General features: G+C 37.8%; 9 protein-coding genes, 5 long non-coding RNA genes and 1 other non-coding gene across 33 annotated transcripts in view; 4 read left to right on the forward strand and 11 right to left on the reverse strand.

Moving 5' to 3' along the window:
- LOC124168680 (E3 ubiquitin-protein ligase mib1-like) overlaps nt 1–35,154 on the reverse strand; it is a 288,747-nt gene extending 253,593 nt beyond the window's left edge. The window contains exons 1-10 of the mRNA XM_046546947.1: nt 34,990–35,154; nt 34,562–34,703; nt 34,041–34,212; nt 31,386–31,620; nt 28,661–28,780; nt 20,635–20,789; nt 14,286–14,655; nt 11,357–11,504; nt 5,529–5,770; nt 3,697–3,894 (exon numbers count right to left, since the gene is read on the reverse strand). Coding sequence (XP_046402903.1) covers nt 3,697–3,894; nt 5,529–5,770; nt 11,357–11,504; nt 14,286–14,655; nt 20,635–20,789; nt 28,661–28,780; nt 31,386–31,620; nt 34,041–34,212; nt 34,562–34,703; nt 34,990–35,091 — 1,884 coding nt within the window. The 5' untranslated portion in view covers nt 35,092–35,154. The remainder of the gene's footprint in view (nt 1–3,696; nt 3,895–5,528; nt 5,771–11,356; nt 11,505–14,285; nt 14,656–20,634; nt 20,790–28,660; nt 28,781–31,385; nt 31,621–34,040; nt 34,213–34,561; nt 34,704–34,989) is intronic.
- A 199-nt stretch (nt 35,155–35,353) lies between these two features.
- On the forward strand, nt 35,354–117,680 carry LOC124168758 (CDK5 and ABL1 enzyme substrate 2). 3 transcript variants are annotated; one of them, XM_046547029.1, is made up of 11 exons: nt 35,354–35,797; nt 92,525–92,712; nt 96,841–97,069; nt 99,561–99,687; nt 100,893–101,068; nt 104,590–104,625; nt 106,800–106,882; nt 109,001–109,143; nt 110,357–110,463; nt 112,299–112,503; nt 113,977–117,680. In XM_046547029.1, the coding sequence occupies exons 1-11, from the start codon at nt 35,376–35,378 to the stop codon at nt 114,115–114,117; spliced, it is 1,857 nt and encodes a 618-aa protein (XP_046402985.1). In that variant the 5' UTR covers nt 35,354–35,375; the 3' UTR covers nt 114,118–117,680. The 3 variants fall into 3 exon arrangements, with proteins under 3 accessions (XP_046402985.1, XP_046402986.1, XP_046402987.1); XM_046547030.1 differs by having other exon boundaries at nt 96,841–97,060; XM_046547031.1 differs by lacking the exon at nt 104,590–104,625.
- Trnai-uau lies at nt 60,527–60,616 on the reverse strand. Its single transcript is given in 2 exon segments — nt 60,527–60,562; nt 60,579–60,616. It is a non-coding gene; the product is annotated as a tRNA-Ile (tRNA).
- Nucleotides 117,681–182,994: 65,314 nt separating the features above from the next.
- LOC124169586 lies at nt 182,995–235,205 on the forward strand. The gene is made up of 5 exons (XM_046548225.1): nt 182,995–183,424; nt 222,025–222,336; nt 225,700–226,074; nt 228,441–228,561; nt 234,677–235,205. Exons 2-5 carry the CDS (start codon nt 222,111–222,113, stop codon nt 234,696–234,698), a joined length of 744 nt encoding a protein of 247 aa, XP_046404181.1. The 5' UTR covers nt 182,995–183,424; nt 222,025–222,110; the 3' UTR covers nt 234,699–235,205.
- Nucleotides 235,206–246,318: 11,113 nt separating this feature from the next.
- LOC124169607 lies at nt 246,319–248,871 on the reverse strand. Its single transcript, XR_006867169.1, has 3 exons — nt 248,500–248,871; nt 247,644–247,850; nt 246,319–246,519 (listed from the first exon to the last, which is right to left on the reverse strand). It is a non-coding gene; the product is annotated as an uncharacterized LOC124169607 (long non-coding RNA).
- A 5,076-nt stretch (nt 248,872–253,947) lies between these two features.
- LOC124169608 lies at nt 253,948–256,456 on the reverse strand. 4 transcript variants are annotated; one of them, XR_006867172.1, is made up of 4 exons: nt 256,164–256,456; nt 255,908–256,069; nt 255,309–255,514; nt 253,948–254,146 (listed from the first exon to the last, which is right to left on the reverse strand). It is a non-coding gene; the product is annotated as an uncharacterized LOC124169608 (long non-coding RNA). The 4 variants fall into 4 exon arrangements; XR_006867171.1 differs by having other exon boundaries at nt 255,923–256,076; XR_006867170.1 differs by having other exon boundaries at nt 255,908–256,076.
- Nucleotides 256,457–264,010: 7,554 nt separating this feature from the next.
- LOC124169606 lies at nt 264,011–266,812 on the reverse strand. Of its 6 annotated transcripts, XR_006867166.1 has the most exons (5): nt 266,733–266,812; nt 266,477–266,639; nt 266,235–266,382; nt 265,650–265,856; nt 264,011–264,211 (listed from the first exon to the last, which is right to left on the reverse strand). It is a non-coding gene; the product is annotated as an uncharacterized LOC124169606 (long non-coding RNA). The 6 variants fall into 6 exon arrangements; XR_006867164.1 differs by having other exon boundaries at nt 266,235–266,389; nt 266,477–266,802; XR_006867165.1 differs by having other exon boundaries at nt 266,532–266,801.
- Nucleotides 266,813–283,415: 16,603 nt separating this feature from the next.
- On the reverse strand, nt 283,416–286,401 carry LOC124169246. 2 transcript variants are annotated; one of them, XR_006867063.1, is made up of 4 exons: nt 286,110–286,401; nt 285,847–286,016; nt 285,605–285,752; nt 283,416–283,619 (listed from the first exon to the last, which is right to left on the reverse strand). It is a non-coding gene; the product is annotated as an uncharacterized LOC124169246 (long non-coding RNA). The 2 variants fall into 2 exon arrangements; XR_006867062.1 differs by having other exon boundaries at nt 285,847–286,398.
- Nucleotides 286,402–288,873: 2,472 nt separating this feature from the next.
- On the reverse strand, nt 288,874–334,002 carry LOC124169795. Its single transcript, XM_046548545.1, has 7 exons — nt 333,942–334,002; nt 324,552–324,743; nt 308,334–308,556; nt 304,801–305,034; nt 302,663–303,380; nt 292,592–293,314; nt 288,874–289,347 (listed from the first exon to the last, which is right to left on the reverse strand). The coding sequence occupies exons 3-7, from the start codon at nt 308,520–308,522 to the stop codon at nt 289,304–289,306; spliced, it is 1,908 nt and encodes a 635-aa protein (XP_046404501.1). The 5' UTR covers nt 308,523–308,556; nt 324,552–324,743; nt 333,942–334,002; the 3' UTR covers nt 288,874–289,303.
- Nucleotides 323,361–324,470, reverse strand: LOC124168681 (peptidyl-prolyl cis-trans isomerase D-like). The gene has a single exon (XM_046546948.1). It carries the CDS (start codon nt 324,468–324,470, stop codon nt 323,361–323,363), a length of 1,110 nt encoding a protein of 369 aa, XP_046402904.1.
- On the reverse strand, nt 324,993–333,966 carry LOC124169794 (presequence protease, mitochondrial). The gene is made up of 2 exons (XM_046548544.1): nt 333,723–333,966; nt 324,993–328,453 (listed from the first exon to the last, which is right to left on the reverse strand). The coding sequence occupies exon 2, from the start codon at nt 328,439–328,441 to the stop codon at nt 325,217–325,219; it is 3,225 nt and encodes a 1,074-aa protein (XP_046404500.1). The 5' UTR covers nt 328,442–328,453; nt 333,723–333,966; the 3' UTR covers nt 324,993–325,216.
- Nucleotides 334,003–338,828: 4,826 nt separating the features above from the next.
- On the forward strand, nt 338,829–341,498 carry LOC124169419 (proteasome subunit beta type-4). The gene is made up of 5 exons (XM_046548014.1): nt 338,829–339,016; nt 339,130–339,336; nt 339,432–339,578; nt 340,579–340,875; nt 341,419–341,498. Exons 1-5 carry the CDS (start codon nt 338,886–338,888, stop codon nt 341,429–341,431), a joined length of 795 nt encoding a protein of 264 aa, XP_046403970.1. The 5' UTR covers nt 338,829–338,885; the 3' UTR covers nt 341,432–341,498.
- A 5,936-nt stretch (nt 341,499–347,434) lies between these two features.
- LOC124168729 (alpha-1,3-mannosyl-glycoprotein 2-beta-N-acetylglucosaminyltransferase-like) lies at nt 347,435–374,970 on the reverse strand. 3 transcript variants are annotated; one of them, XM_046546997.1, is made up of 11 exons: nt 374,843–374,970; nt 374,456–374,584; nt 374,266–374,380; nt 374,069–374,175; nt 367,532–367,810; nt 365,347–365,485; nt 356,521–356,749; nt 356,157–356,261; nt 355,965–356,055; nt 355,614–355,784; nt 347,435–353,236 (listed from the first exon to the last, which is right to left on the reverse strand). In XM_046546997.1, exons 2-11 carry the CDS (start codon nt 374,561–374,563, stop codon nt 353,123–353,125), a joined length of 1,458 nt encoding a protein of 485 aa, XP_046402953.1. In that variant the 5' UTR covers nt 374,564–374,584; nt 374,843–374,970; the 3' UTR covers nt 347,435–353,122. The 3 variants fall into 3 exon arrangements, with proteins under 3 accessions (XP_046402953.1, XP_046402951.1, XP_046402952.1); XM_046546995.1 differs by having other exon boundaries at nt 374,069–374,178; XM_046546996.1 differs by lacking the exon at nt 374,843–374,970 and adding an exon at nt 374,688–374,822 and having other exon boundaries at nt 374,069–374,178.
- Nucleotides 374,971–375,090: 120 nt separating this feature from the next.
- Nucleotides 375,091–806,073, reverse strand: LOC124169616 (trithorax group protein osa-like). 6 transcript variants are annotated; one of them, XR_006867176.1, is made up of 24 exons: nt 805,969–806,073; nt 799,805–799,972; nt 576,922–577,140; nt 427,111–427,212; nt 422,910–423,130; nt 420,200–420,538; nt 418,185–418,473; nt 415,079–415,250; nt 412,794–413,054; nt 411,523–411,664; nt 409,514–409,615; nt 408,261–408,454; nt 404,840–405,069; nt 403,311–403,642; nt 401,960–402,154; nt 398,895–399,392; nt 396,571–396,915; nt 395,224–395,755; nt 393,905–394,272; nt 392,945–393,295; nt 388,404–388,704; nt 380,100–380,432; nt 377,808–377,903; nt 377,019–377,107 (listed from the first exon to the last, which is right to left on the reverse strand). XR_006867176.1 is itself a non-coding variant. In XM_046548261.1 (23 exons), exons 4-23 carry the CDS (start codon nt 427,133–427,135, stop codon nt 376,758–376,760), a joined length of 5,442 nt encoding a protein of 1,813 aa, XP_046404217.1. In that variant the 5' UTR covers nt 427,136–427,212; nt 576,922–577,140; nt 799,805–799,972; nt 805,969–806,073; the 3' UTR covers nt 375,091–376,757. The 6 variants fall into 6 exon arrangements, 5 of the variants coding, with proteins under 5 accessions (XP_046404217.1, XP_046404215.1, XP_046404216.1 ...); XM_046548261.1 differs by lacking the exon at nt 377,808–377,903 and having other exon boundaries at nt 375,091–377,107; nt 393,905–394,134; XM_046548259.1 differs by lacking the exon at nt 377,808–377,903 and having other exon boundaries at nt 375,091–377,107.
- On the forward strand, nt 440,210–442,664 carry LOC124169618. The gene is made up of 3 exons (XR_006867177.1): nt 440,210–440,483; nt 440,577–440,721; nt 442,466–442,664. It is a non-coding gene; the product is annotated as an uncharacterized LOC124169618 (long non-coding RNA).
- Nucleotides 806,074–813,552: the final 7,479 nt, after the last annotated feature.

Genomic DNA, 813,552 nt, shown 5'->3' on the forward strand with positions numbered 1-813,552 from the left:
GGTACGGAGGTAAAAAGGTTGGAAACATCAAATGATACCAGTTTTCCATTAGGGGGGGGGGGTTATTAAGGAAAGACGTTTTGCTAGCTCAGAGGAATTTCCAATGCTGTGCGTAGGCTTGAACCCCGAGAGGGTCCGTATGAGTGTATTTAGCTTTGAAGAAAGGAGGTGGGAGGGAGCAGAAAAATGGGAAACCACAGGGCGTATGGGCACGTTAGACTTGTGGGTTTTGGATAAGCCGTACATTTTCGGTGGCAATGGATTCATTTTAATAAGATGTCTCCTTTCTCGAGGTGAGAGTAAGGAAGTGCATCTGTTCACTATGGATTTAAGTTGACCTTGAAAAAGGGGGGTGGGGTCTTTGTTTAGCAGTTCGAACTCATTGGTCGATATAAAGTCATAGCACTTCGTTAGGTAATCACTTTTGTTGAGGATAACGATACTAGAACCTTTGTCAGCTTTGGTGAAGATGAGATCGTGGTTTGTGGCGGCCGACTTAATAGATTTTAACAAGTGGGAGGAAGAGGCAGGCAAAGCATTTGGGATTCTAGTGAGGTTTTTAGAAATATGTTCAGCGATTTGGTGCTTTTTGCCGGGAGGTTCACTACGAAGGGCTACTTCACAATCAACCAAGAAATTACAAGCAGCCTTCTTGCTGATGGGTTGGGAAAGTGAGTATTTGTAACCCTTGCTAAGGAAGTTGACTTCTTGGTCCGTAAAGTTGTGGTCAGAAAGGTTGATGACCCGTGGAGGGAAGGATCTGGGGGCACGATTAGCACACAGTGGAGGGGTGGTTGGTCGTTGTGAAATACGAAGAAAGTACAGTTTTTTGCAGATCACCTTACGTTTCTTGAAGGCGATGCGGCTGCTCAGATCCTTGACGTGGTCTTGGAAAGAACTCCACTGGCACCAGTGCAGACGATGTCCCAGCTCCAGGTGAAGGTAGTAGAGATAGTGGGATAGGGAATCCCTCTTCATGAACCAGCTTTTCAGTTCCTCTCGGATCCATGTCCTCTGGGCTTGAGCGATACTCAATTCCCTCCCCATACGCCCTGTGGTTTCCCATTTTTCTGCTCCCTCCCACCTCCTTTCTTCAAAGCTAAATACACTCATACGGACCCTCTCGGGGTTTAAGCCTACGCACAGCATTGGAAATTCCTCTGAGCTAGCAAAACGTCTTTCCTTAATAACCCCCCCCCCTAATGGAAAACTGGTATCATTTGATGTTTCCAACCTTTTTACCTCCGTACCTGCTAAAGAAGCCATAGATATAACTCTAGATTTGCTCAGAAAATCATCCGTCAATGACGACTTAGTGAGTGACTTCAAAAAACTATTATCAGTGTGCATGGACCAAAATTATTTTCAATTCAATCACCAATTTTATAGACAAAACCACGGCCTCTCTATGGGCTCTCCCCTCTCGCCTATCCTAGCTGATATCTTTATGGATAACCTTGAAAGTAAACTGTTCAGCTCTCATCACCCTCTTTTAAAAAACTTGTGCTACTACTTTAGATATGTGGATGATATTATTTGCTTATGGACCGGTAGCAAGAGACAACTGACCTCCTTCCTTGGGCTACTCAATTCCCTCCACCGATCCATAAATTTTACAACTGAACTCGGAGGTGACTCAATCCACTTCCTAGATCTTACGATTTCCCTCATAGAAGGCAAACATGACTTCTCAATCTACCGGAAAAGTACCTTTACGGATGTACTTATCCCCGCAGACTCAAACCATCCTTACTCCCACAAGATTGCAGGCATCAACTCTATGCTTAACAGACTCCTTTGTATACCAATGACTGCTTCAAGTTTCAACCAGGAACTTAATGTTATTAAATCGATATGTTCTAATAACGGCTATCATGATGACCTCATCCTTAAATTACTGGCCAAAAAAACCCGAATAAGAGTATCGCCCACCCTAACCAGTTTGCTGCCGGTCCCCAAAGCAGAACCTAAACGGTGGTGCAAATTACCTTTCCTTGGCCCCCTGTCTTACAGTGTTCACAACCTCATACCCAAAGACAAATACAGAGTGTGTTTTTACTCCCCGACCTCCCTTGGTAAAGTGATTTTTAACTCCAAGGACAAAGTGAACCCTGAAGACAAAAGTGGTGTCTATGCCCTGACATGCGACGAGTGCAACGGTGTGTACGTTGGTCAAACGGGCCGCAAGTTTAAAACTCGTGTCGATGAACACAAAAGAAGTGCTCGTTTGAAAGACTCCATTTCCCATTTTTCTAAACACCTGTTCGAATCCGGCCACAACAGTGATTTTAATATTAAAATCTTACATGTACATGACAAAAGTGTAAAACTGGATATTTTAGAAATTTTAGAAATCACCAAATGCACTCTTGCACGTAACATCGAAATTTTTAATGATATGACTGTATTCAAATGTTCTAACTTTTTATCTACTGTTTTAAAATCTGACTTCTTCCTTGACAATCCTTCCTCCTCCCCTTCTCATTAACCTCGTTACCACCTGACTTTTATCTGCCTGCCCCCACCCCACCTCCCCAAGCTTTTATACTTTTTGTTTTGAACCTCCCATCCAACCAACAATGCCCAACCAACAATGCTCAATGCTGCTCCTCATTTAGTTCCTCCCCCCTCCCTCTTCCCTCACACTATTGTTGGATAAATAAGGCTGGATGTTGTATGCTTCTCTCAGTTAGTCTTGATAATGACGTTGTAACGTTGAAACTAGTAGACTCCAAATATATAAGGTTGTGGAATAGTACTGTGTTTTTTTATTTAACCATGAGTACATATAATGATTGTAGATAACATTTTTTGTCAAGTACAATTTGTTTACGATTCAACTATCTTCTAAAATTACTGTTTTTATTCGCGCTACTGATCATCATCTGCATTGCTAGATCGGACGTCCAAGTAAACTTGAAACATTCTTGTGAGCAAGTTAATAAAATAATTCCATTTTTTGACAGGAATTCTAATGGAAATAATGAGCCCTGTTTGGCCATGCATTAAAATTCAATTCATGCATTAAACAAAGATCTAGGAAAACATCGAAGGAGTATGAATTCATGCATGGATAATCCGCAATACAGGTGAGCCGCACCCCGATAATTGGGAGCTGTATTTGCAAAGGCAATGTGAGTGAAAAGTGGCTTGGCTAGATTTTTTTCTGACCATTCCATCTATTCTACATTCATTACATCCCAGCATTCGGTTTATCTTCTCATGTGATTTGCTTGGTGCTATCAATCCATTTGAAACTTAGCATCCAAGGGTGCACCCAGGATGAAAACTAGGGGGGACAAGCCACGGTTGTTCAAGTTGTAAATAAGATTTAAGCATGGAAAAATAGAATGAAATCACCATTATAAGGAAACTGCAACAGCTCTCTATTAGTATTTAAAATTATTTGCTTGAAAAAATATTATTTTCCTTAAAAGACAATTGCCATTTTTGTTTCTGGGGGGGGGGGGGAGCAGCTGCCCCCTCCAGCCCCTTACTGGGTACATCCATGCTAGGATCCACACTGTATTTTCACAGTTAATGAAATGCAATCATTAATACTTCTTTGCACTTTCTTCAACCTCACATTTCATCAATAGTAAGAAGGTTCTTCTTCCACTAACAAATCATGCCATGCATCATGGATTTCCTACTACCTATAACAAGGATCATATTTAGAAAATCAAAAACACCTACCTGTAGACTTGGATGGCATCCGAGTTCCAGAAGGCTGCGTACGACTCCCACGTGCCCCTTGTTGACAGCAATGTGAAGAGCAGTTTGTCGTCGTTTATTGCGTGCATTCAGGTCAGCTCCAACATGGGCCAGCAGCTCCATTACACCTGGTTCATCACCAAAAGCTGCATGGTGAACAGCTCTGTCACCATCCTTATCCTGGAAACATTTGAGAAGAGGGGTATATAAACAGGTTGCTCCATTACAAGAAGTACAAACAGCTATGCCATTTTCATGTAAATTGATTACATGTACTTATATCTGTACTTCACTGACTGACAGCCAACAAAAAACAGGATTTCCATACCACATTTTTTGGAAATAGTACTCGAAAATCAAAAAAATTACCAAAGTTACCACAAATTCAGAATCTGATCTTTCCCTTAGTGTTCGCAGATTTTCCAATCAATTTATTGGCAAACAAGAAAATTTTTGAGGGAAACTAATATTCAGCTATTATCAAAAAACAAATGCTATAGCCTACAGTCCCCCTCAGGTATCCCATTTCCACAAAATAAAATGGTAATTTTGTTCGAATCCCCACTACTATGTACTTGGAGGTTATCCCCAAGCCCCCCTAACCTCGCCCCTATCCTGGTTTTGTCACTGTGACAACAGGAAAAGTTGTTGATTCATTTTTATCCTGTATCATCCTGAGATGAAAGAAACTTACCTTCACAAGCAAGTTACTCCAATTAAATGATTAAATTCAACGCACCACCTATAAAACTTCAGCTCACATATGAACTCATGAGGAAAAAACAGCTAGGACATTATCTCAATATCCTGACTTTATCAAATAATACCATGGCTGGCATGCTTTATAACCTCATTCAACAGAAATTTACACCTGGCTTATAATTATTTTTATATCAAATCATCATCGTTAACATCACCATGCATTGAACACCCTGGAAGACCTATAAATGAAGACAAGCACACTAAAAGTTCTGCAGTCTAGTATCCAAATATGAGCATTAAGTGAATAAGGGAAGAATATCAAGTAAGCAACTATCCTAAGACATTTAGATTTCAAGGATAATTGGAAGAGAAAAACTAGTAAAAATTTTTAGTCCATGCATTGCTTAGGGTGGGTCTCAAGAATTCAATGCACTGGACTAGTTTTTGCTAAAACTGCATGCAACAAAAGCATATTTTCTGGTACACTACCTGACTTTTCTTAGATGTCTTTATCTTTATTCATCCATGGCGAGGATTGGCCCTCGCAGATGTTGTCAAGTTATCGTATACAACACATTTATAAAAACATTCAATACAACGAAACATACAAAACATGTACATTGGATCAAAACATTAGAAACACATGCATTACAAAGATTACATTTATAATAATAGAGAAGATAAGTCCAGCTCAAAATATTCATGAATTGAGTACAGTGGATAAATGCACAGCCACTTTTCCAGCACATTTTTCAGTCTAGTGATGTCCAGGTTAACAGACATCTTGACATCACAAGGAGTGGAAATGGTCACTAAAATGCATTTTTTATATGTACATATAAATTCTTTTTTGTATAAAATTAATGCATTTTCAAAGGAAAAATTTACAACATCTTTCTGTGTCAAAGATGCAAGCTCGCAGCCAGCCGGTAGAACAGTGAGTCTTTCAGATCCCAAATCATGACATAAATTTTCCCTCATTAGCATTATTCCCCCAACCTGTAACAATCCTAAATGAAGGTCATGCTATTAACTATCCCATGGAATTAATTAAGATTGAAAAGCAGGAGTCTCAAACGCTAGCAAAAACAAAATATAGATAAGTGTCTTACCTCAATCTCTACATCTGCCTGATGTCTCAGTAGACAGCGTATCACCTCGAGATGACCATTCTGAGAGGCTGCTTGAAGAGCAGTGTGGCCAGCAAAGACACCATTGACGTCAGCATCGGTGCGAGATAAACATTCATCAACTCGCTGGACATCACCATTTGCAGCACCCTTCACTAGCTCTTCATTAACATCTCCAGAAACATGGGTCTCAAAGAGTTTCTTCAGCAATGCAGACAGTCTCTCTGTAAAAATTTAATGGAAATATAAATGGTAGAAACACAATAAGTAATTCTTAGAATGCAAACATTGCAATGATTAAGTTTAACTTTGAGCCAAAAAAAAAACAGGAAAAAAACTGTCCAGGTTTAAATAATGTATACAAATGTATGCCCCAGAATGTTTTCAGATTTCTGACTTTTGGTGTTGAAAATTCGGTTAGGTATGTTTTTTCAGCCTAGTTATCATAAAATTAAAGGAAAATTATTTGTTAACTTAAATTTTATACCACTGACTGCCACAACTCATTTGTAAAACAATTTTCTGAGGGCTCTTAACAAAATCTCTGAAAGCACTGTAGGCAATCACATCAAAAACTAAATGACTATTACAATGCCAATCAACACACTGGAGAAAAAGATTTTCTTAAAAAAATACAGTAAAACCTCTATGTAGTGAAACTCTTTACATCATAAACCTCCATACTTCATATCATCCCCACGGTCCCATCAGATTTAATGTAAACTTATAGGTAAACCTCTTTGTAATGAGCCACTTTATCTCGTAAAACCTTCACTTATCATACCAAGGAGACACCCCCGAGACAGCCTAACTACCTCCTCAAATCGTACCGAGACTACTAGAGACCATTAATGCAGCTGTGATTATGTACATGGAATGACATTTTCAGTGATAGATGTTTTACCCGTATTTTTTTTCTTATGCACCTTTTTATGTTGTAATTTTCTCGTTATTCATTTGTTATGGCCATTTTTTCCATATGAGAGCATACCTAACAGTAAATAAGAAAAAAGTTATCCAACTATCCTAATCATTTTAGTGACTGTTGAATTAAGAGAGATAACATCGTTTTATCTCGAATCATGGCAAAAATCATGCGATAGTGCTCGCTTTCTGTAATTATTAAATAATAAATACATGTTCACCAATGCATGCATGTTTGTTTAAACACATAAATATAATGGTTTAAAAGACAGTGGTGCCTTCATTTCCGAAGAATAAGAAAAAATGGTGCCTATCAATGAAACCTCTCTATAGTGAACCTCAATACATCAAATTGCCCAAATTTTGGTCCTCTCCATTACAATGTAAAGAGGTTTTACTGAATTTACATAAAATGGATAATTGTGAAGTACTGAAGTTTATATCCTATTTTAGCCCAAAGCTTAGTAAGTATTCAGGCATCCAAGCTCCATACCATGATCAGTGAAATGAAATTATTTAAAATGCATTTATAGTGGCAGCTGAATGTGGCACAGGTCACAACCACAAAGCCATATGTGTTTAGTATTCTTTCTTGAAAAGTTTTGTCATAAGTGCATCAAAATTAAATTAAAATAGCACAAACTGGACACTCCTTTTCACTACAATGCTCAACTGTGGCTCCAATGTGGTATATGTACAGATACGAGCAGAAGAAAGAGGGATGGAAGAATCTTGAACCATCACGAAGGCTACACAAGCTACCTCCATTCATTCTAAAGCCATAACTTGAATTCAGGCATTCAAATCTCTCTTAATGTGCACCTTAACACATTATGGTCCGCACACGTGTTTTTACGTGTTTCCGCCGCCAGCGCTTATGTGCCGATCACGCGTTTTTACGTTTTCATGCAGTGCAGTCTCCTGCTGACCTCTACGGATTTATTTGGAATTATTTCGACCTAGTTCTGGTTTGTGCGTCTTCAGGTAGCTTTACTGTTTGTTTTTGTGAAATTTTTTCTTATTGACGTCTTTTTTATCGACGTTATAATAGTTTGAACATATATTGAGGCCTATGGCATAAAATATGACCGGCCCCAATGGCTAGTCTAGTTTAAAGGGTGCCGGACCAAGATGTGTTAAGCTCTGTAGTATTCCCATATACTAGATGAAGTCTTAAGGCCTCTCACACACCTATTGAGACATCTTGCAGAGGGCTGACTACTGGGAGTTTCAAAATAAGGGTTTAAAAGAACAAGACACATTTTCTAATTCATGGAAAGGAATCAATGCAAAAGACTTACATGGCTTATTTTTATATTTAACTCTGAAATTTCATAGATGGAATCATAACATTGATTCAAGCGATAACATAAAATTATAAATAATTTAATGAAGGAAACCTTTCCTTTTTTCCACTCCATTATATATATTTATAATTACATTAGAAATTAGAGAGAGGGCTGTTCCAATTGATAGGAAAAAATATTTTTTAATAACTCCATGCAATGAGTATTTGGAGTCCATTTACGAAGAGACTTCTAATTTCTACATATATAAGACATTTTAACGACAAGAAAAATTAGCTGAAAAGATGGTTTGCCAAAACTTGACTCATGTAAAATATGATATTGAAAATAAAAACTTGTAAAATACCGTATATCTCTGAATATAGTCCCCCCCCTAATTTTGAGGCTTCAGTTTCGGGAAAAGTTAAATAAATGCGTTTGAATATAGTCCCCCCCCTTTACTTTTACGACAGGCATTTTTGGAAAAAAAGGGGGGACTATATTCAGACATATACGGTATTGCCCCAAAAAAAAATCTTGAAATTCTTACCACCCAAATACATAACAACAAGAAATGAAAAAAAAATCCATTTAGTTGTTCACAACTGCCAAATTGGGTTGCTGATAGGGATGGTCGGATCGGATACCTTGGATCCAAATATCCGCGGATATTGCCCTTCAGCGGATACATCAGATCCAAAGTCGCGGAAGACATCGGATCTGGATCCGAAATTTTAAATAATAGCTTCAGTGAATGCAATGCCCCATAAGGGTGGAAAGAGTTCCGATTCTCTATTCAAATGCGCCGTCCTATGCGATTCTTGCCCTACTCATGAACCGTTTTGTTTGAAAGCTCTCGCAGAGGTTACGTAGCAGAATTTCAGCCGTGGAAAATAAAAAAGGCAAAATATGAGTGGCACATAGTGTGACTCTTCCCAAGAGATTGAGCAATCATTGGGGGAATCACAGCATCGTAGGATAATAACCACGTCAAAAGTAACTACATCGCAGATTTCAGTAAACCACCCTCGGCCGTCCATCAGCCCATCGTCTTATTGTTTTTTTTTTGTTTCCGAAATCACATGGACGGTAAATCATTGTCTTCTAAGGAAAATATCAAATTACACGAGAACAATAGGGTGGTTTCCTGTTATTTTTTTATTGCTTTAATCGAAAGATTATTACTCCTGGAGTACGTATTTCACGCTTTTAGATTTTTAAATGACAACATCTATTTTTCGCGATTAAATGAAAAGTGAAAATTTTCAAGCTCGCGAAAACGCGACGCTTAAGTATGAATGCCGGGAAATATCTCCGTACGTCGTATTTCTGGTTCCCCCTCCCGCCCGGTGAGGTGACCTTGAGGCGAGGCTTAGCGCTGATACGTCGCAGGATGCTGTCGGATAGCTGAGTACCTTGCTGGATGGTAGCGCTTGGCTTAAAAAAGGTTTATTAATACCTTATCAAACGAAGAAAACTTTCCGAACTTAGCCAGTTTTAATAGGTGATTATTAAGACATGTTTCCCTGAGCTCTGTGCCTCATGCATGCATTGGTAACCTCAGACGATGTATAACTCCTATCCTCTCGTGTAGAAACTAGGTCCCTGTGACGTCATGCGGAGTGGAATCGCATGGGCGCCAATCTGGCCTTTTTCAAATGAGGATAAAATTTGACCCTTGCCATTCGTCTAAACCAGTATTTCAAAAACGCAATCAATGCCTTTCATTTTCTTTGATGAAGGAAACTACCCTATTGAAGCATGTTTCATACCTACCCCATCTCACCAACTGACCTTTTTTGGTGTACCTGCTTCTATTCTCAGTTTCTAGACGACAAATGCTAGGTGAGTGACTTTCTGGGCCCAAAGATGTCTCGATAGCTTTGACAATTAGATGACATGCACGAGATTTAAAAATGAATTAGACCAAATATGACACACTCCTGGCGATATTTCTGTTTATTTTTCAGCTCTAATTGATTGCCACTAAGTTTTCTATTCTCAATTAGACTATACTAATGCGCAACATTGTCCAAACAGCACAATGTTCAAAGAAATAAGCGCAGCATTAACCCCTAAAACAAGTAGAGACGGATTGGAAAAGCCAAATGCATATATCACATAGCGTGCCCGGATTCGCATTGAAGACAACGACGTCACTGATGCAAGATGTGACTTGTTCGTGCTCGACTCCCTCATTAGTAGCCTCGTTGCTTGAAATACGGAGGCCCACCCAAATGCCCACCCCTTCCTCATTCTGAATGGTCAAGCACCTCGTTGTACTTGACGTTAATGCTGTTTCAAATACTTTTAATTGTGGTACTGATTGTGTGTGATAACTGAACTGTGGCGTGAAATTATCGCAAGGAAGTGCTAAATCCACCTCACCATACTGAAGCATTTTCGAGTGAAACACAAGTTGGTATGCGATGAGAAAGTGACAAAATTTGGGGGAAACATGCGTGAGGAAAATTTGAATTCAGTCAATGGGAGTGGGGTAGCCAAGAATTTCGTTAGGGGGGGTCCAAAACCAGGGGGGAAAATTTTTAAACAACAGGGTACAAAACAAGTAGAGAGTTTCAAACTAACTTTAACACACTTAAAAAACTTCAAAACTTCATTTTTCAAAGAAATCTATTGTAAATTCATGATTTTTCAATATTTTGTTACCTTTTATAAAGGAAAGTCATTGAGTTTTTATATTTTTGGGGGTCTGGACCCCCGACCTTCCCCCTCTCGCTACACCACTGGTCAGTGGTTTATCCAAAGATTTTTCCTATTTTCATTTCCAAACCCAAGCTCGTATTATTAATGCCCCATGGAAGGTCTGGTTTCGAAAACCACACATCCGTGGTTGTATGATTACGGATATGGAAAAGTGATTAGCACGAATGCTTCAAAACCACTGCTAGACGTCGGAAACTATATTGTCAGGCACAACACTACGTAGTCCCGTCTCGCACAAGTTGCCTGGGTTGCAACTGCTGCGGGACGTTTATTCGTGATCACAGAGTGCGGTCGTGCACTGTGAGGCTAGGAAAACAGGAACACAGTGCTCCTGTGAATGCAGCTAGTGCACAATAGCTTCAGTTTTAAAAAAAGGAGATTCTAATGGAAATAATAAGCCTGGTGTATCCTAGCATTAATGCAGTAATTCCGATGATTTTGCGTCCGAGTTTATTTTTTTATAAAGATCGCGGAAAATATTGAGCAAGAGTGAAAATCATGCAGGGTTAATCTGCAACACGGATATACCACAGCCGGGTAATCAGGGGTCTGCTGTATATGAAAGAACTAATATTTAACTGAGGAATGCCACTTAATCCTACTTTTCCTGTAATGTGGACATTGTGTATAACTAATACACAATGAATGTAATGATTCTCCAGCTACTCACGCAGAAAAAGATCAATATTAAAATATTTTGGTTGGGTCATGATCAGAGGAAACTCTGGGCCAATGTAAAATAGATGGCTTGAAGACTACTACTTAGAATAAAATAAATGAATTCATAGGTTGGGAAATCTAAAAAAAAAAATAAAAACATAAACTGTTGAGATAAATATGATCAAGATGCTGACAAAAATGCAAATGCCTTACCACCACTGGAAGTTGCCTGAAGTGTACCATCAGATGAAGCAACCTTAGTGACAGCTGAAGGGTTGTATGTCCATGACGTTCCGCATACTTCAACTTTCAGGTCATTGTCATGATATATCTGCTGCACACGACCTATCTTGCACAGTGTCTGAAATAAATACAAAAATGTTATTAAAATGATAAAGATACTTCAAAATCAAACTACAATAATGAATTAGTACGAAATAACTGATGATTTTCTACACAAGGGCAACTATGTTCTTTATTATACATATATATAGAATCATATTGCAATACGAATAACTGTAAGGTAATAGCACCTTCCATATAACAGCTGTAGAACACATTAAAATGAGAAAAAAATTATATTCACCGAAAAATAACGTCCATATTGAATTCACATCTTCATCTCCCAAGTCTTTATTTCTAAGTTCCAAAATGGTTTTTTCATCAAACCCTAAAGCTAAATCCTAATCAATCTCAATTTCGGGATGTCAGAATCTACTCCCTATCTTCAATTTTTATCAGTGGATATGGTAGAGAATCGATCATTCATCCTAACTTGATAACTTTTTTACAATGATTGATGCAAAATTTCCTATAATGTCACTTTTTTTAACGGCTAACATGGTATCGTGATAATGGCATCCAACAGATAGAACCATAAATCGTTTAACATGTCGTCATTTTGTGATACGGGCGTTCAAATTGTGAGTTTAAAAAATTAAAAGCAAATGTCACCATGGCAATGCCTGACATGCAGTTTCTAGGAGAGATGCAAGACGTTTTTAACAAGTAGGTAAATGCTTTTGTACTTATAATTCTTAAAACAACCAAACTTTAAGTGCTAGTTAGACCAGGAATCGCTTACCCTAAATTATATGCTGTCATGTGGTTCTTCACCTACAATTCTGATCAAAATCGTTTGCGGAAACTTATAATGGTCTACCATGCTTTCTAAGACAAATGGGTGTGCTGCCATCAAACAGTTTTTTGGTTGCAGTACAATTCTGCACCTGGCAGTATTGTTAAGTTTCCTCTTCTTATTTTTCAATGAAAAACACAGGATAACCTTCACAAATACAACTGCCATTTAGTGTGATAATATAAACCAGCTCATTGTATTAAACACAAATGCTCTTTGTGGAAATACAGCTCAAAACACACTTGTGTAATGATTAGAGAAAGACTTCTGTTAACCTTATGAAAAATAAGGATAATGAAGGATAATCAATGCATAAAAAATGAAGATTCATTTGACTGCGCATGCAATAATAATATTAGAAAAAAACACCTCCAAACAATTCAGCAAAGGAAGAGTCTACAGCCTTACAGAGTTGTATTTTATGAATATTAACTGCTACCTGTCTGGCAATGAATTTCTCTTATCTTGTACAAATACTCCATTTAAAATACTTAAAATGAACTAAATCACACTATTAATATTATCATTATTTTGTCATGTTTTCCTAGACTCGATTTGCTAATTTTCATATTTGATTTTCATGATAAATCCTACTAATGATACATCAATACATACTCTTTTACGCAGATATTCAGCCAACAATAATTGGGGTAGGCATTGTATTACACTCAGAGAGAACAGTTAAAATGTAAACACAGTTTAGCTAATGTGGTCTAAAAATAACAAGTCCAGGAATGATTGCTCCACTAATTTCAGGGGGTGTGGGATGCAGAATGGAAAACATTTATGGTGGTATTTACATTAAATACTTATAGATTTCATTAGATATCATTCCTTCTTTTTTAATGTTAAGTAAACACAGAATCAGGACCGATCACACTCCAGTTGACAGAGCCAATATTACATTTTGTTCCAAGGGATTTGATGTTGTTCTATACTTTCTCAGTTTAGCAAATGGCATTACACCCACTGTACAGCAATGGAGAAAATCATTGCAATGAAAATTAACCGATGAGAGGCAGCATGGTGATAATCATATCAATTAGCACTACTAAAACTTATTTTTTACCTCATGGCAAGCAGCAGTGACTATCACTTTATCATAATCTTAAACACATCAATCACAGAAAGATCTATCAATTCAAAATAACTTCCATAGCATATTCTGTACAGCTTGTGGGGATCTGTCGCATGAGCACTTGTGCTGTCATTTGCAAAGAGTGACAATGAGACAACACAAACTAACATAGACAGCAGAGGTAAGTTTTGCCAGGTTCACTTGAACTCATATGCTTTATTAAGAACTATATTTTTAAGAACACAATGACCAGCATGTGGCTGGCTTAAGATTGAAGAATCTTTTAAATCATCTTTGGCCTATCAGAAACTGGGTGCCGATGATAAAAATTATAAGAACCATCCAAAATGCAAAAAACTCCATCATGACTAAACAGTTAAGATAATAGACAAAAAAGATAAACTCTAATACCTTTTCAGATGCAAAACCATTCTTTATACCTAAAAGCCCTTGATTGAAAAATGCAAAAAAATTAAGTTTACTTTCTCCTGATATATAAGTTTACAAGAGGTAATCTGCATTTAAAAAATACTTCTATTGTGGAAAAGTTATTTGGGCAAAGATTGCTAAACCAGATGAGAGCCATACTAAGAAATGGCTTCCTGTAAAAAAATGAAATACATATCAGCACTTTGTTTTACACAATCTGAAATACTCCACATAACAGCAGCAATGTTTGCACATCCCTAATCCTTAAAATCCATCGACTCAACAGATTTAAGAATCCTCACCCATAATTGGATTTAGCTGAATCTTGTCATCTCTGCCGCTGTACTCATTCTTTACCTTATTCTGTATCCATCAGGAACCATTACTACATTATAACATGATTTGAAAGAAAAAGTGTTTTCATTTGATGCTGCCCAACTTTCGTTAATACACAAAAGTAGATTAACTGAGAGACATAGCAGGAAAAGAAATCTTACAGGAGTCATAGCTTCAGCCCACTCTCCATGCCCTCGTTGAAGGATTTTGATTCGTTCCCTGTCACTGCATATCTGAACAAGATCACCAACTGCAAACTGCTGCTGTGGCTGCTGATGGGAGCCTGAGGCTATGTCATGTGGTTTCAATGGCTTTGGCTGGGATGGACCAGCAGTGGGCTGACTGCGAGCATAATCACCCACAAGCATCACAGGCCCCTCCATAGCCTGGTTCCCACGGCTAGAGCCAGATGAGACTGCTAGAGAAGGAGGGCCTACTTCATCCAAGGATGACGAAGATGGAATAGCAGCACTGGTAGATGAGCGATTCCCAGACGACACCTTGGTCAACACAGCTGGATTGAAAGTCCACCTGTTGACACAAAGAGATTTTTAATATTAAGAATGCTCTGCCATAATTGAACACCTAAAAAAAATATTTTTAACAATAAAATTTTGCTTTTATACATCCATGTTCACTGAATGCAGACTGTTCAAAGCACATACTAGTGAACTGTGTAAAGTGTTTAGATGTTAAAGGGACGCTCTTTGAGGAATTTTTAGTTTTAATGTTTAGCTAGAATATTTTTATAAAAAATTTATTTGCCCCACAATACAGACTATGAATGATTTTTCAAAAGTAATAGGTACTCTCCTCGTCTTCCTACAACCCAAGAGAAAAAATACAAATAAAATTAAAGGCCTGCAAAAAGTCATTACGTATCAAAGATACAAAATTTTAAAGGTCTCAAACTGAGCTGGTCTAGTACTGCAGTAAAAGTTCACCAAGGAACCCTAGTAGCACAAGAAATGTTGAGCATATGCTCAGATTATGTCAGGGAAATATGTTTTGCACACAACATTAGCATATGCTGAAAATATGTTCAGCAGATGTTTAAAACCACATGTTTTCAACATATGCTCGAAATATTTCCAGCATATGTTCAGACGATGTGTTGAGCATATTTTCATAGAAATATGCTGCACATGTGTTCAACAAAATATGTTGAGCATATATGCGTAGACATATGCTCCACATGTTTTCAACGAAATATGTTGAGCATATATACGTAGACATATGCTCCACATGTGTTCAACGAAATATGTTGATCATATTTTCAAGAAAATATCTATGCGTTCTGAGAAATATTTCGTCGACAAATCAGCGATCAGGATTCGAATACTGCATGCTAGTTTTATCATTAATGTAAAGGAATATATCTAGTTCTAGTTTATTCTAATTCAAGTATATCAATTCATAATTTTAACCAAGGCCCTGATTTTAACACTTTAAAAATAATTGAAGAGCGAGACGCATGCGTCGACGTTGTTGTGTGTGTTCATGTTGCTATGATTTCATTGCTCAAATCGCACGTTGTTTACGTTACTTTATACAAGAGGAGAGAGCCCAGTTACCTCGGAATCATCTAGAAGCATGAAATGTAAGTACATTGGTAGATAAATATATGAAATTACTATTTTACAATTAGTACTAACTGTTCTTGTGTGATATCGTAAAAGTTCTCAATCGCTGTTTATGAACGGATGAATGTATGATATTACTATTTTAGTTCTGACTGTTCTTGTGTGGTATGGTAAAAGTTCTCAATGGCTATTTATGAACTGAATTGTGGTCGTAAATGCCGTATTATGTTATTCCTGCCCAATGTAAATACTTGGATCGAATATGATGCATGTAACCGAGTGAGTGCGAAAATGTTCGATCGAAATCAATCATAGCCACAATAAAATGTGAAGGAAGTAATAAATTCTTGGTCAAGGCTTAGAGCCTGTTCTAATTTCGTTTGTGAATCTATTCATAAACTCTTTTTTTGTTCATGCTAATATTGTAACAAGGCCATAAAATTATGATAACAGCACCATTTCATGAATGCTAAACTAATCGCTGGATGATGAATTAGCCCTCTAGAGCTCTTTCATGGTATCATTTTGAGGCATAATTAACTAATTTGTAACCAAGTATCATTAACGAACTTATTTTGTGAATAACTGTCGCAGCGAAGTGCTAACAGTAAATATGAGTAGTCTCGACTAGGAATCATGTTAACACAGTTGCACTCTGATATGAGGGAACGAAACAAAGAATTGGCATGGGTAACCCATGGGGATGGCTCAAAAGGAGTGCATGATACGTATACGTATAGTATACTATCGTTAGTTTTTCCATCAGATTACTAAAAATTTACTTTAGCACTTAGGCGATTCACTCAGAAGTAAGGGGACAAAAATAATCGAGTTTATATGCAGTATCTACAGTATTCCTGTGGTTCGTGCCTCAAATACTAGCCAAATCTGGCATATATATTGCTTGGGTTTCACGGATTTCAAGACATACACCATATGCGCATTGGTATTTATAATTTCATGGACAATTAGAGACCAAAGTCACATAATGTGTATCTTAAGCGATTTTTTATGGAATATAAGGCTCCACATTATAGTGGAATTAAATTTAATGTCGTTGTCAATTGAACCGTTTGTTCTGTTAAACATGATACTCTCAGGTTCATCATAATTTTCTTGCTTTCCATATTTCATTACATATTTTAAGCAATGCAAAATCTGTTAATGAGAAATGTCTGTTTAGTCATGCAAAAAAATGACATTTTTATTTTTTGAAGAACTTCACCCTCTTGCATGGAAATGAATCGGTGTCTTAAAATGTTCATGACCTCACTAATCTATTAGTATTATCTTCATCTAGCTCTCAATAATTGTATTATGTTGATGGACTTACATGGAAATGTATTGTAGGATTATTGATATTTAAGACCAATGTATATACACTAGCTGACATGAATAACTTTTACATTACATATTGTGTGAACTTATGATGCAATACTTCCCTTACTGCTACTTCCTCTCCTTAGTCTGTCTCATGCAAATTTTAAATTTTGCAACTTAATGTTAATTTACCATTCATGAAAGATGTCAATATTCACCATTTTCAGGTTAAAGAAGTAATAATTTTTTGCTGTTTAGTGCTTGTTTAGTGGATAAATATTGATTTCTGTTTATTTTAATCTACAGATGCTCTCCACTCTTGTCTTATGTTTAGCAGTGCTGATAAATGTGCCTTTCTTGAGTTAACTGGGGAGTGGCTATGATGGTCGTGCTGCCTGAAGAAGACTGAGAGAAATCAAGGAAAAGAATAGGATTGAAATATTTGTTGATAATGTTAAATGCTTATGTTTTTTTATTAGAATAAATCTACTTCATTATCAAATTGCAGAACTATGTCATACTTGATTCTCCTATTATATCCTATGTAATCCATTATCTACCAATTGATTACATATTCCGTAGGAGCTCCATCAAAGGATAAAGTGGCAGTAGACTTTAATAATTACAAATAATTTGGGCTAAAGCATTATAGTGGCTCATGATACCACCTATGTATCAATATTCTTATTAATGTTACTAAAACATGCCTTAGCCCTTTTCCTTGTTCGTTCAATCTTTCATACGTTGTAATCTAGCAGTGTGGAGTGTAATGCTTTCAGATGCACATGTGCAGTGGAGCTGGTGAGAGCTGTACGATGACAGGGCTAAAGAGGATGTTGAAGGGTTAGACAACATGATAATCAGTACCATCAATGCTTTATTCTGTCGAATGCTTATCATTTATAAATTTTAAATTAACATTGGCGATTTCAAATCCTTGACCAAATTTAGTTGTATTAATGATTAAACATTTTCAATTTAAAGTGCTAATCTGATAACTTGAGTGAATGCAATGTGTAGGTCTGACATCATGCCCTAAGTCCACAGTGAAAGGCAGGAGCGGTAAAAAGGAGAGAATTTGTGCATCTATAGGTATTGCAAGGTTGTAAGGGAATACTTTTCATAAGGGGGATAAATGGATGCAACCTCACCCTAGTGAAAATCTCCATAGGATTTCTTTTTCCTTTAGTAATTTGACAATGGGAAATGATTGTTCCTATAGGAAAATTTTAGGTTCCTATGGGAAAATAAAATTTTCCTGTAGGAACATAAAAATTTCCTATAGAAACAAATGTTTCCCATTGTCAAATTACTATTGGAAAAAAAATCCTGTAGATATTTTCACTAGGGTATGCTGAGCATATTTTGGGAGAATGATGGGCATATGTTAAAAACATATGTTGGGCATAATTGGAAACCATGCTGAGCATATGTTAAAAACATATGTTGAGCATAAGTGGGTAATATGCTGAGCATATGTTAAAAACATATGTTGAGCATGTGTGGAAAACATTCTGAGCATATGTTGAAAACTTGTGTTGAACATATGTTGAGCATATGCCTTGCCGGACATTTACATATGCTCAGCATGTGCTCAAATTGTGTTGAACACATCTTACATATGTGTTGAAAATGCCCTGAGCATACTCTGAACACAAATTGTGCTACTAGGGAAGGATGAGATAGATGAAGTACTACTGACATTACCTTTCCAAAGGAAAAAAAAACTTTTCAACACACAAACAACTTAAAGCTTATTCAAATGAGACTAATTGAGCCAAAACACCAGAGAACCTTAGTTTTTATTGCCAATCCTTATGGGCTCTGTTAAGGCAATGAAACAGTTGCTCTTTGTGGCAAAATATGGCATACCGATGCCTGGAGAGTCATGAGTGAGTGAATGATGCCCCAGATGGGGATAGACCGTCTAAGGTGCCCCGGAAGGGGGTTGTATTGTCTAGGGTGCCTCAAAAGGGAAAGAGAGAAGAGACATTAAAGAGAGAAGGGACTGGAAGGGACGAACTGACAGAAGCAACAGACACAGCAGATCGACGGTCGGTGCACAGTGCATATTCCATGGCTGTAACAACAATATGAAAAACTGAAGTACAGTCCATTTTAAATCAAATTTTATTTATGTTGACAAGTCGAAGATGCAACAGGCTCACTCACCATTTTTTAAAACTGCCGATTGCTATAGAGTCTGAAATATAGAGAGACCTGTATTTTTCCATAGGTGGTCTACTTATTGCACAACTTGCAGAAGAAAAATTGACAGCCTTAACCCTTTTGCAGATAATTTAATGTGACCAGTTCATGCCTAGGAGGTTGCCGCTTCTCAGCTACTCTTGGGCCCCTTGCACACACACCGATTTTGGACGGCCGGTAAAATATTGGCCGATATTTTACCGGCGAAGCGATGCTTGCACACACGCCGATTTTTACTGGTCAAACGATAAGCTGCTATGTTTTTGAGCCGGCGCTGGCGATCCACAGTGACAATGGCCGGCAGCTAACCGGCATTTTGCCGGTGCCGGCGCGTGATCGGTGTGTGTGCAAGCTCCAATGCTCTCCCATTGTTCACTATTGGAATGTGGACGGCCGATATTTTACCGGCCTTCGCATGGTGTGGTTCATTGTTGTTTAAGGAGAGATATTCCTTGCCTCAATGAAAGGCCCTTTAATGTTTTGAGCTGATGAACCAGAATTCCACTACCACCAACATGATGCTACCAGCTCATGAAAAGTGGGCAATAACTTAAGAGTCATTTATTTCAAACCTGCTGCATAAACAGCAATGAAATTCACATGAATTGCAATGAGAAAAAATTTTCAAGTTCCAAGAATGGAACCACAGACCTTTGACTTTCCGAGCCACAGCCCAGACCACTAAGCTATCCAGGATCTTTGATTCCCATGGCATTATTAACGAGGTTCGACTTTGTTAGGTATTAGGCCCTTGCAGTCCATCCAGGATACACAAGATAATATGGGAGAATGAGAATTATATGTATGAGAATTAAATAAATGAGAATGGCAACATGAGGGAATATGGGCTTCAAATAAACCACTCCCCAAAGGTGGACCCTATACCAGTGCTTCATACCACGCTTGGTGGTATATGTGGTATATTTCAAAACTAGATGAGTGTCGGTGAAATTCACATGAATTTCCATGAGAAAAAATACCCCTGGATCGAGAATGGAATCACAGATCTTTGGCTTTCCAGGGCCACTATGCAAACGACTGCACTATCCAGGTTATTGTTTTCCCATAGCAATTTTGTGTAAGAAAACTTTCGAGTTTGATTATTTAAAACTTACAGGAAAATGATTGAGGAAGGTTGAACGAGGAAGATTTTTTTCCAATGTAACTTATCTTTCCCTTCCATCTACCAAATAAATTTGATAAATTTCTACTTTGGACCTGAATAAATGACGCAAATGGCATTTGCAAATTCCTCCAAAAATATTCTAATAGAAGTGTTTCTCCGAAACACGCAGATCCATATCACACAGAAGTGTTTATATATTTATGTATTAACTTTTCACAAGTAATACAACTTAATACAAATCATAAACTAATTACTCACAAGAACATTTCTTACCTGTGTCCACTTGGATATGCCACAACCATATCATGGTCTTCATCTATTCCAACAAGGGTTCCTGTGGTTCCAAGGCACTCAAACATTCCATCTATCCATCCACCATGGCCATGTTGCAATGACTGAACAATCTCCAAGTCCAGATCAACATTAACCTGAAAAACAAATAAAATAGTCAACATAGGTATAACCGATCTAGTCCATTTGGAATATAAAATAACGTCTTATGCAAAAAAAACCCTGAAAATTAGGTCTAGCAATCGCAAGACTCAACGATTTTCTATGTATGGAAGTCATTTTGAAAAAGGACATCATAACATCACCATGAGTCAGAAGAATATGCTTATTGTGTATCCTTAATGTAAATTCTACCACTGGACACATTCAAAACAATTTTGATGTAAAAATAATCTCAAACTAGCCCGCAACACTTCAATTAATAAACAAACGTTTCTACAGATTAAGTAAAATTCCTTCATGGGCTGGAAATGCAAATTGATCATACTGAGGGTTACATCCATTGTCCAATGATTTAAACCTCTCCAAACTCATTACGAGAGGAAATTCCAACACATACCATTGAGTACAAAATGTCTAAGAATGACAGACAAAAAATTATACTAATTATAAAAAATATTCTTACCGAAATTATACTAACACTTTTAAACATCGACAGAAATATCAATAGCTATAGATCGAACCCTAAATCAGGATGGAGAATTAGATCGGTCTTTTCACCTAATGCACTCACAGGCACATGAACGACCTCAAAATTAATTTAAATTTCCAAATGCAGATCGTTATAACTTTCAAACAATTATTGACCGTTAGGCAAAGCGCATTCATGTTCTCACGGACCTTTCATTCTAAGCACCCATGAAGTATTCGGAGAACCGAAATCATAAAATACGTACTCCACACTGTAAAAAAATAATAATTTGAGAAAAAGAGCGTCTATATTAGACGTTGACCGGTTTTGGTAACTTTAACCCTTTAACGGTCAAAAGACTTGCGATTTGAATAAAGTTACAAAATTTGGCGGGGTGCATAATGTATATTTTATATGATTGAATCAAAAATTTTTTTCTATATTTTTATCCCAAAATGTTTTTTTTTACAATAAACTTTTACAAATTGCGATATTTTGTAAGCGTAGTATGTCCTCTATATTTTTATCTACAGCCATCATCTTTTGCTGAATGATTTATTATTATTTTATAAATAAATAACTGCCTACACAATTTTTTCCTCCTTAGTTTTTTGTTGCAAATTTAACATTAAAACTCTTGAAGTGTCACGCGTTGAGGGTTGCGTTTCGTTCAAGGGGCAATCATTACTCCACCTTATACATTTTGGTGCAATAATAAACCTTTCTGTGCTGAGTCTTTCCGATAAAAATATAAAAAAATTATTTTAGATATAATGTTTTATTGGGGGAGTGAATGAACTATTATATCCTGCATTTACAAAATTCTTTACAAGAAAAAAAATGAATTTTCACTCCTAAAAATTATATAATTTTGCACATCACGACTTGTGAAATTGACTGAAACAGTCCTTACACAGAGCCAGATTGCATTCTTTACATATTACGTTGCTCCTTTTCTCTTTCTTTTTGGTACTACAACTTGCACATCTCCAATATGTTTCAATTTTTCAGGCACATGCAAACCTACATTCATAAGTTGAAATGTATTTTTTACTGTTGCAGCACCGCTTGAGCTTCTTCGCTTTTTTGCGTAGCCTTTCATTGGCATATAACCTAATTTTTTCTCAGAACAACAGTTGCCAATTAGTTCATTCACCAATTTTGACCTATAATTTAGATGACTCAAGTGTTTTTGCCCCTTATTCTTCAGTATTTCTGTATTGTTAGATACAATAAAGCTATTCACTATGGCAGTCAAAAAATAGTGAAAACATTTCACCCACCATCGACGTGATTATATCCCGATACCATATGTACATAGGTATTGATCAACTATTCTATTATCAACTATAGGTATTGAACAACAATCTACTCCACCCATATATTTATTGTAATTCACAATAGCCTCTGTACATGGCACTTCTTCGCGGTTGTCAATGCTACGTCTCCTCAGAACTTTAGTAGGATTTTCTGGATTGTGCATCGTACTATGTACTACATTATATGCCTAATCATGTGTGATTTCCAGTAGTACAAGCTCTATTTCTCTTGCCGATAAATTTTCCATTGCTAAAATTTGAGGAATCATATATTCATAAAACGAAACGAAGTAATGTATAACTGCGTGTCAACAACAAAATTATGAAAAGACTTTGGTTATCGACATGTAAAAATATGAACGTACCTCTTTGAAAATAATCCTCTATTTTCTAATATCTCTATTCCAACTGTGCAGCAGAGGTTTTGCTCTTTGTGAGTTTCTGAGAAAGACTGCTGCAAAATGAGCCTACTGAGAAATGTCCTTTTCGTAGCTACGATCTCAGAAGAACACAAACTAGCCTCATTTAGTGTTTGAATGATAATTAGCAGACCTGAATATTCTTCAAGTCGACCACAGTTGAGTGCAAGCGATACAATGTAAATAATTTGAGTTTCATTTTACCCCCTCGTATATCGTGAAGATTTCCTCTCCAGCTCTACATTTGTCAACAGCTGATAACGAGTAAGCGGTTCACCTAGCCAAAAAAAGAGCCGTCGTCTCGCCTGCTTGTCTAGTCTATCGCGTGAAAAAAAAATGACGTCACAACTTGACGGAGTCCGGGGAGGAGAGGCTACCCAAGAGTCTCTAATCGCTAATCGCAATAGTTACGTAATAGCTGCAACAATTGTTATTTGAGTTATTGCACATTATATTAGAATAATTGAAAAGGATGAAATAACTTGAGTTGTGATATAATGACAATAACAACAACTTGTAAATATTCGTAAAAATATTTATAAAATAAATTAATAATTATTATAAATAAAAAATATAAAGTGAATAAAAGAAAACGTAATTGAATAGGATTCATTTCATAAGTGACAATTACTAAAAGAGTGGAAAATATAAATACCAATTTCATCGCGCAAAAAACTCAGAAACATGATTTTGAGGAAAAAAGATGAAAATAAGGAATTTTCAATACTTGAAAAATGCTCCTGTCTAATTAATAACTTTTAAAATACATTTAAATTAATTTTACAAAGACAGAGAGACAAACAAAGGATAAAAATCAGGATTTACATGAGGAAGCAAAGAATTCATATACTGTAGCAGGGGGTGGGAAATTATTATCCCAATGACCTATAAAGGGACAAAATTTCGTCAAAAAATTAAAACTTTAAATAGTTTAACTGGTTAAACGTCGCCATTCCTTCCAGATGGAGTGGCTTAAATTTGGCGCGAAAAAAATGAATAGCGATTACTACCGCGGCGTGATCGGACCGACGTCCGAAACGTGATCCCCGGTGAAGCGATAAACCCCTTCACGTAAGAGCGGAAATTGTAAACGCATACCTGTAGAAAAATTTTTAAATCATACTCTCCCACCTATTATGCACTCATTCCTGAACTTCTACATTTTGAAGTGACGGAATTTTTTTTTTTTTTTCTTGGGTAAGTACGCCGGGTTGACCGGGTGCAAAAGAAATTACGGTTGACTGCAAAAATGATACTTTAGATGTTACCTATATCATAAATAACACTAACACGCCAATTCCACCCCATTTTTTTCAACCGGACTGACGTTTTCAGAGATTTGAGGGACTTATTTCCTTTAACTTATTTACGGATTGTCGGAAACGGTAAGGTAGACGTGAATGCCGCAAAACACGATTACCTGCGTCCCACGAAAGAAATAAATGACTGGGGAAAACTTTTTAATTTTGTACCCGATTTTCCTTTTATGGCGTTATATATGCAAGTCAATGTCGTATTTGCAAGAACGTTAAACAACCTTAAATGACGGCACACTGGACTCGGATACATCCACCCTTGAAAATTAAAATACTCATTGGTAAAGTGTGAAAATTATTTTCAAACGTTAACTCATTTCAAATTAAACCGTGGGTGCTGTCCATTTTATATGTAAGCAGACGAAGCTGTAATCTTCCACTAAATTACGCAGATTTAATCTTTGGAATACTTTCAAACGACCAAAATACTGTTCAATTAAATTAACTGGAGTGGGGTTTGAACAATATGTTTGGAATTGAACTGCAGATAGTGTCCCACCAGGGGATAGTGACCAAAAAGCAAGAACTGGATAAGTGAGACTCGACACCAGGTCTCATCATTTTTACCCTTTAAAGCCTCTTTAGGTGAGAATCTAGGAACCTGTATAAGTGAAAGATTTTTTGGCCGACTTCAGATGGGAAAATTTGTGCACGCTATTCGACTCAATAAGAAATGATGGGAAATGTATGTCACACTCAAACTTTGGATTTGTATACACTTTAACTAACCTCGACTTGCAGAGAACACATTCTTCAAGATGCCATCATTTGCTAACACACACACAAGTTAAGAGAAAAAATAATGATATTTTTTCAAAGAAAATTTCATAAGTTTACATTGTTGGATCTTCATGTGGGAGACATGCTGTTGTATTCATATTTCAAAAAAGTAACAATCTATTTTTGATAGGAGAAATGAGATCTAAAAATGATGCCAATAATACCAAAAGAGAATCCGAAAAGACATCAACTGATTTCTTTAAATAAAAATCATAAATACAGACAGGGTTCCCACTCTACCTAAATAATGAAATTCACTGTTTTTTCCAGGTTTTCACGTTTTTTTTTCCCAAGTTTTCACGGTCTCAATGTCGTCAAATTCATGGCCCGTTTATAGGTCTACAATAGAACAATCACCAGCTGTATATTAACTAAAAATTAACATACGCAACAGATGCCGTGAATGTAAACGCAGCAATGAAAAGTGATATCTGGTATAACGTCAACTTTCGTTTGGAAAATTCAGGGCCAACTGAAGGCCTAACCCAACCGCGCTCTTGCCCAGACACCGAGTACCATGGCCTCCTTTAAGATGCGAATGCCCTTTGGACCTTCTTCCGTCTGAACCCCGGAAGTCCTGTTTTAATTCCTCACCAAGAGATTGTTTTTTGCGCACGTTGTTATTACCACATATTAACCAAATTTCCCTTACCCAATCTTTCTGAGATCACGGAAAATATTTACAAAATTGTTTACAGAATTTAATAAATCAAAAAATCAATTTCATATAATTATAATGCACTTGGTTTGAAATATATATAAAGACAAAATAAATACATGCCGAAACACGTTATTTTCACTTGCACTTCATTATTCACATTAATTCAAGCGAGGTGAACGTAGTCTATTGAGAGTTATTGCCATAAATTGAAAGCCTATTTGCCGTATAAATGTTTCCTTAAGTAAAATTCCAATGACAAACTCATATTTCGAAGCATACGGCATGTGCCCTCATTTTGTGTGGGAACCAAACTTCGAGTTACAAATCAGATAATTTTCGTAAATGGTTCATTCTGGGTCCATTAGAAATGCAAGTTATTTCATTCGTCCTTTTTCGAATACAAGTCCATCCCAAGCTATCACTGAAATTGAAACGCTTAGACAAAATAACAGACTTCCGCCATTAAAATGGAAAATATCAGTCAATGTGTTGTCATATAGTTCAAACCAATTACTATACTTCGAATATTCGTGTGTAGAGAAATGCGTAACTTAGAGTCTGCGCGTGCCTGACCTTGAAACATGATTTCCATATCGAATTTGATCAGTCAATCGCAATATTATTATAAAAATTGAGATATTTTTAAGGTTTCATGGCAAAATTCACGGCTTTTTCCAGGTTTTTTCACGGCAGACGAAATTCACGGTTTTACGGTTTTCATGGTTGAGTGAGAACCCTGACAGATTCAAGACCTCAAATCTGGAATCCAGAAACTCAGAAAACTAGAAATTCAGAACGTTTGAAAATTCCTCTGCATAGGGTTTAGACTAGCCACCTTGTGGCACCACTCTCTGAGCCTTGTTCTGGAACGAATAGGAAGTTAGCTCACACTATGAACATACGGAATATGGAATGTGGAACATATGGAATGTTTTGGCTCTAGGGAGGGAGTTCACAAGTTCTCTATCTCTGAAATCTTTTTTGGGCCTCTTAGCAAGATTACAATAGTCAGGTTGCACCATGCACACAATCTGATCAGGTCAAATTAACTACCAGTAGACATAGAATGCATATGCAATACACAAACGTCAGATTCAAAAAATCATTGGAAGTAAGGAAATAAAACTTAGTAAGGTTCACTGTTATTTAATTATGGGCACGACCCGGGTTTCGTATTTCCTTACTTCCAATATGGAGAGGTTTCACAAAGTAAAGCCTGAAGTTATTAGTTATATCAAAAAATCATGTAAATTGCTAATGATTATGATTAAAATTTTCATGTTAATAGGGTATTTGTACTGGTATGTACTAAGTTTCTTGCACTAATTATGTAGAAGAGGCAACAGAGAATTTTTTGATACTAAGTAAACGTCATAGAAGTTGCCGCATTGCAGAAGTTGAAAATTAGGTGCCTGTAAGTAAGTACAACGCTTCTTTGAAGGCAGATTGCTTAACACTGTTCTGCAAAAAAAGTTCAAAAAAATGCTCGGCTACAATTTAGGGTGTTTCTGACTAATTTTGGGTCGCTGAATCTGAAAATGACCTCTGTTTTTTTCTATCAACCTCCATTTTTACGAGGGATCCCTAAATTGGGGAAACCAACCCCGAACAGCAAAGTCAAATCATGAGCCCCCAAATGCTGTTACAATAATATTCTGAAAAATCTGATTTGTATCCAGATTTTTGTGGCAGCTCTTTACACCACCTCCTATATCCCCCTTCCCGTCTTTTATTTTCTTTTCAAAAGGGGGTGGGGGTGGTGAACAGTGTATCCATCCCTCAAAAACTTTTCTATTATCTACGATAACATATGAAATAAAAAGCTAAGAAAAACGGTAATTTCATTGGTTTTCTAAGTTTATTTTTCGATTTTCACCCCCAAAATATTTTGAACCCCAGTCAAGTTTGTCTCTTTCATTACCCGGATAGCGTTTTTTTATCAAAAGCAGTTAACATTAGTAGAAGTCCCCTGGAAAGCGATAAGTTTAGACAGGGTTGGTTGGTCTTTTATGGTACGGAGTTCATTCGCCATGTTACTTTCCGACATGGGAATGTGGCATAACCTATGTATCAACGATTTGAGGGCAGCTGTATTTTGTTGAATATGGTGTCTGGAGCTCTCGTGGATGATGGCGTCGGAATAGCATTCTTTCCTGTAGATGGAATTTGGCGATTTACATCAGCCAAACAGGGAGGAGTTTTTCCATCTGGGTGACCGAGCACCAGATGTGTCATAGACAGGGGAAAGATCACTCACAATTTGCAAAACACCTTATCAACATGGGGCACATTAGTGATTCATCCCTACTATTCTGCACTTTGAGAAGAAAGGACGGAGATTAGACGCCTTGGAAGAGCTGGAAACTTTAAGCCACAGGGACTCGTACCCGGTTAACGACCACTTTTATCCTTCTCGCTCCCCCCTCGCCCACTTTCCCCCTTACTCATCCACCCCTCCACCCACCCCACCCACAGTGACGCCAAACCCAGCTCCAACCCCAACCCTTACCTCCCCATAACCAATGGCTCCCGGTTTTTTCCCCACCCAACATTCTGCTATATGTACTGTCAATTTACCAGCATTTTTTACCTTGATAATGTTACTCTATAAGTTGAAACGAAAGCATAGTCGGTGTCAATAAATTACTATGGTAAAATAGCAAAGTTTTTAATCCTTCTATTCCTGCGATTATGGATTTCCACCAAGTTATGCCCGCTACGATTAATTATTAATTAGGATAAATTAATTTACGATCAGTCCTCCGGAAAAGATTAACAATAGAAAGTGAGGGTTAAGCTTTGGGTGCATTAGAGTGGAAAAAGCAACCCATTTGGACATGTCCATAATATTGTAAGGATGTGAAGGGTAACCTGATTGTTACCTGATCTCCGATTTGAAGCAAGTGAGAACCAGAGCGACCAGGACAATGTTCTCCAAGCAAAGGCAGATGATCTCGGTACACGGTTCCTCCTTTTGCATCATTCACTACTTTCAGGTCCGCCTGGAAGGTTAGAAAAGTATGCGTATGAGATAAACATACAGAAAGATAAATATCACACTATTATACAGATAAAAAAGAGCAAGAAGTCATTGACATCTCAATGGCTCTGAAAATAAACTTTCACGTAATATAGGTTGTAATATTTTCCATTTATCTATTTTCATGCCATCATAGTGCTGAACTATGAGCAGAATCCCTCCCTATTCTTTCAGCTTTCACAAACAGATCCTGTTAATGGATTTAAGACCAATTTTTATTATTATTTTACTTACTAAAGCATAAGGCAAAGGATAATTTGCTATAAGTGCACTTTAAATTGGCCGTGTAGCTGTATGTGTACCATTTTCTTTAAAATAACTCATAGATTTTATGAGTAAAAATGTCTTCCTCTTTCTGAAGAACCATTAGAAGAACCATTAGAAGAACCACCAGCAGTGCCAGCAAAACTGTTGTCATCACCAACAAACCCACGCGATTGCACCGGAAACATGGAGAAATTGGAACCTGAACACCGCAGAAACCTACGTAGTCATAATTGACAGTAGTTTAAAGAACTGTAGCATAATGGAGCTAAAGAATACACATAAAATACATAGATGGAATAAACTAAGAAACATCAATTTTTTTAAATCATCAGAAATGAAAAACGTCAAACAATCATGTACTAACCAAATAATTAATATTAACAATTACCAATATCTGAAAGCTGAAAATAAAAAACTAGTGGAAAAATTGAAACAGGTAAGATCAAGATACAACATTACGCAGCCTTTAACACAATCAAGTCAAAGAAGTTCGACTTAACAAAGTCACAACACCAAGAGTTTATAGATTACTAATTCATAGCACGCCATGAAAAGATAATGCAGTGAAACCTCTTTTCACAGAGATCTCTGACTTTGGGACTACATGCAATTCCATGGCAGAAAGATATGGAGTTGTACAAGCATAAAACCTCAAATACATGGCACTCCCACTTGTGAACATAGACACCAATATTTCTCTTATATGGACAAAAATTGCCATAAATTTCTAATCCATCTCTCTAAAATTGCAAACTTTCCTTGAAAAATAGCATTAAATATTTGCTGGAGGAAAAATAGTGAAAATGGTCAAATTATTGAAGATACAACAGTGAGCCAATGGGGGAGTGAATGAAAGGGTGTCCCGGAATCCATTCTTGGAAATTGAAAACCCAAAAGAGGAAGCACCTCACAGGGACCTCAGCCCCAACAACAATAGTTTTGCAGAAGAATGATAGTTGGCACTAGGTGTACGCTATTTTGTTTTATAAATGCCCTTTAACTATTCAGTTAATTTTTCTTGTTAAGAATTAAACTATATTAATCATTCATGCCTTCCATAAATCAATCTTGATTTATTGAGGCCCATTAAAAAGACAAAGAAATCACACCTAAAGGAACTAGCAGGAAAAGAAGATGGGAAGAAAGAGAGGGCAACAGTCCATCCTAGGATATTATCTGTTTATTTTATCTCTGCGGGTCAGCTTTCGTGAGATCCCGGACACTATCGGAGGGCCTCGCTGAAGGGGGAGGGGCCTCGCTGAAGGGGAAGGGGTTGAACCGAGAGAGAGAGCAGGAGCGACCTTAACGTTGCCAAATGTACACAGGCGCCCTAGTGTCCCACTGAAAAGGTGTGACTCATACGTGGCCAAAGATATTTTGGGCCCGGTGGCGAAACAATGAATACTATGTATGTATAGCTACTTATTTCGAGGGGATTGAGGATAATCCCATCTCAGAAGCCAGGATATTGTCCGCTAAATGCGAGACCGCTGGTGAAAGGCATACATAAGCGTAACATTCTGATAAACGGGGATTGCAAGGGAATTCGTGAGGATGAGGATGCAAAAAGAATGGAGAAAAGTAGTACGACGGGTATTTTATTAAATAATTTATTTTGTAACTTATTGCTGGAGTGGTGTGGCTAATAAATCAACCTCCTCGTCTTACCTCCCGTCAGTGTCTTAATTTTCGGAGTCACTTTCGGAGCCTTCAATAAACATGCTCGGATTTTATTCTTTTAAATCAGAGGTATACAAAACCATATAGGTTGTAATACCCAAAAGTAAATGCGGAGTTGAGGAAAAGGGTTAGGGTTTGGTAATAAAGGGATCGGAAAAGTACTGAGAGGGATTAGGTGGAGGGAGGGAGTCGGTGCTGATGGGAATGCAAAAGGTGAATAAAAATTTTCTGGAAAGGCGATGGAAAAGGATCGAAGTGGAAGAATAAGGAATAGTAAGTTATAAGTTGGATTTAAATGGAAGAATCGAAGAGCACCAAGAGAACGCGCGAGATTTGGCAACACAGCTAGCAGATTCACAAAGTTGACGCGACGGAGGTCTGAGAGCGACTGAAATTCCGAAGTGCTAGGCCACGCCTACTGTCTGCTGAATGGAAGAGGGAAAGTCACGTATAGATAAACTTTCCCTCCTCTCACCCCAACTCGGTTAAGCCACACCAGCTCACCCGCAAAGATAAAGTGAACAGACCTTAGTAATCCATTATGTGGAATGATATTCCCCTAATGCTTTATCTTTTTTTTTACTCGGGAAAAAAATATCCACTATAAGAGCCATACTAACCATTCCCTCAAAGCCGACTCTGTAGAGATTCTTTGCTCCATTGTCCCATATGACATATGCAGCTGACCGTGGGCTGGCAGCTGACCAGTCCTGGATTTCGTTAACTTTCCCTCTTCGTCCATTTCCTCCATCCTGGTCTTCCCATTGCCAATCAACGCCTCGCACCACTCTAGCACCTGGGAATATCCCTCGGACAGCTATCTTCTTGCTCTTTCGCCGTGGCTCAAGCAAAACCCTTGAATCAAATGAGAATACAAATTCATGAAGAATTCCTCTAAAATAGAAAAGCATTAGAGCAGTGTTGTTTTAACAAATTCACAGGCAACACTGGGACTTGACGATTTAGATTAATGTTCTACTTTGTTTGCATGGGTTTGACGATCAAGCAAAGAATAAACCATGACTGGATGCAAAATAAATTCGGTACAACCTTCAAGCCCTTTAAATTTTCATTATCAATTGGTATACTGAATAGTAGAAAAATTATCTACCCAATTATGCTAATATTCTTATGCACCACAGAGAAATATAAATTAGAGCTTTTCACGTTTCCCTATCCTCAACTAGATAATAGCACAAAAACACTGATCAATCATAATACTACATTCACTTAATGCTCTAAAGGTAGATGTAAAAATTAATAACTAAATTGATTTAAGGTGTAATAAATATATTGATTGTGTGCTTTTTAAGTACAAGAAAAATTTCAAAACGAGGCAAACTTGTGAACTTCAAACTTGGAGGTAAGCGGCAATTTGGAACACCATTGAGCCATATTCACAACTTTAAGGATTTAAGTGGTGTACAAACTACAGGGATGCCGACTTACAAAAATTATTGGGGGGATCTTGCCCTGGGAAATTTTATAAGTAGTGAGTTTTAAATTTTTAAGCATTTTAGAAGAGTTATATGATCAACATTAGAACCCTGATAACTCAAATCTTGATATCTGGACATTCTGGGGAAAATCGACAAGCCTGACACTTTTTCCTCACACCCATAACTAATTTTTAAGGGGGCTCGGGCCCCCTCAGGCCCCATGGAGTCAGCGCCACTACCTAACTACCTTACTATTATAATGACTCATTCATCATAAATGTTTTTACCTGCATATGAAAATGTCACTTTTTGAGGGAAATTCATCAAAACAACTATATTTCTAAGAAAAGAAAAGCTAAACTTTCAGTCAAGTCTAGCCAATTGCAAGGGATATAGCAATGCCCGCATGATAGCACAAAAAACTACCAAAAGGCACCTAAGATAAATTTCATTATTGATGAGCAGCCTTAGCTGTGATTGGAGGCAGTGGTGTCATGGTGCCAGAACTCTGTTCCGGCACCAGTTAAGAAAAGACATGGTGGTCAAATACCACTTTTATCAATTTTGATGCATCAAAATTTCATTCGTAACCAGAGCAAAAATGTTTTTGATTTGCTTATTCTATATTGGCTGAAAAATTAGTGGTTAGGGGAATTGCTTGGGTGAATCATTGTACTGGACGAAAACCAGTGTGTACGGCCACGGCAAAAAAAACCAGACTGTACTTATAAGAAATTTCCCACCTCACTTCATCCAAACGCAGCCTCACATGAGGAAAGAATTATCAATTTCAGAATAAAATATGTAAACAAAGGCAAATACATTTACAAATATAATTTTTAAATAAAAAATCACACACAGTAATATTTCACCTGTAAAAAAGTTAAGGAAAGTGGGTTCTGGCACCACTAATTTTGCCATGACACCACTGATTGGTGGAATAATCACACATTGACCTGGGTCACGATATGTAACTTTAAGAAGTGAACAAGATTTCAAGTAATTCGTCAAGAACTCCATTTCTATGAAAATACCCATACACACTCAATATACCCATTCAACCATTCCTGGGAATTATACTTGCATTTTTCTGCAACTGAACACTTTAGCGGTTCACTAAAGAATTTCTTTAGATGAAAATAGTCTTATGCTAATGGTATGTTCCCCTTCACAATATCTTACATACAAAATATTAAAATTGTGACTAGGTTGTGATGTACATAACACAGTTATAGGAAAATTAATGATGGAAAGGATATAGACACTTTTAACTTCAAAAGAAGATTTGCACTATTTAAAATATTTAATCTGTCTCAGCCAACAATAAAAGAATAAAATTTAACTATGAATACTAATGCATTACATTCAGCTTGGTATATGTTAGCAAAAAATTGCTAAGATAAGGGATCAGCAATCTTACATCTCCTTGAAAAAATCATACGTCATACCTGTTGCTTATTAAATCTTTTAAGAAATGACTGGTCATGGCAAGAATAAAAACAATCAATTTTTCACTTCTATTATTATTCATCAGTTAAAATATTTAAGGACTATGCTACTCCCTGCACACCACATAGCCATTCCAATTTTAATATTTAACCCTTAACCGTGAAATATGTTACCAACCCTTGGCTAGGTTTTTTTCTGTTATTAAAAATGAAAGCTTTCTATTTCATAGCTGGTGAAGTATTGGTTCAATTTACTTATTGCGGGGAGTAACACTAAATCATATTAACACTAATTTCAGAAATAGACTTTCATATAATCACAAAAACCAGTATAAACACTTGGATATCACGTATTAGGTAAACAATGAGAATAAACCGGCTTTATCACCTTTCACTCCCAAGAGTTGTGATGCGAAAGAAACGGTGCCTTAAGTTATGCTTGTCTCCATGATAGCATGTTGAGCATAAGTCATAGTTGCCACACTCCCCACACTTCCAACGAATTCCAAAAATCGGTTGCTGGCGACAGGTGTCACACATTGCTCCGTCATGTTTTACACCTGATAAAAAGAAAATAGCGGAGATGGTAAGTAATTATGAGACTAGAGTACCCATAAACTTAATAAAGGTGTTTGACAGCAGTTGTCAAAACCAAGGTAACGGCATAAGTCACCGCCCATAAGTAGACAGAAATTTATGTTGATATTACGTAGGAAAAGGATATAAATTTAGGAAATGTCAGGTTTTCAATTCAGGAGTACATACCATTTCAAACATGAGGATAATTGGTTATTACTTACGCCAAATGGTGTTTGTGATACCAATTGAATGTAACAGCTTAACTTACAATGATAACACAAAATTAGATAGAATGGCTTCGAGACGGGATGCAAAAATCCCATTAATTACCTGTAGGAGAACTATCCAATATCCTTAGATCGTAGGGCCCTGAACATCTATAATTAGCAGCGGTTCCATTATCCCAAACCACAACTACTTCTTCAGGAGATTCAAAATTTCTGACGGTGCCAACATGACCTTCACCGCCATCCTAGACGAAATAGAAAGTAAAATTGTCAGAATTAATCCATAATTATGCTATTTACCTGAAAAAAACACCTGGAAGTCATGATCCCTCCATGAAGAGTTCAAAATCATTTGACTATAACTTGAAAACCTCTAGTTGACATTCACTAAAATCAATTGTATTTAATTTCTAAGGATGCCAAGGTATTATCTGAAGGACGAAATGAAATGCCAGTGGTAGTAATTCCGTAAAGCATGCTTTTTATGAGAGGGTGCCGTTTTTGGCAAAATTCAAAATGCAACAAACTAACCTGTTTACCCCACTTCCAATCAATCCCCCGGATCACCCTTGCTCCCACACCTTCCATCATAAATCTAGTGGTTCTAGAACCAGCACCCGCCCCCACTTCCATAATTTATGTCATAAATTCTCACTTAAACGAAACATATACGGCCCGTTCCGATGTTTTCTTTCGAACCGGAAATACCGGAAGTTAACTTTTACATCTATGAAAACAATGCTTTTAAATATCGTATTTAGCATTATTTAAACAATATGAGTCTATCGTAGTTATTATTTTGTTTATTTTCAACTATAATTTATTACAAATATGTATATTTAAGGGCATTTAGTTTATGCTTTGACTTAAATTTGACTTGGATCGCTGCGTTCGCTGTCGTCTACTCTCATTCAGTAATGGCAACTTCTCTTAAGCGCAATCGTTCTCGCCGTAGAATTGCAGCTTTGACTTTTTTATCGAACATATCACTAGACGGAACCCACAGGGATACTAAATTATCTCTTCTGACAAGGAATGGTGCTCTCACAAAGTATGAAATCATTTCTGGCGTAGACCAAGAAGGAAACGAGGATGAACAGTGCCAGAGCGACTCAGAAAATGTAAACAAACGCGATGCGGTGGGATCGTGTGGATCCAGGACGAACCGAAAAGTGCGGCAAAATTCTCCACCTAACATTGGTAAAAGCCCTGGACATCAGTCAAGTTCAGATTCAAATGCAAGTGAAACAACACTGACACCATCGAAACTGCAGCTAGATCAAGATCAGACGGCGAACCGCAATTCGGGTCCAATACCTCCATCTGCATTCCGTGAAAGGTGAGCAGTGCTTGATGAACTGGAGGTGATTCACCTCATTATCTATCTAGATAGGTTCCTCATATTCGTTCATTCAAGTAGTCACAATGCAGGAGATGCTGAATTTCTATGAAAGTGATATTTTGATTGCTTGTTATTTTTATTTTGATTACATGTGGCCTTTGGGAATCGGTCTCTGGGATAGTTAAGCGATGACTCCCGTTCTTAATTCAGCTAAAGTAATTTAAGACAGAGGGGTTTAATATTCCTATGTTTTAATTGTGAATACTTCGTCTTGTCCTATCTTAGCCGGTATTCATATTGTTTACGCCCCCTTCACTTCTGCACCGATAGATGAATGCAGCAATATCCCCAAGTGTAATTCCTTAGGTTACCAGTTAATCACGAACCTAAATAGTTATTAAACAGCTTCATTGCATTGAAGACGAGTCAATCAGGGTATTTGGTAATGCAGAGATGTTTTAAGATCACCAGCAGGTCTTAATACCGTAGAGCCGCCATTCTTTCATGAAGTGTTATTGAAATCAAAAGCTGGAGCATTTCATTCATACCAATTGCTAGCTTTGTTATTATTTTCCTCAATTAATTTCTGTTGAATCGAGAAAAGAATCCTGAAATTTTCGGACTGAATTTCATCCATACTGAAAAATGTTTGATTGTTTTGCATAGCACCCGCTGGTCATACTATTATTAACGAGCTTCTATTGATTTTAGTACTCCGCGTCCTGCCCTCATGCAACCCTTTATTTGAGATAAAATAGTGCATCGCTATGTTATTATATTCTAAGGTTTTGTTTCCTATGAAGGGCTGATGATCTTATATATCAGCAATATTAAGAACACGTTTGAGCATGCAACTGCAGCATTAGCACTCCACAGCCGGTCGATACCTTTCACCGTCTCTTGTGTTGACTCACTATAATAACTGTGTGTGAGTGATAAGTTACACTGATAAATACCCATTGAATAAAACTGCCAGTATGCTGTATTGACCGCACTTCGTTAACAATTGATTTTTCGGCATCGTCTGTATGATAAACACAGAGAGGTCAGCGTGCAGGGTGTCATCGCAATTAGTCAGAGTTGGAAGAAAGTGAAAGTGCATATGGAGTTATGAGTAGTAAGTAAAGTAGTAAGGATTGATACGGAATCGTACTTAATATGTATTTAAACCCAGGGATTGATTAAATCGGAGTGGAAACAAATTGCAAGGTTTTTAGTGTTGTAATTTTCTGTATTACTTGAGCTATGGTTTATTGTATTTATTTCCGGAAAATAGAGCGATCCATCTTTTCTAATTCGACATCCCGTTGCCCTTAGGCTTAAAATGAAAGTTTCAGACAGATTACGTGGAAGCGAATTTCACGAGTAGATCGATAGAGAAAATCAGCCGAGGAGGAAGAATGTATCCGAAGGCATAATTTATTTGGTCTCGTTAAGTGGACGTTATTTAAATGCTTTCCGGTCGCCTCACTAATTGCTAGTTATGCTCTATAGAGTGCGAGAAAACATATGTTCACTCCTTCGGGGGAAACATACGCCCGATCAATTTCTTGGACTAATCCAACCCTGCCTGGGAGTTAGGATTAGTCTCAGAAATAGCGTTCATGTTAGGTAAAAAAACGGACACGACCGCACTGTCGCAAAGCTGTGACTGAAGATCGATCGATCGTACATGACATCTTTAACCGCGTGAACTCTTATATTGCGTAAATTTGTTTTTCGCCGTCACTTTCATTATCGACCTCTCGTTATTATTTACTGCGGCGTGGGGGTAGGGATTACTTATTTTACTATTGCGAGGCGGAAGGTATTACGTGATGCACGTGGGATTTTTTTGTGATTCTTGAGGTGCTATTTTTCTTCCCCCAGCGTTACTGTCGTAATGGTGAGATTCGCGAAATAATATATGCTTATTATATATTCCATATTTTCGCGCATTCCGCTCGGCGTGCGATTCTACATCCCGAATTGTTATTTATAAAGTTGTGGTACGATTAAATAGGTAAATTTTATTACACTAATGTTTATTTCGTGAAATATTTGCTTATTATATATGTATACCATATTCCATTCGTCCCGGCATGTAATCTTTCATCTCGAATACTTATTTCTAAAGTTATGTTACAATACAATAGGTTTTACGGTATGAAAAAATTTAATGTCATTAATTTTCAACTCCTGCTGAGATATTTTAGAGCGCTCTTTTTTGCCTGATTCGCATGGTTGTTGTTTCACGTAATTAAAGGACGGGAAAATGAGACGTATGCTAAAAGTACGGGAATTTTATGGAAAGAAAGCCGGATTCTCTCAGTCTTGGCAGCAATTTATTAAATATTGTCGTGGAAAACGCCGTTTTTCTTCTTCAGGAGTATTTTACATAGTGTGTGACCGCATTGAGGAGTTCGTGTGCGTGCCTCAGCACCTGCGCTCTTAAGTCGGCGAATGCCCAGTTGCGGTTTATCGAATAGAAGGGAAAATGTGTGGGGGTTGAGTGACCCCGCTATGCCGCACTCCTTCAGATGACCCGCATTGCCGGAGGGATGGGGCCCGCGGAAAAAGTTTCGGGGCCTCTTAAACGTGGGGCCCCTCACTTTCCCCGTTCAAAAACCGTATCGGATTCGCTCGGTCTCGTTTCTGCCTGATCAAGAAGCGGGGCCTTAAAGAAAAGGAGGTATCAGCTCCCCGTAATGAGGAAAACAGAGAAAACGTGAAGTACCGCAGTCTGAATTAGTGCGATTAATTTTGCACGGACGCATGGTCCGATGGTTGTGATTCACCGTCGTATATTTATTGCTCGTGTGCATTCGAGTACAAAATACCTTGAGGTGGTCTTATATCAAAAGGACCTAACCTTACAATCATCTTGACCCCCCTAATATTATCGATCCATCGTCGTAACAGAAGCCTGAATCATACGATCATTTTTTCTGTCCCAAAGAGAAAGTAAAGGCCGCCATACACGGTGAATGATCACGATGAATGATCACAGGATCATGCGAGCAAAAAACAATATGTTCTAATTTTCACTGAATGATCATGCGCATGACGGTTCATTCGCGAAATTTTCGCCATTCATGGCGAATGATTTCATTCGCATGATCATTCACCGCGTATATCAGCCTTAATAGCTCCAGCGATAGGTTTTCAAGGATCAAAAAGCGATCGCTCGATCTGCATAATTTTCGGAATAACACGGCATTTCCGCCGTTCCTTTTTCTATCGCGTATTACGTCACTTTCCGTATTTACATCTGCCATCCAATTAAGTGCTATGCGGGGCGCTAACATCGTTGTTTGTGGCCTTGCGTACTGATTGAATGAAAGCTATGCTCTCAGGGACGGATAAAGGGACGTGCCGAGGGATGGAAAAAGTGATGGGGTTTCCATCCTTGGAACGAACGCGGAAAATGCGCGACGCGGTCATTTCTCCGCCATAATTTGAGCGATCGCTGGAGTTATCGCTCGGAAGGGGCGGAAAGAATGATAGTGTGATTTAAGATTTATTGCGGAGCGTTACCAATCCAGGTAGATAGTGGGTATAATTCGAAGATCGTCTGAATTTTACTAGTGCTAGTATTCCTGAATTGTCTGGATATGCGTGATCGTCTCATCTCACGGAGGTCAAGCTCTATCTTGGGGCAAAACCAGTGGAGTAACTAGGAATATGCTTTGGGGAGCGGGGGAAGGTTGAGATGGCCTGGTGTGGCAAACCCCCTCCAAGGCAACGGGGTCCGGGAAAATTTTTGAAAAATAGCATGCCTGGAAACACATTTTACATCATTTTGGCATTAAAATTTTTATCTTTGAGTTGATGTAGTGATTATATGTCGAAACTATACAATAGTTTAAAATATTTTTTTATTTCTCTAGGGCTTTGATCTACCCCCTTATTCCCCCACCCATAGATACGCCACTGGGCAAACAAATGCTTATTGTTAGGGTTGAACGTGTAAGTCCACTCAAGGATGAATATGAGTCAGGAGGAATAATTCTCGGGTTTCCCTCCGGGTGTGGTCCCAACGTTTCGAAGGCTGCGTCTGCCATCGTCTTCAGGGTTAGAATTTTTTCTCCAGATTCACTGAAGGCGATGGCAGACTCGGCCTTCGAAACGTTGGGACCACACCCGTTGGGAAAAGCGAGAATTATTCCTTCAAACTATACGCTGAGAAAACTAAATTTCTAAAAAATAAAAATACATGGGTTAGGTCGGGAGGCCCTGGGATCCACCCACGAAACGAGGATCGGGGACTCGTATGTCCATCACGTATAGCAGTGTCATGTATCCTTGAAACCTATTAATTCTTCTTAAAGCTTATAACTGGGAAATCTCCGTGAGTCATTCGCAATTTCCTTCTTCCTTCAGTAAAAGCGTGTAACTCATGACTTCGGTTCAGTGGCGTAACTATGGGGGGGATGAAGGGATACATCCCCTCCCCCACCGAAACTTCAGAGAAATAAAAAAAAATATTTATAACTATTGCCTAGTTTTGATAGATAATAACTACATCTGCTTAAAGTTAAATTTTAGTTCCAAAATGACGTAAAACATATTTACATGCTAGTCATTTTTCAAAAATTGTCCTTGACCCCCCGTTGTCTGGGGGGGGGGGGTTGCCACGCCAGGTCATCCCACTCCCCCCCCCCCAATGCATATGCCTAGTTACGCCACTGCTTTGGTTCGTTTTGAAAACGCGGAAATAAAGTATTGAATCATACGAGACTTAAGTTATGGAAAAGTTGGGATTATGCTTGAATTTTATATTTGCTTTTTTTGGATGACCTGATAAATATCCCGCATTAAATTGCAATTCACCTCCAGTGTGAATGGCCGGGGGTGTTTAGTTTTCACTCATTGTCAACATGCACTGCGTTTAATATGTGGCGCTAATTATGTGGCATATTAATTATTTTTAGTCTTCAGTACTGTTATTCACGAGTACGTATATGGCATGATTTATTTTTCGTTATCATGTATCCTTGTACATATCGTAATGCAGTTGCGCCTGATTGCTAAATAAATTCCGTAATCAAGAACACGCATAAATACGAGTCACTTATAGACGTTTTTACCACTGGGTCCATTGTAACATTATTATAGTATTTTTTGTAATCGTGTATTCAGATATCCAAGGATTTAATAAATCGAATATTTTCGCTACTTCCTGGAGTAAATATTTAGCTTATACCACCTAATAGTGGTGCAGACTTGCGATGACGTTGTTAAGGAAGGCTGGAGTGTAAATTCCCATCAAAATGTTCAATATTTGATTGTGGGTATTTCTAATAGAACTTTCAGTGAATTTTAAAGGAGTTTTCATTATTAAAAATGGAGCTGTGTGCAACCCATGTTGCTAAGTATTGTATAATAACCTCTCTCCCCACTCCCTATGAGTGAATGGCCCACGCCTGGGGCTTAAGCTTGGAAGAGCTCTTCCCTAACCTATCCAAACCTACCTTCGGCTCGCAACAGTGAGTGGAGTATAAAATTAAATTAAAAAATGCCGTAATGTTTCGCAAATATCTGTTTTCAGAAAAAAAATTCTTTTGCAGTGCAGTTAACATGATCGAAGAACTCTTTTGTAAACCCAAACGATCATTTTGGAGCTCGATTTAGGGCTTATGTTTGGCCTGCATATTCCGCTTATTACGTCCATTGTGGGCGTATTCTCATTGATGTGTGCTGTTCGTCTGAAAAAGTCGTAAGGAATTCCCTGGGTGAATAATATCCGTGTACTAACCTACCGGAAATCGAGAATGCACCAATGTTGTCGCGTATGGGTTTTACGTCGCTATTTTCATGTTCACCCTTGGCCAACTTTCTGTCTGCCGATTTCTCCAATTTTTCCTCTCGGAATTCCGGAAATCCTTTGGGAGCGGTTCAGAATTACGTCGAAAAATCATGGGGAGAATGTGTTTTTTCTTCCCTGGGCGTCAGCCCTGCGTATTAAAATGTTGTGCAATTGGTACCTGTTGAGTCTCGTAGGTAGATGTTTACGGCCGAACTTTCTTATCCAGCTACGAAATGCGTGTCTGTGAAAACTGTGTGGGCCTGCTAGGAAGATTGTGATCTAGTTTTAGAAATTAATATGGTAGCTGTTTGTTATCTACTGTGAAACAATGTTTTGTTTCTGTCCTCATTATGTACCCTTGCTTATCAGAGCGTTACATTCTTTTTCATTGGAATAAGAGCTCTCTTTCGTGTTAAGTTAATTGTTTCATCTTATCTAAAATCATGGAGTGATAGACCTATTATGATTGATTTTATAACTTTAAGTAAACGGAGTACCATAGAGGTGTCTGGGCTCATTTTTTTTCATTAGTCATTTAGTTTCTGTTTTCTATACTTGTAATCACTAGCTATTGCAAACGACATTTTTTGTAGGATTTGGTGATAGTAACTTGTGGTTGTAATCGCTTTACTTGAAAATTTTTGAAAGCTTTCCCCGAGATTAAAGGAAGATGAGCTATTTGTACGATAATTCAACTTAAAATATACTTTGAATCCTCTGTATCAAGCATCAGTAAACCCATTTATTTTATTATGTTTATTTTTAGCTTTATATTTCCCGTAGTAAGAGTTTTCATTTACCTTGAAATCCAGCTGATCTCAGGACTGAAAAACATCCTCGTCTGACTTGAGGGCACAGTCGTGTTGTTTATCGGTGTGAATGCGTATCGAAATCGAGTTATCGCCGTGTCTGTTTTTCCTGTTTCGGCGGTGTTAAAATTTCATTAATGGGTCTCTGCGTCGGCTGGCTATTCGTGGTGCACCCACATTATAGCTGGCTAATCTGTCTTTTAGATTCGAGGAAGCATGTTTGTGCTGGGTGTGAACTTCGGAACGATGCGAGGTTGTACAGTACTTCGTGACCTTAACGCCACACTTATCGTCTCGTTCCCCTAGTTTTCAATGTTAGGTCGCTTGGATCCTCAATTACATTTCTTCAAGGTCCATTTGCAATGTTTACATGAATTTCACAGTACGAACACTGAATCAAATCTTATTTACAACAGTCCGGAATTTCCGTGGGCCCGAAACAGCAATAATTCCTGAGTACAATTAAAACTTTTTTTAGCTTTAGCTTTTAAACAGTTTCCAATCATTATTAATTGTAGTTCCTCAGCAGTTTCCTTTTGAGGCGTTTTCAGGCTTTGAACATCAAATTTTATGCTCGGCATAAAATATGTGAATAGCGAATAAAAATAAGATTTTAGCGTCTATACTTTAATGTCTTTAAATGTTAAAAGTTGATATTTTAAGCAATTTTTACTTTCCATAAAATATTTTGCTCCGAAAATAACTGTACACAGTCAGTGTACCCGTTCAGCCATATTTGGGAATCGGACTTGCATCTCTCTCCAACTGAACACTTCAGCAGTTCTCTAAGGAATTTCTTTTGATAAAAATAGTCTTTCTCCATAGCATATTCCCCTTCACGATATATCATATACAACATATGAAAATTATGACTAGGTTAGTGATGTACATAATACAGTTATTGGAAAAATAATCAAGGAAAGGGAATAAACACTTTAAACTTCCATAGATGCTTTGCATAATTCAAAAATATTTACTCCACTCAGTCGAATGTAAAAGAATAAAATTTTACTATAAATACTAATGCATTAAATTCAGCTCCATTTATGTTTAAGTTTGCATCAAAATTTCTTAGATAAGGAATCAGTCATCTTAACCCTATACGCACTCCTTGAAAAAAATCATACAGGCTATACCTGTTGCTAATTCAGAATTTTAACTGTTGAATGCTCATGGCAATAGTAAAAAATAGCAAATTACTTTTCAAAATATATTTAGCATTTTACACATTTATTCGTGGTCTGAGAGATAATGTGATGGAAATAAACCGCGGTTCGCAAGTTGGGAACCATTGGAGATTGTGATTTTTCGTTGGATACACAGCTGCTCTTAGAATTGTGGGCGTTCGCTGTCCCATATCCACTGGAATTGATCGCAAGCGAAATTTTTATGTCTCCGATCATCCTTGAAAGATTTCTCAATTGACCCGATCTTGATCAGCATCTTTCCTCTCATGAACTCTAGAAATGTCCCTTAATGGAAGGGAGGCAGGGTTATTACGAACTGCCATCCTCAACGTTGACATTTGCCGCTTTATTTATATACATATCTCGAAGAAAGCGATGAGCCTATAAGTCTGAGGAAAATAGTTTCATTACGGAGAGTGGTCAGCAATGACCGGAACGGATCGTGTTTTAACAAGTGGACACTGGTTTCCCGTGTCATTGGTCGCTGAGTGACCCTCTTTCGCTCTGTTTGCATCAACAAATGGGTTTGGATGCTCAAGTTTCGTGGGGACGCTACAGGCCGATTCGTAAACAGTGTTAGGAAGCCCTACGGAGCTGATTCGGTCAGGACTTTTTTCGTAACGGTCTCAAGGATAATATTGGCGGAATAAGCCTGCGTGGAAGTGTCTTGTGTGGTTCCAACAGTTCTCAACTCAGGCGAGAATACCTTCGTTCGTGAAATATATAACAGAGTTCAATTTATATGGCGGTTTTAAGGTCTCTGCGTGGTGTATTTAATCTTAAAAATGTCCGTTTTCCTCGACCTACTTTTCCTCGGAAGTTCAAGGGAAGGTAAAAGGTTTCATTACCTTAGTTCCAGCCTGTTTTGCGTTTCTGTTGCATTGATCGTGGCATCACATATATGTTTGCAAAAACAGTGGTTGGAAGCAATGGTGTGTGTGAAATCAATAATTACCTCAATTTGCTTAATCCTTCGAGAGTAAAATTCATTGGGTATTCGATTGCATTGTTTATTCGGGGTTACAAAAAACTTGGCAGGGCAACTTAGTTGGCCACATTATGATGCATGATGGCCTGATAAAGATTAAAAGGATCAACCTAGTCAATAAAAAAGTTGGATAAAGAAAAGTTGGATAAAAGAGAAGTCTTCTAAAAGCTATAAGAAGACGGGACAACTACGTTGGTCACTTTATGAAGCATGATGACCTGATGAAAACAATTTTAGAAGGACAGGTGGAAGGGAAAAAGGCAAGAGACGGCCGCGACTGAATTACACAGGACAAGGAAAATGGACGTAGAAGAAAGGAAATACGTCACTATGAAAACGCTAGTGAACGGGAGAGAGGAATAATGAGCTGCGTCAAACCAAACTTGGGATTGCTGAATTATGATGATGATGATGATGAAAAAGGAAAAGAAGGCTCATGTTTAGATATTCTATGTGTGTAATTTACAACGAAATGAGGAGTTTTCGCTGAAAGATTCTTTTGACATGCTACTTATTAATGCCTATTTTGCTGACAAAAAATAAAGGGCTGTTTTCAACGTTTATTATGCGTGTAACCTTGTAGCGTTTTCACCTCAATTTGCCTCTTTCCCCGGCTGCCAGCCAACTAAACCACGATCGGAACGAATGTACGAAGTCTAGATATCACGCCAGTGACGACCTCAGACCCGCATGAACTATTTTCCTTTGCTATGGGTCTGATATGCGAGTTTAATTACGTAAGTAATATCTGCGCATCGCAATAATCTCCGAAGAAACAAATGTATGACTCCACGTTTTCTTTCACGTTGAAAATCGCAGATATCGCTTAGTGAAAGCCATAGATATTGTTTAATTGTTTTTTCAGTATAATGTGGCAGTTTTTTCTCTTTTACCGCGGAGTTTCCTAAGACGCTCTTATCAAGGACTATTGCTTTTGACTGCTAGTTATCAGGCTTAAATATTTCTATCACACTGATTCAACCCGGAGGTTGGTTTGGACTGGTGGAGTTAGAGCTCGTACTAGATTTACCCTCAGGCGTGTAATTTTCTCAAATTTAAGATAGTAGGTGCAGTTCATTTCCGTAGGCCATCTCGCAATTCGAGGACTTTTGTACCACAATATATTGTTTTTTAACCATCAATTTTCTTCTGAAGAGCCTGTTCTCTGCAGCCATAAATTACTCCTCTTCGCCATCTTCTTCGTCTCATTTTCTGTCCTACATTCCAGTTCATTGATCGTTTCTTTTAATTGGGACGTTCTCAGTCGTTTCGACGTCATGCTCTTATTCCCTCTAAATTATTTTCCAAGAATGCGTGTTTGTTAGGAAGTACTATTGTCTCATGTATCACTTGAGCCTGACTTTTTTTCGTCGTTTCGTAGCAAATTTTTTGCTACTTTCTCACGGGAATGTTTTTTGGCCCTTACTCTATTTTAGTCATCTCCTTTATATTATTAATTCTACCAGTTTTCAGAAAACCTGAATTTTTCTCTCTCAATAATACATTTCTAAGGTTATTTTAATAGGTGAAAATATAGCTCGCGGTTTTATTGCTTTTGGTATTTTTATAGCGGCTCCTTTTCTGAATGTCTTCCTTTCTGGATCTTCAGAATACTTCCTATATTTCACTTGAGAAGGTTGATTTAGGAAACGATGTATTTGTTACTTTCATAAGTACTTCAATAATAATATTCTAACTTGTATTTCATCAACTAAGGACGAAAATTAGTCTTTCCGCTCTTTATTTTCTTAAAATTGGATTTGAAATTCTGCTTAAATATTCTGGCTCTTATGGCAGTACTTGTCAGAACAAATTTTCCCCTATTTGTGAAATAATTTCTTGTTATTCTATAGAATAGTGAGTGCGTTTGGCGTTTCTAATTTGTTTTGACTCCAGCTTTAACGAATAAATTTACGATTGAATTGGTTGCATAATTCTTTGATTCAGTGAGTGAGTCACTTAATCGGTATCTCCTTTGTCTACTTCCTTAGAAAAGGTCAGTTATATAGGCCTCGTTGCAGATCTTATTTTACGGCTTATTTTGGTAAGCTGTTTTTGTATATCGCTGATAAAAACTACTCATCATTAATTCTTCGTATATTCTGTAATTATTCTAGATGCCATACTGCTGGGAAACGCATTGCACATAATGGATTTCTTTATGATTCTTGGGGAGAAGATTTAAAAAAACTTTTTATTAGAGGAAGAAGCTAGTCCAAGGTTGACAACACCAGTGTCAATGTGTTTTAGTTGCTTACGGGTCAAAGGACACGTTCACTTTTGGTTGAGGTAGTTGTATTTTTATATCATCTGTTGAACCAAAGTATGTATTTTCAATATACCATACATTTTTTTACTATCCAAAATGATAATGCATATTATCTGCTGCCCATGGAGAAATTTTAGGTCTGGATTTAGATGATGGTATTCCAGAATATTATGAGGCTAGCATTAGTAGAGCTAAAGAGATCAAAGAGAGTCTAATACTACTTTTTCTCTGAAAACAGTCTCGTGCCATCCTCTGCAGATAAAGTGTATTGTATCAGTGAAGGTGTTTTTGTAATTATGTGTAATTTAGGGTCGTGCTTAACGGTTTTGTGAAAAATGTCACATGTTAATGTTGGTGAAAAGAGGGAAGTCCCCGAAATGCCTCAAGTCCTTCGTAATCTTACAAATTTTAATTAAAATATACTATTCTGTATTTTGCAGTACGAATGGGTCTAAAGTGTATTATTGAGTCCACCTCACCTTGAATATTTTTCATTATCTTTAAAAGTCGCATAAGCATAAGAAAGGATTTTGAGGGAATGATTTCCTCAAGATTATTTTATCTACAAAATTACCGTTTCATGGTTAACGCCAGTAATTGCAGTCACAAATATTATAGAAATCTTATTGCTGGAAATGCAGAGTACCAATATAAAGGAAGTGAATGTAGGTTTGAACGTCTGAGGGAAAGACTGCTGTATTTTTTTCAAGATGAATTATCTTGAAAGGAGAAGAAACTTCCAAGGTTGACAAACACCATCATGTATTTTAAATAATTGTTTACGGATCAAAGGACACATTCATTGTTGGTGGAGAAGGTTACCTTTTTATGTTGAGCTCGCGATTGGGGATATGCGACGTCACGGTGGTTGCATTGCGTAAATATTTTTCCAGCCTATCAAAGCCGTGGTCTTGACATTGACAAGCGCCTACGATTCCATCGGAAAAGATTCAGCTGTTTATTTAATCTCGATTTATCTCTTTTTGTGCTCCTATGGCTACCACTATTTCGTAATAGCCTAGTATAAATGCGGCGGCACATTTGGTGTCTTCGATCATGGAAACAATGGACGCGTTGCCAGGGCAGATTAGGGTCCCAGCATCAAAACTTTTTCATGAGGAGTGTGATCTGGACCGCTTGCGTCATACCCCTCATGTGTTACGCTGCGCTTTCGTGAATTGATACGACAACCTCATGTTGGGCCCCTTAATATAAACAGTGACGTTATGGGCTCTTTAGAATGGACTAGAAAATAATTATTTATCCTAGTACAAATCCTGTGGTACAGGCGTTCGGTTGTTTCAGGTCGATCTCGAGACCAACTGGCTCGAAGGTTATAGCGTATTAATGGGCATTTCGGTTTACATAATTGATCGAAGAATGGTGCTTAAAGAGATAGTACGATCAGGATAGACTTCATAGGTCTATCATTTCATTCATTGCTCACACTGAAGGCAGATATGTACCCTCTTGTCTTAATCGTAAATCTTTTATTTTAGTCTTTTACCCAATACGTACATTGCTGTAATTTCTCAGGTATGATCTTCTCTAATGTAATTTAACATTCTCGTGAGCATTCGCTATTAATTGTTTTTTGAAGATGAAATCAATAAAGGATCGCGCATGATGGCTGTAGCCAAAATCGGATCTACATTCAAGACCCCATCTGCAGTATTGGTGTAGGGAATACAGATAGTTTTCAAATTAATACAGATGAGTAGATCGTTTTGAAATCTTGATATTTTCTTGCACTATATGGGTAACTGCGTACAGAGTTCCTGGCTTCATGTAGTGCTTTGATGTTTTCTCTTCTTCGTTAGTACATATTTAATATAGTGAAAAAAAATTCAGCCCAAAAAAAACTATATAGAAATAAATACTATTGTCATAGTTGTTCAAACCCATCAAATCCATCACGCAATCTCTGATTTTGCCGTTTTCATCTTGGATATGCGTGAACAAGCAGAAAATAGCTTTTTTGTTGTCTCTGAGGTATATCCACGAGAAATATATGACATTTCAACCGTTTCATTTATTGATTATTCTGGAAAAAGGTATTCCAGCTCATTCAAATCGTAAATCTTTTATTTTATCCTTTTTCCCGTTTAATATACTTTATAATTTGTCAATTGAAAACCTCGTAATATCAATAAAATTCAAGCGAGGATTCAATTTTAATTGATGTGACATGGAATCTGAAACCTGTTCACGGTAATGACTGTGATATGTAATGAATGGTTGTGAAAAGTGAACTCGTCATGTTTTGCTGCAAAATCAAATCACAAATCACCTTATTCTTCTGCTAAGATTTCGTAATTTTTGTCGTTGTCGTATACACTTACTTTCCTTGATTCTATGTTGTTTATCTTTCTGCTCCTGAATGTGGCCTTGGAAATTGCGATCTATTTTTAACCTTTGCTTGTGAATTGTTTCCTGTGAATTACTTTATATTTTCTAGTTAAGATTTATGGCAGACATCATTTTCCCCGTAGCGATACCGAGAGAGTTTCGGTAGAAAATAATCAATTTTTTTGTCGATCCTTTTTACGGGAAACACTATGAATTTGTGTAACTTTTTCATTACGTCGAGTGTTCTTCCTGGTAAATTGAGGGACCCTCCCATGATTTCCTTGCATTTATTTCCTCAAAAAATCCCATTCCATCGTCATGCGTTTCAAAATGTTGCCGGCCTCGGTGGAGGTGGGGTAAAAACCTCGCCTGCCAATCCGTAGGTCGCGGGTTCGAATCCCGCCTGGGTAGGTGGTCCCCATCCAGGGCATGGATGTTTGTCATGTTCTATTGTTGATGTTACAACCCACGCTGTAAAGGCCATTCTGTGCTGTGTGCGGGGAAGTGAGAAATAAATAAAAATAAAAGCACTTACCATATTTCTACTCCTGTTCATCATGTGAATATTAATTACTATCGGTGTTACCTTTGCTTACTCTGCATTGTTACCGATGCCAGGGTGTGAAATCGCACTTTGGTACCATTTGGTAAGAACGCTGTAGGAATATTCAATGGGGTGTTCGTTCGTATTCATAATTATCAATTAGGTGTAGGCATACTGAAAGAAACGTGTGACATTTGACGCTTGTTAACCACTGTTATCGTTGACTTCGATCATTTGCTTCTTGATGGTGGACAGAGAATCCTTTCGTAATCTTCTTTAATAATTGTGATTGCGGTAAAGCTGATTTTATGTTCAGTCTCAATTGCAATCTTAATATGCTCATTCATTTCTTTGTTGATGGTGGACAGAAAATCCCCTCGTGATCTTCTTGTATTTATGTATTCTAATCTTCTATTATTACAATATTCTTTCATTTATATATTATTTATATAATTCAATTATATATTGCGAAATTTTTCTGTAAAAGTGTGATATTAGTTGGACAGTGATATTTTAAGAAAGGCTGGATAGTGAGGAGGCCTAATTGGTTCTAGAAGTCGGCCCTTTTTCGTAAAATCTTAGTTTGGTTATCATTCTCTGCGAAAATAATATTTTTCTCCCGTTTACAAGCATCCGAACTTGATTGTGCAAGGGAATGTCATTCCACCATTCAAATCATAAAGTGAAGGAATAAATATGCATCATCATCGATAGTCATCGATCCGACGATTGTTTCGACACATCTCTCCATTCAATTATCCCATCAGCCAATCTTATTTCACACATATGATTATTTTGAATGAATACTATAAAATGATATTTAATCAGTTTATACTGAATTTGAAGTTGCTCTAATTATTGTTGTAATTAATTATGTTCGTATAGATGTGGGTTTTGTACGTCATTTTTTCGAACAAAGTTAGTTTTCATTATTTTTTCGTTTTAAGTTTGCTCAAAGGAATATTTCACAAAATGAGATTATCCTCTGACTCACCTTGAAACAGAATGAATTGCCCAAGCAGTGTAAGCGGTACGCGAGTCCTTTGAGTCTCTAGCGGCTCACAACCTAATCTCTTAAAAGCTTGGAACATTTGACAGCCGCAATGCAGTATGTTCTCTACGTGCACAGTTCGTTATTACTCTTTGATGTGTTCTCGGGATCAGATTCTTTACCATTGAGCTTTTGCCTTCAGTATCAACAATCTTATTATCTTAGCAAGGAATCTTAACAATTTTTATTAATATTTTTGGGTTACCTAATAATTAAATTGGGGGTTCTAAGTTTTTATTTGTACAGAGTAGTCAAGAAAATAGATTAAACGTACTGGTAACTTTTCACAAAAAAAGATTTGATTGCCACCGGTTTCGATAAAGTTCGTGCGATCGAGAATAACAATACGGTGAAAAATGTCTGCAAACTGCATTGTCTGTCACACTCCCACCGTTTTACGCCTGAGAACACTCGAAAACAACAAAATTGATGTTATTTAGTCTCCTAAGAGTCTGTAAATTGTGGCATCGCTTAATTTTACTGTGGTGAAAGTTTTAAACCTGCAGATCTGCCAGAAAAGTATGTGAACTTCTACGTTGGTACCTAAATTCCTTTAATCCAATGCTACTCGAAGGTCTGACGAAATTCCAAAGCCTTTGCGTGTGCTAATAAGTGTAACTTTATTTGTTTTAATTTTCCGATTTGCACTCCTGGACAAAGAGAATCGTAAGTTAACACTTGCTTTCTCTGGATGCTACGAAGATCGCATTCGACTTCTTAGTCCTTGACGAAATGATGAGGGCAAGCCTCAAAATGATTATCCCCATCATACTCTTCCAAATAAGCTTTGGAGGAATTTATTTGGAAAAAAAAGCCTGATGGCCTGGACTGATAGAGCTCTGGTAAGCAACGAAACGCTAAATGTATGGAGAGTTAATTTTATCTTCTGGAGTTGAATTTTCTCTGCGAATGATATCTCCTCGTGAAGCATGTCATAGGAGCAGTTAACTTCCTATCCTACGTAACGGCGGTTGACCCGTTATCGCCTTCCGGTCTGGTTTTGCTCTTTAAATTTTTTAGCCCACTCTGGATAAAAATGTACTTTCATGAGTGATAAAACTTACTCAAAGCGGGATAAGAGAAAGAAAGTCAGATGATCTGTATTTTCCGTTAATAATATTTAGGAAGAGTGCTTAGGTGCGTGAGAGTGCTTGCGTACTTGCGCTTACGTGCGCAAGAGTGCTTGCCGTCAATAATATTTAACAAGAGTGACTTACGTGCTAACTTTGGTTGCAATCTGTGCAGCCGTATGGAAACGCATAGCGGACCAGCAAACAGACATCCTCTGTTATATACATACATAGATTTGTGCCGGGGTTTGTTTTTTTAGATTGTCGAGGAATGCCATGGCGTCTTCGGGCCTTCAGCTGGGCGTTTCCATCCGCTTCCGTTTCCCTTTACTTCACCTGCGCGGTCGATCTTTGAGCCGGACACGGCAGTAAAACTCTCGCAGGAATGCAGGTCTCGGGAGAGTTCGCAATGTGGGCCTCCGATCAGACTGAGTGGGTTCAATTATCTTTTATGGAGGGTGCTTAGAAAGGATTTGCTAGAAGACGAAGTCTGGATATGTCAATTATTCCACGTCCAACTGCGTTCTTTGACGCCTGACTGAATGTTGAAAATCGCCGTAGTTTTTCTTAAGCCTGAAAAAAAATCATTGGTACCGTCCCTCCGACTGTTATCTCGAGCGATAGCTTTTGAAGGACCAAAGAAATTCATATCCATGTTTATTTCTGTCCAAGGATCATTTTACATTATATAAGACGCGTCAGTTAAACACACAAACATTTAAGCTGTACAGTATACAATCATAATTCCTCATTTGGGAGGTATTCATTAAATGAGTTAAACAGTTTTTCCTGTAGCATAACTTGAATTTTTTGCTTAAAAATATTATTTTTTTTATTTCTTTGTACTTCGTTGGAAGTTAAAGTGTACTTATTAAAGAGGCGAATCGCCATAGCTTTTGGACCAAGGGTAGTATTACTCGTCCTGACAAATTAAATATGTAAGTTATTCCTCAGTCTCGTTGAGTAATTATGTACGTTTTTGAAATTCAGCAATATTGGTCAATATTGCACATACTTTAAACATAATTTATATGAACACAAGGAAAAGGCAGTTATCTTAATGCCTTGAAAATAGATCGACACGGTGCAGTGATAGGAGCATTTAACATTTGTCTAACAGTTTTTTTTTGCAGTTAAAATATTGCAGTAGCACGAGAGGAAGAACCCCAAAACAAAATACTGTATACCATGAGAGAGTAAAACTCTCCAAAATATAGAGGAAGCAATACATCAGTAGAAACAGTGCTTCTTATAAATCTAATCATGTAACATTTTGAACTAAGCTCACTAGGTAATTCACAAATATGAGGTTCCCGTGTCAAATATCGCTCGAAATGATCGCTAGACAAATCATTTTCTGAATCGCACGATCATTCCCACGTACCTTTTCCATCAAAGAGTTTAATTCCGCTATTGTTGTGGTGAGTTAGAGATGGAGGGGATATTTTTTCACAACTTCTTGCGTTTCCCATGCGTTTAAGTGAAGCGTAATACTCGGATGTCCTTATTAAATTCTGATTCACGCCATCTTTTTTTCCGTACCTCAGAATGATAGCACAAGCGATAGGTTTTCAGTGACCGAAAGAGTAATCGCTCGACCCATAGTTTTCTGAAGCACGCGGCATTTCCACCGTCCCTTTTCCATCGCTTTTCTCATCACTTTCCGTAGTGAAAGCTTTCATTCAATTAAAACCCAAGCGTGCCGTTACGATCGCCTTTAGCGGCCGTGAGTTCTGGTAATATAATTATAATCAGAACGCACGGCGCTAATGTTTTTTTCCTGTGGACGCTGAGATAAGGCATACTAAAATACTTCCCAAATCATCTTTCAGAGTTTTTACGCAATGACAATGACTAAATGATAGTTAACCGTAGAAGTCAACCTTTAGATGTCTAATAGGGTAGTTTCCTTCATCAAAGAAAACGAAATGCAATGATTGCGATTCCTTACCCACCATTAGTGCATTCATAATATACAAATTATTTGGTTTTAGAAATCCCAGTTTATACGGATGGCAACGGTCAATTTCAACCTCATTTGACAAAGGCCAGATTGGCGCCAATGCGATTCCGCTCCACGTGACGTCACAGGGACCTAGTTTCTATACGAGTAGATAGGAGTTTACTAATGCATGCATGAGGCACAGAGCTTAGGGAAACATCTCTTAATAATCACCTATTAAAAATACCTAAGTTCGGAAAGTTTCCTTCGTTTGATAGGGGAATAATAATCCTTATTTAAGCCAAGCGCTACCAGCCAGCAGGGTACTCAGCTACCTGCTAGCAGCCTGCGTCGTATCAGCGCTCAAGCCTCGCCCCAAGGTCACCTCACAGGGCGGCAGGGGGAACCAGAAATACGTCATACGGACTTTTTATCATCATTCCTACTTAGCCGTCGCGTTTTCGCGCGCTTGTTTTTCACTTTTCGTTCAATCGCGAAAAATAGATGTCGTCATTTAAAAATCTAAAAGTGTGAAATTCGTACTTCAGGAGTAATAATCTTTCGATTAAGGCATTAAAAAAATAATAGGAAACCTCCCTGTTACCAAACAGAAGTTAATTTTATTTCAACCAGTGGTGTAACTACGGGGGAGTGATGAGGGGATAGATACCCCCTCCCAAAACCTTAGAAAAATTTTTAGTGTACTAATGTTTTCCCTGCTGTGATGATTTCCCGCAGAATGCAGAGTGAAACCTAAATTTTTAGTGCCAAAATGGTGTAAAATGTATTTCCAGGTATGTCAGTTTTAAACATTTTTTCGGTTTCCTTCGAGAGGAGGGGGTTGCCCCCAGGTCCTCCTCGTTCCCCCCGAAGCATATTCCTAGTTACGCCACTGATTTCAGCCTTATCACATCGTGCGTAAAATAATCACGAGAATCTTTTTTCATAACAAAAAACAAATAAAATTGATAAAATTCAAAAACAGGTAATTTCATTCGCTAGAAATCAGACTAATTTGTTTCGCTTACATAAATCGCTTCTGAGTAAGAGCAATATGGGTACAGAGGGATAGTAAGTAAATATTTTTAAGACTATTTTAACATTTTTTTCTTAATAGCATGCGCAATAAACAAGCCTATTACACGGTCTTAGTAGTAAACGAAGCTTAAACTAACGACGATCAAAGGTCTGGTCTGTGCTGTAAATCTCGCAGGCTAAGTTCTATGGCTTTCACGCCTCGTATGCGTATTCGTGAGATAAGAAGAAAGCGATAATGGCACAGTCAATAAACAAATCTTCTGAGCCCGCATGTCTCCTGAGATTTCCCAAGGTCCTTTGCGATAGGGAAGCGTCATTTCACTGTTATATGCATTGCGTCGTAGAAATATACAGCGAGGAATACAGGTTTTAGAACACCGACAGCCGCTATAGAATCGGAAGAACCAAGATGCACTTAATTGCTCAGGCAATTTGGAACTGACGTCTTTTAGTGTGACGCACAAGATCATCTTGGCGATTCACTGAAATACTTCAACGCGCAACAGCAAGGAATAAGATGCACGTAGTAGAATATGGTTAACAACTAATTTTTTATGGATAATAACTGAACACAGTAAATAATAAAATGCTCTTCCACTGCTCCAAAACACGTTGAATATTTTTACAGGCATATATTATCAAAAAGTTTTGGTCGCCCACATGCAAAAAAAAAGATTTGATCAGTCCAGATTTCCGTATTTCCTTGAGAGCAGTTTGGTAGTAGTTTAGATAACATTTTCTATAGACAGTCTTGCGAACCATTGATAGTTCTCTTAATTAAATTTCATGATTGGTACTCGTTAATTGGTGGAATATTTGTCTCATAGGTCTGCGTGACTGAAGTCAAGCTACCGCAAGTTAAGTTTTGATCCGGGCTTAAGGCTTGTTATGAAAACTTTCCTTAACCTTTTTTTAGTCTTACAAATTTGACTGGTTGTGTGAGGTGAAACTTCGTGAAACCCGCTAGTCATTGGGAAATGGATGTCGTAACTTGGTGTATTCGCATGAATTCCACACATACCTACGCGTACGTCTTGTAGAATGCACGTGCAAGATTCGTCATAATTTTGAGGCCGTCTGAAGGTGTGGCCAAGGTATGGTCTCTGATGCAGGTGTGTACTGAGGGAAAATTGTCGGTAAAATCGATTTTTTATCGTGGAATGAATAGGTGGACTTATTAACAAAAATCGAAATTTTAACCGGAAATCGACGGTTGTTTTTTATGCAGTTTGTACACAAGCGCAAGCCTGACACATTTTTTCCTCACACCCAACTCGAATGTTTGAGGGGCCTCGGGCCCCAAGGAATCGGCGCCTCTGCATCGCAAGTATTTCATTTAAATTCATCGAGAAAGTGCACAATCCTTCTCAACCAAATGCGATCATAATTTAAAATGCTTTCTATGAATGAAGATAGCAAATAATTCCCTAAGAAACATGACATATGAGTTGCCTATGAACAATAGGGTAGTTTCCTTCATCAAAGAAAACGGAAGGCATTGATTGCGATTCGTTACCCACCATTAGTGTATTAATAATATACAAGTTATTTGGTTTTAGAAATCCCAGTTTAGACGAATGGCAACGGTCAATTTTAACCTCATTTGAAAAACGCCAGATTGGCGCCCATGCGATTCCACTCCACGTGACGTCACAGGGACCTAGTTTCTATAAGAGTAGATAGGAGTTTTACATTGTCTGAGATTACCAATGCATGCATGAGGCACAGGACTCAGGGAAACATCTCATAATAATCACCCATTAAAATTGCCTAAGTTCGGAAAGTTTCCTTCGTTCGATAGGGGAATAATAATCCTTATTTAAGCCTGCTATTAATACCTGCTAGCAGTGTACTCAGCTACCTGCTAGCAGCCTGCGTCGTACCAGCGCTCAAGCCTCGCCCCAAGGTCACCTCACACGCCGACAGCTGGAACTAGAAATACGTCACACGGACTTTTCCCATCATTCCTACTTAGCCGTCGCGTTTTCGCGCGCTTGAAAATTTTCACTTTTCGTTCAATCGCGAAAAATAGATATCATCATTTGAAAATCTAAGAGCGTGAAATGCGCACTCCAGGAGTAATAATCTTTCGATTTAGGCAATAAAAAAATAATAGGAAACCACCCTATTACACACCGGCTTCAAAAATGAGAGTAAGTTTTCATTTTTAAATGCAGAACGTTTCTGTTCTTTATATGATTCTTTATCTAACTAATTGTTAGTAAAAGTGTAGCTGTGTCACGGTCTATATGCCTCGTAGGCGAGGCGTCGCTCGGATCCTCTAAATTAATGGCGAGTGTATCACACCTCGCGACGGCTATGATCGAGCCATCTCGTTGGCATCCCATCCCGACCCTTTACGTATTTTCCAAGTCTCCTGCCTCTCAACCCGTTCTAAAGTTGGACATCCCGGCCCTTTTTTCTGGCGGTTTTCAAAAATACCGCCTCCGGTGTTGCAATGCCCCGGCGATACATCTTGCCGCGGCATCCGCCTCTCGAGACTTCAAGCCTTAAGGGAATGCTCCTCTTCCCCACATTGTTTCGTCTTCGCCTCTTCTTCTTGCATCTCTATCCTTGGCCTGCATTTACGTAAAGTATTGTGGGTGTTTTTGTTTTGTTCCGGAGAATTGCACGCTTAAAGAGAGGTCTTGGATGCAGAATTTCAAGGACGTGAATTTAAGTGCTCATTCCTGCGCATGATTGGGTTGGAAATGGGTTGTTTTTTCGTGGGCATTCGATGGGAAACTAATGCGGTCGTTTACTCAGACCTTACTATATCGCAATCGGATGAAAAAGAATTTGGTAGATGAAAAGGGAGATTAACTACGAGAAAAAAATACTTCAACCAGCCATTCCGTCGTATGTTTATTATATAAAAAGGAGAAAGTGGCCGCCCACTTTTTCCAAGTTGTTGACGTCATTTGATGTCTGATTTATTTACTCGTCGAGGGAGCAATGCTCATTGAGGAAAGAAATCTCTCCCAAGCGTGTCACCAGCAGTATGCCACGCGAGGCCCATGTACTAGACCGAGATGTAATGGAGACGCTGGGATATACTCGCCATGAGACGTCATCAACTTTTTGTGGCGTCGTTAACTTATTTGTGACGTCATCATCTTATTTAAGACGTCATCAACTCATCTATGAAAGGGTTTAGGCCATCTATATTCCTCGAGAAATTGGCGCATAATCGGAAACCGGAAAATACGGATATATTATTTTTTCAGCCTCGATCACAATCAGCAGTAAAATAAAAATGGCGAACAAGTACATTTTCATCGTTAAAGTATTCCACCAATTAAGGTAGGTTCACGTGCAGCAATTTGCGAACTAACCCGGCTATCTCCCCGCCCATGCTGAACTTCCTATTTAAGTCGCAGAAAGGCCTATTCCCTTTTATTTTATTCATAAATCCTATTATCTTCCTTACCTTACCCCGCTTAAGTTACATTCTTTCCCCGACACGGTTTTCATTAACCCTCCTTTGCCCTCTGGGGTGCTATCAAATGCAAAACTATTGTGTTTTTTAATTTATTTAAATTGCATTAAACGAATGTGCATTGAAATTCAGTGGTTGAACGTACATTACTCTCCCCTTTCGAAATAGAAATTTTCCGCGTATTGAAGGCTGAAAACTGGTGATGGCTGGTCGAATAAATGATGACTTAAAATATCCAGATATTTTCACATGTAAAATTGCCTTTTTTAGCAGAAACTCCATTGCTCATTTTCTACCCCTTCAATTTATTAATTTGATTCTTATATCTTTCACAAGTTTCCCACCGTTCGTAGTGAGCGGCGACGGAGCGACCAAGTCCCAGAGGATTCTTGGGCCAATGATTTAGCGGGAGAGATATTTTTGGCATGGACCTTGACTGAAGTGGGTACTAAGGCCGAGTTACTTCGAAAACAGTGAAATTCATTGTTTTACTTAACCTACATGGCGTTCAACGTGTTAATATACGATGAAATTTTTATTTTGATATTAATTACGAATATAACCTTACATCTGTCCAAGTTTCATCTCACGTGACGTCATATGCTTTATGATATGTTTCACCGTCCTCGGTGGCGACGGAGAAAAGTCTTTTCCTGACATACAAGAGATCGCGTGTTCGAATCTCGCCTGGCTAGGTTGCCCCTTTCCAAGGCATGGTTGTTCCTATGCGTTAAAATTGTTAGTGTGTTGAAAACCGTGATTTGAAAGGCTATATAGAGCTGTTTTCTGTGGTACAGGAATAAATAAATACAATAAAATATGTACTAAAGCACCACTGCATCAATTTCCATCTAGCTGTTACCAAGGATGAGCATGGGTATGTGGGTGTACCCGCATATGTCAATTACCAAGCAATTAGCTTCACCTGTTGGGTGTGAAGAAATTATTATTATTAAGGGATACTCGATGTATCTGCTTGGGCAGCAATTAAGACGGCCGGCGGCCAAAGATTTGTAAGCAAGTACGTTCCTGCGTAGGTACGTTTATTGATAGCGGCATGAGGCTTTTGTTAGCTGTAATTCACAGGTGACGTGAATTTTCACCTGTCATGGTCCCTATTTTATCACTTCCCGATGAAGATTTACGAGTTCACTCTAACAAGCAGGCGTCCATATTTTTCGCCTCTTAGAGAATGCTTGGCATGGTGTAAAAGAGGGTTCTTGGCGTGTATGTGCATCGATTCACTTGCTAAATTATGCCAATTTGCTATGGTATAAAAATAAGCTCACTCTAATGCCATGGTTTAGTTATTTGAATTTGATATTAAAATACGATAATGGCATGTTGTGGTAGATTATCTTTTATTATTTCATGAAATCTAGCCAACGAACTTCCTACATTTTTGAAAAGTCATTAAATATATGTTGGAAATAATCTGTTCGAATTCATGTTTAAATTATTTTCATCATAATATTATGTATCACTACTTGTGGTTCAGTTTGCATGTGAACTACTAAAATTAATTAAACAAATTCAGTAAGGAAGAGTTGGTTGTAAACGCTAATTAGACAAAGTTTTTCTTGAGTCAGCAGAAGTTTCAGAAGAGCGAATTCTGATTTCTATTTTTTAATCAAGGATCGGACTTCATATTATATTTCAAAATAAATACTCATCCTACTATCCTATGCCGACTTTTGTCTAAAAAGTGTTCTTCTACCTTGTCTATCAGTTCGAGGAAGTATGTTGAATAATCCGATTGTATGTTTTGGAAAACGCTTTCCTTTGCGTCAGAAGTATATTGGCTACTCTAGGGATACACTATTTCCTTGAGCTAAAACCTTCTCGCTCTCATTTCCGTTTTACTTTCTCATATAAAATAATTGATCTTGCAAAAATTGGTTCACGTTCACTTAATGATTCGACTGGAAAGTGAATTTGGATAGTTAATTGTGGAGTTCAACCCCGCAATAATTAAAATTCACAGGCAAGTAAATTTTACTCAAGCAGGGCAAGAGAGTCAGTGCCTTTTCTTAGACCACGGCGAACGGCGGGTGTATTGTCCGAAGCTTTACCACGAGTTTAATTCTGGGATGATAGAAAACGATTCTCTCCTTAGATTCCGTTAATCCCTCTGACGTAATAATCCTTATTTTCATTGGTTCAACAATTTCCAATTATGGTAATTGAGAGTGGTTGACTGAATGGTTACTATCAACGTTAAATCGTTGGTTGTTTCGAACAAATAAAAAATTTTCCCCAGGTGAGGCTCGAACTCACAACCCCGGCATAGCTCGTATACTGTCATATAAGTACCGTGCGCTAACCAATTGCGCCACTGGGGACTTGGAAGGAAGGGCTCTTCAGACTGCTTTTATTCAAATTATGCTTGGAATTTGGAAGAAACTCCTAACATGGCGAGGCTAGTGGAATGTAATACCTGTAGAAGTTCTAGAACCTCTTTAATTATATACCCTTTTCTTTCGTCGGCGGGGTGCTTCTCAGTAAACATTTTCTTCTGAAGACATTGCATTACTCACGTGCTCGCTACCGACTTGCGATTACGAAAATACCGGGTTATCAGGGGTACAACTTTACTTGTCTTTTTTTAAATCCATGCATATTTGAATGACTGTCCTCTTTACAAATAATTTTTAAATCTTTGTTTGAAAATGTAATGATGGTGTTTAATATTTGTTCTGGTCGAAGAAGACGTGTTCCTTAAGACCCTACGTAAATATTCGCCCCTGATTTGGACACAGCGTCAATTGTTAGTAATGTAGTCATGTTTAAATTGTTCTTGGAGTTTAGGTAATGTAGTCCTTAGATTGTGCTAATATAGGTCAGGAAATTTTTTTTATTTTTCTGTGTAATTCTTATATTTGCTCAGAATTTTGCGAATTTACTATTGTTCATGATTATTATTAGTTTATCGCTTTTTGGTGTAAAAATATGATACTTCTTGCGTAGCTTCCTTCCTTCCTTATTGATATAATTTGAATGGTAGATCCCATTCACTCGGACAGTGCGTCAATAAAAAAGTTGTTTTGGAAAGGCGAGCTCGTAGTGGGCAACTTAAGCATTTCTTGTGTTAAGGATGTAATTCCAGAACTATTCCTTGGGCCATCTCGCACTTGAAGGATTTTTGTTCGAAAGGATTTCTGAAGGCCTACACGGTTTTGAACCTGGAACTCTCCGCTCTATAGCTAAGCGCTCGTATCTAATAGGCCACCACGCCCCCTTCACAATGATATTTATCATCATTATGTTCCATATCTCAACCGATGGGTCGGCTTATTAACATAGTTTATCATTTTTGTTTTATTTTCTTTGGCTCTCACCAATTGTCGCCAAAAGGTATGCTATCCCTATTTTACGGAAATACAAGAAAGAACAACCACAGGGAAGTGGAAATTCTTGGAATAGAAGGAAAAGGAGGGTGGTGGTATGCCAATTTCAGGATTGTCATCCCATAAATGCATGAAGGGTATGTGGCGGTTGATACAGTTTACACGAGGTATACGAGGTACAAGTTTTTTCCTTAGCTGAGTTAGATACAGAAATTGATAGATGAAATACAAAAAATCATAGAGACCAATGGATATGAGTGTATCTTGGTTTTGTGCTGTCATCGAGTGAAAAATCAAATGCACTACTAAATATTTAGGTGGTCTTGTTTGTTTTATTTGCCTAATTTCTGTACCTAACCCTGTTAAAAATATCAGAAATATCCCTTCGGCTTCTCACCCCATCAATTGAAATTACTTGACAGTACACTTCCGTGGATGAAGTACCTTCTGCTTAATATAATTATACACACATCATAATCGAATTTATGCTTCTTTTTATTGAAATTTTGAACTCTCTATAAAAAATTATTTATATTTTACCACGCGTTAAAAAACAGCGGGTGAAGTGCGAAGTACAATCTAACATGTGAGTTTAAGTTACCTATAGCCTGCTTGTACAGGTACGAAGGCAGAAAAAGATAATGTATGATGCCAAGTGAATGGGCTTGAAAACACATACGTATCTGCGCTGTTCCCCCTTATAAAGTTGTTCCCTGGGTTTGCTCACAGAGATTATAAGCCTTAAACCATATCAAGAGAAATGGAAGCATTGCTTATCTGCGAGTCCCAGTATAAAATCGTGAAGGCTTGCGAGGGGCCCCTTTGTCATTACATGTCAACTCCCCATTGGCCATGGAGCAAGCAACGATTGACCTCGTTTATTGTCCGCGTCCGTGAAGATAAATTGTAACATGGAGAAAACACGCGTGCGTTTTTTTCAATGGGTTCAATCAAGAGCAGGAAATGCCGCCAGCAAAATTCATTGCGGAGTGACGTTGTCAATAGGGTGGTTTTCTATTATTTTTTTATTGGCTAAATCGAAAGATTATTACTCCTGGAGTACGAATTTCACGCTTTTATATTTTTAAATGACGATATCTACTTGATTAAGAGAAAAGTGAAAATGTTCAAGCGCGCGAAAACGCGACGGCTGAGTATGAATGCTGGGAAAAGCCCGCGTGACGTCATTCTGTTTCCGGCTGCCGCTGTGTGAGGGCACCTGGGTGCGAGACTATGAGCGCTGCTACGATGCAGGCTACTAGCAGGTAGCAGAGTACCCTGCTTGCAGGTAGCGCTTGGCTTAAATAAGGTTTATTAATACCCTATCAAACGAAGGAAACTTTCCGACCAAAGGCAATTTTAATTGGCGATTATTAAGAGCTCTATGCCTCATGCATGCATGATAGTCTCAGACGATGTAAAACCCCTGACTTCTCGTATAGCATCTCGACCCTGTGACGTCACGTGGAGAGGCATCGCATGGGCGCCAATCTGGCCTTTTTCAATTGAGGTTAAAATTATCCCTTAACATTCGTCTAAATTGGGATTTCTAAAACCAAATGATTTGTATATTATGAATACACTAATGGTGGGTAACGAATCGCAATCAATGCCTTTCGTTTTCTTTGATGAAGGAAATTACCCTATTATCCGTTGCACTTCGGGATGTCATTCTACGCTTAGTCTCCTCATTCCAAATGTTTCTAGCCGAAACTGACGACGCGTTGCGGATTTTTGTGATGGCGCAATACTTAACCCTGAATCATATGATCATTTCTTTTCATCCCATTCCAGGGACCGCTCCAGCGATAGCTCCAATCATGGTGGAAAACATGACAGTTTCTCGTGATCATTTCCCGCGATGGCTCTACTGAAGGGCTTTCTTCCCTTTCTATATCATTCTGCATGTCCATTTTTCCCTCCCTAAAACCATCGCTTATACCGTCATTCAGCCAGTCCTAAGACACGGCTGCTAATAGCGATTGTTACGCCACGTTTGGCTTTTAATTGGATGACAGTTGTTAAGACGGAATAGGCGATAGAAAAAGGGGCGGTGAGAGTGATCGTGTGATTCTGAAAATGATCAGTCCAGCGATAATTTCTTTGATCCCTGAAAAGCTGTCGCTGGAGTCATCTCTGAGAGGGACGGAAAAAATGATCGTGTGATTCAAGCTTTATACTCTTTCAGAAGGACCTTCCTTATCAACTTTCGCCCGGATCTCATACGCTCAAGGCCCGATGTAGATAGGAACCAAGAAAGCGGTCCTTATCATATTATATTATAGTATACTCTCCGAAAGAACCTTCGATCCAAATGGGGAATGTATAAAAAAAAACAAAATGGAAAGTTGCGAAAGAAATTACGAGACTGGGAAGAATGCCCTTGTTGTGAGTTGGAAACAGAAAATTTTATCGAACTGTAAGAGATCAATGGAGAGGAAGTGACTAGCGTTGGAGTTGATAGACGTAAAACGCTGGCTATACTGTGCTCGTTCGAACATCATCATCATTAGTCAACAATCCTAAGATTGGTTTGAAGCAGCTCTCCATTTTTCTCTCCTATCCGCTAACCTTTTCGTAGCGACGTATTTCTGCTCTTACAAATCCTTTATTACCTGTTCTATGTAACTCATTCAGGGTCGTCCCTTGCCCTTTTCCCTTCCACTTGTCCTTCGACGTTAGTCTTCATCAGGCCATCGTGCCTCAAAATGTGGCCAACTAAGTTGTCCCGTCATCTGCTGAAGGTTTTTCGGAAGCTTCTCTTTTATCCCACTCGTCTTAGCACTTCCTCGTTACTTACACGGTCAATCCATTTTATCTTCGTCATTCTTCGGTAGCACCACATTTCTAACATAGTGCGTGTTAATAATGATAAAATACTGTATTCCATGTATGAAGTTACTAATAGCGGCGTTGATGTTATACATGCTAAAATGAAATATAGGTCGTCGCGAGAATTTTATCTTTGGGGTTACCATCTTCATATTTGGCAGTTATGGTTTTAATAGTTAACCTGAGCCATATTAGTGTGTTTTTTACGTACCTCAGAAAACGGTATCATTGTCCTTTTACACTGTTTTTTAAATAAACAATCAAACGCACACAAATATTCATGCCCTGGATACGGGCAACCTACCCCGGCAGGACTTGAACCCGCGACGTTTTGTTTGGCAGGCAAAGATTTACCCCGCCGCCACCGAATTATGTGTGGATACTATTATATTTTCTTTAATTTCTATTTTGATTATTTAGAATTGCATATATTTCTCTATAAACTGGTATAATTCATCATTTCGATTCAGCATTATCAGCGAAAAAGATCCTGTCGTATTAAAAAAAAACTCCCTAAAATGTCATATACATACGGAAATGTTTTATTGGTACAGAAGAGATTCTCAATGAGCCTAGGGAAAATGATTAGAAGTAATGACTAACGCAGAGTAACGCTTGCCATCATCTAGTCTAAAGAAAAACGTCTCCGGTTGAATTATTTAGAGATGAATATTTCTCTGCAAACGCGTCTAATTCATTATTTTACTGAACCGAAAAATTTTCTGTGGTATTCGAAAAGTCGTATTCAGGTGTCATATTTTAAAATATTTTATTGATGCGCTAGAGCCCCGGGGAAATAGTTATACGTAATGAGTAACAAGGATGGGCGCCTGCCACCTTCTAGTCTACAGAAATACGCCTTGGGCTGAAAAGGATAAATAGAATCGTGGGCGTCGGTTGATGTCACTGGGGCGGTACCTGTTGGATGTGCTGTGGAGGGTGGAAGATATGGGATGGGGTGTGAAGAAACTTGTCGCGGGCGTCTAGTCTACGTAAGAAAGGACTGCGTCATGTTCTAAGAAACTCCATATAGACGTGTGATTCAGGGATACCAAATGAAAATCGAATACGCGCTGTCTATGAATATGCTATCGGAAGGGACTCCATTGACGGAGGCCAAAGAACACGACGGTTAAGGGTTGTATCTGTTGCCGTTTCGCGCGCCTTTTATTCGGCGGCGCCACAAGGCAGCTGTATCTCGTTCAGTGTGACTTTCGCCATTAACCGTAATGGAAATGGTCCTTTTTAGTCGGCAATCGTCTCGCATGTGTTAACTGTGTAGTTTATACGATGAATTGGCTCAGTGACATATTACTGCCGCGATGCGAATATTCGAGGTGCTATCATTTAGATGAGATACGGAGGAGACAAAAGGTATGGATGGAGTTAGTGCTTAGCGGAGAGGGGATGTTGAGAATGGTGTTAGAGGGTAGAATGTTATGGAAACGAGGGAGGGGAAGGAAAAGAGTAGGATTTTTAGATAGATTGAAAGGTATTAGGCCTTACAGTGAATTAAAGAAGGCAGTGCTGGAAAGAAAGGGAGACTCCCAGATCACTTCTTGAATTCCCCATGGAAACCAACTTTAATCGGTGGAATACTATAATAATAATCATTGAGGACGTATATAACCTCCATCGCAACCGATCGTATATCCGTTTTTAGGTGACGTATTATTTTTTCAAAACGCATGTTATAAACTTGAAATTCAAATTTTAAAGAGATGTCTGTCAATAATAAAAATGTTGTATCGAAGAAAAATCTAAGAGCATATTTTCTTGGGTGAAGTACTAGTTAAATTTGATCAGAGTGCACTGTTTATCCCCTGAACATTTCAAGATAATAAAAATGGTATGAGTTTAAAGTGATTAATCTGTCACTAAATAAGACCGATCAAGTCGGAGGTACGTCTTCTCTTAATAATACACTCTTAAGGAGCGTTGGTAGTAATGGGTCGGTCATGAGCGTGGCGATTGAGATCTTTTGTGTGATCAAAGGATGGACGGGATCACTCCGACGAACGACATTCTTTTTTGACCGTTCGCGACCGATTTCGTTCGTCGATCATTCGCAACCGACTTCGTCTTCTTATTAAGGATTTCATGAAGTTTCGGTCGATTCTATGCATGCGTTTCTCATTAATTTGTTATTATTTTTAATGAACAATTTATCATCACATATAGTGAATATGTAAGTACCTAACTAAATTTTCCGTCGCAACCTCTCCTCCCAACTCAGAGTAAGATCCTTACTCTGAGTCTCCCACATCCAAGTATGACCGACATTGTGGACCTTCAGTGAACTCTATCCAGTCCTTTAATTGTTCCGTTCGTGATGGATCCTGAATGCTGCGAGTGTATTTTAAAATCAACGTGACGCAACGTGTTACGGCGGAACACATCAAAGCATTCTTATCGGACGATCATGCACAGCTCTTGACTATTCCCGCGCGCGAAAGCATAGGTCTTGTTTCTCGGAGCATGCATAGTAATACGTCGATAATCGGGATAAATTGTGATTTGGCCGATTTCGCACGTTTTGATCGACCGGTTTTTCAGCATCCCGAGGACATTGAATTGATAAACCTCTTGCTCTATAAATATATAGTCGATTCGTGACCTTGCGGGTGAAGTGTGATCACTCCTAAAATCACTTCTCTCCATGGAGATAAATTGCTATAGAGCAAACGTAACAAAATTTATCCTTATAAAAGAAAAGTATGATACGACGTTGGAGTTTTCTCCTGGTAACCATTCGCTTTCATAATAGTTACTATATTTCTCATTTTTTTTTGACAAAAATATGAATTTATCATTTTTTCTCGCCTGCGACAGCTGGCGACTTAAGTTTTTTTGGGATACAGTTCCGAAAGGCAGCCTATTAATATTTAAGCAGCGTATTATAATATATTTTAATGCATAGTACCCACTCATTCATAAGTATGAAATTATGACACTATCCTAGTTTAATGAAGCAAGAGCCATTTAAGAAAATAATTTTGTTTGAACACTATTGTTATCGGTCACACAGTTATGAACATCTTACGAAACCCTGATTCTAGTATATATCGCTTTTATTAAAACACTTATCTTCGTCTTTCTTTTTCTACGATTACCTATTTTGTCTATCCTGTTCCTTATGACTACGTGCGTGTATTGAGTTTTTTTATGTGCGGCAGAAATAGCCATTTCAGACAATTTTGAGTACCTAACTGGGAAGGGTGATTCACCGACTTAGGGATATGACATATGGTGGTTTCATGGAAGAGTTCTATTACGCTCCACTCAATACAAAAATAAGTGGTCTTAAAGAATAGTATCCATCACATGGTCATATCACACTTGTGATTGTTTTGATTAGAACAGCTATTATTTACTTTATGGAAGCTTCTTTTATTAAAAAATCGATCGAAAATTTATTTAAAATCTTGTTCAAGAGGATGATTTACTGGTCTTTTTGCTTTACGTAGAGCTATTTGAAACTTATTTTATCATCTTGAAGTTTTTAGGGTCGGCATATACATAGTAAGTCCTTTTTAACATTTTCCTGTATCTCAAATTTCAATTGTACGTCAGTATTTTCTCTTATAAATATTTTTATATATGAAAAACTGACAAATAATGAAAATAATTTCATTAGATAAATAATTTATTCCACTACAGTACCTCAAGTAGTTTTGACGATAGAATTAACATATGGGGAAATTCAGGCACCCCTGCAGTAAACAAACAGTGTTCAAATTGCCATTATGTAAAATTTTCGTAACGAGAAGGAATTAAAAGGAACAGCTGGGTGGTGCGGGAAAAAACCGGACATAACAACTTTCATTTTTTATAAAGAAATTAATAGTATTTTTCATTCATTTTGGTCGTGAATCAGAGTATTGTCCATGGAAAATAACCATGCTTGCAATTGTCGTGGAAAACATTTAGTATGCTTTGTAGAGGCAACGTGGAATACCTTGTAGCTCTCTAGATGATAGACTAAATATTGAACGGGCAATTCGAAACGAAGTCATGGAGTGATACGTCCTCTTGACCCAAACATCGCACAAATGTCTTCGTCGTACGTCTGTTTTGAGAAAATATCGTTTTTCGCTGAATATAATCATCCTATCTTGAACTCGTTCCAATCCGATTCATGGTTATCTGTATTCTTTACATGTACGGTGGTTAAATATTGGTGAAACGTTGTGTATATCGCAGATTTGTTTGCAATGGCGACCGCGGTTACAACAACTGAGCGTCCTGGTCATGGTTCACAAACTTATGGATCTGTCTCGTGGTGCACAAGCAATGGCCATAAGTTTGTAAACTATGGAAAAGTTCATCTTTAATTTGATAATTCTTTTTATACATTTTCCAGCGCCGTTTCAACGAATTAGAGTCATAGTAATGGCTCACAAAATTCTGGACCAAAAGTTTAAGAACCATGACTCAGTTGTTGAAACTGCGGTCGGTGTTGAATTGAAATCTGCGGAATATGAAAAGTGTAATCAAATTCAACACGAAATTTTTACACCAAGTGACGCCTGAACGGAGTTTGTTTCATCCTTCGTAAGTGCCGGAAAGATCTCATAGACGGCCAACGCGATGGTGCCTGTTGGTGGGACTCGGTCGTAGGGTTTTTCAAATGTCTATAATAATTCTTCGTAAATACTTTCGCGGATGCTTGTATTGGTAGTTGAAAACTTCTTGGGCTATTTCGGCCCTTCAATTTTCGGAGCCACCCAAAAATTGATGCGGCAACATAGCCCAAAATTTTTTTAACTACCATGACTATGATAATTTTTGAGACGCAAGCTTGCCATGCAGTTGCTTTAACTCGTCGCACTTACGATCGAGTACCTCTGGGTTACATCAACGATATCAAGGAATAATTGCCCAAGGGCATCTCTTGCCGACTGTTCTAGTTTGCCAGAAAAGAAAAAGATCGCTTTCTTCGCGGCAGTCAAAGCCGTTTTGAGCTCACCGACGCGTCTCGCGTACCAATCCCGGTTACGCTTCTTGTTAGACGAGCGCCTCCACGTGTTTGTGCTCTACAAAAGCTTTTCTTCCGTTGCACTGCGTAATTATGCCTCATCTTTTTGATTGAATATAGTCGAGAAAGAAAAAAAGAAAAATACTGTTTTGAGTCATTCATGTTTATGCCATTGTTTCCTTAATTCAATACAAAAAAGTAACATGTTTGATACTACCGAATTATTGAACGAGATTCGTCGTGGTTAAAAGTGCGTCATTCGCATTTTTTTCGTGTGTCATGATTTAGTTTTTTTTGGAAATGTGCTAAAATAACAAATAACTTTTGAGGTTTTATTTCATATCTTTTCTTTATAAACCCGCGACTCACTTTTAACTAATGTTCCAAGGCCAACTGTAATGATTTAACGCAACATTGTCTACGGAAAAATATGTGCGATTTTTCCGAATTTCCACGAATTCTAATGCAGCGAAATGCTCGCAGAACCTAACCAAGATATTCCAATTGATTTGCTTTACTCGGGGGAGCTATAGTCTTTCCAATGTATTGAGTTAGGTCAGTTTAATACCGGTAGTAGCGAAGCTAAAATTCGTTCGGTCAGCAGAAATTTCGCTTTTATTTACGTACCATCTTGTTCCACTGCGAGAACAAACTGTAATGTGCCACTTGTCTATCACTCTCTCTCTATAAACATCATTATACACTTAGACCTTACTGCTTCACTGAATTCCCACAAGGATTGAGGTCAAAATTCGTCAGTTTCTACCAAAATAACTCTGCTGTCGGTCTCCAGTGTTTGAGTAGGTGTTCAAATTTAAAAGTAAACGGTAAATAACGAGTTTTCTTGAGTGTGATTCTTCCAAACCGGGCCGCGAAGATATTACCTTCGATGATTCTTGGATATCACTAACATTCACTCTGTGATTCAACCTAAAGATAGTTTTGGATGTGTAATTGTAGAGCTCACCGTGACATGACCGTGGTTAAACGGTATATTTTCGTCTTCATTCACGCGCTCATACATTTTGACATTAATTCGTACTGGTTGATGTATTTTGTAATCAAGCGGTGGAGTAGCCAGGAATTTCGTTCGGGGTAGTGGGGTCCAAAACCAATGGGGAAATATTTTAAACACAGGGTACTAAGTACAGGATTTTGAACTAATTTTAACACTTTTCATGTTAGAGAAAACTTCATTTGTTAAAGAAATATTCTCTAAATTCATGATTTTTCAATATTTTGTTTTATGAAGCAAAGTAATTGTGTTTATATATTTTGGGGGGGGGGGGGGTCCGGAACCCCCGGACCTCCTCCCTCGCTACACCACTGTAACCAGGCCTTTAGCCTTGATGGATGTCGTCTATCATGGCAAACAAAGTTGATAACTGAAGCAAAAGAATTTGTTTTGAATCGCGTGGGTAGGTACAAACCTTCCTCCCCATCTCCCGCCGATCCCTTGTTTTCAGCAGTAATTAATTTTCCTCTTAGAATTACCGCCGCATTGATGGATGCAAATCGATTGCGACATTGTTTCACGTCGGCCTTTCAGAAAGTGCGGCATAATTAAACGTTTCGCCCGAATGCTCGGCTGGCCAATTGAACAGTTTTCCAACTGACGGCCTTCCGCAAGCGCGCACACGCCGATTCGATTTAAAAATCGCCAATCGAAATCATTACCGATGGCGAAATCAAGGGCTTGGCGCAATCTAGCATCGGCCGTATTAAAATGAACCAGATTAGATAAAGAGGAAAATGTATGTTAAGGGCGTCCAATAATGTGTGCTCAGCGAAGGAGGTGGGGGAGATTGGTCGGCGACCTTGAATATTTGTGTAAACAAAATAATGAATCACTGCAGGAAGAGATCCGTTTTTCGCGCTGGAACATTTGTTGTCACGTCCACGAATATGAAAATGGAGGATGTTCAAGTGGTCTCAAAATGTGTTTTCACCACCGCGCATTTAAATGAGCTTGCAAAAGTCGCCACTCGCGTCGCTGACGAACAAAGTGATCCGAGTTTCACGAGGAAATAAAAATGTATTTATGATGATAATATTTATCAATTTCATTACTTTTCGATGTTTATACTCGCAATGAAATACATTTTACTACAAAATATTGGAACATAGTGGATCGCATTGCCCTCATCACCGCCGACATTTTTTAATAACGATGCGACCGAAATGCCAACAAAAGCCAGCCTTTTATGGGATGGAATTGGGCCTCCACTATGCAGTACCCTTGGTCACGTCAGTGGTTTAACTAGCTCCCAGGCAATGGGGTCCGGGAAAATTTTTGAAAAATGACCTGCCTGGAAATACATTTTAAATTAGTATGGCACTGAAAATTGAACTTTGAGGAAATGCAGTTTTTATACGTAAAAACTAGACAAAAGTTTTAAGCATTTTTTTTTCTCTGAGGCTTTGAGGGGTATCCATCCCCTTAAAGTTATCCACCCACCCCCCCAAAGTTACGCCACTGGGTCTCGTAATTTTTTGTGAAGGTGGTGCTTTATTTGATTTCATCGTATAGATTTGCAAAGCAGTGCATGGAACAAGTGACTTTGTACGCAGTCACGCCAACGGGTGCAAAGTTATATACACCGATGAAGAGGTTCGCTATGAAAAAAATATTTAAGTAGCCCGGCAAAGCCTAATATTTTTCCATGGCAAACTTCATTCTAGGTGTCTAGGTTTTACGTGCACCTTGCTGAGTGTTTTCAAAAGAAGCAATTGCAAAGTAAGCCGTTTTTTCATGCTGTTTTCTTCACAATATTAAGACGTGGACTTCGATTCACCTTCATTACTCAGTCACATAACCCAAAGCGTATTATCCCTTATGTTAAATGCGTGAATAAGTTGAACATTGATAAACTACGCGATGTGTCTTTATCTTATGCGAACCACCGGATAACACCATCATGCTCAAACGGTGGCGTCACTTTTCTATCAATAGGGTGGTTTCCTATATTTTTTATTGCTTAAATCGAAAGATTATTACTCCTGGAGTACGCATTTCACGCTTATAGATTTTTAAATGACGATGTGTATTTTTTGCGATTAAATGAAAAGGGAAAATTTTCAAGCGCGCGAAAACGCTATGGCTAAGTATGAATACCAGGAAAAGCCCGTGTGACATTATTCTGGTTTCGGCTGTCGCCGTGTGAGGCCACCTTGTTGCGAGGCTATGAGAGCCGCTACGATGCTGGCTACTACTAGCAGAGTAACCTACTGGCACGTAGCGCTTGGCTTAAATAAGGTTTATTAATACCCTATAAAACGAAGGAAACTTTCCGACCATAATCAATTTTAATAGGTGATTATTAAGAGATGTTTCCCTGAGCTCTGTGCCTCATGCATGCATTGGTAATCTCAGACGATGTAAAACTCCTGACTATTCGTATAGCATCTGGGCCCCTGTGACGTCACGTGGAGCGGCATCGCATGGGCGCCAATCTGTCCTTTTTCAAATGAGGTTGAAATTGATCATTAACATTCGTTTAAACTGGGATTTCTAAAACCAAATAATTTGTATATTATGAATACCCTAATGGTGGGTAACGAATCGCAATCAATGCGTTTCATTTTCTTTGATAAAGGAATCTACCCTATTATTTCTAAGCCATTACTTTCGAAGAGCATAAAATTCCGAAAATTGAATGCCGAAGTGGAGAATTTTACCTTTTCATGCAAGGGGTAGACGAAGAAAATGGTTCCAGAAAAAGAAAATGGAGTAGATTATAATTAAAAGTGACGTAAAAAGCTAGTTCCTGATTACAGGTGTATTTACCTGTTTACCTCTCATTTCTGTTCGCGGTAAGTCAGTTATATTCCTACTGCGATGATGATGCTGAAAGGGCATCATTTCCTTAAAAATTGCGCTTTAGTTGGCGAATGCTCCGAGTTTTATTATTTTCCCGTGTGAGTTTTTCTTTTTATGTGTTTGTGTTTTAGTGACAGTGACTCGCTTTTGAACCATTAATATTATGCGCCATATGCATAATTTTTCCACATCATTGTGTATATACTCTGTGTATATTTTACATTCATAAGGTCGCAGTTGAACCATTTGTGCGCAGTAAATTATAAGCTATCTGTGACGTGATCAGGGAAGAAAAAGGGAAAAATGGAGATAAATTCCTTAAAAAGTGCTTAATACGAAGGACTTACTACGATAGCCCAAAAAGTTTTTTATCACCATGTCGACCTCCCGAAAAGGTTTCAATGAACAATTCAATACATGTTGTTGCCGAGTGGAGAATCATCTTGTGTGATATCCGCGAGCATAATCTTACGGTACGCAGCTGCTTGGTCCAATTTATGGATTAATGACTTTTCGCATTTGATGGGGCACTCGAGATATTTCTCTCCTACTCTTAACGTAGGAAGTCACTCCGGAGCTACAATGCTTGAATAAACACTAGACGCGGAGGCCTCTATCAAACGACAGGTGAGCGAGTTTTCGAACGGCCTTGATCGTCCGTCTCCTAGATACGCTCTTAGCGAAGAAAGTTATCTCAACAGCAACGCTCTGGGTCGTATGACGTCATACAAACAAAGCTTAATCGCAAATCCTATGTAATGATAGCCATCTTTTTTATGGAAACGCATAAGCGTGTTAATTTTTCTCTTCCATCCGTTCCGAATACCTAATCGTTATTTTTATCGTTATTGATCGTCATCGTGTAAACTACCACTCAAACGAGCACTATATTGCCCCAAATTAAAAGTAATTTATCTTACGAATGTTTTACTGTAAGTTAATTCGTTGGATAAGTCTTTTTGCTAACATTTGCATTAACACTGCCAGCCCTCTTGTATTTAGGTATGTATATCTGAGGTTGTGTGTTCCGAAATGATTACTGCCCCTCCACGAGTTAAGTTCACGCAAAATAATGCAGATAGATCGCAACACCTAAGCGATGCCTAACTTGCTCAAGTTACTTCTAATTTGAAGGAAAATCTGTCCACGTCGGAGTGAAAGTAGACTCTGGAGAATCTAAATATATATCTGGAAAGGTGGAGATATCTCTATGGAACCTCGGCTCACACCGTATGTAATTATTTATCTGTATTTGGAAAGGGTGATAACCTCGTGCTCACCATTTCAATTTTTAACTTTTTTCTCAGCACATTCTTGCGATGCATTTGATTTTGGTTTACAGGGCTGGGCTATGATTACTTCCGATTTCTTTATGGCTTAGGCTAGGGTACCCTTTCGTTCGAGAAAGCTTTTGCATAAACTTACAAGGACTCAGCACTCTATCGCGATCGGTTTTTTCCGCGACGAATCACTCTTTTTTAAATAATAATTATGATAAATTTTATTTATCCTCTCAATCAACATAGCAAGCAAAATTTATGAAAAATATAAACGGATAATTTAGAAATCCCTTTCAGGCATTGCCTGCGTTGAAATACCTCAAATTTATTTTCAATGTTAATTCGAAAAAAAAGAAAACTTAGACAGTGATATCATATACCAATTAAACATGAAAGATAACAATGTGTGGTTTAGTTCGCACAAACAAAAATATATTTAGTATTAATTGCATTATTAACAGAAAATTCATCTGGATTTTTTGCACCAAATTACCAATTTTTAAATCTTTTCATGAAAATTTTTAAAGTATTACACCCTCTTATACTATCTTATAGTTTTTTTTTAAATAGCTGCTGGATAAATGATCGTTTGAACAGGGTCAAATTCGGCTCGGACAAATTGAACATCTTTGCAGCTCTTAAGTTGTATTCATTGGTTTTTGTTCCTCCTTTAGGTTAGTTACCTCTTCTAATGCGGAACAATTTCAATACTTTGAATGCGCATGGATGAAGTAGTACTCGCGTCATCATAAGAGTAACTGAGGCAGGCGAGGTGTAGTGGAATAACATCCTGATTAAATGAAAAAAAATAGATGGCATATTATTTTCCACTAATGAACGAACAAACATTCGTGGGCCACTCCTCACTCCTTGCCATCCCATTCCTGAAATGACAAATCTCTCACCCCCCGCCCTTTCTCATCCTTCCCCTTCCACTTCCCACCCCTTCACATCAGAAATGTATAAATACAGTTCCTGATTTCATTAATTGCCCTTTGTACTTGAATATGACCATAGAGTAAGTATATATACTTACTCTATGATATGACCGAATGGTCGAAAAGAGTCGTGCATCTATATTTGGTGTAAAAGAGGACGTATGTCTGTCTGTCCGCTATGGGTTTCCATACGGCTGCACGGATTGCGACCAAATTTATTGCATAGGTGCATTTCATGCTCTCAAACCCCGTACTACTCCTTTCGGTTGCGTCTAACGCGTCCTTTGCGTCGTTTTCTGATTACCGTTTGTTACGTCACGTCATACAACTTCTGTGGTTGGACATTCTGATGGGTAGATACGCACCTTCATTAGCTCTGAGGGAAAAAAATAACTCAAAAATGCTATCTTAATCTTAGGCTATTAATCCTATCGATGTAAACATTCTTGTTTGGGCCAAAATAGGTTTTTGGTTTACACACGTACGGACATACAAGGCGATCAATGATGTGGAGCGGTGTGTAATTTGATCCCGTGCGTGATATACGGAATATTTTTTGCTGTTCAGGGTCCCTAAAAATCCTGCTATGTGACCATAAATTTCAAGTTCCATGTTTCCCACTTCTGTGGGTGCTATTTTTCTCGAGCAACGCCGGGTGGCCTGCTAGTTAATCGACAAATTTTTGGAAAAAGTAACACCATCTTTTATAAAAGCTCGTTTTTTTTCTTAAATTTTCAGTGTACACATACAGAGCTGGACCTTGTCGACATTTTACTGCCCCTCGATTATTAAAATTTTGCATTCAAGAATATACTTGGGGAAAATTTTTCAAATTTGAGATATAGTGAAGTTTTTCAATGATTTATTATGTACTTACCTTGAAAATGTAAAGATGATGGCCGAAGTTTCGGTCGAGTAATTCGTCGTGGAAAAGACAGTTCGGATGCTGTGATGTTTTCTCTTAAGCTTTCGCCGATTTCAGTATGGTAAAATGTGAGTCATACACAGGATGTGCATCCTCAGGATAAACATGATGGTATGCGTGGAATACGTTGAGCATGCGTGAAAATAGTTCTGCTGACGTTGATCTTGCCGTCTTCAAGTCGAAGTGACCATGCAGTTATTGCTCGTATTTATATTTGGTGGTTCGCTGACCTCATGATGGTCTGTGTTTTACTCATGAAGACGGGCATTGGAATGGTTCGCGTTATGCGGTGTATATGTGGGTGTTTCCGTTAAAACATAAACTTTCTCTGCTTTCTTCTCTCGCCGAATCGTCTTATGTTATAAGGAAGTTTGCTCTTATTAGTGCGTCGACAAATTTCGGTAGCTTCACTTTTAAAATGATCTAACATAAAATAGCGAATAAGGTGCCTTTTATGGAAGCACCAAGTCTACCGTTAGTTGGTTAGCCCCCGTGGTAGTCTACCGCGAAAGAGAGGAGTATGATCGCTGTTCTTGTGTATAATTTTTTTCAGAGATTCATGAATAATATGGATATCCAGCGAATACTGTGAAAAAAAATAGAATCAACGTGATAAAATTGTGATAAAAAACTTCATCTATATTCTGCGGTCTTGGGGTAAGAATGACGTAAATGTCATTTTCTTGATATGTTCAAATATGTTGTTTTATGATTCGATAATATTTGTGAAAATAAAATTTTAAAATAAACAAACTTCCATCTTTTCCCATGGCAGTCCTTGTGCATGCATATAAAAGATGTGCATCGCGTATGGAATGTTTGTTATTCTCTAACAAATAATTTACTAATGTTATTTTACAATGATTTACAAATATCACCATCATGTAACTGATTTAATCACAAACCTAAAAAATTATAACTTTCTCTTAACAATTTGAAACTTTTATTGAAAGACATCACGATAGAATTCATTGATTTGATGGAAAGGAGTACCTAACTACTGCGACTACCAGTTGCGTAATTAGGAATATTCTTTGGGGGAGGATGAAGAAGCCTGGGAGGGAGTGACCCCCCCCCCCCCCAGGCAACCGGGGGTTCGGAAAATTTTTGAGAAATGACGTGCCTGGAAATAAATTTTACGTAATTTTGGACCTTGAAATTTAACTTTAAGCAGATGCAGTTATAGTATGTCAAAACTAGACAATAGTTTTAAATAATTGTTTTATTTTTCTGAGGCTTTGATCTATCACTTCATCCCCTCCCATAGTAGGCCACTGGTAGCGACTACAGCAAACTTATCTTGACAAGTATTGATTCTGTGATTTCTTATATTATTGGTTAATTGTATTATTGGGTGTACATGAAGACAGCGTGAGAAGATGTTCGTTTGAAAAACACAATCAAAGTGTGAGAGTGTGTCTTTTCACGTCAAGTCCCTAATGTAGGCCTTTACGGTGTCTCAGAAATATCGACGCAATTTGGGGAAATATCAACGATAAGGTCATTCTCGTGTTCTCTGTCGTGATTGGTTCGTTTGCCAACTTCGCAGTCAGGAAAGTTGGCTCGGATTCGTAAATCGTTGATTGTGGCAAGTAGAGGAATGTCATATCATGATTAACCGTGGCTGATGGATGGTAATCATTTGCATAATAAAGGAGCCGATATTTTTAATAAGCATGATTATAGCATCTTGACTTGCCTTATGCTTTAATAATTTCGCTGGACGTTTTGCGAAGAAACTACTCTCGAGTTAGCGTCTTAATTGCTCGCTCTCAATAATTTTTTACCGATGTTTCCTCATAAATCCAAAATGTAAAAATTAGTTGGCGTTAATACGCCCCTTTGATGTTAATTTCTTCCCAACCGTTTTCACCTTATTTGTGTCAGTTTCAGGCAACTAAATTTTTCAAATAATATTTATGTGTATTTAATTGAGTTACACAAAATTCAGTTGGCTTAACGGAGCAACAAACTGACGAAATGTTTTTAAATCCCGCCTTATTCCTTGAGATTTTACTCTACGGTTTCCTTGCAGTAGTATTCTTAATTGGTCAATTACGTGACTTTTTATTGTATTTCATCAAATATAAGCAGTTAAACTTCACCATATATAATTGTTGAAACCTTTTCCCTGCCTTGGCTACGTAAAAATAGATTAATATTTACTCTGAATCGAGAGAAATTATGCGCCTACGATTCTCAAATTTCTCGAGTAATTGCACAATCGTTAAGAGATGAGTGTTTGAACCAGTTAGGAAAAAATGAAAAATGCAAAGATACTACTGACTTATGTTACTTTCATTTATGTCATTATCTTACAAAGTTAAGACAGAATTTATGGCAAGGTTACGTCAACTCCCGCTGTGAGTGATGTTGCCAATTCTCGAGGATTTATATTTTGATTGACTTTCTGTGATGTGTTTTTCCTGTTTCGGTGGAAAGTGGAAACCGTCATCGCTCTCTAATCCTAGGGTTTCGCGTTCGAGTCCCACGTGGGTAGTTTATTTTTACCACCCAGGACATGACTGTGCGTCAAGTGGTGTCGTTTCAAGAAAATGATAAATGGAGCGATAACTTTTTTAGTCCCTGAAAAGCTATCGCTTTAAGTATCATTCTGAGGGACGTAAAAGAATTATCATGTTAATGAGGCTTTTAACCTATCCCATCCAATCATAGCTTTCTACAACAACCCTTTCTTTCCTCTCATTTCGCGTATTTGAAAGTGTGTTGAAAGATTCACTGAAAGTTTTTGGCACTCTTAGGGATCCAAGTCCAGTGAAAGGGGAAAAAATTGCTGTTATGGAAGGTTTTCAAGTCGTGAATGAGAAAATTATTGCCGCAAACGCACATTTATTGCTACAATTTCCCATAGAAAAAATCTCTCGCATAGGCCGAAAATTGGTGTAAACCTTCGTTCTAGGTACTTAAAATCGAAGTCTACCCTCCAGTTTGCGTGTAGATTATCTTCATCCACGTTATTATCGGCAATTCTCTCAGTGTTGCCGGATTAAGGGAATAGTTTATCTGGCATTGATTTATTTCGCAGTTGCGCGACATCAGAATCTATTAAAACTGGGTCGATTGCTGTGCTCACTGAGTTCTTTTACTTATCTTTTTTAGCAGTATTGTTTATGTAGTGTATGCATACTATTTTATGGATTTTACATCCCCGTAGAAGAAATCGTCTAAGCTTTTTTTATGGGCTGATAAATGCAGCCAGTTTGATGGCCTTTTTTATTTATCTTCACCGCCCCGAAAAAGCTCATTGAAAGCCTTTTTGGCGGGGAAAATATAATGTTTATCAGCTTTAGACGATCACAAACACCCATGCCCTTAAGGGCAGAGATAATCTGCCCAGGCGGGACTCGAACCCGCGACCTTCGGTTAGGCCGGCGTAGGACTTCACCTTGCCGCCACCGAGCCCGGCGAGTAATATTGGCAGTCAGGTTCGTCTTGGATTTAATCGCATTAAAGCAGTCATGAATGATTTGAAGGAATCATTCACTCTCTTTCTTATTATTTATGCTTTAAAATTTCTATTGATGTGAAATTATCGTCTCAAAGTTCACTCTTTTATGAGTTGCAGGAAAAAAATGGCTGAACACTTCTAAAATTGTAAGAAAATATTATAGGTTCACAGAACTGAAATTCTTTTAACGATCGCTCAGTATTTCGTCAAAACTTAAACCTCACATTTTTCAGATTATATCCACCAATTACTCAGTGTGCTTTTTTAACATAAATCCTTAAGAATTATGCTGACAATTTTTTTTTCTTTGTCTTGCCTACAATTAGAAATGGACCGAGTCAGTAGTTACGCTTTTAAAAGACGAATAGTTTCTAATATTCTTGCGACATCATTATATTCACGCAACACCTCTAGCAGTCTAAGATCCCATGCCCTGCGTTTCAGAATTTTCGCTCGGGTAGCATGTTTTTTTTTCTTTTACCACACCGTAGACTTCCGTATCTTCACGGTGTCCCTGACCGAATATAAATAGCATTTTATTTTCAAAACACGTGCTTACAAAGATGAATGGTCAATAACAAGGTCCTCAGAGAACGTGAAAATCGAGAATCGTTCGAATTCAATGGAAGGAGTGGGAAATCATAAAAAATTTCCTTACACTATGAATTAATTCAACTGCTTGGGCTATTACTACTGTGATATTTCCTAGTATCTCGTAGCAACAATAAAATTCGGTCACGATTGCGTGCTTAAAATCATTTAATAGGTTATTTTGCCTCATGGTTAGAGATTTGCTTGAATAATATTGTTTTCAGAGAACTTAAAAAATCTCCTATCTGAAATGGCGATATTATAACGTGGTGATTGTATTTATCGATTCTTGGAAGCTTGCATTAATGCATGGATTTAATATTATGATTTTGGTGGACACTCTGGATACATGATAAGAGTACAAATCACTCCCGCACGAACAGTGTTTTAAATTGACGAATTATTTATTTAAAACTTACGTTTTCATCTTACAAGCCTTAAGGTATACATGTAATATAAAGATATGCATGTATATTTAATGTATGTGAAGAGGAGACTATTCTTAACCTTTGCCTTTTACTTATATTTGAAAATTTGACATTGGTGTTTCCTCCAATGTAAAAATTTTACATTTATGATACAGGAAAAGGTGTTGTATATATATGCCAGCGAAAGGTAGGTACCCGTTGAATATCAACGGATTGTCATATCGCATTAAATTGTTAAAGTAGTGATATACTGCGCAGAGAAATTTTTGCAAAACAGTTTCGCTATTGTATGTACTTGTAATTTATTCTACTTTCTGGTTGTTACGGTCACTTTTTAAGTGTGGAAAGAAAGAAATATAGATTTATTTTGAACTAAAAATACACTGATCGGAGGAAATGAAGAATGTAGAAAATTTGAGTGACAGACTTTAACTATTGCATTACTTCCCCCCATCGACATAAATGTTCTCGCAATATTTCGAATTGAGTGCCTTAAAGAAGCGAAAAAAAGAAGTATGCAAGGGATTCAATACATTTATTAGGAAAGTCAAAAATTTAACATTAATGCAAAAGCAACCCCAAAAGTTGGCCCTCTAAAATTTCCTAACTTACTTATAGTGCGCTGATTCACAACGCAAGAAATGTATCCTGAAAATATAATGGCTCTATCTTCTGTAGTTTGCGCCGTTGGCAGGTGAGCGGGTGAATGAGTCAGTCAGTCAGGATTCGTTGCTTAATGGAACGATACTGGGAATACGAAGACGATAACTTGAGTTTCAAGTGAGTAATTAGTCGTGTACGAATTTCCTCCTCTATAAAGAAATTACGGCCATCTTCGCTACTTAACGTTCCTTACCTTATCATCAGTTGTTTTCACGTGTGGCCATCACCACAAGTTCTGCTGTTGACCTTAAAATCCTTCCCTTACCTTGCGTTTGATGGTGGGACGATGGTTAATTGTTACGGATATTTTGCTTAAATGAAGACGATTTACGGAATATTAGCCGGAAATCCTGTGATGCATGGTGCAAAATACTTTATTATGAATGTAATGAAATCCCATTTATTACAAAATAATAACAATAATATAACTTTATTCCACTCATGTGCAACTAAATTAGAACAGAAAACACTTTAAGAATGGTGTAATTATATAGGTTCCCCGTTGTGAAATCGTTTTTGGGCTACCATCATACACTGCTTATACAGGATTGGTGCTATCAATACACGACAAAAATTTTTTTTTCGTTGAATTCAGTGATTTTTTTCCTTATCGTCTGCATTCAATTGTGATATTCCACTAATTTACTTGCACGCAATACTAATACACATGGTAACTAACTTGTTTTTAGAAACCTATAATAATTACATACATACGTACAATATAACGACGACGATAATAATAGAACAATGGTCCCCTGAAATTCGTGATAAGCGAGTTTGTATTGTACGTCCTGACAATATTGGGTGATGCGTCGTCTTAATGTTCGTGCACACAGTGTGCAAACTCGATCTGTGAGAATACTCAGTAACATGGGCGTAACCAGCAGGGGGCTGAGGGGCGCAACTGCCCCCCCCCCCTCTTCCTAGAAGCGAGAATAAATTTCGTACAAAACAAAAACTATGAGCAAATTTTCCTTTTGAAGAAAAATGATATTGGTATAAGACATGGAACTAAAATAAAAATCATTATTTTTTCAAGCAAATTATTATAAAAACTAATACATTTCTGTCATAATTTCCTTAAAATTTTGGTTTCATTAACCTTTTCAGTGCAAAAGAGTTACAACTTGAACGACCACAGCTAGTTTTGTCCCCCCCCCCCCCCCCCAAGTTTTGATTCCGGGTACGCCCTTGCTCAGTTATGGAGTGCGTTGGCGCGGTGCACTGCTTTCGGAGGCAATTATACCTGGATTGGATGCTGTGCTCCCAGAGTTTTATTCTTCTTTCTCACAATAATATTTTTTCGTTTTTTCTTTCTTTGATACTCTTGCACTTCGTTTTTTCTTTAATTGATGACATCAACGTAGAAGAAATAATGTTACCTTTTTTCTGGGCTGATAAAGTTCAGCCAGTGTGATTTTTGTCATCAGGTGATTGATGGACTTTGATTTTAATCGCATTAAAGCTGTCATGAATATTTTAAATGAAACATTTACTCTCCTTTTATTGTTCAGAAGAGACGCAGAAAATGTCAAGACGATAACGTGAGATTTGATTGAGTCATATACCGTGTGAACGATATGAAATTCGCCTAGTATACATACAATACAAACTACGTCCGGTCTGGATGGGGCGATGCGTCGTCTTAATGTTCGTGCACACAGTGTGAAAACTCGTTCTGTGTGAATACACCGTAATGGAGAGCGTTGGCGCGTTGCACTGCTTTAGGAGGCTGAAATAAGTAGGCCAAATTATTTAAAGCTTGTTTTTCTTTCCATTTCCGCGTCAGTTTTTTTTTTTTTTTTTTGGAGCGCTATGTTATGCGAGTGAAATTGTGTAGCTCGTCTTGTGCCATTAAGATTTTTCAAGGTCACCGCCTTGGGACGAAGATCTGGAAGTAAGCGGCTATCGTGCGCGCTTTTTATATTTCTTTTTTTTTTCAAAGACGATGTCCACTTTCCTTCCTCCGACTCGCCACCCAACCCATACCCCTTCCGATTTACTGGAGTGAGTTACGATTTTATCCAAGTTATGGGAAGGCGACTGGTGAATGCGACGCGGCTAACCGTCAGGACTGGCGACAGGAGTGGTCCTTGAAAGGACGAACTTGCTTACGACAGGAAATGTGTGTAACTCTACATCACTAGCCTTCCGTTTCACTCTTGAAAGTGTCACGTATTCAGGTGGCTGGTGATTTTTTTAAACGCATAGTTTTGTGCAAAAAGTTGCATGCGTGTTTTATTTTGTGGTATCCGAGGGTGAATGTGAAAAAAACTACCATTCACAAGCTAGTACTATGCGATTTAAACGTGTAATCAAAACATAATGTAGTCTTTGTATGCATGAACGACTTACGTAGAATGTGGTGAAAACCTTTCCGACAATAATCAATGAAAAATTACTGGTCGTAGTCTCAAAAAAATATATTAAATATACTTTTTGCGTGCTTCAGTGGCCGAGAAAAACGCATTTTTCTACGGTGTTAAAAATGTAAATGTAATTTATTTTTCAGTAGTATTTTGTGAATATCCTTATGAGATCCTTGATCCTTGTGAATAAATTCTATGAGATTTTGATATTTATCCTATTTCGTGAGGACTCATTTGAAAGGGAAACATTCTTTCCAGTCAAAATGAAAAATGTTAAGACAAATACTGTATTCGTAGTCGTAGTGGACAACTATACTCAGATAGATTCCATCCATATTGTGGTTATGTATTTTGCCATTTCAGATTTTGTCGCATCTGCTGAAATCCTGATATTTATCCTTCTTCGTGAATACTCCTTTAAACGTAAACCTACTTTCCAGTCGAAATAAATAACGTTGAAGCAAATACTATATTAGGATATGAAGTAAAGATACTTTGAACTTCTCCGCATAAATATGTATTTAAAAATATTCATATATTTATATTAATGATAATAAAATATTTATTTTAAGTAGATATTTATGTGGAAAAGTGCGAAGTATCTGTACTTCATATTCTACAATGGACTTCTACAAAGTATCAGCCTCCACCGTACATTTTATCAAATACTATGTTCTTAGTCGTAGTAACCAACTATACTCAACCATATCAGATCCATATGGTGGTCTCGCATTTTCCCATTTCAATTTGATCAGATGCACTGAAGCCGAAGATTGTTCTTGTATTTGTCCACTTTCGAGATTCAAGCCCTGCCCAAGTGCCCGCTTGTTGTTTTCACAAGGAGACATGGCGAGAATGATGCCCGGGATCTGAATGCCTATGTTAGTTTCTGAAATTATACCGGTAATGTAGAAAAAGTGTCACGGCTTCCCCGTAGCCTGGGAGCTTAGGGAGCACGTGGCCGAAGTCAGAAGGTTGCGCGCCCCAACGTCCTGAGCCACGCCGCACGCCTAAGACGGGTGCCTGCTCGACGGAAGTCGTACTACGCCCAGTCTTTACTTGCGATTATCTCTCGAACAAGGGCCTATGGTGAAGAAAGTGTTAGTTTTGTATTCTTTTCGACGTGAACTTATGTTCCCGCTGGAAGACACTGGTTATAGGTGTAAATGAAGTTGATATTTATTCTTCTTCGTGAATAATAAGCATAAATAATTTCCAGTCTAAATAAATAACGTTCAAACTATATTCAATAACGTTATAAATATATTTATATATACATTATATAAAAATATACATTTAATTAACGTTTAGACTATATTCGTCGCCGTAGTAGCCAACTACAATAAAATAGTTCTGATAGAAAGATCCCAGTTGAAGTCTTGTCATTTACCTTCAACTCTGCATTTTTTAAGGATGTATTATCTTCAAGAAATCACATGATAAAGTATTTTTACCGAGAATATAAATCAAATTGTTTGGCCGCCAACCAACGGGGACAAAGCATCAGCGATAAAGAAGTAAATATGTGGTGACACAACTGAAATTACAAATATCGTAACCCCCCGTAATTGAAGATACGTTAAAATTGATGATTCAATATAAATTAATTTAGTAATATTCATATCAACGACACTGAGCAAAATTAGCATTGTATGTTTAGTCAGAAAACATGCAATAATAATAAATATGCAATCAATGGAAGAAAATAAATTCTACGACATTTCCATCAAATGAATTAAAAATACAAACATTAAAATGGCACAGTTAAAAATTATATAAATGAATTATTAAACTCTGCTTTGACCTTCCATACTTTTTTCATGTTTGATCCGATTTAATCCCTTGGTAAATATACAGTGGCGTAGCCTGGAATTTTGTTCGGGGGGGTCCAAAACCAGGGGAAACGTTTTTGAAAAACAGAGTACCTACTAGTAGAGGGTTTAAAACTAATTTTTACACTTATCATAATAGATAAAACTTAATTTTTCAAATAAATCTTTTGTAAATTCATCATTTTTCAACATTTGGTTTTATTTTTTGATGCAAAGTTACTGTGCTTTTATATTTCGGGGGAAGGGGGGGGGTCCGGACCCTCCCCTCGCTACGCCACTGTAAATATATCACTTGTCACTTCCTCAGTGGAGATAAAATCTACGTTTACATAACAATTTTCTACTTGCCCTTTAACAAAATGGTATTTCACATCTACATGCTTCATCCTATCATGGAAAACTGGATTTTCTGCTAACTTGAGGTTATTCTGATTGTTTCTGCATTACCTCTGTAGTTTCAGAAAATAACACAGGGATTCGGATCGCAAACTTCTCTCCCGCAATGTCTCTTAGTCGGTGGAAATAATAAAATTACCATTTCATTCCGTTTCATACTCGTGTCACGTCCTCTCGCGGAGTATCTTTTGTTTCCTTCCTGGAGGGACCGAAAGTTGTGCCCGAGTGGAAAATCAAGTTATTCTCTCGTATTTTTTTCCCTTATTTTTTTACATTCCCCCTTCCTCTCTCTCTCTCCCTGTTTCACGAGTGCCACCTGCTCCTCTCGAGATCGCGACGAGAGAGTATTTCCGGAAAGGTCCACCGTGACTTGTTGACAATGTTTTCGTTCTCGCCCGTTCTTTTCCGCGGTGCTCCTCGAAAAAGAATATTTCGGCGGTGGAAAACAGTCTTCGCTACCTTCTGCCCTTGTCCTATATTCTTTGCCGCTCAATGTCGCATTAAAAGAAGGGCTGGCTCGCGATTCCGCTGTTACAAACTATTTTTTTTCGAAAATGGTATTCAAAATATGTTTCCCGATCATAGAGGGTCTTTGGCAGTTCCAGCTGAGGATTAAAAAAAATATACACTAGGGCGCGCAAGGTGGCTGTGCAGTAATCAAAATCAGAGGCCAACATTGACAGCTCAACTTGTGTATCATTATGGTAAATGGAAAAAGTTATCAATTGAATTAATTACCAATAGGCCCATACTGATCCAACAAAAAACGACATGGTTTGTTTCACCCATCGAGGTTAAAAAGCTAAGTGAAGGTAGCGAGAATGTAGGTAATTCAATCCTCATATGTTTTACGTTTACGCCGTTTCCTTGAGCCAGCGTAGCGCCATTTTCAAGTAAATTATCTTATTAGACCAAAATTATTCATTTTTGAATGGCTCAATAAGCTATGTATTCACGAGCCTACATTTAATTTTTTATCTTAAGTTTTATGCTGTAGTGTAATGAATCAATTTTTACGACGGTTTTATATTCTAGCTGTAATTATAAATTACGCTTAAACCAGCGACAATACTTGAGCCTATGTAAAAATTCTGAAATTGGATGCTGTTTCTAGAAAATATAATGTGGAAGTCCCAATTTATCAAATCTTCAGTCAATGCAGTGGTTCCTACTTTCTTTCCTACGATCATATTTTTTCGCTTTCATGAGAATATGACATTCTCTTCTCATCTCCGAAGAGATTCCTTAAGTTGAAGGTCTCGTCTTGGGAATAGGGCGAGAAAGCAACATTCGAGTGAAAGCTCTTTCGCTTGTCTAGAAATTAACTAGTATCCTCATCTAGAAAGTATTGATGCATTCTAGTTTGCGCAAGCGTTGTTTTTTTATTGACGCTATAGCATTTGCCCACAACAGAAGCCGTTTTGTCACAAGGGACGAAAATGAGCATATATTAGCTCAAATGGAAGCTTGAATTGAAGTTCTTTATTTTTCGCGGAAAAGCAAAATCTCCTATTCTATCGTGTCTGTTGGACCTGGGAATATTGTGCGTCTCTAAAATAATGTTCACCGTGTCGCTCTGAAGGATATCTGCTCTGAATTACGGGATAAATCTAAGCTTAGCCTAGCTTACGAGGTAAATCTAAGCGTAGCCACCTAATCTGTCAGCTCCCAACCGAAAGAGTTTAAATGCGTTGTGTGATTCTCGGATGCTTTGTATGTCCGTCAGAATCGAATGTTGTCTGTTCCGATCAAAAATATAGTTTAAAGTATTCGGGTAATAACTTTTTCGCTGAGGACCTAACCATTTTCCTAGTCCATTGTCAAAATGAATTGATCCATATAAGGTGGCGTCTAGTCTTCAGTTATTTTCTCGCTATAAAAAGGTGTGCAGGGCAGTCAACGGTTCTTTGTTTTTACTTTAAATTTCGGAATTCACAAAGGGTTTTATTTTATACGAAGGAAGACAACACAAAGGAACGGCTCAAACCTTCCAGTTTATTCGTTAACTTCTTTTTTTTTAAATTGTCGTAGTATTAGCCGTAGTTACGAGGACACTTAAAATTAAATTAAATTTTAAAAAGTTGAAATAAAAATTAAAGTAAAAAATAAAAAATAAATTAAAAAAATTCTAATCCCGATCTTATACTTGCTGCATATTAAGGCGCGCTACTCTCGTTTACGTAGTTAAATGAATTTGTCGTGAAGCATTTTCTTTCCGTGGAATGTGCTCACGCTGAATTGCGCTAGAAATATATTTCAAGCCCCTCTTCCCCCGAAAAAATATTTCTGCCTACGGTCTTGGTGTGGTGGGATAATTTTTATCAGGAAAAGTAAGAGAAAGGGAAGACAACAATTGTAACCTACATCGTGCAAATTAGGAGTGAGACTTCAGAATTTTAACCAAGTTAAGAGGGTGTAAAGAGTAGCGTTCACTTTTTCTGTATTTATTAGACCGAGAATAAATCTGCATGCAAAGGCATGTGTATGGTTTCTGAAAATTTTAAGTCTCTTTTTTTAAGTCTAATTCTAATTGAAAGGCGCGCGACCACGTAAAAGCATAAGAGCTCTTGTCATTCCTAAGAAAATAAAGTAACTGGGAAAATGGTAAAAGTAAACGTAGTTTTTCAAACCCAAGTTCATAATTTGCCAGTTCAAGACACACTGCTATTTTTCCGCCTAAGAGAGTAGGGTCTTATAATTTTTTGAAGCGGTTTCAACGAAAAACCCAGGGTATTAGAGTATTCTATTCCTGCCTGCATATTGAGTACGCAACTGATTTTGTAATGTTGGTGTCTTCACTTACATATGTAGACGATTAAACAATAAAAATATTGTGGAATTCATAAAAATATTGTAGAAACTGATTTTTAGATTTCCGCTAAGTCTTTTTTATTTAAGGTTAAAATGTGGGTCCTAATGCATGAGGTCTAGAAAAGATTTCTAAATTTGAATCTCGAGGGCGCTATTTTGATTTCTAACGGAGTATTATTATGATAATTCCAGCTTAGTCGCAAATGAAACGTTCTCGTCACTCATTGAAGGTGTATTATTTTAATTATTTTTATTTTTAATTTTCCCCTGTACCACCAAAAACAGCTCCATTGGCCTTTTACATCGGGGTTTTTAACTTAGCAATAATATGTACTCGAACATTCATGCCCTGGATAGGGGCAACTTACCAAGGCGGGACTCGAACTCGCGACCTTTTGTGAGGCAGGCAAGGACTTTACCTCGCCGTCACTAATTAATATGTTTTTATAGGAAAGTATAAGGGAATCAATGTGATGTGTGTTCAAGAAAGTATGAAAATACACTTAATTGAAACTGTAAAATGACGGATATATGTTATCGCATATCCGCGAATATGCGGTAATTTGATTCTTTGTCAGTATCCTGTATTCTACTTCAATCTTCGAAATGTACCCCGTCCCCAGGTTAAACCAGTGTCTTAGCCGAAAAAATTCTTCTGGCTACGGCCTAGGTGTGGAGATATAATTTACATTAAGCCCATTTTACACGAGGCTCGTGTAAATCTCGTACAATCCGACGTAATTACGAAGGCGCAGTCAAAATTGCGTCGTGTAAAGCGGTGAATTGCTAGAACGTATGCGAAAATTCATGGAAAAGAAGATGACAAAATAGCCTCTGTTCTAATTTCATTGGTTAATTCGCGCAATTGAACGCCATAATGAGAAATTAATGCTGTTCTAAAATTAGCATTAAGTGCCCCGTCTAAAACGGCCTATAAGAAAAGGAAGAGTAAAGGGATTGCAAAAAATTGTAAATTACATCTTGTTAATTAGGAAAAATACTTGTACGCATAGTTGGAAACGTATGTAGCTCAAAGATGGCAAATTTTATATGAAAGCGACCTCACAACTTGTAAACGCGCCAAGCTGATCTCGGGCGCGCGTTGGGAAAAATTAACTACGTAAAATTAGGAAAATTAAAAAATTAACGTAGGAAAAGTATGAGTAAGGGAAAGCAGAAATTGTAACCAACATCTTGCAAAGAAGAAGAAATACCTACACGTATCGGTGAAAACGTATTTAGCTCAAAAATTGCAAATTTTAAATGAAAACGACCCCGTAACTTGAATACGCGCGCAGCTGATCACGGGTGAGTTTTCGAATAAATATCTGTAACTTACGGCTCGTCTTTGTAATATTAAACCCACTTCCGACCACTCACTGGCACACTCACACAAGTGATTGGGGTGAACGAGACGAGTTAGGACAAAAATTCATTTAATCGATCCCCTCTAAAATCGTCTGAAACCGTAGGAAAAATTGTCGAAACACTAAATTCTATCTATTACCGTGTTGCCAACTGCCTTGTAATTTGTTTTATGTTTTTTTTATTTATGTAATTTTACATACAGCCTTGACGCCAATTTATAGGGAAATTTTTAACACTTGGCCAAATCGCACAATTTCACCTTTGTGTAATTTATTATCTCAACAACGGAGACAGACAAGGTTTTTTGTTTTAGACAGCGACTAGATAAGCCCTCGGGCCTTTTCCGGGGGATGAGGGGACAGATCCCCCCGGATAGCGTTAGCGAGTTCCTTTATTAACATTCATTAGTGTGCCAGTATTGCAGATTTTCGAGTACCGCAAAATAAGTAATTTTTGAAATATTTCTTGTTTTTTTTCGATTTCGAACCCCTCTGCGGCGGTGCATCTGAAAAAAACAGGTGGAGAAAATATAAATAAATTAGATTTGGCAAATTTTGAATCGATATACGCTAAAATGTTTTTGTTATTTTATGGAAATTTATGTCTTATTTATCTATTTTGAGTTAATTTTTAACTCCAGTCATTATAGGTAATTAATTACAGTCAGTTCAAACAATCATTGGCTTAGAAGTCCGTTGTATATATTTCTAGTGAGAAAGTAAGAACCTTAAGCGTCGTGCATAATTGTGAGCAATGAGGAAAAAGTTTTGGCGTATTCATAGATACTTCAAAAATGTCATTCAACTTGAAAATTTATCAGTTAGAGGATATTGTGTAAAATATATTATAACTCATATACTGTTTCATCCTCAAAAATTAAATTTTGAGAAAGGACTAATGCCAATTTTGAGATGAGGCAAAAGTTATACTGTTTTGGAATATTTAATTCGGGGATACTCTGCTTCGATGCAAACATCAAAATCTGAGACCCTGAAGGCCAATCGTTTGTAAATTTCAAGAGGAATAAACCTTAAAAATATTTGATACATTTCAATTCGTTTTTAGTTGTGGATCTTGTCTTTCCCAGACTTTGAAAGGACTAATGCCATTAAAAATTGAAATTTATCATCCCCACCTTTGAAATCACCAAGTTTTTACTTTAAAATTAATTTAATGGTTGCTGTAGAATTCCGTGCTTAGTGAATATATGGAGCTTCAATCCAGCAGTAACTCCCTGGTAAAATTAAATCTTGCTAGCCCTTTAATCAATCACTCTACATATGAAACCTTTGATACGTTCGGAAGGATATCACTTAAACTTATCCCTCCTTATATAACGCCACCCTGAATGAAAACGTTTTCACTGTGAAAAACACCAATTGATTTTCCTGGGAATGAAACCAGATCATCCCCAATTTCGACTTGGACATTTCTCCTCTAATCTTGGAAATATACTTTGGGTAATGATTGCTTGGGATTTGACCCGCTAGCATACCCGACTGGAATTATGGCTATCTGGCTTTGAATCCTGGTCAAGTCAAATAATTTTTTTCTACAAATGAATAATTTCTTGTTTGCATATTTTCACCCATGTCTTGGACTGTGTACAAAGTCATACGTTAATGCAGTATCTTGAAGTAGAAAAATAGAAGTACTTGGCTACCACACTAGTTTAATAACCACCAGTGATGCACCAAGCTGAACCAATAGTGAGTCGATTTTAACGTCTTAGGCGATACCTTGTGGAAATCAAGAATCGATATCATGATAAAGAAGAAACAGTTGCTTTATTTCCACAGATTTTATTTCTTAACCAACCAAGGTTTCAACAACACACACTGTCAATATCAAATTACCTTGATAGTGACGGTGTGCATATATTGTCGAAACCTAGGTCGGTTAAGACATAAAATCTGTGGCAATAAAACAACTGTTTTATTTTTACCAAAATATCAATAGTGAGTTGTTATTAAACTTGTGTGGGAAAGATACAAGTATTTTGACTGTGCGACACCGACCGTTTTCCACCAACTGAAGGTGTAGACAGATCTGTCTTACTATTATCATAGTGGAATAGTGACTTTTGCATGATGGCAAATGTTTTTGTCTGCATTGCGGTACGAAGGCATTTGTGCCGAGATGTTTGTGTTCCACCAAAATGTGCCCTCAAAGTGCGTCTATCTGCATGCATGTGCTTGCTCAGGACCAACACTGTCGGCGGAGAGTATGGGCACCAAGACAGCCGCCGTGCGCTCATTTCCATGGTGGGAGGGGTGGGAGGGCGACGAGGGAGCCGCCGCCTTGGGTCCGGCGCTGTGTCGTCGGCCGACCCCCATCTCTTCTACGGAGGCAGCAGTGAAAGCATATCAGGGTCGCATGCCCTGTTTCCGGGTGAGAAGCCAGTTCTTATGATCTTGATGGAACCTTGTTTTAAGGGAAAGATTGACCTTTGACCTTACATCTGTTTACATTTCTATTGGTTCTGTAATTACTGTAGTTCCACAATCCTTTATATTTATCCAGGGTACCAGGGTCGCAATCCTTGATCAGGGTTGGGGAGGCAGTCCATATGATCTAAATGGAACCTTGTTTTAATGGGAAAGATTGACGTTTGACCCTACATGAGTCATCTGTTTACATTTCTATTGGTTCTATAATTACTGTAGGTCCACAATCCTTCATATTTATCTAGGATACCAGGGTTGCAATCCTGCATAGGGGTTGGGAAGTCAGTTGTTATGACCTAGATGGATCCTTATTTTAAGGAAAAGGTTGATGTTTGATTGTTCATTAGCCATATATTTTCATTTTGGTTATTTCTGCAATTTTTTAGATCCACAATCCTATATAAGCATACCTTGAGGATAGGGTGGGTGTTGAGGATAATATATTGGCTTCCCATGCTGTTGGTCTTGGTTCTAATCCCCTCAATGGTAGAGATTTCTCAGAAAACACCCCATCCCTACATTATGACTTAATGGAGGGCACCTTAATTATAGCACTCCACCTGATGCTGGACTTATCTCTGCCCTTCTTCCCAACTATTCCGTATCGCAGTGATAACATCAGCTCTGGGTTTTCTCCTCCAAATACCCTCATTTATCCTGAATACCTGGGTCCCATGCTCTGTTTCCATGTGACAAGCCAGTCTGATGATACAAGTTACTTATGCTTAGGTATAGAGTAATGTAGCATGTTAAGAATTATTTTATAAATTTAGGCAGCAGATGTGTATCTTGATCAATGTTTGCTGTCCTGATAGTGGAGAATAATTCTGAAAAATCTCAAGTTTTGAAGCTCTTTTTGGTAATAGTAGGCAGTAAAGGATTGTGAATTTGCAGTTAAGTAAATGCTATTATACTGTGGAAAAACTGTTGGGTCACTAAGTTATTATAATGGTTATATAGATTTGATAAACTCTGTAGTCTTGTTGGTGTATGTGGTATGTATTACTATGAACTACTATGTTCCTTTTAGCACCAGAATTTTGTGATGATGCTATATACATGATGCTTGTGATGATACAATATATATATTACATATATTTGTGTGATAGTTAATTATTAAACAGAGTGAAGCAAAATTGTTCCTTGTATTCAGTGGCTATCACAGTAGCTTTCATGTTTTTGAAAACAAAATGTAAATCATCTTAGGCCATTGAAGTGAGTGAAAATTTTTGGAGCAAGTATTGTGAGGAATAATGGACTAGTAACTCATCTGTATTGTGTAAATTTTTGTTCTAATTCTGAACTCCAGTGAAACATTCATTTGGCAGCTGTACAAGTACATTGGATCTCACTCTCGATGTACTGTAATGCTAAACTTAGTATTTTCTGCCTTCAGACCTGAATACATTGTCAATATTAAGTTGCCTCATTCTGAATTTTCTGAATTGCCCTCACATATAAGGTTTTTTTTTTCAATAAAATCTTTAGCATGGTTATTTTCATAAGTGATTGCATGGTTCGTTAGATAAAGTGTGGCTCTCTTCTGTAAAATAAGAAATGTTGGGGTACACTTTAGCCCTTCTAGTGCCAGTCTCTTCTATCTGGCTCATCCAAAGAATACCTCTGGACCTGTATGACTAATTTGTACAATTTTACACAATTTAAAAAATTCCTTTATTAATGAATCAGAGTTAATTTATTTATATTTACACTTTTGATACTCAAAATGGCACCTATCTTTTTATCTTGCCCGTGCAACTCAGGAAAAATATTTAATAATTAAATTCCCTATGCATGAATTGGCCAGCTGGCACTTGAAGGGTTAGTCATCTTGGGTTTATGTTCTTAATAAATATGTGTCATCACTGTAAAGAAGCAAGAGAGACTTGTACATTTGTACTTACAATTCAAATCCTACTGGTACAAGAGGAAAACTGTTGAAGAATATTTTTGATGAAAGTGTGAGGAAACTAATTCTTTTCAGTGAAGATCTGAACATTTGCATTGCTAGAGAATTAATTAATGGCTGTACACTATGAATTTGGAAAACCAATGTGTGTATTTTTTCCTGGCATTGAAGGATGCAGAATGGTTAGGAGGTGGTATGATGAGATAATGGTTTTCCTGGAACATTTATTTTTTAGTTTATTCATGTTATTAGATGAAATTTTCTGTTTTCCTTGAATCGATTCTGAAAATACCCATAGAATTTTGAAGGCATATAGGTAGCATTTTTACTTACCATACTTTAACTAAACAATACATATGTATACTATATTTAATATGTCAGGTAACTTTGGTATCCAGACTGCTAAGAGACTTTTCCAGTAATTAGACCTTGCAAAATATATCGTGTAAATTTGTGGGGATGTGTTATGTATTGCCTGTTTATATATGCCGGCTCACCTGAGAATATTCCATTGTTTTTGCATTGAGTTATCTATTTTTGTAGGGGCGTTTTTAAGATCTTTTAGCTTATCAGCCTTAAAATTCCCCAATTCTATGCCCTGTGAATGGGCATTAATAATTGTAACATTAGTGTTGATTGTCCATTTTAGAGTTCTTCTGTCAGTCCTGTTCATTTGTGGCTCTTTGGAAAGTGAGTTTAATTGGAATTCATGGAGTTCATTTGTTATTTGGGTTCCCTTTCATTCATTTTGATTGAACCATGTGTATTGAAAAACGTTTTTTTCCTGCCTTTTTTTTACTTTACTCACGCGAGTTGATTTATGACTGTGTCATAGGCTGCCAAATTGATAACTCATAATTATCAAACTTGTGGATGGCACTTTTGATATTAACTTGTGAGATTTTCCTCTCCCATTATCCCATTCTTCAAGCTTAGGCAGAATTGGCTTTAGATCTTGGTGTGACTTTTCAATTTAGTGTTATATTCTATGAAAAATTACTAGTATGTACATACATTTCTATTAGTGTCTTACATCTTTGAACATGTTACTTTCATTCATTAAAAATCAATGGTTCAAATGCTCTATCGGCTATTATAAAATTATGTGTGAAAAATTAGAGTGTGATAATTTGATTTCAGTTTGTTAAATGTGTATATCCTTATTTCCTTTGGTCATCTGTCGAGAAATTTGTTTTAAATTTAGCTTTTTTTTTAGCATCTGAGTTTTTCATCAATCAAGTAACTCTGTCTTAGATAGTACAAAGTTCTTTAAATCTATTTTTTTTTCATTCTGAATTCAAATGGAAATAATATTTTATTATGCATTTAAAATAGTTCAACCTTTCCTTAATTTTATAATCCCACTCAACTGTTATCTCCGTAAATATGGATGAATTTATCATCTCCTTTGTTGAACAGAAAAAGAGAAAATTGATACAGCTTAGTCTACAAATTAATTGAGTTTGCATCAAATATTTTTTTTGTAATTCCTTTTACTCCTCTAAAATTGCTCTTGCATTATTTTTATTGCTTCCTGCGTGCTGAAGTTAAAAATTTTACTGCCATGATTCAAGTTAAGCTCACTACAATTTTCAACCATATATTTGAATCTATTAAAATTACTTAATTGCCAATCATTATTCATGTATTTCCTGTGCTTTCCAATGTTTCATTCCCAGATATCTACTTATTTTATTCCAGAAGAATCGGAATGCAGGAATATTGTTTCATAATGTTCATCTCATTGACTGTTACAGAGTTTAATAATGTTTGAAAGCACTGCAAAAAGCAGTGGCTTAGTAAGCATGGCTTCCGTCACGTGTGCCACAGAGTGGACTTGTGACGTCAACACCTTTGTTTGGTAAAACCCATCCTGAAGTTTGCTCTGAGAAGCTGATGGCTTGGAGGTGTAATTGGTTAACCTGCTGCAATTGTGAGATCTGAACTTGAGATCCCAGTTGAGCCAAATATTTTTTCATGGCGAACTTCATTGTTGGTACATACATAATGGTTTCTTGTCGAATGTGTTTTCCATGTTAATCATTCATTTCTGTCTGCTTTTTCAGAAATATTGCATGTTTGGTTGTATGCATTTTGTCTATGAATATTATTCTTTTCACTAATGCAATTGCCATCCGTGTTCAATTCAAATGTCTCATGCAGGGAGGGTGAAAGCAAGCGGCAGTGGTTTCACTTCACTCTCAAGCACTGGGGCTCCTCCCTCGGAGATTGCAGGGAAGGAGGTCCGTTTCGTTGCAAGCTCAGGCATATGCCCTCAACAGCAGCAGCAGAATCCAGGGGCGCGGATGGTGCTAGTGTCTGCTCGGCGGAGAGCTCCATTCCTCGTCTTCTCAGCTCTCCCATATGCCAAAGGAAACACAAGGTGTGGAAGGTATGACTTTTGAAGGAATTAACCACGTAATAAGTCAGCCGAATACCTTTGTGTAGTCGCCCAGAAGCAGGGCTGGGCAGTATTGTAAATACGAGTACATATTTTAAAATGTGTATTTGAAATACCGAGTACAAAATACAAATGTATTTTGAAAGTATCTTGTATTTTGTATTTCAAATAAAGATTTTTGATATTTTCCCATTCTAAAATAAAAAAATATGTTTGTAGAATACTTTTGAAGTAGCTGTGATAACACTTCTGTAATATTATGCTTCACAGATTATTTTTTTTCATTTGAATTGTTTTATTCATGTTTGCAACCATCCATAATGCGCCAAGGTAGGTTATATTTTTTAAAGATCTCTTAGTTTCCGAGCAAATGTATTTTGTATCTTTAAAGGCATTTAAATACTATTTTGTAGTTTGTTTTTCAAATACCCTTGTCGAAGATATTTTTGTATTTTTCATTTCCAATACATTTGAAGTGGTATTTTGTATTTCAAATACTCCTCAGCTTGTATTTTGCCCATCTCTGCCTAGAAGCAGGCCTGTGGCCTGAAAGTTGTTTTGAGGGAGGCGGAAGAGGTGTGCAGGTTGCCTATGCTACTATGTAATTTGTTGCCATTTGCTCCAATCATACTTGATTCATTAAATCAGCAATACAGGATGGAGAAAAATTGTGTCATGAAATTTTAGCCCTGAATAGCTGATGCCAGTATGAACCAAAATTACCAATAATGTTTAGGTCGAAAGTGCCCCAATTTTAAAGTACAAAATCTTAGCGCCAAGCTCTCTAATTGGCCGTGAGTTTTCCCTCTTTCCTGATGCTTGGACTACTCATGACCTCAAATTCTTTGCGACTCTATGGAGTGATGGATCTTCTTAATTTTCTTACGTTTCAGTGTGTGTAAATATTCTCCAGTTAAACATGTGAGAGGAAAAACTATAAATGATTGTGACTTCAATTTAGATGTTCATCAGCACGCGAATAACTTACAGCCTGAAATCAACTAATACTATTGCTTCTGCTAAAATGTTAGGACTTAAATACATGGGATTCAGAACAAAATGAATACACCAATAAAATTTAATGTTGTATATACTTCAGCTTTTTTTCAAATCATGACTAATTCTTCCTATTTGAACTTTGTGTGTATGGCCTGGTTAATACGTTTTGTATACCATTGCAGGCGTACAGTTAGGAATTAAGGCTAGGGGGGTTTTAGGAGCACCTAATACTGGGGGATATGGAATACGGGAGGTGCGGGTGCCCTCCCTAGAACATTTTTTAGATAAATGGTTCAAAATGGTGAGTTTAATGGCTGAGGGATATTTTATTAATCCTTACACTGTTATATAAGTAATTTTATTTTTTTCCATCTTGACCATCAGGTCAGTAAGGAACCATGTTAGCACTAATACAATGTTAGTAATTTACTCTGAAAGTATTAATTGAGAAGAAGTCAGTAGTCCAAAAGCAGAGTTTCTTCAAAGAGTTATGTATATTTCCTAAATTAAGGAAAATTTAATGTAACTTGTACACAGGGTGTTTCTGGAGTTTCAGCAATAATTCAAGAGGTGGTAGGGGAGACAATGTTTTGCATTTTTTCTCCTATAAACATGGGATTGCAACTCCTTAGTTACTGAGTTACTGCAAACATTTTGTTGGATGCACAATGCAGTTACCATGAAAACGATGAATAATGTAATGAGCAGTGATATAAGGGATCTGAAATTTGTGCTAATTGTGCTTGAGATATGTTTTATTCATTTTATTCTATTCACAAAGAGAATGGTAGGGGGATCGGGTTGGTATGGTGGCTGTAGTTTTGGCTTCCCACCCCGTGGGCTCGGGTTCAAATCCCTGCAGTGGCAGAGAATTTTCAGAGACTGCCCGATCCCTTCTTGAATGTTATCTGGAGGACATCTCAAGTGCAACACACCGTCCGTTGGATGGGACGTTAAGCCGTGGTCCCCTTAGTGCCTTTCGTTAGGAGCAGGCTAATGCCGATGCCGGGTTTCTCTCCACCCTTCCTTCCATACCCTTCCCTCGTGATGAAAATGATCTCAGCTGTCGGTCGCCTCCTCCAAATACCATGCCATACCAAAGCAAATAATAAATGCGAATACCAAAGCGAGAATGGTAGCTTATTTTTTTACAATAGATTCCAAATAATCCTGAAACACCCTATATGATGCTGTGGAATAAGCTTAATCACTTTAAAAAAAATATGTATTGTTTCGGTGCATCACGAGAGTATCTCATAATAAAGTTCTGAGTGAACTCTGCTGGTTTTTCCGGGTATTCTTCCGCGGTTATCCATTTGTAGGACGATATTTCGCCTACAAATCGTCCTACAAATGGATAAACGCGGAAGAATACCCGGAAAAACCAGCAGAATTCATCATAATCTCCGCGGAAGCCTACTTGGAAACTTCTGAGTGAACGATTGATATTTTTCTAATTTTTTTTTTCTTTGTCTTGATGCAGGGGCGATACAAAGAAGGAGGGGGGGAGGAAAAGGCATTCGTCGGGTCCCAGACCCCTCTCCTCCTTAGCAGATGGTCTAGATCCGTTCGACCTGCTGGGAATCGAGAGAGTTGGACAAGATGGACAGGTTAGTGATACATTTTTTTTAACTCTATCATGGCTATGGCCATCTATGAGTTCTTCCTGGGACACGATGTCTCACACCATCCATTTTTGGATTAAAGGATAAAACTAGGTGTTAAAAAATAAAAATTTCTTGGAAAGGTACCTATCTTAACACGTTGTGTACGGATGGCGAGAATTCTCGTCATTTTTTTCCCGAACGTTCCGGACGGATGACGAAGATTCTTGTCCTTTAGGCACGTCAACCTAAACAATTTTAAAGCGTACAATACGTACTCGTTAGTAAGTTTTCAGTTGTTGTTCGTTATTCATAATGAATTGATGCATCATAACATTTGATTGGGTAAAGTTATATTCAAAACATTAGCTTTTTAACCATGTTTAAACCAAAGGCATTACGCCCTAATAGGCATATATTTCCAATCTCAACACCTCCACCCAGAATTCCTAGGAATTTAAATACCCCAGTACGCAGCGTGTTAATAGTTTCTGTCCACAAAAGGGTTAAATAAAAAAGCTACTTGTTTTGTTTGACATTACCTTACAGGAATAATTGTGAATTAAAAATGAAGTTCAAATTGGGTAGGGGGATAGGCTGGGGTGATTTTCAAAATGCCCCTTGTCCATCAACCTTCACTGAAGTTGATGGTGGGTGAATTAACTTTGTGGAAGTAATTCATGATAGAATAATGTAAAAGCGCTTTCTACTTACCACACAATTTTAATATTTTGCAACCACTTTTGATGTGTTCTACCTCATTTTCAAGCTAGACTGTCGCAGTTAATGCCAATTTACTGTTTTTGTCTGTTTAGAGAGCTTAAATAAACTCGTTCACCACTGTGAGATACTTTAAGTGTTCCAATTTGCTTTTTTTTCACAAGTACCATATACTCTTGCTGTGCAAATAGTTAATGATTGGTGGAAAGCTGTTACCAGTACTGAAAATATGATTTTTTAGTTCAATTGGAGGTTACTATAGTTAGAGTCATTGCATGACAGTTGAAAATATCCATTAGGTTAATCGTATTTGTACATGTAGCAGTGTAACTAGTTTGTACCAACTTGTATTCTACTCATTATATTCTAAAACAATCATTAGTTGCTTTTTTGCATCTACTGTCATAATTTCATCCTGAATTTTGTGTACATTATTTCCTCAACGTAGTTATTAATTAATTGTGTATCTGTTGTGCATTCCTTTCATGCAGGAGATATCCTATGGTCGACTTCTTGTACCCTCGAGAAATTTCGTACGCACAGAAAAACGTCATCAAGAAAGTGGCAGCAGTGACCCAAATTCAGAGCATAGCATCCCTATGTCTGCCATTCCTGTTGGGGCTTCGTCTGCAACAATTGCTCAGTTAAGGCATCCTGTGGTTGCGAGGTATGTTCTATTGCATAACAATGGGAGACTGTTGGAATTATCCTGAGCAGTTTTCAGGATTTAGGCTGTAACGTTTGTGAAAAACCTCCTCAAAATGCCAACTATCTTTTTAATGGACTTGAATAGCAGACTTGATGACTTGCAGTGTACCAGAATAAATTCATATGTGATTGCAACTGTGAAGTCATTTCAATGCATGAAAAATAAATCAATAAAGTTTTTATTGTATGTTTTGTGAAGTAACGAATAAGTCATAAGAAACTTGGATATTGTAATCTATTAGAACTTTTGTTGGCTATTATGATTCACGCCAAGAAAATTGTTTATAACTAAGGCACCCTACTATTAATTGAGGCTATCAAGTTAAATTACCCAATTATAAATCTGTATACGATCCAGTTTTAGTTAAATTTGAGTCCAAGGTGAAATCATTTTCCCCAGAAGTTCTGAAAGAAAAAAACCATATCTTTTTAAAGGAATTTAGTCCAAGATTTGGTAGTATGCTAGATCATTAGGTGTTGGTATTGAGTATGTTTGTCAGGTCTGCTCTATCTCACGAATCATGGGTGAAGTTTTTGAATAAATATGATGATAAGTTACTATATAAATAGTAATGATATGCATTTGCATAATACATACAGTTATGTAGTATTTTCAAGTCTCCCAGTATAAGAGGTTCTGCAATTTAGCATAGCATTCGTTACGTACCTATTACCATCTTTCTAAATTGAACTCGATCTTGCTATTCATTGGTCGTCATATCATGCATGTACTGTTGGCGAATTCAACGTAATATCTAATGAACAAGCCCGGAGGAGTGTGCATGGTATTCAATAGAGTCAACCAATGAAATATGAATGTATACATGATTATTGGGGTATTTGCATTTGAGTCCTCTGTGATTTCTAGACTCTTTAAAGAATTTTACTAAATAGTTTGTCATGTTTGGATAAAATGACTTCTCCATTTTCTCTTCCAAAACTATGGTATTTTTGGATCACTTCAAGCATGCTACTAATACATATATCTTAAATATTCCACTTTCAGCGAGCAAAACCTAAATTTTTTTATTGATCGTTGAAATTGTGAAGTTTGCTGTTTATTTTATTGATTGACTGTGTGCAATGACATGATACATGTTATGTTGAATGAGTGAGTTGAATTTGCACTGAGAATGTCATACATATTGTCATTTTTATATCACATACAGCTCTTCAATAGGTAATTATTTAGTATACAATTTGTCACTATGAAGCGAATTGAATTGAGGAGGATGAAATATATATAATGTAGTTAATTCTGTAATGTGTAGGGAATCCAGAAAAAGTTTTTGGAATGTTTTATTGGTTGGTTCATGTTAAGGAGTAACTCAATACTTTTAGGGTTAAATATATATGAGCTATCAAATTTGTTGAGGATTGGTTTCTTGGTTAACTTCACGTCGACTTATTTTTGGTGGACGACAGTTTCAGGTTCATTTCAGCTCCTGTCTTCAAAAATGAGTCGAAACGGAATTAACCCGGAAACCAATCCTCAATTTAATCACCACGGAAGCCTCCGTAGCAAATTTCTTTTGTTTGGCAAAAATAATGAGTTTTACTGCAGGAGATATAGAAAATATTACTTTAATATGAATTAAAACTCTGGAAAACCCTAAACTACAAGTATGAAGTTGAAAGAATCTGAGCTTATACAAAATGAAAAGGTATTACATCCGGGGTTCTTTTATTTGTGCCTGAAATGTATTTGCTAAAATCACCCTGCTGTGAAAGATTAAAAGAAAATTTTCGTGGTTATCATTTTTTGCGAGAGAGCCAGAAGTTTATCCCATGGCATGCAGCATTCATTGCCCCTCTTTCATATGGGGACTAGGAAGTATATGATAGCTGATAGTCCTTTATTTTAATATTATATTTATATATTAAGTCCTATATTTTAAATAAATGAATGAACAAATGCAGTTTTTAAGTTTTCCACTTAATCCATTCACATCCACCCCCTGGGATTTAAATCGACCCCAAGCACTGCTCACTTTTAAAGAATTTGAACACATTTGTAGTGTTGGTTTAAATAACACATTTAATTGAGTGTTTGTTGACTGATTTTGACCAAAATTTGATATTTTGTTTAGAGTTAGCTGCTCTTACATTTGGTTGAAGAAAAAATATTTCTACGGCGATTTACAAAGGAACAAATTTTCTAAATAGCCACTAGATAGCAGCTACTATCAGGTACACAATTTGGCCAAAAACTCACAAAAAAACTCGGTTAGGGACCCCACGCAATGTTGAACTTTTCACGTTTCACTTGAACTTTTACGAAGCAACTATTCAGTTGCTTTGAAAAAGTTCAAGTGAAACACACGGCATTGAATGTGGCCTCGCAGCTGAGCTACTAAGGCGTACGTGCACGGGGCCACAGTCAATGCCATGTGTTTCATTGGGACTTCCTCAAAACAACTAAATAGTTGTTTTGAGGAAGAAGTTGCCAGTGAGTGGGTGCCCTAAGATAGCTGCAGAATAAATGGATTGGTATCACAATGTATTCTGCGCACTGGTACGCTCGTGGTGTTTGTGGCCAGCTGCCGGCCACGTACAAGTACGCTTGCGGATGTGAATGGGTTAAATGCAGCTATCCACTTTTTAAGGGCCATATTTACAATTTCAATTTTGTTTCATTTTCTGTGAGCTCTGTGGTGTAAGATGTTTTGTATATCTGAATATGTGTTTTCTCTTGTGATTTCCCTGTCCATGGTTTCAAACTGTGCTCCTTTATCACCATTGCACCAGAATAATTTTTATCAATTCTCATTATAGGTAAAATACATTTTTATTCTCTTAATAAGTATGTATGGAAAATCAATTTAGTTAATAGCTTTTTTGTTAACATTGAACGAGCAACTGTTGTTGAAGTTTAATTTGGAGTCTTTTATCATCATCATTTCTTATTAGTGATGTTTCATGCAAAAAGTTGCACCTCCATTATTTATCACTGCAATACTGCTTATTACATAGCTTTGTTTAAAAAAAAGTGTTGAATTACTTAGATGCCATTGCATGTATGTTAGGAGTAGATGCTTTTTGGGAGTATAAAGCAGCATCTTTTACAGGAGTATTGTCGCACTCAACTGTAATACTTTAATGATCATATTTAATCCTGTTAGTGCTACTTTCCTATGCCTTTATAAACTTTTGGTTTAAACTCATTTAAATCTTATGGAATGCATCTTAGTCAATCTCGATATGCATTCGTGAAAATTACAGAAATGATAAAATTTCACTAATATTTTTTTCCATCTATACAATTTGAAATTAACCATTAAGAATGTGAAAACTCACTGCTGATAGATTGGCCTGTGACATTCTTAGCTCCTTGGGCTAATAGATTCTTGCGCTGGCTCTGACGGGATTAAATATTATTTTGCTTGTTCACGCACCATTAGTTGTACTCCAACCCTGCTTTGTATGTCAGTGTTGTTGTTGACTGCATTAATCAAACACTGTTTCTGGTTTTGTTTGCAGGACAAAAATGATAACCTGGGATAGGGACATCAAATGGTAAATGTTCCTGCCATTGAAATCTCTAATTAGCCGTAAAATCACACTAGAAAAACTAACATAAGACCACACAGTACATATGTTGAACTGCATTAAGTGAACTAGATTGTAATACCGTCTTAAGTTTAAATGACACAATAGCAATCACCTCTTCTGTCTACTATAAATGAGCATGCCCAAATATTTATGCATTGAACACTACAATGTATAAAAATTGAATAACTGAAAAAAATTTAATAATGTCATGATCATTGATAACGTAGTAGGTTTTTCAATCAAGAAAATGTGAAGAATAGGTCATTTTCCTTTAAGTTACACATTTAACCCCTCAATAGTCAATCTTAATTAAAACATAGCCCTAGTAATTTAGGTACTTAGTACCTATGTTCCTAATTGCAACTCCATTTGTATATAAATCCTCATTAAATTATAAAGTTTACCTCTTAAATATGTTTGCCTTAATGGACACCTTTTATGCGTTCAATTGAATGACCAATGAACTGTTAAAGTAGTTACTCCTCCTGTCTTATTATTTGTTACTAATACATATCTCTATTATTTACATGCATAAAATTCTTATAAATACATACTACACAATCTTAAAACATTGTAATAGCGATTTTTAAGCATCAATTCCTTCTATTCTTTCTATAAAAATTTTTGACTTTCAGTGTTTTATTAAAATTCTCTACTGATTCTTGAAAATTAAGATACACTGATATGGTGTATAATGATTAAAATGAATTTTTATAATGCAACTTGGGTGTATCAAGATAGATGTGATGTAATTTTTTTTATCATTTCAAATTCTACTCTTTTGCTTAATTCTTCATGTTAAATATTTGATGTTAACTTTTAACTTATGGCTCCATTTGTCATTTCATTCAGTCCGACATTTTGATGCTATTTTTTATCAAGATGCGGTATTACATTTTGTGATTATCCATTCTCATTCACAAGGCATTTGTTTTAGCATCAAACTGTGAAGAATTAATTCCAGAGCCCATAATTTTTACGAGGCAGAGTGATGGATTATAGTTTCATTGAGTTTGTGTAACTATCAATCTTTTATCAAATTTATTAAGAATCAAATTATTAAATTTAAAAAAATTGAATTTTTAGGATTTTTGGCTATTTATCAACTACATAGTACCACATTGACTGAACATAGTAAATTTAACTACCCCAAGAATTAACATTATAAAAAGGATCTCTACATGCCGTGTTAGTTTTACTGTTGCATTCAACAAACCAGAGGAAATCATATTCAATTCCATGGTTTTAGTTTAAATCAGAAATCCAGTTTTATTTTGAATCGGATAGATTGAAGTCAACTGACGGTTGTGTTTGCTATATTTTCTTAGATAATCTCTGGAGGGAAATGGATCGGTATTTACATAACTTTAATCCTTTATTTACTGATAGGTTTCACAACTTGATTCTAATTTATCGGTACGTACAAATCACATCAATGTAAAATGCTGAAGAAAAAGCCAAACTATACAATCATCAAAAAAATCACCTCTGACAAAAGTGTCTTAATTTTTTTCATTCTACCATTTATATATACTCTAAATTTCTGATCCTAACGTTTGGAATTCCATGGGTATGTTTTTTTTCCCTTGCCATTCTAATGGAAAAAAATTTCCAACTCAGAAACCATCGTACACAATCACATTTGAACAAATCGTATGTTTCGTTTGCTTTTTCATGGAGTTACTCTATCAAAGCTTGCTTATTTTCATTAAACTCTTTGATGGAAAAATGAGAAACACTTCCATCATATCCTTGAGATATTTTTTTACAAACTTTCTTTAAGTTTCGACCATAAAAGTGAAGTTACTATGTTTTAGCCTTCTGTAGTCGTTTAGGGATTCTTTGGCTGCTGCATTATGTTTAAGTGGATCATTGATGTTGTAGATAAGTGCACTAACACTGTTTGTTATCTCTGTCACATGGTCAATACTTGTTGCTTTATGGACTAGCAATACTGTTTCACAATTCATATCTCCAATGCATGGCTTCTTGTCAATGTGTCATCATATCATGTTTACATTAGTGATTCCCTAAACCTAACCATGATTTATCAATGTATATCCATTTTTGCTAATATCATTCCCTATTCTTTCTGTCCCTTTTCTTCTTCCATGGCCCGTCTTTCTTATATTTCTTAGGTGCTTCTCGTATGATGCGGCTGCACATAGAACCACTGCCCATGTGGTGCCTGCATCTCCTCCTATCCAGTACACGGATAAAGGTAATCAATGCAATAATTACATAGTGTGTAAGTGAAATCCTCAAAGTGTGAGGTGGTCCAGGAAAGGAACTGTTCCCAATACCCTGAACATGTGATTGTCATATGCCTATGGCTTAGTCCAAGATGAGCTCTACCCTTTCCTATCCAAGCTAACCTTCAGGTCGCATCGCTGGGTGAGTGATCAATTCTATACATTCCATGCCAGTTACCTCCTCGATCCCAACTGTTTCCATGGAAAGAAAATGTTCTCAACTGTTGAATTCCATATTGTTCGATCGATCAGACTGTTTGAAATTCGGGAATATCAATGGATTGAAATAATTCCAGGAAAATATTTGAAATTCTATGAAAGATATATCATGAGTTTGATTCCTCGTAAAAATTAGATTAATACAGTAAAATCTCTATATACTGAACCTCTTTACATCATAAACTATACTTCATACCACCCCTACGGTCCTGTCAGATTTGCATGTAAATTTATAGGCTAACCTCTTTGTAGTGAACCTCCTTCATTGTCAGTGTGACTCCTTCGATGTCAAAGAAGGGAACAAAATGATAATAATATATAATATAAGAAATAAACAATAAATAACGTGACATAATAGCAATGAGATCTGAAATAACAGTAGCATCTATAATATTCTTCAATTGAATAATAAATATATATTAGTAAAGGTGTGGGCGATATATCTTCTTGCTTGAAGATTAATTATTCGCCCTTAAAGGGATAATGAATAAAAATGGATTGCAATTTTAGAATAGTGTAAGTCGTCTTCGCCGACGGTAAAGGGATTCGGGGGAAACAGCAGGGAACAAGTCCAAATTCTCACACAAAGCAACTTCTTTTATTCAGCCCAAAGCCTTACACACTGTTTCGCCGCCCAACCACAACTGCCTCCCCTAGCCGCTGCCAGCCCACGTCCCTGGAGTCACCGAAAGAGATCATTTCTCAAGCGACTCTTCCGATGACAGCAGGAACGTGCTAAATGACTGGGTCTCAAACGAAGTCCGTTCGAGGCGGCTCCTCGTTCGTCATCTCGCAGATTTTAATAATCTTAATGAAACCACGCTTACAATAGGATAGAAAGAGAACGCCCAGATGTCGTTCCTACCTTTAGCTGCATAGCGCCTGCTCTCCTCTCCCCCGATGGTTCGGCTCAGAGCCCCTGGTCTCTCTTCACACACCACGGGTACATTCAACCGCACTACTCTGCCTGATCATCTTCATAAGCCAGGTTGACTCCCTTGTTCCTCTCAACAATGGGAGGAATTGTAATATATTTGAATGGCAGTTTTGCTGATGCCCTGCAACGTCTCTCAATAACTACTTAACAGTAAATATAATTGGTATTGATGTAATGAAGTCAGTATTGAACATTAATCCAAGGAGGTTAAACCTTCACATTTGATGACACACAAAAAAAGATGGGTCTTTTCAGTGGGATTCAAGAATTTCGTTTGCAGGGTCCAAAACCTGGGGGAAACTTTTTGGAAAACAGGGTACTAAGGAGAGGGTTTCAAACTAATTTTAACATTTTTCATAGTCGAGAAAACTTCATTTGTCAATTTTAAGTATGCTGGGATTTTAAGTATGGGAAGACTAGCCACAGTGATAACTTTTTACGGGAGTCTCCCGCAATGCACAAATTATGCGAAAAATTAGGGCCTGCTCTCCAGCTGTGGTGCTGTGTGCACAATTTGGACTGCTTGTGGCATCATATGCTTAGCAGTCCATAAGACCTGGTTCTGGTTGTCAGTCCTAACACCAGTCCTAACATCTGGTTGTGTCCAAAAATATCCACAGAGAGGAATGACGCCTTGGTAGCTTAACTCGCTAAAGCACTTGACCTGAAATCGGGGGTTCGAATGCTGGTCAAGGCAAATGATTTTTTCTCTGTGGATTTTTCGCACAATTCATCTGTCAAAGAAATCTTTTGTAAATTCATGACTTTTCTATATTTTGTTTTCTTTTATGAAGGAAAGTAACTGTGTTTTTATATTTCGTAGGGGGGTCCAGACCTCCCCCCTCTCTATGCCACTGGGTCTTTTATGCCCTCAAATATGGTACATACTATGATAAATTCATAAGTAAGCTCTTTCTTTTCATATGGTCAGCATGTTTTGACTGGGATGATGCTGCCAACAATCCATCTGCATCAGGATCTGCTCCAGGAAGTAATTATTCACCTTTCCTGCTTGATGATCCGGAACTCATTGCTGGGAAACATCGAACATTGTTAACATTTACATCTTATATGGTAAGTGGTTGTGGGGAAAGGCAGAAATAATTTTTTCTGTAGCTGCTGTCCTCAACCCTTCGGCTTAACCTTCACAATTTTAGCTGCCAGCCAGTGCAGAAGAGACCCCCTGTGGAGGAGGCACCCCTTGACACGAGGGCTGGTCTGGTAGAATTAACCTCTTTATCAATCCTTATTATGAGAGGAAGAGCCCAGGTGCTAGATATCCAGGTAGCAATAAAAATTTTGGGGAAATGCTGCCGTCAGTGAGCAAAACGTATAAAAATGTTCCCGCACTCTAAGGGTTAATAGGGTTCATGTGGTTGCTGAAAGCCTATGACCATAATTCTATCTTTTGGTTTTATTTATTGGAGGATGGAGGTGCAAAATAGAGGGGAAGCTCCAATCATCATCTCAGAAAATGTGTACTCTCCTTCATCCTATACCATATGGTTTTTGCCTCTATAATTATGCCATCAAAGCCCCTTTCTCATTCAATTCTACCAGGTTCTATCGTACCCTCAAACTGTACGCCCCTTCCATCTCTTCCCACTTAATTGTATTGTGTGCTGTGTGAATTTTTAAGATTTTCAATGGAAAACTATTTCAGTATTTGAAGTTAACACATTCAATGCGGGCCCGATTTTCATTGATGTTGTCAAAATCAGCCGTTAAAATAAGAAAGAAAAATAGAGGGAGGTTTCCACGCCGTAACTTCCGTTCAAATATTGCTTTTTACAAACGGCGCTCATGGTTCGAAAGAGGGAAGCTTGCTGAAGGCCATGCACACAATCGGAAGAATCAGAAGTGGATATTAGTCATGTACAGAGGTGGAGAAAGGGCTCCTGGCCCACCCGTCAGAGCCCTCCATATCTCGGCTTGGACGGGACCACGTCAATGGACGCACTGAATGTGTTAAATGTTTAAAGTAAAATTTTATCTATGAAATAAAGTGATTTCACTTCTCTGATCATTTATCAAGTAAGTGTTCCACTTCTGGGACTCAGAATTGCTATTTTTTTATTTTGCATCACAAATTTATAATGAATGTTATGGTATGCTTAAAATTCAGTGGTCAGATTAATGTACTCATCATATATTCCACTTGCTTTTTTTATTTTGCAAAACAATTTTATAATGAATGTTATGGTATGCTTAAAATTCAGTGGTCAGATTAATGTATTCATTATGTGTTCCAATAATTATGCCTTAAACTTTTCTTTTTTGTTTGCAGACCTCTGTCATTGACTATGTTAGACCATCAGATCTAAAGCGAGAACTCAATGACAAATTTAGGGAAAAGTTTCCAAACATTCAGTTGACGCTCAGTAAATTAAGAAGGTAAGTTTGGTTTCCTTTCAAAGTTATTTAAAGAGCTTACTGGTTGAGTTGCATTTAGATAGAATATTTAGTAACCACCCTAGTCTGTCTCTCCTCCTAGATGAGGCAATGAGACAATTTTATATGACATGAGGCCTTTTGTTCTATCCAAAAATCCTATTCTCTTTCTCCACCTTCCTTGCATACCTGATATCATGTCTCTGCTCTCAGTTTTCAGTTTAATCACTCCACTTAATTCTTGCCTTTCGTTGACTGGATGCAGTAGCGGATACAGAAAAAAATCAAGGGGCGGGGGTGCAAAATATATCTTGAATTATCTTCACTTTTATCGTAATGAAAACGGATCAAGTCACAGGCAGAGTACAAGAAAATTTTATTTAAAGTGATGTAAAAGACTATGCCATCTTATGATATAAAAAAGTTACAATTGTGGTTTTGCAATGATCGGCAATACTGGCAGACCCGCAAGGGGGGGCCCGCACCCCCCATCTGTATTCGCCACTGACTGGATGGTCAATGCCTGATCATCCACCAATCTCATTTTCTTAGTTCAATCATGTTTTCTGGGAATGCAATACATTGTTTATTGTGTAAGGATGACAGTTTCACTGGCAATTCCATAGGCATCTTCAGGTCAGAAGTTCAAGTTAGGACTCATGACCTAGTGGGATTACCAATAAAAATGTCATGGTTAGACAACAGACAATGCAGATAAATCTCAGGGAACGTGAGTTCATTTACCGTTGAAGCCTTTGCAAGAACTCGTTGACTTTGCATCTCTTTGCACTTAGAAACTCTTACATCTAACTCTTCAAAGGCCTCTCTAACTATCTTCTCCATGTGCATGTTAAACCACAAGGGAAATAAGAGCAGAGAGGATATGGTTGATTGTGGATAGCCTTTGGTTACTCCCAGACGTATGACTGCCTCATCCTCCATCAGCTTCCATTCCACAAATCTAGTCTTCATCACTGCTATAATATCCTGGGTTAACTTAAACCTCCTAAATACAAAGATTGTCTCCCAACTGTTTGGTAGCTCTCACCTCTGTTTGTCTGTTATCACCAGTATCTTATTTTTTACTTTTGCAAGGGAAATTAATTTAAAATTTAATGTTCTTGGCCCTGATTTCCTCAGCTTTCTTTTGCAGTTGGAATAAAATGGTTTTCAGGGAAATCTTTGACCTAACCCCTTAGCACACACCCTACAGTCACTGTACTTAACAAATTCCACAGCTTTGTACTCTAATGCAGTAGTAATGGATTTTTTTGGTGAAATACTCAGACCAATCCCCTTTTATATACTGCAGACAAGGCTGAGAAACTATCTCCTCCCAGTCTTGTCTAAATTCTTAGGAAGCTCTCACATAAAGTTGTCCATCCCAACTTGCTCTTGATTTCATTTCCTCAAATATCCTATTTATTTCCACATCTACGATATCCATTCCAAGTTTAAATATTGATCTACGGCCATTTTTTCCTTTATTTTTCGTGTCTGAGGCCTATTCCTACTGCCATGTATTAATTTCTCTTATTATGAATCACCACAACCCTCTTTTTGTGATTTATGGGTATTTCATGTGTGTACTATGATGAATGTTTGAATGTTACCATTTAGAATTGAATGAATTTTAAATTTAACTATATTTTTGTGGATTTCACTTGTGCTGTGACTTATTGATTTTTTTGGGCTTTATTGTACAGAAATCGTACATTTTTAATGTAACTTATTCAACTGTCATAAATTCATATCATTGCATGTATTTGAATATCAATTTGTTTGCCATTTTGGTTTTGCAGTTTTTATTGATGTCAATCTTTTCCTTGTATTTTCAGCATAAAACGTGAAATGCGCAAGATAGCTCGTGTGGAGTGTGGTATAGACCTGTTGACTGTAGCTCAGGCTTATGTGTACTTCGAGAAACTCATCCTACGTAACTTAATTAACAAAGCCAATCGAAAACTTTGTGCGGGTGCGTGTCTGTTGCTGTCTGCCAAACTGAATGATGTGAAGGGTGAGACCTTGGAAACTCTTATAGAGGTAAGGAATCATTTTTCTTTTAAGTTCATTTAAATATACATATCACTAAAATATTGCTTATGGTTTAGACTAGAAGGGGCATGTATCTACGCAACTACTGCTCCATTTTAAGTGAGCAAACTATTGTTGAACTATTATATTTTTGTAAGTTTAATAGGGCATCTGTAAGTAAATAATAACTTCCTATGAAGACTGGAAGTGGCATGTCTCTACTTAACTATGATTTGAATGAAAAAATATCACTTGATTCATAAGGTTGCTTTGAGTCTAAATGTAATATTTTCATGGAGTATTACTTCTGGTTCAAACTGGAAGTGGTATGTTTCTCCACAGTCATTGCACCAATGAAATCAAGCAAACTATTGCTCAACTTTTGATACTTCTCAAAGTGCTATAAGCTTTATCTTACTTAAAGGTAACTTCCATTTCAAACCGGAAGTAATACGTGGCAACTCAATCTGTACTTATCTTCATGAGCAAGGTTCTGTTGAATACATATCATTTTTGAGAGTTTTAATTGCTGATTATCACATCCGGAAGAACTGTATGTATCAAATGGCAGTCCATTCACCACAATGAACGAACAATTGTTTGAATTATTTACATTTTTAGTGTAATGTGCTGCGTGTGACTATAATGCAACATCCAGTCTCTACCATAAGAGAAATGAATGAGCCTAATGATTTCATTGATGCAAATGAAGTTCCTACACATGGTTAGCTACATGCAATAGGAGTATCAAAGACCTTAATTGTCCAGGAAATCATAACTGGTGTGGGTAGGAAGTGGTACAATGAGCTCAGAACTCCCCACTGATTTCTATCATCAATCATATTGATGCTTCTGATGTTGTTTGCATCAGTTTAAGAGGAAAATTTAAACTTCAAGTTTTAAGTGGAATTAGAAAGAGGAATCTTTAAAGCTACACTGACATAGATAAAAATTTTGATTCATTACACACTGGGCGTTCACATATTGTGGATATTTTATCTTTCCTGTAGTTTTCTTCAAAATTACATGTAATGTTTTGGTTGTAATAATCTGTTATGTTTATCATAGGTTTCACCTCAACTGCTTCATCTATATCTATGGGAAATAATAATTTTTTTGGTCTCGTTTTGGATTGCATCGTGGGATGCATGTTCTGGAATGTTGTTTCTGATAGAAAGTTCGTGTGTTTTCGTGTTGTAAAGATGTTTATTATTTTAAAATCATTGCTTGCTGGCTCGGTCTACTACTGGGTTAAATGCATATGCCTGTGAATGTGACTTCGGCAGAAATAAATTTTATACTGCAATTAATGATATAAAATAATTAACAAATAACCAAACTTTATAATTAATCAAATTGGAAGTGCTACTTCCATTATTAGATTTAAAATTTAAGTTAATTTTAGTAAGTTTTTACGGAAAACGGAGAACACCTTCCATCGTTAGACTTTGAATTTAACTATACTCTATTGAATTTTTACAGAAAACGGAGAGCACCTTCCGTTTGAATCGAAAGGATCTGCTTTCATCAGAATTTGCTGTACTTGTGGCACTGGAGTTCAGTCTTCACCTGCCGACGTGGGAGCTCTTCCCTCATTACCAGCGACTCGTTTACGAGTCCTGACGGCAGTGCACGGAAGCGGGAGAAAGTAAACGAAGAAGGAGTTGGAAGGAGGAGAACTGGGTGCTAGAAAATGATAACGTTAAGGCTGTGACCTATGGCTGGAGAGATGCTGGGGTGTTAGGACAGGGTATATGGTTGATAGCTATGGCTTGGCTTGATCCAGAGCTGATAGACTACGTGGTGAAAAAATTTTCAATAAACTTAAGAAGAAGATCCACGAAAACTTCCACTTAAAAAAAAGTTTGAATTTCGTTTAGCATAACTTGCGTTTCTCTTTTACGGGAGAGTCTGGAGAAATTTTTCTCTCGAGAATCAGATGAGTTGTCTTTCTCACATCTCCACTCGAAAAACTTTGAATTTCATTTAATTTCACTTGACTTTCTCTCTTATGGGAAAGCCTGGAGAAAATTTTCTCTCGAGAATCACATTTGTTATCTTTCTTGCAGAAGCATGGAGAATATTTTTTTAGTAAATTCATATTCAACGTATGCATACATTTGGAAACAAGAGTTTTGTACGTAATGTTTTGGGACGACCAAATTTTAGTTACCATGTTCAAAATCTTGATCGGTCAGAGTTTGTTTGAAATTTGTGTGTGTCCTGAGAAAATTAAAATGGGACCAATTGTTGCATTTTTTCAAATTTGAATGTTTTTTTAAAATCACTAGTTATATATACTCTGTGCAGTTCATTTAATTTCTTCAGTCCTTGAGGAGCGTTGTTTTCGTTTTGTGGCGTTGAGTGTAAAAGGAAGTCTTTCCACCATTTTAACTCTTCCAAACATAATTACCCCTCACCCCTTTAATATTTGCAGCAGTTTTAAGTGTTGTACTTAAATTGACTACGCAAGTATCTGAAAGAGGCTATTTAACTATGAACATTATGGGCAGAATCTAGCCTGATGATAAGACTGTAAAGTGAAATTATTGGTTGTAAGTACAGTATCCATTTTGAATTTATGTGCTTAAATACATATGTTGTAATGATAGAAAATGGGATATGGATACATATATTTAAATGAAGAACTGGTGAAAATGTTAGGAGGTGGCTTATGCAACTTTATTTTTGTAGGAAAGGAAGGGATTAGTTAAAGAAAGGTAGAAATCGATTTTTTTTGTATTCTCAAAGGTTGGTGCTAATGACTGGGAAAGGTGAAATCTAGGGTAATGTAAGGATGAATGGAATCTAATCCAATCTCTAATAGAGAATAAAAATTCTCTTTTTCACTATAGGCATAAACTAGGCCAAGTACCACGTTCAAGTTTAAGTCCTTTCCTAGAGAAACTTTTGAGATTAACATGTTTGCTTCAGTACTTAAGATATAAAGAGCCTATGTACTACTTCCTGTTTATAACAGCATTTTTTTCGATGCGTAGTTGCTTTTACATTCAATGTTGTAATCAGCTCTCATCTTATTATAGTAATGGTTGACTGGAAAGTGATAGCTCCAGTTTTTATTTAAGTCCAAGTCTAGTGGTAATCTCTTTTTATTGTTTGACTTCTTTAAAATATTTGCATGGGAACTTAAAGCTGTTATTATGAATAATATCCTTCTAAATGACACAGGTTTTACTTTTCTATTGACTTGTGTATTGCAGTGATTAATAGTAGATTTATATCAAGGAAGTTGAGTATTTATTTTTTCTTTCATCAGGTTTGTCAATGCACAAGTAAGATTCTAGCAGCCAATAAATTCTTCAAAAAGCCTTATCAAGACTAAAACCCTTGTGTATTTATTAACTATTTTTAGTTCTGTGAGTTGTGTAGTCAACAATATTTATAATTGGTCATGTAGTTACATTACTGGATTATTTATGAAGCAGAAACAAATAATACTTTAAATTTCTCAGTTATTGCTATAAAATTAAGATATTTCAGAGCAGCCTTTATAGTATATTATGGTGTATACTCATATTGAATCTTCGGTTTTTCTTATCATTTCGTTACTAGTCCATCAAAATATATGACTTTTATCCTGAGTCCCATGATTAAAATTATTCAAAATACCACTTGCGCTAGGGATTCTATGCAAAGCAGTGTGAGCCTTGCTCTGGAGAATTGCTTTCAAATGCTGAAATAATGTTAAAGGGACGTAAAACTTAGATGGAAAGTACCTGAATTACATTTTAGTCTTCATCTGAATGATGTAGAAATTTAGCGTACATGAGGCTATTGCCTGCATCTTTTGAAAATGGCAAATTAGTGAGTAAGAGAGTCAATGTTTCTAGTCATTTTCAAATTGTAGGCACTTTTCTAAGTTTCTCCATCGAAGGAAAGATAAGTAAATATGAATGGATCTGACTTGGACTTAACTGGAGGCATAGGGTAATAATTTCCTTTTCCTTGTGAAGCGAACAAGCCCCTTTACGTTTTACATTCCAAATGCATAGACATAATGTAGTGGCAGAAAGTACTCTCATATTGTTAACTAATTATCTCAAATTGAATGTCTCCTTATAATCTTGATAGCCTGTTTTTGTATGCCTCGTTACTTCAGAATTCATTTTAAGTCAAGTCTTTATCCCTCTGGGGTTTGGAACTGAAAGTTTCAAAATGTGTGTGATATGTAATTTAGGCAACTACTGCTGGTAGAATAAAGCATAAATCCAAATTTTGTATTTATTAAAACAGAAAAAAATGAAATTGTCATGAACAATTTTTGTAAATCCTCGTAAGCTGAATTTATGGAATAACTAGTGTCCACTGGCACCTCTCAGTTATGTAGATTCTGTGGATGAAATAACTAACGGCTACAGTTTTTGAAGTGCTTTTAATGATATAGCCTCTTCGGTGATTTTATAAAAAAAATAACAAAAGTCTTAATGAGCAGACCTTGTTGAATTTTTTTATGGAAAAATGTGTTTAAAAATTTACTACTATGAAAATAGTCATTTTGTTGTGATTCTTGTTACTCAAAAATGTGTAATAGAGATTCGTAACTTGAGTATGTATTTAGAAGTCCCATCCTTGCTGTGAATATGTGTGCTACTGTTCATTGAACAAACAGACATTCTATTTTTGTGATTTGTAAAGCATTGAATAAAATAGGCATCATTAAAATGACATGTTAATTAATGAGCTTTCTACAATTATTCTTACCTTGAATGTAAACTGTAGTTCCTTGTGTATCTGAGCTTAGTCTCGTAATTGGTGCTCTGTAAATTATATAATATGTTTTCTTGTTATGTTGCTTTCACTTTTTACGTAATGTTTTCTTTTTTTCTTTTGAGCCTTGATTTTTTTTCTTTGAGTAGTTGCCATTCATATATTCATTTTGGCAGTAGATGGAGTACTTAAATGTGTAAAAAAATGTGTTCTCATGTTTTTATGTGTATTATAAAATGTTTTGTTTGACTCTTCTCCTCGTTTTCCTAGACTTTTTGTACGTACTTGATATATAGCTAAGGGTTTGAAGTTTGACCAGTACAAATAATTATCTAGTCTTTTGCAGTTGATCTATATTGTAAAAGCACTCTATGCCATTTTATTATTTATACTGGAGTTGAAGAATGTCCTCTGTTTATCATGTTTTGAGTTTTAAGAATTAAAATGTATGAAGTTGATGTCGTTGTTTTTTTGTTAATACATAAGCCCTTTCAAAAACTTTGATATTCCACAAACCATGAGGATTAAATTTGCATATGGTGTCTTCTTATCCTAGAGGCCCGGGTAGGAGATGTAAGTTTTAGAGATCAGTGGTTTCACAGCAAAATTAGCAGTGCCGCAATGCCCTTTCCTTAACTTCATTTTACAAGAGTAATTTTACTCTTTTTTTATTACAAGTTGCGTCTTCATATTTCTAAATATATATGCATTTTAAGAAATGAAGTGATACTGCTTTGTGCTTTTCCGAATAAAACTTTGTTTCACCTGAGCCAACATGTTTCATTGCGGCGGAGATGGTTTCGCACAGTTGCACGTCGTGCAATTTAAGTCTCGAGGTCGCGGATAAAGTCATTCCGTGTGACGTCTGTGATAATATTTATCACCATAAATGTTCTGGCTTGAACGAAATATGTTTGCGCATACTAAGTGACCACGTGTTCATTAGCTGGAAGTGTTTTTCCTGCCGTTATCTGAAGCACCGGCTTGCCAACATGGCGTCCGACATTGATGATCTGAAATCGGAGTTTAAAGCTCTGAAGCTCGAGCTTTCGACCCATAAGAACCCGACTATTCCTAAAAAAGTCAGTTTCGCGGATGCTATTTCGTCCAATCTCGTTCCCGAGATGGGAAAGTCGAAAGACACCACGCAACAAGTCGCAATTCCAATTAGTGAAGTGGCATTGCAGAATCAACCTGTGGATTCATCAAAAATTAATGGCGGGTCAGTTGCCAAACCTGATGCACCTCCTCGACATCCGCCTCGGATAAATGAATCTTGTGATACCCCGAGTGCTAAGTTCAGCGGCGGGAAAAATGTGTCCGTGAATGTGAACCGTCCGGGTGTTCCTGCCGACAAGCGGGCTGACAGCGAAACCGACGCCGACGGCTTCACGAAATTTACGCATAAGCGTAAATCCAAAAGAAAGAGCACCATTTTTGGATCAAATACAGTGGTCAGTGATGAGTGTTCCTTTTCTGGAGTGCCCCGACGCGTAAACATATACGTCGGGAATGTGAACAAATCAACCACATCGGAGGTAATAGGGAATTACCTTAGAAGAAAGTTTCCCTCTGGCGATTTCGAGTGCTCCACTTTAAACTGCGGCAGAATATATAATTCTTTCGTGGTTACCGCCCCCATGAAACTTGTGAACGTCCTCCTCAAGAGTAATACATGGCCGGACAATGTCTCTATAGGCAAGTACTTTCCCCCCAAAAAGCCACTAGTGAGCCAACAGCCTGATGTGCCCCCGGTTGTCTCCAAATCAGATTTAAGTGCCACGAGTGTCGAATCTCTACCCCTTATCTCCAAATCAGAATTAAGTTCCACGAGTGTCGAATATCTACCCCTTAATGGCATCAATAGCAATCAAACTGACTCCTCTGAGGGTTCAACTGCTACACCAGGCAGCTCCTGACTAGGAGTTTCAAACCTAAACAAGTGTCGTCACCAAGGTTACAGTGAATGTAGGGAGATAAATGGAACAGTGAAGTTTTTCTTCGTCAACATTCAGTGTATTAGGAATAAATACCTTGAACTTGAATTACTGATGAGTGAGCTAGGGATTGATGTTTTGGCACTAGCTGAACACTGGTTACGCCAGGAGGAAATATCTTCATTTGCCATCGAAGGCCTAAACCTAATCTCCTCTTTCTGTAGACAACAGCACAAATGTGGTGGTGTTGCTCTGTATTGTCATCCAAAGATAAATATGATCTGTCTGAACTTGGACGGTTCAGTGGAATCAATTTGTGAGTGCTCTGGTGCTTTACTCAAAGTGAGAAACCAAACTTTTGCAATTTTATCCGTTTATCGGCCTCCTGGAGGTAATTTTAGCATTTTTTTAAATACTATAAATGATGTTCTTGTGTCCCTACTGGCCAGAAGTCCGAATGGTATAATAATATTCGGTGATTTAAACGTTGATTTTCTAAAAGATTCCACTATGAAGAGTGACCTCATGGATTTGCTTTCCTCCTTTGGGCTACAGGTTGTAAATTCAGAACCTACCAGAGTTACTGCAAATTGTCAGTCCCTCATTGATTATTTCATCACAAACATCCCAGCCTCTGAGCTACAATTTGAAACTATAAATACTGGCCTGTCTGACCACTTCGGCCTCTGTGTACATGTTGATTTTGACACTCTTATCCCCAAGCCTCCCAATTGTTCTATCTCTCATTCATCTTCCCCCTACTCCAGCAGCTTCTACAAAAGATATATTACCGAGAAGAATATAGCAACTTTCCAAGAAACATTATATTCACATGATTGGTCTGAAATGTATAGTTTGATGTCCTTTGATGATAGTTTTCAGTATTTCTATTCTACTTTTCAACATTACTTCGACATTTGTTTTCCTTTAGTCCTGAAGAAGGTGAAAAATCCTTTACTTTCCAAGCGTAAAAAGTCATGGATTACTGATGAAATTAGACGTCTGTCAAGTGAGATGAAGGAGGCTGCCATTCACTACAAACATAAAACTGAAGTGTCTGATCGATTAGAGTACTTGGCGCTTAAGAAAAGATACCGTAAAATTCTTCAAACAGCAAAAAAATCCTTCAACAATCAAAGAATAGTAAATGCTGACAATAAATCAAAAGAAATTTGGAAAATCATCAAAGAATCCAAAGCTCACCACAATCAACATTGCATCCTTCAATTACAAGACTCTAAAGGGGAACTGATCTCTGATTATACTACCATGTCATCCAATCTCAATGATTTTTTCCTGTCTCAGTCGGATCCCACAATCCCATGCAATTCCCCTAACTACTCCGTAACCCAATCGCCTAGCAACTCGTTGTACCTGCTTCCTTGTACTGAATCTGAACTGACCAATATTGTTAACAAATTGCCTAATAAAAATAGTCATGGATTAGATGGTATCCCCGGGAGAGTTGTAAAAAGATCTATCCTTGTCATTAAGGATCAAGTCCTATTCCTCATTAATGAATCTTTAAGGCTGGGAGTTTTCCCTGACTCTCTGAAGACTGCCAAAGTTGTTCCTCTCTACAAAGGCAAAGGAAGCAAACAGGATATGAATTCATACCGTCCGATTTCCTTGTTAAACCAGCTCAGTAAAATTTTTGAGAAGGTCTTTTACAACCGTCTGGTTTCATACCTTGAGTCATTTAGTCTCTTGTCCCCTTCTCAGAATGGGTTCAGAAAATCTAAATCCACATCCACAGCCACCTATGAAGTGGTGACCCACATACTTTCAAATCTGGACAAAAGAATGGAGACTCTGGGTCTTTTCTTTGACTTTTCTAAAGCCTTTGATCTTGTCAATCACCAACTACTCCTACTAAAACTGGGTTTTTATGGTATACGAGGTACTCCTTATAAGTGGATTGAATCGTATCTGAGTGGACGTCACCAACATGTTGTATTATACAAAAATGGCACTCAGTTTATCTCTCCTGGTAAAGAAGTCCTACTAGGTGTGCCACAGGGCTCTGTCTTGGGTCCTGTTCTGTTTTTGCTGTATATAAATGATCTACCAGGTACTCTTAAATCTGTCACAGGTGTCAAACCTATACTCTATGCTGACGATACTAATGTTATTGTATCTGCCCCATCATTGAATAGCTTGTCCCTTACAGCAGTCACTGCCACTAAACTCCTATATGAATGGTGTCAAAATAATTTTCTTAAATTGAACCTTGAAAAGTCTGGCCTTATTCATTTTTGTAACAAAAATAAAGAATCCGAAGCAATACCAATTGTTGTAGAGGGGAAACAACTCCCACAAATTTCCAGTTCAAAGTTCCTCGGAGTTATCCTGCACAAAAATATGACATGGGTAGAGCACATCAGCAAATTGCGCAGCAAGCTCAGTTCAACATGCTTTCTCATAAGAAGCATCAGGAACACGGTAAATAATGATGTCTTATTGTCCATTTACTATAGTGAATTTTACTCGCACATTATTTTCAGTATCCTGTTTTGGGGTTCCTCTCCCCATTCTACTGAAATCTTTAAAATTCAGAAGCGAATTATAAGGCTGATGTGCAATGCCCCCTATGATTCACCTTGTCGTCCCTTGTTCAAGAAACTGGACATATTACCACTACCATGTGTGTATATTTTTCATTTACTTGCTTACACAAAAAGAAATCTATTTCATTACATTAAGAACCGTGATGTCCACCATCATTCCACGAGGCAAATTGACCAGCTGCATGTTTCGTATGTGCGCACCAAGAATACCAGCGCTGGTCCAAATTGTATGGGCCTTCAACTCTACAATAAATTGCCACCTGAACTTAAGGCACCATCAAGTGTCACTACTTTTAAGACCAACCTACTTAAATATTTGAAATTAAGAATGTATTATTCTGTAGATGAATTCTTAAACAAATTTTGATGTATCCTGCATCATTGTATATTTGTATTTATTGTATATATATTTTTATCTTGACGTGTCCTATATCCAGTGCACCCCTTGTACTTCTAGATCTCTGGACAAATAAACATTATTATTATTATTATTATTATTATTATTGCACTGCAGCATTATCAAGACTTCTTGTAAGTCACATAGTCTTGATAATGCTTGTTGACTCAGGTGAAATAAAATTTTATGTGGAAAAGTGTGGAGTAGTATCACTACATATCTTATAATGGATCTCCACAAAGTATCTGCTCCTTCCATTCAATTTATTTTATATAAATGCATCGTTCAATCAATATTTAAATTTTTGTTTTGGTTACAATACTATATACAAATGTATACATAAGAAATTTTGAGGCATCAAAATTCATAAAAGTGTTATTTGACGACTATGTCTTTTCTTAACCAGTGCCGGAATGACATTCCGGCACCATGACACCACTGTTACTAGTAGAGATGTTCCATTTGTGAAATTTCCAGGGTTCGTACTGGTCAGGGTAAACAATGAAATGGCAGGAAAATTGGAGTGTGGTCTTGGAACTACTACAAAGAGATGAAAATCATGGTTGAACCAGTAGATCGTCACTGTATTTTAGTGGCGAGATGGGTGTTGTGTTGTTGTCTTGGATAAGCTGCAAGGGGTAGTACCCACTTGGTGTTTCTTGACTTTATTCATACGACCTACCACCAGTGGAGTAGTCAGGGTCTGGGGAGTCCATACCCCCCCAAAATATAAAACAATTATTTTCCTTCATAAAACAAAACGAAGTATTGAAAAATCATGAATTTAAAAAATATTTCTTTAACAAATTAAGTTTTTCGATAAAAAAATAAAAATTAGTTTAAAACTCATTATTTAGTAAGGTAAGGTGGGGTAAGTGCGACCCCAAAATAGCATACATATATGAATTTTAAATAGCTTAGGAAAATTTTCTAGGCTTGCTAAAAACATTAGATTCAATGTATAGTATATATGTGTATCACTGAAAAAGATAATTAGATTAAAAATACTCTCTCTGTAAAGTGGTAATTTTTATAAATTTTTTCTCACAATCTTGTCAAGGGATAGCACTTACCCCAAGCATGGGGCAAGTGCGTCCCATGGCTCATATGCAATATACTTCCACATTATGCGGCACATGGGGTAAGTTCGATTAACCCAGACATTCAGCTGTACATTGCTTTTTAAAGTACCAAATTATGTTTAACCATTCTTGAGAAATCAACTTTTATCTTAGGTAATGTAAGTAGATTGTTTTTTCATGTTTTCGATAATTATGACACAATATGGAATTGTTGTTAAATGTGTTTTTTAATGATAGTAACAGTAATCGGCTGTCACACATTAATTCACAAGTGTATCAAAAATAGCTAGTGTGCATAAAAACTGAATAAATAATAATAACAATAGTATAAATCTTGCACTTGACAAAAAATCTGAATACAAACTAGATTGTAATGAACAAAGAATTGCTTCTCTAATGTAACTTACGTTAATAACATAAAAAAGCTAAATGAAAGAAAACTCATGGTCTTCAACCAATTGAACATTGAATATTTAATTGTTTATTTTAAGTTGCACCCCGGGAAAGATAGGCAAAACGTTAACTTTCCTCGACAGCCGACAGAGGGCTTGGGTAATATTTTTACAACATGTTCCCTAAGTATTTCGCTGGAATCTTCATTCTGTGGATAGGTGAAACTTGTTTCAGTACCAAAACAGAAAGAAAAGAAAGCAAACCACGGGATCACCTGATTCACTAATCTCCAGAATTTTCCCTACATAGTCAGCAACTGACTTTTTGCTGCTGAATGTAGTCAGAATCCAATCTCCACTTTGAATGTTAGTCACCAAATTTGGTAAGCTTTTTCTACTCATGCTATCTTGTTCAAGGCATTAATACCATGTCACCTACATCCTCCTCGTCAGAAGATATGATACCCAATGCCCTATCATAATCAATCAACAATCTAAAGCTATCTTTATCTAATAAACCTTCAAAATAAAAGTTAATGTGAGGAGGAGAATAAAAAGACCTAGTTTTATAAACCTCAGTGTTTTGCAACATTTATACATTAAAGTTAACGCAAGAACTGCCAGACAGAAACTAAAAGTTTAAGTGGGCAAGTGTTTAAGTAACTAAAAGGCAACAGGGTCGCACTTGCCCCGGAAGGTAGGAATGAATGGTTATGACGGGGAAAGTGCGACCCCCCATCTAAACTAAATATAATGACCCGAGTTCCAAAATTTTAAGTAAAGCAAGAAAAACCAATCCATTAAGAAGAGAAAACAAGATAAAATTCTTATCTAACACCTCCGATGCATTGATTCTGAGGGAACTGCGGTGTAGCCTCTCCTTACAACCAACTAAGACTACAAGATGAACGGACGGGTATATGTCCTTAGCATTTGGAACGAGAACTTAAGGGATAAGTACGTATTACAAAGTCGTTGGCTCTGGTTCCATTACAATGTATGGAATATGTTGCACGACTGCCACCTGCTTCGAGAACGGAAATACGATCTTCCTTAAGGGGGGTCGCACTTACCCCGAAGTCGCACTTACCCCACCTCACCTTACCCTGTATTTAAAAAATTTTCCCCCCTAATTTTGGACCCCCCCCTCGAACAAAATTCCTGGCTACGCCACTGCCTATTACTACTATTGCTGTTTGACTTTGTTTCATAGAATACCTTGTTGCACTTTTTTAAAAAGTCACTCATCATCAGCATCATTGGTCAACAATCCTAAGGTTTGTTTGATGCAATTCTCCTATCAGCTAATCTTTTCACACATGCATATTTCATCTCTTTCACATCCTTTTTTACCTATTCCATATGCATATTTTGATCGATTTTTGGGGATAAAACCCCCCCAGAGCTCAGAGAAATTTTAAGTTTAATCCATTTTTCTTAATTGGATTGATATTACAAATAGAATTGTGCAAGGATTAATAAAATATCCCTCATAAAGCCGTAAAAACTCACCATTTTGAACCATTTATCTTAAAATTCCGCAATTTATTAATCTCGCGCCTATCGCTTATCCTGGTGGGTATTCCATAACCCCACACATCCCGGTATTAGTTGCACCTTAACCCCCCAACCCTAATTCCTAGCTGCGCCCCTGCCTGCCTGACTTTAGCTCTCTTAAAATTTTCTCTAAAATTGACATTTCCGAAGCAGGTTATTAGTGTAGTATGTTATGCCAGGAGGTGAGCTCTTAAATGGTATCATTAGAATTTCTTTACGTTTTGTCGTCGCCTTCTGCAGCTTTCGAGGTTGTTGACTGCCCATTGAAAGGCTGGCTAGTCGTTATGCACCCCCTCCACTTATCCTAGTATCATTGATCATCATGCCAAACAGAACATTGGGAAAGAGGGTGAGTAGTCACACACTAACGGCAATAGCTCAAGTCAAGTTGGGCATTTTACAGGGATACCTTCTTGTATGTTATTCTCGCCGTGGATATAAAAGCCTCAACTCTCGTAGATTTTTGCACGTGGGACGTCAGATTTGCTCTGACATTTTCGATGTCAGGTTATTAGTGTCGTATGTCATGTCAGGAGGTATGCTCCTAACTGGAGTCATTAGAATTTGTTTACGTTTTTCCTTGCCATCTGCAGCTATCGTGATTGTGCATCTTTCTCCCTTATCGCTCTTCCCCTCAACGGCTGGTTAGTTGTAAGGCACCTCCGTCGCTTATCCTCTTTTCACTGAGTGAGCACCATGCCAGCCAATTGGAAATTTGATCATTATGGATGGGGTGAGAAGTCTCTCGTCAACAGCATCAGCTCAAGTCAAATAAGGCAACTTTCAGGGATACCTCCATTTATGTTATTCTCGCCGTGGAGATATAAGCCCCAAATCTCACATATTTGCCTCTGGGACGTCAGATTTGCCCTAAAATGGACATTTTCAAAGCCGGCTATTAGTGTCGTATGTTATGTCAGGAGGTATGCTCGTAAATGGTATCATTAGAATTTAAGTATTTTATTTATGCCGCCTTCTTCAGCTTTTTGACTGTCGATTTTAATTGCTAGCTTCTTGTGATGCACCCCTCACGCTTTGCCTCCCTCTGCTGGATACCACGCCAGCCAATGGTGAACACAGCATAGTGGAATAGAGTGAGTATTTTCCCGCCAACAAAATCAGCTGAAGTAAAGCGGGGCAAATAATTGGCTGTTTTTCTCGCCGTGGAGGTACAAGCCGCAAATCTCGCAGATGTTTGCATCTGGGACGTCATGTTTGCTATAAAAGGGACATCTTCGAAGCCGGCTCTGAAAGTCTTGTAATATATTAGTAGATATTCTCGTAAATGGTAATATTTTCAGTGCTTCATGGGTTTATAACAGCAGTCTTTGACCCACTCATTTAAAAATTGAGGACATCGCCATTAATTTCGGCAAAAAAAAATGTTGCCGCATTTTTATTTGAATTTAATGTAAAACTGAAGGTTAAATTTTCAGCTATTTTCACAGTTGTAAATTAATGAAGTAACTACTTTTTTATGTGTTTGTGAAGGTTGAAATATGCTTGCATTGCTGCCATTTCGATGCAATTCACTCACCTACTAGCTGATTTTAAGTTGCTTATACGCCCATTGTCTGCTCTCCTCTGCTTTCTTCGTTGATATGTACTTACCTTTTAAATGGAGAAAATAAAAAATTAACTGATAGCGTTAGGGTTTACTTTGTAAGAAAAAAAGAATAAAATTTGTAAGGTTCACTAATATATTTAATATAGCACCAAGGCCCACTAATATATTTTTAAAAACACCATGCGCGTGATAAACCACCAAGCATAGAGTGATTGAAAAAATATATTAGTGAGCCCTATAATATATTTATTCTTTTATTTTCCATAAAAAATCAACTGTCGAAAAAGGATTTTCATCAAGAAATACAAGGTCCTTCAGCTTCAAGAAAAACAGCTTCTGTATGGTCTAATTTATCGAGGAGAAGAACACTGTGTTTCAAGCCTTCAAAAAAACTTACTCGGCGCGATGCAATGAAATGTTTTTGAACCTCGGGAAGTTTGTGAGGTGGCTACGACTAGACTCCCAGATGACCAAACGGCACATGTTTAAATACCCATCTTTCGCTGAGATTCAACGACGTTTTGAGTGCCAAGAGCATTGGGTTCCCACTCCACGGAAAACGTAATTGCTGGGAAAGAGGTTTGCCTACAGCATTAGTCATTATCGTCGGCTGCTCAGCAATAGGGTGGTTTCCTATTATTTTTTTTATTGCCTAAATCGAAAGATCATTAATACTGGAGTGCGCATTTCACGCTCTTAGATTTTAGAATGACGATATTTTTCGCCATTAAATGAAAAGTGAAAATTTTCATGCGCGCGAAAACGCAACGGCTCATTATGAGTGCTGGGAAAAGCCCGTGTGACGTCATTCTGGTTCCGGCTGCCGCCGAGTGAGGCCACCTTGGTGCGAGGCTTTGAGCGCCGATACGATTCAAGCTGCTAGCAGGTGGCAGAGTACCCTGCTGGCTGGTAGGGCTTGGCTTAAATAAGGATTATTAATACCTTAACAAACGAAGAAAACTTTCCGACCTTGGGTAATTTTAATGTGTGATTATTAAGAGATGTTTCCCTTAGCTCTGTGCCTCATGCATGCATTAGTAATCTCAGACAAACTAAAACTCCTATCCTCTCGTGTAGAAACTAGGTCCCTGTGACGTCACGTGGAGTGGAATCGCATTGGCGCCAATCTGGCCTTTTCAAATGAGGTTAAAATTGACCGTTGCCATTCGTCTAAACTGGGATTTCTAATACCAAATAATTTGTATATTATGAATACACAAATGGTGGGTAACGAATCGCAATCAATGCCTTTCGTTTTCTTTGATGAAGGAAACTACCCTATTGCCGCCAAATTCAAATCACTGTAACAGGCTTTCTTTCGATTCCATTCTTCTTTTAAGCCTCTCATTGTCGGCCTTTCACAGTAAAAGCACGATTGAAACATACATTAACTCCTTTTTGATAACTGGTACGCGCCAAATAATTGATTCTGAAGATTAATAGATGCCCTTATTCGGGCGAGGTTGAGACTAAAATTCCCCTTTTCCGCATAACCCCTAATGGGATAGTTTCATTGGTTTGATATTCGGAGGGAAGACCCACCACGGCCTTAGGACAGTAGACAGAAGGGTTACCTTAGGTAGATTCAAATAATTTAAAGCAAATGTAAAAAAGTCAACAATAGATTATATTTACTGGGAACTATTACTATATTTTATAATAATAATATAAATTAGCAAACAAGTCAGTGCAGTATAAAATAGTTCTTGAATGAAGCTCTTCATGATTACCTGCATTAAGAAGAATAGAAAGAAACTGTTATGTCGAAGGAAGCTGTCTACAAGAAGAACAATCTTACTCTTTGGCTTTTAGACTTTATTTCACTTTGGGTCTCACAGACATGAGTAACGAAAGACTGCGACCTCTCTCAACTCGTCAACCGCCCGAACAGCACTCTGCCCGGACGTAACACTCGGCAGCGCGCAGGCTGCCCACATGACTCACAGCGCGCAGGCTGCCAACATAACACTACTCACAGCGCGCAGGTTGCCAACATAACACTACTCTCCCCTCTTAGTTGACAAATAATAAAACAATAGCAAAATGACAAGATTGGTTTATATTTCAACAGACTGACTAGATAAGAAATGACTTAACACCGAATACTTAACAAAAGACATTACTACAATAATAATGGGCATATCCCAGATTCAAGCTAATACAAATTTAAGCAAAGTTCGAGTCGGAATACCTATTCGGTTTCCTTATGACTCGTCCAGACCTCCGCAATTCGTTTTGTGTCTCCTTATAATCATTCACCTCACATTGCTCACTCTCACCACTACTAGTTTGCAAATTGCGAACTTTAGCCGCCAGAGAATTGCGTAGCTGGGCATTATCATAAAATTCTCTGAGCTGATTTACATGTACTTTAACCACAACATCATTGGACAATTTTACTATATAAACAAAATTGCTAACCTTCTCTATAACCTTTCCCAATTCGAATTTGACACCAAATTCTTGCTTTTTATTAGGGTTAACCCATACTACTTGGCCTACCTCAAATATTTTGAATGATTTCCTGTGTTCTGTGACCTTTTCATCTATTAAACCACTCTTAAATGTAACTTTTTTTTTGAGACCCGACAAAGGAACATTTGGCTCATATGTTAACAACATCGACATCGGTGATTTTCCCGTCACCGAGGACGGTGTAGACCTATAAGCAAATAGACAGTCAAGTAACAGTTCTTCAGTGATAACATTTTCGTTTCTGTGTCTATTTTGTAAATGAAATTTTGATAACAAATTTTTGAAGGTCTGGACACTACGCTCAGCCAGCCCATTTGATTGAGGAGAATATGGAGGAGTGAAAATCAGTTTAATCCCCTTATTGTAGCAAAAATTCTTCATGCAATGAGAACTGAATGGTGGTCCATTATCACATACAATAGTCTTTGGAAAGGAAAATCTTGAAAAAACTTCAGCCAACTTGGACAATACCGCATTGAAATCACACCTATACCTCAAAATAAAGCATTCAATCCATTTCGAATATGCATCACACACTATCAAATATTTATTTCCACAAAAATCAAATAGATCCACATGAACCCTTTCCCAAGGAAAATGAGCCAATGGCCACGATTGACGGTACTTGTTATTTGTTCTATTCCTTGTTGACTGACAAATGTCACAGGTTGCTATTTTGTTATAAATATCATTATCTAATCCAGGCCACCACACATATGAACGTGCCAATAATTTGGATCGTACAACACCCGCATGATTAAAATGCATTATCTCTAATACTTTCTGTCTTAAACTCTTAGGCACAATAATTCGGTCACCAAAAAATACACAATTGTTACTTACAGATAAGGCGCACTTATTTCGTTCATAAACCTTCAATTCATCTGCACAAGAATTTGGAAAACCTTTTAAAACATACTCCAAGACTCTGCTCATCAACTTATCATTGCGAGTGTGCTCACTCACTTCATCTAAATCTAACATGGGAGTGGACAAGTATGTAAACAACACTTCCTTATCATTTATGCTATCTGAAGATGGTAAACGCGACAATACATCTGCATGAGGAATCAAAGTTCCTTTTTTATGTACCAGAGAGTAGTTATAAGCCGATAAAGTGGTAGCCCATCTTATTAATCGAGAAGAAGCCATAACTGGAATTTTTTTTTGTTCCCCAAAAATTGTTTTCAGTGGCAAGTGATCACTGAAAATTGTAAATTTCCTCCCCCACAAATACTTATGAAATTTTTTTACACCAAAAATTATCGCCAATGCTTCCTTATCTAACTGAGAATAGTTCCTCTGGGACTGATTTAAGGTAGCTGATTCAAAAGAAATAGGCCGCTCCTCACCATTTTCAATTTGACTTAGGATGGCACCAACCCCAAAGGAGCTGGAATCCACCGACAAAATTAACTCTTTGCTTGGATCATACAGAACAAGCATAGAAGCTTCAGATAAAGCTGTTTTACATTTGGAAAAGGCAATCATACACTCCGAAGACCATACCCATGGTTCATCTTTCCTCATAAGTTTATGGAATGGTTCCAAAATGTCAGGACACATGTGAACAAAATTTCTGTAGTAATTGAACATAGAAACAAAGGCTTTTAACTGTGTCAAATTCTCAGGTGGTGGCATTGACAAAATTTTCTCAATCTTGGTGGCAGAAGGAACTTTACCCTTACCTGACAGTTCAAAACCCAAAAACAATAGAGAGTTGACAAAAAATTCAGATTTCTGTACGTTCAGTTTGACATTATATTCCTCCAATCTTATCATGACCTTATTCAAAACTTCCTTACAAGTAGCCAGATCTTTACCACCAATTAAAATATCATCTAAGTATGGTGCCACATGATCAATTCCTACTAAAATGGAGTCAATAACAGACTGAAAAATTGCACATGCAGGAGACAGTCCAAAACACAAACGATTAAATCTGTACAAACCTCGTATTGTGTTAACGACTAGAAAATCCTTACTAGCTTCATGCACTTCTAATTGCAAGTAAGCCTCAGTTAAGTCTAGCCTACAAAACACCGTACAGCCAGTAAACTGATTAAAAATATCCTCAGGTATAGGCATAGGGTGTTGATCCACCTTCAAAAACTTATTCAAAGTTGCCTTGAAATCGGCACACAATCTTATCTTTCCATTACCTTTAGGAACAAGAACCAAAGGGCTTGCCCAATCAGACGTTTTCACCTTAGTAATTATGCCTTTAGACTCTAATCTATCTAACTCAAGGCCTACTTCATTTCTCAATGCATAAGGAACCGTATATGCTTTATGAAAAACAGGAGGAACATTTTCTTTCAAATTTAGATTAACCTTAATATTTTCAATTGGTTTATCATTACTCTGTTTAGAAAATACTTTAGGAAATTTCACTGACAAGGACTGAACGTACTCTTCTATGCTAGACCGAACGGACATACAAGTTTCCTGTCTACTTATTAGACCAACCTCACCCTCATTATACAAATGAGGTAATAACGTAATACCCCAATTTGGTGCTAATACTGACAGCCAATCGCGACCCAGTATAGCAGGACATGATACATTTCTTATAATTACAGCGGAAAATATTGTACTCAACTTGCCGTAACAAATACTAACCTCACACTTTCCAATCACATCTAATAAGTGATTCCCAACACCTTTTATAGTACCATAGTAGGGCAAAATTTTCGACAATAACTGCAATTCCTTTGCAACATCATAACTCAAAATCGAAATAGAGCTCCCAGTATCAACAAGGAACCGCACAGATTTACCGTTAATAACAATATTCACAAATAATGAATCAGACTGAGACTTTAACACATTCACAGATACATTGACTCCAGTAACAACAAAATTCACTTGTTGCTTGCCACAGAATTCAGCTGTATGACCTTGACATTCACAATTGTAACACAACCACTTATTAGCTGGACACTTATCTGGAGTATGCCTGGAATAGCAATACCGGCACCTCTTCTTCTGACCTCCTTCCGAGCGTTGACTAGGTGATGGCGACCGCCCCCGGAATGGAGACCCTCGCCTCGGCGATGACCCCCTCCTCGACTGGTATGACGTCGACCTCACGGGAGAACGAAAACTCTTCCTCGCGGCAACACGTTCAAATGAAGGCGAACCCTCAGACTTGGAGGAAACCATAAAAGAGTCAGAACTCGAACCGGCCATCACCAATGTTGACTGCTCTACCGCTTCCATCTCGAAAATAATACTGCAAGCCTCGTCGAATGACATTGTGTCCTTCTCTGATAATAGACGACTCACCATAGACGTGTTCCGTAGACCCGACACCAGCCTGTCACGCAATGCTTGATCCAGGAACGAGCCATAGTTGCACTTCGTTGATAAACGCTTGATCTCAGAAACGTAGTCTTGTAAGGATTCCCCTGATTGTTGCTTACGAGAATTGAACTTGTAACGCTCAGGTATAACCTTACTTATCTTTTTATACCTAGTACTCAAAGCCTGCACACACTGATCATATGTAGCCTTAGCGAAATCTACTGGAGCTGATAAAATTTTTAACTCCGCATAAACGCCCGGAATCAGATTCACACAGAAATGACCTTTCTTGAGTCTGTCTTCGGTGCCATTTATAAGAAAGAATAACTCAAGTCTTTCCACGAAGGAATCAAAGTCCTCGATTCCGGGTTCAAATATAGGAGGTTTCGACATGACTAAAAAACCTCAATTACAATCACGCTCTCTTAACATGGATATTACTGTTGAAAGATAGCACACGTTCGCCAGTTTTCCTCGTCGCCAGATGTTATGTCGAAGGAAGCTGTCTACAAGAAGAACATCAGTGCTTTAAGAACAATCTTACTCTTTGGCTTTTAGACTTTATTTCACTTTGGGTCTCACAGACATGAGTAACGAAAGACTGCGACCTCTCTCAACTCGTCAACCGCCCGAACAGCACTCTGCCCGGACGTAACACTCGGCAGCGCGCAGGCTGCCCACATGACTCACAGCGCGCAGGCTGCCAACATAACACTACTCACAGCGCGCAGGTTGCCAACATAACAGAAACATAAAATTAAATAACTTCATTTCAAATGTTTCAGACATTAAAGGAGGAGATCACCTTATGAAAATACAAGAATGTTCAGCGAAATGGTAGGACTGAATGAGTTTCAAACACTAGGAGCTATGGATAAAAAGGCTGCAAAGGCATATTGCACTATCAAATATACTTTTTTGGGAATATCAACAAAAAAATAAGTTGAATAAGACATAAAAATGATTGAATAGATATTTTCATCATTCAAAACTTTGATAAAAGAGAAGACCTGGAAATACAGCTCAGTAATTCCTAACAAGATAAATCCCCGAAACAGTTGCACAGAGTATCATCAAAATTAAAGAAACATTCACATGCCAACCGCAGAAAAATGTATAAAGTTAATTTCACTATCAGAACACAATATGGGATAAAGAAATGAGCAAGGAAAAGAATTAATTTCAAATGATGTAACTATCTCCGATTTTCTGCTAGTTATAGTTGATTTGCATTGATTATGATATCCGTTTCACTGTCATCCCAATCAGTCCCGTATTCCAAAGCTTTTTTTCCTTTAGTTAGGAAGATGACCTACCCCTCTCCACTGGCGGTAACGGTGACTACATTATTACTGTTAAAAATAATATGTGATGTGGGTGCGACACGTAACTTTTATACTTGGTTCAAAAGTTACCTCATAGATAGAGAAATGGTGGCTAAGACAGATAAACATCTAAGTAATCTAAAGAGAGTAACTAAATTCATCCTTGCGGAGTGTCACAAGGCTCACTTTAGGGCCAATATTATTTATTATGTATATAAATAGTATATTCCATTCTGTTAAAAACTCTTTTATAATATTATATGCTGATAGCATTGTATTGATCTTACCACATAAAGAACTTTCAATAGCATGCAAAAACATGCAAGATGACCTCAATTTGACTGTATGGTACTGTGAAGCCAATGCATACAATAAGTTATTGGGAACAGTGCAAAGTAGAATTATAAAAAACATTTTTGGGAAAGAAAAATATTTAGGTGAGGATGCAGACGTAGTTCAGACGTGTAGGAGGAATGTGAACAGAAAAAGTCATTCAATGAATGATATTTTACGGTATATTTTAATAACAGAGAATTATTTCAATGGAAAATTAAACAGCTAAGAAAACAGGATCATACCTATGGTTTTAAGGAATAACTTTCCCAATAATTGTCCCCCAATACAATGCATATATGGTGAGAGAAGACTGGGTAATATAGTGCCTACATTTTATAATTGTTTCTGTGGAGAAGGCAAAGAATATCAAAGCATGTAAACACTAATAAGTGAATTTAGAAATATATTATCACATCACATAAGAATCCTATATTCAGCATATGATTATATGTGAACTTATCAATCTTATTTTGCATACCAAAATTTGCGCAATGGAAAATATGCTGTGAAATAAGCATCTTCTGACGAGCTTTGTCCCCCGAAGGTCATAAATTGTGTTAAACAGCAATTTTTTCCTAGATTCAAGTTTTAATTGTTTTCACATGATATAAATAATAAAACCTGTTTAAAATTTCTACACTTTGTTTTAAATTTTTCGAGAAAAATGCTGTTTCTATTTTAGGTGTAATTTTATAATATTTTTCAAATTATTAAGTATTATAAAATAATATTGCTGAAACTAATTTTACTAAACTTATTAGTAGGCATTTTTGATCAGGGATAATAAGTGAAACGAAACGAAAATGTTCCATTTCGACCCAGAGGAAAACGAAAATGCGAGGCATAGGTTTAGTTTCGTTTCCGCACGAACTAAAAATCACCAAGGAGTTTAGTTCCGACCCAGGATGGAACTTTACTCCCAGGAACGAAACTAAATTAATCGAAACTCCGCTACTCATAATTTAGTTTCGATCCCAGAAGCTGAGTTGAGGGGGATAAGAGGGAATAGTTTCGACCCATTTCGTGACAGAATGTGGTAGATGAGGGGATAGATTCCCCCCCCCAAAGCCTCAAAGAAATTTTAAAAATATTTAAAACTATTGCCTAATTTTTGAATTCTAATAATTGCAACTGCTTAAAGTTACATTTTAAGCACCGAAATTATGTAAAATGTTTTTCCAGGCATGTCATTTTCTCAAAAATTTTCCTCAGTTGCCTGGGGGGGTCGCCCCCACGCTTCCCCATCCCCCAAAGCGTACCTATTCCTAGTTACCGTTCGAAGGCGAAGCGAGTGGTCCCTCCGGTTCGAAACATAATGTTTCGTTTCGTCCGAGAGGTTTAGTTTAGTTTCGACCCGAAGTAGTTTTGACTCCGATTTCGTTTCGAACCTGAGTTTAGCTCCCCGGCTTTAGTTTTATTTCGTTTCTGCGCTTCGCTCCCGGGATGGAAACTATTGAAATTTTACTGGTTTCGACTTTCGTTTAGTGCCTATTGCCATCCCTGGTTTTGATGCAATAAACGTTGCATCAAAAATGCGTACATCGCGTATTCGATTATGAGTAATCGAGTACTGCACACATTTCGAAAGAGAGAATGCAAATAAAGAGCTGGTATCGACAACTCACTTTAATCAAGAACAATAAAAAAGTCGTCTCTCACTTTCCCTCCCCAAAAATAACAGACGTCCTTCGGCGTGCTCGCTGGCCGTGGGACTCCTTCCACCCCCGAGGTCGCACTTAACAGACTGATTGTCCAAAACAAATGCAACGCGTTTCGGCGTGAGGCCACGGTGCTTACAATATCGGAGAGAGGAAGGGGTGGAAATTAAAGGGGAGGATAAAGAAATGGCACGAACAAAAGGAATGAGAGAAATATTGTATAACATTTGAAGATCGTTTGCCCGTCTTTTTATAAACATTTTCTTCGCGAACATAAAATAGGAGGTATGAAGAGAATGGCGCGTTTCCCGACGTACACTTTTGAAAAAAAAATTAGAAATAGAATAGAAAATATAGAATAGTGTTTTCATAATTTTCGGAAATTATGCGATCGTTTCATGCATATACAAGGTGGAGACAAATTGTATCACGAAATTTTAACCCTGCATTTCTGATGCCGGCAGCAACCAATATTTCTAACCATAGGCGGATCTAGGGGGGCACGGGAGCACGTGCCCCCCCCCCCCCAGACCCTTAAAAATATTCAAGACTTTTAACACGGTCCCGTTATCATTGCGTTCGTTTTGTATTACGGGGTATCCTTGTGCCCCCCAGAACAAAATCCTGGATACGGCCTTGCTTGAGCCCCCCCCCCCCCCCCAGAAAGAAATCCTGGATCCGCCCCTGTTTATAACGATGCTATGTGGAAAACGCACCATTTTTAACCCTTGCACTGCTGTGAACGTATCTCGTACGTTCGCACGGCAGGTTGCTGTGAACTTACCTTTTCTTCCTACCTGCCATGCGCTTAGCTCTTCCGCCGCATGTGACGGGTAGATTTCCGTGGAGTGCGCCGCAGCGAACTACAGAAACTTTGATCCAAGCGTTCCGACTGGCCGCGAGTATGCCCTGTTGCCGGATGCCTTGGATACTTCGCGATCTTGGCAGGCAAAGCCAAGGGGACTGCATAGAAGAGGCCCAATCTATCCATCCCACAGAAGGTTGATTTCTGTTGTCACTTCGGTTTCACTTTAATCAGCTTTCAAAAATGTCCGCGGCAAGGTGATGAGTGCAATGCGTTCCACTTTAAAAAATATCTTGAATTATAATGCTTGTCATTGCGAGGAATAGCATAGAAAAGTAATGAATTTGGTAGATCATATCATCATATGTATGAATTTCGGTTAATACTCCTAATATTACCTCATTTCCTCGTGAAACACGGATCAATTTATCCGTTAGCGACGCGAGTGGCGACTTTTGCAAACCCATTTAAATGCGCAGTGGGTGACAACCACGGAGGTTTTAAATATACTGGAGGGGGCACCACTGGTTCCAAGCGTTGAGCGCAGTGTGGCAGGAATGGGGGTGCTTGGGTAGGATAGCCATGCTTACTTTGACCAAAACATTGATAATCCTATAAGAGTCAATGCCAGTGGCGCCGACTCCATGGGGCCTGAGGGGGCCCGAGCCCCCTCAAAAATTCGTTATGGGGGGGGGAGAAAAAGATGTATTACGCTTGTCCATTTGTGTCAGAGTGTCGACTTATCAAGAGTCGAGTTTACAGTGTTCTACTGTTGATCTTATGACTCTTCTAAAATGCTGAAAAAGACTTTAAAACTCACTAATTATAAAATTTCCCGGGGCAAGACCCCCACGGGCACCCCCAATATTTTTTTTATAAGTCGGCACACCTGGTTAACACTTTCAATGCTGACCATGTAAAACTCAAAATCGACCCCCGGTGCGGCTGTCGTTTTTTAATGCAAAACGCATGCATGGGTGCCAAAAGAGCTGGGAAAAATAATGAAAAAATTTTCTTGGCCCTAATTTGTTAGCTATGAATTTTTTTATTTATGACGTGATATCACGTCACCCGCACAGCGGGATATTAACGTAATGCGGGTTGCATACGGTCGGCTTTTTCCCCGCGCCACCGTTTTCTTTCAATTTTTTTTCTGCGCTATGTATCCCGAAAAATACGAGGAAAATGAATTTGTTATGTTCTACTGGTATCGCCATTGGTATTTTGCCACTGTCTTAGGGAAATTTTTGGCTTAGATGGATGTAATGCAAGTTATAAGTACAAGGAATCGCCGTGAACTGCTGTTTGATTGTGATGGTAATTCTATGCAAGATATTTCCGCGTATTCCTTGTACTAGTAATCCTAAGTATCGGGGTAGGGTTCAATCATATTGAATAATTTCTACATTTTCTTCTGAAGCCACTATTCTCGTCACAAATTCCTTCACTCGTTTCATGTTTTCGGCTCCAATTCCTTTCTTCCCATACGACCACCCGTAAGCATCAGATATTTAACAACAATGGTTTTCACATGGCATTATGTATTCCCTTTACTGCAGGTAAAAATCTATTGTTGAGATGGGTGGCACTCCGCTTTCGAGATTATTTTCCGACGGTGTATTACGGTGTTTCTTGACGTGCACCACTCCTGCCGGCTGTTCTAAGGTTGAAGGAGGTACGGAGATGAAGCGAGGGGTGAGAGTAAGATTTAGTCGGTCCACTTGTAAGAACTAGGAATAACTTTTTTGGAAGTGCCATCGGCACATCAAAAAGATGGGGAAAGATTTTGCTGATACGTCTCCTTTTTGGGTCATTGGGGTATAGACTCCGTTGCCGAAATAAAAATGGATGTGGAAACAGAAATAATCAACCCATAACTTCCTCATTACTATCTTCTGAACTCAAGCCAATAACATATTTTTGCAATATGATGTTACCGAGTTAGAAATCAATGCATAAAAACTGGAACTAATAGTATTTGCAAGCAAACATCTTACAAGTAATCTTCATTTAGGCCACGTATCGCGGTTCTTACTACGATTATTCTGCGGAAATCTGAAAATTATGTAAATTTTTACCGCAATAATATTTTTTCATTTGGTGAATAATAATATCAATTCGAGTAAACTATTCAATAATACGTATTGCTAGGAATAGATTTGCAGCATCTATGCCCCTTATTACTTACCCGATTACCGAAAGCAACGATGGCATTTTCTTTCTAATTACGCGAGGGAAAGACTAATTCCATCGTGCTTGGAAATCTCTAGTTACTTCTTATTTATCTAAGAGCCGTAGTCTATTGAAAAAAGGAATCACATGGCATGGAAAAAGTATTGTATTTACCCAAAATAAATTCATTACAATTGAAATGATGACCATTTTCAAATTATATCTTATATACAACTAAGTACAGTCATGTATGTTTTACCAATGTAGGAAATACCTCTCTCACAAATTTTATAGCAATATATTTAACCTATAATACTATTGCAATATATAATACAAAAATATATAATGCTATTTATGCCTTCTCATGAAAGAAAGAAAAAAGCTCGGGACAGAGTAGAGGAGACCTAGCAACCAATGTAGATATCTGCGGTCTTTTTCCTACGCCCAAGAATGCTTGCACCGCAATAGTGCAATACTTGCACCATCGATTCTTCTTTCTGCCACCTTCCTCTTCGATGAGTTCAGGGAAGTGAGATTGAGATATTGATGGTAAAGGGGGTTTGGGATAAGGAATGTAGGATGGAATAATAAAGGATCTAATGACAGAAAGACGGAATTTATAAAGGGAAATCTTTCCGGCGGGTTCACGATAAATGGAAAAGCGTGCATAGCTTTCGGGAAGGAATTATTAGGGAATCAATGGAGGAGTGAAATGAATCTAAAAGGGACGGATTTTTTAGAGGAAATACTCAGGCTCTTAATCGTTTGCGTCGGTGAAAAATGAAGGGCTTGAAGAATGCTAAATAATCAATCACGACTCATGTATTTCCGAAAGCAAAGCAGGTCAAATAAGACAGTAATGCTCCATTAGTCGGAGATATTGGTTATAGGAATACCTACCTTGAGAAATATTAGGCCTATGAAGGTAAAACTCTTCATAGGTCAATTGTTTCCAATTCCTAACCTATTCTTACGGAGATTATAAGAAAGTATGTCTGTATACGAAAGAGGGTGTCTGGAAAAAGGAAACGCAAAAAACACTTGGATCGTTGGAAGGGGGTGGAGTGGTGAGAGCTGGGTTTTCTATGGAAGTGATATTTTGAGGGGTCACTGAATTACGGGTCCACCGCAAAGGACGTTCGGATGGAGAAGGACTGACGGTATTGTTGGAGGGTTCAGGGAAAGAATAGGACAAAGGGGATGGGCCAGTGATTGACATAAAGGGATCTAGCGTAGAAGGAGGCAACGGAGTACCTGACTGTGAGGGTTCAACCTCCTCCCCACCCTCCTCCTCCCTAATTTCTAGCTCTGAGTCTTTAGAGAATGCCTGATCCCGCTCTCTTCCAGGAGCTCCCACTATTCCTTCTTCGTGTACATTCGTCTAGAGAAGGCAGAGAGCTAAGAAGGAAATGTTTGTGTCCATGCGGAGGTTTCCTCCCTCGACGTCGATGGCAGCAGGTCGTGATGGAAGGTCGAAGACTGCTGATCATCTGCAAAAGCTGATGAATAGAGAATTTCACCTCTTTCTGGCGGCATCGACTACCGGCCAGCATGAAAAATTTTCCGTTTTACTCCTCGCTTCTGTACCATCTGCAATAAATACATTGTATTTTTTTGTAAAAATTCCGACAAATAACAGGATCAAAATACACACTCTCGGTGAAATAGGCCAAAGCTGAAATGCTACAAACAGCTTTACCAATGTAAAAATATGTTTAGGAACTTAATATTCACAATGGCGAGAAAAATAATTGAGAGCACCCATAAGCCATTGATTTCAAAGTTATCGAGAAAATAAAAGCATTTTCATAAAGCAACTCCTTAGCACTTCATCACAAATCCATGGGATAATGTGCAAACAGTTATTTGCAATTATGATAAGAATGTTTATAGGTGCATGATATACGTATATCAACAATAAAGGTTACAAAAAACTTACACTTTTTCCGTAAATAACTTTCTTCACTCTCGTAATATTGCCGCTTGTCGATCCCCTCCCTGCTTAGGAGTTGCACTGACAAACAAAGGAAGGGTGCAAAAGTTAGAGATATGTTACGTTGCATAAATAAAATATAATGGCATTTTCAAATTTACATTAAAGTTTAACTAATCACAATACTTCATGTATTAATTGAATAAAACTTATTAAAATCAGACAACAAAGGTTCGAAAAATACTAGGCTCGCAAGAAGAAAAAAAGAAGGATGGAAAAAAATATCTATATTCTCGCTAAACATTATTAAAACAGAATAGAAAATTAATAAACACACATAATTAAGTTCCAGATAGTAAATAGTTATGATTTGTAAAATAAAACTCAAATAAATATTGTCATATTCACGCATTAATAGAAATAAATAAAAATAATAGCATAAAATACAGGGGGAAAATGAATGGAAATTGGCTTACCTTAAGATAAAAGAAAAAAATTCTCCCGATCCTCCCAGGAAAGGTTGCTTGAAACGGCGTTCACAAATGCGCTGCTAGATCCCTGCTGAGCAACTTAGGGGGGCAAAATGTCATAATAGAACTGAACCGAGCTCTTACGGAGGGCCGGAACCCTCGGGGTACACATGACGTGATATCACGTCATCAGCACCAGGGGATAGCGCATCATGACGTGATATCACGTCATGCCGCACTCAAGGTGTTAATGCTAACTATTTGGTGAAATATTCGATCATGATCGTTGCTACGTTAAAAACCAAGATGTGTCAAGATGTGTTTATATGTCAAACCAAGATGGCGGAATTCTGACCGCGCTTAGAACTCGAATACAGTGCCTCCTGATATTTACAACCTCCTTGGTGACAACACATTTAGAGGACGAGTTGAGGATCCTCTTTTGTAATGTTCGTGGGCAAAGCATTCAAAGTCATGAGTTGTCCAGACCATTCGGCAACGGGGAAAACTCGTGGTCAATCGGAGCGCATATCTCAGTGCTCTTGTAGGTCGTGTTTGCGACCATCATTTTTTTTACGAATATCATTTGTAATTTTGTTTCCTACAGGCATCAACTATCCAGGGTTAAAATTTCGTGACGCAATTTTTCTCAACATTATATGCATACTACCCCGCAAGCCACATCAACAGCCGATGTGGGCGATGCTAGGACAACAGCGGCTTAGAAAAAAGAAAAAAAATGATAAGGAAATGGACGTATAGAGTTCCACCTAGTATTTATTCAAGTCCTATATTGCTTGGAGGAAAATTCAATGTCGATTTTTCCACGAGAATAACTCGAGAAGTATCTACACGGATAGAAAAAAAGACGGGTCTCTTCATTTTTTTGTCATCTATCACAATCAAACAACAAAATTGGTGAAAGAGCCAGAATTGGCGATATATCACCAAGCTAATGTTATAATTGCGCATAGGAGAAATAAGTAAGAGTCCCTAAAAGTTAGGATTCAGATTGTATCGCGGTAAACAATTTCCCTGTCATGTAATGTATCACATATAAGTGCGGAAGTTTTGCAAATTTAATTCCCAGAGATAACGTTTACTTTGCGTGATGTGACACTGAAAAAGGCGTGAAAAAAGCCATTTTCGTCCTATTTTTTCCTTACTAGTGAATATTATATGCATATATACTGCGTGCATAGAAACTAATGTGCGTAAATTAATGGAAAAATTTTGATAGGACAAAAATATGCTCAGTATTACATAAATCCCGGCGATTTTTTTAGCTTCACTGCCTCGAATACGTATCTTAAATGCCTCTCTATATGATAAATGTACAGATGTATATCGTCATCACGGTTCAACAATCCTAAGATTGAATGACGCAGCTCAGGAGCCCTATCCAGTAATTACGTCTCCTCGTTTCCGAGATTTCGAAATCGAACTTTCCGTTTCCATCTCCGATTCAGTTTCCGGCACTCGAAAGCGCTTATATGCTATCCACTACGCTAAATTTACTGCATTGTTGAAAGCGTTAATGGCGTTAAAGGTATTAACGCTTTCAACTGGTTTCGCTTGTAACTTTATTTAATTCCCAATTCCGTATACAATCACCAATTTCCCTTAATTTTTAGTACACATACCATGCCAGTATTGCAAATTACTTGTTACTTCTTACCAGCATCTACAGCACCACTTTCACGGTAAAAATGTTCATTACTTACCAGCTGGCACATCACTTTCCGATTCCGAGAAACGGAAAGTAATTTTCCCAGACTCTTCGTCGATTCGGCCGCTCTCGGACGAGTTTCCGTAGAGTTCGGATAGACCTTCGTGGATAGAGCATTACGAAATTATGACATCTTTCCGAGAACCAAGCACGATCTATCCGAGAGATTGCCCTAGTGTAGCGGTTCCCAAACCTTTTCTTTCTGCGACCCATTTTAGCCCATGCGTTTTAGCCGCGACCCCCTACAAATGGTTGTCTAAGTTTAAGTACATAGTTCACATTTATCGTATACATCTCGCGACCCCTTTCCGAACGGCCCGCGACTCCCCTGGGGGTCGCGACCCCCAGTTTGGGAACCGCTGCCCTAGTGGATAGACCTACAGGTATTTGGACTCATCGTTTATGGCCCTTGTAGTAGTGGCACCGTTGCCGAGTACGTGTACTCCATGCGCGGTAGTTTGCGATGAAGTTTTTGGAGTGTTCGAATTCGAAGTAAATGTACTTTTTTCATTACAGTAAACCTACTTGGCTACGGAGCCTCGTCTTCGAGACATGTAAACGAGTCCATGAATCTAAAGAGAGAAAAAACTTCGAGAAGTAGCCCAGAAGAAAACACTCCGGCGGCCCATCCTGTGCGTGGCCGTGAGTTTCCCCAATGCATCCCATCCGCTAGGACTTTTGCCCCTGGAGTTTGGCTCTCGTCTCACTAGCCCGGTCGAATTCTCGTCCGTCGTTCTTGGTGTCATAGACTTCGTGTAGGCTTAGACTTCGTGTGCCAATATTCCAAGGTTTCACCAACCCGGCACCTATAGTAAAACGGTACACATGGGTGTCTACATATTGCTGGAAACAATAGTACATGTAGATATGCTCTTTCCTTCCCAAACCAGCGTTCATATTATCTGTTCATCAAAATTCCAACTAAGCGAGTAGTTGAGGCCAACTTTTGCGATGTCCACGCATAATCGCCATGATGCCCTCTGGATATGCCGGCGATTAGCGACGCTAGGTCTTGCGTGGGTGTAGGGTCAAGCAAGTTCTCTACGGGTATGTTGAAAAGGTAGGGTCGAAGAGATCGATGAATTCGGGCTTAATCCTTAAACCTCAAGAGAATAGGGTATCGGATGAGCCAAAATGAGCAGGATGCTTCCACAAAAAGCAAATGTGAAGTTTCCAACATAATGGGTTTCGCTATGTAGCTATAAAAAGTGGTCCAAAGTGATTAGGCGACCATGTTAAAAATATTCTATTTTTTACGGTAGATAGCCTCGTGTTTCCACAGCTCACAAATAGTAGTTTATTTTTAATTTTCATAGTAACGATATGGCGGACGCTTCTATACAGCCACACCGAGCATTTTCCGCATGTTCCAGCTTTGCAAGCTTTGGAGGTGCTTCTTTTTCTCGGATCCTATGTTTTCTAGGTTTGCTTCTTTTTCTCGGATACGGTAAGCTTCGTGTGAAAGAAAAACATTTGTTATGCAATGCATATTTGGGGAAAAATTTCTTATTCTTGTTATTTTGAATGGATTCTGATTCAATGTTATATTCGATGTCAAGTTTGGAGTTCTGCGCAAACTTTGTTAGTTTTCGGATTTTTTTTCTTGAGAAAAAAGAAAAGTTTCAATTCAATTCGTTAATACGTTGAAGCACCTTAACATAATTACTCTATGTTAAAATTATTTTAAGCCATGATCTGTAGAATATTCATTTCCACGGCGTAGTCAGCATGCTAATTTTTAAAATTATGCATTTAAATCTTGAGTTAACAAGAGATATGAGGCGATCAACCCTAGGTAAATTATTTCTTTTCTAAAATGGTCGCGCAACCACTAAGGACCACATAATATGCATTATACGGCAGATTCATAGAATAATTATAGGAGGGGAGAAAATCGGTAAATCTGGAGGTTCAAGTCAAGAGAACGGATTCTGTTTACATGGTATATATTGTGCAAGTAATGAGGAGAATGTGGTCAAATTTAATTTAAATCAAATTTCTAGTTTGCTTTGTGATAAATCATGCATAGTTGCCAAACAATACTATCAAAATAAAAATTTGAATATTCTCATTCATTTCTCTAAAGATTTTTGCGCATTAAATGTTTTCATATGACACCAAATTTCGATACAGCACTAAAATTCTAACTCTCCTAGGACTGAATCGAATTTAATGAAGAAAACATGCTTATGAAATCGTTTCAGGCTTGAAGTGGCGGAAATGCGATTTATTCATGATAAATATAGACTACAAATGGTAATTTCCACCCTTTTAACATATAACTCCACTACCATCCATGGTTTCGACACTCAAAGTATTCTTGAAAATGGCACAGCTTTTCAAAAACACGGTTAGTGGAGTTAAAAAACATTAAAACGTTGAATTTACCATTTTTTGTATATATTTTATCATTAATAGAGCATGCTTAAATTAATTTGGTCGATATTTTTCCAACGACTGAAAATGGCATCATCTCCGGTATCAGCACCTTTTTTCATGCGAAATGCATGCCATCATTTTGCCACTTGAAAATTGTGTGAGCGATTCTTCGGTGATCGTCCTGATAGCGCTATTCCGGAAAAGGAGAGATAAAAAAATGACTGCGAAGGGTAAACAAAATAAATGACACACGCGTTCCCTGGGGGAGGCGGACCCCCGCAGGGCATGACGTACAAACGTAACATTATTCGTCCGCGAAAATCATTCCAAAAAACGCTTAATTCAGGAAATTAAAAAGGAAAAGGAATGTCAAATGTTCCGTAACGGGTAACAGATGGCAAAAATTCCGGGAGTAAAGAACACCGCGCGACGAAATATGGAGGAGGTTGCGTTGGCGATCTGAGGGTTGCCTATCAGTAGGGAAAGGGCAAATAGCTTCCGTCATTTTTCGGGAAGCCCCTCAGAGGGAGACGCAATAACGGTTCCGGGAGCAGTGGTGGAGGGTGATGGGAAATAAAAATGAAGAGGAGTTCGGCGCACGTGTGGGCGGATTCGAGAACGTTCGGTTTTTTGGGCTGGAATTGGCGACAGAGGGTAAGTATCACTTTGCCCACGCAAAATCTAGTCTTAGTTCAAACCATCGAGAGAAAGATCGATTCCCATTTCTTCAGTAGGAATGAGTTGCATTTCATTTGACACAGAATACACCAGGATTTGATGTTTCCTCCTATGAATTACCTTAATATACAGGGTCTGTGCAAGAAGTAAGTTGAATAATCCCGCGCCGTTAAAGCCATGCTCATAGTTTTGTTTGACAATAAAGGCATTGTCCACTCAGGGAATACCTAGAAGAATTTTAGTCGCCTGTACCATCAATAAATCTTTTTTCCTGAACTTATTCAACTTATTTCTTAGAGAGACGCTGTATTTTTTCACGAGCTTCCGATTGGTTACTGCCCCCTATTTCTGCCGACGTTTCGACGGATTACTTTTCCGGGACTAAATATTGCAGGCACCATTCCGTCCCGTTGGACCTTTACTTTTGATGCCACTTCGGGAGAATTTCAAGTGGAAGCGATTCATTTATTTCCCATATTTTCACTTAGTATATTACAAAGTTTTGTCAGCATTTACCCACATGTATCTCAAGTATAAAAATTTTAAACCTGAGAAAATAATGAGTAAAATTCTCCAATTTGAGATACCAATAAATTGGATTTACATTGGGATGTATAAATAACAGGTCTATAGATTAAATGTCGAAAGAGTCAACTCTATGTACCCTGAAAATTTAAAGGTGTAAGATGCTAATGGTGTAAGTTTCCAAAAAGTTACTTCTTGTGATTAAGGGCTGGGTCAGCGGGAGAGAGAATTTTCCGAATGTTTTAGCTAAATGCTCCAGCTTTTCCATTGTCTTTACGTATCGAAAGAAATTCCAAATTTTTTTTTCAGGTTTTCTATCCCGTGGTGAATATCCATTTTGAAAGCATTCAGAAGCCAAATTTTCTATACATAATTCTCGTCTGATCAGAGTCCCAGGTAAGCAAAGGTGGATCTAAGATTCAAATCTCTAAAATGTACTGGAGTTAGAATAACCACTAATGCCGCATTACCAAGGGGACAAAAGTTCACGGAACGAGGTGAAATTTTGTATTATTAGCCTCGAGGAGGGGTTAACTGCCTCAATTCCACTTGTATATACTTCGCTACATATGGTATACCATCAGCTTCTACCATTCAAAAGCACAAATTGATCCCTTGTGCCCTAAAATTGTTTAGCCGGCAATATTTGATATCTGAGAACTCAAATTGATTAATTTATAACTGGGTGCCACCATAAATTAATTGGTTCTTTCTACAAAAGGGCAGTCAATTAAAAGGGACGAATCAATGGCCTAGTGCAAGTGGTGACCAAAAATTACATTTATGTATTCATCCTCTTTTTTGAATCATTCTTTCGCCTATTACTTATCCGCCTATTCGCTGACCATGAAAACAATAGCATTTTAATGTTTTTTCGATGATTTCAAGTGCCAAATTTCATCTATTTTTCTTGTGGCGTTTTATAAAAATAATTTTTTTAGCATTGTGTCTCTTGTCAAACATTTGTCCCTTTATTTCTGAATTATTCAGAAAATCATTTCATCCACCAGAATACAAGTTAAAATTTCATGGGTACCGATAAAATTAATTTTTAACTTTTTGGTGTGTTGTTAATTGTAATTCTATCTTTCAAGTTTTTTTCTTTTTTTACCATTTTCCCGGATGAATTAACTCGAAAACAAGATCGTAACAAATTTCCAAGGACGTCTAATTGCTTGTTTTTAATTTTTCATGTTTTTGTTAAAATTTATTCTTGTATCGATAATGAATAATTATTATTAATTAAGTACTCTAAAGATTTATGAAGGTTCACATCGAGTAATTAAGAAGTATTCTGGAAGTCTCCCCTCCCTTCATGGAATTCCCCTCCAATTCACAATAAGGCCTGCTGCCTATCATTTTATCTAAAAATCCTATTCTCTTCCTTCCTCTCCCTCATTTACCTAACATTCTACCCTCCAACACTGTTTACAACATCCCGTCGCCGCTCAGTGATCGCTTCTTCTTTCTCCTACGTATCTAATCCAGAAGATGCCTCTCCCCACCCACCATGACCAACACTTCGTCGTTCTTCCTCCTCTCCGTTCATTTCACCTTCTCCATCCGTTTTCATTCTTCTCCTCCATTCTTGAGCGTCGATGAGGAATAAAATAATATGAATAAAAACAGTCTAAGAACTTTAATTTTTCACTGCAATACTGATGCATCACATAATAAAACGCGCTAGCTAAGTTTTTTAAATTAAAATCCGTGCGTATTAAAAGATACTTCAGCCCCCGGCAGAAAACGCTTGGAAACCATTTTTAGTAAGGAAAATTCATAATACTCCTCATTACATACGCATATAAAGCAGTCCAGTGCACGAAAATGTTAATGGCGGATCAGTAGGTTACCACAATTTCTTCCATCGCTTTTAATATGCTACCTCCTAGAATTTTGCCGTTATTCAAGCCTCCACACTGCGAGGGCTTCCGTTTGTGGCTAATAGTCATTCCGAAGGATCCTATCTTCCCTTGCATCTTACTGACCACACTGTTCATTCCATAGAATTCCCTTAATAGGACAGATATTGAGTTCAACTTGGTGATGAATGCGTCAATGATAAATTTAGTACGAAAGTGGCAGATACACCATTTCAATGCAACGTCTAAATTCGTACTCTGAGCTTGATTCGATGCTGTGTCCTAGAAATTTCTCACCCAAAAAAGGATTTGAAGGAGTTTCTTAGTTTTTCATGCTTGAGGTCTGGAACGTGGGTGTGATTCCTTAAAAATAAACCCGTTCGTACCTTGTCCTAATAAATCAGGGATTTAGAAAAAGGCAAACGGTTTCTTTCTGACTTTGACGGGTGTATCTTTTTCTCATATGTGCAAGCATAATTGGCATTACAATCGTGGTATTGATACACTGCAGCCTTCCCATTCTCCCAGTCCTTAATCAGTACTTTTGCTTCTCTACGGTTATTATTCACCGCATCCTTCTCGAATTACGAGACAACAAGAGTAAAAAACTTAAGAAATAATTATTTATCTCGTGAAATTCAATCGAGGGAGTTTTTCCTAATATTTTCCTTCAATAATGCATTGAGATAATTTAAAATATTTTCTCATATGGAAATTAAGTTAATTAATTGGAGTAAAAGGGAACAAAATTTCAAATGCCCGATTGAATATTGTGTTGTCACTAGAAATGAGCAAGTATGCTAAATTTCAAGCGGATCTGCCAATGAAAAGTGGGCTAAAAATAAATTAAAAGATTTCATAGATGAAACAAACAAACATACCTGGCAAGTAAAGAAAAATCGTGTAAAATAGAGACAGGAAGATGAGAGAATGTGCGTATAGGGTGTAAGGAGCACATGAGGAGTTCGAGCACATATTAATGGTTACACTTTTTTATTTCGTAGTTAAAAGTTGGATAATTACCAGGTGGTAAGTTTATATTTAATTAAAATGTATTAAATGAAAATACATCACAAAAAGCAAACTAGATCAGTGAAAATTTAAAATAGCAATGAAATTGATTTTCCAAGATAAATTTTTCACACCTCCTCTAGAGAATCTTTATGTTGCTACGATAGGGGTGAAATAGTTCTGCAGGGATTCTTTTCCATTCATTAATCGTCCTGTTGAGGTATAACGACTTTTTTACATTAGTCCTTTGATGCCGGCATTTCATTTTGCATTGGTGATCTTTAATACCTATATAGCTGGGGCTTTCAATCTTAGTAGTTGTCCCCATCAGTGGCGTAGCCAGGGAGGATTAGGGGGATCTGGACCCCCCAGAAATATAAAAACACAATCATTTTCCTTCACAAAAGAAAACAAAATAATGAAAAATCATGAATTTACAAAATATTTCTTAAACAAATTAAGTTTTTTCGATAATGAATTGTATTAAAATTAGTTTAAAATCCATTGCTTGGTACCTTTTTTAAATTCTCCCCCCGAGTTTTGGACCCCCCCCCAAATAACGAAATTCCTGGCTACGCCACAGCTCCCCATGCTTTTTCCGCCGTAAGTGTGCGGAAGAGTGCGCAAAGCCTATTTATTTTTCTTCTCCATCCTAGTGAGTCCCATCCCAGTACTTTCAGCATTTTAGTGACACTTTCGGTCTTTTCATGTTTCCCCATTACATACCTTACTGCCCTTCTTTGCGCCTTCTCGATGGATTCTCACTGTATGCAATGGAGAAGAGTCGGTTATCTAAATAAATGCTCTGGTTTAAGTTTTAAGCTTTGTTGAAAGTAAAAGACAAGAATTTGTAACGCAAAAAATGTTTTATAAACGGTATTTTTAACACGAAGGAGGATATGCAATAAATCTTTCCTTTTGAGTTCCTAAAGGCACAGTTTAATCGGCAGTTATCAGCTCTTTCTTTGCTTCCCATCCAGATAAGTTTACCGGAATCAATTAGTCCTGATCAATTGCTACTTGAGCCCTTCTTTCTGTTGATTCTACCTTATGTCATAGAACCCCACATGAGAGAATATGTAGACGTGATTATACTTACTAAGTGAAACAGAGGGCTACTCCTATCAATTCACTATCTCGCCCCATATGTACCGTACGTCAAGCTCCTACGCGGCTTACGTCATGATAGTTCCGTCACAGAACAAATAGAGATGGCTGAGTAACAAGCCGATGAAACGGAGACGGGTAGGTTGTCACCCATTTATTGTAAGAATTTTCAATTTTGCCTTTTCACATCATGCATGGTACACTAATACAGTAGAGAGTGTCAAACTATAATAAATATAGTTAATAATTTATGACTTTACTTATAAGTATCATGACTTCACATATTTCTGAAATTTATAAATTAAATTTTCATGCATATTCTCAAATTAATAATTAAACGTGGTCACTCAGGTGAACACTTTCGGGGGACATAGGGACCTTACTTAACGTGGCAAGTAAATACTGTGCTTAGAGTTTTTACTAAACTGTTATGCATTGTCATGCCATGGCTCTTAGGACAGTCCATATTCTTCATAGGGTCTGAGTGAAAATTTGAAAATACCTAAGTGATGGACACCAGATCTGGATTGCGCATGGCTTACATGAACAAAACCGGTTCTAGACCTAAAGGCAATAACCAGGAAGGAAAATTTCGTAGGTTAGAGTAATAAGTTCACCACATATAATGATCCATAAAAGCGGGAGTATATGACTGCCGACACCTCTAGAAGTTGGAAAATTTAAATTTTGTAAATCATCAAGGTAAAACATTGGTAGAGGAAGGTTAATGTGGAATTATTTGCTAATCCCCCCGGATATCGTATCGTATATCGTACTGAATATTTGTCTATACGGAGGTATGTTCGCGAATGCGTGATTCTAAACGAGAATGTTACTGATATGATTTGTTCCATCATAGGCGATATCAATCGATCTCCATAGAAAAATTTACGGTACACAGAATGTCAATAGTTCAATCGCTTTATTTTTATTTGAACACTTTTATAATCCACCTGAGCCGTCCTTGTCATCTTCTACACGCGTTCACGAGTAGTTTAGGAAATTTTCTCGGGTTTTCCACCGGTTGATGTTCGGAAGATCCCCTGAGGATGATCAGCAAGTCACGGATCGAAACGTCGGGAGACATGGACGACATCAACCGGTGGAAAACCCGAGAAACTTTTCTGCAACTGATACGCCAGGTAAACCTAAGATCATACAAGAGTAGTTTAGTTCAGTTTGAATTCAACTACATAATTCATTTCTGAATAGCTCACAAAGTAGCCCAGAGACCACTCAAAGTTTTAACTCTATTACGATTCTTAGAAAATAACGAAATTTGTATCTCTTGTTTGCAAAAAAGACATACATTCAATCATTGGTCATTATTTTTCGCATGCTTAGTCCAGTATTGCCGTAAGGACCTGAACAAAAGTACAAACTATCAAATGCAATTTCCAGAAAATATCGTATAGCTGGAGAAGCCTATTTTTGTGGTTATCAGTCGAAAATACACTATTATAAGAGCATATTTTGACATTTTTATGAAAGTAATATAACTACGTTTCTTACGCCAGCCTTCTTAATTCCTCCTAATGCTTTTTTGTTTTTATTCTAATCGTGAACTGGTGCCTCACTTCTCATTCCCCGCTTATCCAGCTTGCTTCCCTCTAAACGCGGTTTTCAGCAACCCCTTAGTCCATGCAAATGCCCTCCAGTGTCTTTAAAAGGATTTTCATAGTTTTTAAATAAATTATTTTTATATGCCAAGGATATTCACCCTGAGTTATAAATATCGTTTTATTTTAATCATCGAAATCTTCCAAGTTACTCTTCTCTCCGTCAATATAAACCCTCTCAATTCACCTCCACACCCGCATGTAGAACGGTAGTAGCATTTTTTCCTCAACCTTCCTCATCTGATATCATTTTGAAATGCTACAGAAAGAATGATTTTAGAGGAAAGATTTTTATAATTTAATAAGCTTACCTTAACTACACTTAGTCGGAGAGAAACATAAAATGGGAATGGGAAAAATCTCGATATTTTAGGAACATGAGGTTCAATCAACAACCATGATGTTAAAAAAATGTTTAAAAACTATCGGAAGTTCAGAGAAGCCATTTATTCAGTTTCAAACACGTGTTGAATTGAATAGAAATAAAGGTTGTAGTTATGAAAATTAAAAAAATATCATTTTATATCGAAGATATGTGAATACTGCCTATCATATTCATTAATTTAGTAATTAAAATTTTTCGACGAATGAAATTTTAAAATGAAACAGTTATACATGGAAGATGAGTAGCTCTACACCCTCTGACTATCATATTCATAAATTTAGTCATGCATCAAACAAGAGGGTGGAAATTAGACTAGACCATTGCTTCATCCTACTAGCGTAACCTAATGACTCTCCGATACCACATCCTCCAAGAATGACAAGCAGCCCACGTAATCTCATCCTATCTTTCAAACCTGTGGGTTGTGTTTTTGAGGGTATTCAGGTCCTCATTACGGAATGATGCTGCAATACTTCTTATTAAAAATCCTCTTCTGACATATCTCACCACTGTCTACAAACCTGCTCTATTTCTCTCGTTAATGATTACTTGGAAATGGGCAATTGAAGCTCGAAATCCTCACGCATGACCTTATTTCCTCATAACGTAATATTCAAGAAAAAAAATGCGTAGCGTTATTGAGTTCCCTTGACCATACACAAGGTATTTGATGCTGTAGTACAGTGATTTCCCAATATAAGGTGCTTTGGATTTTCTGAAAGGTGCTTCCTTCATAAGATACTTAGGCTTTTTCTATTTTTATTCTTTCTAAATAGGACCTGCGTTCTATTTACGGTGGTCAGTTTCATAGGGGGTTCATTAAACTTCTCAATGATGACGACACCATATTGAATGGGTCCTTTACATTAAAAATGGGAATACTCCCACTTATTTTACAAATTTTACATTCAGCAATTACATTTCGGAATTTTTCGGCATTTTTCGGAACATGTCGCAAACGAAAAGTCCGGAACAGTTTGCAGTACGTTTTCTTGGGTATATGTTGGAGGTGACAAAATTAAAATGATTGTTGGCTTTTTCACTCCGTATTTATTTGAACCGAAGGACTAAACTCCTATTAACTTTCGATAGTTTTAAAACAGTATAATTTTAGTCATCTGTGTTTAAGTTTTAATCTGTGTTACACAATTGAACTTCATCGCTAGGTCATTATTAAGTAAGACAAGCATTTCTGTAAGAAAAAATTCACAATTTCATAGTATTACAATCCTAAGATTGATGTAAATTATCATTTCATTCCTACCTTTCTCAAGGTATATAGTTCCTCCTGTTCCCTAATTTTCAACTTCCTTGTATCCTTCTCCCTCTGCCTCAAACATTTAACTTTTGGTCTTTCTAAGGGGACTTTTCCGTAAGGAAGCTCATTAATTGGCGCGCCACTGGCGCGTTTCAGCTGTACTGGTGAACCATGTTCGCCACAACCGGCCAGTTTACATTTCAATGCTTATGAGGGGTATTTGTTTGCGTTATTCGGGTAGCATGTTGTTTGTAATAGCAGAATGAATAATGAAAAAAGAATAGCAGAAGAGCACTTTTATGCTAAATTGAGAACATTGATAGTAAAATAAATTTATTTTTTGTAAATTTTCAACTATTTTGTCTTTTTTCCGCTCTTTAATAATTATTATTTTACATATTATATAATAAATTACTGAATATATATTATATTATTTTTATAATTACCCACAAAGTGTCATTGTGCATAGGCTCATGAGTAAATTGACTGAGACGAAGCCTCAAGTGGGAACTCCGCGATCACTTCAGATACACCGCGGGGGCAAGTTATATTTAATGCATTATACATTACATGTATTATATATTTAATATATTATGTAATAATATTCTTAATATGTTGTTAAAAGTAAACGTAACAAGCACAGTCAAAAACTGTGCTTGCTACATTTAACTTTTGACAACAAACTCAACTACTTACCTGTTCTGTGGATCATTCAGGTGTCTAGTACTCACGATCGTGGTCTGGTTGATTAAAACAATATATATAAATTAATAGAGCCTTTTTTTCCATTCCAAGTAGCAATTTTATTATCATTTTGAATATTAATTTTTGCTATTAACTCCGTCTAAGCTTTGGCTATACGACAATTTACGTCTTTTTTAACAAAAATTTTAATCTATAGGGAGAGCACGATGGCCCAGTGGTATCAGATTATTGTGCTGCTGACCCAGGAGTCCCGTGTTTAAATCCCTCGTAAACCCATCAGACAATTCGAAACAAAATTCCTCCAAGTCCGAAGTAGCGTATGGAAATAAACTGGGCCCCATACCCCGAATTTTCGAATATAGAAGAGCGCTTTTAAAAAATGGAGCAGGGATGTATAATACAAATATATTAAAATTCGGGGTGAATCTCCTTGGCATATCAAGAAGTTGTATTGAAAAAATCATGAAAAATACTTTTAAAGACAATGAAGGATATATTTGCAGTCTTGAAACTATTAATAAGTCACCATAATTCAGAAAAATGCCACTATATGAGAGATATACCTCACAAAATCACAATTAACAGCTTAGTCCGGGTTGAGCCCTACCCTCACCTGTCTAACCAACTTACCAGTTGAATCACTAAACGCGTACAGAACTGGTACCCTTTTTACCCTGTTCCGCTTCGATGAAAGTCGTAACCTCAATCCTCCCACCCACGGATTTATTTTTGTCTAGGATTTTGTAACTTCTTCTAGGGAGTAAAAGATAGGACAAGACACATTAATCCCTTAACGGTCGATTTCAATCGAACGCATCATTTCCTCGGGCCTTTACAGAGTCTTGCACGGTTTCTTCGAGGCAAGTTTCTCGTTGTCGAACGGCTTAAGTTGCCTTCGCGGAGTATCTGAAGTGTTCCCTCTTGCTTCTTCTCAGTCAATTAACTCATGTATACTATGACGCTTTATGAGTAAACAGGAATGGGATAAATCATTACTTCAATCAACGGAACAGCGCTTTATAAAATCGTGGAGCGGGAATGTAAAGTAAAGGATATAAATAACTCCTTGGCGAATAAAAATAATTTATCAAAAAAAGTACGAAAAACCCTTTTAATAAAAATCTATGAACTATTTTTAGTTTTGGGAGATTAAAGTCACCTGAAGTCAGGAAAAAAATACTGCTAGATATGAGATAGATCTCATAAAATCACAAATGACAGCATTTCTGGCACTGATTCAAGCAGTCCATGGGTAACTACCATTTAGAAATTAAATAAACACCCTTAAACTAAAATTTTATTACCCTGTCTCCATCGCTATGCACTCTACAAAAAGATCGAATTGCAAAATTATACTGTAGGAGTGTGATGCGGGACCTTAAACGAATTATGTTAATAATTAATGTGCACAGTCAATATATTATATTATGATAATTTGCTAAATGATCTCAAGTGTGCGTGTAAATGCCGCAGAGGGGCATTTACACGCACAGTTTGAGTTATAAATGTTTTATCTCAAGTATGAGCAAAAACAGTGTTCCTTAAAAAAAGATTTGTTTTGAAAAAGTAGCTGCTCACTGTTTTCATGTGACACAAACAGCATAAAGTAAATTTTAATATTCTCTATGATTAAACAATAAATATCTTATGTATCAAAGAAACACTGTTTCATCTTGCATTTTTGATACCGAATTATAATTCCATGCAATACCTTAATATTTCTACAATTAAAGAAATAAAAGCATCAGGCTGCTTGTATGAAGTAAGAGCGATAAAATGATCACCTCAATACGTTAGCTATAAATTTTTTCAAAAGGGCTGTTTTTAATTTTAACGGAATAAAAAACATTAAGAACCCATGAATGACATCAGACATAGCTGAAACCCCTACGAGCGAAAATCGCATTGCTTCACGCCAAATAACTTTTTGAGTAGAATTTTACAATCTTCGGATAAGACTTCGAATTTATTATTTGATTTCCGAATGTCACATGACACAGGTTGGACCGGTACTAATTGAAAAGATTTCCGACCAGTAAAGTACCGGTCAGTGCCTTGGTGAAATTGGTGGAGTGATTTTCATAACGTAATTATTCCTGGGAAGTCTGTTCTGAAGTTATTTCATCACTGTATTCTTAATTTAGCTACATTCATTTTTTATTGCATAAAATTTAAAAATGCCCTTTTTTAAAATAATATATATTTAACTTATTAAGATTCCTACGGTGTCAAAAGAGTCACACATCATAATATCACTCTAACTTCATACGAGCAGCCTGATACTTTTCTTTTTTTAAATATTTTTTAAAGAATAAAATTATCATTCATCTTTCACGAAAATTTTAGTAAACGTTGTTAACTCACTTTAATTATTTTGATTGATATTATCATTGTCGCACCTTCCGAGTCCGCAGCATACATCCAGCCTAAAAGCCTATAAATACTAGACACGTCCCTGAAAAGAAGTAAACGATTTTATAAATATGAAAATAAATTGTGAAATTTGAGCGATATCTGCTTAATGATGGGCATAAAATTAAAAGGTATACGGCGCAAGGCATCCACGTTTCTGGAAAGCATTTACACCTTGAACTCATAATGACAACGGAGGCCACTCAAAGATGAGGTCTTGAGATGCTCTCAAGTTTTAACGCCTCGATAAAATTTAGAGCAAGAGCCAAGAGAGAGAGAGAGGGGGGCAAGTAATGGACCAATTCAACGTGAAGAGCGAGAAATTTCTGTCTCCTCGTTAATATTTCAATTCTTTTCAAAAATAACCCGGCTTTAAAGGGAGTTGTTCAGGTGACAACGTATGACGTAGGGCTTAAGATTTGACAGAATTTCAAATTTTAACGGGAAAAGTTTCATGTCGTGTTTACGGCAATTCTGTAACATATTAATTTACCATCTCACAAGCATTCAACGCATATACACCCCGCGTATAATATAGAAAAAACTCTATCATTTTTTATTCATATTAAATTACAAAAACTATTATTTTTAAGATTCCTCTTGAATATTTATTAAATACAAAGTCAAGGTTTCGACTGCAGTCAGTAATTTTAAATTTACTACCTGGAAGTCTGCTAAAATTTGAAATTATGGTCGGTCAATAGTAAACTGCGCAATTTTGAGCGCTTGACTGTTTACTTAAGGCTGCTGGGTTCAAATCCCGAGTGCAGCCTTCGGACACTCCAATATATAATCATCATTTTGCGACGTAACCCAAGGAACTGGCCCCCCTACCCTGCTGTTTACTATATTTAATCGAATGTGGCCAATTCTGGGGTGTGCTTTACCCTCACCTCTCCGAACAAACCTTATGGTTTAATCACTGTGTTTAATCAACCACAGGCTTTCTGTGATTCATTTTATACATCTTCCTATTGAAAATTTGTATTTTTACCTAGGCACCTATCTCCCTATCTTCCATCCAACCTGCCTACATCTTCAAGCATAAAAAATATTGAATTTTCCTAGAAAATGTATATCCTTTCGTAAAATAGCTAGATAATGTTTGTAGTACCATTTAATTAGTGATAAAAATAAATATTTACCTCCTCATCGGACTAATTTTTTTAGTAATTAGCAAATGGATGTTGTATTTGAATTCAATCACGTTAGTTACATCATGATGACCGTTGGCTCGTATTGCCAATTGACGAAAAAGGTGCTTAAAATATTAAAGGATCGAATTGTCCACATTCTCTATACCCTTTATCATAAAATTATTTAGTTCCTATTATTTATTTATTATTCCCATTCTTTACAACCCAGATGAATGTCCTCTATGAGGTTTAAACATATTTTTTACACTGGCGGGAATTAAAATTTTTGTATCGCGAAATTTAAAACCTAAATGCATAATCTGCTTACTTAAAACTCCCTCAAAACTAATGCACGGAGTATCTTTTTCAGTTCACGAGTTTTAGGATGATACGAACATTGAAATATTTACATTGTTCTGTATTAAAGAAAAACACTCCACCAATTCGTTCTGGTGTGGTTTCCTCGGAGACAGGCGGTAGGTATGATATGGCCTTGACCATCAAAGCCCGTTAAAGCAATATCACGGCTAACGACTCATTTCCCAAACATTGCGTGGTGAGCACAATTAATTAATTTCTTCAGGACAATGGTCCTATAAAACGCAATGGGTACATACAATAGGAATACGTGAGGAGCCGAAATTTCGCGGGTACTCGCGTCTTATTACTGTGCCGTGGGGCTTCTTTTGACCCAGAAACCATGTGGAGGAGAATATTACGGTCCATATCACGCGTGGAAATACGCACCGTGACCCATATATGAATTCTCGTATGTTTAAGAAGGTAGGAGCGAGAAACGAACAACATATCATTTTTGTGAAAATTTCAAAACATATTCCTCCATCAGAATTCTTATCAGAACTTAAACTTTCGGTTGTTATTCAAATCCGGTTCTTATTAAAACTTACGTTTGGAATATGCTCCTCTACGGAATTTAGACATGGACAATGACAGCAGCGGAGATATAAAGAGTGGAAGCATTCTGAATGTGGTGCTAACGAAGATTGGTGAAGGTAACATGGTCGGCTGAGTAAGTAACGAGGAAGTGCTGAGAAGAGAGGGAGAAAAGAGAAGTCTTCTAAAAACCCTAAGGACAAGTCGAGACAACTTAGTTGGCGCATTATAAGGCATGATGGTCGGATGAAAACAATCGTAGAAGGACAGGTGGAAGGGAAGAAGGGCAAGGGACGGCCCAGAATGAGTTACATCGGACGGATTATAAGGGATTTTAAGAGAAAAATACGTCACTATGTAAAAGCTAGCAGATCGGAAAGCGGTATGGAGGAATGCGTCAAACCAATCTTAGGATTGTTTACTAAAAGTTATTTTTCTTGGCCACGAATGGATGATGATGACATCATCCATTCGTGGCCAAAGAAATATAACTTTTCCGTGGTACATTATTTAGAAATTGAATACGATATTCCGCATTTTTATGCATGTTCTTATGGCAGTACTTGCTGAGAGACGCACTACGCCAACCGAACTAACAACAGACCCATCAGACCCATCTTGGAGTGCTACTAATTGGTTTCGTTCAAAATTTGATTATGTATCTTTCAAAATAAAAACTGAACTGTGTGAAATCTTCCGCGCGGCACATTTTTATGTGCAGAGCATCTTAGAGCCACAAGCCGGCCATGAACAAATTAACTCCACGACTATTCCGTTTGGGTTAAAATGTGCTTTGTAGGTTGCTTACCATTCCTTTTTAAATTTCTACGACTCGGCTAAGGTTACGTGGGCGCGGGATATTTCACGCGGTTCTGATTCCCATTAAGCACAATACAACTACAAAGGATTTATGTATGTACTTTCAGTATTTTGAAAATTGCATTTAGAGCCTAGAATATTTTCACGTTTCCATTGGCGATTTCTAGTTTATACGTAGAGCAGATAAAAGTTTACATATGCAATAGGTTATTCCACGTCAATTTTACGTCAAAAAGTAACATTTTTACCCAGATTTCATCCAATTCCTTTCAAATTTCGCAAATTTTGTGACCCTTGGAAGCAATGAAAACATACTAGTTGATATAGTACTACAATTAGCGATAAAATTACTAAGAAAAAAACAGGAAATTTTGTGAAATTTGAGTAATTAAAAACACGTGTCAGAAACTCTATTCTCAATACAGATTGATCATGCAATATTGAAAAGTGAATGAATATAGCTTTAAGTTGTTAAAATCACAATGGCATAATGAAATGGTTTTTAGTTATTTTTAGGTTAATTTACGTCATAGGTGCTAATGGCCATTTGCAGAATAATTCGAGCAGAAGTTATTGGGTAGCATTTGAAAGAACTTCTTGGGTCTTGGTGTCCACGTGGTGATGGGTTTCGACAGCATAAAGCAGGTTTGATAGTATATAACTCCTATGTGACCTGACACAACACTGGAATCACCGAGTACCCTCATGGAGTCATTGGTAGAAGTTTCAAACTGTTCCAGCGGTAGTTAAAAGTACATATTCCAAGTTGGTTCTCTCAAATAATTGCGCATATTTATTTGCCATTTCATTGCATACTTTTGCAAAGACATTATCATTGTTCCTTAGCTATTTATTCGAAATATTGCGATGAATGTAAACTTTAGAATGAATTTTGGTAAAGTATATCTATAATATTATATATTCGTATTATATTCAAACACTGAGAAGTAAGTGTGGAGTATCCAAATCAAATGCAAAAATTCATTAGAGACAATTATCCTAACAAAAACAAAGTTATTCAACTTTTAGGCGAGGAAAAATAATGAGAGAAAATTTCTTGAGAATTTATAGGAGTAGCACTATCATAAAAGAAATCGCAACTCAATGTTGAAATGCATTTTGCAAAAAACTGTTAGAAATTACGCCATTAGATTGTGTTGTATGTTTGTATATTTATAAAGTGGGTTGAAATTTATTAACAGGATCAGCCAATACTCAAAGGTCTATAGTGTGCGAATGCTCGTATTATAGAGGAATGCACTTTTATAATGCATTCACTATGCGTCAGCCTTATCATTATTTAAATAAGCTTACTTGGTTTGTCCATATTTAATGCTCCTTCATGACTAAAATGATAATATCACTACTTTGAAATTTCATTGATTTCGCTTTAAATGACTATTAGCCACTTTATAATCTCTTACTATCGTTCACGTTCACAAATATTTCTTTCTTCATCTTTTTTTTTTTTTGGGATTTTAAGAAATGTTTAGGCAATTAATATCAATGCAGCACAGTGCATCAATGGATGAACCAGTGAACAAATAAAAAAATTCTGGAGTTCGCATGAAACAAATATTGAATTGAGATGCTGATTTTTCCGCGTCAACGCCGGTGGCGTAGCAAGGGGGGTGATCCGAGGGGACCGGACTTACCCCTCACCCCCCGAAATAAAAAAACGCAATTTCTTTACTTCATAAAAGAAAACAAAATATGGAAAAATCATTACTTGACAAACGATTTATTTGAAAATGAATTTTTTCGATTAGGGAAAGGGTTAAAATTATTTTAAAACCCTCTACTTACTACCTTCTTTTTAAAAAAAATTCACCCTGGTTTAGGACCCCCCCAGAAATTCTTGGCTGATCAACGCGTTAGAATTATAAAAATCAGCTCAAATCATTAGCTCACTGTTCCCATTTTCAACCTTCTCTTCAACGAACACGACGATATCGACCAAAGCGGCATTTTATTCATCTGGCTCGGGAGACAATTATTCACTTTCTTTCCTCATTCCCACTCCTTGCCTATAAAAATATTTCTCTTCTCCGCCATTATTGCACCGCTTTTCCCGTTTTCGGATGACTTCACTATCACCCCTTTCCATCGCCTCATTTGGTGGGTGAGCATAAATTCTTACCTTTTTTCTTCCTCCTAAATCCCGCGCACGTAATCCATTGTTTATGAGGACCTAACGTCAACTTTAAACCCGCCCCCAAAGCTTTCCCTCTCCGGGGGCCAGAGGAAACTCAAAAACTCCTTCCCACACACGTGTTATACATCCGAGGCAACAAAAGAAGAACGGGCGCCGCTCTTTCTCTCTCTGTATCGCTCTTATTTTCGCGCCCATCTGCGTCACGCGGGTCTTAGTTCCTCCTCCCTCCACCGGAATGTCGTGGGCGCGCCGAGTGGCCACTCAGCAAGAGATACTCGTTTGACTTGTGTTGGAGAGACGACTTGAGGACAACGATTTTACATCCACACCCACCCGGATTAAAATTGAATATCTCGGCGAGTCTCTTTCATGTTTGCAATCAAGATTTTCATGAAACGCTAGGTGAAAAGTCCTAAAATTGTTTTATGCCAGAAGTGGCAATATGCCGAGTGGATGTGATAAATACAACTATAACTTAAGGAATGGGTCATGTGCAGTATTAAACAGATCAAGGTTGACATTATATAAACGTTGTTTTCTTAACATGGGGCCAAAGTTATTTCATTTACTGCCCGCTAAAATTTGAAAAATGAAATCAACAAATAAATTTTAAGACTTTACAAAGACGGACTTTTCTCGCAAGATATATTTGAATATTTATTTTGATTCTTAAAATACTGATGCATTTTTACTGCATTATTATTTTCTTTTATTGGCATTCATTTTTCTTATTTGATGGTGGCTCAATTCTGGTCCTATCAATTTGGAGACCACCTAAAGCTCCTCCTCTTTGTCATCTTGTATTCAGCTGTAAAACCAAAATGTAGGAGTAAATACATTATTATATACTATGAGTTACATCAGTAGAACTAGGGAAACAGCACCTAAGACAAGATGCCTCCCAAGCAGCGGACAATATCCATCGGATATCTGAATAAAGTTGACATATCACGTTATTATTACACGATGGATATTTTGGCAACGTTAAATCGACATCCTATTTGTAACATCCACGACGTGATGTAAAAATTACGTTACGTAGATATCCAAGTTGTAACCCGTGATATTAAAAAAATGTTATTCCAAGCAGTTTCCTTAAGTAATTCTGTACAGAATTGAAGAGCGCAGGTGTTTTGATTTTATTCCTGGGGATTACTAAAAACCATAATAAGCACATCGATTATCTACTCATTAGATGTTGTGAAGATATCGAAGAGATGTTGTAATATGAACATCCCTGAAACGTTGTCTAGTGGGTCCTTTGGATATTTGACAGATATCCACACAACGTTAACTGGATCAACATGGATATCGCAAGGTTGTCATAAATGAAGCTAGCAGCTAGTAAGAGTTGCATATTGGTTCATCAAGTTCATTGATGGAATGTGTCCACACCATCTCGCTAGAGTTATCAAAGTGAGACATACAGATCTGTATCATGTAAGTCATTAATTTTTAATACCGCGTGGATGGTGATACAATTCATATTAATTGCCGAGGAAAACATATTCCTCTACCAATAACGAACCGCGGACCGTTGGCTTCCTGCGCTAATACGAAAACCATTTCAGGTCATTACGGATGCTATAGGTTTCTTAGATTCACTTGTAAGAATAACCGCCATTCCATATCATTGAGTACAGAGTTCTTATACTGCAGTTGGAGGTTGATCCTGAATCACATGAGCATTTTTTTCCGTCATTAAGAGTGATCACTCCAGCGATCGCTAAAGCGGCCCATACACATGGGAACATGGCTCGCCGAACCAAGTTCGTGGACGTCACTCTCCACACACAGTGGAGGGAAATGTGAGCAACGGTTCGCCATTTCGTCAGTCTGTCCGTGTAATCAGATGAGATGAGTTGTTCGAAGTCGGCAGCTGCTGCGATTGTGTTGGATGAGTTCGGTTTTTTTAAGAGAAAACAGTGTGACTCGATTCGGTTTTTTATAAAATTTAGATCTGCACCCGGAATTGTCTCTCGAGTCAACAGCAACGGATTATTTAATGCGTCGTCCCGCTTATTCCTGTCTCTATATTCCTCACTTTTTACTTTCCACAAACACTGATACTCCCTGTAGGCTTCAATAAAGTCTGTTAAAAACTAAAGGTTCATAAAATTGTCACTGTCAGCTTCAGGCATTGTAGCACTGAATCAAAAAGCAAATAATTGAATACGACAATCCGTCTGTTCCACAGCGTCTCCACAGACGAAATGGGCGAACAACGGTTCGCGTCTTCCACACACGGACGAACTTGGTGCGCCCTGGCGGCGAACCGAACAAATGTTTTCCATCCCGATGGATGACCAAGTTCGTGACAAAAAATTACGAACTTGGTTCGTTTACACTCCACACACATGGGAACTTGGTTCGTGCGAACCAAGTTCGGCGAACCATGTTCCCATGTGTGTGGGCCGCTTAAAAAGTGATAGCTCAAGGTACCATTTTTTTAAACACGATAATTACTTTCGTCCTTTTTTCCATCGCTATTTCTATCAATTTTCTACTACACTGCGTGCCCACTATCGGTCCAATTGAAAACCGACAGTAGCGTTGCGATCGCGCACGTGCGTGCCGTGCGTTCTGATTGGCTAAAAGACGATGTCAGCGACGGCTTCATTGACAGAAAAGTCGACATGTTGATTGATGGAAAAAGCGATGGGAAGGCCAGAGGTTGTTGTCATCTGTAAAAACGATAGCTTGATCGTGGCTTTAGAAAATTCGAATAGAAAGAGCATTTAGTACGAAAATTAAACTAAAGTTCAAAATTTAAAAATAATAATGATAACACATGATTGGAATTTGTGGAATGATTGTTTCACACGCGATGTTTTTAGCATTTATGTCACCCTATTCATGAACATAAGTGTAATGTAAGTATACTCATGAATGTAAGTATTTCACGAAAATATCCTAATGCGATCTGTGGCACTTCGACACCCACTACGAATTGGATGTGTTGTTGAGAATTGCATGAACATTAAATACGGTGATCAGGCTACATAAATATTTCTTCAGCACTTAAATTAGAGGATATTTATTTACTTAATAAGAACTGTAGCAGTATATAAAAGACGAATTAATTACTAGAACTTATGTATATAAAAGGCTTATTGAACGACCGATGAAATAAAAGGAACATTTCCTCAATTTTAAATGTGCACATTAACACCCAAGAAAACGTTTCCAATTCTTTCCGCAGACATAAACCGCCCGCATAGTGCAGCAGAACTATTACCCATGCGTGAAGAGAATAAACTATTCATTATGCTCTATCTTCTTCAAAAAACAATTATAGAATAGAAAATTTATAGAACTTAAGTTTAAATACATGAAATTCTGTACATAAAAGAGACGAAATAAAATTTTTCTTGGGATAACACGGAAAACTCGTAATCTTGTTTCTTTAACTTTGCGACTTACCACCCTAAATTGGACGCTCTTAACTACGAGTGAGACGACTTTATCTTCACCTTCCCTACACAACCTTTCCCTTAGAAATCTTCCCACGCATCCAGGGACGGGGATTTGAACTGAGTAGTCAGTGCCCTTCTCCTCAATATACGAATAGTAATGAAAATTTGTATAAATAATAATTCTATACGCTCAAGGCCGCATTAAAATTTTATAATGATATATTTAAATCGTCTCAATTTAGATATTTACTGAAGTTATCAACCCCTTCACCCGAGATCTTCCCGTTCGCTTTAGTGCTTGGGTTATTTTTTTTATTTCTATATAAATAGCCACATCCATTCTATTTGAATATCTCAAGGAAAACTTTCAAAGGAAAACGGCGCGATTTATCACCGGATTATAAAAATTCTCAGAACTCGCAAAAAAAACGACTGGGTCCAAAGTTAGCGAAGAACGTAAAAGACACTCGAGAAATCAATGAAACCGAAAAAGAAACAGATGAAGGAGGTAGGGTCGCGACTGCGCTATTCGACATTTAAAAAGCTAAAACAATTTTCAGGCATGTCATTAATAATTTTTTTTGTCATCGACGACATCTATTGAGTTTGACAAGTAAAATTATGACGAAGAAAATAAGGAAACTTCAAATCTTTTATTCTTATAAGACAGCAATGTTTCTAAATATTTGAGTTTGATTGTGCCGCCATTTTGATGTAACAGGCGTGTTTTCATTCCATTACAGTATTCACTTTCTGGTAACTCAAAAATAGTCCAGGCGATGAAGTTTCATCAAGAATAACGAATATTCTATCAGTATTTTCTCAAAATACCTTTCAGGACTTACAACTTACGACAGAGCACCACCTGGATTTACCACTAAAATTATAAAACAAATTTTTTAAAAATATCCAAACTTTCTTCTGGAAAATACCACGGAAATCGCACGCATATTACAGCAAAGTAATTCTATCACGATATTATTCTTTACTTTCAATTATATTTTCATTTTTAAATATAAATCTATTACAGGATCGGGCGGTAAAAGTACGTGTACTTCACAGAGCAAATCCACGTTTGTCGGCTATGCAACTTTTTAGGATAAATGTTGGCCTGTGTATGATTTAATAACTGTAAATGTCATTTCCGACTCTAGATCAACTCGACCTACGACCTACACTTCGGAACGTATCCTGTTCATAAATCTAGGACTACTTGTTTATATTCTAGGGTGGGTAATCGCTTTTCATACGCTAAGAAAAGAATCATCATAAGATTCTCTATATCTATATATTTATGCGGATTTTGGCATGAAATTTCCAGGAAACTGTACCATGGAAACCAATGTCTGCGTGGCCATTGATCGGAAAATACTCCCAACGCTCGAACGACGTATAAAATCCAATTTGTCCGCGTGCTTTTCACCACATCTAATAATACGCTTAGTTAAGGTTCAAAATGGGTGATACATTAAATTTTCGGCGACCTCAGCTGTAGCCTTTGACCAACTTGCGCCGGCCGAGTTTAGCCTTTTTATATTATTGCCACATTTCCTGATCCTTTGAGGTGATTTTACCCAAAAATGTGGTCCTCCTTTGTGTTTTACAGAACTCACAGAATAAATGTTTATCCATTGGACCCAAAAATACTCGCGTTGGGCACAGATGTGACAAAATTGGAATAATATTGCGTCTCTCTTATTTTATTTTTGAGCGATACCAGCCAACCAATACTTAGAAAGAATATATGTGATCAATACCCTCTTTACCTGATGAATGAATCAAACTATCGTCATTAATTTAATTCTTACTCGTATCAATTTAAAAAACAAAAGTATCAACAGCACTTTACTTTTGGTTAAGGCGAAACAAATTTGTGAAATCAGGTATTGCTACGCCTATAAATGCTGACAAGTAATACAAGAACTATAAATTCATACTAGAACCTCAATACATTTCCAGGTATGCAAGAAACGATATATTAAGAGAAGTATTTTACCGAACGCATATATTTGGGAATTCGCTTTTCCCTGCACGATGAAATACTTCAATAAATGCTAGAAGTAATTTCGTTAGAGTCTGTCCTTTTTATGTGTAAACGGCTGTTGTTTTAACAGCCCTCGCAAGACGCAGATTAATATGTAGATGTAATACGAGTTTACGATAAGTAAATTCATTTTTTAACGACTCGTTTAAAAGTCTTATGGAATAATTCTCCGCGGCAGTTATTTTTTTTAACTAGAGGGATTTAGATACTTTGAATTTGCAGGAAAACTATTCTGCTTGCAATAACAAAAGATAAAAATAAGATGCTATTTTGGATAGACGTTTCAATAGATGCAAAAGCAAATCATGGGTCCATGCAAGTCACGACCTCCGAGGATTCACATAAAATGGCCGACAAAAGAAATTATACTCCAGAATATAAATTATTTCAACGAGACATATTCACCGTAAAAATAAATTTCCTCACGCAGAATAAAGTGATTTTTCCTAATATTAATTGTCATTTTATTACTCCACGAAGACAAAAAATGTATTTGAACTAGTAAGTTTTACTGTAGAAGAAGTGTGAAAAATAATTATGAATTTTTAATTATGGATAAACTTCTCTTAATCTCTTTATATCACAAGGAGAAATGTTAACCTGTATATTAAAAGTATATAGATCCCTCTACTAAAAAAAACCTTCTATGGGAACAGATTAAAGTTGACTATAAGAAATGCGTTAATGAATAAAAACTTAGTAGGTCATACTTAATACCTATTGGCTCATCTCGTTAATTTGTTTCATCATTCATTTTCGAGGAATTCCTCACGACACAATACGTCAGTTTCTCACTTCCGTTCCCAGAAAAGCCAACAAAAATAGTCTCTGGACGTATCTTGGGGATTTAAAAATCAATTATCCTCCCATATCATTTGCTATTTAAGGCTTTGTAATGTTCTCTCCATAACTCCGGGGATTACATCAGCAAAACCGACCAGCAGTCGGATCTCTCGTATCTATCCCTTTGCACCCGGATCCAATGAGTCAAAACATACAGCTGATAATGAAATCACCTGTTGTCACAACGATAAAAGGCCTAAAAGAAATATTATCCACATCTGATATCCCCGGGCATCCCCCGCTATTCGTAATCCCCTCAGAATGTCGGCAAAGGCAGCACTTTCACGTGGTTCTCAAAAATTCAGCGAATTGTCACCGAATCGACAACGATAGTGTGTACAGTATCCTACCGATTAGGGTAGATTTCCATGGAGTATTTAAGAAGCATTCTGGGAGCCTCCGATACCTTCAAGCTTTTCCCTTTTCATTTCACAATAACGGCTACTCCCTTTCATTCTGTCGCTGCCTCTCCTCACTCACCATGTCCAGCACTGTGCCGTTCTTCCTCCTCTCCGTCCACTTCACCTTCTCATTCTTCACCATACCCACATCTCGAATGCCTCCAGTCTTCTGTCGTCCTCCTTCCGAAGTGTCCACGTTTCCGCACCGTGAAGCGCTACACTGCAAATCAGTCCTTCACTAATCTTATCATTAAACTGTTACATATTGACCCTCTAATGATCTCCTTCCTATTCATGAACGCCTCCTTTGCTAAATGCAATTCTCTTCCTGATGTCCTTACTGCTTTATCCGTTTTCCTCTGATGTGCTGCCCAAATAGTTGAATTTATCTACCTGTTCCAGTTACTGCTACCCTGCAGTTCGTAAAAAAAAAACTGCTACGAGGGAACATGTAGCATCAAACAGCTTTTTCACGAATTATGACGTGAAGAATCCGCAATATTTCCGTCGTAAAATATATAATTCTAATAATGACGTGAAACTACAGAAGTTAGATCACATTCCACGAACAATAAATATTGAAAGCATGCGTGAGATTAAATAGACCGACTATTTTTTCAACAAATTGATTGTTACTTCTAATATTATTCCACAATTGAGAAGCTTCTTCACCATTTCTCCAAATATATGACAGAGGATTATAAATGTAATGTTAGCGCTGATAATAATAGCAGAATACAAAGTATTCATACTGATAAAATAACCAATTTTTACCCATAAAATAGCCAATAATTCTCATAAACAGAGTACTTATGAATTACGCTGTAATCATGCCCTGTAAAGGACTAACTCCTCAATTTCACATAGAGGAAAGAAATGCAGGTTGCATTATTAAAGATTTTTAGACTTGGGAGATATACGGAGTAGCGGATACAATTCACAAATGGCATACGTTATTTACGTAGGATAAAACTTTTACATGATAGTCCATGAGCTATTTTATGTCCTATTTGTGATCTATGAGTCTCTTTGACCTAAAACAATAATTATAATGATAAATCACTTTAAGGAATATCTCAATTAAGGGAAGGATTATCTTTCCAAGGAAAATGCCCTTGTGTGTGCCATCATGTATACTTTGTACCCTAGTCAATGACTATACAATCGGCCCGCATTATTGAAGTCAAATATTTTTATGGGTAATCAACAAATAAAACTGTTTTCTTTAGGTTCACTTTTATATTTAAATAGGCACTGCAGTGTTCCTAGAATGCGACCTGCGAGCGACCAGCTCGCCGTCAGGGGTGTGACGCGCGGCTGTAGCTCGCGGAAAAGTATTGTATTCCTGGAAAACTATTGAGCAGAGGTAAGAACGGAGCAAATTTTGGACCTGAAGGCCCGTAAAATTGTGCGTTACCCTTGAAAATGATGTCATTTTCTTAAAAAAATCGGGAAAATTAAATGTTATTGCATTTATGCTCTTTGAGCGACCACTAAATCAAGCTGAAATTTTTAGGATATCCATTCTGCGCCCCATAGCATATTTTAAGAGGTAGAAATGAAACATCCGAGAAAATATAAAAAATAAGCAGCACCCTACACTACATAGGTCTCATAACATTGTCGAATCTTCAGGTGACTTAAGGAGATGCATGCGTGATCAGCCACCTGAAAATGATACTATGTTATGAAACCCGACTCGAGGCTATATAAATATACCAGTGAACCTAACAAAGTTTTATTCTTTTGTACTCCGATATGGAAAGACTTCATATATTTAAGCCTGAAGTTATCAATTTTATCGATTAATTTTGATAGCCAGAAGGATAATTAAGATCGAAAGAATTACTCATCAAAAAGCTCTTGAGCAAAAGATTTTTACACATTTCCAAGATATTTCTCCCAATTTAATTTCCATAAATTGATTCTTTCCTCTCTCTTGACCTCTATATATTGTATTAATAAAGTTATAAGTTTCGAAGTGGCACGTCATCATTTGGTGGTGACGTCATCTAAATTTTTCATGACGTCACCACCAGATGACGAGTAACTTCGAAACCTAGGTGTACTTTAATAAAGTCTTGTGGAGTTACAAAGTCTTTTACTTCTCATTACATTGAAATTTTTACTCAATAATGCCGAATTTTTGAAAGTTTACCTTTAACAGCATGAATTTCTAAGCACGTGCAAAAATTTTTTCTTCATAAAATATATCTAGACACGCTTCAATTACTGCGTTTTAATAACTTTTTCTGCTATTTTTTTATTTTTAAGGAAAAAATTTAATATGTATCACATATGATATATTATGGCCGTAGACAACTTTTACATTAAATGGATATGTATCACAGATTTGGCAATTGGTATAGTATGGTATTTGGAGGAGGCGACCGACAGCTGAGGTCATTTCTCCATGAGGGTAGGGTATGGAAGGAAGGGTGGAGAGAAACCCGCGTCGGCATCAGCCTGCTATTAAGGAAAGGCGCCAAGGGGACCACGGCTTAACGTCCCATCCGACGGACGGAGTGTTGCGCTTGAAATGTCCTCCACACAACACTCAAGCAGGGATCGCAAAGACAGTCTCTGCAAATTCTCTGCCACCGCCGGGATTTGAACCCCAGCCCGCCGGGTGGGAAGCCAACAGTATAGCCACCACACCAACCCGATCCCCGATTTGGCAATTTTCCACAAATGGGTTTCATTTCACATACCCATTGAAAAATTCTCATTTGCGCCCGTACCTTAACTAATTACATAAACAGATATCACTTCCGTAAATCCTCTTATCGTTTCTCATGCCAGGAGCTAACTTCCTTCAATATAATTAGAAGCTGATCAGTTTTGGCACCTACTGGCTGGTTCGAGAACTACATATTGTAGCGACAGGGTGTATCATATCTGATGCACCATGCTTTAGAGAGTAGGAATTGTGCCCTTCAGAAATAACTGGCAATGAGTGTAGTGTTGGTTAAAAATGGTAGGATTAAAATAAACATTTTTAAAATTATTTAAATCCCTGCGTTGGTAACCGTGTATAGAAATAGGCCTTAATTTCCATTCCTCGTTAAGTCGTGCAGTAAGGGAAGGACTCTCTTTAACCGATCTCAAAGCACCTTGATAACGTTTACTCAGCATCCGTCGCCATTTTTTTCCCGCTGCGCACACTTTGAGAACGGTCGTTCTCGTCGGTGACACTCTTGTAACGGATCGGCCACCATCCGACTCGTCGTCTTGAAACGCGCAAACATTTCCCCGGAATGGACCCCGACTGTGTACATTCCTCGGTGTTACGCCGAAATCGGTAGCAATGCAATGCTTTTCTATGCGTCTGACGCTCTTTTTCACGACGGAATCTCTTTCATTAGACTTTCAATTGTTTAAAACGGTGGGTATCCACGCGCACAACTCTTCGTTGCTCTGCTCGTGAACAATAACTAAATACCAACTACACCTCAGAAGTTCTCTTTTTGTCGTTGTAGGAAATATGATTATTACTTAAGAGTTATGTTTGCCTATTTGCCGTTTTAAATCACAGTTTAAACAATAGCCATGTTTCATACTTTCAAATTATTGAAGTTTTAGGTGCTGAAAATAATTTAACAAAAACATATTTCAAATAAATAGAAGATACAAATTAAAAATAGTTTTATTAAAGATCAGACAGACTGTTTATATAGCAAAATTTATTATTATTATTTAATTAATTAAAATTGATAAGTAACCATGAACTGAATTTGCTAATCAATAAAAATTTCAGAAGAGTATGTCAAAATTCTTGCCTCTTCTATTTTTTTAATTCACTATCCATTTTTAATTTTAAGATTATTATTGTAAGAAAACATTTTTATCACATTTCATGCTGCTTATGTATCAAAATTATGTACTCATTTCCATTCCAAGCCCTGATGAAGGTGTATAAATATACCGAAACGTAGACAAAAATTGCATTAAAAACTTTCAGTACCTATAATCCAAGTTGTCGTAGTTTAATAAATTCATGTGGAATTACTATGTTTATTACTATGACCGTATTCATAAATCTGTACTTAACCTCCTTATTTATGTGAAAATAGGAAATGGTTCACCAACTTTAACTGCTAAAATACACGCCTCCAGATGACCATTTTGATTTTTTGTCTCCCGTGATCGTTATTTAAACTAATTTGCATTCCTTTCCGGCAGCAATGACTATTAAAGAATAGCGCTAAAATACACCCGAGAGACCAATATATTTCAATCAGTAAAAAATGCCTACCTTTTCAAAAATACCTCGAGTGAATGAGACAAAAAACTAACCATGATCTTTTTCTTTATGTTGACTAAATAAAAATTAATTATTTGACGTCATCTCTTCTATATTTTCGTCAAAATTCATAAACTAGAAATAGAAAGTAAATTTTTCCTTAGCATTCCAAGCGGTGAAATAGGGGCTCAGTGGAATAAGGTATCACTTCTCGAAGGTACAAAAAAATTATCCATGCTAGTCAAATCAATAAAATGCTTAATTTCTAATAATGGTTTTCTTTTCTCAGGGCCAACTCAGTCTCACAAATCCAAAGATAGGGCGAAAAAAAAGCTATAGCTCTTTCAGGAAAGAATCTGGTCGACTTCGAATCCACTTTTGTGAGAATTGTAAAGGTTTATTGATTCAACGATAAAATAACCAGTCTGAGCAATTAAAGTCGAGGTTTAACGCTGCTGGGTGGTATAGATCTCTTGCGCAGGGGAACGACGGATAATGTGGGCTTTAGTAAGTGCAGAGAAGACGACCGAGGTCTCCGTGAATGTAAGCTGGAGGTATGGATGGAGAAGCAACCCCTTTAAATACAGGTCTGATGCCTGTTGCTTGAAGAGGGAGACTCAACGTGGAGAAGCGAGCGATGTATCGAAATGTCTGAAAAATCTAATTTTCATATCGTGACATTTTCAGATGTATTCATGTATCGTGATATTATGGGAGGGCTTAAAGAGGAAGATTCAACGAGGGTAAGCGGGCGATGCATTGAAAAATCTGAAAATATCACGATATTAAAACCGTGATATTTTCGGAGAAATATCTTATGAATATAAAATAAATATCTGAAATATGAATATAATATAAATGTTTGAAAATATCACGATACTGACATCGAGATATTTTAAATAAGGACGGATTCATATTTCGTGATATTTTATCGGGACGCAATTTTTATTGGTTGATAAATCATGTTGTTTTTACGCGATATGTTCATCGGTCCCAAATTTGACGAAAACCTGAATCGGATGCTTGTTACTTGAAGAGGGAGATTCAACGTAGGAAAGCGGTCAATGTATCGAAGTAACTGAAAGTATCACGGCATTAATATAATCGGGAGTCCAATACTAACTTACATATTATGTTCCCTCTGAAGTGTTAGCCAGTGCATCACCGACAAGTTATAAGAAGGAGGCCGATCTAATACAAAGGTGTCGCCTACGAAAACGACAGTGCTCAAGTGTCGATGGAGGCTTCTGCCTAGTGGTGCCATAGTCGCAGATAGGTTTCTGTGTTGTCCTCCGCGTCGATTATTCTTCCTGAAGTCACTTCAAACCTTACTGCAACGCCGAAGAAACTATCGTCACGAAGATGAATTGACGTCGACAACCCAGAAACCTAGCTGCGCCGAATTTTTGTCAAAGTGTACACTGGGTTAAAATGGCGGAGGTTTACTCGTGCCGCTCTCCTCCAATCATCAATTGGGGTACATTAAAGTTTTTTAACCCTTTCACGGAAAGAGGCGTACGAAGGTGTTCACGACATTATCTGCTTTCGCCTGATCATCTGCAGCACCAGATGCAACGTTATCTATGCAACAGATGGAGTGAAATTAACGATTCGTCACTCACTTAAGCCGTAAATTTATTGCAGATTTGGACATTTCCCTCAGTTATCGTGAGTCTCTGAAAACTTAACCTTTTCGAAATATTCCTGCTTTTTTTGAATGCCTCTCGGGCTTCCCACCGGGTTAGGCACCCCATTTCTTCCGACGTTTTGATGAGATACTTTTTCATCAACCAGCTCTGAGGAAGATGAAAATGTATTTCATGGAAAAGTCGGCTGAAATCGATAGTCTAACGCTCTAACCTAACCAGATAACCTAAACCACACTAACTGTTACATAAATAACGACTGCGTGGTGTTGTAGATGATCGGAGAGAAGCAGCTAGTGACGTCAACAACTTCCTACGCCTATTTCCGTGAAAGGGCTAAAAACTTCGATGTTCCCCAGTTGATAATTGAAGTAGGAAAGCGGCGCCAGAGACATTCACAGCCACCGGTAGTCGAGAAGGAATCTAATCCTTCATCACTGCTTTCTATCTTAAATTAACGATAAAGTGGACGAAGGCATAAAATACCAGATTCCTAAAATATATTTATAACTTTAGTCAGATTAAACTTGAAACTTTATGAAATTAAACAAAAAGCCTTGATAGCTTCATACAACTGTTTAAAACTTAGGGTGAAGAGAGATAAGAATAATTCTGGGTTCTCCTAGGTTCTCAATTTTCTAACATCTATATTAGCAAAGTCATCATTCTAAAGTCAAGAGTTTTCAGTGCTGTCCAAAGTTTTTGATTTCCTACTATGAGACCTAATATTTTAAAACTTAAAAAGTCGTATGGCAAGCACGAGCAATCAAACTAATCAATTCTCCAACTATATTTCTTTCTTTCACTAGATTTTAGCTCTCTTCGCCTTACTGCCTGCTCGATGCTTTCCCACTCCCAGTTTAACAACCATTCTTTCCTTTAAAATGGTCTCCAGCATCCCTAGTACCTCAGAGCCCAGACCATTCACCAATCCTGTCCTGCGCCTATCAATCTCCCTATAACCAATCAATCAATAAGTTTCCGCAATCACCCTGGCCCACATACGTGGAAAGCATTTAAGACTCGGCCCAGTGAGATTTAATCCGTGGACTGTATTAAAAATACAAAGGAAAGCGGCGCGAGTCACCTAAAACGGTTGCGAAAAAAGGCTGGAAAAGGTTATACACTTTTTACACGGATTATGTTGGGATCCGCTAGAGAATGGAAATGTATACGCTAGGCTTGGGTTGAGTAATTGAGAACAGAGGTCTTTCAGTTTGACAAAGAGGACGTCACGTACAATACTTACTGATTCAATATAAAGAATACATTGAAAGCGTTACTTTTAGCGAACGGATAATTAATGAATTTCGTTTATTCCACGGACAATACAGGACAATAATGAAGGAGGTAGGCCCGCGACTTCGTCATTGAAAAAAAAATACTATTCGCGTTAATAGAGAAAAAAGGATTGCGACCATAGATATCTTCAATAAAGGTTAAAAAAACGTAACTAGGTTACACAGAATGAGTAAAATTCAATCCATATATTTTTTAAATGAAGATAACCAACGTGATTTGGCTTCAGTTTATCGTAATCAACAGTCATCAATTTGAAGATTGGTTTTACAAGGCCATCCACTAAATAGTCCTATTAGCTACATCTTTTAGCAACTACATAGTTCCTCTAATTAACATTATCCATCACCTGCTGAGCACGTTACGAATATATTATTTAGTGGACTGTATTTTCTACGCCGGGAGTCCCACACTTTTCAAATCACCACTCACCTGATTATAAGGCTACCGTCAATGGTTTCCTATGGTCGGCGTAGTTTCGAGAGCATTCCAAAACTATGACAAAATGGCTAATTCTCCGTTCATGGGCAACAACCACGAAATAAAACCGTTCAACAATCACACAACATCGTCCACACAGGCGCACAACAAACAATAAAACAAGTGAGTAACGATTTTGCCAAATTTATCGTAGGACTCCCTTCGCAATCTATGGCGCGAACACCTGCTCCTCATTTGAGACCTACTTTAACCATCCTCTCCACTTTTCATTCAACGACAATTTCAACCACATCACCATGTCTGATGTTGTGGCCGATTACATTGCCACGTGTCCCACCCTCGTTTTTCGAAAGACCTCTCTTTTCTTCGGCTCCTCTTAGAGCTTCTCCAATACTCACAAGATCTATCCATTTGATCTCATCATTCAGTGGCGCAGCGAGGGGGGGTTTTGGGGGGTAACGCCCCCCCCAGAGCTCAGAGAAATTTAAAGTTTAATCCATTTTACTTAATTAGATTGATATTACTAATAGATGCCTATACTAATACTTACCAATTTAGGGTAAGGATTAATAAAATATCCCTCAGAAAGCCGCAAAACTCACCATTTTGAACCATTGATCTTAAAATTCCGCAATTTATTAATCTCGCACCTACCGCTTATCCTGGTGGGTATTCCATACCCCAACACACCCCGGTATTAGTGGCACCTAAACCCCCCACAGCCTTAATTCCTAGCTGCGCCCCTGTCATCATTAACATCGCATAGAGGGAGTTTACAACCTTGATTTCTCCGCAGAAATCATCGTCCAATCCTCATAACTATAAAGAAGCATGCCCCAAATGTAAGCCCTAAAGAATTTCTTCCTTTCGGATATCCCTGATTTTCGCACCTGTTCAGAGACTCCTCTTTATGATAAGTATTCCCTTCAATTACCACATTCGATTACACATAACTCAATAAGTAGTATGAACGCTTCTCAGTTTTATTTTTACCATGATCCTTAAGCTATGACGAACACAAAATCAGTTTTTTTCCCAAAATGACAAATATAGTTCAACAGACATGAGCATTTTCATATATTTAGACAAGCACTGTCAATAAAGCCCGTATAAAAATAAGAATTATCATAGATAATATGCAGAAATAACAGATCGATAAGCTTGTATGTGGTAGTAATTAAGGGGTGGGAAACAATGTAAATCACATATTCAGAAATTTTTAACACAATTACATATAACTGTTTTCTCGCACTAACCTGCTTAACTTTAGGCCACAACGATAGCCTACATCCTATGCATACAATTTTAATTATAAGTACTCCTCAGGAAACGCCTGCTATAAATATGACTCCCGCTATACGCCCATTATGACGGGTTGCGATGTAATTTTATAGACTGCGGTTCCATGTAGACCCAACTGTCGAACAAATTGATTCCATATAATCTTCCTCCGGAAAAAGCCTTGTCTTGCAAGGTGCTTGTCAAGCCAGTTAAAACGAAGTCCACGATGAGGACCAGGGGGTTATTCTGTGTTCGGCTTCTGGGGATTAAAAACATCATAAAAATGTTTCAGGCAACGATAAAGTTAAAACAATATCGAAAACGTGTTCAGAGGATGGAAAAATTCTCAAATTCTTAAGTTCAACCTACTGTTTCACACTTGGCTGTTTGAGTATTAATATTTCTCACACTCTCCATGAGTTGAATTCATCCTTTCCGGTTACGGCAAGTCTTTATTCGAGCTGTCGCGTTTACGAAGCAGAGAGTTACGAATTGTCTGGTTGCCAATTGCCGCGGTTACGAGATGTCGTGGTTACGAACTGTCCGTTTACGAAATGTCGGTTAAAATAGCCGTTTACGTATTGACGTGGAGCCGTTTGGAAGTGACTGTCTACGGCGCCCCAGCGACGGGTCATATAATCGGCTCACTTCTACGGGAACGGTTCATTTACATCGTGTAATCGTTGTTACCTTGGGCAATTAATGTCTCATTCGACGATTTATTAAAGATAAAACAGCTCTCCGAATGCGGTCATTTTTATTCGGGAAGGTACAAAAACGCCCAGGGGAATATCAAGGCTCTCCACCAGCCAGTAGCGGTAAAGAAAATATTCAAGGGGGGGTCAAAAGGCATCTTGAGCTGACTTTACTTTTATCGAAATTAAAAATAATCAAGTCACATGCAGATTTGACTGAGATAAGATATTTTTATTTAAACTGATCATACACATGTACTAGACAATGCCATCTAACGATATAGAAGAGTTACAATTGTGGATCTGCAATGTCAGTCAATGCGGGCGGCCCCACAGCGCCTCTCATATGTATCCGCCTCTGCCACCAGTTGAGTTGGCCGCGGCGGCGTTCCCGGCGTTTCGATAACTGACTCTGCCTTCGCACTCAGGGCGTTGAACGATGGCCGATGCATCGGTGCTTCGCCCATACCTTACTCACTCCCATAGTAGGACCCAAGAAGGCTACACTCATATTGTACGCATGATAAGCTTGAAGTCTTACGTAATTGATGGGTTCGCCACTTATGGCAAGGTACAAATTAGCTTAACTAATTTCCATTTCCCATGATAATACGAAAGTTAGGGTTCCAACTTTGGCCTCTGCTTTTGGTTACTGCACAGTCATTATGTGAACTCTTCTATATATTTCCTCACAGCTCAGGGTATGAAATCGTTGAATATCAATATGCAATTAAATCTGAATATATATAATTACGTAAATAAGAATTTGGAATGCATTTGAAAGGGAACGTTGCCGATGTTTTAATGCTTAAGAAGCTATACCAAGTCCAAATACATTATCCTTCAAAAGTCGAGGCATTCAAAAGGACTGATATTTCAGACGAAATATTATCAGCTGTAATATGATATCCTACGGGAGCAATCTTGGATGATGCCTTTTCGACGCCCCCAACCAAAAACCTTAACTTCTTCAGAACCACGAGTCTCCGAGCTGTTCTATTTATGCTTCAGGTTCCTTCCGTAATCAGAGTGGATGGAAAAAATAACATCACAGTGAAATTTGAAAGAAATATTTTTTTTAATATTTCACAGTATGGCACATATATGCGCACATTGGGATTTTGCGATAATATTTTTTATGCATTACGACAATACAAAGAAATTATTCTCATCAAGAATACTTCGTTATCATTCATTATTTTCAATTGATATGATCTTCATTAACACTATTTACTAGTCAGTTGCGCCGACTCCATGGGGCCTGAGGGGGCCCGAGCCCCCTCAAAGTTTCGTTTGGGGGGGCGCAGCCCCCTCAATAATTCAAGATAATAATTAAATTATATTATGCTTTGTGAAATCACAAAAATATATTGGTGTTTTTTATTTCCCATGTTTGACCATAGTTACCTTTTAAAATACATTCAACAATGTGTTATAACAATAATTATAAGGTAGTAAGCAGGTTAACTGAAAACAAGTGATATGAATTATGATAGTGTTACGGTGCTGATACACACTTTGAATTTAACCTCTTTCCGGGGCAAGACCCCGATATGGGCCCCCCCAATATTTTTTATAAGTCGGCGCCCCTGTTACTAGTTTTAAACAACTGAATGCATAGCATAATGAAAACACTTCACGAGTCACCCATGATGTTTTAAGAATGCAAAACGATACGCATGTAGTATACAATGGCAGAATCGTGTACTACAAGGTACAGAGAAGTGTAGGGGCAGGTTCAAACGACAATAATTCATACTTGAAGGATAATAATAAAATAATTCATACTTGAAGGATTATAATAATAAAAAAGTGGAGGAGCACGAGTGTCCTCCTTGTGTCTGAAGAGGTTAATATGACATCCTACGGGTAGCTACCCTGGCTGAAGCTTTATCTACGCCCCCAACCAAATCCTTAAAAAAGGATGCTACCTAGGCCCCTCCATCTTTAATGTGTGAAATACTCTTGAGGCTTAGTGTAGGGTGAGCTCTACCCTCATATTCCCAAAATGAACTACTGGTTGAATCACAGACTGAGATGGGAGGCAAAATGAACCTCCCCTAATCCTCACCGCTACCTTCACTCCGGCGCAAATCCCTTGTTTCCTAATCGTGAAATGATTTTGTAGTGTGCAGTGAAGAAAATTATCCTCTTCAGACTCAAGGTACATACACGTGCTCCTCCACGTTTTTATTATTATAATCCTTCAGGTGTCCTTCAAAATCCTTAAAGTGTCAAATCCGTCAAAAATCTAACTTTTAAAGTTCCATGTAGACCCACCGGCACGCATTCGCTCCTCCATATGCCCATTCACTGACCAAACGTTCCATCATCTTCCGCCCCTCTTCCCTCATAAATTCTCTTCCACATCACATTGACCCGTTCTCTTTTCCTAACCACACCTTTACAAACCGCGCTCTTTCCTACATAAATAGAAACTAAGGTCAATAAGATTACATTCAATACACTGTTATTTGTTTAAATGTATTATATTTAACTGTGTTAGTACTTTTTATGTATTTATACTGTGCCACTATTATCTAACTGGCAAATATGCTGTATGTCGACAACTTGATAAATGAATAAATAAATAAAAATAAATAAATAAATAAAGTGTAAATTATAGTCGTTTAAACCCTCCGATGCACTTCTCTGCACCTTATAGTACACGATTATGCCACTACATACCACATAATATGTTTTGTTTTGCATTCGTAAAATAAGATGGATGGCACAACGGCAAGCCGGATGAGTTTGCGTCGAAGAGTCATTTCTGGTAAGTTTAATATTTCTATCATTTTCCCAACAATTTTCAAGTGCTTTGTATCAAATGAAAGGTATTGAGCGGCAAAGTCCAATAACTTTCACTCCTTACCGTACGGCTTAAAAATATTGTCATAAAATGCCAAGGTGCACATATATGTATCGTAGTGTAAAATATTTGTTAATAAATATTTCTTTCAAATTTCACGGTGAGGTTATTTTGCTTCAGCCTGTTTAAGAAAGGAGCCTGAAACAAAATAAAACGGATCAGAGACTCATGGATCTGAGGATGTTAAGAGAATTGCCACCGCTCATAAAATAAATATTCCAATGAAAAACAGTCAAATAATTTGTTTTTCTATGATTACGGCTTAAATAGTTTCATTCGGACAGATTTAAAAATAAAATTTGCGCAATACAATTAATGTATATCCGCTTTTAATAATTATCCAGAACATTTTATGCTCGAACTATAATATTTTACTGTCCCTGAAAATCTCTGGATGAAGCTATCGATCAGAGTGACAAATAAGGTCGTGTCGTTCAGGTTTCAACAAAAAAAGTAACTCGCAACTATAAATTTTATTCTAAACATCTTCTAATTATCTTGAGTATGAGTCAAATAATTGTACTCACTTAATTATTGGCTATCATTGAAAGCCACTGCTTTCTCAGGGTTGAGAATTTAAAGAAATTGGAAAAAATTAACCGCTGAGCCTTTGAAACTAAATTATGTAACCGGAGCGTAGCAACGGGTGAATTGAAAGGCATGTAATGCTTAGAGAGATCAACGCTTTCCAGAGGCAGGAAAAATAATAGTTCCACCATGTGTTTATTTTAGATTTTGCACCTGATGAGAATTTAAATGACTTTACTTTTTTACAAATCTCTAATTGATTTCATTCTTTTGTGATATCTATAGGATTGTAATTTTGTGTATAACTCGATAAAAAGATAAACATTTATGGAAAATAATAAATGGTAGAGAGTTGGGTCAATTAATTAGGAACTGCATCTTTCTTGTCAGTTTTTAACAGCGACGAACTATGGCAATAGTTAAATTTAATGATCTCAACTTGGAAATTTCTCAATTGAACACAAGAGTAAAGAGTTACTTTGGCGAGAACCCGTTTTCTTTACTCGAAACGAAGTGATAACTAAGGGAAATTTATAAATTAAACTTATATTACAATGAATAACAATAATAAGTGCTGGAAGTGCAAGATAAAACTTACAATGAAACGCACTTGATAGATATTGCCGTACCTAATTCGCATAATATCACTACAGCATACACCAACAAAATGGAAAAGTATGAAGAACTTAAAAATGAAATTAAGAGATTGTGCAAATCAAATAAAGTACACATAATACCTATCATTATCTCTGCCACAGGAGTAGTGCCTCATTCAATCCATTAAGGTCTTCAAACTATTGGACTGCCGAAAAACTTATTTATTACAATACAAAAAGCAGCAATTTTAAATACTTGCCGAATTGTCAGAAAATTTTTCAACACAGAGTAAAAAGACGAGAGTACTTGGTGATACCCGTACCTCGCCTAAAACCAGCAAAAATGCTGTGAAAATATATTAAAAAATAATAATAATTATTATTATATTTATTATAATTGAAAAATGTAATAATAATAATAAGTAAGACCACCTCACTTCGAAGCTCAGGTTCCTCCTCAAGGGGTCAGAGGATGAGGGAACGTAACAGGGGTTGGGAATGGGGTACATACGGAGCAGGGAAGGGGTAATAAGTGAGAGGAGGAGACAGAGAAAGCAACATGGAAAGAGAGAGAGGAAAGGGTGGGGGCGAGATGGAACGCTTCAAGTGATGCAGTCAGTGGCGGGGAAGGGTAATGGGGAGAGGGGAGCAGGCCAGGGTGCGTGCGAGGTGGGAGGGATCAAGGGGGATGGGGTAAGGGTGCCCCGATGGAGGGAGGGGTCCAAGGGACAGTGGGTGGGCGCAAACCCCTCCCCCTTTGTAGCACGGCCTTTAAAAAGCAAGCACAACCAAACGGTGCACGCCAATTCTCCGAGGACCGCGGTATCGCACGGACACCAACCCCCGAAACAACACTACGATAGGCGCGGACGAGTAGAGTATCTCCCGTAAGGTGCGGTACTATCCACCGAGGGGAGCAGGAAGATCGCTCCTCATAGGCCACTGAGGAGAGGAAACTCCTCGCTATAGAAACGGCTTGAGCCTTCGGTGGGATTCCAGAAGTATCCAGAGAAAGGACAGGCTTCTCAGTACGAATTATCTACATTCCCCCTCTAGAGGGTAGCTGATATTCCTACTTCTTGGCTCCCCAAGAAGTCTAAGAGAGAGGCAAGACCATCCAAGTCTTCTGCAACCATCCAGAAGACGCCGACCAACGCGGAGGAACCTTAACCAGACTCGCCGCGTTGAAATCTTAGCTGCCGGAGCAGTTCCCAGACTCGGGGGTTGAAGACACCCGCATTAAGGTGAGTCTAGATGGGGCAGAGTGGAAACTGTATATCCCATCATGATCCCCTCTTGAAATATTTACCATGGGTTAACGATGCGTAACGCCTCTGATGACTGATTGCTCGGTGAAATACACATCCGAACTGACGAACTTCTCGGAGGGTCGCTTCGAAAGACAGCTTTCACATGCAAGGAGATTGCGTCACGGATACCCTTATCATTCCCTGACTCCGAGTCTCAACTCTAAGGTTGGTTTGGATAGATGAAGATAGTTCTCTCCGCAGACTATGACTCAGACGGATAAATTTCCTTATTCGTTAAAAATCGGAAATACCTACCGACTCTTCGTATGTTTTTTGCATATACATTCCTTGAGTAGTCAATGTACTCTACAATTACTTTATTTTTCTATTACATATTACATTATGTACAATTACTTTATTATTCTACAATATTTCAGAGAAAGCCCTCATAGTACCGTACTAAATTTCCATCTCCGATAGAAATGGTGAGATGACACACATTTTTTTTCGAACGCATAGGATAATGAATTCGTTTTTCCCTCGAACAGTAAAGGGCATTTATGAATTTTTGGCCGTAACATTAATCACCTGACGGAACAACAAGTTTTACCAGTTACATCAACCACTAATCTATATTGAAAAGTAATTGTTTTGGAGCTTTGATGGAGAAAGTGTACGAGTCTGAAATCCTCTCTAAAAGAAGTGAACGTGCAGTATATAAGCCAGAACACTTCAATTGTCCTTTATCAGCGAAGAACACGGACGTTTTACACGGATTACACTGAAATTTCTACTTTTTAGTTTGAACGTAATGATACACACAGGTGCAAATAAATATCCACCTAAGAGTAATGAGAGATTTTTTTTCATAGCCAGTTATATAATAAATTAGGAGAAGAAAATATAAATTTTATGCATGTAAAAAGACAATTTTTAGTCTAACTCAAATGAAAACATGTTAAAGACCTGGGGTGATTTGATTTTGTTGACCGATTAGTGTTTTGTACACTCAATTTGACAAAAATAACCTAATATAAAATGTCAAGAAACAATCGCGAGTTAACTAGCGGAAAACCTCATCCTCAGGTTCAAGCGACCCTGCTTTAAATCGTGAACAAGGATATTAATTTTTTCCCGCAGCATATTAACATCAATTTGGAGATGTACCAACAAGAATCTCTCTTAATATAAGCGTCTATGACTAGTATCGGTAAATGATGGCGGATTTGAAATGATGGATTTACACGATGGTGGCTTTGTACGCAGACTTTACTTCAAGCTTTCCTGATTAGAGATACCTACCGAAAGCGTTACCATAGCCATGAGTGAGCTAATTAAACGAGGATAGGAAGAAATATTCCAGTAAAATTTACTAATTTTTTTGATAGATCATACCTTTTCATCTCGCCAGGCTCTCATATTGTAAATGGGGGATATTGTGGTCTCATCCCCATAACTTTTCTCTCAAGATCGGAATGAAAAACTCTGCAGAAGAGATTTTCAACCGTTGGTCCGTATATCTATAAATAAATTAGCCCGTAAACGGGAAAATTAACATTATAACCGGTATACGCCGAGCTAGGTGGGAAAAAATGGCTACTGGATAAGGTTTACAGAGATTTGAGATGTTCACTTTTAATGTCACTGCTAAGTCAATTCACAGCGCTCAAAGTTATCGGACCTCTCAGCACTCTTTTCTAAATCTTCAACTTAATATCAACGCAAAGTAAAGTTGTAGATAGCAAGGCTAAATAGGACGCATTCATCCCTCTTGGGTATTTAGTTTTTTTTTGCATACAATTACTCATTTAAAGCTTAAGCTATCATACTGAAATTTTCAAGGCACATAGAGCAAAACTTGGCTAAAATTTACCTGTATCACAAATAAAAAAAACATTAATTTTTTAATATTTTTAAGCAAAATTTTTAAGTTTGAGACATATTTTAATGTTAAAAAAGGTCTGCTCTTTTTACACTGGATATTTCAAATTGATAGCGCTAGTTTTAAATGAGTAATTCGTCGCGAAAAAAAGACCGGTCGTGCGAGAATGAAGCGTTCTCTTAAGGTTTGAAAAATATTAATACCTTGTTCAAAAAATAGTTTTCTCCATCGCCATTTAGTTTGGTATGGGAAAGCCGCCGAAGAAGGTAAACAGGGGATGTGGTGTAAGGTGATTCGTATATGATTCAATTTCAGGCTTAGCGGTCCGTAGACTTCGGCTGGTTGAGACCCACTGCCACGGTGGAAGGAAAATGAGGAAACTTTGAGAGTCATTTGACCCCCGGACCGCAAATTGTAATTTAAAAGGAAATACCAATTTAATCTTTCAAGTTAGATGGTTTCTTAAGAGCACGAAGGCATCCGAAACTCTTCCTCCAGGAAACACTCACATTTCAAGTGAGACCGTTCATACTGCACAAGCAATATTATTGTGTAAAACATAGAAATGTATTGCACACAACATATTGGGCGTATCGAGGTATATTACACCGTTACACCTCGGCAAGTGTTAAACCTTGATGATGTTCCGTTAATTAGCATATCTCTAATTAATTTTAAAAAGCAGTGGTCTTTTCGCGACATGGTTGTAACATGGTGTACGCCTTCTTTTTTCGTTATCTCTTATTTCCATTTTCTTCTAGAAATAGAACAAACAAATGAATAATGCGTCAAAGCGTTAAGGAAATAGAGGGTGACTTTCGAATCATTTTATCGCATAACAACTAGTTTTAACGAGCAGACCTCACCTATATGTTCAAAGTTTTTCACTCGTTAGTACTCCATGGACCATAATTATAACTAGCAGCGTTTTGAACTAAAGCGCGTAAAAAATGATCAAATGTTCCTTCGTGAAAATTTGTCATTATTCAGCTCAAAAACGGATGAAAAATCCTCATGTTTTTTTAAATATTTTCTGTACGTTAAAGATTGATACTAGTAATTATATCAAACATAATCGTTGTGTAGCGCCATACGATATATGCAACATCTTGTTCCAATGTGAAAATATACTATCACTCACTCAGTGGTTCGATGCGAAGTTGGCTAGGATAGGTGAGGGTAGAGCTCACCCCCGACAAAGCCAAGGGAGACAGAAAAGTCACACATCAGTGTAGATGGCCCGTTCCTTCCCCTGGGCTACGTCGCACTCGGTGGAGGCCAAGGGTTTTCAACCCGGGACCTCTTGATCAGTATCCATGCGCCATATACTCTAACCCACCGCGTTCTCCCAACAAAACTATCTTATGGTGCTCCCCAACCGACCGATCAAAGTTATTTTTAAAAACAAGCTTTGAAAAATCCGCAAAATTCTTCTTGAAAATCCACGATAATCGCGCGTATATTGCGACGTGTTCCTATGAGGTCATTATTCTCAACAGCGGTTTTTACGAGGAGAGGGGAGTAACAATGTTTTTAATGGCCGCCATGGCAAACATTTTTGTTTTCATTTATTAGTGATATTGTCCTTAAAATATTTACATCAAAAGATCAAGCGTACATTGTACGTGCATTTTACAAAGCGAATCTACGTCAGTTGGCACATCAACGTTCTGGGCTGTTTAACGTGGCATATATTTGCCTGTAGTTTATTTAATGTAAGTATATGTAATTTCCGAATTTCGACCAATCCTACATACGACCAAGTCTTCGGAACGTAGCCTGTTCGAAAGTCGCGGAGTACGTGAGTACCTGTACACCGAGAGTGATAATGTGTCAATCACTTCCCGAGCGATTATTTGCAACAATCCAGAAGAGTCACCTTCCCTTAGCGAAAAAACTGTTGAAATTTCAACAGTTAATTGGGACCACTGTTGAATCCAACAGTAACTTCTGAATTCATCAATAACTTTTGGATTTATTAGTTACTGTCAGAGCTAACAGTTATGGTTAGTTTTTACAGTTATGGTTAGTTTTAACAGTTACTGTTAGTTTTAATAGTTGCTTTTAGGTTTGACAGTGGTCCCAATTTACTGTTGAATTCAACAGTTGCTGTTGGATTCAACAGTTACTGTTGGATTCAACAATGGTCCCAATTGACTGTTGAAATTTCAACAGTTTTTTCACTAAGGGTTGTACAAGACAACAGTTTGGTTTCAAACTATATCTCTTTCATTGAGAGATTATTTTCACGACCAAGCTCATCGCTCTTTGGTAAAACCTACATTACAAAACCATGAGGTTGTCCTCAAAATAATTTCTTAAGCTTTCGTCAAATCGACTGAGTACTTTAGATCGGACATTTTCGGAATGGTGACTCAAGGATATAGGGCTTTTTGGTCACAATTTTGCTGATTGATTGGCAAAAATAAAAATTTGTAACCATGGATGGTCCAATTGATTTTCACCAGCGTCTTTATTTCCGCTGTGAGGAAATCGCCGAAGAAAATCCCAGACGAAAATGCAGCAATATTAATAACGGACTGACCTCCACGGCACAAAGTTCATGGAATTTTCACGTAATAGATACGAAACGATAACAATAAAAATATCCCTGAACGGGAGAGATTAATACAAATTCGAATATTTAAGACACACTTTACGATCCAAATTATTTCATCATTTCACGCGTGACAACGGGAATAAGATCATTCCACGATTCCCACCGCCTAAGAGCAGGATTAAGAAATAAATTAGGTGTTTATATGAATATGAGAAGAAAGGTGACAATGGATCATCGCTATACTCAACAAAAGAACACGCTTGATTGGACATATAATGAGATAGAGTTACGTGCGAAACATATTGGACGGAAAAATTGATGGAAAAGTCCCCAGAGCAAGATCAAGGGACTAGTACTTAGGACATATCAAGAGAAGACAATTGTCCGAGAATTTATTTTGGTCCCAAACGGAATAAATAGCAAATATTTGGGCGTTTCCTGTTTTTTCATTCATTGACGTTAAAATCTACGTTAAATATGTACTTTATCATATCGGATTTATTACTTTCATTTCTGCCAACAGATGGCTCTGGATCTCTTGTCCCCAGGACAAAGAAAGAATTTGGCCAGGATAAGTTAGTAATCGGAATAGGAAATGAAATAGAAATGGAAAATTAAAAACAAATATGCTCCCATTTTATTTAAAGCGCTTTCACGAAGTTCATTCAAAATAAGCAGGTAACTGACAGATAATAGTACTAAAAGCTTCACAAAATGTTATTTCTTTTTTTAAAGTTATAGTCAGCAGACAGCATCACTTAATGTTCACAAATCCGATGTCACACACTTCCATATTGAGAGCACGTTCATTATAGCTACTCAGGCTTTAGCAAATATCAGTACATTCAGACTGTTAGTCAATATTCAATCATGGATATTCATATACAAGCTACCAATAATTACTGAAAAACGAGAATGTATGTGTATAACAATCGCAAACGGTGGATCACAATGATCTGGAGATATATAACGCCAAGAATATTCTAAGATTGTATTAAAGTCAATGAACTTAATTTTTACGAAAAAATTCAAATTTCTAATTACTTGCGTAAGAATTTTAGCCTACCGAGAGGGTTTAACCTAACTCCCCTACCACGGATGTAAAAAATGTAAGTATGTTCACAATATTTGGTGTACATGAGATGAATGTATTTTTACAAGTTAGGAATCGTGTAAAACTAATCACTTACAGGTGGCTAAAGAAAGGAATGTTAAATTGTTCACCTGAAGTAACTCAGTTCACAACTAAAGAAAGACAATAAGAAATAAATGTAAACTTCATAAAAAAATTAACAAAGAGCACCACTTCAAGTTAATATCATTTCCAACCGTCATTTTGATGTCTAAAATGTAGGAAATTATTAATAATAATTTGTAGAAGAAAATTGTTCGAAATATGCGTATTCGCAAGAGGTAATACAAGACATATTTAATTTAAATATGGCAAATAAGCGAAAACAAACCACTACCACTTTTAAAGTTAAAAATCACTTTCATAACAGAAACTCATTTTAAAGGTGTTTCAGAAACATTTCTGTACCAATGGCAAGCAGGACGTCAATAACTAAATAACAAGTATCAATAGCTGTAATTTTGATCACGTGTAATCCTTTTTCAACAAAATTTTTCTTTTGATTGGTATGACGAAATTATTTTCCAAAGATTTGCTTTCCATCCATTTTCAACAATCGCCCCTCCAAATTAAAAAAAAATCATGGCAACACAACATACACAAGCCACATGTCTTCAAACACAACTCCATCAATGCATCAAATACATTAACACATAATATCTTGTAGATGCTAAAAGCCTAATAAGCGTTTTTAACGAGCTCATATCAGAAATAATCATTTGATTTAATGAGGTGCAATATACTAAGCTAAAATATGCATTACAGTCTGATGCGGAAGATAATATAAAAATATTTATCATAATAATTTAAGCCAATATCATGACATTAATTATTACCAGTGCTTAAATAGTGCAAAATCATGGGATGCCAAAGCGGCCACCTTATTTCGAAAAATAAAATTTAATGCAATAAGTCCATTTTCTTCTAATTCCTCCGCAGTCCTTTCTTCAGACTATTTCAACTTCCAATTTATAATGTCCACCTCCCAAATAACTTTTTCAAGAGCCTTTTACGTTACATTGTCTCCCGGAGATTCCTCCACTCATTCACCGCACCGAGCATGTTTTCGTTCATTAAAATCACATTTGTTTCACTTCCCCGCTTTTCGAGATCATAATGCTTTCATTGTTTGGGCTAAAACATTCCCGTAATGAAATAACATGCATGACACGGAGTTAGTAAACGTGGGAAATTGAACCAAACCGCAGGTATCAAAGTAAGAAAACGAAATTATACGCTAATTCGATGCAAATATATATTTTTCACTTCCATAAAAGAATACATATGAATATAATTACTACTCATTTATTACTAAGTATCACAATATTTTGTGTAAGGCTAATACGGCTCGCATTTTGCAAAATGCCAGCCCGGTCGTAAAATTTAGCGATAGAACACAAATAAGCTTATAATGTTTTGGAATTTTATTTAAGCTTAAATATCATTAAATATCTTGTTTATCTATAAATGAGGGCACTTGGAAATAATTTTTAGAAATGTCTTCAAGATTTCAAGAAAAATTTTATATTGAAAGAAATATCCGAGATTTTCCAACATCCGGCAGGGCAACTAGTTATTACTAACTCGTCACTGCACTCCACGACTCTGCAGTTTGCGATGCAGCGTAAAACGGTGCGTTTTGTAATTAAACTTGTCACCTTGCTAAGGTCCAAGGTCCACATCAAAAGTCCTTGTTCGCTGAGTAACCCCTTCCTAAATGTAATTACCATTAACATATCCTTATAGCTGTACTAATGTTACTTTCTTACTGGATGTCGAAGTTATTAAGCTGATGTACCCGCTAAAACTTGACGTATCTGCCTTGAGAATAGTTTGAAGTTTATACAGCCAAATATAAAGGTCCACTACCTTATGCGAGCACCCGACGGTTTCCTACATGGTTCCCGACTTTTGGCTATTCGCGACACACCGTAATTAAAAGTTCAACCCTATATTTCCATAGTTAAGGTCGGATAATGTCAAAAGTGCATGCAGAGCTACTACTCGTTTAATGAATGGTAACGTATTTTAGGTAGCTATTTGGAGTGATAACCGACAAAAAAAATGCTGCAATGATAACTGGAACAATTTGTAACTAAGTTTCGTAGTTAAACTTCTGAGTTGATGCAGGACGCCATTTTATAAACTCGCTTTGTTGTTCGTCGTAATGTCCGTTCCAATTCGTGTAACTCCAAATCTTGACTCAATTTTAACCCAAAGTCCGATTAAATTTAAAGCTGAAAATTTTCTGGATACCTCTTATCTAGATGACAATGCAATATTCTAACTCTGTCATTGCTATTGGAATTGTATCTCGATTTTTATTCAGAAATTTAAATTAAATATGGGAACTTTCGAAGTAATTGGTCACCAAAATCTGATGGTGGCGCTGTGATCATTTAAAGGGATGGGAATGATAGATAATCATAAGAACAAATTTGTTTATATTAAATTATATAGAAAAATTATTGAAATATTAAGGCTGTTTTTTGTAAAATTTTAATTTTATGTTGCAATATTATTTAACAATAACTCAATAATTAGGTCTTCGGTCACTATTATCCAGAAAAGTGAAGTATTATAACTACCAAATAGTACCTGCAGTGTAAAATGAAGTGCTGGAGTTGATGTGATATGGGTGTATTAAAAGTTTTATAAAATGTGATTAGTTTTGTCTATTAGTACATATTTCAACAAATTTTCATAAATCTCTGAATAAGGTGGTTTATTTAAAGGGATTGGTCCACTTGTATAGACTTACACCTCCCTTCCCCCTGAAATTAATGAGGGGGCATTCATAAATTACGTGAGGCGTTTAGGGGACAAGGGACAAGCCGATTCACGCCCAATCTGACTTGTGGGTGAGTGGGGGTCCTGGCAAGTATCAAGTAATTTTATTCCGCAAGAAACAGTGTAAAATGTGATTCTACACTAATATCTTAGTGATATTAAATACTACTCTTACCTAATATAAAATGAAAATAACTTTTAAAATAGTTTTTTAATAAATCCAACGCAATTAAGCATAGATTAACGTATTTACACTGAAAATTCGCATTTGAACAATCTCACGATATCTCACTAAGTGGGTGGGGAGGGTTCAAAAATTGCCAAAATCACCTCACGCAATTAATGGACACATATCGCAAAACTGTAATGTAAATTTAATCGCAAGGATATTCTTACTGGCTTTGTATCTACGGTATAATGTTGCCATTTCAGGTAACAATCTAATAAATCATACTCTGTATCAGGCGCGCAGCTAAGAATTAAGGCTGGGGTAGGTTTTAGGAGAAACTAATATTGGGGGTATGGAATACGGGAGGTGCATGTGCCCTCCCCTAGAACATTTTTAGTATAAATGGTTCGAAATGGTGAGTTTTACGGATATCTGAGGGATATTTTATTAATCCTTAGACTAGCCTATAAGTGATATTTATCCAATTAAGTAAAATGGATAAAATTTTAAAATTTCTTTGAGTTCTGTGGGGGGTTTAGTCCCCCATTACATCCCCCCCCCCCTTCGCTGTGCCACTGCTGTGTATTGCATTTATACTTTTCTCATAAAATTGTTACACATCCTGCTCGTTGAACCTAAGTTGGTGGGCCACGTAATTTTCACTGTTCTGGGGCATTTACTTGACCCTATCCGCTACTCTCTCTGTATACGCGCTCACAAAGTTGACTCTCGGCTGTACAACTGGCCATCCATCAACGCACAGAAACGGGGGAGGGCTGCTCTACCTTGTATGCCCTCCACCACTGTCTCGCCGGAACGACTCAACACGCGGCAGAAGCGGTGTATATTTTTTTCAGTCTCTCTTCCCGATGCGGTCACTGCTGGCAGTTGACCCGGGCTTAATCTGTTGTGCAGACCGTAAAAATAAAACGGTGCGCGATTGACCTCGTGCGAGAATTCATTGGACAAGTCCGTGAGGAAAGCTAACACCGAAATGGTCGCTTGAGGGTCGCGGAATTACCGTTGTCGCAGTGATAGTGGAACGTGCTGCGGGATCTTTGTTTGAGAAGAAAAGCGAATGGGGTGCCAAGGAAGGTGACCACCTGTCACGTCGGAAATTTGCTTTAGAGGTGGCTTTGAAAGTGTACGGGTCGCCTACCCTGATGCTTTGTTTTCAGCTCCCATGCATTGGAAAATCATACATTTCATCAAATCAGCTATATATTTCATTTGATTAATGCAGAAAGTTAAATCGTTAAGTTCATCGTTAGTTACTGGTAGACACTGTAGAATATAATAGAAAATGAAATTTATTATTCCGGGACAAGTGTGTCCCTAAGGAACATATATGATTATAAATAAAATAGAGTCAGAAATATTACAAGAATAAGTAGACTTACATTACACATCGATGTCGCAGAATGCGACTAAATATATGACAGAGTAGAACAAAAAATACATATGTATATATATAGTTATCAGCAAGACAAACGTATGAACTCATAAATACATCTGATTTTATTGACTTTAGCATCAGCACAATAATCAGTTAACTTTAGCACTATGAAATATAACTAGGTATTCATATTCGGTGTGTTAGTACGTAGTTATACACACTTCACTATCATCAGGCACAAAATCAAAGTCAGATACAAAATTTTAAAAACTTGTACCTGATGATAGCGAAGGTGATTCGCTGAAACGCGTTGTACGTTAATAAATACTGTGGACATACACAAAGTTTTTCATTTATCATAGGTATGGCATAATATTTCTATGATATAATATTTCATATGTATGGTAACGAAATATTTGTTAGACCGAGTCAATTTCCTAGAGACTGCCTTTACAGGGAGAATATTTATGAGAAAAAAATAATCTTTTGTCTCCTCCCAAAATTTATTTTAACTTGACCTTAGGATAACACCACAGAAATTTCCAAGAGAAAGCAATATGGCTGGAACGAAGTCAAAATACAAAGACCTCATGAAAATTTCATGTCTCCCCATTCCCAAATATAGCACACGTAAACGTATAGTAGCCAGGCATTCACTCACGGAGTTTAATATAATTCTCGATCGCTACTTTATTTATGAGATACATAATTCCAACCATGCATTTACCATACCTCATTTTCTTTTCTGGCATGGATTACGAACTCATTTGCTTTTACTGCGTGTTACATAAGACTCTCGCTGGATATGAAGAGGTATATCGATTAATAATGAATTATTATTAGAATAAAAATACTATATTATATTTTGTATTATTGGATTTGATGTATAAAAATGAGGAAATATCGAGTTACACACTATCTTTATAGAACGATAATGGTGGGATTTGGACTGAGAAATGCTTTTGGCTGAGTCATAGCGAATGCTTCGCTTGTATTTGCTTCGTAGACGGGATAACTTTAGCGGCACCTGGCGTTCAATTTCCATAATGAATACAATATCGCGTAGGTGATAGAGAAAGCTTGAATTGGGAGCTGAAACAGCACCACAAGGCAATAGAGACGCAGTAGTCATGGTTAAGACTTGCTCACTCAGTGTTACCACCCGGAGATTGGTTCGGACAGGTTAGGGTAGAGCTAAGTATTTTTACGCCATTCTTCACGTGGAATTTCTTTCTTTGATGAATAACACACACCTAGAAATTTTCTCCCTCAAGGTAGATGCCCTTGTTGCGTAGTTGAATTCACGTGTCTCTTAGTTCGAGCACAAGGAAGCGCCATCTAATATATTACTTATCTTAGATATCAACGGATGTCATGAGTCATGAAGACTTTGCTGGTGACCAGGGGCGGATTCAGGATTTATTTCTGAGGGGGTACACAAGCAAGGCCGTATCCAAGATTTTGTTCTGGGGGGGGGGGGGGGGGCAAGAGGATATCTCGTAATACAAAACGAACGCAATGATAATGGGACCGTATTAAAAATCTTGCATATTTTCTAGGGTCTGGGGGGAGCACGTGCCCCCGTGCCCCCCCCCCTGGATCCGGCTATGCTGGTGACCACAACAGTTAAAATTGCTTTGGTTGAGGGTTAGATGGGAAGAAAACTTTAGGGTAGGGGCAGTGGGCGTGAGATCATTTCAGAATAGAAATTTGAAGGTTTAAGGCTATGCAAAAGCCAAACAAGACAAGTGACTACCGATAAGTTAAATACTCGAATAAATCGAGATAAGTAAAATACTTATATGTAAATATCTGGCGATTGGCTTTCATAGTAAGAGGAAGTGTGGAGGAAAGTAACTATCTCATTTTGTGTGTCTTCAAGTACAACAAAAGAAAAAAAGAGTAAAAAACATGCTTAATCCAAATAGAGTAGAAAAAATACACTAGAAGTCAACTCCGGGCAGAAATCTCTGATCCTACGACGTTGAAGTGAGACAATATTGAGACGCATCAACAGTACCTCGCAATATTGTCCCACGATGGGCTAAAGCTACTTAGACTTGTTCCAGATTTCCTTCTCCCCACAAAATACAATGAAAGGTAATCCCAGAAATCTTTGTTTCTGGTTCTTATTTGATGGACCAATCCAACGCCAGTGAGAATCTATCTTTCAGTGAGGGTCGGCATGGAATGAAAGTCCCTACATGCTCCGCCCCTAAAGGCCTTTTTACACGATACATGAACACGTACGAGTTAATGTCTGTTTGCACGAATGATTTTGGTGGACCGGAATGGAACATGTAGGATTAGGTGCTAGAATGGAACATTAATCAAATTAGAATAGGTTCTACGTTCCTGCATTCGCAGAGGTTGGGTGGTTACACGGTGCATTTTCGCGTTCGCACACTTATGTCAGACATCAACTCGAACGGGTTAATTCCTCGTGTAACCAATCCTTAGCAGCTGACAGTTAACGCAACGTAACTTCTGACTATCAATTCTAAAAAAATATGACACTGTTGAAGAAGCCTCCACTAAAATACGGAGTTTCAGCAAATTTCTTTCCATTCAAGATAATTTTTATGAATAGAGAGTAATGTTACAATAAAAGGCTGTATATCTGTTATTTTATCTCTTATTATAACAGTCAAACAATTGAATCGGAACCTTATATTTGCTATGGAAATCACTGAGCCTCAAAACCTAAATAGTTTATCTCGGTACGAAATAAATTGCAAAGAAATGCGAATAGTTTCATCCGCTGGGCATGAAATTCATTTTTCGCTAATCTCCAATGGGTAATGGGAACACCGCATATCGTTATCTCCTTTTAAATGAGATTATTTTCGCACAAAACACGAAAAATAACTCCTCGCCAATTTTTTGGAGTACCTAATCTAATTTACAAAATTGCACCGAAAATAGCCGTAATTATCAGACCATTTCTTTACCTACGTTTGAAATATTTAACCTGAGATTCGATAACTAATCTTTCGGAACATCATTTATCCATCAGTCCTCAAATAGCTGGGAAAAAGTTTCTTTTTACCCCAAAAAATATATGCATGACATAATGAACTACCTGTGATTTAAAATTTTTCTTTTTTCACAATAGATCGCGTAAATAATAGTAAAATATGAAAAAATTAAAATTTGTGATAAATATTTCTTTTGAATCGCGCAGCAGCGAACCTACCTATAAAATTCCCCTTCCAAAAAAATTGAGCTCAATTCCTCCATGATTTTTTTTTTTCAAATTCAAATAAGTTCCTTTTGATATAAAAAATAAAGGATGACATTATTTCTAATACTAGTAATATTAATAATAATAATAATTTTATTGAAACTTGTAAACAAAATCCCCAGCATATTTTACATATCAATTAAATGAGGATAAATTAAGTACCCCTTTTAGGCATTGCATGCACCAGGATACATTGGGTTTCGAATACTCTCAAGACATCTCAATTGAATTGAAAAAGATAAGTTAAGTGAGACTATATAAGAAACATTAAGTTATGCTTGAAAAGATAATAGTTTTTTTGTTAAATCTCAAACTTAAGTACATGAAAAATGCAGGAACACGACCCGCACTCGTACTGCTATAATTTCAACCGGCATAAAATACCTCATTCGGCACAGAGAAAATACGTTGATAAAAGCTACTCTTTCAATAGTAAGATGGCATTGGAAAAATTAATAAAGGCTACTAGTGTTTAGAGAAGATATCAAATGGTTGATGAGTAATTTGGTCGAGAGAAAAAGAGATTAGCGTCCACTCGGAAAATACTGCGAAAGGTAATAATCTCTGCCTAAAGAGCCATTTTAGGTGATGAAGAATTGATTCAGGACTTATATATTTATCGCAAGGCGCAAAACCATTATTTCATGATACCGTATGTCTGGTCTGTTATCTCTTGATACGCAGAAGTCACACGGAAATGTGGGAAAAGCTAGTCGCCCACACAAACACGCCAAGAAATTTATTGGTTCAATCGGTTTTTCATTATTATTCCAAAGAAATGAAACGTAGGTACAACATTACCATCAATAAAAGTACTTATAACTGATTAGATAACTCCTACTCTTCCGTAGACGTGACTTAAAACTTGTAATAGGTATGAGTAAGTCTATGATTTTTAGCCTCAAAGAAGGATCATAGTGAAATGGCAAAAATACTTTAGCAATAATCATCATTATAAGAGAAAACATTGGAACTTTCCAAGGACGACAATTTTTCATCTTCAAACTAAACAAATTACACTGTGGAAAACTGCTATTTTTCTCCAATTATTCACCAAGAAAATTGCCATAACCACCATGTCTCCTCACCACGTCAGAAAAAAGGCAAAGAAAAATATGATGCGCGTGTTACAGCAGTTGGCGTGAAATCGGGGTATGTGGTGTTCGAACAAGGGTCAAGGCATTTTACCTCTGTGGACTTCTAGCGCCTCATGCTCGCTTTGGGTGACTTCTTAAAGAAGTGAATACTTCTGGCTATTCCGCGGCTGCTGATTTTGATGTTATGAATTTTTCTCTTATCTTTGAAGTGGCGAGTGACTTCGCGGTTGTTCTATACAATGAAATGGAGCGTTTTGGACCTTAGATTTACTTTGCAAAAGGGACTGGCAACTGTTTCCCAATAAAGAACTAAGACCAATAGCGAGTCAGTAAAAAATAATAAATCACTAACTCACACACTCAGTGACTCAACCCGAATGCTGCTTCAGATATGTGAGAGGATGAAGCTCGCCCCAGATTAACCCACGAGCGTTTTAAACCCCACAATCTGTTAGGGAGGCTAGTTCCATTTTCATTATTTTAATATTTAGCGTAGGTATTTTTCAACTATGGTTTAAATCACATCCACACAAGATATTTTCTCCAGATACTCGCGAGCCTTATATTATTGCAAAATTAGGGTTATACGAAGGTTATTTCAGTCAAATATTTTGACTCGAACTGATAACCTGTTTACACTACGCACGTACCGACGTCGGTCACTACTATCGCGCGTCTACGCGTCTAAAGTTACCATCGTAACTCAGTGCTGTCCTCGTTGTGGAATGGTAACAACTGACGACTCGTCGTGACGTGACTGCGTGAGGAAATTGAAATCCTTGAAATTAACCAGGGAAAGGATGTTAACGTTTTCATGTGATAAAACTAAAAATAGACCGAGCTGCATGTAGGATGCATTATAAAATCTGACCAAAATTTAACAATATTAATGCTTTAAGGACAGTAGATATATCGATTTGGTACGTTACAAATTAGAATATACTCTGCTTTTAATTGGTCACATTATTATACAGACTCAATCCATCTTGAACTGGCCAAAATTTCTCAAATTTAATAATTACAAATAGGGAATCACACTTTCTAATTACAACACTTCATACCTAATACCCTTGCAAATTTAAAACCCTTACCCGACAGACGATCTTCCAACGATATCCTATTCCTCTCCAAAATTATTCATTCCTAAATCATAAGTAAATTTTAATGGACCCCGTTATAGTTATAGAAATCCTCACCGGCTTGTTAAATACCATAGACCAAAGTTTTGAGGCCATTGTCGTACGGATCGCGGTCGGTACGTGCGTAGTGTAAACGGGGTGGGGAAGTGGTGGAGATTTGGCGAAAAATGACGGCCATAATGTGAATTGCGTCGCAGAAATTTTAAAAAAATATCAAAGAGTGAGATAAAGTATAAAACCCACGAATTCAATAGCTGCAAGTTTTAAAGGCTATAATTTTTGCTCAATTGTCACGGATACCAATGTAATGTGCGAAAGAGTTTATGAATAAATACAAGCAATCGATAGCCATGAATAGTTTTGAACTGTTACGATCTTTATGTACCTCAAAGGACAATTATTGCGCTCAAATAGGCATAAATAAGAGCTCACTTTAATAACACAATTTATTTTAAGGGAAACTTAAGATTAATGAAGCTCCTCTCACAGAATGAAAAACTGTGAGACGATTGATATCTTTGTTTCCAGTGGGATAAAGATGGACTGTTCCCGAGTATAAACTCAAAAGTTGGCCGTAAAGAAGCGTGAAAGAGAAATAATAAGACTGGTTTATTTTTTGTGGAAAAAGGAAACGAAAACATTCGTAAGTGTCGTACATCAAAGAAATGAAAAGCAGAGGTCAAGAGACACAGACAATTAATTTAAATTGAGGTATCATGCAAAAATTATTTCACTTCGATAATTTTAATATTTCATCTAAAAATATGAGTTGAATGAACTCTGATCCTTTTTCGAGAACTCAGTGAGGAAAATTTAACTTTTTTGCATGAATACCAACTTTTAGTTGAGTGAAATATCGGTGTAGTATTAAGAAGAGACGCTCGACAGCTGAGGACATTTGCGCCATGGATGAAGGGTAGAAATAAAAGGTGGATAGAAAGCCATGCGTCGCGAGATTCGGGTCATTTTTGCCATATGTATTCTTCAATCGAGTCTCTTCGTTCTCATAAAGATCTTCTGCACTTAAAATCAGTCAAAAAATTGTTCACTTTTGATTGTTTACTTATTAAACGAAAAATATTAAAAATCATTATATATTTTCGTATAAGTTTTAGGAAAAGTTTATTCTTTCAAAAAATATGCTTAGAAATTCATGGGAAAACCAGCTTAACGACTCACGAGCGAAAGTAAAAACTCGATTTTTACGAAAATTCCGATTTGAATTTTTTTCTCATTTATAAGGGCTTTTGACGATTTTATGGATAAACTAAATATTTATTTAGCCATATTTCCTTAATCCGTAGGCATTATATTATCAGACTACCATTTTTGATTTCTAAAAAAATAGTGAAAATTTAGGACTTTGGCAAGGTTTTTTTTTTTTATTTCCGCCCACTGCGAGTCGGTCTTGGGCTTCTCCTAACGAGCGAGGCCAAGGAGACCACGGCTTAACGTCCCATCCGACGGACGGAGTGCTGTGCTCAAAGTACACTCCACAAAACACTCAAGCAGGGAACCATGGGGTGTGAAGTCCGAATTTCGGTTGTTTAGAAACGGAGATACTTTTATGAATATGGATCATGTGTCAACGATATATTACAATTGTAACTCGGCGGATACTTTCCTGCACGCATAAGTAAGGAGAAACAGTAAAAATTGATTTGATGCACTTTTCGTCTGGAGTGATGGCACACTTCTGCTCCTAATATTTGTGATCACTACATATCTTCAGATCCAATATTACGTAAAGATTTTGTCAATACATCGCAGGCGCTGTTTTTTTCAACAAATGGTGGCATGTTGTTTGCAACCCTTTCCAAAGAATCCCGTGTGATGGCATTCATTTTAACATTTTTTCGTGCTCAAAATTCTAGAATTCCAGTTTTTGTGTTTTCGGGTAAGTTACCAAATAGAAAATGCTCTTCCCATCATAAATTACCGTTTCAATAGCGACCAAGCGTCTCAAGGGCTCATCATCAGCATCAATAATGTACTCAAAAATAGATTTTGCCACTATGATTTTTTTCGTAAGCATCGGCCCTTTTACGTCATAAACTTGCTATTTGTATTGCAGTTCCAAATACTTGACAGGGTTTTCAGAAACATTTCTGAACACAAGGCACGTTGGACGTGCAATACTAAACAGCAAGTATCAATAGCTGTAACGCTGATCACGCGGAATCTTTTTTCAACAATATTTTTTGTTTTGATTTGTAGAACGAAATTATCTTCCAAAAGGCTAGCTTACTATCTCTTTTCAACATTCCCCCATCCAAATCAACTTAACCCTTTCTAGCCCAGATCTGTTTCTGGGAGAAATCAAATTTAAAGATTTTTCATTTTGAAAAGTTGAAAATTTTTCACGCAATGATAACTATCCTGGCATCTAAATATTTCGTCATTAAAATTTACACTGGAAAATAATATTTAGTTTAGATATCTCCTAAATGGAGCTTAAATTTTAAACATTTTCGATGTTGCTTAGGAGCAACATTGGCTTATAAAGGGTTAAACTATGACAACACAACATATGCAAGTCTTCAAATGCAACTCAACCCATACATAAAAAAATAATATAAATGATCCTGTAGTCAGATATTACAGGCCTAATAAACAGGTATTTTCATTTATAATGATCCCATGCCAGATAAAATTCTATTCTTTTAATGTGGCGCAGATACTAAAGTACAATATGCTTAAGTCTGATGTAGCAGATAGAATAGAAAAAATTGTTTTCAATCATGCTATTATCATGCCAATATCTTATTTCCTATGCTTACATGCTTAGCGTCTAATCGGACTGATATACCCTCGAATATTAACTTAATTTGTATGAATTGAGTTTATCTGTAATTATATTGTTAAGAAAACTATAAAAATCAATAAATAAATAATCATCGGATGCCAAAGCGGCAAGCGTCTTATGAAAAATTTGCCCTTTTAGGATAGAGATTTTCTCATAGTATCACATCTAATCGTGATCGAAGGTTAAATGTAGCAGTATTGATATCGAAAGTTAAGAGTAGTCAATCTGCTCCACTAAATATTAATCTCGATCAAGCTGACTAGGGTGCAAGATGATGAGGTGCAGATGGTAAGGGAAGAGAGGTGTTTCTGATTGCAGAAGCTTGACACCAGCTCGCAAAGAAGTCTGTAGAACAGAATGTAGAAAAGTCTGTAGAATAGATCGGTGAATTCAAAAGATTGAGTTCAACCGTTGATTTCGGGTGTCATTTTTTTAAAAAAGGATTTGAAAACTTGAGTTAATTCATACTACTTACTTACTACGCGGGAGTTTCTATGGCAATGCATCGTAGTCACATGATCCGCGTTGATAAAACTTTTTCTATGGATTTTATTAAACAACCGATATACCTGAGATTTATGCATAAAATGAAAATTAAAAAAATATGGAGTTTCCGAAATTGTTCTAACGTTCCGACCGACTAACTATTCATCTCGATCCAGCTGACTTGGATGCAAGATATTGTCTGATTGAAGAAACTTGATCCTTGGGCGCAAAGAAATTCCGTTGAATAGCACGGTGAAATCAAAAGATTGAGTTCAACCGATGATTTCGGGTGTCATTTGTTAAGGGACTTTGAAATGAGGAGTGCCTGAAATTTTTGCGGTCGTCTCAAAAGACAATTTCATCTGAAGTCCCGCTGATATTTTTCTCGCCTCCCACTCTAATCTCGTTCTTTTCACTCCAAGGGACTTACCACCTTTAGGCACATGCACAACTTTTTTATAATCTCAATGAGAAGGCGAGAAAATTTCAAAGAGCTCTCCTAGAAAAAAGGATGAAAATACTGGTACATACCCACGTTCAGCACTTCATGGGAGATGCCGCTGGATACAAATAATGTTCCTTCACCCTCTTTCCCTAACTATTTTACCTTGGGGGACAAGTCAAAATAATATAAATAATCGATTTTTACAATATAAACAATTCACTTGAATATTTAGCAATTTTCATCTATTTCTTCTGGCTTGATTGCACGATTAATTAATGCACAAGTTAATTTGCTAATATGTATTACTTTTAAGAAATTAACCAGCTTTGAGCTCTTGCCTGCCTAATAGTTTGATGCGAAGGATAGCTCAACAATTATCATTTATAATGATGCTATTTTATTAAAACTATGCTTCCTTAAAATTCGCTCAAGAAACTAACATACCATTGTTTGAACCAAAGTTTGATGTGGTGAATAGTTTGAAGAAAAACAATCAGTATTACTCAAGTGGGTCATTAACCAATATTTCATTTCCTGCGTTTTTATAGTATGTCAGATCGTAGGTTGTGTCAAGGGAGCAAATAAGATTCTCATAAAACATTTGAACTCGACTCTTCATTAGCACCTTTATATTAATTCCGTCAATCTTCATCTAGATCCACGTTTAACTTCATCTGCGAATTAAAAACTAAGAGCAAATACATACATGATCACTCAAGGTGTCTACGTAGTCACCAAAAGCCGTGACCAACATTGTAACTTAAACTTCAGTGATCGGGTTGGTAGGATTGCTAGAGTGTCGACTACGCGCTCGCGGGCCCGGATTCGTAGCCTGGCGGTGGTAGAGGAATATTCAAAGGCTATCCGATCCCTGTTTTTATGTTGTGTTTAGCACACTACAAGTGCAACACTCCGTCCGTCGGATGGGACGTTAAAGCCGTGGTCCCCTTGACGCCTTTCGTTAAGAGCAGGCTGACGCCGGTACTGGGTTTCTCTCCATCCTTCCCCTCCTGCTCTTACCTCATGGCGAAAATGACCTAAGATGTCGAACCTAACTTCCTCCGAATACAATGCCATAATCGAATTCAGCATTACTATTGGAGATGATAAATTTAGCACTTATTATATACGCATTATTAAAATTGTGAGAGTTTTTCTTCTTATTGAGCATTAAATAAAACTCCCATTCGTAATGAACAACATGAAAATAAACGTTATCATCTTAATATTATAATTTAAACTATATTAATAGTAAGAAATTTCTCTCCAAATCAAATGTAGCACTATATGGAACCAACAATGAACAATGAGTTTCCTGATCGACTTAAAATTAACGTATGTAATACTACTGTAAGATTATCGTAAATGAAAACATTATCTTCCATGTTACACTATTATGCAATTTTATCTCCAAATTATATATAGCACACGCCTATTAGTTTGGTGTCCAGTTTGTTTCCATGGTTACAATCTCGAGGACGAGCTGACGGTCATTTTTTTTTATTTCTTCACCACGTCAAAAAGGTATCCTAGGCCGATTGCCCATGTCACCGCGGTCGAGAGGATTACAAATACACATTAATGCTATCTCTTTTTCTCGTCCATTCCCTGCGCCAATTAAATGCACGTGCACTCATGACGCCACATATTGAGGATTTTATTCGTATATTCACTGCCCAAGGAGTTCGCGTCGCAATAAACACCCGATATTTTCGTATCATTACCACCCCTTTCATCCAGGCGTGAAAAGCTAGGGATCAAATCGCCTCATTGAGTTCCTCGCGGGGACGGAAATATTACGTGGGAGATTCGACGCGACGTGTGCTGGCGTGGGTGAGGATAAATACTTTCCGTGACATTCTCCCCACAGTATTTCCCCTTAGCCCCTTGTGACAGTCTCCACGGACGAATTGGAATGAAAACACCTCGACCAATTATTATCGTACGCTGCTATGGCTGAAAGAAATGTGGTCCTTACCAAAGGACCTGGAATCTAAGGAGCTCGAGGAAACAATATTGCTTCGAATTATATACGGTACATGTGCCATATTAACCCATTTCCGACAAGAAAAATGTCTGCTTACGATTTTGAAGATTTTTAGGTGTTTAGCTCCTATGGTCGTCATAACCCATTAACGCCCATCGTAGCCTCATTGCTACACCCTACCAATGGATCCCATAAGATTTTACGCGTTGCGGCCTAGTGTAACCTTGTGGCCACAGTTAATTCCGAGAAAAATGTTTGATGAATGCATCGCCTAAATATTTTGTAACGGTTAACTTAAGACGGGCGGTTAAACGGTTAACATAAGGGCGAAACACATAAATATAATCAAAATCACAAGCAGACATTTTTCTGAGCGGAAATAGGTTATATAACCACGTAGGGAATGAAACCTTCATGTGTATTGTAAACAAGATTATTAATAAGTTACAAATAAAAATTATTTTGATTATAATTAAAACCCAATATCTTACTGTTCCACAACACCACACAGGAATCAGTCAAGGGACAATGTGATAAACAATATTCTTTTAAATATTTTAGTTTCGGTGCCCTCTCCTTCTCCTTTTCAGTAGAATAAGAATTAAAATACTTAAAACTATTCGTATTTTCAAACAAAAAAGGATCGCATAACAACCATACAAAGAATTTTGATTTCTCCATACATAACTCTGGTACAATATATAAAGTTTAGAAACAATCACATTAGTTCACACAAGTCCAGTATCTTCTTTTGATATTTTTTTCCAACAAAAATTCTCAGACTAACGCTTCTGCCCGTCTAATAAACACTGATTGTAGAATACACAATTCAATTAATCCTACTGACTTAAATGTCTAAGGTGTGGATCTAAATCGTTGGATAAAAAATATTTTTGGAGTGGTTTAAGATAATTTTCAAATATTGGCTACAAAGTATATTTTTGACGTTGCTGTGGATGACATTGTTAAATTTGTTAAGTCTAGAATAGCTTCTGGCATCATGAAGGTTCCATTCCATGAAGGTATCATGAAGGGAATGGAACTTCCAAGGCAAACTCTGGTTCGGGCCATTTTAAATCAATTAGGGAGGACGAATAATTATCCATCGGACCTTCGGGGGCAAGGAGAGATTGTGCAGGCGTGGGGTATAGGCTCGGAAAGGGAACGAGGGGTGTATTCGGACGCTATTTCACGGTTAAGTTCGCTTCCAGGACTCTCGTCGGATTAAGCTTCCCGCACGCGCCTTCCCAATTCGTAGAATGAGAGGCATACATTAGGAAGCTGTTTTAAGGTCGCTGAAACGAGCATTAGAGAAGGGTCCAGTGGTGGAGTTTTGGGATGTGGATGAGGGAAGAAAATTTCATAATGTCCGAACTAGCGGTGCTGGTCTCCTCGGAATAAGAGAATCGCAAATAATGGACATAAGAGCACGATAAAGTCGGTTAAAAATTACAAATTTAAAAGAATCAGGTGTTCTGGCACCACCTCCAACATTTTTTTGTCTCGTGCGACAATATAAATACGATTACACATAGCAAACCTGGAAAAATGTTTTTCTCAAAAGCTTATGTTCTGGACGTATTTATTCCTCTTGTATTCGAAAATGATACTCGAAATATCCTATCGCTCTCAGTTAAGGTGCAAATCACAGAAAGCAATATCGATAACTCAAATAGTACCTACCCAAATGGCAAACGAATGCTGGTCAATTGTCCCAAAATGACCAACGAATCAAATAGAAGCAGGTCATAAGTTTAAACCGACGCCATATGCTCACAGCGTAAAGATGCATACAGGGTTATCGGAACTTTGCAATCACTAATATCTTTCACTCGGTGGATTCTAAGTTATCATGGCATTATTCGCTTTCCTCGTCATCGCTTTTCCCCTAATGGGACATTTTGGTGTGCTCACGGTGAAGAATTCAAAAGTAGTCGCCCACCAATCGAACATTCCAAATTTTCTGATATTAATGTTCAATTTCCTTGATATACTTATGAAACGTGTCACCCTATTCCAAACTTAGTTTACAGAATATATATTCACACTCAATCCTATGGCCACTCAAATCCAAGTCGATTTTTGGCCTAATCGACGAGTTGTCTCCAGACTTCTCTGTCCTCCGCCATGTCAACCTATCCCTAAAGTCTTCTCATGTCTTCAACGACTTGGTCATACCATCTCAGTCTTGGTCTTCCCCGTGGACGCCTGGTTGACATCTCCTCACTCTTCTTATCATTTCATCCTCCTCCATTCTTCTCACATGACCAAGCCGACTAATAGGGTAGTTTCCTTCATCAAAGAAAACGAAATGCATTCATTGCTATTCGTTACCCACCGGTAGTGCTTTCATAATATACAAAATATTTGGTTTTAGAAATTCCAGTTTAGACGAATTGCAATGGTCAATTTTAACCTCATTTGAAAAAGGCCAGATTGGCGCCCATGCGATTCCACTCCACATGACGTCACAGGGACCTAGTTTCTATACGAGTAGATAGGAGTTTTACATTGTCTGAGATTACAAATGCATGCATGAGGCACAGGACTCAGGGAAACATCTCATAATAATCACCCATTAAAACTGCCTAAGTTCGGAAAGTTTCCTTCGTTTTGTTAGGGGAATAATAATCCTTATTTAAGCCAAGCGCTACCTGCTAGCAGGGTACTCAGCTACCTGCTAGCAGCCTGCGTCGTATCAGCGCTCAAGTCTCGCCTAAAGGTCACCTCTCAGGGCGGCAGCGGGAACCAGAAATACGTCACATGGACTTTTCCCATCATTCCTACTTAGCCGTCGCGTTTTCGCGCGCTTGAAAATTTTCACTTTTCGTTTAATCGCAAAAAATAGATATCGTCATTCGAAAATCTAAGAGCGTGAAATGCGTACTCCAGGATTAATAATCTTTCGATTTAGGTAATAAAAATAATAATAGGAAACCACCCTATTCCCCCACTTACTTATTATCACAGCCACAAAACATAGTCTTCTATACAGGCGTCTGAGCTCTCTGTTTTTCAGTATTCTCCATGTCCCTTCTTCAAATATTGGTCCATATAACCTCCTAAACATTTTTGCAATAGATTGGATGATAAGATGTTTTAAGCATCATTTTCGTGATCAGGAGGTCACAACACACAAGGAACACCTCCATTTAAGACAAATAAATACGGCCGTCCTTGGGGACTGACCGATAACTTGATACTTCTCTGGGGTAAACTGTGGAAGACTTATTTCGCACATGAAAATTTCACCCATTTTATCAATTGTAACGTAATGCAGTTTTCAAAGATATTTATATTAATAATTTGGGATTTGTAAACTGTCATAAATTTCATTACTAGAAAAAATTACCTGTTAATGAAAAGTAAAAATAAGTACTTATAACTATATTGGAAGAAAACCTTGCAATTTTCCACGACTATTAACTTTAAAAGGGAATAAAGGTTTGTAATCGTGGAAATTGCAAGTATTTCTTTCAATATGGAAAAATTCCACTCTATCACGCTTAGCTCTTCTGATTTTATACTTATATCTAGATATAGCACGAGCGTGATGATATTGGAAGATGCGACAAATCGGACGATTTGCAACACATATATTTCATTATGTGACTAGCAGGCTATCCAGCGTTGCTCGTGAAGGATAGAAAATAGAGAAGTGGGAAACATGGAAATTGAAATTCATGGTCATATGGCATGATATAGGCCGCTCGTTTCGTCAAAAACTGCCACGGACGTACAGACACCGTTATCCAGATGTTAAGTGAATTAGGCTGGGAGCCGCTTGAGACTCGGAGGCTGAGGGCTAGGCTTGGATTGCTTGAACAATTAAGAATTGATATCTTCAAGAGCGACACGGAGAACATAATATTAGAGCCACACTACATTTCCAAGTCTGATAGAAGCGATAAATTAAGAGATATGTTTTGCCTAACGGATAGATATGGGGAATTCGTTTTTTCCGCGAGCCATAAAGGACTTTAATAAACGCTAGTCCCAACTTCGTTAGAGCACTTCATTTTTTATGTGTATATGGCTGGTGTCCTAACACCACCTGCCACACGCCTTTTAGGCGGCTTGAGGGTATTATGTAGATGCATGTGTAGATATGTCTTATTTCTCATTAAGCGTGTAAGAGATTGCCTACCCGGCAGGATTTATAACCGCAGAAGTTGTATGACGTGACGTAAAAAATGGTAATGAGAAAACAATGATGCGTTGTACGCAACCGAAAGTAGCACAACGGGGTTCGGTAGCATGAGAAGCCCCTGTGTGCTAACTCTGATCTCAATACGTTCCACCTTATGTAAACGCATAGCGGACAGACAAACAGAAATTCTCTTTTACTTATGTAGATGTCTGGTTTTTTTCCCCACCAATTAATGGGAGTGAAGATTTCTCTGGTCTCACACCGTGTAAGGTCCCCCATATTTCCTTCCGATGCGTCGATATGCAACTCGCCCATCGTCCTCAGGAATTCAGGAGTCCGAATGGAGGACCTTACCCGCTGTGAGACCCAAGAAATCATCACTGCCATGCATTTTATCATTTTAATACAAGTACCTAACGCGCTTAAATAAGTATTAACTTTAATAAGTTTTTGTGGTCTTGCAATTTCTTGCATAGAGCAGTGGCTGTAATAGAAATATTATGTCAACGGCGGTTGGTCAAACTGCGTGCTCGCATCGCCGCTAGTGTATCATTCGACGGCCTCAATAAGTATGTCTCATTAAACTACAACAATCATTTAACTTTACTTTAATTTTACTTCTTAACGTGATATTAATCATATGTTATGTTATAACTTTTTATATTGATCACATGTTATCTTTTGCTACTTTTTAATTGTTTTTAACGTGCTAAATAATGCTTATAATGTTTGTACGCTTTACTTTTTTATATTGATTACATGTTATCTTTCGCTACCCTTTACTTTATTAATGTGTTAAATTATGCTTATTAATGTTTATATGCTTCTTATATATACTTAATTATGTAACGCTATGTCTATATGCTTATTAATGCAACACTTTTTCTGTACATTGGGTTAACACCCGTAAGAATAAACTATTATTATTATTATCATTATCATATGCCGTCTAAATTAGATACCAATGTCGCTATACATCATAGCCATCTCTCCTTATCATTTTGTCTTTGCATCCACATTTAAAAGCCTTCCCAAAGTCATAAATACGATTCATGTTTTCGTAAAAGCTCCAAGCATTCCACGGGCTTGGCCTGGAGGGCTTTTGCGAGGGAGACCTGTTGCACAACACAAAGTTTTAGTCGAAGATCCATTCGCACACTACTCGTTGGGCCAACAGCAATATAAACAAAGGTATTCATATTGGCTAAAAAGTAATCAAAAACTAACATTACGTTATAATGCCACGTTTTATATTTCTATATTTGCATGCAATAATTAATCACTGCGAATTATAATATATCCTTGTACATTTATCGGTAATGATATACATTAAATGCTCAGAGGAGATGCCCCTTCTAGTAAACATTTAATTCGGGATGCAAAAAAATGTGAAACAAACGGTTTATATGACATAAAAGGCTTTTTATTCGATGCTTTAAAACGCCCACAGAAAAAATATTTTCTCCCCAAACATACCACGTCACTCTAGAATAATACCGATTTTTTAATGGAAACTTTCAAAAGCCGTAGTTCTTGGCCTTTAAACCTTCACACAATATTCTTAAACATTTCAAGAATTATTCTTTGTGGATAGGAAAGAGCTGATTAGAATATCTCATGTCAGATTTTAAGAAAAAGACTATTAAGGAATTCCATCTGCAGTGAAGTGCTTTTTGGCGCTTATTACTGCCATTTCTTCAAATGAGAAACAGTATTAGAGCTACGGTGCACGCAAGAAAGTTGACAGTTGAACACGTATTCTAAATTTATACTGTTTCATGGTCAACTTCCTCACCTATTTCCGACTCATTCATGCGGTGAGACTATTTAGGGATGAGAGAACCCTATTCACAGAGTCCTGCTTGTGGACTTGAGTCAACCTCATTCAAACATTGCGTCGGATATAATTATGAGAACAGTGTTCACAAAACCTTCTGCGGTAGCTTTTCCTCCATGCGAACTGTCCCTTCTCTCGCATAATGCCTTCTGGAGGAAGCTCTGCTTGTCTTTTCCCCGGTTGGGAGCGGCTACCTTAGGACCACCCCGCATTGTATCCATTTGCACTTGGGGAAAAATACAGAGTGAAAATTAGACCTCACAAGGCGACGAGGTCAGAAGGGGAAAGGCCTGTGGGAGGAACGAGGCCGAAACATCAGCGAGTAGAATTGTGCAGGAGGATGTGGAAACTGAGAGCGAACGCTTAAAGGACGATGTGAAGGGATCCGAAAATGACACGCAACGTTGCGTAATTACTCTTCAGTTTTAATTATAGATGGGCACCTCGTAAAAAAGAAACGCTTTAAACATTTGAAAAAAATCTTCTTTCATTCGGATCGAAAAGAATGTGAACAATGAAGTTTTTCCAGTAACTTGATTGATAGCGCTTCTTAAGACCCGTTTACACGACAATTTAATACGCACGAGATAATATGTGTTTGCACGAACGATTTTCGTGTAACGGATCGTATACGAATGCATGAACCAAATGAGAATATGTTCTACTTTCTGTACATGCATTCGAACAAGTTGGGTGGTTAGATGGTGCATTTTCGTGTTCATTCACGCGTTTATATATTCAGACATTAACTCATACGGGTTAATGTACCGTGTAAACACTAAACAGGCCATTACAATATATATCGTATTGTTTCAGTACCCTGAATCTCATTATAATCATCAATCTTTATACTTTTTACAAGTAATTAGCTCCTTCCTTCAGTTTCTTTTGGTTCAAATTTTGATTTTTGATGAAAATTCGAGCTATTAATTTCGATTAAAAATCGAGTTCGATCGGGGTTTTTCCATGACAAGATATCGCTGCTCGACGCTCGCAGGCACACTAAAAAAAAAGTATAACTTAAGGTGGTGGCAACAAACATCAGAATTCGGAATGAGGATATTCACCCACCGGGTGGGCAATATCGGAAGAATAATAACTGTTGGAAGTCATTGGAGGTTATGGATGGATAACTGATTCGCACGCTGAGAACGACTGCGAAGAGGAACAAAACACGGTCTAATTTGAAACGACTCACCTTCCCCACCGAGGGAACGGCAAGCCACTTAACGTACGCGCGGTGGCGCGTGGGATCATGGGAGTGATAAAACACGGCTAATGAACGGGGAAGGAGAATGGGGAACGGGAGAAAAGAGGCGAATGAAAGGAGAAAGACGGGAAATGCGATGAAGGAAGAGAATAAAACGAAGAGGAATAGGGATTACCAAAAGCGCCGATGTCATAGAAAATTTGTTTCTATTAAGATTACGCCGAGAAAATTAAATGCCTTAACGAGTTTTGCGTTGTTGCCGCGAGTAATTACGTTTGTTTTCTCATAAACGAAAGGCCGCGAGCCAATTAAGATCCAGGAATTAAGACCGCGCTAGTCGGGTTGTTAAGGAGATTTCCGGCTTGCCCGGAAATAGCGGGTTCGATCCCTACCTACCGAAGAGGTCACTAAGTTTTAAGTCTCACATACCTTGCGACTTAGTAGCGAAAACTAGTGGCTACGGTGTATGTCATAGACAATTCAAGTACGCGCAAATTCCAAAATTAAATTTAAGGGAACATTTTAATAAATTACACTGGTCAACACGAAACGTTTGACAAAAAAAACATCCGAGACATGTTTTTGGGTCATCCTACAGGTATTATTCGAGCTGATCCCATATCTGGGCTCAAATTTGTTTCTATCACGTTTAGATTCCCCAGGACAACCGAATTAAATGTGGGTTTAAGGAGCTTTCAATGAATAAATCGTACATTTAAAAAAATGCGAGAAAATACGTACTATCTCTTCCATAGGTATTTTCTCGCATACTTAGTATCTGACGAGTCGTTTTAGGTGCCCAGCAGTAATCTGCTAACATGTTACTCAACAGTCCTTGCCACCATTTTTCCATGTGTAAAATATCCCGGTGGAAACGCTCACCGTGTTCATCACTAACGGCGCCAAGTTTTGGTGGAAAAAATCCAGGTGTGAGTCGCGGAAGTGAATTTTTAAAGACATATTGCCGTCCATTTCATAGTACGATTTAATAAGGTTAGCCACCAGATCGTGATAATTTGATGATTTACTAGAAAATGTTCAACTACATTATTTTGGACGAGAACCGCGTAAATATAGTTTGGCATGAAAGAACTTAGTATTTTTCCACACGGCTTTATAGCCTACTACCGGTTTCGACGCAATCTTCAAGAGGTGAAATAAGCTTACTGGTTTTTTGACCTCCTGTAATTGATGCTATTGCGCCGAAACCGGTAGAGGACATTAAAACCGTGAGGAAAAACACTAAGGAAATCTTTCCAAACCATGGATAAATTCCACAAAATATGCCCGCCGACGATTAAATTTAAGCGTGTAAAGATATTAGCAAATACATATATAATTAAATGCCGTAAAATATACGTTTATAAAAAACATTTCAATTAAACGAAGCAATGGCAGCCTTTGTTCTAAATCGAGTTACGGTGAAGACTTCCGAAGATTCGGACCTGAACTTTCGCATTTTATGTGGAGGAAACGTCGATTCCAAGGAAAACTCATATGTTGGAAGTGTACAGGATTTTGGCCAGAGGGACTGTGGACAAGAAGAAAGGGATGGAATAAGACGATTAGGAAAGTTCCGGGCCTGTTGAGTGAAGAACTTCTGTGAGATACAAGCAGGAAACAGAGAAGGTGCTTCAATAGATTCACAAGTGCTCCTTAAAAGCTGAAATAGGAGGAATGACATTCAAAAACATGGGAGAAAAGTCGCAGAATGACCTTTTGGGTAAGATGAAAACGGATAGGGAAAAAGCTGTACTAAATCATTAAAGAAATATTTACTCCGTAAAACTGTATAACCTATTTTAGCACGTAATTATTTATTAAAATTTTCATCACTAAGCTACCAATAACCCTAAAATAATGTGGGAGAATGGGAAGATGGATGAATAAACAGAAAAATGCAATCATCATCTACACTGAAAATATTGTTTAAAGACGGTTTCAATGTCTCCCAGTCTCAAGGTGTATTTAAGCGAGTATTTTATATTATATGAGGAGGAAATAGGCACCAAGAAAGGAATTGGCCATGAAACAATCATTTGGTTTAGCTGGGATTCGAACCAGGATCAACCAATTTACCAACTCACGGTCAGGCAAGCCACCAGTTAGAGATACCTAGCCATTTATTCCCTAGACAAGTCTCAGACTGGGTAAACCGAAAACCCGTGCTCTTGACTGCGTACAAAGTTTGTTCCTTGCAGTGCTTTGGAAAACGCCCTTCGCGGAATAGCGACAAAGAGGGGCTTATTTTCCGACAGTACCTTAGTAAGCACTGTCTCGCGTGACAAAATGTAGACTTGAGACGTCAACACCTTCTTCGGTTAACCCAGTCTCAAGGTGTATTTAAGCGAGCATTTTATATTACGTACGAGTTAATGTCTGATTGTATGGTCAATTTTTGTGGACCGGAACGGAACATGTAGAGATGCTGGAATCAAATAAGAACAGGTTCTATTTTTTGTTCATGTACGTATTTTGGTGGTTACATGATGGGTTTTGGCGCATTCAAACATTTAGACATTATTTTGTACGAGCTAATTTACCGTCTAAACAGGCCTCGCCTTGGAAGAAAATGGCTTGGTGGTGTAACTCGTAGCATACTTGACCGGCAATCGAGAAAACAGGGTTCGTATCACGGCTAAGATAAATTAATTTTTCATGGAAACTTTCACCCTAGTTATATATAACTTTGCGCCCGTCCGCACAACTGCGTACTTTTTCTAGGAAACGCTTACGATTTTAAGGTCTCAGAATGTAAATAAATATGTGGAAGAATCTCAAAAATCACCATGACATTCAATACGTCGTCGTCATTAACACCAATAAAAACAATCAAATTAGACCCGGTAAAAATCAATTCGTGATGGTGATAAGAAATACACCGTTTTTCGCAACAAATCAAATGCCCCACGCCGCGCCGCAGCGCTTTTGGCTACACAATAAGTCTTCATCCTTGAAATTCGGCAACATAAATGGTTACATTGACGCATTGTAACATACGTACAAGGCGTTTAGGACCTACGTACGTTTTCTAACCATAACGACCCGCAAGGACTCGAGACAAATTTTCATTTTGAAAGAATCACTTACATTCCAGTGCCTAAGTTAAAATTCAATGTTTAATTTTCTAGCTTTTTTACGGAATTACAAAAGTTTTCTTACCATGAAGTTTTATTATAAATGATGTGAGTGATCAAAATATCTAAGAACAGGAGTAGGTGAACGGGTGGAAAGCAACGGAAGTTGAATAAATACTAATCTCAGCTATTGAAGAACTCAGTAAAAATAGAGAATGAGTACAAAGAGAGAATGTTTTCAACAAGGGTGAAATTAGCCACGAAAAATTTCTTTGAGTTAGCAGGAATTCGAACGCGCAGCTCCCTAATCAAAGTAACTCCCGGTCAGGTACGTTACCAGTTACGCCACCTGACCAGTTACATGGTCTTTGCAAGGAAACCCCATGGTATTCATCAAGGAAGCAGAGGAAAAGGCCTTATTTAGAATAAGTTTTATCACGTTCCGTAAAATTTGATGGCATTAGACTGCGAAATGGGGACAGTTAGTGAAAGGTAAGGAGAGAGATATGATAACAATTGCAAATTGAAATGTTTTATAGTCTTTATACCGTAGGGTGGCGCGCGGGCCCGCCATCTGAGCGCCACCATACGGTATACAGGCTATAAAATATTTCAACTTTAACGCTTATCAATTTATGTATCAAATATCATCAAAGTGATAGTGCATTTAAAAAATTTCAAATCTCAATTCAATTTCCACATTGGTTATGGACATTGTTCAGCAAGAAAATTAGAGTAAATAAAATGTCTCAAAAAACAGTATCCACGTATTTATTAACGATAACATTGATTTGAATGACAGAAAGTAAAAAAAAATTGCTGTCATTTCAACAGTGTGACATATTATACATTATTTAATACCACTATACTGCATTCACTTTTGGAATAATTATTATAAAATCCCCATTACGATCCCATCTCAAAAGGGAATAAGGAAAGTCATATTCTACAATTCTCTTTTCCACATAATATATAGTGGTCCTAGTAACATTTCGACATTTATATCAGCCTTGAAATGGCTCTTCATTTTGGCTACGATACCAGAGCAGAGAAACTGCCAGATGTTCAAAGATACAATGATTTCCGACGTTCATCTGAGCCTTATACTACGTATTTCAGAGTTATATCGTAGGTAAGGAAAGGCGGTTACGTACTCATTATAAAGGAAAAATAATTTTAATATTTTACGGTCTTATAATGAGAGTCCTTTTTCAGAGCATAGCGTGCTTGTAAATTGCAATCTTGGAGCAAACTTGGAGGAAGAACCTCGAATTCATATTCCACGACAGAAGCATACGTTAATAACGACATAATTTGACCAAGACAAGCCCAGAAAGGATGTTTAGCGAATTTCTTACAAGTAGATTCTAATTACACTTCCAGAAGGATGCAAAAAATGTATTACTGAAAATTAAGTTTTTTGTTCTTTATTCATAGCTAATTACATATGAGTCAATTTGATTTATTTTCATTTACCGTCAACCACCTCGGTCAAAAAGTCATTTGATGGTACTCATAAAAAACGGTAACGCTGTTTGGTAAAAATTGGCGCCAAGTTCTTCCAAGTTATACTCGATTTTCGCTGTAATTATAGATATAATTTAATGATTGATAACTTAATACTAGTAAGTTATGATGCTGGCGCAAAGATGCTGAACTTCAGATCAAACAGGATTCTAGTTTTACCCTTGTGAAGCATTTTCAAACCCTAATCAAAATATTCGGAGAGTATTTTCCTAATATTATTGTAATATCAAAAATGAAAATCATTCGTAGTCTAAGGGAAGAAACTCATTTTCTATATCTTAGAGTCAAATTAAATTTCATTAGAAATCAATTTAACTTGGAGGATTCTAGGTTTCTTATGAACGCTTTATTGCCTATATTTTCCAATAGCAGCAGTCTGCTTTTTGTTTAACTTAATAAAATCGTAAATTCTCTTACGTGGGATTTCAAAAGGCTTACTTCACTAGGAAATCTGTAAAAAAAAAAAACTTAAAAGGTCAACTGCGACACCTAAATGGTCGTTAATGCACGTTCCGCTAGGTGAAATCTGCAAGAAAAGAGAATCTGGATTCATTTTCTTCCAGAAATAGCTTCTCTTGGTCCAGCGGAGATAAACAGGAAGATCACTATCTTTCCCATATCATCCTTAAACCCATCTTTTCCCATTCTGGATGATATGAATGAAAATTTGCAGCATCGCTCGAAATGGCCACGTTCAATTCTTGCCCCGAGGCTGTGAGGAGAGAAAATAGCCCAAGACAAGCAATTTCCTCCCTCCTTTCCGCTTCCTCAGACCTCGAAATGTCTTGTCCTTTTGCCATATACGTGTTCCATATAAAAATATCGTGATGGGATCCCATTCACATCGTGTAACTACGCGCGTTGATAACCGTATGCTCCAAGCATCGTGATCCAACCGCTGTTGATTAATACATTTGTGAAATGAAACCAAGAGAAGGTAAGAAGCTTAATTTTAATCAATGGTCCCTTAAACTAGTAATGTCGTTTACCTCAGGGTAAGGTTAGCTTTTTCTTTTATCAAATATTCCCTACGTTATCCGGCAGGAGAGTTTCCATAATTTTTCCATTTACGGTCATTGTGCTGTTGATGAGATAGACGGTGAGGCAAGTTTCCATACCCTGATGTTAAATGAAACTCAACCGCGGAGTTAGGCATAAAAATAAATTCAGCGTGTATTTAATGAGAGGGGGCTGTTTTACGGCAGGTACCACTGTCCATTAAATTAATAAACTATTGAAGAAAATAAAAATAGTCATTCCCGAGGACTATAGTACTGCTGAACATATTTAAGTACCTTTCATCTATCCAGTAAACATAAATCTAGCTCTAAAAATATACACTGATTATTCAACTACCATATTATTATTTTCAGCAAAGAACGATAAGTTACACTGAAAAAATATGAGACGTTTTAGCCCCTCGTAACTACTTGGATAAACAAGAAATATCGGAATTTTATAAAATATCCAAGTATTCACTGCTAAATATGTATTTCTCATAACTAAAATAAAAGTAATAGCAGCTGGCATAAAAATTCTCAATTTAAATGAAATTTCCACTAATTATAGCGAGATAATCATATTAAATGGCCGTCATGCAATGAAATACAGTTGAATGGTTTTCGAAAAGTTTGTTTAATTAGTACGGTAACATAATAACAAGTCCATATTTTTCCTTTTTCCTCTTAAATTGTTATAGGATAGAGAACGATTAGTGCGCTTTTTCAACTGCCGTACTTGAATGCACTATTTTACGAAATTTTTTTTATTTTATTTCGAAATTTTCATGATAATTAAATAAGTCTTTTTTTCTTCTCGGGACCTCTATATTTACTGTTGATTCAGTGTCTTGGAGTATAGGTCTTGAAGAAAAATTTATATAATCTATTACAGTCTATTCAAGCAGAAAAAATTTAAAATGCGCACTTGTTACATCTTACCGTACTAAGTAAACGAACTCCGCGAAAACCTTCGAACGGTACTTCATCAACTGACGGGCACAAAAACATGATTCTCCCGCTAAAGTTTGTGGAAATTGCATTTAAAATCCGTATTTTTATTTTTATCCAATGGAAGTATTTGTCTATTGGCAGTACTTATAGTCCAAGACACTGAATCAAATTAAAATGAACTATACAGTAAGACTCGCTTATAACGAATTTCATGGGACCATCGCTCCATTTCGTTATAGACGGGATTTCGTTATATCTATGTTAAAGGATTTTTCCCCTATAAATCATAGGATTGCCGGCTAATATTGCGTGAATCGCCTTTATTTAATCAACAGATCCGTAAAATTTCACCATCGTCCTACCCTTTCCATCAAACGGTTATTAAGGAAGGATTTTAAGATCAGCAGTAAAGCTATGTGGCGATGTCCAAACTGATGATAAGGCAAGGAACGGTTAAGAAGCGAGACTGGCCGTGATTTCATTAATGGAGAAGAAATGATTCTCCAAGGGACCAAAGAATAGTTCGCAATAGCGGGGATTTCGTATCATCCGAACTCGTTATATGTGGGAAAACTAACATTAATAGGAAAGTCCAAGGGACCACAAACTCACCTCGTTATAGGCGGGATTTCGTTAAATGCATGATCGTTATAAGCCAGTTTTACTGTACACTCACACGCAACCTATTCCTTTTACATTACTATTCCCAGCTTTTCAGCTGTCTCCTGGGTGTTTATTTAACAATTGGTGTCCTCTAAAAAAAATACAGTTAAGTTATGGTAAGGACTCGAACAGGGGAATTAAGGGAATGAATATGGGTTGGTTTAATGGCAAAGGGTGTTTTGTGCTTAAGGTTAGGTTTTAATTCAAAGACCCAGAAACATGCAAGTGAAAGCGATAGAAGATAATGGAAAAATAAACTTGCGGAGTTGGTGGAGTTTCATTTACATTACAATGGAAAGTAATCTTTAACTCTTTGGCCATCTATTCTTTGAAAGCCGAGCTCTCTTCCTGAGGCGTCTTTCTCGGTTAAGGAAATTGCTGATTTACACATTTTCAAATTTAGACATTCAATACATACCTGAATTCTTCGACAGTAAAAACTTCACTTTAGTTGAAAGAATCGCATGAAAGTTAGTTGCAGTCATAGATTTTTTGGCAAGTACTTGATGGATCGGCTAATATCAATGTCACTTTAATTTAAATATCATGTGAGCGTTTCATGGTCGGTTTTTGCAAAAGATTTTGCAAGTTTGTGCAAGCTCGCTTTAAGGTAATGCAGAAGTTGAGAGTTTTACTGTACTACGTTCCTAGCACCAACTTCATAGAAATAAATAGATAGAGGCAATATGATTTGATGCTTTCCCGGCGAATAATGTGGGTGAACTCTTCTGGGGATTTCCAGCGGGTTGAATTATCCATATTAGCCAACCATTAGGGCTGCCCTGAGGATGATCCACGAGTTGGAGCTCGAAACGTTGGCTAATCTATATACCATAAACCCCCTGAACGACCAATCACTCACTCACTTACTCTTAAAAATGTTTGGGATGATCGAGACGAGATACGGCAAAAAGTCTTATGACAACCTCTTCTAAAATTGTCTAAAACTCAAGGAAAAATTGTGAAAACACTATATTTCCCATTATTTACCTGTATATTCATGTAAAATTGAGTATTGGGATTAGTTTAAAAAATGGCCACCATAATGTTATGGCGGCGAGGTGATTATGGAAACAAATAATCATGGCAGCATCTAAATTTATGCAAACAAGAAATTGGAAAAGAAGACAAAGGAATTAAAACGAAAAACTGATAAAGATAAGGTAGGAAATTTAGAACGTAATTTTTGAAAAGTCGATTTCTTTACGTCTTCTTTCCACATGAAAAAACATGTGTGGTAAGGGCCGAGCCCCACCCCCCCCCCTCCCCCAGCGAGCAAAAGCGAGTATGGATGATATAACCCGGTGGGAATCCCGAGAAAAATTTACCCATATAGAGGCAATGTTGGTTGCGGTCTTTCACGTCGTTTTCAATCATCCTTCACTCTGGCTCTTTTGACCTGTTCCTTCAGCGAAGCCTGGACTTTTACTCATGGTCCAAGGAGTCGACTCCCACCTCCCCTAAGGAGGGACCGTAATAATTGCCCACCCCTTTAAAGGCACCAATTTGCCTCACTTTACCTTCCCTCTCCACCCCCACAAAAACCCAATATAACCCTCCAACCTTTCTCGCCCATTTCCAACGAACAGAACGTCTTTAAGTGGTCCCACCCTACCCAACGTCTTTTCCTTTCCCCTCTTTAAGACTTGTGTCGACTCGCGCACACAAACATTCTCTGTCTCAAACCGATCTCTCGAACGAAATTGCTCCTGACGTCAGGTCCTCCTAATTTCCCGATCATTCCTTTCCCTTCCAACTCCATTCCTCTTCCATCTCCATGGACCCATGTTTCGCTACGTTACCAGTCAACAAGTCTGGAGGCATGACTTTTTTTCATTTTTTTTCATCGGGAGAATATCATGTTTTTTTTGCTTGGCTACTCCTTTATTAATTCCCGACCTTTATTACGATGTTCATTTGTAAGTGTGAGGTTTCCCTCTTTTTGCGCTCCGACAGTTAACTCACCTCGCTGCTCGCGTCTCGATTTTAAGTGATGGGAGAAGAGAAAAAAATGAAGATCGATTCGCGGCTAAATGTCACTCGGTTTAATGCGGCAAAGATTCGAAAGAAGGTTGACGGGGTTGTTGAACGTAAAACAGATCCAGTACATCAAGGTATCGAGAGTTTTTGGTTAAGTAATTCGAAATGTGACATTTTCCTAGTGGTCTTACCAAACCAAGGCATCCAAATCGATATTTTACTTCAATTTTCACACGTTCAAAGAGTCTAAAAGATGGAGCGGTTTTATGGACGTACCCGCTTTCGCCCGCTGGGTGCAAGTTATTATGATTTTTGTCCACCGTTGGTTCTGTAAGTATTTTTTTCGGTGATATCTAACCTATCAGAGATGGAAATAATACTTTTTTGCCCTTGAAAAATGCCAGTCATCATCCCTAGTTGTTAAAGACCTATCTTACACAAAGAAGATCGTAGGACACGACTGGAATTTTAGCGACGAAGCCGAAATAGTTTAAGCGAAATCAAAGACTAGGGGGAGGAAGGAAGATGATCTTAAACGATGCAAAGGGATGCAATTTGTGTGCAAGGTAGTATAAAGAGCAGAACTCGTTTTCGCTCGCTTGGGGGCTTTCGTTTAATTACGCTCAAAAATTAACTGTCTCAGAAAATTATAATCGCCTATTTTCGTCTAACCTTAATTAAGTATCTAATGCACTTAAAAATCCAGAGTATTAAAAAATGTGGATACCAAAGAAAAACCATTTTCACGGTAAATCCAAGGTGCATCTGTTGCAAAAATGTTTGCGTTGCCACGGCACAGTAACTAAGGAGTTTCGACCCCATGTTTACGGACAAAAAATGCTTAAAATTTTCTCCCCTACCTCCCTCAGATGTATGGCAGATTCCTCCTAAAATACCCTGGATAGTACAAATAAATAAATTATGCACAATTAATCATGGATATATATTCTCATTATATATTAAGTGAAATGTGGATACTATCATTTGTAAGATACTACAAGAGCTGTGTTACGATAATCGATTCCGAATGCAATAATTGAAAAAACCATGAACTTCCTTCAACAGGTACAGCGTGGGACGCCGAAACGTTCCACCAATCCGAACTCGCTCCATCTTTCGCCGAAGGGCGTAATAAAAACAAAAGAACAACGATGTCGCCCTCTCCACTTCTGCCCTTGGCCCTCCTGCTCTGCCTCCTTGCCTCTACGGCCCACCCCGCCCCCGCCAGCCAAACATACAACGCCGAATCGAAGACGGGACTCTCCAAGGTGAGCGGTTATTCCGGCGAGGGGTCGGCCGCTGTGGACCCAGCCTCCGCATCTGGCGACAGTGAGGAAGAAGAGGAGTCAACAGCGGTCGGCGAACACAAAATTAGAGGTGAGTACGACACAGGAAAGCATGAAGACGTTAATTCTTCATTTCCGTTCTGTAACGCGTGGGTAGTTGAGGCCACGAAAGCTGTTGCTAATGGTATGGAGAAGCTGGAAGTTAATAATAATAACATTAATAATAATAATAATAATACGTCTTTATTGGGCGAGATTGGGACTAGAAAGTCCCATCTTCCATCTAACCCCTCGTGAAACATTAAATTATTACAGTAAAATACATTGTCAAGCTGCAAATACAAAATTATAAGTTAACAAAGTTAGCATTTAATAAGTTCAAATAAATGTGGGACACTCGCTAGCTAACCAGAATATTCATAGGTGAAAATTCTCTATTCCCAGTGGGAGCGCAGAAATTATCTGAGAAATGATGGGCCGGAGTTGCGAATAGATTTGAAAACTGGTCCATACCTGACGAAAAAATCTTTGTTTCGTTCTTTAACTATCAATTCTCAACGGTTCGGATGGTTTAAGGTAATAATGGAGTAGTTTCCATTTACAAAAAATGTGCAACTAAGAATAGACAGGTGAGATAGCACAATACAACCATTAACACATGTACAAATAAATTCGATCCCGTTTGAAAGATGTAAATAGCATAAAAATTTATGTCAATCTACTGCTTCAAAGGAGAATATAATCATCAAGAGTTCAATATACAATAATTATAATTAGATTAATTTAAAAAGAATATTTACGACGGTAACAAAATGGTCCAACTTTTCGAAGTCTCCGCATGTCTCTCCCGTGACGCTGCTGTCACCCAGCAAGTAAAATGATTCAGATGTCAGCTAACGTTTTCTGAAAACGTAGAATTCTTTTGCTACTTCTTCAAGTAATTCATTTAAACAGGCGTAAGTCTACAGATGAGCAAGTCATTGATTATGCACGCCTTCAATTCACGGTGAAGCATCGAAAAACTACGTTTGCAACTCAAATATTTATCCCAAATGGAAAAGAAACGACGATTATTACACATTCTTCAAAGCAGGAACTTCTTAAAGAGCAAGAATACAAAATATATTAAGGCTGTTTTGACGAACCTATGGAGTACCAACCACGAAAGAACGTGGATGCCGAATACAAATAGATACGGTCGAAAATGATATAAAAAAACTCGGCGTTCCAGGACACGCCGCAAAATCTTCCATTCATGGCTGCCGAAGCCTTCAAAAGACAGGGAAAGTCAATTTTCTTGCATTTGAGGGAAGACGTCCAAAGGCGATTGATTCCTTCGGGATGCCTACCTCGTAAAAAGCATTTCTCAGGAGGGAATCGCGCTTTAAACATAATGAACACCTTCCATGTGAATTCAAAAGATAAGATTTTGTCGACTCAACTCCTCTGGTCGAATAAAAATATGCATACGGTCATGCAAATGGCCCCGTTTTATTCAAAAAGGTCCACACAGACCGATTCATAAAATTTATTTTTTATTTCAAAGCATGAAAGAGCTCGATATAAACCTTTCAGAACGATTTTCATCATCAACTCCCACGGTGTTCCGATTCGAGGCGGAGTTAAAAATATGTTTGCATTATAATATTCCAAACAATTAAAATTATTACTCACTAAAATTATTGCTGACGCATTATCAAATTGCACTTATATCACAAGACCATTTTAAATATCATTAACATCCCACTTAACCCTATTTTCAAATAGTCATCGAATTTCCTCTTCGACAGCAAGATAAACTCGTTAGTTACCTAAAATTTGAAGAGGGAGGAGCCCTACGTTAGTTTTTTCTGACGAATTCCTGAATTCTGGTAAGATCTCTCGACCATTTAAACAAAATTGTCTCTGTTAAACACTTTGCTTCATACGCATATAAGAATATAAGATATAGATTATTATTAGATTGGTCATCCTTTATGGGTTTTTTATTCACTAGATAAAGAAAAAATGAATATCTACTCAAGCATAAAGAGTCCACACAACGCTATTTTCATAAGATCATCGTATTTTTACTTCGACAACACTATTAGTTAGTTAAAAACCAAATAAGAATAGTGATGTGCCGACACTTTTATTTGTAAAGATTTATTCCGTCGCATCTGATATTAGTTTTCTGTCAGCGGGAAATTTATATTCTAGTTGCAATATGGTAAATGTCTTCCTATTGCCAAGTATATAGGGCACAGGATTGATTAAAGCGGTGGCAAGAGGTTTTTGGTTTTTCCAACCAAAATTCATCCACCATATAATATATGCTCAAAATTTTGAAGGAAAAAGGATCAGCAATTTTAAAGAGCAAAATATTTGTAAAAAAAGACATCCGTCGGCCCAGAAAAATAAAATCGGTATTGACAATTCGTAAATTATATTAATTTTATTCGTATGCACATAATGACATAAAATATTCATATTCAAATAATTTATAATGCATCGACATCAACCTTTTGGTTCAAATTTCAATTTTGGCTGAAAAGTCGAGCTTTTCATTTCGATTAAAAATCGATTCATCGAAAATCGATTTTGACCGACATTTTTCCATCATCTAAGACGAAACAGACTATATATATATATATATCCCTATATATTTATTCCCCTTACTAAATATTTCCTCTCAAATTAACTTCCTTATTTGATTGACTATAAGGTGGGTTCCCTTTGATGAGAGATGATATATGCCTTAATCAATGGAAAATCTGTTTCAGAGACTTATCCCTCTCTTGTCCCACGGCGGATTAACATCCTAATATCCTGGCCCTTATTAATTTCTCGATTCTTTTTTGAGCCGTCCGATTTCTGCATTTTTCTCGGGGATTCTACCGCGTCAGTTGGCTTTCGGACAGCAGTTTCGACTTTTCGAACTTCAACCTGATGACGCTGGCAGAATAGCCAGTGAAACTGTTCTCCACAAGCCAACTGAAGCGAAAGATAACCCGAGAAAAATTCAGAGATCTTTTCCAAATTTATTAGGCATTTGGATTTTCTGTCTTTAGATTTGCAGTTAAAGCTACAGTTTTTAAGTTTTATATTCAATCTAAAGGCCATATGTGCTGTTTTTGAATAATTAAATAAATAAATAAATAAGTCATTATAATCATTACTAATTGAGAGGGTAATAAGCCACCGCGTACTAGTGATTTTTCTTCAAACCAGATTTAGGTACAGAAATTCATTGATAGATTGACATATATACAGAAACCTGGTTGCCAAGGGATACGAGTGAGTCTCTGTTTTGTGCTGACATCGACAAGGGAAATCAAAAGCACCACTAAAACTTGATATTGTTTGTTTTCTTTGCCCAAATTCTGTACCTAACTCTGTTTAGACAAAAATCGCTTGCACTACTTGCCCTTAAATTCAAGCCTCCAAATAAATTTCCCACTCCTCCCGGGTGCAGTGCGCGACGCGGCACCCATTCGCTTCTGGAGCGGCAGCCGCTACGGCCGCAGCGGACGGAGCGCGGGAGGCAACTCCGAGTCGCAGTCCCACGGCGGCGGTTCCACCGTCGGCATGGCAATGTCCCTCCGTTCGAGCGGCCCCGTCATCCAGCCCCGACACGACAGGTTCTTCCTGGGCAGCCGATACGGCAAGCGGGCTCCCGGCCCACGGGGGGCGGCAGTCCTGGCACAGTGGAGGCGCTCGGAGGAGGAGAATGCGGACGAGGGCGAGGAGACTGAAGATGGAGAGGAACAGGGGCAGCAGGACGAGCAGGAGGTCAGGGGTCAGCAGGAGGAAATGGCCAGAGCCGTCAAGGAAGCCCTGCGCCTCCGAGGTGAGTTAAAATGAAATGACGAGTTCAGCTCGTCGTGAACTTACGATGCCAAATCGCGAAATAACGAGTGTAGCTCGTCATGATATATCGTTTTAACAGGAATTACCACATTAATCACAAGTTAACTCACGAGTACGCCGCGTGCACAATCGGTAAATAACAAAACACACACAATACTCTTAAGAGCATAAACAACTATTGAAACGCAATGTGGAAGGGGGTCGTCGGTAGTTTAAAAAAATGATAAGTCTAGGATATTAATAGGAAATAATAATAAATCTAATAGGAAATTTACTGGCACCCGTTTAATAAAAATAAAAATATACCCAGCCTTACATAATTCGGGCGTAAGAGACCAATATGGGGATGGGGGGATTGAAGGCAGGGAAGGTTGAAGGAGTGGCGTGCACGATACCTCGTGTGAGCGATGTCTTCTCGCGGAAGCAGCGTCGTTTCGTCTCCCTACTCGCCAATGGACTCTAGGTCGTCCTCACACCAGGAGTACGCATCCAAAAATCCCCGTCTCATGGTTTGACGCTCCTTATATATATACCGCAATTCTAGGCCCGCTCCGTTTAACCGGCAATATTCATGTGGGTGACTGTGAGCCTCGCACATTCAACTCCGCTCGGTCGGCAAGGCACATATCAATGGCTAATTTCTAACAACACGTATCTCAAAAATAGCAACTTTTCAGGAGAGCAAAACATCGATTTATTTTTTTAATTTTATATAATCTAATTTGAAACTAAAAACCAAAAATACATAAAACTGAAAAAGAAGCATACATTTGCAAGCAAAGAGTTTTTTTGCTTTAATTTAATTGTTTATTAACAATACTAGCAGTATTAACTCAGACCGTCCTCATTTTGGGATACGTGTTGTTAGAACTTAGCCATCGATATCTCCCATCTCCCTTCCACGAAGGAGAGAGACCCCATGAAGCCATGGGCGGCTCACGATGAAAATGCTGAATATTGTTGGATTATATTCAGGGCTGGGCAAAATATAGGCCGAGAATTATTTGAAATACAAAATACCGATCCAAATGTATTTTAAATTCAAAATACAAAATACCATTTGATTTTGGGCATTTGAAAAACGAACTAATAAATAGTACCTAAAAATTGTAAAGATAAAAATAGTACTTTTCAAAATACAAAAAACATTTGCATGGAAACAAAGAGATCTTAAAAAAATATATGAACTGACTTGGCACGTTACGGATAGCTGCAAACATGAACACAGTGATGACAACTACATTGAAGAACTCACCGAAACATAATGTTATAGCAGTGCTATCAGAGCTACTTCAAAATTATTTTACGAATATATATTTTTTTAAGAATATATTTAGGGATATACCAAAAATATGCATTTGATCTACAAAATACAAGATACATTCAGGAAATATTTATTCTATTTGAAATACCAAATACAAATTTTAAAAATGTATTTCAAGTGCGTATTTTTAAAATACTTACATTTGGAACTCTTCCCAGCCCTGATTATTTTCAACAATTTACTTTATACATACAACGGGAAAATTTCACAATGAGAGCGAAAGACGACCAGTCGAGTAGGAGATAAACTTCCTATTAAAAGAATGCTGGATATTAATTGCTTAAACCTTGAGCTACATTATCTTTTATTTAATATTACCCTTGTAAAAATTGGCCTCTATTTTAAATATAAACAATCTATTCGGTAGGTAATACCGAATTAATATTTTCATATTCGAGATGCCGGAAAATATACACGTGTCCACAGCGATTTCGCTGAAATTTTCAAAGTGATGGAGTATGTTTTTCGGGAGAAATTTTTAACGATAACTAATACTTGTGGCACGGTGATGTTTTTTTTCATATTCTATATACACATATTCATGGTCTATGGTTACGGACTGAGGTCCTTCAGAGATCAGTCATTACAAAACGCATAGAAAATCCCTGACATGCCCTAACATTTAAACTATGTCCGGCGTCTGGGACGAATGTCTGCAAAAACCTTATTCACAAATAAACATTTTTCCAAATCCTTACCTAACTTATACAAATAAACCTTTTTCCAAAATTAAACCTTTTTCACAAACCGAGACGTTATACAACAATTCTAAGATAAAATTCATTTTATAAACAAAACATTCCCTCGATCACTGATAATACATTCCCAACACTGCTAATATTTTTCTAACTCAAATAAAGTTACGTTTTTTTCTTATCTAGCCACAAAAGGCTCTTCTAGGTGCCCTTTGCCCGTTGATTCACATTATGTGATGTGCCGTTGCATAGCATTCAACTAAATGATTGACAACTCCGCCAAATACTCAAGTATTCTAATAGCCCTGTCTTTTCTTGGTACTACAGCGCTGCCAAGAGATTCCGAGGAAGTATTCGGTGTAGCGTCGCAACGACTATCTTCTGCAATACAACCAGCAGCTTGCATTTACATGGGGATTGGAAATTTGTACCGCTGCTACGAAGGAAGGTAAGTGTCGAAACCTTGCGATTAGTAATTGGTAAAATAAATCACGTAAGCGTTGGCCAAAAATTAAATTCGCCAGTGAAATAACCATAACAACCTTGCAAAAACCAATAATTCATTGACAAAAATTATGCTTAAGTTTTTAAAAATTCTAAAGGTAAATAAGAAGCTACTCACTTACTTAGAATTTCAAGCTTCCATGCATGCTACTTAAGTTGTGAACATTTAAATTAGGAATGCGCTTGGAGATGATAATAACTTGCCGATTGCCGGAATATTACACATATTGGCAAAAGTGTCATCACTTTATTCCGAGGATGCAATGTTTTTTAACCGCTAAGTATATTTTATCTATGCTCCGTTTAGGTATTCAGAATGCGAATCAATACCTAGTGGATACTTGGTACAGGAATTTTTATAAGAAATAAAAAATTACCCGCTGTTAGTGAAACTAACAAAAAATTACTGATTTCAGCCCAAACACACTTGATATGATGCCAAACGGTGACAAATAAAAGTTTTCTTTCTATCACGCATAAATAGAAAAAAGGAATTTTCTTCGGTGTAAATTTAATCTTAATAACAGAAAATTTCCATAAAAAACGGGAAAAATTGGCCCGAAATTTTCAGACATAAGGTCAAACGGTGTCAGATGTAAATTTTTCCTCGTCTCTTTCAATAAAAAATCTCGGGCTACCACTTAACATTTAATTCCTGGTTTGCAGTTCGGTTACCCTACCTTCACGGTAGACTTAGTTTGAGGAAAAACGAGGAGGAAGAGTCTTGGGTCAATATTTACGCAGTTCCACCGTTTTCCATCATTGTAATTAACGAAAGGACAACGGTCATCCGGTGATGACTTTTTTAACGCCCTGGGCAACTTAACTCGGACCGAATCGATGGCTTGGGTAATATGAACAGAAAAAAAGCAGAGAAACCCCAGTTCTTCCTCTCTTAAAGAGGCTTATCTCCGCCTTAATCCTCTTTACATTTACCTTTCTCTCATCCTCAAGCTTCCTTAAGTCAACAGATTAACCTAGCACACATGGGAAATTAAACCCGAGCCAAATGGAATTGAAAACACAAATGGAAGTGGCTTAAATGAGGAGGAAATATTCATCTCCAAATTAAAAGATGCATGAGTTAAGGCACGAATACGACTTCGTTTCAAGCGATGATCCCTGCTTTGCAAAAAATGTGCATTAAATTTCATAGAAAGGAAACGGATGTATATTTAAGTCATAATACTACTGTGGCTTGATAACTTTACGAAGAATTTTCACTTTTCACCGTCGGAGAAAGACATCAGTTAAGGCACAAATACGACTTCGTTTCAAGCGATGATCCCTGCTTTGCAAAAAATAAGATACATTAGATTCTATAGAATAGGGAACGGATGTATATTAAGGTCATAATACCACTGTGGCTTGATATCTTCACGAAGGATTTTCACTTTTCACCGTCGGAGAAAGAAGTCATCCTAGCTACATACACAACCAACACGAAAATTAATTGCACAGCTGTCAGCCGGTGTATCACATAAAACCACATTGCATACATGTGCTTTCCACATGGCCACTGAAATATAAGGAACGATTTCTTATTTACTACTTAAGTGGTAATTCAGACGCCGATTATTCCCAAATTTATTTTAACCCATCTCGTCTCCTTAAAAATACAGAAAAATAACACGAAAAGTTGAAACACAAAGAAAAAATTTTCAATAGGGCATACTATAGGTATATTTAATATTAACATCTATTGGTACCGAAACCAACACCTGATTCGTAAAATTACTGTAAAAAACCGTAACTATGTCACACGAAAATATTCCCGAGATCTTTTTCATAGAAATTTTCAAATATTTACAGCCAGAGCTCAATTTAAAACTTTATCAACCAATTGGAATACGTGAGGTACAGCTGGTCAGGAGAAAATCATATCTATGTACTCATAATTTAAAACATATGCTTAAAAAATTAAGAACCCCTCGCACTGATAATTTGAAAAGCTATTAAAGAAAAATACAATTTTCTTTTGATCTTGAAATCGTTGGATATTGATGTTGCATATTAGAGAAAGAAAAGAAATATTACTCTTTGCAGTGGAAAAATCACTTCTTCAAAAATCGCTCATGCAAAGATAAAGAGCAAGAATACTAACTAATGATTTGATAAAAATTCACCATCACCTAACCTTTCTACATCTACATAATACCCCGCAAGCCGCCTAAAAGGCGTGTGGCAGGGGGTGTTAGGACACCAGCCGTTTACAGCTATAAAAAAAAAAAAAGAAGTGCTCTAACGAGGTTGGGACAAGCGTTTATTAAAGTCCTTTATTGTTCGGGGGAAAAACGAATTCTTATATCTATCCGTTCGGCAAAAAATCTCTCTTAATTTATCGCTTCTGTCGGACCTGGAAATATAGTGTGGCTCTAAGATTATGTCCTCTGTGTCGCTCTTAAAGATATCCATTCTTAATTGTTCAAGCAATCTAAGCCTAGCGCGCAGCCTCCGAGTCTCCAACGGCTCCCAGCCTAATTCGCTTAACATCTGGGTAACACTGTCTGTACGCCCGTAGCGGTTTTTGACGAAACGCGCAGCCTTCCTTTGTATCTTATTCAGCTCGCGGATTAAGTCTTTCTGCACTGGATCCCATACACTCGCTGCATATTCAAGGTGCGGTCGGACGAGAGCGAAATAGCACCTTTCTTTTACTTTCTCATCCGAAAATATAGGTGAATCCTTTAATATAGGTGAATCCTTCCCCAGCAATCAACTGCGAGTTCATCTCTCCAGCAGTTCAACTCCATGAGCAATAAAAAGGAATCGGTTTTTTAAATATTTGCAATCAGTCTTGGAAGATCATACGTTGACAGTGAGCTAGCATTTTCCGGGGATATTACAATTCAAAATTAAAGATTTTATTTCTTAGTACTACAGTACAAACGACTTCATCTGTCAAAGGAAAAGTATTTTACCAAATCAGGACTTCAATGTAAAAAAAACACGGCTAAATACATCTTTTCCGATTATTGGACACGTAATAATTCTATGAGATATCCCGGAACATCCCACGCAAAAAGCTTATCCCAAACACCCAGGGCGACGATTGTCTAAGGAAGTGAAGGAATTGAAACGGACAATCTTCAAGGAGGACGTCTTGAGGGGCAAATCGAAGCAGGACGGTCGTCATATCCAAGCCAAGGACTCATTCATCAAACTCAGTTGACGCCTGAAGCCTCTTCTCCCAAAACATACGTACTAATCTTGTTCAACAGCTCCAGTGGCCATGAAAAACCTTCAAGAAACTCAGCCATACGAATCAAAACTCCCACGGTGCAGTACTTTCGAGCTATATACCATTTCTTAATTTCCCTTGAGTTCGAGGATGAGGTAGAGGTAACTTCCAGGCTCGACATAAAGTTTATCCCTTCGCATGATCTTTCCGAGATAATTTTTAGCATTCTTACATTAAGTCTGATATCGTGCGTAATATTCAACGGCTTATAACGAAAGAAAGAAAATTTGTCACCATTGACTTAAAAGCGATCTTCCTCCGCTATTTTAAAGCAATCATTTTTCCTTGGCAAGCTTAAAAAATGGTTCATATAAGCGTAATTTAGATATATCTCAGGTAACAACTGAATATTTTGCTGCCCATAAAATCATATCACAGTAATTGATTCCTCAATATTAATAACACATTATAATATGCCCATTTATTCGATCTCTATAAATTGAGGTAATGATATACATTCAAATTTTCTCAAAAGTCAATAAAAAAGAAAAATATATATAATAGTACAAAAGGTTGATACGTTTTCAATTAATCATGTGAATAATAAGTACGTATGAAAGATGCAGTACTCTAAAATTCTTGAACCAAACCTCTTAATCATCACAGGTCAACAATCCTCAGATGGGTATAAATTCTTCTAGGGATTCCGCGCGGGTAAGATTTTGTAAGAGCGCTGATGTTTCGGGTACCGACTCGCTACCCATCCTCACGGCTACTCGAATCGGTACCCGAAACGTTGGCGCTCTTACAAAATCTTACCCGCGCGGAATCCCGAGAAGAGTTTATACGTATTGTTCTCCGGGAAAGTGTAAAAATCTTACATTATCCTCAGATAGGTTTGACGCAACTCTCCCTCAATTCTCCTCACCGCCAATCTTTTCTTACCTGAGCACTTCTTTTCTTTCACACCTTTATATACCAGTTCCATATTATTTATCTTTACCCACTTTATTTAGTTCGTTCGAGTTCTTCCTTTTCTGTTCTTGCCATCTACCTGTCCATCAACGATTGTCTTCATTAAGCTATCATGACTCAAGATATGGCCAATGAGGTTTTTATGAGGCTTCTCTTTTCTCTTATTCTCCTTAGGACTTCCTCATCACTAACTCGGTCGATCCATTTGATCCTCATCATTCTTATTTTGCACCACATTACGAAGGCCTCCACCCTTGATTTCTCCGCTGCTGTCATTGTCCATGCCTCACTTCCGTCGAGAAGTGAGGCGTGGACCCTACCTCTAATTGGCGAAAAAAGTAAATAGTCACAAGTGTTTTTCCTCAATTGTCGAGGCATATCGATTAATAATTTCATCAAAACAGTTATACAGAGTGGAGACAAATTGTCACGAAATTTTAACTCTGGATAGCTGATGCCAGGAGGGTCCTATGAGGGTTACAAAACACCAGAGCCGGAAACCAGTATCTAAATGGATACGCCCACGCACCCGGGGAGGGGAGTGGAAGGGAAGGAAAAAGGATGAAGGCGCCACCGCGATAGGAGCCCGACGACTCCTCTCGGATAGGGATTGAAGGGAGGGACGGGGAATACCCTCGCCGCTATATAAGCGACCAGGGCCCACTAAGTAGCGAAACCTGACATCAGCCATTAATGTACCAACAATTTTGGTGGATTTTACTATAAATAATAAAAACCCATTGATCAAATCGTTGGATAAAAATATAGCTGATGCCAGAGATTATGAGGGTTCTAGGTGAACCCTCTTAAGGATACAACACACCGGGGCCGGGACCCAAGCCCGTGGCTTATACGCCCGATCTCCCGGGGAGGGGCTGGAGAGGAAGGAGAAAGGAAAGAGGCGCCGCCGCGATGGGAGCCCGAAGACGCCTCTGGGAAATGATAGGAGCGGAAGGGACGGGACGAGGGAAAAACACCCCCACGCTATAGAAGCGAAGGAGGCCCTACTAATTAGCGAAACCAAGCGTGAGCTATTAATGTTCTACCAATCCTAGTGGATTTTCCTATGAGGAAGAAAAATCCATCGATCGAATCGGTAGATAAAGCTGGTCGGTAGCTGATCGGTAGGTCGATAGCTGATCGGTAGGTCGATAGCTGATCGGTAGATAGCTGATGCCAGTGGGAACGATACCCTTAGGACGGGCTCGCGGGATACACTCCTGGGGCAGGGACTATAAGCGATCAGCTTTTTTCCTCTGCCACCAGAAGGGGAAGGACGGGAAGGAGCAAGGAAAGGAGGCGCCGCCGCGATGAGAGCCCGACGACGCCTCCAAGGGAAGGACGGGGAAGAAAGGGAGGGGACGAGGAATCCTGCACCGTCACAAGGCGGGCAGGTCCTACCATCAGCGAAACCAAGCTTACGCAATTAATATGCTACCAATTTTAGTAGATTTTCCTCTGAGGAAGAAAAATCTATCGATCAAATCGGTAGATATAGCTGATGCCAGTAGGAACCAAAATTACTGATTATTTTTAGGTTTAAAAATAGCCATCATTAAACAACAGAAACTTTAAGACAAGCGCTCCGATTCGCCGCAAAAATTCGCCATTGTCGGATACTTTGTACAACTTCGAATGGCTTCGAACACTTTACCTGCCGGAGATCGCGATGTATGAAAGGGATCCGACAACAGGTCAAACTCACGGGGAGCGCTTGGCTCAAAGTTTTTGTAGTTTAACATTTACGTGTTTTCGACCTAAACATCACTAGAATCTTTGGTTCACACTGGCATCAGCAATCTAGGATTAAAATTTTGTGACAGTTTTTCTCCACCCATAATACCGATATATTTAAAACTTATTTCATTACAACATGCTTAAGGATCTCTTTGTTTTTTTTCAGGAGGGGAGGAGGAATGCATTGACTTGCCTTAGTGCCAGGACGTCGCTCAATTAACATCAGTGACAGAAGAGTCTCAAGAAAAAAACATGCTTCATTCTCCCAGAAAAATAACTCTGGTCCACCAACCTCATTGGGAAGAGAGAAGAACCATCTAGAAACCCGGGGGAAAACTTAAGATAATAACTTACTCAAAATATTAAAAAATATATAACCCCTCCTCTTAATTTGGAACTGAGTGTAAACATTTACCTTTTCGCAAAATAATTTAAAAATAATTGAGTAATCCATGTAGTGTATGAATAAGTCTTTCGCCATGGTTCTGTATCTGATGTTAAAAGAAGCACTTCCAAAATATGAATTGAGCAATATTATATTTGACATATAATACATAGCAATTACGCAGATGCAATTCATGTCCTTTTTACTCACATCAGGTCCTCTTATGAGAAATATGAACCTTTCAGCGTAATAAAAAAAGTTTGAAAATGATAAAAAATTATGCCTATTAATAAATATTGCAGAAAATGTTGCCAAAAGTGCGAATTTATTTCTCCTGAGAGCATTCTGAGATATCACTTCCCTACTGTGACCCGATAGTTATAATAACTGTATGCTGATTAAAGAACGAATCTAGCCACGATATGGGAATGAAAAAAATCGTCATATTTCTTGAAACGTGTCCATCGTAAGTAACGATAACAACCTAAGGACCTTTGGGAGTAAAGGAGATGGAAAGAGAAGGTAAGAGTACATAATTGGCATCACTCCGTTAGCTATGTAATCATATGATAAGTTCCATACTTATTCACAGTAATCCCTAATCAACTTTTGCGTCTACAAGGGAATTCCGCCAAATGCAATTTTTTTATTTGAAAAAGAAGCAAATGCATACAAGAGTTCACTGTTACTGACTGACGAACAAGACACGTTCCAAAGACCTAATCGTAGGTTGCATTGATGGTAAGTCGTAAATGACATGTTTCTCCAAAATCTAACCATAAATATAGCTGCGCCCACTCACATGGATTCGTTCAACGAAGTGGAAGTACTTTTTGCACGTGGTCCATGCATAAATAAAAATATCAAGACATAAGATATAAATATAAATAAATACCATTGTCATGACGGGAACTCGATTTAAAGGTAAGTTATTAAGATAATACCGAGTCCATTCATTTATAAGTTTATCAAACTCGCCTCCCTCTTTTGGTCCCTACTCTTCTCCGTATCATCAATCCACCGCTGTTTTTGTGTTCCAAAATGAAAATGACAACCTTTGGAGAGCTATTGAATCTTCAAATCAATCGTTCAATGAGACATTCATTGATCGAGGCCACAACGATGACACTGATGACATGGCCTTTTCATCCATGAAGGCAACGTTAAAAGTTAGAGAGAAGAAGTTTAGGGAAAAACACGGTTATTAAAAATGGATACAAGTATTAACGAAATCGGTAACGACGTATCTGCCTTTTATTTTTATCTTTATCTTTATTTAAGATATTCAGGCAGATAAGGTACGTCTACATCAGCAGCGTATATTGATTATATCTTTGGGGGGGGGGGAGATAAATGTGAGGTTACGTTAACCGCTAATTATAGACCTCATGTTATTTTAGTTTTAACATGCAAGTGAGTTTTAAAAATCTAGGAAGTAAGATAGTACAGAAAGATGGATAGAAAATACTGCGATTGACCTAAGCGGTTGGCAGTGCACAGTCTAAACGCTAAAAATATTTCCTCACTTCGGGAAGGGTTATACTACTTTGGTTTACATATAGCATTTAGCGAATCACCCTGCTTGTCCATATGCTGCATTACTCCCGACGTTTCGAAGACTGACTTGCTCTTCATCTTCAGGGGATCATCTGAATACCGTATCTCAAGGTGGTCCGGTATATACACACCCCATCCCCAAATTTAACATCTTTTATCAATTCCCATTTAAGGAATACCTCTTTCATCCTATCAAAAGATCCTATTCTATTCCTTCCCCATCCCCACTTGTCTAACATTCTTCCTTCTCACACGGTTTAAAACATCCCGTCTCAGTTCAGAGCTCGCTCCATCCAAACCCTTTGTCTCCACCTTGTCATTTCACCTGGAAGTTTCCTCGCCCACCATATCTAGTTCAGCGAAGTCATCCTTGCATCATAGTTGATATACGTTATTCTTTTCTCCATGCAGTTCATGTACTTAAGCATTAGTCCTTATTCTTCATATTCCTGCATTTAAGCCAGTACCATAGGAATACTCTTCTGAGGACATCTCTTCTGAGAAAACAATCATATGTTACATATGGTGCATATTTCCTCACGTGAAAAGGTGAGTGTCGCACACGACGAGTCTGACTAAGAAATATATTGCGACTCTAAGATGAAGGCCTCCGTGTCTTTTCAAGGTATCGATTAGAAATGTGGTGAGGAGAGAAGAAAAACTAACCCAAAAGTAGGTGAAGAGTATTTCCTGACGACTGGAAATCAAAACGCGGAAACCCAGTGGGTACAGCGTCACAGAGGTCTTTGTACCAACTAGTATCAGGATCGAATCCCGAGGGAAGCCTTTGGACTCTGCTAGATAAAATTCCTCACGATGTGGAACAGGAAAGGACCCCCCTTACCATTTATGAGTGAAATACACTCGTCCAACGCTTATAGGTCTAGGATGGGCTCCAAGTCTAGGGTTGAGGCCACTATTGAGCCAATTTAGATACCTATACCTGAGAATGATCGAGTCACCAGTAAACGCGGGCTTGAGTAATTTTTGGGGGCAGGCCACGATCAACAGATGAACAAAAGCCAAGCAACACATAAATGAACAAAGTGAGATCCATACAATGTAGGTATAAAACTTGATGATTTTCAACTGGCAAGTGATTTCCAAAAGTATTTAATTCTCCAAATATTATACACTGCATCAAGGCTAGGAAGTGTTTCTCTTGATAATGTTATTATGAGGTAATCAACCACTAACAATAAGAGCAGGAGTTAATAAACCTGAAATTAAGGTTAGGTTAGGCACACAGTTTTCTTCTATGAAAAATGTGATTGAATTATAACTATAACGATATGAATCTATATATACTTAAAGAGGTCATAGAACTGTGATTCTTGGCTCATTCATTACAAAATTAATCCGCAAGAAAGAGATAATCTACATTTTCGCAATATTCTGTTTGGGAAGACAATTGAAAATAACTTTAAACAATATTAACAGGTCAAGCAAGATTTTTGCTGTTTATTTCCTTAAAATCAACTAGCCAAAGAGTAAATTTTAATGAAAACGGAATCTATTGCAACACTTTGATGAATACCTTAGTCGTTACGCCGATATTGCCCCAATGGTTCCGCGAATTCAGACAATAATCAATTAGATATCACATAAAATTCTACGTACGCGATAAAACTAAGAGTGTGATCACATATTATATTAGTTTTGAAGTGAATCAACTGATTGTAGATAGTAAAAGGAGGAAAATCCGCACAACAGAGAATTTTATTTTAATTAATTTCAATGGGTGGTTTGTACCCACAAGAGGGTGTAGAGAATGAAAAACTGAGTAGCTCTCTTACATGTGGCAATGGCATGACCTCCTATGTAATTATGAGGGTAGTAAATTTGTTCGGGGGATCGGGATGGTGTAGTGGCTAGTGTTAGCTTCTCTTCCCGTGGACTCGGGTTCACATCCTGGCGGTGGCAGAGAATTTTCTGAGGGCGCCCGATCCCAGATTGAGTATTATGAGGAGGACATTTCAAGCGCAACACTGCGTCCGTCGAATGGAACGTTGGGAGCCAAAATTACGTAATTATCGCGGTTAAATTATTAAGAGTTCTTGAAGAATGGGGAACTAGCAAATAGGTCATAGCAAATTATTTGTCCACCATAGAATTTCCGCAATTTTTGCACAACTGCCTGAGACATATACCCGCTATTCACTTTTTTTAAAAATTCAGTTATATAAGCTTTATCTACGTCAGGTAAACCGGCAATACAACAAAAATCACGAGACCTTATAGAGTATGCAAGCATGAAATAGGTCCAAGAAAGTTATAATAAAGGCGAATCACGTTTACTCCATAGAAATTACGAATTGTTTTTACACCTTCGAAAGATAATCTAAAAAAATAAATATCCGCGATTGTCCGAGATAAAAATAAATTTGGCCATAAAAGCGACGTCGGTGAATCGGTACACCAATACGACACGCTGCCTACTCCCACGCTGGAGGCATTTCCATTTAAATCCCACCTCCCCCGAAACATTCCAGGAAAATTTTGGAAACAATTTTCATATCCGGAACTTGACGAAAAAGTAATTTTGTCGCACATATGTCGGCACACCGCCCTGTGAGTGAAATCATTCGTACGGCTTCGACCACACGATGAGATTCGGGTCCGCTTAAGAACCGTGGCGCCACCATCGCCGCGAACCGAGAGGCATTTTCATTGCTGAATATTTCTCCCCACCTTTGACCCCAAGGCGTAGGGGGGAAACGATATTTTCAGTCAAAAGGAAAAAAATAACAATTTGACTGCTGTGGTAGGCGTGAGGGAATGAATAAAGTGTTTCAACAAGCAGGGGCGGTCTGGCCAGGTCGGCTGGTCGGCGATCGCCGAGAGCCCCCGGAAAGCTGTCGTCAATAGTGAAGCGTGTACGGAAGGTGTAACCACGAATATTACATTAGAAGATTCTCAAGTCCCCCGCTAGAACTTCTGTCACTTCGCGCGCATTACAATCAGATTTCAACATCTCCTCTCGCGGTGCTACCAGTCATCTATACCCACTTTTCACGAAGAAATACACGGCAGTAATATATAAATGAGTCAATAAATCATATAAACCACATAAAAAATGAATTTAACGCATGCGAGATGATTTTCAACTATAAACGCCTACTTCCCCTACGGCTTATGGCGAAAGTCACGTTGAACGAGATACAGCTGCCTATTTTCGCCGCGGAATAAAATGCGTATGATTCGGCAACAGATTCAACGCTTAACCAGCATGCTCTTGGGCCTCCTTTAATGGAGTCCCCTTGGGTACGGCAAAAAAATACTTAGATTACTTGAACTAAAGTTTTTTCTTCAATTATAAAATTCTACGTTTTCATTAGCTGCTTTATTTACAACATACAAAGCGAAAAAAGATTACATAAATAAAAGAAAAGGATCAGAGGAGAGAAGAAAACTGATGCTATTTGGGAGGGTCATTTAAGAGGTTTATCGATTGCAGCGTAATTAAAAGGAACAAATTCACGACAAAGATAATGGAACCATAATATATTATCGTAGCTTATAAGCTGTATAATTCTCATTTCTCATAGAAATTTTTCCCAACTTTTATCAAGTTTTTAAAAGTCAGAATAGCGCCAAAATGTAATTTCCTAAAATTTTGTGAGGGAGGGCCTACGAATCAACCAGGAAGGTTAATCATTTGAACCAAAGTTTTTGTTGAAATTATAGAATTCTCATTCTAATTTGTTTTCAAAATACTCAATGCAAAAATATTACATAAAATAAATAAAACAAAGGTATCAGAAGATAAAAGACAACCTGAAGGTTTTTTTAAAGGGTTATTCGAAATGATTATTTTAGAGGGTTTTAGGTTTCAAGCAAATAATTCACTAAATAGATACTAGGAGCATAATATAATTTCAAATTTTATAAGCAGTAAAATCTTTCATTTTCCATAGTATTTTTTCTTACGAAATCGCTATTATTTATTAACTTTTGTATGATTTTTAAGATCCAGAATAGAAGCAAAATCCATTTCCGGACATGCAATTTCCTAAAATTTTCCGGGGGAGGACCCCCGAAACAACTGGTAAGTGGAGCCCCATCATGGGGCCAGTTGAGGGCCCCAATCACCCCAGACCACCATTCCCTACCAGTACGTCATCTATATACATTACATTTGCAGTGTGTCAGTCTGTGTGCATTTTGCGAATTCATACTTTAGGGTCTATCTCAGTCGTACCAAGTGCTACAGGGATGGGGATTGGTGCGTTCGACGCAAAACCTCTGAACGCACATTTTAGACTTCTAGGTCCCAGCGCTGTAGGTCGACATTGCGTAAAGTTGCTGGCAAAAATCGTACAGAAATGGACAATAAACAGGCAGCCCACAAAAGGGAGACAGGCAGTGGTGAGCCACAATAGGGTAGTTTCCTTCATCAAAGAAAACGAAAGGCATTGATTGCGATTCGTTACCTACCATTAGTGTATTCATAACATACAAATTATTTTGTTTCTGTAATCCCAGTTTAGACGAATTTCAATGGTGAATTTTAACCTCATTTGAAAAAGGCCAGATTGGCGCCCATGCGATGCAGCTCCACGTGACGTCACCGGGGCTTTGATGCTATTCGAGTAGTCAGGAGTTTTATATCGTCTGAGATTACCAATGTATGTACGAGGCACAGAGCTCAGGGAAACATTTCTTAATAATCACTTATTAAAATTGCCTATGGTTGGAGAGTTCCTTCGCTTTAATAGGGTATTAATAATCCTTATTTAAGCCAAGCGCATACCTGATAGCAGCCAGCATTGTAGCGGAGCTCATAGCCCCGCACCAAGGTGGCCTCACACGGCGGCAGCCGGAACTCGAATGACGTCACACGGCTTTTCCCATCCTTCGTACCGACCAAAAAACATTTTTTTTTTTTTATAGAATAAAAGGGAGTAGGCCATATTTTGAACTGAAAAGGGAAGTGCTTGAAGGAAGCGGAGGATCCCAGATTGCTTCGTAAGTACTCCATGAAAATCTACCTTGAAGTGGACTGACAGGAGGTGAACGACGAAGTGCTGGGCATGGATGGTAAGGAGAGGCAGTTTCTACATGAGATACGGAGGATAAAGAAAGTATGGATGGAGCGAGTACTTAGCAGGGAGGGAATGTTGAAAACAGTGTTAGAGGAGAGGATGTCAGGTAAACAAGGGTGAGGAAGGAAAATAATAGGATTTTTAGAAAGCAAGAAAGGGGGTAAGCCTTATTGTGAATTGAAGAGGGATTTGCTTGATGGAAAGGGAGGCTCTCAGAATTCTTCTTAAGTACTTCATGCAAACTTACCGTAATCGGTAGATTAATTTCATTTACAAATCCGTTCGGCAAAATATATCACCTATTATACTGTTTGCCAGCCCTGGAAATATATCGGACCTACTATGATTTTCTCCTCGTCGCTGAGAAAGATAACTGTTCTTGTCTACTTAAATAATTTTATTTGATATGCCCTCAAATTTAGGCAAAACTCTTCATTATCTCCCTCATTCACCCCATCAGGATCTACAAGCCATGACAGTATGGGAGTAGCCTCGAGAATAGGTAACGTGATGGAACCCGAAACGTTGATTCCCTTAGATTTTCTTATCTGCGCGGAAACCCGAGAAAAGGCTATGCATTCACCTTATGCCATATACCTGTTACTTTCTCTCAGCTACTATCACGAAGAAAATAAATTGTCAGGAATGTGACTGATGCATCTATTTCTTACGCTGGCAATATAAAGAACGCCTTGTACTCTCCAGTGGCGCTAACTAAAAATATAGTAAATGTATCTCGGGGGTCTTAAGTCTCTTTGGGGCGTTACCAAACGTAAAATCTTACATTATGGGCTTTTGATGTCTCATTTTCATAAATAGTTCATTGCATAGATATATGTGTTGGTTTTTCAGGAAATTTTAATGAAGATAGAAGGATATAAATTTATCTATTGGATGGATAAAATGTTACCGGCGCGAAAGCTATTTTTTTATATTAGCTCTGTTAGTGGTTATTAACTAACCCATTTTATTGAAATGTTCACACGTGAGTCAGTGAAGTTATTGTAATGAATATGGTACTCTTCCATAAAATTAATATGGTAAGAGGGCTAATAGGTGTACTAAAGGGATTTTGTTTAAACTTTTCTCAGGATTCCGCGCGGGTAAGATTTTGTAAGAGCGCCGACGCGTCGGTTTTTCAGTAAATTTTGATGAAGATAGAAGGATATAATTTTATGTATTGGATTGATAAAATGATAATATTTTTTTTTCTCTCATACCTGAATACGATGCCTGTTTCATCGCATGCATTTCTCCAAATACTTTATTTTCATCTTTAGTCGAATATAAAATATTGTTAAGTAACCTATGAGTTAGCACAAGATAATGGATTTTCACCGTTGAAATAAATACTTGAGTTATGTGCCCAATATTTGGATTTCCGTGAATTTTTATTGCATATTTGGAATAGCTATATCTCTTCTTATATTAAGGTTATAAAAATTGGAATAGCCCTATCTTATTCTTGCTCTAAATGCATGAAAGGCAAACTGTCTTTGCGATCAGGAGCTTATCTGGTGTAAACGAAATTTTCTTGCCCTACGGAGTACCAGGAACTGAGTTAATATGGCAAATTTTTTAGTGTCATTTGCTGAAATAAGATAGGCAAAATGTGCATTTTAATGAATTTTGATGAATGGTATATAATTCACTGCTCAGGCGAGTATTCGAAACCCTTCAATCCATACATAAAATTTTTGCGATAACAAGCTTTCCGTAAACACCCTCTCCAATCGTCATTGCGGATGTAATAATACACCTCCATTTGTGCAAAGTTCTTTTTTAATGTGTATATAACAAAGAAGTTTTCATTCATAGAATGCAGCCACTAGTGTAAAACATAAAAAAAAATATTCACAGCGAGTGGGCAATTTAATTATATTTGTATTTTCATTCAAGATTCATGAGTTGATTGGAGGTCTTTTACAAAAAATATGACATGATTTTATATTAATATTTACTTTATATTGCTTTTTTCCCAAGAAATCGCATGAATTAGCACTTTTTTTATGTATATATTGAATGTTATGGAAATACAAAAATTATGACTTTATTGCCAAATCCACATTTTTATTATTTGGAAAAAAATATTAGCCTTTGATTAGGCTAGCATCACTTCTAGGACCCTTTCAATAAATTTGATTTCTAAAATAATAGTATAGACTGCTTGATAATTTCTTCTCAGCGACTGATCTGACACCGTATGAGATTTTTTAGGAATTTTAATGAAGATCGCAATTCCTTCGTACCTCAGACGAATATCCGAAACCCTATAGTAAATCTATAATTGTTGGTATAACAAGGTTTCCGTTAGTAAAGCTGCCTATGATTGCCGGTTATGTATTGGTCAACTATGGAAAGTTACTTAGTTAAAGACTGGCAGGTGAAGGTCAGGTTCCATTTACGTAATCACTCTGAGTATCAACTCGAAAGTTGATTAGGATAATAGATGCTTGACCTCACCCTCAGCCACCTACGTATAAATATATTTTCAGGTGAAGTTCCTTTCCTTCGACCGTTTCTCTCTTTAAGATTTTACATTTAATTTGCATGGGCGACCCAGCCGAGATTAAGACTAATAAAGACTAAGAAGATGAAAGACTAAGTCGAGATTTCACGAGCATGTTATAGTTATATGCCAACATTTATACCCACTACATTTCCTCTCGCCGTGCAAGCCATTTAGAGATCAATGGTATCTCTCGGGTGTCATTCATGGGTAAGAGATTTTTTAAATAAAATAAGTGAGACAAAAATTGTAGCAAACAAGAAATTTTGAATGCATGCTAACCTCATGCTTTCAAAAAAAGATTTATTTCATTTCAAAACAAAGCGAAATATCAGAAACATTTAAATTTGAATTTAAACATTTCAAAACAATACGAAATTATACAAACGTTGAAATTAGAAATTTGACATCAATAGTTTCATTCAATTGGAGGGAATACATTCCCAGCTTTCAGATATAATGAAACCATCATTCATGATGTGTTGGCTGGATATTGGCACATCATTTTCCAAGACGACATTCAGTTCTTCCTGCAATATCACGGGTCGCCCCATATTCTTCCATCTTTGGATGAGTGCGTACAACTCTTCCATCTTGGAAGTCTTCTTTCTCGCTGACTTTTCAGCTGGTATGACGTTGTACATCGCCTCGTCCAGGTTGTATCCTCCCTGCTTCTTAATGGCGAAGTGTTGCACCTTCTCTGCATGCACGCTGGTGTCCCCTCTTCTCCGGTCGCTGATCAACGTCGTCAGGACCATCATGAGGGCACTGGATGCCAATGCCACTGCATTAGATGGCTGCAACCACTTCATTGCCTTCCGAATTCCCATGATGGACTTCCTTGCTTACGCCCTAGATGAAAAGAAAATAGAATAGAACGATAAAAACCCAGTAAGAGCTATTAACGCTCTCAAAATGGAGCATTCTTTAAATTAGCAAGATAAAATAGTTGAACGAGGAAAATTATCCGTCTGAAATCTTTGTCGGTCTCAAACTTACCTTCCACGTAGTTATTAGAGCAAATGCGTTTCTTGTCGGGAAGAAATGGAATTCTTTCCTTTCTACGTGTTCAGTGTAGTACTCCACACACACACAATGATGGAAAGTTTCCAACAAGTATTTTCTTAGCACTGAATTACTTTATAATTCGCTTGAAATCGCAATCGACTGTTCTCGCCAATTCGCTTTCAAGTCCATCAAGTGAAGATTCCAAGAATGTATCTTAGTAACGAGCTCGGGTCATTGTTGTGGAATTAGGATGGGCTAAAACCTAATGAAGCATATCTGAATTGTATTGCCCTTTAGGCTTGTATTTTATTTTGAATTTAGTATATTTTTTTAATAGAATGGATAGTAAATAACGTTTAGTTTTCCATTTTTTTTGCGTAAAAATTTTGCGTTCAAAATTTTTAAATGAAAGTAAGCTTTTTGAGTCCCATGAGATTTAATATTTGATGAATTTACTTCTTTGGTCACACCTTTTCTTAGGGAACGAAAGTAAAAATTATCCTTCGGTGTTGAGGAAACCACTGTTGCCTATCCTTGTTGAACATAGCCGAAGAATAATGGTACACCATTGACGTTAAAGATATAGAAAAATATATTACCATTTATTTGAATTGTAAAGCATCACATTCGAAGAATTTTGCACCTTATTATCTCGTTGTTTTCCACGGGCTGTATTTCCTCATGTTTCCAATTTGCGTGATGGTTTAAACCGGCATTCATTAGCATTTAGTGTCATGATTTCTCTCACATTTCTTTGGGCAAAACAATTATTATAGCAACATATTATTTCGTCGAATTGCATATATTCTAGCAAAAAATTACTTCTTTCCTTGTTTCGGTCAGCATCATCATGAGAGATATTAAAATTCCGATATTCAAATCCTATTCCCCCACGGTAGCGCCATGTATGACATATGCGAGGGAGCTACTTGGAACAAATTTGTTATCAATAATTTTCTCATAACTGGAATGTGTTGATCGAGGTGGTCCTGGTTGGAATCCTAGGTGAAGCTTCCGGACAGTCCCATAAAATAATCTTCAAAGTGGAGGTCGGCCAGGTAACCCCCCCTGCCCTGAATGTGCGAAATTAAATCGTCTTTAGCTTAGTTTGGTTAAAACTATTCTCCCTTATGCATGCGAGCCTTAGGGTTGACTTGGAAAGGAACCGACGACCCGAACCTGATTGGGAATTCACACGCCTTTGCCATTGTTCGCGTTTATTTACATCCTCACCAATGAAAAACCAACCCTAGGGTTGACTCACTGTTTGAGTGGTAACCATATATATGAAATGATTGAAATAATTATTATTATTATGATTCTTTATTCTAATAAAATCGACTTCAAAACATTAACGCAAGTACAGAACCCAAAGCACTTGTAAATATGTAGTTTCAAGTTACTCTGCTATGCTTCGCGTGGTTGTAGATCATCAGAGAGTCCTTCGGGTAATGAGAATCCCTCACCAGGTGGAGTGATTCCAGAAAGGAGTACCTTGGTTGCACCTGATTGAAATATAGAATTTACAGAATTATGGAAAGGTATAATTTATCAGATAAAATTATAGGAATGACCATTTCTTGATTTTATACTAAGTCCCTATTCCGCCAAGTTACAATCACAAGTCAATGTTGGTAAGTAATTGAGTAAGAGTAACCGGATTACGTGTAACAATATTCAGGAAATGTTATTTCTATTTGCAGTTCCCTCTTTACGGCGAAAGAGGAATCGTTACGTTAGTTGTAATCGTTACTTGCTCCTAATCGACGATTTCTTTACTAATTTCACTGGTTTACCTAGGCTTACAGATAACTTCTCTGAGTAACATAATTTGTCTTTTAAGGATCAGATACTCTTATATAATACTGAAGTTACAAAATATGACACCCCTTGTGTTGTTGCACAAGTCATAATTGCATGTATCGAAATTGAAAAGACAATCTGCGATTTCTATAGCACCTTTTATTCACATTTTTACCTCTATATTCGACACATGCAGGCGGCCTTTGAACAGGACATCTTACGAGAAGTTATTTTGATTGTTAGTGTAATTTTAATGATTTCTACTTTTTTAAATTAGCAATTTGTATCCCTGATTGATTACTTATTATACCAAGTACGTGAAATTAAGACCAGTTAATTTTAACACTGTCACAAGTCAACAAATAAGAATGGCATATGGAAATCGTGCATTTTCCGTCAAGTTGAAACTTTCCCACGCCAAACCTCTCACCAAAAAATATCTTTGATTATCTGTCAAAACTTTCATTTCATCCTATTCAATACATAACTCTAAATAGCACGGTTCCCATCACTTAACGTATGAGTGAAAATTTTCTGGACTTTACGAAGTTCTCAGCGCGAGAATTATTTACAATGCTGTTTTTTCATATTTAATTTCTAAATGGCATCACCAGATATGGGAGATACCACGGATATATATTCATTACCTTTAATTCCCAGACACATGTATGGAAAATGTATTGGATTCTCAAAAATTAGCATAATCCAATGTATGCTTCATATATGCCACATTAGATGGTCTATGCATGGCACGGTTATACTAACTTTTATTATAACGAGGTGGTTATACTACGATCGTTAATTAAATTTTAGTGTAGATAGCCACCTTTAATTATTGACCATTGCTGCAGTTATATGACTTAATTTTTTTTCCCATTATGGAGGAGATGTGACAGCATGTATAATCATATAGTTATCAACCCTTTTCGGCTTTCCTCCATGCTCACTTTTGACGTCATTATCTCCTGGTATTGGCCGGAAATGGTTTTTCCTCTTTGCCTTTATTTCTGTGCCTGTAAGTTTCGTGGCAGGACTAGAAAGAAAATAAAGGTACGATAAAAGTATGAAATTCACATAAAATTTTGTTTTCTGTGTTATTATTTACATGGTTGCTATGGGTGGTGTTTTCGATTCACCGGACTTAAATTTATGCCTTATCCCTGTTATTTTCTATAACCGACACATAGAATGGAAAAAAAATGTTATGAATATTACTAATGTATCTTGTTCTTAAACTGACAATGCGAGGAAGTCCTTGAGGCCCTGAAATGGGCCCTCGACTAATAATTTCTACCGACGTGAAGTTTTACAAATACTATATATGTATAAATTTGCCTTATTAAATAGTGATAATGGTAATGCGAAGGGCTTTGCATAAGAGTCATTCCATGTTGTAAAAGAAATTCTCTACTTTTCGAATTTTACCACGTTAATATTCACCAGAAAGGGCTGTCATTTTATTTTATTAGAGCATGCGGTGGTAGGTTACATGATCATCAGCCCTTCGGTTTTACATCACATTTGTTGTGATGATTATCTTCTGGTGTTTGCCGGAAATAAATTTCCCTCTTAAACTTTATTTCTCTGTCTATAACCTCCGTCGAATGGCAAAAAAGAGAATAAAGAGTCGTATTTTGTTCGCAATACTCTTATTAAATTTAATAGAGAAACTTGATACATACCGCTTATACAGATTATGCATTCACTGCTGATGCTATGGCGTGTTTTGATAATTACATTTGATGTGCCCTCTTTGAGCAACACTCTTCATTATCTTCCTCATTCAGCTCATCACGATCTAATGAAGGAGTATCTCCCACCGCCATCGTCCGATGCACATTTTACCTGAGCGAAGACGCCATATTTCATGCAATCTCATTTTTTTTAATATTACACAACTTACTTTGCCAAATGCTCTTCATTTTATTGCTTTTAGACCTCAGTTTTAGACACTATCAATCTGTAAAATTCCTTTTCCTCTGTTATTATTTACTTGGTTACCGTGGGTGATGTTTTCAATACTACGTATTTATCTTCAATTTTTTTTCATTTCTACACGACATTCCCATGTGTATCATTAACCAGTGATAAATGCATTACCTATACTTCTCACGTATGTGGAAGAGTACGTTGATTAATTAGATAATCCTATCTATGCACCGTAAATGGTGCCTCATATGGTCCATACGCGGGACGTTTGTACTAATAATTATAACGTAGTAGTTAAATTAAGATAGGTAACTAAGTTTTAATATAAATATGGCCAGCGCTGATTATATACTATTGCTGCATTTATATGATTTCAGTTTAAGGTCCATTGTGGAGGAGACTAGACCGTATGTATGGCAAGGCAGTATGTGAGTAGCCTCGAGAATTGGTGAAGTGATGGAACCCGAAACGTCGGCTGCCTTAGGTTTTCTTACCCGCGCTGAAACCCAAGGAAAGGTTATTCATTCAATCAATGCCATACACCTGTTACTTTCTCTCAGCTACTGTCACTAAGAAAAATCGTCAGGAAAGTAACTAATGCATCTGGTTCTAACGCTGACAATATGAAGAAGGCCTTTAGGATCTCCAGTGGGGCTAACGAAAAATACAGTAAATGTATCTCGGGGGTCTTAAGTATCTTTGGGGCTTTACCGGCGCGAAAGCTGATTTTTAAATATGCCCTGTAAGTGATGATTAACTAAACCAATTTATTGAAATGTTCACACGTACGTGAGTCAATAAGGTTATTGTAATGAAATTGGTACTGTTCCATAAAATAAATATGGTAAAATGGGTGATAGGTGTACTTATAGGCTTTTGAGGTCTCATTCTCATAAATAGCTAATTGCAGAGATATATGCGTTGGTTTTTAATGAATTTTGATAAAGATAGAGGGCCATAATTTCATCTATTGGATGGATTAAATGTTAATTGTGTATTCCTTCATTCATCTCCCATACCTGAATATGTCTTCTTCATGGCATGTTGTTCCAAATTCTTCATTTTTATCTTTAGTCGAATACAAATATTATTAAGTAACCGCTAAGTTAACAGTAGCCGATGGATTTTTATCGTTGAAATAAATACATGAGTTTTTTGCCCGTAATTAGGATAACCGTGATTTTTTTTACATATTCTGAATACATATATCTATTCTTATGTTAAAGATGTAAGCATAAGAATAACCCTATCATTTTTACTTGCTCGGTATTCTTATAGCTGAAAATACCAGCATAGAAGTAAGGAAACAAGTCATCAGATGCTACATATGGAGTATGTTTCTCTATGGAAGCGAGGCTTGGACGTTGACAGCAGCAGAGAAGTCAGGAGTGGAAGCATTCGAAATGTGGTGATACCGAAGAATGATGAAGATAAAATGGATTGACCGTGTGAGTAACCAGGAAGGGCTAAGGAGAGTAGGAGAAAAGAGAAGCCTCCTAAAAACATTTAGCAGAAGAAGGGACAACTTAGTTGGCCACATTTTGAGGCACGATGGTCTGATGATGACAATCGTTGAAGGACAAGTGGAAGGGAAAAAGGGCAAGGGACGGCCCCGAATGAGTTATATAGGACAGGTTTTAAAGGATGTAAAAGAGAATAAATATGTAGCTATGAAGAGATTAGCGGATAGGAGAGAGAAATGGAGAGCTGCGGCAAACCAATCTTAGGATTGCTGACTAATGATGATATATGCATGCAAGGCAAACTGCTTCTACAAGGATGAGCTTATCTGGTCTGAAAAATATTTTCCCTCCCTACGAAGAAGCTGGTACTGAGTTAAAAAGGTAAATGTTTTAGTGTGAGTGGTTGAAATGAGGTAGGTAAAATATGTATGTTAAGGAATTTTAATGAAGATAGTATATAATTAAATACTGAGAATAGAATTTTTAATTCTTCAATTCATCAATAAAAGGTTTGCGAAAAGAGGTTTTCCGTGACAACCCCTTCCAATCTTCATTGCGTATGTAATAGGTAATAAACCTCCGTTTCTGCGTTGTTCTTTTTCAATTTGTTAAGTCTATCAAGTATTAAAATTGTCGCTTTTCATTATTCTTAAAGATAATTAGTTTAACATATGGCATAACAAAGAAGTTGTCCTTGATATAATAGAACCACTGGTGTAAAAAATGAAAATAGGTACTCACAGCGAGTGGAAAATTCATTTAAGTACATTTGTTTTTTTACTCGAGATTCATGAGCCGCTTGGAGGACTTTTTTTCAATTATTTGCCTATATTTTTGCTTTATATTCTAGTATCCCAAAAAATGTATGCCCTAGCTCATTTTTATTCATATATTAAAAGTAATGGAATTACGAAAAGTATAACTCGTATGCCAAATCGATATTTTTATTGGTTAGAAGAACAATATTTTTATCGGGATGGCATCATTACAAAGAATTTTTTAATAATTTTGATTGCCAAAATAGTAGCATGGATTGCTTAATTATCCATTGTCAGCGACTCATCTTAAACTAATTGAGATTGCTTAGAAATTTCTATGATGATGGCATTACTTCGTACCTCATACGAATATCCAAAACCACATAAGAAATATATAATTATTGGGATAACAAGGTTTCCGTAAGTAAAGCTGCCAACCATTGCGGCTAATGTATTGTTCAAATTTTGAAAGTATCTATGTACATGACTGGCGAGTAGATTATCAGGGGAAATAAAAATACCAATATTATTTAATAGAGTTTTCATTAGGGCATCATCAATATTCTCTTCATCCATTTACATAACTCACTCTGTGCATCAACCCGAAAATCAATTTGAACATAGTATAGTAGACCTCACCCTCAGCCACCGACCATAATTACCTTATTTTCAGGGGAAGTTCCTTTCCTTTGACCATTTCTCTCCCTGAGAATTTACATTTTAGTTGCATTAAAGACTAAGCCGAGATTTCAAAAGGACATTATAGTTATATGCTAACCTTTATACTCCTTACCTTACCTCTCGCCATGCAAGCCATTTAGAGATCAAAGGAATCTCTCGAGTGTCATTCATGGGTAAGGAGATTTTTAAAATAATATAAGTGAGACAAAAATTGCAGCAGACAAGAAATTTTGAATGCATGCTAAACTGCATGCTTTCAAAAAACGATTTATTTCATTTCAAAACAAAGCGAAATAGCAGAAACATTTAAATTTGAATTTAAACATTTCAAAACAATACGAAATTACACAAACGTTGAAATTAGAATTTTGACATCAATGGTTTCATTCAATTCGAGGGAATATATTCCCAGCTTTCTGATATGATGAAACCATCATTCATGATGTGTTGGCTGGATAGTGGCACACCATTTTCCAAGATGACATTCAGTTCTTCTTGCAATATCACGGGTCGACCCAAATTCTTCCATCTTTGGATGAGTACGTACAACTCTTCCATCTTGGAAGTCTTCTTTCTCGCTGCCTTTTCAGCTGGTATGACGTTATACATCCCCTCGTCCAGGTTGTATCCTCCCTGCTTCTTAATGGTGAAGTGTTGCACCTTCTCTGCATGCACGCCGGTGTCCCCTCTTCTCCGGTCGCTGATCAACGTCGTCAGGACCATCATGAGGGCACTGGATGCCAATGCCACTGCATTAGACGGCTGCAACCACTTCATCGCCTTCCGAATTCCCATGATGGACTCCCTTGCATACGTCCTAGACGTAAAGAAAATGGAATAGAACGATAATCAACCAGTTAAAGCTAATTACGATCTAAAAATGAAGTATTATTTAAATTATCCATCAAAAATTTGGTGACCGTCTGAAATCTGTGTCGGTCTCAACTTACCTTCCACGTAGGTATTAGAGGAAATGCGTTTCCTGCTGGGAAGAAATGGAATTCTTTCCTTTCGACGTGTTCGGTGTAGTACTCCACACACACACAATGATGGAAAGTTTCCAACAAGTATTTTGTTAGCACTGATTTACTTTATAATTCGCTTGAAATCGCAATCGACTGTTCTCGCCAATTCGCTTTCAAGTGTATCAAGTGAAGATTCCAAGAATGTATCTTAGTAACGCCCTCGGGTCATTGTTGTGGAATTAGCATGGGCTTTAAAACTAATGGAGCATATCTGCATTGCATTTCCCTTTAGGCTTGTATTTTATTTTGAATTTAGTATATTTTTTTAAATAAAAAATTGATACTTTGCGTCGTGTATTTTCGACCTGGATAGAAAATAGCGTTTAGTTTTCCGTTTTTTTAATTCTTTTTTGTGTAAAACTTTTGCGTTCAAAATTTTTAATTTAAAGTCAGCTTTATAAGTCCCAGTGATTGAATATTTCATGAATTAACTTTTTTGTTCACGCCTTTTGTAAGGGAACGAATGTAAAAATTTCCCTTCGGAGTTGAGAAAACCACTTTTGCCTATGATGATGAACATGGCCAAAGAATAACGATTTACCATTAACGTTAAGGATCTAGAGAAATATATTACCAATAATTTCAATTGCGTACTATCACATTTAAACAATTCGGCTCTTAATTAGCTCGTTATTGTCCACGGTCAAGGATTGCTCTTGTTTCCAATTTACATGATGGTTTTAGCCGGTATACATTATCATTTTATTTCGTCATTTCTCCCACATTTCTTTGGGTAAAACATGTATTATAGCAACATATTATTTCGTCGAATTGCAAATATTCTAGCAAAATATTACTTCTTTCCTTGTTTCGGTCAGCATCATCGTGAGAATTATTAATATTCTGATTTTAAAATCCAATTCCCCCACGGTATGTTTGAGATATGCGAGGGAGCTACTTGGAACTAATTTGTTATGAATAATTTTCTAATATCTGGAATGTGTTGATCGAGGTGCTCCTGATTCGAATCTTGGATGAAGCTTTCGGACAGTCCCAAAAAAAATCTTAAAAGTGGTAGTGGGCCAGAGAACCCCCCGTGCCCTCAATGTGCGAAATTAAATCGTCTTTAGCTTAGTTTGGTTAAAACTATTCTCCCTTATGCATGCGAGCCTTAGGGTAGACTTGAAAAGGAACCGACGACCCGACCTTGTTTGTGAATTCACACGTCTTTGCCATAGTTTGGGTTTATTTCTATCCTCACCAATGCAAACCAACCCTAAGGTTGACTCATTGATTGAGTGGTAACCATATATATGAAATAATTGAAATAATAATTATTATTTTGATTCTTTATTGTAATAAAATCGACTTCAAAACACAAACGCAAGTACAGAACACAAAGCACTTGTAAATATGTAACTTCGAGCTCCTCTGCTATGCTTCGCGTGGTTGTATGTTATCATAAAGTCCATCACGTAATGACAGTTCCCTCACCAGGTGGAGTGATTCCAGAAAGGAGTACCTTGGTTGCACCTGATTGAAATATAGAATTTACAGAATTATGGAAAGGTATAATTTATCAGATGAAATTATAGGAATGACCATTTCTTGATTTTATACTAAATCCCTATTCCGCCAAGTTACAATCACAAGTCAATGTTGGTAAGTAATTGAGTAAGAGTAAACGGATTACGTATAACAATATTCATGAAATGATATTTCTATTTGCAGTTCATTCTTTACGGCGAAAGAGGAATCGTTTCGTTCTTTGTAATCGTTACTTGCTCCTAATCGACGATTTCTTTACTAATTTCACTGGTTTACCTAGGCTTACAGATAACTTCTCTGAGTAACATAATTTGCCTTTTAAGGATCAGATACTCTTATATAATACAGAAGTGACAAAATATGACACCCCTTGTGTTGTTGCACAAGTCATTTGCATGTATCGAAATTGAAAAGAAAATTTATGATGTATATAGCTCCATTTATTCACATCTTTACCTCAATATTAGACACATTACAGGCGTCCTTTAAAGAGGACATCTTACTAGAAGTTATTTTGATTATTACTGCATTTTTAATGATTACCTACTTTTTTAAATTAGTAATTTGTATACCTGAGTGATTACTTATTATACCAAGTAACTGAAATTAAGACCAGTTACTTTTAACACTGTCAAAAGTCAACAAATAAGAATGGCATATGGAAATTGTGCATTTTCCGTCAAGTTGAAACTTTCTTTCTTTTTCTTTCTTTTTTTTTAAACTTTCCCACTTTCCCACGCCAAACCTCTCACCAGAAAATATCTTTTAATATTTTTCAAAACTTTTGATTTCATCCTATTCAATACATAACTCTAAATAGCACGGTTCCCATCACTTAACGTATTAGTGAAAATTCTCTGGAATTTACAAAGTTCTCAGCCCGAGAAATATTTAGAATGCGGTTTTTTCATATTTAATTTCTAAATGGCATCACCAGATATGGGAGATACCACGGATATATTCATTACCTTTAATTCCCAGATACATAGATGGAAAATGTATTGAATTCTCAAAAATTAGCATAATCCAATGTATGCTTCATATTTGCCACCTTAGATGGTCTATGCATGGCACGGTTATACTACCTTTTATTATAACGAGATGGTTATACTACGATCGTTATTTAAATTTTAGTGTAGATAGCCACCTTTAATTATTGACCATTGCTGCAGTTATATGACTTAAATTTTTTCCCATTATGGAGGAGATGTGACAGCATGTATAATCATATAGTTATCAACCCTTTTCGGTTTTCCTCCATGCTTACTTTTGTCGGGATTATCTCCTGGTATTGGCCGGAAATGGTTCTTCCTCTTTGCCTTTATTTCTGTGCCTGTAAGTTTCGTGGCAGGACTAGAAAGAAAATAAAGACACGATAAAAGTATGAAATCCACATAAAATTCTGTTTTCTCTGTTATTATTTACATGGTTGCTATGGGTAGTGTTTTCGATTCACCGTACTTTAAGTTATGCCTTATCCCTGTTATTTTCTCTAACTGACACATAGAATGGGAAAAAATTAGTTATTAATATTACTAATGTACCTTGTTCTTACACAGACAATGTAAGGAAGCCCTTGAGCCCCTCAAATGGGCCCTCCACTAATAATTTCTAACGACGTGAAGTTTTACAAATACTATATATGTTTAAATTTGCCTTATTAAATAGTGACTATGGTAATGGGAAGGGCTTGGAATAAGAGTAATTCAATGTTGTAAAAGAAATTCTCTACTTTTCGAATTTTACCTCGTTAATATTCACCAGAAAGGGCTGTCATTTTATTTTATTGGAGCATGCGGTGGAAGGTCACATGATCATCAGCCCTTCGGTTTTACATCACATTTGTTGTGATGATTATATCCTGGTGTTTACCGGGAATAATTTCCCTCTTAAACTTTATTTCTCTGTCTATAACCTCCGTCCAATGGCAAAAATGAGAATAAAGAGTCGTATTGTGTTCGCAATTCACTTATTAAATTTAATAGAGAAACTTGATACTTACCACTTATACAGATTATGCATTCACTGCTGACGCGATAGCGTATTTTAATAATTTCACTTGATGTGCCCTCAAATTTGAGCAACACTCTTCATTACCTTCCTCATTCAGCTCATCACGATCTAATGAAGGATTATTTCCCACCGCCATCGTCCGATGCACATTTTACTTGAGCGAAGACGTCATATTTAATGAAATCTCTTGAAAAAAAAAATTACGCAACTTATTTTGCCACATTTTCTTCAATTCATTGCTGAAAGACTAGGTATAGACTAGGTATATCGTGTAAAATTCCGTTTCCTCTGTTATTATTTACTATGTTACCATGGGTAGTGTTTTCGATACTACGTATTTAGCTTCAATTTATTTCATTTCTACGCGACATCTCCATGTAAGCATATACCAGTGATTTATACATTATCCAATACCTATTACGTATGTGGAAAAATACATTGAATTTTCAATGATTAGATAATCCCATCCATGCGCCTAGAATGATGCCTTATATGGTCCATACACAGGAGGGCTATATTAATAATTATAGCGTAGTGGTTAAATTAAGAAAGGTAACTATGCTTTTATGTAAATATGGCCAGCGTTGATTATAGACCATTGCTACAGTTATATGATTTCAGTTTTAGGTCCATTGTGAAGGAGAATAGACCGCATGAATGACAAGGCAGTATGTGAGTTGCCTCGAGAAGAGGTAACGTGATGGAACCCGAAACGTCGGCTGCCTTAGATTTTCTTACCCGCGCGGAAACCTGAGAATAGGCTTTGCATTCAACTAATGCCATGTAACCTTATTTTATCTCAGCTGCTGTGTCGAGGAAAAAATTGTCAGGAAAGTAACTGATGCATCTGGTTAGTACGCTGATAATATGAAGAAGGCTTTTAGGCCATCCAGTTATCATCATCTTGTGGTGTTCTGCCCGTCGGCAGGTCCCTCGCGCCAATGCAGTCTCCATTTCCTCCTGTCACCGGCCATCACCTTGGAGTCTCCATATCTTCCAATTTTTACGTGGTCAATAAACTTCAGCCTTCTCCTTCCCCTTATTCTGATCCCTTCCACCGTTCCCTCCAAAGCTACTTTCAAAATTCTATTCCCTCTCATCAAATGTCTCAGCCACTTACCCTTCCTGTATTATTATTGTCTATCAACGTTACTTTCTCATCTATCCTATTTAACACTTGCTCATTCCTAACTCGATCCGTCCACCGTATTTCCTCTTCCAATCTTCCTCTAAACCCACATTTCAAACACCCCAATCCTGTCCCTGTCTCTCTTCCCCATTGTCCAAGTCTCACATCCATACATTAACACACTCCACACATAGCATTTCACCAATCTCTTCCTCAATTTTAATTCCAGTGCCTTGTTACACAACGCTCTTTTCTCCTTCTTGAAAACTTCTTTCGCCATTTCTATCCTTCTTTTTATTTCTCCTATACTTTTCCAGTCTTCATTTATCAAAGTTCCCAAGTAGCTGTAGGTTCTCACATTCTGAATTTCACCTTCTTTTGTCTTCACCCTCATACCATCTACAACTTCATTTCTCACTTTATGACTTTAGTCTTCTTAGCATTTATTTTCATTCCATATGTCTCCATTCCTTTTCATTTTCTTCCATTATACTTTTTAACCTCCGATTTAGCACTCTTAACAGGATTTTAGCAGCATGTGAAATTAAGCTGATCGTTCTACACTCGGTGCATTTTTTGGACCAGCCTTTTTAGGAATTGGTACCATCACAATCTTTAAGAAGTCTTCCGGCCATTTCCCAGTATTACATTTATCTTTTGTTGCACAAATCCACTATCTCATTCAATACCTCTTATGTTAAACATTGAAAACTTCTATTGGAAGCTCATCCACTCCAGTAGCCTTCGTATATTTCATTTCCTGTATTGCCCTCTGCACTTCACTCTTCAGTATTGATGACCCTTTATACACATCCTCTGCCTCGCATTCACTTTCTATATCCAATGCTTCAGGTTTTTCATCAGTTGCATATATTTCCTCTACATATTCTTTCCATCTTTCCCTTACTTCCATTTGTTCGCATATCATTTTACCTTCCTTATCTTCAACCTCTCTAATTCTTGCTCTACCTCTCTTTTCCTCCCATGCAATATCCTTTACCTTCTTATACTCTAAATCATATTGCCCTTTTCTCTCTAATTCTTCCAAAACTTCACAATCGCTTGATAACCATTTCTCCTTCGCCTTCTGTGTTTCCCTTTTCAGCTCATTGTTTAATTTCTTGTATATAGCACAAGCATACTCTCCGGACTTATTCTAAGATGTCCTCCTCTCTTTTATTTTAGCTAACATTCCTTCTGTCACCCATCGTTTCTTTGGTGTCATCGTCTATTGCTGTTTTCAACATACCGTTCTTTATTCTTTCCCATGTCACAGCGCTGTTTTCATCCTGGACTTTTCATTCTGTTATTGCCTATGAAAACTTACTACCTATAGATTCCTGTATTTCCTTCACCCTTTCCATATTCCACTTCCTAACCGTTTTCGCTTCTCCCAATTTCTTTAATCTTACTCTTACTTCCATCATTAGAAGTGCAAGATCGCTGTTAATATCTGCTCCTGATAGGCCTTTTACTTTCTTCACCGTATTCTTACATCTTTCTTCCTCTATAATATAGTGAATTTGATAATGCCATTTATTTACTGGCGATATCCATGCGTATCTTCTTCTTTTCGGATTTTCAAAAAAGGTATTTGCTGTAACTATCTTATCCTCCCTGCAAAACTCTATTAATTTTTCTCCTCTGTCGTTCCTTTTCCCCAATTCAAAGTTTCCAACTACTCCACCTTCTCCAACTAGAGCATTCCAATCTCCCATTATTATCTTACAGCAGGTCACCTCATCTTTAAATGCCCTCTCTATTTTCTCATATACCCTTTCAATGTCTTCATCGCTGTAAGCTGATGTTGGCATATATACTTGGGTTATCATTAAATCTTTTGACAGCATTTTAAATTCTTAACACTATTAATCTATCATCTATAAATGAAACCTTCTGTACACACTTGGCTATCCTATTCTTCATAATTATTCCTACTCCGTTTCTCCCTAACTGATTCCCTGTAAAAAACAAGGTATTTTTATCACTGGTAATTTACCCTTGGCCCTTACATTTCACTTCACTCTATCCTATTAAAGCCATCTTGTTTATGTCCATCTATTTTTTGAGGTTTTCCACTTTGTAACAATGTCCTAACATTCCACGTTCATATCCTCAACTTTTGATGTCTTTTCTGATGCATAATCTCTTGATGCTTCCGCCGGAGATCCGAATGGGAAGCTATTTTACCTCCGGAATATTTAACATAAGAAATCAGCATCAGAGCGCTATTCAAGGGAAATCCAGACGGATAATTAATGAAGTGGTTTCCCGTTGCCTTCTCCATCCTATGCCATTGGCCATCTAGTGGCTCATCTGCCTTTGGGGATGGTTTCCCATCCCTCGGGCAAGAGATTGCCCTATACCTCTAACTGCTCATCCGCTCTCCAGTGGAGCTAACGAAAAATAAAGTAAATGTATCTAGGGGGTCGTAAGTATCTTTGGGGTTTTACCGGCCCATATAATTTTTTATACCAGCTCTGTTAGTGGTGATAAACTAACCCATCTTATTGGAATGTTCACACGCGCGCGAGTCAATGAAGTTATTGTGATGAAATTGGTACCGTTCCATAAGATAAATATGGTAAGAAGGGTAATAGGTGTACCTATGGGCTTTAGATGTCTCATTATCATAAATTATTCAATGCAGAAAAATATATGTTGGTTTTCTAGTAAATATTGATAAATATACAGGGATAAAATGTTATCTGTTGAATGGATTAAATTTTAATTTTTTATTCCTTCATTCATATCACAATACCTGAATACAACGTCTGCTTCATCGCATGTTTTTCTCAAAAATCTTTTATTTTTATCTAAAGTCGAATATAAAATATTGTTCAGTAACCGTTGAGTTAACGCTAGCTAATGGGTTTAGCACCGTTGAAATAAATATGTAGGTTATGTTCCCATAGTAAGGATTTCCGTGATTTTTTTACATACTGTGCATAGTTATATGTGGATTCATATCTTAAAGATATATTCATAAGAATAGCGATATATTTTTTTTACCTGCTTTACATGTATGAAATGGAAACTGTTATACAATGACGAGCTTTTCTGATCCAAGCGAAATTTTATTGCTCTACGAAGACGATGGTGCTGAGTTAAAATGGCAATTTTTTTGGGTCAGTGGGTTGAGGTAGGTAAAACGTGCACATTAAGGAATTTTAATGAATATGGCCTATAATTTAATGCTCAGGCAAGTATTCTAAATCCTTCGATTCATCGATAAAATGTTTGCGAATTATGTTTTACTTTGTACTCCCCTTCTAATCGTATATGCGGATGTAATAGGTGATACACCTCCGTTTGTGCGAAGCTCTTTTTCAATTTATTTATTCAAGTATTAAAAGTGTCGCCTTTCATTATTCCTGAGGATGATTAGTTTAACATGTGACATAATAAAGAAGTTGCCATTAATAGAATACAACCACTGCTGTAAAAAATGAAAAAAATACTCCCTGCCAGTGGACAATTCATTTATATTTGTATTTTTATTCGAGATTCATTAGCCGGTTGGATGGCTTTTTTCCAATAATTTGCCTTTATTTTGTATTAATTTTTGCTTTATATTCTAGTATCACAAAAAGGTGTTTGCCCTAGCTCTTTTTTATGTATATATTGAATGTAATGGAAGTGTTTTTTTTTCTTTTTATCTTGACCTCGTTTAATAATGATAAGATAGTTTTTTGTAGTATAGGTCATTGGAATTACGAAAAGTATAGCTTTTTTTGCCAAATTTACATTTTTATTGAGTGGAAAAACAATATTTTTTATTATGCAAGCACCATTACAATGAGTTATTTGATAATTTTGATTTCCAAAATAGTAGAATGGAATGCTTAATTATCTACCGTATGCGACCGATCTGAAACTATATGATATTAATTAGGAATTTTCAGTTAGATGGCATTTCCTTCGTACCTCATACGAAAGAATTCATCGAATTACGACAGTTATTTTTAGCCGTTCTACTGTATGTGTTGTTTTAACTTACGACCATTCCTTTTTTATGATCGGAGAACTCAGTGTTTTATATCAATCTTCTTAGTTTTTTTAGTATATTACAAATATGCTATTTAAATCGAGATATTATGAGAAAGTGAAAAAAGTTAGTAATTCTATTTGAGGTGGTAGATGCCCTCCTCGGTGGGTGAAAAGAGAAGGACGAACGGACCCGCCATCAACGTCTGTCGGTCCGATTCAGATTTTTTGTAGGTCCTTTCCTCCCCTCCTTTTGCTCGCGGCTCAGGTACTTCGTGGGCCCGTGCGCCAAATTACAGTATACACACTATAGGATGTCATCAACAGTCTTTCCTTCCATTAACCAATTCACTCCTTATATCAACTCGAATGTCAATTCGGATATTGGATGCTTGACCTCACCCTCATCCACCGACGCATAAATAACATATCTTCAGGAGGAAGTTCCTTTCCTTTGACCGTTTCTCTCTATGACTATACATTGTAGTTGCATTAAAGACTAAGCCGAGATTTCAAGAGGACATTATTGTTATATGCCAACCTTTATACTCCTTACCTTACCTCTCGCCGTGAAAGCCATTTGGAGATCAATGGAATCTCTTGGGTGCCATTCATGGCTATGAGATTTTTAAAATAAAATAAGCAAGACAAAAATTGTAGCAGACAAGAAATTTTGAATGCATGCTAAACTGCATGCTTTCAAAAAAATGTTTTATTTCATTTCAAAACAATGCGAAATAGCTGAAACATTTAAATTTGAATTTAAACATTTCAAAACAATACGAAATTACACAAACGTTGAAATTAGAATTTTGACATCAATGGTTTCATTCAATTGGAGGGAATACATTCCCAGCTTTCAGATATAATGAAACCATCATTCATGATGTGTTGGCTGGATATTGGTACATCATTTTCCAAGATGACATTTAGTTCTTCTTGCAATATCACGGGTCGCCCCATATTCTTCCATCTTTGGATGAGTACGTACAACTCTTCCATCTTGGAAGTCTTCCTTTTCACTGCCTTTTCAGCTGGTATGACGTTAAACATCGCCTCGTCCAGGTTGTATCCTCCCTGCTTCTCAATGGTGAAGTGTTGCACCTTCTCTGCATGCACGTTGGGGTCCCCTCTTCTCCGGTCGCTGATCAACGTCGTCAGGACCATCATGAGGGCACTGGATGCAAAATCCATTGCATTAGATGGCTGCAACCACTTCATTGCCTTCCGAATTCCCATGATGGACTTCCTTGCTCACGCCCTAGATGAAAAGAAAATAGAATTGAACGATAAAAACCCAGTAAGAGCTAATATCGCTCTCAAAATGGAGCATTCTTTAAATTAGCAAGATAAAATAGTTGACCGAGGAAAATTATCCGTCTGAAATCTTTGTCGGTCTCAAACTTACCTTCCACGTAGTTATTAGAGCAAATGCGTTTCTTGTCGGGAGGAAATGGAATTCTTTCCTTTCCACGTGTTCAGTGTAGTACTCCACACACACACAATGATGGAAAGTTTCCAACAAGTATTTTGTTAGCACTGAATTACTTTATAATTCGCTTGAAATCGCAATCGACTGTTCTCGCCAATTCGCTTTCAAGTGCATCAAGTGAAGATTCCAAGAATGTATCTTAGTAACGAGCTCGGGTCATTGTTGTGGAATTAGGATGGGCTAAAACCTAATGGAGCATATCTGTATTGTATTGCCCTTTAGGCTAGTATTTTATTTTGAATTCAGTATATTTTTTTAATAGAATGGATAGTAAATAACGTTTAGTTTTCCATTTTTTTTGCGTAAAAATTTTGCGTTCAAAATTTTTAAATTAAAGTTAGCTTTTTGAGTCCCATGTGATTTAATATTTGATGAATTTACTTCTTTTGTCACACATTTTCTAAGGGAACGAAAGTAAAAATTTCCCTTCGGTGTTGAGGAAACCACTGTTGCCTATCCTTGTTGAACATAGGCGAAGAATAACGGTACACCATTGACGTTAAAGATATAGAAAAATATATTACCATTTATTTGAATTGTAAAGCATCACATTCGAAGAATTTTGCACCTTATTATCTCGTTGTTTTCCGTGGGCTGTATTTCCTCATGTTTCCAATTTGCGTGATGGTTTAAACCGGCATTCATTAGCATTAATTGTCATGATTTCTCTCACATTTCTTTGGGTAAAATATGTATTATAGCAACATATTCTAACCTCGAATTGCATATATTCTAGCAAAATATTACTTATTTCCTTGTTTCGGTCAGCATCATCATGAGAGATATTAAAATTCCGATTTTCAAATCCTATTCCCCCACGCTAGCGCCATGTATGAAATATGCGAGGGAGCTACTTGGAACAAATTTGTTATCAATAATTTTCTCATAACTGGAATGTGTTGATCGAGGTGGTCCTGGTTGGAATCCTAGGTGAAGCTTTCGGACAGTCCCATAAAAAAATCTTCAAAGTGGAGGTCGGCCAGGTAACCCCCCTGCCCTGAATGTGCGAAATTAAATCATCTTAAGCTTAGTTTGGTTAAAACTATTCTCCCTTATGCATGCGAGCCCTAGGGTTGACTTGGAAAGGAACCGATGACCCGAACCTGATTGGGAATTCACACGCCTTTGCCATTGTTCGGGTTTATTTACATCCTCACCAATGAAAAACCAACCCTAGGGTTGACTCACTGTTTGAGTGGTAACCATATATATGAAATGATTGAAATAATTATTATTATTATGATTCTTTATTCTAATAAAATCGACTTCAAAACATTAACGCAAGTACAGAACACAAAGCACTTGTAAATATGTAGTTTCAAGTTACTCTGCTATGCTTCGCGTGGTTGTAGATCATCAGAGAGTCCTTCAGGTAATTAGAATCCCTCACCAGGTGGAGTGATTCCAGAAAGAAGTGCCTTGGTTGCACCTGATTGAAATATAGAATTTACAGAATTATGGAAAGGTATAAATTATCAGAAAAAAATATAGGAATGACCATTTCTTGGTTTTATATGAAATCCCTATTCCAACAAAGTTACAATCACAAGTCAATGTTGGTAAATAATTGAGTAAGAGTTATCGGATTACGTGTAACAATATTCATGAAATGTTATTTCTATTTGCAGTTCCCTCTTTACGGCGAAAGAGGAATCGTTACGTTCGTTGTAATCGTTACTTGCTCCTAATCGACGATTTCTTTACTAATTTCACTGGTTTACCTAGGCTTACAGATAACTTCCCTGAGTAACATAATTTGCCTGTTAAGGATCAGATACTCTAATATAATACTGAAGTTACAAAATATGACACCCCTTGTGTTGTTGCACAAGTCATAATTGCATGTATCGAAATTGAAAAGACAATCTGCGATTTCTATAGCTCCTTTTATTCACATATTTACCTCAATATTCGACACATGCAGGCGGCCTTTGAACAGGACGGGTGAACCGGAGTTTAGCCCCTTGGCGTATTGGCGGCGGTTTCTAGAACTATTTTTTGGTTTGGGTTGGGTTGGTTTGGGTTGGGTTGCGTTAGTTTGGGTTTAGTTGGTTTGGGTTGGGATGGTTTGGTTTGGGTTGGGTCGGTTTGGGTTGGGTCGGTTTTTGCTTTAATAACAAATAATATTTGATAAAATTTATGATTTGTTGATAAAATTTTGTAACCATTGCGCGCGGGAAAAATAGCTCTAGAAACCGCCGCCAATACACCGATTGGCGAATAAGGGGCTTAAATTCCGGTCGCGCCAACAGGACATCTTACGAGAAGTTATTTTGATTGTTACTGTAATTTTAATGATTTCTACTTTTTTAAATTAGTAATTTGTATCCCTGATTGATTACTTATTATACCAAGTACGTGAAATTAAGACCAGTTAATTTTAACACTGTCACAAGTCAACAAATAAGAATGGCATATGGAAATCGTGCATTTTCCGTCAAGTTGAAACTTTCCCACGCCAAACCTCTCACCAAAAAATATCTTTGATTATCTGTCAAAACTTTCATTTCATCCTATTCAATACATAACTCTAAATAGCACGGTTCCCATCACTTAACGTATGAGTGAAAATTTTCTGGACTTTACGAAGTTCTCAGCGCGAGAATTATTTACAATGCTGTTTTTTCATATTTAATTTCTGAATGGCATCACCAGATATGGGAGATACCACGGATATATATTCATTACCTTTAATTCCCAGATACATACATGGAAAATGTATTGGATTCTCAAAACTTAGCATAATCCAATGTATGCTTCATATATGCCACCTGAGATGGTCTATGCACGTGACAGTTATACTAACTTTTATTATAACAAGGTGGTTATGCTACTATCGTTATTTAAATTTTAAGGTATATAGCTACCTTTAATTATTGACCATTGCTGCAGTTATATGACTTACATTTTTTGCCCATTATGGAGGAGATATGACAGCATGTATAATCATATAGTTATCAACCCTTTTCGGGTTCTTCCATGTTTCATTATTGTCGGGATTATCTCCTGGTATTGGCCGGAAAAGGTTTTTCCTCTTTGCCTTTATTTCTGTGCCTGTAAGTTTCGTGGCAGGACTAGAAAGAAAATAAAGACACGATAAAAGTATGAAATTCACATAAAATTCTGTTTTCTCTGTTATTATTTACATGGTTGCTATGGGTGGTGTTTTCGATTCACCGTACTTTAATTTATGCCTTATCCCTGTTGTTTTCTATAACCGACACAAAGAATGGAAAAAAGTTTGTTCTGAATATTACTAATGTATCTTGTTCTGACACTGACAATGTAAGGAAGCCCTTGAGCCGTGAAGTGAAGTTTTACAAATACTTTATATGTTTAAATTTGCCTAATTAAATAGTGGTAATGGTAATGCGAAAGGCTTTGCATAAGAGTCATTCCATGATTTAAAAAGAAATTCTCTACTTTTCGAATTTCACCACGCTAATACTCACCAGAAAGGGCTGTCATTTTATTTTATTGGAGCATGCGGTGGTAGGTTACATGATCATCAGCCCTTCGGTTTTGCATCACATTTGTCGTGATGATTATCTCCTGCTTTTTGCCGGGAATAATTTTCCTTCTTAAACTTTATTTCTCTGTCTATAACCTCCGTCGAATGGCAAAAATGAGAATAAAGAGTCGTATTGAGTTCGCAATTCACTTATTAAATTTAATAGAGAAACTTGATACTAACCACTTATACAGATTATGCATTCACTGCTGACGCTATAGCGTGTTTTGATAATTACATTTGATGTGCCCTGTTTGAGCAACACTCTTCATTATCTTCCTCATTCAGCCCATCACGATCTAATGAAGGAGTATATCCCACCGCCATCGTCCGATGCACATTTTACCTGAGCGAAGACGCCATATTTCATGGAATCTCTTCTTTTTAAATATTACACAACTTACTTTGGCAAATGCTCTTCATTTTCTTGCTTTTAGACCTCAGTTTTAGACTATATCAATGTGTAAAATTCCTTTTTCTCTGTTATTATTTACTTGGTTACCGTGGGTGATGTTTTCGATACTACGTAGTTATCTTCAGTCTTTTTTCATTTCTACACGAAATCCCCATGTATATCATTAACCAGTGATACACACATTGCCAATACTTCTCACGTATGTGGAAGAGTACGTTGAATAATTAGATAATCCTATCTATACACCGTGAATGGTGCCTTATGTGGTCATTACGCGGGACGTTTGTACTAATAATTATAACGTAGTATTTAATTAAGATAGGTAACTAAGTTTTAATATAAATATGGCCAGCGCTGATTATATACTATTGCTGCATTTATATGATTTCAGTTTGAGGTCCATTGTGGAGGAGACTAGACCGTATGTATGGCAAGGCAGTATGTGAGTAGCCTCGAGAATTGGTGAAGTGATGGAACCCCGTCGGCTGCCTTAGGTTTTCTTACCCGCGCTGAAACCCAAGGAAAGGTTATTCATTCAATCAATGCCATATACCTGCATCTTTCTCTCAGCTACTGTCACTAAGAAAAATCGTCAGGAAAGTAACTAATGCATCTGGTTCGTACGCTGACAATATGAAGGTCTTTAGGATCTCAAGTGGGGCTAACGAAAAATACAGTAAATGTATCTCGGGGGTCTTAAGTATCATTGGGGCTTTACCGGCGCGAAAGCTGTTTTTTAAATATGCCCTGTAAGTGATGATTAACTAACCCATTTTACTGAAATGTTCACACGTACGCGAGTCAATAAGGTTATTGTAATGAAATTGGTACTGTTCCATAAAATAAATATGGTAAAATGGGTAATAGGTGTACTTATAGGCTTTTGGAGTCTCATTCTCATAAATAGCTCATTGCAGAGATATATGCGTTGGTTTTTAGTAAATTTTGATAAAGGTAGAGGGCCATAATTTTATCTATTGGATGGATTAAATGTTAATTGTGTATTCCTTCATTCATCTCCCATACCTGAATATGTCTTCTTCATGGCATGTTGTTCCAAATTCTTCATTTTTATCTTTAGTCGAATACAAATATTATTAAGTAACCGCTAAGTTAACAGTAGCCGATGTAGTTTTAGCGTTGAAATAAATACATGAGGGTTTTGCCCGTAATTAGGATAACCGTGATTTTTGTTACATATTCTGAATACATATATCTCTTCTTACGTTAAAGATGTAAGCATAAGAATAACCCTATCATTTTTACTTGCTCGGTATTCTTATAGCTGAAAATACCAGCATAGAAGTAAGGAAACAAGTCATCAGATGCTACATATGGAGTTTGTTTCTCTATGGAAGCGAGGCTTGGACGTTGACAGCAGCAGAGAAGTCAAGAGTGGAAGCATTCGAAATGTGGTGCTACCGAAGAATGATGAAGATAAAATGGATTGACCGTGTGAGTAACCAGGAAGTGCTGAGAAGAGTGGGGGAAAAGATTAGTCTCCTGAAAACCTTAAGTAGAAGAAGGGACAACTTAGTTGGCCACATTTTGAGGCACGATGGTCTGATGAAGACAATCGTTGAAGGACAAGTGGAAGGGAAAAAGGGCAAGGGACGGCCCCGAATGAGTTATATAGGACAGGTTATAGAGGATGTAAAAGAGAATAAATATGTAGCTATGAAGAGATTAGTGGATAGGAGAGAGAAATGGAGAGCTGCGTCAAACCAATCTTAGGATTGTTGACTAATGATGATATATGAATGCAAGGCAGACTGCTTCTACAAGGATGAGCTTATCTGGTCTGAAAAATATTTTCTTGCCCTACGAAGAAGCTGGTACTGAGTAAAAAAGGTAAATGTTTTAGTGTGAGTGGTTGAAATGAGGTAGGTAAAATATGTATGTTAATGAATTTTAATGAATATAGTATATAATTAAATACTGAGGATAGAATTTTTAATCCTTCAATTCATCAATAAAAGGTTTTTGCGAAAATAGGTTTTCCGTGACCACCCCTTCCAATCTTCATTGCGTATGTAATAGGTAATAAACCTCCGTTTCTGCGTTGTTCTTTTTCGATTCGTTAAGTCTATCAAGTGTTAAAACTGTCGCTTTTCATTATTCTTAAAGATAATTAGTTTAACATATGGCATAATAAAGAAGTTGTCATTGATATAATAGAACCACTGGTGTAAAAAATGAAAATAGGTACTCTCAGCGAGTGGAAAATTCATTTACATTTGTTTTTTTATTCGAGATTCATGAGCCGCTTGGAGGACTTTTTTTTCAATAATTTGCCTATATTTTTGCTTTATATTCTAGCATCCCAAAAAGGTGTATGCCCTAGCTCATTTTTATTCATATATTAAAAGTAATGGAATTACGAAAAGTATAACTGGTTTGCCAAGTCGACATTTTTATTGGTTAGAAAAACAATATTTTCATTGTGATGGCATCATTACAAAGAATTTTTAATAATTTTGATTGCCAAAATAGTAGCATGGATTGCTTAATTATCCATTGTCAGCGACTCATCTGAAACTAATTGAGATTGCTTAGAAATTTCCATGAAGATGGCATTACTTCGTACCTCATACGAATATCCAAAACCACATAATAAATATATAATTATTGGGATAACAAGGTTTCCGTAAGTAAAGCTGCCAACCATTGCGACTAATGTATTGTTCAAATTTTGAAAGTATCTATGTACATGACTGGCGGGTAGAATATCAGGGGAAATAAACATACCAATATTATAAAATAGAGTTTTCATTAGGGCATCATCAATATTCTCTACATCCATTTACATAACTCACTCCGTGTATAAACTCGAAATTCGATTTAATATTGGATAGTAGACCTCACCCTCAGCCGCCGACCATAATTACCTCATTTTCAGGGGAAATTCCTTTCCTTTGACCATTTCTCTCCCTGAGAATTTACATTGTAGTTGCATTAAAGACTAAACTGAGATTAACGGGCACCTTATAGTTATATGCTAACCTTTATACTTCTTACCTTACCTCTCGCCATCCAAGCCATTTAGACATCAATGGAATCTCTTGGGTGTCATTAATGGGTAAGGGATTTTTAAAACAAAAATAAGCGAGACAAAAATTGTAGCAGACAAGAAATTTTGAATGCATGCTAAACTGCATGCTTTCAAAAAAAGATTTATTTCATTTCAAAACAAAGCGAAATAGCAGAAACATTTAAATTTGAATTTAAACATTTCAAAAAATACGAAATTACAGAAACCTTGAAATTAGAATTTTGACATCAATGGTTTCATTCAATTGAAGGGAATACATTTCCAGCTTTCAGATATAATGAAACCATCATTCATGATGTGTTGGCTGGATATTGGCACATCATTTTCCAAGATGACATTTAGTTCTTCCTGCAATATCACGGGTCGCCCCATATTCTTCCATCTTTGGATGAGTGCGAACAACTCTTCCATCTTGGAAGTCTTCCTTTTCGCTGCTTTTTCAGCTGGTATGACGTTGTACATCGCCTCGTCCAGGTTGTATCCTCCCTGCTTCTTAATGGTGAAGTGCTGCACCTTCTCTGCATGCACGCTGGTGTCCCCTCTTCTCCGGTCGCTGATCAACGTCGTCAGGACCATCATGAGGGCACTGGATGCCAATGCCACTGCATTAGATGGCTGCAACCACTTCATTGCCTTCCGAATTCCCATGATGGACTTCCTTGCTCACGCCCTAGATTAAAAGGAAAATAGAATAGAACGATAAAAACCCAGTAACAGCTAATAACGCTCTCAAAATGGAGCATTCTTTAAATTAGCAAGATAAAATAGTTGACCGAGGAAAATTATCCGTCTGAAATCTTTGTCGGTCTCAAACTTACCTTCCACGTAGTTATTAGAGCAAATGCGTTTCTTGTCGGGAAGAAATGGAATTCTTTCCTTTCTACGTGTTCAATGTAGTACTCCACACACACACAATGATGGAAAGTTTCCAACAAGTATTTTGTTAGCAATGAATTACTTTATAATTCGCTTGAAATCGCAATCGACTGTTCTCGCCGATTCGCTTTCAAGTGCATCAAGTGAAGATTCCAAGAATGTATCTAAGTAACGAGCTCGGGTCATTGTTGTGGATTTAGCATGGGCTTAAAACCTAACGGAGCATTATATCTGCGTTGCATTACCCATCAGGTTTGTCTTTTATCTTGAAATTAATATTATTTTAATACAATTTTGATTCATTGCCTCGTTTATGTCCGACCAGGAATTGAAATCACGTTTCATTTTCCAATTTATAAAGTGTCTATTTAAAGAAAGTATTTGCCTTCAATATTTTATATCATAAAGTTAGCTTTTTGAGCCCCAGCGAATGAATATTTGATGAATGTACTTCTTGATTCACCCTTCTCTAAGGAAACGAATGTTAAACATTTTCCTTCGGAGTTGAGAAAACAACATTTGCTTGCCATGAAGAACATTTCCGCGGAATAAAGATTTACTAATAACGTTAAGGACAACGAGAAATATTTTACTCTTCATTTCAATTGTGCATCATCATATTCGAAGAGTTTATACAACGGTACTGCACTTTGTAAACTCGGTATTTTCCACGTGGAGTAATTCATAGTATTTCCAATTTACATATTGATTTTTTTACCGGTACACATTAAAAATTGGCGATTAAAGTTAAACATTATAAAGTTACCTTTTTGAATCCTAGCGATTGAATAGTTGATGAATTTAGTTCTTGGTTCACGCCTTCTCTAAGGGAACGAATGTAAAAATTTCGTTTCGGTGTTGAGGAAACAACTGTTGCCTATCCTTGATGAACATATCCGAAAAGCAACGATTTACCATTGACGTTAAGGATATAGAGAAACATATTACCATTCATATCAATTTTGTAGTAACACATTCGAAGAATATGGCACTTTAATATCTCGTTATTTTCCACGGGCAGTGATTCCTCGTGTTTCCAATTTACGTGATGGTTTTAACCGGTATTAATTAGCATTTAGTGTCCTGATTTCTCTCACTTTTCTTTGCGTAAAACATATGTTATAGCTCCATATTAATCCGTCAAAAGTACATATGTTCTGGCAGCTAATAAAACATCTAACTATTTTTTTGGACTAAATCGTCGTAAGAATAATTAAAATTCTAATTTTCAAATACAATTCCCGTCACGGTAGCCCAAGGTATGAGACATACCTTGGAGATACTTGACACAAATTTGCTACCAATTCTTTTCTCCTATACATTGAATGTATTGATCGAGGTTCTCCGGGTTCATATCCCCGGTGAATCTTTCGTACAGTCCCAAAAAAAAAATCTTCGAATCGTGACGTAGGTCAGGGAAAGGAACAACCCCTTCCCTGAATGGGCGTAATTCACACGCATTACCGTCCTCACCATTAGAAAACTACCCATGCGTTGACTCAGTGAGTGAGTGATAATCAGATACATGAGATCGTATGAAATGATTGAAATAATAATTATTTTAATTCTTTATTCTAAAAAAATCCACTTAAAAACACAAAAAATAGTACAGAACAAGACATTAAGAACTTGTGAATATGTAGCTTCAAGTTTTTCTGTCACGCGTCGCATTATATTGGGTTACCATTGAGTCCTCCAGTCAATGACAGTTCCCGCAGAAGGTGGAGTGATTCCAGGTAAGAGTGCCTTGGTTGCACCTGATTTAAATACAGAATGTGTAGAATTATGGAAAGGTATAAATTATCAGATAAAATTATAGAAATGACCACTTCTTGATTTTATATTAAATCCCTATTCCGCCAAGTTACAATCGCAGGTTAGTGTGGGTAAGTAATCGAGTATCATTAATCGGATTTAGTGTAACAATTTTTTCGAAATGTCATTTTTATTTGTAATTTACTCTTCACGGCGAAAGAGGAATCGTTTATCTTCGTTGTAATCCTTACTTGCTCCTAATCGATAATTACTTTACTAATTTCACTGGTTTACTTTGGCTAACGGATAACTTCGAGCACCTGAGTAACATAATTTGCATGTTTATGTTCAGATACTCTTATATAATACTGAAGGTACGTAATATGACTCCCCGTGTATGTTATACCAGTCATAACTGCATGTTTCGATATCAAAAAAGCAATAAGTGATTTCTACAGCTCCATTATTTCACATTTTACCTCAATATTCGACACATGCCAGCCGGCCTTTAGAAAGGACATCCTACGATAAGTTATTGTGATTGAAACTGCAATTTACTGATTACCTACTTTTTTTAAATTAGCAATGTGTATCCCTGATTAATTACTTATTATAACAAGTAACTTAAATTAAGATCTGTTACTATTAACTCTGTAACAAGTGACCAAATAAGAAAAGCATATGGAAATTGTGCATTTTCCGTTAGTTTGAAAATTTTCCACGCTAAACTCTAAACAGAATATAAATTTGATTATTTGTCAAAACTTTTTATTTCATTCTATTCAAAACATAGCTCCAAAGAGCAGGGTTCCCATCAATAAAAGTATAAGTGAAATCGATCTGTACATCACTAAGTTCTCATTCGGAGAATTATTTAAAATTCTGGTTTTTTTTTAATTAATTTCTACATGTTATCCCCATACATGGGAGATACCAGGGATATATAAATAACCATTATTCCAGATATATGGAAAACACATAAATTCTCAAGAATTAGCATAATCCCATGTAGGCTCTATATTTACCGTCTTAGATGGTCCCTGCACGGGACGTTTACACTAATTATCATTATAACGAGGTGGTTATACTACCATCGTGATTTAAATTTTAGTATGTATATAGCCACCCTTAATTATTGACCATTCCAGCAGTTATATTACCTAATTTTTTTTGCACATTATGGATGAGACATGACAGCACGTATGGTCATATAGTTATGAACCCTTTTATGTTTTCCTGCTTTTCTCTTTTGTCGTGATTATCTCGTGGTATTGGCTGAAGATGCTTTTTCGTCTTTGCTTTTATTTCCTTGTCTGTAAGTTTCGTGAAAGGTCAAGAATTAGAACGAAGAGACGATTTGAGTATGAAATTCATATAAAAGTCTGTTACCTCTATTATTATTTACATGCTTGTTACGGTTGGTTTTTCGATTCAGCGGACATATATTTATGCCATATACCTGTTATTTTCAACAACCGACACTCATGATGATAGAAAAAGTTGTAATCAATATTAATAAAGTATCTTGTTCTTAATCTGACCATGTAAGAATGCCTTGAGCCCTTCAAATTGGCCCTAAAATAACATTTTCTACCGACGTTAAGTTTTACAAATACTATGGACATTTAAATTCACCTTAAAAATAGTGCGAAGGGTTTTTGCATAAGGGTCATTCCATGTTTATAAAAATTCCTCAACTTTTCGAATGGTAACACGTTGTTACTCACTAGTAAGGGCTGTCATTGTCTTTTATTGGATCATGCGGTATTAGGTTACATGATCACCAGCCTTTCGCTCTTACATTACTTTTATCGTGATGATTATCTCCTGGTGTTTGCCGAACATGATTTTCCCTCTTAATCTTCATTTCTCTGTCTATAACCTCCGTCGAATGGCAAAAATGAGAATAAAGAGTCGTATTGTCTTTGCAATTTACCTATAAAATATAATAGAGAACCTTAAATCTTACCGCTTTTAGAGATTGTGCATTCATTGTAGACGTGATACTGTACTTTGATAAATTCGGTTGGTCTGCCCTCAAATTTATGCAAAACTCTTCATTATCTTCCTCATTCAGTTCAGCACGATCTAATGAAGGAGTATCTCCCACCGCCATCGTCCGATGCACATTTTACCAGAGCGAAGAAGCCATATTTCATGAAATCTCATTTTTTTTTAATATTACAAAACTCACATTGCCAAATGCTCTCCATTCAATTGCTTTTAGACCTCAGTTTTTTACTATATCAATGTGTAAAATTCCTTTTCCTCTGTTATTATTCACTTGGTTACCGTGGGTGATGTTTTCGATACTACGTATTTATCTTCAGTCTTTTTTCATTTCTACATCCCCATGTGTATAATTAACCAGTGATACATACATTGCCAATACTTCTCACGTATGTGGAAGAATACGTTGAATAATTAGATAATCCTATCTATGCACCGTGAATGGTGCCTTATATGGTCCATACGCAGGACGTTTATACTAATAATTATAACGGAGTAGTTAAATTAAGATATGTAACTAAGTTTTAATATAAATATGGCCAGCGTTGATTATAGACTATTGCTGCATTTATATGATTTCAGTTTTAGGTCCATTGTGGAGGAGGCTAGACCGAATGTATGGCAAGGCAGTATGTGAGTAGCCTCGAGAATTGGTGAAGTGATGGAACCCGTTACATCAGCTGCCTTAAATTTTCTTACCCGCGCTGAAACCCAAGGAAAGGTTATTCATTCAATTAATGCCATACACCTGTTACTTTCTCTCAGCTACTGTTACGAAGAAAAAAATTGTAAGGAAAGTAACTAATGCATCTGGTTAGTACGGTGACAATATGAAGAAGGCCTTTGGATCTCCAGTGGGGCTAGCGAAAAATATTGTAATTGTATCTCGGGGATCGTATGTATCTGTGGGGCTCTACCGGCGCGAAGCTTTTTTTGTATTACCTCTGTTAGTGGTGATTAACTAACCTTAGTTATTGAAATGTTCACACGTACGCGAGTCAATGAAGTGAATGTAAAGAAATTGGCCCTGTTGCATAAAATAAATAAGGAAAGAGAGATAATAGGTGCACTTATCGGCTTTTGGAGTCTCATTATCATAAATAGTTCATTGCAGAGAAATATGCGTTGGTTTTTAGTACATTTTGATAAAGATAGAGGGCCATAATTTTATCTATAGGATGGATTAAATGTTTATTTTGTATTCCTTCATTCATCTCCCATACCTAAATACAATGTCTTCTTCATCGCATGCTTTTCACCGAGTTCATCGTTTTTATCTTTAGTCGCATATAAATATTTTTAATTAACCGCTAAGTTAACATTAGCTGATGGATTTTTAACGTTGAAATAATTACATGAGTTTTGTGCCCGTAATTAGGACATCCGTTAATTTTTTTTACATATTCTGAATACATATATCTATTCTTATGTTAAAGATGTAAGTATAAGAATAACCCTATCATTTTTACTTGCTCTATATGCATGCAAGGAAAACTGCTTTTACAAAGATGAGCTTATCTGGTCTGAAAAATATTTTCTTGCCCCACGAAGAAGCTGGTACTGAGTTAAAAGGTAAATGTTTTAGTGTGAGTGGTTGAAATGAGGTAGGTAAAATATGTATGTTAAGGAATTTTAATGAAGATAGCATATAATTAAATACTGAGGATGGTATTTTAATCCTTCAATTCATCAATAAAAGGTTTTTTTCGAAAAGAGGTTTTCCGTGAACACCCATTCCAATCTTCATTGCGGGTATAATAGGTAATAAACCTCCGTTTCTGCGCTGTTCTTTTTCAATTTGTGAAATCTATCAAGTATTAAAATTGTCGCTTTTCATTATTCTTAAAGATAATTACTTTAACATATAGCTAATATAAAGAAGTTGTCATTAATAGAATAGAAACACTGGTGTAAAAAATGAAAATAGGTACTCACAGCGAGTGGACAATTCATTTATATTTGTTTTTTTATTCGAGATTCATGAGCCGCTTGGAGGACTTTTTTTCCAATTATCTGCCTATATTTTGCATATATTTTTGCTTTATATTCTAGTATCCCAAAAAGGTGTATGCCCTAGCTCATTATTATTCATATATTGAAAGTAATGGAAGAATGAAAAGTATAACTCGTTTGCCAAATCGACATTTTTATTGGTTGGAAAAACAGTTTTTTTTATCGGGATAGCATAATTAAAAATAATTCTTTAATAATTTTGATTGCCAAAATAGTAGCCTGGAATGCTTAATTATCCATTGTCAGCGACTCATCTGAAACTAATTGGGATTGCTTAGAAATTTCCATGAAGATGGCAATTACTTGGTACCTCATAGGAATATCCAAAACCGCGTAATAAATATATAATTATTGGGATAACAAGGTTTCCGTAATTAAAGCTGACAGCCATTGCGGCTAATGTATTGCTAGATTTTTTAAAGTTTCTATGTACATGACTGGTGGGTAGAATATCAGGGGAAATAAACATACCAATATTATTTAATAGAGTTTTCATTAAGGCATCATCAATATTCTCTTCATCCATTTACATAACTCACTCTGTGTATCAACTCGAGAATCGATTTTGACGATGGATAGTAGACCTCACCCTTATTTACCGACCATAATTACGTTATTTTCAGGGGAAGTTCCTTTCCTTTGACCATTTCTCTCCCTGAGAATTTACATTGTAGTTGCACTAAAGACTAAGCCGAGATTAACGGGCACCTTATAGTTATATGCCAACCTTTATACTCCTTACCTTACCTCTCGCCGTGCAAGCCATTTAGAGATCAATAATATCTCTTGGGTGTCATTCATGGGTAAGAGATTTTAAAAAGAAATAAGTGACGCAAAACTTGTAGTAGACAAAAAATTTTGAATGCATGCTAAACTGCATGCTTTCAAAAGGAGATTTATTTTATTTCAAAACATAACGAAATAATTGAAATATTTAAATTTGAATTTAAACATTTCAAAACAACACGAAATTACAGAAACGTTGATATTAGAATTTTGACATCAATGGTTTCATTCAAATGGAGGGAATATATTCCCAGCCTTCAGATATAATGTTACCATCATTCATGATGTGTTGGCTGGATATTGGCACATCATTTTCCAAGATGACATTCAGTTCTTCTTGCAATATCACGGGTCGTCCCAAATTCTTCCATCTTTGGATGAGTGCGTATAACTCTTCCATCTTGGAAGTCTTCTTTCTCGCTGACTTTTCAGCTGGTATGATGTTATACATCGCCTCGTCCAGGTTGTATCCTCCCTGCTTCTTAATGGTGAAGTGTTGCACCTTCTCTGCATGCACGCTGGTGTCCCCTCTTCTCCGGTCGCTGATCAACGTCGTCAGGACCATCATGAAGGCACTGGACGCCAATGCCACTGCATTAGAGGGCTGCAACCACTTCATCGCCTTCCGAATTCCCATGATGGACTTCTTTGCTTACGTCCTAGACGTAAAGAAAATGGAAAGAACGATAAACAACCAGTGAAAGCTAATTACGCTCTCAAAATGAAGTATTATTTAAATTATCCAGTTAATATTTGGTGACCGTCTGAAATCTGTGTCGGTCTCAGCTTACCTTTCACGTAGGTATTAGAGGAAATGCGTTTCCTGCTGGGAAAAAATGGAATTCTTTCCTTTCGACGTGGTCGGTGTAGCACTCCACACACACACAATGATGGAAAGTTTCCAACAAGTATTTGGTTAGCACTGAATTCCTTTATAATTCGCTTGCAATCGCAATCAGCTGTTCTCGCCAATTCGCTTTCAAGTGAATCGAGTGAAGATTCCAAGAATGTATCTTAGTAACGCCGTCGGGTCATTGTTGTGGAGTTAGCATTGGCTTATAGCCCATACCTTATGGTGTGTTCCGTTTTAATTGGTTGCGCTTTATATTGAATTTATTCTACAATAAATATTTTTAATATATTTATGAAGTATATAATTCAGATCCTTTTTCTTTGGTCTTATGGCGAGTAGGATATTCTGTATGTATAGAAAAACATTTTTTTTTTGTATGAAAAGACGCACCCGAGGAACTTTAAATGCTGCACACTTATTTATTTCAACATGAAGGTTGATTTTAATTTGTAGGTATAGAGCTTGCCCTGATATTAAGAACAGGCGTGTGAATTACGCATAATCTCTATCATTTCAAGCTTTTTTCTCTGAGGACACCCTAAATAAGAGGTTTTCCGTGGAGAATTCCGAAGGTTTTCTTGACAGTATGGGAGTAGCTTTGAGATTAGATAACTTGATGGAACCCGATACGTCGATTCCCTTAGATTTTCTTATCCGCGCGGAAACCCGAGAAAAGGCTGTGCATTCAATTTATGCCATATACCTGTTACTTTCTCGCAGCTAATGTCACGAAGAAAAAAAAGTTTGTCAGGAATGTGACTGATGCATGTGTTTCTTACGCTTGCAATATGAAGAGGGCCTTGGACTCTCCAGTGGCGCTGACTAAAAAAATAGTAAATGTATCTCGGGGGTCTTAAGTCTCTTTGGAGCGTTACCGGCGCGAAAGCTATTTTTTTATAATAGCTCTATTAGTGGTTATTAACTAACCCATTATATTGAAATGTTCACACGTGATTCAATTAAGTTTCTAACGAATATGGTACTATTCCAAAAACTTAATATGGTAAGAGGGCTAATAAATGTACTTATGGGCTTTTGTATAAACTTTTCTCGGGATACCGCGACGACGTTTCACTACTACGGCTTTTCACTTCTACTACGACGACGGCTACTGTAATTTCATTCTCAGTAGCCGTGAGAATGGGTAGCGAGTCGGCACCCGAAACATCGGCGCTCTTACAAAATCTTACCCGCGAGTAATCCCGAGAAAGTTTAATAATTCTGTTCGCCAGGAAAATGTAAAATCTTACATTATGGGCTTTTAATGTCTCACTCTCATAAAAAGTTCATTGCAAAGATATATGTGTTGGTTTTTCAATAAATTTTGATGAAGATAGAAGGATATAATTTTATGTATTGGATGGATGAAATGTTAATATTTTATTCTTTCATTCACATCTCATACCTGAATACGATGTCTGTTTCATCGCATGTATTTCTCCCAATACTTCATTTTCATCTTTAGTCGAATATAAAATATTATCAAGTAACCGCTGAGTTTACACTAGCTAATGGATTTTCACCGTTGAAATAAATACTTGAGTTATGTGCCCAATATTTGGATTTCCGTGAATTTTTATTGCATATTTGGAATAGCTATATCTCTTCTTATATTAAGGATATAAAAATTGGAATAGCCCTATCTTATTCTTGCTCTAAATGCATGAAAGGCAAACTGTCTTTGCGATCAGGAGCTTATTTGGTGTAAACGAAATTTTCTTGCCCTACGGAGTACCAGGAACTGAGTTAATATGGCAAATGTTTTAGTGTCATTGGTTGAAATGAGATTGATAAAATGTGCATTTTAAGGAATTTTTGATGAATGGTATAAAATTCACTGCTCAGGCGAGTATTCGAAACCCTTCAAGTAATCTATAAAATGTTTGCGATAACAGGCTTTCCGTAAACACCCTTTCCAATCGTAATTGCGGATGTAATAATACACCTCCTTTTGTGCAAAGTTCTTTTTTAATGTGCTTATTGAAGTTTTGCAAGTGTCATTTCTCATTATTCTTTAGGCTAAGTACTTTAAATTATGATCATAATAATGAAGTTTTCATTCATAGAAGGCAACCACTAGTGTAAAAAATAAAAAAAAGTATTCACAGCGAGTGGACAATTTAATTATATTTGTATTTTTTTTCATACGAGATTCATGAGTTGATTGGAGGTCTTTTACAAAAAATATGACATGATTCCATATTAATATTTACTTTATATTGCTTTTTTCCCAAGAAATCGTATGAATAAGCACCTTTCTATGTATATATTGAATGTTATGGAATTACGAAAATTATGACTTTATTGCCAAATCCACATTTTTATTATTTGGAAAAACATATTTGCCTTTGATTAGGCTAGCATCACTTCTAGGACCTCTTCAATAAATTTGATTTCTAAAATAATAGCATAGACTGCTTGATAATTTCTTCTCAGCGACTGATCAGACACCATATGAGATTTTTTAGGAATTTTAATGAAGATCGCAATTCCTTCGTACCTCAGACGAATATCCGAAACCCTATAGTAAATCTATAATTGTTGGCAAAACAAGGTTTCCGTAAGTAAAGCTGCCTATGATTGCCGGTTATATATTGGTCAACTATGGAAAGTTTCTTAGTAAAAGACTGGCAGGTGAATGTCAGGTTTCATTTACGTAATCACTCTGGGTATCAAAGCGAAAGTTGATTAGGATAATAGATGCTTGACCTCACCCACAGCCACCTACGTATAAATATATTTTCCGGTGAAGTTCCTTTCCTTCGACCGTTTCTCTCTTTGAGATTTTACATTTTAGTTGCATGGGCGACCCAGCCGAGTTTGAGACGAATTAAGACTAAGATGATGAAAGACTAAGTCGAGATTTAACGAGCATGTTATAGTTATATGCCTACATTTATACCCACTACATTTCCTCTCGCCGTACAAGCCATTTAGAGATCAATGGTATCTCCCGGGTGTCATTAATGGGTAAGAGATTTTTAAAATAAAATAAGCAACACAAAAATTGTAGCAGACAAAAAAATTTTGAATGCATGCTAAACTGCATGCTTTCAAAAGGAGATTTATTTCATTTTAAAACAAAGAGAAATAGCAGAAACATTTAAATTTGAATTTAAACATTTCAAAACAATACGAAATAACACAAACGTTGAAATTAGAATTTTGACATCAATGGTTTCATTCAATTGGAGGGTATACATTCCCAGCTTTCAGATATAATGAAACCATCTTTCATGATGTGTTGGCTGGATATTGGCACACCATTTTCCAAGATGACATTCAGTTCTTCTTGCAATATCACGGGTCGCCCCAAATTCTTCCATCTTTGGATGAGTACATACAACTCTTCCATCTTGGAAGTCTTCCTTTTCGGTGCTTTTTCAGCTGGTATGACGTTATACATCGCCTCGTCCAGGTCGTATCCTCCCTGCTTCTTAATGGTGAAGTGTTGCACCTTCTCTGCATGCACGCCGGTGTCCCCTCTTCTCCGGTCGCTGATCAACGTCATCAGGACCATCATGAGGGCACTGGATGCCAATGCCACTGCATTAGATGGCTGCAACCACTTCATTGCCTTCCGAATTCCCATGATGGACTCCCTTGCTTACGCCCTAGACGTAAAGAAAATGGAATAGAACAATAATCAACCAGTTAAAGCTAATTACGCTCTCAAAATGAAGTATTCTTTAAATTAGCCAGTTAAAATTTGTTGACCGTCTGAAATCTTTGTCGATCTGAACTTACCTTCCACGTAGGTATTAGAGCAAACGTGTTCCTTGTAGGGAAGAAATGGAATTCTTTCCTTTCGACGTGTTCGGTGTAGTACTCCACACACACACAATGATGGAAAGTTTCCAACAGGTATTTTGTTAGCACTGAATTACTTTATAATTCGCTTGAAATCGCAATCGACTGTTCTCGCCAATTCGCTTTCAAATGCATCAAGTGAAGATTCCAAGAATGTATCTTAGTAACGCCCTCAGGTCATTGTTGTGGAATTAGAATGGGCTTTAAACCTATAACGGAGCATTACATCTGCGTTGCATTACCCTTCAGGTTTGTCTTTTATCTTGAAATTAATATAATTTCAATAAAATTTTGATTCATTGCATCGTTTATGTCCGACCAGGAATTGAAATCACGTTTCATTTTCCAATTTTTAAAGTGTCTATTTTAAGTAAAGTATTGGCCTTCAATATTTTATATTATAAAGTTAGCTTTTTCAGCCCTAGCGAATGAATATTTGATGAATGTACTTCCTGATTCACCCTTCTCTAAGGAAACGAATGTGAAAAATTTTCCTTCGGAGTTGAGAAAACAACATTAGCTAGCCATGAAGAACATTTCCGCGGAATAAATATTTACTAATAACGTTAAGGACAAAGAGAAATATTTTACTCTTCATTTCATTTGTGCATCATCATATTCAAAGAGTTTATACAACGGTACTGCACTTTGTTAACTCGTTATTTTCCACGTGCAGTAATTCATAGTATTTCCAATTAACATATTGATTTTTTTACCGGTACACATTAAAAATTGGCGTTTAAAGTTAAACATTATAGTGTAACCTTTTTGAATCCTAGCGATTGAATATTTGATGAATTTAGTTCTTGGTTCACGCCTTCTCTAAGGGAACGAATGTAAACATTTCCCTTCGGTGTTGAGGAAACAACTGTTGCCCATCCTTGATGAACATATCCGCAGAGCAACGATTTACCATTGACGTTAAGGATATAGAGATATATATTACCATTCATTTCAATTTTGTAGTAACACATTCGAAGAATATGGCACTTTATTATCTCGTTATTTTCCACGGGCAGTGATTCCTCGTGTTTCCAATTTACGTGATGGTTTTAACCGGTATTAATTAGCATTTAGTGTCCTGATTTCTCTCACATTTCTTTGCGTAAAACATATGTTATAGCTCCATATTAATCCGTCAAAAGTACATGTGTTCTGACAGCTACTAAAGCTTCTTACCATTTTTTTGGACAATATCGTCGTAAGAATAATTAAAATTCTAATTATCAAATACAATTCCCGTCACGGTAGCCCAAGGTATGAGGCATACCTTGGAGATACTTGACACAAATTTGCTAACAATACTTTTCTCCAATACATTGAATGTATTGATCGAGGTTCTCCAGGTTCATAACCCTGGTGAATCTTTCGTACAGTCCCAAAAACGAAATCTTCGAAGCATGAGGTAGGTCAGGGAAAGGAACCAACCCCTTCCCTGAATGGGCGTAATTCATACGCATTACCGTCCTCACCATTATAAAACTACCCATGCGTTGACTCAGTGAGTGAGTGATAATCAGATATATGGGATCGTATGAAATGATTGAAATAATAATTATTTTAATTCTTTATTCTAAAAAAATCCACTTTAAAACACAAAAACAAGTACAGAACAAGACATTAAGAACTTGTAAATACGTAGTTTCAAGTTTCTCTGTCACGCGTCGCATTATATTGGGTTACCATTGAGTCCTCCAGTCAATGACAGTTCCCACAGAAGGTGGAGTGATTCCAGGTAAGAGTGCCTTGGTTGCACCTGATTTAAATACAGAATGTGTAGAATTATGGAAAGGTATAAACTATCAGATAAAATTATAGAAATGACCACTTCTTGATTTTATATTAAAACCCTATTCCGCCAAGTTACAATCGCAGGTTAGTGTGGATAAGTAATCGAGTAGGATTAATCGGATTTTGTGTAACAATTTTCACGAAATGTCATTTTTATTTGTTATTTACTCTTTACGGCGAAAGAGGAATGGTTTATCTTCGTTGTAATCTTTCTTGCTCCTAATCGATAATTACTTTACTAATTTCACTGGTTTACTTTGGCTAACGGATAACTTCGAGCACCTGAGTAACATAATTTGCATGTTTATGTTCAGATACTTTTATATAACGCTGAAGGTACGTAATATGACTACCCATGTATGTTATACCAGTCATAACTGCATGTGTCTATATTTAATAAGCGATAAGTGATTTCTACAGCTCCATTATTTCACATTTTACCTCAATATTCGACACATGCCAGGCGGCCTTTAGAAAGGACATCCTACGATAAGTTATTGTGATTGTAACAGCAATTTACTGATTACCTACTTTTTTTAAATTAGCTATGTGTATCCCTGATTAATTACTTATTATAACAAGTAACTGATATTAAGATCTGTTACTATTAACTCTGTCACAAGTGAACAAATAAGAAAGGCATATGGAAATTGTGCATTTTCCGTTAGTTTGAAAAATTTCCACGCTAAACCTTTAATCAGAAAATATCTTTGATTTTTTGTCAAAACTTTTGATTTCATTCTATTCAACACATAGTTCCAAAGAGCAGGGTTCCCATCAATAAAAGTATAAGTGAAATCGATCTGTACATCACTAAGTTCTCATTCGGAGAATTATTTAAAATTCTGCTTTTTTTTAAATTAATTTCTACATGTTATCCCCATACATGGGAGATACCAGGGATATATAAATAACCATTATTCCCAGATACATGGAAAACACATAAATTCTCAAGAATTAGCATAATCCCATGTATGCTCTATATTTACCGCCTTAGATGGTCCCTGCACGGGACGTTTACACTAATTATCATTATAACGAGGTGGTTATACTACGATCGTGATTTAAATTTTAGTATGTATATAGCCACCTTTAATTATTGACCATTGCAGCAGTTATATTACCTAATTTTTTTGCACATTATGGAGGACACATGACAGCATGTATGGTCATATAGTTATGAACCCTTTTATGTTTTCCTGCTATTCTCTTTTGTCGTGATTTTCTTCTGGTATTGGCTGAAGATGCTTTTTCCTCTTTGCTTTTATTTCCGTGTTTGTAAGTTTCGTGAAAGGTCGAGAATTAGAACGAAGAGACGATTTGAGTATGAAATTCATATAAAATTCTGTTACCTCTATTATTTTTTACATGCTTGTTACGGTTGGTTATTCGATTCAGCGGACATATATTTATGCCATATACCTGTTATTTTCAACAACCGACACTCATGATGATAGAAAAAGTTGTTATGAATATTAATAATATCTTGTTCTTAAACTGACCATGTAAGAATGCCTTGAGCCCTTCAAATGGGCCCTCAAATAACATTTTCTACCGACGTTAAGTTTTACAAATACTATGGACATTTAAATTCACCTTAAAAATAGTGCGAAGGGTTTTTGCATAAGGGTCATTCCATGTTTATAAAAATTCCTCAACTTTTCGAAAGGTAACACGTTGTTACTCACTAGTAAGGGCTGTCATTGTCTTTTATTGTAGCATGCGGTATTAGGTTACATGATCACCAGCCTTTCGCTCTTACATCACTTTTGTCGTGATGATTATCTCCTGGTGTTTGCCGAACATGATTTTCCCTTTTCCCATGATTTATATGTTTAAATTTGCCTTATTATATAGTGATAATGGTAATGCGAAGGACTTTGCATAAGAGTCATTCCATGTTGTAAAATAAATTCTTTACTTTTCGAATTTCAACACGTTAATACTCACCAGAAATGGCTGTCATTTTATTTTACTGGGGCATGCGGTGGTAGGTTACATGATCACCAGCCTTTCGCTCTCACATTACTTTTGTCGTGATGATTATCTCCTGGTGTTTGCCGAACATGATTTTCCCTCTTAATCTTCATTTCTCTTTCTATAACGTTCGTAGAATGGCAAAAATGAGAATAAAGAGTCGTATATGGTTAGCATTTTACCTATTAAATATAATAGAGAATCTTGAATCTTACCGCTTATAGAGATTATGCATTCATGGCAGACGTGATACTACTTTGATAATTTCAGTTGATGTGCCCTCAAATATAAGAAAATTCTTCTTTATCTCATCACGTCCTCATTCAGCTCATCACGATCTAATGAAGGAGTACCTCCCACCGCCATCGTCCGATGCACATTTCACCTGAGCGAAGACGCCATATTTCATGAAATCTCATTTTTTTTAATATTACACAACTTACTTTGCCAAATGCTCTTCATTTTATTGCTTTTAGACCTCAGTTTTAGACACTATCAATCTGTAAAATTCCTTTTCCTCTGTTATTATTTACTTGGTTACCGTGGGTGATGTTTTCAATACTACGTATTTATCTTCAATTTTTTTTCATTTCTACACGACATCCCATGTATATCATTAACCAGTGATACATAACATTACCAATACTTCTCACGTATGTGGAAGGATGCGTTGAATAATTAGATAATCCTATCTATACACCGTGAATGGCGCCTTATATGGTCCACACGCAGAACGTTTGTACTAATAATTATAACGGAGTAGTTAAATTAAGATAGGTAACTAAGTTTTAATATAAATATGGCCAGCGTTGATTATAGACTATTGCTGCAGTTATATGATTTCAGTTTTAGGTCCATTGTGGAGGAGACTACACCGCATGTATGGCAAGGCAGTATGTGAGTAGCCTCGAGAATTGGTAAAGCGATGGAACCCGTTACATCGGCTGCCTTAGATTTTCTTACCCGCTCTGAAACCCAAGGAAAGGATGTTCATTCAATTAATGCCATACACTTGTTACTTTCTCACCGCTACTGTCTCTAAGAAAAAAAATCGTCAGGAAAGTAACCGATGCATCTGGTTAGTACGCTGACAATATGAAGAAGGCCTTTAGGATCTCCAGTGGGGCTAACGAAAAATACAGTTAATGTATCTCGGGGGTCCTAAGTATCTTTGGGGCTTTACCGGCGCGAAAGCTGTTTTTTATATATTCTCTGTTAGTGGTGATTAACTGACCCATTTTTTTGAAATGTTCACACGTACGCGAGTCAATACGGTTATTGTAATGAAATTGGTACTGTTCCATAAAATAAATATGGAAAAATGGGTAATAGGTGTACTTATAGGCTTTTGGAGTCTCATTCTCATAAATAGTTCATTGCAGAGATATATGCGTTGGTTTTTAGTAATTTTTGATAAAGATAGAGGGCCATAACTTTATCTATTGGATGGATTAAATGTTAATTGTGTATTCCTTCATTCATCTCCCATACCTGAATATGTCTTCTTCATGGCATGTTTTTCCAAAATCTTCATTTTTATCTTTAGTCGAATACAAATATTATTAAGTAACCGCTTAGTTAATAGTAGCCGATGGATTTTTAGCGTTGAAATAAATACATGAGTTTTGTGCCCGTAATTAGGATATCCGTGATTTTTTTTACATATTCTGAATGCATATATCTATTCTTATGTTAAAGATGTAAGAATAAGAATAACCCTATCATTTTTACTTGCTCTATATGCATGCAAGGAAAACTGCTTTAACAAGGATGAGCTTATTTGGGTCCGAAAAATATTTTCTTGCCCTACGAAGAAGCTGGTACTGAGTTTAAAAGGTTTTAGTGTGAGTGGTTGAAATGAGGTAGGCAAAATATGTGTGTTAAGGAATTTTAATGAAGATAATATATAATTAAATACTGAGGATAGTATTTTTAATTCTTCAATTCATCAATAAAAGGTTTTTGCGATAAGAGGTTTCCCGTGAACACCCCTTCCAATCTTTATTGCGGATGTAATAGGTAATAAACCTCCGTTTCTGCGTTGTTCTTTTTCAAATTTTTAAGTCTATCAAGTATTAAAATTGTCGCTTTTCATTATTCTTAAAGATAATTACTTTAACATATAGCTAATATAAAGAAGTTGTCAATAATAGAATAGAACCACTGGTGTAAATGAAAATAGGTACTCACAGCGAGTGGAAAATTCATTATACATCTGTTTTTTTATTCGAGATTCATGAGCCGCTTTGAGGACTTTGGTTCCAATAATTTGCCTATATTTTGCATAAATTTTTGCTTTATATTCTAGTATCCCAAGAAGGTGTATGCCCTAGCTCATTTTTATTCATATATTAAAAGTAATGGAATTATGAAAAGTATAACTCGTTTGCCAAATCGACATTTTTATTGGTTGGAAAAACAATTTTTTTTATCGGGATAGCATCATTACAAAGAATTCTTTATTCATTTTGATTGCCAATATAGTAGCCTGGAATGCTTAATTATCCATTGTCAGCGACTCATCTGAAACTAATTGAGATTGCTTAGAAATTTCCATGATGATGGCATTTCTTCGTACCTCATACGAATATCCAAAACCACATAATATATATATAATTATTGGGATAACAAGGTTTCCGTAAGTAAAGCTACCAACCATTGCGGCTATGTATTGTTCAAATTTTGAAAGTATCTATGTACAATGACTGGCGGGTAGAATATCAGGGGAAATTAACATACCAATATTATATAATAGAGTTTTCATTAGGGCATCATCAATATTCTCTTCATCCATTTACATAACTCACTCTGTGTATCAACTCGAAAATCGATTTGAACATTGGATAGTAGACCTCACCCTCAGCGACCGAAAATAATTACCTTGTTTTCAGGAGAAGTTTCTTTCCTTTGTCGGTTTATATCTCCCTGAGAATTTACATTGTAGTTACATGAGCAACCCAGCCTAGATTAACGGGCACCTTATAGTTATATGCTAAACTTTATACTCCTTACCTTACCTCTCGCCGTGCAAGCCATTTAGAGATCAATAGAATCTCTTGAGTGTCATTCATGGGTAAGAGATTTTTAAAATAAAATAAGTGAGACAAAAATTGCGGCAGACAAGAAATTTTGAATGCATGCTAAACTGCATGCTTTCAAAAAACGATTTATTTCATTTCAAAACAAAGCGAAATAGCAGAAACATTTAAATTTGAATTTAAACATTTCAAAACAATACGAAATTACACAAACGTTGAAATTAGAATTTCGACATCAATGGTTTCATTCAATTGGAGGGAATATATTCCCAGCCTTCAGATATAATGAAACCATCATTCATGATGTGTTGGCTGGATATTGGCACATCATTTTCCAAGATGACATTCAGTTCTTCTTGCAATATCACGGGTCGCCCCAAATTCTTCCATCTTTGGATGAGTGCGTACAACTCTTCCATCTTGGAAGTCTTCTTTCTCGCTGACTTTTCAGCTGGTATGACGTTATACATCGCCTCGTCCAGGTCGTATCCTCCCTGCTTCTTAATGGCGAAAAGCTGCACCTTCTCTGCATGCACGCTGGTGTCCCCTCTTCTCCGGTCGCTGATCAACGTCGTCAGGACCATCATGAGGGCACTGGATGCCAATGCCACTGCATTAGATGGCTGCAACCACTTCATTGCCTTCCGAATTCCCATGATGGACTTCCTTGCTTACGTCCTAGACGTAAAGAAAATGGAATAAAACGATAATCAATCAGTGAAAGCTAATTACGCTCTAAAAATGAAGTATCATTTAAATTAGTCAGTTAAAATTTGGTGACCGTCAGAAATCTGTGTCGGTCTCAACTTACCTTCCACGAAGGGATTAGAGGAAATTCGTTTCCTGCTGGGCAGAAATGGAATTCTTTCCTTTCGACGTGTTCGGTGTAGTACTCCACACACACACACAATGATGGAAAGTTTCCAACAAGTATTTTGTTAGAGCTGAATTACTTTATAATTCGCTTGCAATCGCAATCGACTGTTCTCGCCAATTCGCTTTCAAGTGAATCGAGTGACGATTCCAAGAATGTATCTTAGTAACGGGCTCGGGTCATTGTTGTGGAATTAGCATGTGGTTATAGCCCATACCTTATGGTGCGTTCCGTTTTAATTGATTGCGCTTTATATTGAATTTATTCTACAATAAATATTTTTAATATATTTATGAGTTGAATCGTATATAATTCGGATTCTTTTTTTTGGTCTTATGGCGACTAGGATATTCTGTATGTATAGAAAAACATATTTTTTGTATGAAAAGACAAACCCGAGGAACTTTAAATGCTGCACACTTATTTATTTCAACATGAAGGTTGATTTAAATTTGTAGGCATAGAGCTTGCCCTGATATTAAGTACAGACGTGTGAATTCCGCATAATCTCTTTCAGTTCAAGCTTTTTTCTCTGAGGATACCCAAAATAAGAGGTTTTCCGTGGAGAATTCGAAGGGTTTTCTTGGCATTGTAGCTCGGACCCTTCCATCGGAAGCCAAATACTCATCCACTTGGCCACCACGTTCCTCGTTTTCCATAACTAGTTTATTTGTACTTCGGTGATATCGTTTTGTTTAGAGCTCCTAAAGTTGTATGCATGGTGAATGTTTATTTTTTAATCCTGGTTTATGCATGGCGCATCTCAATTCAATTTTTGGTAATTCGACAGTTATCTTATAGAAGTCATGTTATCGCGATATACCTTTACTCATGGTACTCAAGTTAATATCTTCATAAAAACTTCGTTTCTAATTAATAGCTTTTACGGTGTTTAACTCGATGGCTTCTGCTCATACCCATAACTTTTTACGCTGATTAATGGAGTTCCACGTAGTAGCATCTGTGCTTGATAGAAATGAAAAATGGATAGTTTTATTATTGTTTATAATTACAAGGTGAAAGATGCTTCTTTTGTTACATAAAAATGAATGCATCCCTGTTTTCATTCACAAATTTATTACGATAGATGAGCTTTGAATTATTCGTACAATTCCTTTCAAATTGATTAGTATTTTCCACGTTTCCTATAATTATCCTACGAAACAACTTTGGAGACTCAAATCCAAGTGAGGTCATGGGCAAAACGAGACCTTTTTGCTCCAATGAATGGCCAATCTTGTTTCGTGCTCCCATGACAGTGGCCGTACAAATATTTCTAAGGATACAAAACCATTTGCATTAAAATTATTTCGTACATTAAATAACGAATTTTTAAAAGCAATTTCCGTAAAACTAACTAGGAAACTATTTCAAATTGGCAGTTAGTAAGGTAGAATTTGAAGAGGGTATTTTTGGGGACAAAATACGGCTCCAGTATAAAGTCTCTATTGAAGGATTGTTCTGAGGCTAGATAATCCTTAGTCAACGAATGTGACCCGTAATTCCTTTGCTCACAGTCATTTATTATCCAGCCGTGTGATTCATCCACTGGATTTTTCCCCGATCGTAAGTATTGATGAGGCATGGGCGCAGCCAAAAATTAAGGCTAGGGGGTTTTTAGGCGCAACAAATACTTTGCGGTGTTGGGTATTGCATACCCGCCAGGGTAAGTGGGAGTTGCGGGGACCCTCCTCCAGAAAATTTTTAAGAATAATGGTTCCGAATGGCGAGTTTTACGGCTTTCTGAGGGATATTTGATTAATCCTAAGACTTTTATATAAGTAATACTAAGCCATTAAGTAAAATGTATTAAATTTAAAAATTTCTCTGAGCTCTGGGGGGGTTTCAACCCCCAACCCCTCCCCCTCGCTGCGCCACTGTGATAAGGAGTAACGTCTTTTGGTTATTGGGTCGTATGTCACTACTTACAGCACTTTAGGGAATGTGCAAGAAAGTACCACGCGATCGCATTACACATCCTCGTAGTACGTCGCTGCATCGGTTGTTCGCTGAAAGTAATAATCTTTTTAGTTCGCGGAAGGTCTTAGATGGCGTCCAAAACAAGGGAATTCATCTTGTCTACTTTTCCGGGACTCTTTTGTCCTCGCAGGAGTTCTGCTATACATCACCTTGCTTCCTACGTCTCCCCCTTTCTTCCTGCACTAGGAATATCTTTTGACCTTGGCGTAAAGAATTGTTGCTCGGCCGGGAAATGCCATTGCTCAAAAAACATTGGCAGAACCTATGCATCAGCAAGCTAAAACGTCGTACTTGCTTCTTCGAGACGATTTGCAAGACGCTCTTGCCCAAAGCAAAGTCTCGAGTCAATCTGAACGGTTGAGGGAAATTGAATACGCGATTTTATTCTTCCCTGTCTCCGTTTGTGATTTTATTGTTTACTACTCGCCGCTGACGAAGAACGGCGCATCTCCGGAGGACTACCTTGCCTCTGGGCGGTGCAACGGTCCCCAATAACAAGTATGGGGAAGGCGCGGCGCAGCCGCGGTTGGCGACTCTCGCCTCCGATCGACATCGACTGGCAACGGCGAAGCCGTTCGGTGGGTCCTGTATGGACTTTTGTTAACCCATTTAAATGCGCGGTGAGTGACAACACGTTTAGAGTCCGACTTGAGGGTCCTCTTTAATAATATTCGTGCACAAGAGGATAATACATGATCCGGAGGCTTAGCAGAGAAGCGGTGGCCCTCTCGGATGGAGCTCTTGACGTCATTAAATTATCTGTGAAAGAGTTATGGCTGAAGTTTCAGATTTTTCACTGCGATTATCTAAAGAAGTAAGTCTCGAATCGAACACGGAAACATGCGGGTCCCTTTATTTTTCGAGCGTTACCACTAGAAAGCTCATTTTAAATTTTGAACGAGGGGAATTCTCTCACAAAGCCAAAGCATGTGACCTTCACCACCGTTCACGCGGAATGTTCGAAATTTATCACCGGCAAATACCAGACAAGCTAGGGCAAACAGGAGTGAATTTTAACTACTTTTAGATAGTAACATCATTTATTTTTCACATCTACCATAGAATTACCCTTGTTTGCAACAATTGCGAGGCTCCTAGGCGAGAGACTCCGGTCGAAAACCCTGACCAGAGAAGCTTCGATAGTCGGTCCACCTCGTTCTAGGAGGAATGCCAGTCTATCTGCGATAACGAGACCCTCCGCGATGGCCTGAATACACGCCTGCATCGCGTAGAGTGCGGTGGTGAGTCGAACTGTCTCTGGAGTACACTGTTCGTCCATTAAAGCTTTGAGTTTAGCACGGTGCACTTCTAAAGGTGTCTGGTCCAGGCAAACGGGATCGGTTTGCGGACTTGCCACGTCACCAACAGGAGCAGCACCAGCGTTGATAGGTGAACATGGCCCAGGATCGTCATCTGGTGAGACCACAGTTTCCCGCGACCCTTCACAGTCGTCTTCGTCAATGAAAGGAATATCATGGGAGGGTGAACAGGGATTAGTGTGCCTTCTGGAAAAGGATTTTGAACGCCGGGAACATGTAGCCTTGGACCGAAGAGTTGTGGGACTGCTCGCAAAAGGTCTGGAACTGTCTTCTTCGGAGATGCGGTGGTCTTCAGACGTCGGACTCCGTCCCCGGGAGTTGAAATTGCTGCAGCCCGGAGACAAACACGTCGGTTGCGTGCACAGGGGAACAAACTTGAAACGGTGCAGAGCGTCTTCCAAGTAGCCTTCGAAGTTTGACCGCTTGGTCTTCCTAGCCCCGCGTCGTCGCACTTTCTTCAGCTTGTAGTGCTCTGTGGAAGAAAAAATAGATCAGTACTCACAGCAGTGAGTGACATACAGATCATTTTATCATGCATTTATCAGTTTATTTTATTGCGATTAGTATATTAAACTGCAATTAGTATAGCAAACTACGATTTGTTTACTACACTGCGATAGGGAAAATACTAACATAAATCAAAAAAAGTGAATTGCGAAGTAAGCTCTAAATCCGTTTTTTTTCAGCAATCAGTAGATGATACTGCTGAAAGTTAAGAAAACAATAAATAATATTTTCAAATGCAATTATTTCAAAGGAATCAAGTTTTTCGCGATATTTTAAAATTGATGGATTGTTTGCGTCTAAAATACCCATCTATCTAAACTTAATCAAAAAACCAAATTCGTGAAAATCGCAAAAAAATTCCTAATGTCTAATCAAACGTCGATCTAAGGTCGTGGTTTCGAGACATCATCATAGGTTTTTGGAAATGGCATCCCATACCGAACCTGGAACCACCATAGAAATCATGTTATATAACATGTTGTTCCTTAAATTGACGTGAAAGTGAGGACAGATATATACACAGACAAACCGAATACAATAGCACCTTTTTCCCATATATAAGAAAATGCGCTAAAAATGAGAGACACGGAGACGTTTAAAACTGGCGGATTAGCAGCAGATAATAGGCGTATATTGGAAGAATAAGCAAATAATTCGCAATCTGTCCAGAGCTCAGCCTGCACAATTAAGGGTATCCGACGGAAAATCAGGGTAGGCTTGCATTGGCCGAGGTTTGGGGAAATGCACTTTTGACTTTGGTGTTTAACCTGAATGTAATAAAAGTGAGAATCTCCACTTTGGTTGGCAACCATTCAAGAAATAATTTTAGAATGTTTCTGGAAAACCATCTTGCAGGGAGTTTGAACTATTTTAAATATACAATGCCTATCTTCTTCCTTGATTTTAACTTCCGTTCAGCAAACATAAATAGCTGATTTTTGTAGTTTACAATAAGACAGGCATTTCTCCAAACATCTGTAACCTATTTGCCGTATTTCCTTCGGGTTTTGGCGCCGTTGATTCATTTTGGGAGACAACAGTTTAGCCTACCTTTTCGCCACATCAGGACCTGACAACGCCAGCAGAACGCGGCAAAAACTCGAAAAAAATACCGTTCCTACATCAACATAGTATTAAAAATTATGTCAACAATTTTTATGGATCATGAATCTTTGTGGAATTTATGTGGACGAAGCGAACGAACAATAGAATTTAGCTTTAGCTTAGTAGATCAGAATAAGCTATTCTTTTTCCACATCGTTTTAATCAACCATAGCAACTCTTTTAAAGAGATAAAATTAACATAGGAATAAACAACACCCAACATTGGGCGAATGTAGTACTCGAACAGGATAAAAGACGGCATCACTTGCGCCGTCAAAGACGGGAAAACTGGCATTGACCGCTAAAACCTAATATTTACACATTTTTTCATAGAAATCTTAACACGCAGAAGAACCAGTACAGGTAACCAGCAAATCTGCTCCGAGGCAAATTTCTAGCTTAGTTCTTTCGCAGTGGTCAAGAAAGATTGGGAGGAAAGCGTTGATACGAGCTTTACTGAGTGGACTACGGTCATGACCTTTCCTCCGACCCCCCTAAGCTTCCCTCACTTCCGTCGAAGTGGTTTGGTAGAACGCGGGGGTGGATATTAGCGGGAGATGGGGGTGTTGGAATCGGCTCAGCGAATTAAATGGCCCCAACCCTATTCAACGAGGCGTAACCTTCGATCGGAGAGGTAAAAAGGCTAAGGACCCCCTTTTAGGGGAAAAGTCGTTAGTCGGAGGAATCGAGAGAAAAACCGTTGTAATCACCATTGGCCGTTTTTTTGAAGACGGAAATAGAAATTAAAGGGATTTACAATTAAACCGACCCGAGTCACAAAAGGTTAAAGCGGTGTCCCAATTCGCCAATTGGGTACCTAATAAATCCCAGGATTCGGACAGGACGCCATCTTGGAATGGTGCGAATTTACTTATTACTTATTTTTACCCTTTAACCTACTTATTACCAACTTTTAAGTTATTTACTTATATCTAAATACGCTATAACTGACTTCCTAATCTTCGTACGCTAGGCAGCATAAGACAGCGAATTTAGGTACCTTTCTTGGCCGCAAGATTTGGATATCGACGAGTGCATCTTTTTCCCATGAATCAAAGCGTGGGAAGCGTTTTCGGGAAGAAGTCAGAGAAAGTGCAACATGGCTGCCAGCGAGGGAAAGTATTTTGCTCATAAGTAGTGTCCATATTTTTAGACTTTCTTGGGTGCTTGGTAATTTTTGTTTCGTTTATAGCAACGAAATATCATTCACAGGAAGTGTTGACATGCCGGAGAAATTCATTATGATTAGAAAATAGAAGAAAGAAAACAGACCTTAAAATATCAAACTAGAAAGTAAATTGCTAAAAAAAACGACGCACTTCAAAAAGAGTGTTTAGTAAAGAGAACGATTGGAATACTATCAACTACATAAAAAGGAATATACGCAAACCTTTTGCAACAAAATGCGTTATTAACTACAATAGGAACGCGAAAAACTAAATTTTGACCTAAAGCTACAAGAAAAAATACCCCAACTATATCTTTGACAAAAACACAAGGGTTGCATAGTTTACTTAAAGGATGGGAAAATTCTTTTCTCCGACCATCAAAACTCAAAATCCACACAACTGCACGAGAATGTTAACAATATGGAATGTGAAGGCTTTCGTTCATGACTTGTTCAATTCATTCCAAATTCCTCCTGTTGTTCATTGGTTTCCGAAGCCGTTGTGAGCCGAAAAGCGTCGGACGTATTAAATAATTATTGAAAAGAGCAACAACCTTTTATTTCAACACATCGAGCTTCCACTATATAAAGCCTGGATCGGTTGAATTGCCGTAGTGTTTAGTGACGCCGTCCAGGGATGTAGCCAGGGTAGGGCTTTGGGGTCTTCAGCCCCCTTCCCCCCCTGAAATTTGTTGGCCCCTTGTAGCCATTTCCCACAATACACATGCTTAAGGGATACTCAGGGTCACCTATTCTCTAACACTCCGTTTTTTTTATACAATTGCAAATCACCATGAAGGTACGAGCGATTTTTCTGCAGAATGCAAACCGGTTGCCGGAACGGCTAGCGTGCAAATATGGGCACACCCCCTCAAGCAGGAACGAGTCAACAGAATTTTAAAACTACGTGTATATCTGAATGCTTGGGCAGTAATTAAGTAGTTTTACGGTTAATATCTGGCACTTAATCACTTAGAAGAAGCATATCGATAATTATAAATCAAGAGTTAAAAATACTAGCAAAATCCGGCGGATTTCGGGAAAGAACGCCTAAGGAGATTAGTCCGTAATGAAATAAATACTTGCGATTTTCCACTATCATAAAATTTATGACTTAGTAACTATATTAATGTACAGCTAATTTAAATAACGCTTTGATTGACCAGTAGTAAATTTTATAATCGTGGAAAATTGCAAGTATTGATTTCAATATGCAAAAATTCCACTCCACCAAGCTTGAATCTTTGAATTTTGTTTAATCCATCAAGACTTCGTCCGCATCGGTAAAAACCAACGATGACCATAAACTTAAGCGCTATACGAACGAAATTTGTAGTTAATGTTATGATATTAATGCTTTGATTAACCATTAATTAAGCTTTAATTAAACCATTTATGCGAAACATTTTCTAGATAAATTTTGTTGCTAACTTTTCTGAGGAGAATTTATGCAATGCCTTCTGTTGCTACTGCGCAGCTGGAGGGGAGTCGGCCGGCGGGACCTCTCCCTAGCGGTCAGCTGATTGATATGGTGAGAATCTGAGTCGCTCTATGTTTCAGTGCTATGCTCAAGGGGACTGCATACAGGAGGCCAAATTCCACCCCATAGCAATCCGATTTCTGTTGCCACTTCGGTCGCATTTTATTTGGTTTTCAAACATGTCTCCGGGGCTGTGATGAGTGCAATACGATCCACTTTTTTGCTATATTTTTCAGTATAATATTTGTATTTTTGAGGAATAGGATTAAAAAGTCATGAATTTGATAGATTACATCGTCATGAATATAAAATTTGGTTAACACACCAACTTATACCTCATTTCCCCGTGAGACACAGATCTTTTTGCCCGTCAGCGACGCAAGTGGTGGCTTTTTTAACCCATTTAAATGCGCGGTGGGTGACAACACATTTAGAGGCCATCTTGAGCAGGGGCGCAGCTAAGAATTAATGCTAGGGGCGGTTTTAGGCGCAGCTAATACTTTGGGGTGTGGGGGTATTGCATACCCGCAAGGGTAAGTGGGAGTTGCGGGGGTCCTCCTCCAGAAAAATTTTAAGATTAATGGTTCAAAATGGCGAGTTTTACGGCTATCTGAGGGATATTTGATTAATCCTAACACTATTCCATAAGTAATACTAATCCATTAAATTAATTTGCCATTCCAAAAATCCATTAATTAAAAATTAATTTCTAAGTTTAATCCATTAAAAATGGATTTAATTTAGAAATTTCTCTGAGCTCTGGGGGGGGGGTTTATCCCCCAAAACCCCCCCTCGCTGCGCCACTGATCTTGATGATCCTCTTGCAATATTCTTGCTCCTTTTCCTCGCTGTCAGCTGATTGAGCTAGTGTGCACCTGGGTTGCTGTCTCTCTGTTTCAGTTCTCTGCTGTTCTCGAGTCGGATTCGATGTTATTTTTTACACGGTTTTCCCGAACTAGTTTCGTCTGTTTCATCGATAGAATTCGTAATTGATTTTGACCCACTTCCCACGGTCGGATCGTCTAGAAATTTTCAGTGCACATCAGAACCAGATGACAATGCATTCTTACACTATTCTTAGGCCTTCAGAGGCGGTATTAGCCACCTTTTTCGACATTTAATGAGGGCCCAAGGGGGGCGCTTTGAAGGATACAACACACCGGGGCCGGGACCCAACAATTCAATTAACCCTCTCCCTATTGAAGTTTAAATGCCTCATTCTCCGCTCCGTCCTAACCCGGCCGAAACCGGCCGCCGCCATTTAAGTCGCTCCTTCATAAACCGGCCGAATCCGCCCGGCCAGCCCTGCTCTGTTTGGGGCAGCCTTTTGAGCTTCATAGGCATCTGTTTTATCTTGAGAGTGTTTATCTTTGCTAGCACAAGCATCCTTCCTATCTCTCGTTTCATTAAGAAGAAGCAGAACGTCGCCACCATGAGCTAAAATCCCGAGACAATAAGGTGCTTTGTTCCAGCGTGGCACATTAACTGAGAAGTAGTGAGTGAAGATTTTTAAGCTATTACGATGGGATTTTTACGAGGGCCAGTTTTAAAATGGTGTGATACGAAAACCCTAGGCCTGCCCTGTGTTATTTAGAGTGACTGTCACATCTAATGGCGATATTTCTTTCTGTGTGGTCACACACAAGCTCACGCTTTTCCTATCTCACATGGCAAGGAGGCGAAGCTCAGCTCAAATGAAAAGAAAATTAATTCCCCTCAGTTCTGTTTGTGGGTGGTCACACGCACTCTCACACTTTTCCTATCTCATATGGCAAGGAGGCGAAGCTCTGCTCAAATGAAAAGAAACCTAATGCTCCTCAGTCCTGACCATGGCTTCTTTAAGTGAGGTTGCTATTGCAGAAGAAGTGAACAGAAGTGAATTTTCGAGTGATTCAGATAGTTCTAGTTGTTTGAATGGAGAAGAAGGATACAGTGATAGTGACAAATCAAGTGAAGTAGAACTAAAGGATGACGTAACCCCAGTGCGAGTGATTTAAAAGGTGATATTCAAGAGCATAACTCTTGGAGGGACACCCTGATTTTTGAAGAACCGTCGGAGTTCAAAGAAGAGAGAGAGGGCCTATTCATAATTTGGCGATAGGTGATAATGAATTTTCCTTCCTGAAATATATGCTAGGAGGCAAAGATTTTTTTTACAACATTGTCAATAACACAAACAAATATGCAGAACATCTTCAACATTACTCAGGAAACGCTGACAAACACTGGGTAGATGTTACGTGCGATGAAATGGTGGAATACATTGGAGTGCTTGTATACATGGGAATATTCCATTTGCCTGAAAGCAGGGATTACTGGCATAGCCAAGATATTGACATCTCAATTGTTCGTGGCTGTATGACCTTTGGAAGATACTCAAAAATTTCAAAATATTTCCATATTAGTGATATAACTCAGGAAAAAACAGGGAGAGGAGGGTTTTGATGTATTGCATAAAATTAGGCCGGTTCTTGATGTAATGGAAACTTTTCATCAAAAGTATAAACCAGGTAGGGAATTAAGTGTTGACGCAGCGATGGTTGCTTTTAAAGGACATCATTACATAAAACAATACATTCAAGGAAAGCCAACGAAGTGGGGATTTTAAGTTTGGGTTTTAGCAAGCTCCCATGGCTACGTTCTGCAGGGAAATGTGTACCTAGGAAAAAAGATATAAGAAATCCTGAAATGTTTTTTGGGACGCAAGTTGTAATGAATTTAATGAAAAACTATTTAGGGAAAAATCATCACGTTTACTTTGATAGCTTTTTTTCAAGTGTGACGCTCATGACATTACTACTTACGATTAACACATACGCATGTGCTACTAAAAGATTATCTTGTAAAGAATGGCCTGAGGAATTAAAATATCCAAAAAACTTAGCCTTCAAAGAGGAGAGAGTATAAATTTCCACTTAGCACTTTACAGGCAGATGATAGGGAAATTCTCCTCCCTTAAAGTAGTAGGACGTAAAAGAATCCTTCCGATGGGCACATTTTCCTAGAGACAGCAACACTCTCTTGCAAAGTTCGTGGGGAGAAAAAAAGTGTGTGCTTATTGCAGCTCCAAGAAAAGAATAACTCCTACTGGTCGGAGCATAGAAACGTCATGGAAATGCATAGGATGCGATTTACCTCTTTGCAAATTAGGATGTTATCATCAATATCACCAAGGAAATGGAGTTGAAGGAGGGAATTAAATTCAATATTAGGTAAGGCAAACTTTTTTCAATAAGTCAATATATTCTTAAAACGTATACAAATTTTAAAATAAAACACTTAAATATCTTTCAAGTTATTGTAAGTTAATTGAAGTAACCTGTGTCAGTTCCTCATCGCGGAGAAAAATAGGTCTACCAGTGGGGCAAATGGGTATTTAAACTTCGTGCATGATGGGGAAATGTTTACGGCCGGTTTCAGGCGGTTTAGGAAGGAGAGGGTTAATACACCCTATCACCCGGGGAGGGGATGGGATGAGGCGCTGCCGCGATAGGAGCCCGTCGAAGGACCTTTTTTCAACAATTAACATTTTCATTAATCTCACAGATTCAGAGTAAGTATCTACGATTTCATTCTTCACCTCAACCCCAGGTGTCAACGGTAAACTCGTCTACTCAGTGACCAAAATATTACAGGTACGAATCCTGGATAAGGCAATTGAGTGGGTTGGAAGCTAAGGGGTAAAAGTGATTTCTCTTTTCTGTACAGAGTTAGGTTCAGATATTAGGTAAAGAAAACAAACAAGATCAACTAAATATTAGTAGTGCATTTGATTTTTCCACCCGATGTCAGCATAGAACAGAGTCACTTGGCAAGCAAGATTTTTTATATTTCTTCTAAAAATTAACTGTACCTAACTCTGTTTAGGAAAAAAAAACAATTGTACTCCTTGGCTTCCCACCCCCTAAATTGTTTTCCTGATATTTTTAAATGTTTTTTCCAAGTCTTCCATCATTTTAGACTTTGCTATTTTGAACTTAACGCAAGGAAGTTTATGATAGCCTCATAATCCTCACTTTTATACAATAAAGTTATGAAAACAATTTAAAATGGAATAAAAATTAATTTAAAATTCAAATCTATATTCTAACTAATAAGAAGAAAATAAAAATAAAATTAAGAGATTAAAAAAACACCCTTTTCTCAAAAACAGTAAAATAGTCACTTAAAAGTAGAATAATAAGCTTTTTATCACCCAGAAAATTAAGCGTGGGTGTCAATCCTGACCGAACTATCATGTTCTTCTATACTCATTTCTAAAAGCCGTTTTATACAGGGCATGTAGCTGTGCATGTTATAATTGCATTTCTTTCTCAATGTGGCATACACTTGTGCAAATGAATGAACACAATTAGAACAGGGACTGTTTTGCCATCTCACGTGCATGCATTCTTGCATTCATTCTAGAAATTCACCGCTTTACACAACAAAATATTGACCGTGCCTTCATACAATTATATGCTATTATGTGCCCTGTGTAATACAGCCTTTATAAACCTAATCAACACCTACGCTTTATTCCCAAGTGATGAAAAGCTAATTTTTTTTAACACTTTATAGAGCATTTTATACTGTTTTTAGAAAAAGCATGTTTTTTTTTAACTTCTTTATTCTACTTTTTAAGATAGTCATGCTCATCGACAAAGTGTGCTGCCTTGTACTGTGTTTTCACTCTACATTTCAGTGATTTGAAGAAGCCAGCTGACATGCCGGCAAAACTGTAGTCTACCGAGATGGACACATGCAGTGCATATCCCATAAACCTATCTGCTGGACAATTATCACACACATTTGCCATCAGTGATTGCAACTCCCCAATAACAGCTTCTTGATTGCATCAAAGCCCTATGAATCCACTCATTTTCTTAAAACATATTTATGGATGGAAATCTCAACAATCCATAGCAAGATTCTGTCATTTGAGTTTGAAGACTAATAATTCAAAGACTGCTCATTAGATTTCAAAAGAAAATACACCAAATCAAAGGTTGTTAATTTCTCCGTACTATGATATAAGCAAATTTTTTGCTGTATACTTAATAATTTCACTTTACACTACATATAAAACTTTTATTCAGTGCATTTTCCTAGTTGCCGAATGGATGCATAGCATTTGCAGCTTTGCAGCGTATGGAAAAAGAATGTAGGTATCTACGTGTGCTTTGTCGCTAAAAAGCCATAATTGTAATGTATTTCACTTAAAGGCTCTTTAATGGGCTCAAATTTTGTTTTCAAGTATTATAACATAATTATTTAATAAATAAAAACATTTTCACGCCATAAGTAAACACAGAAATAAGTAAGCTCAATTGATGTAATTCATTTTAAATCGATTGAGAAGGCTTTGACTTCGAACTCAGATGACAGAATTTTGCAACTGAAAATATCCACCACATTTGAACTATAGGTGGGGGGGATTGTAAAAAAAAATGCTTGAATAGGGGCTGATGCATGGATATCCCCAAGTAGAATCAACCCAAATATGAAAGTTTCACCATGAGCAGTCTGTGCTCCCTTCACCACCTAATGATGCCATTGTCAGCATATAATACTGGACAAACCTTTCATGCCATACAACTCGAACACAGCACGCCCCAGCACGTAGAGTGAGTGTTCACACCGCTGACTTTCCGTCATGAGGCGCCACATCTCAATTGTCAACTCGGATGCCAAGCGCAGCAGTGGCCGGCGAAGGAAGCTACGTCGAGAACCAACCACACGCTTCAGCTCCGAGCTCATTGGAAAGTCCGGAAAGACTTCATCATCAACATCAACATCTGCCTCACCATCTCCAGCCTCATCTTCCACAGTGGTTGTACCCTGTTCAGCTCGAGAACCACCAGGCAGCGCTGTTTTCATCTTGTGGAAGCAGCAAGACATCACAACAAGACGGGTGGCCTGGGGTAACTCAAGAAATAGCCTCAGAGCTGTCGGACTGAGGTCTCCACATGAGTGAAGACTAACCATGCAAACAGGCTCAGCAAAATCTTGCTCTGATTGGCTTACAGATTCTGTGGCTTCCGATTCCGGAGGTACACTACCACAAGAACATTTCCCCTGCCAATTCCCAAGGTCCTCAAGGACACTTGTGACCTGATCGACGGTTGTCCTCCACTCCTCCTCACTATGCGCCGGTCTAAGAGTGAGCGCCACATGCTTCACGCCAGATGAGCAGATTGGCTGCTGCATGCTGGCAGCCTTCCCAACACAGCCAATGTTGGCCTCAAGTCCTAGGACACGGTAACCACTCCGATGATGTAGCAGCTTACCCAAGTAACCCTTCAATGATAAGGTTATGCATAATTATTCACTCATAGCATGATCATTCAACCATAATTTCCTAGATTTTTTCCAATTTCAATTGTTATAAAAGATTAGATAGATTGCATGGTTGGAGAGGCCTTTGCCACGTACCATGTTAAAGAGAATTATCTGAAGCCAACCCCCTGTTTCATATTTAAGGTATGAATATTCACCTTTCCAACTTAAGTCCAGGCCCATTTTTGCTCAACATTTTCTTAGCAAAAATGAGCCTGGTGATTTTAATGGAATTGGTGAGTCAATGTGACTAGTCCCTTGCCCTTTATTGTCACAATACCCTTAAAGTTGAAAACTAGGCAAATGATTGGTACAAAAATAGACTATATTTCTGCAGCCTTATAAAATTCTTGAAACTTTCTTATTTCCTCCTCCGGTGGTTCATGAACCAAAATAGAAAGGGGCAGAATGTACACCTTACTGAATGCATTAACCCGTCAGTGCCCAAAGTTTTTTTAAATTCACACATATTTCACATTTAAAAAACATGATACATATGAGCTCAACACAATGAACACAATTCAAACTGACTGAATAATGAAGGAAACCTTCTACTAAGTATGTGTACCGAAATGTACACTAAAATCCACATATTTAATGCATTGCAGGAGTATTGGCTCGGCACTGCACTGGGTGCCATATGGCACCCGTGGGCGTTGATGGGTTAAAATAACACATAAAAATCCTTATGCAGGCTTCCGCGGGTCGATGAGTATGAAGATACGTCTCTTTCGGGTAATACACCGCGTGGGTCCATTGTTCTCGGACGACAGTTTCGCCGGCGTTACAGTCGGCTTCTTCAGGTCAGTGAAGTAATGATGCAGTGAATTGGCCGCCTTATATATTTGTCCGTAGAGGCTAGGTCATCTGTGATTGGCTGTCGCTGCTGTGTCTTTTTCCACGCAAAACTCGTTTCCAGGCATGCGGAAGGGGATAGCCGTCTTCCCTATTGAAATTATCTTGAGTCTTGCTTATTTCGATGGCTTCCCGTATCAGGCGTGGAAAGATATTTAGAAAAAGGAGATATTTTCCACGCCTGATACGGGAAGCCATCGAAATAAGCAAGACTCAAGATAATTTCAATAGGGTAGACGGCTATCCCCTTCCGCATGCCTGGAAACGAGTTTTGCGTGGAAAAAGACACAGCAGCGACAGCCAATCACAGATGACCTAGCCTCTACGGACAAATATATAAGGCGGCCAATTCACTGCATCATTACTTCACTGACCTGAAGAAGCCGACTGTAACGCCGGCGAAACTGTCGTCCGAGAACAATGGACCCACGCGGTGTATTACCCGAAAGAGACGTATCTTCAACACATAAAAATTATGGTTCATAACTAATGTGGAGAAAAAATTTTTCACCAAAATTCTACTCACCAAACCTGATCCCAGATCAAGTATTCTAGAAAGATTGCCCTCACAACACTGATGGTATATGAACGATGTCAGATGAAGAACTTCGTGCTGTTTCTTGGGTGACATTCCTTTTCTTATTTCAGCAGGGATGTAATCCCACCCTTTGTTTTGAGAAAAACTCTCCATACCTGCTTGAGGAAGCATCAACTCATTGCAGCGGTAGGCAAATTCAGCGAGGCATTTGGGCCAACTATCCTACAAATTTAAAAAATCAACATCAGCTAAGGCTACATGAAAATTGACATTTTAAAGCTTAACAACATTAATTAACAATTTCAATTTAATATTACTAAAAAGATAGTAAAGATAACAAATGAAGATCATAGGAAATACTGACTATAAAATACTTGAATTCTAAAATACTTAGTGCTAGAGGAGGGCACTAAAGATCTAACATTATTGCAACACCCTAACATAGATATATAATATCAATTTATGGCCCTAACTACTTGATTCTGTTGCAGATGGAGACTGAATTCCATTGCTTCAGTAATCAAATGACTCTATCGGTAACCTTTTTTTATTTTATACATATTGTGTCAAATATGAACAGAAATCAAATAAAATATATAATCTGAGAGTAAGCTTGTATCCATGGATAAAAAAATTCGTCACTCAATGGATCTTTGCATAAAAAGTGAGTGTACTTTTAACGATGAATAACGTACACCAAAATGTTTAGGCAAAGTTTGGGGGAGATAAAAATGCATTTGATACACGGAAAATTACAATTACTTTATTTATTTTAGCCATGAAAACAGGCAATTGACAAAATTGTAAAATGGGAGAGGGAGCTTGGTGGTCTTATGAGTAAAGGATTTTTCTGGAGAGCAAAGTTTACAATGTTCCAGATGAGATCCAAAAACAAACCATCTTGTTGCAAAGTCGCCCAGGGCAAAGGAATCGGCCTCCCAACCCCATAAGTGTGAAATCCACTGGTCTAAATTTAAGTATATATACCGGGACTAGCCATGGTGATAAATTTCTGGATGGTGATAACTTTCTTTCTGCAATGCACATATTGAGCGAAAATTCCACAGAGAAAAAAATCATTTGCCTTGACCGGGATTTGAACCTGGATCCATTGATTTCTGACCAAGTGCTTCAGCCAGCAAAGCTACCGAGGCATCATTCTCCCCTGTCGAAATTTGTGGACCATACCAGACAAGGTGGTATGGACTGCTGCAGGGATGCCGACTTACAAAAAATATTGGGGGGGCCCAAACTGGGGACCTTGCCCTGGGAAATTTTATCAGTAGTGAGTGTTAAGTTTTTTAAGCATTTCAGAAGAGTCTTATGATGAACATTAGAACCCTGATAACTCGAATCTCGATATCTGAACACTCCGGAGAAAATCGACAAGCCTGACACATTTTTTCCTCACATCCATAACGAATTTTTGACGGAGCTCGGGCCTCCACAGGCCCCATGGAGTTAGCATCACCGGACTGCTGAGCATATTATATGACTAGCGACTAGCAGTTCAAATCGTGTGCACAGAAATCGAAGGATCTGGGTTCAAATCCCAGTCAAGGCAAATCATTGTTTTCCTCTGAGGATTTTTTGCACAGCCTAAATTTAGTTTAGAGTATGCTTTAACCTCATTTATCCAAAAAAAAATTCTGGTTGAAGCAATGAGAAGGTGAAACATAAGCTAATGTTAGTTCTCCTCCACTTTCAAATGACACCGAGCCTTCTTAGTTTCTCAATTCATTCATTCCTATAGAGGAGAGCGGTTACATCAACTGATTATAAATATTGAGAACAATGACAGACTTTATATTGTATAAATTTAAAATATCATACTTTAAACTAACTCCTCCTAATCTCCATAGATATTTAGGTAGTTATAATACAGTAGATTCCGTTTAATGGGTCCACCAGTTATTTGAGGCAGCCGCTTAATTGGGGCAGATCTTGAAGAACAGAACCCAATAGAGGAATATCCCAGTGTATTCTCCGCTTAATTGGGACAGCATGCCGCTTTATTGGGCCATGAGTCGGCGACATAGACTCTATACTTGCAACTAAATTAAATTTTTTTGTTTTCAGAATACTATTTTTTTATATTTTCCTCCTTTGATTTACTCTTATTTTTCACATATGTTCCTATTCTTGCCCTATTTTGAAAGCTTTTGTTGTTATACTATCCGCAAGAGGATAGGACGTTTCTTTAATAGGACTTAGTAAAAGACATTCATTCAGCGTCGCCCGAGGCTGTGAAAAAAATATTTTTAACTAAATTGTTATAATTCTGAAAAAATTATAATAAATTAACTAAACTCGCTGATCTACTAATCAAATTAATAGTTTAATAAACTTCTGTTGCATTATAAACATTCTTTAGTCTTATTTCTATCATTTCAACATTTTTTTATGCCCATATACAGGATAGTTCGCCTAATTGGGGCAGCCGCTTAATTGGGGCAAAGTGCACAAGTCCCGATACGTCCCAATTAACCGGAATCTACTGTACCTAAAAAATAATAATGAGAAGTGCACTTTTTATCCTACGATTGACGCAATTCTCAGCACATATGTGTAGTGCACGATGGCGTGTTTCAAGGCGCCTAACATAACTTTTTATATATGTCCATTTTATTGTTTTTTATCTTTATCATCCTGAAAACAGCACATTTTCAGGTATTTACTTCGAGATAGTGTTCAAAAAATAAAAATGGACGATTGCAAACATTCATTCCCTTGTTAGGAGCTTCCCATCCAGTTGGGACTTAAACCTGAAACCTTCGGTTTGACAGGTGAGGACTACACCCTAGGAGGTTGTAAATATAGTGCATGAAATATTCAGTCTAGAATCATATTTTACACTATTTCTTGGGGAAAAGTAATAATGTGATACTTGCCAGGACCCCCTCTCTCTCCCTCGTGAGATTGGGTGGGAATCGACCCCCCCTAAATGCCTCACTTAATTAATGGATGCCTCCTTACTGCTCCTAACTCATGGAAACCTTTCCTTTCTCACCGCAATTCAGTGGTTACCTTTTAAAGCAGCCACTTTTCTTTTACCCAGTTATTGGTCACTTTTTAATCCAGATTCTATTTTTATAATTTTCAGCAAGTTTAAGTGACATCATTACCTGTCGTCCTAACTTCATCACAAAATGCTAAAATTTCAGTGTAAACATTGAAACATAAATGGGACAGCCAAAACCCTAGACTCCAAGCATACAATGAACTACCAACCCAGATTGTCAGTCTAAACAGCTCATTCCATTTGAGCCAAAGACAAATTTTGAAATAGTTCCCTCTGACCTAATCCTAATAAAAAATACTTCATAGGAGTAGTTAATTATGCATGTTATGTCATAAATTAAACAATTTACGAGGACAATATATAAAAAATCAAGGTTTTACAAATTCTGAACTTGGATCGCACAATATTATCAAATACAACATAGAAAACACTCTATACCATAATTTCACCCAACAACATTTAAAATTATAACAGAGGAAAACTTATAAAAAGTACCAACCTTAACAATGCCGTTGGTAAGAAGGGTAAGATCATCATCCGACAGACCCAAAAATGCTTGGATCCAGACTTCCGGGATATGAGAAAGAATATTGTTGACTAAAATATGAGTGGCCCGGAAGTTGTAAACCCACTCATAGTCATATAAAATGTCAGCTGCTTTTCTTAAGTATGTGGACAATTCAGTCATCTGGCCTTCTTTTCTTAAAGACTATTTTCAAGTCCTGAAATATAATGAAAAATATTACCAAACATATAAAGGGAATGCACCATGAACCTGGAATACTCATATATTACCACACCAGCAAAAGCAGCACTACTGTATTGGCCTTTACATACAGGTTTATAATAACCTAATAATATTACGTACTCAAAAATCCATGACCTGGATAAGGTGATACTAGACCCCACAGCCTATATTTTGGCAGGAGAGTACTTTACCCCACTGGCACCAAGGCCAGGAGGTCTGAACCCCCCCAAAATATTTAAAAAAAAAATACTTTGCTTCATAAAAGAAAACAAAATATTTGAAAAATCCTGAATTTACAAAAGATTTCTTCAAAAAATTAAGTTTTTTTCGATTATGAAAAGTGTTAAAATTAGTTTAAAACACTCTACTTAGTACCCTGTTTTTTTATTTCCCCCCTTATATTGGACTCCCCCCGAACGAAATTCCTGGCTACATCATTGCATGGTAGAGGTAGAATTGAAGTACAATAGATCTCATTGATATCAATTCATTTCAGAAGATTTATCTCAAAGCAGAATAAATAAATTAATAAATTGAATTGACAATATTTCCTAACAATGAATAAGGTTAAGGAGTATCAGCAAATTTAAATATTACAATTCTATAAAATGTAAATAATATTCAGTAATAAATTCAGTAATAAGAATAAGGTGTATATTTGCATCATTGATGATACTGGACAAGTAGAAACTAAGTCTGGGAGATTTGAAACTACAATAAGTGCAAGCAAATTCGTATAAGAATGTATGTTGAATCCATCACAAGTCTCACCCATCATAAAGTGGGTGTCTTCTATTTTAAACTATAAAATTAATTTCCTCAATTCAAGCTTCATCCCACTTTTTAAGGTTTTGGTCAAGAAAAAAAATCAATGCACAAATTTGAAACGCACACTGTTTAGTGCATCCTGTGAGAGTATAAAAAGCAACTAAAAGATGGCATAGGAGAGCCTCGTCTCATGCTGCATCACTGAAAATATTTTCACCCATTGAGATCAAGCCATCCTAGACATACAACACATTATTATCCCTTCCATTCCCCTGAGTCGCCACTATGTACCATTAATGTCAACCCTATAAATGGAAGTCTCAATTCACAAATAATTTATGAATTTACACTGCCTCAAGTTTGCTATTAAGTCCGCCAAAGGCTACAAATGCATGCAATTGTATAAATGAAGATTTGATCTGTTTTACAGGCTTGAATATCTGGCACTGCAGATTGCTTTGTCATTATCATTTAATAGACATGCATTGAACACTGATCTAACCTTTTTCAGCATTATTTCTTACTTTTCCTGAGGCTTAGGAGAGTTAAGCTGCCATCCTCGAGAATCCAAAGGGCTGGCTGGATCAAAACTGTCATTTTTATGATTTTTTTTAAAGGAAGTCTTTGAATAACATCCTGATTTTAGGGTCCCATAAGCAGGACTAAATGTGCAGCTCATATTCAGAGAAATATGTTAGATGCATGATTTAAAAATGGGCTAGAGTTCTATCCATAAGTTGATGCTACTAGCTTCACGGATTGATTGATTCACTTGCTTCACCACTGACTATAAATAAACTTCATCTTCGGGGGTTTCCACATATCGATGGCTAAGTTCTAACAACAAGCATCTCAAATTCGGCCGGTTTGAGAGGGGTATCTCAAACAAAGAGTAATAACATTTAAAAAATAATATAAAAGCAAAAAACAACTTTTTGTTTGCAAATGAATGCTTCTTTTCCAGTTTTATGAACCTTTGCTTTTCATTTCAGTGTACAAGTAAAAAAATTAATCTTTTTTTTGCTCTCCTGAAAAGCTGCTATTTTTGAGATACATGTTGCTAGAACTTAGCAATCGATATGTTTGTATCACTTCCCTTGACATTAACCATGGTGTATTAGTCTTCTTCAAGATTCTTTAACTAGCTTCACCTTATGCTACTTCCTTGTCATATAATACAATTCTGTGTTGCTTGTGCATAATGCGTTAAGTCACTCAATCATAGTTTTGAGATAATTGCATTTGAAAATTCACTCGCCCATCATAAACCCAAGCGTATGAATTATTGTGAGATAAATAGCTCATAAGCGACCTCCTCATGTGCTGTTACTATTATAATAATAATTTAGGAAACGATTCTATATGATTCATTTGATGGTTAGGTGAGATAGTCCCATTTTTGGGGTCTTTGGACTTAACACATTATGCACAAGCAACACAGAATTTTATGTTGGACTCAAATTACCCTTCATCATCAATCAACAAACCTATGATTGGCTTGGTGCAGCTCTCCATTCTGCTCTCTTATCCACTGTCCTATTCGTAGAGACGTATTTCTTCTCTTTCATATCCTTTGTAATAAGTCCTATGTAATTCATTTAGGGCCGTCTTTTGCCTTTCTTTGCTTCCAGCTGTCTTTGAGACAACTGTCCACAATACATCTAATGAGGAGGCCACTACTCTAGGGGTAACTATCAAATTACATTCCATTTTACGACATACATTTCCATAAGTCTGGGGGGGTTTATCCTCAAAAACCCCCCCTCGCTGCACCACTGGTGCCTAGCACCATAAACCTTAGTAAAATTGCCATGGGAATATATGAAACTGGATACTGTCGTGGTCTGCATAGAAAGCCAAACAAAAGTTCAATTCCTGGTCAAGAGGAACTTTTTCAAGGCAATTAATATCAATTACAAAAGAGATAAGTGGCAACATAAAGTAATAAAATATGAAGTTTAATAGGTAGTTTTATACTGGAGTTTTACCATGAGTAATTCAAAATTATGCTTTGCTAGTCACCATATGTTCTGATGGAAACATGACTTGTATCAAAGGGAAGAAATATGTAAGCCTCAATTCCAAATGCAAAGATATTTTAATCAAACAATTTCTATAAAGTTCACTGCTATTGACTTGATACAGTGAATTACATTGAATTCAATGTTAATAAGCATGCATAGTACATGACAACAGCAATATTGGCCTATCTTGAGACTCGGAATCCTTACAGAAAACATGTGAGTTAAGCATGAGTGCTATGTCAATATCTTTGTTACTTTCCACTCAAAATGTTTCAAAGCTTTGGCAGTGGGGAACATACCAGTGTGTGTGCAATTACTTACTTCCCTTCCTTTTATGACCTTAATTCTATCTTTCTACAGAGGGATGAACATGAATTCCTCACTCTAATTCAAGCCAATATTTCTCTTCCTTAATAGTGAGTTAAAGTGTTTTTTTTAGATGCAGAGGGCTTGAGATTTTATTACTGTGTGTTCTGCAGGGTGAAGAGGCCTGGAATCAACTTGTGCATAGGATTTTTGTCCAAAGTTCAAAAACACAATAGTTCTTTATGAATAAAATATAAACGTGAAATTGAGCAAGAATGCAGGCAACAGCCATCAAGCTATATTATACATTATTCTCATAACTTATATATCAAGTTTTTTTTTTAATTTACCTGATAGTATGTGAGAGCATAAATACATATTGTACTCACAATCAGTAGTAATGTTATTTTCATGATTTTAAAGAATGTTGACCAACAGCACTCCCTTGTCTGACACAATTGACTCCCGTCTTTACGATACAATTAATGAAGAGACGAAACTGCAGGAAATTAGCAACTTCAAGCAGTTGATAAAAATATCAGATGTAGAGGTAATATTTAGTCAGGAATGTATAGAGTTACCTAAATCTTGTCTCGCATAGGGGAGGAATAGGTACAAAAAATATTATAAACAATACGGCTACCACAGGAGTAAACACTATCAGAAACTAATGTGTGTTTTTGAGGGTATGTTTTAGCAAATAATTGTTGCTTCAATAGAAAAATAATTAATTAATTTTAATATACTCTTTAAACCCTTTGAATAACTGTTAAATTGAGGTACCTAATGGTTACTTTTGCCAGCATTTAACTGTTTCTCATTGGATATCCTTTAGCCATTACGTCAGCTCACATGCTTGTTCCCTGCAGTGATGTGCCTAATGAGTGCAGTGGTTCAGCAACAAATCAGAAAAACCTGAGGTATGTCCATGACATTATCTTGAGTATTTTTTAACAAATCCGAAGGCATGATAGGAAAACCTATAATTTCTCCTAAGACTTTTCCTTTAGTATAATCACAGTTACATGAACTTCATAGTACCTATTCAAAAAACAATGCTTTCCAATCGACCTTGTAATTCTGAGTAGGTCTCCAAGGGAAGACTTCTTTGTCTGTCACCATAAGAGCTTACTTTACTTTTAAATACTGTTACATTTACAAATATGTACCAACAACCCAACATAAACCATTTTTTCAAAAGGAAGAGTAGGTGAACTATGATTGTTGTGGTGTTTCTTGGAGAAGGAATTGGAATTTTTCAAACATAATCAAAATGAAAGCAACTAGTACGCAATAACTCTTTGATATGTTTTTCATTCATTATGGATGAAATAAATGTATTCAATCTATAGAACTTATTTCGGTAATCAGACCATCACCACCCATAAATTGTCTTAAGCAGTAATTGAATGGGCTCGTCAATCAGTGATTAAATGCAAGAGTTGGTTTGAATAGGTAAGGGTACAGTTCACCTCCAACTATCCCAAAAGTGTGCGATACCACACACTAAGGATATGGAGGCTAGTTCCTTTCACGGGACACTTTGCACTTTGAGGATTTGCACTAGTACTTAAGAGGATTTGTGTCCGGGGTTCACAAAGGCTTCAACTAGAATGTCTTCCTGAGAGTCTAATTCCATGATGCTCTTTCCTCCTTTTTTCCCCAAGGAATTTTGGTGTTGCCTTGGATAATTATCAATTAGTTACCAAATTTATGGTCTGACAGAATTCTACTGGTGTTTAATGTCACATTAATAAGAAAACTACCTGATAACTTAAGATAAACTTTCTTATAAGCATTGTACCTTTTAAATCATGCTCTGGTAATTTTTTTAACTAACTCTCGGTCCACTTGTCTTCTATCAAAAAAAAAAAAAACTGGATCCCTCTCTATCCCAGCCATTAGAAGGGGGTCAAGAGAGTTTCATGCAGATCATAAGAAGTACCTAGTATAAGGAATTTAAAACAGCTAAGTATGTAGCAGAAAAGTTTCTCAGGTTTTCCACCGGTTGATGTCGTCCATGTCTCTCGACATTTCGATCCGCGACTTGCTGATCATCCTCAGGGGATCTTCCGAATGCCGTTCTTCAAAATTTTCCCGTATATATACACTCCCTCCGAGTTCAGGTGTAACCTGATTGGTTCACGCTTGTTGAGGTTTTCCCGCCATTTTTGTCGTAAATAATGGACTTCATTATTGGTCTCCAAGCATTGCTGATTTGGAAACCAGTGTCCCTGTTGAAGTTGTTGCGGTTGATGCGGATCTGAATGGCTTCCTTGACAATGCGGTCCCAGTAGTCATGTACTCAGCATAGCAGTTTCGTCTCCTTCCATTGTATGGCATGGTCTTCATTGATGCTATGCTCCGCCACTGCAGACTTTTCCGGTTGGGCCAGCCGTAAGTACCTTTGATGTTCCTTCGTTCTGATTTCAGTAGTCCGACTGGTCTCTCCAATGTATTTCTTTCCGCACTCGCATGGAATTTCGTAGACTCCTGGTGTCTTCAGTTCGAGGGGATCCTTTACTCTCACCAGTTGATCCCTGAGCTTTGGAGGTGGTAAATGAATTGTCTTAATATTATATCTGCCTAGAATGCGTTGCATCTTTCCGGATATTGTGGAGACATAGGGAAGAAAGGCTTTTGCGGTCGGCTCTTCTTGCGGCTCCCTTATGCCGCCAATGGGCTTGTTAAAGGTCCTTTTTAGGGCCTCAGAAATCTGATGTTTGCTATAGCCATTTTTCCGAAACGTCATCTTCAGGTGTTTTATCTCATTCTGGATGCTCTCGTTATCGGGAATCTTCTTCGCTCTGTGCAATAGAGTAGACAACACGGCTTGCTTCTGTGACGGGTGGTGATGACTCAGATTGTTGAGATATAGGTCCGTGTGAGTCGCTTTCCTGTATATGCTGTGTCCCAGGCTTCCATCTTTCTTTTATGGATTAGAATGTCGAGGAACGGGAGTTGGCCATTTGTCTCTTTTTCCATGGTAAATTTAATGCTCGGATGCTGACTATTCATGTGGGCCGCTATCCCCAGCAATTGCGAATTTTTACATGGAAAACTTCGAAAAACAGGCTCTCAACTCAGCTCCACTGCAACCCAAATGCTTTTTTAGATATGTGGATGACACATTCCTGATCTGGCCACACGGAAAAGATGCCCTGGACCTGTTCTTCGCCCACATGAATAGTCAGCATCCGAGCATTAAATTTACCATGGAAAAAGAGACAAATGGCCAACTCCCGTTCTTCGACATTCTAATCCAGAAAAAGAAAGATGGAAGCCTGGGACACAGCATATACAGGAAAGCGACTCACATGGACCTATATCTCAACAATCAGAGTCATCACCACCCGTCACAGAAGCAAGCCGTGTTGTCTACTTTATTGCACAGAGCGAAGAAGATTCCCGATAACGAGAGCATCCAGAATGAGATAAAACACCTGAAGATGACGTTTCGGAAAAATGGCTATAGCAAACATCAGATTTCTGAGGCCCTAAAAAGGACCTTTAACAAGCCCATTGGCGGCATAAGGGAGCCTCAAGAAGAGCCGACCGCAAAAGCCTTTCTTCCCTATGTCTCCACAATATCCGGAAAGATGCAACGCATTCTAGGCAGATATAATATTAAGACAATTCATTTACCACCTCCAAAGCTCAGGGATCAACTGGTGAGAGTAAAGGATCCCCTCGAACTGAAGACACCAGGAGTCTACAAAATTCCATGCGAGTGCGGAAAGAAATACATTGGAGAGACCAGTCGGACTATTGAAACTAGAACGAAGGAACATCAAAGGTACTTACAGCTGGCCCAACCAGAAAAGTCTGCAGTGGCGGAGCATAGCATCAATGAAGACCATGCCATACAATGGAAGGAGACGAAACTGCTATGCCGAGCACATGACTATTGGGACCGCCTTGTCAAGGAAGCCATTCAGATCCGCATCAACCGCTACAACTTCAACAGGGACACTGGTTTCCAAATCAGCAATGCTTGGAGACCAATAATGAAGTCCATTATTAACGACAAAAATGGCGGGAAAACCTCAACAAGCGTGAACCAATTAGGTTACACCTGAACTCGGAGGGAGTGTATATATACGGGAAAATTTTGAAGAACGGCATTCGGAAGATCCCCTGAGGATGATCAGCAAGTCGCGGATCAAAACGTCGGGAGACATGGACGACATCAACCGGTGGAAAACCCGAGAAACTTTTCCGCAACTGATACGCCGGGAAAACCTAAGATCATTATTAGCTAAGTATGTATCTTTCCTTAGAAAATAAGAATGGTCACCTCTCAAACATTTTCAGCACACAGAGAAAAACTAAAGATCCAGCTTGAAAACTCAAGGCTAACTAACCACATTCACTCAATGATTCAACCTGAAGGTTGGTTTGGATAGGTGAGGGTAGAGCTCACCTGAGACTTAGCCACTAGCATTTCATATGTAATGAATGAAAATTGAACTTTGTTTTTCCACGTAAATATTTATTCAATCATGACCGCAATTTCAACACACTGCATCACCCTCAGGCGAGGAGTACATTGATGTATCATTGGAGTACATTGATCAATGTACTCCTCGCCTGAGGATGACTCAGTGCGTCGAAACAGTGGTCGTGATTGAATAAATATTTATGAGGAAAAACAAAGTTCAATTTTCATTCATTATGAGTAAATTCCACAAAGTGATGCCTCAAACCATCAACTTCATTTCATATGTAGTTACACAATCAGGGCAAGGGGGCCAATACCTTTCCCTGGGCCTCCTTGCACTTCGAGTATTTTAGTTCAGGGGTGTCCAAAGTCTCTACCTGACATTTAAACCCCGAATCTTTGATCAAAAGCCAAGCATTCAATCCAATAGGTTACCATGCTCCCCATTAAGTAATTAAAATATTCAGGAAAAATGAATAGACAAAAGGCAGGGAGCAGATCTTTGCAAGACAAAAGCTAAAAAATACAGCCACTGGACAGGAATATTTCACTGTGATGATGACACACAGGGTCCATGAACGCAGAAATTAGGATGATGTACTTCTTATACTTAAGTGCTTCTCAATACAAAATTTCCTTCACTTGAAAGATTGCATGTGAAAAAGCAAAATTATTGGTAGGAACAACACATTCCTAACTTACTATGAGAAGTTGCCAAACTATCATTAGCTTTTTAAGTTTTTTTTTTAGAGCAAAGCAGAGAACATCACCTTAAAATCTCACAACAAATATTTCTACATCTGGCAGAAACAATAAATTAAGAGAGATAATTTATCAAAGGAATAGGTGTAGGAATTTGTTTTTCCCCAAACAACTTAGGAGTAGAAAAATGCTAGGTGCAACTCAGTATGTGCACTTCCTTTCCTGTTCTAACACCCCCATCACACAGCTACTGATGTACCTTGCAGGGAGGTACATAGATGTCAAGTCTTCCCTTGAGAGTTCAATTATAAATACATATCTATAATCACTTAACTTAAAAGATCTTCCAAAACTTGGTAAGACTGTTCAGAACCTACTCTTAAAACTCAATTCTAATTTATTACATAAGGCCATATGCAGATTTAGGGCTTAGGGCCAAATGCTTATAAAACAGACAAGATTTTATTGACAGTTATCAATACGTTTGTTTTAAGTCTTACGGAGCCTCAATCATTTAATTTCATATTAATATTGTAACATAACATAAACAAGCCACCATGTTGTTTGTATGTAATTTCAAACTAACAATGGTAGTGAGGGACGGGGAGATTGTTGTGAAGGGAAAAAGGGCAGTCGTGTATGGAGAGAAGGAGGCAGACGAGTAAAAAAGAAAGATCGGGAGAAAGACTAAAGTAGCGGTGTATTGAGAGAAAAGAGGAAGAGATGCGGCAGAATTCAAGATCGGCAGGGAGAAGAAGAGATCGCAGCGAAAAGGAGGCGCTTACGAGAGGAGAAGAGTACGGGAGGAAAGGGATACGAAGAACTCAAGTCCACAATGGTGCGGTACATGGCGGTGGTTCAGTGAGTGGTAGTGCAAAATATAAATGGGATTGTGATACTCATGGTGGCTTTTTGATGTTGTTTTTTTTTTTTTGCTCCAAAGTTTTAAAATATAGAGCTGGTTTTTGAATTGTACTAAAATTATTTGTTTGGTTAGTAGTGGATATTCTCAAAACGTTACAATATGAAGAGAATATTTCACACAGTAATTGCCGCATGTAGTTTTTAATTTCAAATAGGAGAAGACTGTTTGCCTGTCAGATCAGAACCTTGAGCCACACCAGAAAAAATCCTGGATTCGCCCTTCCATAAGGCCAAGTCTTCATTAAATGAAAAATCTAATAGTGGTTACTCTCTAAAGTTTACCTTTCCATTTAATACCTTTCAATATACATAACCACTAGGGACAGTAATACCTAGTGCATGTGGTGTACTCATACTTATCCAAAATCTGATTTTATTAGTCCATCTTCCATTGTCTCCATCACATTCTACATTTGTTGCTCCAGCCTTTTCCTCTCGAGTAAAAATTGATAATTTATCATAGAAGGTAATGGTTGGACACTAGGGCGGATCGCAAAAATCGATTTTTTTCAAATCCATCTGGCCCAATGAAAAAAAGTTGTGGGACCGATCAAAAATAAGGCCTGAAAAATTTGAGACCTGTACGTGAACCCCTGACCCTCGCTCAAATGCAATTTAGGGGGGGAGGGTCGAAATTCGAAAAATATAATATTTTATGGTCATTCCCTATAGATTTTGCCGAGTTACTGCCCTTTTAGGGCAAAAATTTCGTGCATTTTGACGTATCTGCCACCGTTTAGCCACAAAATGCCTACTTTGAGTCCGCGTCCGCGAAGAAAATATTCCAACGCCCACGCAGCGTCGCGGATACCAGAGCCGCAGGCCGATCCCTTCCCCTCCACGCTCGCTTCTCCCCCTCCCACGCCTCTAACACAGCAAAATTCATCCCGCGCATGCTGCTAGGAGGTCGTTTATCTTTGATAATATAAATCAGAAGATGGTAGAAGGTAAAAAACGATGCGTAGTGAGACGACTTGTCCCTTACTTGGCGCCTCGTCGGTGTTAAACAAATAGATGTTACCAACTTTTAGAGAAGTGATGAAATAATTTTAGACCTGCGCACGCAGGAAAGGAGACTACGGTCTTGAAGATGCCTCTCGAGTGGCTGTGAAGGTTTGGGAACTTAGGTTATGCACTACTATTCCGGTATTGTCCGACAGCTGTGACTAAATGGATAAGGGTGAAGGCCGCCGGCGTACCCTCCCCGCTCCCCTCTCGAACGCCCCAGATGCAACAAAATTCACACAAAGTGCGTCTTTCTTCGTTAGTCTTACTAATATTTGATGTATCAGCATCGTCCAGTGAGGAACAATCACGAAGGAATTACTCAATTACCTGCTTTCCAGTCTGTATTTCTTATGTTAGTGTCATTCCTCGTCTTTTGCTGCTGTCAGCAAAGTTTTAGTAAATTCTTTCGCGAATCTCTCGTCCGTATGTATAATAAAAGGAATATTGAAATTTAAATTTGAACTTTCATCAATAGATTTTTAAATTCCACATTGCTAACCTCAGACATAGCCGAAGCAACCGGAGTCTCTCTCCAATATATCATCAGCCTTTAAGTCGTTATTAAAATCCAGCAATTAAAAAAATCTCGGATTGGTCGCCAAACGCATCCTTGCAGAAACGCAAATTGGGTCCCTAGATTACCCTCCCAACGTTTATGTCGCAAATCCAAGTCAACATAGTGCAATTAGCAAATAGACCACTGTAAGGGATGAAATACGATTTGATGCTTTCCCGGCGAATGATGTGGGTAAACTCTTTTCGGGGTTCAACAAAATTTATCCCTTAGGATGAGCCCCCAGTCGGAGCTTGAAATGTTGGCCATTATGGAAAAATTAAACCGGTGGGAATCCCGAGAAGAGTCTACCCACACTGCAAGGGATGTTGGAATTATGCTTATAGCAAAGGGATGATGCCTCCTTTTTGGGCGGTATTCGCTTGGTACCATCATAATCAAATACTTTTTAATTCTGTGTATCTAATTTTCACTCGTAAAGGAATCTATAATCGCAGATTTTATAACTTTTGCTAATCCTCCGACGGGGGAGGCAAACCTCCAAAAGTGGGACCCTGTTTCTTCAACTAACACCACACATTCCCCTCTAAACTTGTATTGGTAAGTCCTCTTCCCTTTTTTCATCAGACAAGAGTATAGTCTTTCATTCCAATAAAAAAGGCCCTTTAATGTCACCTCTCTTTTCTCATTCACAGTAATTACCATCGTTTTCAGTCTACCTAAGTATTTCTGGTACAGTAGCTCTGATATATCTTACGAAGTTATGAATTTTGCGTCAGCTAAAGTTGCGGGAACGATCATTGCTATTGCTTGGTTCTTGTATATACCTGTATCACAGTTGGAAGACGCATTTTCCCCGAAGAAGTTCCAATTTGAGGTTATAGTCCTTACTGTTTATTTCAAGAGTAGAGATACAAATCGGCTAATTTCTCGCCAGTTTAATTTTCTTCGGATGAATTGATAAAGAAAATTTCTGATACTATTTTCCCGTACAAGAATTGACGATGATGAATCAACGCTCTCCTACGATTCCCTTTTTTCCTCAGTTGTCGAGTTTCTTTAGGGTTCAATCCAGCAGCCATCATCTTTCTTTTCGTCAGATTGTCTCTCAAAATACTTCTCATTGGGGGAACCTTATGCTCCTCCATGCACTTACACGCAAAAATATCGCATAATTTATAATGTTCCTTTAAAATTGTTTGAGTCTTATACTTCAATAAAACCCTACTTTTGGCCTATTACGATTTTACGTAAGTTTTAGTACTTCCTGTGGTACCGCTAAATCCATTTAGTCACATTCATAATGGAAGAGAAGCGCGTCACCATAGTTCGCACACCTTCACAGCCACTCGAGAGGCGTCTTCATAGACCGCAGTCTCCTTTCCTGCGTGCGCAGGTCTAAAATTATTTCATTACTTCTCTAAAAGTTGGTAACATCTATTTGTTTAACGCCGACGAGGCGCCAAATAAGGGACAAGTCGTCTCACTACGCATCGTTTTTTACCTTCTACCATCTTCTGATTTATATTATCAAAGATAAACGACCTCCTAGCAGCATGCGCGGGATGAATTTTGCTGTGTTAGAGGCGTGGGAGGGGGAGAAGCGAGCGTGGAGGGGAAGGGATCGGCCTGCGGCTCTGGTATCCGCGACGCTGCGTGGGCGTTGGAATATTTTCTTCGCGGACGCGGACTCAAAGTAGGCATTTTGTGGCTAAACGGTGGCAGATACGTCAAAATGCACGAAATTTTTGCCCTAAAAGGGCAGTAACTCGGCAAAATCTATAGGGAATGACCATAAAATATTATATTTTTCGAATTTCGACCCTCCCCCCCTAAATTGCATTTGAGCGAGGGTCAGGGGTTCACGTACAGGTCTCAAATTTTTCAGGCCTTATTTTTGATCGGTCCCACAACTTTTTTTCATTGGGCCAGATTGATTTGAAAAAAATCGATTTTTGCGATCCGCCCTATTGGACACCTCCCTAATCGATAAACAATAAATTCAACTTTCTCAAAACTAGTTACGTGTACCACGCAACCACTATTTACATACAGCTGACCATGACCTCTCCATTGATTTCATTACGCACATTTGTAATACTTATTGTTTTTCCCCAATAATTTTCAATGGAATATTCCATCCTTGGATGAATCATTTCAACAAATTGCTCTGCACTAAAAAATGAAGTTTTCAATCAAGTGATTTTTAAAGAATGTCATGCTGATGATAAAGGAACAAAATAAATGCCTCCCCTGCTTCAAAAACCATTAATTGAAGAAGTTCTGCACAGTCATCATTTTGGGCTTTTTCACAGGCGACTCTACATATGCATATGACCTTTACCATTGCTGATAAAAGTAGTACCAGTCTTCCAATATCAAAACACAACTTATTAAAGGATCAGGGGTGACCTGGGGTGATTCAGGGCCCTTGGCTGGGGCTCCCCTTACCAGTTGATTCGGGGGTCCTCCCCCACAAAAGTTTAGGAAATTTCATGCCCAGAAATGGATTTTGCGTCTATTCTGGATTTGAAAAAACAGATAAAAGCTAATAAAAAATACTATGGAAAATGAAAATTTCACTGCTTATAAAATTTGAAAATATATTATGCTACTAGTATCTATTTAGTGAATTGGTTCCTTGAAACCACATTGAAAACAAATTAGAATTAGAATTTTATAATAAAAAAAAACTTTGGTTCAAATGATCGAAGTATTTTTATTACACCTTTCAGATACGCTTCAGGGCAGGCGCGAGCATTGTGGGGCCCTAAGCATGTGGCCCATGACCATTGCCGACCTGGCAAGACCGTCCTTGTACAGGATACTAGTGGCTCGGAAGTTCTCAGAGGTTCTTCAAGACAAAGTAAGCAAGAGCAATCAAGCAGGAAAACAACTTGAACAGGTAGCATAGTCCTCCCACAATTGGCCAATTTCTATCACAAAATTTCGCACACTTAAAAAAGTGCATTAAGGTAAAACATTACTTAATTAGCACTAACCAAAAACCAACTAGAGGTTCCAGTAATTGAATGTTAATCTTCAGTAATATTTTCTTTTGTTGTACTTTCGATACAATTGAGATCTAATTGTTGCAGTTGATTTTTTATCACTAAAAAAGTCGCATAGTAAATTTTCAAAATACTAATCTACAAATGATGACTAACTAGGACTAGAGTAACTAGGAATGAGCTGGAAAATAGCTTATGTGCAAAATTTTGAAATTCATACCTGTAACTGGTGAAATATTACTGAGTTATTGGTCAATTTTAAGGAAGTATGTAGATAATATCTAACACACAAGGAAAAGGGTAAATCCTGCTACTCTAACCAAAAACAAAGTCTGTTATACTGCTAATGGCAAAGTTTTTTTACTACATCTTATTTAGAGATTATCACAATCAGGTACAATTCTTGGAAAAATCTTACACACTTCTTAATGCAGTATCAAATACCAAGGAGATGGTTTAAAAAATAATAAGAAATGAATTATCTCCCATATAAAATGCAAACAGGTAGAAAATACTGAACTACTTATTGCTAAGTTTTCATGGCTTTCTGCCAAGATATTCTTACATGCTCTTACATTTTATGCAAATCTCTACATCAAATAATAGATTTTTTAAACGATTTATCAGATCAAATACAAATTACAATTTGAGATATTAAGAATAGGTCAAACAATAAACTAAGAATTTTTATTGAATGACCTACCCTTCAAAACAAAATTGATAAATACCTCTTCACTCAGACTAATATTAAATAAATCACAGAAAAGTACATGTGGAATCATCAAAGGATACACTAAGGCAAGTAATAATCATAGGAAGTAATTTAACAAAACATGGAATATAAAGTGTTTCACCACCCCTACAAAAATACACTATGCCTTTAGAAATGTCCAGACAAAGGGAATCACACTAACTAAGATAAGGAACTTTGAATGCTCAAATAAAGTAAATTATTATTATCCGATACGATAAATAAGATAAAGTGATGAATTTTACTTCACTGTAGCCATCTGAATAACATTTGGATTCCTATCTTGAAAAAATTGAATTATATCACATGCAAGCCATCAGAAAATAAGTTCACTTGAACATTTTTTGGTACTGAAATTTCTCAAATTCTAGATAGCTCTGATGAGCCTTCTTCACAGTATTTACCTCTGTTATGATATCTTTGTCATTTGGTAGAATTTTTAATGCTGCCTTCAAGTCTTTAAGAGCTAATTCATACTCATTCAACCTGAAAAGGGCTTGACCTCTTCTGTACAGAGCTTTGGCACTCTTGCAATCTCGAGCAAGTACTTTATCACACAGTTCAACCACCTCCTTGTTTTGATTCAGTCTCAGTTTCACAGCTGACAGATTTAACATGCAAGTGTCAAACATTTCATCTGCCCTTTTCAAATTGGATTTCGATAGATTCAAGGAATAAAAGGAATTCAGATACCTTAATGCTTTCTTATACTTCCTTCCAGCATCTACGTAATTTTTATCTGTAAAATAATGATTCCCAGAGCTCTTTATTTTGTCGATGATATCAAAAACCAATTCAGTATCCATATCACAAATGTTAGTATCCAAATCCTCGGGCCAGGGTGGGAAACAGTCTTGGGTAATATCGCATTCACCAACACCCAAGTCACACTTTGGGTCAAGCTCCCCACAGTCATAAATCATACATTTCACAATCGGGAAATCATTATCAGTCTCTAAATTACCAATTTCTCGTACAATACCCATTCCCTTCCTCACCTGACCAAAAACAACATTGCGCCCATCTAAATGAGGACAAGGGCCTATAGTAATGAAAAATTGGGAACTGTTTGAATCAGGGCCGGCATTTGCCATGCTAAGCATACCTCCAGTAGTGTGCCTCAAATCAAAATTTTCATCCTCAAACATTGTCCCATAAATGCTTTCTCCTCCTGTACCATCAAAATTGATAATATCACCACCTTGAATGATAAACTGAGTGATGGCTTTGTGAAAAACTGATCCCTTGTAATGCAAAGGGCGACCCATGATTCCAATACCTTTTTCGCCAGTGCAGAGGCAACGGAAATTTTCAACAGTCTTTGGCAACACATTCTTAAACAATTCTAGCACAATTCTTCCAGCTTTTTCATCTCCGATCATAATGTCTAAATAAACCAAAGGATTTAAATCCCTGGTCCCACTCATATTAACAGCCATTTTCATATAGTAAAAATCTTATGGATTTAAAAATTCAAAAGAACTTGCTTCATAAACTTCAGTCATTCAAGAAGTACATACTGAAAACAGCTTCTGAAGCACAGAGTCACTCAAGTCCTCTTCTAATCAATACGATCCTTTGCATGGCAATTCCTCCAGCTTTCTCTTTGCGTATTTCCCTCCAGTGGCTCAAGAACGATTACTCCTAAATTCCAGTATCAGCAGATCATCTATTTACTTGACTTTATTGGCGAGATGATATATACCGGCCAGCTACGGAGGAAAAAAAACCTTCTCACTTTCTCTTTTCAACAAGTACCCATAACACAAAAGACATTGAGAACAAATAACTCCTACATAATACTCCAACTAAAATAGCCAGCTTCAATCTTAAAACTATGAGCTAAATGTAATAAGATCAGAATCTTATCTTTCAAATATATATAATTTTAACAAAGAGAAATTCCACTTCAGAGTCATAACTATTTTCTCAATATTAATAGGACAAATAAAATCAAGAAGTAGTTGTTTGAAATATATATTTTTTATAGATTTCTGTACAGAATTATCAAAAAAATATAAAAAGAACACCAAACTCAAACTTTAGCACACTAGAATCACTGAGTCTCTTTCAATGCAACTGAAATAACAATGAGCAATGACACTTGGTAATGCATTAAAAGTCAAATTAAGTAAGTACAATAAATATTTCTGACTGGCATTAACATTTATTTTCACTTTCCAGTTCAGTCTTCAGGCATAACAACTTTCCACTTTGAGTCCTTCTCCAGTACTTCATTCTGAGGCCCTAACAGAGAACAAGATACTGGGAGTTTGCTATCTAATGAAAGATACGTGCCTGCTACACGGACTAAATCATCACAGGTTACGGCCATTAATGCTTCCCTGTGCCATTTCAACAGATTGTCATCCACACCCCTTAGAAAACGGTCCAGACCCCTACTACCAGGGGGAACAGGAGCATCAACCCTTTGGAAGATCCCTATTTTTGCTTCTTCCAGATAAGTCTCAGTAATGGATTTGGGAGATGATTTTACAGCCCACTTTTCTGAGTCATGGAACACGTCTAAAGTTTTAACAGAGTGAGGATCCCTATATGAAAAGAAAATGAACACACCGTCAGCTGATACATCAGCGCCTGAACCATACGCCCCACCCTCCTCCCGAATGTGAGGATGCAGGTAACGAGCTGACAGAAGTTTGGCCAAAACTTTCAAGGGAGCATGATCTGGATGCGTGTATGCCACACCTGTTGCAATGGCTTTTGCTGCAAAATTAACTGGCAATGGCAACACATAATGTGTGTTTGGGGAAACACCAAGGTCTGGACAAAGCTCGTTCTCCAAGGAATTCACTCTAGTCGCACTAGGTCCGACTGAAATGTTTTTCAAGAATGAGGAAACCTCACTCAAAATGTTGGGTTCCGATTCTGGAGAGGAATTGATGGAAAAACGTAATCTGCTTCCACAATTTGATCCCATGAGATAATTTCCGACCTGCTTTAACTTCCCTAAGATTTCCGCTGAGCCACTTTCAGACTGGGATGCTTGCAACGCAGCCTTTCGAACAGTTTCCAAATATTTTGTTCCCAAAACCAAATTTTCCCTTTTCCGGGCAGCAGGGCTCACCCGAGATGATGCTGCAGACATGGCATATGCATGTCCAGAATAGGGAACACCATTGGCCAACGCAGCAGCCGTCTCCCGTAATAGAACAGCCAGCCGATTAGAATCCATCCAGGAGCCACCAGCTCCCGCCTGCCACAGCTCAGAGCACAGCTTCAAAGCCTTGGGGGCATTCCTCTCAAGACACATTGTTGACATCAGAAGGGATGATCGAAGTGAGGCTGGAGAGCATGCTGGAGCTGGTGCTCCTACCACGTTGACTCCGAAAGAAATGCCACCTGTTGCGAGGCTAACTGCTCGATCAAAGTCACGTGCATCTCGTTCCGAGGTCCCCATTTTTGAAGCTACTAAACAGAAAAGTGGGAGGTAAGGCTGGAGATCTTCTGGAAGGCCAGCAACATCAACAGCAGATCTTATGTATGCAACACCATTGGTTGGCTGAGCAGATACCTGTATTGGTACTGCAGAATCCTTGAGTAAAACTGCCCCATCAGGCTCTGGTAAAGGACTGAGGTCAGAGGCACAAAGTCTGGGTAGACAGGAAAGATCCTCATCTGCCTTCTGCTCTTTCGCTAATTTCATACCAAATTGATAAATGTGTTCCTTGTCATCAGAGGAGAGCTTGCTTACCTTGGAATTGAGTAATTTTTCTTCTTCCTTCAGTTGTGATTCCTCAAAACCTTCCTTGGGAGACATAGTGAGTACTAACTGGTGTGGGTTCCCCTCACCAAGGTATTTTTCTGTCACCTTCTTCAATAAATCAGGGTCATCCCTCAATCTTTTCTTCAAAGATTCAACCCGATCTCCAACCCTCAAGAAACTGACTACATCCCCATCATGATTCCACAGGGGCGTAATTTCCGAAAGAAGAGACAGACCTAGACTAGAGCCCATACAGTGTGATTCATCACGAGCTGCCAGTTCAACACGGTGTAAAACTGCCTCGATTCTTTCACTCTCCAGTCCCTCACCCTTGGTAACAGCTGCATTAACCGCATCCTTTATCGACTGAAGAGCCTTCTCAACATCTGAGTTCTTAAGACCTTGCAGGCCAACAGCAAATATAGTATCTCTGGTACTTGAATCATATCCAGTGGAGGAGGCATAACCTGATCCTAAACCAGGTTCAATGAGGCGTGAATAGAACGGTGCTTCTGGACCTCGGATCAAGAGGTCTGAGAGAATATCCAAAAGGAATGTTTCATCTAAATCGTGAATGTCACAGCACGCAGTTGCCACAGCCACTGTGGTCTGGTTTTCAGGGTTCGGAGCCATTGCATCACGACCACAATCCACATGCTCCTGTCGTGGTTTAGTCCAACGAGGTTCCCGATGTATCTCCGTGACAGCAGGAAGCTCCTTCTGAGAAGCCTCAACGTAATTCTCAGTCACATACTCAAGAACTTTTGGCAAATTCAGTTCCCCATATGAAAAGAATCGAGCATTTCCGGGGTGATAATAATGGGCATGGAAGGATCGCAAATCTTCCCAAGAGAGAGATGGGATTTCTAGTGGCTCTCCACCAGAAACTTTACCATATGCCCCCTTCGGAAGAAGGGAACATAGCAGCCGTTGTCCAAAGATGCTTTGCGGATCAGAGAACGCTCCTTTCATCTCATTGAAAACCACACCCTTAAAAACAATGGGAGATGAACTATCAAAGGGGTCAGAATGCTCCAACCGCCAACCTTCTTGCCGAAAATCTGTTTCTCTTAAACGAGGTCGAAAGACTGCATCCAGATAAATGGACATCAAGTTACTAAAATCAGCTGGATCACGAGTAGCAAAGGGGTACATGGTGTAATCTGGGCCAGTCATGGCATTCATGAATGTAGCTAGTGTTCTTCCTCCCAGCATTTTAAAAAATGGATCTCTCACAGGAAACAACTGACTTCCACACAGAACAGTATGCTCAAGAATGTGAGGGAGACCTGATGAGTCTGGTGGAGGAGTACGAAATCCGACAGAGAATGCTTGGTTTTTGTCAGGACGTGACAGGTGAAGGAAACGAGCACCAGTTTGGGGATGCTTCAACCGTAGAGCAATCAAATGAAAATCCTTTACAGGAGAAACTTCTTCAACTTGCCAGCCCTCGATGTTAGCCCCTTCTTTAACCTGGTGGACATCCCAAGAGAGCCGTCCATCAATCTTACTTGCAACCAAGTTGCTGGAAAGTCTATGTAACTTTGTTGATGTGTGCTTCATTTTAGTAGAGAATGCAAATTTATGATTTCTCATAGACATGGCTGCTGCTATGGTGGCAGTATTCACTCCTTTGCGGCTCAGAAGGTGGGTATTGCGATTTACCAAATCCAGGAGATTCATTTTATGTGGAGGCTGAAAATGACAAGTAATACTTGTATTGCAATTCCTCCATAAAACTAATCAACCCGTAACTAGCTATTTGTGTGGGATGAAAGTAAGTAATTGATTTTCCATTCATTTTAAAAGAGAAATACACCTAAATACTGAATATTAAAACAACTGCCAGTTTCCTACATGTTGTCATTAACATTTCTGCACAAGTGAAGTTTAACAGTAATAACAAAAGCAATCCTCATCTAAATGAGGCAATATTATGACTCAGTAAATACTAAACGTACAAATAATTCGAACACAAGGCCGTCACAGGGTCATTCCATGTCAGTTCACCCAGGCATGGCACCCACCGACTCGGATTTTAATGAAATTTTTGTCACTAGCTACTATCACCTATCTAATGACCCATGTAAAATATTTCCTCTCTCTCTCTCATAGTTTGCAAGATATGAGGAGTCAAAGTTTGAGATGTTTGCTCAGAAGTGGCGCTAGTGGGAGTCAAATTCCAGAGTGCAGGGCACAGGGTAAAAAAATCCAAATGGCTCAGAAATGTGAAATGATGCTTTTTTCCTGGAATTTACCCATTTTTCAAGTGTTTAGTTTATGGAAATATTGGTATCAAAATACATTAGGCTCTTACTGTGCATTAGAGGATAAATGGAAATACTAATTTATATAAAATTATTTAAATAATACACTTCAATGTGTTTAAGGCATCTCCCGAACATCTCTGGAGGCTCTCTCGGGCAAACTAAACGCTTTACAGTACCACCAATTCCATCACATGGGGATTTTCGATATGGGTGCATAAATTTCACTTTCACATCATGTTCTTCCTCGTGTTTAGAAATCACTAATCCAAAAAACCAGTGGTCATCATAAGCACATGCAATGTACGAGTTTGTTAAGATCTGTGAAAAAGTGATTAAATGAGTCCCGCTGAACTGGAGTTGTACAAAGTTAGCCTCACTTTCACAGAAGAAGTACGGTCTTCCAAACCCTTAGTGATGGAAGAGCTGGCAGAGCAAATGGTATTACTTATAGATATGCAGCAGGTTGTCACCAATATCCACATTCCTTGATGGCAACTGGAGTATTAAATTTCTATTTCACTGGGAGAGATAATGCTGACATTATGCGCCATATTGTTTTCTCCCCTGCCTCACATATGATTGTATTACATGACAAACTTGAGAAGGTAATACAATCCCACCTATTCAGCCTCCTTTTTCCGTGTTATTCCATCTCCCCAAGGAACAAGAGAATTAAGTGCAACCTCTAGGAAGAATAAAGTGTTACAATGTATCACAGTGAGGGCATGATAAATCAAAATAGATTCTAGGGTACCACTTTTAGTCTTCTGCCAAGTCTTCTTGTGTAAAGATGCTCCATGGGTGTCCAAGTTTATTCTGTGTGTACGATCAGTGTATTTTTACCTGTACATTAATTGTGTGTGCTATGAGTTAGGCGAAGCTGCTCATTGTGAACTTCGACATTAAAAAAGGTTAGTGTCTCCACTATGCTTCAAAATGAGCAAATTGTTGAACTGTGCAGCATTGGAAAAGTAACTGCATCTGATTGCCTCAAAAAAAGCTACACACCAGTGGTGCAACTGAACAAAATTGAGATCATGAGTATGCTTGAAAAACAGCTGTTATCTCTCAGAAGTGGTGTACCTGGGGAAGTCCTATCCAATGTCTGCGAACATCACAGAATATACTATTTGAAAAAGTATGAAACCTACCAAATATATTGTCTTCATCCTTTTAAGAGCCACAAGAAGAAAATATCAAAATCACTGAGAAATGTAAGTCTTGAATTTGCAGAAAAGGCCTGTAAATTCCCAACTCTTCGGAAATTAGTGCCAGGAATGAAAGTATGCCAGCTATGTGGGGAGGAAGTACAGAAACACTCCAGGTTTGGAAATGAGCTTTCTGATGTTGAAGCAGTAGATAGTGACAGCAATGATAGTATTTTGAATTTTGAAACAACAGTATCCCAAGAAAAATCAACTGAGCTACTTAACAGAACGCTGCAAGATATAGAGGATACACCTTTAAAATTTCATGGCATATCATCTCACAGAAGGTCAACGTACGCTAAAAGGAAAGTAGAGTCAGCATGCAGTAATTTTAAAAGGAAAGTTAAAAGAGTTCTTGATAAAGAATTATCTCCAGAAAAGGATGACTCAAAACTGCCAAAAGAACTTCTTCAGAAAGTTCATGATATAGATGTGCTCATAGACTTAACCCATCAACGCCCACGGGTGCCATAGGGCACCCAGTGCAGTGCTGAGCCAATGCTCCGGCAATGTATTTAATATGTGAATTTTAGCATACACGTCGGTGCACATACTTAGTAGAAGGTTTCCTCCATTATTCAGTCAGTTTGAATTGTGTTCTTTGTGTGAAGTTCATATGTATCATATTTTTTTTAAGTGAAATATGTGTGAATTTAAAAAAAACTTTGGACGCTGATGGGTTAATCAAACAAAAAGTTGACACATCAAGGAAAGGTACATCTGTTATCATTGGTACCAACTTTATGGAGCAGGAAGAAAGTAATGGAAGAGTTTCATGTGAGTGAGCACACTGCCCGCCAAGCAAGAGAACTTTTCAGAGACAATGGAAAATTAGCTGCACCTGAATTGAGAAAAGGAAAGGCAAAAATAAAACATTACAATTAGTTAGGACTTTCTATGAAAGTGATGAGTACTCCAGAATGATGCCTGGAAAGAAAGATTCCATAAGTATCTCCAAAAATGTACATGTTCAGAAGAGATTATTACTTGCTAACTTGAAGGAATTGTATTCCACTTTTAAATTTGACTTCCCCAGAATTAAAATTAGCTTTTCTAAATTCTGCAACCTAGGTCCAAAATGGTTTGTGGTAGCAGGATGTCCTGGAACGCATTCAGTGTGTTTTTGCACAATTCATTAAAATGTCAACCTACAGCTTAGTGCCTGTAATATAGAGGAAACAAGCCAGGACCTAATTGGTTATTTCGTGTGCTCTAGAAATAATAGGGACTTCACGTGAAAAATTGAAAAGCTTACTGCTGAAAAAGTTTGAAGAATGTGACCCTGAAGATGAAGTTTCATACAGTCAGTGGGTTTCCAGTGACAGATATCAACTGGTGAACTTCACGGTGACATTTGATGAGTACCTATCAACTTAAATTGAAAGAGTGGAAAAACTGGTGCCCCATTCATTTATTACGAAGGTACAGGCAAACTACCTAAAGAAAATGAAAGAAAATCTTGGACCCCATGAAGCAGGTGTTCTCTTTGACTTCAGTGAGAACTACTCATATGTTATCCAGGATGAGGCACAAGGGAATCACTGGACAAGTGATAGTTGTACGGTACACCCTGTTGTGATTTATACTCTAGATCACCTGACTAAACAGCTTATTATTTCCAGTTTATGCATCTTGTCAGATGATTTGGAGTATGATGTAGCTTTTGTTTATGAAACCCAAAGAATAACATTTTGCTTTGTTAAGGAAAATTTTACTTTAGTCAAAAAATTGAGTTACTTTAGTGATGGTTGTGCAGGACGGTACAAGAACTGCAAAATATTTCTCAATCTTTGCAAGCATTACCAGGATTTCTCCTTAATGGCATCATGGACATTCTTTGCTACAAGCCATGGAATATCCCCATGTGATGGAATTGGTGGTATTGTAAAGCATTTAGTTGCCCGAGAGAGCCTCCAGAGATGTCCAGGAGATGCCTTAAACACATCGAAGTGTATTATTTAAATAATTTTATATAAATTAGTATTTCCATTTATCCTCTAATGCACAGTAAGAGTCTAATGTATTTTGATACCAATTTTTCCATAAACTAAACACTTGAAAAATGGGTAAATTCCAGGAAAAAAGCATCATTTCACATTTCTGAGCCATTTGGATTTTTTTACCCTCAGCTGCCACAAGCCAAGTATTGCTATTAAAAAAAATTGTATGAACAAGAGCCACATTCACTAGACTACATGTTTGGTCTTAGATTTACTGACCAATATTTCAAATATATCCTCAAGAAGGTATGGATACACTTATGTATACTTATTATCTTACAGTACGTGTCCAAAATCCCTCTCACAGGGGCAGAAAAAAAAGTAAAACCTGAAATACTCATAGTGGCAGTCAAAACACCACCATTTTTATTTCACAGTATATTGGAGCACATATTAACCTTCAATTTAAAAAAAAATTGGATGAGTTAACTGCTCTGCCTTTTGGTGATAATTCTGAAAATATGAAGTAATGTTTTTGAGCTAAAAAAATCGGTTAATTAACAGCTGTTGACATCATTTTGGCCAACATAACAATGCAAGGGGAATAAAAGATATTACTATGGAAGCTATGTACTTGGATAGACAAGGGGTCAAAATTTCATTCAAATATATTATGTGGTTTCTGAGTTATGAATTTTTACCCTGTGCCCTGCACTCTGGAATTTGACTCCCACTAGCGCCACTTCTGAGCAAACATCTCAAACTTTGACTCATCATATCTTGCAAACTATGAGAATGAGAGAAGAAATATTTTACATGGGCCATTAGATAGGTGATAGTAGCTAGTGAAAAAAATTTCATCAAAATCCTAGTCGGTGGGTGTCATTTTTAAAATTTCTGGGTGATTTGACGTGGAATGAACCCACATATATCTGCTAATCTTACGACTATTATGGTAAGCACTGGACTTCCCTCAGAAGAAATGGAGTTAAATGGGGTTCAAAGACCCTTAAGTGTAAACTGAGGTTCTCTTTTACAATGGAAGCTCGTCAAGGTAGAATTACCATTGGATAAGCAAATCTTAGGTGCAACATAGCTCCACCTTCACTTTTCCAGAAAAAAGTTCCCAATACATTGCATGCAAAACCATATCTATATGCAATTGTTTCCATCATCATTGTTCAATATTCTCGCACTAAGTGAATACCATGCATAATGATATCACATAGATGATACCAACTCTCAGAATTCCGCTCATATTAAATACAACAAGAACAACAGAACTAAGGTATCCCAGGGTTGAATGAGGTTGAAAAATATCAGCAATTACCACTTATAAACCCCGTCTTTGGTGACCAGGAACATGTCAAAGACGTAACTTAAGAACTAAGGCGTAGGATTAACAAATCGCTTGACAACTAACGATAGCAACTTGATTTAACGAGTTCCTCCAAGTCAAATCCACATGAGACATGCTTTTATGTCTAAATAACCCTTCTTAAAGAGTAAAAGTAGGCTTGATCTAAAGAAGTAATTGAAAGCATACCTTTCCAAACAACAATCAGAACCCGGCACCGGCACTTCCAAATCTTTCTGATGAAATTCCAAAGCGGATTACGCGTGTACTTTGTTTATATCACATGCTCCCCATGGTTGCCTTCTGAGCTCGAAGCATTCAGTTCTTTAAACTGAATTAATATTCTTTTAATACAAAACGTAACGTCTTGAGCAATTCGCTGGCATTAGACACTTACTCGTCCCTCACCTAGAAATCAAGTGTTCGTGCCTTGTCCTTGACTCCGCTTCCGTCCCATTCGTTGGTCCCAAGAACCCTGTATAAGGACGATTGTCTTCGTGCGCTTCGATCGTCATTTGTCCAAAATTCGTGTCGCAAGTTAATATGGTTCCTAATCCCGCCGATGGCAGCGACGACCAACAATTAGAGGCAGCGTCACAGCCATTTTGCCATTACCTCTTATGGGAGATAAGTGAGCGTCTCTTCTAAAATCGAAGATTACACAGGAAGAAATGGGTTTACGTAATTTTTGGTAGCCAGGATTCTTTTGCGGAAATTCATCTGCGAATGTGAATAATAAACTTCAGAGTGTGAAGATCAGGAGCATCAGGAGGTTGTTTAAAGACAAAGTAAGTACGCGTGAGTCATTGTCGTCCGCCATTGCGGTTGCATGAAAATTTGAAGTCATTTTGCTCCTAATTTTGTGCGTTAAGTCTCATTATTCTCATTATTTTAATAAATACCGAAATTTAAAAGGGCATTACGATACTTTTGCAGATGGAGTCCGAGCTTGAGAAATGGATGAAGGCTATTCCAAGGAAGGATTGCGCTTTAGCACTTACCGTGTTTGCAAATGTGTTTTTAAATATGTGACCTACACTTTCGCCCTGAAGACATCACATAATTAATTATTTAGGCGTATAATTATTTTATTTTGTGGTTAGTAGTGACAGCATTGATTTTATTGTGTTGGTGTGTATCTTTTAGCGTGACTTGTTTACATCGATTGCTTTAGTGTTCGCTACGAATCTACGACTTCCGCAGAAGTTTTTATGTTGTAAGATAACATTTCTGTTGCTTGAAATCACATGTGGGACGATTAAAAGGTAATTCGTAGAGAAAAAATGATCGAGTGTTGTGATTGTGAGTTCGTGTGATACAATTCTCTGCTGATTATAATTTCAGTGTTGTAAGAAACGATTGTTGAAGTGTAAATGTTTGCCTTTTGATATTATTCGTATGTTACTTCAACTGCCTTTGCAAGGATAAGACTCTGAATTACTGAATAGACTGGATCAGGGTAAAATTGTGATATATCGCTGCAAGTATGAAGACTTTGCCTTGTTCTACTGCAATGTATGCTGTTTCAAGATGAGTAATTCATTAAATTTCTTTTTGTCTCGAGCAATCATTCTGTTTATTGCCCGTTTATTCCGTTGGAATGCAAGGTACGTATTCGGTGATCTTAAAATGAAGAAAATCTTTTAAAGTCGTTTTAGGTGTTCGGTTAGTACCTGTGGTGAAAGAAATAGTATTGCTTGATACAAAATCCGTGCGCACGATATCGGCATCAGTGAGGGCGAGAGTGTTGTATTTTCAATGGGCGATGCTGTCTGTGTACGTGAAAGAATGCCCGCTAAGGTATTTTTAGTGCAATGACGGTAAGAAAGTTTAAGGTTTTGTCGTTTTAATTCTATGTTCTGCCGGTCACAGCAATTATTGAAGTTACGTAGAAAGTGAACTGAATGCATGAAAATTTGTCAACAACAATTGCACTAATGCATCGATCTTGCATAGCGGAGCAGTTGTTTAAGTATACTTTGATTTCAGAACCATTTACTTATTCAATCGTGGATACCTATGGACCGTGTTTACCTCTTTTTTAATGAGTGATATCGAAGCAATTTGTTTCAATCGTGAAATGAAGGAATAAATATAAATTCGTAATGCATTCATATGACGTAGTGTAATGTGAGTGTAAAATTAGCAATTAGTAAAGTTAATCACTGCTCCCACAGCGTAAATATTATATTTCGAGGGTTAAATCAATCATTTACTGTACAAACCTAAAATGTGAGCGCTTCCATGTCTGTATAGCGTCCGAGATAATGGTTTAAAGTCATCAGCTAGTACCGAAAAATTGTAAACAAAGATCCGCCATGTTTCAAATGTGTCGGTAGGCTGCACTATCACCTGAGCTTTTCTCGAAATAGACTGTCAAGATAGATGGCTAACAGACTTGCATGCTGCAAATTTCTTGTATATTCATTCATTTATCGATTTCCTTCCTTGATTATATCGTGCACCTGAGATTCATTGGCGGATTTTCGACCTTTTCAGACAGTTAAAACAGTTTCTTACGGATGGCACCGGTGCGAATATAATTTCACTTCGCTGTACTATCACAGACATCTGGGTTTATTCCATCCCATCCAATAGAGATATGAGTATTATCTAACTCATCCTATCAGAAAAATTGGTAAAACTCATCATTGTTCGCCGTAATTTGGTTAAACAAAATTGAAAAATAACATTGTTTCCCTATTGTAGCGTCTGCTACATGCCTCGAATGCGGTTGGCGACGCCACAGCGGCCAAAGTAGGAACTTGAATTACTTGCGCAGCCATTGATAACATCTTTCAGATAGGACATTACCGTCCTTATGTAGGGTTCTTGGTTGGTCCCATGCAAGAACCCTACATAAGGACGGTAATGTCCTATCTGAAAGATGTTATCAATGGCTGCGCAAGTAATTCAAGTTCCTACTTTGGCCGCTGTGGCGTCGCCAACCGCATTCGAGGCATGTAGCAGACGCTACAATAGGGAAACAATGTTATTTTTCAATTTTGTTTAACCAAATTACGGCGAACAATGATGAGTTTTACCAATTTTTCTGATAGGATGAGTTAGATAATACTCATATCTCTATTGGATGGGATGGAATAAACCCAGATGTCTGTGATAGTACAGCGAAGTGAAATTATATTCGCACCGGTGCCATCCGTAAGAAACTGTTTTAACTGTCTGAAAAGGTCGAAAATCCGCCAATGAATCTCAGGTGCACGATATAATCAAGGAAGGAAATCGATAAATGAATGAATATACAAGAAATTTGCAGCATGCAAGTCTGTTAGCCATCTATCTTGACAGTCTATTTCGAGAAAAGCTCAGGTGATAGTGCAGCCTACCGACACATTTGAAACATGGCGGATCTTTGTTTACAATTTTTCGGTACTAGCTGATGACTTTAAACCATTATCTCGGACGCTATACAGACATGGAAGCGCTCACATTTTAGGTTTGTACAGTAAATGATTGATTTAACCCTCGAAATATAATATTTACGCTGTGGGAGCAGTGATTAACTTTACTAATTGCTAATTTTACACTCACATTACACTACGTCATATGAATGCATTACGAATTTATATTTATTCCTTCATTTCACGATTGAAACAAATTGCTTCGATATCACTCATTAAAAAAGAGGTAAACACGGTCCATAGGTATCCACGATTGAATAAGTAAATGGTTCTGAAATCAAAGTATACTTAAACAACTGCTCCGCTATGCAAGATCGATGCATTAGTGCAATTGTTGTTGACAAATTTTCATGCATTCAGTTCACTTTCTACGTAACTTCAATAATTGCTGTGACCGGCAGAACATAGAATTAAAACGACAAAACCTTAAACTTTCTTACCGTCATTGCACTAAAAATACCTTAGCGGGCATTCTTTCACGTACACAGACAGCATCGCCCATTGAAAATACAACACTCTCGCCCTCACTGATGCCGATATCGTGCGCACGGATTTTGTATCAAGCAATACTATTTCTTTCACCACAGGTACTAACCGAACACCTAAAACGACTTTAAAAGATTTTCTTCATTTTAAGATCACCGAATACGTACCTTGCATTCCAACGGAATAAACGGGCAATAAACAGAATGATTGCTCGAGACAAAAAGAAATTTAATGAATTACTCATCTTGAAACAGCATACATTGCAGTAGAACAAGGCAAAGTCTTCATACTTGCAGCGATATATCACAATTTTACCCTGATCCAGTCTATTCAGTAATTCAGAGTCTTATCCTTGCAAAGGCAGTTGAAGTAACATACGAATAATATCAAAAGGCAAACATTTACACTTCAACAATCGTTTCTTACAACACTGAAATTATAATCAGCAGAGAATTGTATCACACGAACTCACAATCACAACACTCGATCATTTTTTCTCTACGAATTACCTTTTAATCGTCCCACATGTGATTTCAAGCAACAGAAATGTTATCTTACAACATAAAAACTTCTGCGGAAGTCGTAGATTCGTAGCGAACACTAAAGCAATCGATGTAAACAAGTCACGCTAAAAGATACACACCAACACAATAAAATCAATGCTGTCACTACTAACCACAAAATAAAATAATTATACGCCTAAATAATTAATTATGTGATGTCTTCAGGGCGAAAGTGTAGGTCACATATTTAAAAACACATTTGCAAACACGGTAAGTGCTAAAGCGCAATCCTTCCTTGGAATAGCCTTCATCCATTTCTCAAGCTCGGACTCCATCTGCAAAAGTATCGTAATGCCCTTTTAAATTTCGGTATTTATTAAAATAATGAGAATAATGAGACTTAACGCACAAAATTAGGAGCAAAATGACTTCAAATTTTCATGCAACCGCAATGGCGGACGACAATGACTCACGCGTACTTACTTTGTCTTTAAACAACCTCCTGATGCTCCTGATCTTCACACTCTGAAGTTTATTATTCACATTCGCAGATGAATTTCCGCAAAAGAATCCTGGCTACCAAAAATTACGTAAACCCATTTCTTCCTGTGTAATCTTCGATTTTAGAAGAGACGCTCACTTATCTCCCATAAGAGGTAATGGCAAAATGGCTGTGACGCTGCCTCTAATTGTTGGTCGTCGCTGCCATCGGCGGGATTAGGAACCATATTAACTTGCGACACGAATTTTGGACAAATGACGATCGAAGCGCACGAAGACAATCGTCCTTATACAGGGTTCTTGGTCCCATGGATCCAATTCGTTGTTTCGCGTTCCATCCCCATTGAATAAAATCGATTTCGCACCGACCCATCGCCACCATCGCAAGGCCAGCGACTTTTGAATCAAGGAATTAGGAACTGTTAGGAACGATAACCAAAATGGCGCTACCGACAGAAGCTGGGAAATTCATTTCATTGCCATTTTGGCAAAATGGTCCATCCCCAGGAGCATTTTATAATTTTCCCAATGTTCAACCGACGCCTGATACAAATACATTCCAAAGATCGAAGTAAGTTGTTGATATAAAAGACACTTCGAACGTAGTTGCTCATCAAAAATTTGCTTGTCATGTACGTGTGAAACCGCTGATTTCCCTGTTATTCCTAATATTTTCTCTCATAGGGCCCCAATTACCACCGCAACTTCGGTCCTTGGAGTGATGTACAATGGTGGTGTAGCCATAGCAGCTGACATTCTGGGTTCCTATGGCTCTCTAGCTAGGTTCAGAGATTGTCCTCGAGTAATGAAAGTTAATAATAACATAATACTTGGTGCCGGAGGCGATTACGCCGATTTTCAATATCTCAGGGATATTATTGAGCAAAAAATGTGAGTTGAGTGAGGTGGTTTTTTTTAATTTTTTTATCAATATCGCCACCGGTGATGTCTTACTGTAATCTGACAAATGCTTATTCATGTTTTAGTATTGACGAGGAATGTCTTGACGATGGATTTGCGTTGAAGCCCAAGTCGTTATACTGTTGGTTGACAAGGGTCCTGTATAATCGACGCTCTCGCTTCGATCCGTTTTGGAATAATTTCATCGTCGCTGGAATCCAAGACGGACAACCGTAAGTTTTTATTGCCTCACTTATGAATTACTATGGTGTTACCCAACTGTCAACATTCGAAGTAATACGACAGTATTTGTATTGGCTTCTACTCGTGTATGTGTTTATTTATGTTGAGCATTTTAGTCGAATGAATTCAACAGGTCTATTATTTTTTATGAAACAATTTAAAGTTGTGGGGCAAGGTCCAGTAAGCCTCTGCGTGTATCTAATGCAAATACCAAAATGTGAACTGGCAGATCAACTTATTTTTTCAACGCTGTTTATGAATATATGTATTACTAACGTTGGTTTTAGCGATTGTTGGCCATTCTGGAAGTGGCGACGATAAGTGATCCACGCAAGGCCTAGTTACACAATTCATAAGCACGTGCGAGTTACTGTGTGAATGCATGAACGAGAAAGTGGTCATGAAAATGCACCCTGTAACCACATAACGTGTGAGAATGTAAGAACGGAAAATACATGTTCAATTTGATTAATGCAATTGCACAAGTTCCTCCCCAAAATCGTTCATACATTAACTCATGTGGTTCAATGCAGTGGCGGATCCAGGATAGGGACAAGGGGAGGGCTAAGTGGGGGTTAAAATTCCAGCAGTGGTGGGGGTCGAAAAATTGTCATTCTATCTTGTGTAAATTGGATACTAAGGGAGGGGCTACAGCCTCCTTAGCTCCCCCCTCCTTAGATTCGCCACTGATTCGATGTATCATCTAACCAGGCCTTGAACCTTTATTAAAGAATGAAGGGAAGGTTCATGTGAAGGGGTACACTGAAAACAGTAAAAATTCTGAGAGTAAACTCTTTGCCCCTCACGAATTAAGTGCACCCATGGATCCCACCCAAATAAAGACCTCTGTCATATTCCATCCTTGAAATGAATAACCATTATTCAGTAAGAGTTAAGCTGAGCAGTGTACAGAGCATTTGTTTAAATTATGTATTTGGTCTGCAATTATGCCATTTTAATCAATTGCTCTTGTATTTACTTTATATCTAGGTTTCTGGGAACTGTAGACAAATTGGGCACTGCATTTGAGGACAAGCACATTGCCACAGGGTATGGAGCGTACATGGCGCTGCCACTTCTAAGAAATGCTGTGGAAGAGAAGGGAGATCTGGGGCTTAGCCGTGATGAAGCTAAGGCCTTGCTTGTGCGTTGTTTAGAAATTCTCTTCTATCGTGATGCGAGGTCATTTCCTAAGTACCACATTGCAACGGTGGATATTGCTGATGGAGTCATTGTGGAAGGCCCACTAGAATTAAAGTCTAATTGGGAAGTGGCTCACATGATCAAGTAAGTTGTACATAAACTGCTTTTAGCTGTGTTTTGTAGTGGGGTTAATGGAAAAAGAGTTTACATTGAAAATAGTTTCCCTAATGTGCCATTTTTCTTCTATGATAGTATGTAAACTTTTAGTGCATGGTAGGGCATTCATACCTGCCAAAAAGATGCATTGTTACACACATTCTCTGGAATTCTCTTCTTCTCTAATATTTTTTTCACCTTATTGCCTCAAATAGATTCATGAAAAGAATGTCTTCCTTGCAGTTATGAAAAAATTGTTTGATAGATACGTTTAGTTGATATTTTTTTAAATCGTGGGTTCAAACGTTTAATTTTTGTGATACAAGAGTTGTTTTTATCTGGTTTTTAAGCATTTTGATTAATCCTCTTGAAAATCTGTTAAAATGCTGTTTAAATTTTGTTCAAAATATTCTATTTCCTCACAACCTATTTGTCTTAATTAATCTGTCATAATACATGATAGTAGAAAACCTTATTTTGAGCTTTCTGATCCTATTAAGTTAATGATTGTGTGATTTCTATTTCTTACAGGGGCTATGAGTGAATATAAGAGTTTGGATGAGAGACTGTTTGCTGTGTATTTTTAAGAAATTAAAACTTTCCTTCAATTACAATGTGTTCATTTGTTTCATATCATTAGAGAGAGGGTGATGCATTGGCAGCGGTATTTATTGTAGTTTTTTCGTTTAGCACGTGGAAACAATCACAATTTATGATGATCGATCAGGATTACGTAATTTCATTGTACCTGAGTCAGTATATTGTGTGTACATGCACCAGGAACGGTTATATATTAAAGATGGGTCAAATAGCAGAGTTCTCGAACTCAAATATCGAATTTGAATATTAAATCATTGCTCGAATATTCAAATACCTCTATTTCTAAAATTGCACTAAGCATATTTAACGTACGTTTCCTCTTCTATTTCTCCTTATAAATGTGTAAATTAAAAACATTAAAAAACCCAGGTTGGGCAGAATTGCAGTGCACAAAAAAAAGACAAAAAAACACAGTACTAAATTTTTGGTGGCGCATTACCACCTTCCTCAGAGTTAGGTAGGAGACAGTTGTGTCTCCTACCGAAAATTTAGTACTGTGAGTGTTTTTTATCATTTTTTGTGTACTGTGATTCTGCCCAACCTGGGGTTTTTTATGTTATTTACCTTGTCGAGGAACATTTCGAAGTGTATAAATAAAAAGGTATACAGTAGAATCTTGATCTATCGTTTACAAGGGGTTGGACGAAAAAAACAATGAATGCAGTAATGTTTGACTAGGTTGCCTATGCAGCAGGACACCCAGGATTTTTGCGAGTAATTGTGATTTTCTTTATAGGATTCAAACAGGAATTTTGCCGATTAATGGAATATTTTATTTTATGGTAACAATTTGGGCATATAGTTGATTCTACAAACATCTCTTTCAAATATCCTAAGGGAATATACCACTTCACGAAAAAATGATTGCATGCCATCTCGGCATTTACACTGCTACAATGGATTTCTGCCTGATGTATACATTCTTATCTACCAAACACCATTTCAGCGGCACGCCCATCTGATACTTGGCTTCATCCAACTTCTTATTTTTAACAGGTAGCTCGCTTTACCCCCACTCCTACTGTCAAGTGCTAGTGGACAATCCAAGGCGCTGTGCAAAATACACGCTCTTCTCCACTGGATTTTCTTTTTCTTCAATTATTTTCAGTCCATCTTTGGAAGTTCTCACAAGATAAGCAGATGAATTCGAATTGTTAGCAGAGAGAAACCAAATATCTTAAGAAAATATCACTTCGACTGTGACAATAGAGATTTATATCATAACTCATAAATTATAACTTGATATATGTTTTCGGAAAAAATGCTGCATCTACTTCTGAGAAGCTCAGCTGCGAGGATTTCGAGTTTCGCCAGAATGCTAAGTCTCCATCGTAATTTGACATTTATTTCTTGCATAAAATGCTTAAAATAAATTCAGATATACGTTGTGTTTGGTCTTATTCTTTTTTAAATTACGCACACATAACTAATATTTCAAATATCAATTGCCGAAAGTCATTGTTAGACATCTTTGGGGCTAATAGATGACTCATGCAGCAGTTGACCTCCAGAAATGGGGAACTTCGAATCAGGTAGGCAGAAAAAGGCCAGCGGGGGAGAAAGAGGGAAGGGTGATTCTTTCTTCATCTTTTGGGCTAATAGATGACTCATGCAGCAGTTGACCTCCAGAAATGGGGAACTTCGAATCAGGTAGGCAGAAAAAGGCCAGCGGGGGTGAAAGAGGGAACACGATTCTATTATTCTCCTGTAACTAGATATTTTCTGTTGAAGCTTTTGATTTATGGTCTTTGTAATGTGAACCCTGCGCGAGCTGGGGCCTTTTGTTTGATTTCGGAGAAGAGGAAAGAGTCAGAGGAGGGGCTGGAGGGGGTAGCAGATTTTGGGAATTGTGCTTTGTAGTTACTATCCCACGGCGCCGAGGCTCTCCTGGTGGGGGTTTTCAGATTTTTTCGCCCAATCATTTTCGGTTCCCCACGTGGAATTCATTTCACCGCTCTAACCCGCGAATTTGATGTAGTTCATCAACTTGCCTAAAACGGTGCTGCATGCAGTAAATGACTAAGAGTCCTGTGCATTTTTCGGAGTCAACTACCAACAACGTGCATGCGACAGTGTATGGTGCGAAATTCAAAGTATGTATTCGAGGTCGTACCTTTAGCATAATTATTCAAGATCTCGAATATCGAATACTTTCTAGTATTCGTGGATACTATTCGCATATCTCTATGATATATATTTACATGTTTGGGATATTCGAGCACCCTCCTACATTCCTGTAGTCCATGCCTCTGAACAAAGCTTTAATTGTCTGCTCAGGAGTGCAGACAATTACTATTTCATATTCATAATATACATTTTTCCCATGTACTGAGTGACTGATAAGGTGCAGTAATGGTGCTCTTACAATGTTTACGGTCTTACTTGTCAGCCGATATGGCGGTGGCAATACAATGAATTAAATCAATATTGGTTGTATGTATTGAGACATGGCTTTGTGCATGATAAGGCATTGGCTGGGAAGAAAAAGTGTAAGTAAAAGAAGATGCTTTTATCAAAACATAAAGCTTAAGGCGCCAGTTGCTTCCTGTGGACAATTATGCACTTCAAGGATTTTAGTTTTGGTGCATTCAAAAGCTACACCTGGGACTCTTCCATCAGTAGCCCACCTACAGGGCAAATGCACTCCCCAAATTTCCTAAGTGCATATTTTTTTGGTGCTTATCCCAGATTCTAATTCTAAACACTTCATGTGCATATTATTCCTGATTGCCCAAGCAAAGAGCAGAAATCTAGTGCTCTTCAAGCCCTGGCTGCTTATCTGTCACCAATGTTGTCTCAAACCTGTTCTTAACCCTTAAGACCACATCTATCTCTCCTCACAAAATCAACATAAGACAAAAAATTTCCCATTGTAATGATGTATATATTGGCATTGAGATTTTTTTTTTAATTTCTCAAACTTGAGTGTGTGGCAGTCTCCCTCATGGTATGGTATATGGAGAAGGCAACTAATAGGTTGTTATTAACCGTGGGGGAAGGAATAGTGGAGAGAAACCTGGCGAACTCATTGGCTTGCTCTCAATCTAAGGGGACCATGACTTAACATCCAATCTGATGGATGAAGTGCTGTACAGAAAGTGCACCCACTCAAGCATGGATTTGTTAGTCTGCTGCTGATGAGAATCGAACTGGGCTACATAGGGTGGGAAACCAACACACTGGCCACATCAACAACCTGACCCCAGTTTTTTTCATGATGAGGGCTCATGTTTCAAGGGCTCAAAAAACCTGAGGGTAATTATCAACTTCATTGCACAAAAAACTGGTTGGCTTGCATTCATTGCTGTCATGGAGTAATTTGGGGCCGTACTTTGCAGAGCCACCTTAAAAAAGATGCGCTCTACAGGCAGGAAAATACTAACTAAAATTTAGAGATGCATACAATTTACGCACAGCATATGGTTGCTTTCCAATCGCGTATCTGCACTGATCTCTTTCAAACTGTTTAGCTCAGAACGTGTTTCAATCGCAGCTGTGACGTCATCTGCGCTATACAGATGGAAACACTTTTTGCTCCGTGGTTAGTCTGAGCTAGCAGACAAAACTTGTGATGGCTGGAAAATATAATGCTGACGGAAAATGAATTCCACCATCTTAAAGATAAATATGATGATCATTTGAGAATAATAAATTTTAGAACAAATTACAATAGCAAGAGGAGGCTACCAGATTTTCTCAAGTAATTGTCCTCATCCAAAAAAATTAGAAATGGAAAATATAAGCTGAACCAAAATGTTACATTGCTTGGATTCTAAGCAGATTTATTTAATTAACTTTCATGGATACTCTATGAGCTGGGCATCTTATAGACAAAATTTCCTATAACGTTCTTATGGTGTTATTTGTATTCCATTAATTGTAATTCAGTGCTGCAAAATTACTATAGAATCGGCAGATTTATTATATGGTGTTAACATTTTTACGGCTTTATCTGCGTGATGTGAATGTAAGTTGTACACATATCTCAATCCAGAATTGAGGAATAAAGTCTACCCACTGGCAATGTAGCAATACAGGAGAGGGAATTATGAAGTAGCGATAATTCCATTATTTTCTTTCAATTAACACTCAATAGTGCATTTCCTAAATACAAAATGAGATAGATGAACAGTTATAATCCTTAATGATGCATGTGGCTAAGGTCAGGTCAGAAGCGACTGGTCATTTGAACATTCAACTTAAGCTGCCAATTGGTCCACCATTTGTGAACACACCTGCGTATATGCATTCCAATCGTGTTTCAGTGTGCGATAGTGAGTTTCAATCTGTTGCGATGTGAGCTAATCTGCGCGTGGTGATTGAAAAGCACCCTATATTAGCACTGGCAGCCAGGGTTTACTCTAAATTTGAAAAATAGAATTTATCTGAGTAAGAGAAGTTTTTCTGGAGGAACTATTTGGGTGGCTTATCAGAGTAAAACTGGCACAGCAGCTAGTGCATTTAGAATACCTAATAGGGAAGGAAGGGTGGAGAGAAACCCAGTTTTGGAATTAGCTTGGTCTTAATGAAAGGGACCAAATGCCACTTGATTGACAGAGTGCTGATAGCACTACAAGCACCCAAGCAGGGAATGGGCCCACTGAAAAATCTGTCACTGCTGATTGTGAGATTTGAATCTGGGGCCACAAGGTGGGAGACCAACATGCCAAACTGTCTGAGGACCCCCTGAACTGAAGAAGGTTGGTGTAAGGCAAAATACTTAATGCTCGATATAAACCTACCATAATCAGTAGAATATGTATCTTAAATGAAAACATTGGACTTACCATATTCCTCCGAATATAGTCCACCCCCCCTAATTTTGAGGCTTGAGTTTTGAGAAAAAATTTAAAAAATGGGTTTGAATATAGTCCCCCCCTTAACTTTTATCTTGGGCATTTTTGGAAAAAAAGGTGGGACTCTATTCAGACATATGCGGTACTTATCTGGAAGCTGGTGTCTGCAGTGCATTTTAATCCGAATATAAAAGCGGTCATGTACAGGTGGAAGATGTGCGCCAAGTAGTGATGTAGTAAATGTATCAACAAAATATTGACGTAGTCTTTTCACGTTCTCAATACATTGATGAAAACTTAACAATATTGACTCAATGAATCGATGTAAACGGAGGTTACAACAGCAAACTCCCGATTATCCGAGCTAATGACGGGGAGAGGCAGCACGAATAATCGGAAAACACGAATAATCCAAACTTTAACTTTAATTTCTTGTGATTTTCATAATTTACACAAACCAAACAATCTATAATTAACCACGTACATTTTCTGTCATTTTAGACTGCTTTCTGGCATCATTAAGAAATTTCTTTTCCTGATTGCGATCTTTTTAGCAGCAATAGCGTGATTGTACTCGTATTCCTACTGCTCCACGTTTAACTGGGGAACCCGAGGCTGCGAGATCACGGATTCAGAAAAATGGTTAGCACGAATGCTTCAAAACCACTGCGCAAAGTCAGAATCCACAGTGTTAGGCACCACGCCGTGTAGTCACGCCTTGCATTTAAATGCAAATATCCTGGTGGTTTTGCGACCTATTTTATTTTTTTATAAAGATCGTGGAAAACATCAAAGGAAGGTAAACTCATGCACAGATGATCCACAACGCAGATAAACTACAGCTGGATAATAGACTTCTGTCTCTGTTTTGTTAATGGTCCCTCTGGTATCTAACCCCACTTTATCCAACTAGTACATAAGGTATTCACTGATTGAATGACTTTTTAAGTCAAATTATACATACTATTGGCAGAACTATAATAGGCTATATTGGGCCAAGCCAAAGAAAAATTGTTATGGCAGCTCTATTTTTAATATGATTATGATAAACCCAGGAGACCTTTCTTTCTGATGACAAATGTAATTCACAGGTGAATAATTAAAGTACTCGCATAGGCATTGGAATGTGAACTTGATAATAATACAATAAGTAGTTCCAGATTATTTATTTACATGACACTGACTCATACTGCATACTCAACAAGTGTTTTTACAAGTTTTATGCTTAAAGAGTTCCAGAAAAAAACCACACACTGCACATCCTCATTCTTACAACCACACCTTTTTTTCATTTTTGTAGTACTTGAGCTCTTTCAAATTCTTATCAGACCATTAACAACAGGGCTGCATGACTGTATGGTACACATCCATTCATTAACATACAAAATCACATCCCTAAAACAAATTAGAAGCATTTGGAATACTGGAGGGAATGTGTGGTCAGAAATTCTTTCAAAATGCACATCAATAAATTATAAGACCAAGTAGCAGAGTTTTATTATGCAGAGCTCATTATCAAAATCTCTCATCCAGTTGCTGGTCTTTGAAATGTTTAAATTGAGAGAAATCAGAAAAATGGCAGTGAGGATAATAACCATTGCAATTAATGATTATTTTGGAACTTAGAAAATTAGCCTCAAATTATCAAACAATGTTGATGCCACCGAATCAGATACAAAGGTAAAGAGTTCAAAAGGATGTCATAAAATACCCATCATGATATTAAATTCTTAGAGGGTATCCCTGAATAAAGAATTGACCACAATTAACAATAATTACACGAGTCAATGCTGAGTTTTCATGGAATCAAATAAAAGAACAGAGTACTGGAAAGATATCTTCTTTTGGACAAAGAACTATTCTAAACCTATTTTCCAATAAATAATTGTCACCAAGGTTTAAAATTCAACTCCTGAAAACATCGATTTAATCATTATCACTGACATTTAAAACTCAACTACTAAAAAAATTTAACACGGAAAATCATGCATAAAATTGAGAAAATTACCATTGAAACCCATTGCGACACCTGGGAACACAGAAATTATGCACACTTACAAAACAAATAGGAGATACTCTAATGAATGAAAATAAACTTCTATTCAAAATAAAATTCCAGTACTTGCATAAGATGACTGAACTATTTTCAAATGATATGATTACAATCAAGTCAATGCATTTCAAAGAAAATTAAATACAGCCTGTAGTGTTACCAAATGGCCATTAAGAAAAATGCCTAAGACCGAAGAGGCACCACATTTTTTGGTCATGTAAAGTAGTCATGTTCACAGGGCAGTAACAAAATTTGCATCGCATTATCAACTCTACACTGCAAAATTGACTGCAAGAGTGAGCTTTTTTCCCTGAATGGTTGGCAAGAATTGCAAAATATAAAAAAACTAGCAATATAAATGATAACCTCTAAGAATATTTGTTCCCAATAATTTCAAATAATGAGCAAAAAGAAAACAATATAGTCATGTACAGCAATAAAAATGAATTTGGAAGAATGGACTGACAATTAAATCTCTTCACATGAAAATGTTAAAGGGCAATATCCAATAACAAGAGTTGAGTTACAGTAACTTTTAAATTAACAAACATATTTCCAATCTTGAGACATAGCTTGCAGCTCAAAGTTTTGACATGTGGAATGATTTTTTTTAACAGTAGAATATATTCACACTTCTTATTCCACAAGAAGAATTACTAACTTCAATCACACCCCATGAAGTCAATACCCTTTTTGATTTTTTAAAGACTTAAATCAGACACAACACACTTCCACAATATGTTATTAATAAGTACATAACACAAAAATGAATAAAGTACCAATCAAAGTAATAATTAATTTTGCTCAAAGAAGTTTACTTCACCCAAGCTCTATAACAAGCCTATATATAAAAGAGGAAATTGTTTCCATCATTTACAATAAAACCTTCAAGTTTGAAAGATCTTTCAAAATTATCAATATACAATTAATCATTTGATAATTCATAAAAATATGCTATTCCACTGGAATTTGAGTTTCACTCGTAGCCTTGAAAATTCAAGAGCAAATTTAATCCAATTAAATTTCACATAAATAAGTGTTAAATTATAAATACGAGTATAAAATTTAATTTTATGTTAAATTTTACTTCACAACTTAAGTTACCGGAACCATAAATCATGGTTAACATGAATCACCTTCCCACATCTCTCTAATTACATCTGTACACTTTGATTCAGAATCACATGAGAGCAAAAAAAAATAACTAACCACCCAAGAGCAGATAATAACACAATTATCATCGTCATCATCAAAAAACATCCTCATTGCCTACAAATAGGCATCACAACATAACCATAAACACAGATGAGAACACAAGGGAAGAAAGAATAAATGGTAATCATACTTATAAACATAGGATATGGAAGCTTAATTGATTAAAGCTGCATTTTGCCCATCCAAAATGTTCTGCACATGAATACATGATGAATTTCCAGAAAATTACATTCACTTGCAGAAAAAAATAGCATTTACACATACTGCGCCATGACCATCTAGAATTACAAAGACTTTTCCACAGTGTCAACATTGTCTATGACCTATGATGTCTGAACTTACTACAGACATTCATATAACCAACAAGTAGGCTTAAACAATTAAACATCTTCACAAGAAATTTGATAATGGAAAATGGGAGGGGCACAGGAAAATTTGCGATGGGATTATGTATCAGGAATCTAAAAATACTTTGGGGTCCTCTCGATCTATCAGCACACAACATTCCACTCCTACACTGCTATAGTACATATCACAAGTGGCTCACAGGGGAAAAAGCACAAATCATTTCCCCTATTACATTTCAATTCAATTAATTTTTTTGGCAATCTAGCACCTATTTGGTTTCTCACTTCTCTTAGCAAGAGCATGGACTCCATTAGTAAATACAGCTTTTTCTTCACTACTTAATATATTTTTCCAAATTAAGAAAGAGTATACTTATTAATAGATGGGAAATGGTCAGGATATTTAAGGGCTTCTTTTCAGAAACCACTCAAATCTGATTTCACCAAAGCATTTCATTGGCGCACCTAAAATCTAGGTAATATGGAAATTTTATTACAGAAATTTACTAATAAATCTGAAGTTTAAGCAAGCCTTCTTGGCATTATGAAAATGGTTGAAGGATTTCCTTAATATTACGAATAATGAAGATGAGAAAAAACTAACAATTCCTCTCCTCTACAATACAATGCCTTTAAACCATGCTCAATCCATGGACATAATTTATGGTGTCATGGAAAAATTCATCCTAAACATGCAATCTCAATGAATTATTTTCCATGGTTAATTTCAGTGATTAATACAGAATTTTGAAAATTTCAATTACATTCCAGGTACATTTTAAGAATGGGAATCCAAGTGAAAATTTTGACAGCTGAAAATGCATAAGATAATGCTTTCCCTGACATTAAAAAATGAACATGATTCATCATTAATTGTCACCTATACGTGATGAAATCAGTGAACTGATATAGATAGAAAATAAATAGGTGAGTAACAATACAATCATGGCGACTTATGAAATGCTCAGCCAATTTATGGAATTTATACCAAACATCAGCAGCACTTGTTTCACTATCAAGCCTAAATGTATGAAGTGGAAAAAATTTTCTGATAACATTTTCCACTTCAAGCCTTTGTTGACCCTCCTTGTAATCATATAGATATAGAAAGACTGAGTAAACTAAGGAAATGGCAAGTAATTATTATTACAGCATGTGATGAAGCCTCTCAATATACAACATTTGGACCTATTTACCCACACTGTCACTGAGATAATATGCAATGCATAAACTGGGAAAACCGAGTTGATTTGATGCAAACTTTACATGCATAAGATCATTTTGGCATAATTCAAACTATTTTGCACTTAATGTGAAAAGCACACAGAACTACACATGTCAACTGTAAAGAAAAACGTTAAGCATGCTCTCATTCTTGAGGGAATGGAATGGAAATATATTTACTGTACAGCGGCTTGCTCTTGTTTCTGTGACATTAACCTACTACCTTGTGGCTCTGATCGAATTAAAATTTCCACTTTCGGGATGCATTACATCCATTTTACCATAAAAATCACAAATAGACTTTTAAGTGACACAAAATGAACATTCTTCATTCATTCTATGACATAACATTGAAATAATTAACAATATCCAGAGCTATAAGAGATTTGACAGATGATAGTCACCGATTCTCTGTTTCTTGTTCACCCAAAAGAGAACAATTATAGCAACAACGTTCCTGAAAACACCGTCGAATAGCTAATGGACATCCTTTCTTGCATCATTCATAATTTACAGGCCAAGGAGAAAATGGAACAGCCAGAAGCTTGGAAGCCATCAATAAGGATGCCCATAGCTTCACCAAATTGCAAATTCCATTAATGTCTTTATACACATATAGCATCTCCCTCCAAAATTTTCATCCAAAGGAAAGTGCACTGCATATAAGATATATTGCAACGACTGTTTTATATACACTCCTAAAACCCCTCGTTTACTTGAAATAAAAGTTACACATTATCTTTTTTCCTCGCCCTTATTTTCAAGAAGACAATTCTCTCCATTTCATTCAAAGCACTTTGCTATGCAATCAATCAAAATACATGAGAAGAAGAAGAATGATGATTGAAAAAATAATTTCCCCAGTGGAAAATTCTACACTCTCTGCAAAGCCTTGGAAAATGTAATCATAATCAGCCATTAATTTACAATATCCACCCCAGTCCTTATTTAGTGACCAAAAGTTAAATTGTCTAAAAACTAAATATCAGACTGCAAAATTCCTTAATTAAAGTCCATTATTTTCTAACCACCAGCTACAAATGATAGCAAATCCTTCCATCGTCTTGACTATCAGGCTAATCAAAATCTTAACATATGAATAGCAAATAATGATTAAAAGTGAGATAATGAAATTTGTCCATCTATTATTATTTTCAGTGTGTACATCATACAATATAGCACTGGTTAGCAAACTAAATATATGTATATGCTATCTGAAATGTGAGCAAATACTTCATCGATACTCATTACTCCCTGTCTAAACGATTAAATGAGATTTTACTATTGCAAAGTGCAAAAACAATTCACGCCACAAAATTTAAAGACTGTGAGACACTAAATAAGGAAATGAATATATACCTGATTAAGGACCTTTGTACCTATTCCTGTAGCTTACATATTAACAAGGAACTTACAAATAAATAACTTGCAAGTGTGACATGAGCTGCACTTCCAATGACTAGTTACAACATAATCATTTCAACATCGAGTGAGACAGAATAAAATCACTCTTCCAACTTCAAACTTTAAGTTGACCCCTAATCTCAGGCATATGATGCTCAATGACTCCGTGATTTCATTGTGTCAATGCCATCATCATATTGTAAAAGGAACTGCATCTACATCTGTCTTATAACCCCCATGAAGGTAACAAAGAAGCAAACATAACACCCAATGGAGTATCCAAAGCTGGAACACACAAGACAGTGCACTCAGTGGTTCATGCATTTTGATACAGCTAATGTACTCCATTAAGAGAAAGCCATAATAATTGAGCCTAGTACAGAACGTTTTTCCTTCATAAACTGAATGCAATACATTTGTAAATAAGCAATCATAATATGTAGGGATAAGCTCTGACCTAAGTTTCCTCACCTTCCTTAAACAATGGCTTCTCTGAGCAGTTGATGCAAGATGTACGAAATTTTCGGTGCTAAAAATTTGATGGTTAAAGTGCAGGACCATGAAGTTCCAATGAGAGCGACAATTTTTGACAGATGCTAGCTCCAAGTTGGGTCATAACCTTTCCAATTAGCACTAGGTGCCAAGTAAACTCTTCGGCCCTTATAGCTAAAACTGACCACTCCTCTGTATCCAGTTCTAGGAACTCCACTCTGAAATAACAAAAAAATTGCATTTCAAATCATTCCACCAATCTTAAGGTTAAGGCAGCGGTTCCCAAACTTTTTCTTTCTGCGACCCATTTTAGCCCACACGTTTTAGCCGCGACCCCCTAAAAATGGTTGTCTAAGTTTAAGTACATAGTTCACTTTATTATTCGTATACATCTCGCGACCCCCCTGGGGGTCGCAACCCCCAGTTTGGGAACCACTGGGTTAAGGGATTGATCCAGACGATTGGTTTGGATAGTTGAGGGTAGAGCTCACCCAAGACTTATCCACAGGCACGTGAATCTCACACATTCACGGTAGGGGTGCTACTTACTCTCCCTAGAACTCTTCCAACTTAAAAGAATTTATGTATTTGGGAAAATCTGGAGGCCTAACCTGGGATTTGGACCCAGATTCCCTCAATCAGCCATGCACTCTACCCACACACTACAACACCAATCTATGCAGCAACAGTAATGACGAAGGTACAGATGCCTGAGTCATAACAATTTAATATCATAACTACACAAGAAAATTATAGAGATACACGCAAAATGTCCACTTCTATTATTAATATAAAAACTACAGTAAAAATCATAATTTATGTGCCTCCACTTACATAAGAGACACCGATTTACAAACTTTACTCTCCCAGTCCTGACAGTAAATATAGGGTAAACTACGTAATAGAACCTAAGATTCAGGAAATCTCTATTTGATTAACTAATAAAATACATACATAGTTGGTCCTTGGGAGAGATGCCTTTCCCATTTTACACAGACCAATGACTTACAAATAGAGCTATGGTAATGGAGGGAGCTGACTATGTAAGGCAATTGAAAAGATGTTGGTAACACTTTCAATGAGAGCAAGGAAATTATGTAACGATTATTATAAGTATTGGCTGCTTCCTTTCATCAAGCATACAGAAAAAGTTTGGTTCCCACCCCATCCAACAACCTTCTAGGTTTGGCTAGAACATGCCTTCTTTTGCTTTTAACTGGCTTAATAGTTAGTGTGTAACCTCCCAGTCCAATTCCTACTCCCTCCCTCCTTTTAGTATTCAGCAGATAAAATCCTGAATGGATAGGTGCCACTGCTTTCTGGCATCAGGCGCACGTGCATTTAACCTTCACCCCAGTGGCGTAACTAGGATAGGGTTCCCACTCTAACTACATAATAGAATTCACTGTTTTTTCCAGGTTTTCACAGTCTAAATGTCATCAAATCATGGTTTGTAGATAAGGCATTTTAGGCAGAAATATTGATCACGTAACAATCATCGGCCCCACGTTAACCACAAATGTAACAAACACAACAGATGCCTTGAATGCAAACGTAACAATGACAGTGCTATCTCTTATGACATCACCTATCGTTAGCAGAATTCTGGTCCGGCTAAAGGGTGTGAGTGGGAAAATGGAGAGAGTAGGGTGGCAGGGAATTGAACCAGTGCCTGATTTTTTTGCCAGGGTTAAGTCATCCAATCGCAGGCTTAAGGTCAATGTGCTGTCATGGCACACGGACCAATAATTGCACTTCGAATACATGGGTGTAGATAAATGCGTGGACAGTATCTGCACGTGACTCGGCCTTGAAACATGATCGAAACATCGATTTTTCTTTAATTCCGTCTATCGTAGTTCTACAGTCAAGTTTGAGAGATTTCTAAGGTTTTACGACGAAATTCACGGCTATTTCCAGGTTTTTTTCACGGTAGACAAAATTCACAGCTTATTCACGGTTTTAAGGTTTTCACGGTTGAGTGGGAACCCTGTAGGAATATGCTTTGGGGGGGATGAGGGAACTTCGGCAGGGATGTGGAGGCTTTGGGGGAAGAGGGGGCTACCCCCCCAGGAAACGTGGATTTCAGGAAAAGTTTTGAAAAATAACATGCCTGAAAATGCATTTTACATCAATTTTGGCACTTAAAATTTAACTTTTAACAGATGCAGCTATTATACATCAAATCCAGACAAGATTTTCATATAATTTTTTGATTTCTCAGAGGTTTTGGGGAGGATACATCCCCTCATCCCCCTCCATAGTTACGCCACTGCTTCACCTAACAACAATTCTGCATGACCAAGCCTCAACATATCCTTGAAGAGTTACTTTGACATCTTGACTTATATATAAGGTTCCATCAAAATTCTCAAGGCCCTTGCTGCCAATATGAATATAATAATAATAACTAAATCAACAAAATAATAAAAATATAATATAGCACATAAACGAAATAATCTACGGAAAATCATAGGGTTTTACTTCTCCTCAGAAAAATCTTTCCCTTCAGTAGAAACATTAAATCATGGTACAATACAAAACTAAATTTATAAAATCAAAAATTTATAATGCTTACAACTTTTATCAACCAACCTTAAAGTCATCCATAAGACCCAACATTTTTGCTGTGCGCTTGTAGGCATCCTTTGTATTGTAAGGTATCCGAAGTGGCCCAGTACCACTGACTGATTGAGACTTCAACTGCTGAAATGTTACTACAGGACTCTCATACACTTGCTTTACAAATTGAACATCGTAGTTATCCTGTAATATAGAAAAACATGAAAATGTTTAAATGAATCTACATGAGATACAGAATACAATACAATAACTACAGAATAAAATAACTAGTGCATATAACACCTAAAAAGAAAATCAAGAAATGGCTTTTAAAGACCATTAATCTTATTTTCAAACATAATGAATATTTAATATGATTCTTACCTTCATTAGGTATGTGAGATTCATTTTCGTAAAAGGCACAAACTTTTCATTGAGTTTAATATACTTTAAATGCTTTTCATAGAAAAGACCACTGAAATAAAATTTGTTCATGGTAAGTGATAAAAGTTTTAAGGAATATATATAAAGAACATTATTGAAGTATGCTAATGCAAGAATTCTCAAAATACTCACTTGCTTACACCTATTTTCCCAAAAGTTCGAGTTCTCGAAATTTCCGGGCGAATACATGCTCTATTCTTTCTCTGCTCTGGCTGCCTTACCCAGTCATCCCAATATCTAATTAAAGAATGGACATGTTATCAAATGATAGAATTATAAAAGTACTAAACACCATGAGACCTAGGCATAATTTAAGGCAAAAGATGAAGGTGAATTTTCAACGGTAGCAACAGAGGCACTTCATCGGTTGGGAATTTTTTTAACCAAAGCACACCAATTGGTTGATAAATGCAAAATTCTCCTCATATGACTTTGAATTATTTGCAGTACCAAAAATTAATACTTTTACCCACATTATAAATGCAAGGCTACTTACGACTTGGGCCATTTAGGAGCAAGCTCAGCCCACAATGATTTCTGAAGCATCCAACCAAGACCAGGAAAGAAATCAGTACGATGCAGGATATGGGGCGAAGATGCATCGACCAATGCCTCCTTCCCATTGTCATTCCACGCAGAAACACACCACAGAGTTGGGTCAAGTGCCAACAGTTTCCATGTGCCAAGAAAGTATTCAAAGAAGTCTGGAGAAACTTCTAAGTCATCTGTGGAGAAAATTGATTTTGAGTATAAAAATTCAACACAATAAATTTCATAGTCCTAATTATTTTTCAATTTTTATTCTACCATTTTACATTTTCGTATTTAAAAATGAAAAGTGTCACAATTCTCCTTGACAAAGACAGAAAACAAGGGGGGTTCAAGTAATAGTGAACAATGGTGTTCGGTCATACATATTGTCGCTATCAATTTTTCTCCATCAATACTTCTCCAGGACAATTGTACATGCAATTTGTGTTAATCTGATTTATGAAGTAAAGGTATGTGTGGTCATTCCCGAATTTTCTTTGTGAGGACTTATCCAGGACATCAGGGTAGTTTCCTTCATCAAAATAGAATAAAAGGCATTGATTGTGATTCATTACCCACCATTAGTGTATTAATAATAATAATAATAATAATAGTTTTATTAGCCAAAAGAACCAATACAAGTAAGTAAATGGTATAGGCTTCGTCAAGTATAATACATAATTGGTATTTTAGATAATGTTCACTCAAAAAAACAAAGACATCTTCCTAAAATAAAAAAGTTACATTACAAATTTCAAGCACACAATAGTGAAAGCTGAACAACAGCCATGTATACTTCAACACTTACTTCACAGCACAAAACCTTAAGCACAGGTATACAATTCTCATTTAATAGGTTAACACATCAAACTACATACTTTCTTTACAATAGTTAATAAACTCATCAACACTATACAATGCCTTTCCAGTCAGGTATCTTTTCAGATTTACTTTAAAATTATTTACAGAAGACAAACTTCTCAATTTTTCTGGTAAAAGGTTATATAGTTTTGTACCCTTATGTAGAGGACCATTACTACTCCTTTTTGTTTTCCTGGGTAGCACATGTAAACAGTCTTTGGTTCTGGTCATATGTGAATGGAAGTCAGAATTTTTTGGGAGAGAATTTATACGTTTTTTTATGAATAGCATTAAGTTCAGAATATAAATGGATGTTAGAGTTAAAATTTTGTGTGCCTCAAAGTGAGGTCGACAGGATTCTCTATATTTTAGGTTTAGCATAATTCTTACAGCTTTCTTTTGCATAGTGAATACCTCAGTGCTATTGCCACTGTCACCCCATAAAATAATGCCATAAGAGATTAAGGATTGAAAATTAGCATAGTACACATATTTTAAAACACTCAAAGAAACACTTGATCGTAAATAGCGCAGTTGATACATAATATGTGACAGTTTGGTGGTTAAGATTTCGACATGTCTAGACCACTTCAAGGATTTGTCTAGTGTGATTCCAAGGAAAGAAATATTATTTACATAAGTTATTTCAGAGTTGAATAGTTCCACTGTTGGTGGCAATTTACAATTTAAGTTCATACATACAGTTTTTTCTAGGTTAACTGCCAACATACTATTTTTTAGCCACATTTGAATACTTTGAACTGTAGAGTTTACCTTAATCTGTAATTCTTGCGAATTTGGGGCTTGCAACAATATACTAGTGTCATCAGCGAATAAGATTGTTTTTGCTTCCTGGAGATATTCAGGAAGGTCGTTAATATACAAAGTGAACAATAACGGCCCTAGGATTGACCCTTGGGGTACACCATATTTGACTTTTTTCATAGTAGAGGAGCAATTATTTATATATTTTGTGTTTGAGTCCAAGTAAGAAATTTGGACAATTTGGTGTCTGTTAGTTAGGTAAGAATTTAACCAAGAATAAGCTACTCCTGTAATACCATAATTTAAGAGGCATTTCAACAATATGTCGTGGTTTACAGTATCAAATGCTTTTCTGAGGTCAATGAACAACCCCACAGTTTGGTTATTTTTGTCGAGAGCATCAGTTGCATCATTTAGAAATTCAAATAAAGCATCAGTTGTTGACTTATTTTGTCGGAAGCCAAATTGGTATTTGGATAAACTTGCATTTTTATCTAAAAAACTTAAAAGTCGATTGTACATGACTTTTTCGAAAATCTTTGAAAAACCTGAAAGTAAACTTATGGGTCTGTAGTTATTACAATCCTTTTTGTCTCCTTTTTTAAAGAGGGGGTAGACTTTGCAAATCTTTAGCTGCTGAGGGAAAATACCTTCTGATATTGATAAGTTACACAAATAGGTGAGTGGGTTTACGATGAACGGGATAGAGTATTTAATAATCTTATCCGGGATGCCATCAAAGCCCGATGACATTTTGTTATGGAGGGAGAGGCCAATTTGTAAAATTTCCCTTGGAGTGGCTGGGTAAATAAAAGGTGCATTCTTATTTTTAGATGCTGGTTGCTTGTAATAGGGATCTTTTGTAGCATGATTGCTGCTTAATGTTTTGAGTATTTTCTCAGGGGTTTCAATAAAGTGATCATTAAAAACATTTGCCACGGTTAATGGGTTTGTTATCAAAGTGCCAGAGTGTAAAACACTCAAGTCCTCAGGTAAAGAGGCAGTATTTTTGTTACTCTCTTTCTTAATAATCGACCAGGCAGCCTTTGTAGCATTCCCTGAGTTTTTTATCAATTTATCATTGTAAGTAGATTTTGCTCTATGGATTATTTTCTTGTATTGTTTGACAAAACATTTATAAGCAGTCCTGTTTTGATCACTGCAACATTGCTTATATTTATTGTATAAGTCGCGTTTTACTTTGCTTAGGTGGACAATATCAGGTGTTATCCAACTATTAAGTCTTGTGTCAGAGATGCAGGCCCTACACTTTTTAGATTGAAAAGTTGTGTCAAATATGTATTGAAATCTGGATAGGAAAGCATCCATTTTAGCATCAAAGGAATCTGCTGTGAATACTTCACTCCATTGTTCGTTTTGCAGTGAAAGCCCAAAAAGATGGATGAGGTTATCATGGTAGCAACGTTTCTGAGACCATACAGTAGGATTTTTAAGAAGTTTAGAATCACAGTTTACTTCCGCTAAAATTGCTTTGTGGTCAGAGAAACCAGGTTCAAAAATGTCAATTTTTATATTTTTTTCAGGGATGTTTGTCATGATTTGGTCTATTGTGGATTGTTTATATTTTGCGATTCTAGTAGGGTTTTTGATGCATACATTAAGGTTAAAACAGTTTAAAACATTAACAAGTCTCATAGCAATATCACAGTCATCCTTTGCGAAGTTGATATTAAAATCACCACATAAAATGAAGTTAACACCACAAGTTTTTAACAAATTATCCAGTAACTCTGTGAGTGAGTTAATGAAAATGTTGATGTCACCAGCAGGGGATCTATATACACAAACAATTACGATGTTGAGGGGAGGAATTTTTACAATACAGAATTCAAAATGTTTATCAATGCTAGAGACATTTGTAAGAAAGATTGGCTTGTGTTCAATGCCATGTTTTACAAAAATGCATGTTCCACCATTTTTAAAACTCGACCTGCATGAGATATTACCAACAGAAAAACCAGGAATGCGGATGAAATCGACTTCCTTGGCGTTCAACCAGTGTTCAGTAATGCATAAGAGGTTAATTTGACCATGTTCTTTGTTAAATAATATTTCTAGATCATGCAGTTTGTTTCTCAGCGATTGCACATTGTGATAGTAGATGCTGAGTGAGCTACCTAGTCATGTTTCCGGGCGAGAGATAGTATTCTGACGAAATTTCGGCAAGAAAAAGTTTCCGTAGTAAACGTTCTTTGGCCAAAAGTCTCCTGACAATAAGTCACGGCCAACACACTCATCATTTACAGAAATATGAAACGAGGCGTATTCCCCTCTATTTACCTTTAACTGTTCAATTTCAATTGAAGCGTCGGTGATTTCGGGCTTTTCTTCTCCGATGTACTTCCGGACGTCTTCCGCTGTTGTATTCGAAGGAAGGTTCCAAATGTGAATGTGCACACGCTTTGGAATACCCATCAGAGACATAATAAACAAATTATATGGTTTTAGAAATCCCAGTCTATACGAATGACAATGGTCAATTTTTACCGCATTTGAAAAAGGCCAGATTGGCAGCCATGCAATGCCTCTCCACGTGACGTCACAGGGACCTAGATGCTATACGCGTAGATAGGAGTTTTACATCATCTGAGATTCCAATGCATACATGAGGCACAGAGCTCAGGGAAACATCTCTTAATAATCATTTATTAAAATTGCCTATGGTCGGAAAGTTTCCTTTGTTTGATAGGGTATTAATAATCCCTATTTAAGCCAAGTTCTACCTGCTAGCAGCCTGCATCGTAGCGGTGGTCATAGCCTCACACCAAGGTGGCCTCACACGGAGGCAGCCGCAACCAGAATGACGTCACATGGGCTTTTCCCTGCATTCATACTTAGCCGTCACATTTTCCCACGCTTGAAAATTTTCACTTTTCATTTAATCGCAAAAAAATAGATACCATCATTTAAAAATCTTAAAGTGTGACATATGTACTCCAGGAGGAATAATCTTTCGATTCCGGCAATAAAAAATAGGAAGCCACCCTATTGCATTTTTGATTCATGTATTTATTTGATTTTTGAATTTTTCACTTTCACTAAGGTTGACCTACCTCAGTTCCTTACACAAGGCTCATTCACCAAATTTTTATTACTGTCATTTGTGATAGAGTTGGAAAAATTAAGAGACCTACATTTTTTCATTACCTACTTCTCAAGCTATACACAGCAAAAAATCAATAGGCTTACTCGCTCTCACAAATAATTTGCTTTTGTCAATGACTCTTGTCAAGAGGCTTTCGACTTTTCCGCTTCTACTAGACCACACAAACTGTTTTGAGCTGTTCTTTACATCAAGGATTGGGTTCCTCTGAAAGAAGGCACGTAGGCAGAAAAGCTTTGGAGAACGCTTGAGTTGCATGCTGGTTGCATATATGTACCAGTAATTTGTTGTCGCTTCCGACACATCAGAAAACCATAAATTTCATTTAAATAGGCAATAAATTTTGTTTGCATTGCCGTAACATTTATTATCATTCTTGTTTTTCACTAAAATGGATATAAACGGATATGGCTAGGTCTCCTTTGACTTCTCTCAAAATGTAAACAAATACTAATTACAAAAATTCACTGTTAAACAATTAGAGGCACATAGCCGAAATATAGATGGCAATGGCTCTCTTATCTGTGTTGAGAATTGATGATAGGGAAATGTTATTGAAGCAGCATAAGTTATAGAGTCACTCCAACAATGCCAAGATCAATGCATTATATCACAAGTGTCTTCACATCATAAATGCATACTAATGATATACAGTAAACTCTTGATTTTACGAAGTCAGTGGGACCGGAAAATCGGCACTTCGTAAAATCGAGTTTCGTAAATTCAAACCTTTTTCATAAGTCACGAAAAAAATTTTCGCTTTTGTTTCTTCCGCCGTTTTTTGTCTTTAGTGGACTTATTTAAATGTTTTCGGTGGTTATTCTCGGTATAATTCATAGAAAAGGCTTTTTGTTATCGATTTATGATGTTAAAAATCGTTAAATAATTATACCACCATAAAATTCCCACATCTTGTTCATACTTCTACATCAACGATCGCTTAAGAAATTCCCGACCAGTTTAGAAAACGTAATCAAATAATGAATTGCAAAGTTTATTATAAGAATTTAATGTTATAAATTTGTGGTTAGGAGCGAATAACAACTATTAAGTTCGCGTAAGATAGATATTTGTTCCCAGCACCCACGGAATGTTAGCGGCAGCCGGCCTAACCGCCATTTATGTCGCCCTCTATCGCTCAGTGACGAGAAAAAAAAAGAAAAACGAGGGCCTCCACCCGTTTCCTAAATAACCTTCGTAAGTTAATATTTCGAGTTACTCTGTATATTCAGTTGAATGTGCTATCTTTTCCATTGGTTATTTTTGTTGAGATTCAGTTACGATTCTAAATTTCGTAGGATATGATTATCTTCTGGCAAATATTTTAAGTAAATTCTGTTTGAGCTCTCCGTCCGGATACTGTGCTCCATCATCTTCGCAGACGTTGCTACGAAAGACTTTATTCTTCATCCGGACCATATTCTTCATACCGGGTGTGAAGTGCTATGTTCATATAGTATTTCTCTCTCTTCTTTTATGCCGACAGGAGCAAGGTTCCAACCGGAAAACGATAGGAGAAACATCTTCCATTATCGGAGAAATAAAGAGGGAAACGTTATTATCCGCATTGATTGTTTTTCTACAAGAGAAGTTTCATCATTTCTCAACGTGTGTGAAGTATTGGTTCACTTGCGTGAATTCCCAAAAATGACACGCAAAAACCTGTACATTCACCTCATTTACTTTTCGTGTCCCTTTCTCCTCCGTATTGAAAGTTATGCAAAGAATCATTGACGTAGAGAAAAGAATTTCTTAGCTTTAGCACTAAAAATAGTCGCGCAATAATCGTAAATAAATATAGTGAGGAAAGAGCAAAGAAAATAATTTCAATTGAAACGTCAGCAGAGAAGAAGAGAGAGAATTATAAGCGCGGCACCATTTCCCTGATAGTGGAAGATACTTCTTCAGCCTCTCTCCTGTTAATAACTAACCCCCGTTGCAGGTAAAGATGAACCATGCCCTTCTCCACAATCGGGGAACGTTCCCAGTGGGTGGGGTGAATAAGAGTGGGATGGGGATTGCCTGAGGAAAGAAGTGTGGTCAGCACAAAGGAGTGGTGAACAGTGGTGAAGGGGGCAGGAGAAAGAAGGGTGGAGAAATGGCCTTCAGCTCTGCCTCAGTCTACGTTTGGGGGCCGTATTTTTTGCGACGCACTCGACCTCTGTCACCTTAGGGGGGAGGGAGTGAATGGGAAATGCTGGGGAAGGAGGGGTTTGGGATGCGTAAGATGGGTGTCAGCAAGATCAGCAGAAGATCGCGGGAGGAAGTAAACAAAGACTTTGGAAAGAAAGATCTCTCGGCATGGGAAAACGGGGAGACGCGCGAGAAGAAAGTTCACGGTTAGAAGTGCGTCTTCATTACGAGTAGACTGAAAAATAAGTTGGTGGTTAATAGAGCCCAATACTTAGGATATTTAAGTTGTTTATTCAGGAAGGCTATACACGAAAAGATACTACTAAAATATCAATTATTTTTTTCCTTTTTGCCCTTCTCCATCGCCGCTTCCACCATGGTTTCTCACTTGCATAAATGGGAATGAAATTGGGGACCTAACTCGTTAGCCAGATCAATATATCTTAATGTTTGGAGGGCAGCGGGTACTTCTTTTTTATTTGGTGAAATTACTTCACTTTCATCTTCGTCGTCAATGCTATTATGACTAGTCCCGGCCGCTGCTTCTTCTGACGTATGTACCGGCGTCCCATTGTCGCAAGCCCGGAGATCATCGTCAAGGGCAATATAATCGTTTGATGTTGCACGCTGTGCTCTTCCTGCTTTTTCCAAGAATTTTTCAAAATCATCTTTTAAGCCTCTAATCTCCTCCGCGATTTTATCCGCTGCAGCTTTCTGAAGGTATAACGTAACGAATCAACCATAGCCGTGATATTATAGCAGTAGAATTACTAGTAGGCTAGTTGTATCAATTACCAACCTCGAGAACATCCTCATGATGCGCTATCAAAGGGAATCCGGCCGATTTCCAGCAATTTGCGATTGTAGTGGAGGAAATAAAGTACGTCTTTGAACCGTGTTTCTGCGATGAAAAATGACAATTTTATTAACTTGGCCATTTTAGCAAAGTTAACAAAGTCGTTATTCCTCATCGCAGAAACACGATTCAGAGACGTACTTGAATGCCTGATAGGCAGGAGTGCGATGCAAACAATTATTTTTGATGATGGCATTGATTGATAGATTTTCAAAATGCAGTCAGAGCGGTCACTTTTGGGGAGAAAAGGCCCCACGCTCGGAGGGTCGAAGAGAGGGGCCAGCGAGGGTGAGCTCGTCGAGGAAAGGGTCCCGGATTAGGGACCCTTCGAAGTGCTTCGGTGAAAAGTAGTCAAGTAGTCTTCGAAGTACGTTCACAGCAGCCTGCCTTGCGAACGTACCAGGTACGTTCACAGCAGTGCAAAGGGTTAATTAGGAGTGTACGAAATACCCCGCTCGACCTTCCTGACATGTTATACTACGAAGTATTGTCGATGCGATGTTTACGAATAGGCACGTAAATAGGGGCATTATATCAGTCGCGATATTTTAATTAAGTCCTACTTCCCCTAAATTCCCACCGTGAGGTTTTAGGCGAACCCTTTCTCTCCAAAGTTGCATTATCATTTACGATTTCACACTTTTGATGAACCACAGTTGGAAGCGCTGATTTTTTTAGCTACGTACGCCGGCGTAACTAGTTTTGTTGACAAATATTTCGCCATAGTTCGTATAAACGAATGCCTTTTGCTCCTGGGGACCGATCCGAGGTTCGTAAATTCGAAACATTTCGTATAATCGAAACTTCGTATAATCGAATAGCACCATGTATTTACCATAGGCTTTTCGCCGGGACCGCGCTATCACTTCGTATAATCGAAAACTTCGTAAAATCCTGCTTCGTATAATCGAGAGTTTACTGTATACCTAAAAGATATGTATTCTCTAACTTATCCCACTGGTCTTAGGCAATGAAATCTAGGTCATTTGAATTGAATAGTATCTCAAGATTAACACAATCACTGCCTTCATCTCCTATTACCAGTCACTTACCTTCAACTATGATGACAGTGTCATATCCGAGCTCATAGAATGTGTAGTTCAGAGCCCAACCATAATGTCTGGCAATTTTAAAATAGCCTTTGAATTTTTTCTCCTTAGTAGGAACTGGGATGTCACTTTGGTCTGGTTGCTGCAAGTGAAAGAAAAAATAGACATATTGACACTCCATAACAACTCTTGAAAACTCTACAACAATTAAAACAGAGAAGCATCACACAATGCTTTTTCTTCCATATTTTTACATTGCATGTACCATTATTCCCTCTCCCTATCATATCCTAGGGATGTTGAATGGAGAAAAAAATGAATTTCCTAGCGAGCTATCTGGCCAGAGCTAGAATTCTAGGCATCGCTTATGTGGACTTGCAATCAGATGGGAATGCACTGCAACCAAAAGCTGTGCACAGATCCCTTTCATCCAACTTTAGGATTGTCATATGCTTTCAATTTTACATGTCAACTGACTGCACATAAACTATTTTGCAATGGTGTAAAAAAAACAGAAATCACTACCACTGGCGTAAATTAAGCTATTTCGGTTAAAATTACAGGCAAGAAATATCATTGTATAGAAGAATAGAAATGTGTTGATATTTGGTAACAATAATGAATTTCAAAAAAGTGAAACCAAATATTAAACCCAAATGTCCCACTGTAAGAGATTCAGATATGACAACCCTAATCAACAATCAGCCCCTTCTGGGGCACAAATTACGAGTATTTTGGACCCTTCTTCCCCCCTCTTTAAATATCGGTATTGACAATACTATCGATGTAGCATGATAAAAGGGTAATATTTTTCAAACAAAAAAACTTAAAATCTGTGAATGACTAATGAGAAAATTAGATAAGACATATTAGACCCAAAATATCACTGAAAGAAATGTCATTACAGGATGTGGTACTGCTTGCTTCATATAATATGATAATATTTTTCAAATAGGTTTTGGAATCCTCATGACTTCTATAGTAAACATGCAAATTTTCATAAGAATCAGATGAAAACTATGGCTGAGACAAATTATTTCCCTCTGGAGGTACAAGTGCCTCTGGAGACCAAATTCATTGAAAAACTGCAGTTTCACCCAAACTTCAAGTGGTCGTGAAAAAAAAAACTATTAGAGATAGCCAAGAAATATTTTACACTGTTTCATTCCTGCATGGAAGGATGAAAATTGGCTAGTTTCATCAAAATCCGAGTCGGTGGGTGTCATGCCTGGATGAACTGACATGGAATGACCCATAACCCATGAATTTTCACATTAACCCAGCGGCAGTCAAACCCATTTTCCCTATGTAAAGGGCTGCGTGGGGTTCCACAAATATCCCACGCAACTTTCTCTTTGTTTTCTCTTTCTTCTCTTCTTTAGAGAAACTTACATTGTGAGTTTCAGAAAGCGTAACAATCAAATCTAATGAAAAGGGTTAAAAAAACACAAAAACACAGAGACAAAAAAATCTTTGAAGGTAAATTGTAATGAGAAAGGTCGCTTCAGGTGTCTACTGCATCCCACTATGTGGAGCTTTAACAAAAGTAAGTTCGGGTAAAAACTTCCAGTGACTTATATCTAACAGGTGCCCTCTAAAAGCTTAAAAATTAAGCTAGAGGAAATTATACATCACAAATGTTAACAATGCAAGAAAAAATAGAGCTAAAACAAGGCTGGGGTGCCTGGAACACCCCACACGACCACTGCGGGATTAACAAAGAGTGAAACAAACCAAATTACCCAGATGAAATAAACATGGTTCATGCCAACTTTTCACTTTCAGTTCTGGATTTTTTTTTTCATGACTTCATATCAATTGCAAATTAGATGTATATAGAGTTCAATGTATGCAACAAGGCTTATTGTGAAATTGAGTCAAACAGCACAAGTAGTGGCAGAAATGAAGTCAGGTTGCACCAAGTTAGAACAACATGCCATCCACCCAAGATGTCATCATATTATGTCCACCTTGCCACTTGAACGCAGCAACATTTTGCTCATTCAAACACAATTTTCATTTTCTTGAAACCCCTCAGGAGTTTCTCCCTGGCCATTACCTAATTTTCCCTGCTCAAAAATTTCGTCATAAAAAACAGTTTTAGACGAAAACCCTGAAATGCATAAAATGCACCCAAATTATATTAGTCATAGCAGTAATTGAAAAGAAAAAATAACAAAGCAATTACCCGAATGTGAGTAAGCTGGTCACCGTAGGAATCGATAACATCTGATGTCGCCTTATGATCACAGTCTTGGGTAACAACAATGGGAAACTTATCTGGAGATGGACGATATCGGATGAGGCCATCCAAGCAACGCCGCACCGTGACACGGTTGCAAGCAAACACAAGAATAGCAATGACAGGAACATCTGCCAACTCAATTGAGTTCAAGTCTTTCCCTTTCAATGCTTCATCAGGCAATACGTCTGGATCAACAGCCTCATTAGGATGTATCCGTGGTACCTGAAAACACACAAAAAATATAAGTACCATGACATAGGATTAGAAATTAGACACCAGAAATATAAGTGTTCTTTGAATCAGGAGATTTCCTTTAAAATGGCATAAAATCCCCTAAAACGATTTCATAATTGAAAAATAACATTAACAACTCTTAACGTTGTTAAACCATCTTACAACTAACTTTCTCCCTGAGATGATGGTGATAAATACTAAGGGCAATTTAATAAAATAAAGTACCTTAAGAAAAAACCTAATGAAGCTATTTTCACATACATACATCCATTTTCAGGTATTTTTACATTATTTTAGTTATTAATGATAAAAATATTTTGCACTATCTAAGTAATCTAATGACAAAGCCACGGTGTGAACACTGGGTTGCAGATGGTGGGCCTAGTGTAGCATTATACTAAAAAAATGTAAATATCGCGGTGCTTTTACAGTTGAGGACCTCAAATCCGGAAAGCTTGGGACCAAAGGGTTTCTGGTTTTTCTGGTCTTGAGGGCCTTCCCAAAGATATTTCCGATTTTTAATAACTCCTCTTTGATTTAAAGTAGGACTGGTGAATTCTCCATTTCTCTAAGTCATATAATCAAAGAGAGTGAAGCTGATGACTTGTTTCATCACTCGTATTTTTCCATAGTGAAGAGTGTACCTGTGACACCTCTACGTAGATGCTTATGTAGCAAAGTAAGCCGTGAGCCATTCTGGATTTCTGGTTTTCCGGGTTTCAGGATTCCGTATTTGAGGTCCTCAACTGTATAACCAATTTTCTTTTTGCTGAAATTTTTCAAACATTAGAGAGGTCTTGGAACTCTGTCTCAAAACTCTGCTCTCTGAACCAGCCATACCAGGAGATCAAGACTTAAATAGCAAGTATGGGGGAGGAATACCTGGATCTGGAAATCCAGGGGAAGTTGGTGCTGAGGCATTTTTTTTTATAAGGATCGCAGACCTTCGAACTTCGAAGGACCATGAACTCATGCATGGATAATATGCAACCTGGATAAACCGCAACCGGATCATCAGGAGTCTGCTGTATGAATTTGGATCTTCAGGCGGGCAGGGGCTACTGAGAGGGTATATCGGTCAAATGTGATCGAATGTTAAGGATTGGAGCATAGAATCTTAGATCGCTCCATACCTGCAGTAAGATATAGGACTTGAAGGTGTAGATGCGAATAATGAACTCGACATACTAGGAATCAGCGAAATGAAGTGGCCTCAAGAAGGACATTTTTGGAGTGTAAGCCACACAATGATACAAACAGGATTGCTAAATGGTAATGCTGGAGTGGGGATAATGCTAAGAAAGAGTGCAGGTATCAGTGAAAAGCTACCTGCACTTAAAAAAAAAGGATAGTAATAAAAGCAGCGAAAAACATTAGGCATGTTGAAAAACCGATGGAGGGTCAGCATCAACTGCCATTCAAAAACACTGTGGCAAACAAAGAGGAGACCAACAAATCACTGCAAGAGAGCTGGAAAAACATTAGAAGTGGACTACAGGCAGCAGATGAGGAAAGTCTATGAAAATACCACGGATGACACAGCAAGTCTAAATCTCATTGAAGAAAAAAGAATGTGTAAACAGAGGCAAGACAGAATAGTTACAAGAGAATAAGAAATGAGATATGTTAATATGGGATGAAGGCTAGAGAAGCATGGTTGAAAAATAACTGAACACATAAATAAATAACCTTGCTGTAGTATTTTTGGGGTACCCCCCCAGAATTTCCACTGAAATCCTCCCAACTTATCCGCAGAACTCCTGCAAAGGACTTTTTGCCCTAGGGTTTTTGCACAATGGCTTTCGACTCAAAGGCTCGCAGACTCTAAGTCTTGGAACTCTGTCTCCAAACTCTGCTCTCTGAACCAGCCATACCAGGAGAGCAAGACTTATATAGCAAGTATGGGGGAGGAATACCTGGATCTGGAAATCCAGGGGAAGTTGGTGCTGAGGTATAAACTGCAGTTTGGAGAGAGAAGTACTCCAGTTTTTACCTATCAAAACTCTCTCTCCCTCCAAGACCTCATCCTACCATGTCTTTCCCCTCCTTGACTTCCAATGGCTTGCCTGATCTGTTGATCACACCACTTGGCTGTGCATCCATCCAGAAGATAGAGGAGAAGAAACCTGGCGGTACACTGTTCCCTAAACCCCTGCTTGGACCAAGAGAACTGTTCCAGAGTTTCCTGTTAACAGGGGTGCTTCCCGGGAAAATTGGACTGTTGGGGCTGACCGGGATTTTGGGGGTTTTCCTCAGCTTCGAAGTAACCCCCCCACTCCTTTGGTCATTTCCCCCTCCACTCTCACACTCTGTCTTGTTCCGGTCTCTCTCTCACATATCGGCCTTCGACGCAGAAACATCGCTCAACCTCTGACAGCAATTTTCAAATTACCTTTGGTGCTGACAGACTCACCAGTTGTACAGGCGGTCCCTGACTTTTGCACACAATGCGTTCCAGAAAACTTGTACGAAAGTCAAATGTACGAAAGTCGAACCATTGACTTCCATACTAATTAGGGGTTATGTTCCAAAAGAGCCATATATACATACTAAATACATACATACTACATACTGAATATACATACTAAAACCTTACTTAGTTTACTTAGTTTTTGTATTGGTTAAGGTTCGTTTTTGAGATTATTAATAGGGTGGTTTCCTATTATTTTTTTATTGCCTAAATCGAAAGATTATTACTCCTAGAGTACGTATTTCACGCTTTTAGATTTTTAAATGACGATATCTATGTTTTGCGTAGTAGAGGCCGCCTATATGACACATAGGGACCATTTCAAAGAAAGAATGGTAAAATGTAATACCATAAGAAAAAATGGAGAACTAATTATTGAAAATGAAGGCACAGTGATGAGATGGAAAGAATATCAGGAAGAGTAGTAAAACAGAAACAGTATGGCCAAAAGCTATCAAAACCGAAAGTGAAGTACTGCGGAACCTCGTTAAAGCGAGTACGGGCTATAGCGACACCCCCGCTATTACGAGAGATTGCCGATGCACCGTCAATTGTCCCTATAATAAGCATGTTAAAAAATTCGTTTTTACGAGACCCTTTCGGTGTTGGCTCTCGCCATAGCGAGGGTTTCTCCGCCGGGAGACTTTCATCAAGACTCCTTAACCTCTGTCATTGCTAGCGATCTGTTAGAAATGATGTTAATGGAGTGCTCAGTCTCAAATTTATGTGGTAAACTGTCGTTCGATAAATATAATGATTGACGAAACAATGCTTTGCATGATTTTTATTCAGTGCGGCGCTTATAAATTGTTTGAGTAGTTAGTCGTTATTTGAGTAAGGAAATTTAGTGATGCAAAAAAACATTGCCTTTCGTTTGGATTTATGCTTATGTTTATCGGATAGATTTTTATCTGTCGCCGCACCACTCCTGTTCCTGTATATCTGTTCGCAACAGGTATATTGGCTATTATTTGCTCCACCTCCGGTAAAGCGACTATTCGCTATAGCGAGTGTTTATTAGTGCACCGTAGGGTGTCGTTATATCGAGGTTGCATTGTAAATAAAGATGAAATATAAGCCAAAATTTTGAGATCAGAATTTCATGATACAGTGAGAGACATACAGATAAGTAGAGCATTTGCAACCGGCAATATTCCAGCAGAGCTAATTAAAACTGCAGGAGAAAAGATGTTGAACAAGTTGTACAAAATCATAGGTGAAATGTCTTCAACAGGTGAGATACAAAAGGGCTTCGAGAAGAACATTATAATCCCTAATCCCAAGAGGAAAAGAGTGGTGAACAGTGAACACTTTTGGACCATGTACCTGACAATACTTGCGTTGGAGATACTGAAAACGGTCATCAATAGAAGAATAGGAGGAACAGCAGCGGAGGAGCTATTTGAGGACCAATTCAGATACAGAAAAAGCAAAGGCATAAGGAAAGCAATAACCCTAAGGCTGATCAAGAAGAATGGAAAAGAACAAGTTCAGTACTGCGTATGCATTTATATTTTGATACTCGTAGGAGTCATTCTTCAGTAATTCTACTGCATTCTTCATGAGTACAAGGTATTTTTATTGCAATATTTTTTTATTCATAACATATTAACATATCTTTATGTGATGATAATTAGCTGACTTCATACTTGAGTGTATTCATACTTGTATTTATATATATATTTTGAAACTATTCTATTATTATCTTTTGTCATATATTTATGTTCTAATATGTAGGTACATATATGTATATTTCACAGAGTATTTTTGTTTTAATACCATAAAGGTAACATGTACTGTAAATGTATTTGTCAAAAATCTGGGCAATTTGCCTGTAAATGTTAATATGTATATAATATTAAATATATCACAGGGCTGAAAGGACCCTGCTAAGGATGCCTGGTTATTTTCACAGATGTACACAGAAGCACACAGAAAACCACCACGCTTTTAATTTTCAAGAGGAATTAGCTCCAGCAGAGCAATATCATAATGTTAATGGAATGGGATGAGGATTAGCACTGAATGTACATATTTGATCCCTGGTGCTTGCAACACAAGGTTTTAAATTGAGTAACAAAAAAATGTATTCACTATAGTAACAATAAGTTGACAAATAGAGTTCTTCCATCAAACTGGGGCATGAACTTGGAAAGACAAAAGAGAACATTTTTCCTCAGTGTACCAAAAAGAGAACTCAAAAGATACCTATACTTTATTAGATATGTATTAATAGATATGTTCACAGCAGTGAAAGGATAAAAAGTGATATTTATTAGTCACTATTCAAGAGGGGAACTCATACAGGTTCAACTTGCGTGATATATGTTCTATGAAACATATTTTCCATTCTATTTCCCTGATCCAAACAATCTTACAGACAAACAGCACTTATCCTGAAATGGATATGGTGTTATCAAATGATAAATACATGTTTTAACTGATCTGAAGAGATACTTAGCAGTTTTCATCCACAGTGTTGGTTCAATTTTATTAGCTAAGAAAATCATTTTCATATAAAGTGCCACCAAACCAATCATGAACTTTATTTAATCCAGTTTCAATCATCAGTCACTTCATTTCCCAGGTTCTAAAATTGTTCAGCTTGTTCCATCCTATGAACAGCTCCAAAATTTTTGCATTAATTACTGCTATTTTTTTGCTTTTTCACTAACAATCCATGAATATCCTTCATCATTTTGAATATTACATTTAAGCTGCAGTTTCTCTTCTAAGAGAGTACAGATATTATACACTTCCTTGAGTGAAAAATAATATTTTGTCCATTACTTCACCTATGTAGGACCTTTTTAATCACAACAGCCTTATTACAAGATGAAACAATTGTGGTCACAGTATTAGTCTCACATTGGTTAGGTTTTCCTTACATATTACATGCATATGAGGGATAAATAAATTTCATTAAAATGCATTTAAAATTTTTCAAGTGTCAGTAAGGAAGCTTCATGACTGTACTGCAAATTATGAATTGGATAATGCAGATTTATGCACCTGATTTTTGCCATAATGTTCAAAACTGAGAATGACAAAATAATACGTTGGTCCAACAAAATTCAGTGAACAAAGACTACATACAAATTTTAGATAGTCAAGTGCCAATGAGTAACTTGCAATGCACCTTGAGTATATAAGTTTACTCTTTCAATAGAATAATGAAGTTGTTGTCACATAATTATCAATTACTGACATAAAAACATAGTCTTTGGCTAAAACATTTTTCATGCATTAAGAGGTAAAGCTACCCCAAAGAAAGAAAACTATATATCAGACAAGATTTGTTTTCATCACTTCAACTTTCTGAATGTAACAAACCACAGACATTCGACACAATATTTATCCACGTTTTTACAGCCGAGTATTCAATAAATCTAATTACCAAATATTATCTATGACAAGAGGCGTAGGAACGCAATACATCTATCGTTATAGTGTGTGAGCAATACATTAAGATAAGACCATTATTAGAAGGATAAATCTTGCGATAGTCTTATTTTTTTACGAATAGGAATTGCTTATCAGGCTAACCTATCGCAACTCTTCCCCATATCTTATTCACTACAAATTCAAACGAGTTCGTTCAGAACGAGCAAAGTGGCACTTTATCTCTGTGTTACATTACCCCTTCGCTTAGCATTACCTACATTTTCAGATATGCTCAATTAAACCTCGGTTTATTACATTACTGCAACAAATATGAAATTAAGCACTTTATTTCTTCAACTGCTACACAAGACTTACAATAAATGCCTACTTACCTCATCATCTTTGACGCTATCATCTGCATCAGGAAAAATATTCTTATCTTTGACCTCTGGTTTCGCAGGTAATTCTTCCTTCTGTATTCCCTCTAAATCTTCCAACTCTGCTGTATTCACAAACAAAAAACTTAAGAACGACATCCAAATTTAACTTCAGCAATACAACAGCAAAAAAAGAAGACAATATACTTTACCTCGATGCTTGATGATCTGACGAAGTTTTTCCAAAAAATGTACATTTGAGGAAAACTGTTGATTTAGCTCCTGCTCTAATTTAGTCAAGTGTTGCATGACATTCGTCCCACCCCTCTGCAAAGAGTAAACATGCATCATTAAGCTACAAGCATTTAATTCATTCAGCAACCAAACAGGAGTGGTACTTACATCATCTGTTTTGTTCCCCAAGGGACGATGACGAAAGATAAAATAAGTTACTACAGCCCATGAGAACAGGGATAACAGAACAAAGATGTAGAATTGTTTTTTACGCATTGCAATCCTTCCTCACATAATCTGAAATGAACATTTGAACGATGCCACAATAGCATTAACTTAAATGTAACAAAAAACGCATATTATAATGGCAATAATAAAGAATATATTTCATGACGGATACATGCAAGCAAAAGTTGAGGCTCTGCAAGGCATTTTATCCATAACATCAGGATACAAAGTATTTTCTGAGTACTGTAAAATTCATGGCCATTGAAACAAAACAATGAGAGGTCACAACTAGACTACTCAAGGAAATACTTGATGCAATGGACTTACTGATGTCTTCATTAAACTTTATAGGCCAAAAGTCTCGCGGTTCAGACGAAATACGAGGCCGCAAAATTACCTAACAGATATTGTTGACGACACGGCAGACATTGCCACAACTCTGCTTTTCCTGCGGAGTGGGAAGGTCAGTACTAGAAACAAAATGGAATCGCTATGCGCAAATGGCGCGATAATAAAGGTAATTTTAAACGTGGGAATTGTTTAGGAGGGTATTGAGGCGTAATTAAAAAACCATAGGTAGTTCAATTACATTTTAATTAGTTTTGAAAATATTTATAACAAGGTTTAAAGTACATAATTCATATTATGGGCTTCAACAGAAACAATAAAAGACTTTACAAGACTAAACACAATAGGTGTGGACATAAGTGGATAATGGAAATGACACATTTCCAAACACACAAACGTATACATTATCTGTAGTGGTACTCACAGAGTCAATAGATACTCTGAAAACGCTATACAGCGAAATAGCCTTTAATGAAAGATGAAATTTGAGCAATTTGGCTTCACTAACCATGAAATACACCAGATCCTTTGTACCTATGTCAAGAAAAGCCTATAAAATCTGTTGTGGAAACTATGAAATGATAATTTTTTATGTTCAAGAGTGATGATGATCTGGTAAAATTTCAACCTATGCTTGACATCTGGGGCGAATTTTAGATTTCATTCCTTAAAAACCATTTTAGAGAGCTTAGATAAGGAAACAATTCCAATTTTACATATCTTGCCAATTTAAATAGATCCTAAATTCTTCGAAGGTATTCTGCCGCCACCAGATTTAATGTATCTATTCTAGGTATGCCTATTAAGGGTTACTTTTTGAAGTTCCTAGATGCCTGGCAAGGTTTAATGAAATCAACCCAAGATTAGCTGAAAAGGAGAACATTCAAGAAACTCTGATATCTGCATGGACCCCAACTTCTCATAGCAATTACTAGATTACAGTGATGTTAAAGAACTAAAAGAAGATATTGGAAATACCTTCACCTTTATTATTTGTTCCATTCTCCCCATATGCTTCACTTCTCATATTGAAGGATTGTTCATTTAAAAAAATAACGCCTCCTTAAGGAGATATGAAATGTGCTGCATTTATTCAGAACTTCATTCTCTTACCATATGTTTCAGCCTTTACCCTAGCATGATGGACTAGAGCTCTAGGAAAAATAGAAGGATAATATGGAATTTGTGCTCTTAAAGACAAAAGATTCTTACGATTGCAGAAGAACCTGGTTATTTTAACACACAATTAAGCTCTTAAATCTGTTTATTTTCTCTAGAGTCAAAGGAAAAAAAGCCAGCTTCCTAAATTTGTGCATATCACAGTTCCACATATTTGGCCACTTTCACTTTCGCTTCCAAAAGAAAATATTTATTCCCTCTGTCCAACCTTGAAATTGACTACTGAATATTATCAATACAAAAACAAAGCATGGAAGGAAAATTCTCTCACTGCCCCATCAGAAATATTTCGTATGAATGACTTTGCACTTGTAAAAATGACGTAATACAGACTTGTCCCTCCTTTGGTTGAAGCTCATATTTTAAGGACAGAGTTCTTTCAAGGAAAGAAGAGAAAGTATATTCACCTCTTCTGCTTGAAATGAATTATAAATACATCCATTAAAGATGACGTACAGCATAAATGCTAAAAAAATCATCAATGAGGGAGATAACACTATAGAGATTCTCAAAAAAATAAATAAAATTTTCAAAAAAAAAAATCACTTTTAATCAGGTCCAGCTGCCTTCCATAACTCTTTGTGAGCTTTTTTTCAGATTCAACAATCACCTATATTTTTTTAAATTATTTCATTAATAACATTGTTTATCAATTTGGTAACTCAATTAACACTTATCCTGTGCTCTATCATCCTCTCATCAAATCCATTGAGCCTCAGCTATCCTTCCTCCCTTCGTTTCCCTCACTCCCTCTTTCAAATACTAAACTTTCACCCATTGAGTCCCTCACTTCAATTCCACCACTCAATAGGGTCATGGCAGATTGAGGCCTCGGCTGCTCAACAGCACTCATTTCAAGTTCTTGGTCACCGCTCCAACCAATAATTCTTTGGCCTTGATCGCATCCATCCTTCATTTTGGCTGGGCCGTTAACAAAGGCAATATCACTTTCACTCGAAAGAATGCAGTCTGTTTCCTTGCCTTCTACATTTGGCTTCTTCATGCATGTTTCCCTAGAGAAACTAGATGCGACAAGGGCCGGAATGGAATCACCATCAGAACCATCTAGAAAAGCATAAAATGAAAAAAAAAATGCATAGGTCAGTCAATTAAGTCTATTAATATTGCCGCTCATCAAAACATCACCAAAACAACCGTGGAAAGCTTTGAAGTTGTTTTTTTAACGGGTAGTTGATAGACAGTGGAATGTTTACAGACATGGCAGAGGTGAAGCTAAAGGGATAAACCATCGAATAGTATTTGAGCCCCTTGGTGAAATACAACCATTGGTATTAGCATACACTGAGCATTAGGGACAATTTTGAACTTATGTACTTAACACGTTGCGTACCGGCGTATTTAAATTCCTAGGAATGCCGATTTGGAAATATGTGCCTATTAGGGCATAATGCCTTTGGTTTAAACATGTTTAAAAAGCTAATGTTTAGAATATAACTCTACCCAATCAAACGTTATGATGCATCAATTCATTATGAATAACGAACAACAACTGAAAACGTACTAATGAATACATATTGTACGCTTTAAAATTGTTTAGGTTGACGCCCCTAAATGACGAGAATTTTCGTCATCCGTCCAGAACATTCTGGAAAAAAATGACGAGAATTCTCGCCATGCGTACGCAACGTGTTAATCTCTGTACATTTATGACTGCCATCCATATCATCCGACATGATAGCCTCATGAAGAAAATTTTGAAAGGACAGGACAAGGCTGTACCTACTCAATTGTACCAGACACTAACATTTGATTTACACTAATCTGGTTACCCAGCTAAGCAGTAGTTCTCCCAGCAAACATCTAAACTACATCACCATTCAGGTTAATCAAAGTCATGTTCCTGCAAACAAGACAAGATCCAGTAAAATACGTGCATCTTCTTTGTGGTGATTCAAACCATCCTTTTACCTTCATTATTTAAACTGAGAAGTGAAACCAAATCTAGTTTTCAAAACCCAAAAAAAAAGGTGGTTTGACACAATGATACTACTCAGAGAAATATCAAAACAAGGTGGCATTGCATAATATGTAGTACGCATAACACATTAAATAACCAATGATCGACTATCATGAGATAATGAAGCGATTTAGAAAAAAATCATTATTAAAAAAAATTACATTCAACCAATAATTTGTAAATTGACAATTTCTGTACTTTCTTCACCCTTCAATGACTATATGGACCACAATTTACATTTTATGAAAATAAAGCAGAGTAGGAATACTAAATGGTACAGGTGAAGATATACATCTTTAAAACAGAATATTTTTCTAGATACCCGTAATATTCCAGCCACCAAGCTATATAATGGCAAAGCCATAATACCTGCCTATTATTTGTATTAAAACTTAAGATGGGATTTTAAAGTTAAAACAGTATTCTTTTTAAAGTTAACTCAGGTGGTTTATTTGAATTGAAAGTTCATTCAATGATCATGATTGTGACTGAGACTCTAAATACTACTCATACAAATTTTTAAAAATCGTGAGTTGAAAATTATAAAAAAACAATCAATTCACCATTATAAATACATAACTAAGTTATCCAAAAGGAAAAACTTTTTGGAAAAGATTTTTGAGAGATTTTTAGTTAACCTTTTCCCTACCGTACACGTATATATACGTGTGGACGTTTCCTGACCCGGGAGACCACGGGCGTATATGTACGTGTGAGATTTTCCCGGTCAAGAAAACGAAACCCGTATATATACGTTTTCTAGCTCTCCCCCTTTCAGGACGGTCGTGGGTTTAGGTCGCCTTTGTCTCGGGACCCAATGCTTCTGGGTTTAGGATTAACCCTCCGAATCCGGGAGCAGGTACCCGGACCCTTCGTCTTTTATAACCCCTCTCAGCGGTAAGGGACAGCGGTCATACAATTGTTTATAGAGTCAATTTTCGAAATAAATATTTGTTCATTTCTCAAGAAATATAAACTAAGAATTGAATTGTTTGTCTTTTGAGCAGCGTTTACAATTTTTAAACAAAATTCTACGACAAATATTAACTTATATCTCGAGTTATGTATAAACATCAACATGGAAATTGTTGCTGCGTTAAATGCTTTGATAATGGCCTTAGAACTTCGTTTAAAATTTGACAATGCTCAGATAAAAATGAGGTATTATATTCAATGTCTGTAATTTACGTGCAAGCAACAATTATCCATTTGCTAAATACATATAAGCAATACATAAGTTGACCGCGAACCAATGCCGCAGGTATGGTCGTAAACCCGGAAAGGAGGGAGCACATCAACCCTCGCTGCCCGAGATAATGCGGAGTCCCCGCTGCGAGGGGGCGAAAAAGGTTGGAGCTCGGAGGGTGTGATAATCCGCTAGACCCTTCTTAACGAATGCCCTCAAAAATGCTCCGTACCACGAGAAAGAAGAGTTTCTTGGGGCTCGGTACAGCAGTCATGCTAAGACGAAAACTCAGCGGTCTCGAAAGGGTTAAAGATATCCTGACGAGTACACAACATCAATTCCTTAGCCCGAAAAATGCTAAATACGGCAAAATCAATCAGTTTTATTAAATACTGAAACAAAACTTATAGACAGTAAAATTTTGAATTGGATCCGCCACCATTTACAACATGCAGCAAAAAGAAACAATATTTATCACTATAAGGCCACCCGGCGTTGGTCGTGAAGGATAGTGCACAGAGCAGTGAGAAACTTGGCACTTGGAATTCATGGTCACATTGAAGGATTTATTATATTCACCCTCTGAGCATGTCAAGAGGTGTGTTTACCCTGCTGGATGTTGAACCACAGAAATTGTGTAACATGATGTAAAAATCGGTTGTGAGAAAACAACTCAAAGTACGTGTTGGACGCAACCAAAAGTAGCACCACAGCATTTGGTAACATAAGATGCATCTATGAGCTAAATTTGGTTGTAATCCATCTAGCCGTATGGAAACGCATAGTGGACAGACAAACAGACATCCTCTTTGATTTATATAGATTAATCCATTTGAATAGAAGGAAACAATGCAGTAGAATTGCCAGTGATAAGAAGAGATGCTAATTTTTACCTTTGTCTGGGACGGATGGGGTGGGAGGTTGAGTATTATCAATAGAAGTCTGTCTGCTCAGGGAACCACTTCTCCCACCAGAAGACGATGCACCAGACTTGGTCCTCTGCTTCCTACCCTTTGGGGGTGCTCCCGATGTAAGGTGAGGCCGTTGAGGTCTGCTTGCAGAGGGATTGTTTGGAGCCGAGAGGACCACTGGAGATGAGGGAGAGGAACAGGACGTGGGACTGAAAGTTTGCGGGTTTGGTGCACCAGTGGCGTGACGGACAAAAGGGGACACTCGAACGGCATGACTCCCTGGGATGGGCAAGGGTTGGTGCTGCCCACTGCCTCCTAACCAGAAGAGAACAGAAAATCTTTCACCCAGTCCATTTCTTGAAGATTATCCTAATTGTAAGCCAGCTTCACACAATCACCTTTTGAGTAATCAACAGAATTATTCAACAAATGTTTTTCACTGGTCAATTGAGAAAGAGTGAAAATCAAGAGACCCATATTTCTCTATTTTTCAATCCATTTCATACTCCTTGAGCTATTTGCGTTAAAATATCAGTGGCTCTAATCCATTTGTGGATAAATTGATTATGTAATGTACTTCTTTTGAGCAGGAAACCACTTCTCAGCTACTCCTCTCCTCCTCAGGCACGTAGTCAGGGAGAGGGGGTGACTTCAGCACCTCCTAAAATGTTTTCCCTTGTGGCAACTACCCACGATACATCTGCCTAAGGGCATCTATCCTCCTACACTCCATTTTTTTAAATTGTTAAATTTCATAATGTTTGCCAATAACTAACGATGAAATTAACTTCCAGCATAATGCAAACAAAATATATAGCTACCTTTATGAAATTTATGGTTTTCAGATGCATGCAAATCAATGACAAAACATCAGTATAGGCAACCCACCTATCTCCCTGGTACCCTGAAATTTCTGGCAATGTGCCTGATCATCTTAGAGTTGGTCTTGAATTATTCATAGTAATTTACACTCTTGCAAGTGATTCCTTCCTTCAATTCCTCGTCAGAACAAGTTAATAAGCCACAACTCCATTAATCACCGACTCATGAAAAGTGGGTCGCAACTTTCATGTTCTGTTATTTAGAATTGAAGAGTATGGTATACAAAGTTTTGAGGGAATCCCACCAGCACCTTCAGATCAGAAGTGCAGGTGAAACCGCCATCATCAGACATGAAACAACATGGCGGAAACCCAAAAACCATGAGAGCAGAATCAAAAATAAAAAAAATATGAGTCACGTTATCTATAAACATGTATAAAATTGAATTTGATCAAATGAGAGAATCTTGATTTGTGGCTGATCCCAACCAGGGGACTTATGCTTGAACTTCAGCTTGTAAGTGGAACAGGAATTTAGTACGGGTGACGTAGTCACTTTTTGTATGGCATCTGAATTTGGTATGCTCAAGTCGTCAGGGATTTATGCGTCCTAGAAGCTCATGCAATCAGGACTGGAGGAGTTCATATACCAGCAACAAACTGGTGGCTGCATTGTCACCTTTGATAATGATGAATGAAATAAACGAAGGAATTGAAGAAGAAAGGCCGCCACGGGTGATTCTGGAGCATACTTTGCCATTCCACTAGAAGGAGAAGGGGTTTAAGAAACTTTATCGACTCCTGAAGGAATTAGTTCATGAGCTAACTCTTCAATTAACCCCTTATCTAAGTGCTCCCTCGTTACCTACAGCCTTTTCTGTGGAAACAAGGGTAATTGTTTGCAGATATAATGTTAATAGTAAGCCTAACTTAAGAATTTATCTGGAGGCTAGGCAATTTTCCTCGTTCTACGTTCTCTCTCATTCTTCTCTGTACGTACTTTTGTAAGTCAAAAAACTCACTGAACAGCATTTCTACTCCAAGGGATTACAGCAACATTGTTTGGGAGGGTAGAAAGTGAATTCAAGACAATGTTTTGTGGAACTGAAAGAAACCCGAATTTTGGTGGCTGTAGTTGGCTGAATTATTTTGCATTATATCTTGGACCAATGTCGCTAACTTTTGCCATACGGGAGGCAGCTCCCCTTGCATGGGCCTATCCATAAGGGGTGTGAGTGTACCGATTTCCCCTTTCTATGCTACCCCTATAGATTGGACCGTACGAATCGACGAATGTAAGGGAGGAACTCTTACCGTTTCGAGCACAGGTCCCCAAGGGCAGATTCAGCATCAAAATTGAGGGGGGTTACAACCTGGGTCCAGGGAGAATGGATTACCCCTCTAAGGAGAGCATTCTCCTGTGTAAAAATTTTGTGAATGCCCAATTTTTATGCATTTTTGAGCCTAACTTTAATTTTTATTCTTTATTTTATTACTAAAAATTACAGCTTATTTTATTTCTGAGCTTGTTATTTACAGTAGGTAATGCTACGCTCCAAGATAAATACAACTCAAACTTCTCTCACGTTTGGGATTTGTAACCATGAATTTACATTACACTCCCTTTACAAGGGAATACATAAACTATTGGACTAATAAAAAAAATCCCAACAGTGGTTGATCTCCTTCCCATGCACTTGTAACAAGTGGGCAAAACACTATAAACACTACTGCTACAGATAGGAGAAACCTTCAGCAACTACATCAGGCTCTTGTTGGCTGAAATACTAAGCTGGTGTATCATAAGACAACAGAAGATTTGTGATTGGATGAATAATATTTTGATTACTCATAAGATGATCATGTGAAGCCACTTAATGAACCCCCAAGCAGCTTAACACAACAGGCAATATTAATCCTTAGGCTTACAGAGAAATGTCTGCTATCACAAAATTAACTTTTTCAGGATTTATCCTGAGTTAGAATTACAGCCGACCCATCAATCCTGCTCCACCAGTTGAATTTTCAATTCAGCAGACCATGGTCAGCATTTATCTGTATTTCAAATATCTAGAAGTCTTAGCTCTAATGATATATGTACTATGAAAATTTTCCAAATTAAGATAAAAGGAAATGTTGACAAGGGCAGACTCTATACAGCCTGGAACTAATTGGTGATAGCTTAAATTTAACAAAGTGATAAATCAGGAAAATATGTAGATCAGCTGAGTGAGAAAGACGCAACCACACTAGCCCTTCTGCAAGCAAGCTCACGTATTTTTTTATCTCTTTCCCTTTGAGTGCATTTTTTTTACCAAGACTAACCAGATCAACAGTGAAGACATCACACATTGGGTAACATCAGAAAATGAATATTTTAATAAAAATAAATTTCAGTGGACAATTAAATATGTACTTGCTTGCATAAGAGGGTAGAAAAGGGAAAATTAATGAATGTAAAAGAAAAACTGACATGATATCAAGATGACAAGAGAAATATCTATTACTAGTGGTTAAACTCACACACAGGATGAATCTCCAAGTTAAATATTTTCAAAAAAAGGTAATATTGGCTAATATCAGATATGGTAACTGAGAAAAAACTACGTGTCATTGCAGTATCACTCATGCCAGAAAATGTAATCCTCAACTAAAGGGATAAAGAACATACTACACAATAAAATTTTAATCATTTAAGAAAGGGAAGCAAAAGGTTTCATGAAACTGTTATGTACAAGTTAGAACACTTTGGCATGGCCATGTAGATTTACAGTGTTTTTAGGAGGAAGAGGGAAACTAGAAAAATCTGACATTACTTTTCAGTATAGGCAAACCAACCAACAAAGTCAATGGCATAATGCATATGTTCTTTCTTGTCTGTGGCTCTTTCCAGGAAGGGGTCCACATGCATATTCTTTATTTTGGGTTTTGATCAATATAGGTATAAAACTCTTCGTTTGAGTATGAGGTAAAGATAATCTTGACCCCTTTTTGCGTTGCTGACCTGTCCCTGCATATTTGCATACTGCGGCTTACAATATCTCAGTCCAGCAGATTTGCTAAATATAATTTTTGCCTCTTAAAATATCATGATTTTGCAAGAAATTATTCTTTATAACTTATGCATAGTCAACTTTTTAATTATATAATACGATAATCTTAATTTTTAGTTATCTTGAAAAAAAAAAAGGATTTCTTCAAGTCGTGAGCTAGTAAAAATTGCCAAGATTACAGCAAAGAAAAATCTAATTTGTTTCATGGTGATGTTAAATGGGTTGCGTAATAACAGGATGGTCCAAGAGCTCAGGTTTAGATTGAAGACTAGATTCAAAAATATAGCTCTTGCAGAGCACTACCATCAGAATATATTTTGAAGGAACAAGGATTTTGACCATGGCAAAGAAGAATATTTGCTTCATGATACGGTAAAGGCTTTTGGGAGCTTCTCTATGTTAAGGGTCTTTCATTTTGTTGTACAGTAATTCTCATATCATTGTTGTAATGTAATTCTCATATCACCGGACACTCATGTCTTTTGTTTCAGAGTCAATGAGTGCCATTAAAGTTATTCTCATGAAGAGAAAACGTGCTCTGATTTATTAAAACAAATCCCGAGATATAGAGATCAAAACACATTTTGGTTGGAAATTCTGATCCAAAGACAGTCAAGACATCTTCACTAGAGAAATTTGTTCCTTCAATAAACATTAACGTAAAGGAATGCCCATAAAAGCCTCCTCCATTGCAGATTAGCACCATGAAAACCTGAAAGCTCACACATGACTCCATAGGCCTTCTAGGAAAACCATGAAAATGAAATTTTTAATTGAAAAACTTTCAGAGAAAGAATGCTCTTGCCACTCATTCAACCTAATTCTGAAGAGAGCTTCACTTATTGCAAATCACTTTATTTCCTCACAGTACTAAACAGTGGATACTGGGGGCACGTGTCCCCCCTCCCCGTATTGAGTCCGCCTGCAATGCCTAATATTGCAGAACCACAAATCTTATATCACAAGATTGCATTGTCTTGTATACGTGTATAATCAGTTTAAATAAAACTTTCTTGAACTTTGAACGTGACTTGATTATTTGTTATTATGATTAATGATTTGTTATTATGGCCAATTTTACTCCCGCATCATTACTAGCATTATTTACTGGGGATCATCACATGCTTCAGTTAAGCTCTTTAGGCTGCAAAAGAAAATTGCACGACTTATGGTCTTTGCTTCTTATAATGCCCCATGCCGACCTATTTTTAAAAGACTCAATATTCTCCATATGTGTATATTCTTTCTGTCCTCATGTTTATCAAAACTAATTTCTATGAGTTCCCTAAAAACTGTGATGTCCATGATTATTACACAAGAGGTCATGATACCATTCATTATAATTATGTCAGGACTAAATCAGCCTTTCTAGGCCCAAAAACTATAGGGTTACGCCTGTACAATAAATTACCATCCAGTTTAAAAAATTGTAAAACTTCTGGTTCATTTAAAATACAAGCTAAACGCTTTTTACTAGAAAAATTATATTATTCCGTAGATGAATTTCTACAGGGTAATAGTGTATAATTATTAGTCTATTATATTTTTTTATGTACCTGTGTTATATTTTTTATGTACCTGACGACTCCTATATCAGTGTAATCTGGTCTTCGGATAATAAAATATACTATACTACTACTACTATACTATTAAAGTAAAGATAGCTCAAAATATCTTTTGCGCCTCCCCCTTGAGTTTTTTTCTGTATCTGCTACTGGTACTATATACCATGGCCAAGCCAAGCGGAGTTTTCTTTTAGATGAAGGATAAGGTTATTTTACAGAAACAGTAAAACTTGCTTAAAACAAATTTCAGGGGGTCATTGTTAAATTTTGTTATTAACGGGATTTCATTATATCCATAATAAAGGACTTTGCCCTATACATCAAAGGATTGCCAACTAATATTATGTAAATCGTATTTATTTAAGCAACACATCTGTAACAATTATCCATTGTCTCACCTTTACCATCAAACGGCTGTATGGGAAGGATTTTAAGATCATCAGCAGAACTAGGTAGTAATGGCCATACATGAGAACAACTGATGATAAGGTAAGGAATGCTAAGTAGAGAAGATGGCCGTAATTTATTTATAAAAGAGGAAATAATTCCCCAAGGGACGAAAAATAGTTCATGACAGCCAGGATTTCGTATCATCTGTATTTGTTACATGTGGGGAAATTAACATTGGTGATCATAGGAATGTCCAAGGGATCGGGAACTCACCTCGTTATAGGCGGAATTTCATTACATACGTGATCGTTATAAGTGAGTTTTACTGTATTTTCAAGATACTATGTTGTGATACTATATTTTCACTCTGAATTGGCCGCTACACCACATTGCAACTTACAATATATCAAGCACTAGCTAACTCAACTTAGCTGACAGGTCAACTAAACTCTCACTGAATAATAATGACCTCTTTGAATAGAATAAATGAAAAATAGTGTCACAAGCAAGATGAATAAGATGTTGACTGGAATATATCCGCTAGCCAGTGTCCTATGAGAGAATTAAAACATTCAACTGCACTATCTAATGATTTCTCCAATGCAAGCAAGACTTTTGCAAAAACAACACACATGGCAGAAAGGACCCTCTTGTAATCCATCGGAAGCTGAGGACTGGTGACTATATTCTAATTTTTGAATGGAAAATTTCAATTTTTTGTCGTAAAAGTAGGATTTGAAAATGGCATCGAAAATTTGATAAAGTAAGATCTAAATTTAAGCAAAAAATGACAGAATTTCACCATTTGACATTTAATTGTGAGGACTTCTGCCAGGGTTAATTTATGTTAGATAATTCATAAATCCAAAATCCTAATTCAGAGCTCATAGCTCTACCTGTTTTTGATGAGACAAATCTAAGACTTTTGGCAACTATGTACTGCTATATTACCTAAGTATAACTACAATATATTAAGTATTAATGGATAGGTGAGGATAGAGGTCACCCAATACTAAGCTACAGAAGGGTAAAAATCATACTTCCATGGTCAGTTCCTTTCTCCAAGCCACCTCACACTTTGGGGATTTTGTTTTGAGGTGCCTGAAAGCTTCACCCAGGATCTGATCCCAGGACTCCTCAATCGACAGCTAACCACTCTACCTACAACATTACTGTGCTCCCCCACATCTATTATGAATAAAAAAATAGTCCTATATTGGTTGCTAACGACAAATGAACAATAAGAGGCAAACTTCAATTGCATACCAGCTGGTATGTAACAGTTTTTGCTAGTAAGACTCTAATGTTATCCAATTAAATCATTTAATACTGTTGGGAGTTGCAATATTTACGAGGCATTCTATGGCATACTCATGGTGCCATCTGTCACTACTAGATTTTTGTATTGGAAAACAGCTGACGACTGTGTGAATGAAGAACAGAGTCTACCATTGATTGTTAAAGAGAATGGACGTTATTCTTTCTTACCCAACCTGCACCAACAAACACTGGTGGTTTTGAGGCACCATATAGTCATCTTCATATACAGTTGATCATTAAGTGGCTAGGCTCAAATGTTCAGCACTGACTGGCTTCTCCTTTTCCCCCAATATGTTACCAATTGTTTCCCGTGGTTCAGCTTCCAAACAGTTGAAATAGTATCTCATCAGAAACTTATCACCAGTCAACTACTTGTTCCCCCAGCAGCATAAGTTTGAAACACAAACTTTTCAAAATTATGTAATTGAAATTAATCTCTGTACATAATATGTAATTTCACAACTAGATAAGCTAAACTACATACTTTCATATCCTGTGAATTAAAATTATGAGATTGTGTGTACATACATGTAATGGGTGAATGTGTAATAAATATGAAGAAGATATATAGAGAAAAATGAAAAAATATGGAATTCATGCATACGAATAAAAACACTTTCAGCAATGCAAAATTACAAAATTCAAAACAGCCATTTATTTAATTCACAATCATGTGCCATTAATTGAAAACAACAACAAAACAGGAGCATTTTAATTAGAAAATCATGCAATTATTTGACAGTTATTGCCATGGAATAAATTGTAAACAACAGCTCAAACATAATCACAAAAACATGTAAAGATTAAATAAACTTTCTCACAGTGACAATGAGTAAATAAACTTAATTGCTTTAGAACTTATAGATTGTCATGTACTACATTAACAATGAAAAAAAAGCAAAACACTAAACTTAAATTGAGCAACTTGAAATCAGAGGTGATATAAAATCATCTTTTGGTAGTTTTAAGACCCGCATTTAGTGGATATGAATTTTCAAATTATGACAGGATAAATGTTCCTTTCTAAACATCACTTTTTCAAGGGACCATTATGTATTGTGCCTTGAAAATTCAGATATTTCTGCTTTTTATTCAGCATATGAAAAAGGTTTTCAAAATTGGTAGACTTTGCCACACCTGGCACAAACCATACTCCATACTGGTGGACAGATGGAAATCTCAGGCCAAAGGCAGTCGCATCCCCAGAGGTCACTGCCTTACCACCACTGAGGGCACTTCCTGGGGTCAATGGAATAGTTCGATGAAACTGCTGAGAGGGTCGTTGAAAAGAAGAGGGGCTGCTCTTAGTCACCGGAGTGACTCGGCTACCACACCCAGTGTTATTCGGAGCGTGGTGGTGAGGGGGTAGCATATTTGCAGAGCTGGTGGTCAGGCCTACGTGCTGAGTGGTCGGAGTTGGAACAGGTGTTTGGGCCATCTAAAACATCAATCAACATCAAAGTGCAACTTAAACTCTAATGCTGTACATCCATGCTAAGCAATGGTACTAATGAATTAAAGGCCCAATTATAGTAATACAGAAGAACCTCAGTTGAACAACCCTCACTTGTACTCCTCTCTCGGTTGTATGACAAAAATGGTTTTGACTGGCATAAATACATGCATTTCAATAAGAAATCACTCTCAATTGTATGGCCTTCAGTTGTACAACTTCCCCCGTAGTACAATGCAAAAAGCCTAGCCATCCTAATCTATATTTCAACTACCTATATTAATCTTAGTTATAAGGCGACATTTATAAGCTGATAAAAATGTTGTACGACCCATGCCTACAATGAAGTCTCAAGTCTAATTTCAAGCCAACAGTCTTCAATGAAAAATTATTTAAAGCAGCTTAGCCCCTACCCTATATTTTAAATATATCCAATAATTTTATTTCATTAATTTTAAAATTATTGATTTATGGTAGATTATGTTAATATTTATCAGGATAAGGTATATTTTTGGCATTAACGCCAAATAAGAACACAAACTATATAATTTGTAATTGATTTTATCTTGAAGTTAGGGTAAAAAGGCTACCTTAAATAAGACTTCTTGTTTGTACGACACTCTTACTTGTACAAAGTTTTATAATTAGATCTGGAGAATCATTCTTCTGAGGTTCCACTGCACACCTTGCCGGCAAGATACTAGCGTTGGTTTTAGAATGTAATATTCAACTGCTTTTAAGTAACCAAATTACCATATATCTGCTCATGAAAATATAATCAGCTTTATTTTCAGCACCAAAATATAATTTATTCCTCTACAATTTAAAGGAAACTAAACACTAAAAAATCAGGTAAAATTGTTGAAATAAATATTTAATATAAGTATAATCAAATGAGATCAAATATTAAATTTTAATGAACTGTTGTGAGCACGGATTGACCATGAGAAAGGTACACAAAAAGGAAGCAATAGTAATCAACACCCAAGTAGTTTTGCAGGGTCACCTTTATTAATTAGCTGAAGTAGATTTTTGGGGGTTGTTACTGCACGCATGGAATAGGGAGTAATGATAACTATTTTCTCAAGAGAAGAAAAAATGGTTATAACAGTTCATAAACATGTTGGAACCCATGTTAACTTTTATAAGCTCTTACCACTTGTATCTCAAATTTGGATAGCCTAATAAATTCATAAATTGACACAATTTTACTTGTAGCCGAGCAAGAAAAAAATTATGTTAATCCAATTTGGTGTTTCCCCATTTTCAATTTTTATTGCATACAGGAAAACTTAAAATAGATATTTTCCATCTTTCATTTTGGCTTTAAATATGAGTGAGTTTTATGAATAATCGTATCAATATGAATACAATGCATCTTGGAATCCACAGGGATTGAACGGTAGCATTTACTATGTATTTATCATGTGGTGAGAGATCATATTCTACGATAACAAAGTGAACATGATAATTTTTCTATAGATCCTATTTCATGTTCTTCCAATGAAATAACCATGAAAGATGTCAAGATTTTTTTTTCAAGATACCGAGAAATTAAATGGTGCCTAATTTATCTGAAGAATTGCTGCATTAATTTTCTCTCCATTTCTCAAACCTATTATTCAAAATAATTCAAATGAAGAGCTTCTTTTGAAAATAGCATGCATAAACCAATGCCTTTCTTTGGTTTGGAAGCCTACAACAGTAGAGTTAAATTTTGTTATAATAGGCCTCACACAAAGGACTAAGGTTGTTCTAAGCAAGCTAGATAGGGACAAGATGAACAACAGCAAGAAAGTAGGGAATAACAAGAAACAAGAGTTGGCCTGTCAGACACAAATAGTAACGCAGAATCAAGGAACTGATTGTTAGTGATGGAGTGAATTCTAAGTTTGATTGAATCCACAGGAGAAATAATATCAGTTGCTTTCCTTCTCTAAGTATATGCATATAATTTGTACTGGTACCCAGAATGTTGGAGCATTAGACAATTCTTAGCTAATGCCTTTGAAACATACTATCAAACCCTGCCACTACTCATTCCTCACATTTTACCCTCAAAACTTTTTTTCTGAAGATACCTATATATACATAATTATATACTCCTGCACTGGGACAAGTTCAATGATTCACCTGAAATTGGCCTTTGGAACAATAAACCCTTGCACTTGTATACCTACAGTTGGTAACACCAGGGTAACACGAGTATGCACAAGTTAAAACAAAGGAAGTTGGTTTTACACCCAGCTAAGCAACAGACAAGAATATGGAAAGCAAGAAAAGGAATGGAGAGGGAGTTGGTGTTGTCTTCATGCAGCATGGTAATCACTTACTTTTTGATTTGTGTTGTGGGCAAACAAAAGATTTCTCATGATGGGAATGTTCTTCATTCAACTAGTCACATTACTACAAAACGGGCCCTCCAAACAAGAAAGCATCAAAAGCCAAAGGAGGTGTTCACTTGAACTTGGTATCAACACAGGAATATTTATTTCCACAATGTTGAATCACAAAAATAATATGAACAACAGTTTGATAGAGAAAGTTTTGGCAAAAAGGGAGACAAGCATACATAGTAGCATATTATCCTGCACTTGGACAAGGTTCCATGATTCACCTGAAGTCTGCCTTAGGAACAAGAAACTATTGTGCTTGTAATCGTACAGTTGGTAACACCTGGGTAACAATAATATGTACAGAGAGTATATATGCTTTAAACAACAGAAAGTTGGAATTGCATGCGGCTAATCAATAGACAAGAATATGGAAAAAGAGAAAAGAAATGGAGATGCAATTTGATATAGAAATTGGTAGCGAGAAACAATAGATGATAAAGAAAAACGAGTTATGAACCGAATGTCCAAGCGAGAAAAGGAGATTTGTGGAGAACAAGTGCAGACAAAAGTCACAGAAGGAGAGCAGAGAAGTGAAGGCATATTCTGACTCTGCTTCACAAAAGGAAATCCAGAAGCTAGCAAGGACATTCATGCTGATAACCATTACTAGATCATGATAGGAGCAAATATCCCCCTCCATTCCCTGCTTAACCCCTCAAAGGAGGTGTGCAGTTTGTGCCTAGTATGGGAAATGAAGAGACAGCATGTACTGGTGTGAAAAATGTGCAGTGGGCTTGTATTTGGATTGCTTCAAATCATGTCACACAAAGCAGAATTACTAAGGTAAAGTCATTTGAATACATATTTACATATTGACATTTGAAACATTAGCACGTGATTATCTATTTGAAATGATTTGGTAATAAAAGAACAAGTCAGAGAAATGGGCTAAGTGATGAATTTTCAAGCAGGCAAATCGGGTAATCCTATCGAAAGTATCCAATTGGTTATGAAATTTTCAACTCCAAATAACTAAAATACATGATGTAATGGTATAAAAAAATGCATGGATTGTTAGAGAGCTCACAGCTTATACGAAACAAAATTTAAATCTTTGAAAACTGAAAATTTATTCATTGGTTCATACATATAATGAGATACACAGCAATAACTATATATTCAAATCGCTTTAAAAATTATCATATAGTAGCGCATTATACTACGCAAGTTTACAAAATTTTTTAGCGATACTGATCGTACATTATGAAAGTTATAAATTATTGAAAGATAGCATGCCAAAAAGGCAAAGTCATTTAATCTCATCCGGCCACTGGGATGGGATTTAATTAAATGCCCGCCGCGCTTGAGGGGTTAAATACACAAGTAAACCTTACAGAGTTTTATTCTTTTATTTTGAATATGGAGAGGTTTCACGTAGTCAAGCCTGAAGTTATCAGTTATAATTATATTTGTGTATGGATATGGTAAGCATTGTTTGGATATTTTATTGAGATGTCTTGCCTATGATTTATGTGTATGCATTGCTATTGGAAGATTGTGTATATGATTAGATTAATGTAACTGATAGGAGGGTTACAAACTAAACATTAAATGTTCCAAAGGCATTGAAAAAAGATGGTACAATGAATGTGAATTTCCTCATTGTGATTTATGACTAAGAATAACACTCTATCAGCAAGGAAACTTACAGATTGATAGTGCTGGCACAGACTTTCTCAGAATACTTTTTCCCCTTTACCTCACATTTCTCTTAATAGAACTCAAGCATTCAAATGTCTTGTAAATAGATTCAACCAAATCTTAGAATACCAGCCCGCATCTCTTCCATTTTCATAAAAATTACTTTCATAAACATTCATTTTTCTCACCTGCATATTGGCATGGTACAACCCCAGGCTGGGAGCCATGCTCATTGGAGGAATGTAATGATGCTGATGCTGCAGTTGTTGATGAACTTGATTAGGAACGAGGGTTGATGGGTTAATTTGGGGATTTGATGGTGGATGGGGAAGGGTGGGCGTGGGCAGAAGACCTCCGGTCGGTGGGGGGGGTGGAGGCGTCCCGGGAGGTCCTCCAGTGAGTAGATGTGGCTGTATGCCAGCAGACGCATAGTAGTTCCCTGCATTGCTTCCACTTGCATTGTTTCCCACGGCTGAACTACCACTCAAGAAGCTCAGGGCTAGTTGACTAGGTTGCGCAGGTGGCTGACTATAGTACATCTGTAACGATTACAAAACAGGACATTCATCAATGCCAGAGTGTTATACGGGGAAGAGGATAATTCCATATTATTAGATCCAAGAGTATCAGGGAAAATATTTTTCATAGAACATAAATCATGCAAGGTGAACCCGTATGAGTTACTCTGTTGAATATTGACTGATAATGATCACTTTTTATCCTTTCACTGCTCTGAACATATCTATTTATAATTTTATTAAGTTTTCATGATAGTTTTATGTATAGGTATCTCTTGTTTTATTTGTTTAGTACCCAGAGGAAAAACGTTCTCTATCATTTTTCCACGTACACGCTCCAATTTGATAGAAGGACTTGATTTTCAACTTATTGGAACTATGGTAGATACATTTAAAAAAATAATTCTCTTTAAAACCTTGTGCTGCAACCTCCTATCTTATGACTCTCTGACGAGAGCAAATATGGAGTGTCCAAAGGCTCAGTTTGGCATTAGTGCTATGGAAATCCAAGATAAAATTATTTCTCATCCCCAAAACTCCAGCTAGGATTCCCCAATAAATATATCAATGCCTCCAAGAAAAAAATAGCAATATATTCTCAAAATGCAATCAAATTGGATGCTGGATTACCTGATGACCACTAGAAATGCTCAAGTGCTGAGGTGGGGTCGGGCAACGAATTTGGCTGGTAGGTTGATTTGAGTGGTATGCCTGACCAACCATAGCGTTGACCATTGCTTGATGCTGCGACGTTGGATTGTGCTGGTTCAGTTGTGCGCCTTGATTTGGAGGAGGTAAGCTTGGCTGTTGGTAAGCTCCTTGTGCGTAATATGGTATCGTTCCACTGCTGCCAGAGGGTGCTGGAAGAGTCGAGTATACGGAAGGGTTCGGGAGGTAGCAGTCCCCTCCACCACCAATAATACCACTCCCACCACCATTTCCAAAGGCGCCACTTGTTCCCCCGCCCACCATTGTAAATGGTGTTTGGGAAAAGGGCCCTTGAAAAAAGTTAAATCATTTAAGTATCAACTGCGACTTTACTCTCATCACTCTTTCAGATTAGGTAAGACTTAAAGCCAAATTTTTTTTTCAATAGGACGGATGGGTCTGTTTGGTTCTTTGGCTGTACACTGTACAGGTTCTTCAGCTTTGAACCAATGGCAAAAATAATCAATACTGAAACAATTTTTGCAAAACCCAAAGTGAAATTTTCCTTCAGCTTAATTTACAATATATTCAGACAAAACATGGGAACCAACCATACTATATGGAAAGGTACCATGTGTTACCACCAGTTTGTAATCAAACTTTGCAATGCCAGAGATGGGCAGAATAAATTACAATTGTATTTAAGATGCAAAATATAAATTACTCATCCAGGGAGGCCTCAAGCCCAAAGACCCTATGCTGATTATTATTTTTGGAATACTAATACAGCTGAAAGTAATTCCTACAAAATTGCTGGTTCATTGAAAGGTATTAATGAAATTGCAAGTGTCTGCATGATAAATTCTCAGCCGTTATTTAAGAGAAAGAAAAAATAACCCAACCGTCTGTTTCAAGCTTGGGCTCAGAGCAATAAGTCAGTCCTAGAGGGTCCCAAAGTTAATAGATATAAGCCCGATTGCATATGATATGAAAAATCATTGTCAACTTAGGCAATGCACGAAGCAAATACAAAATTACATAACAAATATAATCTTTCTAAAATGTACCCAAATACACAAAAACTCAAGCTTATAACCACAGCTATAAATTAATATTTAAAAGTCAACAACAACAACAAGATTGTAAGAGGGTATAGGATTGATCTAGAGGTCTCATGTTTTTTGGCCTTCCCGCTAGTCACAAAACTTTATTTTTATGGTTCAAGTTTCTACAAGAGAATCAATTTTTCTGATCTGCCCTAATGTGCATACAACCCATGGTTCACAAACATGTTTCCTTACTGGATGATATGAGAGGCTGACGTTCCTGGGGCACCATCGGGGGCTGCACCATTGGATATGGTGTCGTCCCTGCACCGCCAACACCAACCACCTGCTGGACCATGGAGGGAGCCGCAGGAGGAGGGGGTGGGGGCGGAGGCGGAGCTGGCGGGGGCGGAGTCGACTGCAAGTACTGCTGGTACATGATGCACGGCGCTTGGGACGAGCCCTGAACCGACGCTGAGCCCATGTGGTGCTGCCCAGAGGGATGGTGCGGCACCGCAGAGTGCTGCTGTTGGGGAGGCAGGGGTGGGTTGGGCTGAGGGTGTACCGAAGGGAGTGCCGAGGGCAGAGCTGGCACTGAAGCCGGTTGGGGAGGGGGCGGATGAGGAGGCGGCTGTTGCATTGGAGGGGGCGGTGCCGTGGCAGCCTGCTGGGCAGAGAGGGGCAGGAGAGAGGGTGCTCCACCCCCAGCATCCATGACACCACCTCCACTGGTCACTCCTCCAGCGTTCACGCCAAGCCCCACTGGGGCCATGTAATAAAATGGAACCTGCAAGAAGAAATATATTAAAGAACTACTTTAATTCAAAGAGTTCTTATGATGCATATAATATTAAAATTGCTTAATTGAAAATAATTTTCTGAAATAAGATACCTACAAGATACCTAAGAATTAGGAATATGAATTGACCTAAGATACCTAACAAATAGGAATAGTACCTTAATTTTTGTTGCTTAGCAATAAGATTAAATTGTCTGAATTGCTATCCATTATTAAAATTAAAACACCTTTGTAGTCAACTAGGTGTCAAAATATAGGTTAACATAAGTTAAGTAAAAATTAGTTTAGGAACAACTTTTTGGAAGCTTGCGACATTCGTGCTTCAAGTAACTTTTTTCAGGAAAGGTCCACAAAAATATATTGCAATCAACATCCCAGGTTTTGACACAGATCCAATTACTGGATAGATATTACTGTAACTGTATAGAAGAAACCATTGGAGACAGCTTATAGGATGGGTACTGAGGAAAAAAAACTAATAAGAAATTCAATGGGTGGACTAACCCTTAAAATATCCCTTCCACAAATTACCCACCACCCTAAATTATATTCCTATGGCTTTGTAATAACTCAGTGATTCAATACAAAGTTTGATTAGGAAAGGTGAGGGTAGCCAGATCTAGCCACAGTCGTGTGAATTCCAGGCATTCAGGGTAGGGGTTAGATTCTTTCCCAGACCCACCTTGCATGGCAAGGATTTTATTCAAGGGTGTCCGAATGCTTCATCCAGGATTTGAATCAGAGACCCACTAGGCTAACAAGCTCTCTTCACTATAGGATACAGGATATGCTCTTTTTTTTACCTGGATGTTACTCGTCTGGGAGTGAACAGGGGGCTGCCACGATGGATTTGGCACTGTGAACGGATTAACGGGGGGAATTGGAGGGGGTGTCGGAGGAGGAATTTGTTGGCAATGGAGACCGACAGCAGAGGATGTCGAAGTAATGGAGGAGGATGAGGGGGGTATTGGAATCGGAGCAGGGGCGACAGCATTCGGCTGTGGTCCTGGCATTGAGCATATATTTCCGGCACTGGAACAGCCTCCATTATTGCTATTGGCTACAGCAGCAGCTGCTGCGGCAGCAAGGCCCATTCCCATAAAATAGGATGCAAGCTCTGAGACAGCTATGCCAGCATTCTCTTGACCCTAGTGTGCACATCAAGGGTAAATTAACCAGATGCACAGCACAAAATGTATGGCAAAATCTTCAAAAGTGAGTGAAATTTCATGAAAACTCATGACACTTAGGAGAGAAAGGTGAAATTCAATTACAGCAGACTCCCAATTATCCGGCTGCGCTACATCTGTGTGTTGCGGATTATCCTTGCATGATTTTGATTCTTGTTCAATATTTTCTGCGATCTTTATAAAAAAAAATAGAGTGGATGCAAAATCTCCAGAATCACTGCATTAATGGCGGGATACACCACTCTTCATTATTTCTGTTAGAATTCCCTTTGCAAAATGGAAGTGATCGCGTGCTAGCTGCATTTACGGGAGCACCGTATTCCTGTTTTCCAAGCCTCACAGCGCGCCACCGAGCTCCGTGATCACGGATACACGTCCCGCAGCAGTTTCAACCCCGGCAACTTGTGCGAGAGGCGATTACGTGGCGTGGTGCCTGACAGTGTAGTTTCCGACGTCGAGCAGGGGTTTTGAAGCATTCGTGCAAACCACTTTTCTGTATCCGTGATCACACAGCCACAGATGTGTGGTTTTTGAAACCAGGCCTTACATGGAGCATTACTAATATGAGTACAACCATGCTATCGCTGCTAAAAAGACCGTGAACTGGCAAAGAAAACTCTCAGTGAGTCTGGGAAGCATTCTAAAATAACAGAATAACTGCATAAATAATAATACATTTCTTTTGCGTGAATTATGAACATTACAAGACATTAAAGTGAAAGTTTGGGTTACCTGTATTTTTCGATTATTCTTGCCGTCTATCCCCATCATTGGCCCGGATAATCGGGAGTGTGCTGTATAAATGTAAAAATTTTACCCAGATTTGATAATAATAGTATACTTTTTTCTAGGACATCCAGACACCCAAATATAGCTATTTATGTTCATTCTTTGCAGTGTATATTTTGCTTTAAAAAATGACAATTTTTTATGCAGGATTTTAACAAAAATCTCTAATGTTTCTTTCCCTAGTGTGTGGATAAAACATGACGATGGATCTTTTAGAGAATATATTACGATAAAATGCATCAATTACATTCAATTTAGGTATTATTCTTGGAAAATTTTACCTTCCTAGACACCATTATGCATCATTTTAAAGCATGCTGTTCTTTGCATGGATTTCAAATAAATCAGAGATAAACATGCACATTTTAATTTTGATTCCAAAGCTTTCCTATGCTGTGAAAAAAAGGAAATTTCTTGTCTCTCAAGTATTGTAATCATCAAAATCCAGTTCACAACGTGAAAGATTATTACGGTTATTACAAGTTATTAAGGGATGACTTAGCTCCATTAGATCAAATTTGATACAAAAAGTATCCGGTGTTAAGATCAGAAGGGGGAGAAAAATATGACGTGAAGACAAATCATTCGGCTTGCGAGTTGGATATCCCAGTACCGCATTTATGTAAGAATGCTGGTGAAGAAGTGCTCCCCGGTAGATTCAATCGACTCTAGCTAAAGTTTCTTGAGAATATTCTCGTTTATGAGCAGAAATTGAAAGATTTGGACAATCATTTGCATGAACCATCATGACAAAACTTTAATTCGGGTAAAAATACCTGAAGTAGGAAAACTTTTTACGACCATAAATGCAGAATGCTAAATAAGGACAATTTTTTACATTTTTTTGATACGGGATTAATGAGGACATCAAAAATAAATGCTAAATGAGGAAAAATGTAAAATGCGAAGACATTAAATTTGGATCTGACTGTACAAATTTGTAATTTCCAGGCAAATTAAATGTGTTCTGTATTGCAAATCAATATGCTTTTACGTTATTTTCACTCCTAAATATTACATGCCTGGCACCAAGTAGAGCTTCCTTTCCATTCCTGTATGGGCACATAGACATTCAAAGATTAAATACACACGAGCAGAAGCACAGCCCCTCTGCACGCGGGGAAAATGAACCACAGTAAAAACTTCACCTGCTTGTGGCTGTCCACCGTATTCCCTTGAAGTAGATAGCCTTGTTGTCCCATGAATTGTCCTCCGTAAGAGGAGACCGGCGTGGAAAACTGTGGCTGCCCGGGTCCTAAGACAGCCCCAGGGGCTTCCCCCCCTCCTTGTAGGGAACAAGTATTGCTAAAGTTCTGGGGCACAGTTGCCAGCAACTGTTGCTGGAGGGGAGTCGGAGGTTGGGGCACATACGCCTGATGTCCACTAGCGGGCACAGTCTGTGAACTCGGAATTATCAATGACGGAGGTTCTGCTACATTCGTTTGCTCACACACGTACGCCAGAGGTCGCGACTGAGTGTTTGTTTCACCCTTGCCGCTCGTTGTGGCTGTCACAGAGGAAGATGATGATGGTGGCAGCATGTTCAGTGGAAGATTGCTGCTGTTTGATGCTGGAACAATCTTTGGAGGGTTGGAAGGATTGAAGCGGTAGACTGTTCCGTCGGAATTTATGTATGGCTGACCAGTCTTGAAAGTAAATGAGGGGAACATATAAATATTTTTCCATTATGATTAATTTTTTGGAGGTAAATTCATAATTTTAATGTATAGCACATGCCATAAGATGCCTGATGACGGTTTTTTTGGGAAAATAACTAAGAAAATTGTTTACTGAATTTAGAGTGAGAAAAAACAAAATTCTGGTTTTCCCATATGCATCAATATAACACTTTCCATAACATTCCATTCATTCTTAGATATTTTTTGTCATCAAGACACATCACTGAGTTAAGCATTTTTAAAAGCAAATGTAATTCTTTATGGTATTCAAGACAGAGAAACCACCATACTTAGAAGGAATTCAGTTGTAAGAGGAAAAAAACTGACATTCTTGTGAAGCCAATCTACCTTCTAAAATGGCTACCTTTCTAACAGAGCACTGTAACGTAACACATTTGTTATATCAAATATACACTTTATCCATAAAGTGTTCCCACAAAGTGTTGTTTAACTCTCCATTTATGTTAGGAATGTTACCTAATATTTGAAGTATTTTAAGCACACATCTATGAGAGTGAATTTGCATTCACAATATACTTATTATTTCCATGGTAACCTGTTGCTATGCTTCTAGAAGCATTTGAAATAATAATAGAGTAACCAAGCCAATTGAATTATCAAAATGGTTCCATAAATATAATGAAAAGTGAACAAGGAAGTTAATTACATAGTGTAACATCCTAAAAATGTACTCATTGGCAGTTTTTTGAGACGATAAGTAATGAGTATAAATTTAGTGCAACTCACAATGAAGAATGGGAAAAAGCGAAGCAATTTTTCAGCCAAATCCAAGTTGAGAATTAAAAATTCCACCAAAAGTTATTGAAGAAGGAACAGTAATCAAGTACATATCGAGGATTAAAATGTTTACATGAAAGTAGATGGTAATACTAGAGGGCAGCACTAAAATGGAGAGTAATTGCATAATGTGATATAAAGTCTCCACAGGTTTCCCACCTGACCCAGTAGGAAACCCAAAAAGAATTTACCTCATTTGTTCACCGGGAAAGAATTAAATTTCATACTTGATATACACTGAAAAATACGTATAATTGATCTTTCTGACACCAGCAAAAATAATAAACAAGCTTAACCCTAAAATGACGTTATCAAAAAAACAAAAGAAAACAACCAAGAAATAAAGAAAATTTTTCTTTCCTTCAGTCCGTAGTCGAATTTCATACCAGTTTTTGAGACACTTTTAATCTTTATTGAATGTATAATAATTACTTAAGCACTGCATGGATTTTAACAATATGAATAACAATAGAATACAAAAAAAATAAAATACACTCCCTATCCTTATATCACAATCCAAAAAAAATAAATCACACACACACTCGCAATCACACATAAGGGACAAGAGAAAAAGGGGGGAAAGAAAACAATGAATTATAACAAGCTTTGAATAAATGGGAATGACAGCTTTCTGTTCCTTTTGGGGGGGGGGGGACCCTCTTGAACACTGGGGTTATATTTTGGGACTAAGTAGTAGCACTGCTGGGGACTTCTCATTAACTTGTCTCTTCCTTTTAAGGGCAAAAATTGGGATTTGGGGTATGGACAGTACTTATCAGGCCTTTTTGGGTCCGTAGTCGTTGGTACACCGATTTCTTTGGTCGGCTCATACTACGCGGTTGGTTCACCTTCTGCTGCTGGTGAAGTGCATGAGGTTGACCTTTTCTGGGTGCTGGAAAATCTCCCGTACCGCCTCCTCCTTCTCGGTACAACCTCCGACGTCGCATCAGAAATTTTCTCTCCTCCACCCACGTCTTACGTCTCCTTATGTCGAGAAAGACTAACTCAATGATCGCGATCGGTAATGTGACCACGAAAAATAGTCAAGAGCCGAATGATGAAGAGCCGTGACAACTGGTTGCCCGTGGCATTGACTACAGGTCTTGACCCCAAGAATGTCAGCCATGTGGATCCTTTATAAAAAACTGCCCTATGGCTTACGCGCACAGACTTTTTATACCCTACTGGAGGGGTAAAAGTCATGGATGGGGGGGGGGGAAGGAGGGAAAATGGGGGAAAAAACACATGTCACACATCCGCCGTCAGTTTTGGGGAGGGTAATTTCTTAGTCCGAATTTCTTCGTTCATCATAGGAGGTGGGGAAAACCTTGGAGGTTGAAGGGGGTTGGGGGTTGAGTCATTAGGCATGATGGCTGAGGGGTGGGGGGTAGGGAATGCACTTCACTCCCCTGCTTCTTACTCATGCACTTGATAAGGACATGTTAGGTTGAGGTAAGGGAGGGGGGGAAAAACAACTTACTGACACTCCAATTCCACACGCACATATCCACATTCACTCACATAACAAATGAAGAAAGACAGAAATCACAGGTGATATCATGTACGAAAGCTCTCCTTTTCGCAAAGCACCCATTCGAAAGGCCCATATGGAACTGGTCAAGCGGCGACGGTTACAATATAGGTACATATATGCTTTCTGCACGGTCAAAATCATTCACTGCAAAAAAACTTAACACCTAAATACTGATATCTAAAAAATGAAGCCTTAAACTTACTTGTGGGTTTATAAGTATGCTTCCAGGGGGGACACTTTCCATACTTGTAACAGCCCACATAACTGCATTACTGCCCAATGTTGGTTGGGTTGCATCTGCTGTACCCACAGTTTGACTGACAGAATGTGACGTTGAAATTTCAGCCATGGCAGGACTAGGTGGAAGAGGAGATGTCCCTCTGGTTTGACTAGAACACTATAAAACAAAAGATATGTGAGGATAGTATCTGTTGACATGGGGCAGGAAGGGCTTAATGGAAATGAAAAAATATAACTTTTGCCAATACAGTTGAGCAGCCTGATTTTGGTACCATCAGAATTGGGGTGATGCTGGATTTGGGATTTTGGCATATTTCAGGTGCTCTTGTGCAGGGGCGCAGCTAGGAATTAAGGCTGGGGGGGGGGGGGGGTTTAGGTGCAATTAATTCCGGGATGTGTGGGGGTATGGAATACCCACCAGGATAAGTGGAAGGTGCAAGATTAATAAATTGCGGAATTTGAAGATAAGTGGTTCAAAATGGTGAGTTTTACGGCTTTCATTTAGGGATTTTTATTAATCCTTACACTATTCTATTAGTAATATCAATCGAATTTTGTAAATTGGATTAAACTTAAAATTTCTCTGAGCTTTGGGGGGGGGCTATCCCCAAACCCCCCCCTCGCTGCGCCACTGCTGTTGTGTGAACTACACTGCACACTACAGCACTTAAAACACTGCCCTGTAGGAGTAACAGAGTAAAAAGGAGGTCTGCGATGTTTTTTACGAGGGAATGTCATAAGAAAAAACAAAATGAGATTAAATTCAAATTAAATATACTATGTTTAATTAACAAATAATTTATGATAAGTAAGAAGAGATTGTTTTTAAATTTACATGCAATCATATTCAACCATTAGATAGCATCACAAAATTGAAGAGTGAAAAGAATGGAAAATGCACATTTACAAAAATACACTGCAGAGTATCAAACATTAACTGTTATTGGTTGAAAAAGAAATTAAATAAAGATTTTAAAGCATTAAAAGTCCCATGCAATCCATACAAGCTGTGCTTATTATGATTCAATGAATTGTTCACTATCTATGCCATCAACTCCATCAATAATCAGACCTTTTTTCATGCAAAGCAAGATAAAAAAATTTTAATTTTATGATGAATTCCTGATGATCTTGAGGAAAGGAAGACATAAATTTTCTGTAATTTCCAGATTTTTCATTCCAACTGATTGCATAGTTACCGAGATATAACACTGCAAACTTGGATAACTAAAATTTTGGCAAGAACCTTAGTCACAAGCAGTTACTTTTCCCATTTTTGAAAAATAAACCACTTTCTAAGCCTTAGAACTTACCGTATTTGTTCTCCTGCTAACTGTAAGCTCTTCATCGGCTGTGGTCCCTTGTTCAGTTCTTGGAGAAGGCTGAGGTGAGTGGCATGGTGACGGGGATGTCTGAGACTCGGAATGGGTCTGATTGTGCAGTGGGGGCGACAGTAATGGAGGTGATGGGGATGGACCTTGGCTCTGGTCATGGGACGATTGCTGCTGATGTGACGAGGGAGTCAGTGCCAGCGTGGTTGGCGATGGCGACGGAGTGTTGCTAGAATCTGAGCGTATAGACTGAGACTTGTAACCGGAACTTGATGGACTCAGATGCGCTGAGTTGGCACTACTGGCACTTGAATCTGTGAATTAATCAAAGAATTCAATGAATCAATCAATTTTTTTTCCAATTAAAAATACCATGAATTTGTTTCCATTGTTTTGCCAACACTGACTCCAGTCCAATTCTTGGCATCAGCTCTCCATTACAATTTTATCGAGTTTAACATTTTCATTGCTTAGTTTTTAAAATCTATTAATTATTTTGGTTATGATACTATATCTTTTAAATATTTCAAAATAGTGTTTGTTTCCATAAATTTAATCTACTTAGAGTATGCCATGTAAATTATGCACGAGAATTGTTCTTGAATAAACCAAATTGGTTTTGCAAAAATTACTTTAGAATGTATTTGTTCTGGCTTTGATCCCCATTGCGGATCCAAGCTCAAGAACTGGAAGAGTAAGTGCTTACATCACCAAAACATTATCATTGGATATCGACCGCAACACCAATGAAACTAAGATTTTATACACAGCGATATTTTTTCCATTTCTACATAAAATAAATTAGTAAGAAAAATGAAAGTAATTGAACTGAATTTCTCAAAAACATTTTCAAAAATTACGAAATTTTCCTTTCCTACATTTCACTCTATCTCCATTTTACTCTTTCCATGTGAGGGCTCCAGTAAAAAAGCAAAAGGGGGGCTTTATAGCTCTGTTAAAGTTAAAACTTCAAATTCAACTTAAACACCATATAATAAAATGTAAAATACTTTGTAATTACACATAAATTTAATACTGTACAACCAAGGTTTCGACCTGACTCATAGTGGCAAAGCATGAATATGCTTTGGAGGGGATGAGGAGTGACCCCCCCCCCAGGCAATGGAGGAGTCCAGAGAAAATTTTTGAAAAAATGACATGCCTGGAAATACATTTAGCATCATTTTGGCACTTAAAATTTGGGTTTCACTCGTAAATGGGAAATGATCACAACAGGGAAAACATTAGTATACTAACAAATTTGTTTCTCATTCTCTGAGGCTTAGGGGGGTACTATCATTCCCCCCCCCATAAATATGCTACTTGGAACATGTCATCATCTGGTGATTTCCAGAAGTGGTTTCTTGGTAAATCATGAGATGATGAGGTGCTACATCAAAACCTTGGTTGTACAGAATTAAATTTATTTGGAATTACAAAGCGTTTTACATTTCATTAGGTTACGTTGATTCCATGAATTCACGCCCGAGACAACAAATGAAACACCATACCCTGCTTGGTTAAGAGGCAGCCACCAGCACTCTGAGTACTTGATATGCTGTCATCTCTGGTGAATGGACTGCCTCCACCTCCACCACCACTCCCCATGTTGTTCCCTCCAACACTTCCAGAATAGCCTCCAAAGCTGTAGGACTTGGATACGGAAGGCCTCAACCCTGACGATGTCCTTCTAAGACTATCCCGACTCTCAAAGGATTCCACTTTCAGCAATCTTGATGGCCTGGCGAAGTAACATGAGATAATTAATAAAGTTGAGAACAGTAACTTAATTACAAAACATAAGAACAAAAAGAAAATATCACAATATCATAACCAGTAACTAACATAGCATGCAATATTGTGGATGAAATGCTCAACAGCTTAAATTGATACGAGCTGTAATGAGATTCATAATATCTACTACCACTTACTACTGTAGAGGATGGGACAATACACCCATGTCTCGTATAGCGCAATTTCGATTAGCGCAATTTCGATATAGCGCAAATTCGTTCCTCGGGGAAACATTGCAACGCAGTGTAGCCTAATCAAAAATCTTAAACGCTCTCGTGATAAAACGTGAACTTGCGCTAAGTACACACGAAATTTCTATCAATTTACGCATATTATTAATTATTTCTTGCCTCAAATCTTCTTTTTTGTTTATATATTAATCGAAATTCATTGCTGCGCAATTGCCAAAAGTATTACTCGTCATTGGGTCTAGATAGCCGGCCTACCGAAGATTTATCTCGTCTCCTTAACAGAATGATAATAAATAATTTAGATCGTTAATTAAGCGTGGGGCTAGTGGAAAAGAGTTTTTTTTTCAGCAATACGGTTTGAGACGTATTTTTGCCGTCGTAGGTTACCGGGCGATTGCCTTCCAGAGAGTCTACGCTAAAGCCTTCAAGGTCATCGGTATTCACGGGGGAGAAATGGTGCGGTGGCCGAGTTGCACATGAATAGCATCAACACATAAAAGGGTCCGCTATAGAGTCTTAAACACAATGGCTTCGCTCCCTCCCCGCAGTCATAGCCCTTCTGCGTCTCAGGAATACAGTTCAGCAGAGGAAGGTGATTTAGATAGAGCCATACAGGGTAAAAACCAAGAGAATATGGCAAAAAATAGGAATGCGTGTAGAAAAATCAAGAATTTATCAAGAAAAACCATTAACCTAGAAGAGGACTTGAGAGAGGTCAATTGCTTTGAAAATGGAGAGCGTCAAAGCGATATTGCGCTGAAGTTTAAACTCACGATGCCTTATTCTGAATAAAGACGAAGCTAAAATATCAGCGACCTCAGCCGCACCAACTTCAACCAAGCGGTCTACACATGCGGAAAGTTCATGGTGAATCAGTACAAAAAGACAAGAGTGGTAATCGCTCCGAGACATAAAGTGAAAGCTCCGGTTGGTTCCAGAATTTAAACGGCAAGCAGGTATTTTCAGTGCGGCGATATCAGGTGAATCTGCAAGTGTTGATAGCGCAGCCACCACAACATTTTCTGATGAACTCCAAGCTGTTATTGAAAGTGGCTCCTTTCCCCCTCAACTAGTTTTTAGTGTTGATGAGACGATATTCTTTTGGAAAAGAATGCATTCTCGTTCATTCATTTTCAGGGAAGGAAAACCTGGGTCAGGTTTCAAGGCATTTAAAGACTGTTTCACGTAGCTGCTAATGACTCGGAGGACTTCAAATTAAAATGATTAATCATTCATAAACTCCGCTAGCTATGAAATGTCATTTAAAGTAGCGTTTTCCTGTCATTACGATGAGCGACAAAAGGGCCTGGGTGACACAATAGTTGTTTTTAGACTAGTTTGAAAAATCATCAACTGCCGGCAACGCATTACGATTCCCTGAGATAGCAGATGTTAGCCCACCCGCACGACAGGACGGAATTTCGAAAGCACGTAAGAATTTTTTTTAACGTGAATAAAAGTCTTGGAATGCGTGAATACTATCTTTAAAGATGTTTTAAACTATAAATATTTATAGAAATAATGCTTTCTAAGGCTTTTTATGGGAATATAGATGTTTTAGAGGAAATTCAATACCAAAGACCTATGCTACCAGGAACGCATCCCTATCTTCCCTATGTTAAAACGCTCTCGTATAACGCAAATTCGTATAGCGCAAAGACCCCAAGGAACGTATCCCTTGCGCTATACGAGACATGGGTGTATTTTTCCACTGTCACAAATGTGGTACACGCTAAGTTTCTGCAGTTTCAAAAAACAATATTTTGTAAACACATTCAATATGGGATTTAGTTTTTTTTTAATTCTTACAAAAGAGGGTCCTACACTCTTATTTTCCAAGTTCTGAATAAGTCCAAACTTCAAGATTGGATTTGAAACAGAATTTATTCCGTGGACATAGGGAGCTGACTGTAAGTCTACGTCAAGGAATGGACCTCGATAAGAGGGTTTATGGATTATCCAAAATAGAGAAAGAAAGAGTTTCAGGAAGGAGTAACCAAATTGACATGGTTCACACTGAGTGTGTTCTTATGCTTACACTTTACATGCTCAACCTTCAATATACCTCATCTCAAAATTCTGCAATGAAAGTTGTGGCAATCAAAACAGCTTTCAAGTTCAATCTTACACAAAAGGACGGGATGCTGAATGCAATCTTAAAAATTTATATTAAGATGTGTAAAATAAGAGGTGAGACTAATATTTCTTAGGAAGAAACTTTGTCCTCTGTTGCTCATAGTGCTATGAAAAAATTTCTGAGCATCATTTACTTTCATCATGCATTATAGTTTTCACGAATAACCTACTGTTTGAGTGTGCTGATCATGAAATAACGACTATCAAAAAATTACATGAGTTATTATTTGGCTTTACTACCGCTAAAAAATGGTCACTAAGCATGTAAGCATTCCCACTAAAATAATATGCCAAAATAGGATAAACTCTCCTTGAGACAACCATTTCACTCACAATACTACGCTAGAAAAATAGAAAATAATCTGGGAAGGATTTTGAAGTCAAGAAAAATATTTGTATACAGCTTCTAAGCCACGAATAAACTTCTCTTTTTGAGTTGATTCTGCAATTCTTTATCACTTTCATTGTCATTTCCCTGATTAGGCCGCAGGCTTCTTCAGAGTGTAACGATCGATCCAATTGTTGTGGTTATGAGGGACATTTCTATAGGGTTTCACATGCTTTAATCAAAGGTCTCAATTTTTTGCAGAGTATCAGGCCATGGTCTTGGTTTAAATCATTCTACTTTTTTTGAATTTAAATTGCCTCCCTGACCAGATGCACCTCCTGCATGAGAGTGGAAACATCAGTGAAACTGATAAAAAATACTCGGAATCCACCCAAAAAAGAAATTTATTCGTAATCATGGTCAGCAAAAATTTCAATCATTCAGCATCTAAGTGCAAACAATTAAACCCTTAAAGCAACCAACCTAAGTTGGTTATGCCTTCCACGACTTCCGTGGGGAGTATCTGAGGAATCAGAACTGCTCCAAGGATGAAGAAAAGAACCACCACCAGATCCCCCTCCACCACCTCCACCATTTCCACCACCTACCCCACTCCAACAATGGAGCTCTTCATGACTGCACCGCTGCCCTGATGAATCACAGCAGCAGATACCCTCCTGCATAGAAGAAAACTGTCACAGATCATGCGGTAGACCACGGCTTTATAATAGGTTCAATATATGAGGAGTTCGACTTATGGAATGGAAGATATTTCAGAGATCGCCACATCCCCGCTTGAGTGCTTTGTGGGGGCAATTCAAGTGCAGCACTCCTTCCATTTTTCTATTCTACACTTATAATAGAATGCCTAAAGAGGAAATATTTGTTTTCATCATACTTGTCAATTCTTTTGATCAACTAACTTTCTTAAAGAATCATGATTTCAGGTATAAGTTAACAACCCCATTCCAGGTTGGTATACGCCATGCAGTTGGCTGAAAAGAAATATAACTCCACATAAACTTAGTGGGTCCTCGTTTGAAGCTGCTCTTTGTAATGTTGTTTCATAATAATGCTGTCCAAAAATTACTTACTCCACAAACAAAGTCTAAAAGTTACAATGACTTGCATAGCCTGTTATGAATGAATGAAAATTTAATTATCAGTTAGACATTAGAATAAAGTTTTATTATTATTCCAAATATTGTCTTTGCAATCAATTTTACGAATTTCCATTTTCCTCTTTTTCTTTAAAAATAATTATTTCCATTACAGAAAAACTCCTGCAGTTCATTTAGATTCAGTTAAAATTTTTAGTTCATCCAATTTTATTTAGGAAATTGAAAGAAAAGAGAGCAGAATTACAAATAAATAAATAAAAGATATGCATTTCAAATTTTATAATACTTGAAAATGAATTGTAATTATTAAAAATCAGCTGGAAAAGTTATTTCAATAAATTCAATATCATTTTATTTCACACAGATGATAAACTATAGTTCAAAAATAAGTACCGAAGCCATATTAGAAAAATTCAGATCCTAAATAGCAACATGGATACCTAGCACCATAAAATAGAAATGAATATCAGAATGAATCAGTAAAAATACAGTTCAATAAGTCTTCATTGGATTTACAGGAATCAAAATATCATTGTATAGAATTTTAGACAGCATATCTGAATTACACGCACAGAATAAGAACTATTGAATGAGAAGGTAAGGAACACAACTTACATCTTGATTGAAAATTCGCTTCCTCGCTTTCTCATACTCCTCTTCTCGCTCCTCAAAGCTTTTGCTGCGGCGAGATTCTGAACTAAGCTGCCTTTCTGGAGACTAGAAAATAAATGATGTTGGATATACGAAAGGATGACCAAATCTGATTTCAGAAGATGAGGAGGACCTGAGATACATTGTTAGGAAACTTAAGGATATGTATGAGCAGTATGGGCAAACTTTTAACAAAAATAGACAAATTACTAGGTTATTGGAAGAGATGAAAGACAAAATCTGCAAATAGAAATGATTGCACAAAGGGAGTAACCAAAGCAATGTACTTAAGAGTTATATTGGATAAAAGCTGAAGCAGTAACCAAGAGATTAACAACAGAATTATGAAAGGAAGAACTATCATAAAAGCTCTAGAATCTATTTGAAGGGACCAAAATCTTGGCAGAAAAACGAAAATATGAACGCATAAAACAATGGTAGAAATTGTAATAATATACAGAGCAAAGGAATGGAAAATTAAGGGAAAAAATTAATAGGTTATTGATGACTGAGAGAGATTAGATGAGAAGTCATTGCAGAAAAGGTTAAATTGATAATGTTAGAAATGATACAAAAGGAAGATGATGAAACTAGAGAAAGATCAAATTGATGAGGTAGAAAATAAGCAACTTCTATGGTTAGGCCATGCTATTAGGATAAATGACACCAGGAACCCTACCCAGTAACTACGTCTGAGATTCTATCTCTGTCAATCGGAAGAAATTTTATTCTCTCCACAATGCTAAATTTACTGCATTGCTGAAAAGTGTTAATGCTTTTAAAGGCATTAATGCTTTTCAACAACTGGTTTTGCCTGTTACTTTATTTAATTCCTAACTCCGCACATAATCATTCATTTCCCTTAATTTTTAGCACACATACCTTGCCAGTATTTCAAATTACTCGTGACTTCTTACCAGATTCTGCAGCACCACTTTCACGGTAAAAATAATCCATATGTGGATCCTTACCAACTGGCACATCACTTACCGATTCTGAGAAACAAAAAGTCATTTTTCAAGAACCAACCGTCATTTCGGCAAGTCATTTCTTGGACAAGTTTCCATGATGGAAAGTTCAGATAGACCTCAGTGGATAGCTCATTCCGAAATTATAGCGTCTTTATGAGAACCAACAATGAACTATCCGAGAGATTGTCATAGTGGATCCTGATAGCCCAAGCAAATTTTGGATGGGAGATCTTAAGAAAAAAAAACTTAAAAGAGGAAAGACCAAGACTGGGTTGGGATACAGGGAATACAGAGAGCAATGGAAACAAAGAGATAAGAGAAGAAGAGTGTCATGACAGAGACAAATTGAAGCTGAGTACACGAAAATGACAACAGTTGTAAACAACCTGCTATATATGTATAAGAAAATGATGGGATGGAAAAAAATTTTGGGAAGTCATTTTATATTAATTAAAACTTGCAACAATAAATTTTCTTAAAACTCAATCTCTGAAGGAGTATACAACCAGTTTAATGCTCAGGAATATGAGCATTTCAATCCAGAGGACGGCCAGGAAAAACTTTTAACTAAGTTGCATACAATCAAGGGGCAACGCACAAAGTGTTGCCGACCCTGCAGGATAGGATAGCATTCACATTCCCAATACATTCAAACATTGCCCACCTATTCATCAGGTTATATTTTCAACAACTTCAACCAAAATTAGAAATCCAATAGAATATATATCTATTACTGATAGATAGCAAAAGAAAATATATCAGATATACACTCTCATCCAAATATTATTGAATATTCAGTTACAAATTTAGACAATTCCCTGAGCCATGCCAATTTAACTATTGTTATCATTTATCTTGCAATGTAATACATTGTGTGAAAAACAAGGGTCTAGCTGTGCAATAAACAGCAAGTAGGAGTCATTACCTAGGGCTCCAACATAGAAGCAATCATCATTATTGTACATGAACTTATCATTTGGCATAAAATTTTAAAAAGAGTACCTTGAATGGCCCAGCACCATCTTCAAAAGATGAGGAATCACCTCTTTTCAGAATGGATCTCCTCGGTTCTTCAGGCAGCAACTCATCTCTAATATGATCCCTTAGGCATGGCTCGATAGCTGCAAAGCGGGCCTTGCTGGCACTGCACAAAATAACATGTACTATTACTAAACCATAAAAACCATGGTGAATGACTGCAACACCTAAGGAACTAAAAGAAAGAGCATTCTAAATTTAAACAAACACAAATCTTAAGAATATTTCCTCACCAACCACAGCAAAATTAGCTCTGTATATATGGTTACAAATGGAGGAAAACTGGGCTTTCGAAGAACTCAGAAGTACTTTTAAAGACAGAAAATTTTTTGGAAGCATTAAATTATCTCAAAAAACATACTAAAATATTTAAATGAGATATGCTAGACAAAACTCCACATTAATATATTTCCTGTACCACTGAAGTAAAAGTTAGCCAGCTTGCTCTAAAAAACCAATTAATGATTACGTATTCCATTCACTACTTCTTAGCAAAGCTAAAAGAACTGGGAAATAAAAAAAATAATATCAATAATAGAAGTGAAGGAGCAACTGAATATTTCATGCACAGAAAACTTCATAAATTGACAGCAATGATAAAGAAATCATCCTGAAAACTTAAAGAGAATTTGAGAGATGGAGATGATAAATTTTTTTAGCTAGTATTGATTCTATTACGACAGATTTTTAGATACTAGGGGCAACCCCAATGGTCCCTATCAACTGATGTTTGGAGTAGCGGCGAGTCTTCACAATGGCACTTTGCACTTGTTAGGTGTGTACCACGGCAAATGGTGAAGAGCAGTCTGTGCAGGCTTGCCACTACACCAAGCCAGAAATAACAAACCCTTAATATGGGTAATTCATAATTTAGTTCAGAGTAGGGAAATGATAGAATGAACATTATATGAACATATAATGAAATGATAGAACGAAGTACAAACATGCCAATGGAATTGCGTTACTATTGTGAGGAGCACAAACAGGCCCACTCAAGAATTGTCTCTCAGTGAATACCTGAGGAACACTAACCCTTGGAAAAAAAAGGCACCAACCCGGGTACCATTAATGTTCCATTCCAGGGGAAAAGGGACCTCAGTGCTAACTCTCTCTCGGGTAGTTTGGCAGTAGTATGTATGCAATAAAATCAGTAGGGAGTGCTATTTGTGTAATTTGCAACTACATGAGATTTTCTCCCACACACAATTTTATAAATTCATCTGATTTATTCTTACCTGGAGGAAGAGGAAGGAGATAAAGATGAACTATGATTGCTGGATGGAGAATTTGGACCATCGCTACCACCACAGGAGGAAGAGTTTGCTCCACCTGTGCCACTACTGTTCCCATTTCCATTGCTATTCAGGCGTCCTTTACTAACAACCACTGCATTCCCTGTAGAGTCCACATTATGCTCCATGCCAAGAAATGCAGCCACTCTATGCACTAGCATGCGTTGATAGGATGACATGGGTGGAAATTTGTGATGGGTGCGCCTAAGAAATGACCAAGTTAAAACCTCAGCTATTGAAAAGGTTGAAATATGGCACAAAATTCACTGGATGACAAAATTAAGATGAAAAAATTTTAAAAATTAGAAATTAAAGTAAATGTCAATGTCGCAAACAAGAAGATTAAAAGAACTAGGATTCCTTAACAGCTAATTCAGCGTTAAAATAAAACCAACACATTTTGAGAGAGATGTGTACTCAAGTAAATTGCATAACTGCCTATATGCCATAGTAAAAATACAACTCTACAACAGCATAACAAATAGCTTGAGCAGACTGAATAATTTAATGAAAATAAGAATGAAAAAATTTTAGTTAGGAAAGAATTTACATTGAAATACATTACTCTTTCCTGAAAAAACACTACATTTCCTCCATATGATCTTGTTACTCACAAAAACATGATATTTTCCATTTCAGTTTTCAAAGGCTAAAAATACTAATGAAAAACAGAGAATATTTCAGAAAAGGATACAGAAATCTATTGAAATAAAGAATAAAAAATATTCATGTATGTGGTAATCAATCCATAATTGAGCTTTGAAGCGGATGAGTACAACCAAAAACCAATTCAACATGAATTTTAAACCTTCACTCAACACACAAAAGTTTCAGTAGTCAATTAATCGAAGTATGCGTTGACTTTCATTTAGCGACATTGCTATTTCATTAATTTCATTGAAATTGAATAATAAAGATATGAAATTCTATTTTTAAAATTTTTTCAATTTTATTATTTGCATTCTAGCATATTGATATTGATTGGAATGATGATAAAATAGAATAAAAAAAGACGAACTTTATTCGCAACCAATGAAAATTTTACTGATGACACTATTAGGTTAATAATCTTAATAAATGGGCCAAAAGCCACAAATTTACTTCTTTCCTAAGACATGCAAGTTTCAACAACTCTATGTATTTGTCCAAGAAGGGACTAAAAGCAGCTATTTATGATAATTTACAGCCTTGAAGAAAGGATTTGCTTCAAGTACTTTTGGGGAAACAATTAAGCTCAAAATTACTCGTAAAAAAAGGTTGAATTGGTTCCAGACTACAATCTACTCATTTACTGTCACTTAATTACCTAAGTATTTCCCTACCTTACGCCCACCAGCACCTGATACTCTCCACATCCTAATTTGAATGAAAAGCTGAATGGAGCCTGTATTGAAATCCCTGAAAAGCATTTTCTTTTCACTGGCTTATGATTAAGATTGAAAGCCAGGATTAAGTTGGGGACAAATTTTTAAAAGGAAAATAATTTCGTGGTAAAATAATATGCATGTATCAAGTTTTGAAAGACATGTTCAAAAGTGCCATTAATCAAATTAACTTGATTGAAAGTTCTCTTGATGATGAAAGACAAGATTTTATATGACAATTTAGGAACTGCCTCCAATTGAAGAGACAGTTAGTGGTCATTTCCAAGTTAAAAACTGAGTATTGAATTTCTAATTATCCAAAGTAATGTAGTCAATAACACAGATGCAAGTTACGAACTCGAAATCAAGTTAACTTAATTATTGGTGCTTTTGATAAAACCCTAAGGTAATTAAACTAATACAGAAGGAAGGTCATTAATCAAGCATGTAAAAAATAGCTGCTAACAAATAAAGCTACTCTTTCTAAAAAAAAATTCAGGGGAATTTTTGGATCAATTATTTCAGTTCCTTTGGGATGGTTAAAATCACTTTGAGCTTTCCGGCAATTATTCTCACTTTTGTGAAAGTTAACAAAATGGTTTAGTAAACAAAAGCATACTATTATAATGAACCTTTTAGCTTTAAATTTACATTATTTTTCCCACATTTTAAATTTTTAGAGTCACACACATGGGCCAGATTACTACCTACTAAGCAAGAGGGAAAAAATTCTGAGGGAGGACAACAAATTCAAAAGGCAATAGGAAACCTCAATGGGGAAAATAAAATTCAAAAGAATGAATAGATTCTCCAAATATTTCATCAATGGGTTACAAAACACAAGAAATTTATCAGTCAACTTACTTATTATCCCGTGCAAGGCTCACAATTTCTTGTTCAATTTTTAACATAAGCATTCGGTCCTTGTAATTACGATTAAGAGTCTCGACGATGAACTGCTGCAAATCTCCAGAACTTCCACCACCTCCTGATGAAGACGAGCCATCCAGCAATGAGGCCTGCTCAGTGCTGGAATCTAGAGAGAAAATTATAACATATTCCAAACAGGGTTGATAAAAATCATGATATTTTTCAAAAAAATCGTTTTTATCGATTTTTGTGATTTAAATCGGATTTTATTGATTTAAATGAGATTTTTATGATTCTCCATTCATCAAAAATTCAGTTATTTGCAAAACTAACCATTTGGGCAGCACATTGGAGAATGATCGTTTGCAGAAATAATAAGAGGCAACATACGCTAAACTTAATACAACATTTAGTCAATCAGGGGAGAGAACTATGGAAATGCTGGTATCAAATTAAAAATTACACCAGCATAATATAAAATTGCCATTGGAAGTATCAAATGTGCTACATTATGCGGTTCTAAAGCATAATAACTTTGTATGGTGCCTACGCTTAGAAGTTAAATCAGAAAACAATTTTTTTCAACGTATACACTTATAGTATTCTAACCAAAGCCATTTTTTAAAATTTTCATGTTACATGCATTCCTACAGTATCATTTCTATTTAAGAGCCACCATTGTGCTGATAACTGTCGATTCATTGTATTAAGAAATAAAAATTCAAAATTATACACTTACAGCTTCCTTTTCTTGACTCTTTAAAAATCAAACATATAGATCACATTATGATTTAATTCACCTGATTTTTTAAAATAAAAATTAAGTGATTTAAATCAATCAACCCTGGTTCCAAAATGAATATCTTTATGAATTGGGTGACCAGATGCTAAGAGATGAAAAAGAGGACAGCAACATTATTAAAAAGGATGAATAGAAAAAAAGTAGGAAACTTGAAAAATATCTACAATTTCATAATTAAGAACAATAAAAATTTATTAGCACCATGATTTTGTATATTTCTTTGTGGATCTAATTTTTTCAAGCAATTTTTTCATTTTTAACAGAATTCTTTTTGTAAATTTTTACTGAGGCAATGTTTAATGTGTTTCTCTGAGCTGTCCACCAAGATGAAAATAGAGAAAATACCCTTCTGCATTTTTATTGTGCCCTGGTATGATGAAGAAATATTCAGAAATTTGAGAAGTTTTGAATGGCTATTAACAGATTTACTACATATAAAATCATGATTTCCAAAAAGGAGGACATTTTCTGATACTTAAAAAATCTTCCCGGATACCGGGCAAGCATCTAAAAAGGAGGAGATATCCAGACAAATTGGGACATCTGGTCACCTGATATATGAACCACATGCACTCCTATAAAGTATACTCCTATATATACGTAAAAGTGATAAATGATAGGTAGATAATCCATCAAACAGTTATTCAAGCCATGCATAGTCAAAGTTCTACAGTAATTTGGAAAAAATATCCAGTCTTTAATGTGTAATACTGTGAATAGGTGAGATATAACCAGTAACAGATACAGACAAAACTCAAGGGGGAGCTTAAAAGATATTTTTAGCTACCTATACTTTTATTGTGATAAAAGCTAATCAAGTCACATGCAAAGTTTGAAATAGTTTTATTTCAACTGATTATACGCAAATACAAGAAAATGCTGTCTTATGACTTAAAAATGTTACAATTGTGGTTCTGCAATGTTTGACAATGCGGGAAGCCCCACAAGGGAGGGTGCGCACCCTTTCTGCCCTCCATATGTATCCGCCTCTGGACATAACAGTTAATAACAATACACTGTGATGGAATATTAAAGGCAAGTAGTTGTACCAAAATTATTAAACTTATTTGATGATAAGGTATGCACCCAGCATCAGTTCCTTTTCAAAACTGAAGAGTGATTTTAAAGTATTATTATTGAAAAAAATGATGATCTTGTAAATGATTTCTTGATCCCTCTTAATGTAGAAATAAATTATTAAAAATGTTGTGCTAAAATTAATCTTTATCACCACCAAAGATTTTGTGTGTTCTGCTAATGTGAGAACCTCCCAAATTGGCACATGAGGACTTACATCAAGGAAAAATAATTTATGAAAGTCAGTAAATAAGTGAAATTCCACAGAGAAAATATCAATCACCTTGGCAGGGATTCCAACCCGGATCCCAGTCAAGGCTATCCCATTCATAGAGATTGATTTTTTTCTCCGTGGAATTTACAGAGACTCGACACGGAGAACACAATATTAGAGCCACACTATGTTTCCAGGTTCGACAGAACCGATAAAATAAGAGAGATGTTTTGCCAAACGGATAGATATGGGAATTCGTTTTTCCCCTGAACTATAAAGGTTTTCAATAAATGCTAGTCGTAATTTCCTAAGAGCACTTCCTTTTTATTTGTAAATGGCTGGTGTCCTAACATCCCCTACTACAGGCCTTTTAGGTGGCTTGTGGGTTATTATGTGGGCTATCAGGATATTGATGGGTGTTAATAAATCTACTAGTTGTAGGCAATTTTTCAAAAAGCTCAATATCTTGACTCTTCCTTGTATTTACATTTATTATGCTTCAATATATGTCAAAGAGCAGCACCTTACTTTGGGTTTGGTTTTAAATAACGACGTGCACCTGTGCAACACCAGGAGGAGCAAAGACTTTAGAACTGTGTTACACAATCTTTCATTATATGCAAAAGGTCCTTTCTACGTTGGTTGCAAATTCTTCAACCACCTGCCTTTGAATATTAAAGGTGTTAACTGCCTCCTAGATTTTAAAGTAAAGTTGAAAAGGTATTTGATATCTAATGCCTTTTATTCTGTAAACGAATTTCTTTCAATGTAATGTGTTTCATTATATTCTCTTCTTTGTTTTATTTTGTTTATTTCTTTGACTTGTCCTATACATGTATAAGTGTCCTGGAATGATTAAAATTATTATTATTATGTAGATGTTGGTGTAGATGAATATCTCACTAAAGGGGAAGGGGGGGTTCCAAAATAGACAAAAACCCCTAACATAATTAATGCATGCCTCCTTCTTATTTAAAAAATAAAATAATGCTAGAAAAAAATATTACCTCGAGATAGGCATGGAGACGAGCTGTCCATGCTACCCTGTGAGCTCCCTTGGTGCCGCAGGCGATGACGTGAGGAGGGCCTGCTTGTTCCTCCTGTATTGCCCACGTTGACATTCAGAAGACTAGAGGGGGGTATGGAGAGGGCAGATGGGGAGGTGGGAGCGAGCGGGACAGTGATTGCTCCACTAGCTGGAGGGGAGTAGCGATGGACGGCTTCAGGGTCAGGCGGAGGGGATGTCTCTTCTCGCATAGCATGGCTACGCACCAGTAGTTTCACCTTGGAATTGGACTGAAAATAGAAATACCTATGAAGACATCATTTCTCTCTCATATGAAGAAATACCATCAGTTGACGACTCAACCAAATGCCAACCTTATCCATGGCTTACATTACATTTGTATCAACCAGGCCCTCAACCAACATCGCAAATGCACATTCCCAAGTTTAATTTGAAACTCAATGAAGGATATCATCATTAAACAAGTGAGAGAAGCCACGCACATTTTTATACAGCATTATTATTAAAATATTTTAAGTAATTTAATAAGTTTCCAGGATAATTTACAACTAATAAAAAATCTTAAGCCATATCCTCCTATTCTACCATGCGAAGGGTTATTTCATCCTCAAGGGAACGAGATATTTGCTCCCCTTGTACCTGCAGCTTCAGCCAATTTCAGAATAAATTGCAAACATTTGTATTTATTCACACACATGAAAATGCAGTGGTCTTATGTGAAATTAGACCTTTATCAAGGGTATTTGCTATTAATACCGACCATGACCAAGAATTGCTACACCATACATTGAAAAAACTAATATTATAATATCCAAAGCAAGTCCCTTTAGCATAATGGTACATTGACATACATGCACCAAACACTAAAATATAAGAATCTGATGATCGATGTATAGAACTCAATTGAGTCCAAACATGGTTTGCATTAAATGAATGAATTTACTTAATCATTATGCATCAAAAAAGTCAATATATGCATGTAAAGAATTCAATACAATTAGCTCATTGTAATAAAGAGAAGCTATATCATTTCACTTTGTAATTCAGTTAACTTTTATTTTATTGGATCACACAACTATAGTATCTCAAAAGATGAAAGAAATTATCTGCTACACAATTTCAAATGAAGGTGGACACTTCTCCAACTAATGGAAATTAATGCTAACTAATACAAGATTATGGATGCAGAATATAACTACTCAATGTAAGTACTTTCGTCCCCCACGACACAATAACAATATTCACTGGCAATCACATATAATGATCACATTTAATTGACTCATATACCCCATATGATCTCAATAATAATAACCTAAGTGATTATACTGAACAAAAACTTCACATCTATCTCCTTTAGCAATTCTTTCTTGTCCACAATAGGATTTAATATTAGTAAAACTTGTTCAGGAGATGGGAAATTACTCTCATCACCAAGAGGTTGTTATTCGAGAATATTCATATGTTGATCACAATGTGCCAAGTGCTGTATCCAAGGCAATTATTTTATTAATGATGTGCTATTGTTTCATCTTTTTGACTCGTTGTGTATCTAGGGGTCAAGTCGGCATTGAAGTTATGTGGTAAAACATTGTGTTTGACCAGGGTCGGTTTAAGCGGCAAGTTAAGTATGCGGCCGCATAGAGCACCAGGCAAATGGGGGTGCCTAAGCATTGGTAATCAAGCCCTATAAATATCACATTTGATATATGAGCAAGCATGTTATAAGTTCACTCTGATAATTCAGTCTCGACCCTTATTCCTAAAGTATTTACATTTATTTTAAAATGTATCCAGAGGGAATCCCTACTATGTCTCAGGTTATTTTAAAGGTAGGGGGTGGAATGTTGTTCGCTTACACTAGAAAAATGTCTAGAAACGGACCTGTGAGCATCATTCTTGTGCCTAAAAAAGTATCAGAGGTTGTATCACCCCTCCAGTGAACAGATACGTGTGAGTTAGGGGACAGAGCCTAATGAATAGGGGTAAAATCCTTACTCTCATACGACTGATGGGTGTCTGTGGCTTTTTTGGTCCCTCAGAGCTCTCGGCTGGCCCCTCCACCTCCTGGGTCTCATCGCCAGATGAGGATGTCCTGCTCTGCTTGGCCTGAAATCCTTTTCTCCTCTCCGAGCCTCCCCTGGCTGAACAGCCACCCTCCTCGAGACCATTGCTGACCTCCGAAGGACTCGCTGCCCCTCTCTCATCACCAGAGGATCCTCCGCCACCGTCCCTACTCCCTCTCCATCCCCCGCCGCTCCCCCCAGGCCCTGGGCCATCGATTGGACCGAGGCCACAATTTTCCAGAGCCAATTCATCTTCTTCTTCAAATTCCTCCTGAAAGAAATTACATAAAAACAAAATTCACCAACTCTTGCTTTACTTTGTGGTATTCCATTATAAGTTTCCTGGATATCAGACAATTACTTATACCACTTATTTTTTATCAGAGTGCGACCCAGGTTTCAATGAATTATCATCATCTTCAGGTGCAAATTATGATTAATTGATTATCATAATTTGCGCCTGAAGATGATGATAATTCATTGAAACCCGAGTCACGCTCTGATAAAAAATAAGTGGTATAAGTAATTGTCTGTTACCCAGGAAACTTACATAAAAACAGTTGAAACTCTATTTTATACTCCTCTATTCAGAGTGATCACTTAAAAATCATCAACAAAAATAATTAATCCTACAATTAGCTTGAGGTTGCTCTCCACTCAGTTCTCCTATGGGCTTGCTACGTATTACTAACTCTGCCCTTTGCATAAAAGCAAATTAGCTCCAGTATTGCTGTAAAATAAAGATGCTTAACATAAATTAGTTCAGATCAATTAAGTTAAAATGTTAAAGATCTTTTGGAAGCACAAAATCCCATTTCTAGAAAGTCATTCCATAGGTATATCTTTTAACCTACTCATTATTTCACACTACATATTGCTTAAAAAATTCTTAATTTGATGGCATACATTATTTAAAATCATCTCAACAGCCAGCATCCCGAAAATTGATTTGACGTAGTTCTCTACTTAATCATTTAGCTAGACTAGTGAAACATTAAAAAAAATTCTTCTCTATAAAATCCTTTATCACTTGCTCCATTTGTCTCATCTGAGGTCTTCAAAACTATTTTACTTGGAGATAAAATTACTTGCAACATTAAGGTTAAAATAGTTCAACCAAGATATCGGAAAAAAATTCATGAATATATGTACCCCTTTACATTTAAGTTGCATTAGTTTTATGATCAGTCACAGCAAAAGAAAAAACAAATTTTAGAAAATGGAAGATTTTTCTGTTGATGGCAGTGCAATGGTTAATCTCAGCATGGGCACGAACAGGTAAATCATAGAGGGAGTTTTAAAAAATGCCAATAATCAAGCTACCTTAATTCTGAGTGCATTAGATGACAAAGGACAACAATCTCATTGTACAATTCACAAACTACCTCCAACAGAGGAAACGTTTAGCAGTCATTGCTACATTAATGACTTAGGTACCGTTGGAACTTTGATTCTTTTCAAATATCTTTACAACTGGCCCAGCTGTGCAAGCTCAGAATGTTTCGAGCAGCATCCCAGCAGGTGGTGAGACCTGCGATAATGGGGATGTGGAATGGGGAGAGATAGGCAGATTTTGCCATATTTTCTCAAAAGACTTTGTTAGTTAATGGAAACAAAAGACTACCTAAAAATCCCTCTTTCCAACAGCCACCAGGACTCATTAGGAATGATGGGAAGCCCGGTCGGTCCCATAGCTTTTATAGTCGGTCCTTTTCTCCCCCGGGCTCTCGTGGACCGACCCAGGTAGGAGGTGGGCCCGTGAGCCAGCTACCTGAGTCACTCCCTTACAGTTTTTATGGTAGGTCCTTTCCTCCCCCTGGCCCTCGTGGACCGACCCAGGTAGGTAGTGGAAACGAGACTCCTAGGGCAGGCTCGCGACGTTACACTTCCGGGGCAGGGTCTATAAGCGCTAGCTTTTCACCTCTGCACCCGGAAGGGGGAGGACAGGAAGGAGAAAGGAAGGAGGCGCTGCTGCGATAGGAGCCCGACCACGCCTCCTAGGGAAGGAAGGGAAGGGACAAGGAATCCCGCACTGTCACAAAGGCAGGCGGGTCCTACCATCAGCGAAACCAGGCAAAGCCATTCATGTTCTAACGATCTTCGAGGATCACTCTATGAGGAAGAAGGATCCAAGGATCAAATCGTTAGATAACCCAGGTAGGTAGTGGGCCTGTGTACCAGCTACCTGATTCACTCCCATACAGTTTTTATGGTAGGTCCTTCCCCCCCACCTCCCCTGCTGCTCGCAGACCCACACGGGCCCTTGAGCCACCTGAGTCAGTCCCATAGAGTTTTTATGGTCGGTTCTTTACTCCTCCCAGCACTCGTGGCCCGTGGTCCGACTCAGATAGCTGGTGGGCCCATGCATCACCCTATGGTATACAGAATAATGGCTCCGCCTATCACGTTTTGTTTGGTTTTCAGGATGTCACGTGCCCTCTGCCCTCACCCCCAAAAAAATTCAGCCTGCTTCCCAGTCACAAAGATATTTAAAACAAATGCTGGACATCTCTTCTGCTGGAGGTGGTTCATAAATTGTAATATGAAATCTCTGAATCTCTGAAGAATGAAGAGGAGAAAAGGGAGATCAACTTGATTATTGGTGCTTTCGCACATGGTCTGAGGAAGAAAGAGCCACACACCTGCTTGGAGAGGGTTCGAAGTTTCCTCAGACTCGGACCGCCGGATCTTGGGCCCCCAACCCTCTGCTCATGGTCCATGGCCCTGGGACAGCTGCCGTTGTGGCCCCTTGGCCCAACCACCACCACCACGCCACCCCCACTGCCAGTCGGACTTCCGCCCCCACCTCCCCCTCCTCCACCACTTCCTCCTGTGGTTCCGTTGTGAACTACTATGCTTGGGACTGGCATGACAAAGAAAGAGCAAAAGAAATCAATGCAGTCTCAGAAATACTCTGAATACATATTATATTTTCAATGTCCAGTTCATGGTACTACAGTTTACAATTTAAAGAGGGCAAACATGGGGTTTGTAATCAGGTAGGGTATGGTATTTAGAGGAGGTGACCAACATCTGGGGATCAGGTTGGTGTGGTGGCTAGAGTGTTGGCTTCCCACCACAGACGCCGACTTGAAAAAAATATTGGGGGGGCCCAAACTGGGGATCTTGTCCCGGGAAATTTCATAAGTAATTAGTTTGAAGTTTTTTAAGCATTTTAGAAGAGTCATAAGATCAACATTAGAACCCTGATAACTTGAATCTCATCTGGACACTCCGGGGAAAATCGGTAAGCCTGACACATTTTTTCCTCACACCCGTAATGATTTTTTGAGGGGGCTCGGGCCCCCTCAGGCCCCATGGAGTCGGCGCCACTGCTTCCCACCTAGTGGGCTCAGGTTCAAATCCCAGTGGTGGCAGAGAATTTTCAGAGGCTGCCTGATCCCTGCTTGGATATTGTGTGGAAGACATTTTAAGCTCAACACTTGGTCCGTGGGATAGGACGTTAAGCTGTGGTCCCCTTGGAGCCTTTCATTAAGAGCTGGCTAATACTGACACCAGGTTTCTCTCCACCCTTCTATAACCTTCCCTCATGGTACAAATAAACTCAGCTGTTGGTTGCCAGCTCCGAATATCATACCAACAGCTGAGGTTATCTACACCATGAGAGAAGAGTGTAGAAGGGTGGAGAGAAATGGGCATTGGCGTAATATGCCAAGGGGAATACACACAAATGTTCCACCCAGCATATGGAATTCTTTGCTTAAAGTGTCCTCCAAAATGCACTCAAGTAGGGATTGGGCATTCTGTGAAACATCTCTGCCACCACCAGGATTGGAACCTAGACCCACAGAATGGATAGCCAACACTTTAGCCACCACACCAACCTATTCCTTGGGGTTTGTAATGAACTACTATTCAGTTAAAATGTATATTGCATGATGCATCAGATACTAAGTTAAGGGCTAATAAAAATGACCCCGGTAGAAGTACTGGTTAATGTGGTAAGCTAGGATTGCACCAAATATATTTATTCATAGATGTTTCAATTAAACAAACACCAGAGTCATCAGAACATAAACCACAGAATACAAAGCCATGTGGATATCAAATTAATCTATCATTATAAAGCCTCCATGAGTTGCCATGGTATTTGACTGAATGATATTTGACTTCAATATTCATGCATTGGAATTTTCATTTACTTATTTGGGAATTCATGAATTCATCCAAGAACTGGTAAAGCCATCAGAATATCTACACATTCATTAGAGTCTTCAAATAAACATAAATGAATATATTTGATACATTCCTAACGAGGCTAATTTACCAATGATTGTGAATGAGGTTCAATATGGTTTGAATATAAGGAACAAAAAAAAAAGCAAACTTAGTCCCCAAGCAGATTCAAACTGTATAGTTTCATTGAGTTTCCATAATTTTAGTGTGGTTTTGTGGATATTTGGGTGGCTGTGGATAGCACCATACCCTTTTTTAATCAGTGAATAATGAGAACTTCCACACTGATTCAATTGTTTAGAAGTACAAAAAAAATACTTGATGAAAGAATTGGAACTGGTAAAACTGCTTAAATTTTTAAGTAGCTTTACTACATATTAATATCAATCATCATATCTTAAATATTTTAAACATATAAATACAAAAATCATTGCAACAATCTTCAAATTTTGAGCTTTCAGCAATTTTCATTAACTTATCAGAGGCAACAAACACGAAATAAATGATAGATGATGGAAGGAATACACTAGTCATTGAGACAATTGCTGTCTCAATAAACCACTGGATTAAAGAGAAGAGTGATAACTAGCAACCTCAAGATTCAACATCAAGAAAGAAGTTCATTCAAGAGCATTCCAAAAATGAGGGATATATACACGGTGGAGAAAAACTATTTCACAAAATTTTCACCCTGAATAGCTGAAGCCAGAAAAACCAAAATTGCTAACGATTTTTAGGTCAACAATGCATCATTTATAAACTACAGGGGTGGAATTCTGTACGAGCTACCGATGATTGTCGGTGTCAATAGCGGGTCCTACTGAAAATTCTTGGTACGAGAGATTCCGGGGATGCATGTTACCGACGATCATCGGTAGCCGTATACAGAATTCCCCCCAGAAAATGTGCCCAGCACATCAATTGGCCATGAATTTGCCATGTTGCCACCGAAAATTCTTGGTACGAGAAATTCTGGGGACGCATGTCACCCACGATCATCGGTAGCCGTATACAGAATTCCCCCCAGAAAATGTGCCCAGCACATCAATTGGCCATGAGTTTGCCATGTTGTCATGGTACCACTCTGGTAGCGAGCTGCGTTAGATGCATTGCAATCTCCGGCAGGCAAAGCATTCGAGGTCATGAACTGTCCAGAGCATCTGGCAACAGTTCACACTTGCAGCCAATTGGAATGCTTGGTGCAAAGTATATGTAGTTTCAAAATGGTGCATTTTCGACAGAAAGTTCATAGGTTATTTTGGTTTCTATTGGCATCACCTATTCTGGGTTAAAATTTCATGATAAAATTTTTCTCCACCCTATATATAAAAATGGAAGAATAGTAAATGTATATAAAAAAGTTTTCTTACAAAAAGATATACTTCTTCCAATAAAATAATTTGGCGTCAGTGAAACAGGATCAAGGAAATATACAATCAAAAATTATCATTAAAAGAAGTCTCCAAATGATTCATAAAATAAATATATTTTCAGAACACACGTTGAAGCTAGACACTCCATCGAAAGACACCAAGTAAAGGTATTACAAATAAATAAGCATACCCATTATGATACCCATTCTTTTGTTGACCAAAGGATAATCTTCTATCCTTAAGTGAGCATTGGAAAACTGCCAGGAACCACAAAATTTGCCATTAAAAAAATTAATTTTCACAACCATTAATTTAACTTTCAATACCATTTAAAATGGAGAGTAAAATAATTGATAAATTTTTTTGCCAACAATTAACTATATTTTGATCGCAAAAATGATATACATATACATTTGACAAGCATATTATTAACTCAATTTGTTGATTCAACATGGAGGACAGAAGTTGACAAAAATAGACAACTTTTAAAAAATCTATCTTACACAGGAAGACTTCTACACATTTAAAAACATTTTTTTCTAGGATAAAAATCCAAGTGCTTAATTTAAATGGGATGGTTAAAAAGCAGCCAGATCAACATATTATAGTGAAATGAAGGCTTCATTAAATGGAAAAATTCAAGTTCTCGAAACTATACCAAATTCATCTCGGCAGTTTTCACACATCTAGCTTTGCTTTAAAGCTAGCTGAAGAGTCCTTAACGATAACAGTATTGAATTACTCAGTTAATAACGTTAAAGTAAAGAGTATGCGAGTAGAGCCCCACGAAGAAGAAGATAGAGTATACAAGTGCAATTCAATGAGTGGAACATGTTTCACAATGTGGAACATGTTTACTTGTGATGATGTTATGAGGTGCACACTACCACACTTAGAAGAGTTGCTCAGAGGAAGAATGTCTTTATTTATAATAGTCCTAATATAAAGTCAGAACATGCAATAGCTTGGGAGACGAGATTTCTTAACATGTCTAAGTACTAATATAGATCAAAGTATTTTCTTCAGCATAAAGGAAGGCGTTGAGTGAATATAATTTTTATGCAAGTTATTATTATAAATACATCAATATATCAGGCTGGTGTGGATTCTATAGTGATGCAAATGAGTTGATACAATAATCTAGGTTCATACTTCAACACTAATGAAGGATATTTCAATAAAGCCAAAGCAGGAAATTCAAAGTGATAGAGAAAGGACAGGCCACAATATGATCAGGCAAAACATTAAACCTTTCGCATTTGCAAATACTCACTTTCTAACTTGGCCATGTCTGACATTTAGAGGAAGGCTATAGAGATGGACGGGCTAGATCAGCATTCTTTCTAGTGAGGTCAGGATGACATTTTCCTGCAAACTATCCCACAGGATAAAAAAAAGGAAAAATAAATAAATAAATGAATAAAATGAAAATGAAAATGAACAAAATTAACAATATAAACTACCATTACAGTTTTAAATTTTCACACGGTGCCATTCCAGTTTGTTTGCCATTCTTGTTTTTTTAAATAACTGTGGCTAATTCCTATTTCTAAATAAAAAAATAAACAAAAAATATCAAAAATGTGCATTTTTGTAACTTGTTCTAAATTTAATACAATCCATACAGCACTTATTTCATTCATTCATGCACAAGTTTCTCGAAAAAAAATATTTCATGTGAAAGAAGAATTTATTTATATTCATGAACCTTAGTATACATTTGTTTTGTTGGTTTAATTTCACACAGGTCAAATGCTGGGGATCAACACTAATCGCACAAACGTCTGGAAAACCAATGGACAAAAAATAAAACATTTTCTCCAGAAACTCATGGCTTTTTTTTCCATTATGGGCATTCCTTAGCGTAAGTTTGAATGTACCACCCTCATTCGATCAAGTTTTACCACTTATTCTTCCAAAGTATACTGGAAAACGGTTATTATTCAAGAAATAACACGTTTATTTTCTCTACATCACATACAGATAGTCACACAACTCATAGCAAGTGGATATCCCATGAAAAGAGACGTTTGGGTGACATAAATACATTCTGAGTTATCATATTTATCAATTACTATCGAATACGGAGACCATAAAATAAAAGCACTAATCAAGGATAAACCAGAATATGCCACTGATATTTGCAGTAATTGCGGTTATTTTTGTTGAATGTGGGCAACATCGTTTGATAGCCATTCCCTTTATGTCAAGAGTGATATAAAAATACTGTTACCTAAGATAAAAATTAATTTAAAATTATTAGGGTATCAGGGTCGATGCGGTGGAACTAATGCAATTGTTGAATTACTTGCAATTCCCACCTCTTTAAGGCAAGTAAACGAGACTCCTAGTTACAAAGACTATCATTTTCGGGTCTAGTTGACGACATGTATGTTGTTGGCAAGACCAAATATATCCTGGAACTTAGTCGACCAACATGCCACCAATGGCTTCTCCGTATATACGCAAAATAAATCTCGACGTTCTAAAATTAAAGGAAAATCTACATTATTGCATTCATAATCGAATTGATTTTATAAAAAAATATGACTTATAGCATTTACGATTGAAAATTTTCAGTTGTCAGCATAATAAATCCGTTATCTTAAACACTCAAAGCACAATTCTGATCGTAAAATACCCCGCTGTTGCTGTACTGGATCATTATTTCCGTAGTTGCGCAGGACAAATTTAACATTGAAAACTGAATTTGGTTTACAATAACAAATAACATCATGATAGCTGTTTTGATACGTTAAAGGAACTATTTAAAAAATTTCCAGACATATATCCAATTTTGAATTTTCACCAAATGTACTCCCACTCATTATCATAGTAAATAAAGTCATGCACTAATTTATTTTGTGCAAAACTGAGACCTATTTATAATTTCTGAAAGCTGGATACTATATATTTTCCTAAAGCAAAAATGATTAATTTTAAACGGACCCTATTGGAAATATTCAATTGAACGGTTCAATTGAATTTTTTTTCAATTGAATCGGCAGATTATTTCCAATATGGGCGGCGCTATTCTTGCTACGGCAATGAAGTTAATTTCTATTCTATTTACTTTTTTACTTCTTTCTATAAGTCTTCTAATTTAGTTGAGCCATTTAGTTTATGGCGCCATAAGTGTCATTGGTTTTTAAGTGATCATGCTTATGGCATCGCCATGAGCATTTTCTTTTAATTCCTCCATAGTCTGTCCCAAAGCACATCCAAGCTTCAGAGGAACATTTCTTCAAGTAATGTGCGAAATCACCGTAAAAACAAACGAGCAATGCGGTTTAACAGCGCAGTACATAATTCCCCTCCTTTACGCGGTCTCATCTTTATTTTTAACCCACCATAGCTGGAAAGACAAGAGACCATAAACGGCTCGTCCATATTAATTAGCGATAGTGGTAAAACGTTCTTGTCTTTGGATCTTTCTCGGAGAGTGCGCTGCTTAAAGCGAAGAACTTTTTCCTCGACCGCTTTTTATCTTCCCCATGTTCCGAGACCGGCTTTGCTTTTTCACGAGATGAGAGACGTGACTGGAGTAGCGAGAACGTAGAGATTCACTCAGAAGGCTCAGAAAGGCAAGATTTCTGAAATAGAGTGCCTCGTTTTGCCAGTTTTTCTCCTCGGAGCAAATTGTGACAACTCGAAAAAGTTGTGGGCGCAATTAATATACAAATCAGTCAATATCTTGTTGCGGCGATGGCTCGCTTACATTTTTTCTGATGTAAGTTTTCGCGGCGTTTAGGTTCGCCGAAGGGCAGATTTTCGGGTTCCGCCCGCGTGGTCATTTTGATGGCGACGTTTCACATACTGTGCTGTAGGCATCTTCGGGCCAGGCTGAAGTGGAGAGTGCTTCTAATGTGTCCGATATTTAGTCTGGAGTTACCGTATAAATATCGGACTCACTAGAAGTGCACTCCACTTCAGCCTAGCCTGAGGACGCCTACAGTACAATAGGTGAAACGTCGCCATCAAAATGACAACACGGACGGAACCCGGAAATCTGCCCAATCGCAAACAATTGTTTAAATAATAGTACATTTCAGTAGAGTTAGGAAAATAAAGAGACAAGTATTTTCTAGAGCTTTCTGCGGAAAAAAACCGACGGCCTTTACTCTTTCGAAAATAAGTTGATGACGTCACGAGACCATGGAAGCACCATATCTCCCCCATCGACCTCACGTGGTTCGTTAATTTTTACATCCTAGTGTGAGATTCACTCCTTGAATGAACGATTCCCCATGAAAGAATTAATGAACCGGAACTCATGACATCATCAACTCATAATACGAGGGCAACAACTTTCGCGTTTTTTTTTTCCTTTTAACTGGGGAGAGAATGGTTGAGAGAAGAATATTTATTTTAATCTCGTTGAAACATATCTTTCGCTTTCATCTACCGAATTCTTTTGATGTCTAGAGATTACGGTTCTGAGAGAACTACCCCATTGTAAAACAAAAAAAAAAAACGTTGCCAGCCATAACCGAAATTACAGAGACGATTGTATTTCAAAATCAATCAATATCCCAAGAAGTCAAAGTTCGCGAAAATTTAGTGGAAAAATAACGGTTAATGTCTCTTTCGGGGTTAGAACATTCTGAATTTGATATGAACTTATTGAAATAAATACTTGCGATTTTCCACGGTCATAAAATTTATCACGACCGACCAGTTGCAAGTATTTATTTCAATAGGGAAAATTCCAATCCATCACGCTTGAATCTTCGTATTTTATTAATATGAATGAACGTTTTTTTCTTATCTCTTCGAAAAATTGAGGCAAAATCTGACAATAAATTACTATTAGAAAAAAACTAATCTTAAATATCAATACGGATAGTTAAATTTCGACTGGCATGAATATATGGGCTAAAGGGAAGAGGAACATTTATTCACGTAGTAGGGGCTTGGGAGTGGGCCTATATGTTCTTTGGAGTTCCTATCCAAGCATAACAACAGGGGAGACCTCGATAGTCGGGCCCCAAAAAGTAAGAAGACCCAACCACCTTCACTCAACCCACCCTTCTGATCAACGGCCTCACCAGATTTCTTTAAGAAAAAATATGCTCCACAAAACACACACCAAAAAGGCACCTCAGTCTTCCACATGGAAAGAAAGTTTCCGAGGAAGGATGGAATTACTATTAAAGTATTCTCCACGTTAAGGTAGGTTTGAATGGACCATTTAAGAAGTATTCTGGGAGTCTCCCCTCCATAAATGGACTTACCTCTTTAATTGACGAGTCCTACTCCCTTTCATTCTCTATAAAAATCCTATTCTCTTCCTTCCTCTCCCTCTTTTACCCAATATTCTATCCTCTCACACCGTTTTCAGTATCCCTTCCCCGTTCAGAACTCGTGCCATCCATACCTTATCCGGTGCAGAAAGACTTAATACGCGAACTGAATAAGATACAAAGGAAGGCTGCGCGTTTCGTCAAAAACTGCTACGGGCGTACAGACAGTGTTACCCAGATGTTAAGCGAATTAGGCTGGGAGCCGTTGGAGACTCGGAGGCTGCGCGCTAGGCTAAGATTGATTGAACAATTGAGAATGGATATCTTTAAGAGCGACACAAAAAACATAATATTAGAGCCACACTATATTTCCAGGTCCGATAGAAGCGATAAATTAAGAGAGATGTTTTGCCGAACGGATAGATATGGGAATTCGTTTTTCCCCCGAACCACAAAGGACTCAAATAAACGCTAGTCCCAACCTCGTTAGAGCCCTTCATTTTTCTTTAGCTGTAAACGGCTGGTGTCCTAACACACCCTGCCACACGCCTTTTAGGCGGCTTGCGAGGTATTATGTAGGTGTAGACCTTCTGTCTCTTCCATATCTCACCACCTACCTCTCCTCACTCACCACGTCCAGCACTTCGTCGTTCCTCTCCTTTCCGTCCACTTTCTCCATTCTTTTCCAGACCCATATCTCAACGTGAACAGAAATTACTCGATCCCCTCTCACCTGAGCCCCCCGTCAACAACCATCACCCTAACCGTATGAGATGCGTTAGATGCTTGGATGCCTATTTTTTTCTGAGCATATTTTGAGTAAGGGAACTTGGTTGTAACGTAGTACCAAATGGAAAGGAAGTTATCTGGCAAGGATGGAATAATAAGGGTAGTGAACAGGATCCACTTGATCCCCCGCCTACTCGAGGCCCCTGTCGACAACCATCAACCCAACCTTATGGGATGCGGCCTCACCAAATTCTCTTTAGTCAAAATAATTTCAGCGGAAAAATAGGCACCCTGGCATGCCAATGGATGGAAGTTACAAAATAATGGAAGTTACCGATCAAGAATGGAATAATAAGGGCACTCCACTTGATCCCCCGCATACTCGAGGCCCCTGCCGAAACACATCAAAACCAATCTTCTAAAATGCGACCTCACCAAATTCTTTTTAGTCAAAATATGCTCGGTGATAAAAGAGGCACCCTAGCATGCGACATGGAAAGGAAATTTTCGGACGAGGATAAAATAATACGAGGAAAGAAAGAAACCACTTGAGATGTCGGGTCTCGACCGTTGGCGGCACGGGAAGGAAAAGAATATCGCTGGCAAGACCCCAGAAACGGGTGAGTTACACTCGCTTTAGCTCTGGAGATGCGTAAACAAAAATTAAGATGAAAATAGAAATTTCTAGCTTCAAGGCTACGCGTGTTTCGATCCGTGTGAAAATTTCTTGGAATTGCACTGTTGAAGTGAGCAAGGCAGAGTCACTGAAATTAAAATAAATATCTGTGCTATACAGTACCTACTCAATCCTAACTTGCTATGGCTATAAAAGGTGTCACTGGAACGAAAATATATTACTACTATACCTGCTCGACCCTTCTCAGACATATTAAAGGTCAAAATTGCCAGTAAATCAACAATTACTTTCGCAGTGTAAAAGGATATGTTAGGTACTTGGGAATAACCTTAAAATCTCCGTTACGCGAGAGGTACGATGGAGAAAAAATTTGAAGGTAAAATTCTCCACGGAAGACCATGATATAAACACTTGGAGGTGATTAAAAAAGGTCGTAAGGAAGAATAACGTCAAAGAATGGAGAGAAGTACCTTGGGAAACTATGAAGTAAGGGGCTGCAGTATACCAATCTCAATAATGAAATTCCATGAATGAACATCACCGTTAGATTTTGACTTATTTGACGTTCTCAATGGATTAGTTAACATGTGGAACAATATATCGTAACGAAAATTAACAGCATGCCCCTGGAGAAAGTGCATTAGAAATTAACTAGATGCTTTAACAGCTGTTAATAATACACTGTAGTTAATATGGCGCAGTTGGAGTCATATCTCGACGGAAACCAGAGCTTACTTAATAATCACTTCAGTTCAGTGGCGCAGCCATGAATTTGAAATGGGGGGGGGGCGGTTTACTGGAGATTTTAAGGCCCTTCCGGGGTGTATGAAAAACACCCCAGGGCAAAGATATCTCCGGGATGTCCGGGATATCTCCCCTGAAATTTTTGGAATTTTTTATGCTTAAAACGTGATTTTTAGGACTCAAAAACAGTAATTTTGTACGAGTAGTTACTAAGATAAAGTATAAAAATTGTATGAGGTAAAAGCTTAACAGGCTCAAGTAGGGGGTTGTAATCCGGTAACCACCCCACCCCCGTGGCTACGCCACTGCTTCAGTTACATCCATCAGTACTACAGCGTAACCTTGAAAATGACAGTGTAGTCGTGGTAACGTATCTTTACCTTAAAAAGAAGGGAATCGAACAACATGCCTTATTTATACTAACTGCCTCCAAACTTCAAAGGTGCTGAATCTAAAAACATTATCTCCATTTGAACCGTGAAAATAAAATAAACGCAAAGATCATTGCTCTTCATAAACGCATCCAACACAATCTCCTAAGCTTATTTTTTAAATCACAGATTATAACATTTGTGAATGAAGAAATAATTTGTCATCTACATTTGTGAAAAGAAATGTAGAGAATGATTAAAGCACAGTCAAGTCACGATCCTCAGGAAAATATCCCAAGATAAGTAGGTACTCCCAAATGCCAGCAGCTATTATTCCCTGCGATTCCTTTAGCAGTTTTTCATATAAATATCTTTCCGGAAGAAGATCATTAAGGCGGCTTATTTTCTGAGAGGAACTTCGACATCCTTGGAATTTGGAGCACCTCTGTAGTAGTCACAGAACCACAGAAAGACCGCACTCACAATTTTTTTTACAAACTGAGAGTAAATACAACTCACGAATAGTAAAAATATTAAATTTCATAGTTATTTTTATAAAAAAAATAAATACTTATAATAAATAAATATCCCATTCAAATTGGAATTATATACCATGACTAGTTTACTTCTTCTTGATTACTGGATTTAATGGGAATAAAATATTGCCAATCGAAATAAACAACACGAATGAAAATCCCATCGCTGTAGTCATCCAATCAGGCCTCTCAGATTCATCACGTGATCTTTGTTTTTGCAATTACAATCTTAGCCCCATGCGCAGACACCGAATGGTTAAGAATCAGCAGCATTAGAGAAATCTAACGCCAATAAAAATAAAAAAAACTTTGACAGAAAACAAGCCAAGGAAGGGGATGGTTTAGAATTGCATATATTTTTCTCTAGCATATATTTCATGAGTAATTTCCCTCAACCGCTCTCACACCAGATTGACTCAAGACTTTCCTATGGGCAAAAGAATCAGAAAAATCATCTCGAAGAAACAAATACGACGTCTTAGCTTGCTGATGCAATGGGTTCTGCCAATGTTTTTGAGCAATGGCATTTCCCGCCTGAGGAACGATTCTTTACGCTAAGGTCGAAGATATTCCTAGTGCAGGAAGAAAGGGGGAGACGTAGGAAGCAAGGTGATGTATAGCAGAACTCCTGCGAGGACAAAAGAGGCGCGGAAAAGTAGACAAGATGAATTCCCTTGTTTTGGACGCCATCCAAGATCTTCCGCGAACTAAAAAGATTATTACTTTCAGCGAACAACCGATGCAGCGACGTCCTACGAGAATGTGTAATGCGATCACGTGGTACCTTCTTGCACATCCTCTAATGTGCTGTAAGTCGTGACATACGACCCAATAACCAAAAGACGTTTCTCCTCATCAATACGTGCGATCGGGGAAAAATCCAGTGGGTGAATTACACGGCTGGATAATAAATGACGGTGAGCAAAGGAACTAAGGGTCGCATTCGTTGACTAAGGGTTATCTAGCCCCAGAACAAGTCCTTCAATAGAGACTGGTATAAACTGGAGCCGTATTTTGACCCCAAAAATACCCTCTTCAAATTATACTTTAATGACTGCCAATTTGAAATAGTTTCCTAGCTATTGTTTGCGGAAATTGATTTTAAAAATTCGTATTTTAATACATACGTTGCGTATGCAGAGATAAATTTGTACGATCACAGTCATGGTGCTAGGCAACAAGGTTCAAGGAAACAACATTAAGGGGAAAGGGGGGGGGGAAGTTCGTTTTGCCCATGACTTAAATTGGCTTTGAATCTCGAAAGTTGTTTCGTAGGAAATAATAGGAAACGTGGAAAATACTTGTCAATTTTGAAAGGAATTGTACAAATAATTAAAATCTATCATAATGCATTTGTGAGAGAAAACAATGAGGCATTTATTTTTATATAATAAAAGAAGTATCTTTCACCTGGTAATTATAAGCAATAATAAAACTATCCATTTTTCATTTCTATCAAGCACCGATGATACTACGTGGAACTCAATCTATCAGCGTATAAAGTTATGGGTATGAGTAGAAGCCATAGAGTTAAGCACCGTAAAAGCTATTAATTGGAAACGAAGTTTTTACGAAGACATTCACTTTAGTACCACAAGTAAAGGTACACCGTGATACCATGACTTCTATAAGATAACTGTAGTATTGACAGAATTGAATTGAGATGCGCCATGCGTAAACCAGGATAAAAAATAAATATATACCACGCATACAACTTTAGGAGCTCTCATCAAAACAATGTCACCTAAGTACAAACAAACCTGTTATGGAAAACGAGGAACGTGGTGGCAAAGTGGATGAGTATTTGGCTTCTGATGGAAGGGTTCAAGCTACATTGCCAAGAAAACCATTTGAATTCTCCAAGGAAAAACCTCTTATTTTTGAGGTGTCCTCAGAGAAAAAAGCTTGAACTAAAAGAGATTATGCGGAATTCACACGCCTGTGCTTTAGACCAGGGTAAGCTCTATCCCAACCAATTCAAATTCAACCTTCAGGTTGAAGTAAATGAGTGTGCAGCATTAAAAGTTCCTCTGGTGCGTCTTTTCATTAAACAATGTTTTTCTATACATACAGAATATCCTAGTCGCTAAAAGACAAAAAAAATCTGAATTTTGTACGATTCAACTCATAAATATATTAAAAATATTTATTGTAGAATAAGGTCAATTTAAAACGCAATCAATTAAAACGGAACGCACCATTGGGTTTTAAGCCCATGCTAATTCCACAACAATGACCCGAGCCCGTTACTAAGATACATTCTTGGAATCTTCACTCGATTCACTTGAAAGCGAATTGGCGAGAACAGTCGATTGCGATTGCAAGCGAATTATAAAGTAATCCAGAGCTAACAAAATACTTGTTGGAAACTTTCCATCATTGTGTGTGAGGAGTACAACACCGACCACATCGAAAGGAAAGAATTCCATTTCTTCCCAGCAAGAAACGCATTTGCTCTAATACCTACGTGGAAGGTAAGTTGAGTTTAGTGATACAGGACTAATTATGATAGGCTAATTTAAAGAATACTTCATTATGAGAGCGCAATTACTTTTAACTGATTGATTATCGTTATATTCTATTTTATTTTCATCTAGGGCGTAAGCAAGGAAGTCCATCATGGGATTCCGGAAGGCGATGAAGTGGTTGCAGCCCTCTTATGCAGTGGCATTGGCGTCCAGTGCCCTCATGATGGTCCTGACGACGTTGATCAGCGACCGGAGAAGAGGGGACACCAGTGTACATGCAGAGAACGTGCAGCACTTCGCCATTAAGAAGCAGGGAGGGTACAACCTGGACGAGGCGATGTATAACGTCTTTCCTGCTCAAAAGGCGGCGAGAAAGAAGAATTCCAAGATGGAAGAGTTGTACGTACTCATCCAAAGATGGAAGAATTTGGGGCGACCCGTGATATTGCAAGAAGAACTAAATGTAATCTTGGAAAATGATGTGCCAATATCCAGCCAACACATCATGAATGATGGTTTCATTATATCTGAAAGCTTGGAATATATTCCCTCCAATTGAATGAAACCATTGATGTCTAAATTCTAATTTCAACGTTCCTGTAATTTCGTATTGTTTTGAAATGTTTAAATTCAAATTTAAATGTTTCAATTATTTCGTTTTGTTTTGAAATGCAATAAATCTCCTTTTGAAAGCATGCAGTTTAGCATGCATTCAAAATTTCTTGTCTGCTACAATTTTTGTGTCACTTATTTTATTTTAAGAACCACATACCCATAAATGACACCCAAGGGATTGACATGCACGGCGGAAGAAAAGATAGCGAGTATAACGGTAGGGATATAGGTATAAGGTGCCCGTAAAGTCTCGGCTTGGTCTTTCATACAGCTACAATGTAAACTCTCAAAGAAATAAACGGTCAAAGGAAAGGAACTTCCCTATAAAATACGGTAATTATGCGTCGGTGACTGTGGGTGAGGTCTACCATCCCATATTCACATTAACTTTCAATTAAATAAGCAGAGTGAGTTATAGAAATGGAAGAAGAAAATGTTGATGATATTCTGATAAAAACTCTATTCCCTAATTTTTGTGAGTTGGAGCATATTTCCCCTGACCTTCCTGCCAGTCATCTACAAAGAAACTTTAATAATTGAACAATACATAATCCGCAATGATTTGAAGCTAAAATTACATAAACCTTGTTTTCCCAATAAATATATATTTATTATAGGATTTTAGTTTTTCGTCTGAGGTAAGAAGGAATTGCCATCTTTAAGAAAATTCTTAATTAATCTCATACAGTTTCAGATCAGTCGCTGATAATTAATAATCAAGCAGTCGATGCTTCTATTTTGGAAATAAAAAGTATCGAAGGAGTCCTTGTAATGATGATGGCCTAATCAAAGGAGTAATATTTTTTCCAACCAATGAAAATGTCGTTTGGGCAAGAAAGCTATAACTTTGCAACTCCATTGCATTCAATACCTAAAAAAAGGAGCAAAGGCATACAAGTTTTTGGGATAATAGCGATATTAATCAAATATTAACATAAAACCAAGACATTTTTTTGGAAAAAGCCGCCCAATCGGCTCATGAATCTTGAATATAAATGCAAATGTATAACTGAATTGCCCATAGTCGCAGGTATCACTTATTTTCATTTGCTACACCAGTGGCTGTATTTTATGATTGACAACTTCTTTATTACGGTCATATGTTAAACTAATAAGTTTAAAGAATAATGAAAAATGACACTTTTAATACTTGAATAAACACTTTAGAAAGAACTTTGAAAAAATGGAGGTGTATTACGACATCTGCAACGACGATTGGAAAGGGTGTTTACGGAAAACCTGTTATCGCAAAAATTTTATTGATGAATTAACCCCTTCACTGACGGATATTTCTCAACGAATTTCTCAGGGTTACGAATACTCGTCTGAGTACACAGGCGCCAGCCAGTATTTTCGTTCAGGTGGTCAAAAACGGGGGAAAATGTTTGAAAAAAGGGGTACTACATATTGGATTTTTAACTTATTTTAACACTTTTCACAATCGAAAAAAATTTATTTGTTAAAGAAATATTTATAAATTCAAGATTTTTAAATATTTCGTTTTCTTTTATGAAGAAAAATTATTGAAATTTTATATTTCGGGGGTGGGGGGGAAGGGCGGACCCTCTGGATCCCCCCTGGCTACTCCACTGAGTACTTAATTATATACTATCTTCATGCAAATTCCTTAATGTGCACATTTTACTTATCCCAATTCAACCACTGATACTAAAAAAATTGCCATTTTAACTCAGTTCCAGCGACTTAGTAGGGAAAGAAAATTTAGTTTAGACCAAATAAGCTCCTCATTGCAAAATGTTAGCCTTCCATGCATATAAAGCAAGTAAAAAATGATAGAGCTAGTCAAATGTTTACATATTAAAGATAAGAATAGATATAGCTCTAGACAACAAGTAAAAAAATCACGGAAATCCTTACTATGAGAACATGACCCACATATTTGTCTCGACGGTACAAAATCCATTAGCTAGTGTTAACTCAACGGTTACTTAATAATACTTCATATTCTACTAAAGACGAAAATTGAAGATTATTGAGAAAAATATGCGATGAAGCAGACATGGTAGTAAGGTATGAGATATGAATGAAAGAATAAGATATTAAAATTTTATCTATTCAATAAATAAAATTATATCCCTCTATCTTCAGCAAAATTTACTAATAGAACACACAATTATATATATCTGCAATAACTATTCATGAGGATGAGACTTCAAAAGCCTATAAGTACACCAATTAGCCCTCTTAACATATTTATTTTATGGAACAGTACCAATTTCATTACAATAACGTCATTGATTCACGTATGAACATTTTAATGAAATAGGATAGTCAATCACCACTAATATAGCATATTTAAAAAACAGCTTTCGCGACGGTAAAGCCCCGAAGTGATTAAAGACCCCCGAGATACATTTACTATATTTTTCGTTAGCCCCACTGGAGATCCTAAAGGCCTTCTTCATATTGTCAGCGTAAGAAACAGATGCATCAGTTACTTTCCTGACAAATATTTTTTTCTTCGTGACAGTAGCTGAGAGAAAGTAACAGGTAAAAGGCATAAAATGAATGCATAGCCTTTCCTCGGGTTTCCGCATGGGTAAGAAAATCTAAGGGAACCGACGTTCCGGGTTCCGTCACGTTACCTATTCTCGAGGCTACTCACATACTGCCATGCCATACATGCGGTCTAGCCTCCTGCACAATGGGCCTAAAACTTAAATAATATAACTGCAGCAATGGTTTATAATCAACGCAGGCCATATTTATATAAAAACTTATAAAGTTACCTTCCGTAATTTAACCACTCCGTTTTAATTATTAATATAACCGTCCTGTGTATGGACTATATAAGGAACCATACATGGCGCATACATGGGATTACGCTAATTCTTGAGAATTCAATGTATTTTTCCACATACGTAAGAAGTATTGATAACGCATATATCACTGGTATATCTATACATGGGGATGTCGTGTAGAAATGAAATAAATTGAAGCTAAATACGTTGTATCGAAAACACAACCCATGGTAACCAAGCAGTAAATAATAACAGAGGAAACGGAATTTCACGCATTTGATATAGTCTAAAAGCAATAAAATGAAGAGGATGTGGCAAAGTAAGTTGTTTAATATTTTTTCAAGAGATTTCATTAAATATGACGTCTTCGCTCAAGTAAAATGTGCATCGGACGATGGTTGTGGGAAATATTCTTTCATTTGATCGAGATGGGCTGAATGAGGAATATAATGAGGAGTTATGCTTAAATCTGAGGGGACATCAAATAAAATTATTTAAGTAGACTATCACGTATACAATGAATGCATAATCTGTATAAGCGGTAAGTTTCAAGTTTCTCTATTAAATTTAATAAGTGAATTGCACACTCAATACGACTCCTTTTCTAATTCCTGCCATTCGGGGAACGTTATAGTCAGAGAAATGAAGTTTAAGAGGGAAAAGCATCCTCGGTAAACTTCAGGAGACAATTACGACATAAGCGCGGTAAGAATAAAGGGTTGATGATCCTGTAACCTACCACCGCATGCTCCAATAAAAGAAAATTACAGCCCTTTCTGGTGAGTAAAAATGTGGTACAATTAAAAAAGTAGAGAATTTTTTGAAGTTATGGAATAACTCTGATGCAAAGCCTTTGCGTATTACCATTATCACTTCTTAGCAAGGTAAATTTACATGTCTATAGTATTTGAAACACTTCAATTCTGTGTAGATAGTTAGTTAAGGGCGCATTGGAGGGGCTCAAGGTTTTCCTTATATTGTCTGTGAATGAACAAGGTACATTATTAATATTCCAACATTTTGTTTTTATCGTGAGAGTAGGTTATAGAAAATAACAGGTATACGGCATGAATTAAAGTCCGGTGAATTGAAAGCACCGTCCATAGCAACCATGTAAATAATAACAGAGGAAACAGAATTTTATATGAATTTCATACTCTAATCGTCTCTTTATTCCCAATCTTGTCCTTCCACGAAACTTACAGACACAAAAATAAAGGCAAAGAGGAAAAACCATCTTCGGCCAATACCAAGAGATAATCACGACATAAGCTAACATATAGGAAATAGAAAAGGGTTGATAACTATATGGCCATACATGCTGTCATATCTCCTCCATAATGGGCAAAAAACTTAAGTCATATAACTGCAGCAATGGTCAATAACTAAAGGTGGCTACATACACATTAAAATTTAAATAGCGTTCGTAATATAACCAACTCGTTATACTAATAATTAGTCTAATCGTACTGTGTATAGACCATCTAAATCGCCAAATATGGAGAATACATGGGATTATGCTAATTCTTGAAAATTCAATACATCTTACATATGTGTGGGAAGTAATGGTAATGTATATATCCGTTGAATCTTCCAATTCTGGTGATGCCGTGTTGAAATTAAATTTGAAAAAAACAGAATTCTAAATAATTCTCCGGCTGAGAACTTTGCCCAGTCCAGAGAATTTTCACTCATACTTTTAGTGGTGGGAACTGGAGTTGGAGTTGGAGTTATGCCTTGAATAGGATGAAGTCAAAAGTTTTGACAAATAATCAAAGATATTTTCTTTTGAGAGGTTTGGCGTGGGAAAGTTTCAACTTCACGGAAAATGCATAATTTCCAAATGACATTCTTATTTGTTGACATGTGACAGTGTTAAAAGTAACTGGTCTTAATTTAAGTTACTTGGTATAATAAGAAATCAATCAGGAGTAAAAAATTACTAATTTAAAAAATGTAGTTAATCAGTAAAATTGCAATAACAACCACAATAACTTCTCGTAAGATGTCCTCTTAAAAGGCCGCCTGGCTGGTGTCGAAAATTGAGGTAAAAATGTGAATAAATGGAGCTATAGAAATCACAAATTGCCTTTTCAATTTCGATGCACAAAATTGCGACTCGTGCAACAACACAAGGGGTGTCATATTTTGTACCTTCAGTACATAATATGAGTATGTGAACCTAAACAGGCAAATTAAGCTACTCAGGGAGTCGAAGTTATCCGTAAGCCAAGGTAAACCAGTGAAATTAGTGAATTAATCGTCGTTTGCGAGCAGGTAACGATTACAACTAAAGTAACGATTTTTTTTGGCCGTAAAGAGAAAATTGGAAATAAAAATGACATTTCGTAAAAATCTTACACGTAATCCGAATACTTAAGTCGATTACTTACCAAAACTGACTCGTGATTTTAACTTGGCGGAATAGGGATTTAATATAAAACTAAGCAATGGTCATTCCTATAATTTTATATGATAATTTATACCATTTCCATAATTCTATAAATTCTATATTTGAATCAGGTACAACCACGGTACTCCTACCTGGAATTACTACATCTGCTGTGGGAACTGTCATGAACTGAAGGACTCTCTGATAATCTACAACCAAGTGAAGCACAGCAGAGAAACTTGAAACTACATATTTACAAGTGCTTTGTGTTCTGTACTTGCGTTTGTGTTTTTAAGTCGATTTTATTAGAATAAAGAATCACAATAATAATTATTTCAATTATTTCATATATATACTTACCACTCAATCAGTGAGTCAACCTTAGGGTTGGTTTACATTGGTGAGGATGGAAATAAACCCGAACTATGGCAAAGGCGTGTGAATTCCCAGCCATGGTCGGGTCGTCGGTTCCTTTCCAAGTCAACCCTAAGGCTCGCATGCATAAGGGAGAATAGTTTTAACCAAACTAAGCTAAAGACGATTTAATTTCGCACATTCATGGCAGGGCCCATGGCCCACCTCGAACTTTGAAGATTTTGTTTTTGGGATTGTCCGAAAGTTTCACCCCGGGATTCGAAACCGGAACACCTCGATGAACACATTTTACACATGAGAAAAGTATTGATAGCAAATTTGTTCCAGGTATCTCCCACTTATGTCTCATGCACGGGGGTGCCGTGGAGGAATGTGGTTTGAAAATCAAAATTTTAATAATTCCTACGACGATGCTGGTCAAAACACGGAAAGAAGTATTATTAATGCTAGAATTTACACAGAAAACTCGAGTATCCAATCTACGTGATGGTTAAAAACATCACGCAAATTGGATATACGAGGAATCACTGCTCGTGGAAAATAACGAGATAATAAAGTGCCGTATTTCGGCATCAACTCTTCTAATGTGATGCAGCACAATTGAAATGGTAATATATTTCTCTATATTCTTAACGTCAACGGTAAATCGTTATTCTGTGGCATGTTCATCAAGGATAGGCAACGGTGGTTTTCTCAACTCACTGCGCAAATTTTTACATTCGTTCACTTAGAGAAGGCGTGAACCAAGAAGTATTAATCAATAATTATTAATTCAATCGCTATGACTCTAAAAGCTACCTTTATAATATAAAACTTTGAACGTCAATTTTTTACACAAAAAAACGGGAAATGAAACAATATTTTCTATTCCAGGTCAGAACATACACGACGCAATGTATCAAATTTTTACTAAAAATATATTAAATTAATGATAAAAGGCAAGCCTGAAGGGGCAATACAGTTTAAAGCCCATGCTAATTCCACAACAATGACCCGAGCCCGTTACTAAGATACATTCTTGGAATCTTCCCTCGATTCACTTGAAAGCGAATTGGCGAGAACAGTCGATTGCGATTGCAAGCGAATTATAAAGTAATCCAGAGCTAACAAAATACTTGTTGGAAACTTTCCATCATTGTGTGTGAGGAGTACAACACCGACCACATCGAAAGGAAAGAATTCCATTTCTTCCCAGCAAGAAACGCATTTGCTCTAATACCTACGTGGAAGGTAAGTTGAGTTTAGTGATACAGGACTAATTATGATAGGCTAATTTAAAGAATACTTCATTATGAGAGCGTAATTACTTTTAACTGGTTGATTATCGTTATATTCTATTTTATTTTCATCTAGGGCCTAAGCAAGGAAGTTCATCATGGGAATTCGGAAGGCAATGAAGTGGTTGCAGCCGTCTAATGCAGTGGCATTGGCATCCAGTGCCCTCATTATGGTCCTGACGACGTTGATCAGCGACCGGAGAAGAGGGGAAACCAGCGTGCATGCAGAGAAGGTGCATCACTTCACCATTAAGAAGCAGGGAGGATACAACCTGGACGAGGCGATGTATAACGTCATACCAGCTGAAAAGTCAGCGAGAAAGAAGACTTCCAAGATGGAAGAGTTGTACGTACTCATCCAAAGATGGAAGAATTTGGGGCGACCCGTGATATTGCAAGAAGAACTGAATGTAATCTTGGAAAATGATGTGCCAATATCCAGCCAACACATCATGAATGGTGGTTTCATTATATCTGAAAGCTGGGAATGTATTCCCTCCAATTGAATGAAACCATTGATGTCAAAATTCTAATTTAAACGTTCCTGTAATTTCGTATTCTTTTGAAATGTTTAAATTCAAATTTAACTGTTTCAATTATTTCGTTTTGTTTTGAAATGAAATAAATCTCCTTTTGAAAGCATGCAGTTTAGCATGCATTCAAAATTTCTTGTCTGCTACAATTTTTGTGTCACTTATTTTATTTTAAAAATCACATACCCATAAATGACACCCAAGAGATTGGCATGCACGGCGGAAGGAAAGATAGCGAGTATAACGGTAGGGATATAGTTATAAGGTGCCCGTAAAATCTCGGCTTGGTCTTTCATATAACTAAACTGTAAATTCTCAAAGAGCAAAACGGTCAAATGAAAGGAGCATTCCTTGAAAATACGGTAATTATGCGTCGGCGGCTTAGTGTGAGGTCTACCATCCCGTATTCACATCAACATTCGAGTTGATTCTCTAAGTAAATTAGGGAAATGGGACTTGACCTTCTACCTGCCAGTCTTGTACAATAAACTTTCAATAGTTGAACAAGACATAAGCCGGTGTGATCGGCAGATTTACTTACGGAAACCTCGTTATCTCAATAATTATTCTGAGGAACAAAGGAATTGCCATCTTAATGGGAATTCCTAAGCGATCTTACATAGTTTCAGATCAGTCGCAGACAATAAATAATCACGCTACTATTTTGAAAATAAAATTTATTGAAGTTCTTGTAATGATGCTAGCCTATCTAAGCTAAGGCCTTTCCTTAAAATTGCTGCCACGTGCCCATTGAGGTGGCTCGTGGGGTAGTAAGTTAATTCACGTGTAACTACTCGTGTACAGAGGGGCATATCTATTTTCGTATTCGATCAAGGTCGGTCCGATCACATATTTTTCGGTCACGGTGAAATCTCTTAAATCAGCTTTAAACTTTGATGGCAAACCCCCAGCAAAAGGATGGCAAGGTGTGAAAGGGAGCTAACGAGCGCCGTTAAGAGCCACCTCGTCGGCTTCCTTTCCCTGCATTGGCGCACTCCCACCTTGCGGTCAACCCCACCATCCCTCCCTTTAATTAACACGTGCGAGCAGACATGACAACTCGGCCTTCCGCAAACCAGCACTTGCCGCGTGAACTTGACGCAACGCAGAAATAGAACAAGGAATGTAAGATTGAAGAGAGACGATACGTGTGGGAACTACCATACAAATATTATTACATATTTTTTTTATTTTCTCTCTGTGTTAGGGTGGAGCATACTTGACTAAGGGCAAAACCGAATAAGAGGGTGAAAAGTTCGGAGGCCGAAAGGCATTTAAATACTGTTTCGAGACACATTTTTTTTGTGGCCCACTCAAAAATATTTTATGAAAACTAGCGTTTGAAATTTTCAAATCGACGCCATTTCTCCTTATGCCACAGAAATTTATTGAAAAAAAGTGGGCATCTGCTCCATTAAGAGTGCCCTCGAATGCCGCAAATTGTATTGTAAAATATGCTTTCTACTCCGAGATATATAAAAAATAGTGGAAATCGAATTTTCGAGCTAGCCGGCGCCAGTGGGCCTCTAGTGGGCTGGAAGTGTGGGGAGGTTAGTCCTTTTTGACTCCAAATCCTATGCCCCAAGTCCGGGAAAAATCCCGGAGGGGGGACTTTTCACCCTCTTATTCGGCTATGCCCTTTGAAACCCCTCCTGGTATCCCAGAGATAGGTGATAAGGGTAATGCTGAGGGCATCAAATTTAACCTATTCCTTTCCCCTATTCAAAAAAATAAACATCTTACCTTCGAGGTATTTATTTGTTTATAAGGTCCTACGGGTAATTTATATTAGAGGTGGTGAAAAAAACTTACCAAGAATACATAATCACCGTCATTGTAATACTGTTCACATACCCAGACCAAAAACAGAATTATTTCAACAAAGTTTCCTATTCTTGGGACCGAAAATTTACTGTGAGTTACCAAAATACATAATTGACGAAAAGAATGAATAAAGATACTGAAAAAGGGTAAAGGTGTGGTTGTTTGCTCATAATATTTTTTCACATTTGCTTAGATGAATCAGGTATGGTAATGAATGGAATGAGATGTAATGATTGTCTTAGTTAGTGATTTCATATTACTTACAGCGTAGGTACTTATTACGTACTTCCCGCATGATAACATTTTTGTGTAATATGTACCAAAGCACCTTAACTGAAGAACGAGTCGGTAACCCCCAGCACGGAGTATTAACTCCAAAGGGCTACCTATGTTCCAACGGCCATGTATTACTTAAAATTTATACTTGTGTGGAACAATAAAAATTATTCTTATTATTATTCAAGTGGAAAACCGGTTAAGGTAGGTTTACATTGAGTATTATGGTGATCACCCCATTCTGGCTTCCCTCCTAACCATCTTCACCCTTTCCAATTCATTTTAAGCCATACTCCCTTTCATTATAGCCACAAATTCTATTCTAGTCCATTCCCTCCTTAAAATTGCCACCTCTAAAGGCCTGTTTACACGGTAAATAAACCCGCAAGTGTAAAAGTCTGTAACACCTAATTTTGAGTGGTTAATGTAAACAAGCTGCCATGTTGTTTATTTAAATGAATAAAAATTAACAATAGTAGTGAGAAAGCAATAATGGGAGGCAATAATGGTAGTGAGGGACGCAAAAAGAAAACGGGGAGTCGTGTATGGAGAGAAGGAAGAGATAGACGTGTTGTAAAATATTGGGAGATAAATTAAAGTAGTGGTGTATTGAGAGACCGGAGGAAGAAATACGGCAGAACTCAAGATCGGCAGAAAGAAGAAAAGGACGCAGAGAAAAAGCAGGCGCCTACGAGAGAGAAAGAGACCGGAGGAAAAGGGATACGGCAGAGCTCAAGATCCCCACTGGTGCAATTCATGGCAGTGGTTCAGTGAGTGGTAGTACGGATAGTACAAATGGGATTGTAATAGTCATGGCGGCTTGTTGATGTTGTTTATGCTCACGAGTTTTAAATTGTAAAATTTCTTTATAAAGTGTTATAAAAATCATTTGTTAAGTAATAGAAGTGGAAAATTAAAATAAAACGTTACAAGTCTAAATGTATGATCGCGTGAATGAACACAAAAATGCACTGTGTAACCACCCAACTTGTGTTAACAGATGTACAGAAAATAAAACCTGTTATAAATTGGTTCACGTATTCGTACATGTTCCATTCCGGTCCACTAAAATCGTTCATGTAAATCACACGTTAACTTGTACGAATTAAAGTACCGCGTAAACAGGTCGCAAGACTAAGCACTGCAGGTAGCAAGTGACATCGTACGCAATATTGCGCAAGGATGAAAAGCAATATAGAACAAGGATGAAGTTCGTCATAAAAAATATTTGGCTCGGCCGGGATTCAAACCCAGATCTCCCGATGCCGGTCAGGCGCGCTAGTCAATTGTTTATGAGAAGATGACTATGTGGTGTAATTGGCATGCACCCCTGACCAGCGATCGGGAGATCCTGGTTCGAATTCCGGCTACGTCAAATATGTTATTATTTCATGTTGCACTTCATCCGTGGCCTTCAAAGAATGTTCTTCTCCGCTAAACTAAAAATTGAATCTGAAATGATCTTTCAAGAGAAACTCATTCCATGTTCTATTAGCTCCGCTAAATCTACAACCACGCATTTCATACGTGCGTTGGAATAAGCATACCTCCAAGGATAATTAAAATCTAAACATGCCACTTCCGTCATGCGAAGGTTGGATGACTTATGCAATGACACAATAATTTCGCTTGCACGAAATTAGAACCAGAATTTCCCAATAACCGGTCAAACAGGCCTTTTACTCCATCCTTGAACTATCTTCCTTCAAGGCTAATTTTAGTTGCTGGTTTAACGTTGCCATTGCTAACTAAGGTCACCAGAGAAGCTGTCATAAAAATATACTGAGGATCTAAAATGAATCCATTCACGTCACACAAGCGAAACAATTACCAAAGAAAATAAAATTCATATTATTCATTTACTGGAGAAAGCCGATTATACGCAAAATTTCGAAAGATTTTAAGCTTTTCTTCTTTTTTCACAGTATCTTCATCTTGGTCCAGAGCCATAATACCGATGAGGATATTCTGAACATTTATATTTAGTTAATAGCATCGCTAAATTTGGACACGCACAGAGTTGACTCCGCCAAGCCCGTAGCCTTATCTAAAACGAGCATGGAAAAAAGAAAATAAAAATCGAAACAAAAAATAAGCGGACAAAACTATCGGTGTTATTTTAACCGACGAAAATTTCCGAATATTTTTGAAAGATATTTTTTGTCATTCCCAATAGAGAGAGCTAATATGCTACCAGGCTATGTGATGCGTGAAAATGATTCTTCCGGGGAAGTGAAAGGGATAATTCCGGAATCCCGACGCTTCCAGGAAGATAGAGGTGCGAAAACGATCTTATCGCGAAATCAATCCACTAACGACAAGCGCAAGTTTTTCTGTCATTACAATTAATGTAAGCAAAACACAAAGGGAATATGGGAACTCATAATTAAAACTGATCTTTGCGTACATTTCCTAAATATCTTTAAATTATTATCTATTAATGCGCTTCACCAACCAGAACCCAACTTCAAATATTGTTATTTTATTAAATATTCCAATAAAATTATTTCAAAAGATGTAACTGATCTCCTTAGTTTCAAATACATGGGGAAGGAGTTCTAGAATTCTATTGATTCTAAAATATCATCAACAGAGCACATAACTGGACATGACTTTGTATAAGTTACAGTACATTGATGGTACTGAATTTATGGATAGACATTTTCCATGCTCTTTACTTGAAAAGTGTACTGCTTACTATACCAATCCGCATTTGATTATACATATTACCAGTGAATAATACTTTACTTCGATGGTTGATAACGATATATGGTAGGCCGATATACGTAACAGCTAAAACGTTCTAAAATTTTACCAACGTTTGAGGCAAGGGACAAATATGCGACCAAATTAGAAAACTGATGGATAAGTGTTTCATAGCAACTGACGACAGTGAAATTCGAGAATACGAAAGCTCGGGGGTAACTATTTCTCGTAAAACAACCCGAAATTCCACCGCTCGCAAATTGAAATAATTCAGCACCAAAATTATTCAGGGACTGGCTCATCCCGTCGGATTTAGCGTGTGGGTCGGGACGTTGGCGTTTTAATAGCAGGCTTTATAGCTGCTCTTCAGCGAAAGAGGAACGTCAGGACGATAAGGAGCCGGCGAAGATTTACGTACGCCCCAACCTCAATGCCTAGTCCCTTTCCATCTGAGGTCCCCCGTCGGGAAAGGGGTTGACAGGAGGGTCTCCACCTGGGCCTAATGGGCATATTTATGCCTCGGAGACGGAGTAAGTGGATGCCACACGTTCCCTATGGCAAGCCTGGTACATACCTCCCGGCCATGGGCGGAGAGAGGGGAGCCTGGCCCCCCCAACTTAAATAGTAATTTGTTTGAGAAAAGTACAAAACCTGTACATTCAAGTTCAATGAGAAACAAAAAGATCAAAAGTTTAAATATTTTAAAAATATATTTTTTCAGTGGAGGGCCCCAGGGACTTCCCCGTTTCAGTGGGCGGTATTCGATGAGGATACTTAAAAATATATATTAAATCAATGGTATCGCTAAATTTGGACACGCACAGCATCGGCTCCGCAAGGCCTGTAACTTTATCGAAAACTAGCATGGAAAAAATGAAAATCGATATCGAAACAAACAGGATTAATAATTTTTTTCAGGGGCTAATTTAAACTAATTTTCCATGCGAAGTTCCCGTTTAGGGGCTACGGGGCCGTTTCACTGGGGGCATTCCATAGCCCCGAAACTTCGGCAGGTTTGCAAGTTCCCCTCACACTCAACATAAAAATTGTGAACTCCACCCGTGCTCCCGGCCACTGGTTTACCTAGCGTTCAGGATTTAAAAAAATCCCGCCATCCTGATTCAGACACGGCGAAAAAGACTAAATAAATGGTATCTTCTCATAATAATAATTTAAACACAATACACTAACAGAATAGCCCGTAGAATAGCTCATGCGAAGAGTGCATTCCTCAAAAAGTGGGATCTCCTTACAGCCGAGAATAATATGATTTGAAGTTTGCCTTAAACTTGCCTTAATTTTTAAGGACTTTCATTAAGAGCATGCTTCATTATGATATTGAAGCATAGCCGATGATTGTAATGGAGAAATCAAGGTTGGAAAATTTCAAAAAATATGGTGTTTTAGGATGATGACGATCAAATTGGTAGATCATGTGCGTTATGAGGAAGTTATGAGAAGAGTAACGGAGAAGATTGAATACCGTAGCTACCAAACAGTCGCCAAAATAAATGAGTATAAACTATTGAAAAGTTTGGGTAGGACAGGAAACAATTTAACTCTCCGCATAAGATATGAAATTATCGTTGATGGACAGGTGGTAGGAGAGAGCGGCAGGTAAATGCCTCGGCTTATATAATAGAGCTGGTTATGAAGGGTGTTAAGCAGAAGAATTATGTAGGTGATAAAAGATTAGCTTATGGGAGAACTTAGTGGATAAGGATAACTCAGACCAATCTTTGGATTGATGGCAATTGAAGAAGATAATTCCAATGAAATAAATTTATCACAATATACTTCGGGAGTAATGAGAAAAGGCAGGGTGTCCTGAGCTTATTTTTTAGGAGCATGAAATGTCGAAAGAAGACGGACGACATATCCAAATCCATTACATAAGCTAATATCAGCAAAAAAACAATGATAACGATTAAAAATATTTGTTTTACAATGTCGGTACCCGAGAGGAAAACTTTCACCAGCGCTTATTGGCTCCTACGCATGAGGCGAAGACTCGGGAAAAAATTTGGGATCATTTAAAGGATCTGGTGCGTCTGATTGGCTGACCACGAATAAGGCGTTCGTTTTCATGTTATTTATTTCGAATGGAAATATAGTTTCTAATACATTGAATATTAATAAAAACGACTTAGAAACACTATATACTACGAAGAAAATCTTTTCGTTTTTACTTTGCAAACTGTTTCCATTTCCCACAGTAATACGGAAGTTGGGGTTTCGGTGTTAACCTCGGAATTTGGTTAACATGCATCCGTCATGCGCACTGCAGTTTATATTCCCTCTAACGTTATACAAGACTGCCAAAAATGGGAGAGTATTGTTTTCAGATCCTAAGAACGTATGCACGAATATTATTCTGTAAAATATTCGTGCGTAAGTTCTTAGGATGTGTAAGTCATGTTCAAAGTCGTAAGACATCCAATTAACGTTTCACCTCCGGTTCAGACCAGAATAGGCTTAAAGAAGGCTATTCACCGGACTGATTTTGAGAATCGAACAATTGGCAATGTTTCCAAGTGTTGTTATATTTATTATACTGAATCAATATAGAGATATACACGATATAAATGTAACAATGCATGTTATTAGACTTGCAACATGTTTTGATTCATTCTGAAAGTACCAGGGGGAGGGGCGAGCCAATTTTTTCAGCGGTTTTAACATCAACTTAAGTTCGGATATTGAATATACATAAATAATCGACGAAAAAGGTCAACCTAATGAACACTAAGAAACAAGGACCGACCAATAAAAAGTGGAGCCACATTTTGCATTCGTTGGTTGTCATCACGATCAAGAAACATCACATTACACATATGGAAGCAAGATTAATTAGATTCCGTAATCAGCATGAAATCATTGTTCTTCATTAAGTGATTATAACCGTAATAAAATCTTTAGCTTTCTATGCCATGAATAAATGCATTGACCTCGCAGGCAGGCACACGCGGATGAAGTAGTTTCAGGCTTGACTTGGTGAAAATGCGATACATCCATGATTAAATATAAACAACAAAAGATAAAACAGGGTCTAAACCATGATTGTTTGTGAACTTATATGCTCAAGCGTGGAAATTACCATTTGCTGTTTGTACTAAAGTAAATAAATATCAGAGGAAAAATTTCTCTTCATACAGAGTCGCCAACCTAGGCGAAGCCTTTTCTCCAACTAACATGCAACAACAAGATTTGTCAGACATTGCGCAATCGCACACCCACCTCCTTAAAAAAACGGGGTAGGGAGCATCGAACATTCAAGACAAAAGCTTCCGGTAGACGTCGTAGCGAGAGGGGTTAAAAGGGCTCGCTTGGGTGCGTAAAGAGAGCACGTGGTTTCGCAGACCAAACAAGTGAAGGTGGAGGAAGGAAGGACGGAAAAGGCGGGAAGAGGGGGTGCGCACTTCCCGCGAGGGGAGAGGGAGAACCATGGGAAAGTGGCGGGAAAAGGAAGCAGGGCCCGACGGGGGCGCACTCTCTCGGAGATTTCCCCAACCATCGCAGCAAACACGAAAAATCCATCCCCCTCCGTGCGAAGCAGGCAGGCAGGCCCGGCCGATCTGGGGCACTGGGTGCCCCGGCGGGATGATAAGTAGGCCGAGGGGTACGGGTTGGGGCCTGGCGGAAGGAGCCGGAGGGGAGCCTGGGGAGGGAGACAGACCCTGAGAAGGGGGGTGGCCAGGGTGAGGTCGAGAAGTGACTATCAGCTTAGTGGAGAGGGTAGGGAAAAAGGGGTCGGGAGAAGTGAGGGAGAATTTCCAGCTGAAGAGAGATGTCTCCAGGGTAACTAAGTGGGAGGAAACATGCGACAAGGGTGGGGGTGGCACGATATTTCGATATATCGATCGCAGGGTGTCAGAAAAACAAAAGATCGAAATGAAAGAGGGTCCAAGTACTGAATTCGGCGAATATATATTAAGAGGACGCAACACTCACATAACCAGCTATGTTCGGGTTTTTTCATGAAATGTTACCCCTTTAAAACTTACATTACCATAAATATGCATACATTATTTCCAGAGAATACCTTTGTTGACGCTTGACTGCATCCAACTTTTAAAAATTAAACCATTGATACAACACTGCCGTAAATTTTACTAAATTGTGATAGAGGAAAATACGAAAATTTACTTCATGTACACTAAACATTTCAATATCTTAACTAAGGGCAAACACCGCTCCGAATTAGTTAAATAGGACAGGTTATGAAGGATGTAAAAGCGAAAAAATACGCTAATATGAAAAGGCCAGCAGATCGAGTGAACTGTGTCAAACTAATTTGACGATAGTTGATTAATGATGAATTAAGTATTAAGTAGCTTTCACAACAATGAAGCGTCGTGTAAGGTCGAGGAGAGACTTTCAGCATGTTGGGGAGGGCAAGATAATGGCGGAAGAATTGGGGGTGGATTTCCAAATGAAGAGAGATGTCTCCAAGGGAACAAAGGATGGGAGGAGGATTCGACACGGAGTAGGTCGTGCGATATTTCGATATATCGATCGCAGAGTGCCCACAGTGATCTCGGCCAGACCGTCGCAATATGTGCAAATGTGATAACATTAACTCGTCGGTCCAGTACGTTAATTCGACCCGTATCTCGACCCGTAAACGCCCAATGGTGCCAATGATACCAGCTGTTTGCGCACTCTTAAATTGAAATGGTACGTCCACAACTCCTTCGGTTTTGGAGAATCATCCTTGAAAAAGTTATTTACGTACATTTAATCGAACGTTTAGCATTTTTACAGATACATGAAGCATATTTAAAGCCGTTTAAAAATTGAGATTTTTCCGTTGGCCAGAAAGAAAATGGAATTTCGGCTACATAACTTTAGATTTAAATTGTGGCAGTATGGCTCGATTTGTGAGAAATGTATCAAGCCATTGTAAGTCTAGTGCAAGATAGCTTTCACTCGTAGTATGGTTCGTTGACGTAGGCAGAATATTTAGGCAATCATGACGTTTAACATTTTAAGTTATTATATACTTCTAGTTTACGCAAATACCAATATTCTTAGAAATTGGATTCTAACCTCAAAAATGAATAACGGTATCATTTGACACAAAAGTGTACCTTCATAACAATTACTTAAAGAAGAATAAAATTCGAACTTGATTATAAAAAAGAATGAAGCATGTTAAAATATTAGTTAATAGCTAAATTTGAAGAATTTTTTCTCCGAGTCCACCGGGGTAATTGATATAAAATTGCTTTTACATGCCTTAAATCCCTCTAGGTTTAATTTCTTCCCTAACTAATTCACCTCAAGCCCTGACGTGAAGGTTAAATAAAAAAGTGAAACGTCTCGCTGGTGATGCGCGGATTTAATTTTGTCGGGCTCCAGATAAACCGTAGATTTTCCTTAAAAGTAGTTAATCCTGACGTATCCTCAAGTTGAATATATTTTTTGGTGGAAGATGTGGCAAACTCTCCTTCGTGACCTTCATAAATAGCATTAATATCAGTGCCACTTCTAAATACGTTTAAGAAAAATTCCACAACAAACCGGAGTAATAGAAGGGACTTCAACGGAAGACATGATAGATAATGTGACTCGAGGCTCAAATTATCACGGATATCCTCCATTTGGGTATTTACTTAGGCTATTGGTCAATCTTGATCAAAAATACCCCAACCTTTTGGGCACTTTTCCAGCCCAAATCAACAAAAAAAAATCACAAGCTTTTCAGGCTATTAGCGTCCATCGGAATCCAGAACAATACGTCAGTCCCTGCTTGCATGAGTATCAATCATAGCAGCAAAAACACACCCTTCATGGAAGACAGACTGTGGGTGTAAAGAAATGGTAAATGCTCCACCAAAATCGTCGGATGGGCAATCAGCAGCAAAAGGGACGTGGGATAATGCAATATTATGGTTTAGAATCACGACGTATCAACTCGAAACATAGAGTAAACAGCTGTGGGAGGTTGCCTCCAGGGACGCCAGAATAGGGATTGGATCAGAAGGGTGTTATCCCAGGAGTTGGGGCAAGGATACAAACTCCAGCGACCCGGATTATAGAAGGGTCAGCGGTTTCCGAATTCATGGGCAAGCATCCGCATATCCGAGCGTTCTAAACGGAAATATGGCTAGTACTCGCAACGTGTGAGTTTACAAACAAACTACAACGACGGATGTAAGATTTCACTTTTTCCCGGCGTATGATGGCGGTGAATTCTTCTCGGGTTTCCATCCGGGTGAGCTCCATCTCCATCGCTGCCGACGTTTCGATAGAATCCTTTTCTATCGTCATCGGCCCTGATGACGATAGAAAAGGATTCTATCGAAACGTCGGCAGCGATGGAGATGGAGCTCACCCGGATGGAAACCCGAGAAGAATTCACCGCCTACAACGACGGAGCTTGCAAATTCCGGTTACCTCGAGGAGAAATAAGTTCATTTTTCTCCATTCTATCAAACTGTTCCACACTTGCATTGTTTTGTAGGCAAAACTTTGGCTTAAAAACGTTTCCCAGCAAATTGAGAGGCACTACTCAGTAGAGCTCACGCAACTTTAAGCCAAAGGCGCGTAATTTTTACGCATTCAGGACAAGGGGGCACTTGCCAACTTTCTCACGCAAAGCCGTTCATCTCTGTAATTAGGCCCATTTATTTTAATCAGTTCATTCACAGCACAAGTCGCAGTTTTCTAAGACAGCAAAAATACTCACGTACAACGCATTACGCACCATAAGAACAGCATATTGATGGGCATGGTATAATTATGTCACCTATTTCCAAGATTCACTTTATGGAACCATACATAAATATATTCCATATATTCCCAAAAACCATATTTACCCAAAAAATACCCACGTCCAACACTTTTGCACCATTTGAAGAGAGTTATGATCGCCATAGTAAAATACACTTAACATGGCTTTATAGAACTGCAGCAAGAAATTTGGAAATAAATGCACTAAATTATAATTAATTGATAAAGTAGTGAGATTAGATATTTACTCCAATATGATGACGCAATAAGTTGAAACCTAGTTTCATTAATAAAAACTTTCTGAAGAACATTACTAAGCTAAGTTATTTTAAAAAATTCGCCATGGCTTAACTGCGTCATTTGATTATGAATATTTGGATGTAGTACGGGCTCCGAAGACGAAGCGTTCATATTCACCTATATCTTCTCACCTTCATTACGTTAAGCCGCTCATCTTTGTAATTAGACCCATTAATGTTCGTCACAGCTCCCATGGCACAAGTCGAAGATCGAGAGAAATGGGGAAAAAAAAGAGGAAAAGGAAAAGGGAGATGAAAGGCGGGAAGCAGTAGATACTACGCTAATTGGAAAACGGCCTGAGCCAGCTCGATAGCTTTTGGAGTCCGGGCAAACATTGAGACGCCGAAAGCAGAACTGACGCAAAACTTGACTTCAAAAGGCGGCTTAGACGACAACAAGGGCCGCAAAAAAATTACCTCGGCGGTATCCCTTGGCCCGGCGAATGCAAAAGGAGGGAAACGACGGTGTATTATGTTCGAAAGGAAGTCTGCTCTTTCACTAGGCACTTAATTGCCCTACTTCTTCATCAGACGGCCAAAGAAACCCCTTTACGCGGGGAAACGCACGATTTGAAAGGGTTCGGAAATATGTAGAGCAGTAAGGCAGAGAGAAAATATAAGGCTCCACGCATCATTTCTAGCTTTGGGTCGAGTACTTTTTTCCTCGTATTCGAATGCGAAGCAAGAATACTCAGCCCAATTTCAAATATTGTAAACGAAGAAACATAGCAAGTACTCAGTTATCTTCTCACCTAATAATAACATTTGATGACTTTGAAACATTGACTTATTAATTTTAAGGTACCATCAAGCTATCATAATAACAAGGCATTCAATTAAATTTAATTACAATTTCAAACACTAACGAACAACACGGTCCATTCCTGGATAAACAGAACTAATAGTATGTCGTTGGTTTGAATTAAGTTTAAGAATTTAAGAGGCATTTAAACAAATAACTCTCTTTCCTTTTCTTCTTAAAATTAATACCTATACAATAGAGCAAAAAGACAGTACCATTCCACAAACTTTGTGGTACTGTTGACTAGTTTCGATGGGAATAGCGTCATTCTCAAGATGTACTTATTCTTCAAACTATTCTCAACAAGCATGGATTTCTCCCGCTCCACTAAGTAAAAACAAAATCAGTTTATAGCATTAATACCTTTATTTATACATTTTCGCTTAGAGATCACCCGAAAATTCGGTAACCAGACCGACGTTGAAATTTTCCAAATAAAAATCTTCACGTAAAATTCGCAGAAAAACAAATCGCTTTAACAGTGACTTCCCTATGTTCCCTTTCCCTCCTATATGCTCGCACTACACGTGCGGACTAGAGGCAATCAAATCCTAAATGAGACTCTGATCAAAAAGTAGTAGAAAAAAACGTCGAAAAAAAAATTTCAACAGCTACCCGCACATCAATAATTCATCGGAAAACGAGCGAATTCTCCCAGATATATTCCCTATTCAAGCGGTCTAAGAGTGTTGTTCCATCATAAATATCCGAGATCGATAGCGCTCACCTGCCGCGGCTGAATAAATGATGTCCGAAGTAAATACTGCAACAAATAAAAGGGTTTTCAAAGTGTTTCCAGACGAAAAACTAAAAATATCCACCAAAGGTTCTGCTAACTTTTGGAATAAAACATACCGAGTTGATCGTAACAGCCCTTTCCTATGGAACCGTTTGAAATATAAGTAAACAGCTGCAGAGAATTGAAAAGAGTACCTTAATACAGAGTCTCTTGTATTGAGGAGAAAATAACATTTTTGCTACATTGGGCACAAACAAGACGGTTACGAGATGTTTCACAATAACATACACCATCATTCGGAATTTTTCGGCTCAAAATTTTTGTCTTGAATTTGAATCCCAAATGGGAATTGACCCATAAAAAGCAGGGAACAAATCTGTCCGAAGTAAGTAATGGGTTGAATAGCTGGCGTACCCATGAGGTCCTCACTGTTACAACTGTTTTGCATTCACGCTTCGTAACAAGATACATAATTTCTTTTCATACTCCTTCAACAAAGGTTCCACGGATAATCTGAAGTATAATACACCGTATCCCAATATGAATAAAGGGATACACAGTGGATTTTTGAAATTACCCGGGGTGCTTAGTTAAACTATTGAGTAGCAGTGAAGTTTTCTCGGGTTTCGCACCGGGTCAGGTCCTCCATTTCTCCTTCCAGGAGGAGAAAGGAAGAGGAAATGGAGGACCTGACCCGGTGCGAAACCCGAGAAAACTTCACTGCAATTGTTCGCCGGGAGAAAACCAAAAGTTATAAAACTATTAATCAGTCTCCTATTATTCCATATTAACCTTCCGTGATCTGTTGATTTCCCGTAAAATAATGCAATGCATTGATCAAAAAGTAACATAAACACACGACCATTTCTAACAATCTATTACGCAAGAAGTGAAAAGCAGTCATTTTTGAGACTGTCATCCAGCGGAAGTTTACGAAGTTTAACTTTTTTTTAAATAACTAATTCAACATTAACATCATTTTTTTAGATAACTAGTTCAACATTAACATCATAAATGAAGATTCCGAGACAGCAAGAATTTAGCGCTCCCGAAGAGGGATGACTTATGAGAATAGCAGTAAAACCTGCAGGAATTTCACTTACTAACCTATTCCATTTTTCACAATTATTCTTTTGGTGGGCTATAAATTTTGGCTTCATCTTTTTGGTTTTGCGCGGCCAACTTGAGCGCTCTGGAATATATTTACTCCGAAATCTATAGTGACAGGACATGAAAAATGAATGGTGATACCAATGCCTGATCAAACTTTTTTTTATATTAACCATTATATTCAACAATTATTAAAAGCGCAAGACGCGCACCAGATGACGGTGCTGTGAGCCGAATCTCGTCGTACACATTAAATAATTGAGGAAAAGCCTCCTATTGAAATATGACCAACTTCCTCTATATCACGACGGAATAGGTTGAACTTATACGCAACATTGTTGTTATTAAAGTTGAACAAAAGTGGAAATTTTTCATATTGGAAAACAGAACTGTTCTCCTCTATTTCCGTGACAAAACGCAATTCACGCTGAAAACATGCTCTAATTACGGAGCGATGAAATTATAACAAAATCACCGGCGAAGCAATTCCACAATAGGGTAGTTTCCTTCATCAGAGAAAACGAAAGGCATTGATTGCGATTCGTTACCCACCACTAGTGTATTCATAATACACAAATTATTTGGTTTTAGAAATACCGGTTTAGACGAATGGCAATGGTCAATTTTATCCTCATTTGAAAAAGGCCAGATTGGCGCCCATGCGATGCCACTCCACGTGACGTCAAAGGGACATAGTTTCTATACGAGTAGATAGGAGATATACATCGTCTGAGATTACCTATGCATGCATGAGGCATAAAGCTCAGGGAAACATGTCTTAATAATCACCTATTAAAACTGTCTATTGTCGGAAAGTTTTCTTCGTTTGATAAGGTATTAATAATCCTTATTTAAGCCAAGCGCTACCAGCTAGCAGGGTACTCTGCTACCTGCTAGCTGGCTGCATCGTATCAGCGCTCAAAGCCTCCCCCCAAGGTCACCTCACTTACGGCAGCGGGAACCAGAACGACGTCACGCGGAGATTTCCCAGCATTCATACTTTGCCGTGGCGTTTTCGCGTGCTAGAAAATGTTCACTTTTCATTTAATCGCGAAAAACAGATATCGCAATTTAAAAATCTAAAAGCGTGAAATACGTACTCCAGGAGTAATAATCTTTCGATTTAGGCAATAAAAAATAATAGGAAACCACCCTATTAAGCTGAGAGTGGGGCTTCAATTTTGACCATGGCTTTTGCGTATTGCGCGACGAACTTGAGCACTCTTGAATATATTTACTCTGAGATCTATAAAACGAAACTCTCACGGTGTTTGACAGAGAGGCAGAGATTGAGGTAACAGTCTCCGGGTTACGCAGGCACCGGGAGAGGTCCATGTAAATAGTGGAGCTCGTTAAAAAAGCGGGCCCTTCGAAAAGGTCGTCCCTAGCACCGGTAAGGACCAAGGCGCTGTGAAGAGTGTGTTCGCGAAAAAAAGAAAGTCGGATGAAAGAGGATGGGTTCGCAAAGGGCACCCTGGGGTGGATTGAAAACGATTGGGAAGGAAGTAAAGGTTTTGCCCCAACTTCTCCATCCCTATTTCCCAGACTTAAGATCGCTTGAACAATTGAGAATGGATATCTTTAAGAGCGACCTGGAGAACATAATATTAGAGCCACACTATATTTCCAGGTCCGATAGAAGCGATAAATTAATTGAGATTTTTTGCCGAACGGATAGATATGCGAATTCGTTTTTCTCCCGAACCATAAAGGACTTTAATAGGGTTGTCCTAACACCCCCTGCCACATGCATTTTAGGCGGCTGGCGAGTATTATGTAGATGTAGACTTTCCCCTGATATCTGGTAAATTTCCCCGTTTTTATACAAATTACGGAGGGATAATAGCCTAGTAGGTAAAAAACTTAGCTGCTTATCGAAGGGTCCTGGATTCGAATACGGGGTGATGTCTGCAGACCAGGGGCGCGGCTAGGAATTAAGTCTAGGGGGGTTTTACGCGCAAGTAATACTGACGGGTATGGAATACCCGCCAGGATAAGCAGGAGGTGCGGGGGCCCTCACCCAGGAAACTTCTAAGATAAATGGTTCCAAATGGAGAGTTTTACGGCTATGTGAATACTTTGATGTTTTGTTTTTGTGAGTCATCCGTCCCCCTAATATTAGTTTTAAAAAATTGTCACATTCAAATATTTTTATAAAAACATTTCTCCAAGCTCTGGGGGGAGGGTTTATCTCCCAAAATTGCTTCAAACAGCCCCTAAATTTAAAAAAATCCTATAAGTGCGAGGTGGCCCAGGTAAATAAATTGGCCCTCTACCTTGAATGTGTGATATTCAACGCCTTCCACCTAATATAGGGTGAGATTTACCAACACCTATTCAAAGGAACCTACGGGTTAAATTAATAAGTTAGTGAGTTATATGAATAGTATATTAGCAATATATTCGAATTTTATGAAACGTACATTAAGGTAAATTCGGAATAACGTTAATTCAAGGTGATTTCTGAAATAAGTCAAGTAGTAGAAATAACTTAAAGCAGTATTAAAAGTAATAGGAATGCAATCAAGTACTGCCAAGTAAGCACACTCCATGTCGCCCAGCCAACACGGCATAAAACTGCCCTCATCACCGCTCCCAAAGCCACTGCATCATGGTTATCATTGAGGTGGAAGTCAATAGTGAAATCATGTATTTGTAATCCATTTTTTAATTGAGATTAACGCCTCGGAGAATAGGTCGAAGCACTATACTTGGAGACGCTAATCAACATATATTCTTCACAAAAACTAGAAAAAGTCCTTTTTAAGAGAATATAAGTTTATATTAATCAATCTGCGGCTTATGGGTAATCAAAACCTTAAAAAATGATTGCAATTGCGGTCCCTAGATTTAAAAAAATGTTAAATACCTTCAATTTGGGTATTTAACCTCGCCATAGGAAAGCATCCATTTATAATCATTCAAATAAGGTATTTATTCAGCCAACATCACTACGGTAGAAAGAATAACAAGGAAAAGTCTAAGAGAAAGGACCAAACGGTGGGAAGAAATTGAATGGATTCCTGTAACCGAGTTATCTTATGCATAAGGATAGGTGACGAAGCTTGGGTCATTTGCAACACAAATTAGGGAGAATTCGTTTCTATATGATCCCTTCGTTTTTTATACTAAACGTCCGTGGGTCAACTCTCCCCTACGGCTTCTAGCTTTCTTATGTCCTTCTTGATTAACATACTTAGATGTCTTTCCATCGATTCTGAGATCTACAAGGAACATTCCATGGAACCATAAACCTTTTCTTATAAATCGATTATCGCCCATATTTAAGAGGATGCATAACACCCGCTCGAACGGTCTCTTTAGCGTCTTAACACTCGTTTAAAACTTATCGGTCATCTTAAATTTCGCAGGGCATACGAAGCAGACACTTAAAAACAGTTGCATGGTCAAAGGACCGATTCAAAGAAAAAATAGGTGACAATCAGAACTATAAAAAATAAAGGGTTATCATAAAAGAATAGCAGGATTTTGAAAATGTTTTACAGGAAAACAGAATAAGTTACAGTTTACGTTTTTTTCTTTTTTGAATTTGACGTCTCAAACATTACTTTTACATAATTAATAAATTTCAATACGTGCGCCATTATCGCTACACAAGAGAGAAACCGTAGCGTAGACGTTAGAGCAATCCTAATGAAAGGCGCCAAGAGACCACAGCTTAACGTTCTATCCGACGGACGGAGTGCTGTGTTTGAAGCGCCCTCTTCAAAGCACTCAAGCAAGGACCGAGCAGCCTCTGAAAAATCTCTGCCATTCTATACCTATATCCTATATATCCTATATCCTACATTCTATATCATATGAATTACTGAAACCGCACCTTCCTTTTATGATAACTCTTGTAGCGTACACTACAAAAGTCGTGCACCAACGATTTAAAAAAGAAAATTTAGCAACGCCATAATTAATATTTGACATAAAGGAAGTATTGAGATCAATCAGTGAAAACGTAAAAAAAGTTAATTTGTAATAATCTTGTCCGGTATAGTCCACAAATTTCCACTCTCGGTACCTTGACTGGCTACAAGCAATAGACCGGAAATCAGGAGATCCAGTTTCGATTCCCGGTCAAGGCGAATGTTGTTTTTTCTGAGAAATTTTCGCATTAGTTTGTACCGGTGAAATCAAAATATTTCAAATCTCGAACATAGCAAACCACCGAGTACAGCCAAGGCCCTTTCTTTCAGGATTCGATTCGTGAGGAGAAGACATGAGTTACACGGCAGGGGTTAGGGCGCTCGAGTGAAATAGGTCTAGGAAACGGGATTGCTAGCGAGGTGGAAGGCGAGACGTGAGGAGGGAAAGAGATTGGTGTCGAAAGGTCTCGTGGATCGGAGACGGGAAAGACGACAGCCTGAGAAAATATTGGTTTAACCTCAGTCCCTGAGATGCGAATCTTCCAAGTTCATTACGCATCCTCATCTCAGCGTATCGCTCCCTTCATTCCTGAGCGCACGCTTCGTGAATTCAAACAATGGAAAGCAATTTTCAAGAAAGGAAAGGTGCCTCATAGCAATTTTGATGAAGAAGTACCTTAACTACGGTTTATAAAAAGCTTGTAAATGAAAACACTAACTTTGCTATTTATAAAAAAATGAGATGAAGTTCTTTTTCGACAGATGTTACAAATATTAATTATGGCGTTGCTAAATTTTATTTTTTAAATCGTTGGTGCACGACTCGTTTTGTAGTGTGTGCTACAAGAGTTATCATGAAAGAAAGGTGCGGTTTCAGTAATTCATATTAATATATATTGATATAGGTATAGGATGGCAGAGATTTTTCAGAGGCTGCTCGGTCCCTGCTTGAGTGCTTTGAAGTTAAAAATCAGTATGAAAAACCATTTTCAAAAAGGAGGAATACCTTCAAACAATTATGATGTACAAATATCTTACCTACGGTTTATTAAAAGCGTTGAAATGAAAATACTAACATTGTTGTTCTCCAAAATATGAGAAAAAATGTCATTTTCAACAGAATATAAGTTACAGTGCAATTCAGTATGATTCTCCATTCATGTGCGCACGCTTCATGAATTCAAACAATGGAAAGTAATTTTCAATAAAGGAAGAGTACTTTAAAACAATTTTAATAAAATAGTACCAAAACTACCAAGTCCTTTTCAATAAAAAATACGTATATAGTAATATTTCCGCGACTAATAGGTAAAAAATAAAAAACGATGCAATTGTGCTCTCTTGACAAATATGATCAATACCCTCAATTATGGCATTTAACCACCCCTTGGGAAAGAATTCATATATAATCATTTAAATATGGTATTTCTTCTGACCACATTAAAACGGAAGTGCCAATAGAAAAAATAACAAGGACAATTCGAAGAGAAAGGATTAGATGGTGGAAAGGAATTGGATGGATTCCTGAAATTGAGTACGTTTACTAAAGTTTATTAAAAGCATTTTGATGGCAATACTAATTTTTTTGTTCCAAATCAAAAAAATATTTAAGAGACCGGGGTTTCGAATCTTCATCGTCAGATCCGCATTTTTTACAGTGGAATTTTTGCGAAAACGTGTTTTTTTAACATTTATTTTTGACGTTGAAATGATGAATCAGTTCCATGAAATCACATAAGTCACCGTCAATTTTTTTTTTAGCTTTATAAAAATATACAATGGTCATGCTAAAGAATTCGTAATATGATTAACTGTTTCCTCGACGAAGAATGTTTCAATTTCAAAAATAACTTCGATAAAAATAATATAAAAAAACACTAGGTAAGCGGATTCCAGGAAAATTAAACACTGGAAGGCAGGTAGCGAGAAAATAATAAGTGAAATACTTAAGCTCCAAACAAAATTTTCGCCATTCAAGACTAAAGTGCGTGAGGAAAAAAGTTTTGAATTACTAAATTCTAATAGCAATGCTTCCGTCGTAAATGGTTTCTACGGTTTTAATGGTTGAGGGTCATACATTTTTACCACCACATACGAAAGAGAACGAAAAATTAGTTTCGAGTTGCTAGCGTCCGCAATTTTAAAATTATACGAAAATGGAGAAAAATTACGTTCAATCTTTACGTACCCGCCTCATTAAGATTTCGCGAAGTCACGAAAAATTAATTTCTTCACTCTGCACTCGAAATTCAATGCACCTCACCGAGGCAAAAAATAAAATGACACTTGGCTTATGAACCTTGATAACGGGCGAGCCCGGGCGTGACTTCACACCCTCGAAGACTCTTAACTTTTAATTGGCATTATTTGGAAAAGTAGAGACTGAAACTCATAACTTGCAAATTCTCAAGGACCAAATTCTACGAGTAAATCCTGAATATGCCTTCTCGCTCTATCTTGCTATACCAAAAACATGACTAATCTGAAGAAGTAGCTCGAAATGTAACAGTTGTCACCAAGCGACCACATTAAATACCACATGTACTTGTATTAAATACCACATGTACACACACGTACTACCCCGCAAGCCTCCTCGTGAGGCGGGGCGGTGTTAGGACACCAGCCGTTTGCACATAAAAATGAAATGCTCTAACGAAATAACGCCTAGCATTTATAAAAGCCCTTTATCGTGCGGGGAAAAAGAATTTTATCTGTTATATATATCTGTTCGGCAAAATATCTCTCTTAATGTAACGGACGTGGAAATTTAAATAATGGGGTACTGATCTCATGTTCTCCGTGCCGATCTTAAAGATATCCATTCTCAATCGATCAAGTAATCTAAGCCTAGCGCTCCATTCACCTGCGTTAAGCCCAACGGTCGACATGGAACAATTTCGGTCATAATCGAAATGAAAAGATCGACAAAATCGGAATTTGAACCACAAGATCGATTAATCGAAAAAATCGACGGCACTTTAAAAAAAAAGTTTGTACAAAAATATGTTAATTATTCATTCTAAAAACACTCTGATTTCTTGATGATCGAGGCCATACCTTTCCAATTTTCCCAGCATTACAGATAAAACTTTCACATGAAATGGATGACTTTATCATAGGCCGGTAGTGAAGCTGTTGAGATCAAACGATATGGTCAATAACGGATTTGAAAAATCGATTTTGAATCGAAACACGGAAATCATGGCACGATTTGGATTTCTTCGAATTTTTACTTTTAGATCTCGATTATCGATTTAAATCGTAATCGATTTCTCCATCACTAGCTGCATGTTGATACGCCGAGTAGGTGTGCTCAGGAATATCGAATCCGTCTTCCGCACTAGCCATCCGGAAAAGATTTCTGTCTCGAAGACCTCTGAAAAAGCTTCCAACACCCGTCCTTACTCATTTACTGGGTAATATTCATTGTTTTGCTTTGCTTCGCCTATTGGAGTGTTTTTGATGACGCAGCTAAAATTGTCGACTTGAATAATACAAAACGACTTTCGGTACGTAGAAAAGTTGTGATATTTATTTCACCCCCCTTCACTTTGATTGTTTCCTTGTTCTTAGCAATATTTTTTCGCATTCGCATTACTAATGGCGAGTTATTTTGTTTCTGCGAATATGTGATACTCATACTTATGTCTTACTCTGGGATGAGCTCACCTAACCAAACTAACTTGCAGGTTGATATACCGAGTAAGTATACTAAGGAATATCGAATACGTCTTCCACACTAGTCATCCGGAAAAGATTTCTGTCACGAAGACCTCTGAAAAAGCTTCCAACATCCGTCCTTCCTCCTTTACTCTCTGTTTCGCCAACTTTCCCTTTCTGTCCACCCCCTTCCTCCCCCGGCACCATCTCCTTCCTCTTCCGTATCCTCGCAACTACCTCCCCTCCTAACCTCTCTCCCCCCCACTCCTCCCTTTATCCTCCCCTCCACCCCAAACTCCTGCACCCCGCCCCACCCCATGCTCACCGTATTGATCGAACACACTACGACCCACAGCTGAGGACGATTATATTTTTACTTCTTCTCCCCCTCTTTTCCCTCCTTCCGATATCTCCTCCTCTCTCATTCTCTCGCTAATGACGACCGGTATTTTGTTGCTTCAGCCATATTCTCCTTCCGCGTCAATATTTTCGCTTTGAGATTTACGGTACATGTTACGATGATGGCATAATTTTACGAGACTCGTTGTACGCTTAATATAAAAATTCCCTTGGAAGTCACAATGTATATATTCATTGTTATAATTATTGCGTTGCTTCGCGTCTTGGAGAGTTTTTGATGACGCTGCTTAATTTTCGATTTTATGTAAACAAAACATCCTTCGATGTATTGAACAATTTTCGAGTCAGCATCTCTAATCACGATGGGTAATTTGTTGTCTCTGCATTTTACTGCTTCTGTATTTTGTTCCTCCTGCGTCAAAATTTGTCATTTGAAATTTATAGTGCACGTGGTGATTACATAAATTTACGTCACTGCCTGTAAGTTTAATGAAAAAATTTCGTGTGAAAGACGAAAGGTCGTTATCATCTTTATAATCATTGCTTTGCTTCGCGTTTGATGACTTAATTCTCGTTTTCATGTAAACAAAACGTCGTTCGATAATTTGGATACAAAGTTTTGAGTCAGCATCGCTATTGACGACCGGCATTTTGTTGCTTCATCTATATTCTTCTTCCGTATCAATATTTTAGACTTGAAAATTATTGTACACCTGATGATGACATAACTTCACGAGACTGGATGTACGATTAATATAAAAATTACCGTGAAAGGCACAAGGTAAAAATGTTGTTATGATTTTTCTTGTAAACAATACTTCGTTCAGGATATAGAATAAGTTTAGAGTCAGAGTCGAATCGCCAGCGATGCCAAGTTTTCCTTCGTTTTTCCCCCTTCACTTTGATTTTTACTCGTTCTTTGCAATATTTTTTCTCACTCTCATTTCTAATATCGACAATTGTGTTGCTATGACTTGTTTTCATTATCATATCAATAACTTTGCTTTTAGGTAGCTCGTCACGAGTCATTTCGGGCATTATTTCACTCTTGATTTTTTATTAATAATCATTAAACTGTGAATTGGAAAAGATATTTTTGCATATCATTATCTCGATACTAGAAACGCTTAGACGTTATGTAGCTATGCTAAGTTCGATGTCAAATCATTTTTAAGCTCTGCAATATGAACGAAAATTATGGTGAAAATTTCTTATACTCTATGGATCACTGCCATCTATAGATAACTCTTAATGTTTATATTATTAGTGAGAAGATATTTACGTCTTTAACTTCCTGATCCTCACTAATGACTACGAGCATGTTTGTTTATTTTTGCGTTAATATATTTACAAATGGATATTTCAGTTTACCTTAAGATATCGATGAGGTATTGACAGCATTTATTCGTTTATTTTTCTATAGCCAATAATTATAATTATCAGTCAGTTCGCACAACCAGTTATCGGAGTGAATCACAACGCTATCCAGAAATTCGGAGCTGAATTTTGAATGGACCCTTATTTTTTTTCTTTTTTCCTCAGCAAATCTCTTCTTTAGCCTCTACATTTCTTCGAATTCAGTAATGATGACGTGAAACTAGTTGCTGATGTTTTTTTCTTTTCATGTCATCAATATTTTTTACATTTATTTATATCGAAGAGATATTATCCCCATCACTTCCTTGTTCATTTTGTCAACACGCGGAATGTAGTCGTTTTTTTTGACGTAAATGACATCGCCGTCTGGGATAGTTCCTTTCACTGTATCTCCTATCGGATAACTGCATCGAATGATACTTCATAATGCTCAAAGAGTTTAAAAGGGGACTAACAACACATCAATCATTCTCTCTCTCTTTGGGAAATACATCTTTATAATTCCCAATTATGACGACGTTTACATTACAATTTCCTAGAAATATTCATTGTTATTAAGATTTTATCCTTTATTTGTGCTGCGTTTGTAAGGATTTGAAATTTTGGGTACTCGTTAATTCAATTGATATTTTTATTATCATTTTTGCGACATATCTATGTTATTACTGCCGGCTCGTGCGCTGGTTGCTGGAATTCCATAGCGAGTCTCTGAATTTGTTATTTTAGAGAAATAGATAGGCCGTCACCATGGTTAGTACGGGGAAAGTTGAGCGATTTTCCAAAAACTGCTTCGAGCGAACACAAAGCATTAGGCATCTTTTATAAGAATCAGGCTGTGGTCCGCTAAAGACCATAATGGATTGTAAAATTTTATAGTATAGTAAATGGAATTACAAAAAGTGCATTTCATTCGTAGATTCACTAAGTCTCTAGTAGATTCACTAAGTCTCTCCTTACGTCATCTGAAACGCACGCCCTATCCTAACCCTCAATACGGACCACACCGTGAGCTTTCACCTCTTAAGACGCACACTATCCACTTCTGGACTCACATGTCTTCACCAAAGCCAACATTGCCTCACTCGCATTTCTCTCTAAGCACTTGACCTTTCACCTCCACACACGCGTCAAGTATCAATTTTTACATGTCTCAATCTCCCTGTGGATAGGGTTGGTGTGGTGGCTAGAATGTTGGCTTCCCACCCCGTGGTCTCGGATTCATATCCCAGTGGTGGCAGAGAATTTCCAGAGACTACCCAATCCCTGCTTGAATGTTGTGTGGAGGATATTTCAAGCGCAACACTCCGTCCGCAGGATGGGACATTAAGCCGTGGTCCCCTTGGCGCCTTTCGCTACGAGCAGATTAATGTCGACGACGGGTTTTTCTCCACACTTTCCCTCATGGCGCAAATGGCCTCAGCTGTCGGTCGCCTCATCCAAGTACAAAAAACCCCAATCTTCTCCTACCAAGTTTCTGAATTATTGAGGAACCATTTTAAATCGTAGATGGTAGGTTGAATATACCACTCCTTTACTACCGGCACAACAACCTTGAGAATTTAGGCCACCTCCATCAGGTGCTCTTATGGTCTACGGGTTTCCACCGCGTTTTTTCCATGTTTGATGACAATTTCGCCGCCAATCCGTCAGCATCATCAAGTCTTGACTATTTTCGTGCTAATGACGTGAAATCTACGAAAATCAGTTTTAAATTAATTAAAAATAAGAGACTCGAATTTTGATTTTAGTATTGTACCCGAATGATTTCTAGAAGATAAATGTCACAAATCTAGCGTATTCTTTTTAATTTATTTACAACTGATTAAAAAAAATTATTATTGTAAAAACATTGCCATAACCTTTTATGACGTTTCTGTAAAAAATACGCACAAATTTTCATTCCAAACCCTGATGATGGAGTTTAAATATACTGAAATGCTGGAAAAAATTGCATATAAAACTTATCAATACCTAAACTCCAACACAGTAATTAAATGTAGAGGTCAGAAGAAAAAAAACTCAATTCGCGTTATTTGACTTGATTCATGCAGTCCCCAATAACCACTGCGGAGTGGAAAATGAGAAATGGGGAAACGGGGTGCCTAGTAAAGGGAGTGTGTTAGAATGAAGCTCGTGGGTTGGACGTCGGGAAGTGGAAGACTTCGGTGGGTGCGGTCGAAAATGTCGGCGGTAAACACTAAGGGAACTAGATTACAAACGGAGGAAGAAAACCACGGAAACAAAGGGGGATTTGTGAATTGGAAGATGCGGGTAGTAAAGCAGAATTCACACTTCGAAGATGACTGCTATGGCAGTCGACTTACCCTTTCTAACCCAAAGCTGATTATTGGAGAAATTAAATTTCAAGCCGTTTCATTTTTAAAAAGTGAAAATTTTTTACTCAATCAAAATTATTGTGGAAGCTACATATTTCGCCATAAAACTTAACAACACAATAGAACACGTAGTTTAAATATTTCCTGAAAAGAGAGGAAAATGTGTTCAATTTTGATGTTATTTAGAAGCAACATTGGGTAGTAATGGGTTTAAAAACTATAACGCACGACTCATACGAGCCTAAACATAATATCTATTAATACCATATTAAAGGCAGAGCCCTGAAGATGATACAATTCGCCAAGCGTGTTGTGGGAAAGTATTTCTAAGAGGAAGTGAAAAAGGGGATCGGGTTGGTGTGGTGGCTAGTGTTGGCTTCCCATCCCATGGGCGCAGGTTCAAACCCCGGCGGTGGCAGAGAATTTTCAAAGACTGCACGATCCCTGCTTGAATCATGTGTGGAGGGCATTTCAAGTGCAACACTCCGTCCGTCGGATGGGACGTTAAACCGTGGTCCCCTTGGCGCCTTTCGCTAAGAGCAGGCTAATGCCGACGCCGGGTTTCTCTCCACCCTTCCTTACCAACCCTTCCGACCTCAGCTGTCGGTCGTCTCCTCCAAATACCATACCATACGAAAGTGAAAAGGAGTTGCTATGTCGCAATTTTCAGGCAACACCTTTAATGCGCAGCGAGCAAATTGGATCCGGCGCACAAGGACTTAAAACATGAATTTAACGAAATAATAGGGAAAGCAGCGTGAGTTTTCAAAAATACTACGAACCAACAGAAAGCGTTGCACAGTATTTTAACGAATTAGGCTAGGAATACGTATTGGGCTTGGATTTTTTGAGTACTCAAGAATAGAAAAGGTAATTAAGAATATAATTATCGTTAGAAACAAGAGCCACCGATATATTATAAGGGACAGAAATGGTTGTGTTTTTAACTTGATTCATTCAGTCCCCAGATAACCATAGTGGCGAGGAAAATGAGGCATTAATCGACACGGAGAGCCTCATCTTAGAACCTCACTGTACTTATAAATTCGATAGAAACGATAAATTATGAGAGATATTTTTCCAATCGGACAGGTATAGGAATCCGTTTTTCTCCCGAACAATAAGGGGCTTTAAAAAATGCTAAGAGGAACTCCGTAAGTGTACTTCCTTTTCTTTTTTCGTTAGCGGTGGTGTTTTGATTGGTGCCCTCAAAACGTCACACACGCGCCTTTTGAGTCGGCTTGCGGGGTAGTATCGATGTACACATAGAATAATTTTCATGGTAATTAAGCGTGGAAGCTATGGTTTCAACCAGATCCCAAAAATTCGAAGAATTTTGACTTACAACGAATCATTTACCGAAAATACCGTGTTTAATTGAACGATTTCATTCGTAAAATATGAATTAGCTAGCAGGAGGCAATTTTTTCAGAGGATTCATTCTATAATACGGGTGAGAAAGCTGTTGCCAGGGAATATGAGTACGGGAAAGGTAAGAATACTTTTCATGATAATTAAACGTGGAAGCTATTGGATCAACACGATCCCAAGAAAGCGAACAAATAAATTTGGCTTACAAAGAATAATTATCAAAAAATATCAGTTGAATTTAGCGAATTCGTTACAGTATGAATTTGTTCTTAGGGGACCATTTTGTCAGAGAATGTATTTTATTATACAGGTGAGAATGGCAATGACAGGCAGTAAGAGTACGGGAAGGGTAAGAAAGGAATACTTTTCATGATTATAAAACGAGGAAGCTATGGTTTCAATCCGATCGCAAAAAAAGCGAACAATGCACTTTTAGTCAAAACGAATCACTTGGCGAAAATATCGTGTTAAGTTGAACGATTTCATTACTTAAAATATGAATTTATTCGCAGGGAACCATTTTTCTCAGAGAATTTATCCTATTTCGCAGGTGAGAAAACTATTTGAAGGCAATATGATGAGTAGGGGAAGGGTAAGAATATATTTCGCGATAATAATTCATGAAAGCTATAGTTTCGACCCGATTCCAAGATTGTGAACAATGAATTTTGCCTAACAACTAATCATTAAGCGAAAATTTCGTGTTTAATTTAAGGATTTCATTAGCTGCAATATGAATTTGTTCGCAGGGGACAATTTTTGCCAGAAAATTCATTCTATAATACAGGTGAGAAAGCTATTCGCAGGCAATATCATTGGTGCAGGAAGGGCAAAGAGAAAGGGTAGAGATGATTGTGCGTTGAAGGAAGAAGGGAAAAAGCTGGTTCGGTCGCTTCTGTTGGGGGGAATGGAGTCTCAATTGGAAAGGCTTGAGATATGGGCAGGAGAAAAGGACCCTGTCAGCGGAAAATAACGATAAAAATGAGTCCGAGAGGGGAGAGGTATCGGAAACTTCTTATCAGCGAAGAGAAGGGAGAATCTCTAAGATTACCGTCTCCGAAAAATTGTTCGGGGTGGAGAGGCAAAACTGCTTGACACTGAAACGAATTGACGCCGTTTGAAAGACAATGAAAACTTCGAGAAACGGCATCAAGATCAAAAGAAGATAACGATGGAGCATCAATAATTTTTTCATATATACACAGAAACATGTCAATGAGCCTTAATAATGCTCAGGAACTTGTACCGCCTGAGTACAGTAGCCCAAAGAGCAGTAGTACAACGACTCCATTTATAAATTTTCTACTTTCATACAAGAAACTTTAACAATATTCTTAATTCTGGGAGTGCGGTCCGTATTTTGTGAATTAGTGACTTTTCCTTGAACTCAACGTTTAGGTCTTTATTACAGACATCATTACGGTATCATAATTTACCCCCAGGTAGTACATTCGCTGGATAAGTTTCACATTCATTTGAAAAAAATTTCAAATTTGTAAGAATATATTTTTATAAATAGATTATTAAGTTGATTTGAGCAACTTTTACCATTTCTATTTCTACGAGGCAATAAAGATATATTAAGTCTTCCTTCTCCTCTCCTATTCACTCACAAAAATGACCTGTAAAAGTTTATTAGATACAGAAATAAACTGCCCTTAGAAGAAATGTAGAAAGTAGTGAGGTTCAAGGAACAAGGGAGGATTTCAGCGGCGAAGTATCTACGAGGCGTATTGATAAAGCAAGGGCCGTTTGGCCACAGGAAAAAAATATATTCATATGAAACATATTTCATTGGCACTTATATTTAGCTAGTAACCTACTTCAGTTCCCTACATAACCGCCGCGGCGGTTTATGAAGTTATTGTTTAAATAAAAGTAATAAAAATGATCGCTAAAATAAAAAAATTCACTACTACGGATTAAAAAAATGTTCATTTTTATTATGCATTGATTTAAATTTAGGCATTTTAAAACATAACGCAGCAGTAGCAAAACACTTCAGTCAATTTTTTTCAAAAAATGGGAAAAATATTTTGAGATCATTTTTCATTAAATTGACATTTGTCTCCCGCTATAAAAAAATGAGTTATCAATAAAATAATTTCAGCAATGTGGTCACTGATCATTCTATTATTTGAAAATATAATAGTTTTTACCAAATTAAAAAGTGAAAAAATCATTTTTGGCCAGCTTTTTTCGATTTCAGCCCACTGACCGCCGTTCACTTCTAAGCTTTGTTCGTACTGCTGCATCGGCATCTTTAGCCCCTCTGCATACTCTCTGGTCACAGGGAAAAATATAATCCTATGAAACACATTTATTGGCATATAGTTGGCATATTGGCATTTAGTAGGCTATAAACCTACTTTACTTCTCTACATAATCGTCGTTCACTTCTAAGCATTTTTTGCATCCCTGCATCAGCTTCTTTAACCCCTTTGCATAGAAGCTCGCCGCCTGAGAGTTGAACCAACAACGTCGTTCTTGAGTTCCTCTTCGGTTTCCAAACCTTGTCCACCGAGCCACTGTTTCAAGTGCAAGAAGAGGATGTAGTCGCTAGGCTTAATGTCAGGACTGTGCGGTGAGTGGTCAAAGAGTATCCAGCGAAAATCTTGAATTTTCTTATTGGTTTTGACAGCAGTGTGAGCTTGTGGCTTGGTCCAATTGGTTCCAATTGGGGAGCTTCTATGCAGAGGGGGTTAGAGAATCTGGTGCAGTGGAACGAAAACTGCTTAGAAATGAACGAAAATTATGTAGAGAAGTGAAGTAGGTTTATAGGCAACTAAAAGTGCCAATAAAATGTATTTCATATGAGTACATTTTTCCCTGTGACCACACGGTCCTCACTTTATGAATATATCTCGTATTTTTGCTCGACACCGTTATTCAAACTCGATGGATTCTTTGGTGAAATGCAGAATTAACATCTACATGAGCAAGGACCAAGTTATCTAGGGAGGAGGGATCATAATTATAAGATTAAGGCCCCAAGGCAGCTGACAGGTAGACTAAAATTTTCCTTCCTACATCGGGGGATAGAGGATTGGAATGGCTTACCCGAAGAAATTTTTTCTGAGCCATTTCCAACTCAAGCCTCTATATTTACCAAAAGGGTAGATAAAATTGAATTTTGAGGGCTTTGTAATTGTATATTTTTAAAATTTTGCGTTTCTTGTTTTTTTTCTTTGGTCTTAGTATATTATTGTGTAGAAATGGATTTTGAGGGCAATGTAAATGTAGATATGTAAAGTATTTTTGCTGATTTGGTGCTAGGTATACGGGGACATGTATTGTGTAAAAATGGTTTTGTTGAGGACTTTTTAAAAATTTTGTGGTACTAAGTATTTTGTTTTGCATTTTGGTTTATGTATATTATTGTGTAATAACTTTATGTTACCACCCGACTACATGGTCGACTTGTAACCAATTATTTAATAATAATAATAAGGATAAGGTCAGGAGTGATGTAGATAAGGTCAGGACTGTACGGTGGGTGGTAAAAGAGTTCCCAAATCCTTTTGCATGCAAGAATCGTATGACGGAACGCACTTCACAGCTGGCGGGATCAACGATTGCCGCGGACATTGCTGTTTGCTTGCGCGGACACGCAAACGACTTCTGAAACAAAACAGAGTTGCAATAGCTTCTCAATGAATCAGTCTGAATGAGGCGCTGCAGGAGTAAAACTGTGTTCCGAAGCGCCAATATTTAAATATAAGCAGACGACCCTTTATGAATATGCCTCGTGCATAATGAAGATATGAAAGGGAAAAAGACGAGCTTCTGGAGCGAGGGTTAGACAAGAGAACCTTTCAGCCCTCGCCGAGGTCGAACTAAAAAGCAGACGACGGTCGGTGGCAGAGAGTGAAGTGGAGGAGGAAATCTTAATAGGCCTGGAGCGGGAGGGGACGCAAACCGTGTAGATTACCGGAACGAGCAAATTGGATGAATAATTATTCCGTCTCCGTCAAGGGCTTCCTTTGTTTTCGCATCCCACCAAGGATGAGAGGAGATTTCGCAACGGATTGCCTACGGAAGCTCAAGGGGATCAAGTTTCTTAGCCAGGTACTCATCATTAAAGTCGTAGTGGATGAGAGGAAAGAAATATTAAATGCCCTGTCAGCCAGAAACTCGAGTCGAGCACACCGTTCGCCGACATGTATTTATTAGGTAGACTCACACGTAAAGAGTTCATTAAGACAAACATGCTAGCAATGTCAAAAATTAGAGGTTGATAACTTCTACGAAAATTAGCTCAGAAAAACGTTTAATGCCCGTTAATAAAGAGAAAAAGCGCAAAAAAACTTTTAGACAAATGGATGAAGGTGTTACGTAACAAATTCTACTTTTCGAGAAAGTTGAAGATGAATATTATTCGAGCCTACTTTCTTATGGTACATGCAATATCTTTACGAAGTTGGTGCTATGTTGTCACTTGGAACTTATACCATTTTCTTCTTATACCTTTTTCTAACTTCTTATACCATTTTCTAACTGATTATCTATTTTATGCGTGATTTTGTAATATCTCAACTTTTACTTGAATGCAACATATCACCTTCATTCACTCATGTCCTCAATTAGGAATGGAACCTCACCAAAGTCGTCCCACTGCATGAATAAATTGAAATCCTGAATTTAGCTGCTTTCCGTACCGGCCAAAATGTGTTACTTTCATCGTTTAAAGTTGAAAGCATTTAAAGGTCTATTTAAAATATAAAAATACAAATTGATCGACCTATAAATTTTAAATGAGGATATATTCCGGTCTGATGAATTCGCCACAGCGCCAATTCCAAGAAAATAATAAATGTGGAGCACAACTCGGTAAGTAAACACGGACAGCCTTGAATCGATTGAGTTAGCGCCTCCAAATTTCACGACTCCAACACAAGTTCGGGAAAAATACACCTCACACACAATTCACCGTGAATGCGGAATTTCCAAAACATAGAACTCCTACACGCCTGAGGCATATGATAAAGTAGTCTAGGTAATACCTCTAGCCAATTAATTTTGTATCCTCTCAAATACACGTTCAATCATTTTTGACTTGATCAATGGAAAATTCAAAGGTCAAATAAAATCAGAGGAGGCGAAAAATTAATGGAATATTGAAGTTAGGCGTCAAAGAACGTTTTTATAAATAATTCATGAATGATCTTAGCTTAACTAAGCTGGATGGTAGTCTCATTAAGATCGAAACCATGTACATCGAAAACGAAGTTACAAAGAGAAATTTGCAGTGTAAAGACAATCAGTACTCAGCATTTTCATTGACCCCGTCAAATACCTTTTGATCTTATCATCGCTATTGAAGCAATAGCAGTTAATCCAATATAGCCCACTGATGCCAGGATTTTAATCCTAGGATTAACGTGAGCGCTCATTGGTTTCAATCGTTATCTTAAATTAAACAAATTAAAACACAGATAAGTGATTTAAACGCACAAAAATAACATACGTGCTTTTTTATCGAGTCATTACTACTTTTCGAATGATTTTTTTAACGTCACTCATTGTCATTGATATATCATACCACCAATGTTTAAAGTAAGTTGAGCCGCCATACCATGACGGCATACAATGAAGGACAGGCATGATTTACCCCATGATCATTAACATCATTAAATCATTTTAAAATCAGAAAATGAAGACAGAGTAAGTTAAATTTATATTAAACAACTTTAACAGCTTTAGCAGCAACAACTTTAACAGCTCCATTCCTCTAAATAACCGAAATAATTAAAAATGCCTAAGAAGTCATGGCTCGAAAGAAACAAATCGTCAGTACGTAGAAAAAAAACGAAAGTGAACCTGAATTTTCCACGAAACGAGAGTAAAGATTTCAAAGACATGACCACGGCCAACAACTAGTTTAGCCAATCATATTTATCAATATTACTTATCACCAGTTATATTTATAAATTTACCATCTGATATGAAGTTGGTAACTAGAGGGATATATAGGAAAATTTAAATTTATTAGACAAAATATTCATTGACCGACCAAGATGTATATAATGCTGTGAACTATCTTTGCAATGAAACAAGGCAAAAGAACACCTTTTACGATGGAATGCACGCACATACTTCTCTTCCAATGAAGTCAATTAGCTGGATATTTAGTTGAAATTCCAAGAGAGATACTGACATAGCGGAATGAAAAAAATCAGCAACAGCTTTAATTATGAGGGTAAAAATACCGAGAATTCAGACAAAATAGAGAAGCATGGCAGGAACCAGGAAATCTTTGGCGTCACTACACTTCTTAAAACCGACCTTCTGACAAAGGCACGGACGAAAATTTAGAGCGAGCTGGGGAGAAGATAAACAAAAAGAATTAAAAGCAGACACAGTGGAACGTGCCTTAAGATGCTGGGAAAGCTTTTTGGAGGTAAAGAGGGGAGAAGAGGAACACGGACCGAAACGAGTGGAAAATTTTAGGCGGAATTTTGGAAGAGAAAGAGGAGGGCTTTCTTGGAGAATCAGGCGTAATCAGAATCATAAGGATGAATGGATACTTAGCGCGAGTTGTTGCTACGTCCAGCGAGGAAATAAATTTAGGAAAGTACGCAGGCAAGTCAATTATTATCCGCAATGTAGTTATAAAACTTCTATTGTAATAAAATTTATGAAACCAATGTCTGTTGCGGATGATTTCGAAGGCAGAACCGTGACTAATTTGCAGACAATGTGCCACTTCGTAAATAGTTACTGGTCTGTCTAAAGGCGCGTTTACACTGTGTAACATGTTATATGAACAAGTTATATATGACATGATTGACGAATACGTTACAAATCCGTGTAACATGTTACATGTAACATTGTGTTACAAAACAAAAATCCGTGGTCTAGAACAAGTTTTTGGTCTCCCACACGAAGTGGGAAAAATATGTAACGTATTACAGAAAAGAGGTGAAGCGCATGGTGGGGGTAGCTAGTTGACGGGTGGGCCAGTTGCCGTGTGGTGTTGAGCTGTTTAGTGAGTGCTACATCGCTTACAAATAAAGTATAAAATGGTCGAGTGGCAGCAGGCAGAAGTGTTTCGGCTCATCAAGTCATACAGAGAGCAATGGCTGCTGTGGGATTCCTTAGCAGATAATTACGGGAACAGAAACAAAAAACAAGACGCGAGGGTGAAAATGTCGAAACTTTTAGCGTAGCGACTGAATCTGTAAAATGTTATTTGTGCATTTTTGGCTCCGCTGGACTCTTGTTCTAAAACAAATGTTATATAAAACAAATGTTACACGTAACTTGTAACATACAACATGTTTATGTAACATGTTACACAGTGTAAACGCACCTTAAGAAAAATACTAATCGTGAACGCTCAATTTATTCTTCATTTGTGGCGGTATACCTTCATCTTGTGGAACACCTGTGAGACCATTTTGGATTTTTTCAATCCTTTGGCCAACACTCCGTTGTGGCCAAACACTATGCCCGTACTGTACCAAAAGTCTTCGATGAATTTCGGCCCCTGATACGCCTTCCAACCACAAAAATCTGATCACTGGATGTTCTTTGACGGAAATAGAAAGAGGAGCAGGCATGATTATCAGCACGACAGCGACAACGAAACTAACCTAGCAGCTTGAAACTTGCAAAGACATACCAGCAAATAAACAATGCATGCGTCATCAACGCAAAACGACAATACTTACTACCAAAATAAACAAATATATAACTACATTGCGGATAATAACTGACTTGCCTTCGTATATAGAAAAAATTAGCAGTCAATTAATCGTAAAGGGCATGATTTACGTTTTACGTTGAGAGCCTCGTCGAAGAATTTACTATCATACGCAAAAGAATGGGAATCAAATTAGAACTATGGCAATGGTTAAGGATATTATGGAAAATCATACTCGTATTTATTCCAACTAATTTAACTTGGATTTATTCACACTCATTCAATGGTATTAAGATTAGTACTACACAGAAAGTGCGAAAGCTTCTTTTACTTTGGTTCAAAGAAAATATTTTATGTCAATCAGAATGCCTCTACTTGGATATAAAAGAGGAATCTATTGCTTTATAACGAAGGAATAACATTTTCAATGAAAGCACTGGTACTATAGATCCACTCTTTTCGTAACTTCGTACTAGATTTTTTCCAACTTTGTTTTGCCCTGAGGCAAAACGCTTTGTTTTCCAAACATTCTGGTCCTCCTGCAACTGGAAATGAGCGCTTGGAATGTAAAACCTGCTGCGCCAAACCTCCAGCCACCTTCCTTAAACTTCAGCTCCCGGATAGAAAAGTTTTAGTGAAGGAATTTCTTTCCATTTGTTTTATTCAAGGATAGCTCGTGGGTGGCGAGGTACGAGGAGTACTTAATTTCCTTTGAACGCTTGTTATCAGAGCGTTCCCAGCATTCTTACGCATTTTTAAATCGGAGAACCTTCCCACGCTTCAGTTTACTCATTCCCGGCATTATAGTTTCTGAAAACACCTCGCACAAGGGGATTGCATAGAGGAGGCCCAATTCCATCCCATAGAAGGCTGATCTTTGCTGCCCCTTCGGTCGCATTTTAATCAGTTTTCAAAAATATCCGCGGCACGGTGATGAGTGCAATTTGATCCACTTTACTCCAACATTTTGCATCATAATGTTTGTAATTACGAGGAATAGCACTGTAAAGTTATGCGTTTTTAGATCATATCATTATGTACATAATTATCGGTTAACACGCCTAATTATTCCATGTTTTCTCGTAAAACTCGGATCAATTTGTCCGTCAGCGACGCGAGTGGTGACTACTGTAAACCCATTTAAATGCGCGGTGGATGACAACAAATTTAGAGGCTGACTCGAAGATCCTCATTTGTAATATTCGTGGTATCGCATCTGTCATATCTTTCTTCCATTTTTCCTGCCTTTTGACCTCGTTTCCCCTCAACCTTTCCTTCAAATCCTACGGCGCAGTACGATTTGATCCGTGAACAAAATGAAATACAAAAGAAATCGGTGTGATTAATTCAAAACCGCTACAAGCAAAAAAGAGCGTAACACAGTATTTCCGCATGACTGTAGCTAGAGATTCGGATCTCGGAGTGAAACTCGGATCAATTTGTCTGTCAGCGATATGAGTGGCGACTATTGTAAACCCATTTAAATGCGCGGTGGATGACAACACATTCAGAGGCCGATTTGAGGATCCTCTCGTGAGTATGTTAGCCGTGTTGCCAAGTGGGAAGAGGGTTTTAGAGGTAGTCTTTCTTTTTTCGATTCACTGCCGAAGTCTTTTGAGGAAACATGGCAACGCCCGCCTCTCTCTCTCCCCCCATCCCATACCCCTAATGTCGCAGACCCCACCGCCTGCCGCGACGATACCCGAAAAATTCCGAGTTTGCACGACTGAGCCAGTCGCAAAGATATTTTGAAAGGATCATAATAAAAAAATCTTTCAGAGAGACAAGTAGAACATCTCTTTGGAACAGCACTTTCGGCATTCATTAGAATAATAGGAATAATGATAGAGATAAACCTGGTTGTTTTGGGCAGCGCCACTCATGAAGCGTGTGAGTGGTTTAGAACAAATTCCTGAAATTTTTCCGATTTTACGAGCAATACTTGGCCCAAACTACTTTTTTCACGTTAGATTTTACTCAACCGAATAGAAATCGTACAGTGCATATATAGAGGCAAAATATGGAATGAAATAAATGAAAATTACAATGGTAATATCAAAAATATTCACAGAGTATCGAGGTGGAAGGTGAGGATTAGAACGTAGATATTGCGAGGAAAATACACCCTACGTGACTGAATTGGAGTCGTTGGAGTTCCTACCCCCGGCCATTTTATCATATATACAGCGGATATAATGTTTGAAATCCCATTATCCATCACACACAGAATAAGGGAGATTCTTCCCGACTCACTCAATGTGCGTCCACGCTGCTTTTGCCTTTGACGACAGGAAACTACAAGACTGAGTCCCCTTTCACAAGTTCCACTTTGATCCATCCTTCAGCCCAACTGTTTTCCGCTCGTCGATATTTCTTTCTTTCTTGAGCCGTCAAGACTCCGACTTTTTACGTCCCGCCATCTGTCTTCGATTGATCATTTGCTTTTCTTCATTCTCTGCACCTTTCAAAGATCATCCTTTATTCCTCTCACTGCATTCTTTCGACACGTCAGCGATTCTAACAGGCTTCATTTTTACAGTGGGTACTTTTGCCTTAGAACTGGTGAGTGAACGGTCTTTCACCATATGTAGCCAAGTATTTCACGGAATATTCGATTTTTTTTTCTCGCCGGAATATATTAGGAGCACTTTAAAAGTATCAATGGCCGGTTCCATATGCGACGAAAGAAGACGGTTCCCGAAGAACTAGGGTCAAATTCGAAAACGAAGTCTAGGGACTAGGGGAGGAGGGACATCTTCAGTCAAAAGGAATAAAGTTTGTGGGACACAGAGTTTTACCTAATATAAAAGAATATTTTTAGATAAGAGAGGTAAAATAATCTCGCACTAGTTAATATCCTGAAACAATTCGTGACTTTGATATCAATTCCCCGCAAATTGTACCGATACCTTCAACGGCTATATTCTGCCTCGTGATGAAACCGTCATGTGCTAAGTTTTTTGCAGACACAGCTTTTGTCAACTCTTCGGTTTATGCTGAAATTTTTAGCATGCATAATATGTATTAATGTTACTTTCGATTATTATTCTACTGACGAATAAATAAAGGACAATTGTACAAAAATATGGTAAGAAATAAATTAAAATTCCAACGGATAGCCATTTGGGTTCTAAAGGAATTTGGCGAGGACTGAAATCAATGGGGAACATGCATGGAATTTGTTCATCATCCTAGTTAGTCTCATGGAATAGAAAATTTTCTCACGAGTCCAAATATATAAGCCAAAACTCTCCTGGTACTCCACAAACGTCAATAAATGCTAATTAAAAATGCTCGAATATCGCTTGAAGTCACGTGACCGGAAACGCCTTCTGACGTCATCGCACGGAACACCATTCACTTCGCTAAGAGAGTAGGGTGTTAGAGGCTTGAATGCAAGATATTTAAAGTAAAAATTGCAATTATTATCGCCAAATTTGCATTTGAGCCCTCTTAAATCGATTTTCTATCCACTTCCTCAGTCTGTCATCTGTGGATGCCGTTCCGTGACGTCACGCTCCGATGACGTCGTGCTTTCAATCAGCCGATGAAGATCAATTTTTAAAGACTCATAACTCAGCTAAAAAGCATTATTTATACGCGAAATTTTCGACGAGTACATTTGAGGTAGAGGCCTTCTTATTCCAGTACTTTAAAAAAATTGTGCATGTTCCCCATTGCAAACGCTTCTATTGAGGAATGGGAAAATAAATACCGATGAGGGAAATTCGCAGAAAGGATTTCTTACCCTACTCTATCCTAGATTACTTATTAATGGGGATTTTCGAGGATGATTGTCTAAAGCTAGATTGAGATTATGGTGTTAACACAGGGAGAAATGAGTTTTAAGCCAATCCATCTCGAATACGGGGAAATTCTCTCTTCCCGGCGAAGGGCAGATTGCGCCAAAATCATCGCTGGAGGACTCCGAAGGTTCAACGACAAGGAGATTCGATGAAGAGACGTCTGAACTTTTTGACGGGTGATCGGGGAGAGACCGACCTGACCAAGCTACGAGGCCATTGTGATGCGTAAATGAAACTGCCTTCCCCACGCGTTCCAGATTAGATCGGTTGGGGTTGAATTCAGCGTCAACGGGCGGGAATGAGACTGGCGAATTTCACAAGTTGATTATGAGATGCGGAAGGAAGGAAGGCCATAAACATGGGCTAGACATCACGTGATGAAAAGCATGTCCCCGAGTGCAATTAACGTTCAATCTACGGAACAAAAACAGCCCGATTATTTCCTCGTCCGCTGGTAAACCGTGGATCGAAGACTGCTAATGAAGGAGGATTAATTTTTCTCGACCTCTGATCGCGATACTACTTGAAATTTGGGTATTACGAAGTGGCTGGGCAATTTGGAAATGACTGGGGTAGAAGCCAGCATCTCACGCGCAATACGGTAGGCCTTCACCAGGGATATTGAGAGGTAAATAGAATAACGAAAATGTATGCGCGCCATTATTGGGGGAAAATTTACCGACTAAGTTCAAGCCACCACTATCGGTTACCGAGATTATCGGTTTCCCGATGGTATATTATTTTTTTAGGTCAAATGCCGACTTCCAAACCACAGGACTACATTGTTTCAGGCGAAAAACATGGCCACACATCACACGATGAAAAGCACTACTTTAAATTTCGGCAGTACGACGTGGTTTGGAGATTTGGCAATGACTGGGGTAAAGTCATGAATCGGAAACGAAATACGGTAGGCATACGCCAGGGAAATTAGGAGGTCACAAGAGTGTGCTATTCTTAGGTCAAATGCCGACTGCCAAACCACAAGGCTACAAAAACATGGCCAGACATCACACGATGAAAAGAACGTCCCCAAGTGCAATGAACGTTCACTCGTCTTCTGGTAAAACGTAAATCGAAGACTGCAAATATAGGATGGTTAATTTTTCTCGACCTCTGATCTATATCTGGTACTACTTGAAATTTTGACCGCACGATAGTTCGGCGATGACTGGAGTACACGCGAAATACGGTAGGTCTTCACAAGAGAACTTGGAGGTAAAGAGGATAACGCATGTAAGCCGCTAGAGGTGAAAAATGTACCGACTAAGTTTTAGCCACGACTATCGGTTAACGACATTATCGGTTTTCTGATGGTATGCTATTCTTAAGTCAAATGCTGAAACTACAGCTGAACGCTACAGAAAAGAGATTTATTGGTTACCGAAAAGAATGGGTTATAATTCAAATGAACCATAGTACAGTCATATGATGCATTTGTTTTGCAATCACAACAAAGATTTGACTTTGACTGGAAAAAATGTACATAGGAATTTGTTTTTTTGAAATGACCAATTTTAGGCACAAGCTCCTGAAAGGTTTGACTGCATTAAAATCATAATAATCACACTGTACGAAGAAAAAAAATATATTAACTCATTTCAATGTATTTGGGATCATTGAAGAGGTTTTCGTGCCCCCACAATACTCCATGTTTCGTTTAATCAAGCGGGTAAATAATTTCATGAGCGAGATTTCAGTTTTATTTCCGGAAAAATAATAATAATTAACTAATGATTTTCGCAGCCATTCCGGAAATACAGCACATACTGCAGAATTGATGCGGAAATATTCGTAAATACTTATGAGCTAGTTTAATAAAGTAAATTGCTAAGTTAGTCATTCCTCGAACCATGATGGATTTTTCACAGTCGTCCGGATTCGCGTATTTAGTTCAATGAATAAATGGCTTAAGATTCGTTGATTTAGTTCCATACACCGAATCGTGATTTGTCACATTTTCCGACATAAATTTTGAAAGAACATGCATTTGATAAAAAATTGGTGAAAAAAATAAAACCTTGAAAAAAGGACAGAAATGCAGATTGAAGAGAAAAAAATTTTTACCGACCACTGAAATTTTGTTCCAAGCATTAACCCGCAATTTTTTTAGGTTAACAAAAATTGCATAAGGATATTAAAAAGCAATGAACTGAAATACGTCGAAAAATCAATTTGCGCAACGATATCACGCCAGTGAATGACAGTGGTTTTTCCTTGATGTAAAAAGGCAATATTCAGCAGAATGATATGCCAGAAGTGTAATATCTCTTGCATTTTTTTATCCATGCACATCACAAAGGGGAAAATTGCAATTGCAAAAACTGCAATCTTTCCGAGCGTGATGGAAGTAGTACAGAGTTATAAAAAAAATAAAACTGTTGACACAGTATTTCCATAGTTAATCTTCATCGGGATCTAATAGTACCTTTTCCTTCTGTGAACTATATGAAAATGTTTTCAAACCATATGAATGCACACATAGCGTCAATCAAAGTTCACCTAGGAATTACCTGGATTTTCCAGCTCTTCCAGGCCATTTTTGTAATTTTCCAGACCATTTTATCCATAATTTACGTAATAATTATCTTAACAGAGCATTTTAAGCTTCCGAGAGCATAAGACGATGCAAAATTAAAGCTTCTTAGTTATTAAATTAAAGCTCTCTTCTAAATACAACTTAGATTACACGTTTAGACTCACCCTGATCCCTCAATAATAACATCCTTTAAGAACGTTCTCAATTCAGCATTTTATAACATCACGCCAACTGGATGGACAACCCTCAATACGTCCAGCTCTTAAAACCTTACGGATAAACACATACTTCCACACCGTCACGTTTTCCAAAGCAATGAAAAATAACGTCATGTTATGCTTGGCGGGGGGAGGGGAACCCGCAAAAACATCTGGGAATCACACGAGACGCGAGTCACTCTCTTTGAATCGCGGCATGAATATGGAAGCGTCGAGTCCTCCCATTTGCTACCGCGGGCACGTATGAGAGGAATTGGGAATGACGAAAAGAGAAGAATAAAAGGGATACAAAATATCTCCGCAAATCGTTCGAGGTGCCCCCGTAACCGACTTGCTTGCAGGCGGAACACGAGTGGAATAGGGACAGAGGGGAACGTTTACGAGTGAAGCCGGAACGTAACTATCTTTCCTCCAGCGAACTACATCCATCTTATTCCAGCGTTTGTCTTCAAAAAGACTAGGGGAACTCAACCGGAGGGTAAAATGTGATGGATGGTGATAGATAAAAGGAGCGTAACGTCTCCTCACGTACAAATCAATGCCTATAATATTTCAACCATAATAAAAAATTGGTACCCTTTTTAACTATACATTTATATTGATAGAGACCATGATGACCTATTGGTTAGAGCGTATGATTACAGATCAGAGGGTCCTGGGTTCATGTCTCGAGTTAACTATGCTTTTAAAAATTTCCTGGCATATTAAGAAAACTTAGGATACATACCATACAGTTATTCCATGGAACAATATTCAAATGTTGTGCTTGCAAAGTCACCTGTGTTATTGAGCCGACTGCATCGCCATCATTGGTCAAGTAACCTAGTAATGTATATTGAATGCCATTGGTAAATTCATAAACGAAAAATATAATCCAGAACTATCAGGAGAGGGAGCCTCAATTCAATTTTTATTTCACAGCTGCATTGAATACTTTATTGATGGAGGTTCCTAAGCTAAACCACACCTGGAATGGAATAATCATCGATCGTATTAAATTATCGAATATGCCCTATAATATTTAAAGAACTTTTTTGCCAGCCAGTTAAATTGCATTCGGGTTTAAGGTTTGCCCGACGTTTCGATATAGGTTGTACATAGAGGTCTCTCTCCCTTGGTTAGAAACGCGAGAGCACCTTATGCAGATAATTCGCCGGGAAAGCACCAGATAATTTTTCAGTTAGTAATCCATAACAGATAAACACACATGATGAATACCGCGAAGAGTGTAGCGCGGACACCAGACGTAAAACTGCGAGAATACTAAAAAACTTAAGCGAATATTGTGGGATATTTCCGGAATTTTACTTATAAGTTATTAAAATCCTTCATTAAGGGGCATCAATTAATTACGTGAGGCGTTTAGGAGGGTGCAGGGGTCAAACCAATTCTTAAGGCCGTTTTACACGGTACACGGAATTGCGCAGTCTGACGTACGTGCGAAGGCGCAATCAAAATTGCGTCGTGTAAAGCGGTGAATAGCGAGAACACATGCGAGAATGCGTGGATGCGAGACGGCAAAATATCCCCTGTTCTAATTTCGCTCATGCATTCGCGCAATTCCACGCCATTTTAGAAATTAATGCAGCTCTAACCTTCGATTTCCGTGTAACGTGTAAAACGGCCTTTACCCAATCTCACGTGGGAGAGAACGAAGTCCTGGCAAGTATCACGTAATTTTTAGAGAAGAATCAGTTTAAAATTGCGATTTTAGCAATCTTAAATACCACTCTTGACTAATCTTAATTTAAAATAATTAAAAAAATTGTTTTTTCATGATATCCAACGCAATGAAACATAGATTAACGAATGAGTCACGGCTTTCGGGCGCTCCTCCTCGTTGCGTTAAGCATGGGCGACGACAGTTTCTCCAGCCATCCTGCTGGATTCTTCAGGTCAGACGACCTGACCTGAAGGATGGCTGGAGTAACAGCACAACGCGGAGGAACTCCCGAAAGTCGTGGCTCAGATGGAGAAACGCCGCGGAAACCTTGGATCCAACTTGAAATAGCTAAACGTATTTACACTTAAATTAACCTACAAATTTTGAACAATCTCAGACGAGATAGGAGGGAGATGGGGAGGTGTCGAGCCAAATCTCACGATATCTCAGTAAAGGGGAGGGGTACATATATATCTAAAATCATCTCACTTAATTAATGGACGACCCCTTATTCAGGGGAAAAAAGATTTCATACACCAACCCTTTCGGAAAAAAATCTCTCTCTTATTTTATCCCGTCTGTCGTAAATTCGGTATGGTTCTTGGATGGTGTTCTCTGAGTCGCCCTGACGTCTGTTTATAATTAATCAAGCGATTTAAGCTTAGCACGAAGACTCCGAGTCTCTAGCGGCTTCCAGAAACGATTGGAATTAAAAAACTCCTAAGCGTATTAGACTAGAAAAAATCATTAAGTAAAAGCTGTCTAAAGCTCTCTGTTCGCTTGAAGCATTATTTTTGCGAATAGTGCAGCTTTCCTTCATATTTTATTTAGTTCACGGATTAAATCTTTCTCCATGATACGTTATCGCGAAACGAGATGCAAGAAAAACTTCCGTCACCTAAAAATTATTATGTATCATGATATACAAACATATACCGTCCGAATGAAGTTTGAACCTTCCTTCCCCATATTTGTTGATTTAAAATTGTACCCTTCACGTCATCTTTACGTTTACAAAGTATTTAAGTTGTTCTTCCTTGGAAGTGGTAATATATCTAAAGAAGGAGCAAAAACAAAGAGTAGGTAAAGCTTAATATCTACAAATATGTATATGTTTCCCAAGCTGAATTTGATCCTCTTAAAACGCTAATTTATACATGTAGAGTCAAAATTATTTACCAAATTGTTAGATAGTATAAGAGGGTGTAATACTTTGAGATCTTTAACGAAAAGAGTAAAAAAATGTTTACTTACTGTCGAAAATCCTGACGATTTTTTTGGTAACAGAACAATTAATACTAAAAGTATTTTGCTAGAACGACATGCTTAGACTAAACATAAAATTGTCATCTTTCATGTACTTATTTATAGTTCGTACCTCTGTCTCACTTTACTAATTTTTTTTCGATTCTTATCGCAATTAATTTTGAGGTATCCCAACATAGGCAATGCCTAAAAGGGATTCCTAATTTATCCCATCCTATTCGCATTATAACAAATAGTTGAAATGCTGATTGCATGGAAAAATACATTTATAATATAAATTTACTTATAGACAATGTAGTGAAGAATGAAATCGAATGATAGTATACACTATGCAACGATTCGACTAGAAAAAAATTCCTATACGGTGAAGAAAGCCTTAGGGCCGATAAAACGCCACCCCGTTTCCTGAGCGAACTGCGGCACAAAAGTGTATGCAAATCGTGAAAGATCGATAGGCTGGTCCCATGGGGAACGAAAATTGGAAATTAAAAGGAGATGGATGAAAAAAAATCGGCTAACCAGGAGGGGGAATGAAAAGAGATTTTGAATGGGACCGCAGAAGCAACATTATATGGACTTGGAGAGCAATAACTCAAGTGGTTTCTTTCAGCCAAGCCTTTTTTTCGGCGAATATAACGACCTGGGACAGGATTATGCGTCCTTTCCAATGCGTTCCCCGCCATCGCTATCGACAACACGGACCTCTATTGTGGACCACGGCAATCCCGAAACGTTCACCGAGTTCTCTGCACAAAAGCGGTGACAGCAATCCCATGCACATACGAGACGAAAATGGTGGTCATATTTCCTCAAATTTTGCACCATTGGAAGACGAATTTAACAATCAATATCTCATATAAAACAAAGAGTTTAACAAGATAAAGTAATAAAGTTAGATTTTTTTACTTCCTGATTGGTTTAAATTAAGCCATTATCTTGAAATTTACCCGGTGCAATGTCAATTTCCTCCTTTCTAATTTTACTTGCATGATCGGCGACCGGTTATCACGAAACGAGATGAAAGAATACCTTCCATTAATCCGTAAATTGATATTTCACCTAATACAGAAAAATTTTCAGGTATGTAAGGAAGAATGAAAGTAAAATGATAGTATACAGCATTTAGGAAATCCGACTAGAAAAAGTCACCTTACGTGATTCAAGTTACCTGATAGATTCCCTGATCTATCGGTGATTGAAGTACTGACATCCATTTCATGCATATACAAGACGAAAATGGAATAATGCTGATAATATTTACTAAAATTCTGTACCATTTGTAGACGTATTTGATGATCAAAATCTCCCATAAAACGTGGAGTTTACCAAGGTAAATAATGAATTTAGATTTTACATATTTCCTGACGTATTACTGGTTTAAAATTATGCCATTGTCTTGAGATTTTCCCAGTACAATGTAAATTTTCATAAATATTTGAAACTACGTAAAGAAAACAAGCGAGATCAACAAGATATTTAGTAGAGCATTTGATTTTCCATTCGATCAACACAGGACAGAGACCCACTAGTGTCCTTTGGCCACAAAGTTTTTGTATATTTCTTTTATCAACTTCCGTACTTATCTCCGTTTAGAAAAAAATATCGCTTGAACCCCTCGGCTTCTCACCCCCTAAAATATAAAAATATAACGCAATTTTTTGACACCACCCTATTTTCCCTGAGAGGTGCTGGAACGTCGTTCAGGCGCGTTCCGGCCAAAATTAAGCACAGAAACTTTCACAATTGGCAATTTAAAAAAAGAGGTGAAGGAACCCATTGAAAAAAAAGAGTGAATAAACGACAAGAATGCTGGGATATGAGGACGCAAATGAAGAGGGATGGCAAAGGGACAATAAAAAAATGGAAAAAAACCGGTTCCGAATGCAAAGAGGAATAAAAAAATAAAACAGGGTATTGGAAAGGGAGGGATGTGGGAATGAGGTTTAAGGCGGTCCGGGAACAAGGTTACCGAGGGCAAGGTAGAAGGGCAAGAAGGCGGGAAACTCAATAAGGAGAATGAAAAAGTGCGCGGATATCGTTGTGGGAGGGGGGAGGCAGACATTGGGTACGGCGCGGGGTGGAGACACAAACAGGGCGGTAGGAGGGGAATGTCTCGGTTGGGACCCATAAAAAGAGAAAAAAAAGGCCAATACTTCTGTTTTGCCGGGTGACTTAAATGCATCGGTGGGAGGGAAAAGGAGATTGGAGAATGAGGTAGGGTTGAGGTATGGGAATCAATCGGATAAGCCTTTGAAAAGATGGGAAATGAATACGCAAACATGGGGAAGGATGAGATCAGTCATGGTCACAAAGGATCCACACGACAAAAATCTGCTTTGAGAAGAGAAGCACGTTGAGAGATGTATCAGAGGCGGTTGGATGCCTGAAAAAATGTGGTGGTGTGCTAAAACCTAATTTCTCCGTGAAAAAAAGACGAATATACAAGCTGATTCAGGAGGAATCTGCAATACTTCAGGAATATGGTAAACAATGTGCGATTATAAATAACTGAAGCAATTTCTATTTGAGCTTTATTAAACAAGAGATTTGAGCGAGTATCAACAATACGATTGCATAATCTCAACTTGCAAAATAATATTGCAAAATGATACTTAATCTTGCGAAATAATAATTTCGTGATAAATTGTTTCGTACAATAATAATAAACGCACATTTGCGTTCAATTTAATGTTCTCAAAAATCCAGAGTATTCAATAAAATGTCGAAAATACCCTAGAAAAACCGTTTGCACGGTAACAGCAGAGTGCATCCAATAAAATGTTTGCGTTGCCATAGTCAGTAACTAAAGAGTTGCGACCCCATGTTAATGGACAAATATGCTTAAAATCCCCCCCCCCTCACTTCTTGAAGTATTGCAGATTCCTCCCGAAACACCATGAGTATGCGTTATACAGAATGATTTCATTCGTAATTATTTGTGAGCTGAGAACAGTTTTGACGCCAATATTCATTCACTCTTTTTTCTTCAAAATCGACTTTTCGAAGGGAAATAGGTAGTTAATAATGATATCGCGCAAAATGGTATTTCCAGTACTCTTACTACCTGTGGAAGCAAAAAATGGGTATGAAATCCTTTATTTAGAATGTTTTCATTTGTAAAAATTTTCGAGCTGAGAATAGTTTTGACACTAACACTATTTCGTTTTTCTTCTTCAAAGAATAAGCTTTCAATTAAAAATATGGTCTAACTAGGACTTCTATAAATAGAAATTTCGACTTTTCAATGAGTAAATATATATTTATATCCTGTTAATGATCATTCCAGTAAATAGGAATTGTGAAATATGGTAGGTACACAACAGCGCAGTCGTTCATGTTGTCTAAAGTGACTAACACAGAGTAACATCAAATCTACGGAAACGCTTATTGCAGAGTCTTCCACAGTTGACGAATAGCTTAATTTACAAGTAAAGCCCATATTTAATCTTGCAAAAAAGGTACCGACCCAACTACATAAAACTAACATCGTAATGAAACAACTTTTCTCAAGCGTTGCCTAAGATTACCTAATAGCCAGCCTTAAAAACGTCCAAACATACCTCTTCACATTTCCTGATATCATATAATTACATCTCCAGGCAATATTACAAGAACATTAAGGAATGAAATCAATATCAAATATATTCCCGCCCAATACATAATCGTCGGCATATTTACCTTCTTTTCGTACCATCAGATATGATGATGAAATGAGACATTCTTAACAGACAAGGAAGTAATAATAACAAAAAAATGTTCGAGTTTCTAATTAAATTCCGGGAAAGTTTAAAAGAACTCAAGCAATCACGATATAAGAATATTATGGGTAAATTCTTATAAAAGTAAATTCATGGTTGAACGACATTTTTGGGTTCTAGAAAAAATTAATAGTTATTTTTATAGCGACAACTTAGCGAAATCCCTCGCACATCTACGAAAAGGACATTGAAGGGAGCGAGATTCGAACTCAAAAACTTTGTGTCTCCAGCGCAATCTGTAACTGGAACTAACTGGGTCACCCTAATTACCTGAGAAAAAGACCAGAAGGGACTTCACTAATTGGGATAGAGTTGCAGCTATATGAGAAAAAAAGAGGACTTCATGGAAGGCTCCCAAGAGATGTTAGGTGATTACCTCGGATAGCAATCAGAAGAAGCAGAAATATGACCGGCTGGGGGATACCACGGGATAAACAGTCTCACTCCCTTAACACACATTCGAAGAAAAAATAAGCGAGCTGATAGCCCAAGACGAACATTAAACGCTCATTTCTGGAAATAACACGACAAGATAGCGCGGCAAGGCCACTGTATTTGGTAGGAGACAGCGCGGCTTAAAACAAATACCGTTCAAGCTTCTGAGCTATCTTAAAAACTACATCGTTTGATATGAACTTATTAAGCTACAAAAAGGTAAATGGCAAATGATGAGAATAGTTTCACTCAATAATGTGCAAATAATTTTTTCTATTCACAAGGAAAATTATTTCTAACTTTTCACTGCATTTCTTCTCAATGAAAAGTTAAAATATTATTCGTTACCGGCTAAATTCTTATTTTCCGCGAGGTATAACAAGCAAACGTGTACATTTTGCATAAAATTAATTCATTTGTCACTGATTAAGAGCTAAGAAAAGGAGCTAGATGTTTAGGAATTTTTCCAATCATCAGCTTACAAATAGAAAAAAAATATCGTAACTCGTATTTGTAAATTTGATAATCTCATAATTAAAAAAATAGAAGACATTTTGTGGACTCCCTTGGTAAAACTTGTGTAGGTATAGGAAAAATCTAGAAAACAACAATAATTTTAAAGTCTTATTCATAGAATACAAAAAAACCGTCATCATATAACATTATGATGAAATTATAACACTGTTTATAGCAAGTACATGTGATGAATTACGCCAAAACACGTTCAATACATCAAAATGGAACAACAGTCGTTTTAAATAGCTGTGTTTAGAGATATAATTTGAAATTCACCCACTGTCTGACTAACTTAATTTCTCTTTTTAACCTTTTATTGAGGAAAAAATATTTTAGATTAGCATACGCCAAAACTGCTGGTACTCAATTGTTTATTTACGACCTAACCGAATTAAACATGGTACTCATTTACCAGGAAGTGTAAAATTGCCAGGGCATCTATTGTAACAATAACCCCAACCAAGCAATCTCTATCTACGAACGCCTGGTGAGTCAAATGATCGGCTTCAACAGCTATAAAATTTTAATTAAAATTTACTTATATAGGCCTTCAATTATCCACATTCTGTGCACTTCTCCTCTAACTTGTCAACATGACCAAAGATTTCATACATGAAAATAAAACTTTTTTTTGTCAACATTACATTACATTAATTTTAATTATGTGGAAAAAATGTTTGTTTTGAATAACGTAGTCACGGCTGCCTCCGTTAGAGGATCTATACACAAACATGTACGGAACCAAACATGTACGCCTCACACACAAACCACCGACTCCGGTAAAAAACTTGCAAAAATCCCCAATTCCAAGTGAAACGCCAAAAAAAAGAAAACCTCGCAGCGCAACGCCATGACATGTATTTGGAAAGGGAACAGCGATCCTCCAACAGAGTCCCTATTTGACCTGGATTCGTAAATATTAAAAAAAGAGTATTTTATGAAAAATAAAATACCACGGGGGAGCGTGCACAAAGGAATAACGGTTCACGGAGCCCATGCGACTAACATGTGCCTACGCGACCTCCAGCCAAGTTCAAAGAGCTTCTTCATGCTGTCTCGGCAAAAGCTACGAACGAAGCTCAGAAAAGTCCCAGGGACTGTATCTCTGGACCTACTTCTAGCGAGGGGAGCAATATTTTTTTTCCGAAATGAAAATGAATTCTCGAAAAATGAAAAATCATTCCGTAAAGAGCTCTGGTGCAAGCAAAGTTGCCGGAGGTCTAGGCACACCGTGAGTGGAAATAGAAATATAGCCGCGTATGACCAAACGATTACTAGGGTAGCAACAACTGATGATATGAAAATTTCAAAACTTACAACGGCTTTGTTAGGAACATTGTATAATTGGAATGCTACTATGATAAAATTAAAAACTCACGATAACACTCCAACATGTTTAGTTTATTTTATGATTAATCTCAATTTCAAGGCAAATTTTCATCTCTTAATTTCGGTTTGCAAAATGAACAGAAATCACGAATCTTCCAAACAATTTTAACATATTTCCGTCGTCATTGAGGAGTTTCTGAAGAAACTCAACATTTCCTCACATGTGAAAAATCGTAATACGACATAAATCGTATAAAATAGTATTTACGCGGTGAAAATAAAAATTTTAAACCACAATTCCGTCGGCTTAGCAATGTTTCAAAATCTCAATTCTGAAAGCATTAGTACAATTATCGTTAATTGACTTCGAAGTCTTAAAATTGTAGCCAAGTGAATTCGCAACTAATTGCGGTAATGCCATGGTAATCTCACTCGGAAAAAAAACAAAAGAGTAAAAAGAAAAGGGTAACAATACGGCGAAAAAAATTTACTGATGGGAAAGCGTCATCTTGGACAAGCCACTCGCCACCTTTTCTTTAATTACTGAAAGAACAAAAAAAAAAACAGAGTGGGAGTAGAATTAAAAACATAAAAAACAGGATAATTAACATACCTACCACTGAACGGTCATTGCCATTTATAAGCCACTTGATTTGAAAATCAGTTAATCTAACGGTCAAATTTTTAAATAAAATATTAATGCATTACGAATTTAATTACTAATGAAAGCTCGAGCAGTAAGATTTAAAAGCAAGGGTAAATGTAAAGCTTTTACCGTGCAAGAATAACTCCACGTAAGCGCCAAGGCGCCAAAACTGGGAAGATAAGTTAGATGAAAATTGGGATACCACTCAGGCACATTCAGTTGAGAGAAGCCGAAGGAACACAAAATAGTTGGATAGAGGATAGAATGCCCCATGATGATAATCTTTCATAGAATGTCGGGCCGTGCGTTTTAAATAATGCAGTTAACGACCCCTTCACCCTCAGAAATTTTTCGGGCCCCTTATTGCAAGCGGCCGCAATGGAGTCCAAGGAGTCCAGATGCACCTCTCCTCCAACACTCCATTAAACGATGCTATTAAATTTTATAATGCCCACCATCAAGTCCATTCAAAGAAACATCGATAATTCTAACCAGTAAGTTTTTATTTTTTTGCTATAAATAAATGCGTGAACAAAAGCCTATTTAGACCAAGCCATAAAAACTACGACCGTTTAGGTGAAAACTAAAGATGAACATTAACTTCGACTATGCAAACGATATTTACATATACTTAATGAAATTTATGGATTTCCAATCAGTACGATTAGGAAAATATACAATCATAGGCAATGCTCCTACCACCAACCCCTTTCTGGCTACGTGCCTGGGAGAAATAAAAGGGGTATGGCGGGCAGTGGGGATATACAAGGGTCTCCAGGAGAGGGGAGGTAGCTTACCCTAACTGGAAGTGAGGCGTTAAAAGAGTGGGGCGGAGTTTCTCCCGCGGCCTGCTCCTTCGCACTGACCCAATTAACCCTTACACATCGTCCGACATCAAATATTGCGGGCCGGGCGGGGATAGGGTAGACAAACCTAGCCTCGTATTGCCTCCACACACCGAATTTTACAGTGGGGGAAAGACAAACGTAGAAAGGTAGAAAATTTACTACTATAAATAATCATTAAACATTTTTATTTATTGATATTTTTCTATCATTGGGCTTAAAGTATTGAACGTAGAGGTGTGAATTGGACACGAAATATTGTGGACAAACGTCTGGTAGAGGAAGGGATATAATTGAGACCAATAAGTTTGAGCAAAAAAACATTAAACGCGTGCATATTGTATGAATTGCCTATATAATAGGGTAGTTTCCTTCATCAAAGAAAACGAAAGGCATTGATTGCGATTCGTTACCCACCATTACTGTATTCATAATATACAAATTATTTCGTTTTAGAAATACCGGTTTAGACGAATGGCAATGGTCCATTTTTATCCTCATTTGAAAAGGGCCAGACTGGCGCCCATGCGATGCCACTCCACGTGACGTCAGAGGGACCTAGTTTCTATACGAGAAGATAGGAGTTATACATCGTCTGAGGTTACCAATGCTCGCATGAGGCGCAGAGCTCAGGGAAACATGTCTTAATAATCACCTATTAAAACTGGCTAAGGTCGGAAAGTTTTCCTCGTTTGATAAGGTAATAATAATCCTTATTTAAGCCAAGCGCTACCAGCCAGCAGGGTACCCGGCTACCCGCTAGCAGTCTGCGTCGTATCAGCTCTAAGCCTTGCCTCAAGGTCACCTCACAGGGCGGCAGCGGGAACCAGAAATACATCACACGGAGAGATTTCCCGGCATTCATACTTACGCGTCACGTTTTCGCACCTATTATTTTTTTATTGCCTAAATCGAAAGATTATTACTCCTGGAGTACAAATTTCACACTTTTATATTTTTCAGTGACGATATCTATTTTTCGCGATTAAACGAAAAGTGAAAAGTTTCAGGCGCGCGAAAACGCGACGGCTAAGTAGGAATGATGGGAAAAAGTCCGTGTGACGTATTTATGGTTCCCACTGTCGCCTTGTGAGGTGACCTTGGGGCGAGGCTTGAGCGCTGATACGACGCAGGCTGCTAGCAGGTAGCTGAGTACCCTGCTAGCTGGTAGCGCTTGGCTTAAATAAGAATTATTATTCCCCTATTAAACGAAGGAAACTTTCCGAACTTAGGTATTTTAATGTGTGATTATTAAGAGATGTTTCCCTGAGCTCTGTGCGTCATGCATGCATTAGTAATCTCAGACGATGTAAAACTCCTATCTACTCGTATAAAAACTAGGTCCCTGTGACGTCATGTGGAGCGGAATCGCATTGGCGCCAATCTGACCTTTTTTTAAATGAGGTTAAAATTGACCGTTGCCATTCGTCCAAACTGGGATTTCTAAAACCAAATAAATTGTATATTATGAATGCACTATTGGTGGGTAACGAATCGCAATCATTGCATTTCGTTTTCTTTGATGAAGGAAACTACCCTATTTTTTAATTATATGCCTTTAGAAATGGTTAAATCAATATTCCTGAAGATAAACATTGACCACACACAGCGGTTGACATCAAAACTCACCAAAGCTTACAAAATCCAGGCCCTTGTGGCTACTACTCACCAAATGATATATTGATCAAACGAAGATATAGTGAAATGTGAACATATTTACCTGCAAAAACCTATTTAATTTCACGAATTGCTTTGATCGGTTACCTTAAACTATTATCCCTAGAGATAATCACTATCCACCACTTATAAACTGTACAATTTACGCAATTTATAAAAAAGAGTAAAATATAAACAGAGATGTTAATGCCGTAGCCACGGGGCTCTAAAAGCGCAATTCAATCGTACGAGCAAAATTAAGTTTTTGTTAGCGAGAGATGTATCGACACAAAGTAATCCGCGTAACATAAATTGAGATGATTGAAAAACATGCATGCAGCAGAGGTAGGTTTACGCCTGTGATCTCTTTTGACCTATTTGGCCTACACTTCATTCAGATGGCGAAGTGCTTATGAGCGGTAAAACGAAAACCATGAGGGAGGTCTTTGATCTCATTTTCATACGAAACACATTTCAATATGCAAATACCGGATCGATAATAGCACAGTGCCCCTTTTATCCGCTTCCGACTTCACTTCAATTGACAATTGAACTCTGAGTCACATAGAATATTTCATCGAAATGATTTAATCAACTAATTTGAAGCATGAGTAAAAAATAAATAATTACAGAACATTCTGTTAAAAGAATCTTCGAATGATACCAAACAATACAGAAAAACAATAGTTGTTAAAAAATTACGTATCAACAATTTTAGCACTGGGAAGCAGCTATCTAGATGGTTAATTTGTAAATCTTCTTGGGAGCTACGATATGCATGGAAGTTAGATATAATCTGTTTTTTTTTTTTAAACCTTAGGTGTGATATTTTGGAGGAGCAAAATTTTTTCACAAAATATTTTCATTATTAACGAATTGGAAAAAAAATCTTTTAAAGACAATCTATGATAGGTATATTCGCAATAATTTTTGTTTCGTTTATCATAAGAACCTTATAAAAACATAAATTTTTGCTAGGGTTAATAAAATCATAAATATATGTTAATAAATACCCCACTAATTCAATTTTTACCCCCTCCATATGCGAATGTATACTTCTAACAAGAAGGTATCGTTGATCTCCCAAATGTAGGAGTCATCTAAAATCTTGAGAAGAAGACGGGGTAAGTCAATTGGTTACACCATGAGATACAATGTGCTGATGAAAACAGTCGTTGAATAGCACAAAGTAAGGTAGAATAGTAGAGGTACGCCACGGATGATATGCATATAGGTGGTGAAAATTTTAAAACAGAAGAATGATGTTAGTATCTAAATACTTGCTGATATGATGATTGAGTGGAGAGCAACGACGAACCAATTTTCGGAATACTAAAAGTTGATGATGATATCGTGTATCACGTCAAAAATATCTGAACATTTAAATTAGAATTGCTGAAAAACTTCGAATTTCTGACGGAAATTTCTCGCTTTTACCACGGCTCAAAATGTAAACACTTAACGAAAATACTTGCGAGCTACGCAAATATCCAATAAACGTCTCATTAGAAGAGATAAACTATGATAATTGAGGAAAAATTCATCGAAATTTGGCAGAAGGGTAAGATATGATATCATAGTCTTACGTCCCAGTAGCTTAACCAATCATTTTCAATACCATTACGATAAAGTTGCGAGGAATTATTGTAAATTTACTTACTATAGCAAACGCATGCCATTTTTTGGATGAAAAATTTGCACCTCTACCACGATATATATGCCCTTTCCAAAGTAAAACAAATGGAAGAATACAAATCACCGAAACATCCATTGTTTTACGGATTTTCTAACGTTCCAAAACCTTGACCAATCATTTTAAATAGCATTACTATAAAGTTACGAAGAATTATTGTGAATTTACTCACAGTAAAATGTAATTTTCACTACCGTAAAGCTGCGAGGAATCATTGAATATTTACTCACAGAAAACGCATGTCATTTTTGAGGATGGAAAAGTTAAAGCCCTTTCCACATTACGTATTACTGAAGAACACAAATCATCAGAAACATTAACTACAAACTAATCAACAGGAGGAGAGAACCATCATCCATACGAACCGTGACAATCGTGATAAAAGTAAGAGAGGAAAATCGGCAAAAATATAGGCATGACACCATTATGTTACGGTAGCTCTTGGGACCCTAAACCTTTAGACCGAACCAATCCCAAGATGAAAGCTTCCCTGCTCTCCCGAAAATTAAAAACCAGAAAAAGAGGGCCGCCCTCCGAAGGTTAAGATAGGGCAAAATAACAAGGCGAGGATAAGGGAGAAGAGGGAGAACCATTCTTCTCCGACCTAATGGCGAAGAGGGTAGCAGGGGGTGAATGCTGAAGGCTGCAAACACCTGTATGGAAAAAGGGGCTGACCTTAAAGCCAGGGTGGAGTATCGGAGAGTTGAAGTGGCCTTTGAAAAGAGGGAGGGAGGTTGAGGGGGGGTTGCTTAGGGTGGGGTTCAGGGTTTGGCGCGCACATCCAAGACCTCCTCTCATTTCGAGGATCGATCCAGTTCCCTTTATTCTCTGGGAAAAATCACGGAATGGCGCTTGACACAACCCAATGCTGAAACCTCTCTCCCTTCCCTAACCACCTATCCCCACGGTTTACTCAGCGCCTCATTCCACGATCCTGAACCCTGCCCCTCCAACATAAATAATTAAAAGGCAAAGAATAACACTCCATCTTCTCACTCTTCCCTTGCTCTGATTATATAGCGAAAGTTCAACGGGGTAAGCTGGCTGGTGTAGTGGGTAGGGTACATGCATTGTGCATACAATGCCTCAGCCAGAAAACCTGAACTCTGTCTATCAACGTAAATAAAACGAAAAGAATAATAAATTCCCTTTCTGAATGCTCCTCAATACAATCAATGTTAAATGGTTTGGCTGAAGGGAGGGGTAGATAGGATAATACCAAATTTTCATCGAAGCAGGCATCAAGTTGTTGGGGAAGTACAGTAGCTCAGCCAGAAAACCTAAACTCTGTCCTTCAAAATAAATAAAAGGAAAGAATAATAAATTCCCTTTCTGTATGCTCCTCAATACAATCAATGTCAAATGGTTTGGCTGAAAGGAGGGGTGGCCAGGATAACATCATAATTTTCACCGAAGCAGGCATCAAGTTATTGGGGAAGATCCTCACCTCTCAAAATCCTGAGATCCATATGGCGTAAGACAATATTTTCGAACATTTTCAATGAGTTTTACCTCATCCTCGGGACATTGAGGGGTTTCAATGCTATCGGTTTCTGAACAGCCACCTTGAGCAATATTGCATGCTCTCAAGTTGCGATGCACTATACTCATGACGACGACGCATATTAGGGTGGGCCGTAAAATGACATTTTTTCGAGATTTTTTTCCCTATTCACTACCATTTTAGCCCTGCGCGCAAAATTCAACAACTGATATCAGGGTCTCAGATCCAATTTTTTTTTCAAAATCGGATGACATCAACCATAGTATCCTGAAAGCCATAAAATTTGAAATTTAGCGAAAATTCACGCTGAATCTGGAGACAAACATGAATGGACAAGGAATCACTGCAACTTAGCCCATTCCGACACTAACAAAATAAGAGTACAACTTTCAGCATTATAATTAAGAAAGCTTAAAGTTTAACTGAATAATTCTGAATGTTTTGCGATATGTGGGAATTGGAAACAAAATCGTACTATATGCCATCCGTATAACACTCAAAATGTCATGGGATGGATAACTTAACGCACGAAGCGAAAGGAAGGTTACGTACGTATCTATGTGGCCGTGGTGTGAGCGGGGCTGGAGAACCTAAAACTCATCCCCTTCCCTTCATGCCTAATCTCCCGCTCAGCTCAACTTGAGTGTGGATACAAAGAGGGGCTCGTGAGGCAAACATCGCCCCTGGGAGAGGGGTATATCACTCCGGCCGCGGGCATATCGGGTCAAGTAGTCTCCGGAGCGGTGATTATCAACGGGGCCCGTCTTAACTGGAGATTCATCGGAGGTAATACCGACACTCCCATCTGCAATCCGTCGTTGAGGGATGGTTAGTAGACGGCTTGGGATGGACGGCTGCTTAGAGCCCTAAGTGACCATCATCTCAAGGTCGTATTTTCTGGAAGATCGGCGGTTTCTGAAGGAATTTGCTGAACATTGTGGATGAATAAATTAAACTTTGTTTTTCCACGTTAACCGACAAAACCAAGGTGGTTATTTAACGAAAATTCTGTGGAAAAACAAAGTTTAAATTTATTAATCCAAAAAATTGTATTCTCCGGTCGGAACCGGCAATCATGAAGCATAAGGTAATATTTACAAAATATTCTACCGATAAAGGTAGATTTGCATCGCGTATTTACTAAGTATTCAGGTAGTTTCCCCTCCATTCTTAGAATACCCTCTTTCATTCATAATAAGCCCTACCCCCTTTCATTCTACCTAAAAATCCTGTTCTCTTCTTACCTCTTCCTCGTTTACCCAACATTTTACCCTCTAACACTGTTTTCAAAATCCCCTCACGTTAAGCACTCAATCCAACCCACTGTATCTCATTTAAATTTCATCTCCTTACCCACTATGTCCAGCACTTCGTCGTTCCTTCCTCACCGTCCACTTCTCCACCTCCATCCTTCTCCATCACACATCTCTAACGCCTCCAGTCATTTCTCGTTATCCTTCCTAAGTGTCCATGTTTCCACAGAGTAAATCGCCACACTCAAAGTCATATGTCATATACATACTTATACGTATAATTGTACAAATTGTTTTATTTATTGCAATATATATTTTGTAATTTATGAATAAAGGGAAAAATATTATCATTATTATATAGGTAACTAAAATGAGGGAAATGATCATGGTTATTACATGATCTCTGTAATTTCTTCGGATTCTAACCGTGTCTTTAGGCTTTTGTTGACAAGTTTCGCTGACACTATGGGCATTTCAGTAGTAACCAACGATGACTGTAACTTTCAGCATTATGTCAATGAAACTTAAAATGTATTTAATGGAATCAACACACCATATAGTTTTATGATGCAGGCAAATTGACGATAACTTTCGAGTTCAGGCCATACCATGAAAAATTTCCTGTGTCATGAGGCATCTTATTTTGCCTTTTGGAAACCGCTGTGATGAATTAAATACTATTGTTTTAATTTTATTCTGCTCAAAATACGTTGATGATCGAAAGGAAGAATATGAATCTGGAATGGAATACATACAAATTAACGTTTTGTGCAATTCACCAACTTCTATACTTGCAATACTGTAAGCTCTCCTACGAAGCTATAGCAACGCATCCAAATGAAAACTTGCCTACACCAAATAATTAGCAACGCTCATCATAAAATAGCGTCCATAACCGAGCATCAGGAAAATAAAGAACGCAACGGGGAGACTTGGAAACGTATTTTTTTGTTCTACCTTCGCTTTTCTTTTAATGAGCTGAACTTTCATTACCGAGTAAAAGAACTACAATGAATACAAGAGCTGATATTCCCTTTATTTTTCAAAATAAAACGCGCTTATTCAAGAGGTATAGAGGATTTTTTTTTCATTGCGGAACGTATTTAATCAAGGCCAGATTCCTATTCATCCATCGTGACCTGGATGTTCGCTGCACTCTACGCGCGGACTCTACGTCCGCTGCATTCTGAAAAATTCCCTCCCATCCATCCCCAGTGGGAAATGCATTTCCACGATAAAAACATTCGAAATTACTAGTTGGCCTATTTCATCACTGCACGTGGCAGAAGTGGGACGCAAATTGACTCGACATCAGCAACAGTCCCACGGCGCAGCCGAAAAGTAATACCACAAACCTCATCCCGTATCTATCAATTTTTTTCCACGGACGATACGGAAATAAAAGTACTCCAGGATGATTGAAAAGGGATGGTTTACCACCGCAGTCATAGATGGACGTTGGCACGTCAACACTCCTATTGCGGTATTAGGCCCCTACAGAGATGCAATAAGATTTAAACCGAGGCCATTGTCAATTAAAAACTGGCAATATTTACAATGAACCCTTTTCAACCCATAGCTGCTACTGGGAGAAATTAAATTTCAGGACTCCTCGTTTTAAAAATGTGAAAAGTTTCTACTCGAACAAAATTATTGTGGAAGCTACATATTTCGCCATTAAACTTTACAACACAATAGAACATGCAGTTTAAATCTACCCAGAATATAGCTGAAACAGTATACATTGTAAATATTAATTACAAGCATCATTGGATTATAATGGGTCGGCTATGGAAAATATTCACTGATAGGGTAGCACTACGGAGATGCTGTAATTGTCTCACTCTTAACTGGTGAGATTTAACCGTTTATAAATCAAAACACACTTAATATTTCCACTGTATTTGATAAACAGATACGCTACATCTAATAATTGGGTTCAATATGAATAAAATTCTTCAATTCCATTTTATTTATCAAAGAATTCCACTGATTACGGTAGGGATTTACGATATATTCCGGCAATCTTCCCTCTTCTCACGGATTTCCCTCTTCAATTCACAATAAGGCCTTTTCCCTTTCATTCCATCGAAAAATCTTTTTCTCTCTCTTTCTCTCCCTCGTTTACACAACATTCAACCCTCTTCAACATGTTCTCAACATCCCTTCCCCACTAATTACTCGCTACATCCAAACCCTCTGTCTCTTCCGTATCTCATCTAGAAGCTCTCTATCCTCACCCACCCATTCTATCACTTCGCTGTTACTCCTCCTTTCCGTCCACGTTTCCTTCTCCATACCAGCAACTCGAACGACTCAGGACACAAAAATTTGGCATTAATATACATAAAAGTTTAAAATTATGGTACTAATTATTGGCTTTTAAATTTGATAACGTGAATAAAAGTTTAAAAAGTAAAGCTGAAGTAAATTTAATTCGTAATGGTTAGCCTTTGTTGGAGTATTCGTTTTAACAAAAAAAGTTCTTTTTTGCATATGCATAATGTGGTTGCAGCGCCTGGATGGAGTTCGGAAAGGCGTTGCCAAGGTTGCGTTCATGTTTGATTTAACTGTTTTTTGTTCCTGGTGTAAGTGTAGGTTATAACCTCTTGTGAATAAAAGGTTTTTTCCTGCGTATGCTAACAGCCTTATGGTGGGCTGAAATACGTGAAATTCACACGGAATAAACTCCTCGAAAGAATTGGTTTCGAGCGGCGTACGACTCAATGTGAATACTTTTTCTTCTCCAACTTCCTCTAGCTTTTTAAGTCATCGAGTGCTCCTCTTCCAACATTCGATAGCCGAATGGTTTCCCGACTATTACACCATCGAAGGACCAAGAAATATCATTATTACCCACTTCATTCAAATTTCGCGCACGGCTTGCCATTTTACCCAGCATGGCTCACAATACTTTCATCCGGGATATTTCATACGCCCTCCCATCTTTTCACCTTAACTACCCTAGGGTTTACGAGTGACATAAACAACCCCTGATGATTTTAAAAAATTTCCGTTGTTGTGAGATTTTTGGCGTCTTCTTATGCGTCAAAAATATATAACCCGAAATCACATGACCTACCCACAACACTCGATCTTTTCGCGATAGGAGGAGACTACCAATTAGTTGATTTTACATGGACAGCTATTTTTGAAACGTAATTGTTAATTAATTTCGAGTGAAAGCTTAATTCCAAATGAGTTTCGATCTCATGTCGGAAAATAAAGTACAAAACTGTATCTAAGGATTGTTTTTTAATGAATTCAATTGATTCGGCTTTTACTTCGTGAAAATCCATGTTGAAATGAAAATACACAACCTTGGTAACTTTTCACTGGAAAAACCTAGGAAAATTTTCCAGTGAAAAGTTACCAAGGTTGCGTATTTTCATTGTATTTTAAACCTTCAATTTGCTATATTTTCCCAGTGTCCATCGGCATTTTTAGGAAGTACCGCGACTTCATTTTGGTCTTCATCTTCCGTTAATCGTACCGGCAAGACGGACGCACTTGCATACACTTTTTTGAGGCACGATCAAGTTAGAATCAACATGAAGTCTCGCTTGGGTTCATTACACACTGCTCCTGCTTTAAATCAGGGGCACAAAGGATAATCATTTGAAATTGACCCCTTTTCGCCTCCATCCGAACGTTTGACTTTTTGACCTCAATCGATCCACCCAGTAGTGGGCAGCTAATGAGCCCAGGGATGCTGCCGAGTTATCAGCAGATGCTCAATTATAACTTCGTTTCGCGGACCCTCCATCCGCGGAACTAACTGCTGTTTAATCGCAAGGATCAAGAAACACGAATGAGCATATTAGGGTTGCCCTTCGAGCCATGCGACCAATTTGCAACTCAAGATTTTTACGCTGCAGATAGTCCTTTTGGGTAATGTTCGAGTGAATGACCCCATTCCCAACGTTGAACATTGGCTGTGAACGTTTCGCGGGCTTTCCACCGGGAAAGGCTCTCCCGTCCTGCCGACGTTTTGATGAAATACTTTTTCATCGTCCACAAGACTGGTTAATACCGGGTGCTCAAGAGAAAAAACTGCTCTGCCGCTTCAAAGGATTCTGGAATAGAATCACCAAGGAGACGATAGATATACGATTATCCTATAACAACTTCAACAGAGACAAAGCGCTAAACATCAGTAATACCTGCAATCCCATCCTAAAAATAGCGGGAAAAACCAACTATGCCTCCTCCAGTCAGAACCGGCCTCAACTGATTCAGATAATATATACGTCCGCGAACTGAGACAGGCAAGTAAATAAGTAAATATCTAAAATGACAAACGTCCATCACACCTTGCTTGCGGTGTAAATAAATATGTATTTGTATATAAACTAATATGCTTGTTGACAAATCTAGTAGAAACTCTAATGCATTATAGTGTATATTAATTCCGATCTGTAAATTTACAGCACTCCACACCAACTGAGCAAAGGGCACCAGGATATCGCCTTCCAGATATCACTTGACTTCTTCCGCAGCATCAACATTTATCATCAACTGTTACACGGCGGTCTACATGCGGTTTTGCCGGCTTCCCTCATTTCCCAGACGAATGTCGGACCAATAGCCATCCCGGAGGAAAAGTCTCAGAAAAAAATATGTCTTACAATTGCTGCTACAAGCTCACAAACATATGTAAACTTTAAATATCCATATGTCTAAAATAAATATGTCTAATACCACAAAATAATATGTAAATATCCATGAACACTGGCAGCATTGGAAATAACTTATTATTGAATTGAATTCTCGGCATCAACCAGCCCTAAGGACGATTAAAAAGTATTTCATCGAAACTTCGGCAGAAATGGAGTGTATAACCCGGTGGGAAAACCAAGAGACATTCACAGACACCATTCGTCAGGAAATAATCAAATCCCTCTTGCTTTGGAAGCTTTCTCTGCTAACTCTTTAAAGAGTTAAAAAGAAATGGAGGCAAATATGAGCATTTTTGACCATAACAATAGGGTCTAAGGTTTTTAGATACCCAGCGATGGGAAGATAAATGTTTTCCAAGTTTACAAAATTTATAAGGCAGTAAGACAACTATTTTTAAAAGCTTTGTCATCAAAAGTTTCCAAGCGAATATTTTACTAAACCCGAAGATTGGTTTAATAGGTGAAGGTACAACTCACCCACGACTAAGCCAAAGGTGCGAAAAAATGACTTTTTTTTAAGTGGGGGGCCGAGTTCGATTCCCTGCAATATCACACTCAAGAATTTTCATCAAGGAATGACCAATTTAAACAGTTTTTCTATGTATAACCCGGTGGAAATTACGACCTTTTGTTGAAATTCAAAATTCCTAGAATTCCAATGACATTATTTAGTTACAATGCGTTTCATGCGTTCTCATAGGCACTAGATAAACGTTAATTCGGAAATCGGGTTGGATTGGTGGCTAGTGTTGGTTTTCCATCCCATGGACTCGGGTTTATATCCCAGCAATGGCAGAGAATTTTCTAAGACTGCCCGATCCCTGCTTGAGTGTTGTGTGGAATGCGATCCAAGCTCAACACTAAGTCCGTCGGATGGGACGTTAAGCCGTGGTCCCCCTGGCGAATTTATTTACGAGTAGGCTAATGCCGACACCAGGTTTCTCTCCTTCCATACCCATCCCTCAGGGCGCAAATGACCTCAGCTGTCGGTCGCCTTCTCTAAATACCATAGATAAGTTCCTGATCGAAAATTGCTGTGCTTCGTCACTTAGAGGTCAAATAAAACTCATGCTTTTTTTTAAATTCTCAGGGTAAATAAAGAAGACTAAAATTAAATAAATTGTATCTCGAATGCGTATTTTAAATGAGCATTTTGTAAATTGTAAAATATTTTACTTTGATATAGTGTTTATTAAATGTGAAACGAAAATTTTAAGACGGTGACTTGAATTCTACATAATGTCTCGGAGAAATAGATAAATTAATACGGATAATTCGAGAGCGACGGGTTCATTTAAAGAGTTTATTTCAAAATGTGAGTCTTAGTTAATTAAATTCGTGAATTAAATGGAGTTTTCGGGTAAATGTGAACGACCTATTACCGCTATTACTGAAAATTCGCTTAACTCGGCGAGTTTCCCCATTTCGACGAAAAATGTTTCCCCAAGATCCGACGACAGGAGGGTTTTTGGGTTGTTCGAGACACCCGCCCAAAGTTACCCCAAGAGTTAGCTCATTTGCCAGAAACTTCCATTTCTCCGGCTTCTCTTAGGCCTCGACAGTCATCCATGAACTTCCAGAGACCGTCGGGAACAACCAATGGCACGGTGACTGATTGACTGGACATTTCCTCCAACGACGGAGTAATTACCTTGGACTAACTTCAACTCTCTGTCTTCACAAGCTTACGAAACTTGTTCCAACATCCAGCACCGTTACAGTGGGCGGAAGATGCCTGAAAGGAGGCTAAGGTCAAGAGCGTATGGCAAAGCAACGCGGAAAAAAACCGCTACGGTGGTGGGTTACAGAACTTAGCTGTGAGGAAAAATGAGCCAAGAGGAGAATCCTCGCGCTAGAATGGAATTCCACGCTTCAAATCCTCATTTATATTGTCATGAACTTCACAATCCTACTTGGCGATATTTTCAGGCTTAACCTGGTGGAATTCTATCATACAAGTAAGTTTAAAGATACTGGCAATTTTCTACAAATAATTTGGTTCCCTACTCTACCCCAAACATCTCCACACCTTATTTTCCCGACTCGTTTCCCTACCAGGCTATTTAAACGGAAAGTTTTGGAAAGAAGTCTGCTGAATATGGTAAAAAATGTGGAAATCGGGCGTTAAGTACAATCAAAGAAAAAATTCCACTAGGTAGCTTACTAAATTTACTAATTATCGGAAGGGAATCCCTACGAATCATCGGACTAATTTTCGGAAACCCATGCGTAGGATAAAAATCTTTCGGGTATCTTAGAATTAAAAATTTCATAGTCAAAAATGCTCTGGCTGTTCCCTTGCTATAAAGCAAATAAAAATTTCTGTGAATAATATACTTGATTAGCCTTGTGTACATAATCTTCTTTTCCTAATCAGGTCGCCTTTTATCCCTCTGATTTTCAGCTTTTTCCATCTACCACAGCACCGTAATCCTCGTCCTTTTTCTAGTATGTGTACCTATCCATATATTTCCTACCCCATCAATTTTTTTGAAAATATTACAAATGAATATACATTCATAAACGCAAAACCTGATTGGCTATATGTTAAATGAGTCCATAATTCAATCAGGAAGACGTATAAAAATGAACAAGTCAGTTCAGTACGAAAAACCTTACAACAACAGCTCACATGTAAGCCGTTCCATACTCCTCGATCCCTTCCTCCTACGCAGGGGCGATCAACACTGATTACCAATTCGACGTCCCAACGTTCCCGCACTACATTCGCCCCGGGAGAGGCTAAACATTACCAATCGAAACAAATGCGTCCAGCGTGGAGCCCGTCAGCGTTAATGGGGGCGGGGGAGAGGGGTGTAAGGGGGGGGGGAAGAGGGCAGGGATGGGGGAACATATGACGGCGGACAACACACACACAAGCGACACGTCCCAAAATACCTCGCGTGAAGGACGGCGGCAATTCCGAAGGGCGGGAGGGGCAATAAAAGCGTAAACGATCACACCGAGAGGGCTGCCGAGGACGGGGAGTCACGCATGGCGGTCGTTCGGAGCGATGTGCAGTAGCAAGAGGTGGGGAGGTGTAGCAGAGGGGATACGCATCGATCCGATGCGGGTGCTGACGAAAACATACGCAAAAAATTGAATATCATGACACAGGTAGGGATGATTTTTGTAATCGATTATATAAATAGATAGTTAGATAATCGATTACAAAGTCGATAATAAATTTATAGAAATAAATTTTCGAGAGAAGGACTTCACTTTTTCCCGGCGAATAGTTGCAGTAAATAGGGTAGTTTCCTTCATCAAAGAAAACGAAAGGCATTGATTGCGATTCGTTACCCACCATTAGTGTATTCATAATATACAAATTATTTGGTTTTAGAGATACCGGTTTAGAGGAATGGCAAGGGTCAATTTTATCCTCAGTTGAAAAAGGCCAGATTGGCGCCCATGCGATGCCACTCTACGTGACGTAACAGGGACCTAGTTTCTATGCGAGTAGATAGGAGTTTTACATCGTCTGAGGTTACCAATGCATGCATGAGGCACAGAGCTCAGGGAAACATATCTTAATAATCACCTATTAAAACTGGCTAAGGTCGGAAAGTTTTCCTCGTTTGATAAGGTATTAATAATCCTTATTTAAGCCAAGCGCTACCAGCTAGCATGGTACTCTGCTACCTGCTAGCATCCTGCGTTGTATCAGCGCTCAGAGCCTCGCCCCAAGGTCACCTCACTTGCGGCAGAGGGAACCAGAATGACGTCACACTGGAGTTTTCCCGGCATTCATACTTACCCGTCGCGTTTTCGCGCGCTTGAAAATTTTCCCTTTTCATTTAACCGCGAAAAATAGATATCGTCATTAAAAAATCTAAAAGCGTGAAATACGTATACCAGGAGTAATAATCTTACGATTTAGGCAATAAAAAAATAATAGGAAACCACCCTATTATTCTCCAGATTTCATCACGTTATTTTCCTTAATCATTGCTGACGTTTCAATGAAATCCTTTTCCATCGTCATCAGGGCCGATGACGATGGAGTTCGGATGGATCGGTATATTTTAAGTAGCGATCGAACAATTGATGTAACTCACAATCCGAAGAATCTATGATTTAGTTCGCTCTCTATTGTTATTTTATCGATCCAAAACAGTTTCTTACAGGTTCTATCGATTATCGACAGTTTTCAGAGCCTCGTAACAGCGACTGAAGTATCACACCACTAAAAATCCGAAGAATCTATGATTTTCCGAAAATTTTCGATAGTTAATTTATCCACAAAAAATTCCACCAATGTATTTTAAGGCACTACTATTTTCGACGAAGTGATCTCATCCTCAGATTTTTTATTCCATTGACGTTAAACTGAACTTCCACAATACTAAGCCTGAGAAGATACAGATAAGCGATTGAACGATTGATTTAATTCACAATCCGAAGAATCAATTATTTAGACAGTTCTCCACTATTAATTCATCGATAAAATACTGGTGCTTACGAAAACATTAGTTATAAGAAGGATATGATGACACATGAAGGGTTGATTTTTGCTATAGATTATCAAAAACTCACGGTGTATCGTAATAGCAAATGAAACATTGATGTAATTCATAATACGAAGAATCTATGATTTAAATCATTCTCTACTGTTAATTTATCGATCCGATACGGGGGCAGACGAAGACATGTGAGCAAAAAAAAAAGAAATCGCCACCCCATCTCGCTAGTACGATGGGTTATTATTGCAAACGAAATTCGAAGGTAAATTTATCGACTGTTTCAAATGCATCGTTAACCATGATCGGTTCATTTAATTCTCATTCGTTCATTTTGAAAAATTAGGATTGTCATTGAATCGACCTAATGTGGGAGCCAAAGAAAACAGATACGAATAAATGATTTAATGATTCCTTCCCGCTAGTTCGAAAGGTGATTCGTGCTATTGATTTTAAAAGGATTTCGTTATCGACATCTTTTAACGTGTCATTTGCAGCAACTGAATCATTAATTTAATTTAAAATCGCTCTCGTTGTCCATCACTTCGTCGTTACTCTTTCTCTCCGTCAACTTCACCTTCTCCACTCTTTGCCACACCCATCTCTCAAACGCCTCTTGTCTTCTCTCGTCCTCCTTTCTAATTGTCTACGTTTCCGCACGGTAAAGCGCTACACTCCCTATGTTAAATATCAAGAATTATAAAATTCCCTTGTATCGGTTAGTAATCAAGCCCATTAGTATGTATCCATCGGTAAACACCACTCTCTCTTGGTACAAATTCGGACCATGTAGTTAGGTATACCACGAATACCCTCAATCCTTCCAACAAGGTCGTATCCAGAAAAATTTGTCGGAGAGAGGTTAGGAGGGGGAAACTTTACCAGGATCAATTACTGCGAAATTTTTCCATCATTTATTTGGTGCATTCCACAGCATATCATTCATATTAGGCAGCTTCTACTATTAACCCAAAAAGGCATTTATTATTTTTTTAATATGAATCGCCAACGATAATATTCTCGTGACCCATTTCTCGCTTGGCTTGCTCGATGGTTGATTTTTTTGTTCAAAATTAGTTTTTTATCCTCAAGGATAATGCATTTCAGCGGGGTATACGGGGAGGAGGATTACACATCCATTCACCTAAACTGACTGTATCTGTGTACTGTGTCGCCTGAAAAATTTGGGGTGTTTGAACCCCTATACTTAACCCGCTCGATACGACCATACACTCCTACTAGAGCCCAATGTGAATGTAAGGCGAAGGTTGAAACGACTTCTTTTACGGCCCCTTAAGGGTACAAAATTGCACGCCGATGACCTTCGATCCTGAGGTGAGACCCTGGAGAAAATAGAGTAGGCCATTTTGAAGGACCCCAAGTGAAAGGGAGTCGGAGAATGAAGACGTGACGAGACGGGTGAAACACATCCTGGCCATCCTCAGAGCCTTGATATGCATGTGCAGCACACCTTACGAGACACCGCCAGGCTAACTGACAAGGGGGGGTTAAGATCAACATTCAATGAGATACTGGACCTTGAAAGCATTGGATAACAGAGGCCGTACTATCCGTTGTTCTCCACACTGCGAGTCCTGAAAATGTAGTGTCTGCTATAAAGTCCTGCTGTTGAATTCTCTACAATAATGTTGGCCTTTTCATGTAATTACACAATTTATAATCTGTGAACACACTTAAAAACCCTTCCATTATTATAAATTATTAGCAAGTTTCGAGATAAGTATTAATGTCCCTCGCCATCATATTTACAATAAACATGCATTGCATACATATGGTCTTTATATTTATCACAATTAGGCATTTGGATAACAGTTAGTTGATACATGTATGAAGGGATTTTGATCAGACCAAATGCTGAAATCGGAAGTTTTTACTAAATTTTGCAAAATTCGACAATTAATATATGAGTTTTTCGGGTTCTCAACTTCACATACTAATGATTCCTTGTTTTCACTACGTCTTTATAAAATTAATACGCACGAAATGATTGAAGAACGAATGACTTATTATTTCCCTAAATTATAATTACAGCCAATTAATATTTTATGATAAAATTCATCGCCTATATATTGAGAATAACAAAAATATAATTATTTCAATAAGGCACAACCGGAAAATATTCAAGGTACTCCAATAGTATGCGCGTATACAAAATGCGTCAATTTCATGGTCCCTTGCAGTGAGAACGACGGGGAGTATAATTCCGTAAGGTGAAGCTGCATGCATAGTAAATTTTATGATTTCAGAGGGTTCGGCAGCATAAATACTAAATGCTGAGGGTGTATTAGCTTATTTCACTCACAATTCTCTAACGAAAAATGTTCCGTTTTTTTTCGCTTGGATATTCCCTCGGATATCGGAGAGGAGGAAGAACGACGAAGTGCTGGATATGGTGGGTGAGGAGAGGTTACTTTTAGATGAGATACGGCGGAAAGAGAAGGTATGGATGGAGGGAGTACTTAGCGGAGAGAGGATCTTGAAAACGGTGTTAGAAGGTAGAATATTAGGTAAACGAGGGAGAGGAAAGAGAAGAATAGGATTTTTAGATAGAATGAAGTGGAATAGGTCTTATTGCGAAATGAAAAGGGCAGTGCTTGATGGAAAGGGAGGCTCCAAGAATTCTTCTCAAGTACTCCATGGAAAACCTACCCCAATCGGTAGAATTCTTAAATAATAATAGTCCAAGTCAACAGACGCATTTGGCTAAGGAGAGGAAATGAAGCGAATAAAACACGATTTTTTAAGACTTAATTTTAAAATTAAAAAATACATCCATATTAGCATTTTCTATGCATTTCCCTGCCGCTGCATAATGTCGTTCGGAAAAATCTTTCACTAAAACATAACCAGTTTCGTTCCACATTAAAAACAGATTTTAATTGAGCCACAGCGAAGAACATGAGGGCATAATGAGAAAGTTCTACCTTCATTTTTCTTGACCCTTCGAGCACCACCACTCTGCAAATACTAGCGTCACGTACGAAGAGGACACGTAATCCAGAAACGAACGCAGCGTTGGACGTAGAAAAAAGAAAACTGCTGAAAGGGTACTAGATGAGCGTGTTACGTTCCACAATGGAACGACGCACGGCGAGGACTCTTTTGAGTCTCCTAGCCATTGAAATTCTCTCGCTGCCAGCGGATTACAGCTGCGGTGACCGAAAATTCATATGGCAGACTACGAGGCATAGAGCGCAACGTACGATACGCTTACGCTGACGAGAATGAACAGTTAATAACATCCCGAAATATGGCCCTTGTGTAGCATACGGCCCAATCCAACATCACAACATTCCTTATTCCGCATAATGAGAGACGGGTGTCGATGAGCACTCTTCCACCAATCACCGCTGAACTAGTTATGAGAGTTTTTTTAAGTTCAATTTATTAATGTATAGCAACCCACTTAATGACGTTAAACTAAAAATTCAGATCTAATTGTAAGTATCCATTGACAAAATGTACATAGTATTTCTCTTGCCCAAAATTGTTTTTATTTCTCCAAGAGAATTTTTGAATGAAAATTTTGAATGGAAATTTCAGTGATAAAATGCGAGGAATTATTCACATCATATATATTATCTACTTAAGACAGTTAAAAGTAAATAAAAGCTTAACTTAATATTAACCAAAGGTAACGAATTCAGTTTAGTGTTTCGAGAGACGTAAAAACTTAAGTTTTAAAGACTCGATTTCAAAATTTATACGCAGTTTTTGCTCTGATAGATGGAGCATGTGAATTATTATTCTGTTCCATAATGAGTCGAGTTACGCCCCGTAAAGCGTAACTATAGCAAGTAATCTAAACTCTAAGTCACGACTGATGCACGGTTTTTACGGTGACAGAAAGAATATTTTTATTAATTCATATAATTATTTTATTTATTTCAATTACGCCCGAAAGCAACACTACAAGACCGTTACATCGGGTGTTTCAAAACGAACATCATGCGCATCATGCGCGAATAATACTTTTACACGTTTTATCACTGAAATTTCCATTTAAAATTTTGATTTAAGGACTCTCTTATAGATTAAAAAAAAACATTTTTAGGTTTCTTAATATCATCACCTTAAATGTAAAACCTCGTAAATCAAAAATATCAAAATTGACAGGACGAACACAGAAAATGTCATTTTTCTGGTCATACAAAATTTAAATAACTGTTTTGGTTTTTAAATTCATTAAATTCAGTTTAAAATTGAAATTTTCAGCAGTTTACGAAATACGAGGTTTTGCGACTAATAGCATAAAAATCTAATTCTTATAAAAAAATTTATTTACATTTACGGTGACGATATTTCATTTATTCAGGTTTGGTTCATAATAAGCCGAAGAATACCAATTTTAAGTAGTTGTGAACGGGGTTTCATACTCGGAAGCTGAAACGTCCCCTCACTCCTGGGGTCCTACGCTTCAATTGCTCCCGAAATTAACCAAAAGCAAGGAAGATAGTAAAGTCTATCGAGAGACACAAAAAATGTCGCAAGTTTTCTAAAATCGATTTCAAAATATGCAGATTTCACTGTGATTGAAGCAGAATGTGATTAATTATTCTGTTTCATAATGAGCCGAGTTACGCCCAGTTAATTGCAACTATTGCAAGTTCTCTAAAATCTTCATCACGAATGATGAGCGATTTTTGCTGTGACAGGAAGAAAGTTTCTTGTAAGACACGGTCTCAGGCGTTACTTTGTGGAATGGCTTCATTATAGAATAAAATAACTTTGTTTTATACCACACTTTATTTTATTATTTACAATAAAGTGTGATATGAAACAAGGTTATTTTATTTTATTCTATAAGAAAGTTTCTTGATAGGAGCTCCAGCGGGCTATTGTAGCTGTTGCGGATGTTCTTCAGGGTGTGACCCGCGTATTTATTCTTTATCGCCCAACTGTTCGTGGGCGTTGGTGGTCAATTTTTCTTAGGGAAGGATAAAAATTTCTCGGGAAAAAAATAAAACGTGGGGGAACAAAACGAATAAGTGTGCGGGTCAAACCGGAAAAAACATCACTAACAGAAATAATATGTCTTTCATTCCGGCCCGGTCCCTTATAAGCAGAGACAGGGGCGCAGCCAAAAATTAAGTCTAGGGGGGGTTTTAGGCACAACTAATACTTTGGGGTGTTTGGGTATTGCATACCCGCCAGGGTAAGTGGGAGTTGCGGGGGCCTTCCTCCAGAAATTTTTTGGATTAATGGTTCCAAATGGCGATTTTTACGGCTTTCTGAGGGATATTTGACAAATTCTAAGACTTTTATAGAAGTAATACTAACCCATTAAGTAAAATGGATTAGATTTAAAAATTTCTCTGAGCTCTGGGGCGGGGGGTTAACCCCCAAACCCCCCCCCCTCGCTTCGCCACTGAGCAGAGGAACACCAATTTTAAGTAGTTGCGAACGGGGCTTCATACTCGGAAGCTGAAATATCCCCTCACTCCCGGGGCCCTTGGCTTCAATTGCTCCCGTCAACGTAAACAGGGTAAACTTCCCCATTTCTCTCCCTACTTCCGCACCCGCCTCGCCCGCACGTGTTTAACCCAATTCCCCCGGCCGCCGATGCCGCGCGGGGGCGGGGTAAAACGGAAAAGGGAAGAGTGGTCCCCGGCGCGCGCCAGGAAGATGTGACGTAACCTTAACATGTGCGAATTCCCGCACACGCTTTCGGATTTAGTATCGGGATGTGCCGTGGAGGCTTCAGCGCCACGCGAAGTTTGACCAACGTCTTGCGCGGGAGATGTGAAAAAAAAACGCGGCTTCCATTCCTGAATCCATGCGATAAAAGTTTACTTTTAGCGGAGAGATGTCGTGGAACAACGCATCGAATGATAAATGATAAATAAAGATATCGTAATGCCCATAATTTTTTTAAAGCTGCTTGAAACACGTATTTCGATTGCTACACAAACATTATTCGGTGCTGACGGTCTGTGTAGTAATTGGAACACGAATTTTAAGCTGTTACAATTAAAGTAGTGGGAAATACAATATCTTTGTTTATCATTCCAAGCGAAAAGGCGACTTAATGAAGACATTACGAAATGAACAAGATAATAACCACAGATCTGGTTCCTTGAAAATGAGAAAAAAATAATGGTTCTCCCACTCGGAAAGTAGAATGTAGGAACTCAACTATCTCTGCTGAACTTATTTGAGGACCCTATAAGCCAAGGGGTACTAGAGAAATATTTATAATTTTGGAGATAAGTAAAGCTAATGGTTGGAGGCATACACAATATTGCTGTAACTAATGGAGACAAGTAAATCAATGAATCTATACCTATATATTTATCAGTGATTCACTTGTATCCCTTTGTCACAACATTATTGTGTACCCCACCCTCCATTACCTACACTTACCTCAAGCCTTCTAAAAATTGCAATTTTATCCCTTGGCTTCTAGGGTATTCATTTGTAATTTACAGCTGAATATAATACTGCTTGCTGGTGAAGGAGAGGAGGGACTTCATGAGTTTGCGGAAAACTCATTTCAGGAAATCTTGGTCATTATCCGGTTCTTACACTCAGATCTTCATATAGAAGCGGCCTCACTCCGTCCTGCAGATCCTTGATTTATGTTCCCACTTAGCTAGTTTATTGATCGTTTTTCAAAGCTACACAGTATGGCGATGAGTTAAGATCAATTATTTATTCCGAATATCGGCACTAAAATAATTGTGTTGCGTGTTGTTTGAATGGGCGCGATGCGCCGTAATTTGTTTTTCATTAGTAAACTAGCAGGACACCCGGCCCTGCTCAGGAGGGGTAGAACCCAGAGATGTAGGAAGCTTGGGACTTAGAATTCATGGTCACTTAGAAGAATAGTTAGATAAAGGAACAAAGCAGATATGATGACAGAGGAGTAGCCATGAATTTCGTTCGGGGGGAGGGGGGGTCCAAAACCAGGGGTGAACGTTTTTGAAAAACGGGGTACTAAGTAATGGGTTTTAAACTAATTTGAACACTTTTCATAATCGAAAAAACTTCATTAAAAAAATATTTTGTAACAATATTTCATGATTTTTCAATATTTTGTTTCCTTTTATGAAGGAAATAATTTTGTTCTTATATTTCGGGGGGGTAGTCCGGACCCCCCGGACCTCCCCTTGGCTACACCTCTGCATAGTGATGGTCCCCGCATACATGACAATGCCATCACATGGAATTAAAAGTTACAATCGTGGTTCTGCAATTTTCTGCAACGCGGGCGGCCCCACAAGGTGGAGGGTGGCGCCCCCCATATACATCCGCCACTACTCTAACAAAAAATTTGTTTGGCTAAACATACTGGCACACAATTTTGGGTTGGAAACCTCTCGCCACCCACGAATTACGCCTGCGCTAGGCAGCACATGTCGAGCAATTATGAGAGCAGCAGTCTTTCCAAAATGATTCCACCCCTTCTCTACGTCCCCGCCTCACTGCAACTGAATGGAGCTCGAGCGTCGCGAATTAAAACGTCGCGAATTAAAATTCGCGAAACGCCGGCCCGCCGCGGACAATTGAAGCTGGCGCGCTGAGCACGGCGGTAGGCGTAAAGGGCTGCATTCAACGCTTTTCTCACGAATATTACGAAAGAGGATCCTCAAGACGGCCTCTTCATGTCAATCAACTCGCATTTAAATGAGTTTACAAACGTCGCCACTAGCGTCGCTGACGGAGAAATCGATCCGAGTTTCAAGGGGAATTAAGGCATTATTAGGAGTGTCAACCGAAATTTATATACCTACATGATGATGTGATTTATCAAATTAATTACTTTTCAATTCTATTCCTCGCAATTACAAACATTATACCGCAAAATAATGGGAGAAATTGGATCGCATTGCACCATCATCACCACGCCGCGGACATTTTTGAATAACGATTAAAATGCGACCGAAATGGCAATAGAAATCACCCTTCTATGGGATGGAATTGGGCACGAGTACTACAAAAAGAGGACCCTCAAGCCTTCCTCATAATATGTTGCCGCCCACCGCGCATTTAAATGGGTTTACCAAAGTCGCCACTCGCATCGCTGACGGACAAATTGGTCCGAGTTTCACGGAAAAATAAGGTATCATTTGGAGTTTCAACCGAAATTTGCATTCATAACGGTGGTATTTATCAAATTCATAACTCTTCAATGCTATTCCTGGCAATGACAAACATTATACTGCAGAAGATCGAATAAAAGTGGATCTCACCGCGCTGCGGACATTTTTGAAAAATTAAATTGCGACCGAAGTGGCAACAGAAATCAACTTTCTGTGGGATGGAATTGTGCCTCCTCTGTGCAGTCCCCTTTATCGCGAATTATAACTCCGCCTGGTTGACGGCTCGCGAAACACCGGCCCGCCGCGGACAATTGAAGCTGGCGCGCAGAGAATGGCGTGAGGCGCAATGGGCCGCATTCAACGCTATTCCCATCACCACGGGGTAGAGACGAGGAAGCAGATCAAGGTGGAGGCAACCCTGCACATGGACTCGCGATATTAATATTTAAAAAAATGGAGAACAAAGCGGGCAGTTTTGGAGGCTGTAAACAGACGGGGAGCACGATGACACTATGCGGGCTGGATTTTGTTCTCATATGTTGAAAGAGAATGGAACATAAGCGTAAAATTTGTAGTGAAAAAAATAACTAACGCAGACCGTCAGATCACATGGAGTTTTTATCAAAAAAGTATCTTTACGACTGATTGAATACAAAAGGGCAAAAGTAGGTTTCCAGGTGCAAGTCGTAGTGCAACAAGGATCAAAGGTGCAAGTAGTAACAAAATCCTAAGCTATCACATCCATACTAGAATAAAAAATCAAAAGCTGCTGGATTAGACATTTACATAATTTTCTACGAATGAGGTACAGGCTATTCTTGGGGAAATGAGGCTATAAAACTGTGAAGATTAATTAAATATTATTTTAAAAATAGTAGAAATAATTCGCAATTACATAACTACTAGAAATAATATAGACGCTATCCTTGATTTAATCTCATTTTTGCTGGACCACGATTGAAATTGCATGGTGGGTTTGAATTTTTTTAAATCTTATGCCTACGAAACCTGCTCAAATTAACCGACGTTTTTTCCGATATCTATACATGACACGCCTACTCTTGATATTCAACAATAAAAAATAACTATAGATATTATTAAATGAGATTAAAAGTAAAATGATTATTAATGAAACAACATTAAATCGTAACGACAAGAAAAAAACATGCTCTCCAGAGCCGAAACTAAATTTTGTAAGACCATGATTTCCTGTCAATTTCATTAGCTTGAGATATAAACTTCTACATTTTTCTTCTGTGAAAGTAGGATATACATGCATGATTTAGTAGAGAAAGAGAGGTACATATGAATTAAGTTAATAGGAACACATAGAAAAGGACACTCACAAAAAACGCCCCACCACTTCACCTGTCATCAATAGATCCTCCTCCATACCGTCTTGTACTTCCTTCAACGTTGTCTACAAGCTGCTTTGTAATATTTGCCCCTCGTACTACATAGGAGAATGCACCACACCCATATCCATCCGAATGAACAACCACAGGCACTCCTGCAAAACCCCCCCCTTTCATGAACCCATCCCCATTCACACTGCCTCATACAATAGTTCTTTCGATAAATGTTTTTCCCTAACCCTCATTGAAATTCTGCCAGAAAAGGCAACCATCATCGAGGTGAGAACGAGGGAAATGGCACATATTTGGGTTGAAAAGGCGTTTGAAACGCCCGGGCTAAACATTGCCCACTAATAGTCAAAGCAAACCCTACCCTCCCTTCCCCCCCTCTCCCCTTCCCCTTCTTCCACCCCCACTACTTCACCAAGGAGAGCTTCTGGAGGATCCGCCTGCAGCAGTTCACCTTCAGCACTGACGATAGCGGGTCAACCCGCTGAAACGTTTGAACGTTTTTTTGTGAGTGTCCTTTTCTATGTGTTCCTATGTTTTAATTAGTGTTTATTTTGTCCGTTACATATTTATACTATCGCGTAGTGCGCTTTCCTCAAGACTTTAAATTAAGTTAATAGTAATATATGAAAAAATTCGTGAATAAACACATTTCATCCTGTCGGAAAGAATCTCGATGCTAACCCCGGTCAAACATCACAGTTGCAGCAGAAAAATCGAAATTCTATTTAGGCTTGGAGGGGTGTAACACCCAAAAATCACAATGCCTATTCCACTAGCATGAGAAAAATACCTTAATTGGTCCTCCTTCCAAAGTAAGATAAACATGTATCTTGCAAAGAGGTATATAGTACGGGAGTAATTCAATGAAAAGCAATAAATTCCCTTCGTCTATTCCGCTAGCATGTGACATAAGCTTTTAAGATTTTCCTTCAAACGGAAGATTAACATGTCTCATTGCAAAGTGGTAGATAATATCAGAGCAACTCAATAAACAGCATCTAATCGTAACTCGAAAGAAACCGAATGCTATGGCAAAATCCATGGTGGAACGTCAACTTAATGAGGCAAGATTGGAAATCCCGTTTGGGCTCTGATATTTAGTAAACTCAAAGCTCCCGATGGCTTTCCACTGGCTTGAAACATTTACGCGTAAGGTATCCCTAAAGAAAGGAGGTTAAACATGTATTACTACAGAGGACGCGAGAGGACCGGAGGAATTTCAACCTTGACGATATATAGGCCAACAAGGAAATGAGCCATAAGGAAATGGTGCGGAAACAAGTATTACACTGCACCATGATTCTAAGCAGGGATGAGGGTGGACGCTCCGACAAAACTGGGTCTCTACGGCTTCAAAATATTACGCGTCCTCCCAGACGGGGAGTTCAAAGCAAGACAACGACAGAGCAGCTGCATAAGGCTGTTGGCGGAAAACGAATTACCGTATCCCCAGGCAAGGGCTTGGTGCACCACCATACGACCTAAAAAAAAACAAAAGCACCGCGAAACAACGACACGCCATCCGCGCACGTTAAAGTGCTCACGACACAACTGCTTTAACCTTTCGCGCGCTATATTAATAGACGGAAGAATCGCATAAATTTACACACCCCATTAAACACGACCTCTTGACGTCATACATGCGGCTACGTTATAAAAGGTGAAGCCGATCTTCTCCTAAAGGCCAGTTCCTTTATTATGAAGTCGTTACAGGAGAAGAAGGATGGGAAGAAACTACACACCATCTTGGAGATCGCGTAAATACCAGACTACGCTAAACTTGCGCTTTGGAATTGTAAAGTCTTGGTTTAATTTTATCAATGTAAGATGGAAATTAACCTTGACAGCTATCATGTAAATAAGAATCATAACAAAACACAGATTTTCTAAACGAAAAATACTAACTAACAGGAATAAACTTATTCACTAGAATTAAGCTATTTAACTCCTAGGAGCAAGAAAAATAGCCTATGCCAACGAAAAATATAATTTTAACGAGAAAAGGCGAGAGGAAAAAATCGATCCCCAGCTGGAAAAAAGTGCATTCAACTTTTTTCCATCCGCAATTGGAAGAAAATTACTCTTTAAGATCTCTACTGATAGAGTTTTTAAGCCAGCTCTATGGACAGAAACAACGATATATCCACAAAATACAAACAAGTATACTTTTGAGATATTTTTCTTATGGAAAAGGAATTGACTTATTCATTAGAACTAAACTATTTGACTACTAAGTACAAGAAAATTAATAATGCCTTGGAAATATATGATTTGAATTAGTAAATACCAGAAAAAGGCTTTTTCAGCTTATTATCCTATCAGCAATTAGTAGAAAGTAATGCGTTAAGGTCAAAGATTGACTATAATTCAGCTGCCGAAGGCTTTAAGCCATTACAGACAGAAACAACGATGTAGAAACTAAAAAAACATACTTTCAAAATATTTCTCTTCGTAAGGAATATAAAATCGTTAACTCAACCATCCTTACTCGTGAAAATAACACCAAACTTTCGGTCCTGCTCTTTTCCGTAATACACATAAGCTTCAACCATTTACTGGCAAAAGTCATTCATGGTGGTGGACATTTTTTACATATGCCTAAAAGGACAGGTGTTAACTCCAGGCAATGGTGAAATAATGGGATTTCTTGACACTGCTGGGTTGAGACAGCCTTCATTAAAAAAACTCTGCTCTGTATTTATCGGCTACGAAGACCAGAGCTAAGGTCATAATAACTCTGTTAAGCAATGGACCAATTTGAACGATAGAAATTACGAACAATATCCGATAATCATTGAGAAATCAACCTGAATACATATCTACACATTGATATAATATTAGTGTACAAATATTCACGCAGCAAAATGTTATCCGATCCGAGTTTCAGTTTTTACAAATCATCCAGGAAACATGCATGTTTTTCAAGACCAAAATGGCCAGGTTCGCTCTCTTAGCCTGTGCTATCCAAACATTTTCCTCTGCTTGGAAATTCTGGAGCAATTACTCAGTTTTCCAAAGTATGCCACCGGATACATCAAAGGCAGAATATTTAGTCAACTAAGTATGAAGTCGTTGCATTCGAAAATGTAATAGATAAAACTATGTCAAAATGTAATTTCAAATTAATAAGGTCAGGGCCGGGGTTAACTCCAGACCGTGTACGTAGCCAAGCGTATAGTACCAGTCGGTTGGAATATCTAATCAACAAAGAGCTCTGTTTTGCTCTTCGTTATTCCCAGTCACTACATTAGTCAACACCTCAACAAGAGTAATTAATGAGAATTGATCACACTATGACATTGTTCCACGCCAGCCTTGCCTTTCTTCATCATCCGTCCACTAAGTTTGGCTTGAATCATTCGCCACTGTCAAGAGCAGAATTCAATTTAACACAAAACTAAAATATATAGTCCTTAAAGGTTTCCACCACTAATTTCCTCAAAAACAGGGCAATATCGCGATATTATTCTCATAGAGGCAAACATTGTGTGAAAATAAATATTACGATAGCAAAAATTCGGAAAGATACGAACCTACCGGTTCGAAACACGTGATACTGGACGGTTCGTCTGTACTCTAAGGTCTTACAATGCCAACCCCTAAGCTATTTCAAGAGCCACTCAGGACGGGCTTGTAATTGGTTGGCTATTCCGATGACAGAAGCATCAACCCGCAGAAGTTATTACCATTACCACCAGTAACCATTACCACGAGCGTGAGGGTGAGGAGAATGACGGCTAAGGTCATTTGTGACAAGAGGAAATGGCAATGAAGGAAGGTTAGTGAGAGATTCCATGTCGAGACTGCCTACCTCTTTCTGAACGCCTACGGATTGTTTGTTTAGAAATGCCGCAAACAGAGCACCGAAATCGTACTATTTCGGAATAATCGTCGCGCTTTGAATTCGTTATTCAGGGATTCGAAGGTAACACTTTAACCACCAATTCAACCCGAAACCTGCTTCAACCAGTGATTTTGATTGAACTTACACCACTGTAAAGAGATACATCACTTTATGCAAAGCTACCGGAGCATAAATACCACCTTTCCTCCGAAATTGACGCGCTAGTTTATATAATGCCCAGTTACACGAAAAAAGTCGAAAATAACGCCTGCAGTAGCCCCAAAAGCATGAAAAATAACCATCTCAAATTTCCTGGATAGTAAAAGTATGCTGATTTTTAAAGCCACAGCTTCAATTGTAGTAACAAGCACACGAAAAAAGAAAACCATACTCTTATTCCACTTGAATTTGACCAAACACCAGTATTTCGGTGTGGTCTGAGGCGATTATGCAATAAAAAAAACAAATCACCATATCTTTTTTCAATGAATTCGAGCATGGACGAGGGCTCAATCAAACAAAATTTTAGAAAGTCACGAGTTTTGTAGTACTTGCCGGTCCGGAAGGCTCATCAGCAAAATGATCGAATTCCAAAACCGCTGGCTAAGGCACAATAACCAGCTCCTCCACTCGTAACGAGCGAAGACTCCGCCCAGAGAGCCGAAAAGTATAAATCCTTGGACAGCAGGAAGCGAAGAGAAGAACTCCTTCGAAGAGCAATAATACTCATCCTCACTCGAACTGTAGACGTGAAGAAAGTCCGACAGGACGGGAAGAGACTGGTTTACGGCCTGGCTCGCGAGCCACCGTAACAAATCACTGATTCACGGTAACGCTGCATCATATTCACACGGATCCTCCTCGTGGTTATACAATTTCGGGAGATCAAGATCACAAGGTTGGACCACAAGCTCAATGAGGCCGAGCAACAAGCTGGGACACAAGCTCACAAAATATACACATAAGCACTAGACCATAAAGATGTGATTTTGCATCATCATCACACACGTTCTTGCAGGGGAATGGAACCCACGCGTGTTTGGAGGGACTGTGAAGAGGGAAGTGGTGTACAAGGGCTTCGCGTTGGAACTGAAGACGGAGGTAGGCGAAGGAAGGAGGAGGAGGAAGAGAAAAGGTAGGAGAGGGAGAGAGGGGAAAGCGGTGAAAGGGGAGGGAGGAGACGAAGGAGAGGGGGAACACGAGATGATGCGACACACAAGTAGAGCTGACTCATTCACGAGAGAATCGTTCACTCACGAACGACACACACAAAAATCGGATACTATGGCGATGATTGTTTTTTTTTCAAATCTTTTACAATGTAACCCTGACGCACATCATGAGCACAATGAACAACATAAACCAAACTAACAATACAGATAAATATAAACTATGCGAATTAAATTATTACAACGAACCAGAAAAAAAGAAAAAGAGAGCAAAGACTTGTTTACTCACACACAGGATTACTGTTGAAATTTCTCACTTGGAAGAAAATACGCAAAAAAACGTTCTAAAAAAACTTTTAAATAATGTAATAGAAAATGACATCAAAAACCAATATGACAATTTTTTGAATTAAAATAATTTCATGCGGTTTTTCAGAAACAAGGTTACGATCAGAGGTACACTTTTCATAAAAAAGATACAAAAACATCAATTACAGAAAAAAGTAATGAAGGGATTACCGCAGATGGAAACCATTTACAGGAAAAATGGCAGTTTATGGAGGTAGCTACTCATTATAGGTAGCCTTTTAGGTAGGTTTAACTATATGAAGATTAACCTGTTCACAAGTCTAAAACAAGAAGGTTTAACTACTAATACTATCAGCAGAATGTCGAGTCCTTTCTGGAGTCTTGGTCGAGTAAATAATTCTTAAAGCAGAGAAAAGCTTACTTCCGGCGATTTATTTTGAAAGTGAAATTCCTTTAAATTTCCCAGTCTCGTGCAGTTTGGTTAATTTTGAACGATTCGAAAGAACGAGTCACCGGTATGAACCAAAGCGAACGAATCGAATCACCGAAATGAATCGAAAATCCCACCTCCGGAGACAAGGCATCGAGGAGAGGTATGAGAAAATAAGAAGAAAGAGCAAGGGGAGGCCCCGTATTCTAAAACTAAACCTTCCTCATCCCCCTCGCTCTTCCCACTCCCCCTAAGCTATCCCCGTAACCAGGGGTTCACCTTATTTTAAAAGCCGAGATAGTGTCCAAAAAGCATTTAAACCGGCTATTTTTACAATCCGAGGGTAAGCAGGTCAATGGAGTCTCTCCCAAAAAGCCGCCCCGATATCAACAATTTCCTCCGCGGTCACGAGCCGTTACCAAGGTTGAGTCCACACGGTTTTCTCATACTTGCGGCCAAGTTTTTGCAGCAAATTGCCCCCGCGCGGAAATATTGCGGCACGGTGACGTCACGGTTAGGCGGGAAGGTGTAAGGAAGGCGGCTAATTACACACATTATTTTGGAAACAGTTTGAAATTGGTGGCTCGTCTCCTAGTTTAGAGGGACCGGGTCATAAAGGAGAACATTTTCAACAAGCTAGAAGTAAACAATCGCATCCGAGCTCAGGTATACCACCTGAGGTGGACTCAGCTATTAATATTCACTAAATATAACTTTGGCGTACATGTGTTGAGAGCATAAGAGCGCGTGCTAATAAATGAAAACAGCACAATTATAAAATCCCATCGATACAATTCTTATCATTTAAGTTGAATCAACGTCGAAAGAGAAGTAATTTTAAAAATTAAATTCAAAACTAGCACCTATACCAAATATATACATTGTAAAAATGTATAAATTGATGAGGTGGTACCTACCCCTAATCATTCTCTGGGTTACACGGACCGAATCATAAAGAAGTTCACTGTAGTCAAATCAGAAGTAAATAATCGCAACCGGGATCAGGGGGACCACCTGAGCAGCACTTCGAAACAGTTGCTCAGACGCATGGCGAGGGCCATAAGGATGGTGTCAAAATCTTTCCCCCGATTCCGCACCTAATAGGTCCCTGGAGTATACGAGGACGATCAAGTAAGTGGCGCAGCGAGATTGGGAGAGAGAGGTCATTCCTCAACTAATAACTATTCGAAGTCGAGTGACGCCGCTGTAAAGACCTCTATACATGGTGAATGATCATACAAATGATCCTGCTGAATGATCATGCGAATGAAAACGCCATGGATAGCGAAAAGATTCGCAAATGAACCGTCTTGCGCATGATCATTCAAAAAAGTTAGAACACGCTCTATTTTGCTCACATGATCCCGTGAATGATAACATGACCATTCAGCATGATCATTCACCGTGTATAGCGGCCTTAAATTTCCGTAAACCACGAAACGCTCTTCTCAAGTATTCAACTTCATAGTTACGCCACCTTATTGTGGTGAACAAAGCTATATTCTATCTTTTAATGGCTGCCTCATGTAAACTGAAACTAGCCCTAGGTGACTATACAGCCGGAATTATCGTCGCAGACCAATAGATTGTAAGTCAGATACGCCAGCAGCTCTTCCAGCACGCAACAATTTGTTTCAAGCAGATAGCTTTTAAATGGAGAGGGAGTAGGCGGGGCGCTTGGATGCTAACCGAAGGATCCCGGGTTCACATCCCGGATGAAGCCTATGGACTTTCCCAAAGACAATTCTCGAAGTGCGAGGTGGCCATAGAAAAGAAACTTCCTCACTTCTTTGAATGAATGAAATTTGCTCGCCTGTAGCTAAGTCTAGGGTGAGCTCAACCCTCATCTACCCAAACTAACCAAGGGGTTTAACTAATAATCTAACATGTGCGTGTTAGCCTTCAAATGTGCTTAGAGAAAATGATACAAAATCACTAACAGACTCGGAAGTAAAAATGTAAATATTACACGTTTTTTCATGTTTAACGGGATGGCATTAAAATTATTACAACAAACTAAATTCAAACCACTATAATGCATGTCTAACAAGCGGTTGCTGCTAATAATATCGTGGCCATACGAGCTTGGTAAAAATTTCGCATTGGTTCCATAACACTTTTGACTTATTGAACTTGGACTTAGCCCAAGGCTCACGGCCTCTATCCTGAAAAGCAGCTGACTTCATCGACTCGAAAGCGGTGTTAAAAATATTGCCTCGCCTTAAAGAGAGCAGTTGAAAACAAGTTAGCCATACGGCATCGAAAAATACTTGCTTACGAATTTCTGGGAACAAATCCACCGAGACCAAGCCTTCATCATTTGGAGCCATATGAAAACTTCCACGCGAAAACTAGGAGAACGTATTTAACTACGACATAAAACAATAAGTTTTTAGGGATCTAATAATTACAAGAAATACCAAGTTTAAAACGTCCCCCCACTCCTTCCTCGCAAAATTAGTATAAATTATTAGCACTTATCACCATTTCTACCCCGAGAGTATTGTGGACACAACTAAGATTATATTTATATTTGTTTAATGGGAAATTGCACATTATTATTTCAATGTAGACAAATTCCACACCATCTGGTTGGAATTTTCGGATTTTACATTAAAAATTGGTCCGACTAGCGGTCACTAACGGTTAAGACACAAGGACCATGATGAGCTCAGATGAAAGTGCCCCCAAGAGTTTTCAACACAAAATACTAAGTAAGATAAAAAGTTATAAAGGAATTGAAAATAAGTTTTAATAAGATCGATTAACTGAAGGTGAGGTAATACATTGTCAGTTACGTTAAAGCGGAGATTAGAGCGATTTGTGAATAGAGAAGCTAGGTCATAAGAGGGATGGAAGAAGAAAGATTGTGCAAAAGAACGAGAGAGAAGTTCTATCACTAAAGAAAAAAGACAGGCCAAGTTTAAGATGGTTAAAGACGACACAGCAAACCTGCAGCTGATGGACATCGAAGGGTGGAGGAGAATAATAAAACAATTGGAGAGACTTGAGGAAAATGGGTTCAGTAATTACTTCTTTAAGTATCGACTCTGATAGTTAAAAAAAAGAGGTTCGTATTTTTCAGTTTCTCAAACCATCGCCTGATTTAAAAGCTATTGCGAGAAAAATCGACGGAATCGACCATTTTCGCAAATAACTTGATGATTTCACAAACTCATGGTGAGCAGATCACATTACCTCCGCTATTCCTCGACCTCACACATCGGAAATGTAGCACGCTATTGTTTACACTCTTGTGACCGATAATTTCCCTGAACGATTTCCCCTGAACGAGTTAATGAACTGCAACTCTAATGACGTCACCAACTCACGAAAAATAGGCGGTAACTTTCGCATTATTTTTAACTTATGAGAGAATGGATGAATGACGAAAAGTTTTTGTCGCAATTTATCTTTTCCTTCCGCTTATTGAATATCTACAGAGAAAAGCGGTTTCTGGCTGTAATATTTGAAAGAAGTGAATAGCGGTTTTTGGCCTCGAGTTAACGTCTCCATTCTCGTATTCCAAAGGACCGCTTTATTTTCTCGATAGCCTTACGCCTTTACGCAGAACTAGGTTGTCTAGTAATTGACGAACATAAATCTAACACGTCACCAATTCACTAAAAGTGACCAGAAAACTTTCGCGTTATTTTTAACTTATTGTTAGTAATTAAATTAAAAAAGAAGAACTTTGTGCTTTCACATTAATATTTATTCACGACCATGGTTTCAACGTTAGATGTCATCATCAGATGACGTCTGATGACGACGTCTAACGTTGAAACCATGGTCGTGAATAAATATTAATGTGAAAGCACAAAGTTCTTCTTTTTTAATTTAATTATGAATCGCTTTCACCAAGTTACGCCTCAAACAATAAATTTTATTGTTAGTAGAGAATGGCTGAAGGACAAATATTTTTGCCACAATTTAGCCTTCACTTCCAATTACCAAATTCCTCAAAAGAATATCGGATTTCGGGCTATGATTTAACGGTTTCATTCTCGTATTCCATAGGACTGCTTCATTTTTTCGATAACCTGACGTCTTTAAGCAGGGCTAGCTTGTCTTGAAAAACGTAGCGATGGAGACCAAGTTTCACCAAAGACTGTAAGAGAAAACAACAAAAAACATTTAAAACGGAATAAATACCTGCGGCTTCCTTCCCTTCGCTCGTAACCGAGCGGGAGCAGAATAAAACACCGCGAGGAGGGTAAGCACAGTGCCGTCCGTGATGATGTGGCGTAATTTTTCGGAATTTTGGGAGCATCCCAAAGGCACTCACTAACACTTTGGCCGCGTACCAGTGGGATGAGTAACACAGGGAAGCGCCGAAAGTTAATACCATTAAAACCTAGCTTGTGGAGAGGGCTCGAGGAAAAGAATTCTCACGTCGGGAAACGGGATATTTTTTCCACATAAATTCTCCCTCCACACCAAGACTGTTCTGCGTAAATTAAAGAGGTTCTGACATGACAGCTCAATTCCAAACAAATATTCAAGGCATATGCTATTAAATCTTCTTTAATATTTTCGCCGATGTCTGTCAATATAGTTAAAACATTTTGGGATTTCAACGTTTCCCGATCGATGCTGTTGGCTTTTTCAAGGAAATACCTTGAAAAACTTCAAAGGAGTCTCTCGAATCTCTTCCAGTTACCTGTATCGGTCTCGTTGGGGACAGTGATTCGGATACAGATGCTAAGGTTTTTTTAAACTAAAATAAGTCATTAAGTAAACTAAAATAAGTCACATCGGCAGAAAGGAAGTTTATAACCGGGCGGTAATCGCGAGATAAGCTCATCCACATAATAACCGGGAAAACATCAAATATTGTTTCATTAAGTTATTAATATTTTTTCTTAAGTTATTCATACAATAAGATATAAGCAAAAAGGTTTGTATGTATTAAGATACTAAAACCTTCACCACTAGAACAACTTAAGTCAACAGAAAGGTAAAAAGTAAATGCAAGTATTTTCAAAATGCTACATAAGGCTAATTGAGTCGAAAGTAGGTCCATTTCATACAACTAACGTGAATTGAATTCGGTCACAGCATTAATTTGCTAATGTCCTCAAAGGAGTACGGTAGTATGGTGGCCATTTTTCTTACGCAATAACGAGCATTATATCCGTTTTAGTCAACATGACACGGATATTCTAGCATGAAAAAAAAATTTACAATGCCTACAAAAGTACTGCTATAGGAGCCTGAATAAATGTGTACGAAGTGCTAGTAGAAGTGAAGTTTTTTTCGTTGACTAATTGGGTAAAGCAAATACCATAATACGTAAAGTGTTACACACAATGCATTGAATGAGTGTTTATTTTATTTTACTAAAGAATACTTTTCCAGCAAGTTACTCATGAATTCGCACAGTTGATTCGTGAATTTTTCGCGACAAGTGCTAGTTAAAAATATTTGTACACTTGGATTGGTAACGAATTAAGAATCTGCAAAAAAATTCGTTCCTTCCAAAGAAATTTGAGAAAATATAACATGAAGAACCCACATTATAAAGCTATTAAAAGAACCTACCTTCATAGAACTACTACAATGTTTAATCGTCCACTATTCCACATTTATTCCTCAAAGAATGCTGAATTGTTTCTACGACACTAAAAAGTATGATTATTTTCCATAGACAATAGCGAAAAATATTACTAAATATTTAACCACAAGGTGTGGTGTTTATTCGTTCTTTGTAATTTCTTTGCACATTACTAATCTGGCTCGTAGCCATAATTTAGTAACGTTTTCTTCTCGCTCCTTCAATAAACACATGAATTGAAAAAAAATACTGTTTCTTGATTTTATTAAAGAATCATGGTTGTAATGTTCTATTTTAGGCCGCAAGGGCCACCTTTTTCTTTTCATTCCTTCTCGTCAAGAGAACTTCACACAATGGGACTCCTACACAGGTTGTTTACCACAGGTGCACCTATATACCACCATAAGTCAATTATTCAGCGGAGAGGCGCCGGCTTCTTTAGGTCGATGAAGTGAAGAAGCCACCTGCAATGCCGGCGAAACTGTCGTCTTCGTAGACACATGCGGGGCATATCCCGTCAACCTATTCGATAAATCTCCACACCGCGAATGCCTACACAAGGATAAGTCAGTTATAATGTAAATTGATTGTAGTAATTAAGTGGAGTGAATATTCTACCTATGCATATTTCTGTGGTTGTTATTCGATGAAGTGCAATCAGAAGGTGAATGGTGAAAGTGGATAAATAATTACTAATATGTTGTAATTGTAAACAAGTGAAATAATAATTTTAATTTTTATTTAATAATTTTATTTACTCCCACATTTTGATTTTACAGCTGAATAGCAAAGACAACAAAGATAAGGAGCTTTAGGTGGTCTCCAAGGTCATAGGACCAGTAGTGAGCCACCATCATTGAACAAAAACGTATGCCAATAAAAGGAAATAATAATGCAGTAAATAATACATGAGTGTTAAAAGGAAATAACATCAAAATAAATGTTCAATTATTTCTAGGGAGAAAAGCCAGTCTTTGGCAAGTGTTAACATTTTATTTGAGGATTTAAGGATTTAAATTATTAAATTATATAATTAAAAACACTACGTTTCAAGTTGAAAGCGAATTAATAATTACTAAGGTTTAAAAATATTTTATAATGCAACGTTTTTCTCGTGAACTAATGTAAATTAAATAATTTTTCTTTGAGCCTGAAAATAGCACTCAAATCCTGAAATTTACATGAAAATTATATGAAATTCGTCGCTTGGACTAACTCCCTCACTACAAACGCTGGCATGGAAGAATATTGACCTTAAGAGTCAAGAAAGAGAAGGGTCAAGAAATTCAAGTACTGATTTGTGGGAGGAAAAAAAATACTTCTTTTGTTTCCGGAGCTCTTTTCCTCCCATAGGGGCTTGTTGCTTTTTTATATTTACGGCTCACTGGTAAAAATACATGAAGCACGTCATAAATCAGACAAGTCATTACACCTCCACCTTCTCCAAACCGTAATGCCCCTGGTTTTATGACCTCCAACACGGGACAGCTCAACACGAAACAGCACCTTTTTAAAAACGAAAAGACTTGAAGTTCATCATTTCGATGCTCGTGGGTCTTTATACCCAATTCCGCTAACTGTTTTACAACATGAGAAACAAAAGACTAATTGAAAAATTATGGTGGGAGATGTGAATACTTCTCTTAAATTCTTGCTACAGCTATTATTTGAAATTCCGTAATTCACCTGACGATTTAAATAGCGGAACAGGAAACCTAATATTAAAAGGATGCATCACTCGCGCTCGACCAGTATTTTTTCGCGACATTAGCAAAAAAAATGGATCAATGAAACAAAATGTTAGGAAAAATAATCGGTGCTTCAATTTAATTAAACTATTGCTTCAAGGTGAAATTGGATTAATAGTTAATAATATTAAAAAAATCTTGATCTCTGCATTTCTTCAGGGTTTTCTTCCGCGTCAGCTTGTTTGTGGACAACAGTTTCGCTGGCTATCCTGCCAGCGTCTTCAGGTCTTCACACCTTCGACCTTAAGATGTTGGCAGGATAGCCAGCGAAACTGTTGTCCACAAACAAGCTGACGCGGAAGAAAACCCTGAAGAAATGCAGAGATCAAACCATCGCCACGGAAACCTACGCTCTAACATTAAAAAATCTTTTATAATATGACTTTTTTCTCGAGAGCTAAAAATAATTTAATAATTTTTATCCGAGCCTGACAAGAGTTCTGAATAAATTACTTCATATACAACGAAAATCTAAAACCGTTAGCCTTGTTGTGAAATACAAATTGAGCTTGTAATATGGTGAATAATTTTTTATCATGACGAAAATTTCCTTGACATTCCAAATGAATGAAAGCAAGAGGAATGTTGAGAATATACAATAACATATGAATCGTATTATATGCGCCCAACGTTTTTCACCGTAAGTGAAGTAATTTATTCAGAGCTCTTATCAGGCTCAGAAAAATGTTACTGTATCCTTTACAGCTAACGAGAAAATCCCTGTTTTATAGTAGAGTTGTTTATGCTAATTTTTTAAAATTCTTTTTTGACAACATATTGGAAATATTAACGGTTATGAAATATGATGGAAAAAAATTGTAATGACATACACTAAAAGCATTGTTTTAGAATCTATTATTTACCCAATAAAGGAAGGAAGTCACATGTAAAAAGACATGAGAACAATCGAGTTGAAAAATCAAACTTACCCGTATTAAAGCGATTATAGCGAATGAAACTAAGAATATTCAGTCTCATTTTGCGAATCCCTGGTAACTCCCCGATTGGGACGGTCTCTTCCATTCTCCCAAGAAGCCAACAACCTTCCTTCTTAAAAGAAACAACTCGAAAATGAACTTTTTCCCCTTGAAAGTTTTGAATGACTTTTCCCTCAAGCGGAAAGGGAATTTCCCAACTCTCGCCTCCTTCATAAAAGTCGAGAAACAAAACAAACTCTAACGACCTCACGCCGTTTTCCCCCCTTCAGGTGATAATCGTGGGGCAATACACTTTCCTTATCACCCCCTCGCCCTATCACCGTCCTATAAGTACGTAGGGGAGTTCTTAGTCTCGCGGGATTTCTCTTCGAGGCTTAATTAATTCAATGAGGCGAGGATTAGATTGTCAGCGCTTCGTTCTTCCCGGATTAAAAAGGGTGTACCCGGTTGTTAAAGAGAAAAATCAGAATACCTCGAGTCGAAGGGTGTGCAAAATCCGTTCGTAGGTCACAGCATAAAAGCGATTTCGCACGAAGTCACGCGGAAAGGCGCGAAAATACAAGCGTCATAGGAATAAATTCGCAGTAAAAAAATCATTTGATTTCACCGGAATTTTAGAGACTACACTTATGAGAGCGATATTCGTAATTTGATTTTTACCATCCTTAACTGGTAAAATTTGATCCAACAGGATCGAGCCTGTTCAGGAATCACGTATAATTAGGTTAGAGTAGGTCTGATACAGCTTAAACCATACTGATGAACTAATTAATCAAGTCTGATCGATTTTTTCAGGTCCGATACAAAACTAAGATAAGGAAATTTTATAATTTATATTCCTATCACTGTTTGGTCAGTAATCTGTACAGATCTTATCTAAAATATGATCCAGAGTGATAGCCCGCCTGAAAAGGATTGAAATAGTTTCATTTAAAATTCCATGCGGAACAAACCGTTAATCTGGGGCCGTGTAAAGTTCATCAACGGGGAATATGCTATAAATTTCGATTTTTATCATGGGAAAGACAATAGATCAAGTTTATGAATAATAAAAATTAGATGTAATTACATAATTGAATATATTATATCAATGAGTTATTAAAAACTGAATGATCAAATCACCCTCAAAAATTGTAAATTTTCCGATGGAACTAGTCCTACTAAGTTTATTGAGGCACACGGAAAAGGTAACGCAGCCTTTTGAAGCTATTGATGAGAGGTAAATATAATAAAAAATATCCTTAAACCGCATTAAAGAGCCCACTTGAAAACGTAACCCTAAAAGAGGAAACGATAAAAGCCTAGATGACATTTTATAAGTGTCTAATGGACTTTTTATTGGAACTCCAGGTGGTGAAAATAAATTGATTTGCAGCACTAAAACCAAAACGTGGCCCGCTTCCCATCAACACGAATAATTTGATTAACCGGCTGGTCATAGCATTTGATCGAACTGGGAGGATGAGAGGAAGATTTTACCCATTTACGCCCACCGCATCCATCTGGCTACATCCTAACATTCTGAGCACATGAGACTATTGAAGAAAACCCGCACTCATTTTTTATCTCGAATTGCCACATATAAATTGTTGCTGCTGCTACCTCAATAATCACCGGGTTACATACCCGTGGCAGGTCCAGCTTCCGATGCCACCTCTTCATCGGCGATGATTAACCTATTAACTACCATGATCTCCAAATGGGGACCCGGTACTTTAAACTACATGGCAGCGCCACCTGTGACCAAAATATATAGAAACAGGACCTTCGCGTCTTCCAACATGATGTCGTTAATGAAAGGAGACATGAAGTGATCACGTGCATGCATTGACATGTGCACACGATCTCGTTTCCGCTCAGGGTCGTTTTTTGGTCGTAGAGGGAAAAGGTGACTTTTGACAGCATAAAACACGTTGTTCGCTATGGCTATTCTCCAACTGGGTCGATTTTTCTTCATTCCTGGATAGTATGCAATAGTATAATCGACGTTTTGCATTGCAAATGTGCGTCACTAGGGAACAATGGACACAAACACCTCGAGCACCATCTGGGGCTCACGGTTGACATCGTGGTCGTGAGATTCAAAATGCGTGTTTTCCTAACTATTGGGATGTAGACGGACACAAAGTAAAAAAATATAAAAAACAAATTTGGCAGTGAATGGGTTAAGCTAGGACTGGGCAATATATGCGCCGAGGAGTATTTGGTATACAAAATACCGCTCCAAATGCATTTCAAATGCAGAACACAAAATACCTTTGACTTGGGTATGCTACAAAATAGTATTTTAAATAAATTTAAAAATACAAAATACATTTTTAGGAAACCTGCGAGATCTTAATCAAATATAACCTGATTGGCACAATATGGATAGTTGCAAAAATGAAGAAAACGATTCTAACGAAAACGAGGTAATTTCTGAAGCATAATGTCTCAGCAGTGTTATCAGAGTAACTTAAAAAATATTTTACAAATGTATCTTTTATTTTAAATGGGAAAGTACCAAAAAATCTTTATTTGAAATACCAAATACAAATTAAAAAATGTATTTTGAATATACAAGTATTCAAAATAATTCCCAGTCCTGGTTGAAGTTTGAAATACATTAAAAAAATAAAATTAGTTTATTTTTGAAACCGGTCGAAATAGGAAATAGACGGGCGCAAGCAGAAATTCAATATGTTCATCTAATGTCTGTAAATTACATCCAAGTATCCTGAAAGTAAACACGAAACGGAACTGCATACGCTATTTTAACTTTCTTTCATCCAAAAATTTGATTGCTTTGATGATTCATCACTGCACACCGAGTAAGAAGTATGGTTTAATGAAGAAAAGGTTCGGCCTACCGCCATTAAATGCATGGGGCACTCATATTATTACCACCAACAGGAGAACGGAGAACACAAACTGGCCATTCGATTTTTAAGCTCGATGTTTTAACCTCTCTACACGTATGTCGAACGCAATGGGTCAAAACTATTCCTTCATATCCCCATCCACTCAACTTCAGGGATCGAAACTTAACTATGAGCAGCGGAGTTTCGATTTATTTATTTTCGTTGCCGGGAATAAAGTTTCGTCCCGGGTCGAAACTTAACTCCTTAGTGATTTAAATTTCGTGCGGGAAGTAAACTAAACCTAGGCCTAGTATTTTCGTTTCCCTCCGGATCGAAATGAAACATTTTCATTTGATTTCACTTGCCATCCCTGGCTACATCAAAGTAACTCGTAGAAGTTGAACAATGATAGATTCTGACGTCATTACCACCCAGTGTAGCAATTTGGCCACGTGTTATTCTGAATATAACCACTGACGTATCACCAATATTTTTCACTAGATTACCATAGGAGCAACGTTCCTATGTATATTCACAACCGCAACGAGAAATTGTTCTGGGCACAAATGGGTTTAAGTTACGAAAACATGTGGAGAGATGCTATCCTTTCAATATACGCTCTACCACTCACATTTATCGCTCTGCTTCATTCGCAGCCGTTTCCCTGGTATCTCGCTATAAAAGCGCCACCGGAATGGCCGAAATCATGAGGTTCCCTACTAACTAACGAGCGGATATTAACTCCGGGAGTTTCCCGGCGATGATGCGGTGCAGTCGCCGGCTGATTGAGCCGGATCTGGGTCGGCAGGGTTGCTTTTGATTTTAACGAGGGTGAAAGTGGACGAAGGATATCGATGCTTACAACGCTTTAGTTACTGATACCCTTAAATTCACGGGCATTCACAGGATCATCTCCTTTCATAATAATAATAAAAATGCTTCGAATTCCAACGGGTTCCCCCTATTACTAAAATTGATAAAATATATGCGAAACACGTTAAATGCACCCACGCCCTGGACCACACCCAGGCGGACCTCGAAACCACGACCTCCGGTTATGCCTCGTTCACATTACGATCGTCCGAGCCGTCGTCGGAACTATCGTGCATTCACATTACGACGGTTGAAACCTGTGCTGCTCTCTAGTGCTGACATCTAAAGTGAACGGGAAATTGATGATTAGCAAAGCTGTTGAGGTCTGCATTGACAAGATGTTACTGTTTTCAACGTGTATTTACCGAATAATTTTTCTTCCGCTCACATTCTTCCTTCCTTCCTTCCTAGGACAAAGCCATGAAAATAATAGAGCTTAACGAGCTTTTCGTCCTTCTCTTGTCGCTTCCGTTTCCGGTCTCCCAGCGCCTAACCATAGTAAAGTGGCAACGTTCGGAACTACGTCAACTATAGTCAGAACTTGCATTCACACGGCTAGTTCGGTCAACTATCGTTAGGACGACGGCTCGGACGATCGTAATGTGAACGGGGCATTAGGCAGACAAGGACTTAACTCCGTCGCCAACGAAGGCAGCAAATAATTTTATCATAAATAACACTATTAATAAATAATATAATTTTAAAAGTGTTCTACGGGTTTAAATAGGTCGTGGACGCCTGGGTGTGGTACAGGGCGTTGGTGCATTTAACATGTTTCGTATATATTTTATCAATTTTAGTGATTGGGGGAGCCCGTTGGAATTCGAAGCATTTTTATTATTATTATGAAAGGAGATGATCCTGTGAATGGCCTTGGATTTGGGGGTATCAGTAACTGAAGCGTTATACGGGCCTCAAGCATCGATATCCTTCGTCCATTGTACACATTGTGTTGCGTTGCCAAGGTTTTGTTAAGATCTGAGGATAGAATCGCTGAGAAGAAATGGGAGGCTACTCTTATGGAACATAATTCCGTTGCACTAATCAAAAGTAAAATCTTTTGTTGAAAGACGGTTACCCGTAATAACATTTCAATAACACAGCATTAATAATTCATTATCAGCCTCGGAGGCAGTAGGGTAACGTCTCTTGCCAAACAAGAGGTGGCGCCTTCGAGTCCCTTCTGGCAAGGTTGCCCCTAACTAGGAAATGGTTCTTTATGTACGTGTAATTGTTAATTTGTAGAAAAACCCCGACGCAAAAAGCCAATATATGCTGTTTTTGGTGCCGAGGGAATCTATGCACGTGAAAAAATTATGTCTGTTTGTCTGTCCGCTAAGTATTTCCATACGGCTGCATGGGTTGGAATCTCACGACATCTCTATCTCCCAAAGCCTGTAGTGCTACTTTTGATTGTTTCCGACGCGTCCTTTGCGTCGTTTTCTTATTACCGTTTGTTACGTCACATCATACAACTTCTGTGGTTGGAAAACCTGCCGGGCAAGCGAACCGCTTAACACTCTTGAAGGCAAAGTCCAAGGATTCAAAACTTAACTATTAATCCTTCCGGTGCAAACTTTTTTGCTGGGGTATACCTTTACACAACATTTTTGGTCTACACACACAATGATCAATGTAATGGTGCGGGGTATAAGTTTATCCTGTGCGCGGAATGCGGATATCGTTTTTTTTTCAGCGTTTGCTGTCACACATGAATATCATCATCATACCTGCTTTGGTCCTTTAGCTAAGAATCCTGCCATGTGACCATGAATTCCAAGTTCCAAGTTTCCCCCTTCTCTGGGTACCATCCTTCCCGAACACAGCCTCTTAGTATTGAAATAAATTACTCTCCGGTAGGCCACTTAGGGCCGATTTAATAATAACTGTTTAGCGTTAACCGGAAAATGTTACTGCCAAAATCTTAACTGAAGAATTTTTGTGGGTTACTGTAAGCAAAAGTAGTTCTGAATAACGTTTCGTAATATATTCTTCAACGCGAGGAACTTAACTCCAGTTCTTATACTTCGCTAATTTTACCAGACATTATAAAACCGGCCCTAAATGTATTGTCAAGTTTTTTGGTCTGCGTTCGTACGGACACACATTACGATCAAAGTCGTGGGGCGGGGTTTAAACTGATCCCGTGTGCGGTATTCGGAAATCGTTTTTTTTCATTGTTCGCTGTTACATATTTATACCATCATCATTTCTGCTTTGGATGACTCACTTCTATGGGTACCAGTGGCGTAACTAGGCATATGTTTTGGGGAGGGTGGGGAGGAGATCCCCCTTCCCAGGCAACGGGAAGTCCGGGAAAAGTTATGAAAAATGACATGCCTGGAAATTATTTTACATAATTTTTGTACTTACATTTTAACTTTAAGCAAATGCAGTTATTATATATCAAATCTATTATTACAGTAGTTATAATTTTTTTTTTGTTTCTCTGAGGCTCTGGTGGGGAATCTATACCCTCATCCCCCCCCCCCATAGTTACGCCACTGCTGGGTACTATCCTTCCCGAGGAACGCCGGGTTGCCAGCTTGTAAATAAATAAAAATAGATAAATTAATTAATCGAACTTCGTAAGACTACTCAGCTATCGAGGAACATTGGCAGTGTAGGTTGGAAGTGTTGGCCAGCAAGCAGCTGGATCTCCCCACACCGTTCCTCACTCATCGGTCCACGAAACCGTCCCTCCCCTCCACATCGTCGCCGTGACGTAGCATCACCGCTTTTGGACGAGATGAGACGCGGAAAGGGGAAGGGGCTTCAGTTCGGGGTGCTTGCCCACGAAATCCTGGAACTTTGCCCCCTCCCACCCTCTTATTTCCCGCTGCCAAACCGCGCTCTCCCCTCGCTATCTCTGGGGCCAGAACCTTCACTCAACCCCTTTTCCGTGACGAAAGTTTTGAAGCGGCGCGTCAGCAATGCTCCGCCATTCTGATCCTTTCACCGCCCCCCAAACCTCTCTCTACCTTGTTTTCCTCAGGCGTGTGCCAAAAGTATTCACTCACATTTACTCGAGTACCCGAATGGTTACTTTTCCGCTAGAGAATGTCGTAGAACGGTCACTGAAGAACGTGAATACTTGCTCAGAATCTGACTAACTCCGCGTAACTTTGAAGTATGATAACTAATAATGTTCACTTGTTTTTACACGAAAGTATTTTAGTATTCACCGAGAGTGCCAAAATTATTCACTTGTAATTACTCGAGTACGGTAACATCCCACTGGAAAATTTATTAAAACTTTGACTTAAGTACGTGAATCCTTCTTCACCACCAGACTTAACTAAGCGTACCGTAAGTATAATAACGAGTTGAATTCAATCATTTTTAACCGTAAAACCGAATGATTACCTCCAGGCAAGAAAATTTTTGTATACCATTCACCATAAACGTAAAGCCAACTTCACAAGATATCACGTGATATAGCTCGGCGTGCCTTTACAGCAATATAATCAAAAATATAAATGTTTACTAAACTAATTCTCTCTTGTTTTTCTAAGGCGTGAGCCTAAAGTATTCACTCATTGGTTCAAAAGTATGCCCCATGCCATGATCTTAACCCATTTGGTCAAATATGCTCAAATTCCCATTGATATGAACAACTAGGAAGAAAAAAGTTATCACCATAGAAAAACAAACACTATCGATTTACAAATGAACTATTTCGTATGCAGAGTGCAGTGATTGAAGGAATACATCACTGAATTTTGCGGTTCATCAGTTAAAATTCTGTGAACTTGTCTTGCGGAATTCTACGGTAATCGTTGTTAAAATCGGAAATCGTAGAACGGGTTCCTTTCCTACTTAAATGCGCGGAAAAATAGCTCTACCTTACGGAAACAAATCTGTAAATATAATTTTGGCGAAACGAACGAACCCTTGCTGACTGATTCCGGACCAACCGTTCCTTGAAAAATGGTAAAAATTTGAATATTGGCAAAATTTGCCCAAAAAGAATTTTTAATATAAAAAAGACGTCATAAGCGCAAATTTTGGCTGACCTGAAGGCCAGAAGGGCTAAGTTAGCAATTGAGAAGACTGGAAATAAGTGCAAATGATAATATTTTCCTGTAATAATGGCAAGCCAATGACCAGTTCCGTTTGTTTGTAATGATTTCAGTATTTTTTAGCAATCTCAGATATGGAAGAAAAGGTCCCTTAGATATGAATAAACTCTTCTCGGGGTTCCCACCGTGTTAATTTATCCATAACGGCCAACGTTTCAAGCTCCGACTCGGGGCTCATCATCAGGGCTGAATATGTTTTTTTATTGTTTCGTTGCTTAGATATGTTAGATAGATAGATTTGTTAGATAACGCTTTGTTTTCTTTACTTCCGACACGAATTTGTCAAACTCCTGCAATAAATTAGTTTTATTGCACGATGTAGCTTGACAAATTTTTTTAAATTACTCCCTATGTACAGGTGCTTTGCCAAATTTCGGTAAACTGAAAAAAAATTAGACTGGAAAAAGTAAAAGTCAAGGAAATCGAAAATAGACACTTTTTTAAGAAGCGTGTTCATGTCTGTCGCAGCTTCTTTCTCTAGGACTCCATAGGAATCTCCCGACGCGTCCCTTATATCAGCTTCCCCACCCATTCTGTCTGCGTTCGTCCACCCTCCCAGCGGGCCCGCATCGTTTGTGAAGGCTTGCACACAAAGATTGATGGTGAGGAACGAGGAAAGCGACTTAGGCGTTGAGGTGGCGTCACGCAAAAATCGAAGGAAAGAAAGACAGCTTTTTTTTCCTCCGACCTCTCGCTACTGAAAACATTTTCTATTTTAGTCCCACTTCTCCGGAATATTTCCCTTTGCCACGAAACTTAATACCTGGTGATTGGAAAAAAATATGGCGGTATCTTCCAGGGACGCATTCAGTGGAGGTCGCAGGTCCCACATTCAAATTTGAAACGGATAATAGAATTTCGTAGTGACTGTTTTCATCGTTAAGTAGTTCCGCGATCATTTATTTTACGATATGTATTTCCAAGGGCAGTTACTAAGTGAATATACATGAGGGGAACTATGTTTATAAAGTAACTGAAATGTCATTAAGTCAACATCATGATACTGAAAATATTATTTGACATGAAACTTCGAACTCGTATGATAATAATTAAATAGCCCATCGCTGCTGGGAACCGCACATGGTTGGGAGAAAAATATATATATATGCAGGTAGGTATTATTTAAAACTTGCCGTGCTTGATATTAATTCGTCCAACACAATTACGCACTTCTTGTGATACATTTTTTTCTCGCTAAGTTTGTTAACCTGCGATTAAAAATAAGAAAGTTACATTAAATTGCCATCCGTCTTGGCCTTCAGTATTGGCTTTGAAATAAAAATTTAGGGGAGTAAAGAATGAAAATGAAGAAGTGAATTTAACTTAAATGTATCTCACATAAAATAAATCTACCTAGAAGCAAGCTAAATGATAATTCTAGGGTGAAATTTTGGAAAATGATGAAGAGCAACTAGGTTAGCGAAGAGAGAAAAATTCTAGATGACATACAAAGGGGGCAGAGTGTTTGGATGGAGCGAATACTGAACGGTGAGGGGAAGATAAAAAAAACATGTTAGTAGGAAAAATGTGAGGCAAGGTAGGGCAAGCGGGAATGGGGTAATGATGTTTAAGGGTAGAATTAATGAGAATATGCCTAATTATGAATTGAGAATGGAATTATAATTTAGTTAGAGGTGGGTCGGGGTTACTTGCAAAAGCTCCAAGAAAACCTACCTAAACCGGTAGAACAATTTAAAAATAGAACTCTGTCAGAATTGAGTGTCAACTGAAAGAAATTCACGATTTAAAGCAACATAGTTCGAGTGCCTCAATGGTTATATGGGTATTGTGTCCCGTGACTTGCGTCAACTGGCGAATGGTACACTATTACCGCGCATTTGAGTAAATCATTAATTTTTTACAACGTTTTATTATGCTCGTTTTCTTGTTTGACCTTCAGGAAAAAATCTTGCAAGTCAAATTTCGACCACTTTCTGATTAGCTAGAGTGCTGATATTTTCAGGATATCTCAGAACTTGATGACAATGCAATATCATTACAGTTATGCCATGATCGGAAAAAGTATCTCAAGTAATATTCAGAAATAAAATTTAAAATGGAGTTCCAAAAATGGCCACTAAAATCCAATGGAAGCGCCACAATCGTTATAGGAACAATGAAATCTGTTTGTACCTGTTGATTTTTTGCCGTTTAACTTAACAGATGCCTGCGATTTACAATTCCTTTTACGACTTGTCCAGAAAATTGTACATTTTTTTATCTGTTTGGCAGAATTTTAGGGTTTATAGGAATAAATTCCGAGTTAGAAGGCAAATACACCGTTTAAGGAAAATATATACCGTTGCACAACGGAGGAGACCAAGAGGAAGAGGCTGGGACAAGCACGAAATTGAAAGGTCTAGGTGACAGAACGTGCAGGAAGAAATCCGACAGGTCGATTCAAATAGCAATGGTAAGGTTTTCCTCAGAATGGTAAGAACGACCGAAAGAAAATTCTCGGCTCCCAGTCCTCCCCATCTGTTGCCAACCTTTCCAGGAATCCAAAATGTTTCCGCGCGCAATCAATTTTACGTTTTATTTTTCTTCGCTTTCGTACATAGTGTAAGTCCGTAATGCCTTATTTCAGAAAATAGGAATTTGAAATCGGGAAAAATGTTTTTAACCTGAAATATTTTATCAAAGTAGAATCTATATTCGGAATCTGGGTTGAAGCATTTGGGAAAAGACGTGAAATAGCACGCAGTTGCAATTCAAAGGGAACTCCGTCAGGTCAAACCAACATAAGATGCCACTCGTATTTAGAAGTTTGTTTTTCCTCCCATAAATAAATTTCCATATGCAGGAATTTTAAGGGGGTGACCGAAAAAAAATCTTTAGCCACTGAGAAAGGTAATGAAGGAATGAAACCGGTCGTGGCGTTGGTCTCTGGAATTCCTGTATGAAGATCAATTCAGATATAGGAAAAGTTAGGGTACAATTGGCACTTAGAATGACTCCGCCTGATATAAACGCCATCTTATGCGCACATGTTGAAATAAATACTTGTAATTTTCCACGATTATAAAATTTATTATGACCCAGGTTTCAAGGTGTAGACAATGTAGTAGAATTGAAACCTAGGTCGTATTAAAATTTATAACCGAGAAAATTGCAAGAATTCATTGCGAAATGGAAAAATTCCACTCCATCACGCTTGAATCTTCGAATTATATTATTTGCACTTTTTTTTAATTTCGCGTACCTCACATTTACTTCGTCTCTCGTTAGAACTTCCTAAAAAGGGTGGTGCGGGCCTCCATCACCCTGGCCTCCCCCGGGAGAGGGTGCAAGATGGAGAAGGGAGTCCTCTTGATGGTTGAGGAAAAGCGCGGGTGATGAGAACAATAAAAGACGCCGAAGAAAGCAGTGTGGAGGGGTACGAGCAGGCGGTGGGAAGTCTTCGCTGAGAAGGGTATAAAAGACAGAGCGGAGTTTAGAGCGTTGTCCTCCTGTGGAGAGGAAATGTATTTTTTTATTCACTCTCCGAGCTTTTTGCTCGCGCGGCACTGTTTCCTTTTGGAGAATGCTTCGCGGTCTTGCCATCCTCTTTTCAAGCTCCCTCTCTTCATCTTGTCGCTCTCTTAGCTCCCAGAACCCTTGAGGATGTTACGCAGAGATAAGACGTTAATGTCGTTTTCGGTTATATTTCCAGACCTAACCATATCTAAGGATTAATATAATAATAATAATAATAATAACAATAATAAAAATGTTTATTGTTCCACAAAAATATAGATTTTAAGAAATATATGGCTACAGGAACATAGGTAACCCTTTGGAGTTAATACTCCGCTTTGGGATTACCGACTCGTTCTTCAGTTAGAGTGCTTCTGTAGATATTACAGAAAAAAATGTTACCTTGCTGGATCATTCGTATTGAGAAATAATAAGCTCCCTAGCATATGAAACATATATAATATGTAAACATAAAACATATATATAGAGAAACAAAGAATATGAAACCACTAACTAACATAAAACAATCATAGCAACTCATTCCATTCATCAGAATGCCTCATTCACCTAAGCAAATGTGAAACATCATTATGAGCAAACAACCACATCTTTACCCTTTTGCAATATCTGTATACATTCGTTTCGTCAGTTATGTATTTTGGTAACTCACAGTAAATTTTCGGTCCCAAGAATAGGTAACTTTGTTCAAATAATTCTGTTCTTGGTCTGGATAAGTGAAAAGTATTACAATGTTGGAGATTATGTGATATTGGTAAGTTCTTTTCACCACCTCTAATATAAAATACTCTAAGGACCTTATAAACAAATAAATACCTCAAAGGTAAGATGTTTATTTTTTTTTGTATTCCAACGAATGAATGAAATTCTCTAGAGCTTACCACCGGGTAAGGAAATTAAAGCAGCCCAATGTTTCGGGTTCCAACTCGTTGGTCATTCTCAAGGTTGGAATCCGTTCTTCTCCCGAACCAGAAAGTTATTTAATAAATGCTAGTCGTATTTTTATAAGTAAACGACTGGTGTTCTAACACCCCAATCGCACGCCTTTTTAGGCGGCTTGCGAGGTAGTAGGTAAACGTAAATGTAGAAGGCTATCCAATGAAAATTACGATTATAATTACGCCAGTCAACCTTCATTCTTACGAAAAAAATACTTTAAGTGAATTCGTCACTGATTTATTGTCAATTCCACGTTTCTGACATGAGAAGCCAAATTGTCAAATTCAGGGTGGGAAAATTAATAAGAATGGCAATGATTAAAGTTATAATTTTTTGTGCGAATGAAGGCATCCAAACTCCAAAAAGTGACGCCGACATGACGGGTCAGACCTTTCTTGTATGTACAAACCGACTTAGGTCGTTCAATAATACTGGGCATTTCCTGCTTCATCGTACTGGATATTTGATTGAAATATTATTTTATTGGGATAATTAAATATCGATAAATTGGAATAATAAAATTGAAATATTATTTTTCGCTCATTTTTATAGGCTCTCAAGTAGAAGCCTGTCTACGAGTAGTTAAAACTTCAAATAAAATCATACATATGTATCTTTGGCGAAATTCTTACATGAGGGTATTGGGTTGGTGTGGTGGCTAGAGTGTTGGCTTCACGCCCGACGGGCTCGGGTTCAAATCCCGGCAGTGGCAGAGAATTTTCAGAGACTGCCCGATCCCTGCTTGAGTGTTGTGTGGAGGACATTTCAAGCGCAACACTCCGTCCGTCGGAAGGGACGCTAAGCCCTTTGGCGCCTTCCGTCAAGAGCAGGCTAATACCGACGCCGGGTTTCTCTCCACCCTTCCTTCCTTCCATACCCTTCCCTAATCGCGCAAATGACCTCAGCTGTCGGTCGCCTCCTCCAAATACCATACCATTCTAACATGAAAGAAAACTCTCTTCACATCACCAGATACATAGCATATGCAAAAGCCCTCAGTTACATAAAAGCTAACGCCTCCATGCCTATATGTGGGAAGGTTCCCGTACGTTAAAGAGAGAAAGGCTACTTGCTATACTTAAGATTGAGCAATTAAGAACAAAATTTTAAGATTGACTCGCAGAAAATCTTATTAGAATCGCGTCGTATTTCCAGATCCGACGAGAACAATAAAACAAAAGAGATATTTTTCCATGCTGATAGGTATAAAATTTTATTCCTCCTGAAATAGTAAAAGACCAATAAATTTTAATTCGGAGTGCAATCACCCCACCAATCCACACCTTAAATTTTGTAACATATGCAGAGAGGTAAACAACTGGTGTCTTTACATCCACACCTCAAATGAACACGGATATTGGTGTGACTTGCGGAGTAGTACGCAGTATTAGATGTTCATGGTGACAAAATATAAGAGCAAATATCGTAATTGAATTGGGTGGTGCGTCACCGTGATATTATTACTTTACCAATGCGGTTTTCCCTGACATTTCTAGGAATTGAAGTCCCGATTTCTAAATTCCTAATATTCCCGTGAATTCCATGTCTGGTATGAATTTTGGAGTAAGGATAAAAGAAAAGGGTGGGTGACGTCACCACCTTGATCCCAGCATACCTCGAGCGTCTCAGTGGTATTGTGGGTACGGTATCACGTGACTTGTGCACGATTAGCGAATGGTACACTATTTTTTTATAATTTTAAATAATAATAGAAATCACTCAAGGGAAGCTAAGTGTCCTATCATTGGCGAGTAAAGTTGAAAACATTTTAATACAATATATTGTACTTCATTATCTTACGCGCCTAATTTTTAATCCCAGGCTCAATGATTTTTTAATTTCCCACATCAGGTTATTCATATACTGAGTACACTGTGTTTGCTGAAAAGGATTCAAACTACCCGCCCCCTAATGGTCCTTACTCTAAGGTTTGAACCCTGCGTGGCACTAATATTTATTTTAAATTTTGGTAAATTCGTTCCATAGACTGGCCTACATATTACGTGATTCAGAGAGACAATGATGATATTAGGCTTACTAAACACCATGGTAGTCCCACAAAAAAATAACTGAATACAAAAATCCAATTACGTTACCGGATCATGAAAAACGTTTGACAAAAATTGCTGTATTTTATTTTAAAATTGAGAGAAAATGGCTGAATAAGGAACACATTTTTTCGTCCCTTCCATTTTGTGTATTCATTTAATATAATGCAATTTCGGGTGTGAGTGAACGAATCCATTGTAGTTGTAACCATTGGTAATCTGCGAGGGTGTTTCCTGCGTTAAAAGCTGAAATAAAGCCGTGCCCTGAATAGGGGGAAATTACTCAGGCGGGACTCGATCCCGCGACATTCGGTTTGCCAGGCGAGGAGGATAAAAGAAAAGGGCGGGTGACGTCACCACCTTGGTCCCAGCATACCTCGAGCGTTTCGTTTTACCCGCCGCTACTTGAGCCGGCAAACATTTAACCAAATTATTGATAAATTCTTACTATAGCCTAGCCTTTACATCACGTATTTCAGACTTAACATTTATGCAGTGAAAAGGGAATAAATAAAAATACATCAAAATAAATATCTCGGTGAAATCGAAAATTAAAAATTAACAATACATATAATTTTTCCAAGATAAATGTTCTGCACCTATTCTTGAAAATCTTTATATTGCTAGGATAGGGCTCAAAAAGTCCTGCAAGGAGTCTATTCCAATCATCAATCGTCCTGTTGAGATATGAGAACTTTTTACGTTGATCCTTTTCAATGATGATGTGAGGCTTGCCGAACACCTTACTATTCTTGAAAATCTTTATTTTGCTAGGATAGGGCTGAAACAGTTCTGCAGAGAGTCTTTTCCAATCACCAATCCTCCTATTGAGATATGAGAATTTTTTTACGTTGGTACTTTTCAATGATATGCTACGCTTACTTCATACCACAGTCGTCAAAAAAATTAACGTAGCCGAGAATCGTCGTAGAAACGTAGGCTGGAGTCCCTGGCGTGTTTTGAAAGTTAGTTTGGGCGAAGGCGTCGGGTGGAAAGTTAGGCGCTGCGGAAAAACAGGCGGTGGGCGCGAGGAGTGATGCCATAGGGGGTGCCGAAAAGAAAGTGAGAGGAGAGCAAAAAAAAACAAGTGAACTTCGGGGCGCGAGAGACTTTCACGGATATTGGTAATTCTTTATTTTTTTCACTCAACTCTGCCGACCTTTTGTTTTCCGATGGCTGAGTTGTGTGAGAGGGCGTGGATTTTGGAGGGCATGATGGGAAATCCCATTAGGGTGGATAAAAAGTGATGGGGGGGAGGGGGAGAGTGGAGGAGGCAGAGAGGTTTGATGAGCGAAGGAGGCGAGGGAGGGAGCAGAGTCCCTGCAAGGGATATGTGAAGTATTCATCTTCAATAGGGTAGTTTCCCTCATCAAAGAAAGCGAAAGGCACTGATTGCGATTCGTTACCCAACATCGGTGTATTCATAATATACAAATTATTGGGTTTTAGAAAAATCCCAGTTTAGACGAATGTTAATGGTCAATTTTAACCTCATTTGAAAAAGGCCAGATTGACAGCCATGCGATGCCACTCCACGTGACGTCACAGGGACGCAGATGCTATACGGGCAGTCAGGAGTTTTACATCGTCTGAGATTACCAATGCATGTATGAGGCACAGAGCTTCGGGAAACATCTCTAAATAATCACCTATTAAAATTGCCTACGTTCGGGAAGTTTCCTTCGTTTGATAGGGTATTAATAATCCTTTATTAAGCCAAACGTTACCTGCTAGCAGGGTACTCTGCCACCTGCTACCAGATTGCATCGTAGCGGAGCTCATACCCTCGCACCAAGGTGGCCTAACACAGCGGAAGCCGGAACCAGAATGACTACATAGGGGCTTTTCCCAGCATTCGTACTTAGCCGTCGCGTTTTCACGCGCTTGAAAATTTTCGCTTTTCATATAATCGCGAAAAATAGATATCGTCATTTAAAAATCTAAAAGAGTAAAATTTGTACTCCAGGAGTAATAATCTTTCGATTTAGGCAATAAAAAAATAGGAAACCACCCTATTGAACAAAAGGTGTCAAATTTATCAGAGATTTGCGTTACTTACAACAAATCCATAAATTTCAGTGGTATAAACAATTTATTTTCTGCAAACTGGATCTGAACTGAAAAACTGAGGAAGAAAATGAAAACTGCAATGTTTTCCACAGTGTAGCCTTTACATCACGTGATTCAGACATGATCTAATTCTGACTGATCTGAAAATGGAAGAAATTAAAATACATGACCAAAATAAAACTCAAAATAACAAAATAAAATCGGTGAAATAGGAAATTTCAAATTAACAACCGAAAGAAAACTGAAAAACTGAAATAACTGGAACTGAACCGAATAAAAATAGATCTGGCTTTCTTATATCAAAATTGGAAGTTACTGGAATGAAAACTAAGGGAATACCAAGCACTCAAAGTTGAGCAACTTCAATTCACGCGCAAAAAAACGCGTACTTTTTGAGAAAAATTTAAATATAGGAACTACTGTGGAGCCGAAATTTTTGTTATTAAATTGTAAATTATCCAGCGTGGAAATAAATTATCAATCATTTGATTTTTGTTGCATTGAAACTGATTGCTTCGATTAGACGATTGAACTGCTCAAACTCGGTTGTCTTGCTCTTTTTATAGACAGTAGGAATTTTGGATGAGGCCATCAACAGATAAAGTCATTGGTGTCATAGGGAAAGCCAGAATAACACGATCATAATCTCTTAAAATATTGCATTCAAAATTGGTGCAATTTCTTAATAAATACGAAAAAAATTCGGATTTTGCACGTTTATTTCTTACGCTGAAACAAAGGCGGGAACAGAAAAACCTCAAGGGGGTAGGCGCAAAAGATATCTTGAGCTACCTTTACTTTTACTGTTGTAAAAATATAATCATGTCACATGCAAAATTTAAAAAAAGTTTCATTTAAACTAATTACATGCATAGACAAAAGAATGCTATCTTATGAAATAAAAAAATGTTACAATTGTGGTCCTGCAACGTTCGGCGAAGCGTGCGGCCCCGCCAGGGGAGTGGGTGTATTGGAGGATACCCCCCATACATGTATCCGTCACTGCGCTGAAAGTAGTTAACTATATACTGATACTCCTATGCATAGAAAACGTTCATAATTGCCGAAATGTATCGCAACACTGCACTAAATACTCAACGAATCAATCTCGAACGTATTTTTATGATGATATCAAGATTCAAACTTGACCGTAAATATATCCTTTCTTTCAACTATGAGAAAATCAGAATGAATTCATCAAAGAACTACTGTTATAGTTAATTTTAAATTCCTTTCATCTTTAACCGTCACTTACCCAAGCCAGGTCGTGCCGAGAGAACTTTGCACATGAAGTAATTACCTTCTGAGATAAATTGCCTACGTTTCTGATAAATTACCAAGGTCGGGGATCAAACCGCTTGCCTTTGGCTTTCCGAGCCATTTTACAGTCCAATACTTTATCCAGGTCAAGTAGTTTATCCGTTTAGCGAGCAATTTCATTATTTATTTCCATAAATGAAGTCTTTGAGTTCGGTTCTAATTATACATCCGACGAATACTTCATGCAAAAAAAACACAACTAGGTACCACATTCTTTACCTCGGCGGATGGTTTGTTCGAATCGTTATGCTTTTTCATTTTATCATTACTGATAAAGCTGTTTTGGTAACCCTCATGATTTGAAATATGCTTGCTCTAAGACCTCAGGATGTATTAGGATGAGAGATGACTGAAGTTTTCCACTTATTCAGTAAATAACTTCTGGCAAAAGTAATTTTGTAGGGAACAAAAAGCATAACGATGGAAATAAACGTCATTGAACGATACCACTTATCTTGGCTTGGCTAGGAATGTAGTGCCTCTGGACATGACTTCAATCTTTTCTTTGAAAATCTAACTTTTTCTCCTACTCAAGCAAACACTATAACCATTAAATTCACGGTGACTAGAGTCTTTGAACATGGTTTCAATCATGAGCCTGTTCCAGGATATACGTGCATTCACGATCGCTATTGTGTTACCAAACCACATTCTTTCTCCTAGCGTCCAGATTGTTTGCTCAAAAATACCTCTTCGTTTTATCATTGTATTTGAGGCTGTTAAAGGAAACCCTCATGCTTTGAAATATGTTTGTTTAGAAGTTCGGAATCCTTTACGATGACAGATAACACACACGAACGGACAGTACGGGGGCACATAACTTCGGGCAACGCTTCGAGCTTCGGCTCGCGAAGAGTCGTAAAACCGCCGAAGTCCAGGCGGTGGAATCAGCGTTATTCCCGTCCAGTGTTACTCATCGAACAAAAGAGATTAAGGTGACCTTTTCCGGCGCCGGCCACAGGCGAAGGCGGAGCTGTTGAATTCACGAAGGAATGGCGGTATTACACGTTCCGCGGAACTATGTGATTCCGCCGGTAATCGCCAAAAGCCACTTTTCCCGTGAAAGATTACGTCCCAGCAGTTACAATGAAATTACAGCGTAGCCATTTCAATGCAGAAAGGAAACACGCAAAGAATGTTTAGATATTTCTCCTATAATTCACGTCGCAATGCCTGAGGAGCAATTTTCCCAATAGCACCCTAGGCGGCTGAAGTCAACAGTAGGCGACAATAATAATGAAATAAATCATACAACCTGATATACATTTGCAAAACGAAATTTTCATTAAAACACGCATCATATTTAAGTGGCTGAATCAGCAGTATAGTCTCATAGTCCAGGTTTAGAAAGAAAAAAATCCATAATAAGGGCTCTAATGTTCTCAATTAGTTCCATATCCCTTGAGTCATCACTTTTTTCATTCAGAATTGGAACATATATATTTATGCTTATTATTTTTTTTCGAAAGACGGCCAGTTAGCAAAGGCTATACGCGCGATACAAAAATTAAAAAGTACAACAAAAAGGCCAACCCATAGATATAAAATAAAAATTTATCGTTTTTTATGTATCCCATATTTTATCGGACTCACCAATAGCACCAGTAGAATTCTCGTCTTTGCGGTTAAGAAGCCTAAATACATGTGAGCACTCCTCTTAATTTATTTTCCAAAGGACTCAATCCACTCTCTAAAATATTTTCCAAAATTATATGAGGAAAGAAATCATATTTAATGAAAACATTCAATATTCAGCATGATAAATTGAGATTTCAATTTATCCTAATGTCCGATTATCAAATTGCGCATGAAATAGGTTATTTTCACACTAAAATAGAACTATACATCATATATATTAATAAAATTAGAGCATAACTATGATACTGAATTAGAAGAACAAATATTAAAGCATCGAAGGCATATCTCACTCAAATATGCTCACGGATGACAAGCAAGCGACGGGAAAAAAATATAAAACGAAAATTAATGAAACTTGTAAGTTCACCGGCCAGATAACAAGGGGAAAGGTTACCGAGCCAAAGAAAACAGCAAAAATAATTAAATCAGGGTGTACCAACATATTCCAGGAGTCGCTATGATTGAAAAAAACAAGGGTGGAAGCGCACAATACAAACACAAATAAAAACAAAGACAAACAATGTTGGCACACAATCATGGAAACCAACCGAAATGGAATATTTTGCGTCAGCATCACGTGATTATTCATCCAAATGAAATTATAATTAAATAGATAAATAAAATAGCAAGGTTTGCGAGACGGTAATGACCTACAGTCACGCACACAAGACGTAAACGAATGGGCTCCGGCCATTGTCAGATAGAGTGGGTATCCCACATTCAAGGGAATATTGTAAAGTTTATAGCCCGGCAGATATAGAAATAGACTGTATAGAATAACAAGCTAAACACTAGGTAAATTATTAGTAGACGTTGATAATACCCCAGCTTACATTAATTCTTGAGGACATTACAAATTAAGAATCTAATCATTAAAACATGCAACACACAGCAGGGCAGAGATTATATGGGACAAAATTTAGAACAAAAACGTTGTCTTCAGCAAAAAAATGGAAATTAGAAAAGGCCATGAAAAATGCGAGCTTTGGAAATTAATCTCTTCGGTGCTACTGACATTCACGGTAAAGCCAGCAGAGGATGGATGAAATAATATAATATCCTGAGGAAAAGATTTTAAACTGATTTCAATTGCCACATCGCATATTAAAATAAATAGAAACGCATTCGGATGCATTTTTTCATCTAAAGGCATCGGTTACCACCATTTCGCAATTAGGATTAAAATAGATATTTGGGAACTGAATCGTTCTTTATGAATTAGATAAGATGAATTTCTTTTACATATGAAGTGGTTGTAAGTTATAGCAATTTAAATACGCATTTGGTGCCGCTTTGAAGGAAATTGACAAGTTTTACAAAAGGGTAAGATAGTCCCATACCCCACAAAATTCAAAAATACAAATTCGCAAGATGCACGAGTTTCCTGATTGTGCAAATTATAAAATCAATATTGAAGTTGTAACAAATTAGGTGACAACAAAACGTATTCTTAAAAACGCTTTTATAAAATATCTTTGTTGTTTGCCATCTTGTCTGGATCAAATCCTGAAACTCAATTTTAACCCACTTCCCGATTAGCTATCGAGCTGAAATTTTCATGATAACTCAGAATCAGATGACAATGCACTATTCTAACACTTTTATTATGATTTATCTATATCTCGATTGTTATTCACAATTTAAGATTAAATAATGAATACTCCAAAAAAATGGCCACTAACATCTGATGGAATCGCTGCAAGGGACGAGAATTATAGAGTCTTAGCAACAAATATTTCTAAAAATTGTGTGTTGTGGTGGAACATGCGCCCAACATTTTTCGTTGCACACGAAGCACAAAATTTAGAGACTATGTAAGGCTCTCAGGAAATTCTTTGTATTCGTTTTAATTCACGATAAAAACATCGTTTTTTATGACAATTTTTATTCTGCGTGATTAAACTTGTGAAAAACATTTGTTAGGAGTTTTTCAACAGCGATGAAACCTCATTGATGCCATATTTGAATCCAGTGGCATTTGCCTATTGGAACCTTCTCAAATCCTATCAGATCGAAAAAAAGCAGAGGGGCTCGCCCGCATACCAATCGCAATAGCAGAAGCAGCCAATCACCATCATCCCACCTCGCACCCTAGAGACCTCGACCTATCGTCATGGAGACGAGGCAGGAAGTTACCACAGCAGCATCGGACGGCAGTTTCCCAGGTCGATCCCTGGCGCGGTCTAATCAATACACAAACGTGGATGGAGACACGGCACAGGGTCATGAGGCTGAGAAGAGGGAGGGGGAAGCTGAGTTAGAGTGGGAGGATATTACTCTGACGATTCAGAGAAAAATAAATTCACCAATTCATTTTCAACTGAACGATATATCATTTTAAGGGATTTCTTAGTGGGATAGCTATAACTAAAACCACTTTATTTCTTAAATAAAGCGACCTGTATTTCGATGAATAGCCATTAGAGATACGTGAAAATAGGACTTCCATTTTAATTGTACAGCACTTTCAATTACAGTTTATAGCATTTTGTAGCATCTTTTTTTTTCTTTATTTTCAATGTTTTTTCATATTTCCACAAAGATCCACGTCACTTTGCCAACACATCAATAAAATAAAAAGAGAACACAAAATTTATAAGTGGTTATAATAATATAATTAATAATATTTATTGGTAAAAAAGTTCAATCAATTAGTGCGATTTTTGAAATTGTTTATTTTTTAAGAGTGTGTCGATAATTGGTTTTATTATTGCTATCGTATACAATATTTTCTTTAGCCTCTAGGGGCCACAAGAAATAAGCCGGCGGGCCGCATGTTGCCGCAGGAGCCGCGGGTTGAAGACCTTTGCTATAAACGAAGCTTAGAGATCAGCAAAGACCGCGCATCAGTCGAAACTAAAATGCTTTCGGTGATAGACGCCACAGAGTGGGAAGGTTGGAACCGAGCGGGGAAGGGTGCTGACAGCAGACCTTGGCCGATCGAATCAAAGCGGAGGACGAGGGAAGAAGATAAACTCCCGCAGAAAGAGTAGGGAACAAATAAAGACCTCGGAAGCGCAGGTGAAAGAAAACGGTAAACAGTGAGGCGACGAGTGAGGTGTAAACAGATCCCATGTAATCGCTTCCTCACCGCGGCACAGTATATATGGATCAAGAAACATCAGTAGGAAGTGAAGATAAAAGTGAATGGATCGCAAACTGGGAGGATGGGAAATAATCACATGCCAGACATCATAGAGGCGTATCGACGAATTAAAACGTTCAATCAACATTCTACCAGTACCTACCTCACCAATAATGTTAACCAAATACGTGATTATTGATGAGTTACACTAAATAGCGTTAACCCCTCAAGCGCGGCGGGCATTTATTTAAATCCCATCCCAGCGGCCGGATGAGATTAAAATGACTTCACCTTATTGGCATACAATCATTCAATAATTTATATCTTTCATAATATACGATCAGTATCGTTAAAAAAATTTTGTAAACTTGCATAATGTAGTGCGCTACTATATAATAATTTTTCGAGCGATTTGAATAAATATAGGCGTTGAGTTTTTCGACCGAAGTCGTCAATGTGCTGGTTCAAAACGGAATTTCATCGAATCGTTTTAAAAAATCCTGAAGGCATAAAGTCGTTATGAATATTTTTTTGGAGAGGGAAAGCATTTCTTCAAAAGATAGAGCAACTTGTTTTAATCTAAAATACAATATCTGGCGGAGAAAAAAATTATAAACAGTAGGTCAGGAAGCGTACTGGGTACGCATGACGGCGTTGAGGGGTTAAGAATCTATAATAGTTCAGTTATAACACCAAAAACTTGTGCGTTTTTAAAGTGCTGAAATTATTTTATTTAGAGAGCGGCAGTATCCCCGATAGTATAGGTAGTGATGAATACCATTTAAGAAGGGAGCGATATGCAACGACCCCTAAACCAAACTGACCATTACCTGAGAGGTCCCCTTTGTTTACTTAGGACATAAACTACTTCATGATACACCAGAATATTTTAAAATTTCATAAAACAAAAGAAAAAAACCTTAAGCTGTTAAATACTGTCGATAAGAAATTGATGTTTTGTATTAATCGTAACTCAAATTATATTATAAATTGTAACTAATCATGTTGTGTTTTTAAGTGATGTAGCTGGCGGTATTCATTTCTTAAGTGTTTGAGCTTCGAAAAATACATAGTATATGAAATGTCTACCTGGGTGAAGGCTGTAAAAAAACTTGGGAATGGAAGTCGTCGTTGAAATTATCCAAAAACTGGACATTAAAACCTATATATTTCCTCATTTACTTCCTTTACTCTCTACGTTGAAGATATAATCTAATTTTATGCAAACACCCTATCGATTCCGTAACAAGGCAAAACGTGAAGACGCATGTGGTATGCGTATAGCCCATGCAAGTAGAAAAACAATTGATAAAACACGCATTTTCCGTTGAATTCTCTCCTAATTCAATGCATTCCAAGGGCAAACTATAAGTGCTGCCATCTGGCGGACGATCGTTTCAGAGGCGACATCAGACGGACAGAATTTCCATGAGTGTTAAGTCCTGCTCATCTACGTCCAAGGTCCCAATAAACCCCGCCACATAATAAAAGAAAATTAATTCAGTAAATATAGAGATGGTTATTTTTTATAGTTATTCATATAAGTTCGGCCGCGAATTATACGCACATAAGAAGAATTATTACAACAACAGTCCAGCGACAAAAAGATTTAAAGAATATTTCTCATTGGCCAGAAAGAAAATTAATTAAACACTTGTAATGATGCTGATCAGTGCCAATTCTCATTTAAAAAAAGTACAATTGATGGAAGGCAATGCCTTAAAAATTTCGTTTTTCGAATTAAATCCTACCTCGCTTCTCCTTCATTAAATATTGTTTCTTAACGCTGGCTTAGACGTTAGGCGAGGATCAAGGGGATCAACGAATGAATATCTTCATAGCGTGAAATGTCATTGAAGGATTTGATGGGAGAGTAAACGAAATATTCAGGTGATTTCGATTCATTCGTTCCTGACAAAATATCTGTTTTTATGCAAGGATATAATGTACGGTATATACTTTATTTGAATCAACAAACCTTGTAGATTTCACATAAATAGTTTGAATATCGACCAGTCTCGTCGCTGAGCGACATCGTCAGGAGCAAATAAGGAAAAGCATGACCTTTTATACTCGACTGACGATTGACTCAATGTGTATAAGGCCATTCTTTTCCTCTATTTACACCTGACGATGTCACAAAGCGACGAAACTGATGGCCATTAAAATTATATATGAGGGGGTGAGAATGCTAGGGGTATGGTGATTTTTTTTCTGAACATAGTTAAGTACAGAAATAGAAAGAAGAAATATACAAAAACTTGGTGAGTGAGTCTCTATTCCGTGTAGACATCGAGTGTAATATCAAATGCATTACTAAATATTCAGTTGTAATCGTTTGCTTTCTTTACCTAATTTCTGTATCTAAATCTGTTTAGAAAGAAAAATCACTTGTAACCCTTGGCTTCTCACCCCCTCATGTGTGAAATCTACACGGTTATTTTATTCAACACGAATGAATTTCACGAAATCACGCCTCGAACTATCCAATTTACACTAGTTTCTGGATTTCTGAGATTCGTTCTTGCACATCATACTCCGGTAAAGCACCCTGCACAATTTAATTCGAAAACTGTAATTAACACCAACAAATAGATATCATTGGATATGAATTGGAAAATAGCATGGTAGACACTGTGACACGGTCTCAGCACAACGAGCCCATATCGAGCGTCTAAGATTAAATCCCCTGCTCGGATAAAAGAAGATTAAAGAGTGTTGCGTGCGGAAAGAAATGGCCTAATCCAAATACAGCGTGAGCTCGTGCCCTTGTCCATACGAGGGAACACAAAGTCCCTTTTCTGGAGCAAGGTGCTGAATCTTTCACGGGCGTCCTTCTTTCACGAAATTAAAGGGCAAGGCTGGAGGAGACAGGGGTGGGGAAAATCGAAAGCGGACTTTGTTGGGTGGTTATACGGGCGGACAGAATAATGAAAAGAGTCGCCTGGGTGAGAAAGATTGGGACGTCTTATATCGGGGCAATAGAAAGCAAGCATAACGGGACCCATTGCGGAGCGAAGAAGATGGATACGATAGAGAATCGAGATGAGAATTGGAGGGCAAAGGTAGAAGTGCTCAGCGTGGCAAGGAGGGATGCGGGTTGGTGCGGCAGCCAGAATGTTCCTATTACACCGGGTACAAATAGGATGAGAGTAGAATGGAGGCACTCGGCAAGAAAGAATTTAAGGGAAGATTTTGAGGAACTAATTTCGTGATCTTCCATATTACTGCAGCGATAACATTTTACACATTAATAGAAAATAAACAGCTCTTTTAACGTCATTTTCCAAAATATGAGTTTGTCATACCAGTTTTGCTTATTCACCACAATAAAAACGAATAATCACACCGTATGACTGCAAATGAGAGAATATACACAACCAAAGATCCATAATTACTGCAGCGATAACATATGACACATTAATAGAAAATAAACAAAATTTTCCATGTCATTTTTCCAAAATATAACTTTGCACTGCCAGTTTTGCCTATTCACCACAGTAAAAAGCATACCATTAGCGTTACGGTATCCAGATTGAAGGAATATTTAAATTTACATGGAGAGTTCATTTTTTAGGCGGCACAGTAATGATAGAATGTGAATGTTACCAAATTTGGGCAGTGAAATTCCCATTATTTTCAGGAGCAAATAAATAAGGTTCAAGTATGTAATTACTGAGCCTCGCTACGTAGCCCACTCGCAGTAACCCCCGCGAGGGAAGAAATACTTTTCCAAAAATTAGACAGCCACGTTTTGAGTGTACCAAATGTGGGAAAAGGATATCTTTTAGTAGGGAGAGTGAGGTACGTGAGTACAATAGTTGGAACCCTTTTGGAGCAGGTCAGCGAGGCGGAATTAACCACGAGAGGATGGTGGATTCTAAGAGAGGGTGCTTCTCTGATTAAGAAGAAACAAAAGCGTTTAAGAGACGAGAGTTTAGAGATAAAGATTCCTTTTATCAGCGAGGAAAAATTGGAAAACGCACCAGAGCGATCTGGGTGGCCTTGGGAACAATGGGAAAGGAACTTCAAACAATGGAAATGGATATAATAGCAGAGTAACGTGCAGGCGGAAAATAAGTACACAAAAGTACGAAATTCACATCATCGCATTGGTTTACTACTTATTCTGTGTTCAAAAAACTCAATATAAGTACTTTTGCAACGTAATCATCCTTTTTCCTGCCTGTTAAAACAATTATTTTGGGCAAAAAATATAAGACTTAAAATCCCAGAGCATTACATCGTTATGCATTTTTACCTAAGAGTAATGGTACATCGATGATGAAAATAATAACACCCAAAATAATAGCAAACAAAATAATAATTTATAATATTGTCTGTAATACGTACCATTTAAAAAAATAATACGATTAAACGGAGTAGATTATCCATCAAAGACTTTTACCGCACAGATAATAATCGCTAGTGCAGTAATTTCTGGTTATTTGGAGAGCTACCAGATATTAGAAGCAACCACGTGCTCGGGAAAATAATCCTTGAACAGAAACAATCACCACGAGTTTTCTCCGGTTGATTAGAACAGATAACCGTTTCACCTTTCAAATCCACTCGTCAGTGGTATTTTCCCGACAATTAAGTAAAGGTATGCGATTTCTTAAGAACTGGAAACCGATTTTGTACACTCGACCTCTCCACTGAAATAATCCTTAACACATATCTTCATTCATCATCTCCCTTACCGCTCCTTACTCTATAAACACACGTTTCCACATAAGTGGTTGATGAATAAATATTTAAACTTTGTTTTTCCACAGAATATATTTAAAATTACACTATCATTATAATAGTGTAATTGGTGTAATTATAAATATATTCTGTGGAAAAACAAAGTTTAAATTTTTTATTCATCATGAGTAAGTTCCACTCAGTAACGCCTCAAACCATCAACTTTATTAAGTGGTTGATATAAATACATCATGAAATGTCTATTTTTTCGTAATTATAGTTTCAAAAAAAAGATTGCAAAAATGTATTTTAATCCTCACATAAACACGTCAGTGAAATATCAACGCAAATTTAGGCATTTTCACAGAATATATCGAATAAATAGGTCTGCCGCATACTGGGGAATACCTGGTCCCAATTAACAGGGATCCAATCCAATTTTATCCCAGAAAGAAAATATAGTGGATTATGTCTGACAGTTAAAGCACCATACTCATCCAGGTGGCAAAATATATCATAAAAAGCCTTGTAATCGGTCCTCCACTCGCAAATGTACTTCCTACAAAAATTAGAGGATGGTATTAGGGTACAAAAACATGACAGAGGAAAAAGCGAAGTAGAGGGCTAAAGCGGAGAATCCCTTTGAATGGAGGACTGATTATAGAAAGAAATAACATTGAAGATTGGGGATTTGGGTAGAGTGGATTAGCAAAGACCACCAACGGCCACTCAAAATCGGCTGCCATTGTGTTCCCACAGATCGATGAATACCACGCTAATAGTGAAAACATTACGTGAAACTCTTTAAAGACTGACCCTGAAACAAGGTGAAAGGCTTCACAGAAATGCAAAAGGAAAATATACTTTAGAATACAGGAAAATAATGAGGAAATGTTTAAAAACTTCAAAAGAAAGCTAAAAACATAACTTTTACCATAACCTGGAAAAAAGTCTTCTTCGAATAAGAGAAACGCTTCTTTCTGTTGAATTCAGTACCCATAAATGAGGGATGCAGGCATCATATGATGCCAATTACAGTAGTTCCCGCAAATGTAATACGATGGTTCATAAGTTTTGATGTAAAATAACCGTACCATTCTTAAAAAGAACTTATTGAGTCAGTTCCATCGATATAAAACGGTTAAACGCTTTTCAGAGATTCTATGCTGATATTCGGGATGGATAATATTTCCATCTTGATGTAGGTAAAATAAATACACAAACATCAATACATTAGAACAGTGAAGAAATGCGTCAAGTAAATCATAGAGGGGTGAATGTTACGACGAAAAGTATCGCTGCATTTCTTAACCTTTAAAATGATACATTCAGATTTTCTGTATATTACACGGTATATACAAATTCGTACAGCAATTACGATACTTAATTCATTTTAAAGTTGACATACTTAGAAAGATCAATGTTACATCAAATGTTTTACCCCAATTTTCCACCGTATATTCACGCTAGTTCGACCCAGAATAAGAATATATCGCGGAATAGTTGCAAATATTACTCCTCTATCCTCGCACCACTTCAATTATAATTAAAAAGCTAGATTTGTGAAAATGAATACTTAGAGATTTTTCACTGATATCCGAAAGGAGTTGTCGACTCAGCATATTAACTTATTGATTAAACTTCGATATAGACAGTAATAGGGGTATTTTCCGTTGAGTATTTATAGTAAAAATACAATATTGCATGGATTTTCATATCAAAATACCGAACCAATCGCTGAAATTACTAATCACGTTTTTCCTCGAGTTTTGGTCACCTCTTAAGCTATTCTCTAGCTCTGTTATGTACGCAATAGAATCATTCATACTCTGCTAGGCATTATGTTTTAAAAATAGCAGTGCTAGCATAACAATACTATAAGGTATGGAATAATACATTTCTTATATTTTTTTATCTTACGCTCATTTGCTATGCACTTGTATTGTGTTCATATTCTTCGGAAAATTCCGCACTCAGAATGTGTAATTAATAATGCCCGCAAACTTTTAAATGTTAATGCTCCGAAGAGCAGGAAATGTCCCTTTATGAAGCGATCAATACTTCATTAAGAACATAATTATAACAAAATAGGTCAAAAAAGGTAATATCACGCTGCTATTACACTTCGAGCGTAAAGTATTCCGCCGATATGGCGTCTCCCAATATTGGTCACCAATGATGATTGTGATGCGAATGGCGTTTGTTTTGCATTGCCTCCATTAACTGAATTAAATTTATAACTTGGGGCTATACACTTGAAAAACAAAAAATGCATTTTTGAGGAACATAAATAGAAAAATCAACATATTGGAACTTACGTAGTGAAAAATTAAATATAAATTAACATAATTTTCACAATATAAAGGTTTAATTCAAAGCATTTTGGAAATTATTAAAAAAATTCATCTGAATACTTTTTTTAAAGTAACACTAGAATAACTGCACTAAAATACTATTATTAAATATGCAAACACAACAACTACAAGCAATGACTACAATATGCACAATAATGGAAATATTTAGTAGGATTGTCCTGATTCTTGCGCAAACACTGTGGGCAAGAGAACTGATTGAGGAGGAGATGTGATAGAAATACTTATGCCGGCCGAAAAGAGCCGGGCTACTACGATAAAGGGCTGTCCAGCTTCGACCTCGACTCCGGTCGGCGTAGAAAATACCCAATGCGGGGTCGGGGACCTCCCTGATTTCGCGCCATCCCAAGAACGCGCGCGCGCTGGCGAGAATAGCCGCCAGGGCCGAATGAAATGCATCGAGTATGCCATGACATAATGTCCATTGCGAACACATCAAACCGGCTCGACAGGCCGTAATTAGCCTTATTAGATATTTATTACTCGTTTCAAACTTTCGCTATCATCTTGAAATTTTCGGTGCGCATAAAAAGGTCGAATGTCAACATTAACCTATGTCTAAAAGACAAAAGTGTTCATAGGAGTAACCTAGAAGCTAAGCGGTACTAGTGCAATTTCTTAGATAAATGCAGATAATAGCACACATTATTGTTGTAACAAAGAGAAACGATTGAATCAGTGATACTAACATGAGAAAAAACCAAAATTGAGTTGAGAGTTGCGTTACATCATGCACGGCTGACATGTTACGTTACATGACTGACTGCTGGTGATGAGAACGGATATTAGACACGCAATACGTTATGAAAAATAGCTGGACGAGTGAGAGCGATTTCTCCTCTTTACACTCCATTCTTATCGTGGAAAAGACAAGGGTGAAAGCCTTCAATAGGAGGACTGATGACGATCAAATCGATACATCTGTCAATGATATGGAAGTCCTACGAGGAGAATAATAGCAAAGAAGACTTTTGAAAACATTGAAAGGAAGAAAATTCACTAACTCTTGATTAACTTTGTGGTATTCCATTGTAAGTTTTCCTGGATATACACAATTACTTATGCCACTTGTTTTTTATATCAGAGCGCGACCCGGGTTTCAATGAATTATCATCATCTTCAGGCGCAAATTATGATTTGTTTATCTTATTATTGTTACCTAGTTACTTGATGAATTTTAAATTTGATTTTGACGAAGATAAAAAGAAGCAGTGGAGCACATTGACGTACCTCGATGCACTTTCTCTGAAAATGTCTCATCATTTACCCAAGGAAAAAATCCGCATGGCTTTAAAACCTTATGCCACTCTGAGCAGACTAATCGTTAAATGTAAGAATCAGATAGACCAATTGGATAGATGTGGAGTATATTCATTGAAATGCAGCGATTGCAATGGTGTATACGTGGGACAGACAGGAAGAAGTTTTGAAATCAGGAAGAAAGAACATTTAAGTGCTTACAAATATGACACAGATGAAAAAAGTAATTTTGCTAAACACTTAATATGCAACTGTCATAGGAGCGATTTTAAAATGAATATTTTAAAATTTTGCAATGACCACCGTGAACTGGACTCTAGAGAGCAGTTAGAAATTTGAAAAGTTATTGAAAGTCAGGACAGTGCTCTTATAAATGAATATCTCTACCCATTCTTTCCCCCATTCTGACGTCCATTTTAAAATTCATCAAGTAACTAGGTACCAATAATAAGATAAACAAATCATAATTTGCGCCTGAATATGGTGATAATTCATTGAAACCCGGGTCGCGCTCTGATATAAAAAATAAGTGGTATAAGTAATTGTGTATATCCAGGAAAACTTATTGAAAGGAAAACAACACAACTGAATCTGTCATATTATGGGACATAATGGCCTGATGAAGGCAATCGTTGAATAATTAGTAGAAGGGATGCAAGGAAATGGAAGACCACGGATGAGATGTGTGGCGCACGTGGCGAAAGAAACATCGAAGAATCGTGGACATATTAATAGCTTAGCCGACAAGATAACTGAATGGAGAGCTCCATGAAGCTAATTTTCGGCCCGTTGACTGGTGATGGTGCTGCAAGAAAGCCATTAAAAAATCCTGATTAACACACGCATTAACTTAGCACGACCGAATTGGCCGAAATAACTCACATTCGGAATACACCCTACCTTCTCAACACAAAGGTCAACCAATACGGAGCGAACGAACCAATCACAGGACGCTTGGGATGAAGGTGGTAGGTGGATCTTTGGCTCCACCCTCCCAAATCGGCACCCGCATTAACGAGCTATTGAAATGATAAATTATCCGTCGGTTTGAGAGAGTGGCGGCATAAGAGGCTCAAATCGGATCCATTCGAGAAGGGATTTCCGTGCTTAGGGGGGCCCTTTCCTGACGCCGGAAGGCACAGCTCGAATGGAAAAGGGAAACTGGATGCCTGGCGGGGACGAGGCATTGCACAAAAGGCCTTTACAGTAATGATTGGAAAGGAATAATTGAAGAGGAGGGGTTAATAGAGTGAGATACGTCACCATCACTCATAGTGTAGTGAGATATTCACATTTTAAAGTTTGGTTAAAAGCCATAAATCTTTGTAATTATTAACCCTGGATCACTAAACATTCGTAATTTTTACGACGCGCCAAATTAAAATTCCAAAGTTCTGATAAAAGCCTTTTGAAATAAAAAATACGTATTTTACAGAATTTTAAACATTTTTCCCCCAGCATCTTACATACAAAAATTTGATAAGCAAGTTTTCAAGCTGTTTTGAGTCGCCGGTTTCGGCAATTTCAGCGAACATAGGAGTTTGGACTTCACTTCCCGTAACAATGAAAACATAATCGTGATTATGATTTCATTAACATTGACCCCAAAAAATCTTAAATATGTTACCATATGAAACTTACACCTTATCAATAAGGGTCGATATTAACTGATACTGTAGTTTATAAAATCTAGGGTAGGTTACCTTCAATAACATAAACTTATACATATATATTCACAACTTTTATATAATTTCGTATAAGTTACCGAGTGAATTATTCCGCCAGATATAATACTGTCGGTAAATTCAAATGCAAATGATTTTTATTTCGAAATAAATGAGTTAATCCTACATTACTCATTCCCAACAGGATGAGGGTTCCCAAATGGAAATGAGAGTTCGGTTAAAACCTGGATACATGGAATGCATTAAAAATGTACGCAAAATAAAAGAATGCCCAATGCGACAAAACCTTGGCTGAAAAAAAACTATATGAATTATTTCTGAGATCAATTGATTTGAATCAATCAAAATCAACAGAATTTTCAAATAAAATTTTCAAAAGAGAAAACAATCACACAATGCTGACGTCAAACATTTCATCAACTGCGGGTCATACGCGATAAATGGCATTCCAAAATCATTTCCAAAGACACAGGAGGATACAAAATATTCAAAAATGTCTTAAAATTGCAAGGAAGAGACTAATAAACAATGGAAACATGTATGGAAATAATCCCCAGAGAAAACACAATGAAGGATCAGGTATAGGTTTTTTATAAATAGTAATTTCCCTATACTAGCCTGCGCACATCAAAGTAAAGCAAGAAAATTTTAAAGTCCAATTTAGAATTTCTGGAAAAAAGTAAGGACTTCAATCATGAAATGTTTCGAATATTAGGATACATTGAAGAACTTCCCATTTCGAAGGTATTTGACATTTCAACGTTTCAGTTCAATCACGGGCTAATCGGTTAAAATTAATTTTGAGATATAGCTTAATAAGCGCAATCATACCGAGAAAATCATTCGCTACAGCCCATTACACCTAGATCTTCTTCAGCCATTAGGAAAAAAATTCAATTGACCAGATGAACAAATCAAAGACCAGAGAAAGGGAGAACACTTTTGTTGTGAGAGATATATGCCATACAGACGAGGAAATAGGATGGATAAAAATGGTAGATGATTGAAAAACTTTCCACCTCGCCAAATGTACTCACCAATCAAGTAAAGAGCAAAACCATACCCACACCTTTTGATTACATATCAAATGTACTGACTGTATTCTAAGCTGTGCTGTGTGCCCCTGGAACTGGAATATCTTTCATTAGGCCGGAAATTATTGAATAATACGAGTTAGTCCGTGAACTACTAGCATTCTAAGCTTAGACTACAGTCACAAAGACCGAACTTTCTGCCATCCTGACGACCAGCTGGCATCAGCATGTCATCAAAACGAAGTCCTATACTGAACATTATTACGTATTGGAACGATTAATGGTAAAATCAATTTTCGTACGAAAAGAATTCTTTTAATTCAAATATCATATTACTAAAAATAAAGGGAGAAATCGGATAAATAATATCACTCAAAGTATGCGATGGCATCATGTTAATCATAAGTACTGGTTTCGAGTGTCTTTAAAAAGTTTACTTCTGTATTTTTTGCTCTCCGGGAAGTAATGTAAACGAAAATTTTCCGTACCAACTCGCCGTTGAAATCCAACCCTGCGGGGTCGCCGTCAACGGCAAATAAGAGCTGCACACAGCCATAGATATATAAATGTATGTATATTATGTATATATATGTGTAAATGTATGTATATATAAATGTGTATATATCTGTGCATACGGCAAAAAATGCGAGAAATATATACAATTGTAAAATATAGGTTAATAAGATAATTCAGGTTTCAGTGAATATCCAAACCCATCGTCACTAAATTTCCTCGGGGATCGGGTTGGTGTGGTGGCTAGAGTGTTGGCTTCCCTCCTCGTGTGCTCGGGTTCAAATCCCGTCGGTGGCAAAAAATTTCAGAGACTGCCCGAACCCTGCGTGAATGCTGCATGGAGGACACATCAAGCGCAACATTCCGTCCGTTGGATGGGACGTTCAGCCGCGGTCCCCTTGGCGCCTTTCCATAAGAGTAGGCTAATGCCGACGGCGGGTTTCTCTTTACCCTTCCATACCTACCCTTCCCTCATTGCGCAAATGACCTCAGCTGTCGGTCGCATCCTTCAAATACCATGCCATTAAATTTTCTCAGGCACACGTTAGATATGGGAACTTGGAGATTTGAAATCTACTTTCCACAACTGAACTCCCAGTTGAGCTGATTACGCCGCAATTTTCGTTCAGCACATGATAACAATTTCGGGTTCACATAAGGGATCCGAGACGACTAAAGAAACGCTTTAACATCGCTAAAAGCCGAAGAGCACGCAAGGGGACCATTAGAGGTTCAAGAACCTCACATTACCTGGAAAACAATTCGAACAACCTTCCTCTAGGCCCACGATATTTCTAGGAACCATGCTCATCCAGAACTTTCAAAAAAAAAATAAAACCTTAAATTACTGCAAAGGTACCAGAAGATTGCTTTGATTACCTCTTATCTTCGGTACGATAGGAAACAGAAAACAAACCGCAGCATTGCAGAATAAATGAACAAATTGAGACGCCAAGCTCGATTGCGATAGCCGCTATGAGCTTGGAAAAAAAACCACATCGATTCATTAATAAAACTCCTCTATCAATCAATTAGCGTCACACGACCCGATTGCTCGGCGGAAGCCAAAAACTTGGTTTCCACGCGTAAAATGCAATCCTGCCGGGAATTCGCGGAAATCAACGGGTATGGAAGTAGATTTATCGGTGTGTTGATAGAATGGTAGACGGAAGCAGCAGGAAAATCAACCGCACAGAGGAAAACGGATTGCATTTCCCTTCCTATGGAGAAGGAAGTAGATATTTGATTACTGTTTCACCAGAAAAGCAATACCTTAAATGGAAGAGGCACTTAATAATAATTAACTTCCATACTTGCCTCGCCCGACAAGTTTGTGATTTATTTCTATAATTACTTGTTTGTCCTTAGAAGGTGGTCGGAATCTTTTTTTTATAAATATTACATATTTCTTTTTCTCATTCTTTCATTTTTGGGCTTAAAACAAATAATTAATCTATTAGTATGGATACCAACCAACCTCTAAAAAACAAAGAAATTTTCTCAAAAAAAACGGAGTGAACAAATATATCACATTGGAATTTCTAAAATTTTATACTTGAAGACACATTTTTTTGTGTATTACGCTTAAATTTTATGTGATGACAAAAATAGTTTCTCCAAGTACCATCAGTTTTCGTGATTTGAAATAATATATATTCACTTGGAATAAATAATAAAGTTACAGACGACAACATTTTTACATCTAATATTATCTTTAAAGCAGTTTTGTAAACTGTGTGTCACTACGCAATAACAGACACTGATTGTTCTCACTGATTCCAAATCTCTCTTGCCTGTATTGTATTCATATGTTTAGTACATTTTTGCAAGAAAACAAGTAAACAAAAAGTAAAATATGATTTCCTGCTTTCCCGGCGAATAAAGTGAATAAACTCTTCTCGGGATTCCCACCGGGTTAATGAATCCATAATGGGGGTCAGGATGAGCCCATAGTCGGAGCTTCAAACGTTGGCTGTAATGGATAAATTAATCCGGTGGGAATCCCGAGAAGAGTTTTTCCATAAAAAAGTACTTTATGATACAGCTCCTTTTTAAAAGCCAATTACATCGTTTCCTTAACATATATATTCCCTAATAGCGTGGAAGTGCGAAAGTTTCGAACGGGTTACCTAGTTTATCCTAATTCTGTTCAAAAAATAATTTGATTTGTGCCAACAAATCATACTTAATCCCATCCCCTGACGCGTGATGCATCAAACTCAAAACTACAGCAAAATCTAACGCCAAAATTACATTTAAAATTTCTGCTCACGGGTCACAACATAAATTAAAATATATTAAATTTTGCGCGAATGAAAAAAGGTAGGTCTACGGCGCATCATTCAGGTACCCAATCCTGCCCTTAGCAGAAAAATAGATTTAAGGGTGAAATAAATGGGGTTGAAGTGATGAATAACCACAAGGACAGCAAGGGAACTGACAAGACCGGTGTATGAACGGAGAAAGGGGGAGAGGGGGATTGGGAAAAATGTTTTTTTTCGGCAAATAATGAGATTATACCCAGGTTAGGCATTAGGTGAAGGAGCCCTTCCTTCTTTTCAAGGAGAAGGGAAATGGGTGAGTTAGTGCCCTTGGTCACGGAAAGGTACGAGAGACTGAAAAGGAACCAGTTAGGACACCTGAAGGTGGATAGGACGAGAAAAGGGTCGGTGGAGAAAGGAATACGTACGAAAAAGGTAAAAAAAACTATCCTGAAGCTCTTCTCGGCGAGCGAGAAGAGATATGGGAGGCTGAATACCGAATACGGCGTTAGTTTGAGGGCCAAGGACGGGTCCCGCCTATTCAACAGGATGAATGTGCCGCTCATGGAAAATTTTTACCCAGTTACCGAATCCTTAAGCTATCACCAAACTCAACTCATACAGCAGCAACGTTCCTACCTAAAAAAAAATGAGCGCTCAACCCTGGAGAAACTATCATTTTGAAATATCACTCATACAGGGTGTTTCAGGAGGAATCTGCAATACTTCGGGAGGTGGTACGGGAGGCAGTTTTAAGCATTTTTTGTCTTTAAACATAGTGTCGCAACTAACTAGTTACTGAGCTATGGCAACGCAAACTTTTTTGGATTCAATTTCCTAATGCCACGAAAATGTCTTTTCTTTAATATTCAGCCTTTTCGGTATTTTATTTTTTTAATACTCTGCATTTTTTAAGGACGCTAACTCATTAAGATTAAACGGAAATGTGGCCTTATAATCGTCTTAATTTATTAATCTCAAAATGGGTGCGATTGGGCAATCGCATTTCTGATACTCTTTCAAAGTTCTCCTGTAATTTAGCTCAGAGATTAATTGTTACTTTTTGCGAGGCTATTACTACTGGCCAATCTCCAACATTTTCCTGAAATTTGAAACTTGTCAGGTTGCGTTATAAGGAAATGATGCGAGGAAACAGGTTGCGTTATGCACGCATTAGGACCATATCGCTCTTGTGACAAATATACTCAAATATTTCATTTTTCGGTAATACATACTAACGTAAACCTGTAGAATTTTTATCTCAAGTATCAAGGTAGTTTAAGTACAAATTTGCTATTTTACAAAAACTACTAGTATTTTAAACTATCTTTCTGAATAAATTATCGTCCGTAAGTTTTCATTCTGCATGAAATTAAAAATTTCCACTTCCATAATCATGAATATCACGAAATCACATTGCTAACCATTCTCTAGTGTCAAGATTCTAAAAAGATGGAGGAATGCTCGATGCATACAGTTTTCTAAAAGCATTTCAGTCCCAATAAAAAAGTACGGCTAAAAAGAGCATTCTATAAAAGAAGTTAGGATACAAATTAAAATATTAATACACTTATTAATAGAATGTGTATCTCATTCAATAAAATTTCAGGAGAATTAAACGTACTATACCCTTGGGAAATGTTTCGTGGACAAATATCATCGATGTTAGCGATATTATAAATTAGTTCAGAATTTTGTACGGGACATCCAGCCGGCCTTGACTGTTTTAGTAATTGTTTATACCATTAGTGCATTTAGTTCTTATGGTATTATGATTAATTTTTAAAATAGTTAGCCCTATTATTTTGTTTTCATGTTGGATGAACTTAAAATTATAAAATAAATAAAATAAGCCAAACGACAAAATTGACGTTCTTTGAGATCGGGTGCCACTATTTATGGCGTTGACTCGCACTTGTAAGCGGAGCGGATACCTATTTCATGTGAAGTCGACAACCACATTAAGCATGCATGGAGTGGAGGGCGGAGCGGCCAACGCTTTGTTCAACACGCGGGAAAAGTCACCATATTCCCAATCCCCTTCCGTCAACGCATGAATAAAAAAAACATGCCTGGAGACTATCCGTAAGCCCTTGAACGTATCCCGAAACACTACCGTCGACGGCTTTATGATGGCTGAATAATTCATGTGGGCAGGTCAAACAGAAATAAAATGCAAATAATCGTTTCATACACAATAAGGGACAGTTGTTCATTCCAGGCGCGATGGATTGTAATTAGGTAGTGTTTCATTGAAATATTAAAATATGATCGCAAATGTGACTCTATATTCCTTTATTAACTAAGCCACGTAATAAAACTACACAATGAAGAAATTAATTTCCCATTTCACAATAAAAACAGATGGGTAAAAAATATGTACGCTATTATTTCCGAACAATTCATTCACAAAGAATGACAGATTTCGCATCGCAATTCCGTAAACCAGTGGCTACTACATTCATTATCTATAGGTAATTAGAAAAGTCACAGAGAATTCATAATTAAAATAAAATTGAATTGTAGCAGTGCGCAATTTTCAATTTCATTTTTCCTAAAACTGAAAATAATTATATCGTAGCGAGAACATTATTTAGCAATCAGATTCTGTGAATACATTCAAACGTTCCAAAAATCGGCAGACTGCCAGCAGCTACACATAATTAAAAACCGTTACAGATTTCCCACATTGAGAGAAAAGTGATTATTTTTATTATAATCCAGGCTTAAGAGGAGACATCGTAAATTGCCTTGTTCACCGATATGTTGCTTTTTTAAATCTATGTTATCATAAAGAAAATTTTAAGGAAAATAAATGAGGTCCCTGTATATCATCACTTGTAAATGAAAATTTTACATCAAAGAAAAGTAGGCGAGCATTTCATAACAGTAAAGCAAGTGATTACTGGCAAGAGTCTTCTCTTATATGGCGCATGGTTATGTTAAAATAAAGTTTTCACTAGATCAACTACTAGATCAAGATATCGATTTAAAAAATACGACCGGTCGTAATTTACCATATTTTGAGAATAATTAATCCTCTAAAAAATACTCCATCACCTTGAGATTATCATGGCACGCAGAGTGAACCATACTAAATATTAAACTGAATTTCAAATCTTAGAAAGCTTAAAGTGAATTTTACAATTGAGAAAATACTTATGTTTAAATTTTAGATGCTGTAAAACGTTAACTGAGGTCTACTCTAGGTGTGCCGAAAATTTCAAAATGATAGCTTGAGTTTTTTTCAACAAATTTAAGTTATAGCCAGCTCATGATAGCTCAGTTATTTTTTTTTTCAAGAAAAAAGATTTTCGCCCTTTCAGCATTTCTCCGATTTTGCTGGACGCTGTAAACAATGAGTATGCGATGTATTCAACGGTGTTTGACGAGATGTTGAGGAACATATTACAATGATTATTGAAAATTAAAAACTTTGTACCTGATGATGGCGAAAGTGATTCGCTGAAACGCTTCGTACAACAATAAATACTGTGGACATACACAGTTTTTCATTTTCAATAATCAATGAGTATGCGACCTATCTTCCCTCCAGTTTTTCTTCCATTGGGTAACACCTTGGGTAGGGGTTACTGCAACCTGGTCTCCCGCACCCCCGTATCGTACGCAGGTAATAATCCTTTCACCCACGGGAAGACAAGAGCATCGCACGATTACGTGGCGGCTTATCGCACGGCTGTTACATCAGCTAGGGCTTACCACGCGTCACCGCCTTCAGTGAGTCGGCGTCATCACAGAAGGGGGATGATAGTATGTCGGAGGACAGAGAGCACATCTTCTACCCACGTAACCGAAGGTATGGTGTGATCACAGCTTTCAGCCCCAGTGGTTTAAACAGTACACAATTTAAAGTTTGGAATGTCACTTATACAGGGTGTCCAATTCATTAAATCAGAAAAATTTATGGATAATTCCTGGTTTTCCTGGGATATTTTTACAAAATTCCAGATTAATCTTATGCAATTTTTGCGATAGATAAGAATTTTCAAACACCCAAAATTAACTTAATGCTTATTATTATTATTATTATTATTTAAAATGACAAGGAAAGGGTTGGTTAGCATACATATAATTTAAAATTTAAATCTGATACATCCAATTCCCATTTCCAGCCGTAAAAATATCACTTTGAAACCTCAGCGACAAAGTTATCCACGCTTCAGACATTGTACGCTACTTAATCACAAATGTATAGCTTTCAGAAGTAGAGCACGGCTCACTATCCAGCTAGCTCGCTCGCACAAATTGGCTAGTGCTATATCAAGTATCGTATCATAGAGGCTTAGTCCAACCCATTTATGCACCGATTGTCAGGCTGCTCTAGAAGCACTGAACTCATCTTGGAGTGGGTATAGATTATTAGCTGAAAGCTACAAGGCACTCGATAATTTGGGAATCCGAAGTAAATTAGATCTTTTCTGGGTACCATGACATGCAAGTATCATCGGAAATGAAAAGGCAGACGAACTGGTCAAGGTCGGCGCTGAACAGTATTCAGTTGTGCAGAGAAGTTTCTAGAGTTTTCCACCGGATGATGTTCTCCATGTCTCCGTACTTTTCGAACAGCGACTTGCTGTTCATCCTCGGGGGATCTTCTGAATGAGACATGGAGAGATGGAGAATATCAACCGGTGCAAAACCCGAGAAACTTTTCTGCACCTGATACGCCGGGAAAAACTAAGATCATACATCAGTATCCAACTGGCCAAGATCCATTCGTGCCAGTTGCACCCACAACAGGGATAGCCATGATCAAACTATGGGGATCAAACTAACAATTAAAAATCTGGCAAGAAAGACCGGGGCTACGACAGGATAAACTCCTTATTGGAGAACCTCACCCTAGACTCGGGAGAGGACTTCTCCTTATGAACAGAAGTCAACTTCGAACGATAGTACGACTGCTTACTGGTCACTATCACGCAATGAGATGTTTACATCTACTGGGAGTTGCAACCTCGGACAAATGTAGATGGTGCGAGATTCGAGAAGGAACAACTACCCATCCAATATGCGAGTTACACGCAATCATTATGATTCGATATAAACAATTGGGCTCACCTTTTGTAAAGCTCAGGGAGATAAGAGATCTTCCCATTGGGGATATCTAGGGCTTTACCAAAGAAATAGGCCTTTTTGGATGATCAGACATCGGTGGTTGGCACAATGGACACTTAGGTCAAAGTATCATAGAAGCCTAGCTCCCCCACTTCTTTTGTAATCAATCAATCAATCAATCTTACTGGCTTAGGCACATTAAATGCGAAACATTTACCGACGAGACTAGGTAGAATGAGGACTCGAGATTGAGTCAAGTTCTGGATCACGGTACAAACTCTCAGCTCTTGCACAAGCGACGATTTAAAATGTGGGTTTATGGACTCACCCGCAAGCCTCGCAACAGGTGACGCGGTGTCCCGGGCATAGTCCTCTGGTGCGCTGCTCCCTGATGGGTCTGCGACGCCTCCGCTGGTGCTGCTCCTTCCGGCGAGCACCACTCCGTGCGCCACCACGGCACCCGAACACCCGACTGAAGCACGAGCAAGTGCCCTCACCTCCGCCCGGGGCAAGACCCCTGCTTAGCATGGAAGGACAGCAGCCAGACCTAGACAAGGAGATACAATAAAATCATACGATTATGGAGGATTCACGTGAAAATATTTACACCATTTTATTTCATGAATAACTAGTCGGCTACCCAGCGTTGCACGGGAAAGATAGTACCTAGAGAAGTGGGAAATTCGGAACTTAGAATTCATGCTCACATAGAAGGATTTTTAGGTACGCTGAACAGCAAACAATGGAAATACACAATTTTCGTATAACGCGCACGGGATTAGCTTATGAACTTCTCCACGACATTGAACGCCATGTGTGTTCACACGAGTGTAGTCCAAAAACGTCTTGTGAACTCATACTCCAGCAAAGAGGTTTGCACAGAGAGGCTTAATAGGTAAAAGTACTAACCTCTGAGTTATGCTTTACCATCGGGGATGTCAAGAAGTATAGTTACCCGATAGGATGTCAACCTCAGAAGCATGACGTGTCGTAGCAAACGGTAGTGTAAAAAAGACGCAAAGGACGCGTCGAACACAACCAAAAGTAGTACTATGGGGTTTGGGAGCATGAGATTCCCCTATGAACCAACTTCGGTCATAATTCGTGTAGCCGTAGGGAAGCGCATAGCGGACAGACAAACAGACATCCTCTTTTATACGATCTCTCCATTCTATTCGGGTTTTCATCGCGTTCATTGTGTTTCAGTGACGACAGTTTCGCTGACATTGCAGTCAGCGTCTTCAGGTCGAAGGTAAGGAAACTTGGAAAATTTTTCTGCCTTTTATAGGCATAAAATTTTCCGCCTTATATAAGCGGCGGCGGGTGCTACATAAGGCGGAAAATTTTATGCCTATAAAAGGCGGAAAAATTTTCCAAGTTTCCTCACCTTCGACCTGAAGACGCTGACTGCAATGTCAGCGAAACTGTCGTCACTAAAACACAATGGACGAATTCCTTTCCTGCCACAGAAGAGGTCGCCGATTTTAAAATATAATAATTAAATATAAGAATATTTATATTTTTTCTACCCCACAGTCAGTTAGTTTTTACAGTATAGAAAATTATGTGTTTTTTAAGTTTATACATCATTCCTTGCAATAAAGAGGTAAAAAAATGTAGTGTTTATCCTCCGGCGTTTCAAATTATTTATACAATTAACCACCTATAAAGTATCAAAACCGAATATGCATTCTGCACAACGGTGAGCCCTTAATAATAGGGTGATTTTTCTCAGGAAGAGGTTAAGTAGCTCTGTGTAAGAAAATACTTACAGCATTTGGTAAATAAATAATACCAAGGATTTTTTTATTTTCATGTTTTTTCTATACCTTTAAATCTTGACTCAAAAGATGGGATTTGAATTTCAGAGCCAAAATGACGTAAATAACATGAAATGGCTAACGATTGACCGCGGTTGCACATAAAAGTGCTCAATGTCATGAATTAGGCCTTGTGATATTTATGGCATAAAGAAGTCTTGACAACTCATAACTCAACAACTTGATACCATAATTCCACAGACAGCACATCAGCGTTGTTAGAACGTAAATTTATCGCTGGAATGGCAACGCACATATTTATCCTACAAGATACATGACCTCATTACCGTCCGACAAGACTTTCGGCGAGGAAAAAACTGTCAGAAAAGCGTTTCCAAAGAGCCATTCTTTACGTACCTAATGCATTCCAACATACGTCAGAAGAGTGTTCAAAATTACGAGAGTTCTTCACTGGTGATAAAAACATGGCAGATATTCTATTCCAGGTCATATGGAGAGACACTTTTAAGAAAAATGGACTCAAATTCATCCCAAAAAATTATACATAGATGCGTCCGCTAGGGTATCAAGAATGTTTTCATTTTTCCAGACTGTTCGATGATCGACTCACAATAGTGTAAAAAGCATTACAATATCACAATAAGTACATATAAAAATATGTTTATTATTCCAAATGGTGTTGAATATATTTAGCCCTCACGTAAAGTTTATAAACGTCACTCCTTGAACATATCGGTCAGAGTTATTATATTTTATTCACTGGTTTTTTATTGTAATTCATCACAATTTTTTTCTGTTCTTTTTGCTTAGTGAAAAAATACTTTTTTGTGAGCCAACCAATTACCCAGATGAGGGCCTCTCTCCACTGACGGGAATAATGGGAGACTTAATGCGGCTATGTGCCCAATTTCGAAAGTTTCAATCGTCAAATACTAATTGTACTGCATAGGAAAGAAGTGGAAAGAGGGGACAAATTACAAGGAGAATCGTTAGCGTCTTAATTTTTTGTCACAGAACGTCCGTAACTACGTACATTTAGATCTGAACCGCAAAACGCTTCAACGTCAGGATCGGTAATGGGTGCTCTAAGGTTTTTAAGCCATAGAGGAGATTGCACCATCCATGAGATTGGAGTAATTAAGACTGGGGAACAATTACGTGGAATAGATTTGAGGGAGAAAAATTCAGCGTTCACGACGAATTAATCTCATCCGCAATCGATTATTTATGGAGTTGAAATCGTTCACGGTAATTTTCATCCCTTTCGAAAGACGAGGGATCACGCAAGACCGTTTCGAAAGCCGCATTTGCATTTTAAATTGCTGCGATCATTTTTTATTGCTTTTAAATGATTTTTTGATCTTCATATAACTTAAATTTGTTCATATAGCTTCTTCCTCATCTGTTCTACTCACTGAGATTTAATGCTTAGTAATTGATTGGCTGTAATGTTTCTTATAGTTACTTTGATAGAAATAATTATAATTTTTTGGATCATTACATGTGATATGTTTTCTCTGTTTTCCTAGGCATGGGATGAGCGAGTACTTAGCGGGGAGGGGATGTTAAAAACAGAGTGCTTCTAAAGTACTCCTCGGTACTAATGTTTCCCACGCTCCCAACCAATTTGCCTGTAGACCCCTCTTTTTCCACTTCCCCCACCCACCCTCTTGTTGATAATAAAGAATCACTGTATATTTTTCATCTGATGATGCCCAAGGTTCGACGAAACTTTCGGAAAATGAAAGGAAGTTCGACTAACTGGGAATTGAAATGGGACGATTAATTTTGGAAGGGTGGCGTAAATGGGGTGATTCCAATATTCTCCATGTGAACCTAATTAATTTTTAGATTATCTGTAATGATGCTAAATTGAAAAATATTACAAAGAACAGGGCACTAAATATTGCGAGGGGTGAAAAGGTACCGTGATTCGCAACATAATCAATGTTTATTTCTCCATTTCCTGACCTCTACATTTAATATTAAATTTAAATCTCGGAGTGTAGGTCTTGAAATTAAAAGGAAGGTTTTGTCGGCGTTTTGGTTAATTGATGAATCGTCATCAGGGATTCAAATGAAAATTAGTAGGTATATTTTTTTAACACAAAAATAAATAAGTGATTTCAACAATGTTTTTACAACAATACAATCAAAAAACAGCATTCAGCTAAAAAATAACAAAAGAGAAGTACTACAAAGAAGAAGTAGAAGAAGAGATTGTGACATTCCTTTTTGCAACGTTTATTCATGATCACTAAGCTAACACAATTCATGATTACCCGTCGTACTTGATGCTACAATCCATGATTTGATTGGATCCAGAACTAATAGGTATAATATTTAAAGGATTGGTCTATGACCTCAACGGTTAGAATACATTTAAAAATAATGGTAGAGGTATGAAAACGTGGAAAATTCAGAAGCGCAAGAATAGCGCATAAAAATGCCCTATGAAGTACCAGAAAAATTTTTATGGCCTCAAGGACAATATACTTTATGGAAGGGTGTAGGCCACCATGGTCAAGGAGAGGAGAAGAGGTGCGTTCAGGTGGGTTAGCAGGACCCCGGATAGTTCAAGGGTCACGGTCAAGACGCGGAAGAGGGCGAAAGTCGCGCACATGGCGGCAGGGGGTCGTACTATCGGCGCGTGCGTGGCCGCTCCTTCCCCCGCGTGAGCGGCCCACGCTCCGCGCCCACGCCTCGGCCACTCTCGCCTTCTTCCGCGCTCGCTTCCGGTTTTACTCACACACGTTTGCTTCCTGGTACTGGTTAAACCGCTAGCATTACATCTGCAGTGCAAAGACTCTTCACTTGAAATTCAATATTAGGAGGATAAAGTCCTCTTGTTGCGGAGAGCTATCGTGGAACGACATACTTAGCGATAAAGATATCGTACTGCCTATTAATTTTATTGAAACAGCTTACAAGACGTGTTTAGATTGTTACACAATCATCATCAAAATACTGCAAGATCACCGGCAAGTTTTGATTTCAGCAAGGTATAAATTTTGGAATCCAAAAAATAACTCCTAAATTGAGTCACTGTTAACTGAATTTATTCGGTTCAACTTATATTTTTCAATAAAAATTTGATAAATATAGCTCATTTTAGTTAAATTTCTTGGTTTTTAGATGCGTATGTTTATAATATAATAACATAAACATAACTATAGTGGCATAACCTCTATTCCAGTTGCATTAAAATCGTAGACATGTACCATTAATTAGAAAAATAGCAAATGCATGTAAAATACATTTGCATATTTTATTTTCCTCAAAACTTCAATAACGTGACAATTTTTCTTTTTTAATGAAGCTGCAGACTACAGAAATCAGTGTTAGTCGACTTCAATAGCATGCGGTGTATCACCCTTATGGGTGCGGCGTTTCACCCGCAACATACGGGATAGACGCCGCGAGGTAATGTTTTACAAAAATAATTCTTAGAGCTAAGAGAAGAATGATATAAGTACTTATACATTTTTGTGTATACGTCAGAAACAAGAATATTCACCATATTTATTTCTTAGTTTTATTGACAAAGAAATAAAGGACAAATTATGGTTATTTTCCAAAATGTATGGCATCCCTCTCTGATTGACCCTGAAGTAAGTTCGTCTCATTGTTTCTCCGAAATAAAAGGTTTAAATACGATAAAAACGAGTAAAGCTTTTAAACTAAAGGTGGAAAACGTTCACTCAGGTCTCCCCGATATTCCCTGAAAATTCCATGGTGATCACTTTCAAATCAATATTACAATACCAAAGAAGTCAAAATACCACCGATCGAGATTAAGTACTACATCCTCTTGAGGAGGTAGGTTCGCGACTGCGCAATTAAAAAGAAGTTCTTTCCAAATCGATAATCTAGAACACCGTGACAGATGACAATATTCGAGGTTAAAAAGCGTAATAAGAGCGCAAGGAAAGTGAAAAATATCTCAATTCTTTATTTTACGTCGATAAATTCTTCACATATTTGAGCCGACTGTAGCGTCATTACTTGATTTTAATTCAAATCCGTACCACAATAAAGTACAAAAAATATGGGCCCAATCTGGCAACGTTTACAGGTCCCGATCGGTTTCAAATTAGGAACAGTTATCCAGGAGAAAGGACAAATTTGCCTACTTCACAGGAGTGGCGCCTGGTTGGATGAAATTTCCACCCATAAGGTGATTATACAATGTTTTACCTGCAATAAGACATAAATGGCGTCTTCTTCCGATGAGTCAATGAGCCAAGGGAGGTTAATGGTAACAAACAGAATTCTATGTGTTTGCATACTCAACAGGGGCGAGGCGGTTGGTTGGACAAGTGCTCCAATAGGAAGATATTTCTTCATAGGACCAAATTCGTCTCTGTCCAATCAGAAGTCCGAAAAAGTGTGCTAGATAAAGGCTTAACAAAAGCAAACAAAATCTTCAATAGTACTTCATTTTTTACGGGGGCGAGATGGTTGGGTGGATGAGAGCTCAATTCGGAATGTGATTCCTTATGGCACCACTTTCGTCTTCATCTGATCAGAAAGGTCAGCAGAGGAGAGTGGATTACCAGCATACATCAATATTTCTTTCTGTTATTTGGGAAGCAAGATAACTAGCGATGGGAGAAGCAGGAAAGAAATAATTAGCGAAATAGCCAAGGCGAGGAGAAAAACCCACCTAAAGAAAGGTCTACTTACAGCGGGAAATTGAAACATAGAGGGAATGAAACAATTTATCAGAACTTAAATATGAAGTATGCTTCTATACGAAAGTGAGGCATAGAAAATTAAAGCAGCGGAGAAATGAAGGGTGGACGCCTTCGAAATATGGCGCTACAGAAGAATGATCATATGGATCGAACAAGTTAGCAATGATTAAGTATTAAGAAGAGTACGAGAGAAGAAAAGCCTCATGATAACCTTAATAAGAAGGAGGAACAACCTTATAGGTCATATCTTGAGACATCTTGCCGGCCTCAGTGGCGGCATGCCGCGTGGACTTACCACGCCGCGGCGTGGTAAAGTCCACGCCTGCCAAACAGGAGGTCGCGGGTTCCATTCCCACCTGAGTAAGTTACCCATATCCTGGGCATGGTTGTTTATGTACGTTAAATTTTTAACATGTTAATGACCCGATTCAAAAGACCGTATAGAGCTGTTTTCGGTGGTATGGAAATCAACAAATAAATAAATGCTGGCCTGATTAAGACAATCGTCGAGGGACAAGTGAATGGCATGATCGGCAAAGCAAGAAGTCGAACAAAATATTGAAATAGTAAAGGAGCATGTGGAAAGAAGAAATACGCAGATGTGAAAAGATTAACTAATAGGAAAATTGAGAGAAGAGCTACGTCAAATCAAACTTAGGATTATTGACCAGTGATCATGACGATCTCTTGGCTTATTAAAAACACTTGTCTGTTTCCACACTCTTTTATTTTCACCGACCATGGTTTCGGCAACGTGTGCCATTATCAAGGACTTGATAATGACCTTGATAATGGCACAAGTTGCCGAAACCATGGTCGGTGAAAAGAGTGTGGAAACAGACAAGTGTTTTTAATAAGCTGAATATCAAAGATTTCCACCGTATCACGCCGGACACTGTATCTTTTATGACGATCTCTTCTTTATTGTACTTGGCAAGGGGAACGACGGAGTGCATTATCAGACTGCATGGACGCCATTGTCATCATATTTCATGCACTAAATGTATGAGATCGGACTACATTATTTTCTTTCCGATGAATATTTTGAATCTCACCCACGCAATAATAGAACTGCATACAAGTATATCCTGCACTTACATTTGAGAGTTCAGCAGAGCGAGGGAATGCATTATCCTCTTTACGCGAAATGAATGATACTGCGCCGCGTTCATCTGTGACGACACGACGCCGCCACGAGACCATCGAGGGAGTAACGAGCAGCAGAGAGCGTGCGCTGGCTTGCAAGGCCTTGTTTGCGTCCCAGAATCGATCGCAATTCACATTAAATGTTATTTCTGTTCGCCACGCTTGCTCTGCCATTTTGCTGCTTCAAGAAACAGCGCTTTTCTCGGGTTTGAATCTTCGGGCACCATCCTCACATAATGCACACAAATGTCCCCGGATAAAACCCGCACGCCCATTAAAGATTTAAAATTTTCAGAGATCTGCCTAATTTCAAATTAAGTAGTCAGTATTTCCGGCCTCGGTGATGGCGGGGTAAAGTCCTCGCCTGCCATACAGGAGGTCGCGGGTTCGAGTCCCGCCTGGGTAAGTTACCCGTACCAAGGGCATGGTTGCTTGTGTACGTTAAATTGTTAGCATGGTAATAACTCCGATGTAAAATGCCGTACAGAGCTGTTTTGGATGGTATGGAAATAAATAAATGAGTATAAATAGGAGCACGTCACAAAAAGTATTGCACCTTACGATGTCGTTCCTAGACTTGTTTGATAACTATCAAACAAGGCTAGCTTGTTATTTTAAAAAAGTTTTGTTTAATTTTTTAAAAAGTGTCAGTGTTTTTAAAAATTATATTTAAAAACACTGACCCTGGGTTAGTTACCCATATCCTGGGCATGGTTATTTATGTAGCGTTCATTTACACATAGTTAAATGGTTTAGAGGAAAAAATTGTAGAAAGCATTCATAAACGAATTTCACCCAATGATTTCGATTTATCCTACAGGTCATTCCACACACGAACCAATATCTTTACTGAAATATGCTAAATTCAGCTAAATCTATCATCTCAATCAAAAACATGCCTTGGACAAAACAATTATATTTCCTATTAAATGACAAATATGAGAAGTCACCACAATAAAATGTCATTATTTATTGGAGGAAATAATTCTACGTATCTTCACTAATAATAGATAATATTTTCTCAAAGGTAAAATCTAACGTTCGTGAATTGAGTTAAAACTTTGAAAAGATGATTTTTAGACCATTTGGCAACATTTGGGAGGTCCTCCTTCAAATAATACAAAAAAAATATTTTGCCAAATTTCTCACAATTCATCGTGAAAAAAGAAGCAGAACACTCATCACTTTCATGCTTCATGCAATTTTTTTCTTGCTATTTTTATTTTTTCTGATTTTTTCAGAATTTCATGCAAAAAAAATATTTGCATTCGACTCTTTATTCAGTCACATGGGCGTTATTCGAAGTACGGAGTTAATTTCAAGAATAAGAGGCTTCAGTTGAATATGAAAACAATACAAAAATATTGACAGCTGCTGAAAGTTTCGTGGAATTTTCTTCAAGTTTGAAAACAATTGCGTTATAACCAGGGTCGGTTTCTTATAAAAATACGTGTGAATAGCATATTTTTATTCGTCCACGTCTCTGGTTTTCAGTAAGAATTACACGTGAGTTTTGAAAACAGTTCAGCATTATCGAATAAATAGTTGTGTGGAATCTAAAAAGTTATCTATTTATTTAGCCGTGTATAATGCTTGTTCGAGATACAGGAAAATGCTCAGGAGTAAGATAGTTCGAAAAGTCTGAAGATATAAGAGGAGTTTAGGTAAGCTCAGCTACTTTCCTCCACCAACATACTTCCACTCAAGCCACTTTGATAAGAAATTGGTGATAGGACACAATCCGTTAACTTGCAAGAGAATACAAAAAGTATAGCTGCGCGTTGTAATAAAATTGACTGAGTTCGACGTAGCATTTATTAAAGTCTTTTATTGTGTGGGGAAAAGTCCGTAAGAAAAGCAATTTCCAAGTTTTCTTCGATATACACAATTACTTATACCACTTATTTGTTATCAGAGCGCGACCCGGGTTTCAATGAATTATCATCATCTTCAGGCGCAAATTATTAATAATTAATTAAGATGATGATTATTATCATTATTAATTATTGAAGATGATGGTAATACATTGAAACCCGGGTCGCGCTCTGATAATAAATAAGTGGTAAGTAATTGTGTATATCCAGGAAAACTTATAATGGAAAACCACAAAGTAAAGCAAGAGTTAGTGAATTAAGAAAGCAATTTCCTACACTAATCAATTGGACAAAATTTCTCTCTACAGCACCCCTGCGCGTGCTGCGTACCAAGTAACTAGCTTGATGCTGAGCATTTATAATTCGAATTTCGTACGCGTGAAGTGATTGTAGAAAAAGTTCCACGATTGAGGCGGCCTTCACTGAAAATGGGTTTACAGGAGGAATAGGAAAGAATGCACACAGAGAATCGACCCGGAGAGGCATTCAAAGACGCGCATAAAGGTCAAGATCTCTCCCCCGACTTCGTTTCGCCAGATGCGAGAATCGATCCCTGCTGCTGGCGACCGCGAAGCCTAATATCGAGGCCACGGGGACGTAACCGCGAAAGTGTGGGTGAACGACCCCTCTCATAGAACTTCGACGTTTTCGACCAGCAGGCGGATCGATCAATTTAACATTCTCCCTCTTTTATTCTCCTTCAAGATCTTCCCTCTGGGATGGTTTTTACATTCCATCCCTGATCACAGAATCCAAATGCACTCTGGTTTCAGACATACAAGAGCTACCGCAGAGAGCCCAGCTAAAGTCCAGCAGGTATGATATAGGATTCTAACAAACCCGTACACCTAGTTAGTGTCTATGAGTACCTGAGGATAATTGTATGATAATTGAACCACATGTAGTGCACTGTAAATAAATTATAAGCAATACGATATCTTCGTTAACTTTAGTTATGTTGTTCCACGATTGTATAACAATTGAACCACGTGAAGTACACTGTCAATAAATTGTGGGCAATAAGATATCTTGGTTTTACTTTAGTTTTGTCGTTCCACGAAAGCTCTCCTGAGAAAGTTGACTTTACAACTAATTAGCGTGCGGTGATGAGAAAAGGTCAATGGACAAGAGACAATGCGTTAACTTGAAAGAAAATGTTTAAAAAAATATATAGATGCGCATTGTGAGAAATTTGACTGTCACAGTTCGACGCCGTATTTATTAAATTCCTTTATTGTTAGAGAGAAAGTGCGGAGGAAAAGAGATTTCCTAAACCTATCCACTCAGAAAAAAATTCTTTCTCAAGACCCAGTAACTCGGAGCACTGACCCGTGATTGATGTTTGAATGCATCAACGATTTTGGTGGACCGAGAAGGAGCATGTACATTGTACAATTGCTTGAAAATTTCGACTTAGAACTCGTTCTATTTTCTCATTTGATTTATTTAAGTATACTGTGACTAGCCACGGTGATAAATTTTACGGGAGATCCCGAATCGGGGAATCCGGGTTCGAATCCTGGTCAGGCGAATGATTTTTTCCCAGTGGATTTTTCGCACAATTCTATTTTCTCTCCATGCTTTCACAGAATTTAGATACTTACATGGTGTATTTTTGACATTAACTCGTGCGAATCAAAGTACCGCGTGACCATGCGTTTAATTTTCGATTCTAAGAGACCTGGAAATATACTGCTGTTCTAAAGGCTTGTTTACACGATACATTAACACGTACGAGTTAATGTCTGTGTGTATGAACGGTTTTTGTGCACCGGAACGGAACATGAACGAATGCATGACCCAAATTTCAACTGGTTATATTTTGTGTTCATGTATTCCCACAAGTTGGGTGGTTACACGATGCATTTTCGTGTTCATTCACGCGTTCATACATTTGCAATTTACCACGTGCAGATTAATATACCGTGTAACCTGGCCGATAGTTTTCGTTTCAGTCAGACTTGAAAATATAGTGCGGTTCTATGACGATGTTCTTCACATTGTTCTAAAAGACATGTTTCTTTTGTAGCTCTACCTTATTCGGGATACACGAAAGACGAAGGAGTGAAATACGGTTTCCTAGGCTGTATTAGCAACGGGAACAAGTCCGGGCCTCATCGGCCAACACGATCGAGCGTATCTGGTAGATTGAGAGGCCATTTTCCGGGGTGCATACAAACACAAGGTTATCACTTTCCGAGTATTGATAAATGACAGGAGAGACAAAATTACACGCCTTTTTCCTTCGGTTCCAACAGGGAGCATAAATTCCGAGAGGCTACGCGGAAGAAATTTCTCCCTGAGATTGGACAAGAGAAACCTACTAAGACCCAAGTTTTATAGCCGTCCTACCATATATCACGCCATCAATAGACACGGAGGCTAGTATAGTAGTCGCAATAAGTCTCGAGTACAACAGATCCATCACCAGAATGACCACCCCTCAAGGTAAATTTCGATCGAGGACCAGGAAGCAGTAACAGCGTAAGAGAAAAACCGAGTTAAAGTACGAAATTCGAATAATAACGCCATGGTACTCCTAATACAAGGTAGGTCGTTGCGCATCTAGTGTTGACGTCACTAAAATGAATTTACAATTTTGTATCAACAGGTGCATTACTACGGCTAGGCAGCCAAGGAGTTTTGTTTACTTTCACAAGGAAAAAGATCGTCTATTTACATTACCCTCGGATTCACCACCAATAATGGAACTCACGAATAATTGAAAGTTAGTAGTACAACCATGAATATGCAACAATATCAATTTATATTTCAGTATACCAACATTGTTGCATATACATACAAATCTATATGCAGCAATACTATGCAACGGCAGCAAAACCTTTTTTTCCCACAGAAGTGGGTGCGCCAACTGTATATCTGCCCCCTCACTTCGAATACAGTAATCAATACATCGTATTACCCACAGTTATGGCGCAAATCATAATCTCCGCCCATATTGCTAACATAAATGTAGTTAAATAGTACCTATATAAAATACGAATCATGCTGAAGTAGGATGTAAGATTAAACCAAGAACATATAGAAATATTCACAGCGCGAACAGATGCATGCAGTGAATGTGGAACAAAACATTCACTAACAAATTCCACATAGTGGTTGCATAGCTACACTGTATAGCCCCATAAGGGATACATTTATTTTGAGCTCAAACCGACGTATCTTGCAGAGGTCGACCATCATCCGAACCTCCCAAATTATTTGTTATCCTTGTTCTAATATAAATAAATAGTCCCACCCAAATATTTTCTATATAATGCTGTAAAGTTAAAAAGAATGCAATTTCCCGCTTTATCTATAAAAAAGTGGAAAAATACATCAAATTCAACAGTCTATTACGGAACAGTTTAACCTCACCGATCTTATACCTTGACTCATAATTTTATGCTGTTTTTGGTATACATGTATAATGGGGTGGCTCACACAGGCGCGAAATCGAAATTAATTAAAGGAAAACGGTTCAATGAAATGAAAGTTTAATTACTACGAAAAAAGATATTGACCATTAAGCCATTCTGTATAAATAAGCTCCAATGAGGAGTTATTAATTTTAAGTGACACTTAAAGGAACGTTTATCATTTCTATTGATCCAAATCGCGTAAAATTTAATTTTCCCATGGGGTGGGTTTTTAAGGAACTACTGTAAGGAGTTTTATTTTAAAATTTGAAATTTTAGCACATAGCATTTCATATTTAAAAAATTAAACGTATGTAGAGGACTATTTTACCTACTCTCCAAAGATGAGACCATTAAGTACGACCTTCCCAATTATGAAATTATTTCGACTACATTTCTTGACATTTAAGGGAGCTTAAAATGTCCTCGCATTTCCACATCATATTGCACCGTAAAGACATCTAGACACACCGCTCTACATCCGACAAAACTCGGTCAAAGCTACAAAAAGGTTTAGTGCCACTAAAAACCTTCAGCATTCGTCCCGAAATTTCATTTTAGCTCGTGCCATTCGGAAAGTGAGAAGTCACAAAAGATCCAAAAAGGTGGACCGAATTGGCATTAGGTACACCGCGGAGAGAATGGATTGCAGGAATGGAATGGATTAAAAATAGTAACACTGCTTTTTCGAAGATGAAGATTCTTTTGAACGCAGAATAAAATCCTCATAGGACATAATGCATTAAAGCACGTAAATTAAGGCAAAATAATTCCCTCCTTGAATAATTGCTCGTGGCAGTCCTCTCATCCTCTCCATTGGCCTTCTCTATTTCCTTCAAACTCGATTTTATTCTTTCTCTATTATTACTCAACTCTTTTGCGTTTTTCATATGATATAAGAATTTTTTAAACTTCCCTTATGAAAACGTTCATTTATCTAGATCTAGACCGATCAGAATTAAACTTATTATAAAGCAATGGCTTCAGCAGTTACACTTAATCACTGCACTTGAAGAATTGGATGGAAATGTATAATTGGCCTTCGGCAGCTGTAACCCCTTACATATTATCCTCTTCAAATCGGCATAGGCCCAATATGTTCTCATTCTTGAAGCCTATTCTCTTTCTGCCTCACTAACCTAATATTTCTCGATCAAGGTTTTCAAAAATCACTTGATCCTCATAACCTATTTCCACCTTCCTCTATTCCTTCAGCTAATATCTTTTATAAACTTCCTTTTCAAATCATCCTCATCCTCACAAGTGCCTCAATCATTTTTACATTCCTCTTCTCGTCATCTACCCAATCAATCCGAATCTTTTTAACGCCTATATCTCAAAAACCAAAACACAGCTCCTTTTTTAAGGCTCAAGCTACCGTACCATTCGACAAATGCCATTATAATTATATTTTCAACCAGATATTTCTTGGCGACCCCAAACAGGACTTCCTTCATTTTACAACAAAGATAAATATACTGAGAGTATATTTCTTTACAGCAATTAAGTACTATCTTTCCTTTTTGGTGCCAGAAACTGCACGCAATCATGTTGGAATACGACAAAACTCACTTGCAAATTTATATTTCCTGTACATATTCACTAGAATGAACAATATCTCGTAGTGACGGCGAAGATACTTCACGGCTTCTGAAGGCTCATCGCCCGCTCAAGTAATCGTACATCAGTACTACCAACGCTAAATGCAGTATGAGGCTTACAGCCCAGTAGTCTCCGCAATATATATCTTTCTTATTTAGCGGTTAAACTTGAAGAAAATTGAGGCACTTTATTGTGAGTAAACATTTGTTAGCTTCCCGTTCATGAACAAATTAATTAGAACAAAAAACGGAAAAAATAAAATATCTGATTATTGAATATTGTATTGCATTCAAAAGCAACATTGTAACATTTTGCCGATCCAATAATTTGAAATGGGTTAAATTGCAATGACAAGATTCCATCAATAAAACAGACAAACACACGAAGACAAAGCGCGTAAAAATAATATTTTCACGAAAATTAGTCAAAAAAAACCTCACATTAGAAATACCACCAAAAAAAGGGAGGAATAAATAAGCACTTTTATTTTTTTAAATCTTCCCACATCGAGGACATATTCAATGGATCATAAAGAAAATATTCTAAAATATGTTTTTCGAAACTTGAAATCGGTTTATTTTGACATGTTTCCGGGAACTCTTTCAATCATATTCCATTCATAACATATTTTCAGAATCCGTTTCCTTATACATGGTGAAAACATAATTATATTCATTACATTCATCAAAATGACGAATTAATTGTATTTAGCATTAATAAAACTCGTCAGTGAATAATTAAATTATTCAATATATTCCTGGTACATTCAAAGAACATATAAATTATATATATTCCTGATAAATTAGCAAAGTTTCTCACATAATGTAACATTGATCGAAAAAAAATTTGCACTAGAGCCACGTCCATAGAGGGTGTAATTAAAAGCAGTCGTTGTGGTAATTAAGACTCGGTAATTGGTTTAACCTTTGTGAACACCGTGTTGCAGCGCAAAAATTTGCGGAAAGAAAAAAAATCACCTTCGGTGTAGGAAAATAGGCCGTCTGCCATGCTCCCATTATAACGGTTGCCAAAAGAAAGACTGGCATCCTGGATTGGGCGTCATGGAGTTGGCAGACAGAGGAAGTAAAAAGAGGAGGAGAAAAGGACGACAAAAGCGAAGCGGAAGACGCATGTCAAAAAAGAAAACCAGCCTATCGCCTAGGGGAGCCATGGGTACCAAAAATGAAGCCACCGCGCGAATCTTAACATGTTCCTCCTTTCAAATCTAAGTGTCAGCTGCAACGTTTCAGGCTTTTCGGACACATACTTGCATTCAATACAGTACCCTGTGATTAATTTTGACGTATCGCGGAATTATTACTCAGTTATTATTATTAGAATACACTTAACCTCAATTAAACAGCTGACCAATTCATCCGAAAAATTCCCTAAGTACATACAAACACACATGGATGATAAATTGTAACAAATAAGATAAGAATGCATTTTGTTCTGTTATCTATTAGTTTAACAACAATAATGAAAAGAATAAACATTCATGGTGCATAGCGGTGATTAAAAGGCTTTTTTCTGGGTTGCTTCATTTTTCTATAGAATGAACGCCGCCTTGACCGAAAACATTTATCCAGCAAAAGTTCATGATTTCGTACTTTCCTGGTGGATCGTATTTAAGTTTTCTCGTGCTTTCCACCAGGTGCATGCACTGGCTTCCACTTCACAGAGGCTTCACGGCATCAATATTATTTAATTCAAATTTAATCCAAACAGTGTCGTTTTGTGTCCTGAAGACGGAGGCTAAACCTTGGCATTAGTAGGCCCAATTACCTGGTGTGAAGCCCGAGAAAACTTAATAAATAACCGTTTATCTGAAATTCTGACATTAGCTTTAAAGCTAACGGTATTACTACCATCTCCACGAAACGTTTATTGCGCCGAATTCCAATCCTCTATGGGGTATACGAGTCCTATCTAAATTCCCCCAGTTTCGGCAAGCATCGTCACGTCGTTCAAATTTGGGCGAACTTCACGACCAAAATATTACGTAGTACGGCTGGTACAGCTGAAAGCGAACCTCGGATCTGTACCGGCCTTGCTGAAGAAGGATAGCGGACTCGGGCTAAGCGCAAGACTATATTAAGTATATGCTCCACCAATATTAATTTATCTACCAAAGCTACACTTATAGATTAAAAATTGTTTCTTAACTAAATGCAATTAATTTCAATAGTCTTACATAGAAAGCTGAATTAGAAAATACATAAAGAAGGGTGCATGCTATTTCACCCGGCTAAAAATATTTTTTAAAGCTCTTTATAGAAATACTGAGTATTAAATAGGAGGGAGGAAACTTTAAGAATTTTCATAAGGAAATTAAGAATGCCTGTCCATAAATATTTTTTGGGATCTATGTCATGGAGAGTTTCTGCAGTAACAGATAAAGGTGGGACGGATTTTTTTTTACGATTAAAAGTACTTCATTTGCAGTATTCTACCGTTGAAGGACAGTTCACATGGACCATTTTAGTAAGGACCCAAGCCTGACCCCTTTCCACATTCAACTCCCCAATTCCATTCGAAATAAGGCTATTGCAGGGTTTCACCAGGGAAACCAAAAATATGCCATTTTCATTTAAATATCAAAATAGCTTTTTTATTGTTCCTCACGGACTGACAGACCAAATCAATGAACTAATCGGGATATTATGAAAAATCTTTTGAGAAATAAGCATCAAATTATTAGTTTTTAACAACTCATTCGTTAAATACCAACAATTAATACCACCTCCACAGTACAAAAGGATGAAAAAATGAAAGCCGAATCAAAAGTCATAAATTTCAGCACGTGTTGCATCATATTCCGCCGCTAACGAAAAAATAAAGGGCTGTACTATAGCATTAATTCACCTCGAATTAAAAAAATAAAATATGTGATAGCGGTAATTATTATTTCATTCACAGATTTTCAATTAGGAAGTGGATGATATGCATTACACTACAAAGTTGATATCGCACAAGTGGGAACTTCAACTCGTAATTAACACCCAAAAACAGTCCGAGAGTGGAGCTTAACTGAAGTAAGGGAAGCGGAAAAGGCCGGGGAAAAGCCGACTCACTGCAGGGAACGGGGGCATGTTTGAGGAAAAAAAAAGTAAAGATAGCACACCGACTGCGAGTGTACAGAGCAAGAGACTGGGCCAGGGACGGTAGGCAAAGGGAATACGAGGAGTGAAAGCAAGTTTACCCGCATAACCCATACCGTCCTGCCGAAGAGAGCCCACGCCGGCTGCCGAAAACTTGCGGTAATTGCGCTTGGCGCAGACTGCTGCATTCTCCGTAATATACCAATTACGGGGACGTTGGAAAACGGCAGTGAGGGTAGGAAGGGTAGGAAGGGGATAGCAAACGGTGCACGAAAAGTAGTAGATATTATTTTTATTCCACCTTCACAAAGTTGCATCGACTTAAAAACAATTAATCAAAATGGGAATATGGGCACCCTGGAGTAATAAAAAAATACCTGTGGCGGGGTTGTCAACAAATAAAATTTTTCCATTACAAAATATAAACAGCAAATGGTAATTTCTACACTTAAATTTAACCTCCTGATTCCCGAGATATATGTACAGATATCTGATTAACCCTTTCTAACCCAGAGCTATTTCTGGGAGAAATCAAATTTCAAGATTTTTCATTTTGAAAAACTGAAAATTTTGCACTCAATCACACTTATCGTGGCAGCTAAATATTTTGTCTTTAAAATGTACACAACATAACAACGCGTAGTTTAGTTATCTCCTAAATATAGCTGAAAATTTATGCGTTTTTTATGTTGCGTGGAGGCAAGATTGGGTTAATTGGATGTAAACAAACGACATTGACGATTTCTGTGAATCATCCTTCTGTGATATGTCAGGACGCACTGAACAAATTTGCAAATAACGACATCTCACATAGATAAGCGGTGAAAATAAATCCAACGTTGATGTATTGCACACAATAAACCAAGGCCTATAACGATGTAACTCCACTACCGGCCATGGTTTCAAAACTATGTCATTTTCAAGGTGTGTATGTGTGAGTTGGCTGTCGAAAGCATGGTCGGTAGTGGAGTTATATATTAAAGTGTTAAAATTACCATTTTTTGTTTATATTTTATCATGGATATATCGCATTTCCACCACGTCCAACCTGAAGCGAGGGCAAAATTTAGCTGGCTAGTGGCAGCAAACAGTTATAGCACCAATATGCTATTGTGGGAGTCATAAAATTAACCTAAACGGTGTGCTAAGTTCCAAAATATCTTGTTAAATAAAGAAGAGCAATCAATCAAAATTCGAGCGCAAGGATACCTATAAAACTGAGGATTAATGGATTGAAGTAACCATGAATGAAATAAAATTTATGAAATAGATGCTTGAGGCCATTATTTATTACTAAAGTGTTTTACCGATAAAGGAGGTTTCCATGGATTACATGATAAGCATTCTTGAAGCATATAGGATCCAGTATAGAAGGATTTAATCTACGAGCTTTATAAAATAAAAATCAAAATAGCATCAATGTGCAAAAAAACTGCTACGCGCGTAGAATAGGCCTTGCGCAGCTATTGCATGAATTACAGCCTCTGGATACTCTGAAGCTACCTGCTAGACTTAGATTGTTTGGGCAATGAAGGACAGTTATTTTTTCAGCGACACGGAGAATATCACATTAGAACCGTAATATATTTCCAGGGCTGACAAACAGTAAAATAGGTGATATATTTTTCATTTACGCATTTATTAATCAAAGTATTCTTCCGATTAAGGTAGATTTGCATGGAGTTTTTAGGGAGTATTCTTGCAGCCTCCCCTCCCTTCATAGACTTCCCTCTTCAATTCGTTATAAGGCAGACTCCTTTACTTTCTACCTAAAAAATCCTATTCATTTCCTTTCTCACCCTCGTTTACCCACCCTCTAACACTGCTTTCAATATCCCCGCCCAACTAAGTACTCGATCTATCCACACATTCTGTCTCCTTCGTATCTCATCTAAAATCTGCCTCTCCTCACCCAACATGTCAAACACTTCGTCGTTCCTCCTCCTCTCCGTCCACTGAAGAAGATGATATTGCAAGGGAAACCATGCCGCCTCAAACGAAGCAAGGCTGCGAAAGTGGACGACCTAAATTAGAGAGACAAGGTGCAGTGGGTCGCGCGAATCCTTGTCACTCATGGAGGAAATACGAGGATCACGGCGACTGGAACATATGGAAACTCCCGAACCAATTACCAACGGATGACCGAGAACTTAAATGGGTAGTTTGTGCCACGTAGGCATGATCGCGTCTGACCTCATGGGCGTATAGAGCGGGAGCCAGGTGTCCCTCCTAGAAGCAAAATATGCAAGGGTCATTACGAAAAATCCGGACTGGATGGTAACGAATATTTTGAACAAATTTTCTTTAAACCCACGAAAAATGATAAAAGTGAATGACACATAGCTAAAATAATTTTTAAAACGAGAGAATTACTGTTATAGTTTTCTCAAAATGTTGGCTTCATTCACGTATTCTATGCTAAAGTGCTACCACATGAACGACCATAGCTTCAACAAAATTCACTAACTCATGATTAACTTTGTGGTATTCCATGACAAGTTTTCTCGGATATTACACAATTACTGATGATAATTTGCGCCGGAACATGATGATAATTCATCGAAACCCGGGTCGCGCTCTGTAAAAAGAAGTGGTATAAGTAATTGTGTAATGACCATAGCTTGTCTCCCCTCCCCCTAGTTTTGATCCTGGGTACGCCCTTGTCTGACCTATTTGCCCTGTAAATTGCATTTGGTCCATCCTGGTAGATAGGACACGATTGCAGCAAATACGTTTAAGCTACAACCCAAACAACCTGACCAGAATCATTAAGTAGCTACCTAAGGACTTAATAAAGTCATAATCATACACAGAAATGGAAAATTCGTACTTCAAGAGGATGAGGCTTGCAGTCAGAAGTAAGTACGCGCTCACTTCCAAAGTAATTCAAGTCGACAGTTGATCTGGATATGTAAGGGTAGAGCTCACCTCGAACTACCCCAAAAGCGTGTGAATTTGTCGTATTCAGGGTCTAGCTTCTTACATTGCGGCACCTCGCATTTGGAAGATTTTTCTTTGAAACAAGGACACCTATAGTCTGATTAATAAAGTTAAGACCTCATGACAAAAACTGCAAAATAAACATCCTCACAGAGCAACTAAAGCGCTGAGAAAAATAACATTTTATTTCCCCAGAATTCGAGCTTATGATAAGACTTGCTGAATAACTGCCTGAAAAACTATCAACAAAATCAATGGCTCATGCATCACTTACGTCATTTTAAGTGTAACGATGAATACCAGACAAAAAACCAATTAGAATAGTACGTTTATTTAAATAGATAACAGCCTGAAATCAAGGCATTTACAATTTCATGAGTGCCTCATGAGACGTGATAGTGCAGGTGTAAATTTTATCAGACCTGCAATGCATTAACCAGAACGAGTCAACACGCCTGATACGGTTCAATATCAAAATATAGCAAAATATAAGCATATCTGGATTTTAGAACTCTGGTATGCTAACAAAATCGATGATAAAGTTTTTTGGGCCAAATTATGGATCACAAAAATCTCCCGAGAAGCGTGCTCCAGATCTTACTCAGAATATATTAAGCTATGAAGATGTCACGTAATTTTTAAGATAGTGATAACTAAATAGGTAATTCTTCGAAATGCCCATTCCTCATCTTATCTTACACCCAATCTTCAAATTTCTCCACATATTTTCTGTTACTAGGCTGTCATGATTCCTGATTAAATTATGATTTTTACCACATTTCAGAGTCATTTAAACTACCTACCGCAATTAAGATGCATAATTGTAAGCAATTTGTTTTCATTAAGGCAATAGTGTTGGTCGACGAAGCCAAAGCATCGATAGAACGATCATTAATTTCCATAAAAGGCATTCAAAGCCGATTGGAATATTGAAAAATGAATTTTCAAGCTTTTTTGCATTATTTTTGTCCTGAAATCGGCCAACTCCTCTTTAAAATTTAATTGATATAAAGAAGAACCTAAGAAAAGGATGATGTTAATGAAAATTTAAAAATAATTAAGAGATTTTTACCGAATCCAAGAGATTAACTACCCACTTCCATTATGACGCAGGATTGTTTTCAAGAAGCAAACAATAAAGATCAAGTTAGTACTCCAGAGTCCCATTAAAAATCATAAATGTCATTCGAAACCATTCTTTCTTACTAATTTTCGAGTTGTAATTAGCTCCCTTTTCTTTACAAACATTTATTTATTTTCATACAGACATTTGAGGATACATCATCACGAATATTTTTTCTATTTAAATGAACTCACTTCTCTTGAAAATGTGAACGACTTTTTAAAAAAAATCTCAACCTCAACAAAGAGTGAAGATGTAATTCCGTACCAGATTTTTGACGCTAAGAGAAGTCTTCAATTCCCCAATGGCCTTTTACTCTCGTAAAAATCTCAGCTTCATTGCTTGACGGTATAATTTAAATGCCACCCGCTCAGGAGACTGCAAATATACGCCATTTGCTCGGAAGAAATTTTGAGGACGCTCTGACTTCGGGAGGTATATGTCATGACCCCAAGTATTTAGACCTTTTAGGACTAACCTTTCAATGAAACTTTCCCTTAACCGAATGGAAAACCCATATCAATTTTATATGTTAAACTCATGCAGCTGTGGTTTCGAAATGCATAATAATTTATTTTCAAACGGAATTTAGCCCACAAACACTGGGAAACATCACACACACCCAAACAGACGTTTCTGCGACAATGCTAACAAAAACGAGTAATTGCCCGTGAATACTTTCTTCTGAAGTACGAGACAATTCTCGCGTGGGGCATACGTTTTCTTGCTCCATAGATCCTTTAGATATGACGCAATTTACATTAATTTTTTTGTCAAAAAACTTTTTTATCGTTGCTTCAAAGCACATGTTTTCTATACGAAGAAAAGTGTAACCATTCAGTGTGAATATTCAAATGACAAATTTAATAATACCAACATCGATATCCCAATTGTTCCAAAAGCAATGAATAAATATTAAACAGAATAACATACTTTGAAATTCTTTTGAAAATTGAATACTTCGTTTTACGGAGAAAATAATCTCCTAAAAAGTTACAGGGATTTGATTCTTTCCCGGCGAATGACGGTTGTGAACGCCTCTCGGGCTTCCTACCAGGGTAGTCATAAACCAGCCCTGAGGAAGATGAAAAAGTATTTCATCGAAACGTCGGAAGAAATGGATTACTTAACACGGTGAGAAACATGAGAGACATGAAAAGTCATAATAATTCATAATTTCTCTCAAAGGGCCCTTATATTTTCTAATAACTGAGCCCTCAGGTACTTACAGCAAGTTGCGAAGCGGAAACTCAAAACTGGAGTTGAGTGAAGGGGTTCCCTTAAAACTCCTCAAGGCTCTGCCCTAATCCTCAAGTGTGGATGGGTATAAAGGGTAAAATATGAAACCCACATCTCCCCAGGGAATCGAATGGGTCGTAGGCTTAGGCGGATAGTTTGCCGCTGCGACCATGAGGCGGACAGCGGGGTGGTGGACAGAAAAGAAAATGGAACACAACCACGGCCGGAAATGACATTTTTCAGCACAAAATTTTCACTGTGCTATACTATTTTGAAATTATATGATTGTCTCCACTCCGATTGTCTTTTAAAAATAGGATAATATTTCGATTTCAATTCAATATTAAAATGCAATGCAGCCGGCCAGAATTTAAACATTTTGCAAACATTCAGCGGAATTCAGAGACAAACACGTATTGAAAAGATTGAATAGGAAATAAGGCCATTTTGCTAAAACTACTATTAGCCACCATAACTTTCGGCGCCATATTAACGAAGATTGCTGTTTATTTAAGGAATGATAAAATATTTAGACGCAGCAGAATGATTGATATTCGTTGAGTATAGGCAACCCGTGTAACACTAAAAAATTTGATAGCTGCCCATGGCATAAGCTAAAAATTGGCTTATTGGAAGCCGAATTCTGAAAGAGCTACGCTTTTTCTCTTATGGTAACTCAATAATACACCGAACGATTAGGATCAAGAGGAACTTCCGCTCAATGTGTCTTTTGACGAGCACTAAAACTTTCTTGTAACTTTCGATATCATCTGGACACTCGTAGTATATATTAAGAGTTGCTCCACGCCATTATTTGTCTGGATTTAAACGTACGTGCCGTAAGTAAAATAATTTATGGCAGCGACGCCAGCCAACGTGCAAGCCGATGGCCTCCAAGGCATGAAACTAACGACTAAAAATGTATTAACTAAGTATTCATATCTGCTGAATTTTTCGGATAAATTTGGGAGCCGCATAGTTGGAGAAAAGTGTACGGGTACCTTGTTGCCTCCCAATGAACCGCAATTCAATTCATAATAGAAGTAGCGGTAAGTATTATACGTCACCACCATACTCCTTAATCTGTGAACTGAAGAAAATACAAAGGAAAGCAGCGCGATTCGTTAAAAACTGCTACGGGCGTACAAAAACGTTAACCAAATGTTAAGCGAATTAGGCCGGGAGCCGCTAGAGACTCGGAGGCTACGCGCTAGGCTTAGATTGCTTAACCAATTAGAATAGACCCGTTTCAAGAGCGACACGGAGAACATAACATTAGAGCCCCACTATATTTCCTGGCCAGACAGTAGCGATAAATTAAGAGAGATATTTTGCCGAACGGATAGATATGGGAACGTTTTCCTCCCGCACGATGAAGGACTATCATAAATGCTACATGTTATTTCGTTAGAGCATTTCCTTTTGTAATGTAAACGGCTGGTGTCCTAACATCCCCCTACCACACACCTTTCTAGGCGGCTTGCGGGGTAGTACTTATATGGATGTAGATTCCTTCACATTCAAAGTAACTCTAGTAGTGGTGTATTACATCGCCAACATATTCCCTAGTACCTTTTAAAGTCGCAGTGGCAGCAGTAGTAGTATAGTACATCACCACCGTTTCTATGGTTAAAGGAGTTGAGATATAAACAGGCTGTTCGCGTTAGAGGAGGTAAGGGCGCCACGATTATCAGGGTCCCACCGCATCCAGCGTCACTCAGCGACCCCAGTTACCCAGGGGATACAGAGGGTCAGGTAAAGGCTTTGACAACCTCAGGGGACGGCGGAGAATACCCTGGGTGCGAGAAACCTACCCTGGTTAAAAGTTTCTCTGGTATCCCGCAAAACAGTTAACTCGAGTTCCGACTTCAAAGTTTGGTGGGAGTAATCAAAACACTTTTCACTAAGCGGGGAACACATTTGGGCGACGGCGCTGATTTTGAGGTTTAGCGACTGATTAGTCTCTTTTAACAGTCTAGAATTTTCCAAAAAGTAACGCAAAACTTTTCCACCAAATTTAATTAAAAATTATCCACCTCCATCCTTTTCTTAAATCGTGATATGTAAGTTTGAATTTCTTTCAAAAATTACGTTTTGGTCTCTCTTTCTAAAAAAAAGGCCGATCTTTAAGATGATGTATAAATGAATTTGAGATTAAGCATGGGAGAGATAAATATTATATTGGTACATAATCGTCGTGTTTATAAGTGAAATGAATGCTCCTCGGCTAGGCATACATCATCAGAAAAATCTAATGCATGAAAGGAAACTGCATTTACCAGCTATCATTAACAAACACCTGAGTAAAGCAAAAGAGCTCGAAAATGCACCTAATTGTCCATATATCATCTAACACTCATTGTATCACTATAAAAGTAGACTTGATGTGGATGTGCAATAACCTAAAGCAAAGGTGCCTAACCTAAACCAACTGCAGTGAATTATATCGGATTAAAAAAAAATTAGAAAATATAAAAATAACAATAGGTTTCAATAAAATTCTGATACTTCGCCTTTGACCAAATTCAACTTCATGGAAATGCCATTTCCGATAAACGATATGAAAATAAACCTCTAATTGTCAGAATTAATGAATCGGTCCCATCACGCAATCACGAATTTTACTATTGGTCCCATGCGTAAAATCCGAAAATCGTTCTCGTAACTTTGAGATGAATCTGGTAAGCTTTCGTAATCTCCCTTTAGGAAAAAACAAGTTAAAAACTAATAATCATACGGACTGATGCATGAGGTTTAATCAGAAGTACATGATACTACTTTCTGAATGTCATATTGAGTTGAAACTTCCGCCAATCCGTGCAAAAGTAATTAAATGAAAACAAGCATACAAAAATTACGCTTAAATTTAAATAGAAAACGAATTTCAAATCAATGACGGGAGGAGTAATAGGCTCGAGTCCGGCTCTCACAGAATAAAATGCAAGTGTTGATGATAAAACCTATCCTCCTTCAAAAATTGTTACCCAAATGCTAGTCTTTGTTACTTTTCAAATAACCGCAATAAAATCCTCCTATGACCTCCAATCACTATGAAACAAAATCAATTTTAAAATATTAATTATCGACAGAGGCAATATATTGATATTGTACCAATATAATTACTCAAATATCAAAATTAAGCTTCTGTTTCCAAATCTTCTATTTCATTTAAATAGTAATAAGATAACACAATAAGATAACACGTAAGACAATAATCCCTTGAAAAAGCGACCAGCATCGGTCGGGAAACGTTGGGGCCACCCAAAGAATTGACGCGGCAACATAGCCCAAAAGTTTTTAATCATAATAAGATAACAATTAAACACAAAATGTATTCTTCCCTTAGATCAGTGGTTCCCAACCGGTGTGCCGCGGCACTAAGGGGTGCCGTGAGATCTTTTGAGGGTGCCGCCAAAATTTCACATTACATATTTTTATCGTAATACTATTTTTTATTTAGGCAGAATCAGTGTAAACAGTATTCTCATATCATCTAGGACTAGGTATAAGGTGTTGTTGCATGCAAACTCTCGAAATGAAACAAATAAATAAATAATAATAAAAAAGCTACGGAGATTTTAAATATCTATTTCCTTATAAGGGTGCCGGGAACTTTTGAAAGGCTTTCCAAGGGTGCCTCAAACAAGAAAAGGTTGGGAACCACTGCCTTAGATTGTTCATAAAAGAATATTGGTACTCCAAGCATGAAGAATCAGCCAACAAGAAGAAAATAATTAATGCTCAATGAACTAACAGTGATCATAACCACGGAAACACAGAAAATAACTTTTTAATGACAACCTTCCACTTATAACCGCAGGTTATACTTATAATCGCACAACTGACAACAGGGATTCCTGACAAGATGAGGGTTTCCAGTGGGATAAAGCCTTATAAAAGCACAGAGCGTGGAATACAAATAAAGATCGGAGTTACGCCCACGATTGTCCACGCGGGGATAAATCGCCTTAATGCGAGAGGAAACCATGTAGGGGGAAAAGAAAAAACTGCTACCCAAGAATTGAACATATCCGTCAAGGGAGTCGATTTCTGGAAATGAGGTCAATGGTTGAAAAGAAGAGAGAGATAGGTAAAGAACGAAAATGGAGAGGTTTGCGAGAAAAGGATGACAGCGATAATGCTTGGCTAGGAAAGAGATCAAACAACTGGACCGTGAGGGAAAGAATGGCTGACTATGCCATCCATTAAATGGAATAGAGTTCACTGATGTAATTCTTGAGTCTGCAGAGATCAGATTTCATTAATGCACCCATTAGTTAAGAATCCAGCTATAAGTACACATTTAGAGCAAATAATGTATAAATATATTTTAATGTACAAAAGAAATCGGATCAAAACCGGAAACTCCGGTGCACTTAGCTAGAATAGGGTGGTTTCCTACTATTTTTTTATTGCCTAAATCGAAAGATTATTACTCCTGGAGTACGTATTTCACGCTTTTAGATTTTTAAATGACGATATCTATTTTTCGCGATTCAATGAAAAGTGAAAAATTTCAAGCGCGCGAAAACGCGACGCGTAAGTAGGAATAATGGGAAAAAGTCCGTGCGACGCATTTCTGGTTCCCCCTCCCGCCTTGTGAGGTGACCTTGATCGAGGCTCTGAGCGCTGATAGGAAGCAGGATGCTAGCGGGTAGCTGAGTACCTTGCTGGCTGGTAGCGCTTGGCTTAAAAAAAGGTTTATTAATACCTTATCAAACGAAGAAAACTTTCCGACCTTAGCCAGTTTTAATAGGTGATTATTAAGACATGTTTCCTTGAGCTCTGTGCCTCATGCATGCATTGGTAACCTCAGACGATGTATAACTCCTATCCTCTCGTGTAGAAACTAGGTCCCTGTGACGTCACGTGGAGTGGAATCGCATGGGCGCCAATCTGGCCTTTTTCAAATGAGGATAAAATTTGACCCTTGCCATTCGTCTAAACCGGTATTTCAAAAACCAAATAATTTGTGTACTATGAATACACTAATGGTGGGTAACGAATCGCAAACAATGCCTTTCGTTTTCTTTGATGAAGGAAACTACCCTATTTCTCGTCGTAGCATCAAAAAGTAACGCCAAGCGATAGTACACCCAAGTCCATTTGCTAATAACGAGACTGTAACCGTCCCCATCCGTTAATTATCGCAATATTAAGTTTTAGGAGCTTTCCCGGCGAATACAACATAATAGGGGGTGAGAAGCCAATGGGTGCAGGTGACATTCTGTTTAAACAAGTTAGGTATGGAAATTTAGAGAAGAAATATACAAAAATTTGGTTGCCAAGGGATACGATGAATTCTCTATTCTGTACTGACATGGAGAGGAAAATCAAATGCACCGTTAAATATTTAGTTGATCTCTAGTTGGTTTCCTTTACCAAATTTCTGTTCCTAACTCTGTTTCAAAACTCTCAACTTTAGCTTAGCATCTAGTATGTGATGCTCTCGATGAAGATATACGCTCAACTTTATTTTCAAACTGTTACACATGTTTCTTAATGTTCTGTTGAAATAATCCGTATAAAAGTTTGTTTTTGATGCTGGTATACATAACCAAGCTTAATAGAAACTTAAAGCTTGGACGTGGTGGAAGGGCTTCGTGGAAGTAACCAAGTGTCTGTTAATGATAATAACCAACTTGATTATAGAGACGGTTGCAAATCGGAATTTCAGACATTTTTCTGGCCGGAAATGGGCTAACTCCAACGCTTCGATAGCCTGCTCCGTCACTTTAATCAAGGTAATAAAGTTAACCCTTAAATATCCTAATCATGCTGTCATCCCGAGAAAATTTCCCACCTAACAGAGATAATTACTTACATTTCCAACCGAGACGGCAAAAATATATAAGGGATAGCGGGTCAGCGAGCAAATCGGAACCTAAAGCACGCCTTGCTGCGTTCTCACACCGAACGATCACGAGAGGCGTAGAAGGACCGCAGTCCGAGGGGCGGGAGGAGAAGATTTGGCGGGAGAAGCAGGAAGGGAATCATGGAGTAAATTGAATCCACAGGGCGACGGAAGTTTACCATGGCGACGGTGCGGAATCCTGAAGCGGAAGCCGGGGTCGCGCCATGGAAAGAGACGAGGGAACTACATGGGAGTGACGCAGGGTTCAGGGTTCCGGCAGCGTAAGATGGGGCTCCAGGGGAAAGATAAGGACACTATGAGATAGTGAGTTGGGTAAGGGATTGGAGAAAGGTGGGCAACAGATAAACGTGTGCTGATGCATGGAAAGTGTTCCCTATCGACTTAGTCACGAACATATGATACAGTATAAGTATGCACTAGAAAAGAAAATGTTAAGAAAAAAATCAAAATAGGGAAACAAAAACTGGAAGAGGACGAATTCTGTTACTTGGGAAGTAGTATAATTAGCGATGGGAGAAGCATGAAGGAAAGTATCAGCAAAATAGCCTAGGTGAAGGTAACATTCCAACAAAAGAAACATCTACTAACAGCGGGTAATTTAAGCGCAGAAGTAAGGAAAAATTTATCAGAACTTACATTTGGAGTAAGCTTCTCTACGTAAGTGAGGCATGCACAATGACAGGTACGGATAAATAAAGGGCGGATGCTTCCGAAATGTGGCGCAACAGAAGAATAATTAGGATCCAATAAATATACCGAGTTCGCAATGAGAAAGTCTTAGGCAGAATAGGAGAGGGGAGAAGCCTCATGAAAACAATGAAAAGAATACGGTACAACCTTATAGGCCATATCCTGAGACATAATGATCTGATGAAGACAATCGTAGAGGGACAAGTAGATGTCAAGAACGGAAAAGGAAGACCTCGAATGAAATATATGAAACAGGTAAGGAAGGATGTGAAAGAGAAGCAATATGTAGGTGTGAAAAGATTAGCAGAGAGGAAAATTGAGAGGAAACCTAGGTCCAACGAATCTTAGGATTGTTGACCAGCGATGATGATTATATATTTATATATATCATTTTGTAGACAAATGAGCCACCTGGTCCTGCAAATCTCATGGCTTTTCCGGAGGTGGCAATTGGATCTCAAAAGCTTTTACATGTTACAAAATTCCTCGAATGGTCAAATAGGAGTAACAACAGTCAGTGAGCTAAAATAGAGTACGAAAATGGAAGTAAAATACCCACTCTAAAATAAACAAAATATTTGGGAAAAACATTTTATTGGTGCACTTAACTGTGCTTTTATAAAGAGAACGACATATTCGCATTACAAATAATTTTTTTAAATTAAACTTTACTCATTCCTTGATTTTTAAATGGCCGAAAAGTAGGTTTCAATTTCCGAAGTGTAGAAAAGTACAATACTATAGTTGTTACGTGTGCTTATATGGAAAAATATTTCCGAACTGTTCATGTAAGAAAATGTTGACATTGTTCCTCTTAATTAAAATAAACTACAAAGACGAAAATCGCTCCGCATCAATGCACGCGACCATTTTGGTTTAGCGTTCTACCCTTAAGGCGCCGATAGTTAGTTTGAACATTACGTATCAATTAAGATATTACTGAGGTGCTCAAAATCAAAAAAAAAGAAGACTAACATATTAGTTTGCAGCAAAAGAAGAGGCTAAGACAAAGATTAACCTAGGAAAGCTTAGAGAGGTGAGAAGAGTTTTCTTACCTGGGAAGCCGAATGACCAACGATGGACGATGCAAGAAAGAAATCGTCAGTAGAATAGCACAGGTGAAGAGGGCTTTCTACAAAAAGAAGAATCTTCTTACATCTGAGAATCAAGTATAGAAGTAAGGAAGCAATTCATCAGATGCTACATGTGGAGTATGCTTCTCTATGGAAGCGAGGCTTGGACGTTGACAGCAGCAGAGAAGTCAAGAGTGGAAGCATTCGAAATGTGGTGCCACCGAAGAATGATGAAGATAAAATGGATCGACCGTGTAAGTAACGAGGAAGTGCTGAGAAGAGTGGGGGAAAAGATTAGTCTCCTGAAAACCTTAAGCAGAAGACGGGACAACTTAGTTGGCCACATATTGAGGCACGATGGCCTGATGAAGACTGTCGTGGAAGGACATGTGGAAGGGAAAAAGGGCAAGGGACGGCCTCGAATGAGTTACATAGGACAGGTTATAAAGGATGTAAAAGAGAATAAATACGTCGCTATGAAAAGGTTAGCGGATAGGAGGGAGAAATGGAGAGCTGCGTCAAGCCAATCTTAGGATCGTTGACTAATGATGATTAGAGATACGTGAAAATCGCACTTTCATTTTTATTTTATCGCTTTTTTAATAACAGTTTATCGCATTTTGCAGCGTTTATTTTTTATTTTCGTAATGAGGTAGATGACGATGAAATGCAGTGAAACATAGTTATATGACAAAATATAGAATATTTAAAATAGTTATGTTGTAGAAAATAATAAATAATATAGTGTAAGGAATAAGACATATAGTGGCGGAGGTGTAGCTTGCCCGCGCCCACTTGTAGTTCGCGGCCACGCAAAGTCCCAGCCAACTAGCAGCTGGCCAGTCACTCACATGCGGTGAGTGTCGGCGGAGCATTTAAACTGCGCTCGGCACAAAATGCACGAATTTTGCCGTCGAAAAGGCAAATGTGCGTAAAAATATCATAAAGTCCAGTCATCGCATCTATGTCGCATTTATTTGCGCACATCGCATCAATATCACATTTGCGATTTCCACACATCTCTAATGATGAGTATTACTAAGGTACGTTTCTGGGAAGAGGTGAAAACTGGAGAAGGGCTTGCGGTCACTCTAGGCAGGGAGGGACCCGTAGGAGAATATGGTGGCTTTGACAAGATTCTGGGGGCGTGGACAAGGGAATAGCAGGGTCATTCCGGTCGGAGGCATGACAAGAGGGCGGTCGGGAGCTAGCTAGTCCCTCGGACGTACAACCATCACACCCCATCCGAAGCGATTTTTCCGAATGGCTGACCGAGGTCTTGTACACCGCCGATATTTGAGGACGGGCTCTCTTTTTTTTCCTGTAAGCGGGGAGGCAACATAAAAGGTTGAGAGGAAAGGGAAGGCTCCTGGAACGATATTGGAAAATTCATTACTGCAGGAGGTACGAAGGAGATAAACTGGGCTGGGCGAGAGAGAGCAATGACGGAGACCCTTTCAGGGATGAGGTCATGAGAGGAGTGAACGTAGGGGAGTAAATAGAAAAAAAAGAAAGCGGAAAAACAACTACGTTCTGAAGCCATGGTAGCAAATTGAAGGACGCAATCACGAGGCCAGGGATTGAAGGGAAAAGAACGCGTGTGTGAAGGAAGAGAGCCAACGGCTTATCATCAAAGTAATTATGGGGGAGATTGCCTCACAGCGGAAAATATCAAACTATATTTTCCGGTTCGAGGCAATGTCCTTAAAATTCCAGAGTATTAATATCTGGACGTAAGTTCAATGAATACCATAGCGATAAAGAATTGGAAAACACTACACGCGTAGTAATGAAGTCTACGAATACATGTAATGGATATTATAATCAGAATGTTAGATATTATAGTAAAATAAAATCAATTATACTTTTGAAAATCATTACAAGCAAAGGGTGCGTTTATGCTGTGTCACTCTGATGACACATCATTACAATAGGATAATTTATATAGAAAAATAAAGATGAATATTGATAACAACTAAGTCTAATTACGTCGGTAATCTTAAAGACATGTGTACATACAGGTAACATTAAATCTCAAAATGGGTGAGATTGTGCAATCGCATCGCTGATGCTCGCTCAAAGCTCTCGTTTAATAAACTCAAAGATTGTTTCAGACAATTATCACCGCACATTTTCGTCCAACCTTAAGTATTGAATGTCCTTAAAAATCCATAGTATTAATATCTGGAATTAAGTTCAATGAATATCATAGCGATAAAGAATTCGAGAACAGGAAATTTTTACTACGTTGAAAGAACATCAGCGACATTTTCTTGACGGATTTAAAAGTTACATAAATGAATATTTCTCATTACAGCCATACTAATAGGATGATCGTAATCCCATTCGTGCCAATTCAATGCGCGATAATATTTTGAGTGTTGAGAAAAGTCGACTTTTTCGATAATAGAGGCAATCCTATGTGTACTCTTTAAAACTGAACCAACTTATGTGGTTAAAGAGAATTAAAAACAAATAAATATTCATAGAACACAATCACAATTATGATGAAAGATGAGCTTTGCTCCACCTCGCTGGATTCCGTGAGAAAAAATATTCCAAATCGGACAGTAATCTTCAACACAATTATCCAATCTAATTTCAAACTCTGACCTACTTATATGATTACGACTAGTACCCTAATACTAGCATTAGACAGCTCTAAAATAAATCCATCATAATCTATATCTGTCGATAGGTGAAATGGAATGAATTCTACCGTTATTTGCCAAATCTCGTAGTAATGAGGTCAGCGAATACATTTAATGGACATTAAAGTCTGAATGTTAGTTATTATAGTAAAATAAAATCACTTATACTTTTGAAAATCATTACAAGCAAAGGGTACGTTTATGAAGTGTCACTCTGATGACACATCATTATAATATGATAATTTATATAGAACAATAAAGATGAATATTGATAACAACTAAGTCTAATTACCTCGGTAAAATGATTTGAAAGGCTCCCTTTGCCCCATGACGCCATAAAATCATAGAATGGGCGATGCATCTCCTGAAACAGCTCTTAGTGTCTCCACTTCGTCAATTCGTAACCACGATAACACCACTTCATCTTTTTGATAAGTAGTATATCAAATTTCGACGTTCAAATGCTGAGATAAATTCTGATTTTAAATGGTACGCATAGGAACAAGACCGTACTTTAAATGGATCTTAAAAAGCCCATTCACCGTTTCAGCTATCGAAACTTGTGATCCCTCCTATTTCTACCCCAGAAGAATGCAAAATTTCACATTTTTGTGACTTGGAGAGGAGCCATAACAGCCCATTATAGAAGAAACCTAGGAGGCGAGCAATTCCCCGTTTGATTCATGGAAAATTGCTGAACTCGATGCACCACTCTTGTTATCGACGCCGATATAACGGATGTCACCTGGCCATGAGGAAAATGTTGATCAATAACTGCAACAATCTCTTCACTTACCCGAGTCCAGAGGGGTAATTTCTGGTCGTGCCAATTAACAAAGACTTCTTTAACCTATTTTTTTCCTCGACCAATCACGCTTGCGGCCTGCACTCTGATCCTTGCAGCCAAATCGTCCTCTCATACAAGTGAAGCAATCACTTCACTTTTTACAACGAATGACCATATATCCCAATCTTTAAACTATGGAGAGGTAGGTTGCTCTTCATTGCCAATTCCAATTCCAGTTCGGATCCTGACATCGGATACGATTCTCGTATATTACGTGTTCACTTTTAATAGCTTAAGGGGTCTGCAGGTTGACCAATATTACCTCCCGCCTTGGTTTTTGCTATTTAAGGAATATGTTCGGCAAATTTATCACTTCATGATGCCCACGGATCGACAAAACCATGGTCGTATGATAAATTATCCAGTAGAAGATTACAAAATTTAGCCTACTTGTTTCAACATGAAATAATTGCATGTTTTTGCACCGCAGAAGTTTTCTTTTGACCATAATCTAATATCCCTGACATTTTCGATTTCCCTGGTTGGTATGAAACCTGTAGGACGGTCCCAATGACGAGATAAACATTCTAGCTAGGGTGCCAGTGATTACGCAGGATATCTATTGCGCTAGCTCCGAATTATACGATACTGGAAATATTGCAAATACTTGCTAGAATCCTTGGGGTCACTTTCATTTTAATTTACACCGAGAACATCGCTATTGGGCCTTTACATCTGAGCTTTTCACAACATTTCACAAATATACGTACACGAACAACTATGTCCTGGATAGGAGAAACCTACCCAAGGCGGGACTTGAACCTGCGACCTTCAGATTGGCAGGCGAAGACTTTACCCCGCCGCCACCGAGGCCGGCTAGTAAATCTCTGGTTAATGCTAACCATTCGATGACATAACCTTGAATTGTACCTAGAGGTGGTTGAAAGTTCTGGATGGCTTCAGTATCAGATCAGACTTCAAGCTAATCAGAACTTTAACCCACCGCTAGTTAAAATGGAAGGCTGTATCATCAACTGGTTAGTGCTAATAAAACATTATAAAATGTAGTTATTTTAGTAATCAAGCGCTTTTTATTCTATCGGATTTCCGTCCTGATAAATTGCCCACCGAAAGACAGAGATCCGTTTTCGTTATAAATTAAACATTTTACTCACCTGTCATAAGTTTGTTGTTTCTTATTTGCTATTTTAATTAGCTTATATGTTTCATTTTTGTTTGTTATTGGAGTTGTTCATGGGCAAAGATCAAGTGTAATTCATTTTCATGGCTAAGAATGTGTAATTTCGGCTCGAGCAAAGTTATTTTCAAGAATCGCTATGAGGTTTTGATAATTCTATTTCTCCCCCGCACTCAGGACGGGTGTCGCCATAGTGGTCGCGGTAGGCGGTCGTGTGACTCATCTCTCCAAGGGAAAAGCGATGTGAAGGCGGCGGCGTGACATTTCCCATCGCCTGTCATCGATTTGCCTTCCGCGGTGCCGAACGAAGTTTGAGGTCAGATTTTATTCCGTCGCGGGGAAAATCGCAAGAAAATGAGATCACTCCGGGTTACCTTTCCGTTCGGGGTTTAGCGAGTTAGTCCTCTGCGTTCGCTCAAGCCTTCCGATTTTCTGGGACCGAGGAGAAGAAGAATCGAGAATAAAAATAATATTGGAAAAATAAAAAAAACACGCTTTTTCCAAATAAGTAAAAAAAAAGTTTTTATTCATACCATAATAAAGCTTAATAGTCGGAGAATAAATTGTGGGTGTAGGGGTTTATTAGGATTGGGCGAAGAAGAGTATGATAGGAGATGAGGATTGTAAGCCACAAATTATTCTCCAGGGGATGAAAAGCTTATTTATAACTTTTTAGTGCATTTTTTAATGTTTTCGGTAGGAGCGTTTCTTTATAAAAACATTTTATGCCATTTTTATGCTCTACTTTTAAGTGGTGAATAATGCAATCCATTAAATCAGAGCTTTTAAAGACATTTCTACCAAAAGCCTTTTAACTAACGCCATGTATTGAGGACATTTTAAACTATTTTTCCATTGGGAAATTTAGTTAATTGATTACAATTAGAGCAAAATGTTGCACAAAGGTTAAGAAAAGACTTAGCTGTTTCACAAAATAAAATATATTTGCGACCGGTTTCGATACAGCGTATCATCATCTGACAATTACAAGTATCAGTACATATAATTTATACCCTTGAAGGCGTTAGGAGCTAAACACAATCAAACTAATTGCATCCAATAATGGGTACTCCGAAGTTCCCCCCTTTCTCCACCTCCACTCTACCACCTCTCTAACGCCTTTAAGGGTATAAATTCTATGTACTGATACTTGTAATTGCCAGATGATGATACGCTGTATCGAAACCGGTCGCAAATATATTTTATTTTGTGAAACAGATAAGTCTTTTCTTAACCTTTGTGCATCATGAAGGAGTTTCACCATGTTACGCCAACCACCATCGCATTTATCAAGAGCAAAATGTATCAAAATTTCAAATGTCTGATTATTGATTATTATATTTTCATTAGACAAGCAAGCAAGTGTACAAAATTCAAAGCCTATTCGACAATTGGAAGAGAGTGAAAAATCAATGACAAGATTCCATCGATGAAACAGACGGACAAAGCAGTAAAAAAGCGTAAAAATACTGATTGTAATATTTATGCTCGTCATCGCACGGTTTTTCTTGTCAATTGCATTTGAACACCGAAATTGAAGGCTGAGAAATTTGGCGTTCGACTGACGAAGAGAAAATAACAGCTCTCTAAAGCTTATTACATGACTGTATTTCGATGAGTAATAACACAACATTTATATAACGTGAAAAACAAAAACAACCCGTCACCATATGATTATTGGCAAAATTCCAACTAAGTTAAAGCACATTAGAAACATGAAACTGTCGCAGTTTCCCCTCAAATAGCTGGAAAAAAGTATAACATCGAAATACAAGGATCGAATAAAACATATTCTCTGTACTCTCCCTTTGATGTCTAAGCTCACTAGATGTCGTCAAACTTGGCAAAGCAGTTTTGAACTACATATAAAAGTTCTGCTGATGTTGAACCGGACATGAACTTATCTATTTGAGAAACCTTTCTCTCAGAATGGACGTTTTATTAAGGTTGGTCAAAAAACGTTAATTAAATAAAAATATATCAATCAATTATAGAAATGAAAGCCCTCTCCCTACCTAAAGGAAAAAGATGCAACTAATGGCGCTTAAATTCCACCACTGCATGGGGAATATTTGTGCTATACACAGCTTGCCCTACTTTTCGTAGAGAGAAGATATAGAATTCAAAGCAAAATGCAGATATTCTGAGAAAAAAGGTATTTACGAGAATGTCAAAAACTTTCATCAATACCGGAGGACTAGAGGGATGTACAGTGGAACTCGTGCGAGAGTATGTTTGCAAATGAATATCTCCGGCGGATAAATACAGCCCTATCGTCATGGCTCGCAGTACACAATCAGTTCGCGGCTCCAAAAAAGCACGCATCGGGAAGCGCGAATAAAGGAAAAAATTCCTCAGTCGATTAAGCCGTACGTGTTGACACCATGACACATTTTCTTCCGCGTGAAAAATTAGAACACGAAATCGTCAAGGACACTCAAAACGTGAGAATGCGATATTCTCGTGTTTTTTTATGATCACAAAACTATTTTATTGAAACTTGGATAGCTTTAGCCCTTGAGGGTACCTTGAGCTCAAAATGAAAATAGATTCTACGGCATACAAGTGGCATCACATTAAAGTTAGAATTATTCCCCTTACAGAATCATTTAATAAGGTGTCACTCACTCAAATGTGACACAATCTATTTTAACTTTGGGATCAAGTTTACACTTTCCGGCCAAACTACCCAGAGTTTCAGTAGAAAATAATGAGCAAATCCTCAACTCTTTGCGAGTTAACTTAGTCGAGCATTTTTAATGCTAAATAAATATACTAACGTATCAAAGCGATTATAAAAACTCCAATTTAAAAACTCCACTATGGTATTTCTTTATTTCTTACATCTCAATATGGCTTCTGGAACAAATATCCTTTGCTTTTTGTCTCCATGGTGCTAACTCCACCAAAACACTAAGGGCCGGTTTTATAATGTCTGGTTAAACTGGAGTTTAAGCTAAGCGTCGGTTAAGTCCCAAAATTCTGTTTTACAATCGATGGTTAAGTCAAATCTGAGCGTTAAAGTGGTAGTCAAGCTAAACCATGGATTTCCCTTGGGTAAAAGGTTAACGTGAAGTTTAAATTGTTGAAAATGGCGGATGTTTTGAAATGCTGAAGTACCCTACGATAATATACGGAAGAAATAATCGACCAAGCGCAGCATCCTCCGTTTTTATCCGTGTCTACGATATCAGCATTCAATTTCCAATATTTTTAGCACCATACTAGCAATTTAATAAGTGAAATATTTCCATAAGACCTGTGATATATCCGGAACGGACCACTGTTTTCATGCTATTAGACGTATTCTACGGTATACGCTACGAAATCCTTACAAACATCTCAAGTTTGATAATAATCACCATCCAATAAATAATATTGTCTATTCTATGGACTGCAGTCGGAGATCGTGTGCCAAACCCCTGAAAATGTTGAAGTTATGCAATATTTGTGCCGGTGTAGGAGTTTGTTATGATTTGTGCCAGCCAAGTGTGTTGATGAAAAATATTAGAATTACATATCGGAGAGAAAGAAGGAGGTGTTACAGGAGTGTAGGTATAGAAATCTGTTATTACCTGGTTTTGCTGACTTCATCAACGAATTTAAAATGTGTCGGTGTTTACAAAGACAGTTTGAATTAGAAGAACAGCCAAGTTTCGTATTTGGCAATCGAAAGAGAGAAAAAGATCGTACTTACTGATTGCATTCTGATTTACTAGCATGTGATATCACTATAGAATTTATAATTAATTGTGAGGATATATGTTATGAGGTGAAAGTATTTTCGTATTTCCTTTTCCAAAAGATATGTTTGTCAAAGTACTACCAAAAAAATTGTAGGTAAGTCCATTAACAATATCTGGTGTACGGCTTGGTATTTCTTGGAGATAAATATGTAGGAATAAGTGAGGCAAGTGAAAGATTGCGTGTAAAAGAAAGGATTTTGCACGTTTCGTACGTAATGTATACTAGATACTGTTTGAGTTTTCTTTGGAAGCGGAGAAAGGCAAATTGATTAACCCATACAGCTCGTGTGGGTAAAAAAGTAAGAATGACTGATTTGCTCATAAGATGGTATGACATATTAATGAATTTGTTAGGCAAATGAGCCTTTAGAGTGTGGAGTTTACTAATTATTGTACTTTTTGTGACTAAAGTAATGACCTCTCATCCTTTTGATAGAAAAAGATTTGGAAAGGCACCTTAAACAAGAAAAGTCTTCTCTTCTAATGTGTAGCCTTCAACGGAAAAAATGCGACTTAATTGCCTAAGTGCAGTTCGTAGCCAAACATAGGTTATGTACTATTACAACCTCCTAGCAAATTATCTACCATCAAAAGTAGCTTCAGAGCTATAGAATCAGTGGTGCATCTGCCATCAAAAGTAGCTTCAGAGCCATAGAATCAGTGGTGCCCATCTAGATACCTCATGTTAAAATATAAGAGTGCCAATTTGGTTACCAATACTTATCTTATTTCAGGTTTGAATATTTTAATATAGTGAAAGTAAACAATTCGATACTTTATCCTGAAAAGGTTTGATTTTATTCCACACATTTGAGCCTTAATTCAAGGAGAGAATTTGGACCCTTGCACCTGAAGACTCATGAAACATCAAAGCCAGATTAATCAAAGAAATATTATTTTAAGGTTCTTAAGCATTGCCTGCTAAGGGAATATATTTATTGAGGTTCTCAAGCATAGTCTGCTAAGGGAATGTTTGAAACAATCAGAGTCAGTAGTATTTCTTACAATATTGAGCCAGCTGGGCTACTCTTGCTTGCAATTGGGGAAAGCTGTTGTCTGTGTACATATGTATTTGCTCATGAGGTTGAATTTACAGGAAATGACTGCATTCACCACCATTACATTCATTATTTTCCATGCTTATCAGTAACTACTGAAATTTTTTCATCGATAAGCTCTTTCAAAGTATCTTGTATGATATTGAGCAAGATATGGTGAAGTTCTTCATATTAGTAAAATTAGACATTGCAGTATTTCCACTGAGTTTTATTATAATAAAATCAGTGGAAATATTGCAATGTCTAATTTTACCAATAACTCTTTCAAAGTCTTAAGTGGGATCCTTGGTATGGTTTCTTCCTAAAATATTAACCCTTACTACTACTTGTCAACGTTTAACTAACTAATATGTTTAATAAGTCTTCAAAGGATAAGTGAAGACATATTCCTATAACAGCCAATTTATATCACATATCTGGTACACTCTTTAGTTTCTTGGGATGTCAATCCCATATGTAGCTTTTATTAATTTTTTCATGCTCCATCCATTGAACTGTCACTAATGAGTACATACGTTCAAAAATTCTATTAGGTATAATATCATCAACACTTATAATAATGCATGACTAGATATCTCATTCCATTACTTACTGTTAGAAGTGATCTACTCATTAAGGTTGACATAGTTTTTTGTAACATACATGGTTATTCCATTTATTCCAGAACCATTGTCTCCCTGCCCTTGCTTGTTACTCAAAATCTTTACCTTAATCACTGTTGTCAGCATTTCAAGCTTGATATACACTTCATCTACATCATTTATATCTAATTCATCTCCTGCAATTATTCCCTCACCTCACTTATCAGGTCTAGGTAGCACTTCCTTTTCCTGTCAATATTATCTATACATTCCTGTATACCTCTATTCTTATCCTCCGTCTGGGTCAAAAATACCAGTTCCATAGCAAACCTTACTCCATATATCTTAACCGAACTTCTATTTGCACTTTTGTACTGTGATTTTCCCTTTAATTCTCCTCTTTTTATTTATTCCAAGGATTATCTCTGTCTCATCTGTCTCGCTCCGATCTGCATCACTAGAGATATATTTTAACATGCATAGCTGCAAACATATGTAATGAGAAACAGTCTATGTTCATGTCACAAAGGCAAATTTTCTTAATAGATTTGTGAAAGTGGAGTGGATGTAAGGGAAATTGCTTATATAATCACTTCATAAATAGAACATGGTACGATAAAAGTCGGTGAGGAAGTCATATTATTGCATTTATGAATATGGAAGCACATACATTAATTATAAGTGAGTGATGTCAGTGTGGTGCATTCAGAGATTACTTGGTACAGCATTCAAAAGGATTACCCCAGAAGTAGGTGGTAAAAAAAATTACTTACTGTGACAACATGTAACAACATAATTCCATTGAAAACCCATATCCCAAAAAGACAGTTGCAATGAAGGAGTCATCATGATGGAATCCTTATGCTTTGCATTTGATACAAATAAATTCTTTAAATGCTATATAAATAACAGTATATTTGGACAGTGACGGATACATGGGGGGGGGGGGCTAAGGAGGGTTTCCAATTTGCTCCCCTTGGGTATCATCCACTTTACACTAGATAGAATGGTGGTTTATTTCCAACCTCCACTACAGCTGGAATTTTAACCTCACCTAGCCCAACCCCCTTGTCCCTATCCTGGATCCACTACTGTCTTTGTATAATTTAGTACTCTGCTAAATATTTAAAACATGTTCAATGAAAGCTTCATATTTTGTGGGCTGAGAATAAAAGAAAATATCTATCACATGTATAGTATAGTATTCATAAACACCACTGAGAGTTGAAATTTAATGATTTCATTCTGATTAGATATGTTTTTTGACAGATTTTTTATAAATTGAACCCAGCAACTTTAATATCTTTGCACCCCATCTCTTTTCTTTAAATCTTAAATACAATACAAGCCTTTGCTGTTGATTAGATATGAAGTTAGTTATGTTAGCACTTAAAACTTATTCTTACACAAGGTTTGCAAAAATAGTATTAACATAAAGAATAGATCCCCCATCCCAAGCTATGAGCCAAAAAGAGTTGCAATATTTGTTACAGATGCATATTTTTATAACAACATGCAGCCTACTTGTAAAGTATGAAAGGTTTGCTGCAAACTGTACATTTATTTAATAATTGGATAGCAGGAGCCCTTGAAGTAACTGTGGTAGGGTTATGCATAAGTTATTCAAACTTTATTCATTCTTCTCTAATTATAATTTTTGACTGTGAAGCTATGTTCATAATCAGTGATTTCTGAACATCCATTCAATTTAAAATGGAAATGAATACATTCTCAATGGCATTACCATAAAGACTCACAGTCATCCCTATTACAATATCAACTACATTATTGACAGCCAGTATCAAAATATGTTTCACTTTATACTTCAATGGTAAGGGCTACTTGGTGTCATGCAATAGATTTTGGTATCTCTAATGAAGAAATTTAAACTTAGTTCTGTCCCTTATTGAAAATTTATTTGCCAGAGATTATGGATTTCATGAAACATATTGCTTCTTAACAGTATATGTATATATATAATCATAAAAAAGATGAGATAATTTAAAGTTATGAAATATCTGCTGCTAGCTGACAATTATATGGCTCAATTCTTTTCGTGTCTGTAACACGAGTGGCACATGGCTGAATATACCTCCTCATTGTGAAAATTTTAATAAAACTGAAAATGCTCTATAAAAACACAAAAATCATCAAAGGAATTACCATGAATTGATCATAACAATGATATCATTGTGACAGAAGCCTCGTTATCGTTTTAATGAACACTGATGAATTTTTCTATTAGACGGTGGTTGGTTATAAATTCTGTTATTTAAATTATGGCCATGGTGAGTACTTTGAAAACGGGAAAGGCTTTGATTATTCACAACTTGCAGGCTGTTCCTAATTCCGTAGGGAACGCAGAGATGATAATAAATTAGCGTAGGGGCCATACTAACGCTAAGAAGATATATCTTACTGCAAAAGTAAGATTAAAATTTATCGTCATTATGATTAAATTGTAGCCTCAAAATGTTCCTAAAATCGCTCTGGTGGCGTACTCAATAGAAAACCATTTCAATTGGTTTCACAATACAAATGAGAATCTTCGTTCTCGAATAATAATCACAAACAAGGTTAATCTACCACTATTTCTTGCAAAGGGACTCCACCTTGATTCAATCCATTAACAAATAGTAATTCATTATCTCCGTGTAATTTATGGTTTACACAATTAACACTTGTACATGCCAAATATTCACAGATCGAGGCGAGTATTTTTATTTTAACGACACACTGATGATTGACCATAAGATCGTCAACGATTAAAACCGAAAATATTGGCGTCATCTTCGTTTTCAAAGCTAACCATCACTTCAAAACAAACGTAAACAATTCTTTCACCACTCTCCAACTCGATTTTTTTCAATTTTGACTTTCGTCTGTTTCACTTTTCGCGATCAATTGTTGGTATGAGAATTACAGTAGCTGCGCTTTCCTCTCGTTAAAGTTCCCATCAGCCAACCGGCGGTAGGATTTGCTTTATAAAACACAACCTCTCGTTAAACTCCACGTTACCGTAATCTCCACGTCAACTTAACGTGAGGTTTAACCAGACATTATAAAACCGGCCCTAAATAACCAAAAATTAACTAAAAAAACAACAAATGAACATGAAAAATGAAACGGAAATGTAGCGTACATTAAAACATGTACAAAAATGATTTGAATCATTCAAAAAATACATAAATCATAACTGAAAACTTTTTCAACTACGGACAGGATCATTCGGTAATACCTCGACCGGTTTTAACACTGAACGAGCTTACCTAACAAACCTTACGCCTCATTCATTGAGTATGCTTAGGCCAAATATAGACACAAACTATAATGCTATTCCATTTGTGACAGAATTACCTTAGAGAAAACTATGCAAGAGGATATTTCGATAAAATTGTAACATACAAAATAATTGCAAAACTTCTAACTGTGCATGATTTAAAAAATATTTATGAAGGTGATATACTTATACAGAAACAAAATTAGCTATCGGTATACCTTCTAAATATGCCCATAATTAACATGTGACGGAATAACTGCTAGGGTAACCTCCTACGTGTAATAATATCAACCATATTCAAAAATCTGTGAATCGAAGTATAATTTGAAAACTTTAAATGAGGCTCTGAATAATGTTTAAAATACTGATTTCATAAAATTCAATCATTTATCCATTGATTTATCAAGATACAATATTTCCAGCCTAAATTTTAATTTGAGAGAAAAAGGAGACATTTTCATAAAAATGCCCTATAACAAGTTTAAAAACTCGCCCTCATTAGGTGACGTACCACACACACAGTCGCGTTCAAACATTTTTATTCAGATCAAATGAAATTTACTCCTACCTATGGTAATGCATTGCCGAGATTAAGTTAAGCAAATTCTCATTACAACTTACATGACACATACGGAAATTTAAAAAAAACAACGCTAAGTAAACTAGATGGTGACAAAAAATTAAAATATAAATGAAATAACAAAATACATTGAAGGGAAACGAAAGTAACGAAAACTGATAGGAGAAAATGTAACATGTATTCAATTATTATATTCTCGTTGGCCAAGCAAGTTAGTTTATTATTTATACAAAATCCTCAATAATTTTACGGCATAAACTTGATAACATAATCAATAGCTAAATAACCGTTGAACATGATTTCAGACCGCAGGACGCCAATACTTGATACTAACAATAAGCATTAGGATCCTGTTCCATGGTTATATTATCTTTTCAATATGATCATCATCAAAACTAGTAAATACAGAATGAAAGTAGGTTTCATAGTGCAGACCTCGCTACAGTTTTACGCTCAAGAATTACCTCGTTCTTCGGATAGCTTTTACGACTTATGCTCAGAGTCCAGTGGGTCGGTGTGTTTAGCCTTGAACTTGGCTGAATTTTGCATGTCTAGTACAGAATACTCCGAGCCAATGGGTCAGGAGCATGCTTGCACGGTATGCCGTAAATGCAGACTTATCGAGGGAAAGGTATTAATAGGCAAGAGGACGGGAGGCGGACTTGGAAAGACTTGTTCAATGAACGCTTGCCAAGAGAAAAGTTTCGCAAGGCATACTGCCAAAGTTATCACAATTGTAGAATAGGGTCCAAGAAAAATGGTAACTTTTAGCAGTCAACAATATGATTAAGTGAAATATTAATGAAATATTCAGTCAGTAGGTGCACTGCACCGTCTCATTATATTTAACCCTGCTTACTCGATGAGTTCACCTGTGTTTGGCAAGATATGGTGGAATAACATCCTCAATACAATGAGGTGGTGATAAGCCAAAGGTTCACTTGAATTTTTTTCTAAACAGAGTGAAATACAGAAATTAGGTAAAGAAAACATACGAAATCAACTTGAAATTTTGTAGCGTATTTGATTTTTAACTCAATGTCAGCACAGAATAGGTACTTACTCGTATCTATTAGCCACCAAGTTTTTGTATATTTATTGTATCAATTTCTGTACCTAACTCCGTTTAGAAAAGAAATTACTCGTACCCCTTGGCTTCTCACCCCCTCATATATATTTTTATTAAGAAAATTCATGTTAGAATATACTTTAGAGTCTTGCATATGTTTTGTGGCCAAAATATAAGAAAATTCATGTCAGAAGATATTTTGCAGTCTTTTGTGTAAAAAAAAACAAATAAAAAAACGCGAATGAAAATTTCATATTATAGCATATTTTAGTTTTCTACGTTTTTCTTTCGCGTTTCGCTGCCATGCTGCAACATAGAGGTATTACAATTATCCTTCTGTTCACAAGTTCTGAATTAAGTAAGTACTTCTTGTTATACAGCCTATTATGAATTCAACCCACTTCTACGAAGTGAAGACGTATACAACATGAGATATACAAACGGTAAAGTAACTCTACTTTAGGTTATAATAATTTTAATTCAAAGGTGAAACAAGTGATATCCTATTTAAGTAAATAAAAGATCGTAGCACTTTTCCACAAGAGTGTGCTACGAAGAGAAGTGCTACGATCTTTTATTTACTTAAATATGTCTAACTTCCACCAATTGAAGCCTGAATCTCTTGAACTTAAGTGATATCCTGTTTATGCAATATGGACGTACCTACTCACTGAGAGAAATGTGGGAAAATATTGTCTTTTTGCACTAAAAAACGCTAAGTTAAAGTTTTTAAAGTAAAGTTAAGTTAAGTTTTGCACTAAAAACGCACCCCGTCAAGTGATAAAACTTGTACTATCTATTGGTTTATCAATGATAACAACGCCACCTGTTATTTCTATTTGTCCTGATGATGACATGTATTGTGTGAAATTTTTGGTGAAATATTTGGTGCTATGGGGACATGAATTGTGTGAAAAATGGTATTTTTAGGGCTTTTTAAATTTTTTTGGTACTTAGTATTTTGTTTTGTATTTTGGGTTATGTATATTATTGTGTCTTAATGTACTTCCTAAATTTATGTTACCAACCGACTTCATGATCAACTTGTAACTAAGTATTTTAATAATAATAATTAAGCATCGAAAGGCGTTGTTATTATCAAGAAGTCAGTGGACAATAAAAATATTTTTATCATTTTATTCTGGTTACTCGAGTTACAACGTCAAAAAATTCATTCATACCCTCAACTTTTGTTCTTCATAGCGCTATTACCATCTTCAATCCTACATGCTACACTACTCACATACATCTTTATCCTTCGAGGAAAACATAACTTATAATTTTCCATTATCCTCTCCCATCCAGGGAAAATTCTTCGCACGGCAAAGCATCAATCTGACTACTTCTGCTGGCATTATCCCCATCTGGTTTTTCTTATCATCTCATCTGGATGAGAGAACACTTTCGAAAGAAAAAAAAACTCACGCCAAGAATATTTCTCCTCCGGTTTTCAGAGAAAATATTTTCCCGTCCCTTTATGCGTTCGAACGCATTCTCTTCCTCAAGCCTTCTAGTTCAGAGAAGATGGGCAAAAAATCACCGGTCAGCCTTGGAGAAAAAAGCAGCCGAGAGAGAAATCAATTACCAACACCTCCTGTTTTCCCCCTATTTTCCCCATCCAACCCTCTTTATCGCTCAGAAAGTCTTTAGCGAGAAAAAAAAATCGTTCTAGTCGGGCAACCTTTTGATTTCCACGAATTAAAGGATGGAAAAAAATATGGAGATTCGAAATTCCATCGATTTTCCAAATTGAAAACTCCCTTCTTTTTTAAAAAATATTTCCCGCGATCAAAATCAAGAATTAATCATTTATCTTCAGATAAGACCCTCATTAGGAAATATAGTCTTGAATTGTTTTTATAACTTCCAGAAATGCCCAAAAATCACGATTTTATCACCCAAATTGATTCAGGTGATAGAATTTTAATGAATGCGCACTGATTTCGATAGCTATCATTTCGTAATCCAATGCGGTATTATTCACTCCGTGATTCAACCCGAACTTTCCTCTCGATACGTAAGGGTAGAGCTCACCCCAGACGTTGCTTCAGGCGGATATACCACTCATTCAGGGTAGAGGGGCAGTTTTTTGCCTCGCAATTCGAGAATTATATAGGTATATTTAGCCTATATTAAACAAGTGAAAATATTTAATATTCATTTAAAATATTCAAAAAGGCCAGTATCCTCGAAACTCCACTCCATGTCATATATTAGAATTGTTGACCATTGATGATGATGATGATGGTAACGACAGTACGGACGGCAGTTGGAGCCAGGAAGTTTATGAGATTATTTCCTTGAAAAAATAGTTTAATTTTAGTTACATATCTTATACTAATACATATCATTTTTCGTGGGTTTAAAGAAAATTTGTTGAATACTTTCGTTTCCATTCAGTACTGATTTTGCTGAATGACTTTTGCGATTTTCGCTTCTAGGGGGGGGGCTGCTGTCGCCACCATTCCCCGCCCCTCGCTGGGTACGCCCATGGTCATGACTACTTCACTTCTGGTAAAATTAACTGCTACAAAGCCATTTTACCATTAGAATCTTAGCACTTTCGTCGCTTGAACCATCTCTGTTCGTTTTCCCTCCATCTCACTCCTATACTGCTCGTATATTCGCGTATTAGCCAGCATTTCCTCCCGCGTTACGAAGTAGACACCATGACGGGGCGGTAGGGGTACTCTCTCCTCTCCGACACTGGGCCAACGTGTATCTAGGTGATGGATTCTATCGACCCGTCCGATTCGCTTCTAGCCCGAGAAACAGAGCTACTGGGTCCCTTCCTGCACCTCCACCACTCTTTCTCCACGAAATCCCCAAACAATTATGGTCACGTGGTCAATATTTTACCCACGAGAAGGTAAAAAGCTTTTCATGGACTCATTGTAGAGTTACAAAGTAGAAGAGGCAATGTTCCCTGAGTTAAATAATACAATATTGCGGAAATGATATTTTTAAGTTTACTAAATATCCGAATATAATTCCCCTCTTTAAATTCATGAAATTGACACATATTGATCAGAAACAAATATTTTTCCATATTTAGAACACTGACCAATTCTTCGACCATCGTCTTTTTCAGAGTGATAAATTAAATTCATAAAAAACACATACTTGATGGCATAAATTTTCAAAGATATTTTGCGATAGAATAAAAGTTCCCCGTTAAAATTTGAGATTTTTTACAAGATTCCTTCATATTATAGTCGTTAATCGCGATTTAAATCGAATTATGCCAGGATATTAAATATACTTATAAAAATTTCCACATCCCTATTTAACCAAAACCATGGAATATATTAATGAAGAGACGGAATTTTTGTAAGAAGCGAGCAATGAGCGGGGAGGGAATGTTGAAAAAAAGATAAAAATATTTTTTAGGGAATAACCTTAGGCAATCGAGAGGGGAAGGAGGAGAATGTGATTTGTGTTTTGATGAAAGGGAGATTTCCTTGTTGTGAATTGAAGATAGAAGTACATAATGGGAAGAGAGACCGGCCGAGGTAATCTGCGAAATGCTCCATGTAAGCCTGCCTTATCATATAGGTTACTTTGATATTAGTAATAGAAAAGATTGAGGAGCTACGTGCATTCATAATGTCCGCCAACACCTGAGAGTTAGCTCGTGCGCATGCGCGTTTACTAGTCGCGAGAGGGAAATGGGAAATATCGTAAACACTACCAGCTAATAAGTCGCATTGTCTTCGTATCACATAGTACACTAAAGTTGCCGTTCGTCATAAAACATTTCGCTCGTGATCGATTGAGTATTTTGATCGATCGAAAGATGATCGGGTGATCGAAGATATCGAAGGAAGCCAAAAAATACGGAAACGTCCCAAGAGTGAAATAAAAATCAAGGGGAAAAATGATAAAATCCTGGCTGCCACGATTTTATAAGAAATTTTTAAAAAACAGTCGAATGGGATTGGTGAGGTGGATACTTTTGGCTTCCAAACCTGAGGATCCGAGTTCAACTTCCGGCGGTGGCGGAGACTCTCCATTGAATGCACTATCCTGCCTCAGTTCTTGGCGGAGGGCGCTGCAAGTACAACAAACCGTCCCAGGAATGGTACGATAAGCCGTGATCCCCTTGACACTTTCCGTTTAGAGCAATCTAAGGCAGAGACCGGGTTTGTCTCCACCCTTCCTACCCCACCCTTCCCTTATCCATACACATTGCGTTTGAAGCGTGTTAGTCTGTCCGCATTTTGCGCAGTCACACCTTTGGATATATCTCAGTCGTACCAAGTGCTGCTGGGATGGGGTTTGGTGCGATCGACGCAGAATCTCTTCACGCACATTTTAGACTTGGTCCCAGCGCTAGAGCTTGACATTGTGTAAATTTGCGGGCATATTTATATGCACGCATATTTTAGACTTGATTTCAGTGCTGTAGCTCTACATTTCGTAACGTTGTGGGCAAAAAACGTGGATAAATGGACCAAAAACAGCCTGTTCACAAAACGGGAGACATTCTTTGGTAAGCCACAGTTAATTCCTGTCTCCCCACTGAAGTGGTTCGCCTTAGCAAAACCCTAGCAATCAGCAACAGGTACAACACTATGACAGGCATCAGCGCCACGACGATAGGCAACAAGGCCACGACCGGTAGCACAGCAGAGTCAACCTGGCCGTGTAACAGGTAGGTTGGCGCAGCTAGCTTATTTATTTATCTCAACTCCCCCCGAAAACAGCACTATGACGCCTTTACATCGAGGGTTTCATCAATTAGCCATAGACTATCACACAATACCATGCCCTGGAAAGGGAAACTCGATCCAGACGGGACTCGAACCCGCGACCTTCGGTAGGGTAGGTGAGGACTCATCACCGCCGCCACCGAGGCCGGAAAAAAATATAAATTTCATATCCCGCTACGAGGACTCGATCCCTAGACTTTACGTTAACAGCAGCTTGCGTTCCCCATTAGGTCACCGCAGGAACTTACGGCGTAAGTAATAATTTCCGCTGTCGGTTGCCTCCTCCAAATTCCATTTCAAATACTACGATAAAAGTCCAGAACATTCCACAACGACCATCTTCCCCTCATCCCTCCCACTAAGCGATAAATTGACGCGCGATGTTACCGAATATATTAAACCTGCAGAGATCTCCCGCAAGAAAAGCTACGTAGGCTTCATTCTAACATCAAGACGCGAGTGGTCCCATAAAAATTAGCAAAATATACATTAGTCACTAATTCGCTGAACAGACTGGTTATTTCTAGAACTAGAAATCCAATACTTGCGTTGGTGAACAACATCAATTATAAGCATCTTTATAAGGAGCGAATGCACCCAGAACCCCCCTTGATTTACCACCGCTCACTATTTCCCCAATTGCTGATTAGGTACTTATTAGGAAACAAATACCAAAGAAAAGGCTTCGTGAAATATGAGGTACTATCCACCTTATTTAGAGTACTTCGATCACATTTATTTAACATTTCGCTAGTATCGACGAAAATATGAGGCAGGACGTTTCTTGACCCGGGAGACGAAAGCCGCAAATCTTCGTCGGAGATGTTTATACGCAAGCGAACGAATGCCGAAGTTATACGTTTCCTTGCTTCCCTCCCTTTTATTACGGTCGCGAGTTCGCGAAGTCTTAGTATCGGGACCAAACATAACAAGATTTAGGCCGTACCCTCGAAATCCGAGAGCAGGTACCCGGAACCCTCGCCTTATATCACCCCTCTTTGTGGTAATGGACCACGGTCACACAATTGTTCATCACAACAGTTTGGGAAATTAATATTTGTTTCTTTTTCAAAAAATGTTAACTATGATCTGAATTATTAGTCTTTCGAGCCGCGTTTACAATTTTTAAACGAAATTGTATCATAAATATTAACTTATATCTCGATTTCAGTATAACCACCAATATGGAAATTTTCGAAGTCTGCAATTTACTTGAAATTAACAATCATCCACAGAGCTTATTTATATAAGCAAAGAATGAGTTGACCGCGAATCAATGTTGCCAAACAAATTTTTGTTTCGTTTTTTGTTTTGGCGGCCTGTGGTGTTTTTTTGTTTTGAGAGATAACCAAATTTTTCGTTTGACCAATCTTGATCAATCGTTGTCGAAATACCCGAGCAATGAGTTTATTTCTAAACAATTGTGAGCAACATAAGTTTTTTTGCAACTTTAGTTCCACATTTTAATGTATAATCAACTAAATCTCCTTCACTGATCGGCTAATAAAAAGTCACTCCCTACTTTAATTAAATTGTCAACGTAAATATGTCAAAGTTTAACTAGTTCAGGCTCACCGAAACTGTGTCACCTAGAATTCCCCTTCATTATACCCTGGAAAGGAGACTTGCAGCGCGCAAACACGAAGTAGGTAGGGCAGCGGCAAGGGGAAGCGCTTAGCAACCGTCCAGGCCTTGCATAGCGACCAAGGGATTAGCGAAGGCAAGCTGCAAGGGTAGTGGAACCGCAAGCTAAACATGGTGGGCGCGATTCAATTTGAGAAATTAAATAAACAAGCGATTAAGGGTTCGGTGGGGCTTAACATTTTGGTGGAGCGTCACAAACTTGAGTACGTAAAACGATTCAATCAGAATGAATCTGAGCGTCGGTGAATCAACTTTATGAAAATTACGCATGTTAGGCTCGACGAGTATTTTTTTACTTAAATTCACTAGGAGGAGCGGGGTCGCTATCTCAGGACATTTAATTCCCAAATGAACTCATAAGTAATTTTACCTGTTCGTACGAAATGGGTTTAATTGATATCGTAATATTACTTCTAAAATCTTCGAAAACATTACAATTTGGTAATTGTTTTTACAGTAACCCTAAGTCAACTACGCAAAAAACTAGCTTTGTATGTAGTACTTACATACGTGGGAGTAAAAGTGCTTTACCTATACCGCGAATATTGTTAAGCTTCCTTGAATTTTAATATTTAAGTGAAAAAATTGTATTAATATACAAACAGAAGACATTACATGAGACCTTATAATTACATGATACGTTGCAGAGAAAAATGCGCACCGCTTATTTTTTTAATAAAGAAGAGGAAAGAAATGCATGAGGAATGAAAACAGGAACATGCTGTGAGCAACGATACACCATTCTTTGACATACGATGCGTCAAAATTCCGAGGGCGTTTATAGCTACAGCTCATTAATTTTTAACGAAGTATTTTTCATTTCTCGTAGTCCCTTGAAACTGAGATTCACTATTTTTAAAGGAAGTGATAGATACAAACCGTTTTTTGATTTCCATTTCCATTTGACCAGTAAATGCCTTCCTTTGGATAACTTAGCAGTTCTTTTCTGCAACGAATATTATCCCATTTTCATGCCTCTTATCAATTTTATTTATCATTTTACGTCATACAATAAGAAATATTAGGAACAAATCTCATATTTACGAGTCTCTACGCTCAAGCAACACATGTGTTTACGCACTTTATGGGATAAATCATCATTATAAGGTCGACAAAGCGCTAAACATCAACAAATCCCTCTCCGAGGAGAATTTACTGGAGTCTAATAGAAGATTGGTACTGCTTATATTATAGATAAAACTGTCTCATTTAAAAGTCAGTAAGCTAATTATCAACGTTTGATCTCGAGTAGAACCAGCATTCAAGGGAAAAATCCAGAATAAGAGGAGTGTGCATATTTTAGCTACCTTACGAAAATTAGGATGCAAGTTAATGCATAATTAATTGGGTAAATTAATTCACGAAAGTTTCTTTAATACCGACAAAAATGCTAACTTTGAGTGCACTTAAAAATACACAAATGTAAATTAACGAGTATCCAAATGCAAGATCAATCAGTTTCAGCAGCAAAAAAACAACCATGCCTACCACGATAAAGGAAAATGTTGACATTAAAATCACAACAAAACGAATTTACCCGAGAAATAATGGGATTACAAATATATTTATTTACTAATATTAAGTAAATAGGCATCAAAGTAAGTTCAAGAAGTGTGGCTCAGGGTGTTGAGAAATAGGCCGTTGACTAAAGGGTTGGGTCCAATTATGGGTGAAGATTTTCAAAACAATCTTCGCAAGGCTAAGTATTCCAACGAAGGTAACCCATTAAATCGAAACTTGAAGCAAGTACGCGGTGGAAGGCCTCCATATTAATGAAAGACACTTTGTTTCTTCCACAAGTTTATAAAAACTTTCTATTTTATTACCGGTTTCGGCTTTTACACCATTATCAAAATATAAGACATTTTTGATAATGGTGTAATAGCCGAAACCGGTAATAAAATAGAAATTTTTATAAACTTCTGGAAGAAAAAAATGTATTTCATTATTTAGAAGGTAACCTGCCATGAATGTATGAAATCCATCCAACCGTGGCTAAGCTGATGTAAGCGTTGTTGAAGGAAGGAGAAGGTAGATGAGTTGAGTGGGACAGGGCTGAAGTGGTATCAAATCATTCCTCGGACCTTCAGGCAGCATTTTTCTCTACGACAGTATAAACATTTTTCAAAGATGGGTCAACCTACTCAAAATTCCCAAAAATGCTTAATTATTAAGCTTAATAATGCTTACGCACCATCAACAAGACATGTGAGACTCAAGGAAAACGTAAGCAGCTACAAACGTGAGAAAACGGAGCATTGCAGCTTTTCGTGCAGCACATGCAGAGGGAAACAATCACAGCAGTAAGAATAACAGGCAGAGAATTGCGTGAGCGAAGGAGGAATTCATAAATATGAAAGAGCTGATAAAAGGATCGTTATGGAATAGTTTCAATAAAAATGCTAGTGAAGAGTTTGAGCAGGAGTTTAGCGTTTTACGGTGTGGAAACGTGGACGATGAGGATAAGGAAGGAAGACTTTTAAGACTGAAAGCGTTAGAGATTTGGGTATGCAGGGCGATGGATAACATGTTATGGAAGAAGAGTAAGAGGAACAACGAAGTGTAAGACATGATGGATAACGATAGGAAGTTTCCATATGAGATTCGGAGGAGACTAGGTTGAGGATAGAGCGAATGCTAAGCGGGGAGGCGATGCGAAAAACTGAGCTCATGGTTCCCTCTCAAACTAAAATATAAAATTCACCGTTTTTTCCAGGTTTTCACGGTCTAGATGTCGATTATCAATTATTCTTTCTCTTTTCGACATCAATTTTTCTCTTGCTCTTTCAATCGTAGGTCTAAAATCAAGTTTGAGAGATTTTTAAGGTTATACGACGAAATTCACGGCTTTTTCCAGGTTTTCCACGGCAGACGAAATTCACGGCTTATTCGCGATTTTAAGGTTCTCACGGTTGAGTGGGACCCCTGTGAGCTACAGGAAACGATACTGGTAAGCGGTGAATTGGGGGAACATAACAGCATTTATAGAAAAATGGAATCGAGCAGGCATTATTGTGAATTGAAAGGGGAATCCCTATTTTGGATGGTAAAAAAAACCGGGGTCATTCGTAAAATGTTATTTGTAATCCTACCTTACCTTGTAGAGTAATTAAATAATTAAAAATAAAAATAATGCCATCACAAAAATTCTAATATGAACTTCGTAATCTTGAGCCATCGGCTTGCGTAATCCCTTCTGACAGATTTCAAGAGAAAGCTGCTAAGATTTTCCACAGAATATTCACGAGAAACGCCTATTTGGCTTTGGGCAATACCTCCTCCTAATAACGGGATCGTTCTAGATTTGAATATGCCACGGGGTGCGGCGGTCTCGCAACATTTGATACGAAATTTATCATCTGTGAAATTGCTTAGAAGGTAATTACTACATCAATATGATCCATGAAGGTGTTTTCAGTTGATGGGTTCGTCAGAGAAATATAATCCCCCACTAAGCGATTACTTCTCTAATAGACTTTCAGGCAAAGATGCTTAATTCCTAAATAACTTTTCAATAAATAAGCATTTTCAGACATGCTAACAGTTTCAATGGATACACACCCGGCCGTCTCTCATTTACTGAAGAAAATTGCGGAGAGAAAAACTCTATTCATTACCATTTTTACAAACAGAATTCTTCTCATAAATTTCTTCCTCAGCGTGAAAAGAGCCTCGCATGAATCAACCATGCTTAATTGATTATCTAAGACATCCACGCTCAAAGCTGAAAATATTGCAATTGATAGAATTTTCATTTCAATATTCGGGATATTAAGTCAGGTGAAAAAATAATTTCACAAAGATTACTATGTGGAAATCAATCACCTTATTCAGGACCCCACTTAAGTCTCATCTCAGATTAAATATTGCCATCAGCAAACATATTAAGGTTAAAAAGAAAAACTTTAAAATTTGAGACAGTCTTAAATCATATTCCGTAAATCATTTTACTAATTGTAAAAATTATGAATAAAAATACAATTGTTAACTCCACACTTCGACCTACAAAATATCACTGAGCTACTGACACCCGGATCGGTTAAAATAAAAATAAGTGTGGAGTTTACAACTCTATGTTATTATGAAGATCAACAACTTCACAAAGCATCGCATGAGACTATTTCTTATAGAAATGGGAAAGTTAAAATTTCAACAAAATAGTTTTAAAAAATGGAAGGTTTAACGTGAACGGAACGTGACGTTTCGTTGATGGAAGCAGATGACATACGCTACGTATCTAAAGGCTTCTTTTTTTAAAGGCGGCATTTATTTTTAATTTCATCATCAAACTGCCAATCAAACGAGATAAGACTCGGGTAAGAGTTCAGGACACCAAAATTAGATTCATGGTCACATCAATCTCAAATCGCTCGATAAAATTTGCACTTAGTTATATTAAGAGAAGCCATCATTCCCTCTCGACCGGCCTTTTTCGTGACGGTTTACTCGCGTCATCATTTGAAATATTAAGGGTGTAAAATGTAGACCCTTGAAAACGTATGCCTGTATTAGTTTAAATATACCGGGACCATCCACGGTGATAACTTTACGAATTCTAAGACTCCCGTGATAAATATAAAAGATATGAAATAACAAACATTTTTATTCGCGAAAGTTATGAAGTCCTACGAAATACGCTCAAGTATATTCGGCCATAATTTTACCATTCAAATGGATTCGCACTAATTGGGCCCAGTATTACAGGTGTAAATAAAATTTTCTAATTTGTTTATATTGATGGATTCTTATAATTACATAAAAAGAAAATAAAGATAAAAAAGTGAATTTTCGGAAAAACGGTAGAAAATGCACTAAAAAGTGAAAATAGGTTTTTCATTACCCGGAAAATAAAAGGTGGAGCGTAAATGGGGCTGCGTAGGTTAATAAGAAACGAGTGAAGAAGAGGCTGATAAATTAGTAAGGGTTGGCACCCAACACAAAGACCTCAACCTAATCAGCCTTTCCAACCCACGCATTATTCTCCGAGTGAGAAAAAGCTTATTTTTTACTTTTTAGGGAAACGGCGTGTTTTCATCTTTTTTTATTTTATTTTCTACTTTTTTTAAATTTAAGAATACCGGGACTAGCCACGGTGATATATTTACGGAGTCATCCGAAATGCACAAATTGTGCGAAAAATACACAGAGGAACAATATCATTCGCCTTGGCCGAGATATCCACAGGGAGGAATGACGCCTCGGTAGCTTAACTGGCTAAAGCACTAGACCCGAAATCGCGGGATCCCGGTCAAGACGAATGATTTTATCTCCATGGATTAATCGCACAATGTATGCCTGTAGATCAAGTTTGAAAATTTTTCCTCAATAGTTCAAAATGCGACCAATTCATAGGGTTTCGAGGCAATAAATTATAGGGGTATCATCAGGTACTTACAGCATGAGGAAAAATTCTCACTGACAGCCAGGATGATACATAATAAGTAGATAAAACACCGAATTGGACACTTACCTGAAAGAGAAGAAAAATTTTATTAATGAAAACATTTTGTAAAGTTAAGACATCTTTCAGGGTAGACATGTCATAAAATTCTTTAATATGGAGCATAGACGAGATAACTTGACCACAAAACTCCGTTCTTCGGATGGTACGTTTGAAGTTACGGATGGTACAGTGTGCGTTCCGAAAGCAATGCATTTGAGTTTCCTGCGCCGCTCTTTTTTTTTATAATATTACAAGACCGTTTGCCTGTAAGACCCTTATGCCCCCCTCTAAAAATTCCTGGATCCACCGCCCGTTGTACATTAGATAGGAGTAGAAGGACATATACAAAATTATTTTTTCTATGTTGCAATTTAATTTTGACAAAGACATAACCAAATTCTACAACGTTAGGACAGATGCGCTTGTATCGAAAACTATTTTGTGCAGTCGACGGTCAAGAATACTGGCGAAGCCCAAGACCAAGAATATTACAAAAGAAGATCCTCAAGTCGGCCTCTAATTATGTTATCAACCACCGCGCATATAAATGAGTACATACAAGTCGCCGCTCGCGCCGCTAACGAATAAATTGATCTGAGTTTCATCGGGAAATGAGATATAATCAGTGGTTTTAACCAAACTTTATATACATAATGATGTGATCTATCATATCCATAAAAGATCAATGCTTTTCCTCGCAATTAAAACATTATACTGCAAAATATTGGAAAAAATTGCATCGCATTGCATTTATCACCGCGCCGCGGACATTTTTGAAAACCGATTAAAATGCGATAAAAGCGGCAACAGAAATCACCCTTCCTGGGCCTCCTCTATGCATCCCCATTACCCATGAGTCATGACTAACCGAGCGAACGAAACAACATATTCCGAGCGAATCACACTTTGTGGAAACTTTGGGTAATCCATCATCGCCCGTCCTTTTCTCGCTAATCCTCATATTTTTCGCCTCACCGTTTTCCAAGGCCCAAAGTTCCAACCGCGTGAATTTACTTCCTCTTTTAGTCCCGTGGATCGATCAGGCAGCGCGGAAAGGTGCTGCTAGCGCCTCGTCAATGCAACTGGTTAGGCTGAGCACCGCTTGGAAGGAGTTTCCGACGCTCACCTTGACTCAAGTTTATTTTCCATTTAAGCGCGCGGGAAACCAGGGCGATATTGAGCACTTTTTTACCTTTTAGCCAGGCGATTGCATAAATGATGGCAAGGCGATTTAAAGGGGCACATGAACTACACCTATAGCTTTATGTGCACAGCTTTCCTTGCTTGCCTACTTATTGCTGGTCTGATTATTATTTTGGTGTGTTATTGAACATTTTTACTTAGTTTTTATAATTTGGGAATCCTAATTCTTGCTATAAACCGGATGTACTACATTAATAATTATTTTGCTATCTTCCCAGCAAAAAATATTGATAAATTCTACCCACATTATACACAAAATCAGGAAAATGTATTAGATAATGGATATGTTAAAAAATTTATCTATCCGAGAATCTAAGATCACAATAATTCTTCCGAATATACAATTATAGTCTTTCGATGGAACATTTGGTTGCCTACTTCATATTTTAACTTCATATTCCCGATTAATTTGACAAGAATACACCGTCCACTCTCATAACAGCCGGCCTCGGTGACGTGGGGCTTGTTTCCACGCTCCACTACCTAGAGGTCAAGGATTTGAAGACCATACAGGTGAGTATCCACCACTTAAGGGATGAATATGTGTGATTTTCAAATTTTTAAAATTTATGAAAGGACTATACACTCAAAATTTGCCAGGTTAAATTAAGACATAATGATTATTAATGACCCTCAATGTTAAGTCCACAAATATTCAATATCCATTCAACTACCAGGTTGTGATTTACAGAAGCTGGATATCCTCCAGCTTAAGAGTGCATGCTTTCACGGGTTCGACAGCAAACTTGATTTTTCGAGGCTTCTCTCGCGTGGCTGTATACGATTGAAGACAGTTTACAACACCGTCAACAGAGACGGGACTACACTTGGAAGAGGGTACAGACGAACAGAGAAGTATGACGGGAAAGTTTCCCAAAAATGGCGGGAAAGAGGCGCTACGTGATGGACACCCAAGCAATGACATGACACACTAAAGTCATTCGACCTGACTACGTGAGAAGCAGTGCTCGTGAAACTGTCGATAACTAACGACAACTGTCGATAGCTACGCGGGAGGAAACCCGAAAGAAGGGGTTAGTCCTCCAATCTAGTTAGTCGGCGCACGAAATTCCAGTGATGAAGTGCGACGCCCGCTGCAGAGGCGCGGGGAGGAGGGCTTTGTGAACTCTCCCAGGGGGTAAACACAAGCGAGAGGGAGTAGTGGGGACTAGGGTGTGGCGGGAAGCAGACTGCCTGGGTTACGCAGTCAACGGGAATGGGATTCAGAGAGGCAGCGCGGGTGGATGAGGGAGAGAGCAGGGAGTCTTGAAGAGAAGCCTTCAAGCGTTTACATTTATTTTCAAAGAGAGGCTGAGAGTTTAACCCCGCAGAGAAAAACAAAGGAGAATAATAATGGGAGAGGACCATGTAAACGTTGGTTATTACGCTCGCGCTGCAAGGAGATAATTCAAGATGTGCTGGGGGATTTAACAGTATATTAGGGATATGACCTATGAATAGTTGTGATGTCGCAACCTTTTTTTCTTCTCAGACAATAATAATCTTTTATAATCTTTAGAGCTTTATTTCCTCTCCTCCATCAAAAAAGGCTCTCTTACCAACAATCCAATGTTTACTCCGCCATCACCATTGTGCCCTCAACTTCAAAGCACCAATATAACCACAAATGCGCATACAAATAAAAATGAAATTTAAACATAAATGCATAATCAATCACGCCGAACATCATGGACACGACGTTACAAAAGTGGCATTTTTTGGATAAGACAAATGGACAGTCGGCAAAGATGACTAGAAAAACCTTGAAGTCTCTGAGATCTGGTGATGGCGACGAATGTTGAAGATAAAGTGTACAGAGTGTGTGAGAAATGAGGTGGTAAAACGAACAATAAGAGAAGAAAGGGATTTCTGGAGCTAAATACGCAAGAGAAGGACTTTGTGGAGGGGTAATGTGATTGGTCATAGATTTCTTGGAGGAATACACTGGAGGGAAAAATTGAAGGAAATGTCATATGAAGAAATATAGAAATAATTACTCGATGTAATATGATTTTTCTTTCCCGGCATATGATACTGGTGGAATGTTCTCGAGTTTTCCACCGGGTGATTTATGTAGGCCAACGTTTCCATAAAAGCCTCTGCTAACGTTCTCAGAGCATGACAGTCCGAAAACAGAAGAAGGCATTAAGAATAATATATAAGAAGGCACCATTTTCGGAATTCCATGCCCTGGGATCGACGACAGAGGCAGCCATCGAAACGTCGGCCTACAAGAAACTCACTCGGGGAAAACCCGAGAAGATTTCACGGCTACTTGATGTAGTTAAAGAAGGATACAAGGATAAAGAATAACGTATAACTGAAGAATGGTAAATGAAGAGCAAACTTAGTGCATGTCCACAGTAATTTTATTTGGTAAAACGGTTTTTTTTTTTTTTTTTTTTTTTTTTTGTACCTGATGATAGCGAAGTAAGGTCGCTGAAACGCGTCGTACCAAATAAAATTACTGTGGACATGCACTAAGTTTGCTCTTCATTTACCATTGTATCATTATGTTCCACAACATCTCGCCGAACACCGTTGAATACACATATAACTGAAGGACTTAGCTTCGAAAAGAGAGAGATCGAGGGCTGCAGTTTACCAATCTTAGGATTGAGGCACTCTGCATGTATGGCCTGAGAGCACTAGGATAGAGCACTTTCCTGTTCGCCCCAGGGTGGCGAGTTCGATGCTATTGGTTCTACAATAATTTACAAGTGGAATAGTCTTCCGAATTCGCGGTATTACTCTCCTGAGGGCGGCTCTAAAACACCTAGACTTTTTTACCTGTCCACCGCCGAGGTTTGGAGTAAGGAAGGAAAGAGCGTCATGAGTACGACTGGTGTAGGTGAGATAGCGCAATCGTGTTTTTGGCACTCGCTAAAAGCTCTCGTTTAATTAACCATAAATATTATTTGTTTCAGACATTTATAATCGCATATTTTCGTCCAACCGTAATTATTTAATGTCCTTAAAAATCCTGACTATTAAATAAAATACAAAAAAGGCTGGATACTCGAGAAAAACCAATTTCATGGTACATAACTGCAAGGTGCATCCAAAAAGATGTTTGCGTTGCCATAGCTCAGTTACCAAGGATTTGCGATACTTCATGTTTATGGACAAAAATGCATAACATTGTAGAAATTAGAATTAAAAGAATTACGAATAATTAAAAGAAAGAAAATAGAAAAAAGAATTACGACCGCAACGCAGGAGATCAGAGGAAGTACAGGGAACAGAATTGAAACGTTTGGCGCTGTTAAGACCATGCTTGTATTATTAACGAGTAACACATGTTACACTCTCTACATCTCGCGGTCAACTGCCCGTTGAGAAGCTGCTCTCCCAAGTCCACTTTAAGCGTCCCCACATGATCGGCACTCACCTATCCCATTCGCTGTCATTGCCGTGGCGCGAGGCTCGTAGGTCGCTGATGTTACAGTAGCTGTGGGTGGGAAAGGAGCGACCGGATACCAAAGGAATGTACAGGTAAAGTGCAGGTAGAGGAAAAACGGAAAGAGCGTGGGATGCTTAGGTAGGTGCTTTGGAACAAGACGAGCTAGCATCCGGCCTCTGACATTCACCTATTTCTCAAAAATATTAATAAAAAAATTCATCTGAGAAAATAAAAAGGCAAAGGTGAGGTGCGCACACATGTTGAACATCGTACGCTTTATGAATATACACAAAGTTGCATGTTATATCAACTATGTAAATGTTAGAACAACAAGCATTACTACTATTTCAGGACTTTCGAAAAGAAACTGTAAGAAGCGGTTATTTAAAAATCCACTACAACTTGATAAAATGGATAGTTACTTTTCTGCATATATGTTTAACTCATAACCAGTATGTAATTTAGTTTTATTTCCTTCATAACAAGGGATAGGAACAATTGTACCTGTTCAAAAATGCGTTTTCCTCTTCCTAACTATTTTTGCCGATATAAGCACCTCTTGAAAAAGCCATTGGCTAAAGAGAACTTATATTGCAAATATTTACTATATGTACAAGGTAATCCGTGCGAAAATTTCGCACTCACACGATACCAGGGGATAAGTATGTTAAGGAAACGGTGTAATCAGGTCTCTTCATACTTCTGATATTTTATTTGCCTGCTTATGCTACGTTTCTTTGTTATAGCTATGGATTCTGCGGGTATCGTAAACCTTTTAGTTTTAATTTTAGAATAAAAAAATGTGTGAAGTCGATATGCCTCTAGCGAGTAATCGCCATGGAAAAATCGAAATTTTTAATTCAAATTAATGGGTAAATTGTGAAATTTGAGACTGAGATTGAATTTTTTTCTGAAGCCGGTGATTCAACGTTTAAAATGATCCGTCATTTATCACTGTAGGTGCAATGTTAACGGAACATGTGCGGAATGACAGAAAAAGACCTTTCAGTAATAATATATGAGGGGGTGAGAAGCCAAGGGGTACAAGTGATTTTTTTCTAAACAGAATTAGGTACAGAAATTTATAGTACAAATATACAAAAATTTGGTTGACAAGGGATACGAGTGAGTCTCTGCTTTGTGCAAACATCGAGAGGAAAATCAAATGCACCACGAAATATCTTATTGATCTCGTTTGTTTTCTTTACTTAATGTCTCTCCCTAAATCTGTTTAGTAAGAAAAATTCCTTTCACTCCATGGCTTTCCACCCCCTCATATATGATATGTAATCTAATAACACATTTTACCATAGTGTATTGTAAAATTTACATAATTTGGTCGATGAAAGTAAAATAATAATACAACTAAAAAGACCAACCGAGCGGGAAGTACGCGTCCTCTTAATATCTACTTACCCGTATAAAAAAAAACGAAAACAGTACCTCCACACATGTAGTGACATTAGTCGCGAGGTCAATTTACAGTTGTGGCGGTGAGGAACGGTGTTTATATAGAGGACAGGGTTGGGAGGACGAGTTCAGCCTTTCGGCCTCGAGCAACGGTCAATGATTGATTAAAAGTTGATTGGCGCACACGTTCGGCTGGATAATTCACGGCAAGATCCGTTATGGACGGCGACAGGGACTAAGCGGTCGCGGAGTTTATTGATTCGAGGACGCAGAGAGAGCTATAACGAGAGAAATACGAGCATAGTCACAAGCAATTAAAAAAAGTTATATCTTGATTGATTGTAACCATATTATTAATATCCGGTTTTGGAAAATCGATTTATAGCATGAGTGCCACTCATCTATTTAAGTTGATTGCACTCTTCAATATATAAAAAGGTAAGTTAATATAAATTTACAAATAATAAATATGATTTGTGTCTTGGAATGTGGTTTTTAAGTAGGTCTAACTGCACTCAAGACACTAATAAACCTTGAAAATTGAAGTCAGGAGAAAGAAAAAAAGACAAAAAACAAGACTGCATGTTTTATTTTAAGTATTACTTTCACCAACGATGAACAACACCAAAGATATTGTTGAAAAGTAAATTATTGACTCGGGGCCAGTTTTCTAATGCCTTGATAAAATTTTGCTGAGTAAGAAAATCCGAATTACCTAATTCTTCTATTTAAGGCCATTGGTTACGTAAAAGATTATTCTGGCCTTAATTATTTTTTCGTATTTTTAATTATTCTTAAGGTTCGAGCTACCTCAAGTAGCGAATATTGCTAACCACAAATTATAAAATAGACCCTTAATTGGCTTAATTATGAGAAATTTCGTTCAAACGTTCCGTTTCATCTTAGAATAACCATTATCACTACTCACGAAATAAGAAGTGAAATATATACCAATATGTAATAATCACATTTAAAACACTACCGGTGTATGTACTATGCTTCATTGGATATAAGATTACACTGGGAAAGTTATATTTAAAAGGAATGGGACCAATCGCAACATGGAAATAAGAACGCAAACGAAAATGATGAAGGTCGCTGAGAAGAGACGAGAAGGAGGGAGCGGATAAATGATTATCAAGATGGAGAAGGAAGGGTTGAAAACTTTGAGACACGGCTGTTGGCGAAGTTTGTCCCGGAAGTCTGCCGCCCAGGTTTTAAGATTAAATTCCAGGGGGTTGGAAGATAAAAAGTAAAAATCCACCAGATGGGTGAGGGAAAGAGGTACCTAAAATGGATGACGCTGGCCAGCTGACTTATTAACTCGAAAAACTTCATTAAAAAGGGAATTTTTAAACTAAGAGAATTCAAGAAATATTTTCTTGATCGAAAAAAATCACAAGATAATCACTAGCCTTCAAAGATGTGTGCAATAAGAATACCAAAAACTACCCAAGATACATTTCATATTTATCAATGCTATTTGACGCGCGATATTTTTTCTACGATTAAATAACAAAACATAATAAGACAACGCTAATCGTTCCGATACGCATAATTTACATATTTGGTTCGAGTCTTTTACAGCTTAAACCTTTTTTGTTTTTCATTTCAACACACAATCTACCAACATTTATTTAAAAAAAACAAGAATGATTTACAATCAGAAACCTTTCTGGGCCCAACAGTTGCTGAGTCAAATTTTAACGCTATTCGAGGATCAGATGATTCGACCGAGTAAGTAATGAAGAAGTTCTACGAAGAATAGAGAGAACAGAACCCTCATGACAACATTGATAAGAAGACGGAAAAACCTTGCAGGCCATATCTTAAGACATGATGGCCTGATAAACATAGTCGTCCAGAGACAAGTAAAGAAAGATAAAAAAAGAAGACCTCGAACAAAATATATGGAACAAGTAAATCAGGATGTTAAAGAGAAGATATACGTAACCGTGAAAATACTAGCTAACGGAAGAATTGAGTGGAGAGCTCCATGAAACCAATCTTAAGATTGTTGGCCAGAGATGATGACGATGACCATTATCGGTTTTATAGCAATAATAGCTGTACGTAGAACCCAGGAAAATAAGACAAACTGAAAGAATGAAGTGACAAGAGTGACATAATAAATAGATTAAAAGAACGTGACGGTATAAAACGTAAATATACAGAATGTGACAGCAATCTAATCATGTTGATAAATTCTAGTCAAAGAAAAATACTCTGGCTCCATCCCTGGTAAAAATAATTCTAATGAAAGTTGTTAATCGTGCTTTTACACTCAAGGGTTTGATATTTTTAATGCTACAGTATCACAGTTATGCTTGGCTTCCCTCATATTAAGCGATTTGCCCTTTCTTTCAATGTAAGATGCAATTAAAGGCAAAATTGTCTCTGGAAGCCATTAATCTCATTCTTTTGTCTTTTTCTTGACCTCAATTATTAAAAGATTATTAACGTAAATTGCATTGACTCCAAGACATCATATTTTCATACTCATATTATACACAACAATACTAGATATCTCATAGTAATTCTTTATGATCAAAAGTTCCTGGAGTATAGGTCACAGAAAAAATAAAATCTAATTATAGTAATTCTTGTAATATCTTACACATTAATTCCTTTTTTCTTATCTTGTTTCTCTAAAGGCCTGTTTACACGGTACATTAACCCGTTCGAGTTAATGTTTGAATGCATGCGTGAATGGACACGAAAATTCACCGTGTAACCACCCATTTTGTGCGAATATATAGGTATAGAAAATAACTTGTTCTAATTTGGTTCACAATTAGTAAATGTTCCGTTCCGGTCCACAAAAATCGTTCATTGCAATAGGCATTCACTCACACGCGTTAATGTATCGTGTAAAGAGGCCTTAAGATCTACCAATTGCGTGAATTAAACTTAATATAACACGAAGTTCAAGTATTCACCGCAAAATGTACGTTTACCATAAATAATTATGTCAAACTATTAAACTCAGTTTATTTACCTATCAGAGCAGCACGGACGCCGAGATCATCCATTATCTGAGTCAATTACTTCTTTTTTTTCCTACTTCTGACTAAGAGAAGAGAAGAAAAAAAAGGAAGGCTGAGATTGTTATCCTAGCGGATTCCAACGGCTCCGGCCGATTCCCATCTTCCTAACGACGTAAAATCGATGATGCGGTAGAATAACGCTGTTGACGAGGAATTGAAATCCACGACCTTCACCTCGAGCAACAGTTATTCCAGCACTAATAATCGCTCGGCATTTCCATCGGACGATGTAAATTTCATTCCGCAGCCATCAATTAATTCATCCCATTTTCACAAAGCGGATCGATAGCTGAAATAGATTATAAATCAAAGGATCATACAATATGTATACAGTATGAATTAGATGAATGAAGTGAATGAACAGTAGGGTCATTCCATCTCAACTACACCAGGTTCCTACGCCCACCATCTCAGATTGTGATTATTTTTTCCCTGTTGTTCGTTTGAACCTTTGCTAAGAAAAATCCAAAAGACCCATTTCAAGTATTTCCAAGATATGAGTGTTTGAAGTCAATGAGGCACACAGAAAAATTCTGCCCACCAGTAAAATTATTCAAAAATACCATATTTGTGCCCCTTTAAAACCTAAACCAAACCAGCAAAGCTAGTAAAAATTTTATAGGCTACAAACATGTTGCTATTGTTTTAAAAATGTTTAGGTTTTACAGAGTCACAAATGTGGAAGCTTTGAATAATTTTACTGGTGGGGAGAATTATTCTGTCTTCCTCTTTGGCTTCAAACACTCAATCTTGGAAATACTTGAAATGGGTCTTTTGGATTTTTCTTAGCAAAGGTTCAAACGAACAACAGGGAAAAATAATCAAAAATCTGAGATGGTGGGTGTTGTGCCCTCCAAAAATTGGTTGAGTTGCCATGGAATGACCCAGTAATAAATACTATTTTTTTCCACAGCAGCCTACTTACATCACGGAACTGAATAGGCAAACATCTCACAGCCATCCGTTCGAAAATAAATTTTCCAAGATAGATATCCTATAAATGAATTATAGAAGCGCATGCATATCTGTCTTTTTGTTTTGAATTTGAAAATAAATTTTTATATGTTGACCTGAAATGAGTGTAATTGGTTCGGTCATTTGAACATTAATTTTTCAAATAAATTTACATGATGTCATGCCATTAAAACCTTATGGTGATTTCATCTTCAATCATTTTCGAGACGCTTGCACCGATGTCAACTCATTATTTTTTGAGCTAATGCATCGAATATACTTTTGTTACGAGGGCCTATTTTTTTCAACCTCCGATGGGTCAGGGACTATACCTTCTTCATAGGATGTTACCACCAATGTCTTTCAATGAATTTTGCCTTACCCCTGAAGCTCATCGCCCGTTTGAATATGCTTTCTTCCAAGCCACTTCTTCATTTCAGCGTAAATATGGAAGTCACAGGACACAATGTCGACATTGCACGGCGAGTGATCGAAAATGTCCCACTGATATTGCTCAAGGAGCAGTTGGGCTGCATCAGTGCTGAGATGACGGGCGTTGTCATGGATCGGAACGCTTCCAGAAGTCAGAATGTCTCTTCTTTTGTTTTGAATGGGAATGGACGTAATTTTTCACACTCTAGCCACAGTGCATTTAAAATAATTCACTTTTTTCGGCAATAAGGTCAAGACATGTCAACGCTGAAGCCACTTAGCGAGTTGTCTGGTTGTCTCTCCGCAGTGCAAACTTTGCGGGAGAATCAATTGATGAAGTGTAGTTAATGAGATGCTACCAACCTTAAACTATCAACTTACGGTCAAAAGTGACTGCGTGCGTGGTACGGAGGACGTGCAGTTGCCCTACCAGCTCAGTATCCGCCTGTCACTTGCATGGTGTTTTTTCTGAGCGATCGGAATTTGAAAAAAAAATCGCCCTCGTACGATAATGTGAGTATAACTGTGTGGCCTTCAGGCTCTCGACAGAGCTTCCATCAGTTTCGAGATGCTTGCATCGATTTTTATTTATTATTTCTTTGGCTAATGTATCGAATACATTTCTTTCGCTAATAAGAGTATAATTATGTGATCTTCAAGCTTTAAACTGAACTCACTTGTGTAGCCTCTTTCACGGAACAAATTTACCATAAAGCTTTATTTATCGTCGCTTTAATATAGTTTTAATCCGGAGATCTAAATTCTCCAAACGCTGAATGGTTAAGGAGTGATAAAAAAGAAATCACCTCGGCGATGATGAAATATTAAGCTGCCATCCGAACCCCTGAAAAGGGAGGAAGTTCCCAAAAACTCATTGATTTATTCACAGCGCGTAGTCAAACGATAACGAGGCCGGGAAACTAACCCTTCTGTTTTGGGAACGCAGGGGGCTTGGAGCGAGAGCCAGTGTGGATATCAACATGTTTCATTTTTCATGAGGTTCGAGCTCTGGCAAGATGGAGCTCTGGGCCGTAAATCCATCTTTGACCTCGACTGACGCGCCTCGCGGGGGAACATACACAGGATGGCTGAAAGATTATGCGGGAGAAAGCGAGCGAAAGGTTCAAAATTACCAAATGGTAACGTGTTGTTAAATCCAATTGCGAATAACTAGAACTCGTTGACTTTCCCAAATGCGAATTATTGCGATCCCATCATTGATTGCTGTTTTTAAATGTGGAGGTAAGGTTCAAGCACTATCGAAAATTGAGGAAAAATCGAAATAACGCCACGAATTCTAAGACTCGCGTGATGGATATGAAAGATATGAAGTAACACACATTTTTATTCGCGAAAATTATGAAGTCCTACGAACTACGGTCAAGTATACTACGCCATAATTACACCATTAAAATAGATTCGCACTAACTGCGCCCCGTATTACAGGTGTAAATAAAATATTCTAAATTGTTTCTCTTGATAAAATCTTATAATTTAATAAAAAGGAAATAAAGATAAAAAACGTGTATTTTCCGAAAAACGGTATAAAATGCACTAATAACTAATACAAGTGAAAAATAGGTTTTTCATCACCCGGAAAATAAAGAGTGAAGCGTAAATGTTGCTACGTAGGTTTATAAGAAACGAGTGTAGAAGAGGCTGATAAATGAGTAATGGTTGTCAGTTGTCACCCAATACTAATGCCTAAACCTAATCAGCTCCTACGCTTTATTATCCGAGTGAGGAAAAGCTTATTTTTTACTTTTAAGGAAAAAAGCGTGTTTTCATCTTTTTTATTTTATTTTCTTTTTTTTTAATTTAAGAGTATCGGGACTTGCTACGGTGATAACTTTACGTAGTCACCCGCAATGCACAAATTGTGCGAAAAATCTCCAGAGAAAAAAATCATCCATCTTGATCAGGATTCGAACCCGGATCCCCTGATGAATGGTCGAGTGCTTTAGCAGTTAAGCTACCGAGACGGCATTCTTCCCTGTGGAAGATATGCCATGGAAGAATGCCCACCTTGTCCGGTATAGCCCTCAAATTTCCGCAGGGAAGAATGTCACCTCGGTAGCTTAACTGGCTAAAGCACTCGATCGGAATTCGGGGGGTCCGGGGTTCAAATACTGGTCAAGGCGGATGATTTTTTTCTACTTTTCAGAGGCGAATCATATAATCGATTAAACCAGAGCTGTTAAAGATATTTCTGCCAAAAAATTGACAGCTAACGTCATCAATTCGAAAACGGCACTCCAAAGTATTTCGATGAAGTTAATTCTACGGGTTGGTCGGTTGAGAACTTCGGCTTCGCCGGTCGTTTTTGGTGACGTATGCCTTAAATCATCATGAAAGTGTAATCATCCTGAAATTTTCAGATTAAGTGGCAATAGAGTGGACCAAGGTCAGAATTTGCCAGTATATAAAATTTGATAATAGTTTCTTTTAACTGAAAATTTTATCTCCGAAGTAATATATGACTTTCGCGGATGACCAGGCGTCGATTAGCCAGTCGCTGAAAGGATTGCAAGCACTGATGGATGCGTTGGAAAGACATGATGAAGATGGGATGATGAATATGACATGAAGAGTAATCATAAGAAGACTAGGGTAATACGGTTTTCTAAAGTACTGCGATATTGGAATGTGAGGCTCAAGATAAAAGTATGTGGTCACAAACTTGAGCATATGAATTAATTCAACTTTTTGGTGAGGAAATTATAGGAAAATGGACATATCAATAAAGGCATGCGGAAGAGATTTTTCGCTGGGAAAGGAGGTGCTCATGTAGAGGAAGTAGGGGACGAATCGGACGTAGGCCCATTGAGAAAGAAGTTGAATAAAAGTTCAGAGAAGACTCTGAATTTCAGTTTAGCACTTTAAGGTGCAAAACAGTGGACGTGGAGGAAGGAGGACGAGAAGAGAATAAAAGCGTAAAAATGTGGGATAACAGAAGAATAGAGAAGTGGAAATGGTCGGACAGGAAGAGGAATGAAAAAGTTCGAGGATAAAAAGATTTTACATGAGATAGACTGAGGGTTGGGATTGAGCGAAGAATGAGCGGGGAGGGTATGTAAAAAACCGTTCAAGACGAAAGAATGTATGGTATGCGGAGAGTAAGAGAATAGAATTTATTAAGAGAAGAAGAGGGAGTAGCTCGATCAAAATTTGAGGAGGGAAGTTCTAGATGGGAGTGGAGACGGCCGGAGTGATTCTCAGATGCTCCTACCTTGTTCGGCAGAATGCTTTGATAAAAATTTATTAATGTTTGAGCCACATAAGCTTTGTGTACTGAGACTACCCTACTTATCCAGAAATTTTCAAAATGATAGCATTCGTTTCATGAAAGTAATCGGTCACTAAAATAGACCGGTGGAGAGGGATGTATGCGTCCTCTGGAGAATTGGATCGCCACTGGCCGTTGATGGAGCAGACCGCTGAAAAGAGGTGGAATTTATATCGCCCATACATTCGATTCCAGGAAAAATTGTCCGCTAATGGAGTTGTCGGCAGAATAAAGGCGATCGTATGATATGGTGTATGAGGGGTTGAGAAGCCAAGGGGTACAAGTGATTTTTTTCTCAACAGAGTGGGGTAGAGTTAATTGTTATAATAAATACACAAAAACTTGGTTGCCAAGGGATACGAGTGTCTCTCTGCTCTATGCTGATACCGAGTGGAAAATCAAATGCACTACTAAACATCGCATTGATCTTGTTTGCTTTCTGTACATAAGTCTGAGTGGATAAAAGAAATCACTTGTACCCCTTGGCTTCTCACCCACTCATATATGGTACTTGAAGAAGGCGAGAGTCGAAAGCTGAAGTCATTTCCGCCATGAGGGAAGGGTATGGTAGGAAAGATGGAGAGAAACCCGGCATGGGCATTAGCCTGCTGTTAACGTAAGGCAGCAAGGGGTCCACGGCTTAACGTCCCATCCTACAGACGGAGTGTTGCGCTTGAAATTTCCTCCACACAACACTCAAGCAGGGATCGAGTAGTCTCTGAAAATTCTCTTCTACCGCCAGGATTTAAACCCAAGTACACCGTCAGGGCAGGGTTATTGCATAACAGATTTTACCGCTACATTACAGAAAAGCATAGGTAATTTCTCTAAAATTATACTCAACGAGGCAACTACCTTATCCTTGAACGTACTGGCCAAGTAATAGGCATTATATAGGGAAAAGCATTTTTACCCTGTTCACATCTGTTTATCTTCGCCTTTTCTCTTCGTGAAACAAACTAGTGGCCCTGTTTTTCATGCGGTAGATCCGCATATTTTATTTATGAAAATGTCACTCTCCCAAGCTCTATTCCCTCCTTTATCTCTTCACTACCACGGGTGTTTTTTCCTCTGCACAGCGAAGTAAAATGTTCTGCCTTCTCCCATTCGTGCCCGCTTATTTTCACGACTGTGTCCGGAGCGCGGAGACGGAATACGGTGCTTGAAAAGAAGTGAGGACGCGGTGATGTCTGTGTCCATGAATTTCGGGCGGGAACGCGACGCGGGCGACACGACGGGAGACGCAGGAATCTTGCCGTCAAGGAAACAAAGGAAGCGTGGGATGCGCGTCAAGGGGACTGAGGAATGGCTCCTGGTGAGAATAAAAAATGGACGTGAGGGCATATGGGGAAGGGAGAGGAGAGGGGACGAAGGGGTTGGTAGGACAGACTGAATAAAAACGGAACGAGGGAATGTAAGGAAGGAAGGTAGGCTGAGTACGTAGAAAATGGAAGATGCAGAAAACAGGCACAGGTAGTTATAGCGCTTCGGTAGAAGTTACAAGAGTTGGATGAATTTTTCGTCACGTATTATTTTGAAGACGAGTTTTCAATGATCCAAAGAAAAAGAGATTGTGCTCATGCGCCGTTTTTGAGATATTTGACGGAAAATTTGGGATAATTTAACATGGGCTCTTATGGAGATTTACGGTTTTTTCGAGCTAGCGAAGCTGTTTGTAGCGAGGAGTTGTAAAGACGGCACTCATATGAAACAAATTTTGTGACGAATCTAAATATGCACGGGAGGGTACAAGTTCATGATTAAATAAGAAAGGTATTCGCAAAATAATGTCTGAAAACGGCAAGGCGGCTGGGAATTTCCGGTGCCAACATCGCCTCCACTACACCGACTTCGCCTAAATTACGAAAACATGTTTAGTTTCCCATTTTTACATACGTCTTACATATCTTTTGTTTATAAATAAATATATTTATTCAGGATTTACCACATAGATTGTGAATATTTAGTCATGGTGGGTAATCAACAGTTCGGTGTGCAATGGTTGGAAGCAGTGTCGAAACTAGTCAAGTTGACTGCTGTAAATACGTTTTGAAATATTATTATCGGTGTTTCCATTGTGCTGAGGTACAAAATTGCACTCTCATTTCATTCCTAACTATGTTTTCTCTTGTTTAAATTTTTGGCGACTCTTTTGCGTAAATAATTGGTAGCCCGTGTACATCACTTGACTTCAGGCGATGCCGTTCTAACTACGTTAATAGGACATTGAACTGAGAAACGAAGCTATTAATATTTCCACAATTATTCTAAAATTTATTTTATTTTTTTATTTATATTAGTTATCTTTTATTATTATCGGCTCCCGCCTGGGTGGGTTTTTACCATCCAGGGCATGGATATTGGTGTACGTTAAATTGTTAAATATCATGAAAAGCCCGTTATAAAGACCAAATAATGCTGTTTCCGGTGGTGTGGCAATAAATAAATAAACATTTACTTCCAAAATATAGCTGATGACTAGAATAGAATAGATATTTATTATGCTCTGGGAAAAAACCCTTGGAGCAAAAAACACAATTTACAATAAAATAGCTCATCAAAGCAAAAAGTTCATGAAAAATGTCAAGTGAAGTTGTTTGATACACACATATCTACTACAGGTGTTCCTGTGTAAAACATTTCCTAAATGTAAAATGAAAGAATAAACATAGTTAGGTTCACTAATATATTTGAAAAAGCACGACCCGAGTATGATAACATAACCTGAAAATGTAAATATGTTATTAAACTAGAGTCGTGCTTTTTCTAATCTATTTGAGAACCTAACAAAGTTTATTATTATATATCCCATCAGAACTCGCATGTATACTATGGATCAAAAATGTTTCTCAACAAATAAAGTGGCTTCAACGCAGAAAAGTCAATATAAAAATACAATTCCTGCTTCTCCCTACATTTCGACGGGAGTTATTAAGAAATTAATACTCTTAATAAATTATAAATACTGTGGTTGAACGAAAATGACGAAACAGATAGTTACAACGGCGGAATTATTCATTCTTCTTAATATCTCAATCAGTTATTCAACACGAAGTTTGCCTAAGATATGGTACGGTTGATCTCAGGTAAGATATTACCATTCATTTTCGTTACTACGTCAGTGCGATGTGGTTATTTTCGTTCTACCTTACAGAAGAAAAACAAATTTCACACCCTAAAAGATATACCTAAGCTAAACAAATCCTCACCCCGCTAAGCCCTTTAACTAATTCTCAAAAAAATGCTCAGATCTGATTATATGATACAATTATTCGCAGCTTTAGTATGCATTCTTGGTTACAGAATGGAGAATAGTAACCCTTAGGCAGACACAATATCAATGAAGGAACGTCCACCGCAGTGGAACGATGATCGGAGATTTGGCAAGTTGGATCCTGAGAAACTTTCCGGTCAGCTGGTGGGATACCAAATCATGATTTTTTTCCATAAATCTTTACAAACCGCACGTTAGCAGACGTGTGGTCCTCGAGGAAGAGCGTTTTAAAGATTGAGAAGGTCCTGGGAAAGACTTCTAAAGGAACCACCCAGGGTGACGGAGCGTGGGTGGACGTATTCGAAGCCCTGACAATGAATAATTGGGTACCCTTCGGCAGTTTCACGGGCTCCCCCAAACCACTCGCCACAACCTTTCAACCTTCCAAAAACTTCAGGCAGTCTTCGCACATAGAGTCATCCCCTCGAACCCTTCAGCCACGTTCACAACAACTCAACATAAATTAGAATAGCACTTAAATTAGAAATTACCAAAGTAACTTCCATAAGTAAAGCATTATCGATTTTTCAAAATATATTTCGTTGCGTTGAAATCGATTTTTACAAAAAAAGACCAAACCAGACAATTGAACACTCTAAAACAAGCAAATATCCAAAAATGATTCGATCTGAATATTTTTGTGTTCGGGAATAAGTTTTAGGGTGAAGCGGCATGAGGATTTGTTTACCAATAAAATATCTAAGCTTTACGCGGGTGATATTTGATTTTTTACTGCAAGGTAGGAAAAATTAACCGCACCGTATAAACGTAATAACGAAAATAAATTGTAATATCTTACCTGAGATTTACTGTACCCAAACTTATGCAAACTTCACATTGAGTTACTGATTGAGGTATTAAGGATTGATTAATTTCAACACCAAACAAACGACCAAAAATAAATCTAGTTTCCGTCAGAGGAAGATCATTTCCCTGAATGTCGATATCATTTGTCGATGTCATTTAAAAAATGTCGATATCATTGCAACATTTTTAGTTCTGTAAAGCTATTTAAAGTAATTCAAGTCGGTATATCTCGAAAAAGAATATACTTTTTCGAACTTTCACATTTTTCCTCCCGGCGAACTTTTGTTTAGTTTTACCACAGAAAATCTTGCAGTTCGGACTCCGCATTTGTGACAAAAACCCAATCAGTAGCTGTAGTAGATAGAAGGATGAAAATATCCTTTACTGTTTTTCGGCAGCACAGGCTCCAGCATGTGTCACACGGGTGGGCCAGATTATAAAATGGATGGGCATAACCTCGAGTTAAGGTGGATAAATATGAATGAAAAAATATACTTTAAGACACTTATTTCTTGACATTACACGAATAGTACCCCTTCCCTAACATGCCACGAAGAAAAAACAAATTATGCCTCAGGCCTTAAGACGTTATCTTTGTACAATAAATTTAAACCTAGGACTTCGATTATGAAAATTTTCCGTCTTATTTGAGTAAGCCAGAAAAAAAGTTGGGTGAGTCCGGGCCCAACCTGCCCCACCTCTGGCGCTACCACTGTTTGTTGGCTATTAAGGTATAAAACTTAAGGGGTAGAATAAATTTGCGCAATAATAAAACATAAGTCTGCTAAGTATAGACCACAAATATCTTACACTTAAAAACTTGTCAAAGTTTCCTATTGAATCATTAGTTCCTTTAGTTTAGTTTTAAATGCATTTTGACGGCAATTTTATTGTTGACATTGGCATTTTATTAAGAATCAATAAGTTAGAGCGATGAACATGCCTTCTGATTATGTTTAACGGCTTAATTGCCATTTTAAAATTTTATCTATCACAATTCTTAATCAATGATTCATAAAAAGTCGTAATTACTTTGCACAAACATTTAACTGTTCGGGGTGTGAGACAGTCGAATTTTGCACAAAAAAGAATTGGTAGCTGCACTGGCATTTCGACAAATGAGTTTTCCAAATCTGAATATAATTGGATTTTAGCAGAGTACATTAGACCCTAACTGTTGTCACCCTATGACAAAGAACGCGGCGATAACTCGAAAGATGGAGAGATCATCTAAGCAAGGACGCCACGGAAGACTACGAGATAACATTAGACCCAAAGTCTGTGTTTATTAAATTTAAAAATGCAATGTCAATAAATGATATATTAGATATAAATATTCTTAATAAGTTCATTAACATGAGGTAGAATTTTATGATGAAAATTAATTTTCATCTCATTCAATGGAATATGTTCTACAGTTACTTGAGGAATTCCAACGTAATTTGCCACTGCGAAATTTTTATTAAGCTGACCTATCTGAGAAGTTTAATAATGCTAAATGCATTACTTAGATAAATTATAGAGGAAGTAACTCCTACCAAATTTAGGTGGCGGTAAGATTTCTCCGAGCGGTTTAAAAGCGGCCTTAACATTCATTTTCGATGAAAGAAGTCTGCAAGGATCTGAGTAAGCACTTGGGTACGGCTACGCATACCACCATAAAACTCAGACTCCCTAAGAGCCCACCTATATCCATATTCCACTACAAAACCTCTTTGTCGGCATCATCATTATCCCTTCACCTTTTCCTTTCTCTGATCAAACATTCACTTTCTAGTTTCCCCAAAATTCTCCGCTCTAGTCTACCTTTCCTCTTCCGAGGTATTTCAGTCCAACCCATATTTGATATTACGTGCATAAATAGGGTAGTTTCCTTCATCAAAGAAAACGAAAGACATTGATTTCGATTCGTTACCCGCCATTAGTGTATTCATAATATACAAATTATTTGGTTTTAGAAATCCCGGTTTACATGAATGGCAATGGTCAATTTTATCCTCATTTGAAAAAGGCCAGAATGGCGCCCATGCGATGCCACTCCACCTGACGTCACAGGGACCTAGTTTCTATACGAGTAGATAGGAGTTATACGTCGTCTGAGATTACCAATGCATGCATGAGGCACAGAGCTCAGGGAAACATGTCTTAATAATCATTTATTAAAACTGGCTAAGGTCGGAAAGTTTTCTTCGTTTGATAAGGTATTAATAATCCTTTTCTAAGCCAAGCGCTATCTGCTAGCAGGGTACTCTGCTACCTGCTATCATCCTGCGTCGTATCAGCGCTCAAAGCCTCGCCCCAAGGTCAACTCACACGGTGACAGCGGGAGCCAGAAAAAATAATAGGAAACCACCCTGTTGAATGAACGCATGAAATAATAACTTACCAGAGATATTCATTCTTCGATTTCTCTTAAAAGTACGTAAATCTTTTATAAAATATAAAATAAGGTCGAAAATCGTGACAGTTACACCATTTATAACTCAAGAACGGCTGTGCCGATTTTATTGATATTTGTTGTTGTGGATTTTTATCATCCCCGAGTAACATAATAAACAATAAAAAATGGTGGAAGTAACGAAAACAAATACTTAAAACTTATTTTTGTAGTTTAAATGATTTTTTCTTATTTTATTACAGTAAATCAAAAGGTATTCAAATAAATACAGCTGGCTCTGATTATAAATGATGTAACTAAACTGTTTATTGAATATTAGGCAGTACGACGTTCGCCGGGACAGCTAGTATGCTATGTAGTATTGCTATTTATACATATATATGAACATATAAATAGCTACTTCGCCAGATTTGTAAAACACAGACTTACCCACTTCCGTTACATTCCTACCATTTCGATCCTATGTTCTCTGTCAATTCCGGATCTCTGTCATCGGAGGGTTAAAACAGATTAAAAATTTATTTACCATATTCTAAACTCACACATTCATTGTTCTCGTTTGTTTTCCTCCATTAATATAGGTTTCACCATTCGATCCACACGTACGCATTCCTTACTCGATATGACAATCCCTAGACTATCCCTCGTCAAACGCTCACTCCACCACAGCATTTACTCCCATTTGAATTCATTGCCGAGTAATGTTAAACCGTTTTATAAGCCCTTAAACTCGTTAATCAATATCGCAATGTCCCATCCTCTGAATAAATAAACCTCTTTCTCTACCTCCCTCTTCACGTGTCTAGTATTACTTACTTTCCACGTGTCTTGTATTTGTGGCCTTGACTATGTTTAGCCTGTACTCTTATTTTTTGATCGTTTACGTTTATATTTTATATTTGTGTCTACATCACTGTAAATAGAAATTCTCTATGTGAGAAATTGCTTACATAAATAAAATCCAACGACGGAGTCAAAAATCAAATAAAAAAGCAACGAAGCCTGAGGCCCCTAGAAAAGTCCGAGGCATCAACGGAGCTTCAAGACATGACACAAAGTGGTAGTAACGAAGCGCTAATGATGGTTGGACGAGAACGGCGAGTGACGTCACAAACTATTCGCATTCCTTACTGAGAAAGGTAGCATTTGCCTGCGCTGATCTCGAAAAGGAAACAAAAGAGCATTTTTACTCTCCAATTTCTATCCCAATATTTACCGTAGCTTGAAACTGGTCATAATCTCTGGTCAAAAGATAAGGTTACGCAAACGATCATTTAAGACGAGGAAAACAAATTTGAGGATTCATTAATTTTTGTAAACATGAGAAATGTAACTAAAATAATGTAAACAAGTTATAATAAATACTATGACCATGAACATACAAATATAATTTGCCTTTATATAAAATTATAATTCAAAATTAATTACTGCACACTCATTAGAATAAATAAACTCGTGCGGAGATTTTATCTCGTAAAACATTTTTCGCTGAAATTAAATTCATTTCCAAAAAATGCCACTTTTTGTTCTTAAATGTTCCAAGAAAAAACGACTCATAAATTTGAACAACTCGCAAATTCTAAACGAAACTCGACTAGAGTCATCTTAAATAACAAATACATATTTAGAAAATTATTCATGAAATGATAGTGATTAATTAGAGCCGAGAATGAAATAATTAATCCATCAAGTACATGTTATACCAAGAGTAACCTGCGATAAAAATTCGGTTAGCATCGTGCTCTCTTTTTTATGACGCTGCAGACATCAAAGCAATAACTTTTATTGTTTTAACGTAATTTGTAATGAGTATGTGGCCTTGTTGATAGTCATAAATGTCAATATAGCTGACCACCAAAGTAGATATTTGAGTTAAATCCATATACAAATAAAATTATTTGTCTACGATGAATATCAGCAATATTTTAATTATTTTGATTGCATTAAAACACACGTGAATGGTTGCCATTAAAGTTTCCGCCACTACGATGAGTTTTCTAAATTATTTTAAGGGTTGGTTAAGAAATTTCGAAATATGCTCGTCTAATCGTACCCAATTCACTGACATTTGTGTTTTCTGAATGGAAATAAATAGGGAAATTGTTTGAATTAAAAAAAAAAGTGAATGCTAAAAATTATAAAAATTCGTGAAAAACACTGACGCCCTCAAAAAATGGGATTTCCGAACAATATTTTACGGATATTGCATTTAAAAAATTGAATGTCTGAACAGAATGTCGTTCTGCTAACGTAACTTATCTAAATACTGGATAAATTTAGTAGAATGAATACAAGTTGAGACAAAAACTGACATTATGTCCGTTATATATTATGACCATGATAAACATGATAAAGAATTAATGCACTTACGTCACCGCACTACTTTTTTTATTAATTATGACATTAATTTAGTGCCTCACAAAAATAGCGTCACAGTCGTCTCAAATAGCAGAAAAAAAATAACTTTTATACGAAACGATTGATATCCACATTCTGTGTACAGATTCAAATACACCGTCAGGTGCAAAAATAGGATACCGTAAAACGGCCTGACTTTGCCCCAAATATTTTGACTCCTCACTTCATTTTTGTTTAAATTGCTTGAAATATTTTTTTTTCATTTCTTTCAGGTTAGATTGTCGATATTTTACAGTTACTGAAAATCACCTTTTTAGATCAGTTAAGTATTAAAAATATTTTTTTTTTGTTTTTCAATGTCGTTGCAGCAAAGTCTGGCGGGAATCGGGTGACTTTTCCCCAACATTTTATTCCTATTGTTACACACACAAGAAAAGATTTTTAGAGAAATGAAACATCATATGAGTATTTTAAGAGTTTATATGTTAGAAAGTGTCAATTTTAAGACTAGGCTCCTGGATTTCTTTTGTATTTAGAGGGCATTTTACTACCTACACCAAAAATGATCGAAAATAAAGTGTAAGGACATGGGAGGGGAAAGGAAAACAGAAAACTCAAATTCAACAGTAATTTTACGATAAAACATTGAACATTCCCATGAAATGAGAAACTATGCGACTTTTCCCCAAGAATATGTCTGGGGTAAAGTCATTCCGGATTTCTCTGAAAAGGTACTTTGTCCCAGAAACTTGCTAATATAATTCTTCGTGATTGATGTGAACAAATATATGATTTATGCAGCTGATCTTTGGTAAATTTTGAGTAAAAAAATACATAGCTCATCTTCTGGAAGCGTCTAGGAGGCCGACAATCAGCAACTTTTTATATATAAACTTTAGTACCACAAAAACACCCTCATCACAAAATCAACAGCACCCTTCACTAGAACATGCTAGACTACTGGAAAAACCTTTTAATGTCTTGCAGTGTTGCCAAAGAATCCAAGAAAAATAAATAAAAAAACCTCCAAATCGACAACATAGTATCCATTTCTATAAAATGAAACATTTTTGACGGGGTGGGGAAAAGTCAGGCCCCTTGGGGTAAAGTCAGGCCGATTTACGGTACAGGAAGGGTATTACCTCATATACAGTGAGTCAGTACGGGTGGAAGGTTGGCTAAGATGGGGAAGCTAGAATGGAGGTTATGGTGGTCTTTAAGTCATACAAATATACCATATGAGAGGCAAAATAGTTACATTTTCCATTTCGTTACATTGTTTTCCTCCCATTATGTAACTCTGTGTGCCTCCTATTTGGTAACTTTGTATGACTTATGGACCACCATACCCTCCATCCTAGCTTCCCCATCTGGGCCAACCCTCCACCCCTACTGCCTCAATGCATATGAGGTAACACCCTTCCTGTATCCTGTATTTGCACCTAACGATGTCGCACAGCAACGAAACTGTTCATTAATGAAATCATTTATGTGAAATTTAAAAGGTTTTTTTTGGATTCAACATGATGCAATTTCACCAAGCCACGCCTCAAACTATCGAGGCTATTTTAACCTTAATGGAAGTCTTCTGCGGATGAAATACTTTTTTTCCCGATAATGCGAGCAAGAAGTAATTGTTTTTGAATGCGCAGTCGCGAGCCCACCTCCTTAAATGTCTGGCGCGGCTTTTAGCGAATGAGAAACCCCTTTCCTAACCGCCCATTCTCTTCCCGCCAAAATCGTTTCAATCACTTTTGCCCCATCAACCACCGCACCAATCTCACTTCCTTCCCCGTAACACACTGTCTTCAAAGTTTCCCAGCTCCGCCAGCGAGACTATTTCGCTCGTATTTCCCAGAAATCTCCGCGGTACCTCTTCCCTTCGTCCCAAACACTCGGTGCCATATATTACGCGTCTTCACGCGTCCTCCATTTGCTAGAGGCCGTCTTAATCGCCAGGGCCCGAACTCACTCATCACCGCCATCCTTCTCAATGTCTCTCTCCGTGCGAAAACTCTGAAACGAGCTGCCATAAGCAGTGGAATACCAAGGAAATTGCTTTGTTAAGGCACGTACACATCGGGAGGTGGGAAAATATTGTCTTTTTGTACTATGAAAAGGCTAAGTTAACGAATGTTTAACGCAATTTGTACTGAATGTGTGGCCTTGTTGATGGTAAGAAAGGTCAGCATACCTTAACACTAAATAAGATATTTAGGATTAATTTCCACACATATAAACTTACTCGTCCTCGAAGAATTATATGAGCAATATTTCCAGTAATTTGACTGCATTAAAACACAACTAAATGATTGCCATTTAAGTTTCGGCCGATGAGTTTTCTAAATTGTACTAAAGGTTCGTTAAGAAATATTAAATTATCATCTTCTAATCGTATCCCATACTCTATCGTTTGCCCCATGTTGATTTGCTAAATGGAAAAAAATTTAAAGGAAATCATATGACTTTTACTAAAAAATGGATTTTATTGAATATAATTAAATTTAATGAAATTTAATTGAATGCTAAAAAATATGGAAATTCGTGTTGGAATACATTTTAAAGTTTTGCATATTTTGAAAACATCATCATCGTTAATCAACAATCCTAAGGTTGACTTGAAGCAGCTCTCCATTCCTTTCTCCTATCCGCTATGCCATAATAACGTATTTCTCCTCTCTCACATCCTTATTGGGTATAAGAATTTTAAAAGCACGAGTGGAAAATTTACATTATAATATATATTTTGTAGTTTTCTATTTTTCCTTTCGCATTTCGCCAGCAAGCTGCAACGTAGGGGTATTACAATAATCCTTCTGTTCGTATTAACATTAAGTATTTCCTGCTGCTGTGCGAGTGACATTATATGGTATATTATGAATTCAACCTAATTCTACGAAGTGAAGCCTTAAGCCGTGAGATATGCAAACGTTAAAGAAACTCTGCTATGGGTTAAAATAATGTTATTTCAAAATCTAAACAAGTGATATCCTGTTTAGGCAATATGGACGTACCTACTGACTGAGAGTAAGGTGGGAAAATATTGTCTTTTTGCACTGCGTTAAAAACGGTAAGTTCAAGCACATCAATGGAATTCGTTTAACTTTCATTTTTCTTTTATTGATATTAAAAAAATTAGGAAAATCGAAGTTAGAATACACATTGCATTCTTGCATATTTTCAGAACACAAATGGAAAATTCAGATCGTATTTTATTATTGTGGCTTTCTATTTTTTCTATGCGTTGTCAGCCATCGCGCATTAAAATGGGTTTCCGAAAGGCTCCACATGAGTCGCTGACTGGCAGAGCGATTCAAATATTACGTAAAAATAAGCAATAGTAATGGAGCTGTCAACCGAAATTTATAGTTATTTATAATCTGTAAAATTCATAATTATGCTATATTCCTCACGTTAGAAAATATAGTATTGCAAACATAAAAAATAAGTCAATCGATCTTAACGAATAAGTGCATATCATCCGATATATCGGACGCGCGTATTTAATTTTTTCTGGGCTCCAGTTGACTTGCGCTACATTTTGATACTATATTAAGTTCAGATCGATGTCTGTCTTCACCGCCCCACTAATATTTTAGTTTACTCATTGAATTTATCGACTTGAGGAGCATTTATGTGAGACATGGCATTGCAAGAATTTTCAATCACCCGCACGGGGTTAGTGAATTATTTTTTATTGTAGTATTTTGCGCAATAGGTTGATAACTTTTATCTCATTTTTCATCAAATTTTCTTATTTTCTAAATTATCAAGTTTTTCTGTACTATTTTGAATCTGTATCAACGCTGAAAACTGACACTCCGATGTATCGGACGGGATGTATTGTTTAAACTACTGATTGTAAAAATTTTAAAATTGTAGAAATAAGTTAAAATGGGCCTTATTAGCCAGAATATTGCCTGCCTCGGTGGCGGCGGGGTAACGCTCTCGCCTGCCAAACAAGAGGTCGCTGGTTCGAGTCCCGCCTGGGTAGGTTTCCCCGGTCCAGGGCATGGTTGTTCGTGTACGTTTACTTGTTACATTTGTTGAATACCCCGGTATAAAATGGCCAATAAAAGCTATATCCGGTGGTTTGAGAATAGAATTAAATTAAAAATTATTACTTTCTAAATGAATATTTGACAAAAATAACGTTATGCACAAATCATCGCTTCGTTGCAGACATTTAAGAAAACCGGTTAAAATGCGCGCAAAAGTGGCAACAAAAGTCACGTTTCAACAGGATGAGCTTTGTATCTCCTATTTTAAGACTTCTTGTGCACGATAATCCACTGAGTTATGTCGCGAATACAACCCTGATAACTGAAGGGGACAGACGATGCCGGGAAAGAGATGGATGGGGATGGAACAAAGAGAAAAAAAATCTCCCCAGTGGCCTTGACCCTGAAGATATACTGGGAAGTGGAGTGGGACGCAATCCAGGCCCGGTCGCTTTGCAAGGTGCCCATGTCGACCATGGATCTAGGCCGAAGCCATCGCTCCAAAGTCTCGCTCATACGCATGAGCTTTGACTAATTGTGGGTGATGCGCGAGTTTTATCCGATGCAATTCCGCATGGAAGACGTGAGTGTAATTTGAAAGGGACGAGCTCCAAATCATTTCCACGATCGTAGTGGGAGGGCGCAGTGCCTGACAGCACGATATACACCAGGCACAATGAGTGCGTAAAATTAGATCGAAAAGCATGACGGTGAGATATACGGCTTACCTTCGTAGACGCTTGTAATATTAAGGATGAAAAGAAATTTTAAAAAATGTAAAACTCACGAATTAATATAAAAAACCGACCTGGGTTTAATCAAGTACTTTTATGCCATCATAGAAAGCAAGTCATATCCAGAAGTCATTGATGAAATATAGGGCATTCGCTACAACCCAGGATGGAGGATCTAAAAAAAATTGTCTTGACCTATACCTGAGTCACTTTTCATCATTGAAAAATATCACTTATTTACCATGTGGAACAATTTCGGGAGTCACACCATACGCATGGATTAGTCACACATCCCATTTTCACGAGAGAATGTTCTTTTGCGTACGAACAAAATCCTCAAAAATACCATAAGTGAGTATTTTGACCCAATTCTTAAAAGAATGCATTCCCTATTTCTTTTAGCTTCGGTGTTCCTCCTCCTCGTCACTATGTGATGAAAATTGACTTAACGTATTCTTATCATTATTTCGAAATGTTGAGATTTGCGTATTACCTGCTCATTGCATTTATGTAGATAAATTTTACTATGTTTCCCATCCGTAAGTATTCTTTCACAAATCATGAGCTTCTTGTTATTCGGTGCTTGATCTGCATTATTTCTTTACATGTACCTGGATATATTAATTGATGATGCTTAGTTCATGTGCATGCTTCGATGATTCAGCATTACTGTTTTATACGCTAGATTAAAAAATCTACTTTAAATATCATTAAGATTATTCTGAATTGACATGTCTTGCTTCGTTTTATTGACTTTGGTTTTATACTGCGTCAACTACTCTTTTGTTGTTGTAATATTCAATAGGGCATTTTTTTACATTTTATTATATGTAACCCTATATTGTCATACTACCGAGACCAATCGTGTAAATTTATACTCCATATGAGCCAAATGATATTACACTTGGACAAAAAATTTATGATTATTATTATACCCCAATGCATGGGCCATTTTCCAGCCAAACCAATATTCAGGCACCTTACCCAAAACTCAAGGGCCCACTGGAACTCCCCAACAAACTCAAGACCATTATCAAAACCGTCCAACGCGCAGAGCGATAAATTATTGATAAAGACGTTCCTTTGGCCACTTCTGAGCCTCCCTTAATTCCCACACGTGCCGCTACACCCGAGACCATGGGGGAACGCTCCTAAGTACCACACAATTTGAATGCATGCAATTCTCTATTCCTCTTGACGAGGAAACTGATAAGAAATTTCCCTTCATCGCAAACAAAAAAAGTCATGGGTAGAACTAAAATTTCGCGCACGAAATCATGATCCCCCTCGAAGCAAAAATGCAAAGACATTATCTTGGCTTAGTTGCACTATTCAAACGCCGTTACCTCCCATTTACCTGATGTAATGTCCAACACGATACGTATAGAGATCAATCTTCGGTTTTTAATGCCAAACTTTAAAGGTAAGTTCCCAGAGAATATTCCTGAATTCCAAAAAGAATATGACTGACGCTGGATTATAAGCATAGCAACGATGTCAACGGTAAATGCAACTTTATAAGCGAAAAATAATCAAACGGTCAGTTTCCCTATTCTCGCTGATATAATATATTTTTTAAATTTCTTTCTGAGTTTTGAATTAATTACTGTGGAAAACCAGTGCTACCAATAATTTTAAAACGAAGTGGCATTAAATTCATGTCAAACAAAATTAACCAGTTTAATACAGACTTTTTACACAATTAATTTAAAATTAGGCACAAATAAAAGGATTACCTAATATAAAACTTTAGTATTGACTTTGTATTTTTATTTTATGTTAATGTATTATAGAAACAAAATAAAATTATTATAATAGTAAAAATATCTGCACGAAATTATTTATTCTACACCCTTTATTTCATTAACTTTAACCAAATCTCAATAAATTTGATGCGTAGATAAGTTCGTTTTTTCCCGAACGGTCAAATAAAAAAATTAAAAATGATTTTCACCCTTAGAATTGGTCCAAAAGTAATATTTATCCATATATTTCCATGTGATAAAGTAGATAATATTTCCTTGACAATAAGGGAATATAGTATTTAGTTATCGGGACTTATATATACCATTAAAATTAGCATTGTGTTAATTTCTGGAAATTTATTAGCAGTCATATCCCAATTCCTGTTTTTTACGTACATATTTGGAAAGGAGAATATGCTGGTAAGATAAATTTAGAATTTACTTGTACAATGTAATTCCAGTACTCTAAGGGGCTCAACAAATGTAACTCTTTTCAAGAGCAGCAAAAAAAGATACCGAATATCGATGCAATAAATCATTATGAAAACCTGAGGCATGAGTCAGTAATGATGTAGCGAGTCCAAAAATACCCTACTAATTTGTTTTTTTTCCAAAACCTTTGACATCACGCTCATAGCTGGCGGTCACGCTAACGATTTCCCTCCAAGGTCAAACGATATTTACATGCTCCCGCACAGAAAATGGTATGAAAATTGACCAAGAGCAGTGGGGGAGAAACAGATAAATATTAAACACGAAAAAAATATAGGAAACAAAATGCACTAAATAAATCTATTTCACAAACCCTTACAAAGGTTTTATTTCGAATGATGAGGTCAAAACAAATAATTTTCGAATGTTGTGCCAAAATATTTTCTCCTTTCACAGATTATATCTATTAATATTAACAAGTAAAATAATATCATGAAGAGATTAATCAATTACATTTTCTTATTTCTAATATTCTAGCATTTACAAGCTAAATGAGCCCCATTTATGCCATTGTTATGAAACTAAAGGGATCAGACTTCATTTTTAGCATTTACTAAAAACTAGAATGAGGACACAGGTATTTTACATAAAATTAAAATGTAATAATAGCAAATAGCCTACATCGACTCAGGAGCCGACAAAAAATCTGATTTTATCTTATAATGTTCAGGAAAAATGACGTTAAAACTTATACTATCTGCCGATGAAGTAAAAAGTAATATAACTTACGGAATTTTCATTTAATTAATTTTTTCCCACATCACGCCGTAACTTCCTTAATTAGAGCAATGACAAACCTGAATATATCCTAACAAGAGCAGACACAAAGAGGGTTGAAGGTAGAAGAAAAACTACGAGTATTACAAAAGAGGATCTTCAAGTTGGCCACTATATATGTTGTCAACCAACGCGCATGTAGATGGGTTTACAAAAGTCGCCACTCGCGTCGCTGACGGACAAATTGATCCGAGTTTCACATGGAAATAAATTATACTTAGCGATTTTAACCGAAATTTATTCACAAGATGATGTCATCTATCAAATTCATAAAGGCTAAATGCTACTCATCGCAAATTCAAACATTTTATAATAAAATATTTAAAAAAGTGAATAGCTATCCACTCATCATCAAGCCGCGGACATTTATGAAAACCTATTAAAATGTGGCTGAAGTGGCAACAGAAATGAGCCTTTTATGGGATGGAATGCGGTCTATCTATGCAGTCCCCTCGAGAGAACCTTCGTTCATGGCAGGACACGCCGGCAAAAAAAAAACATTTTCGTCCGAAGTCAACAGAACCCGGGCCAGTCCCCGGAAGATGAAAGGGAATGAAGAGAAATGTTTACGGAGACTGGATTCAACGGAAACCGAAGGATGAGACGGGAGTGTAAGGGTGCAAGGGTTCGTTGAAAAGGGAATACGTCGCTGACGCTGAAATGGAGAGTAGACCAACGGGCCAACGACCACTATGCTAACGAACAAGATAGGTAAGCTCAAGGGGACTGCGTAGAGGAGGCCTAATTCCAACACAGAGAAGGCTGATTTCTGTTGCCACTTCGGTCGCATTTTAATCGGCTTTCAAAAATGTCCGCAACGCGGCGATAAGTGCAGAGGGATCTAGATTTTTACAATATTTTGCTATTGTCTCTGCAACTGCCAGGAATAGCATTGAAAAAATATGAAATTAATATATCACATCATAAGGTGTATAAATTTAAGCTGACGCCCATAATTATACCAAATAGCCCCGTGACACTCGGATCACTTCGTCCGTCAGCGACACGGGTGGCGACTTTTGTAAACCCATTTAAATGCGCGGTAGGAGTCAACACATTTAGAGGCCGTCTCCAGGATCCTCTTCTGTAGTACTCGTGGGTATGCTCATGTGTCCGATAATGTAGGGGAGAGCAGGGAACATTTACACACCAGTGTACGCTAATTTTTATCAGGTTTTTATAATCTCGCTTTGCTGCTTGCCATTTGTCCGGGTCAAATATTACAACTCAATTTTAACCCACTACCCGATTAGCTATCAAGCTGAAATGTTCAGCATGACTCAGAACCAGATCAAGTGGGCCTGACAAAATAATTTGCTCCATATTCCACCCCTGAAGACGATGGCAGACTTAGCCTTTGAAACGTAGGGACCATGCTCCCAAAACAATATTCGGTGGGAAAAACGAGAACTATTCCTCCTAAACTAATCTTTTACTTCTCAGTGCACTTCGGCTAATCGAACGAGCAACAGAAAATATTTCGGACATAATGGGATCAAAAATGTTTAGTTTCAAAACAGCAATTTTTAAATCCGTTCATTCAGTGATGTAATATAAATCCACAACGTCAAATATCCACCGGACACACAGAGAGCTTCAACCCGGATTCTCGTGGATAGGTGAGGGTAAAGCTCACCTCTGACCGAGCAGCAAGTGAGAAAAATTCGCATATTCAGAATACAGATAATTTCCAAAGCCAGGATTTTATTTGCTAACCCAATCCAAAGTTATCTTCCGATTGGGCCATCGCAAAACTAAGTAAAACTATTCTTGTATGAAAATGAAATGCCTGATCATTGTAGTTATTTTTGATGCTTTCACCAGCCCGTCACACGTCTTAAGCCTCCAAATTCATACAATCATTAGATATAACAAATATATAATAATATTATTGTAACGACATTATTTTCCTTCATAATATCGGACTCGCAAAATAAAATGATAAAAATTATTGTACTGCGCTTAGCGTCGAAGCATGTTGCTATTATTAATGAAGAAGAAGGTCAAAAAATAATTTTAGTGCCTTATTTTATCTCTATCTGATCTAGCCCTGTTGTTTCTCTTAAGTGTGCACTTCATTCTATTTTATTTGATGATGACGCTAAGCGTTGAAACGCGTTGTTATCTATAAATATAAAAGAGGATATGTTTGTCTTCCGCTATGCGTGCATACGGCTGCACGGATTGCGAACAAAGTTAGTACATACGTGTATCTCATGATATCAAACCCTGTAGTGCTACTTTCGGTTGCGTCCGGCGAATTCTTTGCGTCGTTTTCTCATTGCCGTTTGTTACGTCACGTCATACAACTTCTTCAGTACGACGTCCTGCCGGGTGGACTCACCTCTTGATACACTCTACGGTATCATAAAAAAATTCTGACCAAAAATTCAAGTTTCCTTCCTCTCTGGGTACAATCCCCTTCGAGCAACGCCGGGTGGCCTGCTAGTTATTAATATACCAGTGGACAGAACAATAAGTTTTATCATTTTATTCAGAATCCTGTTCCATCATATCTCGCCAAACACAGTTGAACTCATCCGAATCACAGTCCTGAAGCAAGTAGCCTTCCTCACTTAACAATCAGCGGCTCATAACTTCTATAGTAACCCGATATGACAATTTGCCGGCCTCGGTGGCGGCGGGGTAAAATCCTCGCCTACCAAACAGGAGGTCGCGGGATCGAGTTCCACCTGGGTAAGTTACCCCTATCCAGGGCATGGTTGTTTGTGTACGTTACACTGGTAACATGTAAATAACCCAAAAATAAAAGGCTGTTTAGGCTGTTTCCGGTGGCATGGAAATAAATAAATAAAGTCACTAGTTCCTAATAATTTCCAAGAGCATTTACGACGCATCTCTGCAACAATCCCATCTGAGTACACCCTATAATAGTCTACCCAGCCTTATACTCCAATTTATCTCGCACTTTCACCGGCACTTTTGGGTGCCCGAAATATATTCACTCCATCCCGCAGTGGCGCAGTTTCTCCATAGCCTTTCTTGATCCTCTTTCAACTTAGGGGAAAAGTAAATACCACTTATTCTACAACTTCCCAGGAAAAAAAACCTTTCTAAAGAACAATTTACCCAGGACAAAGGCAACGTGAACCTTTCTCTACACGTAGACCCTCGCTAGATCGGTGCAGTCTCAACGGCAAATGAATTTAAGAAACCATTCTACTTCGTGAACGTGTTCGAAAAATGTCCCATAAAATCAACAAAAATAAGGGTTGCTAAAAATGGTGATTAGAAAGAAAAATACAATGGGGATTTTTGTCACTTTCTGAAGTGAAGAAGAAGCGGAAGAGGTAACTTGCCGTTTAAGTATTTCAAGGTGAAATAAACCGACCCATTCAGCAATTATGGAAAGAACAAACCGTATCAGACGATATGAAAATGATACAAATTTTAAGCGGTAGATGGGGATCGGGCTGCTGTGGTGGCTAGAGAGTTGGTTTTCCACCACGTGGGCTCAGGTTCATACCCCAGCGGCGGAAGAGAATTTACAGAGACTGTCCTGCTTAAATGTAGTGTGGAGGACACTTTATGTGCAACACTCCATCCGTCGGATGGGATGTTTAGCCGTGGTCCTCTGGGCGCCTTTCGTTATGAGTAAGCTAATACCGACGCCGGGTTTCTCTTCATCTTACCTTCCATACCCTTCCCTCATGGCACCAATGACCTCAGCTGTCGGTCGCCTCCTCCAAATGCCATACCATATCTTTCTTTGAAATTTCCGAACAATATATACAGCACCTTCAAATTTTAAGAACAGTTCATTCACAAGCTAAAAGAAACAGTGTCAACGGTAATTTTTATCAGAACCCAGACAGAAGGAAGCACATATTAATAAAGATTACTCCCAATTCCCGTCTGGCGGCTTTTGTTACGAGCAGGCAAATTCGTACGCTGGGTTTCTCTCCACCCTTCCTTCCATACTCTTCCCTAAAATGGAAAGGTAGGTTGTCTAAGGGCTCCATTCGAGAATCCAGACGAGCAATACGCCAACTATCGGTCGGATTCGGAAGTAGAGCTCCGAGGATGCCAATCATTTACCAAAGGAAATCACATTGACAAATCATTGGGATTTTTTAGTATTATTTGATTTTTATGAATACATATTTGATAATAACCTATCAAAACGTTGTAATTAATATATTTTATGCATTCATATTTATGTAATATGCCGTTTAGTAGCCCTTCATTGCAACAATTCAGCACTTACTTTTACGGCGGTTTGTTGGTTTAAGGCAAGGTAGGTTGGTTTAAGGTAAGGTAACCTAAGTATTCAACTTTTCTTTCCTCCCCTGCTAATAATAGTGTTTTTATTTGAGTCTAGGTCATTAGGAAGTCTGAGTACTCGCCTTGAAGTAGTAGAGGATATTTCAGCAGTAATTTATTCATTCCTCAATATTTACTGCTATTTTTTGTTGCCCCTTGACGTCTAAATGCATCCTCAAAGCCAAGAAAAATCTCCCCTGATATTTTCTATTTTAATTTTCGCAGTGGCTCAACGAATCATCCTATTGCGACTATGTTAACATCACAACACTATCCTCGATGCGTCGGCCATTTTGGCAAATTACGTCACTGCCTACAGCGCCGCCATCGGTGATTTGACTCTCAAATAAAGTATCCTCGCTCTCAGTAGCTTGGGGAGCGGCCTCTCCCCTCACCCTAGTGGCCCCGGGGAAGGCCTGCGGTCTCTTCTGGTTGTTCTGCCAGTTCTTACAATTTTTGTCAGCTGTTTGTCTTTTAAGGATCGTTTTTTTCAGTGATACCTAACCTACTTAAATGGAACCCTAGAAATACCGAACAGTTTTTGGCTTCCACCCTTTCTGACTGTTAAAAGGTGTGCCATTATGTTTACGAGTGAAATCGATGAAGCAAAATTATACCATCATATTTTGAAATTTTCATGACATTTACTTCATTCTTCGGGCCAACCCACTTAAATCCAAGAATATTTCTGGGCCACCAACGAACGAGCCAAAATAACCTCGCATAAATTTTCTCAACGTTGCCAAATCCCCACACCACACGTATTACTCGTGAAATATGCAACAGTATGGTCATGAAAGCATTCTTCGGCCTCGGTATTATTCCACAGCATTGTAATCCGCTTCCGTGATCGATGCCCTTATAAATTTTTCGAAAATATCCTCAAGCCTTGCGGGGGAGAATTGCGCAAAAAAAGCAGGAAAAATAAAAAAGATAGACCGCGCAACATCGCCGTCTCTTATCGGAGCTTCGCTATTCGCCACCTTCCGTTTCTTATTACTCTCTTTCCTCCGTTCGCCGCGGTGGCGTGATGGCGCCTCTGAGCGCCCGGCAGTCACGCAACGCACTTCAAATTAGACGAGCCAGGGGCCTTGCCGGCGAAGAGAAATCTTTTCAGCTCACTCCGACCATTCGTCAAGATCATTCATTCATGGCGCTCATAGGAGGGTTGCTTTGTAATTTCACGGTCACAACGGCCAACGGCATGAGGTTTTCCGACAACCTTACGCAAAAAGATCGATGAACAATACCTAAGGTAACTCCATTTTACCAATTTGTTCTCGGAGCGTATCGCTATGCCTAATAAACTACGCCGCCATCTAACATATCTGAAGCCTTGCCCCAAAGTTCCGATGCATCGACAAACTTTTCATGCATATCTAATAGGTTCAGGATTAACTTTTTGCTACGTTTCCATTAAGGAAGATAAAAATAGCAAATTCAGTAAGGTTCATTCTATTTTTTTAATGGACCCCGCCCAGGTTTCGCAACATAGGCACATCTTCAATCTTCATGGGTATCGGGTTGGTATATTGGCTAGAGTGTTGGCTTTCCACCCGTGGGCTCGGGTTCAAATCCCGGCGGTGGCAGAGAATTTTCAGAGACTGCCCGATCTCTGCTTGAAATCTACGTGGAGGGCATTTCATGCGCAACGCTCCGCCCGTCGGATGGGACGTTAATCTGTGGTCCCCTTGGCACCTTTGTTAAGAGCAGGCTAATGTCGACGTCGGGTTTCTCTCCCCCCTTCCTTACTTACCCTTCCCTCAAGGCACTAATGACCTAAGCTGTCGGCCGCCTCCTCGAAAAACCACACCATACTACATCTTCATGCCTCAGATTCAGGTCACAAAAAAATATTTTTCTCAGATTGCAAGGGAAATATTCTTAACGCTGACGTCTAAGCGGTGATTCTAGATTTTAGAGGATGATATTAATTGACTATCTAGCATTCTTAGCCTTAAACGCGGCAAATTAAAAAAAATATATATATATTAATCCTATTCATAATGCATAAATAAGAAATATCCTAGAATTACGAGTATTTAAAGGGGTTGACAAGTGTGCGGGGTAATACAATTTACCAACAAATATACTGTTCAAAAATACATCCTTAAATGTGTTTAAAATCCAATAATATTCACAGTATTTAATTGTATGCCATAAGGGTAAATTATTCCACCAAGGCTGAATCGCATGCGCAACATAGTCCACATATATGTATTCTATTATATGCTTGAATATTATACTTATCTACAAAATGGACGCTTTTCATTTTAGAATAAAGAATGCAATTAAATACCCACAGAACCTCTCCATTTGAGAACATTTTCTTGTGTCTGCCGTTCTAGTGGAATGCCCTTTCAAATTATAAAATATTCTGGGTACCTATTAAGGAATTGCCCACTCTTAAATCAAGTGGGTACCTGGCGATGCAAGAAAAGTATTTTTTTCAGCTCGCGTTACTGAACCCAGTTCAGCCCATTAAACATACATTATTAACTTAAATACATAACATTATTAACTTTAATAAAATATCCCGATTTCGTTTTCCTTGCAATATGTGGCAAAAATCATTAATATCATTATAATTTTTCAGAATAAAAAGTAATGAGCTAAAATTTTCTGAAGCATCACGTTAAACAAATCATGCAAGTTAGTATCACATGGAAATATAGAATACAGATAAAGACTGGTAACTTTTGCCGGGTGTTACAAATGATGCTTTGATAGAAGTAGCGATATGATTCACGGTCGCCACCATTGGCACCACCACGGGCGAATTTTCCGAGAACTCGACGCGAAAGATCGATGACTACTGGGAAATGGCAGGGTGATTCGTGTGTGCCAAGTGCCGCAAAAGACCCCACCAAGTCCATCATTCATGGATATGGTGCGTTCCTAAAGAACAGACAGGTATTCACGTACATATTGGGAGTCGACTAATTTTTCAAACGCTGAGATGGTCGAAATTTCAAGGAATACGACTGCGGTAGTGTAGACCGGGGCACGTTTATGCGGATTTTTGTCCCTGAATTTTCAAATTTTAATGTTTTAACTCGGGAAATTTTACACATAGTGGTTTTATAAAGCAGTTAATAGAGTCAAAATTTGTGAAGTCAATCGTTGGCCTATTCGTGGTATTAACCGCGAAAGAAAATGTTTTTAGCTCTAAATTTTAGAAAATTAATTTTTATAAAACAATATCGAATCATTTATAAAAATAAAGAAAATATATTATAGGCTGAACATCAAATTCAAGCCGAACAGGTATGAAGCTATATCTATGTTATTGCTAGCCATGAGAGACAAATCTGTAACTCAATTAAGCAATCAATGATCATTTGCAAAACTAAATAGTCTGAAAATATTAAAAATGTTTGACACAGAAAAAGTAAAAATCTTCTGGGGCGCGTTTGCGCAGTAAGAACGTGCTTAAAGGAGCCCCAATGCCAATACCTAAACGTTCCCCGTACATAGAGTTCCCAAAAAAAAAAGATTCTTCTATTGTTCTTATATTTGTTTATCCTTGACTATTATTGGTTCATTATAAGCTTTACTAAGTTCAACGCAAAATTTACTCACCTTGACTGAAAACATGTTATCCTTTCCGCATAATAAGCCGATGCTCGAATGACGCTAAAATTCTTAGGTGAACACCCCCTAGGGAGGAGCATTAATGTCATGACTAGTGGCACACCAGCAATAATTCGTTACGGAAAAAGTACACTGCGCAAACCAGTCCCATGCGATAATTTGCCCCGGTATACCCTACATTTCTTTTCTACGGCACCCGTATTGGTCGAAAATCTGAAACTGGCCGAAAAAATAAAGTCTGAAAAAACGTGCAAGACGAGCAAGGTTAGCGAGGACTGGTAAAGGCACTTAGACTATTAAAAAAAACTTTGGAACTATTATGATATTATGACCACGAATTTTCGGTTTCTAAGTAAATATGTATCATGAGTACCTAATCAAAATCATTGATACCATTTTTTACGGGTTCTTTAATTATGTTCTTCAACTACGGACCTCTAACGAAATTTGACATTATTAGTAAATTGATCAATTTCGAAGATAATGAATGGCTTTTCATGAATCATTGATACTTGGAGAATATCCAGAAGCTAAAAAACTGCTATTGATTTGGAAGCAACAAGAATTATGTCCCCACTGACGGATATACAAATACCTAACTCGTCCATGCCGAAGTTGGTAAATTTAACTGCATGTTCCCGATTTGGCACGCGGAAAAAAATACATAATTACATAAAGCTCGGAGGGAACGTCCGTAAATAGGCATTAATCACGATTTTTTTTGCACAACACCATTTTTAAAAGCGCCCTTAAAATGTTTTCAAAGTAATTAATTTTCATTCCGCAAACTGCCACAAATATTAAAGGCCTGTTTGATGATCCCCTATCCCCTGGAGGGGGACAATAGATCCACGCCTATAAACGATTATTTAGGGTTAGCGTCGACGTATGAAATGAGGTCACATAAAGCGGAGAATGATTTTTCTAAGCAGGCGGATATTTTAATGTGAAAGTTATTTTTCTAGCTAAACGGACTCAATAATAGAAAATGGACGGCGTATCTTGGAGATCAATTCTTTTCACTCATTCCACTCGCTAAAATTACCGTTTCAAATAAAATTTTCGCATACTCAAATTAAACAGCATTTACAAGAGAATGCCGAGAAATTGATATTTCAGTAAAAATAAATTACAGAAAAATTATTAATTCTTTCATCTCTGACAATAGATCGGTACGTGAGTAAACCTTCAATATTTTCTTTTGATACCTGCTCTTTTCTCATACATTGATACGTAATACTTTTTCACTTATCGTGAAAAGGCTCACCACAGTTAATTTCAATGAAGCGATAGAGGACTGTATTAATTTAAATGCTGGTTTGTTATCAGGATTCTTTTAATTAAATTACACTAGTAAGAAGAGCACAAAGCAAACTAAAGGTTCCTGAAAGGATTGGGAATTGTCCCACACGTCCACCCGAGACGATTGCGCGAGGCTGACTGGCTCCCTTTGCCGGCCGGAGTGAGCGCATGGATACAAACAAAAGAAATAGTTCCTCAACAATATTCCCCACCCATTAATTTCTCATCGCACTCTCAACTGACCAAAGAATAATTCTTATATATTGAGGAGCAGAAAAGATATTATGTAAATTTCCCACATTTCACAACATTCAAGGATCAAGTTTTGCGAGGATCTTAAGCACGAAAAAACATTCAAAACAAATATTTCGTTTTGGGAATAAAACATGCCCATTAACCGCTCAAAAGTGCGTAAAATAAAACGAAGACCCAAGTTTATTTTTACTTTCACCAGCATTTCTTCTCTGATTTTAGTCTAACTTCAGAGGTTAAAAGTCATTTCGCTAACATATTTCTGATATATCGACCTGAACTAATGCGTGAAACCCGCGCGCTTTCTTCGACTTTTAATCGCTTGAGTACACATCTTTTTCCTTAGAATTCTAACATATTTTTCCCTGAAATATTCGATTTCCCGATTTGTTATTTATTTTCTATTTATTTATTAAGTTGTCCTCACACAGCATATTTGCCAGTTTACAGTGGCACAATATTAAAAACATTAAAATAACAGACACAATTAAACATGATAAATTTAAATAAATAACAATGTCAATAAAAACTTAATCAATCAAATCCTAATTGTACTCTAATTATATTTGCAAATAACCTCATAAGATACTTTTTTAAAACGTTCCTTTTCAATATAAAATTAAAAAGTAATTACGTAAAATAAAAAGTATATTATTTTTGCCGAAAACTCGTTTTTCTATTTGTAGCGCGGATGTTTGGTTACCCCGACGACACAAGTTCTTGGAGGTAAAGTATAACTTACCCAATTAGAATATAACTTATTTAAATACGAATGCAATAAATTACTTTTATCACTTTACCCATGGGCTAGATACGTGGAGTATCGAAGAGTAAAAGCTGAATTTCATTTTTCAATTGCATATTCTGATCCCAAGACATTTTTTTATCTTTCCTATTCCTCATCTGCCTTTTATTTTCCCCTCAATAACTGTTTTAAGAAGAAAGCAAAAATTTTAATTTAGTTTTATAACAACTGGAGGTTTACTTTCAGTTTAATCGAGAACGAACTTCCTTAAATGTCGCATAGACTGGGTTAAAATTCGTCGAGTTGATTCAAGTAGTTTCACCAAATTCACGCTTTTTTGCACATCCAACACCGAAGTGCCTTTTCCGAGTCCTTGGCATGTGAACGTGAAAGTTCATGAGAATTCATATTCCTCACGTCCGCTGAGGAGAATTAGACTTTCTCCGATTCCAGGGGAGGAAAAAAACGTACTCCAAGGGTCACAGCGGATAGGACGTGGTAGAAAAAACTCTTCAGCCCACAAAAAGGAAGACTCTGCGACAGTCACGTGCTATCAAGGAAATTATCGGTATCCAAGCTTTTATCGAACGCAATGGGAATATATTACCTGCTATACTGATGAACAGTTATTAATTTTCTACCTCATGTTACATTTTATTCATTTTGTCTAAAATTTAAAGAGTAAAAATTTTATTTTCAATAGTTTTGTAGGAATATAATAGACCTAACTTCTCTAAAAAAAGAACAATATCCATCTTAAGATAGATAAACTTGTTCTAAAAATCATTGCGCTGCATCTTATTGTATGTAGAGACTATCTACGCATTCTCAAGAAATTCTCTACGCTAACTCCATTTCCCGTAACTGGATTACTTACAGGGCAAACAATAAGTAGGTATGCAAGCATATTAACATGCTCTAAATGGTGGTACCAGTCGTCTTTCCATACGCTTGGCGGGCAATTTTACCAGTTTATCTTATTAATTGAAATATCTATTTATTAAACATTGCGAAATCGGTTTATTTCAAACAAATTTTTTACATCATATTTTTAATAATTCAAGACATATACTTTAAAGTATCTGCGAAACAAAGTCGTTCGGATTATCGGAGAGTTCAAGTAATGACCTTACACGAAATAATTCTTCTCCTTCGGTGTTTATACTCAGCTTAATTTAACTAGATATCACTAAGCTTAAATCATATAACCCTTTCTCTACGTTTTTTTTATCATTCGTTAAATTAATTCCCGAAGTAGCAAATCCAATATCGATGATTGATATAGTCATATCCTTCGGCGCTCATACTTAGCAAAATTTAACTAGAAATCGTTGAGCCAATTCTTCATTCACCTTCACAATCATTTAAGTAGATATTTTTACACATTGCGTTAAATTATTTTCGAATGAACAATGCCAATACACATGATTTATATTGAACCACATCTAAAATCATTACCACCCCACGCCGTTTTTCTTTCCCTAGTTTTCGAGTGAAGGATGATTTATATGTGCTTCATGGAAGAGGTCCCAAAGAAAGACTAGCTAAGTGTTATCATGAAAATCTCTATGCTAACTCCATTTACCATCGCGGGACTAGTAACGCGTACGGCAAACAATTGGTAGGTAAGCATATTTTTCCATGCTCTACATGACGGTACCAGTCTGGTAGTAATCAGCCTGATTGGCGATTTTACCATGTATCTTGCTAAGACCTTTATTATAAATAAATTGAAATCTCTATTAAAAATTAAGAAACCGGTCTCATCTCAACTAATGTTATTACATCATTATGTAGATCCATTATTTTTAGCAAAACAAAGTAGTTCAGATTTCCAAGAAGTTAAAAGAGTCGCCTACACCTTCTTCAGTGTCCGTACTCACTTAAATTTAACTATAAATCATTGCACCGGCTCTTAATCTACATATTTTTTACACCATTCGTTATATTATAGACGGATTATCAATACCTTAAGGGATGCCAACATAAATGCCAATAGAAATTGATATAGAACTATTTAGAGTTAAATCCTTTCGAAGGAACAATGGCAATATATTGGGCCACATCTAAAATCATTACCGCCGCACGCGTATTTCTTCCCCAAGTCTTTTCGAGTGAGGGATGATATATACGTGCTTGATGGAAGAAGTCTCCCGGAGGGAGGCTAGCTAAGCGTTATCATGAAAATCTCTATGCTAACTCCATTTCCCGTCACGGGACCACTTCTTGCACTCTCCAAGCCTCTCTCCTCCCATTCCTCTCCTTCCCTAAATGGGAATCCGCAGCTCTAAGACGTTAAATTCAAAACAGGCGAGGCGGAGTCAGCAAGCCGTGACTCCGGCTGGAAAACATTCATTTCTCGCCGCGAGAGAGAGGGCTTCAGGTCGTTCCGGAGGAGTTGAGTGACCAGCCGAGTGGAAATAAAATGATGACTTGAGATTTCTCACAGAGCGGAGGTTTGCTTCACACTCCTCCATCCCCTACTTAGAAACGGATAAACATGCAGGAGAAAAAAATAAATGATCTCGGTTCTTAACGATGCCAACTCCCTGAGTGATTGAATCAAAAGAGTGAGTTTCCGCAAACGTGATTACCAAGGACGCTTAAAAAAATTAATCACACAAATGTCAAAATTACAAAATTTAATGTAGTTAGGACGGAATCGGCTAGAGAAGTGATGTACTCGGGCTACTTATTACTTTTGCAAAAGAGTCGCCAAAAAAAAATAAAAAAGAAAACATAATTATGAATGGAATTTGAGAGTAATTTTGCACCTCAGCACAATGCAAACGTCAAAAATGATTTTTAAAAGGTATTTTTAATAGCAAACTTGACTAGTTTCAACACAGCTTCCAACCATTGCACACGGCACTGTTGATGACACACCTCGACAAAATATTCACAATAAATAAATATATTTTTATTTATAAACAAAAGATATGAAAGACATATGAAAAAGCTGGGAAACTAAATATATTTGCGAAACTTAGGCAAAGTCGTAGTGGTTTTCGTTTTGCGATGTTAGTTCATGCAATCTTGCTAGTTTCAGTCAGTTTTTCGCAAATATCTTTCTTATTTAATCATGCTCTTATACTTTCCCGTACATGTTTATATTCGTCCCAAATTTTGCTCATAATGCTTTTTTCCCGCATGGTTATCCGTTTCTAACTCCCTGACTGATTAAATTAAAACAGTGAGTTTCCGCAATCCTTATTACCAAGCACGCTATAAAAATTAATCATATAAATGTTGTGCAGCCATATAGAAGAGTGTATGACTTTTGAAGCAAAACTTCTATCGCTTAAAAGTAAATTAATCGTTTCAAATTCATTTAATGCTCATGGAAAACTCGGATGAGGAAACCGATGTATATTGGAGAAAATTTCTGACATAAAATTCTGCACACAGATATTTTTATGACATGCCGGTATTAAATACATGCTAAAATCTATAGAGATAGCCGAAAGCTTAACTCTTACAAGCTGCTTGCTAAAAAAAAGTAACAGGTCTGTAAACCAAAAAGCAACAATAGGCAAGAATCCTCGTGAACATGGCATGACTGCACGGAGCGTAAAAAATTAATAATGACAAAAAAGAGAAAAGAAACTCTAGTACTGATAAGAACTGATCATGAATTCACCGAAGCGTTGGCATTATTCTGAAGTAAAATATTATTTCCCCACTCTAAAGAAGACACGGCATAGTTGAGAGGGTGAGAAGCCCAGGGGTACAAGATATTTTTTTATAAATAGAGTTTAGCACAGGAATTAGATAAGAAAAAACGAGTTGTACTAGATACTTAGTAATGCATTTGATTTTCAACTCGATGTCAGCACAGAACAGAGACTCACTCGCATCCCTCGGAAAACAAGTTTTAGTAAATTTCTTCCATCATTTCGGTACCTAACTCTGTTTCGGAAAAAATCACTAGTACCCCAGGTATACTCATCCCTTACATAATAAAAAATATCGTTAATTTAAATCAAACAACCATTTTTGTAAAGACAATTTGCTTCTGACATTTTCGCCCATCACTTACAAATTCTTACGTCATCCTGAACATCGTGAACGAGCCAACAGAACCAACGTACTCAAAATCTACCAGAAGGACAGTAAGGGTCAGTCGACGCATGTGAACAAGGAAGTGAAAGGAACGGAAGGAGGGCGACTGTGCATGGAAACGGGGGCAGGGCCGGCTGGAGGACCCTAGTCCACATACAAAGCAAGGGGCGGGCGGGCTGTAAATGAGCCAGCGGGCGATTCACATCACCCGCTTCCTTTACCATTTTTTTTTTCTCTCAATTTTTTCTCCACTCCCAGTTAACACTCTTCCCGCCGCACGCCTCGGCTGGCTGAATACGGTCGCCTTTGAGGCGTCGACAATAGGACCATGTGCTGTGGGACCAGAAAAGTTTACTAACCAACCCTCTCTCCCTCCCACGCCTGACCCCCTGCCTAATACATGCTGTCTTTCCTCCATACCCTTCTATACCTTCCACCGAATTCGCTTTCGGTCCACGTCCTAAACCCGTGTTTTCCCGTCCATGATTCTCACATCTTTCGCGGACCCATCAAGGACTAATCTAATTTGCCCTAAGCGATCAAGCTTTCAGCACAAAAAATACCTTTGTTTCCCTTCATAAAAACACTCATTTTAATGCGGTTTAGTTACATCTATACGTTTTAATACCACATAGGTCATTTCGAGGTTTCATTAATTTTCTCGCAAATGGAATTTAACTCATAAATATAAATAATTGTGCTCCCATTTTTAATTAGTGGATGCGACTTGAATTATTTGAGTTAGCAATTATACAAGAAACTTCGAAAGGTGTCAATAGCCGAAGCTGTCTGCGCACCAAGTAAAACTAAACCTACCACTACCTCAAAATGTTTGTAAAAATACTGGTTTCGTAAGGTACACCTGTGGGATAGGATTACCAAACGTCTGCGAAATCGCTGTTATAATAATAATTGGCATGGCATCATTAATTAGAAAACAGATACAAAGAGGTACCTGATTTTACTTTTCCATCTTTACATTTCCACCGTGACCATTCTGTTCTTTCGCATCTCATACTACAGTTTTGTCAAAACGACATTTGCAACTAAACACTTTACACTTTCTGATTAAATATACATGCATTTCCATGATATCGTTAAGAAATTCACGTAAAAACAGATCGAAAAAGAATAAGTACATAAAAGATTTTAATAACAGCGGGGACATTTCAATCCGAAAATAAAAATGAAAAAGTAGATGGAAATATATAAACGTACTCATCGTTTCTCCAGGTAAAGAAGGAGGTGAAAATGATTTTTAAGCATGCATTTACTGCCCACTCCTAATTACTTCTTAAAACGCCATAACATTTGCTCTTGGGTTAGGCAATCAGTCCTTGCGCGTAATTCCCAGCAATTTGAAAAAAAGGATGAAAGTGCCGCAGATACTACGCAGTTGCTCCATGATAAAATCGCTAAGCTTCGAACAGAGATAAAATCATGAATTGGTGGTCTGGATTTCTGAGAAAATAGAAGGTAAATGGAGAAAAAGTCGGGAATACACAAATTTCTCCTCGAAGCAGTTTCAGCCACTTAAGTTCTCGAATGGAATTGCGAGGAATCGTTCAAGAATGCTTTCCACAAAGGAAGTTGGACGTCATTACTTTGCAAAAAAATGCGTATGACTCACCATTTCCCGCGTCCAACAGGAAACAAATTTTTTATATAAAGGCTCAATGCTTAGTAGGTGAAGTAGACCTCCACTTGTAGTTCACCAGACACTTACCTGGTGAAAAAAGAGAAGAATTCGTTAGATTTACAAATTATACTGCAAAAAGATCATATCGCAAATTTGAGTTTAAATTTGATTATATACTTATATTTCTATACATCGAAGGTGAGCGTACCTCTTCTTTTTATTTACCTCACTTACTCCGCAGAAACCTATATCCGTTTTCCTAATTTTTTAAAACAGCAGATTTAAGATTTTTTAAATTTAACCAGAAATTACTACAAGGTTAGGTAACACGTTTACCACATTTTTATATCACAATATTATTGGTGTACTAGCCTAACCTTCTAGTAATTACTAGTCACCTTTTTAATCTTAAAACCGCTGTCCTGAAAAATTAGGAAACCAATTTAATCGGTAAAATTAGAAATTACCCCCAAGGTACAGATTTCATACTCATGGTTTAAATTTTCGTTTAAATTTAATAATTTAAAATGTTTATCAATAAATTTCAAATGTTCCATACAAAATTATGCTTCAAAACTACTCACAACAGGAAAATATATCACAATTAGCAAGGAAAAATACTACAGCTCTGTTACCTCTGGCAGAGGGTAAAAATCAACTTAAATAATTATGTGATTGCATGAATATGCTTCGGTTCTCCATTTTCTCATCTGTCGAAGAAACGAATGTTCGTCGATAAAAAAAGTACTTGTGGCTGATTTAATTTTTATTATTACCCAACTTAGGACAAAGATCATAAAAGGAGATACTTATACATCAACTGGGTGTTTAGATTTAACTCTTTTATGAATAATCGTCTGTCTATGAGCATTTAAACTCAAACGATTCATCCATTTTCGTCAAGAAAACTCAAGTTCAATTAAAAAATTATTTAAGACGCAAATTGAGATGAAATACAAAAAAACGTGAATTAATGATTATCCACCACATAAACATATCAATTTTTACCTACCCTTTGGCTCTAAAATTCACAATGATGACCAAATTTTACGTCAACAAACCACTTCCATGATAACATCAAACGGTTTTATCGATTATCCATCATGAAAAACTCAATTTCAAGAGATAAACACACCTGCCACAAAGCCGCTGACGCCGTAATAAAGTTCACAGCAAGAATGCTCGATAGCGACCATTAATGAATGTCAAAACAGGTACATACTTTCTTACGGCGTGAATCAAGAGCTAAATTGTAATAGTTCATGAGTATTGAAAATCTCAGATTCTTAAATCCACATGTACTGAAGATGCTTTGCAGTAGTGAATAAGAATGAGCAAAAGAGACAAATAGTACGAAGAGCAAAGTCTTTGATATAATATACTTTGTCGCAAGGGGGACAGTGAATCCTTTTCATTGCCAACATTTTTCAATCCGTCGTAGGTAGTACTAGTAAATATTTCCTTCGATATTCGATGTCGGCAAAAAGAATTATTTTACAGCAATAAGATCCTCATCACAACAAAAATCAACAAGAGCGTGCTATATTCTAACATAAAAATCCTCCCAAAATAAGTAAATATCAAAGAATAGATAAGAAATGCATTTTCCACACCGTAGTGGTAATCGGAGCAGAAATGTAGGCAGAAGAAGACTAGAAGCCGTTCTCGCATAAGTCAATTCCTAGAAACCTAACATTCTTTGTTGGCAATACGTGTGCACCTATCGGACCCAGCGGGTTAAAGAGCGCTGCAGAAAAAAATTCTTCAATGTTAAAGATTCTTCGCATGGAATAAAAAATATAAAAGCGTTGCGACAATATCCAAAGGATTGGGAGATCTGTTTTCATGAATTGCTGCACGAAATACCGCTTTGGAGAGAACTAATCGATTATTGCATTCGGATTTTTTCACGCCGCGCCGAGGCGACGCGATTGGCAAATTTCAAGCAAAAATGGGTCATTAGTATTCGACGCAAAATCTGAAGCTGGCAGTCGTCTCCAAATATTTTTCTTCAATCCAATTCGATTGCTTAAACAAGAAAATAGTAGGTACTCACAAAATATCTTAATCCGCCTGATCATTATGAACGCAAAACTATTGAGAGAAATTAAGGTTGAACGACAAAAAAAGAAAATATTCACGATATATATGGGAATAACATTCGAGTTTTCCACAAATGAAAATCTAAATTCTTATACCAATCCTAAATACTCACACCACAATATTGGCAAAAATCCCAATAGAATTAATCCCTAACGTGAGAGGTCTTCTTCCCGTGTCAGTAAGCTTGTGTGAAAGCTCTCAATATTCCAGCCCTGAGGCATCAAAGTTCTCTAAATTTCATATTACCTTGTTCAAATGAGAAACACTACAGTTAAAAGTTTAAAAACATCACTTCTTACTCATTACATTAATTTCCAATCACTGGAAGTGAAAAAATTCTCATAAAACTTAAACGAAGGAAAGAACAGCATTGTCAACACAAATAACTTTTTCGTTATGCAAGGGATTCTATTCTGGATGAGATATGGAAGAGAAAGGGAGATCGTGTGGAGGGGGTACCCACAGGGAAAGGAAGTTAAAATCGTGTTAGAGAGAAGAAGGTTAGATAAGCAGGGATGGAAAGTAAGATGATGGGATTTAATAAGAGAATGAATAGTAGCTGGCCTTACTGTGAATTGATGAGAGAAATGCAATCTGGAAAAGGATGGAGGCTGAGCCACCTCACTGGGTGCTCAAAATAAACCTACCTTAACCGTTGGATTACATAATTAATACTTATGACTACATAACAGAAATTACTACAATCAAGGACACATCAACCAAATCCTAGTTCTGTTGATTCCAGTTTAAAACAGTTTAGAGCTCAGGCACGTTCCACCCTTAATGACTGGAATGAAATAGCAAAATGGTAGACGAACTGGAAACACGCCAAACCATTCAGTAACTGTTTCCTCCAGTTATGTTCATCAATTGTCATTTCCAATCAATGACTTTTCTAAATGACAAAAATAACACTAACCTATCCAAATATTAAAAATTAATATTCCAAGACTAAAAGTATGACAGTATGATAGAACGTCAAGGCTATAATTGAAGAGATAAATTATCTGGGCGGTATTACATTAAAACCATCTTAGAAGTAAAATATTACGTTGGAATCAAATATAATGCAGTGGAAATTAATAGCATTTCCATAAAATTTTCCAACAATTTAGCCTAATTCAATAATTATTATCAAAAGGAATGAAAAATAATGAATAAAGTGAATAAATATTATACTGTTATTCACGGTTAAAGTTAATTGCAACCGCTAAAGAAATAGCGAGCTACAGCAAAATTAGGATAACTCATCCTTGAGATGCGTCAACTGCCACGTTTTTACGTAAGTAAATTTGCATATGTTGCAGGCGAAATATCTGGGAGTACGATAGGTATGCACAATTGGCATCTTATCAATTCATACGAGACTTGCCTTATTGAGAAGAGAGTTTGAGTACATCCTATAACACGCAATTATCCCTTTAACCATCATGGCAACAAGAAATCATAGTGATAGCTACCACTATAAATTTATCAAAACTATAATTAACTCCCAAAACATGACACATTACCTAGGCACATAAGGCGTATTGTGCTACCATCTTATTTACCATTTTATTTCATTTTCTTGTGTATTTGTTGCCTCACCACCGTAAACAGCACCATGTGGCCTTTACATAAAATTTAACATCGATACTCTGAATGTTTTAATTACTCTGCAGTTTACCCAGGTGGGACTCGAACCCGCGACCTTCGGTTACGCAAGCGAGGATTTACCTCGCCGCCATCGAGACCGGTATTATTTTTTAGCGGACTACCATTCTGCCAATTTATCTTGATTCCGCTGCTAGGAAATCCCGATCTTGCATATCACACCTATAGAGGTAAAAATGCGCTCCGAACACCTTGTAAAAATTTTTTCCGTTCCCGTCCAACAATCTCAACTACCGACTCTGGGTCAAGGTCACCGGCTATGGGCCAATGGGGACAGAAGGTATGTATGGAGGGGAGTGGATTGGCCAGAGTCTCAGAGGGTGGGGGAACAGTAAAAACGAAGGTACAGCAGCAGATTTCCGTCCCTTAGGAGAGGGTGGGTGGGGATTTGACCGATCACGGGAATGCTGGGAATCCGAAGGGCAAAGAGTGATGGGGGACAGAGTTGGGAAAGAGCTTGATGATGGGAAAAAATGTTGGTGATTGGAGTGAGGAAAAGGAAGGGAATGGACGGAGATGACTCCTAATGGCTGCGTAAAATCCATTACGCGAGTGATTGGGTAGATAAGGACGACCCCGATTTGAAATGGAAAGGGATTTATCCAGTTGAGGGAATCTACTCAATGAGAAGGGATCGGAATGCAGAGAACAGGGCTAGTGCAATATTATCCCAGAGAATACTTGCCAGACTCGGTGGCGGCGGGATAAAGTCTTCGCCGCCAAACAAGATGATGATGACAGCAATGATGAAAGATTTTCTATTTTACATTGTCAAGATGGTCGATTTCGGGTTTCGTACTAAGGACTAGGGCACATGAATATTTGGAATCAGCAGGAAAAGACTTAGAGGACACTTCGCATCCTCACGATTTACCATATTTATCCCGTAGGAGAGGAGTCAGAGGAGTAAAGTAAGCAGTATTTCTGTTGTCGATAGGGGTAAAAAGAAAGTTTATGGACGGATACGAGTCCAAATGGCCGCGTAAAATCCATTACGCAAGTGATTGGGTAGGTGAGGGCGAACGGCGAAGTTCTGGAAATGGTGGCGGAGGAGAGGCGGCTTTTAAAGAGGACACGGAGTACACAGAAAGTATGGATGGCGGGATGTTGAAAACGCTGTTAGAGGGTAGAACGTTAGGGGACGAAGGAATAGGATTTTTAGATAGAATGAAAGGGAGTAGGTCTTATTGTGAATTGAAGAGGGAAGGGATTGAAAGAAAGAAAGACTCTCAAAATGCTTCTTAATTACTCCATGGAGACCTACCTTAATCGGTAGAACACTTTAATAATGAGCGTAAAATTTTATTTTCAAACACGACCTGGACAATTGAAGACCATACGCCATCGAATTACGGTTGGTAGAATGTTTGTTAACGGTAAAGGGGAAAGAACGATGGAGTAGAAAGAGTAGGGGAGAGGATGGGTTAGTTGAGAAGAGACTCTCCTTGGAAGAGGTCCAAAAGACACTTGGAAGTGCAAAATTACGAAAAACGTTCAGTGAAAGGAAAGAGCAGAAATACGTTTGGACCTTAGTAATCCAATTTTTGCGAGTCAGATGACAGGGAAGAAAAAGCCGGGTAATGGCCTTGACGAGAGAGACAATCGGAAGAAAGAGGAAATCCCATTTCGCCCATAATACTTCATCACAGAGAGTGAAAAAAATGGCATAGCTTCACTAGAAAGGATTAGTTAAAAGCATTCAGTCATTACCACTTTCCAGCCGTTCATTACAATAATTTAATGACAAATAACTACTCCAGCACACGAAAAAACTGAAATTGCCAGGTAAAAATGGAATTTTCTACCAATAAGAGTGGGTGGTCTCCGGCGATACTTGGTGCAATTTGCTGAACATTTTGGATAAATAAAATTTGAACTTTGATTTTCCACAGATATTTTACGACCAGAAGATGACGTAAACCGTCGTAACCATGGTCGTGTTTTAGTCAAATTTCTGTGGAAAAACAAAGTTTATATATTATTCATCCAAAATACCAATAAGAGACTTTACATAATTAATTAAAATCATGCATGTGCGCAATCCATGCGTTTACATCTAATAATATAATGGCCTTAGGCTATGACAGTGATGTCTCAAGCAATTTGTCTTTTTCCAATTGGCACCATTGAAAGAACATTCGTATACATCACGACAGTCATTTTTCCTCTGAGCCTTTTCATAATTAATTTTGAAGTTTTAAGTACACCGGGACTAGCCGCGGTGATAACTTTTACGAGAGTCACCCGCAATGCACAATCGTGCGCACGATTTGGACTGCTTGTGGCATCATATGCTCTGCAGTCAAGCAACATCCTGTCCGGTAGTGTCCGAAAATATCCACAGGGAAGAATGACGCCTCGGTAGCTTAACTGGCTAAAGCACTCGACCGGAAATCGGGGAATCCGGGTTCGAATCCCGGTCAAGGCGAAGGATTTTTTCTCTGTGGATCTTTCGCATGATTAATTTTGAAATTAAATTCGCATTTTTCAAAAATTACAACTAGGATACGTTGAGGTCAATAGGGCTCTATAACGTTTCCCCACTACTATCCTCACGCCTAAATTACTTGGAAAAACAAATACCCATTCAATAAAAACAACAATTCACTCAGACAATGTTACTGATTTGGCCTCCACTTTCACAATTGGATACAGTTATCTGAAGGAATAGCGGTACCAGGAATAGAAAGATTAAGTCAACCTAAAACATACGTCGTAAATGAATGAGCGTACCTTCCGATCTACACACATAAACCGGACTATATGCTTATTTTTTGAAGTTACTGAATCATGTTCAGACCAACTATGAAACAATAACAAATACAAGAAACTCTGCCATAATATATCAGTCGTTTACAAAAACAAAAACCTATATTCCGAGCGAAATACTCCGTTATTGTAAAACAATTTGTTGACTTAAGTTCAAAATGCTTCACAGTCACAAGAAGCAGATTAATCTGAAAATCAGAACGCAACTCAACAATGATAGGGTCGTTGGGTACTGGGACGTGAAATTCACCGCATTTATAGGTAATTATCGATTCTCAAATACGAGGCATTATCATTTCTCACTCGACGAGATTTCCAGACGCAAGTCATGCGTGCGTTATCAATTCTCAGAACGGGAGAGCTTGGCCCGGAGCACTAGAGGTGGGCAAAACAAGATACACACACGGAATAAGCTACTAGGGAAGAGGATTAGAGAAGGGAGTTTGCGTATGTTTAACTCAAGGAGTCCTTCCGCTTCCGTTTCTTCGCTCTGAATTACGGTCTACGGCCTCGACCTCACGGTTTAATTTCCGACTGATGAGACGCGGCCAACAAATGAACCACCGGAACGATGATGCATTTAACTCCTCGAAGGAAAATGAGATATTAGCATGAAGCAGAAATAAAATATAAGCGTGCAGTAGAAGAAGAAAGCAGGACCAGCACAAACTAGGAAACAAAATTCTGAAGAGGTGAAAGAGTTTTAAGTTCTACTTACTGAGGTATTATATACCGCAAGTTAGACATGTTAAAATGAAATTTAATTCATGTTACAAGTTTCGGCTCACGGAGCCATCATCAGGTACATGACCTTAAGAATTAAATTACTGTGGAAAAGTGCAATTACCTTTCATTTCAATTTGAAAGAGTATTCCTAAAGCCCGAAACAAAAAATCATTTTTTCTGTCCTTTTCGAGCGATAGCCCCAGTGATCGCTCCAATGATAGCGGAAGCAATACCGTTTTGCGCGATCATTTTCCGTAATGGCTCCAGGAATAAAGGGATCAAATTGTACTGTACGCATCACATTTCAATTTTTCATGTGAAACCTTTCTGCGATATAACGAATAGATTTGGGTCGCACACCTCTTCGAGCAATTTCCGTTTCCTTCCTCTTGCATAGTTCACATTCCTGACTGATAAAGAGGCCCATACTTAAATTAAAACACGAAACGGCAATTTAATACAGCTTTTTCCAAGAAATATTAGTGATATACATCACAATTGCAAGAAAAAAACTGCTGAAGACATAACTAAAAACACGAAAAAATACGCTCGAAGGACTTAAGGATGAATCCATTGCATGTTCAAATGCAGAGAAGCAAAAAAGCTTCCTCGAATAGCTTATACGGTTTAGTATCATAGCTTCGAATAAAGCATCGAAGTTTCCAGGAAAAATATTTTTTTCTATGCATCGAGTATCCGATAATTCTTTTCAAAACACCTTAAGAAAAGACGGGGCCACTCAATCGGCCACGTCATGAGAAACTATGAGTACAATCGTCGAGGGACAATTGAAAGCAAAGGGCTGCAAAGGAGGGCCTAGGATATTTGAAGTAGTTAATAAAGTATGCAAAACAAAATAACTATAATAATAACAACAACAATTCGTCTTTATTGGGCGAGAAGAAAGTCCTATCTTCCATCCTACCCTTCGTCATACATTGAATATTTGCAGATGAATAAATTGCCATGTTACTCTTGAAATTACATGCGGTCAAATTATAACAAAAGAGACAGAAGCATGCTTTGAAAAACAAAAACCAAACGCAAAGTGAAAAAATTTACCTTCACCAAATGTAAAAAGATGTGAACAGACGTGGGAAAAACCTAAGGATATTGGCTTTCGTCCTAATTGGAAAACAACCCACTGCAGGGAAACTCCCACACAAGAAGGGAATATACTGCATAACATATAAGGGAAGAAGAAGGGAATAACTATGAAAGACATAAAAAAGAGCAGATTGCATAATTTAACGAAGAGTTGGGGTCAAAACAATTTTCGATTTGCAGATTCTTGATTATGATGATAAAGAAAATAAAGACAATTTTAGAATTTTTTCCAGAAGGAACATGATTTTAAACTAAGAGACCATAATAGAGATGGAAAGAGGTATATAAACTATCAAAGCTAAGCATTTTAACGTACCAAAGCGATTATAAAAACTTCAATATCACTTGATACTATGGTTTTTTTCTTTATTCTTTACATATCAATATTGCCTACAACTCCATCGTTTTTACCCCTGTCGCAAAGTCCCCCCTCAACACAAAATACTGAAGAATCAAAATGCAAGTATAACAAACAATAAACGAACTTTAGAAAATGAAACAGAATGATAACGAACATAAAAACACACATAAAAGTGATGTAAGCCATTCAAAGTACATACATAAATATTTACTTGAAAGAGCTTTTACCCGGACGCGCAAGTATATACAGTGGAACTTGGTTATAACGTCATCAAAGGGACCAGAAGATTTTTAACGTTATATCCGAGTGACGTTACAAAAAAAGCAGCCTTTAATCTGAGTGAAAGGACAAAGTAAAGACGCAAATGTTCTGCTATATACAACACTGTTTAATGAAATGTACTCGTAAATTGGAATATGTATAATAAAAAAACGTTGATAAAAAAATGATATTCACCATTAAATATTTTATAGCCTAATAAAAACCTGACTTTACTGTCGAAAAAAATCTGTGATCTTCTTTTGAACGGTTCTTTTAGGAATATAAATTCTCTCCGTTGTGCAAAAAACGTCTTGAAGCGTGCTGAGTGTTGAAGCAGTGAAGCACTTAAGGCTCCCACACACCTGAGCGGCCGAGGTGGCGGCCGCGGTACGCGGCCAAGTATTAATGTAGCGTTCAATGCGTTCACACACACCAGAGCGGCCTGACGGGCGCGGCCGCGGCCTATGCAGCGGTTGGCCGCCGCGGTGGCGGCCGAACGCGACCTGTCGAGTTTGACCGCAGGCCGCGTTTGCTCACGCCTACAAAGTTTCAATTTTCCAATGGATTGCCTTGACGAAATAGGGCTACGCAAACACGAAACGGTCTAAATATGTGTCTGTTAATGTTAGCATGAGTTTGCCTTTGCTTTTGAGTTTTTTTTTTGTAATCATCAGAAGACAATTACCTGAGGAAAATTGTAAGTATATTTCGACCCATCATAGCGCTAAAAATTGGTTGTCCAGGTGCCTTCTCCGATGGTGATTCATAATTGAAATAATTCGATTTGCGGTTTATAAAAGATCAAAGAACGTATACAATAACTTCCGATTGAAGTATTTTTTTGTCTTTTGAAAATCGCTCGCGAGCCTGAGCCATTTCAATATTTTAGTTACCTGAAATTAAGAATGTGTGCGAAGCAAATGCTCAAATAAGCAGGAGACGCTTATAAAGAAAAAATATGGGATTGAAACATCAGAGACCAATTAGCCGTAAAACTACAACGCTTTTGTATAGGCCATTGGAACCATGAAGTACCTATGTATTTATTTACAATGTAGGTACCTTTATTTACGAAAAAATTCATAAACCAGAAGAGGTATATATTGAGGCTGATGTTTAAAAATAATGAGCCATAAAATGTATCCATGTCTCGGTTTCCTCTTATTAAAACTTAAGTCTGCAAATATAAGCGCATTAGGTCTAGGAAGTTACTGCAAATCGTAAATGTATTGTTCATTAAACGATTAACCATTTCAATGAATAAAAGTTTTTAAAGTTAAATTTTCTAGTATTTGTTTACAGTAATTCATTTAGGAACCCATTCCCCAGTTCCACCAATCAAACAAAATGATGAAATTTTGAAAGGTATTTTTGGCAAAAGTAAATTTTAGCCTAATACTATAACCTAGCAAAAGTTAATGTTAATTCGCTCAAAATATTTGTATTTTAATTATATCTATATTGGCTTGCACGAATCATCCATCAGAAGAAAATAATGCTTTCAAAAGTCATAATTTTGTGCACGATTTCAGTAGCATTATTTTATTTAGCGTAGCTAACGAGTAAAGTACATAAATAGACTGATGTTTTAATTCTTCGTCTATTTTTTCGTTAGCATTGCTTAGTGCAACTGCTAGACGCCTTGTTGGTCCTATAGGTCTTCGGTATTTAGTGAAGTCCTTCGTGATATCGTGCCTCACAGCATGCAGAAGCTGGTCAAAGCATTCTAAATCCATTCGAAAATATAAATAAAATCATTCTTCATGTTCCCTTAGCTTCTTGAAGAGGGAATGAAATTCTCCTTCCTCCGCTTCCTCCGCTCCGACGATTCTTTCTGTAATAGATATCGCAATTTTGTAAACTCCTCATTAAAGTATGACCGAAGCTGGTAAGAATAAAAAAGCAATTACCTGTGCCTTCGCTCTTCGTCGATTAACGTGGCTAGTAGTATTGCTTCCTCTTCAATATCAGAACTATTATTCACCTCCATTGTACAATTGACTTGCTGGATAAAGATCTACCTCGAGAATGGTCGGAGTTCGTCGGTTTGTCGCTCTCGGTTTAAGTGCAACATTTCCGTAGTCGTGGCCGCTTAGGTGTGTGCACAGCGGTGCCCGCGCAGCGGGCGTATCTTCCGCGCGGCCTAGTCCGCCACCGCGGCCGCTTAGGTGTGTGGTAGCCTTTATGCAACCTAAGAATCGCAACATTTTTGACGCTATACCCGAGCGTCGCAATATTTGTCGACGATATAAACGGGTTTTCGCACAACATAAAATGTTCAATTTTGGCTGGTCTGTATAAAATGTGACGTTAAACCCGAGTTGACGTTACAGCTGATGCCGTTATAACCAAGTTCCACTGTAATCTAAAGACATTCTAGTATGTCTAGGCCATCCTAGTCATCAGATACAGCCTCGAAACGCGAGGAGTCAGAGAGAGGGGGACAAAAATATCCCAATTAGCGTCGACTCCGAAACCTGGAAAAGCGAGCCGTAAAGTGAGAAACAAAAGAAGCGTCAACAAGCGAAATGAGGAGACGCCTGCTATTTCCATTCCCTCCCCTCACTTCCCTGCTTTCGGGATAGGCTTCAACGCAGCTATCCAGCGGCGACGGTGAGCCGCCGTCAACTGTAACACGGTTGACCTTGAGAGCCCTGCCACTACACTACAGGCGATGTGCACCAGGAGACATTTAAAAATGCAACCTTCTGAGCTGTCTCTAACTTTCCGCCCAGAAAACTTAGCTTGCGATTGTGAAGATATTTAGGCACGATGCTCCTATGTTTGTCTTTATAGCGAACCAAAGAAATATTTTGGTGATACATAAAGTTTTTTCTTCAGGCTGACCATTAGCCATACGGCTACACTGGGTGGTAACGAGGTCAGAATATAATGTTGTTCATGTTCAATTACTACGAGTGAACTTGATAGAATGGATGGATCTTCAAGGTAAGCATATTTTTGAGAGAAGAAAAGATAAAAAAATGTATACAATCTCAATTCCAGTTGGTTTTATGGTAAAATCATATGGATGCCCATGCATTTTATTTACTTTTTTTATTTTTTATTATTCCTAAGCACAAAAAACTGATACATTACCTTTCGCGAGGTCAAGTTTTCCAGGTGGAATATGAAAATATCTCTCTCAGGGGGAATAAAAAAATAATCTCAAAACTATTGCATTCGCTGAGGGGAATGACATCCGTAAAATCACATGCCAACTCTCACTGCTGGTGGTCTAAAACACGTAATTCTGCGCGACTCATTATATTAATTAATTAATAACTTGAAGGGATGACTGCATTTCACACAAAAAGTATAACAAGTTAATGAGCCAATATTCTTATGACTAAGTAACTAATGCGCACAAGGGCGGCAACTTCCGTTTTTTTTTAAGTTATGAGAACATGGCGGCATTAATTAAAAAATCGCCGTAAATTACCTTTCCCATCCATAATAAAATGCAAAAAAATTATACTTCCACATAAATTTAATGCTGTACGACCTAGGTTCCAACATCCCGCGTAATCACCTGGTACATTTGGTACGTGCGAGGTGAAACCTAGGTTAAAAAAAGGATTGAATTTATGTAGAATTATTAAGAATTTTTTCACTTCATTGCGTCTAGTCTTTTCCATGAAGTCACGCCTGAAACAATGAATCTACCGAATTCTTTAAATAAATAGCTATTGAGCGATAGGGTCTGAGAGAACAGCTCCATTATGCTTAATGCCATCTTCTCAAAATAAATCGCCGGGTCGTAAGACTTGTTGACCAGATACGGTACAACATACCCCATGAGATAAACATCGCGCTGCTATCTCTTCCACGCATCGCTCATTCCGATCGATACATCGCAACGTCGCGCGGGGTACCCGTTTCATACCCTCTGCACACCTAGCTCCGACTCATGTCCCTATGATTCCTCCAGAGCACGGCCCCTCCCCCAACACCCCTCAAACCTTAGGGTATTCCCCCGCTCGCCTCGCACCCATTCCGCCTCGCTGCTCAAATTGGGTCACGGTCGCCGAAGAGGGAGGACAAGGGTATAGATATGGGGAGGGGTTAGTGGCTTCTTTCCCTACCCCGCGATCCCCGCATTCGTAAACGTTGACTATTTTTCTTCCGGCGACTCGGAGACGGAGCACCGCAGCTCACGTGAGGAGAAGGCCGGTCTCGCAATTGCGTACTGCACGCTGCACGTTGCGTTTGTTTTTATGAGGCGCCCATAAGGGATAGCCACGAATATTACATAAGAGGATCCTCAAGTCTGCATCTAAATGTGTTGTCACCCACCGCGCATATAAATGAGTTTACAAAAGACACCACTCGTGTCGCTGACGGACGAAGTGATGCGAGTTTCACGGGGAAATATGGTATAATTAGGGGTTTTAACCAAGATTTATATTAATTATCATCGGCAGATTTAGGAGGGAGGCACGGGAGCACGTGCCCCTCCCCCCAGACACTGAAAAAATAGACAAAATTTTGTATACGGTTATCAATCGGAGCACCAATCATTTAATTTCATATTTGTAACTTTCATATTAAAATAAAGAGAATATTTCGTACAGTGATTGTTGGTTCTTATTTTTAATCTCAAGTATGAGAAGATCGTTTGCCTGTCAGACCCTTGTGCCCCCAGAAAAAATCCTGGAACCAATCCAGTCAATTATGATGTGATTATCAACGTCATAACTTTTCAATGGTATTCGTCGCAAGTACTAAAATTATAATGCAAAATACTGGAAAAAAAAGTATTTACCTGTCATTCAATTAAGCCTAGCCTAGCGTTGCAATCGCTTTTAGCGGCCAAGCGTTCTGATTGGCTGAAGGACCGAGTCAGCTACACAAAAAGGGACGTGCCGAGTAATGGAAAAAGGTATGGAAAGTCCATCCCAGGAGCCATTGCGAAAAATGATCGCAAAAAACGATCATTTTTTCCACCATCGCTGGGGCGATCGCGGGACCTATCCCTCCAAAGGGATTAGAAAATTATCATATGATTCGGGCTTAACTTTCTCGGTAGTAGACCACATCTTAGCGTATTTTGGGGGCAGTTTAGTATTAAAAATTGCGAGAACTAAAGGGAATTTTAAACAATTACTAGAAGCGTCAAGGCGAGCGTGACATCGTTAGACGCGTGTTTTTCAACAACACAGTCGGACGTGACGCTGACTGGACCTCAGTGATCACCTCGGAAATAAAGCTTTCGCGAGGAAGAAAAAACACGACTGGAAAAATGGAGTGCGTGACTTTTGCTCAAACTAAACAATTCTTTATCCATCGCCACGACCAACAAACACGTAATCAAGAAACCCACAAACGAAATACATGTCATTTCTATAACAATTTCAAAACACGCTCTTCAACGCTACGCTAACGCTACCTCAACAAATAACAACCAAATAAACTGACTTACCATATTATATTTCCTAGAAATTGCTTTGATAATCCAATTTTTTTTACAGGTCCCCGTGGCGATGTTTTTCTTATATAAGAAAACAATATTAACAATATAATATTTATACCACTTTGGCAAAAAACGATAAAACGTTCGTCATACCCTTAGAGTTATGAGAAAACTTATGCTCATCAGCGGCCCCACTTCCGCGTTACATGCAAAAGAATGCTTTAACTGACGTCAAATCACGCAAGTTTCATGACAATAGCGCTAAAGACGGCTAAAATAGCTGTAATAGGTGTTCACTTAAAAAATATAAGAATAGATTCATCCACATTATCCGTACCCTTATTTTTCATTCAATCTCGAAGATAGTCTTACATGACAAAAAACATTCATCCAATACATATACGTTCATGTAATTAGGGACAATAACGCGAATATGTTGATAAACAAGTCTTGGCATTCCCACCAGGTTAAAAACTCCACCTCTGGCGACGTTTCAACCCCAGACTCGGGGTTCATCATTATGTTACGCAAAAAGTAGCCCGGTGACGAGCACAAGTTTCATCAGAAATATAAAGGCATAACGAACATTTTTTAATTTTTTTATCTAATTGATATAAATACTCTAGTATAAATAACAACCTTTCGTATTATATGAAAAGTATCGCCAAAAGAACCTGCATAAAAATCGGATTTTCAAATGCAATTTGAAAATGAGCCCCCAGTCGGAGCTCGAAACGTCGGAAGTAATGGACTTTTTTAATACGGTGGAAATCCCGAAAGAAGTTTTCCCACGCAGTTCTCCCAGAAAGCATCATATCCTATTAAGCCAATACGTCAATAACGCCAGCTTCTCTCATTAATACTAATCAATTTTAAATCAGATATTTGGAGAAACTCATAGATTTCACAATTATCACCGAGTACTGTCAGGGCACCGGTTAATCTAATGCTAATAGGTTGTCAAAAGTAAAATCTAAGCAGGTATTGGCTAGGCACATATACGAGAAGGATATATGGTATTTTTAAGCGGGAATGATAAAAAAAATCTTCAAAAATATTTTTGGGGAGTTCAGTTTCAAATGCTCAAAATTGATTGCTAAAAAATCAATATGACGCAACATAAAAGAGTTTAAAGCTACCTCACTTTCGTACAGCAAACAGCGAATGAAACAAACTCATAACACCCATAAGTTCCATTACGGGGTGATTTGAGGTAAAAACGAAAACTTTTCAATTTAGAATCACTCCATGCCGTATGATTGTCTTAGAACTTAATGGGCATGCAATCATTCGGTACATGGCTATTACTGAGAAAATCTTGCGACAGCTTCTAAATTGGCTCGAAGCAACTTCACAAGACGAAATTTTAAACTTTTCCAGGGTATTTTGACGTCAGTATCACTTCATACTTACTGATTAATTAGTCATAGATATTACAAGTATCATTGGGCACCGCAACCACACACACAATCCTAGTAATCTGTGGCTTGCTCTGTGAAACCCTGAAGACTGCTTCTTCCTTGGATAGGATACATTCAAAAAGAAGCTAATGTAAATTTTCAACGAATTTTTCTAAGGTTAAATAATTTGAATCGACATCACTATCGCTTGAAAGCGATTGCAGTATGCGGTGAATAGGTAATGGAAAAAGTTCCCACACTTGTAGCGTACTTATATGAGTAGTTTTCGCGTGGTCAACTTAACTACCCAAAACTTAGGGGCCATATTAGCGAAGTACACCATTATTAACCATATTTACGCCATATTGCACCAAAACGAACTTGGTTCCCCTAAAACGTATGCGTGAAAATGATTAATTATTTTAATAGAGCCCGCACAATAGGCTTAGCAATAGGTGGTAAATTAGTAGTTATTATAAAGATTCTGAAAACTTTCTGGATAAAATATACTGAGCAGCTAGAAATCAGATTCAATATAAGGTCGCTACACCGGGTGGCCTTACGTTTACCTTTCCGTAAATTATACACAAAAAATCCTGCTTCTTCATGCGGGATCCTTTGACTTTAAAGAGTACGATTAAGGAAATGGATCTCTATCTGCACTCTCTATACCTTTAGCATATCAAGTATGAAAGCCATTCTTATTTAACAAAACGAAAAATGGCGGAATTGATACTTGACTTGATTCTTGTAGCCGCATAGGCACAAAATCGCAAAAACGCCCAAAAATGTTTTGCTGGGATACGAAACCTGGTTTCGCCACAAAGGAAAGGGCCAAATCAAGTCGTCTACGGAAAATAAAAAGAATTCCTAGAAGGCGGGATGCTGAATCTCGAAGCCAAAAGAAAGCCATAACGGATTTTCTATCTCCAATAATCGAGCGGGACGAATGGCGGGCCCGAATCTCCGAGCCCTTCAATCAACTTGGCACAAATCGTAGGACCCCAAGCGACGAAGGATAAGGCTCACCGGAAGAGCGCGCGAGAGCGAACGACAGCTGAGGGAAATGAAAGTGGGAGGAGAGGCGAGAAAGGCAGAAAGAAAGAGGAAATGTAACAGTGAGGAGGAGCCTGGAGCAGGAAATGCCCGATATTTCGTTCCGTTGAGGCCGATATTCCATAAGTACTGAATATCGATATTGACGAGGAATAAAAATTCACTTATCGCTCTCCACTCTCGGGCTTTATTCCCCACAATAGCACCGAACATGAAAAAAATAAGTATAATTAAAGGGAAAACTATTTGTACCAATCAGTTAATAATAGGTATGGCAATTATCCGCAAATTTATTTAATTAATTTTTTTCACTTTGGAATGCCGCACATTTTTTGTACTTGAGTATGATCTGACGGACGTACAGCCTTTCCCGCACGTTTTTCAGGCGATGCTCACATTTTCAGGTCCCCGCACAGGATTGTGTGTGCAGACGCCACGGAAATGCCAACTTTAGAGTCAATATGTTTCACAGCACTTCGGTGATCCTCCAAAACAATTTTCTTCACGCTCCGAACATGTCGTCAGACCGGTTGGTGCGACGCCGAGATTATCTTGATGTGTTGTCACTCGACGTTCTGCCCTCTTTGAAATATCGCGAACGCACATTTGACACATCCATGATACCATCACCATATACCTCACTCAACTGGTGATGAATTTATCCTTTTCGGTCAGATATTTTTTCTCTAAATTGGTAAAAATTATTTTTTTCTATTTAACTTTAATTTTGGGGTCGTGAAAACTTTGCTGAAAAGATTGCCTATTTTTTGCGTAGTAACTTTTGTGGTCTATGTCCGTAATTATGGACGAGAATGCACTTGGAAGGTTAAAATTCCCTAAAATTCGTGTCCATTTTAATGCACATTACGCATTAAAGATTTAAATCTGTGGTACACCACACAAAAGGAGAAAACAAATGATAAAGCGCTATTCTTGTACTGGGAACGTCGTCATTTTAAGTATCAACAACAGTCCTAAGTTTCCGGGATCCTAAAAACCATAGTACAGTGTTGCTATATTTACCGCGCATTTACAATGAGTGCGCCCGTATTTTAAAACAAGCCAGATGTTTCTATCAACAGCCAGTCCTGAGGAAAAACTTGGAGAATTGATAACTTGAATGCACCTCGTAGACATCACCTTCATTCACTTTGGGCGAATTGGTTCCAATATCACTCACTGACGTCATGCTGTTAATATTCGCAACTAAGGAACCAATTCATGAGGCTTTTGATGCTCCGAAAAAGGTCCTCATTAATCCTCATGCATATTTTTTATGCTTGGACCAATATTTTGCCCTAGCAACGTATCCATGGTTCACACGATCGAAGCTGTAACACAGTGAAATATAACTATCGCAGAACTACCTCCATTACAATGCTGGAAGAGAGGATAAATGAATGGCAGCAGGGAGTATCGGAGGTAGGGATGTGTCCAAGTATCTGAATTTGCTATAAAGAAATGGATAATAGCTTTTTTAATGCATCCAGCTACTTAAAAACCTAAGGCTCGAGTACAAAGTAACATGCCGATACAAGGAATCTTCAAAGGAAGTGGATACAGCTAGAAATTTTGATTACAAAGTAATCGCAACTCAATGTTTGATACCGAACTGAACCAGCGTCAGTTATACAATTAGTCCTCGTCTTACGAACAAGATGTGTTCTCAGACCTTGTTCGTAAGTTAAAGAACCTGAGCAAGGCAACGTTAAGTGTAGTCATCCTGCATAATGCAACACTGTATTACAAAGTGTAATGTTGCATTATGTAATACAGTATTGCATTATGCCGTTGCATTATGTATTAACTCACGATGGTGACGAAGTAAACTTATTGCGCGTGCGACGCAACTGGAGCCGAAAAAACTTCGCCGCCCGCGTGAACGTAAGGCGCGCGAAACGCAGACCAGCGGGACGAAAAAGCGAGTTCCGGTACGTCACACCGCGCTGCGTCGGCCAACCACTATGGCGCCAAATTTGAACTTTCGGACAATTTAATTTTTTGAATGTTTTTATCTCTGAAAGTTCGTAAGTCAAATGTTCGTAACTAAAGGACTTACAGTAATTATCAGAGGATAACAAGAAAGAAAACTTTTTTCCTATGAAACAAGCATAAGGCACTTCTACAACATTGTCCTGATATTAATTATCACTCCAAAAGAAGCTTCTACGTAGTAAAATTACCTCACTTTTTATCTATCACGTCAACTTTGAAGCTACAGAATTCCCTCTACATATTTGTCTCATTCGTTACATAAAATTTGCGAATGAAGAACTTTAAAGGGAAATCTTACCTTATATACAATCCATATAGAATGATTGCATTTATTCAAAGGCACGGATGCGTGTGAATTGACAGAAAAAAATATCCGTGAAGGAAACCCGCGCAACACCAAAGCTCCCTTACGAAGCAAATTTCAGCTAATTGCCAGTATCTCACTATCCAGCTAAGCGCCAATATCCCGCGCATAACTAGACTGCTATGCACCTGTCGCTGGACTTCTACGGCTTGAGTAGCCCGGTAACAGTCGCTTAAGGTAAATGTTAGTCAGTTGGAGAGCAATAATGCCTCCAGTGATCAACGCTCAATCTAGCAGGGAGTAGTCACAACTACACAAGGAATAGTTTAAAAAAACTTGACGTGGTACAAGAAAACTAACCAGGGATTTGAAATCAGTGTGCCTATTTCATCATAAAGCTGCTTACACAGTGGAAACGAAACCCTTGGGTCGGGTTCGCGGGATACACTCCTGGGGCAGGGACTATAAGCGATTAGCTTTTCTCCTCTGCCACCAGAAGGGGAAGGACGGAAGGAACAAGGAAAGGAGGCGCCGCCGCGATAGGAGCCCGACGACGCCTCCAGGGATAGGACGGGGAAGGAAAGGAAGGGACGAGGATTCCCGCACCGTCACAAGGCGGGCGGGCCCTACTAAAAGCGAAACCAAGCAAACGCAATTAATATACTAACGACCTTGGAGGATTATTCTATGAGGAAGAATAATCCAACGATCAAATCGTTAGATATAAAGCTGCTTACACATTGAAGTGATCAGAAAATAAGTTAAAATTTGTTGCCCAGTGTAAAATTAAGTATACGGAATTTCGATAGCAACCAATTTTCGATGGCCAATGATAAGGCAAAGGATAGGATTAAGCCATTCCTCAAAGGCTCTCATAAGCTCCACAGAAAGACAAAACAAAGATTCAATTGATTTTCCCTAATTTAGAACCATCAAGCGTAGAGGTAAGAGAAATGTCAATCAATAAAACATAAAATTTACGTGATTAAATGGGATAGAGCGAAGAGCGCAATTGAGAGAAGTAAGCTGACCTAACGCTATGACCGTTTCAATTATCTTGATATTATTTTCCAAATGAAAAATGGGCATTGCATTTGATACTGTTCGTGCAAAGGAATTTACCGCATCAGCGAAAAAACTTGAGTGCCAACTTATAGCATCCAAAATTAAATGCATACATTTGTGAACTATACCGCAGGACATTTTATTAATCTCAAGGTACCTATATTGCAAATAAATATTTAACGTTATAAATATCTCATTTCATTATACTTATTAAATATACTAATTATTAGGGTATTCTAAATGGCCGTGTTTCTCCGCACACGAGAGTTGATATTAATACGAAAACGTTATCTCTGAAGGTAAACATCAAAATTGGCATTAAATTTAGTATTTAGGTCAGATAAACTTGAAAATGTGATAGAATTACAAAATAATGACTCATAAATTAACATTATCAACGCAATCATAGCTAATATAAAAAATATAAAAATCGAAATTCACTGAATCAAAAGGCACTTAAAGTAATAAGGCACCGATTCAAGGCCGTTTGCCGTTGATTAAATTGCCTCATAGCAAAACATACATGTTCCTCCTCTCGTTGACTGCCCTACTATGTATATATGACTACGCTCCACTCTGAATATCGTCATTAGAAATTGAAATTATCGGGTAGCCCATTAGGCCTGATTCACAAATTTAATGAATTGATAATCGATAGCAAATAATAACTGATAACCACTAACCTTATTCGCTTCTATATTTTATTTTTTTAGTACGTGATCAGCAACATTGTCGACAGAGAGTTTTGGTCACTCGGAATCAGAAAAACGCTCAACCAACAAAGCTGTACTAGTATGCCTCATAGAAGACAACAGTCACTTCATTTAACATAAAGTCGTGAGATAAAAAAAAGATATTATAAGAAAGTAATACAGAATTTCTTAGAATTTCCACAGAAATATTGCCAATTTCATTCCCTGGCATTTCCCTGAAGCTATATGGCGCTCAGGGAAGTGAAAATAATTAATTCAGAAGGACTTTGAGAAAATATACCAATTCCTCGCAATCGGCTGTAATTCACCCGAAAATCTCGTTGCTTCTTGAGAAAGAGACAAAAAATGGAAACTTAAAGATCGAGTTAACTTAACGTATAACTCTGTTTTGAGCGATCATATGCAGCTTTTATAGGTCACGTGTAACTTGAATAAAACAGGAAATTATCATGAAAGTTACTGGGTATATTGAGAGAGATTGGTCAAAATTTGTAAGAATATAGAATTTAAAAAATTTGCATATGAGAAAATGACGAGTTAAAATTTGTGATAAAGGAAAATATTTAGAACGGTCGAACTCATATAGCCTAAAAAATTCAAGATCAATGTATGTATTGAGGTTTTTAAAGACAAAATTAAATAAAAAGGAGCATCAAAGACATAAAATATTAACCAATTAGCAAACATGACTTGCTTCTTCATCGATTACCTCAATCATGGAGAGATTTTTCAATGAGTCACGTGATAGATATTTGAGCTGCTGATATCATATCGTACGAATAAAATCATGATTTTATCTGAGATCTTCACAGCACGCATCAGCGCTATAATTTTTTCCGAGTTAGACAATTTCTTTAATTTCAAGGCCACCACAGCCAGATGATAATGACATACCTAGCAAAAACAGGTGAAATGGATAGGAACAGGTTGGTAATATAACCATAAAGATGAGAATAGAAGATCGCAAGAGTGAACGGTATTAGAAGTTATGCAACATATAGATCAATATGTATGAGGACATTTAAAAACAGCGACAACCATGAGGTGGGGCATATGTTGACAGATAATTCCCATCAACGTCAGTGTTTCGAAACGTAACCATTATAGAGGATTTCATTTATGCGGTGACCAAGCAAGGAATGGCGTGCGAACACGCCGCACCCAAGTGCCATAATAATTAAACACGGAGACGAGATTTGATAATGGGAGTAGCGGAATATAATTTGAACTCGCTACCCGAGAAATAAATAGCACCAATGTTGAGGATGTGAGGAAAAGATAGCACTCGGAGAAGGGACAAATACAATGCCAAAAATGTGACAAGTTAAGTCTTCATCTCCGGGAAAACTCTTCCTCCCAAATTGTGCGAAATAAAACAGCTTCAATTGAAGGGAAATTAGAAGGGATCATGTTTACAGCAATGCATGACCGCTAATTATCACAACCACAATCATAATTAAAGGGGTGAGATGCCAAGGGGTACATGTGATTTTTTTCTAAACGGAGTTAAGCACAGATAACAAACGAAATCAACTAGGTATTTTTTTTAAGAGCATTTGACTTTCCACTCAATTTCAGCGCAGAACAGAGACTCACTCGCACGCCTTGGCCGCCTAGTTTTTTTATACTACTTCTATCATTTTCTGCTCGTAACTCAGATTAGAAAAAAAAATTACTTATAGCCCTTGGATTCTCACCCTCTCAATGTAACACGGGTCGACTTTTCCAACAGTATCAAGCAACCATAGAGGCTGATGCTAATGATCGAACTAACATTACGCACTTTAAAGGACGCATACCAAATTCTCGACATGACATGATGACCTCCTTGATGCATCCGAAAAGGTATAAAAAAATAACGTAACTTTGCCGCAAATGCTCTTTGGAAAAAAAAAGCTGGCCAACTAATACGACAAAATCAAAAATGCCTTCGAAGAAAGATATTGAAGAACGACTTCGATGTTTCTAGTAAAAAATGGACTCTTTCGCGTAGACAGGCACGGTTGTTTACGCTATAAGATACACAGCTATAAGATGGAATTGATATAGGACGGATTTCGCTGAGGTACTAGTGAAAAGAGGAAAGTAGAGAATGATTGAGGACCCGTTGGGAAAATGCTGGTGAGTAATACTGCTGCATAGCACCCAATACGATAAATTCAACTGTTTTAGACGAGAGGACCGACTTCTTTTCATGAAGATTGATAAAACCACGAATATTTAAAAAAAGGATCCTCAAGTCGGACTCTTAAAATGAGTGGTCAATCACCGCTCATTTAAATGGGTTTACAAAAGACGACACTCGTGTCGCTGATGGGCAAAGCGATCCGAGTTTCACGGATAAGGTATAATCAGGGGTGTCAACCAAAACCGATTAACATGCAACCGAATTGGGAACATAAATCAGCCTTCTAAGGGATGTAATTGGGCCTCTATGATTTCCCCATCGATAAAACAACAACGCGTTAGGACGAATACCGCCATCAACACGTCATATTTTAATCCTGCCACATTGGCGACGGTAAAATTCACTTTAATTGTCATGGTAAAAAAATTCCGTGGACCGGGAATCGAACCGCTAGCCTTCGACTTACCGCAAAACCAAAGGTCTGCGGTTCGTTTTGATCGGGGGAACTTTTTCCCGAGGCAATTAATGTCAATTTTAGATCGACATCTGTCTTCCAGTGTGATAGGGTAATTTAAGGAAGCGACCAAAAGCTAAAGTCATTTGTGCCAGGTAGGAAGGGTGGAGAAAAACCCAGCGTCAGTATTAGCGGAAAGCGCCATAGAGACCTCATCTAAACGTCCCATCCGACGGACGGAGTGTTGCGCTTGATGTTTCCTTCACACAACACTCAAGAAAGCAACACACTGAATATTCTCTGTCATCCCCAAGGTTTGAACCCGAACCAACAGCGTGTGAAGCCAACAATCTAGCCACCACACCATTCTGATCCCTATCTGGCATCCATTTTATAATATGGAGTCCTATGAAGTGAAAAACTTTGCACTTTCCACATAAAAATGTATTACACTAGAGTCGACATGTTTCGCTGCACTGCAGCATTATCAAGACAAAACCAAGAAATTAACCATACCAATATATATACACAAATTGCACACTCGCAAACATTTGAGAAATGGGGGTGGAAGGTGGGGTGGAAAGGAGGGTTGGGAATTTTAAACTGACCGTTGGTCTGGGGTGAGGTAGGGGATGGTGACTGTTTTCAGGTGCTCGGAGGGTTTATTCCCCCATTAGCTGAGGGAGGTCAAGGATCGGAGAATGGAAGGGAAAAACATGGTCATTAGTCTTCTACTAGTACATCTTCTAGTACATCTTTTCTACTAATGGCAGATACGATGTACAACTGTTACCAAATGTCCATTTTTTTCCTTTATTAACCCGTTGCAGCATTTCTGGGATGAAGTCAGCCCGGTGTCCATCTTCTAGGAGGTGAGCCGCAAACTGGGATTTTCCTTCCCTGTTTTCAAAGTCCCTCTTATGCTCTGACCTTCAGACTTCTCCCCGTCTGTCCAATGTATGACGCCATACAATCCCCATACTTTAGCCTATAAATTCCACTTTGGTCCCTGATATCCACACGGTCTTTTACACTGGGAAGCAAATATTTTAGGTTTTTTCTATTGTGGAAGGCTGGTTTGATGCCAAGGTGATTAAGAAATTTACCTACTCTTACGGAAGCACTACCAATATAAATGTTTTTCGCCAGCGTTGAGCTTCCCCAGGTTCCAAAGAATAGATCTGCCTAAGGGAAATTTCTTTTTTCTTCTTCGCTACCATGTTGTCTATCATAGTGTCGACTCTAGTGCAATTAATTTTTATGTGGAAAGTGCAAAGTGTTTCACTTCATATCTCATAATGGATCTCCACAAAGTATCTGCCTCACCCATCCAATTCATGGAGTCCTATATTTAAGTTAAAGTTCCTGGTATACCAGGTAAGGCAAGGGGAAAATAATATGACAGGAAGAAGTATACCGATTTGGACTGGGAAGTGATTGGTAAATATAAATGGGGAAACCACCGTGGAGATCCTTGAGGGTAGATGGGGATTGCAAGAGCTATGGACCAAGCGGTTGGCCATCTCCTTGGAGTATGCACTTGGATAAAAAGCCCCCTAGGGGAATTCACCCACGAGAAAGCGAATTCCAAAAGGCTAAGGCAAACATCGGTCTTATCCTTCCATCGACTAGAAAATCCAGAGGGCCTCGAGCAAGACATTTCAATCCCGGTGCGATGGACGTAACTCGGGTCAGGACGCAAGAAAGAACGCCATACATTTGCCGAGTACAATAATAAGTGGATGTAATTCCAGTGTTGACATAACAGAAATTTCCGATTCCCAAACATAGATACGGATCACAAAGAGGCGGATGATAAAATGAAAAAAAGGAAACATCTACATCTACATAATACCCTGCGAGCCACCTCTAGGGTGTTTGGCAGGGGGTGATCAATCACTAGCATGCAGCATGCATTGAAACGAGATTTACTTAACATAAAATCTCACAGCCTCTTTTCACGAATGAATACAGAAAATATTGGTCCAAAACCACAATTTAATGTCATTTAAAAAGTGTTTCAATGTGATAAAAATACTATAATATCGAGTGCATCATTTGAAATGAATGCAGTGGCTAAATGCAATTGGGACAATATTGCTGAGCATGAATGTGAAATTCTATTGCCTCACTTCTGACCGTTAAGTTCTTTTTTTTGTAAAAACGACTACTTTTGAAAGCTCTCTCTACACAAACAAATAATCCATTATCGATTGGCCTTTCCAAATAAAACTATTCATCGATTCGTAGAAGGAAATCTCCAACCGTAATTATTTAAATATTTTTCGCAAAGCAGAAAAATTATTTACCCTGAACATACCCTCCATAAAATAATTTGCAAAATATTCATCTAAATCCTGAACTAAAACTTCAAGTGAGCCACAAGAGTGTTCTTATTGAGAAATTCCAATTAACGTCAAAGACATTATGCAAATAACTTAATCCGACGAGTTGACGAAATAAAAATATATCAAAACCGTATCTCACGCAGTTTGAGAACATTAAATGAAATGCCAAACGTATTTTTAAACGGTATGCATAAATAGAAAAAAATAAAACGATACCCGCGTTCGCACCCTAGGGAGAAAAAAAACAGCTGCCTTGCTTTCCAAATGAAAATTTAAAAAAAATGAAACTCGGAGACCGCCATTTAATTTCCCGCGACCAACGAAAAAAATAAGCGTCATTCATCCCAAACCAACCGAGTGAATAAAAGGATCCCATTCCTTTCATTCAAATACATTTGATGGGAGAAGAAAGGAATAACTGCAGCCAGCTTAGGGAAGGAAAACTCTGAGGCGAGAAAGGAGAGGGGAAATGATGAAAGAGTCGTAAAAAAAAGGGGGAGACTGGAATATATAGAGCCGATGAAGGCTCAGTAGTTGGAAGGGAAAAAACAACGAAGATGAATTCCTTTAAGACCTCTCTCCCTTCCTACAGGCTCTCAGAGACAGGGGTGCGGGGGAAGTAGGAGGCATTTGTCATGGAGACGGAGGAGAGAAGAGCTTTTCGGTTACGGTGAGATCAAGTCTCCATTTTTTGCATTCCGGTGCGAAATGTTGATTTAGAATGGAAGAACGCCTTCTCCAGAGAAGACACAATGCTCAAGGCTGCGAGATCTGTAACGCCACGCCACCGAATTCTGCCAATTCAGAATACAGTACAGCAGACTTGACCGACCAAGGTTTAGGCTTTACTGCGATCATAGCAGCGGGTGTTTTTGACCTAGATCCATCAATTAGTTCAATTTTTAAGGAATATTACAGTTACTTTTTCATTTTTTCATGGATGTGGCGAATTTCCACAAAGAAAAAGAACAAGTCACCATTTTTTTGCATCCAGGCGCGAAATGTTGACATAGAATGGAAGAATGCCTTCTCCAGAGAAGATACAATACTCAAGGTTGCGAGATCTGTAACGCCACACCACTGAATTCTGCCAATTCAGAAAGCAGAACAGAACACTTGACCGACCTTGGTTTAGGCACTTTACCGTGATCATGGCAGTAGGTGCTCATTTTAAATTGAAGTATTTTGCAGGGCATTAAATCGGTATTGACCTGTTTATATTTGCATGGAAGTAATGAATTAAAATTCTCTATCCAATCCCTGGAATGAAATTATTATAAAATGATTATTTTGTGTGATCGGATGATAATAACTAAATACCCCTCTAAAGGGTGCAGGTATAGTATTCTGTCAGCCAATCCAAAGCCAATCGTACCACTATACGCATACTTATTTATTGACTGACCAAGATTTCAGCACGTTTTGTCTTTACCGTAATAATTGCAGTAGGTGCTTGGACCTTGTTCCATCGAATAATTCCATTTTTTAAGGAACATTACAAATTTTCCATTTTTAATACTTCTTTACTTTTTTCATGGATACAGCATGGATACACAAAGATAAGCCTGATACCCTATCGTTTCCTGTAAAATGTAGACACCTAGAACGATTCATTTACAAAATTAAGAAGCATTATTACTTTGGATTCGAACTCTCCCAAAACTTCACCGCATCCAACAGACATGGAATAAACAGCTTCAGAGCCACATCGTCGTATGACATAAACGTAAAATATCCTTTCCAATATGTCTTACGTAAGATGGATGCGGCTTACGATCCGAGTTGATTTTGCGCGAAATTTTGAAAATTTCAAATTCTGCTGTATTTGTTACCAATAGCAAATTGCCAATACCCATGGCATTCTACGCCTTATTTTTTTACGAATGAAATTTTATAAAATAGCAGCATCTACATTTTGTGATCCTCTCAAGATTAATCCCTCCTTCGGATACAATGGAAAGGCCGATTAAACATACAATGGATCGGTCCTCCAGAACAGATTGATATCATACGGCGAGGTTTTTAAGTATATTGCGTACATATACGAACCAGGCTTATATTTAGCAAAATTTGCCATATCGATGAAAAAAAACCAATGGCAATATTCCTTATTAATTGAGTTATTTGATAGACCAAGGTACAAGCAGCTACTGCCGTTATCACGGTAAAGGCAAAACGTGCTGAAAACTAGGTCTTTCAATAAAATAAGTACATGCGGAGCGTTACTATAGGCTTTAAACTTAATCCTGGATAGAAAACTGCACCTGTTCGCTTTCGAAGCGAGGTATTTAGTTATTAGCAACAGAGCACACAAAAATAATTATTTTAAAATTATTTCATTCCAGGAACGGGATAGAGAATTTTAATTCCCTACTCCAACGCAACTCTAGACAGGTAAACATCATTTTAATGTCCATCGAAATACTTTTAAGAGAAAGAGTACCTTAAACACAACCGAAAACAAAGTGTTCTCGTGAGTGATTTTTCAACTTTAAAAGTAGGGCAAATCACAACTTATTCAATAGTCCGATTATTTAAATATCAAAAATATAAAGACAACAAATATTAAAATACTTCAAGTGTAAAATTAAATGTGTGAGGCATTTTTACGGAACACCTATAATTTCAGGAAGTGAGCCATTGATGTTTTCGGGTGAAAACACTTGTGAGTGACTGAAAAGGAAGCGTAGATATAAATGTTATTCTTAAATGAAAACATGCAAGTTATATGACTCCAAATGAATGACAAATATCCGAGAACTTATTCTCACGAAAACGAATTTCAGAAACGTGAACCTCTGAAAGGGTAAAAGATTAGCACTACCACTGGTTCATGGTCTATCGTGCAAAATTCTACTTTTGCAGCTACGAAATTTATTTACACTCTAAGCGATTATTCAATGCATTGCACACCATATAAATGAAAATTTTCACCCGGACTCAAAAAGATATAGAGCCCAATAAAAGGCCATAGACCCCTTCTTTAGTTCACAAATAGCATCATTGCCGCAAATCAGTTAAAATCGCTATTTATTTCGAAGCATTAGCGTAAGAAAGTAAGCATATTTTACGCATATATCATAAAATTTTCAGTTAAGCCCTTCGTTAAGTTTTCATGATAATTTTAAAAAGAATTTTCTGAAAAAATGCAAGCTCAATTTCTAAAAATATTAAATATCATTAAAGTTTTTATAGAAAATACACCGCGAGCAACAGGTATAATATCGACACGCATGGAGTCAATATTGTTTCGCGCAGCATTTCGAGGGATATTATAGTTCCATACAAGGGGGGAGGGCTTGTTCAAACGAAAAAAAAAAGAAATAGCGCAAGATGTTTGGGTTGGGAAGGTGGGAAGAGAGGAGACACGGCACCTATACGGAAAGCCTGCTTTTTTCGCATGTCGTTCTTCTTTTTTCCGTCGAAACGCCACCCCAACGATCCCTTTATTCCACTGCGCTGAGAACAAGACCCGATACGTCGACTAAAAAGCGGGCGGCTGGTGAGGCGAGTGAGGAAAAAATATTCCCGAAATAAAGGCCGTGGAACGGGAAAGATTTACGAGTCGAAGGGGTGGGGGAGAAAGGGGCGTAAAACGTGAAGCGTGGGGTTTTAGGGGTTGTATTGTTTAAAAAAAACAGCTATCCCGCAAAAAATAACAGTACCTACTGTAAGTAACTGTAGGGTAGGAAACGGGACATAGGCCGGCAAGGAGGATGAATGTAATGTCTGGTTTTTTTCAACGAACAATGGCGGTTAAGTTCAATCATGTCAGGCGAAACATGACGGAACTCCTATATGATGTATGAGAAAGGAAAACAATGCCAGGTTCCACAATTTATTAATTACTGCAACCGGTTTCGATTACACGCCTGATGATGATACTATGCAATCGGAAGCGGTCGCAGTAATTAATAAATTGTATAACCTGCCATTGTCTTTCCTTTCTGATACGGCAGTTAAGTTGTTACAGACGCTTCCGCAGAGAATTAACAATTGATGGATTGGTGGAATTGAAGCGGCAATAACCCGAAAAACAATTGATATTTGTTATCCGGGTTAGGGCCGCGTCCACTCATTTTTAATGGACGACAGTTTAGGGCGCGTTCCAGCTTCCGTCTTCGGGTCCAAATGATCCGCAGAGCTTCTATTCTTTACAGATAAGGCTTCATCTTTCCGACAATGGAAACCAAACCGAGCCAATCAGCGCGCGCCTGACTAGCCTTATATATAAAGAAAATTGAAGCTCAGCAGATCATTTGGACTCGAAGACGGGAGGTGGAATGCGCCCGAAACTGTCGTCCACCGAAAATGAGTCGACGCGGAATTAACCCAAAAACAATTATCAATGGCTGTGAATATTTCCCGGATCTCACACCGAGTAAGGTCCTCCAAATATCCTACCGACGTTTCGATATGCAACTCGCCCATCGTTCTCAAGGATAAAGTTGATGTTTGGTGAATTAACTTTGTGGACATTATACATGATAAAATAAAATCAAGTCACTTTGTACTTTCCAGACAATTTTAATATTTTGCGACCGATTTCGATGTGTTCTACGTCATTTTCAAGCTGTCTAGGCATTTTTTTGCACCATGTGTGACATACAACTCCTAGTTTCTTCCAGATCGCTCTCTTGCGAAGAAATTGTATGGGCTCTCAGAGATGGTAAAAAGTTTATGTAAAGAAGTTCTACTTTTAAAAAAATAACGTTGTCACAGCTGTTCTTCTTGGTTCAGTCCAGCATACGTCCGCATCGTAAACGAGTCTTTCGAGTTATCTGGTGCAGAATCATTTTGAAAACTCTGCACGGTCCTCTTAGTCTAAAGAGATCCCTCACTTATTTCCTAAAAGGTTTTTGAGATAGGAGATTAAGGTGGATAAGGGTTTTCATTTTAGTTTTTTACGCGGGACGATTAATTTCACGAGAAGATCAGTGCAGTATTAGACCACAAAAGGACAGGAAGCGTTACAGGGAACTGATGGTTTGCAGAGCAAGAAATAATTTTTATATCGGTGCCATAGCAGAAAAGGCTTCGGAGAAGACCACCCTTTCCGTTACAACAAGGAATAACAAATAGAAAAATTAAAGACACTGACAACGGGCCAAATGACGAAAATCACTCGGCTAAACTAAATCTATTTCAAGAGAACTGCTTAAAAGAGGCCCAATTCCATCCCACAGAGGGTTGATTTCTCTTGCCACTTCGGTCGCATTTTAATCGGCTTTCAAAAATGTCCGAGGCGCGGTGATGAGTCCAATGCGATCCACTTTTTTTCCAATATTTTGCATTATAATGTTTTTAATTGCGAGGAATAGCATTATAAAGTTATGCATCCGATAGATCACATTACTATGTACATAATTATAGGTTGACACTCCTAATTATACCTTATTTTCCCGTGAAATTTGGATCAATTTGTCCGCCGGCGACGCGAGTGGTGGCTTCTGTAAACCCATTTAAATGCGCGCTGGGCGACAACAAACGAGGCCGACTTGAGGATCCTCTTTTGTAATATTCGTGATCCATTGCATGAAAAGTTTTTTAAAATGTCACAATTTTACTGTCCCTATTCAAAAGATAATGTCGAATCGAATGGGAGCATAAGATCCGGAAAAATATCATCCGTGATTCATTAGCGAGGCCATAGCAATAGCCACAAAACCAAGAAATATAACAGGGTGGGGAAAAAAAACGAAGCCCGGCTTCGAGGTTCCTAGCCCCCATTACAATTCTATAGGTAACGTCATGATTTTCTGACTTAACTACATAAAATAATCAAGCGACCATCAATAGTAAACTAATTGTAAGAAAATTACTTAATTGATTATTATCAATAAATCACAGATTGTCAATGGTCCACAAATAGGCATAATGTCTACCGATTTTCAACCATACACAATTTTCAACAGTACAAAAACTGTCCCCATTCCACCAATTGTCAATAATTCACCTATTATCATTGGTCCGCCGGATGTCAGCAACCCACCGATGGTCTAAACTATCGACAATCAATCATTATTACCATCGACTGACAGTCATAAGTTATCCAAATCTCAATTCAAATGAGTGACAATAGCATCTTGATTTTTAACTTAGTAAACCAAATTTCCACAATTCATCCAATGTTTACCTAATGTGGGCGAACTCATGCCTTCTGCCCGAAATTCAAATCGGTCAAAACATGGTGAAGCGAACATTTATTTGCCCCTACAAAAAGAGAAAATACTGAGAATCGTTCAGGCTCTTGATGAAGCTTCTGTGTGACGAATGAAACGGTAAGTAAAACAAGAAGAATACGACGCAACCATATCCCAAAACCATTTTTAATTGAAAACATACCTCTAATGAATAAGTTCCTAATTTTGTATTTAATTGCTGATCGTCATATCGGAGGCATAAGGAAGGGACTGGAATATTTTCGGTTTTTCGATCAATGTCCTTCTAATCGAGTAATTGGTGGTGAAAAATCGACGTCATTTCTGAGATATATTCTTTCCCCGATTAATGACGTCCTGCGCTCTTATTTCTTCTCGTATACATCAGTTTTAACAAGTTCCTCGCATCGGACAGCCGAGGACCGTAGCTCTTTAGTCTATAGAGAAAAAATCCTCCCCTCAGTAAGCAGTTCTTCCTGAGCAAGAAGAAGAACCGGACTATAGAATTACATGATTTTGTTCTTTCCACGCGCATGACACCGATGAAATCTTCTTGGATTTTCGACTGGATGAGTTGCCTGTAGCCCGACGCTTCGATAGCTACCTCTGCCATCGTCTTCAGGGCATCCCTGATGATCCGTCCAGATGCCCTGAAGACGATGGCAGAGGTATCTATCGAAACGTCTGCATACAAGCAACTCACCCGATGGAAAAAACGAGAATATTTCATCGAACTTAATTGACGTCACTAACTCATGAAAGGTGGCGAAAACTTAGCGGTTTTTTAATTAGTAAGAATATTGCTGAGCGGGGAGGGGATGTTGGAAACTGAGTTGGAGGGTAGAATGATGGCTAAACGAGGAAGAGGAAAGAAAGAGAAGGAGTTTTGGATAAAATGGAGTATGCCTTGTTATGAATTGAAGAGGGGAGTCCATGAAGGGAGGGGAAGCTGATAGTATCCTTCTTAAATACTCCTTGGAAACCTACGCTAATCAGTAGACTACTTTAGTAATGCAAATAATGAGAATATTGCTGGATGAAGATTTTTTCGTAAGTTATCTTTCTCATCAATCGACCGAACTCTTTCCATTAATATAATTTTTTTATAGTTTGTGCTCCGAAACAACCTCATTCCAAATTTTCCCTTACTTCTATCCAAATACGAAGTACTAAGAGGGCACGAGGAGCGCTGCTTATTCGAGTCAATATGATCCCACAAACCATTACAAACAGATTTCCAATTATCTAATTGGCTTCTCGATCAATAAATGTAACTTAACAGTCGTGGAGCAAAGCAGTGTAGCATAAGCCACAGGAAAAACTCCAGCCCTTTTACCTCGACTCCCATCCGCTCTCCCGACGATTAATATTGGTACGGCTCCGATGCATACGAAATAGAAGGTATATGGAAAAGCGTTCATTCTAATGAAGACACTTCCAGGAGGATGTTTGAAACGATGAAAGCTAAGACGAATAATACGCAGCACCTCGCGAAAACGTATTCTTAAATGAAAAAATAATAATGTTTACCATTATGATAATTATTAATATTTCATTAATAAATCGTAACACGTCGGCTCGACATGTGTTCATTATTGAATTATTAATCGTTTAAAACTTGCGCTAATATCTTAAAATTGTTAGAGTACTCACAACAGAGCCCCTCTAATATTTTCCTGAATTTCTAATTTAAAAATTTCAACTCAGCATTGTCACAGATTAAATTTTTTTAGACACACAGAAATGTTAACAGAGGTTTGTTCTAAATACTTTATAAATTTAAAGATTATAACGATAGTGCCAAACGAATAATGCGAGAAAAAAAGTCAAAATACGACCGACCGTGCGAGAATGGTGCGTCCTCTTACTCCTGTTCAAAAAATGAATAACAAGAGAGCGCGGCTTATCACTAATTAGTACGGACCACAACCCATTACAAATAGATCACAACTTTCCCAAGGGATTACCTATCAAATCCAAGTTACCTATTGGCCAAAAAGGTTGCATTGTAGAGGAGAATGCCCCAAGAAAACTCTACTACAACTGACCAACAAAATAAATTAGAAGGAATACATTTCTGTGTATCTAACTGCAGCCTCTCCACCTGTCCAGCCCTTTTACCATGAGCCGGTTTCTGATCTCCCGACGATCAAACGTAGTACAGCTCCATAAAAAAATCGAGAAAGTGCTGACAATCTTCCCTAGAGACGACGCTTTCAGTAGGATAAGTGAATTTGTGAGTGCTGCAAAAGGCATAAGACGGAGAACTTAACGAAAAAAAATATTATACTTACCGATTTTCCCCATGATCCTGTCCAGAAATAAAATTCACGGAATGCAAAAGAGCGCAGTTAACACAAGTTTCAGAGAAAGGTTCCCGATTATGTGATTCAAAAAACTGAAAAAGGATATTGTAATTCAACCCCAAAAATTTTGAAATTAGAACTTATTCCGCCGCTTCGATACAACAGTATCGATATTCTCACGCAACTAATTAGATTTCACCCCTGTGACAGCATTCATTTACTGATAAATCTAAACACGATACATGTGCCAACAATGTCTTTTATCACGAGTCAATATTACATCGAATATTTTATCAGTTTTTTGTCAAAACGACAGTTATATTCTGGAATAATAACCAACTATTTCCTAATGTTTTATAAAGTATCGCTGTACGCTTCTATATTCAAATAACAATGTAAAAATGGCTTTACTAAAGATAAAGCGCCGAAAGCCCATTTTTTGAGACTGTCGGTCGATGATGTACAATTGGTACATCATATTTCGAAATTTTCATTGAAATGGCAAACACTTCGGATCACATGTCAGATCAACCACCTTAATGCGATCACACAAACCATTACAAAGTGATTAACAATTATCTAATAGGATATCCCCACAAATCAATGTTACTTAGCATTTGTCAAGGAGCGGATTAAGCCTCAAGATAAACACTAACCAAACTAGTCAACAAAAAAGATTAGATGGACTAGTTCTTCCGGAACACTCTACTGGAACCACCACCTGTCCAACCCGCTTACCCAGTGTCCCATGCAACCTTCCGACAATCAAAAGTGGTAGCGCGTGGATTAAGCTTGATGGATTGGAGATATTATGTCCCGGGGAGGAATTGAAGAACCAAAATGGACTCCCGAGCTGGCCTCGTTTCCGTAGCAACGAGTTCCCTCTCCCCCACCTCCCAGAATCCCTGAACAGCTTCCCCGTCGCTGCGTGCGGTGATGCATCACGGGAAGACCCACTTCTGCCTAAGCAGAACAAAATTATATTAATTGATTGAATCCTCAAATGTTTCATTAGAATGTTCTACCGAAGTTGATAAGTTTACATAGAGCGTTTTATGAATCATCCCTGCCCGGTCCCCCAACCACATTGAACTTCTATTTTCTCGGTGAAGAGTTCTCGGGATCGCCACCGGGTCAGGAGCTCCATATCTGCCGACGTTTCGATGTCCGACTCGGTCATCGTCCTCAGGGCTGTGAAACTGTGTTCACAGCCCTGGCTCCACAGCCTGTATCCAGAAACTGGCAGGGCTGTGTTCACAGCCCTGAGGACGATGACCGAATCGGACATCGAAACGTCGGCAGATATGGAGTTCCTGACCCGGTGGCAATCCCGAGAACTCTTCACCAAGTCCATTCGCCGGGAAAACACGAAATCTTTCTTCTATTTTCTCGTCCTCTTGCTTCGTCTATTTGTCTGTTTCAACGATGGAATTTTGTTATTTACTTTTAACCCACTCCGGATTGGATTGAAATTTTTAATAAATACCAAACCCCGATGACAGGAATTCTTACACTATTCCTAGGTCTACCGGGGCAGTATCATCTGGTACATTTGCATCGAAGGCGGAAATTCTGTGTCTTCGGTGAAAATGTACAGATGATGACTAGCCGCATCGAAATCTGGGTCGCACAGTGCCAAATTTATATGGAATTACAAGTTTTTTTACACTTCACTATGTTGCGTCTATTCCATGAAGTTATGTCAGAGACAACGAATTAGTTACGACTGTTCTTCTACCGGTTAATTCGGTTTACACAAAGTAATTTCAGAATCACCGTGTAACGGTCTATCCTGCCGATGGATTACCAAAAAACTGTTCCTATTCTGTTGTTGTTGCTTATAATTTTAATTTATTACTTCGATCTATTTATAATTCTTCAATTTATATTGGCAGAAATTATGCATGTAAGAAATTTATCAAATAAATAAATAAAATTGAACAACTATTCACAACTCCACAAATACCAAATTCATTATTCAAAATACAATTATCGAAGGGAACTAATTAAGGGTAAAATTAAAACTTGGACTTAAAGGTCATATTGGCCTCTCAACGGGAAAATATGAAAAGAAACGTAAGAATAAACATGATTTGTCGGAATTCCCGGTTTAAAGGACAGTAAGGTTATTCGTGGGCCCTTTACCTTGGAACGGTGACGTTGCGAGAAAAGGCAGTGTTAGAACTGGAAGTTCCTTAGTCGGTCTTCAATTCGCACACAGCGCGCACAAAGATGTACAAACATAGCAAAGAGAATTAGGATGTTATCGGAAGGTAGGTCAGTAAGCAGAGGGTAGGGAATGAGTTGCAGGTGGCGCTGAGCGCACTTGCAGGTTGCGGTAATGAGAAAATGACGCATAGGACGCAACCGAAAGTAACACAACGGGGTTCCGGAGAATCAGATGCACCTATGTACTAACTTCGGTCACAATCCATGAAGCCGTATGGAAATGCATAGCAGACATACAAACAGATATCCTCTTTAATATATACATACATATAAATACATACATATTAAAGATTATTAATTATATGTATATAAAACCGATCGAAACATTCAAAAGAGACACTCACAATAACTGACAGACGTTTCAGCGGGATGACCCGCTATCTTCGAGAGAGGGAGAGAGAGATTTCCACCGTAGGATTTAATCCTTGTCATATCTATCACAATGCATCCACTGTAGCCTGTTCCCCTCCAACGCTATCATCGCCTCATCTCATGCCCCGCATCCGCTGTGTAGCAATCACGCGACATATGACGATACCTCGCATCCGTGGCGACGCCTGGCGATCCAATTATGAAATTATTTCACCGGTTATTGCGGGGATTAGGGGAAAAACCGCGCCACGCTCCATCCCAATTCCTTCTCAGTCCCCCCTATTCCCCACGAATACACCGCGGAAACCATTTCAAATTTACCGATTGCTAATTAATAGGATTTCCCGCTAACTTCCTCGCCCGCTTCAACTCCCCTCTTTCCCATCCCCTGACCACCAATCCTAAAGCCTCCGTGTGCTCGTTCCGAAATAAAAACAAAAGACTCATAAATCTCGTCTCTTCCAATAAAGATAATGAAGCCTACACTCACGTGAGAGACGAACTTACTTTGCGTCTATAAGAAAAATAAATATAAAAAAATAAATCAAAAAGAGGTTTTTAAAAAACAAGCCTTTTCCAAAAACTATCCTGAAGAAAGCAGCGGATCAAGAAACATAAACATGCAGTTCTCCTAATTCTACAAACTCTATCAATATTGGAAATGATAAAAATATTGGTAAACGAGCTTATTGTCATTCGGGAAGAGCTTCATTATAATAATTAAACGAGTACATAATTCACCGCTGAAAATTAGAAAATTAAAATTACAAAAAAGATTTGAAAAACATGTATTTCCAAGAACAGTATAAAATGCTTTACAGAGTGTAAAAAATAAGGTTTTCATCATTCGGAGAATAAAGCATGGACGCTAATTAGAATTATTAAAGAGGAAAGTAGAAAACCCTAATACGATGGTAATGATGTACATACAATATTGATATCTAAACCTAATTAGCACATACGAATTATTCTCCGAATTATCAAAAACTTATTTATTTTTACTTATGGCACATTTTAAACTGTTTTGGTAAAAATCTTTCATTAAATCTATTTTTATTTTTTTCTGATAACCGATTGATAAATATGAAAAATGGAAATTTTGAAAACAAAATTTCGGAATGAACAGGGCTTGATATCGAATCCTCCGACAACTGTGACGGTCAAAATTTCTAGGAGAAACTAACGACATCTGTAGAGAAACGTTAAAACTATTCTTCCGTATGGAATTTTAGTTGATTAATTAGAGCACAACGGAACAAAATTTCTAATTTATGATTATTGACTTTAGCACTGTCATCTAAAGTAAGAAAGCGTGGAAAATGTCTAGCCGATCCGAAAATGGGAAGTGTGTTAAAAATCAACTAAAATGTTTCATCCATAAAACAAACTAACAATAGAATACAATTAAGAAACAGCGTATAAAAATGAAATCACAGTGCCTCCAATGCTCATATCATTCCTTAAATTTTGAAGCATTTCTTTATGATAAATTATTTACTCAATCATTGGCTCAAAAATACTTATGATAGTTATTTTTTAATTTTATATGGTTAAGCTCATTAAATACGATGAAATCGTTCCTTTACAAACAACGTAACGCAGTTATCTTCGATAAAATGTTTAATTAAGTTCTAAGCCAACTAAGTTCGCAGTTAAAAATATTTCATCGTTCGAAAGTCAACGAAAGTGAGAGTAATAGTTCTAATCACGGCAATAATTTGTTCAAAAGCACTGAATACTGTTTTCGGACTGTTTCTGCCTATTCATATTGACTTTTTATAAATTAGAGTGCTGATTTTAACATTTTCACCCGAATCATCGTACCAACATACAAATTTAAGATAGTAACATAAATCTCTGATTCCGTAAATACTAATAAAAAACAAACGTATCCTCAACCTTGTTTTCTCTAATAAAAATAATGAAGCCCTTCCTGCATGAGGCAAACTTATTTTACGTTCGGGTGGTCCAGGAGAAAAAAGAAATAATACAGTCGAAACCACCCGAATCCTACTTTGGATATTTCCGATTTATTGTCAGCAAATAATGCACAAATGTCATATTATATATTTTTCATAGCAATAGTATATTTTCCTAATTCTTGTTTATGATGTTTCGCAGTAACTGTACGTGAATTAACAAACGTAAATAGCAACTATCATGAATATGGAATAATCAATGTATATACACTGTAGATGTATTTTCAGGGCTATATTTTTGTCTCGACATAAAAAATATTTCATGAGGAGTTAGAAGGAGGTTCCACTGGACGACTAGCGTCACATACCACATGAGTCGCGCTGTGCATAAGAAATCCGAAACATTAACTCAAAGCATGTTACAAATCGGCTCCTCAGGATAAAAACATAAACAGAGTGACGTCAGCGGTCCGGTTTAATGGTGGGAGGCGCTGCAGCAATGGTTACGTAAAGATTCCTTCATACTGCCCTCTCAACAACCTCCATCACCATCGTCGTCGTCGTCGCAAACGTCGTCGCTTCCACTGTGGGAAATGCAGTGTCCGCCATTATTAGGCTGAACCACGACCACCGAGAGCAAGAGAGTATCTTACGGTGGTCGTGGCTGAGCGCCCCCTAGTCTTACGGGGAAATGGGCAGATATCATATTTTTTTAATTTATTGAAAGTATGATGATCGCCGGGAATTAAAAGAATACCGTGTATTAATAATACAATGGTTATTTCCATTTCAAATTAATTAATTAATTAACTGTAATAGCCATAAGAATTATTTCGAATTCAAATTCTTTTTTGCTTGCTTGAGTTTGCCTCACAATATCTCCCTCATTTTTAGTGTACTTCAGGTCTCACAATAAAAAAGAATGCATATTATCTTATGCCTATATACTTCATTTCTTCGTCCATTCCTTTTAAGTAAGGAAAACAACAGTGAAAAAACTATTAGACCGGCGTTTCAAGGATAATATTTCGGAAAATATATTTATTCTTAGACTTTCTCTAAATCGGGGTGCTTCATTTCGGGTTAATGTGGTGGATAGAGTGCTGGCTTCCCATTCAGAATGTCGGGGTTCAAATCCCGTATCCAAAGTATTTTCAGAGATTGCCCGTACCCTACTTTAGTGTTACAGGGGCGGATTACAGGGGCTTTTCGTCCGTCGGAATGGACGTTAAACCGTGGTCCCCTTGGCGGTTTCCGTTTAGAGTAGAATGCCTACACTCGGTTTCTCTTCACCCTTCCCTCATGGCACAAATGACCTCGGCTGTTGGTCGCCTCCTCCAAATCCCATACCTTTCCCTGAATTTTTCGAAAAATATACAAGGCCTTAAAATTTTGAGAACAGTTTATTTAAAAGTGTGAATGAATGAAGTAGTGTCTCGTCCATATTGGCTTATTTCACTTGGGCTCAGCGTACTCCGAAACACATGTTCCTGTCTCTTTCAGCTATCGTGTGAGTGTTTATCTTCCTCTCATTCTTGTGTCCTTGTCCATTTCTTCTGTTGGTGATAAGGTGAGCTACCCCACAGCCATCTATTGGTTACTCTTGTGGGCCAATGCAAAGGGAGTTTTCTGTGCATAAACCCCCGCATAAATCATGGTAAATCTAAGCGTCCTTGTAGATCCTGATTTCTAGCTTTTTCCATCTACCACAACACCGCTGTCCTCGTCCATTTTCTATAATATTTTCCTATCCCTTTCTTTCCTTACCTGTGAATTTATTGGTATGTTTGCGCTTAAGGCGTCGTGCAAATGAAAGAATTGTAAGAATATATTTTTTCCCGAGACGAATTACGTACAAAGACAAAGTACAGCCCACTAACTTTTCTAAAAAGATAGAGGGTAATACAATATCTTTGTCCGTCATTCGATATGTTCCTCCACGATATCTCTCCAAAAAAAGTTGACTATATTCCGAGACGTCGGAAAATAGTGTCAACAGTAATTTTCATCATAACCTCAGCCTAAGGAAACATATCAATAAATATTGCTCCCAATTCCAATCTAACATTGCTTGTACACGCGAAAAAGTTTTGACATAACCAAAGCAGGACTGAATAATGCGACGAATGGGAATCACGAGCTTTATTCACCTATTGAGGTCGATTTTCTCTCCACCCTTCCTCTCACAACCTTCCTTCATGCCGTAAAATTACCTCGGCTGTCCGTCGCTTCCTCTAAATACCATGCCATTCATTTCTCTGAACATTTCGAAAAGTAAACAACACCTAGAAATTTTAGGAACAGTTCAATGAAAAGCTAAATAAAGAAACTGAAAAAATTATTCGGAGACGTCCGCAAAAAGCGTCGACAGTAATTTATACCAGAACTTAAACTTAAGAAACACAGATCAATAAACATTGCGCCCAATTCAAATCTATCATTGCTTATAGACGCAAAAAAAGGTTTTGACATAACAAAAGTAGACCTGAATAATACGACGAATGGGAATCACGAGTTCTATTCACCTATTGAGGACGATTTCAAAAGCAATAGACCGTAGAATAGGAGGTACGAATTCCGAAAAAACTTGGCTAAGTGGTGTTTTACATCTTAATTTAGTTTCCCTTTGTGTACCGCTCGAACCTTTCCCTCAATGCTCCGCAGATCCGCGTTCGAGTGCCTTTCTCAGTCCGCATTCTGATCCACCCTTTTCACCCCTCAATGCTTTTTCCACCCCTTCGTCTTTTCCTGTCTCGTAGTAGACCTCCCGCTTTTCTCCCGACGCCCCAGCCTCCTCGACATCCGGTCCGGAATGCCTTTGTCACCAGGGAAATCTCTGCGGGGACCGTGCGGAGACTGAGCAATCTCTTCGAAGGGTAGGTACGGCGCGAAAGCCTGCGATTTTGGGTGGATGGGAAAAAGTGTGCCGTGAAAATTCGACGGATGCTCTTCATTTCATGACGGATTCCAACCATGGCGTCTCTTTTGGCGGTCCACTTAAATCCGGTTTCATCACAAAGAAATGGCGGTGGTTGGTCCTCTGGTATGGAGTTCATAATTATAAATTAACATCTAAAGATCCTTCGAACATATTTTTACCTTATTCCTTCTCTAAAGATGACTTGGGACAAGATTAAATAAAAATCGCAGGAGAAATCAAGAAACATAGAAATGGGAGATAAACCAAATTTACATCAAATTGATTGAGAAAAATGGTAGAAATTCATTTTCAATTAGATTTGAAATGTTCAAAAATGGTGCATTAATAGGTGAACGAAATATTAGCAAAAGGGCAGGATATACACATTTTTATTGGAATAGAAAGCGGGAAGATGGAAGAAGAGGATCAAGAATAAATGTACGTATCGATAAAGTATGAGTTTTCAGCGGAAAGAAGGGAAAAAATGGCGTTTAATGAATGTGCAAAGACTAAACAATCTCTTCGAAGGGTAGGTACGGCTCGAAAGGCTGCGATTTGGGTGGATGGGAAAAGGTGAGCCGTGAAATTTCTACGAATGTTCTCCATTGCATGACAAATCCCAACCTTGACGTTACTTTCGTCGGTCCATCTCATTCCAGTTTTAGCATAAATCGTGAGAATTGAGGTTATTGGCCTCTACTACGACGCTCATAATTAGAATATTTCATTTAAAGATCCTTCAAACCTATCTACAAATTGATTTCTTCTCTCAAGATGACTTGGTACAAGGTATGGCAATCGAAGGAACAATGGAAATTGGAGATTTTTGAGCTTCTAGTCGCTCAGATAAGAGCATCCTTTCAGAAGCATAATAAAAAGGATCTACAACCGATTTATTTCTCATCCGTAACAAGCATGGAGCTGTTATTCAAATTGAGATCAATTAAAAGTTAGAACGAATTTTTTAGAAAAGTTGGAAAATCATTTTGAATTAGATTTAAAATGTTCAGAATTATTGTGTATTGATTGATGAACGAAATATTAGTAAACGGGCAGGGTATAAGACAATTTTATTGGAATAGAAAGCGGAAAATGGAAGACGAAGAATGTGAATAAGTCTGAGTGTCTGAGTTTTCAGTAAAAAGTAGTGAAAAAATGCTGTTTCATGAATGTGCAGAGACTGAGCTGTATCTTCGAAGGGTAGGTATGACGCGAAAGGCTGCGATTTAGAGTGGATGGAAAAAATTTGCCATTAACATTCGACGGATGATCTTCATTTCATGACGTATTCCAACCATGGCGTCTCTCTTGATGGTCCATCTCAATCTGGTTTCGGTAGAAATCGAGAGAAATGGCGGTGGATGTTTTTCTAGGACGCAGTTCATAATTAGAATGCTCCATCTATAGATCCTTCAGACCTATATTAACTTGATAACTTCCCTCAAGATGACTTCCTACAAGGAGGAATGGAAATCGACGGAAAAAAGAAGGATGATGGAAATCAGAGATTTTTCAGCCTTAAGTCGCTCAGGTAAAAGTATACTTTCCGCAGCACAATATACAACTGATTAATTTCATTCGCAAACAATCTGGAGTTGCTATGCAAATTGAGATAAACTATCATTAGAACGAACTGATTAAGAAAAAGGTGGAATTCATTTTCAATTACAATTAATATGTTCATAACTTGTTCATTGATATGAGAACGAAATATTAGCAAAGGGCGGTTAATGGGACCACTTTGTTGGTATATAATGGAACAATGATTAGTTTGCAATCGATTAATCGAAGGTTCAATCTCGAGTACACTTAGCTGTGTGCCCTTAATAACCCGTATAGATTATAGACTGATGATAGAGACATGTGCCTTCATTACTATCCGTGTCGGTATAGCTATCCATCAGAATATATGGAAGACAGCGTACCGTAGTCACTAAAACTTTGGCTTCATCGCGTTCTCTAAGTCGCGAACTAATATTTTCCTCCGTTTTGCTCCAATACCTACTTTTGACGAACGTCGTGATTTTAATGGAGACGTCTCTCCTGTTTTCTCCCCACCGATGACTCGTTCATCATTATGACCCCATTGAAATGAAGAGGAAATGGGATGTCATCCGATAGTTGAAGGAGATGGATGGCAGGACAAGGGTCGGGAGACTAATGCGACGGGAGACTTTTGAGCGTCCTGGGACTAGAATAAATGGGGATGAAGGAAAGTGGCGCTTCTGGGATGACCACACTCACCTGGGAATGAAGGAAAGGAGCTAAAAATGGATTATCACGTCTCCAATATCTCCTGAATTATAGAAAGTAATTAGTTGTATCAGGCGTGACTTTTTGTAATCTACTTAACGTAATGAAAAGTACAGAAAACTTTGTAATTCTACATAAATATGAGGTGTTGAGAAGCCAAGGGGTACAAGTGATTTCTTCCTCAACAGAGTTAGGTAAAGTAATTGTTAGAAGAAATACAGAAAAATTGGTTGCCAAGGGATACGAAACAGTCTCAGTTCAGTGCGGACATCGAGTTAAAAATCAAATGTACAATATCAAATATCTAATTTATCTCGTTTGTTTTCTATACCTCTTTTCGGTACCTCACTGTGTATAGAAAAAATAAATCACTTGTACCCCTTGTCATCCAAACCACTCATTAAATTTACGACCTAGGTTTCGACGTGGCATGTCATCATTTGGTTTCATCGCTAAAAAATTTGGGTAATGTGGGTGGATAATGTTTATGTGGAATTACAAAGTTTTCTTTCCATTATGATAGTAAAGTAAATTCTAGCGGCTGAACTTTAAGCCACCTAGTGCGTCCATTTGCGGTTGCGGATGTTGGTTCAACCTCTAGATACAGAGGTTAGCTGAGATATAGGCGATTTTATTTGTCAAAAAAGCAGTAGTGTCGCGAACAAAAAGCGGCGGCATTCCGTGGTTGTACGGGTTTATCCTAGGGTACGATAGGCCATCTAAATGATACATTAAGCCTGTGAAGATGCCGTGAATTGGCAATGGGAGGGCGCTAACAATTATGCATCGCATCGCCCAGGGGAGAGGGCAGCAGCTCTTCTTCATATGAGTAAAAGCGGAGACCACGGTGGTCAGTACAGCGACACTAATTTCACTGGAGGCGTAGTAACATTTACTTTAATGGCTTTAGCACTGCGATGTGGAAGACAAAGGGAGAAACCACAACAGTATTATCCCGAGGAGTCGCAGCTACTCAAACTTCAAATAAAAATATAGTAGACGCATAGCCAGATGAATAAATACTGAGCACTGTAAATATGAAATGATCAGAACAGTGCACTTAAAAGGACTCATCACTCCTGAGGGCTGTGTTTTGAAGGTGAGAAAAAAGAGGTAACAGGATGGGTGCAGTGCAGTCAAAAAGGATGAAAATGAGTATAATGTATTGGATATAGAGACATGGTGCATACGAGCATCTTAAGACTGAAATTGAGTTGAATAGGTGGTGGCAGCAGTGAAACAACAATAAATATGGTGACGCTTCATTCAAATAAATCACTATTGTCAACTTGAACACTTACAATTTTTAACCCTAACAGCATGCATGAAATTCTATACCATAATGGCCTTATCACATCATACAGAAACTTAAGCCAGCAAGTTGTTAAGACAGTAAGTCCTCGACTTAAGAACAAGATGCGTACCAAGAACTTGTTCGTAAGTTGAAAAACCTAACCAAGGCATCGCAAAGTGTTGTCATACTGTAGAATGCAACACTTCATTACAATTTAAACGGTTGAATTGATACTTTGTTTTGACCTAAGTGCGAATTCCTCCACGCCCCACCGCGTTGCATCGGCCAACCACAAAGGAGCCAATTTTGAATTTTCACGCACGTTTCAATTTTCTGAATGTTCGTGTCTCTGAAAGTTCGTACGTCAAATGTTCGTCAGAAGAGAACATAATGTAGTCGCAACCTACTAAAGCCGACTTGAGGCATCATTAAAGAGATTAATGGTACAATAGACTCGTAAATCAATTTTCGATTGTGATTCGACTTAACTTTTACGACGTCACCAACTCAGGGAGAGAGGGCGGCGACTTTCAAGGTTTATAATGTTACATTTAGGATAGAATGATTGAATGAGGAAGATCTTTTTCTCGTAGTACCTTAACCGCTTCATGCCATATACAGAATTCTTTAAACGCACTGTGATTTCGGGTCTCAATAAACAGCCCCTTAGTATTTTTGCCCAAAATATTCTATACGGCAAAAATGTTTTTTTCATTAAACAGGAGTTTTTTATCTCAAGGAGGCAATACACACTTGACTACCACTCAAGACACAACTCAAGCTAAATCATTTTTTTTACTTGAACTTAAAATCAATTTTTTAACAAATTTCCTGACAATTAAAATACAGCATTGCTGAATATGCCCGCTAACGAGGAGAGATAGAACCATCACATAGCCAAATGTCCAGTTCTTTCCCTGTATTACCCCCAAATTTATCCTGATAGTAACTCCTTTCAAGGTAACGTTCTTTTCTATGGCGCCGATACTTTTACAAGAGTGGAAGATATCTCGCGGCCACATTGCTCTCTATCGGAAAATCTGGCTTCATATCATCCACTCCAGTAAAGGGTTTATGCATGCATTTACACCACTTTTTCCGGATGTATTTGGTCTAGACTTAATCATGCATTATTAATATTTAAAACTATCGCTATCACATTAAAATTTTCAGAATATTCCTTTCGCAAGAAACATCTCAGCAATTAAAATCTTACCTCAATATTTAATCCGAGGATATTTTCATAATGAAGAGGATCTTACTAAAAAGTAAACTTCATTTACATAACTTATACATAATATATTTAAAGCTAACTATATAACAAAGTTATATATTTAAAGCTATCGCCATCATCTTAAGATTTTTGGAATACTCCTATCCCAAGAAACATCGCCGCAATGAAAATTACACATCAATATTGTAACCGAGATAATATTTCCATGATTAGGAGAACTTTATTCAAAAGTAAACTTCATTTACGGATCTATCAAAATTCCACGTACTAATGTGGAAATTTTAAGGTTTATGTCCAACGTTTTAAGCAATGTTACGTCAGGAAATTACACCGGTTGAGCTTATGTGATGCGTTCTCTTAATGCGCACAAAAATTTTCCATTGACACAGCCATGCAAAGGAAGTTTGACAAAAGACATGCGACACTAAGGAGCCCAATCCACTGACGAGAATACAAGAACACTACACTCAATCTGAAATCTGACTAGCACAAAGGAAAGCTTGAAGCAAAAGTGCTCTACTTGTTTCCACTCAATTTGAACCCCCTAAACGCCGCGAGATTACGAATCCAAAATCGCAAATGCACGAGTGAGGGTTGGGAAAGAGTAAGGGAGACCATAAATAAAAGAGAGGAAAACGTAACAGAATCCGATGTTTTTGTGCCGTGAAAGCAAAGGCATGCGAGGATTAAAAAAACGCGGCAGAGATATAAAGTTTTGAGACAACGGAACGGGAGAAAATGAGACGAGGAGGAAGAAGGAATCGTGAGAGAAATGACAAAGATGACCAAATTAAAACCGGGGAAAATCAATGCACTTAATTAGGAGGAGAATGCGTAATTAATGCCGGTGAGTGGAAATGCTAAAGGAGGAAAAACATGGACATTAAACCCTCGCTAAAGGGGAAAGAAATGGAGCGAGATATTCAGTGAGTGAACTTTTAGAGGAGAATTTGGAGCACGAAAAAATACGTTATATACATACAAAAAAAAAACTTTCGTAGAGTAGAGTTAATTAGGAAAGCACTGAGAACGGAATACGCTACATTTTCACTGTTTCAGACGACATGCTTTGGACATCCATTACGATAACAGGTAATGCAAATTAATTTTGCCGCCGATCTTTTTCACTCAACAATCAACTAAAAAGGGGCAGGTATTCAAACTCACATCATCAGAATAAGATGTGTGGGAATTCCAGCTTGCAGTAATCCTATCCTCCTGACAGCGCTACCATTTGCCTTCAATAAACGTCTAAAATAGGAATCCTACAGAAAAATTAATTGCAAAGTCCTCCATCTCGAGGAAGTTTATAATGTTTTTATAAACTCGCAATGTTATTTGTCATCTTGCCCGGTTCAAAACTTGGAACTCAATTTTTACCCACATTCTGATTAGATGCCTCGCTAAACTTTTCAGGTTAACTCAGAACCAGATGACAATGCAATACTCTGCCACTTTTATTATGACTTTATCTCGATTGTCATTCAGAATTCAAAATTAAATATGGATATTAGTTCAATAAATGGCAACCAAAATCCGATGGCGGCGCTGCGATCATTTTAAGGAACGACTATGATAGTCATAACAACAAGTCTGTTTACGTCAAATTTAATTGAAAAATTGATTGAACAAGAATTTACCGGTAATCTTATAAGTTTGCGATAAAAACGTTGTTTTGTATAAAAAAAATTATTTTATATATTTCAGGTAGAGCTGCCGAGTAAAATAATGAAATATATGCTATACGAATCAATATAAATGAATAATCTCTCTTTGACATCATTATTTAAAAATATGCATCTATTTCCCCGACGAGTTTCCCTGAGTATAATGCCCAAAGAACGGAATCGTTATAAATCAACTATTATATAATATTAAGTCATTTCAGCGGATCACGAGTAGCATATTCAATCATTCTGAGGGTTATAAAAAAGAATGGAAGGAAACCAATGAGAGTTAAGAATGAGTATCCACAGTAAAATCAATTATTCATCCACTATTGGCATCGTTAACAAAGTCACTTAAGACAAAAAAATAGTGAATCTGACATATTGGTACGCACACGAAAAATAGCGAGGTCCATTGTGCAATGTGCATCCAACTCACTCAAAAACACAAGAGCATTACTGGAGGCCGGGTACCCTCACTTCGTTATGACCTAGTATGATCACGTCGGAAATACGGGCCAGCGAGACTTGCAGGCTTTCTCTTTCAGGAGAAGTTGCTTCAACTCCGAAACATAGAACTCATGTGGAAGCAAACTACCCTTTCCTATGATCTACGAGAGGCAGTTAGTGAATCCAATATTAAAGTGCTGTTTGGCAAAACAGTAGCGGAGTCATAAACCATGAACACGCCCTCAAGTCCACAAAGAAAAATATCCCTTAGCAGCTTAAATGGTAAATTGGTGCGAATTCGGGGGGATCCAGATTCGAATCCCGATCAATGAAAATAATTTTTCCTTTGTAGAGATGGCGCACTTTACGTTCGCTTGCGGCAACTTCGTACAGTTATGCCGCAGGCCAGTAGGCGTTAATTTCTTTGAATAACGTCTTAGAATGCTCTCTATCTCTTTGGCATAAGTACTGTCCACGATTATTTTGTAACAGTATTTGCGTCAAGACGTATTCTCGACGGAGCCACTATTAACCTTCCACTAGGTATCTATATAACATCACCCTTTACTTCCTTAAGACTTGCTTACACTTGCTTGAACCCCGTATATATTTTTCTGCTATGATACAGTGATAAAAATATTGCGGGAGATGGAAGTGTTGTTCAAATTTCCCTCCTACTGGTACTGTAGAAAATACCGAATTTCATTTCCGAACTGCGGCGAAAGTGGCGCCGCTCAATTCGATGCAACACTTTTGAATTCGACTGAATCGCGTAACCATGCCTTTACAATGATATTTAGATGTGAGGATAGATGGTGAAGAGGAGAGGTGGAAAGTCAAACGCAAAAGAGAAGGGAGGGAGCAGTACAGGCGGAGGGATGAGTCGGCTGTTGCTCAGGGAGAGAATGGATCCGTGGGGAAAGGTGTTGGCGGTCGTGGAGTATGATGGATAGCGACGGGGGACGGAGGTTAGCAGGTAGAGCAGAGGGAAGAGGAATATCGAACGGGAGGCGACACTTGTCAGCCCGAGGGGCCGTCCCGAACAGGTGACGCCTTCGGGTGCGGGGCAATCACATCACCCCATCACACCCATTCAACCCCCTCTCGTACCTAAAGTGATCTACATCCGCAAACTACTCCGCAAGTCACCTCAATAGGTGTATGGCGGTGGGTGTTAGGACACAAAGCCGTTAACTCACGAGAATATTAAAGTAAATAAACCCTCTAACAACCACCTACGTGGAGTGATACTGGCGAGTAATGCCAAAGGCATTTGAATAAAATATATCGCGTCGGAGAAAAAAATTCTGGACGATTTAATATCTAAATGCAGGAAAGATTTTGGTGGAACGGAACGTAGCATGTGCGAATACATAAACCACATTTGAACAGGTTATATTATCTGTTCATACATTAGCACAGATTGGGAGGTTACATGGCTCATTTTTACATTCATTCTCGCGTACATAAATTCAGAAATTTACTGACACAGCCCAGCCAACACTTGGTGGCCAGAGAATGCGCACCACTTGAGCGATTGAGGGGAAATTGGCAGTGGTATTTTGTTCAAACAATATTATTTTAACTATATATTTAATCTTAAAATTTAGACAAACGTTTAGCTGCTGCATAATTATTATTTTTAACGACTACCTATCTCAAAACAGATATTTCAGCTCGTGGAACTAGTAGTGGCACGAGCTGAAATATCTGTTTTGGCATACTAGTAGTGGCATTCAGTAGAGAAACAATAGTCGACATACCGGCCCGCTACACATTAATTAGACCCGATACACAAATAGGCATCAAATAATTAAGATTGGATAAAAAAGAGCGATCATAATTGTCTGAAAAAATTAATCTTAAAATGGTTAAGAATGCACAATCGTAATGTTGATACTCGCTATAATCTCTACTTTAATTAAGCTCAAAGATGATTTTTTTATGAGGATGGGGAAAATTTTTTTGACACGAAAAATAGCGAGAAATACGCGTTCGGAAATCAGAACGGTCAAGTATGAGCGAAGCCCCCTTTTTACAAGATCAACTGTAGCTTACCCTCCCACCCCAACGCCTCATACTAGCGAGCCTTTTCCAGGAATCAACCTCGGCGTTGGAGAGATAAACTTCGGCCCCACCTCAAGTCCATTCCCCACGCGAAAGAGGGCGCCTTCCGGAGGAAGCAGCAAAACCCTCGAGTCACTCCGAGGCACTGGAGCGTAGAATAGGGGAAAGGGGACAACGGAGGTACACAAGGAAGGCCACACACACACACACCCACAAAGACGCTACGGACGCAAATGGGGGCGTAAAGCGGGACCATCAACACTCCTAGGGGAAAGAGGATGGAAGGTGGAAATCTTTACCAAGTGAGCATACAATCTCACGACTTCTTCTTCCGCTAGAGGTTTCCCCAAGACAATTCTCTCTTTCCTTCACATCTAGTATATCTGGCGTATCCCAACCCCTCCTTCGCAAAATTGAATTGTAAAAATAAAATCTACAAATTTATATAAAAGAGGCTGTCCATTTGCCTGTCCGCCATGCGCGTCCATATTACTGCACGGATTGCGACCAAAGTTAGTACATAGGTGAATCTCATGCTCCCAAAGCCCGTAGTACTACTTCTGGTTGTGTCCGACTCGTTTTCTCATTACCGTTTGATACATCACATCATGCAACTTCTGCGGTTGGACATGTTACCGAATAGGCACCCCTCCAGCAAGCAGAAAACATAAAATTCCCGCTAAAATTCCACGAGACCATGAATTCCAAGTTCCCCACTTCTCTGGGTACTATCCAACCCGAACAACGCCGGGTGGTCTGCTAGTACGACTTTTTGCTGGGTTATACGTTCTCACCACGACGTTCTTTGTCTACGCATGTACGGACACACACAACGTCCATGTTGTGGAGCGGAGTGTAAGATGATCACGTGCACGGTATACGTAAATAGTTTTTTCCATTGTCTGCTGTTTAGCGTCGTCGGGGTTATCATATTTCGCTATCATACGTACTTTGTTCGTTTACCTGTAAAATCCTCCCATTTTACCATGAATTCCAAGTTTCCCACTTCTATACGTACTGTCCTTCCTGAGAAACGCCGCGTGGCCTGCTAGGAAAAAAATAATAAAAAAACGCTTTTTCCAAAAACAGCATAAAATGCAATACAAATTTTTAAAAAATAAATACTTCTTTTAAAAAAACTTTTTTTAAAACACGCTTTTATTTCGCTTGGAACAAGTAATAAAAACATATTTAAAAAATGGACTAAAAAGTAAAAAATAAATTTTTACATGAATAGTTCAAAGAACCTGAGTAATCCATAATATTTTCACTAATATATTTTTGAAATGATAATTCAAAGAACCTGGGTAATCTATAATGTTTTCACTAAAAATAAAAGCGTGGGGGTGGAGTAATATGTTATGGTGAGGCCCCCACGCTTTTATTTTTAGTGAAAACATTATAGATTACCCAGGTTCTTTGAATTATCATTTCAAAAATTTATTAGTGAAAATATTATGGATTACTCAGGTTCTTGGAACTATTCATGTAAAAATTTATTTTTTACTTTTTAGTCCATTTTTTAAAATATGTTTTTATTACTTGTTCCAAGCGAAATAAAAGCGTGTTTTTTTTAAGTTTTTTTTAAAAGAAGTATTTATTTTCTACTTTTTAGTCTTCACTTCTTGTAATCGTATACTTGACCACTTTCATAGGTTTTGTTTAACTGTAAAAGGACACCTCGTTAGTTACTGATTTATCAGTTAACAGGTCCACCAGCGAGAAGGTGAGGTTTGGCACGTGATGTGAGAGGCTTTGAGCAGCAATGCTGCTTATATGACGCATCAACATCTTTTTCGACCTTTTTTTCCGAATAAATCCGCCATGTTGAAAATTCCATATCTAAAATTAATATGTTTATAATGATCAAAATACACACTTTAGATGTTCGAAAGTGGTAAAATATTGTATTGTCACCGGGAATACGACTTCCTGTAAAGTTTCAGATCGATTGGAAGTCGGAAAGTGGTCGTATTTTCGATTGCAAGATTTGAACTAAACATACAAACAGACAGAGTGAGTTAAATAAAAGCATGTAAAAAAATAAGGTTTTCATCGCTCGGAGAAAAAAACGTGAGAAAAGAGCGCGATAGGTGAGTAAGGATTGGCACGCAACATTAATACCGGAGCATGATGGCCTCACGAAAACAATCGTGGAAGGACAGGTTTGCGGGAAGACGGGCAAGGGAAGACTACGAATGAGCTACATACATGAGTTCAGACAATCAAAGCAGAAAAATTCATGCATAATTCCAGGTATTCCAGTAAAATTTTATTTCCATAATGCAAAAGTTTTACAAAATTCCAGGTTAGTTTTAAATGATTACTGCGACCGATAAAAACTTTAAAACACTCAAACTTTCTTCGATACTTCTAAATAATATTAAATTTACCATTATTTTAATTTCCTAATTTAAAGACTTACACTTAGTAATTGGAATTTTTCACTTAATTTATGAGTGTCTCGAGGCATTCATAAATTATATTTATGAATGCCTCGAGCATTCATAATTTAAAGAGTTAGGATATAGATAATAAATATATGTTTTCATAAAGAGCAATTCAAGATGTAATCAATCAATGGAATAGAAGGAATAATAACTTTGCTATTCCCACATGGTAATTTATTGAGACCGACCATGGTTTCCTTACACGTAGCATTGTCAAGGACCTTGACCTTGTTACCTTGACAATGTTACGCTGTAACGAAACCATGGTCGGTCTCAATAAATTACCATGTGGGAATAGCAATGTTATCATTCCCTGTATTCCTAGTATTAAGGATTTCCATAGAGTTACGCCCGCTGCTATTAATTATGTAATCAATGCATTGTAAAGGATACATTCACATAAAATAGGCGAGAAAACGGGCGTTGAACAAGCAAATTTTTATTAAGAGAACTTGAAATAAAAGATTGTGAAATTCCACATTGGAGCAAAAATTCATTAGTAAATAACGCATAATGCCCGATTCTCCTGTTTTTCCGGCCACTGGACACCCTGGACATAGGACAGGTTATAAATACTTAAATATATTTACAACTACTATTAGTCTTAGTAAAATAAAATTCATTGTACAGTCAACATTCTACCGAAAAATGCTGGCAGAGTTACTCATCGATATAAAAATCGTGGGTGAGGCCAACACCAAATTTTTTGGTAATGAAGAATAAATAAGTGCCGTAATTCTTCTTAGCGTTATGGATGCGAATAGTAATGAACTCTTATGGATATCGTGTTTCCTTCGTTGTATAAAACTGTGTATGTCCATTTTTATAATGGGGTCAACGTTGACTTTCATCAGAAGATTTTTCTTCACTTCGAGGAAGTCAGAGGAATCAGTGACACTTAAGAGAGGAGACGAAGCCATACAATACAAGCACTGGCGGCATGAAGCATTAGTAAGAGATTCCCTACAAATTCGAGAGGCGAGATTACTATTTCTAGAAAAAGGGAAAGAAACTTAACTCCTGACAATAACAAGATTTTTATGCCACTTTAAGATTGGCTTCCCATAACTTTGACCGTTGACGATGCTTACGTCTGAGGCATTCTAATCCGGCTGGTAGAGAGACTTGGAAAGGAGGAAGAACGACGAAGTGCTGGACATGGTGGGTGAGGAGAGGCAGCTTCTAGATGAGATGGAGGAGACAGAGTGTATGGATGGAGCGAATACTTATGGGGGAGGGGACGTTGAAAACGGTGTTAGAGGGCCCCCAGCACACACGTCGATTTTTGACGGCCAGTAAAATATCGGCCGTCCACATTCCAATAGTGAACAAAGGGAGGGCATGGGAACTTGCACACTGACCAACCACACACCGACACTGGTAAAATGCCGGTTAGCAGTCGACCATTGGCACTGTGGATCGCTGGCGCCGGCACAACAACCAAGCAAATGATCGCTTGACCGGTAAAAATCCGGCGTGTGTTCAAGCGGTCTAAGGTAAACGAGGGTGAGGCAGGAAGAGAAAAGGATTTTTAGGTGGAATGAAAGGCAGTAGGCCTTATTGTGAATGGAAGAGGGAAGTGCTTCTTAAGAACTCCATATAAGCCTACCTTAATCGGTATAATAATTTACCATAATAATAAATGATCTCAGTTTATTTTAGCAACGAATAAATGATGTATTCCCTACTTAAAATTTAAATTCCGAGTAAATGCCAATAAAATGAAATTATAAAAGTTATTATGGCTGCATCTTTTCTTGTAAAAATTTAATAGCACCAATTAAAATAAGGCGCTTTATTCCGATAAAGCTATCACTAAACCTCAATGATGTCCACCTAAAAGGGACGTAAATGAACTCATAAGGAGGATGATGGACGCTGAGGAACTATACCAAAATTAAATGTTGGAATACTGCCGAGAGGGACCACACAATAACGATGCATTAGACTGAAATTTTAAGTAAGGGTCGTGGTTATGCGCATACGTCGTAAAGACTGCAGGGCCTCGTCAAAAACAAAACACTCCCGTCCCACGCCTATCGCGAGGCATGCAAAGCTTTACGAGAAACTCATTACTAACTCCCATCCATTTCATGTTTTATCCCCTTCCCTAATCCCCATAATCATTTATGAAAAAAGCTCCCACGCCATAGAGAGAAATGCCATTTTTTTAGCACTTTACTAAATACAAAAAATAACAGACTTTCAAAAAAAATTTCACAATAAAATAATACCTTCCCATTATATTTTTTAAATCAGTTTTACGTAGAATTCCATTACCATCTGAAGATTACATCTCTTAATAGGGTATCTCTAAAAGAGGTATTACATGGGCTATATTACAAATCAATGCGCTGGCCCTCTTTCACATATTGAATCTTAAGCCTGAATCACACGATCATTTTCTTCCGCCGCGAAACGTGTTCACTAGAGCGATCGCTTTTTGCGACAGGAAAAGTGATGGCTCGAGTGATCGTTTTTCTGAATCACACGGTCCCTCCCGCCGTCACCTTTCGCATCACTTCCGATATCACAGCTCGCATAATGAAAATATGCGTTTTTGTTTATCTCGGTCGTTTCAATGATTGTCAAACGTTGCGCTGCAATCGCTCGATACGGGAATTCGCTCTGATTGGCTGATATGGGGTTTCAGTGACGGAAAAAGGGACCAGACGAGTGATGAAAAAGTGATGGGAATCCTCATCATTAGAGTGATCGCGAAAAACAATTGCCGACGACGATCATTTGCGAGTGATCACTCTAGTGATTGATATAGTGATCACTCGGAAATGACGGATCAAATAATCGTGTGATTCAGGCCAAACTCTTTAAGCTGAGCATTAAAAAAAATTATTTTCGTGCATGCTATTTTCATTCCCTTATGCCTTCATGAACGAGGTACAGTCCCGGGCACAAAAATCTTACTGACTAGTTAAATCTTACCTACAAAAATCTTAAATTCAGTAAATTTACATCACGTGATCAAGCGCAATAGTTTTCCTCAACCAGTGTGGAAAATTAAAGCAAAGTCGCATTAACTCTCTCCATTAAATTTCATCAAATATTATACATTTATTAATGTTTCATACATTAAAATCTGAGTTTTTCCCCAAAAGTTGATACATGTTTTACTCACAGATTTGATCAATATCCCAGCAAAGGAAATTTTCAAACACTGGTGAAATGAAGGTTGATGGATTGCACTTACCTGAAAAAAAGATATAAAAATATGTTAATGAATGAACGATATTAAAAATAGCAATTTACAAATATTATTCATATGAAACTAATACTAAGTGTACCAGCAAATAATAACACACAGGAAATCGTCATTTTATTCACTCTTATCATAATTTAAACGTTTATATCACACCCTTTCTTAAGCTATGAACAGAGGTGAAATGTGTGAATAGTTTTTTAATACGCTGTCGTGATTACCATTGAAACAGTCAATTACAATCCTCGAGATGATTTTCGTATCCAGTGATTATTCAGAGGTTCCTCGATAACGACACAAACATAGAAGCATAAAAATTGCAACACAACCGCAAATAAATCTCCTTCTGTTAAGCCTGTAAAGTGGCGTCAGCATTATAAGCCAGTTGACGTTACCCTTACGACACATTCAGTTGGCCTCGAATGGTTAAGTCACGTGAGATGGCATAGACCTTGCGGAAACAGGATAAGGATACCCTGCGTTGGATGCGTAAATAGATGACAACAGATGGGGAGAGATTTAGTGGTAGACTAGTAGTAGTAGAAAAGTAGGATGACCGAAAAAGTGCACAAGATGATGGGTGAAGATAAACACTTACTAGATGAGCTAAAGATGCTAGTTTCTTTAATTAACGTGGGGTTGTAGAAGAACAGGTTTTGTGTTAGTGAAAAATGTAACTTCAACTCAAGACACTTCATTTACTTAACATCAGATCAGAAGAGTATTGTTACACTTTTCACTTACACTAAACCAGTGTCTTCTACAACTCCGCGTTAAAGAAACTAACAGCTTAAGGGCCCAGAAGAAAGATGGACAGGTGAGCGTCCCAACTTGAAGCACCTAAAAGTATTTGGTAACCGATCTTTTGTACATATTCAAAAAGAGGAACGCAACAAGTGGGATATTAAAAGCAAGGGAAACCTATGAAGAAAAAAGAGGATTAATTGAGTGCAGGTTTACAGTTTAGTTTATTTGATCAAGGTAGTGTTGAAAGGAGAACTGCGGTTTGATGAAGCAGAAAACTTTAGAAATCGATATGATACCCTTTGGAAATAAATCTTATCTGTCATCGAAGTAGCTTGTTCCTGCAGATATTTGCTCATTTTTTTGTGAATTTCACCGCTGTATGTGGTCCTCTATCTTTAAAATAAAATAAAAAATAAATGGAACCAAAAATGCGGAAAAAAACTATGTATGGAGCAATTAATTACTGATGAACTCAATTTCACGGGGCTTTGGCATAAATAAAATTTTATTCCAGCGACTGAACATTTTCTCCAGAGTTTTTCATATAAAATCTGTTCCACTGACATTACTGGATAATTTACAGCAGTAAATGAATGCATATTTGAAACTGAATGGTAAGCCGATGCACTTGAACTTTTACGGCTTCAAACACATATTTAAGATGGTGAAATCTAAATTTAAAATCGTAACAGGTTTTGGGAACATAACGGTGTCCGTATCTCCATTAAAAAATGAATTAGATACTAAAATTAAGTGATCCATATATAAGAAGATTTTAACACTCGATTGCATTGTTTACCATGAGTTTAGATAGAACATTTGTAAAATACTTAAGGACAGGATAAATTTGTTGATTGACTCAACATCAAAAATCATTCAAGCCAAAGACACAGCCATTCGACCTTGTTTTCGGCTCCGCAACCAATGACGTAAACTAAATCAAATAACATCTGATGCATCACCGGCGTATGCTGGTAGTGAAGGCTGATCGGGTGCTCCACCGGATAATCTCCTCCATGGCTGCCGACGTTTTCTGGATACAAGTCGTATTCCATCCTCAGTGCTGAATGCGAATGCAAAGATTGAGATACGGATGCTAAGATACGGACACCGTTATGTTCCCAAACCTCTTAAGATTTTAAATTTAGATTTCACAAGCTTCATTATGTGTTTGAAGCCTTAAAAGATCTAGCGCATCGGCTGACCATTAGTTTCAAAAACGCATTCAATTACTAAGTTCAGTTCAACAGATGCAGGCCTTATATGCTGGAAGTTCGACATATTTAAATAAAAGATGGTAGTACTTTCCCACCATATTTTAAGCGTACGACGCGTTACGGCTCACAGAGCCATCGTCTGGTACAAGACACTGTCTTACAATCAAACATCACCTTCCCCCTTTCTAAAAGGTAAAGGTGATGTTGGCTCTGTGAGCCGATACGCGTCATGCGCATTAAAATATTGTGGAAAAGTGCAACCATCTTTTATTTAAAACATTCATTTCCTGTTGTAAATTCTCCAGTAATTTCAGTCGAACCGATTGCACCTGAAATACTCTTTGGAGAAATTCACTACTAGACGAAAAATCAAAATTATATTTAAAAACTATGCTTATTCTATATTCCGAGAAGCAAACAGAGGGTTCGAAATTCCATCTACTTTTAAAACAAACTAATTACAACGCCGTTGATAACAGGGCCACTTCAATAAAAAAATAGAAACCTTAACAAGAAAGATAATCTAAAGGATTCTCGAGTTAGACGATACCTCCATCTTAATTCCCGAGAGCCCACAAATTACCTAACTTACGAAAACGCCGACAAAAATCCCACATCTTTCTCGACTCTTTCCTAAACCTTCTCCTGCCCGAAAGTTCTTGCTCCAATTCTTCCTGAAAGGTTCAAAAAAAGTCTCATATCCTTCCTACACCGCACACACACAGCCCCAGAGCCATTTAATTCGACTAACTACCTCATACCTACTACTCTAGCTTCCTCACTTACCCCTCCAAGCCAACCGCCACCGTACTTAATTTATCTCATCCCGATTTCCCCCTTTTTTTATACTTCCCGCAAAGCTAGAAATGAAATTCCTCCTCGCACGCCGCTCCCCCACGCATATATCTCCCTTTATTCATTAGCCTCGTCGCCGCAGGAACATCTGCCTCCACCGTCAACCAAATGGCTCCAAACCAAGTCCCCCTCAGTTCCCTATATAGGATGGGATGGGAGGCTTAATGAAATTTTATGCATCCGTGTGTGCGGGCCCGCGGGCGACAAGCGATTAAATTTGTTTAGCGATGAAACACGAAGAGTTGCGGGCACCAGATTATTCGAATATCGCGATGCGACCATCGCAAATGATCAGATATCATTGCGAAAGCAATTCATTTAATAGGATTGACGTTTTCCGGCTGGGAGATCATCTTTGATGCTGAAAAAAATGAAGGATGGAGCGGAACTCTTTCACTAGTTAACAAGTGATGGCTCAATTAGTTATACTCCATTCTGACTGACCTTTAATCAGATGCCTCAAGTGTTCGAAGGTCTCCTAACCCCGCTTTCTCCCTCTTTAGTGCGAATTTATGTATTTTTCTCCCTCTTGACAAGAACACTTTTTTTATAACACGACCAGATTTTCGACAGCGTTCCTTCGGAGTCGACATATACGATGCAAGAAATGAAAACTTTAGAAAACGTATTTCAGGATTGACGTGGTCCAAATGCGACATATCCATGATAAAATATAAGCACCAATAGTATTTTCCACGCTTTAACTCTACAACTCTACAATACAAATATAACTCTACAACCGACTTTAGTTTCGACACACTCATGTTATTCTCAAGGTACAATTTTATCATGTCTTTGGATATATGAAAGCTCTTAGGGCTCCAAAAACAGTACGGGTTAAGCTTTAATGCGCCCGATAAGGAATGTCCGATTAAAAATGATGGTGATTCGAATTCCACGATGCTGGAGTTTCTAGACGCCACTACCCATGGTACTTACTAAATATTTATTCCTTTTTCGGAGGTTAATTTTAATTAGATGACCAAGATAACGCCCATAGATCCTCGATTAAAAAAAAAACAATTAAAAATTGATCGATAGAAATATCACCTTTGACCCCCACAAACTGAAGGGATACGCTGGCGAAGTAGGAAAGACTAGGCGTGACTTAGTTAAAATCCCTGCTTATTAAATAACTGAAAATGATTCACGACAGAAAAATTCGAAAAACGACTGAAGCAAAGTTTAAACCTACGTCAGAACCATTGCCAGACTGAGATATATTAGAAGTGCGTTGAAACAATCCGGTAACTGAGAGATTATCATTTGAATTCGAAGCTACCGGATTGTTTCAACGCACTTTTGCATTAGATAGCTAAAGAGGACTATCAGGTTAGCTTTACATTATTTAAATATTCTAATGTCAAAGGAGTCGCTTCCTATTGCAACTTTTTTAAAGCATACGTTTTCAGGTTAGTTATCCGGAATTTTTTCTATGGTATCAAGATTATTTTTCATCTTTTAAATGTAGTTCCACTGAATTACCCTAAAAGTGATAGCATTACATTGCATTGATAATATTCTATTATTTGACCTCGAGTTTCCCATCCGCACGGAGAAATTGGCCTAAATACACCTTACGCAGGCAACGTGTAACTTATTGAACGACTCAATTATTTTGCAATGTGTTTTGGAAAGTTCTAGAGATTCCGCCTGAAGCAAATTTGACAGCAAAATAGATTTCATCCTTCTCTAAAAAACATTTTTCGATTCCCGCGTAAACGTAGGCTGTGGACCATTATGAAACGCGTAACAAATAATCACGGATGGACCTTCTATTTTAGGCACAAGGCTTACATTGCAATAGAGTAAGAGCTTGAGGTCCTGACAAAGAATACCTCAAGGCATTCCTCAACTGGAGAGCGTTGAAGGGGGAAAACGAGGAAACCCTTCACAGCGAAACAAGAAGAGGCGGAATTCCACGCGCAACGCCTAGAGATGCGAGGATTGAGACGTTACGATCGTGACAGACTTTAGCCGCGGAGTTTCAGAAGCGACTCGGTAAATCAACTCATAAACAGGCTCGCTTCAATAAATTTATCCAAAAATCAGACCAAGCGCTAACAGAAAAAAAATATCTTTACAGTTCAGGGGCGTTAATAAAAAAATTAAACGCGCACTATTCTTCTTGTGGAACCCTCTTAAGAACTAACAATTCAATTCAGATTTCAAATTATTGGAATGGAGATTAACCCTTTATGACCCAGAACTGCTTCTGTGAGAAATCAAGTTTCACAATTTTTCATTTAATCATAATTATCGTTGCATTTAAATATTTCTTTATTGCAATTTACACCACAAAATAATGCAGAGTTAATACATTTCCTAAATAGAGCACAAAATCTATACATTTTTTAAGTTGCATAGGAGCAACATCGAGTTATAATGGGTCAATTGTTCTCTAACTACCTCGATGGGAATTCCTGAGCTTACTCCTACATTCCATCATCATTTCCCAGTTGTTTTTCACATTGAGAAGCTTTCTCACACGATACACGGTATTGAAAGAAAATTAATTTCCAAAGGTCGTACCCAATATTAGGTGAAAAAGGATGGCGGGGACAGGCAAGGGAAGGTTGCGTTTGACATCTGAGACAAATACGCTAGATGAGGAATAGAGCTTGCACGTAAGTAAGTATATGCCCCTATATTTCGGTTTAAATTGGTGGTACTTCACCCCATTGACGTCCTTACTAACTTCCCAACGCACTATTCTTCCATTCACGCCCCCCTTTTCGCCCTGTAACGAGTACGTCCTTGGGGAATTTATTTTCTTTCAACTGTTTAACGGCCGTAGAACGGTCATTTATTGAACACGCGGTGTCTTTAGTAAAAGCACGGAAGAAAAACACATTCAGCAAATGACTATGACACTCTTCGCATAAAAATGCACTTTTTTAATAGATATAATATATTGGATAAGAGGATAATAAAATTTCCTCGTCAATTCGAAATCGACCAATTGCCACGATAATTTTTAAGCATGTTTAAAGATCATTTTTTCCATGAACGCCATAATGGACCTAAGGCTAGTGGAATCTCATGCAAACGGCTATCTATGTTCAATTTATTGCTACATATTTTTAAATGGCCTTTAAGAATTCAAAAGTTTTAACCTTTTGCTAAACGAACTTTGTGTTAAATTCAAATTAAATTTTAGGATATTTCTCCTATAAAACTGCTTTCACACGCAACATCCATCGATGATACGAACAGATCAAGGTACCATGAAGATTATTTAATACATTCACTAGCTGCATACAAAACAATCGTACGGCGGAATTTAATTCTAAAACATGGGGAAACGATCGCAAAAATAATGAACTTGGACCGGTAAAAATCCCGGGAAGATATTGTTAACATCATGCCCAGAGAAAGCATAGGATATTATTTTTTCATTCCATTCACTTATGAAAGTAACTACGTTTCTAAAGCGGTTCTACCACGATCACACGATTCCATACAAGTATTAAATAAACCAAAATGGAAGTCCTTATTTATTCATGCATCGATATTTATTCAATGGCTGACAAGAATATTTTTATAATTGTGCATGAAAAGTTTGATCACATACTCTTACATGATGTGTATTGTTAAGAGTAGTAATCACGCAAGGCTTTTTGCAATAATTATTAGCGTCTAAATATTTTAATGTGCTCCATACGAAGGAATAAAACTATATCTAACACGTAAACACGAGTAAAAGTAAACGAAAAAACAAGTTTTAGCTATGACCTTGAAGATAATAACCGCCATTTGTAACCAAATATTACTCTAGCAATGCTATACTTCCCTCAGCAAGGTCAATGGCATCGCAATGTATGTTCACCCCATTATATTACATGATTATTGAGTAAACATAGCGTTTATTGGGGAAAGATTCACTCATCGCGGCTACCGCAAACGATTCTGAGCTTCCAACGGAGTTATTGGGTCAACGGAGTAAGCGCGTTATGTTGAAAGGTACTGGATGCAGGCCAAGTGTGAGTGATGCTCCCAGGAAATTTTCCTCATCCGCTCATCATTCTTGACACGGCTGGTTCCGTCACGAAGGCGGGGAGGAAATGCTGGGGAGAATCTCGCGGCCAACCCTGGAGAGTAAGCGCGTGAATAGGCGCCAAATAACAGCTATGGAGATACCACGGGCGGAAATATTATAAAAGATTAACAACGTTCACCACCATAGTGCTTCAGGATGGCCGTCATGGCGGTCAATGTGCTAATCTTTTACAATAATTTCTCTGATGAGATCTCCATATTTCATGTGACGCCATAAGTATATCTTATTAGTTACGTATTACGGGCTTGTACACAGATTTTTCATAATTGTCGTTTTTGATAGTGTTCTTAGATTATTTATTAGATACTTACTTCGAAGATGAACACGTTGACGGGGCATATACTTACGAGCAAGCCATTGTGTTTCAGCAGGACCGCCTTGGCGGTCGACGAGTAATCTTTTACCATAATTTCTCTCATGATATCTCCTTATTTCACTTGACGTCATTAGTATCATCTTATCGGTTGCCTAATACAACATTTTTTATTATTGTCGATTTTGATAGTGTTTTTAGATTATTTACTAGATATCTAGAAGATTGACGCGTTGACCAACAAAGTGGTTCAGCATGGCCGTCAGGGCGGTCAACGTGTTAATCTTTTACAATAATTTCTCCATTGAGATCTCCATATTTCATTTGACGCCATTAATATGATCTTTTCAATTGCGTATTATGGGCTCGTTAATCAATTTTTTATTATTGTCGATTTTGAAAGTTGGAATTATTAAGAGACCCACATTTTTTCCGTTTTTCAATCCGTCTTCAACTTCTCGAGCTATTAACGGCGAAATATCGAAAACCCCAGACCCTAGTAGCTTAGTTTGGAGCGATCTATATCCTTACTACTCGTAATCATAAAACAGCCGGGATTGAAAGCGTTACATTCACACGCCAGTGGCTTAGTCTCGGGTGAGCCCTACCCTAACCAATCCCTGAAAACCTGAATCCTTCGACGAGTTTAATACCCGTAGTTTTCTATCCTGGCGACAAAGAATATTTCAAGAGACGCGGTAGTGGAATGTTGAAGTTCACACACCAGTAGACTAGTCACGGGTGAGCCCTACCCTTACCTGCCTAACAACCTGAATCACTGCGCGAATTTAATACCCGTAGTTTTCAATCATGGCGGCCCAGAATATTTCAAGAGAGTGGAAATTGGAATGTTGAAATTCACACACCAGTAGATTAGTCTCGGGTGAGCCCTACCCTCAACTATCCCTAACCAACCTGAATCCTTGCGCGAGTTTAATACCCGTAGTTTTCAATCCTGGCAACCAAGAATATTTCAAGAGACGCGGTAGTGGAATGTTGAAGTTCACACACCAGTGGATTAGTCTCGGGTGAGCCCTACCCTTACCTGCCTAACAACCTGAATCACTGCGCGAATTTAATACCCGTAGTTTTCAATCATGGCGGCCCAGAATATTTCAAGAGAGGAGAAATTGGAATGTTGAAATTCACACACCAGTAGCTTAGTCTCGGGTGAGCCCTACCCTCAACTATCCCTAACCAACCTGAATCCTTGCGCGAGTTTAATACCCGTAGTTTTCAATCCTGGCAACCCAGAATATTTCAAGAGAGGAGGAAGTGAAAGGCGGGGGCATAAAATGTTGCTGGGTGGAGGGGCAAGGGAAGAATAAGCATGGATTGCGGAGGAAGGAGGTTTATCCCAAGAATAGACATGGGAAGAAAAGATGGTCGAGGGCTATCGGGGAGTAAGGGAGTGGCCCTCCCTGCCCTTACTCGTCTCCGCCGCTCTCGAACGAACTCTCCACGCATGCGCACGAAGAAGGCGACCCCATAGTTGATGCCACTCCGGCGGCTGATGTATTTATAACCACTCCGAAAATTTTTTCGCGGCCGGAGTAGATGAGGTGGTCTGTTTGGCGGGCAGGGCTCTAGGGAGGTTCTCGGTGGGCGGGCGGCAGGCGGCGGCAAAGGCGGGTATCGGTGAAAGGAAGATGGGGGCGAAGCGCACCACGGTGCAGCATCACTCGCTAAGGGACTGCATAGAGGAGACCCATTCCCATCGCTTAGAAAACTGATTTCTGTTGCTACATCAGCCGCATTTTAATCGGGTTTCAACAATGTCCGCGGCACTGTGATGAGTACAATGCGATCCACTTTTTTCCCAATATTTGGCAATAAAACGTTTTTAATTGAGAGAATTAGCATTAAAAAGTTATGAATTTGTTAGATCACAACATCATTTACGTAAATTTCGGTTAACATCCTTAATTATACCTTATTTCCCGAGAAACTCGGATCGATTTGTCCGTCAGCGACACTAGTGGCGACTTTAGTAAACCTATTTAAATGCGCGGTGTGTGACAACACAAGTAGAGGCCGAATTGAGGATCCTTTCCAGTAATATTCGTGGTCAACGATAGAGGCCGCGATAGGGTGATTACACTGTCGGCAAAATGAAACTTTTTTTCGCTCCCACGAACAAAAATAGGTGATTCCTATAGGTTTCGAGCTCCTGAGTTCGAATCCGTAACCCGTTTTTCTTCAGGACGTACCAGTTTTCAGGGAGGAGGGTGGGGGGGGGGGGAGTTTCCATATCCGCCCAAAGATGCTATTCTCCATCCATTATAATTTTCACGTTATCATTAAAAATCAATATAAATTATGCAAATAAAATCACATAAAAAGTTAAAGTTTAAAACTTACGTGTCACTTGGTGTTTCTACTCCTCTTATAATTACTACAGCGTGTCTCGCAGGTTACATTCCAACAGAAGTCTGCCAACATATTCACACTCCATTTACCACTACAGCGCCTCTCCATGGTAGCTATTTGCTGGTGAAACCTTTCTCCGTGTTCGTCAGAGACCTCCCCCGAGCTGTACATTTCAGGGAAGAAGTCCAGGTGGCAATGCAGGGAGTGTAACTTTATGGAAATATTACATCCCATCTGACGAAATTAAGTAATTTACCTGTCCACAATGTTTTTGTAATCAGGTGACTTACGATTCCCTAGAAAGTTACTGCACACTTCTCGAAAGACCGCCCGAGGGTCAATTTCTTTTTCATTAAGCTTAGAAGCATATGTGGTATCCTTAAACGCGTCTCTGAATTGAGGTCCCGCAAAATTAATCATTATTATTGGAATAATTATAAGTATTTGCGGAAACTAATAATTATTAGTTTCCGCACGTGAGGCCAACATTAGATTCCTAAATTTCCAAAAGAAAGTAGGCAGTTCACGCGAGCTAATTACACCATTACTAATATTTCAGGAGGTGGTAGCGGAGATAATTTTGAGCATTTTTTTGTCAATAAACATGGGATCGCATTTCCTCTCGCGCAATATCACAATGGATGAGATTTCGCAATCGTGTAGTTGATACTCGCCCACTGCTCTCGTTTAATTAAGCTCAAAGATTTGTTGTTTCAGAGAATTATTATCGCACATTTTCGTCGAACCTTAATTATTTAATGGCCTTTAAAATCCAGAGTATGAAATAAAATGCCGAAAAGGCTGAATATCCAAGAACAACCGTTTTCGTGCGAACAGCAAAGTGCATTCAAGAAAATGCTTTCGTTGCCATTAGTGAAGAGTTGCGACCCCAAGTATGTGGACAAAAATGCTTAAAATTGTCTCCCCTACCACGTCATTTTACACGGCCAAAGAACCTGTGTAAGCCAGCATCCTATTGGTCAGAGTATAGTGATGCGTAACTTGCATTTATCAAAGAAAAAAGCAATCGAAGACTAAACTGAATGACAGATAAGCAACTCTAGTCTTAAAAACGTCTTAGTTCTGCCATTGCGCATAACGATCTTAAATTTCGCTATCGAATGAAACTGCTGCATCTATCCCTGCAATGGTTTCAATATTTCATTTTATACATAAAAGAATAATCCCAAAAGTACCCCAAGGATTGAAGTAATACTCACTTACATTTCAACAAATAATTAATCTGTACTATACCTTTATAAAAGGCAAACACATTTCGATAGAAACGTTCTATTACATATTAATTAGTTAAAACTTCCTTGACCCGTTTAACGGGCACACTACGGTGAAGTTACGCCTGAACTTCCCCGGGCAATCAGCCAACTGACCGAAGACATACCAAGGGTTTTGATGCAGGAAATACCTTCAAGAGGAAAGGTGCACTGCAGCATTCTGAGGTCACCCCCCCTTCCCTGAACTCCAAACTATTATGATCATGTTGCATCCCTCCTTTGCCCTTCAAATCTTATACCCCCGACAAGTCCCTGACGTAGTGTATGACATGGCTGTAACACGTCAAAAAAGCTTATCCACAATTCAAAAGAAATATTTCAATCCATTTCTACGTAATCAATTTTTTTTACTTTAAAAATTAATTTAAAAGTTAGTTTCACATGCAATATCTGTCTATGTTAAACAAAAAGCTGGTAAGAAACATTTAAATATGACTATATTCGAACTTGCTCTGACATCCACGTATTCATATGATTTACCTTCATTTTCAATCAATTTTCAGTTTTGCTCATCCTTCGTTTCAGTGGTTTTTAATGCACGAAAAATGTTGAATATTCTCATAATTGTAATTTTTCACTTTCTCACATCAAGCAAATGTGCTGCAAAACTTAACATAAAATCCCCGAATAATAGACAATAATTTAATTCCATTGAGGAAAAATTAAAAATACATAATTCTAGCATATGTATCAGTTTTACTCAGCAAATTCATTGAAACAAACATAAATAAAATGAAATTCCCTAATTAACAATACAATAATTTAGTCTATGACCAATGGATTCCGTTAAACGGAGGAAAAGGAACGCATCTTTGTCAAAAAGCGTAATTTCTCCGAACACTACCCTCAAAGAGGACGGCTTTACATTATAACGTCACGTTAAGTACTTGCCTATCTTGATTTTAAAATGATATTTTATGACTTCGTGATTTTTCAGGTTTTCTAAATACTTGGGCCACACATCGTAAAATATTTTTTTTATTTTCGTCATTAAAACTAATACAATACATATGCACTTTCTACGTACATTATTTACAATTAATCCTTATTTCACTTTAAATAAAGTCATTTATTTAATTATTTTCCAACACAAGATATTTCCTTGTAATCAAAAACGCACACAGGTCGAGTTAATCCGAATAATCGGAGTTCTAAAAAAATATTCCCTTCACTTGACCGAGAAACTAACATAAGTACTAAACAGATCGATTGTTGACGAGTTCACTTCGTTAAATTCATTGTATTAAGAACAAACAGCTGTAGAAATTTTCCGCACTGTTGATTCGCTCATAGTTTCAACGTTTAAACGTCATTATTAAGAGCTTACTACTACGAGTTAAATATGTTTATATGCAAATGAAACCATTTTATTCAGCCACCTGTATTATTACAACATCTATAGCGGTACCTAATTAATTAGAGACAGCTCTTGATAACAACGATCTGTACCCAAACCCGCTGTTCCACCGCAGGTTGACTGCTGCTCTACCGGTCGCTGCCTTGTCGCCAATCGTTATGGCGCTGTTGCCTATCATAGTGCTCTACCTGTTGCTGGTTACTAGATTTTGCGAAAGCCTGAATCACACGATCATTTTTTCCGTCGCGAAAGTGATCACTATCGCGATCACTTTTCCCGTCGCGAAAAGCGATCGCTCTAGTGATCATTTTTCTGAATCACACGGTCACTCCCGCCGGCGCTTTCCGCATCATTTCCGATATCACCGCTCGTTGTCATAGGACCCGCATAACGAAAATATATAGCGTGTTTGTTTATCTACGTCGTTCCCACAATTGTCAAACGCTGAGCTGCAATCACACCATACGGTCATGCGTTATGATTGACTGATATGGGGTTTTAGAGACGGTTTTAGCGACGGAAAAAGCGACCGGACGAGTGGTGAAAAATAGAGATGGGAATCCTCATCGCGATCGCGAAAAACAATTGCCGGCGACGATCATTTTGCGAGTGATCACTCTAGTGATCGCGATAGTGATCACTTTCGCGACGAAAAAAAATGATCGTGTGATTCAGGCTGAAGGAGAACCACTGCAGTCAGGAGACGGGAATTATTTGTCGCTAGCCACTGTTTGTCTACCGTTTTGTGGGCGTTTTTTTTTGTGTTTTTGGTCCATCTTTGTAAGTATTTTTTGCCTGCAACTTTACGCATTGTCGAGCTACACCGCTGGGGCAAAGTCTAAAATATGCGTGCAGAGATTCTGCCTCGAACGCACTAAACTCCATCCCTGTAGCACTTGGTACGGCTGATATAGACCCTAAAGTGTGACGGCGCAAAGAGACTGACACGCCACAAACTTAGTGTATACTTAGAAAATTACTACTACTGTGTGTATCTTATTAAAACTTAAGTACTGAAGTAACCATTGTGCTGTTGGACGCGAAAGGAGCTTAATGGATCCAACCCGTGGAACAGTGACGCAAGTGCAAGAAAAAATTCTAAGTAATGAGTCAAGTGGGACGAAGGGAGAGAATAAGCTAGCCTCGGTCTTGCCATTTTTCCTTTCCTTGCCTCCATTAAACACTCGACCATTCCTACCCCAGCCTCTCCAATTTCGACCCGAAGCAAGCCCACCTAACTCCGAAGGGCTCCATTTTTCCACCCGCTCAATCCTCTTAGCCGACCTTCACCCGCTTATTTATTAACGCCCTCCACAGACGCATTTACAGGTACACACGACCAATTTTCTCATTCCCTCTTTACATCTTCTCTATCTCACTGATTAACCCACCTGCAATCTTCCCTCAACCTTCGATTTGACTCTCAAAGTCAGTGACTTAAAGCTACTTTCTATCTACAGTTCCCAATGCAGGTATATATTCTAACCCGCAAGCAGGAACTTTTTGAGCATTGTGAGCACGAATATTATAAAAGAGAATCCTTAAGAAGACATCTAAATATGTTGTCACCCACCGCGGATTAAAAAGGGCTTGCAAACGTTGCGTTTTAATAATGACTCTATATAGATACTAACAGTACAAGACAGTGGCGGATCTATGGAGGGGGGACTTTGGGGACTATAGCCCTCCTTGTGTATCCAATTTACGCTAGATAGAATGGTAATTTTGTTCGGACCCCACTACTGATAGGAGATTATCCCCACTTAGCCCCCCTCTTGATCCTACCCTGGATCGGCCAATGGTACTAGAATAAATATTGTAAATTACATAGTTTTCCGCTACTTGGGTCGATGAGTAATAAAAATCAGTGGACCATTACACGTTTTCTTTGTCATCATGTTACCTGTTACACGATTTCACAAAATATCGCCATCTACTGTTAAGTTCGTTATAATACCTTGTGAAATCGTTACAAATCCAGAACTCTGGTTTTTCAAATCCGTCACAGTCCCACGATCATTCAAATGTCGAATATTATAACAGAGGATCCTTAAGATGGCCTCTACATTCTTGAATCCAAAAGATCGGAAAATAATGCACATGGGCGTGTCATTGGATGTTTCTTAGGCTCCATAACGGTTCATCATTGTTCTTTTACGATTCTAGAGAGTAAATTCAGAAGAAACGAAAAAATTGCACACCGACCTCCACATATATTAATCCTATTTATAACAAATGATGCTCTAGTAATTTTAATAAATTATACGAAATATAAATAAATAATATACAAATAATCATTTATTTATATTTCGTTTTGCTGAAGTTTTATCGAATAAATTCCTGGCCCCGTAAAAATTAGGAAAGATACCAAAACATTGAAAAAGGAGCTCCGATACTTAATAAGAGACCATTATTTTAAAATTTATGGCATATTTTACTCACACGGACTAAAATGTGAGCGAGGATATGTAACTAAAAAATTTGTTGTCACCCACCGCGCATTTAAATGGGTTTAAAAAAGCAGCCAGAAATCCGGATCGCGTCATCGGATTTCACGGAGAAATAAGATGCAATTATGGTTGTTAACCGAAATTTAACTACATGATAATGTGATCTATGAAACTCATGACTATTCAATGCTACCTCCACAACTACAAACGCTTTATTGCTGAGGGCCGTATTCTTAGTCGACCCTGTAGGGTCAACCGACCCTGGATACGTCATCAGCCCCCACATAAACCGATATCGCCCTACATACGCCAAATCAAGCCCTACATATGGCCGATTTTGGAACTAAACGGGCCCTACTTAATGTAGGGTACCCGAACCAATCCTACACCCCCTACACCCTACAAAAACATGGCGGCCAAATACCGTCTGCTGATCACTTCGATTAAAGAATCTACGTTGCAATGCATATTAAACGAGTTGAGCTCACACGAACTACTTTAAAATGTACAGAAACACAGCGGAAATGTAATAAAACTACCACTTTATAACCACCAAGTTAAATAAATTATAAAAATGACTGAACTAATAAGAACAACAAGAAATTTTCTTAGTCTCATATTTAATTCCCAGTACGCCGCCAGAGTGGAAAATTGGCGCTGCGCCATCATCTACGTCATCTCAGAGAACTTGACGACGGAATCACCCCCCACCACTTATGTAGGGTCGACTGAGAAGCGCATGTAGGGGCCTTTTGTTATGTAGGGACGGATATGTAGGGTCGACTAAGAATACGGCCCTAAATATTTGGAAAAAAAGGGGGATCGAATTGCACTCATAACCGCGCCGCGGACGTTTTTGAAAACCGATTTAAATGCGACCGAAGTGAAAATCAGCCTTGTTTGGGATGGAATTGGGGCTCCTCTACGCAGTCTCTTGGGTTGAGAGTTGTTACGATTATTCACGCAAAACATATGCTAAAGCCTTGAAATTTTCATTTTCAATTGCATTTCATTTCAATTAACATTCTTCTTTCGACGACAGTTTTCTTTGTATCAACAGTTCTAAATACAAATGTGCATATGTGCAACCCTCACGTTGCTTCTATGAGTGAGTGCGGAGAGGCGTAACGATTACTCAAGTATATCATTCGCAACCACTTTGAAACGTTCAGTTTCAATTTATCATTTTCTTTCAACAACAGTTTTCTTTGCATCAACAGTTCCCAATAAAAAACTACAGACTAACCCTACTTCTAATGGCGGGTGGGGAAAGGGGTTACGATTTTTCACGAAAAAATTATGCTTGAAATTTTCATTTCATTTTAATTAAACATACTTCTGAGAAAAAATAATTACAGGGTTATCACAAAAGAATGGTGCAGTAATGTGGTGGTGGATTCAGTAATTCATAGGAAGATAAAAGGGATAAGGTAGCAGAGATTTTTCAGAAGCTTTTTGAGCATTACAGAGGCATTTCTTTTAAATCCCTGCCCGAGTGCCTTAAGGTGGCACCGTTCAAGAGCAGCACTGCGTCCGTCGGATGGGACGTTGAGCCAAGGTCCCCTAGGGGCCTTTCGTTGGGAGTAGGCTAATATCGACGTCGGGTTTCTCGAGCAAATAAGGGCGCAAATATTAAATTTTATTTGTTGCATCAAAAAAACTGTTTAAAACGACAAATTCGAAAAAAAAACATAAACTACAAGTAATTCTGTTTTCACTTAAACATATTTAAAACCGCACCATTCTCATGTGATAACTCTTCATAAAAAGTAAAAGATAAAATTATCAAATATGAAATACAGGCAAAAGTTGACGACGGTCTCCTCAAATACCTTGAAAACTTCAAGTTCGTCATTTGTGCCAGAAAAGACCGTTCGATAGGGTAGTACCCGTTCTCATAAATACTTTTCGTTTTTCATGATTGTTACTTTCCCCTCCTCCTTCGTAAACAATTTTAGTGTGTAATATTTCCTTCTCTTCTCCATCAAGTAGCGTTGCACAGTAAGCTTAAAAATATATTCTGTTTTTTTCAATGAAAAACTTATGAACCGATTTATCACCTGGATAAAAGAATACCCAAACTCGTGATATTAAGGTGCTAGGATACGTTACCACGACCTTGGGACTATCGCCTTATTCCATTAAGCCCTTAAATTTTCCATCGGAATTCGCCTGATCCTACCGAAAGGTGGCTTTGGGGCCAAGGCTAAACATCTCATTCGGAGGTCGAAACACAAAACAAGAGCTCTCCAAACGGTCCTCTAATCGAGGTTGGATTGCCACTGATTTTTTTTCTGCCTCGCCGAAATTTTGCTCAAAATCCGGCTTTGTAAGCAAGTACCCATGCGTGGTTAGCTTGGATAAAAAGCAAATGCAACCAATTTAAAAATTGTACATTACTGTTCACTCAATGAATCACTTCGTCTATGTACCATAAAATCCACTTATGTCCACTGACTGACTGATTCGTACGAATTTTTTGGGTGAATGAGAAGAGATACGATAAAAGTCAACGACGAGTCAACCCCTTCTAAAATGGTCTGAAACCGTAGGATAATTTGTCGAAACACTAAATTTTCTATCTAATACGGTGTTGCTAACCGCCACTACGCCTAAACTTTTTGGGAGCTTTGGTGAGGAGTTTGTGGGTCAAAAAATCGATGGTCAAGAGGAATTGAACATTTTGGAGAAGCTTGGTAATTGCACCAAAGTCACTGAGGAGACTATTGCAATGGCTAATGCATTGGTCCACACTTTTTAACACTCAGAATACCTGGAAGCTAGAACTGTTTGATACTCCTAAGACTCAATTTAAGTAGGTCAGATATTGCCGAAAAAAACGATTCTTAAGGAACAAACGGTAAAAAAAATACTGGCAAAGGGAACAGAAAAGCCTGCAGGTCCTGCAGGCAACAATAATGAGAAAGTTGAAAACCGAAGTTGGAAAATTTTGTGAAATTCGCTACGAAAATTTGACCGATAGCGATTAAACTTTAATTGCTATGTTAGACACTGTTTTATTACCAACGCTTATATGACTCACTCCGCTAACTAACTCACTTCATGAACTGCTTTTTTTCGTGTTGTTTCATCATCATATATACGGTAATTGTCTTTCTTAACATAATAAGCAGTTCACAAGAAACAGTGTTTAGGTACGTTTTAATGCAGCTAGAATGATAAATATCGGCAAGAAAAACACGAATCGCACGAAATATTCAAAGTCTTAATTTCAAACCTTATAACAATTTACTTCCACAGAACGATGAATAAAAAAAAGCTTATGACATTTGTTCGTTCTAAAATTTATCCCATGCTTGAGGATTCTTTTTTTTTAAGGAAGAGATCGCTTATAGCTAATAAGCATTCAATTTATCCCATTATTTCCTTTTAAATGAATCCGCCGGCTTCCATTGAAGTTATCAACAGCGAATAATTGAAGATATAAACGCTATCACGAACAGACACTTGGAAAGTTGCCATTCATCGGCAAACGTGGAGATTTCCCAAGAATTATTTGACATGCAAATAAAGACGACTAATACGACGGATAACAGAGAGAGATAAAACGAAAACCTTTGGTTGGTTTAGGTAGCTGAAGGTAGAGCTACCCTAGAATTGAAAATTTCCGAAGGCTTCACTCGGGATTCGATACCGAGATCTTCCATTAGTAGCCAAGCACTCCACCCACTAGGCTACTTGCTCCTGCTTATTTAATTTTAATTTCTGATTTAATTCCCGAATCAAATTTTTAAAAAATTATTATCTTTGATATTCGATGTGTTAGATTAGACTTGATTTAAACTGATCAGGCTTCGTAAAATTCCTGAAAATATCTGATCAAGTTATATCATAATATACTCGCGGCGCTCCACGCGCGCTCGCCAAGGGGCTACTTACCTTAGAATCCTCGGCTCCGGCTTCGCCGTCCAATATTGTGGGTGTTCGGACAAGATCAGACTGAATTTTTGATGAGAAGTATTTAAGTTGGATTAGAAATGTCCATGTGATTACAGAGGGTGGAGAAAAATTGTCTCGAAATATAAACCCTAGATAACTGATGCCATTAGGAATTACCATTGATGTTTAGGTCGAAAACGCACCATTTTTAAATCACAGAAGCTTTGAGCCAAGCGCTCCAATTGGCCGCGAGTTAGCCCTTTTGCCGGATGCCTTGGATGCATCGCGATCTCCGGCGGGAAAAGCATTCGAAGCCATGAGTTGTCCACAGCATCCGGGAACAGGGAAAACTAGCGGCCAATCTGTTCACTTAGCTCAAAGTTTCTGTGGTTTAAAAATGGTTCATACCCGACCTAAACATCATTGGTAGAGATGCGTGAAAATCGCAAATGCGATAAATGCGATATAGATGCGATGTGCGCAAATAAATGCGACATAGATGCGAAGACTGGACTTTTATGATATATGTACGCAAATTTGCCTTTTCGACGGCAAAATTCGTACATATTGTGCCGAGCGCAGTTTAAATGCTCCGCTGACACTCACCGCTTAAAGCATGTGAGCGACTGGCCAGGTGCTAGTTGGCTGGGACTCTACGTGGCCGCGAACTACAAGTGGGCGCGGTCAAGCAACACCTCCGCCACTATTACGTCTTATTCCTTAATTTATTATTGTTCTACAACATAATTATTTAAATATTCTGTATTTTGTCACGTATCTCTGTTTTACTACATTTTATCGTCATGTACCACATTATGAAAAACAAAAATAGACGCTACAAAATGCGATAAACTGTTGTTGAAAGTGCGATAAAATAAAAATAAAAGTGCGATTTTCACGTATCTCTAATCATTGGTAATTTTGGTTCCTACTAACATCATCTTTCCAGAGTTAAAATTTCGTGACACAATTTTTCTCCACGCTGAATAGATCAGAAATGTCCATGTGGGTATATATATACGGGTGGGGATGGGTGATAAGAGGAAGAGTCTATGGGAACATGATTCCTCTTCCTCCGCATCCCCTTCCCTTTTCCCAGCGTGCCCTTCGACCGCCTGGAGAACCCTTCCCGAGGAACACTAAGTCCCACTTGAGATCCCCACTCCACACTTAGGGTCTTCCCCACTCCACACTCTACCCTTCTCTCCAAGCTCGCATTCCAATTTTTTTCCCAACGAAGCTAACGAGACTGCAATGGCCCGAGCGCAGCCTTTCATTTCCCTCATTTTGACCTCAAGAGGCGAGCACTCCGAACCAATCTTATTTCAATACACACCCATCTCCCTCCCAACTCGACCCAGCTATTTCCTAACTCGTGGCCGTCTTTCCGAAATCAAACACCGCGAGGGACAACCGCCGCTCTTTCAATCTTCAAACACGGCCCACGGTATCCATGCCATCAACCAACCCTCCCTCTCACCCTGCCTCAACCAACCAATCTTCCCACCCACATCATCTCGGCCGCAAAAGCTCACACACATTGGGATTGGGGGAGGAAATCTCTTTGGCATGTTTATCGATGTCACACTCATGGTATGATATTGTAATTTCTAATAATTAATAAACATTCGGAAGATTCCCTGAGGATGATCAGCAAGTCGCGGATCGACGCGTCGGGAGACATGGACGACGTCAACCGGTCGAAAACCCGAGAAACTTTTCTGCAACTGATACGCCGGGAAAACCTAAGATCATACATGATATTGTAATGTTCCCCTTTTACTTCAGCAAATCAATACACAAATAATTAAATTCAATAAATCAAGCCAACACATATATTTAAAACATTACCCTGGATTTCATTTGCCCTGGATAAGTCTTAATGAAGAACATCGGGGCGACGAAATGTCCTGTTACTTCACAAATCCAATTTACTCATAAATTGTCAATACCATAGATAAATACCGCCGGCGAAACATCGGGAGCGACGATGCGTACGTCCGAAAGCTACGATTTTCATTTCAATACTAATTCTTTTGTTTTTTCGCATCGTCAACAAGAATGGTTGTTCATTATCACGCGACTCACATTTTTTTCTCGGGTCGTCATTATTTCTTGACGTCGTCAACAAGAATTGCTACAGTATGGCATTTGGAGGAGGCGACCGACAGCTGATATCATTTGAGCCATGAGGGAAAGGCATGGATTGAAGGAAGGGTGTACAGAAACCCGGCGCCGGAAGTAGCCACCTCTTAACGAAAGACGCCAAGGAAACCACAGCTAAACGTCCTATCCGACCTGAGGAGTGTTGCGCTTAAAATGCCCTCCACATAACATTCAAGCAGGTACCGGGCAGTCACTGAAAATTTTCTGATAACCACGGTGATAACTTACGGAGTCACCCGCAATGCACAAATTGTGCGAAAAATCCACAGAGAACAAACACAGGTGGCTAGTCACGATATACTTATATTAGTTTAGAGCAAACGCCTCTATGTGGTCAAAGTTCGGACTTTGCTCTCCGGCTGTGGCACTGTGCGCACGATTTGGACTGCATTTAGCACCATGCGCTCAGCAGTCCATACCACCTCGTCCGGTATAGTCCTCAAATTTCCACCGGGGAGAATGACGCCTCGGAAGGTAAACTGGCTTAAGCACTCGACTAGAAATCCGGTTTCGAAACCCGGTCAAGGCGAATGACTTCTTTCTCTGTGAATTTTTCGCACTAGAGGCCGCGGGTTCGAATCCCGCCTGGGCAGGTAGCCCTTATCCCGGACATGGGTGTTTGTGATTATTAATTATTGAATATTCCCCATCGTAAAAGGCCAAACATGAGCTGTTTTTAGGGCAACTGAATAGTAAATAAATAGATAAATATGTTTTCCGATAGAGCCGAAATTTTTCGGCACTTATTTCGGGCCGGATTGAAACAAAGATTACAAAAAACCCGACATCATCTCGCAATTTTATGATTTTGCAATCACCCTGCCCCTAGGGTCCGCCCCCATTCCCACACTTCCTAAGACCAGGTTACCCCTTCTCCCTCAGCATCCTCCACCCAATCAGCCACTCAGACCCCAGAGGTCCCGGCAAACAATCCCAACCAGCCAGGGGCGCTCACTCAGAGCCCTACAACGACTCGACTCTCGAAAGGCAAGGGAAAGAGAGACCCTTTTTCGTGCCCTATCCAGGCCATCAACCGCGGAACGAGAGGCAGAAAAGGGTTAGGGCTCAGGGTTAGGGAGAGGAGGAGGGAGTACGGTCCGCCGGAAAGATAAAGGAACCCGTCCACCTTCCACACTATATTCGCTCCTACCCATTCATCCCGACACTAATAGAATCGAAAATTATTTACGAAGTCGGCAGAGAAAAATCCAAACAGATTTGGTCCATGCGAGAAAAAAGTTTTGCGTCCCAGAACTAGAATTTGAGCGAAGAGAAAATCCCCAGTTCCCTTCGGTTGGGCAAGAAAAAAATATAACACGGGCCTAACCTGAGGGATTATTCCTCGATTTCCCGGCGGTCATGTAACTGTAACAGCATCAAACTGTAACTCACTGTAACTGTATCAAACTTTTGCAGTTAGGTACGTAAGTGGAGATGCCAAGGGTTAATCGCTCAACAGATAAATTCGATCATTCTTTTCAAATTAGGCGTTTGATGATTAAAAATCACTTATTCAAAAATTAAATTAATTAAAATGAAATTAGAATAAAAATTACTCATTCAAAATTTATGATGGATATTTGAAAAAAAAATTGGGTCAGTTTATTTTCATGCCAGTCAAGCAGTTTTCATAAAGGTATTTAGCAGTTTTCGCAACAACCATCATTTGAACGAATCACGAATCAATGAATAGAATTTTATAAATCAAGAGAAGCATTACGTTGACGAGAAGTTTGTTTACAAGCTCACACCCTATCCCCATCAGAGAGTGGGCAAAGATGTATATTTTTTAAGTCCAGTTGCGAAAATATTGAAAATTTAACTGGACATTAGAAGTATTTCACAATACAGTAAACAGGTCTAATAATGGGTAATGCGCGAGGTTCACAAAATTTTGAGGTTTTTCTTCTAAGGCCAATAAGGCCAATATCCAAATATTCCATGCGAGAAATTCTGCTGCGTTCATGTATTCTCTTATTCTATCTTCTTTCTTATTATTTGCCTCCATAAAATAAGTTCCCCAAAGATTTTTTCTAAAATACTGCTGCGTTCACGTATTCTCTTATTCTCTCTTCTTTCTTATTATTTGCCTCCATAAAATAAGTTCCCCAAAGATTTTTTCTAAAACAATACACATCAAAAAATAAAGACATCCAGCTATCCAATGTTCAATGTTTAAGTAATAGTTTATATAAATGAAGAAAAAAAAGGTTTTGCCTGGACTCTCTAAAGGCCGTTTTACACGGTACACGGAATTGCGCAATCTGACGTACGTGCGAAAGCGTAATCAAAATTGCGTCGTGCAAAGCGGTGAATTGCTAGAACACATGCGAGAATGCGTGGATGCGAGACGGCAAAATAGCCCCTGTTCTAATTTCGTACATGCATTCGCGCAATACCACGCCATTTTAGAAATTAATGCAGCTCTAACCTGCGCAATTCCGTGCCCCGTGTAAAACGTCCTTAACAATCAGATGTGGCACGGACAAATAATACATAGAAGGTATTGTTTCTATGCATTACAGATGTTTAAAGCGACGGATTTACTATAACCAAGAAAAATTTTAATTCATGAGTAGATGGTAATAAAGGCCATTCAAAATTTACGCATTTCCTCTGTCCAAAAATTGAACACGATCGCAACCTCCAAGAATGCTTGCTGCTTTAAGCAGGTAATCCATTACAATTTCGAACTAGTAATAACAATAAGATGATATTGTGACAGAAATAAGGTATCAGATAGTCCGGCTATTTCCTATTCAAGGGAAGGTCTCCTTCATTATAACTCATTCCGAGAGACATTATTTTAAAATAACATTCAACAGAGATTCTTAAGACAGGAAGAGAAATTCATCTAATAAATACTGAATATTTTAATGACCAAGGAGTGATACAAAACTCGATTACTGATGGAGATATTAAACTAATTTCAGGATTAATTTATTCTCAGTGCAAAATTGGTCCTATTAAAGATTGTTGCTGATCGTTCCCATGTGTTTTCCTTACTTCTTGTGCTCGAATCAGGAAATCCATCATGGGATTTCGGAAAGCAATGCAGTGGTTTCAGCCCTCATACGCGATGACTTTGGCATCCAGCGCTCTGATGATGGTGCCGACGACGGTGGTCAACGACCGAAGAAGAGAGGACACCACCAGCGGTGGTGAAGATAAGGATACCAAGGTGAAACACCAAGTTACTGGAAGGGACAGAGGATACAGCCTTAATGAGGCTATTTACGACCTCATACCAGCTCAAAAGGCAGCCAGAAGGAACACCTCCACGTTGGAAGAGCTGTACCTCCTGATCCAAAATTGAAAGAAATTGGGAAAATCCCTGGTATTGCAGAAAGAATAACATGTAATCCCAGAACATGAGATTCAAATATCTAGCCAGCAAATTGTGAATGTTGGATCATTTCAAATGTGGAATTTGTGAATATCATATTACTAAATGAAAACGCTTTTGTATAAATTCTAATTTCCATTGTTCAATCAGGCAATTCTGTTTTGCAATGTGCAATTTCGAAATACAATCATTGAAATACGTCTTTTTCTTTTTCTATGTGACAATTCAAATTTAAGTTGTCCCGAAATTACCTTTTTTGATACACTAAAATTCCTTTTGAATGCATGACATTTAATAGTGCATTCAAAAATTACTTCCTTCCACCTAATATGGTTTCAACAGTAACTTTTTATTAAAGCATCCCATTCCCACTAAATAAACCCATGATATTTCACTGATGAATATATATCACACATATGGAATGTTAGCTTAGAGGGTATATCCTTTGCCCTCTCACCAAAAGGGATTGTCCTTATCCGGGTACTCTTTCAGACAACTGTAATAAATCTCCTCAGTAACCGTGCAGGCCCAAGAAAAGGAATTCACCCCAATAGTTTGATATTCAAACGCTCCTGGATTAAAACTGAGTGAGCTCTACGCTCTAATATGCCTTTTTCTGGGAAATATGACTTTTTCTTTCGTATATGTCAAATCGAATTTCAACCATTCCGAAATTTTGTTTTCCTTATGAATGCAATAATATACCTTTTGAATGAACCAAAATTCTTAATCGCATTCAAAATTGTTTAAATCTTCTATATAATTTATTCTCAGCTACAGTATTTCTCTTAAAAATCCTATACCTATAATTGACACCCAATAGGTGACACTGAGGTTTACATAGTATATTAGGCTTATTATGGCACTAATACTGAACTTAAGCCCGTGGCTTAATATGACGTGAGCTCTACCCTCACTTTCCATACCACCTACGAGTTGAAACTCGCCATAATCGCAAACATACTAATAAAATCACAGGTAAGGAATGAAGGGTAGGAACATATAATAGAAAGTGGATATAGTTAGACACCTTTGAAGTACCTAAAATGCAGCACCTTATGATTCAAATTAAAAGTATTATGATAACCAAGTGTTTTGCGGCTAAAATTGTTCTAAGTGTTTTTTGTTCACTACTACGTATATTAAACTTTCAAATCAGGTAAATTTCATGAAAACGTCGCTGCTGCCGGCTCAAGTAACTGGGAAATCCATAAACATAAAAATGTTGTAATTAAATTGTCCACATTCTTTGTGGCTAAATTTGCATTTTAATGCTACAAGAACTTGTACTGAATACCACAGTCGCGAACCTACCTCCTCAATGACACACACAGTTTTCGCTCACACAATCTCAGCGCAAAAAGCGTAGGTTTTTGATTGTGTCAATCAAAACACGCTCCCCTTACCTGAATGATTTACGAAACCATGGCACCAGAAAATTTTCCGTCGGGATTTACACCTGGACCTAAAGCCATCATCTCAAGAATCCTAAGCGGCTGCAAAATAACTGTTAAATTTTAAATTGGTGAAAATTCCACTTAATTCCACTCACAATATCGAAAAGAAACATTTTAATTACATTTATAAGAAATATTTTCCAATTTTCAACATCCTCGGGCTCTAAAGGGGTTTAATATTGCATGATTCCCGTCCTAATATTTGGTTAGGCACTAGTCCCATATTTACCGCCAGTACGGCCTAAAACCTAACCTTAATCACTGAATAACCCGAGGAAGAGCGCTTTCGAATAAAAAAGATAATAGAGAGAATAAGAGAATACTCACTTAAATCCGGGTTTTTTATTGAGTGAGTGACACAGCCAAAGATGTTGATAAGCACTTACCTGAAAAAAGCAAAATTAAAATTTTTCAATAAGCCATTATTTGAAATAAAAATTAATTGTGAGAAGATACATAGAAAATTATCCAGGAAGAATCCTTTAACTCGACAACTTTGCATTCGCTTTCCTTTAAAATTATGAACATTTATAATATAAGGGTGAGTAGGCACTCAAAAATAGATATGGTACGACCAAGGTATACAGCATCAATATGCTGAGAAAGCAGCTGTTTGAAGATAATTGAAGATAAAACCGGTATCTTAACGTTTTCAATTTAAACATCAGTGGAAAAAAATCGAATATTCAAGTAATATGTAAATAAAAACGCGTAGAGAGCTAACAAAATTTTCTTAATGATATAGTGAACGAAATAAACTTAACACAAAATTTTCTTAATGATTTAGTGAACGAAATAACTTAACACAAATTTAAACCACCTAAGCACCACTTCTTAGTGTACAGCAAAGCATTTAACCATTTGAATCACTCTTTCTATACCCAGCTTTGAACCATTAAATTATTTCAGAGGAACTACGGGATGAAAATTTATGAAAAAAATACCGATAAACATTTTCGATCTTTCCAAATACACAACTTACTTAAAAATTGAATTGAATTCTAGAGGCAGCAGAACGATGAGACAAAATATAATATCCTAAAATTTGTCCTCGTTGAAATCGAAATTTTTCGCAAGGTTTACAAGCAACATCATGCATAACATATGAATCACGTATGTCTGACATCATCAGTCACTATTGTTAATTTAAAGACTTAAAAATACAGTATTTCTCCTTCTTCGTTAGTGGTAATTTAATATTTTAAAAATTTTATTCGATGTACACGCAGCGTTTCAATTCAAAAACTGTCTTCCATGAACCCGTAAGCAAAATAATTTTGAAGAAGATCCATCGAAATAACAAACGCAAAAAGGATCCCAGAAAAACAAATTGTAGAAAAACCTTACATTGCCGGGTTTTGATCCCTGGAGGGATTACTTTGTCTACCATACCAAACCATTAACATATCGCAGTTTTCGACGTCATCTGCCAACCTACGGACACCTTTCTCCAGTGCCAAAGCGTACACGGAAGCATCCTGTTCGTGCATCTTGTTCAGTCCCGCCTAGACCCTGGGGACCATGAGGTGGGACGGCAAATGGACAAGACCTAGAACGGTGATGGCTTCCTCAGTCACTTCCTTAACCGCCATGTTAAGTTCCATTCACGTTATGGAGTCGTGAATTAACTTTACATATTTATCAATATGTAGCCATACTAAGATTACTTCTAAATAGCCACCTTCTCTTTCTCTAATTATGTTTTTCCCACTCCGTTCTGATGCTAGGCGATCTTTGTTTACCAATAGTCCAATATTTCTTTCATGACGGTAAATGTCGCATTATTTTACCTCAAATTCTCAAGCCTAGTCTAGCTTCTTCGTTTTATTTCAACATACACATAAAAATGAACGAACTAAATCAATCAGCATCAAACTGAACAAACTCAAGGAACGAATATGGGATCGTTACCGGGAGATTACGAGGGAGAGCTTCTACCTAGCCAAATGAATTCAGCAAGTTAAGGAAATCATTAATTATTGTACAAAATAAACAACTATTCTGACTGAATTTCCGAAATAAATTCAACTCGCAACTACCCATCATAAGCAAACTTCTGGTTATTCACAATCAGCAGTATTACGTGGGAGCGATGTAAACATTAATTTTTAGGCAGGTGTCATGCCTACTTAGCTGGTTAGCCTACAGCTTTTTCCTTACGAATCTTGTAACAACGTGATCGACTCCTCACAGTCTACCACCAAGTATTCACATGTGATGTGAAAGATGCATATAATTAAGGATAATAATTCTTGTGAGAATGCAATCTTTCCCCTTCCTGCCTGGAATCGGAACTACGTATATGTTTCACCAACAGATACTGCAAATTACAGATTATAATTTGTCACCGTCAACTTTCGGCAACCTGAAGATTGATTTGACGCAGACATCCATGCAACTCTTCGACCAGTTAATCTCTAAACACCTGCATAATGCCGTTCTACATCTTTAATTAATATCTCATTCGAGGCCTTCCTTAACCGTTTTTACCTACCACTAGTCCTTACTCATTAAAAATCGGAGAATCCCTGCAGCTGCAACAGCGCGGCGGTCAAATCATTGAAGTTAGCAAAAGTCAGGCGCCAAAATCATAAAATTCCTTTTTGTGGGCGTTCGTGTGAAAATGAATGTTAATAAAATAGTATCATTCATGTTCATAACTTATCAGCTCCCTCTGTAATAATAACGCATATTATCAACAAAACAACTATGTTATGGCGTGCGATTAAGCATTTATCCTCGAAACGGCAGAAAAAAAATTAACATCACACCCGGCAGATGCACGAAAAATAAAATATGCAAATCGAAAAATTAGTGGACAAAACTGAGCATGCTTGAAGAGACCATTTCCATTTAAAAGAGTTGTACCTCGTGTTTGAAATGTACCAAAATCATAATTTATCTCCATAATCGCTGCCACATCTGATAATTCCTCAACAACTCCATGAGGCCATTGAATTTCCAAACTGTTGGCCATAGCCTCTTAATATCTACAATTAATAAATTTTAGTAAATTTATATAAAAATAAAATTAGTACATTTTAAATTCATTAAATATAACCAGCAAAGGAAATATACAGGTAGAGGCGTTTGACGTATAAGCGTTGAGTGGATTAAAGTCACTTTAAATATACATAGTTAATTTATACTATTTTCAGTTATTACTTTAAATGTAGTCTTCATGAAATTCCAATATGTTCAAGATTAATGAAGTATAATGGTTCAAGGATTCAAATGCCCGCAGCTCTTCTAACGAATAAATTTTGTCATACGACGAAACGCGATCCGTTTCTTGGAAAATGAACATGATGGTTACGTCCAGGTATCGCATAACTGCCAACTCATATAATAGCGTACAGACATCGCAAAATAAAGCCACATTAGACAATAAATGTTAGCAGTGTAGCATGAGTGGTAAAAGGTGGCAAGGATAGAAAAAATTCCGGGCGGGTGACTTAGCACTTCTACAAGCACAGGAAGTCGTGAAATACGCTCGAAACCCGTCTAAACAACGCAGAATAATACAGACTACTATTATCATGCAAGTAGGATGGTAGGGAGAGCATCTTGGAAAACACATAAACCTTATCCGCCCGCCTGCCGGTCGAATCCCCAAACGTTTAACACCTTGGAAGAATCACACAAATCCCGTCGGGCTTACGGGAGATATTTTGGGAACGTAATGGTGCGGAGGAGGCTAGGGAAACCGTGTGTAAGACAGCGGAAGTGGGAGAAGGAATGGTGTAATATCTTAAGCCACGGGGACTGAATGGTAGAGACCCAATGTCATCCCGCAGAAGGGTGATTTCTGTTGCTACTTCGGTCGCATTTTAATCGGCTATCAAAAATGTCCGCGGCGCGGTGGTGTGTGCAATGCGATGTACTTTTTTCCAATATTTAGCTGCGCAATGATTTTAATTACGCGGAATAGCATTGAGCATTTATGAATTTGTGAGAGCACATCATCATAAATATATACTTCGGTTGAAACCGCTCATTATACCTAATTTCCTCGTGAAACTCGGATCGCTTTGTCCGTCAGCGACGCGAATGGCGACTTTAGTAAAGCTATTTAATGCGCGTTGGTTGACAGCACTTTTAGAAGCCGACTTGAGGATCCTATTTTTTAATATTCGTGTCTGCAGCGATGGACTGCCTGGGACAGTGGGTGGGTGGATGTAAATTGCGGAAAAAGGACTTAGCGGTATGCGCTGGGTTCTACGGAGGCAAAGAAAGAACAAGTGCGACTAGGACAGGGGTCGGCAAACTAACGGACCTCGAACTGTTTACAGCTCTATGTCAGATTGCGTCTCTTTCAATTTCAACTTTCGGTCTTCCAGTCCCATGGGCAAAAAATTGAAAATTATCTATTAGGTTGGCAACAAAGTTTCATCAGTTTATTTCCATTGTAACATTCCCTATGCCACTAAAATTGTTTAACTCACTGTATTACGTAATTCGGAAGAGGACATTTTGTTCCACAGGAATCTCAAGTTTTTGGAAAGATATATTTATCTTACTTCTCAGATCATTACAATGGAATCTCAAGTTGAGAGCATTTTTCGACACCTATTTCTTTTTGCTTTTAATTAAGTTTCCAAGGACGCAGAAGCTTCTCGCAACATTTGTGCGTTGTATTGAGTGGGAGCCAGAGCTGGAATAACCGCTCGTGATTGGTGTGCCTAGATCAAAAAGGGAAATTTGGACCTGAAAGACGCACCGCGTTCTGGCCGTCCGGTTGAGTTCAACGAAGACAATGTAAAAAAAACGGCGGGAAATAAGTTGCCAACCTATTTTTTCAAAACTCAAATATTTCACAAAGTATAAAAAATGAACGTAGGAAGGAGAGAGAACAAAGCGTCCCCACAATAAATACTTCCCCATTACAGTTTGCAACGTTACGTCATACAGCTTCTTCGGTTGGATATCCTGCAGGGTAGGCACACCTCTTGACGCATTCGAAGGGAAAACATAAAAATATGATCATGAAGTCCAAGTTTCAATATTCCCTCTTCTCTCCGTACTATCCTTCCCGAGCAACGCCGGGTGGCCTAATAGTTTATAATAAATCTAAACAACACCCACGCTTCATTTCCCGAGAGATAAAAAGATTATTTATTTACTTTTTAGTGAATTTTATACTGTTCATTAAAAAAAAGCGTGTTTCTTACTCTTTTTATTTCTTGATTTATATCAACAAGAGAAAATAGAGAGGAATGAGACAAGCAAGATATGGGAGGCGCCTTCGGTTTAAACGTCACTCGTAGATGATTTAAGCGAGACAATTCCTCGGAATACGCCTGAGATATGATGCGTGAAGACACCAGTCACAACGAAGAAGAGACCTGAAATCAACGACCCGAATATCAAGAATGGAAGGGGTACTATATATGTTTTCAACACTGAGGGAAGAGTTTAGGCAGGAGATGAGATAGTATCTCATCGGCAAAATCCCTATCTAGCTTACTCATAACTTTCTCGCGTAAAATTATCGCCTAGGGAGGAATAGTTCGAAAAATTACTCTTGCAAACCTCGAAATGAAATTGCACGCGGATTCTATACGCCATAAGGACGGATAGTAATAATAATAATAATAAAACTAATCATCATCATCATAAGTCAACAATCGTAGGGGTTTCGGAATCCCCATGCCGAAACCTAATTTAATATTTACCAAAATGAGTTTCTTACATATGGGACCAAAATTATTTAATAAGTTCACTAATACAATTAAAGTAACTACATATCTGCTTAAATACTTAAGATCATTAAAAAGTTGATAAAAACTTTTGAAATGTTGAAACGTTAAAGTAAACGGGCCTTTATTAAGTATATTACGCTTAATTTCGTGTTTTTCATGCTACAGTATTAATCATTTTACAGTTACTACAGATATTGAAATTGCTTATGCACAAAGTTTATTCTATGTTTCCTTCACGTTATGAATATTTTTGGATTTCATGTTTCATTACTGCACTTACGAATTCTTGAGCTTAGCCTAATTACAGGCTTATTATCTTAAATGCTACCTCAATTCCATAATTTGAAATAATATTATGTATGTAATTTATTTATCCATGGATAAAATATATGAATATTTATTGTTATAACTATAATCCTAAGATAGGTTTGGCGTAGCTCTCCATTCTGCCATTCTATCCTCTAGCCTTTCCATAGCGACGTAGGTATTTATTCTCTTTTGCATCATTTATAACCTGTCCTATGTAACACATTCGGGGCCGTCCTTTGCCCTTCTTACCTTCCACTTGTCCTTCTTTGACTGTTTTCATCAGACCAACAGTTGCTCCGTCTTCTCCTTAAGTTTTTTAGAATACTTCACTCTACTCCCACTCTTCTCTGCACTTCCTCATAACTTACTCGATCGGTCCATTTTATTTTCATAATTCTTCGATAGGACAACATTTCGAATGCTTTCACTCTTGACTTATCTGCTGCTTTTAACGTCCAAGCTTCACTTCCATAGATAAACATGCTCCATATGCAGCATCTGATGAATTGTTTCCGTATTTCTATGCTTGTATTCTCAGCGATAAGAAAGATGTATTTGTGGAAATTCCTCTCCGCCTGCAACTATTTCTTTCAATAATAGTATTAATAAATGAATAGCTTCATTTTCTCTAGGGCAAGTCCGTCCCTTAGAACAGAAGAAACTTACACAACTATGAATACATTATTCGCATTTTCTAACTTGGTATTTAACGATATACTACGTTCTTTTTTTTAAATAGACAAGAAAGCTACGCCGTAGCATTAGCCACCCGGTTCCGTTAACAGAGCGCATAAAATCGCATAAATTCATTCAACAGTGCAGAGTATGGTAACAATGACAAAATGATAAAGTATCTATTTACAAATTTTTTCACATTTTGCTTTTGATATCTTAGCATAATTACACGATTTCATACTCTCTGGCAATGAGTTCCATAATTTATAGGAAAAAACGGAAAATAGGAATATTTATAGGAAAATTTCATACAAAATGGTTCGATGTGACGGAATGGATAAGAGATTGTCTCGCGTGTAATTCGTTTCACTGTACTAATGTCAAATTTTATTTGTTCAAACAGGGAATATGGCAATTGTTGGTTAATCATTATATACACCAAGGTAACTTCATTAGGTATCGTCTTTTTTCCAGTTTAGGCCATTTCAGCAGTTGTTAACAAGGTGTGATACACTCGTTATAATAAACATCAAAAATAAAGCGAAAACATGCAGTCGCTGTAATTTAATTTCTTTTTTTTTGGGTCATCAGTAATTACAAAGTACACTGATGAGTAATAATTGAAAAGAGAAAACTACATCATTTGTAAAATTCGGACAGAAATTATAAGTCTGAAGTGATTTAAAAGATACAGGGTTTTATAAATTTTGCTTGATACATAGCTCACGTGATCTTGCCACGTCAATGCCTTCCACCAACATTCATTTAACAAATAGAAAGGGTATTCTTGACTAAAAAATAACTTAGTCGCAATCCATACACATGAATCAATTTAATCCAACCCAGATTTCGGCATCTATTGGCCGTCATCAAAATTTTCAAGATCATAAAGAGATGTAACCGTTGAACCTTACGTCACTTATAAACTGATAATGGGCGATTGAAAATGTGTGCATTTTTTAATCATGAAGATCGATTACTTCCACCAAGACAAGCATGAGTTGATAATAAATGTTCGTAAAAGATAATTAAATCCGAAAATAAGTGTCCAAACAAGTAAAAGGTTGACTTCATTCTTGGATACCCACCTAATGATTGAAATCGGAATCAAGCACATGAAAATCCATTACAATTCCAAAAATAATTGTACCTACAAAGTTAGCTTAGACCAATTATTTGTATACAATGATCGAATAAAAACTAACACCTTTTAATTCTGCGTAATATGAGATGCCAAAGGCATTTTCTACAAGATATATATGTAAAAAAAACGTCACTTTTTGAGAGTAAATATCTGGTTTTTGGAATGCCTTACAATATCTTAATTTGGGCGCAATTTTCAGAAGTTTTCATGGAATATAATTGTTCTTCCTGATTTAAGCAATGACTTGACCTTTATTATTCATGGTAAAAAGAACAGCAAACGCCCAAGAGTTACCTCATGGGCAATAAACCACAGTTTTGAAGGGATAGACGTTTTGTTTTATTCTTATAGCCAGAAAAGGCTAAAGAAAACGATTAGTTTGAGAAACGCCTATATAAAACAAGATCTCCTTACTATTTGTAACTGTTCACTTGAATATCAAAATGTAACTAGGCCATCTTCGAACTTGAAAAACTGTTACGTTCGCATAGAACTCAGAGAGAATGGTACGGATGGGCTAAGCTAAAAAAATCGACGTAGCACATTAGATACGCATTAACAAACGAAGATCGTTGAGGTAAAAGCTAGAGTGCATATAAATAATGCATCTTCCCGGCATTCGCTAAATATATCGAGAGAAAAAGGACTCGACCCACTAAGTACATGAAGTACCACATAACGTAAGCAGAAAAGTATAAGTTTGGCAAACATAGAAACGCTCTAAATCTCTTCGAATCTAAGAAGCAAATCAGCGCTCCGTTACAAACCAGCGGGAGTTCACTTCTCCCAGGGAAAGATTCCTCCCTTCATAAATTAACGGTCTGAGATCGAATGAAAACCGTCTTCATTTTTCAACACTGATTTATTTTTCCCCCTTAGATCTTAAGTCAGCAAGACATAAGACAAACTTTTTTTTCGACAGCTCAGCATTCTCAGCTAATCATTTCCCTTCCATCCGAAATATTAAAAAAACGTAGCACTTGCTTTCTTTTTTTTTCGCTGTGCTATCACATTCCGGGCACAATTATTCTTTTCATTTTTTCCCCAATTAATGTGAATATCTGAGTTTTCGGGTAACACCACCTACAAACTGCTTCCTCAGCAAATCCTTGATTAATTGACCGCTTGTCAAACTCATGTTTACATAAATCAAAAACAACAGGCTCTTAGCATCAGATTCGTCATTTAAAATACTCCGACGCAATCCAAATTCATTACTTAATCGGACAAAAAGAAAAAAATAATTTTAATTTCTGAGAGAATGTACAAAGAAATAAATTAAAAATATAATGGCAAACATTTATATTATAGAATATCCACCCCATTTATGGTTCCCTGTTTTTCGAAAGTCCCCCCCCCCCCCATGTTTGAACTCCCCCATGAACAAAATTTTCTGGCTACGCAACTGCAAAACGAGTAAGTGAGTTGATTTCATAGTTTTATGTTTTTTATTTCTTCTAAGTTTATATTTTCACTAGGCTGTTTAGGCAGTAAATCTTTTTTGTTCTTACATGACATAGGCCCGAGAACAATAAATAACTTTCTACATCTAAATCATTCCCGATGCCCTAACGGCATTGGTAACTCGATTCGGGATGACTTTCACACGCCCCAGGAGGGAAGGACATGAAAGCGAGGACAGCATGGTGAACGTGACGCGAGAGAAGGAGAAAAGGAGAGAGGATGGAGAGATTGACGGAGCATAAAAATCTTCCCCATCATCTGCCACGAAGCCGGCGATGCGAAAAGCGTAGAGGGAAAGGGAGGGGGGGGGGGGTAAAACCCCCTGTCAGTGGGGCAGGGGGCGCGCGACCGAAAAACGAGCCGAGCACAACAAGGAGGAGGAATGCAGGCCACGCGGCTGGGCCCCCGGTCGAATCAATAACCCACTCTCCGCCGCCGAGAGCAGCCGCCGGGACCTACTCCACCCCACCCCCACCAACCCCCTTATGCCTACCCCACGCGGGAGAGCAAGGTCGCGGGCCACATACGTGGAAAGGCCACCCGAGTAAGCGTGTGTACATCTAGCGAGTGGGGAGAATTATGGCAGGATGGGGGAAGGAGGGATGGGAATGTGTTGCCTCTGTTTAGCCCAGGGATGGCAATCGAAACTAAACGAAAGTTAAAACCAGTAAAATTTCAACATTCTCGCTCCCGGCAAGCTTCTTTGGAGTGTACTCGTTCGAGATTTTCCCAGGCTAATCTTCTGACGTGTGGGTTTTGTACTATAAGGGTAAGATGTACATTTATCTCGTGGTCTGCTTGCCAGAGGTAGGATTTTATTTGAAGGTATTCAGGGCTTCACCTGAGGCTAAACGCTAGGCTTTTCGTCATTATATAATAATCATAAAAAAGGTTGTATTCACTAGGCTTATGTACTCTCTTATCAATAATATTATAATCAACAATGACCGCAGTTTCGCCATAAAATGATATGGTTAAAATCAGGGATGGCAAGAGAAACGAAACGAACGTCAAAACCAGTAAAATTTCAATAGTTTCGTTCGCGGGAGCGGAATGTAGAAACGAAACGAAATTGATTTAAAGCAAGGGAGGGTTTTTTACATTCCATTATTCGAAGTCGATTCCATGAAGTCACGCCCGAGACAACGAATTTGTATCGACAGTTCTTGGAGTTCAATAGCGAGTGGCTAAACCAGGGATGCGAATCAAACCAAACGAAAAAGTCTCAGGATCGAAACGAAATCGGAGTCAAAACTACTTCAGGTCGAAACTAAAGTAAAAGTCTGGGACGAAACGGAACGCAGACAATTTTTCGCACCGGATAGACCACGTGCTTCATCTTCGAACAGTTTAGTTTCGACCCACACACCGAGTACGATGTACGGTTGAATGAATTAGAGGTTCGGCATGGGGCACTCATATTTTTACCACAAACAGGAGAGCGGTGAACGCAAACTTGCCAATCTATTTTTAAGCTCAATGTTTTAACCTCTCTTTATTCTGTCCCGAAATGGGTCGAAACTATTCCCTAAACATCCAAATGAAAAATTGAAACTCAACTTTTTTGTGATTTTAATTTTGTGCGGGAACGGAACTAACCCTAGGCCTCGTATTTCCGTTTCACTCCGGGCCGGAACGAAACTTTTTCGTTTGGTTTGATTCGCATCCCTGGTTTAGCCACTCGCTATTGAACTCCAAGAACTGTCGATACTAATTCGTTGTCTCGGGCGTGACTTCATGGAATCGACTTCGAATAATGGAATGTAAAAAAACGTTGTAATTCCACAAATATTTATGCGGAATTTCTGCACTGGGCTACTCTGCTCTTAATTTCTTTTGTTCGCTATCTTCCATAGCTAGTAATTCTGCTTCCCAAATAACAGTTTCATTCAGCTCCTCCAGTTCATGTTTTCCTATTTTACTGTTATCCCTGACTGCTCTTCGGCTGAATACTATAATCTCATAATTTTCTTTATTCTTATTTTCGACTGATATCTATCCGTTACTCTACTCATATCAACCAAATGTTTTTATAAATTCCTCTTTGATACTCCTGTAACAGCTATGTCATCGGCCAATCACAGAACAGTAATTTTTTCTCATAGATATTCACTCCTCATTTTTCTTAATTTTAGGTTGCATTTCCTCACAACTGACAATGGTCATAGTCAATCTTTGTCCCGCGGTAGCTTTGGCAATTCTTTTTCTGGTTCTTTAATCTTTGTTTCACTAAAATGTAGACGTTTTGGAATCTCCTCAGATCTCTAGGCATATTCCGCGTGTATCTTCTTCGCATGCTTTATTTTTAACAATGTGTTGGCAATTACTAGCCTGAGTTTAGTGCGGAAAATAAATGGAATTACGAAGTATTTTACACTTCCTTACGTCGATAACAAGTATCGTGAAGTTTTAATTTATTTAAATCCAACTGAAAGTTGACTGTTATAGCAGCCAACTGTGAATCTCGATTCCTACATGTGAGAAAATACTTAAGAGCACATCGATTCGTATCCATCGATCGAGAATACGAATTGATTGGGGTCTTTATTCGATCTAATAGCTATGTTGTATAATTTTGACTCTGAATCCAGTAGGACTCGATGGCTACGGATTTACCAAAAGCGGAAACTGTTGATTTAATGACGCAAGCAAATAATACAGTTGTGGATTACTTTTAATCTTACATCACTTATTAGGGATCAAAAGTAAGCAAAAAATTGAGTTAGTTTTCTCATGAGAAAGGGAGATAAATTATTTTTTTCGCAAATGACACTTCTTTTATTATAATACCATTTTTTCGGGAACTATGTTTAAGTTTTCTCATGCGATTGCTTCCATTTATGTCATCAATTGGAATATAGTAAAAATAAATGGGAAAACAATTGTTGAGAAACAGGACAGGAAGGTTAAAGTGGTTACACGATATCGAACATGAATTTATCGAAATATATCGTCCACATATCAATTTAAAAAATGCTCAACATCGAATGCCATAACGAAGCGCTTTGGCACTCTTAGGACACGTCTTAATTGAGAAGCCTACTTCTACGAGAAAACCTGGTTTAAGGGCAGAAAGTTAATAAAGGATTAAGAATAACTATAAGAGGAAGGAATAATTATGCTAGCCAGGGGAGTGAGAAAAATGCATAGGTAGAGACACGAAATAGATTGCAAAATACTATCGATACTGAGTGCTGATAAATTGTCGAAATCAAAATAAGGACAAAGTATAAATAGAGATTTCAATACAACTACAGAATCAGCTTCGCACATTGCGGGCATGGGTTCAAACCTCCGCGGTGGTGTTGATTTATTGTGGTTTGCCAACTCTTTTCTCCTAGTGCTCCAAGGAGGGCACTAAAAGTTACCACTCGCCCTTCGGATGGTACGTTAAGCCTTTAAGAACGTTAAGTCAGAGAAATCGTACGTTACTAAGAGCACGTGCCAAAGGAGCGTATCAAGGCAGCTCGTAATGTTACAAAAGGCAAAAAAAGAAAGTGAAAGAGAAGTAATATCAGTTTCTTTCTTGTAACGTTTTTTCAAATTATTGCTCCCATTTATGCCAAAATTGAAGGGTACCTAGTAAGGAAAAACGAGTAAAAATGTTGAAGAGAAAATGGAAGGGAATGTTAGAGAGATGTATCAAGTTCTTAACATTAATTTATCGATGCATAGTGTCCTTATATTATCAATTAAATACATGCTCAAAGTGTTGGAGCGTGCTGATATAACCATCAAGTGAGGAAAATTATAGAAGAAATTTTATCTTAAGCACATGAAATCAAAACCAAGTCATCTTTACTTTTATGACTATGAATATTGCAAATACGGGATATTTCCATTTAGGAATACCGAACGCATTTCATGAATGCCATGTGAAAGTAAAAAGTACTTCATTACTTACAAACATTTTTCTGACAACGATACACATTCACTCGTCTGCAATCTGTCATTATCGACGATGGTGACTGTAGCATCCTTCCGTAAATTTCGAGGAAAATATCAATCAAACTTGAAGCTGTTGCCGAAATAAATGGTCAAATATAGATAACAATATGAATCGCAGCACACACGAGATAATAAATTCCTTGACACTGCCCACGCATTGAAAGTGCTACTAGGCCACGATAGGAGTGGGCTTGAAACTGATGATGAAATTATCAACCACATCTAAAACATTACATTACGATGATATCGACGTATCACAGGTGTTCCCAGGTTTCGGTGCAAGTGGATGAAGGAAAGGAAGAGCGTGGAATAATACCGATGAAAATATCGATCATATCGCACGCCACGTATCGGCGTATTAATTATTAAATATTATGAAATATTGCTACATGTAAATTGAATATTGTAACTTAACTGATTATTGTGCTGATGCTAAAGTCAATAAAATCAGATGTATTTATGAGTTCATACGTTTGTCGTGCTGATAATTATATATACATATGTATTTTTTTGTTCCACCCTTTCATATATTTTGTCGCATTCAATAAAATCATATGTATTTATGAGTTCATACGTTTGCCTTACTGTTAATTATATATACATACGTATCTCTTTGTTCTACTCTGTCATATATTAAGTCGCATTCTGAGAAATCGATGTATAATGTAAATCTACTTATTCTTGTAATATGTCTGACTCTATTATATTTATAACCATATATGTTCCTAAGGGACAAACTTGTCCCGGAATAATAAATTTCATTTTCTATTCTATTCTAATAACGATATTCATGTATCACATTTGTTCCCAATGTTTTGGGTGCACGCGGTTTGGGGGAAGGATGAATCAGTGAACTGAGAAGAATTGAAAGAAAAAACTACGGAGAGCGATCAAGGTGAAACGGGCAGAAAAATTCTAATGAAATTATCAACCGCATCGTAAACAAAAACTGGAAACAATTTATCAGAGTTAAAATTTGGAGTACGCTTCTCTACGAAAGTGAGGTATGGAAAATGACAGCAGCGGAGAAACCAAGAGTATAGACCTTCGAAATGTGGTGCAACAAAAGAATAATGGGTATCTTTAATATATAATAATAATATAATAATGGATCAATCAAGTAATTAGGACGTCCTAAGAAGAGTAGGAGAGAAAATAAGGCTCATGAAAACCTTAATTGAAGATGACGGAACAACCTTATAGGCCATATCTTGAGACATGTTGGCCTGATAAATAAATCTTGGGTATAAATGATGTAACATTTCTATTGAAATAGATTCAAATTAGAAGTAGAGAATCATGAATAAGCGATGAAAGCCACCGCACATCTTCCATTATTTTCCATGTTACTATGTTTGTATACCCTCAATGACATTGCCCACTGGAATACCTGAACCTGTAATTTTAAATGTGCATAAATTGCTGAGCTTTACTACACTAAAAAAGGAATTATTCAACAATTTCAATGAACAACATCAGAGTGACAACATCAGAGTTAATCGTCGAGGGACAAGTATATGGCAAGAACGTAAAAGGAAGACCTCGACTGAAATATATGGAACAGGTAAAGAAGGATGTGAAAGAGAAGAAATGTGTAGGCGTGAAGGGAAGAGTTGATATAGGAGAATTGAGTGAAGAGCTGCGTCAAACCAATCTCAGGATTGTTGACCAATGATGATGATCGTAAACATTACATTACGACGATAACGACGCATCACAGGTGTTCCCAGGTTAAGTTACGAGGGGATAATAAAAATAGATGCCTTTATTCGAGCGAGGTTGAGACTAAAAAGACACCTCTTCCATCCTACCCATCGTTAGCGTCAATGCAAGCATATAAAAAACGGTAAATACACATTTCAATACAAAAATATACTATTTCATTAAACAGTATTAGTGAAATGTTAAACAAGATTAAAAAATTACACGTGTAAACTTTGTGTAAAAAAATATTTCTGTTTGTAGGAAAAAAACATGAGGATAAGGGAGAAGTATCCTTTAGCGAAAAAAACGGATGGCGGCAAGGATGAGGGAGGGAAAATATCGATGATAATATCGAACATATCGTACGCCATGCATCGATGCGTTGACGGTCGCATTTGTTCCCAAGGTTTAGGCGCACGCGGTTGAGGGAAAAGGATGATTTAGTAGTGAACCGGAGGAATTGGGGGGAGAAAAAACTGGGAGCGTACGATGAGGAGAGGAAGGTGGAGAACTGGGACCCAGCAGTCTTGCTTTGGCGGGAGGGGAAGCAGGGCTGTGCCGAAAGCAGCTCCCCTCGGCGCGCCCCGAAGAGGGAGGGGCGGGGTGGAGCCGACGCGCCGCGCCTAACTTCGTTACGGACCATGATTTCGCGAACGGGGTAAATAAACAACGGGCTGAGGCGGGCGGGGCACCTTCCCGTTCCTCTGCATGCAGCTGTGGAGTGTCGCAGTCAGCTGAGCGGTGAGAGCGCCCTCTTCCGAGTCTGGCGCGGAGGTTAAGGGGTAACACTATCCCGGCGGAGAACCTTCAGGCCGCTATACACGGTGAATGAACATGCGAATGATCATGCCGAATGTTCATGCGAATGAAAACATTCACCGTGTATGAGGGAAAAATTCGCGAATGAACCGTCATGCGCATGATCATTCAATGGAAATGAGAACTTGTTCTATTTTTGCCCGCATGATCCCGTACATTCGTAGAGGGACAGGTGGAAGGGAAGAAGGGCAAGAGACGACCCCGAATGAGTTAGGAAAAGGTTAGAAAGGACGTAAAAAAGAACATAAATACGTCGTTGAGAAAAGGCTAGCAGAAAGGAGAGAGGAATTGAGAGCTGCAAATGATGGTCTTGTCCGACAAAAATCACGCAAATTATACGAAGTAAATTATAATGCGTTTTCCAATCAAAAAAAATTGGACACGAGAACAATTTTAACTGTGGGTATTTTAAAATCGATCTAATCAATATTATGCGAAAATAGACATTCTAAAGTAGACATAGAAAATCTACATTTAACTCCTTAGGGCATTGGCACGGCTTAGACCGCTGGAAGAAAGAAATTTCACAGATAGATCGTAAACAATTCCTATTAGAATTTAGGGCTTTATAATAGATTTTTATTTGATTGAGATTCCTATCCGGACAGATTTTTGGACGTTACTAATTAATAAGGTCCTGTCATTGTACGTTTTCAATTTGAAAATACAATTAGTTCGGTGTTGCAGTGGGGATTCTCGAAAGGTTTTCGATGAAAATACAATTTCTAAATACGCCTAACAAAGCCCTTGCAAGCGAGTATCCAGCCTTTAGATATCAGCTATCTTCCATTTGAGATCATTACTATTAATTACGTTTTTAACTAGTAACTTGATCACTGTTTACTGCAGATCTCAACATGACGAAATACATATGACGTAAAAGATTCCAATAAAAGCTGGCGAGGATTGATACAAGAATCCACCAATATTTTCTTAATTAAGGCAGAAAAATACAGCAGGTCATCAAAATTATCGAAAAGATTTATAATACATCCATCTATCCAACATATACTATTTATCAATATCCATGAACTACGCAAACAGAACCACACCGAAAACACTAACATATAAATTACGAAAATAATAACTAGTATACTATCATAACATACTCAGGTTCGGATTTTTAGATTGATAGATAAATATTCAAGTTATTTTCAGCCTGGCCTGGTAGTAAAAAACATTGAAAGTTACGTGTTCCAAAGCAGTAAAAAAAACTGACATTACCACGAGTAATAAAAAAAATTCGTTTGATTTCAAAAAAGATGATCTACACGTAATCATAATATATTGGTTATTGATGTATTTTTACAATAAAATAAACGAAAAAAAAACGAAATTTCGCCGTACAAAACTAGCTCATCCGTGATTCGTGACGCCTAAAAAATTAGGTCATAGGATAACTCAACTATGAGCGGCGAAAGCCAAATAAATCCAGAGAAATTTGAAAATAAAATTTCTGGCTAGGATGAAATATCGTTTGCCCCAAAGCCGGTTTAATCAAATATATGCACAGTCGACTTCATTGATAAAATATCAATATTAATAAATCCATCTCTCATTTCGCTGATTTATTCAAGCCCACAAATAGAACGGAAAAATATTACATCAAACGTCGAACCGATCAATTCGGCACGCGGCTTCCAAATAAGGAAAAATCCACTTCTCAAAGTAACCGATAATTGTCCCAACATCGAATCACCTACCCCTACCGAAATTTGAAATTGTTTAGTCATGTTATGGCTGGAATGAAATACACATTTGATTTAATTTATGAGTCGCTAAAATTAAATGTAGATTTAAACTCAGTGGAGAACTCCTGTGTCGATATCCTTCAAATACAGACTACTATTTTCCCAAAAATAATTTTCAGCAGTTTGGTTAAATAACAACGCGAAAGTATAAAATTAAGATAGGCAGAAACATTATACACGTGTTAAACAGCATCATTCCTTGATAGCTTTAAAGGCTCCTGCCTCATTGCGGGGACTAACAGAATACTAACACATGATTTCTACAATAAAAATAAAAGGCAGCTGAAATGAAAACAAAATATTTTGAATCAAAATAAAGCATTATATAATCAAAATAAAGCAGTTCAAGTGATCCGATTTTTAATCAAGTAATAAAATAATAACAAACATAGGACATTTAATTTCTGAGTCTACAGAAGAACCGTCCGACAGAAGCGATAAATTAAGAGAGATTTTTTGCCGAAAGGATAGATACGGAAATTCATTTTTCCCCCGAACCATAAAGGATTTCAATAAATGCTAGTCGTAATTTCGTTGGAGCACTTCCTTTTTATTTGTAAACGGCTGGTATCCTATCACCCTCTGCCCCTTGCCTGCCTGCACACCCCCTGCCACACGCTTTTCAGGCGGCTTGCGAGGTATTATGTAGATGTAGAAGTGACGATGTATAAGTCATTAATCGAAACTTCGGCAAGGATAAGATGGACAATCTAACCTGGATGGAAACCCGATAACTATTTACGTCAATTGAAAGATGTTTGTGGAGCGGGTACATTATGGCAGGCACCCGATAGGAGAGACAGAGTGCGTCGTATCAACGAGCTATCGTCAGGATTGGTTGCATCTTATGTTCGATGGAGGAGTTCTCATTTATGAAGGATCGTCGGAGGAAAACTGTTTTCTTCGCGAAAGTTCGACTTTGGCATCAATTCCGATGATCGACGATCCCCAATAGGCGGCTTCATCAGCCAACTCCCTCGACCTTACCCCCTGCCGAAAAGGGGTTCCGACGGGAAACTACTTCTGAACAAAGGTTGATCCATAATCACCAAGTTACTTCACTCGGGGGCGAAACCCTGAGGGGGGTCTGGCAATAACTTATCCCTGTACCCCGAGTTGCGCGGATGTTCCGCAGGGGGAAGGGGGCGTGGCAAAGGCGAGGATTTGAGCAAGGTCACCCACAAATCCAATGAATTAGCTCCAATGCCACAGCCAACACTGTACTTAGCGGCTTCGCGGGGCTCAATAACGGTCGTGAAGACAATAATCTCCGAGTATTGCATGACACAAACTCGATACTAACTAAATACCCTCGTTAACAACTACCACATGTCTTCATTTTCATACCATGCACCATCCAGTAAGATGCGCACCATTTTTATGTACGAAGATTCTACGAAATTTTAATCACAGAAAAATGTGGAAATTTTCAATTATAAACGAAAAAAAATTGATTGTTTGAGGCGTAACATGGTGAAAGCGATTCATTATTAAAATTAAAAAGAAGAACTTTGTGCTTTCACATTAATATTTATTCACAAATGTACCGGTTTAGACACAAAATTTACGTAAATTTGTGAATAAATATTAATGTGAAAGCACAAAGTTCTTCTTTTTAATTTTAATAACGAAAAAAAGTATATAATATAAGGGAAAAAATCAAGAAACCATACCACTAGAAAAAATTATTTTAAAACTAAACCTATCATTTGCAAAAGTCTTGCAACAAATCGAGCGGCGCCACTTTCGCTCCATTGTCGATTTCTGGCCACCATTAAGATTGAATGATCACTATCTACGTATGAATCTTCATGGTAGCTCGGGAACGACTCACGAACGGGTCATCGTGACACGGGAGTGAGACGTAGGAAATCATTACGATGTTCAGTTGAGTAAACGAGCGTAGATGTTGTTAAGTCGTCGCGGCGTTTGAGATTATTTTTGTACCCGTAGTTGACTGCAGTAGATAATTGAAAATATTTACCCGTTAAAAGAGTGGGTACCTATGACGCCTGGCTTCCAATGGTAAACCCCAAAAGGCCGGCTGGGGGCACGATTTCGCCATTAGGAACACGGAAATCAACTCGCTCGTAACCCTTTTTTTAGGGATTCAACGTCGTTCAGGAGACTTTATATTAAGTTGTTGAAATATTTGTTCGATATAGAAGAATTAATAAATGAAAAAAATTAACTGGCAATTTTCCGAAAAAAAACACGAATCTGTCGTCTCCACCATATTTAATTGATTGGCATTAAATAGTTCTTTACGTCAGCTAATAGGTCCTGCACCTCGTCTTGCCCTACATCTTTATCCCAACTTTATCTGCCAGGGATGAGGAAGTAGGTTACCTCGAGTAAAACTTGCAGGCCGTAAGTGATTCTCACGTACTTTCAAAATAGTGAAAATAGGGCCAATTTGTAGCCCTATCATATATACATGTTGATGCCACAATTTGCTTGAAGAAAATACGCACTAGAAAAATAGTTGCTAAACACCTCCAGATAAGCCTTTCCTATATTTAAAAATAAGGGCCGTGGTGCGTGCACGATCAAGGATTACCATTACTTAGGTTATTCCTAGGATTGTACTTAGTAGATCAGCTGGTCTCACATTCTGTCCCTTTCCAACAAAATTACTGTATTAAAAAACACTGATTGTAGAATACTGAAGCCTAAAGTTTAAAAGTAAAATTCTTCACTTAATTTATATCTTTTTCTATCTCTAAGAAAAGTTTCCGTCACTGCTCATTTACGAAACGAAAAAGGGTAAAATTGTTCTGAAAAACTTTACTAGAGAAATTATAACTTGGTAGGAAATGGCGACAAGTTGATGACAAATAGGTAGCATACAACATAGGCGGGCAGCATAATCGCTGCAAAATATCATTCATAATTTTCTTTTTAATCAGATAAAATTGATCTATTTAAGAAATTACGTATATGGAACCTTAGATTATTACGATAGTTCTCATTCCAAAGGTTAATAATGTTGAGCAGTTACGGACCTGTAAAGGAAACCATATAGCACTAGGAATTACATTCACCAGTGATTCTGATTGGAGTTCCTTCAAGAAAACCCAATTGATTCGTCCTACCGCGCTAACTACGCATGATTCCCGTCGCACGGTCATTTAAATTAGAAATTGTTGCAAAAAATGCTCAAATTCAACAGCTGGTACCCTCTTAACATAAATTTCAAAAATAAAAAAAACTTTAAAATAAAATACGGCTTTGCGGAGGATAAAAAATCTGGGCCACGGGAGGGATTTGAACCCGCACCCCTTCCATCACCAGCCCGACTGCTTATCCACTGGGCTATAACTACTTCAAAGTCACTTAGTCGTAATTTTAATTATTTGTTATTATTGTAACACTGAGCTCCTTCATGTGCTTCTACGACTTCTCACTTGAACGAATTTGATCAAAATAATCACTTTCTCGGTATATTAGTCTTTTATTCGTTTATGTGATTATAACTTGAGCACGGAGGCTTTCGCATACTCTATGTTTCGGCTGGTTAGTATATACAATAGGAATATAATGATGTTGTCGCCTGCGACTTCGGTATGGTGTCGTCTTTTTAAGTTATTATTATTTGTTATTATGTTTCAAACTCGGTACTTGTATTTCTGATGAAGCAAGCGTATACATTCATTACAAACAGAAATTCTGTTAGGATTTGCTTACGTCCTTCTTACTCGACTTGAAAGGTTTTATGAAATGAGCTGCAGTTCCACTGATGCCTTAAACATAAAACGTATGGCCAACAAACATTTCCTTATACAATGTAACCTACTTAATGCAAGTAGATAATTCAATTAATAACGCTAAGTAAGTATCCTACATTATCCCGAATTCATCAGTGTACATGTAAATGATTGCATCTAAATAAGATAACTTAATCATCAACGATATAGCAGCTAAGAGTTATTATTCGCATTCACACTAATTCAGCAGTAGAACATATTATCAAACAATAACTGTTGAAATCCGAAATTCATTAAAAATGGGACTTTTAGCTGGAATTAAGTTTTCCTCGTCATACTTTGAATAAGTGGAAAGGAATACATCTTTACCGATTGACGGACATCGGGGGACGCTGTTATTACTTACTCAACGATTAATGCCGATCAGCTTAACTAATTCATATTTTACGTGTTTGCTCAGATATTTATATGATGAAACACTGGGAATTTCAAAGCTGCCTCGTACCATATGTCGTAGATATTGTATTAAAACATCAACCTGAGTCGATAGATGTAAACAAAAGTCTACCATGTTCACAGTGAACGACTCGTGATTTCCAGCTCTCTGAAAAGAGCTGAGATCACTCAAAAAGAGCCAAGCTACCAACTTTTTAAAATCTCTCCGAGGAATTACCTTCGATCTTTCCTACTGCATTAAATGCTACAATGTGTTTGGGGGAATATCATGAACATTAATTTCACTTAAATGGAAGCGGTCAAATCCCGAGACTGAAAAGGACGACAAAATACCTCAACCACCCAATGACCCGTTCTCCATGCATTGAACCATGAAGACTAGTATTGGATTGTTGCATACACCGGAAAACCATACAATTTCCGGGCTCAATCTTTGTGGAGCGAAAGTGGCGCCGCTCGATTTGTTGCAAGACTTTTGCAAATGATAGTACATTTAATATATTCCGCGGAGCTCAATAACGGTTGTGAAGACAAAAATCTACGATTATTACATGACACAAACTGAATCGCCTCATTAACAACTACCGTGAGCTCTCACATACGTACCACGCGCCCTCGTGTAAGACGCGAGAATAAAGGAATTATCTGCAAAGGATTTATTTTATTATAATTACAAAATATATATAAAATTTAAAATAAAAGGGTAAAAAAATTATAAGGTGAATCGAAAATAATTCAAGAAAGCATACCACCACCAAAAATCTCTATAAAGACTATACCTAACATACCCTTTAATACATTTCATCCCTAAGCTTAAGCAGTAGGTTCGCTTACAGCGCGATCCAAAACAAATACATTTCGCCTGTGATAAGACAACGTGTATCATTAAATGGAAATCGGGTAGCATTTACGTTACCATAATGGGACAGTATTAATAACAAAATTAAGTCGCAACACTACGTGAAATATTTGATGGAAAGCATACACTATTAAAGTTATCGTAACTGGGGAGTATTCTACGAGTACTGTTTCTAAGAAACACCGAACTTGCTTTTAAAATCAGCAACATCAGCAACTTGCTTGCGTACCGTGAGGAAACGTAAACTTACGTAAACGTAAAAAAACGTACACAAAAATTTCCGAACGGTAAGAATAAAGAAACAAAATAGTTTTTTTATTACATTGCCTTTGTGTTACCCTCCAATGGATACGATTAAAATCGGAAATACTTCGCTTAACCGCAAATACTCGAGTACGTCGCGCACCCCGCTTTTGACACCGCTAAAAAGGAAAAGAATCTCGCGTTGTCGCATGAGAAATACGTCACATGAGCAGTTAGGTTAGCCACTGTGCGATCCAAAGCAAATATATTCGGCTTATACTAAATACAAAAAAGTTATGCCATCATAAATGACAATCATCGATTCTAAAGAAAAATAATGGTGTGACTTAAGTGGATAATTCAACAATTTTTCGCTAATAAGCCATTTAAATCGACCGTAGCGCCATTTTTATCAAACTATGGTGATATGACTTCAATTGTAGTATTCATACGCTATCAAACCAAAAAGTAGCCAGGTGAAGCGCCTAATTTTTTCATCGTGGCACTTATAATAGCAAACATTGTATCACCTTTTTGGTAAAAACACACGACAATATCAGTTACCACCATTTTTTCTCTTCACATATAAATTGACTTATTTATCATCATGGATACTAATAAAAACTGGCTTCCTTCTAGCGGTTAATTTAGGGTGATTTTAATCGGATCACTAGCATTAAATTTTAGGGACGAGCTATCACATAAATTTTGCTTTATTTAGTGCCATTGTAACAGACAATAAACGCCAGAAGAACCTATATGAAAATTTGGATTCTCAAACGGAATGTCCAATAAATAAAGGGGAAGTCAACGATACCGACCGAAATGGTACTTAAGTTTCAGCTTTCATGCTAGCCAGCATTGTATTTACTGTGGCTTAATACACTCTTTCCGCAATAGGAGTCCGTACTCGACGAAAATTAACGGCTTCTTCGTCCGTGAATGTTCGGGAAAAATATTCCTATCATGGGAGTACCAGCGAGGGGAAGGAGGGGGCAGCTGCCCACCCCCCCCCCCCCTCCCCCAAGAAGCAAAATCGCATATGTCTTTAAGGGAAATAGTATTTTTTCAAGCAAATAATTTTAAAAAACTAATAAAGAGCTGTTACAGTTTCCTTAAAATGTTGGTTTCATTCACCTTTTCCATGCTTAAATCTTACCTATAACTTGAAAAACCAAGGCTTGCCCTCACCCCCTAGTTTTGCTTCTGGGTACGCCCTTAATTCCTATACCTGCCCGTTCGGTAAAATCTATATAGTTTCTGTCGGAGCTTGATATATAGGTAGTGATGCTCTAAATGGGAAAGGTATGGAACGTTTAAATCATCTCACCGAAGAAAAAAATGACTTCATCCCAGTACGTATCATCATTTCCTTGAATTCGTAAAATAAACATGAACAAGTAAGTGCCAGCAATCAGTTTGCGTTAATATTAACTGGATCTTGTGTGGGTTTAAATTTAGGATGAACTTAATCGGATCACAAAGGCAAATTTCAAGAAATAACTGACGCATAAATTTTGTTTTATCAAGGCCCTTAGTCATGGGCAAGAAGAAGGGCTCATATAAGACTGTTGGTCGAGAAGGCGTTAATTTTTCGGAGCCGTAATTTTGGGAAAGAGGCAGGTCCATCTCCCGAATGGATTCTCTGTCGGCACTTGCATACTATGAATGCTTTGGGTATTAGGGCAGCAATAAAATGAATCAGGTTTAACCGGGCGAAATGAAATTTAAGCGACAGTTAACTTGAACCAAATGGTAATTTTTCACACCCAAAATCCTTTCAATGGACCACGCTTCGATGTTTTTCGCTATTACTATATTTTATCAGTCGGAGAAAGAGGGTAAATATTTCCCTTGAGCCTTTGGACAATAATTTATCGTTTTGAAGAGTTATATTCTCGCCGCAAAATTTCCCAAGTGCCACTTCATGCCATATACAATATTTTCCATTCAGTATATGCCCCCTTCCATATGACTAATACCGGTACATACTCAACTCTGTACATACTACAAGAATGGTATGTCACGTCTTCCTAGGAATTAACGGAATATTGATCGATTTCCATCTAAACCTGCTATCATAAGCATTAATGTATAATGAAAAAACGTGATCATGGCTCGACTTCGTGTAGTAACAGGTTTAGAAAGGAACCTACGCTTCGTACAATTCATTCGATTATTGAAAACCAAGCCATTAGATTGCGAGACCAAAGTCAGCTCTATTTAATTTGACTCTAATTAATTAACTAAATATCCATTAGGAAAATCAGTTTAATTTTTGTCAATAGATGTCGTTAGCCAACAAATGTTTTGGCAGAATCTCTTAAACACCTCTGGTGTAATCGATTGCACGATTCACCGCTTAAAAATAGAAGACAAAAATAAAATAAAAGATATAAGCACGCTCTCTCCAAGAACCCTGTAAAATTTACAAAAAAGTAAAAAGCAAATTCGATTTTCATCACTAATCGAGACTAGAGCGTGGGTGCTGATTAGGTTAGGACATTAATATTGCGTGCTATTCATCGCTAACCTCTTCTACACTTATTTCTAATAAACCTAAACAGCATCCAATCCTTATTATCCGAGCGATGAAAAGCTTATTTTTTACATTTAGGCGCATTTTACACTTCTTTCCAAAAGCGTGTTTTTCATTTCTTTAACTTTCTATAATCATCGATAAGCTACGAAGCTAATTTTTCATAAGTCCTACACCCTTTCAAACCTAGCGTCCAATATATTGGACACACATTTTCAGCCAACTTCTCTATCTCAATTCCAATTCCTGGCTATGATCAACATTTTGGACGTTTATTCAAACTATGGATTTTTATAAAATGTCGACAAAAAATACAGATGCACCCATAAATTATGTCTGTGTCATCAATTAGTATCAAAAACCTATATTTTCCTCTTGCAAAGTCAAGTCACGCCTGAAAGGGCATTTTAAATTTATAAATAATTTTTTAATATAAAGCGGCCTTAACTCGTGGCAAAAAATGAAAAAATAAGACCGGCCAATTAGGAGTGATTAGACCTATTAATACTTTGCGTTCTGTGGGCGTCATATTACGCCACCTGAAATATTTAGATTTTTGCTGCGGGAGTAATATGACGACATCCGTCTTTTGAAAAATCGTAGATTCTAATTTTTTTAACACAGGAGTACTAACATTTTTTAACACAGTAGTTCTTGAAATGAAAAAATAAAGCAAAATTCATTCTTTAAATAAATACCAAAAACCTACTCCTCGCATCAAACGTTGAGTGTTAAGAAATACACAAGAGTATAGGGAAGTTTCCTTCATCAGAGAAAACAAAATGCATTGATTGCGATTCGTTACCCACCATTAGTGTATTCATAATATAAAAATTATTTGGTTTTAGAAATCCCAGTTTAGACGAATGGCAATGATCCATTTTTATCCTCATTTGAAAAGGGCCAGATTGGCGCCCATTCGATGCCACTCCACGTGACGTCACAGGGACCTAGTTTCTATAGGAGTAGACAGGAGTTTTATATCGTCTGAGATTACCAATGCATGCATGAGGCACAGAGCTCTGGGAAACATCTCTTAATAATCACTTATTAAAATTGCCTATGGTCGGAAGTTTCCTTCGTTTGATAGGATAATAATAACCCTTATTTAAGCCAAGCGCTACCTGCTAGCAGGGCACTCTACGCTACCGCCATGCTCGGCAGCAAGCAGCCTGCAACGTAACGGCGTTCATAGCCTCGCGCCTAAGCGGCCTCATGCAGCAGAAGCGAGACGTCACACAGGCTTTTCCCAGCATTCATACTTAGCCGTCGCATTTTCGCGCGCGTAAAAATTTTCACTCTTCATTAAATCGCGAAAAATAGATATAGTCATTTAAAAATCTAAAAGCGTGAAATACGTACTCCAGGAGTAATAATCTTTCGATTTCGGCAATTAAAAAAAAAAGAGGAAACCACCCTATTCAAATATTGCGCCTAACGAAAGGTTGAAAAGATCCACAGAAGAGATAGAGGATAGGATCGCGATATTCAAAAAATAAATTGAAGTGGAAGAGGTAAAAGGATACTACACCAGACCTGTGGAACAGACTATCCAGCGGACTCGGCTTAAGGGTAACCGCGCTGGTATGTGGGGTGGGTGGGAGGCCCGAGAAACATTGGAGTGGGGAGATTGAAGGGACAGCGTCCAGGTAACGAAGTAATCCTCAATAAAGGATGGACCTCCGCGCAGTGGGTTGGTTTGGATGGAAGGCAGGGGCCCGGAGCGAGTTAGGCCGGCCTTGTAAGCGACGCGTAAGCCGTCGGATCAAATTCTCGAACAACATCATTTGGAGGAGCCACGAGGGAAAGTCACACCAGAGTAATTTTGAAGGAGCGTGCTTGAAGCTAAAGGTTTACCATGTTTAGTTTATTGCTGAAGGTATTTAAGGAGGCATACGCGGTAATCGCTGGTCTTCCAGAACCCGTTTTGATACACACATGCTCACTCCCTCCTTCCATCGACCCTTTTTACTTATTTATTTTCATTTTACTCTCAAACCACCAAATGCAGCTCATATTGACCATTTTAAATCGAGGTATTAAACAAATTTAACGAGTAAATGTACACGAACAACCATGCTCTGGTCAGGGGAAACCTACGCAGGCGGGACTCGAACCCGCGACCTCTTGTTTGGCAGGCGAGGACGTTACCCCGCCGCCAACGATACCGGCAAATCATGCAACGATTTCACCGCATAAGATTTTTGTCTCATATGTAAGCTAGCTGAATTTTTTCCGCTCTCCAATGGTTGATTCTTTGTGAGTTTTCATATTATTATTACATTTGGTCTCATTTTCAGAGGCTGATCTTTCTGGGGCCTGCTTGAGTGCCTTGAGGAGGGCACTTGTGCAGCACTCCGTCCGTCAGATAGGACGTGAAGTCGTGGTCCCCTAGGCGTCTTTCGTAAGGAGTTGGCCAATGTCGACGCCGGGTTTCTCTCTCGTCGAGCGACTAATGGAGCACGCATTGAAATTTATTAATTATGCAAAAACCGCATTCAATATGTGTTTGAGACGGAAATTTCGAAAAATGAAAGTCTTTCACAGTAAGTAATTCTGTTTTCATTTAAACCGTGTTCAAAACGGTATCATTCTTTTGTGATAGCCCTGAATAAATACGACCTGAGTAATCGATTTTGGAGAAAAATGTATTCGATCCCTCAATAAAACTCAGGAATAAGTGAGCTACAACTTCAAATGCCATCGGAGAAAAATATAGATGATCTTATCAAGTAGATTAGCCCATTAATTATATAACGATTTCATAAACATTTCCTGGGAAAAGAGGTGGTTGCGGCAGCTAAACGGTACGTGCAGTTAACTCTGGATTTAGCAAAGGAAAGGAAGATCCTTACTCCGGAGAATTGCAAATTATAAGAAGCAAGCGTCAACATGACAATACATCCAGAAAATTTAAGGTGATAAGTGTGATTAGTTCTTATTACTTCATTACTTCAAGAAAACATATTAAGTACACTATGCAGAATTAAACTTATTTCAAAATTTTTATAGACAAGACTTTTTACAAAATTATAAGTCGCACCACGCATACATAAACGGTATTTCCTATTTTGTTAGCCTAACTATAGCTTAGAAAAAAGAAAAAGTAAATTTAAACTTTCACTGAGAGAAAGTGGAGAATGCAACCAATGTTTATTACTATTAATGAAAATGCAACCAACTCAAAAAATTTCTAAAACGAACTACTCATTAAAAGAAACTACATATTTCCATATGAAAGGACTTCGGAAAAGAGAGTTCTACATGAAGACCAAATATTCTACACGTCTTTCGTGAAGAGAAAAATACTGCCCCATGAAATAAATTACCGAAAAAATGGAGGGTATGAATAACAAACTGATACAAAGTCAAAAATGGACGGCATACTTGGCCGATAATGTCGACGGAGGAGAATATTATACATATAAAATGAAATATGCTTGACACAAGAGGAATAAGAATGAGAACCGGGGACAGATTCAGTCAAGAAGATAAGAAGTTAAGAAGACAGTTAAAGATAACATTTTCACAAATGAAGATAATGGGAAACTAAGCACAAATGATGCTGGGTAATCATAAAAATTAATCCTGAAAAATTGAAAGAACCGCAGACAGTAATGAAATTTGGTATTACGAAAAATAAGTCATAAGACACTTATAACACAGCATTTCCAACGTACAGAAATTACGAGATGTTAAATAGAATGAAATCTTACGAAATAAAAGATTTCTACATAAGAGGAATCATAGTTGAAGTGTTATTCTTCTTTCATCGAATCCTAAGATTGGTTTGTCGCAGCTCTCCACTCAATTCTCCTATCACTTAATCTTTACTCACCTAAGTATTTATCTTTTTTCACATAGTTCTTTACCTGCTCCATACATTTTATTTGCTGTCTTTCTTTTCCATCTACTCGTTCCTCCACGCAGTGATGCATCCAGGATAGGGACAAGGGAGGGGTTACTCCCAGTAGCAGTGGGGGTCCAAAAAAAATTACCTTTCCATCTAGTGTAAATTGGATACCCAAGGAGCTATAATCCCCCTAGCCTCTTTCTGGTTCTACCACCGGATTGTAATATACCAGAAGCGTGTAAAATATGCCAAAAAAATGACTGTATATAAGAAAAATAAAATATGTAATATTTGAGTTGGTTGCATTTGCATTAATAGTTATAAACATTGGTTGCATTCTCCACTTTCTCTCTGTGAAAGTTTAAATTCACTTTTTCGTTTTTCTATATCACAGTTTGGCTAAAATATACGAAAAATAATTTTGAAAGTAACTTGTATTTCAATTTGTTAAAGTAGGTAAATATACGGGAAAATATGGTTTAATACTTTTGTACAAAGTGGCCATTTCCAAAAATTTCTATTTTATCTAGTGTATGTTTCTACCCAATAGGGGGAAAGGGGTAAACCCCATACATCCACCACTGCCTCGACGATTGTCTTCATAAGGCAATCATGCCACAAGATATGGCCGATAAGTTTATTACGTCTCCTTAACAAGGTTCCTATGATGTTTCTCTTCCCTCCTACTATGCGTGTTAATTTCACACATTCAGGGTATTAGGGCCTTCCCCATTCCCTGGGGCACATGCACTTCGATGGTTTTTGTTTTCAGGGGTGTCCGAATGCTTCACCCGGGATTTGAACCCCGGTATCATCATTTATGGACTATAAATACTCCCTGCATACAACCTGTCAAACGTCCCAAACATGTGTTCTCACACAATGCCGTGTAAGAATTGAATACGAAAATCATAATTTTACATAATTCTTACGGCGATTATTTAAGCAAAGAGAAAAGTTTCATTATATATGAAAAAACTGGAAATACTGCCCGTGCAAAATAACGAAGTATTGAAATACCGTAACCAATTTCCAATACGATAAATGTACTATTTAAAGGAAGGGCAATATATAATTCTTCGTAACTCAAACGTCATCGATAAATCGTTACACACGGACAATATTCTTAATAGATTGTAAATGTAATTTTATAAACTCTGAAGGGCAATTTTTACATTCGTTTCTTTAGAGAAGGTGTGAACCTTGGAGTATCAAATATTCAATTGCTCGGTCACAAAAAGGTAACTTTAATAAGGCAAACTTTTAACGCCAGCATTTCAAAGACAATTGAAATTTCAAAAGAAACCCAGAACAGAATTAATTTGGCACACGTGGAATTGCGTGACTTACAGTTCGAGTCGGAATATCCACGTCACGATAAGGAAGCAATATATCACACTTAAACTTAAAAAGGAATTTAATTCAGGATAAAATACAAGCCCGACGGGAAAAACCACGCGGAAATAAACTCTCCATTAGGTTTAATGCACATGATCTAGTTTTATACTAATAAAATATTGTTTACTTCAAGGAAAAAAATTCAATCAAAAGCGTAATGGCACGTGGAAATTAAAATATAACGCTCCATTAGGTCCATTTAAAGCCCATGCTAAATCCGCAACAATGATCCAAACCCGTAACTAAGATACATTCTTGGAATCTTCACTCGATTCACTTGAAAGCGAATTGGCGAGAACAGTCGATTGCGATTGCAAGCGAATTATAAAGTAATTCAGCACTAACAAATACTTGTTGGAAACTTTCCATCACTGTGTACGTGTGTGGAGTACTACACCGACCACATCGAAAGGAAAGAATTCCATTTCTTCCCAGCGAGAAAAGCTTTTGCCGTAATACCAGCGCAGGAAGTAAGTTGGAGCCTGATAAAAATTTCAGACGGATAATTTTCCTCGGTCTAGAAATTTAATAACACAATATAATTATAAATTTATAGCTAAAAATACGATTAGTGATACAGGACTTATTAGGATAGGGTAATTTAAATAATACTTCACTTTCAGATCACCACTGACTTTAACCTGTTGCTTATCGTTATTCCATTTTCTTTACGTCTAGGGCGTAAGCAAGGAACTCCATCATGGGGATTCGGAAGGCGATGAAGTGGTTGCAGCCATCTAATGCTGTTGCATTGGCATCCAGTGCCCTCATGGTGGTCCTGACGACGTTGATCAGCGACCGGAGAAGAGGGGACACCAGCGTGCATGCAGAGAAGGTGCAACACTTCACCATTAAGAAGCAGGGAGGATACGACCTGGACGAGGCGATGTATAACGTCATACCAGCTGAAAAGTCAGCGAGGAAGAAAACTTCCAAGATGGAAGAGTTGTACGTACTCATCCAAAGATGGAAGAAATTGGGGCGACCCGTGATATTGCAAGAAGAACTTAACGTAATCTTGGAAAATGATGTGCCACTATCCAGCCAACACATCATGAATGATGGTTTCATTATATCTGAAAGCTTGGAATATATTTCCTCCAATTGAATGAAACCACTGATGTCTAAATTCTCATTTCAACGTTTCTGTAATTTCGTATTGTTCTGAAATGTTTAAATTCAAATTTAAATGTTTCTACTATTTCGTTTTGTTTTGAAATGAAATAAATCTCCTTTTGAAAGCATGCAGTTTAGCATGCATTCAAAATTTCTTGTCTGCTACAATTTTTGTCTCACTTATTTTATTTTAAGAATCACATACCCATAAATGACAACCAAGAGATTCCATTGAACTTTACATGACATGCACGGCGAGAGGAAAGGTAGTAGCGAGTCTAACGGTTGGTATATAACTATAAGGTGCCCGTTAAATCTCAGCTTGGTCTTTCATGCAACTACAATGTAAATTCTCCAAGAAATAAACGGTCAAAGGAAAGGAACTTCCCCTGAAAAGACGGTACCTATTTATGCATCGGTGACTGTGGGTGAGGTCTATCATCCCATATCCACATCAACTTTCAATTTGATAAACAGAGTGAGTTATGTTAATGGAAGAAGAGAATGTTGATGATATTCTGATAAAAACTCTATTCCCTAATTTTTTGAGTTGCGATTTATTTCCCCTGACCTTCCCTGATTTCTTCCCCTGATTTCTACCCGCCAGTCATGCACAAAAAAACCTTCGAAAATACATAATCCGCAATGATTAGCAGCTTTACTTACGGAAACCTTGTTATCCCAATCATTATAAATTTATTATAGGGTTTTAGATATTCGTCTGAGGCAAAAAGGAATTGCCATCTTCATGGAAATTCTTAAGCAATCTCGTACAATTTCAGATCAGTCGCTTAAAATAAATAACGAAGGAGTCCATGCTACTATTTTGGGAATGAAAATTATTAAAGAAGTCCTTGAAATGATGCTAGCCTATCATATGAAAAATATTTTTTTCCAACCAATAAAAATGTCGATTTGGCACAAAAGCTATAATTTTCGTAATATCACTACTTTCAATATATAAATAAAAATGAGCTAGGGCAAATAGGTTTTTGGAATAGTAGCAATGTAAAGGAAACATTTATACAAAACCAAGACAAATTTGTGGAAAAAGCCGTCCAATCGGCTCATGATTCTTGAATAATCCACCAGGATAAGCGGTAGGTGCGAGGTCAATAAATTGCGGAATTTTAAGATAAATGGTTCGAACGTTTTACGGTTTTCTGAGGGATATTTTATAAATCCTTAAACTATTCTATTAGTAATACCAATCCAATTCAGTAAAATGGATAAAACTTAAAAATTTCTCTGAGCCCTGGGGGGGGGTGTTTATTCCCCAACCCCCCCTCGCTGCGCCACTGGTGGAGAAAGATGCTATGGATGGAGCAAGTACTGGAGCGGGATGTTCAAAACTGTTTTGGAGAAGAGTGTTGGGTAAAAGATGGAGAGGAAGAAAGATAATCAGGATTTTTCGATAGAATGAAAGGGAGTAAGGCTTATAGTGAATTTTAGAGAGAAGTCCAAAGCTGGGAGGGTCAGACCGGGGTAATTTGCTAAATGCTCCGTACACACTTGGAGTGTATCGGTTTACGGTGCGGAAACTTGGACTTAGAGGAATGAGGGCAATAAATTTCCGGGAGGAGTTTGATGCGTGGGTCCGGAGGAGAAAGGAAAAGGCGAACAGGACAGAAAGAAAGAGGAACGATGGAGGAGAGGAAAATTTTAGATGAAGTAGGGCGCAGTAACACAATACGAGTTGCTGAGCTGACAGTAGACAGCTACTGGAGCTTGGTACTCGCATGACAGTAGCTCGACTCGCCTCGCTCGGTCACACAAGTTCGAGCTGCTGGCGTGAAAGTAGACAGTTCATGCACGTGTGCACTCGCATCGTTTCATTGGCGTTTCAAATCCAATTTCATGCGAATGTGTTCAAGCGAGGCTTTAACGAAATCACTGTTCTTACATTTAGGATTCAAACCATTCCATGAATTAGTTTGGTCCTTGCATAACTCTACAAACTTTATATTTTGTTCGGAAGCCCATCTTTCCACCATTTCTCGTTCAAAATGGCGAGCTTTACGGTTGTGTGAATTGTTTGATGTTTAGCTTGTGTGTCATCCGTTCCCCCAATATTAATTACAAAATATACCACATTTTATCATTTCAATTACAAAATTTGTCATATTTTTATTTTTTTAATTTTCTGATATCTGGGGGGAGTTTTATTCCCAAGCCCCCCCCCCCCCTCGCTGCGCCACTGATACAGAACATCCATGCCCTGGACCAGGGCATCGGAATCGTGTACCCAGGGCGGGCCCGCAAAGGTTACGCTCCTAAGGCCGGGAGCCAAGTCAGTGACTTTTACGCCCGAGATTCTAAGGAGGGAAGGACTGAGGAAGGAAAAAAGGATGGGAGGCTTCGCCGCGATGAGAGCTCAACGACGCCTCCAGGGAGAGGATAGTAATGGAAGGTAGAGGATAGGGACTAACCCGCGCCGCCACTGGGACGACGGGGCCCACTACTAGCGAAACCATGATTTAATGTACCAACGAAATTGGATGATTATTCTAATATGAGAATAATCCATCGATTATTTCGTTGAAGACTATCACAAACATCCATGCCCTGGGCAAGGGCAATCTACCCAGACGGGACTCAAACCCGCGACCTTCGGTCTAGTAGGCACCACCAGGATTTGTAGGCCTCAGATTCTACCCTGCCGCCATCTAGACTGAGGGATAAGCGGGTAGATGAGTCTAATCGAGAGGAAGAACGCTAACGAGGGTATAGAGACATTACGATTTATAGTTAGAATGTGTGATATTCCGTAGGGATCAGGGCACGAATCGTGAGAATCGTACTCGTAGTTCGAGAGAGCTCGTGGTGTCTAAAGTGATCAACTGAGGAAAGGAAAGGAAGGCAGTCGGGATAGGTAGATGAGATCGCCAATGAGTCGTTTATTTCACAACGTCATACATCGCAAAATGAAAGGAAATAGACCTCTCGGAGAATTAAAGAGGGAAGCCCAATTTTGGAGGAGATAAGGGCCAGCGATATTCGGAAAACCCCCATTGTGAATCTAACTCAACCGGTTTAATAATGACTTTATGTAAACACTAAAAGTACCATAATAAGACCTGAAAATTGCGTAGACTGCCGAAACCTGTGCCAGTAAATAATAAAAACTTGAGGACCAAACAAACGTTATTTTCTGTCATCATATTACCTCTTACACGTTTCTACGAAATATCACCCCCCCCCCCCCCCCCCCCCCATTCTATAATGCTATTACTCCAAATTACAAACATTATACTGCAAAATATTGGAAAAAGTTGGATGGCATTGCACTCATTACTGCGCCGTGGAGATTTTTGAAAGCCGATTAAAATGCGAACAAAATGGCAACAGAAATGAGCCTTCTATGAGATGGAATTGGGCCTTCTCTATGCAGTCCCTGGGATTAAAACAAGGGATGAGTCGATTCCAAAAGTCAATTATCGATTCCACCGATTCTAGGGCAATAGAACCGCAATCGATCGCCTGAAGTCGATTCTCGATTCCAGGAAAATAAATATTTTGAAAATAGCCTCTATAAGCTTGGGACATAAAGGTCGCCATACACATAAGCTATTGTGTACCGTACATTATAATTAATAATAATTATTGAGATAACAATTTATGCCTGAAACAGAGTATCTATTATTACATAAAACCTGAAGATATATATCAAAAGTACTAATTCCCTATTTTGAAGTTATTTCGGGTTTCCCACCGGATAAGATTCTCCATCTCTGCCGACGTTTCGATGGACGTGTCGTCCATCGTCATCAGGGCTTGATGGACGACACGATCATCGAAACGTCGGCAGAGATGGAGAACCTTATCCGGTGGGAAACCCGAAATAACTTCAACAACATTATACGCCGGGAAAACCTCAGATCTTTCTACTAATTCGCTATTTTTAACTAATATCTATCCTTTTTGCGCCAATTATTTGTCTATCTTATTTTTTCCCACTTAATTCTTAAATTTTAATGACAGCAACACTACTGACAAATCAATATCCCACCTAATGGTATGAATAAGAATCTGTGGAATCATAAGCGTCCGAACCCACCTAAAATATGCAGTGATCATATAGGACCCGGTATGGAAAGACTTAATCCGTGAACTGAATAAAATTCCAAGGAAAGCAGCGCGATCCGTCAAAATCGCTATGGGAGTACAGAAAACACGACACGTACGTTAAGCGAATTAGGCTGGGAGCCGCCAGAGACTCGGGTGGCCGCGCGATAGGCTTATAACTTATATTGCTTGAACAATATGGCAGTTTCCTACATCAAAGAAAACGAAAGGCATTGATAGCGATTCGTTAACCACCTTTAGTGTATTCATAATATACAAATTATTTGGTTTTAGAAATCCCAGTTTGGACGAATGGCAATGGTCAATTTTATCCCCATTTGAAAAAGGCCAGATTGGCGCCCATGCCATGCCATTCCACGTGACGTCACAGGGACCTAGTTTCTTTGTGAGTAGATAGGAGTTTTACATCGTCTGAGATTACCAATGCATGCAAGAGGCACAGAGCTCAGGGAAACATGTCTTAATAATCACATATTAAAACTGCCTATGGTCGGAAAGTTTTCTTCGTTTGATAAGTTATTAATAATCCTTATTTAAGCCAAGCGCTGCCAGCTAGCAGGGTACTCTGCTACCCGCTAGCATCCTGCGTCGTATCAGCGCTCAAAGCCTCGCCCCAAGGTCACCTCACTTGCGGCAGCGGGAACCAGAATGACGTCACAGGGGGTTTTCCCAGCATTCATACTTAGCCGTCGCGTTTTCGCGCGCTTGAAAATTTTCTTTTTTTATTTAATCGCGAAAAATAGATATAGTCATTTAAAAATCTAAAAGCGTGAAATACGTACACCAGGAGTAATAATCTTTCGATTTAGGCAATAAAGAAATAATAGGAAACCACCCTATTGAGAAAGGTTTTTATTAAGAGCGACAAGGAGAACATGATAGCCCCACGATATTTCCAGATCCGACAGAGGCGATAAATTAAAATACATATTTTTTCAGACGGATAGATATAGTAATTCTTTTTTCCCCCGAACCATAGAGGACTTTAATAATTACTAGTCGTAATTTTGTTTTAGCATTAGAATTTGATATGTAAACGGCTAATATCCTATCACCCCCTGCCACAAGCCTTTTTAGGCGGATTGCGAGGTGATATAGATTGATTGATTGAATCGGAATAGAAATCGAAAAAAGTGGAATCGACTCCTCCCTAATTAAAACCACGCCATACTCTAATAGCAACTTAGAACGCGCTCTCCTTTCAAATTATTTGGCGCGCCGAGGGCTCGTTTCCACTATCCCGGTAAGCTATGATTATCTTTACCAACCAATTCTCAGTGCAAAAATGTTTTGCTGATTTGTTTTTGTTGTGAGTGCGGTGTTATGTTTGCATTAGCAGAAACTAAATACTAAACAATGGATGATAACTGATTGAGATATACATTAATACATGATGAAAAAAGAGAGTTTGCAATTAGTCAACACATAAATATATTTTTTTGCAAAGCAATGTTCTTAACCTAATTTATCATTTTTTTTTGTTTTAATTGCTTTTCATTATACTTTTTATTACATATTTTGATTCATTTTCTTATTGTTATAATTCTTATTTTCTCCTATTTATCGATGACAATAAGCAACTAAGTACAATAACAGTAAAATTTCTTAAACTAGGAGAAGGAAAGGCATAGGATAGACTAATAGGAGAGTTAATTGATGAGGTAGTACGTATACGTTGATCTGGCTGATACGTTGATTGTATACTATGATCATAGTTCCAGATGTCTGCAAGAAGTGCGAAAGATCCACAGAGAAAATATCATTCGCCTTGACCGGAATTCGAACCCGGATCCCCCGATTTCCGGTCGAGTACTTTAGCCAGTTAAGCTACCGAGGCGTCATTCTTCCCTGTGGATATTTTCGGACACTACCGGACAAGGAGTTGCTGGACTGCAGAGCAGAGTATTATTAATTGCCCCAAACCTGGACTTAAATTTTTTTATCAGTTGCCTGATAATTTTGATTAATCGGCTCTATGTTCTCGTATTAGATAAGCAGTACTTACCGCTAATGCCGAGTCCCTCGGCGAGGCCTCGCGCTGTCTGCAAACACACTCCGACGGCCGGACGATGAGAAAAAAGCGTGGACGTAAAAACGGCACGGGGGCCTCCGCTGACCCCCAAACGTCGCGCCTCCAGCCGGTCAACTCCCGCGACGACAAGTGAAGGACACCCTGAAGTATAATAGAGAGACCGTGATGAACTTCATTTTACACACACATTAAGAAACAAACGCAGACAGACGGCCTTCGCGAGGCCGTTGAAATTTTCGCTATCACGTTGAAATTTTCAGGATGCATATAAATATTAATAACAATGAAGATATTTATTTCACTCCCCAAAAATTACACCGGTATGCAACATTTTCCGTGAAATTAGATACCCCAGAAAATAATCTTTTGTAGGCGTCGCCATTCATTGAAAATAAAGCAATTCTCGGCAGATCATTTTGCTAAATAGTTTTAAACAAAAGCAGCTCATCCCAGATTCATCAAAGGAACGTGTTTTTAAATATTTAATTAAATAAATAAAAAGTATGTGCACAAATAACCCTTGTTGATGAACATCAAGTAATGCTGAGAGATTGTCTCCAAGAGAAATTCAACATTCTTGTGAATGTTGCCAATTCTGGTTGCCTATTGTTTTTACAATGTTCAAAATCCCCAAGCGGGTGGATTAATTTCTTTGTACTTCGTAGCACGCAATTTCTGCGAAATAAGTTAATTTAAAAATTCCAATTGAATTCAGTGTCAAATATTAGCTTTTTTGAGCCGCTCAAGAGGACTATACAGAGGAGGCACCAGTCCATCCCGTTAAAGCTTGATTAATTTGGCTCTTAAGACACATTTCAATCTGTTTTCAAAAATGTCCGTAGCGCGGCAATGGGGTGAGGGCGATCATTTTTTCTAGATATTTTCTAAATAATATAATTACAATCGTGCATTAAAAATTTAGTGCTACGACTAATGACGAAGATAAAATGTATCGGCCTAGTAAGTAATGAGGATGTACTAAGAAGTGCGGGAGAAAAGACAAGTCTTCTAAAAACCTTGAGGAAAAGTTGGGACAAAATGGTCGGCAACGTTGCGAGATATGATGGCCTGATGAAAATTATCGTATAATGAAAGGTGTAAGGGAAGAAGGGCAAGGGACGGCCTCGAATGAGTTACATAGGACAGGTTATAAAGGATTTAAAAGAGAAAAAAATACGTCACAATGAAGTGGCTATCGAATAGGAGAGAGGAATGGAGAGCTACGAGAAACCAATCATAGGATTGTTCACTTATGATGACGATAATTTTCAATCGTAAGTCACAGAATTGAAAAGTGAAGATTTGAAAAATCACATTAACACGAATATAAATGCTTGTTAACAGCCCTAATTATAGCTTATTATCGCTCTGCCCGTCAGAGACACAAGTGGGACAACTTTCGTAAACCCATTAAAATGCGCGGTGGTTGATAACACATCTGGGGGCCGACTTGAAAATGTTACATTGTAATTTTCGAGGGGCCGCAAAAATAGTATGCTGAAACCATAGAGCTTTGCTATCTTATGAGTCACCAGTCTGGCTCATGGCGGCAAAAACTCACCTGAATAAAATTAAAACTACAGAAAAAATACTGATCCGGAAAATTGCTGGGGCTCCGTGGTGTATCAGAAACAAATACAACAGAAGATATCTGAAAATTACTCCTATCCTCACTGAACTAAAGGCAAAATAAATACAGTTTGAAAAATCTCTGGCTGCAATGCAAAATAGCTCGATTATTAATCTCTGGCAATACAACCCAAGTTCTACTGACAAGCATAAAACTCCCAAACATGTTCTCCTCCCCCACCATATCCCTTTCCCATGAGTCTATCATCTGGAACACTGTGACTTACGATTAGCCATGACGACAATTGCTGAAACCCGCAGTTGATAGCCAAATGGCTGGGAATAGCGAAGAAACCTACAAGGAAATTTCGGCGTGGCGTGGCCGCAAAAATGCTCTTTGAATCGAACACGCTAGATTCGTATTCCGCCGATGAGTACCAACAGCTGATCGCTAACCTAGTGGCACAGGTAGCTTTTACGAAGGGAAGTCTGAGGACTCACACAGTTCATGTCCAATTCAAATGGTATCTCGCAATCGCGGAACGAGCGGCTGGGCGAAGAGGTTCTTGAGCGCACACCATAAAATTGAAACGAGGGGGACGCACACAAACTTAACTGCTTCGCGGTCAACTCGGGCGAAACAGCTGATGCGAACGCTTGGTAGGAGGGCGACATTGTTGGTATGAAATCCAGTAAAAGTAATCGGATTACTTGCCACGGTTACTTTTTCAGTGATTAGTACTTATAACGATTACTTTTTACGAAATGTAATTTTCACTCGTAATTTACTCCTTACGACGAAAAAAGAACCGTTACTTTCGTTTTTATCGTTGCCTGCTCGTAATCGACGACTACTTAACTAATTTCACATGTTTGCCTGGGCCAACAGATAACTTCGAATTCCTCAGTACCATAATTTGATTGGTCACGTTCAGCCACACTTACGTCTTAGCTTACTAGAATGGGTAAAAAATGTGACACCCCTTCTGTTGTTGCAGCAGTTATAATTGTACGTATCGCAGGTGAAATTGCAACTTTAGCAATATCTGTGACTCAACCATTTCACATTTGTAACGCACGATTCGTTTTCTAGGCGTTCTCTAGAGTGGACAATCTTACAAGGAATAATTTTAACTATTATTTTAATGATTACTCTTCAAAATCAGTTAAGTTTGTAATCGCAATTGATTACTCTTCGTACGAAGTACCTGTAATTGAGCCCTGTTACTTTTTCTCAGTATTTTTACCAATACTGAAGGCCGATAAACCCCAGAGTATATCAATGGATGCGCAGGAATTACTGACATCCCTAACACATATTTGCCAAAAGGAAAAAATAGGTGAAAATTGTTATAAGAGGCAAACAACTGAATAGCGTAGACTTGCAACGTAAAGTTATAAACAAAATATTACTATCCATGATTCTATACAAATCGATGAAATTATATTTCGCGTAATCTGGGCGGTCTGGGTACAGCGATAAAATTTTATTATTGAAGTAAAAATGTATCTCAGTCTCATTAATTGGAAAAAAATAAAAACACCCTTGCATGAAAAATTAATTCTCCAGGAGAGTATGAGGATGACACGATCACTTAACGCAATAGATTACATCAAACCTATAGGGGCCTCTGACAGACAAATATAGTCATGTACGCAAAAAGAGTGGGGTAGACAAGAAAAGTTAAAAAGAAAACCAAGCCTCCACGTTAGCCTACCCTAAATGGAAGGCGCCAAGGATAGGTACCACGGTTTACGTCCTATCTGACGGACTATATGCCGTACTTCCAATTTCTCCCAATAAGCACCGAGTAGAGGCTGAGCTTCCTATAAAAGCTTCTCCTCTACCGTGATATGAACTCAAGTCCTCCAAATGTCAGGCCAGCATACACCAAACCGATGTCAAGACGCAAGCATGAAATATTACATGAGTATTTTCACGAGTGGGGTGAGCTCTTACTAAGTTTGTAAGCTAGCACAACATACGCACAAAAATTTATTGACCCAATACTATTAAACAGATTCAGAAAATGGGGACACAAAGGGCAAGTGCAAACTCCGCCGATTAAACTATACCTTGTGCGATATTATGGAAACGCGGGATATAAAATTATTAGCTACTCTACAGGTAGAGCAACAAGTTTAAATATCAAGTCAATAGTTACTTACATGTTGTTTTAACACAAAATGTAAATTGCCGTAGAAGCCCGATCATTATGCGATTTTTTACAATCTTCTGTTCAAATTACAATCCGCCTCCGTATTTCAGTTGTAACAGAATTTTCGCAACACCGAAAAATATAAAAGGTTAAGGATAACATACATAACTTTCTACCTTTACGCAAAATTACGTGACCTAGACTCAACTTCAGACACAAGTAGAGAAAAAAATTAATAGACTGGTTCATCAAATAAGACCCATTGCCGATCAAATTCTTCAAAATTCACGAGAGTGGCAAATAAACATTAGCAAATAATAATCTTCTCTAAAACTCAGTAAAAAAATGTAAGTACTAAATAGTTTAGAAATGTTTTCGTAAACCAAAGGTAACAGCTGACCGAAAACCGTGCCACCAAGCATGACCTGCGAATATATAATTTTACACGCATTCACCCCCTGCCGAACACCCTAAAGGTGGCTCGCAGGGTATTATGGAGATGTAAGTATGCTCAAGGTAATACAGCCAGAGAACGAACATGAACCAGCCACGACAAGGCTGGTGCGTTCCTTCACGACTTACAATTAATTAGCACGGGCAACTGTCGAATTGTGAGCGGAGAAAAAAAATAGAACCGACCAATTAAATAATTTTTTCTGATGCTTCGTTGAGCGGAAGTCATTAATTTGCGCGTAATTTCGTATACCAGATTCTTATTGCTGGGATAGGATATACTCTTCATCATGACCTCACAAATATTATTCCCCCTGCCAAACATCCTTCCCCAAGGTGAAAATGAAATTTGCGAATCATTATCGGCATAAATTATTTTTCGGATCCCTGCCTTTTTATACCTGGGTGAAAAAAAGAAAATTAATTCATTCTTTTTACTCAACAATACCGCAATACATGATAACATATAAAAAGCAGGAGGCGACGATGTGGCCATCGAAACATAAATTTAACATTACATAATTGACCGTCATAGAATTTTAAGGCGCACACAATCACTGGTTAATTGATCGCTAGCTCACTGTTTGTCCCGCTAATTTTTTGCCCGAAACGATTAACTATTTAATGATACATATATATAGAGCGTACGACAATGGAATGACAAAAGTCGATAGTTATTGCAACGCTAGTGGAAGTCCTTTGGGGAAATAACAATACAAAACAGCCGGATTAACATAGTTGAGTAACACAAGGATTGTAAACAAGAATATTTGACCTAGCGGGTAAACCGTATAATGCAAATTGAAACAGATTACCTTAGTGAGTACGCTAACATTTAAAAGACAAGAATGCTTGATCGAATGAAAACGTATAATGATGTATACTACCCAGTTAATAATGAAACGAAGCTTCAACGCGCCTTTTCTGTCATGTCAACATGTGGACTTCGGTCAGCTGACCCTCACAACATAAACATCACCGCTGCAGCCAAGTCTTCACTGCAAATAGGTAGGAGTAAATGACTATTAAGGCTCCATAATAGTCTTTAGCGATAATTAACACCCACCTTCAGGTTTTTACGGACTTAAAGACATCCACCACGCAGAGTTGTGGAATCTCTGTGTCACAAAACAATCACATAAACGTCTTTCCAAATTTAATGAATAGATGATGAAAAAAGAAATAAAATCAAAGAAAAAATGCCGTTGCGAAAAATGAGCAATGTGCCATAAGAACAACATTCCGAATATCACGATCACTAACACGAAAAAGAAAAGTAAGTGTGATGTAATTCAGCCTTTCAACGACGCGGGCTCAATTTAACTCGTAACAATAAACCAGTCAGTACGAGCGCAGTAAGAACCCTACCGTAAACATTACGAAGCCTATTTACTGAAGCAGCATGTAAGTACAAAAATTACCTTCTAACCCGCAGAATTCCACATAAATCCTCGGGCAATACACCAATGTAAAATGAAATCAAACGCACAGCACACGCTATAATTTGACTTGACACACAAACACTATAAGTGAACCGTAAACAAATACGAATTCAATGACGAAAAAATATTTTCAGCTGAAATAATTGCTACTGTGGAAGCGCACACACAACGCAGATGAATACCATTGGATTATTTCGCAGGGGAACGATAAACAATGGTTAATAGAGGGATCCACATACGACACCCACAAAAATATGGCATTGAATAAAATGCGAGGCAATCAAACAATTAGGAATTGATCTAAAACACACGAGCCCACCTTCTGTCACATTCATGACCCTCGCTTTTCGGATGGTAGCCATGTTGTATATATTTATAACTACTGCAGCGCGACTACAGTCCAAATACAGAAATCCTCAACAGAGATCAATTACGGCTTATTCACATAAAATACACAAATTTTACGGATCCTGGAACCTTGACTATCATTACGGAACACTGAAATGGGGCTTACCTGCTTGAATTCCACGGTAACCGCCAACCTTTACCTTCCGAGGGTTCTCCTGATAATCGAGTACCAGACGACTAGAACAGACGAAAGCATGAAAGATTTCTGTACGTAGTTCTCTATGTTCACGCTCTGGCGCTGTTGCTTTTCAAATGAAAACCAGCGCTTCCAGCGTTCATGGAGCGAAATACGAATGAGACAATCGAAATTCAAATGGGAGTTGAGTAGGATGACATTCGAGGCTCGAGATCACAAGGAACTCCTTACTAAATTTAACTCCTAATATTAACAAACATTTTACTTTAAATGATGTCGCACCGCTATAAATGAAGTTTTTCAATTCTTTCCGTTTACTTTTAAACATTCTCTCCTTGCAACGCACTTCTTTAATTCAGCAAACCCAAGGTCTTTCACAAGCTTACATAAACCTCTAATTCATTAACCTATTCATATCCGATTTTACTTAGGAGACTTAAGTTCCTAATCGCACCTATTATTTATGGAATTTCCTAATTTTACCTAAAATTAATACCAATCAACCAATTAGTCTTTGGTGATTCACTGTTTACAGTTGCAGAGAATGATGTAGTTATTGCCTGAGGACTGTTTCAAGCAAATGTTTTCTACATTTTGATTAAACTGTAAAAATAATAGCTATGAGATAACTATTTTTTATTCACTTAGAATTATTTTCCACGCAATTGATTAGGGGAACAGAGATTTAAGAGTTAAGTTCAGGGGCATGTTTTTTCTTAAATCTTAGCCACTTCTAGAGCACTCTATCAGTTCCAATGGTTCACTTGGGAGTCCACCTCTTCTTTCTTTAATTTCCCTGCATTAGCCCTAAGAATAATATTCCATCGGAAATACAACAGTTTATAGCACACCAATTGCATCATTACACAACTTGTTGATTATACTCTTTCAACCATTGTACATGCAATTTAAGTAATTACCTTCAACATTCAAAGGTTGAATCTTAAGCTATATAAATCTTTCAAACTTTCAAGGCAAATACAGAGGAAGAAGGATATACATAAAAAACAGTAAACTCTTGCTTCAAATGGGTTCAACTTATGATGCATTAGGCTGTTTCTGTCAATATTGACAGAAAAATTTTGATTGGAAATTTTTTGGAAATTGGAAAAATTTTGATATTTGAAATAGCATATGCTATTTCAAATATCAAAATTTTTCCAGTCAACTTCTCCATTAGCACAATATGCCATCAATTATCTAATTCTTGTTTGTCACCATAACATATTTTCAACATAGCAACATTTAAATGTACCGGCACTCCTTAAAATGACTTTTCATCCAGAAATAATGCCAATTCAATGTGCAATGGCATTTTCATACTTTACCATGGGTCTTCCAGGACGGATTGATATGACAAACCAAGGATGTACCGCAAATCCAATTGTTGATTACCATTTAAGGAATCCATCATAAGTTATTACCTTTGCTCCATTCCTGGCACTATCTAAGCTTTTTCCCACAGTAAAGTTCTATCATTACCGTGTAAATTTGGATTTAACACTTCGAATTTGGCTGTTGACATTTTGTAAATACATTTAGCCCATGCATCATTTTTCAGCTTCTCACTAAAAATTCTTCATTAATATGACCAGCTATAAGCATTAAATTGATCAGCAGTTCGGAAACTGGGGGTCGCGAGCCGTTCAGGAACGGGTTGCGAATAGGGTAGTTTCCTTCATCAAAGAAAACAAAAGGCATTGATTGCGATTCGTTACCCACCATTAGTGTATTCATAATATACAAATTATTTCGTTTTATAAATGCCGGTGTAGACGAATGGCAATGGTCCATTTTTATCCTCATTTGAAAAGGGCCAGATTGGCGCCCATGCGATGCCCCTCCACGTGACGTCACAGGGACCTAGTTTCTATAGGAGAAGATAGGAGTTATACGTCGTCTGAGGTTACCAATGCATGCATGAGGCGCAGAGCTCAGGGAAACATGTCTTAATAATCACTTATTAAAACTGCCTAAGGTCGGAAAGTTTTCCTCGTTTGATAAGGTATTAATAATCCTTATTTAAGCCAAGCGCTACCAGGCGGCAGGGCACTAGGCTACCCGCTGGCAGCCTGCGACGTATCAGCGCTAAGCCTCGCCTCAAGGTCACCTCACCGGGCGGAGGGGGAACCAGAAATACGACGTACGGAGAGATTTCCCATCATTCCTACTAACGCGTCGCGTTTTCGCGCGCTTGAAAATTTTCACTTTTCATTTAATCGCGAAAAATAGATATTATCATTTAAAAATCTAAAAGCGTGAAATACGTACTCCAGGAGTAATAATCTTTCGATTAAGGCAATAAAAAAATAATAGGAAACCACCCTATTGTATACAAATAATATGGTGAACTATGTACTAAAACTTAAAGACAACCATTTTTAGGGGGTCACGGCTTAAATGTATGAGCTAAATTGGGTCGTGGAAAGAAAAAGTTTGATAACCACTGCATTTAATCATTATCTGTGCATCATAACTTCCCACTTTCCAACCAGCCACTTCTATCAATACGGCATGCATTTAATTAAGATGTCCTGCTCATTTGCTTTACGTGAAAAGTTTCCAAAAAAAATAATTATCCAAAAATGTATTAGGTCACATCAGAAATAATATCTCTAAAATAAGTGACAGTAGACATAAATAATTTATAAACATGCTTAACTCTTGGGCTGCGGTAGTTCACGATTGTAGCTGCCAGACAGTGCATAAGAGACCCCCTGTGCAGGACAGCTACCACAACAGCTGATCTGGTAGAATTAAGCCCCTTAGCGATCCTTATGGCAAGGAAAAGTGCCCAAGTGCAAGATATCCAGGTAGTAATATAAATTTTGGGTAAATGATGCAGTCAGCGTGCAAAATGTATAAAAACATTCCCACACTCTTTAGGGTTAAGGAAGTGCATGCCTTCAGCAGGTTATTTTTTAGGCGGGGGCCCTGGAATGTTGTTTGTTTACACTAGAAAAATATCTAGAACCGGCTCTGAGAGTGGTAACCAAGTGCTCTGGTGTGATCAAAGGGTCCAGGGTTCAAATCTGGGGAAAAGCCTTTGGACACCCTCAGTGGTGAATCCAGAGAGTAGCTAGGGGTGGTATAACCCCCCTGGGGTATCCAGTTTACTCTAGATAAAATGATTATTTTGTTCGGACCCTAAATACTGCTGAGAGGTTACCCCCCACTAAGCCTTCCCCTTGTCCCTATCGTGGATCTGCCTCTGGACACCCTTGAACAAAATAAATCCTCCGAGTTTAAGGTGGGCTAGGGAGTGGAACCTGAATACCCTGAGTGCTTAACCCTTTCCTGCCAGCACCTACGAGAAGAAAATGTTCTCCATGACACGAGTAGCATCTCCATCTACGAAGCTCTTTTTGAGGTGGAGTTACCCTGGTATTCCCGTCCCTCCAAATTGGAACCTAACTCCACAGGGACTATACCCTCTAACCCTAGTCTATGGTCAGCATATTGTGCTATCAGTGTTTTAATTAACCAAATATTGCATTTGATTTTCAATAATTTAATTCGTTTTGTTTTGAGAATTACGGAGCCTCAATCATTTAATATCATATTAATAACTTTCAGATTAGAATAAAGAGAATATTTCACACAGTAATTGTTGAATGTTGTTTTTAATCTCAGATATGAGAAGATCATTAGCCCTTCAGACCCTTCCAGGATCCACCCTGGCATACATGAGTACATATACCAAAAATGTCATGTGAACGCATGCCCCAGCAAGAGCTGTTTCAGGCGGTAAGAAGCAAAGTACCCGGCCACCTAGGGTGCCAAGCAAAAGGAGGTGCCTCATAAGCGCTGGTTTTTAAGCCATAAAAACATCCATTTTGGTGTATAAGAACAAGCACATTATAAGTTCATGCTGATATTTAAGCCTCAACCCTTGTTCCTAAAGAATTGTATGTATTTATTTTAAAATGTATCCACCCTACCGATCCGATCACTACCCGACCGATCCCTACTACCTCTCAGGTTATTTTTGAGGGGTTGCTGGACTGTTGTTCGCTTACACTAGAAAAATGTCTAGCACGGTCCAAGGCCCCAGTAAAAACGTTTGCACTGAGAGGTGGATTAACCCTTAAACAGCGGAGTTTTTTTTTCGGAGTTTTATTATGTTTTTCCGTTAAAAACTGATTGATTACCTACTAAGGATTCAGAAAAACACTTAGTTTTAAAATTCTGTTGATTCGTTCTTGCTAGAGGGGGTGTGCCCATATGGGCACGCTAGCCGTTCCGGCCACCGGTCTGCATTCTGCAGAAGAATCGCTCGAACCATCATAATTCTTATTTTTACTGCGTGATACGCCATATATTTTCGCATTTACCTATAGTACTTCTTTTATTTGGCAATTTGAAGTAATTTCAAGTCATTATACTATATTTTTTTCGGTTTAAACATTTTTTTGGCTGTCCAAAGATCTTAACAGTATATAACACAGATTTGAAAACAGTTATTGAATAAAAAAACACGTTATTGATGAGTTTATTAACAAAATTAGTCCTTTATTGCTGGTAGAGTTTTTGAATACTATATATTGGGTTTTCAATTGCCGAGTATTATAGTTAGAATTTCATTGAAGGCAAACACCAGGGCACTTAGCACAGTCTGAGCGCACGCGGGAAGAATATTCTTCATAAGAACATCGGCGTCTATGAAACGGGACAAATTGGTTATCCCTGCCATCATACCTTATGTCATCAGACTGGCTATGATTAGTTGCACTTGATAGGGAATATTAAATACGACCACCAGCTCTGGAAAAGGTACATTTTCGTTACAAAAACACTTGTGCAATCTCTCGCCTAAAGGTTTACTGCGGTATATTTGAACCAGAATTTTCCATATTGATCCAGGCATTTACAATGACAGCATCAAGGAAATAGCTTCATGTGGACCATCACCATTTTTTCCTCTGATAGCATTCCTGTACCTGTTGATATTTTGATCCGTGAGATCAGTTCCGCCTATCTAAATATTGTATATAGAGCTGCTCTGCCACTGCTGGCTGCCTAACTTGTACCATTTTTGAGGTAACACGCGGGAATCTCGTGACATTTGTGAGTGGGTGTACACATTGGCAAGGTGACTTGACAGTCACTACCGAAAAATCATTCTATCTAACAACAACAATATTCCCTTTTTTCTCCCGCTTAGCTAGCTGTTTTTTCGACCTTTGAGTATCCTTTTTCTCACAACTGTTCCAGTAGCCTCACATCCTTGAGATTTTAACTGATTTATAAGAGGAAAGCTAGTAAACCTATTGTCAAAATAAATGGAAAAGATTTATCGCTTGCTCTAGTAAATTGTCCAACATGATAAGCAAATACGAAGAGCATTTACCTACGAATTTATGGTAGTTATTTTTTTCTTCAGCACTCAGTCCCTGCTATATGCTGAAGTCCACCAAGTAATCTTGAGGAGAATTCAAGCACTATATTTTAAAGCCGAAACTTATAGTTTCACCCCGTATGAACTGTTTGTAGCCATGATTGCCAAAATATTTTATCATGGATTCATCATGTTTTAGCTTTCTCATCCTTAACCCTTCCACCATGCACTTGATTGTTGGGTATGTATACCAGTGGTAGAAAATAGCCCTATCATTCTTCATACTGGATACTTGAGCAAAGTATAACGCAAGCACCATGAATAAAAGTGTTGAATAGTATAAAATGTATTTTTGTACTAAAAATTAATGGAAATATTAAAAAAAAATACAGCAAAAAATATTGAAGTCGTTAAAATCGAGTGATATAAGAAAAAAATGAAAGATTGACAAAAAATTAGCGTTTTACATCGAAATTATTTGATAACAGACCCAATAATGACGTTTGTAGCGAAGGACACCAGCCAAAAAAGACACCCCCGGCTACCGGCTAGCGTGCCCATATGGGATCACCCAAAAATAAATTCAAATTCCTTGTTTCATACGAAAGATATCACAATACTGGCAAAAGAAACCGAAGTTGACATCATTCATTATGAGGATAAGATTAAATACTTAGCCGAATATAAAAAATAAAAAGGAAAAAAATCGCATTTACTGAAGACACTTCGCCATTTTTCCTCTTTTTCCACCTCGAACAGAGTGAGTAAGAATACCCATCATGCCACAGTCAACTGCTGGTACAAATGCTGGCCGTAAGCACACGAACCTAATAAAGTGATACATTGTAATCATTTTTGGAGAAAACAGCATGCTCTATAATGTTTGGGTCGGAATTTATACGAAATTATTTAGACCACTGCAGCTGTGCCCATATGGGCACGCTAGCCGTTCAAGGGTTAATAGTTAAGTGTAGTATCCTCAGAGTTATGTTTTCCCTCCGCACGTGTCAAGAGGTGTGCCTAACCGGCAAGGTGTCCAACCACAGAGGTTGTGTGACGTGACATAGCTAACGGTAATGAGAAAATGACGCTTCAGACCAGGGTTGTCGACTTATAAAAAATATCGGGGGCTCATACCTGGAAATTTTATAATTAGTGAGTTTCAAAAAGTTTTTTTAAGCATTTTAGAAGAGTTATATGATCGATACCAGAACCCTGAAAAATCTTCTCTCGAATACTGGACACTTCGGAAAAATCGACAAGCCCAACACCTTTTTCCTCACCCCCATAACGAATTTTTGAGGGGGTTCGGACCCCCTCTGGCCCCTTGGAGTTGGCGCCACTGCTTCAGATGCAACTATAATAGTAGCACTAAGGGGTTTGGAAACATGAGATGATCCAACGTGCTAACTTTGGTCAAAATCCATTCAGCCATATGGAAATGCATAGCGGACAGACGAACAGATCATCATCTTATATATACCTACTTATATAGATTGCTTTGAACTTACGACTTTGAATCGCTTGAAGACAATAAAGTTTCTTATTGATTAATTCAAGATTTTTATTTTTACAACTATTTGATTTAATGTGATGTTGAAACAGCTGATTTCTTGATAAAATTATTAGATTATTTGGCAACTTACGCATGAGTCTCCTGGGAAAAAAACAACTGCAAATATTTTGTGACCACCCAGATATCCAACATTGGCCCAGGTACCGATTAATTTAGTAACTATGGCATTCCATTTTTAATGATGGATTTTAACCTCATAACTGCCTACTGGGCAGCACAGAGGAAGAAAACAGATGCAGCACTAATGAAATCAGGAGGGAATAACATAAGCAAAGAGGTCAATTCTACCGATTCCAGTGTGATGTAGAGGAAGTTAGACAAATTAAAATTAAACTTAATCGCAACATTATTTTAATGCATACCTACTAAAATGAAATACATTTAAATAAACTTGATATATTCAAGTAAAAATGTGGACATATTAAAATAAAGAGGTGGACATATTAAAATAAAGAGGTGGACGTATAAAAATAAAATGCAATTGCACTTTTCTATAATTATTTTAATGCATATGATTTTTATTTATTTTTTATTTTATTCTCAAACCACCGGATACAGCTCTTATTGGCCATTTTACACCGGGGTGTTCAACAAATGTAACAAATAAACACACACAAACGACCATGCCCTGGACCGGGAA

The sequence above is a fragment of the Ischnura elegans genome, chromosome 12 (assembly GCF_921293095.1).
Source record: "Ischnura elegans chromosome 12, ioIscEleg1.1, whole genome shotgun sequence".
Taxonomy (NCBI): Eukaryota; Metazoa; Arthropoda; class Insecta; order Odonata; family Coenagrionidae; genus Ischnura; species Ischnura elegans.

Coding starts and splice junctions, on each gene's coding strand:
- LOC124168758 (XM_046547029.1), top strand. CDS start 35,376: ATGGCAACTTCTCTTAAGCGCAATCGTTCTCGCCGTAGAATTGCAGCT. Junction 110,464..112,298: donor ACGCTCAGTAAATTAAGAAG/GTAAGTTTGGTT, acceptor TTGTATTTTCAG/CATAAAACGTGAAATGCGCA. Junction 112,504..113,976: donor CCTTGGAAACTCTTATAGAG/GTAAGGAATCAT, acceptor GAATTTTTACAG/AAAACGGAGAGCACCTTCCG.
- LOC124169586 (XM_046548225.1), top strand. CDS start 222,111: ATGTCGCCCTCTCCACTTCTGCCCTTGGCCCTCCTGCTCTGCCTCCTT. Junction 226,075..228,440: donor GGAAGCCCTGCGCCTCCGAG/GTGAGTTAAAAT, acceptor TTGGTACTACAG/CGCTGCCAAGAGATTCCGAG. Junction 228,562..234,676: donor TACCGCTGCTACGAAGGAAG/GTAAGTGTCGAA, acceptor GTTTTTTTTCAG/GAGGGGAGGAGGAATGCATT.
- LOC124169795 (XM_046548545.1), bottom strand. CDS start 308,522: ATGACTGAATTGTCCACATACTTAAGAAAAGCAGCTGACATTTTATAT. Junction 305,035..308,333: donor TTACCAACGGCATTGTTAAG/GTTGGTACTTTT, acceptor TTAAATTTGTAG/GATAGTTGGCCCAAATGCCT. Junction 303,381..304,800: donor TTGATCTGGGATCAGGTTTG/GTGAGTAGAATT, acceptor TTATCATTGAAG/GGTTACTTGGGTAAGCTGCT.
- LOC124168681 (XM_046546948.1), bottom strand. CDS start 324,470: ATGGCTGTTAATATGAGTGGGACCAGGGATTTAAATCCTTTGGTTTAT.
- LOC124169794 (XM_046548544.1), bottom strand. CDS start 328,441: ATGAATCTCCTGGATTTGGTAAATCGCAATACCCACCTTCTGAGCCGC.
- LOC124169419 (XM_046548014.1), top strand. CDS start 338,886: ATGGCGCTACCGACAGAAGCTGGGAAATTCATTTCATTGCCATTTTGG. Junction 339,017..339,129: donor AATACATTCCAAAGATCGAA/GTAAGTTGTTGA, acceptor TTTCTCTCATAG/GGCCCCAATTACCACCGCAA. Junction 339,337..339,431: donor GATATTATTGAGCAAAAAAT/GTGAGTTGAGTG, acceptor TTCATGTTTTAG/TATTGACGAGGAATGTCTTG.
- LOC124168729 (XM_046546995.1), bottom strand. CDS start 374,563: ATGCGTAAAAAACAATTCTACATCTTTGTTCTGTTATCCCTGTTCTCA. Junction 367,811..374,068: donor ATAGCGTCAAAGATGATGAG/GTAAGTAGGCAT, acceptor GTGTGTTTTCAG/GTACCACGGATACATCCTAA. Junction 365,486..367,531: donor ACCAGCTTACTCACATTCGG/GTAATTGCTTTG, acceptor TTTCACTTGCAG/CAACCAGACCAAAGTGACAT.
- LOC124169616 (XM_046548259.1), bottom strand. CDS start 427,135: ATGTCAGACATGGCCAAGTTAGAAA. Junction 418,474..420,199: donor CACCCATCAGTCGTATGAGA/GTAAGGATTTTA, acceptor TTCTATTTTCAG/TCCAATTCCAAGGTGAAACT. Junction 394,273..395,223: donor TCAGCCTCTCATATCATCCA/GTAAGGAAACAT, acceptor ACTTTTTTCAAG/GGCCCTTTTCCCAAACACCA.